General features: G+C 39.8%; 51 protein-coding genes and 6 long non-coding RNA genes across 168 annotated transcripts in view; 23 read left to right on the plus strand and 34 right to left on the minus strand.

Moving 5' to 3' along the window:
* Positions 1–13,691: 13,691 nt before the first annotated feature.
* On the minus strand, positions 13,692–24,832 carry NPTX2 (neuronal pentraxin 2). The gene is made up of 5 exons (XM_084536521.1): positions 24,332–24,832; positions 22,702–22,918; positions 19,070–19,314; positions 17,435–17,614; positions 13,692–15,437 (listed from the first exon to the last, which is right to left on the minus strand). The coding sequence occupies exons 1-5, from the start codon at positions 24,767–24,769 to the stop codon at positions 15,210–15,212; spliced, it is 1,308 nt and encodes a 435-aa protein (XP_084392647.1). The 5' UTR covers positions 24,770–24,832; the 3' UTR covers positions 13,692–15,209.
* Positions 24,833–25,233: 401 nt separating this feature from the next.
* LOC311444979 lies at positions 25,234–80,369 on the minus strand. Its single transcript, XR_014698150.1, has 4 exons — positions 80,188–80,369; positions 53,925–54,099; positions 25,742–25,866; positions 25,234–25,445 (listed from the first exon to the last, which is right to left on the minus strand). It is a non-coding gene; the product is annotated as an uncharacterized lncRNA (long non-coding RNA).
* Positions 80,370–80,440: 71 nt separating this feature from the next.
* BAIAP2L1 (BAR/IMD domain containing adaptor protein 2 like 1) lies at positions 80,441–120,453 on the plus strand. Of its 4 annotated transcripts, none has more exons than XM_084536517.1 (14): positions 80,441–80,677; positions 88,829–88,904; positions 91,092–91,178; positions 108,073–108,134; positions 108,229–108,300; positions 108,631–108,768; positions 110,355–110,520; positions 110,947–111,107; positions 111,838–111,982; positions 113,193–113,400; positions 113,710–113,787; positions 114,132–114,309; positions 118,672–118,712; positions 119,244–120,453. In XM_084536517.1, exons 1-14 carry the CDS (start codon positions 80,627–80,629, stop codon positions 119,317–119,319), a joined length of 1,539 nt encoding a protein of 512 aa, XP_084392643.1. In that variant the 5' UTR covers positions 80,441–80,626; the 3' UTR covers positions 119,320–120,453. The 4 variants fall into 4 exon arrangements, with proteins under 4 accessions (XP_084392643.1, XP_084392645.1, XP_084392644.1 ...); XM_084536519.1 differs by having other exon boundaries at positions 110,355–110,511; XM_084536518.1 differs by having other exon boundaries at positions 110,355–110,507; positions 110,940–111,107.
* Positions 85,739–98,956, minus strand: LOC311444980. Its single transcript, XR_014698151.1, has 3 exons — positions 98,552–98,956; positions 88,648–88,722; positions 85,739–87,125 (listed from the first exon to the last, which is right to left on the minus strand). It is a non-coding gene; the product is annotated as an uncharacterized lncRNA (long non-coding RNA).
* An 831-nt stretch (positions 120,454–121,284) lies between the features above and the next one.
* On the minus strand, positions 121,285–135,755 carry BRI3 (brain protein I3). The gene is made up of 3 exons (XM_084536523.1): positions 135,373–135,755; positions 133,718–133,832; positions 121,285–121,675 (listed from the first exon to the last, which is right to left on the minus strand). The coding sequence occupies exons 1-3, from the start codon at positions 135,536–135,538 to the stop codon at positions 121,543–121,545; spliced, it is 414 nt and encodes a 137-aa protein (XP_084392649.1). The 5' UTR covers positions 135,539–135,755; the 3' UTR covers positions 121,285–121,542.
* A 163-nt stretch (positions 135,756–135,918) lies between these two features.
* On the plus strand, positions 135,919–164,407 carry TECPR1 (tectonin beta-propeller repeat containing 1). 7 transcript variants are annotated; one of them, XM_084536527.1, is made up of 26 exons: positions 137,838–137,876; positions 139,342–139,393; positions 140,930–141,162; positions 142,851–143,033; positions 143,537–143,659; positions 144,365–144,490; positions 145,785–145,959; positions 146,057–146,157; positions 147,394–147,495; positions 147,882–148,027; positions 148,867–149,390; positions 150,249–150,394; positions 151,352–151,507; positions 152,035–152,184; positions 152,817–152,974; positions 154,265–154,392; positions 154,691–154,793; positions 155,490–155,586; positions 155,984–156,063; positions 156,382–156,438; positions 157,888–158,062; positions 159,348–159,483; positions 159,837–159,929; positions 160,597–160,703; positions 161,158–161,277; positions 162,279–164,407. In XM_084536527.1, the coding sequence occupies exons 3-26, from the start codon at positions 140,932–140,934 to the stop codon at positions 162,474–162,476; spliced, it is 3,615 nt and encodes a 1,204-aa protein (XP_084392653.1). In that variant the 5' UTR covers positions 137,838–137,876; positions 139,342–139,393; positions 140,930–140,931; the 3' UTR covers positions 162,477–164,407. The 7 variants fall into 7 exon arrangements, with proteins under 7 accessions (XP_084392652.1, XP_084392653.1, XP_084392656.1 ...); XM_084536528.1 differs by lacking the exon at positions 137,838–137,876 and adding an exon at positions 138,092–138,293; XM_084536526.1 differs by lacking the exon at positions 139,342–139,393 and having other exon boundaries at positions 135,919–137,876.
* A 1,569-nt stretch (positions 164,408–165,976) lies between these two features.
* On the minus strand, positions 165,977–170,862 carry BHLHA15 (basic helix-loop-helix family member a15). The gene is made up of 2 exons (XM_084536539.1): positions 170,032–170,862; positions 165,977–167,434 (listed from the first exon to the last, which is right to left on the minus strand). Exon 2 carries the CDS (start codon positions 167,396–167,398, stop codon positions 166,898–166,900), a length of 501 nt encoding a protein of 166 aa, XP_084392665.1. The 5' UTR covers positions 167,399–167,434; positions 170,032–170,862; the 3' UTR covers positions 165,977–166,897.
* Positions 170,863–171,775: 913 nt separating this feature from the next.
* On the minus strand, positions 171,776–214,648 carry LMTK2 (lemur tyrosine kinase 2). The gene is made up of 14 exons (XM_084536524.1): positions 214,352–214,648; positions 200,913–201,037; positions 199,892–200,036; positions 198,785–198,858; positions 198,170–198,288; positions 196,911–196,998; positions 188,807–188,940; positions 186,087–186,171; positions 185,305–185,426; positions 183,805–183,954; positions 180,654–183,558; positions 179,109–179,244; positions 176,872–177,117; positions 171,776–175,801 (listed from the first exon to the last, which is right to left on the minus strand). Exons 1-14 carry the CDS (start codon positions 214,497–214,499, stop codon positions 175,773–175,775), a joined length of 4,506 nt encoding a protein of 1,501 aa, XP_084392650.1. The 5' UTR covers positions 214,500–214,648; the 3' UTR covers positions 171,776–175,772.
* Positions 178,134–185,511, plus strand: LOC311444989. The gene is made up of 3 exons (XR_014698154.1): positions 178,134–178,287; positions 180,718–180,792; positions 185,372–185,511. It is a non-coding gene; the product is annotated as an uncharacterized lncRNA (long non-coding RNA).
* A 33,031-nt stretch (positions 214,649–247,679) lies between the features above and the next one.
* On the plus strand, positions 247,680–251,920 carry LOC311444988 (parvalbumin, thymic). The gene is made up of 5 exons (XM_084536540.1): positions 247,680–247,743; positions 248,989–249,056; positions 249,849–249,981; positions 250,263–250,372; positions 251,685–251,920. The coding sequence occupies exons 2-5, from the start codon at positions 248,996–248,998 to the stop codon at positions 251,708–251,710; spliced, it is 330 nt and encodes a 109-aa protein (XP_084392666.1). The 5' UTR covers positions 247,680–247,743; positions 248,989–248,995; the 3' UTR covers positions 251,711–251,920.
* LOC311444990 lies at positions 248,935–277,085 on the minus strand. Its single transcript, XR_014698155.1, has 4 exons — positions 276,714–277,085; positions 275,125–275,230; positions 263,145–263,250; positions 248,935–249,908 (listed from the first exon to the last, which is right to left on the minus strand). It is a non-coding gene; the product is annotated as an uncharacterized lncRNA (long non-coding RNA).
* On the plus strand, positions 267,432–270,097 carry LOC311445192 (parvalbumin, thymic CPV3; the record flags this gene model as incomplete). The annotated part of the gene is made up of 4 exons (XM_084537024.1): positions 267,432–267,492; positions 267,866–267,998; positions 268,421–268,530; positions 270,072–270,097. The coding sequence occupies 4 exons, from the start codon at positions 267,432–267,434 to the stop codon at positions 270,095–270,097; spliced, it is 330 nt and encodes a 109-aa protein (XP_084393150.1).
* Positions 277,086–277,185: 100 nt separating the features above from the next.
* Positions 277,186–294,663, plus strand: CCZ1 (CCZ1 homolog, vacuolar protein trafficking and biogenesis associated). Of its 2 annotated transcripts, XM_084536538.1 has the most exons (15): positions 277,186–277,401; positions 279,021–279,118; positions 279,247–279,340; positions 279,438–279,512; positions 280,527–280,574; positions 281,213–281,296; positions 283,696–283,871; positions 285,003–285,084; positions 286,883–286,944; positions 287,886–287,997; positions 288,616–288,649; positions 288,996–289,113; positions 292,045–292,203; positions 293,313–293,440; positions 294,315–294,663. In XM_084536538.1, the coding sequence occupies exons 1-15, from the start codon at positions 277,297–277,299 to the stop codon at positions 294,368–294,370; spliced, it is 1,431 nt and encodes a 476-aa protein (XP_084392664.1). In that variant the 5' UTR covers positions 277,186–277,296; the 3' UTR covers positions 294,371–294,663. The 2 variants fall into 2 exon arrangements, with proteins under 2 accessions (XP_084392664.1, XP_084392663.1); XM_084536537.1 differs by lacking the exon at positions 294,315–294,663 and having other exon boundaries at positions 277,187–277,401; positions 293,313–294,271.
* On the minus strand, positions 284,431–310,891 carry RSPH10B (radial spoke head 10 homolog B). Of its 5 annotated transcripts, none has more exons than XM_084536532.1 (22): positions 310,689–310,888; positions 309,756–310,064; positions 308,944–309,019; positions 308,607–308,675; positions 308,195–308,368; positions 307,632–307,717; positions 306,868–306,988; positions 305,840–306,016; positions 305,003–305,144; positions 304,400–304,521; positions 303,772–303,961; positions 302,907–303,018; positions 302,143–302,222; positions 301,888–302,036; positions 300,979–301,086; positions 299,914–300,090; positions 299,018–299,149; positions 297,792–297,843; positions 297,190–297,306; positions 295,852–296,044; positions 295,224–295,462; positions 284,431–287,091 (listed from the first exon to the last, which is right to left on the minus strand). In XM_084536532.1, the coding sequence occupies exons 2-21, from the start codon at positions 309,986–309,988 to the stop codon at positions 295,255–295,257; spliced, it is 2,718 nt and encodes a 905-aa protein (XP_084392658.1). In that variant the 5' UTR covers positions 309,989–310,064; positions 310,689–310,888; the 3' UTR covers positions 284,431–287,091; positions 295,224–295,254. The 5 variants fall into 5 exon arrangements, with proteins under 5 accessions (XP_084392658.1, XP_084392659.1, XP_084392660.1 ...); XM_084536534.1 differs by lacking the exon at positions 284,431–287,091 and adding an exon at positions 289,019–290,420 and having other exon boundaries at positions 310,689–310,889; XM_084536535.1 differs by lacking the exon at positions 284,431–287,091 and adding an exon at positions 290,431–290,693 and having other exon boundaries at positions 310,689–310,889.
* A 1,004-nt stretch (positions 310,892–311,895) lies between these two features.
* Positions 311,896–324,367, minus strand: PMS2 (PMS1 homolog 2, mismatch repair system component). Its single transcript, XM_084536774.1, has 15 exons — positions 324,312–324,367; positions 323,984–324,123; positions 323,388–323,474; positions 322,289–322,391; positions 321,421–321,604; positions 320,742–320,909; positions 319,532–319,629; positions 318,669–318,768; positions 318,303–318,387; positions 317,558–317,710; positions 315,443–316,334; positions 314,414–314,581; positions 313,830–313,930; positions 312,681–312,850; positions 311,896–312,308 (listed from the first exon to the last, which is right to left on the minus strand). The coding sequence occupies exons 1-15, from the start codon at positions 324,332–324,334 to the stop codon at positions 312,165–312,167; spliced, it is 2,616 nt and encodes an 871-aa protein (XP_084392900.1). The 5' UTR covers positions 324,335–324,367; the 3' UTR covers positions 311,896–312,164.
* A 298-nt stretch (positions 324,368–324,665) lies between these two features.
* AIMP2 (aminoacyl tRNA synthetase complex interacting multifunctional protein 2) lies at positions 324,666–328,556 on the plus strand. The gene is made up of 4 exons (XM_084536579.1): positions 324,666–324,820; positions 326,544–326,750; positions 327,284–327,515; positions 328,040–328,556. Exons 1-4 carry the CDS (start codon positions 324,704–324,706, stop codon positions 328,423–328,425), a joined length of 942 nt encoding a protein of 313 aa, XP_084392705.1. The 5' UTR covers positions 324,666–324,703; the 3' UTR covers positions 328,426–328,556.
* Positions 328,557–328,796: 240 nt separating this feature from the next.
* EIF2AK1 (eukaryotic translation initiation factor 2 alpha kinase 1) lies at positions 328,797–346,593 on the minus strand. The gene is made up of 15 exons (XM_084536575.1): positions 346,257–346,593; positions 345,643–345,801; positions 342,570–342,706; positions 341,764–341,795; positions 341,173–341,272; positions 340,528–340,608; positions 340,024–340,123; positions 338,824–338,875; positions 337,753–338,122; positions 337,377–337,488; positions 335,321–335,427; positions 330,395–330,515; positions 330,192–330,271; positions 329,452–329,685; positions 328,797–328,989 (listed from the first exon to the last, which is right to left on the minus strand). Exons 1-15 carry the CDS (start codon positions 346,375–346,377, stop codon positions 328,867–328,869), a joined length of 1,929 nt encoding a protein of 642 aa, XP_084392701.1. The 5' UTR covers positions 346,378–346,593; the 3' UTR covers positions 328,797–328,866.
* ANKRD61 (ankyrin repeat domain 61) lies at positions 330,522–335,311 on the plus strand. Its single transcript, XM_084536580.1, has one exon. It carries the CDS (start codon positions 333,558–333,560, stop codon positions 334,368–334,370), a length of 813 nt encoding a protein of 270 aa, XP_084392706.1. The 5' UTR covers positions 330,522–333,557; the 3' UTR covers positions 334,371–335,311.
* A 247-nt stretch (positions 346,594–346,840) lies between the features above and the next one.
* USP42 (ubiquitin specific peptidase 42) lies at positions 346,841–368,909 on the plus strand. Of its 4 annotated transcripts, none has more exons than XM_084536572.1 (19): positions 346,841–347,029; positions 351,096–351,333; positions 352,062–352,262; positions 353,416–353,526; positions 353,687–353,789; positions 353,950–354,017; positions 354,174–354,244; positions 354,779–354,861; positions 357,012–357,123; positions 357,482–357,622; positions 357,817–357,917; positions 358,378–358,516; positions 359,209–359,943; positions 360,319–360,407; positions 361,008–362,507; positions 362,991–363,283; positions 363,822–363,904; positions 364,498–364,540; positions 366,095–368,909. In XM_084536572.1, exons 2-19 carry the CDS (start codon positions 351,105–351,107, stop codon positions 366,133–366,135), a joined length of 4,143 nt encoding a protein of 1,380 aa, XP_084392698.1. In that variant the 5' UTR covers positions 346,841–347,029; positions 351,096–351,104; the 3' UTR covers positions 366,136–368,909. The 4 variants fall into 4 exon arrangements, with proteins under 4 accessions (XP_084392698.1, XP_084392697.1, XP_084392700.1 ...); XM_084536571.1 differs by lacking the exon at positions 346,841–347,029 and adding an exon at positions 349,402–349,518; XM_084536574.1 differs by lacking the exons at positions 346,841–347,029; positions 363,822–363,904 and adding an exon at positions 349,402–349,518.
* LOC311445006 (uncharacterized protein) lies at positions 347,908–349,608 on the plus strand (the record flags this gene model as incomplete). 2 transcript variants are annotated; one of them, XM_084536581.1, is made up of 2 exons in its annotated part: positions 347,908–348,403; positions 349,301–349,608. In XM_084536581.1, 2 exons carry the CDS (start codon positions 347,908–347,910, stop codon positions 349,348–349,350), a joined length of 546 nt encoding a protein of 181 aa, XP_084392707.1. In that variant the 3' UTR covers positions 349,351–349,608. The 2 variants fall into 2 exon arrangements, with proteins under 2 accessions (XP_084392707.1, XP_084392708.1); XM_084536582.1 differs by having other exon boundaries at positions 349,402–349,608.
* On the minus strand, positions 368,385–420,228 carry CYTH3 (cytohesin 3). Of its 3 annotated transcripts, none has more exons than XM_084536576.1 (13): positions 420,073–420,228; positions 393,721–393,803; positions 393,083–393,147; positions 392,582–392,648; positions 388,289–388,407; positions 384,464–384,544; positions 382,412–382,524; positions 380,503–380,651; positions 379,429–379,540; positions 373,314–373,390; positions 373,165–373,236; positions 372,909–373,063; positions 368,385–371,942 (listed from the first exon to the last, which is right to left on the minus strand). In XM_084536576.1, exons 1-13 carry the CDS (start codon positions 420,101–420,103, stop codon positions 371,870–371,872), a joined length of 1,197 nt encoding a protein of 398 aa, XP_084392702.1. In that variant the 5' UTR covers positions 420,104–420,228; the 3' UTR covers positions 368,385–371,869. The 3 variants fall into 3 exon arrangements, with proteins under 3 accessions (XP_084392702.1, XP_084392703.1, XP_084392704.1); XM_084536577.1 differs by lacking the exon at positions 420,073–420,228 and adding an exon at positions 417,185–417,203; XM_084536578.1 differs by lacking the exon at positions 420,073–420,228 and adding an exon at positions 411,497–411,530.
* Positions 420,229–420,341: 113 nt separating this feature from the next.
* RAC1 (Rac family small GTPase 1) lies at positions 420,342–466,504 on the plus strand. 5 transcript variants are annotated; one of them, XM_084536604.1, is made up of 10 exons: positions 420,342–420,685; positions 420,796–420,919; positions 422,983–423,065; positions 423,734–423,868; positions 433,382–433,465; positions 458,197–458,268; positions 459,676–459,793; positions 463,786–463,848; positions 464,577–464,736; positions 464,876–466,504. In XM_084536604.1, exons 5-10 carry the CDS (start codon positions 433,383–433,385, stop codon positions 465,004–465,006), a joined length of 627 nt encoding a protein of 208 aa, XP_084392730.1. In that variant the 5' UTR covers positions 420,342–420,685; positions 420,796–420,919; positions 422,983–423,065; positions 423,734–423,868; position 433,382; the 3' UTR covers positions 465,007–466,504. The 5 variants fall into 5 exon arrangements, with proteins under 5 accessions (XP_084392730.1, XP_084392732.1, XP_084392731.1 ...); XM_084536606.1 differs by having other exon boundaries at positions 420,381–420,459; XM_084536605.1 differs by having other exon boundaries at positions 420,389–420,643.
* On the minus strand, positions 424,770–433,367 carry LOC311445017. Its single transcript, XR_014698169.1, has 2 exons — positions 428,761–433,367; positions 424,770–428,675 (listed from the first exon to the last, which is right to left on the minus strand). It is a non-coding gene; the product is annotated as an uncharacterized lncRNA (long non-coding RNA).
* Positions 436,782–442,370, minus strand: SMIM10L3 (small integral membrane protein 10 like 3). Its single transcript, XM_084536611.1, has 2 exons — positions 442,024–442,370; positions 436,782–440,662 (listed from the first exon to the last, which is right to left on the minus strand). Exons 1-2 carry the CDS (start codon positions 442,207–442,209, stop codon positions 440,642–440,644), a joined length of 207 nt encoding a protein of 68 aa, XP_084392737.1. The 5' UTR covers positions 442,210–442,370; the 3' UTR covers positions 436,782–440,641.
* On the minus strand, positions 465,888–479,897 carry DAGLB (diacylglycerol lipase beta). Of its 2 annotated transcripts, none has more exons than XR_014698165.1 (16): positions 479,745–479,897; positions 479,249–479,400; positions 477,571–477,745; positions 476,644–476,905; positions 475,463–475,588; positions 474,286–474,413; positions 473,136–473,262; positions 472,686–472,769; positions 472,161–472,238; positions 471,708–471,788; positions 471,489–471,616; positions 471,018–471,086; positions 470,852–470,924; positions 469,628–469,881; positions 467,755–468,461; positions 465,888–467,133 (listed from the first exon to the last, which is right to left on the minus strand). XR_014698165.1 is itself a non-coding variant. In XM_084536586.1 (16 exons), exons 1-15 carry the CDS (start codon positions 479,837–479,839, stop codon positions 468,269–468,271), a joined length of 2,025 nt encoding a protein of 674 aa, XP_084392712.1. In that variant the 5' UTR covers positions 479,840–479,897; the 3' UTR covers positions 467,152–468,116; positions 468,249–468,268. The 2 variants fall into 2 exon arrangements, 1 of the variants encoding a protein (XP_084392712.1); XM_084536586.1 differs by lacking the exon at positions 465,888–467,133 and having other exon boundaries at positions 467,152–468,116; positions 468,249–468,461.
* A 608-nt stretch (positions 479,898–480,505) lies between these two features.
* On the minus strand, positions 480,506–493,149 carry KDELR2 (KDEL endoplasmic reticulum protein retention receptor 2). The gene is made up of 5 exons (XM_084536610.1): positions 492,901–493,149; positions 486,885–486,985; positions 483,730–483,888; positions 482,503–482,755; positions 480,506–481,724 (listed from the first exon to the last, which is right to left on the minus strand). The coding sequence occupies exons 1-5, from the start codon at positions 492,989–492,991 to the stop codon at positions 481,690–481,692; spliced, it is 639 nt and encodes a 212-aa protein (XP_084392736.1). The 5' UTR covers positions 492,992–493,149; the 3' UTR covers positions 480,506–481,689.
* Positions 493,150–493,243: 94 nt separating this feature from the next.
* OTOA (otoancorin) lies at positions 493,244–542,000 on the minus strand. Its single transcript, XM_084536583.1, has 34 exons — positions 541,850–542,000; positions 539,192–539,275; positions 538,818–538,846; positions 538,696–538,726; positions 538,575–538,602; positions 537,609–537,696; positions 535,993–536,124; positions 534,641–534,876; positions 534,336–534,439; positions 532,533–532,639; positions 531,947–532,086; positions 529,366–529,489; positions 528,699–528,914; positions 527,996–528,160; positions 527,547–527,687; positions 526,898–526,953; positions 526,445–526,562; positions 526,052–526,125; positions 524,796–524,931; positions 524,001–524,077; positions 523,790–523,897; positions 515,255–515,348; positions 514,298–514,427; positions 510,588–510,775; positions 507,185–507,340; positions 505,722–505,864; positions 505,188–505,324; positions 504,517–504,614; positions 502,442–502,634; positions 501,183–501,272; positions 498,083–500,599; positions 494,081–494,272; positions 493,832–493,975; positions 493,244–493,531 (listed from the first exon to the last, which is right to left on the minus strand). Exons 2-30 carry the CDS (start codon positions 539,268–539,270, stop codon positions 501,205–501,207), a joined length of 3,396 nt encoding a protein of 1,131 aa, XP_084392709.1. The 5' UTR covers positions 539,271–539,275; positions 541,850–542,000; the 3' UTR covers positions 493,244–493,531; positions 493,832–493,975; positions 494,081–494,272; positions 498,083–500,599; positions 501,183–501,204.
* Positions 542,001–544,332: 2,332 nt separating this feature from the next.
* On the minus strand, positions 544,333–565,369 carry METTL9 (methyltransferase 9, His-X-His N1(pi)-histidine). Of its 5 annotated transcripts, none has more exons than XR_014698167.1 (6): positions 565,008–565,366; positions 560,657–560,847; positions 558,167–558,376; positions 556,917–557,101; positions 556,584–556,660; positions 544,333–545,064 (listed from the first exon to the last, which is right to left on the minus strand). XR_014698167.1 is itself a non-coding variant. In XM_084536601.1 (5 exons), exons 1-5 carry the CDS (start codon positions 565,179–565,181, stop codon positions 544,862–544,864), a joined length of 963 nt encoding a protein of 320 aa, XP_084392727.1. In that variant the 5' UTR covers positions 565,182–565,367; the 3' UTR covers positions 544,333–544,861. The 5 variants fall into 5 exon arrangements, 3 of the variants coding, with proteins under 3 accessions (XP_084392727.1, XP_084392726.1, XP_084392728.1); XR_014698168.1 differs by having other exon boundaries at positions 544,333–545,067; positions 565,008–565,365; XM_084536601.1 differs by lacking the exon at positions 556,584–556,660 and having other exon boundaries at positions 565,008–565,367.
* Positions 545,264–552,389, plus strand: IGSF6 (immunoglobulin superfamily member 6). Of its 2 annotated transcripts, none has more exons than XM_084536608.1 (6): positions 545,264–545,973; positions 547,318–547,668; positions 548,481–548,578; positions 549,670–549,726; positions 550,414–550,472; positions 552,043–552,389. In XM_084536608.1, exons 1-6 carry the CDS (start codon positions 545,907–545,909, stop codon positions 552,116–552,118), a joined length of 708 nt encoding a protein of 235 aa, XP_084392734.1. In that variant the 5' UTR covers positions 545,264–545,906; the 3' UTR covers positions 552,119–552,389. The 2 variants fall into 2 exon arrangements, with proteins under 2 accessions (XP_084392734.1, XP_084392735.1); XM_084536609.1 differs by having other exon boundaries at positions 545,269–545,973; positions 550,414–550,497.
* Positions 565,370–566,059: 690 nt separating the features above from the next.
* LOC311445010 (transmembrane protein 180-like) lies at positions 566,060–589,105 on the minus strand. 13 transcript variants are annotated; one of them, XR_014698166.1, is made up of 10 exons: positions 589,020–589,105; positions 585,570–585,749; positions 584,016–584,750; positions 581,569–581,723; positions 579,887–579,970; positions 578,750–578,893; positions 571,973–572,146; positions 570,668–570,773; positions 568,279–568,481; positions 566,060–566,142 (listed from the first exon to the last, which is right to left on the minus strand). XR_014698166.1 is itself a non-coding variant. In XM_084536592.1 (8 exons), the coding sequence occupies exons 1-7, from the start codon at positions 589,092–589,094 to the stop codon at positions 572,017–572,019; spliced, it is 1,503 nt and encodes a 500-aa protein (XP_084392718.1). In that variant the 5' UTR covers positions 589,095–589,105; the 3' UTR covers positions 570,139–570,773; positions 571,973–572,016. The 13 variants fall into 13 exon arrangements, 12 of the variants coding, with proteins under 12 accessions (XP_084392718.1, XP_084392720.1, XP_084392722.1 ...); XM_084536592.1 differs by lacking the exons at positions 566,060–566,142; positions 568,279–568,481 and having other exon boundaries at positions 570,139–570,773; XM_084536594.1 differs by lacking the exons at positions 566,060–566,142; positions 568,279–568,481; positions 570,668–570,773 and adding an exon at positions 587,758–587,888 and having other exon boundaries at positions 571,033–572,146; positions 589,020–589,042.
* Positions 589,106–589,310: 205 nt separating this feature from the next.
* CDR2 (cerebellar degeneration related protein 2) lies at positions 589,311–601,620 on the plus strand. The gene is made up of 5 exons (XM_084536599.1): positions 589,311–589,496; positions 594,030–594,142; positions 597,469–597,617; positions 597,887–598,051; positions 599,233–601,620. Exons 1-5 carry the CDS (start codon positions 589,418–589,420, stop codon positions 600,098–600,100), a joined length of 1,374 nt encoding a protein of 457 aa, XP_084392725.1. The 5' UTR covers positions 589,311–589,417; the 3' UTR covers positions 600,101–601,620.
* A 1,478-nt stretch (positions 601,621–603,098) lies between these two features.
* On the minus strand, positions 603,099–632,869 carry POLR3E (RNA polymerase III subunit E). Of its 3 annotated transcripts, none has more exons than XR_014698164.1 (21): positions 632,730–632,869; positions 628,628–628,708; positions 627,461–627,511; positions 626,121–626,198; positions 624,500–624,615; positions 623,673–623,755; positions 622,848–622,955; positions 622,329–622,378; positions 621,914–622,033; positions 621,288–621,373; positions 620,361–620,405; positions 620,189–620,280; positions 619,271–619,391; positions 617,553–617,634; positions 615,106–615,165; positions 614,155–614,312; positions 613,797–613,861; positions 611,807–612,303; positions 607,272–607,363; positions 606,176–606,301; positions 603,099–603,966 (listed from the first exon to the last, which is right to left on the minus strand). XR_014698164.1 is itself a non-coding variant. In XM_084536584.1 (21 exons), the coding sequence occupies exons 2-21, from the start codon at positions 628,661–628,663 to the stop codon at positions 603,910–603,912; spliced, it is 2,109 nt and encodes a 702-aa protein (XP_084392710.1). In that variant the 5' UTR covers positions 628,664–628,708; positions 632,730–632,869; the 3' UTR covers positions 603,099–603,909. The 3 variants fall into 3 exon arrangements, 2 of the variants coding, with proteins under 2 accessions (XP_084392710.1, XP_084392711.1); XM_084536584.1 differs by having other exon boundaries at positions 607,272–607,349; XM_084536585.1 differs by lacking the exon at positions 632,730–632,869 and adding an exon at positions 632,223–632,458 and having other exon boundaries at positions 607,272–607,349.
* A 4,750-nt stretch (positions 632,870–637,619) lies between these two features.
* EEF2K (eukaryotic elongation factor 2 kinase) lies at positions 637,620–667,001 on the minus strand. 4 transcript variants are annotated; one of them, XM_084536613.1, is made up of 19 exons: positions 666,855–667,001; positions 658,690–659,014; positions 656,780–656,830; positions 656,128–656,228; positions 654,299–654,359; positions 653,391–653,428; positions 650,537–650,708; positions 648,332–648,481; positions 646,369–646,501; positions 645,521–645,648; positions 644,728–644,929; positions 644,418–644,485; positions 643,556–643,633; positions 642,666–642,728; positions 641,255–641,389; positions 640,683–640,871; positions 640,160–640,284; positions 638,631–638,809; positions 637,620–637,985 (listed from the first exon to the last, which is right to left on the minus strand). In XM_084536613.1, exons 2-19 carry the CDS (start codon positions 658,933–658,935, stop codon positions 637,876–637,878), a joined length of 2,229 nt encoding a protein of 742 aa, XP_084392739.1. In that variant the 5' UTR covers positions 658,936–659,014; positions 666,855–667,001; the 3' UTR covers positions 637,620–637,875. The 4 variants fall into 4 exon arrangements, with proteins under 4 accessions (XP_084392739.1, XP_084392738.1, XP_084392741.1 ...); XM_084536612.1 differs by lacking the exon at positions 666,855–667,001 and adding an exon at positions 665,576–665,731; XM_084536615.1 differs by lacking the exons at positions 642,666–642,728; positions 666,855–667,001 and adding an exon at positions 665,576–665,732.
* Positions 667,002–668,252: 1,251 nt separating this feature from the next.
* LOC311445021 lies at positions 668,253–669,188 on the plus strand. Its single transcript, XR_014698170.1, has 2 exons — positions 668,253–668,758; positions 669,022–669,188. It is a non-coding gene; the product is annotated as an uncharacterized lncRNA (long non-coding RNA).
* Positions 669,189–669,256: 68 nt separating this feature from the next.
* SDR42E2 (short chain dehydrogenase/reductase family 42E, member 2) lies at positions 669,257–683,045 on the minus strand. Its single transcript, XM_084536617.1, has 14 exons — positions 682,965–683,045; positions 682,255–682,358; positions 681,581–681,756; positions 679,863–680,251; positions 679,235–679,330; positions 678,178–678,235; positions 677,351–677,469; positions 676,349–676,424; positions 674,692–674,774; positions 672,763–672,900; positions 672,077–672,142; positions 671,327–671,390; positions 670,566–670,639; positions 669,257–669,899 (listed from the first exon to the last, which is right to left on the minus strand). Exons 4-14 carry the CDS (start codon positions 680,202–680,204, stop codon positions 669,651–669,653), a joined length of 1,365 nt encoding a protein of 454 aa, XP_084392743.1. The 5' UTR covers positions 680,205–680,251; positions 681,581–681,756; positions 682,255–682,358; positions 682,965–683,045; the 3' UTR covers positions 669,257–669,650.
* On the minus strand, positions 681,692–696,254 carry LOC311445169 (putative short-chain dehydrogenase/reductase family 42E member 2; the record flags this gene model as incomplete). Its single annotated transcript, XM_084536998.1, has 11 exons — positions 681,692–681,756; positions 684,792–684,813; positions 685,732–685,805; positions 686,160–686,223; positions 686,996–687,061; positions 687,752–687,889; positions 688,449–688,531; positions 689,703–689,778; positions 691,248–691,366; positions 693,757–693,856; positions 696,027–696,254. 11 exons carry the CDS (start codon positions 696,252–696,254, stop codon positions 681,692–681,694), a joined length of 1,035 nt encoding a protein of 344 aa, XP_084393124.1.
* A 556-nt stretch (positions 696,255–696,810) lies between these two features.
* VWA3A (von Willebrand factor A domain containing 3A) lies at positions 696,811–740,109 on the minus strand. Its single transcript, XM_084536616.1, has 39 exons — positions 740,047–740,109; positions 739,192–739,274; positions 738,872–738,959; positions 737,900–738,024; positions 737,751–737,825; positions 736,304–736,358; positions 735,458–735,556; positions 734,312–734,418; positions 733,897–734,022; positions 732,478–732,586; positions 731,771–731,836; positions 731,183–731,308; positions 729,633–729,771; positions 729,440–729,543; positions 729,119–729,199; positions 727,162–727,256; positions 725,570–725,689; positions 724,613–724,687; positions 723,773–723,917; positions 722,590–722,788; positions 722,103–722,173; positions 721,000–721,158; positions 720,127–720,217; positions 718,910–719,020; positions 718,338–718,435; positions 718,038–718,190; positions 717,215–717,323; positions 715,767–715,911; positions 715,197–715,341; positions 714,002–714,153; positions 712,744–712,870; positions 712,059–712,156; positions 710,522–710,585; positions 707,259–709,541; positions 705,725–706,836; positions 704,633–704,718; positions 701,341–701,541; positions 699,945–700,742; positions 696,811–699,195 (listed from the first exon to the last, which is right to left on the minus strand). The coding sequence occupies exons 2-34, from the start codon at positions 739,254–739,256 to the stop codon at positions 709,536–709,538; spliced, it is 3,528 nt and encodes a 1,175-aa protein (XP_084392742.1). The 5' UTR covers positions 739,257–739,274; positions 740,047–740,109; the 3' UTR covers positions 696,811–699,195; positions 699,945–700,742; positions 701,341–701,541; positions 704,633–704,718; positions 705,725–706,836; positions 707,259–709,535.
* Positions 740,110–740,276: 167 nt separating this feature from the next.
* MOSMO (modulator of smoothened) lies at positions 740,277–771,549 on the minus strand. Its single transcript, XM_084536618.1, has 3 exons — positions 771,278–771,549; positions 752,608–752,820; positions 740,277–744,116 (listed from the first exon to the last, which is right to left on the minus strand). Exons 1-3 carry the CDS (start codon positions 771,381–771,383, stop codon positions 743,932–743,934), a joined length of 504 nt encoding a protein of 167 aa, XP_084392744.1. The 5' UTR covers positions 771,384–771,549; the 3' UTR covers positions 740,277–743,931.
* A 161-nt stretch (positions 771,550–771,710) lies between these two features.
* PDZD9 (PDZ domain containing 9) lies at positions 771,711–778,897 on the plus strand. 3 transcript variants are annotated; one of them, XM_084536629.1, is made up of 7 exons: positions 771,711–772,036; positions 772,152–772,227; positions 773,165–773,287; positions 774,931–775,051; positions 775,490–775,666; positions 777,192–777,387; positions 778,513–778,897. In XM_084536629.1, exons 4-7 carry the CDS (start codon positions 774,940–774,942, stop codon positions 778,829–778,831), a joined length of 804 nt encoding a protein of 267 aa, XP_084392755.1. In that variant the 5' UTR covers positions 771,711–772,036; positions 772,152–772,227; positions 773,165–773,287; positions 774,931–774,939; the 3' UTR covers positions 778,832–778,897. The 3 variants fall into 3 exon arrangements, with proteins under 3 accessions (XP_084392755.1, XP_084392753.1, XP_084392754.1); XM_084536627.1 differs by having other exon boundaries at positions 771,798–772,036; positions 772,149–772,227; XM_084536628.1 differs by lacking the exon at positions 771,711–772,036 and having other exon boundaries at positions 772,128–772,227.
* A 496-nt stretch (positions 778,898–779,393) lies between these two features.
* On the minus strand, positions 779,394–789,918 carry UQCRC2 (ubiquinol-cytochrome c reductase core protein 2). Of its 2 annotated transcripts, none has more exons than XM_084536620.1 (14): positions 789,722–789,918; positions 788,239–788,331; positions 787,981–788,130; positions 787,024–787,088; positions 785,984–786,040; positions 785,488–785,612; positions 784,871–784,968; positions 784,390–784,447; positions 784,132–784,227; positions 783,067–783,266; positions 782,719–782,799; positions 782,088–782,164; positions 780,458–780,611; positions 779,394–779,635 (listed from the first exon to the last, which is right to left on the minus strand). In XM_084536620.1, exons 1-14 carry the CDS (start codon positions 789,755–789,757, stop codon positions 779,552–779,554), a joined length of 1,374 nt encoding a protein of 457 aa, XP_084392746.1. In that variant the 5' UTR covers positions 789,758–789,918; the 3' UTR covers positions 779,394–779,551. The 2 variants fall into 2 exon arrangements, with proteins under 2 accessions (XP_084392746.1, XP_084392747.1); XM_084536621.1 differs by having other exon boundaries at positions 779,394–779,675; positions 780,418–780,611.
* CRYM (crystallin mu) lies at positions 789,909–801,232 on the plus strand. Of its 4 annotated transcripts, none has more exons than XM_084536625.1 (9): positions 789,909–790,194; positions 790,819–790,969; positions 792,030–792,092; positions 794,408–794,509; positions 795,041–795,224; positions 796,114–796,155; positions 797,371–797,492; positions 798,184–798,268; positions 798,934–801,232. In XM_084536625.1, the coding sequence occupies exons 2-9, from the start codon at positions 790,832–790,834 to the stop codon at positions 798,996–798,998; spliced, it is 801 nt and encodes a 266-aa protein (XP_084392751.1). In that variant the 5' UTR covers positions 789,909–790,194; positions 790,819–790,831; the 3' UTR covers positions 798,999–801,232. The 4 variants fall into 4 exon arrangements, with proteins under 4 accessions (XP_084392751.1, XP_084392752.1, XP_084392749.1 ...); XM_084536623.1 differs by lacking the exon at positions 789,909–790,194 and adding an exon at positions 790,299–790,575; XM_084536626.1 differs by lacking the exon at positions 796,114–796,155.
* Positions 801,233–803,970: 2,738 nt separating this feature from the next.
* On the minus strand, positions 803,971–809,503 carry ANKS4B (ankyrin repeat and sterile alpha motif domain containing 4B). The gene is made up of 2 exons (XM_084536622.1): positions 808,875–809,503; positions 803,971–805,671 (listed from the first exon to the last, which is right to left on the minus strand). The coding sequence occupies exons 1-2, from the start codon at positions 809,036–809,038 to the stop codon at positions 804,621–804,623; spliced, it is 1,215 nt and encodes a 404-aa protein (XP_084392748.1). The 5' UTR covers positions 809,039–809,503; the 3' UTR covers positions 803,971–804,620.
* Positions 809,504–813,653: 4,150 nt separating this feature from the next.
* On the plus strand, positions 813,654–819,724 carry ZP2 (zona pellucida glycoprotein 2). Its single transcript, XM_084536631.1, has 18 exons — positions 813,654–813,897; positions 813,979–814,055; positions 814,211–814,294; positions 814,386–814,480; positions 815,274–815,432; positions 815,765–815,809; positions 816,050–816,214; positions 816,648–816,744; positions 816,823–817,004; positions 817,356–817,485; positions 817,667–817,848; positions 817,942–818,033; positions 818,124–818,248; positions 818,519–818,708; positions 818,973–819,108; positions 819,185–819,281; positions 819,369–819,455; positions 819,542–819,724. The coding sequence occupies exons 1-18, from the start codon at positions 813,851–813,853 to the stop codon at positions 819,682–819,684; spliced, it is 2,133 nt and encodes a 710-aa protein (XP_084392757.1). The 5' UTR covers positions 813,654–813,850; the 3' UTR covers positions 819,685–819,724.
* A 5,707-nt stretch (positions 819,725–825,431) lies between these two features.
* Positions 825,432–826,415, minus strand: MCHR1 (melanin concentrating hormone receptor 1; the record flags this gene model as incomplete). The annotated part of the gene is made up of 1 exon (XM_084537505.1): positions 825,432–826,415. One exon carries the CDS (start codon positions 826,413–826,415, stop codon positions 825,432–825,434), a length of 984 nt encoding a protein of 327 aa, XP_084393631.1.
* A 2,448-nt stretch (positions 826,416–828,863) lies between these two features.
* On the minus strand, positions 828,864–835,668 carry LDAF1 (lipid droplet assembly factor 1; the record flags this gene model as incomplete). Of its 3 annotated transcripts, none has more annotated exons than XM_084536723.1 (6): positions 828,864–829,746; positions 830,995–831,133; positions 831,977–832,145; positions 834,033–834,167; positions 834,518–834,571; positions 834,940–835,271. In XM_084536723.1, 6 exons carry the CDS (start codon positions 835,129–835,131, stop codon positions 829,653–829,655), a joined length of 783 nt encoding a protein of 260 aa, XP_084392849.1. In that variant the 3' UTR covers positions 828,864–829,652. The 3 variants fall into 3 exon arrangements, with proteins under 3 accessions (XP_084392849.1, XP_084392851.1, XP_084392850.1); XM_084536725.1 differs by lacking the exon at positions 834,940–835,271 and adding an exon at positions 834,679–834,723; XM_084536724.1 differs by lacking the exons at positions 834,518–834,571; positions 834,940–835,271 and adding an exon at positions 835,460–835,668 and having other exon boundaries at positions 834,033–834,171.
* On the plus strand, positions 835,049–901,485 carry DNAH3 (dynein axonemal heavy chain 3). 9 transcript variants are annotated; one of them, XM_084536632.1, is made up of 63 exons: positions 835,049–835,115; positions 836,819–836,982; positions 838,893–839,014; positions 839,578–839,679; positions 841,272–841,497; positions 842,451–842,520; positions 843,549–843,738; positions 844,272–844,461; positions 845,009–845,204; positions 846,197–846,322; positions 847,655–847,850; positions 849,196–849,375; positions 850,093–850,229; positions 850,388–850,493; positions 851,073–851,251; positions 852,552–852,736; positions 853,929–854,052; positions 854,622–854,775; positions 856,422–856,566; positions 856,852–857,063; positions 857,358–857,449; positions 857,884–857,998; positions 858,554–858,670; positions 859,828–860,007; positions 861,396–861,532; positions 862,290–862,491; positions 862,868–862,960; positions 863,245–863,355; positions 864,314–864,428; positions 865,822–866,020; positions 866,703–866,811; positions 867,093–867,206; positions 868,511–868,687; positions 869,389–869,480; positions 869,908–870,127; positions 870,948–871,082; positions 872,275–872,386; positions 872,896–873,137; positions 873,752–873,852; positions 873,931–874,036; positions 875,374–875,503; positions 876,000–876,236; positions 876,605–876,708; positions 877,587–877,881; positions 878,346–878,525; positions 879,322–879,445; positions 879,537–879,693; positions 880,601–880,744; positions 881,391–882,057; positions 882,195–882,360; positions 882,690–882,906; positions 883,842–884,024; positions 884,899–885,097; positions 885,971–888,112; positions 889,246–889,471; positions 889,823–890,067; positions 890,935–891,051; positions 892,508–892,662; positions 893,470–893,637; positions 894,982–895,124; positions 895,704–895,908; positions 897,372–897,509; positions 897,693–901,485. In XM_084536632.1, exons 3-63 carry the CDS (start codon positions 838,982–838,984, stop codon positions 898,044–898,046), a joined length of 12,216 nt encoding a protein of 4,071 aa, XP_084392758.1. In that variant the 5' UTR covers positions 835,049–835,115; positions 836,819–836,982; positions 838,893–838,981; the 3' UTR covers positions 898,047–901,485. The 9 variants fall into 9 exon arrangements, 8 of the variants coding, with proteins under 8 accessions (XP_084392758.1, XP_084392764.1, XP_084392761.1 ...); XM_084536638.1 differs by having other exon boundaries at positions 899,299–901,485; XM_084536635.1 differs by lacking the exon at positions 835,049–835,115 and adding an exon at positions 835,258–835,390.
* Positions 900,823–914,389, minus strand: LYRM1 (LYR motif containing 1). Of its 4 annotated transcripts, none has more exons than XM_084536732.1 (5): positions 914,149–914,274; positions 906,983–907,141; positions 905,843–905,935; positions 904,175–904,330; positions 900,823–902,402 (listed from the first exon to the last, which is right to left on the minus strand). In XM_084536732.1, the coding sequence occupies exons 2-4, from the start codon at positions 907,139–907,141 to the stop codon at positions 904,214–904,216; spliced, it is 369 nt and encodes a 122-aa protein (XP_084392858.1). In that variant the 5' UTR covers positions 914,149–914,274; the 3' UTR covers positions 900,823–902,402; positions 904,175–904,213. The 4 variants fall into 4 exon arrangements, with proteins under 4 accessions (XP_084392858.1, XP_084392857.1, XP_084392856.1 ...); XM_084536731.1 differs by lacking the exon at positions 900,823–902,402 and adding an exon at positions 903,224–903,624; XM_084536730.1 differs by lacking the exon at positions 900,823–902,402 and having other exon boundaries at positions 904,017–904,330; positions 914,264–914,389.
* DCUN1D3 (defective in cullin neddylation 1 domain containing 3) lies at positions 914,171–933,141 on the plus strand. Of its 19 annotated transcripts, XM_084536712.1 has the most exons (8): positions 914,266–914,383; positions 922,657–922,772; positions 924,389–924,465; positions 924,594–924,674; positions 928,486–928,558; positions 928,996–929,059; positions 929,529–930,061; positions 931,908–933,141. In XM_084536712.1, exons 7-8 carry the CDS (start codon positions 929,631–929,633, stop codon positions 932,398–932,400), a joined length of 924 nt encoding a protein of 307 aa, XP_084392838.1. In that variant the 5' UTR covers positions 914,266–914,383; positions 922,657–922,772; positions 924,389–924,465; positions 924,594–924,674; positions 928,486–928,558; positions 928,996–929,059; positions 929,529–929,630; the 3' UTR covers positions 932,401–933,141. The 19 variants fall into 19 exon arrangements, with proteins under 19 accessions (XP_084392843.1, XP_084392837.1, XP_084392835.1 ...); XM_084536722.1 differs by lacking the exons at positions 928,486–928,558; positions 928,996–929,059 and having other exon boundaries at positions 922,657–922,806; positions 924,576–924,674; XM_084536719.1 differs by lacking the exons at positions 928,486–928,558; positions 928,996–929,059 and having other exon boundaries at positions 922,657–922,806.
* A 1,355-nt stretch (positions 933,142–934,496) lies between these two features.
* On the plus strand, positions 934,497–961,414 carry ERI2 (ERI1 exoribonuclease family member 2). 3 transcript variants are annotated; one of them, XM_084536662.1, is made up of 10 exons: positions 934,497–935,040; positions 953,068–953,128; positions 954,929–955,079; positions 955,874–956,013; positions 956,159–956,286; positions 956,428–956,584; positions 957,255–957,355; positions 958,531–958,612; positions 959,311–959,399; positions 959,604–961,414. In XM_084536662.1, the coding sequence occupies exons 3-10, from the start codon at positions 955,036–955,038 to the stop codon at positions 960,942–960,944; spliced, it is 2,082 nt and encodes a 693-aa protein (XP_084392788.1). In that variant the 5' UTR covers positions 934,497–935,040; positions 953,068–953,128; positions 954,929–955,035; the 3' UTR covers positions 960,945–961,414. The 3 variants fall into 3 exon arrangements, with proteins under 3 accessions (XP_084392788.1, XP_084392790.1, XP_084392789.1); XM_084536663.1 differs by lacking the exons at positions 934,497–935,040; positions 953,068–953,128; positions 954,929–955,079 and adding an exon at positions 955,703–955,792; XM_084536664.1 differs by lacking the exons at positions 934,497–935,040; positions 954,929–955,079; positions 955,874–956,013 and having other exon boundaries at positions 953,098–953,128.
* REXO5 (RNA exonuclease 5) lies at positions 941,490–955,777 on the minus strand. 3 transcript variants are annotated; one of them, XM_084536658.1, is made up of 19 exons: positions 955,519–955,760; positions 954,349–954,470; positions 953,357–953,483; positions 952,414–952,501; positions 951,115–951,264; positions 950,872–950,960; positions 949,942–950,057; positions 948,976–949,114; positions 948,363–948,457; positions 947,457–947,559; positions 946,863–946,999; positions 946,433–946,541; positions 945,981–946,091; positions 945,727–945,864; positions 945,138–945,230; positions 944,425–944,644; positions 943,831–944,024; positions 943,103–943,212; positions 941,490–941,712 (listed from the first exon to the last, which is right to left on the minus strand). In XM_084536658.1, the coding sequence occupies exons 1-19, from the start codon at positions 955,639–955,641 to the stop codon at positions 941,643–941,645; spliced, it is 2,334 nt and encodes a 777-aa protein (XP_084392784.1). In that variant the 5' UTR covers positions 955,642–955,760; the 3' UTR covers positions 941,490–941,642. The 3 variants fall into 3 exon arrangements, with proteins under 3 accessions (XP_084392784.1, XP_084392785.1, XP_084392786.1); XM_084536659.1 differs by lacking the exon at positions 945,138–945,230 and having other exon boundaries at positions 955,519–955,777; XM_084536660.1 differs by lacking the exons at positions 952,414–952,501; positions 953,357–953,483; positions 954,349–954,470; positions 955,519–955,760 and adding an exon at positions 951,778–951,979.
* LOC311445042 (acyl-coenzyme A synthetase ACSM3, mitochondrial-like) lies at positions 961,406–974,118 on the minus strand. Of its 13 annotated transcripts, none has more exons than XM_084536686.1 (17): positions 973,992–974,118; positions 973,751–973,860; positions 972,636–972,682; positions 971,637–971,852; positions 970,403–970,635; positions 968,844–969,054; positions 967,915–968,122; positions 967,534–967,677; positions 966,643–966,796; positions 965,678–965,757; positions 964,811–964,934; positions 964,135–964,215; positions 963,361–963,462; positions 962,760–962,887; positions 962,549–962,648; positions 961,986–962,105; positions 961,406–961,808 (listed from the first exon to the last, which is right to left on the minus strand). In XM_084536686.1, exons 5-17 carry the CDS (start codon positions 970,598–970,600, stop codon positions 961,725–961,727), a joined length of 1,734 nt encoding a protein of 577 aa, XP_084392812.1. In that variant the 5' UTR covers positions 970,601–970,635; positions 971,637–971,852; positions 972,636–972,682; positions 973,751–973,860; positions 973,992–974,118; the 3' UTR covers positions 961,406–961,724. The 13 variants fall into 13 exon arrangements, with proteins under 13 accessions (XP_084392812.1, XP_084392814.1, XP_084392810.1 ...); XM_084536688.1 differs by having other exon boundaries at positions 971,667–971,875; XM_084536684.1 differs by having other exon boundaries at positions 972,636–972,721.
* Positions 974,119–974,265: 147 nt separating this feature from the next.
* On the plus strand, positions 974,266–977,994 carry THUMPD1 (THUMP domain 1 NAT10 acetyltransferase adaptor). Its single transcript, XM_084536703.1, has 4 exons — positions 974,266–974,594; positions 974,838–975,018; positions 975,365–975,613; positions 976,246–977,994. Exons 1-4 carry the CDS (start codon positions 974,382–974,384, stop codon positions 976,569–976,571), a joined length of 969 nt encoding a protein of 322 aa, XP_084392829.1. The 5' UTR covers positions 974,266–974,381; the 3' UTR covers positions 976,572–977,994.
* A 138-nt stretch (positions 977,995–978,132) lies between these two features.
* On the minus strand, positions 978,133–988,750 carry LOC311445052 (acyl-coenzyme A synthetase ACSM4, mitochondrial-like). Its single transcript, XM_084536733.1, has 13 exons — positions 988,497–988,750; positions 987,853–988,063; positions 987,134–987,341; positions 985,116–985,259; positions 984,508–984,664; positions 982,778–982,857; positions 982,281–982,404; positions 981,801–981,881; positions 981,503–981,604; positions 980,388–980,515; positions 980,198–980,297; positions 979,249–979,368; positions 978,133–978,903 (listed from the first exon to the last, which is right to left on the minus strand). The coding sequence occupies exons 1-13, from the start codon at positions 988,737–988,739 to the stop codon at positions 978,817–978,819; spliced, it is 1,785 nt and encodes a 594-aa protein (XP_084392859.1). The 5' UTR covers positions 988,740–988,750; the 3' UTR covers positions 978,133–978,816.
* Positions 988,751–1,000,481: 11,731 nt separating this feature from the next.
* On the minus strand, positions 1,000,482–1,014,046 carry LOC311445040 (acyl-coenzyme A synthetase ACSM4, mitochondrial-like). 3 transcript variants are annotated; one of them, XM_084536675.1, is made up of 14 exons: positions 1,013,910–1,014,046; positions 1,010,377–1,010,639; positions 1,009,349–1,009,559; positions 1,008,749–1,008,956; positions 1,008,202–1,008,345; positions 1,007,271–1,007,427; positions 1,006,557–1,006,636; positions 1,005,669–1,005,792; positions 1,005,089–1,005,169; positions 1,004,902–1,005,003; positions 1,004,108–1,004,235; positions 1,003,344–1,003,443; positions 1,002,540–1,002,659; positions 1,000,482–1,001,722 (listed from the first exon to the last, which is right to left on the minus strand). In XM_084536675.1, exons 2-14 carry the CDS (start codon positions 1,010,572–1,010,574, stop codon positions 1,001,636–1,001,638), a joined length of 1,740 nt encoding a protein of 579 aa, XP_084392801.1. In that variant the 5' UTR covers positions 1,010,575–1,010,639; positions 1,013,910–1,014,046; the 3' UTR covers positions 1,000,482–1,001,635. The 3 variants fall into 3 exon arrangements, 2 of the variants coding, with proteins under 2 accessions (XP_084392801.1, XP_084392802.1); XM_084536676.1 differs by lacking the exon at positions 1,013,910–1,014,046 and having other exon boundaries at positions 1,010,377–1,011,106; XR_014698174.1 differs by lacking the exon at positions 1,000,482–1,001,722 and having other exon boundaries at positions 1,002,544–1,002,659; positions 1,004,108–1,004,183.
* LOC311445039 (acyl-coenzyme A synthetase ACSM4, mitochondrial-like) overlaps positions 1,013,917–1,153,433 on the minus strand; it is a 184,677-nt gene continuing 45,160 nt past the window's right edge. The window contains exons 4-31 of one of the 10 annotated variants that reach the window (XM_084536670.1): positions 1,108,478–1,108,670; positions 1,096,861–1,097,041; positions 1,094,689–1,094,822; positions 1,093,283–1,094,311; positions 1,091,925–1,092,102; positions 1,088,952–1,089,115; positions 1,084,217–1,084,332; positions 1,082,863–1,083,057; positions 1,082,321–1,082,398; positions 1,051,324–1,051,440; positions 1,050,150–1,050,217; positions 1,035,291–1,035,419; positions 1,034,752–1,034,937; positions 1,032,623–1,032,681; positions 1,026,407–1,026,482; positions 1,024,585–1,024,852; positions 1,024,133–1,024,343; positions 1,022,590–1,022,797; positions 1,021,601–1,021,744; positions 1,020,573–1,020,729; positions 1,019,570–1,019,649; positions 1,018,453–1,018,576; positions 1,017,695–1,017,775; positions 1,017,443–1,017,544; positions 1,016,430–1,016,557; positions 1,016,199–1,016,298; positions 1,015,472–1,015,591; positions 1,014,374–1,014,872 (exon numbers count right to left, since the gene is read on the minus strand). In XM_084536670.1, coding sequence (XP_084392796.1) covers positions 1,014,786–1,014,872; positions 1,015,472–1,015,591; positions 1,016,199–1,016,298; positions 1,016,430–1,016,557; positions 1,017,443–1,017,544; positions 1,017,695–1,017,775; positions 1,018,453–1,018,576; positions 1,019,570–1,019,649; positions 1,020,573–1,020,729; positions 1,021,601–1,021,744; positions 1,022,590–1,022,797; positions 1,024,133–1,024,343; positions 1,024,585–1,024,785 — 1,743 coding nt within the window. In that variant the 5' untranslated portion in view covers positions 1,024,786–1,024,852; positions 1,026,407–1,026,482; positions 1,032,623–1,032,681; ... (11 more) ...; positions 1,096,861–1,097,041; positions 1,108,478–1,108,670 and the 3' untranslated portion in view covers positions 1,014,374–1,014,785. Of the gene's footprint in view, positions 1,014,038–1,014,373; positions 1,014,873–1,015,471; positions 1,015,592–1,016,198; positions 1,016,299–1,016,429; positions 1,016,558–1,017,442; positions 1,017,545–1,017,694; positions 1,017,776–1,018,452; positions 1,018,577–1,019,569; positions 1,019,650–1,020,572; positions 1,020,730–1,021,600; positions 1,021,745–1,022,589; positions 1,022,798–1,024,132; positions 1,024,344–1,024,584; positions 1,024,853–1,025,517; positions 1,026,351–1,026,406; positions 1,026,752–1,031,366; positions 1,033,151–1,034,751; positions 1,034,938–1,035,290; positions 1,035,420–1,050,149; positions 1,050,218–1,051,323; positions 1,051,441–1,055,327; positions 1,055,385–1,082,320; positions 1,082,399–1,082,862; positions 1,083,058–1,084,216; positions 1,084,333–1,088,951; positions 1,089,116–1,091,924; positions 1,092,103–1,093,282; positions 1,094,312–1,094,688; positions 1,094,823–1,096,860; positions 1,097,042–1,108,477; positions 1,108,671–1,153,433 lie in introns of those variants that run through there. The other 9 variants (XR_014698172.1, XR_014698173.1, XM_084536669.1 and 6 more) reach the window with 9 other exon arrangements.
* PDILT (protein disulfide isomerase like, testis expressed) lies at positions 1,027,463–1,053,985 on the plus strand. Its single transcript, XM_084536696.1, has 11 exons — positions 1,027,463–1,027,683; positions 1,038,172–1,038,378; positions 1,041,183–1,041,316; positions 1,043,227–1,043,364; positions 1,043,932–1,044,042; positions 1,045,372–1,045,497; positions 1,046,443–1,046,640; positions 1,046,950–1,047,070; positions 1,048,425–1,048,606; positions 1,052,350–1,052,439; positions 1,053,864–1,053,985. The coding sequence occupies exons 1-11, from the start codon at positions 1,027,485–1,027,487 to the stop codon at positions 1,053,933–1,053,935; spliced, it is 1,578 nt and encodes a 525-aa protein (XP_084392822.1). The 5' UTR covers positions 1,027,463–1,027,484; the 3' UTR covers positions 1,053,936–1,053,985.
* The window catches only part of GPR139 (G protein-coupled receptor 139), a 15,960-nt gene continuing 433 nt past the window's right edge, over positions 1,137,907–1,153,433 (plus strand). The window contains exons 1-2 of the mRNA XM_084536698.1: positions 1,137,907–1,138,064; positions 1,152,079–1,153,433. The exon at positions 1,152,079–1,153,433 is cut by the window's right edge and continues 433 nt beyond it. Of these exons, the coding sequence (XP_084392824.1) occupies positions 1,137,944–1,138,064; positions 1,152,079–1,153,013 (1,056 nt within the window). The 5' untranslated portion in view covers positions 1,137,907–1,137,943 and the 3' untranslated portion in view covers positions 1,153,014–1,153,433. The remainder of the gene's footprint in view (positions 1,138,065–1,152,078) is intronic.

The raw sequence follows: 1,153,433 nt of genomic DNA on the forward strand, positions 1-1,153,433 counted from the left end.
TAGGGAAATTACATAAATGAAGATCTAGCTCAAATCAAGCTTTGCTGAGACCAAGATGCAATTTTAGAAACTAACCCAACTAAGAGGAAGCTTGGGTCTCTCTGCAGGGACATCTTTGGGTTCTCACTACACAAATAAAGGCTGTACAGCTGCCTAGGTAAGAATACATGGCACAGACCAGCTCTTCAGCACCAGGAGCTGCTAACAAGCCAGCTCAGACATGTGCTGAGCTACTGAAAATACAACAGCTCCATCTGAATTAAACCTGCTTTCAGAAAGCTTTGCTTACCCCTTTCCATAGGAGGGTGCATGAAGCCCCCTCACTCTGCAGCACTTGCTGGACAACACCGACATGCATCCAGCTGCTCTGCTGGCCCTGAGCACCCTCCCAGTTTGCACAGCATGCTACAGCGATGCTATTTCCTACCAGGACAGGCAGCACCAAGCCCTGGTGCTATCCATCTTCAGCCAGCTGCACTTGATTATTAGCGAGGGTGTCAGCATGAAACATTATTTCTCCTAAAAATCTTTATTAGTAAACACAAGCACGCTAAATATTTAAGGCAGAGTTATATGCTCTACTGCTTAATGTAAAGTGCAGAGAGAGCAGTACACTAATCAGTTGAACATACAGCAGGGTTCATCTTAAAGGATCGTTGAATAGCAATCAAGATGCAGCAGCGTTGGGCGCTGGTTATTCCACCACACAGCAGAGATCATATTTAACGATAATGAAACAACGAGAAGGCCCATCTTTTCTGGGGTTTCAATTTTGCCGTCTTCAGTAGCTATTTACGTGGTGGCGGCTGTGGAGAACAGGGTGCAACTCTACTTGGAAGGAGTTGTGCAGAGTCTGGTTTGGGAAAAATTGAATCTCATTGGGATCTCCCCAGCACGGCCAGGTGCACCCAGTGCTCAGCCACAAGGAGCATGCTGAGAAATTATGATTGAAAGGAGAGGTGAGAAAGCCATCACCACCTCTTCCAAAGGATCTGTTTGAAAAATCAGGTGTTTGCATTTATTTTTAACCACTGCAAAATAAGTAGTTAACAACACAACATGCCGTGTTTAAAACAAAGGGTTATTTTAGACGTTTTCTGAAGGGGGGAGGGAGTAATAGTAAAGAAATTCTTGGATCCATACCTCTCCCAGACACTTGAGTGCCCAAAACATACACCGCTTTTTTATTTGATCCCATAGCAGCAGTCATTCCTTTCCCACAGCCATGGTGTTCCCAGGCAGCAAAATCCCTGGGTCCCATGCAAGCACCCAGACCCCACTCTAGTACCACTGGTACCCAGAAAATGAAGCGACTGCATTGTGGCCATATTGATTTTGCTTCCCAAAGATGTTCTAACTCCACAGAGCCTACAACTCCCATAAAGATGATCTGATTAGCTCTGCAATTGTGCTTATTGCTACCAGACCCCTTTTTTCTTCTTAACGGGATTATTGATTTAGAGTTTATAGCAACTTAAATGTAACAGCAAGACGTGCTGTGCAGAGACAGAGCAAAGAAAGAAACATTCACTTTTAACAAGAACAAGATAATTCTTCTCTGCGCGTATAAATGAAGAGAGCATAGCTATTAAAATAATTGATTTGTCAACTATCTTCTTGTAAAATGCCCTGATTTGTGTACTTGGTGCTGGTCCAAGGGACAGCCACTGGCTCTCACCTGATGCTGCAGCACCTCCCTCCCTGGACGTGCCTCTGCCTTCCCGAGATGGGCGAGCTGGCCTGCTCAGAAGTATCCTGGAGAAGGGTCAGGCAGGGAGGAAGGGAGTGAGAACTGCCCGTGGGCAGGGGAACACAAGGGAGAACAGCTACATACTACACCTCATAAGGGTAGGAAATGCAGCAGAAAGCCACAGCACAAGCTGTCCCTCTCAGTGGACTTGCTGTGCATAAGAGGTGCTCTGCAAAACAATGCAAAAGTCTACGTAGAGGAAAAATACAGGTTGGTCCTTCCGGGGAAACAAACAAACAAACCTCAACTAGACTTGATTCACTTTCTCCACACCTCCACCCCTCATACTAATGCAATTCCGAGGAGAAGGAGAAAACTAAAAATAGAAAAAGAGAGAAAAACTTGGAATCTATGCATTTACCCTAACAAAATACCCATCTCCAGTCCAATTCTACAGTTAAGGAGGTTTTGAAGCATTTCCCTGAATTAGTCTGGGGCTATTTATTAGAGATGCAAAGCGATCCTTCTATTTCAGCTCCCATGAAAGATCAAGTTAACATGTAGATCACAAGAGTTGAGAAAAAAAAGAATATTAAAAAAAAACACTGAAGAGGAAATTCAGTGCTAAAAACTGAGGTTGCTGTAGAAATCTCAGAATGTTGGTGTCAAGAAGTACCTATGCATAGGGAAACAGCAGGCACTCTACTGAACAGTCCAAGAGATCCAACCTCTAAATAAAAGAGGAAGAAAAAAAAAAAAGAAAAAGAGAACAGATATTGATGAGCTCCAAGGGAAGTGCTGGGAGGAAAGCCCACACATAAATTAGGCTGCTGAAGACTACTGGGATTTCAGTTTTGATATATTCATTGTACAACTCTGTAGCTTCAATTAAAGTCCATGGTAAACAAATTAAGAGCGGGGAAGTGACAGATTTCCAAAAGTAGCTGTCTACAGGGAAGTAGCAACAAGTGGCTGTATGTTCCACACGAATCCATACCAGGCCTAGTGTACTCACTGTCATTTTTAATTCTGAAACAAATGTACATCCTACTACGTGAACTTACAGACTACAAAGGACACCACAGTAGTAGAACAGGATGGAAAGAGGCCAGCAGCGTGGCCTGGGTAGCTTAATAGATTGGAATTTTTCCAACAAAATAGATTTTAATAAAGCCAAGACACGGAGCTATATGTCTAGGAACCAACAAGCATTCTGCATGAGGAACCACATCCTGGAAAGCAAGCTGAATAAAGGGTTTGTCAACATAAAGAACAAGCAATTTGTTAGGCGTTCCCAGTGGCAAAGCAATTAATATCATCCCTGAATATATGAATCCAAGAACAGCATCTGGGACAGAAATGATATTTGACTTCTCTACAGGGCATTGGCAGGAACCAATCCCTCCTTCAGCTGAAGAAAGACTCACACTAGCAGAAGAAAAAAGCCACAGAAATTATAAGGCTGCAAGAAAGACCCCAAAATGCTCCTAGCAGGTTATGCACCAAAAGACAGCATGCGGCCCTTCAAAACCCCTTCCTCTGCCTGCAAGGGCTCACATCCAGCCCACCTGGTGCTAGGTGCCTTCTGCACCACTGCAGTTAACGCTACAGCCACAGAGTTCTGAGCATGTTAACCGAGATCCCTTAAGAACGGGTTCTAATGCTAAATGCCTGCAGGGGACCGAAGGGATGCTTCACCATGCCCCAGGCCACCGGACCCTGCTTGTGCCCAGCCGACACCCTCAGTGAGACTGCTGGAGCTGCACCTTTCTACTAAGCCTTTTCTTTTTCAAGCTCAAGCCAAACAATTCCATTTCACATTTAACCCTTGTGTAATGACATTTTTCCTCCATCATTTCCCTCTACGTTATTATTTTAAATACAAGACAGTGCTATTATAAATTTCATCATAAATATTATTGCCAAGTGCTGATGAGCAGATGTTAAGCGGCATTTAAAGATTACAGCACCAAGGTAGGTCAAGTTATTTTAGTTCTCTCTGGAATCTAGAAAGCTCTTTTAAGCTGATTTTATGACGAACCCGATTGCCTGCTTTCATTACTAGAAATTCACCATATCTAATCCCCTTGTTTCATGTGGTAGAGCGTGTGGAGTGACACATGACTGTTTCCCTTCATTCAGTTTAATCAACCAGCTGCAGTTGCATTCAATCACCTTGACTGGGCAATGAGGCTTCACTCACTTTGCCTGCATCGAGAGAATAAATTGGTATGCGCAGGGAGACCTGAACTGCCGCTGACTGCGCTACGATGTTGATTCAGACCCATAATAACAGTCTGTTTGCATCAGTGACCCGGGATGCATGTAAAGAGTTTGGGTGAGTCTGAAAATAATAGACAATAATGCAAAGTAATTCAGCTTGAAGCTGAGCGGAGCAATACGCCATCTGAATGCCAGTTTTGTAGGCAGGGCACCTGGTTACAGCTAGTAAGAGAGCAAAGCATTCACAGTAACTCGCTTGACTTGAGCTTTAGGAGCCTGTTTGGCCTGTCAATAGTCAGAGGACAGAGAGGGGACACCCTCTGAAGGATGACTGAGCACAGCAGTCAGCGAACTCGCTGCACAGCTCTCTGCAGGATGCCCAAACACAGTCTTCCGCTTTTGTGACCTGCCCCAAAACCTCACCTTCAGGCTGGACTGCATGCCTGTGCCTTCAGCTCAGGCAGTGACATTTCTGCTCTTACGCAGAGGTCACCAGCTCACTTCTGAAACGCTGCCCAAGTGATCAAATCCACAGGAACCCCACAGCTTCTCAAGAAGAGCTGAAGCATCCCTTGAGACAGCAGGGCTGGGACAGATTTAGTCTGCTGAAGTCTGAGAAGATTCTGTCATCTTCAACAAGCCTCAGACCAGTCAAACTGGACCAGTATTTTGCTTTATCCCCCAGTCAGTTCGCTGCTCTTACTGACTGCCTCCTTCCCACTATTAGCCTGCATGTAGCTTTCTCCAAGTTCTTATCTGCTGTGGTTGAAGATTATAATGAAACAACTAGCTTAAGTAGGGAGGGAAGGAAAGAACAGAAACAGGTACCATTATTGCAATTTTTGTACCAATAAGATGTGCAAGGGTAACAAAGTCCTGCAGGAGGCACAAAGCCTTTAGACAGACAAATCAGGTCTTTGAGGACCTCTTACACTGAGATATGGAAATATCACTCACTCACTCACTCTCAATAGTCAAAATTAAGTTTCATTCTTCCCCACCATCCCCTATGTGTTTTAGGGGAAGACAGGAATCAAACCCAAATTTGCACATTAAAGTATACAACAATTATGGCAAAAAAATATATAGACAAGTAGAGTTTAAGGGCTCTAGTCAAGTCTTCTTTTTAAAAAAAAAAAAAAAAAACACATCTCCTAAAACAGCTCCTTAGAAAGGCAGCTGAACACAGATGCATGAGCTTCAATTTCCTTCCCCCCACCCTTCAAATTCAGAAAATAATTCAAATTCCAGGAGTGCCGAATTGACCTTGTATTCTCCTCTGCTCGCCTGCTAATTAGAGTTTAACAAGTGGCGCTTCCAGCCCTTCATAGCACATCCAGAACAGAAAGTGATGCAAATGTGAACTGATAGGATCAGAGAGCTTTACCCTACCATCAATTTCTACCGAAATCCAGATGGGACATCAACAGGAATTTTGCAGACAGGGGATGGCCCAAAGCCAAGATGAAAGCAGCACTGATAAATCTGACTGTGGTCATGTTGTTCTGTTACACTTCCAACCTTTTTGAGGTTTAAAATATTACAGCAATTCCCATCTGGGGCAAGGCCCAGAAAGTAATTTCATTCTCTTCTAATGCTTTCAGCTGACAAGGTTGTCAACAGGCAAGTTTTAGTCAGTGAAACGAGCACAGCTTCAGTGAGCCAGGAACATTTAAATCGTCAGAGATAAACTAAGTGTTAGCAAATACAATATAGCTTAGCATAGCTCCAAATTAAATCCACTCGCAGTTCTCACCTAGGCATTAATAACGCAACATATTACAGTGATTTTTCTGGGAAGAAAAAGAGGCTCTCTAAAAAGTCCCCCCCTGCCTGTCCTGATTTTCTGCTCTGGCTGGATTTGCAAAGTTGTAATTGGCATTCACTGACCTTATTATGCATGTAGACTATTGTTAGAGGTATAAATTGATTAAACTAAGGTTTATGGGGTTTTGTTTTGAATTTGTATTTTTCAGAGCCAAAAAGCACACAAATATTTCAATAATGCCTAAAATGCTGCTCAAAAAACAGTCAAATACCAAAGAGCTCATGTAACTAGACTTGTGCCATGTGCTATTATAACAGCATTGCTAATCTGAGAAGATGCAGAGGTATCAAAGGGATGCTCAGGAAGCACCAGAACAATGTTTCAGAATCAAGTACTGTCAGCTCTTCACGACACACAATTTATGTACAATTGTCACCAACACGCTTTTATGTTTCACGTAGGGACACGAGAAGGCAGTGCTCTAGAACAGTTTTCTCGTATCAACAAGCTCATGGTGGAAGCAAAGACCACCTGGGATGCAACAAACTGCACGGACTGCAGTGAACAGGGGGACCTATGGGCAGAGCCCTCTAAAGCCAAGGGAAGGTTCCCAAAGTTTCAACAGTTCCCCGAACAACTTGTCATACAGTCAGCTCCCTCCCTTTCTAAGCTGTAGCATATGCCTGCTGGTAGTTCCAGCTGGTTTTTAGTAGTGAAGGATCATTTCTCAATACCATTGGAAAAAAAAGTCTTTATTGGTAACGTGGCCCCAGAGGTGCACAACAACCATTTGCAAATCTGACATGGGTTTCTACAGCAACCTGCCTTCACCTTGGCATTTAATTCAGACTGCTCTAGAGTGGTGCAGTCTGCATCGGGAAAGGGAAATAACTATGTCTGGTAATGAAAAGAGACTTCACACACACCCCCCACAGGACAGTAGGATGAAAATAAGCGTATCTGGAGTCAGTTGCTGCTGCAGTGTAACCTACTGAAATACGAATTTGACCTTCAGGCAAAGTCCAAAGGGGAACATGGTTCTCTCCATGTCCACAATGACCACGACAGACATTATTTTCAATCTCTATTGCTGAATTCAGAGACAACTTTTCCCCTTACAACACGTATTGCTATGGTCACAGATTCCTTCCACTTCCCTCTCAAGTGGGTTATGCTGTCTTGCCCTCCTCCTGCAAGTGCAAGGAGTCTGCTACAATAACCAAGGGAAAATAAGTACATAAAGAGAACGGCCAATTCTCAGCTCAGTGAAAATGCCATTCAAATTAGCATCCTTCACCTGAAAAACAAGTATATGAATGCCTTTGAATTCCAAACACTGAATGGAAAAGCAGAACCAAACCTAAGAAATATTAGTAACGTTCTGCTATTACTTGTGACAATGAAAGTAGGTAAGTTTTTTTGTCCAGGCTTTCAGTTGCAGCATACTTGCACCCAAGATTTAGGAAAAGGGGAGAGAAGTAGAAGACAGAGCCCCTTGTACAACCCACCCACCAAAGAGGTTGCTCCAAGAGTTAGAAAATGCCAACCATCGCCCAGTTTCCTGGGGAGACAATCAAGAGAGAAAGCAAAGTTAATATTTTAATTAAAAGTAATAAATCAACTCTTGCTTCCTGTAATGGCTTGACATGAATTCTCATTTGCAATATCTTTGCCATATCAGAATAGGGACGTGCTCATTTGGCAGTGATATTTATTGTGCTCAGCAAATGCTAGAACGTTTCCCCCTTTAACACACAAAACTTATCTCTAAGGACTCCTCACTGTCTCCTCAAAATTACAGAATAAAGAAGGAAAGAAAGGACATAACAGACCAGTGTAACCAGAGTAACCCACTTCAGCTTGTGTTTTCAAAAATAGCTTTCAAGTCACACCACATTTTTGTGTTTCATTTTTACCAGCATGCTCAGTCTTGTCTCAAACACTTTCTTGTTCCCCTTCCATTCATGTCTATGGAAATTTTGCCTCCAGTGTAACCAGAAGAGGAAATACAGACTTGTTTCAGTCACGTTCGTTTCTTCAGGGTAAAGTATGCAGAAAGGCACTGAACAGCATAGCTTTGTGCAGGTGCTACTATGCATCTGTAAAGACAATTTACAGCAGTCCCTTTTCAAACCCTGCCCATGCTGCAGTACACAACAGACTTCACTAAGTTTCCAGGACCCGAACACCACCTCCTGTCAATTCAGCTCACATTAGCTCATGATTAGAAGAGTAAAATCATGGCTACAGCCCTCAATGGGCCATCCTCATAGCAGCCCAAATCTTCACCGCTAAAAAAACCTGGGCCTCAGTCTCCAGAAGGGAGCTGCTAGCACCTTACCCCTGAACCATGAGATGGCACCACGAGGTCTGAGAATCCTATTCCAACCCCTTCCATCTCCCAATGGCTGCAAAATTCAGCCCTCAAATGTTTGTGCAGGTGTCTTGCTGTGGTGAAGATTTGCAGTCAGCCCCATCCACATCAGAGTTATTCTTGATTTGTGCTGACGCAGCTGAGGACACCTGTACTCTTCAGTGGGTTTCTCGCTTTGTACATCCTCCTGCCACTTGTGTGCACAAAGCCCTACCGGCCTTCAGGCTATTCCCAGAACAAACAGTCTGGCTTCTATTTTCAGCAGGAGCCACTGTCATTGCTTGGGCTGGCGTCAAAGCAATATTTTTCTTATGTTTTTTCCAAATCCCAAGTGTAGGGAAAAAAAGGCAGACATTATTCTCTACGTAACTTGTTCAAATCGATGTGCCAGGTCTTAAATTCACAAGTGAGTGTTGCATTCTGTCCCAAATACTTTGTTTAAAGCTCTTCCAAGCTGACCTGTGCAGTCAACAGCGCCTGAGTAACCATAGCAGCATATTTGAACAATGCCAAATACTCATGAACAGACGCACAGAAACTCGAGGTGGAACGCACAACGCCACTAGTGAAAGCTCTGAAGCTGCTGCTGAACAGGAGAGCGGAGATAGATCTGTTTTTTACCAAGATGACAATCACAACAGGTGAGCCAGAGTGCTGATACACCTCAGAATTAAGATAACACAGATATATAGATGTAAAAGTGGAAACCAAACCAGCTCTTGAAACCCCCAGCATTGCCTGGATGCCTGGGACCAGCACAGTTACTCAGCTGGAAAGTTGTGCTCACCCCTTTACAAGAGCTTTATAGGTGCTGGCTTTCAATTTGACAAGAGCTCCCCAGTGTCCCAAGCACATCATATTGACAGTTGTTTTCCAGTTCTATTAAATTACACTTAAGACAGAGAGGTATTTACCTACTGCAGTTATCCCCGGACCTGGCTTCTAAGCTCCAAGACCTTGGAAGCCTTGAAAAACCTAATTAATGCACTCCCATAAATAATTCCATCTCTTAGGAGGAGATGTACTCTCCACACAGTAAGTAACAGCTTTCTTTAATGAAAAAAATGATTTGCCAATGCAGATCTGTATTTTATTACAGGTGTTTATCAACCATTTATAATTGGCCATAAAGAGAAGAAAAAAATAAAATATGGCAAGAAGAGAAACTCTAACCTGAAAGAGAGCACCTTCCCGCAAGCTACATCATCCCTGGAAAGCAAACCTGGGCCTGTTCTGTTCTGTCAGCCAAAAACATCTCCCCAGGGAAATCTCACACTAAATTAAGAGTCAGTGCATGCTATTTCTCCCAAGACCCCTTTGCAGCTGCAGGGACAGAAGGTTGCACAGGACAACCTCTCCCCAGCTTCAAGCCAGCAAGGAAGCAGCTGCCTGCTCTGTACCCTCTAAAACAGGGGGCAAATCAAGTGCTTCCTATTACAGGTAGAACAGCCATGCCTGGGACCACAACACGATGGCACAGCAGGCTTCCCACTGCAAATAGACAGCAATCAGTGAGTATAATAGTAAAATGGAAAGTTATAAGTCACCTGTTTACCTAGTGCTGCTACCCAGGAGGTTTAAATATACTCTTTTTAACATAGGAGTTTGCCCTTTAAATAGGTTTCCTTTTGTCCAGTGGGATCAGGAGAGCAATACTTGTTGTGGAGATGAGCCTAGGTGACCAACTCTGATACAGTAGCATAAGGATTTCAAGGTAACCATAAGCTAGTTTAATTTCATTTTTTAACACTAAATAAAAGAGCTTCTAGTACCTCAAAAAACATCTAGGTCCTTCTACAAAATATTCATTCAGTTCCCTTTTGAACTCTTATCCATTAATCTTAATAAGCACTCCAGAAACACTGTCAGGAACAGCTTAGTGCTCTGAGAATCAGGGCAAAACATTTGCAAAAACATCTAGCTTGGAAGAAAAGCACACACCACGCCACTGATGCTAGAGAGCTGCCTCTGCAAGGTGAGCTCTGCTCCCCACGATCCCACACAAGCTGACCAGGAACAAGGGGGTGGGTTGGTGCTGTGGAAGAGCACTGCTCAGCTCCCTTCACACGGCAGGAGCACCACAACCATGGACAGGAGCCTGGAAACACCACCAGGAGCTCACCTGCTTGGACAAATGTGTGCTGGGAGCCACCTCAGGAGAAATGCCAGGGCTTCCACAGCAAATATACCACGGGTTTCCCCAGTAGCACCAGGCCATCAGAGAGCTTCTGTCCTTGAAGCTTGGCTAAAACACCAGCCCTCACTCATCCCTGCTCTCCTGTACAGTAAGAAATGGACCTCTGAATTCCTTGTGCAAATTTATACTTTTCTAAGTGCAGGCTTTTAGCAATGGCTATAGCCAGGGGTGCAATTAATTCAATTCTTTCCAGAAGATTTTTAGCTCTGTAAAACTCATGTATTATTTAAACCTCATAACTGAACTGTGAACATTATCAAGGTCCAGTTTTCTCCTTTACACACAAGAGAAAAAGGAAAGTTTTGGTGAAAGATCTCTGCAGAATATCCCTCAGTACCTCCAAAACCCTGAGAGTCCCTGACTACCGGTAGACCTTTCATTTCTGCTGTGACTTTGATGGTACCTGACTTTCTCCATCAGCAGATCTCTAATTCACAGTGAGTCCTTGCTGTGTCTAGTCTCAGATTCCTACAGCAGCATCAAGGGATCATCATCTGTAGCAAAAGCTTTTGCCAGGCTGCTTTCTTCTGTATCTGCACTCCCCAGCAAGATTCAAGTTTCCCTGGAGGACGATGGGGTAGAGGAAGGCTGATCTTCCCTCTCAACCTGGAGAACCAACAGCAGCTGGTTGAAGAATCCTCATACTTAGAGATAGGTGCCACTAGCAAACAAGAAATAAATCTAATCTATAGTTTATATAAACAGTTTTTTAGAGCACTGGTTATTCTGATTGAAGAAGTGCCACCTCTAAACAATTAATTCAATGGAGCAGGTTCACTGCCAGCCTGCATTTCACCTTTGGGAAAGGGCTGAAAAAAACAGCCCTCTGGAGCAAAACAGACTCAGCTGCTTCCTTGCAATCTCACACATTCAACTATTGAGGAGGCATGTGCAAAAACAAGAGTTCACTGGCAAGAATTACTGTGGTCTTCCTTGCCATTCTGAGACCTAAAGTAACAATTTAAGGAGCAAGCACAGCCCAGGAGCAAGTCATCCGCACAAAGGAGTTGGTCTCCCACTCACAGCTGTGAGGCACAGCTGCCGTCCTCCTCCCCTCTGCAACTCCCAGCTCTAGTTAGGCAGCAAGCACAAAGACAAAGCTCTTTACAAATACTAAATGGACAACATGTCCTACACTTTCTAACAGCTAGACAGATAGCGTGCCCCCCGCCCCCCAACAGCCCCCCAAGCATCTTTGAAGGAATATAAACTGGACTTAAACCTACCAACCAACGGCTAGATCCTTCTTATTCAACAGCCATTAAACACAGCAAATGCATACAAACAGAGAAGAGCAAAGCAGAAGCTAACTGAGCAGCATTCACACCCAAAAAGTAAGCTGGGGATGTAGCCAGTTCACAGTTCCCAAGAGGTCGACTTGCTGTGATCACTGACACAACTCTTAGGAGTCCTAGCTCTGTTTTTTTTTTAAACAGAAACAGATTTCCTAGAAATCTGCATTACTGCATCTTCCAAGTGCTGTAGCTGTCAGTCAGCTTTCCATAAGTTATTACTTATGTGCATTCAGAGCGGTTTGGGAACCGAAGGTTGTCTTGTCACTTCCACGCTCTATAAACAGTCGAGATGCTGGAATATGGTAATATTTACTCCTGTTTTGCCATCTGCTTATAGATGCACATAAAACATGTGACTCCCAGAACGTGGAACAGCAAAAACAACAGTTATGGCTTTTCATTTTGAGATAAAGGTAAAAAAAAAATAAAAATCAATATACATCTTTTCTTCTTTTTAATGAAAAAGGTAGTATTGTACAAAAGATAAAAATATAGTGTGTGTATATATATATATATATAATCTTCTCAATATATACTGTTCAGCTATAGTTTTTACTAAAGAATCAGCATCTTAAAAAAAAAACAACAAAAAAAAACCTGCCTCCAGATCCCTACAGTCTCAGTTATGTAATCAGTCAATAAAAAGCAACCAGAGGGCTTTGCTGTTTATCTTTAGCAGAAAAGATCCATCCAAGCTCTAGGTCAGGTTGTAACAGGATGAATGTCCCCAAACGCCCTCTTGCCCGAACACTTTGACATACCTGGGAAGAAAGCAACTACTTTTAGCGTTGATTTCCACTCTGAAGCTCTCTTACACTCCTGCAGTTGAATCTTTTCAACTTCTTCTCACAGCCAGATCAGAACCCCAGATGCCAGGCAGCTGCTGCCCAGGATGAGCCCACCTAAGGGCAGCCCCCAGAGCAGCTGTTCTCAGCATGCCCACAACAAGGCAATTACAGCCCCCACCCACCATCAGCTCCCCACCCAGGTGCAGTTTTTTACTCAGGTGTTCATTGCTAGGCAGTGCCAAAGACAGAATTAAAATTGTGAGCGTAATTCTCCAAATAAAGATCAGCACGGCCAAACTGAAGAGCAAAGCCCCTCTGCTTCTCCCTACTAACAAACCAATCCAAACACCAAACTGTTAATGGTAGAGCACTTCTGTCTGCAGGCTCCCAGCCATGCAGGAAAATATCCAAGACAATTTCACCATTGCACCTTTTCAAGCACAAAGTGAGATCTGCAAAAGCTATTTCCCAAAGGGCAGCCCTCACCCCAGAGAATGCCAGTCTTCACTTCCTACAGTTTATTTTGAAAAGAGCTGATAAAGAAAGGTGGATTAAGTAGAAGGCTGATACCTCTGCAGGTCTTTGACCCATAAGATAGTCTCACAAGATGAGAATAGAATGAAATTTTGTGCTCCCCTTGACCTTAGGACATACAACATTGGGATGCTGAGGTCTGTTTTTTTCTTGCAGGGATGGGAAATGCCAACCCTGTTGTGGGGATTTTTTTATTTGTTTGTTTAACAAATCCAAATGAGATCTTTTGAAATCTAATTGTGTAATATTCCACAGAAAACTCAAACTCTCCATGGCTGGAGAAGGATGTCAGAATGTCAGAGCTGGAGAAATATTTCTGCTGCAGCTGATTTCCTCTTATAGAGAACACCATCAGCTTGTTAGCTTACCAAGCAGAGCATTTTGTTTACCGTCAGATGCTGTGGACGCCACACTTTAAAACTTGCACAGATGTAGTGCCTCTGCTACCACATTTTCTTCATTCTGTTTGTTGAACTGTTCTTCTCACACTGGCTTGGGACTCTTAAGATGCCTACAAGCTGCACTTTCACCCAGCTGCAAACTTTTATACTTTTGCTTTCTCACTACTGTAAAAATGAAGAACAAACATTAACTCTGTGTCCCATCCCACTCCCACAGAGCCACCCCACAAACAAGCACTAGTCTGATCACAGCAGGAGGTGACATCTCAGAGCTTGCAACACCCCATCACATCCAAATATAGTCACCCTAGGGTCCCCAGGTAAGGTAACACACACAACTCACACACACACACACAAAGACCCTTTTGGTTCACAGATTGTGATTTAAGACATATAGGGAATTAAGGCAACTCCAGAAAAATCTATTTGTTAGGTCTGTACTTCTATCAGTCTAGAGAAATATTAGCAGAACTCACAGCAGTAATGAAAAAGAACATTCAATGTCTTGTGTGACCACAAAGTAATTATGAGACTCATTTTACATTGCATTTTAATTAAAAGTTCATTATAAGAATTTTCTTTTAAGAACAGCATACTACATATTAATGGAAATATGTAACTTTATCCTACAAATGGGACTGTCACCATATTATTCTTACAATTCAAACATATGAAAAATAAAATATGATATATAGCTATATAAATTTCCCCTCCCCACCCATTTAAATTCTTTTTCTTTTAAATAACAAAAGTATTAACTCTTTCCCAGTACAGTGCATTTGCTATCCGCGAGCCACAAACTAAGTAGTCACATCAATGCCAAGGAAAACAGCAACATTGTTTGCAAAATATTGAGAGAAAATGAAAAAATATAGTAGTCAGCCCAGTGCTTACAGAAGAGAGACAGTCAACAAGAATTGAAAGAACCAGCACGTTTTACATAGGACCATTATAATAACATAGAAAACAGTGCAGAAGACTTATGTTGGAAAAATATATAGTGATTCTTAGCAAGCTGAAACTGAACTTTGGCACTTGCTCATAAAAAGGCCTTTCAAAGCAAAAGAAAACAGAAATTCACCTAATCACAGCTTCTATATTTAAAGAAGAGACATGGACTAAAGCAAGAGAAACAATAGAGAAAAGTTTACAAGCCAGGTCACTACAAATTCAGTACATTCAGCCTACAGAAAATACAAATACAATCTTTCATCCAACCATCTATACAGGGATCCTGGCTAGGGAAAGACAGGCTTTGGGACAGAGCCTTACCTGAAGCTTCTCTACTTCAGTGGAGCTATGCTGATTACACAGCCCTTTCTGCAAATTGAACTAGAATAGCATGTGTCAAATACATTGCCTCCTTACCATAAAATAAAGATTTCTGAACTGTAAATTAAGAAGCAAGACCATTGCACTCAGACAGTGGCTGTTCTGCTCTATCCACAGTTGCACCATAGTCACTGTAATATAAGGATAAAGTGATTTCTTTAAAAAGGGCTAAAAAAGAATGGCTTCAATTCGAAGGGGAGACAATAGACTGGAAGGAAGGATTCACATTTAGCCTGTTAGTCTTCGTGCTGTGTCAACACTGCACATTAACATGTTAACTACACTATCCCTTTTGATAACTGCTCCCCATCCCTGTCAGAAGAACTGATGTCCTAAAGTTGGGCCTAACCCAAAGGCGGCTGCAGGCCAAAGCATATTTCTGGATCAGCCCATAAGAAAAGAAGGGCTGCTCTAGACAAGAAGTGCTTCTTTCATTGTCAGGCTCAATGCCCCAAAACTATGGTGTGTTTTTTTTTTTTTTTTTTCCACTGAGGCAATTTATTTCATTTTTTTAAGGAGTTAGGGAAGGACAAAGAAAAATAAGTGCTTTACATTGCACAGAAGATTGTCCTACTAAAGGGGGCACTTGAATGGGGAACAATTGCAGCTATAAATCTAGCAGACGCTCTTCACATGTCTCCACAGGCCATTTAGTTGCACCTCCAAACACATCAACGTTGTTATCAACCCAGGGTATGATGTTGCCAGGCATGTTGGTTGAGCAGTTAGCAATATTCATGATGTCTTCAGCTTTTAAAACCCTGTCCCATATATTGAACTGGCTCATTTCCCCAACGAAGGCTTGAGTCGCATCAAATCTTCCTCCTACTGTGTCCTTCAGGCACAGAAGAATTAGGATTAGATGAGAAGACTATTTCAGCATTTTCTTCATCAAACTTGAAGACCCTCCCACCCACAGCCACGCGGCTAAAAGGAGGCACAGAGGTAAGTGACAGGGACAAGCAACTTCAAGTTTCTAGAAGGGCTACTTTGAGCAAGATGTCATTGTGTGGAACAGGTAAAAGCTCCAGTCTGAAATGGTTCAAAACAATTCAAAGCAAACAGTAGTGACTGTACATCATCACACAATGGTATACAGTCACCTACAGTTACAGCTACACTTAACTAACCCTGCCCCCCCCCAGTTAATAGAGCAGGAAGGCAGCTGTAAATATTGAGGCTGATTTAGGACCCATTTTGCAAGCTTGGCACAAGAAAGCTTCAGCAAGAACTACATAGATGCGTAAGATCACTCACAGTTTTATAGCTATAGATTAAACTGTAGTCCCTGCAGACCATTGGTCAAGGGCTGCAGTAACAAGATGGGATCTTTGGATCTGGACACACAGGCTTCTGCTGGCTGAACCAAATGAGTAATGCCAACTGTTACTGCACAAGCCTGAAGTGTTCATTTGCTCAACTCACTACTGAAGGACAGTGTGATCGGACTGATAGCACAGGACAGAGCCAAGCGTAGTACAGGCAATGGCAAGAGAGAGTTACAGAAAACGCTGCCAGCCATTTAATAGTGAGCTGGAGCATCTGCCGTACAGAGTGTATTAGGATTCTGAATTTACCATTCTGTCACTTTTGTCATGGGTAAGGAGCTACTGAAATCAGCATCGGGACAAAATTAATTCTTCATTGCCTTGCCCAGTTGTGAACCTGGGAATCCTGGAGAAAGAGTATTTCCTGCTATGCATTACAAGCAATGATTTTTATTAGGATAATATATATATAATCATTCAAAGAACAAATAGAGAAAAACACCAAGATAATAGAGCCACACAACTCGTAGTTAATATCTCATTAAGCTATTGCCTAAATCAAGGGATTTTGAATCTTCTTTTCCCATATTCAGAAAGGACTTACCCTCAACCTCATGAATAATGTCTGTTGGCAATACTAATATTCAAACTTTATTAGCATTTGCTTTAAGAGAGCTATTTACCTCTACCTTTAATGAGAAACTAAATATATGATGTAGAATTCATACCTTTCCCACTCATCTTTAAAGTGGGCATCAACTTCTAAAGTAGTGATAGGATCCACTACTGTAAAGATGTGTACACCTGAAAAGCCACACAACTTGGCCTAGAGGGAATTCCCCTTGGCACTTATATAGGTTATCAGGATAGAAGATCCCAATATACCCACAAGCACTCCAGTGCCCACAGTTGTTGGTCCCCTCATTCCCATATATACTTTCTTTTGTCTAATCTGGGGCTTTGGGACTAACATTCTGACTATTTTGGGGATAATGAGGAGATGGAGGGGAAAAAAAACAACAGCAATGTGCTAAGGGGGGTGGCCAATTTGGCTTCAATTAAAAAAATTCAAAGCAATTAGCCTTGGTCTGCTTTCAGGAAGCTCCTTTTTGATTGTGCTTACACAACAGCACTGGCCAGTTCTCTCCTTTTCTGAAACTTCAGTGGCCATGTTGCTAGCACTGAGCAACCTAGCTCCAAGGATGTCACTTAAGGCATTACCCAGATCATTGACCTAGCTGCACCTTGTAGCATTAAGAGTGGGAATGAGTTGCAACATGAATATTCTGAATATTTAATAAATTAAACATAATATAACAAAGTATGATTATATTAAGTGTTTGTTGCTGTTTTAATCTTTCAGATACTACGTATACAACAAGACCAAGCATTTACAAGCAAATTGTCTCACAGCTGCTGTTTGGTTGGGGGGGTCCTTGATTTCCCTTTGTCCTTTTTATTGGGCTTTTTGTTTGTTTCTGGTGTTGTGTGTGTTGTGGGGTTTTGTTTTGTTTTTCTTAAGCAAAACAAAACACAACCCTGGAACACAGAATCATTCACTTACCTGTTCCTGACCCAGGATCAAGACGCCTCCAGGTTTAATTGGATGCCAAGGAGCAAGATTCTCCCCAGTGCCAAGCTTCTCTCCATCCTGAAAAGCCTCCCACATTCCATCTCTTGTTGTCCATGTAATACAGATATGATGCCATTTTCCATCACTAATGAAGAGAGGGAGTTGGGCAACCTACAAAGAAAACAACAACAACAAAAACAAAGAATAATGAATGTTGTAAACCAAGTCTGGCAGTTCAAGCACAATGTTTGTAAAGGGTCCGTATTTATCCACTGTCTGCAGAGGCATAAGCTTTAGGGGCAGATACTAATCCACATTTTCCTATTTTGTCCCAGCTCTCCCGTATTCAGGAAAAGGGGCATGCTTTTTATTCCAGATGTAGGCCCTTGTTTCATCTGTAATCAAGACACAAGTACTAGAGTCTAAGCTGCTGTCAACCCAGTGATACTGCGTATTTATTTGCATTTACTTAAATCTCACTGCTAACTTTCAACCCAGTGCTCATGTTAAGTTCCTCTTCAAGTCTACATTTTGCTTGCACCATTTGCAGTGAGAACTCTAACAAATAGTTCAGTCTGCTGTGGAAGCTATTATGCAGGGATTCTGTTCCTTCAGGACTTTGATCTAAAAACTTACCCAAGTCAACATAAAGACACAAATGTAGTGGGCTATTAAGCAGCTGTGATGTGGAAGAAAGAAAAACTTACCAGAATGTTAGTACAACTGACATAATAGTTAAGAGATGAAAAGTTATCGCTAAAAACAAGCATGCTCAAGTCTCCTTCTTTTCCATAAGCCATTAAAGATAATCTGATTTCGGTTTTATTGATTTGGCAGGATGGTAGGACTGTTACAAGTCCTTAACTATCCATGTGACTGAACCAGCTGAGTTGTGCTGTAAATTCATAAACACCTGATCCCTCAGAGAACAGTGAGTTACTAGGAAACCTAACAGGCCAAAGAAAACAAGGGATGTGCCTGAAGGCAAGTTACACTACAATACAGCCTAGGCAAAGTTAAGAATCTAGTTCTGCTCACACTGATTCAAATCCAGTCACTTTAACTATTTACATTTTATAATTAACCCAAGCAGATGGTGATGAAGAAGGAAGTATCCAGTCTGTTTTAATGCAGAGTTTCAACAGGCCTTGTTTCGGGTCTAACTCAAAAAACATCAGTGGTGTGAAGCCATGAGGGACAATTAGATGTTGCTTTCTGCATCTAGATGTAAGTCTGAAAAAGTTATGTTCCAAATGATGTTTCAGTCACAAAACATAATAAAAGCAGCCACAGTTACATGCCTCCCAAACAGATGATGGGATACAAAATTCAAGAGGCCAAGATCTGCTTTTAACTTGAGAGGACAAACACAGGTGTGTGCATACCTAGATGTCACACAGCCTTGCCTCAGTACCCAAATACATATCCCAATCGACTTTATTAAGAGTACTTTTATGAATTTGCAACAAACAGATGGGCAACAACAGACGGGTACACATTCTTCTACCATCCCAAAGGCCCAGAGGTGGCTCTCTCAGAGAGAATGAGTTACCGCAGAGGTACCAAGGGTTCAGGCATAGAAACGCAGTGTTATTCTGCCTATATAGACGTGAAAAGGATTCTTACCTTATCATTAATTAGCAGTTCAATTGGATTATTCCCCCACTCTATGAGGACAATTTCATTAGCCTGCCCAGGAACAGCATATGAGAATGGAGTGCCAATTCCAGGAGAAGCACTTGACCTCAGCCATAAGCACACCGTAAAAGCATACAGCTCTGGCAGAGTCTTCTTGATCTTCCCATACAAGTAGTTTGTGCGAAGAGGAAGGGACACTTTGAATTCATCAGGTGATTTAAATGCACTACTACCTAGAATTACATTGAAGAAGAAAAATCTATAGCATCAAACAAAACAATATGTATATGTAATTCAGACTGGGAAAATAATATAATTTATATTGAGAAACTTTAATTTTACTCATGTTGAAGAGGATACACAAAAAAATATACTGAAGATTAGTGATGTTGATTTTGCAGCACAGTTAGAGAATACAGCTAGATCTTCTATACATCATGCTAATTCTTTTTCCTCCTCACTCAGAGCGAAATAATAGATGGCATACAACTAATGAGAGGCTATTAAATATTTTCTTTCTTCATTGCTCAGTTCATGGCTGGAGGCCTTCCTATCTCACACAATTCAAACTGTTTTAAAACATATTTACTGTTACTAAACAGTGAATCTCTAGTATACTCATTATTAAGGCACAACAGTGTTTCAAAAATGATGCTTCTTTTCCTATTACTTCTACACAGGGAGCTAGCAGCAGTATCCCAGTTTTATAGATAGCAGACTGAGAAACAGGTTGATGCTCTTGATTTGGATGGCCAATCTGAAATAACAAAAAAAATCATATATTCCAGAAAGCTTCCAAAAAGCAGAGTTAAATTTAGAACTGTTTTCTACCCATAGACAAATCCAGTGGAGTTCTGAACTCAAATATAAAGCTGAAGCTCAAAGTGACAAAGAAAAATGTGATATAAACTTGTGAACTACCAAAACACTAGACACTGATGTAGTTACTTGCAAGTAATTTTTTAGATTTTAAGTATATTAAAAGGAAGAGAGAAATCCCACATTGTGCCCAAAAAATAAAACCCCACAGTTCTGTAGTAGAGTGTCAACCTCATCCTTTTAACAACCTGATTCCCACCCATTTCCTTTACTCACATTCCCAAAACAAATTCAATCCAAATGGCCAAATTTCACACTCCAATCCGAATGAAGAGCTGCTGTCACAAAAGGTTGCCACAATTTTCATATGAATTTTTTAAACTGTTGGCATTCTTTCAGTTCTGATTCTCAGAAGCAACTGAAGTGTTTTGACTGCATTTTTCACAGAAAGAGGGGGTGGAAGAAGAAAAAGCTTGTCTGATGCTTGCATCTGTCTTGAGGACCTTACAGCCCAAAAACTGAAATACTCCAAATTTATAAGCAAATAAAAGTAGGGTCTTCGGGCTAATGTTGAGCAACCTCCACTAGGCTGGCACAGCCAATGTCAAAATAATAAAAAATTTACTCCATTGAGAGCGTTAGTCACTGTGTGAAAGAGCTTAAGGAAGCAATAATAGGTTGGAAAAGAACAAACAATATTCATCTTAATTGCACTTTTACAGTTTGTCCTTATGACTCGAAAACACCCACAGCTCCAAATGGTACCAAGATTCCCCTGTTCTGGGCAATGTGTACATGCACAATGAAAAATGAAATTATTTTCCTAAAGAATTTCAATTAATTGTGGACAAGGTGGGCAAAAAATATTGTTATTCCCTTTTAAAGGGGTTTGGATTTAAACACAGCAAGTGACTTGTCTGTGTTTCCAGCAAAATTATGCATCACATTTAAGGCCAGGCGCTACCAGTTGCGGGACCAGTCCTCCCATCAGTCCTGCTTTTTATTGAAACACATACTTCAGTTGAAGGAGATAACTGGTATAAATTACCAGAAGACTTTGGCAATCAGGACAGTTGTATGAACTTCAAGCTTTTCTGCTCCACTGGTAACTAAAGACTTCTGCCATAGTGACAGATAAAAATCCCGAATGCATACTGCCACCTTGGAAGGTAAGTTCTTCCTCCATTTAATCTCAGAATGACCAGGTGCTTATGGCACTTCAGTTAGTTGGCAGGAATAGATGTTAAACAGCATGTCATTTAAAATAAAAGCACTGTAGAAATGCTGTTTTCAAAAAATGTCAGATCACTTCAAGTACTGACTGCATTTAATCTACGGATTCATTAAGTTCTTAGGTCATTATTACCCTCACCTTGATTTGACTGAGGAGCCAAAGGCACAGAACAGCTAAGCAAACCGTGTTGTAACAGACAGCAAATTACACAACCAAAAGAAAGCCTGTGTCTTGGTTGCTGGCCCAAATACTTCACTTCCCTAGAGACTTATACGAAGACAGCCCTCTCTCTTCCCCACACACACACAAAAAAAAAAAAAAAAAAAAAAAAAAGGAAGCTGGGAAGGGGCTATTTTTAGCCCAAGCAAATTACACATTCTTGTTCTCCCACTACTGCCTTTCTCTTTCTGATGACTTACTGATATGAGTCACATCTTCCAGAGACATGGACTAGCAATACTTGCCACATAAGACATTAACAGGCCACCAGTTCTCCAGAATTTTAGTTGCAGTGTAGGTTTTATCTTAGCTCTCAGGAAAGCATTAAATGACAGAGTCTATACAGGAGTTCTTCCTCCTCTTCCTCTTTCCCTAGCCTTCACACTTTTAAAATGAAAACATTAATGCAGTATTATACCAATGGATCCATTAGGCTTCATTTTAAAATTCATGAGATATGCATGTTTATGCTATTTTGAAAGCATGTCCATTACTCTGCTTTTAAGGACGAGGCCTATTCACTTTGGAAAAATCATTTAAAGATTGGACAGTGATATTTACCAGTACTCTAGTCCTACACTGTCTACTCAGTAGGTGTGTATAATCACTCCAGAAATACAGTTCTGTTCTTCAGCTCATTTTCACAGACCTTTGTAATTCAAATAAATGGACCCTACTCAAGCATACGGATCTCAGTAATAATTAACCCAAGTATCTCATTAAATGTCTGGGATTAAGAGAGTGCCCCCAGTGGCACCATGTGTAATCTACTACAAACTCCAAAGGCTATGTACTTGAGATAGGACACAATTGAATTACCTGCAGTTACTCAATGGCATATCCAGTAATAGAAGGAAAAACCTTATCCTACCAGTGACATTTCCAAAGTAGCAGGAAACGGTTCTGGCAAAAGACACCATTTATTACATCAAAGGCAGTTGTGCTAATTAGCTTAGCCTATATTATTTTCAGTTCAAATAAAGGCAGCTCTACTTAGATGTGTACTTGACATTACCCAGGTAATTACCTGACACCAATATTGTACTTCTTCCTATTTCCACTTGCCTCTTTATTTAACTTCCCACCTCACAAACACTAAGAATTTCATCCTAAACACTCACATATGCCAACATAAGAGACAGAAAGCCAAAGCCATGCAGGAAGGCTCTGACAGAAGGAAGAAAGGAATTTAAGTATTTGCACTGTTACCTAATATTCAGTCCAGTACTTTAACCAGAAACAGGCTGTTGTCCTTCCCTCAACACACACCTTTAAACTAGTGTGCTGGAAGGGGGGAGGAGACAAAATAAATCAGCATGGGGAAGTGTTTAGGTTTTGTGCAAATTACCTTTTTCTAATTCAGACACTCTTTCTAGCAATGCATTCAAGGCTGTCTCTGTCTTCTGCCGATGGGCTGATGTCTCATTATGAAGCAAAGATTTTTCATCCTCAAGCTCAGCCACTTTGCTCAGGAGCTGGCGTTCTAGGTCTCCAAGTCTCCGCTGGAGCATCTCTCGAAGATCATTAGGCAGTGCTGCATATGACACATTGGCTCGAAGTTGGTGCTTTAAGGGAAAGGAGAAGAAAAAAATGCCATTTCTAAAACAACAAGTTAAATGTAGATATGTTTCTGACTAAAAGGAAAGAAAGCAGGATCACTGAGTTCTCTGGCAAGTACAAAAGAGGCATTGCCTTTTAGTGCTTGTCATGTTCAGTGCTTTTATCAGCACTGTAGCAAAACAGGTCCTGAAACAAAAGGGCACTTTTGTTAGAGGCTTCCAGTGTTTCACATGAAGGAGTCTTCATACATTCAAGTTCAATAAAATCAATGTAGGAAGCCAGGTTTCCTTTACTATGGGTATGTGTGGCACATTAGTCAATTTTTGCTTTACTTACTGCAAATGACATTACCAACTTACGTAAATAGAAAAACTATTATTTCAACAAAAAAAGTTTAACTAATTCTAAAGCAAATTTACCAAACTAGTTTCCTCAGTTTTGACTTGCAGAGCATGGAGTCAGATACTCTTTAGATCAACTTTAGATACTAACAGTGAAAGCATTTTTCTTTAAACTGCAATAACCAAAAATCTTTGTTAAGCAACACTGGTATCTTTAAGCATACCAGGAAACCAACAGTTCCACCTACCTACATCTTACTGTAGTGGACTGTCCCTTCTACAACATTTAAAAAAAAGAAAAAAGCCAACATAAGGTGCCTCAGAAACCCAGCAACAATAATGTTACACAACCTGGTCATTCAGAACTACCCGAAAAACAGCCCTCAGTGTTTAGACCTCAGAGAATAACCTTTAGGAAGTTAGTCTCCATCCTCTTCCCAAGCACCACTGAATGCTTGGAGGAGAGCAAAAGGACACCTACGGATCTCTCTGTGTGGAAGACAAAACACAGTGCCCAGCACTATTCGTGTGGGAATACTCTATAAATTGTTTCCACAAGTGCCACTCAACCATAGGTACTGCCCAAAAGCATATGGAAATCTTTTGTCAGCAAGCTTGGACCGAGTCCCCTTTGTATTCAGTCACACAGAATCACATTCATTTTATTCAATGCCAGCCCTAAACCCATCACCTCATCTTCACAACCTGCCCTACACAAACTCCTTGTCACCACTGGCTGGCTCAGCACCATATGCCAAGGTCTTATCGCTACAGATGTCAGCGTTATACCTCAAGCCCTGTGAAGCCACATTCCCAGGAAAAGAGAATTAGGCATATTAGCACAGAAATCAAGCACTAAAACCGCATAACCTCTCCCCACGCTGAGAACGTGCTTGGAGAGAAGACCTTCGGGCTGCTACCATTAAGCCGAGTGGATGAGCCAAGACCTCAAGGGACACGAGCCAAGCGACCAGCCAGCTCGCAGAGCTCCGCGCAGCCGAAGCGTGCTGCTGGGGTCATGCCGGGGGGCTCGGGCAGGAGGCTGGGGCAGGAAGAAGGCTGCCTGCCCGGCCCTACCTCCAGGCTCTCCAGCCGGTCCTTCAGGGTCTGCATGGTGCGGCTGAGCTGGTCGATGACCTGCGCCGGGTCCCTCGGCAGGTCGCCCATGGTGTCCTTGCCCTTGCCCATCTCCTTCTTCCAGGGCTTGCCGTCGGTGCTCTCGCAGCGGCTCAGCTTGCCGGTGAGCTCCCGGATGGCCTCCCGCTGGCTCCCGATCGTCTCCTTCTGCTGCAGGACGGTCTCCCGCAGCTGCAGCACCGTGGCTTTCAGCTCCTCCTCGGGGGGCAGCGCGCCGCCCTGCATGGGCACGGGGGGCAGCGGGCAGCCGGCTCCGGCGGCGTCCAGCGGCAGCGAGGTGCAGACGAAGCGGCTGCCCGGCGGGCTCTCCTGCTCCCCCGCCGCCCCCCGGCCGCCCGCGGCTACGGCGAGGAGGAGCCCGGCGACCACGGGCAGCATCCCGGCGGGCGCGGCGGGCGAGGGCCGGGCGGGGGACGCGGCGCTGCCGGGAGCGGAGCGGGGACGCGGCGCTGACAGGAGCCGCCGCCGCCCCGTCCCGCCTCGCCGGCCCGCGGCTTTTATCGGGCGGGGAGGGGACGGGGGGGGCGCTCCCGGCTGCCGCTGGTTGGTTGCGGCCGCCGCTGACGCCGCTCGGTCCCGGGGGCCGGGGCTGTGAGGGGGAAGCCGGCGGGCGAGGGGCTGAGGGGAGCCCGGGCCAGGCGGGGCTGCCCAGGCGGCCCCCGGCTCCCTGCGCCCGGGTCGGGTCGGGGTGGGGCCGGGCAGGTCACGCCGCTTCCCCGCGCCCAGGACAGCGCTGGCTTGGGGCAGCGAGCGCCTGCCTCAAAGATCGTGTCACAAAAACGAGGGGGGTTCAAGTTTCGGTAGGGCAGCGTTCACATTTGATGATGGAACGGGCATGGGGCTATTCTGAGAAGGATCACCAGAAGTTTTTACAGAGGACCGTAACACCACTGCAGTTTTATCTATATCATTCCCGGTACCAGATGCTTTTGACGTTGACCACACTTAAAACGTACAGGCAGTGAAGGATTGCCTATTTCTCCATGTGCCACACGCACCGCAGCTGAATCGTCCTCGCCAACTACTCACGGGCAGGCAACGCAAACTGTTGCCTCTGTTGGAAAAGCGGAGAAACAATTTCCTCATGCATCAGCAGAGGCTGCTCTTAGGACTTGAAAACCATTGAGTCGAATTTCACATTTTTAGAAAGTTTATGTATGAAAAGAAAGACATTTTAACACAGGGCAAATAATTATTACTATGGAATACGTAACTTGCCTAGTTATAGTGAAGAAAAACAAGAAATAATATGTCATTGAAAAAAAAAATCAGTGCAGGTGTGAATTGCTTTATGCTACAGACTGAGTTAGCAAGTTGCAGGAGCGCACACCACAGAGATAGCTAACTCACTTGTTTCATGATGTCCAGTTAGTTTGTTCAATCCCTCCAGCAATGCCCTGTTTGAAAATCACCTCAGTCAAAGCTGACTGCAGACACCGTTAACTCACACAAGTGAGAGATGCAGCTCGTATTGCCTACTCAAAGGGAGAGAACAGAGGACGGCATTTAATAAGCAACCAGAAGCTCCAATTTCTGTCTGAATTCTGTCTGGAAAGCAGGTCTCAAGAGATTGTCCTGCTGCCTGGTCAGATGGAAGGGATGTAAGCACTCAGCCTCTGACTCCCTAGCTAGACATCTAACTCCCATTGAAATTAACAGGGTATCACCGATAAATAACTTAGCTGGTCAAATTTTTGGATGCTGTGATGAGGAGGACCACGCAAGTATACTGGGAACATCTCCTCTGTCAACACAGCGTCTTTCCAGTCCACACAAGTCTGAGAGCTATTGAAACCTTTATGCAATTACATACCACATCTTTTGCTCTACATTTAAGATCATTCAGTCACATCTGTGTCACATTTTCTCTCGAATGTCAAGTGAAGCAGTATATCTTAATAAAATAATTACATAATGCTGGCTTTGCCTTTAAAGACCTGTGACCCTACTGTAGGGCAACAATAGACTATTGCTTTTATACAGCTTGATTCCACACCCTATCACATGAATTGTGATGGTACCCCATGAAAATACTTAAACACTGTACTTAAATGGGAATTTCAAAATCCTGATCCAGATTTTAAAACCCACCTTCTAATTCAGAGGTGTAAAATCAAGCAAAGATTTTGACTTAGTCCATGACAGTGATAAAGGTATTGTTCCTTTTGAGATTTCAAGCCCTATGGCTTGAAAGTTTTGCTTAATTATAGATGGATTCCGTCATAATCTCTTATTCAGGGACACAGAAAAGTAATAGAAACAGCAGCAGGCAATACACATCTGATTTCCAAAGTTCTGTACAGTATATGGTGGTAAATTGCTTATGACAACAGAAGTATTGTCCTTTATTACTATACTGTTTCTTTTTGACAGGTGAGGACAGTAAAACAAGAAAGAATCCCGACAGACTCAGAAATGTCAGTCACCACGCAGTGAGGGCGTAAGTGTGGAGGGAGGGTGGACAGACACGGAGAGAAGCAGATCTTATCCATCATCCTTCTTAACATGCACAGTATTTTTCTATAGTGTTTCAGTGCTTTCAAAAATACCCAACCCAAATCACCCTACTCTACCCCACTTCCAGATTCCGAGACCAACACTTGATGGAGGCATTAATTTATGAAAACGCTGTTTGTGAATGTAGCCAGTGTTTTTATATGTTGATGGCCATATCAATCTTCATTTTGAGTGACTAACATGCAGCAGTACATTATCATAAATAATAAATCATTAATCATAAAAAGTAGAAAGTCTGTCATCTTAATATATTACATGCTAAGGCATAAACAAATTGAATACTTGATAATCCGAGATCTTTAAAAAAAACACTCTCGAGGAGTTGTTTTTTTCCCCTATGACCAAGATGAGCATTTTATAGGTACAATGATTATGTTTCAGTGTGGTATAAAAGTCGATCAGGGTAGAGTGAGAAGCACAGCAAGTACAGATAACTTACTGTTGCAGCTAAAACTCCCTGGCTCTGGGGCTGTCAGGCAGCCTAGCATCTCTGTAGCCCATAGAATGGATTTTTAATTTTTAATTTAACTTTGACAGTTCTGCTGCCTTCAAAAGGGCTTTATTCTCTTTGGATACAGCATTTGCATGCTAGCTGCTATCTGTCTTTATCTTTGATGCACAACTGTAATATATAATACTGGAACTTTAATATGAATGCAAAATGCAGTTGGACTCTCAAGTATAGAAGATTTCTGTGTTTAGGATGCAGGTCTGGAATTCAGGAGACCTGACATAGAATTCTGCTAACACACTTCTGTCTACAATACTGGCCAAACCACTAACACAATCTTGCAGAAACTTCTAAATGCATTAGGAGACTGTGACACATTTTTAAAGCATGGCTTAGGCACATAAAAGCCAGCATACAAATATCTTCAGATGGCAGATAAGATTCTTATTTTTTGGACACATTGGTGTGTCCAAAAATTCCACTCGTAATTGTCCAGATATTCAGTTGAAATTTTGTCCTAATTATCTAAGCTCAATTTAGATCTTTTTATATATGACTTGGAAATTCAGGTTTTATTTTAGTGGAAGTTAAGCATTTAACTACCTAGTGAAATTTTCAAAAGTGATAAACGTTCAATTTTGTTAGTCAGTACCCACATTTTACAGCCTGGCCCCAGGAACTTTTGAGAAAAATATCTTTAATTTCTCTATGCCTCACTTCTTTGTCTGTAAAATGAACCTATTTTTCATTTTTTTCTCTCTGGCCTTTCTCAAATTGTAAACTCTCACCAGGCAAAAATTGTCTATTCCTGTATGTCTGTGCATCACAATGGGACATTGTCTCACCTGATGCTTATTATTTGTATGAGAACATTGCTTATATCACCTAGATTATAGTAGTTTATTTAGCACATTCACTTTAAAGAAAATGCTACTTCAGTTACCATTTACAACTCTTAGAAGTTAAAATACGATAAAAATACATCAAAAGACGAAAAAAAGAAAAAAGAAAAGAAAAAAAAAAAAAAGAAAAGAAAAATGTAAACTGTTACTGGGAAAAATCTGATTTCTTTGTCACCAGGAGTCAAGATTATGGAAAAGTTGACAGTAAAATTTAATGCTGGGCTATCCAAAGTAAGGAAGAAAAAATTAACACTTAAAAGACAATTAGAAAACATACAGATAGGAAAAAGTATTTTCTACTAAATTAATTCATTGATTTCTGATAAGTAGTGAGGGTTTCAGAGGTGTTCACTACAACAGTAATTGCCACAAAGTGCTGATTACTTTGAAATGACTTCTTCATTTCAGGGACCAAATGGGGAATAAACTGTTTTGAAACTGTAAAATATGGGCATCTCTCTCTGAATAGTCATGGTTTAAAAAGTGTAGACAAACAGCTTACATTGTCTAATCCATTTCACTGAAAGCAGAACAGGAGTCTACACCAAATGTAGACTTTGGTTGTAGCATTTGGTATGCTATGGGTAGTGATCTCAAAGATCTAACTGATCAACAAACAAATCTGCCCTTTCAACGTTGCATAATTTGTGTCATTCCTTACAAATGTGCCACTTTGTCAAAGATGACCAACTTCATTCGTATCAAAACTTTAGCAAAACTATAGAACAATGCACCAGCAACAAAGCCTGAAATCAGGAACTTTGTTCAGTGTCCTTCAGAGCATGTTTGCAGAAGAAATCAGAGACATGAGCAGAGTCTTTGCTTAATCCTTAGTATCTACTTCAGACTGTATAACGATCTCCTGGCTACTGATTAAAGGTCTGCTACAGAACTGAACTCCGAAACTTTTAAGAAGCTTGGTATCCAGCAACTGTTGGTATCAGGAAATTCAGTGGGGGAGGAGAGGTTGTGACGCAGTTACAGGAAAAGAACCAGGAAACCTAGGTTAGGCTACAGACGTTAAAAGTCACAACACCTAGGGATACTGCAGCGAGAGGATTTTGTTCAACATACTTTAGATGTTCTTAATATCCCCGTCTTATAAAGCTTCTATTGATAAAATATAGATAGAATATTAGAAGAAACCAATCGTGAAGAGACATACTCCCTTATTCTTTCCATATCTTAGGCAGTTCTATGAAAATCATAAATGAAAAATGTATTCCCTTTTAACTCAACAGGATCTTTGCCATTGATCTGAATAAATTCAGGTGTTCTCTAGATCATCTAAATGATACATTACTTTTCTGAGAATCATTAATTAGGACAGTCTTGCTTCTGGCAGAAGGAAAACAGAACCTACTCTAGAGGTAATCATTGCAAATACTACCTTTGTCAGGGAGAATCACTGCAGGAACTTTCAAAGGACTTAAGACACTTAAAAGAGATCTCGCTGCCTCTAGCATTCCCATTTGCTGCTGGTGACTAGAGGCCAGGAGTAGGAGACCTTGCCAAGAATGCGTACAAGCTGTCTGTCACCCTGTGGTACTATTCTCCAACCTGAGAAATGGTGGGTCAGCTTCTGCAGGACCCATTATCTCCTGGTACTCTGCAGACATTTAGCCCTAAATGCCAAGCTTAGAAATACATTTGAGAAATTAAATAGGTTACCTGCATGGAGAACAAACACTGAGACCTTCGCTGGCTTTTATTACTCAATAGTCATTAACGCACATCTTCCGGAGGGTGAAAGAATTTTCCCCAATTCCAAGTGCGATATGAAACACAGAATACAGAATTGGGCTAGAAATATGCAGAATACATGCTAATGCATTTTAAAGTCTACATATAGACATACAGAAAAGAATCAAGTGTTTTTACATGTTCAGAACCGCGTATTTATTGTTCAGGTTTATTTTCAAAGCTCATAGTCTACTTAGATTTGAATTTGCAAGATAAGATGCTACTGTGAAAAGACTAAATATTGCACTTCCTTCTGTAACAAGTGAGAAGCATCTCCTCCGTGCTAGCCCATTAGCACCACCTCCAGCAGGGACTGCAGCTTGCAGTGCGGTAGCTATGGCACACGGTTATTAAACTCCAGTGCAGGCACCACAGTGCTCTGTACAGAGCAGGAGAAATTACCTCCTGTTACATCTCCAAATACTGCCGTATGGATAGTTAGTACAGCCCACACTTGGGCTTGTCTTGGTGGGTTTCTACAGTCAATACACTTATGCTAGCCCCTTCAAATCCATTCAGTCCTACACACTAGGAAGTCCAGTGGTAGGTGAATAGTTTCAGTTTCCCTGTTGCTGACAGGGAAATTGTATCCTTTGACCAGATGGTTCACTGTCATGATGGTATCAGGTGTTTTTTTTTCCATGGTACAGGTACGTAAAGCAGAAATACACGTTTACATCAGTCATTTACATTACTGCATGGGTGTATTAGATGCAAGCACACACTCACAAACCGGTAAACACAGTTTTGAAGTCACCACACCAGAAATACACACTTTGATTCAGAGCTAGAATTCACAGAATAAAACATAATGTGCCCACCTTGTGACAGGGAAAGAAAGAAAAGAATACGTGAGAGATGAGAAATCCAGGACAAAAGGTAGAACAACTTTCAGTGCCTTTCCATTAGAGAACATTACTATAGAAGAAGCTAAGTCTTTCATGCCGGTGAGTTAGTTTTTCAATTCTGTCAGAATTAGAGTGATAACCTTGAGTTCTCTCTACAGGGATTTCCTTCTTCCTTTCACCATTTTTGTGCCTGATTCTGTGGCTGACTATTAGAGATGCTATTTTGTCTTGACCCATACAGCATTTGAAATGCCAAAGTACCTGGTGCTATGAGATGATGTTAAGTCACCTCAATAGGCTTTATCTCAAGTTCTAATGAGTGTGACAAAGTACCAATCCATGGAGAGTGTCCAGAGTTTTGGTAGGCAAAAAAACAAACAACATCATCTGTGAAGGTACTTTTGCAAGAAACTACAATGTGCACAGATGAAAGAAGATTGACAGAAGAAAATTACAAAATAAAGGGGTTTGCAATTTCAGCTAAGGATTCGGCACCAACTATGTTTCAGATAAAACACCTGGGGCCAGGTTGCAGATTTGGTAGAGGATCTGGAGATTAGTTTAGCTACACTGGCAATCAGATTTTGAAGTATTTTGGCTTTACCAAAATCAATGGCAGCTCCACTATGGACCTGTGTAGGGTTTTTCACCCCCTGCCCTGGTAAGGTTATCTGTGCTAAGCGGTACTTGTGCGCGAGGCAAGTTAACCAGCCCAGCCCTTTTCAGGTTAGAATTGTCAACAACACATTTACTTGTCATTGTACAAATTCTATTTGGCCTGGCTGCAATCGCATTTTCAGAGGGGTAGATCCAAATGAACTTATTTGATTTTAATGCTTGTCACAAAGTTACTTCACCCTTCCTGCCACATGCCTTCAGCTCTCTTTGGTTTCACCCATATGTTGTTATTTTTTAATCTTTTAAGACTATTAGATCTTTGGGGAAGCAATTGTCCAGTTTCTGTGTGTTTTATAGCACCTAGCTAATTCCCCACTAAGATAAAACACAAATACTCAGCATCATAATGTTGCTTCCCCACGTATAGTTGCATTATCTAAGACCTTAATTCACTGATAATTTTATATTAATTGCCTCATTCAGTATGTTTCACAGTGTGCCATCAGGAAATGATGCCACAGACTAATTTTTTCTTTGCAGAATGATGTATGCCCATTTAAAAACATATTCCAAAACAGTGGTAATGCAATGTAAAAAATGTCCATACTTTGCATTTAATTGGTTTGCAATATTCTAAGAATTGTGAGATGAATTGCATTGTGGTAATTCATTTGTGAAACAGTTCCAGCTTCAATGTGTTTGTATCTATTAGATGTATTATATAACGCATGTCAAAAATTTGTAGTTGCAAATTACATAATTTCATTTTCAAATGCAATGAAAAATAAAAGTATTGCAAAAATATCCTGGACTATGAAAGAGCACGTTCTAAATCCTTGCTGTGCCTCAGCCAGTCTGAACAAAGGTCTAATGAGTTTGTGAATAGTGTGAAAAAATCACTGATTGTCTGACTAGCTGACTGTAGGGCAGGAAAAATCCTATTCGTCTAGGTTTGATTGAAACTTGAGTCAACTGTCAGTGCCCACACAAGCCGGAAAAATAGGATTAAAGGGCAAAGAGATATTAACAGTAGACATGTTGTACATCTGCTTTGACAGATGATTTTCACACTTCACAGGTTTAACTAAAGATCACTTTCATAGCAGCTCATACAAAGCAAAACCCTTTCTAAATGAAATGATTAAAAACAACTGAAGATTAAAGCATCAAAGTCTAAGCTCTCATAAAACTTATCTGAAACATTAATAGTAATGATGAACAAAGATAAATTAGAGCACTTACCTACAAAAGTTTTAATTAATGAGACATCTATACATCAAAACCCAATCAATCTGTTTGTACAATGTTAAGAGCCTTTGAAATTGATTTATTTCACTAACACTGTGAATTATCAAGTACATATCAAACTCATTTTTATCTGTGATTTTGGAAGGATAACATGGTTTCATAGGTTGTTAAAATTTAAAAGAGAAGACTGAAAGAATCACCTTCTTTCTGCTTGTGAAATGACAGCAATCAGACATCTTCCAAAAATTATGCTTGAAGTTACCCAACACAAGTGGGCTTTATATGATACTGTTTTAGTCTGGATCAATGGCAAATAATTCAATACATAGCCACGGAGCTACTGCAGTCAAATGAGCCAAAGAATTTATTTTCTGCTGTTTGATCTGATAAAGGGCTTAGAGTCAGAGTTGTTCAAGGAAATGCTACAAATCCAAAAGCATGAGTTCAAATCCCGATCCCAGGTTGTGTGCCAAAGACCACACTCAGTCAGAGCAGTGGTAAAGGAGTACGTAGCTGCGTGAGCTGGGATGTCAAAGGCAGCCAGGCACAGTAGTGTGCCACAAGTTACAGATGTGCCTAGTTGGATGTGCCATCACCATGCTGTGAAGAGATGAGTGAAATTCTTAAAACCAGGAGGAGATTTTGGAATCTTTTCCCTGATAGATGAAGAAATAGTAAGGATTTATTTTTCTGCAAGAAAAACATTTTAACATTTTCAGAAGTGCCACAAAAACTAGGCTGCAATAGTGATTAATAATTTGCACCCCCATTTACTTTTTAGTGTTGTTCAGTTGTACTTACATAAAATATTATTTATGAATGAAAGACACTAAAGGGAAGATTCATAAAATAAAGGGAAAATAAAAGAGAATATACTTAAAATCTTTTCTAACTTACTTGTCACAGTGCTACAATTCAGAGCTGTGGTCTATAACACGCTGTTTTGGGCTCAATCACCAAGTCACCAGCCTATTCCTTCATTTTTCAAGCCAAAAGATAGCATTAATGCATCAGCAATTAAATTAATTTCTGGGAAAACTAAACATCTTAGCTCTTGATGATTAAAGCACTCTTTCTAGAGATTGTATTATTTCTTCATAGTCAGAAAGACACTTCAAGTGAGGGGTAACAGTTTTTTCTTTTTGTCCTACACAGATTTGGTACAAGCTCTTGATCCTTATGATCGACAAAGACAAAATAAAACAGAAGGAGAACAAATGCAAGGTACTGCTTCAGAGCAAGGCAGTGAGAGGGAGGTTCATTAATATGTCAGATTTTCTCCAGTTTCCCTACAACTGCAGTAAGGCCAAGATTTGTGTATCGCTGCTGATTGCAGCACTGGGATTCTGGAATGAATAGCTTGATCTTTATAGTAAGCATATATAAATGGGATTTTGAAATAAAAAAGGATGCCTGAGCAGCAACCAGAGGGCTTTGGATTACAACAAGGAGAACCACGTGGAAAAACATCTGTCATCTTTAAGAACTCTTATGCAGAGCATAGCTCTTTGTGGCTGCTAAGGAAGGTGGGTAAAATTTATACAATATTGAGTGACATAGAAGAAGAAATGTCATGGTTCAGCCTTGACAGGTTTCATCATTCTGCAGGTATTTCTTTTCTTTTCAGTTTGATTCAAAACCATGAGTACTGCCAAATGTGACACTCAAGTCCTGAGGAACCATGTAAAACTTTGAGGCTCGTTTACCTCTCAACCACACTCATGCAGCAAACACTCACCTGAGTCTGAGCCCCCGCGTCAGCATGCTGCAAGACATTGCTGCTGAGGCTAAGGCCAACTCAACAATCCTTTTCCTAAACTGAAATTATAGCTTAGATCATTCAGTGAGACGCATCGTTCTATCATGTGGTTGATTTACTCATTGTTATTCATCCAGAAGTACTCCAGCCTTCTAAAAATAACTGTATATTGTATACATTTCTCAACAGACATTGAATGAGCTTAAACACACTAAGAAAACATCTAAGAAAAGCAGAGTAGCTCCAAACTCAATTAGGCAAGAGAAACAGTCCCTAATTTATCTGAAGGTAGTCTGGAGTACCTGGAAGCATTTATTGAGAGAGGTTTAAAAATTCAAGTGGTATTTAAAAATCACACGAGAAAATTATTTTGGAATTATGTTCCACAGGATACAAGCTGCTATATCCTAGGTGCATTACTGAACTGTCAGAAAGCACTGACTGTACTGCAGCGTCAGTCCCTAATTAATCCATTGAGTGCCATTAATCCAAATGCCAGTAGTAAGCTACTACTTGAATGACAAATGCTTGTTCTTATTGATGGGATGTAACATATCAAATCTTCCATATGGATGCTGTATCTTATGGAAACTATTGCTGTACTTACAAAGGTTATGCCGTGATGGTGGTGGTTTTTTTGGTTGGTTGGTTGGTTTGCTTTGGCTTTTTTTTGGTAAACATTCCCACTTGTAACTCCTGTTGTTTGAAACATTTATAGAAAGCAAATGCAAGGGACACCAACATGGCTAAAATAAATTCAACTCAACATTCAAAGTCACAAAACACATTTGTCTACAAGTCTACTCAGCTACGTGAGGTTTATGAAACATCAAATTTCTTTCTAGTGAAGTCACTGCATTTCATTGTTTAAATCTCAAGTTTTAATTATTTCCCTTATTAAAATGTATTTCAGTAATCTAACCAGTTGGAGAACATTCCTTGTTAAAGCTCTGTCAATAACCTTATCTCCGTGTGCTACGTTTGAATAATCAGTAAGCATATTAAGACATTATTCTATGTGGTATCTGTAATATATTAAGCAGATAAATGAAAGAGGCAAAGGTTTTAGCCTTGTGGATGGAGCCTCAAAGAAGCAGTTACAGTATAACTACGTTGTCTCAACCAGATGGGGCTAAAGACAAAAAAGCCCACAATGTATTCCAAACATTAATTCTCAAAGCTATTGCTGTAGGGTTAAAGTACCTGCAGAAAATTGTTTCCTAAACCAGGAGTAAAGGGCCACAAACAACATATATCAGTGAGTCCTTGTTTTGATGCAGAAATACATTTTATCCTACAATTTCAATAAAAATTATTCCCTTAAGAACCTCACTTTAAGAGGGAGATTCAAGATGTCTGCTTCCAAAAGCCAGTTATAAATGTGAAGAAAATTAAATGTATGAAAAGTAAGCTAGCAGAACAAGGAACGTATGACATTTATGGGAGACCAGATCCTTTTATCATTTAAACTTGTGTCAGGGTAAGAAATTCTACTGTCAGGATCATTACATCACTTCTAAAGATGCCCAAATTGAAACTAAATATACCACAGTAAATTTCAGTAAAAAAATACACCCTCTCTTTGCCTAGAAAACTATTGTAGTTACACATCATTTGCAGGATTTTGTAGTTGGATGAATTTAACTGTAGGTAGTAACTTTTGATTTAAGAAAGGATCTCACTTTAATCTTCAGTAAGTGTAGCTCCATTGATTTCATTTTCAGTAATGAGTTCACTAACTTTCTTCTGTAAAATCAATGGACGTTTTTATTCAGGTTGGTTGGTCTGTAGAGCTAAATAATCAGTTTTGTACACCCCTTCGGATAAAATCAGTCCTCTCTAGTCAACAAGAGGATGATTGAGGCTTTAAGCATACAGGCGAGCTTACTACAGGAGCCATGGAATTTGTTCCCAGTAATAGTTGTAGAATCTGCTCATGCACTTACAATACTTGATGGGTGTTCATCTAATCTGCTGTCAGCGGCTGAAGCCAAATGTAAATCAAATGTTTTCTCACTATGTAAAACTTTAAGTACATATTAGTAATCTGATTACTAATTAGGTTAGTAATCCATCCACTTAATGGCGCTGGGACAGACTATTAGTGTGTATAGGTACAAAGAAATTATTTTTTTTTTAATTGTTTACAGAAATCAAATTCTTCATTCACCAACCACAGCAACTGATCACTGCTGATGTCCAGTGGTCAGTGAGGATCCTGGTTCTGACTCGGGCTCTGTACCAAACTGATAACATGTTCCTGCAGCTCTGACTCAGATCCTAGGAAGGCTGTTCAACAGTAGTGGTTCCACAGTTTGCTTTGACAGCTTTTGAAAATGTTTATGTTTTTATGTATTCAATAAAAGTATTTTTGAAAATACCTGAATAGAGACAGACAAAGGAGAATGTGTACAAAAACTCCCCTTGACGGTGCCTTTCTCTCTAAGAGTGAAAAATGTGTGCAATTGTAATTCTACATGGAGCTATAGAAAGCTAATGTCTGAGTCACATAACACTTTATTTTACAAGTACCCACAGTGTGACGAGAACCCCAACGAGTGAACAGACAGAATAACTGGGGCTGAACTATCTCTCATACAAGCGCACCAGAAAGCAGTAAAGTACATGTAAACCTCCTTTTGAATGGCCAAATGATAGGAATTCATAGAAGGCCAGCAAATTATTCAGCTACCTAGAGAACTGCTCTTAATGCAGTGAGGCACGTTGTGTCCCAAAGGAGAACTGGGAGATGACTCATCTACGTTTCTCTGTCATGACTCTTCATTCTCTAACTGCAGGAAATACAATAAAAACTATGACGTCCGGATTACTGACCTCACAAAAAGGAACATCCATGTATTAACAACAACAAAAAAAAGTTGCCAAGTTCTATTACGGTTAAGTGTGTTGAACAGAGGGACTGCACATCCCTCATCCAAACCAATTTTCTTGCTCTTTGGGCTGTACAGGATGGCCTGTTATACATGCCCTCTCCAGTCGTTGCATGACAAAATAATATCTGATCCTGATAAAACAGTGTATTCCTTCCATAAAAAAAGCAAAGCAACAAAATTACATGGAATGACTCAAGGAAATTCTTGCCTAGCTTTTGTTTGGCCTAACCCTCCCATTTTTAAGCTAAATTCCCACCACAAGAATTTATTCATTCATATTCATATTATATTGTGCTGATATACACCAGGATTTACAGATTTACAGATCTTACTTTCCATTTCTAAATATGCCTCTGACATACCCGCCTAGCATTTAAAAGGTGCTTTTTCACTGTACACATATTAGCATATTATGAAAGAAATAATTAGCATATCAAATGCTGGAGATCAATTAGCTGCCAAAACACCAGTCTAGACACAAGCTCCTGACACTTGTAATAAAATCAAAGCCAAGCTGGCCAAATGCTGCTGCTAACTCAGTATGGCTTCTCAGAGCAGAAGCAGTAAATGTTCATTCATTACCCTCTGCACCAGCAGAGCAGGAGCTGATTATCATCTGCTTCCATTTGCTGCTATTGTTGAGCCAAATCCTAACTGAGTTCACAGATTCAGCAACTATTATTTTACTGTCTATGTTGACTGTGTGTTTTTATTCCACAACCGCCCCTCGGTTCCAGTAACTCCTGCACTTACTCTTGAGCTCCCTTCGGCTCAGCACAGGCGCTGTCTGCTCCTCCAGACCTCCCTGTGCTGGAAAAGAAAGCTCCTGCAGAGAGCAAGGGATGCACTCCTGGTGCGCAATACAGTTCTGCTGCAAAAGTTCTGCTGTGTCAAGACTCTTTGAGGTTTTGAAGGAGTCTGAAGAGGATTTAACTCATGATGATGAAACAGGGCCAGAACACTGCACTGCACAAAGCAGAGAGCAAATACATTTGCCCTCAAAAGAAATATAAGAAATTGTGAGAGCTGCAATGCCTTGGTGAGCTGAGAATGAACAGCCAGAGGCAATACAAGTCCAGAGAGCAGCAGAAGCAGCAAAACAGCAGCTAAGCACCTCATTCTGCAGTCTAAGTGTGACCCATTTCTCATGAGATTTCCCTATACCTAAGAAAGAGAGAAGAAAGTTTTTTTTTTTCTTAATTGAAGAAAATGTAATCGAATGTCAGCTCTAAATTCACCATATAGTTTTATATCAAACGCATTCTGACAGCCAGGATTCTCCATTCATCACCAAAGCTTTGCCTTCTCTGAGAAACTTCGGCTTTAATCACACTTCCAGTGAAAGAGATGGCTCAAATACCCATTGACTTCTGTGGGACAATAATCAGGCCATTATCACATTTCTATCTGCAGATAGAAATACTGAGTCCTATTATATGCTCATTTATTCAGGAAATGAAGGCGACTGTCTGTGACTGGAATTTCATCCATGGGTTAAAGCAGAGACAATTCAGGAAGAAACCGCAGTCAATAAATTCATTCACATTAAAAAGGGTAAAGCATTCAAAAGCTAAAACTTGTTACGACTTGGTTACTTAATGACCCCCACAAAATATTCTCCATCACACAGCATATTTCTCTTATCTCTTCTCACTTCAGCCAAAGAATAAAGAGGAGTTCACCCCAGAAACTTATCACTGGCTTAATATGCACTGTTTTGAACCGCATCTCAGCAGGATGCTGACAGACAATAAATACTAGTTAACAGTCCTCAGCTGGATCTCCTTTCTGAAAAGATCAGTCATACGCATTTACTACTCTGAGAAAATAATTCAATTTTAACTCTTTCTTAAAATGTTCAATGCCCACGTTTCTATTTTTAAATGCTACAAACCTAGCATACAACCTTAGTGACCGTCACATATGCATACTTAGTATTAGGTACTAACAGCACAACTCTGAAATCCAAGGATGAGCAACTTCCACTGCTGGGCAACTCTCAGATCTACATGTATGCAAAGAAAGCGTCCTGCAGGGGTTGTCCAAGAAAACTCAGGGCTAATATAATCTTTGCTCCCAAGACTTCACTTTGTGGTTTTCTGACCACTTACCACTGTTATTAGTGGGGATTTAATGTAATAATTGTAATTTAGATATGCTAAGTGCGCAAACACTACCCTAGTAAGAAAACACATGAATATATTTATAATCTAGACATTTTGAACAAACTCAGACATTACTTGTTAAGAACACAGAAACTCCTAAGCATTTGCACTAAAAGCTCATACAGAATACTACAAATTGCTAAGAATTCCCTGAATATTCATTTCATTTGTTTGTGTTTAATTTGCAGCATATGATGCTTTATGCTAGTAATTATAAAAAATCAACAGTTATATAAACAAAGTCCTTCACAGCCTAGCACAGAGCACAGTACAATGTAACAAAGTAATCCATTTAAAAGCAAAAAAAATACTGGCATCATTTCAAAAACGTAAAGCTCTCAGTGCAGCTGGAAGAAGCATTTATTATTTACACTCTAGAGGGCTTTTCATTCACATCTACCAACATGTTTACCATTTGGAATGAAGATGAACTGGCAAGGCAACAGCCATAGCTGTTGTTTTTTTCCTCCAATGAATTTCAAATTCAGCAGCATTCAAGCTAGCCGTTTGCAATCGTCCTCTCAAGTGCCCGACTGGCAGAGATGCGAGAGGCTTGTTAAGGTCTGCTTGGATCAGGCTGGTAGGTGCTATGTCACACTCTCATTTCTGGTTTGGGATTTGGATGGGTACCTCAGGTTAAATGCTACCGATACATTTAAGCTTGCCGAGGCAGGTTGGTGTCATGAATGCGTTCTACGCCAACAAAGCCACCATAAAGCATTTCATATCGCTCCGTTTAACTGCTGCTCCAACAGAACAGAGCACGTTTTTTTCACATAAAAGCCTGCCTGGGGTGTTTGCCTCTGCACGCTTTGCAAATGACTGTTCAGAGCAAACGCAGGTTCCCCTGTGACCCTTCAGACAGCCCTGGAATACACTAAACTCTATAAAGAAGTCTGTACTATTTGTGCCAATATTTTGCACCTCAGTCTCAAACTCCAACCAAAGCAGTCTTGCCACAGTTGCCTTCCAACCAGTCATGAACCTCCATTTCCCATGCAATTAAGGGTTTGTAGCCACAGAATTTCTCCTCTGTGGACAGTTCAGCTTACCCAGGCCGAGCAGCTCTACTGTCCAGTTTGCTGAGGGGGCTGGTCTCGGGCTACATGGAAGGCATCTGTCAGGAATAATTAAGAGTTGGTGAGGTTTTCATTTAAGAAATGGGTGCTTATTTTGATATGTGCATTTCAGGAATAGTCTGGAGATCAGAAAACTCCTCCAAGCACTACAAGGCCCAGATGCAATTTTGTCATTAACCTGACAGGCTGCAAAGTGCACCTCCCATGGCCCAGGGAAAGCTTTGGCTGTCGTGAGGAGCAGGTGCCTCCGCCTTGCCTGCACAGCACTCGCTCTACTGCATAAAAATGGTTGAAGGACATGCAGATGAAAGTGAAAAAACAAACATAATGCTATTATTCATAAATTATGGAATAGAAATCTAAAACTATTTTAGCATTGCCTAATTATTGATACAGTCAAACTATGCAGTTCACATTTAATATCAGCTGGAGAAACAAAACAAATATCCAAGAACTAATACTTTGTCAGAGCCAATACACAGACCCAGCTCCAGCTAACACTATATAATGAAAGTCCTAACGATAGATGAATAGATGTTAATTAAGAGATCCTACTAATGGTGTAGAAGCTTCTAACTTGACAGCAGGCTGCCAGGAAAAGGTAAAGGATATACAAGTCATGCAGAGTGGGTATGAGAAAGTGTTTGCTTACCTATTATTACTGAATAAATTAAAGGTAACTGCCCTGTCATGTTCTAGTTCCGATATACTTCGGGAAAAAAAATCAGCCTGCGTGCAAGGGAGGAAAAAAAACACATAATAGGGTATAGTTTCCCTGAATCTGATTTACAAAACCCCAGAGCATCTCTCAAAAAAGTCAGAGCCTGTACTTTACAGATACCTATGCTCCTAGCAAAATACCAAATTATACTTAGCTGAAAAACAAAATCTACACTGTGCATCAGGGACTAACTTAGAGATATAACTTAGGGAAGAAAAAAAAAAAAAAAGAGGAAGGATGGGTTATAAAGAAAGAACACTGTGTTTGGCTTCATTAATGCTCAGAAATAATTCTTCCCCTCGCATGAACAATGGATGAAAAAGAATTTGTTTCCGATTGTAATATGCTATCCGAAGGTGGCTGTAGCTCTCACTGTCTATCTAAAAGGGCTCAAGGTACAGGAAAAGGGACCTTTTTCCACAGCTGCTACTCCCACACTGATGCAGGTGAACAGGAAACAGCCCAGAGGAAATGAGTTCATGGGCCTTGATCTCATCACCATCAGGCCAGCGCCAGCAGACAAGCTACATTAAAGCACTAACCTGTAACACGCAGTAGGCCCAGGGCAGACGGTTTGCTCTGCAGCTGGGAGAGCCAAGTCATCCCGAGCCTGCTTCTGGCTCAGCAAACCCACGTGCAGCCCCCTCCTGCAAGCCAAGCGGGTACCTGCAATGGTCTCCTCTGGTGCACCAATCGTACTCCCCTCTGCCAGCAGGGACTTCCCTCCCTCCCTACATAAACACACTACGTTTATGTATATACAAACACAGAGTTTCTTGCACTGGACCAGAGGAGCTAGCCTAAAGAGATGTGATGCACTTCAGATTAAAATGATTTAGTCTAGTTAATTGAGTAAGGAGCCTCAGAGTGGCTCCGTTCATAGTTCACACTCTACAGAGGTAAGTTCAAAGCACTAAGACCACAGCTTTACATACTTACTCCAACCTAACAGACCTGAATCGTTGTTCTCAGCCCGCCCTCACCACAAATGCACCATCTGCCCCCAGACACTGCACAGTCACCGCCTGCAAGGGGTGCAGCAGAAATGTACTGCTACTGATGGGGACGGGAGCAGAATGGTTGGGAGCAGCTTGCAGCTACATCACATTAAATGTAACTAGCTGCACTCCTAAAGCTCTTGTGAACCCCTAGGGGTACTTTACAGACAAAAATAGTAACAATAATAATTAAAAAAAATAATAAAACAGCGAATTGTAATGGTATGTAATCCTTCCATATTGTTTATAAATTTGTCTTCAAACCAGAAGGATCAAAATCACAGAGCATGACTTATGAACTCCCAAGCTAAGCAGGATCATCCTTCACGGGTTCATAGATGTGCAGAAGACCACAGAGAAAAAAATCACGGGGCTGTAAGAGCTGGCTGTGATAACGAAGTATCGCTCCTCCTGCTGTCAGCCCCACACTGGTCGCTGGCTGGAACCCTTAACTTCCCAACCACACAGCAAGTCACAATAAATACCACCCCTCCTTTTGCCAGACCAGAAACAAGCAAACTGTGTTATGCTCATGATCTCTATGCAGTTCTTAGGTAAGTTGCTGCAGAAAGCACATTGCCACAGACATGCATGTGTGTGAAGACGGGCTTCTTTTACTGACAAACTGAAAAAAAAAGTCCACTTTGGTAAAGAATTGGGTTCCCCACTCCCTAGTCCAGCAAGCATAAAGACAAAGAAAGCATCACATACTTGGGACATCCTTGGTATAAAAGAAAGATGTGTTGGGATGGATGTCAGCATTTTGAGAGATGCTGAACAACTAACACAGCCCAGTATACATGCAGGTCCCAAGGGTGGGAGCAGAGGGAAGGAGATAGCATCTGGCTGGCTAACAAGGGGCTGTTAGGAGCTGACTTCTAACCCGTGGAGTAAGTTACAAGCCAATTTTCTCTAATACAGACAATGGAGGGAAGTAGGCAGGTTCGAAGACAAGGCTATTCTCTACAACTGAAATGAATATCTCATTGCAGTAAGTCAAAGCAATACCGTGAGCGTGTGATAAGGTTGGATCAAAATACTAATGTTAGACTGGATGTTGACAACAGGTTTCTGACAATCCAATTTGATTACGCCTTTGTGAAAAACACTGGCCATCAAAACTTAGTGACTTCTGTGCTTCAAAAACTTAAACTAGCCCAAAGGAGACTTCCCCAAGGAAGATTTCTCCAGTATTAGACATCTGCATTTCTCTGTGCCTAGTTCTCTGTGCAGGAAGTGACCACAGAAAAGAGAGTGGGGAAAAGCGTTTCTAAAACCTGCAACCCTTAAATGGGACTGCTGACACTAGTACAAATTACAAGGCTTCAAATAGAGGACAAAAGGTCCAACACTCTAGAATACCAAAAGGATCACATGCTGTGACTGTAATTTAAAGCTTCCTTCTGTACTCTCTCAGGAGTGCTGAGCAGAGGTCACAGATCAATCCATTCAGGGTCCAGCTACAGCCACGCTCAAGTCTGGCACAATTACAGGTGCCAAGGTTTTAGCAGTGCTATACATAACACTTCTCACTAGTGAAGAAAGGCAGCTGATTTTCCAGCTCAAGGATTTTTTTTACTCATTGGAAAAAAAAAAATACAGAATACAGTATGCCAGGAATCTATTTTCTTACAAACACTAAAACAAGGAGAGAACTAGGGAAGCTGCACATTCTAGGGCAGCCGGAGAGGAGTGGCATACGTAGGGATGTCCATAGCTCCATGGTTTCAAACATTGCCTCCAAACACTGTTGACTCTCCATAGGCACAAGTATATAACGCCAGTTTTCTTCCCTGTATTCTCCAGCTATTGTTTTCATTGTCTATAAAAAGGCACCCATAATTAAGATTATGGCAATATAAACTTCCAATATTAATATTCAAAATCCAACTGCTCTCAACTGCAGCAGAATACCATTAGGATATGGCATCTTAGACATATCTCAAGATATATTTTTCCTGTTTATTCAAATTCGGAAAACAGATATAATTCCCATAGAATAAATCTGTTCTGGAAAAAGCCATAGAACTAGAACTTCATTGTTCTGTCACTACTTCAAACATGTAAGCAATGTGACTTCTACTGCTGAATCATCTCAATATTGATTTAAAGTAAAATCATTTTATAATAAAATCATCATAATATCTGATTAAGCATTATTACTTACTTTTAAAGGATTCATTATATTTTATACCACCCAACAGGTTCTGGAGGAAGACAAGTCTTGTCAAATCAAATACTCCTACCAACAATTGACAGCAACTGTTAACAACTTATTTCTGAACACGTTTTAAGCTTTGAACTCAATATCACACAAGTTTCTGATTCTGAGAAACAGAAACACTCAAAAGTTATGTGGCAATATCAAATTGGAAAAGACTTTGTTGATACTACATTTCTTTATGAGTAGTTATTAATTATTTAGGATAAAGATCTACTTAGAGAACTATTCTCAACCTGTGACATAATGTATTCTTTTACTACAAATATAAAATTGAAGCTGATAATGTTTGCAAAAAGAGCAGGGATGGATAGAATAGAAAAAAGTGAAGACACGTCACTCATAACAATACAATTTGGTTGGGTAAACTGGACTAGAAGGATTCCTCTACAAAGACAAATACATGGTTTGCAATATTAAAATTAAACACTGCAATCCTCAACCCTTAAAAGGACCAAAGGAATTGTCAATAGAAAGTATCTGAATATGAGCTACCAATTCGTAAGTTGAACCAATAGCTGAAATTTATGATCTGTGTTTTCGCTGGGAAATGCATTAGATGGTTATTATTCTAAATGTTGCTACTGGTAAAATCCAGGTGTGACAAGTGCTACAGAAATCATTTGTGCTGAGTTCCCTCCATGTAATCTTATAATATATTACATCAATCATAATGATGTGGTTGCCTTTATTGACAGATTTGTAAATTGGAGTTCTTTCTTCAATGTTTTTGCAATTCTAACTTGGATATCTGGGGTATATCAGAAAAAAAAATCTATGGTAGACAGTTATGAGCTTGTCAAATATCTCACATTTGATTTAAAACAAAGCTGCAGCGGGTTTGATCGATGTTGTACTATGTTGATCCTGGACACAATTATTAATAACATCTCTGGCATTTATATAAATAAACTTTCACAGTTTCCCAAGTAAAATTACAAACCTGTAATAACAGAAACTTGTAAGAACCAAGTCAATGTCAGCTTGCTTCACTGTATTTTATGGGTACACAGAGCTCATACATCACTTCTTTGTAAACACACTGTTAGCCTTGATGCAGTGTCTTCTCACAGTACAAAAATAAAACCCATTTTAATTATCACAACGAGATGCAGAAGGAAAAACAACATTATTCATTAAACCTTCCCTCATTAATTTGTACCACTTTTTTTTTTTTTTTTAAGTACAACAAAACAGCTCAGTATAACCATTATTATTATTCAATTTTGAGATTATCAAAGAATAAAAGGTCGCAAAATTTGTATCAAAAAGCTTGTGCAGCTTTTTTCCTGACACATTTATGGAGTAAACAGAAAGAAAGATTAAAAGACTATCCTACTGCAATCTGCTATTATAAAACAGAGATGGATTGAAAAATTAGGGGAAAAAAACACTTTCAGACCTGGAGTAGTGTGGTTTGGAAGCATTTTTCTGGTCATGGTCTATATTATAGATGATACTTGGAAGAACATCACAAAACAAGTCTGGTTTAATTCCTGGAGACAGGATCCAATGTACAGTGGTACTGTTTAAAAGGCAGACCTGAGTATCCTCAATTTCTATTTTAGGAAAAGGGATTTGTTTGTCTCCAATGGCATCTCCAATTTTTCTAATTCTTTTAGCTGGACTCTGCCAGAAATGATATTCAACATAAGCTCACTTACGACGGATAAACCTTTGTCTTTGTACTAACGCAGCATACACAATATGCCAGGTACTTTCAAAGTATTTTCCCAGGCACATCACTCCTACCAGACTCCACCTCACCTTTTTTTCAGATTCTGTATGTTTCTCAGGATCAAAGGCAAACCATGACTATTTTCTACACAGTACCCAAAAATGTTTCCTTTGCAGCACTGCCTAGGGCTATGAAAAACTGCCTCCTTCAAGAGGAGAAACAATTTCTTCATTTTCTCTCTAATCGGATTATAATGGTGTGGTGGTTTCACTCTGATGGACAGCAGAACACCACAACTGCTCTGTCACTCAAAGGGAGAGGAGGGGAAGGAAGTTTGATGGGAAAGAAAAAAACCTCAGAGGTTGAGGTAAGGATAATTTAATTAAAGGGAAAAGAAAGAGGAAAATAAACAAAGGCCACACAGAAGAAAAGAGAGACAGAGAGAAAACAATAATTCTCTGCTTCCCACCAACAAGCAATGTTTGGCCATGTCTCAGGCAGCAAGGCACAGCATACACGTAGCAGTTGCTTGGAGGGACAGGCGTTCTCATAACGAGAGCCCCACTTCTCTGTCTCCTTCCCTGCCTTCCCTTGCTGAGCGTGACACCGCACAGCACGTAATGTCCCTGCGGTCGGTGCAGTCCAGCTGCCCAGCCATCCCCCTGCAATCCCACCGGGTCCCATCCGCTGCCTCTGGGGGCTGGAGGCAGCCCTGGTGGGGAAAGCAGCCTCTGTCCCAGCCAGAACTGCAGGTCATCTCGTTCAGAACTGAGTTCTGCAGCACTGGCACTTGATGAACCAAGATGGTGCGAGGTGGAGCGGACAGGGCAGCACAGCACCCGTAGGGCTACGCTACAACCACTCGGTTGTGCTCTAAAACATGAGTAATAACTCAGATGCTTTCCTGGACATCGCAAAACATACTTCCCACTAGCTGGAACTGCTGAAGTTTTGCAGCATTTTTCACACACCCACTTCTGCTGAAGGGTATTTAAGAAATACTTCTACTGAGTTCTGAAAATGAAGTTTTTAAACTCTAAGATTACAGCAAAAGAAGGAATGGAAAAAAAACATTTTAAGAAGAGAGTACCGCAGCACACTTCCCACTCGATATCAAACAAATTTTTAAAATTCTGTCAAGTTCCAGAAAATACTGAAGCATGTCTTTCTTTTCAGTAATTTAAATGAACATGTAACAGGCAAGCAAGAAGCATATAGGAGGAGATTCTGAAATGGTTTCCTGCTAATGATCTTGCCCTCAGAAATAAAAACTGAACTCCATTATGGGCATAATTATAAATTTAATGTGACAGTCAAACCTCAAAGGGAAACCAATGTCAAACTATAAAAAAGAAAATGGATCCAATTCAATTGCAAAGCATTAAAAAAAATTAGACAATAAGCAATGCACAGCTTAAAATGAAATGACCACAAGAACCACTCGTCTGCGGCTATTCTCATGCAAGGAGAAGGAGCATTGCAACACAGCTAAACAAAACCAGGACAAGGCTTTATTAAAAGCAGCACATTGAACACTAACTGCTAGCAACACAATTGTAGAACAGCATCCTCTAATCTTTGCTAGGATCAACTGGGATCAAGCAGCTTGGTCCTGCTTTCCTTACTTTCACCTGGGTAAACTAAAATACAGAAAACGGGGTGAAATGCCAAGCCACCCAGGAGGGGCAGGCCTGGCGACCTGTGTTCCAGTTTAGCAGCCAAGCGCTGGGTTAGGCTGCCTGCCAGCATTTAGCACAGAGCAGGACCAGAGGCCTTCAAGAGGTTTCTGATGTTCCGTCACTCTGAGCAGAGTTCACTGCCACAATAGCTTTTATTTTTAGAAGCGTGAACATCTGCTAATAGGTTTAATAACACAAAGTGTCTCACACAACTACTGTATTTTTACAGCGTGTTGGTAACCAGTGCTTACACTGATGCTGTAAATGTTCCTCCTTCACCTACTACTCCTTGTATTTCCACTTCATTATCACAGTGTAAGATATTTCTAGAAAACATCAATTCCTAAACTCAATTTTTTATTTTTTTCCTTGCCAGGATTTTTGAGTTTTAAGAGTCTACACTAAAATTATTATGGGACAATTTTATTCCTACAAAACTATAAACCTAGTTTGTTTGTTTTTATAATTCCAAAATTGTAGAATATGTTCCACTGATTATTTTGATTGATAATGAAACTGTAACCAATGAAAACATTAATCTCATGAAGTTAAAAAAAAACAAAAAAAAACCCACCACCAACAAAGCAAAACTCACCCTGTACAGCATTAATCTCATGAAGAGATTCTAAATTATACACTTTATTTTCCTCCTGAGATTTATACTACCATTATCTTACACCCACATAACACAAAGCTGGTATAAATCTGCCTTTCTCCATGCAGGGAATTTTGTAACGCTGTATTAGAGATGTGATTATTCTGTCCTCACATTTCATGACACTGTTTTCTTAACAAGCAGAAGCACTTTCATTTAATATGAAGACAGATGTTTTGACTGAGAGTGACTGTGGAATCATGTAGCTTTTCTAATCCACTGTAGAAGTACATGAGTTTTAATGAGTGCTTTACAGTACTGCCATTACACCAGGACTTCAGGAAAGCTAAATAATCTTGCTTTTAGGGCATTGCTACTGTTGGTAATCAAGGGATTTAAAAGCACTTAGAAGGAAGCTGATGTTCCTGTACAGAGTTGCTAAGTCAAACTGATGTTCCTTGCCTTTAGTTTGTAAGAGAACGCCCATCAGAGAGGGAAATAATCACTTTGCAGTCAAAAAAAAAAAAAAAAATGGGGGGGGATCAACCCTTTGGGTTGAAACAGTTAGAATTAATGACAGAAAGTGTTGCTTCCCGTAGGATCATCCTTGTCATTAAACATGTTAGAGGTGAGTTAAAGTCTATTACTGTCTTTATAAATACACATTATAAATACACATAAGCTAACTATATATTATATATTTATATATAAACTGAGACTGTAAATTTAAGGCAAGACTTTTTTTCCCCTTCTTCTTTTCCTCTGGATTCACTAGCTGCTGCTACCCATGACACATAAGAATCACGATGCTGTAATTCCAAAGTGCTCCCAGTGTTTGTCCATAAAGCCACTTGCTAATTTTGAACCTCAAGTACACCAAGAAAAAGTCAGCTACAGTAAGGTATCTCCCCTGTAAGCTGGGCTTTGATGCAATGGGAAGTGCTTTGTGGTCAAACAATTCCCAGACTTGTACAAAACAAAGTATTTTCTTCATAGCCCATGTGGTTTAGACAAGTAAATGGGAAGGAACCAGATAAAAAAATGTTCTATTAGACCTTGATACCTATGGCATGAAGTCTATCAATGAAGAACAAATAAAATTTATACAAACTAAAAAAAAGAATCACCCTGGTGAATAGCATTCCTAGTGCTAACAGCAGAATCCTGTGCATGCCTTAGTGACAGCTGACAGAATTCAAGTTCAGACTCAGAGAAACCCAGCCAATAGTAGCTTTTAAATAAGTAAACAATTTTAACAGTTTTACAATGTGAAATAAACTTACAAACTCAAAAAAACTGAAAAAGGACACAATTCTCACCTCAGCGTAAGACAGTACATTACTGCTCAGTTTAGTACTCTATAAATACAGGATTCATTACAGTATTGTTTTGTTTTCATCAAAAAGAACAAAGCAAAAGAAGGAAAAATCACAGTAATGAAAAAGGAAGCCCAGGCCAAATATTTGCAATACAGACCCGCTCTGTACAGTGGCAAGTTGAATACCTTCAAAACATGTTGTCTTCCTTTTAAAGAAAACAGAGTAAAATCATCTCACCTAAAGGCAATTGAGTGTTTTGTTTTCAAAAATATTTTAAATGCTGGGGTGTTTATGGTCAGTAGGTATACGGGCACAATTTAAATGACATTTGATATGAGGTGGAGATGATCAAATTTGCTTGCCATCAGTGCACAGGTTTATTTTTGTAAGAAACACAATAAAAGCTTACTAAGGGTTAGTCATTTAACACCCTTGAGACAAAGAAGCAAAAGTGTCTTTTGGTATTTCCAGTAGTTTCTTTCAGAAAAAAACACCAGACAAACACCAAACAGGTCCAGGAGCAACAGCTTACAAACTTCCCAGAACTATTCCTTACGTACTGTTCCCTGTCAACAACGAGGGAATTCTCAACCTACTTTCAACGTCATTCCCATGATCTCTAGTCCAGAGATCCCCAAAGCTATGCCAACATCAGTATTCTTCAAGGAAAGCTAAAAACATTGCCAGAACAGGTAGTCAGCCTGCAGATGTGCAGCATGTTATGCTTTGAAAACAAAGAATTTATATGGAACAGATATGTGCTAAAACTAAAAGCACATATGAATAAATATTGAACTGTACATTATTCCTTATTCTAAGGGTGACCCTCTACCACCAATAAGGTGCTTGGCCAATATTTTCAGTAAAGATTTACAGCAGTCCGTGGGATTACATTGTCATGTAACTTTAAAAATTACATTTATTCAACTTATAAAACATAAAATTCTTTTTCCTGTTAATTGTACATAGGGTAGGACCATCACATCTGCGCCAATTTACACTCGTATAAACAACAGAAGTACAGGCTGATTGCATCTAAATTTAGGCACAATTTTTAACAATGCAAATGTTAGGAGAAGAAAATTTTGTAAATATATCAAATTTGTGTTTGATATATTTTCCTACATCATCCCACAATATGACATACATCATCAATTCAACTGTGATGGGCTTCTCACTGCAAAGTTAGCTGCCATCCATCTGCATGCTCTAACTACCTGCTCAAACTGTTTGAACATTTCAGCTCTCACAACGTGCCCTGGTGAGTAAGGTGGTCTCTTTGATAGGTACAGTCAAAACTCTGGGTCATTACAGATGAAATTCACACATTGACTTAGACACAGAGATTTAATAGTACACCAGTTGAACCATTAGAAAATAATATAAATGATCCCTAAAAACCTTCTTTATTGATATTGTAAATAGTTGGAGGGCTCTTCTAATTAAACAGGAATAGTCATAATTTAAAACATCGTAGGTTTCTTTCAGTGGCACTAAAAGAACATTCTTTTTCCTGTGATATTCATTACGTTCACAAATTGCATAGTAAGTGGCGTGTAATTAATAGAGATGCAGTGCAACATGGTTATACATGTCAGTTTACAGATACACACAGCAGAATTTTACACGAACATTTTCATGGAAGAGAGCAGAGTTTAATGAATTGCAAAGCCATGTACTTGAAGCAGCAGTAACACACCTTAGAGAATAGTCTCATCTTGATCCTTGAGATGGTTTGCATACAAAATAGTACTCCTCAAAATGAAAATATAAAGCTCTAGCTTTTCAAGTAAAATTTATAATTCATAGACTGAATTTTTCATTTTAACTGAGATGCACCCCACACAGCTAGGAGAAGGGGGGCACATCCAATCCTCTATCCAGTACTCCCACAACAATCTCAGTCCCAGTACAATAAAAAGATAGCTTTAGGGATGCTCTATATTATGCCAGACCCCCAGCTCATCGAAGCAGTTTATAATCACCTGTGCACAGCAGTACTCTAGCCAAATGCTTCTCAGCACCTCCCCTATCAAGTTATCCCTTGTTCTAGTTCTATGTCTCCCCAGGATAGTCTTCCACAGGGAAATCCACAACCATCTGGTTAGCTCAGCTTTCAACTAGCTTTGATCTAACAAAGTGGCAAAGTGGCTCAAAGCAGTAAAGAGGGAGGGGAAAAAAAAAAAAAGATAGTATATTGTATATATTGAAACAGATTCTGCCCCCAGTCTGATGAATGTAAATTCAGGGGAACCTCACTGAAGCCGGGAAGACAGGTCAGGGAACATTATTTTGCTGTTCTATCCAATATGAAGTAGAGTTGGGTTTCGAATAAAGAAAATACCACCAGCATGCAAAAAAATATTTGGCTCCTATGAATCAATGTAGCTTCACTGATGTCAATCCAGCTATGAAGCTACATCAGCTACAGATTTTCTCCACTACGTAATAAGCAGTGTTCTCTTTGCTCAGCTCAGGTTTTAATTGAATACAATACATTTTTATTTTTTTATTTTTAAAACGAGTACCAACACAATTTCTCCTGAGTCACATATTCTAGTTCTACACTGCACATTGCCAAGATAACTGAAAAAGCTTTAAAAAGTAATTAAATGGTTTTCAATGAAAATACACCAACAACATTGATTTCCTATATAACTTAGAAAATTCACCTCATTTTATTGCTATTTATTTTACAAAATACTAAAAAAAAAAAAAAGTAATTTTCTATAGAAAATGGATCTGAGAACAACACAGTACAGAAAAATAAAGAACAGGAAACTTTGAGATTACATTTTCAAAGCATACAAAATGCATCATTTGCAAATGTCTGGCAAACGTGTACATTTCAGCCATCCCAGATGCTTCTGTGTATGTTATTGTAGGCAGGAAAGGCAGCTATTCAATTTCAGATCATATTGTACACACAGTTTATCTTGAGAAGTATTATTGGCATGCAAAGTCAAGTATCCACAAGTTAGACAGCATCAAAATTAGACCTGTCTGTGTTTACTCAGCAAAACCTTGTGGATATGCCGAAACACTGCATTGTTACCTTGTTTTCACATGATCTCTTTTTTCAGTGCACTGAGCAGCATTTCCTCAGTGTTAGGTTTGCTGCAGTAATAGGAAGGGTATCCTTATAACACAGAAAATATTTCATTCATAAAGGCTTACTTCTGCAGCACTGAAGCCATTACCAAAATGTCAGACAATTCCAGTGAGAGCATGGTTAGTCATACAAAATCCCGCCTGAAAGTCTACAAATCTTTGTGGTTACTAACACTGCTTACAACAGCTGAGTGGTCAGTGCAGAGGGACAACCTTACCTTATTGCTAGGAAAGTCATCTGCAAGTCCATTAACACACACTACTCAGAGTCACAGAGTGACAGAGCTGAATAGTCTCAGTAGACCTAGAGGCTGCTAGGCTAGCTAAAACAAAAGAAGTTACCAGCTCCATTAAATCTGTGAAAATTATTTGTTAAGAAAAATTCAATCAACTCTAACCAACGTTTCCATCAGAAGTTTAAAATATAAATGCATCTTTTGTTATTGACATAGTAAGAACAGCATTGTCTTGAGTAAACAGACCTTGTGACATTCAGGTTTATATGGCAGTTCTAGGAAGTCTCCAAGGAGCAGAATACCATTCACAGAAATAAATTGAATAGTTTCATGTATAGTCAAGAACTATGACAAAAGTAATTCCTTTTTTTTTTTTTTTTTTTTAATAAATTGAATCTGAATAAGAACTTTAATGTAAAATTAAAGCCTTTCCTCTACTTTTGATTTTGATGGAATTTCTATTTGTATAAAGAGATTATGAGATACATTGCAGCAGGAGGCATCTCTCCATTAGAATTTCTAATGTTTTGTCTTTAAAGAAAGTCTGTGATAAATTGTTTTTGCTTGCACTGGCAAAAAATAACTGAATAAAAAATATCTGATTTAATTTCAAAAAACAGCACTGGAATTATAATGGTATCAATTAGAAAAAAAATATAGACTCAATGTGATTAACAGTATAACATTGCTTGAATCAAACAATAAAACTAGGAATTCATACCAGAAGTAACAATTTTCTCTGAATGCTTACCAGATGCTGACTGGAAACTTCAGTGGAGATGTTTGTTTCCTTGGGAAACTTGGAACAGTTGGAAGGAAAACAGCGTGCACCTCAGGATTCATTGGTTTGCCTTCCTGCAGTACTATTAGCTTTCTAGGTGACCTTGGATAAATTGCTTCTTTTCTCTCTGTCTCAACCTTCTCACCTGCAAAGGGGTACAACAATCCCATGTAAAGACCTTTTGTAAATCCACGGGCAGAAAGCACTGTAAGAATCATCCCTTCCCACTGCTAATAATGGGTGCAGTTTGTTCACAGCGGAACGGAGTTTGCAAGATCTTCTAAGCAATGTTTTCATGTGCTTAATTCATAGGTTTAAGTTTCTTAATGCATTTCTGAGCTATCATCAAGTGTGTTAATTTAAAAGATACAGGGATTTACAATTCTTAATCGGTACCATTTGATACACCTGGGTCTCTAGTTTTGATTGCAAGTTAGCAATAAATAAATAAAAATAAAAAAAGAAACCAACAAACAAAAAGAAACTCACCAGCCACTACATAGCTAAAGCAAACCAGCAGTTATCTGACAAAACATCTAGATAAGTACTTTGAACATGTCACAACCTCACAGGGATTTTACCTTATCTGCCACGCAATGACCAAATACACACCTTTTTAACCAGTAGGCCATGAATTTGGCTAAAATCACCAGAAAATACTCTTAGATTTGAAAACATCAGTTGAAATGACAAACTGCAGAAATGAAGTATGAAGCACAGAACCTGATTAATAACTACAGATGCTTACACACAATACACAAATAGTGGGCACTGAGAGCAGCGCACTAGCCAAGTTATTCACACAGCCCCCCAGCAGGCTGGTTTCAGAGAGAGGAATGACAACCAGGAAATCGACGTACGATGGCGTCGCATTCCTGCTCAGGCATCTGCAAGCTGTGGCCAGTAAGGCAAGCTGGGGTTCCCTTGAAGTTTCTGTACCAGTAGAGTTGAGCACAGCAAGGGTCATCCTACCCAATGCCCACTGCTATCTCCACAGTGCAGAGACAAATTATTATTTCCTTTTTCAAACCTCCCTCGTTGCTCAGGCAGGTCTATGATTTCTACTTTCAGGGATCCTGAAGATAAAAATTAAATATTAATTTGTTTAGCCACATCCTTTGAAAACTGAGTCTATAACAGCATTTTAAAAGGTGTTTATTTGTGATCCTGGTATGTCTCCCTTCTATTAATTATTCAAAAATAAATATGGGTGCCGGAAGGAATACTATCTTAAATACCCCAAATTGTAAAATGATGCCATGACACATCTGCATTGAAAACAAACTGAAACAGGAGACACTACCCCCTCAAAAAAAAACTACTACTACAACAAAAATACAGCACATGAAGATTGGAAAGTAATTTTAAGCTGCTGAAGTTTCGTAAGTACCCAATAGGCTGCAGCAACACAATTGTTTAAAGGAGTTATACAGCTTCTGAGATCCTCAAGATCAGAAAATATAACCATTTCCCTTTTCATCAGCACAGGCAGGTAAAAATATTCCACTCCTTAATCATTTGACAGTTGCTGCAAACTAATTATCAACCTGTGAGTTTAGGAGTTAGAATGAAGAAGCAAATTACTGTCTTGATACTCAATTTTCAATGTTTTGTTTCAAAAAATAAAATGTAACAGTATTTTCTATTTCAAAATTAAACAGGTACTGTCATCACACCTGAAGTAAGCAAAACCCTACTGCTATACCCATTTCTGAACTCTGGGGACGTTTTGATTAGTGTATTCTGCTTTGAGCCCTGCTGTAGTCACTTTATTTGTCCTTTGTTTCTTCAGAACTGGAGTTTACATTGCTTCAGTTGCATGATTATAATTTTTAATATTGCACAGAGTACCATCTAAAATACTTTATGTATGCTGTAGTTGCTTACAACCCTGATTTTCTGGGGTTTAATGGGTTATAAGAACCAAAACAATACTACCATTTGTTTTGGTAGAAATAGGGAGGAAATAAGGTGTAAGAAAAAAAAAAAAAAGATTCTGGGATTGTTTGTTTATGTGAACTGTCATTATTGAGCATCTTGTATCAGGACTATTTATGCTGTGCTCTTTTTTGTTTGCTAGTCCAATTATAGCTGCTGGTGCTGATTTGTGAAGTCTAGGCAGAAAGTTACAAACTGTTTTTGGCACAGAACCCTCAAACTTGGAGTACGCTCTCAAATTTGTTAATTTTCTCTTCCCAGCATAAAGCCCATCTCCTCCTCAAAGTTTTGCATGAAATGGATTTGGACCAGAGGCCAAAGTCGTGATAACTGATGGCAGTTAAGTCATCTTACTGCATTTGTTAAAAATAGGGCTGAAGGATATCTGTTCTCAAAACTAACAGCTGTCATTTTGACACAACACTTCTTATTATGTGAAAATACTCACAGAATTGGGCGGCTTTTTTTATATATATTTTATTATGTACAGAATCAAAAGATACTTTAATTTCTTCTTTAAAAGGATGAAAAGAAGAAAGTATTTCTCAAAAACCCTAAAAAGTAATTTTATTTTCTTTTAAAAGTGCTTTCAAAGAGGGTGTTAACAGCTGATTTATTTTATTCCTCCTACATTCGTCTGTTTGTCTTCATCACCACACTTTAAGGAAAAGCTGTTCCACTGTTTTAACTTGTGGGCTGTTATTTTTTTAGACTGACTAGTGTTGTCACATCCAGTTTCTCAGCAAACCACTCCATAAGGCTCTGCACCTTTCGTGAACATTCCTGCTTCTGCTACCGTCATCTGCAAAGTCTCTACCAGAACAATGATTCTTCTGCTCCTCGCATTTAAACCCCTACACAGTATTCCAGTGATGAGGTTCAAAAGCACTTTTTAACTTCTACGTTCTAGATAAGGACTGTCACGTGTGTATTCACAGCAGAAACTACTTCAAGAACTACTGCCGTGTTGGGCACCTAGAAGTAGTCAGCCTTAGCCAGAAGTGCCAGTGATATGCAGGTATCTCCTAATTATTTGGCGAGACATTTGCTGTCACTTCGACCATACATCAACAGGAAGGCCGAGCCATTTTAAACCATCCATCCCCACATGCCCTCCTACCTTCCACTATACAGGATCAGTTCCATGAGGAATTAATATTAGCTATTCATTAGGCACAGGGAAACAATGCAGAAATCAGGAGAGCCACTTGGCCTGGAAATGAAAGCAATTAAGCTGAATGGCAAAGCCCGCAGCAGCACTTCATTTTTGAGTATCTTTTCAGCAATACCCTCTCTGAATTGAGTTAAAGAAAAATCTGATTTTAGTAGGTTTTACAAGTACTCTGGTACCTCTGTGAAGAGCATCCTATTTAGAAGTGCAGCTTTTATTGTATTACTGCATTTGATTCAGTTCTGCTTTTGAAATAAGACAATGCTGTCAACATGCATTTTTTATCACAAATATATCAATGATTTTACCACCTCAAAGCATTATAAAAAGTTGTTTTCTAAGTGGGATGGAAGACATTGTCAAGAATTAATAATCTAGATTCACTTCCTGGCTCTACCACAAAACCCCTGCTATATTCAAGTTGTAGAACTTCTCTTTGCCTTGGTTTCCAAGCTGTGTAAGAAACAACACAACGCACAGCATTACTGTGAGGCTTTATTAGTTCAGACCTCGTTTTTTCATTTCTCATATTAAGTATCATTTCTACAACTAGTCCCATTAGTTCTAGGGAAAATTCTCAATTGGACTTCATTGCTCTTTGTGCAGGACATATAAAATTGTTTACTAAGAAGCAGCAGTCGCTTTCCCCCCTTCACTGCTTTTTCTAATTAGAAGTACACTAACTACTTGAGAGAGCCTGAAATAGAATGATGTTCTCCACAAGTTGTATTTCTTAGCTGCCCTTCCTAAAGGGGGGAACACCCTACAACTGAATTAGCTGAAGCCCTGCCAGCAGAAGATTTTCCTTTCTGCATTACACTTACCAACATATACAAGTTCCCTTTCCTTCTTGCTTTAGCCTGAGGCCTCTAGTATGTAGAAACCTGCTGCCTAAAAGGAAACTTACACATTTAATAAGAATTCAAGGCTGTCTGAAGAGAATTGGCTTTTTTATTAACTACATAAGTCTGAAACTCAGTTAGACACTGTTCAGAGTTCTGTAAATGTAAGTATATATATCACCATGGACATGTTCAGAGACTTAACAGCAGTAGAAACAGGGTAATTCCCAAATGAACATGGCATCTTTTTCTCAGCGCAGTCATAGCCATGCTAGTTCTGGCTACTTTACTTCACTATGTTTTATTTCTTACAATGTTCTTACAGTGTTTTTTACGTGAAAACAAACTTGCAAAGAATAAGTGTGTGAATAACAAAGGTATTGCTCATGTTTTTAAACATCATCCAAAATTACAATTAAAGTGTAGATGATACTGGTACAACACATTGTTTTGGGTATAAATAGAGCTACACTTCTGTGCTTCCTAAAAGCAAATTGAAAGAGACTGCAAAGCGAAATAAATTCCTTTCCTGCCTACATGGCAGTACTATAATGGCTCAATTGCAGATCTGATCTCAGCAGCCCTGTCTTCATTAAAAAAATAAAAAAATAAAAAAAAAAGAGAGAGAGAGAGAAAGAGAGAGAGAGAACCTTTTTAAGCATGATGTTTTCAGACATTTGTTGTCAATGGCAAAAACTGTTGAGGTACCAATGTACAATGTAGAGCAATTCTCAAATCTAAGAACCCACTCAACCCAGCTCCGGCCACCTCTGCAGCCTCCTTGGAGAACATCTCCTGCTTGCTGGCCGGCCTAACAAATCCATTCATAACAGCAAAGCTGATGGGAAGAGGCTCATTCCCACTCTGTGCCTCCCATCTCCCCTGAAGCTGACCCAACTCTTTCTGTAGCAGCAGAACGTGGCCATATGACAGATCCCAATTAGCGAGCCGAGATCGCTCCCCAAACCAACTTACTGCCTGAACGCTGTGCCTGCCACCAGGGCTGGAGAGGCAAGAAGGAGAGATTGCAAAGCTGGAACAGGAGCTAACGCAGGGCTGCAGCCTCCTGTAGTACTGCTGGTTTCACCTGCACGGAGTGAGACCTGGACACTGGTAAGTAGAGGAACTGAGCGTGAGGCGGATTTGATGCTCATGATTTGAACAGCCCCCAGAATTATTTCCATGGAGTCTGAAGATGAAAAGGATGCAATATGAGCTCCATGAAGCAAACAAAATAGGCATAAACAGGGACAACACAACTTGGAAAACATCTGTGGGCCACAAGATTCACAGTGTCACAGGTTAAAGAATGCAGAAACCATAAGAAAATACATTCCCACTTAATATTCAGATCCGTACCAGAAAGCAGACTATACTGAGCCTCTGTGCTGCAAAGCAAGCTGGTCACACATTATTTGGATGTAAATGACAGATGTAGCTGTACTGGTGGAAGAAAGTACAAAAGCACAGAATTCCTTACAATTCTGTGAACATTTGGAAAAGGCAAGCAATGTCCTTCTAGATGGCACCAAAACCTTAGATTAAACACAGTTCAAAAAAAAACTTTAAACATCCAGAGATAACTAAAAATTAAGACTGAGCTTCATTAGTATAAGATGCTACAACCATAGCAGAAATTAACTGCAATGAGTAGGCATAGATCTCTTGCCAGCAATGAAAAAATGTGGGACATCCTTCATCCATGGTGATTTGAAAAGAGTTATTATTAACACAGAACGGAAGTGATCAATGTCCTCTCTAAAATACAGAACTTTTCACGTTACCTGGTGATAAGCACTTGACAAGGTGAGCAGTCTCACTACAGCCCAAACGTAAATGGCTACTGACAGGGAATATTTCACATGGCGTATGAACGGGACTCCAAGAACTACAAGAAGATTGCTGCAGAACTGCAGAAAGCCCAAGTCCTCTCCAAGACTGTTACTCAGCAGGTAAGCAATGATAAACCAACAGAAAATGACAAGGATGCCAGAATTGTCATCGGACAATGAGCAAGCTATTACTTTCTCAGCAGACAGCAAATCAATGTGTATGTGTAAGGCGGCACATTTTAAGGGACAGAGTTGCATTACAGTTACGTGGCTGACATTACCAGAAGTGCTAAGATTCATGGTTAAGGGACGTGGAGTTTCAGAACACACCGCAGTGACAATTTTATGAATACGTAGGAAGTTTCCCAATATTTGTCCATAACTATGTTTTGGCCTTCCTTTTTAATCCCATCATGATCTAACTGGGATTGTCATCCTCTTCAGTTCAATTAAGCTCTTATGCATTGATTAAATATATTCAGTTGCTTAAAATGTATAAAGGCACATGTACTAAGTAAAGTATCAACAAATAAAACCAATGAAAAGATTCTGCAAAAACTGTCACACTCTGCATTACATTTATAATCTCAACTATATATATCTCTGCAGTCTGCATACTCTTAAGACTTGGAAAAATGTATGTCATGTCTAGAGATGAGCCTGAACACAATACTGACTTTGAAACCCATTTTCTCTCTGGATTAAAATCCAAACTCTGCAAGTTTTAAAATAAATCAGGCCAAAATGTTTACCCCTTATATAAGGTTCCATAAATTAAATTCAATATGCAGCCCCATCTTATCATTGTTACTAATCTCTCCTCTGAAATTCCATTTTAAAACCTAAAATAAAAATAACCCCAAACAAGTTTAAAGCCTCGTGTTTCATTTTAAGCCAGCCCTTTGATTTTGGGAAATCTGTCTTGCTTCAGAGTGCCTGAGACTGGCAGTATCATACTTGGACCTTGCATTAGTGTTTTGATGACAAACTACCAGCACAGGCGCTGTGCATTATCCAAACAATATGGCATCAGATGGGAAAACTGAGCAGGCAGTTAAATTCATTGCTTAATGCCAGACAAGAGTTACAATTCCTCTCTTAGATTTCACAGTCATAAGACTATAATTCCTTCTCAGCCAAAATTCTGGTTAGAAATTTCTTTCTGAACTTACGATTTTTCACGACTGTCATTATTTCTTTCCTTGTGCAAACATCAAAATCTGTTCCTCCCTTTTGGTGCTGTTGCTTTATTATTATATTATATAGCATATATATTATATATTAAATAGCATATTACATTATATCTCCCCTATGTTATCTATTGATGAATCAGATCAGCAGCACTGCTTCTTCCTTCTTCCTATCCTACAAATTGGGAAGCTCTTTCCCTGGAGTTCTGAATTGAAAGTTTCTACCAGAAGAAAATACTTTTCCAAATCACTTAGCTTTTCATTATTAGTATAGTCTGCAGAGTTTTCTGGGATAGAAATATCTTCAAAGACCTGAAGATAATCAAAAAATTAATTTCTGTACTATGTAAATCACTGCAGATTTAACACCATTAATTCCCAAATGAATGACCTTTTAATTTCCTTTTATCAGTGTTGCGTCCACCCCCCCCCATCATCACTGTGGTATCAGCTCTCCATTATTTCTATAGACTGTGTTTGATATTAATAGATTCAATGCGTTAAATATGAAAGATGGTAACAAAACGCAGGCACTAACATCCAGTGTCCATACTTTGCACTTCTTAGGCTTACCATGAATTACTTTCATATAAATAAATGACAGGACGGGAACAACCTAAAAGAGATCTTTATCCTACAACTGCAAATGAGAAATCAAAGGGAATACAATATGTATGCAACCATCTGGTTTTTATTTTTATTTAATTAAAATTAAAGATTATATCATTTTATTAGTTATGTTTGCCTGTGGTAATTTTACTATCTTACAACATTTGCGGCTTTTTCAGGATACTTTAAAAAGTTGTAAGGAGCCAAATGGCAAATAAACATGTATATAATGCCTACATATACGTGTACATGACATCAGAAGTTCCTGGTGAAATTTGAAGGGGTATTATAATCCAAAAAACTTGTGTTTTTGTTCATGTAAAAACACTTTCTTCCTCATATAAATATCCAATATAGCAAGGAGCAACAGGCATCACAAAAATCAGATTGCTGAGTACTATCTAACTCTGTTTATATTGTTGTTTGTTTGTTTAAAGATAACATCATTCCTCAGACAAGATTTTAAATTGGATTTGCCTTTGCTCTCCAGAGGAGCTATGCTATATACTAGCAGAGAAGTTACAAAAGACCTAGGGTCAAATCTGCAACAGCTGAGTTCTAAGTAAGAACTCTTACTGCAGATATTGATAGCAGCCACAATATACAGATTATAGCAGACTTTTCATTATAACCCGCAGATCTGTGAATCTTGCAGGTGATCCCGTGCTTCGCATCTGCAGCACAGTCTCTTGTCGTTTCAGGAAAGGAGCAGAGTTAAAAAAGGCTGAAAAATACTGGTTTTCATCATGAGGCTGAAATTTCCTTCTCTTGGTTGCAGTTCAGGGCTGTTACTTTTCAGCATTCAGAGACATGAATTCAGCCATCTTTTTTCATATGGAAAGTGAAAATTGATGCTTACAGTATTACCACGTACTTGTAGGGCTACATCAAGCTCACGCAGCTTGACATTTGGGAACTTACATGTCTTTATGGGAATAGCCTTCCTGGGGTTGGTTAAATCCAATACAACCCAGAAATCTGTTCTCCTGCAATAGTAAAAATATCAGCACCTAAATTCAATTAACACTCATGTCTTGAACACCAAAACTCCGGTAGGCTCAGAGGCATTTCATTGTCTATTCCTAAAAAAATACAATTCAGAAATTATAAATAAAGATGCTGCCATTCTGCCTAACTCTCTGCAAAAGCCCCTCACAGTGACAGCTCACTCATAGGGACAGCAGGAGCACCCCTCAGAGTGGAACTCAGCAAGGGAGGAAAAATTGTTGGTTGCACTCCCAGGTCCCTGGATTACTTCCAGTTTCTGACCAGTGACTCCCCGCCCAGATAACTCCCTGATAAACAGATTGCAGAATCAGGCACTGCAGTCCATGCTTTTGCTCTGGGCCCATTTTCCTAGCTCCATCGTGGCCAAGCTCTGCAGACCACAGAAGATAATGCACTGGCTGCTCACCACACAGTCCCGTGACCACAGCATCCCTGATCTAGATCTTCAGCAGTAGGAAAGGAGAGGAATCCCAGCCTGCCTCCTCCTGAACAAGTAGCCTAGAGCCAATTCCAGACCCAAAGAGATATGGCACCATTACCTTTTATAAAAACTGGAGTTAAGTAACCCCTCACACCCCAGAAGATGGATCCTGGGAAGACAGAAGAACCTGGTCCATTGCTTTAAGTCACATCTGCGGGTTTCAAAGTGAGCAATGCTCAGCCAGCTCGTGTTAGCTGGCCAGTGACACCTCCCTGCCCAATATGTAGGCTGTGTCAGTCATTCTTCAAAGGCTCCTCATTCTCCTTCCCTCTCTGAGAAGAGCATGTACTTGCTCTTCCCCCTCTCCCAAAAATCTAAAATATTTATAATTTTTGTGACTCCATGGAACTAAATTTTGCTGATTTGGGGAGCTGTGAAACAGCCTATTATTGTAACTAGTTGGCGTAACAGAAACCATCCACAAAGATCATATCCTAAACATAGCTGGGATGTATTTATTTTTTCTCATTTTCAGGGGGGAAAAAAAAAATTATATTAACATCCAAAATTTACTTTTAAAAACTACAAGCCAGGCACGGGCTTGCCAAGCTGTCCACCATGATGACACTTTTGTGCTGGTATGAAGCCACATGATTCTGGCAGGGCCCCATGCACCTGGACCACTTCATGGAATCGGTATAGCCAGTGATCAGTAATCAAGCCCAGACAATTTTAAAATATCTGTGCCCGTACTGAGCTTTTTACTGTGAGCTTTAGTTAATCAAAACATTGTTTCTCAAATAATCCAATATAATATCATACGCTTTTCTTAAGGATTAATTTGGAACTGAGCATGCTGATGTCATTCATATTTTAATTCCCATGCACTCTTCTAAATTGAATTGAATCTGACATCTTATTACTAAGTCCTATTACATTCTCATGGAGCCCTCAGTAATCTTCTCTAATATTGCCTAATTTAAATAAATGTGTGGCATTACAAAGTATCGGCACACCACGTCTCAGCCTTACTCCAGAAAGATAACACAGCACTATAACAGCTGGTGGGTGAAGCCTCAGGGAACCTCAATGCTTGACTTTTTTCTAGACCTTTCCAGCCAGACCTCTTTTTTCCTACCACTTCATGCATTTTGAAACCTGGCAGAACCTTCCCCCGCCTTAGTTGCTCCAATTCTCCTTAATAACTTTGTATACAGAGTTACTCCAGCAGAAGCCCTCCAAATGTGTAAATATATTCTAGCTCCCAGTTCTCTTTTTGTCTGTTTCATTAAATCCTTCAAGAACTTGGAGCAGTTGGAAAGCTGTGATTTAGCTTTATAGAAGCTATGCTGATTTGTCCCTTGAATTACTTTATATAAATATCACTCATAAATACATACATAACATGTTTGTGTTATCTTGTACGTTATTCTCAACTGCTTTTCTGGCTCTCAACAATTCTTCATATTTTCCTAATACAAATTGTTATCTTTTAAAAGGGTAACTGCAAACCTGAGTATCTGTGCCAGAGATTCAATGGTACAACTGCTAACAGGGAATTACGGTCTTGCTGTAACTGTTACTCTCAAAACTTTTGTAAGAATTCCACTAAAACTTCCACTAGGAATTTATCACAATCTAGGTTTTGAAGCCTAATTTCTTCATTTTCCCTTATTTCTCTTTTCCCAGTTTCTCAATTTTACTCCCAGCTGAGTAAGTATTGCCCTCTTGGGTCAAACCAAATGAATGAAGTGTCAGCTAACATTTCTGTAACACCTTGAAGAACATCTCTCTTTAGCATACTTCTTCCATACTTTCCACTAGCTGTCGAGCAAACAGCCTCCACACCATGACTGAGCTCAGTCCCTGCTGACTCCTCTTTAAACAGACACAAAATTAAATTTGCCCACTGGGCCCATTTTTGAAACAACTCAAACCTGTGGAGTTACCCTAAAATTACACTGCTAAAGTGAGAACAATCTTAAAGTTTTCTTTTAAGTGATAATTTTCCTTAGCTAGAACACAACTCACAGCAAGGTTATTTTAAAAAGCCTCTAAAAGCGTATCAGTGGTGTAGTTGCTTGCCAGGCTTGAGACCTGCCTCAAGGTGAAGTAACTTAAAGCCATAATTGACATCTCTCATGCGAAAATGATTATGGTCGGAGTATCGGCTGTTCCTGTACTTCATGTTAAAAAACTTACTGCATAAGCAAAAAGTAACCAGATAAAATATAGAAACAGCACCAAGAATAAGGTCTAGATTCTAATGCTTTCCTCTCACAGCTGGCTTCATGAATCACTAGAAAGTTATTATCTAGTTCATCCCCTCCTTATGCCCGGTAATAATGAATCTCAAATATTTTTCACAGTCACTTATGACTGAAAAAAACAGCAGCTTCAGGTGTCCTGAAGTTGAGGTCTCATGATGTTTTAGGATCACGATTTTAGACAGGAGAGCCTACACTATGGCTAAATTTAATCAGCTTAGAATCCTTTTTGGATCTGACATTATATTCCTGAATAATTGAAATGCATTAGCTGTCATTTTATAACACATTCAAAATATATGTCATTTCTAGACTCCATATCATTCGAAGACCAGAGTTCCTCAGAGTTAGTGGAGGTTGTGACAGTTGGCACATTAAGAGATGGCTGGTACACGGGGGCTGAAATTACACTTTTTGCCTCCCCTGTTCTCCCATTGAAAATTCTCAGGGTCAATGGCTACGCTTGGGCTTATTGTAAAGAAGACGTTGATAGAGAAATGTTACCCTTGGAGATTTAAAAAGTCCATAATAAGGAAAATGAAGCATTATTCCAATATAAATTGAAAAACATATTCCAGTTCTGTAAATTTATCAGACTTAAACCTCCAAGGGAAACTTGCAAAACTGTTCTCAGTTTAAACACTTCCCAAACATTTACAACTTCCTTTTGCAAACTTCTCCCCAAACCAAAGTCCCCCAAACGTACACTGCCTAGGAGGTTATTCATACAACAGCTGGGCAAAGCATGCAAGGAGGGGCTTTAACACAGAGACGAGAAGCAGTGCAGGAAAAAGCTTCAGCAGTTCCTGAAGAAATAAAGATAATACATTATCACAGTAAGTCTATTGAGGCAGATTAAGTGACACCCAAGTTTCGGTGCCAGGTCACTTACAAAAAGCGGTGTAGAGCCCAGGTAAAGCTCTGTCCAGGAGGGTACCTGGGGTGAGCCAGTGGGAAAGAGCAGCACAGTGCTGAGACTCAGGTGGGATCACACCACCTCCATGCAGCATCTTCCAGAAAACAAACCGTGCAGTAGCTTTTTACTAGGGTAGCATCTTTTACAGTGCAAGAAGTTATCTCACCCTTCAAATGCCACCTCCGTGTTTTAGTCTGCATCATACCAATACTTAAGCATATATTTATACTTACACAAGTATTTATACTTTGTAATAGAGACTGAAAAATAAGAACAAAGAGATGGAGGCAGGTTACAGCAAACATGATCTTCCACCCAGATGTAGACCTGGGGCCTTTCTCCTGCTCTCCTGTCTCAACAGTGGCAGTGTGCAAATTTCCAAGCCCACCAATGGAGAGGATACAACAGACAAATTTCATATCCTGGACAAAACATCACCCCAAAGAAAGTCTGGAGAAGACAAAGACTGGGAGATCTATCTTACACCTGTCTTTGTCAAAGCAGAACAAGCAGACACGCTGCTTGGCAAGCTTGGGGAGCTGACAACAAAGATAAGCTCACTGGCAGGTACTGCTGAGAGCTGGACACGACAGGATGCTGTCCTTCCACTCTTCATGCCTATAACCAATTGGCTCCTGCTCTGAAAATATATGAGGTTCTTCTCTTGTCCTGGACCATAACCAGAAGGGAAAAAAATTCAAACTCAAATGTGGCTCTAACTTTAGACTTGATTCCATGCAAGTGGACTTCACTACAGATCCAGACAACTACAAAAGCATTGGAAAAAGCAAGTGAGATCAGGGATTAAGGACTTCCTTCTTAAATAGACAATGAATTACCAGTTTAGAGAAACAACAAGAATAAAACATTATATATATTTTTTAAAGTTATCACAGTGTATTTTTGTTATACTGCGATATTCTTACAAGCACTGAAATTTATGTTCCAAAAATGCTAGCACATCTTTTATCTTTTAAAATACAAATAATATCTAAATTGTACATAGATATCGAAGTTGAATACTACTTGTATAACTGCCCATTGCCAGGTGCCAAAAGGTCTATCCATTTCAGTTCTAGATAAAAAAAACAAAGGTCCTCCTTTTTATTCAGATGTAAGATACATCAGCAATGCACTCCTACCTTCTACATTTTAGATCAACGTTGGCATATCTATTCTCTTCTTGCATTTGCACATCTTTCTATGACCAAAATGTTAATTAGCATTAGATTCCTCTGACCCAAAGCTCATCATTTGCGTCAAGGTGAGAAAAGCATTTGAGGGGACAGACAGAATGACGCAAAAGCTACTTTAAAGATGAACAAAACTTATTAGCTTCTCACACTTCACATAGATCTGCCAAATTGATTTGAGCTGTGAAACTGTCGGAGCACAGAACCTGCTCAAAACCTCTGTTATATGGAGACTGGGTACAATACTGAGCATGAATCAACAATATACTACAGCTTAATCTATTTTTCATTTTCCTCTCTGAGCCAAAGCATAAAAATGTACAATGTTGAAGTAAATGCCACCACTGTTAGCTTCAATATATTTTATCTATAAAATACATAGGCTTTTACGACCGCACCAGGAAGGTGATGCTGCCAGTAGATCACAAGCTTTCCTCCTTGCATTCTCCCACTATGCAAAACAAAGAAACAGCGATGGTATAGGTTGTCTTTTCTTATCATGCCCCACAGGAAGGTAAATTTTGCATTTAGGTATTGTTTCAGCTCATGAAATTAGCAAGAATTAAACCAAACTCTTAGCACAGAATGACTGCTGTGAAGGAAGCGGGCATCAGCACCACGCAATCTACACATACGCCACTCCGCTGGGCAAATTCTCCCTCTCTTCGTGTCAATCTCACATGTGGTCAGTGCTCGACTTCCTGCACAACACAGCTGTTACACAGATGTGTAAGTACAGAGGGAAAGTGATACAGCAGGAATCGTTGGGACAGTCCCTTGAAGATGGATGAGTATCAGGATGAGGTCCTTGCAGTGCATGTTGTGTTCAGTGCTGGCTTACTTGAATACAAGCAGACACACACAGACACACGTGTATTGCAATAGAAAGGAGGGTTTCAAGCTATGTTTTCACTACAAAGTTTGGGAGCTAAAATGCCTGTTTCCATAGTGAATCAAGAGAAAAAGGGAAAAATTAAGGAGGGGAAAAAAAGAGGAACTGATAGTTCTGTTCCCAGTTGAACAGAATTGTATCCAGGGAAAAGAAGAAAAAAAAAAGACGTAGCAAAATGTTTCACAATATTTATCACAGAATTTTATCTTCTTTTAAGGACTATGGAGAAATCCAAACATTAAAAGAGTTTCTTTCAGTGGAATAAATGGCCTTTAAGCAATTTCAGGACTAAGAAAATAACTGTACTTAAGCTGAACTAACATGCCTTCCCCAGGAGCAACTTGTGCTGTAAATCAGTCAATAGCTAAAGCTCCTGTCTCATTTTAGAAGCCCTGTATAATAGCACAGCATTTATACCTGCAGTTCAACAGTCTGCACTCACATACGGTAACAACACTACTGCACTGACCTCTGATGATTAGTTTTAATTTATATGCAGGGCAGACCTTTTTCACCTCATGGGCTTGTTTAAGAATATAACAACGTAGCAACCTTGACAAAATTGGAATCAACTGTTAATTAGTATCCCATTTAATGGAGGTGAAAGCCAAAGCGTTCTGACTAAGAGGATCCTGCACAAAGCATTCTGACTAAGAGGATATTGCACTTATTTTGGTCTGATAAAAATTACATTAAGCTATATATAACTGCATCAAATGGAATATTTAAGCATTTTAACTTGAGTATTTTATGCGTTAGTAATTCACTTAATTATTTTCTCTAGAGAACAAGTGGAATAATATCATGCTGATGCATGGGGAGTCACAGGAATAAATCTTCAGGCATCACGATAGGATCAGATACCCAAGAGCCTCGCTTAAATCAATAAAAGCAAGAGGAAGGAGTGGGCAGGATGCTGCTTCCGGCTCATTTCGCATCGCCGTATGTACAGCAGGCATACCAAACAAGCTACAGCCCGAGTTGCCTTACCTTAATAAATATGTTACTCAAATTTTCACGCTTTCATAAAAAATAAAGAGCCAGCTATCTACTGGTACATTCTCATTTAAAATGTATCTGTTAGCCCTCTTGCTTCATGATAATCGTGCTGTAATGAATCCGAGCTATTTAGGTCACGTTCTATTTCTACACAGTCACCAAAATCCCAGAAAACAGGTGAGAATGAATCAGGAGGAAGAGTGAAAGGGCATAAACAAGAAACTTCACTAACAATTCCCTGCGGATAGATAAATTAATGTGTCACTACTCGCCAACACATAACCTTACTAATTCAGCTATAACAGCCCTTCTCTAAAATATTTTCTGCACTGTGGCCTATTTTTATAGCTCTAAATTTGATATGGGAAATATTACACCTGAAATCAATGAGTGCAGAGAGAAACTGAGATGGGGAAGAGCCATAAAATGAGCAGAAAAGGCAAGAAGAAAGGGAACATTATGCTAGACAGCTGAAAACGGGGAACGGGCCTTCTGTTAGTTTGTGGGCATGTGTGCGCCTGGTTTATTTTATACGGTATTTATTATATTGGCAAATTGTAGCTGTGGATGGGACAGAAGAAATGAAAAAAAAAAAAAAAAGAGTAGCTCCAAGTTGGCACAAAGGAAGGAGCCCAGGATTTGCAGTGTACCTGATACTACAGGCTGGGTGGCACCAGGGAGCTCCATCTTCAGACCTCAAGCTCTTCGGCAGCTGGGGTAAAATCTAGATCACGGTGAGTCAGACCGGCAGTAACATCAAACAGAGCTCAAGCTATTGCATTGCCCTACTTCATACGCTGCTACTTTCTTGGTGAACTGTGCTGAGAGCCACAACTAACTCAGAAGCAGAAACAACTTTCCAGCTCTCATTTTACTCAGGAATTTTGACAGACTGGCCAATGGACACTAAGTGGAATTCCTGCCTAGCCATGTGGTCTGCGTCTCCAACTGCATTCTGCTGCTGCTGGAGAAGAAATGCAATTTTGGCCCACAAACTAAGAAAGAACTAACAAAATATTACACATTTTTACATTAACCCATTAGCATTACCCAAACAGCACAAATTGTTGGCGGCACTTAGCGAGATGAGTATTTCTGAATATTTTGGGAAAAATATCCAGCTGCTAGCTGGTGAATCACCAAAACAAAATGTTCATTTCTCTGAAGAGTTATCCATCAAAGTAAGCAGTGTGTGCTTTTAAGCTTCCGATTACAGAGCCTATTTGACTTGGTCATTTGGACATCATTCCTGATGTGACACCAGGCAGGTGCCATAGTTCTCCTCAAGTCTTGGAAAATTCCTCACAGTGAAAGAAAACCAAATGATGTTAACTCTCCTTTTCTCCCTCCTTGCCTGCAGCTACTCCAGTAACTATTTTCAGTGGGGCTAACAATGAAGTTGTTCAGGATCTCCTTGTCCATTTGCTACTATGCTGTCTTTCACCTGTTTTCTGCAAGTAGATTTTGGTCCTTGACTGCTAAGGATTTTTTATTCTTTTTATAGTATTATTCCATTCTGAATACATAGCCAATCATAATAAACAGATTTCAGCCCTTCCCTTAGCCAGACCTTGATGTGTCATCATCGTTGCACTGACTGTTACAGCTCTACCCTCACCTTCATTATTTGCAATATTCTTTTTTGCCTAAAGAGTCACCCATAAGATACAGGTAGATCTAAATGGTCACGCTCCCCAGAATGCAGATCTCACAACAAAGTAGCTGCTGAAAGGCTGCGGGGTTATACAGCAAAGCTTAGGGAAGAGAGAGTGGAGACGCTCTGCCTGTACATTCCTCCTGCAGTGCTGAAGAAGTACTACTACTGATATTCCCTATCAGCAGCCTTACTTCTGCACGCCGTCTCATCCCTCAAAAGTTTCCAGAGAAATCAACAAACCAGAATAATACTAGAAGCGGTTTTCCTGTATAGCCATGAAGTAGAGAATTAAAAAGGACTGGTTGTATGGGACTTCTTGAAGGAAAGACCTATCCTCAGTTCCCCACAGTGTGGATTTCAAAGGATTCAGAAGTTTTAGGAATAGATGAACCATCTGTTCTGTCAGCTGGGGGAGGTAGGGGACTTAGTATACAGATCTAGAATAAACTCCCAGTAAAATATTGCATCTTTTTTGGGTATTCCAAAAAAAGGGGACGATCAGAATTGCCTTTTTTATTTTCTTGCTATGTATGGTAATACTGTATGTTTCATCCCTGTGTCCCGGTCTGTACCTGGAACTACAAAACACCCAGAAGCAGAACCAGGCCGCTCTGACAGCTTTGTACACCTCATGTATATAAAACTACTGACAGATTCCCTAACTTTGGGGAAATTCAGATCCAAACTGAAATCCAAATTTCACAGCTTAGGCCCTTCTCTTGTAAAGACGGGGGTTCAGAGTTTTTTTTTTTTTGTTGTTCTTTTGATTTACTTTTAGTTGCTAAGCAGCATTACGATAGTAACAATGTGGGCAGTGATAAAAACTCACAAAATGCTTTAGCTGGAAAATAAGAGTATTCCTTGATAATACTAATGGAAAATGACTTTACAAAGACCTCCCATCTCCGTATGCAGTACAACCAACTGTTGAACAGCAGGTAATAAAAATATGGTAAATTCAACAAATTGCAGAGTGCAAGGAGGAAGAAATGGTATCAAATTTTGTTTCACAACGGCTTTCCTATAAGAGTTTCTGCTGTTTTCTCTTTCAAAAGTTTGCATTTAATACAAATCAAGGCAATGAAAGATGAAAGCTGAGCTTCACTGAAATACAGGGAAAGCTTCCATTAATTCTAGTTTAACCAAATTTTTGTCCTAAAGTTAACAAATCACCACGAGTCTCATTGACAAGATCAGTCAAAAGGTCTACTACACACCTTCATTCCTAGTCTGGCCAAGAAGTACTGTACAGCCCTTCTACATGAAGAAAAAAATAAAAAAAAGTAAAGCTTCCAAAGTTAATGCTTCATCCATTTAGAAACCCCTGAAGTTAGTGAGAAGCTTTACATTCAGTACAGCGAATGCTAGGATGGCGCAGGAGTCTAAGCAGCACAGAAGCAACTCTGCTGCACCCTGCACCCAGACACAAGGCCCTCTGGTTCCAGGACACCGCGCTAGTCCTAAAAGATCCCCAGGAAGCCCTGAGGCTGAAGCTACACTCCTCATTGAGAAAGAAGTGGGAAATTGATTCCTCCTCAGAAGCCATACAACTGAGGAGCTGTAACGTCCACAGCATAACACAACACAGAATAATTCTACTCCGTTCTGTTCAATTCCAATTGTTACTCCAATGTACCTCCGATCATTTGCTGCCTTAGTATGAAGGAAGAATTATGCCTTAAGACCCCACTGAAGGTCAGAGTTTCAGTGCACAGAAGCCCAATGTTTTCTTCTCGTTTGTGAGATGAGGGTGACAAACAAGCTCCTTGGCTCACTCCTAGATCCCAGTCCTCCAACTGTCTGTGTAACGCACCTTACAGGATCTCTTGTGCCACAAGCCGACCCTCAGATGAAATCTGAGGTGCACCCTGAAAAAAGCTCCTTGCAAGGACCCACCTTGAAGGCCACAGAAGCACAGCCACGTTGGGGTTGGCTCTCTCCCCCAGCAGACACTGCAGTGCTGGGGAGCTCCATCCTCCTGCAAACTCTCCCACTCCTCGTGCCACGTACCAGGGCACGCGCCGCACGCCCACAGCATCGCTCCTCGCAAATCCTGCTAGGGCAAGCTGCAGCACAGTTCTCATTAGTTCATGTGCTTGAACTGAAAAACCACACACCAGAGTAATGGTTATGGCCCTACAGCTGGAGCCCAGAGGTATCCCAAACTGAGTGGTGTCTGGTGTGGATGCAGTCAGTGTGGCCTAGAGCAAACCCAGCCAGAACAGGCTAGGAATCCTTCCTTGTGATACAACCCGCAGGTTTTCATTTTCAAACAAGAAAGCGGAGCAAAAATGAAGAATGTCAAGTTAAACTCTTCCAGCAAATCTACAGGAACTGTACTGACTTCAAAGACAACAGTTAATCAGGAGCCCAAAAGCCATCCAGAGACACTCTAAGGTCCCTAACCACGCTGTTTTTCCACTGCCGATGCGATTGGAACTGCAGTGGTTTGACCCTGGAGCTGCCACCCTCCAGCCAAGCAGATTAAACACCCTCTTCATCAAAACCTCCAAGACAGCCTTTGCCAGTCCAACCCAATAACTGTTTTCCTGCCTTTGCACGAGAGCGTGCTGCCTCCGGCCACCTCTCTTCTCAGGCTGTTTGGAAGCCGGATGCGAGGCCCCAGTGCAGCCAGACCCTGCCATCATCTGCAGCCTGCTACAGAGACACGCTCAGCTGCCTCCAGCCTGCCCTCACGCTTGGTGTAGGCCTTGTTAGGAAAATCCATCAGGGCTGCACAGATTGCTCCCCAGATCTGCACTGTTGAGCATCAACTGTTACTGCCCTCTCATTCTCTAGAAGCATCACCATTCTGGCACCAGCCAGGGGTGTCCAGAAGGCAGGAGCGGGCCCAGCAGGGTCATATTCTGCTTCTGCAGCTGCCTGGAGCAGCAGCACAGCGTAAGAGCAGCAGGCAGGCTCACAAGGCGTCCAGCCAAAGAAGCGTCAGTATGGCTCAATCCAAAAACCTCCATGTATGGCTTTGGAATAATCACACTTTCGTAACAAAAAAAATAGAAACTGATTATTTTTTTTTGTAACATTTTTAGAAGCTGTACTGATAACAGCTAAGTGACAAGTTACAGGAAGAATGTAATGGAGTTTCCTTTGAGTTGTTTATTATTAATACAACCTTCCCTGAATGTTTTTCTGGTAATTCCCCATTACAGTAAGACCGCATAAAAGAGGTTAGGCTAACAAGGTTAGGCTGAAAGGTTAATGAGCTACAAGTTTCTTTATAATATGGAAATGCAGTTCTAGGATTTTTGCCAAAGTATAATCAAATTCTAGCTGTGAAAAGGAAGAGGTAAGGACAGTACCAAAATTTGTGTTCCAGATCTCTGCAAACACTCACAGAAATGCCATTGTACACCTGGCACAAGTTCAGTTCCTAGCCCAGCACCAGCATCACACCCTCGCAGGGGTCTTTCTGTTCCACCCTGTAACAAACGCTGCGTATCAACACCGGGGTGAGAGCTACCAGTGCGCTGCTCTCAGTCACATCAGCAACACACACGTGCTCTGTTCAGCTGCAGTATCCATGCTCGGCCTCGGGCAAAACCAGTTCACCCATTTGGAACAGCACGCACACACCTGTTGTCAGCTAATCCCCGCTTGACAAATTACAAAAGGAAGAATAAGTATGTTGTTATTTAAAATATTGCGTTTTTGGCATGACTCACCTCATAAACCCCTGGAACCTAAACGGATTAGGAGTTTGCAACAAGAGTTTCACCAGGATGTTGGCTCGTTATTAATGCTGACATCCAAAACTAAGTTACAGATCCCAAGGCATTTTCAGAGTCTAATAACACGAACATCCTAACAGCACTTACGCAGTCTTGGATTTCTTTTTCCCTTGCAGTGTACGAGCAATATAAAGGCTGCCCCATTTGCTTACTACTACTGTCTATCCCGTTACAGTACAAACCACTCCGAGAAAGCCTCGAGCACAAAGATTTTGTTCCCTCGTGCACAGCTTGCTCGCCATCTAGTGGGCACAGCCTGTGAATTAAAGCACAGCCACTTTCAGCAAGGACTGAGCAGGCACAGAACGTGTGGGTATAGCAGTTTGGAATTAAATATTTCAGTTAGCAGCAGATAAAGATTAGCATTGCTAATAGCACTGGATACTAAATTCCCTCGAACCCTAAATTTGTCTAAACCCTAGGAACTTCCAAAACACCATGCCTTTTAAAAAAATTTATTCTTCTATACCATACATTCTTTCCAGTCTACAAAAATAAACCACAAAGAAGGAAACTGGTTACAATTCACCTTATAATATAGCCAAAATAATTCAGAAAGGGAGACAACTGAGATAAAATATAAACGTCCAAAGCATTCATCTCAAAGACAAATCTGTCACCCTATGTCAGCAGTCTGGAGAAAGAAATTATCAAAAGCATTTTGCAGCTCCTTGAATTCTCCTCTTCTCCTTCCCCCACCCCCCAAGAAGTACAGTGAATTAATTACATGCTTAAATTAAGCACTTGATTAAGTGTCTTCCTTGATCTGAGAGCTCAGTATCTTATTGAATTGACCTGGAGGTCTGAGTTACAGTTCATCTGCTCTGAAATCAGCTCAGGACAATGAACAGCACGGAATTAAATGATTTTTGTGCTTGTCTGCATCAGTTTAAAAATGGAGCGACTCCGTTTAACCAAGCAGAACCAAATCAGACCACAAGGTTCAGTAAACCTTCAAAAGTTTTAAATGCTTCCTCTGAATGACATTTTGCGTCAGATTTACTTGGCTTTTGTATTAGCATCTTGAAGGGGATTAAAATACTTGAAAAGTTCCTTGCAAGTGCCAGCAGAGGAACAAAAAATCTTGAATTTAAAAACTTTATTTTAGAGACACATTGTTCAAAAGACTGAGAAACATATATCAATCAGAAAAACAAGCTGATGAAGTTGCTTTTATTTCCTGCTCACAAAATTTTATGATGATTCTGAACACTGTTTGCTCCCACTAAATAAGGCACTGCGTAGACATACATATACCTTTTCTTTTGTTAAATGTCTGCTGATGACCATGGGGATTAAACAGGCCGCAGCTGGCTATATCATGCATATGCGATTGCTGCTTAGCCACAATTTATGTAGCTGGTTGCAGTCATAATATGATGCTTAAAACACACGTTAAGATCTAATGATGAGCTGACGTTAATGAGTTGTTACAGTACACTTAAATAATTTCCAAAGAATATTTGTATAAGCTGCTGACATGCAAACAGAAAACTTACAGAAAGCAATTATTCATTAAAATCAGTAATACTTTTATGCAATGCGTATTTTTACTCAAAGGAATATTTCTGAGTACATACTTTTTGAAAAGATATGGCAATAATACCATTTTCTCATTAAATCTTCACGAGTCTAGAAAGCTGACAAGTGCATGAGGAAGTGTTTCATTGCTGCTACTCGTGTTCCAAAGCTGAAGAGCTACAAAGGGGAACTGGCCTCCTGCACGGAATAAATATAAGCGCTTACTTTGAGCTGGTCCCACAACAGAACTTTTGCTCTTGGATCTAAGTGATTCTGCCTCTGGCCAACATGGAATCAAGGGCAGGACTCAAACCAAAAGCACACACTTCACAGAGCTATGTGCAGGAACGTAGGCTCCGATCCCACCAGCCTCAGCACCCGCCCGGCCACTCCTCTTAGCTGCGTACCGGTGAGAGGCCCCAACCATCTGCACCACAGCGAGGACCACAGGAGAGGCTGCAAGTCCGAGTCATCTCTTAAACTGCCAGGATCAAGGAGATTACACGCAACTGCAGGCCTACAAATATTTTTCTTTGAGGTTTGGAGGGGTAAGGCAGAAGGGAGGAAGGAGAGGAGTTCTGTTTGCTTAACAGGCACTCACTGTGTTAGAGCCCAGCACCCAAGCTCTCCTTACTACATGGAGGATGCCAAGGGACAGGCAACTCAGCTGGGCGGCCGATGTATCTCAGGAGACAGCCCCATATAAAACACAGCCAACATACCTTCTCTGGCCCTGCAGAGGGTTTTCTTTACATGCAGAGTTGCAGGTTGTTTCAAACAGAACTGTTCCAGCTGGGTCCTCGACCTCTGCCTCCTGGAAGCTCTCAAAACTCAACTGGACGAAGCCCTGAGTAACCTAATGCTGAAGTTAGCCCTGCCCTGACAGGAGGCTGGACCAGGTGCACTGCTAACCTACCTGGTCTCCTCTAACCTATTCTCGAGAGGCAGTTATTGCTCGAGATGCAGTACAAGGACTCAAATAACCACAGGACAGGCTCACCACCAAATTAAGAATAATCTCTTCTTTGCCTTTTCTGTCCATTAAAACCACCCATGTAAAATGTAAGCTTACAAAAAAAAGTAATCAAATTATTTTAACTCCAATCAGTTCAGAGAGCATATATGATGAGTGTTCACAACTAGACTCCTGCTTGGAACTCATTGCTACAGCAGTTAGCAAGTACTCTTCAGAGCCTCTAAGAAGCAATTAAACAAATGCACAAATGTGAGTATTCAAACACTGCAGCACCCAAAATTCAAATACGACAAATACAATAAAGCAAACTTTTAAATGAAAGTAGTATCTCAGTACATTTATTATAAATGCTTGTGTTGGTTTGCAGACAGAGCATACCGATATGTTCACTGAGGTTTCCACTTTGCACGTAAAGTATTCTGTCCTGATCAGACAAATCACTTTGGTATGTTCCTTGAGGACTAACTACTGCACACCAGTTTAAGTGTAAGAGCACCCCGAAGTAATTTACAAAATGGTATCTCTTAACCATTCTAAATTCAAGTTGTTTGCACACATCGGGACTAATTCCAGCTAAATCCGTAAGGTAACACAAATCTTGAAACAGCGTAAGATCAAAAAGCCACTACCAAGAGAATAAAATACCTGCTTGAGCTTCTAATACAAACACGTGTATTTTTTTCTGGGTGAATTTGAAAATTTATGGTTTATACCAAACGTCTGTGTACATGTAAGTTAAGAATTGGATTCTTCTGTCAAGTTTCATGTTTTGCAGTCACATGAGTAACACACAACGCTAAACTAAGAACAATACTACTGATCATTATGATTGATACAAAAAGTAATTCTAATACTACAACAGAAAGAAAATGCAAAAAAATACTTCCAAATGCTCTACACACATATAATATTCTCAGAATCTGGGAATAACAAAAAAAACGTATAATGATATAGGAAAGCATAACCAAAGACATGAAAATTATTTTCCACACATTGTTTTGTACTAACACCAGTAACTAGCATTTGTTGTGGCATCTAATTTCAGGAATACGGGTTGATGTGTTTTCTTCAATAAAAATACATCTTATTATTTCTAAATTTAATTTCAAAACAGTTTTAAGTAAGCATTGTTAGTTCATTTATTTTAAAAGAAAATGCAGTCCTGCTATTCTCTATCTGTTAACTTTTCTTTTTTTTTTCCGATTTATCAGCTGATGTTGGTCATTTTTATTTTAATCATTAACCAAAATTAAGGAGTCTTCCTTTCCACCTACGTTTCCCACTTTTGGGGTATTCTTTAAAAATTACTTTTTCTTGCTTTTTCCTTTCCCACTTTATTTTCTGTTTTTATAATCCACAGCACTAAAAACTTAGAAAAGATAACATAAAAACACTAAAACTTGTGTATACGTGAAGACAGCAGAAACTACTAGGAAAGGTCAAGAAGGGCACAGAGAACGTGAAGTTCAGTAGACCTTTAAAATATTTACATTGGCTTACAAAGTAAAAGGACCTCTACAGACACATATTTTGAAATGTCGCGCATCAGCACGATACTAGAGGATGTTAAGATCATAACATTTCTAAACAATTCTACCTACATAAATTATCCTTATTATTTCTTTCAGACAAACATATTTCATTAATGCTTACGTTGCCATTTACCGTGACTGGGCTGAGCGTGCTAATTAGAAACACACTGAATCCTAGTTGGTTTCCTGGAGCTCCATAATGTTTAGAGGAAATAAGACAAATGCTTTGCCCCTAACGGAGTAACACGCTCCCTGCTACGTAACAACCAGCTCCTTTGGCCAGCACCAGGGATGGAAAAGTCCTTTTCGACATCTTCCTCTGGGCACTCGCTCCCTGAAATTTTCACGTCAGCCTTTTAGGGAGGAACATCCTTTCACTCATAAATTCACACAAAAGTAACTGTTCATAGGCTGTTTCCAGAGCTGTAAAAAGCCTTCCAGACACATTGCTGGGAAATAAATTGTGCGATTCTACATCCCATGCTCAGGCAAACAGCCACGGCACGTTCAGAAGGATGGTCTGTATGAGTAAACACTACTTAGTACAAACACAAAGTGTAGACTTGGGCCCCAAATAACTCACTGTAATTACAGGACAACACTATAACTTGGACTATTACAGAAAGGTGATGAATGCAGCAAACACTATAAGTCTGCAAGGACTTTACCTGGGAGTGTGAAGTCTGACACAACTCTGTTTTGCCTCAGCACTTTAGTTGTGTTCAAGATAATGCTCTAAGCGCTCACTTTTTTTCCCGGAAGGTAAACTGTAGTTGTCAAGGAATAAACACCTCCATGTGCTTGGATTAAAACATTTTAACAATTCTTGAAAGCTGATAACAATCCCCTCCCAGACCTGAGTCCAACTTCAAGGGTTCTGGTCTAAGTCCAGTGTTGTTGCATGCCCCATGTCATTTTATTGCCGCAATAAAGCGGGGAGAAGGGAGGGAGAGGCAGCGACCTGGAGAAGGAGGTCCAATGAGCACAGGTGTTCCTGCCACACGCACACAATATCCCGAGCTGGGCCTGAGCTTTAAATACCCAAGATTATCAAATTCCCATAAGTCCTCCAAGATAGTGCTGGTATTACTTTATCGGAAAGGCATTCCAGCCAGCATACTTTGAATTAATCTCACAATCTCCAGGCGATTTATGGTCCACAAAAAATAAGTTACCCCAGACTTTCCCCCGCGCTGTCCCCACGAAGGCCTCGTGAGTCATTTTGCAGAGCAAGTACAACCAGGGCACTTTTTGTTTTCTTGGAATGTATTTGAAAGGAATAGAAAACTTTAGGGTGCAGCATGAAGCATAGCTGGTGCTCCACATGTGTGTACAAATGTTTCAGGGGGAAACATCTCCCTCCAGGCCTGAGGGGTCCCAAGGGAGGCCCCTCAGCTTTGCCTCGCTCAGGGCCTCGGCCTCCCCTGTCTAACTCTGACAGGAAAAAAACAACTAATTCTTACAGAACCTTCAGTATCTCTCACAGAACTCTCACTCAGCTGCTGTGAGGACGATTTTACCTCTGGCTTCCCTGGACGCCCAACGCAGAGCTGCCTCCCGAAAAAAGCCTCTCACGCCGCACTCCCGCACCGAGGGTCTCCACGACCACCGGGCGCGGAGGCCGAGGAGGGGAGGGAGGGAGGCCTCGTAGGGATTGCGGGGAGGCTGGGGGAGGAGGAGGAGGAGGAGGAGGAAGGAGGCCTGAGCGGGCGGCACCCAGGTGGAGGCGGCGGGGCCCGCTGAGGCGAACGCCGCCGCCCCGCCCGCCGAGCCAGTCCTGCCGCGTCAGGCGGCCCCGGCCCCGCAGTCCCCGCCCGGCGGCGGCGCTGCCCGGCTGGTTCCACAACTTTTTGACAGTTTCTCAGCAGCCCAGGAGGGGGAAAGCAGCCTGGGCTCCGGCTGCGCTGGGGCCGTGAGCGCTCTCCGGAGGAACGAAGCCCCCCTCTCCCCGCCGGCACCATGTCCCGGGACCCCGAGGAGGTGAACAGGCTGACGGAGAGCACCTACAAGGTGAGCGCGGGGCGGGGGCTGCCCGCCCGTCACCGCCGAGCCTGAGGAGACGGCGGCAGACGGAGGCAGCCAGGGCCCCTCTCGCGGAAAGGGAGTCGGCTCCTTGTTGTTTTATTGTTATTATTTTCTTTTTATGAGTACGCTCGCCCGTCCCACCGTGCCAGAGCCCTGCTGCTCGGTGCTGGCTTCTACGGCGTGAATAACGCCAAGGGGCTTGGGCAACAGGTTTGGGGCATGGCAGGCTTTAAGACTGTGTTTTTTTTTTCCCTTCCTCAGCAGGCTCGGTTCTCCGAAAACCATAATTTCCCCGGTGTGCTTTAATGAGAACGCGGTTCGGAGAGCTTGGGGTTTGCGGTTCTCTGCTTAAGCCATTCCTTGATAGGGGCCAGAGCCTGGAAGTGGCTTAACGGTGAATTCAGTCCTGAGCTGATAATCTGATTTATGGAGGGACGCCCGAGCGTGATTCAAGGTGTCTGCTGGAAAAAATAGCCCGATTTATGTTGGTAGACTTCTCAACTTTCTAGAAATGCCTACTTACTACCAGAATGAAAAGTATTTTGTGTGCTGGCAGGAGGCACTCAAACTTTTTCTTTCAACAAACAGCCCCTCCAAAACACACGAAAGGGGAAAAAAAAAAAAAAAAAAAAAAAAGGCAAAATGCCCTTGAAAATCCTGTGTTTGAGTAGCAATAGCAGTCATAGATCCATGATCTTTATTCTGTGCAGTGTGTTGTAGTACAGAAATCATTCATATTTGCAAATGTATTTAATCATGCAAATGAACCTACAGCTGCAATGTATTTACAGCTTCAAGCGCAAAGGAAGGCTTTCTGGAGATTTTTCTGTTTTGCTGTTTACTCAATTGTACTGGCATACTATCAAATGTTTTCATATTTCTGAAGATGTTGGTACAGTATAAAGGTCTCCGAAAACTTTTACAGGAGTATTTTACTGTTTTGTTGTTCTCTGACACACAAGTCAACTTCTCTCCTTCAAGTAGTCCACCTATGTCAGTGTCATGTCATATTTCTGTTTAATTTCTCTTAGATACTAAATTCATGTAAAATTACTGTAAAAATTAGATTAGTTGGCAATAAAGGTTGTCCTCTAGGATCAGTGTAGGTCTTAAACAGTCTGTTGCTTTTTGATATCAGTTACTTTCATGGCAAGGCCATAAGCAAACAAATTCTTTTTTTCTCAGAAAAACAGTCCGTAAGTACAGGCTCACAGACAAGAAGCCTGGGAAGCTCAGGGCTGTGCTGAAGAAGGAATGCCCTACCCTGTCTGTTGGCTTCCAGAATGTAGCTAAAACAGGACAGAAGATCTTTTATTTGTGAGTTTTAACAGATATACTATGAAATAAGTTTTAAAGGAATGACAGACCTCTAAATAAACATAAACCTTCCCTGGTACTTAGTACTTGCTTCCTGGGAAAGCTTACCCCCCTTTTTTTTCCTTTGTTTTCTAAACTAATTCAAAGGGACACTTAAGATTGAAACAACCAGCAAAACCACAGTAATACGAAGTTAATGTTGACAGTGTGATGAAATGTCTTCTATGCGGATATTTTGAGAGGTCTGGTATGTTGCATCACATAGCTGGTACTCACAGGCCTGGAAACCCTCCTGCCCTGCCCTCATTAAAAATGGAAACTTTATCCAGATAAAGGCTGCTTCAGGTAGACCCAGAATCCATTCTCTGCTTTAAAGTAGTTATTTCTATATCGAAGTTAAAATCTGGAAAATAGTTCTTTACTTCTTAAGGGCAGAGAGAACTGGCCTCTGTGTTCAGCGTTTTCTGTGACTACAATTACACCTCCCTCATTTAAAGCACATGAACGCTTCTTTGTGCCATGCTTCCGCCTGCCCGGTGAGCGTGCTCTCTGCTCAGCAGCGTCCCTGTAACTTCTCTCGCTGGGTGCTGTCCTAGCAGCACAGTGCTCAGAGCACCGCGCTGGGATCAACCAAGTCAGCAGCCGTGTTTGTGTTTCTCTTACCAACAAGAAGGCTTGCTCTGGAGAAACCATCTCGATGTAGTGTAGGGATGGCATCTGTGTGCTGCGGGATCAAACGCAGGCTTTCAGCGTCTCAAAAAAAAATTTAACCTTCCTGTGACCTGGAAAAATAATAGGAAAATAAGTTTAATGCCTTGCCAGTCTGTTTTCCTTTTTTTTTTTCTTCTTCTATTTAGTAGTGCTAATCCACTGGATTTATTAAACACATAGTAACCTGCACTATAGAAAGCTTTGAAATATGCTTACAGAGATCACCAAGTGGCTAAAAGTAATGCCCTTGTATTTTTATCTTATTCATCCTTTTTGTTGGCAACGACATAGGGAAGCGAATACTTCAACATATTTTAGCTAACCTGACTGAATAAACAACATAATCCACAAATACGTGCATGTGTACACATGTGAAAATCAAGGTTGACATTTGCTCTTTATGTAATACCTGAAGAATTATTTTAGTGCATGATAGGAATGGCACGTGCGAAAGGAAGCCCGAGGGTGTGGGAGCTTGCAAGCAAGGAGGGCCACGGCCTCCACTGTACCAGAGCACTCCTGTGACACCTCCCGGCTCTCGCCACCGCTGCAGTGACACGTCACGCTCGCTGTGCGGGACATTTTGTGACCTCCACACACAGACCGTGTCCATCGGTCCAGCGCTTCTTGGAGTGCCACTGCAGCTGATGCAGTTTCCTTTTATCAGCTGTGTAAGGAGGTCCATTTGTCATCCAGCTGTGTACACTGTCCGTTTGTCATCCGGCTGTGACACGCAAAGCAGGGGAAAGGGGAAAAAGGTGGAAGTGCTGGGTTACACACCCGCGGTTCTGTCTGTGTGGTCTGAGGGCTGTGCCCACATGTATTGCTCCTCTGGTTTGAGGCTTCTAGAACTGCTGATATTTCACAGGTGTTGATCATCTTGAATTGTAAAGATGAATTTCTTAGTATAAAAGTAAATTTTATCAGGAAATTTTCATTATCACCCAAAGTATATGATTAGACTTAAAAAAAAATAAGTTTATTCCATGGAGTGCTGTGTTACTCTCATTGAACAGGGGCATGTAGAATTATTTTGGTAGGCTATATGGCTTTCTCCTTGAAATATTTCTGACAAACTCAGTTTAAAACACTAACTTCCACATATCCACATTTTTAAAAGGCTTACAATTAGATTAGACCACCAGGCTTACTGTCAGTAGTTAAAATTCACTCGTGGCATGCTGCAGGAAGGGTATTGTTTTGAATCACCAAAATATAAATCCTAATTTGGGGGAAAAGGGGCCTCTGGGAGTCTGTGAGCATATAAATTCTAGCTTAGTACAAGTTATCTATTTGACCTTACTTAGTTACGTCTGCTTATATTCTGTCTTGGGTCACACATTCATAACCTGGAAAGCTTTGTAGTTAGAACACATTGATGGATGATGTATTAATGTTTCTCTTAAACATGAAACATCAAGCTGACTAATAATTAGTCATAAGAATTAGACTTTTTGATTAAACACTGTCATCCCGATTTTTTTTTTCTCTGTTCTGTTAGACCTGTTTTAAAACAATATTAAGCTAATTTACAGCTGAGATGGCTTAACATGAGGACTTAATCCTGCCCTTATGAAAGCTTTATTCTGGATTTCAAAGAGATGAGATGTAATAACGTACAAAATGGAACACTATGATTGGCTTTCTATAGGGCCTTTTGAATCTCCTCAACGGGTTCTCAAACAACATGAAAGACTCAAAAAAATTAATGTTGCTGTTTTTTTCTAATTGACTTGTAACGTTATAAACAAACTAGTGGCTATACAAAGGTTAGCTATGAATAGCAGTAGTGATGGTAATACGAGTAACATTAGACCTACTTTTCTGTCTTAGTTCTGTAATTTCGGATTTTGACCTAAATACATTGTTATCCACTCTTGCAAAAGTGCCTGCAGGATGTAAACTTGAAACTACGGGGAGTCTGTGCATTGTTTGGCTGTACCCATACCTGCTGAGCTATTGTTCTGCGAGGTGTGTCTTTAAGTAAGAAGCAAAGCTGCGCCTTTACAGGAAGGCACTTTTACAATGGCTTTCATTTGTTTTGAAGATTAACCTTGCTTATATGGCTATCAGGAACTGTGGAAGATATGATACCTGTACCCGGGTGGAAATACACCGTTTGTTGCTCCTCAGTCTTTTCTGCCAGGCTGGTTAACGCGTTGGTTTCATGGGGTGAAGGGCGCACAGCAACCTTCATACCAGAGAGTACATCCCCCTTCAGCTCTTTTTTGGGAAGATCACTTGTGCCAACGCTACCATTCTGCATAAAAAGATGTTTCCAGTTGCCTCTCTTGAAAGTGTTTCCCTTCGTTTCCATTCATCCTAAATAATAGAAAGCTGTAGGATCTAATCATGTGCCTCCTGTTCTCTTCTAGTTAATTATTCTGTTCACGAGAGGTAGTGTGTCACTAGAATATAGGGCATGAGATTGACAATTAGGAGGCCTGGGCTGCGTTGCTCACTGAACAGCCAAACGATGTCTTGTGAACCACTTTCTCTCAGCTGTTGCCTTACTTCGTCATGTCCCACAGGACTGAGACCAAAGTTTTATTACAATGTCTGTGTACAGCACAGCGGATGTCAAATAACATCGGGGTCGTGTTACTTCTGACAGCTTTAAGGTAGTGGGCCTCATGCTCAGAAATTCCTCTGTTCTGCCATCTCTGGTTTTTTAGTTCTCAGATCTGGCTTTAATGTATGACTAGTGCTACTGGTGGTTGGTCCCAGTCCTTGTCGTGACCTTTTCCTTAGACTACAGATACGGGAAGCTGTAAAATAGTAAGGCATCACCTGAAAATAAACAGCTATAAAATTGATTTCTGATTGGCTTGTTTTTAACTCTGTAACCTCTGAAGTTAAAGGAAATACTACAATCATTTTAAGTGATCTGAAATGTCTTGGCAATATCAAGTTCATATCTGATCCTGAAAAGGGAGTTGCCAGTGACAGTTTCGCTTTTTTGAAGAAGTGCTCTACGTATTTCTTCCCGGAATGAAGCTGCTTTGAAGACGGCAGCAGTCATTAACTGTATAAAAAGAGCTCTCAAAGCAACGGCAGGTTTTTGTTTGCTCTGAGAATCTAGCCTCCAGTAGAAAAAACAATACATATGCTTCTCTCTAATGCTGGAGAGAGGAAAAAATCATCTAAAAAATATTTCATTAGGTTGTCTTGTAGATCCAGCAGGGAGGAGGAGGAAAAAAAAAAAGCTGGGTCTCTATCAAACACAAACCCTCAGTAAGAAAGATGAGCCTTGCACAGTGCTGTGAAGATCAGCTAAGCATACCCTGTGTTAAACCGAGCAAATTCCAAAGAGAAATTTCCATTGCAAAGGTTTTCACTGTTTCTCATGCGTTCCTGTCTAGAAATTGGTGCAGACGCTTCTGCTAACAATCAAGCACTGTGGCAGCGCAAAGACTGAAAAACTTCCAGAGACTGCCTGGTCTAATGGAGAAAAGATCCCTTGGTTGTATGCCTTCCAGCTCCTGAAGGCTTTGAGCTAGAAATTGTTTCTTCATCCTTCCCAGCAGCTTTACGTATACACAGAGCGGATGTGAGGTACCGGAGCTCTCCCTGGGAGTTCTCTTCCAGTGGACTTGTTTCCACAGCGTGGTCTCTATCTGCTGAACCTGGACGCCCGGTATGTCTCAACTCAGCTAGTGAAAACAGAGCTGAAAAAATGGGAGAAAAGAGCAGAAAATGGCTTCAAAGAGGGGAACTGCTGCGCATATTCTTGCTGGAGTTTGGTCACCTCCTCCTAACTGAAGACTGATGCAGGTGCAGTCACTGTTTTCTCAGTCTGAAGTCTGATTAGAAGATGTCAAGAAAACAGGCATCTTAACCCTGGATGCACATTTCAACAAAATTAGTATTTCAAGACTAATAATTATCACACTACTGTTATGATTTTTGGATGGGGGCAGTAAGGTTTTTAACTCCTTGTTGTGCAGGGCAGGGTAAGCTGAGAGGGGATCCGTCTTGCAGAAAACCCGTTTTCAATAGGGGGTGGGGATTCCAGGTGGCATTGGGATTCTTACCTGCTATGCGCGCACATTTTCCACATCATGTAGAGCTTCTCTTCCCCCGTATCTTTGGAATACAGGACTCTATCCTAAAGGAATTCCATAATTCATCAAGTCGCATGATTTGTTAACTCCATATATGCCAACAGCTACCTTCCTTAGCGCAATGCTGGGAAGAAAAGTCAAAAAGTCGGTAGCAGGAAGGAACACAAGTGCCTAGTCACACAGTGCCAGCTCCAGCTTCCTGGAGTCTCCAGCAGAGGCCCAGCAGCCAGGTTTCCAGCAGTCAAACAGCTGGGGTAGGAGGAGGAGCATTTCCAGACACTGCAGCTTGGAAGTCCATCCAATTAAGTTGTTGTAATAGCCCTGGGCGTTGTTGGCCCGACCTGAAACACACGTTCCCACATGATTTCTGGATGTGGTTTGTGAGTTAACCCAGACCGAGGGCCTGGGGACAACAGGTAAGTTTGCTCGCAGTGATTGTGTTTGGACGGGTAAGAGTTTATTGGTACAGACAGGAAAACAATCCCCATTGCATTAAATTTGTACAAATAAAAGCAACAGGGCTTGGCACTGTTTTTGTGTGTCCACTTTTGATGTCATAGGTGCTGTAGCAGTATCAGAACCTAATAGCTTTATGTCTCTTGGTATCATGTTCGCTCAGAAATGTGATACCACTGTGTAATGACATCCCATCTGTCATCGTTAAAGAGAAACGATAAAATGATTGCTTGGACTACAGATTTTTCAATTCCATTACCTAGAAAATTGAAAGTCAGAGGCATGGCAAGAGTTGAAAATCTGTAGGTTTATAAGGAAATTCTTGCTACTGCATTTAACTGTGGCATGCTTGAAGGAAGCAGTTATACTGTCCCCCTAACAGAGATGCTGACAGTTACCATTATATCCCAGTACAGGAGACAGAGAGATGGGCCAGTAAGGAAGATCTTTTTAAGGAACACATTTTGAAGATTAACAGAATGACAACACACGTCCAAAAATCAGTTCTCTAACAGAGCTTGGGGAAGCAACAGGATAGACGCTAACTCAGTATTGAAGTCCTTTCTTGCCAAATGTTATCAGACCATGCCATCAGACTGTTGTGTGTGAACCTATAATTTTATCCAGGTCCAGCAATATTATATATGCAGGTCAAGTGTCTTTAATAGTGCCAGTAAAATATGTAATGTGATACATAAATACTGAAACATGCATGTGAAAACATAGAACTTGAAAGTCCTGCTGTGCGAACAGTATCCAGGAGATGTGAGTTGTGCTATTAAAAAGAGTGTTATTTAAAATAGTAAGAATAACAGAGTAGTGTCTTCAGCTATCTCATTATCTTAGAAGGTTTGAGAACAGACTCAGCAGCTGTTTTTATATGAAACTGTATTTTGTATGATGGAATACAGGAGAGAAGAAGGACTGGAACTTTGTGGTTACTTGATTTTTAAATGACTGGGAAATGGGAAATGCCATACTATTTGTTCAGATATAGTTATTGACAGACATGGAAAGATTTGTTGTTAAACTAGAGAGAACTATTTTCCCTAAGTACTAAATACTAGCTGTAATGTAGAAAAGAGGATTTTTCAGTTTATTTTGCTGCTTGTTAAATAAAAGGTCTTCCTCTAATCAAGTTATCTCGTCCATTTCTTGCTCAAATCTTACACCATTGTCAGGAAGTTTTTTTTTTTTATTGTCTGACTTTAGAAAACAATTAGTAGAGAAATGGTTTCTCTCGTGCTTCTTTCTCCATCACTTATTTATCATAAAAGCACGGTCTGTGCAAACTTTGATCATATACTCAACATCCTTTTTTATTATAAACAGACAGATTCCTCTTTAGCCCTAGTTTAGCCTATTTTTTTTTCCTGTTTGTTGATCTTAAATGCTCAGTTTCCTCACCCTTCCGCCTTTTGCTCTCCTCTTCCTCCTGAGTCTTCTAATTTTCACCCATCCACAGACTTTCCAGGTAACGTACTGTACATAAGAAACATAAAAATATTCATAAGTGACACTGAGATAAATACTTTCATCCATTTCTGAATTGCCTTGGCTATAACACAAATTTTATTTTGTTTGCTAGAATGTTATGGAACAGTTCAATCCGGGACTGCGGAATTTAATAAATCTGGGGAAGAATTATGAAAAAGCTGTTAATGGTAAGTCTTTTGGGTGTTAACTTTAGAAACAATGTTTAATTTTAATTTATTTCGTTTTCATATTGGATGTGAGGATTGTGTAAAAGCTTAAATTCCAAGTTGAACTTCATGCATTTATAAAACAAACTAAAAATCACAAACACCTCAGCATATGTACCTCTTCTACCTCCTCTTTTTTTCTTTTTCTTTAATTTGGGAGGGGAAACAGGATTTTGGCCAAGTTCAAACACTGTCCTGCAGAAGCTGCATCCCAAACACATAGGCACTGAGCTACTGAAAAAAATTATTTTAAAAAGTATGAATAACACCTATTAGAATCATAATATAAATTGAAGAAACAGTTATGCAAGATAGATATTGGGGTTTTTCCTCTTGGAAATACCTTCCAGAGATACTTCACAATTTTAGATTTGTTTTTGCTCACCTGTACATGTGTCAGTGCATGAGTAAGTATGCCTATTAACAGAACAACGTGAATGAGTAAGAGTTGCAGGAGTGGATTCAATTTTTTCTTAACCATACTAAATCTGATGGCATCTTTCTAATGGAGTCAAAATCACAATCGGAAAATTTGAAAAAGGGCACAGTTTTTCAGACTTTATAATATGTTTGTTTACTTCCATCATTGACTTAAGAGAAAGTATTTATATAAGAATTGGTTTCCAAGACTGGGCCCTAGATTCCCAAAGCTTATATTGTAGGACCTGTTAGAGCTTGCTCTATTTCACTTATGCAGACCTGTTGAGCTGCTTGATACCATATTAAAGCAATGTAAAATGTCTCCAAATTTGCCTCATTAAAGTCTGTGACATATATTTCCCTACATGTAATCTAGCACTCTGAGAAATGTGATACTGCAGAAGTAGTGCATAGCCAAATAGTTACTGAAATATCTCTTCATGCAAATTTTAGACAAGGCTTGAGACAAAGATAAAAAACAAAGCCTGCTGGAGATGAAAATAAGGAAATGTTGACTTAGTTGCAGTACCTTACCTTACGTGATTCATTAGCAAATGGGGTTTATGGATTATAGCTAGTAAGCTAGTACCAGAAATAATATGTTTGTCTGGAAAAAAAATTATAGCAGTTGACAAGAGTTGCCTTTTTTTTTTTTTTTTTTTTGCACTGTACTTTTGGTACATTATGTTGTGTCTTTTGTCTTTTTAAAATTCAATTTGTTATCAGTAATTCACAGTATAGCTGTGCCCAGCAACACTGGAGAGAGTCTGATAGGCATTGTGTTTTACAAAATTTGCATTTAAGACTGGTTGATAAAGCTTTTCTAGTATGAATGCTTAATTTCACATGAGTAAATGTTTGCAACATTGCAACAACTGTTGAGAAAGTGTTAGTCATCTTTGGGCTCTCATAAATTGTTAATCTTTACTCCATAAATTCTGAGTGGTATAAATAGATCTTCAACAAGGAGTAAATATCCTGTTGCTAAACAGTCAAACATTTTGCAGCTTTCCAAAAAGTCAGAGTGGTCTGACAAAGAATACAAAGCTTCCAAAACTTCTACTGGATTTATAATGCGTCTTTGTGCATTTTGAGGCTAAAGGGTCAAACCTCCTTTTCTGCACAACTACCGTTTACTAGCTGTAGTACTAATGAAGATACTATACAGATGGAGTTCTTGATTTAGCTTGATAAACACAGGTAAAAAAAATCACGTTTTCTTCCTTTCTTAGTGACTACACTAGGAGGTAAGATTGACTTGGGGCTATCTGACAAGGCATTAGATAGGCAGAGTTGAAATGACACAAGCTTTTCATAAACATGTGGCAGACTGCTCCGTCAGTAGCACCAACATAGTTGGTGCTATTTTTTTTTGTAAACTTTTGTGGTTTTTTTCCAACAGCTTTATCTGTACCAGGGAGTTTTGCTATGTTCTGGTACAAAACCAACCCACTGATGCTGTATGCTCCTGGGTATATGTGAAAGTTGGAACTAAAGACTACAGCTTTGCTGATACACTTTGCTGTCCTGTCTTTCTGTCACCTGGTTTCACAAACTAGGAGGTAGCACAGGGACTTGAGTAACTTCTTCCAGCAGCAGGATTTCCTTTTTGCCATGCAATGCTCTCTTTCTTTGTGTCCTGGATTCCAAAATTTCATAAGATCATAGATTAATGAAAATATAAAATCTTTCCATATTTTTAACTTTTTTTTTTTTCTTCCCTATAAGCTATGGTAGTGGCTGGAAGAGCATATTATGATAGTCTTGCAAAGATTGGTGATATATCAGCTGATTCTCCTGTTTCTAAAGAATTAGGTAAGTGATTATTTTTTTAAATATTTTATAACCAAAACTTCTTTTTTGTTTTCCTACTGACACTTCACAGAACTAATGTAAAGTACAAAAGTATTAGAAAAAGAGCATTTTACTCTTTAATAATGCATAGATGGAAGGAATTAGATCACCTTAAAATGTATTTTTTTTCTCAGGAAACTTATGCTATTTTCATCACAAATGTCAGTAAAAGTTCTCAGATATATTATATTAATATTCTAGTTGAGCTTTTGAATGAGGAACTGTAGAGTAAAAGATATAATTTAGTCTATCAGTAGCCATTTACATTAATGTAAAATTAATCCAAATTATGTACTTTCCTGAAAATAATTTCTGAATTTTTCAAAGACTGTCGTCAGCACTGCATCTTGTATTCCTTTGGCTAGCATTGAAATGATATTGCTCAATCTACAAAAGTGAAGTTTTCATCAAAGTACTTGTAGTATTTCTGACAAAAATATAACATCATTACAAAAAAAAAAAAAAGCTATGCTGTAAAGAGGAAACATTGTTTAAAGGCTTGATTTGCTTTTTGACTAAAATAACTGGATAAAGTGTATTTCGATTATGGGCAATCTTTACTTTTGATTATGGGCAATGTAGGACTCTTTCATTGGTATAATGTGCATCTGCTTCTGTAACTAACTTGGAATAGTATGCAAATTTAGCTGATTAAAAGGAATGGTTTTAGTAATTTTTTCTTAGTGATTCTGTTGAAGGTGATTTGAGGGAAAGACTCTCCTTGAATGGTGACCACAGGTTTCTATGCACCTGCATATATTTTTGATTTGTTCTGAAACCTCTTCTGTGTGTTAACATTCTGTGTTCAAAGCTGGGAGCGGCAGAACAGCAAACAGTACAAAGCAAACAGTCCGAGGGTAGTTACTTTCTGTATTTGCTTTGCAAGTTGTTTACAGGAAACAGAGTTGCTAGTTTTAAACCGTAGAACAAAAGTATGAGAAAGTTAGAAGTATCAACCATTCAGTCTTATAAAAATGTCAACAAAAGCATAGTTATGATTTTTGTAATCAAGCAGTGGGTCAAATACATAGAAGTAATCTATTTGTTGAACTTTGTATTGACTGTGGGATGTCATCTGCATGTTTGAAAATATTATTGGGTAGTCTCGAGCTAAATTCTGTTTCTTCCTTACTACAGGGGCATTACAGAACTGTGCTTGAAAATAGATTTTTGGTTTAATTATAAATTCTTCCATGCAGTTAAAAACATTTTTCTAGACACACTGAGAAAGTATTGCCTTCTTCAGGCTCAGGTGTCTAGCACTGTATTCTGTTCATCTTCTACTTAAACTGGTACTGCAATAAAAATCTTCCTAAGGAAGACAGCAATTCTGGATTTCTTCCAGCATACTTTCTGATAGAATACTTAAATTAGTGAACATTGGAAAAGCCAAGATAATGTGGTTACACATCTGTGACAGATTAGTTACATTTTCTTAACTTTCTTGATAGTTCTGAAGCTAGACGATGATACTGAGCTATTTAGAAAAGAAAAGGATACACCCCAGACAGCTGTAAAATCATCTTTCCTTAAAACAAAACAAAAACCAATACTGGACAGCTCTTACCTTTTTGTATTTTAGAAATACTAATAGAGATGCTAGGCAGTATTGGATGTGTAAAGACTAGTTCAAACTTTGCTGTGATGCATTCCTTTGAGGACCCTATTAACCCTAGCAGAGTTACCACAGGCTCAGCGCACTGCAGAATTGTCTGCTGTGAATTCCTTTAGATTAGCTAAAATGCGTGTTATCAATTACCAACAGCTCTATCACACATAATGCTTCAGGCACCCTTGCCAAAACAGAGTTCAGCAGTCATCAGTTTGGTTTTGTGACCTACCTGTGACCTGCCTTACAGGACTGTATTCTCTTGAGAATGAAGTGAGCTGACACTGGTTTGGTTTACAAGAGCAGCAATCTACAGGTGACTGGCAAAGAAGCAGAGAGTAGCAATTTCCATAATTTTATGCGTTCACGTTATCTGTATCCACATCTGATGCTCTGATATTTCTCTTACCTTGCCCTGGTTTTAAACTGCATTACGCCTCTTTCTATATCCTATATTAGTTGAAATCAATAGCAGTAATCCCACAGATGTCGGTAGGGGGATCATGATATTTTGAGTATATAAAACATCATCCTGGCTGCTCACAATGAATTAGATAAACCAACAATGACAAGAGCTACGTGTTTTAGAATGCTTTAATTTTGAGCATGAGTTGAGCTCCTGTGGTCTGGATTTCTGGTGTTAAGGGCTTTGGACAGCCAGCAAATTTAAACATTTTAATTTGAGTAATAAAAATTGAAACATCCAAAGTAAGTATTGAAACTAATACAGCCAGTCTGTCTGAAAACAAACAAAAAAAAAAACTGTGACTTATTTATTTAATCAAAATCAGGTCAATTGGTGTATGGATGGCAAGGCTTTACAGAAATTACCTTTTTTTCAGAAATCCATGGTGTTGTTTTTTTACCTCACTGTGTCAACTACAACAGAAATAAAGGGAAAGCAGATCATCAAATTATTTTTGACTCAACTTAAATGTAGATGCTTCCTGCATTGACTTTGTGTTTACAGCAGAAAAGTACCACCCACTAGGTACTTTTTGGCTGTAAAATGAGATATTAGAACAGGACTCCCCCCTTTTGCATAGCAGCCTGTGTTTTTTGCAGATACACTTCATATTAACATCAGCCTTATGAAGACTGAACCGGACAATAAGGCAGGAATCAATGTTTCAGCTCTTCCCTGTAGCAATGTCACCTCCAGTAGTGTCAGATGAAAAATAACGTATTATTCTTAACTTAGTCATGTTGCATTAAACTTCTTTCACTTAATTACAAAAGACTACAAGGCTTAGACGGCTAAAATACAGTATTATTTCTAATTTATGGATAATGTTTACTGGAAGATTATACTGAGTCATTTTACAGTTCAAACCCAAACCTGCTGGGTGACCTGGAGTATATTTACTGCCAAGTGTGATGTAAAGATTTGTATCAAAAACACAGTCAATCTTTCCTTCTCATAAGGAAACACAGAACACGTTCTCCCTGTAATGAGACAGTAAAATGGAGAATGCTTTCTTCCCTCTTCTGCTCCCATCTCGGTCTATGGAAATGAGAATGAAATGGAAATCCGGATATTCCAGATGATTCAGAGCTTTTGTACTAAGTATCTATATCTTTCAAGTCTAGCTAAAGTTCTCTGAAATATTTTAATACAGAATAATTTAATACGAGTAAGTTGAGGAAGCAAATGAATAATGCATTCCTAATACAATTCTGATAAATAAGGTATAAGTGTATTTAGGTCAACTTCCTTTCTAATTTTGGATTTTCCTAAATTTCTAAGCTTGTAGTCCCTCAGAATTAGCTACAAGAACTATACACATGCATGTTATATTCCTAAATCCAAGTTATTTTCCAATATGGAATTCTCATGTCTTTCTTTTCTAGGAACCTTTTCTAAATCACACCAGGAATTAAACATAGCAAACAAGAAACTGCTCATTTAAAAATGTAGTTTCATACTATTTAAATTACAGCATATCATAAAATTTCAAGTTTCAATAATGCACTAAAATTCACATGTATACATTAGCACTGTATCAGCATTAAAGATACAAACTTTCATGATGGTAATCTTGTTATCTTACCCAAAATACAGGTTTATGAGGCTTTATCTAATGGATTTTTTACTGCTTATAATTTTAATAAAGTCTCTCTTCTAATAATGTAGGTTGTCTTTTCACCCTTTCTCAAGGAATCAGGAAGTTTTCCTGCACATTCATTGAATACTTCACATGTTTTCCCAACTATCCCCTTGTAGGTACAATAAATGGCAGCTGCTAAATGTGTTTTTAGTACTGTGGGTATGAAGTCCCAATTTGGTTGTTGTGTGGCAACTGTATCTATAGCAGTCACCCACAGTTATATTACGGGTCTGTACATAGAGCTTATTGCTCAAGAACTAATAAGTGTGAACTGTTCACTGCTGCTCATGCAACAGATAGACAAATCGTAAGAAAAATACTGTATTGTATGGTCTTGACCTGAGAAACTGAATTGCAGAAATTTGTGGCAAAAGGAAAATCAGAGACAAAAACCTCTTTTCTATTCTACCTAAACTGTTAGTTTATTTAAAGATTAGTCTGTGTCATAAGCTTACTGTTTTTATAGTCTCATTCTGTTAAAACTTATCTGGAAACAGGTATGCAAAGCTATTGCTCACCTATAATCTGAAACTTAAGAATTTGTTAAAAGCAGGGGTTTTGTTTGTTTGTTTTTAGGAGAAGTTTTCAGGTTAAAAACCACTGCAGGTAATTTACAGAACCAAGTACTGGGCAAAAAGATTGCTCTGTGCTGTGCCAGTCACAAGGCTGGGGAAGGGAGCCCCTTACGGTGCAAACAGTAAGTGGAATGCTTGACCGAGTTGAGCCCTGAACTTGATGTTCTGCTTGGGCACAAAAGGCATTGACAGTCCTTCTAAAAGGGCTAAAAAACAACACTTGAACATGTCCACATAATGTAATTTTAAAGGTCTCCAAAACTTTGTCATGCTTTAAGTACAAAACATCCACTGAAGTGATACAGTAATATAGTAATTACACATAATAATTACTATAACGTGGATAACTCAGGGCAGGAGTTCTCTATATAAACTTTTTTTTTTTTTTTGAGAGTCCTTATTCTTCTGTTAGCCAAATGCCTGTGGTTACTGGGGTAACTGCGGATCAGTTTGAGAGTCATGACTGATAACCACAGGTGAGCTGATAAAATAAGCTAGTGAGTGGTGAATATGCCTACAATGCATCCAATAGTGAGCATTTCTTATCTGTTTGAATGGACTAAAAATTAACAGGATCATATAATTCTTTTGGTAACTGTTTTCTAGTTTTTCAAAGCAAACTAACTAATTTGATAATAATATAAATCTAATAATAATTAAGTGAAGTCTGTAGTGAACACTGTCTAATTTTATTTTATTTTCTAAGTGATAACTACTTCATTTTACATATTCAGCTAAGAGAAACCCAGTGAACTTTTCTCCACTTCCTTACTTCAATTTGTAGAGAATTTTGATGTGAGAATCTGTGAGCTTAGTGGCCAGTTAATACAGGAAAAAAAAAATCAGAATTGAATGGAAAAATTTTTATTTTACTAAAAAGTATGTATCTTCTGGCTGAAAAATTTCTAATCAGACTGTAATGTAAGGCAATACCATCTTTCTAAAGCACTATCTTGCAAGTAATTGTCATTCAAAACTCTTTGTCCTTCCTTATTAATAAGCAACATGGCCATTTGAGCCTGTACTATCTCTTGCTACTTCTGCGATACAGCACTTAAGCATTGCTCTCACTATTGAGAAAGCCAAGCAGAAAAGCAGAAAATCTAACCATTTAGGATAAACGTAGCTAGTTGCCAATAAATTTAAAAACAAAACTAAAAAGGGGGGCAGAGGGAGCAGTGGAGGGAAGAGTTGTTGGCTTGCTTTAGCATATAAACTGACCCGTTCAGCTGGACTCTTGTCTCAATTGTCTTCGAAAGATGACACCTAGCACACTCTCCCTCACTGGCATGTGTAATCTAAAGAAAAGATCTGTCATCTTGTCCCATCTTACTTACTGCATCAGTGTCGTCTCCTCTATAGTATAAATGTTCTACTTTTAGAATAGATTCTGTTGGATAGAAAGGCAAGTGAAGTGTGCCAGCAACTACAGAACCTCTTTAGCACTTCATCATGTGGAAACTTCTGAGAAACTAGCTTAGAGGTTACAGTTGAAGCAGTCGGGATATCAGGCCAGCTTTTCCTATGGAGCATTAATAAAACACTCTTCTATATTTATAATGAAACGGAATTGGAAGAAGCGACTGAATTCTTATAAAAAGAAAATGTCTTGAGTATGAAACACAAAGTAGTTTTCTGTTTCTCAGGAGTGAAGTTTTGTATCTTCCAATTTTGTGGTAACATTCAGTCTCAATGCTACATAGACCTCCAATAGTAAGCTAGGAGGAAATGAGCCAGCCTTTCTAGATATATTTCTACTGATGGAAACAGAAGCTGAGTTAGTGGAAACTTCCCGCTAGTCATAGTTCTACTTTTCCAGGTCATTTATAAAGTTAAAGCAAGCCAAACATTCTGATTGACAATTTTTTTCCTCTAGAATTGGTACTGTGGCTTTTGATACTCAGTATTCTGCATATAAACTTTTGATGTCTGGTGAAGGAAAGCAAAACAAAGAAACAGAAAACCTTCACTCTTAAATTCTTAAACACAAACAACTCCATATCACCTAGTAAGCTGCCTGCCCACGTATTGCAGAGCTATTGGAAGCTGTATGTGTTCACTGATTTATAAATTGAATCAACTATTCAGATACTCATAAACATGCCCTGCCGATGGCCTGGTAAAAACTCCTGCAAGTCAAGGTGTTCATAAGTCAGAAAAAGAAAGGCAAGAGACACCTGTTATCCTGTTGCTATCCAGAACCATAATTAACAAACAAAAAATCACAAAGCAATAAATAATCAGTGAGGAGGAGGAGTCTCTTTTCTGAAGTTCTACAATCCTTCTCTGCTAAAATATGATCCTGCCAAGAGAAGGAGTGAACAAGAGGTGTGTACGTTAGTACACAAGGAGAATGTAAATACTTAAAAACAGATATTGGGACTTGTTCTTGTAAGATTAAAAAACCAGAAGTTTGTTCTATCGCATCATTCTAGTTGTAAGGTACAACAACTTAAAGCTAAGGCGCAAATTTTCTGGTTCTGGAAATGGCTGAGGGGAGTAACAGAATATGGAAACACAAAAATTTCTTCGAACAATTGCAGGGTGCTAGTTGCAGAATAATACTAGCCCCAGAGAAGAAAAGACAACAGACACAGATATGACCTAAATGATATTTTTCAGATTGAATTCTAGATGATCTCAAGGTAATCGTTCATATTTCACAGATAATTTCAGTATTTTTGTATTTTTTCCTACAGCAACCTGTAAACTGAAGCTGATTCTGGTATTTGATTTATATTCAAAATAAAAGTGGGTGTGCACTTACTTGATATCATCATGCAGTGCTTCAGAGGTCTAAGAAAATAGGGAAAATACCTTGAAGGGCATTCTTGAAGATACCTGACTACTAGAACAGTTAAATTTCACATGAGCCTCACTGGTAGCACAGACATCTTTCATCTTGCAATGAATTGCAACATGTACATGCAACACTTACTTGGTTGTGTCTTGTTTTTATGTAGAAAAGAGTAGTTCCAAAGTGAGAGAATGTGTGTTCTGTGCATAGTAGGTACCTGTTCCCTGGCAGCACTCCTAACTTACCCAGACACGATACAATCGCAAGATACTGGGGCTGGTGCAGGCAGGAGGCTGTTCTCTCTGCTGATGCTAAGCAATCAGTTTTTATTCACTGTCTCTACCCCCAGGTATGTCTGTTGGCAGGAAAAATAAAAATAAGAAGCCTTGAGAGCCTGTGTAGAGGCTTCTTGCTGTCTACTCTAGTGCAGAAAGGGATGGAAAATAGAAAGTAAATGTCATCATTGCAATGAAAATTGCATCATTCATGTAACTAGCTTGTAAATCCTTTAACCAAAGGTCTACCTGTATTTTCTCTGTACAGTCAGCTCTTACTAATTATTTCTGAACAACAACAAAAAAATCCAGCATCAGTGGTAGATGTCATTAACATTCCTAAGGAAAAAAAATATCTGCCTCGAAATTCCAAGAAAAAAAATTGTTGTCAAAACTGTAAGCTGCATTTGGGTTTGGATTTTATTTTTATTTTTTTCAAACTGGCTGATTCAAATTGATGTGATTAAAAAAAATGCTGTGACTGCTTGCACTTTATTGAATTTCATGTAGCATTTACAATGACAATTTAAGTATTTATCCTTTTTGTTAGTACTGGAAACCCATAAAGAGCCTCCGTTTTTGCTGGTTAGTATAATTTTCTTGTTCCAGTCCTGCTGAAAAACAGAGATTAGCTCTGTTGTATGATCTTCCCTAACTAATCTGCCTAAAAACAGCAGGGCGACATACAGGCAAGTTCAGGCCTGTGGCTGCACTCTAACTTATTTTCTTTGCACCTGACTTGCATGAGGATTAGAAGCTACTTATTCAACACCATCGCAGAGCTCAAATATAAAAACCGTGTATATAAGGTTTTCAAGGCCCTATGAAAGATCAGTCAGTGTAGCACATACCTTAATATATTGTGTTTTTTTACATATGGGTAAAAAAATAGAAAGAAATGCCTCCAGCAGTTTTTAAATATATTGGTAATGGAGTAACAGGTGGAAAAACAAGTTTGCCATTTTTCATGCATTATTTATGTGGCATGTGCTTTTCCTTTTCTTTTTTTTAATATGAAATATAGTTACCATGCTTACTAATCATCTGAAACAATATAAATATTTCATGTTAATTAACGTATGATCAATGATATAGTAGGTTTAAAAAAATTTAATCTGATTTTTTTTTTTTTTTTGACTGAGAGACCAAAACAGTTTGGGAGAAAAAAAGGCAATTAGACTAGCAGACTGGAATTTGCTAAAACTAGAGTAAACTCACACTTCTCTTTAAAATAATACAAGCTATTTTTTGGTTGTTGTTGTTCCGTTTAAAATCCTAAAATAGGAGCATCACACCACAAACAAACTCCAAGGAACTGGAAATTGTAATAATCTTGATAATCTCTTATGTATTTACTCCAGTAAATTCTTAAGTGGGAATGGCTAATTTATGAACAGTTTATTGCCTACAATGTAGCACGTAGTGCATGATACGCATTTTGTAGTACTTTTTAAAATCATTTGTACTAAAGTCAAAGTATTTGGCATTAATTTTAGACTAAATATACTTTAAAATAAGTTAATACCTGGGTTTATCTTAATATGACTTTATAAAAAGGTCATAGACTTTGAAATATACAGAGCTGAAAAGTTCTGTATCTTTTAATACTTAATAATACCATAGTTTAAAAATAATTTAAAATTATTATTATTCTTTTTTTTTTTCATTTATGTGTTAGGAAAGTACTTCATTATGGAGTTTTATCCTTTTTTGTTTCACATGATCATCAACAATGTTTTAAGACAAGGAAAAGATAAATGCATAGTTTAGATCCTGATCTACAAAAGAAAATGGTATAAATAGTAGGTGCTAGGCTACTAAGTAAAAGCAAATTATGCTCTATGCCTTGTCTGTCTATGAAATGGGGAAAGGATTTTTGAATAGCAGGAGTCTTTGATTATACTCCTCACATGGAGAACAGCATGTCGTCTAACACGGGAAGTGTCAAAGAGAGCATTGCCAAGTGCGTGCTCTAACAAAGCTTATTCCAAAGAACATAGATAAGCTGCTGAGGGTTGGTGGTTAGGCTTTTTGTTTTTTTTTCTCCCTTTAGAAACACAAATTCATTTTGGGTAAAATCCTAGCCAACCTTTTATAAATGCTCCTGACTGCATTTTCCCAGCCAGCTCCACCAGGTAGTACGCCTGTGATGGTTCATTACCACTGAGAAGACAGAAGTTTTGGAGAAGGTGGTGGGCACCGTTGAGTTGTTGCCAGCAGTGCAGCGTATGCCACTAGCAGCGTGCTGTGCTCTAGGGCCGGAGGCGTGCTAGGAGAGGATGAGCAACAGACACTGGCACTGGCAGCCTGCTACCAGCAACCTTTTTTTTCCCCTCTTCTTTTTTATCCTGATGCTATTCAGTTTTGGCACAGAGGGAACAGGCTGTCAAATGCATATATATTTGTATGTATATGCTATATATCTATCTATCTATATATGTACAAAGATGCACATAAAAAAGCTAATACTCCAGGAAGCATAGAACCAAACCTAGTGTGCAGCATTGGTTGTAAAGGTACAATGGTAAAAGGTACTTTTCTTCCAACAGAAGAAAGTGTGCTGTAGCTAGAAAGCAGTCTCTGCTGATCAAAACAGCTCTGGACTCCTGTCGAAGAACATTGCCTGTGATGGAGCTGGAAAGAAGCTGTTTGACTGGATAAAAACAGAGATTGTATTCCCTCCACCCCTTTTTTGTTCTCCTTGATTATAACTTTAAGCAACTGCAAATTTCACTTCCATCAAACATACATTAAAAGCTACATGCTTCCCTGGTCAGTAGCCTTGTGAGGAACACAGGCAGTGAAGTCCGACGAAAAGGAGAAAGAGCAGCATGAGTTTATCACCACCTAGTAACATTGGAGCCCAAATCAATAAATTAGCAAGTGTCTTGTATAATCCTAGTTGTTGCTTATTGTTTTGGGCTGGAAATGGAACCATGATACTTAGGCATCTTCCAGGCTCTTTGGAACTTTGGAGGGTTTTCTCTCTTCTGTATCAATCAGACTTTATCTAAAAGGGTTTTAAGCAATTGGAGGTAAGGTAGCTTTTGGGAAGAAAAACAGGTGATCAAACAGAGCTATGGAGAAATTCAAACTTCTCAACTGAAACCATTAAATCTGTTTCACATAATTACTTAAAATATTGTGGGTTGTGTAACTTGAGCTAATCTCAGAGGAAAAATGATGCTTTAAAAGCAACTTCATATAAAATGCTTAAATAGTTAAAGGGGTGATAAAAGCATGAGATTGCATTCTAAATGAATATTTGCTGCAGTTTATTTTGTGTTGGAGCCTGGTGTAAACAACTCTGACAACACTCGCTGTTAAGAGGGCTGCATTTTTGCCGCGTGAACTTGTCATGGCTGAAATGAGAAGTAAGGCTGTTCTGTGCCCAGCATACTATTGACTAAGATGGCATTAATTTATTATTAACTTCAGATATAGTAGGAGCCATTGAATTAAGAAAACAACAAAAATATTTTTGGAAAGTGTTTTCATATGTTTTCTGACTTCATCGGGAGGGGAGAACGCCTACCCGTATAGGAAGTCATATTCCTATTCTGCACTCGGAACAGGGCATATGCCTATTCACAGTAGTCTGACCGAATGGACAATGAGATTGACAAATTGATAACACATTCAAAAGATTGTAATGTGAGCTGCCTGTGATAAAACTGTCAGGGATCTGTTTGGTTAAAAAGCCAGTTCAGTGGGATAAGCGTGGACGTTCAGCATGCAGCAGACTGATACGGACTCCATTACCTCCCCTGAGCTGGGTTTCTGGAGGGCTAGACTTTCCGAGGTGGTACAGTTCCAGAGTTAGGTTTTGGCTTTGCAGTTATTTTATATCTGCTATGGCTTTCTGGAAAAGAAAATAATTTTTAATAATTGATTTTTTAAAATGTATGCTTTACCCAACAAGTTTTCAAAATTTGTTTTAACTGTATTCCTCTTGCATATAGATTTTATTCATATTACTTATTTATGTGCTGTTCTAGCAAAACATAACTGTCCATTCAGAAGTGCTGTTTTGGGAGAGTTGGATCTAGCACGTATAAGGGACTTCAAATGCTTTATTATGCTCTGAAATCCCTTCCGTTTCTCTGCTGCAGGTTTTATTCTTCTTATTCTTCCCCTTCACCTTCTGCAGTCACCTTCATAAAATGGCATTGAATGGTCATGTGTCAACACTGTTTTATAAAATGAACTACAGAGAGATTTACTCCTTGCTTCCTATTTCATGTTCGCTCATGCAGTAAGGAAAGGCAGACTTGACCTAGTCCTATTGATTTATGTGCATATTAGTATTAATTCTACAGATTGTGTTTTTTTGTAAAGTATTCTGGACAAATTGTATTAGAAGCAGAGTAGTTAGAGGTTTGGAAACCTTTGCATTGCTTTCTTTTCTTACTATTTTTTTCCTGTATATTACATTCCATTAAGACTTTTTGCCTTCTTTAAGGCATCTGCTGCACAATTAAAACCTTCTGCAATAAATCCTATGAGAGAATAATAAATTTAATGCAATTGAGGCTTAACAGATGTTTAGTTCAATCATATTTATCTGTTATACTCTATTCCTTTGAAACTTCCTATTTTACTGCCTTTCAGGGGCTAATGGCTTCAAAGGACATTGTTTCCAACTTTCCTTTGTCATAAATGCCTTTCTTCTGGGCAAAGGGTAACTTGGAAGAAAGAGCATCTCAACAGAAATGGGATCTAGTAATACACTCGAACTAGATTGTTTCCATCTGTAGCTTTGACTCAGCCTTTTACTCTTGTTTAACACAAATAATGATGTGGTTTCATCTTGAATACATGAAGTTACTAGACCTGCTCTGAATGCAAAATAGGACAACAGGAGATAAATGAGTGATTATGATTGAGCACTTTGTCTGTTCCCAGACATCTAAGAAAGTCTTACTAGAAAGACTTGAATTTTTTTCCAGTGACCTCCTCTAAGGAAAAACAAAATTTAATTCTATTTCAAGTAAGTGATACAATTAATATATTTTATTCTAATATAATCATTTAGTCTTTTAAAAGTGTAAGTGATTTTGTTGGCAGCTACTAATATTTGCTTCTCTGACTCTATTGACTACCTTGCACTAATTCTTCTAGTCTTCTGTTCATCAGAGCAGTCAATGTAGGCTAAAAAGATAACCAGTAAAATCACCCAGCATGTCCAGAGAGATTAACGTGTAACTGCTGCAGAAGTTCTATATTCTGGCCTTAAAATGAATGTGCTTATTAGCTATTCTTTTTTTAAGTGCGAATTTGTTAAAAAATTGTTTTCCTTATTTTTCATTTACTGTGAAGACAGTTTTTTTTTAAGGATGCCTTCTTGCTCATGTGAAGCTGCGTGTGGAGGAGTGTTATGTATTTTGGGTTAGTGACTTCTATATATTTATTTTGGTAACAAAACCAACAGAGCATTAATGGAATTCTAGTCCGTCTTATTTTCCTGATAGAAAATGCAGATACAACAGCCTCAGTTAAGCCTAAAAATCTTTCATGAATTTCTTAGGTTTCAGTTTACAAAATCTTTCTACCTGTGCATTTCACTTATTTGAAATTAAAATAAATTTACCATGAATTCGGCATTACTGTTCATGGCCATATTTCAGATTCTATCTGTATTATACAGCCTAATTTCAAGAACTGTACATGAGAAATGTTTGGTTTATTTTTAATGTGAGACGCTCTCTCAAAACACCTGTCTGAATCATTTCTTTTCTTCCTTGTATTGCACTACTAAGCTAATAGTAAGATAAAGTATCTATAAACATTTATGACTACATTTTTGTTTTCTAGAATAAATGTGGAAATATTTAAAGTACCTTTATCATTTTAGTCACAAAGATTTTACGTTTGGGGTGTGGAGGAATGGAAGGCAAAAAGGTATCTTTGAAAGGGATGTATTTTAATAGTTATGCTTATCATCAGGACTGGTGGTTTTGGTTTGTTAATTCATTGCATAATATGATGCCTAAAGCTGGTTCAAGTTTACAGTATGTCTGTCATAAATCGGACTTAAGTGGTCTGTTATCACGCAGTCTAGTCACATCATTATGCTTGCTAGCTATGGGGTTTGACAGTGAATGATGATAAGGCTAATATTTGGTTACTGTGTATTATGAGGTCTCATATATAAAACCTGATCATGAGCAGCTTTAATATATAGCAAAATGTTTTTAATTGATGTGAGAAATGCATGTTTGCCTTCACTTCAGGGAGTTTTCTGTACCTCTTTACAAACTGAATAATCACTGAATGCCAGAGTCTGGTGTTAGTTTATGCCATTATTAATCTAGAGTAACCCATTATCTTTATTAGAACTACCCTATAAATCACTATTGTAATTAAAATCAAAATATTCTCTTGAACTTGTTCAATTTCCAACCCACTTGGATGCTGTTACAAGTAGGCTAGGGGTCATTTTGCCTCTCCTGAATTAGTCTCCTGCAAAAACTTTTCTCCTTGTATAAATCTTACTTGGGAGGGCCATCTAAACTTGGCTAACCCATTATCTTAAACCAGCGATAAAAGACCATGGTATATGTTCATTATAAAAGTGTTCTCTATTCAAAGTACTGAATCTGACCTCTAATGTAAACTATAATTTAGATCTTAATAGGTCAGAGTGTGCTTACTATGGGTTCCTTTCAAAATGTTGATTCAAAACATGTAAGAGGAAATGAAATGGGTGAGCCAGCACATATAGCGAGTGCCTCTGGATTACCAGCAGCGGTAAAGAGATTACAGTATGAAATCTCTTCTGTCTGATGTACTATGTACAGGGAGCCTTTGGTTAACAGTAAAAGAAAATGCAATGAGACAGTCACTGATATTTAAAAATAAAATTCAAGTGTTCTACGGTGTATGAAGAAAAAAAAGTTGTGAAATAATCCAGCACAAACTGTTCAGAAGGAAGCGTAGTTCTTAAAGTTCTCTTAATCTCAGGACGTGTTTTGGCAGTATTCTTTGCAATAAAGATTAACAAAATAAAAATGTTTCTAACCAAGCATTCAAAGCCTAAAGACTTGAAGGCTGCAGTTGCTTCAAGTGCTGTGTGAGACAAAAATAACAACCTCCGAGCGTCAGGTTTTCCATTCTTGACGCACCAGGTGAATGGGTTGTTTTATTGAGCGTTTACACTGTGGTGGCAGGGCCGGGCAGAGGAAGGGAGTGTGAAAGAGCGACGCGAGAGCTGAGTCAATACCCGGCGTTGTTGGATGTCTGTCAGGACTTGGAAAGCTCTGCCTGGCTGCGTGAGTGTTGCCAAGTATTAGCTAAGTGCACCGCTTTGGCAGCAGATCTCAGAACGGACTTTTGATGAAGAGTGAGAATAAGTTCATTTTAAAGAATAAAAACCTATAAGAGCAATTTTTTGATGGCCATTTCAATGTTCATCCTGAATTTCTGTGACTTTCCAAGCAGCTTTCTGTTCTGCGTACTTAAAACCAAACAAACTTTGTAATCTTACTTGTATTGGATTATTTTTCCTTATGTCTTCTAACACTATTTTTCTTAAGTTGCTGATAAATTTTTTAAAAACTCCTCCAATTTTAAAATGCCATTACAGTCTAAAATGTAACTTCTCATTTGAGTTTGATAAAACAAACACTACAGACTAAATTGCATTCACTTCTGCAACCTTAAAATAACCAGGTGGCTTACTCGTGTTGGTTAATTCAGTGTTTATGGTAAATAACATGGTAAATACATGGTATTTACTTCTCTGTTGCATGTGAAATAACTAATTACTGTAGCAACTCTCACTTCTCATAGCATTTACCTTTGTATTTTGGTAATCACCAGCAACCTTAAATATAAAGGAAAAAAAAAAAAAGCATAACACTGTAGGCTGTACAGAAGGACTCAGAAAAATAGGGTGTTTTATATATATATATATCTATATATATCGTACAGTTTACATACACATAGATATGTGTATATATAAAAACATATATGTAGTTTGAAAAGAGAAAAGTAATTATATATATCTAGTCACTATGAGATGGTATCTGCATTAGATGGGAAGGTTACCAAAGCACTAACATATACTGTGGGAGAGACAGGTCTTGATGGCTGGGGAAATGTTGAGAAAGGAGAAGACGAGAAGGATCGCATCAAAAGTTCTGTGTCATTTGTGTCATTTAGCTGAATTTGTCAATTATCTGCACCTTTTGGGGAGCTTTTTTGGGAACTGAGACACTGTAGGATGACATGTCTTTGCTGACTGACTCAGTCTTGTGCTGGGGCTCTGCCAGTGGCACAGAGTCAGAAAACCAGAATTATGGAGCTTTGTACGTTAGAACAAGAGCCTTTCAGGTTTAATACCGTAAGAACCTGCATGGCAAAGACTTCAGTGTGGGATAATGAAAGGTTGATTGACAAATAGATTACTGGAGGAGGCATGACAGTGACCCAGCCCTGAAATAGAACCCGTGTTCTTGCCATGGAAATGTAATGACAGAAAACACATCTGTAGACAAAAAGCCATTATACCAGCTCCTGGCTGAGGCCTGGTAAATACCTACGGTTCTAGTCTGGGTGAGGTCAAACTGGCCACTTTGGGACATGTCCAGCTGCTCCTCCGAGCCGTACGCTGCAGTCTCCTAGACCAGACTGGCACACGTTCAGCATGTCAGTGCCAGCACAGCTGGGAGGGAGCTGGATGATGTGGCCATCGGCATCCTGAGCAGGATGATGTGGCCGCCCGCATACAGGGCAGGACTGCAGCAGGCCCAGTTTAGATAGGTTTGCATGTAGAACCACACCCAAGGAATGAGTTTTTTTCCTCTACACCCTCCTAAAGCAAAGTGAAACATTCCAGCTGCTAACTGCTAGCAGTTAAAAGTAAGCTATGCAACCTGGTGCTAGAAGACAGCAAAGGGTAATAGGCATTTTTAGGATGAGTTGAGAAGAAGCTGAGAAATCTGCCTCTCCTTGGCTGTTAATGCTATACAGTCAGGCTCTGATAAAACAGTGCAAGAAATTAATCAGCATGTGTATCAGATCTGTTTTAGCAGGTGTGCCGTCAATGAACGTGAAAGGTTACTTTGATTTTGAGGGAGCAGTTAGTTAACCATTAAGGTTCAGTTTTCAGACTAAGAAACAGCTATTTAAGTAGTAACAAGTATCTTTACTTTTTATGTGCTATTCCCTGACTTGGCAAGAAAAGAGCCTGTTCCTAAACCAATGTGTGCTATCCTGGAGAGAAGGAAGTAGTTATTTTGTCTGGCACTCCAAGTCTTCTTTGCAAAATAACATGATTAATTATTCTATCATTTGTGAGCTTCTTGGTTTGTCTGTGGCCACATATATTTATTTCAACTGCTGTGATGAGCAACAGCAAGAGGTTTCCTATCTCTCTTGAATATTCTAGTTAATAACGGTATCAGTTAAATATATTTTATTGCTGCTCTTTGTTAACTAACTTCAAAGCTCTATGAAAGAAACAAATACAGTTGTATGCTTATCAACAGGCCAAGTTCTCACAGAAATTTCAAGAACACACAAGAAACTTAATGACAGTCTAGAGGAAAGTGTAAGTTAAACAACTTCTTAATCTATCCAACCTTTTGAAATTATAAACTACTTTTGCTGATTTTTAATAACCCTTCATTCATTTGCTTTTCAAGTTCAAAAAATTTCATAAAGAAATTATATCTGAACTGGAGAAGAAAACAGACCTGGATGTAAAATATATGACTGTAAGTACATTCAATTCTAATACCAACAAGCTCATATTTTATTTATCTGTTGTTAGGCATAGACTTTTTCAGAAATTGTTCCCTAGGAGTTAGTATGACAGATTTGAGCTTTAAATACATAAACATGGCCAAAATTTTCATGCTTATGTTGAGTTAAAATAGGAACCAATGCTTGATGACTTAATAGCATTCTTAAACTAAAGGTGAGAAAAGCAATTGGTCACCTAATTTGTTGTGTATTAGTGATAATCTATGGAAATGCTTTTTAAATGCTTACAAATGTTGCACTGCTGAGTGCATTATAAGATGTTTTAAATATTTTGATTGCAGGCAACTTTAAAGAGGTACCAAAATGAACACAGAAGCAAATTAGATTCTCTAGAGAAGTCTCAGGCTGAGCTGAAAAAAATCAGAAGGAAAAGCCAAGGAGCACGAAATGTAATGAAGTATGAGCATAAAGAAATGGAGGTCAGTGTGTTGTCTCTTAAGTTTTTTTGTTTTGTTTTAAATGAGAACTGGTCAAAACATTAAGCTGTTTCAGGTCATATCTGAGTCTGTTTTAAATCTTGACTTTTGAAGCTTACAATTTTTATATATGCAATGTAATTAGTTAATACACATAACTCCTCTGTAAATTGTTTGGCAACAGTTAACAATACACATTCTTTGAAGTTAGTTTGATTTCTCAAAGCTGTTTTATATCAAGGGGGCTCCTAGAATATGCATTCTGGTTGAAAATAAATGCTGTACTGTACTGTTGTATATGTTCAGAGACTTTTTCTTCAGTTTCTAGGTTTATTCACTTGACCACTACTTGGTGAACTACTTTAAATTACCTCAGTAACTACACCTTTATGCATAAGTTTATGCAGCTATGCCATGCAACTTCAACAGTAATTTGCTATAAATTAATTTTCCAAAGTAGGCAACATCCCTTATTATTTATTTCCTTTCCTGCAGATCTTAAACAGCATTGCCATCTTGAGGCAAAATAAGAAATGGCAAGGCAGTAAAGAGAACCTTTGTTTTAAATAATAAGTCATATTCTGGCTATCATATATATCAGAAAATACTTGCTATTGATATTTTTATTTGCACGAGCTTTTTGTTTTATATTATGTTTTATATTTTTTCCTCCATATTTTTCTGTTTTAATTTTCTGTTCAAAGAAAGCTTTGTTTATAACAAGGTACAGCAAAAATAAATAAAGAATAGCTCTTATTTCTTACTGCTTGTCTTTTAACCTGCATTCAGAAGATCAGTTATTTTTAATGTATTGGACTGAGAATTCAAGAATTAACATTTAAGCACATTTTAGCCATGAATCTTCATAACCTTAGATAAATATACTTTAGTCTCTTTAGTATCTCATTTTCCCCTTTCTAAAATGAAGTATAGATTCATCACAGCTTTGTGAAAGTAAATGTAACTGCTATGGAGCAGATGAAGGTAATGAGTCTAATTAGAGAATGAACACCTGTGGCCTTAAAATTGCTCAGCTCAGTTGCTACTGCTTTGAAATCGTATTCTTATTTGCTGTAGATACTACTTAGATGCTAAAAGACTTTTTTTTTTGTTTTGCTTCCTTTCCCCATTTAAATAGAATCAGTATATTATTTAGGTTGGAAAAGACCCTTAAGATCATGAAGCCCAACGATCTGTCTGTCGTGACAAGTCCACCACTAAACCATGTCCCCAAGTGCCACATTCACACATCTCTAAAATACATCCGGGGGTTGCAACTCTACCACCTCCCTGGGCAGCCTGTTCCAAAGCCTAACATCCTTTTTGAGAATAAACTCTGCCTGACATGCAGCCTAAACCTCCCTGGTGCAACTTTTCCTGTGCCTAGATTACTAATTGCCTGTAATAAAAAATATACGTTTACCTGATGAGGTTGGAGAATTAGGTGTATGCATGAAAAGGGAATGACTTTGAATTAGAGCCACCTTACCCCACTTTTCCGGTAACTTTTTCTAGGGTTTTTGGAGTTCACTTCAGTAATTGAATAGAGTACACCACATAAAACTAAGAGACTATTTTTTTTCCCTTAGTATTTGGAAACCGTGAACTCTCGACAGACTGATATTCAGAGATTTATTGCAGAAGGCTGTAGAGAAGCTCTACTTGAAGAAAAAAGAAGATTCTGTTTTCTGGTTGACAAGCACTGCAGTTTTACCCAGCACATGCACTTCTATCATGTTCAGGTCAGTGGCATGAGTGTAAATAGAAATGAAACTCCCGAAATCTAATCCTATAGGAGATCTTAAGCATCTCTTTTAGTATCAAGATGAGACTGCCATAAATAGTTAAGGCAGCACTAGGAACACTGTAGTACCAGACAAGTGTTGCATTCTGTTCACAAAAATGTTTACAATGCAATATTCTCATACACAATAAAGGGTTACTATGACTTTTTAAAAAATCTACAGAAATTCCAGTATCTGACCCTGAAAAAGAGCATTCTTTCTATTACATAGTATTTGTTTCAAATATATATTACATAATTATGAACTTGTTTGAAAAGACTTCCATTTCAGTTATGTTATCATTTTGCTGTAACAAAATTTAGCAAGTAGCTCTGTGTAATTTTATGGAAGAACATGTATTTGACTAGTACCTTTTACATTTGGATGCAGTGTGCAGAATTCCTCAACTCTAAGCTGCCTGGGTGGCAGGAAATTTGTAGTGATGCTACCAAAGTGCCTGAAAAAGTCAAAATGATGATAGACGAAATAAGGACACCTGGTTCCACTCCAGTATCAGGAACACCACAGCCTTCACCAATGATAGAGAGAAATACCATGGTACGTCTTTCTCTGATAGTTAATGGTTCTCTTTTAAATGGGACTAGACTGGCTTCACTAGTTTCTTTTGTACTTAAGCATTTGGATTCAAGTCTATAATGTAACTCAGCTGGAATATACTGGGGTTGGATATAAAAGCCAATCATTAAGCTGAAGCTCTACCACTGGAAAAATTCACAATGTATATGGTTAGCAGAAGTGTATATCCAAACAAGGCTCAGTTTTCAGTTGGGAGCTCAGGACTTTTTCTGCAGAGCCCAGTCTTAGGACTTCATTTGTTGTAACAGTTCCATATCCTAAATTCTTAACTGTAAGTACTAGTAATTTCATACTCTGCTAGCTTAATATAAGCTTAAACAAAATGTTACTTTCTTTCTTCCCTCTATTTTTTTGTTTTACCATTAGTTGTTGAATTTCTAAATTATACTAATCTCCAAATTTATTTATTTATTCAAAGAAATTTACTTATCTAGGTGTGAGTGTGCTATTTGTGGAAATGGGGGCTTTTATAGCATTCCCACTAACAAATGTGTATCAAGGGACACGACTCTCTTGCAAAGTATCCTATCAACAACTTCGTAGGAATGTAAGGACTTTCTGGCTGGCCTTCATATATATAATCTGGGAAAATTTGAGCATTGCTTTCTAGAATTTTATGTTGCAAATAACCCAGGTGTCACTGTCATCTCAGTATTGTAATAATTTTTATATATATTTTTTGTGACTCTAGATTGGAAACGATTTTTATACTTATGAAAGTGTATCAAAGGTGCCCCCTGCTCCTACAGGTAGGGCATACATTAGTCCACTGGTTGATATGTTTAACAATCCTGCAACAGTTCCAAAGACATCTTCTGAAAGACTAAATTCAACAGGTGAGTGTCATTTTGTTGCAAACTATAAGAGCAAATGGCACGTTACAGTATTAAAAATTATCTTTGGATTTCTGGGCTACTATCATGATGTGAATTCCAGGACATATGGAGGAGTAAAGAATGTTCCTTATGAAATATTTATACATGAGTTACCTAACAGGCAAAATATACGTCATAAGAAGGGAAGAACTGTTAGCAGTAAAATACAGGTCAAGATTCTATTTTAATCAGGTAAAATACAGGTAGATTCTATTTTAATCACTTTACATGCATACCTGATTCTCCCAGTTTAACTGCTCCTCAGACTCCCAATCTTACTGGAAGAATACATTCTGTAATTTTGAACAAGACACATCTGTGTGATTATTTCAGTGCACACAAACAAATGTGAACTAATATTGCAGTCTTGTTTTGGTTTCCTTTAAGGATATGTAAGTTAAGGAAGAATGCACATGGGACAAAATGAGCAGTCTTGTATTTCTTTCCTGAAACGCAAAATCCTCTTTAGATTTGTTTTGCTAGTTTCTAAAATACTAATCCTTGGCTTACTCTGCTATAGGGAAAGAACTAAGCCTACATCACAACAAAAGAAATGCAGAACTCTTCAGTGTAATAATAGCATTTCCAGCATTTCTTCCTTAAAAAAAAAATGCTCTGCAATACATTGTGCTGGTCAAATAATACACATTTTTGAGACATCCTTTAAATCTTCTGGTAAACATCTGATGTCTGCAAAGTGCCAAGTGTCTGCATTTGTCATTGATTCAGTTGAAGTTGAGTGCTAGGTTCATTTGCAAATGAAATCTTGGACTTCATACACACCTTTTTCTTTTTTTTTTTTTTCCTTTTTTTTTTTTTAAAGGAAAATTTTCAAAGGTCTTCTGTAGCTGTGTATGGTTAGCATTTTCATGGCAAAAGAAGAAGCAGTAGCAAGTTAAAATTTATATAACTTCTTATACCTGTTGATTCAACCTTATTGTGATATGTGCATTTGTATACACATACACTATTAAGAACTTTGTGGTGGTAAGAAATGGTAGATAACAGAGAGTCTTAGCAGAAAGTAAAGGAGTACAAAGTTTCAGAACTTCATTTGCACTGAGTTTTCCTTTACCTACTTTTCTTTTCCCATCAGACAGCTAATTGTATTTTATTAGTGTGGTTAATTTTGCTTTTCTTTTCTTGTTTTGTTTTTTTTTTTTTTTGACAGAGAATTCAGAAGATGCCAGTTTATCACGTTCAACTTCTGTTGCCACAGGGTTGAATATAATGAAGAGGCAAAAAGTGAAGACAATCTTCCCACATACTGCTGGAAGTAACAAGACATTACTTAGCTTTGCACAGGGGGATATCATCGTGCTTCTTGTAGCTGAAGAAAAGGATGGCTGGCTTTATGGGGAACATGAGTCAACTAAAGCGTAAGATAGTCAATGCTTTACCCAATCTGAACACGAAAGAAAAATGTCTCTCATCAGGTTTCATTAGCAGATAATAGTAAATGTTTTTCCACCCTTTTTGCTGGCTATCATTGACTGGGGACTTGAAGTCCTTCTGTCAGGTGAATCACTGCGCTTATCTTAGGGAGATCTTGTAAACTAATTTGATATCATCAGACCCAGGCCTTTAAATGTTAAATCTTCTGAAGTCTACTGTTTTGTCTGGTGTTGTCTTTTGAAAGATCATTCCAATTGTATATAATACGAAATTGAAAACCTTTCCCATTACAGAAAAGGATGGTTTCCATCATCATATACTAGACCACTGGAAGAACCAGCAGAAGAAAAAGCATTTGCCCCAGCACCAAGGTAACATTTTGAACAGGACTTGCAAAAATGCCCAAATCTTTACACTTCTGTAACACCTATTAATCGTGTTACATTTCTGCTTACAGTTGATGTTGTTCAGTGGCATATATAGTAAGTACTTTGTAACAATCTGTAGTATGATCCCTTGATTACATTATCACGTTTTAACGGTTATACAGAGACCCCAAGAACTAGCATCACCCCAACTTTAATTTAGAGTCCCACTGATTTCAGGGAGATTACATGCTTTAATTAACTTTCAGCTCATCCACTTCTGTTGTTTCTTGGGACTAAAGACATGTGAAAGGAACTGAAAATGTTATTTGTTGGCTTCTGTCTTACAGCCCTGCACCTATTAGAAGTATTAGTTCTGTGAATCTTGCAGAAAAAGCTGGTGTTGTCCTCCCACCACCAGACTATCTGGGGTCTTCGCAAACAGGTTCATCATCAGATAAGAGAATGGAGTCTTCCAAAGGTACTACTGTTAAAACACCAACCGACAGACCAGAAAATGTGGGTCAGGTAAGTAATCAATACCACAAATCTAAGTGTTCTGCCCTGCTTACTTTTCTTGACCTGCTTAACTGAGTTCTTAAATGAGGCCCTGAAATATTCTGGTTTAGTTATTTGTACTTGACTTCAGCGGCCATTCAGTGCACCTGTCTTCTGGATTCTTATGCTTTTTTTGGTATCTCAATCCAAAAAAATCATAGTAATAAGAAGGGAGATACGTTGTTTAAGGATATAATTAAGAGTACTAGCAGCGTTTCTCTGCGTAGCAGAGAAAATTTCTCAGGAATGTAATCTATGAAACTTGAGAGTAAATCCTGATAGAAAGTAATATAAATCCATCATCTTAAGTGACTTTAGAACTGTAGTGGGACAGGGGATTTAGAATAGCATAAGCTCTGTTTTAAAGAATAATTTAAACACCAACATGAAAGTTAGTGTTACTTTTATGAATCTTGTGGAGGAATATGCATACTAATTAATGCCTATATTCAGCAAAATTACAGATGGGTGGAAATGCATTTTTATGAACAAGTGATGATACATAAATTTGGTATTTCTACTATTATGTCAGCATTCAAACAATGATTCAAAATGAAGACTAATATAACCAAACAATTGCTGGTACCATAGCAAATTTCTAAGAAGTCAGGCATCTTATTAAAAAAAAAACAAAACAAAACAAAACATACAATTATCTATCAGTTAGACCAAAATATTTTGTATACTATTACTATACTATACTAACATCTAAGCAGCATTTGGGCTGTCCTTCTATGAGATGTGTTTGCTTTCTAAGTGACCTGTTGAATCATACAGTATAAATTGAAGATAATTTTGTAAATTTGTATTTGATGGAGGTAAAATTAAGAAATTTAAAAAGCAAAAACTGAAAGTTTATTGCATCCCATTTTGATTCACAGTGAAAGATTCCACGTAAGTTGAAAGGATGACTATATAATGGTACTTATCTCCTGTAAAATGGAAAGGTATCAGGAAACAGTGGTCTTCATCCAAGAAGCTTCCTTTCCTTCCATTTCATTGAAGTCTACTAAGAGTAATGTCAAGTATATCTACAGCATTTTTTACTTCAACATATTAGCTATTTTGGGTGAGGGTTAACAAGTGTTTGTTATACTGACGAGCAAAGAGAATTAACTATGTTTAAAATAAGTAAAAATAGAAACATTAATTTAATAATAACCAAAATGTATAAATAACCCCCAATACATCACAACAGACAAAATTACCATTAGAATAACGCATGCAGCAGATGTACAGAAATACTGAGTTATATATATATTTGAATCCACACTCAGGTAATTTTATGTATCAGTACTGATCCTTGTTATTCACTATTCATCCCACTAGTGGGATGCCACCCACTATATCAGGTTGCTCGTCTAGCCTGGCCTTTGAACACCTCCAGGCACAGCCTCTCTGAGCAGCCTGTGCCAGAGCCTCACCACCCTCTCAGTGAAGAATTTTCTCCTATAGAGGAGGAAATAAATAGGAAGTATATAATTTGTGCAGTGATGTCACATTTCTAGGACAGTGTTTTTCTCCAGGGAATAAAGCTTTTCACATGCATCAAAGGAATATCAAGAAGTAAGATCAAAATCTTAGTGTTAAGTCACTTTCAAATGGAGTATCTGAGAACTTCTAAAATTATTATGAAGAAAGACATCTATAGTTTGATATATTTGTGGTTTTCATTTTTGGATAAAGAAGCAATGAGCCTTAACAATTATGTGATATCAGATTTATATATTGGTTCATTTATTCTATGACTATCTGTTGAGACCTATGGGATCAACATGTCCTTCAAACGTAATTATGTTCTCAATAGTTAAAAGATGTATCAGCCTGTGAAAGTTGCAAAGCAAGCAGTACAGTGAGTTCTTTGCCCTGTGACAAGTAAAAGGTGACTTACTATAGACCTTTTAAAATTATTGAATCCATTAAATTGCTATGGTATCACTGTTCTGTGCTGCTGTCTGGCCTTAGTCAGCTCACAAGTGCTGTCAACCTCATGGAAGGTTTTTCTATGGCATTAGTTTAGGGGTTTTATCAATAAAATAAAGGCTTGTGGACTAACTTTAGTATTGAACTTTTTTTTTTTTTTTTAAAAAAAAGGCAACAAAAAAGAGAAATGTCTAACTATTTAGTTGATAGATGAGGTCAGAATTCTAATTAGAACAGTATATTCTCTTTGGAGGCCAGATCAGGCTTATACCTTCTGTTATAAGTGGAAGACAAAGGAAGGCATCTTTTTTGAGATTCTGCATTTCCACAGGGAAAAAGTGATTATTTTATGCTCTAGAATTCTTCATTACTGTAGTTTAGGCACCCCATAACTTGTAGCAGATACATTTTGCTGTGACCCCATGATACTTACCTGTCATATAAAAGGAAGAGAACTGTAGAGGAGAGTTCCTGCACTTGCACCAAAGGATTTTGCTTCAAAATTACCATTTACTTTTGTTCTTTTGGAAAGCTGTAGAGCTTCCTTGTTATTTCTGCTTCTGGGCAAGTCAACAACTCCCACTCCATCTTAAGGCTTTGGAAATAAGCTCAACATTACAGCAAGCTGGCCCTGTACAGAATTTACGTACACGTAAAACAGTATGCTTACAGTGTCTTTTATGCAGAAGCACAAAACGACTCGAGGCATCTTATTTTTGTTTCAAAATACAAAGAGTAATAGCTCAGGATTTCAAGGAGGAAAGATGAGGAATGGTTCTTACAAGTTAAATTGTTCATGCTGCATTACGTAGGACAGTTCTATGCAGACCAATATCAACAACAAAGGACTTGGTCACTGAGAGAGCTTGGATGAGGGCTGGTGTTTAGTAAACAGTAGCCTGTAATTAAGGCATTAATTAATTCATTCATTTTAATTAATTTTAAGGCCTAATTAGACCTAATTCTACTTACAGCTGATGTAATCCAATGAAATTGCACACATACATGCACAAGTTAAGCACAGGTTTAAGAACACAGTCAAATTAGGTCCTTAATAAATACCGATTTCTTCACCTGTGTCACAGTGTCATCAGTATGGTAGCTAGGAACTACCGGTACACTAGATGGTTACCTAATTTGAGAAGACAAAAATTTACAAAGATAGAAGGTGGCTTACAGACATTTGCTTAGCAGTGAAATCGTATGTATTGAAAGCAAAATGGTAGTACAGACAAAAAGAGTACACAAAAAGCAATTGCATACTCCTGCTTCTACATGCATGAATGTTATTCAAATGTTCACTTTCACTTTGAACTTTAGCTGACGCTTATCAGAAGCAAGGCAGTTAGTTTGCCATTTTAATACTTGATTTAAGTATGATTATTTCTAAAAGTTAGTGCAGGAGGAAGTATAAGTTAAATGTTTCCAAAACTGCCCTGTTGTGCAATAGGCTTGCAGATCCTGCTTTGTAGCACTTTTCCATTTTATTGCACCTGAAGCACTGCATCCTGTAATAACGTTGTGGCAGTGCAACACTGCCCTCTTCTGGGTTATCTTAAATTCACAAATATAAAATCCATCACAGAAGTACAGTGCCAACAGTAGCTGAAAAAGCAAGTGCTTTCAGGTTGTACATTTAACCAGGACTGTTTGATTATAATGAAACATTAGCAATACCAGTGCAAAACTATTCCTCCTTTTGTATCACTCACCCACAAACACTGCAAATTAAATACGTGGATGCTATCAGCTCTTTTCTTGCTTTATTAGCATCATCATTATTTGCCATTATTACTCACACAAGTCACAGGTGATACCAGAAGTTGTCCTTTGTAAATCAACAGTAGCTGAAAGTAGTAGTTTATATTTTATTCAAAAAAAACAAACAACCAAAAAAAACAACCCTGCCTACTGGTCAGAATCTGCTCTTACTTCAGGCTTTTAATAGGCCATTAAGCTGGCTGCTGCCTTTTTTAACTTGATGGCTTTACAGCTGCATGAAGATAAACTGTGCTCTCTCTGTAAGATCTGCTCCAAGACTAGCTTGGCATTGTGCAGTGACAACTAACTGTTTATTAACTATGCTATAGAAACAATATGGTAAAACTTGTGTGCTGTTAATAGTTCTGTCCTTTGTCTTTTAGTTTTTTGACTTTCAGTGATTTGCTACTTTAACCTCTAAAATGCACTCTCAGGTGATTGTTGGTGTTAAAGCTGGGAAAACAACAATTAAAAAAAAAAAAGAAAAACAAAACAACAAAGCTAAGGCTATTACTGGGGGCACAGTTCTCTACGCTAAACGTTTTAGCCTGCTTACATGATAGGGCCTCTTCTCCTTAGCAGAAGGGGGAGATCACCTGTAGCATTTTGTTTTGTTTAAGTCTGTGTAAATATCCTTTTCTTTTGCAGAAACCTGATATGAATGGCATTGTAAAGCCACCCTTTCTAAGGTATATTTTTTAAAGCTTTTATGCTAATACAGTTATGTTGATTTTTATATTGGCTTATAGCATATTTTGATTGTGAGGGGAAATTGAGATGTTTTTTCCTGAATTTTACTCTGACCTTTCCTAGGCATTGTTAAAACCCAATGTGGTTAAAAATGGTTGCACTTTCCTCAAGAGTGCTGTTAAGTGAAACACAATGCAATGCCCTCCTCAGAAGTGTTTTTCTCTAGCGGTTTGGCAGGGAGCAGGAGTCAATCAGTCTCTAAGGGTTAAAACTAAAAGTTTTGAAAATTGGAAGCTATTTAGAGAATGTCCAGATCTAATTGGACACTAACTTAAGCAAGTGTTGGATTGCTGTAAAGTGAAGTGTATGAAGTTTGTTTTAAAGATTTAAGTTAATCTAAGAGTTGCATACAGTCCTTTAGTCTAAACCATAACTTCATCTTCAGATAACTTAAATGAAGAAATGACATGGCTTAAATTTCATTTTGTATCACTGTGAGCCTTGTAGTAACTTTGTACATTTCTTTTCAGTGGGGAAAATCCATTTGCAACCGTGAAACTCAGACCAACAGTAACAAACGACAGATCAGCACCAATTATTCGATGAATATACAATATATATACACTTCTTATAAACACCATTTTCAGTAATGTCAATTGCTATCTAAAGTTGTTCTAAAAAAGATTATTTAAATGTAATTACTGTACAATAGAATCATACTAGAATTGATTTCTGATTTTTAAAAACCTATGCTTTCTAATGAGGCTATTGGTTTGGGCTAATGTTTGAGCACTTCAGTTTGATTTTACGGTATGCCTTTTTTGTAGTAGGACAATTGTGAAAATACTGGAGATAGTTTGGATACTGTAGAAAATCTGAGTTATCTAATAGCTCAAATCTGAATCTTAGGCATTTGCTATTTGGAAATTGCAATGGTAAGTTCTAGAATGCAAGTCTGTGTATGCCACTTACTAAATTAGAAAAGGCTGACTTTTCTCTTCCAAATTCAGCAATGTAACAATTGCCTTATTATTCCAGAATAGAGAATTGCCTGTATAAAATTATACATTATTTTGTTTAAAAAAGACACCCTAGGTCAGAAATAAATATTTATCCTCTAAGCACAGACACATTTGTAATGCTTTGCTTAATGTTCAGATACAAGTTTTTAAACGTTAGGACTAAGCTTAATGTATTGTCAACACATTCTTCAATGATTTTTTTCTTTAACACATTGTCAGACTTTAGCCTTATAAAAGTTATTATAATAAAATAGTGCCATGATTTTTCTTCATGTATTAATATAAAAAAGCTGCTTTTGAAGTTACTCCATTCCTGCAGCCTTCCACAGGAGAAAAACAATGCCTAGCAATGGCATAAATGCTGGCAGAGCACGTTGTATCTCAGTGAAGCGACATACAGCTTTTAAAACGCAGAATTCTGCTTGGGGACTGAAGTTTCATTGCTACAGGCTCTGAGTTCCTGAATCAAATGGAGCTAGCTTGTCTGAAGAAAATATTCTTTCTACTGTAATAATCAGCTTAGAGCTTACTAGGATCTTACAACCTGCCTCTTCATTCTGCATTAGTGTTAGGTGCTTTGTCAGAACCTGTACAGTTCAGGTGGTATTTCCTACCTGCTATGTGAAGTGTCTCTCCTGAGAGATACTCCAGCAACTAATCCGTATCCTAAAGCCTTCTATTTTATATATAAATATATCTGTACATGCCTTCAACAGCATCCTGTGGATATTCATTTTGTTGTGTCTGCTTCTGCTACTACAGTGAATTCAAGTCATGTGAAATGCCTTTCAGTTACTTAATATCAAAAAATAGTATATGAGCATGTGATGGCTGCAGAGGTAAAGTCCACTCCTTCCACCTCCCCCTCCTCTCACCCAGCCTTTCAGTGTTCAAGGCTGAGAAAGCTTTAGATACTCACAGACAGTTCCATAGCAGTTACACCATTTTGAAATACTGATGTTTCAAAGGTACAAATTACACCTGCACCAGTTTTCTAAACTATTAGAGAGAAGCACATCAAACTAGACTACAAACCCTCAGTGGTTCAGCCCCAGAATTAAATATTTTGACATGTATATATCTTCAGTCGTGGCCACATAGCAGTGCCACAGCCTCTCTTTTTTGGTAGGAGCTCCCTGCTTCAGTCAGCAGTTACGGGTATTGTTGAACACCAGTTCCACTATGTTGGGAAGCTTCTGCTACAGCAGAAGCAATTCTGCTACTGCAGGCCCTTGGAAGTAACACACTTGTCCCCATATGCAAAGCCTTCGCTTGTTAAAAGAGGGCTTGTACTGAGCCTTCAGAAGAAAGAGAGGGTATCTATTCAGCCACGTCCATTACACAGACAGCACTTGCCCTACTTTCCTCAGAAACAGTCAGGTTGAAGGAATCTGCATGTTTCAACAATTACAGCCCTAAATCATGACTATTTTCATCGTAATGATCCTGACAAATACTCATCCTTAGTTGTAGCTAGGATTACTAACTTCACTTTCAGAGTACATGTTATCAGATACGTTAGTCACATATGTAATAACCCAGCCACAAGTTGAGGATTGCAAAAAGGAAAAGCAGTTTTTATTTAGTTTTCAAGAGGTGCCACTAAACATGGAAAACAAGTTGGGTTTTCATGTTTTGCAATGCACATGCTCATAAAAGATTAAGTTTAAATTACATGCAAGAGACTAAATTTCTTCACACTTTACAAAAACAGGTCTGAAGCAAATAAAATGATTGTACATGACATTTACATTAGAAAGTATGCTAACAGTTGTAGCTTCCATAAGCACGTCCACGATCGTCCCCTTCAGCCAAAAGCTGCCCCACAATTAGGGCATCTTCGCTGCCTCAGTGCAAGACAGAACAGAATCCCAATTGGAAAGAATACAATGGCACACAAAACACCGAGGCAGGTGAAAGTGTCCTCCAAAACGCCAACCCTGTAAAAACGGAAAACAGACTGAGTCAAAGACACCCACTATGTTTAATGCAAAGTTACCACTTTGTGATTTGACAGTCACTTAAAGGAAGAAAACATTTAGTAGAGCAAAAGGAAGTGCATGTAGTTTTTTAAATAAAAGTCTTTTATGCCATTAGCTTGCAACAGAATGCTTTGAATTATACCACTTCAGTTTCAGAAAGCAGCCATTTCTTTATCAATCACCACAAAACAGGAAAACAGGACTAGTATTTAGCACAAGACACAGCCACCACAGCTCTGAGCAGCTGTATTACTTGGTTAATTCCGGTACACTGAAAAACACACAGGTACAGCACCAGATACACAGTGGAACTCACTGAACGCACGTGTGCTCTCAGATTCATAAAGCTTTATCACAAAAGCCTTTGCAGCTTCTGACATATGTTATTACTAGCTGGTCCCTGAAGGATCTGAAACTCACAGCTCCCTTCTTGTATTCCTGCATGCTAGGTCACTAGTTAACTAACCTTGCCAAGTAACTACACAGGACTAACAGATCAAGTGGTCAGGATAGGCAGTAAAGCAAGTATCAAACCATTTTCCTTGCTAGCCCTTTCTAGGGTCAAGTTTTTCTGTATAGGTAAGGATAAACTTTCCTAGACCTTACTACCAACTAAAGAATATGCTCATAAAAATGAAAACAAGTGTGCTTTTAAAATAATCTGTGATGATAACTTTTATTTAACTATCCGTGTTGTTCTGGTTACTGCAGGTCAACAAAACAGCTCCATTTCTCAGCTGTTTAGGTCTTTCACAACAGGCAGCAGTCACGCTTGTGTCACATGCTTTGCCTACCTAGCTTCCACAATATCCCAGTGTGAACCCTCTCAGTTCATTCAGCCTCATGTCACCCAGAGGATACAGGCACTAGAGCTCTTTCAGGAAAAATAATAATAGTCTTTGCTTTCTGAACGTTTTGGTCTGATGATCCGGAGTGTTTTTCTCAGTTTCTTTCTAACAGAAAGATCTGAACTGAAGTTGTGTAACACTGGCTAAAGGCTTCTGGTCAACCATCCAGCTCATGCTTTCACCAGGCAAGTTAAAACTAGGTAACTACATGCAGTATAAGTCTGTGTTTCATCAGCTAGGCTTGTCACTGAGGAAAGCAGCAGTTTTCCACTTTGTTTCCACAAACATCAAGTAGTGATGTGAAGTGAGCTCAGATAAAAAGAATATTGAGTCGCTTCTGCCCAGAATTGATGCTCTGGTAATTCAATTCTACTGCAAATAGCACTGGTACACCGCACAGAACCATCGGTATCTGTACAGAGCATACACTGCTCAGAGTATCTTTAAAAAGATACTTTACTCAAAGCTAAGTATTTCCAAATCAGCTGACAAAAAGGATGTTTTCACAGCAGCAAGACTTGCTATTTAAGCCATGAAATTCCACAACTCCTTACCTCACAGAAAGTCAAGTGACAGAAGAAAACAATTAAAGCAGAAGTAATATGGCAGTTGCTTCGTTGGCAATGTCAAAGGTTATATAAGCAAGCAGTCTTACTAGAAATGCTCCTTATTTCTTTAGCACAAAGGCACAAAAGAACCTTTTTTGCTATTGACATGTAATAACATGACTTGAACTTCTTGCTCTATTGCATCAAGATCACCAGAAACCAAAGTCCTGAAAGAGCTGTGGTAGTTTTACCCAGCTGGGCAGCTGAGCTCCACCACAACAGCTCTCACTCCTCCTCCTCAACAAAAAAGGGGGAGAAAACACAAAAGGGCTCAAGAGTTGAGGTAACAACAGGGAGATCACATACCAGTTATCACTATGGGCAAAACAGACTCAGCACAGGGAGATTAACGTAACTTATTGCCTATCACTAGCAGACTAGCACACTGAGAAACTAAAAGCAAACTAAAAACACCAGTCTCCAGTTGCCAGTGCATTATTTCAGATGGCTGCAGACTTTTCTTCAGACTGTGTGAGACTATATAACACGTGAAAGGCTAGCTACACCGGGAACTCAGGGCTCTGGCCACATCACCAGGATGAGAGGGGCTTAAAAAAAAAAAATCTAGCTGTAGATCAAGTGTGAAAGTACTTTAAATACCAGCACTTCATGGTAGAAAGTGCCAATTAAATAAGCATGTATAGGACTAGGCTAACCACTCACATTCAGGCTTTCTAAGTCACTAGAACAGCTCAAGAGGTGCAGCACTACTGTCATAAGTTTAGCAAGTTTATTTCTGGTAGCTAGAGAAATAATCCAAAAGGCCAAACATGCAGCACTATTAAAATAACCCTCAGTAGGTGTTCCCAGGCTTCTATTTCAAAAATCCCAAGTCTCTGTAGAGCTGCAGGAGAACCCACTATTTGGCATTGCGTAGCTCCAGACTAGGCCTGACTGAATGACCGCCCTACACAAGAAGAATTCTGGTTCAGCAGTTTTGTGTCACAGCAGAAAAATATCTGAACAGACATTTAACTTCAGTCTCCAACCCTTTCTGAAGTGCTATATTTGAATGTCCCCCAGAATTAATATAGACAGAAAAGCCTAAGCATTCAGACTTAAGAAAATTGAGCAGCTATAAAAAAAAAAAAAATAAAATCAAGATTTGGAGGTTAGCAAAACACTTGAACAAGAAGTGACCTCTTTGATTGCCTGCTACAGTGAAAGTCAACAGAAACCAAGCTAAGTGACCTTGAAATACGTGCTACAACAGGCAAGGTGCCAAGACCAACAAGTTGTTTTTTCCCTATAGAGCAGTCCCAGGCTATTGTACAAGTGAATAAAATGAAGAGAAGAAGATGCAGTCTCAGAGACTGCTCCCTTACTGCAATTGACTAAAACATTACAACTTGTTTTAACTTAAGAGCTGCTGCCCGTCCCCTCGACCATCATAAAAAGCCAAAGGCGTTTTTTCAAAGCATTCTTGATACTCTGCTGCTTACACAACTTCATGTTCAGTTTAGGATTTCAGCATCAGTCCCGTCCTTTTGTTGAACGTCCTTCTGTTTACAGAGTTGCATGATAGAAGTTGACTTCCGATTTGGTGTAAGATATTCTCAGAGTACAGCTGATCCCTGCAGTAATTCCAAAAGGCTCTATTAAGGCAACAAGCTGAGATACAGACTAGCACTCTGATCAGCCTACTGAGTGTGGTCTCAGCACACAAGTATCCTGAGTCTGAGTTTTGTAGCCTGCATTGCTCACGGTGGCTACTCCTACAACCTCAGCATCACACCACCTCTATTGCCTGTCAAGACACACACACTGCCAGAGCTCCCTCTGTCCATGCGAGCATAAGAACGTAAGATTACTTTTGAACACTATCACCTGTGTGTACAGAGACTTAAGAGCAATGAGAGATCAGCTCTGCAGAAGCGTTCTACAGTTGTAACAAAATCTCTAGGATTTGTGATCCTACCATTTTTCCCCAGACCTGGCACAAATTTTGTAGAATTAGTCCCAGTGGTATAGGTACCACTTTTTTTTCCCCACACAAGGCTCCATAGCACTTCTTGGAAGCCTCCTCAGACATGGGAAAAGTTTCATCTTTCCTTCCAGTCCCTCTTAGCTTCTGTTCTCATACTTCCATTCCCAACTCCAGATATCAATATTTGCTTAAAGTACAGCTGAAGTTTTTACCTGTGATGCTGCCCAAATCCATAGAACTGTCTTTCTCCTGGACAGAATCTCCGTATTCAGCACACCAGGAGAGTCAAGAAACGTTGTAAAGGATAAGGATTCTGGCTTGTCACCCACAGATATTATTGCTAATACTACAAGTACTAATGACACTAACGTTCACAGTACAGTAGTTGTGGTATCAGTAGTATTCTATTCTCCAACCAAAGTCAAAGATGTGTGTAAGGAATCAAGCATAAGGTAACAATGCAGCCTTCTACTTGGTAAATATTCTTTACATCTTCTGCAGAAGGACAGGATGCTCTCCACTGACAAGACCTAAACAAACAGACTGCCATGCCAGAAAGCTGCTCCAGCTTATCTCCCGGGGTTCTGAATTTTGATTCAGTGACTGATCCTTGTCACAATGAGTACCTGACTGAAAGAACACAGAATCCCACTTTTATACCTAATACTCCCAGAAATTTTAGCACTGACCATTGTCTACAGACAGCAGAGCAAGAGCAATGTCTCAGAAAAATCACTACCAGTTGTCTTCACAATGTAGTTTACCCAAGCACTTTTCTGTAGTCAGGCTTGGCAGCTCCACACCTGTCCAGACACTGCAGGCAGTTCTTGTGGGACACATGCACGCAGCTGTAGCCTTTTTCACTTCTGCTGGCTTGATGACAAGTACGTCCAGTGGGTTTACAAGGGTCAGAGAGGAAAAGCTTCGTGTCTCCCTCACCTGGCATGCAAACCATTTCTACCTACATAGGGAAAGTGCTGACGAACGACACTACATGCCAGCAGACAAAAAGGAGCCAGACCATCCCTGCTGCAAAGCAGGAGCTCACCCATGATTTGGCACATTAGTCACTGACTCACAGCACTTGCCCTGCATCTTCCCCGCATCACCTTAGCGAGCGGTACTCAGAGAAACTACAGACACCAGAGTTGCTCAGCTTGTTTAATATTACTCTTCAGTTTGTGTCTTAGGTTCTGCTACAAAGAACTGTAGCCAAGGATTCCCCTCAGACCGTGGCAGTGGTGGCTGCTTCCCTTCCTCTCCCACCACAAAGCAGTCCCCAGGAAACTTAAATATTGATAGGGAAAAAAGAGGGGATAGATAGTAGAAGAAAGAAGAGTGGAAGGAGCTACTAAAAAATGATGAACACAACAGTCATCACTCGCAACTGGAAAACAGGCAAACACCATACAAGAGCATATCACAAAGTATATTTTTTCCATATGCTCTGGATTATTAATGCTTCATCTTGACTACTATATGCAGCTTTTGTCCTCATTACAAAAAAAAAAAAAAAAAGGGCTTAACAGAAGTGTCAAAAGGGAAGAATAATAGTAGAGAAAAGGTAGCCTCTGTCAATATGTCCTTGCTACTCAACCTTCAAGTCCTAATCCCAAATCAGCTGTGTACTACTAACCAGTCAGAAAACATCAAAATTGGCTTGCTAGGTCAAGTTCAGAGCATACTAACCCAAAGAAAAGACACTTCACTAGACTGACTTTGAAAGCAGGGCAAAGAACTCCCTGTTAATGCCTGCTTCCAGAGATTTCCCACTAGCTGTCCTACCTGAACATACTGATCACAAGCAGAGTTTACACAGTATGTCTTCAGGCTAATAGGAAAGCGTCACGATAATTTGTTTGCTAGGACACATCCAGACACTAAAGCTGTACAGTTACATTGTAAGGAACCCTCAAAATTAGACTATAATTAAAGAATAGGGTCAGTAAACAAGGCTCTCATGCCTTCAACTTCATTCACCAGGGAAGAGATGTGCTACTAGAAGTGCCATCTCCTGGGAAGAATATGCTAACAGGACTGAAACGCAAAGAGATTCAAAACTGCTTAGACACAACCAGACTGGTTATAGATACAGTAACAGAAAGGACATCAGTGGTAAATTCAAAACAGCCAATCTTTTCATAATTTTATATTCAGTTCCTGCCCTGAAGTCTACCTTTCTGACAAGTACACCAATGTGTTTAAGGGTATAAGCAGCCTAATTTTGATTTGACCTTAAGGTATAAACATACTAAACATTAAAGAGGGATCAGTCAGGGTACTTCTGGTCAGCCAGCATCAGCAGCTGCAAACCCAAGCTTAGATGACTGCTGTCTAACCCATTACCATCAACCCTCTTAATCAGCTTGCAAAGGCGTAGGTCTCCTGGTCAGCAGATGTCCCTGACACTTTAAATACAATTTACTTTGAACTCCCTTCCCCCTAAACACAGTTATTCAGGAAGCATTCTTTGATCACGCAGAATGCCAGCGAAATTAGACAGTGACAACTTGCTGTCCATATTCAACACCAGAACCAGGGAGAAGTTCTGAGAGGGATGAAGCAAGCGGCAAGAAGCACGGCCAGCTCGGCAGCAGAGGAGGCCCAGGGCCAGCACAACCAGGGAACAGACTGAGTCTGTTCCAGGTGACGCTCATTTGGGAAGCTCAACAGGAGCGTATCCGTGTGACCTCCCCCACAACATACCTGTTATTTCAGTTATTTCCTAGCACCTCCATAGCAGCGTGACTGCTACTACAGCATTAACTCCACAAGCATGCTCTGGTTTCTGTTGATTTGTGTCACCACCTAATTTTAGACGAACACTTATCCAGTCACTGTCTCTGCTTAGCCAGTTACTAAATTTAGAAGGAGGAAAAAAAAACTTTTTATAAAGGAGAACATGAATATTTTAGTTTGTGCTTGTGTATCTTACCTGAGCTACAGACTAATTAGATTCCATATTCAAGTTGTAGATTCATTAACGTAACCAAACATAAATTTTGTTCTACACAAACCACATAAAAGCTGATTATAACTGCACCACTCCCAATCTAAAAATAAAGAGGAAAGGTTTATTTATACTGCAAGCAGTGTCTTGGATTTAAGCTATACTGCAGATGCCAATTCCATAAAGCAAGGTCAATTATTCCCACTGACAAGCATTTAATACCAAATTACTTTTCAGACGGGCCTTTTCTTGGAAATAAGTCTCAAAACATTAACATTAAGTCATGTGCTCAGGATCAGAGAGCCAACAGGGAGATTTGAAAACACAACATTAGTACAATTTACCACGAGCATTTTTAGACTCAACACTACATCACAGTACTTAGATGTGTGCCTATCAGCATTTTTTATCCCTTATAAATGAAGTCCAAGGGTCATCCTGAGTAATCAAAGATAGCATTCTGATTGCATGATACAGCACTGCAAGACCTGAAAAGAAGCTGCACTTCACTAAGAGGTGCCTCCAGCTGTCTTACACACACATACTCCCTGACTGATCAAGCAAGGGGAATTTTCAGAACAGTATCCCAATTTCTCCTGCCTCCAAGGTTGGTTGAGTCTTTAACTTTAGATTTCAGTGGAAACAGTCAGACCAGGGACAAGCAGGGACTTTGGAAGTTGCACGTGAGACCTCTAATTCTGAATGTGAAAAAAAAAAAAAAAAAAAACATAGCTTCTCCTTGTGTCTATCCTAGCTAATCCAACAAAAGCAGCTAGGTTAAGCAGTTTAAATCTCACCTGCAAGTAGTAGAAGAAGAAAATTGATAACTAAAGATGCAACTCCTGATGGTATACTAACACAGTTGTAGTTTCCACTCAGAGAGGAGCCAGTTTCTCCAGCCTCAGCTTGAAGGCACACTGAATGGTTGTTGATCTGTGGTTTTCCCCCTACCACCACTCAGCATGTAATGTGGCCAAGTTACTATCACCTCTGGTTACCATCCTCACCTAGCAAACAAGACCAGTTTCCTCCTCACTGCTACAAAGAAATTCTAATTATCAGAGTACAGACACCAAGACAAATGATGACAAAAAAGAAATGTTATCAGCTCAAGCCCAGCAGCCAACTGGGAGTTAACAGCCACTATAAGAGCAATAATCCGGTCCCTAGGGAATATATTTCTGATGTATCTTGTTAACTGCATAAAGTCTCATTTATTAGAAAAAGATGTATTTTTATTATTTTCCACCAATCGGTTCAAAACAGCACTACAAAAATCCTCAGAACTGCTATGAAACTATGCTGTTCTCCCTTGGGGCCCTGTTCCAAGGGTCACCAACTCCTTTCTTCTCCTGGGCTTAGGTATCCAACTTCCTGCTAAGCAGCTGCATGCCTCTGCTGTAAGGCTGGTTAAAAAAAAAAAAAAGAAAAGTTACAGCTATCCTAGCCAGTAATTCCGAGTGGCAGACTCATGGCATCTGCTCAAGTCTGCTGTATCAAGGCTTTCTTCTTCACAGTCACATGCGTAAGTCACTGCTGAATTTCATGCCCTAACTGCTCCAGCCACCAAATTACAGCACAGCAGGGATGAACGCCCCAATCTGTCCAAACAGCATACGTTTACAAAAAGCTGCATATTATAAGGAAGCTACTTTGATTCAGCACAGGCTGAGCTGCTTTGTGACAGAAAGCAGTGTCATGAGCTGCTGCACCATTATAGCTACTCCTCTTTACAGCACCCTTGAAATGGTATTTCAAAGTTGGCTTTACTCACAAGATTCAAAAGGATCTCTGTAGCGTGTCAGCCTGCCGCTAGAAACTGAAAATCCCCAGCTTTTCTTCAGGAAAACAAGCACATCTGATAAATAGCTTTTTTATTATTATTATTCCTTTAATATTTAGCCAGTACATGTTAAAATGTTATATTAAAGAATATATATATAAGTTATTTCTTGTGAATACCTACAGAAATCCTGTACCCTGCATGAGCTTCTCTCAAACCACACACAGCACTTGTGATTGAAGTAAGCAGAAGATTGACATTTTGAAGGAGTTTATCATTTAAACACAATTTTTCCAGAACACTTTTCTCAGCAGTGATGCCCTTAATTGAATAAAAACAAATATCAACCAAAATCTGTGAACCTTCTACTTTATCAAATCAAAAATCAAACAAACAAACCTACACCACTACCAGCAAGAAGGCTCAGAGATCTGAGAATAAAGTTTTACTCATAGCAGTCCCTCATCCTTCAGTCCTGGAAGAAGCTTCAGTATTACCATAATTTGGAACCCATGGTAATACTTCTCAAGCAGGTAATTCATAACCATCAGAAGAGAAAGCCACGACAGTGCAGTGGCATGTCCTCTCCCTCACCCTTTCTTTCAAAGAACCAAATTCCTATTAAACACAAACATAAACACCCAACAGGGACAATCGCAGGCTCTGCCCAGATTTTGAAAGAACCAGGTTTTGTAAACTTCAGATCAAAAGTATGTTTGTCACAGTTTTTTAATGGATCTTTCCTCTGTTAAGAAACAGGAAAGCAAACATTCCTTTGCAGTTTGTTCTACCCACGAACAAGAAATGGAGAAAAAGAAAATGAAAGTGACCACAAGAGAAGCAGCCAGGCTGCATTCTCCCAGCTAAAAAGATAATTAAATTACATGGCTGGATCTCTGAAGTTAGTGGCTGTAATGACTCAAGCTGTTCTTGGGAACATAAAATAGCTTAAAAGCCAGACTTGGCTAATCCTTACATGTCAACTACCAGACCTAAAACTGACAACATTCTGCACCTCAGTTTGATTCTCTGTACATCAGGGCTGGGCTGGAAGAGGAGCTCACACTACGAGCACTGCAGCCACCCTAAACTTCTTAGCAATGCAAAGAAGGATGCAACACACAGCAAGGCTGAAGTCTGTAATTAGAAAGCAACACTGACCAAGGACGAATGAGGATGATTTGACTAATGAATAACTTTAGGCAAGAGGTACAGCTCACAAGGCAAGAGTCATCCCACAGATACATCAATGCTTCAGAGATATTTTTTTTTTTAATAAAATGCAATTACATGGTGACCAGGGGCAGGCTACCTACTTCTAGAGATACTTTGTACTTTTTATGACTTCACACCACAAACTAAGCCTGAAGATTGGTAGCTACCTAGCTACTGTAGCTAGCCTGTAAACCCCAAAATCACTTGCAACTCTGCAATAAAACACACTCATACCAAAGTAACAGATCAGTACCACATGTTTCTCCTCAAAATCATCTTTTTTAAGTTGAAAATGGCTCTTTTTTTTCTCAATTAGCAGCATTTCCATGCCATAGAGCTGACTGGTTTGTTTCTGATTGCCAAAATCCTGTTGATGGGCTTTAGCCCACTCCATCAGTTACGTTATTCCACAGTCACAAACATGCCTTTTCCCTATCAGTCTAAAACACGTGGACTTCTCTAATAATCATGCATGGCTTCAAATCCAAGGAGTAACAAGACAACTGCCTTGGCAGTTTAATAAAAGTTTTAAGCACTATTAATAGCTTTTTACGTTATCGATGCCCTTTCAGTACCTTTCTGTTCAGTGATGTATTCAGAACCTACCTGCGTGTTGCATTCTTCACCAAATAGGTTTCCAGGCCAAGAAAGTAAACTAGAACTATGTTTAAGGTGTTGAGAAGTCAAAGAGGATTACGAGCAAATAGACAACGTAACCTTTCAGAACACAAGCCTGAACTGTTTTTAGAACACTGTTACTAGATGCTGGTCCTTGTGGGTCCCTGATCAACAGTAGATGGGTCCTACATTGAAGGTGCGTGGTACTGTGCCTCAAAGGAACCAGTACAGCAGGTCTCACACCTGATTTCTTTTCACGGACTAAGGCAAAACTTAAGGATTTAAGAGCAAAAATGTGGTTAGGCTACGTGTGTGTGTCTCTCTCTCTAAAAAAGACTGACTACCTCCAGTAACACCAGGATGATGGCTTAAAAACAAACAAACAAACAAAAAACTTTTCAAGTCAGGTCACTTAACAGCACCTTACAAAAGATATAGAAACTTGCTCATTTTTCCAGATATGGCTGAAAGGATACTAGAATTAGATTCTTTATTTGCAAATGACTGCTTCAAATGAATCTCCTAGAGCACCTCTGGATAACTACTAGAAGAAAAAAAAAAGAAAAATCCTAAAAATAGCAGCAAGAGTCTACCAACATTACATTATCACAGAAGACTACTTCCATTTTTTTTTTTTCCTGAAATTTCCTGGTTTTAAGGCCAGAAGACCTGTAAAAATGCACTGCTTGCCTTTTACCAGACAACACATAACATCTTTCCTGTCTTCTGGTTGAGCTAAAGTATGAGCATTTTAATGTAATTACTCTGGTGGCAGGATCTACCACATCCTCCCAGCAGCTCGGAGGTTACCTTCCCTCGTTGTTTAAAACATGCATCATCTTCTAAATCAATAGCTCTAGCTGGTACAGGTTTTTCAGCCTTAACTGCTGGAATTTCAGCAGGCACCTGCTTTAACCTAGCATCACAAGATACTTATTTGAATCCACCTTTGAAGGCAGGTACCCACTCTCAAACACACATCAGTTTTATCACAATCAAAAGGCATCAGAGGCGCTGCCCCCATCACTACGACAATCTCCATCACCTTCCTAGCACTGAAACCCAGAATCATTTAAGCTATGCTAGCAAGTCTGTTTCCTAGATGTTTTGAAATGAACAAGAAAAGGCTCAGACTTGCAGAATACAAAGTGCTTCCTCATAAGACGCCACAAGGGTAACTCCCATACGTTTTAACAGAAGGAGAATGATTCTGCATTTGAGTCAGAGCTGGCCAGGCGCACAAACCAGCAGCAATCTGGCTGCCCTCACTCATTAGTTAATATCCTGGGAGGAGGAGAACTGAGAAGTGCAAAGGAACTACTGCAGACTTACAACACTAATGTGAAACAGAATGCCTCCTTCCCTTTTCTTATTTTATGGCTGTTGATCACTGAAGGGGAAGTTGCCCTTTTGTTGCCATTCTAACTAAGAGCTGCCCACTTTTTTCTGTTTTTTACCACTTTGTATCAAACTTCTACAGGAAAGGGACTTATAAAGTAAGAGAACTTTTAAAACCCTATGATATTGATGTTTTATATCAATACTGACAACCACCTTGCCTGGTTTTGCACAGCCCAGACTGTGGGGATGAGTAGTCACCACAGCAGCAGAAGCCCTTCCACAGGTCTGCCAGATAACCAGAACTGATGACAGTCAGAGATCACAGAACATTTCACAATAAAGTCATGTTACTCGCTATCACTAGTCATAAATGCATCAGAAAGGACTTCCTGTCATCCTCTCCCCAAAGAGCTGACCCTCTACACCTGTGACTGAATTGTCTTTTCATTAAAGACACCCCTTACAGATCTTCCTCCATCATACCAGACAGATTCATGTTTGCATGAAGTCTATTGTATTAATTAAGCAGTTGTCTACAGCCTATTAGGATATACTACATAGATTAAAGAACTGCTGAGTTTTAGTGCTTTTTCAGTTAGTTCAATTCTAATACAGACACACAGAGGAAACCAGGCAACTATATGGATACCTCTCATTTCAAACATAAAACATAAGGCTCAGTTTATTTCTCAACTAGAGAACTATTTTACCTGCAGGCAGGACAGCCACCAACTACTACTACAGAAGTGGTGGTAGCAGGCTGTTGAATAATGGTGTATGTGCTTGAATAGTTTGGCTGTGATGGCGGTGGAGGAACAGCATATCCTAAAAAAAAAAGGAAAAAACAACTGAATCACAATGTGTAAAGCACAGAAATCACTAATAGTTCAGTGAAAAGCACAGAACAATTTAATAAAAAAAATAGAAGTGTCTTGGTGAAGCACTTTAAGAAGCTTTCAAAATCAGAATCAAAGCATACCAGTCAGCACATCTAATAGCAAAACCACTTCAGAACTCCAAGTATCTAGCACAATTTAACCATCTAAAAAGGATTTTGAGCTAATAATTAACTTTAAGAGTTTGTTTCAATGCTGTTTGAACATTGAACAAAAACAGTTTAAACAAGTGAGGATTGTGGAGTTCACTTCTGGACATTACGCGTCAGGTATGCCCCACTCTGGCAGACAAACGAGTTGAAACTGAGTATGTCTTCCTCTCCACTGGTGTCCAGCTCAACTTCCACACGTTACATTTTTGGCTACAGAGAGAGGCAGGAGAGATAGGATGCAAGTGGAAAGGAAGCAGGCTGCATGGCAAAGAAAATAAAACCTTTCACAAAATCCAGCTTGTTGGCTAGCAAATGGGTTATTTGAAGAACTGTACTTAAGAAGCACAGGCCCCTGGCTACCACATTAATGTGAAAAATAAATAAATAAATGCTTTTAAAGGGATGGTTAGATGTACGCAGTGCACTCCTACAGCTAAGACACACTTTGCCCAAGTATGACCCATCCTAAGCTTCTCTCCCAGAGCACAGTTCTGATTTTTCTTCAGTCACGTTACACACCAGAAAGCCCATGAACTTCACTATTTAAATCAAAAGGCCAACTATCATAATACCCGTATCATAACACAGTGTCCCAAGTCACTGGCAGATTTACCTGCTGCCTCACAGTTCTGCCCAACGCACCTACTCGCTTGGCAGACTTTTTGCCCTTTCAGCAGTGCTCCCTTACAGCCCCGGAGCTCCTCCTGAGCGGCTCCTCTCTGTGGCTGCGCTCAGGACTGCCTCACTCACCGCTCACCTGCTCCAGCCCCTCCGGGACTCCCGAGGCTCACCAGACCAAAACAAACGTGAACCGGGGAGCCCTGAGAGGCACACGGGGAGCCCGGAGAGCGCAAGTTTCCTCCTGGGGCCACTTCCCTGCTGTCGTTATCCCCCCCCTCCCCTAGGAGCCACCCGCCCGTGGGGCGGCGCCTCGGTACCGGAGCCCGGCACACCTGGGGCCCCTCGGAGGAGGAAAAGGAGGAAGAAGAGGAGGAGGAGAGGAAGAGGAGGAGAGGAAGGAGGGAGGCAGCAGCGCCTCCCCGGAGCCCCCTCGGCGCCTCCCGCCGGGCACCACAGGCTACGGCCCTGCCCCGGGGCCCGCCTGAGGCGCGGGGACAGCGCCCGGCCTGAGGGGCTCGGGGAGGGGGCGCGGGGGGTGTGCGAGGCGCCTGAGGGGGGCACGGAGGTGCGTGAGGGGGATTGGTGTGTGAGGGGGCTGTAGGGTGCGTGAGGGGGGGGCTGCCCCCACAGCCTCCCCTCAGAGGCCGCCAGCCCCCTCCCCGTCCCCCTTCCCGTCCCCCCCCGCCTCAGACCCACCTGCGGCGGCCGCGGCGCCCGGGTACGGGTAGGGCGGGGGCGGCTGGAAGCCGGGCTGCGGGGCGGGGATGGCGCCGTAGTTGCTCTGCCCGTAGTCGTAGCCCGCGCCCTGCGCGGCGGGGCTGTAGGCGGGCGGCCGCTCCTGCAGCAGGGGCTTGTTGTCCATGCTGGGGGGGGACAGGGGACGGGAGGAGGAGGAGGCGGAGGCGCTGCCCGCCCGAGGAGGAAGCGGCGCCCTCCCCTCAGCGCCCCGGGCTGCCGGGCGCCGCCCTCCGCCCCGCCCCGCCCCGCCCGCCCGGGGGCGCCGCGGCTGCGGGGAGGGGGTGAGGGGGGGACCCGCGCCTGAGGGGAGGGGAAGGGAAGGGAAGGGAGGGGGGGAGCGGGAAAGGGGAGGGGGGGGCGGCCCCGGCTGCTGCGCTCGCGGCCGGTCACGAGACGGCGCCCCACGTGACGCCGCGGCCCGGCGGGGCGGGAGCCTCGCTGAGGGGAGCGGGAGCGGGAGCGGGGCGGGGGGGAGCTGCCTTAAAGGGGCCACGCGGGGCAATGAGGGAGGGCGGAGGAAGGGTGAGGGCGAGGGGTGCGGCGCTAGCCGGCAGCCCGGCCTCCAAAATCCAAGTTATGAGTACTTTGTCCAGGCACATGCTGAGAGGCTCTTCCCTGGCTTCTGTTGTCCTCCAGCCCTGCCCCCTGTCACCGCTGGGGCTCTTCGTGGCTGGAGGTTTCCACAAGAAATCCTCTAAAGCCCAGCGCGACACAGCTTCCTCATCTGGGGAAAGGCACTTCCCTATAACAAACACTGAGTGGTGAGGAGAAATCCCCCTTTTGAAGAAGTGAGACTTGGGAAAGTGGGGAAGAACCAGCAGGCAGAGGGGAAATTACAACAGCCACCTCTGGCCTGTCAGGGCCACGGCCAGAAGACGGTGGAATGTGGTGTAAAACGCCTTGGATGGAGCAAAGCCTTTCTTCAGGACAAGAGGTCTACAGACTCACAAAGTCACCATCTGAGCTCCAGCTTTGCCATGTCCCAGCTGCGCAGGGAGGTCCCTCTGGACTGCACCTTCTGTGCAGCAGAGGCTTTGCTGTGGTATGCTGCAGCCTGCATTGGGAGTGCTACAATTACAGGCAAATCTGAGACGTTACAGCAGACTAGGGCTAGCAGCCATAGCAAGTGAGCTGTGGTTCACTGAAGCTGTTTCCTCCTGTGCTGGACTGTGACCAGAAATCGGACAGGGTATTTGGACACTTTCTCCCTCTTGCAAGGCCTCAGAGCCCTATCCACAGGCAACATGGCACAGGGCTCATGTTCACACCATGCCCCAGGTCACACACCAAATCCACTGCCTCAGCAGGCAGCAAAGTAAAAATCTCGCACAGAATCTGTTTACATGTACCTGTTGTTTGGTTTTGCAAAACTTTTCTTGTTACTCCTTTGCAAATAGCAGTCACTGTTGTAACAGCATCAACTGCAGAAAGCAGGGCTCAGCATCAGACACACAGAAAGAACTTCCACAAGGGAAGCATCCTGCCTAACTTACATCTAACCACAGGTGTAGCATAGCCATCGTCCTTGTTAGCTGGCCACAAAGTTGTGTGCTGCCAGTGTCATGGATAACGCGCATTGGGCCTCACATGAAAGTTCCTCCTTAAAATCACTTTGAGAGAACTCCACAGGTTGTAAATGGCCTGTCGTGTGAGCTCCCTGCATGGTCATTCCTGCTGCTACCATGTAGGACAACAGGACTGCAGGTCAGAATCCAAACTGAGCGAAAATCACAGAAACTATGCCTTAAGCTATTCTATAATCCAACACCAATGGAAAACAAAAGTCTCAATTCCACCTGCTTAAAAAGGCAGCTGGATTGAGTAAATGTCAAACATATCAGAGACACGACTGACAACAGGCCTTGCAAAATGAAATTCTTATGACCTAAGCAAAAATGTTTTACTGAAATGATCAAAACATTACAAGGGAGCAGCATTCCTGCATCTCGGTTAGGCACCAATCTGCAAAAGGGACCAAACCAGTGCCGTGTGAGGCGAGTCTCCATGGCCCCGCAGGAAATGTCCCGGGTGGGCTGGTTTTGCCTCACACGGGCATCCTGCTAGAGAATTTGACGTGCACCTCACACCTGTTCCCTCTGAAAGGCAGATGTGTTCCCTCAGCCAGCAGCTAACCCCTTGGGTGGGCTCCCAGCAGATCTGCCGGTTCCCCGTGAGAAAGGCCTGAAGCAGATGCCTGCCTTTTCATCCTCCTTCGCTGCTATCTTTGGGCGAAGCCAGGAAATGATCTCTGCGTGCAGCCTTCCTGCCTGGCAGCTCCGACAGCCGATGGAAGCTGTCGTCTGTCGCCCTGCATTTTTCGGCTCGCTGTAGGCGAGCGGGCGGGATGGCAGCGGCGGGGCCGGGCACGCAGGCGCCTGGGCAGGGAGGCGGCAGCGCCGCGGCGGGCGGGCAGTGCTGAGCAGGGAGGGCCGCTGCCACCTGCCCCCGGGCCGCCGTTCCCGGTAAGCGCCGCCTGGGCCGGCCCGGAGGGCCCCCGCGGGGCCGCGTAATGGCGGCGGGGCGCGGGCAGAGGGAGCGCGGTGTCACCGCCCCGCGGGGCCGGGCCGGACGGGGCCGGGCGGCTCCTGCAGGCGGCGGGGAGCGGGGAGCGGGGCAGGCCGGCGGGAGGCAGGTGAGGGGCTCGCCCCGGGCCGGGCGGGGAGCGGCGGGCGCCGGCCCCGAGGCCGCGGGGGGAACCGTGGAGAAGCTGCAGCGGTGCCCCGGGGAGCCGTGCGGGTCCCCGGCAGCCCGTGTCCCTCCGGCCGGTTGCCGTCGCCTCAGGGTGCCAGTGCGTGCTTCGCCGGGGGGCGCAGCCCTGCTGCCAGCCGCCGCCGAGCCCACCCCTGAAGCGCTGTCCTTCGAGGAGCTCCCCCGGCTTGGTAACGGGGATTTTCTTCTCGAGCTCGCTGGCAGTGGGTGTTAGGGCAGGCAGTGGGGAATTTCATCCCGCAGCACGCCCTGTCCATCGGAGTAGCGTGCCTTCTGCGCTGGGATAGCTCCGCTTGTACCAGAAGCGGCCTGGCGAGGCTGAGGGGTGAGGGGAACGCAGCGCTGGGCTCTGGCCCTGCTGCGCCCCGAGCCCGCCGGGCAAGGCGTGAGGCAGCGGCACGGAGCGGCCTTGAGAGCCCAGCAGCGTTTGCTGTAATCTTCTGCAGCACTGCCAGCGCAAAGGGGCCTAAATGTAATTCTTAAAGGTAGTCAATAACCCCAAATGCATTCTCACATCCTGTGTTTCTCTAAACGGTCTGATAAGATCAAAGGAAAGAATATCCGGAAACTCGCTTATTTCAGCTGCCTTGAATATTTTAATTCGGTTGCATCTTCTCAGATTAGTTTAATTCCATCCCATCCATGTTTGTCTATATTCTTCCTATCTTCATCATTTTAGAGATAACTGAAAATTCCACTGCCTATTTCTGAACTGTTCCAGGCACCTGTCTGTCTGCCTGGACTGTCTTTCCAGACCCAGGCCTGGGTTTGCTTCAGGTACACCTCAGGTATACTTCATTTGTATACCTGCCCATCTTTAATACAGCCAGGCATCACTTTTCTTTATTATCTGACTGTGGATCTCTTCATTGCATTATCCATAATGCTTCCTTTACTCCAGACTTGCTGGCATTCTGGTTGCTCAGCATTAAAAGCATATTTTTCTCCATTACAGACTGTTCTGCAGAATTTTCAATGCTTACACCAACAGGCTTATTTTCGTGGGCTTTGTTTTCCCAGTGATACATAATTTTCATCTCATCCTCGCTTCTTTCCATTCCATATTTCCACATTTTGCCTTTCTGTATTAACCTCTTTTTACCAATGTAAAATGCAGATAAAGAAGGTAAATGGCTGATCCAAGAGTGAAGCCAGTTATACATGCCCTATTTCTCACCTCTATTTCCTAACACAAAATTATCTTTGTTTTCCTGTGAGAGCTGAAATGAAGATTCCCAGGAAGATTGTCCCGCAAGGCTAACTTCTCAAGGTTTGTACTGCTGATCTGGGATAAAGCACAGAGTGTTGATACTCCCAGCAACAACAACAACAAAACCAAGAAGCCCAAACCAGAGGATTCATCATAGTTATGCTGCCACAACTAGCAGGAGAATTTTTCTCTGTGACCTCCCCTGGCTTTCACTCATTCTCAACTACTGCAAATTTTCTTCCCACTGTTACCATTTTTTTCCTTGATGGACCCAGTTTTGTAGGTACTTAGCAGCAGCAGCACTAGGAATAAAAGAATTCCAGCACAGCAGAAGATGGGACTTTGTGTTCCTCCTGCCTTCAGAAGCATCCTCCCAGGGATTACCTGTGCGTTTACAATGCAGGTCATGATACTGGCTTAGCTGTTTCCAGATGTGCATTGATTCTTTCCTGCATTAAAGCACAAGGTACAAATGAGTCCCCCCACGTCTCTGCTAATTACCTGTCAGAAAGCTTGCAGGCGAGCCTCCTCAGGCTCATCTGTTGAAAGCAAAGTTGGTGCTTGACCATGAAGAAGTGGCGTTCCACAGTGACTAAGCCAGGTTTCACTGGTTTGGCTGTGAGTTCTCCATTTTACCTTTACCTTCCTGGTCCTCCACTACATATTTATAGAACTGGAGGCAAAGTTCAAAATACTCATCACTAGTTTTATTGCACATACAGAGCAACTGAAACATGTTGGTTTTAATGGCATCCAGAGAGCAACTGGCAGAAATAAGCCATCTTTTCTTGATTTCTGAAAGGACTGGCCTACACCTACCTCAAAGAAAATGCTGACCCCTCCATTTAGGGGAGAGCTTCAGTGCCCAGAAAATAGCAGCTACTTAAGTGATAAAACTGGAATGGAACTCAAACAATTCTCTGCTGTCAAACAGTGCTCTGTGTATACTTAAATAAATATCACACCTATGTATATTAAATAAATATTAGATCCCAGAGTGGTCACCAGCATGCTTTGGAAAGAGGTTTCCTGGTAGCAGTAGCGCCTGAAATATCTGTCTGTAGGCATGAGATGTCCAAGAACTAAAACTATATGCATGTTTATGGAGAATTCTCAGTTCACTTTCTTTCCCTTGCACTTGTGTTGGTAGATGGCAAGATGAGGCTGAGGAGGAGGTACCATGAGACACTGTGGCTTTGTGCAGCTGAGATGAGCAGTGTGTGTACGGCATGACCAGCTCTGGAGAGCGAAGCCTTCTGCTATGAAACACTCCGTGCTGCTTCATCAGTGTGTCTCAGTTCTTTGTTGGCTTCTGTCCTCAGCCTGCCAAAACTGTCGTATTAACATTGCGAGGTCCTGTAGGATGGACAAGAGCGGCAGTAGCAAGGTCTTTCACAAGACTTTTCAGACTGTTGTAAGGTGTACAAATGTGTGGCTCTGACTCAAAGGCTGTCAGCTTCACATGGGCTGTTTATAAAAGACCGTTCTTTAATTTTCTCTTTAGTTTGACTGGTGCTGGCTCTGAGCAGAACTGTAGGTTTGAGATCCATTTTTTATAACTGTCATTTCCATTAATACCTCCTTTTTGCCTTTCAGACATGGCCATGTCCAGTTCCCTTCTGTGGGCTGTTGACATTTTTGGGAGGGTTTACACTCTGTCCACCGTTGGCCAGCACTGGGAGCTCTGTAAGGATACACAGCTGGAATTCAAACGGGTCTCTGCTGTCAAGCAGTGCTGCTGGGGAATAGCCTGCGATCATCAAGTATACACCTATGTGTTCTCGGGTGATGTTCCTATTAGATACCAGGAAGAGACCTATGAGAATCAGGTATGGAACACTACATGTGCCTCTGCTATATGTTCTTCAGCAAGCAAATCCTTAGATTAGCTGTCTCTGTAGGTTTTTCTCACAGACTGATTGTTTGGTTTTATTTTTCATTTTTTACCTCATGTTTCTGAAGAGTATATATGCATTGAATAGGTTATTATTTTAATATTTTAATTCCCAAAGGAAGGTTATACTTTCTGGCTCTTGCTAAAGGAACAGTGTGCACTGCAGCATCCTTCATGCAAGCTGTTTCACCCATTCCACCTGATGTGCTCCTTTCCTTGGTGAAAAACAGTTTCCTTAAGAAAATGTCCAGTGTAACAGGCAACAAAAATACACTATTCTTACAAAATACTCTTTTTGTAATGTTTCAAAGAATTCTCGAGAATTCTTTGAAATACTATTTTTAAATGTATCAAGGAATTCTCTAGTAAAAGCATTAACTCTTCATTAAAGTACATTTCCAAATTTTCTTTTTTGTATAGAAGTGTTATTAAGATGATCTTTTCTATGTAAGATACATCAAAAGAATGTTTTTAACAATGTTTTTAAGTAAATTTATCTATTTTGTTTTTAACTTCACCAAAAGTTATTTGTGAGATAAAACAGAATAATTCTCTTCAACACATTTCCCTGCTTTCCAAGGGGTAACAGGATAAATGTAAGTTGAGAAAATACATTAACTATCTACATGGGTAAAGATAGAACAAACTAATTTAATACATTATTTAACATTGATACAAGTTTCTGTCCATTTAAGAATGTTCATTTTGCTAAGTAAATATGCATGTACTTTAAAAAATGCAAAACTTGAAAATCGATTTGGTTTGTTATTTTAAAACTTTTGTTTTGTTTGTTCTAGCCTATGAAAAAATGGAAAACAAAACACTAGAAACTACAAAAGGAAATACTGTGCAAGAGAACAGAATTAAACTCAAGTAGTTTACAGACAATGTGCAAAGCAGTTTAGTAAGATTCTTAGTAAGAAAAAGTAATATTTTGCATAACAGCAATGTAATTAAACAACTAATTTCCCATATGCCCTAAAATGCAGGACAGTATTACCTAACCAGTCTTGCCAGTGTTTCTATAGCAGGTAAAACTGAGGCGGAAAAAAAGAAAAACCGCAACTGCATTGGTGAAGAGCCTAGCAAGTTACTTGTCCTATAACTGATTTAGGAAAAAAAAAATCAGTAAGATATGATACAGGAAGATTCATTGATGTAGTTGTCTTTACATAGTTTCTGGTGGTGAAACTATGGTGTTTTCCTAGTGTAGGCCATGTGTTAGTCAACTTTCTCACGTGAGATACCTTAAAAGTCCCAAAGCTATCTACACAGGAGTTATCCTAATGCTTCAATATCATGGTGCCATACATCACCAAAGAAAAATGCACTGTAAGTAGTAAACTATATCATCCATCATTCCTATTTATGTAGTTGAAATTTGCTTGGTCGGGACTAGCTCTGCAGTCAGTCCTTCTGTGATACTTTAAAACAGCTTCTACCAAAGACCATATTAGCTGGGGACCTACAGCATGATCACTTGCTCATTCACCCCAAGAATTATTCCTCTTCTACTGCAGAAAAAAAATAAAAAGGTATAATTTATGACTCACTAGGGCTCTGTAGATGTCCAATGAGGTGATGTGATCTCAAATACAACATTTTTGTTATTATTTCTGGCAGCGCTGGAATCCAGTTGGTGGCTTTTGTGAGAAATTATTGCCCAGTGACCGCTGGCAGTGGAGTGATGTGAGCGGGCTAAAACATCAGCAGCTTGATAGTTTCACACTGCCTTCACCACACTGGGAGTGGGAGTCTGACTGGTATGTGGATGAAAATATTGGAGGGGAACCAACAGAGAAAGGGGTAGGTGAACAATACCAAAAAGAGATCTATTCTGGGAATCCTTAGTCTGTAAAATAAAAGGCACTTTTATAAAATGGCAAAAGGTCTGTAAAAATAAAAGGTACCTCTTAACTTCCCATAGCTACTTCTTTCTGGGAAATAGCTCAGCTATAATACAAAACAAGCAAGGATCTTGTCTGAAGGCTTTTGAAGTCCATAGGAGTTGTTTTTTCTCTTTGGATCAGGCCAAGAAATGCTGCCAACTTCGTATTGCTATTTAAAAACGTACTATGAAGAAAGCAAAGTGCTTTACTGTATCTTGTTTGTTCTGTGTATGTCATGCAGAGGAATTAGGACATGATTCATAAATCATTCACAGAATTAGCTCGTCTGTTAATCAGGCTGTTAAGACATGCACAGTAGCCTGTACTGTTAGGAATGACTCTTGTGCAGAATCGTTCTGAGTTAAGACTTCAAGCTTTTTCTTGGTCCAGTTTTTCACAAAAGAAAACCTCTGTTTGCAGGGCTGGACTTACGCCATAGACTTCCCCAGCACCTACACAAAGGATAAGAAATGGAATTCTTGTGTGAGACGCAGGAGATGGATCAGATACAGGAGATACAAATCACGGGATATTTGGGCAAAGGTTCTGGGTATCTTTTTAATATTAACTAAACCATTGTTTTTTGTTTTGTTTTTGTTTTGTTTTTTAAATAAAAATTAATTCCTTTGCACTTATAGTTGATTATTGCTGCTCTGGAGGTTAGACTTCTATTCCTTGACTTCCAACCTTGTAATTCTTGCAAGCTTAAACGGAAAGCTGGGATTTTTCTTAGAAACTTGTGGTAATAAGGTACCAAATCTCATGTTAATGCAGTTGGTTGGAGATAGATGTTCAAATCCTCTGCAAATTTCTTGCTAACTTTTGAAGTTCCTTTGGTTATTGACAAAGCATTCTCTTTTGAGATGGCACCTGCTTAGCATCATTTAACCAGCTGTGTCCTTTATCTGTATAAATAACTGTTATTTAATAAATGTTGCTTCATTTTGAGAATGTGCAAAAATTGAGATGTTCCAGCTTTCCAACTCAAAGAACATCTGTTTGGAATGTTCTGTGAGCAAAACTTTCCTTTAGTTTGGGACTGAAACAAAGACTTTTTCATGCTGCTTCAGCAGTGTTTCCCCGCCCTTTATATATAGCAGCCTTCAATGAGAGAAAGAAGCTCCATGCTTAGCCTCTTTAGAAGCGATACTAAAACTAACCTGCAGAAAGCAAGTTAAGCCACTGGCAAAATGGCCTATCCATTTGCAGCATCTTTTCTGTTCTCAGTCTTCCCTCTGTTTGCTCCAGATCGTATCACGGGATGATCCGGATCAGTTGCCAGACCCTTTCAATGATATCTCAATTGGAGGATGGGAAATCACTGATGAGCCTCTTGGCCGTTTATCAGTGTGGGCGGTTTCTTTGCAAGGAAGGGTACGTGCACATTCCATACGTTTTCTAATATAAATTACTACTGAAAAGGAGTTAAGTACTTTTAAAGCAAGGCATGTTTGTTATGGTAAGGAACTACACTGCTTGTGCAAACAGGCCTGCTCCTTACTAAAATTCTCTAGGATCGAGAGATTTGAGGTTACTGATTGAGTCTCCAGACTTGGCAATACGCAATCCAACTGTGGAATGTTTTGAATTTATTCTCCTTTGAAAACTATACATCTTTCTTTTGTTGTTGTTGTTTTGTTTCTGGTTTTAGGCCCATTGTAATGCTTCTCATCTTCTGCTCAGTACTGTAGAGATAGCTTCTTGCTTTCCTTCCTTCATTGTTAGAGCATGCATCTGAGTAGCCTTCCTTTGTCTCTAGACAATTTCTAACTTGCGGTCTCACAAGGAAGAATGTAGTAATTGTAACAGGTAGCCTGAGACTGCACTTGCACTTGACACTGCCTGGGGAGGCAAGCAATCTTGGTTAAATTGTTTAAAATGAAATTCCCTGTGCCTCAGGCTTCCCCATAATAAGTGACTCGCATCCCACTCTGCAGGCTTACCTTGACTGACATTATAAAATGCTTTCATTTCTCAAAGTAAAAGTCTCTAGAGGAAGAATGTATTTCTAAAACTGGTGATTTAGCATGCCGCAGTCGTCTTTTGGAGCACTTGTATGACCACCACAGGATGCTTTCTTTGACATTCCTGTTTTGACTGGAGTGAAAAAAATCATGCAGGCAGTCAGAGCATGACTGGCAGATGGCCGGGATGTCACTGCAGGCTGCGCAGAGAATGGAATTTTTACCTATGTTGTGGCAAGCTCTGTTCAGTGAAAGCGAGGTTGGGCTCTCATCTAACAGGAACATTTTCGTGTTGTTTATTTGTTCATTCTTGTTTTGTATTTTTGTTTGTTTGTTTGTTTTTAACATGCCTTGAGATATAACAAAGTGTTTTGTTTTGCTTTTAATGTTGAAATATACACAGAACTTGTAGCAACAGGTCACGTGCCCAATCCAGATTCAAGTCCATGATAAAAGCTAATCTGTAAAAACACCTCCTCCCTTAGTACATAAGGAAATAGTCTTCAACAGCATAATTGACATCAAAAAATACTTCTAACAGCCAGTGCAAACACTGCATTAAAAAAAAACGAACAACTGTTGTTAAAGGAGGACTGTTCTTTCATCAGGATGTCATCGTGCTTCTCTGAATAGCTTCATTGTTGTAGTAGTATTTTGTAAGTTTTTTTTGTGTGTGTTTTTTTTTTTTTTTTAAATTTGTCTAGGTGTGGTACAGAGAAAACGTTTGCCATCACAATCCAGAAGGTTCCATGTGGTCCTTAATCACCACTCCTGGTGAAGTTGTACAGATCAGCTGTGGACCGTATGACCTCCTCTGGGCAACTCTTTGGGAAGGGCAAGCTATTGTGAGAGAAGGAATTGATAGGAATAACCCTCAAGGTGAAGTGTTGTTACATTTAGCATGAAACCTCTTTGATTTTTGTAATGTTGCATAAGGAAATAACCTACAATGGCTTCCGGGCTTTGTTTCTTGCAGGAATTTCCTGGAGTATTGTGGAGTCCCCAAGCTCTGAAAATGGGATTATGCACGTCTCTGTGGGAGTTGATGTGGTGTGGTGCGTTACAAAAGATCGGAAGGTAAGAGGTGTTATGCTCTGGTTCTGTTTTTTTCTCCCTTTTTTTATCTGCTTTTCTGAAATGGGCATGTAACTTTCATAGGAAATGTCGATGATTTGGACTCCCTATACGCATGGTTTGGGTAATTCCAGTCCCCATGCTGTTACAGGAATATGCTGTGGTTTATGATACACATGTACGTACTTGCGTGCAACTTCAATATTCCCTTCAATGAATCCCTTCATATTGAATCAAAAAACAGGGTTTAATTCTGTTTGGGAAGAAAATGTGTTTGATTTCAAACACTAAGACATTGTAACAGTTCAAGATTCTTACTTTGACATCACAGACAATTTAAGAATAAGATGGATAATATGAATGAGATTCCTCATAGGCTGTGTGGCTTATGGGCTTCTTTACATGAGGAAGTGATTCAAATCAAGGTATTTACATCATTGGTGTAACTCTCTCCCTTTGGGCATTTATTTTGGGATAAGCGTATGTGTTTTAAGTAATTCAAACATTTTAAGCTGTTTTAAGTAATTGAGTTACACTGGTTTAATGAGTTACTGCTTGTCAGCTGAGCCATGGCAACTGACTGTCCAGCCTGCTCCATCTGCCCCTAAAACCACTATAATAAATGTAAATAAGCTAGTAGGTTTTCCTTCAGGTTTGCCAAAGGTAGTCAAGTACACAGTCTGTAACATGTTTCAACCAACAAGTTCTAAAGTAGCTACTTGTCATTATAAGACCATATCCTAAATATAGATGCATAACTAGAAGATTTTCCAGGTACCCAGCCCACAGACACTTTCTCATTGGTAAAAACTAATCTAAGACAATTTAAAGAGCAGTACCAGTTAAAAAAAAACCCTTTGTCAGTTCCCTCTGTCAGCTCAGCTTCACAGCAACACTGTTTGGAAGTTGATTTAGAGTCACCAAAAATAGCCTACAATTGACATGTAATAGCAAATATTTTCCCAATGGCTGAGAAACTAACTCTGTCACAGAAAGTCATAGCATGATGTGTCCTTGTGGGCTCTTCAGGCTTTAGTTGGTCATAAAGACATTGTCTGGTTACTATTAGAATTATTTTATCCTCACCTGATTAAAACAAACGAACATGGAGGTAAGTGACTTCTCAAGGCAATGCCGTAGTCAGTATTGGAGATTAAGACTAATCCACTAAAGAAATTAAATTCCAGCTGTCTACCTACTTGTACAGAAAATGCAAACTACAGACTTTTGTCGTTGTAGGTATGGTTTAGAAGAGGTGTGAATTCACATAATCCTTGTGGAACAAGCTGGATTGAAATGGTTGGAGACATGATGATGGTAAACGTAGGCTTAAATAATCAGGTAAGACACCTGTATACCAGTTGTGAGGTTATTTGTGTTCCTGTTTGTGCAGATAGTATTCACATGTGAACTGTCAGCAGTGCCAATATGGACAGCTGAGCAAGAGGTCCATGTGCTTGAACTGCTAGGAAGGAAGGCATGGCTGCATTCCTCACCAGAATACAACAGTCAGCCTGTCTCTCTTGTCAGACATTCAGGTTCAGTCTTCTTTTGATGGTACTGAATTTCATATTGCATCTACAGTATCAGCAGTAAAGAAAAACAGAAAGGGAAAATGCTGAGTCTGTCGGGTTTTTGCACTGAATTTTCCACCACTGCACCTTTTTGTACATGCTCTTTTCCTGCATTCCGTGCCATTTCCTTCACCAAGCCCTTTCCTTCCCTAGGTCTGGGGGATTGGCTGTGATGACAGGGCAATCTATTTTCGCCAAGGTGTCACACCAAGTGAGCTCAGTGGGAAGACGTGGAAAGCAATTGTATGCGGCCGAGACAGTGACAGATCTCAGACTGGGAGCTCAACAAGTCTGCTCAGGTGCGCAGTAAAATACCTGCTTGAGACTCTATATGCCAGGAGTTTCAGTGCTAGGACGTACTTCTGTACATTCTGTATGTTCAAGTGGTACAGACAGGGAAGAGCAGGGAAGGCATCTCTAACCATTAGGCATGCCGAAAAAGCATTTGCTTTTTTGCCATTAAAATTAACAATAAGCAGCAGTTGCTGCAGTCAGAAGCTGATGCTCCTACTTTGGAATTCACTGCATGCTTCCAGCACAGTGTGTTCTTCTGGCCTTTATTATCCCTATCTGGAGCTGGTCTCTAAAAAGATAAAATGTTACATGTGAAGTAACGTGAAGGAGTGTCAGCTTCACTTAGTGATTATCCTTCTCCAGAGCATCACTGTACGTTTCTTTCCTGAGAGATTAGACCAGTAACTCCCTGCTGACTGCTTGCTGTTGGTTGTGCAAGACATGACAATGCAGCCGGCATGCTACAGAAGCTACTTAAGTCAGAGTGCTCTGAGTAGAAGACCTCTCTAGCTAAGACAAAAAGCACAAAGTTAATAATGGGCTTAAAAAAAATAAATCTATTTATTATTTCATATCCTGAAAATGGGATGTTGCTTCAGTGTTTTTCTTGGAGTTGCTGATAGCCAACACCCCTGATTTTTTACGAAGATCAATGAGATCTCCTCTTAGATCCGTGTTAGACTCTTTTTTTCTTAATGATAGATTTTGACCTTTAAAAGGAAGTGTGCTGTTTCTCTCCTAAAGCTGCAACACTCTGTCAATTTCTGTCTGTCTGTTGTCTCAGGCCTGTGTTAATTTATAATGTTTTGAATTATAGTTAATGAATTATCTATTTGTCCTTCAGTGCTGGCTGTTTCTTCACTGATGATATTCAGAACCAAACAAATGCGGTCATTCCTGGTGATGCAGACACTTCCTCTGACACAGATCTTCCAAGCATCCCCACGTACCTTGCCAACACTCCCCCGATGGGAGCTGCAGCCAGTGGCAGTGGTAGCAGCGCAGGCAACCAGACAGCAGAAATATGTGCAAATTTGACTGTGGATCCTCTGGACTCTGATCAAGGAGAAGCCAATGTTGCTTCAACTGGTAATAAGAAATCTAATCTTGAAAGCCTTAAGTCTACAAACCCAAATCCTTCTGCAGAACTGCAGTGGACAAACATTGACTTAAAGGAGGCTCAGAAGCATCCAGTCCTCTCTGTCAGCACCTTTGCAGAAACGTCCAGCCTGTCTTCCCTTGGCATGTTCTCGGTGGGAGCTGAGGAGCAGTACGGAGCTGATGAGCACCCGCTGTGGGCCTGGGTGTCTGGGGGAGGCTGCCTTGTGGATTTGCACAGCCCACTGAAATGGTTCACTGTCTCCTCAGGTACAGTCCAGGCACCACAGCAGACTTCAATTTCCAATTTCAATTAGTCAGTATTCTTAAAAAAAATAATAATGTGTTTGGTTTTTGTTTTAAACAAAACCTTGGCACAAAACTTATGATTACTGCTCTTCCTGCAGTTTGTTGTTACGCTCCGTGTCTGAGCATAGTGCTGCATGTATTTAACTGTAAAGCACTTTGGGACTGAGATATGTAAGTGTAAAGGTGATAAGGGAGTTTCTGTAAGAATTTTATAAAATAATCAGTGTGCTGGAACTGCATCTTTTTTTTTAATGGCACTGAAACTGCAACTTCAGGCTAAACCCCTAATACCACTGAACAGTAACTAGAAGCAGTGAAAAAGGCTCTCTTAAGAGATGCCGATGCCACAAATACCACCTTGCCACTACCATTCCTGCTGAGGTAAGGGTAAGACTGAAGTTACTGAGGGGCATTGTGGATGTGAGCCCCAATGATACCTGGATGAGGCTGGAATTTACATTTTTGAAAGACAGTGGAGTATAACCATATTTTAAAAATAGACCATGAGCTGTGGCGTCCTGGTACTTACTAACAGCATAACTCTTAATGCATTGTATTATCTAATTATCTTGCAGTTCAGTGGTAAGTCCCATTTGTATAAAGTTACAGCATTGAAAGATTCAATATAATCATATAGCAGTTCCATTCTGATGCATTATTTACAAAGCTTGGCTTTAATACACTGATTTCAAAGCGTTAATTAGCAAATTTTGTTAGACTGGGTTGATTTGGTCCAGCGTTTAAAGCAGTATCATGATACTTTTTCACAGGACTGTATTCAGAGCTCACTGATAGGTGTTGGTTTTGCTTCTGTTGTAGGTTTGTCGTCCTCCGTGCAGTCTCTTTCTCTGTCTATCACTCCAGCACAGACAGCAGCATGGCGAAAGCAAATTTTTCAGCAGCTCAGTGAAAGGACAAAGCGGGAGCTGGAGAATTTCAGGCACTACGAACAGGCTGTTGAGCAGGTAAGCAACGAGGATATCTACCTCTGTCTTGTGAGCACTTAGATCTGTCAGTACTAGGCATCAGTGGTACAATTCTGATGTACTCATCTGAACTTAGCTGTTAGCTTTTTAATCTCTTCCTGATTTCTGTCTGTGACAGCTTTCTTGGAGTATCACTGTCTGGGCCCCCTGTGGGAAACTGGTGGCTTATTAAACATGGACTAGCAATCTTCATCTAAAAATGTTAGCTGATAGTTTTGTGTAGGAGCAACTGAAGCATTGGTCAGCCATTATTTCATATATTGAAACCTTAAATTCAGAGAAACATTTGCAACAGTGGAATATTGTAAGAATTACTCCACTACAGGATGAGGCTCCTTAATTGAAACAGTGACTCACATAGGTGAACTTTTCTTCTCTGTGAGCCTTAGGTGATCAACATAACTTGCATAAATTAATCAGTGATGATAATATCAGTAACAGCGCTTAAATATCAGCTCCTGGTCTCTTTTCAGATTCATTCATGGTTTTGGTCCCTTCATGGCTAATTACCAAATGCCAATTGCCAAGTCTGCAATTCATTTAATTAAAAACACTTGGAGTCCGGGGCTTTAGTTCAGTTTATGTGGAGGGAGTTTGGTTTAAGGATTATGTCAAAATCTTTCAAAATTGGAACAGAAATTGTGTTAGAGTAAAGAATTAGTATCTGTGTGCTATTGCATTCTTTGCAGAAGTCAAATGTTAACACTGATGTACACATGGCATTCCAGTGCCTTTCTATCCAGTTTTGTCAGTTTTCATTTTGTCTTCAGCTTTCTGAATACTGGTGTACTCTGAATACTGTGTCAGAAGTAACTGATACGATACAGACCTTACAGACCTATAGCAGAGATTTCTTGTGGTCACAAGAAATAACGTTTGGAAGAAAGAAGAGTCATGTGGTTTCCTTACTTTTGAAAATTTGTGTTTGCATTACAGTCAGTTTGGGTTAAAACTGGGATGTTGCAATGGTGGAGAAATTGGAAGCCTCATAAATGGATGGATGTGCGAGTGGCACTTGAGCAGTTCACTGGGAGTGACGGAATGCGCGACAGCATCCTGTTCGTCTATTACATGTATCATGAGGAGAAAAAGGTGTGTCCAGCTCAAGACCCCCAACAGTGTTGTGTATGGCAAAAGACAACCTATGAATGAGAAAAAGTTTTTTAGGGAAGGCAAATTATGATAAGCTGTTGTTTTGGGAACCAATTCAAATGTAGCCCAGGGTAATAGTGAATTGCAAGCTTTTCTAAGCTTTGTTAATGCTCTGTCAGAAATGCCCACTCAGCAAGCATCCACATTGCTTAAACCATCACCTTTGCACTAATTAGGATTGCCTTTGGAAGTTCAAAACATTCCTGGCTATGAAGAAAGAACCAAGCTTAGCTGGCTAGGGTCTGCACAAATAGGGTTGATGCATACCGGCAACATGAACCAGAGGTTGTGCAGGCCTGGATACTGGGCCCCATATAAGGAACAACATTCCTTCTGCACCAAGAATTTATTCTTTGCTACCCTTGGCAGCAATGCCTTGTTCATAGTCTTGAAGTGCAAAAATGCTAGCACTGAGGAAGGTATATCTTGAGTTCACCTTAGTCTCATTTTTTTTTCTCTTGTCTTAGTATATTCATGTGTTCCTGAATGAAGTCACCATTATAGTCGATGTTCTGAACGAAGCCAAACACTCCTTTGCCCTGTATACACCTGAAAGGACGAAGCAGCGATGGCCAATCCGCCTAGCAGCCACAACAGAACAAGAAATGAATGACTGGGTAATTCAGTGAAATTTTCATTTCAACCTGGCTATTTTTGAAATAAAACATAAAAGCTAGTCTCTGAAATCTGAGCATTACATTTACAGTATCTAGGCTTCTTAGCTATCTTCACTAATTAAGCATTTTAGAAGTCCTCTTCAAGCTCCGTCAGGGGCACCCAAGGCTTACTGTCTCCTCTAGAGTTTGCACTGGTTCTGAAGCCACAGTTATCCAGAGTAAAACCAACATTGCTTTTCCTTCCCTTCCTACCTCTGGATATAGATTGGGCTACGAATGAGTTAGGAATTGAATTCAATGAGTCTATTCCTCTGCATTGGTAAAACTGTTGTCACTGTTGTAGAGAATCTTACTTATAGGCAGGCCTGTGTACACACACCAAAGCAAAGGAAAACCTGAAAGACACCTCATAAAGGTCAAATGCTACAAACCACGTTAATTCCTGTTATTCTGTTAAGAACTTCTAAAACACTGAATTCCAGTGCCTTTGAGAAAAAAATGCTAGTTCACTTTGCTGACTTGTAAGAACCTGCAAAGCTAAAATTTCATTTTGTAGTACTGGACCATCGATATGGAAGTTTTTGTTCTTGCTGTAAAAGTAACCTTCTGGCTCTCTGCTTCTTGTTTTTTAGCTGTCTTTGCTGAACATGTCCTGTTGTGAAAGCAGACGGATTCAAGGCCCCCCTTCTCACCATGCCATTTGGTCAGTTACTTGTAAAGGAGACATCTTCGTTAGCGAGCCAAGTCCTGAACTGGAGGCAGGACCACACCTGATGCCATGTGATCAAATGTAAGGGGTTTCAGAAGCTGTTCTTTCTGCATTGGGTGCCTTCCAGCAGAGATTGTCTTTCATGTCAAGTTGGTGACGTTGATGGGCTGTTGGAATGTGTACCACACTGCAGATGTCTGCCAATCACAAGGTTAATGGCTGCCTTCATGCTTATGAGTGCATTTGAAGAAATTCACCAAATTGTATTTTAGTTCTCAGATGATGGAGCTATTCTTGTGATTTCAAAAATTTGGGTTGAGATCCCATCACAAATGACTTGAAAATTTTGCATCTTAAGGATTGCATCCTTAATGTAGTAATGATCTAAATCAAGAGATGGCCTACACTAAAAGTAAACCTAGTCACCGTAACTGTAATGTAATTTGAGTTTTCAGTTTTATCTGAGTCAGGAAATCTGACAGTCTCATTTCTCTACTGTCATTTCAGTCCAGGAACGGACTGAAACTCCTTTAGAGTTTCTATTACAACTGTGACAATGTAGTACTGCAAGTTCTCCAAGCACAAGCTCAGAACTGGGGGGTCAGAGGCCAATCTTCAATTTTTAAAACTGCCTTCAGTTTCTTTGAATAATAACACTTCAGAAATACTTTGGTCCTTTTTCTTCAGGGTAGAGCACCTTCAGCATCTGGAAAATCACAAACTGATGTTCTCTTACATCTTAGTTTAGGGGATCTGTGATTGAAGCCATCTCCTACCATTCGCATAACTAAAACACTTCTCTGCAATTTCTTTACTTTCCCCATTCTTCCCCAGAAAAGTTCCATGGCCAACTGGCTACATAAAGCCCCAGAAAAGGATTAACCTTCCAAGATTAGAAGTATTGGGAGAATTACATCCCTTCTCTTTTTTCCCAATCTCCATAGCAGATATATATGAGATTTGTTTTTTTGTCGGATAAAGGTGATTCCTGCCTTTAAGAAAAATGAGGACCAAGTTAAAGCTGAGGCAGCTGATGGCTGCTAAGACATACAGATTCTAACAAGATCATCCTAACTAGTTCAAAAAAGAAATCAAAACATAAGCCATAAAATAGAAGGAAAGCAGAATACTTCAAAGCCTGAAAATTCCCAGTGAAGGCAGGCAGGTTCCTTCCAGCAACCTTTCCAGTTCAGAGGGAATGCTTTCAACTGGCAGCTGCCTTCATTAACTGAATGAACAGAGGTTGAGCAAACAAGTAAAGTTGCCTTTCCTTAGGATGACAGAGTTGTAGGGGGCAGGGGAAGCATAGATTCCTGACAGATGTAGTATGTAGGATGGGGTAAATGTAAAATTCTGTCCCTTTTCTGGCAGGTTTTGGCGTCAAGTTGGAGGGCATCTTCGACTGATAGAGTGCAATAACCAAGGCATAGTGTGGGGCATAGGATATGATCACACAGCTTGGGTTTATACTGGTGGATATGGAGGTGGCTTCATCCAAGGTAGGGATGACTGTTCTGTGGTGTACGTTTCTTCCTCATCTTCACAACTGGGTCAGCTCTTCAAGTGATTTCAGCTGTCCTTCCTTTAGCCTTTGTCATATGCAGGGGTGTACAGAGAACAGGCCACACATCAGGAAGGACTTGGTATTGCAGTCTTACACAATATTGTTATGGCTATAAAAATATTGTAATATCTTGTAATATAATATCTTACAATATTATTGTGGCTAATAGAATTTAAAATGTAGTATCTGGAACGTTTAGCTTCAGTGTAATCCAAAAGATTTATTTCTCCCAGGACTGGCCAGTAGTGCTGATAACATCTATACGCAGTCAGATGTGAAATGTGTTTACATCTATGAGAACCAACGGTGGAACCCAGTCACTGGATACAGCAGCAGGTTATTTACTTGATTTGTGTTTATTGAGCGTACTTTTTTACTGATTTCAAATGAAGCATCAAGGGGGTTGTTCTAGCTTTTCGAAATAATTACTACAGATATTCTGTCTTCAGTCTCCTCCAACATTTATGGTTAACCTGAGATGGAAGGTACAGAATTTTTGAATTTCCTAGATTTATAAATATCCATTCAAAATCCATTTGTAGGAAAACACTACAGATTTGTGCTTTGTGAGTGCACAAAGAGTGCCTGCTTGCAATACCTTTAATTATTAAGGCCACAGAGTGAAAGTTCTTATTAGGTTACATATATGTTCATGTATATTTTGGTCTAAATACATTGTATATTTCAATACTTGAATAATATATTTAAATGGAAGTACTGAAAAGCATTTACATATATGGGTGTCTATGCCATGGACACTCAGGATTCACCTTGGAATTTTTAGTAGTGAGGAATATCAGTCTAGAGAAAAATATTTTTATGGTTGTCAGGTTTGGTGTGACTGGAAGCAAAAAAAGATTCTTTCCCACTGTGCTCCTCACTTACATAATATTTCTATATACAGAGTTTAATGACAGAAAACTGTTTCATTTATGAAAACAGGAACTGCTAGAGATATTTTTTTTCTCTCTCCCCTTTTGAATGATGTTATTGTAAATGACCTTGCATTCCTTGTGCACTGTCTCACTGCAGAGGCCTGCCCACGGACAGATACATGTGGAGCGATGCCTCTGGCCTGCAGGAATGTACAAAAGTCAATACCAAGCCTCCTTCACCACAGTGGACTTGGGTAAAGTTTGTTTTAAAAGTCTTTTTACTACTAAAGTAAGGCTAAATAGGATACAAAACTTGCAATCAAGTGACTTTTTTTTTTTGTGAGTTTGTCATTACATTTAACTTTTGTTTGCCTATTTATAATAATAATAATAATCTTCCATAGTCAAAAGAACATTAAGCATTGAGGGGGTTTTGTTGTTTAGTGGGACTTAGACTTCTCTTCAGATTGCTTTGTCTTCAGCTGAATTAAAAACACTTGGGAACCTCTGTATGAGTTTATATTGCACGTATTAGAAGGTTTTTAGCAAGTCATTGCACTCCAAAAAGTAGAAAGGGAAATACTGAAAGAGATTATTTTTATGATACAGTAGGTATTGATTGTGCTTCTTGTTGTCTCCTTCTGACAATAGGTATCCGACTGGTATATTGATTTTAGTACTTCAGGTGGAACAGATCGGGAAGGCTGGCAGTATGCAGCAGACTTTCCAGCGTAAGGAGATACCTTTTTCTGCCTAAAATCCTAGCAGGCATTTTTAAGTTCTTGTTTCCTCATTTGCTGTTTTGCACATAAACCATACTTTGACAGGGGCAAGCGTGCCTTGATTTCTCTCATGGTACGGAGACACTAACACTGAAATGTGCTGGGGAGGTAGGGCAGCAAGGTGAAAGTTACCTTAGCAAACAGAAGTTCCAAGTGTTTTAAAGTTAGCAGATGCGTCTGGTGGGCAGATACATAGACGATGCTCTCAGGCTGTCACTGAAATTGGAGATGCTCTGACATCCTCGTGAACACGTTTTGTTTTGGTAGGTCCTACCATGGCCACAAGACAATGAAAGACTTCGTCCGACGGAGGCGCTGGGCAAGGTGAGGAACTAAGATAGAAACACAAGTTTTGATGATAGCTGCTCCCTTATCATCTCCTTTACTTGAGGGGAAGGGTTGTCACACAATCAACAAAAGAAGTGATAAAGAAACATGCAATAACTAACTCACATCCAGGATAAGCTCAGGATCTTTAGCACTCTGGCTCTATATGAAGCCTTTACAGTAAATAACTTAATTGATTTTGTGGGACCTGTAGACAAAATCAGCTGGTGATTCTCTGTATCTGTTTTTCCTTACGGTAAATAATCAAGGAACAATAAAGTCTAGGTATATTAGTACATACTAGTTCACTTGTAACAGCTGAACTATGTCATCTCTATTAGTTACTTTAACATATGAATTCCACATATCATGCACCAGGCCACAGATAATCCCAGCCCCATTTAAATCAAAGTACACTGTATTCAGACGGGTCCAGGAAAATAGCAAACTGCCATTATATTCCATTAAGCAGTGGAAATCTATATTTACGGTTTTTCCAGCTTTTCTATGCTCTCTGTACTAGGCTATCTAACTAATATGCTAAGAAATTGCTGTGAATTTACAGTTATGCATTCTTCTATTTGATACTGAGGCTGCAAAGCTAGTATGTTGGCCTTTGTATAGTATCTTCTAACTAAGGTCCTGAAGCAAACTGTTGTTGTTCCACGATGTTCAACCAACCAAATAACATCCATTTGATCAAAATAAACAACTTGAGAAATACCCTTAAACCTAAACATTTCCTCCTACTTTAACTATCAATTTAAAATTGCAAACAGGTAAGGAACAGCTCAGGGCTGGATCTTATTTTTCAGAATTGGGAACAGAGGAATGCCCCAAGTTTTTTAGGACATTCTTTATAAACAGAAATAGCTGCTGTGATGATAAAATCTAACGTAGTTTCCCCAAGACAGCTCTTAACTCAAAACTGCCTTTTCTCTGCTTACTTCAGGATACTACATTTGCTTTTTAACAGTTGCCACCAAAAAACAAATTGTAAAGTGATTCCCTTACCCAAGGCAGAGGAAGGAATGAATTGGGTGTGAAGTACAATGGGATTCCTAGCTGGGGTCAAACAACCATGATTCAGCTATTGCCCACTGAGTTTTAGAGAGTTAGGAAGCAGAGCTTAGGAAGAGAGTTAGAAGCTGCAAAACCTTCTTTGGTGGCCTTGATTTTATATTTTTTTTTCTAAACAACAACAAAAAACAACTTGTGAAATCAGAACAGATGTAAACTGTCAGAATTCAAAACCTGATGCAAAATATGATTGTTGAAAACCCTTTTAAATTAAAAAATAAATAAATAAAAGCTAATTCTTACTGTACCTATTTAATGAAGAATTCAGGATTGTTCAAACTAAAGTCACCAATGGATCAGATCAGGGAACAAGTTCAGTTATAGAAGGTACATACTTCTGATGGGTCTGGGTTTTTTTTGCCTCAGAAAATGTAAGATAGTCACCAGCGGGCCATGGCTGGAAGTGCCTCCTGTTACCCTGTGGGACATCTCCATAATTCCCAGTTCAGATGCGGTTGATGAAGAATCAGTAGCACTGTGGGCAATCAGTGACAAAGGAGACGTGCTCTGCAGACTTGGAGTGACACAGCAAAACCCAGCTGTAAGGCTCCTTGTTTATTTTTACCACCTTATTAATGTATTTAATGTAATTATGCAAGTACATACACAGAGTCATGCAGTGCCTTCTGTCAAAGTACCTTATTTTTTTTCCTTTTCGTGTCCCAGATTTTAAAGTCTTTGTCCATCAACTGTGACAGTTTTCTGCCCACATTTTTTTAAAATATTCTTTCTCTTGCATAATCTGCTTTAGCTTGTGTTACATTATTTGCAGTAGCCTCTCATCCCTGTGTGATCTTTGAAGGTCCCTTCTAATTGAACGACTCTATTCTAATTATCTCCTGTGTATCTCCTCATGAAGTACTTTACTTCCACTTTCTGCACTGATAGCTTAGTTCTATTTTTTTTCCCCCCATCATCAATAATGTGTATATCCTATTCATTTAACTGCCCAGAGATAGAAGTTTTCTAACCTATGTCCCAAACCTAATGCCCTCTGATAGCAATAGGAGTTTGTCCATGGACTTTTCAGAGCCTGGAACTGACTTTGCTTATTTCAAAGGCAGGTGGGCCTGGATGTACCTACTGACTTTTCCTTGAACTGGGACAGAAATAATGAGTACATGTCCAGTAAGGTACACAGAAAGGAACAAATAGTTTGAGTAGCTTCATTAGCAATCTTTCCTAATAAAATACATGTGCTAAAACAACAAATTAGGGTTGATATTCACTAATTTTAAGCCATATTTACAATTGGAAAGAAAATATACTTTCAGTGGAATTTGGAGAAAAACTGCAAGATGAAAATTTATAGGGATGATTTTTTTCTTCTTCCTACTCAGTCTGCTACAATAGCACAGGTCCGTATGGCAGTGCAAGAGCAAGAAATTGAATTCTGTGTCTGGAATCTGAAGCCAGACAGACTTCAGTCTGTTGATTTTCGTGAGATTATTGCTCTATATAATCAAAAAAGGTATTATTTGAAAAAAGGAGGAGAGAAGAAAGAGAAAGAAAGAGAACAGATCTCTATCCCAACCATTCAGAGACAGGCAGGTCCCTAAATTTCAGTGATTTCAACTGAAAAAGCTCTGGTGTAGTCCAACATTGCTATTAATTTCAAAGAGTTAAATATCCAAGTATTTTTGAGGATCAGAGACCTTGTTTCTGTTCAGTCATCCTAATTTTTTATTTTTCATAAAAGAATTATTACTCAGAGTCTTTTTTACTACCTAGGATTTTCCCCATTTGGTAGCAATCAAAATAATTTTATCATGGTTTCCCATGGAGTTTTTAAACTTTGCTTCACAATTTCTTCCACAATTTGTCAGGGAACATCCTGGCTTCATGTGGGAACAGATCAGCCCTTCATTTCCATCTCCATTGGAGCATTTTACCAGGTGTGGGCTGTTGCTAGAGATGGTTCTGCCTTCTACCGGGGCTCAGTGTCTCCAAAGAAACCTGCAGGTGAGTACTTCTACGATTTTTGGTTACAATCTTCCTCTTATACAGGATGTAAACTCTACTACAATGCCATGTCTAGAGAAGACAATTTTTAGTAGAGGTCTTTCCAATAGGCTATACAAAATAAGGGATATGAATAATCAGCATCATGTTAATTAGAGCAGTTAATTTGCTTTTCACTTGGGTGATTTAGAAAAAGTGTTCATCTCTAAAAACAAGCTAGCAAAAATCCATCAAGTGTAATGTAATTCGCAGTTTCCCTGCACAGGTATGCATTTCCACTGTAGATACTTCCCAGAATTCTCACACATAGTCCTGTTTTCTCAGTGTTTTACTCAAGTATTTCTGACTTTTAGGTGACTGTTGGTACCATATTCCTTCGCCTCAAAAACAAAAATTAAAACAAGTCTCAGTAGGACGAACATCTGTGTTTGTGTTGGATAAGAACGGTAAGGATTTTTTAGAAATTATTTATCATTGGTAGAAAAACTACATCGGTATTAGATTGATTTAAAAAGGAGAGTCCAAGTCAAACCTTCTGCTTGCACTGCTGCTCTTAGAGAATACTCTTTTGTATTCAAAGAGACATGCAGTGCCATAGGTAACAACAATGCATCGCCTATACTGTTTTTGCAAGAAAAAAAAAAAGTACCAGGTGAATCTCAAAGAGAATTCCGTGGAAGGATTTTGTGTCTGAAACCCTAGAATGTACAAAACTGAAGAATATCTTCCTGTTAAGAAAGCTAGAAATAGCACCACCATTGCAATAAAAATTGTGAAGTATTGTTTTGTGAAAGAAACAAACCTTTAACACCAGTCTTCTTCAGCTATCTTGACCTTACGTTTTACTTCTCTAATGCATAGTTCTTTATATAAATATTTTTTCCTCAAGAAATTTTTCAAAACAGTGTAGCTGCTGTTTTCCAGAAAGTTATAATGAGTAACTGCAGAAATACAAATTCCAAAGTATGAACTTCATCTTCCCTTGTTGTAAAACATTAGTTGATGCCCCCAGTGATGCGTGCCCACAAAACATAGAAAGTATTAACTACTGAGTTCTTACGTTGTTTACTAGTACTTTATGCAGAGCTGTAACCAGGACTATTTATTTTATAGGCAACCTTTGGTACCGGCAAGGTATCACACCAAGCTACCCTCAAGGATCTACTTGGGATTATGTATCAAATAATATCCGCAAAATGTCTGTAGGACCCCTGGACCAGGTGTGTATTAAGTTTCCTGGTATCTTATTAGTTTACTAAAAATTACACTTAACACTTTTTTGTAATTATTTTTTTTCAGGATGTTTTTTTTTGTTTAGCTTTATTTATTCCACAAGATGATGATCTAAGTGCTGCAATCCCACCAGCAGGACAAAAAATGAGACCAATGCAATAGTGATACAGACAGTCCTTTGACTTAAAAAGCCTTATTAATATATTTTTTTAAATAAGTTATATATATGTAATCTCTTTCCTGCCAAGTCTTACTATCTGGCAATGTTTTCACTACAACTCTGGTATCTAGTTAACTGTTTGGTTGCTATCTGACTAAATCAGAGCAGTTTTGGCCTACTCCAGAGTCAAGACTAGCCTATTAATGCAAAATCAGGATTTTCATGTCTGGGAAGAGCAGCACAAGGAATACATTTTACTGCCACTTTTTGCTTTCTTTGAGGTCTGGGTGATAGCTGACAAAGTGCAAGGAAGTCACAGTTTGAGCTGTGGGACAGTGTGCCACCGCACTGGTGTTCAGCCAATGGAGCCCAAAGGCCTCTCATGGGACTACGGAATTGGGGTAAGTGCTGGGGGACACCATGCTGCTTTAAGGCCGGTACCAAATGCCCATAGGCACTGAGCGGAAAGCAAAGCACTAGCCTGCTGAGCTGGCAAGCTTTCTAAAGCTTGCACACATCTGCAGGAAACTGACGTTTGTTCTCCAGTTTTAATTCCTTTTTGAAGTTAAATATAATGGCTTGTACAATTATTGCTGGGAAGTCATTTATTTGCGTTTGATAAGTATTCATTTTAAATAGGTCATTTAAAAGCTATAATGGAAAAATTAATAAAAGTAAGTAGCATTTTTTAAAAGTAGATTCCTTCCTCCTCTGCACATGATTATTTCTCCTGGTTGCTCCCTTTATTACTCTCAGTGTTCTCAGAAAGGCTATTTCAATGTTTTGGCCCACTGCAGATGGGTGGAAAACCTGCAGTGGTTCTATAGGAGGCTGGGCAGTCCCCCAGGCCAGATCAGTGGGGCCTGTGGCCAGGCAGAAGGACGGCTTCCTTAGAGCTGGAGCTCATGAGGCAGCAACCACTAGCACCTCAGCACCCCAGGGGATGTGGGGGGACCCTGGCTGAGGTCTCCCAGCCCAGCTGTATGGGAGCCTCTTCCCAGGGCCTCCAAAGGGAAGGGGTAACCCTCACCAGCACCACCTCTGCGCAGGCTCAGAGCCCCCCAGCCCAACCCAGAGGCAGGGGGAATACTCTGAGAGCCCGTCCTTACACTCATCCATTCTAGGTGCTCTGCGCAAAAGAAACAGCAATGTGAATGGTGGGTGCTGCATGTGAATTTTAAACGATGAGGTGAATATGCACATTCCTTTTTGGGTAGTTACATATGCAATCAGATTTTGATTTGTTTTATAAGGAGCCTTTTTTCTGACTGAGCCCAGAGCAGGATTATTTTCCATATGAATAAGCCATATAAAAGTAGTAATGTACATAAAGCATCACATCAAATATTGTAATTACAGGGTGATGTTTCTCCTTTTATGTTTCTTTATCAATCTTCTGTAGGGTGGATGGGAACACATTACAGTCAGAGGAAATGCAACTGAAGCATCTAGGGTCGCTATGCAAGACACTTCTGAGGAAAACTCTGCAGTATCAAAGGACTTGGAAGAGAATGAAAGTAAAGGGAGAGCGGTACACTCCAAAACCCCTCTGATGGTCAGTGAAAGCCAAGACTTGGACAGAAGTGCAGTTAATTGTTAAGTTGCCACTGTCTATGTTTTGCAAAGAAGCAGCAGTAATTTAAAAAGAAACTGAATGTCCATGTGAATGTCCATGACCCAAGAGAAAAACATGATCGTTTTGTGCTACTTATGTTTTACTGAACTGGAATTTACAGTGGGGTAATTTTAATACTGATTTCTTCAACTGTGTCATGTGTAAAATGTGACGTACTAGAACTAATAGTTTTGTCAAAACAGGCAAGCATTATAGCCACAATGTATTTCTGACCCTTTACCATAGCTGCTACAGAACTATACAAATGTGAATCTTTGCATATGACCATTACATATATTTAATTTTTGTATTACAGTTCTCATCCCTACATTTCTCATATTCACGTCTTCCATGCTACATTTCAGATTCATATTTGAGTAGAGATATCAATATAACCAAATTACAAGCATTTCCATGATTTGCACTGCAAACATCCATACATGCACCTAACTTTGTGCATGTGAGCCCTGTTTACATAAGCCTGTAGGTTTGGTCACGCTACTCTTGCTCACATCAGTAAAATTAAATTCTGTACAACTCAGCTTAGGATGCAGTTACCAGTAAGGGCCAATTTTTCTATATTGGCACTCAACAAATAATATCTTAACAAAAAGAATCACTGGTTTCAGCAAGACTATGTAGAGAGCATGGTCTCTCATTCAGTCTTGGTTACAGAGGCTAAGTCTCACGCTAGATTGTCGGGACAAACTGCAATAGATCATGTGTAGTCTCCACCTTAACTGGAACCCTAATCACTAAGGTATACAGATAGATACCTACCTAATGATGTTGGAAGGGACCAGACACTTGAAGAGTTAGACTGTGCACCAGATAATTGCAAATTATACGTTTGTAGCATAAAAGAGAAGAGGGGATCTTAAATAAGATTCTGGCTTCACAGGTAGGAATTCAAAACAACTGTGCTGGTACCAGTGGAATCTGTCACCATATACTTAGGCAGGTTTAGGAGGAGGCTCTACATTTTGCTTTTAGTAAGCTATTGATTCATTCCTTCTTCCAGCAAGAAACCATGTTTTTTTCCCCAGAAAAGCATTTTTCCTGTCTTTTACTTATCTTAGTTAGACTGTGATGTGAAATTATTGTTTGAAATCATTATTTGAAATCCAGTCTGTGGGAAGTGCTGAGAAAGCATTCTCTCCCAGTAGCTTCAGGAAGGCACCACCTTTTCTCCTCTGGCAGCAGTTTACAATCATTTTCCCTCTGTGTGTGACTATATATGAAGTTATTTTTATATGAAAAGCAGTGTGGTGTGGTCTCAGTACTGTATTTGTAGAAGTAAAGCTTACGTTTGCACGTATTTAAAGAATATATTTGATATTCTAATGCCAAGGAAAGCACTGTTTCGAAACCCAAATGTGAATGAAGATTGAAGATGCTTTACTGTTTAAAAAAAATCTGTTGATCTTTCCAATATGTGATTACAGATTTCTGTTTTATACATACATTGTGGAAATATCAAAAATAACATTTTGTGTTAATTACCATAAACAGGTTTTGCGTAACTTGCACAGTATCTTGTCCAAATAAATAACTTTATCATGTATTTTTAGAGAATTATTAGGATTGTATTTTCTCTGCAGCATATCAGAAAAGTTTTTTTTTCATTAATAGTCAGTGTCTACATGGCCAACTAGCTAATTGATTCCATACAATAAGCTCTATAATGTTCCTTTGCATCTTTCCCTGCACTTTCAAGTTTCACCTACTTTACTGTAAAACACTGGCTTTAAGTGAACACAGGTAACTTATGTTTGAATATTAAGTATTTGCTTTTTGAAACTGTTAATTAGAAAATGGATTAATTTTAAAAGATAATACCATTGTTATGGCTAACTAAAATCAGGAAAAGTGACTTTAAAACAATTTTGAAAAATAAAAGTAATTTATCAGAAAAATATGCCTCTTATGAAATCCCTTTTAACACATCCTCAGGAGTAGCACTTTGCAGCAAAGAACCCTTCGGGCACCTGCTGCTGCTGCGTTGAAGTGTGCTGGTGCCATGCCTGGTGGTTCATCAGGGTGGCAGCACTGAGAGGACTACTAGCCTCTGGTCTTTGGTACTGCAGCTGCAGCCAGGTACTGCGTGCCACTTGGGGACTGATATTTGAAATAATGCCTCTTTGTTTGCAGTAAGTCCTATCAGAAACACGCTGCCGCAAGCATTTGAACTCTGTACTTGTAACAGCACCAGGAAGCGGCGCTTGGAGTGATAGGCATTTCTTCCATCCACAGCACTGTTAAAATACTGGTTTTCCAACTCACTTGTTGCTTCCTCTGCCAAAGTAACCAAAGAGCACCTCAGCCACCTGCTCTCCCACAGAAACATCTGAGAAGGCACTGAGGACCTGGAAAACGCTCACATCTCCTGTGTAATGCACAGCTCCGGTGGACCTAATGACTTTGAAAGAATCCCGCAAACGTAGCTCCAATTAGCAGCACGCAGCCGTTGCTCCCCTCACACCACACACGACTGAGGCCGGACAGGGCCTGGGGCACTCCTGCCAAAGCACCTCATGGCCGCTGCTGCCTGGCACAAATCCCTGCTGCCCCGGGCACCCTGCCATCACTGGCCCTCTCTGCCACCACAGCTCATACACCCCGGTCAGAACGATGCTCTCACGGCCACAGGAGGGTTTCACAGAACCTCCACTGGGTTGTGGTCATTGCACGAGCAGACTAGAACTGCGAGTCGCCAGGGCAGGGATGGGGTAACGTTTCATTTTCAACACAGGCTATAACATTCAGTGCCCCCATCCCAGAAGGACAGCGGATTTTGTAAGTTAATTCACCAGAAGGATGCTACGTGTATTTCAATATGTTTACATACTGCCTGATAGTTTGCTTCCCTTTCTGTAGAAGAGTAGAGAAGCACTGTGACAGCTGAGCACTAGCAGTATGCTTCCCTAGTAGAGAAGATTTTGTTAAATGAAAAATTTATGGTGAGAAATCACCAATTAAAGCCTAATGAAGCATCCCTTGCTGTAAAAGAAAGGGTATAAGAACCGAAAGAAAATGTCTTAGTGTTACTCATAGTTCCCATTACAATCAGACAACATATGTTAAGTGAATTACAGATAAGGAGCACCTGTTCTATGAAGTACGATACAGCAGCACCATTACTGCAAGTCAAATCTGTAAGAGACAAGGTAATACTTTCACTAACACTTAAGTAGTAGGACGGGTAACCACAGACATCCTAAACATGCATGAAAACAGGTTGGAACCTATGGAAATCAAAGCCAAGAAAGCAGGATCCAAATCATTTCACTGCCCCTAAGTAAGACAACCACACAGAGACAACATTAAGTTGTTCCACATCATATAGCTGTAGATGTCCGTAGTGAAGGGTAATTCACATCCCTTACAAGCCTGTCTGTGAAACCTTTCAAAGAAAAGTTTGAAAATGAGAATTTTTCAGTGACAAAACATTTTTCAATGAGATGGGAAACAGATTAAAAAAATAATTTTCCTGTTTGAAGAGCTCCTGCTTCATTTATTTTGTTTCATAACACCAGAATCTAGCACTAGTCCAGAAAGAATCCCAATCACATTACAATCTTCATCAGCTAATAATTGGTAACTGGAAAGATCATTGCCTAGCTTAAGACTATACTAAAACATTTTTATACTTTTTGCAAAGATGACTGATTTGTCCATTATTTAATATTTGTATTACAACGGCAGCCAAAGGACCCACTTAAGAAAATCTCCACATCCAGAAGCGTCTTCTGTATGCTTCAGAAACATAAGCCATAAAGTGTCTAAACAGTTTATGATTTAAGATAGCTTTGTAGTTGCTTAGGAGTATTTCAAAAGTCTATGCTTTGCAAGGTTTGAAATTATACTGTGCATTTTAAATACAGTAACTCATCTGTGTTTTGGACCCAAATAAAGCAAGAGAGTCTTCCATCATCTTCAGTCATTGTCAGAGCTGATCCAAAGCACTCAAGATAAATACTCAGATTTGGTGGCCAATTTCACGTATGTGCTACTTTGCTCGCCAATTTTGTCAAGTTTGCCATCAATGTTGATTTTCTTCAGTAGCAAGATAGACAAGAACCAATTCACTGAATGGTTGGTGACCAGTGTTACAGCCAAGATTCTCAATAAATATGAGTGAACTCAGGTGACTCAGGCCTTAAAAATGAACTCACAACCTTTCCCAGGAGTATAAGCTCCAAAAATTCCTTATAGTTTAGGATAACTTTATACGCAGCTATAGCTGTTAATGTTACCTGTTTGTCTTTTAATGGAAAAAAGGAGGATAGAGAGAATTTGAAAGATTTTTTTACCTCCAGCTATGTACTTATATGTATTATCATGCAAGGAGGAAGAGGAATGAAGGTAGTAAGCTAACTGTAGGTATTTTTGTTGAAGCTATAAGTCTATGTGGTATGTTTTTGCAGATGTTCCTCATGATCATCATCTACATACTGCTGTTGATAATGCTGGCACAGTTTGGACCCCCAGGCTCCCCCCATCCCTTCTGCAGCTGGGAAGTGTCCGTTGGACATATTGAGTATAATGGAGGTCAATGATTTAATGTAATTTTTAGCCAGTGTGAGAGTCTCTATTTTGGAAAGTTTATTCTCAGCTCTCACATGAGGGATTACCTCCCGCAAGGCCTGGAATGCGTTGTTGAGCTTGTGCATTCTCTGCCTCTCCCGCTCGTTGCTTTCCAGTCTCCTCAAATGTCTGTCTTTACTGCTCCAAGGATGCTTGGCTCTGGCCGCAGTAATCTTGCTGCTCTCCTTACTTCTCCCATTCCTCCTTTCTTTGTGTCTCAAGCATTTCACCAGTTCTTTCTTTTTCATTGCTGACTCCTCTGAAAATGCTTCTTTATCAACAGTATTCTTTTGCTTCTTCCCTTTGGCTTTAGTCTTCATGTTTCAGTAGATGTACTGGTATTAAGCATCAATGTGCTGCAAAAACATGACACCAATATCTTTAATTGTTGAACAGTTCAACACCAAACAAGTGATCTGATGCAGGTTTGAGAAGTTCTGTACTGGAAGACCAGCACTGACTCAATTTAGCAACGTGCATTTTAGAAGTTGTGGATGGTACTAGCCAAGATGAGCTATGCCAATGAATCAAGGAGAAAATCCTTTTTCAGAGAACAGATTCCCCCTTCAGCTGGAAGGGGTTACAGAGGGAGCAGAGGCCAAGTGAATGGAACCACTAAAACAAAGATGAAGCGAACACCACCTGGTGCCCTCGCGGATGGAAAGGCAAGTGAAAAACAGACACCTTTCTACTTTCTTGTATATAGGCCTCAAAGTGGAGTGATCTGTCCTCTCACTGCATGCAACATAAGCAAATGGTCTCCAGGCTCAGCCAGTCATTGGCCATTCATTTGTAGATGTCTACTGGCATGCTTAAACTGAAGCCAAATTGTTTTTTTCCAGTGTAAAAATGGATTTTAACCCTGCTCCTCTATTGAACTGACAGCACATTCAAATAGCGCTGAAATCATTAGTAATCATTGTGCTGGAATCATCTTTGGATGGTAGAAGTGCTGGCCTCAGTCTCCTTTCAGCTATGGTGTTATCAGTGTTATCATATCTCTTTATATGAAAAGAGAGTTTAGGCAGTCATGACACTTGAACAGAAAACACCGGTGATAACTGTGTAAGTATAGCATGTCAAAGCAGGGTCTCCCTTAAGAGAAAACAGAACAGAAATGTAAACAAGTTGAGATTCTACTTTTCAGATCTAAAGATCTCAACCAGAAAAAAAGCCTGTGGGAAGAGGGAGCCACAAATCAAACCATGCCAGGAGCACAACGATCAATTAGGTTTGATAACATATTGCCTCTATCTCATGTCCTTCTATTTTTTCCTAGCTTCAGCTATCAAAAGTAATAAAACCACACAGTGCCTCATCATACGTATGCAGATTTCTGTGTGGAGCATTAGACAGAACCCTCAGGCTCTTATTTAAAGTAACTTCTCAAACTCCCAGCAATTGCTTTTAGTAGGAATAGGTTTCTACTGCGTTTATGAGCAGTCCACTAGAGGGAAACATGACCCACTAACTCCTGTAGCTCAAACTCCTAGCAGTAACATTTTCACCCACAGCTCCTCTGCATTCTGGGCCAGTCCACAACACCCACAAGCACAATGCCCACAGTTTCTTCACGCACACAGCCTATTTCTCTTTCAGACAAGCAAAGAGGAGGAGAAAGCAGGCAGGCCAGGTACTAACTAAAGGAGGTGAGCATTTCTCAGCTAGAGATTTGTTTGTTTCTTGTTTGTCCAAGCCCCTTCACAGGTGTCTTTCACTCCTTGTTTACTCTCAGTCTCATCCTTGAGGTGCCAGCTGTAGCTGCTACAACAGTGCAAGCAGCAATTCCTTGCTGGTGGTCTTCCCAGCTCTCAGTTCTGCTTTTTGATGCTATTATACAGGTCAGAAAATTTCTGGGTATTAATAACACAGAACAAAATAGTAAATTATGAAGCAAGGGTGGACCCTAGATATAATGAGGGCTAGAGCAGTTCGATGTAGCATTAGCAGGATTCCTACTATACACCCAAAGTAACACACTATACTTGTGTGACTGACAGCTGCTGGGAAAGAGCATTTCCCTTTTTAACAACAAATAATTATGGGGCGTAACTGCAGTTACTGTCCCAGTATGAGTGTAATAGAGTGCTATTTATCGTCCAATTTGTCCAAAAAGCCACAGCAATGTTCCTTCCTCTTGTGTTAGCAGGGAAGGTGATGACAGTGAAGTTTTCCCCTCCCCTAGCTCAGATTTTGCCACGCTTGAAGACAGCAGTCTCACAGCAACCCTTCCTCTAAAAGCAAGAATCAACGTTACTGTGACTATTTCCAAAAATTCTTCCCTCCACCTTCAACCAGTCCATGTAGTCACAGAAAGGTTTGGTCTTAAACAATGCATTTGTATGCTGATGCTAATATACGAGTGGTTTTAGAAGTTGTTGAGCCAATAAAAGAAACTTGCCACAGGTGCCAACCCAGTACAGGTCATCACAATTAGCTGCAGCAGGCTGTAGAGTTCCCAGCTGTGTTGCAGTAACAGCCACTTCCCCTTCTCACTCTTTAGGGGTATTTTCAGCTGTTGGGCATTTACAGAACTCAGTTCCTTGCCCATAAGGTAACAGGAGGTTCATGGAAGCAGCCAGCAGAGAAAGCTTTAAGGACAGCTCAGGACACTTCAGCAAACCACAGGAGCAAAGAATAAGTGTTAAACTGCAGGTGAGGGTGAGCAGATGGGATGACATGGGATAAGAGAGTATTCAGCTGGCTGAAGTTTACTTTCAGACTGCCACACGCTGCTGTAACCCCCTGAGAAACTACCTCATGGAGCCACAACCAGAATCCTTGGCACAACCAGAGAGATGGCATGGGTGCAGAGAAAGAACTGGGAGGTAGAGGGGATTCAGGAGACAAAGACTTGGGTTGTCAAGAGAAACCAAAAAGAAAAAGAACAGCCAAATACCAGCAAGCCGCTATGTCCATCCATCAGGGCTAGCATTCATCCTCTGTGACTTACCGCTGTCACCAGCCGTGGAGAAGGCACCTAGAGCCCAAAGGACATGACAGAGGCTTCTGAGGAATCAGGAGCAGCGGCAGGGTCCGTGGGGGCACTGCTTGCCCTTGGGGCCCTGTAAAGAGCCTGTGAGGGACCTTGGAAAGAGGAGCCCATGAGGCTCCCTCACGCTGAGAGGGGAGCTGAAGGGACAGCGTGGGGAAGTGCTGCCGGGAGCCCCCGAGGCTGGTGCTGCTGCTGTGCTCTGGAGCTCTGCCTGCAGTGTGGTGAGGCAGCAGCCCTAGGGCTGTGCGGCAGTCTGTGACAGACGGGCCCGCTGCTCGCCACGCCACGCCGGAGGTGGCTGCGACACGACACGTTGCATTAGCAGCAGGGGCGGGCCCTGCAGCTGCCAGCAGGCGTGCAAAAACAACACAAGCGGTCCCTACCAGCACCCTGCCGCACTGAGGCCAAGCAGCACGGTTCAGAGCTGGGTTCCAGCAGAGGAGTTGTGCACGCGCAGCATTGCCGCAGCCCTCTCTCATGCGGAGGTAGCCAGGAGCACAAGGCTCCTGTGGTTTGGAGGGTCACAGGGCTCTGAGTGAAACCAGACAATTACAACGCTCCCAGGGGAGGCAGAACTGGGGCAGCATATGGAGGTGGTGCTGCCAGACTGATAGAAGCTAAGCCACACAGATCGATACACACTTGTCACTGCAGGAGGGGTGAGTCTCAGACTTCCTTCAGCAAGTGGAGTGTCCTCAGGTGGCAGAGAAGAAAGGCTATCCCAGTTCTCTGTTCTGCCCTGGGCAATACAAGTTACCGTATCCCCTGCACGACAAGGGCACAGAGCCAAAGCACTTCCATCCCCTGCAAGAAGGCTGCTGCTGACAGATTGCGAGAGCTCAGATTCTTTGATAGATCAAAGCTCTGTATTGGACAGCCAGTTAGTGCCGTGGATGGGATCTTTTACATCTGTTCTCAGTAACAACCAGTATCTTGGTCAAATTTCAGCCCACTAGTTATACTTTAGCTAATAAAGTCGTCATCTTGATATCAGTTTCTTGTTCCCAGGTTTAAACAGTTTCAGGTTTAAACAGTTTCCAGGAGCCATGAACAGCTGTCAGACAGATGCGGGGGCTTCCACACCAGCCTCCATTATCTACTTACATTGCTGTGCCATCGTATCTCAACAGGTAACAAGGAAAAACAGCTCTCTCATGCCTCTGGCAGTGTCATGGCTGATATAGTCTGAATCTCAAGTGAAAGAAGCTACCCGTACAGGTAAGTACTACATTAACCTGGAGATCTTACATCAGTTCCACATATGCACTTAAATTAAAAACCATGATCTTCTCTAAATAACTTCAATAAATATTAAGAAAACATACAGTTAACCTGTTTCCTGAAGGGCAGTTATGTACTCTGAAATCTGCATTCTTCCTACAAACACTTAGTTCTAGGATTAAAAGCAATATTCAATTTTTGAAGTTACCCCCCATTTGTATTTCAAGTATTGCTTCTCTACTGACAACATATATATGTTACCTGTGTTACCTGAAGTTGAAACAAGGGTGATAACTGAAGATATTAAAGGTGATGACATTATTTAGTGTAGACTCATCTGCTGTGACTGGGGCTTTGAGCCTTTACCTTCTCTGCATCTGGATGCTAGCAAGTTTAACTCAGAGTAGCCAGCTATGCTATACTGTGGACCTGACTCGTTACTGGCATCTGTTTAAGAATGAACAAATATACAAAGAGATTATAAATATATAACTGTATTTTATTTTTAATATTAAATATTTTTAAATTACAAGCAATTTATCGAATCACACTATGCATGATAATCAATATACAGTAGAAATTACAATTTAAAAATGTACACAATTTAAAGACATTTTGACCTGAAATTTCATTAACTATGATATATTGCCATAAACCTCATACCTGTATTAAATTACAATAGGAAAACCTCATACCTATGATTTTGTTACATAGTTTCTCATTTACAAATAGAATTAAACATTATATATACACACATCAGTACCATTTATCATTTAAGTTACACCTACAACTGTGCAAGTTCAAACAATTTCATAAACAAAACTAACTGTAAGTCATATTCAAGTTTCTGAAAAACAGGCTGCTGGTATTACAAATACTTATTTTCAATAAGTTTATATGATGTTCGACTCCCCTCTAGATTTTTTCCAGTCTTGTACCAAAACCATTAACATACAAGGATATTTCTGTATGACTTAAAGCTGAAGTAATTTTGTACACTCCATTCTTGTTTAAGGCTATTTCTTATAAGGCTAATGAACTTGGATTCCACCTTTCACCAACACCAACAAAAATAGCCATGTCACTAACACCTGACAATGCTGACATTTTAGCATAGTGCTTAATCAGAAAAAAAAAAGTCTTTCTACCAACCAGCCTCCTCATGAAAAAAGATTTGAGTACTACATAAAAATCTGCTAAAAATACTGATAAAAAGAATGAGGCTTAAATGGCTTTCATTAGTGCATCAACAAGGATATGAAAAAAATGCTTAACTCGTTCACTTCCATGAAAATGGCAGTTTCCATGAACGCAGTTGCACACACAACATGTCTGCAGCTAGGGGATTTGGGAGAGTACAGGTGTTTCCGTTAGATCAGGACACTTCTCACTTGGTTAGCTTCTCACTACGGATCCTCTGTTTTTAAACAAACTTCCTTAGGTGGGAAAAATCAGATCTTTTAAATAACTTTAGTAGCCAAATTGAGACAATGCCTTCATTATTCAAATAATCAAGGTATTGTACTAGAGAAGGAATTAAAATGTAACCAGTCCTCATAATAAACCATTGAAAATAGATACATGTACTTCTAAAACTGAAACCATGCTTTGTAGCTAGTGCAAGAAATTACATACACAGTTTTAAGAATGACTCATAACAAACCCCCTCACTAAAAGGTAACTTGTTGGAAATATAGATTCATCTTCATTGTGTCACTGACTGCTAGGTGGGTATCTCAATATTGCTAGTAGTTGATCAGATTTTAACTATATTTTTTTTCCAAAAAAACTTTAGATTATTGCAATCCAGCCTACTGGATTACTAAAATTAAACTCTTAGTTTAACTGAGGTGAGTCAACTTCAAATACTTCTTTCTCTTCATTGTACAGCTAGAAAGGACATTACCTTGCTTAGTATCATACACATCCCAGCCCATTTTGGAAAAAAATGCTCCTTTGGCAATTCATTAGCAATGAGTCCATTTGGACAAAGGAGTAAACTCTCATTTCCTATGCAAGATTTTCTTTAAACCCCGGTAAAGAATTAAAAAAAAGAAAAACATTTCCATCAAGCAAAGGAAATTCCCGATGTGCAGGATGAAATACTGCACGTTTGAGAAATATCTGAGTTTCCAGAATTACAAGAACCAAAATGCACTACTAAATTTTAACATTTTGGAATAAAAGCTTTTATTAAACTTTGGACTCTATTCTAAGTTAAGCAATTCAAAATTAAGGCTGAACTCCAGGTCTGATCCAGTAGATTTCTCAGCATGAGGCAGATAAACCCACACACTATTTGCAGGCCACTTCGGGAGTTTCATTCTTAGTTTTGAATTTCCGTACTCAATGTAGTGTGAGAATTACACAACACAGATGAGATCTAATTAATCTAGCCATATCAAGGAGTTTAATGTTGGAATTATGGAATTTCTAAGCAATAATGTGTGCACAAAGTCTATTACCTATATTTTAAAAATATTACAAACAGCGCACAGCTTCCTTAAGTGCCCTACAGTACATACTGTAAGAATGTATTAAGAACTACTTGGCTTTTTCTCTTAAATCATGTTTTGGGAAAAGTCCATGAAAAATCCTGTTCCTCGCTTCACAATGAAGTACAGTTCTGACCAACTCTGAACCTAAGTGCCACATCAGAAGTTCTCAACAATACATCGGCAAGTTCAAATAACTTTACAGAACTAAATCATTCCCTTTTGATTGGTATGGAAGCCATTCTGGCTAAGGGCTGAATAATGCTGGACAAAAGCAGTTAACATATTCCTGTCATTTAAAACATACTTTAAAAATCAAAATGCATATAGAAGTATATAACACATAGTTCACACAGCTTAAAATATTTAGTCCTCCTACACTTCATGGGATGCTAATTCTCTGGTGAGCGGATCTGAACACAGAGCACTCGGACCACCAATACACTGAAGCCCTGCCAAAAAAAGCCACTAAAATACAAAGTACTTTAAAGCCAGGTAAACTGTTCTTGTCAGCGTTTCCTACAGATCCACAGCTGGATAAGGCATTCCAAAAGGCCAGGGATTTGTTTCTTAAATTAACTCACTTTAGAGTAGTGATTAAAGATTTTTTTTCCAAGCAATTGAAAGGATTAAATTAGCTGAACACACAGCAGAGCATGAAGGCTAAAAAACCACGTTGTATTCCCTTCCCTAGACACAGTTTGCTTCAGAGTAAACGTTAAACGTTACTATACAGCATCTTTGGGTCAGTATGCATTTCAAGGTGTAGCATGGAGCCTTGAAGGTATCTTAAAATGTGTGGCCTTATAAAGGGTGCAAAATTGGTTATTAACCATTAATCTAATTCTTAATTGTCGGAACATCACTGAGAGGTAGATCTACCACAGGCCTCTGAATGGCAGCCCCAGTCTGCAGTCAGCAGAAGAGAGCTTCAAAATTCACAGAATGTACAATTACAGGGCCAAACATGCCTAAATCCAGTCTACTGAAATTAGTCTTGTTTTAGAATATTCATAATTTCCAGTTTTGTACAGTCAATTTTATTTTTTCCTCTTTCCAAGGCAGAAGTTGTAACAACAACTGGAAGGCCCTTAAGTATGATAAAGTCAGATGGTATTACAGTTTAAGCAGTCAGTAGGATCATATTCAGGAATTGAGACATTATCTCTTTCATCTACAAATTCCAGAGTATATCATATATTCTATTCCAGTTTCCTATAAAACATGAACACTAACAATCTATAATCGTTATCATTTAGAAATGGTACTGAATAGAAGATTTCAGCAAGTCTAACATAACACCCAGAAGTTATGTATGTTTTACAAGTACCGTGCATAGCAAAGGCTACAAAAGAGGACAAATTAAACTGGGTAACTGGGCCAATTCAACTTGTCTTATTTTCCTTGAAAGATTTATGATTTTGATTCTGTACATCATCAGGAAATAGAGGAAGAATAATCCATAGTGCAATTGTAATAAGCAAAGTAACATGTAGTGATATCTTTTTGAATAAATATGGCTCACTACTGATCAACTATCATTCATACAGTTTCAGCAACACAGACACCTGTTGCACAGGACAGTTATACACAATTCTACAACAGGTGTATGTTCAAATAGATAATGAACTACATGGAAAAATATAAAAAAGAGTATTATACAATCTCATACATAAACCAGACTAGTGTAATTGCTTTACTTGTTTCTTAAGTTATCTGAAAAATACTTCAAGTACTTGAAAACAGCGGCAGAATCATCTTTCAATGAAAAGCAAAATTGCACTGATTTAAAAATACATTACAAAGTTAAATACACATTCAAATTAATGTCCTGATTTAACATTGCTTTCAGTGTTTACTTTCATTTCTTAGGACTTCTTGATTACCTGTATTACTCCAGGAGATCCAGAGTTCAGATAAAGAAGTTTCAGACACAGAGTCTGTGTGTTCTGTTTTTGTAGTCCCAGGAAGTTTTAAATCCGTTTAATCTTTTTCTCCATCTTCACTGCTTCCTGTTAGCAGAGGAAAGGTAATAATTGACAGTGAGATTCTTCAGCACAACCATCATTTCTTTGTAAGACTTTTCCTAGAACTTGGCATTCTTCTGTTTCACGCTTCCAAGTATTGGTTAATCTTTCCCTAGAGCTTTCATCTACTATAAACATTTGGTACCTTTGTACACAGACATCTGCTTAAGTCACACAGTTCAATGTCACTTCCTAGGACACGTAAGGCAGTGTAGGATCTCCAAAATCTTTTATCTATAAGTTACTAAGCAGCAAGCATTATCTAATCAATATGCATGATACAGGAACAATACAAATCTATGTAACAGTGATTACGTTTTTACAGACATTGACCATCAGCAAGGTTCAGCAATCAGTAGCATTTATTTTTATGATGCAGTATTTTACCAAGGTTAATATGCTAAACTGCTTCAAATCCATTTTCTCTCCCTTCTTAACTCTCAAAAAATGCATTAAAGCTTTTTGTTAGAGACAAGAAAGCTTCTGTTAACAAATACTGCTACTAAATATTTCTATGAACTGATTTGTTTGACTAACTATTGTAACTCCACTTTAGAAAACATGCTGCTGCAACTCTTGAGAACATAAAAAATGTACTTTCTAAAAAGCAACGCAAACTGAACTGTAAAACGAGCTTAGACAACAATTGCAGACATATTCCTCACCCTGTGAAATAAATTGCATCCTATGACAGGGCAATAATGAAAATTAAACTGCCACAGTGTTACAATTATACATAAGCGCTTAAGGACTGCTTATATTTCATTTATGTAACTATCGTACTTATTTAGGAAACAGGACTTGTGAGCTTGTCCCATAAACATTCCAGAAAATGTAGAGCCGTACGTTTGTAGCAATGTGGATGCAATTAATCTCAACCTAAATGGAAAGGTCTGTCTTACTGAAATATAAGACCAGACATAACTTCTACAGCATTAACAATGTATTTATAAACTAAGTATTTATCAAAGAAAAAGATTTGTCATCTACATTACTCACATCTTTGCATGAAGCTTTCAATATTTAGTTTCAAAATAATTAACTAAATCACCTACCTCCTTGCTCTATATCTGAATCTGTAAGATGTGTAAGGGAAAAGCTTGCCATGTTTGCAGGAGAGATAGAGAATCTAGAATATGGGGATGAATGTGACCAGTTCTGTTCAGAAGTCCGGGTGGGTGGAGGTGGAGAGAAGTATTTTGACTGAAGAGGTGGTTTAGAGCTAATAAGGCTATTAGCTGCCTTTGATATAAAGGATGGTTCTGGAGAAGAGAAGTCATCATCCCATTCAAAACCGCCACCTTGGAGGAAGAAGGAAAAAAAAACAAAAAAAACAAAAAAGCAATTTAGAGTAATATAAAGCCATATATAATTTTAAAAGCAAGTCCTGCAAGACTACATTAACCCAAAAGGAACCTGTAGTAACTTTTCATACAAGATCTCTTAAGAGTCAAAAGGAATAACATTTATCACAGAGTTACAGAGGTTACCAATGAATTTTGGAAGCAAAATCTAAACTTGAGGCTTTTGATACACAGCACTCAAAAGCATAACACAGCCTTAAAAACATTAACCTTGACCCTGTCCTCTGCTGTATAGAAAATTTTATTTTTGTACTTGCTGTTATTGACACTCACCAGAATTAGAAATTACAACCTTCAGTCTGAGAGGAGCTGGAGAATGCCAGCTTTCAAAGCACAGAACAGAAATAGTTAACACAGGCAAAGTCTATTGCAGAAATTAATATAAAATGAATAAAGAAGTATTTTTAAAGCACTTCACAGTGCTAGGATTTAGATTGTGTTTATGGATACCAGTATAAAACACATTATACACAAAAAGATTTAAATGCACGTCCTGAGGACCTCCTGATGGAAACCTATAGATTCCCAGGCTAAGAATATAGACAATTTTTCTCAGAAGCATTGTATAGACCTAACATAATCCAATGCAGTTTAAGGAAATATTATTTACAGCATCCTAAAACAGAAATGTTGAAATAACACTGACTCCTTTGGGAGTGACTGGCTGTGGGGACAGGGAGGAGACTAAATCCTTGCATCTCGTATGTAGTAATGGGGGAGCAAGGAAGGAGAACCCTGGTTGGTAGTTTACATATTGAACTGAGTCTGGCTGCAGTGGAGTTCATTTTCTTCATTTGCTGCTGTGCTTTAGATTTGTGAACACAACAATGCCGGTAACATATTTTAAACTACTGGCCAGTGTTTGCACAGTATCAAGGCCTTCTATTTTTCCTCACTCTGCCCTCTCCTCACCCTACCACCACTGGATATATTGGGCATGCACAAGAAGTTGGGAGAGGACAGAATCAGGCAGATGAGACAAACAAAAAAGATATTCCGTGCCACATGACAGCATGCTCAGCAATAAAATAGAGAGGATAAGAGATTGGGAAGTTGGCCCTTTTTTGCTCAGGAACTGGCTAGGCATCTGTCTACCTTGGTGAGGTGGTAAGTGATTGATTTTGCACTATTTGTTTTCTTTCTTTGTTCCTCCTCTTCTTCACTTAGTAAACAATTTTTGCCTTGTCGCACAGGTTGCTGTCACTTTTCACTTGCTTTTACTTTTCCTTCATCTTTCACTATCCCCTTAAGGGTGGGAGAGATGTGAGCAAGAGGCTGTGTGGCATTTAGCTGCCTTCCCATCTGTTAATCCACAACAAGCATACACACAGAGGGTAGAGACTGGACAGAAAAAAAAAAAATGGTCTGGAACAGCAAGCGAACTGACAGCCATTACAAGACTGCATTTGAAAAAGAGGTGCGCAGCACCTCCCCAGATGCAAAACTCAGCTTAGAGAATGCCGAGCTCATACATGCTTGCAATTCTGAAAAAAAAAATCTGCTAAAGAAAATTATTTGCTTTCCTTTGTTTTATTGAATGCAGCTTTGAACAGTACAAAGTCTTTATCAAGTCACAAGAGCACAGAGGTCTAGAAGTGCTGGAATGCCATAGCATCCAGACCTCCTCTCCAACTCAAAAAAAATCATCTTGAGCCAAGTGTGTTCTAGTCCAGGAGGCCACAAAGATTTGTTGCCTGTAATTTGTTTGCCTCTCAAGATAGCCACTACATGTCAAACAGCATTTTCTCTCAAGCTTTGATAAACAGTAACACTAGCATCCAAGCCTAGCTGAAGTATTTGCTTTGGATATAAAACTGAAGCCAGTACGGTACACTGAACATACAAAAGATGTATTTTAAGTGACACTTCATTAAAAACTATGCATAAAATATTCTCAACCCCTGCTGCATATAAATATATTTAAGTACCTTCTTCATCTGTTGAGCTTTCTGAATTTGTGAATCTGTTTAAGTAGCTAAAACCCGAAGGTGGAGCAGGAGTTCTGTGAGAGCCTTCACCATTCAAGTCTGCTACACGGTTTCCCAGCTCCTTAGTTGGTGTTTCCTAATGCAAACAAAACAGTTTGGTTAACTCTTTCATATACACCATGCATACATGCAGTTGGATGCTAGCTTTCCAAAAATACTTTGCTTTCCTCATCAAATCTACTATGAAAATAAATGGTCTGCAAGCTCTCAGTTATTACCACACAACAGAACTTTGAGATGTACATCAAGCATATAAATACACCTCCATTTTCAAAAAAAGTTGCATCAAATCTATGTTAAACTGAATGCAGAAGTGACTATTTATGTCATTTATCATATAAAAAGGTCTCATATGCCCTAAGAACAACACTAAAGTATCTTCCATTTGCACAGAAAACAGTCCACTTATCGCAATACACAGGCAGGGATTTTTTTCTACTCTGGAAAAGTCTTATATAGTCCCCATCTCCCAACATTTTACTTTTTTTTTTTTTTTAACCCTTTATGCTTCAGGATAAAGAGACACACTGTAGGACTGGTATTTGAAGCAGCCAACATTTTATCAGTTACTATAATAAATGAGTTTGACAACTAAGTAGTTTAACACAGCTTATTTTTTCTTTTCCCTCCAACAACAGGATTACTATTCTACAGAGGACAGAAAAACAAATACATACCTGTGTTTTCTATTCCAAAAGACAATGAGCCCTAGTGTGCCTGACAATGTCACTGTTCTTTTAAACTGACTGTACTAGTTCAGTTTCTGTAACGTTAAAATACAATCCCCTTTGTATCAAGTTAAAGAAGCTTAAAAATTGATAAAGCAAATAGGGAAACAAAACTAACCTTGAATTTTATAAGCAGATCAGTATCATTTTACTGAACTTGAATAACATTGTATTAATAAAAAGCAACACTGTTATCTAACTACTGCTCTCATCTTTGATTATACCTTAAGGTAAATTAATGCTAAATAATGCAGGACTCAGTTTTTATTTTTATTATAAAGACATTTGAACTTAAACCGTAAGTCCTCAAATTCATTAAACAGATAAACCACTTCTATAAAGTTACAACAACATTCTGATAAATAAAATTATTAATAAAATCTAGTGCATAATGCTGTCTCTCATTCAAATTCAGCACAGCTTACATGCATCAGTAAAACATCGCTAAAAAACAGGTTTCATCCAGTGCATACACAGGCAAGGTTCCAAAGGCAGTGGAAATTTAGGACTTGGCAAGCAAACCTGTCCAAAGCAAAACTACACTTCAAGTCCCTGCTGCTATTCTATCATCACAAAACTGCACCTAACCAAGAAAAAAAGTTTCTTTACATACAGAATACAAATACATCACAAACAAGATGCCAAGACAAGAAAGTGATCTTGTAACAATGTGCCCATATATACCAGTAAGTTATTTACCGTGTCTTGTTTAAAAAAAAAAAAAAACAACTTTACTTAGTAATTAAAAAAATGATACCTGATCAAACAAATAGACCGTGACATCATCAAAGAAAGTTACAGCCTTTTTCTCATTTTTCCAGTGCTCATGTTGCCTTTCATTAAGAGGCTTTGGAAGTTTCAACAAGCTTCTCAGATGCTTTCCATCATCCTTGTCAGTAAGTATCTCAGGTACTTGATGAACAGTTTCATCTTCACTGTCAGAACTCAGACTATGCATATGAAAAGTCCTCATGTCATCCTCAGAATCACTGTTTTCATCTTCCTCATCCGCATCATCGCCATCTTCTAAATCAAGCATTCCAGTAACATCAAGTTTGCCAAGGTATTTTCCTTCAATATCTGGCTCTTTCAACTTCTGTCCTTCAACGTGATAGAAGGACTTCTCACTGTTACTTGAATCTAAAGGATTGTGTATGTTATGCACAGACTTCAAGTCTCTGTGTGAAAAAAGTTCTGAAGTATTAGTGCCAACACAAGAGACACTTTTATGGGAAGACTCTGACAGCTTTATTTCATCCCTTAGGTTATTTTCCATTGATATTTCCAGGGAATTCAGAGTTGCCTCAGTCCACTCGTCAGGACTCCTCTGTATCCTTACATCCATCTCTTGCATCTCTGTCTTGTGATTCAGTTCTGGTTTTGTACTTTGATTACTGGTATCCTGGTTATTTCTTAGGTCATGCTTTTGCTCTCTCTCTTCAAAACAATAATCCTTTTTAGTATTATTTTCTCCTTTATTTGCAGAAGTGATACACATAGCCTCTCTTGATAGATTTACAGTCTCTTCTGTTTTTTTATCTGGCTCAGAATCATTATCAGAGAAATAGGCAGAGTCTCTATACGAGTTTTGATTCCCACCCACAAAAACCTCCGGGGTTATTTCAAAATTGTTTACTGCATCTAAACAAGCTGCTGCTTCTGAAACAATTATGACTGGATTAGAAGGTAAATCATTCGCATTGCTCTCACTGACACCACAGTTATCAGTATCTGCATTAGAAGCATCCTCAACAGCAATATGGGAAGTCCATTCTGGAGACTCCAGATTCTCTGTTTCATAGCCACTGTCAGCAGGCTTATCAGGTGGTAAAAGTTTCTGAGGACTTTGAGCCTGTAAAGATTCTAAAACCTCATTTACATCTAAAGAATCCAAAGAGTCAGGTGTCTCTAAGGCTTGTTCTACAGGCTGTACAGGAGATGGGCTGTCTTCCAAAAGACTATCCTGACTTGTGCAATCTGAAGTAGCAACAGAAATTAAGGTCACCTCTTCTGAAACATCCTTACAATTCTCAAAATGATTTAACGTTTCTTGTCTTTCCTCTGACAAATCACCTTTTTTTAATATGGGAGAATTACTTTGCAAGTCTCTTTCTGTATCTTCCTGATTGGATTTTTCCCTATTAAAAACTACTTCAGACTTGGGAAGTATTCCCTGTTTCATTTGTACATCACTCCCGTCTGTTTTAACAGCAGCACCATAATATGGATCATTTCCAACATTATTGTTTTTTGTATTACTGGACAGCTCTTCTTGACAAAGAGTATCAGTGTTACAGGACAAGACTTGGCTGACTTCCACATTTGAAAGTTTTCCCTCATCCTTCAAATAAGGAAGATTTGTACATTTATCATGCAACTTACAGGCTGCAGACGGACTAGAGGATGCCTGCATCTCTACAGTCGTCTGAGACTGAGAATTCATATCTTTATCTGTTGTTAGTGGATTACAATTTTCATCTTTCATGGTTCCAAAATTTTCACATACTAAAGAAGAGACCTGTGCATTTTCAGCCAACACAGGCTCAGACTCTACAGAGTTTCTATGTGAGGTTTCCAACATACTTTTTAGAACAGTTTCTGGTTTTTGCCCGAAATCACTGCTGGTTTTGTTAGACAATATCCCTGTTAATAAGTTTTTCTCTTGAAGAAATAAGAAGTTATCAGAAAGTTCTTCTAAAGTTACTAAGTCAGACTGGTTAGAAATATTTTCACCTAGGGAAACTGCTTTGTTTTCAGAAACATGACTAGAATGCTCTTTCTCAGCAAAGCCTGTGACATTTGTAACATCTGTGTTTGAGTTTAAAACAGTCAGTTTAAAGTCTTTAGGAATATTATTTGTTTCAGCAAAACCAAGTACTTTTCTGTTCGTTAATTCTTCTGATCTGTTAATGTCATTAAATATATTCTGGAAAGGACTTTCTGGACTACTATTAGCAGGCAAGAATTCCTCTTTAGGATCTGTATTGTAGTGGAAGAAGTCCCCATCAGTGCTAGATTCTTCAACATCAAGATCCCTGAGAACCATGAAATGAGAACTTTTTTCTTGAACAGCTTCTTGATCAACTTCCGTAGTTAGTACAACTGATTGGTTATCAAAATTCATGCTGCAGCCACTACCCTTTTCCTCTAACTGGATATAGTAGTCGTTTCCAACAGAAAGTTTGTGTGCATCAAACACAGGTAACACCCCAGGAACGGCAAGAGATGCTTCCTGACCGCTTCCATCCTGTGCTCCTGGCCCTTGCTCTGAAAGTGATCTCTCAAAAACCTCCACAGGAAAGAAAATACTTGTGTATGCCATTGCTTCATCGGGATTCACACGACCACATTCATCAAAATGATCATGTTTAGCTGCCTCCCAGATATATTCAAAGCTGAGACCCTGGCTTGTTTCAGTTACAGTAAGAACTTCCTCCATTTCATGGCCAAGTCTATCTCCTGTAAAGTGATCTAAAATTGGAAAAGCAGAATTATTTGTTTCTCTATTTGAGGTGTTTGGTTTAAGAGCATTCCACTGCTGTTCAAAATCAATCTCTGAGTCCCTTTGGCTTTGCATGCGAAGGTAAGTTAAAAGTCTATGCACTTCTTCTGCTGTTGGTCTCTTTTCTGGAGGTAGCCAGCAGAACTGCAGAACTTCATACCTATAGAAGTAAGAAACACCTTTCAATAGGTTCCACAAGGAAAAGGATTTTATAAACAAATCAAGTACCTAAATAATAAAAAGCAACAGCAGTATTACTGGCAGGAATTTCCATCTATAGCAACTCTTCATTTTCCATAGGGTGCCTTTGCCAGGAACATTTAATTTCAATATACTTTTAAGAGAAATAGGTAATATGAAAAACATACTCAGAAACTTTAAAAATAATTTAAAAAATAAAGTTTACCATCTATCAGAGTACGGCTGTTCCAGATGTGGCTTAAAAAGTTTAATCTGCTTCTCCTTGATGACATGGGTTAGGACTTCCCTGTCAGAGAATTCTGAGTAAGGCTGAGCAGCATTCTCAAACAGCTCCCACAACGTTACACCCAGGGACCTAAAAAAGACCAGCAAAGTGACTGTACGTTCTAAGAACTAAGTTGATCTCAAGAAAATAAGGATCATGCAAGAACAGGCAAGAACCACCAAATATCTCGTGGCTCCATAATAATTTCAGGATTGGTTAACCCATTTCAAGTGTGCTTCACAGAACGCTAAAAGCCTCAAAAACAAAGTTATTTGAAGGCCAGTTCCAAGAAAGATAACAAAATGAGGACTCAAGTGACTTATCTATGGAAGAAACTCCTGCATATTAAAGAAAAGTAGGAAACGCCTATTTAAAACAGAGAAACAAGAACAAAAAAAAACTATGGCTTCACTGAAGACTACTACTGTTGGACAAAACCGCACTTTGAGTCAAACCACTAGAAAACTCACCTGTTTGGGACTTCTTTAAATCAGTATCTGAACTACTCAGAAGCCTTGTTTTCGCTCAGTGCTGTATGCATATGACATACAACATTAATCACATTTTTAGTGCTTAGAGCTGATCCAGATCTTTGGGCAACCTTTTCTTGCCTAAAATACACAGTAAATTCTACTACCATAGAATAATTTAGATCAGAATGGGTCTCTGGAATCATCCAGTCCAAACCTAGTCAAAGCAGCTTTGTATAAAATGCACTGAGGTTCAATTTGGAATGCTTAAGACTCTGGCTGCTGGTAGTTTAGATAAACAGTATGATTTGAGGAACTCTGCTTGAAGGATACAAGGAAGAAAGTATTGAAATCATTTCTATCTATCTCGCTTTCTGTGAATCTTGTTTTACATTAGCAAATAAAATCTAGTTTATCATTCAATACCTTTAAAATATAAAAGCAGGAATTTAGCTACAATGTTTTCAGAAATGGTAACCTAAGCCTCGATTTCTATTATCCAAATTTTCCTGGACTTGAGAACTGAGGTGGAACTTGGCAACTTCAAAAAATGTTCAGGATTTTCTCTAGTCTCTCTCTATAAGCTCTGTGGTAGCAGAGACAAACCTTAATGGGATTCTAGTAGCATCTACCTCAAGATTTTCCGTTACATCATCCACAGCTACTAATGAAAAAAATACCTTCCTTTATAAACATTTGAAGGAATTTGGCAAATTAAATAAATATTTTATTAGTATAAACGTCTATTCTTCTGCTATACATTTCTCTTAATCTAATTGTTCTCGCAACAATTTTTTAGGCAACTTTCCAAAGCAAGATAGTTTCAGATTTGTAGAGATTAACCTACTGTACATCTGATAAAATAAAAAAAAAAAAGCACTGCATCAGGCCAATCATAAATATTTACTCCTTTATATAACATTTGAAAATGTATTCCAAAATCTCTCTCAAACTATTATTTACTACATACCATATGTTACTGTATTTATTTTGCTCTGCTGATAACAGTCTGTCTTGAAAACTTGTTATTAACTCAGGTGCAGTCCATCGGAGAGGAACGAGTTTCTTCTCATCTGTCTCAATATAATCTTCCTATATTATCGACAAACAAACAGAAAGACTGAACAAACATCGGGACAACTTCCAGAAGTTGACTATCCTTTTTCCCTAATCTGTTTTTATGTGATCACTATGTGTAAAATGAGAACTAAAAAAGTAATCTAATTTTACCAAAGTAGAAGAGAATAAAGCTAGAGAAAAAAGGCATCCAAGAAATCCATTTCTTGTATACAATAAAATTGAATATCAATTTTTGTTTAATGTTTGGTACTCAAAACTTTGAACACTTTGCATTTTTCACTTTCTTGGTATATTTAAGTATTTTGAACATTTTCATTAACCAATTTGATAGCATTTTTCCCTTCTTAGAATATTCAAATTTTTTGGCATAGCACCTGCCAAAATTATTATTTTAGGGCTACTGCACAACATGACATACAACATAAATTTAACCAGAAACTTCTATAAGCAAGAACTCCATTTCTGGAAAGATCGTTTATTCCATTACATGACCTTGCTACAGTTCTTTGCCTGTTACTCTGAGAAGTTCACTATTCAGAAAGATAAAAAGGACTATCTGGGATCAGTTCGCGACCTTATAATATGCTTGTTATAATCTCAGGCTTTCAAATCCTTCAAGAAAAAAAAAATGTAACGTACATTAAATTTAACGTACATTACCAATTAACTTACCTTATATCTACTGAATCCTATACCATAATCTCCTACTTTGACATTTAAATCTGATGTAAGAAAGCAATTTCGTAAGGCCAAGTCACTGCAAAGGCAAACAAATAAATAGTAAGAACAAACCAAGAAGTCTTCAATTAAAAATAAGACAAGTGGGTTAAAAGAAGTAACACTATTCAGAAGACTCAGACCACAGCTTGAAGTATCAAATAAAAAAAGCCACCAAATTTTACAAAAATAATCAAAAATACACACATTTACAGGTTACAGTAGCCAAGTGGCAGGTGCAGATTAGTAATACGAAATAACTAGTGCTAAGCATTCAATATCCACACTATATACACTTCAGTTATTTTATTCAGATGAGCTGTAGCCTGGTCCCATAGACCAAAAGGCTCATAAAAGCTGAAGCAAGTTAAGCATGCACCTGAAGCTACCTCTCTGATTCTCTTTGAATAGTTAAACCAGTCCATGCACTCCAGAAGATCAACTCAATACAAGCCCAGGCACAGTAACTGGCAACAGTAGGGAGATTCATTTGAAAAGCACAATTTTGATTCAAACTAAACGTGAAGATAGTTCTTCTGTTGCTTGTATTTTCATCAAGTTTTAAGAATATATATAAAGCAACAATTGATTCCCAATTTCACTAGAAAACTGCAGACACCGTAGTTCTGTCACTCTTCACTCACAGTAAGCAACCAGTAATATATTAAACACACATATAAGTTCCTCTAAATAACAGAGCCACATGTTACATTTGAACTAGAACTATACATAGTCTTTGAGAAAGACCATCAGAAGAAATCATGTTTCATAAAAGTTCCTTTAATAAAGGAACAAAAAAGCTCTTGAATATACATTTCCAGTTTCCACTATAAACCAGACAAGTACTCATAGCCAGCAGTGTTGCTATAATAATAGCAAGAATCTTTTTTAGAAATCCCATCGTGCAAACTCAAATCTATGCAAGTTTAATGAAACTGCATGCTTACTATGAAACTATAGCCATGACAGCAAAGAGTTCCACATGCTAACTGCTCAAATATTTTGCTTCTCAGTTCCACAGAAGGGTACTAGGCAATTAAGTGCACTGGAAGAATTCTACCATTGCTTCTGTGTAGATTTTAAAAAAGTAGTCTCTGAAGTGTAGATGGTCTGAAAACCATACAATTTCCCTACTTCAAAAGAGTAAGTTTTTTTTCCACTTTGAGAACCGTTGAACCTCATGGGTCAGAAACATTTGTAACCTTCAAGTACGCTCCAAAGCTTTCCAACTTGTATTATACTATTTAAATAAATATCCCAGAAGAGAAGATAAAGTTTAGCTGCTAGAATTTACCACTAACAACAAAATCACTGATGCTGGAGCTTTACCACTTACTCTGACAGCATCAGGATAGTGCTGCTAGAAGTAAACATTTACAGTGATAATTTGGAGATCCAAAGAATAACTATTTATCAAGTTTTAACTGTACTTCACTGAAAACACGCTGTTAAATTTAATACCTACAAAGCTACGTTGCTGCAATACAAGGAACAGTGATCACTCAGTTTAGAAGGTACAACTGGAACTACCTTCAAGTAACTTGAAATTGTTAAACAGGTTAAAAGCTCTGCTTATCTGGCACCAGCTGAGTCTAGGATTGGGGGATTTCTTAGGGTTTTGTTGTTTTACACATGCACTTTTTAAGACTGAAGTTCAGCTTCTCCTTGAACGCAAGGTCTCCGCTTTCTCAAAGTAGTACAACGCATTGACCAGCAAATTCCTAACATGCTGGAAGGGATGATACAGGTGCTGTTTCTACAGCAAAGAACAGGCTGACCCAATACCCACACAGAATAAACTATCCTGAGATATATCAGGTTTCATCAGGTAAGCCATGTCCGGAGAGCAAGTACTCTAATATAACATTACAAGTCAAACTTGATGTCTCCAGCTCCTTAACAACTTTACAATTAAAGCAAAAAAAAATTTTTTGTCATAGTTCAGAGCACTGAGTTTCATGACTGCATTTTTCTTACCTGTTAAAACTACTGCCATTGTTTCAGTAGTAACTGCATCATCTTTTAATAAAATAAAGAAATCCAGGCCTTCCCCCACCACTAAAATGAAATTGTTCTCCCATTTTGATCTGACTAGCTCCATTACTTTAGATTAAGAGACACTGAAGATAAACAGTGCTTTAGCAAGAGATCACCTACTTCAGTCAGATTTTTCAATTTAAGTCAGCTTCTCCCTTACCATATTAAAAGAGTAGCAACTTTTTTTTTCCATTTTTAGTAACAAAGGTAATGGATTACAAAAATTCTAAATTGCTATAATCTACAAAAACACAGTCCAAAAGATTGATTCTAACAACATTTTAGTTTTATCCCCCCAACCCCTAACACACATACCCCCAACAAAACAAACTTAACTTGTGCAAGAATTAATCAAACAACTACATCTTCTGGATTGGCCTAGCAGTAGGCTGTGTTCTGCAGTCTGCAGATCACATAAAAAGAAGGTGATCAGCTTACAGTTGCACAAGGACTGTAAGACCTTATCACTGCAGTTAAATTAGCATCTTCAAAAGCATCACACCTTCCTGACATAGGATATGTAAATTAGATGAAAATCTATTAAACTAGTGTCTTTAAAATGTGCCGATCTGAATGAAAACACCTACATGATTTTTGGAGTGCACCATAACAAAGAGTAACTTTTCTGGAAAACGTACCTATGCACAAAATTATGCTTATGCATTACAGCAAGTCCAGCAGCAATCTCACATGCCATTCTCTGTAGCAGCATTATTTGTGAATCTCCTTTAATGTGGTCCTGCTCGTTGCAAATATAAGTTTTTAGGTCACCCTGTAAAAGAAGTTGTAAATACTTAGCCTTGTGTATTAGGTGAATCTAAAAAATACTTTATGAAGAGCCAGCTAACTAATTATGTTACTTATTTACCAGTGAACAAGGTTAGTACTAGTTATAAATAGATTTGTGCTTAATAAAGAATCTCCTTAAGTTTCAGTCATCACTTGTATAAGAAGTCATGTAAGGCATATGGTACTGTCCTTTTAAGGGTTTTTAATCACATCATTTAGGAGTTAATAATCTAAATCACACTGCCACATAAAACATAACTGTCATACAATAATACTTTCCATTAAAAATGTGATGAGCTTCTGTGGTGGTTTTTTTTGTTTGTTTGTTTTTTTTTTTTAGATGTGATCAATTTCAATTGCTCCCCATCAGCAGTTGTCTGTTTGGCAGATGCAAGGGGATGGAAGGAAGAGAGCACAGAAAACTGTTTTAGACATTGCCAGCTCACGAGAGCTTTAGATATTAAAAGACCATGACACAGCCCACTCCCATCATTCAGGCACCAGAAGATGGCTGTAGTTTTGTTGAACCTAGGCACTGCTGATCAGCATCCATACAACTTACAATCCTACAGAAGCACTCCATAAATTACAAAAAAAAAAAAAAAAAAAAAGTTTTGAAACAGATGGAAAAATAACTGGGAGTTGTCAAGCATCTTCCAGTCTTGCTTTTCCTGTGTAGGAAAATCCAAGAAAGGTAAGAGAACAAGTTTCTTATGCCACTGTTCTTACTTTCATTTGTACACAACTTTTAACCTACCGCTTCTATATTTTTATTATTATTTAAATTGCAGCCTTCCTGCAAGTTTACCAGAAGATTTCAAAAATTGTTTTTGTTTTTGAAGAAAATTTATTGTATCAGGACTACAAAATACATCACAACTTATTTCACCAGCATAACATACTGGGCTATAACTGTACACACCAACCGTGCCTAAACTTTGGACTAGGAAGAAGACTGAAAAGTCTGAGATCAAATACACAAGGCAGCAGTCTTTGCACTGGCTAAGAAGCGTTATCTTCGGAAAAGAATGAAAGATCGCTAAATTTCTGTTCTTCTGATGTTCCTGTACATTACAAAGCTGTAACTAAAGCATCCAATTTCTCCTTAATATGGCTAATTAAAAGTGACAATTTACAGTTCTCTTAATTCAAGCAGTAGATTGCAATGCACCACACAGACATCTAATAGTGCAGTGATACCTAAGAACTAGTTGACTGGAGAGTCACAAATCCGAGTTACAGTATTTAATAAAATAAGAAATGGGATGAAGGGTCTGCTAAAAAGCAGACACTATTATTAAAATAATAATAAAATAATTTATTATTATTTTAATAATAAAATACTTATTTTATTATTAAAATAAACAATTTTAATTTGTTTTAAAACAAGAACAGATCCAACAGTACTTGTAAGCAACTATTCAGTCTTCATCTGCTTTATACACGCTACTTACACTACAGAGCTAGTAGGTAGAGCTAATACCACTTTGTGGCAAAAAATGTATAAGCTCTAAGACTGTTTGATGTTGTAGAAACCTTCATCACATTCTCTTTATCCTGTTTTCAGCTACTAATTAGGCAACATTTCAGTATTTGCATCCTACAGAATTGTGTTTTTTAAAAAAAGTCTCCATAAATGTTATTACGTCTTGCAATTACAGCTTTAATACCACACTGACTCATACATGTGTATAAATACACAAACACACACTTCCCTTTCTGCCTTGCTAGTGCAGATTAACGAGAACAGAATTCCAAAGAATAAGATGAACAGCGTTCGTATCATAGATTCTCAATTGCATAGCCTAATGAAGTACAAAAATCCAGTTTAACTGACTCTAGATGGCAGCACGCTGCTGTACAAAGTCAAACGATCCTGTGAAACTGCCGTCATCCCTTGAAACAGCAACTGGTTACTCACAGTTTGTCCCAGGTGGATTAAGTTCTTAAGATGCCTGAAATGTGCCAAGGAATTACTTTTTAATTTTTAAAAGACTTAGTAACAGCAGTGCTATGCGGCATCCTTTATTTAGTAAATAATTCCCTTATTTAGTAAATAATTCATGTAGACATGTATTTATAGGAAATGCAAGTTGTATTAAATCCAGCATCTTGAGCCACACAGGTTCTGTTTTCCTCATCCTATTAAGAGCAACAATCAAAGTTAAAATATAGCTTTTTTTTTTTTTTTTTGGTACTGGTTTAAGAGGACATTCCTTCATATCAATGAATGCACTCCAGTGCTGGACTGACACCAAGATGGACCCGGACAGGCTGGAAGAAGGGGCAAATGAAACCTTATGAAATTCTAGAATGACAAACGCGAAGCCTTACACCTGGAAAGTAAAAAGCCCTTGCAACAATGCAGACTGAGGACCAACCAGCTGGACAGCAGCTCTGCCAAAGGGGACCAGGGCTCTTGGTAGACAGCAAGCTGAACATCAAACACCTGTACTCCCTGGAAGCAAAGACTGCAAGCAGCATTCTGGGCTACATCAATAGGTCTGTATCCAGGAGACCAAGGAAAGAATTACTCCCTTCTCCCCCATGTTTGTTATACCACATTTAGGTCCTGTATCCAGCAGTGGCTGCCCAAGAACCAGAGAGAAAGACTGCAACAAGCTCAGCAGAGGGTCACCAGGACTGTCGGGATCAGATCATTTTACCCTGGCTAATTCAGCCTGGAGAAGGAGAAACCACAGGGGCACCTGCTAGCAGCTGCCCAGTGCTTATGAAGCCATGCGGAACACAGCAGAAGGATGAGACGGCAGGCATCAACACAGAAGTTCAGACTAAGCATAAGGAAAATTGTTTTCCTGGTAAGGACACCTGAGCAGCAGAGCAGGTTGCCCAGAGAAACCATGCAGTTTCCACTCTTGGATGTTTTCGAAAACCTACCTGGCCAAAGCCCTGAGCAACCCAGTCTGCCCCCAAGGCTGATGCTGCTTTGAGCAGGAGGTTGAACTGAAGACCTACTGATGTCCCTTCCAGCTTGAATTATTCTGTGATGCCTCCCTGTCTACAAACTGACAGTAGTGACACATCAGTAGTATTCCCGATTTTGAGCCACACAATGGCTCTTTATTGGACAGAGTTTTTTAATGCAGAGCTTTTTAAGTATCAAAGCTTATACATGTCAGCGGAAACACAGTTCTGCAAAATTCACTGCTCGGACACCTGAAAATAAAAAGCTCAGTAATCATTCTTAAAGAAGGCTCCACTTGTTCTGCCACTACATCATCCCTTTTCTCCTGGGAATTTGTGAAGAACTAGATTTTTACCTTCCCTCCCACCTCTCTCAGTTCTAGTCAGGATCAGTTCAGCCTTCTTTGTAAATAAGTCTTTATTTTATTTTCTCCTCTAACAACCAGTAGCCAGGGGCATATTTATCTGCAGAATTTTTCTGCAGCTTTCTGCTTTGCAGAAATTCCACATTTGGTCCATAAGAACACCCAAACTGCTGAGGTGACTTTTTAAACAAGTAGGTACTGACAGGGTTTGAGAAGCGTGAAGAGGTTACCAAATTATGTCCACTCAACACTTTTTACCAAGTTGGAAAGCTACCTGCCAAGTCACATAATACCACATAATTAAGAAAACTAAAAATACTACCCCTGCCTCCCTGCTTCAGCATTGCTTCACCATATACGTACCCGACATCACTGCTTTTCAAATACCTGAAAGTGGTGTATGCTATGTATAGGCCAAGCTTATACCACTAGAAAGTTGTTTAATATTTCTTATGTACATATGCCTAAACATTTCTGGGAATAAGAAGTCTTTGAACCCAACAGACATGATTTCTGGAGCTGCCATGTACTGTCAACTGCCCATTTTTTCCTCTTTAAAACTACATAATATTAATATATGCAGTATTTGCCTCTTTCATTGCTATTAACTACGATTGTTAAACTGGTTTGTTGAAAACTTTGGTTAAGAAGTTTTCATTGCTAAGATTTTTATTTTATTTGAAGATAATGTTTTCAAGTGGCAGTAATCAGAAACAGGCCAAATAAGAAAGAACCAACCACTGCAGGCAGACACCTTTCACTAACAACCACATCCCTGCAGCAAGCTACAGGGCATTCTGGGTGAATACTGCATCCTGCTGATCTCATCTGCTCAGGGAATTGCAAGATATAAGAAACTTCTGCAACAACTATTTGATAGGCAAATCACGCTCACCATATAGATGCTACATCCACATTTGAATAACTTTCCTTTACTCATAAATTATGTCAAACTACTAGAAGAGTTGCTGTGCTGACAAAACGCTGGCCACACATGACTGAGTGATCCGTTGAAGTTAATAAGCCAGCTACCACTATTTTTAACCTGGCACCATTCTACAGCTTTTAACAGTGGCTAGTTAGCTATTCATAGAAGACGTCTAACATACTAAAACTAACACAGAATCTTTTAAGGACTTATTGACCATTTCATTTTGTATTTACCAGTTAAAGAATTTAAACAATTGTAACAAAAGCAAAGGACAATTAACACGTAAGTGCTTGAACAACTTAAATTCAACTGACCTCCCTTGCTTCTTGCCCAGTTCTTTAAAGCAAGGGACACACAGCAAGTTGGATTACACTACAAAATAGGCTAAATGCTAGCAAATATAGTTACTGTGCATACAACACTGTGTAACAAAAATGCGTTTATATGGCCAGGCAAACAAGTAATTTAGCCCACATGACATTCAGTACCACTCCAGTGACAGTTGGCTCTGGTATCTCTGCGCTAGTTTCCAGTGCCTCTGACCAAGACCTTTCAGTGCCAAGGAACCTGGAAACTGAAACTCACTATTACCCAGTTTCAGAAAAGAGGTACAAAAGAGCCTACCACCCTTTGGTGTCACGTGCTAAAACCCTGAGAAACCCAAGTAGCTGCAATTCCAGCCACCATATTAAGAGCAACTTCTAGAGTATTAGCCTGCTGAAAGTCTACTAAAACAGCAGAAGTACTAAAGGAAGCTATCTGGTCATACCTTCTATTCCAAATGGTGCTGTCTGGCTTCCTTGACATTTCCCCCCTCGCTGTGTCGCTCCACTCCCCCCTCTTCAATATTGCTCCCTCCCACACTAGGCCCTAGGACTACAGCAGAAGTTGGTGACACAGCAATAACTGAGCTAACAGCGTGCTCATCTCAGTCGTTGCATGAAACTATTTAAAGTGAATACTGTTTTGTCTGCCGAGCCCCTGTATATCTGTGTGCACAATGAATAAAATACTATGATCTCTATGACATACTCAGGTCTACGAAATAAAAAGTCCTTAAGTGAGCCGGGGCTTTCAGTATGAAAGTCATGCTTAACTCCCTACAATATGTAATTTTCTAAAAAACAAGCTTTAGTTCACTTGGAATAGAAGTCAGTATATACATTTATTTTCCATTCCAATGAATATCTGACTACATTCAAATTTGTAAAAATACCATTTTGGCTGTCAAGCTTACTGCCCCCAGTTAAAGCAAAAATCGATTTTATCTGCTTAAATAAAATCCTTTCCATGACGACTTTTGGCACTAATCATCAGGCAAACAAGGATTTTTTTTTAATATATACTTAAAGTAGGGCAATCTTTAAAAGTTACTCCAAATTCAAAGAGAGATTAAAAAATGTAACTATTTAAAAACATGGCAGCAGTTAAATCTGATTAAATATTTTTATGTATATCTACTAACAAAGCCTATAAAATACAGTTCTTTTTCAAGGGTCCTTTTAAAAGAAACTACAACTTGAATAGCTGGTTTAAAATCAGTAAGAAGTATTCCATTTCTGCACATTGAAAAAAAAATCTACTTAACTTTAGGGAACCACTTTTCCATTCTTAACCAAAAATTGAACATTTCACTTTGATCAATCATTTTAAAAGTTCAGGCCTTTCTCCCATATAGAAAAAGAATGATTTTATCAGCATTTTCACCTCATTAATTTACCACAGATAGTAAATTTGAGCAAAAGAGCAGTAATGAAAAATATGATTATTTAACATCACAGATTAACTGATGATTCTCAAAAAACCTCAAAGTTCTTCACATTCACTTTTATTTAATCGCCTGAGGCAACTGGTGGAACTAGAACTGTATTTGTGTACCTGAGGTTAAAAGAAAATACTGTAGTAGTGAAGCAGGTTAAGAAGGACTATATTGAATTCTATAAGTACAAACTATTTCTACTTCTTCAAGATTTCTTAGTAGCAAAGTCATGATTTCAGCTGGGACAAATAATTTTCTGCACAGAGGCTCACACAAGGCTGCATTTTGGTTTTCTGATGAAAATAGTGGTGATAACACACCCATGGTTTCAGCTGTGGTAGAGCAGTGTTTACACAGAGCTAAGGCTATTTTCACTTCTCATGCTGCCCTGCCAGCGAGGAGCCTGGGGGTCCGCAAGAAGTTCACAAGGGGACACAGCCAGGACAGGTGACCCAGCCTGACCAAAGGGATATTCCATACCACGTTGTGTCATGCGCAGAAATGAAAGATGGGGTAAAGAGAAGAAGGGGAGGGATGTTCTAAGGAATGGTGTTGGTCATCCCAAGAAACTGTTACAGGTGATGAGCCCTCCTGTCCTGGAAGCAGCTGAACACCTGCCTGTTGATGGGAAGTAGCAAACAAATTCTTTGTTTTGCTTTGCTTGTGCACACAGCTTTTGCTTTGCCTAGTAAACTGTTTCTATCTTACCCCACGTGTTCTCACACTTTTACCTTTCTGATTCTTTTCCCTTCCTACCTGGGGAGAGCGAGCAAGCAGCTGCGTGGTACTGAGCTGCCTGCCAGGGTTCAAAAAAAAAAAACACTCCTGAGTTCACTTCTGCCTTGACATTTCTCAACAAACTGTTTTCACTAATACCTAGGCCACAGATTTAAAAGCAGTAATTAAGCCTAAATTTTGATAACCACCTGGAGTTCTGGGTTTGTATTTTTTTTTTTTAATGTTGTATTACACTACAATAAAGCAATTCAAGTCTTTCCAGACCATGGAACCATTGCCATATCCAAATCTTAGTTTCTTAAGATTCTGTGTGTACTGGGCACAGCGCAGTTTCCATACATGCATACCACCTCCTTCCTCACAAAGGTTATGTAAAGGCCAACACATGCTCAAGAATGCAGTGGCTGAGCACTGTTTTTTTGCAACTACCCTTCCTATCTCCTGTGGCCTTTGTGGCACTAACAACAGAACAGAAAGCAATAAGAACACCGTTCACTGTGCCCTTAGCATTTATTTAGGTGTTCAGGAAGCACAACAGGTAGATGCCTGGGGTGGGAAGAGATGGAAGTAGGGAGATAAAAGAATAAGAAAGTAGGAATAATAGAAGTACAGTAACAGAAAGGATCAGGAAGAGCACAGGATGATACTTAAAACTCCAACTGTTGGAGCACACCCATTACAGGTTCTGGAGATTAGCCCACCACTGCATTTTAGCTGCACAGCACAGGTAAAATTTGGGTACACTGGAGGGGAAGAGGCAAGAGGGAGGAAGTTCTTTCAGTTTCCTAAGTTATTTTCACAGAAGTCATATTAAAAACAAATTAAGGTTCCACAGACAGCAAGTAAAATTTAGGATGAGACCGAGCACATGCATGATACTTGACTGCAATAAAAAGCATCATTTTTCCTTCCAGCCTCCTTGTTACATGATGTAGTTAGACTGAAAGACACTAACAAATCATATCAAAGAAAGAACAAGTAGTTTTTTCCTCAGAACATTCTACAAGAACATAAATCCTTTATTCATCATAGAAATTCTAAAAATAAAAAAACACTTCTGCAGTCTGTCTCTAAACTAAAAAAAGTATCCTTTCTGAAATTCTGTTATTCAAAAAAAAAAAGAAATCCCCCAAAAGAAAAGTAAGAATAGTTTCATGCCTGAAGGGCAATAAATATACTACATAAAATTTACAGAACAGAAAAATAACCACAGCCTTTTGTACAAATGCACTTACCAAGTCACAGAACTCAAAAACTAGGAGGTAAGGAATGGCTTCCACACACTGCCCAATGCACTGGAGAACATTTGGATGCTGAAGAATGCTGGGAGTGATAATACAGTTAAGTCAGAAAGATTACAGTATACATTATTCGCAGTATAACATAACACACTGAAATCTCAACTGTAAATTTAAAAACATAATCGGGGGCAGAATGAACAGAAGGTGTGAGTATCCAGCCACAGATTCTCTTTGCACCTTTACTTTGTATTGCTGCAGCATATCATCAAGAGCAGCTGAAACTCAGAGGCTCTCAAAACCACTAAAACAGCACAGCCACAAAAAAAGTCGCACCTATCCAACCACCCCCACCACTCCCTTATACCAAAAATAAGTGTTCATGCATGCAACTGGTTCGTGAACTACACTTGAGGAACTGATCTGGCTAAAAGCTAAACCCTTTTTTTAGCCAGGCTAGCTCCCTGCCAGATGAGTTTCTTTTTCTAAATTGCTTCAAAAATACTCGTGCCAATGCAGCAGAAGGTATGAGAATTCCTCTGACAACCGCCAACAATTTAAGGCTATTTGCAAAGGTAACTAGAACATTAGAAAGCATCTGTAGCATATTCAGGCAAGGTAAGCCACACAAAAGTATACCTGGTAAACTACAGTACTCTCTATTCCAATCAAAATATGAGAAGAGAAATTAGAATACCTTTAATGTATCAAGTACCTTTCTAGTAGGCAAAGACTCAATTTCTACAAGCAAGTAGTTCCAAACAAATTCTGATTTTTTTTTTGCACAAGCCCAATTGCAAGCTACCTGTACAAATTTAGTTTTTAGCACTATGCTGTGTTCATTTTTTTGAATAGGGGAATTTTAAAGAAATTTAAGTGCATCTGATAACAGAGTGTTGCCAGTTCTCTTACTTCCAATACAAAATTCAATTACAAGATTTAAATCTCACTTCTTAAACTCAAGTAATTAGACAATGATAGCTTCAGGATTTCTCCATATAGCAGAATAAAATCTGATAAACCAAACCAAGTACGTTTCCCAATCATGAACAAATAATTACCAAACACATTTATACAAAGAGCTTACATCTAAGCAAACTTGTATTTTGTCACTTTGAATCAACTATATTTTCATAAGACAAGACTTTAATTTGTAAGGCAGGGCAAACAGAGACAGTAACACTGAACAAATATTTTTGCAAGTCATAAGCAATAGTATGAAAGTATTTAAGATAACCTAGTTACAGTTTACTTACTAGTATGGTTCTCCATTTCTTAAAAACTGTTCTTGCTCCTTGAGACCTGCACTTGCCTTCAATTCTTTCACTATCACTCTTGCCACACTAGTGCCTGTATAGATCTCTCCAAGCAGAACCTGAAAAATGATAACCGTTGTCTTTAAATCAGTAAAAAATTGAGTTTCTCTACGAAAGAAAAAAGAGCTAAAAACATGGTGCATGGAAGATTTTCTGGCTTGTCAACACATGTAGAGCTCTGATAATTAAACACACATACTTAATAAATCTTGACAATTGATCAACACATCAGCTTTCAGAAAATCTCTTTTTGTGAAGACCATTTATTTACTTAAGTGGTTGTTTTTTTCTAGAAAACATTGGTAGTAACAGAAACATATTAATTTAATCCCATGGAAGTGAAATGTCTAGATAGTGGCTTTGGTAAGAAATTGCATTTAAGTTAAAGAAGCACTAATCATAGCTAAAAATAGTGCATGCAAGTAAACAATTTCAACTATGGCTTATGCTATTATAACTCTTTTAAATAAAGAGCATCATATTAAAGGAAATAGAGTAGTCTGGTTAGTTAGGAGGAAAACTCAACCTGAAGTACAACGTTAAAGAACTCCTCACCTTTCCAAACCAGCCATTTCCAATTTCCTGGATGTAGTTTAGACTCTGACGTGCAACTTGAGACTTTGATCCATCTGTTATACACAACAAAACAAATGGTACATGCAGCTAACCACTCAGATTGACAAAGTTAAGCAACCGCTGAGGAAAAAATGCATGTTCCTAGAATATTTATTCCCACTTACATGTATATATATTCATGCTAAACAACAAAATGTAGTATGAACAAAATGAAGTATGAAGGTAATGTGACAATAGTATTCAAGAAAAACTTCTCAGCTTCTAAACCATTTGTACCAGAATACCCACCCCACCCAAAAGATGTGTCTCTATGACACATAAACCTCTTTTTAAAAAAAAAGTTCAGTAAGACAGCAAAAAGAATGAGTTCTAATTCCAATACAAGTGTATCATACACTGTACTGGGACATAGCAAATTACACACTTACACAAATTTCTGCGTAAACAGAAGAAAAAACAAAACACTCACTGCTTCTATATCTTAACATTTATAGTTATAGAGTTACCATTTTAAGAGAAAAGGGTTGACTGCTTTACTCTTCAGTCCAACTGCCCTACTTACAGCTACCATCTAGAAGGAGGACATTTTCTGACTAAAAATACTTTGCATAAAGAGTATAGAGAGGCAAAGGAAAGAAAGCAAGACAAAGACCTTGGCAGAGGATCAACAGAAACAAGGATAGACTCTATACTATGGAAGAGATTGAGCAGCATTCTCTCTCTTACAGTGGTATTAAGAAAGGGATACAGCTGAAACAGTAGCACTGCTGCCAAGTAAGAGATTCACTCTTGCTTCCATTTAAGACTAATGTCTAAAGTCCATTGACAACTCAGCCACGATGACAACTACTAAAGCATGGAAGCCACTGACATCCCTAGAGCATTTCAAACCCTTTATGCATGTAGATATATAAAGGAAGCAGTCTAAACAGATTTAAGCCAGTTTCAGTCTTTTAAGCTAGTATATACAGCACCTGCTGGAAGTTATATTTTAAGGAATTTCACACTATACCCTACAAAAATGTAGGGTTAATTAACTCAGTTTAATTCAATCTGTAACAGTTAAACTTAAAAAGTCTATTTTACCTGCGCGAGATGGAAACTGGGAGGGAGTCGGTAAAGCAATACTGGGAACTGAAAGAGTAAAAACTTCTGCTGGAGACTGAACTGATGGAGTATCTTCTGCTGGAGGTGTAAAATCTATTTCATCATCAAAGTTATCTTCAAATTCCTGAAATAAAAAATTAGTACTCAAACTAGTGTCTTAAAAATAGCACTAATACATTTCTTTTAGTTTCTTATCTGAATACATAAACTTGACTACAATGAAATAACCACCTGAAGGTAAAATATGACCCATTACAAAGGGCTTCGTTTTTAAGTGAGATAACCTACTAATATTAAAAGAAACCATCTGAAAAGCTGAAAAAAAAAATAATTGTAGTTTTTAAAGCATTTCATCTGAATGAGCAATGATAAGGAGACTCATTTTTTCTAGACAGTGACAGATTTTTTATACTTCTATTCCTTGTTTTCAAATTATTGCTGAATAAGGGAATTAAAGCAATGAGTACTAACTTCATCAAAAATACGTAGGGTTTTTCAGGGACTTTCCTCAGAAATGAAAGCAAAACTCAAATTTAGAAACACCAATGACTGATGTTTCAAAAGTAACTGTTCTCTGATAACACCTCAATAGATTTGTGACACTGGATATGCATCTTCAATAATATTTGCCAGGAACATCTTAAAACATCTTAAAAACTGTAAGCAGACTAAACCCAGCAAATGAAAACAAACAGCAAAAAAAAAATCTGTACAGTAAAATTGTCTCGGGCTATACTTTCGCTACTGATCCTAATAAATAGTAATGATTTTGAAAAGACATTAAAGATCCTTACTGCAGCATGGATCAAGTACTTAACCAGCTGCAACAGTATTTTACAGCATGTAGAAATACATTTGCCAGCTACTTCAGAAGAGGAAATGTACGGCAATAAAAGTGTCACTAACCACAAAGTATTAGCACAAGTAATAAGTATCCTGGAAATCGGACTGCATCTGCAAATACCACTTGTATATAGCATCTGTAAGTTCAAATGCTTACCTTGAAATCTATCTCAGGGTCTTTGCAGCAGGAGACACAGTTTACAAGCAGTATTACCAGTACTACTAGAGTACATACACACAGAATCACAAAAGATGAGGAAACTTCAGCTGTAGCTCCTTGTCCTAGAAGGAAACATGTATGTAATATTATATAAATTATATACATGTATGTAGTATTATGTAAATTATTATATAAATGTAGTATTATATAAATATATTTAGCAATTTAAGAAGTTCCTTCAGAATTTATTTCTCCCTCAGAATTCCTTCAGAATTTATTTAAAAGATAAGTTTGAACATTTAACTCTGAAGATATGATTAAAGTAAAAAGAAACTGACCAAAAAGGACAAAACTTGCAAAATATTTGTATGTTCTATAAGCTGCTTGCACACTTTGGACTTTAGCTAGAAGAACTCCTCACGTGAATTGTGTACAGATTTCTAACATACTACTATATGGCATTGCTGTCTCTTTCAATAAATGCAATCATGACAGTCTGCCAAACACACAAGTTGTTTTCACAAGTGCAATGGATCTAACCAACTCCACCCTCAATTCCTGTTTCCTTGTGATTCTTCGGGTGATTTGTCTCCATTTCAAGTTTAGACATGCTCTCTCACCATTCTGTAAATGCATTTCCCAATAGCATACTTCCATATTAGCTGATAAAGACGTTCTACAACACATTTTATACGAATGAGTCAGGTAATCATTCCTTGCACAGAACCAAAAACCTCACACAGCATTTTAACAGAATCTTAAGGCATTGCTAGATGAATTAAACTAATTTTCATGCCTGTTTTTGATTTTAAGTTGAAGGGAAAAAAAAAAAAAAAAAGTATTTGGGTAGTTCCCTAGGAAACCACAGCTCATATCTTGAGGGTTGGGTTATTTTTTTGTTTTTGCTGTTTGTTTTTGGTTCTTAAACAGGCACTGGTATATGGCTTGAAGAATAGTAGGACCATAACTGATTAAGATATATTTAGATATTACATCAGCATTGCAAAAGTTACACAATGTCAGGTGACCTAGTCTGACTGGATTTTTAGGGAACCTCTAAGGATCAATGGGAACCTCTTGCAATGGAACACAATAAAGCCTTAAAAATAAAGAAAACAAGAAGTTGATCACCATAACTAAGGACATACAAACCTGCCCAACTAGCTCTTAATCTTTAAAAAACTACAAGGATTCCAAGAAAAAGCTACAGCTGTTCACCACTTTCTGCAGAACACCTACAGAATATTTACTTATTTTCATTTCATGTAAAAGATAAATTGACAAACTACTGCTTCATCGTACTTTTGGAACTTATAAGTTTTCTGCACAACAGATTAGGAACATTAGCCATCCATACAACAATGCAAAAATTTAAAAAGGTTTTCAAGCAAGCAATGCTATTTCTAGTCTCAACAGCAGCTCTGGCGTTCCAGACTCATTAGAGGACCCAAATACTGCATTTCTAACTATTACATGCTGTTTGAATGCACATCAACCACGACATGATGCTATTTAACCACCTTTTAGTCATAATTCTGAAAAGTCTCTGCTGAGGGTTCTCAATAGAATGATTTACATTCATTTAAATCAAGGCTCCCACGTTACGCCTTTGTATATCTCATTTATAAGCATCAACAAGGAAATGGAAAAGTAAACACTAATTTATGTTTGCTTCCCTCAGATGGTTAGTAACATTGCTAAGCAGACTGAAAATTACCTAAACCACAAATATAAGCAAATACATTGTGGAATAAGTCATTAGATAGCTGCATTACTGAAATAAACACACACAGGTAAAAGGGCTTCAGAGGAAGCTTAAAAGATTCCCTTGAACTTTTAACTGAAGCCAAATAATAAAAGGTAGCTTTAGTACAGAAAAATGTAAATGGATTTATGGTACCAGGTATTACTAATTATTTTAAATGTTTTCCCAAAACCATCCCACCCAATTTCCAAACAGCTTCCTCACCTTCACAATCAACAGCCCTGAAATGAGAAGCAAACTCACCACAGAGCGTCTACCAACCAGATGCAGATTCTCCCTTATTAACACGCACCTGGGAACACATCACCACAATTACAATATATATTCTTCCCAGTAGAAAACCAAAGTTCCTAAGCCCCACTCTAGCACAGCACAGAGTGCAGTTTATTGCACTAGGAGGATTCTCTCGGTCTCGGAGGACTTACACCAGTCTTCTGGCTTATTCAACTCTGAGGCATTAATGATCATAAGCTACGTTAACTGTACAAGTTAATTCCACCGTATATGCCCTCAGCTATTTATATGAAAAAATAAACAACACATTGTGTTTACAGTTTCTTCTGTAAAGAAAACTGTAAATTTACCAAGCCTGAAGTCTAGAGTGTTTTGTGCAAGTTATACTCTTCTCCATAATGTAACCACCACCATTAAATGTCTTGGAAGGAATTCAGAAAAAAATCTGCTGCTGCTCATTGTGTTACTTCTTAACCTTAGAGAATTCCCAAGAAATTGTGTGTAATAACAGCACATAACTGGAGAAGGCAATGAAGGTGGGTTTTTTTTGCGTTTTTTTTTTTTTTTTTTTTTTTTTTCACAAAAAAAAAGATCATCTTTGAAAAGGCAACTAACCATTAGTGGTTCATTAAGATGGAAGACACCTAATCTGCCAAAAACACAAGGAAAACGTTCATATACAAAGTTATAAAAAGATGCTTTAATGTAAGAAAAATGCCAATTATCATGAGCAAGTTTCTGCAACACTTACAGAATAGCATTTCAGATGACTCACACAAGTGCTACTTACTAAGAATTACAGAATCCAGATCTATTTGGATAAACTTTGAAGTCTCACACGGTCATTAATAAGTGGTATCTTTAATTTGCACTTTTAAAAAAGATTAATGTAGAATTAAATATAAAATGACAACCTATAATTGAGCTAAAAATATCAGTGAAGTTATTTTAATATCTTGCATAAATACATATTCAGTGATGGAAGTCACTGATTAAATATTGGAAGTAGTGTTTGACAAATTGCTGCAGTATAACCTCTTTTGCATTTTTCCAACTATTTCCATCTAATTATTAATTCACTGGAACTTCGTAAAATGACTGCAAACTGAAAAGGTAGGAGGTGTTTAATTCCTTTCTTTTGTTTGTAAATTGTGAAAGTATTTGCACCTATTATAAAGGTGCACGTGTATATTTACAAGATCCTGACCTTAATGCAAAGAGAGAAATCAGTTCAACTGAATATAAAGGACCATTTGGTTGCAAGAGTTTCTCTAATAAAAATCTGCTAAAATATATTGTAAATTAATTTTAATCTAAACCAAGATAAAAATGTATCCAATATCACTTACAATTTTGTATCTAAGTTTAAATTCTTCGCATAATAGATGCTGAAAGTAAAGTATTTATTAAATTTACTTTCAGCATATCATCTCAGTTAAGAAACTATCATCTACTGTAACTACACAGCAACAACCTACTACATTCTTTAGGATATGAACTGCAAAACAGATCCAAAAAATACTACATGAAAAATGTGAACAACATAAAGCTTCATGCTTTTTTTCTCAAAGCTTTACCATGTTAAATTCCAACTTGATGCTGTTACACATTTTTAAAAGCATATGTTATCATAAGTAGTAGGTATTTAATTAACAGCTATTGGAAGCAGGTTTTTCAGCACCTCTGAAGACTGCCATTGCAAAAGCAAAATTTACACTGAAGTGTAAATTTGAACACAGCACATCTGAAGTCAAGCCCTGCATACGTGCAAGTACAGGAACACACAAAAACCAATAATGATAAATTATGCTGGCATTCTCAGGACCAAGTATAGACGTGAGAACAAACTTCAATAAGTACTAGCATGTCTCAAGGGGTAGAAAAAGGCTACTTCCAGACAAAGTATATTTCAAAAAAAGTATATAGCTCAGGATTCTGTATTAAGGTTTCTGTATTTTAAGTCTACTTTCTTCAAAAGACAGTAGACACATCAAATGTACCAACTAAGCAAACAAAAGTTGAAAGAGGAACTCATCTGGAACTGGTTTCCCTCTCTGTCCAATTTTCCAGTTTTGCCCACAATCACCTTGAACACTCACTCATGTCATCTGTGGCATCCTGTGGTACCATCACATAGGAATGACACGCACACCGGGCTGCCAAGCAGTAAATCCACGTTCACTTGCCAGCCAGCAGCCACCACTCAAAACGGGCACAGGATTAGATGTAACTGCCAGCCCTGTATGAGGGACAGCAGACCTGCCTCTCCCTTCCCTTACCAGAGATCAAAAGCCATGGAGCATGAACACCACCTCTCTAAAATTTGGTACAAAGTGATTTATCATATTGTTAAGGTCTTAAATCTTCAGGAAATTGGGCTAAAAAAAAAAAAAAAAAGCAGCACAACACTGCACATTTCTAAGCTCAGGAAAAAAAAATCAATGTACATGACAGACATGACTTAGTACGCTAACAAAAGACACTGCTGTGATAAAGACAGTGCAAGGCCCAGATAAAGTAAGCATTATTAGAGCAGCACAGGGAACTTCGAGGGAGCATCTGATTTTAAGCTTTCAGCACAGTAGTTGCTATGCGACAACAGTCCCACGGCATAAGAAAGTGCCTCTTTTCTTTCAAGAGCAGCTATCTAAATGGCAGCTCCACACTAATAGCTATAACTATTCCAGCACAAATCTAGCATGACAGCAGTCACTTAAACTGCCTTTTGAACACCCTGAAATTATACGATCAGGAACTGAGATGTTACCTTATGACATCAAGTCAGAACACAACATCATTTCAAATACTATTGAATGGCCAAATCCGATGTTTCTCTCCAGCTACATCCATGATATCTGTCATAAACCTGACCAGTTTACTTACTGTGCTATTCATAGATATTAACGTAACCAGATTAAATATGTAATAATGCTAATTTATACCGTTTTTCATAAATACGCATTTAAAAGCTACTCTGACTTTCCTAAGTAATGCTGTCATTTTCTTCTGTGCTAGCAATTAACTTGAAAATTAACTTGTTCTCAACTCCTACCTAGTTCTTCACATGTCAGATTTACATCGCTATCTGTTCTCACAAAGGGTTTCTCCTGCATTTGTTTACTCCATGAAGTCTTCAGAGCCTTGCTGCTAATACAGACAAAACCAAGACTCGGTGCTATCTGTGTAAGAAGGCCTAGAGGTAACAGGCAGAATACTAACACAAAAGACTCTTTAAAACAACCTTATATGTATCTTTTGTGTAATGCTTGATTAGTATGGCAAGGCAAAGCACAATGTGCCTTGCAATTCCTTTGTTTCATAAAAAAATCTCATGAGCCAATTCTGTTAGTTACTGCATTCCTATCATCTCTTTTTTTTTTTTCCTATGCTCCATTTAACAGCGGAACCAAAAACCAGCATCATCTTCGAGAGTAAGCTTCAGCTGGTATTTGTGCAGCACCATCATGCAGCACAATGTTACGTTACAATAGGTTTTACAATATTATATTAGAATTGCATCAAGTCACTGTTAACCTTCAATTAAGACACAGCACAAGCAGACGAACCTAGCGTAAGTTTGGAAGGAGTGTTATTTACACTTCAGCCATTCTTTCCAAAGGAAATGAGGAGAGCTTTAGCACAAGAGGCACGTAACAGAACTCCATATGCCAATCAGCCATTTGATTTGAATGACCATTACCAATACAGCAAGAGGAAACGTTCCCAAGATCTCAGATGACTTTCATTGACTTGATGTCCTCAGCATAATGCCAGCATCTTAATGAAATCTCAAACTGCTTCCAAATGCCCAAGTTATGTCAAGTGGTTCCTTCAACAAGCAAGTCCCTAAGAGCAGTCATACATAATATCCCTCAAGGGACTTTAATCAGGTTCTCAGCTTATGTCTGAACTCTTCAGCTTTCACATTTTTAATACTTGTTGCCATTCAAAGAAAAACCCAAACATTTTAAAGCAATAAAAATCATCTGGAACAAACTACTGAAAAGTTTATTAACTGAAGAGTTATTTCAAAAGCCTTCCCTCTCGTTATGTTATTACTACCCTTGTACTGGATCAGGCAATGTTTGCATACCTAACACAAATAACTTTTGATATGGATGACACATCTTATTTTCTCTTCTTCCTTACAACTATCCAAAAAAACAATAGCTACACTCTCAAGAAAAAGAGCTCTAAGAACTTAACAGCTGAGTTACTTGGGCACACTTGTACTTAGTCTTTCTGAATACAAGAGGCAGCAATTAACATTTTATCAATAAGAAATTGACTGCCTAAATCTGAATTCCCTTACACAGCCTAAATCAAAATATTACGCGTAAGAAGACGTTTTCAATAGTAGTGGAAAAGAAATCACAAGCAAGTTACTCGCTTACTGTATTATTCTAGACAGAAATTGAACCATTTTACCCCTCTCTACTCAACTTGGCCTTTACCACCCTTGCTTTATCCTAGATTATTATTAAAGTCCTTCGTGGTGAGATGTGGACAGGATAAAAGACTAAAACAGGTGCACAGACATTTCTTTTGAAAAAACACCAGCTTTTCTTCTTCTTCCTAACAGCTAATCATCAGAAATAAGGGTAGTGAAGACAGCAAGTGGCAATTTCCTACTGAACTTCTCCCATGAAGCCGTAAAAAAGCACCTTTGCCCCCCTTGTGCTCAACACAGTTCTACTCAAAGAAAAGTCAAATTCATAATTAAAGGTGTTTTGTGGACATGACCCTGAAATCATTACTGTCCCATGCAACAAACAACACATTGAAGAAGAAATAGTAGCTCCTTCATATCACAACCAGATGAGTAACTGTGTCAGCAATTCTTGGCAAATCGGCTCAGTCTTCCCATTTGTCCTTAAAAAGAATACAAACCTCTCCTGTCATCCAATGCTTTTTCAAACTGTTTTATCCCATGCTCCCCCCCAAATACTTCTACAGTGTGCTTCAAGTGAGCTTCTGCAGCTGCTGAAATCCACTTTGTACTCGAGGCTGGCAGAGGTTACTTATCCTAAGTCACGAATAGCTGTGACAACGTTGGATCCCCAAGCCATACAGCATCCCAAAACCACCCTGCTCCAATCCGCATTTTCTTCTGAACACTTATCCTGGCCCACCTCAGTGTTGGCACAACAATTAGCAAGTAGCACAGCTATGAGTTGGGGTTAGTTCTGTATTTGTCCTTATTCTGTTACTCCACAAAACTTCAAAGTGATGTCAAAGAATAGCTCGTAAAACAGCATAGGGCTCAATTTTAATAAGGAATAAGTATAGGCTAGCACTTCCAGTGTTTATAGAGCAAGGTCTGTTTGAAGTTGAAGTGTTAAAATGTTGTATTTGCACAAAGCAAGATCTTAAGGAAAAAAATGTAAGTCTTCAATAATAATATTTCCTATGCTTTCATGGTAATGTTTCTGGAGAATCTAGGTTAATTAAAATCTTGCAAAGGCTGCAGCTGATTCTTGAGTGTGTGTGTACACACACACACTATATACACACTTTAAAAAAAAAAAAAAAAAAAGAATTCTGCAGAGCACACTTTGTAACATGCTGCTAGATGTTAGTTTTAACAACATATTCCTACCCAAGGACAGTATGATTCCATGCACTTTAATATCTCTCCAATTGTGAGGCACATGAGCTGGTAGGTTTTTTAAAACAAAACAAAAAAACAGGGTAGACCACAGTCATCTAAAGTATGAGAAGATTACATATCGTGGCATCTCAAACCATCAGAGTTATCTGCAGCATGGAAACTACAATTTCCATACCTCTTCCTCCCACCACCTGAAAGTCCATGCATCTGAGAGCACTGTCCAAATGCTTCAGGAACACCAGCAGGCTCAATGCCATGACCACTGCCCTGGGCAGCCTGTCCCAGTGCCCGACCACCCTCCTGGTGAAAAACCTCTCCCTGATACCCAGCCTGACCCTCCCCTGTCCCAGCTCCATGCCGTTCCCCCGGGTCCTGTCGCTGTCCCCAGAGAGCAGTGCTCAGTATCTGCCCTCCACAGCCCTTGTGAAGAGAGATTGTTTTGAAGAGACAAATTACTTCTGGTTCATGCAAAAGGAATCCACACTTGCAACATTCACTGATGGTATTTTCTAGAATCCTAATGTTACCAAAACATTTCCAATTTCCATGTAAGACTGGGATAAGGTACATGGAAAACAATGCAATCATTTTGCCAGAAGAGCTTGTTCACCTTTATTTCTCATCCCCATCCACAGATGAAGAATCTCTATGAGAGAGAACGGGCCACATGCCTGATTTCAGAGAACTGGATCTAGCCTACAAGCTGAAAACTTAAAGGCAGTACTCAGAAGCCTGTCTGAGTACTGCCCAACTTCCCCACACCTCTTTCGTAACAGAGAAATCTCAGGGTACAAAGGTAGCTCTAGAACAATTCACATCCCTGTTGAATCACTGAAGTGACGTTTCCATTAAGGAAACTCTCCGTGTAGCACTGGATGACACTTAGTGCTACTTCAGACCAGCTTTTCATACTGAATCCCCTCAGCAGACAATTCCCTGACACAGCTTGCTTCACTCCATCACCCTGCCTAAGCTGCATCTGGCACAACACCTTCCTGCTCCAAGTTATGCTTAATGAACCTCTCAGTCTTAAACAACTGACACACTTTGAACATCTCCAATTATGTCTATGAGACGTTTCTAGTACCACTGAAGTTGTTCAAGGCCTTTCAAGTAGTACAATGAGAACAGTTTATATAGAGCAATCAAAGTGCCAAAGCTATTGCAGAACCCCACCAGGCTCCATGTACTAGATACACTCAACAGAATGGCAGGCCCAAAACGAAGTTTAAAGAAATCCAGTACTCCGTGCATTGTACTTCTGCTGCTGAAATAGCACATAAGGAGCAGGACAGAGAACCAGCCTCTGGCATTATGCTGAGGATCCCCATGTCCTGCACAGGCAAACTACACATACAGGGACTGAAACCAGACTACAGCAAACATTCAGAAAATGACTTCTATTCAGATTTGCCTGACAGTTGGTCAGTAGCCCCCCCCCAGAATATAACCTGGCCTTTTGTGCTTTCCAAATGTTGGCTCTGACTATATAACACAAACTCCTTTTTCATCCAGGACCCGTGGTAAAACCAGCACTCACCAATGGGGCTTTCCTTTCAAACCCAGGTCTAATGCCACAACCACAGCTTTGAGACTGCCTCTGATCAGTGCTATCTTAACATGCTACAATACCTGAGGAATTATTAAACATACCACAGCATTCAAGATGTGAGAAAACACCTCAGAAAGGCGCTGCCTCCTCTAAGGACTGCTTCGGTTCTAGCAAACTCTAGACACCTTACAGCCAGAGGCAGAGAAAGCAGACCAAGCCTGTGAACAAAGCCTTGCAGGGAACATTCCTGCAGGCCAAGAGCTGGGGTTGCCTTCTTACCTCAAAGTCACAAAGTCACAGAGAGAAACAAAAGATGAAAGACAACCCAGCAGCTCTAGCTCTACAATTATTAGGCATCTGGGTCAGAAGTTAGAAAAAGAAATACAGGGAGAAGTAAACAAATGTAGTGCTTGAAAGAGAGAAGAAAGGTTAGGTGAACAGACCACTCCCAAGAAAACTATACCATTGATTAAAACCCCTTTACAAGGGAGATTTTTCTTAACTTCAAATGATCTGGGTCTCTACCTTGCATTTGCTTAGAAAATTGCTTTTCTCATAATGTGCAACTGTCAGATATACTGTACAGAGATCCAAACCACAGGCTACAACCACAAGCAGGCCCCAGGCCGACACAACACCAAGCAAAATATCAAGCCAAAGCAACTCAAAACCAACAGCTTTCCCAAGAGTACACGTGAACTACAGAACTCATCTTAGCAAATAAAAAGAGAAGAAAATCTCACACTGTCACCTGTGGCCAGCTGACTATACTAGGTAGAGCTGCACGAACAACATCTAGCTATCTCTGGCCACTAGACACAAATTTCTGTCTCTTTTCTGGAGCTGTGCATTACCAGGCTCTTCAACAAGGCTCCACTGCCGTGCCATGCAGCTGGTCCAGGAGGGCAGTCCACAAGGAAGGTCCTGGCACAAACCAAGGACTCGTGTAGGCACCAGTGCAGCAGCCTCAGTTCAACTGAGCAGACCATGTAATTCAGCACAGATGTAAGACCAAACACACTCGTTAAAACGCTACCACCTATTCAAGTTTTGCAAGAAAATAAGAGTTCTTTTGAGTCCCTGTTCCTTTGCACTTGCAAGGACTTCATAAAGCAGAGAGATGATAGAAATGCTTTGTCTGACATTAACGTACATACCCTTGATTCACATTCCAAGCTTTCTGGGGAGGCAGCTGAATTAAGGCCACGTATGAAAATCCCAGTCGAAAACAAAGCAAGCATTAATTTAAATAGAAAGCTTTAGCACAGTAAAGCAGAAGTGTCAGATTATAATTCAGTATGCTTGTCTGCAAAACAGTGCTGCTCCCAATTTTCCAAATACCCTTACTTTAGTCACACAGCACTAAAGATGAAAATTGTCCTAGCTTGATGCATTCAGGTAAAATCACTGATGCTCCACAGCCTCAGAAAAACTGCAGTATTTCATTTTTTGAACTCTTCTACTTTTAACAGATTAGGTAATACATTCTTCAAAAGCTGGTATCAACTGGACCTGTCCCAAGCTCTTACCTCCAGGATAAGGTGAAACCATTAATTCAGAACTATCACCGTACATATCAGTATCCTTCTTTTCCATTCACAGAATAAATTAAAGTTGGTCTAAGTATTTCTAGCTAGTAACATCTTTGACATCTTGCTTTTCCTATCTGTTACAATAATTGCTATGAAGCATACTAGGGGAACAGTTAAAGCAAAGTTTCCTTTACCACGTCCTTTTTTTTTCCCAACAAGTTCAGAAATACAACCTCAAAAACAGGAGACAAACACAGAACACATCAATGCACACCTTCACCTGCAAACACTGTGAAGCCAGACTTAAGGAACAAGCTGCATCATTCACCTTGATCAAGACCCCAGGAACCTGACAATTCCCCAGCTGTGGTCTGGGATACTTCCACACTATTTCCACAAAATGGAACATTTTTGAACACGGGCTCCAATCTTTTCCTGCTAGAACCTGCCCATTCTCACTTCTTGCTTTCTTCCTTCCTTCCTGAAAGGGAAATTTATTTATTATGGGTATATTCCATGAACTATTCCACAAAGTTCACTACAACTACTTCAGATAACACAGATCCTTTTCTCCTTTTCTGTGGATTGCCATCCTTCCAGTAAAGTGCTTGGGGCAACACACATCAAAATGTTTCTCCCCTGTCAGAGAAGTAGCCCTTCTTGCTAGGTGCAGAATTGTGGGATCTTGAAGTAACTCTGAAATGCCTTACTAATTATTTTAGGAAAAGCCCATTAAATTCTTCACAAGTTCACAACTCTTTAATATCAGATTGCGCATTATGGTCAACTGCAAGAACTGCTAAGGCCTACAACAGAGACCATAATTTCCAAAATCATCAATGAACACCAGTCTCAATAAAGGAAATCAAAGCAGCTTATCACAGGATACATGAGAAAGTCATAATATGGCTGAAGCTGTTCTCAAACACAATTCATGCCTCCTACCCCAGCAGAATAAAAGTTACAGGCTTGTTTTCGGGACAGTTTATAAAATGTGCTTAGTATGACAGAGAGGGTTCAAGACAAAACTGTCTGTCAACCATGGGTGAGCTATTCAAGGGAAGGGAAAAGAGGTCCTTGTAGCTTTCCAGCTGCTTACTGCTGTCCTGATGATATGGGATGTGCTGCAGAACCTGCTGCACACAAAACCATTTGTACACATTATCTCATTCAGAAAAGAAGATCGTTGAAAGTCTTCTCAGCAAAAGTGATGCCACTGAAACTGGAAAAGGTTCCTCTTGAGGCTTTAAGGGTCTAAATACTAAATATCTTTCAATCAAATAATCCAAATACACTGCTTCTTACTATATGGGCAAAGATACAGGAGAAACCAGGAGTTCCATTTCCCCCAAGTCCACTGGGTTTCCCATGCAGGATGTGGCAGTTTGCTGAATTTCAGGTAATACCCCACATACATATACCTTGGGCTAAGATTATAACCAAAGACACCCTATGAAGTTCGGGTATGACATTCACTTTGTATTAGTGCAACATTACAGCATCACGAGTACTTCCCCTAGCTGTACTATACTTAACATATCTAATTTAGCCTCTTTTTAAAAAAGGTAACTGTAATGAAATTTCCTGCAATAGGTCCAATCAACTTTTCATTCTGACAGCTAAGCTTTTTGCCAGTGTCGTAGAAATTACATCTTCAGCTCCAAGCTTTGTAAGATATGTGATAGTCCTGATAGCAGAGCAATTTTTATTAAAATAAAAAAAAAACTAGGCTACTTCGAGAATACTTAATGCAGACATCGACACCTAGCTTTAAATAGAAAAACTAATAACATGTCAGGAAAAGACAGACAGAAAAGGAAGAAACCACCACACAGACCTGACTACACTGTCTTACCTTGGGGCCTGATGACAAGCCAACGTTATTTGCAAAATCTTCAAGCATTTCATAAGTGAGAAAATTATCATTTAGTCTCAAAGGAAATACAAATGTGACTGACAGTTCTTGTTTTTTTTGGAGGCTTACTTTTATAGGAAGACTGACCTCAAGGAAGGCTGACAGAAGGAGTAATTCATGAACAATTCTTAATTTTTCTTGGGAAGAAAATAAGTGGGAAAAAAATGCATGGATCCTGCTAAAGGCAGCATGTGTTCCACTGCCAGTTTTGATACTTTCCGTGGACCAGCAGCCAAATTACCTAATCTCTGTGCTTCAGATCTGTCTCCCTCCCCACTGCTGCTGCTTCTCCACTCCAAATGTGGAGTCTATTTCAGCTGCTAAACTCTTGGGGACTGAATCTCAGCGTGCATTCAAGCCAAGCCTAACCAAATTCTGTCCTAATACAATTTTATGCTTGCAAGCTGCGATAAAACACATACGCACAAAAAAAGTGGTTCTTACCTATGCATACTAATACACCTCCCAGCAGTAATTCCTAACGTTGAGAGAGCACATTTTTCATTCTATGTCTCTAGGATAAACAGGAAAACGAGGCAGGGAAGCGGAGGCAGGCAGCGTTACCTAATACGTGACAAACAAGCACGGACTCCGTGCCTGCTCAGGGAGACGAGGGCGCGGGGGGGACCCGGCTATCCGGGCCGGAAACGAGGGAAGCGCCGTCTGCCCTCGGAGCCTCCACCCCGCACCGGGAGCCGGGCCGGGCAGTCCCCACGGAGCAGGGGAATCCCGCGGAGCCCCGAACGGCGCCCGCCGCAGAACGGCCGCGTGTGGCCGGACACCCCGCAGCGATGCGCGACCCCCTCGCGGCCCCCCCCCCGCCTCACCTGCCGCTGCTGACGGAAGCGGAGCCGCCCCGGCGGCACCCAGGAGCAGCGGGAGCAGGAGGGCGGCGGGCAGGCCGGGCCCGAGGGGCTGCGGGCTGAGGGGCGGCGGACCGGCCTCCCGCCGCCCGGCCCCGCCGCGCTGCCGCATCCCCTCCCCGCGCTGCCGCCCGGCGCCCGAGCCGGGGCTCTCGGTTCCCAGCGGTTCCCGGCGGATCCCAGAGGCTCTCAGCGGCTCCCCGCGGCCCCCCCGGAGGTCGCTGCCCCCCGCCTCGGCGGCGCCGCCGCCCGCGGCATCGGCCCCGCAGCCCCGCTCCCCTCACGGAGCCCCGCCGGCCGCCGCCGCCGCCATCTTCCGGGCTACCTGACGGGGAGGGAGGGGCGCGCTGCTGACTGGCAGCCCGGCGGGCCAATCAGCCCGCGTCTCGCTATAGTGAGGCGGGAGCGCTGGGCGGTACAGGGCCGAGCGGTGATCGGCAGCCGCGTCAGCCAATCGCTGCGGGCTGGGCCGAGCGAAGGCTGCGGCTGGAGGAGGGCGGGACGCGCTCGGCGATCGGCCCGCAGTACGGGCCGCGGAGGGGGGCGGGGCTTCTTCGGCATTGAAGGCTCCCTCCGCCAATCGGCGGGCAGCGCGGAGCCCGGGGGCGGGAGGAGCAGCCCGGCCGAGCCCGCGCAGGGCGGGGGGAGCCCCTCAGAGCGCTGCCCCCTGCAGGAGGGGCTGAGGGGCGGCGGGCGGCGGGCGGGGGCCTTGTTGTTACAGCGGGGCTCGGGCACGGCGCACACACGGGGCCCCACCTCGGTCCCGTTTGTAAATATTCAGGTTTTACAGAGCACGGAGACGAGGTGACAGCATTAAGCAACGTAAACACCAGCGGTAATCCCAAGCAACCAGACGCTGCATAGAGTGAGGAAATGGAGAAAGACCGTACGGCTCGCTCCATTTCCATTTTCCCAATAATTTAGCAGAATGGGCTAATTATGGCAGGGTTATATAATGGATCTGGGAGCACAACTTGTCCCAAGCAATGTCCTACGAGCACGCCCCTGGGAGCTCAGGAAAGGAAAGCTTCGTGCCCCAAGCAGCACCGAGGACACTATGTTCAGGCAGACACAAACAGAAACCAAAATCCGTATCTCTAGCAATTTTTTCTAGCGTAATTTTGCTCCTGCCATAGACGTCTACTGAAAGTCTAACTACCCTCCTGCTACCAATCTGTGTCTACCCCCTGATAAGTTCTCTCTGGCTCGAAGACATTAATTGTATTACCAAATGTCCCATATTTTTTGAAATGCCCTAATTACTTTTTCTTCCACAGGAAGTATTGTACTTGAACAGCAATGCGGCAGACAATCTTTTGTCATTTTAGTAAACTATTGTTAATGCATTATGCTGCTTCTTGTGAATGTTTTAAAGCAAGAGATTATTCCAAATTATTCCTTGCCTGGCTGTCCATAGATTTTAGTACTGGGAAGGCAAAATAGGGCTTCTTCCCTTTAAAATCACTGATATGCAATAAGCAGTAGGTTACACAACATTATTTTTTTCATGTACAAACAACTACTATGTTAATTTAAATAGTTCTGTATGGATTAAAAACTGGTGCTGGTGACAAGCCTCTAGTCTGGTCTTTGTCTACACATATATAATATCCACTGGAAGCTTCAAAAATATTCCTTGATTCTTCACTCTACCAAATCTCCCTTCTGAATATGGACATCAGGGCTGGGGCCTCTGGATGTGTTTTCCTTCTAGTTGACACTTTATCCATTTAATGATGGTTATTCAAACCACACTGTGCTATTATGGTATAACTACATGGGCAAATCTGATTCCTACCTATCACTCTGGTATCTAGGGTCTGTGGTATTTCTGACATCTGTCACTGGCTTCCTGCAAATTTCATAAGCAAATAGTTTTGAGGTTCATAGCAGCTACAGACCTTAAGTTTAAAACTTCTCTTGTAGCCTAGCAGCAGGTTTACAATGTAAGGGTGTTCTCACTTCAACAGTGAAAACAATTCAGTGCATTTTAACCACAGCAGACTGCTTCACTTCACAGCCCACCCCATCCTAATTGAATGCTAGACCTTTGATGTTATTTGCTGATAAAGCATCATGTTGTAATATTATCTGGGAAGTGATGGTAACCTATCATTAAAAGGACTTGTCAGAGCACTATTCTATAATGACAGTACACTTAAGGTTAGCTGTGAATTAGTCATTGGTAGAATATGAAGTTGAAGCTACAAAACCAACCCTTCCTATCCTTTGTTCTATGTGTTAGTCACAGTTACTCCCTATCTACAAATATACCACAAGCATACCAAAAACAAAGACACAAATCCTAATCTCGTATCTGCCATCACCAGGAATGCTACAATTCACTCATTTCCCGTTTCTGCAGCTGAACATTTGTAGCGACTGTATGAGAGTAATGGGATGAGCAACCTAATGCCAAGAAATCCAAAAGGTACTTATACAGAAAATATGTTTACTTAAATAAAACAAAAATCTTCCTGTACACAAAATGGGATGTATTACCACATCGCAGCCTCATGTTTCTTGATTATGCGCTGCTATCACTGCCAAATTACTGAAGCTGCTGTTCCGTGTGGGAGGTGTTAAAACCTTTTTTTAGAGAGGGATAATTGGATCAACCAAAGGATGTTGATAGTTTTATTTTCAGTTGATTTTCTTAAATATTTTTGATAACATTATTGGTGCGGAAGGAATATTGTCTAGCAGACTGAGCGAGTTGCCAGAGGGGTGTTAAAGGTCCTCAGTGTAACTGTGAATAACGCCCCAAAATACTCACAATTTGCTTACTACAAAACAGTACCGCTGAGCATCAGGAATGCAACTGAAAACAGAACCCAGGTCTTTATTCCAGGCCACTGTTTTAAGCATAAAGATTAGTTTCTGTATATATGAATGTTGAGGCACATGCCCAACACCTCCGCTCCCAAAAAGAAAAATGTCTCATCCCTTTATGCATAATGTTTTCCTTCACTGTCACTATTCCCTTTTTATATTAAGCAGTAATTTGCTCCTCTACCTGATAAATAGGAACAAATTTTAACCTCCACTTTCAGTCATAGTGACCAAATAGTGTTTTTCAAATAACTAGAGATATCTTTCTCAGTTCACTGCTGTTCCAATACTACAGCCTACAAAAGGATTTTATATAGCTCCCAAGGAAAATTGGCAAAAGAAAAGCGGGTTTAAAACAATGAGTAATTTGCTTATTTAAGTCAAATGTTTTCCCCTCATTCTGAATCTGTCACTCTAAAATGAGTTTAGAACAGAACTCCCCGATTTCTTCCCACAAATGCTTAAGCTTGCACATGGAGAGACAAACTCCTGAAAAACATGGCAGGGCATATTGTGAACTGCTGGCAGAAAGTTCCGTTTATATGAATTTAAAAATGTGTTAAACGATGGACCAGCAGCTCTTGTCATCACCACAGAGGAACTACATTCTTCTTGGGAAATATTTCGGAATTAGATTTGCATTTGCCACTGATGTCCTTGCAAACTTAGTAAAAATTTCATATTTGTCGTCTCAGGAATACCAATTGTATTTTGATGGCCCTGATCTGGAATGGCATTACCTACTTTGGCTTCAGACAGGTGGGCTTTGACGAGGTCTTAACATGAAGACATGAAGGTGGATCATAATTTTAAATATACCTTATTCAATTTATGTTTTTTATTAAATCAATTTCCCTTTTGTCCACTAAACCATCCTAAGGACTCAAATTAATCTAATGAGTGATTTTTTGTAAAAGAGTGTTTAAGTACTCCCTCAAGAAGGCATAAGAAGTGCCTTTTTATCAGTATAAATTTCTTATCAACAGGATTTCATCCTGACTTAAAACAAATAGTCACAAGTGGGCAAATTTCTTTACTCAGGTATTGCTCTCTGCTGATGCTGCCAGCCAAAATACCAATTCTGCTGATTTTGGAACTCTTTGCTTTATGAAGATGCTCTTTTCTTTATTTAGATGTCTAGTGCTGAACTAAGTCACATCTGTGTTTTAAGGCTTTCTCTAGAACTCTGCACCGTTTCAGAGAAAACAAGGAGATTTAGCTAGGTAATTTCCATTAATAAGACAGGAAATACAAAACGATGACCTTCCATAGCTGTATTAGATACTCCTTGCGACCCTCTCCTACGTGTTATTCTTCCCTATTTATTTTTAGCAAATGCTGAGCTGTGTGCTCTATTAAATTTTGTTCCAGATGCAGGAAAGCAATCCTAAATAGAATGAGAAACTATTTAGTCAAAGCAGTGTCTAATGCAGTACTGATCTAAATATACATTATATGTGTCAAAGTAAAAAGGCAAGGCAGAAAGAATATTCTCATAAATAGACCAGGTAAGATGCAACTGCAACAGATCAAATAATAAAGTCGCAAATTCAGTCTTTCCTCACGTGGTACTTCATTACAGTAATAGTTGTGGAAGCTGTTCAGCAGCTCTCAAAAACTTGCCCTATCTGAGATGACTGAAATAAGCAAGCACTGCTGCTTAAGGTTTCATGTGTTTTTACACTGTAGGTGTCATATGACAAGAACAGCACTCCTGCAATGAAATAATTTGGCAATGCGTTAGCCAAAGGGCATGGGTTTAGTAAAAAACCTACAAACTGTAGAACCACTGCTTCTGAAAACAAACTAATTCATTACCCACAGGCTGCAATGAATGGTCCTGTAATTAGTATCTTGCTGGTGTATACTCTATTCACAAAAGCTTGCCAAAAAAGCAGTGTTTGTTTCTTGATGTCTAAATCAGAAGGAACTTCTCCATCACAAATCCTTTCAATAAAGGAAAATAAGCATTAAAAATAAAATAAAATAAAATAAAATAAAATAAAATAAAATAAAATAAAATAAAATAAAATAAAATAAAATAAAATAGATACAACACGATTTCCATGTCTCCATTAAAAGTAATGCTAATACTAAATTTTGAAAATATTATATATTGCCACTTAAATGTGTCACCTGTTGAAAGAGAAAAACCAAATGAGTTTTTCAGAGCTGTGTTTGGAATCCTATCAAACTGGGTATACTTGGTCAACCTGCCTATTAATGTAATACTTTCCACTTCCAAGATACCTTATACTTGACTTCATAAAAATATTTTTTTTAAAAAAAACAACTCATACAAGTACTATTTCTCATTAAAATTGAGCAAGCTGAATCTCAGAAAAGATGAAAGGACAGGTTTTTTTACATATATAGGTACACATCTCTCATTTTAAGTATCTTTAATAACCTGATTCTAAATAACTGGTCCACAGTTAAACCAGAAATTGGTCTTAGACCACTTGCATTGCTCTTCAGTGGACTGCAGTTGGCTTTCAGACTTAGTTCTAGTGAAAGCACAAGCAAAGTCTTCCTGCTAAGGGTCAGTATATGTACTGGGGGAAAACTCATCCCAATTTGGAAATAATTGTCAATACTGTCGGAATGAATTTTAAAAAGGAGTATTTGAACCTAGAGGCCACATCCAAAAAGGGATAAATAAAATGGAATAAGTACGCTCTAATATACAGACATCTGGTGTTCTTGATGCTTTCAGATAAAATTCACATTTGGAAGGAAATCAATATGGATTCAAGATTTAACAGAAGGTGCGGTTTGTTGAAGCCATGTAGGGGAAGAAAGGATCTACCTTGTACTGGAATGCGGATGCTTTGCGATCTTATTTATTCCTGTGTTAATGAACATTGCCTCCCAGAGCTCTGACATTCAACATGACCTACTAGCTGGAAGCATTACGCAGAGAAGAATCGAGATGAATCAAGACAAATCAAGCAGGATCAGGATGAATCCTGCCAGCTGAGCAAGCAATATATCCAGTACATGTATACTGGAAACATAACTTTTGATACCTTCTTGTTTTTTTAATAGTTACGGGTTCAAAAGACAGAGTTTGGAATAAGAATGGCTTAGTGAAGGTAAGAATTAGATGTAAGTTTCTGTAGCATTTGCTAATCAGAACAGAAAGTGTATAAAACCCTTCAATGAAAATTTGTTACAGAGAAGCCAATCAAAACCAGTGAGAAAAAAAAAAAAAAAAAAAAAAAAAAAAAGCTTAATGCCCCAGACAAGAAACAACTCACTAAAAACAAATTGCAGGCACATTTTAAGAGAAAACTTTGGCACTATTAAAGGACTTCTTATTTTAGAAGTTTACTCATTAATTTTAACTGGTTACTTACAAAAAAAAAAAAAAAAACAAACAGACCTGAAATCTGTAGTTTATTTCCCTTACTACTGCAGTCTGAAAGTCTAAAGATCATCCAAGAACCAAGGACTCCTGTCTTCCACAATCTCTTCCTCATCTGTTTAATAAGACTAATCCAAATTACTTAATTTGGATTTATTATAAAATTATTTAAAAGTTCAAAGTCTTACAGCAGGAGTTGCTTTGGCAGTAGAATTATGAAATACAGATAAAAAGAGAGCAAAAATGTAAGTGAGGATAATATTTGCATGACTGTTTTTTCATCTCCAATATTAACAACTGAATGAACTCAAGTCATTCAGTAAGGGGGCATTCTTTTTCCTCCCCATTACAGCATCACAGCAGTATTACATGTACCTTAAATTCTGCACTATGTTGTTCTGGCCATAGGTGAGCATGTGCAGTGGGGCTGCTCATGTGATTGATATTACTCATATCTGCCAGTATATGCAGGAATTTGCATGATTTTTTAACTAACGAACTCCAGGAAAATCCAGAGAATAATCCCATATTGTACAAGCACAGCTACTGAAGCAGGAAATACAGCAGTTTTCAAAATGCTCACCCTTCTGCTACTTTACAAAGCTTTGACTAAACTAGAAAGGTCTAATATTCTTCAATAAATGTTAGCAGTTACCAATTGCCCCTCCAATCCAGGAAAAGAAAAAAATATCCAAATCAAAAATGCATTAATCCATCCAGAGAACTGGTGCTTTCTTTTGCTGTTAAAGCAACCTAACATCCAGTAAATATCCTGAGCAGGATGTTGGTGATATATCCAACATCACAGAATCCAAATGACTTCTGAGCAGTATGAAGGGGCTTGATGATAAATTGCTAGCTATTTATGAATCTTGTGAATCAAACTCTATATACACTGAATAATTAGGAACAACTCATGGCTGACAAGTTGCATTTTTTTCTACATAATTCTCAAATATAAATTACTTGAACATGAAGTAAATTCAATGTAAAGGTGCAAAGACAACCAACATTCAAGGACTGTTTGGATATTCAGCAAGGGGAGTTTTTTGTTGTTTTTTTTCTTTTAACCAAGAGGATGTGCTGTTCCAGTGTGTAAACTCCCTGGGGTACACTGACTATCACTGTCAACTGAGGAAATGCATTTAAGAGATTAAACTATATGAGAAAACTGTTAACAGCACCTTTGCCAAAATTTTCATCCCTCTACGAGCACACACTACCAGATCTAAGTAATTCTGATCATCTAAATGTTTTTATACACGGCAGATGAAGTACTTGCTCTAAGATATCAGAGAATGTTAAAATCACATCTATTTGGAGCTTCCTCTTAACACAAGAGCAAACCAGGAATTTTCTACCTAAGAAAAAAAATCTTTCTGTCACCATGAAACACATAAGCATACAAAACATGATTTGATCCCATGTTATGAGCATGTATCATCAGCACATGGCTGGAAAGCTGCCCAACAAGCTGACAACTTCTGAATTAACCTTGTGTGATCACAGCTCAGGTTATCTATTTATAAAGTCATACCACAGGTGTTGCCTACAGTGGGATATTACAATAAGCAGCAGATAACAAAGCTATGCTCATTTTGATGCAACCCAGGTGTTCAGTTGTGCCTTCTCAGTCTTTTTAGCTAGTGCTCTCAATTAGAAATTCAAAGAGCCTGGCATCTGGCACAGGAAGACAACAGAAATTAACATTACCATTTCCCAGGGGTCATGGATTAAACATGGCTTGCACCTGCTCTGTTTACCGCTGAGCTGGCATTTTAGAAGCAGGATTACCACTTAGACCCTTTCATTGGTTACATTTTACAGCTTACCCATCCAGTGCAGCATGGACCACTCTTTAATTTGACCCAAATATGATCTTTATCCCACACAAATCTCTAGACACATTTATTTTAGTTAAAGACTTGTCTCAAAAATGCAGAATCACTCAACGTAGGTAACGGAAAATGTTATTTTTATCAAACACATTAACGCAACTCATTACATTCCTACACATTGCAAATTCTCCTTTCTTATATCAACATATTCCACTGCTTTTTGTACATAAGGTGAAACAGGTCCGATTTTCCCTCTGCCTGAATTTGATTACAGTTGTTGGAGATCAGAATAGTTCCAAGAGCTTCCCTCCTCACTGGCAGTGTTAAACAATTAGCTAGTCCCAGCACTGAGAATGGGTTTGTACACATGCCCTTGCTGCAATGTGCTTTGCTCCAGCTGGCAAATGCAGACCTGGCAATAGTCCATTACTGTTCTCCACGCTGACCTACATTCCCAGCCTGTGCAGACCCACTGGAGAGGAAATATCCCCAGGAGGATCCCTGGTCTCATCTACTGGGAGCCCTAATGTGTAAAAGAAGTGCTAGTAGTGGTGAAAGTGGAGAAGGAAGGTCCCTACAACATCAAGACGAACACTGAAAGGCAGGAGATCTCGCCTGTACGCTACCATCACTGGCCAATGATTCCCACGGAGATATGAACAGGACCAGCCAAAGGCAGAGCCCACGAATGCTCTGTCATTCTGGTCCTTGTCTGAAATACCATTTTGTCCACCACTGAGAAATTTACGTACATCTCCAGACGGATCTGGATATTTATTTGCTTTCTTTAAGCAGAGATTTGGACTGCTGCACAGAATTGCAAGCCATCACAGAGAATCAGAGAAAGCATGCTTGGTGCTGCACAATGCTCAGCCTAAAAACTAAGACGAAAGAGCCTAAAAGAGCCTGTCTTCAAAGAGCCTAAAAACTAAGACAAAAATGGAGGTTGCATTTAATAGAGAGAGCCATCATTCACATAGAGAGAGAATATTCATTAAGTTCAGAGGGACCAATAAATTAGTTGTTGCACAAAGCAAATGCATGGACAAAAAAGAGAAGAAAAAAAAAAGGAAACTTTTTTGAACTTACTGCTACTGCACAACAATGCACTTGTGAATATTACAAGTTGACATATGCAATTGCTCAAGCATGTTGTGTATGTAATTTTGAGCCCAATACATCATCTGGCCCGGGAAATACTGGGAACAGCTATCATTTATAGTCACGTTTATTTACAGCAGTCTGGAAATGAAATAGACTCTTACACTGGGTGTAATTGTTTACTGCCTGATCAGCGTGTAGCAGTCAGCAAATAAAACACAGTCAAATGGATTTGAAGTAGTTCAGGCATTCAGCTGTCCTATGATGCCCACTGCATTATTAGTGATATCCCTTCGCTTTTTGCTTCTTCTGTCACAAGAAGATTTACTACACGTGGCAGAAGAACTCAGACTCCTGCCCAGCCTTAAAAAAAAAAAAAAAAAAAAAAAAAAAAAAAAAAAAAAAGACCAAAAAACAAAAACCGAGCAAGGGCAGAAAAGAAATTCCACAGATAGGTTTGCATGTGGTAGGCATACCTAAGAATGGGTATAAAATCCTGAAGAAACAATGTCTAGTACTTTGAATTCTGTAAAGCCTTTAAGCTGCCAGCAGCATACCTCTTTGATTCTGCAGTTTCTTTAACCACCACTGACTTCAGTAGCAGTTCCGGCCATTCACAGAATGCAGGGTGAGCCCCTAAGGGACTGATAAGATATTACAGAGATTACTAGACAGGAAGAACTACACCCATGTAGGGCTTACTCTCCTACAAAAGGTCATGCTAGGAAAAAAATAGCGTCTTCTAAAATGGACCTATAACAAGGTACAAATTAGGAATCTGTCTCATAGCTAAGTCTAAATGCACAGTATAACCCTATTTATGCAAAGGCCTTGACTCGAATTAGTTGAGGAGACCTGCATTCCCAAAACTATTCAGATGAAGAATGGGAAAAGAACATGTAACTTGCATTCACTTAAGACTTCTTTCGGACTTGTTCTTCATTCATTATATAGTTTTGTAGATGCTGAAAAATGAGTTCCTAACTAAGAAATTAAACAAGAAGCACACTATGAAGAAAAAAAAGGATAACATGGGAATGAAACAAGAACCTAAGGAAAAGTTCATAATGAATTTGCAAAAGTTACGTTTCTGTCAGAAAGATCATCATGACTACATTAACAAGCCCCCTAGTTAATGTCAGCAACATGACTCTCAGCAGCCTTTGATACAAAAAATGACAACTCTGCAGTATTAAAGCTTAATTTGTTGTGAGTAGAATACTCCTTGATTTTTCTCTCCATTGACTCTGGTGCAATGAATTCCCTTGACAATAGTACTTGTAAAACAAGATAAGTCAACTTAAAGCAGTTAATAAGAAATATGTATGGACCAGTTTTTTGTTTTTTTTTCCCTGCCTGAAATATCTTGTGCATATCTTTATGTAGATACAATGACTCTCCTTGAAAATATGGTATATTTTATGTAGAAAGAGGCTGGAATTCTTAGTTTTACATACACATACATTGAAGATCTTAAGAAGAAAATTGCTGCAAGACATAACTTTATGTAGCTTTCAGTAATGAGAATTGGATTTACATCAAAACTGACATGTTAAATAAAAAAATACCAAAATCTGAGTACTTTGGGGAAATTGAGGTCTAGACTATGCAGCTTTGGTTCTGAAACCAAGAAACATTATTCTGTATTTTCATTGGCATATGATTCACATTACAATACAATTTTGAGCAAACAAATATGCAGTCACTTAGAAAACATTATTTTCTAACTGCTAATGAATCTATGGTGAAACAAAATGACAGGTTTGGATCCTGAGATCTTTCCTTCTGCTCAACCCCCAAGCAAAAATCCCCTATAAACTTTGTTTATCTTCATATTACAGATCAAGACAAGAGATATCGAACAAGGTTTCCCTATCTTTGAGGTCAATTGGGAGTCTTTGTGCTTTGATTCTGCAGTCAAAAGAACTACAACCGTGGTGACTCGTGCACATCTTACAGGATCACATTTCTGATTTGGCAATTTTACCTGAAAAAGTTAAAATCAGGATGAAAGTTCCAATTACAAATCTTTTTGTCAAAAACATAATGTGAATATAATGCTTTGGAAAGAACTGGACTGATGCTGTAGACTAAAAACAGCTGTACTGATAATAGCTGTGACTGTGAAGGTACCAAAACTACTTGTTTCTCCAAACCATTCATTCATCCCTAATTGGGCCTTGGGCTTATGCTGGGGATTATGTACTATTAAAATACAGATCATATTAACAATAATGCCATTAATACTGTCACATACTTGTACCAGTATCACTAAGAAACATGATACATGACATGGACTTGTACCCATAGCATAAAAAAAAGTTTCAGATTTGTTTTGTCTTCTCTGTTAAGCAATCACATAAACTGCTGCATGTACGAAACCGCAGCTGGGTTGCAGCTGAAAGATAATATTCAGAAACAGAGCATATATTTGCCCAATTTTCTTTGTCAGCATTTAATTATGGTACTATTTGCAGTGGCACAGTGCCTAAGAACAGAAGTCATGGACAAAATCATATCTAGCCAATGGAGCTTACAACCCAAGTAGCATGGAAGTATTCATATGAATCACGCAAACTGGAGCTGGCTCACCAACCTTAGGTAAGAGTCATGTTCACTTTCCATCCTAAAACTGTAGGCACAAGATCAAGTGTTTATTTCAGCTGCCACTTCCCATCTGTAATTCTTCCCCCACGTGAAACAACCTCCTGTCTCACCCACCTATCAGTAGAAGCCATCCAAAAAGAACTGGCAACAGGCAGCATACCAGCCTCGGCTCCAAACTCTTACATGCAAATCTGTTGACTTCAATGGAGTTGCAACAGGCAAAAAATGTTTCTGTTCCAAGTGAAGTTAGTTATCCAGGTAGAACAAGGACTGGTACTGTAACTCTGTTAGCAGTGAAGATACTTCTAAGGGATCAGGATGATTGCTGGTTTTGTTCCATGCTGGATGTGATCCTTCACTTCTTCAAGTTAACCTTTCATATCTACATCATCTCCAATCTCATTCAATGGAAGTATAAATTCCCCTTTGGCTGTCCCTTTCAGGAAGAAGCAATCTGAAGATAACACTGTGCAATGTAACCAAGTACTACCAAGTGAGCTCTGTGTTCAGCTCGCCTCAGCTCAGTCCATGCCCTTGTGCCTGTGTTTCCTGTTCTCCTGTTCTAGATGCTTTAATTCTTAGAGCCTCATGCAGATTACATGGTACTTTGCCAAGAAGGCAAAAAAATGTAGATAAGTTTCCTGCCTTTCAACTAGAAGGAGGAAGGCACATGAAATCTGTTTCCAGCAGGCCGTAATTTCTTTACAAACAATTATATCATCTTCGAAATGCCAGTGCACTTCTGACATGGTTTCAGACCATATTGTCCTTTTGCAGTAGTCAGTTCCCAAGCTCCTCAAAAGATGATTGACCAAACATCTGCTCCAAAAATATTCCAAGCATCAAACAGAGCCCACAAAAATATCAGTGAGACATTTCAAAACTAAACTTGCTCTTTCTAACCCTTCTATTGAGAAATGAACGTCTAATATGCTCTGAGACCTACTAGTTAAGAAAATCTTTTCAGGTACAGTTTGCTAAACAAGTGCCAATCCTTCTGTAACATACTGCAAGGAAAAGGTAGAAGAACAGTAGTAGTGAAACACAGAAAGTGTTATCAGCTAACAGGAAGGAGAGTCACTGTGTCTGAATGAATAACATTGCAGCTTAAGAAAAGTCTTGCTACATTAAGAAATGTAAAATTCCTGACCAGAGCTCCTAAACTGTAGACATTGTGAAACTGCTGGGCTGCTGTTGTTGGCAAACATCTTTGTAGAGGGGGTGAGCTATTTTTGATCTGATAGAATAGTTTGAAGATGAGTCAGATACAAAATTATTACTCTTTCTTCAATTCACTAAACTTTTTGCTGCTCTCCCCCTTTCTAATTTAATTTTACATCTCTGAAAAATTTAACATGATGCATCACAGCCAGTAGTAGCCGTTGAAAGGGGAAGCATTGCTTGGACTGCACAGAAGCCTCATCCTAATTCAGGAGACAAGAATGTCTCTTTCCACTCACCACCATAGTTTCACTTCAGGCTCCAGCTACAGTGCTTGCTGCCCTTAGCTATTATCGAATTCAGAAATGCACAGTATTTACTTTGTGAAAACAGTTGTTCTTGACCCTGTGATGGGAGTTCTTCAGGGTGTAAACATCAGAAAAATGCTTTGCATCGCCCAGCTCTGTGTCTGGAGCCGCTCCCAGCAGCAGCAGCTGGGTGTGTGCAGCCACCAGTGACTGGGGTGACAAGAAGTTCAGCAATGCCATTTCCCAGCAAGTCCTCTGGGTTGTGTTCAATGTTGCGCTCCCTGCCAAGAAGCAAATCTTGTGTGGATTCAGAGGATCAAGTGTATGGGAGCACACTTCTCTCCTGCCCATGCTGATTTTTTTAATCTCAGTGAATGCCTTCATGATGTGGCTAAAATCATTTCTCTGAAGTATCAAAGAACATATAACTCTTGGAGATGGCTGGTTAGCTCAAATAGTTCTCTCTGTAGGAAGTGCCCTGACTATTCTCATCAGCTCTGGATGCCAGGACAAACATACAAACAAACATAAACCCTGCCAGTTCAATAAGCATGGAAAACAGTGTTTCTGTTCTTTAACTTCATGTTAATACTTCTCTCTGATAACCCCAAGTGGACTGTCAGGGCCAATGAAGTCTTGGTGTGTAGACAAGCAGCTAAAGTATCAAATGTCCATTACAGACCATCTTGCTTGTGAAAAGTCAGCTACCAGCTGATATAAAGCACAAAGGATGTAAAAATATAGGAAAATAATAAATGCAATTTCACATTTATGGAAGACTTTAGCTTCCTGGGCATAAAGCAGAAAATAAATGCCACTATTGATGGCAGAGCTCCATCAAAGACATAAGCATGGTAAACAAGGAATTTCTTTAATAATCAATTAACTAAGGGGAGCTGGTGTTATTTCAGAGTGAGCAAAGAAGACCTTTGCTTTGATTTGCTTAAGGCTGATGACAGATGAGAACGATACACAAAGGAAACAGCAGCAGGATAACAGAAATAACAGCATCTTAGGAGAAACAAAGCTATTTCTTAATGTGAAAAATATCAAGGGATCCATGTAATTGCTTCCCTAGTATACCAAAAGAACTGGTATATGAAATTATAAGTAAAGCAGCAGGTGTTAAATAAATTTGAATGAAAATTTACCTAAGGCTCAAGTAGAGCAAATATAATGTATATGTATTCCAGAAACTATTTTTAAAATTCAGTATAATGCTATGTCTTAGAGCAAATGCTGAAACAAAGCATGATTAACTGTAGTGAGGCAAACAGAATGTGAGAAAAAATACATAGTTTACCAAAGCAGAGAATGTCAGACTCAGCTGGTGTATTTTGAGTAAGACAATTAATTGTCTTTTTAGAAGTGAATGATGCACTAAAGTTGGTCTATTGAGTTTGAAACAGTTCACTTGATACAGCGTTCCACAAAAAATCATTACTGAAAGTGGAATTTATAGGGATTAATAAAAAAGCAATGTGAACAAGAAGCAACAAGTTATAATAAAAAAGTAGTTACAAGAACAGAGCAAATTTCCTGATGGCATTCCTCAGGGATTAGTCTGTGGAGCAATGCTATTTAATGTGCATGGCTGTCACCTAGGAATAATGACCAGGCCCAGCATCAAAAAAACAAGCACATGATGCAAAGCTGAAAGATACTGCCAGTACCGAGGAGGACCTGATCACCACATTGGAATTAGATGACCTTCTTGTCTGTAGTGATAGAAATTCAATAATGTGAACTGCAAAGTCGTGTTCCTGGGATTCATCAGCTGGAAGCAACAGAGAAGGAAAAAGATCTGAGTGCACTGATAGACTGTCAGTGTACCAGAGCTGCCAATATAACACAATTTTGGAAACAGATAATATAATGCTAAGATGGGTTAGGTTAGATTTTTAGTAGAGATGGAAATATTTGTACTTTTACATAAAGCACTGGTAAGATTTTGTGTGAAATATTTATACAATTCCAGTCAACAGTGTTGAAAAAAGATTAATTTGAAATGGAATCAGTGCAGGCTGGCTATGAGAACAAGTACAGAAATGGAACATCAGTCTTAGGGAGAGATAAAAGAGCATGGTTTGTTCAGCGTGACAGCAGAGAAACAATATGCCAGTCCTTTATAAAAAGATTTTGAGATAAACAGCAAGACAAAAGAATGGAATTAACGGTTTACACTACCATGAGTTCAAATTGCTCCAATCTGATCAGCATTACATGTATGTTTAGACCGAAAACCAAGGCAAAATTTTCTAACTATTCAAGGAGTTCATGTTTTGGCATTATCCTTCAAAGAGAGCAGTAAGGGCAAGGAACCTAAATAGGCTTAAAAAGGAACTTGATATACCCACGTAAGAGTTACATACCTTAGTGAGAAAATGAGTCTGTGGCCAATAAATGTTTGGTGCATACCTAAAGAGGTTTGAAGCAAGACTCTCTTGTTCTGTATTTATTTTGTACAGATCCCATGCCTCATTGTGTTTTCTGATTGCAAAAAGATTCCACCAACAGAGAACCAGTGGGTTTCTCCCAACACATCCCCACTGCTGAACAAGTTACGTTCTGAGTTTTTTTCACCCTCCTCTGAAACACTGGAGCTTTGCCAACTGTTCACTTTCACATCTTATGGGTTGATATTTTATCTTCTGCAACCTTGCAACTGAATTTTAGGCTTCCTCATTCCTCCTGTGATTGTTTTTCCTTTTCTCACTTAGTGTAAGTCAGGCATAGCCCTCCTGTAGGCCTCCCTTGGTAATTAAAATTAGACATAGGTTATAACAGAAGACTTGGTGAACTTGGATTGCTTATTAAATACGTTTCGCCCTCTAAGAATTCCATTTAGCATCAGATCTTCAGTCTGCAATCTAAGCTTTATTGATTCTTGTTTTATCAAGGAACGGTATGTGATAAAGAACTTTTGCTGTGACGCTAAGTTCAAGGACACAACTTCTGTACCTGCCAAAAGTGATTCTCTGAACTCCTGCAGGACAGATTAATGTATTTACATTTTTTTTCTCTCTCCATTTTAAGAGGAAAGAAAGCCAGAAGAGATACATAACAGGTTCTTAACAGGAAGCAAGTAATTGTTTGTTTTGTTTCCATATCAAACTGGAAAAGAAAGCTCTTACCCTACTGTAAACTGCTTGGTCAAATATAATCCTCTCTTTTATGTCTGAGAAGTACATAGGACATCTCAAACACTTGGTGGGAATAGTATTAATAACAGCAACAACAACAGCATGTTTACCATGGTTTGAACCCGTTCTGTTACATTCTTTTTAAGCTCTTTCCTGATGGTATCATAATCTGTCTGTACAAGCTCTCACAAAGCCTACTCAGGTTGCCCACCACATGGAATCTTTTGATATTTTTCTGGATTTTTGAATATGTGAAATTTATACAAATAATTTGGATTTAATCACTAAGCCCTCTGTAACTTCTAGCCTGTCAGAATAAGCTGGTTTATTCTCTGGCAATAAGCAGAATTCCAGCAGGTTCCAGTTGAGCACTCAGACTCTCCTGTGTCCCGGTAGGTGTTGCACTGCAGGATATTTCAAATCCCAAAGGACTGCTTTGTTCAAAATTGGGTCCTTTATTCATTCAAGGATCCACTTTCTGAGGTTTCTACATAGCCGAAGAGATCTACATAAGGTTTAGCAGGGGTGGATATGATTCGGGTAGCGATGCCAATGGGAGCTATTCATAGCTTGATGAGACAATCGAGATATAGGGAAAGGTCTTTTTCTGGAGAACTGATCCTCTACTGTGGGGAAGAGCACGGGCAAGGAAGGCGCTGGGATGAAGGCTCATATACAAGATACACCAGCAGGATGGAAGGGGCTTGGGTCATCTCAGAGCAGGTCAGTGCTCACCTGTGGGAAACAGGACTCAAACAGCAGGCACACAAGGCAATGGAGCAGCTGGAAGGGGCAGAACTGGAAGCTTCCTCGACTTCACTGCTGCACGGATTTTTGTCTTGCAGGGCAGCATTTAATGACCTATCAATAAATCCTCCCAGCTAGCTCAGCAGTGTAAGACGGGTGTAAGAAGAGCTGTTTTCATACAATGTGATTACAAGTGTTTTTAGAGGCTTGAAATTTTATGTATTCAAGTCCTTGAATTGCCTGTAGAGCTTGCCTGCACGCTGTAGAACCCAACAGCGTCCCGTTAGGCCGTTGTGCTCTGCAGGAATGCACTTAACTCGCAACCTGATCCTGCTGCCTCCAAGAACCACGCATCATCCTTTCCCAGCAGCCCCAGAGGATTTGTCCGCAGCCAAGTAGCCACAAGGTGGTGCTCCTTAACCTCTGTGGATGCACTGAGGCTGGATATTTCAGACGGCGAGACGCTGAGCTGGGCTAGAGTCAATGTAGTGGCTGGGAGACAGGCTGGATGAATACTTCACACACTTGGCCATCCGTTGAACAAGCGTTTTCTACACCAGTGTTTACAAATTCTCTACATTTAAATGTTTTAAGACATTTTGAGAGGTCTTATGAAGTGTAAAGATACAAGATACAAGGCAAGATACAAGGAAAGAAAACAGGGGAAGCCAAGAGATATCCTAAAATACTGATGTCAATCCTACCAGTTTATAGCTCACTATTTGCAGGCTTACCACCCTTGTCCTATTCTTCCTGCCAGACTCAGCCAATGGCAGCATAAAGGAGAAAGGCAAAACAGCCCAAGATAGGTACTGCATGACAGACAAGATCTTGTTCAAATTCTCAGTCTTGTTTTTTTCTGGTCTCTTGGCCATACCCTTCCACCTGACTGTTCAATCTCCAGTTTCTCCCATTCTCTGCTTTTACTGTGTAGCCTATTAGAAAATATAATGGAAGAGGATTCAGCAAGCCACCCCCCCCACGTGGGCAGGAACAAAGCTTTGATCTCCCCATCGCTGTCACCGTGGCTGCAGCAGAGCCGTACTGCAGTGTACAATTCAGAGATGGATTATCGGCCTTCCACTTTAATCTGAAAGGCATCTTCTGTTTGAAGAACTGACATTGATATAAATATCACAGCAAAGGAAAGACAACTAGACCTCACCGATCACAATGAAGAGCTCTCCCTAAACAGTTCTCGATTACAATCACACACTTTGTTGCGTATATTTCTCCTGCAAAAGCAGGTCAAGCCATATGTTTCATTCGTATAAGCATGTCAATGTACATCACACGTAAGGTGTGCTACTTGTGTTAACGCTAGCTGGGCAAGATTAGGTCTTTGTGTTTGTTTATATGGCACCCTATCTCAGAACAGGTGGTCTCCCTGGTTTCTTGGCATCACCACCATGTGTGGGGCCATTTTTGCACGCACGGATGTAAATGTCTGCTATGTTGTATGACTTATCCCCGGGTAATGCCAACTAAATCATAAGTGTGTTTATGCATAAGAACTGCTTTATATTTCATGCATCCAGCTTTAGTGCAGACAGCTCAAAAAAAAAAAAAAAAAAAAAAAACTCCCTTCTTTTCTCATTAATACCTTGTCAGAATTTGATTTGTTCATTACCCTTTATATTCTTCTAGGACCAGCCTTTAAGCAACAGAATTCACTCTTCTTTTTCATCCTGTTCTTATGACATTTTCTCTTAGGGCAAATCCTGCCCACTCCATGATCACAGAGGACTCCAAAAATAATCTAATCTGCAAAGATTGACTGCCAAGTGGGTGTAGAATTTAATGAGTCCGCACGTGGTGGCCACATCCCTTGCAAAGCCTAGTTCCATGGGCGTACGCTGTTTACATACCTAGGAAGTGTAAGTGAGTGCAAGGTGCATGCTTGGGATAATATAAAAATCCACTGCCATTGCTCCACAGCACCCTCCAGGAGCATCACAGCAACATCAAAGCCACGAAAAAACCTCCGCTGGCACCGTGCCCATTGGCCCTGGTGAGACAGCTTTGAGCCATTGCTGAATGCTTCAGCTAAGCTAGAGGAAACCATTTATCTTTTCTCGTCAGTTTTAGTCAGACCAGTTAATTGCCCAGCTCGAACCCTCTCCAGCTACAGCAATCATTATCTAACATACAGCATTCCTTGGAGCACTTGAAAAGCAGAATACTCTACAGTTCACTGCTCCAACAGCATACTTTAAATTGTAACCCACCCAAAAGAGAAGTACTGAACGCTGGCAGACCTCACTCGATGCTTCAGTCAATTGGGAACAAGTCCTGAATCTTTAAATGGCATTCAGAGAGCTCAGAGGTGCATTTCCATACTCATGATAATTTGCCACTTGGTCAGTTGTTCCACTGTCAATTAAATAAACCAAAGTGATTAACAAATCTCAGCAGTTTCATAAAGGCTTGCTGTGAATTCAATGGACAGCAAGATCTATCACAGTAGAGAAAGATGTGCTTGCTTTCCTATTGCTAGTTTCACTTTGGGGAGGTCTATAAGCTAGCCATAAACAGTTTAAATTACAATTAGACACCAAATCTTCACATACCAGAGTAAGATAGATCAGCTGCAATTTATTTATACATTTGTGCCTTATTTTAAAGGAGACACACTGAGAATAAAAGCAAATGCAAATTCTGATTGAGCAGCAGTCAAAATCTGCACAATTTTAGCCACGTGTTTACATTGGCTTAATCTTTAATATCACTTAAAACGTTCTCTAGTCCTGAAAGTGATCTGACTTATTTACATATTTATTCTTGCTCTGCTTCAAATCCCAGAAGAATGGTTACCTCCCAGCGAGTGTCACTTTTGAAAAGAACAGATCCAAACAGGAGCTTTGCTGTAGAAGTGAACCTTCCTTTCTTTCACACACATATATGGTTACCCTATGCTTTATAAAAGCTGTTGGTTGGCAGCTACCTAAAAATTGAAAGCCTTATTTTTTTTTCCTTTAGAAATAAAAGAAAAACAGAGAAACTATTCTCTGATTACTCTGTACCTGATGCTGGGGGGTCATTTTAAGCAACAAGTTATTTATTAAAAACTGTAATTTCCTTTTAATACCAGAGACATTTTTTTTAATACATGAGGGATCCCTGGTATGTAGTTGGTAGAAAGTCACACTAGGTTTTCAGAGTGAAAGGTGCTTAAAGAGCAAAACCATTATCATAAGCATTTACATTTATGATCGATGTTGAGCCTGTAATGACCGACTTAGCTAACAACCAGGTGAAAAGCAATGAGAGGCCCTTTCCTTAAAATGAAGCACCTTGCCCCATCTTCTGGACAAAAAGTGGCTGAACAGGACGGTGAGTGTTGCAGCCAGGCCAGTCCATGCAACCACACGCTCAAGCACCATTGATGAGCTGAGCATACTGGTCTGTGACAAGATGCTAGCATGTTTCAAGTCTAGCCCTGGCTCCAGTACGGCTTTACAAAGTACAGAACTGTGCTGTCACACCACACAACAACTCCTTTAACTACAGCTTTAACCACAGCCTTGACCACAGCTCCTCTCTGCTCACCACTTCTAAGGGTCGCATGAGTACACAGAAGCTGGTGAAGATGGAGGGTTAACGTAGCCCAGTGTCAGCATGTCACTTCTTAGCTTCCCTAAGCCAGGGATCTTGTGTCTGTACTGAAGAATGATTCAGTTTAAAAGAATGTAGGTATCAAAATGCAGGCAGATCTCCAACTACATACAAGTTAGACTATCTGTTTCTTGCTGATACAAATTTTCACACACTGGGGGGGAAAAGTGCTGGTTTCATGCATCACTTTGCACTGGATTGTGTCCAGTTGCTTTACTTATCATTATGCAACTTAACCCAGGGCAACTCAACACCCAAAGACAAAATTAGAAATGCATAAATATATTTGCACAGTTTCTTTTGTCTCCATAACAATATTTATTTCACTCCCCAACCCAAGATGAACCTGTACAGCACAAAAGGAAGTTTAGAAAAATATACCAATAATTTTATTTTTCTAAATTGACTATTTTTGCATTTTGTTATTGTCTTGCTTATCAGATCAGATGGGACTATTTCAGCTTAAAATAAAACACCTATCATCCTCATCACTGGGAAAATTAATCCGTGGACCAAATCTATCATAAATCAGCCCTAATTCAGGCAAAAGTTCAACTGGCTTCCAGTAGAGACTTTGTCAATATAGGGATAAGGAAGGATTCAGAACTAATGTGAGCCAAATTCTGCACTTACCAGCATGAAGAACTTACAGAAAAAAAATGAAAATAAATGAACTGGCTGGTACTTAAGTTCATTTTTTTATCCCCAGAATTGATTAATGATTAGCAAACTCATACAAAACCTCTTTAAGTCGTTAAAGAGATAAGCCATACTTATAAAATCTGTCATCTGTCATCAGTATGTCATCTTAAATGACATATATGAAGAAATTTGTGGTACACTTACACTGAGTAAAATCTCATTCTTAGATTCACCTCTACGGTAACGAAGCAGTTCATAGCACAAGAATCTACTCAACATCCATTGAAGCCCTATCAACAACTTGCCCTGTTGGCTTTAACCTCCCTGGGACAAAACCTGTCACTTAAATGCATGTGTGGCAGTCCATGCTGGGAAGCAGTGACATAAGGCACACAACAAATAGTAACTGTCCAGGGCCACGGAGACTCAACATCCAAATCTGAATTAGAACTCAGGTGCCCCATCCTGAGTTGTGTGCATGTCTCTCTGAGAAGCATAAATGATTTACATACACAGAAGTTACCTGGTGGCAGAATCTGCTGTAGTCCTGGATTTGTTGCTGGTCCCTAACAGAGCAGATCCTTACCCCTGAAGTGAGCTCACATGAATTACTCAAACACTAACCTGCTGCCATTCCTGGAGAGCCTGCAACCGTTACTTTCTCAAGAGCATCTGTTTCCTCCTTACACCAAAAATCGCTCTTTTTTGACCTTATGTTGGAATGTTCCTCTTTTGAATGAAAAGCAAACTTAAGAATACAGCTGATATTCTGAAGAACGTGGCTGATAATAACCACATTGCCTTAACAGAAACATCCATTTGTCTTGACATAGCCCACAAAGTAGTTTCCACTAGTAATAATAATATGATGGCTTTAACCACAATGTGGTACAGGACTAAATATTTATAGAGTTTGGTAAAAACAAGAACACTACTTAATTTTAAAATCAAGAAGAGAAACAAAGAAAGATTAAGTTCATATAAACAATCCACAGCTTCTATAGCTATCAGATCCAGCTCATTAAGCAGCTTCCTGATGCTAATTATATCACAATTTTAATGGGAAACATTTGTTTTAAGGCCTGCAGTCCGGATTCTGTTGGCACTGAAGTCAACGGGAACTCTGCCATTGACTTTAATGGAAACAGGAAGTCTCCGTATAGTAAGCAGTTATAGATATCATATGTTTGTCCCTATAATTTATAAATGATTGCTCTGCTTGGAAGACTGAATCTTACTCCAGTCCCTTTAAAAAGCAATGGGATTTCCTTGTCTTAGACCTAGGAATAGCGTGTAAGCTTTGTATTGTATTTCCCGTAAGAGAAAGATAATTTCATTCTGCAATCTCATCTGTTCTCTAGCCAATACAGAAATGATAGTGGCATCCTTTGCAAGAGCTATGCCCAGCTCTCATCAGCCAAAGTGTCTGTCACTGAGGCTGCACACAGGGATATTGCCACTCTCTGACAGACTATGGAAATACCCTGGGAGGGATGCACTGAGACTTTAACTAGATTCATTTGTCCACAACAATTATTCAAGATAAAAGGGATTCATTGATGTAGGTTAAAAATACCTGACTACTATCAGTTGCTATAAAGTGTAATTCTCTGAGCATCCCCTTCTATACAGTTATAAAGGTGTGACACAGCTACCACAAACCTGCCTGTCTTCGCATGAACAGGAGAAAATCCTTTCCAAGTGTTACTGAATTAAAAGATATTTATTTTATGTTGCTCAGATGGGAGGATTCACATTCAGATGCCAACTTAAAAGGCCACATTCCCAATGTCAAGAAACTCAAAAGATTCATTAACATGAGAAGAAAAAAACTCCGAATAGGTGCAGATAATAAATTTCAGCGTTGCCATGCTTACTAAATCAATACAAAAAATACTATCAGGCACTTTACCCTTATCAGAACAAATTAAGAGACTGATTCCACAATTCTTATTCATTAAATTCCCACTCCTTACCAGAGATCAGTTTAGAAATTTGCCAAGACTCCTGTTTCTTTTAACTTCACAGCTGCAGAATTTACAATCAAATTCACCACTGAGCAAACATTGCCCGCAGAAATGTCAGATGATGCAAAATGTCTCAGAAAGATCTAGAAAGTGGTCAGTGTTCCTCTGAACAGAAATAGCTGCTACCACCGGGGAAAAATTCCTGTCACATATGATTCAAAGAAACGGCCTTTAGACTATTAATTGCATGCATTTACAAGCAGGCTAAATACAGACAATGCCTCACATTAGCTTGGGGAGTGGGCCTGATTTTCGGTGTTCAGAAGAGTCACTTTTTCTGGGACTGCCAGTGTAGCAGCAGCTTCTACAATGGTATTTACAGACAGATTTTTAAAGCAGCATTCAATACGCAGCTCTTTTGCAAACTTAACTCCAGGAGTCTCTTATTAACAGCTCTAAGATAAAGGCAAAAACAGCTGTTTTGGCCATGTTGCCCATGCAACGCATATAGCGAAGATGTGCTCTAGTCACCATCAGAAAATGTCACCTCTTCTCAGCTTGCCAAACTCGCACATTTTCACCTGTACGAAGAGAAAGAAAATCCAACGCTGCATTTTTGCCTACCAATGCAGAAAAGAGACCAGGTCTTGGAGACTTAAAAACTGGATGCATTTTAAGAAAGTATCTTTGGTTTCTTTACCTCAAAACCATACCTCTTTCCACCAACAAGCACAAATGATAAAATTGGAAACCAGTACGTGGGACATAATTAACAGGAGAAGCTGGAGAGACCTGGCATTCCCATGATACTTTGGGGTATGGAGGCAGAGTGTATTACCCAAACACAGAACTAGTGTTTTTGTTAAATATAGCCCAAAACTCTTGCTATGCTTGCAAGTATGCGTCAGCTTTATCTGCATTGACCACTGTAATTTTACACCCTGTCAGGGATCTGTAAAAACAGTCTTAACATGAACTAGGTCTGTTTAGCTTCCTCCAGAGTCTGCCCTTTTAGAAAACCCTGGGGCTGGAGTAATAGTGCTGGTCTTTTTAAAGTTTTGCACATTTTACTGCATCAAGACAGTGCTGCGTGCGTTGTGAGCAGCAGCACAAGCAAGGGGAGTTCTTTACTACAGCTTATCCAGCTTTGCTCTGTATAGGCATAGTGGGCGTAAGGCACATGATCCTCAGAGACTTGAGTTTTGAAAAAGCCACTTAAAGAGTCCTAGAAAAATTTCACATTTTCACTTACAATTTTGTTTTGGAGGATTTCCCCAAAGCAAAAGGGATCTGTTAAGCTTCTTTTATTTTCTACCGAATTGCATACTAATAATGAATTACTTCAAGTAACAGCAAAAAGTAAGAACATTCAAGACACTGTCACTTAATCCTGAGGTTTCTAATACTGATGCCACTATCTTTTCAATTAAATCCTCTTCCATGATCAGGTAAACAAGTCTGTTGTTAGTCACCAAGTCTGCATGGTTCTCTTAAGAATGGTGCTAAAACCACCATGGGGATTTTGGGTCAGCTGAGACACAGGATATCTGATCCTGCAGGTCCTAACTGGAATTTCCTTCGTAGCTGAAACAGTAGAGGACAAGCTGAATTATCAAATTCATCAGACAACTTAAAATGGTCCGAAATTAAGTGGTGGAGTTAAACATATTGATTTGCTTTTACTAAGCTGGAATACAGGGAAAGAAAGACCATTTTGAAAACATGGTTTGAATCAGAATTAATTCAATTCCAAATGGAGTTAACAAAAATTTTCATGTTCAGCCTTTTTCACCATAACGCTTTTCAAAATAGTCAGGAAAGAGACATACATACATATGTACAAACTGCACATTTGCCACTGTAATTGTGAACATTTCTCATCTATAATTCTGTGTTTTTCTAATCTCTTGCATCTGCTCCACATGTGTTCAGCATTTCAAGGACACAGACAGTTTAATAACTAACTTTGCTCAGTTCCGAATTTCTGACACCAAGCACATGTCATTACAGGCAAGTACATTGGGGTATTTAGTCTTAATCCTACTGCATAGAGCGGAACTGCAAAATTGTTGTAGCAACCAACCTACAGCCCACTGCCCACACTGGGAAGTAGGCAAGGGGAGCTCGCTTTGGGGAAACTAACTGCTGCTCTATTTTGATGGGTCTTACGCAGATTCTTTTATAGAAACAAGAAAATACTCAAACTCTCTTCAGTTATATGTCATGAGACAATATCTCAAAAGAGACTGCTCTTTTGAGCAAGCTGAATTTTGGGTATACATTTCTTTCCGGAGGCACCCTGCGCAGCTGAACGTGGCTGTGTGATGTTGGCTCCCGAGCTGCACAGAGCCAGCTGCCACCTCCGCAAGCTGCCGTGGCCTCTGACTGGGGTTACTGTCGTCGCTGAGACCCCGAAGGATTTCCAAAGTGCTGCAGCCTCATCCCAGAGTCAGCACAGGCGACACTCCAGGGTGCTGTCTTCAGGAAGTTTATGGATATTACCCCCAATAAAAGCAAATGTGGAAAGGGAGTTAAAACTTTTCTACTTCTAAAGATGGGATTTGTATTTTGCATTTTACTGTCTGGTTTTCTTTCTCTAATAGCTGTCTTGATATTTTGCAATTGACGTTGTTTACACAGCTTTCTTTGGAAAACTCTAGGGGGTTGCTGAAGAACTGGCAGAATTAGGATACCAAGATACAATGAAAGCGATGCCTGATTATCAGACCATGATTTCCATACTTGTAGTTTTAAAACTGGGTGAAATCCAATCCCACTCACCAAAAGAAATCCTCCTTTCAGAAGGCAACCCGCTGGCCATGTCAGCAGAAGATGAGCTCCCATGTTTTTCTTTGATCCATTTATATCACTTAGCTAAATGCTGTCCATAAACCTAAGATCTAAATAGAAGTGTATTCTGCAAATAAATGCAATTACAGAAAATGTTCAGGCAATGCTTGGCTGGTCACCTCTACAGGGAAGTTACTCCCCCTCAGACCCGTCAGAGACACTGCTCATCAGAAAGCTCTCTAGAGCATCTCCATCAAAACAGAACTGGCTGACAAAGATTAAGCTGATCATCTCAGCTGCCTGCTTCCATAAAGGCACTCACATAATTGCTTGTAGGTATTATAATTTAAGGTTGGTTTATATACCAACTTCAACAAGGCTTAGAAAAACTTTCAAACATTATTCAGTGGATGCTCATCTGTTTTGTAATAGCTACATATTTAATAGAAAAATACGCTTGGTTACCCAAATATTCATGAACTTTAAAACCATGTTTAATTTTGTACTTTTCTCCAAAGCATGACTTGAGTTCTTCTACTAGTTCTAATAATGCATACACTTTAATTCCTATGCCAAAAAAATTCCATCATTTATAACCAGAAGCATTCATAATTTAAATGACTGTCTCTGCTGTTGATGACACCATCAATTATAAAGTTACACGATGGGGAAAATCTTCTGCACTGATTAGCACACATTTTTTAACATCACTGTTAAGTAAAGTTTTATATAGCTGTATCTTCTGGGAAACAGTAAGGATTTGGCAATCTGAAATTACCTTACCATGGTATTCTAGGATATCAGCTTTGAAACACAGCTTAGTAAGGGCTTCACATTTCTTATGATAATCAAACTTCAGGAACATCACATTTTGCACAGGAATATTTGACATTCTAGCAAAAAAATTTAGGTGCTGAATTTTGCCGAGAACTACAGTTTGTATAGCCCACCTCAGCATTGCATGCGACACACAATACATTTGCAAAAATTTGGTCTTACTTCTCAAATTCAACAAAGCATTTAAGCATGCATTCTACTTAGCACCTGCTTCCATCCACCTCTACTTGGAGAAGGACAAGCCAACATGGAGAATTCAAGAATCAGCAAAATGTCTTCTGTTCTCACCTTCTGGATTTTCAAATCTGGAGGTTACTATTCAGTATATCCAAACACAGAAGTTAAAAACTAATGTGCCAAAATCCTTCAAAAATCGTAAGATTCATAAAAGAATCTCAAGAGTCTTGTTCATCTATTTGTTGTCTATGCATTACAACACCACTCTGCGAGTTGTCTCAGAGAATAATAGATGCAGACAGGCATCTCCCCACCTGCAGCGGGCAGGCGGTGTCCTCTGTGAGCTCATGATCAGTTTCTGCACATTTCAAGGACATTTTCTGCTGTAAGAGCTACTCACTTACAGCCATCCCTGAGTTTCTGCTTAGGAGACAGGTCTCCTGCTCTAGAGCTTTACTTAGCATTTTGCTCCTAAGTTTCCAGGTTAGTACAATTCCTTTCTAAATGTATGCTTTTAGTAAAGTGCAATTGGTGCTATAATCCAGCTCAGCTGGAGGACATTAAATTCTAAGAAAAAATGTTATGTGCATTTATTGCTGGAATACAATAAATGTATTCTCTGTTCAGAGCAACAGATTTGAAGTGATTAAATTTACACCTACTGACTACAGCAATTTGTTAATAGGATCCATAGTGAATATACTGTAGTTTGTAAAAAATGAATAATAAGAACTCACAATTTCTGTTTGTGTTATTCTGTAGGATACAATAAAGCTTGAAATTGCTGGAATATCTGGACACTGGTATTACTCAGGAACTACAGGACAAATGCAGCCCTGCATAGGAAGAACGATGCCCTTTTCCATCTTTTCATCCCACCGATCCCCTAAATATTTGAACAATGGGATGGCTTTATTGATGCACCACTTGATTAAGCCAGGCTTACCTCTCAAACGTAAATGAATTCTTGTTTGTAAAGACCTAATGCTTTCATATCTGATGCCATTACGTCTCTAGTACCAACTACCGTATTAATTCAGCTTACTTTTCTACAGTTCTCATTATTGCCAGTGCTTTGCTGTTGACAACGTCCACTGTCTAACAAGGGAAGAATGGATCCTTCTGAGCTCCTGAGTCTGAGTGCATGGCCTGGAGACACGAACTCTGCATTTGGACAATACCCAAACACACATCAGCCCCTTTATCATGCTCTAGTTTCCATAGAACAGAAGCCTGAGCACACAGCCTGGCCTGGAGCAGTGGCAAGCTGTGAGCAGTTCTTGATCTCTGCAAACGAAGGAGCACAGGTTATCACTCCTCACCAGGCACCTATAAATCAGACTGGGTATGGGCTTTGCACACAGGAAAAACATCTCTGAGAGTCAATTTTATGTCAGTTAGCACTTAAGTTTTTTGAAACCTATATATCCTTGAAATATATATATATATCCTTGGCAAGCAGCTCTGCCAGAAAAATCAAAGGCACTGCATTGTTCAGCAACATCCGTACTAGATTAGTATATGCGTGAATAATGACCCAATTCTTATTTCGTACTCCTGTAATTACGTAACTGCAAGGGGCTGTTTCTCTTTCCAGTGGTATACGCTGTTTACACTGCGTGAGAAGGAATAAACAAGAATATACAGGCAGGCTCCAAAACATCTGAGTTAATTTCAAACATCTGAAAGCCTGCTGCAACTGATGATTATTTATAGTGCATATAAACCGTAGTTAAGCACAACTGCACCAGGCTACACAGTGTAAAAACACAGCCCAGTGATAACTCCTGTAACAAGCACCTCTCTAGGGTTGTTCATGGTTGACAGTTGCAGAACATTGCACAAGAAAACAATACAGCAGACGAAATATTGAACACAACTTCTGTTTTTTGCATATATCTTCTCTTCCAACTTAGCTAGAAAAGATTGCTTTGACAGAACTGATTTTACTTTCTACTCAAAAAGCATGATTACCCTACACATACATTTTTATTGGCGATTTTATGAGGATAATTCCAAAAATAGGTAACCTTTTTGCTTTAGAACTTACATAGAAAAATTACTTATTTTACATGCTTTCTGATGTTGCTGCATGTAATTTTAAACTATTGAAAGAATCATCTGATGGTTCAAGTACTCTTTCCATTTATGAATGATTCCATCAGGTTTAATAGATCCAGGAATCTAGCAGTTCAGGAGTCATTCTATGTGACTTCCTTCTTCAGAAAAAAAAATAAAATTGTTTTTGCATCACCACATGGGCATTTTCAGAAAGAAACAGAAATGGAAACTACTTTTTTGTAATTCATTTAACTGTGTAAAAATACAACAAATGTTATTTGGTATGTTACCCAGGTACAGCCTCCCTACCCCATAGCAGCAGTTTTGGCATTCTTCTTTTTCAGCATTTTACTGAAAAGTAGTCAGAAGTTGTCCATAGATGTTAGTTTAAGTAATACATACCTAAAGTCATTTACAACTATTTCCAAATCTCTCCAAGAGCTAGAATGTTCAAGTTCCTAGAATGACAGCAGCGTGATGCATTAATGCAATTACACTAAATTACATTCATACAATTTCTTTCATCTCACATATTCCTAAAGCAAATGACAAGCTGACTGGATATCTCCCTTGCACTATGCAATGTCATTCTTCACATGCAATAGGTTATACACATTATATGAGGCGATTTCTATTCCTTGACTGGTAACTATGGATATCCATATCATAGGCAGCCAGGGAAAACGATCACAAGCATATACAGAGGCACTAAATCAGATTTATTTGAATCAAAATGGGCATTCACAACTGTTTAGTGTATTTTTGTTATTCTGCTGCACACGACTCACATCAGCACTCAAAGAATAATGACAGGAATATTACAGAACAATTAGAGAAGACCTAAAATACAGCTGCTCAACCTGGGAACAGGTGCCAGAGAGGTTAAGATAAAAAATGGGAAAAATAAAAGGAGAAGAGCATTCCATTACAGAATCCTCCAGAAGTCAATAAGACTTGAGGAGAATGAAATGCCCAAGTCACAGGGTTTAAAATTGCCTTTAGTGGTGACCTGACCACCTGAAGGGGTATCTTCTCCTTATTCTTTAATACTTCCCTAGTTCCTCTCCCTGCCAAATTGGATGGTAGCTGTATTTGATGTAAGAAGGTAAAAATGACCAGACAGATGTTTTTGCAATCTCTAATGTAGGGCTTGCAACTAAAATGTTTGTTGGAGGCTGGTTGTAAATAGAGTTACATGATCCTTGTGCATTTCAGCCCGCCAGCCAGCGCACATGTTCTGGATCTCTAGTGCCCCCAATCTCACTGCAGAAGAGACTCCAAAATTCGTTGGAGTCTGAGTGCAGCTAAGCATACTAGAGCCATAAATCATTTGATGTTCATGATTTATCTTTAAAATTTCAGAGAGCAAAAGGAATCACGTTCTTACAGCCTCTTAGAAAACAAAGCACACTTTTAAAGATTGCATCCTTATGTGATGCACGTACAAAAGTTCAAATTAATGGCAGGAGTCCACAGGCATTAAGGGAAATAACAGCAATCAATGCTATTTTTAAAGGGAAGAGTGGGGGCGAGGGGTTAACATATGTGGAATTAGCTCTAGGCAAAATGAGAAGCCATTGCATCTAAAATCAAATACATTCTCTGAAATAGACACCAGAGCCCAAATTCCCATGTAGACTCCTGCAGTCCAAGAGTTTCAGCAGAATTTGGCCTTCCTCTTAACTTAGCTTCATTAGGTCATATCATGCCATCGATTTTTATGTTGGATGCCCTACTTACTTCGCATCAGTTGTTGGCACTATGTAGGCAATTTTCTGAATTGGAGGGGGAGAAAAGGGTGGTGTGTGCACAAGGGTGAGGAATTGTTTCCTATGTAGAATAAGTCATTTCTTAGAACGGTTTGAGGGGGGATAGTGATATTTGTATCCCTTCTGCCAGATGTCACTAGTGGCAACAAGAGCCAGGATTAAATATCTATCTATCAAATTCTTCCTGAAATTTTTAAGCACCAGTTGGTCAGCAACCCATTCAAAAACTGGGAAAACTGGCTATCTTCCACAGCCATTCTTAACCAACAGTTCCTCACCTAATGACAATTATCTCTGACTCTGAAACTTTTTGATGGAGGACAAACATACAGAATCTGTTAAAAGAAAACTAAACAAGAAAAAATCTTGTAGCAATACATTTGAGTGTTTATATGCAGTAAGCGAAGCAATGTCCCCTCCTTACATACTTTTACAATAGTCTTTTGTCTATTTTTCATCAGCTGCTGTCAATGTCAGATGGACTAAGGTCTCACAGACACCCCATTTGCCCCTTTTCCTGCATAACACAGCAATTTGTCAGTGTTTGTCCTCAGTGCTTGGTTAGGATTGCCCTTCATCTTAGAGGGAAATGTTTCTGAAACAGAAGAGGCTTTGATACTCCCTCCGACATTACGACAGTCTCTGCACTGTCACATCTCACTGTGCCACCACCTCAGGCTGTGATGCCAACTGCACTGTCATCCCTTGCCATCCCTCACCCCTGGCCATAATGCCATCTTGTACTCTCATCCACGACTTGTTTTCTAGTATTTTGCTGCCTGAAACCACAAATGAGATCCAAGCTGACTGGGTCCTCACCCAGTTAGGCTACACAGTTCATGAAAGAAAACTGAGATACCAAGTTGTTTCCACTATTTAAAAAAATATTAAAAGCACAAGGGAACACTTGTAAACAGCACAACAGAAAAAAAAAATCCTAAAAATGAGTTACTTAAAAGAGATCAGAAGGTAGGTTACCAAATTGCACAGACACTCCTCACACATTGTTCCCTGCAGTGATGCTGCTATCAAAATTTTTCTCTCTATTCTAAAAGCAAAGATCTTTCATGTAGGGCTCAGGAGCTTTTGTCTGAGACAGCTGGGTGGATCACAACCCCTTTGCTTCATACATACGCGACTAAACAGGATGTCAGAACCTTACAGAATTTTAAGATTTTCTCTGGAAACATACCAGACTAAATACCCTCCCCCAACCAACTGTTCCCATGGATTGACATAATATTATTTTACCTCCTGTAGCAACATATTCACTGTTGGTTTTTTCTTTTTTTTTTTTTTTTTTTAATGACAGCAAACCAGACATTCTGAGACAATCTGACTACTATTTTCCCTAAATGGCTTGCTACACAAACAGTATTTGAACAGGATATTTTTAATTTTTTTCTGTTTAGTTCTCTAATGATTAAACGCTATGACATGCAGCGTCTACAGATAAGATAGCAAGTCATTACATTTAAACATTAAAGGCATATCTTCAGAAGCTAGTACCGCTTCATTTGATCTGACTCCTCAGATCAAGCATATCAGATAGGGTGTTTTTTTCCTCTTTGCCCTACATCATGTGGAGAAGTTGGTATTTTCTGCTTAAATCAGAAGAAATTTAATATGACTCAGTCTGTTTCGTGTATGTAGCTGCTTATCTTGTTTCGTTTGCAAATATCGTATGTATTCTCTTGAGACAAAAATAGTGCAAGATGATTAGTTAGGCAAGTTCATTTGACACCATTCCCCCTTCGTGACGCTGAAATCTAAAATCTGTATATGGTATACAACTTAAAGTATATATATGCAAGCTCAGCTCTGGGAGAGCCACACAGCAAGTACTTTCCTCCCAACCAGACGGCTTCCTTATCCCATCAAGACGACCACAAAGGTAAGCTGATTAGACCCTCTGCTTTCAGAAATGCAGAAGCAAAATGCTCCCTAAATGGAAAGCACCTATGCAATTGAAATATGCATTCTTATACCAGCTTCCAGTGTGCCATAACTTTACAAGGTATCATAGAACAGAATCAGCATTCAGACTGCAGGACGCAAAAAGACAGACCGGTGCCCTTCACAAAAGCTGAGACCATGCTGCAGTTTTTAGTTTTTCCTTCAATGCTTCCCCATTTTTTATCCTGTCAGCAGTGAGAATTAGGTGAATGGCAGAGCTCCAGATTACCTTGCCTAGAACTGAGAGGGGGAAATACTTTGCACAAGAAGCCACTGGGACCAAATAATTGCTAGCAAAACAGAAGTAACTTATCTGCCTTAGCTGGAGAAGTGCTCCTTGCCATCAACACGGATTTGTCCCATTGTCTCCTTAGATCTCCTGAGACATTCAGAAAGAAACTGCAAAGACTGACAATTTCTTCTGCTGCAATCAAACAGGTACGGAGGCATCTCTTTAATATTCTGGGCAAAGTTTCAACCAATGTGTAGATCTCAAATCAACGTACAGACTATAAATAGTTATCAGCATTGATTTCCTTCTAACCAATACTGCTTTCCAAACTTAGACAGGATGGATGATGCTGTTGAAGATCAGTTAGGAATTCAGGATAAGAGATTTCTGTTCTCTTGTGGTTTGCAGAAATAACTTTTCTATGTCTCAGTCCCTCTTCCTTACTTAACATGAAGCTACCTCACAGTAACATTGCAAGTTTTAAGTTGCACCCAGTCTGCACTGGAGTATGCTACAAAACTGCAGACGCATTGATGCTGTACTCACACTACAATAACTGAGAAATTCAGGCCTTGTAGCATTTTCTACTACTTTGGCAAACAGACTGTTGCAGCTGTTGGTGGTTGACTGAAACAAAGAGTATGTTCTGTCAAATGCTGCTGTATCATAAGAAAATGCCTCCACCATTCTATTACGAATCATATTTAACTCTCAATAACTGTTCAATATACTGAAATGCCAAAGTGTGGATAAAAATCTGGTTTATTACCATCTACACCAAAACAAACAAACAACAAAACATAATTAAGACTCTTTTTTAAAAGCTATTATGAAATGTAGTCTTTTAATGATGCAGCAGCCCAGCAGACCAAATTTAGAATGTCAATATATTTATTGCGTGCAGCTGAACAGAAGATTACCCTCTGATTTTAGATTTCCTTGAAAAGAATTGATTATTGTTCATTCTACACTATTATTTTTATTCTTGTAAAGATCACTGCATTTATAGACAATAATGTCAGATTTATGTTTTTAATTTCAATTAAATTTATTCCAGATGTAGTTCTAGGGGACATACTTGGCCCTATCTTTTACTTATACTGTAAATATATGCTGAATTTAATTGAGTAATAATCCAGCTCCAAGAAAACCCACAAAGAATTCATGAAGTTTTGTGGTGCTAGCCACCTTTGATTTGCTCTCCCAGTGCAATAGAGGCATCAGATCTTCCAGAAGCCCCCCACTCCCGCATGCAGAATTCCTCCCTCATTTCCCAGCCTTAAGTGGAAGCACCTGCTGCAGACATCTGTTACAGAACGCTCCCCTTACAATTAGATGAATAATGTCTCCCCTATCACATACTGTCACAGCAGCAACTTCAAATAGAGCCATGAAAGTGGTAGAGAAGTCATTTTAATGACTAAGTAGCTCACATTTAATTTATTTTACAGTTCAACAATGGCCATCACTGACATTCTTTCTACTAAAGATATTGAATCTGCTCTCTCCAGCTGCCAGGGTAAGGAATGGTCTCTCTTCAGCCAGAAGATGCATATCATTTTTATGTCTTAAGATGGCATGCCTGTCATTTTCCCCTTAGATTCCTTCCCTGTGAGATCTTATTGTGGCTACATTAAAGTATAGCCCCTTGAATTCAGAAAGTCTTACAAGTGCACATTTGGTGGGTAACATTCCCCGAAACACGGAGAAGCAATTAAAGGGCCACAGCTTCAGTTAGTACCAAGCTGCCTCTCAATTTCTAAACCTGTCGAAGATGTAACTGGCTATCCTCGTCCTTCAAAATGTAAAGAAAAAGCCACAGCTTGCAGAATCCAATCACCAGCTGTGAATCAATGACTAGTCTCAGTTCTCTTAGAGTTCTTCCCTGGCAGGATCAAGCCTAATTTCCAAATGCTCAGCGAGCTAGTTCGAGACGGCAGCTTACTTAACTTTCTATCAAATTCTTCACCAAAGCAAAAGTGAAAATGCAATGTTAGGAGTTGGTCTGCAAGCCACAGCAGCACCCTCTAAATATTTATTATTAATTGCATGACACAGATCGCAAAGATCCTGATTTAGCAGGATGTGCATTGTAGCAGAAAATGTCAAACTAGCTGAAAGGATATGTGGCCACAGGCACAGAGTGATTAAAAAGGGAAACTATCCACTACATCATCTTCCTTGCTACACTGGGGAACAAGAGGAACAGGAGCAGGCTGATTTTTAAGAAAAGACATACATATTCCCCAGGAATACATCCAGTGGGAGCAACTTCAGGGGAAAGCGTTTAAGAGGTTTTTGTTTCTTCCAGCTGCGGATTCCTTCAATTACAAGTCATTCTTCTCCACGGTTGGTTTATCCAGCAAAACCCCTGATCAGATAAAGAAGGTTTTTGGAATCCTTGATCAAGACAATAGTGGTTTCATTGAGGAAGAAGAGCTTCAGTAAGTACTGCTCAGCTGATGTATTTCTTTGAACAGTGTAAACCTTTGAACATTCTAGGTGCCCTAGAAGAACCTTGCTGTTATTTTTAAAACAAAATGCAGTACTTCGCCTTTCCTTGAATCTGGGTGGACTTCATCAGAAATTAAGAGCAAGCATTACGTTTTTGTTTGTTTGTTTGTTTTTGGCATGAATTTAAGTTAGAAAATCAGAAATACCAACATGCCAAGGTCATTTAATAGAACAAAACTCAAGCACAGCACTCTACCCTGTTCAATTCCAGGCTGTTTCTGAAGATGTTCTCTTCAAGTGCCAGAGTCCTCACTGCTGCAGAGACCAAGGCTTTTCTGGCTGCAGGTGACATTGATGGCGATGGCAAAATTGGAGTAGAAGGTCAGACTTTTGGCAATTTCATTGAATTGATGTTTTAAAATGCATGCATTTAGCTGTGTTTAAATGGTAGAATGAAGAATGCATTACAGCAATTTGGCCTGCTACTTTCTGACACAATTTTTATACTAGCAAATAATCCTTTGTTTTCATAGCCTTATTTCTGTTTGGTCTCTATTGCAGTAAAAGCACATTTAAGCCCATTGTAGAACCTGTTCTTTCAACCCATAACAACAGTTTTGGGGTTAATTTCTACAGTGCATCTGATCCATAGACTCATTGTGAGGGATTTTTAAAACATTCTGAACATCTGTTCATTCTCTGCATTTTCATTTCAGCAGTGGATGCTTTGCACTTCTGGTCATATGCCACGTTCACTTTTAAACAACTTCCAACTACATAAATTTATTCATCTACCACTTTCCAAGGCTGGCCAGTGTTACCAAGCGGATAATTCAGTAAAGTAACACTGGTATTTTTTTATTATTATTATTTTTTTTAATCTAGAACTGCTACAAGGTGGCACATAATTTTCTGCTGGAGAACTATCTGATATTTGCAAATTTCACTGGGCAGTCCTGTGAGAAACCAAATCAAATTCCTCACAAAACCTCACAGAGATGATGTGAACCAGCCAGGATATTTCTTTTAGAAATTGCAGCAGAGGAAAATAGGGCATTAGACATCATGTATTAGAGATGAAGTCACTGAAAACAGGGCTGTCTTAGCTGAACTAGGACAGGTGGCAATAACTCCAACAGACACACGTGCTAATCTTAGCCAGAGTTTGGGAGGAGAGAGAGACACTGTTGGAGGAATTTGCTTCAGCAGCAGCTTTTGCTGCTTCTGTTTATGAGTCCCAAATAGAGCATTATATTACGCTTAGATATTAACCATCAAATTTCCCATTCTGAAGTTACGTCACTACTAATATTTTTTCTTTGGAGTAATACAATAAAAAAAAAAAAATACCCTCACATTGAAAGCTACAGGCTTGACCTAATTAATTCATTCTCTGCAGCCTTAGCTATTATCAGATTTTGTAAATGGGTTAAAGATAGTTTACTTTTAACTCAGGATTTCCTACAAATATGAATTTACACTCCTCTCTGCACATATTCTTTTTAAGGAGTGAAAAATCTGTCACGCCCCCAGAATCCCAGTTTAGCAGTAGCTTGTGCAGTGTTATAATAACTTTGGGAGCCCTCCATGGCTAGGAGTTTAGGACATTTTTATCTACCTTTTTTAAGGATGTTAATAAGCACTTTCATCTAGTTTTATTCCCTGCCTTTCTCTTTTTTTTTTTTCCTGACAGAATTCCAATCTCTGGTGCAGGCATAAGCAGCATTAGACCAAAGGCAGCCTTGGACTGACTCTTCCAATTACCTCGTCCAACAAGCACTTCGCACTCAGCATGTGTTTGTACATTTTTATATTGTTTCAGGCATTAGCAATTCCCCGTACACCAAGTTCACACACAGGATTGCTGAGAAATCTTGCAACGTACAGATGTTTTGGTGACACGGCATTGTTACGTTTCCATTGTAAAGAAGGCACTTTGTCATTTTCAACTACTCCTAGTGTTGAAATCATGGCTGGAAGATGGGACAAAAAGAAACATTTAAAAAATCTGGGGAAAAGCTTTTTTTTTTTTTTTTAATTTATTTTGGTTTTGTTTAGGTTTTCCATCTCTGTACTTTACCATGCTGACTTGCCAGACACAGTTTTGATGTTCTTAAACAATATGACATCTTTGAAAGCTTAATTGTCCTGATTTTGTTGAGTTTTATTTCTACTTAGTTCTCTGATCCTTTAGGAAAAGCAATGCTAACAAGATAGCCAAAAATAATTTATATTCAGTTCCAGACCTGAGACTCTGAGAAAAAATTTAAGAGGAGCTGACACATAGCTCAAAGCATGGAATAAATTTGTGGGTAATTTTACAAAATGAAGTACTAGGCTACAGCATACATCGTCAGAAAGTGTTTATAACCTAAAACGTAACTCTCCCTCAAGAAGATTTATCTTTCATGAAACCTAAGGCAGCTGTGAGACAGAGGAGAAGGTTCTAATCCCACATCTGACACTGTCACAAGTCACACTGCCTTGATGACATGGGCCAGGCCTGGAGGTTTTTTTTGTTAATCATGAGCATGTTGCTTGTTACCTCTTCATACCTACTAAACAATAATACTTTGTCACATTTGTGAATGTCTGTGTTCACTACGGATGAAAAACAGCCAGCCTTGCTATTTGATTATCTTAAAGTGAAGCAGAGTACAAATACTATCTGTCTTATGCAGCTAAGTAACAGCCATTACTCAATTATTTCATTTATTATAATGAATAATCATCTATATAACCCATTATATTAGCAATTTACGTAAGTATGAAAATTACAAAGAACTAGTCTTTCCTTTGGTAAGTGTCTTACATGGTTTAGAGCTAGTTAGAGCATTGTTTTCATTAACGAACAAAGTAAATATTATTCATGGCTAAATGCAGAGTTCAGTAGACTGAGTAGATGCTGTGCATTTCTGGATGAGTGGGTTGGAAATTTCCCCATCAACATTTAGTTGAGACCTCTCCCATCTACCATGACTTGGTTCCAGCTCAGAAGTAGACTGTCATTTTAATCCTCCCTGCTGAAACTGGGTGATAATTATAACATAATTTGGCAGCTGTTTTGAAGAAGAGCAGAAACAAAGCCTGCTGGAACTTTTATGTAACATTCAGTGCTGGCATTTCTATGAATTGCGAGATGATTATGTGAGGCAAGTGCAGCTCACTCATACCCAGGCATGTAAGAGAGCTCTTCGGCAGATTTAAGACTGTTAATGCAAAAGAGGAATTCTAGCAATCAGATTCACTGAAGCCTTGGCAGAATTATAATGAATATAAATCTTAATTCTATCCCCAGTGCCTTTGATGTTAAATCTGGGCTTAAATTATAGCTGCTGTTAAATAGAGCACTGAAATATTTTGCATAATGATGAGACTAGTGGTTCCTTTTACCTTATTCATTTTCCTATCTGCTGAAGAAACAAGCCAGAGCAATCCAGACCTGCAGCAGCATACAGATATAACACACACATTAGCTCTTCACACTGCTAATCATTAAAATATCATGTCATTAATTCACAAGCAGATGGCACACACAATACACTAAGTGACAAGCCTGACATTTTATTCGTTGCACACATGAAAGTCTCATGTGGAATGCAAGAAATGCAAGACTATCCTGCATTTCAGAGATGTTAAACAACTGTACATCAGTCCCTTCTGTTGCCACAAGAGGGGAATTAAGTACTTCTATGAATTAGGCAATTTTCACACATACTGCAACTTTAAGTAAAACTTAGAGAACTTTCTTCATCAGAAAATCCATCCTTCTTAAAACAGTAACTCCCAGTAACAAGACGAGTTTTAAATTTTACTGAAGCCGTCCAGCCATTTCATTAAGAAATTACAGTAAAACTCTAAGTCCTCAATTTTTAAAAAAGCTCATAGCCTGTTCATCAAAAACAATGCTTGGGTCCCTGTTAAATCTTCTGCTGGCCCTAGGAAGCACATTTTTAGAGCTGAACTAAATTAGAAGAGAATAAATTCCAAAAAGAGGAAACAACTTCTTTTGTGTGACAGACATTAACAAATGAAAACAATACTGCTCATCTTCCATTTAAAGACATACTTTTACCAAGTATGGCACTACACAGACATGTAAGTGCCAACAGCAATCGACTACACAGAAAACTGAAAAATCATCCTTAACCTTTATTCTATATCCCAGATGATGCACCCAAGGAACGTACCAATTGTCACTTAATGCCCGTTGCTTTGTAGCATATTGTCACAGAATAAACCAAGCAGCAGATGTAAAAGGAAAGATCACATCATTCATTCACCAAACTACAGAAATTTATAAAAACATCTGTAAAGTAAAATTTTCTCGGAAGGTTCATTTAAATTAGTTTAAGTTCAGCCGGTGGCAGCCTTCAATTTTTTTTTTAGGGAATAGCAAGGAGTGGTCTCTGGACTTCACACTGCCATAGTGCTAGAGAAAACCTTTGTTTGCAGGATGTCTATATGGATGCCATCTTAAGTAGCAAAGAGACGAATGGTGATTTCACAATGTTACCACAACCAAGGCACAGGATCACAGAGTAATCTATGCCACAAGAGAGTTCTGGTGGTCACTAGTGCAATCCCCTGACCACAGGGCCAACTTAGATCATACTGCGCTAAGATGAGTTTGAGTATCTTCAAACATGGAGGCTCTATAACCTCTCTGATCAACCTGCTAAGTAAGGATTAAATCCTCTGCATCAAGCTTTTATGAATAAAGTACACAAATAAAACACTGATGAGCACACAGTTAAAACCCATATTCTATTATACATTGTTTATGCTACATCAAATCAGAAAGGATCTAACAACACCCCGCATAACACACCGATAATCTGTTCTCGGTTTCTAGAGTAATTCCATCCTACTCAGTGTAATACTGCTTCTTAATTCCCAGCATGAAGGAAATTTTGTTTATATGTTTTACCTCCACTTAAGACAATTCATTATTGACCCAAAACACAAGCAGCAGATCTGGGTCCCACTGAGCCCAATGACTGAGTTTTCAAACACACCTCAGCTGCATACATAGTCCCCTCGTTACCATTAGGAACAGTTTAATCTCTAATCCTCCCAATACCTCTTGCGAAATAAAGACTTACTATGCTCTCTTAAAGTGGGAAATCAATACATTTTGAATCAAAGAATTTTGATCATCCTACACAAGCTCTTACAAGAAGGATGTGGCGGGTCAGGGTTTGGAAACCTATTCTCAAAACCCAGGCTATTGCTCCAGACACTGAATGTACCATCTCTCAAACTAAAATTTGGTTTGTCCTGATAAAGAAGGGATAAAGGAGCAGAACCATGCTTGCAAAGATAAAATCTCCTGATATATGGAAGCTGGCTGCCTAGTAACTCTTATGTTGCTAGGGAATACTCCAAGTAATTTTACCACCACACTATTCGTTTGGAAATCACGACCTAGGGCCATTTGTAAACTACAGATTCAGTTTCAGTTCTCCAACTGTTCAAAATCTGGCGTTCATTTTCTAACAAGAGGAATGAGAGAGCACAGAAAGGGCAAGGGGATGTCAGAACATTTGTTACATGCACAGACTGGTAAAGTTTCTTCTTTGAATTAGCAGCCAGCCCATGTGGAAAATCTTTGATGCAGCATCATCAGAGGCGCCTGGAGCCCTTCACCCAGTGTGGGCAGAGGGGGCCAAGGCTGGATTCATTTCCTGGAATGGGTTACCGAAATAGATACATCTTGATTAAATCCCTGAACAGACACGTACATAACATTTTTATGCTTAGTTGCTTGTATTTTTACAACATTATAATAAGTGGGTGCAGTGGAATCTGAACTTATTCAGTGTTCGTATTTTATGAAACTGAATTTCCACGTTACTTTTGCTTGCAAGCACACACAGAAAACATTAGGCTGGTATGGACTTTCAGGAAAACTTTCTGCACAGAAGGCCTAAGGAGCACACTGTCGAAGAGATGGGATATGGTTGCTCAATAACTTTTGATTTGCTTATCAACAGGTCTTATACTCATGAAAACAAGAAAATCAGAGCTTCTGTGTATCAAGCTGCAGAAAAGAAAATCAAATTACCACATTGGTAACTATATAAATTTATATTTTGCAGTCTTTCAGTTGTGGTTTGGTAAATTAGATTTTTTTATTTTAAATATCAGTTCTTTCCCCTTCTATTCCTTCCCTATGAATGCCCACCTGTGAACCCATTCTCATTGTTTTTTGGTTCCCTCTCATCCAAAATAATCCTGGAGATTTCATGGCTGCACACAACTGTCTTTGGTGCCATCTACAGGCAAACTCTAATCAACTACATAAACACTCAAAAAGTTGTATCAATAAATGCTTTGTAATCTCAGCATGGTCTTCTGACAAGAACTGCTTCTTGAATGCTCAGAAATTCCAGCACAATTATTAGAGAATTATATGGAATCTCTGATCCCATGCCATATTCTCAATTATTTCCTAGGAATTTGACCCAAAGGCAAAACTAGATTCCCAGACAGAAAGACTGGATCATTAAATTTATATATTCTCCAGTTCAGGATAAAAAGTCTTTAAAAATAACTTGCTCAGTTACTTTTATACAGTCCAGAAAGCTTTGCTTTCACAATGTTAAATTTACCATATAGCATAGGTTTAGAATAACACTCCTTGCCTGACTTCATCTTTTGAAGAAACAATCCAAGAAAAACTAAGAAGTGCAAGATGAAGCTTTGTCTGTATTTCCACGTATATGACTGCTGAGAGAAAAGACAGCAGCTTTATGTTACATTGACCAGGTGTTAGGATTTATGTTATATGTAATGGCATTACTCAAAGACTATCTAAACCTACAACAGTACTCTATGCATATCTATAAATATGTGGGTGTATAATGTTCACCCACAGCTTTTTACACCATTTTAATTTCAGCCTTTTCTCAAGGCCACTGAGTTCGAACAGATTTCATTAGATTGCCAAATGGAGGACCCAGCAAGAAAAAAGTTACAGCTTGTGCTTGGCCAGTGGTCAAATCCTTATGGAAATATATCTTCTCAATACAGAAAAGAAGAACCAAATATTACTGATTCCATTGCTCACATCTTCACTTCTTACCTTTAACTGGTGCGTAGTGCTTTGTGCTGCTGAATGACTGACAACCATCATACTATAAATGGACACATTTACTATTATGATTTAAAATGTGTACCATGTAGTGAATTAATACTGAGCAAAACGTCTTCAGTATTAAACTTTTATAGTCTGACGTACATATTGCAGTAATTGGGTAACCAACCTTTATGTATGAGCTTATTAAAAATACCTCGGGCTGATTTACAATGACAAGTTTTATCTACATGAGATTCTACTTGCATGTCAGTTATTCTTACTACATTTGTATCATCGTAGCATTATTTGAAGATTATTAAGGCAATTACAGGAGTAATGCTTCATGGGCAATTAGTGTCAGGATTGGACGCTTGGAAGTCAAGATCTACAATGAAGATGTCCATTTGCAGCTATCATTTCAGTAGAAAAAAAAGTTCATTCACAGCTCAAAAATCACTCACTAGACTATAAATAAGTGCAAGTGAGACGATTTACTTTGATGTCACCACCTCATATATTGTGTAAAACACCATGCACATTCCTTTGGGATATAAATATCAATCTGATTAGCTAGCAGGTCTTGTTAGCCACAGTAACTTATCCCCTAGGGTATGTGAGCCATCACGTGGCTCCAGGACTTCTGTAAAAGGTCAAGAGAGCTTAACTGAGATCTGTATAAGTCATTATCTCTGTCATCTGAAAAATAATCAAGTCAAGAGGACTCTGCAGACCTTAAAGATTTTTCTGTTCTTGGTGTGCGAAAAACTAAGCAGCAAGGTGAACTGAATCTTTCCTCTGGGAGCTTTTCAAGTCATCCCAACAATCCATGCAAAAAAAGCATGGAAATAACCAAAGATTCCACAATGTCATGCGGTTCTATAAATACATTTGGTTTCATCCTCAGCTTGTGCACCTGAAGCCATAACTAGAGATAACACCAAAGCAGATGCACTGCGGATGGAATAGCCTGCTCCTGCAGGGCAGCTCCCTTGGCTTGCGCTGGGACCTACATTCCAAGTGTCCCACTAATCAAACCTGGCTGCCCATGAGGCAGCGTCAAAGGCTGATAGAGCAAGATCAATGTGAACAAGATAATTGTGAACTCTACCTAATGTTATTTATCATTTTACAGTAGCATGGCTCTTGCTGACAGAAGCTGAAATTGCTGCTGGCCTACAGAGTTGCCAAGGTAAACTTTAACTTTTAATTTTATTTTTTTCCGGTTTATATATCAAATTCGTCTTTATGTGTTATGATTCAAGACCCTCTTCTTTTCCTACCCTTAGTCTCACCAAAGAAGGAAGATTTTCCACTGAGTTCAAAAGGATTTCATAAAGAAATTCTGAAATAGTTGGAAGGATTGAATCAGGCTTAAATTTTTACAGCTATTACCAACAACTAACTCCAAACGCTTTCATGACTGAAGTATGTCTCACATCTTTTTCCTCTCATCTTTAAGACTTTTCCTGCAGAACTTCTCAGCCAGTGCCAGAGCTTTGACTGATGCTGAGCCCACGGCATTCCTGGCAGCAGGTGACAGGGATGGAGATGGTAAAATCGGAGAGGATGGTAAGACTCCCTTTATGGAATGGAGTAATACCTGCTGTTGAGACTTCCTAGTGACTAGCTCTAGGCAGCTGCCATGCTCCCTACGCTGGCTGTTACAGATCTGATTCTGAGGTGCTCAGCTCTGCTCCATCGTAAAAAGGATTTAACACAGGACTGTGTTTGTATTTTGCCCACAGCTCTACGTAGTCAGTCCCTTTTTTCACCTGCAGAGATTTCAGAACTGGAATACAAGCTTATATTTATAAAAACTTAGTATATAATTTCATTGCTTTGTTATTGAACTATTGATATGACAATTAAATGCAACATTTTTTATGTTTTAAATATCTATTATGAGTACACAATATGGTACATTTAAGGAATGATTATCAGATAAGAGATACAGAAAATACTTTTCTGAAGATGCAGTTATAACATATGGTGTCATTTTACTGTTCTTTTCTTTCTTTTTCAGAGTTTCAAGCCCTCGTCAAATCTTAACAGACACTCAAAAAAAAAAGACTAATATCTGTGCCAAGAACAATCTTTCCCATTGGAAGCACATTATTTATTTATACATTTTGTACCTTGAAAGGTCACGAGCAATTATTAGCGCGTGACTGCGTATTGCTAAAAAACATATGAAGTAGCATAAGAGCGTAAGTACTACTTAAACAATGTTCCCCAATGTTTTAAGCAGAAGCTCGTTATACCACTGGGAGACTGAATGGGAGTCCACTCTGTTCATCTGAATTTTGGTCTTTACAGACCCTAGTAAAAATGTTAAGAGCAGGAGAAATCAAAAGCATCTCTGTGGGCCATTTAATTTTCAACATTTGCATAATAGCTAGCATATGCTGTAAAAAACTTGAATTAATAAAATTTCTGGGTATAAAAATTGATTATGCTAACTGGTGATATTATACTTGCATATTCAAGAGACGTATTTAATAAACCATATGTTTTTACGTCATTCTTTATGCAACTGATTATGCTTCATAAACTAATTAAATGACAGGACTTAGTGTTAATTAAGCTGTTAATTTTAATAAAAGATCAAGTGGATCAAGATGAATCCAGATTACTGAAGCAGAAATACATTTACAATTCTGCCAGGAATAACTCATCTTCACGTCCACCTGATGGCACTATTGCTCCACTTGAAAGAAGTTAAATCAGTGTTCTGTTCGAATTAATTCAAGCCAGAACATTACTAGTATCCCGTCTGTCCGCTTATGTTTATGACTCAGTTTTGCCAGATTAAATTATCTCTGAACACAGAACGATAAAATTTTTGTTTTACAAAGGAGTGGACCCTGTCCCTCAGAATCTGGGACCTGGATGAAAGTCAGAAGTAAGGTCTGTGGTGCTGGTTTGCATCAGGAGAATATTTTTTGGTGGGTCCACTGAGGACACTGAATCCCCTTTTGTGGCAAATCCTATGTGCAAGGCCCTTTCTTATCCCCTGTGCTAGACAAGTTAGTCAGCAGATCACATATGAAGCATACCAGCTGTACTTCACAGAATCACAGAATTTCTAGGTTGGAAGAGACCTCAAGATCATCGAGTCCAACCTCTGACCTAATGCTAGCAGTCCCCACTAAACCATATCCCTAAGCTCTACATCTAAACGTCTTTTGAAGACACATCATTGCACCAAGAAACAAAAGACCATGGCCTGGGTCCGCCTGCACAGAGCCAGGAGCCCAGAGTTCCTCTCTCTTTCAGCATGAGACTCAAAAGTCTGCACACAGACAGCCAGAACAGAGATTCTGCATCTTTTAATCATATCAACAGAATTTATACCACAATCAGTTCTTGTATGATCAAGGTAAAGAGTATTAATTGCTACCACGATTCTAAATTGCTAATTTTTCCCCAGAAATCTTCTTGAAGGAGAAGTGTTTTCCAGCCCTCAGAAGCGTAACTGCAGGCAAAGGGAGCTGCATTTTGGATACAGTAGCTAAAAAGCACTTTGAAAACTCAAGTCCCAGCCTCCATATTGACACATTGGGGCATGTTGTCCCAGAGTAATCAATGCCTTTATCCATCTCATAACTGAGCATAACACAATGTCCACACCTCATAAGATAAGTAAATGCATAAATATTTGTGAAAAAGGTGTCGTAAAATGAAGGGCACCATAGAAAAAGCTTACTATGAAATTAAGATTTTTTTTTCTTTACAGACAGATTGAAATAGCAAGAAGTAAATAAGGAATGAGAAAAATGCAAAATTCCAGTCAGTTCACATTAACTGAACTTCATCCAGTTTGAGCACTGTCTACATTAGGGTTCCGGTTAAAATGTAGGAGTGTGATGATGTTATCACAATTTTGCCATAATATACACACAGCTGTCAAATTAGGTTACAGAAGTTATCTAATTGCTATCAGTACTTACCTAGGCATTACAGTCTTTGTGTTCTTTTTAGACTTACATATATGATAAAAATAATTTGAATACAAACACCCCACTAAAAAACACACAAACACACAAACAGACAAAATAAACCTGTCTTTTACCATTTGGAAAGGAAAAGATTTGGAACTCTTTGAAAGGTCCTTCTTTGGGCATTAATCTTGCCAAAACCTGTCTGACTGTCTCAGATGGCATTTCTTGGAGCTATTTAAGAAGTTGTTTTAGTACTTGTGGACCAAAATCATAATTTCAAAATTATGTGCTAATGCTATAATGGTACTGATGCATAACCTGCTTATGGCAAGACATTACAGAGAAGCAGGAAAATATTAATACGATGTTGGGGATCAATATAATGCTGGGGAAATTACAACAGTACCAAAAATTAAAGCATGCTACATGACTTTAATGAATACTCAGTAATTTGTTCATGCCTTATTGATTAGCCAACAGATATCTCTCCATTAACTTTAATGAATTTAATCAAGGCCCTAATTTTATAGAAATTTCCTGAACAGTGAAAAAAGAATTACCCATCCAACAAATTCACATTTATTATTTTAGTGGCATCTCAGGAGAGTAATAAACTAATGAAATTCTGAGGAATTAGTAACTGCAATCTGATTGCAAGGCTAGAAGTTGTCATTGTCAGAAAATGCTATGCATCTCATCTAATACTATGTTTTATGTTTTCAGCATGTAACACGGGTCACCTGAGTTTCTTCAAGCATTGTACCAATTTAACTGCTAATAGAGAGAAATGCAGACAGCTCAGGCACCTCCTTTATTTAAGCACGCTTACTTCCATGCTGACTATTCTGCCAGGTCTATACAAATCTACAATAACTTCACCACTCACCATTCCATTAGGGACACTAAAAAAATAATGATGAGGTAGATCTGATAACAGCTTCAGTGATCACTCCAGAATGTTAGGGTTTTAGAACTTCCCTGCTTTCAGCATTACCACGAAACAGATCAGCAGAGAAAATGCTGTTTCTGTCTACCAGAATACTCACTTTTTCTTTTAATTTCTTTCTTTCACTCCCCGTCTCTCACTCACACAGGCTGTCAGGTACTGTGGAAAGCCTTTATCTGTTTATCTTGTGCTTTAAGAAAGTTCTTCAAATTGCACCTATAAGGCCACAACTGGAAAGAACACTGCGTGACTACAAACATGCATTCCCAGTCAGCTCCCTTAAGTGAAGTGGAGTGATAAATTCTTAGGTCTGGACTATGGACCCATATTCAGCAGGTATTTCTATGCAACTTTTTCCACCAGTCTAAATATGCAGTCGACTTTTGTCAATGGAATTTTTTCTGCTTCCCCTCTACTTAGAAGGGCATTTCTGTTCCACAAATGACATTCAGTGATTGCTTATGATAAGGTTAACTGATTTATAGGGTAGTTTTTACTTTATACATTATTAAGGGTACATCCTCATATACAACATCCATGTATCATTGACTACTGCTGAAGTCAGTTGTAGAAATCCCACTGTTACCAATGTGGAGAGGCAGGAAACACAGAAATAGTTGGAAACACTTCAGTGTTATTTGCTTTATTTTACTGTGGCTTTGTACTCCGTGGGTCATAGTGAAATACATCCATGTCTAAAAAGCCTTTGGTAACAGTATAGTACTGCTGTACAGATCTGTTACAGGCCACAAAAGGCAGCATCCAGATTCTTTGACAGTCTTTAACCTTAGGCCACAGTTACTTTTAAAACACACAGAAAATCTGAACAACTTAGATTTTCAAAGATCAGTCCATCTCATACTACCTATAATGCTGACAGCAGTCAAAAACATCTTAGATGATTATGTTTAGGGTCACAATGAGAAAATAGTGTTACTGAGTCACAGAAGCACTTGCAAGTGCATTTGAAGACAAGCACATAGCATATATAATGCTAGCAGAGATCTTCCACGACAGCTTTTTAAGTTTAAAAGTATTATGTTCAGAACCTTCTCTATGAACTAGCTATGTTATTAATATTAGCATGTTATCATTCTGAAATTTTCTCATTTACATACAATGATAAGGACATAACTTGAACTGGGGAAAGTGCACACAATACTGCTCCTAACAAACAAGGAATACCTGTCTCTGTTTAGCTCCAGACCCACAGTGCTGTGGGACGTGTCCTGTGTCTTGGATTCAACAGTCCAGATCTCTGCTCAGCCTTCAGGGTAATATCCTCTGCTTGCTGCAAAGGAAAAAAAAAGCTTTGTCACTGAGGCTTCTGAGGCCTGGATTACATCGTTCATTGTAATAATGTGAAGTACAGAATAAAACTCAGATAATAAACCATGTTCTTAAACCTCTCTGCTAAATGTGGTAAAAGCTATGACCCAGCAGACCACTCAGATAAGATTCTGTGTTTTTTTTTTCTACACAATTAAAGCATGTACTTTGAGAGACATCTTGAAGCAGCAAGATGTAACACATGTCATTGCAGAGACCCTTTCCAGTGAGAGCAGCTATATTCACACTGAGATTCTCTGCCATCACCACTGAGACATCAGCATTCATGACCAACCACATAGGTCGACAAGTATCTGTTTTAGTTACTTCCAAGCTCATTACAAAGGCAGACTCTGTTATCCAGGATCATGATACAACTGTTCTAGCCCTAACGCTATCAGGGCTGAAAGATGGAATTGTTTGGGGTTTAGAACAGCTGCTACAGCATCTCTTTACACTACCGTAGCAGGTCTCAGGTTAACACCTCTCCTCTGATCTCATCTGAGACAACTCCTGACATTACTTTGCATCTGCTTCAAGTCATGTCTTGGGTTGATTTACCAATTAACTGTACTTTATACCAAACAGAACAGAAAGAGTACAAAACTAGTCCACAATCTGTTAATTATTTACTGAAATACAACTTTCCTCTATGAATTAGTTAATGGTACTTGATATTTATTTTTTTTTTGTTTTTGTCAGATTTCACTGAAAATGAATTTATTTCAAGGTGAAAAGTAGAAGATTCCTACCAATAACTTAACAATATGAACTTTCCGTATTTTTCAGAACTACATCTTCAAGTTCAGTTCTAGAGGTTTGAAACGAACAAACAAAAAAGGCACTAATATTCCTGTAATGCATAATGCATGCAGAGACATCTCAGGAGGAAAACAACAGAAGTAAGTTATGGAAGTACATAAATCTTAGGAAGAAAAACTCAACAGCACTTCCAAAACTCCCTAGTAGAGCAAAAACAAACAAACAAAACAAAATAAATATTTTTTCTTGTACTTTGCAGGAACAAGTGCAACCATTCCTGGAAACTGCAATACTCAGATTCTGTATCAGATTTTGCACTACTGTAAACTGCTCATTACCTAGCAGCTGCTCTTCTTGTGGAATAAGTATTTTTTTCTATAGCATTACATTTCCTGCATATTATCTTATATAAATTTTTGTTTACAGTTCTTAGTTTTTGAGCCTCTACAGTGATTACAATCAACTAATTTAACACATATCCCAGAAGTAAGGAAAGCAGGCAGATAGTTTTGCTGTACTACAGATTATCTAGTTAAGATATCCCTTTATATAATATAGTCATCCCTGATTATTTCATTCTAATTGTAGTAGAGGGAAACCTGTACTTCAGATGCAGTCTCATTAATGAATAAATAAATACCAGTAACCCTAGATTCTCACCTGTATCAATATTCAGTGACATCAACTTGATTCTGAAATTCAGCTGTTTTAGGCTTTTGTAAATCATCTTCCAGGCAGGATTAGCATTGCTTCCATTCTCAGCATTGAATTTCAAACGTTACAATATCCCAGAATAAGCAATAGTAATGACCCTGTTGTAGCAATTAGCTCACTTCTATCTGACATCATATTTTAATACAACACTCATTCTGATTACTTTACTGTTGTTGAATACTCTATGCCACATGTAAAAACAATTCAGAACCCTATGTGCCACAACACAGAATATAAGCTAACCCAAGGCCATTCTTTGAGCATTTGCTGCTTACACTTTAATACAATGCCCGAATAAGTTGCAGACATATTTTGAACTTGAGTATTATTTACTCACCTTAATCTCATTTTCCTCTATAACATTGGCTTTTAATAATTAGTGAAGTATGACAAGTCAAAGATTTACACAAAGTTAGCAGCTCAGCAAGCAGCGTGTAGGAGCAAGTAAAAATAAAGGAAGGCTACTATAAAGTCCAGCAGTGAAATTCTGTTCTCAGTAGAATCAATAGCATTATTACAGAGGGCAAAACATCATTTCCTGTAAAAACATTTTGGTTATAAAATACGTCAAAGGGAAGCAGTATGAAGACTTGTGAAATCTCTTATTAACATGAGATGGACATAAAGGAGAAAATTCACAATGGAGTGTAAAAATGTACATAGAAGGATGGGAATTATTTCCAAGTAGTTCTGCAGAAAGCAGGTATGCACTTCATTCCTACTGCAGATTATAACAGCATGCAAATCTTAGGTAGGAAGCAATATGAACATACTGTACTAAGCAAAGAGGAAAGAACATTAAATGGAAACATTAAAGAAAGAACATTAAATGGAAAGAACATTAAGAGACCTGAGATCAGATCTTCAATATATACAAATTAGCATTGTTCAATTGGTTTTCTTCAGACAATTCTAATTGGCTTCAGCCTCTTATATCTAATAGGAAGGAGTCCTTCCAGGTCACTATAAACAGTTTTCATACTGAAAGAAATAGAAGAAAGCATTCTTCTATGCAGCTGGTATTTGGGATGCTTTATCATTATGTCTGATTATTTGTGATTTATACCTCCTTTTTTTTTTTTTTTGTACAAAAGAGATATCAAAAAATGGTAAAACTGTAATTAACTGATATTTGCTTTCTCATGTTATTTGTGATTTATATTTCTCTATCCAACTTTACATAAACAGATGCTATGCCTGACTTCTCTCACTGACATTAAATACATGAGTAAAAGCACCACATTCCATAAAGCACCACAATAGCAAAGTCTGATTCCTATGATTTCAAGTAAATCTATTATTGATTTTGTATAATTTAAAATAATTGAAATTATTAAGAACAACTGATTATACATAATCTTCCAAGGATACAGATTAAGATTAAGAACATTAGTTTATTCATCTTTGCTTAGTTACTTGGTTGTGCCATCAAGGAATGCACTGGTTTCCGTTCTAGCCCTGACTAGGGACAGCTCTGTAATTTAGAAAACAGTCAGGACACATGAAATGAAGCCTACTGTAGAAAGATTCCCCTAAATTATGCCACACTTCCCTCCACCCCAGTGACATGTTATCTTTGTCAGGATGAACTGTCACCTCAAATCTTTCATCTCCAACTTCCTTTATGTGCTCCAAAGGACAGACTGACTTCAGGAAACCAACCTAGTTCCATTTCATAAGGTTTTGACTGCTGGAGTCAACTTCCAGCAAGCAACTGGAAGGTCCAGAGGTTAACTGAAAATCTTTAGCACACTTGGAGTTGGAAAGGCTATATTTTGATGGCAGAGTCATACTTAATTAATCCCAAGTGGATTTATTAAAAACATTGCACTTCTTGTCCATATTATCTTAGGATATAAATAGAATGAAAAGTTTAATTAGTTAAGGAAGAAATTTGAGCTAGGTCTCAAATCTAACATTTGATCCATGAAACAGTAACCTAAGTAGCGGTTATTGTCACCTTTTGAATCCTTTATAAGTCAGAGTGGCAAGCCAGAGCCAACAATACTATTTTGCCTGGTATCTCCTCAGCTCTATTTCCTTTACCTAGCTGAGCAAACTATAAAGGTGAGCAGCTGACTTGAGATTGGTTAAATGATGTTACTGTGTAGAGCTGCACCAGTAGTAAGTACAATACCCATTGCTCTAAAATTTTGATTGCTGGAATTCCATGTGGATGGACCATCTGTAGATAAGTATGTTTTCTTTTTATTCTTCAGAACTGTTGGGGGAGAAAACAGAAGCAAACATTCTTGACTTTATTTTTTCCCACTGTCTATACTGTTATTTGTATTGCCAACTGCCATGTACTTCAGTAAGAGTCATTGATAGATTGATGGCAATATTGAGTTTAATATGATGTACTTAACCAGGATGCAGGTAATAGCTTAAAAAAGATTTTAAAATTGTAGATCAACTCACAATACTGTTTACGCGATCCATCTCATTTAGAAGTATTATTTCAGCAGTACTATTTTTACAGAAGTAGCGTACTAGATCTTCTAATTTACTTAGGAACAGCAGCAATTTCAGTCTGATCAAATAGGTTCATCTAACTTTAAAAATCATTAGCCAGTATTCCTCAAAACATAGAAAAAACAATTTGTTGTAAGATGCAGTTGCATTTCATAAATCTGTTTGCAATATATTATTTTGAACAGGTTTAACATGAGCCTCACAGACATTCTAAGCCCTTCTGACATTGCTGCTGCTCTGCGGGACTGCCAAGGTGAGAAAACAATTAAAACTCTAAAAATCTATTATTTTCTGTAACACATGGCAAGTCTAATTCAGTCCCAAATGCATACTGAACAAGCACATACTCAACAGACTTCTGTAGTCTCTTTCCGTAGCAGCTGTCACAGTGCATTTGTTCATGAGATTTCAATTTGTGGGTGGTTTGAGATTGTTTGTAACCTATCGCCCTGATTTCTTGATGTTTACCTGGGCATTATTCAGTATAGCAAAATGTATTCTTTGTCAGCCTTCACCTACTGTTCATGTTTAGAACAATTAAAAAGTAACAAAGCTGCATCCTCAGACCATTTAGGAGCAGTAAACATAGTGGTCTGGGGTTAATTTATTTATTAATTTATTTTCAGCTCCAGATTCCTTTAGTCCCAAAAAATTCTTTCAGATCAGTGGGATGTCTAAAAAGACCAGCAGCCAGCTCAAGGAGATCTTCCGGATTCTTGACAATGACCAAAGTGGCTTTATCGAGGAAGATGAGCTCAAGTAAGGATTTTCTGGGTTACTTTGCCTAGTAAGAGCCTATCCACAAATTACCACTTTTTTCTTTCCAGAACTGTTCCATAAAGGGGTGCCTCAGGTTATGCTTAATATTGATAAACCCTTCACCAGATTGTGGATGGTGCATTTGAGCAGACAATCCTGACAGTCTAAGATAGATTAGTAAATACCTGCCATTACTGCGTAGTATAGAAAAAAAACAACACCTCCTTGGGGCTGGATTTTGGTAGCGGGCAGAATTCAATGTATCCGGGCTGGACTTACAAAGCAAAACTGTACATGAAGAAAATTTACCCTCCAGTGTTTGTAGTAGATAATCTATTTACAGATAGCTATCAGTGTGATGATACAGCCAACAAAAAATTGTATGCCCTGAAAAATCATAATCAAAGGTGCTTCCCACCTAGGTATTTCCTTCAGAGGTTTGAGTGTGGAGCCCGGGTGTTAACTGCCTCAGAAACCAAGACTTTCTTGGCAGCTGCAGACCACGATGGGGATGGTAAAATCGGGGCCGAAGGTATTTATTTCCATATATAACTAAGATCCTCAAGGTGTGTTGTAAGTGATGCGTGATTCTCTTTTATATTGATGGCACGTTAATGTACCTCCAGTTAATTTGCTGAAACCCTCTCAGTACTGACCTGTGTGAGTGCAGAACTGGTACCTGACCTTACAGCTTCATCTCAACTCCTCATGCATGAGTAAGTCAAAAAGAAAAGAAAAAAACCCTACCCAGCTTCCTCACCGCCACTGATAGATTTCCAGTTGCTTTGCAAGGAACAGCTCCCTTTTTCTCCTCCTACCTACTCTGATGTAAAGCATCACCAGTTCACTCGTGCTACACGCATGTGAAACGAGGACAAGAGAGCCAGCCCTGCAGAGCAGAATCACCAGCACGTACAAAGGCTCATGTACAGCAGTATCTCCCTAAAGGAATTCTACTAGTTTCAGTGAAATCACTCTTAATGTGCAGGAGCTAGCAGCATGCAGTTGACTATTAGTTTTGCATAATAAGGAGAACAGCATGATCGAGTGTCACCGCCCCGACACGAGATACCACAGAAGGCTGTGCGTGCAGATGGAGGTTATTTACCTCCGGTGCCGGGCTACGCATCAGATAAGGAGCGGCTGTTTTAGGAAGCAGCAGATTGCATCCACCCCCTGGAAACACTGCTGTGGTTTAATGGCTGCTCAGCACAAAAACCTCACCATCTCCTAACACTGTCCTTCTGGGTCTCATTTTGGATGGGAAGCACATGCTCACAAAAAAGGCTTGGAGCCAACGGCAGCTTGTCCCACGCGAGAAGCAAGCTGCCCAGCAGGCGTGAAAGGAGTTTAGGGAAGGGCACGCAGGGAATGTGCTGCCGTGCAGATTGCCCAGCTCACTGCGCCAGGGGCACAGGACTCTTCTGTTCCTTCTTTGGAAGGAATTAAATCCAGTTCCTTAGGAAACATGCCAGAACAACCACACATGATTTATGAAGCCATCTATATATTTAATAGAGTCTTTCTGGGACAGGATTGATCAGATGCTCTTAACTCACAGAAGACAACTTAAAAAAACCTTTCTAATGCTGGTATCTTGTTGAACACCACAATACCACATGAAGCTTCACACATTTTTAGCTTTATCCTCTCATCTAAATCAACAGTTCTCAACTGCTGAAGCACTACAAACAGCTAGTAAGACACAAGGATTCATGTTTAATCCTACCTAAGGTCTGTTTATTCTGATTCTACATTGGCCATTCCATTAAATTTGCCAAAAATAACTATTAGGCAGAGAAGGCTACAACTACCCTGGGCACTTATTATTCCTTATAAATGTCAGCAAATCACTGCCTTTCCATCTGTTGTTTGATTAATTAAATTTGTCTGCCTAAACAGGAAATTTAGGCAATGTCTCTCTTGCATGCAAGTTTCTTCCATTCTGATCATTTATCAGGTAATTGCTTTCTGTCTATTTCGATTCTAAATCTCTTGATAAGCCATTAATCTTTTCCTCCTAATCCTTTTATTTTACTATTTCTACTGTAAATATTGTCTTATTTTTCACAGAATTCCAGGAAATGGTGCAATCTTAGAGGTTCAAAAAGACCAAACAGGATAGAATTGGGATGAACCTGCAAGAAAAACTCAGAAACCTTGAAAATCAGCAGTCCCTTATGTATTTATCTTGACAGTGTCTGTTATTTGTTCACTGACTTAATAATATAATGAAACACTAATTCATGATTTTTTTTTTCATTGTGTGGACCATTTACCGTGTTCTAAACTCTACCAGACACTTCCCTTAAAAATATCCAATAAAAATAATTACTTACTGCAACTTGTCTGCTTTTTTTTGAACAATAAATGGAAACATATGAATTCTTAAACAGAAAGTGTTAATCTCTCAAAGATCTTAATGTTATCAGAGCCTCATATATAGATCTGATTGAACTCAGTGGGAGTTCTCTCTACAATAGACTTTCTGTATTAAGCTTGAAGTCCTCAAAACCCTCAGTTCTTAGGCCAAGACTAGGGGCTCAGATATAACTAGGAGGTAGGTGAAGAGTCATCTCTTGTTGACTTCAAAATGAAAAGCAGTTTTTTTATTGTATTTTATTTTTTTTGCCTAGGAAATGGTTTCTACATGAGAGTGTTGCAGTTTCAAGCTGTATTTTTTTACATTAACCAACCAAGAGAAGTTAAAAATTGTATGTTTTCATGCGGAAAGAATTTAAAAAAAGGAAAAAAGCCTCTGTGGACTTGAGGCTTCATATAAACTGTAAGGCTTTAAAAAATAGAGGGGAAGCAAAAGATGTCCTTCTTTGTGGTATTTTTTTTTTTTAAGCTTTCTCAAAGGGAGGACTAAAAGTGTGGAGGAAAGACTTGTAGAAATGCATGTTGAGAAAGCTCCAACGTATTCCAGCTGGTATTTCTGGGCTATGTCGCCTAACATAATAGTAATTGAGAAATTCCTCTTAGCCTCAAACACGTTCATCACTGAAGCAAAAACATTTAAATACACTAAATTTTTCTCACTAGACAGCAGCACAAACGCAATCATGATTCATCCTTGAGTACTCACCTCTAATGCCTTCTCTACAGCCAATGAATCTTCTGGGAGCCAAGCACTGAAGAACCAGCCAGAAAAATTTACTGCTTTAAACACGTGTACATTACCCTACACCTCTTAACAGCTGATGGTTAAAAATAGAATTTTTGTCCCATTTCAAAATGTTTTAAATCACCTTAGTTTAGTTATTCATACACTGGGATACTCAGGATATGTGAGAATTTAAAATGATTGTGAGATTTTTCCTTTTATTGTGCAAAATAATAATAACAAACTGATAAAAAAATTAACACTGAATTTAAATAATCTTTCTCAACATGAAGAAATGTTCTCACCTGCCAAAATTCCCTGGAGCATCAAGGACTTAAACAAAGCTACTCAGATTTACGTGAGGTAAGGATCAGACCCATGAAGAGATTCTCATAGCATAAGATCACACGATATTCACAAGAAATAAAATTTCTTCTTGGCAACAAAACCAGCCTGATGACAGAAGGGTCTTGGACTAGATCACATGTAAGTTACAAACCATTCTCCATTTCACTGACAATTAACTTTCCTGACCTTGACTAACCATATTACATTAAGCAGGAAAATGCATGTAAAAACAAAAAAGCCATTGCACTCTGCATCTCCTCTCAACATCTCAGCCTCCTCACCATGTTCCTACACAAAGAAACCCAGAGGCAAAGTACAAATTCTGTTATTCTCCACTAAGATGCAACACGCTGCTGGAGCCAGTCGCTGGACAGGAGGTGGACAGAAGATTTATGCACTGCCCTGACCCAAAACAAGTTTTTCAGTGAAATTAGAACTTTCTTCATTTTCCAGAAAACGGAATATATTACAGTCGTCTGCATTAGAAGTTCCTGTAAAACATCTGAGCTACAAAACTTAAGACCAATCAAGATGCCAACAAAAAGACTAGGGAAGCATCTTTTAGCCACTAGCCTGATATGTATCTTCTTTTACCCAATTTATATGTAAAGTCTTTATTAGAAACTTGTGCATCATTACTAGCTTGAAACATGCCTCAGTTCTTTGTATATAGCTTATTATTCAATACAAGTCAGTACCAAACAAGAAAGATGCAAGTCACTTACTCTGAGCTATTTTGAAATATATCTAGCACCCCAAGTACCGCAGTTAAAGGAATCCTTCCACACATTTCCATCACACACACATAAAAAGTACCTTGAAAAAAAAAAGTACCAAAGTACAGCAGCTACTGCAGCAGATTACTGGTTTCTGTGGGAATTTGCATTTTAATTAAAGGGAAATTCTCTGACGTGGGATTTCTGAAATACAAGAAAATTTTAAAGTAAAATCAACTTATCACTTCCCTGGGATCCCTCAGGTGCTAAATCATACTTTCAAATGCTGTTGGCCTTGTCTGTAAAACACATGAAAGTGATATCTCAAATTGGATTTTCTCACTGACAGAGATACCATTCTGCTCCATGGCCTAAAACAAAGTGTCATGGCTAAGCCTCATTCTACAGACATGGTACATTGAATTCTGATTGCTTTCAAGCAGGGAGGGAGTTGTAACTTAGAAAGCTCCCGCACAGGGGCCTACTGACTGACAAAAAAGGAAAAATATCTTACCATATTGTAAGGACACAGTAAGTTGCATTATTTATCACACTATTGGTACACACCGAAGAACATGAGCAGCTAATTTCTACAATTGTTGTAATAAATGAAATGGAAATAAGGGCTGCCTTTATCAAGCATACTCAGTACAAAGATTTGCCCAGAGACAGCATTCAGAAATCAGCTACAACTAACAATCATGTTTACAGACTGCAATAAAATTTGCAGCTAGTTACCAGAACTGCCACTTGTAAATTATATTCTAAAACTTTTTACTGGGTACAACTATAAAAATACATTTTTAGAACATACTTGGAAATACCAGAATACCTATGATTCCATTAAGAATACAAGTCTCTTTAGTTCCTTTGCATGTTTACATTATTTACACCACAATACGCTAAAAATATCCTGTCTGTGAACAGTTAAAATTAAATATAAAATGTAAAAGAATAAACAGTGGCCTATTCAACATCTCAGCATGGAAAAAAAAAAAACAATACCATGCTTTAAATGCATCAACCTATGACATAATTCCTCATGTAATTCTCTCTCTTTTAAGCCTTGCTGTGATCAGCAGGGAAACAGCTAACATATTACTGTTAATCGTCTTCAGTGCTGAAATCCTTTTACCTGCCTAGCCCCTTCCTCATCCACTCTTCCCAGCTCTTCTTTCATGGGTACTACAGATTCAGTCTACTGACAATGCCTAGGCTTTCCTAGCACATTAAACAAATCAAAACATTTAAATATCTCCAGTTTTTCATGAAAGTAGGATTTTTATTTTATTTTATTTATGCTATTCAGTGACTCTGCATGCTTAACCATAACCAAAACTAGTACAAATTTACTACCTTCCACTATGGAATCTTGGATTCTGCAAAGCGTACACAACTGTTATTAAACCATCTCTACTCACCGTGACACTCAAATAGCTTCTCGCATTCCTTGACACCACAGTAAGAGCAAATCTGGGGGAGATGAACAACGCTCTTCAGAGCAGGGGCAGGACCCTTGCGTCTCGCTGCAGTGTTACATTTTCACACAGAGCTACAAAGGCTTGGTACAGAATTAACAAAGCGTGCAGAGTAGGGATACACAGCCATTGTGCTTTTTGCTGGATCACAGCACTATTTTGTAATTTATTTGTGAAACTAATCCCAAACTGCTGAGTCCACACATTTGTTAACACATTTTGACCACATACTGTCAATGGAACAGCTATTTGAGCTGTCAGCTGTATTTACTTACAGCTGTCAGCTCCAACACCCGGAGTGATTGATAGCATACCTTTTTGTTAAGTCTGTTACTATGCAGCTGATGGAAATGCTCAAAATAGTACCTAGAAACAGGCTCAACAAACCAAAAAGTATGACTGTACAATGCTGAAGATATTACTATTCCTTATTCCAACTTGTTTGTTGTTGGTGTGTTGTTTTTTGTTTTTGTTTTTGTTTTTTTTTTTTAATATAAATTGGAAAGCACTAATAAAGTTCTTAATTATTTGTCTCTTGATGCTGGGGTTGTCCTGTCAAATTTCCAAAAGTACTTATGCAGCAGTTTAATTTTACGTAATCATGGGCTAGGAATCACATTTCAAACTCAGGGAGATCTGATGCCACTTTGCAAATGCCAAGGTGTGGTGTTACTGCACATACAATTAAGAAGATGGGATGAAATTGGAACCACAATTGAAGTTTCTTCCCACCCTGTTAATTTGTATATCAGAGATGTAATAATTTAAATTAATTGAATCTATTATCACTTCCTCTTTGTAGATTCTCATAAATACTTCCACCAAGAACGATATAAAATTACATGTGAGATTCCATTGAGCAGAACTGTATTTTAGCAATCACTACACATATGTTAATGCCCTTTCTAAAGGGAGTTTGGCACGGAAATTCCTTCCTTATCAATCACCAGTCACAGTAAGTATCCACTGTCCAACCATATGCCTCCACAGTTCATCCCTTGCAACAGTATTTGTATTACACCAGTAAACAGGCATCCTAGTCATAGACCAGGATCTTAGTTAAATCCTGAACAAACATACATCTAAAAGATTATCCCAACCCAAACCAAAATCCAGTCACTATGGTTTTATAGTTTCTTTGGTAATAAATAAATAAACCTGTTATTTACACCACCAATTTCAAGGTTTTCCATGTTTTGCTTAAAGTGAGCGATACAAAGAAATTTAACTTTTCTGGCCTGCCATCCTAATCACCACCACCATGAACAGGGGGGAACCTTTGCTTTTTTTAACTGATATATTCAGCACTGACTGCATGTTCCCAGAAATTGTCTCACCTGTGCAACAACCTTTAAACTGACAGGCCATAACTCCAACATCTCAGCAAAGCACTGCAATTTAGCTCACAGCTGTAGGGTAGGAAGCTAGAATTACCATTTTTAGATGCCTAATCCTGAGGCAGATGGCCTGATACTTACTCAACATGAACTCAGGGCAACCCTGTAGGCCTCATGGCACCAGCACCTTCCTTTTCCTGCTTTTTGTGCTGGCCAGGGGCAGAAGTCACTTTAACCTACAGTCTCTCTGAAAAAAATGAAGTTAAGTTACAGATCAGAATCTCTTGGCAGCTTTGGAAACACTTCCTACAGCTGTTAAAGACCTGGCTGACAGTGACTAGAAGCACAGTACGGTGTCCCTCCAACCACTGCAGTTCACGCAACACCATGAGCTTCTTGGCTCTTAAGAGGTTTGGGTTAAACACCATGAGCACAGACACGAGAGGTCACACCCAAGGCAGTGTTGAGCTCCGCACCCATGGAAAATAAACCTGCACACACATACTACTTTCACGTGAATTCACATGCTCACACTGCCTTAAGCCAGGCTTACAGGCCTCATTCCAGCAGCTTGCCTGGCACACCATACCTCACATCCAGCCCAGGACCGCCATTTTGTGTCTCCCCTCCCTCACAGGAGGTGCACCCCGCCATTTTGTGCCTCCCCTTCCTCAAATGAGGTGCACCTCGCCATTTTGTGCCTCCCCTTCCTCAAATGAGGTGCACCCCGCCATTTGGTGCCTCCCCTCCCTCACAAGACACATATGCCACCATTTTGTGTCTCCCCTCCCTCACAGGAGGTGCACCCCGCCATTTTGTGCCTCCCCTTCCTCAAATGAGGTGCACCCCGCCATTTTGTGCCTCCCCTTCCTCAAATGAGGTGCACCCCGCCATTTGGTGCCTCCCCTCCCTCACAAGACACATATGCCACCATTTTGTGTCTCCCCTCCCTCACAGGAGGTGCACCCCGCCATTTTGTGTCTTCCCTCCCTCACAGGAGGTGCACCCTGCCATTTTGTGCCTCCCCTCCCTCACAGGAGGCATACCCCACCATTTTGTGCCTCCCCTTCCTTACAGAAGGCAGCTGTCTCCCTCAGTCTAGGTACCAGGTGTGTTACAGACACAGCATCCCACCTGGGATGCAAGACGGACCTAAAACTGACCCTGCCAGCCCTGGAGAAAATTGCATTCCTCTCTCTCTTGCTTACACTGCTCACTTTTTGGGTACAGACTGATTAAATATTAAATTACTGCAGTCTTACATCATCTTTATTCTGCACTGGGCTCACTCAGCACCAAGTTGGGTTTTCAGGAATCAACTCACGAGGCTGATTAGACTATCTAGAATGACATAACTAGCACTGAAAGTACATAGAAACTAAAAGAGCAACCGAAGTAATGACAAAGTGGAAAATTAAAAACTTAGGAGTGCAAGATGTGCAATTATATTTTTTACACCTTTTTTAGATGGTTAAGTAGGCAATTACTTAACTTAGCTTTTTTTTTTTTTCAGATTCCCAAGCTTCATACTTGTAAGAGAAGCATCACTGCCCTGCACTATGTATCTGTCTCTACTTATAAATTCACACTGAGTTTTTATTAATTTGGAATTGAAAGGTAACAGAAAAGCTTTTCAAGTGCTTAATGAGTTAAATGCAGCTACCTAGTATGTGCCACACATAAAATAACCAGAATAAATGTAATGCATCCATTTACGGAGAGAGGATTACCTGCACTACGTGATGCTGGGACGACATGTCCTTCAAGATATTCAAAGTTGTGGATCTCATCTCTCAAACCTTTTTTTTTTTTTTTAACCCTAGAAATAAGGCGTTTCTACTTTTTCAGCTACTGGGCGTCTTTGAGTGGAACTGAACCGTGCTGTGGTTTTGCTCTTCAGAAAGGGGCAGCTTTGACCAAAAGCTTGGTGATTTGGCACCGTCCAAACCGGCAGGACCCCTCGCCTGCAGAGGGGCTGCTGTAGGCTCCAGCAGGGCTCGGGGATCACCACTCGCTGAGGGGGACTCCCGCCCCGCTCCCCAGCCCCGTCGCCCCTCACAGCACAGGGCCGTGCCCGAGGCAGGGCTGACCAGCGCCGCCCACCTCTCTCTCTCCGCCGGCTGTGGCGCTGCGGAGCGCCGTGTCCCGCCGGGCACGGGAGCACTTCCCGGGCCGTGCCGTGCCGTTCCGGGGCGGGGGAGAAGGCGGAAGCGGTGTGGGGCTGGTGCCGGTGCCGGCGGAGGGCCCTGGGCTGCTCCCTGATGGTGTGTGGCGGCGGCGGCCGGCCCCAGGCGCGCTCGCTTCCAGCTCGGTATGGCGACGGCGGCGGCGGGGGGAGCCGCCCAGGAGAAGCAGCTCGCTCCGACCCTGCTCAGTTTCTTCATCTACAACCCCAAGCTGGGGCCCAAAGAGGGAGAGGTACCGGAGGGAGGGACGCCGCGGCTCGGGGCTGCGGGGCGAGAAGGGCGCGGGGGCCCTCCGGTGCTGTCCCGGCCCCGGGACGGCTGTCGGGGCTCGGCTGCCCCTCTCCGAGGCCCTGGGGGCCGGGGGGTTACCGCTTCCCCTGGCTCCTGCGGCCGCCTTCCTCTGGCCGTGTCCTGCTTCTGGCAAAGCAGTGACCAAGATGTTGTCAGTGGTAGCATGTAAAATATTGCAGGTGGTCTGTTAGGTACTGTGTTTTACTCATGCGATAACTTCTTCTAAAATACCTTTTTCAATCGCTATAATCTGGTAAAAAACCTCAGTCATTAATTTAGCTAAATCTAAGCTATTGCTAGTTAGCACTAGCGTTACAGTGCTCATGCCACTGTGATTTTTAATTTCAATAAGCCAGAATCTGTATTTGTAGATAATAACATACTGTACGATTTGTGTGATAGCCTTTAGATTTAGTAGTGCTTTTGCACAGGGCTGTGGCTGTACTTACTTATTAGTGACTGACGAGGCTGACTGCACCCTCGGTGAGTCCGTGGATGGCTTGAAGCTGGGGGGAAGCTGTTGATGTGCTGGAGGGCAGGGCTGCTGCTTGGAGGGATCCTCAGCAAGCTGGGGAAACAGCTAGCAGAAATCTCACAAAGTCCGACAAAAGCAAATGCAAAGCCCTGCATGTGGGACAAAACGATCTCGTGCAGCATGGGCTGGCTGGTTAGAAGGCAGCTTTGCAGAACAGGACCAGGGAGTCCTAGTGAACAACAGGTTGTACATGAATCAGCAGTGTGCCCTTGTGGTAGTGAAAACCAACAGTATCCCAGGCTGGTGAGTGAGAGTGTATTAGCAGGTCAAGAGAAGTGGTCGCTTCCCTTTGTTTGTGGTCACTGTGGTCCCCTGGGGCTTCCCAGAGCAGGAAAAACACTGACAGACTGAAGCAGGTCTAGCAGAGAGCCCCTGTTGGTCAGGAGGCTGCAGTACCTGATGTGTCAGGAAACCCTTAGAGAACTGGGTGCGTGCAGCCTGAAAAGCAGAATGGTGTTGGAAGGGGGTCTTGTGGCTGTCTTCACCTGCCTGAGGGGCCCTTAGAGAGAGAATGGAGCCAGGTTCTTCTTGAAGAGGCTCAGTGGAAGGATAAGAAGCAATGGATGACATTGCAGCAAGGGAAATTCTGATGAGATAATTTCTTCATGTTGAAGTGGTCATACATCAGATCAGGGCCCAGAAAGTCTGTGCCATCTTCAGCCTTGGAGATACTCAGACCTTGACTGGACAGGGCCCTGAGCAATCTGATCTAGCTTTCAAGCTAGCCATGCTTTGATCTGGCTTTGAAGCTAGCCTTGCTTTGAACTAGCTGTGAAGTGGTTATGGCCTGTTATTTCAATAGCCTTGGAATTTATAAACCATTTTGAAGTGTCTTGGGATGACTGCTGAAGCATGCTTAAATATGACTTTTAGCCGTTATTACAGAAGCCTATTTAGGTACAAGATAAAATTTTGCCTAAAAGACTGTGATTGAAGTTTAAAAATAATCAGAACATGATCTGAGTATTCTTTAACTTTGATTCTGTTAAAATGCATTTTGCTTTGATTCTTATTTTAAATTTTAGGAAGAAAAGAAGATTCTCTTCTATCACCCAAATGAAGTAGAAAAGAATGAAAAAATTAGAAATGTGGGACTGTGTGAAGCTATAGTACAGTTCACAAGGTATAAAGTCTGACTGCATGACTCATTGTATTAGCACAAACAAAATGCTTAACATTTCCCACTCATATATGTTTTCTTTTTGTGTGTGTATATAAATATCTATATCTACATTAATGTTTTCTTTCTAGGACCTTTAGTCCAACAAAACCTGCAAAATCCCTACATACACAGAAGAACAGACAATTTTTCCATGAACCTGAAGAGAATTTCTGGATGGTCATGGTACTTATGCATATGATATGCATATTTCTAAAACATCATATCAGAATGTTCTCAATGCATTCTGCATTGTCTAATGCCAGCCTGTTCCACCTTCTAGGTTGTACGAAACCCTATAATAGAAAAACACAAAGATGGAAAACCAGTCTATGAATATCAGGAAGAAGAATTACTGGTAATACTGAACTCTCCCTTCTCCCCCCTTTTAAATAAGTTACTGCATTTTAAGAGTAGCACCAGAAATACCTTAGTTTGATTCTTATTGAACTGCAGCCAAATTGACTTAAAATATGCATATAGCCATAAATGGAAAAAAGACAAAGTAGTTTTCAATTCAGTTTAGAGAAGACAGCAAGACAGGGAATTATCTAAATAGCAGTTCAAGATCACCTAACAAACATCAGTGAAATACACTGCTGTGAGACTTTTTTGCTTGGAATAGGCAAGTATTTCTTAGGATCTGTTAATTTTTATTTAAGAATCTGTAAGATTCTTGAATGTAGTTTTATTAGGTTTAAGTACATGTTTTACAACTTTAAGACTACCAGTAATCTTTACTAATAAGCTGGAAAGCCAAACAGCTAAAACCTATCACAGGATTTCTCATCCAGACTGCAGTATCTTTACGCCAGTTTAGTTGTATGCAGGAAAGGTATTTGGTCAGCTGAAATAATGTTTAAAGAGGTGGTTGTTTATGCTGCCTCTGTTCATTACAGTATGCATACTAATGCTGTTACTTCTTTAGTCCTGTGATAAAGATTGGTGTTGTCACTCTGTTTCATCAAACAATAAAAGTATTTTTTTCATTAAGATTTTAGTGCAATAACAACTTGGTATGATGTCCCACCTCCTTTAGCCTTTGAATATGAAGAAGAGAACAGTGGTCAGAAATAAGTTCATTTTAATTGACCACTGGCCTTAGGGAAATACGCTATTTGTGACTGATATCTTGTGCTTGAGTTAATAATGTTTGATATTAAAGGGGGGAAGGACTCCCTTTGAAATAGTACCTTATATGTATGAAGAAATCTCTAGATGTTGACTGAAAATGCTATTTAACTTTTCAGAGGCCAAATTCTCTAATTTGTGCATGTGCCTGCTCTTTGAGTGTTTGTTACGTGTAGTTCATAGCAAGAATATTTGAAATACTGTCTCTGCTTGTACTAATGCCTTGCTCTTTTTTCTGCAGGATAAGGTCTATAGTTCGGTCCTGCAGCAGTGCTACAGCATGTACAAGGTAGAGTTAATAATACAGAGGCTCTACTTCTGGGCAGAGAAAGAGATCCTTATGGTACTATTTGGATGTGCAAGCTCATCATTGCTTTGAGATGCTTGTCTCATTGCTGTTGGCTGCAGTAATAACTCTTAATAACTATTCCTGAAGCTGTAATAGTGGTGATGGAAGAGAAAAAATAAAGCTGTTGCAGTTGCCAGTGTTAGTTCATTAGCTTACAGTAAAAATAAGAGCCTTCTAATTTCCGTGAAGTCCAGATTTCTTCTTTTGTGGACAGTTATGACACTAAGCACTTGCTTTTGATGTTTATATTATCTGTTGGAGAAACAATACTGAATAAAGGCCATCAAAATGGCTTTTAGAAAATAAGGAATTAAGATGTTTAAGCAACAACGGTAAGTAACTTCTCTACTAATGGAGAATTTGTTTTCCTTCTCTAATTCTGACTATGCTGCTATGTATACCTGGAGTCTGCAAATCTGAGAGAGGATCTTTCAATAAGGGAGGGGTAAATTGGCATCTATGCGGAGCTGTAGTACTGAGGCACAGAAGCTGTATTGTAATCTAGCTATATTCATAGTCGAGTTACTTGAAATTAAGGTAACTACACAATTATCTGACTGACTTCTTTTAACCACTAGCTTTTCAATGGCACATTTGTGAAAGCCATGGAAGATGGAGGCGTAAAAGTTCTAAAGGAAAGACTAGAGAAGTTCTTCCATCGGGTAAGACTTTATTTTTCAGGCATATATAGTGTGATTCTACATTGGAAATAAAAAGTAAAACGTTTCTCTATGTGGCTTCAGTGTGTCTCTAAAACATGAGCAGTGGAAAAGATGTAGCAACAATACAAAAAGCCTAGTTACTTGTTCTTTCCAAATACTTCCTGCTTCCTACTACTTCTTTAAAGGAGTTGAACCACAAAAAGGGTTGTAGTTTGATAGAAGAGTTTAGCTATTGAATATTTTTTTTTTTCTAATGGAATCATGTTAATTCTTTGGAAATTCTGCTTTAACGTTTGAATTGGTTAGTGGGATCATTGTTTGTGCAGACCTATCTGAGAAACTGTTAAAGAATGATTCAAATTGGAAAGAACCTGGAGAGGCTATTGTAGTTCAACCACCTGCTCGAAGTAGGGTAACACTGAATTCAAATTAGGTTTCATGTGGCTTTGGCTGGTTGACTCTTAAAAGTATCCAGGGTTGGAGTTTCTACAACCTCCATGCACAGACATTGAAGTTCCATAGCACAGTGAAGTAATTGATAGTTGTGATTTTTAACTATATTTTTTTTCTGTGTGGGATCAATAGTCATGCCTGAGAAGGTTTCAAGAAATAAACCTTGTTTATAACTTGTCTTCAGTATTTAACTTCAATTTTGAACAGCAAATGCTTTAGTAAAAGGATGGAAAGCAAAACTTACTTCTGAGCAGGAAGTCAATCAAATATTTTCATTTAACTTTCATGTAAAGTAGTCACATCTAGCAAAAGTTTGAGTTCCTACATGCAAAGTTTAATCGAGCTGACTTCAGAAGATAGCAGCCAAGTGTCTGTCTGCCCCCATTCTTCTCATTTGCATGGAAGGAAATGGAGGGTTGGTGTCAGCAGTTAGTTCTCTTGTTGTAGAGATTTGAATATTGCTATCTCTGATAATGATAAGAGTGTAGACATTGCATACTGATGTTTAAAATTGTCTCTTATGAACTTTTAAGAAAAAAGTGTAAAAAAAAAAAAGCACAATTCAAACCAATTTTAGGATAGGCTTCTTTTTTTTTTTTTTTTTGGATTGTTTTGTTTTTCTTAGTTTTGGATTTTTCTGTTTGCATGTTGGTTTCTTGTAAGGCTATCATAGACGCTAGAATGAACTCTGTTGGCACAAGGAGTCCTTCTTTGATTTGCTGGTGTACACTTTTGTCTAGGCTGCATTCAAAAAATACAGCATGGCAAAAAGGGAAGTAATAGATCATCTTTAAAACATTAGTTTTCCTTTCAAGCTCCTAGTGAAGATAAAACAGTAGTCGCTGAGATTAGTATAACAAACTATTAGTATGTTATTAGTATTAGTAGATTAGTATAACAAACTTTTCCAAGGAAAAGTTGTTTCTCTTTTTTGCTAGGGAATTAGAAATGCTTAGAAAGTTTGGTCATGCAAATTACTCTGTTGTAACCCTATTGAATGAATTGGTTATGTGCTGATAGCAGGCTTGGTCTGCATTGAAACTGTGAAAGGAAATGAGACTTAGATAATAAACTGTGACAGAGATCTGTCATACTGTCTGTAAGTACCATGGAATAAGTAAATGTGAACAAGAATACACATTTTTAAATGGAATGAGAACAAGCTCTAATTTTTAAGCCAATAAAATTATTCTGCAAAGCTGAAGATTGACCTGAGCAGTTCAATATGTGTGTATGTGCTTGGTTGAATGCAGATATTTTTTTTTTACTGGATAGACAAAGATCTTTGTAATGACTTGATAACAACTTGCTTTAGCTATGCTGTCTTGTGTGTGTGAAACTAATTTTTGTTGACTATTTCCTACTAGTCTAGTACGGTGGTAATGTATGCAGTGCTGACGAGTGAAGTTCAAAAGCGGGGCTTGTATTATTGCTTGGTATTTGGTAATGTGAAATGACTGTAGAGGGAGCCACTGGATAACTCATCTTTCATAGACCAGGGTGTCTGATAGTGTGTTTAAAATCTACTGGTAAAGCTTACAATGTATCAGGAAAGAGAATAATAAAAATTTTCTTTTGCACATTGCAAGCTAATGTATTTATCTAATATTTCAGTGAAAATATTTCATAGAATTATTCTGTGATTCTATGATCTAATATTACTACAGAGTTATTTCTGAAATTAAATAGTAGTATGATGGGCTGTGCGTTCTTGTCCTCTCCAAGGATCTTGAGCTAGCCTTAAAAGCTGTTGTCCCTCATTAAATAGTAGTAAATTGACATCTGGATCACACTGATACAATAAGGAGTACTTCAGGCAAACAGGACTAGAAGGGACTTTTTGGATTTTTAGTCTAGATTACAGGAAATTAGACTCAAATTTGTCATTTAAATGTACACATTGGAATTTTTCTGAATTCTAAAAACAACTGTCATTATCCTCTTAGTACTTGCAGACACTGCACTTACAATCTTGCGATCTGCTGGACGTATTTTGTGGAATCAGCTTCTTTCCACTGGATAAAATGACTTACTTGAAAATTCAGTCATTTATTAATAGGATGGAAGAAAGCTTGAACATAGTCAAATATACTGCATTTCTCTACAATGATCAGCTTATCTGGTAGGTACTCTGATAATTTCTTTTATGTGTTTTTAAATTATCATCCTATAAATAAGTGCCATAATAGCAAAGCTGAATCAGTGAACAAGGTGCATGAAAATGCAAAAACAGAATGCTAGGAAGAGTGACATGGAAGAAAGTCTTTGGTCTTTTGCTTTAAAAATCTCTAAGCTGTACCAAATTATTATTTCCAAGTAGCCCTAAGGAGCAGCTATAAGCCTGTTCTTGTAGTTCCATTTTATGTCTCCTAAAATCAATGAATCTCTCCATGCCTGCAATAACTTTAGGTCTTTCCAGTTCTACCAAATATTGATTGGACTTCTATGTGAGTCTTGTTCCTACTAAACTGCTTAAGGTGAAGTCTATGAAACTTTTGAGCTATCATCTCTGCTCTTAAACTAGGTAGTAATATGGCAAGTAGATTCAAAAGTTATTGAGGAAGGAATGTGAGCCTTTTATTAACCTAGCTGCCAGAGCAAACCAAGCAAAAGTTCCAATTTATAGATCTGTATTTAGTTTTGCAGGGGCAACTTAAAGTAATAAGCCTTGAAAAAGCATGTTTGATACTTAATTATTCTTTAATATGTCCCAGCCCTCATTGTGAAAAATACTGGGGGGAAGCATTGTTTTTTTTTTAAACAAAGACAAGTATTTAAGTTTGCAAAATCAACGCTAACTTAACTTTTCAGCTAATCTAGGGGGCATTTACTGACGTGACACAGTTGTTCAAGGCATACTGCTTCATTCGCAGCTAAACATTCTATTTTTCAAAGTGTGTGAGGAAATCATAAGAGAATTGCACTGTGTTTCAGATGAGAAATCTTGTGGGTTTTTGTGGAAAGACTTTAAAAAAAAATCCCGCTACTTTGTACTTACACTATGTAATTATGACATCAAATATGAGTTAGTAGCAGAAGATATGACTTGTATTTTACAGCAAACATGGATGATAGTTTGTTTCCTGAAAACAAACCCCATCCTATTAAAAATGAATATTCTGGGACTGAATCTACTGAGACACTGAAATGTTGCTACCCTAGTTTCATGTGTGATTTGCTGCCTGTGGTTGGGGGAAAATGTGTGATTTGAGCACTGCAGGACAAACAGCACTTGCTCTACTTGATGTTCTAGGAGTGGACTGGAACAAGATGACATGAGAATTTTGTACAAATATCTCACAACATCTCTGTTTCCAAGACACATGGAGCCTGAGGTATCATAGTGGGAGTGTTTGTTCTTTTTCCTTCTGTCTATTTTGCAATGCTAAAGCCTAAAATATCAAAGAGGAGCATCTCTTTTCCCATACCCACCTTAAAATTCAGTTTAGGAATGCCTGAGATGTATTGCTTTGGCTGCATTCTACTAAACTCAGTAATGTTTGTACCTATCACTTACAGTATGAATTCCGCTGATAATTCGAGTAAGGGTCCCTGATAGGGAATTTCCTAAGTGTTGATACCTGATGACTCCTTATAGCACCAGTGGAGACCTGCTCAAACTTAAAAGTGAATGCTCTGCATGTTCTTGACTGTCACCCTCGCAAAAGCCTACACTGGTCGAGGCAGAGCTGGGTAGAGCTGAATCTTTTATGAGTAGTGGACAGTGGGATTGAAATAAGCTTACTGCTCTTCCAATATACTTCCATTATCATGAAAAAAAGAGCATTTTAATGGAAGTATTATTTTAAAACAATTTTTTTTAAAAACATGTGCATTTGGGTCTATTAAAGATGTGCAATGTTAGTGATCGAAGCCGTGGAAGCTTTTAAAGTAATTGAGTAAATTGTGTGTGGTTTTCCAGTTAATAAAGTGTTGCTCAAATACACCAGTTTTGATATACAACATTGTAGAAACTCCTTAAGCTGCACAAATACCTAGTAACTGGCCTCTGAGTCTTTGTCCAGCAGCTCAGTGCTTGATGAATAGAACTTTCACACTGCTTAAGGTGAATTTCAGAAGTCATCGAGCCTTATTGACAGGACTTTTTCTTCTCCTGTAACTGAATCAGGCGAGCTTCTTAAAGCTTTTAGTGAGCTTTACAAAAAGAAGACATTTGATTTAGGGTGTTTGTTTCAGTCTTCCATGGATTAGCATATGAAGCTGGAGAGGGGAAAGCTTATTGTTCCCTGAACTTAAAAAAAAAAAAAAAAAAAAAAAAAAAAAAAAAGTATTTGTAGCAATTTAATTAGCTGCTACGTGATGTTCACAAACAAAAGGGGAAACCCTAGGTTTGATTTGAGTTTTTCCACCTAAGGATATAAATTTTGATGCTAAGAATAGCAAGGGATCTCATTCCCAGAGAAGACTATGGCAACATAGGTAACAGGTGCTAACTGTTTGAGTTAGTTCTCACAATAACTAACAACAAAACAGGGAGAATAGTGCAGAATATCTTCTAAGAAGAAGAATCATGTAAACACAGAACTGTTTACTTCAGTGAGGATTTTTTGTGTGTGAGCTTAAGTGGCTGATGTAAATAATTACAGGTAGTAGAAAGTGTGTGGCACAGCCTCATAATTTGAAGCACAGCAAATGAAAAAGTGAGGGCTTAGCTAATGTGTGTGTTGCTAATGTAGAACTTGACTGCAGCAGATAAGGTGAACAGGCCTGCCTTCCCTGTATGTCACTTTGAAGAATTCATTCAGATGTGTTTCGTACCTGCATAATGAAGATACTTCCCTACTTTGTAGTCCTGACCATACTCAGTATTGCAAACAAATCACATCAGCCTAACGGCTAAACAGAACATGGAGTTCTTTAAGACCACATGGAGTTAGTTATCCTTTTCCCCACCCCCAGCAAAGCTCCAAAGTAATAAATGCAAAATCAGAATGTTCTGTTCTGTCAGCATCTCTTTAGCTTTGTCTCCATCATGTTACACAAAGAGTATATATCTTCATGAGCGTTATTTTCTGCAATGGTTTATATATAATATGATATAAAGACAGCCTACAAAAGAGTAATAGAAAATACCTCTAAGCTGTTTTTTTCTTGTGTTCTTTTTTGCTTCAGTTAGCAGGAAGAGATTCTCCAATACGTGCTGAAATGCCAGGAAATCTACAACATTATGGAAGGTAGCTCTTAATAACTGTCACGATCTACTCCTTCTTCCCTCAAGGGCAAAACATTTGAGAGGCGTGAATTTATTTCTGGGGACGTGTTCCACATGTAGTCCATTCCACAGGGTTGCACAGTAGTCAGTACAATGTAAAACTTGACTTCTGAGAGGGAAAAAGAAAAAAAAAAAAAAAAAAGAGAGAAAAATAAATATGCAGAAACAGAAATTAAGCCTTTTCTTCCCTACTGTTCTTAATGCACTGCATGAATAGTTTTGGCAGTGCTCCAGACACTTCTTTTCAGTCAGGCACTTCAGACAAAGGTGTATGTATCTAGTGATTTATTTTTCCTCTGTACTCGGTATGTTAGAGGGGGGAATCCTGTACCTAAGCAGCTGGGCAACATCTCGAATAATTGTGGGTTCAGTCATCTTTCTTTAACCACTATAAATAATAAACCACTGTGCCTGATTTAGTGTATTCTGTTGGGATAGAGGCAGTGGCACGTGCTTTCCTGCTTTTCCCCTCAGAGTTAAGTGTTTCTAATACATCACTGTTGTATGTAAAGTTAATCTGAATATACTGTTGGAAAGCAGAGGACGAATGCCTTCCCAGTAGCTACAAAAAAGGCTTTTTTTAAAGTCACAACTTGGATGTGGAAGGATTTTGGCTGTTGTTCACCTGACAATCTGTGCAGCTTATTTCCTTATTACTTTTTACTCTGCTTTTCTGATCCTGTTTCTGTAGCAGGAACATATATGCAAATAATACTTCGAAAATAAGAGTGCTGAGATAATATATAAAGGAAAGGGTTCTGTGCCTATCTGGATAGCTGAAAACGTATTGTATGAAAATGCATTCATGCATGCAAGTAATTGCTAGTTTCAAAAACATCTGTTAAATAGGAAAAACTGAAATATAAGAATTCATCACATCTGACCTGTTAAATTATCTTATAGGTTTCTTACTGGACCCTTAAATCTTAATGATCCAGAAGCAAAATGCCGATTCCCCAAAATATTTGTTAACACTGATGACACTTATGAAGAGCTTCATTTAATTGTATATAAGGTATTACATTTTTCTCTGCAATTATTCCTCAGAATTAGGAATCTATATATGAGAAGCCAATGATGTGAAATATTTGTGAACTGCATAAAGAGATGCATTGATTGAGCAAAGAGACAGAAAACTGTGGAATTTCTAGCAGTAGAATTTAAAACCTGAGTCTACTTCTTCCGCTCTCATATACCCTCCGTAAAACAAAAAAAGTTTTATCAAAACAAAATGCCAGCCATAGTAAGTTTACATGATTTCATACCTGGCTTTATATTGCATTAATCCATCGGGAGAAAAAAATAGTATTTTTGTAATGAAATGCAATTCATTGCAGACATACCTCCTTGCATAAATGCAGTTAGTAGCAAATTTTACATTTCCCCTACAGCTTAAATACTCTAAACTAGGCTGAATTTTAAAATCCTAACTATCCCATGTTATGGTAGATTGCAAAGAAATTGTCCTATTAAAGGGTAAGGATAATCACCTTTAAACTAGGTGATTATTTTTATTATTATTATTTAACTGGGTTTACCTATGTGTGACTTCTCTGAAGTATTGTCAAATGACTTTGAGGTAGTTGAGGTAACCTGTTGTAAATGTTTTTTTGCTTTAATTTTTTTGTTCCAGGCCATGAGTGCAGCTGTCTGCTTTATGATTGATGGTAAGTACCTACTAGTATCACTTCTTTGGTGAGACACAGTTAGTACAAAACGCATACAACTTGTTTTACTTTTGAAACTACTCAATTTCTTATTTAAGACACTTCATGAGTGCTTTTTATCAGTCTTCTGATTTTATTCCAGTGGTATAGGTAATTCAATTTACACAATAAAATGACTAAATATTGCTTAAAGTTAACCTTATGGATGATTTGGAAAGTGCACAGGTATAACTGAGAAATTTGTCCGAGGACTCTCAAGGATGTTTAAAGAAAGCAACTACAGAAGCTGTACCTTCTACTGTGGGAAGGGAATCTCATCTCTCCTGTTTCTTTACATGCCATGTAGCTTCAATTCCACCTACACTGGAGTTTTGCCGTAAACTGGACAGCATTGTTGGGCCTCAGCTTACCGTGTTAGCATCAGACATATGTGAACAATACAACATCAACAAGAGAATATCAGGGTTTGTACCATGTTTCTGTTGCAGTCCTGCTTTAGTTGGTTAAACATTAGCTTTAATGAACTGCTAATATAATGGTAATATGATTCCCAAATGTTGAAAGCATTGAGTTAATTGTGTATCTTAGGACGTTTATCTACTTTTCTGCATCTTAAGCATTTATAAAGTTCCTGTTGTTGCATATTCAGGCCTCCTTGAAATAATGACATACATGTTATTAATTTTGCAATGAATGTTTATCGTGTGGCTGAAGCCTTTTTCCTCTATGTGCATAATTGCTGCAGAAGAATCATGTAAATATTAAGATATTAAATCTCATTTATTGATCAAGTTTCTTCAGCCTCATCCTGAAGATGTCAACAGTCTTTTCAGATACAGCAGGTGGAACTTCTGGGTTTTGCTTTTTACATAAGTGAAATTGAGCTTGGTCTATGGAGATGCATAGTTCAGTGGATTAGTATGCTTGCAGAAATACATACAAGATGGTAAAAATGCAGACTGGACTGATAGTTTCTGTCTGTCCTTGCCATGTTGAAACAGAAATAACAGTTCCTGCAAAACTTTCAGTTTATATTTTGCAACATTTCTTGATCAAACAGGATCTCTTAATGTTCACAAATAGCCTTTGGGCAATTAGAACTTTTGAGTTTCTTAAAAATATTACTGGCTTTGTGCCCACCTCCTTTCTTTTGTTGATTTACTTTGACTTTTGCTTTCCTAGACCGATATTTTCTGTAACATTAAAAACAGAGAATTGTTTTTTTCACACCAAGTAGATGTTGACACAGCAAGCTCTGTCTGAATGTTTCCTTAGACACATGCATCTATAGCTTGGACAGAGTGTATGCAACTCTTAAATCTGTTACAAATGCACACCATGTGTTTATCAGATAGCATGGATGTAAAACCTCTGGGCTTGAGTTGTTGATTGAGACAAGGGCATAGAAATCAAGTGTGACCTTTCATAAGCAGCTTTATTTTCTTGTGTTCTTCATTTGTAGAAGTACTGTACTTGCACATCAGGGCATAATGGGCTGCTCTTTGTGACACTTCTTTCAAGTGGAAGACGTAGCCTGTAAACAGATGAGTGGGTTTTGAATAACCCAGTTCTTCCTGGGGAAAGACCTAGATGCATCCAGCGTAGTCTACTTTATGGTAGCCTGGCTGAGTGAAGACTGTTTTCCATGGGACTGATGTTCTTGTCTTCCTTTGTTATGTTGAGATATTCCCTTGGTCCCAAGTTCTTGTGCTCTCTTTAATTACCAATTCCTGGCAGGGAAGCACTTGCTTTGTCATAGTTTCTGCCTCATCTGTAGGGCAAGATGGGTGTTTGTTTTTTTTTTGTTGTTTTGTTTTTTTAACTCCTGCAGGTTAAACCCTTATCTCATTTTCCGGTTCCTCCTCCAACTGTCCAATTTAAGAATTTTCTTTCATGCTGCGTTAACCCAATAGGAAGATAGTGAGAACACAGGAGAGGCAACTTTCCTGCTATTGCTTTGGAGCCAAAAGTCTGTGCAACATATTCGATGGAAATCAAAGGTTTTATTTAGGATGCTGAAGCTAGGTTCCTTATCGGAATGATGCTACAAGGAAAAAGAAGTTCTAGATACTAGAATGACTTATGTTGAACAGTTTTGTTTTTATTTTTGGAGTGGATTATTTTTGTTGTTACAATGCAAGCTTTAAAAAGTACTTTTATTCAGAAGTACTGCTTCTCGGTGTGGCCACGTATGGTAGACGAGGAAAAAATGATTTGTTTTTTTTCTATTTTGCAGAACCAAGGTAACAAAGGAAAAAAAAATGAAAAAGTATGCTAATGCTTTAGAAATTTTGAAACAAATCTCTTAAAACTATAGCTGATTCTCCATATAAAATGACTTATTTGTAGGTAAATTTGTTAATTGTGGAACCAAGAACTGCAGTCACATAAAACAAAAAATGAATTAAATCAAAGATAGGTGTGAGTCTTCATTTTTGTAGTGGTAGCATGCCAAATCAGCAGAATTGCAGGGTACAGAGTAGGATGCACTTGAAATTGTGCCAATCTACTAAATCATTAAACTTGGCTTTTTTTTTTTTTTCCCTGTCATCTGGGACTGGTTTTGGCTGCTTTAACCCTCTTAAAGTTTAATGCCACAGTGTCCTGAAAACATGATACAGTTTCTTGACACTAATGCGCTGGGGTGACAGAGACAAAGGGTATCTAGTTGTTTGCTAAGGTGACTGGTGTCATCACAGTATCTCCTTGATTCTGAATAATACATAGCCTGAAGTACCAATTGCTGTTGCCACTTTTTGACGATCTAAATTTGTTGTGGCTTAAACCAAAATTACAGCTCTAAGTGACAGATTTTGTATTACCTTAATAAAAGAGGAAATGGAGGAGGATAACTGAGGCAGGAGTTTGAAAATAGTCTTGGCTGGGCCACAGAAATGATGGTCGAAAACTAATTGCCTGGATGAAGGAAGAGTCATTCCTTTTGACTTAACAAATAAAGATGTGAGTGAAAGATTCCTAAGTAGTCAAGTTAAAGACCCATTTCCATTCAAAGCAGACTGAGCTGACACAGCAAGGAAACAAAATGGTGATGGAAGGAAAAAATAGTTTATTAGAAAGATCTGAACAAAATACTAATGGGATGTGGGACCAGGCCCTTAGACTCCACTGTGTCTATTTCTTAGCATCCTAAGAGAAGGAAAAACTGGTCTTGGAGGGTTTTTTTGTTATTGTTGTTTTTAATATTATTTAAGTATTGAAATTGTTTGATCTTGCTGCAAGTCTTAATGTACTTGGTTTCTGCAATGTGAAAGTAACTTCATGGTGTCTCAGTAAGTTTTACACTGCTTAGTTGATAAATGTTTTCTGTGAGTCTCGTGCTTATAGAACATGTTAGTATTTGCAAGTCACTTTTTTTTTTTTTTTAATCTTCCTAGGGCTGAGAAGGAGCCACAGTTTAAGTTTATCTATTTCAATCACATGAACCTTGCAGAGAAGAGTACTATTCACATGAGGAAAACACCCAGTGTATCACTTGCATCTGTACATCCTGACCTCATGAAGATTCTTGGTGACATCAACAGTGACTTCTCTAGGTAATGCTTAACTATTAAATAGTGTGTAACCCCTTCTGTGAAGTAGATTTTTCAAATGGGTGAAGCTTTCATGCCTTTTTGTTCATGGATGGCTTTCATAGCTCTATAAGGAATTGTGTAATGTGGGACATATTTACTATATTTACTACTTCTAACCAACACAAAATATTATGTCATACATAAATTTTTCTTGTCCTTTTAAAAAATAATTTAGAAGCCCTGGCCCTTTCTTTATCTAACAAAATATCTAATCTATGTGAAGCTTCAGAGTAACCATGATAAACTTAGAAAGGGCCTGAAGTGAAGTGCTTTTGCACTTAAATCCATCTAGTGTCATGATAAGTAGCATAAAGGACCAGGAAACCTGCTTCTGCCTGTTACATTAAACCCTCTGCTGGGGTTTAATAGCTGGCTGCTTTTAGGGTTTGGACAATGGATAAAACACAAGCCTTGCAGTTACTATAGTACTGCTCACAGGAAAGATAAGTGGCTTTTTGTAAAGGGTATCGTCTTATCTAATTCAAGGTTGGAGAGACCTTCCTAGAACTACAAAAACTCATAAAAATATGAAAATGTGGAATAATTGTGATGTCTATAGCTCTAACTAGAGACTAGCAATAGTCCCACTCTATATAAGGACAAGTTTTTCATTTTCAGTTGTAAGTCAGAATTTCATCATATTATGGAAGTACCAGGTTTAGTGACAGCCTTATATAATAGACTTAGTTGTTCAGCTTCGTTTGGTTCTATGTTTAACAACTTGATATGGGGTGAGGGTCTACTATCTCTATGTTCTGTAATCTGGTCACAGTGTAGCAAAACATAATGCTATGAAATATGTCCTTACTTCACGGACAGTGTTTTCTTCGAAGTGCAGGAGTGTTGACCAACAGACAAAGCAAGAATTGTGCCTCCAGATGAGTAAATCATTCTGTGTAGCTTATTTATGAAGTCTCGGAATGATTAATTATGTTGAAGTTAGTACTCTGTTAGTATCTCTTGATACTCCATGACAATTTATGATGTTATTATTAATAAATTAGTACAACTGAAAAATTGATGACTATCAACTTGCCACCACCTTCTTTACTTTTTGAAACCTCTTTCAGAGTTGACGAAGATGAGGAAATTATTGTGAAGGCAATGAGTGATTACTGGGTAGTTGGGAAAAAGTCTGACCAGCGAGAACTGTATGTTATTTTGAATCAAAAAAATGCAAATCTGATTGAAGTTAATGGTAAGGATTGGTTTTTATTACTTTTAAATACAGTTACTAGTGAAACGTATGCCCATGGAAAAGTAATAAAATCCATCTCATGCAAAATCTGAGAGGGAGGGATTGGTGATAGACCAGGTAAGTTTGTGTCAGGTTTTAGTCTGCTTTCTCTATCAGCTATGAAAAAAGAACAACATAAATATTCATGAGACATTCTTAAATTATTGAGTCATTATTCTTTGAAATAATAGAGGAGTACTTTGTGATATTTAGGAGTAATTAATGATGTGTATTACAGGTTGGAGATGAAAATATTTACATCTGATGTAACCTACCCAGGGATCACGGACATAAAACTTACTTATCCATCATGTCACTCCTGTCAGTGATCCTTCTGCCAGTATGAGTGTTTTTAAGAGCAAATCAGTCTTCAGTCTATGAGGGTGCATGAGCATTAAGATGCAATCTATTTTAAATAGATTGATTTTTCAAGAGAAAGGGCAGTTTGAGTATTATTTGCAGCAATTTGGGGGTTCATGGTTTTTATAAACAGGCAATGCTCTGATTTGGATGATAGGAAAGAATTAATATTTTTTCTATTACCTAAACTTAATAACCTAAATTTTAGAAAGAGGATCTGGTTGCACTTACCACTTATACTTCAGCTGCTAAACAATACAACTTACCTTTCAGACAGTCTGGAACTTCAGATTTAACTCAACTTTCTCTTACTGAAGACAAAATTTATTATTTCTACAAGGAAACTCCTACTTTTTTCTATTTGAATTAAATTATACTGTACTTGATGCTTGCCATGGCTTTTCTTGCATAGCTTCCTGTAAAATATACTGATTTCTAAAATTTGATTTTTTTTTTTTTTTTTTTTTTTTTACAGAAGAAGTGAAGAAACTTTGTGCAACACAATTTAATAATATTTTCTTCTTGGATTGATCTGCAAAGGGCTGATTTATTGAAGATGTCAATGTCAGACACTTGTTCAACATGAGAAGTTATTAGTCATATTATTGACTGGAATAATGACAATAGTAAAGCAATACTTGCTTTGTAAGAATCAAAATTTCTACTAAAATCTGTAAACTGATCATAAAATTTTTAGATTTTAAAAATGTTTATGTGCAAACTAATTAAAAACCAGTCTGAATTCATCTGTACCATTCCATTCTGATGTTATGTGAATATTTTACTGGAAAATAAAATTAATAATTGTTACACTTTTAAGGGCATCTTTTGGTTTCCCTGTGTTGATTTGTAGAAAATTAACAGAAAGTCATGCTGTGATGTGGAATTAGACTGGTTACACAAAACCTCAAAAAAGGTGCTAGAAAATTATTTGTTCTAAGTTCAACTGTTTTTAAAGCTTCTACTTCATCCCGATTCACCTTTTCTGTTGTCAAATTCTTACTTAAACATAGGTCTACTCCAGACTGGACCACAAAAATACTTGCTTATATGAAGCATTTCAATCAAATAGGCAATGATTTAAGGAGAAACCATGTACTTAGGGCATACACTCATGATATGGAATATCAATTCTATACCCGCTTAGCAATGATAGAATGTTTAGTTAATCATCAAATACTGACTTTTGGAATGGTTTTCTTTAAGCAAAGGGTTACACACCTAACTAACATATTCGTTTTCCCAAAGCCCTTCATTTAAAGCAGCTCACCATGAAGTTTAATTTCCCTGTGAAAATGTGCCATGCAGTTTTATCTCACTTGTGTTTTAAATGCTACTGCAGGTGTTTCTTGGTGTGTTTGTTTTTTCTTCAAAGAATACTTACATACTTGAAGCTTCAGGCCTCATCAGAAGATTTACTTCTTCTTTCTCTTTGCACCTGCAGGCACCTTGGTAACAACAGGGGGTGGTACAACGGATGCCTCTTCCTTTGGAGGAGGTACTAACTGTGCACCAGGCTCCTCTAACTCCTTATTAGCTGTATTCTTGGACTCAGAAGATTCTTTTTCAACTGTGGACTCTTCCTGCCTTTTTGCCTCTTCTGCTTCTCTTTCAGCAATAAGCCTGAGTGAACAGTTTCAATTTATGTACTGCAGATTTATACTGGCCAAGCAACTACACCTATATTCACATTATAAGCCATCATACTGTAGAGAAGCAGAAAGTCCAGCTAGTTAATCCTTCAAGTCCAATTTACAGTATTCAAAAATACATTTGACTTGGCTGCCTTTATGCAGAGCAGAACTAGGAAAGATTGTTCTGTAACCTAAAGGGAGCCTGCATTCGTTATTCCTGACAGTAACAGAAGTTACATTCTATACGTTGCTTACTACATTTAGATTAGCATACTGTAACTGGGGAAAAAATATACTACTGTATTACAGTGGATTTCCTATTTTCAATAATTTTGCTAATAGAAGACAAAATATTTTGAGATAAGATCCCATACGTACTTTGCCAGCTCCTCATCCTTCATCTTTCTCAGCTCAGCTAACTCAGCATCCTGTATTCGATTTTCTTTTATTTTTTCCCTCAGTGCTTTTTCATGATGGTAGGCAGGAAAGAAGTTTTTTATAAAGAAGATTTGCACCTGATACATCCACTGACCAAATTCCTCGTCTTTTCCAGTTTTGGCTTCTAGTTTATCTGCAACATACAAATTAAACACGTTTATTTAACAGAATATTTATATTTCAAATGCCTGTTGGACTACAATATTTCAGATCTGCTACCCTGCAACAGAAAAGTCTAGCTGCACTGATCATTACGCTCCTCACCTCTTCATATCTGAGCAATACACGCTTGTTTCTGCATGGTATAAAAGATGACAACTCAGAAACTGAGAACTGATACATGTGAAAGGGGATAGCCCTTTTGCAGGTCTTCAGACTCATCTCTGGGAGTGGCATCAGAAGAATATAAAAATTCCCTTTAACCTTATGACAGATGTCTTAATTATGCAGTAAGCTGACAACATTTAAGTGCCCATGACTCCCATACATGGGGGAATGGAGGGATTAGCATGCCTCTCTGAAAGAACAGAACTGCATCCAATTGCTGTGGCTATCAAAAAGTAGGCTAGGTTACATCTGCTTGTTCTTTAAGAAACACAGTTTTTTCAGCTCTAACTTTTCAGTCAGATTTCAGTGAAAGATATAATGGACTGCTTAAAAAAAAAAACCTGCCTCCTATGTTATTGCATTTGAGTTCTTTACCTATGTAACAAGTTAACAAAAGAACAACCCTAATGAGACCTGCTTGCCAGCCAGAAGGGTGATGTTATAAAAAGGTGAGTAACAAGAAAGTTAGTAGGCTTTATATGAAAATGCTCTTAGCAGTTTTTCTTCTGCGTGAATGCTGGACTGTCATAACACAAAACATTTTAACCCAGATAATGGTGGCATGCCATTCCTGAATATACAATAATAATTCTTTTAATAAGTAAAAGATGCAAGAAATAGCCATAATATATTTTATTTATCCAAGATTGAGCTTCCCATACAGTAAATAAAAACTAAAATTTACAGTTGCCCTACAGATAAGATGTGGCATTTTAAAATTGTGGAAATAATATTTAAGTTTTTTACTTTAAATTCTCAATTAAGTTACACTTCCTTTAAAATAACTCTCTTAAATTTTTTCTTCAAAAAATTTCCTCCAGAATTAATGTTCATTTACTGCCCTCTTGTGACAAGCTGAAATCTGCATATACAAATAATATTTCACAACTGAGGAGCTGTGAGGGGTGTGTGTGTGTGCATGTTCATCTTAAGACAGTAGGATTGCTTTACCTGTCAGTTCCACTGCTGGAAAGAGATCTTGTCCTTTGTCTGTATCCCAGCTGGACAACGAACAAACAGCTTTGACTTCTCCATGACTTGTGTGGAATGGGAGGACAGGATCTGGTACTGCAAACATAGAAAAAATAAAATGACTCAATCTGCAATTCTCTGTATTAAATATTTGTTTTGATCTTCAGCAAAAACAAATACAGATCATCATCAACCTTCAGGCTTGTTTAGTGGTCGAAACACTTCCGTACCAATTAAAGGATTGTTTATAATGAATACACAGTGCAGAGTTCAATCTCCTGCTTCCATACACAAGAGTGGGACAGACCAGTAAGAATTTAACTTTAAAAAAGCCTCTGAGGATTTCTTGTTTTGTTTTGTTTTAAAAAGCACAGAACAGATTCAAACTTGCCCAGCTAACTGAGCATAACATGTTTTGGAAGCTAAACATGGAGAGGTAAACCTTGTCATAATTACAGAACTGAATGCCACTACCCTCCATAATTACAATACATCCAAGTGTTTCAACAATTAACTACTGTTTTAATCGTCTTTAAATTTGTAGCTGCCTATAGATGCTTGTGGTTAACTACAGTACTCACCCATTAGAAATTCTTGCAGAGACTGCCCTCTGTCTTCACTGGGTCTCAGTGGCTGGCAAGAAGTTTTAAATTCAGTTACTAAATGCTTTGTCTTGTGTTCAAAAAAAATATTGAAATTATATTGTCCATTTGGATCATGCAAATATCTACCCCCAAAGCACTCTCCTAACCAAATACATTCTTCAATTATGCCTATTTCAAAACATTTAACTTACAATAGTGTTTCACACATTCAAATATTAGCAAAACAGTCACAACACTTTGCTTTGACAATGGCCGGGGAATTAGGATTATCCTATTTCAGAGTAAGGGAAAGACACAAGTACAGAGAACAAAAGCTCCTGCTCTTAGACATGCACCTCTGTTCTTATATACATTGTGCTACATTCTATTAGTCATCTATTTCTGGCTATAGGAATATACTACAGGAACTACATTCAGTGAAAAGAGAAGACCATTATTTAAAAGTGTATCTGAGAAGGATCCTTTGAAATCTTCCCTGCTGTAATCACAAGCTTTTACTGTATCCCAATGATACCACTCTTCAGACAAGTGAAAGCAAAAGTCTCACGATAGCTCAGGTCAAACATGGTTCCATTTTCAAAGTGTTGGTATATTTTATTTCATTGTAAGTCAGGAATTTTTTAAATTCTCTGACTAATCCTTAGTATCTTACCCTAGAATCTCAGACATTAAACAGAACATTTTTGTTCTTGGAACATTAAGAATCTCACCATAATCATATTCAGTTATCTTTACTTCACTATCTGATTCTACCCACGGTTAAAAGAATACAGCCTCAGTGGGTGCAAAACTGTAAAGGTGGTGATATTGAAAAAACTGCCAGAAGAAATCTGAGAAGTGTTTTTTGGAAGTATGTTACAGTTACTTTCTCCAGTGCTACTAAATCTCTTTGCCCACTTCTCACCCTCTAACTCCCCACCATGGTAATACAGATAACACACGTCGCTTTATTCACCACTGGCTTCTGCTTTAGTTTATGTAGAAAATACCAACGAATATCCTAAATAAAAATAGCTAAGAGTATGTGTAGGAACAAATGCTTTGTTAGCAGTAGAAATATCCCACTTGTATGCATTCAAGCAAAGGAACACATTTTAATATTAGGTGAAATTCTTGCCCCTTTCAAAACATGTAACTACCTTGGCTTCTCTATCACCCATGAATGGCAAACCCTCAACTTTCAGTATAGGCTTTTTATGTACCTCATGCTTCTTTATGTCATCTTGTGATATGACACTTTTGCTTGAAGACAACCATGAGGAACTGTTGAACTCAACTGCCTCAGAAATGTCATCGTTTATGTCTGTACCCATTATGCTTCTGCTGTAAGCGTACTAGTAAAAAGTGAACAAGATATTCAATACATTTTAAATGAAGATTTTTCTATTAGTCTGTGAAAATTAGCTAGTTTAATTGGCCTGTTTCACTGTGCTACTGCATGACTACTTGCAGTAATGCAAGGTAATAACATTACACAGGAGAGCAAAAAATGGACAGAGAATGGGAAAAGGTGATGTTCAGCAGCACTACGTACTTAGAGACTGAATTCAGTTTCTGAATTCTCTGCAATTTAATAGAAAATATTTTAATCTTGTGCATAACTCATAATAAGTCTTGCTTTCAATTACCCTGTGTCCCTAAATTACATGAGTGTCATAGGCAGCATCTTACAACCTACAGAATCCTTACTCAAAAGATTAGCAAAAAGAGGAGTACAGCATAACCTCTGGGAATGCGCAGGTCCTGTCATGTCCAATAGCTTCAAGGCCATTCTTACATAGCAATTTTAGACATCCCACTTAGAGCAGGAGAGGCATGTCCTCCACCAGTCAACCCACTTATCAATTCCCCTTTGAACACTGGAAAACTTGAAAGTATTTTACGTGTATTTATAATTACCTATGAAAATGTGCAAGCCTCTTTATACTGTCTATACTGATAATGCAATCTAAGGTACCAACAAACAGAAAAAGCAGAAGAATCCAATAAAATGAGTGTTTATGCAAAAAGAGGAATTTGGTTTCTATGTTCAGGCTTTGCAGGGCCTGACTTTGCCTTCTAAGTGGACATACATTTATCAGGTCTGTATTAACTTTACCTGGGAGAGAGAATATTCTGGACACAGAGAAACATTTGTGGTTTTCTTGGAGAAAACCTCAACTCTGGAGTTACTTTTCTTCTGATTATCACGATCTACCTGCTCTTTAATCACATCATTGGTAACATACACCAGCGCACAATCGAGAAGAGCTTCAACAAATTCAAGAAAAACCAACTAGAGTAAAACAAAATACAGTTATTAATTCATTAATTTTCACAAATCCTTTCATCACAGATAAATGTGTCTGAGCAAACAAAGAACTCAAAAACTGATTGTTCACAAAGCATCGCCTGCTTCATGTATCTACTCAAACATCCCTTCTTTTGAAGAAAAAAATGAAAATTAAATTGAAAAATTCAGTCAGTAATATACTGTCTTATGCCTTATACAAATCTCATTAAAATAAAATACTGAATAGATTTTTGCTGTATCTGGAGCTACAAGAAATTTCTCCCTGAGCAATAACATAAAATTATTGGCATTACTTAAAATGTTTAATTGTACATGATGCTTCCAGAGAGACCAAGAATGGATGTATAATGAATCCTTTATTAATGCTTATACACTGTACTCTCACTTTATCAAATACTGTTTAAAATCATATTCAAATCATATTCAGTCTTATTCAATTATGTCATTTACAATAGATTCTCACTGGATAAGAGCTAGTTCTTTAAGGGTGAAGGCCCTCTATGGCATCCCAGCTCATAGCTCAAGAGTCATCTACCATTCCTCAGTGGATAGTGACTCTTGGTGACACCTCATGCATCACTAACCAAGTATTTCGCCCTCTGTGTTACAATACTTTTACGGTGTTATCTCTGTGATCAGTGCACAGGTATGCTGAGACTATACCAAAGGCAATATAATAAGCAAAACATGGAGTTACTTGAGCTGTATTAGAAGATACAGGCACAAAACAACAGAAGATAAAAATATTACAAATTTTGTGCTCATTTTTTGTCATAATAAATTACATTTTCTTCCCATTCTGGCAGAAGGGAAACTGTTTGCAACATTTTCTAAAATTAATTTTAATTGTTCCTGTAGCAACGAACATACCTCCTGCTCCAGGTTGATACTACTGCTGTCATGTAGAGATGGACCATCTTTGACGAGTATTTCCACAAGTCTTGAAGCAGTTAACTGTTTGCTGAGAAGTTTAAAATCCTGTGTAAGATTAAATATTACATGTTAACAGCACTTAAGGCATTCCCATATGAACCTAATCCAATTCCCCTTAAAGCCTGTATCGAAATTTCCATTGGTTTCAAATGATACTTCCACAACACAAATAATGATTGATTGAAATTCTGGATCAACAGAAGTCAACAGTAATTTTTCTGGGAATTCAAAAAAACAGTGTTAAGAACTTGAGAAAGCTCAAAAATAAGAATATTTAACATTACAATTTTACCATCTGATAGTTTTAATTAGAAAATTTCAAGGAAAAGAAAAAAGGCTTGGATTTAAACAGTGAAAGGGACTCAAAACACAGTTATATCAATGGAAATTGTTCCATAGCTTCAGTGCAATCTATGTCTGTCCCTGGATTCCTGAATTTTAGTAAAGAATCTCATGACCACGATGCAGTAAATTAAATTAGTACCTTATTAAAATTCCTTATTTTGTTATTTCAAAAGTTCCCAATTTTTGAGTTCTAACAGTATTACATTTCAGCATATATGTTTTATGGGAGGAAAATGAAAAAACAGCAAAAACATTTATATTCCCTCAAAACATATGTCTAAGATTTGATTATTTGAAATAATCAAGTAAGAAATCAGAAGGCAATCCTGTGAAGGGAACATAAATTTCCATGTAACAACTGTAACATCTGTTGGACAGTTTGTACAAACAGCAATACTCATATTTTTTCAACTGTGCAGAAGTCACAGGGAGAATTTTTTAAATGCTTATAAAAACTGAAAAAAGTGCACCTAATCACACAAAATAACAAAAATAGGTTACATTCAGCATCCAAAGGAACTGCCTCATTTTCATTGTGGGTTCAAATGGAGATTTAGTATTTGGTCTACAAAAAGTTCTGTGTATTTCCCAGCATTTGTCTATGTAGCTCAGGACAAAAACCGTACGACGCTGTTCAGAAAACAAGATACCTGTAAAAATGAATTGGGAAAAAACAACAGTTACCAGAAAATTGTGATGTATGTAATATTAAATGAATTTTACACAGTACAGAAGAATATCCAAAATATTACTTACCCTGGATATGACATGCAGTGGGAATAACATTCCTAGACACCATTTCTACAAAACACTTACTCAGATAAGGACCTTTGTCCCTACAGGCGAAAACAAAAATTACATTTTTTCCTTTGCACAGAATGTAAAATTAAAGTTTTTTTTTTTTATTATTATGTTTTTAAAAAAAGTACATTTATCCTGTAAAAGTTTTACAACAGATTTTTCTTGGACACTCTTCAGTGAATTTCAGGACTCTTGGTAGAAGTCCTTCCCAAAACCATCTTGAATTATGACTCCCTCATATAGAACCAAGGAGAGAAGATTCACATTTATTTCTGTTCAATATGAAAATGTCATTTAATTAATGCAAAAAACATTAAGTAGAAATTTCAAAAACACACTCATGTCGTAGGATCAAAAGCCCACTGAAATTCTACAGTCTACCTTGCACTTCAGAAATATTTGCTACAATTTATATAGACTAGTTTAAAAAAAAAAAAAAAAAAGAAAAGAAAGCATTTCACCCATACAACCACCTCCAAAAGCACTAATATTTGGTTTCTGCAATACCACAGCTAGTACTACTTCGTTAATAGTTCCAGTATTGGTTACCGGGATATTTTTCCCAGTATCAGAACAGGCAACAGAAAGAATGAATAATCAAGAGTGCAAAGGCAAGCCTGCGTCCTGGGAAAAGCAGAATGAAATGAGAGGAAGAAGTCCTTGTCTGGGAAGAATCAAACATTATGCTGAAATAAATTTCACTGAAAGGTGAAACTTACTTGTGCTCCTTATGATAGATATGAAATGCTAGATGAATAAGGCGAGATAAAAACGTTCTGAAGAGTAAAGTCTCATATGGAGAATGTATCTCCTCAAGTGGTGTTTTATCACCTAAAAAAAAAATTGAAAAAATAACATCTATTGCTATCATGTACATTCAAATGCTTTATAACTGTATTGAGCTTATAGCTTTCTTATCCTCTCCGTCTCTACCTATCGCAGTGAAACAACACTCCTGGAAGAATCAGACAAGACACAGCATCACTTCCAAATAAGCAGGGCAAGGGAGCACAGTCCACCTATATCTATACCTTATCATTTCTCTTTCTAAAAATTCATCCCCTCAGCATATGCAAATAGAAGGGGAAGTGAAGTTGGAGTTAATCCCTTCACACACTGGGGACACTGCAGTGTGTCTTTATAACAAAGGCACAGTCTGGGTCTAAATGGAGCTGACTCATAAACTGACTCTATGGAAGAAAAAAAAAAAAAACAACAAAAAACTACATGCAAACTTGAGATAAGAGCACTTAACAAAAATATGAAAGATTTTTGTCTTCTACCAGTTCTTCTCAGACTTCTTAAAGTTATGTGTAACTGTAGCAACAAGACCAGGGGTGAAAACATTTTTATACAGATGTCTGTCTCCATAGAACAACTTTTAAGTGGTATTTTAATTTTGCATTTCTCCCACCTAAGTACCTGAAGTGCTTGTAAAACTGCTAATACATTCACTGAAAATTCACAAGCACAGAGGAACTTCCTTTGCGCCACTTACCTATGAGTAGAGCCTGCCACTCCCACTCTCCATAGCTTACTATTAAAATACCTAGATTCTGTATCCTAATCAACGGAAATACAAACCACTCAATATTCGATCCATTTCAGCGAGAGTTATGTTGGAGTGATGAAGCTGGCAGTCCTTCAGAAATCTCCAAAACTGGAGCCTAGTCATAAGGAAGGTGTTGTCATGAGCATCGTCACAGCCTAAGCTGCTGTAGAAACTGTAAATTCTTCTCAGTTCTGTAATATGTCTCAACACAGCAAATTCTACCTAAATAAAGCAGGGTATGTTTTCAGAACAGTCTCACAGAAAGAAGGAAGCAGCTCACATGGAGCATGTAATGCTTCTGATCTTCTAAATTCCTGGCTAAGGGCTCAGCAGAGCATTATTCAAATGAAGTTAAAATGCATATTTTTTGGTGACTGATAAAAATAAATTTGTCTCTGTCTGCTAGCAGACAATCCTCCCAGTAACTGCAAGTAGTTGCTGAGTGCCCTTAAGAATGCTAACGTATTTTTTATTGTTTTCTAGTAGCTGCTCGGTAAGAGTCAATACAGTGCATTCATTATTTGTGCTTTTCTTTTTTCACAGCCTTCAGATTTTTGAAAAATTATTGAAAGAAAAGAATTAGGCTAATATATGTCAACTAGAAATAACATGAATCTCACTGTAGAAAAAAAATGGAAATACTAGATAGTAGGCTCTTACTTGTTTCATTTCTTCCTGTCTCTCTTCCCCTGGCAACAAGTCAAGTAGTGAAGATATATCTAATTCAATATCTGATCCCAGAGTAGAAGGATTTTCTGAGTTGTTAATGATTTCAATGGTTTCTAACATACAAGTAAATAAATCAGAAACAAAATGAAATTAAATACACACAAGTAAAAGAAACTGTACATTATTCCCTCTTGTTTTACTGACTTCAGAGAAAAGCAGACTCCTTTACGGTGAACAGTACATATTTCATAATCAACAGCATAACCATTAAAGTATATTTTTTTTCAAATCCAACCACTAACAAAGAAAAGGCAGATATTAAATTTGCTATGAAACTTCTAAACAGTGTTCCAAAACCATAAGAAGATGCAGTGTGGATGTGTCACTGTCACACACTAGAAACGAGAATAGGAGCAAAAGAATATTAAAATAACTTTTAAATTAAAGCAAAAAGTATTAAAATAATGTCTGTCTTCATCAAAGTTCTTCAAAGAAATAGGTCTGGCTCTTGAATTAGTATGAACAGCTTCACATTATAGAAGAAAGAGCAACAAGATCTGAATTGGGTAGAATTCGTGTTCTTAAGTTACTTACCAGTGCCAAAATGACTTCCTGTGCAAATGGCATTCAACTCTTGTGCATTCATTTCACCCACTTGAAAAGCAGGATATCCTACCATATTATCATCTATAAACTCTCCTTCATAAACATTCCCATTCTTGAAAACAAACTTGCCCTACAGACAGATGTAATTGATTAATTTTCTTATGTAATCGAAGACCGGGGAAAAAATAACACTAATGCTCTCAATTAAACCTCCTTTTAAACAATCTTGGTTATACAGCATTATACAAGATAAAATGAAGCACAAGAATTTTTCATACCCTCTTTTATAAAGTATTTTGTCATCTGTTAATTAAAGTACACTGATGAAATGAAGAATTGCCAACATATCCTTTTTATTTTGTAATGTATTTTGAAAAAACACCCCCCACACAGACCCATATAGAAAGACTGAAGTCAATGTGCCCATGGTTGAGTAGTTTTTTGTTTGTTTGTTTTTAACAATCTGCTAAAGTGAGAACATCTCTGTGCAAGGATAGCTTGAAATCCATTAGCTCATAAATAAAAGCACTGACCAACTGCTGCAAAAATCGAGATGCACAAATTGAATTTAAAGTCTCCACAGTGAAATATATTTCATTATACACATAACACACACCTAACTATAGAGTCAGACCAGTGGCCCAGCAAGGTCCCTTAAAGGCTCCTACTGCTCTCCGTGGACTCTGTCCTTTATGTTAGGATTCCATCCACAATGCAAATTTAATGTAGTTTTTGGTACAGAAATCTCGAGATCCACTATACAAGATCAGAATAGACTCATCTGGTGTTTTCTCTTGCTTTGTCTCATTACTTGTCAATACACACCTTGCCATGCTTCTTATTACAAACCCATTCACCATTGTACACTGCTCCACTGGCATAGATGAACCTCCCACGTCCATGTCGTTCCCCATTTACAAAATTCCCTATGTATTTATTTTTGAAAGGGTACTGAGATGCAGGCATTCTCTTCAGAAACCATATGTGGGTGCCATATCCATGCTGGAAAAAAATCACATGGTTAAAAAAGTCTCCAGAAGAGCTACTTCTGTTACCTGTCCTATTATAAAGGATGACCACCTAGGTAGGCATCTCTACGAGTTGCTACTGGTAAATCTCACAAATAAACGCACACAGTGAATAGCTGTCGTACTTCAAACCATACATAGAACTATGTTCTACAAATGTGCGTGGGAAAAGCATTCAGAGGATATACTGAATGAACATATACTTAAGCAGACTTTACCAACAGGACTCCTAAAAACATCCTTCCTATCTGAATCCTTTCAACTGTAATGCTGAACAGCCAGGTGAGGAACAGCATGCCACACAGCGCCGTGATGTTCCAGAAGCTGGACTCCTTGAAACTTTTATGCAGAGTAAAAAGACAGAGGAAGTGGCTCCTGTTCTTTTTCCAATAGAAAAATATATAGAAGAAACAGAAAATGCCAGAAATCTCCTTATATCATAAAATTTTTACAAGAGGGAGCAGTGAAGTCTCATATTTTACAGATGACACAAGTAAACTGTCACATACAGTCATGGCCAAAGTCTTATCTCACGCTAAGTACAGCCACAAAAATTTAATTTTTCTAATGTGAAATAAGATTCTTAATAATCAAAAAAAATTTTTCAAAATTAAATTATGATTTTGTAAGATTAAGTCAAAAGCCGTTAAAATTGGGAATATTCCAAACATGAGAATTAATTTACAACAAACATCATATTTCCTCCATTTCAACTAGCAACATCATACCATGCTCTTTTGATCTTGCACAAAACTCCCTATCTAGTTTGAACAGAGCAAAGGATAGATGTTCAACTAAAGAGGTTGCTGGGGAAGAAATCAATACCTGTATGCCATACACCCACTGTCCAATATACTCTTGATTATCTGTCAACCACCTCATTCTTCCTCCTCCATGACGTACATTTTTCTCCCACTGACCTTCATAGGTATTGCCAGACTTATAGCTGCAAAAAGAAAAAAATGTTAAGATTTCACACTGAATTCTCAGTGGGTCTTATGGAAGCAGTTTATGAAAAGCCTCAATGCTAATAAATTTAGCATGTCTTAATGTCAAATATTAGTGTTAGTTTGTAAGCTGGCTCACTGTGACATGGATACACAGGTTTGACTATACTCACTCTTTACCAAATTTTAATTAATAAACCATTGTAAAAAAATATTAACCAGATCTTTTTTTCTCCAAAGAGTCTTTGCCATAACTAATAAAAATATTATTTTATATGAAACTAGAGCAAATAATTCATTTATTCATGAAAGCACCTCTATGTGTTCAGATCAATTTAGTTCCTTTGTTTTGAAATGTTGATTTGTGGTTTACTAAAGCTGATTCAAGATAATTTAATCTTTATAGTTTATCGTTTCGACAATAACCAGGACAAGTATAAATACATTAACATAAAAATATAACTCATAGAGAAGGTCTACGTTATTACTGTCAATCACTTAGTACAGTTATTTTTTCCACTGCAGGAAGTACATACTACTATGAAATGGCAGCACTTGCACTTGCTTTAAATAATAGGAAAAAACATATGAAAATACATGCAAAATAAATAATATGAAGAACAGAAGCGTTATCATCTTTACCATCTCATTCCCCATCCTTCTTTGACGTTATTTACCCAGTCACCTGAATACCAAGAGGTGTGCTCCCGATCATAAAAAACGGTACCCTGAAAGAAACAGTACCATCAATTTAAATCAATACCTAAGTATTCATCTACACTTAGAAAACATCACTTGGTCTGTCTAACACAGATGGGAGGTGGGTTCACTTTATCCTTTGTGGAAAGTGGTAACGCACTGCTGATAGAATGTGGCTATGGATACAGTCATCAATTTTGGCTTTGTCATCATATAATTGGAGCAGCGTTAAGGACTAACAGAACACACAACAGACCAATTACTCTTTTGGCAGACTACTCATCCTTTCTACTACAAACAAGAGTCCAACGCAGTTGTTTTAATTATTATTCACAACCTCAGAAAAGGTTCTGGGAAAAAAAAAAAAAAAAAAAAAAAGGAATCTCTATGTAGGATAAGACCATGCAATGACACAAAACATTTTTAGGAAATTCCTGCACAAGAGTGGATTATGTTCTAGAAAGTACACACTCAAAACTATGCTCTCATTTGGTGTTTTTATTTACCTTTCCATGTCTTTTGCCTTTATACCAGTAACCAATATAAGAAACTGGATGGGTACTGCTCCTGAAAAAGCCAAATCCATGCCTAAGTCCATTCTCAATCGATCCTTCATAATAGCTGCCATCACTCCATGTATAGCATCCATTAAACATCTGCACATTCTTAACAAATGTTCCCTAAAAGATTAAATTACAATATTTAAAAAACTAAGACATTTGACTCACTATTCCTCCTTAACGCAAGGAAGATATAACCAACTCTGAGGACTCAGATTTATGGCTGAAATCGCTACCACAGTTCTGCAGTTGCAACCTGTATTGTACCAATTACTGCAATGTAAGTAACTACTTCCCTCAAATTTACACATCTAATCGGCTGTAACAGTGTTCAGTCACAAGGTATAATGCACTTTACCTCATACTTCACTCCATCAGCCCATGTGTAAGTCCCTTGTCCATGCATAAATCCTTCAGAAAACATGCCCTTTAAAAAGAAAGAACAGTACTGTTTGCAAATTTATTCCAACCACAACTGAAGCTTACAGTGATTATAAAATTTCATAATAATAGCATATTAAATTATCTCCAACTACCAGCTGCCAATGAAGCTTTAATGCCAGAAACCAACAGAGCTTTCGATGCTTACACATTTTAAGCACTCAACCTCCACCTACATTAAGAGGAACGTCCTGTTTGATCTAGAAAAATAAGTTGATCCATCACTACTATTTTTAATTAATTTATACACTCACCTTATATGTGTTTCCTCCCTCAAAATATGCAACACCTTCACCCTCATACAATCCATGGACTTTTTCACCTTCATAGCTACAAGGAAAACAAATTAAAGATGAACATTTCAAGTCACCAATACACCTAAATTATGGCAGACATACAATAAATGACTTCTGTTTTACCATGGTTTGAACACAGGTCAGTTATTGTATCTTGTGTAGAAAATAGAGCTACAAAATTCCCAATTTTCATAATCCTCCCTGTAGTATTTGACACAGTTACCACGTTGCCACAGACCCAATTTATTTTCAATTAAAAAATAAATAAAATCATACTGGTAGCATTTATTAGCTTATAACCAGGCAACTTGGTGAGTATGTGAAACATTACATACAGTTCCCTTGAACTACAAAAGTATTTGTTATACAATGGCATTCATCTGTCTCCCTCAGTTCAGGATATTTGTAAAGGGTATGAACAGTCCTACACATTAAAAGGCAGCAACAACTGAAAATTAATGATGTGGGTAAATTTTTTCTACATGTTGATATATTTAGACTAAACTTCACCACATCTAAACAAAGGTTAAAGAATTAGACTTGTGGCAAGCAGCGAGTGCCAGCAACACTCTAGGATCCAGGAAGGCAGTAGAATTTCTATGTGTATCACTTTTATAGGGTGTCAAGGCTACTAGATCTGAATAACCTCATTTGCTGCCTCAAATCACGGATTTGATCCATATTTGTATGACAAAAATATGTATCACTGTACACCACAGATGCTTAAATGAGAATTCTCAATTTAACTGATATATCTGTAACAACCATACCTTTTTACAATAAGATGAGTAAGAACAGGCTCATCATAGTATTGAGGAATATTTTGGACTGGATGTTCTTCTACCTCCTCTGGACCTTTATCTGATACTGCTGCGCTTGTCTGTGCTTCCTGTAAATCTGTTAGCTTTATTGAACCACTCTCAGTTCTGGCACCTTGTTCAGCAATAGAAGGACGTACAGACCTTTCTGACTTCTTGACATCTTTCTTCTTATCCTTTGCCATAACTACTGAATTGCCTCAACATCTATTATCCTCCCAAATATCTACTGTCTTCTTACGTGAAGATTTTTGCCCATATCTGATGCAAAAACAAACAAAAGCAACACAGATAATTACATGAAAAAATTATCTTTCCTTAAATATATACATACATTCATACAGGTATTTAAAATCAGTGCTGTAAGAGTAATTCCTCAAAGAAGTGTTTTCAGCATGTGGCAGTCAGACTGCAGGGTTAACCAGAACCAACGTCTGCCTGTATGAAATCCATCAAATACTGACAAAACACTATCGTCAGTAGACCAATTTTTGCTATGCAGAGAGGTGTCCATCTTTACTAGGGGAGTTTTAGGGTCTAGATTTAATCGTGTAGAAGAGTTGAACACCTTTTCTTTTAAGAGGACAGTTTAGTGGGCTTCTTTAAAGTTACAGTTGCAAGAGTATTTTGGATTTTAACGTGTTTTTGTTGAACTGCAGACAACCACAACATACAAAACCCATTACAGCTTAAGAAAAAAGAGGCTATTTTGCTAGTTGTTACTCGAATGCTTTGGGACAGCTTCCCCAGCCACTATGACAAAAAAAAATCCCACTCCTCTTTTCACAGACGGGCCACCGCTGCTCTGTAATACAAGAATCAACGCCGCATTTTGCAGCGGCGGGAACCGCCAGAGCCAGCCTCAAGCACCCGCCATGTTCTCACCACAGCCCGGCTCCAGCAGGCGCCTGAGCCCCGCAGGCACTACCACAGCAATTGGCGCCCAGGCTGCGCGGAAGACCCGAGCGGGCGCCAAATGGCGGCCGGCTGCAGCCCCCGGAGCGCGGGCAGAGCCGCAGGGCCCCCCGGGCCGCCGCCGCCTCACGGCCGCCGCCCGCTCCCGCGCAGCCGCCCCTTGGCCGGGGCTGCAGTAGCCTTAGCAACTGCAGCGCCCAGTCCGGCCAGGCCCCGCCGCCGCCCGAGGAAAAGCCTAGAGTGGGCCCGGCCCGTGCCGCCCTCAGGGGAGCGGCCGCCCCCTTGTCCGGGGCTGAGGGGAGCCCGGCTTCGTGCTCGCTGGAGGGCCGGAGGAGGTTGTTTCTGCCTTACGCGGGCCGCGTAACCGTTTTACCTTGGGTTTATTTTACTTTGTGAAATCATGGATTCAAACTGCCTGTTAGCAGATGTTGAACTCGTTCCACAGAGACTGTATTTATGGTACTTGGCACATTCACACTCAAACGTAAGCCAGCTACAGACGCTTGGATGTGGTTTCCGTGTGTGCCCATCAAAGCCACAAAGCTGGGAGAAGCAGCAGATGTGAACCTGCACGAGGACAGCTCCACCATCACAGCCACAGTGCTCCATAAAAAAAGAGCAGTCAAAAAAAAAAAAAAAAAAAAAAAAAAAAAAAAAAAAATCCCCTAGGTCAAATCTTAGTCCTACAGAAGTCACAGACCTTTTTAGTTGTTTTTTTAATGACAATTTTCTAACTACTGTGATTCACATAAGAGAGAATTTTGTTCTGACATGCAATACTCCCTCTCCCCAGTACCTGGTGAAACAGCTTTATGTGTGTTCATTCTCTGAAAAACAAGCACTGTTCTTGAAAAAAAGTGTTTGAGATATGAATGGGAACAATACTAATTAAAAGTAAATATGCTGGATAAGTTATTCTTTTTGAACATTAACCAGTGATGTCAGTAAGTTAATTGTTAAATGCAAAATTAATGCTTGAAGTAATTATCAAATGAAAACCAGCTTTAGTGTAAGTAAAAAACAATTGTATTTCATTTGCAGATCATTTACATTTTCTTGAAATTATCTGTTTGTACATCCTGTATATAATAATTTTATGTTTTATGGTATTACTTGACTTAAATTAACATTACAGTGATTCTTAAGTGTATTTGCTACAACTGAGGGTCACCCACTCTTGCTGTTTATATATAAATATTTATTTAAAAAAATCCTGATTACAAAAGTAATACAGAAGGCAAATCACAATAAAAGATGTTATTTACACATGAATTCCAGTATGTAGATATCGTTGATAATGAAACCCTGATTAATGTTTTTAAGTGCTATTTTCAAATTTCCAAACTGGCTAAAATCATTTTTAGTCAAAATAAGAGAACTGTGATAAAAGGTTGAAACATTGCCAAGTTATTAAAATTGAAAATGTTAATAAACAGAAACTGACTGTTACTCTGATGAAATCAAGTCTAGACTGACTATGTGTCTCATAGTAGGCCTTCCATGGGGGCAGTTCCAGGGATGCTCAATCTCACCCATATGGGTGACCAGTTTTCTCATCTCCTGTATGTTCAGTGCAGTTCCAATCATCACCTGAAAGTAAATGCAAAAAAAAAAAAATCTTACTCCATATTGACAACTGACATACAGATAAGAGCAGTACTTCCACTACTACAGCAAGTAAAATACTGTGCAAAGCATTAAAAGCAGAAAGACATACAAGAAGACAAAATAGAAACAAGTATGTTGTTCATCACTGCATTAGTTTGAACCAGAATAAAGATATACCAGGATTCTTCCCAAGTTTCACTACACAAAGACAAGGAATAAAATGAAGGATGTTGGCTGCTGACACCTAGTAGTAAATAAACTTCTCTTGAAAGACGTATGCAGATACAGCCACATATGATACGACAGAAAATACTGTATTTACTTGAAAATAAACATCAAGTGCTGTATACTTACAGATTTTCTGCAAGCTCGAGAAGCAAACATCTGTCTGACCCTGGAGGGTCTACACATGACTCCGGGACAGTCACTTAACATGAAGATCAGCTCATCTATGTCTTGTGGACCAAAAGTCCAATTTTTGCTTGTTGGCAAAGATATTAACTTCACTCTCTGAGTTACAGGAGCTGAAAGATTTGCAATAATTAATAAAGAAACAGCCATTATTTTAAATTTATCATTAAAGAAGCATTATTTTTTCTTGAGAGAAAAACTGAGAACCTACTTTGATATGTTACTGTGTTCTGCATATATGACAAAATTTAAATTTAGCCTTTTGATGGGATTTTATTAGCTAACCAAAGCAATGACTATAGCAGACATGCTTTTGTTTTGAACATTAACCAAAAATTGTTTGCAAACTTAAAATCAGATAGATCTGATTTCTGACAAACCCTACAATTTCAAAGAGATTTATGAAGGTGTTTTGAGGTTATGTGACTAAAAAATAATCAAGGATTTTTGTTTGTTGCTAAAATATTAATAATTAATAGCATTTCAGGCAAAAAAATGGAGATTCTGAAGTGAAGAATATGGAAAAATCTGTAGTGACTTCCCAAATACTAAAGTGGTAACATACAGTACTTTCACAATCCTTCCCAATAAAGCTCTGAGATGTAAAGCAAGGATAACACATGTATAAGGAGCTTGCAATTTATGCAGTTTGATCAGAAATATATAGCAAGTTAATGCTACAGCCATAAAGACCAAAGAACACTATTTACCAATGCTATCTAATAGTTTAAAATTACTAGATTTACCATTTGCCTGTATCTAACCTTACCGGGACCCACAAGTGTAATAACAAAACAAAATTATTTTAGTGTGACACATCCAGAAAATACACATCCTGTCATAAAGCCGAACAGTGATGCCAAAGAGTCTACAGCAACTTGAAAAAAAAATGGTGAGATAAATATTCTACAACTTCTGTTAAATAGTGCAAAACCATCACAGAATGATAATTTTTTTGTTTGTTTGTTTTAAAAAAAAGCCTCTATACAATAATACATTATTTTAATGTTTCTGCCTAAAGGGATTCTTGGATAAGAATGGGAATGAAGCCATAGAACTTCCTTACTTCCAGTAATTTTGACACAAACTCACCATCTTCATTTATCACAAAATCAAACCCATTTTTTCTGAATATTTCTAGGTTTTCAATCAATACTGTTTCATTTACAGCAGTTAAGTTGAGATTTTGAGGCCTGAAAGAGAGAAAAATACAGTATTGCATAGGTACATAGTAAAGACTGCTTAAAGTAGTGACAGCAACACAGGGCTCTCTGGGAGAACATTTCATTTTGCTTTGTAAAAAAATCTGACTACTGAGCAGAACACTTCGTTTCCAATTGTTACTCAACAGAGTAAAATGAACTGGGCAGCACTCCTTGGTGCTATAGCTGTTTCCCATATCTTCACTATATGACCAGGCTTACCAAATTAACATGTAATCCTGCCATGAAATCTGTTTGACCACTGACTTTCTGCATAGCTATGACTATCTGTGGAATTTCATTGTAACTCTATGTGAAGGTTGACTCTTTGGAACACTGAATGTAAAAATAACTTTTGTTGTAAGTATTTTGATTGTGTGAAATACTACGTAAGTATAATCATAGATACCTTTCAAAAACATTGAATTAAACTTGTAAATTAGAATTGTTAGAATAAACAATGAAAATACTTACGCTATCAGCTTCTGACCTTGAAGCACTGTGTGTTGTTGTAACATCTCAAAGTTGTATTTCTCATCAGTAGCATGTTGGTCAATTATGAAAAGATCAGAATTCAATTTTGCTATTATAAACCCTAAATTGAACTGGCCAATGATCTCCATTTTTGCAAACATTTCTTTACTGTATATAGAAAATATAAACAGATTACAAGTCAAACCACATCAGTTTCCATGTTAGTATAAAACTTTAAAACATCATTATCTCCCCTGCAGAACATACTTTACATTTAAAACAAAAACAAATACAAATACAATTGTAATTTAAGCAGGATATGAACAAGAAAAAAGAAAATGGTGATCTGGAATCTGGCATTGACTGATGATGCCACTCCTGGCACAGCACAATCCATCCTTAAAACAGGACTTGATCAGCATTCTTCCCATTATAAATACAGCCACTAGCAGTAATAAAATTAGAAACATGCAGTATGGTGATAGTCTAATTGAATAGCACTGAAAGCAGCATCATGGTTTTGAAGTAAGGTAGCACACACTTGCCGCCTTCTTGCTCTAAGAAGGCTTTGTTAATACCTTTTTCTTAAAATCAAAGTTTACAAATCATACACTGTTACTCCCCAGTGATCATCTGAACAAAATTTATTTCCACAGACACGTATCACTGAGTTTTAAATTCACATGAGGGAGAAATATGAGTTATGGAATCTATTTAGTGTGAAATTTGACATTATGAAATTTGACATTCCTCTGAAAATTACAAATCTTAGCCAAGTCAAATCTGAGGTTTGTTGCCTTTTTAATGTTTTTTTTTTTTTCCACATTCTGCTTGCACTTAGTTCAAACAGCTGCAGACCTCTGTCACTCTTGCAAGAATGATGTTTTAATGGCGTAAGCTAGATAAGAGATCCCCAAAATTGGAAAGTAGATTTAAGCATCCTTTCCACCTCCCTCCACAAGACAGTTTATCTTTTTCCTTAAATGTATTGTGTTTATTTATGAGTACACGTTAAGAAGGTTAAAATACCTGATCTCTTTTCTTAATTCATCTTCTGCTACTTTATTTTCTCCAGGACTAATTTTTGCTCTAAATCTTCTGTAATTTTGCGTTTCTGTACTTTTCCGTTGTTGCTGCATTACCTTTCTTACCCTTTCCGCTAAAAGCTTCATAGAGAATTCAAGTGGCACAGTTTTCTTTTTAACTTCCACCGGTACATCAACAGTTGGCATGTAGTTTTTAGTATTCTTCACGTCAGGATGTATACCTGCCTTGAAGTCACCTGACTCACTTTTAAAACATTTTCCTCTTGGGGAAGAGTTACCCGCTTCCAGAGATAAGTTACTTTGATTATTCCAGTCATTCACGCGATTTAACTTAAGTTTACTGCCCAAGACCAGAACATCACATTCCAATGATTTCTCACCATGTCCAGCAGTTTTAGGACACTCATTTTGAAGTTGTTCTTCTGAGCTAGAGATTTCTTCTTCAGGAGGAATAATTACACTTTCACTATTGACGCAGCTCCCAGCTTCTGCTGTATTATATCCAACATCTGATTCAGAGGTGCTACAGAATCCAGAATCTGTATTGTCTTCTAATTTTCTCAAACATCTTTTTGGAATTGACATCTTTGATTCCGTCTCATGACAACTCTCAGACTCCTCACTCAAGGCAGTCTTTCGAGTCTTCACAGTACTCAAAACAGTATCCAGTGACAGTTGTCTAGGGGAGCTGTGCTGCTGTTTTGACCTTTTAGGGCTTTGAAAATTACTCTCTGTTTGGTGGAGAGAGAATGACTCCCTTAATCTTGCAAGAGTCATTCTTTTTCCTCCACTGCTTGCATTTTCAGTCTCAGAATCAAGCAGCATTTCTTCCCGAGGCTTTTCTGTCTCTTCAGGAAGTGTTTTCTTCAAGTTGCCTAATAAAACCAGAATAAAAAGTATTTCAAGATTTTAAGTTAACTTATAACTTAAGTTGAAACATACAGGGAATCAAGTGCTTCAGTAAAAGGAGTGAAGGAAGAAGTAGAAAACTAACAAGCTCCTCAAAGGAGCCCTTCAGTTTCAGACCATGACTGAGTAGGAGCTGAAATGTATTACTATCCAATGGACAGGCAGCTACATCTTTAAGAAACTTAATATGAATGAATTTATAGTATCTTTTTAAACTGCAACCGCAATCAGTCCAATCAGCGCTCTTATTTATATTATCAAGAGTTTAAATGACTGAATGACAAAAGTGAATTGCTCTTCCACACCAATGGTCACTACAGAAGTCTGTGGGTGAGGAATTAAGGAGCTGGCACAACAAATACCTCTAGTACATGTGATTCACAGATAATTAGAGGACTTAAATCTTTCAGATTGTTGGTCCAACATGTATTTTACTAGAGATGAACCTAAAATAAATAATACTCTGTCTGCAACTGATCCAATACATAAAAAAGGAAATTAGAAGGGTTTTTATTGAAATGGGAGAGGAAGAAAAGCTCCTGTCAACATTGAAAAGCAACCCTGAAAGTTTACAGTGACAGGAGAAACAGTGATTTCTGTGGTTAATGTAAAAGAACCAAGTACTCAGATTTCAGTTTTTAAGACTTTAACCATTTTTTCAGAAGCACATTCACATAAACGATGATTCTGTCCAATAATCTTCACCTAGCCTTTTTAGTTAGATCATAAGCTCGCAGTAAGCATCCTGATATCGTCCATGACAGGTATAAGAAGTATTCTCTTTTTAAAAAGAACAGCCCAAACAAATCAGATATGACGTTTCATATACTTCCATGGGTTAAAAAATAAATAAATAGCAACAATGAAAAATAAATATACATTCTTTCTCTCTTCTTCTGGGAAGAACACAGAACTCTTCCCAGTATTTTGTGAAAATTCTTTCAGACATCAATTAATTTTTTGTTAATCTTTTCCCTATACAGGTGACTAAAAATCATACTGTATTAATAACTTTCAGTCTTCCTTTATTATATAATATTTCAGTGTAAGCAACACATGAAAAAATCTGCCCTGAAAGGCGTGTTAATTAAAAAACAGAAACTTTTGTAATTTCTTCCTTGGGCTTAAAGCACATTTTTAAACTCTCTACCATATATTATACACAAGACTTTCACATATTGTGTCCCACCTGTAATGTCCAGAAGTTTCTGATTGACGTTCAGCTTGTTAAGGTCACTACCAAACATCTCCATCAGAGAAGTTTTTAAAATTGCTAATAAAAGTTTTTCCTCCTGAAGTAAAATTTGCCTTTTGTCTGGAGTTACATTGATGTCAACACATTCTAAAAATCAAAAGAAAGACAACCATATTATACATGGAAAAATAAGTATTTCTTCCACCCTTTGTTCAAAGTTCTCTGCAGTTTTGCCCTCCATTTTTATTTCACAGGATTGAAAACAAAACCACGGTTAACATTCAAAGTATATCTGCAGATTAAACTTTTTTACCATTCTAGCAAACAAAACAGAAGCTAATTCTGTGCAGTAATATGATGATCTTGTGGTTAGCTTAAATACAAGATAGCATTTTTCTCATTCATTAAGAAGGTACTTCAGAGTCAAGTAGAGACTGCAGAGAAAAAGTAGAACCACAGCTAGACTCCATCCTCACCAAATGTAGATCAAAAAAATCATTTAATTGTATCACTGCATAAAGTTAAGGTTGGAAAAGCCCTCCACGTTCATCTGGTCCAACCATCCCCCTACCACCACCGTCACCCACTAAACCGTGTCCCTGATGGGCCCCCAACCTTTCCTTAAACACCCCCAGGGACTATTTTCTTAATAACTATTATATTATTTAAATAAGTATGATTTATTCCTCAATGAAGTTTTAGCCCTTACAGAAGTTACTGAAAATTATTCATAACTCACCAGAATCCACAGAAATGTTAAGGACAACAAAAGGATACTGGTGTTTATTGTACAAGTGATAAACTTCATTCACAACCTTGACAACCTGCAGAGGTGGAAAATCGATTAAAACTAGTACTATTATCTTGTCTTTCAAACCAGAATGCTATTTAACCCCCCACAAAACAACAAATGCTGTATACCTTATCTCATACAATTAAGCTTTTGTTCACGTAAATGGACCAAATGAAGACATTAACTCAAGACAGGAATTTGCAGCGTCAAGCCACAAATAGGTATATCAGCTACTAATCAATGAAGTGATTTTCAGAGGATAAAAAACAAATTAGTGTTGCCATTGTTAGGAAACACAAAAAAACAATTCACCTTTGCTGGATCACATGGACGTTGGTTGATAAAGAAAAATTGCCTGTCTGTTGCGCTCCTTCCAACACCATGATCACAACGAGAAATGAAGCCTGTAATACTGTTGAATAAGAAAATAACAGTAAGGTAAAATGGAGGAGGAAAACAAAAGAAATTTTTCTGAGTCAGAGCATATTTCAGGGAAAAGTACTTTTTAAACTGCTAAAAGAAACCCTACTACACAGCATCAGCAAGAATGCATACTTGTTTTCCTCTCCCAGTTCCTTATCTAACAAATGCTTGACGTTCAGCTCTAAAAAGTCGTCAGACATTTGAAAAAAATATTGACTGATTTAAAAAAAGTGGCATTTGCCATTTTTTTTGCTCTGACAGCAGGAGAGGTCAATTGTGAACTGGCATTGGTCAGATATTGATGCATCTATTTGTCAACCTCACCTATAGTGACGGGGAAAAAAACACTTTAAGTAAAGGGTAATTTACTTACACAAACTGATTCACATTCATTTCATACCATTTCTCAGTAACATTACTGAAGAAATACAGGTGTAAACCATGGATACAACTCAGGCATGCAGTTACTCAGAGCACCTTCATGGATGACATTCAACAGAAGATTACAGTAATATAAAACTAGATGGGTCACAAGGAATAGCAGTTCAGTTATTCCCTCTCATCTGACTGCCAACATCTTAGTCCTGTCCTGAGTCATCTTTTTTAATCAAGGGATGTTGTTTCCCAAACTGTATACTAATACCTAATATGCTGTTCTTAGTTATTTTTAGTACTGTCAATTGCATTTTTATTTTCATTTAGCATTATGCTAAAATGCCACTGGCAACACTGTTTTGTACTTCTATAATTACCTATAAAGATTTTGTGGCATGTCAGTAGCGTTAAGTCCATATTCTTCACAAACAGCTTCATTAGGAGGTAGCTGAACAAAAGGGATGAGGCTCTGCAACTAAAAAAAAAAAAGTCAATTTTCTTCTATTACTATTTATTAACCTTAAACTCCATTTGATAAAAGGGTATTTCTTTTCAAGTTGACTCATTCAAACTACCCAAAACCCAAATCTAGCCTAGCAGAAGGCACTAACACTGCTAAGTGCTGAAGGTATCACTACGTTTAAGGATAGATTTAGATTAGACATTAAGAAGTTATTTACTATGAGGGTGGTAAGGCACTAACTAGAACAGGCTGCCCAGAGAAGCTGTGGATGCCCCATCCCCTTTTACTGCACAAGGAGCAGTAAAATATTTTTGGATATTTTGATATTACCTAACCAAGTTATAATCGATATGTTCTACTCAGGTAACACTGAATTTTCATCTACACTTGTTGCTATCTGGCAAGACAAAGTTACATCTTCTGTCTAGTCTTTCAGCTACAGCATGAACAGGCTGTGAAAACTGCAAGAACACTCTGAAGGGTAGAAGGGCTTAACAAGCAGAAGGCAGCTATCAAGCACTCCGTATTCCTGGTAGTTGTAGAGTATGGTTCTAGAAAGGGTGCTTTGAGTTTCTTTCCTTTTTGCTTCCTACTAGATGCTAATAATTATTTTTATAGCTATTATTTAGAAAGCATCAGAGTCCACACTTCTACAGGGGCTGACTGCAACATCCATTTAAAGGTTACTGAGGCAGGCGTTGCCTCAATTTTCTATTTCCCAGTTAAGACTGTCACATCACAACTATTTTTAGGATTATTTTTTAATTGCTTGCTCTTGCAACAGACTTTGATGTCCATAATGTTTTTTGAAAGCACAAATCACACACTTTCAGAGGCTTTCTGTCAGAACAACTCATAAAACTGGCTTCAGAGATATTAAGCATTAACCCTACCTCCTAAATCATCTCATCCATCAAAACAGTTCCTCTCCGATTTAGGAACTCCAGATGAACCATAAAGGCTGCATTGTTTCCCCTTCTTCAACCTGTAGGGTGTGCTAGAAGTCAACACAAGCTCCATCCTTGTGTATTTTTAAAGGTTTCCTGCAGCCCCTCTATTTTAATAAGGCGTTAAAACTACATCTCTCCAACTACATGCTACTGAAAAGGGAGGTAATGTAATACCTGTTTTTGCCCAAATACTGCTCCAATGTTTTCCTTTAAACTAGGACTTCCAGTAGTGGATACCACAGAGCTTTTTTTCCCTTGGCCAACCTGATTAGTGCAATTAATCCGCACTCCTTTTGAAATAATACAGTATGCTTGCAATATCTGGACCATTTTTGCATATTCCTATTAAAGAAAAAAGAAAGTTCACACTTACACAAAATGTCTTTTTAAAACAAAATTGTACAACATTTTCAATATTTGCATGCAACAGAGACTTTATTGTGTCCAAAAGGGGGAGTGTCAGATTTTTTCTAATTGTTACAAGCTAAATGTAGGTGTGTATATATATATATATACACATATATGAAAAATAGATGTGTGCAAATAGTCATATTTTTTTATTAATCCATGTCATATTTACAAGATTGATATTCAGTCATTTTTAACACAGCATTCCCTGATTTTAAAATACACAAAAGTGATGTTGTTGTTTCTTTTCAACATATGAAAATTTGAGATTGCGCCTCTAAAACTATTCATTGTAATTCGGAAGTGTGCATATGGGCACACTGCTTATTATATGAAGATGTAAGACAGACGTGAAAGAGTGACAATATCAGAACTGAACATTATTCAGCAGTGAAAAAAATTGAGGTAAGCCAGTCTTAAATTAATAATTTCTGATTTAACCTACCTTTTTAATGTTTCTTTGAAATTCTTTATGTCGTACTGGCAGAGTATAAAACAACTGCTGTATGTTAACAGTTGTTCCTTGTTGTCGTGGATAAGGAGTTTTCTGAGTAATTTTACCATTGTGATCAAATACCAAACGAGTCCCAACCTTTGCAGATTTATGACAGGTAAAAATGGTAACATCACTGATGGAGGGAAGAAGGCAACAGAATTACTGACTGAGCATTACCTTTTCTTAACCATTCCTTACAACCTAGTCAGGCACAGAAAGCATTCATGTATTTTTAATTATAGTTTTCACCACAACCAACTTAAAATAAAACTGAATAGTAGTATAACATTTTGCTAGCTACAACACAAACATTTTTATCCCTTTCATTCTTCTCATATAAAATGCAAAGTTAAAATCTGGTTTGGTAGGACACTACACTTGTCATACTAACACACAACAGCAGAATATTCTTGTTGCAAAAAAAGCTGTGCTATTTGAAACACAGTTTCTCTTGGAGGAGTTTAAATGCAGTTTTAATGAATTGCAGTAATTGCAGTCTAGCAAGCAGCACTTAGGTATAACATCAGGGTATCAAAGACTTCTGCAAATGCACAATTCCATCCTGCAGAGACTTGCATACTGAAGTAACGCTAAATTTTGTACATAAAAGGTCCATTCAAAAGCTTAGAATCTTAGAATAATTTTGGATGGAAATAACCTCAGGATGTTGTGCAACCTACTACTCAGAATGGAGCTTACCTCAAGTAACTGCAAATTCCAAAGCCTCAATTTATCAATAATGTTAAACTGAAAAGTTGGCTTCAGTCTTTTTTTGAGTATAGTAACTTTCTACTAGTAAGAAGGTTAACGTTAATACCTTAATGCACACAGTGAACTGAGAGCTTCACCTCGAAACCCAAATGTTTCGACATGTACTAGATCAGAAAAATCTTGTATCTTTGATGTGTAATGTTTCAGAGCTGGAAAGAGATATTTAAAATATATATTTCACTTCAAAGTGACAGTGGTATATGCAAGTAGGCTTTGCATGCATATCAAGAAGCAAAGAAGATTTTTGTATTATTCGTTATTTAGATAATAATCAGAGGCAAAATAATTAAATATGCAATGTTTCCGCTATACAAGATCTCTCTAAAACCCTCAGATATACCTGTTAGTCCATACTTACACCTCAAACTCACACAGCATTATTGGCACGTGCATCACAAGATGCTTCATAGCAGCATGCAGTAACTGCTTCTGCCACTGTTGTACCTGTCACAGATGTTGCCATGCAAAAAAAATCAACTGCAGAGCCATGCTGTGTAACTGTATACAGCAGGCAGGGATAAGCCTGTGCACCGTGACCATAGCTGGGAAGAACTCACTCTACACAACCAGCACAGCTCTAGTCACCAGGTAACAACCTTAGCTCCTGACAGTGCTCCTGAACATTACAGGAAAGAGGAAATATGAGTATTTCCATTGCAATGGCTAGTTACATTTATCAGACAGTATCGGGGCTGCCATCATTCTGCATTACTTAAAAATAGCAAATGGAAAATTTGACAGTCAAGCATGTGATGTCAGTTCATGGTCTGCAAATACTCCAGTTTGTAATTCATTTCTGAAAAGCAGTCACTCTCACAAAGTTTGCCTCCTTCAGCAGTGACTGATGACTCAACATGAATAAATCTACATGAACAGTTCTGGGGCATTCTCCTCTATAATTACATCTGTTCTATGTTCCACTTAAACAAGCAATCAAATCAAAGTCTACTTCTGAGCTACAAGAACTATAACCACAACAGCACTTAGGAAGTTCATTCCAGTTTTGCTCAAGTCATGCAAGTATTATGTAAACGCCAAGTACTCATTAAAAATAAGCAGATATAGAAAATTTGTAAAAAACAACAACACAACATAGTAGTAATTATACTGAAAATATATTTTCAACGTGTCCAGGTTAAACTTACTCAAGCCTTCAAAGTTTTCTTCTTCCACTCCACCTCCATTATCTGAAACCTCTATCTGTTCTGTTCCATGGTCCTTCAGTTTTATATCTACAAATTTGACAAATAAAGTCTTTTAACTCTGCATGCTTATAGGCAACATTCAGCATTAATTCTGTACTTTAAAGAGATTTACCATGCAACTGTTTTCCATACAGTTTTAACGAAAACAAAAATTCCTCATATCTGTCAAAACCCAGACAACCTAATGCAAGCCTGCTTGTACTTTCGGGTCATGCTTTGGCCTGTGAGGAAGTTTTCCCCATTGTAACAGCTCTTAGCCTGGCAGTTCTGTTAACTGCACTCCTGCCTTAAAGGTCTGCGAGCTAGAGGCAGCAGAGCCAAATCACCACAGCAATTTAGGAGCAGAGCAGGCTGCCGATGAAGAAACGCAGACAAACTGAGCCTGCACGAGCCCAACTGGTGCCCAGGAACCCAAACGCTTCGTGGATACGAGTGGTAAAATCGCTGCCAACGCACTCTGATGCGCACCCCGCAGCGAGGAAACAGGCACATCCCCAGCCTCGGGGCGGCTCGGGGAGCGCTAACAGGCTCCTTACCGATGTTGGTGGCTCCCGCGTCCAGGCTGTTCTCCACCAGCTCCTTGACAGCGGTGCCGAGGCTCAGGACGACCTGCCCGGAGCAGATGCGATGCACGGACCTGCTGTCGATGGCCCTGATGGCCTTGGCGGGCTCCGGGCTGCAAACAGAGAGAAGGGATGGGGGGCGCGGGGCGGCCTCTGGGGGGAACGGCGGGACCCGGGCGGGACGGGCCCAGCAAGACGCGACCGCTGCGGGGCCCGGCACGGGGAGGGGCAGGGGGAGGCACCCGACATCTCCGGGCACACGGAGGCCAAAGGGGCCCGGGCCCCGTTCCCGTTCCCTCACCTGGGCTCCGCCGCCGCCTCCATCGCGGCCCCCTCAGCCGCCCGCCTCCTCACGGCCCCGCTCGCCTCAGGAAGCCCCGCCCCCTCCGGCTCCCGCCATTGGCCACCGGAAAAAAGCGCCCACCAATCCCCATCCCCTCTTCCCCCCTTCCTCGCCAGCAATTGGCCGACAGAACTGCCCAATCGCACCCCGCGCCGTTCTCCCCGCGGCGACACGCTGACTGACTCAGTAGCTCCCCCCTCCCTCCGACCAATAGGAAGAAGGCGAGAGGCACCAGTGCGGCGTCCTCCGGCTCTCATTGGGCGGCGGGCCCGTCAGTACGGAGCCCTGCCCAATGGGCGCGGCGGGGGGGCGGTGCGGCGCGGCGCGGCGCTGCGCGGAGCGGGGGCGCCATGCCGATGTACAAGGTGAAGCCGCTGCACGGGGCGCCGGGCGCGCTGCGGGCCGAGCAGCTGCCGAGCTGCATGTACCGCCTGCCCTGCCTGCACCGCGCCGCGCCGCCCCCGCAGGTAGGAGCGGCCCCGCCGCCACACGACTCCCCTCACGCGCGGCTCGGGCGCGGCCCCGCGGGGCTCTCGCGGGCTGCGCCTCGGCTCCGGCTCTCATTTTGGGGTCTTTCTCGCTTTTGGGGGTCGTTCTCTCTTTTTTAGGCTCTTTTTCTTTCCTTTTGTTTTTTAAATTCTTTTCTCTGGGGCTGGTCGGGCCGGTTCTAAGCGGCCGGGCGGGGCCGAGGCCCCTGTGTGGTGCCCGTCCCTCCGGCAGCCGAGGCGCGGAGCCTTGGGAGGGGCCGAGGCAGCGCCCGGCCTGGCCCGGACCCGCCCCGGGGATGGGGCCGCCGCAGCCTCTCTGGGCAGCCTGTGCCGGGGCCTCGCCACCCTCTGAGGGAGGAATTGCCTCCTAACCTCGAATCTGCCTCTCCCCTCGTTTAGTTTAAAGCCGTTCCCCCTCGTCCTGTCTGTACCTGATTGAGCAAGGAGTTGTTCTCCGTCTTTTTTTATAAGCCTCCTTTAAGGGCTGAGCGGTCGCAGTGAAACGCCAAGTGCGTCGTGAGTCTGCCTGGCTCCATCCCCTCAGCTCTGTCAGCAGCCCCGTGAATTCCCCAGCACCCACGGCCCGGCTCAGCCCGGCAGCGCCGTGTTCAGAGCATGCGGCTCGCCATGGGGAGCCCTGAAGAGGATTAAGCTCGGGGGGCAGATCTTAACAGGAACCCTCAATAGCACGCTTAGCACTGCAACAGCCACGGGCTAACCACCAGCCTCCTCCAACACTGGGGTTTATCTTGTATAATTGTGTGCTTGCCAAAACCCATTTGCTTGAAGAAGTGTCTCAGCATATTCTCTATGAGAATGGTGTGTAAGCTGGTGGCGTGATCCCACTTAGATACCTTGCTTATCTCTTTATCCATTAGCCGGAAAGATGAAGTCTGGTCGATAGGTTGGGTTTCTTTAATGGCTGCGTTCAGGAGGCTTAGAAATTGACTACCTACATACAGATTTTTCTTAACATTGATGTAAGGCTGTAAACTTAAAGCCTCCCATGGAAATGTATTCTTCGTCTTTTAAAGAGGTCACATTGTAAGATGGGAGACTTCTAGGCGGAAACTGAGATAACAGAAAAATCCATTGGGATTAGCATATCACAAAATCCATGGGTTTGGGGTTTTGATTTTTTTTTTCCTCATAAGTTCATGTTCTCTGAAACAAAGAGCAATCTCATACAAGGTACCACCCATCTAAAGCTGCAGCTTTCCCTGGCTTTTATTAACAACATGAACTGACAGGAAGCACCCTTGTTTGGCAGCATCAACACAAGCTTCATCGGTTTACTCAGCTAGGCTGAAGGAAATCTTGACAAGCAAATTTTGGCTTTTCACATTTTTAATTCAGCTCATTGCTGCTACCTTTAAGTGTCTGTAGTTCCGTGGTTGTGGTCTGATTTTTACTAGATTTTGGTTCACTGTAGCTAACAGGTTTGTCTTTTTTTTTATTTTTTTTTTTTTAATTAAAAAAAAAAAAAAGCAGTTTTCACCAATTTGTTTAAAGAAGATATAACCTGTTTCACCACATCCATACAGATTGGAGAGGTAGACAGAGGACCTTAATATGCCATGATGTAGGGTTATGATTTGAATAACACGTTCGAAGTCTTTCAGAATCTGTCAAGTAAGCTGTGAACTATTTAGACTTTGAGCTGATTGAACACTTCTGTGATTTTCTTTTTCCCCTGTTGTAGGAAGAGGTTGACCCATCGCTTCAAGCGCTTGAGTCCCGCCAGGAGGAGATTCTCAAACGCTTATATGAGCTGAAGAGTGCCGTCGATGGTCTCTCAAAGATGATACAAACTCCTGATGCTGACTTTGATGTAACTAACGTAATTCAAACTGATGAATGTTCTACTTTGACAACAAATGGAGCAGATTTAGATCTGATGCTTGGAAAGGTAAGTTCCATTCAGTATATACAAGGATGGATATTTTCTTTGCCCTCAGTTCCGCAGGGGTGTCAGGGAGGCGTTGAAACTTGAAACACTCAGAACTCAATTTACAAGACATTACATTCTTAGGAATAACCTACAACTACCAATTTATTTTGGGCATACAAATTAAAGCTGTAAGTCTTTATAAACATTAAACCATATATATTCTCATTTTAATACCAACCCAAGATGGAATGGCTAATGTGGAAATCACAACAGTTGGTTGTTTCTTTGTTACTAACTGGAACTTTTGACTTCAGGTTGGACTAGAGTTTATTGTGATCATGTTTGTAAATTGTTTTATTATTGAAGAAGAAAGATGTTTAATTCTTTTAAGTAAACCTTAAATGTGCAAACTTGAATTGTTTGAATATCCATAGAATTTTAGACACACGTGCATGACTTTGTACATTCTGGTGTCAAATGAAAAAAAAACCAGCACTTCAAAGTCTTATTGGGAAAATATCTGCTGATTTATTTTTTTGCTTTCCATTCAGGATTATGGTGCCCTGAAAGATATTGTAATCAATGCAAATCCTTCTCTACCTCCACTGTCGTTATTAGTACTACACAGTCTGCTTTGTGAGCACTATAAAATATTATCAGCTGTTCACACACATTCATCAGTGAAAAGTGTGCCAGAAAGTCTCTTGAAATGCTTTGGAGAGCCAACTAAGAAGCAGCCACGCCATGAGTATCAGTTGGGCTTTACTCTCATCTGGAAGGATGGTAAGAATAAGTTATTTTGCAGGTGAATACTTAATAATAGGTCAGAAAATGAAACTTGGGCTATAAAACAGATGGTTTGCTGTCTTTTTGCTGACACGTGATAGACACTATTGCAGGCAACATTTTTTTGCTCTTCTTGTAAGTATGGACTTGAAATTTCATAGCTGTATGTAGTAATGGGAACAGAGCAGGAAAACTGAATTACTGCTATTAAAATACAAATGGCATTTAACAGGTGGTTATTTGAAAAACACCTCTATGCAAAAATCCTGTGGGTACAGTTTCTACAAGTAATTTATTGGAATATAAATTAGGTGAGAGACTTTGCAAACTTCAGTCCAATGTGAGCCTTTCTTTTATTTTATGCTAGGTTCTTGCATTAGCTTAAGTATTTAGACTAAGAAAACTGAAAGTTGGTCATAAAGTTAACAGTGGGCTGGCATCGCAAATGAAATAAATTTTGAATTACCAGTTTATTTAGCTTCTCTACCGTGCAGTAATCACTTTTCTTTTCTCGATTTCAGTTCCAAAGCCTCAGATGAAGTTTAGCATTCAAACGATGTGCCCAATTGAAGGAGAAGGGAACATTGCTAGATTTCTCTTTTCCCTTTTTGGCCAGAAGTACAATGCAGTTACTTCAACTCTGATTGACAGCTGGGTTGATACTGCCATCTTCCAGCTAAAAGAAGGGAGCAGTAAAGAGAAAGGAGCAGTCTTGCGATCTATGAATGCTGCCCTGGGCAAGACACCGTGGTTGGTGGGAAATGAACTCACTGTGGCAGACATTGTTGCGTGGTGTGCACTTCAGCAGACAGGTAGTACAAATGCTGCACCAGCCAACGTGCAAAAGTGGATGAAGTCCTGTGAAAACTTAGCACCTTTCAGCTCTGTTATTAAGTTACTAAAGTAAAGCTGTACTCTTCATCATGGTATAATTTTAATCTTTTTCCACCTCGTGGCTAGTGTAGTGGTTTGAGTCCTTTCTGAGCTACTCAATTTCTACAGTTGGACAGAACTCTAAAACCAATAAAAGATTACAGCAACCTTTTGTGTGATCTTCCTTCTTTGTAACCCATGTGTAACAAGCATGTTTGTTTATTGAATGAGAGTTATCTGAAGTTGTCCTCTGCAAATACCAGCTCTTGTTTTGTATTTTTAGTTAATTCTTTCGCTGTACCCCAGAAACCCCTGTACAGGTTAACTTGGACTCCTTTCTGTTGATGGGAGATTTGCCTTAGCAGAACAATGAAGGCCTTTCAAGAACTGACAGGACAATCAAAATGCATTGAAATGTTTTATGTAAAAAAAGTTTTATATAACTTAATGTACAATAGTTTTGTTCTTCCTGTGCTTAAACTGGAGAACCTAGGCTCATAGGTTCATTTTGTTCATTAGAAAGGCGTCTTAATTTCTCTTTCAATTTTTCTATTTCTTCCTCTTGCTGTCTCAACTTCTGCTGTAGATTATAAATAACCTGAAAGTAAGAGTCAGTTTAGGTCATTTATATACAGGCAAGCATAAAGCCTTACTACTTTATTTGTGTGTCTGTACTGGATTATGAACAAGATTCATTCTGCAACACCCCAGGTATTAGGGGTAGTTGATATTACAAATTGAAAAAAAACTGGCTCAAGGAAAGGGAAAATAAATTCTGAGAGCTGACAGAAAGCTTCAGAAACTTACGACACTTATCTCAAGCGGTATGTAAATCAAGTGTCCAGTCTTAATTAAATTACGTTTACCTAATGACCAGAAAGAGAGGCCTAAATACTATTGGGGGGAAAAAATAAAATCATTCACGCAGTCCTTTTAAGTTATTTGAAAAAAAATAAATACAGGCACAGTAGAGGCAGGGAAGCAAGGGGATCATTATAAAGCACTTTTCTTTCTGTATTTCTTTATCCTGGCAAAGGCTGAGGTTATTGGCATAACTTACATGTTCTGTGGTATGAAATAGTTCACTTTCACGCAGCTGAGCAGCAGTTGGTCTTTCTGTAGATACCTGACTGGTGAGAAGCTTAACATACTTGGCTTGAACAGGCCATTTTTTGTAGAAAGTATGAGGAATGTGGCCATTCCTTAAATGTGTGAGAACTTCTGCTCTTTCCATTTCTGTTCCGAATGGCTGGAAGAGTTCGAACAGGATAACCCCCAAGCTATACATGTCTGACTGGAAAAGGGATGAAGAAAAAGTTCTGAGATAATCCTTATTTTAAATGACTTACTAGATTTCTGCTCACCTAAGTTTCACAGTATAAAAAGGTTTTGTAATGAAGTTCCATGGCAGTGTTAAAGCAACTCAAATTCAAATTACACAGATTCTTCAAGATGAACCTAGAAATGCAAATTTTGCATTTAGCAGCTTAGTTGAAATTTGTTTCAGGAAGAAAATGGAGTAAGGGTAGAAGAGATGTTTACCAGCTATGATGCACAGGTGAGGGGCTTGTTCTATTCCTATACTCTATTCTAAGTACGTCTTACAGAAATTAGTAATTTCACCATGAGACTCTTTTTCAGACGAACTGTACTATTAAAATTAAACATAATTTTTGAAAAATTACATTTCAGGTTCCACAGATAGACGCAAGGTGTAACATTAGACAATCTGAATATCAGTGCCTAATTAGGTAATATTTAACAGAATTTAATTGGCTTCATAGAAAAAAAAATCCCTACCTTGAAATCATAGTCAGATCCCTGCAGTTGTTCTGGTGAGGCATAGAGGCAAGTCCCCACACCTGAAGTATGTGTCAGACCTTTAAAAAGTCAGTTTAGACTTAACTCAGATAGGGTTACCATTTTACTTTAGAATTTAGTATTAACATTTTTAACATAATAGAAACTTAAATACTGAAACCTACAAAGATTTCTGCTCTTACCATTTATCCGTTCTGTGTGAAACCACTGATCTACATCATCCGAAAGGAGGTCTTTGCATGCTAATCCAAAATCTCCTATTTTAACATGACGATCTGATCCATGTAGAAAGATATTTCTGGGCTATAAAATGAGAGAAAGTCTTACACAAACCTATACAAAGGATTATGATGTATTCAGCTGTTTCAAAATCTGTAACATCCATTCAGAGGGGTAATATAGTGATTATTTAATACTTCTGTTAGTGAGATAGAAAAAAATAGTCATGGACTATCAAATTGTGTGTTAACAAGCACTATTTGCAAAGACCACACATGAAGGATCTAGGGAAAAGTAAAGAAAGCAAAACAGGAAAAACAAAGATTTAGTGAAAAGACAAAGTACTTTTTTCTTCTCAGCTGGAAATGGAAATTTGCAGAACAGTAATCTTAACGGGCAAGAATGCACGGCAAATTAAACCAACTAACATAGCAGGAAGGACTGAGATCTTTGGGCAAGGCATAGCATAAAACAAACATACTTTTCTGTATGACAAGCACAGCTGCAATGTGCTACTTTGTTCCAGGAAAGTTGCTAAGAAAGTAAGTGCTGAGAGGCTGCTAAGTAGGGAACGCTGACTGTGGAAAAACTGAAATAGTTTTATCTGTGTGTTTTGGCTGTATAACCACTAAGCAGGCATGTTAGTGCTCTGTGTCTAGGAAAAAGAAATACTTGCCACATGAAAGAAAACATAATATCAAAGTAAAGTTTTTACTTAGTCTCTGCAGCACAAAATTTCTGAACTTAGGTACATTTCTATGAGAAATGAAAACAGTGTTGCTTAGTAAAGATTTTTTTCCTACTAAATAAAATGAACACTGGCAAGAAAACAAAGGGAACAGAAGCCTTTTTCCATTCTTAAACTTTCGCGGCTTTTATAGTATGTTTAAAATCTTGCACTGAATGGTGAGGTTACTTCAAAGCTACTCTCGAACCAGACATCCCGCAACATCACAAACAATGATGGTGCTCAAGTGATAGATTCCCAATCTTTTATTTCTGATTATGGATTTTCATTACAAAATCTACAAGTCCCTTGTCTACGAGTAACATGATCGAGAGAGACAGTAGAGAGACCTGCCACTCTACATTTCCTCCGTTCTCCTGGGAACAGAGGAAGCACTGTGAAGAACTATATGAAGTAATAATGGAAGATGACAACACTTAAAGCCCTACTATCACCCTGTCAGTAAAACAGTGACTGCCTGGGGAGGACCCTTAACTCATAGACCTGCTCTCCCTCCAGGTAACCATTTGATTGGGATTATAATTTGTGTTTAAAGAATCTTGTAGATTTAAGAAATCCCACTTTTTCTAATTAAAAAAAAAATCATTAAAAAGACATTTAATGGTTGTGGCTTCTAATGAAAACAGACTCCAAAATCTTAGTAAAATTGAAGTCACAGGGCTTGCAGGCATAAGTATTACTTCGGGGAAAATGGACTATGTATCTCCAACAGATCACAAGAGGTGCCTTCCACATCTCACATTTCTTTGAAGGAGTCATTGGGCCTCTAGTTAACAGCAATCAAGCTGAACTCATTTACATTAATTTCAGACAGATATTTGTCCGGACCCTCATTGAACTCAACTGTAGTGAAGTTAGAGGGAAGGTCCCCCCAGATAAGTAACTAGCTTAAAGACTTAAAAGAAACAATAGTCAGCTTTCAAGGTGAAAGATACTATCAACTGATTTTTTATGAATTTGTGCTGGGAACTATGCTGAACAACATATTTGTAAATGATTTAGAAAAAGGAGTGTAAGCGGTGAGATGACAAAGTTTACCGACTATACTGTATTATTCAGTGAAATAATGACAAGGTCTGAATGCAAAGAACTGTAGAAGGATCTTGTGATTCTTAACAGGCAGGGAGTACAATGACAAAAGGAATTCAGTGCAAATAAGCATTAAAATGTAAATGAAAGAAAAAGCAATCCAATTTTATATGGGCAACAACTGTCTGTGAGCTGACTGTTACCGCTCAAGAGTGGTAACTGACAACTCCTAAAATGGCAAATTGATGTTCATCAGCAGTCTATAAAGCAAATTGTACATTACCAACTAAGGGGGGATATAAGGAAGAAGACATCATATGATACTACATGAATTAATATGCTGCCATCTTCAGTACTGTCTACAGTTCTGAGCCTCTCATCTCAAAAAGCACATAGAGCTGGAAAAATGTGCAGAGATGGTTCACATGAACGCTGAAAATTTGGAATGGCTTCCATTCAAGGAACCACTAAATAAAAAGCACAAGACAAACTGTTAGGTTTAAAACATCTATTAAATCATGCATGAAATTGAAAAAGTGAGTAGAACACACTACTCAGTAATTAATATAAACAGAAACTATAACTAGAGGTAGTATCTGTTGACTCAGAGTCATATCATTGTCGAATACACTTCTTATGCTGAAAACTGCCTTGTTACCATAGATTTTTTTAATGACATTTTCTAAGCTGAAAATAGAGAAGAGACAAGAACTAGTCACTAGCTGATGAAGCCATCTATAGCAAATCTGTCCAAGAAGCTGCTAAATTTTGTTGATTTACAACCCAAATCTGATGACAGAACTGACCTATAACAAGCTGTAATCCACACGTCCCGAAGCCCAAGCACTGTATCACAGACATGATGGTTCTGCCTGCTTATGCTTCTTCTATGAGCTTCAGTGACCTGAAGCTGAACTACGATGACTCATTTATCGTCCTATAAAATTGGGAAATAGAGGAACTCAAGGCATAACATCATTTTATGCATTCCTGCTGGGCACACAGAAGCTGTGGTTAGCAAAAATGAATTAATGACCTAACTTCTGTTAGGTCATAGCAACCCATAAGATTTATTCTGACAACTAACATTTTTGCAACCTGTTATGATGCTATGCCCTACCAGTCCAAAAGTATTTTAAATAAAAATAAAAAAAATGAAACTTTGTTTTATATTACAGAAATAACAAGAGGCTACACAACATTTCATCTCGTACTAAATTTGCCTAGTACTTATAGAGCTGGGAGATCCACTTCAGGCTAATTTCAGAGAGAGATCAGCAAACCTGACAGCATAATACAAAAAAGTGTCTCTGTATCTTGCACACTGTAATACATAGATAGATCCTGAAATGAGTAATTACAAACACGACCATCTGCTACATTCAGGCCAGCAGTCTGATGATGCCTTCCCACCTACACGCATTCTTTTTGAGTATTGTCTCAACATAAAGGACACAGCCAAGTCTGGCTGGACACCTCTTCACATAGCTGCAGGATCACTAAACACTGAGGAAATGGCAGCTTTAATCGCACGTGGAGCAAATATTAATTCTGCTATTCCAACTTGTGGGAGAACTGCCCTTCACATTGCAGTGTGTGCAGCATCATCTAAAGCAAGCAGAATTTTAGGTGTCAACACAGATTGCATCCATTTACTGTTAAGTAACGGAGCCAGCGTAAATATCCAAGATCGTGAAGGACGAACAGCTATCCACGAAGCCTGCTCAGGTGGCAGAAAGGAAATAGTTGACCTCCTGTTAGAGTATAAGGTAGACATGAACACTTTAACAAGAGATGGACAATCTCCACTCTTCTCATTTCTTCAGCGCAGACCAAATTTGAAAGATACAGCACTGTTGAACAAGTTGCTGGGATTCTCCTATCCACTGAAGCTAACAGATAATCAAGGACAACTGCCCACTGGACTTCTGCTCCCGGAATTCCAAGCATTGAAAGACTTCCTTTTAACATTATCACAGAAATTACTGTCCCTGCAGGATATCTGCAAAATCACTGCTAGAAGAATCTATGGTGAAAACAACAAGCACTGGCTCAAAAATAAGCTTCCAGTAACTGTATGGAATTCTTTATACAGCTACCAGGAGTTTGGAAAATACAGCCATGACAACGCTAAACAGGAAAGCAAACTGAAAAACTGTTAACCCAGAAACAGCCCATAGAAAATTAAAATTGATCCAGAATGAAGATTAATCTTGTGTGTTTTTACATCATTCCACGTTTTCTTATGTGGAGTTTTAGTAACTAAGATAAGATTTACAATAATTTCCTCATACAGGTGTCACCTCAGGTGCAGAGAACCTTTGAAGGAAGCAGCGTAGAATACACATTCACATCATTGATAATCAATTCCATGAGTTTAAGCTGGGGGGAGGGGGACACGACAAGATGTATTCTACCTATGTTTCACATTTAATTCAGCAAGTCAAAACTGTTACGATTAGCATTCCAAAAAACTACAGAGGAACATAAAATGGGCATCTATTCTAATCCATTCAAAGTGTATTTTTCTAAGTCTGATCTTAACTACATTTAACATGAATGAAAACAAACTTTTCATTCTTTCACTGTAGTCACCTACAATTTCAGTCCCTTACATTTGATAACAACCATTTTAAAAGACAGCAGTTATTTGCAACTGAGGAAAAAATTATCAAAAAGTAAGCATGTAATAACTACAATTAGAACTTATTTTCGAAAGCTAACTGATTTGCTGTTAGCAAATTGAGGAGCACTCAAAGGTCTTTGCTTATTTTTATAGTTACCTAAAAGACTGCTTTTTAGGTAATTTAGCTCCTACCCTGTTTAAGGAAGGAACAAATAAAACTAATCTGTCCATCCCTGTTTAGGACAAGACAAGGGCTTCACAAACTAGAAGGCATTTCCAGAGCTTAATCAGAATTTAAGTAATTCAGAAATATAGTAAGGAAACACAGTAATGGTATAAAGGAGACAATTCATTTTTCATATATAATATAGCTAAATTCTTAAGAGCCCAGGTCCTCTCAAATTAACCATGAAGTTGCTTTCATCCTCCCATCATGTAAGCTATCTTTGTTTTCTTTAACCTCAAGTGATAATTCAATGAACTTACTTTAATGTCTCGATGCATCACTCCCATGCTGTGGATATAACATACTCCTTCTAATAGCTCCTGAAAAATTTTCATTGTCCAGTTGACATCCACAAGATGGTATGGACCTTAGAAGAATTTAAAATCTGTATTATTTCAGCTAATTTTGCTGACTTATTTTAGTTTATGATACTATGTCTTGTTGAAATTAGTTTATTTATGAAAAAAAATAATAGAATGAACACAGCTTAAAGAATGAAATTTCCCATACTTCTCCTAAGAGAGTGTTTTGAAACAGTAGAAAGTTACTCAGATCAAAATTCAGAAGGCAACAGTTCATGGGACATGAATGCATCTGCATGAAAAGATTTGTCCAAACCCCACCATAGTTATTAGATTAAAAATTTAACCATTACAGACTCCAAAGTATCCTCACTGTGTGTATATTTGACTCTGATTTAAATTCTCCTAGGCCCCAGTAATGACTGGCAGTTGTGGTTTCCATATATTAATTAAAACGTTTGTAAAACTGTGCTTATTTGTTCTGGATTAAGAGAGCCATGAACTGCATTAAAAACAAACCAATGATATTCTTATCACTCAACAAGAGGATCAGAATGGTATATGAAAATGAAAAGAAAAACAGGTTATTGTCTTCCTTATAACATAAATGATGGGGTCTGAAAATCAAGGAAAACACATGACAATCTCTTAAATGCTGTGAAACATTGATGGACTTTTTTTTATTGTTATCTGCCTGACCACAGCATCAGAGATGACTGACATCTGATTACTCTTCACTGTGCACCTTTTGTTCCACTCCCACATCTCTTCTTTCTTACTACTTCCCATGGTTTCTGCTTTCATTCAAAAAATTTGTTGTTCCTTTAATCCCTTTCTACTGTTTTTTCCTTAACTCTTCACTTCCATGCAACTCATAGATTGGAACAAAAAATACAGTTCTGAATAAAATCATAATACTTTGCACAATGGTATGATGTCTGTATTAAATTGCAACATTCCTTTTTGGATCTTTCTGCAGTTGTGCTTCCCTCTGAAATTCCCAAACCTTCTCTGTCTGCTCTTGTCCTACATAAACTTAACAACGTTGTTTGTTTTTTTTTTGTTTGTTTGTTTTTGTTTTTGTTTTTTTACCATTTCCAAAACTATTATTTTATTAAACTGCATTGACTTCCTACTTTAATGACCCAGATCTAACATCTGCTGCTACTTTGAACACTCATCGTTTTCTCTCACTTGGGCTTCTATTTCTTAATTTCTAACCCATAGCATTCACTCTTTTTCTCCTGTTGCTTGTGGAAAGTTTGTGAAAATGGCATTTTGCAAGGCCAAATGCCCTAGCAATTCTGTCATTCCTAGAAGAGAAATGTCAACTCTTAAGCCTATAAAAGCTATAAAGACTGTGATTACAGGAGACATCAGGGAAAGTCAGCTGATGGGGAAAAATAGTTAGCTGCTAAACCTCATTCCATGACTAAATGGAAAACAGATTTACCTTAATAGTGATTAAACTAAGATTAAATGTTAGTTTTTTTTAGACCAATGGCAATTAGCTTTAAGAACAAACTTGAAAGCTTTTAAGTATGTTTTAACTTGTCTAGAACAGAAGATGTACATGTATTTATGTTTTCCCCAGCAGATAAATTAGCCTGTGTGGAGCTCTGTTTTGTAGCAGCTAGACTGCTACTAAAGTAAAAATTCAATTATTTAAACAGCTTACTGAGAAAGAGCAAATTCTCTCATTAAAAAATTATATTCCAAACAAGTAGTAGTGTCCACGCACAGATCTCTCCAGGTAACAACTATGCCTCAGGCATACATTCACTCTTCTTTGATGAGTTGTCTAAAACTCATGAACTCAAACCTCTTTTACCAACACATAACATTAAAGGCTCAATACTAGCAGCTACTAGATGAAATGAATAAATAATTTAAGAATATCCATATTATAAACTGCTGAATTAAAACATTAAATCATGTAAATAGACTTTCAATTAAGACAAAATAAATATTAGCTTTATGATATGTAAATTTTAAAAACAGTGATGAATCTTACTGGCAGTTTCCTCTGTTCTCTCACTGTATTTTTTATTACGGTCAACAATCCAATCCCATAAGGATAGTTCACAAAGTTGCATCTGTATATGAAGCATCAAACGATACTCCACCTAACAGAAAAATAACAGTCTATGATTCTTCCAGCGTAATATGAACAGTATTTCCTTACTTATTTTCTCTAAAAAGTAATAAAAAATAAATTTTAGACATAAATATGTTACAAGTAAAACTTTTCTATAATTTTGGTTCTTTTAGCAGTCATTTTCTTTTTTAAATTTATCATTATAAATCATTTTTGTGTTTACCAAATTCTACTTTATAGTCATCATTAAACCAGACAGTAGCTAAAAGTATTTAAAGAGAAAGGCATTTACCTCAAACCCTCCACAGAGAGCTACATCGTTCTTGGAGCATTCTTCAGTGCTGGACTTACTTTCAGTGCTAACATCTAGATCCAGACTACAATGAGGTCCATGTGGTGAATGATTTTTAAAATCAGTTGACCCACTGTCAACATTACTTACAGAGTCTTCTTGTACTTCTAGGGGGAATTCACATCCATTTGGTTTCATGCATTCTTTACTATTGCTGTTAGTAAAATCATTCTTTACATCCATGTTCTGCACTGATTCACTATCCAGATTTCTAAGACAGGTACTGTCATGGGACTTATCTTCTTGTGAAGTAAGGTCAGCAAAGATAATTGAACTACCACTTCCCACGCTCTGAATGCGACAGTGATTACTGAAAAGGATAAAGGGAGGGAAATCAAAATATGTACAGTTTTATGCCTTCTGTTTGTGATAACACCATTCTGAAAACTTTATTTTTTATTGTGAACTGCATTCCAGAGTAAAAGTTCAACTGCTTCCCCGCATAAAACATTATGTAACTGGCAGTGTAGGTTCTAGCCTTTTATATCTTCCCTCTGCACAGATTTTTTGATAGCTGACCCAGACAGCTCATAGGTACACACAGTCCTGGGTCACAGCATTTACTGGGCAGAAGTATGATGATCCATTCCTTCTGAGTTAGGAAGTTACACTATAAGACACCTCATTGGACTCTGTCTCTTTATGAAAAGGGCTAATCAATACTTCTGAGAAACAAAAGGCCACTTTGCTCTAATAAGACTTCACAGTATAAATCAGTGTCAGTACAGAACTTTTGAAGTAAACCTGAAGCTCAGTTCAACACTCAGACACTCTGAAATTGAGGGACTGAAGAAAGGAGGGAGTATCCAGCAACATTCTCCAGCTCACACAACCAGAAGAGAAACAATGACAAGGATAACTAACACTTACTCTTTGTTACAGTTTGGAAATAAAATGCACTTGTGAGATACATGCTGAACTCTGTACTGTTTTATTGTTACTTTAAAAAAAAAAAGGAAGTCTTTCTGTTAAAGACAAATTAATGTTATTATTGAGATGTATAATACTTACTTGCCACTCTCTTGCTCCAAAGATAACGACTGCAACTTCAATATTGTCTTATCTATTGGATGAAAAGATAAATATGGTATTTTACAAAACAAAACATGCAGATGAGTACTACAAATTAACATTTAATCTGTATCATCTTACTGAACTTCATTATCTGCAGATCTCTCCCTCTGCTAATGCGAAAGCCATCTCTTAGTCTACTAACAACCTCAGTAATTTGTTTTTCATTCTTCTTTATAGGAAAGGAAAATAAATGTTTTAAACAATCACTGAAAATGTTGTACTGGGTTTCCTTACATTCACCCAGATTTCACTTCAAAAGGTGGACTGGGCATCAGTCCACTGACTTGGAAGGCAATAAGGTCATATAGAGGATAAGCAAACCTCCCACTAAGAGAGGATCAAAAGATTTAACTGCTAAAGGCTTTCCGGAAGAGAATGAAAAAGAAAAGTGACCAACAGATTAGGGTTTGAAAAGGACCAAAGGACAAAGTGTGGGAAGAGCTGAGAATAGAGAAACTGGGAAAAAAAAAAAAAAGAGGGGGAGGAAAGGTCACCAGGGAAGAATGTGTAAAATGAACATAAAAGTAGAAGAATTTTCAACAGCTACAGATAATAGCTGATGCCCACACACAAAAAAAAACAAAACAAAACAGATTTCTCTATCACTGCAGAACTATGAATCCCAATTTGTCAAATTTAAAAACTCTCCTGCAGAAAGCAAAATAAGTTTTTATTTTTTTTCCCTTCCCATTAAAGTATTTGCAGTCTCTTACCTAACAAGCTTTTTTTTTCTTTTTCCTCCTATTCACCCCTTTTCTCATGGTAGCTGAAATGGTTAATTCCCAAGTATTCATTCTTCTCCTTGTTAACTCACTAGTTAACATTAAGAGGTTTTCATTGCATTTCACTGAAATTCACCCAGCTTTAAAATCCTCCTCAAATACTACCAGAAGAGAAGCTAGTATTTCCACACTTCCAAATTTATCATTATCATCATTTGTTATTCATCAAATAACACAAGCAAAACTAAAGGGCACATAGGGACATAAAGACCTGGTGGTCATCTTTAGTTTGCTTTGTTGGTGGTGTTTTGAGGAGGAAAAAACACAGGTATTTTATCACAGAAGTACGGTCCTGCAAATAATAGTATGAAGGTTATACATAGGATGCAAGAATTGCACAATATGCTGTACTTTCCTTTTGGGCATAAAGTTTGAACGTGTTCCATCCAAGCAGTGTGATAGCCCACGATATTAGGATGCTGCAGCCCAGCCAGCACTTTAACTTCTCGTAGTACCTAACAGGACCAAGAAGAAACAGTCTGTGTTCTTTACTCTGAGTGCTTAGTAAACCTAAATGGCAACAAAAAAATAGTTTCTGATAGAAAAAAAAATAGATAAAATTATTACAAAAACTGAGGAGATTTGGAAGCTTTAAAACAAATTAAGATTTTTATATTTGAAGAGATGACCAAATTCAAATTAATATACTACTATTAATTGACTTAAACACCTCTTAATTACTTTTTTCTATTAGGTACTGATAGGGTCAAGTCTTTGGAAACACACACTACTAAATGTATAACAAATTATATTAATATTTTTGATGTTTTGAGAAATATTAACTGCATTACTAAATTAAATTGAAATCAGTTAGAGGAGACACAGAGTTAGAACAGAGACAAACCAGGATAAATGATACCTTCATGCAATCTCTTCTTGTAGCCTTCTTAATATTGATTTTTTTAATAGCATAGAACTGACCATCTAACTTGTTTCTGACCTGAAAACAATTGTAATATGACAAAATTAGATCTTAATGTGTTTAGACTAATGAGTTATTAAATCCTTTAGAACCAACCATTTTCTAGTAATCAGTTTCTGCACTCTATTTGAATAACCTCTCACTTGTATCAGAAGGAAAACGGGATGAGGCCCTAGCTATCTACAATGAGAATATTATATTTTTACTATATTTCAGGCCTTCAAATATCTAATCCAATCTTTCTGAAATACATATCTCTACATCTGTCTTTCCATCAGTTAAAAAAAAAAAAAGCTGATAGGTACCGAAAACTGCTTGATCAGGTTCCCAACAAATCTGAGAGACCACAACGGTCATTTATATATGGCACCATACCACATGGGGAGCTTTAGGCTGGCTATATACTACAAGTGTTCACTACAATTCAAGATTAGGTTGAACAATTTACATACAAATTAAGGTTGCTTTCTTTTCAAGCAGCCACAACTGGAACATTGGGATATGCAGATTAAACGGCAAATCTAAATTTGAAAGAAGAACTAGCTGTAAACTGGTAAATTATACATGGAAAGTAAAGAATACCTTGAATACTTGACCATATCCTCCTTTTCCTAGTCTTGCAATCTCATCAAATTCATTCAAGTATCGTGAAGTCTGTGCTTCCAATAGAACTTCTTTATCCCTATTTGAAAAAGTTAGGCTGCATTAAACTAAATTGAAACTTTTAAGGAAGGTATTATATATGCTACAGGTACAGACAATCTAAAAATGCTATCTACATTATAAAAAGAGGAGAAAAAAAATAATTTGGCATTGCAATACTGCATACTGAAAACCAGGAGACTGCAACCGCATGCACATCGGCAGTTATGGTAAGAGGTTGTGCTACATGCTAGCTACATGCTACACATCCATACCCCAAGTTAATGTAAGTTTTCAAATGATTTAAGTTTATTCCTGAAAAATTTGTTTTTATACAGCCACTCTAACCATGAAAGTTGTACTGAAAAAGGAATTTTCATCAGATCATTCTGAGAGAGTTTGGAAAAATTATCATTTTTTTCTATGTTTCAGAGAGGAAACATGAAATGCAGTATTAATTAAATTCAGAGTGGAGCACAGAACTTCAGGGAGGGAGCTGTTAAATGTCATTTAAATGCTTTGAATACATACCCAATTGCATGAGAATCTCCATTATCCAGTTCCTGTGAAACAACAAAATCCAACATAAAAACATGCCAGAGTGATAGGTCTACCATGCCATCAGCACAAACAGCTAAATGAAAACAGTAACTAAAACTATGCCCCTAAAAGAAAATGAGGTTACAGATAGCCTTTCATTCTGCAGAGAGCTTCACCAAATTAAAGTATTATTATCCCGCCAGTAATCTGCTAACATCACTTTACTGGAGAGATTATTGTCCTGCAAAGTTCTGCTGGCAAACAGGATAAAATGAAGGCTCTAAAATGTGCTTAAGACAACATTAACTAGCTTAGTTGAAGTAGCTAGATAAGCAAACTGGTCTCATTCAGCCTGAAGCCTATTATGCAGTATATAAAATTATGCCCGCCATTAATATTAATCCATTATAATAAACAAGGTTGTTAACGCAAACAACTGGAACAGTTAAAAGTTGTAATGGATGCCAGCCTATTGTTGGAAAAAAAAAAAAGAAAAAACGTAGCAATAGAACACTTAGAACTTGCCTGTGTTTAACATGGAAAAAAAATCACATTTAAAAAAAAATAGGATTTAATAAGGAATGAAATATTGCTGGCTTCAAAAGCATTGTTTTGCACCTGTAAATCCAGATTGTGTCATCCCAAACAGAAATGGTAGAACTGGAATACTATTTTGTATAATTATTGAAAACATCCAATCCAATACTAAAAGAACCCCAAAACAAAAGCTTCTTTGGATGCAATGATGTGTTAATTCCTTAATGCAGAGGTTGCCAAACAAATTTAACAAAGCTTACCCCATTAAGTACTTGTCGATTAGCTGCTTTCATTAGTTCAGTAATGGCTCTATTATGCTGCAGTCTTACAGTACTAAATTCATCACAGAAGGCAAAAGGGGAGAGCAACCCTGTTCTTGTGAAAGCCTGACGAAGTACTGTACAGAGGAACAGAGAGAAAGGTCACATTAAACAAAGCCTGCCAATAAGCAGCTGTTTTTTAAATGAGAAAACTTTATTTGAAAGATAGCACGTCTGAAAAACTGAACATTCAGTCGCTCTTATTCTAATGCCCTTTCCCATACTCTTAGCAATAAAAACTAATTAGGACCAAACTAGAGCTGCTCTGGGGGAATCCGTTTGCATAATGCAGTCATTTGCCGTGCCTTTCATGGCATCTCCTCTTTTCTCACCTCAGTAGGTGAATTATACAAACATCCACACGTTCACTTACTTGTCACCTCTAGACTAATTTTGCTTAGTAAAAAGAGAAATTCAAAGCATGTTTACAAGTATGAGGATATGTTTATAATAAAAAGTGGTATTGTCAAGACATTCTAATTCCCACACAAGCTCACGCATCTGTGCATGTACTTGTAGCAAAGCATCAGCCCTGCCAAAGCACTGTATATTTCACAGTCTGAGTTAAACATTGCTGTGGCAGAGAGAAAACTAACAAATACTGGAGATGGGTGCAGCTGTAAAGATACTACGAAGAAGATTTAGGAGTTTCCTGTTCCGGCAGGGGGACTGGACGGGATGATCTTTCAAGGTCCCTTCCAATCCCTAACATTTTGTGGTTCTGCATTCCAAGGTCTTAAACTTGCTTGTAAGATTTCTTTAAGATGTTTTTTTATTATTGGTTTTTCAAAATCAGCCCATTATCTTTTAATGTACATAAAACTTACTGGAAGCAAACCTGTAAGGAATCAGGAATTTTGCTATACAATCCGTATGGACACAGTCATATACAGCAGAAAAGTGTGTGTGTGTGTGTGGGGGGGGGGGGGGGGGGGGCTGGGATCCACCCATGCCAACATAAATACACCAACCAAAACCACAGAACAGATGATTACTGCAATATGTATTTCTTTTATTAATCAGGTTTATTCCACTTGGGCAAACAGTTTAAACTATACCAATGGAGGAATGTTATCTGCCATGGAAGTACACAGGGAAATCAAGCAGCTCCATACTTCGGAAGGTGCCTGTGCTATACCTGATCCCTGGTCACTGGGGGGACATGGGAATAACCACATCTTACCCAAGGCCCTTGGGTCAATAAGGGGAATGGAGAAACGTTCAAGTATTCAACAATCATTTGTTAGCTTAAATAAACCCTCCAAGATAAATCTAAGATGCTTCCACTCTTCCTACTGGCAGAGCTGTCAATTATTAGAAAACACACACAGAGCCTTGGTCACTCTCTCGGGGTGCTTGTGACTGAACCAGCGAAAGCAAGTTCTGATTAGACTCATCTTCTGGATAATTTAGTGTTTCTAATAATTATTTTACATATCAGTAAGTAGATAAGTATACGGTTAACGGTGAAATACTTCTATCAGGTAGGAATTTAGTGTTCCCACAATTCATTTTTTCTTCCTCCTCTCCAATTCAACAAATTCTTTTAAAATTATTTTAATTTTTGACATGATAGAGTAGATATGACATATCAGTATAGGGCAGCCTATAACTCTATAGTGTTGGACAACCTAATCCTTTATCACATAGGTAGATACAGAATTTCAAAATAGGTCTATGTTTTTATAGAGATATTTTTCCCACTAATTACTATTTAACATACCATAAAGTAAATAAGTATAATGATTCTACTGCTCTAAAATCAAGCATCCCTTCCTCCAATCCAAATGTTTCTAAGAAATATTTTGTTTTTATTTACCATAAATTAATTGTGGATATGGATACCAGTACAGAATGATTTTACTTTTCTAAGGTAAATTGTGCTTTTAGAACAGTGAAGATCCAATCCTTATAATCATTTCTTTACTTTTCCTTGAGCTATCATGAAGCAGACAGGCATAGGCTGGACAATTTAGTCTAGTCTACTACTAGACCTTTATAGGTCTAGGCCACATAAGCCTTTACAGGTTAACTTCATAGGTTTTAACCTATATAGGTTTAACATTCACAGGTTAAAAATTCAAATGCCTTAATTTATCTCGTATCATAAATCGGGCATATCAGTATAGGCTGACCATGCCCATATAGGGCGACCTATACATCTTGTGGAAAGTTACTTTTTCATTGTTGCTGTGTTTCTCTTCTAAAACAAGGAATGTGCTTCTTTTGTTTTTGACAGGTATTTTTGCTTTTGATAAAGATATAGTAGGACCTGGAGCCAAACATCTACATCATACTTCAAGAATGAAAAAGTGACAGTTGTCTGTCATTACTGGATGCTGGAAACAGTTTCAAACATAAGCAATATATTTTGGCTAGTTTTGTTTTCTATGATTACATAGAATAAGGAAAAAAAGCTTAGATTGTTTCTCAAATGCAGTACGCATATGCTTAATTAAACAAAAATACCTAGGATACGCCATATTACAAAAAGCTAGATTTCAGGAGAGACACCTCACACCTAAGATGCAAGGTCCAGGATTACGTCAAAGGATTCTACTAGAAAAGAAGACTTCCAAAACTATTTACTATGATTTTCACAGAACATAATTTGACAGATGTAGTGAAGACTATGTCACAACTATTTCTTGATAAATATTTAGGGTAAATCCCAATTTATCTCTGTTTTTAAAATCATATTTAACATTTCCACTAAGTGTAGTCTCTTTTTAAAAAAATTGCCTTGCTACCCTTCTTGTGATGCAGCTCTCATGATTTAGGTGAAACAGAGCTGTCTGTTCCTTGTATCAGCAACAACATTTGCTTACTATTTTCAAAAACAACACAGGTCCTCAGCCCCCATTAAAGCTGATTCAGGGCATACAGCCTCTTCTCAGAACTAGTCCTGTCACCTTATGAGGCAAGACCTACAGCTTTTTACTGATATTCCACTGTAATCCTCCACAGAAAATTCAGGTATATATGGCAGTAGGAAAGCACTACTCTTACTAACTTCGGAACAAACACCTCGAATGAACAGGGTTGTGCGTGTACATGTGGCAGAGATGCTCCAGCAGCGACACAAGCAGCAGCTGGTTTTGGATGGTCGAGGTGAAGTTTACAAACTTCTGTGACCCATTTGCAACTCGCAGTTCTGCTGGCACATCTGATTCTGGAAAAGGAAAACCGGAGGAAGGAATTTAGAACTGATTATATTCCAAGTTATCAAAAAAATAAACACACAAATACCCACCTGCCTTCCACAGCTTTAACACAACCCTAGCTCACAAAAAGGCGCGCGAGCTGCTGCTCAGCAAGAAGCTTTAGTTGCTAATTAGGAATCTAATTATAATTAATTTTTATAAGTGCCTATATAACAAAGTAACCGGAGAAGACGAGGCTCCCCGGGGGCGGCCCAGCTCCCGCAGCGGTCGCGGCCCTGCCCGCTCTTGCATCACCCCGCGCGGCCGCCGCTTCCTCAGGGCTGAGGGGCAGGGAGCGGGGCGCCCATTTCACCTCTTCCTCACTCAGGGAACCGAAAACTCAGAAAACGAGGGGGAAACGGGGACACCTCCCTCCTTCCCCACAGCCCCCGGGGCTCCCCTCACGGCCCCCAGCCCCGCTTACCGTCGAAGCGCGGCTCCGGGCTCTCCTCAGGGAACTCGATGGCGGGCGGCGGCGAGTGGGGGGCCCCGGCCCTCGGTGAGGTCCCGGGCAGCCGTCCCGGGCGTCCCTCGCCCCGCCACATGCCCGGTGCCGAGGTCGGGGCCTTTTTACCCTGGGTCAACGGCGCCTTCCCGGCCGCCTCCGTGTGGGCGGGCCCGGGGGCCGGGCCAGCGGTTTATGGCCGCTCTTTGAGCGTAGAGCAATAAAACGTTAATTGAGGGGGGGCGATAAATCGGAGCGAGGTAAATACAGCCCGGAAGGCAGAGCCGGGCGGGAAGGCTACGGCCGAGGAAGGGGCTGGGCTTGCGGCCCCGCGGGGAGGATCGGGGGGCTCCCCGCCGGCAGCGGGGCCCCCTCACCTCGCCGCCGGGCTCGGGCTGCCCGCATCCCCCGGCTCCCCGCCGCCTTCGTCGCCCCCCGAGCCGTGACCGGGGGTCGCCGAGCCCCCTCTAGCGGCTCCCGGCAGCGGCACAGGGGCGGTGCTGGTCCCCGTGTGACCCGGAGGAGCTCGCTTCTCTCTCTCTCTTCTCTCCCCCCCTGCCGCCGCCGCCGCCTCCTTTCCTCCCCCCCGCCCGCTTATTGCCCGGCCGGCGCCGGGCCCCGGATGGAAGAGGCCGGCGGAGGGACGTCATTGTTCCCCGACGGGCCGTACCAGGAGGCGGAGCGGGCCGGGCTGAGGCGGGGGCTGCGGCGAGGGGGACCCGGCAGCGCCGAGTCAAGCGGGGCCGAGCCAGGTAATGGGGCCGGGCCGGGGGGTCGGTGGTGGCGGCGGGGGGGAAGCGGCGGGCCTGGCGGCGGCCTGGCACAGCCCGGCAGCGCCGCGTGCGGCTCCCTGCCCGCAAATCAATGGGCCGGGAGGAGGGGCCGGCCCCGGGAAGGGAAAAAGGAAGGGGAAGGGAAGCGGCCGGCGGGAGCAGCCGGCCCGGCCCGGCCCAGCCCTGCCCAGCCCACCGGGCGCGCTCGGCCGCTGCCCTCCCGGCTGGCGGGCAGCCGGAGGGGGTGGGACCCCCGGGCGGGGCAGGGCGCCGCCCCCAGCGCTCGGCGGGGGGGACCCAGCCCCGCCGCCGCCGCCACCACCTCCGCCGCCGCCACCCCCTGGGCCGGCGGGACCGGCCCCTGCCCGGCGGTCGCCGCTCCCGCCGCCTCCCTTTCCCTCCTCCTCCTGCCGGCGCGGGGACCCGGCGTTGCTTCCCCGGCGGGCGGGCCGGCTCCCCGTTTCCATCCCCTTCCCCCGACTGCCACGCCGTTGTTGCCGGCCGGCCGCGGAGCGGGCTCCCTTCGGGGGTCCCGGGCTGCCCTCGGGGGTCCCGGCCTCCGCCGAGCCCCGTGCCGCCCTCTCCACCCCGTTGCCATGGCCACTGCCGCTCCGAGGGGCGAGCCCTGCCCGGCCGGGCCGGGAGGCGCGGGAAGGGAAAGGGATGGAAGAGGAGAAGGGAACGGAGAAGGGAAAAGACCGGGAGGGCGGGCGCTGAGGCGGCACGCCCCGGCTGGGCAGGGCGCCGCGGGGCTGAGCTGAGGCGCACGGGGCTCGGCGGAGCGGCCCGGGAGGGGAGGAGGACGGCGGGGCGAAGCGGCGGCCCCCTCAGAGCCGTGTCCCCGCCGCCCTGCCCGCATGTCGGGGCTGTCTCGTGTCGCGCCCTCGGTCTCTCGCCGCGGGCGAGATGCTGCTCCTCGGCGCGGACATCTTGCGTGCGGGGCCTGCCCGCGGCGGCGTGAGGGAAACCCCAACCCCGAAAAGGGAGAGCTGGGGCTGAGGGCCGATCCGGCACCGACAGCAAACACACGCCGGAGGAAACGCTCCGGTTTTAGCCGTGAGCACAGCGCCGGGGTTATAAAGGCGCCACGCTGGAGCTCCGAGTTCGGCGGCGGCCCGAGGCCCTCGGGGCGGGCTGTGGAGACGGCCCCGGCTGAGGCGGCGGCTGCTGCCCCCGGCACCCCCTTGGCACCCCCCCGGCACCCCTCGGGACCCCTTGGGACCCCCGGCACCCCCCTGGGACAGGACCTGTGGCCCCGGGGGCTGCCGCCGCCTCCTCGGCCAGCCCGGCAGCAATCCTGTCCGCACAGAACAGCTCAGTGGCTTTCTGTGCATAACCGGCATCCACTTCGGGGTAAAGTGACGATTAATTTCTATTTCCTGGCTTGGTTGCTGGTTTATTCTTTAACGAAACTTCAAGCACCATGACATGTGTGTTTGGGGTGTTTCTTTCCTTTTTTTCCTAGCTTACGGCAGCTTTGGAGGATGGAACGGCAGTTTGTAATTCACGCGTGGTCTTAATATCTATGCCATAACAGTTTTCTCTCGCTGCTTATTGCTGTTTAGTTCTTTGTGTGTTTTGTTGTTTTACAACCGCTGCTGCAAATGTTTATTTTGTAATAAGATATGTGCATAATGACTGCTGCCTCGTTAAGCTCAGTTTTGTGAATGGGATCTTGTGCAAAATCTTAAGCTGTGCTTGACTCTGCTAAGCAGAGGCCAAATGCCTACCGCCTGAGAACCAGCTCGTAAGCGGTAATGTTTTGTTAAGAGACTGCCAAAAAAATCTGAACAGTACTGCTGCAGAGCTCTGAATGGGGGGATAGCAACTGTCTTAACTGATCTGCAATCTTGAGTTTACTTTTCAGTGGGCAGGAGGAGTCTATCAAGGCAAACAGAGAGAGAAATAACACCTGATGCTTATGTCAACATAAATTTGTGTTCAGAGTTGTGTAGGAACAGCATCAATGTGTATATGGAACACTGGGAGAGGAAACAGTATCAGTATTTGTAGTTCTCCTGCTTCCTTGTCAGAGAGATGTTATATCCAAATCAGAAATTGATGTATTTTGAAAAAGTGATGATGGATCTGATTTATTCTTACTTGTGTTAATATTTGCTGTTGAATAGTGCTTAATATCTGGTAATGCATCAATCAGTTGTCAAAAATAAATTTAAAAATGTGTAAGGCTTATCTTCACTGGTCAATATAAAGCTCAAGTTTGTTTTTTTTGTTTCTTTTTTTTTTCAGTAATGTTCTTCTGTTTTTCTTCTCACTGCAGTCTTGATTTTGTTTCTTGATCCTCAAGTATGTTTTCAATGTGTTGTTGAAACATTTTCCCTTTCAATCAGAAAAAAGGAGATGTCACTGATGTCTGCAATTTGAAGACTGGATCTTGTCTGAAAATCACTGAGCCCAAGAGCTGTCACCTTAGTCTTCCAATAGGACAAGGATGTCTTCATTTCTCAGTTAAATGCATTTTTCAGTTTTGTGTATTATTTTCTCCGAAATAGCAAGTGTGTATAGAATGGATTTGAAGTTTAATTTTAGATTAAAAATGTAAAGGGAAAAAAATCTAATTACAACCTCTGCACACAATTTGTTAGTTCTGGGACTAGGAGTTTTCTTATTTACTGTGCTTTGTTTAATCGATAGCAAGCAAGTTGTACTATAAATCTGAAAACACTTTATGCTTTGTTCTCTCAGTCATTTCAGTATAACAAACTAGCTTATGTTTTAAACCCTCCATTAAGTTAGTGGTTTCCCTAAATGTAGCAAGTCTGTGTGCTACAGTAAGACAGTAACAAAAAATTAAGTATAGAAGTTCATCATGTCATTATTCAGCTTCTGACTATGCACACACAATTACACTTATTTAAAGTGGTATCATCTTGAAACCTAATCAGCATTTTAAAAAGGACTTAATATCAGTTACTGCCTTTCCTCCTGGAGGGCTGAGGTTTGTTTTGTTTTGTTTTACATGCAGCATTTCCTTTTCTAGCTTACATTCCCCTGTTGTTTTGCATCAGGAAAATGTGCAACTTTGCAAAGTAGAACTGAAACAGAGGCTTTTTAGTCTAACTCTTCAGTTTATCGTAGGAGTTCTAAATGTGATAGGTGCAAAATATCGTAAGTGCTGCTGCCAAAGTTATATCCAAACAAGTATTTCTTGGAGAAACAGAAGAAGCCCAGGGAGAAATAAATTTACAAACATCTTTATGTTCTCCTTTCCCAAGATTTCTCTGAGATATATCCCATCTTTTTTTTGAGGAGGTTTTGAGGTATGTGGCTCCAGGAGTGAAAAGGAGGGCCAAACATCTCTCCTCTTGGATCTCAACATTTCAGGGGTTTTAATGTACTGCCACTTATGGCTCCAATTGGCCTGGAAAAAGTGACCTCATGATGTAGAGTGAGGAGCCCTCACAAATAAACTTGCTGTCACAAACTGACATCCAAAAAAGGTGTATTTAAAAGCTAGGCTCATTACAGAATCACAACAAGCCTATCTTGACTGATGCAGTAGACAATGAGGGCAAGCCCTGGAAAGATAGAAAAAAAGTAGCAGCCAAATGTAACGACCTTTGTGCATACAAAACAGAAAAAACGCAGGCAGTAAAGTAATAGTGTTCTGTTATTAATGCCAGCAATAGACAATTTCAACAATTATCTATTGGATAATAGGTAATAATTAATAGATAATTGAAAAATTCAGAAAATGCAATAAATAACTGATTCCCATCAGAGAATGTCATCTACATTTTTATATTAAAAGGACTCTAGAGTTGTAATAGATTAAAATCCTGTGAAAGAAATGACGTGAACCACTAGTTCTGCAGAAGCTAAAAGTAATACTGATAGAGTTTTGATGGAAATTTTTACCTTGCGTGTTTAGTTTGGGGATTCTTTTTAAATCATTCATATCTTTAGTGCTATTTAGTTTTTCAGGCTAATTCTTTGAGATTAAGTGACAGGACTTCTACTACTCTTTTCTTCTTGGAATGCTTTTTGATATTCTTACGTCAACTAGAACTTTTTTCTCTCGCAGATATGAACAATGACCATAGTTAACAAACCAAAATCTTCAAAGTCTAAAAAATCATCATCAAGGCGGTCTGGCAAATCCAAGAAACCGTGTACTAAAAAAATGAAGTCACGCACCGCAAACTGGGGCCGGATACCACCTGCAGAAGATTCAAACCAAGTCTCTGTGGCCCAAGGACGTGGAGGTGCTATTTATTGTAGATCATCTGAAAAATCTAAGCCTTTTGCCCAAAGAGATCTAAGTAAGTGTACGTTTTATCCTGCCTCCATTTTCCTCAAAACAAAATTAGAAAGTGCAGTTCTTACTTGTTATACTGATAGAGAATGGGACTACTGTGAATGAAGACTTCAAAAGGGAATCCTCTAAGGCAACTGAAGTGACTGATGTTATAGAAATTAATTTTGATATATTTACAATCGACAGCGAAATATGGGGAGCTTTTTGAAATACACAGTTTCATCCATGTCTTTTCTGATTTGCAAAGAAAAGTGTTTGTTGCTATTCACAGCTTCCATTATTCACAAGTTTTTGAATGATAATGTTGCTCAGGAAAAGGTCTGATATCTACTGTCCTTGCTAGTTACTTGTTTTTACGTTATCCTTGCATTTATTACCATACAATTTCAAGTATAAGATTGTGGTTTAAGTTATAATAAGGAAAAAAACAGTAGTTGAGTTAATCAGGTTAAAAATTATAGATGGAAAGGCACTTGGCATTCGTTACTAAAATCAGAATGGCAGTTAGACTCGCCTTAGAAAAATTAAAATGGTTGAACACACTTTTTTTTTTTTTCCCAAAACATTGTGTTGACCAGCCAATTTGAATTTGGCAGTATTAAAGTTGTTTGTAATAAGTTTCTCTGTTTTGGATTGTAGCTAGTTCCTCTAGGTGCTCCTGCAGAATAGTATTTTTTAAATACCTTTCTTAGAAACAAATAAAATCTCTTTTTAAATATAACTTTCTTGCAGTCATTAATGATGGAATTGCTCCGCCACAAAGAATTCTTTTTCCACCTGAGAAGATTTGTATGGATTGGCAACAAACACAAAGTGTTGGAGTTGGACTGTACAATCTTGGCAATACATGTTTTCTTAATTCTACTCTACAATGTTTGACCTACACACCCCCACTTGCCAATTACATGCTTTCTCTTGAGCACAACCAGTCATGTGAGTACTTTCTAACAGTATTTTAAATGTGTTGGATAGCTCTGAAGGTGAAAGAACAGCACGGGTTCTGTGACACAAAATGATTTGTCTCATTTTACCTGTAGAAGCTGGCTTTGAACGTTGTATTAGCAGTGGGCTCAGAATAGCATATGGAGTGCATTTAATGCACCATGTTAATAATAAAAAATAAAGGATCATTTCTTGCTTCATGTGAATAATGAAGTGCATTGGAAAGTAAGGCCTTTAATGAACATTTGGCATTTGGGCTTCCTGCTGGTAGAAAGGCAGGATCAATAAAATTTAGGATGTTGGCACCACAGATCTTTAGTCTTCAATGCCTAGATTCCATAATGCGCTACAATAAATGGTATGTTCATTGTTGAACTAATAAAAAAAAGTAGAAAGCAATATGAGCTCTTATGAACTTGACTAGAAATTTTAGTGGGACTGTATTAAAATCTAGACTGATTTTGTCCTAAATAAAATATTGTATTTTTTAAACTGTTGAATTTGTGTTCTTTGAATTTCATCATTATACTTAAGTTTATTTAACCCTAGGATCCTGTTGTCATATCTGTATATGTGTGTTTTTACAAAGGCACCTGTATGCTTTCTAGCCTGGAATCTTTGTACTGATACCTAGAAATTTGACTGTTTTCTTTTCTTTTCTGTACATAGAAATCGTTTCAGTTAAGAATCCTGTTGAAAAAAGGAGGGTAGAAGTACTCTTACATACATTACTTGAAATTTTCCTTTCTTCCAAAGGACCCGTATCGTGAAGCTCACCTGACAGCACTGTGCTGAAAATAACACACATTCTCTTAATGCTGTATCATCAATGTCAAATATTCTTTCCTCACGTATTTTGCAGCCTGTGGAGTTCACATTCCTGTCAGCCTTTACAAACGTGACTTTGCAGTAGTCTTTTAGATTTCTCATCAGAAAATGCATTTGAATACAGGCTTAATGGATATTTTTATTCTATAAAGTTTTGTGAAATTAAATGTTACAAGACTGTTGGGACACTCCCATCTTAGGACAATAGAATATAGCAAGGAAAATGGATATTGTATCTATAGTTTAAATTTTCTTTGTATGTTTGTAGTTACGTATATTTTGCTAGACTGGGATGCTATCTTCTTTCACTCTTCAGGTCGTGAACAAGGTTTTTGCATGATGTGCACGATGGAGACTCACATTAACCAGGCCCTGTGTTGCACTGTTGATGCCATCAAGCCTACACGTGTTATCAATGATCTTAGACGTAAGTGGCTTCAGATATGTTTCTTTTTCGATATCTTGTAATCTTCAAATAATTATTTGATGGGTATAAATGGTTTTAACACTATAAAGAAGAGAGATCTTAGAAATAAGAGAACTATTTTATTTTTAAATGAGGTAAATACTGTAATTTTCTTATTTAGGAATAGGAAAACATTTCCGTTTTGGCAGTCAAGAAGACGCACACGAATTCTTGCGCTATACTGTAGATGCTATGCAGAAAGCATGCTTGAATGGAAGCACCAAGTAAGCGTAAACAAATTCACTTTTATATGTTCTCTAGCACCTTTTAATCCTTTATTTACTATCAAAAATGAAAGTCTCCATCCTTGTTTTTCATAAAACTCTTTGAAGAGTTAACTCTCTACCTTAAATCTTCTGAGGTCTGATTATAATTTATTTCCAGATTGGACAGATCTTCTCAAGCAACCACCATCATTCATCAAATATTTGGAGGATTTCTAAGATCAAGAGGTACTTTTAAAAGTATTCCTGTCCTTAGAACTGATCTGTGTCTTTTGTTGATAGTAAAGCAATCTGTAGTTTGTCTAAAGTAGTACCTATCAACAACTTGAATTTGGATGGTTAGTCTCCTTCACATATTGTTAAGCATTTATATTTTGCTTCCAGTAAAGTGCTTGAATTGCAAAGCAGTTTCGGATACGTATGAGGCATTTCTTGATATCACTTTGGATATAAAGGTAAGATGTTTTGTAAATATGATTCACGATGTTTAAATGCATGTATAACTTTCTAAAATAAACTTGTTTATCTTAAAAAAACCAAACATAATGTTAAAATATAAGAGCTTGGTAGTGGTTAGGAAGTAGATTGGACATGGTCCTTCTGTGGAACGCACGTAAATAGTCTGCACATTTGCATTGGGCTAAAGCTGAATGAATTTTGTATCTACACGAATTATGATACTGTCATATTTCTTTGTTATTCTACCTCAATGTACATCTAATTGTTAGACTGATGGGTTTGACTGTTCCCATTACTGATGACAAAGCACACTATAGATGCTGTCTACATTATTGGAAAATTATTTGTTTCAAAGTAAAATGACTTCCAGGTGAGGTAAATGCTGAGCATGCTATTTCTGCCTCCTTTTTCACGGTGCTCATAGTAGATTGCTTAAGTATGTATTAATAAGATTATCTTATAAACTACTAATATGTCTTTAGAATTTTGAATTTACAGTGACTTTATGTTCTTCTTTCTTGCTCCCTTAGGCAGTTTCATCTGTTACCAGAGCTCTAGAACTATTTGTGAAACCTGAACAGCTGGATGGAGAGAATTGCTATAAATGTAGCAAGTAAGATTATTACTAATTATGTCTTAATATTAGATACTAGTTTAATATATTGCATTGACTTAGAGCGTAAGTTATTGTTTAACTTCATGTAGAAATAGAGACACAGCTTCGTTGTTGTTGTTGCTGCTTCATTGTGTTTAAACAACTGATGCACTGAAACAATCCCAAACTTGAAAACATTACCTTTGTTTTGGAGATGTAAGAAGAGTGCCTATTAGCTAATATTGGACTTTTATTCCTAGTATTGTCTGCACCATGGCTTGTCAGGCTTCCTAGGTGTGTAGTTGCATGCTGAAATATTCATATTGCAAGAAGTTAAAAGACATGCCCAGTAAGTAGTGGTGTGCTGAAGCAAGTTGCTATGGAGAATGATTTAGAGTGGAAGGCAGCAGCAGGTTCCTGAAGGTCCTAGCGTTCACTGTGAAACAAAGTTAGATTGAGTCTCAGTGCATGTGAGCTGGCTCTGTGATAATTAATGTTAGCAGCCTGTGCTGGCTCACTGAACAGCATCTTGCACAGTTCTTACTGTAAAACCTGTAGACGAATGTCTGAAATGAGCTACCTGAGTACACATGCTCAGGGAAAGCATATTGAGTTCAGGCACTCAAAATGCCAATCAATATGTAAAATGTTTCTACGTATGTGAGAAACAATTGAACATTTGTATAAGATGGTTTGGCAAAACAAGTTGTTATTCAAACATACAATGAGAAAAGCAAGGCATGCCAGGATCAGCTCTGTAGGATTCATGCCTGACCCCTCTAAATTAAAAATGCAGTATCCACTTTTTGTTGTTGGAAACTAAGTAAATTAGTGTGTCGAATCAAGAGCATTCAATAGGTTATTAAAGCAATTTAATCCCAGCTTCGTCTTAGCCTGTGGATGCTAGAAAGCCACATGTAGTATATTCAGGATCCTCATAACTTATGTCTGAGGAAGAGAAAAACTGTAATAAGCACCTCACATCTGAATTGCGTGGTCCTTCATTAATGTGCTCTTTGAGGTGTGATCAGTTCAGTAACACACAAAGCCAGAATTTTCTGTCTTTTTGTGAGTTTAAAAGGAAAGGCCTTGCACATGTGCAGTACTTTCTCCATTGCTGACAAACTATCTTACTACTTTACGTTTTTTGTAATTGACATTTTCTTTTATTTTCTACCATGAATTCTTCTAATAAAGAGGACTGCCTCTAAACTTTGTGTCTAATTACAAGTTCTGTGGAATTTTATAAAACACTTGGATTTTTGTTTCTTTTGAGAGGGAAGTCTTTCTTGTTCATAGGCGTTCTCTATGGGTTTGGAATTCTCTGGCTTGTATTTTGACATCAGAATTCAAAAAGAGATACTTTAATTCTTTCTATTTATTAGCTATCAACAGTATTTCTCTTGATGTAAACCAACCAGTTTCAGTTGTTCTCTGGGCTAGTGGTTAAATTTCACTGCTTACACTGTAGGTCCTACCTTTGAGCAGGCAATATATCAAACTTAATTTTAACTATTTTGTTTCAAAGGATTGCAGATGGTTTCAGTGTCTTTCCAGACAACCTCAGTGCATGAAGACTTATTACTGTTAAATGTCTCCCTCCTGTAATATGACTGTGTGCTTCTGTTGTATTTTTGATGTCGATAGATGATCTATTTTGGAAATTATTTGCAGTTTCTAGTCCTGAGGACCAAGGCTCTCATGTTCTACTTTCAGTATTTGTATTTCACTTGAAAGCTGAAAGAATGTACCCAGGATTGGAGTTCAAATAGCCACTTTTGTATACCAAGAAATGGTACCTTGCCTTACAATCTGGTGATACGCTTTCGTGAGAGATTCCTGTTCCCACTACGCTGAGATGTTGGGAAAACTTACCTTTTTGGCATAACAAAATACGCGTTCAGACATTTGCTTGGCTATCAAAAGATAATGTTCTAAATCCTTTATTCCTTTATTCTTTGTTCTGTAGAGCTGTCCTCTAATATCCTGCTATCTTCTCTGTATTAACAAACCTGAAATGCAGTGTATGGATTTATGAAAAGAAAAAAACATATTATGCAAGTAAATATCATTCAAATAGCATAAGCATGTGTGAGACATTAAAACTAGTTTGATTTTAGGGCAAAAAAGAAGATGCTTTTAAACAGTTGTCTCTGCTTGTTTTTAAGGTGTAAAAAGATGGTTCCTGCATCCAAGAGATTTACTATACACCGTTCTTCCAATGTTCTCACAATATCACTGAAAAGATTTGCAAATTTCACAGGTGGAAAGATCAACAAGGTATATTTACTGCTGTAATGCAACTTTATCATCATGTAATGGGGCATCTCCCAAAGCTGAAAGTTGTTAATATTTTCAGACAATAATTGTAGACTAACAGCTATGGCTTGTTCTTTCTCTTAATATCAATAAAATTCCTGCTTGACAAGAAGCATATGCTTTCCTCTGAGAAGGCTAATTCATCAGAAAATAGTTCTCTGCAACTTCTATTATTAAACGTTGCTTATGGGAAGACTTATTTTTAATGAATCAAGAAATATATTCACATAATTCTAGTCTGTATTATTTGGAAGTGGTTTTCTCTGGCTAGTCCGCAAAGTACTCTGGGATAATTTTTATATCTTCTTGGTCTATCTAGGAGGTAAAATATCCAGAGTATTTGGACCTTCGAGCCTACATGTCTCAATCAATTGGAGAACCACTCCTCTACGCCTTATATGCAGTGCTGGTGCATAATGGTATCAACTGTCACGCAGGACACTATGTATGCTACATAAAGGTAGATATCAACATCATTTCTAACAGGGTAAAAGTTGTGCTGGCAAACCAATTAAAATGTTACTAGTAACTACTGTTTCTAGGGAAAAAGATTTCATTACATGTTTATTTTATATGTGTGTATTTTGTTCCTATCTGTGATTTCATTTGGAAAACATGCAATTCATCTAAAGATATCGTTGTCTTTATTTGCAGGCTGGTAATGGACTTTGGTATCAGATGAATGATGCTAATGTAGTCCGTACTGACATTAAAACAGTTCTTGGTCAGCAAGCTTATTTACTTTTTTATATCAGGTAATAACATATATTAAAATGTGTTCAGAACAGATTTACTTTCCTGTTATTGATATTTTTCTTTTTTGCAAGTGTTTTCCTTTCTATCCTAGGAAAAAATTATTATTTGTATAATTCAGTTCTGTCTAACCTGAAATTCTCTGTGTCATTTATTATCTTTTGTTGCTTGGCCTTAAACTGCAGCACTTGTGTAAATTGCTATATGTGTGTTATCTGTAGCTGGTTAATTTAGAGAAGAGAAATTAAGGTCATCTGTGGTGTAAGAATGAGTTATTGCTCTGAAAGTGATAGTCATAGTAGGAAGACCGTTATCTAATTTTCAGTTTGTAGTCTTGGTTAAGTCTTGTGTATAGAACATTTCCAGATCATATGAACTGTTTCTATAAAATTATAGAATGGGATTTAATCCAAGAGTAGGCCAAAAGAAAAACTAAACCAAGATCACTGCTCTTTTCCGAAGGCGCTATGATCTGACACTCGGAGAACGTGCTTTTTACTTACCAGCACCATCTTATCCCCGTTCATTCCTTGGTCAGCGGGGGGCTAATAGTAAGCAGACTGGATTTATGGGACCACGACTTCCTCCTCATATGATTAAGGTAATTTAGGGAAGCGGAAGGGCAGATAATGGCAACAAACTGACAGTGGGTATGGGGTTTGGTGTGGGGGTTTCTATTTGGTTTTCAGCATCTAAGTTTTGTTTTCCTTCCCATGCTGCAGCTTTCTTTACAGCCCTCATGCTAGAGCCGGAGTCATTCAAACAGTGGCTACTGCTGAATTGTACAGTCGTGCTACTTAATTACCTTATACCTCGAAGACAGCTTTCTAAAGCACAGAGAGCTATGCTCTTTGACAATTTGAGTGTACTAATCCTTGAATCATTTAAGAGAGGACTTTTTTTTTTTTTTTTTCTCCTAGCAGCATCTTTTTAGCTAAAACAGTGAAAACAAATCGTCTTATTCCTGAGTACCAGAACAATTATTCCAGGCTTTTCAGGGTGTGTTTAAAGGGAAAAATAAATATATGTGGAAATAGTTTTAGGTAATATTAAGTTGCTTGGATGGCTTTCAAAAATGATGTTCATTTGATAACAATATGTGGTAAACCAAAAGCAGGAATGAAATACACTTATTGGACTTGCATTTATGTATAAAGGGCGGTGTGTTTTTTTTTTTTCTTTTTAGGTATTAAGACCATTTGTAGAAATTCTTAGTAGGGAATTTCTTGTTTAAAAATTTTAAATCAAGTGCTTGCATTAATCTATCTTGCAATTTCTTCTTTATAAATACAGAATTCAAGCCGTTTAAATGGAAATGGATCCTTAAAAGAGGATCCAAATACCATTGGTGTCACCCTAAAAAGGCCATCTTCAGCACCGCCAACGGCTTGTGTTCAAAACTGGGCAATTACAAGGCCTTCAATTACTGATCCATCAAAAAAACAGAAGATCACTATCAGTATTCACAATAAATTGCCTGCTCGTCAGACTGTGTCACAGCCTGACTGTCTTAGCAGTGCTGTGGAGGATGAAGATCTCAACAAGGCTGTTCCTTCATCCACAATTACAAATTCCACTGCAGCAGAGTCTACCTCAAATCCATCTATTATGTCAGTTACTACTGTTTCCAAACAAGAAGTTTCTGATGAAATTTTCGTGGAACCAACAGTGAATGGAAATCCTAAACTCAGCTCTGATAACACAGTCCCTTACGGTGCAGAATCTTCAGGAAAATCTGAGGAGGAGTCGAAGGGCTTATTTAAAAGGAAGTGCAATGTAATATCCTCTAATGGAATTTTGGTTGGAAAGGTAGTCCGTACATTGCAGAATTCCCATTCTTCCTGTCAGAATGCTGAAGAAGAAAGATCCCAGCATGAGCTGCCAAAAAATGATTCACTAAATGGTGCTATTAGTTTAGTTAATGAATCTAAAGAAAACGGACTGAAACTTGATGATTCCACTTGCCAAGCTGAACCTGTTAAACCTTCTGAGATGTTCTTTTCTAAAACAAATGGATTGCTTGAAACAGTGAGTTGTTTGCTCCATCTAGAATTTATCACCTATGATGTATTCAGGAGTATTATGTTCCTAATTCCTGTGAAATACTGAGAAAACACAGCACAAATTTGATTGTAACACTTTGTGATATTATCCCATTAGAATTTGCAGAGCTGAGCTGACATTAGAACTTGTCAACTTAAGCTCAGCTGAGATAAAAATCCATAAGTTTCATAAAGTAGATTTTTGGGGGGTGTGTTGGGGTTATGTTTGAAGTGTAGATAATGCATGTAACTCAGAGTGGTCTTGTTTAGCATTTAAAGGAGAAATTCTGACAACACTAGCCTCCAGTACTGCTACAAATAGTATTTTTTCTGTCTGCTGACTTGTGCATTTTAATTGCAGATGCCTATAGCTATGCCTCCAGTCCCTCAAGAAGTAATCTTAGAATCCCTCACAGACAGCCAGCTGAACAGCTTGTCAGAGGAAATAAGGTAAAATGAGCACAGTCTGGGTAAAACAAGATTTTATGGAAGTCCCTTGTGGTTTTATCTGTCTACTGATACTATTTAATGGAAGGATTTAAATCAGTAGAATTCTGTACTGTATGTCCAGTGTTACGAACAGAACTAATGATCTGCACTGAGGTTGGTGCCTCATGGAGAACTTCTGTTTCTTGATAGAATGTTTTTCCATTTTTTTCCATTGTCTGGAGAAACATTGGCTCTTCCCCTCCTGTTTTTTTCAGTCATAGGATATGTGAATGTAAATTCTTGGGAGAGAGATAGAAAAATAAGTTTCAACTGTTGTTTTTTCAGTTATGGGGGGAGAGCAAATACAGTGGTTTTGGATATTTTGGCTGTTACTCAGAGCAGCACGTGGAAGGAGACACGTGTTTGTTTGTTTACTGCAATGGTTTCAGAAGCAAGAGGGGAAAAAACTCTTTCTCTGGGAGCTGAAGAAGGTGTAATAATCACAGGTTGGGTTTCTATGTGGAATATCTTTTAGAGTTTTCCTGTAGTCGTGAGGTCTTTGTTTGTTTCTGTTTTTTACTTAACAAGATTTTACTCTTAATATGTTTTTATTTTGTGCAGTGTCCCAGGACCTCAGAAGTCTACAGAGAATGATGCTCTTATGGAAACTGTAGTGATGGAAGCACTATTGGTCTATGAAGAATCCAGGAAAGTTCCTTCTGACTTCAGCTGTGAGGCTGAGAATCCTTTTATTCAATCAGATTCTGAAACCATTTCTACCAAAGAAGAAGTTGGAAGTATTATAACAAAAGCTGATAATGCACATCCCAGTATCAATGGTCAGCACAAGATTAGGGAAAGATGCTTTGATACTGAAGATGAATTCCTTGAACAGTACCGATCTGAGGACCGTGGAGACAAAGACAAACCAAGAAGATCAAAAGAACCTGAACTCATTTCAAAAGAAAATATTTTGTACATCAAAGAGTCTTCTGAGGCTGATGAGGACTTGCGGCAAACTTCCTCTCTAAAGTCTGACAGTGAATGTAGTTCTAAAAATCTTTCCTCCTTAGCTATTACAGATAAATGCCAAGATACAAAGGACATATCTAATAACTACGTAGAGGTACCACCTGTTAATGACTCGTCTATTACAAAGCTGGATAAAGTTTTGGAAAGCCAATTCTCCAGACCAAATGAAGAATTTGGTGATAGGAAATGGGAAGAAGATGCCATGCACAGGAAAAAAGATAAGAAAAAGATACACGAAACTAAAAAAACTGACAAAGAGCATTACCGAAGAAAGAGGGAACATTCTGATACTGAAGAGAAGGAGAGTCAAAACAGAAGCAAAACAGATGGTCATTCCAGCAAGAGAAGGTGCTCTCGCAGTGTGGAAGTTATTAAGCAAAATCGTCATAAGCAGGAGTATTGTGAGGGAAGCAAGTACAGATCTTTCCATAGTGAAAGAAACAGCCCTGATAATGGGAGAAGATCAGTAAAATATTCCAAGTACAGATCTCGAAGCCGAGGAAGATCAGAACAAGATAGGAATAGATATTACCATTCCAAAGGGGAAAGAACTTGGAGCAGAGAAAGATACTATCAAGATGAACCACGAAGATGGGAAAAATGTAGATATTACAATGATTACTATTCATCTCATGCAACAGGAGACAGCAGAGAGAGAAAGTTTTCTCACGGTGATAAAGACTTTGACAAATTGAGTCAAGCTTACAACAGCAGGTCACATAAGGATTATCATTACAAAAGCAGATGGCCTCACAGTTCCCTCTCTCGAGAGGAAGATGTACATCACTTTAGCAGCCACAGAGTAGACTTACATCGTTGCTCAGTACCTCAGCAACATTCTGAAAAATATTCTCGTGAAAGACATGCACTTCCACCTGTGTCAGGTCATTTTGAGGACTCTCCCCAAAAAAATGAAAAAGAAAGAAACAGAAAAAGACAATATAGTCGTGCAGAAGGTAGTGAAAGTGAAATAGAAAGGAAACGCAGAAAGATAGAAAAGGAGCTTTTAGGTGATGAAAAAATGAAAAAATATAAGAAGCTCAAGAAGAAAAAGAAGTCTAAAGATAAACATCGAGAGAAGGATTACAAGTAAGCAAGGATTCCAGCATAATCAGCAATTTTTTTCCTAATTCTTTTCTGGGTGTTTCTCGTGTCTTCCTTTTTTTTCATAGTTTCAAAGTTATTTTGATAGCGTAATCTGGCTGGGGATCATGTTATTAGGTTGATCAGTGAAGATAGGAAAGATATTGCTGAATTGTGTTAGAACACTAGATTTGGACCACATAGTTAGAATCATATCTGCACACCATTCTGGATTAGGTTAAAACATTTTTTTTAATTGCACATATTCCAGAGCTAGCCATTGTTAATGATTTGTGTACAAACCAGGACCTATCGTCCTTCAATCAGAGGGCTTAAGTTTTGCATCTAAAGTAAGTTACATGTGCACAAAGTACCACAAAATAGCTGACATGCCGCAAATCATCACCTGTGGTAAAATAAATAAAGTTTCATATATGCATCAAGTGCCACATCTTTTTTTTCTATTTTTAACTTGCATGTTTCCTTCAGACTTTATGATTTGGATTTCTCTGTGCTCCACTTTGACAATGACAATCGCAAGCGTAAGAAAAAGAAGAAAAAGAAGAAACACATCAGGAAACTGAAAGGCTTCTTGGAATACTTAGATCCTCGTTTCCAGAAGAAAACACGGGAGAAGAAGGAAGAATCCCGTCCTCCAGATGGCTCTTTTTGCGAGCAATACAGAAATGAGGGCAGTAAACAACCTTACAAGGAAGAGAAACCTTCCAGTGCAGGTGAAAGCAAGAAATACAGCTCCACTGCATCCAACGAGTATATTAAAGGTAAGCGGCTACAGCATGTTTATGGGATTCCTCTTTTATTAATACAGAGTATTTAAAATGGTCTTAAAATGCTTGATGACTGAACAGTCTGCATGGATATTAAAAAAAGCAAAGATGATAGACTTTTTTTTTTTCCATTTTTGAATGACCACTAGAAAAGAAAGTCTGAAACAAAGAGGTTAAAAGAGAAATAATTTGATTTGATGATTAAGTGGCAAACAAGAGGAAGAGATGCAAGATGCCTTATTAAATTCAGTCCAACTAACTAGGAAAAATAAACTTGGACAGCTGTTATCTTGGAAAAGAATATTGTAGGTAGAAAGGAGGTTCAATAGTCAAGATGGAAGACGATGACATGAGGCTTACAGGCCACTAATGTAGTAGTGAAACACAGTCTTTCTAAAAAAAAAAACAAACTGCCTGAATAATTCATTTGAATAACATACTATGTTCAGCTATTTCATAACATAGAAACAGTGCTGACTGCTTATTCAGAGTAACATAAGTTGGTGATAATACTGAAATATTTTTGTTTCAGATGTAGATCTGCCTTCTCCTAAGCACACTGAATTCACAGTTATTAATCCTCCAGAGGACGCTTTGCAATTTAACACCTGGAGAGTATGTTAAATTCCTGCTATTGTTCTACTTGTGGTTTTTTTTCCTATTAGTATAGGCTTAAGAATATAGAGAAATGGGCTGATAAAACAATTTTTAGTATAAAAAAGCCATCTTGGTACATCTCCTTACAGAAAACTAAATACAGACTTGAGCTCCTGATTGGCTTCACACTGAACTCTGTGCTGTTCTTGTCATAATCTTGGTCTCTCAGTAGATAATACAGTTTAATTAGCTATAGAATCATGTGATGAAGATGACTGCACGCTGCAACAATTCAACATCAAAAATGAAATTTTATGTTTTCCATGATTTTTTTCCTGAGCAGAAGTGTGTAGTATTAAATATGTATGTATCTGAGATGAAGCCACAGTCCCAGTTACTCAGATATTTTAATAAGCACTTGCAGTAAGATAAATTGCTGCATCTTTTAGCATTATTTGGTTTAATTGTAGGGTTAGAGACACATTGATTCAACAGAGCTGTAAAGTTTCTAAAAGCTCACTTTGAAAAATAACAGCTAAATTACTGGCAAGACTGCACCCGTTCTTAAAAACAAACAACCCTCCCCCCAATCATCTATTTTCCTCTTACAGATAACTGAAGTAATCCCCGAAGAAGACAGTTCACTATCCAAAGGCAAGTTTTATTTTTAAACATTTTATACATTTTATACCTAGCCACAACTTAACCAGTTAACAATGAACAGGATTGTTACTGACTGTTGAAATTGCCATTCTGGCATAGGAAACAAAAGAATTCATCTTCTTGCTTTACAGCTGAATGCCTTTTATAGAATGGTTGGAGAAGTTAAATCTTGGAAGAGATTTTCAAAAATTCTGCCTCCTGATGAAGTAAATTGCCATAGTCAGGAGATTCTGGCACTGAAAACTTTCTTCAAGATAAAGAGGAAGTGCAATTGTTGCAAAGCATGTTTGTGTTTTGAGACCTGGATGACCAGAAGTTTTAATATTAAAATACCACATGGAGGGGAGGCTGGTTGTTCACACATTCTTGCAGACTTTAATACAATCTGTCCTATTATCAAGAACAAAATTAGGGACTGAACTGAGGTCTTTCAAATACCAGTGTTGCAAAACCAGACTTTTTATGATACTAATGTCAAAAGAATCCTGATTGTACTAAATTGTAAGCATCTCTTCTAGCTGATAAATCAGGAACAGCACAGAAGAAAATGCATCTGCTCTAACGCTCTTTGGGCTTCAATGAATTCTCTGGCCAGCAGAGGGCAAACTCGTTTTTTCTAAACCAGACAAAAGCATAGGAAGAATGTAAATGTGTTGCATACATTCCACTAGTCTGGGGCATTAAGATCACTGGGCTATGTAAGTGAAAGAGATGCTCATTGATAAATACAATAGTACCCCAGTTAGATACGCTGCTCGCAACATAAGCGGGATAGAAGGGCTGTGCAAAGCAATTTTGGGAAATTGAGGAATTCGAGTATTTCATCAAGGCTAAAGATTAGTTTCATTTTGGGGAAGGTCAGTCTTTCAAAGAAAATAAAAAAAATGTCTCTTAAGCAGGATTTTCTGAATGATGGAATCTAATCTGAAAAAAGGTCACTTAATCAGTTTGTTTTTTTTTTGTTTGTTTTTTACAGTATTGAACCTCTCAAATAAGCTAGGGACAGACTAGGAACAACTGAGGACTTGTTAGATTGTGCCTTTTCACCTGGACTCATGTTACTTTGAATAAATTAACAAGGATAGCTAGTGATAATTTGTAACTTAAGGAAAATCCAAATACCGGAGAGAAAGAGCAGCATTAAAGCAGTTAAATCCCTGCATTCCTAAGTGCTCTCTCTAGCAAGTTTCTGAACGCTTCTGTGGCTAGGATTTGGTCAGCTGACCACACGATCACTAGTAAAAGAAGGATGCTGTCCAATCAAACCTTCAAATAAATTTAATTTACCTAAGGTCTACCATTTGCTATTAAAGCAGGTAGTTTTGTCCTAACGTTCTGTACAGTTCACCAATTTTAGCACAGAACTGAAATGCAGCAACAATTTCTTTGGAAGCTACCTTCTCTAGCCCGTTCAATCCTGTAGTCACAGATAAATCAAGGCATGTGCAGAGTTGTGACTTCTGTTTAGAAAGAAAACCACTGAGCCAAACAGTTCCATGTTGAGTAACTCAACAGGGAATGACATTTCTTCCTTTCGTCTTTCAGACGCAGAGCTTACAGATGGAAGCCTTCAGTACTCAAACTAAACCTACCATCAAAACTGATGACCTTTTTACCATCCAAACCAACCATTTTACCATCAAAACCCAACAACTTCAAACCCAACAACTTCTTACCATCAAAAACCCACCGTCTTCTTACGACTTCTTACCGTCAAACCCAACGTCTTCTTACTGTCAAAACCAACCACCTTTTACCTTCAAAACCGACGACTCAACATTATCAAAACAAACTATCAAAACTTACTTAAAATTTATCAATACCGTAAAATTACCATCAAAACAAAACCCAATCATAAGTGGTGCTTCAAATGTCTGTACAGACTTTTACCATGAAAGAACTTTTTTTTAGCTTTTAACTTGAGACTTTCTTTTTTAAAACGTACTTCTAATCCAAAAGGGTGGAAACTTTCTACAACTGCTGAACATTGTACATTACCAAGTAAATATCTCACTGAAAACAATGCCCTGGAATAGAACATCTCAAATGCTGCTTAATTACAGACTCAGGTTGATTGTGTGTTATTCATGTAATGTTACTCCAAGTTAGACATCTGGTGCAAGAACGACCAGGAAACCACAGAATTATAAAATTTGCAACTGACAGTCTGTATATTTAATTTAAAGACTTATTTAAGATTTCACAAGCTCTCACATAACAGGAGTTTTGCAAGAGCTTCATCTTTTTTGTGACGCCTGACACTAGAAACTAATTTACTTCACATTTTAATTCTATTCAAGATCGGAAGAATGTTCTGGTTTTCAACGCTGTGGAACAATGATCAGAATATGCAGTTCTGAATGTATCTCAGACTATTTGTATACTCTTCCATATGTTTTTATTACACTTTTTAATACAGCGTCACTTGTCTTAAGTCTTGGTTGTCTGTTTTGTCCCTCTAAAGTTTCTAGTTACAGACAAATTCATACTGTGATTTTTATTTTTATTATTAAATGCTATCAAACTGTGATGCACTTATTACTCACTGGTCCTGCATCAGGAGATGAGTGGGGAACCTGTATTAAATACAGTTCATCTGAATAATCTGTCTGGTTTATACAAGCTGTGTTGTTCAGAGATGTCTAAAGTTTGATCTTTGTTTTTTTAAAGATAAAAAGCACTTGCCCCACTGTAAATATATAGCATGTAAAATTTATATAGTATATAAATACAGCGAAGTTAAAATGGATTTTTACTTGAGTTTTACTTGAGTTATTTAACATGCAATATGTCATGTGACTTGACAGCTTTCAGAGTGTTGGATAATCAAGAAATCAGATCTTCCTTTCAGTGGTAGGTGAGAAGATGCTGTTGGTGTGACACAGAGAAGACAAGTAACTTGGGACTTCAACTGCCTAGACAAGAATGCAGAAGTCTTTCTCCTTTGAAGTTAACAGCTTCCCAAAGCAGGCAACAGCTTGGAAGCTTGGCAGTAGCTTTCCACTGCGTGTGACACTAAAAAAGGAGCAAGGTTAATGTTTTACTAGATAATTCAAGTAATATTTTGGTACATGGAGAACACCATAAAGCCAAACCATAAGTGTACCCTGCATAATGTTCCTATGGCAACAGTTATGTTAAGTTACATAAAGTAACATGACAAAGAAAACACCCACCTGTCCTGTATCTGGCTTTTTTTTTCCTCTTTTGTCCTTTGGCTCCAAGATTTGGTGTCTTGTGTTTTGTCTGATCATTAACTCTGGGCTTAAATGTATAAAAGGAGTTTAAATGTTGACTGCTGTACCTTTTTAGTGCTCTATTAAGCGCGTCCGGCAACAACTACTGCTGGAACTAGCTGCCATACAGGAGTAGGGGAGTGCAGTGAGAGACAGCTTCAGCTTAGCCCTCTGAAGAAGATGGGACAACTGCAGCGGTGTTGGCTGCTTCTGCTGGGGGGAGGTCTCATTTGTCTCCTGGAGGAGAGGAGATCACTTTTTCTCCCATTTATGTTTGACTGAAACACAAGGAAATATTTTGTCAGGTCCTTTCACTAATTTAGGGTGGTTAGGGTGGTTCACAAAGGGTTCTCAAAGGAAACAGATCTCCAGCTCTTACTAGAATTAACATTTGTAGCTGTAGCATACTTTATTCAATCTATTTTGCAGTGAAAGGGTTTTCTCTGTAACCTGATCCTTTAAACTGTTGTGCCTAAAAGGGCACTTGCAAGAGCAGTTACAATCCATGCTATAAAATTGAATCACCCTCTAGCAAGAAAAAAAAAAAAAAGCAGTTATCTTGCACATACTCTTGATAAAGGAGGAGCTATACAATAGTATATAGTTTCACACTTTATTTTTGAGAACGTCCAGGTTTAAGTAACAGCTCTTGATGATAAGTGAAAAGATTAATATTGCAATGGATTTACACAGAACATTACATTTTTAACAATGATCGATACAGAGTATTTGTCATGCAAATCACCTGTGTACACCAAGTAATACTTATATCAATACATATCTGTACAGTATTTACATTTTATATTTAAACTCTAACTAGAAACATTTTCCAAGAAAATATAGAAATGAAACTGGTAAGCCACAAGTCTTAATTTGTAGCATTTGGTCTACAACAGACCTAGCTTTTCCAGCAAGCATATCTACATAGATATGTAATAAATCTTAAAAAATAGGCATTGTTTTTATATATGAAGCATTATAAATGCTGCTTGGTTTATAAAGGTTCAGTTTTGTACCAGTTTAAAACTGTTCAAAATGTTAAGTGATTTAGAGCTTATTTTGTCAGAATATTGTAAAATTTAAGTCAGTCCAGCTGAGCTTAAGTATTATATACAGTTCTCTCCCTAGATTGCACTGGCAGCATGGCTGAAGTTAGTGGCCAAATGGTTTAGGTATTTGAGAAGCCGTCTGTGTGGCAGAAGCAGTAGCGGCTTTTGCTGGCCCCTGTAGTTTCAGAGGGCAATGGTAAAGAGCTGAAGAATTATGCAAATTTCAGCGCAATGGGAAGGGAGAAGTCTGCTGTCCCCAGAGGACTTTTCCTCAGCATGGCCAAACTGTAACAGGTATTGCTTTAGGCCACAGAGCAGCTAGCCTTAGTAGCTACACCTGGACTTGAAGCCCAATAAAAAAAAAGGGAAAGGTTGAGAGATTTTTCTTCACCCTCATGGATAGTACCTGACTTGGCCAAAATTTTCACAAGCCACTTTGTTTTACTGGCCTCGTGGCCAGTGGAAATTCTGGGCCAGTTTCACTCCCTGTTAATACTGTTACAAAAAACATTTGAAATCAAATATTATCACACAAAAGAATGATATTCCATTAGCTTTGGTAAATTAAATAGTTACATTGAGCACCACAAATAGCTGGTTTAGATGTTGCATTTTAATGCTAGAAATAATATATTTCCTGCTATATCCTCAGTTACATGTTAATCTAAATAATCTTTTCTGCAGGATATAAGAACTTTAAACCAAATACAGCAAATAAACTCTCAAGGCATTTCCTTCATGCTTACAGGTAGACACCCTCACCTGGCTAGATAAACAGATTTTCTTGAAGGTGATATTTCAGAATGTAAGAATTGATCAAAAAAAAAAAAAAAAAGTGCTTCATGGCTTACTGTTTTTGTAATCTCACATTTCTCCAGGAACACTTTATTTGCTGCATTTCACCGTTACACTCGTCAGTACCACTGGTTCTGGTTTATCACTATTTGCATTACAAATCTGCTTGTCCAAAGCTAAAACTGATGTATGCACTGCTTGAAAACAAAACTTGAAGTTGCAGAGTGGAAGACTCAAGTCATGATGTTAGCAGCTGTGTAACCATATTGCTTTCCAAACAAAAGATGTACAACTTAATTCGTTTCTATAAAGAGTTTAAATGCCTACCATTAAGCAAAGATGTCCCCACATTTATACTTACTGTTAAGCAAGGATTCTACCTCCTTTGGCTGAGGTTTGCTCCCCTACTGACATTTGAACATTCATCCAAGTAGCCTGCAATTCCACATGCTCGGGGAGTATAGAAATAGTGTAGAGTATAGTATAGAAAAGGTTCCTCCAGGCTCTTCCTCTCAGCCTTTTTTTGAAGCATGCAATAAAGCAAGATATTCACAGGCTGACATTCCATGCAAAACAAGGCAAATTAGTAAGACAGGAACCACAAAACTAACTGTCCTTTAAAGTTGAAATGAGATTTGAAATAGATCAACTTAGTGTCTGTTTTTCCCAGTGCAGCACAATTCTCTATCATGTATCCAGAGCTGCTTCTGTTAACTCCAAGAAGCAAAGTGTTGCTTTGACAACACACTGTGTCACCAAAGCATTTGTTGGCACAGTAGGCCCGGCTCAGGTTCAACAAGTTCGTGAAAAAAAATGAGTACTAACAGAAGCAGCAGGGTCCAAACAAACACTTTATGTTCCCACTGTGAAATGAGGGGTTTTACCTTTAGTGTTATGCACACTGTCAATAGAAAAGCACTGTAACAGACTCTGCCATGGCAGTTTGTATGTTACTGAAAGGCCATCAGAGTGGGACTGCAAAAAGATCTTCCAGAAGTTACAAAAAAAAACGTGTGGGTGGGAGTTTAGGTGTGTTAGATAACACAACCTTAGATACAGATTTTGTTCTTTACGTAAAAGTAAGGATGTCTACTCACTTCTTCAACTTGAATGACTGAAGCACAAGTCTGAAAAATCGCCTTTAAGAATGTAATGAAAATATTTAACTTTTCTGTATGTTAAAAGTTTGCTACAGGCAAAGGAATGAATGCTGATGCCTTAACTATCTAGGGCTGTATCTTACAGAAAGAGCACACCTTCCTGTTTTTTCCCTTTAAAAATATTAAATGCATGTGAAATTATTAGGAGGTGTTTTCACATGCAAAGCCTAATGCAACACATGCAAGCCCTGTCATCTTATTCCTTTAGTAGTAACTTAGTGTTACTTTAACTACAACATATCTAAAACATAAGAAGGATGTTACTATATAAAAAGCAGATGAAACCGGTCATTAAATCTTACTGCTTATTGTGCGTGAGCAGACTGGAATGAGTTTTAGCCTACTGGCAAGTATCAAACCACATCTGTACTCAGTGTCATGCCTACAGACAATCCTTTACTGTTGGGACCTGCATATTTTTCAGTGCATTCAACACAAACCCTTTGGCACAACTAGTTAACTATGTAGCTGCCAGTCCACCACTCAGCTGCACTTCTGAAGAAGAAAAGCTATTTCCATCTAACATAGGAGCACATACCCTAAATGAAAGCTTCACTCAGCTGGTCATTTACTGCAAGATGCACAAGATTTGAAAACTGCTACTGAGATTGTGGTTTTTCTGCTTACAGAAAAATCAAGTGCTGCATCGCCCCCGACTCCACTTCGTAGTGCTGCATTTAATGGAGATTAAAACAATTTCAATTGCTCCTCTGTTTATGGACAACGAGCTCAAGGAAGAGGTACAGCATATTAGCCTGGAATTCCTTCCCTGCCAATCAAAGTAAACTGGAGCTGTAACTAACACAAGCAGAAACAAGGCTTCCATGTTTTCAGTTGAATAAAGTTCCAACAAAATCATCCTCTGGGATTTGAAGTTTACTTCAAATTATATGCCAGTAACTATTTACCTTGAAAGATCTTGCCAAGTTTTTATGTCATAGTAAAGTGTATATATATATATATATATATATATAAAATTTACAGTTAATGTCTTCACTTAGTTTGTCCAATTTTTACATTATCACTCAACTGTATGTTCATTCATAAGTTGATGCATGTGTACAAGCCGCTGATCACATTCTATTTCTTGTTTGCAATTCTTCGTTTCCTTGTTGCCAGCATATCGTAAAATGGATCCCTGCTTATACTTGCTCTAGAAGAAAAGGCATCATCAGTTTGGTTAACAAATAGCCGTTTCTGAAAACTAGAACTGTTTTGTTCTCTCTTCCCTTTGAATGACTCCACACTTATAATCAGATAATGGATTGCTGACCTAGAATGACAGAACATCCCAAGGTGGAAAGGACTCACGATAATCGCCGAGTCCAACTCCTGGCTCCACACAGCATCATCTAAAAATCAGACCCTACGTGTGAGAGCGTTGCCCAAATGTTCCTTGACCTCTGTCAGACTTGGTGCCATGACCACTGCTCGGGGAGCCTATCCCATTGCCTGACCACCTCTGGGTGCAAAACCTTTTTCTAACACTCAGCCTGACCCTCCCCTGTCCCAGCTCCACGCCATTCTCTCAGGTCCTGTCACTGTCCCCAGAGAGCAGAGCTCAGTGCCTGCCCCTCCACTCCCCTCGTGAGGAAGTTCTGTAGGCCTCTAAGCACCAGAAACATTTATTTTAAAATAAGATCATATTCAGCTGTGATTTGTTAAGAGTTCATACCTTCCTCTTGAACATTATTTATTCCTTTAAGTGTGGGTCTGCTTTATAAATCTTACAAGATGAAGTCAAATTATCAAAGTTCAAAGCTGCACTGTGAACATGCTCAAGATAGATGTCACTGAAGTTATTTAGTAGTTGAAGAATTTAACAAAATCAGGGTTAATGATAATTCACACACGGCTTTAAATTCGCTTCAACACAAGAAAAAAAAAATCCACATTTTCCTCATTTGAGTTAGTAGTATTACTATTTCCTTAGGACCAGACAGTAACTGGAAACTTATCCTGATCTATCAACCCCGTGTAGCTTTTCATTAATCCTGGAGGGCACTGCCACATCAGAACACTTTACATAAGTTAGAATACAAATTCTCTTAATACCTTACTCTTCTCAGAGAAGAGCTTACATTTCATTTCTGAAAGACATTTAAGACTCAAAACTCACTTGATAGATTTAATCCATTCTTCTTTTTCTTCTGGGGTGGGAGCAGATATTCTATACACTACATGGTTGCCTTCTACCACTCTACCATCAGCTTCAGTTTTACAGGCTTTAATCACTTGCCCTTTATGACTGGGGTTATAGAGCTCAAAGCAGTTCTGGAAGGTAGAAGTGGAAAAATAAATTAAAAAACGAACAAATAAAACAACAAACAACTGGCAAACATCTTCAGTAAAAACTTATAATGAAGATATCTTACTGGTTTTCTAGGGTCTTCAACTTCTCTTATGCTAAGGTTTTCTAATGGAATAATCCCCCTAGGTTCTTTGTCCTAAAAATGAAGAAAATATCACATTAGCCCCTTAAATACCTGGATTACAATTGAAGCTAACTGCAATATATACTCACTGTCGTATATTCAAAGTAATACAGGCAATTATCGGTCAGAATAAACCACCTTCGTTTCCATGTTTTTACTCTTCCCCCTACAATCAAAAGGTATCGATAAATTAAACGTGTGTTGCTGTCAAGGCTTCAGTAACGGATAAGAAGAAAGTATTTAGTTTTGTTTTTCAAAATATGGCTTAATTAATTGCAAATGGATCAGGCACAGATGAGCTGAGATTAAAAGAACGTGTTTCCGTAGCTCTTGTACTGAGATCAAACTCCTGAGACTGCATTAACTATGGTGCTGCTGACCAGCCACATGAGCTTCTGTCCATGTAGTCACAGCTATTTCAAAAATATTAATCAAAAACATTAATCCTTCATGGTGCTCAGAAATACAGAGCCAGTGCTGCTATGGGAAAGGAGGCCAAACAGCAAACCCAGTAACTGGGTTTCAATGACAGGACCAATCCTCTCCACAGCCTGTCTTTTTACAAGGAAGGGGTCTCATCAGTAAAATTAGTGATGTTTTATCTCCTTCCTTGCACTCCACTCATGACCATCCATGTGATTAAGAACCTAGCTCTCTCTAGTACTAGATTTAACATCAAGCACATCAGATGCTTACAAACATTACCACTTGCAAGCAGAACAACTCTGATGAGTCATCAACTTGGAGCAAATGCAGAAAATGATACACCAAAATGTATCATTTGTAGTGACTTTTCATCATTTATTGTTTTAAAAACATGTGCTTTTTATGGGGAAATATGTAATGGAATACACCCAACAAAAGGCATAGCTACTGCTCCAAAAATACCATATTTTTTTCCCCCCACATTAGTGGTTTAGAAACCAGCAATCACTGAGATGCTCTTTCTCCCAGCTGTTAATGTCACACTGTATGGAATTGATCCTTTTAGAAACACACATTGTCTCGGACTTTTCGCCTATTGCTCTGCAGTGTGCTACCTCACAACCTCTCCAGTATTCTACAGTTATTATTTTCAGGACAGACAATAGTAGATAAAGAATTCACGTGTGATCGACATACAGGCTTTGTTCCACCATAGTTATATGACTTCAGGATTATGTCACCACCTGTGCATCATCCATTCAGCAATGATTTCACCTCATTAACCCAAATGTCTCAAAATATTGCTACTGAACACCCTGGATAAAAGAGTACCATTAATATACACAAGGCCCCCAATTTTATTTAGGTCATGTAACTAAATTTAAGACACAAGCATATTTTTTCATCTGCTCTTCTTGAGACAGTTGAAACTTTTTTGATATAATCCTCAATTCTAGGAATATCGTTATTTTTTATACCAGTCTACTACGTATTTGCAATGCAGACCAAGTCTTGTTGAATGTTGTATCTTTGTTTCAGTTGGTTTAATGACCTGTGTTATAGCCCAGTGCTAACACGCTGCAATGTTCAACGTACTCAATAAATTGCACGTTTCCACTACACGCACACATATCCCAAGAAAAAATTAATCTGCAAGCAGGTGTGGTGAAATAAGAGAAGGCAAAATAGTGCAAGATGCAGAAGCCGTGACAGAATGGATGGTTGAGTGAACTGGAGACAGTGAGGGAAGAATTGGTGGCATTTTAGTACAACCACTGTGACAGGTCCTTAAATAAATCATTGTAGGAACAATCAAACTGGCACATGAGTCACTAGAAAAATTCCCATCACCTTGACTAAGCGCTGGTTCAAGTACCAGGAAGTATTTAGGCCAGGAATGGAAAATCAGCCAACTTTAGCTTGATTCACTTCTCAATCAATGAATATGCAGCAACCAAGTCAAGATGACTGCCAGGGCAGTCCTTCCTATCGCCGTAACAGGATCTATTTTTCAGGTAATCCAAGGTTCATTGCAGTGTTCATTGCAGCTCCCTTCTCTCAGCCAGCCAGTAGCTCACCAGGTCACAGCACTCGTACGAGCTGTGGAACTGCAGCACAGGTCTCTGTTCCCAACCAAGCTATGAGTTACTCTTCTCTTCCACAAAAAAAAAAAAAAAAGCGAGGCAGGATATTTTTTTGCCCAAGATAAGCAAGTATTCTAATATATAAATCTCTGTATCCCCACCCCATTACTTAGTTGCAGCTGTCAACAGCACAGAAACTCTAATAAAAAGCTTGAAAGGCAATCTAATCTGTACTCATCAGGTTTGCAGGGGTCACCATACGTGTTTAATATGCCTTTAAAAATGGGCTAAAACCCAAGAGGCTGGTTGATAAGGCTTTGGGGATCATAAGCATGGCATACAAGATTAATGGTAAGAACTACTGATAACAAAAAATTCTTTTCCTCGGCCAAAATTGCTGTAGGCTCACAAAACAACAGCACAGACGGTTAGTACCGTGCTTCATGTCTTATTCCAGTTGTCAGCTTCTTCGAGATTAAAACTGAAAGGAATTAAGTTATCAGAAAAGGATCAAAAAAATGGAGTATGAATCCATATACTTTTACAGAAATGGAGAGATACAGAGCATGTAATTCTCAAGGATCTAGCTGATTAACTGAAATGCAAGGACAAACAAAATAAAGTAAATCTTGTCAGTCAAAATTTAAGGAAACTACAAGAAAAGGCCATAATGCAAAATGTATAGAAAGAGAAAGAAAAATCCTCTTCACCTAAGTAAACCAACATTGGATTTGTTTTTTCAACTCTGGAGAAAGTATGAACTAGAGAATAAGGTAAAATAAACAACCTAGGCCAAAGGGAAAAACAATTGGCACTGACTTAGGAAACACTGACTTCAAAAACTAAAAATGGTTTTACAACCAAAGGCAGCAAAGTATCCGAAGTCAGAAAATTCTACTCAAATCTTCAGCACATTTGTAAATAATGTTTTAATGGGGAAATAGAGTCATGTAGACAGAAATAAAAATAATGTTTTTCTTTTTTTTCGTATGTCTCAGTTCATTTAGATACCACTAGGTGGAATTAGACTCAGAAACTGCAGTTACACACAATTCTGTTTGCATTTCTTTGAAAACGTTTACCTCAACAGCAACATCGACTGCCTTAAACTAGAACAGCATCCATGCGACCCAGATGGGAACCGGAAGGCATCAGTTTCCTGATCACCAACCATTATTCTCTCACCCTGGATTTAGGAAAAGCAGTGACATCCTCCCAAGGACAGATGTGCTAGAACAAATGCCATGGGCAGAATGGGCCCAGAAGCGAGGCCTTTGGACAACCTCCAAGCTCTCAGTTGCTGCCTGAGTGGCAGAAAAAAATTAACACAATCACGTGTCAGGCTTGAATCATTTCCTCTCCAGTTTGGTAGAGCTATGTCACAGCTTCCCTCTAACTAGAAGGAATTACGCAAATCAAGCTGTTTGCCAAGAGAAGCTGTTTTAGACACGGGAACGCCCTCCCTGAGCGAAATGATTATTAGTTAGAAATTAGGACAGACAGCCAATATAAAAATTTCAAATACCTTCAGTTGGAAGGTACAAAATTTCATGGTAAACACCACCACCAATCATGATGCAGAAACATCTAAAATCTAGTGATGTCTCAAGCTGCTCTATGTGAGGATTCATAAGCACTCGGCAGCTTTCAGCTTTTTCTCACTTGTAGCATTTGTTTTCATTACACCATGCTTCAAATGATAATTCAGGTTTACTGAGACTAAGAGCATCTACAGGAAAGAGCCAGCTGAGTCTACATAGATAAAGCCAGAAGTGCTGCCTGGCTGCCCGGTTTGGCACTTGGACTCACACTAAGGCACCTGTGAACAATTCAGAGCAGCAAGCTTCACAACAGCAAGCATTTGGGAAGCACAGCTTTCTAAAAACACATCTGGCTAGAGAGCTGGGGAAGTCTTTAGGACAGGTGAATTTTACTATATACGGTAGTTCCACAATATCCATCTCCTGCCCAGAGAAGAATCAACGCAGCAAGCTGCAATACCAAATAGAAGGGCACAGGTAGACAAATGGGAAGAGAGACTGTAAGTAAAACAAAATAGTGTCTTGATAAGACTCAGGATTTGAGTCAGGGCTTGTCTTACTCATAGTTTTATATATGAACTTTGATCTTTTATGCAAGAATTAACACAATTGAGCACCTGAACTCTCACACAGGAATAGTATCTCCTCAGCATCTCAACAATACCAAAATTTTAAACATCCACATCTTCCAGAAATAAAAAGAAACTCAAGTACTCTGAAATTGATGGATTCCCAACAGAAAGGGTTGTAGCGATGCAGATTATGTGGATCAAGATAGTACTCTCTAACATATAGTTTAAGACTCCTAGTAAACAGGAAACTCAAGGGAGGAGAAAGAAGGAGGAAAGAATGAAAAGGAAAGAATATTGCCAGGTTTGGTTTTGGTCAATTCACCTCATTTAGCAAAATGTATTTGTCTGTAAGCAGTCTGCGCCTGCTGAAAAAACGCAGTCTTTCCAGGAAGCACAGCTTCATGCATTCATAGGCTGATTCACCGAAGGCTTCAGGACACATTTAATTTCCTTATTCAAATAACCCCGCTGATGTGGGAGCGTCACCAGCAACACCCTGCAGTCTCATGCACGCTTTTGCTGTTGGGTTTCCTGTGTATTGTCTCTCATTTACACCATCCACAAGGAAAAGCTGGCTTCATTGGCCCTACTTGCTGCGCTAGAGGTGGCAGGTGCACAAGTACCCAGCAGCTTTCAGCAGTCACCTTTTTTCTTCAACTTCCTTGTTCCTCTATTTTTATTTCTTTCAATTCTCTCATATGTATTTTATTGACTCTTTGTTCCACAGTGGATGTTTGGCACTCCTCTACGTGCACACTCCCACTCTTGCTTGCACTCTCTGTATGCATATAATTCTATGAGGAGTATTGGCAACCGACAGAGAAGGGACAGATATGCCTAGCATTCATAACAAGAGCTTATTCCCAACCTCTTCTCCAGAAAATGCATTTTATCTACTTCATCCTGAAAGCCTTTTTTTGTTGAGAAAGCTGTGCCAGGAGACTGCAAATTCAAAGATTCTAGTGACCTTGAACTTCGCACTCATTTAACATTCTGTAAATAATATATATAGTTTGCTTAACAAAGGAAAATAAATAGCAAAAATAACAACTTTTATATATGTATAGTTCAAATGTACATCAATTGTAATAAAATTTCTCAATAATCTAATACATGTAACAAAATCACCCTAAAACTTGATTACAAGGATAAGAAAGGCTTTTCTCTCGGTTGAAATTACTCTTCCCTTGTTGTATTCTTCAGTGACCATGAGAAGTTCGCTGAGAAGTCATCTTTATTTTTCTGCTTTACATTTAAACACTTTTTTTTTTTTTTAATTAAACAGAAGACACTTGCATGTGAGCTAGACACTAACATGCCAGTCTTTTGTGGACAGAATACCACTGATGATACTGTTAGTGACACTGAGTGAAAAAGCAAAATGCTATAATAAATTTGATTAAAAAAAATAAAGAAAAGAAAAAAAAAGAAAAGAAAAGACAGGAGGAAGGAGGAAGAAAATAAAAGAATGAGCAACTGAACAAGATGGGACTGGAAAGCAATCAGATACGTACCTCCTAATGCAGAATAAGCAGAGACAGCCAGTCACAGAACAGAAAGGTGATAGGTCATAGGCCATAAGGAAAACAAGAAGGCACATTTAAACCACTCATTAAAAAATCATAGCCAAAACCAAACCAAGAGAAACTCACAAATAATATGGAAAAATAAAGACATACAAAAATAACTATTTGAAGAGAAATCCTTTCTTTTTGCACACAGAAAACTGAATTGAAATTTCATATTCGTTTTCTGAAATGACTTCATGGAGATTTAGATGTTATTTATCAGTCACAGCATGTGGCAAATACCATGTGGAGTTTCCTTTCTGTTGCTGAGTTTTCACTTCTCAAATATCAGAAATAAAACTCCAAAGTTGGAAATAAGATCACTAATTTGGATATGTAAAACAAGAAGTAACGACCTTTAGTTGTAAAGGAGTTACTGATTATGGTATACATTTTTAAGTACAAGTTACAAGATTAATCCTATTACATTTAGGAGAAAGCAGTTAGACACAGAAGGAGCAGACATGCTAACAACGAACAAACACATAGCAGCAATAGTGCCCTTATAACTAACCTAATTTCAGCAGCCAACCTTCTCTATCTGGATTAAAAAACGTATGCGTTAGATCATTTCCATCATCCTCTGGAATTTTAAACGGCTCATTCTTAATACTTTCATATAAATTCTAGAAGAATAAAAAAAGAGGAAAAATACCTCATTAATAATGTCTAACAGAAAATGCATCCTACTGCTTCTCAGACTATTTGTATTAAAAAAAACACAAAGGAAATATTGTCCATAAAGTTCGGGACCATCCCTTCTCAATCGTTGTTTACTACTTTGAGTAAGTCTGTTTTTAAATTACATCATCTATAAACAAGTGTCTCTTTCTCTCTACAGATTTTACAAGTACATCCCAACAAAGACGTTTTTCTTTCAGAATTCAGTATTTCAAAGGTTTCAGCTTCTCAAACAGTACTCATTTAATACAAGTGTGGCCAAACAAATCCGGATTTTCAGAAAATACTTTAAACCATCACACTGTCTTAGAGAAATAAGTACGTCTACTGGTATCTCAGGGGACAGGACAAAGCTTCACAAGATACACGGAAATGTATCAAGGTAATATTTTTAAACTAATGCGGAATGGTTTTAAACTAAAAGAGGGGAGATTTAGATTAGATGCTAAGAGGAAATTCTTCACTCAGAGGGTGTTGAGACACTGGCACAGGCTGCCCAGAGAAGCTGTGAATGCCCCATCCCTGGAGGTGTTCATGGTTGGATGAAGCCCTGGGCATTCTCTTCTACTGGGAGGTGTCCCTGCCCATGGCAGGGAGGTTGGAATTGCATGGTCTTTAAGGTCCCTTCCAACCCCAGCCATTCTATGATTCTATGAAGGAACTGCCGAGGGTTACACAGAGTACTTCCTCTGCAATCTCCCCTCCTCAATGTAAGATTGAGAGACAACTAACCGAAGAGGCCATGAACATCAGAGAATGCTTCTTTCAGCTTCTTAAATAGTTATGCATGCTAGGAAGTGTTCTTACTTCCCTTGACAAATCAGTCTGAGAACTGTAGCATGTGCTTTCAAGTTTCCTATTAAAAAACACAAAGCAACCTCTTTTTTATCCCCCCAATTTAACTTACTCGTAGCAATTCTTCTGGAAGGTCTCCACCTTCATTAATTCCACGATTCATAGAAATAAACCTCTCTACTGTTGGTTTATCTCTTACATTGTGGTTGTGCAGACTGGTATTTAACATAATGATCGCAAATGATAGCACATAGCATGTATCTGAAATGAGATTTGAAAAGTGTTTTATATTTCTTTGTATACTTTCTATAAACCCATAAAGTGAGTATGTAGCTCATCCCAACTGATGAAATACTAAGCACTATACACAAAAAAAGTCACAAATTTTTCTATGAACTGTTGAGTAAGCCTAAGAAAAAAAAAGAAAAAAAAAAAAAGGTAACAACTCAAATTAAAAGCCAGTATAAGAAACTCAGCAGAAGAATAGAATATGAAAAATTTTAAAACTCTGAAATCATTGGTATCACCATGTATTAGCACTTCACTTGGAAGTCTGAGGTGTTGGGCAAAATTTAAGAGAACTGTCATTTCTGTTTTCTGCACACAGATTTGGCACTGATCACGTAAAAGACTTGGTAGATCCAATAACAGACTTGATCCCTCAGATTCTGACTCAAACTACCTCCAAAGCTATCACAATCACCCAGATAAAGAACAATCTCTTCAAAATCATACTTTAACTGTATTTAAAAAGACTGAAAATAACATTTGAGTAAATTTGTTGGCATAGATGAGGGGGTTAATAGCACTGGACAATACCAAAGGATAACAAGAGATCTCATCATGCCTTTTGATATGGTTATGACTGTGGTAAATTATCCCAGAATTCAAGTACAAAATCCCATGTGAGAAAAAGCAGGATGGAAATCCTTCCAAACACATCTTTCCACTGAGGAAAGATGTGTTTGCATCTTCAGCATTTTGTTTTCAATAAGGATTTCCCTCTGTAGCTGTTGCTGACCTGCTTTATGTTAACCTTTTCCTCGCCTCTTTCTTCCTCAAATTAACTGAGCAGCAGCGAGCTGTGCGTGCATATAGCAATGTTAGAACACTAGGGCATTCTGTGCAGTATCGCAGAGCTTTGTTAGCTTTTTATGGCCCAAATAACCCTAGACCAAGCAATTAAATGCAAAACTGAGGTGCATTTTTAACTAAGTCATTGATGAGCAGACTGCAAAAGAGAAAGGACACAGTCCTCGTAATGAAAAAATTGATGACGTTCTTGGTAATATACTACAGCCACATATTAGGTAGACTTGATAAGGAGACATTCAGGTGTGAAGTCCTTATACCTGACAGATGAGATTACCCAACCTGTAGGTCTCACCTGGCTGAGCCCCTTAGTCTATGTAATCTTACGTATCTTAGAACCATCATTTTTCTTGCAGGTAGCTCTGCCAATTATATGCATGTCTGCTTTAAGGGATTCCTGTCTGCTGTTTGGTTAAGTTTTTCTGTCTTTCCAACTTTGTCCACCATCAATCATTTACTACTTTTGTTTTGTTTTTCCTTTTATGTTTCTTGAGGAACAGGTAATGTATTATTATCCTGAAAAAACATCAAAGCATCAAGATCTTCTTGGGTCATCTCTGGAACTGCTGCTTACAAAAAATGGCAGTTTTACCAGGATATACTGATATCTAATACTAGAGCTTAAAACACACTTTAGAAATGTCACCTGAGATTTTTGGCTTGGAATTGGAGAACTAAGATTCCAATTAGCTTATATATGAAAGGTAAAATTTTGTAAATGGAAATGCATTCTGACTATCAGCTTGCACCTCCTGGACATAAAGCACAGGATTAGACAGTGGCATTTTCTGAGTTCTCAGAAATGTGTTAGTTCACATACTTTTTTATCCTGAACTTCTAAATTGGCCATTGTTTCCTTGCACCAAATATAGGAGAATACATATCAAGGGGGAAAAAAAAAAAAAAAAAAAATCACATAATTAACTAACCTGTAGACTGAAAAACTCCTGGGTTACAAAGGCAATAGCGTGAAGCAAAAGCTTCCATCATACGATCAATTTTTTGAGCCTCTCCTGGGAGTCTGAAGCTCCACAGAAACTGCCTACAGAAAGGAAGAATAGTTGTTAGACTCATTCCAGTCATTATGTATTAAGCATCTATTACTGATAATTGGAAACAAAAGTCAGCAATATCTATATAAAATGTCCTAGAAATAGGTTCTCAGTCTCTCAACAACACAAGTCAGGAGCTATTATAAAGCAACATGCACAGATGGCTAGCCCAGTAATTCAGCCAGCAACACTGCATGCTATCAGGCAAGGTAACATGGCAGTTCATATTCTGAGACTCTCTTCATTTTCCAGACTAGTAAACAATTTTCTGTATGCATCCCATTTTGCCATGAGAATACTACAGGGAAACAAAACAGTTCAGTCCTCCCCTAGGTTTCCTGGATACTAAAAGCAATAAACACTCAACTAGACTTCACTTTCAATGTAAAAAGACATAGTAAATAAAATATTTCCGGAAGGAGAAAGCAGCAAAGAACACTACACTCAACATCTTTGCCTGAATTCCTCAAACATTAAAAAAATAAAAAAACAACAAGAAAAACCCCAGTGCTTTGAGAGAGATGCTGCCTGTCAAGCGTGAGTTCACCCTACAAGAATCAGACGCAGATCTTATAAAGAAAGACTCGCGATATCATCTCAGTAATTTTATAATATATGTGGGAGATCTGTTCTCCTGTTTAGCTGCGTGAACTGAAATAGAGTTTTTAGTTTCACAACTTACTGTTTCTACATATAGGTACACTGGAATGCATACAGGACAGAAATCTTTACAAATTCACTTTTAGCACACTGTGGAACTAAAACGCTCCAATGAATTTAATCACTTGTTCTTTTTTCTTTCTTAGCAAAAGAATTATCTAAAATAAAACAGGACCTAAACCAGCAAATTTACATGCTCTGCCATGCAAAACAAGTTCTCTATATTCCCTGTACACTGGGACCCAATATAATAATCATTTACTTCCATCCTCGTAGGTTTTCATTTTAAGACATGATATCAAATTGTCACAGGCCATCTTTAGCTTGTTCAGTTCTACATACTGTCTTTTACTCACCTCGTACAAGGTTCCAACCCAGCTCACGAATTTTGTAAGCTACCAAAATACAAATATTTAATAGTAGCAGCTGCTAAGGAAGAATAAAGTCAAGCCTAACATTAAGTTGGGTAAAAGAGACAGGAATATGAAGCCTCCCAGACAAGCTTCAGCAGCCAGAGCCTTAGCTCAAGCCTCAGGCAGCTCAGGTTATCATCACCACATCACTCGACCATAGCAAAGCTGTTCTGACACCACATCACAAGGCACTGCACCAGAGACAAAGATCACATGAACAATTCAATTTATCTGGTGTCAGGAGGGAGTCACTTGTGGCAATGAAACTGGCAAAACTGTCTAGACCAACTTTATTTGCTGGACTAACTGTGGATTTCCACCAAGACAAGAGCAGCCTTCACAAGGTCACTGTACGCTGCCATCCCAAAGAAATCAAGTCAAGTGTTAACTTAGAAAGGGAAAAAAGTATATTAAGATTTTACACTTTTGTTTTCTGTCAGCAGGACTCCCCCACCCACCCAAAGGAACAAGTTAAAACGGAAGAAAAGGAGAAAGAAGAAGGCAGTAAAGAAGATTTGTTTGCTTGTTTTAGGTTAAAAACAAACAAAACCTTATCTCTGTGCTAAGATACAAAATGGGTCTTCAAATGTCCACATTTGGCAGGCACACCTAAGAGCGATGGCTACTGTTCAGTTGTTTGTATTTGTCTGAAATAATAACATTTTTCACCTTCAAAGGCAACATAAACACAAACAATTGGAAGTGCTACAACAGAGCTGTCTCTGCTAACTTGTGGAATATATAACCCTGCTGAGCTTTAGATCAGCTTTCTGATGGTAAATCAACACAGTGACTCATACAAACATGCAATTTGATAAAGGAAGCTCTGGGAGAAAAACAGAAAAAATTTACTCACCTTAAGGCTTGTACAAGATTGAGATCAGCGAACTCATGGAGTTCAACAAACGCCTGAAGAACTTTAATATTAAATTCATCTCTATGAAAGACAAGAATGGAAACAGACATTTAGAATTCTGAACTTAAAAGCCTTCTTAGTTATCTTTATTTTTCTCCCTGATAATAAGCAAACAAATAGATGATCATACTGATCAAATCAAACCACCAGAAATTGTTTACATATTTGAGTATTTTAATTGCTAGTGTTTTGCCCATTTCTGCAAACACTAATAATCTAAATTAGCAATAGCCAGTATATTTTAACGGATTTCAACTGCTTATTTGATTGACCTGAAAAATGACCTGTCTTCCTTTGCTTTGTTATTTATTATTACTGCACCTACTTTGACATGGGAAGATATTTGATAAAACTGGTCAGTACAAAAAAATCTTTTGCAGAAATTGTGTCAGGAACACTTAAAGCAACAGCTAATGTAGGTTTAATTTCTAATACAACACAGAGAAAATAGATTATCCTCTTCCCCCCCCCCTCTAAGAATGAAAAATATTAAATCAATATATTAATTCACATACAGAAACAAGCAACAGAAATACTTCAACCCATTATAACTAAGAAAATAACATTTTTTTGAAAGAGCTACTTAATAAGCATCACTTTCTTATTCCATTCTCAAAACCTATTACAATACAAGTTTACTAAGATCAGAATACCTTTTTACTTGGCTTGCACTTAACTATCTTTTACATTGTTATGCATCATTTGGCATTGTGAGCCAAAGCGTGCTTTGTTTGATACAAGGGTATTTGAATGCAAAAGTAATATTTAAATGTTGATGAACACAAAATGATTTGGATCCAGATAGAATTTAGTCTACACCATCACTAAGTTCACAGTGCCAGAAGCATAAAGGTTTGTAAACCTTAGGGTGTGCTTTAAATACATCACCAAGGCAGAATGTTGCATATCAGCCTCCACCCAAAAATAGAAAGGTGTGCATCCACCAAGAATGATCTGTTGCATTACTGACTAAATACGTGTAGCCAGCCCAGAATACTCACAAGCAAATACTTAAAACCAAGCCATTTGTTAAGATGTTTCCATGTCGTTTACAGAAGCACACATCAGCTCCGTCAAGCAAAAAGAAGCAGCTCTCAAATTCACTAATATGCAATTTAGCTTCAAGACTATTTTGCAGGGCAGTACACTGGCACAAGTGTGCAATTAAACTGAGCACTCAAGAGGGTTATTTTCGTATTTTAAGGCAAAGATCTATCTTGCCTACACATACACAAAGCTGCAGTAATTCAGAACAAAAATTAGCTTTATAATCTAATTTTTGCTTTTCTAGGTTTTACTGTAGACTGGATTAATAGTTATACTTGTGCTGGGTACAGCTCCAACAACACAAGCCAATATCACAAAAAGTCTAGAAAGCCACTTAACAATAAATGAGGACTTGTCCATGTATAAAGAAAACTTAAATCTTTCATAGCATGCAATTCATCTCTTATTTGTTGTACATTTTTAGGTATTATTTTGTTCCATTTTGCCATTCATTTTTTCCAGTTTGCAGAGCCTGTAATACTCCAGAAGTCAATAACTTAAAGCATCTCTCTTTATGCCATGATATTCTACTAATTTTTCATCCTGTTGTCTGTCCTAGCCTCATCCTCAGCTAAATTTAGCTAGAATGCAGAAGCAATTTCATGATAGGTCCCTGGGAGGGAGTGGGCTAAGTAAAAAGGAACATCCTCAGACTCCAGGTGCCTTAATAAAAGGTAGGAAGTACATAACTGAACAAAAACTCTTCTGTAATATGTGCTGCCATTTGCATAGCATAAGTTAGTGTTTATAAGGTAGTCACAAAAGCAGAACTATCAGCTGAAGACCACCTCAGTTCTCATATTCTGTTTAATCCCAAGGCAGTTATTTCCCCCAGGACTTAAAAGGCCTAATATATTGTTTTCAGGGGAAAATGAATACATATTATTAGGCTTCTGGGAAATTAATTTTGCATTTAAAGAAGTACTATGAACCAATTCCCATTCCAGACCTGACTACCTTGAAATTTTCATACACATTCCCAAAAATCAAACTGTCATCTCTTCACCTTCCTAGTTGCTATTAGTGGGGAAAAAAAAAAAGTAGACAAATATAGTTTCCTTTCCCACTACTATGCTAGTATCATATCCTTCACAGAAACAAAGAAACAAGTAAAACCCAACTAGAGCAGAATGACTGAATACGTTGAATAAATTTTATTTTAAAACAAAACATAACTTAAAATATATATATATATATTAATTTAACTGCTCCTTAAAATGGACACGCTTCTGCTTTGTGGCAAAATAGGAATGGCATTTTATTTCCCATTTCTCCTCAGATTTTATCACCTATTTAACAGATTTATTAAAAAAATCCTGATCAAATTTGCTATTCAGGACTGATCGCTAAAATTTCTCTTACTTAAATAATGAGAAATCAAGAAGATGCAACTGAATTGTGTATTTATCAGTATACATGCTCAATGTTAATAAACGTTGCCCAGTGTTTCCAGACCAAATGACAGTGCTGCCCAGCTTGGAATGAAAAAGGATGAGCAATACATTTTTGAATTTTAAATGTAAACCTATAAATAGTCACATGACTGTTCTAGACTATGCCTGTAGGACTGAACATATTGGAAAGACCTTTCTGCATGAGTATGCAGGTTCCAGGATTAGGGCTAGAAAAACTGGAAGTATTTCAGAAGGTAGAATGCAGCTGTCAAAAATGAATACAGACTGCTTTGTACAAGCTTTGTTACTATTCTGTAATTATGGACATTGACATAATGAGTAATTGTATAACACTGCCCAAATATTCAAGATGAACATCCTAATGCTTTCATGTAAAACTTGTTGAAATATGGTACAGCAGCTCCATGGCAAACATTTTCAAAACGTATGTATCACAGTGAAAACTTTCATTAAACCTGTTAATGTCAGGAGGAAACTGCTGAGCACAAACTAAGCTGCTGATGCTGTAAACAGATTACGGATGTCTCAAAAGGGATCTGCCAGAACATATCACTGCAGGAGTAGATCCTAAATGAGTCAGCTTTCAAACCTCCATAACTGGCATCTGAAGCAGAACATGTGCAAGCACGTAGATACATGTACTTCAACCCACTCTCCACTTCTGTCTCTTGCTCTTGCCTTTTCCAAAAATCAATTCCTAGTTTGCACACCAATGGAGGTAATTTGCATTTTTATTATGTTATGCAACCATATGCAAAAATATGCACGTTGCACGTTTATTGCATTAGAACTGATATAGCTATGGTGCAGCTGCTCTTTGAGATACCTACTTACTAATGGGAAGTCTGTGTGCAGAGATGATGGCAATGCTAAAACCTTCTTAGAACTGTCCCAGGAACTACCATCTTTTATAAGTTATTTCTTTACCATCCAAATATAAGCAATTGTAAGGCACTCCTTGTCTGGGCACGGTATCAAGAATTACCGGAACTGTTGCAATACAACTCTGTCATTCCAGAAACTTATGGCATTAAATTGTGTGTTATAGCCAAATTTAAAGATATTTTCTCAAAATGGTAAGTTACAATTAATTAAATATTTTTTTCCACAATGCATCCAATTAAAAAGAACAACAAGAAAGCAGAGAAAAAAAAATTGTAATAGGTTAGTATTACTTCCCACTGTAGCTTTTATAGATTTCAGTATAGCAGCTATTATGTGCAGCCTGTGAAGGGGAAGGTAACTACCAAACCAGTAAGTATGCTTTGTAAACAAGAACAAAGTTCCAATATTTTTATTTTACCTTTCACCGAGGTAATCGCCGATTACGGTTTTATTTAATCCTTCTCCTTTGTAAAGGAACTGTGCAATGTCTTCTGCAGTGTTCTGCAGGAGGTCATTTTCTATCAGAAACTGTATTCCCTAGGAAAAGCAATTACAGAGGAAAATAAATGTTATGTTTTCTTCCGCAAACATTTATGTAAATACTGCTCATAACAGTTGGCATTAATATAGGGACACAGACATACACATAGCATTTAAGAATTAAATTAGCCTATAGAAGTTTGGTTGGTTTTTTTGTTTGTTTGTTTGTTTTTTTAGACAAAACAGTAAACAAATGAAAGTTTTCCAGTCAGATAAGCAGTATTTAGTACTGGTTTACACATAAAAATGGGAAGACATTTTAAGGCTAGAAGTACTAGGTGGCTGTTAGAATTCCTCAACTGCAAATATCAGATATTGTTTTAATTGAATAAATTGAATTCCATGCTGCTCTGTGGAGTCGATGCGCAAGTTGGCCTGTTCACTGTATTGCATAAATGTCTGCAGAGCCATAATCTGTAAAATCATATAATGAAGTATGCAGGAATAACTTAATTACCACCACGACACAAAATAAAGCATCTGCAAACTGCAACCCAATACATCAAGCCACTACTTGCAGTAGAAGTCGTGGCTGAGGACACTGAAACCAGTTTACAGAATTTATGCTGACACTGGGATTATCGCTGACTGCTGGTTGTGCTTGAATTAAACTATTCACAAAGGACTATCCAGAAAAAGCAGTCAAGCATCTACCACAGAGCTTCTACCAAAGCCAGGAGGACTCTTACCCTCAGGTAAGACCTCTCCCCCAGTGGGCGCTCAGTCAAGCCCCTGGGCCCCTACGCTTCCATAAATCACCGGCCCTACAACTTGCCCGCTCTGGGGGTGCCCAGAGAGCTTTCTGCAAAGTGGTTAAGACAGGAGATTGAGAGTTAGATAAAGTTTACAGGAAGGCTGGAAAGGATGTCATCCCACCACCTAACAGGTCATGAAGAGACATCTATTCCCCCACTCCAACATAACCCCAAAGTTGTTAATATTCCTGCTAATTTCACAAAACTGTGAGCAGCACGCTGCTAAAAAGGAGAAATGGCAGCTGCAAGGATCCTTAATGCCTTGGATTCCAAGTATGTACAGGAGAGCTCAATAAATTATTCCAAATCTTTCCTGCTAGAATATTGGATAATTTCAGAAATGTTCCAATTGCCAGAAGTTTTCAAATTTCTGCAAATGGAATATATTTAGTTTTTATTTCATTACATCTAGGAAAATTTCCATTACTTTTTGATATAGCACAGAAGGCCCTGCAGTAATATTCAAAAAAGTAATTATCTTCCTGTTTGGTTGGTTTTTTGTTTTTGTTGTTGTTTTCGTATGGATGGTTGGTTGGTTTTTAGCTTCAAGACTGCATCTTCTTTGTTAAATTAGGCCAGACAATTGACTTCTTGTCAGGCACATAATCATTTAATTATAAAAAAAACAAAGTCTGGAATACAATTCCTCTCATAACAGCTTCATCATCTGATACTTAGTTCAGTGACATGCTGGTAGTCTGACTGACAACTCAGTATTTTTATAACTCATTTCAGAACAGAGATGACTTTGTTGCAAGGAAAATAACAGTTTTATCTTGAAACAGAAATAGCTGAGCTTTCCTCAAAACCGATCACTACAAAGCTTATTTGGTAACTTATTATTTGTACAAAAAATTAATTTGAGTATGAAACAACACTTTTTTTTCCCATAGCAAGTTATTCAAAAAGCTTTCTCAGATCTGTCAACCACCAGAGAACCTTCCTTCTAACAAACATAAGAAACAGCAGTTGCAGATTCCCTCATTCAACACCCAAGACCGTATTATTCATGTTTAATGTAGACAGACTGTCCAGAGTAATTTTTTAAAAGTCATACAGGTTACTGAAAAATGGAAATTACTAGAATCATGGAAAATAAATTTCTATGCACAGAAGCAGCTATCTTAGCATGCTACAAAAATTATTCTTTTTTTTTTTTTTTCTTTTTCCTTCAGATCTTTAAGAACCAGAAGTCAGATAGACAGGAAAGGAATGTCTGGGACAACTCCAACGTCTGGAATAAATTGTAAAATAGGCCAGCCAAACACCCATCAACTCCTACACTATCTTTTGTCTTGATGCAAATTTTCTTTCTCTAGACTGATACGAGATGGGAGGCGGCTGTACTAGTTTGACCTCCCCATACAAAACGCACTGTTACAGGAATATTCGATATTCACTGCAAATATTGCATTTATTTATTTATTTATTTAGGTCTGTTCAATGCAGTCTTCCTTGAGTTTCAGTTTTTATAGCATCTTAATTAGAGAATTTGCAGTTATTTAAACCCTGTCTTTGTTATAAAGAATTCATTTTCTGGGCCCATCACAGACAGTACTGGCATCCAATGCGGGGATCTTCAGGCACAGCTTTACATCCCCTGCACTGGGATTCCTAAAGTGTTTTTTACAAACTTGACCGTCACAGTCCTTTCCACACTATCTAACCAAATCTGAACAGCAAATTTGGTGATGTTACATGATATAACTGCATTAAACGCATATATTGTGATGATGTTTTGCTGGTAAGGGGTCAGGGACAATTATTCAACATACTGGGTACCACATTAGAAAATTTAAATCTTTAAATAAAAATGGTTAAGAAAGCTCAAAATGTTCCTGCTTCTATGAAAACATTATATCTCCATTACTTGATTAAAAAAAAATAATACACCACCACTTTGGGAATTCAGTTCACGTATTATTACTTTACTTTTTTCACATTTCTAAATACGGAGACCATCTTCCCTCTCACTACAAAAGAAAAGCATCGTTTTCGCAATGACCCCAAGTTCATTCTCTCATACAACATGAGAATGACACAGATTTCAGCTGCCTGTTATTTCAAGTAGCAGCTCCTAACAGAGAGACAATACAGCTTTAGAGCAGCCAGCTACTGCAGGCCGCCACTGATTCATAAACATTATTAAGGAATTACTACTCTAAGTCTGTTTACCACATTTATATTATGTTACAGTAGTAATGTGGCCACAGCATCTATTTATAGAAATAATTCCATCCAACAAGAACAATAACAAAAAACAGTTCACATTGGAACAAAAGCATCTGACATCATTCTGATTTTGCCACAAGCTTCTGGAGACAAAAGAGCTGGAGGAAAAGAGCAAACTACCAGGATATTGGGGATATTCTGCCCTCAACAGAAATGAAGTTACACTGCTACCAAAATGGAGAAATTGAGAAATAAAACACATGGTCGCTAGCTTCAAAAGCATTCTACATCACAAAACACTTGAGTGCTTCTCGTAAATTGAAAATAGCCAGAAGAAGGAAAAGTCATCGAAATGTAACTGACTTCAACACAATCTGAAAGAAAAACAATGTTAAGGCAATTTCAAGAAAGATGTTAAAGAAAATAATTCAAAATGGAATCCCAATGAAGACTGCAGAAGGCAGAAAAACAAAGCCAGAAAGATGCCAAATTTAACATAAACAGTAAAGAAACAAAAAATCACATATGTTGAAACAGTTCTTTTAAATATATTGGGAAGTCTGTAAGAGAATGTTCAGGTCACGCAGTTTTCAAGACAATTATTAACTCTAAGAAAAGTAGAGGTACTGCAGAAAAATGAACTACTTTACTTTTCAGCTAAATGAAACTGATAACAGAAGTTCCCACCTGCAGGTGTTTGTACAAACTGTATAGGTACATATATGTGTATGTACACAAATATACAAATGTTCAAATATGACTTTCACAAACAGAATTTAGATATACAAATGTAAGAGCCTGTATGAGAAATAATTATCAACCACGTTAAAAGCATTTTGGAAGAACCAGAGGGAATTAAAGTTAAATTTATTTCCTCACTATTAACCAAATATCAATGTATTTTTAGAATTGTTTGACAAGTCAACATTGAACTCCCTCTATCAGGTACAAATAATCTGTCTGCAAGCCTGCTCAATCAATACCTGGCATATTTGATTGTTGATAAAAACCTTTTCTGATCAAAAAAAAAAAGTTTGCTTAAGTGAAAAAAGCACACATGACTGGCAAATGACTAAAATGACTGCTTCTACATTAACCCTCTGCTCAGTGTACTAAAGGATATACAAATAAGGCCTAACAATTTATATTATCAGAAATGTTTTCTTAAGAAAACAGATTGTATTTGCCATAGATCATATTACAAGCAGGAACTTGATTCCTGACGAGCAATAATAATTCTTTACCTTCTTAGGGTCCATGTTGAATTTCTTCCTTCCCATAGCTATCTGTTTATTTCTTTGTGTAGTTTTGCTACACATGGAGAAAAGGGAAAAAATAAAAAGCAGTTATAAGTTATTCTTATAAAACAGAACCATTTCTGGATTAGTTTCTTTTAATTTGTATTTTGATTACTTCGTATTTTAATATTATGAAAGAGACATTCACTTTTTATAAGGGGGAAAATTATGTTACTATTTATGGTTATTTCAAGTAATTGATGCTTCCATTAACTGTATCATTATTAATTGGACCATCTAAAATATTACATTCTATTGAACATATTCTCAATCCAAACAAATGACACACCTGAATGGGATAGTGTCAAACTTCAGAGGCTTTATACTAGACTGAATAAAGGTGATCAAATGTTTGTTTAGCATAATAAAGCCATTTTTATTTTCTGTTCCTAGAAGAGCTTATTCCAAGGTCTTACTGAATCATGGCCGTATGTTGGCACTACTTACCTTTCTTCCACACTGGTCAGGTTATCAATTTCTGTCATAACCTCAGCTATTTCAAATTTTAATCTCTGCCAAAAGAAGGAAGTGAATTAAATTAACCCACATTAATACTCATTTTTAAATTATCATGTACTAGTAAGACGTTAGGTTTTTTTTTTTCTTTAATTATTTGATAGTCAGCTGAAGACAAGTGATAAATCTCATGGTTTCTTTAGATACCTTGTTTAAAGATTTTACCACAACTGAATCGCTGATCTGAAGTATATCATTCAAGTATATGCTCATGTCAGAAGATCAAGACCAAACTGTCATTACCAACCTCAATATAAGATTTATTTACCCAAATTTCTTTCTCGCTCCTATGCTATATACAAATCCACTGCTTCTTGAGTTCTTGATTACACAAATCAAATGTGTACATATACGCATAATGCGTTACATAAATACAGAAGTTCACATTTTTAAAAGCACATAATGAATTGTAAATCCTATTGATAATTAGTAAGCTTTAGCTTAGGCCATTTACATGCTTTTAAAACCATTACGTACAGTGATTTATACGTACAGAGAAATGTTGTAGTCTGTTATAAATTTAATCTACTGAAGTAGTCTCCTAAGGAATTTACAGATAAATCAATTACCTCAATATCATCAATCAGTTCTTTTTTCCTGCGACGAATATTTAAAAGTTCTTCTCTTTCTTCTATGGAGAGGTCATCAGGCACTGAAATAAGAGCAAAACATAGCCTTTCATGCATTTGCTAACGTAACTCATAGCAGAAAACTGAATAAACTTGATTAAGAAAAACAAGCTTACAGGAAAGTTTTTTTAGTTGCAATTATTTTCAGTAAAAATATTTACAGAGAAAAAAAAAAAAAAACAAAGCAAATTTACTGAAATTCTATTTTGTAAAATCATAAATAACGTAATAGACTAGGGACAGAATCAGTCCTTCAAAAGAAGCCTAGACAATTTAAGGGAACTCGTTATCATATGATACGTGGTAAGATTTGATTCCACAGTTAAATTGCCGAAGTCTGGTACCATTCAAGTTATTTTAGTCATGGACCAAAATTTTTCATGTAAGTAAATTATCACTCAAAATACATTCACCTAACGTTTTGCAGGTGGGGAAAGCCAAAGAAAAGCCAAGACTATACAAAACTCATTATCAAGATGTGCATCCTGTTACTGATTTCCCACATCATAACTGCAAGAGTAACCTTTTACTTGGCTGCTTTTTACCCGTACATATGAGACAGAGGTAAGTAGAACACTACAGACATCCCCAACAGCAATTACTTTCCATCAGCTGGATAAACATGTTTCCTCTTTACAAATAAATATGCAGTTACAATCCGTTATTGAATAGAGCCTATCATGAAGTTCTGCTTTTGTGTAGCACCACTTGAGTGAGTCTGAAGCATTTAACTCAATTTGAAGAACCTCCTTGGCCATGCTAAAACAAATACGTTACCCTGCTGATAAAAAGTATTTGCCTCTGAAGATGCAGATGTTTTCCTGCGTGATTGTCAGCCACTCTAGCAAGAGTCCCTTACCCTGCAGTCTCTGACAACTAACAAACAAAAAGTTATTTGCACAAAACCTCTGCTTTTCTCAAGCAATCAGATCTTCACCAGCAAGAAACTTGCTTGGCCATGGATTACGCTCACTTACTTGTACAGCAGTAGCACACCAACCACAAATATTCACCTCCTTTGCAACAATCCTGTAATAACAGTTTTAACACTACCCACTTTCTTGGAAATTGCTCCTTATTTATAGAACAGCTTTTCCTTCCAGCTCCAATGGAACAACAAAAATAATTATTAAGTTATTTATATGGTTCTGTACCAACAGTAACAACCAACAGTGCAGTCACTTCAGAAGGCCAAGGGTGTTTCCTCATGTCATATATACATTTAATGGACACAACAGGATCACGAGCAAAGATTCAGCTTGACAAAAGTTTTTTCACTTGGACTCTTGAAACATAGCCTCTGTTCAAACCTTAATAATGAAATATATTGATTACTTTTGACATCCAGTGATTAAGCTCCTTTCCTTTTAGGATCCAAATCATAATATAAAATCCAAACGGCAACAGAGCTTGTTAGACATGAAGTAATTATGGGAGATGATCTCATTTAGCTATTCCAGATACAGACATGATTGAATTACTTCCAGTTTAGGAAATTACAGGCTTCTGTTGAAAGAATACTAGACTTCGATGTTTACCTGCTTTTTCCCCTCGTCAGATCAGAAACTCACCCATTTCTAAACGTTCCTTTCATGCAAATACTGGTTAAATCTTTTCACATCAAACCTCAGAAACACGTGTGATGCTTAGACAAGGCATCACACCATTGTCTCGTGTACTCAAAGATTTTAACCATCCAAACTCAAGAGATTCTGTGCCTATGCACACACTCTGTACCTACATACACCAGAGTTAACTTGGTTATCTGAGGACTGAAAACAACAAAACTCAAGTCTGTTACCCGATGTTGATTGTTTGAAAGGCAAAACACGTATAATCTATGACTCCCCTAGCTGGGAAGTATGCTCAAGTATCATTAAAGCATTTTTGCAGTGTTAGATTAGTAGACAAAATTAGATTAGACTTTGCAGTATCAGTAAGTCCTCCACTTACACACTTCCTGCCATAGCAGAGACTTGGCTGATCTCACCTTCACTGGTAACTAGCAATACTAAACAGAAGGCAAATAGAAAATAACCTTAAAGCTTTCAGTATTTAGTATCCACAGATGGTGCTTGGTTTGCCTTCAAGCCAAGTGTATTTGCTGCTACCACTAACTCCGCCCGAAGCCTAACGCCAGTGAGTGCTGCTGCAGTTCCTTTTCCTTTACGTTACTACCCAGTGAAAGTGTGGAATATCTGGGACAAGTGGAATTTCTATTTTAAATCAACATGACTGATGACAGTTTTCTGTGCTCAGGCTACCGAGTGAAGGAAAAGAAATAAAACACCAAAATAAAGAAATAAAACACCAAAGTCCTCTTCCTACAGCTCTCTGAGTCTGTCTTCTGGGTTTTTTCATTCCCTCTGATCACAGCAGCAACAGGGAGACAGCCCTCACAACACAATTAATAATCCTGTTAGACAAAAAGGAAATAAACTAAATGGAGTCAGACTGTCTTTTGCATTAGGAAATAACATCAAGTATCTATCTGCCAGATGAAAGACAAGAAAAACCTGCTAGAAAATAAGATTCTAAGAGCTCTTACAGAGCACTCAGAAGAGAGTACTTAGAGGGAATTCCACATTACTGCAACATCTTTAAGTAAGGGTATTAGTATCAGAGCCAAAGGACTCCAATACCCTTTGATAAGGATAAAAAACCAGGCTAGAGCTAAGCAAGGGTCACAGTACTGCTCAGGTTCCAGCCACTACTGGTGCAGTCGGTATTTATATCCACTCACACCAGCAACAGAGAAGGGATTCTTTAATTGTAGGAAGCGCACGGTCCTATTGCCACCATAAATTGGCAGGTGGGGAAGATAATACTGAAAGTGTTTGTCTTATTCTCAGCCTTCTTTTGGTTGTGTACCATCATTGCTGCCCTTCTCCAGCACTTCTGTTCATGCTGATGAGAAAGCATACCAATGGGCACACAAACTCACCAAGAACATTTTGGAACTGCCCACGGGGCGTTACAGCCTGCAATTTCAGAGGCTACAGGTGTCTGCTCCAGGAGGGTGCATGACCTCAGCCATGGTTGGTGTCCCTGGTGTTTCAATTCTCCTCCTTAAAGCAAAATTTAACAACAGTATTTCTGTATTTCAATGAAGGTTTTTGATACACTAACACTGCATGATGTTCCTACCTGATCTGAACAAAAAAAAAAAAAAAAAGAAAAAAAAACACAGTAGAAAATACTCAACTGCTGCATAAAAAAAAAAGAAAAATCACTAATGCAAAAGGGCACGCACCATTACTTAAACCTTCTCCTTACAAGGAAGGATCTACTCTATTTTTCACTTCAAATATTCTTTCTTTTTCATTGATCTCTAGTGATTCGAAAACAGAAAAAAAACTCAGCATCCTACTTCTAAACAGATAAAACGTTTCCCCAGCAGTAGGGCTGAATGGCAATCAGTCTGTCTCACTGTGTGCGAGGTGCCTTCCACAACCTGCAGAGCAGGCACCGCAGCGAGAGCCTGAACAGAATTTTCTTTGGAAAGGAAACCTGCGGAGCTGTGGTGCCCAGGCATCCTTAGACACCAGAGCTAGTGCTTGCCATGCTTCCAACCTGAAAAGAAAAATTCATTTATTCAAAAAGTTCCAAAACTACAGCCGAAAAGTGTGACATCCAGGCTGACATTTGGCTCATGTCAAGCAAACGTGAGACCAAAGATGCCTGAAGAGTAACCACAGTGCCTTGAAGCACCTCCACAGACCTCAGCAAGCAGGTCCATGCCACAAGGGATGTATGCTTTGAGAAGACTGCTTCCATTCAGCTGTACTGAATGTGCAGGCAAGTGTTTGCTAGCTAGAACACTTAAGATTATTTTTTTTAAAGCTTGTGCCCATATAACCCTCCACATACAAGTGCTCCTTGAGTGCATATTACCTATTTGTTCCATAAGACAAATTTCCTAGCTCTCTCCTCTGAGTCACTTCCAAGCCTTTTTTTTTTTTTTTTTTTGGTCTTTCACCAATTCTAAACACAAAGTAGACAGGATGGGAGGAGTTAGCATGAACATTTAAATACTGAAAGAGAACAAAGAGCTGGATGGAAAAGCACTTTGGTATAGTGAACAAACTGGAGTTGCATCACGCTTTCATGCTATCTTCTAATCTTTAAATAAAGACAATGTTCTATTTCCAACGTGAGTCATTCATGAGAAAACCCTTCAGCTCACAGGGAGAGCCCTTCCTTTTTCTAAAACTTCAGAGTTTCAGCTATTACTAAACAGAAAGACAATTTGCCTAGTGATGATTTTACTAGATAGGCACGGCATTGTTCTAAATCCAAATTATATTCCTGGCCAAGTAGTAAAACAGAATGAAAGACAACAGTATAAATCTTGCTAGTACTAAAAAATAATAAGAAATCATTAAAAAAAAAAGGCTAAATACATATTCCAACTTGGCCCATTTCTGTTCAATTACTGTAACTAACTAAATACATGTAGATGAATTTCCTGTAAACAAATACTTATCAGAATATGCACTTTTAATGCAGGTTTGTTTGCACTAAAGGTGTTACCATAAAAACACACATCCCAAAACCAAAAAACAAACTGTAGTTTGCCATAGCAATCAGTGCTTTGTCCTGTAGCTGTGATGATGCCGCTTTAATAATTTTCCACTATCAGCAACACAAGCACAGCATCCAAACATGGGCATTAACCCAGAACTCTGAAGCTTACAAAGGCACCTTCAGTATTCATTTCTCTCTACAAGTCCTACTAAAAAGCATGGGAATCAATTCACTTCTCAGATGCTGACATTGAAGGTCATAAAAATTATCATTAAAAAATAGAAAATTCAACTGTCAAATGCAATTCTTTACATTCCTGTTTCCAGATAATTTCTTTACATCTTCAACTGTTTTATGTTCACTTTACATTTTTGTCCTTCATTTACTAAAGCATGAAGCAAATGTAATAGCATGACTTAAATGCCATCAATCCAAATGTGGCATTTTTGAGCAAGCAGGAACCAAAAATTAAAAAATAACCAAGTCTTCTGCGCACTGAGAAAGAACTGCAACAGACCAACACACAAGGAACATGCCACAGGTCACTGCAAATTAGGAGTGTATCCCTAAATAAGAGAGACAAATCCAGTACTTCCTAAATCCACATCCCTCATCTTTTCCAGTAGCAAAAAATAAATCCTCTCCAGTGATGTTACATGAACCAACAGAATTCCTGTGTTTGAAAATCTTCCCTTACTAGTCTTTCCCCCAGCATTCACTGGCTAAGAGGTAACGCAATCTTGCTCCACCACTTCATGTGATTTCAGAGTTCAGATTCTCAAGAGAACACCAAAATAATCCCTAGCCAGAAACAAAAAAGCTCCTCAGTATCTATCAATAGATAACACTGATTCTCTAGCTCACTTGACTACTGACACAACGAAGTTTTGGTTTCGTAAATACTCTCCTCCTACCGTGTCAGCCCCAAAGAGGTGATGTTAAGCACTCCCATTCCAAGCAAAGAGTTTCATTTAGATAGAACAGATAGATTTCATTTTGCTGCTACTGAAGTATCTCACGAGTACAAAGATAGTTACACAACACGAGGCTTAAAACTAAACAAACCTATCCTTGCCCATCCACAGATTCTGCACAACTGTTTCTTCTGACCTTTAAAAATAATACACATCCATCCTGAGAACAAATCTGATCGTCTCAGGACATTTGTCTCAAAGGATATTCTCAGGCTACTCTCTTCCTTTCCCCCCACACGCTCCCTTTTTTAAACTTAATTATAGGAACATTCTCCAGCTTTCAGGCAAGACGTATAAACAAAGCTGTGACCACTTGTGGCTATTAAAAATTCCACAGAGGGTTTTGTAGGAGGACATCCTCCTGCACGGATTTATTTCAGTGTGAAAACGAAATATAACTGCATTAAATTCAATCAGTAAGACTAGTTTTATTTTTATTTTTTAAAGGCAACCAAATCCAACTATCCTACTGCATTAATCTTTGCTATTTAGTCACTGCTGAGCACATTCTAGCACAGTAGTGCTCACACGTCCATTAACAGTGAAAATAAACCTTTACACAATATCCTTTTGCACACAAAATTACCAGTTAGCGGTACGAGGAATTTAGGACTGAGTCCATGGCTTGCAGAGTTATTTTGAGAGTTTTCGGTCACGAGGGATGCTGTGACCAGAAAGCACATTAGCAGCAAAACCCAGAAGAGAGCCTCAAACGCGCATCCATCATTGTAATTGTTTAACTACCGGAAAGCACACCATTACAAGATGTTGCTGAAAACATCTTTCCCTCTAGGACAAGGATATACTTCACAAGCAACTCATAGCTAAGATACCTGTCCTCTGGGGCTTCTAATAATATGTGAAAAAGCCCAACTTAGTATTAAATCCATTATTACACAAAAATGTATTTTCAGGAATTTAGAGGAAACCAGTTTCCCTCTGACATGACCCACTAAATCTCTTATGTTTAGAAATTGGTTTATTTCCTCTGCAGGGTAGGTTTAGTTATACCAGTTATAGTTATACCAGATTCCCATTCAACATTTTTTTATTGAAAGAACAAAAAGCGTAAAAAATTGGAAATATAAAATGCATTTTTATTCTACACAGAAAAGAGACAGCAGGCTAACTGCTGCCAGGTACATAATCACTTCTTGGAAAAATCAAGCATTATTTTTAATTGAAAGAATTAAAGTCATTCTTACGCATTATGTTATAATGCGTAAGAATGACTTCAAATAACACAAAATTATGTTTTTTGTCCTGGTCAGAAATGCCCACATATAATTTAGTTGGTGTTACCATGCTTAGTCAAGCAGAAAGTAGGGAATTCTGAAGTTGTGCAAAAGCAGGGTCTAAAAAACACCAATTTGTGAAGATAGATAGATAGATAGATAGATAGATAGATAGATAGATAGATACACACAGACACACACACTCCAATCCATGCCATTTACCTGCCTTCCCAGAGCCAGCATTAGGGTTTCACCTATCACACACAGGAGACAGCTGCACATATGCTTACATCTATAACGTATAAACCACAGTAAATGTGTTTCTTGAACTCGATGGAGCAGGAGTTTGCAGCGACCGACCGCAGCATATGGATCTTTACAATCTGCCCATGCTGATAACAGGAGCAACAACAGCTGTAAAGAAACAGACGAGTGTACAAAGGCTTTTTACAGCTCACATGAGCAGCTAACCCTCGCTGTTCCTACTTGCCCTTCCCAACAGCAGTGAAGCACAAATAGGTACAGCTTTACAACAGCTTTCATATCTTCACCCTGCTAGATAGATATGTCGATAGAAACAACCGAAGAGCCAACCGCCTTGCTTTTTATTTCCTAATTATGCCACTGACACACATATCTGCCATCTGAAAGCAGTGTTTGTTTAAGTTAATGAGCACTTCTCTTTTACCATCCCTGTTATTTTTATGAACAGGCAGTACTGAAGACCATGATTACACTACACTTACCTCCTCTACATCTTACATTCACTAATGTACCTTGTCTCATCATTCTGATGCACTTCCATTAGGAAACCAAGTGTTTTGCAAACACAAGTAAAAGAACCACCTTCAAGCAAATGAAGGGGTGTCATGTGTGGAGGAAAAAAAAAACACACAGAGAGCAGCTCTGCGCGAGTTGCTTTGCCACTTGCTGCTGGATTTACAGCCCTGCCCGCATCCCGCCTTGTTCTGGGTTTGTTTTCTGCCAGTTTAGCAAGCCAAACGCTTTCACACAAGGATCACAGAGCTGCCCAAGCCAAAGCAATAGGCACAGCAAAAGCCCTGGCAGAGGGAGGCATAGGGGGCAGCAACCCTTGAAACATCAGCCAGCCCTAAAACCAGCTCAGCCCAGCCCACAAACCCCACCCTCGCAGCCTGTATCCTCTAAATCCTAAAAGTAGTTCAACCTGATATTAAAAATAGATAAGTGTGGATTTCCTTTTAGGCGAATTTTTCTTTTGAAGTCACTCAGCTCCTGCTTCAAGATCAGAAGATGCTTCTAGGCCAACTTTTTAAAAGTATGTAAATACAGATCACTGAATATGGAAAGAAAGATGGGTTTAACTTACATTCTAAGTCTCTTACCCAAATAAATTAATACTGGCATTAATAATACAGTGTTAAAATATGCATGGTCATGCATATTGAATAAATACAGAAAATTTTTATGCTAACTAATGTGGAAATCATAAAGGGAGGTGTTGGTCACAACGTAATGGGATGTCTTTTGGGGTGGGTTATTAACAGATTAGCACAGATAGTGGAAACACTACCCAAGTTAGCACGTGCCTTTGTTGGTATGGATTTCCAAAAACTGTTCAAGAAATCTGGTGAATCACCAGTCAGATTACAGTGTTACACCCATATACTAGTAAGTACACCATCACCTTCACATCGCCGTCCTCTTTCAAAAGGGAAAACACTAAAATAATGCAGGACAAAAGCAATACCTTTGCAGTGCTAAGCACTAAAAGTAAAAATGCATTCTTTTATTGTCTTGCTGCGTTATTTATATTGCCTTAAAACTTTCTTAGATTTTAGCTTTTAAGCAAAATGATTATATTTGATTTTCCCCACACTGAATAATGGGAAAGGGTGATCAGAATCAGCTCTGTGTAGCAACACCACCAGTAAACATGCAGATGATATTACGACTCCAAAATTAAGAGGTGTCAAGCCTTTTCTTTACGCTACATCAGATCAAAAAAACATTGTCAAACAGAATCAAAAGATTTCTTCCCCATCAATATGTATGCTGCAAGGCAGAATCTCACGAAGATGTAATTTTGGGAGAACTCAATAGTATTTTTCCTCCCTATTGAGCAATCGTTATGCACAGAACCGAGGAAACATAGGTTACTTTGTGCTACAGCTGAAATTGAACTCCGTTCCTCTGATGTTTGCATTTGAAAGCCCACAGTAAGTGTTACTGTAAGTGTTAACACAAAATACAGTCTTTGTAAAAACTGCAGATTCCATATTTCTCTTGTTGACTTTCACAGAAAGATCCAGGTCACAACAAATTCTCTAATTCTGGCTTGTGTTTCAGCACTCCAGAGTGAGAGACTGATCCAGCAACAATGCCAGGAGAGGCCATGGTAACAGCTGATAGCAAATTACGCACCCGTCTGCAACACACAGCAGCCACTTTAAGTGGGAGTCTTGGGAAACAAATCAGGGTTCCTCCTCAGCGTTATCTAGGTGGTGAAAGCAACAGACCACAGTGCCAAGTATGCACAGCTAAGTGACACATGAAAGATACCGCATATTTATTTGAAACCCTTCATTCATTACAGTGCAATAAAAGGGCAGCTGAAGATCAGTGGATTTAGCTTGACTACAGTAGGAAAACTCTGAAATTCAAAAATTAAGACTGAATAGCTTCCCAAGAGTTAGATCCTTTAAGTTCCAGAAGTTGCACATACAATACCTTTTAGTACTTTTTAACTTGGGGCATTTATGATCTTGCCCAATAAAAGCATATTGTATCACACAGCATACTACTATAAAGATTTCTACGAAGAATGGGATGGAAAGGGACTGGATGATCCCATGACAAATTTCTGTGACAGAACTATTTGCTTCTAATGGAGACAAGCATACAGGCAATGCTGACAGTAATTTTAAAAACTTGAAACAACTGCCAGATGACAAAATTTCAGATAAACAAGGTTTAACAGATTCCCATCAAGTCTTCGGCCGACTGACATTATGCTGTACAGCACAAAGACATCATCTAGTTCAAATCCAGGTCAGAAAATAAGCAATTATCCACCTTTGTGAGTTATGCTGCATTCTCTTCTAATGTAAAAAGGGAAATGGTTAGCACTTGGCTACCTCCAGGTCATCAGCCACCACCAAAGCCGCTCTCCCCGCAGGGCACAGGAGTGGTCACGTATATACATGCTCCCTAGGCAGCATTCAGCACCAGCTACTGATGGAAATCAGGTCAAGCACACGCAATATGGAGCAGACTGGGAAGCTGGATTGCTTGAGCTACTGTTACCACTGAAGAGGGTTTGGCTCCATGTTCACATTGGAGGATACGGGATGATTCCCAGGAATTCAGCATCTCCCACTGGCACGCACCTCCCAGTAGCTGCTGCGAATGACTGGACTAACCACAGACGTCTCACTTCCAGCCTAGGCAGATTCCAGCTCCAACATCCAAGCATCCTGGACCAAGGACAGGACAATTCCCAAATAGCAGAGATTATTCCATCATCTGTTGGGTGTGGGAGAAGCAAACAAGAACACACTGATCTTCTGAAAGGACACTATGAGAAGAAAAAATTTGCAGTGATGTGTTTCAGCTTTCCCCTACCACAGCACCCCCTGCTAGAGGCGAGGAAAGCATTGGCTGGCTCACACCTACATTTCCTAGGACAGACCTGGAAAAAGGCTCATAAAGCAAGCACACCAGAGCACCAACAGACATTCCTGTCAGATTCATTTTGAGTCACAGCATGGAAAATCGACAGGAATGTCGCTGAGCAGCTGCAGGGGGGGGGCCCAGAGGGCAGACCCCATGGCTGCCCACCAGCAGTACCCTTAAATCCTGCTTTAGATGTGGGTGCAGTTCACCAGACCTACCGTGCTCCCAGCACAACGTCTGGGGCTCAACCCGTCTTGCTGTCATAATTTTCCAGTAACACCTACTCTTGGCAATGAGGGAGCTGCTCTCTGTACTTCACTCATTAGTGGAGAGCATTAGTCAGTAACTTATGATTGCTGGCTCTTTCTGAAGCACACAAATCCAATTTTCAGAAAAAGCAAGGGAAAACTCATCCTTCCCCTTCCCCCACCCCTGCCTGAGACAGCTCTGGAGTTAGATTTCAGAAGCAATATTTATTGCAGAAGCTTTCTATTTATTCATTTTCCAAGATCAGTTGCAGGCTAAAGGAAGCAGAGCAAATGCTGGATTTGAAAGCAGTCTTCGTTCTCCAAATAATGTCTCCAGACAGCAACCAGAGAGTGCCATGGTAGGACTACTCACGCATCAAATGACTGCTTGAGTAGCATTTACTTTCCTCCAAAAGAAGATGAGCTCCAGGGTGTTAAATAGGATACCTGACATTGCAAACCATCAAAGTTCTCAGTCTCGTCCAAAAGAAGTAACCCTGATACCTGCTATGGAAGCTGCTGAGCTGCAATACCTGAAGGAAAATGCACTTTAGGTCATACAATATTTTACTGCTTGGTCATCTTCAGCTCCAATGGTTCCAGCACTTTGCTATGACATCAACAAGCCCACTGGCCACATTCTCTGTAGCCCAAGAAGAGACTTCAAGAGGTCAGAAATTTATAGGTTTCTTAGTGAAGGAACAATAAGGCTTAGTTTAAGACTGTAAAGCGTTTTCAAATTCCTCACACAAGAGTATATTTAGCATTTGTGAATTGTTGGTTGCCATCACTCTGTGCAACAATTAGCTTGACAGGTCACTAATCCAGATATAAAAGAGCTTTTTCTCTGGTTCACTGATAAGAAGTTTGCTGGATGGATCACTTACTGTAAGGTCAAACCCCTGCTCTCCCATTCTTAGCTTGGCAAAAGACAATTGGTAGTTTATACCAAATGTGGCTCGTCATACTTCCAAAATAAAGCACATTCGCTTTAAACATACTTTTAAAAAGTCTGAATACTTTTTATTTATTTTTTAGAGTAGACATAAGTTCTATGTTGAAAAAAATACATATTTTTTCATACTTCAAGCAGATTCTCTGGCACTCCAAGAAAAAACTCCTTTGAATAAATACATTCTTCTATTTAAACTTTTCCAAACAGTTTCAGTCAGATCTGCCAAAATAGTACATTGCACTTTCTAGGCTGTTTTTCCTGCCTAATATTGACAAAAAAGTCACTGCGTTCCTTCCAGAGATCAATGAAAAATAATCTGACCATGTATTTTTGTACTTTATTAAGTTAATCATTTTTCCTCAGCTAAGTGCTTAACAAGAATCAATCTGTACCCCTACAACTTCAAAGATCTAAGCAATTAACTTCTATTACTCTCTCTGTCTCAGACTTATAGCATGTTAAATTCAGCATTTTCCCTGAAACTGAAGAGAGAAAGGTTTACAAAGGTTTAAGTAACTAACTGGCATTCAACCCCAACCTCTTTCCAAATCCCTCGACTCCTGCTGCTCCTATTTATAAACATTCTTACTCAGATTTCCACTTCATCCTGCCATGCTCAAATAGCAAACATTTTTGTCGATTAGGAAACAACTGAATGGGACCAAATGCTTTAGTTCTGTTACCCCTCACCACAGTGCAAAAGGTACCAATAAAAGATAGCACTTTATGCTAAACTAGTAAAACGTACAGCAAGTCATGTTGTCTTTAACTGCAGATACCAGCTTCATAAGACAATGTGGTTATATATAGCTTCTGAGAAGCAAATTTCCAAAGAGCTCATCGCTCCCTTCGGAGCAGTGCTTTACCTGGCATGAGCTTTCAGTACACAAACTTTGTGTAAGGCTGAAAAAAATCTGACTCATTAACAGTCGCAATCATCCTAAATTTGCCTAAGGGCAACCAGAAACACCAAGTTGGAAATTCTGCTGAGCACTCTGCGCCAACAGTGTGTTTGTCTGCACCTCCATGGGCACAGCTAGCGAGGTGCACAGGGAGAAGACTTGTCCACCCCGTGCAGAGATCCTTCCGTTTTTCACAAATCAGCAGTACGGCTCTGGGTACAAAACACCCAGTGAATGCTGTTTGCTGACACTCTCTTGTTTTAAGTATCTTTTGCCCACTGAGAAAGGCAGTTGCTACTAACAATGGTGGCATTATTAAGCATAGGTTTTTGCTACCGAGCCACCTAATCCCAACAGCATACAGCCATGTAGAGAGCAGTCTGCATCACATCAAAATTTTACAAAAGCTAGTTCAAATTGATTTGGACCTTAAACTTTGCTAAAATATTTGAAGCACAACCAGAAAAACCAAGTGCCACATCCACAGACGTCCAGCCAATCTCTCTAAACATTCAGAAACAAATTCTGAAAGATTACCTTTGGATCCTTAAAGAAAAGAAGTCAACAAACACTGCTCTTACACAAATTTTGAATCAGGTTGTTAGAAAACATGAGATGTTTCCACTTGTCTCTGCAGTTGTAAACCTTGAGGATGAACTCTGCTGTAACAGAAATTTTTTTTTCCTGAATTTTCCTGCAGTTGTAGTTTAAAAAATGTCTTCCCATATGCCAAAGAAACACAAAGTCTAATTAATTGCAAACTGTCAATGGAAGTCTAGCCATCCTGCATTGTTCCAGCTAAGAACTTATGAGCTCACTAATGAAATCTAAAAATACTCCCTACTGATTGAATGGCGATACACACATTTTCACTAAGTACCGCGACACGCAACTTTGCATGGCACACATAATGTGTTCATACTGAATAGATGACATAGCTTCCATATGAATTAATAGCAATGGAAAAAGACAACTTATACAGACCCGCAGAATATAATCACTACATTGTTCGTTGATCCCTGCCACCACTGTTAACTCTATTCCAGAAAGTCTCGAGAGGAAGCAAGATATAGCAGCAGAGGCTGAGGAACGTCCAGCTGCAAGGGGGTGGGAGGGAAAGGAAGCAGACTGATTAGTTGAAGAGATTTATTGTATGCACATATTCTATGTTAAAATTCATTATCTACAACAACAAATTTCTTGGAGTCATTTAACTGTTCTCAATTCAAATACAGGAAAATGCTATCAGGCTAACATGTGTTTGTTCAGCACTAAACCCTTTCTTTAAAACGTTAAATGAGGTTGTGAAAAGCCAAGACTTTCACAGAATTATCATACAATTATTTCAATAAAGTGAGAAGGACCTTCTGATGATTTTCAAATGTGATAGGATAACTTCTAGGTCCATATGAGTGCTAGAGAAAAATAAAAAGTGTAACAATTAAAAAAAACTGCAGCATTTTCTCTCTTTCAAGACATTATTACACTGCTTTCTTCAGTGTAGCTGGCATATTTCATTCTCTAGGCAATACTTCCTAAATTTCCTTTCAAATACACCATGAATGCAGCCAAAGCATCCTGAAGCATAATTCCTTATTCTAGTTGCTGTATTTTAGTGGCCTTTGACACAGGCAGAGTCTACATACAACCAATTCTGCAAAAGACAACTGGCATTAGGCATTCTACAATTTAGGATCATAACACCTACTGCTCAGAAGAACTTTTAATACCATTCTTGCAAAACAAAATGAAGCAATACTGATAATCTAATCACTATGATGTTGGAAAAAAAAATCCATGTATTAATTGCATGTATAATATTGTGTTTATAAATAAGATAAAACACGGGTGCTCAGGACAGGAATCAATCTCAACAAAGCCCAAACATAGTTATGCAATATATGACACCCAGTGCAGTAACACAGCAAAATGAATGCCATAATTTGCTTAATTAAAAAGAAGAAATAAATGCCATATAGAAAAAGAAATTTGGTTGCAGGTTTACAAAACATGTTCTTAGTCTCCATGTTGATAATCACCACATTGACAGTCACCAACCAACCACACAGATTCAGTCACCGTACAAACAAAACCAACTGTTAGTACCACTTAGCCATGGACTGCAGCAATCCTACCACAGGAACAAAACTTCCTCATTCTTACCATTGACACTGGTGGGCAAGTACAACTACTCCAAAGATTGTTACATCTTACATAGCTGCATGGACAACATAGGGATTTCTACACTGCAACTGATTTGCTTTAGAAGTATTGTGCCTTCAAAGCATACCATTTTGTCCACATTTCACTTCCACTTTGAAGTCACAGATCAGCTCCTACTAGTTCAGGAAGGAAAATAGATCGTTGTTGTTGTTATGTTCTAGCACGGTGGGATGAAATGCCAGGCTGTCTGGCAAGCCAGCAGGCTCACCGCAAATCTTTTTTTTTTCCTTTTTTTTTTTTAAATAAAAAATTAGCAGGTATATATACTAATATTTTCCAAAATTATGCTGTAGACTGTATTTATGTTTTAAAATTCCTCTATCACTAATAATATAACTTACAATATTTCAAGCTAGTTCTTCCAGTCAATTAGGACTTATTTGTATACTATTGTTATTAAACTTATTAGTTTGACTAGCATAATTACAAAGTGATTGAGTAACTACATTCAAAATTAAAGACTCAGTGGCATTAACAGAATTGTTAAGTTTAATAGCCATTTGAAGGACTCCACTTGCAAATTTAGTGTGAAAGGAAGATCTGAAAGGTAGGCAGAAACCTAACAGCCACTGCATCATTGGTCTGAAGTAACTCACATACAGGATGGCTGGATCAATTATAAAGAAACTCAAGAAATTTGACCTTTTTAACAAAGAAAAAAAGAAACAGAAATTGTTTTGAAAGAATACAGGATGCATTATTTTGGTCATCCTTAAGTATTCTCAAATTCCATGTACCTACTGTATTGCTCACTCATTTTGTTTAACCTGGATCCAAACCATCATCTACATAGTTGGAAGCACAAAATATACCTAAGGGAAGCTGAACTCTGAAGAAAAATATTAGGCTTCTCGCCTCCTTAAATACTTAGGCTCTGTAAAACAAAGACTAGTGAAACACAGCATAAGTGAAGTCAAAACTGCTCAATGAACATTGTAGAACTCATTACAGATTGTACCAATACTTTAAAGACAGTAAAGGATTTTGTTTCAACTAAATCTTGTACTAGCAGTGATAAATTGATACCTTCTTCCGAAAGTAATCTAAAAGTATGGCTACCTTCCCATTCCATTCAGGCAACTTCATTTCTTTTTTTTTTTTTTTAAATAAATAAATAAATAATCCTAGATGACTTAAAAGTCTACAGCAAAATCTGAAGGCGTTTAAGTATTTCAGGATGGGATTTATGGCAGAGTTCTGAAATGGATACTCCTAGTTCCTGTTGCTTTTACTGGAATATTTTTATAGAGAGTCACTTTTTTCCCACCCTGCCCTTTTCCTTTACTGAATTTCCACACAATAACTTAGATTTGACCATCACCGGACATCTGAACAACAATAAAAAAAGTTACAGCTGGATCCTGTATTAGTCCCAGCTGCATAGGATCTCTGGCTGCGTTCACAAAACAAGAAAGCCAATAGGAAAACAGTAGGAGAATTTCTTTTAGCAGCTTAACTTTGAATAAATTGCTTTTCCATATGCTACTACAACAAACTATTTTACTACTCGATGCAAACTGAAATTATTCTTCCTATTTTTCATCCCCTTTTTCTAAAAAAAAAAAAAATAATAATAATAATAATAATAATAAAAAAAATCCTTCTTCAAAAACCTTTACTACAAAATGCCAGAAAATAATCATCTCCATATGGTCTTTCAAGTCTAACATACCACAATGGATGTATCTGCCAAGTCCACCCACCCACAGGCTCCATAAACTTTAGAGTATTATTTGTATTTAATTTGGATTACCAATTTCACCCAACCTTTCCCCTTCATAATACATGCTTCTTTTTCATGCTTGCAACACAGGTAGAAAATATGAAAGGAAAATGAGTTTTCAGCAATTAAGAACAATGACATAACATGTACTCTCTACGCTTATCACTGAATTCATAGTGGAAGGACTTAAGCTAGCCTTCTTTTTATGTTTGCACTTATAAAATATCACCTAATCTTTTAAAACATTCATGTGAGACTATGTCATTTATTGGTACAAAACCAAGACTAAACACTGCAGTCCTTCCAACTTACAGTGCAAAAAACGAGGGTGAAGAAAGATGTATTTTGATTTCAAAAACGCTGGGGGGGAAGTTTCCTCTCAGATATTTAAAAGAGAAAGTTACTATATTTAATGCACAAAAATGCACTTCCTATAGCCAAAAAAAAAAAAAAAAAAAAAAATCAACTCCATATGCTCCATTTATCTGTCCTGAGCACACCACCTCCAGCAAACTGCAGTGTCACAGGCTGCCCAGAAAGGCTGACCTCACGTCACACACAGGAGTTCGCCTTGAGAACCAGGCTGAGATTCCCAGTCCACAGAATTCACCAGCATCAGTTACACTAAGAAACAGCAAACCAGTCATGTACCTGAAAGCCTTTAATCTCTCCCTTCTGTGGCTGGAATCGTTCTCATAGACACAACAGTCATTTCTCTAACTTTGCATCCGACTAACCTTGGCTTCCAGTTTCAAATTCCACTTTAGAAAGTTTCTATACAAACTGCAATTCAGGAGTAGCAGCACAAGGCAAAAAGCACGCAGATAGGCTCCTTGTCCCCAGATGAATGCTGGATTCTCCTTTAGAAGTGTTGCAGGTACAGAACATAATAATCTGAGTAACTAGAAGGGCGGTACAGTAGGTCAGAACTGACTTGCAGAAGAGCAGGTTAAAACAAAAATTTACTTTTGAGACTATAAACATAGACTTCCACAACACAACGTGCCCATTAATGTGTTACGTGACGGATACCACATCCAGAATGAGTCCTCCCCAGTTAGCATGCACCAGGGTTACGCCACGGTTTCCTCCAGGCTGAGCGAGGCTCCTGCCGGTGAGCTCCCCAAACACCGAACGCTTGGTTTGGGCAGGGCCCAAGCAGGATCCTTTCAGTCAAAGGGAATACCACACAGAAAAGAGAGAAAGAGAACCAAAAATGGAGAAAAACAAAAAAGGGAGAACCGCAAAAAGGTATACAGACACGTATTTACCTACCCCAAGCAATCAAGTCCATAGATCTGTGAGGGATCACCAGCCAGCATGGCCTGCACACAGCAGCTCCTGCGTAGGCAACCCCGAGCGGCCGAGCACTTACATGCACAAGAAAGGGGGCAGGTCCCTGGGGGCTTCTCAAGAAGGACTCAAGGCTGTCCTACATAGGACCAAGCCCCTAGCCTGAAGTTGGGAGGATTTTCATGGTCAGAAAATGCATTTAACTTGCAAGGTTCCTCCCAAGGAAGGGAGTTGCTTCGTACCAGGGCTTCTTGCAGCCACTTGGTTTAACCTCCACTTCTTGGGAAAGCCTTCCCCCACAGCCCCCAGTTGTGGGATACAGCCACAAAAACACGCAGCAGTTTCACAAATTCAAAAATGGCATTTGCAAGTGGTCAAAGTTGTACTCGGGGAGAGTACAGAGCCTGGTGGGAAAATTCCTCTTCAGTCGATTTGAATGACGAGGCAGGAAGTTCATTAGTCCACGCTTATATGAGCGAGAATAAAAGAAAAAAAGTACTCAAAATCTGACTACTGAATATAAGAAATGCTACTTTACACGACAATAATCCCTTATTTTGTAATATGCAGCTATAAATGCTCCTTTTGCCTATTCCCCTCTCTTGTGCATGCCTCATGAGGCAACAGGACCCGTTCGGGTCAGAAGTTGACCCTCCAGACAACGTTGCTTATGAGCTAAACAAAGATCTTATTAAGGAACATGATATTTACAATATATGAAAGCAAAAATGTAACAGCAAATAAAGGCATCTGAAAACTTGGGAATGGAGCAGGAAAACAACCTGACTGGTATTTAGCACTCAGGATCAGACAGTACGAACACACATCTCCATGCTGGAAGTTACACTGCCTATTAATGAGGCTCTTGTATAAAAACGGAGAGCTGACTCACTAAATGATTACATCTCACTGTGCCTTTCACAGAAAGCAGCAAGAGGCAGTTTCCCTGCTTGCACATGCCAATTTTTTCAGCCTTTTTTTTGCGTGTGCATGTGTGTGAGAACAGGAGAGAGACAGGATACATCTCTTTTCCTCCCCATCTACTCCTTCTGCCAAACGACGTCTTGCGTACCACTCAATTTCAATGTAATTTGACTGAAGGGTGGATATTACAAGCCTTGTGAGAACTGGTAACTGGCTAGGGGAGACACCAACATGAATTCCCACAGTCGCTGCTCAGCCGCTCCTGCACCCTGAGAGGCAGCAGACGGCGAGCGAATTTGCAGACGCGCTCTACGTGGCCACCCCGCGCGAGCCCTGCTCCGAACCAGCTGCAGAAAATCACATTATTATGCAGATAAATGCATGGGGAACGAGGCCAGAAATAGAATACCGTAAGGAGGAGATGCGTGGTATGTCACTGGAGACATGAAAAAGATTCCGGGCTCCTAGGAGAGAAGGCAAAGCTTTAGAGATACCAGACCATTTCCATAGACTTGGGTTTCATCATTTTCATACAACTTGCTTGTTTTGTTCAAAAAGTTCGAGGTATTTCACCTAAAAATCAACAACTGTTTTCTACTTTGGTATTAAGGACCCATAGCAGCTCCTCACAATCCAACCGGGCTGCTAGATCTGATAGGGAAAGCCAGATCCAAACTCAGATTCAATCGTCACAAACTAAGTTACCTCCAAATCTTGTTTTAAACACAATTTTCTTAAGAAATTCAACAGCATTATTAATCAATAGTCTGGCAGTAAAATCTATCCTTCCCAAATCTTCCATACTCCCGACATAAGCTATTTCTTTTTATAATAAACAGAGCATCTGAAAATTAGGCTAATTAGTAAAGCCATGCCAAGAAGTCCAACCTATTGAAAAATTAGATCAAAGATCTCCAGTACTTCATGTCCTGGTTGAGATTTCACAAGCTTCCAGCGTGCTGCATTTCCTGTTAAACTCCATGAGATCCTACTGAATTTGTCAAAGAAGTGCTTGTTTGTTTTCTGGGAAATATTAGATAACGTCTGTATTTGCCTTTTGCACGTCAACTTATATTGGAAAAGCTACCCGCTTATATCCTACCTACATGTAAGTAGACAGCAGAACTTCAACAGAGTTGTGGAAGCAGCTATGTATCATTGTTGTTTGTTTGTTTAATAAAACTTTATAATACAGAATAATGGGCTTAAAGAACTTCAGAAAGTAATGAAATAAATGTGACACAGATGTTCACCAAAAAAAAAAGAACAAGAATGTTTTTACTTCATAGCAACCAAATAGGTCAAGCCATTTCCTTCTTCAGGCAAATCTCAGAGGACCACAAAACACATGGTTTTCTAGTGGATTTTGTGTGTCTATCCCACTAAAAGGAAACACTGTTGTCCAAGAAATTTGCAATACTAAGTTTTCCCATGAAATTGTTGGAATTAAAAGAAGGAAGTCATATGCAATTAAAAACAATTTGCTAGATGCTAAAGTTATACAAATGGTATATAATTAAACCCACTTTTACTATCTAAGTCGCATACCTTTCCTCTACAACACGCTGCTTTAAACGAATGCACAGTGAAGAACTCAGAAACACCACTCTTGTCTGTTCACATGAAATTTTCTTTGTCTTTATGAATATTAAAGTGAAATATCACGAGTTCTTCACGTCCGTGGGATTGTGGCCCTACAGCCCTGCAAGCTGACAAGCTTTCCCAGCAGACTCGCTGCTAAGGGCTTAATTTTATCCTCAGTGAAAGAAAGAGTTTGGTCAGTGTGTCCAAACTCTTCACTACAATGAATGCTATCTTTCAGTACCTGCTTAAGTACTCACGAACTACAGGAAGACAAAGCGAGGCAGACATCCTTAACTATAACTTTGCCTTAAAAAGGTGGAAAGGATTCCCACAGACAGCTTCAGTCACCACGAGACACTACCCCATGTGTTGCCTAGCCCCATGCAGAAGTATGAAGAAAGCATAGTGTGGGATCCCATAACCAGACTAAATTTATTCGTGCACTCAAACAGGAAAACAAATATTGCATAGGAACATGCAACTTATTTCCTAACTTCAGGAGTAAGATTGCAAAAGTGTTCAAAAGGTTTTGCATTGCCTTTTTAAATTTCTTTTTTTTGTACAACTTTTCTACAGACTTTTTAAAGAAAGAAAGAAGAAATTCTAACATCTGATTATTTCCTTGTCAACAGCCACTTGGGATGTGCCACATGTCCATGTGTGCACCCATGGACACCAAGAAAGGCAGTGGGTAGAAACAACATTAACAGCTCTGGTTTAGCCTCATTAAACTTAAGATGACAATTATGCAATCTTAAGATGCTAAACAAGACAGCATTTTAGTTGGGACAGATGGCACTGGATCCAGAGCAGACAGTGTATGCTGCGAGTCATCCCTTTAAACACAATAGTTTGATATCTACTTGCAAATTTGATTGTTCAGAACAAGGAAAAGGGAGGAAGAGAGCAGTAAGACAAGCACAGGATCCTGCAAATCTTCACAAAAATTTGGAAGCAGAAAAATGACCTTCCATATGAAAAAGCGATTAATGAGATTGGAGGGGAGTGAGAAGACAACACTGAAAGAAGCCAAGAAAGAGTAAGATTTCAAAAAGAAAAGTATAGTAAACAGTACGAGAGGCAGCTGGCAGGACAAAGAGAAGGAAGGGAATGTTCTGAGTACAAGGGGTCAGGACAAGTGTGGAAAGGACCTAGGATGAACCTGGAGGAGATACTCTTCAGACGGCGACTGCAAACAGCTCATTCGATGACTTTCAACATGAAAAGGAGATGGGGCAGTAGTTCAACAAGAAAACGGGGCCAAAGACAGGGTGTAAAAAGAAACAGACCAAAGCATGTTTGCACTGGGAGGGAAAGGAAGCAAGCAAAAGATAGCAGCAGATAAGATGGAGCTCCAGTATAAGCGAAACATCTTAAAGCTCTTAATGCAAGAGATCAAACTTTTCTATAGTGCTAGCAAGAGCGAGACACAGGTAGAAAAGACGGCAAGCAGAAGAAACTGCAGGACAGACACACCTTATTCCATCAATTTTCCCTTGGAAAGTGTTCAAAATCCTATAAAGAAAGAAGGGGAGGCAAGAAACATGATGAGACTGAAAGATTTGATGTGAACCGCAGGATGTACCTTGGAAAACCCTGTGCTGCCTTGAGACGTGCAGCCCCTAAACTTGTAAAAGCTTTTATGGAACCATTGCTATTAAAAGACTGCAATATCCATCCTGTAACAGCAGCGCATGGGGAGCCCCCTTTCACGTGGCTATTACCGTGATTCCCAGACACCGTTCTGCAAAAAACGCTCTGTTCCTCTCAGTAAATCCTACAGGTGTTGTTTTTTTTTTTCCTAGATGTAGTAATACATGCAGATGCTACGTTATAGGCATGCTGTTCCACTAAAATCCACGCCATGCACCAGACACCAAATGCTACTTAACTATTTGTCAAGTTTGGCAACCTCTGGAAATTTTATCAGCAAATAAATATTTTCTGCCAAGGCACAGCTAAGAATATCGAATGTTAGGCTCAGGAAAAAAAAAGTGTTATTGCAATTAAGATGCCCATTTTCCGATACCATTATAAATAATATTAATGATTACATTGTAAATATTAACGTGTTTGAAGCTAAAAATTAAGATCCTATTGAACCAACAGGTAGCCTGTATAAATGTGAAGTAGGTTGAGCACATAGAAATATTTATTTAAGCAAAAAGTGACTTAATGTGAAGCATTGCTGGCTAACAGAAGACATTTATGTTGTTTAATTTTGTGCTGTATCCTCAAATCTGCTCTTTTTCCTCTTCCTAGAATCCCTACATGTTGTTAGTCTAACACTCAGGTGCATTTTTATATTCTTGGCACTTCCCCAGTGTTATTTAAAGCTACAAGCCTTCCTCCAAAGAACTTCTGGGACAACTTTTTAAAACCACCAGTACAAGTTATCCACTTTGATGAGTCTGGAGTGAAACATGTTTAACATTCTTCTATGCTAAATAAATTCTTTATTTCATTAGTTTCTTTTATTATAAACAAAACATGCAGATTTAGTCTCAAATGCAGAGCAAACATCTAGAACCATGCACAGGCCACATGGATTCTTCTGTCTGTAACATCTACCTTTGAAAGACACAACAATGCACAAAAAAACAAAGCAACAACAAAAAAAAAAAAGAACACGTCCAGAGGTTACTGCCTGAAGTTGAAATACATAACTATATATATATATATAAATCATTTTTAAAAACACTTTTTCTAAGAAGAAAATGTCTTTCTTACATTTAACAGATTTTGCCTATAAACGTGTAACTGCTTTGCCATGCAGAAGAACAGAAGTCATCTTGCTAAATTTGGTTTGGCAGCAAATCTATTCTTCTGAGTCTTCTGCAAGACGATCTGGTCTCTTGGTCTAGTTCCTCATGAGCGCCTGTCTGCATAATAGAAATCAAAGTGCTACCTGGCACCGTCACTGCAAGTCGGGCCAACTAGCACAGCCTGGCAACTGAACTGCTCTAACCCCCCCAAAAAAGCTTCATGATTTGGGAATAAAGAACAGAGCTTGGGGAACAGTATGGAAACCTCACTGTCACAATCAGTGACAATTTTTTCATGTTTACTAAATAGAAAAAAGATTTTCGCATTTTTGAATGTTTGCTTAGAGCCCTTTATGGAGATAGCTCAGAACAAGCACACACACAAGTCACTACGTACTTGATCTTGTAGGTTTTTCCAAGCAGACCAGCGCCGGATTTGGGTGACTACGAAGCAACTGCACAACTCAACTCAAATCCAGGGAAACAAAGAGGAGCACTATTCCAGCCTGCCTTCTACACACCTGCTGCAATATTCAATGTAAAGATCTCGGTGCAATGGTACCACCCCTGTGTAACAGTAAGCGTGTTAGAAAAGCCTCAGTCAGATCACAAAACATGTGATTTTAAACCAGGCGAGGAGAGGGAGGGGGGGAAATTTCCTGGATCAAGTGAACCACAGAGATATTTTAATCAGAACACAAAAGAAGGCTGAGACAAACACCAACTGACTCGGATCATATCACATCAATAATCCACGCACACAGCCTCCACTGAAATCAATGGGAGGTTTGTGTATAAGTGGCTTGCATAAAATAAATGCATGCCCCCATTTAGGCTCCAGAGAAGAGAGAAAACACTGAGAACAATTCCCGTAATTAACATTTCTCTTCCATCAAGTGTTTCTAAAATAATAAATCCTAGCTTTACATAGCTCCGCTGTCATTCACAGTTTTTACAAGAGGTGGCAAAATAAGTGACCCCGTTTGACAACTAAGGGAACTGAAGCATCAGATGCAAATTACACAGCAGAGCAGGGCAGCAGGCAGAACTGAACTGGGAATAGCAGTTTACCTTCTGAATCACAGTGTAATGTCCTAGATATTTAGATGTTTATCTAGATCAAGCCTCTAATTAGGGTGATACCATGCAGTCCTCAAATAATTGTGCACACTTCCTAAAGTACCTGTGCACATCAATAAGCTCGGCTTTATGAGTCTGCCAGTCAATCATGTGAATTTTTGAGCACTGGAGGTGTCCTGCAGAGGTTCAAATGCTGGGCAGCCCTGCTCAGACGCCCTTGGCAGCCCATGACTCTCAGTGGCACTAAAGCATTTTAAAATTGGTTATCAAATCAACACTTTTCACATGCCTTCTATTGTTTAGAAAGAAGAAAAAAAATTACTCTTAATTCAAAACAATTCATTAGCTGGAAATGATCTAATTAATCCTGGTGTTCCAAACTGACTGTGTTCCATAAGAAAAAGCCAGACAGGATCTCTGGTCAGGAAAAAAGTTCAATACTCACAAGAAATTAGTGTAAAACATTAAGTACTGTTTGAAAAAAAAAAAGTTACTAATTAGTCTACGATTGTTTTAAACAAAGACAAGTAGGAACATAAACTATTCTGTTCTGACAAAAAAGCAGCATGTTTATTAATTACATAAAGTTATAAATAATAGTTTTACTTGCAGTCTACATGAAAATCTCATGTCTACATCCACTAAACCAGCTTTCAGAGCAATACAGACCAGCTCCTCCCAAGCTTCCATCTTTTTCTTTCTGTGAAAATGCAACTCTGAAACACTTAACACCTTCTGAAAGGTGATTCTCAATTCAGCAAGAGGTCCACTTGGTAGTCTAAGCCTCGCACGTGAGCAGGTACTACATTACACAGGGCTCGTGCCGCCAGCAGGCACGGTCATCTCCCTTTACTACAGATCTAAGCCCATAATGCTGTGAGAACATATTTTGAGTTGAGCGAATTTTCTGGCCTTTACAATTACACTGTTCAATTGTTGCCAATCACATTTTTTAAAGGAAGACTGTCTTGTTTTGTTATTTGGTTTCCTTTTTCAGATTTTTTTTACAGACTTCAGCCCAACACTAACCAAGGGAGAGAGGTGCTTGCCGAGAAGTGGCCATGCTTACAGACGACTCCTTGAATTATTTTTCTGATTCATCACAGACTTTTTTTTTCAAGTTGTCAAAACAAACACCACACCCACTTGATTTCCGAGTTCTGGGTAATTATATTTAGAATTAGCAATCACCGTGTAACTATTAATCATACAAGGCTTAGCCATCACTTTACCTATCTAGAAATAAAGCAACACGTTCAAACGCAGGCGGTTTAGTGCTTTATTCAGGAGAGATCCCCATCGCTCTCCGCTCCGAACCATGCCACTGCTGCAGACGGCCACAGTCGCAGCAGCAGCAGTGAATATAGAGCTACAGTCTCAGCAACAGCAGCGAATATAGGGCACTGCATTGAGCCAGTGCTCTGCCCCAGGGCAGGACCGGCTGCTCCTCAGCACCATTATCACTGGCGGCACCCAAGAGCTGGGTGTTTCAGGCACAAGCTTTACACACGCGCCCCCAACACGAAAATCACACGAGGCTGCAAATCCTGGCAGCGGGACGGCACACGGCCCCGTCTCCCAACGATTAAGACTTGAGACTAAAAAAGCTCCCCCAGGACGCGAGCCCTGACTTTCTGAAGGCAGGCTTCGGGAGCGCTCACACCGCTGCCTTCAGGCTCGGTTCACCTTGTTCAAACTGGCCGAACCACTCCGTGATTATCACCGAGCCGCCGCGAAGATGACACAGACACACACACACAGACACACAGACACGCACACACACACACACTCGCAGCAGCCCTCACAGAACATAATTACCCTTTTCACCGCCCGCTGCCAGCCGCCTACTTTTCCCCCCTCCTCCCCAGCAGCTGCACCGGGGCAGCGCAGCGATGTCGCCGGGCGGGAGCGGAGCCAGGAGCGGGGCCGGCTCCCGGTGAGGGCCGGGGACCCAGGGCCGCTGCCGCCGCCCCTTCCCCCCAGCTCCGTGCCCGGCTCCCGGAGCCTCCGGCCCGACCCCGCCGGCCGCGAGGCGCCGAGCCAGCCCCCGGCGGGGCCGCCGAGCACAGGCGCCAGCCCCCGCGCCCGCCCGCGGTCCCCTTCCCCTCAGCGCCCGGGGGAAACGTCCCGGGCTCGGCGGCGGCCCCCAGCCCGGGCTCGGGGCTCCCCGGCCACGAACGCGGGTGTCCCCCCGGCCCCACTCACCGCCGCCACCCCCGCCGCCCTCTTCGTCCATATTGGGGCCGCAGGCAGCGCGCTCCGCAACGGCGGCGGCTGAGGGAGGCCCGGGGCTCGCTCCACCCGCTTGGCGCCTTTCTCGGCGGCTGCTCTTCCTCCTCCTCCTCCTCCGCCTGCCCTGCCCCGTCCCTCTCCGCCCAGCTCTGCCTCAGCCCCGGCGGCAGCCGCCGCCTCGGCCCAGCCGCCCGCCCCTCTCATGTGACGGGCGGCGGGGGAAAGGCAGGCCCGGCCGGCCCTCTGCCGCCGCCCCCCGCCGCCTCTCCCCCTCAGGGGGCGGCAGATCGCCCGCCGTGCACCCCCCCCGGGCCGAGGGGCCTCGCTCCTGCCCTCTCCTCCTCAGGGTGTTCCCGGCAGGTTTGGCCTGGCGGAGTTGAGGCCATGCAGAAGCATTCCCCGGGGGGCGACGGTGGGAAGGGCTGAGGGGAGCCGTCGTGTTGGGTATCGCTATGGCCGGGGTGTCTTCTGGGCTCTGTGGTAGCCAGAAAATGTCTGCAGGGTCGTTCCCAAGCGTCTACAGAGCCACAGAAGTCGTTCCAAGGTGTCTATGAGGGGAAAAAGGTGACAGGGAGATGAGAAGAAGGTGAGGGGTGAGAGCTGGGCTGGTGTCACACTGTCAAGGGGGATGAGGTGGATCGAAGTGTCCAAAAAGGGGCCTGAGGCTCATGGTGTCTGTGCTCGTTTCTTCTGCAGTCTTGCTTGCTCCTGATGCTTTGGTCTGGTGCTGGAGAGATGCTGGATGCTTCCCCTGCTGCAGTGGTCATGAAGTTTTGTGTATAAATGGGACTGCTTCATATACAGCAAACAGTTTTGCCTGGTACGTATTGTCTGTTTTGGTAAGGGAAAAGATTTGCCTGCTTACGGATTTAGGACACAAATATTTGTGGGATTTCCTAAGTCCTTGCTAAAGATTGTCGGTGCGATACCACGGCGGTCAGGATATCAGCCGCCTCCAAAGTCTGTAAAGGTAAGCAGAAGTGTGCTGGCACAGACCAGTCTTCCTTCCTTCCCAGGCACCACCCCACTTTATTTTTTAAAACCTTTGGTGTCAAAATTTTATTCAGAGAGGAAACGGGGGGGGAAGGGGTCAGCCAACAGGAAAATATCAGGGTTTTCATTTTCCTGTTGTAGGCTGGCATGGGACAGCATACTGTCTAAAAAGCTGTGTCAGGAGTGCTCACCTCTGGACACCACTGCTAATCAGTGGTTCTTACATCCCCTTTTGATGAGAGCTGAGCTTTGGTTCTTAACAGCTGCTCTGGTGATAAAGCGTTTTACCTCAGCAAGAAATCATAAACGTCGTAGACCTCTAAGATACTCCTCTGTATTTCATATTTTAAATAGCCTTTATTATAAGTTTAATCAGTTAGTGTATAAAAAGGAGATGATTACATAAAACAGAAGCATTGCCTTGGTAAGAGATTTATTTTGAAATGTGTGTCTATGAAGTGAAATTACAGAATGATTTTTAAATAAATTTGAATGCGGATGAGCTGACAGTGGGTTCTGAATATTTTTGCACACTGAGCGGACTTAATTTACATTAGAGGGGAATCTGTTTCATGAGAAAAATTCAAATTCTATTTTGATCACAGATTGTTTGCTTTCATTTAATCTGTGTGGTTTTGCACATTTATATAAAATATATTTAATTCTGTTCTTGCTTTTGTTTAGCAGTATCATTTTTCCCTTCCTGTATTCCATTATAAACTAATATGCTTTTGATACACAGAAAATTCTACCGCAAAATGAAAGTCCAATCACTAATTCTTGTAGCAGAGAAGAGTGAGCCATGGTCTTCCTCCCACCAATTCACCAGCAAAATTCCTGTTGACTTCAGAGGAAGCAATACTAAGCTTTAAATTTATCAAAATTAGTAACAAAGATGAAAATGATATTGTGATGCAAGCAAGATGAGAAAAAAAAGACTGCCCCAACTATAAGTGATCAGTTGGGATATTTATATAAACTTCATGCTGAAATCAGATAAACTTGTGAAATAAACTAAATGTTCTTTATTATAACCTAATCATTAACTTGAGCAAACAGTTATATTTCCATTTTTTCTGTCCTATTGAATATGTAGCTTACTCTGTTGTAGGTTTGAAAGATATATCATTCAGTACCCTCTCAAGGAAAACCTGTTCTTTCAGTCCTCTTTTAGTAGGATGACTTACCAATGATACAAAATACATGTACATAAGAGCATTTGAAATTATAGTGTCTTCTTCAAGGCTGTATGTCTCTTTTTAAGATCAAAATTGTTACCTTATTATCTCCTTTTCACATGTTTAACTTCAGTCTGTCATGTCTGGCTAAAAACCAAATTAGGGCAGGAGAAGATTTTTTGAAAATGTACAGAATAAACTAAAAATTACAGTCATAGTTCTACAGTGTAATTAGAGTACTTCTACCATACCAGAACAGCTCTGTATTTTTTGGTAATTCAACAATAACAATGCTACCATTATTAAATACTGGGCAGTTCCCTACCAACAAAGAAGCAGATCCAGATAATGAGACAGGTTATAGTCTCAGCAAATTTTAGGATGCACTCCAATAAACTATTTCTTACCCATGTGAATAATTCTCTCACATCTACTTTGGTTTCCTGAACTTTGATCATTCTTCTGTTATGAAACATATCAATTTTATTTTTCCCTGTGTTAATAAGGGTTTCAATCAACAGTTTTGTGAAGGTTGTTTGATCTTTTTTTTTCTTGCATGCCGTCCCTTCTGTAGTCATAGCTCTATTTTTACCACAAATATGTTTTGCCAGTTTTATATCCACAAGTCTAGCCTTCTGTGTTGGAAGAACTTCATGGTCTGTCATTCATGTAAATAATAGTCTAATAGTTGGTCTGTTTAAATTATTTTTAGGGGAAAATTGGGCATTCTCCAAAATCTGCTGTTGGCGGGGTTGATTCCTTGATGATAAATGTGGATATTTGCTGAATTTTCAGGTAATATACTTTGCCTTTATTTTCCTTTTTTAGATAGCTTAGTATCTTTTTTGATTAAGTTTCGTCTAAGTAGTAATTTATCACGTTGTGTTTCATTTTAAGGGGTCAGGAGCACATCTGTTATGACATTTGTCGTAACACAGAGAATCAGTGAAGACAACTGAATCCCTTACATAATATTTTTGTGGTTTAAGTGGCTCATTAAATCTTGAGCCATTTTTATGGATTGCAATTTAAACCAGACTCCAAGTGATAGTGAATGAAAATCACCCCCCCCCATATATGTTTTTTAATATTTGAAGAATTTAGATGTAGGAAAGCGCAGTTGCTTATCACCTGTTTTCCTCAGCATGAGACTATTCCCTTTTTTCTGGATTACTATTTATCAGTTAATGGAAATTCTGAAAAGAATCTCCATTATTCATCTTCAGTTTACTTGTAGAAAGAAATAAGCTTAATCTTAATGTGATAAGTTTCCTCTTCCAGTAATGTAAATGTTGCAGTGATGTAAAATACCATTTTATGATTATAGATTTTGTAAACTTTTAATTTCTAAACAAAAGCATGAGCTATGGTGGTGTTCATTACATCAATTACAACAGGAAAGTAGATGGTAACATTATATATTAAAGACGTAAGAAATACCATTCTGAATTTTCTCAACACAGAAAGAAATAAAGAACCTGCCATTGTGCCATCAGGCTGGATGTCGGTATCTAACACAGGGAAATGGAATAATGCATCTTAGTGTTGAAAAGAAGAATCTGAAATCATATTTGAAGAGGCAGTCATCATGCACGCAGGTAGTCCTATTTCATATGTTCAAGACATTGCTAATTGGCAACTTTTGCTTATTGTGACTTTGTTAGATTTGATAAGAAGGATTTTGTAGTTACCTTTAAGGAGGCAAGTTACTCTTAAAGAACAAGCATCTATATGCTTTTAAGAATACATTCTTAAGGAAAATGGACGCATCTTTTAAAGAATATACATAAATCTTAAAGAACATAGATGTTGTGCAACATTTTATTTACTACAATTATTTGATTGATTTTATTGCTCACTTAGATGCTTACATGGTTGGAAAAGTGGTGCAAGCATTTCATGTCCTGAGACAATGTATTTTTTGCGACAAAGTCATCAATACTCAGCTGCTGTATTAAAGATTACTTCTGTTTAAATTCTAGACAATCAAACAACTTTTATTTTTTAAGAAGCAATGCCTGATAATTTCCAGGCAGGAAGGTCTTAGTCCATCACCATGTCTTTTTTTTCCCTGTTTTTGTTTATTTATTTATTTATTTATTTATTTATTTATCAGTACTTGAAAAATCTGGTATTCTTGAATCCCTAAGGCAAACTCTTTGACTTCCTCTGTCTGGCAGATGGGTTTTAGTCATGTATTGTTTCTCAAAATGTTTGTGCTGTCACACACATCATATTTGTCTCAGCTGCAAAAACACATTTATAGAAAATCCTGTTTGCTGGTTATCTTAATGGTTTCAAGACTGCTTGCACTTTTTATTAAGTCCAAGAAAAATTTTACATGTAAGTATTTTATATTGCTTTGGGGAACATCAAAGCTCAAGCTTAGCAAGTATATCATATTTTATGAATGGTGCTTTTTTGTATGGATAGGAAGATCATTCCCCTAAAATAGTCAAAGAAGCAAAATTAAATATGCTTGTTTTTTGAAAAACTTATGTGCTTTTTATGCAAATTAACTTCTAAATCACATCCTGAATTTTATTTGTGACATATTTCAAATTCCAATTCTTGACATTTTTTTTTTTGTTGTTGACACTTCTAAATGAGCGTAATCTATTCTTAGCATCAAATATTACTGGTTTTGGAAGTCATTGCTGGCTTCCATTGTGTATCACTGATAGGACAGCTGGTGAATGATTGAGCGAAGAGCACCAGAATGATCCAGTGAGGAAAATCAAATGCATTAAAAACTGTGGAGGTCCACCAGCTCTGTAATGCTTATGATGTGAAGTATACTAAGTGTTAGAACTTGTTCTACCTGTATTAATTATGCATAGTACTAGAAACAGACAGGATGCTTTTGAGTATGAAAGCTTTACCAAAAATAACAGAAAAAGATGACTTGGATTCAAAGGATCAGGGCTGAAACAGATCGATAGTGGAATTTTGTATAGAACTTGAGGGTTTTTTTTATCTAAGGGAAATGAAAGAGCTTGATATAAAGTAGTTCTCCAAGGGCGAGTGCACTGACTACAGCCATGCTCTGTTCTTACCCTGAGAAATAGCCACAGTCTGTTAATTCACCTCTGCTGGTACTTCCAGTTTGAGGTGGCTGCAAATATTACTGCGTAGTGTTCTTCAGTCTCACCAAGACCTGGGATTTTGAAAGTCCTTATTCATCCTACCCTGGGAGCTGTAGCTGGCTACAAGCCACATATGAGTCCTGTTCTATCTGCATACACATGGCAGCAGTTGAAGGATTTATTGTAGTAATGCTGATAACAGGGGAGGCCCCCACGGTTCCTTCCTCCCCACCTGGAGAAGCCTGCTTAAACAACTCCACAGCGTAAAAGGGCTGGCATCCCAGTGTACATACAGCAGCCAAGTGACAGGCTGGACTCGCTCGTGACGTGCAGTGTTAGAAGGGTTAGACCAGGTGCTCTTGTTGATTCACCAGCGAGCATCTGAAATGCAATTGCATATCTCCACGTGAGCTGGCTCAAATCTGGCTTTTGGCAAGTCAGCAGTGCACAAATCTGGGTTTAATAAGTATGGAACCATAAATTTAGCCAGGAGTAGGAACTGTCAACTAATGATGGTGATTTTTAGTGCCCTCTTAGCTGTTCATGTAACTGCCTGGAAACCATGCTGTAAATCAGAATACTCAATCCAGATTTTAAAAGTTATCTCTAAAATAATAATTTTCAACCTGTATTACTCCATTGATCAAATGTACACCACAAACAACTGCGCTGGCAGAATTGCAATATCAACTTTAATTTAAAATCATATGGGGGTAAAACCATTCTTTACTCCTTTTTTTTTTTTTCCTAAACAACTTGTACTATTGGATTAAGTATGTATACTAAGAATTTTGTGCCATGTGGCCATCCAATAACTGAATTTAGTGTAGCATGAAATTGTAGTTGTATACTGGTGAGAGTATGTCTTCAGCATCTTTTGTACATTATTTTTAAATACATAGCTCCTGATGAGTCCTGAAGCAAAGGGGAAATGATACCTTGTTAAGTGGTGGTGTTTAGTATTTTAAATTCTTACTGTCTCTAACCAGGAAAGGTCCCTATTTATTCCAACTGCTGTAGTTAGAAAAAATATTCAAAGTCTGAAGCAGAAAAACACCACCTAAATCCTTTCCTTCTCATGTCTCTGCCCACTATTTTATTCCTTGCCTGTCCTCATAGATGTAAGAAAAATCCTGTACTCTTCTGTATCAAAACAGCAATGTTTTGGTATTTTCTTGCCATAAGTGTACTTTCAATTTAAAAAACAGTTCTTCACCATAATTGTCTTTCTTGTGCTGTATTTCTCTTTATAGTCTTAAAGAAAAGCTGTCTCTAAGTGCAAGATGATGTTAAGCAAGGGAGAGTCAAAGTTAAAACTTGGCAAGCACTAAAACAAAGAATTTTTCTAAGGAAATGGTGGAGACAGGTCAGATTAATTCCTGATGTAACTCCATTTACCTCAGTGCAGTTACATGAAGGATGGATTTGGTACCTTATGCCTCTGGGGTCAGGAAAGGATTTCTGTGATCTCAATCAGCAGTATAAAATAATCATTCTTAAGAAACAGAATTGTAAATTAAGCCTGATAGAACTGCCTCTGTTATTTTTAGTCTATTAATATAACTGTAAAAGAACAATAGGTCTAGAGAACAACAAAAAGGGCTTCATAAAAAAGATTAGTACATGATGATTTGCAGCCAACATCCTCCATAACAGTTTGTGGGAAAAAGGAATTATGGCAGACTGTTAAAATGGGCAGTGACATCAGGGACAACTTCCCTTTCTTGTAAGTGCCAAAAGCTTTTCTCCAGCTTGCTGCATTGCATCTTTATTTTTTTCCTCCAATCTCATTCTTCTCCCCGACCATCTCTAGTTCAGTTGTCCATTCCCTCAAGTTTCTTTTGGTTCCACTGTGTGCACAGGGATCTCTGGTCTCTCTGCGGCTACTCACTGCTGAATTATCTAAATTCTTCTCTTTAGGCAGAAACATTCAATGTCTTCAGATGGAGAAAGGAGAGGTGTTTGGCCTATGCCCTAATTTCTTTTTAGATTTTAAATTTTGATATGCTTAAATTTGATATGCTTTAAAGCAATGTATTTTCACTCTGAGAACCCAGCCTCCACGTGTCAATCTGTAGTGCTCAAATATAGCTATACCCAGATATTACTTCAGTTTTAAAGCCTTGTTATGAAACATCAACCTCTGCCTCCCCATCCCACTCTCAAATTGAGGAAATACTTCTAATAGCACTATATTAAGATCTTTCCATAGTATAATGTAAAAAAACCATGTAGTACATTAGTGCAATTAAATTGAAATCAAAAGTCTGTCTTTTTTATCCTTACCAACATGCAACTGTCAGTTTTAATACAGAGGAAAGGATCTATGTATACATGCATATAAAAGATGTGAAAATACAAAGGCATTTATTGAAAACAGACAAAACCAGGAAGATGATAAAATAGGAGGAGGAAGGGGCCTCAGATATAAAAACTTGCTTTGTATAGCAGAATTTATCACTAAAAGCTAGGGTTGGCAAATTGCCATGCTTTAGATAAAATAAGCTATGTAATGTAAAAAAAATGCTTGACAGTACAAAATACAGTAGATGCATTTGCAAAACTAATGTCCGACCAAGAAATTCAATAAAACATTTTTTAAAAGTTTCCTTTTTTTTTTTACATGTATCTTTAAAAGCTTAATTATATTTTCTAATACCAGAAATCTCAGTTGTACAGATGCTCACTGTCCTCTGAGGATATCTTTATCAGGTGTACCATTCAGCAGGATATAGAAAAATTCCAAATATCCAAATTAAAAAAAGATTATGAAAATGTATTTTGAAAGCAAATTTTTGTTAGTCAGAACTATTGAAGCATGTTTTATAGGAAGATTATTTACATTTTAAAATATCTGCATTTTAAATCCACAAAGCTACTCAAGGAAACATGTACTGCTAAACATTTTCAAACTGAATAAAGAATATTTTTTCATGCAGAATATCTTTTCCATTTCCTTATTTGTTTCTGGGGAAAGATCCAGAGCTTTAGGAAATAAGAGGACGCTTATACCTGACAGACTTGTCATGTAAAAGTTTTTGAAACCTGCAGAGAACACTACAAAAACATGAGAATCTTGGGTATTTAGTTCAGTTACTGTATCAGCTTAGAATAAATGAGCTCTCTTCCGCAAGGATATTTTCTTCCCCTGGCCTGGCAAGGTCAGAACTCTGGTCTTCCTGCTAGAAGAGAAACCATTGCAGTAGATGATGGATAATGAGCACAGCTAAATTCTCATGACTAACAGAATCATGCCCTTGCTCTCCATTCCCATCTGCAAGGCTTTTCCAGAGCTCAGCATGTATGGAGGATACCAAACCTGAAAAACAAGATGGCAGATAACTACAGTTAAACCAGATAATTTTTTTCAACATCTTCATCAGATTTACAAGATAGACTGTTACCTGAGTACTGCTCATATTCTTAAATAAGGTCTCTCTCACAGCAAAAAACTTCTGTAACTTGTTGACAGGAGCTATTATCTCCTTCATAGATTACATCATTCCATGAAGTATTTTTAGGCAGTTCTTGTATCTGAATCTTCAGTGTCCTGATTGCTTCTACAGAATTTCACATTTACTCTTTATGAAGAACAGTAGGTTGGCAGTTCTTTTTCTAGGTGCTGCTTGTTCCCTGAAATGTCCTGGACTTTCTGCATAAATTGTACAAATCTCTCCATTCTATAAATGTACTTCTTCCTGCTTTAGTAAAGCTGAGATACATAGTTATAAGTTAAAAGGAGATAAATTCTTCATTATTCTTCAGCTAAAATAAATAAATGCTTAAAATTATTAGAGAGGAGATAAAATTGTTTCTGCTAGGTTATGAAACTGCAAATAATGGCAGATAAATGCAGATGAAGTATTTTTCTCAGAAATCTAAACTTATAATCAATTGAAGATACTGTATCAGAATGCTGACCATGTGCAATAGGAACTAATAAAGCAGTAGCTTTATCAGGATGGGCTTCTGGAAGATCCACATTAATTCCACAATAATGCAACAGAAAAGGAAGGTATGCTTTTATCATGCTTCATGTACATTGAGGAATGTATTTCCATTCTTTGCTAACAGACTTTTAATAATTTATGGAAAGTACTTAAAACTTTAGCAGAAATATACTCTTGAGCTAGAAAAGTATTCATGTATGTGTATATTTATATGTAAATATATGTATGTCTATATACATGAAGGCAAAAAAATACAATTTCATATTTTATGCTAATGAGACAGTCTTTTATCTCTAGATCATAGGATTAGAGGCATTCCTGGTTGTGTAATGAGCAAATGACTCTCTGAAGGCTGTTACAAAGCCTGCATGGATATCCTGCCTTGGTTTCAGTCCAGTTTTGAACAGAGACACGGCACTCACTTTCAACAGCTGGTTCTAATGGGAACTCTTTCTTGACTTGTTTACAGACCCCATTTACAACACATGAGGAGCAGACTCTACCTCTGACTTTGGAGTCTGTCTTAGTAAAATCATTTCTCCTCCCATTCTGCCAATCATCAGCAATTGTTTAACACTTCCATAGTACTTCTTTAATAAAGAAAGACACAGCTAGTAACAGCAAATTAAAAAGATATCATCAACTGAAGTAAAATTCTCCCTGAATTATTGAATTTACTGGTAGCTGGGGTGTCTTCTTTTGTAAGTGGAAATTGCAGGGAGTCACTCTATTACTGCTGGGCCTATGTGTGTGCGGCACAGTTGCAACACCCTTTAGGATAACTGGGAGAAACTGACTGGGGGATTCTTCCTTGCGATAAGAAGCCTTTTATATATAGAAGAAGAACTTATTACAGCATGGCAGTGTTTGTCAGATTAATTTGAAAGCATGATTTGAATAAAAATGCTAAACTTTTTCTCTAACTATAGCACCAATGTCAAGCAGTTGACTTTAAACAAAATAATGCAAGAGCCAGTACATCCCATATGAACAATGTATGAGCAACAACAACAAAACCCTAATGCTCTAGGAAAGAAAAAAAAATTAAAAAAATTTATTTGCTCTGCATAAAAGGCCATAACTGTATTAATGACTGTGTACAGTTCATTCATGTGAGATTATCTAAGTTTAAAAACCAATATTGACTAAAGCTATGTAAAAAATGTTAGCAAAAATTATCAATTTAATCATTCAAAGAAAGTACCAAATGATACCATTTTATAAACTGGAATTCCCAGCAGTTTTATTTGTTTTAGAAGGCCACCCAGTGTGCTCTAACTTTGGACATTGTATAATTTACTTTTCTAATTCTCAGCTACTAAATGCTGACAGTGTGATTCTAAATAATACATTTACTTTAATAGTGTTTATTTGGTAGGAGCACAATATTTGGAAAGTATGCAATGGATTTGGAAACACCTCAGACACATGGTATTGTATCCATTTGAACCTCTGGAAAGGTGCACGTTGACTCTACTGTCAGTATGCCTGGACCATTAACTTTGCCTGAATTTAAGGACATTCCCCAAAAACACAGGTCCTGACCTTTTAGTTTGGTTCACATAGGGATATCCTCATGCTTACAGAGCTCTGATTAAGTCAACAAGGCTAGACATCAGTACTGATCCTGTGTGATTGGATTACAGGATTAAAGTTGTGATTTGTCCTACTAAAACCACTTTAAGTTACTTAAACAGATAAATCCAACTATCAGATTTCTATTCTAATTGATTACACTTTCCAAAATGAAAAAAAAACAAACAACCACCTTCACATTTTTAATGAACTATTTCACCTTCCTGTTTACTTTTTCATAAGGTGTATCTAGGGTGGGAAAGATAACAGAAATAACAACTCTGAGGGAAAAAATAGTAAAGGTGTTATTTCCCTTTCCCATGAAACTGATATAAAATACTTTTACTTTTTTATTCCCTTTGATTCCATTTCCAATCCTTATTTAAGTCCATCTCCCCATGGCCCCTGTTCTGTTTGACAGGTACTTTCTATAAAGGAAAGTCAGCTTATATCCAGGTTTTCTCATCTCATGCTGTAATTCACATTCCTCATCCCATGTTCCTGGTGAAAAGATTTATGAAAAATAACCAAGGATACGTTCAATATATTTTTTTTTCTCTTGTTACACCTTCCCCTGCCCTGGGTTTATTCCTTGCCTCTCAAGCTCTTACATGCTAGGTTGAGTCGTCCTGTATATGTCATTATTTCTCACAGCTAGAGTATCTGCTAGGATGTGGAAATGTGATTCCTTCCCAGGCAGATCAGCTGCTGGATTTGACAAGCACGTATGAGTAACAAAGGTTTACCAGATGTGTTTTCACTGATAAAAGCATTCTTTTATAGTAACTATAGTAGCTACAGCAATATCCAAAATGCAGTTGAAGTTTTGGACAATGCTATTTCAATAGGAGCCTTCAGAAAAAGCATTTCCTATATGGAGGAAAGACAGGCTGCTAAATAATCCATTCAGGAACAGCTACAATACCTCATGGGTACTTTATGAAAATACATTAGAATTTACTGTAAATTGAACAAGTAACAAAGAAGCTTGATGAAGCTTTAAAAAAATACAGTGATGAAAATCTCTACAGACTTCTGGATTGCTGGGATTGCAAAGTAAACAGTTCAGCTAAATAGAACTTAGAAGGTACAGTTACCAACTAAAAATGCCTGATTATAAACCAGGAAGAAAAGTGAAGAAGAACTCTGAAAATCATGTTTGACAGTGACAACACAGACCACACAGTTATTATTTCAACCAACAGATTGTAGCGAACACATATCATATATCACAGAGAAGGACTAGAAGCTTGCTATAGTCTGTACAGATGTTCTCACTAAGCAAGCAGCTAGAGAACAGAAGATGAAACCTGACCTAAAAGTGACCTGAAAGTATACAAGCAAGCCCTTAGAAAGGTGCTCTACTTCATCACATTTTTTTTTTAATCTTAAATGCCTTTATATTGTAGGAGAGGAGCAAAGGGCAGAAATTGGAAATGTTATAATTATTTCTAACTCTGGAACAAGTCATACGTGCTTGCAGTCATACTTGGAATGCAAGGCTTAAGATCTGAAAGGCAATTTATAGGAAGCTCTGCTGCAGAAAAGATTTTTTATTACAAGAGGCCAGACAGGAACACTGAGCTCAGAAGGGTCATTTGTGAATAACTTCCAGCTTAAGTGATTAAGGGCTCCAGCCACTAGCCCGACCCACCCCTCCTCCCTACACACACACAAAAAGGCGTATCAGAAACATCCTGTTTGTCACTGCTGCTGGCTTTTTGTTCAATGAGCAAGAGGGGAGCATTTGACTTTTGTGTTGGTTTTGGTTCTTTGCCCTTAGGGATACTTCTAACAATGCATAATACATGAAAGAATTCTGAAATACTGATTTTTTTTTCTTCTTTGAACTATAAGGTTAAAGATAAATGCATTTTGATATGCATAGAAAGCATTTATGATAACAAATAAAAGCAGCACTTCCTAAGGCTCAAAATACTGATAATGTACTTTTACAAGCATGCTTGACAAGATCCTAATCTTTTTTTCTTTTTTTTTTTTTTTTTTTTTTTAACGTAAGGTAAAACAAATAACTTTCAAAAACCTTCTTCTAAAGAGATAGGCATAATTTCATCATTTTGTTGAATTATTTTAGTTTGGTTGGCTTATTTTTTATTTTAAGCTGCTATCATATCTGCCAGAAAAGACAAGAAATAAGAAACATAATGCAAAGGTGAAGGATGTATGAGACTAAATTGCCAATTGGTTCCTTTGTCAATTTCAGATTCCCATAGAGGAGGTCTGTGCTCCTCTACAATGAGAGATCTATTGTGAAGTGCAGAAAGAGAATTGATGGCACTCTGTTAACTGTGGATGTCTAACCATATGCTGAAAACTCACAGCATCTCCTAGACTATTAGATTTATTACCCCCGTTTCTTTTTTCTCACATTAAATTTATGTTTTGAGGGAAAAGACACTCAGCATTTATCATTAATATGTTTGAATTTCACGTTCAAGGCATCAACCATTTCTTCAATATCAATATAATTTCTTTTCAGAATGAATACTGCACATAACAATAGCATGTTTCCTCAGTATCGTCACTTATGGCATCAAGGGACCCTAAGAACAACCAAAAAAACGTAAGTTAATTATGTCTTTTGATTCCAGAATAAATCATCCAGTAGCAGCTTTCAGTAGGCAGATCTGAAGTGTGAAGGTTTTCTGGACATTTTTTTTTACTGCTCAACATCAAGCAGAAAATAAATGTTTATTCTACTCCTCTAGCATCACTTTGGTCAGCAAAAGCAGTAAGTCTAGCATTTAAACCCTTAGGAAAAACATCCAGCAGTATTATCCTGACTTATGCAAGAGAATTGCTGTGTATTTTCTATGTTTATCATGGTTTTCTTTCCTCTTCTAAAATGAAACTATGGTCCAAGACTAGATGTAGTTAGTAAATACCTTGGAATTAAATTCACTGTGACTGGTTCATTAAGGTGTGTCAAAGAAAAAAAAAAAGTGTAAAAAGAAGGCCAACCAATTAGCATGGGTTGCTAATATGATTAAGCTAGCCTAGAGCTCAGCTACCACATTTCCAAAGCCAAGCATAAATGCACTTGTTTTAGAGGTTTTTAATGTTTGGTATGAGATAAACATTTTATATTGTCAGGAATAGGAGCTCTTAAGTTATATGCACATCTGTACACCTGACTGAAAAATCAGAATGAGGAGCAGCACAACTAGCTCTTCCGTTGAGCACAGACAAAAGATCTTTTTTAAAAGATTTTTATTTGTTTTAAATAGCTTGATAAAACCCACCAATCGGTATTCAGAGTTCAATTGTAAACAGTTACAGTAATTTACCACTGTGTATTGATTTTGTACATTAAGCTATTTGCAGTGACAATCCATAAGACAAGTCAAATTCAGCATATTTATAAATTGAAATGCACTGTACTAAGATAAAACAATGCCACAACTGAAAATGTTCAAAAGACTGATGTTTAACTCCCTCCTGTGGTGTAAGCAAGCAGCATCACAATCGGCTCCTGGCAGCTTAGACTGCACTCTTATTCAAAAGCCTGTATTCATTGCATTAGGACAACAGATTTCAAGTTTACTATGGAAACTCACAAGTTCAAAAGTTTTATAATAAATTTCTAAAATACATACAAAGTTGTAAACATCTTTCTCTGGAACACACACAAAAATGGTTTGTGCCAGCCTCCTCTGTCTCCCACACTGTAATAAAAAAATAATTAGGCCAAAGACCAAGGCCATGGACTAAAATTGTTTTGCATGGGTAACATCACAGTTCACAGAAAGTATTCTAGTGTCAGCATTTATAATTAGTGTCACCAGCAGGGAGCAGAACTCATCTTAAAGGAAGTTCACGGAACACTCATCAACTGATGAACCAGGCACTAAGCAATAGATTTACCTATTTTTAGGAACAAAAGCTTAATTACATCCAGATATTTTTATATTTGAAAAAAGGTGAAATTGACTGTAAGCAGAAAATAAAAGAACATTTCTACCTGGCAAAGATGGATTTTTTTTTAACCATTTTTGCTATCGGCTTCTAACTATCTAGATCTTGCACAAAAAGAGATTTTCCAAACAGACTATAACTATATTGAGATCACACAAATACACAGGATCGTTTCAAGGCAGATTTTTTTTTTTTCCTGGAAGTCCCTCAGGCCATTTTCAAAAATGTATTAGTTTTCAAATCGATTTCAGCATTAACAATGAAGTAACATTTTACTCGGTCTGAATCTTGTACCACAAATTCCAAAAAAAATAAGATCATTGATATCTTGGAATGCAATACAGAATTAATTTCAAAGTACACAGTAATACAGCTTACTTACTGCAGGGTAATAAAGGATAGCTTCATTCTAGCACTTCCATATTATTCTTATTTCACAACAACTACCAGCAACTAGTTTGTGTCCTGGTATTGAGTATATGAGCTGATCATAAATATTAACATTTTCATAAACAAGTTGTTTGTTTGAAAATTCTGTCAAGTGCAGCTCGTCACTGAGGATTAGAGGGTTTGTAGTCTGAGATACCAAAAGGGAATTCACCACAAGTATTACAAAAATCCTAAAAAGTGTTTTTCTTTCCAGTTATTGACTGTGCATCACAGAAACAAGCATCATGACACATTTTGTAATATGCAGTCTTGAAAAAAAAATGTTTTAAAGTATTAAGAGTATTTTCATGTGAATTTTTCGGAAGGTCACAGTATGACTTAAAAACAAAGTTTTGAAGCTAGTGTAACTGTTTCTTAAATTTCAACCTCAATGTATTTGATAAGCCCTAAATTCTAGCTGCAATTCTCAGCCAACAGATGTAAACAAACTTTAATACTAGATTTTAATCAAAGCAAATGCTTTGTTGAGAAAAGCAGAAATATCTCACACTACCTACTTACTGTTCTGTCAGATGTATCACTCGTCATACACCCTTATGACAGACTATGGATACTTGCATCTTGATGTGGTTACTGTCAGTTTATGTATTACAGGGGAGCATTTCTGAAATTACACAATTTCAGCATATGCTTATGCTGAAGAATGATGTGGAGGGAAGAGAAGGAAAACATAAGTAGGATCAGGCCATAATTAAAAACAAAAGGAACAACTTGACAATAAGCTGATATATTGGAGAAGTAAGTAGAGACTTGCTTCTTCCAAAAATTAAAAGAATGTATACTTTTAGTATAGGCATACACACACTCCTTAAGGAGGGGCAAACGTGGAAAAAAAAAAAAAAAGAAAACTTTGGCAAAGTTTAAGAAAGTGCCATCTTTACAGTTGTAAAAAAAAAAAAAAAAAAAAAACAAGTAGTAAGAGGTTAAAAACTGTCTACAGTTAAAATTGTCTCATGGTGCATGACAATGCATACAAATAGTTTCTAAGATTGCACTAATACCACATTGAGAATTACAACATCATCTGTACTGAATTTTGCATTGTAATGTCAAGAAGTAAATAATAGTTTGCATAAGCATTCCAACATCATACTGTGATAATACATTTTCACCCACATGCAGAACTCTGTGCACATACATTTAAAAGTATATTTTCTTTTTTTTTTTTTTTTAAAAAAAAAAAAAAAAAGCAATACACCATATAGTAAATTTCCACTTAAGTGTATATTTGTGGGAAACTATTACGCAATTCTCTAAATATTGAGTATTTTCATTGTTTTCTAATGACAGAAACACAAGTTTCCTATGTAGTACAGGAGGGATCTGGACACTGGTTGATGAAATTTTAAAAAGCAAGAATTGTTTAATAGAAATACCCCTTTTCAGCAGCAGTAGAATAGCAGGATTTAAGAGGAACTGGAAATAAGAAGGCAACTCCCGGTTCAGTTTAAAGATCCCTTGCCCCTATTAAAAGTTATTTTTCTGTACTATAATAAATCATCCAAAAAACATTCTCAACCCTAACAACACATTTATTCAGAAAAGCAATTTCCATATAGAACTTAGAGGCCACAAAATTCCATACAAACTGGTTCTAAGCAGAGACATTTCCTATTTTTGAGATGAGTTGATATTGAAACATTTGTGGAGAGAACAGTGGCCTAAACCACGTACTGTGTTTGATTTATATATAGCTTCAAAGGATTGACACCCTTTTGGTTTACTATTCTCCCACTAGAAAAGAAAAAAGCCATTTGAGCATTGTCTCTGCTAGTCAAATAGATCTATTAGTGCAAGAATAGTGTTTCCCATTTGTGGCCTCCCCATGCTTAAAGTGCAGTATATTACATGAGATTTCAGCATACCAACATCCTTTATTTGAGTTTCAGAAGGAATGTTCAAGTTAGAAAGTTACCTTTTAGGCTTTAAACAATAAAATCCAAGGCAAAGTACATAAGCTATCTTAAAAATGGATTAAATCCACTCACTTAAGACATTCTTTAAGTCTTATATTCAATATACATATAATACACAAAAAATAACATGTCACTTAACTGTATTGTATCTGTATTTAAAGTGATCCTGTAATAAGTAATTAAAGGCCACTCAATGCAAATTTTGCTTGAGACAGGACTATGTTATCTGGACTGCGATACATAGTCCAGATATTTCATCATTCCAAGATTCCCACCTGCATAAGTTTATCAATAATAAAACAGCTCTTGGCACCCCACTGTACACACAGTTCAATGCTAATTAACAGGTGGTTTCTCTCATTTTTCCTCCTTTTTTTTTTTTTTTTTTTAAATCACCATTAAGAGTCAGTGTGTTAAAAACTGGATTAGTGATTTTATGCCTTCAGCAACTTCTCTCACCTAGTAACATGTACTTGGTACTACTTACAAGCTTTTCTTTTATGTACCGATGGTTCCCAAAATACGTGGTTTCCAAATGACGTACAACAGGGAAGAGAATCTTCCAGGCCATACTCTTCATGTGAACAGAGGAGGTTCTAGGCAAATACAGGTACAACCATACCAACAGATTCTCTAAATAGGAAGTTCAAGCAATCAGTTGTGGATTCAGGACTATGTTTGGGTGCAACTTTAAAAACAAACAAAGAAACCTCACCATACCAGAAGATGGTATTTCTTTACCTGCGTAGCTACTTATAGAAATTAAAGATGCAGTTGCACATTTCTTTAAAGCAATCAAGCCAGCTTAAACAGGCTCCAGCCCCAACCTCCACTTTCATTTCTGTACCTGCAGCTCTACCAACTGTTAAACACAGCAGGGTTAAACTCTATACAGACAACAGTTGACACCATAACTCAGATAAGCCACAGACTTTTGGGGAAATGTCTTTGTTTCTTGTGTTTTGGGGAACCACATAACCTCAGCAATCTTGATCAATAAATGCTTGCGTTACTACCACTGCAAGAGTGATAAACTGCAGTAGTGGAGATGGGAGAGAAAAGTATGAACGGCTTGACAAGAAGGAAACTATTACTGTCAAAATAATTACTTCAGATACATAATGCATTATTATTTTGAAGTTCCTGTAGTTTTGTGACTAGACGTCATGTAGTCAAAAGTCTTGAACTTTAACAATTAATAAAAATATACACCAGGGGAAAAGCTATTTTTTAAATTAAAGCAAATGGCTTTTTTCCTCTTCTAACATCCAGAAGAAATAGTCAACCAGTTGGGATAACAAAAACACAACATGCCATCTAACACAAGAAGTAGTGTACCTTACTTTTAGTACTCAAGTAAGGCTTAGAAAAAAATATATCCTCCAGTATCTTGCCCCATAACACTGCTAACCAACATCTCATCTTCATAATCACGGACTTCTCTATGCTAGTATACCAACTCCCAAGCAAACATTAGAAACACTACTAGCTTTCCAGGTCAATACAATTCAAACTGAACGCAACATCATCATTTACTCCATTTCCAAAGTGAAGTAAGCTAGATAGTAAAAATGACGTGATATGTCACCCACTGGCATGAGTTTACTCCACATTAAATCCCCACTTTTAGCTCAGACTGAAGAGTTAGCTGAAGACATATCCTAACCCATCACATCAATACCTCCTTCTTTAGGGAAGTCCAAAGACTAAGGCGCACTAAGCCTATCTATACTAAGTCAGTTGTTGAGAATTTTGGACACTAAGTTCAAATTTTGACCTACTGCACAATGAGTTTCTCTACGTGTCCACAGGATCGTATTCCTACAATTTCTTATTCATAAGCAGCTCTATTGATTTCAACATGCTTGCTCCATTGCTTGCCAAACCCTGTTTTCAGAAGTCTGTCCCAAAGCCAAAGTCAACAGGCCTAGAAATTATTATTATGCCTCAGTGATAACAATCACTATTTCAAGGAAATAAATTGTTCTCTTAAAAAATTATTTATAGTGTGTCTATTGTAGCCCATTAAAACTCATGAGATCCTGTTTAAGTTAGAGCAGTATCACCCTTGAAAGGAACACTGCTGAGAATTATGCCATATTGAAGACCACCACCCCAAGAGCTTTCTGATTCGAAGTGTTTTAAGTACTGATACATTAGTTATGGTTGATTTCACACTGGGAATTCAATTCTACAAGCAGTAGTTTCATTGGAAATGGTTGTAAACAGTAGCCAAAGTAATCAGCAAATACAAACCCTTAAGAAAACAAAAGGATCTGTGCTAAACAGTCAACTTGAGTTCTAGTCTAGTGTTAACAGGACACCTGCAGAAGTCCCAGAAAGTGTTGAAATTAAGTTTGTTCCAATCAGAGGCAGACATTCTGTACTTAAAAAAAAAAAAAAAAAAAAAAAAAAAAAGCCTCTTATTTCAACAGCCAGTTTTACCAGCAACTACACAAGTATAATTTCACTTCAGCTGTCTATCACTAAAACCTGAACTGCAACCTTGTCTCCAATTTAATCAATTCAGTTTCTATTAATGTTAAAAATAATAACTATTAAAATTTTAGTATGTTTTTACCTTCACTACTGCATACCAGAGACCTGCTAGTGCAAAAGCTAGGACAGATATTACTAGCTGTATGACATGAAAACTGGTAGTCACATATTGTACACTTGAAAGCATTGTCTTATATCCAAGTGGTTGCTCTGAAGTAACAGGGATTAAGTAACAAAGAAAAATACACAATTTCTGGTTGTTTAAGAGTCCCATAGCATAATCATTCAGTGAGGCAACTGGAACAAAATAGAGATCAGTAAGCCCACCAAACTCCGGCTCTTCGAGAAGTGCAAGCTGCAACTCATTCTCTATGCTGCTGCTCACTTCTAATTCCAGAAACTGCAGTTCTTGATTACACTGCAACTTTCCCAGCCATTCATGTACAAAACATACAAAGTTATCTCCTGGGCAGCTTAAGCTAAAGTCTGCAGCAAAACTACGAGCTTTCTCCAGCCAGCCCATTACTGAAATATTAATGCAGTGAGAAATTCCATCAAGCCTGGCTTCCCCAGAAGAAAAACACAGACAAAATGAATCTTTCCAAGGAACCGCTGGACTTGAGTTTCTCCCTGCTGATTCACTCAAACTCAGAGGCATTTCTTTGCCAACATAAGGCAGAGGTATATTAATAAAGAGAGAACAATTCCTGATGTTAAAATAAAATAATTCTTTTTGTAAACTGCTACTATGATTCTGAGAGTTGTTCAACACGGAATGTACACGTGTCAGGTGAGCTGCAGCCTTGTGATGACCTGGGCCACTGTCACATACTCTTCCTGGGTTTAAATCTTCTTCCTTCATATTCCTAGAGAAGACAAACATAGCTTTGCTTTTTCACAGCAGAATGAGCTTGAAGAGGAACGTGACTGACTGTAGTCGCAGCATAACAAGTGACAATTCAGTGGATCTCAATATGGACCTACAGAGAAAGGATACAGAATGTTATTACACTAATTTCCCGCCCTGATATTTTTTTTTTCTAAGCTCATCCCACAAGAAAAAAAAAAAAATCATCTTTTCTCTAGATCTTAGTACATAGAAAAACAAAAATTCTTTAACATAGGGAGGAACCCAAATGCAGAACTTAAGAGTAGTCCAAACAGACAAGTCACCCTACAGACTGCTTTGAACATATCTAAAGGGGTAGGAGGTGTAGCCAAATATGAACTTTATTCTGTACTTTGAGTTTGATGTTACCAAAAGAGTTTGTACCAAACATCAATGTGAGTCAGCAAACGAGCAGCTAGGAAGATTGACTCTGTAACAGCATGATTTTCCCTCACCAGTACAAACGCAGACTGTAACTGATTAGAGGCTTAACGTTAAAGGCAAATATTAAAGTCATGTTCCTGTAAACAGAAGTACATGCTGCAGTCAGTCAGAGACAACGCCGGAAATCAAGAAGGTGGCGAGAACAGCTTCCCGAAGGGAACCGGCCAGACTGGCAGTTAGAGGACACTGCTTATGCTGCAGCCAAATGACAAGCTGATGGTATTACAAGAGAACCATTACGTAGCAGCATAGATAAGAAGCAAAGGCGAGGCATTTTTAGCCACCGAGCTTATTACTATGCCACGTGTGTAATTTTTGGCAGCGTGGCTCAATATTAAGCTTCAGAATTGCAGGACAAATGCGTCCCAAAAATAAAAACATGAGGCACCGCTTTTTGACCTCTTCCCTCTCCAGCGTGCCTTTTACGAGTCGCAGGCTGCAGGCAGCCTTATCTGTTAGCACTCGGCCACCAGCCAGACGTCAAAACTTTGAGCACTGCTATGTTTACGAGCAGAGAGAGCGCCCAACCTTTGGCTACACCAGATGTCCGTAGCCTGCTTCTGTTGCCAGTTATGTTAAAAGCAAAGCTCTCATTTCGGCACCAAACCAATAAAACTTCCACCCTGTGAGGGATACCAGGAATGCCTTTAGGTCACAGCTTGTTTAGGGAGCCCCCCGTTTTGTAGAAGCCAGGAGAGACGTTAAACGTGACCTGTCATTGTCACGCAGTTACATTGGGAGTTAAAGCTACCCCTGCGTTCTCCCTGCTAGAGCTTGTTCTTGGCTTTAAACACGTCGTTTTATTAGGAAATTATTTTATCAGGCACCGAGCACACGACACCCGAACAGAAGCGCTCCCAACCCAAGCTGAGGATGCCCTCAAGCCCAGGATGACTCGGTAACGAGGACAAACGCGAGGACGGCACACGGGGACACGGGGGCTGAGCAGGGAGCACCCCGGAGGGCAGCCCGGAGCACGGGGCCGGCCCGGCGCCGCCGCCCACCCACCTGCAGCCGCACGTTGAGCATCATGGAGGCGACGATGTAGAGGTACGGGAAGTTGATGCGGAGCTTCCAGGCCAGGTCGAAGAAGATGAGGAGGGTCCTGGTCAGCCCCTTGCAGAACACGCCGTACGACCTGGCCGCGGCCGACTGGGAGAGCCTGGCAGCCAGGGCGGACAGCGCCGCCGCCATAAACCCGCGGCCCGGCCCCGCCGCCCGGGCCCCGCCGCCGCCGCCGCCACCGGGTGTCAGCAGCGGGGAGGAGCCCCCCGCCCAGCGACGTGCGCGCCGCCGCCTGCGTGCCGCTGCGTGCGCGCCGCCGCCGCCTGCCGGCCGGGGCACGCCTGCCTGAGGGCGGCGCGCGGCCGTTGTGACCGTTGGGGTGGGCGCGGCCGCTCAGTTCCCTCAGCCCGGCCGCCGCCCGACGTCGGGTGTTGGGAGCCCTCGGAGAGCGGCTGGGGCTCCTCACAGCCCCTCCAGGCGGGTGGGCTCTCGCCGCTAGGGAAGAGGAGCCCCAGGGCTTGGTTCGTTGAACCTCCTCAACGCAAATGAGTGGGCTGTCCATGTTGATAATGATTTTTGCTCCCCCCCCCCTCCCCCCCCCTTTTTGTTTTTGTAATTCTGTGCTTTATGCAGTTCGGCGATCAATGCTGAAAACCACCTATTTCCACAAGCAAACGCTTTATGCTTTTCAAGGCAGCACTTCAATTCTGAATTTAAAAGCAATGTTCATAGGTTACACTTAAACATTTTTTAGTCATACTCTAGGAAGCTCTTTGAGGTACATTATCATCATGACACTTAACTTTGCCAGTAGGGGAAAGCACCCCAGAACAGACAACCCATATCATTTATGAATATAATGAAACAAGAAAAAAATGCCCTTTTCTACTAGAACTCTTCTATGTAGTTTTCATTCAATTAACTTTTAATAACTGTAACGTGAAACAGAAAAATCAATCTATCGATCTAAACTCTTCGTGAAATATTATTGTATTGCCACAGAATCACTCTGGTGCACAGGGAGAAATTCCGGTACAAAATTGGACACGCTCCCAGGTTTATCTGCAGTCCCTTTGTCTGAAATGCTGTTTTGTTCGTTAGCTACATAATAGAGCGGAAAACCCCTGGAAAACTCACTCTGTGTTTGGAAACTGTAAACAGTCCAATTAAGGAAAATACAGGCACTGGCTTGTGCTCTCAGGAACTGGAGTATTTTAAGGATGCGGCGTGTTTTGAGGGCTTGTCCGTCCTGCAGGTGAGGAGGTACCGCAATACCTTCCTGCTGCCTGAGGTACCAGGCAGCCCCTCCAGCCTGATCGGGACTAGAACGTGGTTGTCAAGGGCAGAACCAGTCACTGGAGCTGTCCTTAACCAGTTCTTTCATCTTATCCAGCTTCTGAACAGATCTGAAGAAACCCGCTTGGATCTCAGGCCTTCAGATAAGCCTCTTATGAGTGTGGAAGTCCAGGACCCCCTTCCTTCACTCCCTGCTTTTTGATTCTGGACAGCTGTAGCTCATTGCGGTCATCTAAGCAGATCTGACCGAATGTCAGACTGTGGAGTTAAATGCTCTCTCAGAGCTCTCTCAGACTATCCTACTGATTCTTAAAAGCAAAACACTGCTTATTCAGATCAAAAAAGTATCAAAGAAAATGCATCTTTTAGAACCCACCTTATCAGATACCTATCCATCTTCCCCAGGGTTTCCAAGCAGATTCAAAGCTCTTTGGGTCCCTCTTCAGTCACAGAAGAAGGACTGTTTGTCAGTCCTTTAATCAAAGCTGAAGAATCCCCTTTGAGGCCAGGATTGATCTGTCTATGATCTGTGATGTCTATGATTTGACATCTCTGTGCCTAGGTCTCTTGAGCCTACCTGCACTATTAAAAGGAGGAGACAGGGCTTACCTGCACCATCTTCATTTTGGAGAACATGAAATAATAGCCTCCACTCTCCTCACAACTTCATTCATAAAGTATCCCTTGGGTTATTTCAGCACATCATTCAAAAAAAAGGGAAAGAGACTGAAGTTATGTATATTATTCATAAAGTGAATGCAATAGCTTGCAATTCAAAAAGGTTTCCAAAGATGGGCATATGCTTCTTTCTGCAAGCAGTAGTATTATTGCTGTGTAGTATGTCTATCAGTTCAGCTGGGCTGTTTTGTGAAGACAGTGGTGCTGTATCTTTTTTTCCTCCACATCTGAAGTTTTTAATAACCCTGTTAGTACTGAAGACACTGAGGACACAGGAACAAAGATGTGTCCAGGTGCTACAACTGAAATTCCAAGTTAACTAAAATTCTTCAATGTCTCCATTCCTTTCTCTGTTATATGTACTGCAGCCATCTATTCTAGCAGATGAGCACAAAGTAATTTAGCTGCTCTAAGACATTTAGCAGCTTTTTGAGATTATATTGAATGCAACATGATATATAAAGACTAAATCAGGAAGCTGATTAGGTTGTATTTATCAGTTGGTATCTGTCAGATTCTCATTAGTTTGGGCTCATGTTGTTAATTGACAGAATTGTGACACTATCAATTTCAAAATCTTGATTAAGAATTTGACACACAAGAGAAAATACTGACGTTAAATTACTTTTTACACTAAAATAAGCAATATCATTAATAAATTAGGTCATAACAACAAGTTAGCGTTGGTATTGATTTGGATCTAATTATTTAATTAAATATTGTGTTTGATAAAATAATCTTTAGTTTTCCAACAAAGAAATGCAAAATGAAAAGATAATTCAATTGAATACCAATTGAAGAGCTTCATCAGATTTTGTCACATCAGGATTTGGAAATTAGCTACTTATTCAAAATTAAAATAAACCCCAAAGCCACCCCCCACTTCCTCCTTTGATTTCAGCTCTGTCATGGTGGTAAAATCCTTCCTTTTCAATTTAGATAAAACACAGATTACTTTAATATGCAGAAGTTCAAAACTATTGACATGCAATTTGTGGCTGAGAGCTGCAGAAATCCTTTTCCATCAATTTAGTGCCATCATTCCATTTTGCTTCCTAACCCTGACTCGCCTTTCTCTGTTGTATCAGACAAGCACACCCTTATCTTTGAAGTCCTTTCATGTTTTATTTCATTCTGCTTAAAATTTCTCCTCAGGAATTCAAATATTTATTCTTCTATTCAAAGAAAAAATGTTGTTAGTCAACATTACTCTTGTTACATTTTCAAAATGTACTCTGAAGCTTTCTCAACTTTTATCTGTTATGTTTAGGAGTTCCTCATATGCTCATACAAAGATTTCTCTGTTCTCCTTCAGCGCTTATATGATACTTTACTTCCAAAAGAAATAAAAATTAGGCCCTGGATGTGCATACCACATAGACCAATGTTACCTAACAGCATCCCCATATTTAACTATATCTGTCTTTCATCTGCTTTTGGATAGGCCTGTTTTGGGAAGGGACGTCTCTGCGCTCTGGTGTGTAACACAAAAGTCCTTGTGCATGTGATTGGGTCTCCAAGGTTCTCTGTAAGAGCTACAAAAGCAGAGATACACTATGAGCACTTTGCATTTCAATGAGAGAGAATTTAGGGTTATTTATACTTAGTTTCTTTCTGGTATCTTTTTATATCCATTGCTATGTATAAAAAAAAAAAAAAAAAAAAAAAGACAATTGACAACAAAATGATTGCAAAAGACCGAGATCATAACAAAAACTTGAAAAAGAGAAAAGTCAGATTTTTTAAACAATAAAACATTTTGTTCTCTTCAGTTCCTGTAATCTTCTGTGCTCTTTTGGACTGAAAGTTCACTTAAAAATAAATAAAGAAAATAAAAGAAAAAAGAGAGAAAAGAAAAAAAGAGCCAGATGGTTCCTAACAAACCTCTTCTTGTGAGTGGGTTTTTAGGGCTGCAAGGAAACTTGTCAACAGCTCTGGTAGCCCGTCTGCTGATGCCGTGCTTTCCTTCCCCAGCAGCAACCAGCCTTGGCACTCTGCAATCCCAGGCGGCCCTCAGAGGGTTTATTGTCCCTGCTGACAAAAGCGTTCAGTTTACTCTTTTGGTTTGTGATGTCTAATTTTGAGCCCCCTCTCTACAAAATCTTTCAGAAAATTAGGTGTACAACACGCTGCGGATTCTAACAGCACATTGTTGTTGAGTCATAGTTAGATGCAATTGAAGCTCCTGACAATATGAATAACTCTTGCAGAAGCTATTGTGTTACCATACAGTGCTGCAGTGAGCTTGTACTGAGAAGCACTGGTCCTCTAACATACACAATGCTCAAAAGACACGAGACTACATTTGAACAGGCGTTTTTTGTCAGTTAAAAAAATGCAAAATCTAACAGGATATCAAATTAGCTAGCTGCCAGAAGTATGCAGAAACACCAGGCACCCAATTGCATCTCTTGCTATTGGGTGAAAACAGAAGGAAGGTGATTAACCTATGCCACCGTTCACATAGATTGTTCTGCAAACAGGACAATTTTGTAATTGTTATATTTAGGAACTGCGGAATAAATCAACTTATTTGGGGAAGTCTTCCTCTTCACAGGAAGAAGCAGTTTAGCAGCTTACAAATGTACATGCATTGGGAAAAAACAAAAATCAACAAACAAACAAACAAACAAAAGTTTTCCAGAAAAGTTTTTAATTCAGCTGAGAAGTAGGCTTCTTACCTTTTGCCTGTCCTCGGGCAAATTGACCACAGAAGACTTGTCCTTGTAGGTCCTAGCTTTACTGAAGCTCATAAGCACGCCTGCAAGCCTGGAGCAAAAGTAACTCTTGATCTTTCAAAGGAGTTCAGGTAGCCAAGTCAAAGCTCGTAGCCTTCAGTCTTTATTCATGTGAAGAATAATTGGCAGGTGGAAGGCAATATAACTAGTGGGGCTGAATGGACTTCTGTCATGGCTAAACCTTTACCCATTTCCTCAATATCTGAAAGCTCATTTCTGTGAAATGCTTGATACCAACATAGGTAGAAGATGAGGGGAATCTCTTGTTTACACATCTGTGTACTTCGGCAATGTCTCACCTAATGGCATAATTTGATGCCTTTCAGTTGGCAAAAAGACTTATTCCCTTATTTCTGCTGAGGTATTTACAGTGATAAATAAATAAATAAGAGAGTTCTAATGTCTTGTTAATAAATATATAATAATGTCTCTATTCCAAAAAGCTTACAGCCATATACAGGGATTACTGTGTAGTCCCGCTGTCTTCAGCAGCTCTTGCTGTAGTGAGCGCTGTCTGTTACTGCTTGCTAAACCTGAGGGGAGGCAGAAGTGAATGCAAAGCCTTATGTGGTTTTTATAACTGAAATTCTGCACAGAAGAGGTATTTGTCAGAAGCTATCTAAAGAAAATACAGGACTTGTTTGTGTCGTGTATGTATACCAGCTAAATCATCTATGCTAATATGCTAATATCACACAAATACAATGCATTTATTTTACAACTTTTCCTTATTAATTTAGAGATTTATATATGAACATTTTATTTGCATACTCCTTTAATCTCTTCTCTCTGATGCAGCAAATGCTGACATTTAAAAGCTGTGGTTCCTTTTTTACTGCTGGCTTTGGTTCCTCTAGAGCAGACTGAGTACTATATTTGAACAGTGTACATATCACATGCTAGTACTGTGTTTTTTTTCAAAGCTCAGGAAACTAATCATGCCAAAAATGTCTGCTTGGAATAGCTAAAACTTGTGGATGATTATTTGTGGATTATATTATTTTTAATATGAATTTTATGTTACTATATCTCCCCAACTTCTGTGAAGATTTCCTCTTCTCCGAACAGCTTGAATACATCCTTCTATCTTGATTTAAAAGTGGGAAGGCAAAGGGGCTCAGTGAGTGACAGGCAGGCCACAAAGGCAGGTAATGTCACAGATGGAACTAGAATCCAGGAGGAAATGTTGGTTCCCTAGTCCTGTGCATAAAGATTTCTTTCTACCAGTTACTATATATCCCTAATACTATATCATTAATCACTTGAGTTTTACCAGCAACTCAAATGAGGATAAAATCTTTAAGAACAAAATTTTTGAGACAATTCTTTTAGCTTTTATTGTAAGATGAAAAAGCACTGAGAAACCCTATTTTTCTCCAGTAAGATAAATCTCTCAAGTTGTTTTGGGTGTTTTTGGTGGTATGTTTTGTTTTGTTTTGTTTTCTTCCTTTGTTTTTCTTCTGATACTAATACAAATATGTAAAGAGACAAGAGTGCAGCATATGCTGAAAGCCTTACTCCACCCTTTAGTAGCATGTGATTCACTTCATGTAAAATTGACTCCTTCAGTCCAACCCCTAATTTCAAGTGGCTGTGAGCTCCGATTACAGCTTTTTGCCCCAAAAACAGTTTTGACGCTACCCATAAACAGGCTTTTACTTTGACTTAGATATTGTAGCATGTTATTTCCTGGAGGCAATTGAACAGAACTGGTGTCTGCAGGAAGTGTCATCTAGGAGCAGTAGTACACATCCATGAATCACTCTTAGGTGTCCTGTTTTTTTCACTGACGTGTTTTCTCGTATGTACCGTGTGTATACTGGTACTTCTTTACTTCTCTGTGCATTTGTTTATGGTTTTATTGACGAACTAACATGTTAAAGAAGACAGTAGTAGTTTGGGATGAAAGATGCTATAAAAGTGCAAATTATTGTTGTCTCTGTAATGCTGATGTTTTGTGTCATGGTGACTAACACTTTCCAGTATTGCATCAGTGTGATTACCCTGCCACTCCCCATCCACAAAGGATAATAATTCTTCTTCAGTGCCAGCACATACACAATACACATATTCAGGCAGTACCCGAAACAATTTTAAATAAGGATTTCCTCTTGATGTCTAAGAAATACTTTCAACAATTGTAATGGATGACAGAAGACAAGGTGATAGGTTATGGAACAATATTAGGACTGATCTAAGCCTCGACTTTATGATTCATAACTTTATCAGAATTATGGAAAAATTTATAATTGGTTATAGCTACTGCCATTCATTCTTTTCTTTTTACATGCTCCTCTGTGTACTACATCTGTAAATATTCTATATACAACTCAGCAAAGCAATCATATCTATCAAGCTAATATTTTTTTCTGTTAAGCTGTTTGTTATGAACTTCTCGCTCCCTTGTCCTGTCTTTCATCCTGTTCTTTGGTTCTACGTTTATTTATGTTGTCAGATCGTTTTGGTGTATTCCCTGTGTCCACTTCTCTGATTCTCAGGGGAAAAACATATATGCAAAGTGTTAAACATTAATAGCACTATGTAAGGGACTTTTTTTCTTTTTGAAAACAAATACACTTAATAAGAGTGAAGCAAAAATGATGTAAGAACAAATTGAAACATATATTAAATATGTTGAAGTTTAATAATAGAATAATTAATGTATCGTGTCATCATATCAAGGAGCATACACACAAGAATTTGTCTTCCAGAGCATGTAAAGAATATTTACCTTAAAAGAGATATCAGTTAGGAATGCAACTGAAAATTTTGAACAATTCCAAAAGGCTCTTTTTTTAGGATATTGGAAGGAATAAAGATATACAAACATGTGGGAAAAACACTGTAGGACTCTATTACTGTCATTATCTATCCAAACTGTAATATTGTTTTCAATGACTAATAGCAAATATTTATCTACATATTTTATAATATTAGCATTTATATATCCAATTACAACTGTAAATTTAAAGCGTGCTTGAAGCATACCCTGTGCTTTGACTTAAGTAGTTTTTGACAATGCTTAAAACAATTGATCCCAAAAGAATCAGATGGAGGAGCACTGAAAAGAACATACATAAAAAGATTGCTTGTCTCACGGCAGGATCATAAAAGCAATTGTTGCTAATGTGAATGTTTTCTCCATTACAGCCTTCATGCTTATCTTTCTGTGCTATTTTGTAATGAGATTGTAAATGTCGCTGTAGTTCCTCTTCATGTAAAAAATTCCAATCATCCATCTGGGTTACACTGAGCAAAAAAGAACCAGGGAAGGAATTGGTAGGTGGTGGGATAATCAGAAGCAGTTTTACACAGCACTTGAATCTGTCCACATTCTGGATCTCCCCAGGACCCTAACATAAATTAGACAATCTTTACGTCTGCTCTATTTCTGTGCAGTATCTCAAAGGCCTCAAAAGCTGTTGTAGCAGCCAAGAACAGCAGGAGCACTGTGCTACTGCCCACACCTCTCTTCCGCAGCTCCCAGCTGCTGGGTAGGGAATGGTTGCCAGGTCATTGGCAGGAGCAGACTCTTGGCTTTCAGGATATTTAGCTTAAATGACAAGTCATTTTCGCTTCCATCTGTATGAGGGAACATGGACATACAAGTGTTGCAAAAATAGCCTTTTAGTTTACAGCAGTTGTTATGTTTTCTTCACTAATGTGAAATATCTGAGAATTATCTTTGCTTGAGAAAGAAAAATGGAAGAGATTAAATATCATGGGATGCTCTGTCCATTGATGAGGTTTTGTTGTATGGTATCAAAATCATTTAGAAATGTTCTGAAATTAATAGATTAAACCACTTGAAAACCATCCTTGGTGGTACACTCTATCAATTTCAGTGAACTCATCCACTTGGCACAAGAAGCATGTGCTTTTCCCCATACTTTCTTTGAGGCCTGGACGGATGGCAGTGTGGAGAGAACAGTGGTTGTGTGCATCAGTCCAACCAGAAGCTTCTCTGCCAAGTAGAATAATGGCAAGAACTAACTGTAGAAATGAAAAGGCTCCTGGGATTGTTGGACCTGCTCTGCTTGACTTTCACTTCAATAGTTACTAAAAATAACTGGTTTGCTCAGGGAAAAAAAGGAACCCAAGGCTCTTTGTAGCCTGGCAGTCCTAGTGTGAGTGGCTCGGGCTGTCCCGTCTCATGAAGCTGACTGTGCACTGATCTGTCTGAAACTTGCCAGCAGAATTAATTAATGTCACAGCGTGTCAGGAGGAGGGAGGGCAGTGCGAGGGTCTGTCGATGAAAGGAATTGCTCTGGCCCTGCGCTGTGCTGGCACGCTGAGCAAGAGGGGCCGGCCTGTGCTGTGTGGCTGTCCGGGGAAGCTGATGTCCACCCACAGCGGCACGCAGGGAGCCCGGTGGGTGCTCCAGTGCCCCGAGTTACATCCAGGCGGCGACTGCAAAGCAGATGTCGCTTCACACTGACACATTTCCAGAGATGCCGAGCGCTAACGCGTGCACCAGCCGCAGATGGCTGGGAGGGCCGTGGTGGACGGCCTCAGGAGCGAGGCACGGGCTCACACAGCGGTGTCCGCACCCCGCCGGTTGCCGAGGGGTTGCTCGCGGCCCGTCCCCAGCCGCGGGGCCCGAGGGGCTCACAAAATGGTGGCCGCACCCGGCTCCTCGCGCCCCCCACAGCAGCCAGGCTCCTGCCCTGACGGGAGGCCGGCGGGGCCGCGGCGCAGCCTCCCGACGGGCGAGCTGCGCCCTGGCCACGGCGGGACAACGCCCTTCGGCGAGGCTCCGGCCGAGAAAAGAGCCAAACGCCGAGGGACCGCGCTGGGGACACCCGAGGCGGGCGGCGCTGACTGGGCCGGCAGCGCGGCCATTGCGGCCGCTCCCTCCCCGAGCCGAGCGGGGCCGAGCGCTGCCGAACGCGCCCGAAGTCCTCGAGGCGCTGCCGGAAAAACCCGAAGGGCGCCGGTTGAAACCCGAGCGCCTCCGGAGATAGCCGAGTGGCGCCGAAGCGGCGGCGCTGAAGCGGCTGGCCGTGAGGGCGGGGTGCCGAGCGCGGCCCGGGCGGATGTGAGCGGCGCGGCCGCTTCCTGCTCGCCCGCGGCCCGCCCTCCGCACCCCTCCTCTGCGCTGCGCTCCGCTCCGCTCCCCGCCTCGGGTGGTGGCCGCTGCCTCGTCCCCGCTGCCAGCCGCAGGGCGGAGGCGGCCGCGACCCGCTGCCCAGACCGCCGCCCGCCTCTCCCCGCTCGGCAGCAAGGCCCCGCCGCGGCGGCGCAGCCCCGATGCAGGCCATCAAGTGTGTGGTGGTGGGCGACGGGTGAGTCCCGGCACGGCCCTCGGCAGCCCCGGCGGCCGGAGCGAGCCCCGAGGGAAGCGGCGGGGGGAGGCCGGGCCCTGAGGGGAGCCGCGAGGGGGGCGGCGGGGCCCTGAGGTGATCGGAGGGGCCGTTGGGGGGGGGCGCTGAGGGGGGCGGCGGGGCGCTGAGGGGGGCCCTGAGGTGATCGGAGGGGCCCTGAGGGGGCCGGGCCCTGAGGGGGCCCCGAGGGGCGGCGGCGGGCGTGGGCCGCGGCTTCCTGCTGGCGGCGGGGGAGGGGAGCGGAGCGCGGGGCGAGGCGGCGGCTGCCGACAGCAAATGGTGGCTGCGGCGCCGGCAGCGCCGGGGCTCCGTCCCCTCCCGTCTCCTCCTCGGGCCCCGGAGCGCGGCGGGAGCCCCGGAGCGGGGGCCGGGGGGTGCCGGGGGCCAGGCGCTGCCGCTGGCACTTGGGGCTCGCTGGGGGGAGCCTTGGGAGGCGCAGCGCGCACCGGGACGCCCCGCCGGTGTCTGGGTGCCTGCGGCTCGGAGCGGTCCCGCAGCCGGGGCTCGCAGTGAGACCGGGCGATCTCAGCACGCCTGGGATGCTCGGGGCTGGGACCGTGCCTCTGGCGGCCCGAGTCTCGGCTGGTAGGGCTCCCAGCACAGGGTTAGGGTTCCTAGCCCAGGGAGGCTGCTGAAGCAAGGGAAACAGCCAACAGACGGCACGCAGGTCTGTGCTGACTGTTGTGCCTATAGCGTCCTGAGCACGGTGTTACAGACTAGTCAGGAACAACTTGAGGAGGCTTTTTAGAACCAATTTAACTCCCAAGTTTCAGATTTCAATATAACGAATGCCAGAATTGTGGTGGGGAAAGAGTTGGTGTGTTTACCACCGAGTATTCTCTGTGATGCTATCGCCATCAGCTCAGAGGCATTCTCTCTCTTACTGGTCGTCAGAGCTCAGGGGAACATCACGGGCCAGCTGGAAAACAAGACTCGTCTTATGCAATTTGAGAGTTGTGGTGGCTTTTTTTTTTTTCCCTTGGTAGAAACAAAAATCCCAGTGTAGGCTGAGCATAATTGGTATCACAGCAAACTTCTGTAGATGACAGAGGAGTGTAAGTGTAGTTAAATGGGCTGGCCACTCTGTGTAATTTCATGTGGTGGATTAGTCTTCAAGCTATTTGTCTGTGTTTTAATTTTTGTAAATATACTTGGAATTCCTAAAAGACATCTAAGTGTGCTAGAAAGATAAAATTACCTAGTATAACAGATTTGTTTCGTCTTCTTCTGCTGTACAAGATTCTGAGCAGTAAGGACATGTGTTCTTCCATGTTCTTCTTGCTTGACAACCATCTTGACAAATGAAGACTTCTCAGAGCAGTGTAATTCAGTGATGCTGGATAGAATGACTCTGGACTGGCCTTTTGGTTGTATTGATTTTAAAAACAACTAATTTGGTTTTTATTGTGTGTGTGTTTTTTTTTTTTTTCAATTCAGCTGAACTGTTGTCTATGGCGGTGCTGTAAATAAAGGTGATGCATCATGTTTGGGTGGGGAAAAAGTTCCATCTACTTCCTCCTGGATTTAAGAACTCTGTATAGGCAAACTGTATGTTATTCAATAGTTCGTTCAACAAAGCAGCTCTTTTTTGTCCCTGGCTTTATAAATTACTCCTTTTCTAAATACATTTACTGCTGCTTGTATTGGAAATGAAAGTGGTGCAATTAAGTTATTCCCATATATGTGAACAAAATACAGTAGTTTGATTGGTTTTTCTTCCTCCCTAGTTAGCAGAATGTCTCTCAAGATTGCATTTAGATACCGTTGCTCATTTTTGGTAGCTTTTTATTGTCCTCCACTGAGGTTTTTAGGTATTTACTTACTTGTGTTTCTTTTCTGCTTCAAAAGCTCAAGCAGTACAGGTATTATTGAAAATGTGTAATGTTTGGCTTAGATAAGGCTAGAGCTTTAGTGTTTCTGTAAAACAATGCAAGTTAAAGATTTGCTTATGTGATATAAAACTTCAGTACTGTTTTATGTACCTTTTGCAAAGGTCTGCTAGGAACAAAATAAAGCTGTAGAAGTACCTGTGACTTCTTTTTCTTAATTTGTAAATGAGCAGGCTGTTTCTGATATACAGACTGTGTTTGTTCTTCGGGCTCTGTCTGATAATCTGTTTAGAGATCTAATGTGACTGGCAAAATGCTGGAAGGAATGCGAGTTGTGCTATCTCATTTTGCCCTTGCTCTCCTCTTCACTGTAGGGATTGTGTCAGGAAAAATAAATGGCAACTGTTGCTTGCACTTCTTGTAGATGCAGATAAGTAGGAATGTGCAGGACAGATGAAGAGCACTCCACTTGAATAACAACTACAGGAATTGCTGCTGATTGACACTTGAGAGAAAGCACTGGTATAGGTTATTTTTAGCAGCTTTTGTTTTCACTCTAAAAAAGCATCTGTTAAGTGGTATGAAATCTCAAGTGATCTCATGTAAAGCTAGGGGAAGTTCTGCATTTTGGAGAAATGATTACTGGGTGCCAGAGAAATGGTCAGACTTCACGCTCTGCTGTATGTACCTACTGCAGAAATATTGTAAGAGCGGGAGAGGTGAATGGAGAGCCCCTGTTTGAAATTGGGCTCACCTTGAGGCCCTGCCTGCTAGAGCCATGCTGTCGAGAGGAGCGGGGAATAACTGGCTTCTGCTCAAGTGCAGCGTGGTGCTTGGGGAGGGTACTGAACACCTTGCATCTCTCCAGTCCACAGAGAGCACAGTGAGTTGAAGTTTGGAGATTTCCATTGTTGCCATTCTAAAGTTAATGCATAAATAGATGTAAGTTCTGAGCAGCGTACTGGGGAGAGAGTGTCTCAGCAAGCAAAACAGCTTATCTGGAAGAACAGCGGGTAACTCAGCCTACAGCAGAAATGCTGCGCTTCGCACCTGACAGTGAAGTTTGAGTGGAGACCTGGGCTGTGCATCCTGGCAGAGAGAGAAAGAAAGGAGGGAGGCACTCCAGGAGTTCTGCGGGCTGCCACCTGTTTGCAGATGTCAGCGTTTCCGGACTGAAACCAGCAAGTACTGCAGCTGGCCTCCACTGCCATGGCTGCAAGTGGCAACGAAACTCTCACAACTGGTTTTTAGTTGCAGGCAAGAGGGAGACTGTGCACCATCTGTGCAGCCCTGGTGCCTTCAGAGCAGAAGAAATGCTGGTGCAGGTCCTCGGGTGGCATTTCTGGTGTCACCTAATGTCACCTAACATGGCTCCAGGCAGCCCCCGTGCTTTGGGGAAACTTTGCAGAACTGGTCAGTGTGAATGAGGCCTGGGAAGAGAGATGGCTTGTTCTGTTTGCAGGAATGAGTACGTGTGCTTTTGTAAAGATTGATTCCTGGATGGTGCCAGGAAGCAGTGAGGGATTCACTGCCGTCTTTGTAAGCCTTTTGCTTACTGTTAAGTGGTTAAAATGCCGGATTTCTGTAGGCCGTGCTTTTAATTACAGCCAAATGTTACCAGTTGCATTTGATGTACTGGTGGGAGGACAGAGCTATGATTAAGTAGTTGCTAGAAATTTTGTTACAACTAATACTGGCTTGGTGATATTTTAGGGCCTTAATCTTTATGTACAGGGGTTTATACTTTGCCGAGCAATTGGATTTGGAGTTCCTTAGTGCAGAACCAGACACTTTAAAGGACAGCTGAAAGTACTCAGAGGCTGTTCTCTATTTATAAAGATAGGTGTTGGTGTTCATTTTTAAGACTGGTGACTATAATGATCTGATTCATGGGGCAGTGAGCCAAAAGGCAAGGAAAGCAGGAAACCGAGGATGGAGCAAGCCTGAAACAGGGTTGTTGAACGTGTTTTTTCTTGTTCAAATGACTGATCGGTGCTGCAGATACACACTGCAGACACTTCTAAGCTTGGAATGAAACCTTTCACCACCTCCTCCTTGCACTGTTTTGATTAGCCAGAGCAGACTCACCAGTTTCTGAGCAAGGTGAACAAAGAAGCCTGAGCACAGAGAAAAGTTCTTGCTCTGCTGCTGGAAATGTAAAGTTTCACATCAATTTGTTAGAAGCTTGCATTATCTGTAAGGAGCCCGCTGGTAAATGAAGCATCAGACCAAACAGGTTCCAGAGGCATGAGAACACGTGGCCTCAGAGGTTTCCCTAAGGATCTGCCCTTTGCTCCTTGGTGCTCTGAGGGTTTTCACGTTTGTCCTTCGTGAGCCTGCTTTATGGCACTAGGAGCGCAGTCCTGCGATATGCTGTGGCTGCTGAGACAGCCCAGGGAGCGAAACCCACACGGTGTCCCTGTGGGGGAGGGAGCAGCTTGCTGAGGCTCCTGGTGCTGGCCTGTTCGTAATGCTCGCTGGGGCAAGAGATAAGGTGGGATCTCCTCTCTCCTTCTGACGCTGGGTCGCGCTGCTCCCTAACTTCTCCACCAAAGTTTCTGTGAGGTAAATCCCTGTCCTGCTTCTGCCAACCAGCAGATCTCAAGCTTGTTGCTTTGGGAAGACGTTCAGATTGTATTTACTGAGAGTAGAGAGAAATTGTGGCACTTAACTCTTACAGCTTGGTACGAGAGGATGTGTGCTGACAGCAGGTCGGGCTGTGGAAGGGGCTGGCGTCGCCTTCCCTGGGGGCAGGCAGGGAAAGCAGCACAGACAGGCGGCCACCGTGGGGGGGGGGGGCACAGAGGGCTGTAGGTGGGATGTTGTGCTAGGGGGCAGCTCAGAAACATTACACCTAAAAAAACGGGTGTGCGGGACAAAATCCTGATGTTTTGCACACTGAAGCAACTCTTCTTTCATTGCTTGAGTGCAGGTGGTGGTGTCATCAGGTGCTGCTGTCGTGTCACTTGTGGGCTGCAGCATGCTTGGGAACTTGTGGTTATGCACCTCAAATTCACTGAGCCTGCCTTACATCGCGCGTCACTGGGTAAGGCTGGTTGGGTAATGCTGAGTGCTAAATGAATTTAAGTAATACTTTGAAGATGGTCGTGGGTAAATGAAGTGGCAATCCATAGTCTTCCAGACCAAGAGAAGAAATGCCACGATTCAAATGTGAAATTCAGATGTGAATGCCTCAGACGCTTGCAGCAGCAGAGCTAGTAAGCCCATGACTAAAGCTCATTTCTGTGAGCTGTTTTTTTTCTTCTGCAAAAGCTAAAGGATAAAAAGATATTTTTAGCAGTAGCATTTGGTTCCTGGGAATATTTGTTGTTGTTTTTTAATATTAACTGCAGTTCTGAACTAAAATCTTGCTGAGTTACTTGAGCTTGTGGCAAGTTTAGGAGGCATATGCATTGAACCTAATGCTGATGGCAAGATTCATCTGTAAGGACAGTAAGGTGTCAAAGTTTCTGCTGGCTTGCTTTGAGCACGTGGTTTTAGAGATGCAGTTTGTCTGAGAAGAGTAACTGAGAGGACTGTGAGACAGTTTGGATTCTTTCAGGCATTATTTGCCATCACCTCTGAACTCTCTAAAGCTGTTAAAAGACTGCACTTGAAGTGAGAAGGCAGCAAGGAGCCCATTTTGCAGTTAATTTAAACAAAAAAAAAGGTCCAATTTCAAGCATTCTGACCCTTTAATTGTAACTGTAACAAAAGTTTAATTATGTTGTTCATGTAATGTTTGACAGCAGATAAGATGTGAGGAGGAGGGAGGAGAAGGAAGGAGCTTGTTGCCAGAGTTCTGAAAGAAACCTGGAAGAGAACCTTGTCGTGTCCCCAGTTGTTCCAGGCTGTCCAGGACTAGATCTGTGGGGGAAGGTTCGGTGTGCCAGTTCCTCCTTCAGTACTGGATTGTGATTTATCTGTACCTCAGTTAGCGAAGTGTTGGGGTGGTCGTTGAGTGGGTGTGAGGGGACGTTCTGCAATAACCATAAGTATCGTGAGGATTGCTGTTTGTATTTTCTCAAATACACAAAAGTAGTGATACGTTGCAAAATCATACATTTCAAGCTTTTTCAAACTTATGTAAAATAAAACTCAGGATTATCAAAATGGATGTTTATATCAGGTATGATTCCATTACCAGCTACCTGAAGGCAACAGCCTGTTAGGAGTTTCCGTGCATGGTAGTGACTACTGACACTCTACATTGTTCCTTAGACGATTGGATGTAATCGATTTTCTTCCCTAAAAGGAGTATTTCTTACTGAAGATGAATGGTTCTTACATGTGGACTTTTTCTTTTTACAGTGCTGTAGGTAAAACATGCCTACTCATCAGTTACACAACCAATGCATTTCCTGGAGAATATATACCCACCGTGTAAGTACTTACAAAATTCTAAAACCTCATTTATATCCACATGTGTACGTTAGCTGCCATTCCAGGTTCCTTACTGGAGCCTTTTGAATTGGCTGCAGGCACCCCTTGGTTTCACCTTAAACATTGAGCTGGGCACCTAGGTGTGTTCAAGGAGAAGCACTTTGGACTTTTGCTATTGAGCATGGTCATACCAGGGCTTGTTCACGCTAAATCGGTTCTGCTTCTCTGACCACTAAGCCTCCCTGACTAGGGGCTAGTATTTACTAACATTTTATCAGTTTTTATTCTCTTTTTAAAATTTCCATGTTAAGTATTGCTCATAATAAGCAGTTTCAAGGCTATAAAACCTTGTAAAACATAGACATAATTGGTTTACGTGACTACAGACAAGATTTTTCTGTTCCTCTCTCTTTTTTTTTTTTTTTTTTTGTACTAGTGCCAATCCTGTACTAAGCCACAGCTCTGTAGCTCCTCAGGCATGATTGTGGGGACTCATTTATTTTGCTGCTTCCCATTTTCTTACATGGACAAATTTGTTGGTATCAGTATTAGTGTAGTTCTTTTTTGATGGTGTTTTGGGTGCCAGGGGAGGTGTTTTACAGACAAGCAGCTCCCCTGCCTTTTAGAGATGTCTCTATAAAATACATTTATCTGTCTAACTTGCTCTCTATAAGCACTGATGATTTTTTTCTGGTTAAGTACATTTTAATGAGATTTTCAGATTACTTTAAAACAAAAAGGTCTTGGAAGGGTAACTACTCCTGATGTTATTTTTTTTGTTCTTAAATTCAGATTTTTGCATAATAGTATGTATGTATTCTTAGTGAACATAGTTTATCCTTAAAATATCATGAAAACCTTTGCACCTACAGTAGTGATAAAAGCCATGCCTGTCCTGGCTTCTGGTTATTAACTTTGGTGTTTCATTAGAGAAGATTTTTGTGGTGGCTTTTGATTAGCAGGGTTAATATTTTTTTTTAATCTTACCTATTGTTGTTGTCTTTAAGGATTCCTCAGTTGTTGCTGATGTAGCTGCTATTCTAAATCTTACAAAATGAGGCGGGCTGTCACTGTTTATTGTCCCACTAAGACTGGGAGATGCTTGTTAAGTGCACCACCTGCTTTGCTCTGTTCGCTGAGACTGACAAGACTTCTGCTGGAAGACCAATGAAAAAGATGACCTGCTCAGACTGGACTAAGTGTTGTGCATATTTATTCCCTCTGCTACTCAATACCAGACTTGGTATTTAAAAAAATGACTTTTTTTCTTGGAGCAGAAGGATGCAATAAATAAAAGCTTTATTTTGTAGTCTTCCCAGTTAGGACTCTATAAGAAAAAATCTGTGGGCCCTGTTTTACTGCAACCAAATGCATCTAGCTTTTCACTTTGTTATTTTTTACTTTCAGTTTTGACAACTACTCTGCTAATGTAATGGTTGATGGAAAACCAGTCAATCTGGGCTTGTGGGATACAGCTGGTCAAGAGGACTATGACAGACTACGCCCACTCTCCTACCCGCAAACAGTAAGAACTTCAGTGTCAAACTTTACGAATGCATGGTTTTGTCTAACATACGGATTTCTTTTTTTAAACATTTCATTGTCGCATCTGAAGTTGTATTTATTAGTAACTGTGAATTGTTTCAAGCCACCTTCCTTCGTCCTACGTGCTGTAGCTGTAGTATTAGAATCTCTGATGTGTGTATAGCTGTCCAAATGTTAAAATTTGCATCCTCGGGTATTTGTGTGCTGGTACATGTTGGCTTCTTGTAGTTGCAGCCTCAGAATTAGCTTGAATCCTTGATTTTAAACAAACAAGCAAACAAAAAACCTGGGTGAATAGTCCCATCAACAAGTCCATTGATTTTAAGGTTAGCATGCCTGCCAAAAGCAGAGTTTGTTTTTGTTTTTAGGCATGATGTTTGGCTGCAACCTGACACTGTCACTGCTAAGCACTTGATACTGTTTAGCCTCTGTAAAGAGGTACTGAATGTGAGAGGCGGTTGTGAATGAAGATACTACTGCTATTGACAGAGCCTGGGTTGTGGCTTTCAAATGTACTTAAGCCCATGGCTATTTTATTACTTACTGCAGTTTGTGCTCTAACATCAGTATAAATGTGCTTCTCTCTTCAGGGCTTGCAACTGGTTAAGTCCTGTCTGCACACTGTGCATTTCCTTGTACAAAGCTAATGCTGGAGTAATCTGCTCTTTTCTTTCCAGTGCGACTTCAGCTACAGTTGATCTTTGTAGACCATTTTTTCTCATCTCTTTAAAGTTACTTTTATCTAGTGGAGTTGTCCTTTAAGTAAAGAAGGGTGGTAACTTGCAGATTTTGTTGTCAACTCTTGCTGATATGTTCGGTGCTAATAATGTAAAACAAGGACTAGTTCCAATTATTCTACATCGTAACTGCTCTCTTGAATAATATGAATCTTATTTAATTAACTCTAGTGCTTTTTTTAGTAAATTTGTCTTAATTCATAGTTTTCCTTAATTCACTGCTCACTAACTCTTAAAATTAGGCTTTCTACTCGGTTTCAAGACCCAAGATGTGCATGAACTTGCCAGTTGTAGACAGCTCTAGTAGAAATGCCAGAACTACCTGTCTTCTATTGTAAAGAAGCAACATACATTTGTTTTTCTCCAATATTTAAACATTTTTAGGATATTAGGAGAACTTCAGGTTTGCTTAAAATCTTAACTAAAAAAAAAAGTATGGTGGAGCAGAAACAATATCCTAAAAGATCACTCAGTGTGCGGCAGCAGAATTGTAGAGGAAAATATTGTTCCTCTCCTGTGCTGAAGGGACAGAGTGCACTTCTGTCTTCAGCCTGCTAAAATAACTGTGGCTTTCTAATAGTCTGTGGAAGAATTCTATATCCATCTAAACACACTTGTTAGAAAGTCTCTTCTGTACAGGCATGTATAACTGACAAGTAAAGGTCTGAAATACCTTCCGTTATTCAGATCGTATGTTTTTTACAGCAGAAAATGAAACGAAGATAGGGTGGTAAGTCTTGAACTTCTTGTGATGCAGTCTTTGGATCTTAGACTTATGCAATAAGTAAGCTTCATCATCACTTAAAGGACAAACCCCACAAAATCAATGAATGTTTTGGGGAAAAAAAAAAAGGGAGAACAGTGGAACTAAAGAAGCCTGACTTCTGCAGGATCTGTATTCCGCCTCCCCCTTCTTTCATTGTGCTATTTAAAAATCACCCCCGCATGCATGTCTTTCCCTGTACGTGCACATGAGCCATGTTCTGGGTGAGGTAGATGCAGGCACTGCCTTTAGTGGGACCACACATGCATTTCTTGATTAGCCAGGCAGCAGTCCAACAGCTGGTAACTTCACAGTAAGAACTTTGCTGCAGTGGGGGTGTTCATTTGTATCTTTTCTCCTGTATTAATTTTTCTTAAAATATACAGGAATTTCACACTTTCTCCCAGATATATTTGAAGTTTATGAATATTCCTGGGTATCTGTGGGAGGGAAGAGGTTGGGAGAGATTATTGGGATAATCTTGTTTCTTTGAGAGACCAAACGAAGAAGGAAATTAGCTAGGAGGATGCTTTTTATGTGGGGTTTGCTCTTGCAAGTCTTCTTGGACAATGCAGACAAACATCTACAAGCTTAAGGGGAAGTCTGGTGGCCTGGTTTGTGTGCAGGTAGTTGGTTGTGCTGAGTTACAGGGTGACACATTTCGGAGAAAAAGTCTTGTATTTGTGAGCACAGATCGCTGGTTCAGAGAACATTTTTCTCTTAAATCCATTTTGGGAGTAACTTTATCTCATGCTGTTATTAGGTTGGAGGAACCAATGGTAAGAATCTATCTTCCAGTCTGACAGATCAACCTATTGCCGTATGTAAAACTTTAAGTAAACTTCAGTCCCTAGTTCTGTACATCTTGTCTTGCTTACGATAGTGATAAATTGGCCCCTATTTTATAACAAACTACTTTTCTTGGAACTAATTGCTAGATCTGAGAACTTTGTTACATTTCTTATGAGTTGCTAAAGACTAAAGCTTTTCTCAGAAATGAATAGTGTTTCCTCCTATTTGTTAAGATTGGTAGTGTGCAAGACACCTGAAACCTTGAAATAATTCCTCCAGGTCACTGATTTTTTTGATCTCTGGAGATAGCAAAGGAGAGAGTCTGCATAACATAAATTCAATCACCACAAACTGCACATTTGGAAAACAGAAGTAGTGGCCATAGTATCACATATTTGATGTTGTTCCTTTCTTCTTTGGGGACGCTGCTACGGAAACTTCCTGGGGTGATGCATGAACAACTGGGTTGCAAGTGCTTAGCAATGCAGATGTCAGATGCTGACCTAACAAAATGCCTTGAAATGCAGCACAATCAACTAACATTCTGAAATGCCTGATTCTTTAACACATTTGATACTGGAGTAAGTATGGATGCAGAGGTAGGCTGGGAAAAGTTGGGCTTGCTTGACATGTGTTTACTGAGTTTTGGGTCATACAGCAAGACTTAAGAATGATCTTCATCTGGTTAGGTAGAGAAAACTGATGTGGTTATTCCAAATGCTTGTATATGATTATTATTGTTTAATGTATACTGTACAGCAGCTAGTGTGAAGATTTATGTAATATTTTTACCTGATCTTATTTATAATCTTTTGTTGCGGTCAACTGACAGATGGGATGTGCAAGATCCCCCAAAACATCAACTCTTCTGTCTGTGCTTTTTAATAATTTAGAAATGGAAGAAAGGAGCTAGTGTGATGCTTAGAGGTTTTTTATGCCCTCCTCAATCCTACTTTGGTTCTAGAGAAATTGTGGAGTGTTTTTGCAGTGATGGTGGTAGTGACAGTTCTAACAGATTCTTCTGCATTGGGCATGGAAGCAACAATTGTGGAAACTGGTGTACATTTTTTCTATTTTTGCGGTTCCATGCTCTGTACTTTGCCTTTGCAATTAAAGATTACTTTAGAGTAGCACATTGATAAATACATTCATTTTTGCAGAAATTGGTGTGAATGGTAACACTTTGCAGCAACCTAAGCCGAGGAGTTGGCATGTCTTAAGGCTTAAATTGCTCAGAGTTCTGCAAAGAGCCATCCAACCCTGGTTTAGAAGCCAGTCTGACTCTTTGTTTGCTGTATCTTTAAGAATTTGAAGTGTTTTTCATTGAATGTTAGTAAGAGAAGGAGTGACATTTAGGGAAAAAAGTTTGCAGTGCAATGATACTAGAGTTTAGTTGCTGGCTACTGCAATAGCTGATTATAACTTGAATACAATCTGTTTGTTGTTTCCCTCCCCACCTCTTTGCCTCTGCTTGTAGCTGCCTGGGAATGGATTTCCCATGGGTAAAAGGACCTCAAATTGTCTTTTTGAGCTGTGTTGTTGACCTTGCCTTTTGCAAGTGTGATACGGATGGCAGCGTGATGGAGATGGTGGTGATACTGGTCTCGGTCTCTTCATGGTGATATTTTTTTTTTCAAATGGTTGCTCTGTCAGGCTAACTTCTGAAAACTTGTTTTGTAGGATGTCTTCTTAATCTGCTTTTCCCTTGTGAGTCCCGCTTCTTTTGAAAATGTCCGTGCTAAGGTAAGTATAAGTTGCTACCACTTTATTTCAATACAATGTTCATGTCACAGCAGTTTCAAGAAAACATTAGGTGACTTTTTGGCGGGCAATTTAAAAATTTAAATGTAGTTTGAGAAGGCAGAAATCCATTTCCCTAACTTCTAAGTCATGGAAGTTCAGGGCACCTGCAGCACTGTAGGTGTGAGTTGCTTCTTGATGCAATAAGACAGAAGAAGATTGAGTTTTCAGCCAACAAGATGTTAAGATCACAAACAGGAAATCTAATTTTAATGCAATTTAAAGAAAAATGTGTATATATAAAAAAGTAAAAATTGGGTTGATGCCATTTGTTTTATGGATGGGATGGCATTTAAGTACATGCTGTGCTACTGTTGCAGTTTTTTCATGCCTCTGGACAAGCTTGTCTATGGCAGTGTGGCCATAAAAGAGAGCTGGTTGCCACGGGTGGGAGAAATGCAGATCAGGGGTCTGCCACAAAACAAAGGGGCGAAAATACAGCCTTTAATAGGATGAACTTTTAAAGTATATGGAAATACTTGTTGGCATTGTTTAAAAATGTTCTGCAATTGTGTATTTTTTTAATACTACCTTAACAGCTCTTACATGTTCCCTTTAACTCTCCCTTGCTTGAAAGAGTCAGGAAAGGCTCTGAGCCTTTCATTTGTCATGTTGCATGTTGCAGAGCCTGCATGGAGATCTGCCCCCACACAGTTATTTTGTCTTTGCAGTGGTATCCTGAGGTGCGGCACCATTGCCCCAACACCCCCATCATTTTAGTGGGTACCAAACTTGATCTCCGAGATGATAAAGACACTATTGAAAAGCTGAAGGAGAAGAAGCTGACGCCCATCACCTACCCACAGGGCCTTGCCATGGCAAAAGAGATTGGTATGACTGCAGCTGGGTTACTGGTGGCTTAGTCAAATTCTGTGGAAGAAACTGCAACTTTATTAAAATAAATGTCTCTTTTTTTGTGGTGCTAACTAAGCAGCAGTGCTGTTTGTAATTGCCCTTTCACTTCCCACAGGTGCAGTGAAATACCTAGAATGCTCAGCACTTACACAGCGAGGCCTCAAGACAGTGTTTGATGAAGCTATCCGAGCAGTTCTTTGCCCCCCTCCTGTAAAGAAGAGGAAGAGAAAATGTCTGCTGCTGTAAAGGTTACCTTCCCTGCCCCACTCTCCAACCCTGTGCTTTGCTCAGAACGATGGAGCAGTCACATTCAATGCCAAGTCTTTCTGTTATAAATTAGTTCTCTTCCATAAATTTTGAACCAATCAACAATTTCATGGTTTCATTTGTTTGACGTACGAAAGTTACTTTTCATTCTACTAAAAGCAGAATCCTGAAAAGACAAACTTATATAAAGCCTTATTTTTAAAATCCTATTCTTGCTCAATTAATTAAGTGTTGCCAAACTATCTGCTGAACTAAGTTGCATTGTTGTGCTACGAACACTAAGCACTAAACTGTTTTTTAAAGATTCTTCTTGAAGATGACTCTAATTTCTGTTAGGAAATGCAGAAACACTTTCTAGTTTTTCACAGTAACAGTACCGTATAATTAGCAAAACACTGCAGCCTGATGTGTTTTATTATTAAAAGTTTTCTCAACCAGGGTCATTGCATAGCATTGTATATCAAACCTAAGTCATTGATGACTGACACCCTTGAGTCACAGTGTAAAATGCTTTATCATTGGTAAGGGCTTGGTTGCAATCTAGTTCTTGCTGCTGTGATTTAAAAAAATAAATAAATAACTATTCTTACTGAAGTGTATCTAGTCCTTTTGACAGCATTGTGTTGTGATGGATAAATGAAATACTGGATTGGATCACCTGATAGTGCCAGACAGTATTTTGACACTGTACAGATCAACTTACACTACACTGCCAGAGTAGTTGAAACTGAAGTGACTTTATTTAAGGTTAAAATTGGTGACCGTTCTCCCAGTCATGCAGTAGTGGAAGAGAGGTTGGTGTTCATAGGTAAATTCCTTTGAATTTCAAGTAGGGCATTCATTTAGGTACAACTTTGATCAGTCATTCCCACAATAGTTGTGTAGTAAATGCTTTTCTTGTAGAATTTCTTCTTACTGAGCAATATAACTTGTATTTTAAAACCTTTCTGATGGTAGAAATTTGCTTTTTTTTTTTTTTTTTTTTTTTTTTTAATAGAGTAGGATGTTCAAGCATAGCCTCCTTATTTTCCTGGTATTTCTGACCCAGTAAGTTATACGCTTTCTGAGGAGCTTTTAGTCTATTAACTAGGTGTAAAAATCATGTGAAGCAGCTTTACATGTTTTAGTAATTTTTATATTTTAGACCTCTATAAACTATGAACCTTCTCAAATATCACTATTTGCCAGCTGTCCCCAACACTGTAACATTACTAATGCAGACAAGTGTTTTTTGTCACCTACATGTCCATGTGCAGCATAGATTGAGTAATGGTAACTTGGGTCTGTGAGGTTCTGTAAATTAGTGCTAATGTTCTGTACAGCCTGAACTGGCAGGAATATGATGTTCAACTACACCCTTTCAACCACTAAAGCAAAACTTAAAAGTTGCAAAATTGTGAAGTTTTTACATTGATCTTTTGCTAATGCAATTAGCAGTATGTTTTGCATGTATGACTTAATAAATCCTTGAATCACACATGTGGTAGTGTTTGAGTTTCTGAGCAATGTTCTCATTCCTGCAACACAGTGACCCAGCAGGCTGCCTGGGCCAATGGCAGCTTGGGGTGCCATCTCCTCAGGGCTGTGTGCACTAACCACAGCCTCTTTTGATGCTGTGTAAGAGAATTAAATGCAGGCCTTCACAACAGCTCTTCACAGGCCATGCAGCATCAGTAGTGTTGTCACTAGCTCCCATAATGTTCTAAAGATTCTGATAACCAGAAAAAATGCATGTAGCACACACATACATCATTCAGCTTATTGAATGCAAGTAAAAGCGATGATTACTTACTTACTTCTAAATCTTACAGGTTTTGAAAGTGATGGCTCTGGTGCAAGCTACTTTGTTTAGCCTTTTAGCTGTAAATGGAGCCATGCTGTATGTGTCAGTGCTCCAGCCCCACCCACCGGGAGCTCATGATGCACCAGGGGAGGGGAGGGGAGGGGTGAAGCTGCAGCAGGCTGACAGCAGCACCACCACTGCTGCCACCTGTGCACTGGTCAAGGTGCTGGACCTGCGCTACTGCTGGTGACTTACCTGAGTGAAGGGCATCAAGCCGTATAACCACCTAGAAACCTTTAGTCTGGGGCTTATACCCAGAATACCTGAACATAAGAAACAAGTTTTTAGCATGTATTTTATTTTTTATCCACATTAAGCATCACAGCAAGAACACAGCTATTCTCAACCATGTCATATGGTTACTTACTTTTAGCAACTTCTTTTAATAAGAAAGAAATGTTGCCTTAAAAAAAAATTGTTCAAGTAGTACATACTAGAAACAAGGAAGATTTTTTTTTTTTTTAAATCAGTTCCACCATACAAATATATATATTTTTTAAATTTTTGGCAGAATTACAAATTGATCTTTTCATTAATCAGAGCTAGAGCCTAACATGATAAACACAGAGCAAGAACATTTTTTTTTTCCTCATTAGGTAATTATAGTATTAGTTTAGTTGCAAACTAATAAAAGTAGTCCTGTGTATAGACAAATACAAAAAACAGGTAGATCAAAGAATATTGCACATGTATGTCCAAGCAGCACTTAAACACAACCCCACCACCACCATGAGGGATTATCACAATCTGTAAGAAAAGTAGTGCAACCAGAACTGCTTGAGTTTAAAAAAACACAAACAAAACCAAAACTAAATTAAAAAGGCAGTATGGGCCTGCCTTCACCACCCACCTTATCGCTTGGTTACAAGTGGTTCCTTACTTACCTGCCTCCAGCACAAACACGCAGCCAGCTCACACTGCAGCGCTGCGTTACAGCACCTGCTCTACCACGAGCTCCAGGCTCTGCAGGGGCAGGTAACGGGACACCACTGCGCACCGACTTCCACGCAGCACTGGATGTGTTTGGTTGTTTTTTTTAAGGTCTGACAGGGCACTGCTCTGCGGGGCAGGCTGAGCTGGCCTCGTGCCTTCATGTCAGTCAAGCAGCCAGTTGATCGCGCAGCTCTCTTGTGACAGTTTACAGCAGCTGGGCTAGACCTTGTCCTACTGGTCCATGGTTGGAAAAGCGCAAGCTTCAGTTTAAGAGTGCAATACGCGCTTCAACCATCAACATTGCTTGAGATCACTGCAGAGACAAGGCCACTGAGACCTCTGGTTTATTATACACAGTATGAGAAAAGTACTGCAATCCACTGCTATATGAAAGTGGAATATATCGTGAATACTTGAAACCTGCATTTAAGAACCAAAAGCATACCTCTCTCTATGCAGCTATGGCTATACGACATTGGTGTTAAGTTCCCGTGTCTGACAAGAAATACAAGATCCATGTTCCTGAGACAAACTGTTCAGCGCATTGAGCACAACATCTGGCATGTGGTCTGTTATCATCTTGGGACTTATTAAAATGCTGCTGAAGACTGTTTCGTTTGACCAGCTTGCCGTGTATTTAATATCTGAAGAGCACAACCTAAAAAACACAAAGACTGGACTGTCACAGGTGATAATCCCAAACTGGGATGAGGCTTCCTGAAGCTCTGAACAGCCTGGAGAGGGCTTAGGGAGCAATGAGACCCTTCTCACTGCAGGAAAACGGGCTTCCAAAGAGCAACAGGGCTGGCCCTTGGGAAACAGATGGAAATACTGCTATTGACCAGCCCTGAGGACAGAGCCATACAGTTTCTTTCACCATTAAGGCACAATCCCTGTTAAGGTGCAATCAAATAATCCTGCTCACAAAGTGCAGAACACTGAGCAAAGAGCGAGGAGGGATTAAGCAACGCATTCACAGAGATACCAGCGAATTTGGGGCAGAAAGCATACAGTGGGATCAGTACAAGGTCAGACACCAGATTTAATGCTGCCTATACTACCTACTTAGGATTTTATTTTACAGAACAGTACACAATGGGGCTCTCATGTGCTAGTCTAGTCAAGAACAACAAAAAAAAAACAACACGATTAACTGCTGTGCTGTGGAGTAAATGAAGGAGAAAAAAGAGAACTCACTAAAGTAAAGCAGAACAGCTGCCATCAAGAAAATCTGCCAGGTCTTAGGTGTTGAAGTATCTAACTTATAAAGCCAGTATTAAAATCTTTAAGCATTAAAGATTTTATGAAACTTAAATAAAATACTTACTGATGTATTGAATGGGAGGGGAAAAAAAATTTCCCCATCCCTTTTCTTCCCTCTTTTGGGAAGTCAGAGAAATTTAAGTTAGAGATTTTTTTTGTGCTCTGTAAGATGGTCTTGTGCTTTACAGATGCTCTTATTCCTGCTTCAGACTAAGAAGGGACAGAAGAAGCAGAAAGAAGCAGGGAGGTGCAGAGCAAGGAAACAAACAAACAAAACCACCACAAAAGCTGGCTAACATACAATAAACAAACATGGTTGTTGGATATGCAGAACTGGAAATGTACTTTGAAAGTAAGAAACAGCTTGAAATAAGTTTTAGGAAGACAGCACAGTGAATATTAATGAACATATACATGAATGAATATATACATTTATATATATATATGAATAAAGAACATATAATAACAAATGCCATTATTGAATGAACATATACGAATATATATAAAAATAGATAATTAATATTTAATAATGAATGTAATGAATCCCATTATTCCACTTACCTCTTGGAGCTGCATTCTTCTACAATATGGATAATCTTCCCTGGAAGATACAGATGTGGATACTGTGGCGGTGAATGTAAGTGCGATTCACCATCAAGGGCATTGTATGAAGGGGACCGATGAACCATTAAACTCTCCTCAGCTAGAAGAGGCTGGGTCAGGGCATCTTGGTTTCTACCATCCAGCTCAGTTGGGAAGTTATCTGGATCTCCTCCAAACACTTCGTACCAACACCCACGCAACAAAATCTGGTACTGAATTCAGAAAGAAAAACAGCTGAACTGAGGCTTGGTGTCTCTTTGAATAACTGATTCTAGTTGTGTGCTTGCATGCACATGATCTGAAACTACAATAAAAGATTAAAAATGACTGCATGCACACACTCCCCAAACATTCCTGTTTGGTAAAATCTCCTTACTGAATTTTCCCCACAGTAATATATACATCTATTTCACCAGTACCCAGCCCAAGACAACAGTAACGCTGTGTAAAACATTACAGTCTTTACCATGTGAATTATTCTGTGTGGATTCTACTGTGCAGATTTAAGTCCTCTTGCACATTTATTTTCTAACTGTCCATTAATTTATTCTAAATTCATAATGTCATCCAAATAGTGCATTACTTCTAATCCTGGGACTACAAGGAAATCTGGTGGACACAGCACATTTAGCTTCACATATACAGAGATGGCTGTTTTAAATCTTTAAACCTTTGCTCCATACCTTCAGTGTCATTTCACCTGACAACACTGTTCCAACACTTTCAAAACTGTGTTTCTAACCAACAGTAAAGATAAGAGGTAAGCAATTAACACTTTAATGGAGAATTATTTGCCTTCCAAATTAATTCTGAAGGGAAAATTTAAACAAAACCTCTAATTTCTTTACTTCCTGATACTAAATGGTTATTAATGAAAGCAATCCTATTGATTTTTTTTAATTAGTTTCTTTTAACAGCAAAACTAGCAAACTGATCATTTCAGGTCTTGGATATTGTGCATTATTATCTTTCAGGTCTTGAACCTTGATGTCCAACAAGATAGACTTCTAGGTAAGACACTATCACAAATGTCACTGAATTAAAAAGGCAATTTGTTCCAAGACACAATCAACTCCCATCATTAAAACAAAAATACACACACCACCTGCCACTTCATTAAAGCTGGGGCTTAAAACAGCTGATGATTCCACTGACTTTTAACCATTACCTGCTTTTAGTTACCTTAGGTCTGTTGCAGTTTGCCACAATTCTCACTATTCTCCTCTTTAAATCCTCCATGTTGGGCATGCTTAATCTGTTCAAACACATATAGAACAAAGTAAAGCCTCCTATTTTATGTAATCTAACTCGTCTCTGAAAGAACAATTTAAAAATATTTCCATCTCACCTTGCAACAAGGTCCTTTCCAAGAATGACTGAAACAATGAAGTGCTTAGTGTAATCTGCAAGTGTTTTGCTAAAAGAAAAGACACGCTTTAGATACCTTGAAGAGATATGCACAATTTAGTTTTATTGTGGTCACTACTATTCAATAATAATACCACTATGTGGCAAGAAGGACAGCAGCATTTGCAGTCGGTTCTTCAGTAGGCCTTCAGCCTTCAGACCTACTCGCATTTAGGACAGAGGAATTTTGATGCTGATTATAACACTAACAGAGCATTTTACTTCTGAAACATTTATACATTCCCCAAAGAACTCAACTGTAACTAAGAATGAAGCAAATACAATTCTACTGGGGAATGTACAGAAAAACAATACAGTCAAGCTCATCATCATCATCTAACATATCTGTCAACTATCTTGAAGTTCTTGACATCTTAGATATAGAACCAAATAACATAAGTCTTGTACTTACCTCAAAAGTCCTCCTGGAGGAGAAAAGGCATAACATTTTAATGTTGGGAAAGAGTTCCTTAGCATGATTGCCAATATAGAAGCTGTTCCACCACCCAAACTGTGACCAACTATCACAAGTTTGTACTCCTACAGAAAGAAATAGAAGATTGAAACATGGATACAGAAAAAGCTTGGTGTAACTATTCTGGCAAACCAAATCATTTGGAGGGCAACTTACTGGAGCAATTGTGAAAGCCTGGTTTAAAATTCCATCATTTATTAGCTTTTGATAGATGTAATTTGCAGCTTGAGTTATTCCCTGCAAGACAGCATTTAAAGTTAGAAGGATAACAATCTAAAGTGTGATACATGTATACTTTAAAAGCAATGCTATACAAAACCAACCTTCTCTTTTAACATGCTCCTAACAGCAAACTGTAACTAAGTGGTCTTGGGCAGAATGGCTAAAAAGCTTTCAGAATACTCAGTAAGGGCATGAGGTTGGTCAACAGGATTACAAGTTCTACCTTGCAGTGCCAGAGACAGTATTTGATGCAACAAGCAAGCCACTGAAATAATTTGTGCAATCCATCTCATTAAGAGAATGCTCTTCTAGTTTAACTACAGGATCCCAAGTATTTCATTTTCTTACCGCAGAGATCAATTCTAAACAACCACAGACTGCACACACCTTATGTACAAAGCCATTCTCTAGAACATCCTCCAGTGTCAAGTCTTCACAGTCTGCTGACAGATCAGTGAGAATGTCCTGTAAACAAAGCAGCTTTTGTCAGACCTCTCTGCAGGGCTTCATGGCTCACAGGTCACGCTGTACTGCTTAATGTTCTCATAGGAACAATCACCACGCTGACTTCCCAGTTTGTAAGCAGCCAAACACAACTGACACCAGAACAACACCCAAGCAATCATATACAGCAATCACAATCGTGATTTCAGCAACTATTTCCAAGCTGCAAACACGTGTTGCAAATGCACCTTCACTCACAGTAAAAAAGAACAACCAAAGTCCTCCCTCCACACTCCTTTCCAGAGGCACAGGGAAAATCACCCACCCAAGGACAGGAGCCTTAAGCCTGGAAGACCCATACTTGTGAGTGGGTTGTTTTTAAATGTGCCAGTGTCAAACAATTTTCTCTAGATCTTAGGAGTTAACCCAGTCCTATAAAACCAATTGCATATATCAGATGGATGATACCTCAAAAGACAAGGTTCCTCTCACAGCAACCACAATAGCTTCTTTTTTGTGATCCAAAGCAACAAAAAATGGGATCTCATAGATCTGGAGGGAAAAACTGTATTCAGTAAACATACCAACTTTTTATAAAAGTAAGCATTTGTTCTCACCTTCTGTAAGCTCCCTTATTGAACTCTTTATTCTATTATGGAAAGAAGCTGAATTGTTTTTTTATCAAGTTACTATTAAATGCCCTTATTGCAACACTGAGACAGATTTATGTCAATGGTTTTGTGACTGTTCCCTTAGACTGAAAAAAAAGAACTGAAGAACATGTTTCAGGGCCTGTTTTAATTTGATTTTGCATCTTGTACTTTATAAATTTTGAAGGCAAACTAGAAACTTCACCCCCTGCTTTCACTAATTTAATCATTAACCTTTTTTTGGAGAATGCCTGTCCAGATTGTTTACCTTGTTATGAAAACTGATATGAATGAAGTCTCTGTACTGCAGTCCTGTTATTTTTAGGATGGATCCAAAGTGAAAGTTATGACGATCACTGCCCGTTATATCAGAATCTGTTGGTCTACTTCCGCAACTAACAAACACAGAAGAGAAAAACTTTCATGGTCAAATTTTTTAGGTTTCCTTTCAGGAATCAAATTCATTACATTTGCAGAATGATTTCTGCCAGGAATCAAAAGCTCTTTTTTTTTTTTTTCCCCTCCCCCCCAGTACTACTATTAGTCTGTAAAGGATGCTACCTCTGCCCACAAACCTAGTTTTGCCTGAGCAGCATGCCATACATTTTCAGCTAAAGGACTGGCAAATACACCATTGTTACAGGACTACCAGCAGAGCAAACAAGGCAGTTAGAAAAGAATTCTTAAGACTAGGGGCCAATGATAGAAAATAGAAACAAGCAAAAGGAAATTTCAAACAAATTCTCTACAGCAGGCTTCTCTGATGTTTATCCGTTGCATTATGTGATTTTTTTCCAAGGGATTTATTATTTCAGAAGATTAAACAATTTCATCTTACTAATTAATAAAACCATGATTGCAGTCATAAACCTCAGCGGTCAATTAACTATGTGGTAATCCTACTAGTATCATGCACACTTCAACACTGACCGCAAAAGATTTTTTGAGTAAAGGGGTCAGAGGGAATAAAACAGAAGCTAGAGGTACAGGGAACTTTCCCTAATTCCTTTTTGGATTGGAAAAACTGCTGACACATTTATTTCTACACATACTTACCCAACAGACAGCTCTATAAAGCCTCATTTTAAAACATGGTTTAACTCTAGTACTTCTTTGGTTTAATTCCAATCAGCTCCAATTCCTGTGTCATTTTGCTAAATTAATTTTATCTCAATCACAAACTATTCTTAAGAAACAAAAGCTAATCGGTTTCTGAGGACAGAGAGATGTTGAATTTTTTTTTTTCCCTATTGAATTTATGAAGGATAACTCTACCAGTCAAGCTCATCTACACCCATGAGTGACATAATGAAACAAAAAAAAATGCTATTCAAACAGTTTTGTTTCTGCTAACACTAATTAAATAAAAGAAAGCTATCTGCTTTTATGGAATGTTACGTGTTTGTGATCCAACCTACCAGTCACCATTGAGCTTACAGAGTGCAGTAAATGGGTTGGTGTATACGTAGTAGGGCCAGCCATAAGCAGCTGCAGCAAACAGCATATAGTGAGCAGCATTCTCCAGCTCAAAGTCCAAACCATCAGTCTGCGAGGACAGGGGGAAAGAAGGAGGAGGAGGGAGAGGAAGAAGGGTGTGTTAGGCAACCCCAGTATAAAACCTGAACACAGACTACTGAAAATTAAGGCATGATGAAATACTTTTCAAAAGGAATACCTCAGGGTCTAAAAGGAACTTAGAATAACCACTCATATTCCAGGAAAATAATCTGTTTATTTACACAGCTATAGAGCTCAAGAATCTTGAAAATCTCTCATTGAAATATTTTTCTTCCAATACTTATTATACACCGATAAGCTCAATACTGATAAGCTCAAAGGAATGGCTAAAGAGCAGGTCTCTCTGGAAGGGATGTTTTAAGCATGACCACATTGCCTAGTTTCAAAAGTAACTTGATAGGAATGCTTTGATTGAAGTAGAATTATATACTTCAGTGCAACACAGACCAAAAGAAGATAAAATAATTTACAAAGACATTTTACCATAGCAAAAATCACTTAGCAAACTGTAACCCATCATCTCTACGCATTTAAAGAATGCTGGGTTTCCTTCTCATCTGCTTTGGCCATTTGTGTCAGACAGAACTTAGGCAGAACACTATACTAAGAGACTACTGAACCATTTTCTCTCTGTTCTTTTTCTCACATCTCTTCAGCAATGACCAACTGTCTTAAATGATTCCTTTTTGTACTTAATTCCCTCCGTTCATACATTCCGTGAAACAGAGGCACTATTAGTATAAGTGAATACACATTGAGAGCTGGAGTTTTCAAAGAGCCAAGACAACTTGTATCTCTTTTCAAATACTGCAGGAACATAAGCCTTCGAAAAATCCTACTCTTAACATCTTCAAAAGCTGTGTCAGTTTGGATTCATAATCAATTTCCAACCACTCACTTTTAAGTTGTATTTATGCAAAAAGCAGACAAATGTTTTGACTGAAAATTCATCATGATGTTTTCACTGTGTTTATTAACAAGTTGAATTGTGAATTTTTATAGTAGTGTTTAATTTCGTAAAAAAAAAAAAGAAAAAAAAAAAAAGGTGCACCAGGTGCTACAACAATCCTATCTTACCACAAGAGATGATGGAGAATGACAGAGGACTTCTTCAGGCTCTTTTGGGCAACTTTCCATTTTATCTTGCTCTTGATGGAGTAGAATCAGACCAGCTGCTATGTCACTTGGCACCAGATCAGTGTCCTGTTTAAAGAAATGAAAGAATGGTTAAAACCATCCCATACCTCAACATGTCAAAACAATTTTGTAAGAAAATGCACCTCAAATTCTATTCTTTTCAGTTTATATGAAAACTAACTACCCTCTCCCTACCTTTAGTACAAAATGAATGTTTTCTTCAGTAAGACTGATGAGGACTTTACACAAAATTTTTATCATTTAACAACATAACCTACAAAGGACTTGCTCAGCCAGATAACAAATAATGACCCTGATGTTACTGACCATTCTATGTCACTACATGAAAAACTTGTTTCTTTATACAGCTATTCCTACTCATTGAATACTGAGAACAAGAAAGAAGGATTTTACACAGGAGAGGACTCAAGGGCTTTTATTCAATTACCTGGGACAGTCACCTCTCCATAAGACTCACACCCTTTGCCCTACAAACCACTGGGCGTGCTGTAGCTGTAAATCAGCCTGCACTAGTACCGCTTAACAAGAACTACTTGTCTTGAAATCATGAACACAGCTCAGAGTTCACTGAATCACGATTGTTTGAGCAGTAGGTGACCTAAGTTTGAGCTAAAATACTATGTCCGTGTAGTCTTGCAGTCTACATTCTGTTTCCAAAAAGCAGCTTCCTGCTCGTGCACAGCCTAGTCTGGTGTTTGCTCAGAAGTCATTCAGACCAGGAAGACTGCCTTAATATACTGCAGGGCTCTTTTGTTTAAATAGTCAGAAAGGAGTCCGATTTTCTGCTATGGTTATGACTCCTTACTTGCAGTCAGGAGGCAAAATGTCCAGATCTTCACATACTGAGGAAAAGAAAACCGTTCTTGCTCTCCTGACTAGACACCTACGGAGAAAATACTGTTTTCTCACAGCCCTCACATTTGTGATGGGAGAGACAAATCAGAGTTGTATACACTGTGTGAGAATCACCTTTAAATTTGCAATTAGCATGTTCAAAACCTGATTTCAGTCAGAGACCTCTGGCTGAACAAAGGCACACGTAGCAACATCTGGAAATTCAGTTAGTCAAGAAAGAACACTAAAAAAGCTTTCCATCTTACTGAAAAGTAGTTGCGGAAAAGCTCTGCGATACTTGTAAAAGCCACTCGATGGTCATCATCTTGCACAATACAACAACACATTAACCTGATTCGTTTTTCCCAGACTCTGGTGGCAGTGTTCTTCACATTAAATAGCAATTGCCCTGACTGGCTGCTTTCCAAGTTCCGATTCACACCATCAGTGAGGTAAAACGTCTTTTTTCCTCCAAGTGGATCAAAGACGATTAGCACTCCAATGATGGTAAAGATGATGATAACCCAGCTGCAAAACAGGAGGAAGCAGGATAAAAGGGCTGTGAAACCAGGTATTTCTGACACATATGCAAGAAAATAGAACGATAGGTCTTGACAGACAGAAAAAAAGGTTAGGTACGAAATATCACACAAACATAATCTGTTACTGTCAGAAGAGTGCATGCTTTATTGTCGAGCCTTCAATTCACTAGGTGTAAGGACAAGGCTGTTTGCTCATTTCACCAGGGCACCAAACTCAGAATCACAGCCCTTCTCACTTTGGAAACAGAAACTCTGGTACACAAAGGCTTCATTTTTCACTACCAGTTAAGCAATCTAGTCACTCCTCTCTTCACCTTTATCTGGTTTTCTACATTCCCATCTATCCTTCTTACACATTCTGATTGCCACCTCCTTTCTTTCACCCTTGAATGCACTCTTGCAGGGCAGGAAACTCAAGCCTGTTTATGTAGGGAAGGGCACAAACTCATTCCACTTGTCTAGACTAAAAAGCTTCTCTCCATTCACAAAGAAAATGTGAAGAAACCAAAATAATTCATAAGAAATATCAAAGCCCTCATCTACTGGTAAAGCGTTCACTGAACACATACCAAACAAGTAGAAGCAATATTTTCTGTTTCACGTGAAGTGGAAAACTTAATTTGTGGGTAGCAGAGTGGAGGACACCTTTACCTTGCAATAACTGTCCCCAGGATGGCGTTTATCACAGTCTTCTCGCAGTGCACACTGCTGTCTGACACCCACACAGCTCCTACAATAGCCCAGATGAATTCAGGCAAATAGAGAAGTAGGCGAGTATAAAGTAGCTTGGGAAGTGATTTTCTTGGGCCTGGATTAGAAATTGTTCCTGAAAAAAATGGGGATAATTTAGAACAAGAACAGTTTACAAATGCATCTTGAGTACATAAAATCCTACACAAATAACTTTCTGAGCTGTAGAGAAAGTAAGAAACTTAATTGAAACTACAAATTTCAAACTAGTGGAAAGCGATCAGTGAAGCTGAGGAAAGAAAACTTCTTTCCACTTGAATAATTTAAATACTCTTCTAATTAGAGCGTGTTGTGAGAACCAATATATTAGGAATTGTGAGGTCTCCTCTATCACTCCAGAGACCACATGCAGATTTCAGATTAATCTTCATGTCATTACTTTATATTGAAGTGCCTCACCAAGAAAAAAGTACTTTTCTAGCATTTTTAAAATCCAAAATGAAGCATTTCTACAAATGACCAGAAGTTGCACTAAAGTTCTGCTTAGCCACGCAGTTCAAGCTTTAACTCCTGTTCTACTTAACGTTATTTGCTGGGTTAATTTTATTGCAACATTTATAGGGATCACTTTCCTATGTATTTCTGCCACAAGCAATCCTTTGCAGCTAATGAACTTTTGCAAGATATGACTAAATATGCCTACGCAAGGCAAAGTTTACATCACACTTCAGGTAAGGAATGGATTTGGGATAAATTCCCACAAACTCCTGTCAGAGACACTGAGCAGTGTTCCATCCAGCTCTGGGGCCCCCAGCACAGGAAGGACATGGATCTGTGCAAGTGGGTCCACAGAAGGGTCATGAGGATGATGAAGGGGCTGAAGCACCTCTCCTGTGACAACAGACTGAGGGAGCTGGGGGTGTTCAGCCTGAAGAGGAGAAGGCTCTGGGCTGACATTACTGCAGCTTTTCAATACTTACAGGGGACTTATAAAAAATGTGGAGAACATCTGTTTACACAGGCAGACAGCGATTGGACAAGTGGGGATGGTTTTAAACTAAAAGAGGGGAGGCTTAGATTCGAGGCTGGGAGGAAATTCTTCATTCAGAGGTGGTGAGGCACTGACAAAGGCTGTCCAGAGAAGCTGCGGATGCCCCATCCCTGGATGCCCCATCCCTGGAAGTGTTTGAGGCCAGGCTGGATGGGGCTTTGGGCAGCCTGGTCTGATGGGTGGCAAGGGGGTGGAACTGGATGAGCTTTAAGGTCCCTTCCAACCCAACCATTCTGTGATTCCATGGTTCTAGGTCATGTGCTAATGGTGAACGTAGAGGAGATTTTTAAGATGCTCTGGTGGCAATGAACGTATCATTTAGCCATACCAAATTATTGTGCTCATTAATTATTTTAGATTTCTGACTAACGGAATAAATACTATTGACAAATATATATATATATATGCTAGCATTATATTAGCATATAAATTAATGCTGACGGTTACTTAAGTTTGACTACCATTAAAGTACTTGAACTTTTATGTTTTGTTTTGCTTTTTCCCTAAAATATCAACACTGGAAGAAAAGAACACAAACATATTCAAATGCTACTAGGTATGTATAAGACATTGTTATTAACTCTTTACCTTGCATACTGACGTACACAAGAGCAGATAACGCACATATTATAGCAGCCAGGAGGACGAGGAGGACGAGCAGGTAGCTGTGCAGTAATCCTCCCCCGGGACAGTTGAACTGCCCTTTGTGAACGGCGTAAAGCACGAGGATGCCGATCCACCTACGGGAAAGTACGATAAGGAAACCTGTAGCTGGGAGCGAAAAGCGAGCGCTGAGGAGACTGCGTGCCACGAGGCTTCCATCCCAGTGACAGCAGAGTAACGGAACGGACGCGTTGTGCGGGGCCGTTAACACGAACACGCGGCACCGATTACCCGAAGCCGAGCAGCGCGGCGCGGACCCCGCCGGGAGCCGACCCGCGGCCGCCCTACACCTCGGGCAGCGGCACGGCCCCGTCAGCACGGCCCCGTCAGACCGGGCACCGCCGAGCGGGGCCGGGCCGGGCCGGGCCGCAGCCGGCGCTCACCCGAACGCGCCCCCCGGGGGTCGGTGCCGGCGCCTCACCACAGCACGCGGAGGGACAGCTCGAAGGCCCCCGGGAGGACGAAGTCGTCGCTGCCGATGGCCCAGCGCCGCCCGAACACCACCAGCCCCGGCATCGCGCACGGCCCGGCCCTGCCCGGCCCCCTCGGCCCGGCCCCGCTCCCCTCAGGCAGAGCCCGCCCCGCCGAGGCGGCGCGATCCCGACCCGCAGCGTCATGACGCAGCACGCGGCGCACGCGCCCTTCCCGCCCTCGGCGCGCGGCTGGTTGGGGGTGGGGGGGGGCCTGGGCTCTGCCCGCGCGCATGTGTTGAAGACGCCAGGACTGAGGCGCGTGCGCGAGGCCTGCTGCCCCCACCCCCCACCCCCATCCCCGCCCCGCTCCCCTCACGGAGCCGCGGCTGGGTCAAAGCCAGGCTGAGAGCAGGGAAAGCTGCCCCGGGAGGGTTAGCACCGTAACATCTCTAACCGGGGGAACAGGCGTGGTAAACTAAGAGAAGCCAAACGATTTCCTAAATATTTCCTGAGCAAAACCATAAAAGAACCAAACATTACAGCAAATTCCTCCATTTTAAACCCCGTCACAGCAGGCTGAAGATGGAGCTCGTACAGAACAGAACCAAGGCACCACGGCTCCCTTCCGTGACAACACCTCTCCAATCCTTGAAGAGAAGCTTGTATCAATAAAGCAAACAATGACATCAAACGGCGTGTTCTTGCCACAACTCTTCTTCCAGGCTCAGACTAAAGGAAAATTTTAATCCAGGAGTAATAAAAGAAACGCTTTCACCATTTCATAAAGTGTTTATTGAGGATGGTAACACAGGATAAATCATGCAACAGCTCAGTAAAAAAAGGGAATCATTTAAAGGATAAAGAATGGTAACTGGTGCTGCTGATTTTGGAAAGTCTATAAAAAAAAAAGTAATTGTCCAAAAGTGACATCAAAAACCACTTGAAGCTGAACATGGATGTTGCTTATAAAGCATTCATTAAAAAGAAAATGTAGACATTGGTTAAAATGATCACCTACAGATTACTGTAATCAACAACTTACAAGTCTCCCATTTCTATGGCTGCAATGGTGTAGCAGGGCTGTACATCCAAGATAATTAACCTTCTTTTCCAGAACAAAGAATACAGTTACAAACATTTGCCACTAAGCAACAGAATCACAACTCCCACCCTTCACAGCCTGTGATGCCAAGCACTGTCATTGTTGGGATTACCTTCCCAACCATCGTGGCAGAACAGGAAGGGGCACATTCTTGTGGCCACAAGAGATTTCCTGACTGTCCTCTTGCCATCAGCCTGTTTTAGAAGGGGGACAACTACAGAACGTGACTGTTCCCCTTCTGGCACCAACATACATTTTAAATAAGGAACTCCACGTCAGCAGATGGCACAAAGACTGGGCACCAGCACATCACATCAAACATAGGTGGTTTCAGATTTAAGTTGACGTATATTCACCTTTTGGAAAAAATAAATATAGTGGAATGAAAATTGAATCAAAGGGAAAGAACAGATGACTACCATCCATCAAGGATGCACATATTTGTGCACTGAAAAAAAAAGAAAAAAAATCAGTCATTTCAAAGAAATTCTTGAAAATTAAAAAAAAAAAAAAAAGTTTGCACTTTTTCCTGGTCATAAACAATCTCACAAAAATCTCACTTTTGGAACTATTCCAATTGAAACCATACACTGAATTTATTAATACAGTATAAGTTTCTTTATGTAAAAAATCTTTATACATAGTAATAAAAAAGATAAAGGCAAGATGCATCAAACAGAAATCTGCTGGTTGTTTTTCCTCCGTTCTTACAGAGCCGCTGATGACTACCTGCACTATAAAGAGCTGTGTTTCTGACTTTCTGTCTCAAGCATCTTCACCTTTGCTTGTGATAAGGATTGTTCTGTCCAAGCATCCAAAAGGACAGATGCTGGTGATGTTTTTTTTGGCACTTACGCTGGCAAGCTGAGCTTCTTTCCCTTGAGTACTGTAAGGAAAAATATGAAAGAAAACGGTTAGCAATATGAAGCACACAACTGTCAAAACTTCAAAGGAACCAAAACCTATCGTAGAGTCACTTTGTTACAAAAGGGATATGCTGCCATCAGCTCTCCCCAACTTAATACAGACCAGTAAAACTGCACTGAAGTAACAATTCCAGCTCTGCCCTCTTGTGACACCCTGGTATTCTTACTTTTCAGCCTCATCTGACATATTAGCCTGTGATTGTGGTTTCTTAAGAGTTTTGCCTAACACAGCCACATTAGCATAGTTTTGCGGTTATATGATGGATGCTGGAATACCAGTAAGTGCAGAATTACTAATAGATCCAGCAGGAACAACGGCTTCTATGCTTAGTGTATTCAGAAACAACCAAAACCTTTTGGACTCCTCAGGTATTCAGAACAGAGAAAGTTGTCTTTAAGTGTACAACCTAAACTAAAAGTTGTTTGACAGTAAAAACATGAGGATCATGCTTGTTGACAGAAGAAAACTGCAACATGTATTTAGCCATACTTATTTTCAAAATTGCCAGTTAAGTTTATCAGATCATTTATACATTCACAGTTTTATCTGTACTCAAAACAGTCCTCAGAAACACCCCAAACTAGCAGAAAGTGTACTTGATTAAAGCTATCAAGGAGATCACAGTGATACCTTGCACAGAGAATTAACAACTTTGTTATGTCTATACAGTAGATCCTTATGAATCTGTTAATTGCTACATTCTACTACCTGAAGCTGCGAGTTATTCCAATACTCACCTTTTGTAACATACAAATAGAAGAAGTCACAGTACAGAACGGTCTGGACCACACCAGCAACGACAGCTATGAGGTCAAAAAATCCCTCAAAATAGTAGCGCCAAATCCAGTTGACTAAGTACAAGGCACGGTACAGACCCAAGAAGAAAAGATAGTGAGTAGTGATGGTCTCTGCTTCCCCGGTTTTGCTGATCATAAACAGTTGAGGGAGAATAGCAACTGATTCAAGGTAGATGGAGAAAGTCCACAATATCTGAAAAGAAACAACCATGGATTATTCAGCTGTTTTACTGATAACAGAAGCAGAGAAAGCATTTGAATTGCCTTGTCTTTTCACTCTGTATCAATGTTAGCAACAGGTACAGTATTTTGGCAAACTATTGTTGGTACAGGAAAAACTAAGTCAGCCCTGGGATGGTACAAGGAAACAACTTTCAGACAACGCTCTCCAAATCAGCTGTCTGGTGAGCTTGCCAATACAGGTTTACTCATGAGGAAAGCTGGCACACATCTGTCAGCTCAGGATACACAATGCCATGAAACAGCGTACAGAGCTGATGCTCTGAAAAGCTGCATGGAAGATGAAGTCCTTTTTCTTTCATGTTCTTCCAACTTTTTCAATCAATTGGTTTAAAGAACAATTTAACAGAACAAAGTTTAAAACAAAATCTCAAAATACTGCAATTAAAATTATTTTCCTAATTATATCATGTAACTCCATTGAATATAAAAAAGGCCTGCCCACTTAATATGAGCATCTAAAGTTATCTTAATTTAGTGTAAAAACGTACCTGTTTGAAATTACATTTTACACATATTTTATTCTGATAGGGAAACACAGCTACATTTAAGAAGTATTATCATTTCTTTTGTTTTCAGCAGGTGGCACCAACTACTCACAAGTCGCATTCTGGGGTATTTCTTTAGCAAACATAAGAAAAGGAAGGATTCTTTTGAATTAATGTGACAATCAGAGTGCACTGGGAAAGAAGGCAGTCTTCCACTTAACAGAACACTCAATGTTAATTAATAATGCTAGGCTCCTAAAGAGCCTTCAATTTGCAGAGACATCTGTAACATAGAGATGCATTACAGAAACAGCATTAGCCCGAACCTACTAAATACAGCCGTCCTTCTAAACATTCCGCATTAAGCTAAAGAATGTTTACCTTCATGAACTACATATTTTAGAGGAAAAGTGTAGCCTCCTGCCCATAACCAACTCACCTCCAGAGGAGAGAAGTCATGATTGACAAGAAATGAGAGGCCGCCAACGGGAACTATCAGAAACTCCACCCTGAATGTATCATGGTTTCCATCATAGGTGGCCTTAAATTTCATGTAGATCAGGTACACGGTGGCATACGAGCAAGCAATGTAGATAAGCTACAGATTAAGGAAAGAAAAGAAAAAAAAAAACACAGAGGTTGCAGGATTACACCAAACTCACTGAACGAAGATATTCCCAGACACTAAAAGGAGTAAGCTCTACCTTTTTTAGTTGTTTGTATACATTATTTGTTTACATGCCTCTGCAAATTCATGCTACCTGGTGGCATTTAGCTTTTCTCAGCAGATTAATAATTCAAAACCAATGACCCAATGATGTTTTCAAATGTCACCTTGCCTCTGGCTGAAGTGATTGTCAGAAGTTTCTTTGGAGATTCTTCCCTGCGTAGACAGAACTACAGAACAGACTGGAGATGGAAGACTACTTCTGCAACTGCAGAGCCCAAAACATTTGAATTAAAAATGTACATGCATATACATACAATAATTATGGGAGAGGTCTTTTTGAATTCAAAAAGCCTGGGGGTGGTGTGGCTCATGTGGCAATTAAAAATCTATTGAACAAGCCCCACACAGACCCGTCCATTTAATGTCTAACAAATTAGCTGATTTGATTCAGACCTTTAAACATCTCTTAAATCAGAAGAGTGGCCAGTGTCTTCCACCAACCTGCAGGCAATAAAACTTAAAGCTAGAAGACTGCCAGAAGCATTGAACCTGTCAGTTTTAATTTCAGTTCATCTCAAACCTTACTATTGCTAACTGTTATGGCACAGTAGACTTCACACCTATTCCCCGAGGAACGGGTAAATAGCTGTATTTTACAGATGAATAACAGTCAGAGAATACATGACTTTCTGAAGGTCAATCTACCACCATCAGGACACAGCTCACAGTGCCCTGAAGAAAACATGGTACAGTAGACTAAACTGGACAATTAATTTAGCATCTGCCTCAGTTTCATCAGAAAGGTTAAATATTCCAGTTTATTACATTAAACTTAGGTTCTTCACAACTGAAAAGTAACAAATTTAAAACAAAAACCTCTGTTTGCAGATTCTATTCACCACTAAAAGCAGTGCTCACAAATACAAAATTCTACAAATAAAACGTTAGGGAGCTCAGAATCCGAAGACTTATTACACTAGCACCCTGACTGGTCGTAGATAAAGGACCATGTGACAAGATAATAGATTTAAGGAATGCATACTGCAGCTGTAAGCTAGTCATAATTGGTACCATCACGTAAAGCACTAAGGGATGTGAATGAACCCCAACTCCTTACTGGGAGTTTCTTCATGAGAATTACAGTGTATTTGGGGAAATCAAAAAGTTTTTATTTTCATTTTCAAAGGTACCAAAATAAAAGAAATGCATCCAATACTCAGATACAGGTGCTATCCAAAAATCAACTGTACGATGCACAATGCTAAAAATCACAAAATTCTAGTCTACAGATCAGTAAAGGCAGTTAGTAACAATTGCATATTTACACACACACACACATATATATATATATACAGACACGCACACACTCCTGTAGCACAGGAAAAATACGCATTTTCTTAAATATCTGATGATCGCTGCCAGACGAATACATCTCAATTTGGCACCTACAGTTTAATTTATATATATATATTTTAAATGAAGTTAATCCTAACTATGTGGAAACTAACGGCTTTTTTTTTTTTTTTTGGCCACTGATTACAGCACCTTCCTCTGACTAGAAAACTCATCTAGCAATGCTCCAGGTCAACTTATTTGTATAGTAGCTACTGTTCTCTACCCCAACTGTGTAACGTTAGATAATTCTGAATAAATGCAGAGAGAAGAAGCTGTGCTAAGGGCACTCAAGCAGCTTGTCTTGGCACTACAAGAACAGGCTGAAAAGCCAGTTACATCTAACAAAGTGTGTCTAAGTAGAATCTTTGAAACTCTAACTGTAGTTATATATAAGCCTGTAACTACAGGCTTTCATTTTGCATGTTAGTACTGGATCTGAGTGGAGGACCGCTCTCCCATTGCTAGAAAGACAGTTCAGTACACGCAAGTATCACGTGTGATTTCACACATTCATTCATTCATTTTCTGGGTACAAGGGCTGTAGAAGACGCTCGGCCATGACTTAATCATGACCATTAAACAAACAACTAGCTGCTCCTTTAGGGCATCCAACACTAGCTTTCAATAGTCTTAGAAATCCCTTATGAAAAACAGCTTGTGTGTCAAGGAAGTTGTACTTAACCCAGAGCTCTTCATCTAGAATGTTGATGTTAAAACATAATCATACGCATATTTGACTTGTTAGAAGACAGCAGCCTGAGCAGGTTTAAGATCTAAAATTTTATTTTACAGTATTATTCCCTTAATTATTCAGTACATTTCGTGTTACAGACTGCCTAGTCTTCCCTCTTGGCAAAGTTACATTCTTGTCTGAAATACAACTGGCAGGCATCAAGAAACCCAAGAACAAAGGAACTGGATTAAGAAGGTGTCTGCTCCAGTGCCATAAATGCCGAACAAGCTGCACTCTTCCAGTCTGATGCTTTATTTTCTTGTACTCATCATCAGAAACGGCACAATCAGAACTAACAAAACCAAATTTGAGCTCACTAACATTCAGTGGACAAACAAAAGGGGTATAATCAGATGGAAGCTATGCTCCTAAAGCATTCTCCAGCAAACTTCTGATCAGCCTCAGATAAGACATTAGCTGCAATTCTGGCTACAGAATATTCTGAATACCAATTTACCTTGTAGCGTGCAGAAAGATTTTTTTTAAGCTCTTCTCTCCCCAGTGAGAAATATAATTTATGTGAAACATTTTTGCCACAGGCTTTTATTTCCAATAACCAAACTGGCATTTGTTCTAAGTGTCACAGTACCCATTACAAACAGTTTTTAGATAATTACATGTAGAGTGTAGAAAGAGTAGGGTTTTAAGTCCATTTTCCATGTTCTTTATCCAAAGCCCTTCCAGAATTTGTTCTGCACTAACTGTGCAGTGGGCCAATTAAAGAGGCCTTGATTAATGAAATTATGCGCTCTGCATGCAACAATACTAGCTTTTCTAACTCTTCAGTATACTCTACCTTCATAGATGTGTTATACAATGAAATGAATGAAGTGAAGAGGTCCAGATAACGGGTAGTGAAGACCAGTGCAAACAGAAGCTGGCTTTTCCCAGAAATACCTAAAGCAATAAAGGAAATAATTAATTATTCAGAAAGTGATGATGTTCTTTAAAACACTTGATGCACAGAAGTAAGGGGTATATTCTTTCTCAGCCTTGGCAAGCTGATTACAAAATGAGGACAAAAACTAGGCTTACAGAACAAAGCTGTACAATCAGAACAGTTAGATAGCTGTTATCTCAGCAGCGTGAACGTACACTACCTACACACTGCTGTACTGGAAAAGGTGCAAGCACTACTTAGAAGTCACTCACAGTAGTTAGTATAATCTCCAAAAATACCACCCGTGAGCTATCTGTTCTGCATTATCATTATCAAGGCTGCATTAGCTTTCAAGTCTCAGTGTCGTCATGCACTACCTTTAGATGAATACCTGGAAAGGTGTAATGGCAATAGTTACTACAGATAGTTATCCAGAGATAATCAGGAAGTGTGTGAGCACCGATGGCAGGATTTTAAAGGAATTAAGTGATTTTAAGGCTCAAGGAAATTGAATAATCAAACTTACGGAACAATGATGAAAAATAATTTTATCACTCAAAAAGAAATCTTACTACATAATACTATTTACGAAAATAGAGTAGTGAGCTAAAGTAACAGACATCTACATAGAATCTTCAAAGTAACTTTCAACTTTAGGCCAAAGCTCAGACATCAAAATCTTTGTTCTTCGGCCACCAGAGTTTCTGAAGGCAGATATACCACTAAACACAGCATTCACTGCTGAAATGCTGCATTAAAGCTTTGCACGGTCACTAAAAGCTTCTGAAGATTCAAGTGACGCATCACGCCATAACACTGATGTGGCGGCGTTACAGCAGGGGCATAAAACCACCAAGCCTTTATCTTGTTATTACAATTATTCTTGTTTTCAGTCATCCAGTGGGAAAATAGCTTAATTTGTTTAGCTAAGCATGCAAACATTGTTCAGAAAAACAAGATGGGAAATTATTTGCTAGAAAAGGGTTACGATGAAAGGCTGAAAATCCTCGTCCCTTTACACCAGCACTCTGACAACAGCTTTCATTAACAGTGCCATAAACCAATTAGAAGGCAGGCTGTGTGCTATGGTCATTGAACTCCTTTTCTGTTTAGGCTTAGGAAACACTGAACTGCCCCAAATGAAGGGACTTTAGATTCACAGATGAAGCACAGGAATGGCTGAAATTGTAACAATTAAAAGGTTTTTGTTTGCAACATTTGTACCTGAAATGTTTGTCATTCAGGTAAACCTAAGGTGGTAGCCACAGAAGCACCCAACTGCCAATTACCAAGCGTAGTTCAGTGAACGGTAAGCACCTCAACACTTTGTTGTGCAGACTGTAAAACCGCAAGGCAAAAGCCCCACTAAAAAAAATAAACAAAGACATGGCTTTCCAAAGTTAACAGAAAAGTATACTTGATGTTCCTTGGACCCAGCTGCAGCCATGCCTTGCAGTCTGAGCCTGCAGACACAGAAAGCCACGTGGATCAGAGCATGGCATCACGCCACTGTGTGTAACGATGCTCGGTTACTTCGTGTGCTATGTTCTTTTAGGAAAGAATTGCAAACAGCAAGAAAAAAAGCATACTGAATACATGAATTATTGATCAGCGATTTATTGTAGTCAAAAGTTCAAGTTGCTGAAACACATCTTAAAGCCAAGGCTAAACTGATTTTCAAGTTAAGTTGGCCAGACTAGGCAAGGTTCAAAGTTTAAACCAAAGGCCTGCGGGGAGACAGGCAAACTGGGAGAAAGCTAAGATCTATTCCCTAGCAGAACAACAGGGAAGACCCTGGCACAAACTCTGCTGGAAGGACTTGATTCACTTCTAGCCCTTAGAAAGGTGTCAGTACACCTGCACAGTGCTGCCCAGGGCTCGTGGCTGACATCTGGGACAGAGCAGCCACGCTGCTGTTATTCTGCTCCACCTCCCTCACGCATTACTTATCTCTTGAGCTAAACACACGTTTTTATTTCTTCATCTTGCAAAGCTCTGGGCTCAAGTTTTCAGGAGGCAAAGCTCTCATTTTTGTTTCATCCTCATGCATGGAGAAGCTCCTTCAACTTCTGCTTGGCTAAAAGCAAGAGGATGAGATTCTTCCAAAGCTCTGTTGATTTTCACAAAGAGGACAGCAGCGCTGAAACTGGAATACTTTCTCATCAACCACAGCTGCTGGTGTGATTTCGGTGGTGTGACAGACTGCACAGCACAAGCATTCAGGCAGCCTGGCTACGGAGTCTGTGCACCACTTACCTGAGCACGAGCTGCACATCACAGCTGTGAGATCTGCAGAAAGCCAGTCTGTACACAGTCATGGAAACCTCACAGGCTTTTTGTAGAATTTAATGAAAACTTGTTTAGCATGAAGTCCACATCAGTCACAGAACCACAACTTCATTGGTTCTGCTAATAAAATGCTGACATCAAAAAAATCAACCAAACTCTAAACTCAGATTTATCAACTAAAAGGCAAAGTTCTCCTTCAAAAAGTGAAATGAAATTCCAAACCTACCTAAAGCAGTATTTTCTGAGAAAACACAGACGAATTGGCAACAACCTATGGCAATGCACTTTCTAAAGTCTTCAACACAGTATACGGTCTGGTCCATAGCAGGTGAGATGGCTACACTACCTAGCAAAAGTGTTACACACTCACTACCTATGCAGTTGTTTTTTTTTTTTTTTAATTTAAAAAAGAGAGACTATTCAGCATATAATTTGACAGCCTCACAACTGCAGGTCACCTTTAACACTTGACAAATGACACTGAGAAAAGCAAATCAATTTTCAGGTAGTAATTCACAGCACAAACAATCTAATTTGACTTAGGATAGATTAGAAAATACAGTCTGAACATGACAATGTTTGAAAGCAGAGGATTCTTCAAGTCTCATGAATTTCCTAATCATGACAGGAGAGTCAATAACAGAGTTACCTGCAGCATTCTCCACAGCTTCTGGTAATTATTTCTGAGTTGTTACTTGGAGTGGCGAACATTTTTTCAAATTCTAAATGTGGAAACTCAAATAACCACTCATGCAAAAAATTGTTGCCCTGCCAGCACTGAAATCATGACTTGATTTGCTTTCCCCTTCTTATCTTTTTAGCATATTGACTAAATTAGGAAAAAAAGAAGTAGATTAAGCTCATCAAACACTGAAAACGCAGACTGCTTCATAACGCAGATTATCCTGGCCTCATCAGTTTTCCTCAATTAGAGGATTTGCTTCTTAGGAAAGGGAACAGGGACTGACACATCTCTTCAGAAAGCAGGAGCTCGCAGCAGAGGTACGCGGGCTGCCTCCCGCTCAGCTCCAGCTGCTTTTACAGGCCTCCTAGCTCCTCCTGGAACAAAGGCCTCAGACACACACAGATGCAACTAGATGAGGAGTCGGCACCATGTGGTTTGCCAGCTCTTCATGGATCACAGCCTGCAGTTTAGCAATCATTTAGAAGCCTCTATTTATTTTCTAAGCTTCTATTGCTTCAGAAGGACACAGTTAAACCAGCTGCTGGTTTGCTCGGTTTCCTTAGTCACCAACAACCATGGGGCATACATTTATTTAATTTATAATCTGCTCTGCTGACCATGCAGTCTAAAGGAATTGCGTGAAGCCCTCTAATAACGGCATTGAGCAGCTGCTGAACAGTTACTGGCAACTAGTTAGGGGTTATTGCCATGAACTTTATAAATATATTTTATGAGAATTTGTATTTATGAAACTTTTATCCTCAGAAACTGCAACCAACAACAAACCACTACAGGAAGGAGCCCCCCAAAATAGAACCCCATGCTCCTCTGGGGCGCTGTGCTCCTAGCCAACTCATCAGGCCTCTGACACAAATACCGGAGATACAATGGGTCTGGACTTACTCCTAAAGTCACAGAGCAGAAATTGAAGACACCATGAAACAATCCCGTGCAAAAGGGATTTCAGCCTTTTCCTGAGGAAAATGCATGAAGCAGGCTTTTCAACTGAACGAGCGCATGCAGGTGCACTTGTGCTGGAGGACACTGGCTGATTTGGTGATGGGAAGAGCTGAGGGTGATACAGGCCTCTTTACTTCTCTCTGTTGGAGAAGGCAGTACCAAAAATGACTGCTATGATTCTTCCTCCCTATAAGTAAAATCCTAATAACAGAGATCCTCAGTCATAACCGAACCAAGGAAAACAACAGATCACTTTTTAAACAGAAAGATGGGACTGGGTTATGCTGTACTACACTGTGTCAATAACCTCGTGTCCAAAGGTCAATTACGAATCTCCTGGATAAAATGCTATTAGAATTTTAGTCTTGCACCGGAACTTCTCATTGTCCTTCTTCAGACAATAAGACATGATTATTTTTCAGCTCGTTAACGCTTTAGTCGTTTTTAGCCTTGACAGCATTTCTCAAGTATGACGGAGGAAGAGAAAACTCCAGAGAAGAGTTGGGGGCCAGATCCTCTCCTGACAGATCTAGACAGAATGCCTGATCCACCAGAGCTCAAGCCAGGAATGTTCATTTAGGGCAGAGCTTCTGGGCTCCCTGGCCTCAGATATGACAGTTCTGCACTATCACTGTATTTCAACTGGGAAGTCATTTACTCAACACCTTCGTGTATAAAGAAACGACTGTTCTAAACCAATGCTCTTTATTTACTATGATTTTTCTTTTGCGCTACCAAGTGATTTGCAAAAACCGACCTGACCTGAAAACAGAGAATCTGTACTTCCTCTTACCTGTAAGCTGAATGAGATTTAACTTCCCCATGCTCAGTTCTTCCAGGTTGAAGCCTAAACTAATTCCTCACATTCTTAACCAAATACTTCACAGACGCATCTGCTCCAGAGCGTACTTGCACGTTATTCCACGTCAACGCCCGGCCAACCGACCTGAGGCATAATCACCCTTCCTAGCAGCAGCACTCCCAGGCCTGCCAGCCTGCTCCACCTAACTCACACAGGGTGCAGAAATGCTCCTTCGGAACCCAGCTCCTGGCTGCGTGTTGGCTGGAGCCGTGCAGCAGTGCAGGGACCTGCCTGCCCCCCCACCCCAAGGCCGCAGCAACCCCTGCGAGCAGGCGGAGGGCACGGGGCGGGGAAGGGAGGCCGAGGCCGGCTCTCCCCAGCCGTGCCGGAGACCGGGGCGCTGCTCGGTGGCCGCGGGGCTTCTCCCGGCCCCGAGCCCGGAGGGCGGCCGAGCCCCGGGGCCTCCCCGCCCCACCTTCCGCGGTGCCACGTCAGAGCAGGCCGGGGAAGGCTGCCGGCCCCGGCCCGGCCTCTCTCCCTTCCAGCCGGCAGCATCGAGGCTGCGGGAGGCGGCGGCCCGGCCCGGAGGGGGAACGGGCTCGGAGCGGGGCTGGGAGCATAAAGAAACAAAGGGGAGAAGGGCGCGGGGCCAGCCCGCCGGGAGCGCTGAGCAGCTCCGGGGGAAGGGAAAGGAGGGAGGGAAAGTTCAGGAGCTGCCGCCTGCGAGCCAGCCGCTCCCAGCACCACGGCGCCTGCAGAGCGGCGCTGCCAGAGACGAGCGAGCGAGCCCCGAGCCCGGCGCCCCCCCCCCGGCCCCATTCATTCGGCAGCGGCGGGGGCTCGGGGCTGCCCAGGATTAAAGCACGAAGCAAACGCGGCCGCTGAAGCCGCGGAGCAAGGGCAGCCGCCACGGCGCCCCCCAGCCGGGGATGGGGGCGCCCAGCCGGGGGTGCTCCCCGCTGCCGGCTGCGGGGCACCGAGGGGGGGCGCTGAGGGGAGCGATCGCCCCTAGGCACCCGCCCGGCCTCTCCCGGGGGGCCTTGAGGGGGCGCCTCAGGCAGGCGCGACCCCCCCCGGCACCACCTCCGCCTGTTTTACCGCCCTGCTCGGGCAACGGGCGGCCCCCGAGGGGCTCCCCTCAGCCGCCGCCCGGGTCCCGCCGCCCTCCCGCCGGGGCCTGCCTCCCCCACACGCACCGGCGCAGGAGCGGCTCTTCCAGATCTTGAGCAGCAGGATGATGATGGCCGCCAGGTGGGACAAGTCCCCGGTGAGGCGGAAGATGTTCATGGCGGCGGAGCGGCGAGACGAAGGAGGAGGAGGAGGAGGAGGCGCAGCCCGGGAGCCGGGGAGCGAAGATGGCGCAAGCTCAGCGGGCACCGAGCGACGTGGCCCGGGGACGTGGCCAGGCAGCGCCGCGCCCGCTGCACCCTGGGAAACGGGCGGGAGCGGCGCCGCCTCCCCCGGCCCGGCCCAGGCCGCGGGGCCGCCCTCAGCCCGCTGAGGGGGGAGCCCCCGAGCAGCCCCCGCTCCCGGCTCTTTGAGCTTTGTGACTGAGAGGATGGGAGGTTTTTCATCAGGCAGGAGGGGTGCCTGGGCTGATGGCGCTCCCGGGGCAAGCGTAATAGTGATAGCTGTTGGCGTAGTGGTAGCTTTTGGAGCTAATCCTCCAAGAAAAAAAAAATAATAAATTGCTCCTAGCACCAGTGATGTGTCTGTAAGTCAGCGTGCTGCACCTTTGCAGCCCAGAATCCCTGAACCTGAAGGAGGGCATCACCCTAACAGTGTCCAGTATCCAGTCCAAAGACCATCCCCTCTCTCCACTGTTGTCTGCAAGAAAAAATAACAAAGCTAGGTATAGTTTTTGTTGCTGTGAGGACAGGAATGGGATGTCCAAGTATTGTGGAAAATACATAAAAAGTTACTCCATGTAGACATAGGTACTTTACTTTTTATAGCATCCCCAAAGAGTAAGCCATTTCTTAAAAATCTCATTTGACATTATTACACACCCTGTAGCACACGAACCATGCTGCATAAAGTCCACAGAAAATTTCCATCAGAACAGCGTATATAGTTTGAAAACTTATCCTAGTCATAAGATGAGATAAAGACAGGGAGATCACTTACCAATTTCCATCACAGGCAAAGCACTCAACTTGGGGAAAGTTAATTTAATGTATTGCCCATTCTTCTCCCTTCCCTCTTTTTCCCAGGCTCAACCTCGCTCCCCCCAAACCTGGACACCTTAATGCTCAACTGTAAGTCCCGCATCTGAAAGACAAAAGGATGTCACTCCCTGTCGTGGTATTTAGCCTCTAACTGAGGGAGGCCGGAGCCTGTCCACAGCTCAACCTACCCTGCGGCATCCGCACTGACCTGGCTCCTGCCTTCCAGAAGAGCTGGCAGCACTGCAGGTCGGCTCTAACTTCTGTGCAGCGGGCAGATGAGGACAGAGCTCCCTGTGTTAACAGCACAAGATAGACCTCAGGCAAGTCCAGTTTGGCCACAAGTTTTACCCACAGGTTTAACATGAGAGCTCCCTTGTTTTACCAGTGATCCTACAGTTAACTGAAAAAAAGGGCAGACATGAGAAGTACACAAGAGAATTAGGAAAAAAATCTTTGCTTAGTTTTAATCTTCATCTCCATGTTTTTCTTTGGGCTTCTTTTTCTTCTTCCCCTTCTTGGATTTCCAGTCCTTGGGAATGAACTTTTGCTCATTTTCTGTCTTTCTCCTTTTCATTTCTAGTTTGCTTTCACTCCTCTCTTCTCAGATCTATTTTCTCTCTTTCTTCATTTTCCTGGGGAAAGCCAGCAAAGCTCCTTTTCCATCCACTAGTATTAGATGGGTCAGCTGTGCTCCCTGGCAGCCTCAGGACAGGCTTGCCACCCCCAGGTAAGCTCAGCTTTCCCTGTCCCTTGCTGTCCACATGTCCCCTTGAACAGCTCTGCCTGTTCTGGTACCCTGAGGTGCAGCTGTGCTCCCTGAGTGGGACAACAGGAAACTTCTGCAGAATCTCACTCCACTTGCCTAGGATACCTTGCACTCATCAACAGCAAGTGAAAGATCAGTTATCACCTTTCCTTGGCCCTTGACCAAAGTCTCCAGGATCCTGACATTCAATGTCAGTGACTAGGCAAGAGGAAAAAAAAAAAAAAAAAAAAAAAAAGTGGAAGGTGAGAAGCACATCTGATGCTCTGCTGGAGAGCTAGTGCTTCTCAAAGGCACTCTGGCAATAGAGCTCAGGGTACTCAAAGTACTGCAAAAGACACCACAGAACTGGACAAGGATTTTCCTAGGATGCAGTAAGGTACTGAAGTCCTATTTGTGCTGCCTGAAACCAATGCCCCATGAGAGGGGGACGCTGTGCAGTATAACGCCTTTGCTCTGCCTTGCTTTAAAGGATTAAGAACACTTTCATCATGGATGAAAGAAAATACCACCTGACAAAGACAGGTATTAGAGCATGAAATACCACATGGGACAAATATGCTGTCCTGGACAGTGGCATTAAGTGTATATTTCTGACTGTATATTTCTTAACCAGATGAAAGACTTCTTCAACGTCTTTTCACAGTGGTTTCAGGAAGAGAATCCTTGTGAAGTTGTCCATGGACATCAGCTCAGACACTGACAGGCGTTAATATTGTACTGTGTATTCTTCTGACCAGCTGAAATATATGCTACATTCCATGGATCTCTTCCAAAATACACTTCAAATTTCTAAAACTGACCTACCCAGCTTGACAAGGGCCCAGTACAGAAATAAAGTACTTAGTCTTAATGATCACTGTTCAGAAGAGAGCCTGAAAAGAGGGTGCATCTTCCCTGAAACAGCTGAACATACTTATTTCACAGAAAAACTTGTGATTAACCCAAGCTATGGAAACAATTACATGGTAGGAAGTAGGGTCCAATTCAGATAAACTACCTTGCATATCAGCTTTCTTGATGACCTGGTAGAGAAATGATGTTTCATCTCTTTCAAAAGCTATGGAATCAATAATATGATGACTAGAATAAACAACTCTTATCTCAGTTTATGCAGGATATATTCAGAGCTTATTTGTCATCTAAGTTGTTTTCTGACATCTGATTAAATATTGAAACATATCAGGTCTCACTTGAAGATGACCTAGGGCATCAAACCAGCATGTGATTTTAACTAGAGCAAAGACTATTATTTGGTAAATTAAAACAATTCTTTTCTATACAACTGTTAAAAGTTCTTGGGGGAAAGTATACCAGAAAAAATACCCTGCTAAATTTGAGATGAATTAGTATTTTCAACAATATTCTTTTCTCTTCTAGGAATTTACTCCTGTACTCTCTTCCTTTTTTTTTTTTTTTTTTTCAGTAAAGATTTCAGATACTATGAGAGACACTGTTAAGTGTTTCCAAGGGTAATTAATATCAGCTAAAATATTAGGAGATAAATGTTATGCTGTTGCCTGCAAAGCAAGAAATTCAGCAATCACAATTCCTCCATTTAATACTGCAATGTATAGTCACCCAGATTGTAAGCTCTGAACACACCTTCTGTTCCTATATCATGAGGGCACGAAAATCCTTATTAATCCAGATCAGAAAAGCAGAATGATGCTGAACAGGAAGGGGCAGGGAAAGACAGATGGACATTGGCTGATTTGTACTCTTAGCAGAAAAACATGTAATGCTTTCCCAGACTGTGTACTTCCAGGTACAATTAATAAGATGCTAATTCAAACAAAAATGTTTTATGGTACAAAACTACTACAGTCCTGATACTAGACGAGGACAGGTGGAGTGTATGAGCTAGTCTTATAATTTCTCTGTTTAGAAACTGAGTAGATAGGATGGAAATATACTAAACATTTTACCAAAATCTATGAAAATATATACCTGGATGATACATTGATTTGTTTGACAGGTTTGTCTTTTATCTGCACATTTTAAAGCACGCTGTAAAACTAAGTACAAAATACTATTTCTGAGGAATACTTTTAGATGTTCTAGTGTATTGATAAGAGAAATTTAACTTACATTAGGAATTTGCATTTATGCTTTGCAGACTTGTCTTTTCTATCCAGTTTCCTTCCTGCCTTATTGGGTAGGGAAGCCAGAGCCTGTCCGCAACAGCAGTGGAGTAAGCAGTCCACAGCGTTGTGCCACATCGTATGATACAGGAGAGAATATTTTACTAATCAAGACAATAAGGATCTTAGTCCTTCTGAGACGGTAGGCTCATGTATCGAAAGCTCATTTAAAAAAAAATAAACATTATCAAAATGTTATCAAAAACATTATCAAAATGTTATCAAAAACATTATCATTGAGATAAAGATATCACATTGCTTCCAGCTGCATATTAGCCTAAAATATCAAGTTTGTGTAGTTTTCTGTTTGTTTTGTTTTTGTTTTTTGAAGGGGAAAAAAGGGGAAGACATTATTTGATTTCTACTTTTCTCTAAGGATGGCAGCCTATCATAAGGGAACACAGTACTGCAATTTAACAAGTTACTGTTCCTCAATTGATCTTCCATAACTGGCATACTCTGAAGCAGAACGAGGCATCTACGACCACCACAACGCAGTAAGAGCCAGAACACCAGCATGTGAGCTACGGTCAGTGGGGATTATCTACTCACATGACTCATTCCAGGCAACTGTTTGATTCCTTGCCTATTTGTCAGTAGCAAAATAAGTGAGTTAGGAGGATCTCCCTGCTAGCCCTAGATACATTTGGCTGGTACACCTGGAAGGAGTGGCTCACAACTGCTGCAGCATGGGTGAACAGAATGGGACTTCTAACAAAGCCCCAGTTGAACAGGATGGGACTTGCAATCTGTGGTGATGATCCTAAAACACGCACAGCAGTCAAGTGGTAAATTAAATCTGCCATAATGCAGTGTGTAATTGCCCCTGGAGTATTTGAGCATTATACAGAAGCATAAATGGCGTTTTAATTTTAAAATTAAAGAAGGATGACTTTTTTTTTTTTTTTTCTTTAAAGTGGTCTCTTTAGAGCCTCACACTGATAGGTGTTGGTTAGTCCTGATGTGACAGATTGAGATCACTGGGAGTCAAGCATTCCATGTACTGCACAAAAACGACAGCCATAATGTCTGCTTTAGAGGGACATCTTTCAGACACTGTGGATATGTAGTTGTTTCCTTATCTTCAGGGATTTAAAGATACCAGAAATGTGGGATTTCCCCAATGCCAGGTGTTAGGGATAATTTTTCCACTAGGGACCCCAAACAAGTAGCCCTTTTTTCATTTCTAAACATGATTCTGGACACAAAGGTGGCAGGCACCGAAATAACAAGCCAACAGAGTATTTCTTTCTGTCTGACCCTTAACAATCCTACTTCCCATCAAATGAATTACATGAAATACCTCCTCTGACATCCTGCTGGACACAGCCACTTGTCACGTGGTTCATAACACTCGGAGGAGCTTGGCCTACACCAGAGTCATGTCAGACTGGCAACAGTCAGACGTATATCCTGCAGGATGTACAGCAATGCCTAGCAACCATCAGAGTAGGCACACGTGGAGAGGAGAGCTGCAATATTCAGAGTATGCAGAAAATTAGTGTCGTGACATATTCAACAGCAGATTTCTGCATTAGTCTGATTTTGATTTGAGAAAAGCATAAAAAGAGTGTTAAAACTAAAAGGGGATGGGGAAAATTAAGCTTGGTGTAAACAAATGTTACCCACATCTAAAACAAACAGCAACATTTCTTTAAGGATCAAAGAAAACTTTATACAGCATTTCTCTGGCAAAAGCCTTGGCAGTATGAAAAAAGGGGGAGTGTGAGACATCTTTCCCACGAACACATGCCAGAGAATGGGTATTTTGTATATAATACACAGCAGCACTGGTGACAGGCGCTTGTGGCTAGCAGTATCATATGGCACGGATGCCTGCAGTAAGCGATTCTGTGGTTTATAGGAGTAAAAAGGAAAGTGTATGTGTTTCAGTTTCTTCTTAGCAATGGAATCATGACAGATTTTGAATGGACAGCTGATTACTTACATGGACAGCAGACTAGATGCTGTGCACACTACTGCTCTCTAACTCTCTCCTCCCCACCCATTCTCTTCACAGATGATCATTTTCAAGAGTTTTGAGGAAGGCATCTCACGAACCACAGTTTTTGCAGAATGAACCGTTATATCAGTTATCTTTGTAAGAGGTGCACTAGAAAAAGTAAAATAGCATTTCTCCAATACTCACCATCCAAGATGCTCACACCATCGCACAAACCAAAAAGGGCTTGTCCTCTCACCATGAACCAAGTATGACATTAAGTAGGTGCTCTGCATTTACTTTTCTACGCTACTCTTGTAAGAAATAGATGTCTTTGACTAAGTGTAAATGCAATGCCAGATATTAACATAATTATTAATTTAATAAAACAAATAAATAATCAAGGAGTTCAGCTATTTAAGAGCACTTGTGCTTGAAAAAAATCACAGCACAGATGGCACAAAACAAAGAGCTCACTCCTGCTCCAATTAAAAGCTGAACTCTGACTCACATAATTGCAGACAGAATCACTACCAGGTACATTGACAGAAGATCATTTTCAGCTCATATGGATTTTTGAAGTGCTTGATATAGCTAAGTCACGTATCTGACTTACGCAGCTGAACTGGAAACGCTGACTCTCGTCTTGACTATGAAAATATTCTCCTGCATCTTCACTGAAATACACACAGAATTCAGGTCAAGTAATTTCTAGAAATTAAACAACCTTTTAGTACTTTCACATCTAAATGAGGCATGACTTTTTAAGATGAGAAAACAGATAAATCTTCATAATGTATTTGATCGATTAAAGCATTTTTGGTTTTTGGTGGGTGTTTGCATGTACTTGCTGGGATCGTACAAATTTCTTTCTATTTAAGTAAATGCTGCAATCTACTGTTCACACGCAGAAAAGAAAATGCACTGGGAACAAGCTAGAATTTTATCACTGGCACTAGAGAAGAGGGTGCAAGGCAATTTGCAACAATAATAGTTCTTTGCTTATAAAATACAGCGTAGTAGTACTTGTAACATCACGTCATATTTGCTAGGGTTAAAGATAGGCAAATGCAGTTCAGAGAGAAACAGATTGCTACAGGGCAAGAGGGAACAGGAGGGGGTGAAAAACGGCCATGCTCTTACTGCTTCCTTTGCCAATAACAAAGCCCTGAAAATCAGGCTGGCTTCTGCTGCTGCAGGAATTACAGACTATCTGGGGATGGAGTGGAAGCTGTTATTCCCAGCAGCAACAGCAAACACTTGCTCTTCCCTAGCAGAAGCTGGGAGCCTCTTCCTTCCAGCCCTGATCCTATCCCTTCCCCACCCACAGGAAAATTAAATCTGCTTTCAGTACTAAGAAGCTAGGTCTGATGTTTGCCACAAAGAAATACAAATAAAAGTTTGAAAGGTATTTCACACAGGACCACTTCTTAGCTGAGCAGGATTTAAACCAGCATCCCAGAGATGAAATTATTTTATTGCAACAGCAGTAACTTTCAGCATGGTTTCTACTATGTCACACAGAAAGACAGCCTCTGTCCTGAGGAATGATTCAAAGTATAAAAAGAAAACCGAACAGATGGATAAAATAGTGTAATCAAATTAATCAACATAAAAAGGACTGCATAAGTTTTTTTCTCATGACACACATAAGGCATTTCCAGTTTTTAAATGTGTTCTGAAGCACTTGGAGGGAACTCCTGTGTTACTCATTAATGGTAAAGCAAGAAAAAGGGGATACTTCACATCACAATGATGGATGAAGGTGTTGCTTTTAAGAAATTAATCAGGTTGTACTCAGGCATTTGAAAACCTCTTCATTCTACTATTTGTGCTGAGCTGCATCTCTTTAGTATCTGCTTTGTAAGCTCCAGGACACTGAAAATCAAAAAGCAAAGAAAAAAAAATGAAATCTCTTGACATACCTTGGTTTGCAGTCTTTAAATGCTCTGGTGTTACACTCAGGGTTTCTTTGCTTAACTAGCATTTATAACATAAGCCCACCAGTGCTCTTGTTAAATTTTGTTCTGTCAAAATTGTAATATCCCCTCAACAGTTAATGGCAACATTCATTTAGCTGGAGGTTATCACAGCAGTTGTGGAATAAAATCTTATCAATGGACTGGAACAAGCGAAATACAGCTTAATACTGACAACATGCTCCAAATAAAATGCACTAATGGATTGGTGTTGCATGGAATTTTAAATATACTTTTTTTTTTTTTAAGGCTGGCCTTACAGTAAACACGAGATAAAATGTTTTCCCCTTGATTAGGGTCAAAGATAGTCTAAGAGAGGTACATAAAATACAAAAAAGTTATTCAGAAATTGTTATCTCTGTATTCAAAGCAGGAAGGGGATCTCTCAGTCCTTCACACTGTTGTGTAAGTGTTAAGCCATCACTATTGCAGATGAACTGTGTCTCTATTATAAAGATACTTCCAACTGAAATAAAACTTACCACGAGCTTAGCAATGATAGATTCAGGAAAGCATGCACAGCATGAACATGGCACACAACCACATGCTGAAGCCACTCAAACAGGGAGCACCTAAAAAACAGAAAGCTTTATGCCTTAGTGTTGTGACACAGTTCAGAATAGTGCAGTTTTACCTAAGCCAGCATAGAGAGGAGCAGCAAAATCCAAAATTTCAATCCTCCCAATGAGATTCAGCAGCTCTAAAAATGATACAATTCAGAATGGTCAACTTCAGTTTAACACACACAGTTCTGAAAAGAAGCATTCCATAGGGGTAGTACAGAATGAGAAGTATACTCGGAATAACGAATGAGGAGCTTAAGAACCCAGGTGATCTTTACCCAGGAAACTCCTCCTTTTGGCATATCTACAGGGGAAACGTGTCATGTGCATGAGAGATCTGGGCTGAGAGCACAGTTCATCTGCTTCCAGGAAGACCTGCTCTAATTCCTGCAAGGGCATCAGAGTAATTTAGCCACCTTTACTGCTATTTTAGCACCTCGGCATCCCTGTCTTTTCTTCACAGCTTCTCTCTCACTGGCGGCAGTGGAAAGAACAATATTTGCTGTCTGACAGCAATAACTTCTCAAAACTGGCTTGACTGTGTAAAATACCACTAAATGTAAAATGTCCATTAATACACTTGCCAACATAACTTGCCCAGTATAAACTGCAATATGGAGAAGTAGTAAGTTAAACTGAGAAGCCTAGGTACTAATAGGCTTTCATTCCAAATGGGATGGGAACAGAAGAAAAAAATACTCCAGGGGCCCAAGGTCAAGTCTGGGTAAAGGTGCTAATCCACCCCAGTGCTACCTCCTTTCCCACTTGCAGCTCTGCAAACCAGGTTCTGCTGCAGATAAAGGTTGTGATCTGAAGGTCCAGAGGTGGAGGAACCTGCTCTAAATTATTTAGGCAAAGAATATGGGAACAAAGAAGAGGGGAAAGATCACTGCTTTGGACTACATTCTACATAAGCTGGTGCTTAGCACAATGTGATGTGCTAGACAGCTGATTTATCTTCCTCCATTATCTCTTGCTGTGGATAAATCCAATACCATCCTTGCTGCTCCTCTTGGCCAGGTGCATGATTGGAAGCCTGAGTTAAAAAGTTGATTAGAAAATTCACTCTAGTCTACCCTCAGAAGATGTGAATGATCCTGGTGGGTGCTGAGATACCTGTCCCACTTGTGCACCAGTGGCCTCCCTTCTAAGCAGGAGAGGGGAGTGGCTGCACTCACCGCCTGGAGCTGGGGTCTGCCCCACTGGGGGTGCACAAGCTGTGCTGGGTGCCTCTGGGGTGCTTGTCCTGGCTCCATCCAGCGCCAGCTGAAGGCTCTGAAGCTGTGATACAGTCAGATGCTTACGCTGAGGTCCTGTAACCATGGCAGCATTTTCAGGGCCCAGGTTTGCTATTTGTTCTGGGGACAATGCCTGGGAGGAAAAAGTCAGAAAGTCATTTAAGCTGCTGATAGACTAGTGGCTCCAACACTGGTAAGGAATCACTATTTTGCCTTTGGAATGAGGGGAAACAGCCTTCAACATTGTATTTCTATAGAAATACAGAGCTTAGAAATACCTTTTTGTTCATTTACTTCACTGGCTACTCGCCTATCTTACGCCCTTGTCTTGGCTGCTTGGGTCTGAAAGCTTGAGAGGCTTTCTGTGCCAACACTATATTGGACACTGCTTCAACACATAACTGGAGTTTTTTTGATATGTTATTTTCTGATATGTCCAAAGACTGATGATGCTGTGCATCCTCTTGTGTTTTCATTTGTTTCCTCTTATATCTGTTCCCAAGCGAACTCTCTTAAACCTATGTTTGACCTTTGATTTGAGTTATCAGTAGAGCAGTGAGATAAAAAAGTAATATGTTTCAATCTCATTATTCATTTTCCTCTTTTAGACTGTAAATCTTCCAGCTTTGGTCATATTAAAACTTGTGTTTAAAAAGGAACACGAAAATCATAATTTTACAGTATTTGTATCACACAGAAATTAATCAGTCGTTAAAGCCTGCATGTATTGGCCATGCTGGATGGCTTGTATTCCAGCTAACGATCTGCAGTCAGCAGAATTGCAGCCTTCCTGTACAACATGCTGTCTGTGCTGCAACAGTTCTGCATCCAGGTTCTACTTCATCTTTGTAAGGGACTATATTCCCCTTCCAAGTAGGTCAGACAATGGAGTAAACCCTTCCCAGATTTTCATTATCTAGCAAATGGTGTACTATTTTAAAACTAGTAAGCTCAAATAAATGCCTGTCAGTCCAGAAATGTTGAGATAAGCCACTTTTAAACTAAATTAAGGTCCATAATACCATGTAATTTTTCATAAATCAAAAGCTGAATAATGTATGCAGCCCTATACAAGACCTGTGTAAACACAAATTCTGCTTTGAATCTTTCAAAGGCAGAAAACTGTTCTGGGAAGCTTGCTTGTTATTTGTTAAGCACCTTTTGTAGTATCATTACTATTCTTACTAACAAAAATGTATGTTATTTGAAAGAAATTTTACATGATGTAGACCCTCAGCTTTGCCCGTTTTCCAGAGAGATAGTTTGACTAAGGACATCTCAAGCTTATCTAAACTGTTGGTGGTACTGTGCAGAACAGTGTTCAAGGAGTTTTTCTCATTTATGGAACCTGACACAGTTAACTATCTGTTTAGCTCATCTGTCCAGAAGTATATTGCCTGCCCAGGCATCTGACAGAGACCAGCCTAGGCAGAATATTAATCTTGTCACTAAGTCAAATAATGTCTGGGGCAATGATCTCAAGATCCATGTTCTAATTTCTGGTCCACATTCAGAACAGGTTTAATTAGATGTAATTCCTTTCTGATCTGTATCTGCTTGTACAATCTGTTTCTCAGAGCCAACTCCGGAGAATGGTGCCAGATTTTAAGATAATAAAAAGGCTCTTAGGTAGTCAAGCAGAGAAATGTGTAGCTGTGATAGCATCTCTGCAAATGTTAATAAACAGAAGAAAGCTCAGATCTGAATACAGTGTCAGAAGAAAGAGTCCTTTCTGTGCTTTCTGACCCTAGATCTTTTATTTTCCCTTGGGATGCATTTGAAGGAGAAAAAAAAAAAAAAAAAAAAGCTTGTTTAACATATTTTATGTTCATCACAAATACAGATGATATAGTTGAAAGTTAATGTTTCAGATCTTTGACTGTCTCTCACTTAACAGACCGCAGAAAAATTTTTGCTGAAACCCCAAGCCAAACCATAAATCAGTGCTGCAGTTCATTCATAAGAGAGTAGAAATTACATACGTTTGGTTTCTTCTTCACTAATAAAGCTCTTACTTGGAAAATTTCACCAGGTATGTGGCTTATTGCTATTGGCTGGAAATATGGCATCAGGTTTTTATCAAAAGCTTTTAATTCATCCTCATTCAAACCACCTGCAAAGGTAATATGTTTTTTATTAGACTGACTTTTAAGCTAACACAAATTTTAAGCTCTTGCACAAAATATCTAATAAATGTATTTCTTCAGTGTTTCATAAAAAAATACCAGTTCTTTTTTTTTGTCGCCTCTTTCATTATATTCAAATATTAGAAATAATCCGACCTTAGCTATCGGTACGGAACCTGTACTACCCAAGGGACCATTAAATAACTCTTTTGCTTCTAAAAGAGACAGTTGAGGGGAGATGTGTTTAAATCTACAAAAATACAAGCAGTGTTATTCAGGAATGCTGCTTCACAGCTTCTTCTGATACAAGAAGTCTTAGGAAGCATTAAGTGAAATTAATGGAAAGTTTAAAAAAAGCACAATGGGAGGCACCTTATGGAGGCTACCACGACTTTTCCTTAGCACTACAGAAATTGCTGAACATCCATCCCTGCAGATGACTCCTCCCTGGAAGATATATTTTGCCAGTCTAGAAAAATGCATTACTACATGAACCTGTCTCCTAATGCTCAATAATACTTCTTCACAACTATTACCATCTCTAGTCTGAAGTTTGTTACCTGCTATAGTGCCAATCTCCTGTAATACAGAGCCATTCCAGCTGGTTGCAGTTCCAAACACAGACTCTGCCATCTTCTTAAACTGCCTCAGAACAGGAGTGCTACACAGCAACAGGCCAATTCTTGCAACAGCAGCACTGCAAAAGGCAACAAGGTTAATATGACATGCTGCAATCACATGCAATATTAAAAGTGCTTGGAACATACTTAGTCTGCAGTAGCAAGACTGTAAACCTCTTTTCAAGTTAAAAATATATGTACAAATGCTGCACAGAAATGTTTAATGCTTTGAGCAAAAGCCCAAGTTTCTCAGTGCAATATTTGACTGGTGAGATATAAATGGTAGAGAAAATCTAAAATGGATTATATTTTAAACAGCTACTGTATGCTTTCCATCACATCTATTGCCTTTCTTAAAACATATAAAGTGCAAACTAAAAGAGGCCTTTAGGCTCTGGAAATCTCAAAGGAAAACAAACTGCATTTTGTCAATAGAGATACTAGTACATATTTCATAAGTATCAAATGCAGTACCTGAATTCAACGCTCCTTATGGACATGGTTTCTGTGGAGTTCAGAACACAGAGAATAGCTCCTAATCCAACTAAATCAAAGCTTTTTAAAGTACTCATTGTCTGGCCAGAGTCTTCTAGAAAACTGTGCAAAATAGATCTTGCCTGCAAAAATAGTAAGATACTAGGCATGAACAGAGTGAACATAATTGAAGGTTTTGGTATTAGAAGCTCAAAGTCTTACTGGAAACTATGGAGTGTTACAATGGAGCCACCCCAACATAATTAAATGGAGTTTTGTATGGCCTTTAGAACAGGCACCACCTCTGTGAGGCATCTAAGCAGAGCATGGTTACAACATGGCCACTTCTGAAATGAAAACAAGTTAAAAGAATTCAGTGTGTCTTGTGCTGGGTCACAATGGACCACTTCCCCAGAAGAAATGTGCATTGAAATGCCTAACAGAACTGCCCAATTCAATTAAATTGTTCGAAAGAAATGCCAATTACTCAAAGGGATCAACATGAAATTTTTAGGTTTTCTAAAATAAGGCAGGACAACCTGATATAAGTGTCACATATAGATGGTGACCTGTGTTTAGGACTAAGATTCAGATGTGAATGGGATGTAGGTGCCAAAATGTCTTTGCAAACCTAAATCACTTAGGATGGTGCTCATCCTAAACTGACCATTTACAAACTGCATGTCTAGCTTAAATAGGCCACCAAAGTCAGTGGAAGAAACTAGTCTTCCAAGGGATCCTAATGTATCTGAGATGGTGAGCTGCAATGACTAGCTTAAACTAGCTGCCTGTCTTTTAGACAGTTGAAGTTGGGTGAGATTAATCTCTTTTAAGTTGCTACTCTTACTGACAGCAAGAAATCTCAAAAGCCAACTATTATTGTATAAAATCCTCCCAAGTGCTTCCTTCTGATAATGCTCCTCAGAAATTGAATCTATTAAGCAGACTTGTGATACCCTGCCAAAGCTGGATGCCACCATGCCAGCATCTGTGCAACTGAGTGGTAAATCAGAAATATGCCACCAATTACATAGACAAATAAAAACCTATAACTTTCTCTCATTTTAATATCAAAGCCCATTGACATAACTAGAAGTTATTCAAGGAGAGGGATATGAGAAGAGCATAGTATCCAAATGGCATATTTGCTAATAACTGCTGACCCTCTTCTATTACTTGGTGGGCAAGTGTTAAAGAACAGGTTGGTCATCACTACAATTAATACTTATTGATGTCCTCTTGGCCATCTCACCAGAGAAGCCAACAGCCAGGCAGACATCAGTGCTGACCTACCAGCCCTTGTTTGCAGGGGCCAAGGCTGAAGACAACCAGCAGGGAGTGGTGGGGGTGGCTGTATCAGTTTCCTGGGTGATTCTAGGACTTGAGTCCCAAAAAGGGGTCCTCTAGGACTCAAGTCCTAGAATTTACTACGAATCCAGTAGTAAATTCAATAATGTACTTACTTGGGTAGGAGTCCATTCTGTTTGCTGACTCAGTACAGAAATGGTGTCGATCAGATGTAAATCCAGCTCTTCAATTTCATCTTCAGTGAGTGCTAGAGCAATGCGCCCCAGAGAAACAATATGGTAACTCTTCCAGCCTGACAGTGATCCCCAAACCTTTAGAACAGATTCATTAATGTACAGCATCTGTTAGATCATTGTGAATCTTACTGTAGGTAAACCATTCCCAAAACTTTGGTTTTAAAAGTCCCAGTACCTGATGTAGGCTTCTTTGCACACAGAATGCGGAGACCGGATATTGTGAAGGTTTTGAAGGTTCTGCATTAACAATAGTTAGCTTATCTAAAATATCGATACCAATGTATTTAAATTGAGTTCTGCTTCTAGTTTTATCTGTGATATAGTTACAGTCACTAAGAAGCTATTACAGACCAGCCCCAAGGAAATTTTGATTACAGGAAAAGATCTGTCTGGATAAGGAATAACAAAAGGGCATCAAGAGCTGGATTTGCAGAACCTGGAGCTGTCAATAATATTTGGCTGATAGTTGGTGGGCAGTATCTCTCAGGACGTGCAGGATGTGGCCAACTGCCTTTGTAAAAAAAAAAAAACAACAAAAAAAACAAAGTATGCTAGGTTCTGGCTAAAGGGAGTAACTTGAACAAGACAGGTATAAGAAAAAAAGTTCCCTTTAAAGGTCTCAGATACTTCAGCAACGTTGCAATATGTTAGTTGGTACAGGGAAATTTTCGAGTACATGATTGTGCTGCTAACTTCATCTAGAGAAATAAATGTAAAAAGCCAGACCTGGGCTAAGCTGACCATTCCATGGAAAAACTTCTTCTATTTTCAGGATTGCCACGATCTAACTTTTGTTCAAAAAGCTGGAAGGGTGAATGCTAGTGAGGACTCACTGAAGGAATCTCTCTGTACTTGCCTACTAAATAGTGTTTGCACCGTAAGATACATGTGGTGCTGTACAACCCACAAAGGGCCAGACCTCTGGAATAAAATAATCCTCACCCAGAGTTGCTGACTATGTGCTGTTCATACCAATGTGCACATCTGAGACAGAGCAGCCGCAAGGCTGCTGAGGTGTTTCTTCTCAACTATGACCCTTGGGTTAAAGATTTGCTTAAGAGAGGCTTTTGCTGGACCTGCATCTCCTGACTGAGTTTCCACTGGATCTTTTATGCTGGTTTTACGATATCATAAAGAAACAGAACAGGGGCTTAAGCCTGGGAAATTTCAGTCTTTTCCAAGGAAAAGAGACAGTAAAAAACATTATCCTGATTTTAAAGCTCCTAATTCTCTAGTTTAAGAGGTACACAAAACACATACAGTTAAAAATGTTGTGTGTCTGTTTCCTGATCTAGGTCATAAAATACGGGGTTTGAGCTGTTTCATAAATAGCATCATCTGACAGCGCTGGATGAAATCTCAGACATAATGGTATAAATAACACAACACATGAAAACTGAACCACTCCTTTGTCCTCATTCACCTAGAGAATGCAAATCCATACATCTGTTACTATCACAGAGCCTGGAGACCTTCCACTTCCAAGTGAGCTAAGCTGCTTACTTTCATTAAGACCCAATCTGATAACTAGGTTTTTGAATTAGTTTGGGACCATGGGTAGTATGTAGTTTATTTTGGAGTAAATAAATCAATTTAGGAGAAATTAAAGCTGGTTTAATCAAACATTTAATCAAAGATGCCCTTTAGTTAATAATATAACAGCATCTTATAATGTCAGAGAGCTGTAGTCTTTGCCTGTACTATTTGATTTCTCATGCTTGGTGTTCAGTGTAACACTAAAGTCTGTTCCACAAATTAATATATAGGAAGTCTGTCCTTATCCAGCAGCAGTCTGTCTTACCACAAAGACCCAATATACAAAATTCAGTGCACTACAGATCTGTGTATCTTTCAGTGTCATTGCATTGAATACAGCTAGGCTAGGAGCATATTAACCTTGTAGACAATTTCTCTAGAGAAGCTATCACTCTGTAAGCACGCTGTTACATTGCACTGCTGTAAAACACTTTAGTTTCCACCATCTCAGATAATAAAAGTAGCATTCACCTTCTAGGATTTTTTTTCCCTTTTCCTACCCACACATCTCCATGTTGACAGAGGAAGGCTGTCTTGGGATGAAAGAATTTGACACGGGGGGCTGTTGTCCTACCCCAGCACGGCAGCAGAAACAGAACTGCAGTCACTGTCAGCTTTCAGAAATCTGACCAGTGCTCTCTCCCTTCGAGCACCTGTAGTTTAAGAGTTTTAAAAGCTGAGCTGCACTTCTAAAAATTGCACTTTCAGCCTTATTTACCCAAAGGTCATGGTCAGAGCCACTGCTCTGACTGCAACTCGTGATTACAAAGATACTGCCCAGGCCCACCTTGACCCTTGTCCCAGCCCTTAGATCTCCAAGCATCTGCACTGATCCTAGTGGCAGCCAACTGGACTTGTAGATGCTTCCTACCCTTGTTCTGTCAGAGCGAACCATAAAAACAACTTGTTAAGGGTTGGATCATTTTGGTAGAATGGGATTCAGAAGTAGCTAGCCATGAAGAGATGGAGACAGAGAGCAGACAGCCTCCATCAGATGCTGGTGACATACAGCTGAAGACAGCCTGGGCTCGGTAACCTCTTCACCTCTGGGTCTTCTGCAGCCAAAACAAATGGTTTCACTACACCCAAAGGCTTTTTTTGGCTGAATCAAAAGTCTGTTTGTGACAATACCAGGAAGCAGTACAAGGAGATCACCTCCAGGAGCTCACCAGTGCCAGGGATGGGGTGAGGTGTGGCTTCCAGGAGTCCACAGCTGGCCAAGGCAGCAGTGATCAGCACCCAGGCAGCCTGCTGATGGTGGCCCCGGACACAGGGCACAGAGCTGGCATCACACAACCATGGCCTGTGCTCTGGCAAACATCATGGGCATCGGGTATAGCCTGTGCCCAGGGCAGAGACCTGTTACTTACCCAGCTAAATACCCTCTTGGTCCACTTGGTTTTATGCCACCATAAACTGTATTTAACGTAGATGTAGACACTTGAACACTCTAAGCTGAATTCTCAGCAGGCCAACCAAAATCCCATAGGACAGCTTGCTGGTTTTTCATTTATAAAAGAAAAGCAAGGAGCAAGCAACCAAAAAGCCATTGGAAAGCAAAAGCACTCAAGTTTTTCAGCAGCCAATAGCTCAGAACAACTTGCCTGTTGACTCTAAAGCAAGACAATAGCCTTCTATCACAATCTCACATTATTTTTCCAATAAGCAATAGATATTCCTGCAGTAATAGTGACATTGCTATAACACAGTTATTTTAGAACTGCATAGTTCAATAACAGCAAGTCAAATTATGGATTTAATTTTCTTTCACAGACAGTACAGTTACCTGCTTGGCTTTTTCCTTCAACACCATAAGCTGTGAGCTGTTAAAACCAGAGACAGTCCCAAGACGTTCCACATTTTTGTCAAAAGTCCTTGCATCCATGCATTTCAGTTCCTGAACTGACCAATAGACATTTGCTTCTCCTAATTTAATAATTTCATCTGAAGAAGGGGCTCTGGTTCCCAGGCAATCTGGAAAAAAAAAGTGAAATACTAAGAATTTTCCTCAAGGAGACTGCAAAAAAGAAATTCACCAATAGGAAAATTTAAGAGGCTGACAGACTGAATTAACTGCAGCCAATGTGATATTGATTAACTAATTATCTTACAATGAAATTATTTCTTTAAATATTTACATCATTGATGTAGTGGATACAAAAGCAGAATTTGCCTAATTTGCAAAAAATCAGGTACATTCTTTGTCCTCCAAAGGCAGTGCATGCTGGAAAAGAGGAGTAGCTGTGTTTCAGAACAGTTACAATATACAATGCCAGGGGAAAAAAAACAAACACTAAAAACACTAAAAACTGAATGCGTACAGTGCTAAGAGCAACCAAGATGTTCCAAGTTTCTTTCAAGTCCAGTTCTGTAAAGGAAGCAAAACCCAGACAAGGGCTTAGTCTGCGGTAAAAGCACTGCTCACTGGGGGCCATGCTGCAGTAGGACCGAAACACAGACTTCTGCAACAGCCTCAGTGGAAGCCTCCTTCCAGTGGAAACCCCTGATCTCCCAGAAAAGCTGCAGTTGAATGAACTTCACATTCAACCAGCACATATATGAACCCAGCTCCATAAGAAAGTAACAACCACAAGGGGCCCCTTCATGCTAAAGTACTGTGACAGAGATGTATGGCTTGTAAGACTTGCCTGACATTTAAACAAGGTGAAGACAGAAACTGGATGTGTCAGAGGAGCACGGTGCTTGTTCTCTGTATCAAGCAGGTTGTTAAAATGTCAAGAATGAGAAAGAGTGGCTCACTTAGAGCACAACTGTTTGGACAGACAACCTGCATTTAAAAATCTGATTTATGGGCAGGTTCTGGACCCATGCATGATCAAATGAAACATTTTCCAGTGTGACTTTTAACAAAACCTGGTCTTTGTAATCTACATCTAATATTGATGGAAAGAAGAAACTGGAATCCTAATGTTCTCACTTACTTCTCTTTCTCCTGTCACTAATTTAGGAAAACCTTATTAAATAATGACCTAAACCAAATAATCTTTACATGTCTTCAGATATGGTCATTACCAGTAAAAATCAAGAGTTTCACAGATGCTATGTCTGAGCTAAGCTCCCACAGATAAATAAAGCGAGGATGTACAAAGTAGATTTGTACTTTGAAAGGAGGCAGAGGAGGGATTTATTTGCATCAAAGGAAGCTGCAATAGTGGGTAGAACACTGAAAAGATTGAATCTGTTGAGCAAACGAAAATGTTGTTCAGCTTGCAGTGTACCAGCTGATGTTCTGCTCTCTCTGTATGTGCTCTCCTGTGAAGCTGCATTGTTTCACTTTCCCATGCTGCAAAAAGGTCAGCTTTTCTCATGTAAATACTGGCATCCAGACACAATGCAGTTCCCTTCCCCAAGTCGTGAAAACCTATTATTTTTTGTTCATGGAAAAAAATATTGATTTTATTATTTGCAACATACCAGATACTTTGGCACTATTACAGAGGGAAATACTAATTAGTCTCCTGGCTTTACTTCCTGTATCTGATGCTATTTCATTCTTCCTTCTACTATATAATCATATTTAGTTTGATGAACATATTATAATATGGTAAAAGGTAATATATTATAACATCTCAGTGCTGTGAAGTAAGCAACTTGAATTCTTTTTCCACCACTGCTGCTCCATTCTGGTAGCATTTTGGACAGATGATTCCTTGTATGCTCCAACTTGCCTTAAACAAATGAGTTTTGCCCTCATATGCTCCAATCTGCTTTAAGCATCACCTGTGCTTTTTCTTTGGCGTAGGCATAGATGTAAGAACTGTCACTGTAATTATTACTTTTGTTACGATTCACTCACAACCAGACAGTAGGAAATGTTAAATAGCAGGTTGGTAGCATGGAGAGCCATCCATGTCATTCTAGAGCCACTTTCCTAGTAGTCAATTTTCTAGTGATATAGAAGTCAGATAGAAAACTTCATTCCTTACTGAAACTACTGTGTGAGCTCTGTGGAGTTGATAAGATTATGATTGGTAACAGAACTTCAATACTACACTTGGACTGCAGAATTTCTTGGACCAGAACAAGCAATCCCTCCATTTCTCATCTTCCACTATTGCCCCCAGCTAAGCCAGCACACCCTGAGTGAAGAGTGAGCAGCCATGGAACCCTGTTATCCTTTGACAAAGATCATTAGTTTCACTGGCAAGTTTATGTTGGTCTTGCAGTGCAAGTAAGCTCTGCAACTGCACAGGACAGAAGTTTGATTAGAGAAGCCTTTGGGATTTGTATGTTGTGATCCAGAGTTCTAAAAAATCGTCTGTGAGGACAGAAATGTGCTGAAACATCCGATGCTGAACCTTTAATCCTGTGGCCCAGGCCTACACATTTCTTAATTAATTTCTTAACAGTTAATGATCTGGTGGTTTATTTGTTCAGGGAAGAGTGAATTTGATCCATTCAGCTTGACTCTGCTACTCTACCAGCTTGATCCTGCATTTTTTAAGCATGCAAAATGTGTAATGACTTCTCTGCTCAACAGAGGTCATAGTTTTGTTCAGGCAATGCAAAAATACAGCTCTGTATAACACTTTCTACCTCCCTCTGTGCATGAATACAGCATTGTAAGGGACACCAGTCATCATTCAGAATTGCTGTTATACAAGTGGGGGCATTTCCATGCAGGCACAGGGCTAGGTGAGAGCTTGGACGTGCATTCTGTTGGACAGAACTGATGGGGAGGTTTTCAAAGGCATAAAGATAGTACCAACCACCCTGAAACTGTTGGGCTCTAAATTCTAAGCAGTGTATTCAAAAGTCTCCCCTACAGCATTGTTGTTCTCCACAGCACAGGATAGCATGGCCTAAAAATTCTGCCTAGGTGAATTTAAGATAAAAGAAGGAATTGTTGTAATAGAATATAGTCAGAGTATACATTTTTTACAAAGAAAATGATCCATTTGTCACTAGAGATTCTAGTAGGCTGATTGCTAATTAAGATATATTTCAGATTATAACAAACTTTGCCCATTTGGACAGACAAAACACCGTGCTACCACTGATGTCAGATTTCAGAACGGCTGAGTCAACACACAATCATGTGTGGCAAAGGATTAACTACGTGTAATCTTCTGGCACAACAGTAACTTGTCACCTCCACTGTTTCTTAATTCAAGGAGTTTCATTTCTGTTACAAAGGAAGCCAAAAAAAGCCAAAATAAACAGGAAACTGTAATACAAGTCATTAATCTTTTGTGCACTCGCAGACATGCCAGGAGATGTCAACCCTGCAATCATGTACTGAGATCAAGGTTTTCAGCAATTGGTCAGTGCATCAGATGGCTACACACTCACTGTTTTAGCTAGAAGACTCATCCTTGGTAAGTTACTTTAAGTTGCTTTAATTTTTACTGTCCTGCTCTTGGAATGCATTTAATGGCTAAGTCAAAATGAAAAGTCAGTTTAAACTATACCACCAGAGCCCCAAATGCAAATCTGGCACTTTGACACCACATAGACACCAGGTGAAACACTCACCTGGTCTGATGAGAGGTGGTCCAGTGTTGGCAGTGGCATTGGAGACGGATTCAAATACAGTTGATAGAAGCTCTTTGGCTGAAGAAATTGGCCTGACTGTCTTTGCTATTTGCAAAATGATATCTTGGAACTTCAAAAGGAAAGCAAAACAATGAATAAAACATCTTTCCCCCTTTTAAAACAAATTGCTTTGGAGAGAGACTCCTGCAGACCTCAGTGAAGTAGGGGTTAGTAACAGCTCAGCCTCCTTCCAATTTGTGCAGATGTTTCACAAGAGAAGGAGAATAAACTGGCTGCTTCTGAAACGTTAGTGGAAGATCTTTAAAGAAAAGCAATGTTAGAAACAAAACAAATTCAGGGCAATTCTTCCTCTTGTATGTCCTCTCAGCTTCTGGCAACATGTGAGAACTGCCTGACTGCAGACTGTCTCCAGACCTTACTGTAGCAACGAGCTCCTCTGTTGCATGATATAGAGTATGGAAAATATTTTGTTTCACATTTGTCAGATAAATATAAGAATTAAGGATATGTACCCAATTAAATTATGAGGAATATTTTTTACCTGTTCACCTTTTCTTTTAGGCTTTTGTGATGTTTTGACCTCTTTCCTCCACCCTGCTAGACACCTCCCTTTCAGTTGAGAAGTCCTATTCTATTCGGGCAATTATATGCATTATCTCCTGAGGAAAAATTGCTGACTGTGCTCACATATTTCTGCAGAATAATGAAACCTCATTCCAGTATAGTTTACCCCTATGCATAAAAAAATGTAAAATTATATGAACTAAAGAGGGCAAAGAAACTACAAAGTGCAATGCTGAGGATATCAGTTACTGCTGTGTGTGCTACGTTATACCTTGGGCAAAGGGCCACATATTCAGGTTACATAATTTCAACTGTGAAACCCAAATTCTAACATTATCTCTTACAAAATTAAAAGTTAAAATAAAAACATACCTTTTCAGCAAGTACATTTAATTCTCCTTTTGACAACTGAGCTATGAATGGTCCAATATCTAATGTTGTTTCAGCTGTCCAGTTCTTTGGGGAGCTGAAGAAACATTTTGGAAAAGTATATTGATCAAGAATGTTTGCAATCAAAATTATACTAAAACTTCAGAGTTTTTATTATGCTGTATTATACAGAAAAGACAGATACTCCTATGCCAGTGTGATGAATCATATGTATTAACATCAGACTGTACTTTCTCATCTCTCTCTGACATATGGGGCATTAGTGGAATTCAATACATTCAGAGAAAGCCTTCAAACATTGCAGTCATGGAGCTTTGTTCTCTCTGTCTCTCAATGCTCACAGCGTTCTTAGCATGACAGTGTTCAAGCGAGGAGAAACAGACCTTTAAAAAAAAAATCCCATTTTCTCTCAGATTCATGCTGCAATAGTATCCTGTTAAATGGCATCAAAAGAGAAGCAGAAACCTCACAGCCAAACCTGAAACCATCTTTTTTCCAAATAGCATATCCTAAGGATCAGCTTGGTTAATACTCAGGTAAGCAATATTTACCAGTACTTGCTTAAAAATCTGAACAAACAAACAAGCCTATTCCAATATTAAATCATTTGCAGTTTTTCACAGGCTGGTTTTCATTGCTGTTGGGCAACTGCAGCTTTCTCTGATGCCAACAGGAGCTGTGGGTGCTCATCATTTCTAAAAAACAGGCCCACGCACACCTCACAAGAGTGGACAGTTTCCCCCTGGTTCTGAAAAGATCAAATTCACAAAACAATTCAGGAAAGTAACTCAAACTTTTTGAAACTAAGGGATGGGAACATGAAATGTAGGTGATGAAACAGAAAACTTAAATACCTATCTTATTGGCTCCATATTTTTTACTCTCAGTACTATTTTCTTCATCTGTAATGTCAAGAGTAGTGAAAGGCAGCTCTAACACCTTGGAGAGCCACATCTAATGACACCTAAGCCATTTCTGTATTAGAGATTTTCTCTCTGATAGGTACCATACCTTCTGAAATAACATGCTAAATTATTTGTAGGAATAGGAATGAAATTCAGCTCTGAGTGGTGCTGGGAGTTTCAAAATACATGTTGCTTAGCACTATGCCTATTTGGGCTGTGTGACACAAATCTGACAAACCCACTCAGGAGTTGATTTAAGACACAAATCTGACACGTTTGCCAACCCACTTGGGAGTTGATTAAGAGAGCACTTGGATAAATAAATTTCATCCTGCAAGCCCCTGCAAAAGGTGGTAGTCCAACCACTCTGTTTGTGTTCTCATAGAAAACTCTGTGGAGTTTGTTACCCCATTATGAGGGCATTGGACTAGACAAGTATTTTCTTAATAATAAAATGAAGTATTACTTAGCACAGTGAATCATGATTCATTCAGATTTATGCAGGGATGGTTTCTGGTGGAAAATATACATGTATCTACTCCATTGCCAGAAAAAATGCTCACAACTAGGAGGAAACTGAATGAGCAACTAAAATGCCTAGAAGCACTGAGTGACAGACTTCGGGACTGAAGGCGTGGTCAGAAACCAGGTGTTCAGTCTCCATCTTCAAATGCAAGATACCTCTAAGAGAAAATGTAAGAGACAGATGGTATGTCCTCGCCAGAGGACAACTTTGCTTTTTGCATGACTGATACAGCAGCGTGGTTCGAACCAGCCTCCTAATCTGAGTCATTAATGACATCCAACATGCTTTCCGCTCTGTTGCTTCACCTGGTTGAACTTTACATCCCTCTGCTTTCTCCTCTGGCTCTCTCCCTTTGCCACAGGTTGTCTTTATTTCTCTTCTCACACCAGTGCACTGAGTGTGAGAATTCTTTGCATTCCTGTGCCATGCTGTCCTGGTTTCAGTTAGCACAGAATTAATTTTCTTCCTAGTAGCTGGTGGAATGCTGTGTTTTGGCTTAGAATGAGAAGAGTGCTGATAACACCCCGATGCTTTAATTGTTGCAGAGCAGTGCTTATACTAAGCCAAGGACATCTCAGCCTTTGCTCTGTCCTGCCAACGGGCAGGCTGGGGGGGTGCAGTAAGAGCTGGGAGGGGACAGACCCAGGACAGGTGACCCAAACTAGCCAAAGGGGTATTCCATACCATCTGACGTCATGCTAAACAATATATAGGGGTGGCTAGCCGGGGGGAGGGGGCCGGACTGCTCGGGGTTAAGCTGGGCATCGGTCAGCGGGTGGTGAGCAATTGCATTGTGCATCACTTGTTTGTACATATTATTAGTAGTAGTACTATTATCATCATTGTATTATTATTATTATTATTATTATTATTTTCCTGTCTTATTAAACTGTCTTCATCTCAACTCACGAGCTTCACTTTCCATTTCTCTCCCCCGTCCCAGAGAGGGAGGGGGGAGGGTGAGCGAACGGCTGCGTGGTGTTTAGCTGCCAGCCGGGTTAAACCACGACAGTCTTTTTGGCGCCCAACGTGGGGCTCGAAAGGTTGAGATAACGGCAGATCTGACCAGAGTATGTTAAACTAAAATTGGTATAAGTATTAGACCTGCTTAATAGTCACTTGTCATAATGCTGATTGCTTTAATCTCAACTGTGCTGCGCCTGTTTTCCAAATTGAGTATTATAGCACGTTATTTTCCGTATGTGCTCTCTGTCATGTTGTTTATCCTCTCCGGGCCCTGGTTTCAGACCGTTATGGTACTGTGTGTTGTATCAGTGGCTTATGAGATGATGAAATATCTGGCCATGACTCTAACCTGGTATTTGTACTCAGTAACATCTTCGATTCTATACTTTGGAAACTGTATTTTGGAAACTATTAGCAATTGTATCTGTTGCCTTTTTTCATTAGGGAGTCAATCTGTGGAGGGGAAAGGGGAAGATAATTTTTCTTACTTAATCACTCTCCCTTTCTCCTTCACCACCCCTGTACCCTCCTTGATCACTCTCCCTTCCTCCTTCACCACCCTCTTATCCTCCGAGTTTATTACAATAGCTCTCCAAGATATTGAATATCCTTGGGATACTCAGACCAGCATAGTCCTGTTGTTCTGCCTCCTGAATGCACTTCAAGTTCTGCTTAAAGTTAAACAACTACTTAGGAAGCTCATCCGGAGATCTGCCCGGAGGCAGTATAGTTGTGGGTGGCAGGGAGTATGGGTGGATATGGGCAGGCATCTAGAGCAGTTGGCACCCCCAGTGTGTTGGAAATTCACCCCTGAACAATGGCAAAATCCTCAAAAACTGGCAGAATGCTTGAAAAAAAGGTGTAATGATTCTGGCAGTTCCAAAGTAACACAAATCATTGTAACGTGCTGGGGCCTGGCTCATGCCTATCGAGCTGCCATTGATACTGCTGTCAACTTAGTGACAGACCCTGCAGCTGCTCCAGTCCCAGTTCCTGCAGCCGCTCCAGTCCCAGTTCCTGCAGCCGCTCCAGTCCCAGCTCCTGCAGCCGCTCCAGTCCCAGCTCCTGCAGCCGCTCCAGTCCCAGCTCCTGCAGCCGCTCCAGTCCCAGCTCTTGCAGCCGCTCCAGTCCCAGCTCCTGCAGCCGCTCCAGCTCCAGCTCCTGCAACTGCTCCAGTCCCAGCTCCTGAAGCTGCTCCAGCTCCAGCTCCTGCAGCTGCTCCAGTCCCAGTTCCTGCAGTCGCTCCAGTTCCAGCTCCGGCCGCTACTCCAGTCCCAGTTCCTGCAACTGCTCCAGTCCCAGCTCCTGAAGCCGCTCCAGCTCCAGCTCCTGAAGCTGCTCCAGCTCCAGCTCCTGCAGCTGCTCCAGTCCCAGCTCCTGCAACTGCTCCAGCTCCAACTCCAGCTCCTGTAGCCGCTCCAGCTCCTGTGGCCGTGTCAGAGAAACGAGCTGTAGCAGTGCAAGTTGACCCTGCAGAGGGCATTCCAACCCCTGTGGCAGACCCTGTAACAAAGTCAGAGAAACGAGCAGTAGCAGTGCAAGCTGCCCCTGTAGAGAAGGTGAAAATATGGTATAGAAATTCAAGTCGTTTAGAACGCAGAGAGTCTTCTGCCAATCCAGGTAAGGCTTCTGCCAAAACTAAGTATAGAGATGACGAAGATGATGACGACGCTGGGCCGTCAAGGATTCAGGAGGAGGAAGATGAGGATGCCGAAAGAGCAACAGTAACTACCCGAAGCCTAAACGAGCGCGAGCTACGAGATGTGCGAAAAGATTTTGGTCGCTGTATAGGTGAGCAGCTTGTCACCTGGCTGCTCCGGTGCTGGGACTCTGGAGCCAATTGTGTGGAATTAGACGGCAGGGAAGCCAAGCGGCTGGGATCCCTTGCTCGAGACGCCGGCATTGACAAAGCAATTGCAGATGGAGCACGACCCACCAGCCTCTGGAGGCGTCTCCTCTCAGCTGTGAGGGAAAGGTATCCCTTCAAGGAAGATATTTTATGTCTACCAGGCAAGTGGACCACTATGGAGAAGGGAATCCAGTACCTGAGGGAATTAGCCGTACGGGAAGTGATTTATGAGGATCCAGACCTCAAACAAACATCCACAGATCCAGATGAAGTCAAGTGTACACGACCCATGTGGCGGAAGTTTGTACGGAGTGCACCATCATCATATGCCAGCTCATTGGCAATAATGGCCTGGAAAGAGGATGAGGAACCCACAGTGGGTGAAGCGGCTAAACAACTCCGGCAGTACGAAGAAAGTCTCTCCTCTTCCTTACAGGCCTGCGTCTCAGCTGTGGAGAAACTTTCTGAAAAGGTTCACCAACTTGAAGAGAATCTATTGTCCTCCCCACCTGAACCAACCAGTGCCCACCGACCAAAGGAGAACACTTGGGAGAAACTTTCTGAAAAGGTTCACCAACTTGAAGAGAGATTATTCTCCTTCGCACCAACCGAGACTCCCTGATTCCCATCCATAAGCTAATTCGTCAATTGGAGAGCCAAGGAGTGATCAGCAAGACTCATTCACCTTTCAATAGTCCCATATGGCCAGTGCGAAAGTCTAATGGCGAGTGGAGACTAACAGTGGACTATCGCGGCCTGAACGAAGTCACGCCACCACTGAGTGCTGCAGTGCCGGACATGCTGGAACTTCAGTATGAACTTGAATCGAAGGCAGCCAAGTGGTACGCCACAATTGATATCGCTAATGCATTTTTCTCCATCCCTCTAGCAGCAGAGTGCAGGCCACAATTTGCCTTCACTTGGAGGGGAGTCCAATATACTTGGAATAGGCTGCCCCAGGGGTGGAAACACAGCCCTACCATTTGCCATGGGCTGATCCAGTCTGCACTAGAGCAGGGGGAAGCTCCTGAACACCTGCAGTACATCGATGACATTATTGTGTGGGGTGACACAGCAGAGGAAGTTTTCGAGAAAGGGAAGAAAATAGTCCAAATCCTTCTGAAAGCCGGTTTTGCCATAAAACAAAATAAAGTCAAAGGACCTGCACGGGAGATCCAGTTTTTAGGAATAAAATGGCAAGATGGACGTCGTCAAATCCCAATGGATGTGATCAACAAAATAACAGCTATGTCTCCACCAACTAACAAAAAAGAAACACAGACTTTCCTAGGTGTTGTGGGGTTTTGGAGAATGCACATCCCAAATTACAGTCTGATTGTAAACCCACTCTACCAAGTAACTCGTAAGAAGAATGAGTTTGAATGGGGCCCTGAACAACGACAAGCCTTTGAACAAATCAAGCAGGAAATAGTCCATGCAGTAGCCCTTGGGCCAGTTCGAACAGGACCAGATGTAAAGAATGTGCTCTACACTGCAGCCGGGGAGAACGGCCCCACCTGGAGCCTCTGGCAGAAAGAACCTGGGGAAACTCGAGGTCGGCCTCTGGGGTTTTGGAGTCGGGGATACAGAGGATCTGAGGCCCGCTATACTCCAACTGAAAAGGAGATATTGGCAGCATATGAAGGAGTTCGATCTGCTTCGGAGGTGGTCGGTACTGAAGCGCAGCTCCTCCTAGCACCCCGATTACCGGTACTAGGCTGGATGTTCAAGGGAAGGGTCCCCTCTACGCATCATGCAACTGATGCTACATGGAGCAAGTGGGTTGCACTGATTACTCAGCGGGCTCGAATAGGAAACCCCAGTCGCCCAGGAATATTGGAAGTGATCATGGACTGGCCAGAAGGCAAATACTTTGGGATATCATCAGAGGAGGAGGTGGGTCGTGCTGAAGAAGCCCCACTGTACAACCAGTTGCCAGAGAATGAAAAGAAATATGCCCTGTTCACTGATGGGTCCTGTCGTATTGTGGGGAAGCATCGGAGATGGAAGGCTGCTGTATGGAGTCCTACGCGACGAGTTGCAGAAGCTGCTGAGGGAGAAGGTGAATCGAGTCAGTTTGCAGAAGTGAAAGCCATTCAGCTGGCTTTAGACATTGCTGAACGAGAAAAATGGCCAGTTCTCTATCTCTACACCGATTCATGGATGGTAGCAAATGCCCTGTGGGGATGGTTACAGCAATGGAAGCAAAACAACTGGCAGCGTAGGGGCAAACCTATCTGGGCTGCTGCATTGTGGCAAGATATTGCTGCTCGGGTAGAGAACCTGGCTGTGAAAGTACGCCACGTAGATGCTCATGTGCCCAAGAATCGGGCTACTGAAGAACATCAAAACAACCAGCAGGTGGATCAGGCTGCTAAGATTGAAGTAGCTCAGGTGGACCTGGATTGGCAGCATAAAGGTGAATTATTTATAGCCCGATGGGCCCATGACACCTCAGGCCATCAAGGTAGAGATGCAACATACAGATGGGCTCGTGATCGAGGGGTGGACTTGACCATGGACGCTATAGCACAGGTTATTCATGACTGTGAAACATGTGCTGCAATCAAGCAAGCCAAACGGTCAAAGCCTCTTTGGTATGGAGGACGATGGCTGAAATATAAATATGGAGAGGCCTGGCAGATTGATTACATCACACTCCCTCAAACTCGCAATGGCAAGCGCCACGTACTTACAATGGTGGAAGCAACCACCGGATGGCTGGAAACATATCCTGTGCCTCATGCTACCGCCCGGAACACCATCCTGGGCCTTGAAAAGCAAGTCCTATGGCGACATGGCACCCCAGAAAGAATAGAATCAGACAATGGGACTCACTTCCGAAACAACCTTATAGACACTTGGGCCAAAGAACATGGTATTGAATGGGTGTATCACATCCCCTATCATGCACCAGCCTCCGGGAAAGTTGAACGATACAATGGCCTGTTAAAGACTACCTTGAAAGCAATGGGCGCTGGGACGTTCAAAAACTGGGATACGCATTTGGCAAAGGCCACCTGGTTAGTCAATACTAGGGGATCTACCAACCGAGCTGGACCTGCCCAATCAAACCTGTTACGTACTGTAGATGGGGATAAAGTTCCTGTAGTGCATGTAAAAAATATGCTGGGTAAAACAGTCTGGGCTACTCCTGCCTCAGGAAAAGGCAAACCTATTCGTGGAATTGTTTTCGCTCAGGGACCTGGATATACTTGGTGGGTGATGCAAAAGAACGGAGAGGTCCGGTGTGTACCTCAAGGAGATTTAATACTGGGTGAGAATAGCCCATGAACTGAATTGCACCATGTTAAATAGTATATTATACTGTATGTTATCACTACCATGATTACTATAGGTGACTAATTAGAATGTATGGAAAAGAGTGTAACCTGAGCATGACATAAATGGTATGGAATAAGGGGTGGATAGATGTCCTGGTTTCAGTTAGCACAGAATTAATTTTCTTCCTAGTAGCTGGTGGAATGCTGTGTTTTGGCTTAGAATGAGAAGAGTGCTGATAACACCCCGATGCTTTAATTGTTGCAGAGCAGTGCTTATACTAAGCCAAGGACATCTCAGCCTTTGCTCTGTCCTGCCAACGGGCAGGCTGGGGGGGTGCAGTAAGAGCTGGGAGGGGACAGACCCAGGACAGGTGACCCAAACTAGCCAAAGGGGTATTCCATACCATCTGACGTCATGCTAAACAATATATAGGGGTGGCTAGCCGGGGGGAGGGGGCCGGACTGCTCGGGGTTAAGCTGGGCATCGGTCAGCGGGTGGTGAGCAATTGCATTGTGCATCACTTGTTTGTACATATTATTAGTAGTAGTACTATTATCATCATTGTATTATTATTATTATTATTATTATTATTTTCCTGTCTTATTAAACTGTCTTCATCTCAACTCACGAGCTTCACTTTCCATTTCTCTCCCCCGTCCCAGAGAGGGAGGGGGGAGGGTGAGCGAACGGCTGCGTGGTGTTTAGCTGCCAGCCGGGTTAAACCACGACACATGCCTTGCCAGTAACACCCTTGCTCTTGCCATGACAGATTCTCTTTGCCTGCCCCTCCCTCAACTGTTACGCTTTCTCTCCTTTTTCTCTGGGACTTAACTCATTCAGAGTGTCCCTGGGGCTGTAGTTTGTTCCACAGCTATCACATTACACACCAGAACAGAAATGTCATTCTAGTGAGCAAAGAGCACTGCCTTAATACCTTGCATGCCTTAACCTTCAGCAGAAGCAGGGTGGTATACCTAATACCTTACCCATATAACTCAAGGAGTTTGTATTTAATTTCAGTCTTCTGCTCATGGCTGAGCTGTTGGCAGAGTTTGAATTGATGAAGGGCTGCTGCCATTGCCTTGAGGGACATTCTGTCGTGTAGAAAGGTTGGAGGTAAGTGGCAGATTAGGTTTCCAAGTAGGTCAACATCATATTCATCAGCAATGGAACCATTCTGAAACAAGAAGCGTTTACCTTGTTGGCAGAGCTAATCTTGGCTCTTGCCCTGTATCACTCGGCTGCATCAAAACACATTTAAGCTTTGTGATCCTCTAAGGAACAAAGACACAACAGTTTGCACTGGCAACTTAATCTATAGTTTCTGTTGAAGCCACTTTATACTTCTTGCTCTTACCAACAAAATTGGTGATATTTAATATGCATTTGATATTTAATAAGCATTCTTTGTTTATTTCATATTGAACTACACTTAAAAAATAATTAAAACTAAATCTCCTGCCACAATCTCCAGGTGACCACCTAGCAAGTGCAGGAGCTGTGCAATTCTGCTAGACAGGAGAGTCCTCACATGGCCCTGCATGGCAAAGGGGCCACAAGTTCTTGCTATAACAAAGCTTCACTCTGTGGGATTTCTCTAGCCAAAACACAAGGGATTATACATCTGGTTTGTATGTACAAGGACATGAATAATCACAGCTACATCAAGAACTAGTTTTCCCTAAAAAATGGTAAATGCTGCAGCTCTTTGGTGGCAGAAGCCACAAAATATGCCAGGTACACAAACACAGAGCTGAAAACATCAACCAAAGGCACAGGCTCTATCTACAGAAGAACACAAGCATCTGCGTGCCGACTGGAGAGTACAAGCAGGCGGTATGACTGTGATGCACCATATGACAATAAAGGGAGACAAAGCTAATCAGCAGCTCTCACTGAGTTTGGAACCATCAGTGGCTAATCACAGACGACTTCTGTGCAGCTCCCCCTCTGCCACTGACTGCCCCCCCCCCCTTCCCAAACCATGCCTACCAAGCACTCCTGCACTTTCTGCAGGACAGCATCTTTTTTGTGAAGGCTTGGATTCAAGAGGTCCACCTCAGTTTTCCCAAGGCTTTCAATGAAAGGGACACACAGGGGGCCTGAAACATACTCCAGGTACTCAACCCTGCCAAAAGAATTAAAATGGTATCGGAATGCAAACCTGACCCTCAGGTGCCCAAAACCACATCCATAAAATTTGTGGAGACTGAAAAAATTCAGAGGCAATCCTGAACTTGAAAAATGATAAACTAGGCAGGCCAGAAAAGTTGCAATTAATCCTTGACACATTTTAAATAAAATTAATGCCTTTTTAAATAGAACCATTTTATTTTCTCACTTCTGATCAGGTTTTTCTTAAATTAGTTAGAAATATTCTTGCAAAATAATAGTTCTCATACCATTTTATCTCTTTCAGCAGGTGTGAAAAAAGAAAGAGAAAAAGGAGAATTCACATGTGAGGAGTTACAGCTCAGCAGTTCCTATCAAGGTAAGATTGTTAGTTTTTTTCTGAGGAAGAAAAGCTTGACTACTTACATCATGCAAAATTTTTCTAACTAACAGAAAATGTTTCTAAACACACTGCAATGTTTCTAATGACACAGAACAGTACTCTCGGGCAGCAACGTGATGGCTTTATCTTGCATCTCTGCTTTCAAAAAAAAAAAACACCATAAAAAAAAGTAAGTGGAACTAAGTGGAATATTAAAAAAAAATAATCAAGCAACCCCCCCCCCCCCAAAAAAAAAGTCTCACAGTATAGGAAAAAAAAAAAAAAAAAAAACACAACAAAAATGCAAAGAAAAAAATCCAGTGTAAACTATATTTAAGCTCGTTTTTTGATTCTCAACAAGACACTCATGACAACCTACTCAATTATCCCCTTTATTTCAGCAGTTATCAGAAACACTGTAAACTGTTTTATAGCATAACAAACTTTTCCATTGCTGCTGTATCGCTGTGATTCACTCTGCACAGAACATGCTTCAAGGGGGTCTGATTTCAAGGATGCAAAGGAATTCACAATTGGGACAAAAATAGGGTATGCTAAAAGACACCAGGCGTTACCAGCTTTCACTTGATGTAGACTTTGGCTGCAGTCAGCAATCACTTTTTACATATTATCTTTTATCTGCCTTACTGGCTTTCCCAGGACTGAAGAGGTCATTAAAAAAGTGCTCACAAGGACTACTGCGAATGTTCTACTATGGATGCGCTAACTTACGATACAGTAAAATGTAACTTACGGCAGCACAAGCAAGAGGAAGGGAGGAATGGATGTATTGGAGGCTTTCCAAAATTTCCAAGCCAAACAATTAACCTAAAAGTAACAAAAAATTAAGATCTTAAGTATTTGTTATTTTTGAGGAAGAACTGAAATATGACTTGTAAATTAGCATATAGAAGACTGCATGTTATCTTCACAGAGAATGTTTTTCTTTTTACAGAGGATTTTACTTTTTGCAGACATCAGAGATAAAACACCCTATATTTGGGTGCATAGGAGTGTTTGCATCTTTCCAAAAGTTATATATATATATATATTCAGACAGATTATTCATGGATTAGCAAGTTGGAATGACTGTAGAAACTTCTTGCAATTCCTAAGTGAAAAATGAAATTGCTTTTTTTGGTCTTACCTGATATGGAGAAAGCAGATGAAGGTTCTTTTCAAAGAATTTAAAATGGCTTAAAAAAAAGTCTGTGCCCATACTTTCAATCAACTGGCAAGTCACTCCTTTCACAAGCTGTCCTGTGCTGATAGGGAAAGCAAAGTTCAAATTTTTCAGTATTTTTAGCAGAATTCAGTCCTTACTCACCACAACAATGACCTAAGGTTTAGTTTCTACAACCACCTTCCTTCTCTTCCTTGTAATCTGAAGGCTGTCAAAAGAAAACAACAACAAAACAATACCTCTGCAGTGCAGTGATTTGGATTTGGAGACCCTTTTTAAGGAAGAAGATAAGTTATTTTGTGGTACCAAGGAATGAATAAACAAAACAGTACAAAATAACCACAGCGTTTACCTCAAAGTTGTTTTGATCACAGATCTAGACTTAAACCCTTTCCAAAAAGAGACTATCATCCATACCTTAGGAGATCAACAGGAGAGCTTTTCTTAGACAATAACTTGTACAGATATAAAGCCTGAAATAAAAATCACCACACGAAGTTAAACATTGGTAATGCAGTTGCAAGATACAATAACTACTGCAAGGTTTTTGTTTACTTAATGCTCTTATGTACCCTAAAGGCATTTCTGGGGTCCAGCCTGGCCAACAACAAAGTTTGGCAGACATCCAGTGGTGAACCTGTTCTTCATAAGATATCAGTGACTGGCACTGTGGGATGATGTTAAACATGTTTGTGGAACATGACCACAGAATAAAATTTAAGTTTAAAGGGACATCTGGAGGTCATCTGGTCCAACCCTCCGTCTCTGGAAAGAGCCAAAGGACTGGTCGTACATGCAAGCATCTAGTATACACAGCACCAGAAAGAGAATTTATGGCAGAAACTTTAAGATACTAAAACTCAGAACATGAATGCTTTTCTTTCCACTATATTGACTTAGAATACTGCCAGGCTGTAAGTGACCACTAGCTGCTTACACGAAAACGCATGTGCGGCTGTTCCTTCCTTTTGCCTACATTCCTTTAACACATATCTATTACAACACTTTTCCTGTTCTCCCATCATACTAAATCGCAGTGGAATGGAAAGCTCATAATGCTTTTTACCTGGCTTCTTCTTAGTTCTTTTTCTTTCATCACTGAAGAATTATATCCATTCTCTTTCCATAAATCAGGAAGAGATATTTCTCTAAAGAAAGCCCCTTGTATATCTGTGACTTGTGAAGAAAAATCTCTAGATGAAGCCATCTAAAAAGCGGAAGAGACAAACACATGACATTTCAGAACTTATGCTTAGAATTACAGGATCTGACTTTCTATTCTGTATAATATTTCTCTAAAGAGGATAAAAGAAAAACTTGCCAATATTAAGAAAAGCCATAGACTAAGCTAGAGAGAGCCTTCAAAACAGACTTCTTATCCAGAAAAAAAAAACACAACACTAGAAAGATTAACCATTGAGTTAAACCCACATCTCAGTGATAAGATTTTAAATCATGCTCTGCATATTATGCTTTATTATGCTTTTGCACAAAGAGAACCTGCTACACAGGTACCTTCCTGAGGATCCCTTGTTGTTGTGCAGGTGATAAGTCTGGTGAGTGTTGGGATATTGTGCCTCGAATGACCTGAGAAAGCTCCTTTGGGTTCATCCTGTAGAATGACTGGGTGCTAATACCAGTTACCAATGCACCCATTTGACTAACATTATAAAATAAAACCTGCAGACATAACAGAGGAAACAAAGTTATCTGGGTTGTGTACAGCAGACACATTAAAAGTGAAAGTTAATAAATCAAAACTACTTTTCTTGAATATTTAATGTCTTTCTTGCCTAGGGATGTACTTTCCTCTGATATTTTTCAATCCAGACAAGACTGTCCACAGAACAAATGCAACCATTTTCCAGAGGCTCCTTTATTTTGAAAGGGAGCAGCCTGATTCCTTCCATTATGGTATATTTGAATATATAGTCTGAGATCTTTGATCATGCAAGTTCTGCTGCATGCGGCAGCAATACAAACAAAATAATATATACAACTGCCAAATGCAAATAGGCATTCTCCATGTCACTAGGAAATTATTTTAGGCTACAGTTTTGAATGTTGTTACTTGATTTAAATAAAAACTTCTAACCACTAACAGTACTACAAAAAGTGTCATACTGATACTAAACTTCTCAAAATCTACAATTATTGTTAAGAAAAAAGACATTTCACTAATTAAAACGAGAAGATGGGAAAGCTATATCAGAGATACCTTTTCATAAGAGAGGTATTTACTGGATAAAATCATAACTTGGCTTTTTGCCCATCCAGAGACTTGGTTTAGTGTCGCAATAGCATTATGAACAGCCTCAGGTGACAAAGATTCCAGTTGACCTGAAGTCAGTCCAACCACAGCGTCTGACAGCGATCCAAGGATATCATTCAAAGTCTGGTTCTGTATAGCAATATTCAGGAGCTGAGATTTGAGCTAAAGCAAGCAAACAAACAAAAAAACAGATGGGAAACCAAAGTCTGCCAAGAACAAATTTCCAATTATCACCCAAAACTTTAACTAGAGTTTTTGGAATAGACATTGGCAAGCATTTAGTGACCATACAGTCCATAAAAATCCAAAACTAGAACCACAGTTGTCAAAGAAATATGGAAGAAACGGAACAAGAAAAGAATGAACACTGTGTGGGAAAAAAAAAAAAAAAAAGAAAAGACTTTTATTCTTTGCATCATGCACTCAAGAACCACTTTTTTTTTTCTTAGATCCCAGTAATTTTTCCACTCTCTCTTCGTGTTTTTTTTTTTTTTTTGTTTTTGTTTTGTTTTGTTTTTTGTTTTGTTTTTTTTTTGTTCTGTTTTGTTCTGAATTCAAGAAGTCCCTCCTCCTGTTTTCAGAAATAGGAGAAACGCATGAACATGTTACCCACCTTCTGAACCTCGGCCTGGAAACCTCTCAATTGATTGCATTTAATCATTTGATGAAGCAAAGCCCGGGCCACAGCGGCATCCATCTGTTCCATGTCATCATAAAAGCAAACCAACAAACCTAGCCTATATGGAAGAAATACATTAGCTAGCTTCTGAAATAAAAGCTGTCACTCTCAGGAACGTGAAATACGGTATGTCCTGCTTGTGCTCCAAAGTTAAGTCATTTGTTTGTCACTAACACTTTAAGAAATGATCTTTAAAACTCTACTTGGCCTGAAATGTGGATATGAGAGACTTGCACTATTCTCTGTAGTTAGCTAAACTCTACTCATGTTTGTGCTGTCAAACATTTAAGTTTCCCTGTTCCATTTGTCCATTCCTGGATTTTTCCAGTTACTAGACTCCACTGCCCTTGGCAGAATTGGCAGTATGATCTCCACTTTGACAAGGATGGAGGGCTATTAATAAGTCTTGAAGTGGCTTGCTGAGTTCTTATCTGGATTGAGTGTACACTTTGAACTCTACTTCAAATCCTGCTTGGATTTCACAAGTAACACAACTCATTCATGTGGTGGCACAGCAGCTAGAGCATTGCATAGCCTCTCTGTTGTCTTAGGTTGAAAGGAAGCCTACTGTACTTCTCACCAAACATATTTCTTTATCCCTATGACAGGCCCTTGGATGGATTCAATGTGCTGTGGTTCATTGCCTCAGTTGTACCAGCACAGTAAGGCTGTGTTGTGAACCAGATGAGGAGCTCATTTGTCTCCACACTACCTCTACTATTTCTTGGCATTTTCATTAACCTCTGTAAAGTACAACCACGGCTGTAGTCAGTGGGCAGATATCTTCACACCACCAAGGGCTAGCACCTGCTGTACATGGCCTCCTGACTTGTGCCTTGGGAATATTTGTTGCTGTTTCCTACAGCCCTGCACTGAAGGGGCTCTGAATTGTGCATCACTCTCTCTGGACTTGAAACTTTAAAGCAGTGGTAATGAATTAGTTTGTAAGAAGCCTGAATCACTCCCTTGTCCCTGAAAACTCCTGGCCTTTGCTTTCATAACTTATACAAGACAAGAACTTGCAAAGATAAGGGCAAAGCACAACTCACATGCTGCAGTCTGTGTTTTTTCCAATTCAAGGATGCAGGTGTAGGCAGAGTTCAAATGCCCACAACCTAGATCAACAGTGGACAATGCTGCAGCCACAAAGTTTGTAAAAACAACAACAAAAAAAAATCTGCTGTGTACAAAGTCTCAGCTTTTAGTTCCCCATGTCCCTCAACAACAACCAGCCTAGTGATATAACAAACTACTGCTTCTGCAGCCCATCTGAATTCATGGGACATCATCAAACTAACATATAAATCAAAGAAACATTATAACTGCACTTTTATAACAAATAATTACTTTCTGATGCATTATTGCATAACCACCAAGAGTTCTTTGTCTCCTTTGGGATTGGCAGTAATGAATAATGCTACTTCTTAAAAGTAAAAGTGCATTTAAATCATCAGTATGGTTAAAATGAGTAACATAAAATAAGTGTGTTGGGAAAATGGAATATATTAAGGATTATGGAGCATGGTATTTCTCTCATTGGTGACGATCTGGCACCTCTCATGGGTGATAAAATCACTTTAAAAATTTCTGACATGAAATCTAGACAGTGGGTATAATTCTTTTGTCGCTTACATCCCTGACAACCAACAACACTTCTTGGAAGTCAATGAGTTACATTGCAATAAAGACAGGAGCTCTGAAGTCATAAAGCGTATTCTCCATTATTTTATACCTCTAAGGTATTCCCCAAGGAGACTACAAATAACTCCAGAAAGTGGTGTCTTGGGACTAAATACATCCACTTAGATGACAGCGCAAATGTAAATGCAGAGCACAGCACTCTCCTGCAGGTAGCTCATGTTCACTGCGTATTTATGAATAAAAGCTGGCTTTTTTTTTTTTTTATTGTTAAAGTAAATTAAAAAAAAAAGTGCTAATTTGAGAGCCCTAAAAGTGCAGTTTCCTGCTTGCACACATAAAAGTTGCAAACATCTAACCATTGCTCATCTCTGCTCAATAGGATCACTTGCAAAGTGGACAAGGATGGGCAACCCTTCTGGTGACACCAAGTGGACACCACCTGCAGCCGTGGCTGGTGTGAGCTAAGATTTCCTCCTCAAATCCTAACTGTAACACAATTTCCACAAAATATCTGCTGTGATATGAACACCCAAGGCAGCTTGTGTCCTGTCATCCCAATCTGTTTTATTGCTGTACCATACAACAGTTTTGACTCAGTCCCCCAGACACTGCTGTGGTCCTCTTACTGATACTACAGACAACTCCTCGCTGCAGAGCTGGAAACAAAGCATCAGCTAATTAGGCTCATATCCAAAATTCATAAAATAGCAGTTCTTCACTGTTGCTAACCAGGGTTGGATTTCAGCCTAGATTTTTCTGCTAGAAAGAAAAAGCTATGCCACATCAACAAACTCATCAGCTATTTACTTCTTTCTTTTCTTCTCACTTATTCTTTCCATACACAGCCAGAAAAAAAATAAAAAATCAGTCTTGCCTGTAGATAGTTGAAGTGTTTCTCATATCAAATCCTGATGAGTTTATTCTTTCCAGGAAAGCTTGTGCAAGCTCTGGTGTGATATCATACACTGTGTCCAACTGCTTTGTTGCATTGTCGTAGCTAATGAATAGTCTTATCTGATCAATGCAAACAAAATCATGCATGAGGATTAGGAAGTGATTGCATCTAATAAGATGTTTGACACTATAAATTAATTGATCCCATTTATGTTTTACAGAAAGGAGGATAGATTTGGATAACAGTTTTTGAAGGCAACACTGAATGAATGATTCTCTGTTGAACTGTCAAATATCACTGGTCCCACATCTTTCGGTATAAGTCACAGAAGCCCAATGCGGATAAATAATTACATATCAATGATAGTCCTTTTGAATTACAAAAGAGAGGAATATTTGGTTGACAATGAATTTGAATTCCCATTATATTTATTTTAATAATCATATTTAAGAAATTCAAGTATATAAATTTCTTGTTCATGTTTAAGTTTACATTTATTTATACTGTTTGTAGCTGACGTAACTGGACAAAGATAGATCCAACCATATCTTTTTTTTTTACTTACTTCATTGAGACTAATTTTCAGAATTTCTTCTAAAGGCAGATGAACCATGTATCGTCCCAAAATCCACAAATTTTCTGCACTGACCCATGAAGCTGATTCATTGAACTCTGTTTTGTACAAATAAATACTCACTAAAATGTTTGGCAAGTCATTGTTTTTTTCAAATGTATTGTACCCAGTATTGGGTACAATTATCAGTAAACAAACAAAAATACCTGCAAATCAGAAAAATGCTTAGCAGAGAGTCAGGTTCCCTCCATTGGCTAGTTTTTAGCACCACATTTTTATGAAATAATACTTTTTTTATGGAAACGAAATAGCATTGCAAATGTTTCTAATTTTCTCATATGAAAATGATCAATGTTTTATGTTGTTGAAACAGAAATGGATAAAGTATGGGACTGGAAAAATTACACCACTAGCATTAAGTATGGAGCAGCATTTTTTAAACTTGGTTTTCCTAATCAAATATATTATTGAAGAACACCAGGAAGGCATGATACTTTTTAACACCTGATATATGTTATTAGTGATGATACCACGTATTTAAGCAATATGCAATAGCGATAACAGAAAATTAAAAATCATTCATTCATATACTTATATGGAAAAAGTTTGGCAAAAATACTAAATACTGCCTAACAGTTAAGAAATGTGATTCATTTAGTAATGTTCTCTCAAAGTATTTAAAATGAAAACAGGATTCCTAAGAATAAAGCATTTACAGACTAGCTGGGTACTCTGAGCTTCAAAGATGGTGTTGTCTCCAAAAGTGTCTTAACTTGGATGCTCAACATTATGCTGTACCTTCACCATACCTGCTCTGCTTTGCATGTGAAAGACCAAGCAGGACTTAAGAGAGGCATGGTAATTCTCAGTCCCTTCTGAGCTGAGAGATCTTTTATTACCTTCAGGCATGAACCATGATGTCTGATGCTGTGGGATTTTCACAGGACTACTGAGTACCATCGGGCAAGTCCTGCGTCTTTGCTTAGCACACGATGGCATGCATCATCACAGTGTTGTGAACTTCTCCTCCACAACTTTATGCTTTACACTGATATTTTGAAATAGCCATGCTCTCAGAAGCCAGATTTTGCTCCACTGAAGCAAGTGGGAATTTTGAATTTGATTTCCAGAGGGACAGGAAGAATATACACTGCGATGTTTGGTGAATTTGGTGAAACCCAAGTGCTCGCTTTGACATGTCAGTGGTACTGTATTACAGCTCTCTCATGGAACACTCCCAGCACTGTCCCTGCTGTGGCAAATCTAATTAAGAGACATTAGCCAGGTGAACAAAGGTAAGAAAATGCATAAAACTGGATTGAATCCACTTTGGTTTCATCTTTGTCCCTTTTCTGTGCAAGGCAGTGTCACGTGCAGTAGAATTTTTGCATTTTGCAGCTTCCTGCACACACACACATATATATACACACACATATTAAATTGTGTGTTGGCTAATGTGCTCCCAGACAGACTCTAGTCTGAGCACAAGTTCAGAAGTGAGCAGCACACCTGTGCAAAGTGCCTGATGACTGTATCCTATTTAAGTCTTAGAAAAAGCAACTTGGAACAGGAACTTGGTACACAGCTCTGTGCAGAAGAGGTGAAGAACAAGTGTCTTTGGAGAGCTATTTGTTGCGAACAATACAGTATGTTTATTGTATTCTGCAGCAAAAGTATTCAAGACAGCTACTCTTTAACAGTCCTATGCTAAATTCGGGAACCAATACAATGGAGAGGCCTTTTGTTGACTTATTTTCTTATGATAAGCAAGAAAACACTTTGTACATAACATACCACTCGTGTTATAGGATTTTTGTAGAATCTCCCTCATCCAGCCATACAGAGCTTTCTGTGTGTTTGCTGAGGTTTTGTCATAGAGGTCCTTGAATACTGTTGATCTAAGTGACACAATGGCATATTAATTCACTAATTAGTAAACTTTTTTAAAAAAGCAACACATGACCAAATGTTTTTAGAAACAACAAGATAAAAGCAGAAAGCTATAGCTGACAAAAGCGAGACCAAATAGAAATCTCTTTTTACAGTCAGCAAATGCTACATAGTACTAATTGTGATGACTGGAAAAATAAATGGCTTACAAGTTTCTGAAAGCATCCTCCTGCAGAACTTTTGGGAGGTTCCCAATGACATCAGGTTGGAGATAGTTCACTGCTGACATGTGCAAAATCTGGCTTAGGATAGCCACACAGTCCATAGCCCTCAGGGCCAGAAAGCATTTCTCCAGCGTTATAAGAAACAAGGTCCTGTTCACTCCTGGGCTTTGGAAAATTCTCTCCCTAGTGTTTTTCCAATCAAGAACAACATTTCCCACTTCCTGCAAGCAACACAGGGTTAAAATGAACCTAGAAAAATGAAAGGATACTAGAATGGTATGGGTATTATTTCATATACAATTTAGTATGTTGGCATCTCCAGAACAGATCTTTTCCCGTGCAGTATTTCTTGCAGCTGTTACTACAAAGAGTCCCTCCAAGAGGATCAGGCACATGAAGAAACAAGCCCAGGTAATAAAGCCAAGCTGGCTGGGAATGGATCACTTGTTTTTTTTTTTCCTCCTCACAGACTGGTCTGTCTATGACAGCATGGTCAGAGCTGATAGTCCAAGGTCTGGTGACTTGTCACTGCTATTAGTGGTCTTGGAACAACAGCGTGCACCATTTGAGAAGACAAAATTCACAGCGTACTGACAGGGCTCATGCTCTGCTGCTCTGGCTCCCATCCGTGTGCTTAGCCAGCAAGAGCTGCACCTCCACTGCTTGAGTAGTGGAGCATCCAGCTCTTGTCCTGGGCAGTCACCTCACACATCCAGAGAAATGCTCTGCCTTTGTCCCACGTTAGTCTGCAGCCCTGCAGTGACACCCATGCTGGAGGCCCACAGGGAGGATGCCAGGTGCTGTCACCTGCAAGGCCACTATCCTACCCCAGGGGTGGTGAGCCCCTCTGCAGGCCACCTCTCTGGGGGGTGCTTGCTGGTTTTGCATTTGTTGAAGATGGGTCACCCACAGAACACACCACAGGGGCAAGCAAAACGTGTTACACTGCTTCCCCTCCAAACTGCCTCATGATTTGCTTGTATGGTGCTATAACAAGATAACTAATTTCACCTTTGTTAGTCATCTTGCCTCTCTTTCTAGCCTACGTAGAGAAGCAGACACTCTCAGAGAACAACTTGTCCTACTCTCCCAGTAATATCTGTGCAGGAAGGTAGGTCATTCTCTGGGGATGCACCTTTCTCCACTGGGTTTAGAGCAAATGTACACTTGGATTTGGCACCAAACCTTTAGACACTGACCTAAGGAGAGGGGCTACTGCAACCTGCTCCAATCCTGCCAAGTAACAGCACAACATACACAGTAAGACCCCTGGTCTGGTCCCTTCCCCTTTATCTAAGCCTTTGACAGCAGCTTTTGTTTCTCAGGTAGTGACTTACAAGATGGTCCTTTCTGCTGTTGAAGAGGCACTTCATTGCAGTCTGGAACTGCTGCTGATCAAGCTGCTGAAACGCAGACAGCAGCTGCCTAGGCTGGTATAAAAGGTTCTGCAAGTAACTTTGTATGGACATCTGAAGTGTAAAAAAAATATGCACAATAAACATAAAGCTCACAGTATTCTACTAGGGGCATCTTTTAATCCCTGAAAATCTACACTTGAGGAATAAGTGTTTAGCTTTCTGTATTGTCCACGTTGTCAATGACTAGAGTAACCATCCTCAACACAAAACGTAAACTGAAAACTGCATCTAAATGCAATGCTGAAAACCATTTTTAAAGGCTATTCCCGGTGTATTAACAAGTGCTCTGCAGTGAGCTATTTAACAAAAATGTCTGTTTCTCCCTTCATAAAAACAAGGGTAATAATGCTTTTCTGCAAATGAACCTTTTAAAGATCTCAGAACATGTGGTACTGTGTGCATATTATTACTACTTAAAAAAGGAAGGAAATGTGCAATTAAATGGGAGGCAAAGCTTGTACCAGGTCATAAGGCGAGAATCTCCCCTCTCACATCAAACTGCATTACCAGCTAACAACCTTGTGCCTGTTTTAAAACTCTAAGGGGAATTATAGCATAGAAACAGAAAACACTGTAAGGCTCATTAGCACCAGACTGGAGAAAATCTCTTCTAATTCCTACCAGAGTTATTTCAGAATTGGTTAGGAATTTGAGTCAATGCTGTCCTCCTTTGCTGTCTTAGCATGGCCACCACCACGTATTAATACAGCTAGGACCTTGTTTGGCTGGAGAGTTCAGGGCTGATTACAGCCTTAAACTGATAATAAAATTCATCTGTATAAGTGAATTTTAAAGACATCAAGAGGAAATATGAAGAGGTGGTGTCAGTGTCGTGCAGGTTTGTAAGAGCAGCAGCAGTGAAACAAGACTTAGGAGTAGATTTTGGTGCTGCAGAACTGCAGAGCTGTGGGCTTTGGGTACGAAGCCCAAGGTTGCACATTTGGCATTTTCATTTTTCAGAGTGTGTGTGTGGAGGGAGGAGAAAAGCTCCATGTCTGGGATAGCAGGCTACGGGTCCACTTAACCTGGTGAAGTTGGGGGATTTGGCCCCTAACCAATCATTATGACACAGGATAAAGAAAAACAAATTTTTACCTACGTCACTGACAGCTTACAGAAAACAGAGCTCAGAAAAGCCTCACAAGATGGAAGTGTTTTGTAGGATGCTCTGGAGGTTCTCATTCCATAAGAAGCAATGCAAATTACAGCCACAGTCAAAATCTGTGAGAAACCTTCAATTTTTTGGAGGAAAAAAAAGCACGTGCATACACACAATTCAGAAACAAACATGGCCTGAAAACTCCAAATTTCTGCTTTCCATCAGAGCTGATACAAGAAGATCTTCTTGCGATTTAGTCCTTGCATACTGCTGCAATCTTGGGGGGGAGCTATTCCTATTTCCTGTTTCTCTGCTACGATACAGTCATATTAATTATCTCTATTAACAAACTAGCTTTGGCTGTGGAGATAAGTTGCTTATTAATTAAAAAATCCTTTCAAAATAAGAATCTGGATGTATTTTAAATGTCACAAACCTGCAGGCTGCTAAGAGTAAATACAACATCTTGGGCATGAAAATATGCCATAACTTTTGTAAGCGTATCTGCTGTCCAGGCATTAGAACTGCAACAGAAAACAGGACCAAAAATGCCAGTAAAATAATACAACATGTAAAATGGCTGATTACAAGACAAAACAAAAACAGGAGAAGCAAACAGTGTCACTATCAACATAATGACACAAGTATTCAGCTTTTTGGCCTAACCAGATTAATAGCCAATATATTTAATGCAATAAAAATTAATAGCTGGATGAGAAATCAATTAAGTTTTTCTTTATCTAACTCCACTTGCCCCACAATAATCTCAGTTTTCTGACTTGTTGCCATTAATACCATCTCCAGTGGCTATTTGGGAGCTCTAGGAGTACTCCTGGCACCTTGTTCTGCCTGCCCTGATCTGCTTATAGAAAGAAAGTATGGGGACTCATTTTTACTGCCTTTCCCCCAGCAGCATCTTCAATGTTTTTCTTCTTTACCCAGCCATTGAGTTTCAGAAAGGTAGAATTGTCTTTGAGGCTTTTATTGCTCTTTCAAATTTAGACAAAATTAGAAAATAATTCAAAAATTGCCAGAAGCTGGAGGAAAAGGAATGGATATGGGATGGAGTGGGACTGAAAGATGGACAAAAAGCTGGAACTGCACCTAATTTCCTTAGAAAGCCATTCTGAAACATATGAACAAAATTGATTATCAAAGTTTTTGAAAAGTGTAGCGTGTATCTATATTCTCAGCCTCATTCAATGCAAGGTTTTTTGTTTTATCATGAAAAATGGCTTTTTCCTCATTAGGACAAAATACTCCTCACAGGAGATCTAAATCAAAGTAATCACAAGCCCATTTTATTCCATCCATAATGTTCCAGCGTTTGTGGAAATGAAACACATTGTGTATGAAGTGCAAGATGATACCTAAAATCAAAATGGTGAGAGTAATACATTACCTCTGAAAATGAAGTATATCGAGGAGAGCTATACATGAAAAATTGAACAGAAACAGTTATAGTGACATATTGAGTTTTAATTCCTTTTAGAAACAGAAGTGGGAGCAATTTTGCATTTTACCATTCAGATATTTCCCAGTTATTACTTCCTCCTAAGGAAAAAAAGATAAATATATGTGACTGGGTATTATTTTTAGATTATGTGACAAAATGTTATTAGAAAGATGAAATAAAAATACTAACCACAGCTTTTTGTAATAACGGAGGCAAATCTGTAAAAGATTATCCCATTACTAAAAGTTGATTTAACATTTTACCATTCAATTGCCACACAAAAATGTTTGTCATGCAGATATCAAACTATATATACACACCTATAACTTACTTTCACACATGCAATGCAGCTTTGATTAAAAGTATTTCTAGAAAAACACTGAAAATAAAGGGCTACTGTTTAATAAGCAATCTTGGCTAAATTCTTTGCTGGCATAGCTCCACGAAGCCAAGAGAGCAGAGAATACGGTCCTACTTACTAAATAGCACTGCATCTATTTTACTACATACAGCTTTTTCCATCCACACAGAATTCATCCCTCAGACAGGATTTCTGGTCTTACCTTCAGAGTTCTGACTGTGCGTAGTCTCAGCAGGACTCATTAATATCAATAAGAAACATATCTTCAGAAGTCTGGGCATTTCTTCTAGTGTTTATTAGAATCAGAAGATATTTGGAGTGAAAAGGAAAATTAAAAGAACAAAGTCAAAACGCAGTATTCAACCCAAACTTCCATAGCTATCAAGTAGAGCCAGCATAACCTATGGAGTGCAGACTGAGATCAGAACGATCTAAAAGTGCTTGCTCCCAAGCTATCCATTTAGACCTTTTTCCAGGATAGAGATATGCTTTATACAAGCCTACTAGGTGTATGTGTGCAGCCAGGTTTTGTTCCCTCTTACCAAACAGCTCTTCTACTTTTCTTCTTAGCAGCACTGTTTCCTTACTAAGCCACATTCCAACTAAATATGACTTAAATGCAATTTAGTTAGAAAAAAAAAAAATCATATAAAAAGAAATAGAACGAAAAAAGAAATTGAACTCCAAACAATCCCAAAGCCTTCCCTAGCTTGTGGAATTGCCTGTATGACCACTGCAGAGCAGCCCTGGGACCTTCCACTGGCAGAGCTCCGATCCGTACCATGGCCTGGCCTCCCACATCAGTGCCAAGTGCTCCACGCCTCCCTCATATCATCACTCTGCAGAGAGCCCCACAAATACACCTGTGCCCTTCCGAAGCAGTAGAAAGGCAACACATGGGTTCACGACCATGCCACTTCATTTAGACTGCTCAAACCTCTGGTCTTTGTACTCAGAAGAAGTACACCATCAATTTTTCCAGCATTGGCCAGGTCGTAGTTTCTAGGGAAATACGTGGTTTAGTAGCTTCTGCTATCCCTGCTGCCTTGTGCTGTGCAGCATGAAGGTCACCAAAAGCTAAATGAACTGGAAGGAAGAGCAGTAATGGGACTCCCAGAGCTTTGCACCAGGCCGTCACTGATTCTTGTCAGAAATGGCTGACAGTCTCAGCTGTCCTATACAACGTGATTTCTTTTTTTTTTCCATTTGGTCTACATCCTGAAGGACAAGGATACATAGCACAAAGCTGCTTGGCCTGACACACAGCCAGGATTGAAAAGAAGTGGGGACCAAGCAGGTCTCCCTCCCAGAGGCATTTCTGCAGCCACGCTCCCTCCCCTGCACCAGGGCCATCACCTGCTGCAGCAGATCCCTGCAGGGACGGTTTCCTGCCTCTGCCCAACCACTGTTCCCACAAGGGAAGCAACAAATTAATTCAGATATTAGGCGATGCTCTGCAGATTGCAGCTTCTTGCACTGGAATTACTCCATGATTTTTAACAAATGATACAGAGGGCCCCATGAGCCAGCTTTGCTCCAACCACAAGATCACTTTGTTAGGCTCCCTTTCCTTCCTTTCAAAGGCTTATCTGCTGCTACGCTTAATTTCCCCGTTTCTTTTTGATGCTGAATTTGGATGTGTTTATTTTATTTTATTTTTTTTTTAGTTGTTGTTGTTCTCTGTCATAGATTGAATTACAGATTTGAACATCTGATAATTAGAAACACCTTTTTCAGACTATTTAAACTCACGTATTGACAGCGTACTCTTATAAGAACGTCTGTCAACAGCCTCTAGCAATGCTTCAGTCTAACACAAATACGTAACTCTGGTAACAGGAGCGACTCAAACTGATGGATGATGAAAAAATTAATCATTAAGCTTCAAGAAGCTAGCACCTCTGTACTTTTCTTACACACACTGAAACCCTTTTCAACAATTCTTTTGGGAGTGCCACACTGCAGTCTCTCATTCAGATGTATCTGGTTTCCTGGACAATGAACTTTCTTGTGTTTGTTTCTGCCATTGCCCTATTAGTTTTGCAGTAAGTTTTTACTAATCTGTAGGGTTTAAATCATGCTACTAATGTCAACCTTGATTTGTTTATTCCAACACACTCACTTTGATCAGGGAGCGTATTTTAATTAAAGCATACCAAATTAATATAAAAGGAGTTGTAATATAAGGAAATATATAAGGAGGGTAGTGCTGTTTTATTCCAACTAATTTCAATGGACAATTAGCAGGTGCAGAAGAGATCTGCTGTGAAATAGCCCTGCTTGATAAAACAATCTGTGGGATGAAGTATTTTCCTTTGTCAGTTAAACTAGTCCATTTACAGAAGTTGCCTAGAGTGCTCACAATCCCAAATCAGCCTGTGGCTCTGCAGATCCCATCTGGCACCTCCCTGCAAAGCCTTCTCTGCACCACCGCAGGGTATGCTGTGACCAGATCTCTAAGACTTCCCTTGCAGGACTCTCAGGTTATGGGGAACTCACAGCCTGCCCGTCCCCTTGCTCCCCAAACACACGCTCCTCCATGTAAAGAAATCCTAGACATTTTATCACCCACCTCCTCAATGCAGCCAGAGCCTTATCTGAAGCCTGATAACCAGAAAGCTAACCTCATAATCAGAAGTCTTGCCGATAACCTCATGTGCCACTGGTGCCCGTCCTCCCCCTCACAGCCAGGCTCTCAGCACCTCCGCGAAAAAGCCCTACACGCAGCAGCGTATAAACCCTATAGAAGAATGCTCAGGAGGTTCAGGCTGCAGAGGGAGGGAAGGAAGGGGAGGGCTGTGAAAAGAGATGCTGGGTTCCTGTGGCATGTATAGAGACCCAGGGCCCCGCAGCACTTTACCTGCCTCTGCTGTGTGCGCCTCCTTCCCCGCGCTCTGCAGTGCAAGAAGCAGGCGGCTGCAGCCAGGACCCCTGCAGCAGGGCAGGGCAGGGCCCGGGGCCAGCACCGCCTCACAGCTCCAGGTGCCTGCCCAGCAGCACCCAGCGGGGAGGGAAAGGTCTCTGCTGGGGGGAATCAGCTGAGGGACTCCCACAGTGCCTCTTCTCATACCTGAGATGAAGAGAGCTCAACGAACTGTATGGGGGCAACAAACGGGGCCAGGCTGGTATTGCCCAGGGTCCCCCAGCCTCTGCACCCCGAGCAGAGGCAGGTGGCTCTGGGCTTCTGGGAGCAGGAGGGGAGCTGACTGTACCTGAGGCCACCCAGCCAAAGGCGGATGTGCCTTCTGGGAGATGAAACTCATCCAAATTTCTGCTGAAAGTTCCCAACTAAACCATGCCCTTGCACGGCATCTTTTTTCCTGCGATGCTACATATCCAGTACCACCTCAACAAAACAGATAATTTAGTTACTTTCCAGGGCAAAATATAGCACATTACACCACACACTGTGACTTACAAGTCGCAAGTTCCATAGGCCTAAGCAGGCTTTTGAGGATAATCATGAGATACACTAAACACTTATGCTTTCCCCTAAAACACAGTTGCGTAGATTTTCTGCCCAGACTATTATCTTTACAGGACAAAGCTAAGTAATTTTTTTCTTCTGTATGACTGTACATATCTGTACATAGCAGATATATTATAGAAAGGGAAACTAGGCAAAACTAGCAGAATATTAAGAACAGGACTGCAGTGTTTTGATTAGTACCTACACTCATATTTGTGGCCCTTTTAACTTGCTTGCACTTAATTATGCATCACCTTAATAACAAAGATAATGTGATTAGACAAGCATGTGACAAGTGCCTTGTGTCACCCATGATAGTTATGAAGCGAGGAAGCTGTCACACAGCACTTTCCTGTGCTGTGAGTGGTCCCCCCAGCACCCCACTCCCCAAGAAAACCCCACAGGACTGATTACAGACTTCTGAAGACCAACACTCTTGCAAGACTCGGTCCCTTAGAACTCAAGCTTACTCTGGTCACAGCTTTTCCCTGTTATTGCTCATGTTTTAGGTAAGTGTTTTAATTTCATACCTCAAGTGTAAGAATACTTGTTTAAGTAAAGGGAACAAAATAGGAAATTATAAGAAAAAAATTACTTGTACATTGCATCTTCTGTCCCAAAACATGTCAAAACTGTTACAAACTAACATCCTAAATGACAAGACTAAAAGATGTGAAAGATGTGAAACGTAGTCTTTCGTGTGATTGTAACCTGTGGAGTACAACTTTTAAGTACCATTGAAGAATTTTGTCTTAATATACATTTACTACATGAAGCTAAATTCATTACACAAGAACCATATTTTCCTATTAATATAGGTCCAAATAAAGTAACAAAGAATAAACTCACTCCAAAACATACCCAGCTCATTTTTTCCAGACAAATATGACTGTTTTCTGTGCCAAAATTCAGTAACAGATGCTGAAATAATTCTGAGCCTGAATTACTGTTGGAGGAAAAAAAACACAACCAAAAAACACTAATCAGGCCTCTCTCTCCTTACTACACAACACAATCTTACACAAAGACAACTGAGAATAAAAGGCTATTAACTTTGCAAGAGAAATCACTAAACATCAGTCAAAGGAAGTCCAGGATAAACCTAAAAAGACAAGCTAAAACATCCTACCTGGTGTAAGATCACCAATTGCTAAATAAATAACTTTATACTTCAAAAGCGTAAGACAAATCAGTTCTTGCTTTACTTACCAGTTGATACACAAGCTAAGGTTCTTCTGCTCTCACAACACTTACATCCCAAGCAACAAGACACATGCCTGTCAGTTCTCTACTCTTTACTGATGATGCCGCTTGTCGTTTTAAAGGAAGGTTTTATCTCAACTGCCAGAAATTAGCTATTTTAAACAAGATTTTTAAAATAAGACATGTTAAAATAAATAGCATTTATTCTGTATTCATGGAAAAACAAACAACTGTTCCAAGCTGTTTAAACCTTCAAAATCAGGTCCCTATAGCCTAAGCCTCAGAGGCAGTTTGACTCGCAAAAAGTTTGCAAGAAAGTGCCTACAGGTTCTTTAAGACATTAGCTTTTAGGAACAACTCGCTTAGGAGGTTTGTTATCAAACCCATCAAGTTAAAGTGCAGTTTTGTAAAGTTCTACCATAGCCCCTTTAGCTGGAAAATGGCATATGCAAAAGCAATGAGAATTTGTGAGGCATTGAGAGGAATATGAAAGAAACCCAACCAAAAGCGATACGTTTTTTGTGGACTGTTATCCCTTTAAACAATACTTAAATGCTGTTTAAATAAACTCAACTTTGTGCTGCTACTGGGAGTTCAATTCTCAAAGAGCAGCTGCTGTGGACAAGCGTGGCTATGGTTACAAAAAAGAACACGAAAGTTAATGCAAAAAGTCATCTCAAAAAAGTTTATTAGCATGAATAAAAACATGAAGAATGACAGTAAGAGATAAAGTAACTTAGCATGGAAGAATATCCATTTCAACAGTTTATAATCAACAAGGTTTGAACTGAATGGATAACTTTATTGCCAGATTTCAGTTGATTTCTTTAACAACAATTCACATTGTATCAGTTTCCTCATTATCAGGACTATTGCTTTAGTTTGGATCTGATCCCTGTTGCAGGTAAGTGTAAAAAAAGTATCCCCCATTGCTGCTGGATTGTAGAATGCATTGTTGGTTTAAGAGCTGGTTAAAAAAAAAAGATTCTCAACTGAAGAATCTGTTTAATAAAACAAAACCCTTTTTTTTCCTAAATACTACAAAGAAATACATTAGTATTTTGGCCTTTAAAATTCTTACATGGTATTTATTTAGCACAGCAATACCCCAAATTCCCTCCCTTTACATAACCGTAAATCAAAACTCTCTTTCAGAGGCTGCTTCTTGGGACCGATTCTGGAGATTTACTTCATATACACTTACACTGGCTTCAGGACAAAGACAGCATCATCTAGTACATAGTAGTCATTATACATATCACCTTCACATAGGTATGGCAGTCTGGTGAAAGCCTCTATGGCAAAACCAGCTTTACTGAAAACTTCTGGCAGGCTATTAACCTGTTCTTCCCAAGTATGCCCTTTGATTTCCAAAACTTCTGAGGGTTTTTCCCACTTGCCACCTACTGAGAAAATAAAAGAGTATTGTTTCAGTTATAAAACAGACTTTTTTTTTCCAGAAATTATATTACACATTATATTCCATTCCACTCCAAATATGAGGTTGACAAGCCATTTGTAGAATTGTTGATAGATCAGGTTTTTTTTCTCCCAAGTTCCTCCCCCAGCCCCCCCTCCCCAAGAGTTCAGAAGAGGCTCCTTCTTAAGGTTATCTTTGGCTGCGTTTTTAACTAGCAGCTCCAAAACTGGCTGAAAAGTAACTTCCTTTATTGAGGCTGGTGTTCAGCAGACATGGACGGACAGACAATTTAATATAGATAATTTCCAGCATTATCATTTTTTTCTTTATGCCTACTGTCTGGCTAAAGATGGCTTCAGGTAGTTACAGTAAATAGAGACAGCAAGTTGAAAATTATCATTTGCTGTTACTTTTCTAGGAAACCACCACATTAGTTAGATAAGGGATGACTACAGAATCTGTTGCTGTCATGGCCACTTACTAGCTGATGCAGTAAAAACAGTCTAAGGCCAGATAAAATTACAAAGCTGAATATATGCATTATGTTGGGAAACATATTATTTGTAATATCCAAAAAAGTAACCTGGCACAACTTGCAAGTTTAAAAGTAAGAAGCGTTCACTCACTTTCAAAGTAATGTCATCCACAAACCACAGAAATGTTTTCTGGTTTGGTCTGTACCTTTAACAAGTTTGCCAAATACAACAGTAAAAGCCCTTCTCAACAGGAAGCTCTAAATCGCGTGGTACAGAGCATTCTGCAACTCCAAAAATTTCATAAGTTCCTCTTCCTTCAAGCAGAATCATTTCCAGACAGATACAAGAAATGGCATCTTTCAACAGCTTCCAGAAAATTCTAATGCTGGCATTTAACTGGATTCTGTACAGTGCTGGTAAGACATTAAGCTTATTGTATTTTCTCATCTAATAGAAATTACAGGATTGAAAATGTTGTGGTTATGATCTGCAACATAGCTGTAAGTGTAGTAAAAAGTTTTGCTGCGAATTGAGCTAATTTTTGCTGTCTTCATGCAACTTCCAAACGAAATGACTTAGTAAATGCTTTTTATTCCATAATTCTGAAATGTAATCTATGATTTCTGGGTGAAACCCTACGGCACTCTCCTGTAAAGAGTGCCCCAGCAGCAACAGCATGGTTTCAGTGTAGCTGTGCTTGTTTGGTAGGAAGGTTTAGGAAGTCCAGCAGACAGTATCTGTATGAACTGAAGCTACGGTGTTCTGCTCTGCAAGGTCAACCATAGCACAAGTTAACTGGAAAGGAGAAGGTGATCAATTGCAGGAGCACAACCTACTGTCTTTCACAGTTACGCTACTAGAGCCTTCAGGTTGCTGTAGCTGCTATGGAATGGCTCTGACGTTCATCCGATGGAGAAAGAATTTAACTTTATTCCCGCAGAAGTCACAGACACTGAATCTGCTTGGATTTGGTCCATAAAATATTTGGTGAGAAAAACCACGAAGGGACAGCATTGACTGTCTGCAGTAGACAGGCTTATCAATTGTGTATCAGCAATAGATTAAGACAGATTTCAGTTTATTTTTATTCTAACTTTTTACTTTCTAGAAAGGACGAAAGGATGCTAGTAAGCTACTACCTTCATTTTCACTGCATAATCCTCATTCAATTGTTTAAATAACTAAGCTATGTGCATAAAACTAGACACATCAAAAGTATCTAAATTATAGATTTCAGTAAGGACTTTAAAACATATAACTCTCCCAGACAAGTCATATTAAACATTTCAGTTCCTTAATTAGAATTCTCTTCCCTGATTGAACTTCCTGTTTTCTCTACACAAATTTTTAAATGTCAGAACTAACAAGCAATATTGTTATCCTTAGAAACCCAGAGTCAGTATGTACCACGAAGTGAAGGCATATGCAGGAACTATTATGAATTCTAATCAATGTTATGAAATTGCTAAGTTTTAAATGTCTCCATTTATGACTCTTCCACCACCTGCAATCAGGCTGTCTCACTTTACTCCCAAATCAGGAAGAGTAGAGGAGAAACAAACCTTTGGGGAGACATACCATTGAACATCTAGATTTACATCACCCACCTTGTCTATCCATCCTAAAAAAAAAAATCAAAGTTTGAAAAACATTTTTTCCCCTTTCCACCTACCTTTTCTAGCATGAACCATAAGCAGCTTATTTTCTTTCTAGATTATGCCTTGCTTATCTAACTAGCCCTCATTGTTTATTCTCAACAGGTGCAGCAGATAAATGCCAAGTCACTGTAAGACAACCCAGATATCAGAAAGCTGAATATTCCACCCAAACAGTGTCCCTACCGTGTGATTTCTCTGCCCCTGAATGCTCCCCGTCCAAGCTTCAAGTTCTATGGTTTCGTTTTTTCACTAACAAGCATGAGGATTTGTGCACTCCTACATGCACAAATAATCAGAAGTTCAAAGTACAAATATCAGACAATAGCACTTCACTTCAGATCAATGATCTGACTGTAAATGACAGTGCTGTTTATTTTTGTGGAATAGCATTTTCAGATTCAAGTTCACCCCATTCTAAGCAAACAGGAGGTGGAACCATTCTAACAAAAAGAGGTCAGTTGTTTATTCATCCTTAATGAATCATCATAAAAGAAAATTCTTTCCCAAATACTCTATTATACTCTCAAAAATGGCATTTAAGACTGAAATACCAACAAAGCAATTAGGAGTAGTATGAGTTTCTTAAACTGTTAATTGTAAAACTATGGAGGGATTCTACAAATAACCATCTTAATGCCATTTGCTGGTTAGACTGCTCTTGTCATTACTCTAGAATTCTAGAACAGAAAGAAATGTTGTGCTCTGTACTATCTATAAAGGGTGTAGAGTATTGTTATAGACCTTAATGGCTGTCAGAAAGGAAGTATCATCAGAAAATGAGAAGCAAAGAAACAGTCATTTAGTAGAAATACATTCAACAGAGTGCAGGGTTTCAGAACTGGAGATTCACTGTGCCAACTTGAGCAAACTGTTTTAGTTCTCTACTTCTGTAGTGTTTGCCTTCTAACTAAAATATAATGAGGCTACATTAATTACATTTCAGTTTCACATGGCTAAAATAGAAAAAAAAATAGGGAAAACAATCCAGCTGTATTAATTCATTCTCCCTGTCTAACTGTATTCCTGAACAAAAGCCTGTAATTCCATAAACAAAAATAAGAAGTCTTCATTGCCCTGACAAACATTCAGAGAAACAGAAGTTATCTTGCTAGGGAATTCAGACTGAAGTTAAATCAAAAAGTATTGATGCGTATGAAGTTTTTTTTAATTCCTCAACGGAAGGGGGCTGAAATTCAGAGTCTTTAGAAAATTACATGAATCAGAATTGTCCATTATTCTAATACTTACTCTTACTTAATGACCAGAGAGGCATAGCACTGAAGAATTTAACTGCATGATTGTCATCTCAACCTTACTGCTTCTATACTGCACTGCTGTATTCACAATCCTTATAGTCTACAAGGTAGGTTCAAACTGATTTTGTTCATTATTTAACTTTAAGCAATCTTAGCATCTCTGTAAAGAGAATAAAAGAGAGTCCTAGTTCCATAACTTCTACAGTTAAGTCGTAAAGAGATGCTTGGTTGAAGTTCATATGGTGCACGCACCTGCAGACACATACCTGTACTCTAAATAGCAACCACATTTTAAGTAACTTGTCTAAAATAACAGTATTATAAAACTAAAATTATACCAAGTGTTTTAATCAGCAGCTTGGATACTGGATCTGTCAAGGCACACTCAAAAAGCAAAGTTATAAATTACCATTGCAGTCATAAACTTCGTGGATTAGCTTCCATTAAAAGTAAAATAATTTAATGTCAAAATATTTATAAGATGCAAAGTTACTGCAATCTGACTTTGCTTGTATAATGAAACTGTATTCATATACTGTACATGTACAGAAGATAGACAGTGGTAAAAGATTTAGAAGTATCAGAGACTTGGAGAAATTTTATGGATATAGGAAACAAACAATAGAATGCACGCAGTTAAAATTATATAAATACCAGATTTTTATTTTTTTCTAGAACAAAATTGTATTTAAAAACAAACACCCCAAGCTGCAACTGGAATCTTTAAATAACTACTTTGACATGAGAATAAGGACTTGCAGTCCTGTGTCGTATGACACGGTAAATGGCTCTTTGCTGCAGTGATAGCTGTCTAAATATAAAGACAAGACACTCATTTTTGATGTTGTTTTGTTTTCTTTAAGCTACCTGAAGTCATATAGTAGAAAGAATTAATCATGCCTTTTTTCAGGAGAAAACCTGGTATTTACGATGTAAATTGGTTTATTTTTGACAACTAGGTAGCTTCAGGCAAGTTCTATTGTACTCAAAGCAAACATATGGATATGCGCAACATCTACTACCAGAAGATGAAAAAGGCCTTAAACGCCTGATTTTTTTTCCAATGGTATAAGCTGACCTAGTATCTACTTATCTACAGACTCTTTTCCACTGTAACAGGGCAAGACTAAACTATTCTGCTACTTTAGCTGTTGCTATATCATGTTGTTTCAAACTTTTTTTCCCTTCCTCCTTCTAGTTAAAACCAAAGCTGCTAAGTAAAAGTGGAAATGAAGACCAGAGGACAGAGAACTGCGTACGTTATCACTTTGCTGTATCTGTAATTCAGAACCTTCTTTTTTTTTTTTTTTTTTTTTTTAAGTATATATCTGATACCAATTTTGTGATTAATTGATGACTCAGTTAAAGGGACACATACAGCTGTTAAGGCTTCGGTTCAGATTTGTACAGAGCTGGTTAATGATTTTACATTTACCTCATGTTTAACTAATCAGTTAATTTGTAACTATCTGGATACAGGATAAAGTCAAATCTACCTAAGGATCGTCCTTTACACACAGTTTCCTTTAGGTTTTGCTTGCAAGAAAATTTTGTTTGAACTCTTTTTTAGAATAACTCTTCAATATTGATTTTTTTTTATTATTATTATTTGTTCAAATGGGGCATTCAGGTAAACCCCTAGTTTAAAAGTCTATTTAGACCATTTATTGCCATAATTCCTTAAATTAAAGAAAAATATCCATAGTATTTAAATATCTATTAAAGAAGGTATATACGTTAAGAGATGTAATATTAATGCAACTTAAACCCTTCTGACTGACTAACTATATGGTCCTAAAGCATTACTCAGTAAATTTCCCACAGACATACATAAGCAAAAAAAAAAAAAAAAAAAGATCAGAATTACAAAAAGATTCTAAAAAAGATGCTTCTCCCAACCTCAAACGTAATACTAAGCTAAAATATTTTACATAATTTGCAGAAAATCACTAGCGGACGAAAAATTTTTCAAGCAATTGCCCAAGAACTTCAAAAGCAGAGGTACGCTGAGCACTCCCGACAGCCTGTAAGTTTCTACTGGTATGGGTTAAAAAAATGGTGGAAGAGAGGAACTCACAGTTTTTAAGAATTTACCGTTTGTTTCCTCTGGAACTAGATTTTTTTTTCTTATTTAAAGTTGATAAAGGTCTTAAAAAAAAAAAGTATTCTGCACAATAGTCAAAGATTCTACATGATCAAGAATAGATCACGACAGTTTACAGGAACTTTTTTCCTGGGACAGATACACATCTTCACATTATGCAGAAACACACTCACGTGATCTGTAATATAAGAGCACAGATGATGATATTCCCGTATATGTAGTGTCTGCAAGTTCAGAAAAAGAAAGCTTCTATTTTCTAAGCTATCCAACATTTCTTAGTTCCAATAAGGCTAGAACCAGGACCAATATGTTGTCTGGGAATAAAAATTCTTTTCCTCCCAGATGGACACAAAGTTTCATGTCATGAAAGGCCTACAGTACCAGCACTCAAGTTAGGCATCCTTTCTAGGGAAAAATAAAATATAAAGCAAGACGGTTTTGTATCAGAGATGCTCACGATGCCAATACGTTATATGCTCTTACATATATATATACACAATCAAATGAATGTATATACACACTGTACTTTTCATATATGTTAAAAAATGTGTGTATGTACACTTCACAAAGCCCCTTTAAGTTTGTATTTGGCCAAGAAGAGGTTTCAGCATGTTGTTCTGGACTGTTTGATAAAACACAAACCTATTAGAGCTCATTCATGAAAATATTTCAATTGTAGTTCCTCTCGTTCCCGTAGTCCAGAAGAGTACGATGACAGAAGCATAACAAAACATTTTCAGCAAACTCTACAACATTCTTACAGTTATTTCCCCACACACACAAACTTCTGTAGCTAAGTATTCAACACACTGGATAAAACCACACAGCTTATTTCATCGTTGCAACCTTAGGCCAGTAAATCTTCAGTAACTATTTGACAGGAATTTTGCATATGCCAGGTAAGTTACAGAAAATTTTAGAAATCATGTGTATGTGCAAGCAGTGAAAACAGCTTCAAAATCATCCTTCAAAAAAAAAATCTGTTTCTCTAGAGAAACATTAAAAATTCTTTCACATTCTAAGCTTATGCTGCACTATTTCAGAGATGTGATGAGAAAGAAAAAGAAACAGAATACAAAGTCAAACACTCCTCCTCTAAACATTTTTAGTTTATTCACCTCTGTACTGCCAACTGATTTCCTCTATAATTATCCCTTTAAAGGCTTCAAGTCCCTGCTGACCTGGTCCTTGGTTTAAGTGCCAGATAAAAACATAGTGAAAATAAGAGGTATTGTTTTACTGCCTCTGTGCTCTTTGAAGATTAGGAGAAGCCAAAAGGAAAGGAAACATGTTTGGAATCCTGCAGGTGCCACACAGACAAATGGAATTAGATAAGTAGGGAGGGAAGGAGTATATTGAAACTATAAAGAGACGGAATTTGCCTCAAAAAAGTATTGCCTTTAAAAATGATAACAACAAACATTTGCATCAATGAGTAAACATTTCCACATTTCTTTTTCCCCCTAGGATCATCTGGACGATGACACTGTGTACCAGAACAGATGAGTATGTGCTGCATTTCCAATTTGTTGGACATTTTTAGTGTAACCAAAGAGGCAGATGAAGAAGTTAAGCTTCTTCACAGACTTACTGTGCTTTAAAAAGAAAGGAGAAAACCTTACAGGACAGTGTTCTTCACAGCGTTTTCTAAAGAGACAATGTTCAATGCACTTGATTTTGATGACCTATGTTACACATTATTTCCCATTCAGCATGAATTTACATGTATTTCTTGTATGCAAATTAAAACAGTTGTGTAAGATGTACATTAATCAACACCATTAGAAAATAAACTTGGTGAAATTCTGTTTTCAGTCATGTTAGTTATAATGGATATATAGATCAAGACTTACGGAGTCTTACAGCAGCTTAAACAGCAAAACATACATATTCTATGGATAGGCAAGAAGAAAAAAAGATTATATAAATGCATGTACTCTCATTGTAATGCTCATTTGGGTTGGGAACCTCATCCTAGCCTACTGAGGAAAGCAAAGTGGTGGTCATGAAAAGGTTACTCCTGCAACATTAAAATTCAACTGCTAGACAGAAAACCCCTTTCTTCCAATCCTACCATCCAAAGTCAGGGTTACTTGTAGCACCAACTTTTGCTTTTGTGTGCCTGATCAAAATGGATACAGGCACAAAACCAGAAGTACACTGAGAAGTTATTACCTAGCCAATCTACAAATCAGCACTTTCAGAAGAGACCTGTTGGTATCAGGCATTCTCCCTGCTAAGGAACAGTTAAATCTTTTGTCATCCTTTAAATAAAGCAAGGCTTTGTTTAGCAACTGAAGCCACATTTTGCATTTCAGTGACATGAGAACTGAAAAAATCAGGCAAAGTAAGGGTCCATCTAGTACTGTTTCCAGCTCAATTTACTACTAAATACTTCAGGATGATGAAAAATGCACCTTCCTCTTCTTATACATGTTATTCAATCATAGAAACATTAATATGCTCAAAAAGAAAATGTCACAATCCAGACTGATTATCTAATATTGCCTTCATATACATACACACGCACAGACACACACTGTCTATATTAGGAAATATAAAATATTTTATAATCACCTAGGGGGTGCCCATAACATGTTTTATTATGATACCACATGATTTGTATGGCTTGACAAATTTAGAAATGCACAGGAAGTGCATTTACTTGTTGTTCTATACAGTGAAAACAAAGCTCCTCTGGAGAGCTTAATTTGTGATTAGGCTACTTTGGACTCTAGGTGTCACTGTAATTCCAGGAACACAGAAACAAATTATACCTCCTACTCCACCTTGCTTTGTTCTCTTAGAGCAGGCTTTATACTGATCACACTGAGGGTTTCTACAATTACCTTCCCACTAAATTAGATGTTTTGATTTAAATTTAAATCCTGTCAGTTTGACCTCAGTGCCAGGAAAGCTCATGGAGCAGATCCTCCTGAGAGTCATCATGCAGCACTTGAAGGGGAAGCAGGCGATCAGGCCCAGTCAGCATGGCTTTATGAAAGGCAGGTCATGCCTGACGAACCTGATCTCCTTCTATGACAGAGTGACGCGCTGGGTGGATGAGGGAAAGGCTGTGGATGTGGTCTACCTTGACTTCAGCAAGGCTTTTGACACTGGTTCCCACAGCATTCTCCTCAAGAAACTGGCTGCTCTTGGCTTGGACTGGCGCACGCTTCGTTGGGTTAGAAACTGGCTGGATAGCCGGGCCCAAAGAGTCGTGGTGAATGGAGCCAAGTCCAGTTGGAGGCCAGTCACTAGTGGCGTCCCCCAGGGCTCGGTGCTGGGGCCGGTCCTCTTTAATATCTTCATCGATGATCTGGACGAGGGCATCGAGTGCACCCTCAGTAAGTTCGCAGATGACACCAAGTTAGGTGCGTGTGTCGATCTGCTTGAGGGTAGGAAAGCTCTGCAGGAGGATCTGGATAGGCTGCACCGATGGGCTGAGGTCAACTGCATGAAGTTCAACAAGGCCGAGTGCCGGGTCCTGCACCTGGGGCGCAAAAACCCCAAGCAGAGCTACAGGCTGGGAGAGGAATGGTTGGAGAGCTGCCAGGCAGAGAAGGACCTGGGAGTGATGGTTGATAGTCGGCTGAATATGAGCCAGCAGTGTGCTCAGGTGGCCAAGAAGGCCAACGGCATCCTGGCTTGTATTAGGAACAGCGTGACCAGCAGGGCTAGGGAGGTGATCGTCCCCCTGTACTCAGCTCTGGTGAGGCCGCACCTCGAGTACTGTGTTCAGTTTTGGGCCCCTCGCTACAAGAAGGACATCGAGGTGCTTGAGCGGGTGCAGAGAAGGGCGACGAAGCTGGTGAGGGGCCTGGAGAACAAGTCCTACGAGGAGCGGCTGAGGGAGCTGGGCTTGTTCAGCCTGGAGAAGAGGAGGCTCAGGGGCGACCTTATCGCTCTTTTTAGGTACCTCAAGGGAGGCTGTAGCGAGGTGGGGGTTGGCCTGTTCTCCCACGTGCCTGGTGACAGGACGAGGGGGAATGGGTTTAAGTTGAGCCAGGGGAGTTTTAGGTTAGATGTTAGGAAGAACTTCTTCACTGAAAGGGTTGTGAGGCACTGGAACAGGCTGCCCAGGGAAGTGGTGGAGTCACCATCCCTGGAAGTCTTCAAAAGACGTTTAGATGTAGAGCTTAGGGATATGGTTTAGTGGAGGGCTGTTAGCGTTAGGTTGGAGGTTGGACTCGATGACCTTGAGGTCTCTTCCAACCTAGGAAATTCTGTGATTCTGTGAAATTTATCTTTAGGTCTCCAGTTCTAAAAACTGATCTATACACCGATCAAACACCTTACCTTCCTAATTCCTTCTCCATTTATTGCCCTCTCTAAAATTCAGAAGTTTCACCAGGCAGGTCCAGACTTTTTAATTAGCTGATATAAGGAGTTATAAGACAGTCTGGCAGCTCACTGTTTCTTTAGAGTATAACTGAAAAGATCTTCAGCAGGAAAGCTTTAGTGGAATGACACTAACTTGTGCATGTGGTAACTCGCACTGTCTAGAGATGTTTATATGGGCCCATATCCACATCAGTAGTAAACAGACAAACTGAGTATGTTTGAAGTTACAGTAGATATTTACTAACTGGAACAGCCTCAACTGATACAAGCATACTAAAGCTACTGTCATACCCTACAGATCAGAAAAAAAAAAAAAAAGAAAAAAAGAAAAAAAGAACATCACTGCGCTAGCTGAGACTTACAAAAAGCAAAGGAAACAAAGCTGTCTTAAAGTGACTAATCGTTTACAGGTCGCCAGCACAAACTAGAGTCTGACTTTGGTTTACAAGACATCTTAGTCATTCCTACTTGTTGGAAGATGAAATCTGTTTTGAGTTCAACAATCAAAGGACAGGTTTCTATTCCGCCGGGATTTTTAAATTTAATATCCTATTCTTTTCCCAGTATGACATAGGCAGTTAGCGACAGATACAAATGGACCTGGAATAGTTTTTTCTTCCTTAATTTCCCCACCTCCTGTTGAGCAAGGAAGTAGCATGTGGCCTATCACATGGTTACCGAACAACACGTAGAAAAGTAGATGCTGTGTGCAACAGTGATTGCAAAACACCATGATACACAGCTTTGAAGTCACACAAATTAAACAGACACCCAGATCACTTCTCAATTTTTGCTTCTAACATGCTGATGAAAGTCAAGCAAGACATGGCTGTTATATGGAATTTTAAAGAAAGGAAATCAAATTGTTCCACATTACAGCAATAGGATGTTGTAACCAAATGTGCTTGGAAATACCATACAGGTCCTTAAGTCAACCCTCCATCTCATTTAAGACATACTACTTTTTAGAATAGCTACAAAATTATATGCTCAAATACTGTATTTTAAGGCATTCTTCAACTGACACCATTCATTTTTACACTTAAAGCTCTTTTTGTGGTGTCCTCCCTCCCTGCCCCCCCCAAAAAATACTATTTGCATATAAAAAGAGAAAAATAGTTTCATTTTGATTGCATTTACAATTTCCAGAATATTAAGGTTATTAGTTTTGTATTTTCTGTGCACATGTGCCTTTCCATTGACAAGTCAAGGAGAGGCAGCATCCAAAGAATGACTGATGAACACCAGCCTTCTACAACTCAAATCACCTTTAGGGTGCCTCAACCTGAACCCCCACAATCACAGGCATCTAAAAAAGTTTTTAATCTCTTTTGAGGTTTAGTCATAAGGAAAGATTCATTTGAAAAGTCTCTCATGTATTTCTTTAAAATGCAACTACAGGAAATAGATGAATTTTAGCACTTAATTTGACTTTTTTTTTCCCAGTTACTAATAAAATAATAATAATGGTTGGTATTAGTATTAGTAAGGGTCTGTATTTTATTCTGCGATCTCATATTGGACAGTGAACATTATCATCCTATGAATTTTTAGGTGTAGTTCATCTGGAACACTTGAAACAGTTTGAGCTAAGCTGCTCCATTCCGTATTACAGACAGTTCTGATGGATTTGTTCAATGGTCGCTAAAGACAACTGGGGTTACCTATATGAAGGCAGCAGAGGGCCCTAATCAGAGATCAGTTTTCCCATGTTGCTCCAACACAGCTCAAATGTGGCAACCTGCAGAACAGGATATGTAACTTCAATATCTGAGCTTTCTGTTGGTGCCAACAATGTATGGTGGGGAATTAAGAAAACATCTTACCTCGTGTGGCCTATTTACCTATGATTTCATACTTCTGAACATGCACCCTAGAAGCTATTTGTAAGATACATTTACATACGTCAATTATTTACGAAAACATTTAATTCAGGATGCTACAACCTACAAAAGCTTTCTTTACTTGTGTGAATAGCTATTAATCTGTGTACTTACCATTTTCCACATATGGGTGAAATGGCAGAACCAATGCTAGAATGACTCTGCCTCTAGTTGGCTCCAGTACACTCCTAATATCTTTTAATACAGTCAGTGGCTGATCACAACGATCCAGCAAATTCAAACAGCTGATAACATCATACTGAAATCCTGTGTTCTGCCATTCATTTATACCAAGCACCCTACAAACAGAGAGAAAGATACAGAACTGAGTTTTGAGACCCACCGAGGATAAAAATTCCCTACAGATGTGTTCATAGTGCAAGTAAGGTCAGCCAACTAGGTAATGAGGAAAAGCAGACATGGTTTTTCTAGTCTTCTGGAAAAGAAAAACTAATCAACAATAGGCATGGTTACATATAAAGGTGTGGATGAATATTGCCTTACAAACTTCAGGCAGTAAGGGTAAAAAAAAAAAAAAAAAAAAAAAAAAAAAAAAAAAAAAAGCCAAGGTATTATAAAAGTGTGATGTTCTAGAGTAAAAGTGAATATACAGCAAGGAAAAACGAAGCTGAAATGTATTAATGGCTTGCAGCATTTTATCCACTCTGACCTTTTTGTGTGCAAACCCAGTTGCTGGGTTTTCCATTCAAGGACGCGTTAAGAAAAGACATCCACAACTCCTTCATTCTTTGGGTTCCAGTCTAGGGAGACAGTACCCCATATACTAGCCATTACTCAACAAGACTGAAAGAACCTCCAGGAGCTGTGACCAGTGCACAAAGTTCTGAAAGTGTTGAGGTTTTTGTTACTAAATATTCTTCAGTCTTAAAAGCAGTAGCTAAGCATAACTAGAATAAAAGATTCTTTACACAGTAATCCATGAGCACTCCTTTCCTAGTCATTAGAGATACCTGAATAATCTGCGTCTATTATCAGGATTCAACTTGCTTTCTTTGCAGTCGCTTTCCTTCCTCTTGCAATTTTGTACTGTTCATTCATCAGTATCTGAATTTTGTCTTCCTAACTGTCTTGATTAAAGCAATTTAAGCAAACTATGAAGAAAGACTTCAACACAGTTGTTGCCGATTCTGCCTTAACTGGTAACAAGGAACAAAAGCATAGCAAAAGTCCTGATAACAAGGAATATCAGATGTGTTCGCTCTCCCTGTTTTGTACAGGTCAGTTCTTTCCATAATGATCAAACATAAGAATTGACTGAAAACACTGAACATTCATAAAATATACAAAGATGATTTTGCTGTAATCTCTGAAATACACGATGTAGGAAATATTCAGTACAATACCTGTATTTCTTCTTCTGAAGCTGCCATATCATAGTTTCAGACAACTCTGTGGCATAGATTTCTTCAAAGTGAGGACTCATGACTTTAGTAACTTCTCCATCCCCAGCCCCTAAATCAAGAAGTCTGTGGGATTTCCATTCTGGATTTATTTTAAGCAGTCTTTGAAATTGTTCTGGGGAAAACACAAACATCGAGCCCCTTCCCAGCAGCCTGAAAGGTAAAGATGAGAAATGTCCAATTTCATACAAACTTTAACAAGGACAATGAAGTAATTTAGAATGCGCTTTGGCAGCAATCAGTCACACAAAACAGACAAGGTCAATGCTCAGATAAATTTTAAATCCAGTTCAACTTGCCTTCCACTTGTCAGAGATCCACCACATAGCTACATGCAGTTATAGTGGCTAAGACTTCAGGAGGAATTGGTCAGGAAAGGAAGGGATTGTGGAGTGCAGCGCAAGATGATCACACACACAAAAAAAAGCAGAGACGGGGGAGAGAAAGACAGAAAGAGAAAGGCCAAGCTTTATTTGTCACATTTGCAGATTTGAATCTCTCCCACTTACCTTAAAAAAAAAAAAAAAAAAAAAAAAAAGGAAAAAAAGGAGAGAGCAGAGGAAATAAAATGGCTGCAGACAGAAGTATGCACAATAAATGAGGAATGGGATGCGGAACTAGGAGGGAAGCCAGGGAAGAGATTTAAAGAAAGAATGGGGGTAACATTGCTGGAGTGGCGAAAGAGATGACTTTTTAATTGTATGTTACAATGGCTTTTGCTGCTATCTGCAGGTCCTTCTGCATTTAACACGAGAGCTGTCAAATAAAAAAATAGACAACTCATTAAGGAATTGGGTAGAGGTGACAGTTGGATTCTTTATGGATCAAGTTAATGACATACCCGCCTGTAACTGTTTGAAGACTACACAGTGACAGATTTCAGCTGTCATAGCAGAAGATGAAAGTTAGCAGAACAAGAAGAGGAAGAAAGAACTGGTCAGTGACAGACTAGAGGTAGATAAAAAAATAAAATAAAAACATTTAAACCAACGTTGGATAGCAGGTTAAATTTAAAAAATACAATCTACAGATTTCTTTTATGACCAAGGGGGAAAAAAGGTAAACAGAAAAAGCATGAAAGAATAAAAAATCTGAAAAAAATAAGAGGCCTAAGAAAGATCGACTATTAAAAACAAAACCAGCAACAACAAAAAATATTCGAAGTTATACAGAAGAATCTAATGCAAGATGTTAAATATATATAAAAAATAAACAGAATACAGCCAATTTAAGTACAACCCCTTTGCAGCACACTTGTGTCAGACCACGCTGTCTAATTGGCTCATGGCTATTATGCCTAACAGCACTACGAGGTGTAACTCAAAGTGCTGGAGAGCCTTTGAAAAAGAAAAAAAAAAAAAAAAAACAGGAAGAGAAGGAAGACAAGGAGACCAAAGAAACCTTTATATAAAGCTACAAGCAACTAAAAACACCACAGGAAAGCTGAAAAAGACATCTGGTTAGAAAATAGAAAGATTATTTTCCTAGCCTTAGCAGCCAGCCACTATCCTCAAATCAGACTGCATCTAAGTATGCAGCAGGTGCAGAGGTGGGGATGGTGGAGAAGTGAGGTAAATGTAACAAAAGGCATTATTCATAGAGTTAAAACTGGTAAACATATGTCTGAATGACCAAAAGAGAAGTAACCAGAAAAGGCAATGACTTCTTGGGAAAACATAAAAAATCACTTCTGAACAGCTGAACTCCCCTGCAGCCAATGGCAGATGAGACCAATGAGTAACAGTAGGAGAATCATGTTTTATAACTTCTCTATTCCCACCTTATTGATGTTTCATCAAACATGCCACATCAGAAGCTACCTGTTCAAGTACAGCTTACACACAAACTGGGGGGAAATTTAGTTTTAAAGAATAAGAGAAAGGAGAGAACTCGATTCCACATCAATGTTATAAGACACAACACTCAGCAACTTCTGTACTGTGTAGCAGTCTGCCTAGTTTTGCAGCACATATGCACTCAAACTTTAGACGTAATACTGAACTGACTGGACACAGCCACCTTCTACAAGGACAATCACAACAGCACATGCTATAGATATGGCAGTAGATAAAGAAAAGAGCAAGGAGGAAGAAAAACAGGGAAGAAGGAAACATCTAACACGAAGAGAATATTCTCAAATTCTTTCTGAGTATTCTCTGGAATAAGACAAGTAATGGTTATAAAATACATATAGAATCCTCTGACTGTTATTAATTGCAAAAACACCCTCTGCCCTGCTCATACTGTAAATGTGGAAATGGCGTTAATTAAGAAGGTTTAAGGGAAGAGCAAAACAGGGCTTTGCAGATCTATTAGACTGGCAAAGTGAAAACTGTAGACATTTAACAAAACCGGCATATCAAGGAATAGGGATGAACACCTGAAAAAAATTCAAAACATATTTAGTTTACCCAAGATTGACTTTTCACTTACCCATTGATAGATGTTCTAGACATAAAAAGGCTAAAAATTGAGGACACAAAAGAGTGATAGAGCTGGATAAACAGCCAGCCTGATTTTTCAATGCTGTTGTTTAGGAAGATCTGTGTTCCTTGGTCAAGGTAACTCTGGACAAAAATAGGCTGAAGGGATTCAGACAACTGCTCTGTGTTGCAGACATACCACTAGAGAAAGAAACAAAGTATTATTAAAATGTTTAGCAGCAATTTAAAAATAGAAGTGGTTAAAAAGAAACAAAACACACAGAAAACTCATATCAATTTCTGTAAATATCAAAATTTAGTTTTCCCTACAGACTTTTAAACCGGCTTCAGGATTAATTTAACTTAGATTGGAACTATAATCAGTTGAGGACAGATTACTCACTAGAAGTAACACTTATATTTTGTCTTACACAATACCCTGTACTTTGAAGAATTTTACAAAGCAACTACCCTAGAAAGCAAACACAAGTCCTCTAGGGAACACCACGAAATGGGTAAAATAGTATGAATTCGGATAACCTTGTTTTATGTCTTCAAACTCATTCTGAACCTGTCACATCCCCTGAAAAGAAATCAGGAAGTACATTTGCAGTATTTTTTCCAGGAAAATAGCTAGATAGAAAATCCAATCCATACTTTAAACAGCTTTTCTGTCATGTATCACTGCTGGACTACATTTCATCACTTACCAGTACCCAACAAGCAGGTCCACAAGTCTTTCAAAACAATTTTGTCTAAGGAGCTTTCTCCCATCAACTCTACTAAAAAAGTAATCAGGTTCACACATTGAAGAAGTCATTAGTATCAGCTGAAGGACAGTTCTATACTTTTAGATTTGTAGAATATGAAGCCCAAGTTAAAATGGGTTCATGGCTCCTTTCACCTCATGCTACTTGGCAATAACCACTCCTATACAAACTACACCAAATCTGAGATGCCAGCTACTATCTAGCTCATTCTGAAGAAAAGGATGCTTCTTGCTATCAAATCTAGCTGGTAAAGTAATAAACAATGTCCTAATAGTCCATGTGTAAGGCACATCTAAACTTTAACATCTGGCTTACATTATTTTAAATGCACGGGACTCGTGCAGAACAAAACAGACCTATAAAAATTCTGAAGTTTAGAACCCTCATGCCCACCTTACGCACTTCCACCTCTAATGCTGCAGCTTTCCAGAATGCCAGCATGGAGTATAAAATTTAAAAGGTTGCTCATTGCTACATTGCAATGCCAAGCTAAAAACCCATTCACTCAATATGCTGAAGTTACAAAAAAGTTTTAAACATAATTTTAATTAAGAACATTGCTATTATTTTACATTCTCTTATACTCATGCAGAGTTATTGACAGCCCTTCTTACATAATTTCTAATGCCATTCTATATTCTAATATCAACAATTATTGCCTATAGCTAATATTTACTACCATCCCCTTAGATCTTGCAATGATGTTCCCAATCTGGCTGCAAGTGTTCATGGTGCAGATAGAGTCACAAGCATCTTAGAAAGGCATGGAGAGTTTCAACAGAATCTTATCAAAATGCATGCAGGACAGCTAATGGTCAGCTGGGGCAAGTGTGCAAAATTAAGTGCCTAAAATCATCTCTACAATCATACTACACAAAATACGCTTATGTCCTGTTCCCTTCACATTTGTTGCACCTTGTTGGGAGGGAACAGTCAGTTACTGCATGTTTATAGTGCTCAGCAGCACAATGGGACTTCCAGTCACTGCTGTAGCATGAATAATAACGGCACAGGTTTCTCAGCCCAGTATCCTGCTGTGTCCCAATACCAGTGCCAGCAAGCGGAGGGGAGCAGGCAGCTGCAAGAAGGCCATTACATGCTGGATTCATTAACAGGGGCTCCATCAAACAGTACCAAAGTAGGAAGGTGTTTCAAGACCCTTCAGCAGAGGAACAAACACACACCTTTTTAGGTCTAGTTTGAAAACCACTTTCACACTGGCCAAGTTTGTTGCAGAATCAGGCCCTCAGCAGTACTTTCAAGCACGCTTGTAGGTAGCACAAGTGTTCATTTCCTCCAAAGCCCAGAGTTTGAGCAACCTTGCACCACACAATGGAGCCTGGCACTGAGACCCTCAAGACTGCTGATTTACCAGTTTGGGTCTTTTCTCACTGTGGCACAGTGCTAGTTGAATGAACCAGCACGGACCAGCAAGTCTCGAAAAGGATCCTTAGCAAACTGTTAAAAAGCACTAAAGCAGCAGCCAGAATACTTTGCCCATCCATCTCTAGAAACCAGTTTCAAGAGCTGGCAGAAGTGAACCATCCACAGAGCTGAGGAGCAGGCAGGGATGGGTGTCAGCTGCAGCAGTGATTTGGGAGGCTGCTGCCTAGCTACAGCAGGCACTTGTGGAGTGCCTCCTTGCGTTGCCATTTTCAATAGAGAAGAAAATGTATCTAAATATCAGAGCTGCAGTAAACATGGACTTTGACCCATACGCAATACCGCTACACATCTGCCATACTCAAGCTCATAAACCTTGGTTCTGCACTGAACTCTGTTACCTGCAGTCTCACCAAGGAAACCAGCTGCTCTACAATTCCTGTCCTTAAAACTTCCAAACTGTAATATATGTTGACATAAGCAGGGGCATAACAGTGACAACTGTGAGAAGAGAAGCTTATTTCCAGAAATCAGTCATTGTTTGAAGCCCTCCTCTAATTTCTTCTTTATGGTTAAGTCTGCCATTAAGCTTATTGGCTAAAACATGTGCAACTCTCTATGTAACACCAGAAAATATTAGAAATGACAGAAACTGTAAGGAAAAAAAACACGCTGGATAAAAACAATCCAATTTCCAAATAACAGAAGTGGTGAAAAACAGTTTTATTCTGGAACTAATTCCTCAAAACAGAGATTGCTTTTGTTTTTCCCCACATCCAATGTACGAAGAGCTCCTTTCATGACACGAGTTTCGTGACAGAAAGTTCATCAATCTGACATAGTGCAACAGTAGAGAAGCTACAGGACTAAGAAATCTGAAGAGAAATCTAAGGATATATAATAAAAAATATTGACAACTCTCGCCTAATATTAGTAAAAAGAAAAAAAAAAAAGTAACTAACTTATGCAAAACTAACAACATTAGTAAAACTGCAGAGTGCAAGTACCCAGGGCCTCCTCATATAATCCTTACTTATGAGTAATCTCACAAGCTGTAAGTCTCGCTAACCTTACTAAAGGATCAATACATTAGAATTAAAATCCAGATCCAGTAAATTACAAGTGTAGACTACACTGCAGACAATTTACCTGTGAATGACAGTCATCTCCATAGCAATATTTTGATTTACTTGTCTTTCTAGTGCAGTCTTTAACAACAGAAAAGATCTGCAAATTTCATTTGTTCAGCAGAAACGTGTTTTCTTCTGTAAATCTAAATTCCATTTCTGTCATTCTACATATGTAGTGAATGATCCAAATGCAGACCATATTCATTAAACCCCAGTAATACGGTCGCTTGGTAGCAAAATTGTCAGTCAGCATCCAACCAGAGCACTAAAAAAAAAACAACACTTCAGAAGTGGAGAACTTCTCCTCAGCTTGGAGAACTTCAACGTATACTTCTATTTTTTTCCTTTGTACAACATTTTTATTAGCTTTCCTAAGCTCCTGCCAGGTTTTCAGCAGCACAGATCAGAACATAGGCAGTCGTATCCCCAAGGCACTGCCCAGCACCTAACAGCTCCACAGCGCACTGCCCCATGTCCCTACGCTGCCCAAGTACAGCACCAACCTCTCGGTGCAGTTGTATCACGCTGCAAACCCGTTTCTAGCCTACCACCTCCTACCATCCCAAGGCCTCTGTGAGCTCAGCAGCTTCCCAGCTGCTCCCTTTTTGCGACCGGTTCAGGTTATTTTCCTCCAGACACACCGGCATTAACCAACCACCCCCGTGCTCATGGTGCCACCCAGGCAGCACCACCTGCAGACCTCGCCCAAGCGCCGTTACCCCCGGAGCACAGCGGGACGAGGAGCAGAGCGGAGGCTTCAGCCCCCGGGGGCAGCCTGACCCCAGCCTGACGCGGTACCGCTCTCGGGACACCGGGCCGGCCTCCCAGCCCCGCCGTGGCCGGCACCGAGCGGCAGCCCGGCCTGCCTCCCCCCGCCTCCCCGGCGCTTCAGGCCGACCCCAACTTTCTCGCCGGGAGGCCCCGGCCGTCGCCTCTCTTTGTCTGGCCCAGGCGGGCGCTGCCCGGCCCGGGGCCCCCTCAAGACGCCCTCAAACCGAGGGAATCGCGGCTGTCCCGGCCGTGGGGAGGGAGGGGGAAAGGGAAGGGGAAGGGAAGCGGGCTGCCTCAGGGGCCGTACCTGGTGGCTCTCCCTGGCGCCCGGGGCGGGCTGCCCGTGGCTGCCCATCACGTTGGCGTACAGAGACCTGGATAAAGGGCTCCTCAGGTACCTGGCAGGGCCAGACCACATCCTCCTCCTCAGCGCCCACAGGAACAGGGTGTAGCAGCACAGCCAGGCCAGCCACAGTCTCATGGAGGGGGCAGGGCCGAGGAGTCACCCCCTCCCGCTGCTGCCGCCGCCTCCCCTCCGCATGGCAGCGGCGGCGGCAGCCCGCGGCCCGCCGAGCTCGGCTCCACGCTGAGGGCGGAACGCGCGGCGCGGGGGCGGCGGGGGCCGGCCGGGACGCTTTGGCTGCGACACGCCGGGGCCCGGCGCGGCCCCGCTCCCTCCCTCGCCCCGGCCAATGTCGGGCCGGGCGGGGCCGTGACGCGCTGCGGGCCGGGCCCCGCCTCCCCCGGTACCGGCACCGCCCCCGCCGCGCACGTGCCTGGTCCCGCCCCACCCCGCCCTGGCACCCCGGGCTGCGCGTGCGCAGAGCGCGAGGTGCGCCTGAGGGGCGGAGGCGGGAAGGGGCTGAGGGGACGGGGCAGCGCCCCCCCCCCGGGCTGTCCTCCCGCCTTTAGGGCCCCTGGCCCCTCTCCTCCACAGGTGTGCGCAGTCACAGGGCAGAACACAAGGCACAGCTCCTCTTTCACACTCCAAGCTCTCATTTTCAGCTACAGCGTTTCATCAGAGTTCAAATGACAAAATAGTGGGGCTTCTTGGAAACCGCCTGCGCCCCATGTTCCTCTATGGAGGTGTCTTTTTGGGAATAACAAGGGGCTCGGTAACAACCTGGCAAGCGTGAGCTTTTCCAGGGAGGATTCAATAATGACTAAAAACACTGCTGAAGGCCTGCCTGACCACATGCTGCTGTGGTTGTTCACATTGATGTTAATGCAGGACCCTTCTGGAATTAGTACCTTTCCTTACCCTGAATAAAGTTCAGAGTTTTGGGGATTAATTCACCAAATTCAGAAATTCTTGGCTGCTACAACAGTAAATACTTAAAAATGGATGTGGTACTTCACCTCAACTTGCATTGGGTTTCCACTCTTCAGGTTTTTCCTCTAGACAGACCCTTAAGGTCACTAGCTTGGAGGGGGTGAGATTCCTGAAAAACACAAAATGCAGGCATCTTAAGATAAATAGGGTCTTTACAGAATTTGCCTTTCAAAACTTCTATCTGCAGATGAAAGAGTACAGCTGTTTGAAAAGGAAGATTTGGTTTTAAGTCCTCAAACATTGCATTTCTCTTGTAAATAACTATTTCAGAATGGCTGAGACTAAACCTTACTGATAATGTAGAATTTCTGGAACATGTTTTAAGAGTTTTTTACAAAGCTTACACTCTTGGGTCTGTGGCAGGGAAGCATGGGTCACTAAACAGAAGGTTCTTAGGTCTACAATCCAGTTATTCTCCTGAAGCTGTAGGGTGTGCATACAGAGGACAAAGACATTATGCAGGCAGGAGAACAAGAACTTGAGACTCGTGCACGCTGCTATGTCTGTGTCTGGGAATGCACTGGGTATAGTGGAGGCTAGCAGATCAATAAGTGTCCTGAATGCAATACTCTACAGAGGAAGGATAGGCTGGAAAAACAATCCTTACTAAAGCATTTTAATCTGAGGTAGGTCAGTCTGCAGAAAAACCTTGTGGCTTTTCACACAGGAGCATGTGCCCTTGCTAGGACAATAGCCTTAGTTCTTCTGGGTTTGGGTTAGGTATTATACCACTATAATCATTTATGTTCTAACAAAAATGTTTATTTGTGGTAATAGAAAGCAAGGAATACCATATGCAATTGGCACTGAAAGCTAATCTAGACAAAACCCATCTCATTAGTCAAAATTCCAGCTAAGTTATAAGGGCTACTACTATCTCTAGTCTCTCATAAAATGTTTATTAACAACCACAAAACAGTTGATATCTTTCCTTTTGATCCAATTTGAAAGGCTGGAGTCTAGCACCTTCATTTCCTGGTAAGAGTGATACTGGAAGCCAAACTACCAAGGCACCCTAGGTTCTACCTGAAAGATCTTCTGATCAAGCACTACTCAAATCCAACCTTGCTTATCCTGAGAAATCAACAAAACCAGAGCAACAACAACATTTCGCCAGAGGATTTTTTTTGTTCAGTTCATTTTCACTGATGTTTAACCTCCTTGAGGAATGTTCTTGACATGAGTGCTTTAGACAGTTCTCCCTGGGAAGATTTTCTTTCTCCAGTAGTTAGATGGGCTAAGGCGCTTTTCAGTCTATTTATTTGGTTTGGGATCAGGACTCTGCTTTATATGTACATTCTTGTTTGTAAAGACAGATTAGCTTATTTTTCCCTTCAGGAATAAAACAACTTTATAATCAAAATCCAAAATGACAAAAGCTACATTTTCTGCTTTTTAAACAGACATCTGCTTGCAATGTGTAAACTAATAAATACAATTGCTTCAGGTTAATTACATGTTCTTCACAAGGAAATATATTTTATCATGTGAAATATAGGCAATGAATTGCATACTGAATAAGAAATACATTAGCTTTCATCTTTGCATTGTTAGTGTCCAACCTAGGTATGTTTTAATAAAGCATTTCAAAGTTCCTATCCAGCGTTACATTTGTCATTAATATTTTGCCGCAGTATTTGTATACTAAACATATTTTTTTTCTGGACAGGCCATAAAGTATGCACTATTCATGCACATTTAGGTAATGATTTTAATATATTGTTATTTACACATACCCTGGTGGAATTGTACCCTATATCAATTGCTGGGCATTCACAGAAAACTATTTGTTATATAAGTGCATGCATGCATACATCGTTCAAAGCAATTAGCATGCTTGGGGAGGATTTCTGAAAGAAAGAAAAAAAACACACACAAAAAAATACTTCTCTACTTTCTCCTCAACAGGAGAAAGGTAGTATTTCTTCTTTCTCTTGGTGGAAAATTTATATTATCTATTTAATAATTAGTGCCCAGAAGGTCTAAAACATACTCAAAGGTTTTGAATACCGACCTAGAAAGGAGCATTTTTAAGACAGTCTGCATTTGCTTTGTGGTGATCACAAGGAGCCTTGTCTTCTGGAACAGGCCACACAGCTACAGGACCGGCTGCACAGCCTCATGTATTCTAGGACTGTAATTTTCCCAATTAAGCACAGCAGTTTAACAACTTTTCCTTTTATTACTATTAGTAGTAAGAAATCAACTACTAGAAAGAGGGTGTAAGATAAACAAATACAGATACCTGCTCTAAAATCCTTTCTCCCAAAAGTAACCTAGGAATCCAGTTCCTTCACACATTCCTCTTGGTATGTTTGGGTCCTTCCAGCTCTTTACGATTGGACACAACTGGACTCCACCAGTCTTGGTTGTATGTTCCTTTACAAAACCAGCTTGAATTCTTTTGATGGCATGTATTACTGAGCTTTTTCCTGAGCTGGTGTAATACTGTAAAAAAGAACTCATAAGTGTTTGTGGAGATGAAACATATCTTAACTGTTCCTTTCCCTTCCTGCTCGTCTTTCCTGACAGCAACCGTTAAGCTACACAACGGTATTCAAATGTAAACATCCTACTAGCCATGTCAACAGAGTGTATTCATGAATTACTGAGCAGTTCCAAAATCAGCACAGCAGGAGACTGAGAAGGTCATTTAGTACAAAATGAGGACAGAGGCAGGCCTGTAACCACCACAAAGTATAAATCTAATTTTTGCCTACTTAAATACTCATCGTCATTTATTCCATCTGTTTTCAGTTTATCACTAACCACATATTATATTACTACTATATAAAATTATACTAAATTTCTTACTATTAGATAATATTGTTTTAAAACTAGTAAACACTTATCTATTGATTTTCACTAAATAAAAATCATTCAGTGTATTAAGGTCCAAATTCTCAGAATTTATACAGAAATTCTATGTAGTAATGGGATTCTCATTCCCTGAAGTTATCAAAACATTTCCTATTTTACATTAGACACACTTAAATCTTCCTTATCAGTTATGAGGCTATTTTAGACATTCTTAAATTATCAAGAGTAAATTGTGGCATTTTTCCAGCAGTGGGATTTCAAGCTCACATACTATGAGCTAATAAGGAGAGAAAGCAGGCAAACCAGCTGTTACAAGCCACTGAACTTTTGAATTTGATCATCCTTTACTTGAGTCACAGCCAAAACCAATCATGTAGGTTTAGCAAAGGATAACAAAGTTTAATGAATGTCAGAGAAATGGAGAACAAGCAATGTCAATCATAAAATACTGTCAACCTCCTGTCACTACTTTTTGTGGTTAGACTACCACCTGAATTTAAGCCAGTTTTCCAGTTCTTTTTTAGATTGACTGCTAGTATGATGAAAGATGCTTTCTTTTTCCTGCCCTTATATCAAGAGAAATAGGACAGATGAGAGAATACAAAATTCTAGTAATTTGAAGAATGATTAACATTTTCCTATTCAATTATTTGTATTGTGCTTCTAGGGTTTGTTTTCTCAACTGGGTTACTCAACACAATTAATACCTCATATTTTAAGGTAATCTCACTTTGAAATCTTTGACTATTTACTTCTCCTATCTTAATTCTAAATATACAGAAGTTTAGCAGCTATTCAAGGTGTGCCTTCAGTCGTATCATCCCTTAATCCTTTTTATTTCAGTAATTTAATATACTAGCTTTAGCAAAAAAAACTTCCAAGAAAAAAATGAAAAAATTAAACAAAGAAAGAAAGAAAAAAATCTGGCCATTTCAAAGAATTCTTAGTATGATTTTGACACTTATTAATTTTCTTAATTAGTTTGACATCTTATTAGTTTTCCTGTCAGGTAGCACCATGATTTCCCAGTTGTTAACTACTCACTGTAACTAATAATGCTGTATTAGAAGAAATTAATAAACACAGTCATCTAAGAAACACTATTTATGCAACAACATATTCACCTGTCAGAAAATGTGTATTTTATGAGATTGGATGAGCATATGAAAATTAGAAAATATGTAAACTGTAAAGAAAAATAAAACTATTGTACGTTATTTATTCCCATTTAAAAAGGAATAATCAGGGAGAAAACAGTTTCATATACTGAATTAAGTATCACATTAACCTAAATTCCTTCAGATTTTTCTCCTTCATCCTTTTAGACAGAAAATTCATACATAGAACACAGCACATCTTTTAAAAATCAGAATTTAAACACACAGTCCATATCTGTTCTGGTATTTTTGCAAGTATTCTGTTTGGATATGTAAATACAACTGACAATTGTATATGAGCATAATGCTATTAGCATGTACGAAGCGAATAAATAACGGTATTTCTGACAGTACAGATAAAAACAGGTAACAAAACTTCATCACGTTTCCTCCTTCTTACATTTTAACATAAACCTTCACATTCATATCAAAGGGTTCACTTGGATTTCTAAATATTTAAAAGATGGTATTACACTTTTTCACTCATTGCTTTGAAAACACTTTGTAAAAGCAAGGAAACAGTTTTGTTCTGTTCACTACTCTGTGAATGTAAAAACTGAGGCATAAAATATTATTTTTTCAAGACTAGTATTTCAGATCTCAAACCTTCTCATTAAACGAGGCTATTGCCCAACAGGAAGCACAGTAAATTCTTACACTCCTTTTGTTTCCAAGATTCCTATCACGATAAATGAGCTGATTTAACACCTTAAAATCTTGATACATGCAATTCATCTTCTTGTACTCTCAAGTCACTGGCGCTCTGTAAGAAAGGTGATTCTAAAATTATGTTTGACCAAGGAAAACAGAATGAAAATGAGGCGGGATTAGATTATCTAATCTTAAACTATCTATCTTAAACTATCTATCCTTATACAATTTGAAAAACATTGTTGCCCACACAGATTTTCTAATGCTAGATATATTGGAGGAAAAAAGAGTATCTATTAAACAGGAGTACTAAAAACATGCTTATGTATCTTATCATTACAACATGTGTGAAATAAAGACAGGATTCAATCTTTCTGAAATTGTATCAAAAACTTTATTTTATAAAAATCACAGGATCCATTTAAAAGCTGAAAAGATTTTTGTAAGGATTAATCAGAAATTAATTTCAACTGTGAGCACAGCGAATTAATTTGCCAATCTAAAATTACCAAGCAGTTTGATTTAATACGTGTGTTTACATTTGTCCAACTAGTTCAACCCTACTACAACCATATGCTGATGTCTTTCGTAGGAGAATGAAGTGACATTTTGTATCAACTACTAACAATACAGTACCTCAAAACAATTTTCCCATTCAAAAAGCCAGAAAGCAGCATCTACCTACCACCAACTAGAGATACTTGGAAAGCCAATGAGGAAGTATGGAGCTTTTCCCATAACCTGAAACACTTCATTGAACACCGTTTTAATCTTCTTATTTAGTCCTGCATAGACTTTTACAGGGTAGTTAATTATTCTTGGTGCTTCCTGTAGCAGCTGGCAGATTTGTCTTGTTAATGGTCTGGTAGATACCATCTATGTTTTTCTCTTCATCTCCCTGCCATCCCTGAGGGATGTCTATCTGGGCTTTTCTGGACTATCCCCAGAGATCTCATATTTTATCAGATATGGCAGAATTAATCCACCATCTTTCAGTAAGCTTAAGACCATACATTATCGTTGAATTCCAGGGATTCCTTTACCTGATCTGCCATATCCAGTCTTCAAAGGAGATAAACAGTGACCAGTATATACCAGAAATTACTTTAATAAGTAATTACGGATAAAACACATCACATTCAAATAGCTGAACTCAAAAAATCCTCTGTACAGGGAATCAGCATTAAGGCTGAATGTGATCTGCGTTATGTTCTACTATACTGAAGAACACAATGTATTGAAATGGCTCAAACATTATTTGGTCTAACAGTCTACTTAAAGCAATTTTGCTTTTTCACATTTAAAACATACCAAGTCCAGTTCAGCAGAAGTTTTAATGACCACCTGTTACATATTTAACGTACAGCTGTTAAATGACTATTCTGGATTGAAAAGCGAGTCCACGTCAGGATCTGCACGACTGCAATGCAAAGCGGAACCAGACAGATCAAATAGAACATGGCATCGTGAAGACCTAAAAACAAACTGGTGAAAAAGATGAAAACACAGATTTCAAGATGAATAAGAAAATTTCATGGTCATTTCATAGCAAATTACTTTTAAGCATTCACTTTACATACACATACCAATTACTGGGTACAATAAATTCTAAATAAGGGAATTATTATCTTAGGTATCACTGAGATGTATTCAGTTATATTTTCTGATTTTACATTCAGATTTTACGTTGTTTACTCCTCTCATAATAGCCAGGAGGAAATGAGATAACTACTTTACTACATATCTGTATTATTTAATATAGAAATGAATTTAAAGCAATATAATTCAATTATAAAACAGAGCATCTGAAAAGGTTTAGTGAGACTGAAAGATCTGGAAGATAAAGAAAAGCAGTACTGGAAGCAAACATTTTAACATTAAACTATTTTATTTACGTTAAAATCTGAACTACTAGCTATCCACATAATATACCACTATAGTTGCTGAGGGCTAGGTGGGAGTCATGATTAAGGCACAAAACTCACTATACTGTGTAATAAATAGGCTGCTTCATATACAAAGATTAATTTAATCTTATTGTTTTAAAAGAAGGGATTAAAAGATTATATAAACTACTAAAATAATACTTGTGAAATTAACACTCAGATGCTTATTTATTCTTGTGGATGAATAGTATTTCCTGATCTAAATCTTCTTAAGGAATAAAAGCATCAACAACTACGAATCAGAACGGAGAACATGAGAGTTAAAAGCCTCCTTCTTTGAACAGCATGGTTTCTGACATCTCAAATTATACATTTTGGTATTCGTCTAGTAGCTAGAATCATTATCTACTGGCATTCTGTTAATTATTGGATTCTAATTACTTAAATATCAGGGAAGTCAACTGAAGCTAAGAAACAGTCCCTAAATTAATTTTCTCTCCAAGAGACAATTTATTATCTATTTTTAATTAGCATTCGGGGTGAGATGGGAGACTCACAGAACAGCTACAGACATGATCCAAAAAGCCCCTGAAATCTGTGAAAAAACTCTCATAAACTTGAGTAAGCTTTTGAATGGAATCTAAGAGTTTCTTTATATCACAAAAGAATCAATTCATGTTTCACTGTATTTAACAGAAAAATACTCACAATCTCGAATATAACTGAGCGCATGCATGTACACGCCCCCATCCCAATCCCAATTTATCTCAAATCCCGTATAAGTTAATGCTACATAAGAAAACAAAAAACCACAGGCTTTCAAGTGAGTTAATCACTCAGGCAATTGCATTTAATAAATGGAAGCTGTTCACTAGCAAGTCACTGGTCCATAGCCAGTGTTTATTGGTAGCAACAATAAACTATTTACATGTTATTTACTGGCGTGTATTCACTTGCATTTTCAGTCCACCTAAAGCAAACAAGGGCCCACATCATGCACACCACCATCACAACCGCCAATAGTTAACTGTAGGAGTAGTGTCAGCAGAGAGGCCACAGACAAACTACTTACCTATCTCACCTATCTGCAGTTGCAGACAGGACTAAGATGCAATTAACAGCACATTGGGGTTTGTACTTTGGCTGTTCTGCACACTGAAGAGGATTGCAGTTCTCAGTACTAAAATCCTTCCACATTTATATAAAAAGGACAAACGTGAAAGAACATCTGTCAAATTACTGACTTTCACTGATGCAATCCTGATTTGGTTTGAGTGAAGCAATGTTGGTTTAAGAAAATAATAATGCCTATTGTGTTGTAAAAGCTCAACTTACGAAAAGTATCTATGGTATGGAGAACAATGAATGGGAAAATATTTCATTAAGGGACCAGAATAAATCAAGAGCAGTGCTCAGATTTCATCATAATCATTAGCTGAACCGGTTATCAAAAACTTCCAAGTCTATAGTCATTTCTTGCACATGAAGGAATAAATCATAGCATCTTCCCCTAGACCTCCCTAATATCTGTCTGAACAGAACGTGATGTAGTCCAGCAATTCAGTACAAATGCATCAACAGATCACAGTGCCTCCATTACATAATGAAGAGTTACTGTCAAGTAACTTACTTCTGAAGAATGAATTTGAAAAGCACACGTTTAAGAAAAGTTAACTGCAGTTGCAGCAAGTCTCCAGAAGAGGGAGTTTTTAAACTAGGTATCTTTTCCAGAGCGAAATATAAAATAAACGATAGTATTTCAAAATATCAAGCCATATGAGACAGGTAACATTTTACTATCATGATGGATCAAAAGAGAAAACAAAACAAAACAAAACAGGACCACTCTATTCTGAAAACTATTGCTCAAATCTTAAGCTATCACATTAAAAATACTTCCTAAGGTATCTTCCACTACAAAAAACTTATGTGTAGCTACCCCATTCCCTAAAAATGCAGTATAATAAGTATATTAATGTATAGCGTATATGAAATCATGTGTAACACACAGAGAATTGTGTATCATATATCAGCCAACTACATGTGTGATATATTGAATGGCAAGAACGCTTCTGGAAGAGAAATACACAGTTCATAGCAGAAAGGTCACACTTCAGAGTTACAAAACCAGAGGGAAAAATGAGATAGAAGTGGATTTCTCCTAAGGAAGAAGACATACTGATGGCTAAGAAGATAATACCATTGGGGCAGAAGTAAATACAGGTAGTGGTAAGTAAGAATTTGGTGATGCTAAAGGTCAGTTCAAGGGTTTAATTACAGAAGAAGAATAGAACAATCTTCCGTATGCCTCGTTTATGACAGTACAGGGATCGCTATCCAGTGATAAGCATTTTATCATTTTTGATTAATCTCAACCATCAGCCTGGAGGTGCTCCAGATGAAACGAGAAGGGAGACTAAAACTTCTTTTCTTCTAGGCCTTCACTCTCCATATAAAACTGTTTCACTGTCTTACCATCTTGGGTGCCCTACAGAATACAACTGTAACTGAAGCCACCAAGATGATGACAAACTATTGTCTCAAAAGATCTCCAGGGATAAGAATTTGACTCAGAGCATGCCAGATGCCCTAATAAGCTGGTCAGGAATGTTATTCTTATGCAGACAGAGAATATGTGTGTGCAGACTGTTCAATATCACAATGGCAACAAAAAACAGACAAGCTTAAAAATTGCCAATTTACAGTTGGCTGGTATTCTAATAGAGTTTTATTAACTCTACTGAAACAATAATGAAATACCCTGATCATGAAGAATGTCAAAGAGCCATAGATAGTATCACGTAGCTGAAAAATCAAAATGTCACTACTGGAATGCTGATGAGGTATAGGTGAGGTAGTGCCATCTTACAGACTTTTTCCAGAGACATAGAGTCAGAAGACATGATTTGCTCAGCAGATAGCTTTTGATTGACATCTTCCTTCTGATACAGTGCAAGATGAGCACCAAAGACAGAATATTTGTGAAGGACACTTCTGAAGGGAGTATGCTAACAAAATGATTTCAAAATATATAAAACAAATGAAGCGTGGGAGAAAAAGACACACCCTTCTGCCATAAGGTAAGAACCTTTTTTTAGTTGAAGTCATCCAGAAAGTTTGAGCTCCAGCATTCCACGTGGTCTTGCATAAGCAATGTATCAATAAATGAGAAAATGAAATGACATTATTAAACAAAAATAAGAGTGAAGAAACAGAAAAAGGTTATTCCCATAATTTGTCAAGTGTACACTCATTGCTGGAAAAAGCTTTATAGAACAGAATAGAATAGTTCAGTTGGAAGGGACGTACATAGGTCATCAAGTCCAACTGCCTGACCACTTCAGGACTAACCAGAAGTTGAAGCATATAATTAGGGGCATTATCCAAATGCCTCTTGAACAGTAACAGGCATGGGGCATCCACCATCTCGCTAGGCTGCCTACTCCAGCAAAAGCTTGGAAATTTGCTGAGAATACAAAAGCCAATGTTCAAACTTTAGAGCCCAAAAGAGAAGAAAAGTAAGGCGCCTGGAAATTACTTTTCTATGTTCATTCCATAGAACTTTAGCATTCAAAACATACAAAAGACAAAAACAAACAAAAAACAACAAACACAAATCAAACTAACCAAACAAAACCCACAGCGAATCACATACATCTTACTGAGATTCTTCCACTTTGTGAGAGAATATGTGGAACAAAACTAATGCAACAGACAGTATCTGTACATAAGAAGAAACTGCCCACCTGTAACAGTAACACACTAACATTTTCACTATAACTAAGTACTGGTACTTTTTTTGTTAGGCTTTAATTTTCAGTTAAAAAAAAAAAAGAATAATTTAAAATTCAGCAAATTTTGCTGACTAGTTTATGGTTTTTGCATCTTTTTTCTTTTCTTAGTGAATAACGTTGCTGGAAACTCTTAAGACACATTTATTCAGGGCCCAAACATTTTAGTAATGCAAAATACGGATTCTCTGTGTTATCTTCACAATTCACTACCACTAATATCTAATAAAGTTAAGGCTTTTTAGAGCACCTACTAGATATTGCCAGCACTGGAGAAGGAAGGACATAGCTGAGACTGTATTGGCATGGGTCATAACATTTTGTTACATGTAATTCACGTTATTTATTTATTATAATATTGTTAACAATTTGAGCATGTTTGAAGTGATCTCCTGTATTCAGTTTCTGTTTGTCCCCAAAAAACAACTCTGTCCTGAGACAATTGTGTATTAGCTGCCTGCCTATGTATGGCTGAAATCACAGATCAGCTGACAGAGTTTGAATATATATAGGTGATTTAGCTCAGTCAATGGTCAGAGTACATCGCCATGGGCAAAGTGACTCCCGAGAAACAATCTTCACTAGTCTGGTCTTTGTGGACGTGCACACTGTACTCCGCTCACAAAGAAAGCACTTACTGACCAATCCAGAAATTATTTTTTTTTAATATCAGATTTTTATTAATTCTTCTCCAGAGAGGCTGCAGGATTTGTCAGCTAGCTGGAAGAAATGTCAAATGACTAAGATCAGACTCAGATGGTCAATTTTGGAGTTCAAGTCTAATGTGTACATGAACACAGATATATACAGAATGTGTGCAGACTTTTATATTTAAGACATTCTTTTTGAGGGGGTGGGCAAGGTATATATGCAGAATATTTTGGGTGCATTTTTGATTAACTGATCTCAACTTTGTACCTTTATGCTGTTCCTTGCACTAGTAAAATAAATCAACATAAATCAGTTTCAACATGACTCACTTCCAAATACAGGTTTTAGAGATTGAGTAATCAAAGTATTTCAACTCTATATTCAATAAATTTATTGTTGCTATAGTCCAGAGTCTATTTATTGGGAAAAAAAAATAGAACTACTGTGATTTAAAATCCATTCACAAAGGGATCGTTTCTCTGGTTAGAAGGGAACAGATCTGAACTTTTCTTGCTTGAAATCTGAATTTCTCTGAATCATCAAGATGAATATATTCAAGCTTTCTCATAATTCAACATCCAGTTCAACCTACCACTCTTCTGCAAAAATCACTCATCTTATTTGACATTATAATGAGGTTCACGTCCTTATCACATCATCTCACTGGCTGACTATCCACAGAATGCATTAAAATCAAATCAACTGTTCTCAAGCATAGCCTCAGACATAAGCCTTCTTTGCTTATGTCAAGATACTTTTCTGAAGACTACCTGTTGCACTTTTATGTTGTGCTTTTCCTCATATATTTTTTTTTAGAAATTTCCTCATATATAAAATACTCTCTTAGCCTTAGGTAACACTTAACCAGTCTTTTCTCCTTCAAGAGCTATCTCCACTAAAGTTGGTATAGAATAATTATCTTCTATGCATTTTTTAAGCTTTCTAATCAGAATTGAGTAGAGGAGCTATGTAGTATTTAGGATATCCATGTTGTTCTTTCAAACAAATCCTAATCAGACTAATTTTTGCTTTTTAGAGCTGACCAATAATTCCATATGTTGTTATTTCCTTTTGTTGGACATAAATAAACAGTTTGACCTTTTCAGTGTACTGACTCCCTGTTAATTTACTTATTTACTTTTAAAGTCCATGCATTTCCAACATGCTAACTAGCAACCACAGCTTTATGCTGCATATTAAGGTCTCTAGGGAATGCAATGAAATCATTAGCGTTAGAATGGTAAGTAGTGTAGAAGCCAAAATGATACTCCTATTTGAGGTAAATTCCCCTCCCTCCAGTGATTATACTGCTTTCTCTCAAATAAAAAATATATCCTAAAAGCAAACCTATTATGATTATATATTCAAGGAAATAGGCTTGTGAGATAAACAAAACACGGAAGCCAGGACTACATCTATCTTAATAAGAAGTAGTAGGTGACCTCAAACTGTTTTTCTTATTTTTCCACAAGGAAAAGGGAGATGGTCAAATACTGAAATGTATCCTTTTTCCCCCAAAAATTAGGTAGGTGTGCTTAAATGTATTGTTTAATAAAGGATTTATTCCTTTAAAAAAAATCTAGAAAACATTTTACTTCTATACATAAAAAGAAAGCAAATGAAAAATATGTTTAAAGTGCTCATATTTTTGAAGAACAGTTGATGCAAACTGATGGTAGATTAGTTTTCCATTTACTGTCTGAATGACAGGATTATTTCACTCTAAATTCTGTGATTTAAAGCATCCTTTCTGAACTCACCTTGGATCAGGCTGAGCAACTTTATTATTCAAATTCTCATATCCAAATTGATTTAGTATGGTAACCACAAGCATTGGAGCCAAAGATTGGGCAGGCTTGGTAAATAAAGCATTGGTACCAAAAACCATAGAGGAAAGTGGTGATCTAAAATATTTCAGAAAATAAAAACAAACATACAACACCATGTTATTAGTATGTAGAATCAATTACAATAATGATTCTCTAAATCCCGTTAATATGCAAATGTTAACTCACAATAGCTAGCTTTATATTTTATACATATTGATTGCAAACAGATCAGCTATCATAATGAAATCTCATTTTATTTGGAAATTAAAGACAAAAAAAAAAACACCTCTGGGCTATATACAGCTTGGCCCCAGTTCTCAAATGACTTGCACACAATTCAACTTTTGCACACTGAGTAATTATTGGAGCTAAGCTAGACTGAACAATGCATGGAAAATTAATTACAATGTAAGGTTACACACATGAAGCCATAAAAGGATTTTTTTTTTTTCTCCGTGAAAGCAACAGTTCTCACCTTTGAGGGTGAAGTCCTGTAATACCCTTTGACCAAGATTGAATCTGTACTAATACAAACATTGATGTAACCAACAGGAAGTTGCTTGGATTTTTATCAAAGTGCAAAAGACCCATGAGTTGTCATATGCTAGCTCACAGCTGGTTTTATCAATTTTTATTTCAGAGAGATAACAGCAACCACTCAGACTTTGAAGTTTGCACTTTAAGTACTATAGGTAAAACTTTCTAAACTCCTTTTCCATGTTAGGAAGGTGACAATAGATGTATAGGGTTACAAAATAATTCAATTTAAGCTGACATTAACAAACACTAAAAAAAAAAAAAAAGCCACCTGGAGAACTTGGCTTATACGATGGTGCAATTAAAACTAGAAATTACCCAATAAGCTGTTCAAAGTGCTCTACTGAAGTAATGGCAGGAAACTTCATTAAAGTTCTTATCTTTACTTGTGCTACGTTGTTCTTACAAAAAGTACTTCTGTGTCGAGCACCCATGATCACTCACTGCCTTCCCTTGATATAATCTAACTTACTAAATAGTAACATGAGAAATTAGAGCGTATTTCAAGAAAAACAGTTAGGAATGACATACCTCCGCTTGTGCTTTATTAAATCTGCATCAACAATATCTGCCAAGGGCAAATTGAACAAACTAAATGAAGCTTGTACAACTACCCTAAAGAAAGACAAAATAATTAAGATTCTTTTTAAACACACATTTTCAAAATAAAAATGGTTACTGATGCCTAATTCTAGCACATGAACCCAACTACACTGACATTTCTGCAAACACACAAAACTGAGATGTTCATTAAAACATGGTGATGTATGTTTAAAAAGAAGTTCTGAAAGCATTGGTAGGTCTGTTCTTAATTGAGAATTAGAAATTGATATGCAGACCTAACTTTTTTTTACCCTTTTTTTCCTGGACACTGGAGGAAAGAGTCACAAATACTTGCTTGATATTATCAGTAAATGTCATTTAAAGTGACATGAAGAAAAAGAACACACCTTATAGGAACAAAAAAATCAAAATGTCCTCTTGAAATCTGAGATAGACATGGAAAGGACTGGAAAGACCACATGCATGACGAATTTCAAAGTGGAAGAATTAGAAAAGTAAAAAGATTTTATCTGCACTCCTATGTACGTATTCACATTTTGCATGCATATATGCATTTAAATACGTACACGCACAAATCTGACTCTTAAACTGCTAACTGAAACCATAAATTCAAGTATCAGGACTTCAACATTTTGTTAAATTTTAGCTGTGGTTATCTTTTACTTATGAGAGGCTTTGAACAATTACCACTTTAAAGTCTTTAGGTACCTTTTAAGATTTTCCTGTGGAAATCCAAATATATCTTCGTCATTTAAAGTGTGCAGGTAATGAAATGCAATTTATTAGTCACACAATTCAGTGTTACAGTAGCCCATGACTGAAATACTGAAAATGAGAATGAAAATAGGGGAAGAAAGAAAGGAAGAAAGGAAGAAAGGAAGAAAGGAAGAAAGGAAGAAAGGAAGAAAGGAAGAAAGGAAGAAAGGAAGAAAGGAAGAAAGGAAGAAAGGAAGAAAGGAAGAAAGGAAGAAAGGAAGAAAGGAAGAAAATAAAGGTAGAAAAGGAAGGTAGGAACATGTAGAAATAAAGCAATGAAATAAAAAATGAAGAGAGAAAAATGAACTGCTGCAACAATGTTCTGATACAAACAGGTCTTTATTTCTAAATAAGTTTTTGCGAACATTCTAATGTGCTTCCTCAATTAAAGAATTACTTCCTGGCATCATACTTCCCCATTGCTATTGAAAATGCAACTTAGTATTGGTTACCTAATAGATACCTGACTTACTGGTACTTATTTTGCAGTGCAGTACACAAGTGTTCATGCAGTACATAATGTGGTCTGAGGCTTCCCTAGCAAACACTCACTGAAGAGTTCGTCTACTGAAATCTTTGTAGTCAGCAAGAGGTTCTGCTCACCTTGAATCTGAATTTGTCTCGTTAAAATAGACACATGGAAGGAAGCTTTTGACTGCAAACCATAGTCACTGATCAACCTTTTTTTTTTTTTCTTTTAAAGCAGAAATTGAAAGCTGAAGCATACTAAAATGAAAGCTGAAAGAAGTTGTTAGCAGAGTTTTGAGTTTTCTGATGATTGAAACAGAACAGAAAGAAAGCAGTGGCAAAATCTTCAGGCTATTAGAAACAACTGTCCACTCTGTTAGAATTATTTAAGTTGTGTCTATGAAAAAGGAAACATACTTGCTTACATGTTTGTTGTGAGATAAAATGCCAAAAGATAATAATGTTCTGGTCCTAGAAAAAACATGACAGCAGCAGCTACTCCTTCAAAGTAAAAGGAAAACAAGATGATTCTGTAATAACCAAACTTCTTCAATGAAGCGTGACTGAGAAGAACAAGGCACTGAAAAGACAACATATACACATATATGAGGAAAAGACATAGTATAGTATTTCAGCAGTAGGAGAGCTATAAATAACAGAACAGACACAAACAAATCATTACTACCCATTAAAGAAGAAAAAGCCTTTATAAAATGTACAAACCAAATTAAAATATAAGAATTCAACAAAGAAAATATTTACTGGATCATTCTATGCTACCTCTACTGGGTAAGAATGGTTTCCTTTCCCTCAAAACTAGCCAGATAAGAACTGTTACATTCTGAGGAAAATACTTTTCCCCACGTTGCCTCACTATTATTTAATGGTCATGATCTTTGTCTGATACTTCTTAAACAATTAACTTTGCAGCATGTTAACTGTAAACCAAGCATCTTGCCTCTTGAATTTTAATTGCTGATCAGTTCTCTTTCCTGGACAGTGTAATATTCAGATGAAGAACAAGAAGGAAATCTCCTTATACATTTGTTCTCACATTTGGATTCTTTAACACAACGAATAAGACCAGGATGCTACAACGAGACAAAAATTACTATGGCAAATACAATTTCCAAGCTCGTCTTCTACTTAGAACAATGACCAAAGAGGTAAAATAAATCTAGAAAGTTGGTATAGCAACAAAATCTGATTGTAAGAAACTAAACATACTCCTTGTTCCAGGCTATTTTCATTTTTTTCATAAATGGGCTTATACTAGAAATTGTAAGATGTTATTTAATGGATGCTATTGTAAAGAACATGACCTTGTCTCCCTATAATTTAGAAATAACCCTCTCTCAGGAAGCACTTATGATTTAGAAAATTCCTTATTATCTGCATATTTTAAGACAGCATATTTTAAGAAAAAATGCTAACATAATGATGCGTTACATTTAAATTTGCCTTTGTTTCAGCAACAAGTTTTCCCTTGTAGGCAGATTTTATTCTTTGCAGCCACTACTAAAAGGAACCTGAGACTGAAGCTGCAGTCTGTTTGAGCACAGGCTGTCAAAGCACGGTTCATAAGAAGGGGCTTTATTTTACAAGGGCTGGGTGCTTTTCCAGTAAGTGAAGTTCAGGCCATTGCCACCAGAGAATTCTCTTATTATATCTTGAGCTGAAAGGGACAAAACCTGAGAAAAATAAGGTCACAGAAAACTCTCTATGGTTCAGTGACCTCCTAGACAAAGAGTCTCTAGGGACCAGAGAGAAATGCATTTTCTGAAAGATTGTTCGTTTCACACTGTCATGCTGATTGTATCACCAGTGGTGACTGCTATATATTGAGTGTAAGCGTATTTAAGCTTTCCTAACTTCTGTAGTTTCTGATTTATTTCTGAAGTTCATAGCCTATCTGAGTTACAGAAGAAGAAACTATAAAACTTGTGGTAAGGATAAAAGTTGAAATGATTTATATTTAAGTGTTATGGAATAGAAAAGGTATGTTTAGGATCTGGGGGAGAAAAAAAAAGTCACTTCCATGTTATATATGCAAAAGCCAAAAAATCTAACTGACTTTGAACTGTGAATTCCAGGTGCACTTCCATGTTATCCTCTTTTAGATTCTACCTACTGAAAAACGAGTATGTTTACATCCAGTGGGACATAGTTTTGCTGGCTTTCTTGCTCTCACACATTACTGGTTTGGGTTCTCATTTCTTTTACAGTCTGCTGCTCCTCCCACCATCTCTGTCTGGGGTCTTGAAATCTTTCTCCATACCAAGTAAATGTAGCTGACCAAGACAGTAAACAATAAAATAGATGGGAACGAATTATTCTCCAAAACAAGCCATTTAGAGTTTTGTTTGCTTTCATATATTTCAACAATGCTTTTAATACCTAATTAATTTTTCCAGTGTTTTGTGCAGTTTATCTCAGAAACTTCCTGAAGAAGAGATTACTCTTTCATCATATATTACAAATCAAAAACAAAGACAAAATAATTAAGAATTGTATAGATTTTGCTTTTAGCAACTTTTTATCTTGAGCGTGCTTTTCATTCCTTTATACTTGGGCATTACAAATCATGTAGGCCACAAAACATTAATTCCTTGCATATTCACATTTCACATACTTGTAAAGTGGTTTTCTACCAGTCTGCCTGCTTGTCCTTTCTCTGGTAAACCTTCCATACCTACTGGTACTTTCTTCTTTCAGGGCATTGTTGAGCTAGATTTGTTTCTTGGTATGTCCAGTCATTTAAGCTGGAGACACCATTTTTTCAACAAACACTGTAAATAGATACCTTAATCTAATAAGAACTACTAAAACACCATATTTTCATATTTTGAAATATGAAAGTGATACTGCCTACCTGAGGACAAATAAAGCCAGCTCCATACATGATACTTCTTATTGAGGAAGAAAGGATATCCTTAGGAATGAGATTATCCGCAAAGATCATCATAAAATTGTTGCAGAATGCTAGGTGAAAGACTTGGAAGAAGTTCATAGTTACAAAAAATAAAAAGTTTTTCTCTGTCATAATCTGTTTGGTCAACGAAATTACAGAGGACCAGGAGAGAACTCTATCACCATTTTCTAGATTAGCATTCTCTGTAAGCACTTCTCGCTGTTCATACTGACTAGTACTATACTTGCCTGTGTAACACATACAAGCTGTTGCTAATGCTGCAACCAAAACAGCAAAAGCCTGAAAATTGGCAAAATTTTCCATATTATCTGATATTAGACCACAAAAGAGAATGCTTGTAGATCCGATTAACGTTGCTACTTGGTTGTATTTAATAAGCTGAAGCCTACTTTCATGTCTTGTTGAAATTTCTGCAAAGAGCGCGCACTGCGCAAGAAGCACAAAAGTAAGCAAACCATCAAAAGCACATAATGCAACAATAAGGTGAAGACCACTTAGCCAGTCACCTTCTTCATAATGTTTCCAAGGAAACCAAGGAAGCAAAAAGGCTAACGCGTATAAAGGAGCTCCATATAAAATTGAGAACTGGCGTCTTGAGCAGCATGCGAGATTGGAGTTATCTTGGATATATCCGAAAAGAGGATCATTAATGGCATTCCATATCATGAACACAACCTGGGGCAAACAAGCAAGAAACACAACAGAATTTATCATGGGTGTGATTTTCCTGCAGAGGTTATACAAACCCTGAAGTAATACACACAGTATTTATTTAACATTAATTTCTATTAAAGGAATAAAAAAAGATGAAAGGTCAAAACCAAACTTGGGACCAAATTCTTAAAGGTATTTAGAGATTTACATTAATTTTTGAAAGAAACCAAAATGAATAAGTAGGCAGGTATAAACAACAAGTGAACCTGCACCTCTTAGACTTCACTCCTTCAAACACTTTTATACCCGGGACGTATCTTGCAACCTCTCACAGCAAATAATTCACTGCATGAGCTGGCCTATTACATTCAGGAGTCTATTTACAACAAGAGTTGGACACCTGGATAATGACTTGCAGAATAAGGGCAGTATTTAAGTACCTGAATACCTCAATGGAAAGCACTAAAGTTAAGGATATCTATGGAGCTAAGGTGCAAGATTAGTTTAAAACATTAAGTGAAACTATCAAAGGTAAAAATCTTTCCAGCAATTGAAGTTTGGAGTCTTTTAGTCTAAAGACTGTAACTAATGGGTTTTATGTGTATTTTCACTTGTATATAAATTAACTAAATTTAAAGTTAATGTACCTTATAACGATCTGCAATGCATGCAATGCATTCAAAAGAAATTCATTAAAAAAACAAAAAACAAAAACAAACAAACAAACAAACAAACAAAAAAAAAAACAAAAAACAAAACAAAACAAAACAAAAAAAACACTTTGTTATAACACAGACACATAATACACAATGGTAATCAAAATATTCCATTGTACAATACCTGTGCTTGATGAAACGCTACTTCTGAAATTTTGTATCGGTTTAGGAAAAGCTTAACGTAGTAGAAATTAAAGATACTGTTCATCATTCCTGCACCTAATGTAGTCATGGAGTATGCCAGTGCGTTAGGTTGAATTCCCAAAACAAACTTCATCTTCCAAATTGTACGAATCTCTTCTTCCTCAAGTTACAAAAAAAAATTACAAAAGTTGGTAAAATAATTTTCTAAATAAAATGCTATGGGAGATTGGTTTGTTTCAGAGGTGTAGGGATGGACTCTTATAGGAAAACTTCCCCATCCTCACTTTTTCTTCTAAAATTAGCAACACATTTTATTGAGTTATAAGACACTGAGCACAAAACTGAATAGGTACAAAATATTAAGAAGTCAGTGACATTTCTAAATCTAATCAATGCTTACAAATCAATAGAACAAGTAGACAGAAATTGAAAAGAATCCTTTCCAAACTGGTGCATGAAAATCTGCTATTGTAAACACTAATGCTTGTGTAGAGGTTCAAGTAATTGCATAAATTTTAGATCTTTCTTGCTAGCTACGTAGTTTTAGAATTATGAAGCTGTGTAGGAATGAAGTGACTCAATTCATAACCCTACGTATTCCATAGCTATGAATGTCAAATGCAGCATACACTTAGATGAGTATTTCTTTCAAAACAAGTATAGTTTTGTTTTTGCATCTTTAAATGTCAATAGCTAACAAGCATGGAAGCAGTGCTTTTAACTAATAAACAAATGAGATATGAACAGAAGCCATAAAACCATTAAAACACTTTTTAACAGTTTTAACATTTTCCTACTAGAAGAGGCCACATGTAAACAAAATCCTGAAAGTAACTGGTATAGGGCAATACAGCACTTAAAGTATTTCCTAGTAACAGAGATACTTTAATATAGTTCTGTAATATATCAAACAGATCTTCAGCCAACATTTTTAAGATGCTGACTTTTTCCACGTATCTAGCAATTAACTGAAGTATGTTTGGTGTATTCTATCCCATGAAAAATAGCTAGCTTCAGGAAACCTCAGCCTTCTAAAGTAATGATTACATTTATGGTTCTTGACCAGATTCAGTTCTATGATCCCAATACAAAAATACTTCTACCAGTTACCTCTTTTTAACTGAGTCTTTAGTATTCTTTACATCTATTTGAAAGATGCCGTCTGCCAGTAATTTGGAGATACTTCAGGTTCACATTTCAGCCTTATGCACACTAACTCCAGAGCTTCACAACCTGCTGTCAATAGCCCACATTTTGCTCCTCTGCATTATATTTACAATTTTAACCTAAATGCAATTTTCAAATATCCATCAAAACACACAGTTTGAGTATCTGCTTGGTTTGAAAATATGCTTGATAAGCACATCTACAAGCAACTCCCTGAACTCATCATATCAATGATCACAACCATGAAAGACACAGGAAATTTAAAGCAAGGTGGTTTCCAACCTTCTTGCTTCCTGTGGTTCACAAAGTGGCAGAGGACAGGCTGCTGTGAGGGCAGATGGTAACCTCCTGATCACCAGGTGAGGCCAGACAAAAGCTGCAAATCAAGTAGAGGCTGGAGAAGCATCTATTCTGGCTCAGAGGGTGGAAAAGCAGTTTTTCCATCCCCTCCCAAACACAGAAAGTGAACTACTTACAGAGCACATAAAAGGTGGTTGTTTACATTTTTTGTGCATATCTTTAAGGTGCTCACACATGAATCTATATGCAAAGAGAAAATAACTTCTCTTGACAGGTAAGAAAAAAATCAAGCTGACAAACAGCTTGAACTAAGTTTTTTCTTTATAAAGACAATTTATTTATGAGAATATGACTGAATTTTTAGATATTTGAGCATGAGTATTTTCAAATTTATTTTTCAGAGAGCTATGGCTGCAAAGGCTCTTTCATTTCCACATGATGAAATTTTTCATCTTTGTAACACATTTGGTTTCATAAACTGAGAAATCTTAAATGGGATAAGGTTATTGAAAAAATGGAATCTGGAACGTTTGTTTTTAAAAAGAGAGGTATTAAAATTGTGGAAGACATTATAGTAAGTGTGTTATTGATAAGCATCACATTTTATTTTTTTTAAGAAGAAATGTGTGTTCAAGCCTTCACAAATGTACTTAACAAAGTGATTTATGTAGAAGGTATCTTTGGAAAGGTAGATATTTCACCTGCAACCCCGTCTGGGTTTTCAAATGGAAAACCAGAGGCCTCTTCTCTCCCTCAAATTCCACAGGCACCAGGAATAAGCATGCTTGACATTAACATTCATTTCTCAAATCGTACTTGACTCAGTTCCTTCCTACACATAAATAGAAAAATGGTTCCCTTAGCTTCAGAAAAATTGAAAGCATTTCTTCTACAAAAACCTTCTAACAATGTGCAACCAGGCCTTCGATGTCATGGCTAATTATAATACACAGGATCTGACACAACTCTTTACACTAATTGGTACATCTGCTCCTGTACCTTGTTTATGAAATAGGTTCAATTAGAAGTTGAGGTACCACACTTCCTTTCCCAAAAGATGTGCTCTTTAATTGTACAACAATGAAATCATGCGTGAGTACCCCCCCCTTCCTAAGAGTCAGCCTTTACACTGAGCACATTAAAGCACAGGTGTTGACATTTTGTGACTCACAGAAGGCAATCAGCTACAGAAATGCCTCGTGGTTGCAACTACGTTAATACAGACGAGCCAAGAGAAGAGGCTGTTTAAAGCAGCGAGACGCAGCATGGCGTTACTCGCAGCTCTGCCAGGGCTGGGTGATGACCTCTAGAAGCAGCTAGAGCACAAACTTGGAGAAGAAAAGTGGATTCCCCAGTGGTAACGAGCTTTGGCTGGACCACACGGGGTGGCAGCAGGCCCCGCTGGGTCCCGCACTGCCGTGTGGTGCTCGTAGCCCTGATAGTCACAAACACCTTCCTCGTCCTCAGCCCCATGAGGGCAGGGCTCAGATTAAACCCTTCCTAGTCCTGAGGGGTACCGCCGAGGGGACAGGCTGCTGAGGGCGGATGAGAGCAGAAAGCACCCGGCGCAGGAGGCACCGGCAGCGCCTTCGAGCCCGCGCAGCTCCTGACGGGCTGAGGGGGCGCTGCTCGGGGGCGCCGGCCTGCGAGAAGCGGGCACGCGGAGCTTCCTCCTCAGCAGCCCCAGCCCCGGCTCCCGCCCCTCACAGGGCAGGAGGCCGCCCGAGCCACCCCCGGGCCCGCCCCGTGCCCACCGCCGCTGAGGGGAGCCGGGGGTCCGCGCCCCGCCCCACCTCACCAGCTGCTCCCTCAGCGCCCCGCGGGGGCTGCCGAGCCGGGGGGCGCTCCCCAGGAGCCGCGGCTTCTCCCCGCGCCCAGCCCCGCCTCAGCCGCGGGGAGCCCCCACAGGGCCCGGCCCCCGCCGCGCTCCCCTCAGCCCCCCGCCCTGCCCTGCCCGACCCACCTCCTCCCCCTGCGCCGCCACCGCCTGCCGGGGCGGGGCTGCATTAAGCCGGGCCAACCTTTCCTTCTCTGCCATTGGCTCCCCGCCGCGGATCGGCGCGATGATTGGTTGGAGCTCCTTTCCATCGGCCGGGCGGGCGGCTCCCCATTGGCTCCCCGCCGCGGAGCTGAGGGTGCCGCGTTTGAATCGCGGGGCGACGGGGGGCGGGCGGCCGGCGCCTGCCACGTTGCTGCCGGCGGCGGCGGCGGCTCCGCGCGGCCCGGCCGGAAGGGGGAGAGGCTCGGCGAGGGATCGGCGGCGCCCGGCCATGGCCGGAGGCGGCCGCTGAGGGGAGAGGGAGCGGCTGGGCGGCTGGCCCGGGCCCCGCCGGGGGAAGGGAGAAGGGAGAAGGGGGCGCGATGCTGGCCGGCAGCCTGGTGGAGGAGTTCGAGATCCGCGAGGATGAGCCCTGGTACGACCAGCAGGACCTGCAGCAAGGTGAGGCGGCACGGCACGGGGCGGCACGGCGCGGGGCGGCGGGGAGCGAGCAGCCGGGGGGGTGACCCCGGTGCTGTGACCCCCGGCGGGGCGAGCCCCGGAGGGGACGGGGTGGGCTTGGGCTGAAGCCGCCGGTGAGGGGCTGGGGGCGGTGGCAGCCCCGGCTCGGCTCGCCTCGCCCCGCCGCTGCAGCCCGCGGCTGCCTTTGTTCGCTGGGGCGAGGCGGGGAGGCGGCTGCCGGCGGCGGCACCTGAGCTGCGAGCGGCACCGGGAGCGGGGGGAGCTGAGGGCAGCCCGCCCTGCCGAGCCCACCCGAGGCGGTGGCACAGCCGAAAGGCTCCTGCGGACGCGATATGGGAGGAATGCGCGGCTTCCCTGAGAGCCGGCCGGCGTTTACTTCTCGGTACCGGCCCCGTGTGCGTGTTAAAGGGCCGGCTGGGAGCGGTGAGGTGCTGTCCTGCCACCCTGCCTCAGCCCCGCGCAGGTTTTAGGGTTTCACGCCGCCACACGCTGCTCTGCTGTAAGGAAAGGTGCGTGTGGAAGCCGTCCCTGGTTAAGCAGATTTTGTGCTGAGATCAGGCACCTGCCAGCAGGAACTTCTGAGACAGGAATAGGTCCCTAATTGTATGCTTTGGGTTTTAAATAGCTTGCTTCTCAACTATGTTTAGGGATTCTGAGCTCAAAAGAGATGTCTTCGTGGCTGTAGGTTATAAACCAATTAATTTAAGTAAGATCCTGAAACCATCCATGGTTTGCTGTCAAAAGGAAGAGGAGTTGGAAACGAGAAGACATGATTTAACTGTTTTTACAACATCAGCATTTAGGGGAGTAGAAGACTTATAAGGCGAGTTCCTGATGCAGAGTGGCTGACTTCTTGCCTTACTGGTGTTTAACTTCAAATTTTTTCATAGTTTAAATGACCATAAAATCACCACTTCGCTCCCTCCTGCGAGCCAGAAGACAGCAGTCCCTTCTAGAGGTCAGTGCGTTTTGAGGGCTGGTTCATGCTCTCCCAGCAGTTGAACAGTCTTTTTCTGAGGATTATCTCTTACAAGCCCGAACGGAAGTCTCTGCTAGCCTTGCCAAAAGGGAATGGAGGAAAATAATCTGATGGGCAAGTTGAAACGCAAAGTAGTTGCTCCTTCAGGGAGTGTTTGTAAAATGTTCCATTATACTCTATTCCTGCAGTCTGCAAGACACTTTTCATCCCTCTAAAACTAAGCGATACCAGAGTATGTAAACAGAGGAGCAAGATTGCTTATCGAGGTCTCTTTGTACTTTTCACAACCCAAACAATCCGTGCATGTCTAAGAACTGAGGAGCGTGTCTGTGAGAAAACACAGGTTTTTAAGCATTTAAGAAGCATCCTAAAACAAGCCTGTACTTCTTCTCAGGCTGTCTTTGAAACTGAAAATCAGGGTAAGGTTTCAGGCGAACTTCAACAGTCTTTGTATGCATCAAAAGCTTTTGCCTTGACAATGGAGGTGGGCTTCTCTGGCATGCTGCTGCTGAAAACAGAACGTTCGTGGAATTCTTCTAAGGATGGGAACAGCCATTCCTCCTCCTGCAAGATCCGTGTCTTCCTGCAGTGTGCTGACCTTTGGAAAAGAGCTCTTTTATGAGTGTTCTTCTTGCTTCTTGCTGTTACTTGCTTTAATAACACAGAGTAATCTGATCATGGAGGAGAGAATATACATCTCAGTAAGAAAAAGGTTTAATTTTACAGTTAAATAAACTTCAACCAGGCTTACATATACATCTTGCACTACTAATGCCTTCTGCTATTCAAAAGTACAGACTTATTTTTAGATGGAAAATTACCTGAATCATTTTGTTATGTGGGTTATGAAATGTAGAAGATAAGGGTTTTGGTACTGTCTTCGTCTTTTTCTCAATTACTGTAACACTGTCAAAGGAATTTGTGGGGAAGTGCTTGCAAATGAGGGCTTTGTAACACCACTGAAGACCTATCACTGAAATCCTGTTCAGCTTAGAGATTCCTGATGCAGCTGTTAAATGGCATGAGTAAGACTGATCAGGTTTATGAAAATCAGGTTCTTAAGATTTGTGCTTATGCAGTTTGCATTATTTAAAAACCTCTCTGCTTACATCTTCATGTTGAAAAAGGAAAAATGTGTAATTGCCTGTTGCAGGTTTTAACTATTAGTTTACACAAATTTTCCACAGAAAATGTAGTGTGCTTCTAGTATTATACAGTGACTAAGACAAATGTAAACTAACTTCTGTATCAGGAGAACATGTTCTACATCTGACTTAAAATTCCCTCTTAGGGAATATAGGGAGAAAAGGCATTTAATGTGGAAAAACAGATGCAAAGTAAACTCTTAATTTTAGGAGAGGCCAGATTGTTGCTGCCTTTTCTAGGGTAGCAGTTAGTTTCATTGCATGTTACTGAGCTCTTCCACTTGTCTTCTCCCCCTCAAAAACAAATTACCTTAATTACAAAATAGCATGCTTCTCCCCTAGTAACTCATTTGTGCTTCTGCCATGCTAATGAACAGATTGGGTGTATAAGTACAGTGACATGAATTCTATTATTCGCATTGTGTTCAAAGTGCTGTGTGGTATGCACTCCTTGATTTTGTAGATGTGGGGGCATTTAAGAATGAAACTATCTACTCCTAAATGTATTTAAACATCAAAACAAACTTTCACTTTGGGAAGGGAAATGGCAGCAAAATTCCATTATGCATCAAGTCTTTAACATAATCCTAAAATCCTCTCTAAAGCTCTTATTCTACTCTGTTAAAATAAAAGAATGGACTATTTAGTCTTTGCCTTGAACGATGCCAATATTGTTGACGGGCTTTAAAGATTGTGGGTGTTAGTAAAGATTTGTGTAGTATGAGAACTTGTGAATCAGGACTCTGTTTTATATAGGATGAAAGATGACTGGATTTGAAGACTCCAGTATTCTATAGAGTGATAGAACAAACAGCTTGGTGTTTGCTTTAGAAGTTGCTCTGTCCATGGATAAACAATATATGAGCTTTGTTTTAAAATGGGAAAATCTTAAGCAGGATGCCTTAAGGTCTTCTTATCCCAAATACTTTAAACCCTGGGAAAAAGCTCTAAAATCGGCTGTTTTTTAACAAGTGCTGTAACAATGAAAGAGCTACGTGAGGATAAACTGCTCGGTATAAACCAGCATGCAGTGGGGCTCCTAGTTCTATCAGGAACTTGGATGCAATGTGACTTGTTTGAAATAATTTTTGTGGAATTTAAGAATGTGACTTTAAGGTGGGAAACAATGCACTGGAGCTGTAAAGAATGTGTAAAGAATACCACAGCTGCTGTTTGTCCAAACTTGGACATCTACAGCTTACAGAGACAAGTGAACAGGAACATTTGGCTGTTAGGTCTGAATTCAGTCCTTGGTTTATGCATCTAGATCAAGTAATCATTTTGGACAGGCTGCCAAACTGAAGGTTAGCACAAAACAATCTTGGAGCAGCATTCTGTCTACTCCAATGACTAGCTGATAAGGTAACTGGGAAAGGGCAGGAAAGAGGTAAGATAACATGTTAAAACAAGGCCATCTTAATCAAATGAAAATGGGATGCATTTTCTTGTCTTGCTGCAACTGCTGCTGATGCAGTACATGCTTTTTGTACCTTAATTTAAGACTTCTTGAATAGAATTTTTTTCTTGAATTTCCTTCTGTTTCCTTTCCTTCCCATTGGTGATGCCAGTCCCATCTATGAGCAAACTAACAAGACTGTCATGCGTGCAGGAGACAACATGGTCATGGTCCAGGTGATGGGAAGGAGGTGAAAAATAAGAGACTTTCAAAATCTGTTGGATTTTAAACATGTAATACCCTGCACAGAGTAATTACTATGGTAACCATAACACTAAATTGATTTCATCACATAATGTTGGATTTTAAATTGTGTGTGTCTGTAAAGACAATATTATAGAATATCTAGCAATACATAAGCTGTGGAACAAATATCAAGCCTCCCTTGAGAAAGGAACTGGGCGTTCAGATGATTTATTTCTTAATTCGAAACAACACTAGTCACCGCACCCTGGAGGTGATTGAAGATGACTGAAGTGAAATAGAGATTAAGTGCCTGGGAATAAATGACACTTAAAATGATGTTTTGGAGCACATAAAGCAATTGCTGTCTCCTAGGTTTATGAGCTTGAAAAGCAGAATAGCTACATTTCTTTATTAGTTTTATGTCTTTACATATTCTTGTTTCACCATAAAGTGTCTGCAATTTTAATTCACCGCTTTGATCCTGTGTGACCTGAGCTCCTTGCTGAAGGGGTAATGGGGAAGAACAGCAAAGCAAATGAGAGTGCAGGCAGCTTTGGCCCAGGTCTAGCCTGATAAGTTTGCTTTTACCTTTACTTTTCTAAAACACGACTGTTGTAAACATCGTGAAATGTAGTTAACAGACACCTCAAATAGAGATGCTGGTGCTGTACTGGGCAGGTGGAAGGAAGTGAAGAGAAGATGGCTGGCTGTGTCTGTAACGTGTGTACATATGACTTCTTTTGTAGATCTTCACCTTGCTGCTGAGCTTGGGAAGACACTACTGGATCGAAATACCGAATTAGAGGAATCTTTACAGCAAATGTATGCAACAAACCAAGAGCAACTGCAGGAGATAGAGGTAAATATTTAAGGAACCCAAGTGTTAAAGCATGTAACCATGCAACAAAATAGCACATAAGTTAGAAGATCTGAGTTTCTTGACATCTGATTGACACTTTCAAGACAATCACTGAGCAACTTTTAAGTACTTCTGCTACCTCAATAACATAGATAGGCTTTGATCATTGTTAGACCTGTTTGTCTCAGCAATGGAGTCTTTGTGCCACTAAACTTGTTGGATTTGTTTTATATAATGACAAAGGACTTGAGTTTTATACAGGAAAAGTTATTTCAGGTGTCTTATTGCTAAACTTTGCTCGTCTTAATTTCGTATCATTTGACCTCTTATGATAAATTACTGCACTGAAATTTGACTAAAGCATGAAAAGATTTGAGTAAAATTGGAGGATATGTACTTCTGTTAAACTGAGCTGTGGTAAAGGGAACTAAAGTAAAGTTCAATTAAAAATCAGCAAGAACAAACATTTAACTAGTACCTAAATACAGGATGTAATGGGTATATGTTTCTGTAGTTACGGGGTAACGGATCAGAACCACCCTCTGGAAACGCTCAGCTTTGTTACTTGATGGAAAAACCTAACCATTTTTGGCAACGTCTTTTTTTAACAGTGCTTATGTTCTTGCAGACATAGCATTTGTCAATGTAACGATTTTCATCTATTAAGAGGGCAATGCATGGTCTCTAATAATTAAATTTATTAAATATTCAGTACTTCTCTAACTGACAATATAATGGAAACGTAGTCCAGCATTTTAGTTTCATTCTAGTGTGAATCACAGGGACCAGGCTGTGACTGGTGTATGCTAAATTCTTACAAAATATGAATTAATCTGTGTAAGTAGAACTTGCGCAGTTACAGAGTGTTTTTGTACAGCTGCAACTTAAGACTTAAACATTTATCGTTGTTATGAAGGTGCTATACAAATACTGCTCTACTTAAGGTATTCAGAAGATGTGCAGATGGGATGCTTAGAGACATGGTGTAGTGGCAGACTTGGCAGTGCTAGGTTAACGGTGGGACTTGGTGATCTTAGAGGTCTTTTCCAACCTGAATGATTCTATAATCAGACATATTGTTGGAAGTGTTTAATACAGTTGCAACATGTTTTGAAATAACGTAACTTTGCAGTCTCTAAGTGCTATATCTGTGCCTCTGTGCTTGATGTTTCCTTATCTTCCTAATTCTTAACTTGCTCGTCTCTGCAAGCAGAAGGTGGTCTTTCAGCTGTTCTTGGAGCTACTTTGATCAGGTTTTGACTAGCTTTTTTTAGTGCAAATAAAGTAATGAAATTCTTTCTACCCCCTGCCTCTATCCTCCCCAATAAATCCACTTCTTACAGGTAGCGAACTCCAGAACTTCTTCTTACAATGATTAAAGTCATTCTCAAATATGGCACTACCTTTTCTGAACTGAAAAGGAAGGGTCAAAGGCTTTTGGGATGCTTAAGATTATAGCTGGTATATTATATACTAACATATTAAGTGCTTTACAGCCTTGGATCATTATATCTGACCTCTGTGCTGACATGTATGCCACTAATGAATCACTGTAGATGTAATAAATGCTGGAGTGAAAGGGCAACTTTATTGCTGTCTGAATATTAGTTCTCGGCGCTCAGACTTCAGGAATACTGACTCTCCTTTGTCATGCAGTGGAACAGAAGTCTCAGCTGCTGCTTCATGTTAGGTGCTCAGTTGCTGGGGAGGTGGAACAAATGCAAACTTCTAAGGTGTTACCACAGCTGTGCTTTGTTTTCATGGCCTGGTTACAGCAGGCCAAATTAATACCAACACTAAAGATATTGGAGGGACAAGGTGGATTAAACTGGTGCTTTACATCTTCCATTCAGCTAAACCTTCTGCAAAACCCCACTGTGAGAAGTGGGAACATCTAATTCTGGTACCAAAACCTTGTTTCTGTGCTTAGTCTTGTATTGAACAAAATATGAAGATCTCTAGCTCCTTCTGAGAGTGACCAATAGGGAAAGTTAATCTGAAGTGGGTCACATTGAGATTCTGCTGCTAATCCATAAACTATTTTTGTGTAAATCCTCTGTCACGTGCGTACAGGCTACAGAAGGATCTAGCCAACTGCTATCGTGTTGATCTTCTAGAAGTCTGTATGTAGCAGTTACTAGTCCTAGATTAATTTATAATCTGTTCTTAAATTGCCTAAAATGTAAACCCATCAATCTCTCTTAAGGAGGTAAAAGGTTAAGTAGAACATTAGAAGTTTTCAGTATGTGCCTATGTAAAGAGAGGTAGATCTGCCTCAAAGTCCAATGGGTGTTCATACTTACCAGTGAGTAGCATGTAGTAAGAATGTATTGTAAGAAGGAAATTCTATATAACAAAGTATTTCAGAACTAAAGGATTTTTGTTGTTGTTGTTCTCAAGCCTGTTTAAAACAAATGTGTTTCTTTTTTGAACTGTATCAGTCCTACCATATGTGGGACCATATAAGGCACTTGAATTAAGAGTCTTAAGTTATTGTTAACTTCTTATGCTGAGAATTCCAGGCTTTCTGAAAGTATTCTAGACACTTAACAGGCTATTTTGGTAACTGTAAGGCTAAAGAGGATTTAAATGAGACCACTTTGTGTGTTTTATTAAAAAACAAAACAAACAAAAAAACACAACCTCTTGGTATTACAGTAACTGGAGTTCCCTATGAGAAATTAAAGAGTGAATCCAAAAGTTTGGTTGTACTTCCTGACACACAGTAGTCCACAAACTCTCTTAAGTGTGACCACAATCTAAATTGTGTTTTGCTGAACAATGCTGCTTCAAAATGGAAAAATATAGGCCAGTTGAAAAAAGATATAGATAGTGCCACCCAATATTTCAGTTTTAATGCTAAGAAAACTGTTGGGTCAACGTCATTACAAAACTTCTGATGGAGCCCACTGCAGCTTTTAGAAAGACTCAATGGATAGTTAAGGGCTGTGTTGAAATTGCGATTTGTGGCTGTATTAGTGATGACTGCACTACAGACAAACCCAGTCAAGAAGGCATGGGTACTGGCTAACAGCTTAGCTGCAGCAAGGATAGATAAAGGAAAAAAAAAAAAAAAAACAGCACAAACAAACCAAACTCATCTGGGTGAAAGGCTGACTGATCAGTCTGTGTTGACCTCAGTGACAAAGCAAGCTACCTAGCTGAGCTCTGATGGTACCTTTACAACTGTATGTTTTCCAAAGGACCCACTGGAATCTCTATATTTCTGAAACGTAGTAGTTCTTTTTATGTGTGAATAGAAGTGTAGAACAGTAGCTCTATCTGTGATTCAAGTGCAGACTAGTAACAGCAGTATTGTCTTGCAGTATCTCACAAAGCAAGTGGAACTCTTGCGTCAAATGAATGATCAACATGCAAAAGTCTATGAGCAGCTGGATGTGACAGCAAGAGAACTAGAAGACACTAATCAAAAACTAGTTGCGGAGAGCAGAGCTTCACAACAAAAGATACTAAGGTAACAAACTTAGGCTAGATCCTCTTTTCTCCCCTCTGCTCCCAACTGTTAATATGAAAAAGAGCAGACCAAGCATGTTTGTACAGTTACTGAATGGCTGTTTCTGTCTAGTGTTGTTCTACAACACTCTTAAATTGGTAACTTTAAAAGTGTTTTGTGGCCAAAGAGCAGTCTTCAGAGGAGAAATTGCAATATGAGGTAATGAGAACTTTTATCTTGTGTCCTTGACTGAACAGTCAGATGTTTTAACAGCAGTCCTTCACTTTTAGCTTGACAGAGACTATTGAAAATCTGCAAACACACATAGATGACCTTCAAAGACAAGTAGAAGAACTGAAGAAGTCTGGACGAGGCCGGATGAGCCATGAGAGATCTGACCAGCCAAGATCAATGCACAGCTTCTCGTGTTTGAAGGAGCTGTATGACCTTCGCCAGTAAGACTCTTGTCTTGCATACCAAATAAAATACTGAAATTATTTTAAGCAAAGTTTGAAAAACTAGAAACAAGCACAGATGTCAAGGAAGCTAGCAGAAAAGCATCTTATGTTCACAGCTAGCAAAATATCTCTGCAGTCCTGCATTGTGTGGTGTTGCCACTGCAGTGGCATGCTTCTGGTTGAAGACTGTAATAGCCTTTGTGGAAGATGAACTGTACATTCCACTCTCTTATCTTGAAAGGTTCTGCTCCAAAGTTTCTAAGCATATAAAATCATAGCCCAGGAAGTCTACAAGGATTTGAACCTCCTTCTTTTCAGTCAGATAAAGTGCAAACAGATAATTACTAAATAAACATCCTAAACAATCTTTTCTGTAACTTACTCTTTTCTTGGATGTCTGTGGGCATCTTGTCTTCAAGATGGAATAAATGCAGTAGATTTGCTGAATTTAAACTGGTTAAAATGGTGCCTGGAGCTCTGGGCTGCTTCTTAGTTTTGAGCAGTTCTACCCAGCTGAACTGCTTTTGTATGCCTATCAAAAGTCACCTGGTGTAAAAACTCAGTCTAGCTTCAGTCCTAGAAGGTAATGTCAGAAATGAAGCACCTTTACAGACAAGGAGAACAGGCTCTTTTGTCTGCTCTTCCAGTACTACGTGGAAGTAAGACTGCAAAATAAGCAATCTCTGTATCCAAGTGTTATTTCTTGACATTTTGAAAGATAGGCATGTGGCTTCTTTCAAACTGCCAAAGGCTTGTGGCTACAGAATTGCCTTATCTTTTTTGAAGCTTGTTTCCACACTCAATAGTGACACAAGTTGTAAGAGTGGAAAGCTGTGGGAAAAAGATCTGAAGGGTCAGAAAATATTACATGATACATGAATTTTTTTAAAAACTTAAATTCTAGACCTAGTTATTCAGTAAGCTGATCTATAACTTGAAACTGTTAAAAAGCTGCCATTCTGCTAGAGGGGGAAGGTTTGATGGCACATGAAGTATTTACAAACTCCCTTTGTGATTATTAAATGGACTGATAGGTTAGCAAAATGACTGCTATGTATATTCTGAGATATGTTAGCATTCAGTTTAAGTCTGTCATGAGTTACCTAGGACAGGAAAACTTTAGGTGTGGTCAGCTGTATTTCCTAGATTTCATAATACTTTTGTGTTTGTTTCTGCAGGTATTTTGTTTATGATCATGTGTTTGCAGAAAAGATAACTTCAATGGATAGTCAGCTAAGTCCTCTAGAAGAAGAAAATGAGAACTTAAAAAAGGCAGTTACAGTTCTGCAAGCCCAACTTAACCTAGAAAAAGAGAAGAGGATAACCATGGAAGAGGAATATAGTCTTGTGGTAAAAGAAAACTGTGACCTTGAACAGAGGCTTGCTGATATAGACTTGTATCGGGCTCGTGCAGAGGAGTTGGAAGTGGAAGTAGCTGAAATGCGCCAAATACTTCAGTCTGAAAACACATTCCATAATGCAGAGAAATTGGTGCCAGAATCATTTTTCATTTCATTCAAGGAATCCTTAGAAAGGGAGCTTGGTCAGAGCCCAGCAGATGATGGACTTCTGAACGTATGTGAGCTTGACAAGAAGGCACTGAAGCGGAGCAGTAGTGAAACTTTCCTAAGTAGCGCTGCAGGGGGAGACATTCTAAGGGGCCACGAAGAAACGTGTATTAGGAGAGCTGAAGCTGTGAAGCAGCGAGGAATCTCTGTGCTTAATGAAGTTGATGCTCAGTATAATGCTCTGAAAGTGAAGTATGAGGAACTTTTAAAGAAGTGTCAAATCGATGAAGATTCTTTGAAACACAAGGCTGTACAAACACTGAAGCAGTATTCCAAAGACCTTAACGTGGGAAATACCCAGTATGATCTTTCAGCTAGCAATCAAGAATCCACAAATGTGGAGCTAAGTGACTCTCCTGCAAATGCTCCTCCTGAATATAAAGCACTCTTCAAGGAGATCTTTAGCTGTATCAAAAAAACGAAGGAAGAAATAGATGAACACAGATCTAAGTACAAGTCCCTCTCTTCTCAACCCTAACACTGGACTTTCTGATGACCCATTTTCTGTTGATGACTAATCTCTTATTCAAAGAGGGGAAAACCTTTACACAAATGTCAAAAGACCCCTTACACTGTTTCTTTTAGCACTCAAAATGAATGTTTTCAATTGGTTTGTAGACATGTAGTTAACAAGCTGGCTAGACTAGCAGTCTCCTTGTACCTATGTAGCAATAGATTTGATGTTGTTTAGCACTGTCACACAAACCAGTGGTTGGAAAGCAAACAAACATCATAGCTTAATACTACACTACTTCATACTACACGATGTCTGTCCAGAGTAGTAATTGCCACTAGTTTCCCTAGTCCACTTCATATTAACAGAGCTAAGAAACCTGTTCAGTACTTCTCACAAGGAACCAGGCTATAAGCTTTTCTTTGCTTGCAGGTGATGATCTAGCCCTGTAACTATGTAAAATGATGTAGAAAATGAACAAAAACAGAGCCCCTGACCAGTATCATGGGCAGCCTCTCCTTGAGTCTTGAGAACGAAGTGAACAGTCTAGCTGAACTTGCTTTGGCAGGGAGGTGGAGAGCACGCACAGCAGCTTGCGCTGTGCTTGGTTTAAGTTAATACCACCTTCTCATGTGCACTAAGCTCTCCCACAGGTTGGTCTTACTGAGAAAGGATTTGACAAAGTTTGTGTGGCTTTTAGGTATGGTTTCTTATATAGGGAACTTTGTCTTAAGGCAAGATACTGTGAATTGATTACGTATGTTATTTGGGACCTACTGTTCTTTTTTTGGTGGAATGCCTGCAAAGTGCATACATGTGTGTATTTGGTAAAATAGAAAGTTGCAATTTAGCTGTTTAACTTTAGCAGTAGCATTGACATAGTGGAATAGCTTTTAAGCCTACCTACCACAAGCTCCCAGTGCTTGAAGGAGACAGGTCAGGTAAAACCTTATATGGGTTTGTCTGTTGCTTCCAGTGGACCTATTCCATGCTGCCTACGGGGTGGTTGTAACACTGCCAGAACATATCCTTCTGAAAACAGGGGCCCATGTTCTTGTTCTTCCTCTCCTTCTCCACTCCCTAATAATAAGTTCATAGGTTTTCAAATTCTGGAAAACAAAACATGAAGATGTTCTTTAAAACTGCTTTGAAGTGTCAAGAATGGAAAGCAAAAGCTAAGCAATCAAGGAGAAAGAGGGCACCAGGAGAGGCGACATCCTTCTTATAAAGTGTCTCATAACTTAATTTGTTCAACTGTTCTTGGGAACCACCTACTTATTGCCTTGTCTGAGTTGCTGCAATACACCAAACAGTTGAAAGTGTGTTGACAATTTCTCAGCTCTAGTTCAGCTGCTATTGCGGTTCTGTCTGCCTTATGTACCCTGTTAAGCTTGTGTATAGCTGTCCTTCAGTTGCAGTATTAAGACTTCATTCATATTGTGGGAATTTCTTAAAAACATGTTGCATTCTTTAAAATTATTTAAAAATGGGAATCTGAATGTTGTGAATATTTTTCTAAGCAAATAAATAAGCCAGTCAAGCTACGTGTGTAACTAGTAATTCTACCTATCTGTGCCAATCAGGAAACTGCAGATGGCACCTGCACTATCTAGTCTTGCAATCTTTCCATGATAGCTCAGACAGAGTTCCCATTACATTTGCACTAAAAAAAAAAAATAATAAATTGCACTTAAAGGAAAAGGATAGGTGTGTCTGGGATAGAAAACCAGAGGCAACTACATGGTTTCTATTTCTTTCCTTGGGGTGATTTGTCAGGGTTCAAATAAAGGTGTTTGAGGGGTGAAAGACAGGAAAGCTTTTCTTCTGCCATTAGGTTAACTATATTGTTACTGTTTCCCTAATAGTTAGGTCCTCATCTAGAGACCTGCTGCTGGAAAGGAGTACCCTTAAAAGAGAAAGCTGTAATGCTGTTAGTCACAAGCCCTTTCCTGCTGACACTGCTCGCCACTTCAGGGGAAGGGGATCCACACCTGTGAGACCAGCAGTTATATAACAGCAACTTAGAATTTCTGGTTAAATAGATGACCCTTAGTAGTTTAATGGTGTTTTCTAACAGAACACATTCTATATACTTTTGCAGCCTTTAAAAATATTCAAAATGTTCTTAAATTTCCAGGTAACTATTTGATTCTTCTGTAGTATAACTTGCCCTTGCCCACCTGTGCCACTGCTAAAGTGTATCACAGTACAGCCAGTGTTTAACACATTTATTCTGTAATAAACTCCAAGGTTGTCTTCTTTTGTAACTTCACTCATACTAGGGCTTCCCCAGGGAGAGGCTTTATATACACAACTGTAGGTTACTGCTACAGCAACAAGGTCATACTAGGTAAGTGTCAAGATGTGGATGCACACGGACAAAGGCTGCAAAAGCTGGCTGAACTTAAGTGCTGCCAAGTTGTATTTAAGTAGCTAATAAACTATGCTAGCATATGAACTCAGGTAGTTTTAGCAGTTTAAAAGTGTTTTCCACAGAAGTGTGAAATGCTGTAACTATGCCAAATGTTAAGCTTGGGCCAATCTTCTTTGGCTTAACTACCTTAATCTGTTTATTTTTGTCAACAACTGAGTCTTTTCTGAGCATAAGTAGATGAAGCTAATAGAATCTACCTGAACTTCTCATGTGATAGAAATTATAGTGAACAAAAATCAGTAAAAAGTAACACTGCTCTAAAACTCTTCCAGTAGGGTACTTTTTTTCATACTGCAGTTAGGCTTAAATGATAAACCTAGAACAGAAAAAAAACTCAGTTACTGTACCTTGTGCACCTGTGTACCTTGTGCAACAGGCTTTCATCTTGACAGCCACCTCTAAGTACCCCCTAAAGAACATGATGCAAGCAGAATAATGTAAAGCAAGTTAAGACATAGTTTACTATCTACCTGTAAGGTTTATTAAAACCATTCCTGACCTTTCTTTCCACTGTAAGCCTTTGGTCTCTAAAAGGAGCAGGGATAGTTTCCATTTCTTCCTGGACAAACAAGGCAGGGTACAGCAATATGCCACAGCTGACCTTCAAGATAAAATTTTATTTTTTAAAAAATTACACAAAATAGAGGTTTTACATTGTTGCCAAGTGTGATAACTACAGCTGGATGCCTTCTATGTGGTGCACTTACCTTGCTGTATTTGCACATAATGCAAAAAATCCCTCCAACAAAACCCCCATCAATACACAAAATCCAGTAGTTGTTCCACATCTGTTTCAAGTGTAAATTCTTTTGCCAGTTCATTTCACAGACAACAGGTGACAACAATTGCTATGTAGTACAGAGTTTAGAGACAGTGATTTTGTCACCCACCCCCCGGCCCTGACCTTTCCATGAACATCACTATCTCCTCTTCACAAAGAGAGCTGCAAGGGCTATGATAATGCTCAGACTAATGTCTGAGCATCTAGATATTTAACAAAAAATGGGATGTTTGTAAACAATTTTATTGGCATTACTTACAAAATAAAATATTAGACCATGATTTTTCCATCATGTCTGTGTCAGTATATGGTTTTATTTTATTATAATGAAAGAGAAGGAGAAGCAAAATACATTAGAAATTCCAGATTAATCAAACTGCAGACAGGGTCCCATGTTGTCTTTCTAGTTGCTCTCTGCGCCTAGGTGGCCATGCAAACATATGTGTGAGTATGTTGTGATGTCAGTGACTGTCTTTCTGCAATGCCCACGTGCCCCAAAGTAGGTCAGATCCTGCCCCACACTCCCAAGGCCATGGCATTACTGTCTGTGCCGCCCACCGCAGGTTTCCTCTTTCATCCTGGAGAACATCTGAAGTAACAGAACTGCTGACACCGCTGTCAAGACTGCACAGTCCCTTTAAGATACCACATTCCGCCGTAGCTCACACAGCAGTCCTGGGGAGGAAAGGGAAAGTCCATCAGCACCCACAGCACTAAGCTATGCTGCTCAGGGACTACCACAGTTAAGTTGTACCCTGCCTGTTTTGGGAACCATTACTGGCTTTGTGATGGTAAATGTGATCAGTAAGTCCTTTCAGAGCACAAATGAGACCATGAATGCAGAGCTGCAGGTTATCTCTGCCCTGAGGATCATATAACTTAAATTAAGATGACAGACACAGAGGGGGGAAGGCTGAAAGGGCACAGGCAGGATAAACAACGTGATGGCAGCAAGAAGCCATGCTTTTTGGGGGGAGGAAATGGAGGGAATCATGCAGAAGCCAGCTTAAGAAAGGCTGAGGAGAGAGGAACCGAGGGGTTGGCACAGACTGAAGCTCAGGTGAAGACACAGAAGCAGAGGGAAGGGCTGGAGTGCACAGGGAGCACCAAAGCTGGAGCCTTACAAGAAGCAATGTTCTATGATAATGAAGTGTCAAACCTCAGAACCGTACTTTGGTATTCTGACCACGTCTGCTATGCTTACAGCTGGTAAGCACCACAGCAAAGGAGCTCAGTAAGTGGGTTTTCTTGTGGTTCATTTTCTTATTTCTATTAAATGAACACCAAGTCTCTTGAGTTCTAAGCTAATAGCTTCTCTTTCTTCTGCTCCTGCCCTCCCATTTAGGTAATTCAACACAACTTAAGAACTGCTACAGAATGGATATTGTGGAACTTAAATGGAAAAAAAAAGTTCTTAATTCTTGGGATTTAAAGCCAAACACTCTACAAATAAGAAATTAAGTGCAGAGGCTAGAAAGAGTGTTTGCAGTCTTGATCTGCAGATGCAAAAATACAAACCCTGTCTGTCGCTTCTGCTGGGTATTAGAAAAAAAAAAAAAGGAGCACATGCAGCTAGGGAAATAGGAGTCAATGAAACCAATTTCATTCAAAGTGGAATCCAGTCTCTCATGGTTTAAAGAAGTCAAAAAAGTTTCCTGTTTCATTAAATCATACTTTCAACATTTATTTCAGAAACAAAGAAATTCAAATGCTTCTGTAACAAATGTACTGAAAACAAAGAAGTCTGACACAGCACAAGGCTGGTTGCACGACAACTTACGTTTATATAAATAGTACCCAGTTTGTTGAGGGAAAGCATTTTTTTCCCCAAAATAGATTATTTGTTAAATAGCAACATCATTGTGAAAACTAATGCCAGTACATTGTCTAGATGTTTTGGGAGAGCTGATAGTAGAGCTCATCTAGTTGCTTGACAAACCTTCCAGGAGAGGCAAGCCACACAAAATACTGTCTTGATTAGCAGGCAGAAATGTCTGAGCTTATTTTAATACTAAGACCAGGTTCTTTCAAGCAAGACCAGTTTGCTTACTATCACAGCAACAGATGTGTAATTTTTCATACATGCTATTATTCTGCTTACAGATCCCAACGTAATGAAGTACTTCAGCACTTGACTTATTGAAGTGGGTGATGGTGAGGAAGGGCCCAGCAACAGTGATTAAAGCGTTACACTAGTTGGCAGCCTTCTGCTTAGCCACCCTGCATCACTTTTAAGGTTTGTCAATCATGGCCTGTGCGGTCTGTATACCTTAAGCTTCTTTAGAAAGTAAATAGCTCATCTTCAAAGACAGAGATGAAAGGTTTCAAATAAACATTCTCTATGAAATGTGTTACCTAGTACTCTGTATGCTTATTTTGGCTATGGTTTTGTTCTCTACACTACTGTAAGTCCTACTATAGAATGAAATGCATTTCCTTCTGAATAGATGGCACTTGTGTTCTTCAGCATTAACCAACAGCAGGCAGCTGGTATGCTTAGAACACTGCACTGAACACTCCCACCACCTTAATGTTTAACTCCACATTATTTAACATTCCAGTGCATTTTTAAAAAAAATAACTCTGATGTTAAAAATAACTCTGATGTTTCTTAAAAAATAACTCAGAAATAAGGATTTGCTGCAATAATGCCAAACAACATGGAAGTCACAATCACTACTCTTCAAAGGGAAAGAAGGTAGAATGAGACAAGTGTTAATTTTAAGAAAACAGGCTGAAAAACAGGCTCTGTCCACATTCCAACAGCAATTGTTATAGCATCACATTCACTTGTCAGCTCAAGGTAAAATATCCCTTGGTCAAACCAAAGCATTAAAAATTCATGCATTAATTGGATCAAAACCACAGGTGAATAGAAACTTACCTTTAACACTCTATCCACCTCCTGCTTGTTTACGTCTTCTCCACATTCTTGACTCAACTGATTCTGAATGACATTTCTGCGCACTCGATAATTTTTCGAAAAGATTTCAAGCAAAACTTGGCGATGCTTCAGAAGAAAAAATATAATTAATATAAAGGGAACAAACATTTTTAGCTTTCTCTACAACAAAACTGCACGTGCATTAGTCTGTACAAAGCATTCCCTGAACTGCATTAGAGGATTCTTGCTTCATAATCTTGAAACTTTATTCCGTCCCATTTATATCTGCTGTCTATTAGGTCTGCTCCTATTTTCTTAGGGCACTACAGTGATCTCTCCAGACCCCATCTCTGCCCTGTCTGTCACAGGATCTGCACCTATCCTGTGACCTGTGGCACCTCCAAAGGCACAAAGCATGTTGAAGAAGGAGCTTTGACTTACTCCTCCCAAATGCTTTTCATGTAACTCGTAGTCAACTCCAGCCAGAAGGCTGGATACTGCTTTTTCTCTAGAACAATGCATAAGATTTCCCTATAAACACTTACTTAGGTCACGGACACAGCAATTATATTATCCATCTATACTTTGTTAGGCTGCCTTTCCTTCCACTTCATTTACTCTGGTATCAATTAAAACTCAAGAGATGCTCACACATGCTGTAATCATTTCCTATTCTAAATATAGACAGATACACCAGGTATCAGCATCATATAATCACTAGTTAATGTATTACCATCAACAAAAAAATAAAAGAAAATTGGACTGGATCCCGGTGTAAGGCCCACATTCTAGAATCCTTTCTCTTCCCAGGTTCAGCATTTTTTGCATTCCACTGAGTTAAGTTAGTTACTAACACAAATTACCAACATAAAATGGTTCTGTCCACACCACTTGGTCTTGACACAGTGACGATCAACCTGCGATCTGAGAGCTTCCTCTCAGCTGGAGAGTTTTCAGTGGTACTGAAAACTGGAGACTTCCTTAGGGAAAGGGTAAAAAAAACTACCTGCTCTACCACTTCAGGAAACACAAATTCAGTCGCTGCCAAATGCTCGCTAACCATGTATTTGGAAGGGTCACTGTTTTTTGCCTTTACCTGATCATAAGTGTCACCAGCTTCCCAAAGTGCATAAACCTTTAGTTCATCTGGTGAAGCAGCAGTCTGTGGAGGAAACTGAGAACAAGAGGCTGTTAAAAATAACTACCTATTTAATGAGTTCTGCTTAATGATTCTACGATACAGTATCCCTTGACACCTATCAGTGAGTCAAAAACGTTGTGGCCACGTAATGAGAATTGCTGAAACAACACAGGCTCCTCTCCCACCCCACACTCAAAGCTGTAACTTCCCTCCGGTAGCCCCCGTGCCTGCACAGGCACAGTCCATCCCACAGCCAACGAATACGAGCCATGTGTAATCCATCCTGCAGCACACAGACCCTGAATGAGGGGGTAATTATGGCCTAGAGAATAGGACGAGCACTCCGGCATCCTGATCTATGCCTTAGTATGTCCAAGTGATGTCTGACTGGTGCTTCTGGTCACACTGGGGTAATCCTCAGCAGGGTGACAGGCACACCACCAAGCATTTCAGAGCTTTAAACTGGGGCTGCTGGGCACTCTGGACCCCCTGAATGGGGGGCATGGGCACAGTTTCCCGTTGGAGAGCGGACAACCACCAAGTGCCAGAAGAGCAGTGCTAGGGCTTGCACCTCAGCCAGTATTTCACTGCAAGACGTATAGGTTTTTCCTGTCAGACGCATTGTTTCCAGAACACCCAAAGCATTATTCAACTGAGCATCCAGTGCACTGCAGGGTCTTTCTGGAGATTTTTAAGTCTCCAGTGGCAAGTTTCAGACATTCAGACTCTAACCTGGATGTATCTGCTTCACTGCTCCCAGGCTGGCGTGACTGACAAGCACTGTGCTTCTGCTGCATTTGTGATCTCTGCTCTGAGACAGACTACAGGACTCCTGAAGACCGAACACCAATGGAGAGTGAACCAGACACCTGCTCATTTCAGGCTCCAAAAATGAAGTGTTATTTTTTTCCCCCCATGTGCCAAGCCAAGGAAACACCATTTGTTTTTTTCTGAAGCAGAGGCCTCATGCCCCTGCACACAGGAGGAATACAACTGCCTCTCCTCCATGCTCCAAACTCCTAAAAAAAACCCAAAAACAGAATACTGTCCATTTGCCTTATCATCTCCCCTTAGAACACTAACTAACAAGCAATGCTGGAATATGCCTTCACTCCTGACGTGTCTCTTCCTGTCTGTCACTAACAATTTATTCCTTGCTAACCGTCCAGATGACCTCAATCAATCATCTCGGAAAAGCTAACAAGCCCATCCTGATTGTTCCAGTATTCCTCAATCCTGGCTGCTGGTACAAAACACACCTTTCTTCCCAGCCTCTCCCACACCACACCAAGAGACTCGTGCATCACAGAACAAAAGATCAGCCTCTCCTTTCACACAATGCCTCTGATCTTACTGAAGAGGAGAAGCATTTTTTTCCAGCGGGTTTAGCAGCTTTAGCTCCCACGTTGGCCCAAACAGCTGGAATATAACACAGTTTCCTCCTTGGTTCAGAGGCAGGACTCAGGTTTATTAGGCTCTTAACACCTGACACACTTCTCTTCTCATATGGATATGCCATGTATTGAGGAGTACAACCTCTTGTATGCTTTCAGCACAGATAAAATCAAACCCTTCAGCCTCTCTCCTGATAGCTGCAGCAGGAGAAGCAAACTGCAGGGCAGCACGAGCACTGAGCTACGCGCTGCCTCGCTCTGGGAAAGCCACCAGTGCAAACTCCTGCCTCAGCCACGCTGGAACACGGCTGCACTTCTCTGGCCATTCAGCAAGGAAACTGCCTCCAAAGCAACACAATATTTATTTGGGAAAAAACACAGAACCTCCTCCCCTTGCCCAGCCTCACTCCGTAAACTGCTGCACAGACTGGTGCCAGCAGCTCCCTGCTTGCTTGCTGCTGTCACTTCTGGTCCTCAGGGGAGGGAAATGCCACCAAAGGCTCTTCAGAGAAACGTGCAGCTCTGTCCAGCTGTCCTGCCCTCCCATACACGCTCTCTGCCACATTCATTATCTTAGCCTCTCCAGTCTCACCTTGAAACAGCTCTCCACTGCCTTAAAGCCCTTCTTTATAACACTTGCCCCGTGCCCTTCCTGCTGTGAGCCCCCAGAGCCATCGCAGGGCTTTTGGACAACTTGCTGCCTGTGTCCCAGGGCTGCCACGTTACAAGGGAAGCTGCTGGGGAGGAGCCCTTGGCTTTGGGATGCAACTGGCTGGAGCACTGAGCACGTCCTAAAAATAGCCTCTGCCAGACAGCCCCGTGTTCCTGCTACACCAGTCTGCAGGGGGCTGACGCTGCCAGAAAAACTCATCTGCCGAAACAACCTTAGAGGCAAACTGCTGTGCTTTGCCCTTGGAGAGACGTGGCCCTGCTCCCTGTAAGAGCAGGACAGCACACACACACACAGGCACCCCTCCTGCTACCCCAGCCAGGAGGAAGCCACGCTGACATCATTTCCCGACTGCTCCAAAATAGCCTCCAGGTCTGGGCAGAGCCTGGCCACGCCACGGAGCGGGGAAGGGAGCCAGCAGGAACCAGCCACCGCTGCGCACCCACTCCCCTTCAGCACTTGGGGAGCATCTGCCTGCCTGGGATTCACTTTCCAGACCTGCTCTTCCCTTCTGGCTGAGGATGCTACAAAGCACAGGTAAGCACAGTGCCCTGCAGGCACCCTCCCAGCCTCACTTACAGATGGCCTGGCACCTCTCCTGGCTCCCCACAAATACTATTTATCTTGTGCCCCAGGTACAGCAGGTCAGCTTTGTAAATAAAGCCGGCATTCCACTGCCTAGGTTTCCATTGTTGTTTCCAGCAACACGTTTTCCATAATAGGGCAATGTGCAAGTCAAAAGTGTCTTCACCCCCCACAGAACATCACTTTAATTACCTCAGATCATTGATTTTTATCACCAAAGCCGTTTCAATTACAGAAAACTAATGAGCAACTAACTACAAAATCCCAGGCTAAACAACCCTCCGGGCTTCCACTGAGCTCAGGCAGCCTCGGTGGGTTCAAACAAAATTGTCCAGGGGAATGATCAAGAGATACTGAAACATATGAGCCCATGCAAAGGGTAAAACCAGCCCAGGCACCTCTGCCACCTCCCCGGAGCATGAGCTGGAGGCTTGGGGGCTAACAATTTACATGGCTGATAACAGTACAGGCTTGTGCAGGCTCCTGTAGAAGATCTCAAGTTTGGGTAAGCAGAAGTAAAACTTACAGCAGACCTCCAGCAAGAGACCTTCTAGTGCCATCGCCACACCTCTGCGGGGCTCCTGTGACAGGACTTCCCAGACAGAAAGTTGTTCCCAACCACCTGTGCTCAGGAGGATTTTATTTAGGTTGTCTTTCGAAAAGCAGAACCTATCCCACTTTCACTCCTCACAGCCTTTAAGCGAAGGCTGGATGAACTCATTCCCAAATTCCCAGCGTTTCCAAAGCAAAGCAGTCCCATTTCCAATTAAGACAGCAGCAATGACCTCAGCTATTTGCCACCAGCACAGCAAACGCACATCCTACACTGTGTACAAAGGAGAGTCTCTCCAGCAGCAGGAGGCAGCGTCAGCCCAGCATTACCCCAGGACTTGGAAGCTGTCAGGAGAGAAAGCAGAAAGTACCGAGCTCGGTGGCCTCCCTTGTGGCACCTCACGTCTGTTACGAGGTTCCCAGGTGCCACAACACGCACTCTGCACACGACTGAACATGTTATTTCTGCCTCCTTATTCCTGAGCTGGCTCCCAACTCCCATGCTCCAGGCTCTCTCATCAGGCTGCCTGCTCCCTGCTCTTTCTGCCTCGCCTGCTCTCTCAAGCAGTTCACACGTCTCTTCTCTCACCAAAGGCAGCCGACTCCCAAGCTCTTTCTGGTTGCAAAACAATCAGCACTGCCAGATGTCTCGTAAAATTATTTTCCTTTTAGGCTATTTCCCACGATGCCAAATTTCTTTTTCCTTCCTAAGCAATGTACTGTCACACAACGGTTGCTGTGACTCACGCAATCACACATGTCATTTCTACACAGACAAACAAAGACATCTCTGAACAATCCTGGAGGAAAAGGACTGGCCAGAGAAACCTGCTGGAGATAGGGTTTGGCGCTTCCCAGAGGGCTCTGCTGGCTGTGCCCCGCTGGGCCAGGCAACAACCATCACCTCTCCTCCCCAGCAGCATCCCTGTCAGGAGCTTGTGCAACTCGCAGAAAGCTGGTGGGAAGAGCTCCGGGACTGCCCCACGTTGTGTTACTGAAACAGGAGCAATGAGACCCTGAGTCACTGCAGCCCCACACCTCAGAGGTGGGAAGAGCCCCAGAGCCAACTGCGCTGCGAGCATTATCCCAGAGCAGAGAAAGCAGAGCCTGCCAGAAGCAGGACCTCAGACAAACCTCCGGCAGTTTCAACAGATCCAGTATCGGATGCTTACTCAGAGGACATCTTTCTTCCAGTCCAGCCCAAGACAGAAACGTTTCACAGCTCAGACATTTAACTGGCCCCCATCCCTCCTCCCTAAACACCAGAGGAAAAACAAAATAATACTTACAGGCACCAAAATTTGTTTGCAGCCAGTGTCCAGCACCATGTCCTGTAACATTTTGTCCGAAATGCCACTGAACAACGTGTGTCCTGGAGGCAGACTGGCTAAGTGAAGGTTAAACAACCGTTTGAGCTCACTCAGGGTGAGTACAAATTGTTTCTTAAATGTTGAGGACACAAACGCCTTCAGTTCCTGGGCCACCCGGTCACCGCAGCCTCCAGGCAAGTGGCCGTTCAAGGCGTCCATGGAGTCCTCCTCAGCGTGGAGGCCGTTGACAACGCCGTTGTTCAAGCCCTCATAAGCCGAGGTGTCCATGGGCTCCTCATCGCTCACAGGCTCCTCTTTGATGCGGATATTGGAGATATCCATCTTGGCTGCAGCGTCATTTGATTTCAGCTCTGCCTTTTGCTTCTGGAACTCCTTCTCCAGCTGCCCGTAGTTCTGCTTGACTCTTGCTTTAGCCATGTTGACTCTTTGCTCCCCAGAAACCACCAATGGATGACCTAGTGAGGAACAAAAGGCACCATAAAATTCACCACAACTCAGACTCCAGCCTTGCAGGATGTTTCTCAAAGGGCTCGTAGTAAAATAAAGCCAGGAAACAATTTCTACTTGTAAAATCTAAGGCATAAGCATGGTTTGTGCATTAGAGTTTACTTTTTATCTTTTTAACCTTAAAAAAAACACAACGTTGGCCAACCACTTGTGAAAGGAACCTGCAGCAAGGAGAAAGTTTATTTGTTCAGCCACTAGGGCCTTTTGCACAAATCAGGAAACCAAGATACAGATTACTTACATATCTTTACTTGTGACCCAAGTACTTCTTTACCTGACAACTTTAAAAAAAGAAAAAAACGAGTATGCGGAGGCTGGTTGGACTCACTGCAGCAACTGCCACAGCCAGCACAAGGATGTCCTATAGGTACAGCACGTATACTGCAGGGGTTAACAATGAATCTGAACACTTTTTTAGCATGAGGTGCACAGTATGAAAGTCTGAGACCCTCTAAGTATCAATACACAGTGATGAGGGGAAATGGACAGGAGGGTGTCCTTTCCCATGCAATCCTGGCACCTCTTCTGGTGTCCTTTCCACGCCCAGCAATCCAAAACTCAAAGGGCGTGTTGGGAAAAGAGGAATCCAGCCCCAATCCCACAGGCAGGAATGCTGTATTTAAGGCAAAAGCCCACACAGCACACATGCTGTTATCTTCTCTTCTGGTAGGCCCACTAATCCTCTCCGAATAACCCAACACCTAATCCTTCCAAGCAGATCAGATACAGGGTATTGAGATGGATTCCCGTGCACGTTTGTCAGTTCTGCTTACACTCTTCACTGGCTCCAGTGTCTGGCAGTGAGCCAAATGCCTAGTTAAAACTCTTTGCAATCTCAAGTTTTCACAATCTTTTAGGACTATGGCACAGCTACCTTAATATTCTTACTGGCATCCAGGGGAGGGTGTCAAAAAAAAAAGAGAGCTTCACACCTCCTTACAGCCCCCTGACAAACACATTCTTTGTTAACTGCTCAGCCCTCAACCACACCACAGACAGCCCAGTGCAAATCAGGGGAAATAAATAAATAATAAAAAAAACAAAGAGGTGAAAATTAATTGTGTACTGGCCCTGTCCTCTCTTCAGGAGCTGCTTATACTCCTAGAGCATACATACTGCCATAAGTGAGGAAGTGGTTAACAGAACCAGCTGACTTCAGCTGATTTTACACTATCACATACAGAGTTCCCGGTGTCAAGGAATCATCCCTGCTCTACTACAGCGTGTAAACCCCAGGATTAGTTAGTGAAGATACTAGTGAAGACCAAAATGTTTTTAACTAATACAGGGGAAATCACAAGAAAGAAAAAAAAAAAAAAAATAAAGAATCAAAACACCACCAGTCCCCACCACATTCAAAAACAGACACTCCAAACCACCACACCCAGAAATACAGAGATATGCCTTTGCTTCAAGACAATCCAAACACAAATCCATTTACCTGATTGTGTCTCTTGTTTCTTTGGTGTCAAGTGTTCCTTTAAGAGATTATAGACTTTTTCTAATCTGAAAAACAAAGAAAAATACACCAATAGAGTTTCTGTTGTTATGCTTGCATGCAGCCACATCGGCTCTAGCCATTAGCCAGAACACTTCATTTCTGAAAAGCTGATCTTCAGGGAGCCAACAGGAATGACTTGAATGATGTGGGGATGTCTTTCCCTCCCCACCCCTGGTGACTGTGAGGGGTATATCTCAGAGGCAATAGAGATCTCATTATTTATCAATGTCAACAGAAACTTTGTGCTAGAGAGTTCTCTATTTCTAGCTTATTCCCCAAAATAAAGCAAGTAATTTACTTGGCCTGAATGCCCATCCACAGCATATGTTGCCTCTGAACTATATCTGGATGCTTCTTAACAAAGTCTTCATCATAAGGGAGCATGAACTCCCAACCTTTGTTTATTCTTGCCACAGACATATGCTCTAGGAAGTCTTTCACATCTTCTGGGCAAAGCTATAAGAAAAAGAAAAAAAAAAAGATGGAAGTAAATTTACATTGGACATCTGCAGCCGTGCAACACTGAGCATTGCTCCATGAGACAGGTGGAGTTGGACTGACTCTGTGTACGTGGGGCACCTTCACAAACACACGCCCAGGTAAGTGGGAGATAGTTATCCTCTGCAGCACCAGCACTTTCACACAACGTTAAAGGCACTGCACTTCAGAGAGCAGTGGTGATTAATCATCTGAGAGTCAAATAGCTCATGGCATGTTTTGTAAAGAAAAGGGAGTTTCCCAACTGAGATGAAAAGATTCATCATTGTGAAGAGAAGCATATTCTACAATTCTAATCTTATTTTAGAGCTCCAGGTCAGACATGCTGCATCTATACATGCATAGCTTTTAAGAAGCACTGGATCTAACATTCCAAAAGTAGCCCGTCTGTGCATAAACTGCCGCATGTTTTGTCATTTAATTGCACTTTATGGAAATGCTTTTTTTCCCCCCTCTTTTCATTATGTTTCTCATTCATGTACCAGTTTTAGCAGAATATTCAGGGGCCCGAGTTGTTCTAGCAAGACAGTTGCATCCTGTGGAACTGTGTTAACTGTGGGAGCTGCTTGAAATGTTTCTATAAAGAGTATCTGTACCTATTCCAAAGTGAAGCCATGCCTTGGGTAGCAACACTGCAAGTCAGCAGTAATGCAGGCACAGCAAATCCAAAAGAAAAGTCTTGCAGCAGCACTTGCAGAGAATGCCCAACACTTACCACCCATCTCTGATTTAGAAAGAAAAAGTCACTCACTTTTGTAACTGCTGCCACTTCCTTTCGCACAACCCAGCGGCCCTGGGTGAACTTCCACATCTAAGAGGAAACAAAGGAGAAGCCCTAGTAGCTATATTTAGGAGTTTCCTTACTGAAGTCATAGTAACAACACTGTTGAATAATGTTACCAGAAAAACGGAAGCAGGCAATGCTCAATACAGGTAGTGGGAAAACACTTTATGACCTTATTCCTTCCTCAAATGGCCATGAAAACAATATTAAAAGCTTTGAGAGTCCATGGTTTGCCTTGGTGAATCTTTGACTACAAAAGCTGTGAAGAATCTTTTGAACTCAGACTTCACTTCACTTCTAAAAAAAATCTACTGCAGTGATGCTGGGTCTCCAGAATCCACACCTGACTCAGCTTTAGCACAGGTACTCATCAACCTAAAGAAACCCTTCATCTACTACTGTGGATGCAGTGCCTGTCAAAGGCTACGGCTCACAAACTCCTCAAAAGTGTCTGCTGCCTTCTTCAATGCACACCACAGTCACAGGCGTGCCAAGATGGCCTTTCACTCATATGTGTGTCTCTGGTTAAGGGAAAAGCCAGCTGCTCTGCTGAGCAGCTCCCAAGGTCTAACACACTGAGAGCAGGCTAGCAGGATACTTGAGGATTCGGGCAGAACTGCCACTGCCTGAAAATGACCTTTGATTTCTTCCTGTCTCCATTTAAATAGACTACAACCTTAGTATGTGCGTATTAATAATGTTGTGAAGGATTCAAAATCTCATTACTGCCAGCTTCTCCCTGCCCTTCCACGTCACACATGGATCCTTCTCTCTGATTCAGCTTCTCTCTGCCCACAAACACACAAAATCACCAGTCACTTTAGGGCACAGGGCACTTCTGTTTTGAAGCACAAGAAGCTGCTGTCCAAAGGAAACAGATCTGTCATCTCCCCCTGTACACAACTCTGAGGCAGCCAGTCCTCATGAGACACCTTACCCTCAACTGTTCTCATGTTCTCTGAAATTATGTGAGAAGCTTAGACAAAAAAAAAAACACAAAAGCTTTCAGGAAAGACACAAATTACCTTCTCTCCCTCAAAGTGTAGTCCGGAACAGTTTAACACTAAAGTAACTACTAGCCTTTTAAAATATTTAAAATACGAGTAAAATATTTTTTAATCTTATAAATTACTCTACACAAATATGTACAGGAAAATAAAGTTCACTTTTTAAGCTGGAAGACCTGTTTTCTCCACAGGTAACATTACATAGTATTCCTGAGCCTTATGAATAAAACATTTCATTTTGTCTGAAAGCCAGAAAAATTGATGTTATTTTCCAACATCTTAATCTTTTGCCTGTTGCAGAGCTATTCAGAAAATTACTTGCCTTTTAAGATCAACACAGATCAATTTCTCACACCAGGTATATTTGACATTTTAAATGAAAACAATTTACCTTTACATTTTAATTGCCAAACGCTACCACTTACTTAACCAAGAATAATAATGATCGCTGGTCCCTAGAACTTTACGCATGACGTGTCACCTAATCTGCTGTGCCCTAAAAAGTAATGTCACTGGGTCACACCTGATTCCAGGTCTCCATATGGCAGTGTCCTGGGCAGACATCAAGACACAATGAGAAGTCAGTTTCAATCACCATCAGTTTTATCTTACACTAGAACTGTAATATCCTTAAGGTCTCCTGCACAGCGTGCCCCTATCAGTTAAATCTTACAAACAAACTTTGCAAACAAAGGGAACAGTCAGGTCTACCTGAAAAAAATGAGAGCGGTGCACTCAGCTTTTTTTTTGATGGGGTGGAAGCCATAAACTGACTATGAACTTCGGAACCACTTAGGAACTTTCTTTTCACTAACTGCGGAAAGAATTAACACAATGCAGAGGTTGTTCCTCTTTGCTGTGGTTACGTGTTTACAAGACCTGTATTCATTTCAACTTCCATGTGCAGCCACTGCTCATAGAAGGTGCCTGGGAACAAAGTCCTTTCACTGATTAGCAACTCCAGGGAATAAAGTCCCTTTTAAAGGCCAACAGTGCCTGCTCAGGGAGCATAAGGCTTACCCACACTGCCCTCCTGAGAGCTCATGGTCCGGAGCCCACGGAAATGTATCAGGGGAAACAAGCCCTTCATTATCCAGTCCTGGCTTCTCTGTAAGCCCCACAACGTGGGGCTTGGGTGACAGTGGCTCTATAACATTTATTAGAAAGTGATGCATATCACATACTGTTAGTGACTAGCAATCTGAACCTACCAGACAGCCACAATGTCAATCCACACCAACTCTCCCATGGCAGACTTGTAACACCACCATAAGGATTAAAGTACAAATAATTTCTGTGGAAGAAACATCTTGTTGCAGTAGAACAGCCAAGTTTTGCAATGCCATAGCTCTCAGGCAAACCTCACCTGTGTTCTCCTTTAGAAACAACAAGCTCTTTTGTACTTACAACAAAGTCTCTCCCTCTACAAAGCACTTCTGCAGGGACTCCACTATGCGGACTAGAAGTATCTTTTGGGTAGAGGACATCACTGTTAATTAAAAAAGAAGATAAATTAGTTACTGGGTAGTCCAAAAAATGGCATTGGTGAATATTAACATAACAAACATGCGCTCCCTGTTCTGCAGTTAAATTACACCTTTATTCAAAGCATCGTTTTCATTAAAGGAATTAATATTGGCGTAATTACCCCACTGCAATTACATTAGTACAAAAAGGGCTTACACCAGCAAAGCCCAGCCTTGTGACTAGCAGATGCGTGCAACACAGGTACAAGCTCTGCTTTGTTCTTGCAAAGCCTATCCTCCCTTGGATTGGTGTAAACAAGACCAACGTGAGCCTAAGAAATGCTTAGGCTAACCTGGTATGCAGACATAAACGAAGCATTTAGCCAAAATGCTGATCTGTGAGAATGAAGTGTTTTTTTTTTGTTTTTTGTTTTTTTTTGCTTTGTTTTAAATTTCCTTCCCCATAATCAAGGATTAAAGAGAACAGTGCTATGAGATCTCATGCTCAAACCAACCAGCCCCAGGACGAACACCACCCTTGTGTCCTTATCTGCTTGTAAAACCAACTGGATGACATTCATTTCCATGGTCTCTAAAGCCTCAAGGCATCCTAGGTTCATGATCCTGATCCTACTCAGGCTACAGAAATGGGCTGCCTTTCCACTCAAAGCTCTGGGGTGTGCGTGGGTGCTGCTGTGTGTGTAACCATCTCAAACAGGCTACATCTACTAGAGATACATGCAGGCTCCTCAGACAAATAGCAAAGAATCAGCTACAAAACGAAAACAATCAGAGTGCTAAAACCTTGTCTTAATTTGCACCCAGCTTCCTTCTGGAATGGCTGGAGGGACAGCAGGGACTGAAACCCTTCATACTGCTAATGCAGGCCCATATCACAATAGCTGAGACACCCTGCTAACAGACTGGGACTGGTAACTGGTGCCACTCAGCACAGAGAGCTATTCCACAGCCTGTAATTCTCTGCATGCAGTGCTCCGCCCAGGTTAAAAAAAAAAAATAATAATAAATCACACTGCTCTTCAGACTTCAACTCCCAGTGGGATGCATTAACCTAATAAACAGGAGGATGATCCAGTATCTGTGTCAGGCAGTACAGACAGCACCCCACATGACTTATGGCAGGTAATGCCATTTTACCACAGGTAAAACTACCCTCTGGAAGGCAGGTAGTGCTTTCAGCTGACAAGATCAGCACCCACTGATGAACAGCAAGGTGACTGCACAAAGATCTCTGACTGAATTCAGCTAAGAAATATTATAGTTGAAATTGTTTTAGTTTTCTGTGTTTATATTTGACATTAATCTCTGGAAAGATTCAGGACTGTCTTCTCACAAAAGAATATGATCAAAGACAACACCGAAAACCTGACATAACTCAAATCCAAATACAGATTACATCAGGTCTCACCCATTATTTTATGGGGTAGGGACTGCAGTACTGTTATCTAGCATCAGCCATTGAATTTTTAATATCTAACCACAGAACAAAGCACAACATAATAAATCAAGATTTTATAGCACTGTAAGTTTAGAACATGGCTACTTTGGGACACAGTGAAGATGCCTATATAAAATCCATTGTTCTGTTTCTCTCCTTACAGCACAAAGACACATCCCAGTAACAAAGACAAGCCATACCTCTTCACCACCCAGTTTCCCTGGACCAGCATTGCCACCTGCTGTATACAGCGGAGAACTGCCGTAGAGTCAGTCCCAGAGCCTAGCAAACTCATCAGATTTGCAAATGGCATGACCTTCACTGAAAGGCAAATCACACATCAGATTAAGGGCTTCCTCAATACACACAATGCAGACAGATTTATAATTCTAGGATATTATGATTTATGCTTATGCTGAAATTCTAGGTCACAGCTGTATCTTATGAAAAATATCAAAAACTAAATTCTAGAACACCCCCTTCATTGTAGTCAGCAAATGTTCCAAAAATATCTGTTCATGTTGCAACAAAGTTCATTAGCTTAATCGGTCCCAAACTAATGCATGAATAACAACCACCCCTCCCCACCCCCCCCTCCAGAAAAAATCCAACATCTATGTCTTTGACAATATTTGGAAATGGAGACACCTGACAAGACAGGAAGCTCCTAAGCCAATGTCCTCAGGATTTGCTCTCATCAGATGGTAACTCTGAAGAGACAGAATAAAACCCTTAGAGGACAATCAAGAAATGTGTATTACTGGCAACTAAGGAAAGAAAATGCCAAAGTGCAGCTTGTTGCATTAACCTTCCTCTTGCAAATCATACTCAGACTCCATGTTCCAGGAGGTAACTGCAGAAATAAACGTACCCTGAAAGCTATCATCAAATTGAAAAATATTCTAAGAGACAGAGCAGCTACCAGTTCTGCTGTTACTGCTCTTCTGTTCCCCAAAAAACACGGTCAGTCTTCTCAAGCAACTATTCAGCTTTCAAATGCTTCACAGAATCAGAAAGCCAGACACTCTGCCTGGCAGGGAACCATCAGGTAAGGTATTTTATCTGAGGCAATTAGAAGTCACCAAGTAAAGTGCAAAATGGTTACAAAAGTGACAAACCATTCTTCATCAGGATCTTAATCTGATCAGCAAGGGGTAAAGTTCTCAGCTGGGCCATAGAAAGCACATTGCTTGGAGCCACTGGTTTGTCACTGCAAATAAACAAGCAGAGTTGTAGCTTACAAAAAAGCATTCAGACAATATCAATGTTGAACACTGAACAAACACTTACTTCTCTTCCTCTACACTTGGAGGCATCAGCATCATTAAATATTCACTGAAAGAAAAGAAAACACATCCTTAAAATGTTTGTCTTGACCTTCCGAGTTTAAGTACAATTATATTGCAGTAAATGGGAATTAGAATCCTAGCTCTTCTGTGCTCCTCATCTAAACAGAGGAACTGCAAGAGTAAATACATTAAACACAGGTGCTCTGACAGCAGTGAGCGGGGTCATGTGAAGCTGTGTAGGAAGTCAGATCAGCAACAACCGAAGTCATTTCTACCCATGTAATCACCAGTATCCACGCAGAATGAATAAAATCCAAAAGATTTCTCAAAACATCTAGCACTGCTCCACTGAGATGTTAAATGTTAAGAAAAACACACCGACGCTATTAAACAGAGGCAGTCTGCAACTTTCCTGTTACTTCGGCCGTGGTTGTATCAGTTTACACAGAAGTATTTTTACTGACTGCACCACGGGAAGATTCCTACATACCTGCAGTCAGTAAGAAACAACAGTGAACAAGTTTCAAGTAGTTTCAGGTGTCTCTTATAAATTGCAAAAGTAAGTTTTATAAGAGTTGCTAACAGTGGGAGCTGTTGGCTTCAGGGTTTTCATTTACTTTAATCAGAAGGAGTTCTTGTTTTGCTCTTTCTTTACAGTACTTGCAGTCACAATAATGCCAGGTGATGATAACACGTACAAGGCTACAATCCCAAGTGAAAACAACTTGTTTTAATCTCAGGGTACATGGAAACACAGAATGCAACCTAAGTTGAAGGTTAGTTTGCTTCTATGTTTTTTAAACAATTCAACTTCTAGCATGGATAGCCAATTAATACTAAAGATTTTTGAAGAATATGCCTGCTTACTACCCTGAACATAACCCAAACAAATTACTGTAACTTTTGTAGAAAAACATCAGATCTTTACCTGGGAGATTTAATTAATTCTGTATTCTCGGCGAGACCATGAGCTTGACTGAATAAATACTGGCGCTCATGTTCAGAACGGCTATCCTGGAGATATGGAGAAAAACAGGAGTCACTGCCACATTCTGAAAACGCAAAAAGCCAGAAGATGGTCACCCTGTCATTACTGCACCATTCAAGCGTTCCATCTCACTAACTGATGCTCTGTTGTCAACCGTTTTGAATGATGCTCCCATGATGTGGAAACATTTCAGGTGATGTGACCTCAAAATCTCCTGACAGACATGCATGTCAGGTCAGACAATGGGATTTATGTCACTTGGCACACTAGGTTCCCTGGCTGTTTTTACAAAGTCTGGTTCATAAGTCATAACCCAAATAATTCTTGGATTTAGGCCCCAACCCCCACCCCTCTATGTCTGTCCAACTCTCAATTTTAAACCTTCTTCAGTATGGAGACCCCAAAACATTATCCAGCAGAGGAGGTACAGAGCATTTCAGGGGAAGTTCAAGCCTACAGACCAAACTTTCTCATCTTTTCTTGATTCCCTGATCCTATGGACCCAGATTTAACTTGGCTGAGCTTTCAGGCCCACCAAGTCTCCTCAGCAGCCAGCACACACCTACCTTCAAGCCATAATAATGTAGATGAACCCAATGCTCTTCTGCTTGTCTCTTCTGCAGGAATTCATAGGACTGAACACGTCGTTGACGAGCTTGTTCGGTTTCAGGGCGGGAGAATCGTACCTAGAAGATTTGGATATCGTTACATATAGCCCCAAATCCCTTGAAACAAAAGACCTGTGTTATCTATTTGGCACATAAATAACAAAAGCTAGGGGCCCTAGCTCAAATGAATCACCCCTTGCTGTCAGTGCCATCTTTATGCTTGTGCAACAGCTTAAAGTCCATCTTGCTTCCCCACCCAAGCCCACGGTCACCAGAACAGCTGAGGCTTTGTGCCCTTTTATCTGGGTATGAATTAGCATGCTTTCTTGTGAACTGTTCCCTGAGCTATTACAAAAAGGAAATTTGGACATACAGTAATTTGCTTAACATCATCTTCAGCTTCATCCTGAGACGAATCACCACCTGCCAAGAAAACACAGCAGGATAAAAACACCACTGCAATAAAACAACCAAAGCCAATTTGTAACTGTTTGGAGGACAACTCTGGCAGAAGGCAGAACTAGCAGCTACAGCTTTCTAAACTATGTAGTGTATAATAGCACCACACCACTCCTACGATAGGACAAACAGCTTCCATGAGTTTTGCAGTGCTACTTTTCACTGGCAGGGGTGACACATCATACTGCTGCCCTTTGAAACTACCCACTGCCTCCTATGCCTCTGCCAACCTGCTCCACCATGCCCACAAAAGTGCTGATGCAGCTACACTGAAAATACTATCAGGAAAACAATCCAGCAAAGAAATGGCTTTGTGATCACTATGCTGTTATTTTAAATACACCTTCGGAATACAATGACTCTTATGAATAAAATTATAGAGAGGACTTGTATTCTACCTTTCAAAAGGAAACACAATTCATGTAGCATTTACCTTCATTAGCAGCTTCTCTTTCTCGGTGTTTTGCATCAGCTTTGTCCAAGTAGGTGAAACTTGGCCTCAGCTGAAGAATTCCATGTAGTGGAGTCAGGTGAAGTTCACCTGAAAAAGAGAATTGACATAAGTTAAAATTATTGTTTTCCAGCGCACAAGGACAGCACTTTCATTATCTCACCACCTCTGTAATGGTAGAGCTTCCATCAAACATTAAGTGTTTAATACACTACAAAGGGGGTGATGTGAAAAATTCATCCAGTGCTCAGAATTTCAAAGGAGTATGAAAAATCAAGACCTATTTCTGTCACTTTCCTTTTTGTGTTGGAACCAGATCTTACAGAGTCTCATTCTGGCTCAGATCTGACCTATCCTTTAGAAGACTAGTAGTGAAATAGAAATCACTGAAGACAACCTACCTATTTTCACCTCAGATGATCCTCATATCAAAACGCTACAATGGCATTAGGAAACAAGGGAAGGGCAGAAAGCATTAAACAGGAAAATAAAACAGCCACAATCAGATGGAGATAATAATATAAATAAGAAAAATAAATTTAAACTACAAATGTGTATTTCAGCCTTCAGGAACTGTTAAGATCTTGGAGGCATTTACAAACCTACAGTGTTCTGCTATATTATTTACAGCCTTGCTGGACCTCCTCAAGGACTCTGAGGACATTGATAAGGTACACTTTTCTTTTATTCAAAGAAGCACCAGTTAAACATGAGCCTATGCTACTGAAAACACAGAAAAAAACAGGTCTTATTTTAACCCAGGAATGAATGTTTCACTGATGCGAGAGGTTAGCAAAATGAAGTCACCTTTTCTATAAACAGCAGCTGCATAGCGGGAAACATTACTTGCAGCTTGCGAAGAGCAGAAAGTTTGCTTGTCCATCAGCTTCCTGCAAACAGATGAATACTGTAAGATTATATTGTACAGGCAAGGAGGCATTCAGATGTTAAAGGCCTGAAATCACTGATTCCCAAAGCGGCCTATCAACAAATGCAGCACATATTGGGGCCAGTTTTGTTTAACATTTTAATCAATGGTCTGGACGAGGGGATTGAGTGCACCCTTAATAAGCCTGCAGATGACACCAAGTGAGGCAGGACTATTGATCTGCTCTGGGGTAGGAAGGCTGTGCAGCCTAGGTAGGATCAATGCACTGAGTCCAACCATGTGACATTCAACAAGTGCCAGTGCCAGGTCCAGCACCTGGGTCACGACAACCCAGCAACCCCATGCAGTGGGCCAGGCTTGGAGAGGGGTGGCTGCAAAGCTGCTCAGCAGAGAAGGACCTGGGGGTGTGGGTCAACAACCTGATGAACATGAGGCAGCAGCATGCCCAGGTGGCCAAGGAGGCCAATGGCCTCCTGGCCTGCATCAGAAGTAAAAGTCAAGCTTGGAACTCGATAGGTCAGGCTGATGGTCAGACTTGGCAATCCTGAAGGTGTTTTCCAACATCAACGACTGAAGCACACCAAAAAACAGGTTACTTCAGAGAATTCTTGCTTTATAACTTAGTGTTCAAAGCTCTCCCTGAGATTGTACATATGCTTGTTTTCACTTTTCCCCGAAGCCCTGGTGGACATGCATATATCTATACCCACCACAAGAAGGAAATGAAGGCAAAGAGGACACCTACGAGGAATAAGTATTTGTTTCATCTGTACACGTGCCATCTACATTGAGGGCAATCTGTTCTCCTTTGCTGCGACAGTAGTTCGGATTCAAAGTGTCAATGGCCATTTCAAGCTCAACCTAAATAATACGAAAGGACAAACAGATAATTGATTGATTCATTTGGGGTTCTGCCACAGTAAACTTCAGTCCAATGCTTTAGAACATTTCCATTGGTTTACAGCAAATTTAAATATGTAAGCAGCACCATTCAAAATCCACGAGGCAAATCTCATACATAAAGTTGAGCATACATATATACATACATATATGAAAATAAAAACTTTCATAGAGTGGGAACACTTTAGCAACAGGCTAGAGATACATCATCTCCCATGTAAATAAATGGAAGCAGAGAAATGAGAGTTCTTAGGCAGCCCTGACAAATACTCTCACTTTTCTAGTTTATCTTCTACTGCATTATCAGTCTAGTTTACTTCCCAGTAGAAATCAAATACACAAATATTTTTCCAGCATCCCCGTCAGTGAGGATCCATTCATAGCCTCCTAAACTTTCCAGTTTCATACCACTTGGTATGAATTAACTATGTCCTCTTCAGAGGCAATGGGCTCGATTCTGCTCAGTTTAAGACTGCAGCACTGCGTGCTGACTTCATAGCTATTCTTAATTTACACTGGTCCAAGTACAGAAATGACCTCCCAACTTTTATTTACAAGCAGAACTATTTCCACCCTAAAACTTTAAAGTTCAGACAAATGTTCAAAAATAAGTGTTTTCCTGTATAGCACTTCTCTTCTTATACTGAAATTATACGATTATTTTCTCTCAGGGTGTGCCAAAGCTCTTATAAATTCATGTATTACAGCTGTTACTTCACTTTTTTTCCCCCTTTATGTTACTTGTAAACTGAACTATAGTTACAAGTCCCTGGCTGAGATGGAAGATTTATGAGTCTACATAGTGCTTACACTGCAAATGTTTGCTAATTTTAATAGACTTCCTCAACACAACATGCACCCTAACTCCAAAGTTCACACACACACTCACTTTAGCCATCATCCCGGTATCAAACATATTTCTGCATTTTTACATGACACGGCATTTTTAAATCATAGCCACAGGTTCAGAACACATTTTTGTAGGCAAGTACAATAATTCTGGCTTTAGTTCTACTTTCATTACCAGTACAACCCCACTGACTTTAAAAAGGACTTCTGATGATTCACAGGCAGGCAAGAGAGGAATCAAGACTCACAGTAACACTGAAAGACAAAGCTTGCTTCCAAACTTCAACCCTTTTCTAAATATCAAGAAGGCCTTTTACATGTATATCAAGCTCATACAGACTCAGTTAGCATTTGTAACTACGTTTCCCTGAATGGTTCTATTTTATAATCAAACATGTTTTTTTCATCATGACGTTAACTCCTCTCTTTATAAACCTGTTTTTTTTTTTTTTTTTCCTAAACTCTACTGTACACATACCATGAAAGGCACCCTCATACCTCCAAGCACAGAGGTCTGGTCCCACAAGTTGCACAATCGTAACAGCTTAATAGCACAATGTGTACATTCTGGACAGTATAAAGCAACTTATATGGACTGGACTCGAATGATAACCAACCTTTTGTTGCTTTGGTTTTATCTTCGCTGATAAATGCGTAACATCGTCATATGTCATAGAAGCTGGACGAATTGGATACTGAAAAACACATTAAATGAAGGATTCTTATGAAATTAAAGATCAAAGAACTTCACAGAAAATAATTCAATCTTGTCTGCCTTCCCACATACAGAGCCTCTCACATATAGAGCCACCATGGTTATGAAACATCAAGAAATCCGATCCTGTGAGTCATCAGCAGATTTGGGAGCATGGTCTAGAAAGCCTGTTGCCTTCCCCTCAGTCCTCTACTCTCGTTACTCCAGCCACCTTTCCACCCCACCTGACCCCCATCACTACACACTATGAAATGGGAACACAGTACCACACGTTTGTCCAGAAAAAAAAAGGAAATTATAGAAGCCATTAAAAAAGCATCCCTCGATATTAATTCTCTGGATATTTATTTACCTAAAAATAAAACATTTGTGGATTTTTACTGGCAGTGTTAGTCTATAGAACACAGTCAACATGTAGCCAGGTTTAGCCACATGGTCCTCTTTCCTGAACTGTGTGGGACTGCTGAGATGACAGTGTGGTACCCAGATGAAATCTCTTAGCCACAGCTGCAGCCTGCTCAGAGCTGCCATTTCTCCAGAACACCCACACGAACCCCTCATGAGGCAATGCTCACACCTGAAATGGAGCAACTGTGGGTCTCCAAGAGGCAAGGCTACACAGCCTGTGTCAGCACGTGGCACATGCTATGCAGAGGAGCTGGGCAGCAGGCAGTGCTTTGCCAGTGAGCATCACCAGCTTACAACGAACACTGCATCCATCAGCCTCAACAGACTTCCCATTTAGCAGATGGGAAAAGGGAATAACAAAGATAAGCTGACTAGAGAAATTCAGTAAACACAAAATAGACTTCCAAATTCCTAACATATCTCCACCTTTCATCACCTGTTCTATCTCTACATAAGGGGGCTCACACCAGTTTATGAATACTGGTGACACTGCCTTAAACAGGGCCAATCCTAACGAAATCAGTAAAGGTGTCAGAAATCAGTGATGGCAGAAGATGGCCAAGACACTGCAGATCTATCCACACTGCAATAAAACAATGTAATCTACTAGAACTCCCTCAGGGTGGTTAAAGGGAATGATTTAACGAGAAGTCTGTGCCACAAACGATAAATCTTCTCTTACAAAAAAATTTAATATGAAATGTTTCAACTGACTGAGACCCACAAAGGTCTGCCTATACCCAAGATCTTGGCAGGCTGAACCAATAAGTGAAGTTATTGCTCGTTCAATTCATTTTAAACAAATTTTCACTACATAAAAGTTAGCTGGAATACCTGAAAAAGATACAGCTTCTCCAGTAGACTTCTGGCCAGGAACACATCAATCTGAAAAGCAAGAGAAGCAACCTTCATCAGGTAACAGCTATGACAGATGGAACTTCAGATACAAGTGCAATCCCTACAGCTCAAATGCTGTCAAGTTTAGCTTTTTGTTATGAACTGTAATATAAAGTGCATTCATGACCCTCTTGACAAAGGTCTCCTCCTTACCAATTTTGACACAAAATTCAGCAGTCTTTTAAACGAAAACAAAAAAACAAAAAAACAAAAACAACTATGATGAGGCAGGAGACAGTGGCTCTAGCTGCATTTTTTCTTTCTAAGGAAACTTGGCAAACATCTGATATGAAACAGGAAAATCTTTGACTGAGAAAGAAGAGGATGCTCCCTCTGGCAGCATGTCTGAAAGTTAACTTCCTTGCTAGAATTTTGTCATAAAACCTTTCAAGCTAGACAAGACACACCCACAAGCCAAATCTGATGTAATACTAGCATTTTGCCTCTGATACATAAAATTCACAGATGTTTCATGAGTATCACATATGGAAGCTTCCATTTTTGGTACCTTTGGCAACACTTCTGTCAATTCCCACTCCTCAGGGCTTATGACCTTTTTATGAGCTTGCCCTTGCTTGTACCTGTGGTGTGTTAATTCATACACAAAGTAAGCAGGACACTGTGGCTGCTGTTTGGTAACAGTCCTTTAAGGAAGTCTCGAATCAGAGCACAAGTGCTTCTTTTAGCAGAGGGCATGAAAACATTTTAGTTTCATATATAACAGATATTAATTCATCAAAATCATTCAAATTTTTTTTTTTTGGACTCAGCTACCAGAGAGCTATGGGGCCAATAAAAATACGTAGTGGTCCCAGCAAGTTCCCCACCTGTGTTCTTCTTCTGATGTGGAAAGATTACAAAGGGTAAAAAAGGTGAGCACATCTACCCACTGAGCCTGCCAACACAGATACCATTATTTTGGTCCAACAGATAGCACGAGCCATGTTCTTGGCCCATGTAACATATTCCCTTCTACAGAGCAAGTCACTGGTTATCAGACAACCACTGATGTTGATGACTTTTTTCAGCAATGTAAGAACAACAGGAACTAGAACAAAAAAACAAGAAAAGCCTCACGTACGATCACTGCTGCCACACTTTTACCTCTTGTATAATTGGATCATCTTCTTCATTTGCCATGCTAGGATACAAAAAGCTTTTTCTTGGCTTATTTCTTTGCACAATCTGAAAGAAAACAGATATGTCATATGAGTCACTACATCTGTGCCACGTACCACATGTAGCCTAGAGTATTTGTTCATGTTAACTTGTGTTTTTTTCAGTGGTAATCCGTTTAGTCTGTTTTTTTTAAGGAGCGTACGTGTTTGCATGACAAGGTCCTAATACTCCACAATCTTGACCAACTGGCACCAAATTTAAAAGACAAGCAAGTATCTCAAAGCTAATTAAGTTCCTGCAGTTTTATGAAAACCAGCAGTTACATCAGAAAGCAAGCACTCAATCAGTGCTCTGCAGATGGAAGGACAGGCCTTTTGTACTTGCATAAACTGCATCTTTTATACACTGCGTGACTGTTACACCCCGGTAGCAGCTGGTTTGCCAGCCAGCACATCCACAGGGCACTGGCGGGTCAGTCAGCACACGTGAGCTCTGAAATAGCCACAGCACTTGTCACCGTCACTAAGGACGGTGCTGTGCAGCTCACTACCCTCCACGCTCAGAAAACTTCCTTGAAAGCAGATAGTGAAGAGCAGCTGAAGAGATGGGAGAAGAAAAAGGGTTGTGTAAATCCTGTGCTCGGGACCAGTCAACCTGAGAACTTGCTGGTCTTGATTTCCTCTAAATGACACATTGTAGCCCTGTTGCCCAGCTGAGCACAGACACTCTTCAGACTGTTTCTAAGTGACAGCCCCAAGACACACTTCTTGCCCTCTCCTGGACCCCTTACAATCACCAGAACAACAGGTCTTACTTCATAACTCAACCAGCTCCAGAGAAAATAAGATGCTAATATTAACGGAGGAGCGGGCGCTCTGTAACAGTGAGTCATGGTCAGTCCCAGTGCTGGAGTCACTGCCATGCCTGGTTCAGGCCATCAAATAGAAAATGGTCCCTCAGCTAAGAGCAATAGTAATTTTTCCTGCTGAAATCAAATACAAGGATTTCTGAATTATTTGGGATGCCTCCATGACAATGTAATCAGTCCACATCATTTGAGACCATCGATCAGCCAGTACTGGTCAAGACAGGCATAAAAACTCAGACCTCTCACAAACTGACCAAGGAAGTTTTAACACCAAAGAGAATCAGGCAAAGAAATGAGATCTATGTCTTCTACTCCCAGATGCCAGCTCGCTTCTTTGCTGGAATTCGTACAGAGGAAGAGTAAGAAAATGAGGCAGAATCCAGCACCAGCTGGCAATACAGGGTTGCAAGAGACCAAAGCAAACATGTTACATCCAAGACAGCAGTGATTTTCTTCAAATACACTAGCAACCACTTCATTTAACCAGCTCAGTATATTTTGAAACATGTACAGGCTTCTCAAAACATCACGTCAATAACATGCAGTTATCTAAGAAACCTTTCAGAGAGGCTGGATAGGCACCTGGATCTGAGTGCTAACATTACCACATAGGTAAATTTCCATCCAGGCAACAGCTCTGGTTTATACACGCTGTTTCTGCCATTCTAGCTAGAAACACAATTCCAGATTTGTTATTTTCAGGTTCCCCACTATCAAAAAGTGCTCCCCGCAGCGCTTAACTGCAACTTTCTGTTCTTTTATATACCAGCATATCCCTAGCTCTTTCTACTCTAATACCATGTCAATAATATTTCAAAATCATATTTGAAATTATCCTGTAGAAATGCAAAACCTTCACAGCTCGGTCAGCATCCTCAGTTAACTACAGACTGAGGCTCATGCTGCAAAACCACAGCGGTGTGACACCAGAGGGAGCGACCACTGCTTTCTGCTGCCAAGCTCTCCGTTCGTCCCAGCAATATAAACATGAATGTGTTGTTTTAAAAATGAGACGTGTCACTTCCAGCTTTGCTTTCCCTGCTCACATCTCCCAAGTGGCTTGATACAGCAGGCTCACACAGTGCCAGCCTGACAGCTACAGGATGGGGCTGTGCATGAAATGGAGTGACTGCAGTTTTCATTCAGAAAAGAGATGACGCCAGGAGGCTTCCCACCACGTGTGAGCACACGCTGTAACACCCAGGAGGTGGAAGACATGGGTCTAAACCCTCCCTCCTTGCCTCAAAAGCACTGAGATTAACACTTCCCTCTCTGATGGACTGAGTGCCAGCTCTGTGCTTGCTCCTTCTCTCTTGAGGAAGTCATTTAATTTTTCTGAATATAAATTAAGATTCCCTGGGCTAAGGAGAGAAAGAGAAACCTAACCTAAAGGACCTGGTTTCTGGTCCCTCATCTAACACAGCTTATGTAATTTTACTTGACATCTCCTTGTGAATCCAGCTGTCGGTACTCATGGAAAATGCTGGATTACAAAGATCACAAATTTTCTTAATAATTTAAGCATAAAGAATGACTACAGTTGCTTTTACTGGAGTGTCAGAATAGCAGGTCTATAAATAGGAAGCAGTATGTCCCAGAACAATTTATAATGCTCTTGTGACTTGAAGGAATCCTCTGCATCAGAACGAAGCTCTTGCTAAAGGCACGCAGACGCAGTTCTACATCTATATGCACATATGGCATCTGTAGAAACAAACGCCACACGAATAACAAAATGGAATTAAACACTAGGTGATATAAAGTGCGGTTACCTGAGTATTTATTTCAAGTTTTCATTGAACTGCCTTGAGCAGGCAGAACTGTTTTCTTTAAAAAGGAAATCCCCTGTGCAAAGCGATGTTAATGCACTTATTAGTATGAATCATTAAACTTCAGAACACCTTGCATGGAGGCAGGAGATATAAATCTTCTCATTTCTCTTGCAATGGACCAACACTAGGACTGATATAACCGCTCTTTAGCTGCCCATATTATCATCAATTTAGAACTAGTTTTACACCAAAGAGGCATAAAACACAGATAAAGCAACTGAATCCCACCTCTAAGTTTGAGCTTAGAACGACATTTGGGTACCAAAATTATCCTTTCTATTACTAAAGAATTTAAAGTAACTGTAAATAGGATAATTGCAAATCTGCATGACACCTGTCACACACAGACTTTTAGTAAGAAATGTTCTAGCATTTTACTGAGTCTGTCAGTATCACAGACCCTAAAATACCAATACTGAAACTTGAAATATTTTTCACATAAAATTATGCAGTGCAGGAAAGGCCTAGAACTCCTGCACTGTCAGTGCTTTAAAGGACAGATAATGCACCAGTGAGGTGGCAGAAATGCCATCTTCTGAATCACTACCATAATTTCCTCTGGCACCTGGACCTTTCTCTGCAGGGAGCCTCCTGGTCCAGCCCCAGCAGCGATCCTCCAGCTCAGGGTGGCCTATATCATACTGTAAAATGGAAGCTTCAAAAAAAGCTGAAGCATCTTCCAAGCATTTACAATAATGACAATTTTGACCCCATTACTTGCTCTGTTTCTCCTCGTTTTGCCTGTCTGCACGCAGCTTTGCACAGTCATCTTCTGGCAGCGAACCCAACGAGGGCCCCTCTGTGCACCGGGACCTCTGTGCGGAGGCAGCCTCCCTGCAGCACGTCCCCGGGCTTTCGGGGTAACACGCTAAGCACAAACCTTTCCGTACACCTCGACATGCAGGCAGCGAAGCGCTAGGCCCGTTCCGCCAGGCGCAGGCTCGGAGCTGCCCGGTGCTGCGTGCTCCCTCCTGCAGAAGCGGGCGGGCAGCGCTCCCACCCCTCCGGGCTCGTGGCCGGCAGCTTCCTCCCGACACGGCGACCTGCCGGGGGGCGAGGAGCGGAGAAAAGGGGTCCGCGGGGAGGGGGGGAGCCCACTGCTCCCAGCCCAGCTCCGCCGTACGGCGCGGACGAGGGGAACCCATTGGAAGCAGGAAGGGCCGGGCAGGGCTCTGCCGAACGCAGAACGGCCCCAGCCCCGCGCTGAGGGGAGCCGAGGGGCCGCAGCCCGCGCCCGCCCGTTCCCGGCGCGACCCCGCCGCCCCCAGCCCTCACAGCGCCCGCAGGGGGCTGAGCCCCCTCAGCCCAGGCCGCGCTGCCCCCGCTCCCCTCCAGGAGCCGCACGGCCCCGGGGCCGGCCGAAGGGACGCGGCGGCTGCCGCTTTACCTGGCCGAGGGGCCGGCGCGGGCGGCGGGGCCGCCGGCTGCCCGGTGGCGGTGCCCGGTGGCGAGGCGAGGCGAGGCGGGCGGCGCTCAGGCGGCGGCCATGTTGGGGCCGCTGCGGGCGGCACGTGGGGCCGCGGCCCTCCTCCTACCCACAATGCTGCTGCTGCGGGCGGCCGCGGCCGGGGAAAAAAAATAACGCCAAAAAGCTGCTGGCAGCGGTGGGATTCGAACCCACGCCCCCGAAGAGACTGGAGCCTTAATCCAGCGCCTTAGACCGCTCGGCCACGCTACCGGGATGTCGGAGATTGCTTCGGTGGCGCTTTTAGTGCGCACCCAGCATAGCAGGGCTTTTTTTTTTTTTTTTCTTAAGTAATTTTTTGCTTTTAGCAGCCCCCATATCTCCAAAAGGAGGAGCCCAACTGCTCCCTCTACGCACCATTTCCACGTTACAAATAAAAAACCTTATGTATTTTATTTATTTTTTTTTTTACATCCCCACCTCAACATCCCATCCTGTCCCGACCCACCGGAGCTGTGAGGGCCCGGCTGCCACCCCCCACCGCTGCCACCTTGGCACTGCCGGAGGCTGAAAGTCTAAAAAAAAAAAAAAACCAAACAACATAAGAGCCACGTGTCAGGATGTGCTGCTGCAAAGCTCAAACCCCACTTCGGTTGAAGAGTCGGCAGGATGTTTCCCCCCGGCTTTGCCACAGCCCGCACAATGCCCTGGCAGCAGGCCGAGCAGGCCCCGGGCCCCAGCAAGGTGCCTGGGGCAGGTTCTTGGGCACTCACACAGGTCTGACCCTTCACTAGACCCAAGGGGCTGCAGCTGGGAAAAGATACCAGCTTGTCTAGGGTAAGATGGCATCTGCTAACGCAGCCCAATTTAATTCTGTAGTTACAGCAGTCCACTTAAACAGGAGAGCAGGAATAACCCTGCCCCAGAGCTCCTGGCCACCTCAGCTCATTGCCTCCCAGCAGGCCCAGCTGCTCCCAGAGCCCCTGTGTCCCTGTAACGCCCCTCAAGGTGGCTGCCAGGCCTGACCCTGCCTGGCCAAAACCTTCCTGCGCTGCTACAGGTACTGTGGAACGAGGGTATGGACACACAGGTGTGAAGGGGATCCTCACCCCTGCTACGGTTTTGCACATTCAGACAGGTTTAGGGAGCCTGAGCGAGCTGTCCTCCAGCACATCCCTATGCAGCAGGGGGCACAGCACCCAGAGATGCAGCTTTTTTTTTTTTTTTTTGGGGGGGGGGGGGGGGGGGGGGGAAGGGGCAAGAGGCTGTAGGCAGGAGCACAGCTCCTGGGTGTTCTTGGAAGGGCTGCTTGGTGCCCCAGAAACTTTTGTGAGGTACCAACACCAGCCCAGAGAGGTGCTGGCTCCTCTGCTGCAGGCAAGCTCAGCCTCTGCCCTAAAACATCTGCCTTGGCTGCAGAGAAGCTTCCCTCAAACACTGAAGAAATATGTATACCCGAAACTTACCAGGGCACAGGTCCCCCCCGAAGCTGGATCACTAACTTTGTCATTTTACTTGTATCAGTTAAGATGAGGATCATGGGACTTTTTGCAAATTAAAAGTGAACTTACTGGAAAACTCGAAGCTACCTGCCACATTATATTGCTTTCCTGACGCAGGAGTTAGAGAAGAACAAGGACTCACCCCTTTTATTATGCCCAGACTCTGGACCAGACCTCATAGCGAGCCCTCCATAAAGTGTTCAGATCCCCCAGAGTGGGAGGCACATGAGCCCCCCCTCCCTTCCCCCAACTTAAACCTGAAAACAACCTGACTCACCACCAGAAGCACTGGCCTAGAATCCAACTGGAGGCTCAAGCAAAATCCTCCCTTTTAAAATGCAGATGAGAGGTCCTGATTTGGCTCACCTAAACTACACCTTCATCTGTTAGCAGCCACTCTACTCTCAGAAGTGAAATTACACCTGTGAGGAAAATAGCAAGATTCAAGTCAGTCCTACAGACCAGTAATTAGGAAACAGACATTTCTTATTTATATTCTTCAGCTGGAAGCGTTGTCTCCATGATTTCTGACTGATGCAATCCCTGCTTCCTTTGTTCCACCTGCCAAACACTCCAGCTCTCAGAGACAGCAGCTGAGGCATAAGACTTGCAATGCCAAGTATCACTATTTTTCTACCTTACTGACACTAAGAGTGGAGTGAAGAGGCCCCACTAGGGCTTTTTTGTTTTAAGAATCTACTATTTCATATTGTTTAAACTATACAGTTACAATGAATTACACCTGTCCAATTAAAACAAAAAAGCAACAGTAAGTTTTAACAGTTTAAAAGGGCTAGTATCAGTTTATTCTAGAACATAAAGGGGAATAAATCAGACTGAAATGACAGTGTCATTAGATATTATACCCATTACAAAGAATTCCCACCTTGTATCCCCCAGACCAAATATTTCCATTTTTTTCTCAGGACCAAGCAATGACTGGAAGCATACAGATGTGTCTGAAACAGTCCTGCCAGTGAGTGCTACAGTCATTATTTTATTCCATATTAGTTACAGACATTGCAGGAGTAATCAAATGTAAAGAAATCAACACATCGACCTTTTAGTTTTCTTGATAAAATCACTGATTTTCTTGTTACACATCTAGTGATTTCCTCTGAGTTATCCTCTAAGTGTTGAAAGTGAATGAGAACAGGGATTGAAAAGAACAAAATAAAAAAGGATTTCTGGAGGCTTGCAATAGTAGGATTGAACTTTGGCAAATTAAAACAAACAAAAACACCCCATGTGCAATGACTAAAACTCTACTGAGAAAAGTGACAAAAGAGAACTTTATTGACCAGCCAGAATAAAAACAAACAGTGTGATGCAGGCAATTAGTATTTGCATATGCAAAATGACCATGCAGTCTGGTATACAAACAGAGGCTTCCATCTTGCTGTCCTTGCCCAAGCAACACTCCCAATGACATTCAGAAATACTACACCCAGGTAAATTATGCCAAGCCTCAGATTTATTTTCACATTTAAAAAAATACAGATTTATTCATTGTGAATAGATTAAAAATACAGCATATAGCAGTATCATTCAAGAAGTCTATCAAATAGTTTCTCTTCAAAAGAATGTCATAGAACAACTTGTGCATCTTTCTGTAAACAATTTTAATTTTCGAATTATTGACAGTCCTACTTATTGTATAGCTAAATAATATATCGCCTTAGGACTCTGTAAACAAAGTATTAATCACGTGTATACATTTGCATGTCAGATCTACAGAGAACTGTCAGCAAATTTAGCAACTACTGAACTGAACAAATGAAACTATGTCAAGAAGTGTCAATAATTATACTCTAGAGTCTTTTACTTACATATTTCGGATGGTCACATTCAATCTCCTCTCCTCCCTACATAGCTGGTGGGGTTGCACATGCTTCCTTCTCTAGGAAAACCTCAAACACTTGGCATTAACACCTTACATGGAAAACAAAAGGTTTTGTCTGCATTAGTTATAATGCCTACACTGTATCAGTTCTGCACAAAACACTGACTGTTCTTCAGAGATGAGTGGCACATTCACTTTTCACTGACAAGTGATGATTTAATGCTATGCACTGAAAGAGCAAAAAGGCCACATCCAAAACAGACTTTAGGTACCTAAAGCAGAACTTTGGATAGGCATTTATATCTGTGCCATGATAAGTCAACCACCACCATGTATTTGTCCTTACATTTCTCTTTTCAGATTATGCAAACAGGATACAAAATTTCAAGTGTTTGGGGATAATGTTTTCTCCTTAAAATCAGTAATTTTCTGTAACTGACATTTAAAACCATTAAACCATCCTCAGTCTCTTCTGAAGAACAGAACTGTCTTTTAGGACGCTTAGTTGTAAACTGTAGAAGATGCTAAAATTCAGATGAAAACTCCCAAACACTAATTCCACAGAGAATAAGCTTTGTAATGTATGGTAGTATTTAATAAATTACCCAGCGTAATCTGGACATTTGTAAAGCTATGTGTATATCCTTCATCAATCAGCTCAAATCTATCATGAAGTATCATGTGAAGTTACTTCATGAATCATAAGACAGCAGATAAAACACACAAAGCCATTTAAACCAGATAAATTATCTTCTATAATAATGGCTGAATCAACATCCCCTAAGTTTTTCAAATGTCCTTCTGAAAATGAGAACACACTTCCCAGCATTTCAAGTGAAACTTCTTAGCTTTGCTGAAAATTGAGATGTCACTGTAAAAATAACTACACATTACTAATATATTATAGATCTTGCTATTGTACATCACTGGGCAAATACCGTATGAGATCAGTAGAATTCTACACAATAAGGTTATTATATGGTACAAAATGTAAAAATGAGAGAGGTATCTGGATTCCTCACCTCATCAGAAATATTAGTGATTTTCTGAAAATACGCAATGCTGGTAATCACACACATTGTACCCAGAAGAGCCTCACTGCTAATCTGAAGCTTTTTTTTTCCCCCTCCTCCTCTCCAAAGCATATGGATTCTATCTGGAATTACTTTGAGAAGGAAACAGTGCCTATTGATAAAGTGGGACTACTTATTAAGAGTAGCTGCATGCTTGGCATGCTTAAATTGAAAATCTATATCCACATGCAAATTTGGTGAGATACACCAAAAATGAAGAAATGCTGTGAATCTAGGAAAAAATGAAATATTCTGTGTGTGGCAAGAAGAAAAATGCAAACATACTGATCATTTACTATGTGAAAAGCAGGACATGTGAAACCCAAGTAGACATCAGCTTCACTTCTCCCAAAGCAAACAAGAAATGACATAATTCAGGCCACTCAGTTCTAACAGTTCATATATATATATATATATATATATATATTATATATATATATATATATATATATATATATTATATATATAATATATATATATATATATATATATATATGTAAAGGTCAAGTGTGTCTGCATTACAGCTTTAAAACACTGACAGAAGTGCACTATGGTACCCTACATACTGCCTACATTTGGATTTCCACCCTCAAAAAATTAGAAAACTAAAATACAAAAAATAAACTGGTAACGCCACATAAAAATATATCTTTTTAGCTGCAAACACAGTATATAAAAAAATTTATATACAAGAACTGCTAATTGCAGTGTCATTCTTCCATCATCACCCAAGCCTCTTCTGCTTTTTGGTAGTACTGATTTGCCAGTCTGCCCTTCATAGCTTCCATTGCTGCTTCTGCTGCTTCTGTGTAGAGCTCACCTAGAAGAGGAAACAGCATCAAGTCATGTTGACATGGTAAAGTAAAACCATCTGTTTATCCTGAAGCAATTAAAGGACAAAAAGAGAAACTGAGGTCAAACTACACAGCCAGATCTGAGTGCCGCTGTGTATTCAGAGTTACACCAGCTGGGAGTCTGTCTTTCCCTCTACGTTCAGAGTTACATGCCTGGCTGCTGATGGCTCTTCAATATATTTATGAGGATCATAAACATGCCTGGCCCATGGGAGCCCCCAACAAGATCATAAAAACTTAGATGCCTGACATATAGATTTATACAATAAGACAATGCTATGTAAGACCTGGAAGTTATGGGTGCAACTCAAAATACAAGCAGCAACCTGCAGTTCTGTGGCTTCACAGGCAGTGAAAGTGCTTGCTAGCCACTCAGCATGTCACACGATTAGACCAGGCACCACCCACTACCCTGTCATCAGCAAAATCTTTTTTCACCATTTTCAGCCTTATATCAACCCAGTGTCGTTGCAGCTCCACCTACAAATCCGAGGGTACTGACCCTCTCTACATATTTTGTAACAGCTGAATTAGGAAATTTATTTTTGGGGTACCTCCTGGGGGAGAAGGAAAAGCGGGATTACTAATTACAGAAAAAAATGCAGACTTGCCTGATCTCTGTGGATCCTTATCCAAGTGGAACCCTCCTGTCATCAACATCTCTGCTTCCCTGGCCAGGAGCAGATACCGGGGCTCATCTTGAGTGCCATCATATTCACCTCCCTCGTCATAGTCAGTCATGTTCAGGGCAGCATTGTACCAGTACAGCGCCTCCTTCCAATCCTGTGCTCTGAAGTTAAAAATTATATAGAAGACAATTACCTTAAGAAACAAATGCACTTTGCACTGGAGATTAAGAATTCCATTTTGCACTAGATTCTCAGAGTCTTTAGCGGTCACTATGCCAAGTGAGGATGGGGTCACTTTGTGCAGTAATAACAGATGAGAAATTATATGAAGTTTCTCGAACTCCTACGCGAACTTTCATTATTAATTACATGCTTTAGGTCTGGCATTTCTGTTTGTAAAGATAACTGATTCAGAAATAAACTGAAGTCACAGAATTTGTTTCATACTTTAAAAATAGCTACTTTTACATTGAAAATACTCAGTGCACTTCAATGAGAAACGTCACATTATTTTGAATCTCACTATTGCCAAGAGGTTCACTGTTGTGCAAAACAGAAAACAAGTAAATAACAAACACATGCTACAATACAAAAGCAAAAAAATAGCTATCCTAACTTGTTATATTTGTACTTAAGGCAATTAATATTTATCCATTTTTTAAAGACTCATCTAAAAGGCTAAAAAAATCAAACATATATTGTGTAGCCTTTTGGCAAACTATGATCTACTTGTTAGTCAAAGTGCTGCTCCTAACCCTCCTATCAAGATAGGAGTGCTGGCTAAACTAAGAGAGACTTACTGATGTAAGTGCATTTTTAGACTTCATAAAACTTAAAATCATACTTAGTTGAAAGTAATATCCTTTGTTTTAAGACAATGCTCCTGTCAAATTTCCATTTCTACTTTTATTATGCGAAGGAATGGAAGACTAACAGTGACAAATACTTCATTTATGTGACTGCATCTTGACTATGGTCAGTTTATGACTTATTTTTCCTGTTCTATGGGTTCTTTCACAATTTAATTAGGAAAAAAAAAACAGACCACTTTTTAAAAACAGCTTTTAAAAAAATCACTAAGGAGGAGACATGGCAGTTGTAAATATTTTTTACTTATTTTTAAGGTACTATTTCTCCAGGAGAACCTTGTGTTCATTTCCCCCCTGACTCTAAGATCTTCAGTTACGCAACTCCCACTGAAATCAAGAGAGTTTTAGCACCAACTTTAGAGCAAAGAAAACCGTTCATCATAGGGAACTTTTGGTATGAGGGCTGAAATCAAGCACGTAGGTGGACAAAATATGGATGCCCAGTAGCAGAAATAGGTCTCTGATTTTCTTTCTGTGTTGATGTATCATAGCCTAAACCCTTTTTTTTTTTAATTCATACCTGGGTTAAGTTTGAAGTTACTCCAAAATACTGTTCCACAGCATTATGACATAACAGCTCTTCATGTGAAAGGAAGGTATGTAGCAATTATATAAGTTAAGTTACTCAGTTGCACACAGTACCTGTCTGAACCAAGATTTACACCCGTATCATATGCTCTTGCTACCAGGATCATGGAAGGGCGGTCTCCAGCTTCTGCTGCTCTCAGCAAGTAGTCAAATCCTTTTTTTCTATTCTCTTTTGTGTCCTAGTAAAAGAGACAAAACCTCTAGAATACATGCTGAGTAAAGTCATCCCTTCCTCTAACACTAAACGCTGTTTCTCCATGTCTATAATGTTTGCAAGTGTTTAATGTCTGAGAAACAGGCCCAGCCATGAACTGCTGAGGAGCTGATTAGTAAAGATCACTTCAAAATGTTTCCTAAAGGTATGTAGTGACTTGCTCACAAAATTATGAACAAGCAGCATTTTTAGTTCTTTATCTAAGTCCTTAACTACAAAGTCACCTATTTTCTCTGAAGAGACTACAGAACACCTAACCGTGGTTTTTATTTTATCTCAATTTCCTCCTATTTTTATATTCATTTTCCAGGGGAACACAATTCTGGATTGTTTTTGTTTTTTTCTTTCATCTTTATTGCTTACCTCCAGAGTAACTTCAGAAAGAATGTGATGTGGCAGCTGAGAGCACATGAGTCCTAACCCAACAATGGCTTCCAGCTCCCCACAGTCTGCAGCATGCTCCAGGTGAAACAGAGCTGACTCCTGATCCCATTCTTTGTCTTTCTCACAGAAACGTCCAGCCTCATGGTAGCGAACCATGGCCAGGTGAACCTAGAATGCAATAGTACAGGAAAGATACACAAATATTAAGTACAGATCTGATTCTTCAAAAGCCCTGTGCCTATACTTCACTTAGGCACAAAGTACTTCTCTGAGGTGACTACTTAAATCTAGTTGTGTGTGTCACTGCAGAATCAACAGCAGGATCCTTGCCAAAGGAGCCCAAATATTGCAAGTCCAAAAGCAGATGGAACACATGGGTTCCTGAGCTTAGAACTGCTTTATAAAATATGATTAGGTGACAGAAAGCTATACACTTGTTATTTATTTTCACCTGCACAATTAATACATGCAGCGAAGCACCTGTAATAAGTAATAAATACAAGATCTCTTTTTTCCATCTGGAAAGAACAGAATTACTAGACCCATCCTACCTTCCCAAGGATTGACTTCCCAATTTTCTTTTCAAGTTCTAGAGCATTAAGCCTCTGAATTTCTTGAGCGACACAGGATGGTCTGTGGATGTGGACTCGGGAAGAATTGTAGAGATTCCATTTCTCCACACTGATCTGAAACATGCAATATACTATTATTTCTATTCCAAAATTTAAAATTTTCTATTATTCAAAAGGATTACCATCCAGAAATCAAAGCCCACATTAATACTGTCATTTATTAGTAAATGCTGTCATTTAAGATACGGCTTTCAGAAGTCACGTTAGCAGCTGAATAAGCGTTTGTGTTTCTTCAAAGAAAAAACACAGTGAGGCACACTACAACAAGTATCTTCCTTAAATGACAGCAGCTAAGCAAAGTAGCACCTTTAAATTATGAATCAGGAAATAGGTACTTACAAAAATAAGTACCTGGATAATCAAACTGCAAACACTAAGGTTTCCCATGAACAAAATATTAAACCCATACTTTTCTGGTCAGAATTTCAGTTAAAAATACTTTAAATGCTGCTTGCATTCAACAATTCTAGAAGAATGAAAAGTAACAATACACAAGATGATAGGCAGATACATGTACATGTATTGATGTTTCTCAGAATGACCAACACAAACAAGATCAAACAACTTTTCAACCTCATGGGTGGATGAGAAGTACTAGCCAAGAAGAAAAAAAAATCCTATCAGAAAGCAAGCCATTGGATGTACACATGAAAACACAATAGGGAAAACTACTGACACAGAAATTCAGCCTGTTAAAGCTGTTTCCGTTTCCTGAAACCACAATACATAAACCACTACAAGGAAATTCGTAAAATAATATCTAATTAAATTATCCATTGCTGTCAAAACTTCCCCCCCCCCTTTCCTTGCAAAACAGAATTGCTCAAGTTTATAGCCACAGAAACTAATTATCACAGAAGCTGTATTTTGCAAAATCATAGATGTCTGTTTTTCTAACTTGGTTAGATATACAGTGGAGAGAGCCATTGTCACATATTTCAAATACTGCAGGTTTTGAAAGTCTTATCCAACCATGTATAAGACAAGCTGAAAAAATAAAGTGCAGAAATTAAATATCTAGTTAGGCAGAAAAAAATCCATAGAACTACAATTTCAAGTGGGAAACCCAGGCAGAATTCCTAATTTATGTTAGGGACCAATTACAGAGGTGACAATTTATTCATAGTTTTCCTTTAATGGAAAAATAAAGGCAAAAACAAACAAGGAAAGAATGTAGAGTGGTTAGTTGTTATAAACAGACATTCTGCAACTGAAAAGGAAGGAAAATTGACATCTGATTTAGTGATGTAATATTAGACAGCAGATGAGTGGAACAAAGGACAATCTGAGTGGTAAACTCATTGTCTATGAACATTTCTGCTTTATTTACCCTTGCAGAGCTTCCCAAACTGTCTTCATCAGATTCATGTCTTCGGTTGTTGTTTGAATGGCCCTATGTTAATGTAAAGATTTGCATCATTTAATTTACAGCAACTGATGCGTGCCAGTTACCCTTCTAGACTACTCCCATCCAGCAAAAATAATGGAGACAATGATCAAAATAGTTTCCAATGGATTTTCTTCTCTCGGTGGTATTATAATATAAAAAGGAACATGCTGAAACAGTACAGAATATGGCATACCCAGGCTTTAATCCTGTAAACTATATATTCCATGACAAATACCTTGCCAACTCAAACGTGACAAAAGGTGTTATCCTTGGAAGCAATACTCTCTTTCCTATCTACAAATTAAACATCTAGTTAAGGTCTTCAGGTAAAGAAACATATCTTGAAGTTTTTACTTTAAATGAGTAACCAACTAAGCCCCAGGAATTCTGAAGGTGAATGTTATTAACTGAGAACAACATTAAGTTCTGTTCATTAACCTCAAATCATGTAACGTCATAGAAAGTAGAGAGGTTAAGCGTGTCTGAAAACAGGTCATATTCACGGATTCAATATGACAAGAAGCTGGCTATTAATCAATGTTGCTCAAATGCAATACAGAACACTTCAAAAAAACCATAAACATACAACATGCAATCAAATGTAATGTTTGAAATTAAACTCCCCATTACAAACAGTGTTTTTCCTATAAAAGTGTCATTAACATTCCCAAGAAAAATAAGTAATTTTGCAATGTGTGGGAGTTTCTTTCCAACTGTTTTTTCCATTTACAAAGTCTAGATCAAAAGGGATAAAAATGAGATTCTTCTGTGGAATCACTTCAAGTACGAACAGAAGGCCAATTCTGTTAAACCCACAGTCAGATTCTTACCCTATCTCTATGATCCAGATCTTCTAACTCACTTCTTTTTTCACTGGGATATCCACTGTCTCCACCATTTTCAAAATCCTACAGAAGATGAAAAGAAAGCATCACAGAATTAGGACTGCCCTTTGCAAAGATCTCAGCTTGACACTTCCCAGAGAGCAAAACTTCTGCTAGGTTCAATGAGGTATGTTGGGATACTGGATGAAAAGGATTGTATGTTGTGCTGACAGGCAGAATGGTACGTAATGATCCAGAAGGCACTGTCCAAGTTCATGTTCCTTCTTAGATACATAAAAAAAATAATCAAAGACTTGCATACTTGATCAAACCCAGAGTCCATTTAATGTTGTTTTCAGTCCTAGGCAATTAAAAAATAAAACAATTAATGGACAGCCCCTGGTATTGGTGCCCTGCAGTAGGGAAAAATCTCTTTGTAAAGGGATTATCGCAGACATATTGTGGTCTCCTCAGTTGAGGTTCTCTAACATCCATCTCTAACACAGTACAAATATTTGCAGAGACCTAATCAATGGGGATTCTGTTTAGCCTTCATATTATATCAGCTGGCAAAAGTGCCCAAGACACAACATGCAGTCAGGGGAATAGGTACACACTTTAATTATCTGTGAAAATAAACCAGATGCAAGTAAATTTCTGGAGAAAAAAACAGATAGACAATTATTTTAAAATAAAGTGTTCTTCCGTTATTAAAAAACAGCAAATCCATGCAAGTAATGTGACCTGCAGCACTGAAAGCAGGGTGAGAGCCTTCACATGCTCTTTCTGAACAAAGCCTTCCAGCCATCCTTCAAAGAGACATTCATTAAGGAACTGCAATCTCATTTTCTGCTGGAAAGATACTTACCCTTTGGTTATCAAGCTGATCATAGTCTTTGTGAACCAAGTTATCTACTTCATTAAACACCGGCCAATCTAGGAACAAAAATACATATATCTTATTTTAAGGATAACATGCTTGATGAGAAAGCTCTAGATACCATCATCTTACTTTTATTAGTTATTTTACAAAAGCATCCCAAAGAAACAAAAACATTAGTTAGCTACACGGAAGTACCTGATTAAATACAACATGCTGAGTATTTAAAACCTGTGTAATTAAACAAGTCACCGCCAAACATTCTGGAACTCCCAAGTTACATATGAGGCTCACTCACGAAGCATGTCCATCTTTTGGCTGTGAGGTGTAGCTGAAGAAGGAGAGCAGGGTAGAGAGTCAAATGCTACATCGCTCATGCTCTCATCTCCAGAGTTTTCAGACAAGCGGGACAGCAGAGGAGGCCGACTACCAGAAATTGTCCTCACCCGGCTGCTGCCACATTTTTCCTCTGTGCCACGTAGAATTGTCTGAGCAGATTCCTTGGCAAATTAACAAGAAAATCCTGTGAATAATGCTTCACTGTATTCTGAGTACGCTACACAAGCCAACATGACTGCATATCAGGGGCCCTCTACAAGAGTGTGGGGTAAATACACACACGTATATATAACTATTTGCTTTGAGAAGTTCTAGACGCCAACAAAATATCAAGTCCTAGCATTACTGCAGTCGTAGGGAGCTCTGTTTAGGACTGAATTTCATTCAAAACTTTTCACCAGATCCCAGTCTCACAAACATCAACTAAAGCTGAGGTCAGTTAAAGACAAACAGCTCTATTCTTTATTCTCCCTGAATTAGTGTTGTGACCTACAAAACCTACTAATGATTTCGGCATTCAAAGATGAACTTGGTCCTAAATGTGTTTGTCTTGCAAGATTCCCTATTAATTAAAGTTACAGCATGAATTCAGAGCCAAGTGTGGATAAGTCAACTTTAAACTACTTTATTAGTGATTAATCTGCTTTTATCTGCCATATAAATAGAACACTAGAGTTTTATTTACAGGGCTTTTAAAGTTAAAATAATTAATCTATACTGCTTAGCTACACTTTTTTCCATCAAGCACTTACAAGCAATTTGTTATTATAATCCAAGGCATCCTTCTCTCTGGATGAAAGATCAAATGGTGCAAGGCCCATGCTTTTGCAAATCTTGTTGCAGGAATGAGAATGAAAGAATAAGGCCATACCTCGAACACCTGTGGCATTGAAAAAAAATATTGAATAAGCTTTTTACTTAATGTTTATACGATGGCATACTTATTAAAAGATAGAAGTCCCAAATAATTTTCTAAGAAGCTAAAGGCAAAACTAAAAGGAAAAAAAACCTGTTTCATACTACAGTGCTCAACCTACTTTCATTTTCTGCTTTAAATCCTTTAAGTGCTTTTTAGCCTCTCTGAAAGACAATGTGAAAGTAGCCTGCAAATTCTTCAGAAACTATGTATGCACAGAACATAATAAACCAATGAAACTGGATGCATTGTTAAGAAAGAAACACGTGCCTAAAACTGATCCTGCTTACAAGACTTGCCGTGTCCTATGGATTATTTAATGTATGGACACATGGAGCTTTAAAAATAAGCAAAACTTACCTCTCTATATTCAGCAGTATCTATTCCTGCAACACGGCAAGGAAATTAAAAGTAACGATCATTCTCACATCACAGGGAGCTACTTAATTTCATTACTTGTCTGGTCTAATAGTAGGCCAGCAGACTTGAGCCAAGATCAGCTCCCATTTTAAATCTGCCTGTGTGTGACAGAAGTTCAAGGACTGCTTACAGTATAAGTTCTGCAACTGTTTTCAAGGCCCTCAGAAAAGTGCCTGCTTGCTCAGCCAATAGCTGCTAATCAGCATGCAGCAGGAAGAGAAAATAAGCATCCACTAGCTTGTCAAACAGCATAAGCGATTTTACCTAGGTTGCCATCTCCAAAATCGGCACCACTCTCCGTATGTATCTGAGGGTCTGTGTAAAGATCTCCGACTCCCTGGATATCAACAATAATGAGCTGGTGTCCTGAGCGCTCAAAGGTGAAGTGACTGAAGGCCTGCAAGGAAGCATAGGAAATGTCTGAGAAAACTCACCCTTGAACTACTGAGAACAGCAACAATTACTGTGACCACTTACAAATGGCCACTAAAATCACATAATGATACTAGGGAAACATAACTGGTATGAACATCATGATGAAAACAGTAAGAGACTAAGAGGATGTAAGGGATTTTTATCCCTACATATACACAGTGTTTTTTATCCCTACGTAGTCACAGTGAGATTATGCTTTCGTATAAGTCCCGGTTGACTGGCTCAAGTGAAATCATGCAAATCAAGCAAACAGAATTTGGCCGCCAATTTTAAGCAAGGGCCAAACAGAAGCACTAACAGTCCATGGTAAATTGTTTTTACTAAATACTGCCCTTCAGACTTTATCAGAATATCTAATATCCTATGCAATGGCTAAATTCAATATTAAGAATTTGCTGGGGAAGGAGTAATTGCTCCCCAGGGTCCAAACAGGGAAGGAAATTTCAGATGCATCTACTAAACACAAAGGATTATCTGTTGCCTCCGTGGCATTGCTTCTCCAACCTGGTCCTGCCCAGAGAAAGGTTGAAAGAAGTAGGGTGAAGGGCAGGAATGGGAACATGCAGGGGGGACTGCTCTATTGCTCCTTGCAGTACTGGACATCCCATTTTCCACTACAGTCTTCACCTTTAGAAGTAGGGAGCATGAGGTGGAGGGAATAACAATGGGCTCTGGAGCCAGTGCAGAATCACTTCTGCATAAAAATCGTGGCTGTGCCTATGAATCAACAAGCTCTGCAGCCCTCGGACACTGCCTCCTGCTGCCAACAGGCAAAGCTCTGGCCCACTTTGCAGAAGGAAAACACGAGCATCCCCTGAATTCTTCTTCCACTATCTGCCTTTACATTTGTGTATCAGATGGTGAAATGTATATTCGTACTCTTTAAATGCTGAGTTCCAAGTATCAAGTATAAAAAGCCCTTTTCTTTGGCATAAAGCTGAGACATTAGGATCTTCTGGGAAGGCCTCCAAAACACTGCTGCCAGGCCTGGGGGAGGTGAGTGGTGGTGATAGACAAACACTAAGTGTAGCAAGTCTCACAGAACACTTTGTTCCCAACTTGTAAAAGCACAGCACTGAACATAAATGTTCTGCTTACGTTAAGTATCATACAAATATCTTAAAAATAGGGGGGGGAGGAAGTTAAAATAATATAACCCTCAACTACCAGTTCAAAAAAAAAAAAAAAACCAACAAAAAACACACTTTTGCTATGCTGATCACTTTGCATTCTTGGCCTGTATTTTAAAAAGCTCTGTGAAACACAAGAATTCCCAATCACTTTAAAACTGTAGCTGTATTTCTATAAGCAATCTCAGATTCACTTACTCAGAGGCTGTGTCTGAAAAACACAAATTGTTATATGTAAATGTGCTAGATGTTTGTTTACATCAGTTAGGTATCTGCCACTTCCTTTTGTGTATTCCTCTGAGGTAACAGCAGCCTACTTAGTACATAATACATGAGATGTCTCCCCTCTGCTTGAACTTGAAGCGAGTTTTAAGAATGTTAACGCCTGTAATTGTAACTAGAGGAACAGGGCTTACAATTTCTGAAGAGTATTAACCATGTTCAACGAAATTAAAAATCAACTGACATTGAAATGTGATAAAAAAACGCTCAGCACTTGAAAAAGCACACCCCAAGTAAGGGGAAGACATACTGCAAAAAGAGAAAATAATTTGGCATTGTTCTGGAAAGGCTGCAATTTCCTCTGTTGGCAGTAATGCAAAATCTCTGCACAGAGCCAACAAATTGCTTGCAGCAGGCTCTATGGAAAGCATTAAACTCACTTGCGGAGTAAGACGAATGTTGTCGTCTCGCACAAATCCAGAATTTGAGTTGTATTTGATGTATTTGCCCTCAATGTAATGTTCCAGATGAAAAAGAGGCTTTCCAGGTCTGTTCTTCATTTCAATAATACAGGTCTGTACTATATCCACCTGGGAAGGGAAGAAAAATAAACAATGACTAACAGAATACTGCCTTCAGATTAATGTGTGTGAATGCTCCAGCTGTGAAAACTTTGCCAGCAAAAAAAGCCAGACAGTTGCCAAGATCTGCCTGTTTAACAAGGGGGTGGAGGAAGAGTCATGTGCTTCTTAGGTAACTGGGGGAATTTCATAAATTAAAAGCAGTCACTTAAACAAAGACCATTTCTGCAAATAATCACACTGAAAAAATTTTAGTGAAAGTTGCCTTTCTTTTTATTTCCTTGGGTACCTTAGGAGTGTGCTGCAAAGAGTGTGCTCCAAACAGCAAAACATACAGTAACTACTGCACAACTTGTAGAAATGCCTCTTCAAAGGAGGACTGAAGACCCTCTACCATTCACATATTTCTGTATCTTGCCCCACCTCCACACAGACTATCCCAGAGGCACTCCTAAAGGAGAAAGCATCACAACTTTCCTGTTGTTTGCATCTTTCTCAGGTGGCATTAAAAACTTATCTAGGTTCCTCTCTGAGCACTTCACCCTATGTCTCGTCTTGCTATTTTGTGACAGTTGTTATTTAACCCTTGTAAAGAAGGCAATGCACATAGTCCACAAATTCAGAAGCACTTCCTATTTTTGACAATTAAGTTGTCAAAGCCCCCACGTCGAGGCATACATTTTGACCCAAGCATCCTGTCACATCTCACACGTCACTTACAGTCTGTGGCACAGTCAAGAGCAGGACCCAAGTTCCCACAGCAGAAGCACAGTTCCGTCCCAATGTTTGCTTCCACTCAACTGAAGCCACAGTCCAAGTCAGGCATTCGCTACCAGCAGCGGATTAAAGCAGCTTATGTATCACAGATTCACAGAATTTCTAGGTTGGAAGAGACCTCAAGATCATCGAGTCCAACCTCTGACCTAACGCTAACAGTCCCCACTAAACCATATCCCTAAGCTCTACATCTAAATGTCTTTTGAAGACTTCCAGGGATGGTGACTCCACTACTTCCCTGGGCAGCCTGTTCCAATGTCTAACAACCCTTTCGTATGTATGCTGATACATACCACAGACGCACTGAACAAAGAGGAGAGACTGGCTGAGAATGCACGACAGTTGCAGTCCTTCATCCTTGCATTTTAATTCTTGTCTTTTAACAAGCTGATTGCTCTGGAGATGGTTTTGTCTGGGACTCAAAGATCAGCTTTGACCAGCTGCTATCCAGCTTACCACCATGGAAAAGTGCAGAGCTATACTGGCTACATTTATAAGACTGTATAAAATGCTTACCATGGACACCAGAAATATGATCCACAACACAGCAGAACCCCTCTTCCCAAATCTTATGTGTTTATGCACATCCCTTGCAAAGAGGATGGGAACTTCTCTTGATGCCCTAAGCCTGGTCTGACACACTAACCACCTGGCAGTTTCATATGTCTTAATGCTTTGTAGTTAACACAGTGTGCTGACATTATCACTGAGTGACCTAAGAAGACAAAGGTACAGCATCTTCATTTTTTGGAGAGTTCTTGACTGTTCCTCAGAAATCTGTATCTGAACAGCTTCATAATGTTACCCAGGTTCTCAGCTCTTCTTAAAATCAATGCTAGGGAGGTGTCAAAATGGGCTTACAAGACTTAAGCACTTACCTCACTGGAGCACTAACAGTTAAATGCTTACTGAGACTGCTGCTGGCAATAAATAGTCACATCTCTGGTTATCTGAAAAGCAGCTGGGCAAATATCAAAAAGAGCAAGGCAAACACCATTTTATTTTGGTCTTCAGTCAACAGCTGAGAGCAGTCAAATATTCACAAGCCCACGTGACTAATTTTGGATATGCAAAGCAATTTCTGCATTTACTTCGTTAAAAACAACTACCATTTAATGGAAAACACAGCAGGGCAGAAGACTCAACAGTTACATTTAATAGAACATGAACAACTAATCCTCTCTAAATACATCTGAAACCTATCTAATAGAAGAGCAAGACCGATTTTTTGCATAGCATAAAGTTTTGCATAGAAAAAATTTTGCATAGCAAGAACTTTGAACGTACCTGTTTTGGTGGTTTGTGCCGATTGTACTCTTCTCCCCAGAGTTTTGCTTCCATCTGAAGTCGGACATCCTCAAAATATACCTCCCTGCCTACGCTCTCTATGTACTGCTTGGCAACATAGTTATAGGCACCTTTCCAGTTCTGCGTGTGTAAGAAGTTGGACAGCTTTTTCCTGAAAGACAAACCAGTTTCTGATAAAAAGAAAACCAATAATTTTAATTCAATTTTCCCCTTTTCTCTGTCTCTGCCGACAAAGCCAAGCCATGGGATCAGGATTACCCTCAGTCTGGACTGGATCTTATGTTATATACCAGATATCTTATATGAAAAGCAAAGCACAGGTAGGGAGCAGAAGAACAAGCAACATCCTGTATGAATGGCTGGGTCTTGCCAAAGTGCCTGTTTCATTTGACTGCTGCTTTTACTTTGAACTTCCTCCTTTTCTGATTTCTTTTTCCCTCCCCACACCCAGAAAAAACAGACTGAAGGGTTGCTGCCATCTTAACACCCTGTTCTACAGCCAGCAATTATTTTATGCAGAAATGAGCAGGGAGTGGCATTTCAAGTAAACTGAGGGAAGACAAATCTCTCCTGTAAGAAGAGCAAACTGCCGCTTTCTCAACACACAGGTGACAACTATCCAGTATCCCCACTGTTCCCAGAAAGTGGAGTGCAGATGACAGTTCTTCCTCTGATTTTAACTTTTGTTCATGTGCAAATCTTTAATCCACAGATCCCTCAAGAGTGAAGAAAAAAGACTGACAAGAGAGGATCTGCTGGCTGCCAAGAAATAGACTAAGCAGTGGTTGTAGAAGATGCCAACATTCAAATCAAACAGGGAAAAAAACGTTACCAAGGATTTCAAAGCAGTCAGTCTTCTATCCCAGAGCAGCCAGATCAATTTATATAGGACACACAGGGAAAGGAGGAAAGCACTTCTCCCTTCCTTCCCCTCCCCCAAATGACTTAATTCAACAGAAAAGCTGGCAAAAAATGTATTAAAACCCATCTACTGTGGCAGCAGTCAGACTGCTGGACACCCCAAGACAGTCTGATGGGAGAGGAGTATGAAAGAGTACCTAGAGTAAGGCATGGCTGGCTACCAAGCAGTTCTACTCTGCTCAGTGACAATCAATGGTTCTGAGCCTTCCTCGGTGCTGTGGCAAATTGAACATTTTGAGAACTCAGTAGCAGCAAATGCTCATCCATCCCACTTCTTTCTTCCCTCTCTCACTCCCAAGACCTCGGTACAGAGCTAGAAGTGCACAGAGGATCTAAAGGAAAAGCAACTGCAGATAGTCTGTCATCCTGCAGGGATAGACAGTCACTGTAACAGAGGCCTTGGAAAGAAGGAACAGGTGAGGTAAGAATTACAGCTATGATTTGAAACTTCTCCAGTTCTCTGAAGAAATAAATTTATCTCCATAAAACAAGCCAGCTCATGTGCTCTTCTAAAGCCAACACTCTGCAGTTCACTGAGCCAAGAGCAGCTAATGCTGTCAGTTCAATGACTAAAGACTTGCAGAGTTGCAAAAATCTAGAAGAGAGCTCCAGATGGGAAATATCAGCACACACTGAGAGTTATGGAAGACCGAAGAGCAGGAAGCTGACACACAACTTACATACTTTCTTTGTACAATAGATTAAGCCACAAGAATAAACTTCTGTCTGTGTCACTACTCAAGATATTCTCTAATGTGGAATTTGGTCATTCAGAAACAAGAACTAAAAGCAATGTCAGCAGACTAAGATTTGTTAATGTCCCAGGCTTTTATACTGCTGTTATCTATCTGGCTTTGCAAGAGCAGAGCCACCAGCATGAACAGATACCAAACCAATACAAAACTGAAGGACTGAAGGATTACTTTGCCCCCTTTTTCCTCAAAGTTCAAAGCATCATGTTACTGTCATTCAGGAATCTCTCTTCCCAGAAGTGAAACCAGACCTGAAATGCAATTCCTCCAGATTCTGCAGCTGCAAAGAAGAGGGGAGGAGGCAGCTTAAACACACACATTTTCCAGGAAACATTCATCTTCAGAGCCTGGAGAGGGTGGAATGCTCTACTTGCACAAACCGATTCATAGCCAGATGCTGATGCCCACAGGCACATTTCCTAACACTCTCTGAGGAAAAAAAAAATGTTCCTCCTCTGTCTTCTCCCACACTTCACCGTTCTGGAAAGAATAACTATTAGCGTTCAAACCCTGCCTTACTCAGAACAGAATGACTGGTACACGTGATCCAAAGTGAACTGCGAGAATAGCCCTCTTTACCGAGGAAGGCCTTCTGAGTTGAGATCGCATGATCTCAACTGTTCTTCCCCTTTTTCTGTGCCTAAATATGGGCCTGAAGCTGGCCTTCAGGCTGCACACACAGTCTCATACCAAAGTCAAAGACATAGCACACTAGGAACCCAAGAAAAATGAAACAAAACTGCTGCTTCTGTACTTTTATGAGTATTTTGCCTCCAAGAGATGGCGAAGATAGCATTAATTTATGAATTGCTCGCTGAAAGGCTGATTATACTTGCTGGAACTGGGCATAATTACATGTTATCCATCCCATCGTGGTTCCAGTAAATGCTATGGATTGGCTTTTCAAAGCAAGCCCACTGGATGCCTGCATCACAATCACTTATGTTTCCCTTAAGACAATGCTCTGCTTTCTGAACCCTACTCCCTGTGCTGCAGATGGAGTCGCACAAACAGGAATAAGTCCCTCAGCTGTGTCTTTCAGAAATGCACAGCAGAGAGCTAACGGGGAGCTGCACTTTACATAATTTCCACATCTATGAGAAATTCCAGTCACCACAGAAGAACACAGTGCAACAAAGATAAAGTTAGCAGACACTTACGTTCTGAAACATTCTCGCATTGCTCCACGGCCAAAGGGCTAGGGAAAAGAAAAAACAAAAACCCATCATTGTCATGTCCACAAAGTTAATTTCTATCCAATAAGAGACGCAACCATGTCCTCCCTCTTTAGAAAGTAGTTCTCAAGCAGGAGCTATGCCATATCTCTACCCTTAAGGAAAACTGAAAGCCCACAGGCCATTTAAAACAGGAATTTGGGGAGAAAAGACATTGGGAATAAACCTTCTTCCTCAATATCCCATCAGCAGACATTCTACGGCTTTTAAAGATGCCATTTAAATTCTCTCTCCAGTTTGGAATCGGCTCTGTTGCAACTGCCTAGTGCAGCTGGCTTCAGACCTCAAGGCCTCCTCATTTTGGCTTCCACACAGGATATGCCACACAGAGCAGCACTGCCCGAGACATCAGATTCTACATCAGAAGCACAGAGCAAAGTGACTGCAACACACTACCAATCCTGTGATTTAACTGGAATATGCAACTAGCTTCTACCCTCGCATACCAAAACTTCAGTCTGTTTTCATCATAAGATCAGAAATTATTTGGAAGCACACAAAATAATAGGCCTATTGCCAGGCAGGGAGATGAGGCCAGCAGGAAATGGGAGGGCTGAGATGGGAAAAGACATTTCTGGGAAAGAAACAAATGCCTCTAACGCTGCTGATGGGGAAGGGCTGACTCCATGTTCTACTCTATTCAGTGGAGAAAAGGCTGCTGGGATACCAAAACATTATGGATGAACCAAAATATATAAAAAAAAAATAGAGGACGTAGGAGAAGAGAAGAATCAATGCTTTTATATACAAGACAAACGTTTTGCTGCCACTAGTCAGTAATAAGAAGTGACAAATTTGACTGCTAATAAACATGAAGGACTGCGTGATCTTACTTGTGAAGCCATCTTGATGAGAACTTCATCTTCAACCCAGTTCCCAGTAACTGCATTGTACCTACAAAATCAGTAGTTACAATCAGAGTCATTTAGGTTGGAAAATATCAAGTCCAAACATCAACCTAGCACTGCCAAGTCTACCACTACACCATGTCCCTAAGCACCACACCTACATGTCTTTTGAGTACCTCCAGGGATGGTGACTCAACTACTTTCCTAGGCAGCCTGTTCCAATACCTCACAACCCTTTCAGTGAAGAAAATTTTCCGAATATCCAACCCTGGCGCAACCTGAGGCCATTTCCCCGTCCTAAAGTTGTGCCTCTTAAAAAGAATGCAGAGGGAATGCAAATCCTCCCATCCCAGGCACCTATCCTTTCTCATCTCCAACTGACGGCTTAAGAGTCCTGCTGCCACTCTACACAACTTCTAATCTTCCCACTGTGCTTTTGGCCTCCTTTGGTGGTTAGTTCTTCAGGTGGGAAAAAATAAATACTTACAGTTCTTCAAAGGGACACACTGAATCCTATAGATGATGAACAGACTGCTGCTGAAGCTAAACTTTTGCAACACTACAAAACAGGCCTCATGTGCTTTGGCATTAAACCTTACACAGCCTTACCAAGCTTACATAAACCTGGGTCTGGCATGGAAGCTGGCAAGACTGTTGAGGATGCGAGCAGAATGCCGCACTAGCTACAACTGTGAAAAGCAGAGGGTCCAAAAACTTCACAGCACTGCACCATGAGAGGAGCATGCCTCTGCACAAACCCATGGTAATACGGAGTAGGACTCTGGTTTCTCCCCACCCCCTTAGCTCCCAATACAGTAAAAACCAAACTGAGAACCACAGTGGCTGAGTCACCAGCACATGACGTTCCAGCTAACTCCCCCACCCTGCACGGAGCACTTCATGCACAGACACCCCAGGTATAACCCATGAAGTCTGCAACACCCCAGTCTGCAGCAAGCAAAAGGGAGGTGGAAACAGAAATATTAAAGCCATCTCGTTTTAATGGGGTATTTGAGAAGTCCTAAAGCGGTACTATCACTTGAAGTATTTTAAAATATGCAAACTATTTCAGGACTGTGTGGCTGACCAGGGCCAGATGCTGTCTACGGGGAAGAAGAGCACAGTGTAACAGTGTCATTAGATGGGCAGGGAGGCCTTCCCAAACACTGATGCTAAGGGGTAATTAACTGGCCTCTAACTCCTACCCGTTTCACCCAGAAACCTGTGTCAGTAGGGTAAAAGTTTTGGCAAAGCCTGTGCTAAAGCACTGAGAATAGTTCGTGGGCCAGACTCTGTTTCAGCACGTACACCATGCTGTGCTATTCTGGGCTTTATAAGGATTTAAATTCCAGCCACATGCAGCAATACTGCATGGATAGGCAACAGTGAAACAGCTATTCTGGGAAAGGCACAGAGCGCTATGCTGCTTTTTTCCAAACTACTTAAATTTTAAGTACTCTGCCTCTTTATTGGAATTTATTTCCTTATTAGATTAAGTTTACAGGATTAATAAATCAATTGGAAGTACTTTTCAGCCTTGTTTCCTGTCTGTATGGCAAAACTCAGACACTGCTTGGGTGGGAGAGAAAGAAAGAACCTTATACTAGTTTGCTGAAAGGTTTATTTCTTGAAAGCATGCAGTATTCAGTTAATGCAGTATTTCTGGGAGATTCAGTTAAGGCACTCATTCTGGACATTATTGAAAGGTCTTCAGCCATCTAATTACACATATTCTGTAACACACAAACACAGCCCTTGCAGAAAACATCAGATTCTGTTTCAAGTCAGCACTGAGAGCACAGAGACGTACAGACCTGTAGCGAGTGGCATGTTCTGTCTCAATGTCCTCAAGATGAAATTCTGCCCATGGATCAGGCATGTGCTTAGCCTTCTCAATAGCATGTTTCCAGGTTTCCTGAAGAAGATACAACCTGGCAGGTTATTTACAGAAGACCACCCTGATATTTTATGGTTTCAAGTATAATGAAATAGATCAGAAACATCAGTATCAGGTTTCAGTTCAATTTGCATCGTCATAAAGTTATTGAGAACATAATCTGGTCTAGTATATACCAAATGTAATTTACAAAAACTGTAACTTTCAAACATCTCTAACATATGCCATACATAACAAATAATAAGCCACATGTAAATGACATTAATTCACTTTTGTTGATTTGACGTTTAACTTTCTGTAGCTAACAACATATGCGGGCAGCATAAGCAAAGACTATCAGCAGTAGAGCAGTATGAAGGAGGAAAAAATGTTCTGAGGGCCTTAGGTATTACACACTGTGCTCAGCGTAAGATACAAGAAATTAACATGTTGTAATCTTGATGACTTATGGGCTGAGGCAAACAGTTCTTTCAGATAAAATAACGTACAAAAAAGGGCCAAAAAAAGGAAAACAGAAAAAAACTTAATGCATCTACTATATATGGCGTTTGCATTTTGTTTTAACCTACCCGACTACGGTCAACCACAGAGCCGTGCTTAGAGCGATGCTGTGTGTCATTCTATAGGACGCATGAGAAACATAAAAGTAGGAAAACACATGTGATAAGACAATTTATTGACAAGTAGTCTCCCCTCTCTTTGTTAAATAAAAAAATAACTTTTTTCCACTTAAAAACCACTTTTTGCTTTAATTCCTAATTTAAGTTAATTCTTAGAACATTTGTGAACAAATCTTTTTGGGTAAGCTGATAATTTCTTATTGGCAAATAAAAGTGTCTTGCTTAATAACTAGCTAATTAAACAGAAGCCTGTTTAAAGGCACAGAGCTGGCAGCAACCCATCTGCATTTCATCAGCAGTGGCCCACACTGTCATCAGCTTTGGGGTCTGATAGGTGGATTCTCACCAGACCAGGCTGCAATGGTTTAAGATGCTGTCAGTCCTGGCTGGCTGTGTCTCTGTCAATGCACTCTGCATTGGAAGCCACTGTTTCTGTGACTTGAGCAATGCACAGGGCCTTGCCTGCTGCACATCTGAACCTCATGCACCTTATCTGTGATACAAACAAAGATACCAGAGCAGGTCTCGCAAAGCCCAAAGCAGAGGCATGCACTATGTTCTGCTACCCCTGCTGCAGGACTTGAGCTTCCAGCAGAAGCAGCACGATAGCTTAGAAAGGAGGAAACAATTGCAGTTTTAGTCCTTATCAGTTTTTTCTCTGACCATGTGACTCAGAACTCTGATATACTCTGCAAGCCTAGAGGCAGATATTGAATATTCAAGACTAAGCTCCCTGCAGGTCTTAACTTGCTTTAAGCTTTTAACTTGCATAGCATAGCATATATTAAAATCTGACCCCGTGTCTATACTGAACTTCTACTCCTCACTTTCCTTGGGGATATGTACATTTTAATGCTTTTATTAACTAGCTTTGGTAAAAGTCTTACTGCAGACAAAAGTTCCACTTTTATTGGGTTATTTAATATGTTAGCTGACTGAAATAAACCCTCTGGCATCTCTCCAGAAATAAAGCATGCATTAGGCATAGCCAAGATTATAGTCTATCTATTACATAAACAATGTTAATACTTATAATAATAAATGTATTAATAAAACACAATAAATCTCAGTCTGGAGAAAAACTGAGGGACATGCCAGTTGAGCATGAACAGTGCATACTTCGGATATCTAACCCATACAGTGACCATCAGTTCTGTTTATGAGGCTTCACCTTCTGCAGGTTCTCCTCCCTTTGCATGGCCCTGTCTGTGCAAAGGGAGCAGGGGGGGACAGGACACACTGCCAAGGAAGCGCTAACTATGGCCCTGCGACCTCTCTGCAGTACTGTGCCACTCACTTTAAAAAGGTCAGATGCTGCTTGAGGGCACCATCAGGAGCTACTGCCAGTGTGACACTTCGTGCCCAGGCACATGAGCCAACAAGTGAAAAGTTCCCAAACAAGCAACTATAGCCCAAGGACTTGTCATTACAATTTTATCATTCACAATTTTATTTGTCCAAGTTAAAATACTTGGGGTTTTTAACTTACTTGATTTTGGATTTTGCCAAGTATCTTCCAGCAGGCCTCAATTTAGCTTACAATAAATATAATTTTTTAAATCTCCTAATCAATGTGTTGCTTTTTTAGTAGTTTGATCATAATGGCAGTGAATTTGTCTGGATTCTGCTGCCTTTGCAGGTAAAGATCTCTCACTGAATTAAAAGGGACAGTAAGCAATTCAATGGCAGTGTCAGACTACTGGCTTAATGGAATTAACTGCAGGTGTGGGGAAAAAAAAACTTTTTTTTTTTAAATTGAAAAGCATTAGTTAAAAGAAGTGAAGGAGTTAGGGAGCATTTCCCTCTCATGCTGACTAAATAAAAACAAAATGTTACTGAAGGCTGGAGTCAGCACTTACCTTAAAGCTAAACGAGTTTCTAGGAGAAGAGCTGGAACTGTACTGTTCAGTTTTTGCTAAGTTGCTATAATAATTGTCAACTTTGATACTGGCAGACTTGTTAGAAACTGGATCATCAGTTATTGGACAGATATAGTAGTTGTCTTCATCATCACTATCAGCATCAAGATAGTTTCCAGAGTTCACTTTAGTCGATCTACCATTATCAATCCCTTCCATACGAAAAATAAGGTCCTCGTCTGCCATGTTTGCAGGAGGTTGCTTTAAGTCCTGCAATGATTAAAGCAGCCACTATTCCAATGCACATGCAAATGGAGGGAAGAAACTGGGTAGGAGAGAAAAAAAAAAAAAAAAAAAGAATGAGCTATTATTAAAAGAACAAACCATGCATGAAATTGATGTCAGCACGCTGGCAAAAAAAAACAAAATGAAAACACAAACAAATCTCCATATGGCTGTATAAAAATAATCCCTGAGTACCTACACGTGGTTTTGATCTCCTCACTGCTAGATCTGGGTTTCCAGAAGGCACTCAGTTTATAAATTGCTCCAGGATTGAGAAAGTAAGATAACCAAACACAGAATAATACTACAAAGTCTGAGAGACTGCAAACACCACCTGCTGCCTATGGGTGATGTGTGGTAATCTCATCCTCTGTATGTTTTTATTTGTTGTCTCTCAAATGCTGAGTTCCACAACACCAGCCTTAGTAACTTGAGGAAGTTCTGCCTTCAGTACATGGTTTCCCCCAGAGGCAGGACTTCGCACTTCCCTTTACTAAACTTCATGAGATTCCTGCCTGCCCGTTTTTCCTGCCCGCTCAATTTAATGAAGATTTGCCAGTCTTTTAAGTGCTCCCATCACAGCAATCCTTATATGCACTTCTCCATTCACCTGCAACAATCGTTACCAAAATAAGGGCTTCCAAATGATGGTATGGGTAGAAAAGGATAAAAGGAAAGCAGTAATTTATTTAGGGAAGTTGACAAGAACAGATCCCACTATATTTTCTTTATTTAAAAGGTTCAGCTAAATCCAGATGCTTCTATAATCAATAGCAATTGGTATATGGCAAAAAAAAAAAACAACAACAACAAACACCACCACATTTTGAAGGCTTAAGATGTCCTCCCACCAACTTAAATTTGCCCTAACTATGTGATAGCTTCCCCCTGCTCCAAATGCTTCTACAGCTCCCCACTGCAATATAAACCCATTTCTCTCCAAGGAGGCTATAACCCACATGGGTTATTTTCTTCTAATGATTTGCATTATTTCAACAACCCAGGTAACTGCAGCCAATGGAACAGAAGACAATTTGAAGCACGCTGGATTTCAGACTTTTAAAGACTCTGCAGGGAGAGCACAATCCATCATTGCTGGGGCTGGGAACCAGCCCACAGTCAATTCCCATAATCCAACTCAACATCTGCTTCACACAGGTCAGGCACCAGCTAAAATTACAACTGCTCTGTTTCTATCACATGGAGCTGAAATGAAAAAATATTCTTCAGTTAGTGGCTCTCATGATTAACAAAAGAGGTTAGAAGCTCAGCTATTTCGACTTTTTAGTAGCTTCCTCAATTGCAAGAGAACAGAATAGGTAAGGTTTACCTTCTTCTGGCTCCTAGGTCCAAAATTAACTAAGCAATAACAGTTAAAAAAAAAAAAATATTAGCCATATAATGCAGGCAGGTCCTGAGTTTTTATTAAAACCTGCTCAACTATTTCTAAACCCAGAAGGTGATGTTTTAGGTATGTATTTCACTGAGGCTTTTTGACACATCAGAGTAAATGATGTTGGGTTAAAAAAAAACATGGGGAGTTCCAGGTTGGTGCCAGAACAGCAGCTCTGCAGAAGTGCCCATCTCACCACAGCCTGTCCAATCACCAACACCACTTCCAGCGAGACAGAACACCAGCGCTGTACAGCCCACGGGTGACAGACGTATTATAAAAAACAGGCAAGTCAAGGGAGTGTTTTTCCTGGAGCTCAGGTTCCACCAGCAGCCATCTCATCATGGGAATGTTCCCAGCAGCCTCCGCCCAAGAAGTGGTGATGATTCAGCAGAAGTCAAACAGAAATAAACTCCAGCAGCCCCGCTCCTTCACACGTTACCAGCTATGTCAACGCAAAGAGGCTTCCATCCTTTGCCACTCGCAGCCCTGGGGCTGCAGGGGTGCCCCCACTTCCCTGCTGGAAGTCTGGAGGAGATGGGAAGGCACTGCTGGGGAGGCACAAGAGGGTCTTCAAGCACCCCTTTTTCCTTCAAACTCTTGTGCTTTTCATGCCAAGCCTGCTCATGCTCAAGCCCCCACCTACAGAGGTGTCTAGCTATCGAGGAAAGCACGAACAGCCGGATTGCAGCAAGGCCACAGTTCATCTAACAACAGCTGCTGCAAAGTAAAGAGCAAAGAGACCCGCACAGAACATCAATCTGCCCCTACTTACATGTTTTTCTAATTGCTGGTAGGGAAGACTTTACACCCATAATTTTTTCATATTTTCTCAAACACTGTTCTCTCCCTCCAGGTTTCAGAGGCACTTCCTGATGTCCCCCGGGGATAACACCTGCTTTTGCCAAAGCTGGTGGCTGTCTGTAACAACGACCCAGACACATCAGCAGCTCAGGCCACACTAAGGAGAATGAACAGACTGAAGTGGAAGTACCTCTGTGCCATGCACTTCTGCCAGTTGTTTCTTTTAGCGAGAGCACAACATACAGCTGATTCCCTCAGCCATACCCTACGTGGAGCTTCCCAGGTCACTCCACAGTTTCCTGGTACGTTATCAGCCAGCCACTGCCGAGCTCTACCAGCAAACGCGACCACGATGGAACTGGCAGCAAGCAGAGTCCGACCCCAGCTCCCTCAAACTCACCAGAATGCAGTGCCCAGGCAGGAGGCCTGAGAGCACCACCCCAGCACAGCCCCTTCCACACGTCCTGTGGTGAGCTGCAGGCAACACCCTCCCAGGAGGGCTGGGCTACTGCTTGATTTTACCAGGCATCCTGCTCCAGAAAAATAACAAAGCAGATTTACAAACCATATCATGGTCCTTAAACTACTATCAGGGCTTAAGGGCATCATTCTCTGTGAAGGAATCAAAAACTGGCAGCACAGGTGCAAGGTTCTACAGCTATTCAGATTAAAGGGAATATTTCCTCTGCCTCCTATATAGCAAGGATTTTCTCCTCCTTTTAGCTATAATTACTCGCATCGCTGTGCTGCTTGAAAAGCAGGACAGGATTAGATGAATGCAGTAATCACACAGATCTTCACACAGATTTAGCTGCACTTAAACAAATATTTGCTGGTGCTTCAGATGGATGCTGGGAGCATATTACTGTCAGGTCTGCCTGTTTTATTCTTCATTAGAGGGCAAAAATAAACTATACAAAGCAGCATATCTTGGTTCGTTTCACACAATATATAAACTAAAAACCTTTGTCCCTGGATCTCTGACAACTACAGGGACCTGAGCTTCCCACACATTGCACTTGATCAGCTCCCAGTACTAAGGAAGTCTCAGCCTTCCTGCAGACACTGGCCTAACAAGTATGTGTGTGTTACAAGCCAGAGAAATGAGACAGGAATAATCACAGTCCTTGGAAGAGATGGAAGTCTACCTGGATGCTCTGAAAATGCATGCACTCACCAAGTAAAGGGTTAGTTAGTGTTTTGAAAATTTAGCCCTGGAAGTCTAAGGCCAGGCTTGATGGGGCTTTGAGCAACCTGGTCCGGTGGGAGGTGTCCCTGCCTGTGGCAGGGGTTGGAACCAGACAGTCTTTAAGGTCCCTGCCAACCCACGCTTTTCTGTGACTCTACCTTGGCTATGCAATAGCATACAACTCAAAGCAGACACTTCTAAGTGTCTGATCAGCCACTTCATTCCAGGGTAACCTCACCCAACCAGCTCCATCAGGGATTTCCACACAGCTAGCCTAGGAAGGACAACAGCAGAACAAGGTTTTCAGCTTAGTTTCACTGCTGTTCCTCAGCTCTCTGCTCCTCCATCTCGAGGAAACTGTACCAGATAAGTACAACTCCCCAGCAGCGTCCATAGCTGCAGGCCTTACAGCACAGCTACCGACAGATGGTCACGGCAGAAGCGATGACTGAGCGTACGGAGCCTCCTCCAGCACCATGCAGGGCTGGTTACTGCTGTTCTGATGGAGGCAGCGCTCCTGCAGCTTAGCACTCCATCTGCCTCGGGCAGCACCAGCTACAGCAAGCCACTGCTGAAGGTCTGAACTCAGCTGGCTTTGCACTGAAGCAGCTCTGGAGCACTCGTATAATCTTTCTTGCAAAGACCATGTGAGAGCAGTCATTTATGGAATGAGGCGGTAGCCCATTACAGAAGGGGAAGGTATCCTCAGTTGCCCCTGCCATTTTCATTGTGACTGTCTTACCAGAGGCTACCAGGTACTGGAGAGCAAGGCGTGTGGTTGCCAGCATGCACAAACAGATGTAAAACCATGCTTCAGGCACCAGACTGACTCCAGGCTGTACTGCTGTCCTAGACGAGCATAGTGCCTCTCAGCTGCTGTCCTGCACTCGTTTCTACTACTGCAGTCAAACACACAGCAGCAGAACCACCAGACAGACCCTCAGTGTGTGAGGGGCAGCAGCAATAGGAATGCTGTTTCACACAGCAGAGGTTGCAAGCATTCACGATTTTAGTGACTTGCTGCATAAGTGGAACATCATTGCAGAAATCATTGTGTATTTAAAACTAACAGCGTTGATAAAAACCTCTCAGTTTTCCTTGGAACCATGTTTCTTTTAAAGGACTCATGTTTACTTTGGAAGTGTGTTTACTAAAAATTGTCCTCGTGTAACATGCTCTTTAAAACAGAATTCCATAACCAAACCTTAACTACACAAGCACTGCTCTACATCTCGCAGTTTATTTGTTCAGAAGTCCTACAAAAATGCCTGCGCTTCATTCCAAGGCTCATATTCTGTGTTGCTGCCTTACGGCATAAAGCCATGCTATCTAGGAACTCCCGTTGCTATTGCTGCTATGCTTTGATCATTTAGTCCCTAATATCCGTGACAGAAGCTTTCCTTGGGCTAAGCAATAATCACACCACACTGAAACTAGCCCACAAACCTGCATTAGCACACCTAACCTGTAATTTAAACCACCAACTCCACTCTATTTCAAAAACGTGTCCCATTTTTTAAAATCAACCTTGTCCTATGCGATTAAAAATGCAGAAAATTTAAATATAGTCATTTATTAGATAAGTTCATGTCTGTATTAATTTTGGGCTTTTCCAGTGCATGTCTGAAGTGTTTTTCTCTTGACAATATATTCAAGAGCCACACTACTAGCAGGGGAAGGTGAGTTGCAAGGACAATATATTATGTTGTCAAACATAGCGCATATGCAAACATAACCAGAGGGGAGATTTCACATCACAGTGCTGGTAATACGCTGCTTATTTTTGTACGGTGTCTGTTGTTATGAAATGCTGCTGGTTTGGCAGGGCCCTTGAGCAAGACACCACAGCAGCCTCAGCATAGAAACCTGCTTTAATTCATCCTAAAGAGGTGAGGGATGGGAAGGCTCTAGTCACAAAATAAGGGAGGACTGGAGCATCCCCAACTATTTCTTAGGGGCTGTCCCGGCTCAGACACAGTCCTCTGCACTGCTTTAGCACAAGGCAGGGGAACAGAGGCTGCTTGTGGACAGAGGGACTCCAAACTTCTTTTGTAGGGTCAGCATTAAAGCAAGAATATCCATCTCCTCTCCCAGGTATAATACCAAGTTCTTTTGGTTTAACACCACATCAGCTACAGCCACCAAGCACGATACCTGTAATAGCAACAGGCAGGCTTTTTGGAAATAGAATTTGCTATTTTTAGATTAACATTATTTTAAATTACCAATTTGAAATTTAACCTAAGCAACTCTAAAAGCTGCACACCTTACACAGAATGGTTGTTGTTGATCATTAGGAACCACAGACAAAGCCATGCAACGCGTTCCAGAACAACCCCACTGGTACGTTGGTGTCCTGCAGCACAGCACAGAACTGCTGCACTTCCAAAGCATGTCCCTGATCCCTGCGAACCGAACGCCTACTGCCACCTGCACTGTGCACCAACAAGAAAACAGGTTCAGCGAGTCAAGGTAAGAGCCCCAATAAGAAAAACAAGATTAATTTCTTTTTAAAAGATGGCTCAACTCACCAGGTACCTTTGACAAACCTGGTGTCACCAATCACAGACCTCCTAACGAGGAGCCCCTGCTCCAGGGCCTTCCAGTGTGTGACCGCTGCACAGGCAGTGCTACAGCCTGCATCCAGCTGCGAGCCCAGCTGGGACAAGGCACTGCATCAAAGTCTTGGACAGCAATGGTGCAAAATTCACCAAGCGAGCGGGCGAGTCCATGTGCGGCAGTTCAGAGTGCAAAGCCCCTGAGACTCAGGCCCCTGAGGCACACCACAGCTGCCAGCACCCAAGGGGTTGTTGGCACTGAGGTGACTCCTGACTGCAGCCCAGGCTCCTGCCAAGCACACGAGCCAACACTACTGTGAGGCCAGCCAAAACACTGGAACACAAAAGGACAGGAAGGGAACTTGCAAGTTACCATCAACATTTCCATCAACAGCTTTGTTATTTCACTTGGCGTTCAGTTCTCCGCTTCAAACACACCGAGCAACCACCTATTAACGCTGTTTCCCGTGAGCAGCGCTCAGCGCCCCAAGCCGTTTGCCAGCCGCACGCTGAGGCGGCCGGACCCCCAGAGTCCACCCCGCAGAGCTCCCTGGGGGCGTATCGCGACAAAACTGCTGTCCCTAGGCGAAAAGGAAGGGGCGAAGACACGAAGATACCGGACTACCGCTTCCAGGCCACCGCGACGCGAGCACTCACCTTGTAACGACTCCACCCGGCCACGAAGCTGCTCCTTTTCTAACGCCGGCTGCTCTCGCTCCCTCAAACCGCCCGCTTCGCCTCACCCGGCCCCCAAAAGCACCCACCGGGACCCGCAGCCCCGCTCGGCTCGGAGCGCTCCCGCTGCCACCCCACCGCCGCCCGGCACCGCGCAGCCGCCCTGTGAGGCCAGGCGGGAGGCGGGAAGCGGGGCCGCCCCTCGCTGACAGGAGCCTCCCGCCCGCCCCGCCTCAGCGCCCCGGGCGGGCACACAGTGCCCGCCCGCCTCTGCCTTGAAGGACCCGCAGCCAAACTGACGGGAGAAGTCTACCAGATGGCTTTTTTGTTTGTTTGTTTTTGTGAGAAAAATGATGAAAAACTGAGGAGAAATTATGCGAAAATGATGAGAAATAGATGAGAAATCCCAGATTGGCACCGTTAGGTGGTAGAGGCAGGGGGATCCTGAGCCTGAAGGGAGCTGGAGGGAAGGCAGCTGTGCTGGGAACCAGCGCTTGACCAGGAACCGCCACAGCTGATGACAGGAGTGGCTTCCCATCCCCTTCATTTCAGTTTCCTCAGAGTTTTGGAGCCAAAAGGTGGATTCCACGGAACAGAGCCCCTGGGCTGGCCCCCCCAACACCAAGTCCCTCAGGGGAGCTGCTGTGGGGGCTCCACACACATAGGGTCAAGTCAAATAGCACAGCATGCAATTTCCCTATAAGAAATAACACAATTACACTCCAGATTTCAAAATCCAAAGACCTCAAACCTCCTCAAAGTTTCTTTCCTAAAGCATTCACTTTCTGGGTTGAAAACGTCCATGGCTAAACTTTTCCTCAAGCCAGAATTTGGGGAGATTTTAAACAAGACTCTTCCTTTCATGGGTTATACAGAAATTAACATAAATAGGTTCTGGCTCAATTGTATTCCTTGGCAACCTGCTGAGAGACTTTCACTCTTGTTGAATCTTGTATTCATGTAAATAATCCTCATTAGTGCTATTTAGCAAATAGCTAAAACACTTGCTATTTAGCAAATAACACTGCAAAAACAAGGGGAGGCTACAAAACCAAGACCAGCCGATGTCAGCATGCTCATTGCAACAGACCAAGAGCCTGTGGTGGCATCCCAGGCAGGAGGAATGCGCAGCCACTGCTGCTTGGTGGGCCTGGCAGTCAAGATCACCTTCAGGGGAAAAACTGCTGTTATTTCATCAGCAACACGCACAGCAGATTCCCTGACTCTCTGCCACGCACTACCGACCACCCAAATTACTTACATCAATTAAACCGCAGCTTAATGCAGGGACTGGAAGAAGCAGCAAGTGTCTGCAGCAACACTGTCAGCTGTTTGGGAGCACCTGCAGTTCTGGCAATGGTCTCCAGCGCTGTGCTGCGGGTGCAGGTTTGTGCAAGGACATAAAGCAGAGAGTAGCCTGAGCTGTTTTATGCCACATCCTGTGAGCACTGCACTGGTCCAGGAGGAGGGTGGGCTCACCAGATTAATTGTGAAGGCCTGGTTGAGGCCAGATGCTGCATTCCCACTACATGAAAATGTGTGGTAATGGTTTAAAAAAGGTCACCAGCTGCTGCCATAGGGCACTGATAACAGCCAAGTACTGCTTACTGATGTGATGTATGAGCACAACTAAACAAGTCACAGCAATAACTGTCTCTCAACACTAAATTTTAAATACAGAACATCATTTTGGGACCCAGTGGCGTATGGCTGTACTATGCTGTACAGCTGCATGAAGAGTGTTCTGCTAGGCTAGGAAGATAGTTGGGTTCCATTAGCTCAAGCTACAGGTTTTTCATAATTTTAAATAAGCCATCTCTGATACCCTGGGGCCAGGCTGCACTGCTTTCCAGGTTTAAGTCTAGGGCTCCTCTTCTCTATAGCAAACAATCAGTGATGACAAAAAAAAAAAAAAAAAAAAAAAAAAAGATGAAACACGAAAGCAAAGCCTACATTAAAATTAGCCCACAAACGCTACATCTCCTGGGCTTAGTTTTCTGTTGGGATGTTTCATAATACACCCTTAACACGGTTCTGTTCAGAGACTGCCATTTCAGTGAACAGCAGCTCCCAAACACTTCCAGAGCAATGTTGTTCTGTGCCCACCTGACGATCCAGGTGAAACACCGCCCGTACCTCCCTCCCCTGCTGCCTCAGAGGCCGCGCTGCCCCCAGTCACGAAGCCGCTGCCCGGGGGCGCAGCACCAGGCCCGCTGCTCCCAGCTGTGCCCCGGGGCTCCCACACCGCCGCAGCCCGCCCGCCTCCCGCCCTCCTCCGCCAGCTCAGGGCTCGGGGCAGGCGGCTCCGGGGCCACGTCTGCAGCCGCCGTGTGCCGGCGGGGAAGCGGCGCCACCTGCCGGGTGCGGGCCGGGCCGCCCCCTCCAGCCGCCGGGCCTGCAGCGGGGACAGGGGGCGGGTGGTGGCGCCGCCCCCCGCGGCCCCGAGCCGGCGATAGCAGCGCCGGAGCGCCTGGGGGCGGTACCCGTGGAGATCCCCGGGGAGGGGAAGAGTGGAGAGGGGAGCGGGCACCGGGCGGGGGCTCCGGGGGGCGCCGCGGTAGCTCGGGGCTGAGGCGGGCGGAATGAGGGGCTGTGAGGGTGAAAATGGCGGCGCCGCCCCGCTGAAAGAGGCCCGGCGGGCGGCTGAGCACGCAGGCGGTAGCGTGGCCGAGTGGTCTAAGGCGCTGGATTTAGGCTCCAGTCATTTCGATGGCGTGGGTTCGAATCCCACCGCTGCCAAGAAGTTTTGGCCCCGCCGCGGCGGTGGCTCCTTTTCGCGGCCTGGCGGCACCTGAGGCAGGCGGGCAGCCCCTGCTGTCAGGGGGCAAAAAGCCGCGGGGACAGCGACCGCCCCCCGTGCGGCCCCCGGCCTCCCAAGAGAGTGGGAAATGGTGAGGTGCTGCCTGCTCCTGCCTCCCGCCCGGCCGTGCCCCGCAGCCTGCGCTCCTCAGGTCTCCTTACCCCTCCTGCCTCTGCTTTTGCCTCCTTCCCCCAGCGCTACAGGTGGGAAGGTGCAGGGAAGGCGATTCCTGGGACAAAGCGGGCAGCAGGAGAGGCAGGTGGCAGCAGAGCCCTCCCCAGCCCTGCTGTGGTGAAGGCACACTTCAGCTGCGTGGTAGCTCGAGAAGCACGTTGTTAATTTTCACAGCTACAGGGATTTGATCGGTACGACTGCTGCCCATTACAAATTACCTGCAAAACCGTAGTTGTGCCTAAAGTTTAGCTGCTAAGTGACTAAACTTTGTTGTATAGCTATCGTGGTAAAGGAAGCAGTACAAAGATTAGTGCAACCCTTAGTGGCAGATTCCTTTACAGCAACATAAATTATCTAAGGTAGAAATAATTAATAACTTTTAACTAAAATATGCACGGTTTTGACTCATGAAAACTCATACCTGCAAGTATCTGATAGGCTTTTGCCCTCTCAGCAGGTCCTGCTGCTGGTCCCTGCACCCCGCAGCAGGATGGCAAGGTCGGCAGCAGTGTTCACAGAGGCACAGCACCAAGTTCAGCAGAGTTTCAAGTGCACTTTTATTTTCCTTCATGTACAGTGATACAGCTAATTCACAAAATAAATTCACACAGTGTGAACTTCCCCTGTTCAGCTGGCTTGTGTTATTTACAGTAATATGTTCTCATTGTTGGTCCCTTTGTGTGTTCCTCAGTTCCCTAAGGTAATGAGCGTGGCAGCAGCTGTAGTCAGCCTTCCTCTATATTTTAGCCATTTTTCTTCATTGGTGAAGCACTGAAGACTGGTTGAAGTTTCTGTTCCTTTTGCAGGTCCTCATGCACTTCAGCATTCAAATTGAAAATATTTTTGGTGTGAAATACATAGATTCAACAGTCTTGACTCCAGTGTGTTTCAGTGATGATCTTTGGCCATAATTGTTTACAGTATTTTAATTTCTTAAGTACAGCTACTTACAGGCTACAATTATTATTTTTGTAGGATCTAAAATAACTGCCTGCTTATTGCATTGGAGGCAGTACATATTGTGGAGATCGAGATGATCCACGGGTAGCAGTACTGTGACCAAGTACGTGCAGTTTATGCATGTCAGTGTTTTGTTTCCTTAAAAAAATACAAAACTGAAAGGTCATCAAATCTCAGAGAAAGAAAGATCAAACTTAAACTAACAATTAACAAAAGCAAGACTTTGAGGAACATGTGATCATTCTGGGCCTCTGGTCTTGTTTTAATGTAATGGTCCACAGAATCAGCAAACACAAACTTCTCTGGGCTGTACCCTAGCTGATTCCGTGCCTTGTCTATTCGAAATGTATGAGTTATGGAAATATTCTGCACCTGTAGGGCAAAAGAGTCAACATACAAAGGTATGAATACACAGGAAGTTCAAACAAAGTCTGTAAATGGTAACAAAGACCCAGTTAGAGAAAATGTAAAATTCAAAAAATACATACATTTTATATATATATATATATATACATATATATATATATATATATATACATATCAAAATCCGATTGAAATGTCACATTGTCTTTACTATTGTTCACTCAAGAGAAGTTTGAAAGCCCTAAGAGGCAGGGAAGGCTGCAAAGCACAATATTCTACTCTTGAAAACATCCACAAAAACTGTTCTGCACACTTGTTTATCTATCTAAGGATGCAGGTAAAAGCCATCTCTTAGGAGCCTAAAGATCTTCAAAGATCAGGTCCCGACTGACCAGCCAAAGCCATACAGGATGTTGGGCCTTGGAAGGAAGGAACTGATGAAGCAGCCTCTCCCAAATTGCAAGCCTATGCTCTTATCTTCTCAAAAAATATGGTGATGAGTGTAAAATAATTGCCTAAAATGTACCTGATGCATACATTTGCCCTGGAATCTGGAAGCAGAAGATGTACTGGGTGGATTTTACTTCCTGCTGACTTAATCTCAAATTGTGCCTCAGTATTCACATGGTGTGTATGCATCCTGTGGGAATAAGGGGAGCTTACAAACAACTTTACCTCATTTCTGGTCAGCAGGGGGGACAGTTCAACAAATGGTTTCAGCATCAGATGAAGATACTCCATTATCATGGCTGCATAACAAAAGATTTCTACTTGAGGTAAGAATAATAAGTTGCTGTGCCATTATGATTTTGGTCTATCTCAACAGCAAAAGGAAATCACATGTCTAACAGCTCAAGGCACCATTACTATCATCAACAGGACTACTTGCTTACAAGGAGTTGGATCTTTAATCAGCCTGTCTTAGGGTGATTGCGTAAAAAGGGTTTGGAGGGTTGGTGACAGAGCTAGTATAAAGATCTTCAGACTTCATAAAAACATGAGAAAAACAAACTATTCTGGATTGGATTCTTTTTTTCTTCCATTTGGGTTTTGATTTTGGGGGAGCATGGGGTACAGGAGTACAATAAATTAACCCCTGCAGGCAGAGCAGATACTCTTTAACATATTTCATGAAGTCATTGATTATTACATTCAATGTTTTACATTTATACCATTTAATCCAAAAACTTATACATTTAGTAAGTCTTACAAAACAAAAACCCTGCTATTTTAATAGCACTTAAATAACAGATCATTCTCGTTTTAACACACTGCATAGAGCTGAACTTCACTGATGCACGCTAGATGAGGTCGCAGCATATTTTATACATGAAAATTAAAATTGTAGTCACATTAAGAAAAAAAACAAACAACATTGTAATTTGGAGCAGTGGTGCTCTGGGCAGGACAGAGAAATGTTGGTAAAGTATTTTTACCTGATATATAAACCAAGGAAGTAGGAATACGTATCCAGGGCTTACTACAACCTAAACGTTCAAACTGAAAGAGATTTAAAAAAAAAAGTGAAAAAAAAAATAAAAACAGAAACCTCAAACAAATTTTAAAGTTTCAGTCCAAAAGATATTTATGGAAGCATTTACTAATAAAACAGAAAAGTTAATAATTGCTATTAGTATTTGTTTTCATTTTCTAGGGTATTCTAGTTAAACGTCACTTGAAGACTCTGTAATTTTCAAGTGGCAGTCTTAAAAAAGTATAAAAATGGATTATAATAATTGACCTAAATGTCATAGCATGCTGACACCTTATATAACCTTGAGACATATTTATAGTTTTGAGCCCATCATTAACAGCAAAATGATCTTTTGAAAATATTTTATCTTACAGATTAATAATAATTTATTTTTTTTTTTTGTCCATGTTAAAACAGCCACTGTTAACATCTGAATGCCCAAGAAATTAGGATAATGGCTGTTATAATGAGGATGCTGGCTTAGATGGTCCTTTCATCTCAGTAAAGACAGTTGCTTTTATATAATATTTTAGGTAGGCTTTGTTAGAGCATTAATCAAACTGAACTTCAAGCAGGAACTAAACACACATTCATAGCAGAACTCTGACACCGAAAGGAAACATACCAAATACATCATATGCACACAAAAGCCAGAGTTTTATATAGTCAAATAAGTTAATATATTTGGAGATAAATCATATATTGTACGTACGAGTGGAGTTAACCATTCAAAAAGGTTGAATTTTTCACCGTCATTAATGAAATACACCTGACCACTCTGTTAAAGAGGTAAAGAAGAGACAGGTTAATAAAAATAATACTTCATATGTGTTGACTTCACTCCTTATAAATAGCTTAAAAATTATGCAAAATCTTTTCTAATCTTTCCAATGTGCTTTTAAGGGTAGTGCTTCTAGGTCAGATAAAAAATGTGTTTACAAGGAGGAAAATGGTTGCAACTGCTTCTAAAGTCAATGTACGTAAATGAAATGTGCTGACAGCTTTTATTTATGTATGGTATAGGAAGAATTGATTATTGCAGCTTAGAATATTAAGCCTGGACCTATATGTGGAAACAGGGATAAATTTGCCTGAATATCCAATTTCATTTCCAATATCAAATATTCTTTGCCCATCTTCCACAAATGGCAAATATGAAAATGCAAAGGTGGAGATGTTCTTGAGGAACTGAGTATTCCATCTCCTAACAAACTGCAAAGCCAGTGCTGCCACAGCCCAAATTATTCATGGCACGTTTGTCAATAAAAATAAAGACAGCACAAGCTAAAGGACACCACCACAAACATGAAGTACTATTACTACAGTAGCCACTGTAGTACAGGATAGAGCAGTAGGATCCTCTGTCAAACGAAAACTGTGGTGTTTTTATTTACTTACAGCTATGTAGTTCTTTTCAGGGGTGAGAGCTTCAGCAGCTAGAATTTGAGCTTGTACAAGATTCTCTGCATGCACCCAGTTCATTTTAGCAGAAGGATCCCCAAACTTGAAGCTAAGTAGCCCTCTCTCAATGTTCTTCTGTAGACATAAAACAAACGTGAAACCAAAGAAAGATGAGTTTTAAAATGTAAAGTGTCTTGTCCAGGTAAACATACTGTTTGTCTATACTTTGAAAAAATACATGAGTCAATTAAAAAAAATCAAAAGAAGTACAGTTTAAGAAGCAATGGAAGCAAATTGCTCTAAGAGATAGTTAGGTTGTCTAGTAGGGAAATGCTTCTGATAGCTAAGAACTAATCTATATTGCCTACAGGGGATCAGATTCTCCATCAATGAATGTGTAAGAACAGATTAGACAAATATTTGTTAGAAGCAGTCAAGGTATATTTGGTTTTGCATGTGAGAGAAGGACTAGATAACCTCTCAGGGCCCCCCTTAGTCCTCACTTTCCTATAATTCTGTTTCTTTTATCTGAGAAGCACATAAATGATTTCATAAAAAATCACTTATATGTGTAAAATTGATTTTGTTCCAAAAATCCCTCAGTAGTGTGATATGCCCCATTGGATAACAGAAAATTATTCTGGGTAGGTAGAAGCCATTCTGCCTGAATGTACTAGTGTGTGCCTTTCCTCCAAAAACCAATTACATGGTCTCAGGTGTCCAGAAATAAATTAATGTCTATCTCAAGTAGATAATGCTTCCATAGCAGGGCTGAATTGGATATAAGAGCAGCACTGCAAATTTTCTATTTCCTATATTCAGTCCATAGAGAAACACAATGTCTTTTTCCAGACTTACTTATCTATCATTTTGCCTGAACCCTATCTTTTGAATACAATACATCTCGAATTTAGAAAAAATAAGTCTGTTCTAAGGATAATATTTTATTGAAAGGTAAAATGTAGTTCTGAATGGCTCAAAAGTATTCACAAAATTGGATCAAATCTAACAAATAGCTTTGCCTGGGAAAAAAATGGAAGGTAATACGAGGTGTCACATTTTTTATTTAGTGGATGTTGTAGAAGCTACAAAATGTGACAGTTAAATACAATACCTTACACTGGGCTCACAATAAATAAGCTTAGAATTTTAAATGAAATTAACAAAAGACAGTATTTATTTGAGGGGCTAAAGAAAGCATCTTAGGTTTACCTTAAATGGCACATGACATTTTAAAATATGGTTTTATTTAGAAGATGATAAAGTATATTTCAGTTAATTTTAACACAATTCCCCACCTCAGACACAAAAGAAAAAATATTTTTTACGTGGTAAGCTTGAACTATTCTCAAAGCTGTGCATAACTTTATATTTTGCTGATCCTTTAAAATAACTGACTCATATAACTCTACAGAGATCATATTCTAAACACTGTACTATTCCTACAATTTAAAAAACAGCAAGTGAAAAACAGCAAAACATGAGCTCCTCAGCTGTTTGCCCTTTAGTAACATATTGTACTGGAGGGTGCATCTGACACCTTAACTTGTCTCTTTGGACAGTGAAAGCTGTTAATAACTGAGACAAGAAAAATAAGATATTTGTTGTATCTCTTTTCATAAGTATTTTAAACCACTTGGTATAAGTTGCATGCAAATACACATTCGGAATATCATAGATTGGTCTGAATTTTATAATTATAGTAAGCATTACATTGTAAAGCTGGATTTACATGTATTTATATTAAAAGTATGTTTTTAAATGTACTATGCATTCTTTACAGATGAAAGAGATTGTCTGATAAAAAAGTTATTTTCAACAGACAATCAAACTGTTAAATAAGCAGGTCAGTAAATCTGTAACACATGTAAGTGATGTTGGTCTATATTATAGAAATTTCTGCTGACTAAAAATTAAAATACATACTGCTAGCCTTGGCAGGTGTCTTTGCTCTTCTGGTCCATAGATGCCTGGTGGGCGAAGAACACAAGTATAGAGTATTCCACCTCCTAGAAGAATTGATAAAACTATCCTTAAGTGACTTTCAAATGATTACAATATCAATTGCATGAACTAAAGAATGCTGTAGCAGAACTTACTCTGAAATAAATTAACCTCACCAGCTTAAAAAATACTACATACCAAAAGGTACTGAATTAGTAGTAGAATATTAACTTGGCAGAATCAGAACATGCAAAATATCAAGATGGGATTCAGAAAAATCCTGCCAGCTAGACTCCATGCCAGGGGGCTGGAGTAGATGAACTTTAAAGATCCCTTCCAACCCAAACCATTCTATGAATATTCAAAGCACTGGCATAGTCAAATTCCTAAAAATTACTAGGTATTTCCAAACCTTTTACTAACCAGTCCTTTGTCTCTGTGCCAAAGCAGCCAATGAGTGTGCCAACTGTGCTGATGAGTTTGCTGATGTAAGCATGTCATTGGTAAAAAAGTGAAATGAAACCAATCCCATACAAAATTATTGAAGAGAAACAGTGTCTCACTAGCTGTGCAAGATAGAGCTGAATGGCTCTCAACAGTAGGCACATCCTGCTCCCACTAGAACTAGAACTTAGTAACTTCGGTAAGAGAAAGTAAGGACCATCGTGAAAATCCAGTCACTTCCGAAGTGCATCTGTTGACTGGTTCATCATCTGCTAATAACTGTTCTCAATAGTAGAAAACAAGCAAAATACTCAATCCTGCTGATGGCACAGGATCAAAACGGGATGTTTGGAACAGTGACTGATTAAAAACTCACTGAATCATTTTAATCCTTCGCACAGGTAAACTAGTGTAAGCTTCTAATTTAATTGAGAAATGCAGAACAGAATATTCCTTCTAAAATTAAGAGTGACTTTGATGTGTTGAGCTGCTGGGAAAAGAGGAAATAAGGAAAAAGAACTTTATTCGTTGAATAGAATAATTCCATTGGTGTGAAACGCTCATCAATGACTTAAAAACTCTTTATAGCTCTGTGAGTATCAAGTGAAGAAAGGCTTTTCTGTAAGTTGTCTACAGCTAAATTTAGCTCAGTATCACTTGGTCACATGGAATCATGTTGCACTTTACATTAATTTGTTTTGCAATGACAGTTACAGTATCTCATAGGTGAGTTTAAGTATTCAAGTGTATTGAGGCTTCCTCAACATGGAAAACTTTGGAAAGCACTAATAAATAATTCCAGGCTGTAGTATCAGGTGCCTTATTCAGATTTTAATATATAACTATACGGAAGGAGGGGAACAATTTAATCAGCATTCATGTTTTACTTAAGTTGGATAATACTATGACATTAAACACTTGTAATAGTTTAATTTGTACCTATCTTTGTCTTTTTGATTAAGATGCTGAATTTATTGCTGCCATGTCAAAGTCTTAAGTTGACACTGTGGGGGTTACAATTAAAAGTTATTTTTAAGAAATAATCGTTCAGTTTGGGAGACGGGTAGGTAATTTGATTTCATAACTGCTGGACAATCTTGTTCACTGAAGGACCGATACTGGATACAGGATGTTAGAAAAGGACAAGAAAAAAAGGTGTAAATTCCAGTATGAGTTTATGCTAACACAAAAGTACCTGCTAGTGGAGTTCCATTAGCTGCTAGTACCATTTGTTCTGCAATTGATTTGGTTCTGGAATAATGATCAACATGCTACAGAGAAAAAGCAAATATGTTTGTATGTATTCTTAAAATGACAGAGAGAGGCATTGCTTCTCCACTCACTTAGCAGATGGTAACAAACACCACAAAAATACAGAAATTTTTAGGTATTGGCTTAGGATAAAATACAAGCATATTGCAAAGGCAAGCAAGTAGTTTTGCTTATGCAAATCCAGTTAATTAATTTCAGTCCATTTGAGAAGTAATGAATATATGTATGCTTTGAATGCTGCCAAGAAGGTAATTGATCACTACTTCGTAATCTGGATTTGTTTTTCAAAGACATCATGATTAGTCTGAATTCTCCAGTTCACTTTCTTGTGGCACTCCCAGAGAAAATATTATTCAACATATTATTCAAAATATTTTTCAGTATTTTCTTTACCCATCTCTGCTTCTCAAAAGACTGTAAACTAGCAGATGGAGAGAGGAGGGACATAAAAATCAACCATATACACAAAGCAACCAGAAGTACTACTTTTTAATTAAATGCAATAAAATCATATAAAAACAGGCTGCTTTTCTATATCTGTACTATGTTGAATATAAATTATCTTCAGTAAGGGAGAAACAGACAAATCATATAAATAATAAATGGCCAAAGAGGCACCAAGTGATATAACACAATCCCTATGTCCAGGTGGAATTTCACTAATGTGAATGGGACACTGTATGAGTTATTTTCCAAAATAAAGAGCCTGATAGAAAAAAATAAATATGTACTGCAATATATATAAAACTGTGATGTGTTAAGGTTGTGAAGAGCATTTACAGAGTATAAAGTGCTTTGCTTTTTCTTTTTTCTTTCTTGGCATTGGATTATGGCATCAGGCAAAACATGGTCATGAAAATTCCAGGCTTTTTCAGAAAGAAAGTAAACAAAAAGGAAACTTGAGAAAATAATACAACCAAAATACCTTTTCTATGGGAAAATATGGCACAGTTTCCTCATCACCATCTTCAATAGGAAGCCCTCCAAACACGACATTTACTGTACTGGTGTATATCAATCTGCTGATGTTCCTTTGTTTGCAGGCTGTGGCAATATATAAAGTAAATTAGTTTAGTGGAAACTTTAACAGTATGGAAAAAAAAAACAAAACTGTATGCACTGGCAATGCACCTTTTCTGAGAAACTGTCAAATCTTAGAAGAGCAAATCCATCCATTTCATGATTGGGTAATTTAAACTGCAAAGCATATGGAAGATATCAATTAAATAGAAAATATCAGTTCAGAACCAAGTGCTTTATAATCATTTGCTGTATCCTAATTTGGATACCGTAAACTAACATTGTGCCTTGGGGATGGCTGCTACCAGCCTAGTGAGATGGGCTGTCAGCCCTATCAGGTAGGTGGCTAGAAAACTTTCTGTTTAAAGATCTGCCCACTACCTGTGTACAAGCTATTGGACAACAGTGAGGTTTAATGCTATAAAGTTTAATGCTACATGTGGAAGTTGTTAATGTTTGCCATGCGTACAGATTCTGCCATCAGGTTAAACATGATTGTGAGCAGCTGAAGTAGTTGAACTACAGTGCTGGCCCTCATGTCATACCCCATAGCAGAATCAGGTATTAAAGAAAAAAAAACACAAAACAACAAATCATTGCCCTGTTTTCTCAGTTTCTGCCAAAACTGTGAAGCATTTGGTAAAAAATAGTGTCTGCCAACTAGTTTTTTTCTAAGTGGTATGATATTTTGATAAGTTATACCAACACCCAATGGCAAGGTTAGATACCTACCATCAATGATGAACCTTGTTCCATTAATGTTTACAGTTTCAATCTCTTCTCTGTGCAACTAGGAAAATGAAGAAATTGTGCATCTTTGAATAACACATTTTAAATTCAATAGGTTAATGTTGCAAGTGTCCACAGTATCCACAGATAAAGGTAATGAGTGCTTTGTTTTTTAAACAAAAAAAATTTAGATGACTGTCTTAGACTTCCAGAAATCAAATCATCATTTCTAAGCTACACTTGTATTTTTCTTGTATTTTTACAGACTAGCTTGCTTGAAGCAAAGAGAATCATGGTGCTTCTGAACTCATATTTCCAATGATTATACAACAGGAACAATATGTTAATTATCCATGTTTCAGCAGCACTTCACTGACCAGTTGGCTCTATCCAAAGCAATTCCAAGTACACACTGCCCAGTTGCAAACATCTTTTAATAAGCTATTCTATCCAGCAAAGGCAGTTACTGAAGTTAATTTTATTAAATAAGGTAAGAAGGGGTGTATGAATTGTAACTTCAATCATAAAAAATTGTCGTTCAGAGTCTGACATCAAGTGTATTTTTTTACTTACCAATGGTAAAAAATTAAGACTTCAAATACAACACTTATTACAATTGAGTTATATAAATAAACAGTTACAATCAAAAGTTATATATAAAGTATAGGTTTCATTCTTCAGTGACTTTACACTTACGAGTTCCATTGCAAAGGTTTAGGAAAGGTTGGAGGGAGCCTGTCTCCCTTGTCTGTCCTTTTGTCCTCCCAATATTTCAGCAATTCTCATGGCCATTTCCAACTCAAACGCCCTCCCTGGCTACTGTTAGTGCCTCTAATAGTAAGGAAATAATTTCACAACTAAGAAAAGAGTACTGTAAGGAGACTATTTGTAGCTAGCACATCAGCTTGCACCGAGCAATTCACTGAAACAGCATGGGAATGGATTCAGGTTCTCAGGATAATCCAAAGAGAAAAAGTCTAACATGCAGTGTTACAGCATCAAACCTCTCATCCTCAGTGTGAGCAGTCACACAGAAAGGTACAAAACTATTTGAACTCACTTGCTCTCTTCCTGACATTCCATATGAAGCTACATGAAACACGCAGTCAGCCCCTTCACAGGCTGCAAATAAGGCATCATAATCCCTGACATCTGCCTGTAATACATAGGAAAAGATACTTGGAATTGAAATCAAAACTGTAGGTTAGCATTTGTCATATAGTAGTTTAGTATAGAAAGAATCTATATATATAACTGTACCTACTGTATATTCTGGGACTGAAAATTAGATCCATTTCAGTACTTGCTGATAATTATATATTTCTTATGTAGAACTCACAGGACTTTAAAAGCCTTCATTAAGCCTCATAATATCCCTATGAATTACGGAAGTGTTCTATTAATTTTACAGCTGAATAAACTAAGGTCCAGGTGAGGGAAGTGACTTGATCCTTCAGAGACAGGAGATGAAGCAGGTACTCTGCTACACATTACAGATTTCATTGCTTTCCTTATTTCAGATGCATATTAAAATCCAGCTCACAAAGAGTCATATGGGATATTCAGTTTTAAAAGTTCTTGAAATTTGCAATGATTTGCAATTTGCTATTTGGATTCTGTGAAAACTAGTAAGACATTATGGAAAAGGCATATGGAACTAACTGTTATGAAAATGTGTTTTATCATACCTGGATACACACTACTCCATCAGGAATTTCCCAGATAGGCTTGTTTATGTCATACAGAACAACAGAAGCTCCTGAGCTGGCAAGAGCACATCCCAGCTTGTATCCAAAATAGCCTCCGCCTCCTGTCACCACCGCTCTCATATTTTTTTCATTCTGTGCTCCAGCATTTCCTTTCACTTTAGCATTAGGAGGTTGGTGCCAGGGTTTTGTTCTCCCAATCAGGATAAATTTTCTGTCAGTGAAATAATGTCTTCTATTACCAGACACATGTACCAATTTCTTCTCCATTGTAAAAATTGCTCCATAGTGCTCCTGGATGCAGACAATTCCAGGGAGTTTCATGTTAACAAGCTCTACTCAACAGCAGCAGTGTCTTACTTTAATGCAACCTGTTCAAAAGAGATAAAGACAAAGCAAAACACTAGCTACAAAATTTCCAGACTCCAAAGATTTCTCTTGCAGGACCAATTTATATTTCCCGTTCTGGTGTTGTAGCTTAAAGCTGGCCTTTAGGGGTCGCATGTGATGCAGAGTTGTACCTGGACTTGAAATCTTGAGTGTCAGGAAAACACTAAACAAATTGCATTGAAGTTTCTATACTCGAAAAACAAGCAAACAAGACCAAGTGAAACAGCAGAACAAAACTTCCTCTGGGGCAAAATAAAACTTTAATGCTTCTTTTACTTGTCCCTGGTTTATTACAAAGACATCTGGGAAAAGTGATGTTTTCAACCCCATTCTAAGGAGCAGCTGAATGTCAATTAAAAATATACTACGTTTTTATTACTGGTGGTGGTTGGAGTTGAGTATTTCAGATGGAAAGAAGAATGCCTAGCACTCATTTTCCGTCTTTAGGAGGTGTATTGGAGAACAAGTCTATCAAATCCCTTGCTTTTTATCGGAACTGAAGTGCAATAATTGCTACGAGACAGAAAAGAAAAAAAAGAAGAAGAAGAAAAAAAAAGGTCTATGAGTGTATTAGTCAAAAAGTAGTAGCTAATCATTTATTTTTAAAAAACGAGTGTTCTTTCCCATTCATAAAGCAACAGCCAGGGGTTCATCACTGACAGACACCACATTTCAGAGGCTGCAAGTCCTGATTACCGGCGTTACCCCATCCCCGCGCTGTGCCTCGATAAAACATTAAAAGCCATCGGAGCTCCCGGCGGCATTCTCCGCATCTCACTTGCAAATTCGCCAGGGCAGGCAGGCGGCGAGGGCAAGGCTGTGCCACGGAAACTCCTGCTCCCCTGGGTGACCCGGAGGGGCCGGCGGCCCCGCCACGGCCCGGCCCCGGGGGGCGCCGCTCGGTTGGGCCCCGTTGGGGCCGTTGGGCGCTGCCCCACCGCGCTGGAGGCTCGGCGGGGAGGGGGCTGCGGGTCGGTCCCCGGGGAGGCCCCCAGAGCCACCGAGGAGCCGTGCCCTGGGATGTGGTGCTCACCTCTGCAGCCCCCCACGGGCTCCCGGGGTCCCTGGGGTCCCGCAGCATCGCTGGGCTCCCGCAGTATCCCTGGGGGCCCGGGCATCCCATAGCACCACTGCATCCCACCACGCTCACCTCGCAGCACCTTTGGGACCCCACAGCCTCCCTGGGGTACTGATGATCTCTCAGCATCCTGCAGATCCCGCAGCATCCCACAGCATTCTGAAAACCTCTCGGCATCCCCAGGTCCCCACAGCATCCCTGAGACCCCACAGCATCCCCAGGCGGTTCTTACCTCCACGTGTCTTTTGTGACCACTCCAGGAAAACATACCACTGGGAGCTGGGGCTCTGTTTGCGCTGAGACACCTGTTGAGAGGGTTGTTCAGGAAAAAAAACAGCATCTCTCAGTTACCGTTTGGATAGTCATTGCTGGGGCATGGCTCAGAGAGATGCAGAGCATCAGAATCACCTGCAAAAGAGCAGAAAATCCCAGAGAATAAACAGTCATAAGCAAACAGGCACTAAGGTCCCTGCCCTTCTGAACTGGCAGCAGGTTTCTGGTCCAGGGTCCCTTGTGCCTAGCAGGATGTGAAAAGGGTCAGGAGCTGCAGAATTTTAGAGTTACCGGTTCCAATGAAAACCAAACCAAACCAAAAAGAACAACAAACCAAGAACGCTGAACACACTAACCTTCTCCATCATAGCTGTGCCATGTCTGAGTGTTCATATTAAATTTTAATAATTTAAAGACATACTTGCGATTATGTTAGGGCATAAGTAACATTAATAGCCAGCCTAGACAGGCTCTGTAAAGGCTGGCAGAAATGTGACAGCTGGCTATTCCAACTGAAACTAAAAATTGTCTTACAACTTCAAATACTGGAGTTTTTATGATGGGAAATAAATTAAATGTAGCCAGTTAGTATTAATCAGTACTGCTGTAATAGAGATGTAGAAAGTGTCTTACCTGAAATAACACATCAGAGAAGGTTTGACATTCCAAGACTAGAGCAGCAGGACTCCACAGGGACTTGCAACCACAAAGCCAGTGAGTTCTTGGGTTACTCCTTGCTGAGGAAGATCAAAAAAAAAAAAAAAAAGATCCTACGGAACGCTGGAATGCACTTCTCAATGGGCTTCAGTCAACTGGCTGACTTCTCTTCTGAAAAGTGGTGGTGTAGTATGGGATGCAGACCTAAGCTATTAGTCTAATAAAAGCAATATATGAAAGATTCATAAATAATGAGTTTAAAGGCAAATTAAATATGTTTGCATATAGTTAAAATGCTCATGCTGTAAAGTAACTTTATACGTGCGGGTTTTATTCTGCATTTCTAAGCAATGAAGGTTGATGCAGCACCTTCTGCAGTGCTTGCTTGTCTGACAGTCAGCTGCACCCCAGTATTGATAAATTGTGAACATAACTGGTTTTATCCACTTAGCCAAGTTTGATTAAAGTCTCATATATATGGAGTTTCTTTAAGTTTCCTCAGAATAGGTAGTCAGGTACAGGGGAGAGGGCTGATGAGTGCCCCTGCTAAGGGAAGATGCACAGTTTGAGCTCAGTTTGTATCTTTAAATGCAAACCTGTAAGAGCCCAGGCTTTACTACTTTCACTGCACAGAAAACTACTGTTCAAAACAAATAAACAAAAAGGTAAACCAAGTCTTTGCTCACATGTGCTGCAGTGGTAATTGTGGTTGCTCACATTTTCCTTTCACTGTGTTTTATCTTGAGATAGTAACATTTTATTGTAGTGATGCTGCTAGCACTCCTGTGTACCCTGTGGATTTAAAGATACAATGAGAACATTTCCATGAATTTGTTGGTCTTAAAAATCCCGTAAAATATTAATACAAAGGCACGATAAATACAGAGCGGAGATAATCAGACAGCACAGCTTTTCTATCACTCTCTTCTGTGACTCACCCCAGGAAGTCCAGCTCTCCTCATCCATGTTGGGTGCAAGAGAGGGAGCAGCCACTCCCTGGTCAGAGCAGAGTTGGTCCCTGAGAAAAATGTTTGTGATGGGTACCTCATGAATATTCATCTGGCATACACATTGTATATGTACACATAGTACACATGCAATACACGTAGCTCATGTAGTATAATCCAGCCAAGAAGCAACTAATGTAAATCTTAAGGAAGGAGAAGAGGGAGGTTGGATCCTCTCTCAGGGCCGACTGCTTGGTTTGCCTGCTGACACTGCAGTGGCAAGTCACCGAGCGAGCAGCATACCAGCGCTGGTACAGGGTTACGGATAGCATGACTTGGCTTCATTTACAAGGAGAGGCAGCAGTAACTCCTTGCTGAACTCCAGCAGTCTTACGTGTCATCCCTCTCTCTTTGCACAGACTTCTTAAAAACAGTAGCTGGTTCAGTTATGATTTATTACTGCATCAAAAAAATATTTCATTTACAAACACGTGTAATGATACTTTATTACATCTTTTACACAGGTTTTGAACAACAAACTATTTCACATAAATATGACATTCAGTCCTCTCCCACCTGATACATATAGACATTATATAAATATTTACTTTTATTTTTTTTTTATATATATTTCCCAGGTCTTCATAATTCCTCACATAGCTGTAGCAGCGGCTTCATCAGAGCAGTTTCTTCATTAGGGCCACCACCTTGCTACAACACTGCAGTGCTACAATGGTTCCTCTTCCAATTTCTTATGCTCCTGGATTATCATTTTTAGAAAGATATTCTCAGTATGAAGTAATCATTTATGAAGATTCATTAAAACTCTTCCTGCACCCATTGGTGGTGAACTCCTTTGATTTTGTGACACTCCTTTGCTTTTGTCCTATGAGAACATTTCTTGATATGTTCTTGATATGTTGATATGTTCTCGCATTTTCAGTTTTGTTTGTTTGTTTTTAAGATCAGAGAGAAGTCATCACAGTGATAAGAATAAGGAATAAGAACAATAAATTCCATAGTGACTGAGGAATATACTATGACCAGATCATTAATACTCAGAAACAAAATTAGTTTTTCTGGAACAGGTGGGTAGCTATTTGGTTTTAGAAGAAATAAAGAATCATCAAACTTAATAAAAGGCCAAAAGCAAACAACATTTTAAGGAATGTGTGATCTTCTTGGCAAATAGGTCTTGTTTTAAGATAATGATCCACAGAATCAGCTAATGAGAATTTCTTTGGTTTGTAACCAAGTTGATTTCGTGCTTTATCTATTCGGAAAGTGTGAGTTACAGTAACGTTCCATACCTAGAATCCAAAAGGACAGTTATGGAAGTAACTTTAATATCTGTTTTTTTAGAACTTGGATGAAAATACATTATCAATGATATTACAATGGAATTAAAAACATGAATAAAGATAGACACTCAAAAATGTACATATTTTGGAGTCAGATTCTGTTCAGAGCTAATAGAATGAGTTTATGTAGCTGACAGATAAAAAGCCGAAGTTGTATTACAACATTCTTTGTGGACTGGGTGGAAAAGCAGTTTATCACACTTACTTCTCACTTGTGAATTTACGATCTACAAGTAAGAAAGTAAGACAGAATTAAGGAAATCCTATGCAACAAAACAATGCACTTCACTCAAACTGGCTCATCTGTACACAGAAATATGTTATGGAATTGGATGACTATTGAGGGAGAATGGTGTGGCTTCTCAGCTGTGCAGAAATGCACATATAAGGAATGGAAAACATGCCCTATTGGATGATTATATCCTCCATGTCTAAAAGCAGGGTACCTGTAAAAGTGCTCAAGTTGCACAGCCTCAATGATTTCTGCTTCAGATGGAGAACTAATGTAGAAATAAAAACAGATAGATAAACTGTGGAATAACTGAAAAGCTATAGTGTAAGTTAATAAGGTCCATTCAGTTCCTTCAGTGTCCTGTTATGTTGCTGGTACAATACAGTAAGAAACTAGATGGCAGATTAAAGTGTTTTGATTTGTTTTATATTAATTTACTTTTTTATATTTTACTTTTTTTTTTTTTTATATACTTTTTTATATTACTTTAATGGACTTTTTAGTTATTGGCTAGCCCTATATTATTACTGCTACCACACTGAACCAAAATCCTTGCTCTGAATTCTTGGACCACCTTCCTTTAACAATCAGTTCCACAGTATACAACTGCTCTCTGGAAACAATGAAGTGCCTGTTATCCTCGTGCCAGCTCCATGTCAGTTGCTCTGTCTTGCACCCCTACATTGCCCCCTGGATCACCTAGTCTTCAAGTACAGATTAATTTCTTATGATTTTATAAGAGGTAGTCAGGATGGCATGGAAAATGAGGCTACAAAAAGACTGCCTATGCCCAGAATAAGCTAAGCCCTGAGCAGAAAAAGAGAGCTCTAATATCTGTACAGAGGGTGTATCACATATTTCATGAGAATTTTCATCAAAAATATATAAACATTCCCTGTCTTTAAATATTTACCTCATTCCTTGTCAAGAAAGGTGTAAAGATAAAAACTGGCTTTAGTGCCAGGTGCAGATACTCCATCACAGTGGCTGTAAAAAAGAAAATTAATTAATGAGACAGCTAGATAACAATAAACTAAGATAATGCTGACATTGCACATCCTATAATTCATAGTGATATCAGAGGATGCAATGAAGATACTGCAAGGCAGTATTTAATTTATAAAGTAAATGATGAACTCAGTTTATTAATAGCCTTTAAACCTTATCTGCTACTATTAATGCCAAATGGCATAAGTGATTATTGTATTAATTATAATAATGCTAAGTTAGATAAGTTCTACAGTTTGGGCCCTGAATCTTATAAAACCATTAAACAGCTTTACAGACATAAGGAAAAAATTAAAATAGCATAATAATCAAGTATGTAGTTCATTATTTTACCTGCTATGTGAACCAGGAGAACAGGAATATGTATCCAGGGTTTCCTATAGCCTAATTTTTCGAACTAGAAAGGGTGTAAGAGAAAAGAATAACAGAGAATTTGTATTGATTTGAGGGTGTCTATGAAGCATGAAAATGGACAAATGAATATTGATAAAATATATCTAAACTTTTCCAGTTAATCTTCCTATCAATACTGGTAGTAAGAAATACAATTGAAACCCACAACTACTTTGGTGTCCACCTCACACCCTTCAAATTGAATTGGATGGTGAATAGGAAACAATGCTATTTCCAAGGAGCCAGTAATTGAGATGGGAATACTTAACTATAATTAGATACAGGCCCATAGTTCTCCTGAAGTCAGCTTTCTGGAAGTCTTTTCTGTGTTGGCATTGCAAGATCAAAACTTAAGCAAGTTCCTAAAATCCCAGCCTGCTGGTTATAATGTTGCCTCATTTTATCTTTTAAGATGTGACTCTAAATGGCCTTCTCTTTTGTGCTGCAGCAGATAGCATAACAGAGAATTAACCAATGGCTTTAAACCATCTCCCAGATACTAATAGTAGAAGTTTTCATGCACTATGAGATACCTCTTAGCTAAATTCTCTTAAAATAATAAGGGCCAAACTCCATAGATATGCACATGCAAAACTTCCTTAAAACCAGTGGAATTTTGGAATATGCTAGGAGAAAAGGACAGATTTTAAGTTCAATGTTAGATAATTCAGTAATTAATGTGCATTGGACTTCAATTAGTTAGTACAGTCTTTTAGTTAACTAATTGAATAGGGCATGTATGTTCAATTAAAGCTAAATGTGTGTTCAATACATACTAAAGGGACTATCCATTCAGAAAATACGACATTTTCACCATCGTGTATGTAATATGCCTGTCCACTCTGTTAAAGAAACAGAAAAAGCAATTAGAAAACCACTATACATAGGATGGCATTTTGTTTCTTTTTCATACCCACCTATCTTTGTTGATTTTGTGAATAGCATACCAGCATACATTCAGTGAATATACACAAAGCAGCTCAACAAACTACCTTCATTGAACTTCATTGCGATTTCAAACAAGTCTCATACTTTTTTGTAACCCCATGGTGATAGCAGAGATACCAAGGATTAATGATGTTGTAATGTAGATCAGAGCTTGGTTTCACTTTGTAGCAATGCAATTGTTAGATCATTTAGTCTCTCACGATATGTAGAGGACAGAATTATCTTCATGAATTTAACAGAGGTAGCTACACTGACAGAATATTAATAAACAGCTTTTTAAGGTGTGAAGCTGCACACCAGTTTTGAGAATTTGGTACGGTAGGCATTGGAACAGGTTGCCCAGGGAAGTGGTGGAGTCACCATCCCTGGGGGTGTTCAAGGAAAGGTTGGACGTGGTGCTTAGGGACATGGTTTAGGGGATGACATTGGTGGTAGGGTGACGGTTGGACCAGATGATCTTGGAGGGCTTTTCCAACACTAATGATTCTATAACCTTTTGGAGAACTTTTGATCTCAAAGCACAGAAAAGAAACTTATTGGAGAGCCAAAGATACTGGGATAGGGTACTTATACTATTTACTTACTGCTACATAATCCTTCTCAGAGGTGAGAGCCTCAGCAGCTAATAAGTGAGCTTGTACTAGGTTTCCTATGTGAACCCAGTTCATCTGAACTTTATGATTCCCAAACTTGAAGTTAAATAGTCTCCGCTGGATATTTATCTGTATAAACAGAAAAGGAAAAAAAAAAAAAAAAGAAAAAAGAAAGAACTATGTGAAGTGTTTCTCTTTATTATGCAGAATAACTTATTCATTTTGTCTCATCCTGAATGCTTAGAATTTTCTATACTTGTGCACAATTACAGCACAAGAAAAAAACAACGAGCTGATGGTTTTATAAATCAAGGACGGTTGCACTGATATGTAGTGGTAAAATAGAATGACATAACAGTATTTGAGACTGTACTGTTCTGAAGCTAGGAAATATATTTTAAAATACTACTTTCATTAAATGATCGGGGATTCAATCCTAGATATTCTAACATTGCATTCCACCTATACATTTTTTTTTCTTTTAATTTAAAAGCAGAGCTTGGTCCTTTCCATTGCTACACTGCCCATATCGTGCTAGTTGTTATCATGCATCACATGACCCGTCACCAAGCTTTCATTACACTTTTTCTGGAAGAATTGTTAAGACCTGTAGTCAAGGTACTTCCTCCCATGTTATGCCCTTACAACTAGTTGTAGTGTCCTCCAGAGCTGACTATATAACACATACAGCTACTCGTGGCAGGTGGCGCTGCTCTTCTGGTCCATATATGCCTGGTGGACGAAGCACACAAGTATGGAGCTTATCACCTCCTTGGGGAGAGAACAAAATGTGATTTTCATATAGCTTTGATATCAACATATGGCAGGCAAACCACATATATTGTCTGAATTTTACATTGTGAAAGTAAAGGATCAGTCTGGCCATTCTACATGATACTGCCTCTTAGTAACTTGTTTTCATCTCTGTATAAAATTGAATTCAATAGTAGTGAAAGATCCAATTTTAGCAGCCTTGAAAACTGAATCCCTCTGACCACAGAATAGTTTGACTAGGAACAGGACAAATCAAATTATCCTATGTCTATGCCTTGTGCTTGAATGACTTTTTGTTTTTGTTATAGGTAAAAGTTTATAAAATACTTCATAATTCTAAACACAGGCAGTGTTGGAATATCATTCAGTTCACTATATTTAGACACCTTGCTTGCTTGCAGCTTGATGGCATCACAAAGGAATGGAAGAGGTCTCTTAAACAGAGGCTTTCAAATTAGTTACAATATTCTAAATTCAAATTAATACTTTAAACTCTACCTGTCAATCATTAAGTACAGTGGGAATAGGCACAAATCCAACTTTCGCGTGGGCAAGTTTAACATGTGGCAGGCATTTGCTCAGTAGTTAAACAAGGATGCTAAAATTGCATCCACATGTAATGTTTATTTGTCAAATTTCAGTTCAAAGAAATTGGTAACAGTAGCAAAATATGTACATAAAAGCAAGGATAAATATTTCCCTTGCCATATACAGACAGATTTTAGTGACAGCTATTCATGAACACAGGACTTTAGAAGTCAACATGGCCCTGATATTGCCAATCTGTTTAAGAAGCAGCAATTATTCTTGCAAGATACCAGCAAGCTCTTTGGAATTATAAGAATGACCTTACCGGACAGTGCTTAGCGCTTAGAAGCTCAAAGTGATAGACAGAATGGGTAATAAAAGCACAAGTCCTATATTTGCTGTAAAGTTGGTTAAATTTTTTAAATGTTTTGAACAATTAAGGTTAAATTTGCCGAATTTTCCCATCAGTTGTTTGTATACAATCTCATATGTGTCTGAGTATGCACACACAAAAATCTTTGTCCACTAAAGGTAGGATTATTTCAGTTAATTTTAAATATACTATATATTGATAAATCAGTAAACAGAGAAAGCAATAGCACTACTGATGATAGGAAAAACCCAAATGTTTTAGATGTACCTTTGAGTAAGGTTCCATTAGCAGCAAGAACCATTTGGTCTGCAATTGCCTTCGTTCTAGAATAATGATTAAAATGCTATAAAGAAAGGCAGAATATGATCAACATTCTAATCAACGTTATTGTATTTGTGAAGGCAAATTTACTGTTTATACCTGACAACCTCTAAATCTAGCCAGCTTGTAGACATCAGCTGAGTAAAATCAGACTAGAAATAACAACAAGATACGGCACAGATATATATTTGGAGAGACAGATTCTTGTGACAAAAAGAATTATGTAACTTTTTGTGCTAGATGTACTGAAAAAAAATTAATATCAAGTCAAATATTCTCTTTGGTAATATAATTTTGTTTTGAAATTGGAATTTTTAAAACAATAACTTAAATAAGAAATGAATGGTTTAGCCGTTCCAAAAAATGTTTCAATTTCCTATTGAAACTATTCATATAATTACAAATAATTATATTTTATACAATTATAATTATTTATAATTATACAGTTATAAATAATTATCTCCCAATTGTATCCTGTACTATTAACGTTAAAAAAAAGTACCCAAATGTATTAAATAGGATTCTGGACACAGAAGGTTATTTATAAGACTCTTGAATTTTGTATTGTCATGCTTTATATTGAAAACTATAGCTAAAATTTACACCATCTTTATACTCTCTTTACTCGTCTTTATACTCTCAGGTGGCTTAATCCATCTGCTCCACCTTCCTTCCAGCCCCATCTGCCTCTGCTGGTTGCTATTTCATGGTCACCATCAGAGAAAACATATGATTAGGGCTCAGACACACAAAACTAATTGCAAATTCCTGAAATGTTTTCTTCGAAGTCTGAAGTGCCATGCAGGCTTTGCATAAACTGACATTTCCAACTAAATATTTTGGGAGGCACTAATTGAGTAGTAGTCAATCCTATTTAAGATTCCTGGACACTGGATGTATAGACTAAAATTATAGCTCTTAACTGCAGGCAGTGTGCTGGGAGAAGGAAAGAACAAACAAATGATGAGAGTGGCCAGAATGCACTGAGCTCCAGATTTCAGCTAGAAAGCATTCCCTAAATGATCATAGTAAAGAAGGAAATAGCATTTCAGAGTGTGAGGTGATGTAAGAAGGCAGCAAGAAAGCAAGGTTTAGGAACTTCAAAGAAGCAAAAATGAGTGTGCATAAAGTTGTGGAATTCAATATTTTGTAATATTCTTCAGTGCAAATGCTCATAGGGGCCATAACATTCAATATTTACATAACAGATGGTTCCCTGAAAGCCCTTCCTGTAAAAATTTTCTTGTTAAATGTCAGATTCCACTTTTCTTAATCATTTCAGGTATTTTAACATCCCCTGGTTACAGCACGTTAAAGTAACTATGATTCAAGTATCTCTTCATTGACCACAGGTCAATTTTTATTAATGAAAAATAATTTCATAGAATTTAAACTGAGCTATAGTAAAACAGCTTCTGCTTCCAGACCAGCCTTCACCTAATCTACCCTTCAGAGTACAGCAAATGCCATGACATCACACAAACAAAATACCTTTTCCAGTGGAAAATATGGCACAGTTTCTTCATCTCCTTCTTCAATAGTATTCCCTCCAAATACCACATTCACTGTACTGGTATATATCAGTCTAGGGATATTTCTTTGTTTGCAGACTACAATGGCATACAAAATATATTGTTTGTAACAAAAATAAAGAGTGAGAAACAACATATGAACTGGAAAACTCTTTTTGCAAACAAGCATTACATTTACAGAAAACATAATATTTTATTTTTAACATTAATTTATCATTTAATATAATAGAATCTTTCATTCAGGTGGAATTTTTCATCCCAAATATTTGCTGTTTTAATATTATGTATCGTGGTCACCAAATGTTTTATATACTTGCAGCTATCATATCTCCACGGGATTTTAGTCATCAGTTGGGTAGAGGAAATCTCTTGGCAGGGAAAAAAATCCTCCTTTCCTTTGAAACATTTCTTAAAACATACTCATTTTATGAGATGAATAAAAAGGAGATGAGTACGATCTTGTGATCAAACAGCATTGAAAACCCTTTGCTTCTTTGTAGGGGTAGTACTGTGGACAGCAGCCTGTCTGCAGACAATTATTTTTGCCCTTATTTCAGCAGTGAGCAGGAAGCAGTTCTGTTTCTGGTCCCACTGTTTTATGGATATCCCTGCAGGCAAGTAGCCATACAATAAAGTGTGCTAGCTGTCTCCAGTGTGTGTGTGACAAAACTCTATTTGTGTCAAATCATTCATAAGTGACAAATAGCTAACAAATGTTAGCAGGAAACTTACACTGTCAGTGTATAATCAGTAATATGTTAAATACAAATGAAATTAGTATTATTTCCAAAACAGTCTTAATTATGGATTCCAGTCAAGAGTAAGATGTCTAAATTCTGCTGCATATGTCATTGCAAACTCAATAACAGTAATTTTCTTTTGATTTAGCAATGTTTCTAAAGTTTTAGTGAGTTAATATTTACAAAGTTAGGAGATATTTTTTAGAATCTACACAGCAGTCAGACCAATTGGCTTCCTGGCTCATTTTGAAAAGAATGAAAATACCGTTGTAAATATTTAGAAGAAAAAACAATAATAAAATGTGTTATTAAAATGTAGGTTAAATGGTAACTCCAATGGTTCACAATCCTCCCAGATTCTTACTTCATTGGGAGCCTATGGGAAATATGGCAGGGCATGTTTCTGTAGGTTCAGAGGTTTGAGCAAGAATACAGGAATATGTAGCAAATTTTTCTCTTTAGCTTGTTTAGACCCTTACTTGCCTAACACTTCACTTTAATTGTTCTGGCTTTTTTTTCAGTAATAACCACAGTAAACTACAGGCAGCATGAAAATGGGTCTAAAATAAAACTGCTTTTACCATTTTGCTTTTTGCCATTTTGCCTTTTAGGTTTTGAGGGAAAAGCAAAGAGAAAGTAGCTTTGGCATTTACAATACACTTTGAAACGTTCTTTCTGGAGTTTAATATACAAAAGGAAATCTGTTGACATTTTTCTGAGACATTAGTTAAAAACCAGTATATACTAGAAAGGAGTCATATTTAGATAGGGGTAAACAATGACATATTAATTTGGTAACATAATAGCTAAATATACTTAGGATTTCTATAGCACCTAAATGTTTACAATACAACAAACAGTACAATATCTCTCATGATATTTCTGTGAGGAAAGAAGATAAATTCTCCTCCATGTACTGATTATCTTGTCCCTTCACTATTCAGTGGAGAAAAATTAAGTTGGTCTGCCATGGAATTAAGTCGTGGTTGAAAACCAATCCTCAATCCAAAGCAGTGGCAAATATACCAGTTTTAATGGGACTTGAGTTTCATTCCATCTAAAGAGTTAACTTGCTTCATTAGAAGGATGAAATATTTTAAGTCTGTTGTATGTATCAGAGTTCTGCACACCTAACTTTACATCATACTCTGAGACTAACGAGGCAAGAGCCTCTTTTAACTGCCAAGTGATCACTGGAAAAATCCAATTAGAAGTTTTTTGAATTCAGTTGATTCAGTTGCAAAGAAAATTACAAAATTCAGATGCAAAGAAAGAAAGTCTAGGTACATACCATCAATTATTATTTTTGTGCCACCAACATTTATGGATTCAATCTGTTCTTTCTTTTGAAGCTAGAAATAAAGTTTGCACAAAATCTAATTAATTTATCAAGTCACATTCACAATACAATTGTTACAATTGCTAGATCTAGAATAGCTCTAGCATTTTTTCTGTATGTGTGTTACAGTTCTCTGTCTTTCTGACATACAGTGATTTCTAGCAGTTTTCATTTTTATCGTCATGTTCTTGTCTGAGTAGTACATTAGTTTCATGCTTTGACATTTATTACTTAAGGAACACCTCCCTCGTTCCCTGCATGGATGACTTGACCTTTCTAACCAACTTCTGTCTCACATAAAAATCCTTTAACCACACTCTTGAGTCCTGTATGGAGACAGATCTCTCCTCTCACAAGAATAAAAAGAGAAAATGTTAGGAAAATTGTACTTGCTTGTTCTAATCCTGACATTCCACAAGCAGCCACATGAAAAACACAGTCAGCCCCTTCACATGCTTTGAACACTGCATCATAATCCCTCACATCACCCTGTAAAATGAGAAAAAAATGGGTTTTGACTGGTAAAGCTCATTACATTCTCTATACAATCAATATTAACTGTGGACATTAACAAAAATCTCAAGTCATTCTAATCTATTTTTCACAATCCCCAATTAACATTAATTAAAACATCATTAACAAGGAGGAAAATCCATGACTAAGAATTTTGTTAGTATTTTGTTGCAAAACAAAGATGACTCTTGTTGGACCCAATTAAGACGGGTATTTTCACGCTTAGTCCTGCAAGGTGGCAAAACTTGTTGAACTTGAATGGGAGCAGCATATGCTTGAGGGCTAGAGAATCAAGCCCAAATGACAATAAATCATAACAGGGAGGGTTCAGATGTTTACCAAGGAATCACCAAATAAGAGAACCCCTTTTCTGTTAGCAAGCACACCTTCAGATCCGGCTTGTGCAATCTGGACAAATGTCTCGTTGCCCATATATGCTTTATTTTAAGTGCTTGGAATGACAACTTTAATTACAGTTTTGTACAGGATTAAAACTGAAGAGTACACACTATATGCATTTAATACTGTATAAGTTAGTGTGGTATTATGATCGCATTATGACATGAATGCTGGACTGTTTAAATACACACACAGTATCTAGTAACAAATGCTATTCAGTGTATAGAACATTACACTGCATTTTTGCATACCAGGTAGTACTATATGAATAATACTCCACATACATACAGGTTTCATTAAAAATTGCACTTCTTTAATGAATTATGAGATTTTAAAATATTAGATATTATTTAATTTACTGTGATGAAATTGATAGAATGATCACAAAATACACAGCTAGAGGTAAGATTAAGAGATCATCCAATCGGTTTTTAACTCAACTTTTCATTTGAGGTTGTGGAAGTATTTCACAATTATGGTGACTTACACTTCCTACCTTCAATCAAATGCTGAAATAGCTAAACAGTATAAATAATATTAGCAATCTCCAAATCACTGATCAAGGCTCAGATCTCTGAGGTGACCTATTTCTTTGTTTACTCTGTAGTTCTATTTTCTAGATAATTCACCCATACTTTATACTATTTATTTTTTTACATTAAATTCTAAAACAACTGTTCTCAGAAGACTATTTGAGTCTGATCTCTTCATTAACTTTAAAAAGTTGTAAATTGACACTAATGCACCAACTCAAATCAAATTGTTTGGGTTTACATCATTAACAAATCAAACCCATAGTTTTTGAATGGTTCCTTGTCAATATTCTATCCACATTCTGTAAAAGCTGTTTATGAAAATGAACATAAGAACAGCGTTGTGAACCATAAAATATTTGATTCTTTTGTTCTCTCCATTTTCCAGACATAATAAATATGTTTATTGAATGGTTAGGAATCAAAAAGCATTAGTGCTCATAAGCGGATGCCCTGGCAAGAGCAGAAACAGGGCGAGCACGTGACATTTTACTCTAGGATATTCTTCCAGTCTCCAAGTATTTTAATTCAGAAGATTTCTTGAGTCTAACTTAACTTACCTATTTAATAATCTCCAACAGAAGTAAACTTTTGGCAAGACTTTGTACAAGCATTTTTCCCATTGCATGAATGAGAAAACAACCTCTTTTTGTTTATATTGAACCGATTCCTCATTCCATCTAATGGCCCTTCCTTCTTGTACTGGAAAGAACAGTGAATAGTCAGTCCCTAAGCCTCTCCATGCCTCTCAGAGTTTGAAGATCTCTCCCACTCCCAAGTCATCTCTTTCCCAGTCTGCAAAGTGCTACTTTCCTTAATCATTCTTTGCATGGAATTCATTCTCTGTATGTGATCATTATTTCACCATCCTTCTCTCACCTTTTTACTCCAAACAGCTTGCTTGAGCAATAAACTTTGTCACTCCTTCATCTAGGTCAATATGAATGTGTTAACTACCAAATCCCAATACAGGACTCTTCAGAACTTCACTGGTGAAACTGAGAGAAGTGACCACTTGGACTCCTCATGCTTACTGTCTCTTAATCAGTTATTTATACATGCAAGAACCTCTTACCATGTTCATTAAAAGCATTTACTGAAAAACATTTATAAAAAATTCCTAAGAATTCTCTCTATTCTTGCCTTCTATACTAATATGCCTAGAAGCAGTATGATTTTATTTCAATGCTGTTAAATATGTAATTTCAACATACCTTGAAAAAATCTGCTCCATTTGGAATTTCCCACTTAGGCTTCCGTACATCAAACAGAACAACAGCAACGCCTGACTTGAGAAGAGCACATCCCAGATTGTATCCCAGGTAGCCTCCACCTCCTGTCACCACTGTCTTTTTACTTTTAACCAGTGGTTCAGTGTGCTCAGTTAGTTTGCTCCCACACGGGTGGCCCCTGTGGAGCTCCTCTGTATATCGTTCTTGCATCACAACTGCAAGATAAAAGGTCTTGTGAAAATTCCTGCATAGTACTCTGGGATCTAGACAATTTCAGTAAGTTTCACATTACAATGACTGTACTATTTTTATTTATATATATTTTATTACCTTAACATGCTTAAAGTGTATAATGTTTTGGTGACAATATTTCTACGTACAATAAGTAATGTGTCTGACTACTTTTACATTAAGATACAGTCTTTTCCTCTTCCCCACAAGTTTCATGTTATGTAGAGATATAAAGAAAAATTATAGAATTTTAGAGACATTATGGTTACCTGACCTTAACAGGTATGATTATATTTTTGAATGCTTGGTATATCAAACATTTTATCTTTGAAGACTCCCTTACTTCTGATATATTAATGTCAAATAGATGTTAGCCTACTAGTCAGGAAAAAACAAATTAGAAAAGGAATAAAAGAAAGGACTTGATTCTGCTTTTTAAATCCACTTTATTTCATGTTTAGGTCACAGTTATTCAGTAAAGACAATAACTCATTACCATTTAAAACTTTTTTGTTGTTGTTACATAGATGACACATTTAATTTTCTGTTCAGTTCTTTACAACTTTTTTTTTTTTTTTCTTTTTTCTTTTTTTTTTTTTTTTTACCAGGGCATTCATATACAGCTAGAGTGACACGTAACAGAACGGGTAAGCCATTTGCTCTGTGGGTTCATCTACTTGGGAAGACTGATTAGAATATCATCTAGGATAAGCAACTCCAGAAGAGTTACCTGTCTGCATGCTTTCTTCTGTATGAAAAGTGAGTTTATTCTACAATAATTGCTTCCCTTTAAAAATGTACTCAAATTCTACAATTGAAATGACTGGTATTCCAAATCACAATATACTTACAAGAAATCACTGCAGTTAATTATCCTACCTAGACAGCCCCTACTGTCTTGATTCCTTTTGTGGTCTTTACACGTTAGGATCTATGCTCTTACATCTCCAAACAGAAATCCAGAGTACATACACCTAAAATCAATCAAACTAAGTTGCTGCAAACTGGGTGCCTGCCACTCTGATTTAGGATTATGAACCCAATTCAGATTATTATATAGTTGGATTAGGTCCTGATAGCAACATCCCCGTGCACAAAAGTATTTAAACTATTTGCAGAAATCTTACAGCAGCTGGGCATAAGTTTGCTCTCAGTCATTTACACCAGGGTTCAGCAGAGAATGCAGAATTGGCCATGATTGGCAACTGCCAGCTGCATCACTTCCAGCATGACAAAGAAATACTAGAAAAACAACAAAAAATGCATACCACAGAATGCAGTTACAGATTATTCTGCCATTGCCTAGTTAATTTTTTATAATTTTGGTTTTATCATTTTTCTTGTTTTCTGCTTCACCTTTTGGATTTCAGACACAGGGAACGAAGTAGCAAATTCTCCATTCTGTTATGGTTTCAACACAATGTCAGCTCATTAAATTCAATGAAATGAATAGCAGAACACAGTGAAACTTATGAGCTCCTTATGTTGAAAAATATCCTGACATTTAAAAAATGAAAAATAATTCATATTTCCAAACTAAATTTAAATTGGAAATAAAAGTAAAACAGGTACACTTCTCCTGCTAAGGAAAATTAATTTTGCAACTCTAAATCATGCTATACGGTGGCTTTAATCCATATAAAATTATTTCACCTTTTCTTCCACAAAAAAGCACCTTTTTGTACACTGTAAGGACAACTAAAGTAAAACTTGTGATGTATACCCTTAAAACATATTTTAAATTGGAATATAATTAAAAACTGATAGCTGTCATTAATATCTCCTTATATTTTGTTTTAAGTTAGATGGAGGTTGTATCAAAAAGCATCTCACAAGTTTGAAGATCTTGCCAGAAATATTTCTTAAAAAGCACTAATAGAATTAGTACATTTGTCAGCTTCATAGAACTAGGAAATTGTTATATAGAAAATTTTCAATGTATACAGTTGCATATAAGAAAAACATATATATTTCCAGAATCAGTAGCTTCCTTGTTTCTCTAGATTTTGGAGGAGCTATTCTGACTTACTTACACATGAGAATAGTTACGTCCTAAGCAGTTCACTTAGTGTGAGTTCTTCTTAGCTCCCCGACTTGCATTTCAAATATTAGAAATGCAGAAATGACTTCCCCAAAGAAAGTTAGTCAAACATTTCAGATTTTTAAAAATAGCTAAAGAAGTAGTAAGTACCCTTGGTAGAATCCTGGATGTCAGTGTTATCCCCGTGCTTCCTGTCCAAGTAAGATGGTGAGACTTCTCTTTGCTGGACAATTAGTAACACAAGGGCATCAGGTACTCTAGACAAACATTGAGATGTTCACGTGTGCTCAGTTCCTTTTGTTGTTCCTGCTCCTTTGTAGCTGGTGGCTGGGCTGGGAGCCAAAAAAGGGCAGGGCTTAATTTGTACATAATTTACGTTCCTTTTCAGGAAATAAATAAATAATTAAATGAAGATCTCCACATCAGATCCTTCTAAATATCCTACTGTTACCTGGTAAAAGCATTGATAAAACACTAGACAACACAAATACACTACTGTAACAGCATTCTGTAGATAAGTTGTACTAGATCACTAAAATGTCTCAGCCAGGGTTCTTGAAAAGTACAAAGTTGTTAAGAAAAACTGGAGAGAAAGTCTTAGCACTATCATTTCAAAACAGTTCTCTCACAGTGTGAAACTTTGGTTGGATACATCTCATCTAAGAGCAGGCTGAATGGAAATATGATTCCCTTCCACCTATGGTTTTCAATCTAAATTTGGATACAGAGAAGAAAGAAAAATCTCGTTTGACAAAGGTACTTCGCACTTTCATCCTGATTCTTCTATCTTCATCCCCAATCCAATTTTGTATTTACAATGTAGGCACAAGGTTTTGTTCTCTCACTTCCAGGATGAGTGAAGCACAGGCAGCAAACTAACTGGTACACAATAGAACAGGAAAAGACTTATTCTTAAATAGTGCATTAAAAATTTATTAATCAGTTAATTTATTATTATTATAGAAGTTCTCTGATCCTAAGATTTTAAAGCACTTTTAAAACACATCCTTTTGCAAATTAAACAATAAGAAATCAAAGCCAACATTTTTAGATGGGTGTGTCTAAAATTAGGCCTCAAAGCAGTAGTTAAGATGCTAAAGAAACACTCCCAAATCTAAATATAAATGACTACAATTTTAAGTGTTGGCATGTTAGAAATATCTCAAGTTCATACGTGACTTTGCAATTTAAATGCAATTCAATGGTCACGTGTTGACAAGGACTCAGACTGACACCTAGGCAAATATATTTTAGCATAATATATATGCACTTAACTCCTTGTAGTCTGCATTAGAACCTTTGAATCTGTCAAGCTAATTTGCACTTCTCAGGTTGCAAAATGAGTAACAAACCCAGCTCAGAGTAAAAGCCCCAGGCATACAGAGTTCTTTCGGTTGAGATGGTCACAACACTCATTTTTTTATAATTTTGCCTGAGAAAGAGAGTGGCTATTCCATCCATTCCTAGACTACTAAGGAACTCCTCCACAAGTCAAAGCAGCTGGTCAGCATATTCGTAGCATGTCAATCCCTCATTGCTCAGTGAAAATAAACCAAAACTATTTTAACGTGACTTTGGATTCCACCTTAACCAGAAGAGCTTTTCAGAATGGGTACTGTGTACCTCACCTGTTACTCTTATTCTCATAACACAGAAGAGAGGTGGCCATAATTTATTCACTGCATCCTGCTAAGTCTTTCTGAAAGAAACAGACGCTAAAGTTACAATGACAAGTGCTGCGGCATTTAGACTTAAGTTTGTTTTTGGTCTTGAATCATAACTTATAGAATTGCTCTTTTCTACTTTTTCTCCTATAACCACTCACAGTTCACCTAGGCAGACAGAAATAAATAAGATACTTCTGCTGATACTTCCAGCAGATGACTGTGTAAAATGCAACAGGAAGGACTACAACAGGAAGATTGCCAGTTTACACAGAGAAGGTCCACATTTCTGAAGTATCACGTTGGCTTATCAAAACGTTACTCACATCCAGACCGTAAAGCAATGTTGAAATGTAATTGCCCTGTTTCATAGAGGACTCTAGTAAGCTTACACAAGCTGATTTTACTCACATGCTACTCACATAGATTCACTGATAAATCTGAACTGAATAAGGGTGAGTAGGGTTCAGGACGTGAGTAAGACAAGACACTGCATGTCTCCAGGATACAAATAAATACCCTTGTCCCCATGCCTGTTCCATGGGTGCGAGAGCTGAGTGTTGGATCACAGGCAAGACAGGTACAGACAGGTATTAGTTCAGGAGACAGACATGTGGAGACTGGAGCTTGGTCCCTTTCATTCAGCAGCTCCCACTGCTGTCAGAGGTGTGCCAGTTCTGGATGCAGCTGGGAAGCAGCCTGTTGGGGAACTGGTGTTGTGCTCCCTCCAGCAGTGTTGACAAGGCCTCTAGACTCTCTCTACTGCAACAGACTTAACAGGTTCAGGTGCCAGTATAACACATAGATTAAATATAAGTTTATCCATATGTTTAAGAAATCTGTACAGGAACCTCAGTTTAAATCCTGATTAGGCTGATTTTGATGAAACACCAACTAGAAATGAGCACACATTTTTCCTATCTGCTTATGACAATAATTTTACTTGCAAATTTAGATATACACAGGTGATGCAATTCTCTAGTAAAAGAAGTTGTTATATACTTTGAAGTCATTATTAATCACATTAAATATAAGTAGGGCTGATTTAACCAAGAAGTAATCTCTCCAAACTCTTGCAAAATGCAACCTCAATTATCTTACCAATTCTGTATTCTGAAATATTTCTGAAATAAAATCAGTTTTAAATGTTTTATTTCTCTACTTTACTGAAACCCTTTTTGTTCCTTCATTGTTAAAAGGGTACATTGTTTATTTTCTTTGTATTGTTCCTTATTTTTCAGCCTATTCCTGGACTTTTTATCGTCAACAGTAAAGGGAAAATTATGCAATAGATCACTTTAAAAACATATTAGAAACAGAAGGCCAATCTAGGAAGAATGAGCAAATAATTGTATTTTACCTTAAGGCCTAGGCATTTTGTTTTTTGAGTCTACCGATTAGTAGTCTCCCAAACTCAGTTTTCCTTCAGAGGAGTCATCTCTCAGGCTATTATGTTTCATAGCACAGTTTGGAGAAGGTGACATAAATCTACTTGCAAAGTTACATATCCACTACAGTCTTCAGTTCATCATTGAGGTACAGGAAAAGACAGTCCAAAAAACTATAAAAAAAAATTTAAAAGGACTAAAAATATTTGAACGCTAAAAAAAAAGTGAACCCCACAGCTATCAGGTTGAAAATATTGATTATTTTTAATGTAACTGAAAATGAGAAATCACTGGAAGGTTTTATAGAGAATGACAGGATAGGAAGATCATTTTTGTAGGAACATGCTGGTTCAACCTGAGCAAGGCAGGACTGCCTTTCCAGGCTGCAGAACGGGAGCAGTGCTCCAACTGTGAGGTAACAGGAACTTGCATGAGGGTTTATAATTGTGTGGAAGTTATTATACAGAAGGCAGCCTTTAACAGAGACGTAGCCTTAGCATGAAGAACTAGAAAGAAGTCTGAGTTAACATGATCAGCCGGATGTTTGACCTGAGTCATAGATAGGACGGTATGCTCTGGAGTGCCCAAGGGCAGAAGAATAGCAGAAAATCTTAAGAGACTAAGCTCTCTCTTGAAGCTATGTTGAGCTGGAAATGTCCAAGCTAAGGCAAGAACACAGGAGTGAGATATGAAAGGCTGAACTAGGCATGTGAATTGCTCACAAAATGGTTACAGTGATTATCCAGAGAAAGAAGAGATAGGCTGATATAAAGTTAAGGGTGGTGGATCTTCCTTAGACCATATTCTGAAAGCAATTCAAGAGCCAGAGGGGAGAAAAAGGAGATGATGTAAGTGAGTCAAGGGAGAATAAGAAGGTGAGCAGGAGGCACTATATTGAAACCAGACACAATCCTGATCTTTGCTGTCCATACCCTGTTATGTATGAGAATGATGAATTGGGGAAATTGCCTTCTCACCAGGAGATAGCCTCAGAAGTCCAGATAGTTAAAAGTACTGTCAGAAAACCTCACCGTTGTTTCTTTTCATCTTATTCCCTCTTACTGTAATCAGATCAAAAACTGTTATGAGCAAAGAGGATAGTTGGCCAAATGAGGGTGTACAGTAGGGGAAAGGCTGATTGCGAGTGTCAGGAGTGATCAAAGAAGCTGCATGTTTGTGGCTATCTCCAGTGCCCTAAACTGCTGTCCTGTTGAAACGCTGCACTGCTGACTTTGGTTGCGTTCCTGTGCCTAAAGTTCTTTGTGGGAAGCAGGGTATGTGGATGTTACTCCATCCGTCTGGATCTTCTTGCACCATGAAATCAAAATTAAGTGATAGTATACACCCAGGCCAAGGAGCTAGGAAAAGTACGTAGCCTCCCTCTGTGACTTTACAGAGCAACCAGGGCCTGAAGGAGAGAAGGACTGAGAGACTGATATTAAAGGACTGGAGTCCTTGACACATGCTGCTTTTTGCTAAGTTCTCTGGAGATTCTTTTATAATCTTGATTTTCTAGAACTTGTCTTGCTTTCATACCACAATTTCCCCAGCTTTCACATCACTTCTTTTAGTTTCAACTAAGTCATGGCAGCTGAAACATCAACAAATGATGTGATGTTTCATCATATGAAACATCACCAAATTTAGTATAAACAAAGTATACTATAATCAATTGCTGTTTGAGTTTTTTAGTTTTAAATGACCACATAAAAATCTTTACCATTTGATCTCAAATTACTTCTACAGAATAAAGAATAAAAAGTCCTTATGGAGAGTCTGAAGATCTGAAAGCCTGAGAGATTCTGGTAACTTGAAGGTATGGCTACTCCTCTCTATTTTTATGTACAAGAACCAGGAGTACAACACTTAGAAGTTTTTTGGCCTCTTACTAAAACTGTCAGGAAAGCTGTCATTTTCAATAGGAAGAAATTACATTTGGCAAAAAAATGTTGTATGCACTATTTCTAATGCACTAGCACTTCTTGACACGTAACAAAGAGAAAACAATTCCACGAGAAAGAAACAAAACCCTACAGTGCTCAAATGATCATTGTGAGCTGCAGGTTTTCATGGAACAACCAGTATAGTATGAAAATCTAAACTTATTTTTGTGTTATGCCCATTGTTTGTATGTTATATCTAGTCAAAAGGTACGAGTAACAGCAATCTTCAGTACCTCCAAGATAAGCAAAGAAATATATACATATAAATTTAAGCTAATTGAAGTCTTAGGCTTTCACAGGCATAGACACAAGAAATATACAAGGGATGGCAAAATCCAAAAGGAAGTATTACTTAGAATCATCCTGTACTCTCCCACTCAGATCCCTGTAGCAATTGGATAGTGTGCTTACTGACCACTGCAACAACATCCTATTGTGTCCCCCAGTCCTTTGGTTTATCGAGTTGTGCCTCTGCATTACTGCTACTTAGCAATTTATGTTTTCTTTATAATATACTGTAACAATTTAGCTGAAATGAGTACAGCATAAGAATACCCTCTAATCATTTGACTCTGTATCTAAAACCTAAATTAGTAGAGTTGTTCAGGCTCATAAGTGATTCTGAACACCTTGTGCACTTGTTCGCATCCAGCTGCCCAGCCATACTCACTACTGACACAAACATATGATTTCAGAGTGGCAAGACTGGTTTGGACAGCGTACCAAATCTCTGATCCTCATCGCAACCCCAAAAATGTCTGGAAATACCTGTTATAGGCTGTAAGTAGTTTTGTAGTCACTCTCTGTGACTACAAAAATCAATCATCCTTATAAAAAACATTGACTCTAAATCAACAGAGAGCTGAGAGAAGTGAAGTGATAGTGGTGAGATATTCAGGTTTTAAGTGAGATGACAGAAAAATTTAAAAAGCATTTAAATCAAAATATAAATCTGCAGGTCTTGCAATGTTAATAGAAAAGAGGAAAAAATTGAACTCTCCTCTAAACATCACATCTTGCTGTGCATAGAATTTTTGCTTTAAAATGAGAAATCACAGGATATGAATTTGGGAGAGGACACTGAGAATGTTAATTTTTAATATAAATTTAATCAAATGCTAAACATTGCTACAGAACAAATAGTTCTAAGGAATTAAGTAGTTCTTAAACCTGTGTCACAAAATTAATGCAAAACCAAATGTAAACTACTACCCAAAGTACGCATCATTCAAATGAAACATTAAGTACTTTATGATAGTACAACATTCCTCACATTCCTTGCTCATTTAGAAAAGGAAGATACAGAGGCTGAACAACTTACCTATGGTCAGGTTGCAGTTTCATGCCAGGAGAGAGAAGATGCAGATTCTTATTCCCATTATTACACAAAAGGCGTGTTTTCTATACCTAACACAGCAAAAGAACAATGGTATGCTAGACTAAGTTAAGATCCTTCAGGCAGTTAAGTTCCTTCTTATTTTTTGATAGGCAAAAAGACATTAAGCATTCTTCACGTTGCTTTTCAATTGTTTGCCTTTCATAAAGACTTTTTTTTTTCTCTGTATAAAAACAATGCAATTACATATTTCTGAATAACAGAATAGCTATGGACATATATTGTTTAAAATGATACTATGCTGTTTTTTTTTTTTTAATGTTCTGCCATCTCTTAATGGGTTTTTCTTTTTAATATCATCAGATACAGTATTTCTAGAAACAAGCATATCAAATACTTTAAACAGCTTTCTCAAAGTCTAAAAAATCAGGGTTTTCTATTATATTAATCAGACAGCAAGCTGCAAAGCTGAGAACTCAGATTGTTTTAAAATCCCTTAGATCTTCATTAGAAAAAATAAATATTCTCACTCCATCCCTTCCTTTTTCCTAATCTTTATGTATTTATTTGTTTTACAATTCTATGTATTTCATCATTTCCACTTGAAAGGAATAAAGCACACATGAATACTACAAAGCACAGCCTTGGAATGTGCCATATAAAATACTTGTCAAGCCAGACTCTCATTTACTCTGCATTTGTGGTTGCTTTGCATGCTGCAGAGTGATTTATAGGCCAAATGAAATGGTAACTGAGAGGCTGCATTGCCAAGGTAGGGTGTATTACAGGAAGAAACAAAGCAACTTGTAATAGTAATGGGCATGCCCTTTATCAGATCTTAGGTTTGTTAGACATAAGGACAGTTTGTACATTTAGAGGGAAGGAATAAAAAATAAATGCATCATAAATAAAACCACTGCATTGTACTGAATAAAGGCATGTTTCTTTGTAGAGAGCAGGGACGAGAGTTTGCTTTCTTACATATAGGAGTCACAATGAAAACTGAAAAATGCAGGAGCTCTATATATATATATATATATACACATGCAGATTTTAAAAAGATTATGGAAGACAAACCCTAGCAGGTTTCCTTTTAATTCAAAGTTCTTCTGTTATTGCACTGGAAAAGAGAAGTACAGATCATTATTACTCTTACATATGTTTTCATACTCATAAAAACACTGCAGGAGTTACGAGGGCACAGGAGGTGGCTTAGGATAGATGGAAGAGAAGGATTTATTTTGCATAACAACAGTCAGATATCTTTTTAAATCTTGTCATAATTTCTACTAAGTTTCATTTACAATTTTATAGTTACCTCTATTGTTATTATTAACCCAGAAATTGTAACATAATACGCAGAATTGTCCAAGTAGGAAAGGAAAAAGGAAACATCCTCTAAAAGACACCAGGTTCTTAATCAATAAAGAAAGAACTACAAATTAAAAAGCCTCGGTGCCATGTTAACTGTGACAATGACAGACTAACAATGACAGAGGAAGCCCCTACCACTGAAAGCATGTAAACTTTTAGTCTACAAGGTCTGTCTATTTTACCTATCACACTCTGGGTAGAATTCAAGATTCTAAAAGATGAAGCCTCATATGATAAGACAGAGATCATCAATTTCTTTGTGCTGTAGTTCCATCAGTGCATTCAGTATAGATACCTAAACCCTAGATTCTATCTGTTATAAAAGATACAGGTGAAAAAATAGGATATTTTCTGATGCTTGCAGGTTTATGAAACTGGATTTTCCATTCTCTCTCTCAAAACTATTCAGAAACCAAATATCTAATAAACGTCTGCTTGAGGTTGTTTCACAGAGGAATGAAGTGTGACAGAATGAAATGTATCATACATATATCTAACTGCTCAAGATGCATTAAAATGCTTGAATGAAAATTTTTATTACTAAATTGTACTAACACTTTTGTGTGCCTAAAATCTTGGAACTTTGTGGTTTCAAATCTAGAGAAACACTAAGAAGAGATAACATGCTTACAAAACATGGAGAAATTCTTACTGGACAGATTTCCATAGGGCAGAGCACAACACACACTTATTGCTGATTTCTTCCATAGAAGCCACATAAACTTGCTGGGGTTGTCTCAATTTCAGGCATAGTTAGATGGATGAACTTGTTACTGTCCCAAGCCATCTCCCCCTCTTCTGTCAGCTGTTTTCCCCTGAAGCAGGTATGGGTGAAGTACACACAAAGGAGTTCCTGAACTGCCAGTTCATACTAACATCATACAGAACATCTGCACTCACACAGAGGTTATCAATTCTTGCTACAAAGCCAAAAATCTTCTGATAAGAAGTTGAACACATCCTTCAGGGTAACAACTGGTTTAGCTGTTTGCCTTTAATTCATTACATGCAAATCAACATATTCAGTGAGTCACAGCAAAGACATTTCTTACAAACAAGCTGGCAGAAAAATACACAGCTTTGTCAATTATAAAACTCGTCTTTTATTACAGCTCGAACACAGTGAATTGCATTCCAGGAAGCATGAACCAGGAAAGCAAATGACATCTACATGACAGACCAACATAGAAAAGCCATTAACAGAGCTTGATTAATGTGGTCGTCACTGCTGACCCACCTCCTTAAAATGTTTTCCTGACTAAGTAGTCCTCAGATTGATGCGAGCAGGTAGGACTAGAGTTTCCAGGTAGGTAATAGGAAGGTGACAGAAACTGTATTTTAAAGGAAGAAGCTGCTCTGCAGGCAGCAGGACTGACCAACCTGCAAGACAACAAGGCTTCAGAAGCATGGAAATAGAGGCTACACAGCCTGAAAACACTTCTAAAAGAAGTGAAGTTGGATGGGATGCAATGGCTAAATACTGCAACTTCCAACAGTTTTAGACCTTCTGTGGTTACAACAATTATAATGTAAGAATTTGTTCCTTACTTTTATGTTGCATTTTCCTTGAACAGAAGGCTTAGGAACCCTTAGCTCACTCCACCAGCAAGAAGACAACTCACAAATTCCTAACATGTATTTAAGTCTACTGTCTGAACATGGGAGTATGCTCAAGAGACCAGAGCTATGAACAAATGACTAGTCTAAACTACTGCAAACAAACAAGAGATGAGATGAGTATTAGTATATGTTGTACTGAACTGAAGATTACATAGATCCATTGATGATCAGTCTATGAGACACTGTTTAAACCTCATTGTTTTGAATTAGTAAAATCTACAAAAATTAACAAATACCATACAGAAAAAAGGCTGTGAATGAGAGGTGTGACAGACTGCAATCTAACACAACACACGGAAATGCTCTGATTCGCAAAATTTGTCATATGCATTACTATCTTACTTCATAGAGAGTCTATGATATCACTTAACATAGCTGCACAAGTGTATTACCTTTTAAAGCTCTGTATAACAATATCAGAATATATGCTACAGCATTGTGACACTTCTTAAATACTCCAAGGAATAAATAAGCATCTTTCCATCCCTTTTATCATTAATCATCATCTAACATTTAAATACATTCAATAAAAATGTAATCAGTCCTATTGATTTACAGCCAAGATTTTCATATCAAAGCATCCTAGTAGTTACACATACACCAACACATATAAAATATACTAATAAAAATCACAGACAGTGATACTTAGCATAAGGCACCTTGATAACTGCAGTATTCCACAGTAGATTGGTACTAACAAGGAAGGCAGAAAGCAGGTGGTGCAGAGCATACAAGGCTAAAAAGAGACTTTTATGATAGAAATAAGTTTTAATTCTTTACGGAGACAAAACAGATAAAGGAAAAGAAAAGAGAGTATCTCCCATATTAAGTCATTCCCATCAGCTGGCACTGAGGACATGTGAATAGCTCCTGAATAAATTCAGACCATGTATCTGTATTTTGCATACTGGATTATTTTTCATTAAATATTACATATACGAAAACCTGAGATGAATTCCTAGCCCTCTGAAGACAACAGTAAACACCTACAAAATGCTACTGAAGTGTCATCACTGAATTCCTCATTACAAAAACGTATATTTCATAAATAAATTGGAAAAAAAATGTGAATACTGTAGTTATTTTAAATTGGATTTTCTTGTAATGGTACTGGAAAAATTTTTAATCTTTCTATGACAGGAAACATGTAAGAATTTAATAGAATTAGTTAGAAGATGGGCAGTGTCTGGTTATACAAACATAACCATGCTTTAAGAATATCAAGATATTTCTTGTTTGCATGTCTGAAGATTTCTGAATCATCCACTTTAATTCCTTCTCTACTGCCAACATAAAATGAAAAAAGTAGAAATACCCATTAGCAAACTTCTTTTGGCAAAAACATTTGTTCCAAGCTTTGTTTTCTACACTAAGGTTATTTCTTGGACTTCCTATTCAAAATTGGAGTAAAGAATTCCCTTTCTAGTATCATAACCATCTGTCACATCTGTTAGGTATAAGAGCACCAGCCAACAAGTCTCAAAAAAACTGCCAAAAAAGACATCTTTGACATAACCACCAATTGATTGAAGCAATTACAAGGATGATGCAGTAAAATATTCTTTCCCTGCCTGAGGAGACACAAGAGTTGTGATCCCTGTATAACTACTATATATAAATTCACTGTGTTTTCTAAAATTTGTATTAACCACATTGGAAACTATCCTTTGCTTTTGGCTAGACTTTGGTTTACTTCAAGTCCTGCAAAACCTGCAAGTGAAGTAAATTAGTATCACTTATCATCTGTAATCTCTTCTCTGCCAGAAGTTTAGAGACAACAGAGTACATCTTTCCTCCTTCTGCTTGAGGCTGGAAGCTTTACGCATACAATTAAAGAGAAGCAGGCTAGTGGTACCACTCCAATCATATTCAGCATCCTTTGTTGGTATAAAATTTAATCCTACAAGTCAAGAACATGAATAATTTTTAAAATACAAAATCAAAATACATGAATCACATAAGCTCACCATCACAACTGAAAAAATGGCATTGGAAATACAATATAAATTAACTTGAGTAACTTTAAATCTTCCTTATTTATGTGTTTAATTGTTCTACAATGTTATGTAGTTTCTGAAGTACATTAACAGGAATGGCTTCCTATACACTTTACAATCAGTAGTTTACCTCAGAAGGCTGAAAGACAAATGATAGCTGTGGGACACTAGCCTGTGCCTCACCCAATCCTTGACGAACATCTCATCAGGCCTGAGTTTTTTACTACAACTCTCTCTGTAGTTGTTTGCCTGTCCATTTTTCCCCTCAAACAGCTCTGTGACAAATGCTTCTGTCAGCTCTTGCTTTTCTTGTTTAACCCTGAGAAAACACTGTTGCATGCACAACCAGCAATTTCTCTTTTCCTGTATTTTTAATTTGCTAATTTAGAAGTAGCGGGTTGGCTCTGTGAGTGGTTTGGTTTGTCCAGCTGCCTCTCCTACAATCTTGTAATAATAGTTCTGTGTTTGTTGAGGTTGTCTTTACTATTAATGCAGTCTTTTTCCGATCAGTCTTGCTCATTTAGCTGATAAAACGTGCAGCCCATGTAGCACTTCTTATTACAGCCATTATATCTGGTCCTAACTCTCTCTGTAACGTGCTTAGCTGCTTATTCTTAGAAGAAACTAAACCATTAATAATAAATACACATCTGCCTAGCTTCACTCACCCCAAACAACATACTTCTCTTTGAAGTGTTCTTTGTGTATTAGGTTATACTGTGGAACTATTTCAGTTAAGCACTAAAATCATTACAATGTTTTTAGGTTTGGAAGTGTCACTCCTGCAACTTAATACACTTCGTATTAACTTTACAAAACGTTATCCTTCTATTGAAATACTTAAACTATATGTAAGATATGATCTATTGTGGTGACTGTTTACCTGAGCACTTTTTTTAAAGACAGAATTGTCCTTTCGGTTCATATTCCAATTTTCTAGTAATAACCTGTTTGAAAGAAAAAATAAAAAACAAATAATTACAGCAGCTTTTCATGAAGATACACAGTAGCTTTGTATGTCTGCTTAGCCATGTCCTTGTGTGACAGAAAATCTTTTTATTGTAGAGGCATAATGCATTTGAAAGCTCTTTAGAAATACTTTTGCTTACTATTACTAACAAAGTGGTGCTTTCTGATTCTGAACTGGCAGTTAAGAAGCATTAATCATGAAGGAACGTAAGGATCAATAAAATTTAATTGTCCTTCCCTTTTTGTTTCTAGGCAGGTATCAAACCTAGCTCTAAATGACACTAGAAACAGCAGGGAATGGTGTGTCACCTGAGCCAATTCAGTCTACTGAGATACAGTTGGCATGCAGTGCTAACAGAGTTACATTGCTCCAAGGAACTGACTTAGCTCATTTGGAGTCCACAGGGATACCTCTGCCTAACATCCCATTGTACTGTTATCTGTTACATTACTGTTAACAGAAAAAGGTAAAAGAAACTCCATGCTAAGGGAAGATAAGGAAGAGAAAACAAAGAAAAAACCTGAAGAGTGCTTGGCAGGACATGCAGAGAGATAAGATAATTGAAAATTAGAGTAAAGAAGACACAGGACAAATTCTGGCATGTCCAAGACTTAAAGGGGAAAGGAAAAAGTTTGAGTCATATTATTTAGGAAAGCAGAAAAAAGACAGATTAGGAGGTGAGATCTTTGAGAGAACAACTTTGCAAATCCTTTGGTAATTCAGGACATGTAAGAGTGAAGAAGGTGGTTTAGGTAATCCTGCCAGGAAAAGGTTAGTGGAAACTTCACAGGTCTTTAGAAGCAAAGAGAAAAGGAAATGGATGGTAACTTGAAAAGTAGATGGGTTGAGATGGGATTATTTCAGAACAGAAGATGTTACATAATTTCATGCGACAACACAATTCTAGCAGACAGAGAATGGATGATGATGCAGTTAGAAAAGTTAGGGTAAGGTAGGATAGAAGGAGTCCATGCAGATTTCAGAAAATAAAAAATAATTTGTATTTCAGAATAAGAGGTCAGACTAAAGGAAGAGGTACTAAAAAGGATATTTTATTTTTTTCATAATATATACAAAGAGAAATACAAAGATTTGGTAGGTGATAGAACTCAGCAAGGAGATGAACAACTTCATGTCATTTCCCTTTGACATAGGAGATGGAGGAACCACAACTGAGAAAAAAACAATAGCCTGTAAGTTTAACACACTGTTACACCACTGCTCAGATCCTTTACTATGATGGTTGCTAATACTATAAGATTGCAAAACTAAATCTCTCTAAAGCAGACAATTCATTTGTATGTCCTTTCCCAAGCCTCAAAAAAACCTCTAAAACTGACAGTACAGGAAACAGCATTTCTTTTGCAAGTAGCTGATACTGACAGTCAGATATTCTTGCCTCTACTTTGTGAATTAAAAATGTAATTATTGAGAGATTCTTGATACTCACCTCAAAGATTTTGCCTGCTTTAAAAAACTTCTAGCTTTTGCTACTTCTTCAGTAAGTTTCTTTAAATCATCTCCTTCAAAGTAAGGGAAAACTGGATCCTAAAAATAGAATTAAAATATTCTGCTTTATCATGCAACTACTTATTATTTTCAATGTCTACCAATTTAATTAATTGAGCTAAAGCTCTACACCTCCTTGTCCCTGTCTACTTGCAGAGTCCTTCGAATTACAAGTGGGAGGGGCAGAGCAACTCTGGATTCTCACTAATACTCTTTCCTACCGTGGCAATCACTAAGGCCTCTTAAGGTGTAGCATTAATGTGCTATGTAAGGATTTTACAGTGACAAATGAAACAGAAGATAGTGAGGATAAAAAGGCACAGTAAAAGCTAAAGCTAGCTTAAAAACAGCGTCCGGAGATAGGATGATTTTGCTTCTTTTTCAAAAACTAAATTGCATTATATACTTCTTTCAAAGGTTAGGCCACCTGGCCAAGGCAGCTTATAGACATACAAAACCAGATATTAGGATTTCTCCTTTTGGTTGCAATATAACATATCTTAAGCTGAATCCTGTATTACTACTTCTAGTGATTTTTCTTTTTTAAAATGCAGTTTTACTACAGATGAAGATTAAGTTGGAGAGAAACAAAACCAAGCCTAACAAAACCAAACCACTTAACATACATCTTCATCATCAAACCCCTCCATCAACATTCGGTGTGCTGCTAGTTGGCCATCCACATCTCCAAAACTGCAGTGGTAGCGCCCTCCTGTTTGGGACGCAAGCTTCTTCAGAAATTCATTAGCTTCTCTGTTAACAACAAAGCAGTAAGTGACTCATGAAAATTATTTCTCTGAAAGCAGCAACAATTAAAAAAAAAAAAAACAAAAAACAATTTCTAAGCATTCCTCAAAAAGTATGATAACTAAACAAGCAGTTTGGAGGACATGATTATATATTTCGGTATCATTTCTAATCTTCAAGAGCTAATGAAGAATATACTCTACCTAGTTATCATAACCTCCAAAGACAGGTTATTTTTGAACATGAGGTTTAGTGTAATAACAGAATCAAAAAAAAAAAAGAAAACAGGTTGGCAAGGAAAAGGCAGCAATATTTCACACAGGGTAAGAAAGCCAAAAGCTGGGAGACTCCATAAGGGGAAGTAACATTTTTGCATGCCCCATAACTTGTTCTCTTGTCTAAGCCCCTATTGCTTGCCATTGTCCAACATGTCCAATGGCTAATACAGTTGCTATTGTATTCTTATTACAAGTATGCTAAATAACACACTTTTACTGCTGTGTCATTTTAGAGTCCTTTCTAGAGTCCTGAAGCACTAGCATTATAATAGTCTCAATTTAAGACCACAACGGCTGAGTTCTTTAAGACCTGCAACAACTGCTGCATTTTGAGGTGGTGGAATGTACCTTGTAGAAGTGGTCTGTTTGGCTGTCTGCTCCCTGCATCATACAGCCACCATGAAGGTGAATGTAGAAGAGCACACACTTCGTGGTATTGTTGCATGGTCTCCAATTCTGGACCATGCAAAGATCCCTCCAGAAGAGTAATCACCGATGTATTTTCAACCCAGACTCCATCATGGCTGGCACTAACACTTTCCCAGTGCTCCTTATTCCAATTCAGCCTAGTCTATTATTTTTCTGCTGCAGACTAGGGATGCATATCACAACTCCATGTGTGTGAAGGCGGTTCTCTCAAGGACAAGCTGTGGGAGATACAGGCCATGTGGCAATTACCTGTGTCAGAACAGCTTGCCCAGTTCCCACCTGAATGAATGCCTAGCTCAAACCTGTTGTTCAGTGAACTGAGCATATGGCATGCCCTGAGAATGCAGCCCTCTGACAATAAATAAACTAATAATTTTCATGATTGTTTTGATCTTGTATCACATGATTGTTTTGATCAAGTATCACATACCTGTCCGCACAGCTAAATGAAATGGTGTGGATTTTAATATCTTGTTTCTTTCTCAAACTTTCAATTTCTTTCAAAATCAGACTGCAACTGGTATCTGGTTTTCCATCAGTCAATACATACAGTGCCTCTATGTCTTGGAAACTGAGAGCTTTCTGAAAAGCAGAAAACAAGCTAAAATAATTAGAACATTTATATGAAAAGTAATTCTTTAAAATGAAAACACTATTCCAATGATTTAAGACAGCTGTATATTTACCACTTCATTATGAAAGTTAGTATTGTCTTTTTCTTTTCACCAAATATGAGAGATCAAGGATATAACTTTGTAAAAATAAACAAGTAGATAATTTGTAGCATAAGGCACTTTAATCACAAAAGCAGGGCACCACCAAAAACTGACTCCTTTAAATAAGCTAAATAGCTTCAAGTAAATAGATTCAGTTAACTGTTGTGGGAGTAAAAGATGCTTAATGTCTGAAAATCAGGCTCACTCTAACCCGGCCATTTTATATTATGAAAACTTGCTATGATAATTAGCTCAGTGGACATTTCTGCAATATAAACATGTCTTCTAATTCTACCGCACTTGATTTGCCAAGAATTCCAGAAAATTTATATGAAGATTCTGTAAAGGTATCTAGAACAAGAATCACTCATTTAGGGCACAATTTCTCTACTGATTTAAATTTAAAATCTCATGAAATTGCAAGTTCTTTCAGCCTCTGTTTTAAATTGTTATTACTAGTTAATTTCTACACCAAGAATTTTTATGGAAGAAAAGTTCCTTCACCTGTTACTGAAGTCCAAGAATCACACTCAATGCTCATTTGATTCTAACCACCATTGCTTCTTTAAAATTCATGTTTGATTCATACCAAATATATCATAACCACAATTGTACATAACCATCATTTTGAGGAATTAGCTATTTTTTCTCTCCATGTCTCTTTAAATGCAAAGATTGATGAAACTATTGACATTTCACATTTTTCCTAAACTCAGTATGAACAATGAATGTCGTATTTTTGAGCCTTGTGGGCAGGAACAGTGGCTTAATTCCAGATCCATTTGGTGTTTTGAATACAAGAAGTGTTGTATAGTATGTTTTACCTAAATGTTTTATAGTACATTATCAATCATATGATCAGCACAAGACACTCTTTCTTCTCCAGACTATAGTATATAATTTACTAACCTGTAAAGCCATAAGGATACATGTATTACCATGAGCGTGGAATTTGGACACCCACTGTACAGCATCATGACATGTTTTATCAGTTGCCTCTACAAGATATTCCCTCCAGCTCTCTGTATTTTCTGAAAATCTCAGCAGGTTAAACCTGAGGAGAAAAATGGCCAAAATATTTAAACCTAATCAATACCAATCAGTATCAATCTCATTGGATAAGCTAGTTTTGAAACAGAAACAAAACCAAAAAACAAACAACCAAAAACAATCAAGAACCTATTATTGGAATAAGAAAGTGTCAGAAAGTTTAACTCATTCTGCATCAACAGAAAGTCAATTGGAATGCTAAACCCAAACGTTAAACAGCATCAGCCTATGGCAAACATGGCACAAATCTTAGAGCTGAGAATTCCAAGCTGCTTAAAATGAAAAACAAAAAAAAAATCATTTATGCCATGTGCATACTATGCACTAACATACTGTGTTTCAGTACTGTATTTTTAGTAATTACTAAATAATCTTATTACATAAGAATAAGTAGTGCAGGTTTCAGCCTGTATCAGTAGTCTATCATACCTGACTTCATTTTTTCTCAGCTGTTCCCAGATAAGGGATGCAAGTTCTTTTGTGATATGTGGCAAATATGGGTCCATGGAACCAGACGTATCAATTAAAACACAGACATTTGCTTCTAAAATGGTACCAAACAATCTTCGGCTTCCTGCACCAGATCATTCAAATGTCGTGTCATTACATAAGCTTATTTTGTTGAACATTAAGATTTTATTGAGCATACAGTAAAACCTTCAGTCTTTAGGAGTTATTCTGGACACACCTCTACATAATAAATTCTAACCTGTGTGGAAACTAAGCAGTTCAAGGGTTAGTGATAGAAAAGTTTTCTGCTATTACAAATCTAGTACTATCAACCATTAATTACTAGCCAATTGTTACAACTTGCATTAAAAATGCGTAGCTCCTACTTTGCAACACAGAAAAAAATGAACTATTTCCTAACAAACATACTTATGAGCAACAGAGGGATCAAAATACTTTTCACCAGCAGCGATGCTAAACTTCTAAATATGGCGTGTTCTTAGTAAAAGAACCAAAAAAGCTATTTTTTGTATGTACATGATTGTGTTTCTTCTGTTGATGGAAAGCTTCTAACACTACAGACATCTACCTTGTATTCATGAACACAATGTGTAAAAATTAAAATTTTGCATCATAGCCATAATTATTTCACTGCAAGCTGGATGTATATCTACTGCATAGGTGTTGAATTCTCTTAGTCTTATTTTATCATCATAAAAATACTTTTTAAAAACAGTTCAACAAAATAATAAGTTAATTATAACAACAAAACAGAACTTAAATTATTTTGATGATAAACTTACTTTTACCTTTACATTTCTTGTGCAATTACAGTGTACAGACCTTTTTTATGATAACTGTCATAAACTGCACTAAAGAACTTGCTAACTTTGGCCTACCCTGTGTTAGATACTTTGTCTTGCCCTGCTCCTAGTGTTGGATACTAAATGCCAAAGACTTCTAGTGCAAAGGAGTCAAGAGGAAATGATTTGCAATTACGACATTAAGTTATTAAACATGTATTAGAAGGTTAAATAATTAGCACCATCATTTAACCTACCACATTTGGGTTTGAGGTTAACAACTCATGTTAAAGGAGGCAGCTGGCATAACTCAAATCTATTGTTTAAAGCTGTGTGTCAAGCTCACACTTCATTAATATTTTGTCCACAAACAAAGGCTCACTGCTAAAATATATATTTTTTAAAGAAACAGAAAACTTAGTTTCCAGTGCATAGTTTGAAACTACAAGCAAACAAATGGAATTTTAGAATTATGCAGTTACAAATCACAGAATAGGCACAATAGCTCTTTGAACCTCATGTTTGAGGTCCACATGTATTCAGAATTAACCTCACTGAAATAGTAGACAAGAAGATTTTATAAATGTTTAAATTCTGTTTTACAATAAAGATGCACAGCACTACCTGACAGAAGCCACTGTATTCTTTGTAGATAGCGTTGCAACACCTTCTCCATTTGTTCAGTGTAGATTTCCAGTTCTTTAGATTGAACCTGCAGATGTTTCACAACCCCCTGGAAAATTCAGTTTGTACAAAAGCATCTTACGTCAACAGGTATGAGCTCTGTGGCTATATATGCAGTATCAGCAACAGAAATCAGGGTGATTAGTTGTTTGCCTTTTTTTTTTTTTTTTTTTTTCTCTTTAACTCTATGAAATAGTGTAAGAAAATTTTTGTGGCTCTGTCACTACTAAAAAACTGGTTTACCCAAATTAGGAAAGCCTAGTTCTAATCTCAGCCAGTTGCATCGAGCAACAAAATTATATAACATGGCTGGACAGGTGCTTATGTTGCATTCCTTCTGACATTTTTTGTAGATATAATAGACCAATAATACCCTGGACTTAACTTGCTATGTTTCTCTGGTAATTGCACAAACCAAACCAATCAATATCAATTAGTTTCCTAGTTTCCACTCTCATGATATTCCAAAGCCTTACGTACAAAGAAATTTTAAAATTATTATTCATGCTGGATGAGCAGAAGAGTTGCCATACATTCCAAAGATCCCATGTAGTTTGCATTTCAAATATACTAAATATTTTTGTGGTGAACAGAAAGCTAGAGAAAGTCTTCTATTAGCAAGGTGGTTTAGAACAGAAAATAATGGAGGAAAGTGGAAAACACACATTACATTCGCATTCCACAAACACTGATTATCATGTACTATCTTTAGCAAATATAAAACATTTCAGCAATGTAGGTATATGACATCTGCAAAACTTACATTGACTTCTACACTAGGGAAGATAGTGCAGTATTTTGCTGATACTTTCTTGTGCAGAGACTCCACAATTTTCTTTCGGTGAGTACAGCTTGGACCAAACATCAGTCTGGGCAACTCCAGTTTAAGTTTTTTAATACTGTACTTATTCAGCCACTTGTAAGAAAAACAAATGGAGCAATTGTTTTTGTGTAAATATTAAAACTGCTTAAATAACATGTTGTACATAATCACAATTAACACGTTCAAATAATTCATGTTAAGAATTCTAAAATGGCTATTTATTGATAAGGAACAAAATACCTCTTTGCTTGAACAGATTTCCTCTTTTTTTGGCAATGTAACAGAGGGAACACTCTTTCTTGTGCACATTGTCTTTGGATACTTTCGGTATACTGTACCTAGCAAGAAAATGAACAAAGTAGTATTGGGAACCTTAGGTTACCTCTTCATAGCCCTTCATACATGACTTCATAGCTCTTTTGAAGTTACATATTGGTAAAACAAAACAAAACAAACAGCCAAACAAAAAGACACCTACTATTTCACACACAGTTTTTCATTTTACAAAAATGGAAAGTTTCTATAAAAAAGTGACTTCTAAAGAAGCCATTTAGCTTTAAAAATTACCTTAAAAAGTAAAATCTTCTATTCACCTAACTCGTGGCATTTTTTCTTAAAACATCTTTGACCAGAAGATCTCAAAGTACTTTACAAAAAACGATTAAAACACTCACTACTATTTGATAAATGAAACTCAATTCCATTCACTATTTAAAGCTCACTGATCATATGTGAATTTGCATCCAAACTGTTTGATAATACAAAGACTGATAATAAAAAGGCTTCACCAATAATATCATGGTAACACATACCCACATTTCTTCCTTTATCAGTATAGAATACTGACACAGAACACTCTGTCTGTTTCCTTGATTTATATTTTCTTTTATTCTCAGTCTGAGGCCATTTTTTTATTGTTTGTACTACAAATAAAAAAAATACAAATTCTCATTTAATTTAGCAAAGTGTAAAACTGACATGTAACCCAGTTCTTCAGTTCATAACTTCCTATTGCCACAATTATACATACTTAATTTTCTTAGATACTGGTCAAGAAAAATCCATATTATAGAACTAGTCATGCTCATTTCATACAAATGGAACCGTAACCTTTACAACTTATAAATTAGCATCAGGAGGAATGTCACATGGTATAACCTGAAAAGATTAGGGGCTCAGAAGAAGTATAGTATGTATTAGAAAAGCCAGTCGTCGTTGCACACAGTAGCTCATACGCAAATATGAATCCAGATTTGTAAACACTGCTGTTTAGGAATGAATCAATAGATATCAAGGCCCAAATTTAGTGCAAAATTTAAAAACAAAACAAACAACAAGAAAAACACCTCTGCAGATGTTAACAAAGATGCAAAGAACAAAGAGTGGGAAAATTATAAAAATAGGGGAGGAAGGAATTGGACTTTAATTAACCAACAGTGACTGGAATAAATTTAAGAACTGTTCTATACACCAGTAGTAGCTGCAAGAGAGAGCACTGAGGATAACCTGATGTTTGTGTTGGAGTTTTCTTTCATTGCTGGATCATAAAGAGAGCAGCATATTAAGAACAATTGGCTACAACAATACTAACAGAAATATTATATATTGAACTAGTAACATAAATCTCTGAATTGTTGAGCCTTTGATAAGAATGGAGTGTGAATTAAAAACCAAGATAAGTGAGGTTTTAATTGTCTTCAAAGTTATGACAAAAGGGAGGCTCTACTTTCTGCCACACACACATTTCCTGCTACAGGATGAACATTCAATCAAAGAACCTGGAAATAGTTATGTATGTGGGCACTGTTCCTTCCTCTCCCAACCTATATGTAATCTAGATACATTACAACTAAAACTCATACAGAATTATTTCAAAAACAACTCCAATGTCTCCTGTCACTCTGACTACAGGTTAAAATTGCTAATGTTTCTAAAAGTTTAAAATAAAATATCTCAATTCTAATTTAATACTTTCTTCTAAGCAAAACCCAAACAAACTAAAGACAAAAAGCTCCTAATCCATACAGACCTGGTGGAATTTCTGCTTTTGCACTAGTAGGACGCCATGCCAATACTCTTATGGAAGAAGATTTCTCTGCACTGTGGTTTTCTTTAATATACTACATAAGCATAGATAATAAAAAATAAAAAGTATTTCAACCATATCGTAATTACATAAATTATTAAAAACTGGAACTATCCTTCATAATTAATTCTAATTCTTGTTTCATTCTGTCTCTTCTGACTAGTCAGTAGTAATTTACACTCCCAAGTGGTAAGCACTGGCCAGATTTGCCCACTCTCTCAAAACAGATACATACATGTACATGTACGCTGTCAAAATTAATGAGGAAAGCATCAGCAAAGCCCAAGGGTCTCAGAAGTAGTATAACTCAATGGAAATAAGCACAGGGAGCAGGAAACAAATCCCAAATCCTATTTCTTGCTTTTTATTACCTCTCTGTGTGGCCAAAGACACACTACTCAACTGCAGCTGTCTCATGTATACATGAACGGGATACCACAAAATTCAGTACTTCCTAGAAGGTCTTGCTAAATAAAAGTAACTTGGTAAAACACATTTCTGCTTTGCCTTTGCTTGTATTAAACACTAATTTTTTAAGGTCAGAGGAGGAATTATTTAGATAATTGTAGATACTACAGTATTGTTTAATTACTACAATTCTATTTAATTAGCAGGATTTATTAAGATGTACTTGTCTGTTTATGTAGCACCTTGAATGCAAATTAAAATGTAAATTCAGAGTAGTATCACTGTACTGTTTTTACTTCCTTCAAATTTTCAGCTTAAGCACTTCTTTCACAAAGACCAGCATGAGCTGGGTAGAGTCATTAATTAAAACAGACAATCTTAAAAATAAGACTTTGAAGAATTTCAAACCATTCTAGCCAGGCTCAGAGCTGTGGGTTTTGGAGATAGCAGCTTCTGTGGCTTTCTTTTCTCTTTTGTCACAAGCATGCTTGAGCTTGCTTCTGGTACAAATGGGTTAGCAGACTGATTTCCTGAACGTTGCTTTAAGGATTCCACTAAGAATGCACACTGAAATGGAAGTTCACACTGTTCAGTAATTCATATACATGAAATTTAAGTAAATGACATTTCAAGGACAGACACCCTGTATTTATTATTTTTATAGTAAATAATACAAATAGAAAAAGTACTAATCTGGTAATGCTTAACGCCTCTAACTTCTTTGTACTGTGTTTGCTCAAACACACAGGAGGAAAAACCTCTGTGGTCTGAGCAAACATTCTAATAGAAAATGCAATGCTATATGCATCAAAACCAGAACAAATAGGAGGAAGATGAACCTAATACATTCAACTATTAAACTATAATATCAAATATGTCAATATCCTATTAAGTATCCATTGACTTTTCTTTAAAAACAGAACCAAACAAAACAACAACAGATTTTTGTCTCAGACTTGCATTCAACAAATTGCTATGACCTCTGGACAGATAATCTCACTGTGTATACCTTTCTCATCACACTTTTATAAGAAACAGCTGTCATAATGCCAGTCTGGCTGCACCACCTCAGCAAATTTGTTGGATAACTTTAGAAAAAGTACATTTAATATTGAGAGAGGTTGTCTAGTTCTACACCTTTAGTACACTTTTGTGCCAATAACGCAATAACACTCCCTCTGCTGTGCTTTGTAGGAGTAAATGAACAATTAATTCTACTTGAGAAGAACTCATCATAGGGCTAGCCACAAAGATGAGAATTGCTTCAGTCGTAAACTCCTTGTATTTGCTAGGAAACCACAGACAGTCCAACATCATTCACTGCAGTGCTACTGTATAACTGCTTTCTACTCCATGTTTGCTCTACAGTGACAATTCTCACATTCTAGAGCATTCCTCCCCATCTTACAAGGGTTTTCATTTTGTCCAATCTTCTGCAATGACAGCTACACGAACACTGTGGATTTTTTTTCTAAAGAAAAACAGAATTTAAAAAGATATATAATTCATACCTTTTGGGAGTAGTTGTTTGCTTTTTCAATTTCAGACACAATAACAGTGATATCATCACTTTCAAAAATACCTGATAACCAAATATATGCTAATCAGCATTTTAAAATGTTATATATATAAAGTATACAACAATTTGTAGAACATGTCAAATATCAATGAAAAGAACCAGAAAGCCTTCTTTTCCAGTAGGTCCAGGCAGTTTGGACCTACTACATTAGTAAATACATTTTAATTGTATACCTTAAAATATCTAGCAGAAAATAGTGAATTTTAATAGAAAAAAACAAATTCCTGCATTAATGATGCATTATAATATTCTGCAAGACAGCTAAAAGCCTTAATCAAACTAAGACCTGTTTATATCTCAATACTACTGTAGTATTATCACATCCTAAAAACTAAACAACTTGTTTGGGGGAAAATACATTAACGTATATTATTTGCTTAATGAAAAAGAACTAAGTGCTGGCTTTCTTTTTCACATACCTGCTTCTCCAAACCAATGAAATCTCCCATTGGCTGCATGTACTATTTCTTTAAAAGCGATGGCAGTTTCAGTTGGGTTAGCATAGCGGGCTGGAATAATCCCACTGGAGTCAACATCTTCCATTACACTGAACAGACAGACATGAAGCTGCAAATCAAAACCTCTGCAAGCCTCAGCCATATAGGTACTGATTAAGTGCTGCAAAGCAAAAAAAAATAAATAAAAATCAGTAGCAACTCTGTACCTCAGATGAGCTTCCATCTACTCCACTGTTTTCTGAACTGATGAACAAACAGTGCCCAGCATGTGCAATTCAGTGCAGGAATACACCCTGAGTAGCTGAATGCATCCTTAAATCATGTATATACGCAAAAGCTAATGCTGTTATTACTAGTGACAACACCAACTGCACTGCTGCAGCCAAGAATTGAGTTGGGGTAGTTATAAGAATCAAAACCACAAGGTGATGGTCTTCAAGCTACCCATGCACTGTAGCAAAGAAGTAGGGATGGAAATTATTCATTTGGACTTTCTGTATGCATCTGTCATTCTCTTGTTTTCTCCATAGGCTTTTAACAATTTCTTGTGTTTGCCCAGAATTTCCAGAAGTTTAGTAACAAAGGCAAGACAGGCAAGACACACATAGTTAAGCCAATTGGACTACTCTGAGTTCCGAAGTTCTAGGCAGTGCAAGTGGCTCAACAGCAACAGAGTACACACACTGTGAAAATACAACCAAACAGCTGACTATTGTTATTAAAAATAGAAGCTGTTTCTATATAGTGTACTATGAAATTTCACTGTAAAATTATCTGTGACTTTTATACCATTTTATCATAAGGAAATGATATAATACAAAAATCTGAGTGGGCTTCTTCAAATTAAGAAATATGCAGTGAAATGATAGCCACAGCTGGAGTGAGACAAAGAGCTTAAAAACACTTCTAGAGTTTTCTGATTCACATACTATTAATAGTTACTACCTCCAACACATAAATAGTGACTGCAGAAAGAAGGGTCTGAGATACCAACATTTGTGCTGGCTTAGATAAGTAAAGAAGTATTCCACCAACAAGCTATAGTAAGTAGCCAAAAAAAAAAAGAAAAAAAAAGATAAATACAGTTGAGATTAATTCTGATAGGAACTTTCAGAAGAGCTGTAAAACCTGTGATGATACTCACTGTTTCCTGATCAGGTATTCCAGTAGTCAAGAGGTAAAGTCCTTGTGATTTGTGTTTATCTTTATATTTGAAGTCTACTTCAACAGCTTGCCTGAGAGCACTCATGAAATTTCTACTCCCTCTGCATTGCAAGCTCAACACCCACCTAAGAATAAGTTTACAGTTCAAAGAATTAATCTAGAAAAGCTTTTGTTTCTGCATAAAGCAGTAAGAAAACTAAGAATCTTTACTAACACTGCTCTGGAGTCTGAAATTTTTGACAATGACATCCAGTAAAACCAGATTATACAAGGATCCAAATCACTTGTTCTAGTTTCTGTATTGCAACCATGACAAAGTAGTTTTTAAGATAAGATTCGAAGCACAGAGATGAAGACAAAATGTAAGAGAAGAACTGACAGGAATAAAAGAAAACCACAGATGTATAATGAAATCACTGAAGATATAATTCCACAGAGAAATGTGGGATTTGGTTCCAGTGTATGAGGGGAAAAACATGGTTTAAATTCCAGATCTCAACTGAATTTGAAATAGTTTTAAATTCTTCATGTAACCTGTGCATTTCTTAAAAACTTCTCTAGTCATGTACATACGTATTCTGGATACACATGAAATACAAAGTCACTAGGACATACTGAACTTTATGACACTGCTTTCACAACAAACCATCATAAACAATCACTGTAGAACAGTTCATGTCAAATTATTTTTGTGATATGGTAAACATGACAATTTTCTAAACTGTTTGCAATACCAATTAATTATGTTTCTCTGTTACATCTGTTTTATGATATCTATGTTCACTTAATTCAGAAGTATAAGAAAGTTATTTCATCCTACCTCCAAGCTTTTTGTAAGTTTTCTGGTTGAGAAGGAACTAGTTCCAGCTGCCAAGGCACAATGTCACTCCCAAATCTTTTACAGAAATATAATAGCAATTAATTTTCATAGAACAAAGAAAAGGATTGAATGAATTCTTAAAAAAAAAATAATAATGGTTTGGGTTATTAAGAGGTAAAATTTTCTGTTTCAAATCATTTAGTTATTCCAATTTATCCATCACTCAGGGGTTGTCAGAATTTCAAAGCAGCAGGCCAGATTGCATTTTTCTTTCTTGAACAGGATGCTAATGAGCTAGTAAAAGTTCAGAAGAAGACAGAAAGGCTTGCAATTAAAAAAAAAAAAAAAAAAAAAAAGAACACCCACAAAACCAAACACCCCCAATACCCCAAACCAGTAACACTGAGACGCTGCCTTCATGACTCTGCTCTCCTCTCCTACCAAATTTGGAACTCCACGAGTTGTTGTCTCTTTTTTACCTGTTATTCAGGAACCTGCCCAGCTGCTGTTCAGCAGTTGTGCCATATATTTCTCACTACCAACATGAGTATGGATTTTTAGTACTATTAAACAGTAAAGAAGTGTTGGAGTTACTGTAAAATTTAAAGGGCACTCTCAGTAATACTGAGACACTTCCAAAACCCTCATCCAGTAAAAGTTTCTGCCATGTGAATTGATACTGTTGTTATGAACAAAATAACAGAAAGAGAATTTGATTCAATCAGTTTCCGTGCCCCCCCACCCCCCACAAATGATTTTTAATTACTAATTTGGTCTCTGTACATCTGGTCCATAAATCTATTCAATAAAGTTATATCAGTGTTCTTCTCGCAATTACTTCATCATAAAATCTGAAATACTACCAGTAATCTAAAACATGCCCATTAGTAATGAGTCTATCAGCATCCTTCTTTCATTGCAAAGTATTTTAAAAGATAGTCTTAAGTAGCTGCTTACGCTATAATATTGAAGTAATCCTTATCTGACATTTGTTCCTCAAGTAAAAGTCGCAAATAATGTTGGATATGGATGATGTACATAGAGTTTGTCGCTGATATATCAACAAGTATAACCACCCTGTGTAAGAAACATGTTATTTGTCAAAAGAACTTAATTACATTTTTTAAATCTTCACTGCACTCTTTAGCTCACCAAGAAAAGCATCTTCTAGCTATGTATAAAAATAAAGATGATCTATGTAAGAAAAAATAACCTGCAGAACATCAGGTGAGTTTTTTTTAAAAACAATAACAAAAAAATCTGTCTTCCTTAAGCTGTACAGTAATCAGGGTACTGGCGCATGTAGTGCTATATTGGCTGTTGAACCCTGAACAGCTCCTCTTTCTTCTCTGTAATTGAATATCCAGAACATGGCTGAAACATGTGGGTGTTATCCAACAAGAAGAGTTGTTGGATAGTTCATTTTTCTTTCTCCAACCATCATTCAACAAACATATAATATCATTCCAAAGATAAATGGAATGTTTTCTCCCAGTAATTCCATGATAGACAGGCTGCTCAGGTATCGACTGATTGATGTTATCTGGTACACGTTACCTATTTTGAAGAAAAGTGTTAATGATGATCACCTTCAGTATGGTCACATATGAGATTGTGCTTGTAAACACAATGCAGGATGGTCAGTGTTAACAGACAGGAGATACCTTTGGAGCAGTGGTTATGAAAAGAATCACAGATGTGATAGACAGTCAGCGGGACAAGAGTTCCCAACACAATATAATCACCAGATGGACCAGAAGGGCTAATTCAGTCCTTAATGAATGAATGAGGAGATCTCTAGTAACAGAGGCCTCAGCTATCTTGTCCGAAATTTCATATTCAAAGTTTGTAAACCAAACAATAAGAGCATTTATGCAACTGATGTTGGATGGGAGACCTCTGGTAAAGACTCAGACACAATGTAAATAAATGTTGTTATTATTATTGAGGATGATCCTCAAACAAAGTTAGGTACAGATCTCAAAACACATTCAGAGAAAACTTTTTTTTTTTTTTTTTTTTTAATTGGTATATCTACACTGACATTTGTCATCTGGCACTTGAATGCACCTTACTAAGTGGTGGAGGCAGAAGGTATTTGGTAAGTTGAAATTCATTTTCTGATAAGAATCCATAAGAGGATGTGAAGAAATACTCTGGTATAAATACTAATAGCATGGGTTGAAACCTGATGTAAAAACTACATTTGTCCAGAAACAGCAGTTTCTGTTTGTACATGTGCGTGATTTAAGACAGAAGATGTCCCTAGATAACTCAAATTTAAGAGCCTCATCCTGTTTCTTGGAAATTGCACAGTTTTCTTAACTGACAATCATTGGATTCAGTAAATTCACTACATTATTAAATACAAGAGTATCAGCATCAGTTGTCAAACATGGATTGCTTGCACTGGTTGTATCTGCAATTACCACTTCTGCATATGATTTTTTTCTGCCCTGCATTCCTGAGTGCTCACTTACACAAAAAGGAAAGGTTGACAAATGAGAATTATCACCAATATACAGAATACAACTGTCAGAATACCATACCTCTTTTCATAAACACTTCCCCATATTCTTCTGCTAGCAACGGACAGCCAGTTGATTCGTTTTTCATAGATTCTTACCATTTTGGCAAGGAGTTTCTGTGAATAAATATAGAAAGCTTACGATTTCTTCAACAGCATTTTAAGTAGTTTGTTAACAGATCATTTCAACTAAAAACATATAATTCTTTAACACAATATCAATTTGAAGACATTAGGGCAGTTTAACCAAACTCTACAGAGTATGAACTTTTCAAGCATATGCATGCACTACATGCATGAGGTCAAGTCAATCTAGAAAAGGACATGAAATTCAGAAAACAACTACAACATAGCACTGTTTTGGTGCACAAAATACGAATATCTACCAGGAATCAAAAAATCAGATGCTGCTTTCATGTCAGCCAGTTAGACTTTACAGTCAGACCACAAAATGGAGTTCTACAGATTTCTTATCCCTCCTCCCTTTTAAAGGAATATTTGTCCTGCCTGGCAGCATTCTCATAGCCCTTCCTCAGCAGAGTAGTATGGAAGAGAGCAAAGAGAAAAGAACAAACCACTATATAACATCTTGACTACCAATATCCCCAGGCAGCTTCTATTTCATTAAACTTCTACTCTCTGATACTCTGCATTCTTACCAAGGAGGAAATGCTCAAGAATCACTACTGCCTGTAAGAATTCCATCTGCCTTCACTGTGTTACCTGTATATATAATCTCCACTTCTTCCACACTCACAGGAGTACTCAAAGATCTTCAATATCCCATACAGTGTAAAAGTTCTCCTGGCATGACAGTAGTTTTAAGACTACCTATACAGTAATATTGTCAGTGGCAAATATCTAAAAATCCTAATCTAAATCTAAAACTCCCTAACCTAATAATGTTCTTAATTCATATACAAGCTTGAACAGAAAACTCTAGTAACGGCCTTGGTATCCTCTTGAAGAAAGTCTGACAACTGCCAACCAGGCTGAAGGCAAATGCAAAACTGGATAAGTTTGTGCAGCCAGTTCAGAAACTTAAGGTGAATGTGAGGGATGTCGGAAAACAATGTGTAATGCAGCTGGAAGGAGGCAGAAGGAAAATAGTAAGAAGACATGTTAGAGCATTGTCTTAGACATCAATCTTATCTGTTCTTCAGACTGAACACAATTCCAGTTGTGCTTAACACAAATGAAGAACACCTTTTGGAATAAAGAGCTGCTCTAACCTGAGGCAACGCAATCAGTAATTAAATATTTGGTGTCATTCTAGAGGGAAGCTTTAGAAGAGAGCTTCACAAACAGTGCTGTACATGGTGTCACTGGTGAATTCAATAAGAACAGGGAAATTCCTGATTAAATCTTGTTTGCCGCTATAAATGCCTTTGTGCATAATTTTTCATACCATGCAACAACTTTTATTTCATGTAACAATCATCCACACTTGCTGCTACAGTACTTCCTAGAATGCTCTTCTTGTATGCCTCGAGTCCTTCGTGGCCTAGCCAGTAACAATTAGCCATTCTTTTTCATAAGACTTGTTTGACCTCCAAAGAGATAAAATAGAAATTTATTTTTTAATGATTAAACTAAGATAAAATGGGATAGTTTTGTTAAAGCAAGGAAGAGTCCTCTATTCCACTATATCCTTTCAATGTACAGGTTAAAAGATTCATATATACGGTATGGGTAAAATAATGTAAATACACCCTTATACACAAATCACAAAATGCACGTTGCTATATTTATGAGTAATAAATAAATTATGAGTTCACTGATGAACTTCTTCTCTCACTTACCCTTCTTCCTCACTACCACATCAAGCTAGGTCCCAAATCCAGCCAGATGGCTGCAGACTCGCATGGACAGCTGTCTGCATGTGAATCCCTGCAGTACTTATGTATCATGAAAATTCACATGAAATAATTAGATAGTAATCCAGCCCTGCTGAAGCCATGTCACTACAGACAACTCACCTGATAGTTGTATAATACTGGCAGGTCAACATGGATATTTTTCACAGTTCCATCATGCCATTCAAACTGCATCATCACTTTCTAGAAAGATAAATAATATTTTACATGTTTACAGAAACCTATAGGCTGCACTAGCATGGAATTCCTTCCTGGGTTATTTTTGAGAATAATATAAGCATCTGGTTTGAATACACAACTCCAATTTCAGTTAAAGCCTGCAGGATTTCGTTATCTCATAAAGCACCAATTTAGTTGGAAAAATGTAGCAGTACAAAGGAAAAAAAAAAAAAAAAGAAGAAGAAACAGGTCCCCATCACTTGCCTCATGCAGAGTTGATGATACTGTTTTTTGAAGAATTGGTACAAATTCTTCCACAGGAGAGAAAGCATTGGGAGCCAAAACTTGATAAAGGTTTAACTTCTTAGCTATAGCAAGGAACAAAGACATTAAATAAAACATGTTTTCCATCTTTAATTCCTGTTTCATACCTGTTAAGCTTTCCTTTCTGTGCTACCTTTCAATCCATTTGTCTTTAACCAGTCTGTTGAAGTTTTGGCCAGGAAGCATGGTGTTTGAATAACTAATGGTCCTTCATGCTTTGGAGGCTTTGGTAGGAAGCTGGAAGTTGCTGTATTTGCAAATTCTGTGGAAACCTAAAATGGATTTTAAGAAAAACTCTTACAAGTTTTAGTATACTTTTTTCTCCACCTTAATCCTAAATATCCAGCATAGAATATTTGTTTTACTTATGCTCACTGGAGTGCTGAGATTTCAATAATCAAAATACTTCAAAAATTGCTACCATTGGTTCTCCAACAAATAGGTTTTGTGGAACAGTGCTCCATTAAATTGACTGTATTGGCCACAATGCAAAAATCAGCAGGGGAAATGAAAACATCATGGTCGTATGTACTGGCTGGAAAATAGCCAGTTGTTTCTCTAAGACAAGGCAGAAAAAGATCTTCGTTGTACACACACCAAATCATTCTCCATTTCCTACTCATCCAAGCATAGAGTCAAAATGAAACACATTCTACTTCCATTCACACCAATGGAAACAAGTCAACAAACTCCTGTGAGACATTATAACTCTTACTTAAAAATGGGTAAGAGACCTTGCTTTTATGAGTGGATGGAAGTTTGTGGAGATGCTTTTTCATACAGAAGGCTTGACTAGTAAGTTTCTGAAATGATGTGCTTTTATTTGGGGATATAGGACCTTCTAAGTTTTTTCTAGATAACTTCTGTTCCCTGTTTAGTCTATATGGTCTTTAGTAATTATGAGGTTGGAAGAGAGATAAGTCTATGCACTTTCACTATATACACCCAAAAGGCAGGATGAGAGGGAACAGAGCTAGAAATATTATTCACAGATGACACGTATGCCTCCAACCTGGAGGCATAGAGACATACAAGGGCACCTGATGGAAAATTTCACTCCCTATTTAAAAGTAAACGTCCACTTCACACAATTGCTTTCACACAGTAGTGACAGAGTAGTGATACAGACTATTTTGTTGATATAAAAATTCCTCCACAGCCATAGATTTGTAGAACAGTGCTGCCAAATTTCTAGCATGAAAGATTGTCAATCATATGTGAACTCAGCAAATTTCTAAAATTCGAGGCTTACGGATGTGCAAAGATGAGAGTAAGGCAAAAGAGAGATGCATATTTCCATTTAAGACCATCTGCACAGGGTCAAAGAAAAATACAAATAAATAACCTATCAAAACAAAGCAGAACTAGAAATTCACCAAACACTCCATAAAAAGAGGAAAAATCACAGGAGATTCTTTTACTTTCTCATCCAAAGTTCATCAAGAGCACTTTGAATTTATTTTATTGAAGAAAAGACATTTTGGAGAACATCTAGCAAAATGGCTCCTTTGCTAGTTTTGGCCTTATTTTGCTCTTCCAATGGATGGCCAAAATATAATATCCAGGCTTTTCTTATCACAATATCCAAGTAATCACATTCATTTTTTTTTAATATTGTGAATGCTAAGAAATTCTACCTCTAATACTTCAAAGTACATTTGAAAACAAAATATATACACATACATCTGCTATTCTACTGGTAAGTGAGCCACCAATTTGCCTTTGAAAATTTTGTTTGATACTCTTGAGCAGATCCTTAGCCTTCTGGCATTCTTGAAGTAGCAGATAAAGATCACTACTATCAGAAATCTGTATATATGAAAAAAAGGGGGAGAAAATAAGTTAACTGCTATTCAAATACCAGCTAAGCACAGCTTTCTTATTTGATGGATATGCATTCATATAAGACTGCCTGGCATTGAAGAATAGAACATAAATGTACCCAACACACTACATATAGAAGTTATTCAAAAAAATATATAATTTGATTATTGTTTTGAGTCAGTGTACAATAAATTCATCACTAGTTTAATCTTATTCATCAGCTTTGAGTCAGTGAGAAATATTTGCAATTTACAAAAACATTTTTAGTCACAGAAAGAATTAACCACAGGTTTATTGACCACATCCTCAGCACTTGTCAGACCAAGAACTTTAGAACCAGGTATTGCCATAAACTTCTATGAAGATGATAAGTAGTTTACCTTCTAAGAGTAAAGAATCATCAAATAGATGGGAGAAAAATCCTTTACCTCTCTGGCTGTCACCTACCTCTCCCTTTGAAGAGTAGCAATGATAACGGCCTCTTACATGTTCTGCAAGGTTCTTTAGAACTGCCTACATATATAAATAGGAAGAAAAATAATTACTCCAATTTGGTAATCTCTTTTGATAACGTGGGTTGTTAGTATTCAATTCTCAACTAGAGATAGAGAAGAAATCTTTTAAGATACATGTAGCGAGAAAGCCAAAGAAGTAAGATGTTTCCATTGTTTTTTAAAACAGGAGATGTTTTCACTTCTACTTTAAGAGCATGGCTGAAAAACTCAGTAAAGACATTTACAAAACAGGTAATAAGGGGCAATTTCATTCAGTGTGTTTATTAATAAGTTTATTCATTGCATTAAAATGCCAGTTACTTCCTGTGAAGGCCTGCTTGTGCTAGTCAGATCAAAAGTATATCACTGAAGTCAAGAAGTATAAATATTAGGCTCTGCTTCCCCTGCCCACATTTACTTCTAAATTGTATGCTGTTTTTCCACATCATGGTTTTGTATGAACCAAGATGAATAAACAGATGCTCCAAACAAGTTACTTCATTTGTGCAAATCTGCTCTGAAGAAAATACAACTCTACATCAGGAAGTCTTTAATGAGTAGTTTAGCATCTCCACAAAGTATATGAGAGAAGACATTGCAGCTGGATAGGAAATAAATGAAAGGACACTGGAGGAAGTGAGTATCAACACAATTACTTACAAGAGCAGCAGGACTGCTGCAATCATATATAACAACATGAGCCAGAAGTTTTCTCCCCAGCATACATTGCTGAGCATAGTCAGCCAGTATTTCCAAAGGCTGATCAGTGCTGATGTTGATAAATAAATAAACAAGGAGGAAAAAAAGAAAAAGATCTTAGCAATGACAGCAATCAAACAGTGTGGGGGGAAAGGCCATACTGTAGAAGAAAGGGAAGACAACATTAAGGAGAAAGAAATTTGACCTCCCCTTCCCCTTTCAACAATTACTGAGGTACAACTACTGGAGTTTGAGTCTGTCCTGAAAGTCTGAATGTTAATAAGAGCACTAGGATTCTGTTTTGCTTCATAATGACCTGTGGATGAAGTGAGTTCTAAGTTGTTCATTGCTAGCCATGGAAGCTAAAAATCAGGAATTATGTTTTTGCCCCTTCAACAAACTTGAATAGAAAAGTCTTCAACACAGATGTTCAAGTGTATTTACTTAAGTGTATGTCCACTGCTTTCCAAAGGCACCAAATAAAGCAAAACTTTTGCTTTGTGATTAGAATTTACTGACCCCCACAGCTTTCATTCCTGGAATTTTGGTGGCTCTCCATGGCTCATAAAAGGCTTTCCTTCCAGCTACATTTCTGCCAGGGACAGAAATTACTGAAATTTTCACTTGTACATACTATAAACTTCTGCTTTTTGTTCAAAGCAGACCCAAGCAAAACTTGGAACCTTTTAAATGAGCACTTTGTATTCAGTAAATTAGCTGAAATGTAATCTCAATAAACTCTTAAATATCCAACTTGCCAAGCTTACACCATCCCTTTTTTGCACTTTTAAAATAAATACAATATATAAATACAGAGTACAGTAAAAATCCCAGAGCCCTTACTGCAGCCTTTTTCTTGTATCATGGTTCCAGTAAGGCAAGTTTTCAAATGACAACAGTAGAACTGAAGAATTCAGTCCATAATTTATCTAATCTCAGCAGGGCTTGTTGACTGGTTTGTTGTAATCAATCACACATTTCAAGTTTTCCACCAGCACCACTAAGACCACAGAGTGAAGACTGCCTTCCAAAGTTTAATGCTATTTTACAGCAAAATCTAGCTACTCATCTAATCTTCCCAGAAATGTGGACCCTTGCAGTGAGATCCATTGAAGAATTTTTATTGATGTAACACTAGAGCTAACAAACGCTCACAAGATTACTGCATTAGCTGATCTGCAAATGAAAACAGTGACTTTACAGTAGAAGAGATCAGATTTATAAATAGCAAAAGTGGGAAGAATTATTAAAGAAATTCAGTGGTACCAACTTAAAAGATGTAAGACTTGAAACTTAAATTTTCTATTTATTTTTGTATCAAGTTCATATTCTTGTACTAATTCTGTTAAAACTGGTTGTTAGAACAAATAATGGACTTACCAGCTTCCTACAATAATAACCAGAGAATTCAGCTTTTTCATTGTAAGGACATGTTTTAAGGCTTTCAGTAAATTGCAGCCTCCACCAGGGGCCAGCTGCTGTACCCACTGTCTTGCTTCATGTAGCCTATAGGAGAGAAAAAAAAAAAAAAAAGAATATGCACACTCTATCTGCAGATACTGAATAAAATGGACCATGAAGATTACTATAAACCACAGGGGCTGCTAAGATATTTTATATATGAACAATCAGTGTGAAATCACTAACTGCACTTAAAATTCATTTTTTTTCCCTCTTACGAATCACAACAGGCACAAGATGATGAACAGTAATTATTATCTCCAGGAGATTGCTTTAATTACACGAAGACATTGTCTGAAACACCTTTATTTTATAGAGAAACTAAATTACTTACACATGAACATTGATGGTTTTTGGACTCTCCCACAGAGGTGAAATTTCTGTACCAAATGAGAGGCAATACAATTGCTTCTTATAACACAGCTGTTCATCTATTAAACACTAATGAATACAAAGTTTATTAATACATTACTATCCATGCTGCTACTAGTAGTTATTATGTAAAAGAATAAAAACAGAAATTTACTAAGAGTAGTTGCAGTAATGTTTTCAGCTCTTGCAGAGAAAAGCTTCTACAGGAAGTCATACAGATTAAAGTATTTCCTAAGGAGTACTCAAACAAAACCTGCAAACTTATGATAAACTAGCCAATTTGTTAATGAAGGCAGGGAATACTTGTTCTACTGGTATTTTTTTCTCTTCAGTTGATGTCCATATAAAATAGAACATACTGATCTAGAAGGGGCATGTTCACCCACCAATAAATTACAGAAAATGTTGAATATAATATATTCATGGATAGGGCTAAACAACAGATCAGGCATTAGGGCTAAGCCAACCAAATTTGAGTTTTCTTAAAGCAGCTTTATTTAAAATGCACAAGTGAAAAATGCAGAAAATACAAATCAATTTTAAATAATTTCTGATTGCAGTACATGAAGTTCTACAGACAAAGTTTCAAAATTAGAGTAAAACAGCTACATGATACATTCCTTACTGTAAAACATTTATAAAAGAAAAAGGCACAATAAAGGATAAGTTTGTTTGGGGACTTTGGGAAGCAATTAACTCACCAAATTTTTGACCAAAATTGTGATGTGCATCTTGTTTCGACAAAACATACAGGCATAAAAAACCTACATTTAATATACATAGCTTTGTGTACATCTTGGTTCTCACTCTGAAGTTGTTTCTGTTAGTCAAGTTTAGAATGTTAGAGAATGCTGGTACAAGCACTGAGAAACTTATAAAAATTGATATTATTATTATAGTAGGCAATGTCTAGATCCAAACAAACTCCAGTAACAAAACCTGTAATTCCAAAGACATTTAAAAAATACTTCTTACTACAGAAAAGTTCCACTGTATTATACTCTATGAATTCAAGCAGATTTTTCCTCCCCTTAGTTCTTTACCTGTAGTTATTCCAAGGCTTGATTATCATGTTACAATAGCCAAAGTCTGCTTTGCTATTACTTACCAAAAGGTCTTTCTGAAAATCCAGTAGTCGAGGTCTGTAGTTCATATCAGACACATCAACCACAAGTCCAACTTTGGTACCTTTTACAAGGCCAAACACCTTCAACAAGAAAAGTCACTGTAAATACTAAGCTTACCTAAAGTTCAAAAATGTTTCTGTTTGTTCTGCACAATGCCATGGTAAATTCAAATACTACGTATTTACTTTCAGTTTAGGCTCTCTAGCACAAAAATGAGACAGTGACAAAGACAAGAAAACAGGAGAGTACTACCGCCTCACAGTTTATCCTTATCAGTGAGTCACATTGCCTCCCTTCCAAGACAATGTATTCATCGTTTGGGACAATAAAATCACGACTTCGTGTATAGCTTCTTGGTCAGGTTAAATCAAGCCATGTTGTGGAAGCTGGATTTTGGGATGCTGCTCATTTCCCTGTCCTCTCTGAGAGGGAGTTATGTCTTTACCCATTTTTGACCATTAGAACTGCTAGGCACAGTAAGTGATTAACCAGCAACAGAGGGCCCACTTGACTGAAAGACAGCTGCGTTCCAGTCAGAAGTTAAGCTCCCCTTTGTCTGCTTCTGTTTAAGTGGCACTGAGAGGCCCCGATTAAGATTGCTAAAAAAAAAGATCAAATCTAGAAAGCAAAAAACTCACATACCAATGAAAGATCACCAAAAGTAATAAATTGTCAAGATAAGGAGCGCTGCATATAACGTGAAGCAGTAAATAATGAAAATACATAACCTTTCTGGAGGCCACTTTTTACTAGCATTCAAAGGTTAATTTATTCTTTAATACTATAAAGAGTTCCCTTCTAAAAATATCCTGCAAAGTTAAAGTTACCTTTCTGCTGTCCTTCAACAGCCACTGAATTCGCTGCTGATAAAGTTCAATCACCCTGACAAAAGGCATAGCACAGCTTTAGCCAAGACATTTTTTTGCATTCTGTATCAATGTAGTATTGCACAATCTGTCTTTATCATGTCCTTTTTCTTGCAGATGCAAAATCACGTTTTAAAAATACTGTTTTCAGCATTTATATAAATAGTGGTTGCAGGGCTAACCATTTAAATACCTCTTCCCCTTAAATTGTTTAATTGACTAACTAGCTGGCTGAAAAAATGGATCACTGAAATGTTTTCTTATCAGTTTTATTATTTATTTATTTATGTATTTATTTATTTTTCTACTGAGAGGAAGGAGAGGCGTGTTCACCATGTGTATGCATGAAGAAAAAAAAGTTCAGGCAAAATTGAGCTAGTTCATCACACATAGCTTATTGCCAGGAGATATATTTAATGTAAACTACACAATTGTTTAAATTGTTTAAGACACTCATGAAATACAACTTTGTGATTGGAAGGCAGCACATTCACTGAAGTTTTGGACTAGTTGCAGCACAACTTTCAACAATTTAATTTTAAAATAGGTATAAACTGAGGTAAAACAAAATACTTGCTGTCCCCAAACATTGCTTTATGTTAACCAACTTATTTTTAACACCCAGTGCTTTGTTTTTACTGTTTGGAGGTTTTAATCAGCACTTCAAAGTAGGAAAAAATCTTTGCCTTGAAACATGAAAGCTACTTTTTTTAACCAGATTTGCTGAGACTTTGTTTAGATGGCAGAGTACTGAAAAGGGACCTTCTGAAGATTCTGGATCTTCATGACTGACATGGTGAGGTATGCTGAAGTAACGGCACTTCTAGGAACAGTCTAACAAATATTGTGAAGACCAGCAAAATTATTACTGTACAGATTATTGAACCTATTCATTAAATGTCTTCCTCAGTTTAAGTTTTCTTCATTTTATACATTTAAAATTCATTTGGTAGTTAACAGTTTTCTATATATCTACTATACAGGCTTTTTCCCTCCTGGTTCCAATTCAAACTACTTTCAACATTCCATTCCTTGAACAGAAAACCGAGCAATACTGTCTTTTGTAACTGGACACATGATTTGAAACTACTGTAAGTTGCAATAAACACAACTCACATATATTAGTATTACCTGCAAAAAAACAATTCATTATCTGCCTTACAAAAATCAGCTTATTGCTTCATTTCAAAACTTGGTTGATAGGCATCTTCCCCTTCTCAAATAAAAAACCTCAGCTATACTGACACATAATCATCGCCTGCCTTGAATCTCGACAGAAAGGATTTAATACTGATTTAATTCACAGAGATTACAAATTAGGATTGAAGAAAGCATTTTTAAACACCTAAAGAAGGACAGGGATATGGTATCATTTAGTATCAAAATTATCAACAAGATCAAAACTTACTCAGAAAGTCTGGACTCAAAATCGGTAACAGTCTCCTGTGTAAACTCTACCTCTTCAACACCGTTTCTTGAATCCCTGGAACACTATGCATAATTAGCATCAGAGACACACACAAATCAGGACTAATTAAAGGGCAACATTATACTTACGAAATAACATTGCCTTCTTTCATCAGATGTTCTAATGTTAATTTCAAGGATTCTAAACTGTAGTTTCTTAGCCATTCTTCTGTGGTTTGTACCTTTTCTGACTGTATTTTCTTCATTTCAACTTTCTATAGATCAATTAAGAAAAAAATAAATGCAGTATAAAAAATGAAATGTGCTGTTCAAATGCAACAAACATGTAAGTCCCAAGAATGGCTGCTGTGAGGCTGTACATATTCAAAAACAATGTAATTTTAGGTACTGCTACATAGCTACATTCAACAACCAGTAAATTTTAGGACAGGGGATAGAAGAAAATATTCTGCAGTTGGGATAGACCTACTAACTTATTTGTATGAAATGTACACTAAGAAAAATAGTGCTGGAAAGCTCAGTATTATCAGCATGACTGAGTCAACATAGTCCAATATAATGCAGTTAGTACACTATCTTGAATTTGGGATACAAAGTAAAAAAAGGTTTCAGAATACTCCAGATAGAGAGCTAAAGGAAAGAAAGAGAGAGCTTAGTTTGGAGGAGGTAAAAAGGAAGACAACAAATAGTTCAGTAAAAGAAATAAAATAATATACCCCTGTGATTAACAAGAAAGGGAGAAAAATAAAGCATCTCCAACACTTGCCTCACGGATTCTGAAGGGGTATATACTGTATTCCATTTTTCTAAAGAAAAACACAGCAGCAATTTCCAATTTACTTTTATCATTTTGCCTGGCCTGTTCACATACTGATTTATCTCTGCAGAAAAACTTTATGTGGATTCATGACTTTTGTGATTTTATCTATCACATTATCTGTATATATATATGCCAATATATTTAAGGAGACTTATCAGTTGTATGTCAGCTTATTTATTCCACACTCTGTATTTACAGTGCGTGTGTTACTTCTCTAGTTGCTCCATTTAGCAGGAAAACTTGCCTACCAGGAGATCTTGTGTCTCGTTAACATGCATTACCAGCAATCCATTGTCCGGTCCTAGATCAGACAGAGTAAAATCTTGCCATGGTGGATGATCACTCTGTACACTGGATTTTGTGGTCACACTACAAGACAATGAATTTTATGGGATGACTTAATTGCCAAGAATATTCCTGTACTGTCACATAAAGTTTTTAATGTGGGAAGTGTTTTTATATTTTGCCATTTGTTTACACACTCCATTTGGTATCTGATAAGTGTTTTGGAGGGACATATTGCATAGTTTATACAAGCTACAGTTATTTACTTTATATATACTTATGAAGTCCCAATAGAATTTTGTAACAGTACCCTTACCCAACTTTTTCCAAAAACTGATCATTGTCCAGCAATTGTGCCATTTTCCTGACATGTGTATCCATTATATGAACAGACTTAGCCTTCAAAAAAAAAGTGACAAGTGACAGTATTACAGCAAACTGCTTAAAATATACTATTCACAAAAACATTAAAATTGACATCAACTTTTATATGATAATTACATTGCATGTAGGACAACAGAAAATTAAAAAGCAGTTGCAAAGAGGAGTTACAATTAACCATCTATAGAAAATGCATTTAGAAATTACTCTGGAATAGTTATTTGTTCAGGGACTTTATGAAGCTAATTATATATATGCACAGCTGCTGGGAGATAAGTGACAGAGCTCAAGCAGAAAAAAATTACCAAAAGCAAAATCCAGGGCTCTGAGGGTGAGCGTGAGCTGCAGGGACAAGGGGCAAGGAGTGGGCTGTGAGGCACAGAGGTGAGTTGGGAGGGTTAGGTTGACAAAACCGGCACAGGACGGTCCACCATAAAACCATCTAGGCTGGAAGAGGTCTTCGTGATCACCAAGTCCTACCATCAGGCTGACCTGTTGAGTCCTATTGCCGTTCCTTCACTTCACCAGGCTCTTCCAGCTCGCCCCGTCCCAGCAGGTTCCAGAGAGCCCCCTCCCCAACACCTCCTCTCACCACAGGCGGCAGAAAGACCCCCTCAGCGCCCTCACCGGCCCGTTCCCTCCAGCGCCTCCCCTCACCTCACGGGGAAGGTTCCCCAGCCCCTTATCCCTCCTCCGCACCCCCGAACAGCCCGCATCCCCTCCACGCCGCAGCCAAGAACCCCCCGCGCCCCCTCAGCAGCAGCACCCCGAGGCGCCTCCCGGCCCTCACCCGCCCGTTCCTCCGTCAGGCTCAGGTGCCTGCGGCGCGGAGCGGCCGGGAGCAGCCGCCCCCCGGCCCCAGCGGCAGCTCCGCGTTACGGCGTTGCCTGTGGAGACGGGGCGGGCCCGGCGGGGCCGCTGCCGGCCGCCAGAGGGCAGCGATGGGCGGGAAGCGCCCGCGTGTGAGGGGAAGGCACCCACGCGCGAGGCGCTCGTTCCAGTCAGGGCAGCCGGGGCCGATGGCTTTAGTAGACAATTTATTTTGATAAACTTGCTCAATAACAAAAATACAAGTGAAGAAAATTATGTTCATTTTATACAGTTTGTATTAACATTTGTTCAGATATCATTAATTGGAAAAAAAAATAAAAGTGTTCTAACCGATTAGAAAACAATCCTCGGTAAGGGTGGTGTGGGGTGGACGGAGGACTCAGACGGCCAGGCCTCGAGCGGGACAAGCGGCTGGCAGACACTCTTTCCTTCATTATTGTCATCCTTCACAAAGCTTTTAAAGGACAGCGTTCATTTCCCCCCCCCCCTTCATTTGTTGGGGCACACAGTACTCTACAGGTGTGTTCTGGAGTGGTTAAACAACAGCTCTAAACACAGGTGTTACAGAAGGGCCCTCATCTGGCCGCAGTGACAGCAGCCAGGGGGTCAGGCTCAGGTGATGCTGCACCCTGCCAGCAGCTCCAGTAACACAGGTAGCGCTTGCCAGCAAGGTAACAACTGAGTGCAGAATATTAAATGGTTAGACTCATGTACTCGAGCATCCCACCCTCCTCTGAGAGGAATGGCTTCCAGCTTCCAAAGGCTTCCAGCTGAGCTCAACCATAACATTTATGCAGACAAATTAACTAGTTTCCCTTCTGAAGGTATTTTAAGCTTCTGATTTCACATGTTGTTAGGCAAATAAGTGACAAAGTGTGCACAGTGTGATGGGACATGAAATGTTTTAGAGAATTTTGAAGCGTAAGACTAGTCTAGTGATGCATGAAATGAGCTGTCCTTCAAGAAGTTAAATATAATGGCTGACAGAATTAGAAAAGTTTATGTAAACACTCAACATAAATATGGGATTACCTTTGGAGAAGAGTCATATGGAAACATTTGCTTTTCATGAACTGAAAAAGTCTACAGATGTTTAGGCATGTTCAATACGAACTTCTTGTAGTTTAAAATTAAACCTTGTGCAAATAAAACCTATAAATAGTATTCAGCAGATTTTACAGTGATGCTCTTAGGTATGAAAAAGAATGCACACATCTTTCAAACAAAAGTAACAGACAAAAGTTTGACAAATGATTGCACCATAAGACAGTGTTTTATATACAGCTTACAAGATATGATTTTCTGCTATAAATTAATACTGTACTACATAGTACTTAGTGACTTCATTAGAAGCAACTGTTGATAGCTGTCTCTTCATTTACTGAGGGAAGGTTTTTTATTATAATTTATGTATTTATTTACAATGCAGATGGCTGTATCTATTTCTGGACATGAAATGCTCAAATATTTAATCAAACAGCCAGCTAGTTAAATCTCCACTATTTAATAATTCAAAGCAATAGCATTGGCAGATCAGAAAAATTTCCAGCCAGCCAGCCACAGACTGGCTATGCTCCAAGATAAGTGTTCATGTTTTTTATTGCATGAGGATCCATTTACTCAAAGCCTAAATCAACTGTGTACATGATGTTACTATATCCAAAATAGGTAAGAAGGAAGAATCTTAGAGGTTGAGAAACCTGACCCCTTCACTCATGTTCTAGTTAAAAAACCTCCTAGAACTATTTATAGGAGTGACATTCCTGAAAACAGAAGAGCTTTTCTGCATCAGAATTCCTATGTTTTAGTCAATACTTCAGCTTTTGCTACACCACCAATAACACTGAAAATTTAGACACATCCGGCATCTTAACCTGGCATTTTATCTGTCTTCCACAACATTGCTAGAGGGAATTAGAATATCTATGCAGATGAAGGCTTAAGGAACCAAATTATCTTTAAAGCATCAGCTCTAAGTAAGTGCCTGGCTGTACTTACAGATTAGTTGAGAAAAAAATTAGCATTCTATGAACACTTCCTTTTCTTTGTGAGTGAACTAACTGGAAAAAAAAAAATCACGTATAGACCATTAAAGTAGCAAATGTGTTCAAAACCACCAAAATGTGAACTATGAACTGTTTAATACAGCAGAGTCAGGGAGAAGTTAGAGGACCAGAACCCCGTAGGGTTTGAATGGCACTGAGTTTCAAATAATTGTGCAAACTGTCTTATCACCTTAAGTGTCTGAAGATAAGTGATTATTTTGGAAGCTTCTGATTATTTCACTAACATTTTTTAACAGTGCCTAGTAATGTAGCTCAAATAAGCTCCATAAAACAGAACTTGAGACATACAATTTTTTGTTTGCTTTCATAATGGACCTCAAATAAACCATGAGTTAACTGGTAAATGAATGTAGACAGTGGCCCAGGAAAGCTCCCTGCACTAAGAAAAATCTTAATTTCTGCAAGTTTAGATTGAGTAGTAAATTATGACAATACCTATGGAATTGTAATGGAAAGTAAAACTGCTTTTCATAAATAATACTTCAAATTTGGATGGTCCTTAAATCCACATTTATAATTGCAGTGAACAAGGCATATACTATTTAAACAATTATACTGCTTTTTTAGTAAAGGTGAATTAATAAGTTCATCCATCTTTGCAGTGAAATAGCATTTGCATTACTTTAAACACTGCATTTTACATGCGCTAGAGAAATGTTTATCTCTGCTGTAAACTGCAGTGCTTGAACTCATATGAATATCAATAATAACAATGTTGTAGAAAAAGAGACTTTCTATGCAACAGTTGCTAATAATTTAAATAGTGTCAGTTTCCCCAAATTAGGATTTTAACTTTAAGGTATGACATGATCTCACCTTCTACCCTCATATACAAATAAATTACCATAAAAAGAATTTTAGCTTAACTTAAAATTGCACCTAGAAAGGCATGGGATCGTTTGTACCTATTACAAAAACTGTTAAAATCAAGGGCTGCTACAAAGAATGAGGTAAACTGAAGACTCTCAGCTATGTGGCCTTCAGAGAAATGGCTTTTTTTCTATTGAGTTCTAGTTTTGCACACCACAGTGTTTTGCTAGCAAAGCGTTCTGAGTTCTTTTCCAGGAACCATTTGTGTATATATACATATATATATATATATGTATATACACACCCACACATACACACACACACTGTATACTGCATCAGCAAAATATATATATATTTATATATATATATTTATATAAATATAAGGAAGAAATCCCCCTCTGAAATGTTCCGTAGTGTTTTTCTAGAGCTTATGGGAGAGGAGGGGATGTACGTCTTCTTGCTGTTATGTATTTTTTGGAGAACAAGTGATCTATTGGCTTCTTGGTGCAGCAATGCAAGATCGATCCATATTGGTGCCAAAGGCTTTGCGCATTAGAAGGATGTAAAATACTAATTTCCTAATCAGTGAGGCCAGCCTCACTTGAATTCCTCTGCAACCCTCTGGTCTACAACAAAGTTCATAAATACTTTGACTTCCAAATTGTTAGACGTTAAAAATGGGAACAGTACAGTAAGATGGGGCATTATGCTTCTCAGTGTAAAGCATTCTTCACTAGTTCCTATCACAGTGCAGACCTGACTGCATTAAATATGCTCAGGAGATTAGTCAACGTTGTCTGTATTTGGTTATGGGAAAGGCTCTCCTTTTTTCAATCCAAAGTGCATAGTGAGAATAAGTCAAAGCATTCCTTTTTCAGTAAGTGTTTGATAGTCATATCTAGGCATCCTCCTGAGAATGCAGTTCTGTGTCTCTTTTCCAAAATAAAGTCCCGCAGTCCAGACATTCATCAGCCAGGTAAACAAACTTTGCCAGCAAATAGAAGTCCAACTATTGTAAAGAAAATAGATAAAACAAACAGTACATACGAAGACCCAACCACTGTATTATTGGGTAACTTGTATGGTTGACCTCCAACTTCATTGATGTAAAATCCAATTGGAAATATTAGGGCTGCCATACAGAATAGAATCACTGCAAAGAAAAGAGAAAAAAAAGTCATTGCTGTGAGTCAGAAGAGTCAAAATATTTACAAATCCATAGAGCAGTATAGGAAAGCAAGCCACGTATTCTGACCAAGCCCAAGATCTGAGATATTCCCACACATAACTAGCTTGAAATGACTGAGTAGGCTCTACCTTGTATTTAAAAGATCCCTTGTCTATTTCCAAGACAGACTAAAAGATCCCTTTTTAACAGTAATTTCAGCCTTGCTCAATGGATCATGAACTCTTTACATAAATACATTTAAAGTATGTACTTCTACCACTACCCATGAGTCTAATCATAGAGCACATTACTCCTAATTAATTTAGAAATTCCCTCCCCCAAAGTCAAGATAAACTAATATTCAACATTGAAGAAACTTTTTTTTTATATCACTTGTCTTTTTCCAACTGTAGCTGCCGTCTCCCATTCTTCCAAGTTCTTTTTCTATCCAAGCTTTGTTAAAAATAGAAAACATTGTCATTATGGTTTCTTTTAGACTAAAATACAGCAGTTTCCTAAATTTATTTCTTAAGAAAATATTCATATATCCTTAAGATTTTCCAGTGGAGTTTAAAGAAAGTTTTCTGATTCAATTTAATCTAAGCTTCTTAGCAAGAAACTTCAAGTTCAGACTCCATGAACTTAGAGAACCAAGCAATGACACTTCTTTTTTCACTTTAATAGTTGGACTTAGGTACATGTTTCATGTTTACAACTGTCTTTGTGTAGATATACAAAAAATAGAACTCCTATTAAAGCCATTCATTAAAATTACACTATGGATTTCACAGGCCTTCAGATATTAAGTGACCCTCATTTCTCTCAGCACACTTCAGTGCTCTGATCAAATCCAGTAAAGGATATCCAGTGTTGTAATCTTTCCCAGATGAGAACTCCAGTGTTCCTATAAGATACCTCTGGATAAATAATCTTATAGAATTTGAACATACAAAATGCAGGGTTGTACAGTCTCAATGAAGGGAATGACTTCTCAAAGAGAGAAGAGATTCTTCACAAGAAAAAGGATTAGCTTTTAAGTTGGTTTGACTGCATATTCGTGAATATAGCATTAGTTATTTTTTTCTTTAAATCAGTATTAGCACAACAGATTTTTTTCTACAACTTAACAGTAAGGCACTAAATGTTGACTTATTTCATGTATACGTATTTCAATGTTATTTCAAACATTTATTGGGGGTACCATGTTCTACTCACAATACTCATTCAAGCAAATCTAAATTATATCTGAGGGACATGTTCCACCAACCATACGCATACTCATCCCACATGATGCACAGTTCTCTCAGTTCTCAACAACGCACACTACATACTAGTTCATTGAGTTTCCTCTCACTTAACACACACTGATGCTTTTTATTTGTTAATAAGAAACATAGGTGCTGTCCTTGTCAGTACGCTCTTCTCTACCACTAAGAGATGAAACTCTAGGGGTGCTGTTCCCTACTTGGGAATAAAAAAAGCAACATTCTAGTAATAGCCATCACCTTAATTACTGGCTCCTATGCAAGTCAGCATTGCTCCATATCTTTTTGTTTCCAAAAGGTACCTTAAATTCAGCAGCTCATCTGTCCTTACCAGGACAGTCTCTATTCTTTCCAAACGAAGAGATGATGGCCTAGAGCAGCCTTAATAGTTCGTCAAACAACTTCATTACTCTTCTTCCTGCCTAAATACACGTGCTCCAGTCCTTCCAGCTTTACAATGTTCATGCCCATACTAAAAACTTTATCAACTCCATGTTTATTCAAGGATCAACAGCTTATGTCTTTATGTATATCAGGTCTTAATGCTTAATTCTTGTAATTTGCATAGCACAGGTCTCAGCTTTGAGGAAAAATACTCATGCTCTGTAGAAGAGACTAGTTATGGGCATGAAGAACCTGAATTCAAGAAATGTCCATGAAGAATTATGGACATGAACAAAAAAAAGGACTGTTTCATCACATGATGCACATCAGACCTTCGGCTGATCCTTGCATTCCTAAACATGAAGCTGCTTACACAATACCTTGAGTTGAATGCTTCTAACACAAGAATCAGCCTCTCCGCTTACTTATTTATTCCCCAGTAAGCATTTTAGTAAATAAAAATAAAGTAATATGTATATACACATTCCACTAGAGGGAGCATGTGACTTGATTTTAATATAACCACACCAGCAGATTATGGAAGAAAAAGCACAAACAAATCTGGCAACTGCAGTTACTGAATTGTTGCTCAGTGCTACCACGTTAGACCATCTGTTAAAAAAACAAAACACAGAAACCAGACATTAAACATCACACACTTTAAACATTAATCTAAAAGTATTTATCTATTTTATTGGTCCACATAATCAAATCCTTAGAAGATTGTTTCCTCTTTTTTAATTGTATCTTAACCAGTAAATGGTCCATCTGACGAGAGAAAGATCAGGTATATGTTTCCTGAGCAGATCTGTGTAAGCACAGAAGAGCTCTGTATGTAAGTGGTCCAGAAAACAGTGGTCAATAATGCATACTTATTAACGCAACACATAATTAGTAACAGTTTCAACAATACTCTGAGGATGAGTCACATTATCATAACTCAGCATGTTTTCTATTACATCCAGTTTGTCCCTGAGGAGCATTCCAGTTATTTACCAAATTTCTATTGCATTTTTAACAAAAATGCGCTTATAGGAAATAGCTTTATGACTCTGACACAACCACCTCCACTTCCAGGATTAAATCCCCTTTATTGCTTTCAAGAACTACATAGCTGGAAAAGTTCTGCTGGCCTCATGGATAAGGCTGAAGAATGTATCTTTATTCTCTCCTCTACTGACCAATTTTATTTGAGGTACATTGTACATACCTGCACCCACAAGCACTCACTCCTAGGTCTGAGATCTGTTACTGGCAAGCCAAAAATTTGCCCAGTATCTCATGTTCTTGTGGGACGATAACATAGGCAGGTACCTCAACCCTCCCTCAGTTTGCAAGAGGAGAAAAAATAAATTCTGCAAACGCAGACTGAGAAGAATGCTAATTTACATACACGCTTCAAATGTTTGTTACAGAAGTAACCAGCAGTCTTTTTTTTTTTCCAAATAACAGCACACATGTTCCGCTGTGAGGGTTTCCAAGCAATTTTCCTTAGCGTGGTCTAAGAATTTTTAATCTACTGAAAAACAGATTTCAAAGTTTGTCAGATAAGGAAATCTAAGTTATCATCTCAAAAAAATGACATATTAAGATGCATGATTACTTAATTAAAAAGACAAAATCCAACAAAGGAAGCACTGAGTTAACTTAGCGTATATTGTTCTAGAATGAGAATTGCTGGCTAGAGCTGTGACACAAAACACAGCTTTCCACATCTGGTCGTATCAGTTCAGCGAATTTCCAGCAAAATCTCCAGCAACCCATAAAGAACTTCTTCCTCAGGAGTACGTACTTACGATTTCAGGGAAAGTTCGCAGAAAGACACAATCATTACAGTTGGTATTAACAAAAATATTTAGGTAACAGAACACAATTTCTAGTCTGCTTCTGAATGTTGTCTGTCAAAAAAAGTCTAGATCCTTTAATTCTTAAGCTTGAAATTGTTTTCAGCATCCAGTGACAGTAACTTCAAAGAATCCAAGATAAAGTGTATTGAAAGAAGAAAAAGGATATGGTCTAGTCTTTAGGGGAGTATGGTACTACCTGCTTGTCTATTTGGAGATGCATAACATAGAAAGCAGAAGCTGGTACAAATCCTTTGTAACCCAAGAAGCCCTTTATTCACTCAAACACCAGGAACAAGTATTTGCAAGATAGCTAATACTAGTTAAGAATATGATTGTCCTACTGTGTTTCTACTTGTGTTCCACAAATCAAGTCTGTTACGCTTATGAACATTTAAATCCTAATACAAATCAGTAACAGACTCTCTTGTAAATGCTAGGAAAAAAAAAAAAGGTAAATTATGATTTTCTATTCAGCATCTCTTCCTGTGATATATCTCAGAGAAGCACCTACACTTCAGTGGTGGTAACAGAATTAGTTCCTTTTCTAACTGTAGCAGATGGTAGAGACCTGAATTTGTTTAAGATGTAAACAGACCTTGTAGGCTATTCTACGAATTCCTGCAACATCCCAGATTGTTATAATATACAGAATACCACATACGTGGCCTCCACAGAGGATAAGCTCTGGATATAGTTCCTAATTATAGATCTTAACAGTATCTGTCCCAAGGACCACAAGAATTACAGCTTTAAGGATTTACCATAGGTTCGCCACATCCTATCTTCTAAAACAGAAGATGGCATAATGACCTGTAAAGGAAAGGGATTTAGATTAATTTGAAGTAGGACTAGCAAGAAAGGAGTAGGTTCAGAGATACATAGAACAATACCAAAGCCAGGTTTCTTGCCTGCTACCAACTTATGCCTCCCTGTCACAGGGCAAAATTAGTGATGAAGCAGTACAGAAGCTGGGATGGTAACAGTTAGCTCACACTTGAGCAAAAAGTAAACAATACCATGCAATGAATAGCTGACAGATCTTTGGTTGCCATCAACAGATGAGGCACAGCTGTGTGTCTGCAACTCCTCTTTTATTGAAGAAGCACACAGAAACCTGGGCAGTACAGAAATGAACACCAAGAAGGAATCTACTCTTCATTACATTGTGTGAATTCAGCACTACAGCTAATGGGACTCAGAAAAACAATAGTTTTGACAGTGTCCACGCCCAGGGTGACAATACCTATCACATCAGTAGGAATACTATGATTTTTGAAAGAATCTTCTCTACAGGAAGCATAGGAAAACTTTTGCATTTGCCTTTAGAAGACTTTTGTCAAGTGTGCAGCACGATTTGGAAGACTGAAATCTCTCTTCTGTATGCGTAGACAGTTTGCAGAGAAGCCTGAAAGACAAGTTTCTACATAGTAAAGTCACCAATGGCTGAGGAAGGATGCAAATGCTGTGCTAGCAAATACTCTCAGGTGCATCCCTTTAAAAGTGTATACAGGAAAGCATACACATGAAATAAAAATTAAAATTTGGTCCTTCACATGTCCCTTAGCTAAGGCAGACAAGATCACTTGGCAATAATTCATATTTAGTAGATGCACTATTGAAAAGCGTGTTATCCAAGATGACAAGACTATAAGCAAAAATTCCAGTAAAGATAAGGTACATAATATGTTTAATTTTTCTCCAAGCCTAATTTCTCAATATGATTAAGACATCAAGGAGAGACACAGGTTTTTGCTGAGGAAAAAGGTTCTGATTCTTACTTCATGAGAGCTACTCCTCCTGTAACCTTTGCTGGATACAACAACAAAAGCAAGCAGGTTTCTCTAACATAATTGGTAGTGCCAACAAACTGCTGAATACAGAGGGATGTGTGTGATGGGTCACCCAAGAACCTGTAGATCCCATCTACAGCCATAACCTGGGTAAAACATGAAAATGAAAATCAGACTGCAATAAAAGGTGATACCGACAGCCTGGATAAAGTCACCACAATCCAAAACAATGTCCAAAAATCCATCTAATACTATCTTAATCTTTTAGTTGTAGCAGAAAAACTCTATCCTACCTTTACTTCTCTTTGAAGGGGTTGGTATAGGCATGCCAAGCAACCAGCACTAGTTTATGACCTGGACTCTTCTTCCCTGAATTATCATACTGTGCTCTGTAAAGTGAGCAAAGGAATGAAGCGCTGAGGATGTTTGCACCAGTTTGCTCTACAGACTTCTATCAGTTGAGAAAAACATTAAACAGTCCCTTAGGGTCTTTCACATGATTATCACAAAATCAAAACAAAGAAATCAGGAAGCTTCTCTTTCCCTGCACAATGTTGTTAAACAGCTACAGGGAGCTGAGCTTCCAAGACTTTTCTCTTCTGCAAGGGAGATCTTCATTCTCTTCCTCAAAACGAGAGGATATTTCAGATAGTTATCCAGGAATAAGAGTGAGACTCTCATCACTTCTCTGGATAGCATTCCACCCCCTTGGACAGAAGGGTATTTACACTGGATCTGGAAACAAACGGACTCAACCCATCAGGGTCAAATTCCAGCATGAACCGGGCAAGACTGACCTCTTACCAGACCCTCCTTGCTACTGGCAGAGTTGCAAGGAAACGGCTGAACAAAAGGATTCCTCTGCTGTTACATGATTTAATTTAGACCCCCCTTGCATTTGAAGGGAACAGAGCTGCCAGTCCCCGGGTGGCCTTTAGCAACCCTAGCAAACTTTGCTGCCACCTAGGACATCACATACTCTGTCACATTTAGAAAGCTCTGCAAGAACAATATCTGCTAGTTGCCTGTGCTGTGGAGTCTTGAAATCACCTGCAGAAGATATGTAATACAATTATGAAGTTTTCTCTATCCCCTTCTAATGAGTTACCCATCTTTTCATAACACGGTACTCTGGCACTTCACAGGAAGGACCTGTTCATTGTAGTCCAAGTTAATTCCACATGTCGCCTAATACCAATCTACATATAGATTACTAATTTGTGTTGCCGTTCAATGAACGAGAGAATTTGTTCTCATCTACCTCCTGGAAAGTAAAGAACTCTGCCTTCCATTCACTTCTTTTCCCAAAGTGACTTTTATTACAAGTGAGTCAAGCAATACAATTTCCCATCATCATTGTTAACAGGAACAGAAAGGTCACAGAGTCATACGTATTGGAGATGAATATCAAAGATGTTGAATTTCAGCAACACAATCAGATCTTAATAGAATCATAAGAAATTCTGAGTTGCAAGAGAAAAAAGTTAATATGCTTCATTATTAAACATCTCCTAACAAAGGCAAGTGCAGACCCTTCTATATTTAGACCTTAATAATGGACCAGTTGCAAGCCCAAAGGAATCTACAGAAAAAAAGAGCTTTAGGTTACCAGAATTTTCAGCTGAACCATGCAAAGTTATAGAAAGCTAAAGATGCAAGATTTGGATTAATGGAGATATTTTAAAACACTAAAATATGTAAACCCCAAAATGCATGTTGTAATTTAAAGAAAAAACCTCAGTAAATAAACACATAGTACTAAAAAAAACACCATAAAACAAGCTTTGACTTCAGCTCACTGTAAGCATTCTAATCTTACATAGCATTCTGAGCTCAAACCCTCCCTGCATACATCAGATGCACATGAAATATGTATAGATATACAATGACAACTGGAAGTTGGGATTTAATATTCAGTAATACTCATGTCTATTTTAGTCATTCACTTGAAAATAGAAGTCAATCACAATGAATACAGCATTTCAACAGCTCCACTGTCTGCAAAAGCTGCACTACCAATTTAATATGCTATGTAGCAAAGTTGTCAGAAGGATGGCTTTGATTGTACAAGTGCCTCAGCAAAGTGCCTCTGTTGAAGCTCAGTGCTTTTTTACATTATTCCCTCCCCCAAACAAACTTCAATCTCATTCATATTAGATGTCATAGAGTTCCATTAAACCTTATTTATGTCTGTGTAAACCACAAACTTGCATCTTCTAGTTAGTGTTCACACTACCTTTAGTGGTATGTCATAATTCAAGTCAATTTAAAAGCCCTCAGGTTTCGAGTTTTTTCATGCTGTCATCCCCACCATTAAGGCATCATTTCACAGTTGGCATAAGCCTGTAACACACACCAAGAAAAGGAAGTTTGAAAGTTACTCCCCTTACTCGTTATAACTATTTTTCATTTGCAATGAAGGAGCCACAGCATGTTTCCCCATGCAGAAACACAGGGCTGCTAGAGGAGGCTCAGCCAGTACTTTATTATGCCCGTACTTGTGCAGAGCAGAACCAAGGGAGGCAGAAAAACACTGGTACTAGTCCCTCTGCTAAAGCACTGCTGCAGGTCACAGGAAGCAAAAGTCTCAGTGCTGTGAAGCACAGCAGATGCTCTGCAGTGGGCAACCCTCCTGCATAGCCAATTAGGATGCAGATATTCCAAATAAAAAACCCGTTGTGAGCATCAAGCAGGACTGAACCAGCATCAACCCTGAATGAGGTATTCATGAGACATGAGACACCTGAAATAGGGATGGATTTCAAACTGTAGTAAGTCTTAGATGCATCAACTGCTTCCTCTACCTAGGGGAAGGAATTTCCAGTCATTCCATTTTGCTAGGAGTAAGACTGGAGATAAGGGCATGGGGAAGACACAATCTGGGACTGTCCTCTTCCATCTCTGCTCATTCTCTTCAGCCAATTAACGGCACTCCTCAAGGAAGGTAAAGGGATCAGGGAATGCAATGACTTCCTATACTCTCACCTTGGGCCAACAGGTGATTAATCCCTCTCAGTTATCAATCCCTCAATTTTTGAAGAATTTCTTTTTTCTCTCAGATGTGGTATTTGAAGAGAAAGAACATTTTATATAGTAGGAGCCCTACACATTTTTCCCTGACAACAGTATTATTTTAGACTCCACCAGTTTATCCTGTGTACAGGTCAACTGTGTAGTTGAGGTCACTTACTTCCAGTGAAAGCTATCCAGCGGGCATATTTAGTAGCTTCTCTTCGCCAGTGGGAAGCCACCAGCAAACCACATGTGACAGTTAGTGAAATGATTCCCATAATGATGAAAAATAACGTAGTGACCCACTCAGGAGGCAGCCGTGGAGGAATACAGGTCCTGTCACGTCCATGGATGGTTTGACACTGTCGCACAAGGCCAACTGTGAGAGCACCTGAAAATACATAGCAGAGAGGCAAGTAAACTTTCAAAATCCTCTCTGAGGGGCGCTCAGCTGCAAACTGAATCTCAGATTTGTCTAGGTATAAGGGATTCTTTGATGAGCCTTAGTAAGTCTTTCAAAGACAGAGGATAGGAGGGACATCTATCTTCATGTTCTTTCATCAAACCTTTGCACAAATTGAAGTGAGATGGCTACAGGCTATACAAGCTGGTTCTTGAGTGGCAGTCGAGGTCTAATCAAAGGGATAAAGCAGTCCTATGAAGCCTACCACTATCAGCTAAAATGGTATTGGAGTTGTAGAGGGGACTCTCACTCATCTTTGGAAGAAAAAATACTTTTATAATCTGATAAAACAGGATGCAGGCCCCTAACAAGTCTTGGTCTAATGTCTTTTTCTCTCATCTGTAAACACAGCTTTAATCCTCAAAGTCTTGCTGTAGAATCTCCATTTAGTTCATATGAAGATTTTAAGAATGTTTCCCAAATAATCCACTTATTGACAATAACTGTCTAAGAGTCAATTGACTTAGGTCAATTATTTTGTCAGCTAACAAGAGTTACAACACACACCACCTGGGATATCTATACTACTAGCCAAAGAGATCCTAGGAAGAGAACAAGGCTGGTACAGGAACCATATTGTTTTGTCACAGTCTACCAGAGGAAAAAAAACAATCAAATCATTTTAAAATTGCCATCAACTGTTTGCAGTAACAAAATGCAGTTTGCAGTAGCAAACTGCAATGCAACAAACAGGCTGAGCCTAAGACATATCACAACAAGCAGAATTCTGTAAGTGACAGAAAATCAGATGTTTTCAATTAGATCCAAGTAAATCTGATTTAATATCTATTTCAGTGCATCTGAGACTCATACATAAAGCAGCTTTTAGTAAGCTTTAATACTGAAGTTCTTTACCTGGAAAATTTTAATGCAACGTTAACATGTAATGTTAAAATCTATTTCTTCCTGTATCACTTAAGTCCTATATTTCTCAATTCTTCACAATTTCTCTTCTTCTGATCTACGTCCTTAAATAATCACAATTGTTCTTTATCTAAAACAAAGTCATCAATGGATAGCATTAGAGTCAACATCTTCCTCCACAAATTATTTTAAACAGGCCAACTATAACATTATTTACTTAAAATAAAGAGTGCAACTCAGAAAAAATGAAAGATTCACTGGAAGATTCAGAGATGTATTTTCAACTTGAGTAAAAGTTTGAGTAAAATCCTTAAAAATGCATCAATTACAAAACCCACTACTGCAAAACTGGCATTTTCTACTCCAGATATACAGCAATCACACCATGGCTGCACACCGGGATTAAACAGAACTCAGCCAGAATTATACAAGCAGACTTGCACAGCCCACATGCCTATACACTACAGTTCTGCATGCAGTGCTTCTCAGTTGCTTTTGTGCTGCCTGCAATGTTTTCATTTTACATCAGCTGCCAGGACAGAAGGGAGATGTGCATGTGTCCTTGATAGTCAAGCTCCCTGAAACACACACGTATTGCAGAACCTCATATAAAACACTAAGTAGCTTGGGGATAAAGAGGCTATTCACTGCAGCCTGACAGAACAATAAACTAATCCCAATCGCTCTGCAAGAATAGGACTTAACAACAATTTTGCTGCCTTTATAGCAAAAGTCAGTTCTGTCTAAACTGAAGTATAACTTTTAAAAGTGTGAAAATTACATCATGCACTCAGATATTTCCTGAATTCATGGACAATAATTGAGCACATTTTTAACTTTGACAAAAGCAACAGCACTAGGGCTTTGAACCCTAAGCCTACAGACTCTTTGGAGGTCAAATGAGGATAAGAAAAGGTTTGTGAACTATTTCTAAAGGTTCCATAAAAGTAACTAGGAGAAACAATCTCACTCATAAATTTCAAGTTCCAGATTAAGTTCACAATACCAGGATATCTCACATAAACTGAGGCAGCAGGAAGTTAAACTTCATAGCTTGGTCCCAGTGACAGATCTCCTGTTGAATGCAGATTTCAAAAGAAGAGCAGGTACAGAATGAATCAGCACTTGAGGCCACAAAACCTCATGCAAGCCAGACAGGATTACTCTGCTGGGTGTATTCATACCTACACAGACATAAAATTTGATTCCATAAATAAGACTTCTTTTTGGTGTGCAAAAGGAGTATTTACTTGCCATAGAACTCTACAGAAGAGTGGGTTTACGTGGTATTTGATTATGTAGGTCCTGCTCTAAAGCCAGCAAGCAGACAGTTGCTAGGCAGCTTCCAATGATACATCTAGGTATAGAAAATCTTGGTTACCCTTATCTGATTTACCACTGAAAGTAGGGACAGAGATACTGAATTGGACAGTCTCCTCCTGCCCACAGTTATAGAACAGCCCAATAGTCTGTCTCAAGCCGGTCATCAAGTTCCACTCTTATCCCTAGGAAAAAGGGGCTTTTAGTCATTCCTTCAGAATAATGCCAACATAACTGCTGAAAATCTAAGCACCAAATGCAGCAGTAAAACAAACAGCAGAGGTAATGCTAGTAGATAAGGCAGCTTAAACAGATACACTCTACAGCCCTAAAACACGTGCAGCAGAGTTAGCACACCTGCCCACCCTCCAAAGCCCCAGGCCTGCCGTGAGCTAGGACAGCATGGGGATGCAGAGGGCTGGTCCCCTCCCCTCACGTCCTCCCCCTCCATAGCCTCCCAGTCTGGCACTGTGCAACTCAGTACAGCCAGTGCAAGGAATGATCAGTACATGCACTCAGAGTTACTAAAAATGAGGCTCGGCCTTGATCAAAGCAAAGGATGAGCAAATGTATGTGAAGTGGTCCTTAGTCTTTTCCAGTAAATCTATTCCCTAAAGCACCAGGGTAAAGTACCAGGGCATTTCAAGCATGTGAAACCTTCTTCCAATAGTGAGTCTGATTATAACCAGGACTCCACATTTTACCACTGAGAGATTTCATGATCACATTCCCACACTACCTTACCTCATTCCTCCAGTAATGCTTATTCTGACACTGCCTTTTTTTTCTTTTAGCAGGATCACTAATAAAAAGGCTATTTAACAAATGCACTAAGATTTGGGAGCATCATCTATTTTATAATTAAGTTTCACAAAACCATAGAGAGACAGAGGGAGGGAGAAGGCACCCCACCAAGGGCAGGCGAGCCCTAGGCTTTCCCATTTGTGCAGATGTGCCGCTGCACTGAGCAGACCCACGAGTCCCACGCCAGCCCTGCCGGTGCTGTGCCATCCCTCTCCTGTTTCCGTGGTAACTACAGAGCCACCAAGGAGGAAGCACACACTGCGGAGAGAAACAAAGATTGCTGCAGCCCTTTCACTCCCCCACCTCTCCATTACTTCTGAATTATTAACAGTGGCACAGCGAAACCACGGCTGGAAAGCAGGGGCATAAGAACAGCTGTTCAGATGTTTGCTGTTCATCTATTATTTGATTGCCAGAATGTGCAGGATCAAGCATGCCACATGGACACAGCAGAGATGCCAGTGCCCTGCAGAGCTAACTGTGGCACAAGAAGCAATTAATATGATAAAAGCATGATGCAGTGAACAAGATGTGGCTCAAACATTGCAAAGTCAGAGCTCAGCAGCTACACTGTCACACGAATATACAAAGCACAAATCCTCAGATCTGCTTTTCCTCATAAAGCTTGGGATACCTGCCTGTCCTCTGCACTTCCCTCACTTGCAAACACTTTCCCCTTGTTTTAGAGAAAACGCTATTCCTTGGGTTTAAATGTATCTGCAACCTTCTATATTCCCTGACAACAGATTCCTCACTTTTACCTTCCATATATTAACCACATCCCAAGCAACATGCTTATTACTAACATTAAATTAATATTATGGACCAATATGCCTACTGAGGAAGTTAAAACAGTCAATTGCTCCAAAACAGCCCACCCACCTGCACTCCCTCCTTTGCAGTCCTGATGAGATGGAGTGCTTCTGCCAGAAACCCCAGTTGTGTCTGCCTGACAATTTCTTCTCAAACTTCTTTTTAGTGTACAGGAGATTTGTTATATCATCTTTGCTAAGCAAAGAACATAGTTTACAGGGCTCCTAATGAGCCACTGGTGATGTAAATCTTAGAGCACTGCCAATGTGGCAAGGACACTGAAAAGTTTTATGTTTTAGTAATGAGCACAGTACACGGAGCTATGTTATTTGGGCACACTAAAACATTCATAGCTGCTGGTTAGGTAACAGTCACATGCCAGACAATGACATGTAAAATAAGGGCAGCTCAGTTAAGCCGTTTCCTGCAACTTAACTGGGCCACAGACAGGGACAGGAGGAAATGAGATTATTCTTGGAAAGTTTCTAAGTTCTGTCCAATTAATAAACTCGAATGGAAAAGGGGCCAGGTCCATTTAAGAGGAGGAACAGACTGCAGCTGTCTAGGCACAGACACAGCTCACTACTTGATCCAAGCAGAAACTTGAAAAGTCTAAAGAGAATGCAGTGATTTGTTCATCACAAACTAATTCCCTGTATCAAGTTCAGGTTAACCATCAAGTTGACTTTGGCCATCTTGCCTTTAACATGTCTGCTGCTCCTTGCCTGCAACCAAGCCTCTCTGACAGGAGAACGTTTTCAAAGTGAGCGAAGCATAGCCGAGGAATTCCTGAGAGGAACAAACAACAAAATAAGGTAAGAATGGTTCCAACACAACTGCCCATAACAGCAAACAAGGAGGAAGTGTTTCCAAGAAGATTTCTTTTCCCCCCCAAGTAATTAAAAGAACTCTGCATTTTTTATTTTTTTTTTTAAGTGGGATGTTTCCCAGTCTTACATACCAAAATCATTTTCCCGCAATGGAAATTGTCACATTGGAGCATTTGTAAATTACTGTACACACATGATTAACTGCAGCTAAGTAACTCTAAATGGAATAACACCTTTTTCTACACTTCTTCGCTTAAGCCAGTGTTGTAGGACAATAATATCTGGATTACCTAGATAAATATAAAGACTACTGTAAAAGGATCAAATATAAGAATTTAAGATAGGATCAAATGCCAATTTCCAATCAAGTATGAGAAAACCACATCTGCTACTGTTCCAACATAAATAATTACTTCTTTTGTGAGGGATGGGGCATAGTTTGAAGAGATGCTGTTTGGCACTTACACCACTAAAATAACTTCAAGGTTACCATGCAAGTCCTGTATTCACAATGTGGTATGACAGATTGATTCTTTTACTGCAGATGATCCACTGTGTTGTTCAGTTAGTAGATAAAAGGCAACCAAGTTCTGACTCACTAAAATAAGATTTATGAATGTTAAAGGATGATTTAGAGAAAGCGTTAAAAGAACAACAGAGGATTAACTGCAAAGGCACAGAATACAGAGGAACGCAAAACAAAATGGATTATGAGTTATCATTCCTGTACTTTGTATGCCAGATCTTAGGTTTTTGACTCTGTCTCTTGAATTACCTAACAGTTATAGTAACCCTGGAAGAAAAGTTTTAAGAGTTTATCACTTTGAAGCAGACCAGTATTATTTTATCATTTGACCTTGCTTCTGGTCATTTGATATGTCCCGTAGATATTTATTGGTTCAAAACCCACATCTAACAAGTATTTTTTTACAATGTTGAAAAATCAGTTTTGATAAGGACCTAGATTTACTTGCAAAGTCCTTGCTATACCTAGACTGAATCTTTTAAGAGCAAGTCAACATTGCAAGGTACGTTATATAAGCTGCTATTTCTCTTCTACTCCATTTATCCCCTTCTCAGAACTCAGAATGTTCTTTACTTCTCAAACCAACTTTGAAACGCGCTATTCTTCTTCTTGCACTAGAGATACAAAAGGTGTTCCTTTGTCAGAAACTAAGTGGCTCTCTTGTGAAAAAACACTCATATTGGCAATAATAGATGAGGTAGCTTCCCTAGCTTCAAACAGTTTACTAGCTATGATGAACCTATTAATTGAATTCTATTTAACAATCCAATACCCAGACAACTTAACTTATTAGGTACCATTTTTGACATTCTTTAGAAATCCAAAGCTTAATGGCTTTTAAACAGAAGAATTCTCATTTTAAAAATCTAGTCAACGTTAAAGGGTCATGGTTTATCAAGCAGCCTCGCTGCTGAAGACCATCTGGTGCCTGAATTGTCTCAGAAGTTTTCAATTCAGTATTTGTATGATGCCTAATTCAAACCAAATCCCCCTTCCACAAAAAGCAGCCTTTTCCCTCCCTCCCACCACCCCCAGAGAGAAAAAAAATAGGGGCCATATATTGGGAAAGATCCTTATGACTTAGTAGAAGTAGAGAAGTTTATTACTGCAGATGAAAATCATTATGATATAGGAGTTGTAAGTGGTGTTTAAATTGCAGACATTTGGACTAATAAGCCATAAGTTTATTTCTGAATTCCAACATACAAGGCTTTCAGTGCCAGGCATTTTTTTATTATTTAGTTTAAAAAGAAAAAAAAGAAAAAAACCAACAACGAGATGGACCACCACACATTGAAAGAGTTATCCTCAGGCAACAACACAGGAACAACTCTCCTGAGGACATAACAAAAGCTCTGTGCATTCTCACATATCAGAGCCAAGAAATCTGCCCACGCCAAAGGTATTCTTTGCTACTTCGGAATGCAGCATTAATTAAATGTCGGTAAACAGGATCTCTAATAAGTTGCATCCTTCTGGTTGTTTTCTGACACTATAAGCATTTGCACAATAGGACAGTGTTGTCAGGGAGGACTGGAATCTTTAGTTTTTCAAGTGGCAAGGGCCTGGCAAAAAGATCTTGCTTCGTTTTAAAACAAATCAACAAAAAGCTTAAGGTTTTAACTTAAAAATAAAAAAATAAAATGAATCTATAGCTATTTTCAGTCTTCCCCCAACCAAAATAGAGCTACTCAAATTTGACAAAATTGTGCCAAAAAAAAAAAAAAAAAAAAAAAAAAAAAAAAAAAAAAGAGATCAAAGGCAGTGCCAATATTTAAGTGTTCTTCCCAGTCAGCTCTGCTAGTTTCATGCCATATGTTCAGGAGAAAGCCAGAAGCTGTGACACCTACAGCTGTTCTGCCGTTTAGCATCTGATGAGCGTGTGTGCTTTTGAACAGCGTTATATTTGGCCTGGAACCCAATCCCTCTCCTCCAGCACGCCTCGCAGTCCTACCCAGCCTCCTCAGAGCCCTCTGAAGCGGCGCGGGCAGGCAGCTGAGCTGGGGGCTCCCCGAGGCCGGCCAGCACTCAGAAGAGCCAGCAGCAGGCAGTGGCCAGGCTGGCTCCGTAACAGCAGCATCAGCCACGGGGCAGCACCACAGCCAGCACAGGAATTCTCAGTCAGCACTTCCTAGGGGATCACCTCCCACACTGGTGTCTTACACTGACCTTGTGTCTTACACAGACTCAGATGTCCATGTGGATCAGGCCAGATGTACCACAACCCCCAAATCACACCAAGTAAACCACCCCATTGTTCTCTCTTTCCTTATTCAAGAAGGAGGAACATCTGTCAACCTTCCTGTTCACAACCTAAAGCAATTTCACTGGCCTTGTGACAAGGGCATCCAAGGGGAGGATGAAAAATCAAGTTCTGGCCCTGCCCTCAAGACCACACATTTTAAGAAGTGAAAACTGGGAGGAAAAAGGATCATTTTCCTGTCAGCCATAGCTGCTGCTGATCTCAGCTCATGTCAGACAAGCTCTGAGAACACCCACTGGTCTGGCTCCTGCATGGTCTGACGAGCCTCCCCGTAGTGTAAGGTGAAAAGAGAAGTGTTGAAACTTATTTGCAAATTTTAGGTGTCTGCTCCTCAGAGGTTACAGGTCCAATGAAGAACATCTCCAATGTAGAATTTATTCTCTATAAGTAAAGCCTCGTGCTGAAAGACAGACTGACACACAGCTTAAATCCATACAATCTATCCTCAAGGACAGCCAGCAGTTTTCTAGCTGATAAACATTTTAAGCACTCCTAATTTAAAGGGTAGCTTTAACTTCTCTGGCAAATAAAAAAAAAGCTTATTTTGTAGTAAAAATTCTCAAATTTAGGCATTTCCTCATTGCTCCCATCAGAACAGAAACATTAAGAACAGTGGAGAACAGGAAGGCAGGAAGCATAGGCAGGATTTACCCCATAAGTTATGTTTTTCTTTATCCATTTTCCTATGGGAAGTCCTTGTTTTTAGAAACCTGCTGAATTTAAGGCTGGATTATTTAGGCAATTCGCGCGTGTTGTCTGTGTGGTGATAACAATTTCCCTTATCACAGATCATCATCTACAAATATAGACTGGAAGAGCCTGGAGACTTTCTTGGATAGGATAAGAGAAGACAGACTACTTCTGAACAGTTCACCTTGCACTTGACTGAGATAAAATGTGAGCCTCTGAACAGCAGGGCTCAGTCCCTTCTGAACAAGTGGGACTACTCTTAAAAAGCAATCAGATATTATATTGTGCTCCAAAAAGCCTATCTGCTCACATATGTTTATACAGTTGTTACGCTGCCATTCTGAAACAGAAGCCTCTCTAATTTTAGATTCAATGTAAGCAGGCAAGAAATGCTCTATCCTTATCATTAACTTCATCTTACCAAACACACAGAGCATTTAGTTCAGATTACATTGGGCATGTGTCAACAGACTTCTGTTTGTAAAAGAGCAGCTACTGCTTCTAGCTTTTACTCTACTTCACCCTTTTCACCCCTATTTCACATTTTTTCATGTATTAAGCTTCAGGGTGCTTTTTGTAATTGCTGAATAATCCAATAGTATTCCACTGAAGATTTTGAGGCCACATTAGAAATCCTTGGCCAATCGATCTTTCCAGGTTTCCTGCACAATCTCAATTCAGTTTTAAAACCATGTAACAAGTGTGGGTTTAAAAAACAAAGTGAAACATGCTTCTTCCCACCTGAGTTTTTGCAGTGAAGAACTACATCATTAACATATGAATTTAGGTGCATGATTAGTTTCAGAATGGAATTCAACCTAAGGAAAAAAAGGTTTTCCTTCACCCTTGTGGCTTCTCTTCCCCCACAGCATGCTACGCCTACAGCTCCTTGTATTAACAGGCGCAGAAGCTGCAGTGCATTTTCTCCTGTGTAAGAACAGCGATCAGATTCCTCCACTGTGGCAATTTTGGAGCTGATGCTTCCACTACCACAGACTATGGGAATAAATTTGGTTGCTATGTGTGCTTTGGAAAAAATGAAAAAGGTAGCTCTAAATGCTGCAATTTAGAATATTTCTATTCTGTACAGAGAAGACTGAACAGAACAGTAAAAGCTTTGGGGATGCAAGCTAAAAAAATATTTGCAAATCAAACAAGTTGCTTTCTGTACAAAAGTCAGCTTTCAGGAAGCTTGAGGTCCATGACAACCTCTTATTTCCATTGTTTTCACTTGCATTTGGAATAAGGATGTCACAATTAAAGGCTGCATGTTTGACACATTAAGCTCACACTGACAAAGTTACAGATAAAATTGTTCCCCCTTGTACATTTGCTGTGCCTATCAAGGAGATCAAAGTCCACCTCACTTCAGATGTTTACAAAGATTATTACTGCAGAAAGCAAACCATTCCATTTAAATATCTAAATAACATTAGCATGTGTGCCATCAGTTAGAAAAGCGTAAAAATAACCTAGACTCAAAACAATTGTTTTGATGTTCTCACAGCAAAGCAGTTCTGAGGAACACTAGACAACCAGCTTGTCCCATTCTTTGTTATTCTGATCCCGTAACTACTCCCTAAAATACAACTAAATTACATGACTGGGGAGCAGGATGATAGCGGTAGGAGAGCAGGCAAGCTTCAAATCCAGATCCATAGCTAGTGTCATAAGTAAACAGTGTCCCCAAGTCTACTCTTTGTCATCAACAGTAATTAAATTAAGAAACAGACGTGCACAAATCTGTAAAAACAAGAATGTCATTTAGTTTTTCTAACAAAGTTGCTAAGGTGACCAGTTTTTTGGAGGGGCTCTTTCTAAAATGGGATTATTCCTTTTTTCATAAAATAATATTTTTACGACACCCAGTACTATTTTTCCCCTTCTCAAGCCTCACTGTTTCTTGGGACTATCCATACATTACTTTAAGTTATGCTGTAACATTAAAGTATAATCCTATGCCACAAGGTTCTGCAAGGTTATGAAGAACCTACTGATTATCTATCTATAAATTATCCCTTGTAGGAGACTAAAATTATCATTGATGTTCCAGCTATCCAGTACGATGTTCCAGTAGTATCACTTCTGTTGCTCTAAAACATTATTTGCTACTTGTGAAGGATTTTCAGAAATTCTTTAGGAACAAATCTTACTGCAAGCGTGCAAGCCTCATGCTCCTGCACGCATTAAATTGGTTAGAAATAAGTTAAACTTAAAACTAGCTTGGATTTCCTCTTTTAGGAAGCCTGCATGTTAAAGGGCACTGCTTATTTTCACAAAAACAGCAACAGCTTCTTTCCAAGACATACCAGAACAGCTAACTTTATGGCAGTCCAGGAGGATAACTGTGGTTCCAACCTGTAGATATAGCCAGTAAGCATCAGCTGGTGTAACACCATTTTGAAAACAAACATCTTTCAGTTCTTACTGAATTTGCATGTCAGATTTTGTCAGTTCACTTCCCACAAGCCACTACTTCTCAATGGCCACTCCACTGGTTTAAGCCAAGCGCAAAGCTGAGCCCTGCAGCGTCATGGATGAGAATGAAAGACCCCTGGTCTTCTGACACACTGTCAGGAGGGGAACTGGCTTCGTCTCAGGAGCGAAGGCCACGCTGGTTATTTGGTTTCCATTACAAGTGCTTCCACTGAAATTTCTGCATTTTTTTTTTTTCTTAAAATAATCAACACTTCTTGTGTATCACAGGCTGCCAAGAGCTGGAAGCAGTCACAGCAAGAGAAGAGGAAACCAGGCAAGAAGAAAACGTGGGCAATGACTGGAGAGCAACAAAACAGAAAACACAGGGATGAGAAAGCTATAAACAGGGAAGTCAACTCAATGATGAGCACTACAAAGGTAAACAACTTGACTTTACTGCCTAAGAACACCGTAACTGATTAGTTTTTTTTGGAAACACCTAGCTCAGAGACAGCTCAACCCTACTAATGTAACGCCCCAGTATCCACACAAAGAATGGCTTGTGGTCAAGTTCAAGGCATAACGTGAGATGTATTCAACTGGAAAAATATTTAAACTTAAGTGGATTATTAGCCATTACACCTTGAGAAACTGTCATCCTTAATAATCCCAAAGTGCTTTGGGAACTCCAGCACAGAACTGCACCTACGGTGAGGCTCCTGGGTAGCAGCCAGCTGTTGCTTATCACACAGCATTGCACAGATAGGAAATGATGGCCTCTAATATTGCAGTAGCTCCCTGGGAAGCTTTAGATGCCAACACAAGGGAACATTTCAGTTCATCCCAAGGATGTAGACATAATCGACTATGTCTTGCTCGAAGAGAGGAAGCAACTCTAGATGCTCTAAAATTCTGAACCTCTGACTAGTGTTTCAGTGTGCTAGTGCTTCATATTTGATTAGCTTGCCTGGCAGACAAACCATCAGACCACGCTCCCTAAGGTACCTGAGAACGCCCAACCTCTTGCTATCAATCCTACTTACAAGATTTAAAAAACATATACAAACACGATAATGCATAAATAGGAAATATAATGCAATAAAATAGGAAGAAGCCAAGAACTTCACCTTCAGAAAGGCTCTAACCTACAGCTTATTTCCATATCAATTCATACAGAATTAGATAAATTTAAGTGTTTTGCCACCCAAATGCTCTAGCACGTTTTCCCTCTCCTTAAAACAGGCACGTACCCTGCACAGATCCTCTTCTTGGCCATATCTCCATTTTTTTTTCTGATCTGTGTATATCTCCATCAGTCAGAGGCTTGGGAAAGAGAAGTGAGATTGAGAAGGGCAGCTGGAGCACACAACAGGGGACTGCAGCAAAGTTACCATTGAAATTGATCTTTCACGAAGATGGTGAAAGGCCTGGAGGGGAAGACGTACGAGGAACGGCTGAGGTCACTGGGCCTGTTCAGCCTGGAGAAGAGGAGGCTGAGGGGAGACCTCATCACAGTCTACAACTTCCTCGTAAGGGGTTGTCAAGAGGCAGGAGACCTTTTCTCCATTAACACTAGTGACAGGACCCGCAGGAACAGGGTTAAGCTGAGGCAGGGGAAATTTAGGCTGGACGTCAGGAGGGGGTTCTTCACAGAGAGGGTGGTTGCACACTGGAACAGGCTCCCCAGGGAAGTGGTCACTGCACCGAGCCTGTCTGAATTTAAGAAGAGATTGGACTGTGAACTTAGGCACATGGTCTGAACTTTTGGGTAGACCTGTGCGGTGTCAAGAGTTGGACTTGATGATCCTTAAGGGTCCCTTCCAACTCAGGATATTCTATGATTCTATGAAATTTTTTCCCCCACATATAGTTCCCAATAAAAAGAGATGATATCCATTAATAAATTTGTAGGCACTGTAAACTACAATAACAACTTTTAATTAAGCAATAATAAATTTATTTTAAAATTTGAAGTTTCATAAACCATGAATTTGTAATAATTTACCACTCCCATATTACTTTGTACAAGAATTAAAAACAGCCTCCATATCGTATTTGTTCCACCATACTACAAATGCCATTTTCTATTTAATTCTAAAGCAGAAAGCAGCATTTAACCTCCACAAAGGTTAATACTCTTCCTTATCCATGAATTATTCTGGTTACATTTTTTTCTGAAATATGCAGATGTCAACAAATTCTGGAAAAGGATACTAGATCCAGGTGGAGAAGAACTCCTGCATAAGGTGTAGATCCTAAATACCATACTACATCAGGCAAGAAAAGTTAGTTCTCTCTAGTTCATTTCAAGACAATTAAAAAAAGAGAATGGAAAAAGTTGAGCTTGTGAGATACGTATTAAAAAAATGTAGGTCAGGCTTAGAAGTTTGACCTACTGATCTTTGCTTTGGCAGAAGTACAAATTGAGTTTACATAATGCTACTCGCATCTAAGTGCTGGCTGGGAACTAAATGATACAAATGTTTTTAATAAGCCTAAGTCTTTAACAGGATTCCATTTTTCAGATTTCAAACAGTTTTAAATCCTTATTTTGTGGTACAAAAAGAGTCAAAGCTTTGCTGATAGTGCTCACAGGCATTTCTGAGATAAAGAATACCACCTCAGTTTTACTGAGGAAAGAATTGCAGCACTACCACGACAACTTTCCAACATCCAAAGTCAGTCATGCCAGCTGCTAGATTTGAAAGGAAAATACACATTATTGGCTCCCAGATCTGCACTCCACAAATTATGTTTTTTTCAGCACTAGAGGAATTCCACAGGATTTGGTGACACACAAACTAACGGTTTTGTATGTTCAGACACTACAGAGAAAACAGAACGTTCACCTAACAGACAGAGTTAATTTGTATTTGTTAAAATGCAAATGTAAAACATCAGTTCCTCCATGGACAAAACCAACCAGATCTCTTCATCCCGGCCCTGGCAAGCTCAAATAACCAGGCTGACACAGCTCTCTTTCAGGAGATTCTTCCTACACATAAAACAGTTCCATATGTTTAAATGTTGAGCAAGCACAACATTAATTCATTACAACAATGCCTTGCTATTAATTTTTCTCGTGCCCTAAGGCTTGGTCAGTTGCAGAACCCAAACACAATTCAAGCCCTCTGCTTTGTCAGATTTTTACATCCACTTGAAAAACATCTAGAGACATGGAATGGAAATGTTAAGGACAGCACCACACTCCCAGCGGAGGCACATCTACTATCAGGCTGCTCTTGTCTTCAGACCATTTGGTTTCTACATTCTTTACCAGGCCTTACCAGTTCTTATTCGGTTTTGTTTGTGGTTTTTAGAGGCACTGGCAGCATCGCTAAACCGCAAGCACTGGTAGCAGTGCCTACATCTTATGGCAGGTCCTGATTCCCTCGCTGCCCAGATCAGAAACATACCACAGAGCACCACCTCTCCGCCTCTGCCTCCTGCACTAACGCCTGGGACACCTAAAGGCAAGTGTATTATTGGAAATTATATTCCAGAACCTGACTTCAAACACCTCTGATGTTCACAACGGCTTTGCAGATTGCTTTTTAGTAGTTGCCTATTTCTAAGCCATGACAGCATGTAACTCTTCATTCTCTGTATCATCAGAGCATTCTTCCATATTTGCAGTACACATCCCAAACAAGTCAGTGAAGGGCAAATAACTTGTCACAGTGACTGCGTGGTATGGTGCAAAAGAATCAGAAAAAAGGCATTTCAAGGAATTACGTCCTATCACGCCACATCATTTTCTGTTAAGAGATGGGACAAGCATGTTGTGGCTTGAGTATATTGCAAGGTATTTAACAGATGATCACCACAACCCTTCTGAGAAGTCAGTTACACATAAATCAAAGAAAACAAAGCAGTATCTACTTCAGCACATACCACAGTAATTGCTCTGTGGTACAGTTCCTCCACAGAGCAGCACGACACATTACCAGGTTCTCAGCACAGACCCTGAAGGGCCATACTGATTTTTAAATATCTTATCGCTACATTTTCCAGCAGACAACTGCTGTTAGAACAATGATACCAGCTGGAACTCAAGTTTGTACCCTTTTTAAGTTGTTGATGCTTTATTTAGCAATACCGGTTGACTCAAGTACCTTCATGTGGCCTTGGGCTTGTTTCATGCATAGCCAGAGCTCCAATTAGAGAAAAAACATTTCCATAGCAGTTTGATCTGAAGCCCAGCAGGAGCTGAAAATCACTGCCAGGTCATATCACCTGCAATACCTCATAAGCTGATCCCAACAAAGCAACTGTTTGAAGTGTGGGGAGAAATTCCTCAGGAGGAGGTATCAAAAGTGGTGTAATAACACTGAACGGCAATCATCTCCTACATGGGGTTAGAGCACTTACTGCACAAGAGGAGCGAGTTAATGCCTCATTAACTGCGGAGTTTCCATTGGGCATAGCTTGCTCCGTGGATGCCGCTGACTCTGGATTCATACCTCACAAATAACACCGCAACCGAGTATTCAAAACCAAGAGTTACACAGAACATTTTTGGAAGATACACAGAAAGTCAGCATTTGTAAATGAAACAGAGACAAGTGAAAGCCACAACTTACTGTCATACTGTTACCACCCAGCATGCTACAGAAAACTACAGGACTTAAGTATTTGCTTTAGAAGCATCCACCAGAATTTAGCACCCTTAAATTCTGACACTGTTTTATTTAATGACTGCTACAGCAAAGGTACATTTTGTACTATAAATTGGAATCAAATGCACAATCACGCTACACAGAAAGGGATGACTAAGTCACATAAACAAATGGATAGCTTAACTTTCTGAAGGAGGATTTTGTTTGATTAAATTCCTTCAAATTATTTGATCTATTTTAAAAGCATTTCAAATCAACCCCCCACATGTACAGCTTTTAACATGTCTAACTTGAACCATACGTGCTATTCATATCCTTTTACCTATAAAGGGATCAAGTGCTGATGCTAGAATAACTTGTATCCCCCTTCCTCCCCTACTGAAGGCAAAATATCAAAATCATTAAAGAGCATCCCACACAAAAAGGGAACATATGGAGATAAAACTATCAGCTTTTGAAATTCATTGCTGAAGTATACAGATACAAGAGCAAAATTAATTACTACTGAAATCAGTGGGAGTTTTGGCACTGACTTAACTTAAAGCCAACTCTGCCCTTACTTCTTGCACAGAGCATCAGGTCAGCAAGAAAAGGATGCCTGTGCAAGAAGACCAAGGTTTCCACATGGGAGTTGTCAGTACTCTGTGCCTGTGCTAAACCTCACTGAGAACTCTGAAATTTCATTTCCATCTTTCCTTTACAATCTTAAAGAAATACTTGAAGCCACTTGAAGGAACAAGTCTTTCAAAAATACATAGAGAAAGAGCACCAAATGAAGGCTTGGACACACATCCAGGAAGGTGTATTTCCTCTCTGGCCTAACGATAGATAAGCATCTGAAACCTTCAGTGCTCTCAGTTGTACTCAATCCTCATAATTACAACACTGGAGAGGAATTTATACAGACAACATTTTTCAACTGACTACAAAGCTTTTTCTTAAGAGTAAGATTTAGGAGACAAATCAGCCCTGGTCTCTGCATAACATAGGCTCCTTAAAACAAAATACTTAATCTAGATTTACCATAAAAGTATTAAAGCAGAAAATCAGTATTTCCACTGGAGTAAGATGTACATGCTGTTTAGCATTTGAATCAGAGTAGATTTTTTTTTTTTTTTTTTTTAACCTGAGACATAAGCCCAGGTTTCCAATCTTAATGGCTGTAAACAGCTCCAAACAAGCTGATGCAGTGCTGTCAGCCCGGATTTGCCAGACCTCTGCTACATGCAACACTCAAAGAGCTGCAGTACCGAGCAGCCCAGGCTGCTTCACGCTGCCTTTCAGAACTCCGAGGATAGCATTACTCTCCTTTCTCCTTGGCACTAGGCTGACTTGTAGAAGCAGACTCTAGAATTATTCCCGTAGGAGATGAACCCAGGGATACAGAGGTTAAGTAAAGAAATAGTTTCTTTCACCAGCTGAGAGCACAACGCTTCAAAACAGTACTTAGCTGTACGGATGGAAGTCGGAGGGACTGAATGCAGTTCAAGTGTGGTATTCTGCTAAGTGTCCCTGGATCTCGCTAGCAGCTGCGACAGGGTTTACGGTCAGGGCAGCGTCTTCCTGGGCCCTCCTTCACAGCAGCCTCTGGCTACTGAATGGCACTCAGAAACATTCCCCTCGTAAATCAATACTACAGTGTTTACTACAGGAAGTCCTTGATTCAATGGGCATCCCTGCACTTCCTTGCTTTGCCGTTTGGGCAGAAGGCTCATTTGCAAAGCTCTAAGTACCAGGAATAAACATTTACATTGCTTTTAACCTGCAGTCTCATGATAGAGGGCATCAAATCCCACATCAATAAAAATCTACAAAATGGTCATTAAGGAAGCAGTCATATGACAGCTAGCTCTCCTCTGTGACTTTTAAAAGCCATCAGCTTGTTTGGCTTCAAAACACATCAAAAGAGCCAGTCTTAGGTCCATCAAAACATGATTTAAAAAGTCAAGTGCTTCAAAAAAATCCCTACTGATTTTGTGTTTGCCAGCTTAATTAAAACCAAAACTTCTTTGTACCCCTAAAAGCAGTATGGGATAGGAATGGCACATGATTCTCAAGTAATCATCCATCAAGTGACTCAGAATTAGTGATTTCTGGGAACAATACATCAAGAAGCTATTTTTGTTTTATGAGTAGATATTAAACAGTTTTCTTTAACAAATATATAAGTGGCCTGTACTTAGCTCCCCGAAGACCTTTTTTCTCCTCCCCATGAGCAATTCCTTCAAAACAGTTTTTATTATCTCACTTCTGTACAGGCCGAGAGAATCCAACATTTTCAACACTGCATAGGGTCTATCAACAAGAGGAATGACTTAAGACAGATGTATTTAAACATTTCAAATGATGATTATTTTATTTGACTTTAGGCCCCTAAGGAAGGGCTCCTTGCTGCAGCACTGCTGCTAGGTGGACCTGTAAGAGGAAAGAACCAACTACTTTATGTAGCCATAGGCAGAAAGATCACCAGAATTAGGTATAGGGAGGAGTGAAAGCATCTAGGGAGATCCTGAATGCCGAACTTTGGGAAGGGAAGGGACTCGTTCCTCTTCTCCAGACCAGGCAGGGAAAGCCAGGTTCTGTCCTAGGCAACTAGAAGCTGGTCAAGCAAGTCACAAAGATGAAGAACGCCTGGTCAGAGGGAATGCCCAGTCACCTGTCTCTAGCTGCCAACGTTTTAAATATGCTACTTCATCAGAAGAAAGGCAATACAACCCCACTGAAAACAGCTCCGTCCTCTCATGGACAACAAACATCAGGCAAGATGCAAGACGGAGGGAGAAAGTCTCTAAAGCCCTCTGTAAGAATTTACCACAGAGAGCTTTACCCCAGCACCCTTTTTCCCTTCACCTGCGGTTTGCCTGGAGATCAGAAGCGTAAAGCCAGCTTGACGTGCAGCACACCAGCCTGCTTTGCCTCCCTGACGAGGGCACCGGGCTCCTCGCGGGCAGGACGGCCAGGAGCGGCTCCCCTCCGGCACCACGCGTGCCCTCCCCGCGGGCTGCGCTGCTGGCAGCCACCAGCAGGACGAGCAGAGCCCCGCTCTTCAGGGAGCGCAACGCCGGGCTCCAAACTAACGCCGGGCGAGCTGCAGGCTCAGAAGCTGGCAGAAGCCAGCCGGCACGGCACGTCCTGCGCGGGGTTTGCGCCTCCCCGCACCGGGCACGGCAGCAGGACCCGACCCGCCGCTCCCAGAGGACCGGGCACCGGCAGCCCCCAGCCCCCGGCGCCCCCTCACCCGCGGACTCCCCGGTGTTGATCCAGTCGGGGTTGGCCAGGCTGGCGATGGCGAAGATGTCGGCGGCCAGGAAGAGGCATCCTGAGATGATGGTCAGTTTGTCCATCTCCGGCGGCTCCCGGCTCCGCCCGGCTCCCCCCCGCAGCGGGCCCGGGCCGGGGGCGCCTCACAGCCGCGGCTCCATGGGCCCCGCGCTCCCCGCGGCTGCGGCGCCACGAACGGGGCCCCCGGGCCGAGCCGGAAGCGAACCCGGCGGGCGGGGGGGGGCTGGCGGCTGCTCCGGAAGGGAACCCCCCCCGCCTTCGGGCCGCGCCGGGCCGGGCGGGGCTCACCGGGGAGGCGGGGCTTCGCCTGGGGGCGGGGCCTGCCGCGGCCATACCGGGAGCGGCGATGGGGGAGGGGAGTGGCCTCGGGGGTGGGCGTGGCCTGTCCCGGGCTGCTGCCTGAGGCGCGGCCCACGCCCCGAGGGGGCCGTGTCCTGAGGCGCCCCAATATCCCCCGATGCTCTCCAGTCCCCCCCAGTTTGTTTTTCACTTTTCAGCCCGTCCTTTTTCCTGCCCCGAGCCGAAATTGCTGTCCCTGTACTGGGTTGAGGAAAAAGAACTAACTAATCTTGTCCAGAACTCGTTTAAATACCTCAGCTTTTCATGACAGGCTTCTCTGTGGGTTAACCCATACCGGAGAGGGAAATGCTTGGAGGCAATAAAGGATGCCCCAAACGTGGGGAGGCAGCCCAGCTTCGGTCACAGTGACTGCCTGGTTGGTATTCTGAGTGGCATGGCAATATGAAACAATGGGCATTTATCAGACAGCCCCCACATCCACAGGTGCTTATAAAATACCTGATTGCAGTAATGTTTTCTCCTGCCAGCAGCAAACACCCACCTGTTCATACAGAGGAGTGGAACTGGACGTATACGAAAGTCTGAACTGACCCAGAAGCCAAGCAGGCGACTGTGCTGTTTGTTTTTGTCTCTAATGCAGATGGAACGCTGTACCAACAAAAAGGAGATGTTAGGAAAGTAAACTTAAAGTGTTCAACAGCAATCAGTGAGCCTTACTATTTGGAGGACAATACTTGTATTTATTCTCCTAGCCTTGACAGATTTTCATAAGGGTGGAGAACATAATAGGGCTTTTGATGAAAACCAGCTGAAATTGTTTCCTTCTAACAGGGAACAATTGGTGTGTGGCAGAAGAGGGAGAACTGAGATTTCGTTTAGAATACTTTAAAATCACATTGCACTAACAATGGGAATCCAGCAGTCTTGAAAAGAAGTTATTTCCAAGAATCATCTGTAACTATCCTTTAGTTAAACCAGCTTTAAATGGTGTTTAAATAATTTCAGTGCAAGCATTATGTAAAAGTCTGCCTCAAAATTAGTTTATCATTAAATAACTCAGCTTCACGGCAAAGGGAGTAAAGGAAGGAGGGGTAGAGAGGACACAGAAAAGGATGATTTATTTCACTGGCTTCTGACACACAAATCTGAAGTCAGAAATAGTGACAGAATACAGTCTTCATACCTTGCAGACTGTGTGGTCAGTTACTTAATTTTTCTCAGGTGTATTCAGAGGCAAACACATGCCAAAGGATGCTGTGTGAAGTACACAGATTCTCTGGGAAGTCTTGAGGCCCCGTGCAGGGTTGAGATAGTGACAGACAGGCAACCTAAGTTGCCTTGAGTAACTCCTCCAGACTGCAGCAGCCCCCTGGGTGCAGCCACATCCTTGGCTCATGCCACATGTCCCTGTGCTTGCGTCTCTGGCCAGCAGACTCCTGCTCACCCATTGCAGGGGGCTTGGAATCTGCCCGCCCCAGCATTCTGAGCAGTTAGTGGGCGTTGTGGTGGCCTCCTTGTCTGCCGGTACGCTTTTCCTCTACAGGTCATCATGGAGGCATAGTGCATTTCCAAGAGGCTCACTGAAGACATGCCTGCCCAGTGACTTCAACTGCATAGAAACATCTCTGCCTGGATTCAACAGAACATAAACAGTCTTGGGCTACAGGTGGGGATGAAACTAAGGATGTTTCAATCTCTCTCTGTTTCTTTTTCCTCTTCATTTCCAACTCCTTAATCCTGCCTTGATACTGTTCTTCCAGTCCTAAATTTCAGTTGTCTGAATCTTCTGTCAGTCCTCCTAGCAGTCCTTCTATCAGTTTATCTCCTTCACAGAGTCCCATTGCCCCACATTTTCATAGTATCAAGAGATATTCCTGCTCTTGAGGTTGAGTATTTGAAGTGGAATCATAGGCAAATGACAAAAGGAAATGAAAACTCTTCAGCAGAAGAGGGCTGGATAAGATCCTGTGCTACTGCCTGCAGAAACTGCAGAATTTAAGGATGACCTTGAAGAAAATCAGTACAATGTTAGGGGAACTGTAATGTAAATTCTGTGACAGAACAATGACTAAATCCAGATAATTCCCATAGAGACTAAGTAGACTGATACTGTGTATGGTTAAAGGAAGAAAAGTCTGAAAGTGAATTCACAGCCTTGTCTTTAAATGTTTTGTGGGCTTTGAATTAGACACAGCTTTTATGGCTTTAAAACTATTATGCCCAGCAAGATAACTTACATGAAAATAAACTTAAAATCAGGATTCTGGCTTCATATTAGAGTTACCTGGATTTGTTACTAGCATTTTTTTTTACCCAGTGGTGATCATTTGCAGACCTACAACTCTTCAAGAACTTTAATAGAATTTGCTGAAAAGTTGTGGATAGAAATTGATATAAAGCAGCCCTGCATCCTAATATCATCTGTTTACCTTCATTGGCCTAGGAGTTAAGTACTCATCCTGGAAGCAGGAAATGAGCATTCAGTTCCCCCTTCTGGCTGAAGGAGGCTGAAACACATTTATTGAAGAGAGCAAGAACACCCTGGGAAAGGCTTAAATCCCTTCCATTAATACTGCGCCACTTTACATAAATTCCTAAGCTGGTGAAAGAGTATTAGGCCAGACATCTGACATCTCAGAATTTTGAGACTGTGTTCCAGTGTCACTGTTCCTTTGCTTTTCTTAAGCAGCCGTGAAAATTAAATACTTCATTCAAATCAGATGTAGTACTCTGCTCATCAACAACAAAAATCCTGCATTTGTCATGGGGAAGGAAAAGAAAATTTGAACTGTTTCTGCTTCCTTCTCTGTTTTTCTGTTCAGCAGCCAAACTGACAAATCACACATTCACATTACTATACTTTTAATCCTAATTTCATATATTCGATGCTGTCAATTAGAGCCTGATCCAAAGATTTACAGAAGACACTGGAAAGGCGATGAAGGTTCCATATTTTACAAAAGAGAAAAATAGTGGGAATTTTCATTAAGTGATTTCAGACAGCTGGAGACAGACATCTCCAGCAGTTCAAGTTATTACCGTAAGAAGTAATATTTAGAGATTACTTAAAACAGAGTATTTTATAACTAATTTTTAACAGAAGATGACTTATTTTAGGAATCTCAAGCATTTGTGTGTAAGTCTTAACTTTTCCTTGTTATTGATGAGGAGAACAGGCTTGAGAGAATGTAGTTTATTACTCTATTATATTTCTTGGTGGAGATGCTAGGATAATGTTGTTTATATTGTATTACCCGTATTATGCATTTTAACGGATAGTGGATGCTCAAGAGTATTTTATTTTTGCAGGTGCTAAATATGGCAATTGCAGTTGCTGCTCTCACGTTGGCAGTAGGGTGTGAAACCAATCTGCTGGAAATTCAGAAATCAATCTCCTCCGTAAATATTGATACGAAAAATTCCATTTTTGGTAAGAAGTCAATCCTTTCTTCAAATTCTTAACAGCTGACAGCTCCTCTGCTCTGTTATTCTGTACCCTGTTCTCTACTTTCTCTGAATATATTAGCCTTTGTAATGAATATTTAAGTAAGAAAAGTATTAGATTTTTTTTCTTGTCAAAAATGTGTGACTTTTAAGAAATAAGTTTCTAAATAAAAAATACTTTCAAGATATTTATTTGCAGAGAGATAGTGTATGGAATAAACTGACTTTTTTGAGTGTTGTCATTATAGCTTTTTGTCAGCTACTCAGCAGGCAATGCTTCTAAGAGAAGCAGTTAAGGATGAGGGACTTAACTGTTTAGACAATCAAGAACAGGTGCAGCTTCTGCTAAATGTCTCCTTAAACATTTTATTGAATAACGATATCACAGTTTAAACTATTCAAATTTTCCCCTCACTTTTCAAAGGACAATCACCAGCACTGGGAAACATTACTCAGCACAGACGGAGTACAGAATTAAGGGCAAATATTAGGACGGGCAAACAAGGATTAGGTCTTATAATCATACAGAATGGACCATACCTCCAGATAATGTGCCTTGTTGAGAAAAGCTCTGCAGCTAAAGATGGAAAGCTGAAACCAGGTAAACCAACCGAACAGTAATATTCAAATTTAACAGCATTAAAATATTGCCATTCTGCATTTGTGCTTCAGGCCTGTCTCTGATTTATCTAGACTTACATAGATCAAAAGAAACTCAATTTAAAAATACAGAGCAAAGAAACTAGCATAAACTGTATAAAGCTCAGTGCCAACACGTCACCATAATGGAATACCTGTGATCTTAAAATAGCTGATAAAGATGACTATTTCATAATCAGATCAAGGTTTAAATCTTTATATTATTCTGCAGATAAAACAGATTTCCTATTCATCAGCAGGTTTGTTCAAAAATAGTTTGTCTATTACCGTTATATAGCAATGAAACTTTAATAATTTCTTTCTTTGTTCAGTGCATTGTTGTTCAAATAATTTCATTCTACAAGTAATGCAAAACTTCCTGAGGGCTGCTTAGTATAGGTGCTTCCTCAGAATACCTTCATGCTGCAAGAGGTTATCCCAACACAAATCTTTAGTGGCCACTGAAGGATATTATTTAGCACAAAACTGAGAGGTGAACTGAAAAGATAGGTAGTGTATCAGACTATAGATGCTGAAGCAGAGGCAAAACTATCTTATGTCTGTAATTCAGAGATAACACTGCTGTGGCAAATCAAAGGTATCAGCATAGTATGGGCAGAAAATCAGAATTCTGGTGTTTAATAGATTATTTCAGTAGTTTCTTGGAGATGTTTTAAAATATATGGACATTTACGGCTATGTATTTTGAAACAAGTAACTCACATGATTTACCTTTCTGATTAAGTGAAGCTGAGAACTTACATACCACTGTTGGTAAAAAGTTTTCTGTTGCTTTTTTGGTATCTGATATCTTGGTATTTGTTCCAGAAATTCTTGTGTGTGCCCCAGTAGAACCAGTATCTTGCATCAAGCTAGAGTGGAGAGAAAGTGTGATGATAATGGAGCAGGAGTAGCAGTTAATGGAAAAAGTAAATGAAAATATGGTTCAAATACAGACATTTGTAACCCAAAAATAGTTAAAGAAAAGAGAGCAGAGGGAGGGAAGCTCCTTGATCTGCCTATTATGGTAGCAGACAGCTCTACTGCTTATTTAAATCCCCTATGTTGCTCTGTTGCAGTTCAATACATGTTTATCGATAACTGCCCCTCTTCACAACAGGTAATGTTACTGATCAGAGAATTCACCATGGTACCTTTGTCTTCCCTAATAAAATACCACAGAAATGCAAGGTAACGCTGAATAGGCAATCTAAAGTATGGTACATTGACTCAGAAACAGCCCAAAGCATGTAACTCAACTGCAGCTTTCCTTAGCGTTGTAAAAAAAGTTCTTGACAGAGCTGTTAAAGAGCTTTTCTTTCACTAAAAAAAGAAAGCAAAAGTAAAGTTGCATCCAGTTGAGGAGCTGCTAAACACGCTTTTAAAAAAAAGTAAAAATATGTCAATTAAGACTATTTTGTAATATGGACAGAAAACCCTTGAAAAAGTCTTTAAAACTGATTGCTGTCAATTTTCTTCCTTGGCAGGTGATGTTCTAATAAAGATTGGACATGCTGATGTTTTAGGATGTACTCTGCAAGAGCTTCGGAAAATCCTGCGCAATATTCCTGTAGGGACTACTCTACAAATCAGGGTTTACAGAAATTTTATTGAAGTACCTCAACACTGGCAGAGTGCAGTTGAATTAATTCCTGAAGCAAAGCTTCCTGTGATGACAGAAGAGTAAGAAACAAGTGTTGTACATAACTAGAATTTCATACCTTGCTTATTATTCTAGCAAGAAAGAGTATTAGCGTTTTAATTTCAGGGGTCTGTAAAGATTTTTACTTTCTCTCATGGAGAATTGTAATTTGAAATATCAAATACCAAGAGAGATGTTTACTTCTGTAGTTTCATTCAAGACAGGGTCAAAATACATATTATTTTAGACATGTCCTTTTCTCCATAGAAACCATAAAAATTCTGGTTGCCAATAATTCCCCTGAAGTCCACGAGGGGACTGTTAGCGTTAGGTCAGAGGTTGGACTCGATGATCTTGAGGTCTCTTCCAACCTAGAAATTCTGTGATTCCGTAATAGCCAAGGATGTAGATGCTTACAAGTAACCAATGATCTCAAGATGGAGGTCTTGCTAGAACCATGTTAAAAGCTAAACTGTTTCTTAATAACTCAAACTACTGACAGCAGCAAGTAACATTAAATTCACTGTGAGGGGAAAAGCACCTATCTTGGGAGAACCACTACATAAATACAGCAGCTTTTAAAACTGTATTGCTCGCAATCCTAAAGGTGGTTCATATAGCAAGTGTAATTAATCTAGATAGGATACATGGCAGTTACTAGTTTTCCTGAGGCACAAAGTTACAATAGAAAACCTCAGAGATAAGGAAAGGAACATAAGTATGAAAAACAGATAATTAGGCTGGAACAGCCTAACAATGAGACAGAGAGGAAGCTCATGCAGCAAAAGGGTTTCTAAAAGATTAAACCTCTAGGCTTATGTTTAAATAAATCAAAGCATTTACTATTCCAAAAGAGCAGGAAAAGGATAGCTTTCTTTTTTGACCAAATGACAGCTTAGCCAGAGTCCAAAAGAAACAGTGTGCAAATGGTAATGGACAATAGTATTACTTTGATATTAGAGCATCTACAGAACTAATGAATTTGTCTCTGGAACAAAAAAAAAAAAAAAAAAAAAAAGTCTTTTGGAGTCTTTCTTGGAGTCATGGAGTCTTTTTTATTTGAAAAAAAAAAAAAAAAAACAAAACAAAACTCCATGATTAGGCAAGGTAACTAAATGACTAAGGGAATTACTACATCTGAGTAATTCCACATTGTATCCTTTCAGCACAAGTGAAGACACTGAGGATGAAGACATTGGGACCAGTAGTGATGATGATACAGACTTGGAAACTTTTCGGTATACATCTTCCCAGTCATCCTGTTCTGAGTTTACTCGTGAATTATCATCAATATACAAGAGTTGGCATGTATCTGATACAATCCAGACACTTACAGAAGGGAGAGACGGTGGATGTGACATTGTTCTTCATAATTATTTTGATGCACTGTGCAATTCTGAGTTTGATGCTAGTGGTGTTGGACCTCCTTCCTATCGGACTGTGGAAAACAGTGAGACCAGTTCCTCTTCTCACTCTTCTGTATAAGACACAACCTGTCTGAAGGAACTTGCCTTTGCTTTGGAATAAAACTTCAAAACTTTGACTTCTTCAGAAGTTGTATTTTTTTTTAATACATGCCTAGACTTCCAAAAACACAGAAGTCCTAGCATATTTAAAATTATATGATAGCTATACAGATCTGTTTTAGCAGTGCCCTCCCACCTCTCAAAGGTGTCTGTCAATGCTAGTTGTGGACACAACACTACAAAACACTGCTACCTCTGCAACTCTATTCATCTGGAACTAGTAATCTCTAAGAAGCTATAATATAGTTATTTTTGAAAGTAAGTTTCTTCATTTATGCAACACAAGGGTGGTGCAGATACAAAGTTCTGCTAGAGCTTTTCCTGTTCCTATACAAGAATACATAGACAACCAGTAATGATTACAAGGTTCATCTGGATCACAAGGATCATTTTTGACATACATATTTTTTACATCAACTAAAAGTTACCTTATTTTCTCACAGCAGTTTTAGCTTAAACATACAGGGCCAGACTTGCCAGCATTTTAGATACCACTTTCAGTGAAAAAAATCAACACAATGTATGAACTCAGCACTTTATTTGATGAGTGCAAGCCCACAATTACACCAGGTTAATTTCCTGAAAGAACTGAATTCATAAATAACAATGTAGTAATTTATTTAGAACACAGGTGATTTATAGTTCAGGTCCATCATGAAACTGTATCCCAGCTTTGTTTTTACAACTCATCAAGAAAAGGAGTATTTCCCAAATCACCATTAGCTGCCATGGATTTCTTCCCACTGACAAACTTCTTCGCAGCCTGAAAACACATCAGAAAAATTGATGTAAGGATATATTCACTACAACAGAGTTTCCTGCCACTCATAGCCTCAACCTCAAGTCATTAAAAGAAATAAGTGACTCCATGACCTACTATAGTAGGTCATTGAGTCTACAGTTTTCATTTGGCTGTCTAAGCTTACTTGCTCCTAATTCAGCTCCTCATTACTTTAAAGGGGAATGACAGAATGACAGCTAGCTATAAAAGGCATAAAGTCTTTGGAAGTGGATATTCCCAGAATTCTACTTACACCACCACAAGATACAGTGGTTCTGTCCTTATTGCTAAAGCTATTGCTAGTTACTACTGCAACACAAATAAGTGATGACTAGAAAAATAAGTTTTGTCTTAAAACATCTCTCTGATGGATTTTTGGATGGAATTTGCTTCAAGTATAAACTACATTGCTATTCTGAATTACCTTGCTGCTATATCAGCTTATCACTGAAAGCCTAGTTGTTTTATTAAGCGCACCAAGTATTCTAAGCTCAGGAATCCTAGAAGTCTTGACACAGAGCTGCCCATACTGAAACTCATAGCACATTTTCCTTTAATACTGGTTGGCAGTTTGATCCTCTCAGCTACACTGGCTTTATATAAATAAATATATAGTCTTTTAAATTGAATTAAAGGGCCTTCTGTTAATAAAGGCCTCAAAAGATAGACAACTGGTATATGTAAGCTAATTGCTTAAAAGAAAAGACGTGTGTGTTTTATAAACAAACACAAATGAACACCACTTTTGTATTAAAATCTTACACAGTGATTAAGAAACACCTGTAAATGCTGACACATACTTACATTCACAACATCAGCAGTGGATACTGAGTCAATTTTTTGAGCAACAACAGATGGTGATGTGTGTGTGCCAGAAACCAATGACTCGGAGCCAATTTCATTCAGCAAACCTTCTGCAGATTCCACTGACATCAAATAGGCAGCTTTCAGCTGATTTCTGCCAAACAAAGCATTAAGCAAGTGAGCACATGGGTTCTGTTATTACCACCCCTTGCAAGTGCAATGAGTTTTTAGCATTTTAACTTTTCAAGACTTTGATAGATTTTCCTAACCATAGAAACCTTTCATGCTTGAAAAAGGCACCACAAATAGTCAAAGCATGAAATCAACAGGGTAATGGAATACCACCTGCCTTGGAATGATCAGCCACCCCACGCAATCAGGAGATCTCTAGCTCAAAATTTGTTTCTGTTTGAAGTAACTAATACAAGTACTTCACAAATTAGACAAAACCTATTAAGTTAAAAAATCAGGTTTGAAATTGATGCCTACATCTTATCAAGAACTGATGTGTGTAGAGCAATTTTATGGTAAAGCAGCAGTGATTGTAAATGTTCCTTGTAGAATAGTTCAATTTTCTGGGAAAAGACATCAGATTCATACTGTGATTTTTTTTCCTGGTATAGATAGTCTTACTGCTACTCAAGAAAATCTTAATTAAAAAAGGGTTAGTGGCAGAAAATAGTTTATTTCAATAGAATAGGACTAGGTACCTTGCTATTTTTGACTGAATTGCGATATTCTACAAACATCACTGACCTTGAGAATTTTTTGTCACTCATGTAAAACAAATGTAAAACAGAATGTGTACCATTTAGCTACAAGTGACTATGGCACAACTAGTCATGTCTAGCTTATGTATGCTGTAATCAAGATTTACATGGAGTCCTATAAGCATTTCACATACACAGCAGACAGCATTTTTGTTTTTCTACTTGAGTGAATCTGTACCATATTGTATTGTACAATTACAGCTTTAGAGGCTCAGTGCAGTTTAAACTCTGAGTAGCATTAAACACCATCTCACTAAATGTGTATAGCCCTCTATAAATCATGAACTCCAAAACTCTGCTATTATTACACCTCTGACAGCAATTTTCGCCTTCTCAAAGGTTCCTAAGGGAAAAATATATTTAGAGCACCTGGATGTAATATCACTAATTCAGTGCTTTACATTTGTAAATCCTCATTACTGCTATTCTTAGAAGATTCAGAAGGGCGTAGTTGCTTAATATGACTGTTTCAGGAATTACTGCAGTGTGACTGTACAGGGAATTACCTAAATAATGTATTTTAGAATTCTAATTTAAGTGCCTTAGTACAAGGGAGTATGATTAAAACAACATCATCTGTTGATGCTTGCAAATTCCTTACACTGAAACAGTTAGTTGAAAATATTAACATTTATTGAACAAGTTTTTATGAGGACATACCGCTAACAGAGAATCAGTGTAGCTTCAGGGGAAATAAAGTCTATTGATAGTGCTTCAATTTTAACACAGAAAAGGAAGCATTTCACAATAGAAATAGTTACAGCACTATACAAGCCCTGCTGTACAGAATAGCCCAAGTGCTTGACAAGTGGCTGCACGTTAAGGAACCTCTCTATCACATTAGATGGTCCTTTACTCACTTTGCCTTTGTGACATCTTCATCTGTGACACCGCCTTGAGCAATTGCCTTCATCTGGTTCAAAGCAGCTTTAATGACCTGAGAAAAATTAAATCACATAAGATTTCTTCCAGCATTTAATTTAAACATGTTATTCCTATTATCTGATATTTAGAAAGACTTCAGGGGAACGCAGCTGATAGTAGTAGGATTGTTAGGTCAGCCTCAATATTGAACAGCTTTAGAACAAAACTAAAAACACCCATAAATGCCAAAACATGATTAAAAAAGAGCTGTCTGGATCTGAATTGCAACACCATGTTAATTTGTATGGCCTCACTATTTTTCAGAGTATTTAGTTCTGTCAGCTTAATGAGCTGGCATGCTCATCACAATCTACTTAGGTTTAAAAATTTCAAGTTCTACAATCAACAATCCATGGTACTTTACTAGCTCTAGTTCATATTACATATTTGTACTTTTGAGAAAGTAAGTCTCATTGCCAGCCTACAGAAATGTTGTAACCGAACACGCAGCACTGTCATACAAGAAGGCAGATCAATTGTATTTAAGAAAAATTAGTCTCTGCCTCAAGCCAAAGCACTATTTTGTCAGTTAGGTTGTTAATACTTAAATTCTTATCGGCAACTCACCTGCCCAGCATCTTGAGCCTGGGATATGGTATAAAACCCGAATAGACCAGAATCAGAGTAATTAACATTAAATGCGGAAGCCTGAAAAACAAACATCATCATCTATTGTTTCAAGTAGCAGAACAACTTGGTATTGAGCATAGGGAAATTACTATAAGGATCCAAAATACTGGAATTCAGGAAGCTAGACTCCACCTGTGCAAAGGAAAGATCACATTGGAATGCCTCCTCGGAAATATTTTACCTTATGCAAGAATTAACTAATGAAGACTCTAGCTGGAAAGAGTAACCTCTCAAAAGATAGCATGCATTTTGCTTAAAACATGTGTAGTGACTTTCTGAACTTACATCAAATGGCTGAGTAGTTGCTTTAGCAACACTCTGGTACAGTTTGCTGGTAACATTGCTTCCCCTCTTGATAAGGGGTCCAGCACCCAAAACATGCTGAAGGACACTGAATGCATTTGCTTCCTCACTTCCAACAGCAGCTCCTTCTATTACAACAGCAGCATGGACAAGGCTATCACCATTCTGTTCTCTGATTTCTCCTAAAAATACAGTAACAGAATAAAAAATTATGCAGCATTCAGTTAAAAACTGCTACACATTCAGAGGTAGGGAAAGGAAACACTTCTGCCCGGGGTTATTTTTGTGATGGAGAAGTCAGGTTGTGAAGTTATTGCATACATAGTCAGGAAAGACAGAAAGAAGCTGTTAGTAAGCTGTAGGTCATCATGTAGCTTCCTAATCATTAAACCCCCTTACAACCCTAAGACGCTGCTCTTAACACTTATTAAAACAAATACATTCCTTTGAAAAAAGCATTTAATGAGATCCCCTGCGTTCAAAAAAAAAAAAATAAATGTCTTGCAAGCATAAAACCAAGTACATTACTACACCTAATTTGAGCCTGATCCTAAAAGTATAAGATGATAAAACTGAGTCTCCAGATAACAAATATATAAAAGTACTGTACCCTCTGTTCATAATTCTGACAAAGCCTTGCTTTGTCTTTTATGAAACACTTAACACAGTCTAACATATCTTCCCTAACAGACAGTCTCCAACTGATTCTAGACATTCTTAAACTACTCTCTACCTTTCCCAATTTTTAAGGGAATCTTCCCAGATATGCCAAGAAAAAATATATGCCAGCCTGTTTTTCCACTTCACAGAACAAATGATCATGCAGGTAAAGCTTTATTGAAGACACAGGTTCTGTTTTATCCCAGGACCTTCCATGGTGGGGAGAAGGAAAATCCTGTTTATCTAGGTGGGAGATACCACTCAATTTTTATTTCCCATGCAGAACGCTTAGCACATCTACATAGTTTTCATCTGTAACTTTAAATAATACTACATTTATAGTAATCCCCCCAAATCATTCAGAACAGGTACAGAAGACTTACTTACCCCCTCGGTAGACAGCCTTTACACTAGAAGTACCAGCTCCACTTCGGATATTTAGAAACTGCTCTGCAACTTGCTTTAAGGTAGAATGCTTTACACCTGCAATGCAATAGTTTATTCCAAGTAATGTCACTGTTATGTAACTGCTATAGTTTTTCAGTAACATAAGTGTTATCATAACAATCTTCTTCTCCAGAGAACTCAGATTTCTATAGTAGTTTTCCCTTATGAATTGCAGTGTCCGTTAAAGAACATACATACCTATTCCTACAAGAGCCATTCTCGCACTTGTGAAATTGTTCTGCACAAAATGGTGAAGCTGCAACAGTAAAGTCACATTTTAAGGTATTTGGCATAAAGAACAAAAATGAAAAGCAAGTTCCTGACATTCACTGTTCAGACCTTATACTTCCTAAAGCAACCAACTCCAATGTTTCCAAGAACTGTCTGTAGAACAGCATTTTACATGCTTTCCAGTGACAGCCATAAAACCCTTTTATACAAGACACATTTCATTGACAGCCTTACTATCAACAGAAAGCCGCTGATGTTAACAACCCTTTTAAATGTGAATATGAGTTCTAAACTCAATACTAAAAGCATCAAGGCTACAAATTAGTTTAGCACCAGACTAATAAGATAATAAATACTTACTATATATTTGCTAAATTAATTTTCTCTGTCAAGTATCAACTATTCTTATTAAGGAAACTAAGATAGACTTATAACACAAGAATCCTACCTGCTCAGATGTAATTTTTCCAATTCTGTAATCTGGACAATACAAGGGGTTTGCCAGAGCAGTCTTGTAAGCTGCAGCATGCAAGTTTTCCAGCACTCCTAAGAGGAACAAAGTTTATGACTAACATAATAGCTACTTTTAATGAACATTATGAATGAATCTAAATGTTACACCAGTGACTGAGCTATGGTCCACTTCCACACTAAGGCATTCATCCACAAGATCTGCAATAGCAGGACTGTAATAAGCTAAAACTCAGTATTGGACAAGTCCTTAAGCAACAGTCTGCAGACTTCTACCTTTTAAAAACACTAAACACTTGTAAATGCTCAATGCTTTTTGAGCCTCATCAGCAAGCTGCAGATACAGTTGTTTTTTGTTTGTTCATTTTTCTTTTGGGATGGAGAGTGGTAAAAAACAGTAACATTGTTATATATGAGCTGGAAAAAAAAAAACATGGATTTGCTAAGAAATTCCATAGCAACAGAAAGACAATACCTATCAACAGGGAAAGGGTGAAAAATGGAATAACCAGGTGACTAAGCAAAGTTTTCCAAAGTTTGTCATTTTGAAGATACTCCCATGAAGCCAATACATTGATCAGAAAATACACCTACCAACTTGAGGATTCTGAAATGCAATTGCTTTGTCAACTTTTAATTGTGGCTGAAGATCAGATACTTCCCATCGCCTGAACTCTGGAGCTGTGGTGACATTTAGAAGGTACTCCATTACTGTATCACTAGAGAAAAAAGTTACAAACGGATTAAACACAACAAAAGTAACATGTATTTCTTTCCTAGTTGAAAGCAACTCAAACCACCCAATAAGAAGCACATTAACAGAGTATGTCACTAAAGCCAGAGTAGTTATTAGCACAGCTGTATGACAAATGAGAGTTCTAATTCAGTTCTGCCGCATTCATATGCTTGTAAGAGAAAAACAGAAGCTAAATATTAATGCAGTACAGAAGCTAAATATTAATGCAGTAATTTACTGATTTATTACCACGACATTAAAACTAGAGTAACACCTACCCTTTAAAATGGTAAGTCTCTGCTTTACTACAGAGCAATTACAATTATTTGGTTTACAGTTTATCTGGATACCTACACATAGTCACGCAGGCATTCAACAGAGTAAGTCATTTTCTCTCTCGTTGAGTACACGCTAAACAAGAAAAAATACAAAAGCCATTTTAGCAGAGAGCATACGAAGACATTGACTTTTACACATATTCCCCTATAGTCTGAAGCTTTCAGCAAGGTATTGACTAGAATACAAGTTCAGGTTAACTCTGTTCCAGATGAATGTTTAAAGGAATGGTAATAGGAGCATTTTGATACACACAGTCCTATAGGAGAAATAGATATACCTAAAACCCATGTCTTAGGTATTCAGGTAATAGCAAGTATATTCAGGTTATAACAAGTACCTTGTGACTATCCAAATATAGGATACCATCATAATTCAAGGTAAAAAAAAAAAAAAAAAAAGCCAAAACATGAAAAGCCAAACATGAAAAACATGTATAAATAGCAAGCAAGGTAATTTAGAAATAATTCTCTTTGGGCAGAGAACAGTCTGTCTTTTTCATTTGCCTCAACATATTTTTTTGCTTAACAAAAAGGGTAAAGTTTAGATTTATCTAAATCTGTCTTTAACCAAATTCTACATAAAATAATCTTACTGGTTAATTTCCAAGAAACAATGCAAGAAAGCAGGTACAGCTAGATCCCTCTTTTCTCTCTTAGGTTTTGTTTTCTACGCTTTAAACTCTCAAGTCCCAAAATCCAGCAACTGCTTGAATTGTTCCCAAAACTGCAGTATGTTATCTATTCACAAAAGAAGGGAAAAAATAATAAAAATATCAGCAGACCTCAGCAAGTTTAATCTTGAAGACTTAAACTGCAGAAAGCACATTAAGCTTTCTGTACAAATCATAAAACTATTATTTAAAATGCAAATCATGTGTGCACTCTTGAACCTTAGTGAAAGGAGAAGTACAAAAGTCATTCCTTGTCAATGTGCACCATTCCCACGCTGAGCTTATCCACCTACATATTTTAATGCTTATTGTTTTAAGTTTCCCTTTGTCATGTAGCTTGTTTTTATCTTACCAAAATAGATTAGGTTTATGTGCGGTTACAAACCTTAGGCTACCCCCAACAGCTTCAATGCCACGAGTTATCCTGAAGCAAGATGCTCCTTTAGTAGTCTATTAAAAAAGAAATAGGAAAAAAAATTAATAAAATTATAGCTATTTTAAGAACAAATTTGCCAGAGGTGGTTCAGCACTCAGGCAGATTTGAAACAGTATCTGTTTATTCATTTATACAGAAAACATTATATATGTAAGAAAAGTTAAGCCAACTTACTGCATCCTTGCTATCATTTCTATCATCTGCTCTGATTTTCTAATGTAATTGCTCACATAGTTGCTCCCCAGTCCCATTCCATGAGAATAATCCAAATTTCATCAAACATTTAATAGGATTTTTAACTTAAATAACCTTAACTCAACCAGGACAACAGATGCCTACACATACTGTTAGGCTACAAGCTGTCTGGGGAAAGTGACTTCTGGCATTGGTTAGGAAGGAGGTAATAGGCAGCTAGGACATTATTTTTTTCTGCCTGAAACTGAAGTAGATTGAGAATACATTTCACAGCAGTCACTAGTGCTGAGTAACTCTGTCACAATCTGGCTGGTGTGCAAGCATCCGCAGCTACAGCCAGATAACAACTGAGAAAAGCATAGAACAACTATTTGGAAACATTCTACACATACAGGCGAGTTTCTATCAGACATCTGAATTATCTTTTATTGCAGCTTAAGTTACATGCGAAGTTTATTATAGTTGAATTGTGTATATAATTTAAGACACTATGAAAAAGTACAGAGCCAAATAAATAACATTGTCATCCAGGAAGTAATGGCATTTTTCTTGCATTTAAGCCCAGTAACCAACTATCAACGTACATTGTTTTCTGCGCTGTATGATAACGTATGCTACATGTTACCATATCACCTCTTTTTGAAGTCATACATGTAAGCTTCCCACCATTTAATCTATCGCCAAAAACAGTAACAGAGAATAAAAATTTACCAAAGTAGATGCAAGCCGAAGTAAGTGAGCAGTTCCCAAGTTACCAGTGGTTTCATATCTGCTGCCCGCTTTAATGAACACACCAATTCTTGAAGCTGGAGAAAAGTTTTCCAGAGATGCAATAACTAAGCCATTTGGTAATTTTGTGATCTGCATTAAAATAAAATTTGGTTTACTGATCCATTAGAAATACTGTCACAGGTCTTCTCTGACTGACTTATAAATAAAAAGATAAAAAATACCAGTATTCATACTGACCTCCAGATCCTCAGATTCTGGAGATAATTTCACTCGTTCAGCAGTTGCTGATGATGCAACTTTAGGAGCTACTTTAAGTGAGTACAGTCTCTTCTAGAGGACAAAGCATAAAAGAAAGGATTTTCTGAATTAGCTCATCACGTTACATTGCATACTGAAGAAGCAAATTAATTTAAAGTTGAAATGCAACAAACAACTTCAAGTCCCACAATAAAAACAGTTATTTCCTGTTAAGTCCTCCAGTCATTTTTACATCACTGTTGAAATCTGTACAATGATTTATAAAAGGTTTTTGGAAGTTCAATGAGTAGTACTTAGGAAAGCTTATTTTTCTTTTTGTTGTCCCATAGCATGAATCTCTGTTGACATTATATAGTCTGTAAAACTACTGCATAGGAATTAACTGAACAAATAGCTAAGTAAACCCCATGAACACAAGATAACTTCATAGGTAACTTTATGTGGTACAGGCAGTTCAACTCAGAGTCAAAATATCAACCTATCTACACTGATTACTGAGCACAAATAGGACACAGAAGCAAGTCCCCAAACTGCAGAGCAATAATTAGAAGTAGGCCTTCAAATTGAACCACTTTCCCTTTCAGTAGGTGGCAACTGAAGTGACATTAATGTTGATTTCAAATCTTAAATGCTATTCCCTTCCACGTTTTTTTCCTCTGTGAAGTAAGCGTATTTATTGCTCTTCTCAAATCAAAAACCCTCACCCCCTTACATCTCAAAGTAAAAAACTGAGTGACAGGCACACCACTGCAGTCAGCAGTAGGGACAGCAATGCTGGTACTGCCCTTACTTCACCACAGGCACCATTTAACATATTGCGAGTCCAGAAAAAACTCCTTTCTCCCCTCACCACAAATTCGTTAAGATATCTAATCTTAACCTCTAAGCCTTCTTATTTATTAACTAGTAGTGTATGCCTACAACTGACTTCGAAGCATTCTGACACAGAATCCCCTGAGGGCATTTCCAGCAGGCAGCTCCCCCAGGACGTGCCCCGGCCTCACCGGGACGTTTTCCAGCACCACCCTGCCGCCAGGCCCCGCTCGCCAAGGGCATCACCTTGGCAAAAGCGCCCCTGGCGAGCCGCACCGCCGGGAGGCCGCTCACCCCCCTCCCCGCCGAACCGAGCCCCGGGGGAGCCCCGGGAGAAGCCCCCGGCCCAGCAGGAGCTGCCCTGAGGCCCTCCCGGGCCGTGCCCGCGGACTGCCTGACCTTGAGCCGCCCCCTCCCGCTCCCGCTCCGCCACTCGCCCTCTGCCGGCCCCGTCCTCCTGCCCCTGCCCCTCACTCGCAGCCCCACAGCTCTGCCCGCTCCGCCCGCCCAGAGCCCACCGACGCGGCCCGGACAGGCTCACCGCCCTGAGGCCGGCTTTCACCAGCCACCAGGACCCTGACAACCGCCCTGGCATCCTCCTCCTCCGCCTGCCCGCCGCCACACGCCGCACCCCTCAGCCCGCGCTCACCGACAGAGCCGGCGCGACCCCCGCGAAGCCCCTCATCCTGCCGCGCCCGCTGAGGAGAACAAGATGGCTGCCCAGGGGAAGACTCTGCCTTCCCGGCACGCCCTGCGCCGCCGCGACTTTCTAGCGAGCCGAGAGCGACAACTCTACTGCTCGCGGGTAAAAGTCCTCCTCAGGCGGGGGCGGCTGCGCGCATGCGCGGGGCGCGTCTGCCCGGCCTGTGCGGGCCGTATCTGCCCGGCCTGCGCGGGGCGCTGTGGGGCGCGCCGCCATCTTGGGGCTGGGGGTCTCTGGGCGCGCCGCCATTTTGTGGCTGTGGGGGCCCGAAGCGAGCCATGGCGCGGCTCTTCGGTGGCGCTCGCAGCCGCCCCGTCTCTTGGCAGTGTCCGAGGGGGACCAGCGGCCGTTCTCGGGGTTCTGGAGCTCGCTTAAGCCCCAGCGGGGCCGTTTCACCGCCCGCTGTTTCTATGTGTGGGGTGCGAAGCGCCTCTGCAGCGGGCGAGGACTACGGGACGCGCGACCGGGCGCGGGGGGCTGAGGGAGGGGGAGGCCGGGCCCGCGGGGCGGTGCTGCTGAGGGGCGGGGAGCGGTGGCAGCCGCCGGGTACTTAGGGGCGGTCGTGGGGTCAGAGCCCGGTGCTTCAGCCCCGTGTCTCTGCCTGGTGCTTCGGCCCCACCGCTCGCCATGGGCTCGGCTCCGCCCGTCTTCATCGGCAGCGACGAGGTGGAGAAGCACCTGCACCGCGCCAGCCTCCTGCTGCCGGCGCTGGAGGCCGCCCTGGGCAACTTCTCGGCCGGAGCAGCCGGGGGCGTCGTGCAGCCGGTGCGCGCCGTGGTGCCGGTGCGGCCTCACGGCGGGTGAGGAGAGAGGGGCGGCTTCCCCGGGCTGCCAGGGGAGCGGGCCGGGCAGGGGGTGATGCTTCCCGTGGCCGCTGTCAGAGGGAGGAGGTCGGATCCACCGCGGGGAAGGAGAGGGATGGGTGAAATCAAAGTGTCGGGGAAAGGTGGTGGTACCCAGTTGTTGATTAACTTCCCCGTAAGCGCTTGATGTTAACCGTTTCGGTGACTCTGATGCTGAAATTAAGTAATCCTCTTTGAAAGGTACCTGGGAGTTATGCCTGCTTACAGCGCTGCAGACGATGCTCTGACAACCAAGCTGGTGACTTTTTATGAGCACAAGAAAGATTCTTCTGTTCCCTCTCACCAAGCGACTGTCCTCTTGTTTGACCCAACCAACGGCTCTTTAAAAGCTGTGAGTTGAGTGCAACACTTCTGCATCCTCCTCTGTGAATGTTCTGCCAGCTTTCCCTTTTAATTTGTAGACATTGAACTGCACTGGTGTAAACTGGTGTAAGTTTATCATTATTAAAATGTGTTTGTGCTTGTGCCTAATTGGAATTTGGCTGGAGGTCTTACATCTTTCATGCGTGTTAAACAGTACTCTGTGTCCTTTTGTCAGCTGTTTACTGTAATTTGTGATTTGAAGGGAGTCTGTTGGCTCTCAGGGTGACTAGAAGAGAGAGATGATCTGGAAATGTTTACCTTGAATTTTGAAGGAAAAAGGCTTGCTTATTGAAGAATCTTGCACCATCTTAAGCCTAAATCTAAAGAGAAATGCAATTGGTATCAAAGGGAATAGTATTCATGGTCTTTTTTTTTTTTTTAATTAATAATTAAAATGGCCAACATTCTTAAAAATTACACTGTTGTAATGGTGATTATTAAAGGACAAAAACTGGTCATGAAAAGTATAATAGCTTTTCATTCTACACTGTATTGAAAAAACAACCTTTGTCTTAAAGGCCCAAAAATCATTTATACATAGCAGTTAATACACTTTGAGACTGGAATGTCCTCCCATGCATGATACACGCACAAGGAGTTCCATGGTTCTCTGTCACCCTTCTATTACAGGATAAAGCAGTGCAGCTCAAGAATTACTGCCAGCTTGAGCTGGTCCCTGATTGTACCAGAGTGCAGAGTATTGCAGTTGTATCAGTCCCTATACTGGAAACCAAGGAAGTGAAGTGCACCTGCATGTGAGTTAGGAGTAGCTCAGATTTGACCATTTTTCACTCAATTTGTGCTGGTGGAAGGGCATGAAAGAACTGGAATAAGCAGACGATCTGCCCACTTTGTACATGGGCTTCATGTGCTTTGTGGTTGCTGTAGTACTAATTACTGACCTTTATATTTTTGTCTATGCCCTTAATATAACTTAATGCATATAATTCACAACTTGGTGAAAATATTGGGCCTTTATACATGTTTTCACTGTTTGTTTCAGTCTCATTTTGTGTTTTTTTTAAAAGGTTCTAGATGGCAGTGTTATTACAGCAAAACGAACCGCAGCAGTTTCTGCAATAGCTACCAAGGTATGTCTTCTATTTCCTAAATCAGAATGGACTCGGTTTGTGGTGTTATCACCACCATATATATATATATATATATATGTACACACACACATACACACATTTATTTATATATATCAAGTAACTAGAGAGAGTGACGTGTCTTTCACTGTGTGTCAATTTACTTCAAGTTAGAAATAATGTACGTACCTTCAGGGAAAACTTAAAGCACTATTTTCTCGTTTAATTGTGAGTTGTGTTTGGCTTTAAAATTTTGTATGTGATGGCACAAGGAATCTGTGCTGTGTTTTTGTGCTTCATTCTGCATTCTTCAGGGAGTTTGCTTTGGTTTCCTCTGATTTTTTGTTTCTCCTGTGCTTGTCTTAACATGCTTCTTATGGCATTGGGTGATAAAGCTGTGGTAACGTATTCAGTTTTGTTTAGATGTGTATTTTCTGCTATGAGGCCAGTACAGGTGAGTTTCATTGGACCTGGAGAAAGAAGAAAAAGGGGGGCAGTGTGGGTCCTCTTAAGACAGGTGATGTCTATAATAGTTGGTAGACTTGTCCAGAGGTATCTGTTGGTCAATTTCTCTGTCACTGTAAGATGTCCAGATGACTAGCCCTGACTACAACCATAAACTTCAGTGTCTGAAAGACAGGTGATGTAAATCTTAGTGTATGTTGCTTTACATTGTTTCAGTTGGAAATTGTTGCTGTCAAATTCTTTTTTAAAACAATATTTGGCTGTGCCCCTAGCACTGGGTAGAGAGCAAGTCACCTTCCATTGTATAGCAGTATTTTAGTGTTCACCTCAGAGAACGAGGCAGTAAGAAGAGGGCCAGAGCTGAAAGGTACTTTTGTTTTTCACCTGTCAGCTTTACATCAGACCGAAGGCTGACCTCACCACTTCGTTAGTGGCTGTCTTCATGCCAGCCTAAATCTATCCATGGCAATAGAACTAAACTGACATAAAATTGGAGTGAAGAACCTGTCCCCAAGAGCTTCCCAAGGGACAGAACAATTTACAATGGATTCCTCAAACATTAGGTTAGAGGACCTCATTCATTTCATCTATTCTCTACTTAGATGGTTCTAACAGTTTTTACACAGTCAGGGCTCTGCTGGCCTCAAAGGAGTTTGGCTGCTAAAGGGACTTCACGATCAGACCCTTCATTATTGTCTGCTGTTTTGGGAATTATTCAGGAGTGTTTGAGTTTAGCTCATAGTTGTCATCTTGTCCCCTTTATGGCATTCACTTTTTAAAGACCCAGTGCTTTTATGCAAGGAACCTTTGAAATAAGTGCTTCTGTGTCTTTGAAAGAAACATTAAAAAGAGTTCTTGCTACTGAAAAATGTGATCAATGAGATTTTTTTCAATTTTCTTACAGCAGAATAAGTGTTGAGAGCCTACACAGTTCAAAAGCTTTTTATACAGAAGTGAGTGGCCACAGCAAATGCATAAACAAGACACAAGGATAGCTTAGGGCTGGACTCCAGCAGCCCTCTCTTCTCCCTTGCCAAATAGTGGTGAATCACAGGCAAAAACTAAACCAGAAAACCAAAAACAGCCATAAGTCTGCATTTCAATCTTGTTTTTCACATTGCTGTTTTTGTAGTACATGGTGCATAGATACAGTTTTTAAGAAAATTCCTTTCTCAGACTTGTAAATCAGGAGTTTCACCATCTGTTGTGTCTAGATCTAGAGATCGTTGTGTTTTGGGATACAGAATAAATACATGTAGCAGTACAGGGTATCTGGGGAAATATTTTATGTATGAGGAAAAACGTTGAAAGGGCCCACTGCTTTCACAACTTCAAATGTGGACATGGGCAGTGTAGGAGAAAAGACAAAAAACAAGGGGTGAGAGGAACCTGAAAGTAATGCTTGTTTTCAGCCAGTACAGAACATCAACACTACAGTTTTACACTTGATTAATCCCAAAGATGTGATACGTTATACTAATAGTAGTGTGTGCTAAGGCCCCAGAATCTACGTTGGTTCACGCTGTTGGATGTTAAGTCTGAATTTCGGACTTAACAAACCTGAACAATTAAAATCCAGAATCAAGCCAAAGGATACTTTGGTGCTATTGACGCTAGCTTTTGCATTACTGTATGTATCTGTGTGCATATAGAGATATATATACATACATAGTGGTTATTGAATATTGATTTCTATTACTAGGAATTTAATACTAGCTTTTGCATAAAATCATTTTTTGTTGTTTAAATGGATTAAGATTACTGCTTTCTTTTTGTAGTATATTGATACCTATTTCTTATCTGTTAATATATTGTCTTACCTATGCTTTTTTTGTATGTTTGATACCGCTCAGTTGTTAATGCCGGCTTTTGCAGAAGTGCTGTGTATTTTGGGAGCTGGTGTTCAAGCATATAGCCATTATGAAATCTTCATGGAGTTGTTTACATTTAAAGAGGTAATGGACACAACAGGGCACATTCTTTTTTGTCTGTGATATTTCAGGAGGATATTTTATAAATAAAACATGCTACAGACAAAGTTTCACTTCAGAGATTAACGGTGTTTTTGATCCTGTTTACGCAGAACACAATAATACTCTGAACACCTGTAAAATTTCTTGCTCAAATGTTGGTCCAAGTGTGTTGGAAACAAAGTCATGTTTCAGATGGTGTTTTTTTCCCTGAGAAAATCTTACTATGTATGCCATGTTTGGGTGAGCTTTCTGTGACTTTCCATTAAATGTATTTATTGGAAATCCTTGTGTTTTATAAATACGTTTTGACAAGGAGCTGTTACTCTGGCATTGCAAAAAAGCCAATTCAAATGTAGCTGCCCACCCATGGAATTTTCTCACTTATATGGTGGCAATGTTGAAGGGGAAAAAAAAAGTTTAGGATTGATGTGACTGAAAACTGAAACAAAGTCTATTCTGTTTCAACAAGGAGAAACTCTCCAGGCTGATCTGTTTTTTCTTTCTTCCTTGAAGGTCAGGATATGGAATCGCACAAAAGAGAATGCCGTGAAGTTTGCTAACTCAGTTAATGGTCCGGTGCAGGTCTGCTCTTCTGCTCAGGAGGCAGTTACAGGGGCTGATGTGATTATAACAGTCACCATGGCAACAACACCAATTTTATTTGGAGAGTGGGTAAAACCAGGTGCCCATATCAATGGTATGCTATGCTCTCATCATTTAAGGACATATTTATTATCATGTATGTTCACATACACCATTTTTGCTGCTGTGTTGTTATTTCATGTTCACTTGCTCTCCATTTAAATAGCCCATACAAAAATGTTATTTCCTAAGTGATTCCTGCTCAGTCTGTTGTTTTGCTGGTAGCACTCATCCTTCCTTCATCCACTTTCATAAGCTCCTCTATTTGTTCATTTTGGGGCTGATCACATTGATTTTTACTGGAGTTTAAAAAAAAATAATAAATGCAATAACCAAGTAAGAACCTCATAGTTTGACCTCTCATTATAGGGAGGTTTTTTTTTTTTTTTTTTTTCCTGTCTTTTTGTGATGTTATCACCTTATTGTTCAGAGTTTCTGGATGTGGTGAGATTTGTTTATTTTTTTAATTGTGCACCTGATTCAGATGACCTTGTGAACTTTCCAAATGGCACGGTAATGAGACAAAAGCGACTTGTCAAAGGGGACGATTTAAAGTAAGTTCCCACATTCTAGCAGCATCATACCAATTTTTCAAACTCGGTTTAGTCCTTTATCATTGAATGCTGTCTGTGTTATGTCACGGCATGGTAGTCAGAAGTACAACCAAAATCAATTAAGATCTACAGTCACTGAAGAGACACATACACAAAAAACCTTTTCCTTTCTTTGTCTTCTTTTTCTTTCTCCATTTAGGCATTCAGGCAACATGGAATCTGTTATTCCGTAACGGTCAGACACTTCTAGAAAACGTTTGACTACAGTAAAACTTTCATTAACCTATGAAAAGTTTGTAATGATCTTTCTGTACTTAAGACAAATCAAGCAGTTTAACTTCTTTAGTTTCTCTAGCTGTGTATAACCTGCTCTTTTTGTACTACTTACAGTGTTACAAGGAGATGATAGAAGCTGTAAGATTAAAAATCTTGGTTAGTAAAATTCAGCTGTCTACTTGTTCAGGTCTTTGCTGCAAACTACTTTGTTTCTGATCTGTTAAGGATAAATGAGGGATTGTTCAAATTTTATTTGTCTCTATAGACATGTAACATGAATGCAGTCTGGATCAAATTGAAGGACGATAAAATTCAGGTCATTTGGCAATGATCTGATGAAAAAGGAGGAGGGTGCAAAAGATAATGGACAAAGGGAGATGGTTTTCTTATGCCTCAGCTACCCAGAGTGTCTGGCCAAGGATAATCTTCTGGCAAATATAAAATGTTTTAGAGAAGCTTTGTTAGTTAACTTAGTTTTGGTGTGACACATAAACAGCCACCATCGTTTAAGTTGGCAGTCACGGAAACTGAGGCCACTGTCTGCAGAAGAGATGTAGTCTGTTTAACCTTAAGATTATCTTCCCTGAGTTGCTTTGTCAAATGATTGTGGTCTGTTCTGATGGTGCCTTCTGTAAGCAGAAAAGAATAATTATGTCACAGTTAAGTACTGGTGTCATGCTCAGTGCTGCTAACAAAGGCTTGTTTGTTTTGTACTTACACGTACAGTTTCACATCCATACAAGAAATATATGTGATGAGGAAGGGCTAAGAGTGCTATCTCCCCTTTGTCTTCTTAGCATTACTTGGTAGGAGCAGTTTGACCATTCTACCAAAGAGATGGAAACAGTGCCAGCGAAGAACCTCAGTTCTGTGAGATCTGCTTCACAGAGAGTTGCAGCTTAATGCTTCAGCAGGTTGAAGTGCAATGACTTACTGGTTCCAGTAGTCCAGGGTTTGCTTACGAGGATTACAAGACCTTTGTCAGCAGCAGCATCTATCTGACTAGAGGTCAAGGTTGCTGTACATTTTAATAACGGTAATGCTTTTGGAGGGTTGGATGCAATGTAATCTTTAACTGACACTAATGGAAATTTAAGGAGTCAGCACGTTACAGAAACGGGCCATATACACCTCGGCATTACAGCTGAGGCCAGGTTGAGAGAAATCCCAGCCTTTACCAGTTGTTCAGGTGCATCTTTATTTGTTTGTTTGTTTTTTAAACCAATGAGCATGTCATCAGTGACAATGTGAGACTGTATATTATATTTCCACAGTAATGTCCATTGTTAGTTCACACATGTCTTTTGGACAAAACATGTTTTGAATTCACTTTAAACGTTCTTCCCAAGTTCATTACTTTTATTGTCTCAGCTGTTGGAGCAAGCAGACCAGACTGGCGAGAACTGGATGATGAACTGATGAAGAATTCTGTTCTGTTTGTGGATTCCAGAGAGGCTGCTCTTACTGAATCAGGAGATGTTATATTATCAAAGGTGAGGCTTTTTTAAATGAGGGACTTTCTCTGACAGAACCATGTGCATTCATTATTAACCATTACATGGCACCATATGGCGTTAGCATATTTTCAGCATTGGTCTTTGTGTACAAAGTATTGTTTTGAAAGCTGGACATTTCCTGCACCATTTGGTGGTAGTTGCATATTTTTCAAATCTTGTTAAAACCTGTAACTTTCGCATAAGATTTCAGTGTGACTGACACAAATCTGGCCCCTAGAGACTGGATGACAGAAGCCAAGCAGGCAGTTACTGATTTGCAGAAATTTGATGGGAAGAGACTATTTTAGGTTTATTGGAGTTTTCTTCTTCTCTTTTAATATTTGTACAGAACAAATATGGTTTCCACTTCTGAGGGTCAGATCAAGTAAGGTATGTGAAGCCCCATCTCTTTTGTTGGATAGGTAACAAGCTATCCACTCTGAAAAGCTTATTTACTGAGGAAACTGACAAATGGTCTTTCTCTGAAAAGCATTCCACTTTCCTGAGATTTCTTTCCAGTTTCTGTATTATTGATATGAATACTGGTCTGCTTTTCAACAGGAAGGAATCAGTTACGGGATAGCAGAACTGGAGGGGTTTCATTTGAAGTCACTCAGGAAAAAAAAAAAGTTTTAATGTACATATGAATATTACATTTCTGTATAAATATGTATTTTTTTTTTCACAGGCGGAGATTTTTGCTGAGCTGGGAGAGGTACTGAAAGGTACAAAACCAGCCCTGCCTGAGAAAACAACGGTCTTTAAATCACTAGGTAAGCCCCTCCTGTGTGCAAGCCTGACGGAAGACAATGCCTTGTTATTTATTAGGTCCCCGATGCGTGGGAAAACTGCTGATCATCTTTAAAACTGCAGTGGCAACACGTTCTACAAAAGGAACTAGACTGTGATTTGCATTTTCTCTTTTTATTGATTTAGCAGGACTGATGTAATGAAAAGAGATAAGAAAGCAAGCAAACAATAGGAAAAGTACCTTTTCCATTTCACAGTTACTGAAAAATGAATGCAATGTTTATTAAGGCAGACCCAACGTGAATGTCCTGTTGTCATGCCTCTGAAGTCTGTCCAACCTACAGATAATGTGACAGTGCACTGTAGTGTTGTGGCTGCTGTTTGGGGAAAGGAACAGGAGTGGTGATGAGTTACCATGTTCTGAGCTGTATGATGTATCTGAAAGGGTCAACCTGTGATGTGAACACTGAATCAGAAAATGAGATTCCTGCTATTACATTAACTTCATATCAGACACACAATTACATGGTGGCAATAACTTTGAACATAACACTGCAGGTGTTTGGGTTGGGGAGTTAATCCTGTTCCTGTCCAATTAGATAACTTTGTAAGTCTTTCTCTTTCCTTCTGAAGCTGTATTATTTAATACAGATGAAGCACTGTTTGAAGATGACTAATTCTCTTTCAGGGATGGCGGTTGAAGATACAGTAGCAGCAAAATTTGTTTATGATTCCTGGTCAGCTGCTAACTAAAGAGGGAAGTCTACGATGCCAACAAGGCCATAAAATATGAAGAAAATAATTTGCACTTCGTTTCCTTGGATTTTTTGTTAACAAGAAGGGCAGCAATCCTGTCTGAATGCAGCCCTTCTACAACTTTCAAGAATGAAAAGTAAACTGTCACGTGTTTTCCAATGACAAGTGTTAGATACCTTCAGTATTATTAGTAAATATATCTCATGTAAATGCCAAGTGTTAGATATTTGCATTGACATTAACAGGTATTTATGTATTTTGGTATAATTCTGGAATCAGTGCATTTCCTCCTTAATTATTTCTGTAGCGGGAACCTGGGGGTAGATTTCATGCTTCTAGAGGGGTAATTCCTACAGGGTAGAAGACAGCAGTTCAGAGAACAGAGTTTGACGTTTAACTGTGATGGTACTTCAAATACCACTGTGGTTTTGTTATTGCATGGGCAGTTACCTAGTCTTCAGTCTCTCCTGGGGACACAGCCCACCTAGGCTCAAGCATGCATCTTCCCTTCCAGCTCAGGCTGGGGTCTAGAAGTCACCATCCTTACTTCCAGCCCCCGACAGCCCTCACTTCCTGCCCTCAGATACAATTGATTTCCATTTAAGAGCACGCTCCTGAGTGGGACTTCTTTATGAAGAATGATGGTTAAAATCTTCCAAATCTTCCCTATGGTTAGATTTGCTTCCGTAAAAGACCTGGCTCAGGAAGGCTCAAAGAGTGCAAAATTGGAGCTGCTGTTATGTACATCTTAACTGTGAGAAAACTGTATGCAGTACCTTTTTTAGTACATTCCTGTTTGGAGTTTTGCACTTTTCTTGTTGCAAGGAGTCATCCAAAATGTGAGCACTAAAAATGTTTTTTGACTTAACTTTTATCTGTATTCTCTTGGGAGATTTTCCTGTTAATCTATTGTGTTTGTAAGTTGTTTTCTAAGTTTCTTGAAGGTTGAAACAATGCTGAGTTCAGTGGGATAAACTTCAAGTATACAGGCAAATATTTTCATCTTGGCTGTACCATGCATCATTTGGTAATTGTTCTTTCATGCCAGTGGGTATTTGCTGGAGCAGGAATTTCAATGATCCTTTCTTGAAAGAGGAGCCCAGGGACGTTCTACAGAAGTTCCAGTTCTGTGCTGTTATGCAACTGCCTTATGAAAGATTGAGCATCTGAAAAATAGCCATTGCCCTGGAAACAAATTCCTGTCTCAAGCTAGAGTTATGCCTTGTGAAATTTTATTTCATCTTGCATATTATTTCATGTAGGCTATTCCTTCCTTCTGTGAAAGGATTAGATGACATAGAATAAATGGAGCAAGAGAAAGGCGGTTCAGAAGCAGTTAGTGTTACAGCCTCTGATGGTGCTCAAGTAAGTGTAGAAGATGTTAATGAGTACAGTGCAGATGTGGCATAAGTAATACTCCAAATTATAAGCTTGGTGTAAATTAGTTGGAAAAGCTAGTAAGTGGCAGAGTTTGTAATGTATACAACTTCAGGATGGAAGGATACCAGACCAGTAAGTGAATGGGGCTAAAGGATGTGCTCACGAGGATAAAAATGTAATTCCACTGATCTTGTTTATATCAGTGGAAACAAGAACAGATATTTCTCTACTATATTTTACACTTTTTAATTATAGCAAAGTTACCTGTGTATTTTTAGACATGTCTTTTTCTTTGTGTCATTCATGAAGCATTCAGAAATGTGTGTTGGCTGAGCCTGTTACTTCAGTGACGGAGAACTCCACTAGCATGAGGCAAATGTGACAGCCTTAGGTGTTCTATCTTCAGGAACTGTATGGACACTTGCACTTACTATTTGTAAGAATATTGTCAAAGTTCTGTGCCTGTATGGATACAAATTTTTAATTTGAGATGAGGTACCGTGTTTGGGAAGCAGACATACGGTTTATATTCACATGTACTCATCTACAGACTATGCACTTTAAAAAGTAGATGGAGCCAGTCCAAAGACCTGAGTCTGAAAACAGTGTTCCCAGCTTTCCTTGGCAATAGGAGGGTCTGGGAGCCTGGCTTCAGCATTTTACTTCTGAATTCTTGAAGAGGATTCAATTCAATTATAATGGAAGTTGCTTGTATGTTGTCTTAGATTTTTGGGGGTGGGGTAAGGGTAAAAAATAGTCTTAATTTCCATGTTTTCTTCTCTTACAGATTACTGTCTCAAGATTTGTGTAACTTGGATTTATGTTAAAAATAAATAGCTACTGCCGTTCGACTTTCGTTTTTTTATCCATTGTTTGTCTGTTCTGGGTAGTGTTTGTTGTGAAGATCAGGAGGAAAGTAAGCTGTTGCACTGACTGCTGTTACAGTAAATGTGATCACAATGTAAAGGGAAAAACAGACAGACTGCTCTGCTCTATTGTGATGCTCAGTTTTGCAGTCATTGTCCTGCATTGTACATTCCCTCCTCCGCACTGGACAGACATCAGGAGTAATAAATCCTTAAGGAAATAAATTCTTGTAGTTGGCAGAGCTGTGTTTGTGTGAGATCCCATGGTTTTACAATTTGGCTTTGGATTGGACCATAAGATCACACGTGATGCACGTCTCTCATTAAATGTGCTGTATTAATGTTACTAAGGAGTGAGATCTAGGATTCACCAATTTAAATGTTTCCAAATTATAGAAGAAACAGGGTGGTGAAAAACACTAGGGAAACAGCAGAACATGGTTGGGGGGGGGGGAATGAAATGTGAGTATTCTTACTGTTTTTTTCCCCTCTGTTGTTCAACATGACTGTTCTCTGCCAGAAGCCAATTTCCAAGACCACCCTGCAAGAAAAGGGCAGGGAGTATTTTAATTGAGTTTAAAATGGCTGCTATGTTGGGGCTTACTCAGTTGCCTAAAAATCCAGGGGGGGTTCTCAGGGACTTCAGCTTCTACATGCAGCTCTAGAAGGACAAAGGTCTTCTGTAGATCTTGTGCTCTATCTGCTGGCTCTGTAGTTACTGCAGGTGCCTAAGGACACACTGAAACACATTGCATGCTTGTGACAACTGCATCAACCAAGTTATGTGCAGGTAGTCTGAGCCATTCGCTCTGACTGTCAGGGTTCTCAGCAGTTAAGCAGGTTTACAGATGAATATGCAGAGAAAATTTTCAGTGCAATTCAGAGATTCTCCCCATCTGGTATTCCTAAAATGTAATTTCTCCAGGTGCCTTTATGGGTACTCCATTTGACTCTGATCAGCCAGAGGCACCTGCATACTTAACAGAATCTTGGAAAATATTTCCCTGGAGGATCCAATGCAGTTTAAAGTCTGGCTTTAAGGGTGCGTTATGCTCACCACCTTGTACTAGTGACAAGCCTTCAGAGCAGTGCGGATGTAGTCTCAACCTTGTGTCAGGGGAGCTGCAGAGCAGTGAGGCTGGGCTTGCTGCTTCTGTGGCTCCTGGGAGGAATAGGAGGGATCTCCCCCCTGCTCTGCTGAGGCTGGCAGCAGGGTGGGGACAGGCCTGGCTTCCCAGCAGTGACACAGATGTCCTAGCACTGAGGCTGTGGCTCTTGCACTGTCCTCAGCCACCCACACCTGCAAGGAGTGGCTTGTTCTACCTTTGCCACAAAGTAATTCTGCCTTGCACTCTGGCCAGCAGTGCAGGGGCTGCCTTAGAACTGCACAGAACCGTTCAAAGACCGTTTTCTTGTTTCCGCACTAGTCCCTGACAGAATAGCAGTGGTGGCTCCCCAGGGGTGGAGCTGCTCTGTTGTAAGGGCAGCCACTAACCAGGTCCTCCGTGAGCGACACCTTTCAGTGATGGTGAGTTGTAGGAAGGTCACAAACTTTTGTTTAGGCAGCTAAATGGAGGGGCTGACTGTGGGGGAGAGTGCCTATCCTGAATGATACAAAATAAATGGCTGTATAGCTTATGGGGTAGAGCAGGATGGGGAATGGGGTTGTAGGCCTAGTCGAGCAAACCGCCCTGCACTTTTACTGCAGTTGTGTGAGTGAGAATGATAGGGTTTGACCCTTCAAAATCCACTTGTCACATACCCATGAATACAAAAAGTTCGTCATTTGCTTCTTGTTTTGTTAAAAATCTGGGTGTTTCATAGCCAAAACCAAAACACCCCAGCAGGTTAATAACACAGAGGCTGAGGGGTGCTGTCTGCTTTAATTACTGTGCTGAACACAGCAGTCACTTGAGGTTGCACAGCATAAGATTTTGATGTGACTGCTTAATAGGAGAAAATATCAATGTGCTGAAGTACAGGAATCCAAGGAGAAAAGAATGCAGCATAAAGTCCAGCCAAGAAAAGCAATCACAGTGAACAAATTAAAGAAATGAGATGTGGAAAGAAGGAACCATGAGAAATAGATAAATGATAAATAAATGTCCATAAATTGAGTGCACTCTGAAGGAAGAAATCATAGATAGATATATACGATAGAAAGATATAAAAGGAGATTTAAAGGTAAAAGTCCTGTTAATAATTGTGCTTCTAAAATGTGAGATGTTAGCCAGAGCATGGCTACTACAAAAGCCTTATTAGATTCACAAGACAACAGGAATGATTAATTCATGTCAGATAGTGCTGGCTTCCCAAGGGAATAGGTCCAAGACAGATGAAGAGAAGCCTGATCTGGGTGCCTCCAGATGGACTGTAAAGAACAGGAGCTTCCACAGAAGCAGTGTATTGTTTTCTTTCTCTTTCCCTTTATTTAGGCTCAGTGTATATGTACCCAGTTACATGCCATTTTCAGGCTGAGGCTGAAAATGACCAACAGAAAATGCTGGATGAAAAAGCCCTCATTTCTGTGACTTTGCATGACAAAAGCACCCTGTACGAGCCAAGCTGAGGACATAGAAAAGATCAAAAATATTGAAAATAAAACCTCAGATTATTGTAGTTAAATGGATTGCATCTTGATGTCACTTAGGACATGATGGATGCTGGCAAATGGGTCCAGTGTAGTGATACAAGAGAAAAGAACATGCAACTCACACCAAACATCTCTTGGCAAGGTACTTCATATATTTTTAAATTAATATAAATGCAGTAGCAAGAAGCCTGACTGACAAGAACACAAAACTTGCTGTAAATTACTCATATTTATATTAATTCAGCAGTTATAAGAGTCAATAAGCCACAGCTGAAATCAAGGTTCAGATTCGCCTTCTAGCATACCATCACTACCAGGAAAGGCAGTTTGTAGCAACCTAACAGAAGTGAATGAGTGAATGGAGAAAACTCTAAACTCTAAGCTCTCGAGCTTTGGGAATGCTTTTTTTTTTTTTTTTTTGTGGTTTTGGAGAAGAAAGAAAGGGTTTTAATAAAGAATGTGCTATGTCTGGCCTTCAATAATATTTTAAGTTATTCAGACAAAAAGAAATCCAATCTCCATAAGAAGGGAGAAAAAGCTTTGAATCTAAAGCTTTTAGTTTTTTTTTTTTTACCTTCACATCGGTTCTTTTTGGTAGAATGTGCTTGAATTAAAATCCTGTGTACCATAGCCATCTATGTCTTTGACCTTGCTATACCACCTAAAGCAATTGGTAACCTCTTTGCCTTCCATTTTAGCAGATGTTTGAAAAGAACTGCATTCTATTTTGAATCAGGAAAAGATAATCAGTGTGCAGGTTACAGCAACAGGTACATTAATTTATAAGCAAGTATCTACAGTCTTTCCAGGGTTCTTGAGAGCCTGTTTTCTTTTATTCACAGCATTCAAAACCTTCTTTCTTGGCCCCAGCTCTATCTGAATGCTTTGTAGATCTTCATCAGAACATAGCATCAGGGTGTCTAAATCAATTTTTTCCCTCATGAAGACTGGAAGAAACTCATCCAGCATCTGGGATGCCAGAAATACCTCAAGGGGTGTGTTTTCTGCTTCCTCATCATCCCAAATGCCTTCCTCCTCCTGCCAAGGGATATCAGCACCATTTTCAACATCATCTTCCCTGTCATTCTCAGCACTTTCATTCTGAAAGAGTTCACTGGACATTTTAAAGCTTATGACTTCTTTCTCAGGAAACATGATTCCAGGATTTACATCTGCAGCCAAATTCCTTCCAAATACGATCTTGCCAAGACCTGGCCTCTGGAAAATAGAGAGCCGACTGTCATTGTCATTTAGTAATTCATCCTCTTCTTTCTCATCAAATAAATGCATCACACTTCTCCTATCCTTCTCATCTGCTTGGCCATTGCTTTGTGTTTCCTGGCTTCTTGTGCTACCAGCTGTCTTTTTTGTCCTCAGTTTGAAGGTGTCTTTCAGATTTTTGGAGAAAGGAGTTGTTGTATTTGAAGTGAAGAGACTGGGTATCTTTACCCTCGAGTGTGTCCCTTTGGAAGAGGTTACTGTGTCAACATTTTCTTTCATATAATTCCTGTTCATTTCATGTTGGTGTTTCTCTTGTCGCTTCTCACATTCCTTAATTTGTTTCTCCACATTCCTCTGGGCCTGGGCTTTTTGTTTGGCTACCTTCTTTGGGTTCAGCAGGTTCTGCTCCGTGGCAGCTTTGTCCAGGATTCTGACACATTCATGGCGATCTCTGCTGGCAGCCACCTCAAGAGGAGTGCGGAGGTCATTGTCCAGAGCAAATATATTGGCACCGAAGTTGATCAGAAAGGAAACACAGTGGATGTGACCATTGCAAGCAGCATGGTGGAGAGGAGTGCTTCCCCAGATGTCACATTTGTCTGGATCACCTCTGAGAAGGAAAATAGCACAGAGTGAGCTGGACGTACCCAAGCATAACACTGCAGTGGAACTGAATAAATTGTAAATATTTACCTCAGCTTTGCTGTGAGGACTTCAGCACAAACAAAATGAGTCAGTTTAGCTCCATCCTGGAGATCAGTGCTGCACCGATTGGTGCTACTTACCTCAAGCACTGGGTATACAGGCAAAAGGCTGCAGCCCTGCCTACTCTGCCACAGACTGCTGAAAGCAGGCTTTGACTTATACTCATTGGAACTGGTTGCAAAACAGTTTCAACCGCTCCTGGGCAGAATATTTTAGAGGCTTTTGGGTGACTCTTTCCTTTTGTTTGTCAAACACAAGGACAATATTAGGAGGATTCTTCAGTGATCGCAGTGATGCATACGTATTGTGTCCATACAGTCACTTCTTTGGTAGGTAATAGGTAAATGATTAGGAGTAAAGCCCTGATTACACATTTCTCTCCATTGCTGCTGGATTAAGCTGAGGCTGATGCTATTGTTTTTCTTCATCACTTTTGTTCTCCTTAAGCTTCTTTTACTCATGGGGTTTGGAAAGCAGAAGCTCATTTGAAAACAAAATACCATGACTTTTCAATAAAATTTAAAGCCAGAGAACTTTTTAACTCTTGCACTGACTTCACATTGAGCTACTGCTTGCAGGCTAGAATTGGCTTGAATCTGTTCATTCGTATTTGGTGGGATCAACATCAGCCATGGTTCTGATCAAAACTTGGGTCATCTGTGACCAACAGGTCAGGCAACCACAGTATCCCAAAGCCTTTAATAACCTTGGAAAATTTTGCAAAGTCTTGGATATCTGTTCCATGGCAGTTGTACCGTGGATGAAATTGTACATACTATCACAAAATCTCCTTCAGGTGTTGGTCTCTGTCAATGAATGTCTCCAAAATTAAAAACACTAACATATTTGCTGAAGGCCAGTTCTGAGAACATCAGAATTCAGCTAAAATGCTACAGGCAAGTGGGGGATTAGGGGCCATGAAGAATTGAAGCACGCAGCTACTTGTGTTGAGAAACAAGAGCAAGCCTGAGCAGGCCAGGCTCTGAGAGTGCAGGCATTTCTACAGGGAGGTGGCAGCTGAGCATCAAAGTTTTCCCACTTAGACATGTGGAAACTATGTGTACAAATTTCTGCTTTTGTGGCTGTGCCCTGGAGAACTGCTGCAAAGTGTGCCAGATTCCTTCATTCCCACATTAGCAACTGTCTGCATTATCCTGGCCTTGGAAGGGCTGGGCCATCCATCCTCCCCTTCAGAGCTGTTTGAGGTCTGTTTTTCCTCTGGAGCCTGCCAACCTTTGAGTCTCAAACAATTCACAAACTAGAGTGTCAATTCCCAGCTCAGGGGGACTTTGGGCAAAGTTTTACATCTACTTTGGCATCTCTTACTCCTCTTCCACTGCTTTCTCAAGCATGAAGGAGGCTCACACAAAAGAGAGCAGATCTGCTACTTGGTCTTGCCTCCATTCATGTGCCTTCAAAGCAGGCAGAGAAAACATCTCTTAATGTCTGGGAGACAAACTCTTACAAGATGAAAGGGCTTATTTTTAGTATTGGTACATTTTCCAAGGGTTGAGTGTGTTGCAGGCTTCAGAGTCCTAAAATCTGCAACCACTAGAGGAAAAATATCCTGTATCTCAGTGCCTTTGTCAGGAAACCTTCTTTGCTTCAAGGAAAGGATGGCTTCATTAAAAAAATTAAAATACTTTTTCAGAAGACACTGCCTGACTGCAGAACAGATTGAACACCTTCCAAAGTTCAGCTTCTGCCAACAGAACTACTGAGACACAGCAATATCTCTGACAGCCTCAGCCTACTGATTGTGGCAAGAAATCTTAGATTAAAATAGAAGTGAATGTATATGTTTGATAATTTTGAGAGCAATACTATCCCAAAGTTGTCCTCTACTGAAAAAAAAAAAGTGAGTTAAAAATACATTAAGTAACAAACACGTAGAAATTTCTTATCTTTGTGTCACCTGCTGTGACTTCTATGAGCATATATAGTAGAAGACATTTTTAACTCACATATTGAAAAGATTACTTAGTTATTTGTTCATTAGGTAGTCATTCTGTCTTCTAGATGTTCAGAGACCTTTATTGACTCTAGGTATTTCCTTGGAGCTGCCTTTATACAAGTTGAAAAACTGTCAGTCTATTTTCGCTTTTCCTGGGGGACACAGCCATAGCTATAGAGTCCAAAGGTCTTTTTTATTGTACTATTACAGCCACACCTGAGTTCAATGAACCTTAAAGCAAGTCTATGACAAATCCCTTTTTATTTTATATTTTCAATTCTATTTTTTTAAGAAAAGAACATTAAATATATCCAAATAGTTATTCAACTTTTCACTCCAATCTTCTTTAAACTATTATGATTGAAAATGCAGGTCGATCTTCATCTCATCCCAGAAAGAATATTTTATTTACTGCATTTCCTTCTATTAAATCGTGCTAGATAATCACAGTTTAAAATGTAGACTCCAAGCAGAGAAAATACTGAGATGATATGTAGAGGTAATGGTCTTTTGTATAATACCTTTTAAATTAGTACATTTAAATGATAAAACGAGAACTGTTACTATTAGGAAAAAAAAAAAAATTAAAAAAAAAATAAAAGAAAAAAGAAAAAAAAAAAAAAAGTAGAAAACCTTTTTTTTTTTCTTTTTCAGTTTGCAAGGACCCTACCCAAGTTCTGAAACAGTACTACAATTTTTAGTGTGATGGTAGTGGCTAATACTATAAAAAACAGAGAAATAACATTTTTAGATGTTACTGTCTCAAAACTATCAGTCATGACTTGCCTCTGTAAAGTACTAAATCTTCTGGTGGTACCTGCACTTTAGGAAGCTAAAGAGATAGATTTTTTTGCTAAAAATGTTTCAGACAAGGCATTTACCTTTAAAGCCAGTTCCAAAGATATATAACCACAAAAGGCTGTTGGCCCACTTCTCCATTAGAGAGAGCTTCACCAACCCCATGTACAGACCTGTTTGTAGGTTCTGGGCTTAAACCCATATGAATGAGGAGAAACAGTTCTTGGCAATGCACTGAAAGAAATTACCAGGATTTTTTCAGCCTTTTGGGTCTGGTGTCACAGCAGCATTAGAAATACACAGTAATTATACTTTTGAGCCACAAGCTCACGAGAAATGGAGGCGGATTCACTCACCCTCTCCGGCATATGACCTCTAGAGCTTCTAGATACCCGTTGTATGCTGCCAGAAGGGTGGGCGTCATCCCATCTTCATCTGAAGTGTTAAGATCTTTTCTAGTGGCTTCTTTCAAGAGGTCCAGATTGCCATCAGCTGCTGCTTTGTGATACCTGCTCGACATTTTCAGGAACTTCTGGCTTCCCGAAGCAGCTCTGTCCGATATCCAGACAGTACAGCTACCTTTCCATTACAGAGATAGTCCATTAATGATTACAAGTTGAGACGTCACCTTGAGGATGAATATGAGGAGGCAAAGTTCACCCTAGCAAACAACTGGAGTTCTGCAATAAGGCAGTGGTGTGCTGAATGCTTTAGTTTCATGAGGGGTGGCTCTGCTGCTTACCTCTCAGTGCATATTTGTCTAAACACAGAGGGGATTCCTTCATCTTTTCCATGTCTCAGCTGCTTTTGCCAAACTTATTTGTTCTGGGAAAACTGTCTTTGAAAGAAGATTTAACATTGATGTCAACGTGACCAGATTTCACCCTAAGTAAAAACAAACCCTTGAGTTTTGATAGCCTGAAATACTGTGGAACCTTCACTGGACAAGCTGTTTGTAACCTATCATTTATTTGGGTTACTGCATTTGAAAACAAGCCTCTCCCCAGCAAAAACAGCCACATCCGTGAAGCCGTTTGGTGCACGCAGACGGATGTGTGGGTGGAAGCAGGCCTGTCAGGACCGGGAGGTGTTCGGCTAAGACTGGCCAGCTGGTCCACAAGGCACAGTAGGGAAAACCACAGTCTCTGATCTTAACACACTTGGCAAATGTAAAGTCATCTCACTGGTACTGTAATCTCTATGTTTGGATGCAGGTGAAAAAATCTGAATGATTTCCTCAAGACGGCACAGGGAATTCAAGAAATAGAAACATGATGTTCCCGAGCCCACTGCCCCACATGCACTGCAGTCATCGCCTTGGAACAGATTGGTCCAGTCCCATTTTCACACAAGCACTTCCTGCTTTAGAAGTTGTTTACATTGATTTCAGTAGAGTTAAGGGCTACATCTGTGAGTGAAAGCTCTTAGAGTTAGGCCACAATTCTAATTTTTCAGTTCAAAAGAATTGCTAAGAGAAAACCACATAAAAGGTCAGCTTTAAGACAGGAGCTCAGAAGGTATCAGTAGGTAAATAAAATGTCCCGGGCTGTCTGTTACTCTGGTCACGCTGACAACAGCTGCCAGCTCCGTGTTACTTTTTTCTCAAGCTGTTTTCCATGACTAACTGAATTAACCTGTATCTCAGAGAGAGTACTCTCAGCAATTAGCAGTGAGGTTCTGTTGCTTATTATGCCCCTGTTACAGAAGTGGTAGCAATTGCAAACCAGCTCATTGTCTGAAATTGGTGCAATTACTGGATGGAGAGCCACCTCATTTACTTCCCATAATGCCACCCATGTAACGCACAGCAGACCTCTCCAAATGGGCTTTCTGTCATAATTATTTTCTCAGACAGGGACTGAAGAGCTCTTCAGGAACAAGCTTGTACCAACATTTTCCTCCACGTAGAGAAGAGCCTGTCAGGTCCTGTAACAGGTCTGAATCTCTGAATAAACAAGTCCAGCTAGGGGTAAGCTGAAGCTCTGGTTTTCCTTCATGCAGTCCACAGGCAGGGCTGCCCCACTGCTGCCCGGCCCCCGGGTTGGTGAGGAAGGGCTGTGCTTCACCCAGGCCCACCTCCGTCCTGCTGCAGGGGACAGTTACCCTCAGCTCTTGTCAGGTTCCTGGCACTGCTGATTATACCTTTCTAATAAAAACTTCAGTGATTTATTCTATTTTCTGTTTAACCAGGCTCAGCACTGAGTTAAATTTACAGCTACTAGGAAAAAAAAAAAAAGGTGCAGAACAAAGACAGATTTTATACACAGATTTTATTTATATACTAGATTAGCTGTTTCTCAGTGCCATTGCATTTTATTTCCTTAATAAAGAGTATTATAATTTCTTTTACTCTTTGTAGAATGATCACCCTGGCATGTATTGCCTATACCACCAGTGCCTGCTAGCAGAGAGGAGACAGCATTTTTTCTAGTATGTTGACATCTTATATTGTTGGCTACATCTATTGAAGCGAGTCAGTGGCAAAAAAGGCTGTTTTTGTTTTCTTTTGATTGTTGATTTCTACTATAGAATTATATTAATTAGCTTTTCTATTAACTAATTCATCACACAAAATATTGAACTCAGATTTTTATCATCTAACATCTCAAAATATTTACTTCAAAAGAAAGTTACTTTATATGATACTAAGTGGAAAACTATTGTTTCAAGTTTTAATTAGAGGTAAAACAAAACCCACTTCAATTGGAGGGAAGCTCTAGGACTTTTTCTTTATTTATGTCACAAAAGCAGGCATCACCAAAACAAATAAAAAAGAAAAAAAGAAAAGACCAAACAAAATCTCCATCTATTTCTAAACTCCTGGTATTTGTTTATTCTTGTCCCATCTAAAAACCTCAACTTAAAATGCAATAAATGATTCAATGTCAAATGAATTAAATTTCTCAGCCTGAATAGAGATGTGTCTTTGAGAGCAACGCTCAAAATTGAGAACTTTTTAAAGTCTCTAAGTAGTTAGAATGAAGCCTTTCATTTTGGGTCTGAAAAGAACTTCAAAACCATTGCATTTCCAATTGAAATGTCCTACCAGGCCCAGGAGAAACTCTGTTGTAATGGTACATGTTGTTGTAGACTAATGAATTATTTAACTAACAGTTCTCTTTTGTTATTGGGCTTTGCTACATCTATGATTATTGTTCTATTTCCTTCAAGGACTATCTCAAGAAAAATATTGCCAGTTAAACAAACTATTTATCTAGTAATACTACAGCATCACTAGTTACGTTGTTCTAGATAATTCAGAGCCCTGTATTACTTGCCTGGGAGAAAAACAGTGAAGTTGTGCCATCTGTTTTGCATGAGGTATTATCTAGCACAACATTGCCTCATTGCAACTTTTATGGGCAACAAATGCAGTATGGTAAAGGCCATACAAGGGGAGGGGGGAGGCAAGTAAACCTCTACTTGTCTAATGAGATCGCTGGAACAAATGGGCTTGGAGAAGAATGAGGTTGTTCACACAGGGTGACTGTGGCTACACAAACCAGAGATGATAGCAACATCTAAGCAACCATAAAAAGGTATTTTTCACTCCTCACACAGGCAAAGCTCCCACTGCTGTGTCCAAGAACACCGTTGCTGTATGCGCTGTTTCCACAGAGAGGTTGTGTGTCCCCCCTGCCAGCGCTGGCTAAGACCCCATCCTGCAGTCATCTTTGCTAGGGTTGTGGGCTCCAGCCCCCACCATCTGCCTGCACGCAGCATTTCAGCAGCAAGGCCTTAGTTTATCAGGAATGATGCATAAATTGGAAACATAGCAAACCCGGAAAATCAAAGCCCTGTCTCTCTTCACCCTCACACCTCGACACCCGCCCACACTGTGCATGTAAAAGCAGACTGGGAGACTTCAGTAGAGCTAGAAGCAGTGATGATGTTGTATGACAGTGAATTGCTGTCTGAAATGCTGTCCTGCTGCTGCTATGTGACCCAAAGGCAGGCAAAACCCATGGGAATGTACATCTGGGCTGAGATGATCTGTGTTCTTCAGTGTTGGTATGCAACGCCCCAGTGATCAGCACTGATCTTGAGCAATGCCTTTTTTTCTGCAGAAGTCAGGAACTCAAATAAGTAAACAAAGCAGAGAAACTGAAGAGCAGACCTTGCAGGTTTTTTCAGCAGAAAAGTAAGAGAGTAATGGAGATAGTTTTGTGTTCCAGGACATGAATTAGATGTTTAACCACATAACTCAGGCCATAGTTATTTTCACAGGTTCAGCAACCCAGACAGGTGGAGCTGAACTTTTTGAAAGGAGAAACGGCCACGCTTTCTCTGCGGCTTGTGTCGCACACCCTGGAATTCAGACATCTTAAGTGAAGCAACCACCAATTATCCTAGCACATGCTGATGAATCACATCCTGCAATCTTACAAACTGGAATATTGATGTCAGTAGATGCTAACGTGCACTGCAGGGCAAATCCAGGTGACTATGGCAATCACATTGCTCTAACTGTTTCCCCTACTGTGTTAAGTCCAAGCTAAATAAAAATAGATAAATAATGCAACAACCTAGCATACAACTCCAGAATTTGTCTCATTAATTTTCACTGTAATCATGGCTTTTGAAAGCAGTGATTCTGATTGTAAAATAAATAAATAAAGGCACGTGGTATACATTTTGTGAGCCCAGGGTCTCTGGGAAGATAATTTCTTGCCAAAGCTTTGCTTCATACTAATCCTATTGATGGCAAAAGCAGAAGTCCAAATCGTTTTTCTGCTACTAACATCAACTGCTATTTACTCCAGTGCAGTTGCAGATCCTAGCTTTGAACAATAACAGTCCAGAGCCTCCAGAGATCTTCCAGTCTAAAAACTGATGTGGGACTTCTCATCTTCCTTAACCTGCCACTCATGTTTTTCTCCTAATTAGTTCTATTATCAGCATTGCAGATTTGTCCATGTAGGGGAACAAAATATTTTCAATTATATACAAATCTACTGGTGGAATCCTTTTAAATTATCAGAAAATTGAAGTGGCACAGAAATCTCCTTTAAAAAAAAAAAAAAAAGTTGACAAAAGTGTACATTTTTCTATGCAACATCTGGCAATAGAATAAAGAGAGTAAATTTGAGGTAAGAAGAAAATGCCTTAAAATGGTATACAACAATCAGTGCCAAAGCTTTAGCATCACTTCAAGGTTTCCTATGAGCCCTTCTCCTCACCTCCTCACCACAAGCAGACTACATCTTAACAAGACACAGGTGCAAACTCTCTGTCCTTTAGGCAGCAGAAAGACCGCACCTGTGTGGAGCCTGCACCAGGTCCTATATAACTCTGCCTGGGCAGCACAGAGTAAGCTTGTGGTAGCAGAGAGATGTGGTTGTGTGTGGGGCAGCAGTCCTTCAGCACCCCAAGGATGCAGTGAGTGGGGGTTTGGGTGTGGGATGGGGGAGCTGGGCTCTTTCTTTGTTGCTATCTGATTTGACTCTGTTGTGCTTGCAGGTTGCTGCTCCTCCTGTTTGGATTTTTGCTGCCCTTGGTCCCTTGTGATGGTGGCCTCGGGGATCAGGATCTCTTAGGTAATAACCCCTCCCTGGGCTGGTAGAGGTTCAGATAGGGTCTCTGTTTACTTGGAGCTGCTTCTCCCTCTCTCCTGGTGTAAGAGAGGGCTATGGGTTGGGGGTGCACCTCCAGGAAGGTGAGGGCAGAGCTGACTGTGGCCTTTGCTTTGCAGAGAGTGTGACCTGTCATACAGACAGGATGGAGGTTGAGTTTTCCAGAGAGCTTGGCAACTATTCCTGGCAAGCATGTGCAGTGGGTAGGTATTGCTGCTGGCTTGGTCCTTTCCTCTGTAGCTTGGAAGTAGGTGGGTGCCTGCTTGCAGTACTGATCATTTGCCTTCTTCCTAGATGTGAGTGGTGAGGAAATGGTGTCCTGTGACCATGCTGTGGATTATGAGAAGCTGTTGGTCAGTGTCCCACTTGTGAACTGCACTAGCCTGGAGGTAAAGGGAGTCTCTGTTCTAGGAGTGTGCTGTTGATGTTTTCTGGTTGTTCTTTTCTGGTCATGATTAGATTTAAGAAGGTTTCTAGTCCTGACTTCATTCAGGAGTGGAAACGCCTGGATCAGTCCAGAGGACTACTGACTTAAGCTGCTAAAATACTGCTGCCTGACTACTTATTCTTCTAGCTGTGCATTACTTATGGATGCCACCATAAAAGCTGTGCTCTCCTGTAATAGAGTTAGGAGCTAGTTGAAATGATACCATGTAGGAAAGTAAGTGAGGTCCAAGAATTACATAGCACTTTATTTTTTTATATGTATACTGATGGATCAAATAATGCAAGTTTTCCTCTCTTGGAGTAGAGCAGTAACTGGGAGGCCACCCCAAGCAGCTGGCCTCAAAGGCAGAAGCTTTTTTTACAGCTATCAGTTGCTTCTAGGTATTTGAAAAGCCCTCAGACTTCCATGGGGTTTTGTGGTAGTTACTGTTGTGTGGTACTTACTAATGTGCTTTTCAACAGTTGCTACTACAGCCCACTGGTCAGGCAGTCTTTGAAGCTTTCTTCTTGATTTCTGTATCTCTTAGGCTGCAGAGTAAAACATTCTAATCTTGTGTACCCATGATTTTCTAGAGAACTTTTTTTTTTTTTTTAATCATAGAACTTCTACATAATGGTTAATCTTGCCCTTGCTCTGGTACAACTGCCTGAAATAACTCTAAGTTGGAGCAAGTCAAAGACTTGTTTTTATGCTGTGAGTACTGCTTTCTGATCAAAGTCTCCTGTTTCCTATAGTATGGTCAGCACCAGCTGAGACTGAGGCTGATGGTGAATGACACAATGGGAGAGGAGAAGAACATAACCTACAGTACTCACTGCAATGTTGTCCGTGCAGATGAAATTATTGCTCCTTTCTTTGCTGGTGCAACAAACTGTACAAAAGACTTCATGGCAGTAAGTAGAGGAATGGGAATGCTATGGATCTTTGTGAGGCAGGATGGCTGTCACTCAGAACTGTGTGGCTGGGATCTGCAGAAAGCTCCAGCCAGCTTTGGGGAGGTCTGTTGGCTGTGTCCACCTTGGCATGGCCCACTTCTTTTTGAAGAGCTAGTCAGCAAATCAACAGTAACAATGCACATGGTCTGGCTCCAGCCCTATTGAAGGGGGAACTGGGATGCTAATGCCAGCTTCTGCTTTGGAAACTTGTAGCAGAGACTTCTCTTGAATGGTGAACTCATAACTGTTGTCTGCTTGTGTTGTGTAACTCTTGTGCTTTACTTTCTCAGGTTACCTTCCCAAGACTCATTCCAAGTTTCAATGATGAGCATACAGTAGGTGACCTTCTTACAAAAGGGAGGGTGTGGGTATGCCTCAATTTTGAACCTAAACTGAGCCTAATGCATTCAGGTTGGAGTACTTGCAACTTGTTGGGAAGTCTAATTTGGTGCTATCAGTATAGGTAGTTTGAGTGTGACATCTGCAAGGTGGCAGCCGGGCAGAGTGAAGAACTAGTGTCCTGCTGTTGTGTGGTTATGCTTTCCCTTCCTAAGGAAAGATTTTCTGCTTCACAGGTTCCAGCAACTCCAATGACCTGGACTCTGTCAATTGATGATGGAACCAGGGTACACCAGCTGAGCCTTGGGCAAGCCATGCAGCAAGGCTACAACTTTCTAGCTGATGGACACAACCTGATTTTTCAGGTGGCTTTTACTGCTACTGGAGTTGTCTCATACAAGGTAGGTGCACAAAGAGAGGACTGGGAACTACTTCTGATACTTCTGAGTCTGGACACCTTCCTCCTGTTGAAAGCACCTGCAGATGTCAGAGCTTATGTCATCAGATATTGTATTTAGCTGATGTGTGTATGAGTCTGTTAGACTTAATATAGTTGCCACTGAATTGTCCAGTCCTATAAAATGGGGGAGTACAGCATGCATCTCCTATCAGCACAGCTGATAGGTGTCTACATAGTTGGGATTCCAGCTGCAGTCTGTCCCATGAGCATCTGACTAGCAGTGTCATGAGCAGATACCTTCTGGAAGGGTGGGAATAAACTGTTTGAGATGTAAAGCAGCAGCCTTGAATCAGATATGATATACCAACCTGCAGGATTCCACCTATGGTGGCTTGAGCTGAGTGCATTATAATAGAGCTGTATATCTTTTGCAGCATGATGGCAAGGTGCTCTACACTGTGGCACTCAAGCTCACATATGGTCCTCCTGAACATAGGTTGACTGTGGAGTCAAGAATGCTTTGTGCACCAGGTAATGTGTGGAAAAAAGCTGGTGGTCCTCTGTCCTGAGAAGTAGGTGTTATTTATCTTAACAAGGCTGTCATTGCAGGTCCAGCAGTCTGTAATGGAACACACATGACTGTTGTCATCCCAGCCTTCCCAGGCACCCTTAAGGCTGTGGGTGTAGAGGATAAGACCATTCCAATGGACCAGCTCCAGGAAAATGGAATTGCTCTGGATACCAAGACAGGGGTCAAGCTGCATGTTAGCAGGGAAGTCCTGAAGTTCAGGGTGAGTTCAGATTCTGAAGTCCTTGGGGTTGATGTGGTAACTCACGTAACTCATTGGTGTTAACTGGGAATGTGGTCAAAGCTTCTGTGCTAAGCAGTGGTCATGCCAGCTGTGTGCCCTGTGGCTGGCTGAGGGCAGTTGTGGCCATGGCAAATGCAAAAAAGACCATGGCAGATAGTGATCACTCATAGGTAACCCAGGTTTCCTCTCCAAAAAGAGCTGGAGGTAGACTCACTCTAGCTGAGTGAAGAGCAATGTGGCCACAGGGCAAGAAGAAACAACTTTAATATACATGTGTGTTAAAATGAACACTTGTATTTATACTACAGGAGAGTAATTCTTGTCTTTCAGCTACATGGGGAGAGCTGCCCAGGAGTTCAGTCCTATATGTCTGCCTTGAAACTGGCTTTTCAGTTCCATGGGGAGATAGTGGCAATGGTGATGCATCCAGAGTGCCCCTGTGACCAGCACATACCATTAGGTGAGTGATTCTGCAGTGGACTCAGCCCAGTCAGCTGCTCAGCTGGTAATACTTTCTCAAGGCTTCTTCTTGAGCTGTGCCTTCACAGGAAGGTATATCTCTAGCTAAAATCCACTTGCTTTTGTCAGAGTGGGCCATGCCCATGTCTGGGCATGATAACTTCTGTAAATCTCTGTTCTAGCTGCTGTATGCACCCAGGATGGGTACATGGATTTTCAAGTCCTTGCTGACAGTACTGTACCACCACTGGACTTGGATACCCTTAGGCTCAGAGACCCAGCATGCAAGCCAGCCTTTAAGTCCTCTTTGAACGACAGGGTTTGGTTTCATGTCCCACTGAGTGGATGTGGGACCAGGTATTGGGTAAGTATGTTCCCAGGGCTAATGGGGAAGACTCTGTGCAGTGGGAATGCCCTCACTAATGCTGTTATTACTAATGCTGTTATTACTTCTCAGCTTGATGGAGAGAAGATCATTTATGAGAATGAGGTGAGGGCACTATGGACAGACCTCCCAATGCGCAGGATCTCAAGGGACAGTGAATTCAGGTGTGTCTGGGTGCCTCTTAGGTGGGAACTGGTTCTGGGTCTAGCTATTTTCTGTATGGATGTGATACTTACTTGCTCTCATTCTTGCAGATTAACAGTCATGTGCTCCTTCAGCAATGGTGATGCATCCCTCTCTGTAAGGGTAGACAACTTTCCTCCACTGTCATCTTCAATGAACCAAGGTCCCCTCTCCTTAGTTCTTCTAAGCTACCCAGGTAATGCTGATTCTAGTTTCAGATAGCTGGGGAAAAACTGAACCTTCTGTTGAGAGGGAGGGTATATAGGTGGACTGTTCTGATGCTTGGACTTCCAGTGACTTCATATGCTTTCTTCTCCCATGCTACTTGAGGTAGAAAATCTATAGCTTAGTATCTGACTCTTGGACAAAGTGCAGCTGGCAGACTGGCTGGTCCTGAAGAGCTTCAGGCCAGTCTGTTCAGGACTCTGTGCATTAACTTACTAAGGTTCTGGTTCGTGCCTTGCAGAGGACTCCTACAGGCAGCCTTACCGTGATGATCAGTACCCAATAGTAAGGTACCTACGGCAGCCTATCTTCCTGGAAGTGCAGGTCCTGAACCGCAATGACCCCAACCTTCATCTTGTATTGGATGACTGTTGGGCAACAGCATCACAAGATCCAAGCTCACTTCCCCAGTGGAATATTGTTATTGATGGGTGAGTACTGGTGCCCTGTTGGCAGTGGGTGGCAAGATTCCCCTGACTCTTCACTTACCATCACCTTCTCTCTCTGGAAACAGAGCCCCAGGTATAAGGGCTCTGCTAGAGGTGCACTCTCAAGCATCTTGATTGCACCACCCTGGATATTTTGGAATTTGCAGGAGAATGGCAACATCTCTGCATAGAAATCTAGCCTGCTTCTTGAAAAAAATCTGGCCTATACTGTACTATTCTGACTTACTGCTTCTTAATCATTGGCAGGTGTGGATATGACTTGGACAGCTACAAGACTGTGTTTCATCCTGTGGGGCATGGTGTCAGCTACCCTAACTATCGTCAAAGGCTGGAAGTGAAGACTTTTGCCTTTGTATCTGGTGACAAATCCCTCCCTGGCCTAGTAAGTGACACTACTTCTGCTTAAAGCAGTATGACTACTTGTTTCTCTAAGTGATGGATCTGCATGTGTTTTTCAGGTGTACTTCCATTGCAGTGTCCTAATCTGTAACCGTTTCCAACCAGACTCCCCTCTGTGTGTAACAAAGTGTCCCAGACAATCTAGAAGCAAAAGAGGTAATGTCTAAGCAGATACTAGACTGCACTGGTCCAAGATCAATCTGCTGTACCATGAGGCTCATCTCTGCTATGTTATTGTTGTAGAGAGTGGGATGCCAGGTGTGAACTCTGCTGTGGTGAGCTTGCGGGGTCCTGTTCTCCTTGTGCCAGAAGGATGGTCTGCAACTGAAGGTACTAAGCTTAAGTGTTACGTGAGCGTAGTGCTTAGTTCAAAGATGCAGCTTTTTACTATACTTAACTGTCTTCTCCCTTTGTAGGGAACACTCTCAGCAAGGAAGCATGGGCTGGTGTTACAATGACTGCTGTTGCCACTCTCTCTGTGGTGGCCACAGTGCTGCTATTTTTGGCTTTTCTTAAATGCCTAAAGAGAAGAGCATTGATGCTAAATGTAACATGTTAGTGCATTTTTACAAATAAACTTGAAGTGATGTGATCCTTAACCCTTTCAGAAAAGACTTATCTCTTTAGTATTCCATTGCCAAGACAGGTGTCTGGCAGAGCAGTGGTACTACTACACTATTTGGTCAGAGTAATCAAGCTAAAACCAGAACCAAAGCTTCTATGATCCTTCACGTTGAGTAGGCAGTAACCTGTGACTAGCGATCTAATGCTTCCTGTCTTTGACAGTGACATTGAATCAAGTGGCTGTAAGAGACAACTGAGCTCTGTCTTTCTGAGGAGCTGAGGATTGTGTATTGGTAGCTTTTAAGATCATTATGGTTCTTTAACTGCCCTTGAATTGTGTGTTTCAGATATCAGATCACAACTTCTTTGAAGATAAGTGGGCCTCAGTAGTGGTATGCTGAACCCCTGGCTGCTCAGCTGTAGCCTGCAGCTGACCTTTTGTACCCCTGGATTAAAAGCTTTGTGGTGCCTTCCTAGGGGTGAATTTTGGCAAAGTTAATAAATAGGAACAGGGTTTTGGGACTATCTACTTTAAAATAGAAAAATGTGTGGGTGTGCATATCTGTAGAGGGTACTGATGGAAGTTTTGGGACTGGTTGGCTTTCCTGTGGATGAAACTACAGGGCTTCTAGGACTGAAGGCAGTGGAGCAAACAACCTTGGGTTACACTTGGCACAGTGCTTTTGATCCCCAGAAGTGCTGCTGCTGGGTACCTCTGCCCACAATTGCTGTTTCCTGTTTGCCTTGCAACAATAGCAATGAACCACAGCAGTATGATTATTGACAAACAGAATATGTTTTAGGTTTCAAGTTCAATGGTTGGAACTCAGTTTTAGTCTTTACTAGTGTTTTATTCTATCAGTTTATCCCCTAGAGTAGTAGTCCTCCAGGGATAATGAAGTGCTTTGGAGGAAAAAAATGCCATAAAAGTATGCCCCTATCTCACAGTATCATAAATAGGTTTGTTAATCAATAATGAACTTTTCCAGTTTTCCATCACTCCATAAATGCTTCATACCAATTACAGAATTTCAAGGTGTGAGCTTTCTAGGTCTGTTTCAGGTTTGCTTTTGCTTTCTTGTGGCTCTCTACCCTGACAAAAAGTAGCAGAGTTCAATTCATCATATTGTCTATTATGTATCCTCTTGTATATACTTATGAAACTGCATACTGATTTCCTCTTAATCTCTACTCATTAAACAACTTAGCTTTACCTGTAAACCTGAACTTCCTGAGTCTGCTTATTCTACTGCCATGTTACTTTATTCCTGAATTTTACAGCCTATTTCCTTGAAATGCTTACCAAATGCTCTTTTTAAAGAAATCCATGTTATGCCAACAACTGTAGCATGTATAGCTCTTCCACCTGCTCCTTCTGTAAACAAGTCCTGTGCTGCAGCTGGTGATGGAAAATGGCTCTGTGCAGGCCTACCAGTAACAACCAGTATGTATTTTTGATTTAAAGTATTACTGTAAAAACACTTCTTACAATTCATCTGTTTACTGAGGATGTTGAAGTGCTTATAGTCAAGCTGGATCCTGCATCTTCTGACCACTGTGTAATAGGAGGCTCCTGAGACCTCTGAAAGTTTAATGACTGTCTGCCTCCACAGCTGATACTCTGGGTGGCTGGCAGTTTCCTGACAGTTCCCTGACCATTCGTTGAGGATAGGGGGAGTATGCAGTGTTGAGGTTGCTGAGAATTAAGGTGGAGGTATTCCCTTGAAAAGGGTGGGCTAAGCAAGTAACAGCTGTCTTCTACTGTAATGCATACATTAAAGTGTAAGCAGCTGTGTGTGCAGGTGGATGGGAAAGTGTTCATAATTCTTTCCTTGGCTGGAAGGTAGGGATAAAAGGTTCATGGTAGTGAATCATGTTTCCTTTCTGACAGTTTTTGTTACATGCAGCTTCTCCTACTCAGTACAGAATTGGAAAAATCAGATTTCAGTTTGGGTGCCAGGAGAGACTGAAGAGCTCCCAAGTCCTCTTCAGGTGTTAATTGCTCTAATATTCCCTTTTTTTTAAAAAAAAAAAAAAAAACTTGATATAGGTTACTCACTTCTATTTCTAAAATATTCCCTTAGAAAGTAACTATTTTCCCTTCACATTTTAATCCAGATAAGGTTAAACATTAAACACTACTGCATTGTAGGGAGCCAAGTAGTTTAACAGGGTATTTAACCTGCAGAGAATGGCAAATACCAATGCTACCTCAGAATTAATGATGCATCCTTTGAAGACTGGTTGTGCCATGCTAATTAGATTGAATTTGATGTGGGTCTGTGGTTATCCTTTACAACAGTTGATACCCATTCTTATGGAATGTCTTAATCTGGATAAGCAAGGGACAGCTTTATGAAACTAAATGTTAATTTGCTATGCTACTTCCTGCTGCTGTCATAACTAGTATGAGTCTGTCGTTGGTTCCTTAATTTGCATAGTACATTCATTTGCTTTAGATTTATGCTGAAGTGCTACTATATCCATGAAATACTATTTCCTGCTTCTGCCGTCACATGTGAAGAACATGAACTATCATTAACTGCCTTTCTACACCTTTCCATGCTAAACCAATCAGGGATAGTCCTGAAGTGCTTAGATTAACAAGGTTCACTCTGAAAGTACCATATTTTCAGTATGAACACTCATAAATTGTTCATATGTTGTGTTGCAGAGCAAAAGCACTGATGCCTAACACTACTAGTCACTAAAGAATCACTGCACTTCCTAGTAACATAGGGAGGCTGTGTTTCGTAGTCTTGCTGTCTCATAAATGGAGCCTAGAAGTGCTTGTACTAATTATTCTTGTATGAAAGGTGGTAGCACTTCAAGCTTCAGCAGGACATGAGATATAGTAAATCAGTGCTTTTGGTAAAAGGTCAGCTTATTTTTAAAAGTCACTGTACAGTTGTTTGCTGCTTTTAGTATAGGAAATGACAGTACTGCCTATAGAGGTAACAGTCTATTTTCAGTCAGGTGGTTTCAGGCATGCAGTTAAGCTTTATTTTTGCATTCTGTACACATGACTTCACACAGCCAAGGAAATGGTGCATGAAAATACAAATGCATGCAACAGAATATAAAAGAATTAAAATCCTCTGCACTGTGGGTGTGGTAACCTGAATTTGATTGTCTTACTCCTTTGAATAAAGGGGGAGAATAACCACCAGAAGTCCAGCTCTCTGTTATGTGGGACATTAAGTGAAGTCAGCAGACAACTTTACTAATGCAAACTATCAAGTCTTCTATGCAGAAGTAGTGTAGGAGTGGGGGACTCACCTGCCACAGTCTCTTCACAGTACTCATTGTTAATGAGTTATTTTGAATAAATACGGAGGAACTTCAGTGTATACTTTCAGAATATTTGTGTAAATTAATTCTGTGAGGGGAACAGGAAGTTCTGAGAGCAAACAAAAGTTAATCACTGTCAATGAAAGCATAATGAAACTGCATTTCAAATCAGAACCATTTATTTACAGGCTGTATTCATCTCTTATCAAGTTGATAAGGGTTAGGTTTGAAAGGATTGCATGGGTTAAGTCCTGTTGCATTTGATTTTAGATGTAACATGAAGTATTTACATCTGTGATGGATTTCATGTCCTTGTTCTTCTACTGAAACCGATGGTCCTTCTCCTTTGCATTTTTACGTAGCAGTGTCTCTTTTTTTTTAGCTAGGTCACTGTATTTATGGTAATGTTACATCCAGTGATAAGTAGATACTTCCTAGGATGATGGACCTCTATCATTTGTACCATTCTTTCCCTTGTAGAGTTGTTGGGGAAGCAGAAACAGCACAGCAGCCCTGCTTCTGGTTTTAGCTAGCTATTTACTCATGCCTCTTACATGAATTGTGGAGCAATAGCAATACTCAAGTGGTGTTGTTCCTGGCTGTCTACGTTTCTTTTGTAGAAGCTAGTGAAAGTGGTACTTAAGTGCTGTGTTAACAAAATAAACCCTCTTCCTTATGTGTGTGTGCTCTTGGCCTTTCTGAGCCAAACAAGGCTAATGTTCTTAATGTTTCTCCCTCCCTATCTCTCCCCTCATTCTGAAATATGCGGAGAGATTAGTGCATGTTTAGGTAGAGAAGCTTTTTTTTCTCAGCTAGAATGGAGATCCAAATTCCATCTAGAATAGCTTACATACTATTTTGTAAATCCTATTTGTCACATGAAAGTCTACCACTTCTGTTTTACAGAACAATATCCCCGTAAATTAAAAGGTTGCTTATGTCGCTCACATAATCACCTGGAAGTTCTAAGGAGCAAGGACCCTTGAAACACTTCACTTACTTGTACCTTTACCTAAACATGAAAGCTTACTTTTGTTCTTACTTTCTTTATCCTTTACACTATTTTTAATAGCTGGGGTGGTTATGTAAGGAGGTGACATACCGTGACAACCACACAGGTCAACTGAGGGTGATTCTAGCCTAGTTCCTGTTTCTGGCTAGTATCTGCTTGGGGGAAGGCTGTCAAACACAACGTATGAGAGGAGATAGTCCTCTTGGAGGCTAGGGACATAACTTCATTATTCTACCAGGGTGGCTCAATTGTGCTGTACTTGAGGACATCACGAGGGAGTTTTGGAGTGCTAATGAATATAGAAGGGCAAATAATGGTGCAGCAAGAGGACAAAAAAAAAACCCACTATTGTAGGTGGAGATAGCATATGCCTCTCTTCCCTCTGTCCTGTATGTGTGGGCAAGGCTCCAAGTATCTGGTTCAGGATCTGTTTCAAAGCTATTGGCTGCAAACATCCTCAGAAGGGCTCAGGATGTTTGGAATACTCTGGGATATAAGGATGAGGGCTTAGAAGTATACCTCAGAGAGCTGCTGTCATTCTGAAGTGGGGCCTACAAGCCTTTGGGAGGCAGTGCTGCTCAGAAAGCCTGAGTTGGTCATGCTGAGGAACCAGCTGGGCCTGGTACCACCATGGTGGAAAAGGTACCTGCTGTTTCCCTACTGGGTTGCCTCTGTTCTGCAGGAAGCCAAGAGGGTTGAAACACAGTTCTAATACCCTCTCCACACCTCCCTTGCTGAAAACTGTGTTGAAGTCTTCTCTGCTCCTGAAGTTTATCATGTGATAAACTTCACATGCTAAACACAGTGTGACATTGCTCTAAATTTTTTCAAGAGCAAAAGGGACCATTGTAATAAAGATTATTTTGCATAATGCAGAGTTCTTAACTTCACAGGTATGTTAAATAACTTTAAAACCAACAACACAAACTCATCATTTGAGGGATGACTTCTGTCTCCATTAAAAATACATAGTCTACACTGACCTAGTTCTATTGCTTCAGTATATCTCCTTTTGAAACCATGCTACTGTGGTGATGGTGCAGTACTGAAAGTAGCTCTTATTAAAAGGATGTGTTGAGAAGCCTTGAAAGGAGCAGCTGATAAACACATTAAGGTCAGGAGAGAAACTGTGCTATGTTCTACTTCTAGCTGCTGGCAATTGAGACTTCACAGCTTTGGCTCCTGATAAGTGCTGATGACAGAATGAATTGCATAATGAAAATCAATATTAAGATGTAGAAGGAAATAGTGTGGCTAGTCTCTGAGCTGGAGTATACTTGTTGCCTCAGTGCTGCCTTTACTTTGTCTCTAAGCAAGGTAAAGATACATCCCATAGGGTAGTGTTGTGCTTAATTTGCCTACTCCTGACTTTGTGTTTCCTCAGGAAAGGAGGAAAATGACTGGCTAGTGGGGACATATCCTTATTGCTGCATGACTTGTTACCTGCCAGAGACAGACACCAAATGCAGTAGTGGCTGCCCTGATCCACTTGCATCCCCATTAAAGTTTTTGATCCCCTTTGGAGTGGCATGTCCTGCAGCTGCTGGTGTTACAGGGACCCCAAGCCGCATTGGAAAATTCTGTCCCAGCAGGATGTAGATGAAGGGATTCAGACAACTGTTGGCATAACCCAGGCTGATGGCCACATTGTAGGCATAGTGGAAAGGCAGGGTAGGGTGAGTAATGGCAAGCTGAGCCAGTTGTAGGAAGTGGAAAGGTGCCCAACAAATGAAGAAAGCTGCACAAATAGCAATTGCTGTATGGGTCAATTTCTTGGTTCGAGCAGCTCTTGTGCTTCTTTGGCTCATCAGTGCTTCTGAAGACCTGGACATCTTCAGCAAGATCTTCCTGTAAGCTGCCGTGATAAGGGCAAAAGGGATGGCAAAGGCCAGGAAGAACTGATAGAGAGTGTACCAGTAAATGTCCTTCTGGGGGTCTGGCAAGCATATCCCACAACCTATCAGCCCTCCTGGCAGAGGGATGAGCTGAGCATACATCCACACAGGTGTAATACTGAGGAAGGAAAGGGCCCAGAGCACACAGATGACAATGATTGCCACAGGGGGCTTCCTGAAGCGAGTAGAGGTGAATGGGTAGACAGTGGCCAGGTAGCGGTCGATGGACATAGCAGTGAGAATGTAGGTGCTGGTGAACTGGCTGTTAGCATCCAGGGCCGTGATGACTGTGCACATCATCTCCCCAAAGTGCCAGGCTCCATTTCCCAGCAGCTGGTGGATCAGGAAGGGCATGCCCAGGAGGAAGAGTAGGTCTACCATGGAGAGATTGATGATGAAGATATCTGGGACGCTACTCATAGGGCCGGATTTCTTAAAGACTGTGCAGATAACCAAGCTGTTACCGATAACACCCAACAAGCAGATAATGCCAAACAGGGTGGGCATGATAAAGCTGCCATAGCTCATCCTGGAGAGGTCACCTGCAGAGATAATTGCAGGCAAGAAAAAAGTCAGATGTGCCAGGGCCACAGCTGAGGACCTGCCTTCTAGATATTCTGGCTTCTGACAGACAATGAGTGATCAGAATAAAAACAGTAATGGATTTCTTAGGCACGTGTAAGGAGAGGATGTGCTTTGTGTATGCAGTTGTGTTTAACCACGCAGGCGCTTTCTCAGCAGCTTTCACAATTGTACAGCCTGAATCAGATGTGTATAATCAAATGTGCATACACCCACTCCTCCCTTCATATGAATGAACATATAAACAATAGAATGAAAGAACACTGGTTTGTCATTCCATAATTGTGTGTACATCTCTTCAAATGTACGCGTATAAAACATGCTTTATGAATACATGCATTACCTGATGCATATGTTCAACTGTATGGACATTAGTATCTCTATTCAGGCTTTCAAAACCATCTCAACTGACTTTTATTCCCCTTATAGCTATTATATTATATTAACTTATAGCTATTACAATTTATATATTTTCTGCTTACCTGTTTATTGCACTTACCAGACATAGAAAAGTTTTGAACAACCTTGGAGCTGTTGGGGATACAGATGTTCAAGCTCTCTATGTGTTTTGTTTTATAATCCATTCTTCAGTAAAAATTGGCCCCTACCAGCAGCTTGAAGATGTTAGTGTTTCGTATTAAAAGAATAAAGGTTGCTGATTCCTTGGAGGTCTGTGGAGCTGCTCAGAAAGCTAATACTCTAAGAATCAGAAGCTGCTGTTAATGTGGGTTAAAAAGCTGCTCCTGTGCTCCCTGCACCACCACCAGGCAAAACTCGTATCAGGATGTAATGAGTCAAAGTGCCTGTCACCAGGCTGTCAGTGGAGTGCTGGAAATGCAATTGCAGGGAGAGCAGAATTTCATTTTAGTGTTGAAGGCAGTAATCAAGATCCACTGAGAGACAAAGCACTGGACTTGTGCTCTGGAGAAGCAAATGAGGACTGGAAGTAAATAAAATCCACTAATAAAATGATGGGTAGTAAGAATAGAGAGCTTTTAGGGGGATAATTGAGTATAACTTAATGTTATTCTCCAAAGAACCATGTTAAGCTAAAGTGCCTAAAATTTAGTTTGTGGCAAGACTTGCAAGTGGAGAATGGGGTTAATCTCTTTAGACCGTCAAACACAATCTTTCCAAAAGTAAAAAGGTACAAGCTGTGTGAGCATGTATGTGGAAATCAGCTATTTTCTGGCTATACCTAATCAGTTGCAGTGCAGCTGATAAACAGCATCATTATTTCCCTCCTGTGAAGTGTTTTCTTCATTTCAATTCATTTTGAGGTCTTAAGCATAGCGTAGTAATAAAGTTGTATGTTTCATTTTAGGCAGACTGATGGAAGAAAATAGGAGATAAACAAGTGATTGATTTTCAAGGTGTACTTAAAATTACAATAATTTGGTATGTTATAAAGGCAGAACACTGGAGCCATTAAATAATTGAGGTGGTGACTGCTATAATCAAGTCACATTGATCTCTGTCTTATTTCCTTCATAACAATTAGTTTGCTTATAACAGCCACTAAAGTCCTAGATTGAAGGCATTACTGTCTAGACGTTTGGAAAGTAGGATTAGACTCAAACTATATTCTGATGATTGGGGACAGCAGTCTAGTGAGAGGCAGGAAGGGTTATATAATGATTAGAATGCTATTCCAAGGTTCATTTTTTCGCTAGCCATAAGGATTTCTAGCACTTAGAAATAGTTCTTATTTCAGTACTTCACAGCTCTTAGCAGGTACCAGTCCATTTGCACAAGGGCTAATGCATACCATTTACCACACACTGCAGAACACCTCTTTTTACCTCAGTTCTGCCAGCATACAACCTTGTTGGAGTCTCTTAATTTGCAAACACTGGTATCCTTCAGTTTTTTTGCAGTCCTGTATGTGCACTGGGAATGTGCGTTTGGGTTGTATTACCTACAGCTCTGATGTGCAGTCTTACCCCTGGGCAGTACCACACAGTTGTTAGTATGTCTTTCCATTATTTTGCACACCAATCCTCATCTGCTGTAAACTGGTAAAGTTCTATTGTAATTGACTACCACTGCAGATTTGATCAAGTGGAAATAACAGCAAAGTAAAAAAACTGTGCGCATATATTCATATGAAACCTTTGTTCCTTCTTTTAAATGGATTTCTCCAAGGTGTTTGTTATATAAACAATGCCACAGCACTAGCTTTTTTTTACAAAGAACAACAGAGAAAGCACACTCCTGTTTTGTTTTGTTTTGTTTTTTTTCCTCCTGCCACTTGAATATTGTCATCACCTAGAAATTAAAAAAATAAGTCTGAGATAAAACTTGGAAGTATCTGAGAAAAGTGTTACCTACCTAGTAGGTTTTAGCTTGAAAGGAAAACTTTTACCATAAATAGAATACCATAAGACAACTTGGTTAAACAAACAACACTTTATTAAACTAATATAGTTAGACACTTTCTTAATGCTTAAAAATATTATAGCATTTGCAAAAATGGGTAAAGTTTAAATAAAGTACAAGGTTACAAATGAGAAGCAAAAAAAGGCAATTTAAATACGCAAAATAATATAACAAAATGCAAGACCAAATTGCATACCATTGATGTGACAAGGCAATGAGAACAAGGAAAACACTCCTTCATAAAAATGCAACATTTGAAGGTATATAAAAGCTTATACCACGAGTTAAGGTATGTTGTAACTCAATTTTCCTCTTAAAATATAAAGCATCAGCATGGCATGCTCACAGTATTTTAACAAAGGCTGTTAAGGCTTAAAAATGTTTTTCAACATTCAAAAACATTTGATGTTCTGAGCTTTGTCACTTATGTATCAAAATGGCCCATGGCTGCATACAAATTTCAAAAGATAGTACATCTAAAACTCCAGTAACAAATGGGAAGTCAAATACCCACCTACCCCTTTCACCTAATTGTCACCAACTTACTATTGGCTGTTATTATTACATCCCTTTACCAAATCCTTTGGAACATCTCATCATGCACATAGACTTAATATTACAATGCACTTCTTAATAGGTATTCTTACTATTAGTTTTACAGTGACAGTATAAGATGCATATTCTTTTTTTTCCACTTCCCATAAGGAGTGCACAGAGGTTGAACGCTCACCAGGTAAACAATTACATTGCAAAGGTCAGAATAGTACACTTAAGTGCATATGAAGGAAATGGGGAGAATTCCACTTATTCGTTCTTTCCTTTGTTGGCAGAAAGGTCCGTGACAGAAGGATTCTTCTGTGAAAAACTTCCATTAGCTTCTTGCTTTCTTATCTCACCTCTGTATACAAGAGAAAAGAACAGTTTTACAGCCTGTTCTTTCATAAGATTATTGTCTTTTAACTTTAGCCTAAAAGCTGAGCAACATGAGACAGACCTATCTGAGACTTCTGCAACATTCACTGCTGGTCTACCAGAGTTCTCTCAAAAGGCACAGGAACATGGAAAGAGCAATCTTCCAGATGCTGTCTGTGTTACATCAAGGTTGTATGACTGGTTTGTAGGTTGGACTGTGTATTAACATATGCTATAGAAAAGAGAAGTCTTTTCTGGAGATAGTTGGCAATGTTATGGACCTGGCAGCATGCCCTGGAGGAGTGGTAAGTGGTTCTCCTGGAGGAGAACAAAGTCAAACACACGGGGACTTGCACCATGGTCTTGCCTTATTGAAGGCATCATGGGCTCCACAGGCAGTTCTGTGTGGCCTTGAGAAGTGTGTGGGAAGCACTGCTGTGATGGAGCAAACTTAGGAAATCTAGGACAGAGCAGCTATAATTTTTCTTGCCCTTCCCTATGCTTAGGAATTATTGTCATTAATTCCCTTGTAGATGCTTAAGTGAGCAATAGATGGCACTCCAGCATAATCTGCTATTGCCTCTTACCTTTAGCCACATGCTTAGTAAAAGCATGGCTAAGGCAATGCTGACTAAAGCCGGCCACCAAGCCTCAACTTCTGGGAGCACAAGGAGACATGACTGGCAATCAGCACACGTACAGCACCCAGCAAAGCGTGTCATTTCTGTTATAGCCACACGCTTGCTTTTAACTACCCATCTACTTATCCTAAGGCTACAAGTAATTTTGGTCTATCATTCTATGAATGCAGGTAAGCTGAGATAGCTGGGTACTACATCATATGGAAAGAACTTTGTGGCATACCTGAGCAAAAGCTTCATCCTCTAGGCAAGCTTCAAAGCGTGTTTTAATGACGTTTAAAGCATTATTTATTCTGAGAAAAAATTGTACTTTATTGTTTGATGCTACAATTATATTGTGTTAGCACATGCACATTTAAAGACTTACTTCCTTTTACTGGAGAGGCTACGTATTAAATCTCATCAAAATATATATTGATAACCAGCCATTTATGTTGAATATTAAATCAACAACATAGCCAAAGGTGCTCTAGCATTCAAGAAGCATTCATTAAACAAATCAAGTGGCTAACTGTTAAAGTAAATGAAGTAACCAAAGTAATAGTGCAGTTGTAATCTGAAGTCAGACAATGGATCAAGACATTAATTATTACCTTGAAGCATACCAGTAGTTGACCAGAGTTGAAAGAATGATGTAACAAACACTCAGTACTCCAGAAACTCCAAGTGAAAGGGCACCCAGGCCACACAGCACGCAAAGGAGGGCTATGCCACCTATGGATATTACAACACCTAATAAAAGAAAATCAAGGTTGTTATTTAAACAAGTTTATATTTAAGTAAATTAGAAGAGCACACATTCTACCACAATCCCAAATTCAAACCATTCACAAAATGGTCTACTATTATCAGCCACTTGATGGATAGACTGAGGCTCTTAGCTATTATAATAGGAAATCCCCAGACAGCACTCTGAAAGAGAACCACTGTTTCTAAGATTATTTATGTGAAGGGGAAGGAAGGTCTGCCGAAATCAGACCAAAATGTTTTCTCAAGCTCTGCCTGCACCAATCCCAATGATCTGGAGTGATTATATATCTCTATATACTGCACACTTTGTTAATATCTTATGCTATGCTAAAGCCTGTCCTACACCTCCAAGTAGCCCATGAAGAACTTTCACTTTGGAGGTGAAGGGGCAAAGAAATTGTCGGTGTCATACTTTGCCAGAGATACACAGAATATCTAGAAGAAATCATACTTCAGAAAGTTTTAATGCCTGGCATATAATATAATACCACATAAAAACAAAACAAAACAAAAAAACAAAACAAAACACACACACACACAAAAACAAAAACACTGCAAAATTGTCTTCTGTAAAAGACCATATACTAGAGCTATGCATGGTCAAGATAACTGGTTTAGCTATATCCAGGTGGTTGAGATTAGACAGGGAAATAGGATTTCCCCTGTATAAACTACAGTTAATCAGATTAATCTTGTATTAAGAGTTTCACTACTGCTAATCTTCAAACACACGAACTGGTAATTCCAAAAGGAAGAAGAGAAAAAGGAAAAGTTGTCATGTCTTAAAAGGGAAAATGTAAAGAAATGCATACTTGCATACAGTACCTTCCATGACTATCACACCGATACAAGCCATTATGGCTGTCGTAACAATAAAAATCAGGAAAAATGCAACAGGAATAGCAGACACTGCAACAAACATCAGGAGTGATAAGGCAATAAAAGGGTGGTCATCTAAATATAGGCCAACACGAGAGTTCATAAATGCAACAACCTGTGGACAAAAGAAAAATATTTCATATTTTGATTTTATCTCATCACAGGTAACTTTAAAAGGTCATAGCTACTTTAGTGAAAAATATGTGTAGCATCTTTTTCTAAGTCTGCAGCTTGAATAGAGGGCAACCATTGCCTCTAAATTTCACAGGGATAAGGACCTATTGCAAATATAGGTAAGTGCATAGCAAATACACTCCTAACAAGGGCTGACATGTTTCTCTTGGACTTCCCAGTTCCGTTCTTGCACAAATTTAAAAAAATGTTACTAAAACAAAAAAACAAATCACGGGTTAGCAGCACAGATTTCAGTAGGATCTGAAGAGCTATGATTTTGATCTAGACAGTAGAGGCTTGTCTGGATCACAAAGTTGTTAGAAATATAATTATAATCATAGAATCATAGAATATCCTGAGTTGGAAGGGACCCTTAAGGATCATCAAGTCCAACTCTTGACACCGCACAGGTCTACCCAAAAGTTCAGACCATGTGACTAAGTGCACAGTCCAATCTCTTCTTAAATTCAGACAGGCTCGGTGCAGTGACCACTTCCCTGGGGAGCCTGTTCCAGTGTGCAACCACCCTCTCTGTGAAGAACCCCCTCCTGATGTCAAGCCTAAATTTCCCCTGCCTCAGCTTAACCCTGTTCCCGCGGGTCCTGTCACTGATGTTAATGGAGAAAAGGTTTCCTGCCTCTCAACAACCCCTTACAAGGAAGTTGTAGACTGTGATGAGGTCTCCCCTCAGCCTCCTCTTCTCCAGGCTGAACAGGCCCAGTGACCTCAGCCGTTCTTCGTACGTCTTCCCCTCCAGGCCTTTCACCAACTTTGTAGCCCTCCTCTGGACACTCTCCAACAGTTTCATGTCCTTTTTATACTGTGGTGCCCAGAACTGCACACAGTACTCGAGGTGAGGCCGCACCAGTGCAGTGTAGAGCAGGACAATCACCTCCCTTGACCTACTAGCGATGCCGTGCTTGATGCACCCCAGGACACGGTTGGCCCTCCTGGCTGCCAGGGCACACTGCTGGCTCATATTCAACTTGCTGTCTACCACGACCCCCAGATCCCTCTCTTCTAGGCTGCTCTCCAGCGTCTCATTGCCCAGTCTGTACGTGCAGCCAGGGTTTCCCCGTCCCAGGTGCAGGACCCGGCACTTGCTCTTATTGAACTTCATGCGGTTGGTGATCGCCCAGCTCTCCAACCTGTCCAGATCCCTCTGCAAGGCCTTTACGCCCTCATTCGAGTCCACAACTCCTCCAAGTTTGGTGTCATCAGCAAACTTGCTCAAAATACCTTCTATTCCTACATCCAGATCGTTTATAAAAATATTGAAAAGTACCGGCCCTAAAATGGAGCCTTGAGGGACCCCACTGGTGACCACCCGCCAGCCTGACGCAGCCCCATTTACCATAACCCTTTGGGCCCTGCCCGTTAGCCAATTGCTCACCCAATATAATATAATTATAATGTTACAAGCAGAAAAAAAAATCTTTTTGTAGAAGCTGTTACACCTATACACTACAATTTTACTGTAGAAGAGACATTTCTCTTCCTCTAGGGAAATATGTATACTAGATTATTTTATAGTAGCATGACCATTTCACTACAATGCCACTATTCTGTCTCAAACGGTTATGACAGTAAATCAGAGAAATGCAGAACAGATGTCCCTTTTTGTTAATTATGGAAGGTGTGGGAAGCCGGCCCTTCTTGTAGGCTCCTCAGTGTTCACTTTAAAACAGGGAGTGCCAATATTCTCCATAAAACCAAAGTTTTGAAATTGCATTTAAATAAATTGGGGTGTGATAGTCCAAGAATTACAAAAGGAGTATATTATAAATTATTTTATAAAATGTTTTATAAAATTTTAATTCAGACCCACATTTGAGTTGCTGTGGATGGACTCCACCACAGAGTGCCATTGCTTCTGCAGCTCTTGCATTTCTTTAGACATGTTGTACTCCCCAGTGACAGTTGTGAATCTTCTGAACAACCACTTCTTACTCAGCCATCCAACCTTCCTTAAAAGTAAGGTAAAATTAGTAACAGGCTCATGCAGATGGTTCCAGAAAACAAATTTTTCTCTTGCAAAAACAGCGAATGTAGATTTCAGACATTAAGGTCATCCATAGAGTTTAAAATGTCACTTTTACAAAAGTAAACCTAGTGCAGGGTGCTCCTCCCTGAAAATGCTTCTGAAACTCCCAAACTCTGAGACAAATATGGAGATAAAAGATAATTCTCACCTTCTTCCTTTACAACATTGACCCTGTATTTAACCACGAGGGTACTGAATCACCAGTAAAAAGTCAATTCTATCTGTATAGACAATTATTACTACTAGTGCTGATAACTTCTAATACTTACTTGAACGAGAGCTGTTTGTGTGAGTAGCCTGGTATTTAGAATTGAAACCACACCCTGTAGAGTTTCAAAACTCAGCATGTAAAGGCAAAATATTTTCAAACACTGACCACAGTTATGACAATTTTAACGCAACATCACATCAAAAGTCTTTTTGTTCCCACCTCTGAAATCTGGTACCTCTCTGAATCCATTGTTAGGGAAACCATTATCAGTGGAAGATTAAGAGACGTGTTTTCCTTATTTTAAATCTAAATATTCATCGTGTCAAAATTACGTATTTATATATATGCTATATATACATATGTATACACACTGTGTTTTTGTACTTTTGTAATATATATTGCACACACATATATTATTTAATACTAAATTAGACTGTTTTATAGATGGTCCTTCCTTCTGTTTACACAGGATTTTAATACCAAATCGCTTCGTCCCTCGTTCCCAGTGCAGCTCAGCACAGACGCCCGCAGGTGCGCGCCACCCGAGCCCCCCAGGCTCACGAATTTCAGCCGGCGCCGCCCAGCTGCGGGGCCGAGACAGTTGCTGCCCCTTGCACACCACCATCCCCGGCCTCCTCTCGGGCTTTGAAGCCGGGGTGAGCGAAGACCCATCGCGCCTCGCCCGGCTCCTCACAGCGCCGAGCCCCGCCGCCGCTCCTCGCCGCCCTCAAAACGGGGCCCGGGGCGAACGCAGGCTGCGGCGGGGCCAGGCCCAAGCCGCCGCCACCCGCGGCTCCGGGGCACAGCGCGGGGCCTCCCCGCCGGGCTCCGCTCCTCGGCACGGAGACACCGGGCGGGGGCGGAGGCCGTTGCCCGGCCGAGCCGGGGCGGTGGGGTCTAGGCTGCCCGCGGCCGCAGCCCCGGAGGCCGGGTGGGTCGGAGCGGGGCGGCGCCGCTCCCTGCCCGCCCTCCGCCGAGCCGGAGATGGCCTCCCCCTCACCTGAGGCGGCTGCCCGCTGGGCCGCAGCCCCCCTCGGCCCTAAGCCCGGGCCCGGCCTGCCGGGGCTGAGGGAACCGCTGCTGCCGCCGCCTCCGCCGCTGTCTCCTCCCCGCGGGGGCCGGCGGAGCGGCGGGCAGGGCCGGAGGCTGGAGGGGGGCCAGGGCTTCCCCCTCGTGTGGCACAGGCACCATAGAGGATTTCAGCGAGGAAAGGGTTGGACAGGCTTCCGCACACCGCCCGGGGGTTTGGGGGAATTAATTTGCTTTTTATTTCCTGGTTTGTGCACTTTGGTGTCCCCTCAAGTTGCCCTTCGCGGTCGGTCCCAGCATCCTGCCTCAGCAACGCGGGGCTGGGCATCCCCAGGGTTTCTGGGTGGGGTTTGCCCTTAGGACACAACTTGTATCCTTGAGGGTGTTTTTTTTTTTTTTTTTTTCCTGTGCTGGAATTAAGGACAGAAAATGAGCATATCAGCGATGGCCACACAATTCTTCCCTCAGAGATGTGTGGTGCTCAGGGGCTTGCTCAGCCCTCGGGGTGCCACAGGCCAGGCCAGGAGATGCACGGTGACTGCCTTGCCTCTGAGCTACAACTCATGACGTGATGTACCAGAAATGCACGCGTGTTTATATTATAGAGAGAAAATCATCCACAGCTAGAGGGCTTTCTGCTGTTGGAGGCTATGAAGGCAGTCTTGGGTGAATTGTGGCTGCACAGCCACAATTGGCTCCACAATGTAGTGGAGCTGCAGGCGTGAAACGCTTTGGTTGGCATAATCAACATGTTGTCGAAAGAAGCTGTCCTGCCTTCTTCTCTGTTTCTAGTTGCTTGTTCCCACATTTCCACCTAGTCCTGCTGCCTCCTTGGGTGTGTGGGTGGCCACCTGGCAAACCTGTTTGGGGAGGTGTGCCACGTGAGAAACTATTGCTTAGAAAATCTGCTGGGTTTTCAGAAAGATCTGTGCCCCATATGGTATCCCAGCACTTGTACTGGGATTAGGAAGGGCTCGGTTAGGTGTGCTGCACTACCGTTTGCACTGGCTGCTTTCCAGGGCCGTTATAATGGTGTTACATGCAAGCCTGAAGCTTCAGTGATTTCCCAGGCTTTTGCTACATAGAATTCTTAACACTGCAAATTACAGTCAGAAATTACCAAAAGTTCGTGTTTCTCCTGACTGCTTTAATGACTAGTTTTTGTTGGTGCCAAAATAGGAGTATTGTAAAACTGAGCATTAAAAAATTCATGATTATTTTTTAAAGGCAATTAAATAAATTGAATATTTAATTTGGAGCATGCTGGTATTATAAGGCAAAGATTACTTTCATAAAGTATGATTTATTTATTTATTTTTTAACCTATCAGACTGTCCAGGGTTGGTGTCTTTGAGGTGCTGGTTTCATTGAGCTCTACAGATACAAGGATCTGTGCAGACAGATGAAGTAAAGGAGAGATTTGCAGGTTAATGAACTTGGACCATGGGCTCTGAAGAGCACAACGCAAGATACTACAAGAAAAGGGTGGTGAAGGCAAGTTTATTTTGCATGAACTATTAGTGTTTATATCTGATATTATTAAAGTGCATAGTATATTGGTATACCCAGTAGACTAGCATATGTAAAATTGAATTTCAATTTGTTGATTTTATATAAATATATATATTTTTAAAGTGAACGTAGGGAAAAACTAACTGGTAGTATCATAGTGTCACATAATCCATTGATAATGGCACTATAAAATGTAATGGCTCCACTGAGTTTGGAAGTATATTGGAGACTTTAAATTTCTGGCTGTTTTAAAAACATGACATAGCTGCAGTTTTGGAGGTAGTCTTGTACATTTTAGTAATTCATTTTCCTGCTATGTGTAACTGCATAATCTCTTTCCACATAAAATAGCTGTTTTTAATGCTTCCCAAACAGCACAAGTAATTTATTTAACTTTAAAGGGCATGCATAAAAAACCATCTGAGTTGTACACAGAGAAACTGTAGTTATCACAACTGTTGCTTAATTGAGATTGTCTTCTTGCCAGCATCATCTTGAATTAGCAAGAAGATATTCGTGTTGCAAAACAGCCAAATACTGCTGCCAAATACATGGGAAACAATGCTGCTGTACCAGGATAACATCCATTCTTACTGTTTACGTAAAAGAAAAAATTATGTAATAATTTTTTTAATATAATAAATATAATAATTATATAAATATGTGTTAAATTATATAATAAATATAATAAAATAATAAATTTATATAAGAAAAATTTAGGATGAAAAACACCATCCAAAGACATTGATGAAGAGTTTAAGTTAAAATGGAAGGTTTGCCATGTTGGGCAGAATGTGTATAAGGCCTCTCTGGAGGGTCAGTGTAAGGAGACTGCACTAGATTTTATGTTGGATTGTAAGTTCCCATTTGTAAAGAAATTTAAAGGAGGACACTTTCTCTCAGCACATAGTGACAATGGTGACTGGAAGGCAAATGCAAACAGATCCAGAAGACCAGGGAGTACAAGTATCCCAATGTCTTTGGGTCTCTGGGGAGTTTGATTCTGAATGGTTTAAAAAAATAGTGGTGATGTTTAGATTCAAGATTTTGAATCTTTATTTTTTTTTCCCCAGTTCTCATTAAAAGTCACATTTATACTACCTTTCTTGTTCTGGGATCTCCTTTGCTGTGTACAGTGTTTTCATACAAATAGCAGAGTATCTAAGATGTTTTAGTAGCTTTTGGAGGTAAGATGAACCAGTTCTACTCCTCATCGGTTCCGGAACTGAGTCTCTGTGACCACAGCTTGGTGCAGCACAGCGCTGAAAGGAGCTGTTTTCTCAGCTCTGGGAAGACAGGGAGGAAATTCCTGTCTCCTAGCACCAGCTATGCTGTAACTGGGGCAACGAAGCCGAGGACTGAGAGGAAGAGAAAGCGTCGGAGAAGTTCACCTAGCTAGAACAGGCAGAGTAACGGGTTACTAGGGCGTCTGCAGGTAGTTTTCCCTCTGACCCAGCTTGCTCATGGACTCTGTGGTTGTTTAGGGCATGTGGGCCATATCGCTCTTTCTCTCCTCCCATTCCTTTTGACATGTTTATTTCTCATGGCAGTTAATGTATGGGTAAATCTGCTGTAAAGCACTACTGAGGACTCAGAGTCCCTGGTGCCTTAGAAGAGAGCAGGCTGTGGGGAGGAATGAAACTGGAGAACATGGAGAGGGTAGGGTGAAAAAATCATGCTTGACAGATATCTGGAGAGAGTAAGAAAGTGAAAAGTGAGCCTGAACAGGGAAAGAGAGAAAGTGTGTGGTCTGGAGGGGAAGAAAGCCTAGTGTTGTAAGCTAGCAAGAAGAGAGCTAGGGGAGAGTTTTTTCTTCTTAGCAGAAGAGATAGGAAGCTGATTGTTTTCGTACCTTTTGTAGTACCTGAAATAGTTCTCTAATTCTTTTTCAGTGTGAGTAACTACCAGGATACTTATTTTGAGTGGGAGGACCAAAATCTTCTAAGCAAACAAAAAACAGGTTGATGAAAGACAAGGCAAAATGAAGCCAAAACAGAGACCCATGGTCCCAGGGGTAAGTTCTTTCCACTAGAACTGTGAAAGATTGATATATCTTTTTCAAATTGGCCATTACCAGTGGCTTATGGTTTCACATTAAGAAGGACTTTATTTGAAGACACTCGTTCTTGTTCAATATTTTTGGGGCCTTAGCCTTTATAATAATAGCCTTTTTATTAATAATCCCGTTGCTCAAGTGTTTAAGAAGCATTAACTCTTTGAATGGTTAGGTAGCATAAAAATCAAGAGTTGGCGTTAGAATGTACAATGGTTTTCTTCGTAACTCTTATACCTTTATGAATGAAGAAGTCTACCAATAAACTGCACAGTTTATTCTGTAAAGGTACCCAAAAGCCCAATCCTTTAGTCATTAATCAAGGGCAATTCATGCTATCTTTATTGAAGCATGCCTGGCAGTTATAATGATTTCTGTGTGTCTCTGTGAGACGGGATTATTAATAAAAGTTGTCCTATTTCATTTTCAGTGAAAACTGAAAGTCCCTATTCTTTTTGAATGAACGTTTTTCAAAGCAATATAATTCATAAATGCCTTTGAAAGTGTTTTTCATATCTCTCTAGTCACAAAATGATTCAGTGTATAACATGAGCCATCCAAAACAGTTACCAGAGTTACCACCCATACCTGCTTCTTCTTCAGCTACACCTTCAGATTTGTATCAGGTATGTGCGCTCTCCCCTTTTGCCAGGATAAACGTTAAATTGCATCTGCTAGAGTGACTTTAGGCATTATATACTACTAGGCCTTAGGAATTGAAGATGGGAAAACCTAATTAAATTACTCTTGTTAAGTACTAAGGAGATCACTGAGTATTTTATTAGAGCTGCTCTTATTTTAAAAAAGTGTTGTTGCAATTTACATTATTTGGAGATTAAACTGTGGCAATTTAAATGTTTGTTACATTATAGTTCATTATTATTTGCTGTTGCATTTTGGCTTTAAAATATTTTTCATCCAAACAAATTTTGATTTTTTTTCCTTTTTTTTTTTTTTTCCCAACATAAATATTTTATGGCAGAGCACAAAACAACTGAATTAGAATGCTGTTCCAAAAACAGCTGAGAGCTTGGCAGGTGCAGCACTGATCTGAATGAACAACTTGTACAGATGACACAAATAAAAATTACATATGCCAGGACTTAATGGGAAGAAGAAGAGAGGGCTGGCATTCCTTATCATACATGCCTCCCAGTTGCTCATTTGGCTCATTTGTGTCACTACTTCAGTTTCTCTGAGATTTCTTTTCTTAGTAAGATACTGTTTGTGAAGAAATTGTGCTGGAAAATGTCTTATGTTGGTCTTTATTTGAGATTAAGAAACTTTAACTGAAAATGTATGTTTTTTAAAAGTGGAAAATTACTTAATGAAATGTTGCATAAAAATCTTTTATTGTCATGAAAAATTCAATTAAACTTTCTGGGGAAATGTCAAGGTTTAAATACAACACAAGCTGATTTAGCCACTGAAATTTTTGTCACATAAGCAGGCTCTGCATGTAGTACAGATGTAATTACACCTGTATTACATCGGTTGTACACAACCCGATGTAATACAGAAGCTAAATATGAATTTAAAATAAGAGCTTTAGGCACCATGATGTGAATTACATTCATTATTCTATCTTACATGCATTTTCTCTCTTAGGGTATCTTCATTAAAAAAACATACTTTTCTATCCCACATCCCTTATGCCTGTGAGCTTCTCTTCATTAAAGTTTAGATCTCAGGGCTGATAAAGAGCCAATCGATAGATACTAATTCACCTGAGAAGAAACATGGAATGAGTAGACAGAAGAAATATATTACAAATTGACGTGGGAGAGAGAGAAAGATGAGAGAAGAATTTGCTAATTTGTATTATTGTTCAACTGTTACAAGCATCGAGTGTAGATGTATGATTAACAAAGGCTTGAGGAATAACAAGTTTTCTAAATTTAACCAAATGTATGGTGAAGAAAAGAAGCAAGAGGGACATGTGGGGAAGTAGTGAGTACCAGATAACGTACTAACGCTTTCCTCTGTTTTATTAAAAAAAAAAAAAAAAAAAAAAAAAAAAAAAGCATGAGTACTCCCACAAAAGACATAAATTCTTTCTTAGATGTATGTGGAGCATTGGGGTCTAAAGAAATTGGTGGTCAAATGACTTTGACTCAGACTTGTATATTTAATCTTTATGGTGATATTTTTAGCTCTGTGAAGACCTAAAAACATTGTGCTATGTACAACTATGGCTTCTTTGTTTCTCCCATTGCAGTTTGTCCTTAAAAGACGATGTTATCCTCGTTTGATGCAACAAGCATCATGGACTTTGGCAGCTCCATTCAAAGAACAGAGTCACTACCGAAGCCCAAGTGACTCCATAGCTAATAATTATACTCCTACTGCACGGGATTTAAAACTGAAGAATCTTCACAAGTTAACATCCTCATCAATGACAAGGACATCACTGGGTTCAGCAGAGTGGAAAGCTGCCTCACTGTGTATCCACATTTGAACATGTTCATAGGTTTAGCCTTACTTGTTCTGTACATAACTTGTTTATTAAAGCATCATCTAGCAAAATCACTCTTCCCTAATAAATTCTTCCAAGTGTATTACCTGACAGTCAATATAGACAAATTGCCAAAAGCGTGCATTCATTTTAGTAAAGGTAAAGCCTAATAAATTTGTTAGATTCATCCTCCCAAATAATCACACACAATTATTAGGAGGGAATTGTTTGCAAAGCAGAAGGCGAACAAGATGCAAGCTCTGATTGAAGTTAGAAGTAAAAATTGGTACCAGCAGCAAAATATGGAAACACATTCAACATGTACACCTCTAATGTTCATATTCATGAGCCTTGCATAACATAATAAAACAGGAGACAGGCATCAAAATATTCCTGTGAGGATCAACTCCAAGTAACATTACTTAATACACTTCTTATGTCTAAACCACGCAGTAGAAGTTTGTGTTAGCAAAATGTGGACGCACATGTAAGTCTTATGAATCTTATTCATAAGTCTTATTTAAGTCTGTATTATGCTGTTGATTTGATATGACATTGTGATATAATGCAGATAAGGATATCAACAGCTGTAATACTCTTGCTATTTAAGTGGGCAGAAAACATGGTTTGTTCAGAGAGATATGTAAGCACTGAAGTCAGAAGTGTGAGCTGAATGCTTTCCTGAACCTAGTTTTTAGTTTCAGACTCAGCAAGATTCTTTAACATGTGGTTTTAATGTCTTGCTAAATCCTTAGTCAGAACTAAGGATTTCTTTGTGATATTGCATTTGTCTGGCATTTCATTACCTGATGGAATTGATTTAGTGTTTTTTGTTGTTGTTGCTGTTGTTTGTTTGTTTGTTTGTTTTTGTTTTACCGATCTAAAATAATAACTTATTTGAAAAATATTCCTTTATGTGACTTTCTTAACTGGCACTTAAAGCTTCAAAAGATTTTGTGCCTTCCAGGAAGAGACTCAAACTTGCACAGAGAAGTCAATGTGATTCTGCTAGGTAATGTTCTATAATAGTATAAAGATACAAAATATTACAGTAATTCTAGCTATTTGATTTGTGCTTTAATTTTTCTTTTGACTTGGATGCTATGTTCAGCATCATTACTAAAATTTCATTGTGTTCTAAATGAGTAGCTTTCACTGCTTCTTTGTGGCAGGGCAAATTTCAGTCTTAGGCATGCTAACAAGGTCTTCCTTTTACAATGATTGATTTGAGAACCCAGAGTTTAGTTAATGGAGATGCAACTCAGTTGTTCTGTGAGTGTTTAAATGCTCTGTAATGCTGCTGGGGTTTTGCGAAATTGGTCACTCTTCTATCATGAGTGTGTGTGTATATATGTGTATATATATATATATACACATATATATATATATATTTTTTTGCTTGTATTCATCTGTAAAATAGGGAGAGAAATAGTCACCTCTGGAAGTGCTATGACAGTAACTATCTTGTTCCATGTTAAGATAATATGGTGATCTGTACCATTAAGATGACAAAATGGAAACTTAAATTCTTTTCAACTATGGATGGGATTATGTGGAATAAATCAAGTATGGAGTGACAGTTTGTTGGCTGATTGTTGCATATCCTGAGGAGTGTAGACAAAAGATTTATAGAAAATAGCATATAACCTGAGAGTGAAATCTGCAGTACAACGTCTATGCAAATGAGCCAATTTAAACTTTTGGGTCATATTGTTAAGATTTTGGAAAGATAATCACCTGAAAATAGGTAAGATCATGGGCAACCTACGTAGTAATGCAAGTAGATCTGGCACTGATAGAATTGCTTATAAAATCTTGCATGTCTCAGTGATATTGTAGAATAAGAAAGTTTACATGATATTAAAATGATAGATTACTTTAACAGAGGAAATACAATCTGGTATGTTACACAATTTTACTGAGTAATTGAAAACTTCATCATAGGCCATACTTGTCCTCAGTGCAGTAGCTTATCGTTTGTCCATGTTAATTTAAGAATCAGTTACATCTTCTTTAGTCACTTGTAGTCTTTTGTTTCAGAAGTACACCAACATTGTTAAACAGTTTGGATCTCATCTCGCTGTGTGTACCTGCTCATATGCCAGAATTACATGTTATACATTATACAGACAACCAACCATTGACTCCAGAAGAACAATTTGTTATCATGCACTTACATGAGGAGGAGATAAATAAGGAAGAAAATTCACCTTCAAGTAACGATATAGAGGTATTTACTTTTCATTTTATGGTTGAGAAAAGCAGCAGCAGTAATCATCAGTGATACATCTATAACCTCTTTACTTAAAAGTAGTTGAGAAGAGAACACAGTGCAGGAGGTTTAGAAGATGTAAATATGAATATTTAGCAACTTGCTGTTAAATTTTATTTCCTTTCCTATTTGTTTCTCTTCCTAGCTCCTTGGTGTGCTTCTTGTCCAAAGGGTTTGCAAGTAAAACTATCTTTCCAAATTCTTAACCTCTCACATTGTTGGCTTGTACTTCAGAGATCAGTAATTTAATATGCTGCACTTAATTTAATATATGCTTACATCAAAACGTGCAAGTATTGTAAAAATGTCAGGCATTAACAGTGCTTTAAAAAGAACCAGGAGATAGACATAGCCAAAATCTGTGATATTCAAGTACCTTTTGATTGCAGAAAAGGTTCAAGTAATAGAAGAGCCAAAAATATTTCATAGTTATTCATTATTTGTCAGAAACGTCCTACAATAAGTGTAATATTTTATGTATTATTTTGTAGCGGTACTGTTACTACATACATAATGGAGTACAGGAAGACATGCTGGCACCTCAGGATAAGGAAGTAATGAATGTGATTTTAAAACAAATTCCAGCTCATCTTCTTGCTAATCCATACCTGGAGAATTCACTTGTTTGTTTAAAAGAGGAGATTAAGGCAGACTATCGAATCAGCCTCATGAAAGCTATTGGTAAGACTCATAATCTCTTAGCAATTCAGAATATGTAAACACTTACTGCACTTTAAGAGCAAATCTCCATTTTGTTCTTAGTGCCAGTGGAGAGTTCCTTTGGGGTCAGATAATATAGATCAGACTTTTGAATATCATGTTTCCTAGATGCAATGGATGATTTCTGTTATATTAACATTTCTGTGTTTCACAAACGTTTAAGAAGCTTTCTAAAAATCGTGCTTTAAATGAAGGTATTTCTATCCCCAGTTAACAGACAACGTGTTGAAGCGTTAAGAAGATGTCTTGGAAAGATAGGATGAAAAGCTCTTTCTCCTGTCTCTCTGGTTCTTTTTAGAACCAGAACCAATCCTTATTTTCTTTTTTTTTGAAAATACTTCATAGTTAAGATGGTAATTTGATTATTGTGCGGTACTTTAAAAAAAGTACTCCTAAAAACAAGTTTTAAATGTAGAGAACTCTATGAGTTTATAAGCTATGGAGATACTGTGTTTTCATATGTGGGTATGACACAATCTCACCATGATGTATATATGATTTGTTCTAGTTGATTACATCTTGATGGATCCAGCTGAGAGAGAGAGACTTCTAATTAGAAGTACCCCACGCCCTTTTCCCCAGAGAGTTATCCGTGCACCAGTCCCATGGCACAGCTCTTATGAAGAAGCAAAAAGCTGGAATGAAAATAGTCTATTCACAGTGAATCCACTGATGTACACTTTGCAACAGCTTTGGCTTTCTGAGTAAGAAGTCTTGTTCATAGGATCACAATTAAACTGGGAATGTTCTCATTTAATGGCTCGATTAGAGTGCATCTGCTGACTTGTCTACATATGCTGCTGAGGTTCTGGTGGGGGCAGTAGAGAGAAAATTACAAAATCTGTTCTCTTTTCTGAAGATTTTTTTTTTCTCAGTCTTCAGCAATCTCAGCCATCTTCACTTGCAGACTGTAAATACAAGTGTGAATGTTGTACATGTCCACAGTGAAGAATGTGGACTTAGTGCTATGAAAAGGTCATCCCCTTTGTTAAAAGATGTTATCCCTAAATTGAGTCCATGCTCAATTAAATAGTAATTCAGAATTCTCATCTTCATTCCTGAAGTTAACAAAAGAAAAGCATTCGCATCTCTTTAAACTGAGTCCCTTTCAAATGTTTGTAGTTGGAAATTTTACTGGGGACTTTGGAAAACTGAGGCATTTTTTTCTTGTGAAGTTAATATGGTAGTTACTAATCCTTACCACTGTTTTTTGTTTGTTTGTTTTTGCATTTAAATAACATTTGAAGTAGTTTAAGCTCTTGTTTGTTTCAGATGGTAATATATGCCATGTTGATGAAATTAAAAAAAAAAAAAAAAAAAAAAAAAAAAAGATTACCTCCTCAGGGTAGCCAGAATAGACAAGAAAGTACTCTGACTGTTTTAGAAAAAAAATAACACAATTCGAAATCTGACAAATACAAAATTAAATTTATGAAGCCCTTTACATTTGCTAATAGCAAAAAACAATCAAGCAAAGAAAAAATATTAGAAATGGACTTGCTGGACAACTTAGCAGTGACAAGACATGCATCGATGGAAAATATTATTAGTACATACGGTACTTCTAACATATACATATATACAATACCTACAAGACTTTCTGACTGTATTTCATAATAGTTTTTTGTTTTTATTTGTTTGTTTAATTTTAAACAGAGGTCCTTAAAGTATCTCCTGTTTGCTTTACTTTCCATAGATATAGTTATCTAAGGTTTGTCCGCATTGAAGAAATGCTTTGTGGAGACCTACCACTGCTGCCTACAGAATTTGTGGATGTCATTCAAAGACACTGTGTGGAAGCTCGAGAAATTCTTCAGAACAAGTAAGTGCCAACTGTAGTAACAGTAGATAAATAGAGTATTTTAGGGTCTGATTTATGACAAGAACAGCACATTTAAAATTTTGCCCTCTAACATGAGAAACAAATAAATTAATTTGTACATAGAAGTGTTCAAATCCTAACTTCATTAACGTGAGGACATGATTACATTTCGGTTTCCATTTATATGGACTTCAGTTGCAAAATAAAGTTTTTTAGGTATATGTTACAGATCCTCATCCAGGTAAAACAGAGCACAAAATTCTCTCTGACTGCAGCAGCAGACAGCCATTCCCATACAGATCCAGAACCATACTGTTTGAGTGGAATATTCTCTTAGTTTTAAAGGAGACCACCTGCATCCTGAGGCCTTTCTGATATATGAAAGAAGTATTTTCTCTTTGGCTTCATGCTGTTTACAGAGGAGTGTGAAAGGGGAGCTGGCTGTGAATGGATACACTTCCTTTTACAGACTGTTTCTAGCTTCAGTTCACTGAAAATTCTTGTTAAGCCCTGTCCATTTCAAAGGATTTTCAGAAAATATGTTGAATGGCTTATGTCGATACCTAATAAATTCTATCCTATGGATCCCAGAGCCTCTAGAGTTCCTGTTTATTATATTTTAATATTTTTATATTAACTAATATATATATACACACATATTTAAAAAAATAGGGAGAAACTGGAGAGCTTTTTTAAACAGATCTTAGTCTAAGATGATGGTAGTCCCAACAAAAAGGCTTCCAAAGCAAAGGGATAAATAAATTATAGGGAAAAACATCTGGATCCTGAAAGAGCTTTTGGAACTAACTGCAAGAGTGCTTGCACAAGAGCAAATGGGAATAAACTGACTACACATACAGACAGATTGGAAATAAGAACCATGAGAGGAAGGGAGGCTAAATCAGCCATTCATCTGTAGAACTTGTGACAAGAAACCTGACTTTTTTCATTACAGAAATAAATTAATATAAGAAAGAAATTCTATGAGGTAATAGCCCATGACAGTAGGGGGCATCATTCTGCCACTTGATATCTTTTCCAGTCTCAAGGTTCCCACTTAATGGTAATCATTTGTCATTACTGTTTCATCTATTCATATTCATTTAAACTAATACTAGGGGCCCATGAAAACAAGTACCCTTAACTTAAAAAATTATGTTTTCTCCAAGTTCTGGTAGATAAAGTTTTAGTATGACATCTAGTTAACCGTTCTTTGGTTGCTTTTTGGATTTTGATCATTCTTTGGGTAATTTCTGAGCTTAGAATTCATTGCAAGGAGCAAGGTAAGACTAACAAGCTTTTAAAAACTTTGTATGTATTGCTTTCTTTTAGGTGGATCCCAACTTGTGCATCTATCTTCCTTGATGAGAAAACGAAATGGATCCATTTTGCTCCTCAAAATGACTATGACTCACCTCAGCGAATTGAAAGCTATTTTAGTTCAGTGGCAACTCTAATGTCATTACAACTACGTGGGATGGTTGTTAACTCCTTGGAAGATCTTCTTGCATTTTTTATGATCTACAAGGTATATGCTGTGAGGTGTATCTATGCATATAGTTTTCGGTGTTACATAGAGACAATAATTCATACAGCTATAAAATGTAATGCTCTTTGAAGGCTAAAATATTCTAGATCTTGCCTTAATAAAATATGTCTGCACCCTTCAAACTGTTCTGCCTACTAAGTGGATTTTTTTGAGTGGTCAAGAACTGTTTACTCAAATAATCCTTTTGCAGGGCAAGACTTATAATTAGCAGTTGTAAGGGTTTACAACTCTGTCTTGAATGGAAGTAGATTTCTTAATATTAATTTTCAGTTTTATCTGTTTTGGCCTTAACCTGGCAAAACACTGAAGTATTTTGTTCTGAAAGCACACAAATATTCCTTGAAGTAAAAAGTGTGCATAGTCATACCCGTAATCCTTTGCAGAGATAATTTATGTATGTGGTGTCCCCATCTATGCCAGATGAGTGCCCTGTATTATTTCAAGTAACGCATTCAATTGTGAAAATAAACATTAGATCGTTAAAGTTTTAATCACTGGTTGCTTCTTAGCGGACATGAGTTCTTTAAGTTTCAGATCACACAGGATCTACCATGGCAAGACAACATGAAACCTATTTAAACAGAATGAATGTGTCAGCTGAAATACTGCATTGCAGCCAGAGGATCACACATACAATCATAAAATCATAGGGTGGTTTGGGTTGGAAGGGGCCTTAAAGATAATCTAACTCCAATGCCCCTGCCATGGGCAGGGACACCTACAACTAGACCAGATTGCTCAAAGCCCTATCCAACCTGGCAACGTGGTACACTATGTTGTCAATCTTACGATAGGCCTCACCTTGCATCTGGATGATGGTGCTGCTGCTGCTGCTTTTTTGTTTGTTTGAAATCATTATAGCATCTACATTATGAGCCTAGTCATGGATTAGGACTCAGTTACTGTAAAAGTAATTTGGGGGTAGTATAGTTCTTTTTAACCATACAAGACAATTAAACAAAAGCAAAACAACAACAAGGTCTTGTATTTGATACTGGATTTTAGTTCTGATAGCATTATAGATTTTTTTTTTCTTTGAGTTTTGGTTCTGCATGATAATTAGTGCTTTACTTCTGTTAGTTCAGTAAAAACTGAGGCAATTAGGCTTAGATCCAGTTTCCTAATTCCAGATCTTATAGATTCATTTAAGAGTTGGCCCTTCAAAATTTTATATATTGGGGCATCAGTGTTATGAACAAGAATCGCAGAAGAAAATCCCATTGATGCTGTACCGTTAAAAGTGGGGGGAATGTGAATATTTTTTAATTATTATATTTATAGAAAGCTTATTTAACATGTCCAATTTTAATTCTTTTTCCCTAAGGATGGGAGTGATTTTACAGAACCATATCAAGACATGAAGTTCTTTGTACCTCAAATGCTAATAGTCAAACTCAATGTGGAAGAACCCAAGATTGTCTTTGAGCCATCTTTGAAAGAATGTTGGGATTTGATCAGTCATTGCTTCAGGGAGATCCTACGAAGCGCAGAGGAACTTCCAAAGGTACTAGATAAATTAAAGCTGCGTGCAAAATACAATGTGAATAAAAATTGTCTGTGATATAAAAATGAGGCAGAAAACTGTCATATACAGCATAAAGATGTGGGTCACATATCAGAAACCATGTGAAATTTTGTGATTATAGAAGATAGCATAGGAATTGTTATTTTTCTGATTCAAGTTTTAAAGTCCTGGTCTGATTTTTTTTCTGTGTGTGTGTGTGTAGTTTTCACAAACAAACTGCATATGAAACTAAGTGAAGATTTGTTCAGAGATTATTACTACCTTTGTTGCTACAGTTTTTGTTATAGTTTGTGGGTTTTGTTTGTTTGTTTTTTCCTACAATAGAAATACTTTGTCTACTTGGATGAGTTGTGTTTGTTCCATTGTGCAGCACCCACTGGGATACTTAAATGTTTCTACTTAAAATGTGAGGAACAGCCTACTTACGTACAAACACGGGGTCCAAGAGAGGTTATCGGTCCTTTAGTTGAATACCTATCTTGGCACTTTTAATGTAAATATCAGTACCTCTGTATAGATTTTTTGCGTATATGTACTGGCTTAAGCATTCAAAGTGTTTGAACTCCATAGAATTGAAGGCCCAGGCTTGTGTTTACTAAATTATACATTTTTTTAAATGGATGGTGAATGGATAATAGAGTATCTTATTTCCTCTGTTGTACATGCTATCACATTATTTGCAATGATTTCCTTCAGGTAGAAAAAATTCTCTTTCCACAATTAAAAAGAGATGATCTCACTCTCCGTACGGTCAAACCAGATGAATTGTTGTTTTCAGATTATGTGAACAAGCTTGAAATGATCTTTGAGAGCAACATACTTGGTCCACAGAAGTAAGTTTTTTCTGTTGGCTCTGTTGCCCATCCAAGTCCTCAGATTCATAACATTATCACTTCAGCTCAAGCATTAAACAGTTTGAGCTGATTTGTTTCTTATTATAGAGAATCTTCACCTTGGGATCTTGTGTTTGTTTTTGTGATCTGTATTTAAGGTATTTAAACGTGTACAAGAAATACAGCAATCTTTTGAACAACAATGCACAGCAAGATGTTACAGATTTCTTGAAAGAAGATCATTCTTTAAGAGCTTTGGCAGAGGTAAGATATAACTGACAACTGCTTACGTGTTCATACAGCAGCTAACACATCACGCTTGACTTTGTAGTATATTGCTGTTCTAAAGAATTTCCATTTGAATGGCTATGTTTGCACTTGGGAACACTAGGGAATCCATTGCACTTTACATAGCCCCTTACTGTAAGGCTGCAGTAGCAATGGAGAAGGAGGTTTCTCTATGGCCTTCTTCTGTGGGTTTTGTTGGGTGAAATAGCCAGTGGAAGACTGCCCAGAGTATTTGGTGAATCTGAATCTTACCGGTCTTTTGATTGTCTTGTCCTTAGCCCTGTCTACTTTGTTTGCTGCATTCCTGAGCTAGCTTCTGGCTGAATACTTCTTTAAGCAACTTATGGTGTTTCTTAATATGGCATTTTATGATGCAAGGCTTTCAGCCCTGAAATCTGTTGGCAATAACTGAGCTCTGAAAATAAATAAAAAGAAAAAAAATGTTGTCCCTTCTTCTGCTTGGAATATATTATCCACTTGCTGGATGGGAATTAATTAGTTGTTTCATCTATAAAGTTTAAGGAAAAACATCAGATTTTTCTTTTCCATTTGTAGAAGATTGACAGCTTAACAAAACTGAAAAGAGAGATTATGTCTATGCATGTCACTGTCCCCCTGGCCATGTTCTGTCTGGATGCTGTACAACTGAATGAGGAACTTTGCATTCGGACTCAAAATCTTAAGGATAGATTGATTGAATTTGAGGTGATGGAAAACAGAGAGTCAAATAAAAGGTACATGCTGTTGTCATGCATGATTGTTGCTGTCTGCATGGACTAATGTTGTATATCTGTGTCTGAGATAACTTTATTCATCTACTGGCTTTTCTACCAGTGTTGGCCAGACACATGTAAGGAAACCAAACCAGTATTTAAAATTAACAGATATAGAAATACTTGTAATAAACACATAACTTAGTCTGTACAGGGTGTACATAAAGTTTAGACTGAAAATATGGTGTTGTTCTTTCCTCCTTGACTGACCTCCTAAGATTTGAGTTGAGGTCCTTGCTTTCCCTGCTGGCATCCAGCTAAAGCAACATGAAGAATGTACTATGGAGCTAAATTTTTGTGTTGTCTCCGATTTATTTATTTATTTTGTTAGGGAAGTACTAGTTCTGATTTCATATCATGGCAATTTTAAGTAAAAAATAAAAGAACAAAACTAAGGCTATAGTTTGGCTCCAGTGTAATGGGATAATCATGGCTCTGTGAATTAAAAGCAAACAAACAAAAAACACAGTGGCACATAAATAATTCTTTCACAGTGAATGGAAAGAACAATAACCATTGTAAAAAGAAAAAAAAGGAGGGGGAAAAGGAGGGGGGGGAATTCAACTCACTTGTCTGCAAAGCATCTCCAAGTGGAGATGAACTGCTCTTTAGCAGCGCCTCTGTCTCCACTTACTGGGGAGGGAATCTAGGCAACAAGCTTATGCTCAACACCTAAGATTTTGAATGCTTGTGCTGGTTTAAATCAACCTATTTGTGGGTGGTTGCTGTTCACATGCCTGCTGTCTGTACAGATGTTTACAGTACTGAGCTGGAATCTGGAACAAGAAATTTTATCATTTTAATGAAGAGGGAAAATACTGTTTTTTCCATGTGCAAAATAAATAAATAAATGTGATTTTTTAATAATCTTCCTCTTTATAACTGTGTTTCATCCCATGCACTTAATTTTATTTTTTGGGGTGATAGTGAGCTCTTGCTTACTGTATTCAAACATTGCTTTCTGCAGCAAGTCAGATCTTGAAAGAGGAAATTCTAAGCCTATGGGAAGTAAACTGTTAATATTCTGTTAATTGTAATTTGGAATCAATGTAGTGATCGCTTTATTATATACCAGTTCTTGTAAACATAGTAGGACAATAGAAATTATTGTACAGAGTGAAATATCATCCTTAATAAATGCATATCTGCTGTGTGTATTCATCTTAACACTTGCTGTTTAAAAGACAAACTTCATTAATAAGATCTTGCATCCTACTTCATTTATGATCCCAGTGATGTGTCTGTTTACTTTTTGTTGTAGACTTTGTGATGAATATAACATAATTGCAAAGAGATTGAATGAGCTGCCTCTGAACACTGAGGAGCTAGTAGAATTTGATGCATTCTTAAAGAAATCCAGTAAAGTTACTGCATCTAAACTGAGACAGGAGGTCTCTGAAGCAGCACGCAGACTGGAATTCCTCATGGACTATGCTGATCTTACTAGTATGTCTCAATTACAGATTATGAAAGTCTCCACATGGAAGTATTTATATATAGATACCGGGATAGATGTTGCATCATCTAGAATGCTGATGAAAGACTGAGAACACTTTGAAACATTTTCATAGAATAGGCAGTGATTCAACCAATACTATTTCATGTCATAATAATGAAATCAAGTAGTCTGCCCTTCGTGAAATCAGTAGGCTGTCCTTTGTGAAAGATATTTCTGCCTACTCTATCCACTGCTGCAGGAATTTTGAGGGAAATCATATGGTAGTTTGGAAATGCCCAGCAACAGTTTTTCAATATATGGAAGTGTAATGAATTTGTTTTATTGGAATACTGATTTTGGAGCAGGCTAATTATTAGAATGTTTTTGCCAATGTTAAGAAATTCAATCAGCATCTTTACATTTTATTTTTTAGCAGATGTCATATTTCACAAACAATATTTTGAAGAAACTAACACCTGATGCACTCTCTATGCTTTTCTGAAGGATGAAACATACCCTCAGTGCAAGAAATAGAGATGGCTCAATGCCATTCATTGGATTCTAGTGGAATTCCCAAGTGTAATTACTGGTGGAACTAGAAGCAGAATGTATCCTAGTTCCAAGTGATAAAGGTTTAGGCTGAGCAGAGGCTTCATGCAACATTTATTTTGCCAAAGGGTAATGAACTGAGTGTGCTGAACAAATAGAGAAATACGAAGATGTAAATGTTGGCTCATTGTAGTTATTATGCTATTGCTGTTGTGAGTAATTCAGCATTTACACATTGTGGACTAAATGTTTTAAACGTTACTTTTATCCACCTTTTTTAGATATTTGTTATATATTTGGTTTGGAATGGTCTGTGTCTTTATATAGTTGGACTCAAATATAGTTTAACAGAATACACGTTCTGGAATAGTTGTTCTCACCAATTTCTGTCTACTAAGATCTTATTCAGAGAATTTTACGCTGTTCACTTGATTTTAGAGTCTAATCTGTTTCAGCAAGCAGTTCTTTTTGCAGTGAAGATAGTTCTGTTATCAGCTTGAAATACATAGCTTCTTGGAAAGCTTATTTCTAACTCACATATTCCTAAATACAGTTTTAGTTTTTTTGCTTACTCTTCACACCAACCATTCTATTAGACCATTGATATATAGGTATTTTCTTCAAGATATCTATTTTTTTTTTTCCTTTTAGGTTATGACATACACCTGAATAGCACGGTTTTCCATTGGCCTAATAAGATTGAGACAATGTTTGATAACAGTAGAGATGAGTTGTATAGCAGGAGGAATCATATAGAGATGGTGTTGCTTGAGAGGTATGGTGTTAGGACATTTTCTTTCACTGGATATTTCTAAAGAAAAGAAAATATCTGAAAATATCTCATCAGTAAAAGGATATTTATTTTACCAGTAAAACTTGGAAAGTAGCTGAGAAAGTATGGGAGAAACCTGGTTTGCAGTATTATGGAGATTTCAGAAAAATATGGTTGATCAGGGTAGATTAGAATATTCCTGTACTTAAATAGGTCTTAAAGGAGAAATGAAAGATATTGCTAGAATAGTCCTAATTCTGTCCTGTTATATTGCTTGGCTTGGCATTAAACATTTTCACAATGTTTTCACTCTTCCTTTATTTGCTTTAAGTGGTAAAAGTACCAAATGTAAGTGAACTGAATTTGAAAATGAAATTTGAATTTTAATGCTGTTTCATGCATACGGTTGACGTAACTGATAACTAATGGGTTTTGACTGGAATCTCTACTTAGTTTACACTAGCACTGAGATCAGTTTTCATTTCACAGTGCTTGTTATAATTCATAAAATAACCGAAACCTTAAAACGAATGAAACAGAACATCATATTACTTTACCTATCTTTACTTCAGGATTTCTCAGTTTGATGAAACTCTTGAAGGTTATAATAGAGAAGTAGAAAGCTACAAAAAGCGGGATATTATGACCATAGAAGAAATGAAGAACAATGTTGATAAATTTAAAGAGTTAAATAAGAATCTAAATAACGCAGTAGCAGAACTTGAGGTTAGTATTTTTAACAGGTATAAAGTGGGTTACAGTGTGTTGGATGCATGAATGTTTTTTTCCAGGTTCTGGACATATATTATCAAGCTGGCTTTAAGATTCCCAAATTCACCAACAAGTGGCCAATATCTTCTCGTCCCCATATACAGTACTAATGCTGAGCTGAAAAGCATATTTTGGGGGGGAAATGTTTAGGGAGTTTTTTAAATTAAAATAGCGAATTTCAGTATTTCTAAACAGTCGGTAATAGCAGGATACTATCCATGAAAAACATTTTTTTCTGGAAGAGCTGACTAGGAGAACAATTAGGGAAGTGGTATTTTCCCTGAATTGTGGTTTGTGCTACTTGAGCTGCATTTAAGCATCTTTCATTGTTCTCTAATTAAAAACAAATGCTCTCCAACTGTATGCATCATTTCCAGAAGTTGCCTAAAAGCATTAATATAAGTTTTCAGATGTTAGAAGGAAGCTGAACACTGAGATTCCTAGATTCTACTCAGGGCTCTTTAACCAATATGCTGTGTCATTCTTGGCTGAATAGTTTCTTAGCTGTGCCTCTGTTGGGAAATGAGAATGGTTACCTTTGAGAGATCTCACAGGTATTGTGAGGCTTACTTAATGTTCTAAATCACAGTGAGATGATGAGATTTCTGCATATATGGAGCCTTAACAATCAAGCTGTTAATTAAGACCTGCTCAAAAGAGAAAACTGGACCAATTAAATCAGTTTGGGATTTAGATAAATTGCTACAATCCCTATATATCAAGAACCTTAAACTGATTTAAAGGCATCCAGTGTATCTAGTTAGTTTGAGTTAACAGCATTGATAAGTTGTAATGGGTAGAACAGAGTAAGTTATTAAGTTGGTGAAATTTCTTAATATATATTCACAATGAGATTTGTATCCACACAATTTAAATGACACCATGAACAGCTGAGTGAATACATGAAGTTAAAGATTACCTAGAAATATGGATCTTCAAGTTTCTCTGTCTGCAACTCACATAGAATGATTAAAAGTATTACAAAAGTTCTGATGGCATTGTGAAAACAGATGTAGGACTCAATCTGAATCGAGTATTTGCATTTCAAATAGTGTTTGCCAGTGATTCCTTTCAGTACGTATGAAATGCAAAAGGCAACGCTTTTCTCTAAATCTTTGCACATTCATTTATGCTGTAAGCTCTTTTGGGGAAAGACAATATTTTATATTAAATAGATGCAGCAATTAATATCCTGTTCTGGTTGGAGCCCCCAGATGTTTCTGTAATACAAGCTAAAAACAAATAATCACAAGTGGAAAAAAATCTCATAAGCCTGTGTGACTGGGGAGCTTACATCCAGGTTTCAAAGTGGCTTGGTAGCTTGTGAGACTTGGTATCACTGAATGCTATGGTAAATTGTCTATTTTTAAAATAGATATTTAAAATTACTTGAGTAGTAAAAACTACCAACAAATAACTAAGGTAATTTACAAGAACACAGTTACCTTATTGACCTAAAAGCTACAGGCTTAAGTCTACAAAACTGGCTGGCTTTGACATGTGAAAAAAAAATCCTATCCAATATTACTTAGTAAAAAATTAAAAAGCAGTAGCAAGAATTTTTGATGGAAATATTTTTTTTATTATTATTATCATTAAAGGCTATAAATAAAGAAGAGGAGTTACTTGAGCGGAATAAGAGTCAATTTCCCTTACTGCAAATTATAATCACAAACAAGCAACCCTTTGAACAACTTTGGTTAACAGCCTATGAATTTCATACCAAGTCTGAGGAATGGATGAATGGTGAGATATTGATGAAATGTGTCATTTTCAGTTAGTTAAGTAGAAGCTGAACAGGTTGCTTAGTTATTGTGATAAAATAATTTTGAAGAGAGAAGCAGTGAAATCAATCAGTGAAATAAAATTGTTGACACGGATTTTGCATAAAGACTTTTTTGTAACATAAATGATTTCCAGTTAAATGAGAGTGACTATAAATACCTGTAAATAAACCACCCTGATAATCCCCTTGTGCTGAATTACTCACTGCTTTTTTTTTTTTTTTTTTTTAAATGTTGCTGTATTCAGGATCTCTCCAGAAATTGAATGCTGATGAAATTACTGAAGAAATTGGAAATATGTGGAGGACTATGTACAAGCTCAGTAAGAGTTTTCCAGATTTGGCTGGGCCTAGACGCTTAGCAGAAAGTACAAAATATAAACTTGATAAGTTTAAACAGCATCTTCCTGTCCTGTCAATTGCCTGCAATCGTGGAATGAAGGATAGACATTGGGAGCAGGTATTTTAACTCTGCTTTAACTGTGGAGGTATCCTACCTCAGAAACTGACAGTTCAATGCAGTACTCCATATATTAGTAATAGTTCTGTATTTCACAGTAAGATCATTCTGTATCCTGTCACTTAATAAATGCAGTTTTGAAATTTTTAATGGTACAGGCATGAGCTTCTTTGAATTAATGGAAGAAAAGCAAATTGGGGTGCTGCACTAATACTTTTTAAGCATTTTTTCCTTGCTGTTTACCAAGTCTATTAGAAGCATCCACCTCAATAATAGATTTTTCTTTATTTTCAGATTAGTGAAATTGTAGGATGTGAGATCAAACCCGATGAAACTACTACTCTTCTAAATATGCTGGAATTTGGACTCTCAAAATATATTGATCGGTAAGAAACTTACTCTATTCTCAGTTTTTTTAGATGATCATGGTATCGTATGTGAGATACAAAATTCTAGTTTGTTTTTTTTTTGTGTGTGTGTGTGTGTGTTGTTCAGAACTTCCATGTTTTCACAGCTATATCTTATTAAGATAGAGATGGAACTGTCAGATGTCCTTGTGGAACCAAGACAAAAAAACCCAGAATCATATTCCCAAACCACTTAATTTCTGCATTTGGAATTTTCTGTCTTTATTTGTCTCCAAATTAATACTAACTTTTCTAACTTGGTGAGCTCAAAAGTGAATAAATATTTCCTGAAATAAGAGTGTGTGTTACTAATAAGATATCCAAATGAAAGGGAAAGGTAGTCAGCTTTGCTTCACTTCCCTTCTGCTACATTGCAAAAGTATTTCTGAGATACGTGTTTCATTCCAATTTAGGCTGGAACCTATTGGAGCAGCCGCAAGTAAGGAGTATTCTTTAGAGAAATCAATACAGAAAATGAAATCAGAGTGGGTCAACATGCAGTTCACTCTGGTGAAATACAGGGATACTGTGAGTAAACATGAAATCCATATACACATTGTTGAAATGAATTACTTTGATCCTCAACATCAGTTCACAAATATTAGAGGGAAGTACTGCTGATACATTGTGGTATCATGGAAAGTGGTATCATACCCCAAAGCCTGGGCAAATGTATCCATTACTATTAGTGTGTGGTTAACTTGGAATCTCAACATATTAATCCTAACAAATCTGTGAGCCTGAGAGCTTCTGCAGTTTTGTATGAAAAAGTGAACAGTGGTGAAATTTTAACTTGCCCAGAAGATATAGGAAATCACATACTGTGCAAAAGATTGTTATAAGTCACTAGCATCTCTGGCTAGCTTCCTGTTGACAACATCCATCTCTTGACCTTCTAAATAGAGATGTATGGGAGAGATATCATTTCGTATCTTCAGACATATTGCAGGCTTTGTCAGTGCCTTGCTACTTTCCTGCCTTCAGGGAGAAGGGGGGGCAGCAGGAAGCTGAATGAGTGTAAGGTTGGAGAGCAGCGAAATAAGCAACTGCTATTTACCTTAGCAAAATATGATGTCTTTACAGAACAACAGCATCCTGTCAGCAGTTGATGACATCCAGCTTTTACTGGATGATCACATTGTTAAGACTCAGACGATGTGTGGCTCTCCCTTCATCAAACCAATTGAAGCTGAATGCCGGGTAAGGAAAAGCTGGTTTCATTGAGCTTCTGTGTTTCTCGTAATATTATTTCTGTAAGTCCTTTCAGGTGTTTTGGCATGATAGGATGTTGTATAGGTTTTAACCATTTCTAAGGAACTCACATTTGTATTTTTCTCTTTGATTAAAGTTTCCAGACAAAGGTATGCAAGGCTTGCTTTAGAGCTAAAGAAAATGTAATTTCATTGCTAATCTAGTCATTATATGCATTTATTTTTAGTTCATTGTCTTGTGTGGGTCTGTTAATTTAAACAAATCCTACTGTGTTGTCTAATAAGACACAGGTCTGTCATTTGTTTTTGTATTTGTAATCCTCTGGCAATGGCACAATACATAAAGCAGCACGGAGGGGAAAGATTGAACCCACTATATAAAGGCTTGCAAAATGGCATTTACTCAGTCTGCTGGCTACCTTGTCAAGGTATCTATTCACTGCTGATCAGATAGAAAGTACACAACTAGCATTTCAAAGAGATTTTTTTTTTCCTAGAGAATAAAACTTCTTCGCTGCTGAAAAACAATCTTGCACAAATTCTTTAAAAGTTTCTAGCTCCTTTGGCATAGATTTTGCAAGTGTGTGTATGTGCTTTGTTGAGGTATAAAGTATCCTTTCATTTGATTGCTAGCTGTAGACATTAGCAGCCAAATCAACTCCTGTAAAGAGAATAACCTTGAAGAAAGCTGGAAGCATGAACTCTGTAGTCTCATATTCCTTCAGACCTGAGTTGCAGAATTGTTCATCATAGAATCATTAAGGTTGGAAAAGACCTTCAAGATCATCTGGTCTAATCAATTAGTTTGTAGAGAAACAGATGCAGAATCCATTCCTGAACTGGTGTTAAACAAGAAGTCATCCATCATACAAGTAATGTTGATAGGACTTGTGGGACTATGATATGAGTTAGTGGTGCATCATCAGTCCCTGAATGTTTAGGCCTTTCTATGTTTTCCTGTAAGACTGTAACAATACAGGAGAAACTGTTAGAGTGGTATGTTTCCAAAGTCCTGTAACAAAAAACACATAGGAATCCAATAATGCAATAAAGCAAATTAATAACTTGTGATTTTATACTATCGCTCTTGTAATCAATCTACAGTTTTAAATGGTTGCTCATACATCTTAAATATTTTCAATACAGGCTTGGGAAGAGAAGCTGACTTTAATGCAAGACATTCTAGACAGCTGGTTAAAATGTCAGGCAACATGGTTGTATTTGGAACCAATTTTTAGTTCAGAAGACATTATAGCTCAAATGCCTGAAGAGGGCAGAAAGTTTGGGGTTGTGGATACATACTGGAAGGACATTATGGCACAAGTGGTAAGTGCTTGTATTCAATAAAGCATGTATTTTTAGGTATATCTGATAATAGAATGATTGCTGTCATGAAGATGTACAAGCTTTCTTTTTTTTAGTTGGATATTTGTATTTAAGTCGCAAGAAGGTCTAATGTGGAGTGGGAAAACCTTTACTAAAGCCTACCAAAATCTAGTCTTGCGATAAAAGTGGCAGATCATATCATTACTACTTTGAGATTTCCATAGAGGATGGACATTGCAGGATAAATTAGAGCTCAAGTAACATTTTAATTCTATTTTTTTCTGGCTTCTGTAGACCAAAAAAAAAAAAGAAAAAAAAAAAAGAAGGAAAAAAGGCAGAAAAATATACTTTCATACATTTTTTTTCTGGCATTCTTCAGTTAAATGGTCATAATTAGGTGGAAAGATGAATGATTTGTGCTTTCAAGATCTGCTTCAGAATTCACTGGTAGGAAGTCTGCACTGTATAGTCGGATTTTAGATTCGTCTTTTAAAGGCTCAGAGACTATTAGAGCAACTAAATGGCTTATTTTCTTTTCTACCTTTCTCCTCCTTCTCCCCCCTCCTTTCCCCCTTTCTTTCCACCTTTGGGGTTGATGTCCCATGTCTGTCAGTGTAAAAGAGACATTTGGATAATACCCTTAACAATATGCTTTAACTGTTGGTTAGCCCCAAAGTGGTTAGGCAGATTGACTCAATGATCTTTGTCTATTCAACTTTTCTGTTCTGTTCTGTTCTATTCTATTCTATGGTTGTTAGAAACTTTGGTGAATATGTAGTGATCTGATAGTGTGTCAGGATAAGGTTATAGAATCATTTTGATTAGAAAAGACGTTCAAGGTCATCAAGTCCAACCATCAACCTGACCTACCAGTTATGGGTAAATGACATTGGTTATTCTGTTCAGTTCTATACAACTAAGATATTGGATAAGAGACAAGTTACTTAGTGGCAGTATGAGCTGAGATCTTTGTGAAAAACATTGGCAGTACATGACTGTGTGACAAAGATGTTGAAATAATCAGTATAACAAAATAGAATCTGATACCTGTCTAACAGCTCAGGCCAAATAATTACCGTATGCTGTGACTCTGACAAAACTTATATGTGAATGAAAAAAAAAATGTAGCGAGCCCAAGATACAGAAGGAAATGCCAAAAAATTTAATTCATGTGAATATTGTTGCTGTATTGTCTATAAAGTTGAAATTGGTAAAAGTGTTTAAAAACCAAAGCTATCAAAGAATACATACATATTTAATAACATAAAGGCACACAACAGAGAATTCTGTCTAGTTTTTATCCTCCTAAAACATAAGTGATTGATGATAACAATTTTTATGTATGAACATAATGTGACTTTTATCAATTCTGCTGTGTTTTTATAAAGGTGAAAGACACAAGGGTGCTTGTGGCAACTGAACAGCCCATGATGTTAGACAGATTTCAGGAAGCAAATATTCTCTTAGAAGACATTCAGAAGGGGCTAAATACTTACTTGGAAAAGAAAAGATTGTTTTTCCCAAGGTAAACTAATTAAGAAGGCCTAAATTAGAGATAAAAATCCCAAAGCTCTTTCAATTTATACTGAGCTGGTAAGTCTCATTTCATAACCATGTGTGGGATGCAGTATCATGCAACATGAAAAAAAAAAAAAAAAAGAAAAGAAAAAAAGAAAAAGAAAACCTGTCGTTTTTTCCAGATTTCCATTAGTTTTCTCAGCTTCAGCTAAGTTTGCAGTGCCAGGGACAGGTGGTAGTGGGGAAGGAAAAATCTGTCTAGCACAGCTTTAATTTAAGATTAGAAACATGTAATCACTTACAGGGCATTTTGAGGGAATTTGCTACTTTCCCATAATTGATTTGAAATTATGTTTCAGCCCTACTCTCGTTAGCTGTGCAGAGATTCATAGTACATTGGAGTTATATATGATCATGAGGAACATGATTCTGTGTTCAGAATTTTTTACACAGAATTTTTACACAGAATTTTTTATTGGCTGCACAGACATACCTCGTATTTCCTGTGTGTTTGAAACACAACTTTTTTCTTCTCTGCGTGAAAGGATGGTCATACTTAAATTTTGACAAAACTGTGCCATGAATTTTATAATGTTAACAATTAATAGCTTAGAAAAGGGAGCTGATATGATAATTTTCCCTCTGTTATTTTACTGTCCTAAGCAACAATAAAAACAATTAGATTTTTCTTGCTAACAGTAGAATTATAATGACAATTTTCTTGTTTCAAAAGTTTATATTCATTGATTGTGTTTTCCTAACAGATTCTTTTTTCTGTCTAATGATGAACTGCTTGAAATACTCTCAGAAACAAAGGATCCCCTTAGAGTGCAGCCTCATTTAAAGAAGTGTTTCGAAGGAATTGCTAAACTGGAGTTCACGGAAGATCTGGAGATCCTAGGAATGATCAGTTCAGAGAAAGAAATTGTTCCTTTCATAGACAAAATCTATCCGATGAATGCAAAAGTAATTTTTTTTTTACTATGTTATTAAATTAATGTTTTGCCTAAATTGTATTTTTGTGGGGGAATGAGATCTAAGACATCTAGGATGAGATCATGAAAGGTGTTTCAGAAGTGAGAGTTCGCACCCGTGTTCTAGAACAAAAAGGAGTAAGATGTACCAAGTTTTTGGTAAATTCCTCTGGGCACTTTTCTACATCTTTACACACTTACTACTTTTAAGATGTGCCTGTCAAATTTGGATATTTTCCACATATTTATCTCTCACAGAGATCAGAAGAAAGTATATTTAAACCTAACATATTTCAAAGAATTTGCCCTTTAAAATTAATGTAATCAGGAAATGTTTACTGACTCTTAACTGTTTTTCCTGTTTGAAGGGCATGGTAGAAAAATGGCTTTTGCAAGTCGAGGAAATGATGCTGGCCAGTGTAAGACAAGTTCTTCAAGATGGTATAAAAGGATACATCGAGGTAATTATTCCTGGATTATAGTGTAAAATAAGATTTCACAAGCAACTGTACATGAACAGATTGTTCACATTCTTCTTAACCAGGGAAACGTGTTTGAAGCTAAGTGGAATCCATCTCTTCTTATTTGAAGTTTTATTTCTGATTTTATTGGAGAAAAAGTAACAGAGCTAGTTCTCATTTATTTTTTGCATGAGACAGAATAAATTTGGGGAAAATAATTGTTATTAGTGCCATAATCAGATGTGTTTACATGACTTTGTTTGGAATGGATCTTTATGTTTAAGGTTCCTCGAAAAACGTGGGTACTTCAGTGGCCTGGACAGGTGGTTATTTGTGTTTCATCCATTTACTGGACAGAAGAAGTGTCTGAAGCTATAACAAAAGGAACTTTACAAGTAAGATTTTCTTCTACCATTCTATTAATTAAGACAAATTTGTTATTTTGCACAAGAGCCTTTCCTTGTATGTTTGTGGTGCCTTTGTCATCAAAAAACTTTTACATAGCACTTTGTTGAGGCTGATGAAATGCACACTCCAGTAATGAAAACAATTTCTGTTGAATTCAGTGGAGTTTTGTCTGATCCTAATATAGGTGGGTGTATAAGGATTTATTTTGGGATGAAATCTGTCAGCAGATAGTTTGGGCTGCCTTTTAAATGTGAATAATAAAGTTTATTAAAACTTTATACCAAATACTGCATTTTAATGTTAGCTTTTTGTTTCCATATCCTTACTGAATATCTTAGATTTAACTTGCCTGTGTTGTTTAATACTAGTTGAAGATCTTATTCTGCTTACTCAATCACAAAATTCCTGTCTGACCATTTCTTCAGTCTGGTGAGGTTCCTCTGAATGGCAACACACCTGTAGGGTCTATCAACCAGTCTTGCCAGATTTTGTATCATCTGGAGACTTTCTGAGGATGTACTCTGTCCTGTTGTCTAGGTCATTAAAGAAAATTGAGACAGTGATGTAAAATATTTATAGTAAAGTGTGGAGAATCTTCGATTTATATTGATTTTATTAATTTACAATTTACTACAAATTTCCAGAAGTGAATCCAGATTCACTCAACGGAGTCTATACATTTCCTATGATAGAATTTTGGTATTTCTATTAGGAAGAAATAAAAGACTTCTGTTTACATTATTTTCAGGCCATAAAGCTCTCTAAAGTGTTTATAGTAAAATAAAATGCCAGTATATGAAAGAGAATTTAAAATGTTGGTGTAGTGCCAGGAGTTCGATTACTATGTTCTGTTAGAGGGGCTGCCTCCAATGATTGCACCCATGGGAGTTCAGGAAATGCTAGCTACAACATTATACTAATGCCTGTGTTCTGTTTCTGTGACAGGATTTCTTGGAGAAGAGCAATCTACAAATTGCAGATATTGTTGAGTTAGTGAGAGGAAAGCTGTCCAGTGGAGCCCGGCTAACTCTTGGAGCTCTTACTGTCATTGATGTCCATGGTAAATGTGCAGTTGCTGGTACTCTAGGGCCATGCTTATATATTTAGCTTGGTGAACTATTAGAGAGAAGCAGCTATAATACTTTCTTCACCAAAAGGACCATGGCATAAAATGAGCTAGAGAGTTAACATTAATTTTCTTTGGTTAATTCACGGAAGTTGAAAACTAGATATACTGACTAGATTCATGCATGAGCTAGCTAAGCTATTTATTTAGGCATAAGGACTTTAAGTAACCTTTGTGGGCTGCACAGTCTCAATTCTTTTCTGATTGGCCTCCCTTTTTCTTCCAGCAGTAGGATTGATGAGGGAGGGAGACTATTTACACTCTCACTGGGGAACAGCAAGTGGAATTCTCAAGCTTTGCTAACATTTCTACTGTTTTAAAGGAGTGAAATGGTGGTATTCTATGCATGTAGAAGCTCTTCACAAAAGTGAAGTTGGTACATATAACATAGCTGCTGTTCTACCTCTATGCTGGGAAAGGAAACTGCACCTTTGATCCTTGGTGGAATGGACACCCACCAGACTTAACTGCTGATGGGAGGCTCCTTAGAGAATTGAGACTAGAGGATTTAGATGTGTATTTAATGATCAGAAAAACACAACAAATATTATTTCTGCAATAATTAAAAAGGCAGAAGTGTCAAATTCTGCCTTAAAAAATTTATTCTATCCCTGTAAAATATTTTTATGCTGCTTAGATCATATAAGGGCATTAAAATAAAAATTATTTCACTTTTTATTTTGCCACATGAAGCTGTGATTTTTTTGAACTTTTTTTTGAGTGCTTGCAGTCATTGTTTCTCTTCAGCTTGATTTAATATTTAATAACATTAAACTTGCTTCCTGGATTGTTTCTGTATGTAAAGGAAGGAAGAAGAAAAAGTAAGCTTTTAACTTTAAACATCATTCATCATTCAACCATGCAACTGGTGTAACTGTATTTATAGAGCCAAATTCTGTCCTAAACAACGTTCTTTTATTTCCTGTCTTTTTTTTCTGGTCTATATATCAGAGTGGAATTTGATCATGAGATTGGATTTTGTATCCTACTAAGGATTTAAATGAAGCCTTGTTTTTCTCCTGCAGTAGTGGGAAACAAGTATCCCATGTGGGTTGTTTCAGCTACTGACTGTAAGCAACCTTTACACTGTTACTGCATAGTGGGCTGATGGATGTTGCTCAGCCCATTGAGCACTGGAACCTAAATCAAACTAACCTGACTCCCTGTACAAAATGGATGGAGATTTCTTTCTAACATGAAATTCAACCTACTACTCTGAATGTTTATTTACATAATTATAAGTAAATGTTAGCTTATTTATTCATTGTTTTAAGTAAACTAACATGGTAGAAATGTTTAGTTTTTTAAAAAAAATCTTTATGTGCAGCTCGTGATGTGGTTGAAAAATTGGTTGAAGACAAAATCACAGATCTGAATGACTTCCAATGGATTTCTCAGCTGAGATACTACTGGGAAGAGAACAATGTAATAGTGAGAATGATTACAACAGAAGCCAAATATGGATATGAGTATCTGGGCAATTCTTTACGTCTGGTTATAACACCACTAACAGATCGATGTTATAGGTAAAGCCATGTTTAAGAATAGCATGTTTTTTTTAGATTGGTCTATATTTAGTTTCATATGTTACAATTAATAATAGTAGGAACTTTAGCACATAAGATTTTCCCATAGGTTTTGGAGGCAGATTTTACATATCTTCTTTGTCCAGATATGGTAAAATATTTACAATGTTTAGATTTCTACACCAGTAGAGCAATAATTTCTATTGTATCCAATAATGTGTCTCTAAAAAAAGCTGGCAGATCATGGCACTGAAAATATAAAGAACTGTACAATAGCACTAGTCAATGCTTTCTCAGCCTTTTCTAAAAACTGTCTGCATTTATAAAGCCAGCCTCAGGTTCTTGTCATGGGGAGTGCTCTTTGATGAAAAGGTGTGTTTTTGCAAACTCTGACACTTTCCCTGTGGCACTGTGCATTTGTTTGTGCAACTGAGGGTATGCAGAGTGGATGCATGTAATAAAAAGCCTTGACATTCCTTTTAGAGCAATTGGATGAAAGCTTCTGCTTCTGAGAGTCATTTATGAGACAATAAAAGGTTGTTGGCACAAGCTGTAAAGTTGGTAGGGAACAAGTAAATCATTGCCAGGGGAACCTGTATAGGAAGAAAATTGGTTCATTCCTTCAGAAGCGATCTGCCATTAGAAACTACTATTTCTATTGACTGTATTCTTGTTTACATAGGACATTAATGGGTGCCTTGAAATTAAATCTTGGTGGTGCTCCAGAAGGACCTGCTGGGACTGGCAAAACAGAAACAACTAAAGATCTAGCAAAAGCACTAGCTAAACAGGTACCAAAATATAATCTTTTGGTTTGGTTTGTTTTTTTTTTCTGGATATGTAGATAGATCTTGCAATGTCATTCTTAATCAAGTATTGTTCATTCTCTACCTGTACTTTATTCACAGAAATAGTTGGTAAGAAGCACATGTTTAGAAATGTTTCTATATGTTGTCCTAGTGTAGTCATCCAAAATTGGCAATAATAATCCCTTCCCATTTTAGACGCTAATAATTTTATAGTGGACTTTGCATTCATACTGAGAGATGTTCTCTGTGTGTTTTTGTTGTAGTGTGTGGTCTTCAATTGCTCCGATGGTCTTGATTACAAGGCAATGGGAAAGTTCTTTAAAGGGTTGGCACAGTCTGGTGCATGGTCCTGCTTTGATGAATTCAATAGAATTGAGGTAACTTCTCAACTTAGACAAGTAAAATGAGAAAGCTTTAATCTAAGACACAAGAAGTTCTAGATTTAGATATCACAGCATTATTGCCGATTATCTACTTTTATTTTGTGTAGCCTCTTTGTTTTTCTGATCAACGCCACTGAAGTAGGTACTTAAGCGACTGTTGTTGGAGCATATGCCCTGCCTGTGCTGTGTTGCAGAAGTCTTGTGTTCTGGGTTTTCTAGGTGAAAAAAACAAACAAACAAAAAACAACAACAACAACAACAAAAAACACACTACCACCAACAAAAAAACTACTCACATGCTCACATGTGATTTCCACTTTTGTTTGTGACAATCATAGTTAATTTGACTCCAGAGTAACACAGATTTTTGTGGGGAAAGAACTGTCCACCTCTTTTCCTTGAGGCTGCATTTATATATGTCCAACACAACACAGACAAATCTCAGTGGAGGAATTCCTATGATGGCTAGTTGAGTGTCACCAAGTGACCAGTTTAACTAACTGTGTAACCAGGTGCATCTAATCCCCTCCTTGGTATTGCTCTGATACATGTGTATATACACACACATATATATGTATATGTGGGTGGGTGTGTATTTTTTTTTATTTTGTCAATGATGACTTTAGACAAGTTTTATTGATATTTTGGTGGAGTTAGATTTAGATCAATATTAGTAAGTCTGGAAATTCCATGAAGATCAGTTTTGTATGTTTTAGTATCTTTAACATCTTCATTTCTCCATTTGTCTACTGTAATTTGAATTCTCATGACTCAAGTGTTAGCATTCTCATTTTCCAGTATTCTGCAATTTTAATATATTAAAGTACTGCGAGTTAGCCCTAGGCTGCTTTATTCATTCCTTACGTTTCCCCTCAATTTGGAATATTGAGTAAATCAGTCTCACTGAAACCCCAAACTCTTTATGTTGTCAGAGACAAAAGGCAAGTGCTTTTGGAGGCCTCTAGAGGGAGTTCCTGTCCACCTAAATTTAGTGTCTACATTCAGGCAGATCACGTGGAGGCTTCCAGAAGCCGCTGTTAATATCTGTGCGTTGGTTGGATAGGGAATGGGGGGTACTAACTTTGAGAGGATAGCTTCAATAGGCAGCTAATATTTAGGCTCAGTTGTCAGACTAGGTATTACATAGAGTGATTTTCACCTGGAGGAATGCAACATATAGCCACCAAATCACGGAATCACAGAATTACCTAGGTTGGAAGAGAACTCAAGATCACAAAATATATAAACAAAAGCATTTTCCATTGTCTGATGTTTTCCTATCTGTTCTGCCTTATTAGGTTGAAGTATTATCTGTAGTTGCTCAACAAATACTTAGTATACAGCAAGCCATTATTCGTAAACTCAAAACATTCATCTTTGAAGGCACAGAGATCTCTCTTAATCCTACCTGTGCTGTGTTTATCACAATGAATCCTGGGTACGCTGGACGGGCAGAGCTGCCTGATAATCTGAAGGTAAATCTGGAATTTTCATTTATTCTGGAAATGAAACAGAATTTGCTTCTTCTTACCTGCTTTAACAAGAAAAGAAAGACATTAATAAAGTATTACAATGATATAACTTATTCTGCTCTGCTATTCACTAAGGTTTTATAAGTTCAGGATTGTACAAAGTGCACAGACAAAAGGTCTCAGCCTGATAACGCTGATACCTGTTCACAGCTTTAACTGTGCTCTCTTTATGTGGAAATTCTCCTAGTTTACAATCCTTAGAGTTCCAAACCCCAATGTAATTATAACTCTGCAAGTTCCTTAGACACTGCAGAGAGACTGATATGGTCCTAGTTCTTTTCCCAGCTTTGGCATGCATTTTTTGCATGACCTTGTACAAAACATTAACCATGCCACATGCTAGTCTGTCTATTATGAAAGAGAGATGAATAATAACTAATTTTTGTCTATGAATAGTTCCTTAAGATTATGACTCTCTCTAAATATTTGTTCTTTCAATGCTTAGCACAGACCTCTTGATAAGATCACAGTTCTAGTAACAAATCTAATGCAATCTCATTTAAGTTAGATAATTCCTAAAGTAATGAAAAAAGAACACAAAGTATAAAAGTTGATAAATTTACAGAAATACTATTCTTACAAAATAAGCACAAGTTATTACCGTATTATATAGTATAAACTTATCTTTTTTTTTTTTCTTACAGGCATTGTTTCGAACAGTTGCCATGATGGTTCCAGATTATGCTTTGATTGGAGAAATTTCACTTTATTCAATGGGATTTTTGGACTCTCGAAGGTAAGGCATGCTGAATATTCCACTTTGATTGAGTTGTCTCATTCCTATATAAGGCACATATGTATATATGCATCTTTGAGGCATAGAATTCTGGAAGGCTGTCCATGTTCTGTTTCTTCAGAAAGTGCTTTTTAATTTCCTACTTCATAATCACTCCTCATTTACCACATACTTTTGACAGATACATACCTCTACACAGAACCATTTGGAAAATGTATCGTAGTATCAAACAGAATTCCTAACTGGCACACACATTCTCTGGCATGTCACAATCTACAGTTTTGCTTCCTTGATGTTTTAGGCCATTTTACCACTTTTACTAGTTGGTGGGTCTGATAATCACTGCAGTGACTTTGTGAATATAGGTACTTATTTTCTTTGCCGTGTGATATATTTTCATTCTACATGTGGCATTTAATACCCACAGTCTTGCCCAGAAAATTGTTGCCACTTACCGTTTGTGCTCTGAGCAGCTGTCATCTCAGCATCACTACGATTATGGAATGCGTGCTGTTAAATCAGTCCTGACAGCAGCAGGAAACTTAAAACTGAAGTATCCAACTGAAAATGAAAGTGTATTGTTACTTCGGGCTTTGATGGATGTTAACCTTGCCAAATTCTTGGCACAGGATGTGCCATTGTTTCAGGTAAGTTATCAGGTGGGTGTGTTTAAATTTTGTGATGATGAGGTCCATCAGAAGAACCTGAAGACAGAATGTTTTGTTTAGAAGAAACAGGTTATCATCTTAATTTAGAACAGTTTGATCATGATACAGCCATATTAGTGTACAGTTAATTTATTCCACTGATCTGGATGCACTCTTAGGTTCTGTTGTAGCTCTTAAGTTATTCCATGAAATGTTTTATAAGATATCTTGCTAAAAGTCACTGTGTTGTTTCAGTAGTAGAAACCATTTTTTTGCAGTTTACATTCTAGCTTTGTACTGCAAAACAGGTGTAGACAAGTGAATTAGTCAATTAGAAATTCAAAGCCAGAATGAAAGCAATGAAGTTTTGCTCATATGCTGCTTTCATGACTACGTTTCATGACTATGTTAAGCTACAGATCAACCAATATTAAATTAAAGACCCAAAAGCTAAGGTGCAAGCACAAATAGTCATCACTCTGAAATTTCAGAACACATACACTTTTATTTAATCTCTGAAATTCTTTCAGCCTCTTAGTTTCCTGCAATACATTTTTTAGTGCAAATTTGCAGAAAGTTAAGCTTTCTTCTACAATATCAATATGTGTATGAAGATTGCAGGCATTCACTTATTTCTCATGGATGCAGAAAACTTTCACAGCAACGTTTTGCAATGAGAAGTTAGTTTTGTCCAGCAGAAGACATTTCACCTTAAGTTCCTGTATGAGTATTGTTTTACTTGTAGATTATTACACGTCAGGAATTTTCCCTTTTTTAAATCTGTATTTAAATAATGTTCTAATCTGTCTTTCCTTAACAGGGTATCATATCTGACCTGTTTCCTGGAGTGGTTCTTCCTACACCTGACTATGACATGTTTGTCAAGGCATTAACTGAAAATATTAGAAAAATGGATCTTCAACCTGTTCCGTGGTTTATTGGAAAAATTATTCAGGTTTATTTTCTCATACCTCTTGGGGGAAAAGAGTGTGAGAGCTGATGATTAAGAAATATTCTTCATTCACTCTCTGGCTATGTCATGAATGAATGAATAGCTAATTGTCTCCACGATCAGTTAAGATATTACAAACAGCATATTTTTACTGACAAAAAATATCATGAAGAAAAAGCCTGCTTTGCTCATAGTGAGTTTTGAATTCAGCCAGTTTGTGAAGGAGCTAACCAGTGAAACCACATCTTAGGTCTTACAATTCAGGATAGAAAAGTAAGTTGAATCTGTTAGTAACTGAGACAGCACAGCCTAGCAAATTGACCTCTGGACTGGAAGTCAGGCTCTGTTCCCAATTTTTCTTACAGTCCTCCTAGAGAAGTCTTAAAAGGGGTAGCATTTTTCATCCTTGTTTTATGCTTCACCTCCAGCTCTGTCTTCCCATTGTCTCCCATGTACTAGTATTTATGACCTTTTAAAGAAGAGCAGAAATACATGGCCTAGTGTTCCCTGCAACAGCAGTTCAGATGGTAATGGGCTTATGCTGCTTTGCAAAGCATGCTTTATCTTTCAATTAAGTAGTGGTAGTATTAACTAGTAAAGGATTTAAGCTAAACCATAAAATATCAGTTTTAATACCAACTTGAGATAAAGAATATTTTCTTAGGTGTTCCTTTTAGGGTTCTCTTTGAAGATGTTCCGTTTGAAAGCTTTGACTTGAGTTAATCAAGTTCTAGTGGGGTGACTGAAGAAGTAACCACCCTTACTTAACCACCAAAGGCAGCCTTGGTGGAACCAGTTATATGAAAGATCCTCAGAACTGTAGTTTCAGTCCCTTTGTATTAGACTCATTGATAACCACTCATTTCAGTTTAGGTCTATACATTGCACTGTGATCAGCAGAGGCTAGTGAGTGTAGTCACAGTTCATACAATGAAGCTGTTACAGCTGAGGGATGACCTTTAAGAAAGAGAAAAGTAGGGGCAAGGACGTCTTAAATTGTATCAGCGTGAATTGCCGTAGTAATATGCCTGCACTCTGATTTGTTTTAATGCTTCAGTCAGCCTTAATAAAGAGCAGATGTTGGGCTGTTATTTTGTCCAGTTGTGTCTGAGTGCAGGAGAGATGCCTATGGTTTCGTAGACATTATGCTTATTTCTGAGCTATGTTAAAGTTCAGTCTCTTGTCACTGGTACAGATATACGAAATGATGCTGGTGCGCCATGGTTTCATGATTGTTGGAGATCCTTTGGGTGGAAAGACCTGTGCATACAAAGTGCTAGCTGGAGCCCTTGGTGATTTATGTGCAGGTAACATTGTTCAGCCACAAAATTAGAATCAACTTCATTTAATGATGTGTATTTTTTTTGTTTTGTTTTGTTTTCTTTGTAGAGACATGTTGAAGTTGTTAGTCCTCCTGTATTCTCCTTTCTCATCTAGTTCTGTATGGTACATTTTTTCTGGAACTTTTGTCTATATTTACTGGAATATTAAAACATACCAATGTGTTTACATTTTCATGAGTTTTGTTAAGCTTTGTGTTTGTACGTAATACTCTTGCAAAACCAGGCTATGATGGGGAGATTGTAAATACCTCCCATAAATGTATAAAATCTCTTCTGCTCTGTTCTTTCTTTTTTTCATGTGTGTTTGCATATTGCACTTTGCACTTTTGTTGTACAAGGAAAGGAAATTCTTACTTCCAAATGTCTTTCTTTTTATCCTTGTGCTGCTAAAGTAAGATCCTTTCAGGAACGTTCTTAGTTGCTGAATTAAAATAGCCTATCAGATTTTCTCATCTGTTTGTCTCTTTATACAGCAAAATTAATGGATGAATTTGCTGTTCGATACAAAGTTATCAATCCCAAAGCAATTACTATGGGACAGCTGTATGGCAGTTTTGATCCTGTAAGCCATGAGTGGACAGATGGGGTTCTTGCAAATGCCTTCAGGGCACAAGCATCTTCTACTACAGATGATCGGAAGTGGATTATATTTGATGGCCCAGTGGATGCAGTTTGGATAGAGAACATGAACACTGTGCTGGATGATAATAAAAAGGTAGCCTGATTTTTGCCACTTACCTTATACTCGAACGTGTATACTTTATTGTAGTAGTAGCGGTATTATTACCGTGGTGGTCAGAGGACATAAAGGCAATAAGCCACAAGCCTTGGGAAAAGCTTATGTGCTTAAAAGCATTGCTTTTCCCCTCAATTATATGTTTTGCTTTAGTAGAAGATATTAAGCTGTTACTTCTCCCTAGAAACCTTGTCTTGCGCTTGTTTTATTGAAATGAGGTTGTTTTTTGAGGTTTGTTTATTGGCCATATTAGAAAACCAAAATAAGTAAACTCAGTTCTGGAACTGAAAAATGAACTTGCATAAATTACTTAGTAAATATATTAACTAAAGAAAAGCTGCAGGTCATAATTGCTTTTCCTTACAGAGTTATTTAAATATATAGAATTGTTCTCCCTGTTTCTGCAAGCCATTGCAGTAACACGTGGAAAAGTTGAGATGAGGTCAGATGGTGTCCTGTGTTACAAGAGCATGAATGAGTGAATGAGAAGTGACACTAAGTAGAATGTTCTGCGATTGTATGACAGGCCTTGCTTTGACTGAATGATCAGCAATGACATGACTACTCACGTTTAAGTGATGCTTTCCTCCTAGCTATGCTTAATGAGTGGTGAAATAATTCAGATGAATTCAAAAATGAGTTTAATCTTTGAGCCAGCGGACTTAGAGGAGGCTTCTCCAGCTACTGTTAGCAGGTAATGTGAAAGCACTCAAACCTGAAGTGTCCCACTTTGCACACCTATTCCTATACCATGGTTGTTTGTTCTTCCCAGGTGTGGTATGATCTATATGGACCCACAGCAGTTAGGTTGGAAGCCACTGAAGGATTCCTACATGAATACACTGCCTCCAAATCTACAGGAAGAACACCGAGAACTGGTGAGAGATTTATTTTTTTTGGTATAGGTTCCATTTAGCAGATTAAGGTGTTGTTCAGTTTATCAACTTGAAAGCTGGCATGCAGAACCAAACTTATGATTCTTTCATGATTTAGAGGGTCCCAGATCTACTAGAGGCTGTTGTAATTTATTTTGCAGTGATGGCTGTCAACCATTGTTGTAAGGAAAGTGCATGAGAGCTGGAGATGCCATGAGTAATAGAAATACAGTGTGGGAGAAACTGAAAGATTTAAAATGTTTTGAACTCATCCTTCTCTCTGAGACATTGAGAGTTTAGCTTGAGAAATACTTATTAATTATAATAATGTTATTATTATAGCTAAATCTTCAAAGGCTTAGTCACCTCAGGAATGCAAGCTAAATTGTCCTTCATGTGCTGGTTGCTTGTATGAATAAGAGGTCTTTGTGTTGTGTGTTACATCTTCAGTATGGATGCAAATGAAAGTAGGTCTTTGTGGTAATCAGATATTAATCTAATCAAAATTCAAATTCTTGTTTATTGGTCATTAAAATCTAGTAAAAGAATAAGAAAAAAACATGTTTACAATTGGATTAGAGCTGAAGAAAGCTTTGGTTTCTGTGATCTGACAAGATACGCTTTGAGGAAATTGAGGATACGCTTTGCAGGAAATTGGGACTAAATTCAAAAGAAATACGAAGACTGTAAAAGCTCTTTATTGAAAAAGTCATCTTAGTTCATCAAAACAAAAAAAATATTTCTTAATCAGCAGATAAGTTAGTGCATCCTTTAGTGCATCTCCTTGAGTACTAGTTCCTATGAAGAGACTAGGTACTGATTCCTTTCCTGTTTTCCCACTTGAATTCATGGAGTAGATACCACCAGCCTTGGTCACTAACTACCCTGATGCTGTAACACTCCTTTAGGTACAAGTCATTGCTTTCCAGTACTCCAGTATGGCACAGTAGCTGTGCTGGGTACTCAGTAGAGGCCAATCCTTTTTAAAGGAGGATGAGGCCCACATGCTTATTCCCACTGGAATAATTTTGTTGTTGCTTACGCAAAGCAGTGGTCTCCCTAGGCTGAAGTACTCCTCTGCTGTCTGGACTACTATCTGGGTAGCAAGATTTCTGGTGAAAACTTTCCTTCACAGAAGCGGCTTGTTTTCACCATGAGATAATGACAGTGTGACTTTGTGCTCATTTATGTACTGCCTCACAAAGGTTCTTTCCTGATATTCTTTCCACCAGCTTGGAGAATTACTGATGCTTTGTGTTTTAATGAGAGAGAACTGGGCGACAATGGGAAATGTGGCAACTTCTGCATTGTTTTAAAGCCATTTTCTTTTCTTCTGGCAGGTGAATGACATGTTTATGTGGCTAGTAGAGCCCTGTTTAGAGTTTATTCACCATAATTGCAAAGCCATAGTACAAACATCCTCTATTCATCTGACTTACAGCTTGATGAAACTCTATACTTGTCTGCTTGGTAAGTACCCTAAGCCTCATTCTTTTTATTTCAGTTTTTCTTTATTTCCTGTGTCTCATAACAAGATGCAGATTATCAGATGCAAGGAAATACCAAAGGAATACCTTTACTGCCTGAGACAATATGACACAAATCTTTTCTTATGGATCAGTGTATTAATAATAGTGCTTTGACTACCATACAGAGCTTTCACACTGGGACATTGGTGTTATTACAAAACTGAACATGACCTTTTGAGTGTATTCCATGTGTTTTGTTTGCAGTTTGCTAGCATTTGAAGGAAAAAAAGAAAGAAAAAAAAAAACAAATTGTAAATGCTTCTCGTTCATTTTTATTTGTAACTAGTATTTTACACAGACAAGGGCCTCACTATCTACATTGTTTTTCTGCCACTGAAGACAGTGCTCTAAGTTTGTCTCAGAATACTTTTGCAAAGATGTGTTTTGGATTAGGACTTATGGTTGTTACTGGAATTTAACTAACATTTGTGTTTTAGATGAAATAAAGCAACCTGAGGAAGAGGGGAAGGAAAGCATGTCTAGTCATCAGATCACCTTGTGGCTGCAGGGGCTTTTCCTTTTTGCATTGGTTTGGACAATTGGTGGGACCATTGATGCAGACAGCAGGAAGAAATTTGATTTGTTTTACCGCAACTTGCTAATGGGACAGGACGATGAAAACCCACGCCCTAAAACTGTGAAGGTTACCAGAAGCAATATCTTCCCAGAAAAAGGTGCTTCTTCATAACTGTACTTGCCTGGCTTTTTATAAAGCAGTAAGAAGACTCAGTAGTTTAAGGGAGAATAGAGTGCCTGTCAGATATTAAGTCTGCAGCAGAGCCACCATCTGCCAAGCCATGGGCTGCACAGTTGGGTGTCCTTTTAACCAGGTGTAGCATATGCCTCATGTACTTAAACAATGTAGCTGAATTTGACCTAAAATAATTTTGTGACGATAATGGCAGAGGAGGGAGAACGGTGTCTCACGAAAAAAAAACCTTCTTTATCTCACAGTGTTGGACTTCTCACACTAAAATTATAGAAACTTATTTTTATTCATTAATCAGAGGGTTTTCATATGTTCTGTTTTTTTAATTAACAGGGACTGTTTATGACTTTTACTTTTACAAGCATGGCAGCGGGCAATGGAACCTGTGGACAGATTATGTCACAAAAGAGGAACAAGTCATCTCTCCAAGCGCTAAGGTTTACATTGATACCTATCTTTATAGAAAATAATTATTTTGCTAAATGATTTAGAGGTTTAAATCAACTACCTTTGCTAACTCTGATTCTATTATATTAGGCTGTTTAATGTTTCAACAGCAACATTTCATTAATGTCTGTAGGCTCCTTTTCACCCCTATATCTTAGTTCTAGTATGACTAATATCATGATACAGTATGTATTAATTAGAGAAACCAAGCAAAAACCTATACTACTTGCTTGGGATATGGTGGGCAGTACTGAGAGTCCTGGATACCATTCATTTTCACAGAGTGGGACTTGCATTTTGATGGCATTTGTGAACTCAAGGGAAGTGTAGCACAGCAGAGATCTATCTATATGAAGTACTTATTCTGCAAGCATCGTTTCAAAATAAATAATGTTTGTTCAGCTTTTCATCACATTGTACTTGCAATTTTATTTTCTATTAAGTACATGAGAAATGTAAGATTACATTTTATTTTGCTGTCTAAAATCTTTTCTTGATAACTAGTGCACAGTGCCCTATTAATGAAGGTGAGAGATGGGGAAGAGAAAGAAATTTTCATAGCTCTATGCTTTTCCCTTTGTACAATAGGGGGACAGAATTGAGCCATGTTTAGCCATGCAGTTCTCCTTTCAGGCTTTATATAGTGTTTATGAACTATAATACAGGTAAATACCAGTTGTGCTATTTATGTATAAACACTGAAGAAGTGGTGCCATCTATGCTATATAACAGAACCTCATTATAACCTAGATTTTCATCAGCATAAGTTTGTACTACAGGCTTCCTGTAGTTACATAAAAAATATTCGTGTAGGTTGTAATGTTAGATGTTTGATTTTCATGTGCTATTTTACTTTCCTATTTAACAGGTGTCTGAGCTGATCATTCCAACAATGGAAACTGCCAGACAAGTGTTCTTTCTTAAAACATATGTTGAACATAACGTCCCTTTGCTTTTTGTGGGTCCCACTGGCACTGGAAAATCAGCTATAACAAACAATTTTCTACTAAAACTACCAAAGGAAAAATACATCCCAAGCTTCATCAACTTCTCTGCAAGAACCTCTGCTAACCAAACCCAGGACATTATTATGTCCAAGCTGGACAGAAGAAGAAAAGGATTATTTGGGCCTCCTCCAGGGAAAAAAGCTTTAATATTTGTGGGTAAGACTGTTTTTTTCATGTTTTTATATTATTCAAATTCTGTTTTTAGGCATAGGAAGCAATCCACTGAGACTAGTAATTTTGGTTTGCCTCAGTGCTTTTTGTTATCTTTTCAGGCATCCAAGGAAGGATTAGCACTGCCCCCTGCTGAAAGGTTTCTAACTGCTGAAGTGACACTTGTCTTCAGATTAGTTAATTAACTCATTTTAAACGTGTTGCAGTGTGACACAAAATAAAATACAACCAAATCACCAGCCACACTACATTAAACCCTGATTTTTAACCATGTCTGCAAATATAATGCCATTTTATTATTGTTTTAACGCAAAGTAAGAATAACAAGATAAAACCTTTTTCTACCTCTTTCATTTTTCTTTCTTGTTAGCTTGGAAAAAAAAAAAAAAAAAAGATATGATTCCTAAACATTCAGGATTTTTTTTCCTCAGTACCTCTGTTTTCCATAGATGACCTAAACATGCCAGCAAAGGAAGTGTATGGAGCCCAGCCACCTATTGAGCTTCTCAGACAATGGATTGATCATGGTCACTGGTATGACAAGAAAGATACATCCAAGATTAATATCATAGATGTGCTGCTTCTTTCAGCTATGGGTCCACCTGGGGGAGGCAGGAATGATATCACAGGTAGGAAATCTATAAAATATAGTGAAAATTGAAAAGATATCTATAAAATACAGTGAAAAGAGCACATATTTTTGCCACGTCTCTCTGGCTACACTATCAGTTCTCATCTGAAATCCTATCTACTGCTGCTAAGATAGGCTGTCTGCATTTATTTACAAGCATGTTGCCTGCAAATCTGTGATTCATGTCATAGTACCGTATGGGAGGTTATATTTTCTGATGAAAAAGTTGTGTCAGTAAAAGCCTTAATGTACCTATGGCTGCATCATTACAATCATTTATGTTTCATATTAACACCCTAGTACAGGTATAACTGTATGCACTCTGAGGAGGCATTAGTAAAGTAACTATTCTGATACAGCTAATTTTTAAAAAATTTACTAGTGTATAGACTGAATTTTTTTAGGTGAGGGCTGAGAACAAGGTGAGTTGCTTTTGTAAAGTTTTACTGTACCTTTACTTTTTGTAAAGTTTTACATGATTGTCAGGGCTAATGTGAGCTGAAATTTAAATTTGGGTAATAGTGTCCCTGTTGTAATGAAAAATCATGTTTTTCATATTAAAAACAGTCCTTTTAAGAGAAGTACTGACATTAAATATAAACCAGTTGATACTGCTTTTGCATCACTGCTCAGGCAGAAATTTACCACAAACAAAATTGCAGAGCTGGAGCCAGATTCAAATGTTCTTTGAGTCCATCTCTTATGAGAGTCAATCCTAGACAAATACTAGGTGAAAGGTGGAAAAGTGCTTGGATGTTGCTAGATTGTTATACATCTTTTTCTGTGTATTTCAGGACGCTTCACACGGCACTTGAATATTGTATCTATTCGTTCTTTTGATGACAGCATATTAACCAAGATTTTTACTGCAGTTGCTGATTGGCACTTCAGCAAAGGGTTTGAGTCCGTGTTTCTAAGGTAATGTGATATAGTTCCTGTAACACTTTTTTCATCTTTTCTCCTGCAGTGTCTCTGCAGATCTTATATTGTATCTCTTTTCTCTCTTCAGACTGGGTAAGATAATGGTCCAAGCAACAATGGTGATTTATAAAATGGCAGTTGAAAATTTTCTCCCAACTCCTTCAAAATCTCATTATGTGTTTAATCTACGAGATTTTTCCCGGGTTATTAAAGGAGTGCTGCTCTGTCCACACACTCATTTGCAAGTAAGCTGTAGTTTAGTTATGCTGCTATAAGAAAGAGGAATGGGAAAATCAAATTACTGGTGTAATATTAGTAAGCAAATGTCTCAGAATACATGAACTACAATTTAAATTGATGTACAAGGTTGTAAGTCAGGATAGCACTTGAATACCTTACTCTGTATTTTCTGTCCATCTGTGACTGAGGGGAAACAGCCTATTACATTTGTTAATGTTCTTTACATGTATTATAATTGTGCCCAGAGGTCCAAGGTCCAACTTTTAAGGCCTGTACATCAAGTCACTTGTACTAGCAAAGTACACGTACTCAAGAAACAAATGTGGAAGAGACTCAGTATCTGTTTTACAAATAGTGAGCTCATCAGTGAGCAAGCCAATTTAGCTCAGAATTTGGCTGTTGTAACATACTACAATTGAATACTGGCAGATGTGTAGAATTTTCATTCTTTGACTTTTTTTCCCTTCATTTTCAGTAAAACTTTATGTTAAAGGAATATTAAAGGTTTTGTTTCTACTGAGGGAATGTTTTGGTACAGAAACAGATTTAAATGTCTATTCAGAGTGCATCTTGGCTGGCAACAGAGTTTGAGTGGGGTAGGGTTAGAGCCCTTGTCTTAGCAAGTTTTATTCTTTGCTTTATGTAGAAAAGGTGGGGAGATTTGATACAGGAAAGGAAAATACATTGGCATTACAGTCCCAGATTGTATTGGCAGGGAGGGTAAAATGGTCACTAGGTGAAGATGCCAGTTAGCAAATGCTGAGCCATGCACCGAATAACTTGAGATTGAAAGATTCCCACCAAGTTTAGTACAAGATATACCAGGTTGTGGATGAACATTTCTGTCCTTCTGTTTTCAGACAAATCCTGCCCAAACTATGTTTATACGAATTCTTGTATTTATATTTTCAGGATGGAGATAAACTGATTAGACTTTGGATTCATGAGATATACCGAGTTTTCTATGATCGCTTAGTTGATGAGGAGGACAGGAAGGTATTCTTTCATATGGTAGAAGAGACGACATCAAATAACTTCAAGCAGAGCCTTGATAAGGTATTTTTCAGTAATGTGCTGGGCCTAAGAATGAGACTGATATATTTTCAGAAATATTTAAACGTTGAGATTGCATTCGTATTGGACACATTTTGTATGATTTCTATCATTGCATTTATGGAGCTTGGATGGTCTTATATTTGTATTATGTATTATACATATCCTTATGCAAATTAATAAAATTATCTGCATGATTAATAACGTCAAAAGGATTCTGCATTGGTACAGAGGACTATCTGGAATAACTGTTTTACACTGTATATTTGTGCTCTTGCTTAACATACATTTGAATGAGCCACTGGGAGTAGTGGGTACATTTCTGAGAAAGCTTTTGGGAACTTGTCCTGTATGTGACAGCAAAATCAGCCTGTGAGATATGCACAGTGGAAACTTGCATGTCAGCCTATAGCATATTATCCCATTTAGGTGGTTCCTCCCTTCCCTTTCCTCACCTTTCCCCCACATTTCTGCCTCTCCCTTTCTTTCCTGTTTTCTTTGTTTTCTTCCAAGCTAAGGTAATAACTAGAATAGCTGGAAAACAGTGCTTCCCACAGTATTATTATTAGGTGATAAACAATGATAAAGGCTTTAAGAAAAACATTCTACAACAGTCTGAACTATCTGTTGATTCTTGTCTTTTCTTTAGGTATTGAGTCATCTGTCACCTACTGGCAAGGTCTCTGATGATAATATTCGCAGCCTCTTCTTTGGAGACTATTTGAAGCCAGACAGTAATGTAAAAGTGTATGATGAAATTACAGACTTGAAGCAACTGACAACTGTGATGGAATACTACCTGGAGGAATACAACAATATCAGCAGAGCACCGATGTCCTTAGTCATGTTCAAGTTTGCTATTGAGCATATCTCAAGGATATGCAGGGTATTGAAACAGGATAATGGACATCTGTTGTTGGTGGGGATTGGTGGAAGTGGCCGACAAAGTGCTACCAAGCTAGCCACCTACATGAATAGCTTTGAACTCTTTCAAATTGAAATTACAAAGTCCTATGGAATCAACGAATGGAAAGAAGATATCAAACGAGTGATGCTGAAAGCTGGTGTTGGTAACAAGAACGTGTCCTTTTTGTTCTGTGATAATCAAATAAAGGATGAAGCATTTGTAGAAGACATCAACATGCTTTTAAATACTGGTGATGTGCCTAATATCTTTGCAGCTGATGAGAAAGCTGAAATTGTAGAGAAAATGCAAAGTGCAGCAAGGACAGAGAACAGGAAAATCGAAGCTACTCCTCTTGCTACGTACAATTTCTTTATTGAAAGGGTGAAGAAAAATTTGCATATTGTCTTAGGTCTGTATATAATGTGCTATTTCTTGGAATGTTTTTTTTTTTTTTTTTTTTTTCTGCTTCCTAACTCTGAACAAGCTTAGTTAACAATCGTGTGATTCTTTTTCTTTTTCTTTTTCTTTTTTTTTTTTTAAATCTAGCAATGAGCCCCATCGGTGATGCATTTCGGAATCGATTGCGGATGTTCCCTTCACTGATAAACTGTTGCACCATTGATTGGTTCCAAACCTGGCCTACAGATGCTTTGGAAATGGTTGCAAACAAATTTTTAGAGGACGTTGAACTTGAAGATGACATTAGAAAAGAGTATGAGTTTATCTATCAAGAAACATATGAAGCAAATATTTACCTCCCCCTTGTTAGACATAAATGACCAGGAAATTGTCCCTATTAAATGGACCAAGCTAAACCAACTCTGTTATTTCAGTACAAGACAAAGATACCTAGATATATGTATCTGATGTTTCTGAAAGTCAGAACGTTCTTTGAAAGGAGTCTAAAATATTTCATATAATGGGAATTAACAATTCTGCCTTCACTAACACTGATATAATTTCATAGGCTTAGAGTAATTTCCTCATAGTTAATGTAAAAACAGATTGTATTCATGTATTAACAAGAAAAAATTTCTCCAGGGTTGTATCCATGTGCAAATATTTCCAAGAAAGTGTGAGAGCGCTCTCCGTCAGCTATTACAGTACACTGCGAAGACACAACTATGTAACACCAACTTCATACCTAGAATTGATTCTTACCTTTAAGACTCTGCTGAATAGCAAAAGGCAAGAAGTTGACATGCTGAGGAATCGTTATCTTATGGGACTTCAAAAACTCGACTTTGCATCTTCACAAGTAAGTCTCAGATGAAAACATTAAATATATGGCGTATGCATATTTTAGTATCAGATCTGTATAAGATTATTAAAACTTATAAAAAAGTAAAGTTAATTAAATTCCCTCTTCACTGTGTTCATGATGCTGTTGATAATTTTCTACAGAAAGACATCGTGAAGTTAGACTACTGCTTAGTCATTTAAACTTCAGATTATATCACTTAATACAAAACTACATGAAGCTGATGGTACTCATGAAGCTGAATGTCAAAGGGAAAAACCTTAGTGATTTTGTTATTTCTCAAAACTTTATATCTAGAATTCATGCCTTGGCATCCTAGTAGTTATTACCCTTTATAAAATAGGGAAGAAGATGAAGAATATTTTAAGACATTAACAACATTGATTCCTGAGTAGAATCCCAGTAGGAAATTGATCAGGTTCCATGTAAACAGTCCCCTCTTCAACCCCTCTGATCCAGGGACTGATCTTTCTAAGACGTAAAGTAAGGGGGCTTCCAGACACTTGCCTGATAAAGAAGAACATTCAGTTTGTAGCTGCTGCTGTCACTAATCCTGTTTTAATCTTAATTTCTTTTGGATTTTATATTCCACCTGTGTAATAAAGGATTATTTGGGGTTCTATAAACTGAAGCTGGCTGTGAAGAAAAAAAAAGTATGATTGATCAGTGGTGAAATTAAGCAGGTCATAAAAAAGAAAGCATACTGCATGGATGATTTAAAAACCCTCTTTAAGAATTCTATTCAGATAAATAAAATAGCTCTAGTAGAAACAGGCCAGAGGAGTATTTTAATAATTATTTAAGATCTAATGTCCCTTTTTAGATTGTATTTAACATAGTGTCTTCTGATCTTTCTTCCTAAGACAGAAAGATGTGAAATGCATGCAGATGTTTATAAAGATTTCTTCTTGATTTCCTGTTATGTTCATCAGGTTTCAGAGATGCAGAAAGAACTGACTGCCCTTCAGCCTGAACTGATTCAGACTTCTGCAGAAACAGAAAAAATGATGATCCAGATCGAAAAGGAAACAATTGAAGTAGATGCAAAGAAGGAGCTTGTGTCAGCAGATGAAAAAGAGGCTAATGAAGCAGCAGCTGTTGCTAAAGCTATTAAGGTAGTGTACAAGTGGTGGGTTCTAACATCTTTCCAAGTAAATTTGAGTTGTGATGATGTGTTAATGGGATGATCCAAACTCTTAAAGTAACAAAGTTGCAAGAGATGTTGAATGAGACGATCCTAATATAAACAAGGTAAATTTTGGCTGCTTAGTGTATGATTGTATCTCACAGTACTGCATAGCTTCCCTTACTAGTTCATACCCCAAAAGCCAAATAGCTTTTATTTCTGTACTAACATATTCTGCTTCTCAACAGATTGAGTAATGAGTTTAGATGGTTTCCAGGCCCAGATATGGTTTGTTTAGAGTTAGCTGAGCTAACTTGGCATAGCACTGCACATAGCCCTCTTAGGCATAACCGAAGAGATATTGCCATAGCCAGATGTCTACAGCACAGAATGTCCTGTGGGAAGATGCAGGATTCCTCAATATATTTTGTAACCAGTTGGAAATGCCAGTGATAGATAATTACTGAGATCTGGGTACATGATAAAGAATCTAAGCTTCATGGTATGTATTTTCTACCTGATCAGCATTCTAAGATTTAACTAAGAACAATTGTATCTAACCTGTATTTTAATTCTCTTTGTCAGACCAGAGAGATTATGAGCTTGAAAGTTTGTCTGTCTTCATCAGCTATGAGTTAAGCTTAAGAAAGTTACAGTTTCTCTACAAACCTTCCCTCTTTAAACTGCTCAGACAAATTATGAAAGTAGTTGTCCCTTTAAGAAACACAATCTTGTGAAGACTCATTTTCATTAGGTACTTGCAGGCAGATAACATTCTCTGAGACCGTGTTGGAGAGGGATAATCAGATTGCAGACATAGTATTGTGTGAAGGGTTACAGGCATCTCCCCAATGTCTTAACAGGATGAATGTGAAGGAGACCTTGCTGAGGCCATGCCAGCTTTGGAGGCAGCACTTGCAGCTCTTGATACCCTGAATCCTTCAGACATTTCTCTTGTGAAATCCATGCAGAATCCACCTGGTCCTGTTAAGCTCGTCATGGAGAGTATCTGTGTCATGAAGGGAACTAAACCAGAGAGAAAGCCTGACCCAAGTGGCAGTGGTAATTATGTGATATTTCTTATCTTTGCCCTGGGAATGTTTGATGTACTTCAGTATTGGACTAGTGAAGTGCTTTTAGTGTCAATGCAGCCATGTGCACAAAAAGTGCATTTCTGTTAGCAATAACATAAAGCTACACTGAATAGCTAAGAACTTATTTTACTGTTGTCGAATACTGTAGTTGCTTGACTGTTGCATCAGCCTTGTAGATACGGTCTCACTGGGCACAAAGTCACATCTTCAACTTGCTTTGATCCGGTTTTGAGGTTGACATTGCCTTGAGGAGCTCTGGGAGCTGGAGGTGCATCATTCATCTGTATTTTCCACTCTAAGTCCTGCTACTAAATCCTATCAAATATACTGGGAGACAGAATTCTAGCTGTCCCTCTACCATAGACAGTTACTCTAACAAACCCTTTTGTTGTGGGTTATGTTATTATTGTGAGATTGTATAGGATTTATGAGGTAGGAAAAGAAAGAGACTCTTTTCTTTCACTTCTGTTTACCTTATGGCCCCACAATTCAACCCTTAATAACAGAAAATAAGAATTCTATAAGTCTGTCTTTCCTCATAAACTGTCTCGCTTAGATTAGGAAATAACACCTTTGCATATGTGATAAGAGAGATTGTATAATAATTTGTTTCCTTTGTTGATGTAGAATTATTATGTAATTAATAAATATGACATAGTGATGCTGAAGTTCCTGTCTGAATTTCTTTAGGGGAGGATTTTCCCAAACTAGTTAATGCTAGTAGCATAGTAAAATTCTGTTGCAAAATCATGATGTTAATTCTTCATGTTATGTTTCATGTATTTTTTTCACTTTGAACATGCATGACTTGAGCCTGATTTTAATATTATGTGTAATATAGGTAAAATGATAGAAGACTACTGGGGGTCCTCTAGAAAAATTCTTGGAGATCTGAAATTCCTTGAGAGCTTGAAGGCATATGACAAGGATAATATTCCTCCTGCTATAATGAAGAGAATTAGAGAGAGGTTTATCAATCATCCAGATTTTCAGCCAGCTGTCATAAAAAATGTATCATCAGCTTGTGAAGGACTATGCAAGTGGGTGCGAGCCATGGAGGTATATGACCGTGTTGCAAAAGTGGTTGCTCCAAAACGTGAACGTTTGAGAACTGCAGAAGAGTTACTGGATGTTCAAATGCAGAAGCTAAAAACAAAGCAAGCAGAACTTAAGGAGGTAGTTGATCGCCTCCAAGCTTTGAATGATGACTTCGAAAACATGAATGGCCGGAAGAGAGAATTAGAAAATAATATTGAACTCTGCTCAAAAAAGCTTGTGAGAGCTGAACAACTAATTAGTGGTCTTGGTGGAGAGAAAGATAGGTGGACAGAAGCTGCACGACTATTAAGAATCCGGTACATAGACCTTACAGGAGATGTGTTGCTATCATCAGGAACTGTGGCTTATTTGGGAGCCTTTACTGTAGATTACCGTCTACAATGTCAAAAACAATGGCAGGTTCTGTGCAATGAAAAGAACATACCGTGCTCCAGTGATTTTACCTTAAGTAATACATTGGGGGACCCAGTCAAAATCCGTGCATGGCAGATTGCTGGATTGCCAATTGATTCTTTTTCCATTGATAATGGCATAATTGTTTCTAACTCAAGAAGATGGGCTTTAATGATAGATCCTCAAAGGCAAGCTAACAAGTGGGTAAAAAATATGGAGAAAACTAACAAGCTGTCAGTTATCAAATTATCTGACACACATTATGTTAGGACATTAGAAAATGCTATTCAGCTTGGAACACCAGTCTTGCTGGAAAACATTGGTGAAGAATTAGATGCCTTCATAGAACCCATTTTATTAAAGCTAACATTCAAACAACAAGGAGTAGAATACATGAAATTAGGGGAAAATATAATTGAATATTCAAAAGATTTCAGGTTTTACATAACAACCCGCTTAAGAAATCCTCATTATCTTCCTGAAGTGGCTGTGAAAGTTTGTCTACTCAACTTCATGATTACACCTTTGGGTCTTCAGGACCAGCTTCTTGGAATTGTAGCTGCAAAGGAAAAGCCTGAACTAGAAGAAAAGAAAAATGAACTGATTGTAGAAAGTGCAGCCAACAAGAAACAATTAAAGGAAATAGAGGATAAAATCCTGGAGGTCCTTTCCAAGTCAGAAGGAAATATTTTAGAAGATGAAACAGCAATTAATATTTTGTCTTCATCCAAAGACTTATCTGAAGAAATTTCTGAAAAGCAAAAAATTGCTTCTGCAACTGAAATGCAAATAGATTCTACTCGAGTAGGGTATAAGCCAGTTGCTGTTCATTCAGCTGTTGTCTTCTTTTGCATCTCTGATCTGGCAAACATTGAACCTATGTACCAGTATTCGTTGATTTGGTTCATTAACTTGTATGTTCAATCTATTGCTAAAAGCCAAAAGAGTGAAGATCTAGAAGAGAGAATTAAAAATATAATTGAGCATTTCACAGTAAGCATCTATAATAATGTCTGTCGTTCACTGTTTGAGAAGGATAAACTGTTATTCTCCCTCCTTCTGACAGTAGGCATTATGAAAGGGAAAGACCAAATAGATGATGAAGTTTGGCGTTTCCTACTCACAGGAGGTGTTGCTCTTGATAATCCTCATCCCAATCCAGCTCCAGATTGGCTATCTGACAAATCGTGGGCTGAGCTCGTACGTGCGTCTTCTCTGACAAACCTTAAGGGACTAATGGAACATGTAAGGGAAAATTTTTCGAAGTGGAAACTAATATATGACTCTGTAAGACCCCATGAAGAAAAATTCCCAGATTCATGGAGTATGTTGATGGGGCTAGATCGCATGGTTATTCTCAGATGTTTGAGACCTGACAAAATTGTTCCAGCAGTGCAGGAGTTCATTGTAGAAAATATGGGAAGAACATTTATTGAACCACCTACTTTTGATCTTGGAAGAAGTTACAACGATTCCAGTTGTTGTGCCCCTTTGATTTTTGTGTTATCACCAGGTGCTGATCCTATGGCAGGTGAGATTGATACTTAAAATCCTTTTTTATCTCATTAAATGACATTGAATGTTAGTAAACTGATAATAGTGTAAGCCCCTTCACCTGATCTTTAAAGTGTCTTTAAAGCACAACACAGCAGTGAAGCAAGCATTTGCATCTGCAAATGACAGAAAAATTGTTAGAGGGTGGAATGAATGAAGTGATGATGAAATATATGGATCTGTGAGCAGCAACTCAGTCTTTGTAACAACCCCTTCTCCAGAAAGTTTCCTCCCCTGTTACTAATTAAATGGTGCATATGGCCACAATGAAAAGCACATCTGTTAAATGTCCTTTAAAAAATAACCACCCAGATTATTTTTAAACCTGGTTTTCTGCCAAAACAATTGTAACATGGATCTGTACCGTAAGGAAATATTTTCAGGAGGTACTGGCTTTGATAGCAAAGCAGTAGGATTACTTTCAAGCCAGATAATAGAATTATAGAACAGCTTGAGTTGGAAGGGACCTTGAAGCCCATGCAGTTCTACCCCGCTGTCACCCACTAGATCAGGTTGCCCAGGGCCTCGTCCAACCTGGCCTTGAACACCTCCAGGGGTGGGACATCCACAGATTCTCTGGGCAGCCTGTTCCAGTGCCTCACTGCCTTCTGAGTAAAGAATTTCCACCTAAATCTTGCCTCATTTAGTTTAAAACCATTCTTCCTTTTCCTGTCATTGTCTGCCCAAGCAAATAGTTGCTCTCCATCTTTTCTATAAGCCCCCCTGTAAGTATTGAAGATCTAAAGATTTGGTTCACAGCTCAATCCTATAAAAGAAACAGAGAGAGTAGACAGGAGTAGCACAGGCTGGAACCGAGCACTAAGGGCTGAAGAAAATGGCAGGTATTTAACAGGGCTATTTTTTATTATTATTTTGTTTTATTATTACTTTGTACATCTAAATGTGCCTCAAAAACACAGATTGATACAGCGTTCGATACTACTTGTAGGTTGTTGAGTTGTTGTTGTTTGTTTTCTTTATTTAAGTAAAATATCTATTGGCTTTTACACGTTCAATTACTTTTTCCATTTTGAAAATAATGAATGTAATATGGATCTACTTTCTAACAGATTTTGTCTTTCTTTGCACTTGTGAAACTTGCCATCATAGGTTTGCTAAAATTTGCTGATGATGTTGGCATGGGAGGTACAAGCATTCAGACTATTTCACTTGGACAGGGCCAGGGCCCAATAGCAGCAAAAATGATTTCTCAGGCTATTACTGATGGAACCTGGGTAGTGTTACAAAACTGCCATCTTGCAACCAGCTGGATGCCTGATTTGGAAAAAATCTGTGAGGAAGTTATAGTGCCAGAGAATACCAATGACAAATTCAGGTAGGAGTTTTAATATTTTTGCTCTTTTTATGTATTTCTGGTTTGTTGAACACACTAGTAAAAACAAATTAAATTTAATTTTTATGAATAACTACTTATAAGATTCATATTAATGTATAATAATAAAATAAAGATACCTAATCAGAATGTCATCTTTTATACCTGTTTAATATAATCTGCTTTATGCTTGCATTTTTGAACAAATTTAGATTTTATCATCGTAGTTAAAGAAGTAAAAAACAAACAAACAAATAAAAGCAGCACAACAAACCTAGTCTTCTGCAAATCAATACTGAGGACTTGTCAATATCAATGATTTTTTGATAATGTGCTTTTTAAAATTCTTTGCAGATTGTGGTTAACCAGTTATCCATCAGAAAAGTTTCCTGTTAGCATCCTCCAGAATGGCATCAAAATGACAAATGAACCGCCAAAAGGGGTTAGAGCGAATCTGCTTCGATCATACCTTAATGACCCCATCTCTGACCCTGCATTCTTTAGCAGTTGCCAGAAGCCAGAAATATGGCAAAAAATGTTGTTTGGTCTTTGTTTTTTTCATGCTATTGTGCAGGAAAGGAGAAACTTTGGCCCATTGGGTAAGGTTTAGGTTATTTTGCATATTGTTTCAAAAAGATTAGTAGTTTTGAAATGTATTATTGGAGACCCTCTGTAAAAAGCAATATTGTTGTTAGCAGCACTGCAGGAGTGCAATCTGTATTGTAAAGAACATAATGAAGTTCAAAAGCTGTTATTTTATAAGAATTCTTGTTCAGGCAAAGCTACTCTTGGAGCTACTAAAAGCGATACCCTGGGGGAGGATTAGAAAGTATCAGTTTTCCAAGTAAATATATCATACAGTATTTGCATTAAATTATAGCTTACTAAATTATTATTAATTTAATACTGTGATGATCACTAACTACAGTAATTTATCAAATCCAGTTCCATTTTAAATTTTCATCTTTAAAGACATATCATCTTCAGTAGTGCTTTTATTTGTGTGTACTTTTTTTTAGCAAAGCTAGTGCATATGTTTACTTGGTGTAAAATCAAAGTTTTATGGCTGCTGTGTGTTGTTAATAATACAACCAAAAAGATAAGTTATATATCAGTAAGCTTATCTCCAGATAGCAAAAGATTAGCTGAAAGTACCGAGTAGGTCTGTGCTCTGCTTCAGGTAAAACACAATGTTTCAGGAGTGAGGGATGCCAAATATCTGTGCTGATGTTTTAATTGCATAGAATGATGGTTATAAAGACTTAGGATACAATCCTGTAGTGGGGTCATATTTCTCAGTTGTACAATAAACAGCCTGGTAAATGCCAGGACTACATCTTGGTGTTATCTGGCAGCTGTGATCTTCAGCTCTGTAGTAGTAGTGTAATACCAATACCATCATTTCCTGAACATGGTTATCAGCACAGCGCACCACTTACCCTGTATATCTTTCCTGAATTGAACAGGTTGGAATATTCCATATGAGTTCAATGAATCTGACCTTAGAATCAGTATGCGACAGATCCAGATGTTTCTGAATGAATATGAAGAGATCCCTTTTGAAGCTCTGACGTATCTAACAGGTATAGGTGTTGCACCCTCTAACACATATTGAGTTTGCTAGGCACTTCCAGCTGGTCCAGCGATAAACTGAGTGCTTCACAAATGTAGTAGATTCCATTCAAGTTTACTTCCTTGGTCTTCCACATAATGACAAGTTGTATCCCAAACCCTCAGATTTGATTGCTGTCTTGGCTTATATATAGCTAGAAGACTTACTAATGGTCCAGCAAACCTCCTTGTCTTTGTTGCATATATGTTAAAAATATATCAGTAGACTTAGCTGATCAATATGTCAGATCAAGTCTTACGAGATGTGGCTGAGGGAGCTGGGTTTGTTCAGCCTGGAGAAGAGGAGGCTCAGGGGCGACCTTATCACTCTCTATAAGTACATTAAAGAAGGCTGTAGCGAGGTGGGGTTGGTCTATTCTCCCACATGCCTGGTGACAGGATGAGGGGGAACGTGCTAAAGTTGCACCAGGGGAGTTTTAGGTCACATATTAGGAAGAACTTCTTTACTGAAAGGGTTGTTAGGTATTGGAACGGGCTGCCCAGGGAAGTGGTGGAGTCACCATCCCTGGAGGTCTTTAAAAGACATTTAGATGTTGAACTTAGTGATATGGTTTATTGGAGGACTTGTTAGTGTTAGGTCAGAGGTTGGACTCGATGATCTTGAGGTCTCTTCCAACCTAGACAATTCTGTGATTCTGTGATCCTGACACAGTAAGCATTGGTGATTTGTCATAGGATGTGATTATCCTCATCAGTTTAAAGCAGTAGCTGTTGACCTGTGTAAACAACTTAGTTGCTGTGGCAGTTCTCATTCTCCAGAAAGACAGCTGCTTTTTGACATCTCCCTTGTCAACTCTATAAATATGATTCCTGATTTTTGCTATTATTATAATTAGCTTTATGAAGAAACAATATAGGTATTTGCAGGATTAGGGTAATAACTGTGAGCTTTTAGCTATTTCCTGTACTTTATATCAGTGAAAACCTTCACTCACTACTTCCCCATTTCTTGTCTCCAACCCCTTCTGTATATTTGTGATCCCTTGTTTTCTATAGTATGCATACATAATCAGCTTTGAGTTTGTGTGAAAGGAACAAAACAAGGATCAGCTATCTCTCACTGTTCAGACTCTGACAGTTCTAAAAATTCTTACCAATGAGAATTGCAAGCAAAACAGCTGTAATTTGAAACATGCCGTTATTCGTTGTGATGTGAGTTGCAGTTTCTCAGACCATCTCAGTGTTCCTTATCTTCCACCATCAAGACGCACAGATTGGGCTCACAGTCCCAAAGTTGTTACAGTGCCTAATTTCCATTGAAACATTGGAAGTGCAGTGCCTAAAATTTTTTTGAAGATCTGTAGCTTCAGTATTTCAGCTTACTGGAGCAATACATTAATGTAAAACTATTTTTATTTGTTCATTAACTTTAATCTTTTCATCCTGGTTTTCTCTGTCCTTTCACAGGGGAATGTAACTATGGAGGAAGAGTAACAGATGATAAAGACAGGCGGCTTCTCCTGTCCCTTCTTTCTGTATTCTATAGCAAGGATATAGAGCAGGACAAGTATATGCTTGCACCTGGAGATGACTACTACATACCACCACATGGTCCATATGAGGTGAGGAGATAACAGATATAAACTCTCCCTGAATTGTTGTGAAGAAGTTTATCTACACTGCACTTTTATATTCTAAACACAACAAATAGAAAAAAACAACAACAACAAAAAATGAGATCACAAGGCCATGCCACACTGTACAATTTAAGTATGAAATATGATTCTGGTACTTAATATCACACCAACAGAGATGTAACAATGTACAGTATCTTCCCATATTCTGATGCATGTTGATGCAGAGAGCAACCTCTATGCAGGTTTTCAGTACAGTTCTGGAAAACCAGCACGAGTCAGGCTTAAGGAATTTACAGGGTAGTTCGGTACTCTCCTGCAACCACTTCTGCCTTAATAGCAATGATTGGGGTGAGAAGTTAGAATGGCAGGTATATACTCAATTTTGGCCCCTTTTTCCCTTCTACCAGCTACATGGATATCACAAATAGGTGTGATTTGAGCACACTTATTTAGTCTGCAGTTGTAAGCGTTAAACATTCCTTGCGTGTTCTTTTATGTACATTTATTTTCCATGCTTTCACTTGCTACTTATATGAGTGTAGAAAGAACAATTTCGCAGTGAGTCTTTGAGCAGTTCAAAACTTTTATATATATATATATATATATATATATTTATTTATTTATTTATTTATTTATATTTATCTGTGCAGCCTGGATGTCAATTCCTGGATGGTTTAACTGGGAATTTACATGTGTGGTTCTAAATGGGAATGTTCTAACAAAGTTGGAATTACTGATCATTTATGAATATATTATTGCATAATTTCTGTTATTTAATTGTTTCCTTTACAGTCTTACATTGAATACCTAAGAAGCTTGCCAATTACAACACACCCTGAAGTGTTTGGGCTTCATGAAAATGCAGACATCACCAAGGATAACCAAGAGACTAATCAGCTTTTCACTGGAGTGCTCCTGACCTTACCTAGAGAAGCAGGGGGAGGTGGCAAGTCCCCTCAGGTAACTGGGAAAGAAAGATCAACCTGCAGCCTGGAAAAGTGCCCTTTCCTCTTATGCCTTGGTTCTCAGAGTAATCCAACACCTCTCATCACACGAGGGTTGTGTAGATGTGTAGAGAAGAGGGTGTAGATGCATAGAGAAGTAGATGGATTTGAACTAGAAGAACCTTTAAAGATGGAAGATACAGTAAAGACTTTATATTCAAATAGGTATATCTAGGTATTAAAATACCACACAACCCCACCTAGTTAAATAGAACATGTAATTTGAATAAGAAAATTTCTGTCATATACCGTGTTTTATAACAGCACTTAAAGTGCTTCACTTCAGTCACGAATTGAAGCTAGAGCACAGTTAACAAGCACAGCTCCTAGAGAACCTCAAATCAAATACCTCTCTAGGCACTTCTACAGTATGACATTCAATTTCGGTCTACAGATTTGAATGTTAGAGGTTCATGTACTAGCCTGACATCAACCATTATTGGTTGCATGAGTTTTCCTGTCATCATTAGGGGACATACTCCAGAGTGCTAGGAAATAATATCAAGCTAGTCAACTGTCAGGCAAGCAATATAGCCATAGCTAGAGGTGAAAGTCTTCGTCCTGGTGAAGTTTGTGCTATAACGGCACTTCCACTCTATTTTATTCTTCATTGAATGCTCAGTTTTTGAGGTATGATTTTTTGCTTTCACTTGGCTGCTTCAGTTTATACAGTCCCAGACTTAAATCTCTGTGTATGACTTGTGTGGCACAAAGACAGGCCAATCTGGCATCTTGTCCTAGTGGCTCAGGTTACTTGGGCCCAATCCATGCCCCTTTGAGATGACTTTTCACACCCCCCTGATATCCTGTATTTTATACACATGGATTCTAGAAAAATTGAATTGATGGAGCCTCATTTCTTGGGAGGGTGTATAGTGATTGTATTCTCTGATGTTTAATGCGCTGAAAATTAAGCTTCTCTCATGGCTGGGATGTTCACATTTTCATTATTCCCATGCTGCATACTTTGTCTTTTCCTTCATTGTGGCAATAGTAGGATTATGCTCATCTGTCCTGCTGCCTGTTACCTCAGAATTTGCCTAAAACCTTTTTGCAAATTAAACTCCAATTGTTAACAAATGTAAAATTATTGAGAAGAGAGAAGGAGCAAGCAGGCACATGCAGAGACAAACAAGATGATGAACAAAGAGAGTATGATCATGTAAGCATTAGGAAAATGGACTAAAATACTTATATGGCTATACAGCAAAAACATAAAGTCCATAATGTTTTGAGGAATTTCTTGAATAGAAATAGGAAAAATGAAAAGTCCTAATTCACAGTAAGTTTGTGATTTCAGAAAACTGTTGAAGATTTGGCACAGGACATCCTAACCAAATTACCAAGTGACTTTGATGTTGAAGAGGTTATGAAGATATACCCAGTACTTTATGAAGAGTCTATGAATACAGTTCTTAGGCAAGAACTGATCCGATTTAACAGGTATGGTTCAATGTTCTGTGTAGCATTCCTAAGACTGAAAAATTCTTGTTTGTCAGTGCTAGCTGCTGACAAGCTTTGAACAGTTAAAAGCCTTTCACAATACATGCTTCTTAAGATGGTAGATTATGCTTTAGATGAACCTTATTAGAAAAACCTGAAAGCCGCAGCTGAGTACCTGAATATAGAAACAGAACCTACTTTCTTGGAGTGTGAACTTAAATCAGAATTGAATTTGTTTTGTTGAGATGGGGCAGCCTACATTATTCTTTTTAAGTTATATCAATTACCTTATATTCACAACACACTACATTAGCTACTGTCAGGATCTTAAAACTCTTGTAATTTGATTTCTCTTGTCTAGAACAGGAATTTTCCCTATCTTTCTTTTCTGTATGTGTGTGTGTTTGTTTGCTTTTTCCAAGTTAAATAAGAGTTTTGATTACTACATGTGGGATAAAGATTTTCTGACAGGATATTCCCAAGCTTTGATCAGCCCTTCCTTCAGGTTGGAGTTGGAGGTCTATAGCCAGATAAAAGTATATGTAAATAATGAGGTGGCAATTTCTTTTTTATCTGAAGGCTTACTGAAGTTGTTCGGAGCAGCCTTGTTAATTTAGGCAAAGCCATCAAAGGGCAAGTGTTGATGTCATCTGAACTTGAAGATGTTTTCAACAGCATGCTAATGGGAAAAGTGCCATCAATGTGGACTGTCAAATCCTATCCATCATTGAAGCCGCTGGGCAGCTATGTGTCTGATTTGCTCTGTCGTTTGAACTTCTTCCAGGTATGCTAAACTGAGACTGACAGGTCTAAAGACTGGGTAGTTGAAAGCTGAATGGATAAAATTTGTATCTGTACTGTCCTCACTCAGCAGTTCCCCCAGTAGCTCCAGATTGTGAACTATTTGCATACATTCATGACCAAATACACACTACATTAATAGCATTGGAATTTGCTGGGCCACTGCTCTGAAGGGTGAGTCCAGGAATATATTCTTTGGTGCTACTCCTGTGCAGCATTTAGTAGTTTCAATTTTTCTACTTCTAGAAGATGTGTTTTATTTTGCATTGATGTCATAATGATTTCTCTGCTCAAAGAACACTGAGCTAGGAGTAAGAATGCTTTAGAAACAAACCTATGGTGTATAAGAGGCACTATTAGATTTTATGTGTGTGACTGAATTTCTTTGAAGTTAAGTAAACAGTGACACAACTTCCACACACCTTTTGAACACGCTAATTGATTCTTTACTCAGCCTTCCATTATTTCCCTCGCATTCTTAGTGTACTCGTTAAATTGCTTAGAGTTTCAGATGTACCTTGAATTGCTGAGGTACTGAGATGTAGTGGAATCCCATGCAAATCATATGACGAGAAACCTAAAAAGAAGTGTCTGGAAGTTTTGTATGAGCAGCAGAGTTTCATGGTTCCTGAATTAGAGTACTATATGAGTTTCTTTAACTTGGCTCCTAATGGCTTAGGCTAGTGTGGGGACATTCTGTCCTTGCCTTTCTGCCTTTGTGATTTCCAACACAGATACTAGTCCAAGATCTCCTTGTCTGGCATCTTTGTATAGGAATGATTCTCACTACAAGGTTCTTATTTGTTGGCTGTAGTGATAGATTGCCCTTATAGTGATAGAAAAAGATACTATGTGAGAAAATCCAACCTTTTTTCATGTTAGGAAATCAGTGTTTACAAGACTGTAAGAGAGGGTATATTGATAAAAGTATTCCTTGTTTGTTTGTTTGCTTATTGCTGACTAGCATCTAGACTCACATTATTTATAACCATAATATGGTTATGCTACTTTTTGAAATTTCTTTCAGTAGCGCTGAGTTCCAGTTGTTGAATGAGTAATTATTTTTGTTACCATCTAAAATAACTGACTTTGGTAATTTGCATATATATTTAGGGACAACGTTTTATATATATATATATATATGTATAGTGTGCATTTATATGTATATTTATATATACATGTCTATATGTATATGTACACACACATATATATGTAATTTATAATATATATGTGTGTGTGTGTATATATATATGTATAAAATATAGAAATTTATAATATATGAACATATACTGAATGGTAGTATCCAGAGCATCCAATCAAGGCTTAGATCTTATTGTGCTGTTTAACTCTATCTCAGAAAAAGACAACCCTTTCTGGTGAATTTATACAGTGAAGCCACAAAATGTATATTTAATTCTATTTGTTTTTTTTTCTCTCCATATTCAGGACTGGGTCACCAATGGGGCACCCACAGTCTTTTGGCTGTCAGGATTCTACTTCACGCAGTCTTTTTTGACAGGTGTTTTACAAAACTATGCTAGAAAATACACCATACCAATTGACCATATTGGATTTGAATTTGAGGTAAGAAAATGCAGAGGAATTCTGTTTTTCTTGAACAGCTTGAAACATGTTCTGAAGCAGCAGGGAACAGAGTTTTCAAATGAAAAGAAATTGTATTTAAATGAGTAATTTCGGATTATCACGTACAGGATTTAATATACTCCAGATAAAAATAAAATAAAGCAAATGGTTTCATCATTCCAGGTGATGAAAGAGGAGCACACAATGGAAAAAATGCCGGAAGATGGAGCTTATATAAAAGGCCTTTTTTTGGAAGGTGCACGATGGGATAGAGAATCCTTGGTGATTGGAGAATCACTTCCAAAAATCCTTTATGATTCCTTACCCATAATTTGGCTGAAACCTGGAGAAAGTTCTAGATTTCGTCATATGAATATCTATTCATGCCCTGTATACAAGACAAGTGCAAGAAGAGGTGTCTTATCTACTACTGGCCACTCAACCAACTATGTTCTTTCAATTGAACTCCCTTCAGACAAGCCCCAGAAACACTGGATAAATCGAGGTGTGGCAGCACTATGCCAGTTAGATGACTGAGAGTATGCAAGTCAAAACACTCATATTTTGTAATTAAAAGATACACTTTACTCCCCAATGGCTGCCTTTATTTTATTTATTTATTTTTTAACATCACTACCTCCTGCTGTCTTTAAAGCAGCTCCCAATTTCCTTTGTTTTTTTAGTCATTCTCAGCCACTAGACAGGAGTGAGTGAAAATAGAACACTGCAAACAGAAACTTATTTCAAAGGCCTGTGCTTTGTCTTGCAATACATCAGAATAAACAGAACTCCCATCAAGCTGTGTGCCATCCACATTATTGCAAATCTTGTGAAATTCTAATATTATCAGCTTGCTGTTGTCATGGCGCCTTTGTTCCCCCAATGAAATTGGGCCCAAAGAGTTTTGCTGCTAATTTTAATGGGAATCTAAGCCAGAGCTCTTGCAAATAGGACTCTCTGGATTTGCTTACAACTTCTGTGTCCCAGGATAATATAGAGCAAGGAGGGAGGGCACAAGCATAGACTGTTCTCAACATGTAAAACTAATCCTCCACTAGAATTAACTGCCAGAGCTGTATTATAGAACTATAATATCTGGCACTCTTTGAACACGTGCCTCAGAACTTCCACGGAAGAATTCTATATACCACATGCATTGGGAACCTGCCATTTCTCAGAGCAGTATACTTGTCTCATAATTTCTTAACTTTCTAATTTCAGTATTACTTACATACATATCCCAAGTACCCGATAAATGGAGCTATGTTTCCTTTCTCCCATAGTCTCAGTTCACTTCTTTGTCTGGCCCTCTTGCATGTGAGACTAATAAACCACCTGATATTTTGTAATTAAGCCTTTCATCAGAGAAGCTCAAGGTAGCTTGCAAACATTAATTAAAAATAAAATAGCCTGAACATCTTCAAAGCGCTATGCAGTAATTAACTAATCCCCACAGCATGCCAAGATGGTACTAAAGATGGATCATTAGACTTTTTGTACACACAGTATAAGGGAAACACAAAGATCAAGACAAGCATTTAAAAACAAAACAAACGCATAAACATCCACTAATTTCAGGTCTTGTATTTTTTTTTTTCATTGCCCAAATTGCAGCATTTTAATGACTTGCTTGAAGCCTCACAAAGTCAGAGATGTAGCTTTAATTCAGCAATTCCTAGTATCCTGCTACAGTGATACTACTAGGAACTTATCTGTTGTGTCATGCTTAGCTGTTACAGGAGAAAAGTGTTCATTATTGTTCTATTAACCACTGGTTTGTTTTATATAGCTATTCACGAAATAGCAACGTTTAAGAATGGCAACACACAGGTAAGCAAGAAGTAGTAAGAAGTATTACAGGTATGTTGTACAGTGTTCTACATAATGAAATCCATAGGTAATTAGTACAGTATCTTTATGTATGTACCCTATCTGATGCCTCATAAGTAGTACAGTATGCAGGCATTCAGTGCATCATGATTGCTACATGGTGACTAGAGCAAAGATATCAGCAAGAACACTTAATGGATATTTGTTTTAATAAAGGGAACAGAGGCATACAGGTCTCTCAACTTACTGATAGGGAGAAACTACCTGTAACAATTCAGATGAAATTATGTTTGACACCTACAGCAAAGATAAAATTTGTTGTATATGAATGTTACATGGTCACCCACAATGACATCATTTTTGAGATGAGAACTATATTTCAGAAGTTCTATAAGTAAATTAAGATTAATTAAAATTTCTCCTTTAGAAACATAATCCTTTCTTAGTTTTCATAAAAGTAACATGGACAGTTTCTACTTTTCATATCATTAAAACTAACTGAAATTTAGTACATATTTAAACAAAGTGGTAATTATGATACTTTTGAATGGCTGCATCTAATTGTTGTGATTATCAGATCACTGATTAGGTCACTGTGACATCAGATAAAACAAATCAGTCACTAGCCTGTTTGCACATAGTCCAAGGAGCCTGTACCTGGCTGTAGATCTTTCCTTGTGGATCAGTCAGTTGAGTCACTGCTCTTGAAAGGAGCTTTCTTTTTACATTTGAGCTTATGCATGTAACTGACTCTGATCACTTGATGTGAGAGAAGTTAAAATTTTAGGACTGAGTTTCTCCCTCCTTCTTTGGATAATGCTAGTTCTGTAAACAGTCCTCTAAAGTAAGCCATTATAAATTAAAAGCCAGACTCAGTAGTGTATGCTAGCTGAATTGTATTTTTTTGAGATCAATTACTTTTGAACCATTGAAAAATATGGAGTCTGTTGTGTGGGTTTCTTTTTACTGTCTTTTCGTGAACAAACACTAGCTGATAGTTATTTAAATGACACAGCTTTGGGTCTTGTTACTTGTTACAGTGGCTTTGCTACTATATTGTGTACAAAGGCTGTGTTGATATTCTAAATGTTTCTTCTGTGTTAATGTTTAGATTTGAGATTAAGGCATCTCTTAGAACATATTTAAAGATGTAATTCAAGGTTTTGTAGATGTGACCAAAATATCTATGTAAGAGAGAAGTCCTTAAGAGAGGGTTCATTTATCTGTCATTTGCTATGTCCCCCTTTGCCAGGGATCAGGTACAGCTGAATTGCTTTAGCTGATGAATACTGAAGTCTTGAAGAGGTATGTGATTTCCTGGGCTGCCCTTACTATTAGAGATAAAGCAGTGGAATTTACTCTGTTAGAGAGATTTTTCTGTGATTCTTTTGATTCTTGAAAATGAACTTCCCAACTTTTTATTGAGCACTGTCTGCGCCTTCCTGAAGAATGATACACTCACTGTAAAAAAAGGCAACCCAACTCTTAGTTGGACCAACTTTAATCTCATTATAAAAAGGAAAAAAAAAGGACATATGAAATTCCTTGTAGCAGTAGTAATAGAATTCTTGACTTAAGACTTAAGATTTCCCTTTCTCAATTAGAAACTCGTATTAAACAAACCACACACACACACACAAACCCAACCTGTAATTATTACAAATCATAAATTCTCAGCCTTACTAATAACTCAAAGCAGATGGAAAAAAATGCAGTATACAGGCATTACAGAACAAGAGAGATTCGTTCCTTAAAAACAGCAGATAGACTTTCAGCTGGGGATGCTGTAAGACAGGTTAGGTTAGTACATTTTCTCAGGAAATGCAAACTTTTCTTACACCTTATCTGCACAAAAGCTGTTTCAGAAATAGGAAGGATCACATCTGATTTTAACACTGTTGGGCTGCTAAAAGAGAAAAATATACAATGAGAAGGCAAAAAGACAATATAAAGGCCCCAAACTCTTCTACTGACAGGTTCCTGTAAGCTAGAATCCAATTAGAGAAAATAGGGAAAGGTGCAGGTCTCTCCTGTAATTAGTATGCTTGACATTGAATTCATAGGTATGATCGAATAAGTGACTGTCCTATTTGTGGATAAAAGCGGGATATTACTGATATCAGTTCTGACAGACTTGTAGTAGGGCCCCACAAGAGTGAGGTTGCCTTTTTTTCTCCAGATCTAAATGGGATTACAGGAACAAACTTGCATTACTAGGAAGATGTATCAGATGACTGATTCCTTCTTAAACTGTTTTGTGATACTTCACTTGGCATAGATTGGGTCACTGTGGCAACTTAATCAGAATTTCTTCACCCCTAGAAAATATTAAGTGGGCATATTCAGGTTCCAAATCTGACATCTGCTTAAATGATCATTGCATAATGATCTTAAATGACTGTAGTGTTAAGCTTAGGTTTATAAGTGCTCGGCTGCATTTGTTGTAACCTTTCTAATGATGGAGTTAGGGAGAGGATTTCCAGGGAAGAGATATTATTTGGATATTCAAGGCCACATGTCCTGTCAACAAATCACCCATGCATTGTCTACTAGTTACCTTGCAGGAGAGTTTAGGAAGCTGACTCAGGTTTTATTTCTAAAGAATATCCAATTAATCTGACAGGTTATTAGTCTAAAGCATCTCCTGACTAGCATGATAAATTGGAAAGAGACAGTATTTACTGGAAGGAGAGTAAGAGGAGTTAAGGAAGTACAGGAAAGAGTGTACACTGACTGAATCCAGTGCGTGATAAACTCTTAAGAACTCAGAGGCATTTCAGTGCAGCATCTTTTTGCAATTAAAATTAATGTGTAGGAATACTTATTCACAGAAGTTACGTGGTCTTTGGAATTTAAAGGAGTACCAGTTGAGACATCTGCCAACCTTTGACCTCAAAAACAAAGGACTCTTGTTTGAGACTGGTTCTCTTGCCTCATACAGTGTTTAACTTGAGCTGTGAAAGAATGGCTTTGCTCTCCAGCCTTGACAATAGAGTTGATGTAGTCCTTCCTTTAGCTGAACAGCCTGAGGTTTTAACGAATTTCAGTCTTTGCCTCCTGGTGCTAGAAAGTGATGAGGATCAGTCAGCAGTTAATCATTTCTCAAACACTTACTTTGGAAAATTAATAGGCTGTTAAGCATTTAAAAGCATCTCAAATAATGTGCTGCTATTACAGAAGTTCAACTTTAACTGGATTTTCAGTTAAACAAGTTGGATACTCATCTGAGTTTCTGTAGTCTACTTGAGCCTTTTAAAAAATTGAATATTTATATTTCCCTTCAGAAATAAACTTAAATTCATACTGTTATTTCAATTTTGTGTAAAATGTCCATTTTAAGGATGGATGCTCACTCAGGAAAGAGTTGTGACTATAACACAGACAGTCAATTTAGACTGCTTATTTACATGACTGTATGTCTGATGAGTCACAGCATCAGTATCTTCATTAGCCACATAAATTTTAAAAATTAAAAAGATTAAAGTCATAGTTTCATGACAAAGAATAAGCCTAAGCTTTCTTTCAAAACCCTTGTCTCTACAAGGAATGCTTTGGTTCAGCTGGCATATCTCCACATTGATGTGTAAGAACTAAGGACAGGAAAGATTGAGAGTTCTTTCAGTGAAGGACTAAGCAGCACATAATGTTATTTTTACTGTCTCTGACTTAACTCTCCTCTTCCTAGGTTAAAGGAGTTTTGTGTTTTCTTTGCATCAGTAAATTTGCAAAGCTCCCACTGACAGGCAAAACAATGGCATTTAACATGTTCAGTGCAAAGTACTTCCCACATAAGGCATTCTAAGGAAATAATTATATGGGAATAGATACCTTTGTGGACTGGAGCCATAAAAGGTAGTCAGAAATTGGACTAGCCAGTACCTGTCATGCTGACTAGCTCTTCTCATTGTTTCCTTGTACTTTCTCATCTGCCTGTTTTTTTTTTTCCAATCTTGTAAGTACATTCTTGGGGGAAGAACTGTCATTCTGTTCTGTATGTCATCAGTAAAAAACTTAACGTGAACATAATTGCTGAGAAAGCCACGGTGCTGATTTTGTTGAAAGACTAAGCATGTAAAAATGCACAGGGAAGATTAATTACCTTAAGTTTGCTTCTGCAGCGATACCCTTAAGGGAAAGTTTTCAGTCAGTTCATACATGAGAACATGAGGAATCCAACACTGGAATGTTTTGCTCTTAGTTGTGTAATGGGATTCCAAGCTTTGCATTTCATCTCCATGCCCTCTCCAAAGGAAGGTGAAGCTGACATAGAGGCTCCACACCATTCCTGTGCAGTTTGCAAAAAGGAAAAAACAAATGGTGGCATTTCTGCTGTCTCTTTGCTCCTGTTCCCTTAGAAAATACACTTCACCATAAGGGCACTATGAAACCAGCACATTTCTCTAGGGACAACAGGCACAGCAGGAACAGGAGAGGAAGGAGTGCAGCTGCATGTGGCAGTCACCACATTCCCACTTGAATTCATAAGCTCTTGAGGCACTGTGACCCGCCTTATTCTCCCGGACTTTCTTGCTTTTTGCTGACACAAGGCACTGCCTTAACTCAAAATTGAACATATATAATCCTCAAACCTCCAAAGAACCCTGCTACAGATTAACAAATCTGTAAAACTGCTGTAATTTGTCCTGATGCCAAAGTAATCTTCGTATCACACCTCACTCCTTGAGAAGTGCTACTTTTATTGATGAATCAATGGTTGAATAGTATTAGACCAACCTTATCCATCATATGCATTACATCAGTTATCTTTCTGGCCTCAGAAAATGTGGGAGCAAGTGACCAAAACAGCTTTGTTCACAGTTGTGCACAAAAATCACCTGAATTACAGTCCAAACACATCACAGTCCAGTGATGGGTTATGAAATTTCATCATGGGATTTCAGGTATATTGGCTTAGAAATCTTCCTCAACTTTTCCTGCTGTCGAAATGTACGGCCTTGTTTATGGGCAAGACCCATAGGAGGCAGATGAATCTGGAAAAGAAAATCCCATCAGTTAGGTGCGAATGGAGAAACTACCTAAAAAAAAAACACCAAAACCACCACCACCGACAAAAAAATAAAATCAAAGCAAAATAGCATATATACACGTTAGATTTCTTTGAGCTTTAAATACTTTTCTCACACTTTGGAGAGGGTAACTGCACTGTCTTAAACCAGGTTTTTAGATTTCTAGGCAGAGAATTCTCTGAAGAGCGATTAATAGCATGACTTTGAGGCCTTAAACATTGTTTTTATTAAAATCCTATATATTTTAAGCTTTAGTAACTCTGTTCTTCAGTTTGAGATGTTGAAATATGACTGCTGGCACTACTCCAGCACAGCAAGACCCAGAAAACCCTATACATTTCTGAGCACAATTCTTAAAGCTTTACTCATACCCAGCTAGCAAGCTACAAAATAACCCCAAGCTGTGTGTATTGAAAGACTGCCTTCTTATTGTCAGAATTATATATACTATATTCAAATGCACACTCAATGTCATTGATTCTACAAGCAGAAGGCTCGATAGGTGACAGGTTTTTCTTTTGATTGACAAAGTCTTTATACTTTTTAAGACTGGGAGTAGGAGTCTTGCAGCTATATCCCCCCATAAGCAATTGAAAAAATGTAGGTGTTAGCAGTCAGATGCTATTGTTGCTGAAACTATCACCCTTTAAGACAGCTGTTTAGGTGCAAATAGTAGTAAAATTACTGACTAAACCAGCAACAGACATTTCTAGAATCTGAAAAACAATGATCATCCAGTTTATGTGAGAGTGATGATATAGGACTGATCCTTTAAGATTTAGGAGCTGCTGCAGAGCTTATGTTTTGATGCCTGTTTCTAGGAGCACAGCTTGCCAGGTGTGCATTGTTGTTCTGTATACTGGAGCAAAAGAGTGAGCCATGTATGAAAGAGATGCTAAAAATGCCTATTCTATGCAAGCATCTGATAAAGACATAGATTAATTTGTACCATGACCAGCTCAATAATGAAACTATAGATGTGAAAATGGAAACTAATTAACAGGAGTAGGAAGGAAGTCTCTGTGGGATACAGCATAAGGTAATACAGACAGAAATGACTGGACAATGAGGAACCAATATTGCACGGTGCAATAGAAGATACTGTTACAACTTCCAGCAGTTTCACTAATCTAAGGCAGGTTCTTCTCTAGGAACAGGTGAAAAGAATCAGCAAGATAGGAAGGTGTTTTTATAAGACCCGATTTATGTCAGAGAGAATAGTTACAAGTAGTATAGGCTATGAAAGTTATTACATCTATGGCAGATGTAATGAAATATTTTGAATCTGTTTTATTCTCTTTTAATTATGTAGAAAGATGATCAAATGGATTTGATTCTGTTACCTTTTTTTCCTACAAGTCATTGGTCAGTCAAGGCTGCCTAATAGTCACAGTCCCTTGGAGTTTAACTCAGACAACTACATTTAGAGAGCTAAGTGGATACTGATGAAGTCTTTGTGAATAGATTTATACTCACAGGTCTTGGGTAGGGGATGTTATAATGAAGTCCAATTTCTATTCTTGCCTCACATTCTTCTATGCACTGCTTAATCAACTTTGGATCTGTTACCTAAGATTTAGAGTTAAAAAAATATATATATTTTTTGTACAAGTACAACAACTAGCAGTTGGAAACTCAAGTATAAATAATGTGGCACAGCCACATGACTTGCTTTTGGGCAATCCCAAGGATACAATGATTTTATTTTGCACATCCATAAAATTTAACATTAGCCTTTGCCATGACACAATAGTTCTAGGCATTAAAGGCCTAGAGGTTGTCAGAACTGACAGTATGGTATGAAAGGAGGGTTTTACCCAAACATGGTATTTTATCCGTAGAAGCAATACACGTATAAACTACCATTACATCCATGAAAAAACATACTCACTCATTCATCACACTGCAAGGTAGCTAGAGGAGAAAAAGAGACTCTTTGGGCTACATTCTGTTATCGTTCCATTGAGAAAATCCCTTTGAAGTCAGAAATACGGTGTTAATTAGGACTTAAATTAGTTTTTATTTTTGCATCAGTGGAATTTAGTCCCACACTGAAATGGGATATAAAAGAATATTATGACCTTGGATTACAAAAAGGACATCTGACTACCATGTAGTCTGTTTTGACCCTTTTGAAAGAATTCTGAAATGTCCTTAAGAAAAAATAAATGAGACTTTTATGAAAAGTGCCAATAATTGCTGCTTTGAAATGAGAAAAACAAGTATAAGATGCTACTGAGCACAACTTGCCTTTGCATGGGTAATGATACACTTTGCTAGCTTTCTAAAAGATCAAAAGGTGCTTCAATTACATGGGCAGTATCTTTGGAATTAACTTCTTTTTCTTGGAGCTTTTTAATGAAAGCTCCAGACCTTTTAGCCTTCTGTAGGAGTTAAAGATCTGAAATGGTTTGAGTTTTCTTATTAAATTTCACCCCTGAAATAATAAACTATAACTCAAATATACCTTATGATGTGTTTATACCAGCATTTCTGGTGGAGGAAATTTGGGGAAATCATTCTTAAATTCATACCTCAGCATCCAGTCACTAAGAGAATACAAAGCACAAAAAAAGAATCATTCAGAAAGTCAAATCTGTAAGGACACCAACTTACATCTTTGTTTTTTCGGAACAATGTTTTGGCTTCATTCTTAATGTAATCTTTCTCTTTAAGAGTTTCTTCTACCTGTCCTGATGCTGATTGCCATTTTTTGGCTATCCGGAATATCTTGCGGTAAAGGCCAAGAACTTCTTGTCGAGTAACGGGTGTCATCTAAAAAACAAACAAACAAAGAAAATAACACAAAAGTCCAAATGTATACATGAACACTTGGGCTGTTAAAAAGGCCACCAAACCTAGTTTTTCACACAATTGAATTAGTGCAAAAATATTTCCACCATCTAAAGGTCTGCTGTGTCTTATGAGAAGAACTGAAATAGCTGTAAGCAATAATGAGCTGATGAAAGCTGAAGACTCAGTCCATTAAAGCATTTAAACTAATACTTAAATCTGCCTCCATTCAAACAGCTTGAGCTCCTGCTCAAAGTTAAGCACCTGCTGTAGTGCTTTGCTGAATCAGAGTCCTGGTTCCAGAATGGCCAGATTTTGTTTCCCTGCTATTTTGCAACAGACATTGGGCAAGTCACCGAAACTCTTACCGAGTGTCCCCTTTTCTAGTGTAACAATGCTGACCCTGTCTTTGCAAAGTGCCTTGAGACCTGTGAATACAGTACGTGATAAAACCACTACAATATTGCTGGAAACCAGTATCGGTGTCAGCTGCCGAGAAGCTTGTTCGTGATACCATTACAGTATGTAGTAACGATTCAGCCGGAGTTTGATGTGATGAAAAGGTGATGAAAGCAATGTTATCTAAGCACTGCAACAGAGGCAGACTACCTGCAGATTTAGGAAAGTCCTGATTGTCTTGATTTTCAGAGAGCTGACTGCCTGCTGAGCCCCCTGAATCAGCCTCCAAGTGTGCTGGGAATCTTTATCAGAAATCAAAAGTGAAATCCTATTCTCATTCTATGTAAATGAGTACTTTGTCCTGGAACCAGTGCCATGACTTCATCCCAGACCAGAAACATCCTAGAGACAAATGCACTGCTGGATTAGCAAGACCGCTCTTCCCCAGAGTCAGATTCTACTCCACGTGGGTTAGATTTGCTGAAACCATGACTTCTGCTTTAGGAATTGTCAAAGGCACCTTACTGTCCAAAAGGAAAACGCAGCAGGACTGCAAAGTGAGTAAGTGTATGGGTGCAATGAGGAACAAGAGTCAGGGAGAGGACATCTGAAGGTCTCAGGATCCATTTGCCAACCTGGAGCTCTGGTTACTGTGGCTAAAGCTACCCTGCAATCAGACCTGTGCACTGGAAATGGTTCCTCTGAAGTTTGGAGCAGGGTAATTCAGTCTGAGCTGTCCTCTGGAGGAAGCACTCTCTGCCTTAGTGGTACAGAAAATCTGCAAAACTTTCACAACTTGGTATTTATCTCCCTGCAGTCTGTGGGAACTCCTGTTACTGTGGAAAGCACAAGAGGGTTTTGAATCAGGCCATAGAGCTCTCAAGGGGCTGCAGCCGCCCTTCAGGTAATATTGCAGCACAGCCCTCCTGTTGCTTCACACGTTCACACGATCTTTCCCTTACCAAATTTGGTTACAGATGCTAACCTGAAGACCGGATTTGGCTCACAGTTTTTTTGCTAAGAAATCCAAACTTTTAACTCCTAGCCCTTTTTGTCTTAAGCATTGCCATGATCTAAAGGCTTGTTTCATGAACTCCATTGTGGACCTGAAGAAGTATAGATATAAAACTATTTTTATCTGGTTCTTAAGACAGAACATTTTTGTATTCATATTTTAAAACGTTTAACCAATCGTATATTTTCCCCACATATAAAAATGATCCTTCCTACCCAGAAGAAATTATTTCTAGCAAATGTTTAGGAAACAAATATTTGCAATAAAGAAGATAGGTAGTCCCAACTCATCAAACACTTTGGAATGAATGCTTCGCTTTATCCACTCTACAGCTCCGTTTCAGGCAAATAAATAAATAAATAGTCATACTCAAAGCTATGCATGCACTTGTATCTGAAAAATCATCGCTTCCCTCTGCTGAGTGCGTTATTTTCCAGAGAATGAACAGCTCAGTTACGAGGGCTGACCTGGCACAAGCCGAGTCCCAGATCATGGCCTCACCTCCAGCCCCTCCTGGCCTCACCCCGTTGCTTTCATTCGAGGGTGTCACCTCTGGCGTTGCTGCTAATGCTCTTTGTTCCCTGATGACAGCTACTAAAAGGGAGTTCTGAACTGGAGAATTTGAGCTTAGGTTCTCATGTAATCCATACAGCAAAAATAACAGGAATAATTTCAGGGGAAAATAAGTTTAGAATCCAGGATTAAACTCTGACCTATGCATCAGACAATTTCTGAGGCACAGCTCAGGGCCATACATGCCCTTAGCTCGGAGCTGTAATCACACCTACTGCTTTTGGATTTTGACTAAAACTTTTTTTTTTTTTTTTTAAATCCCCACGGGTTGCTTCTGCTTCTCCACCTTGAATTTACTTTTTCCTTTCTTTCATTTCTCAGTGTTGGAATGGATACAGGGCTGCACAGCCCCTCATTAAGATACCGGCTGCAGTTTTGCATGGTTGCTTCTCCTTCCTGCATGTGATAGATGATGTAGAACACATTAAGCAGATTTCCAGGTATACTCAGCAACCAGCTGCTCCCATAGGTGATTCTAGTCAACAATTTCTACAATACAGACCTGCTCATAAACCATTCCTGCAGAGATACAGAAATGAAGGTGTGAGGAGCTCACCCTCACTATCCTCTCCACCCCCTCACTATCATGGGCAAGGATGAGAGTAAAGTGGATGACATTCAAAGCATGGGTCAGACTCTGATCTCAGAGTGTAAACATGGAGTAATGCCACTGAGAAAGCAAAATTATTTTCAACATGGAACATCGTAAAAGAAACTGAAATCATTTTCCTTGGTATAAACAGAGCCCACACGGCCAGAAACGTAAGTGACGGTACAAGTCACGTATTAGGTGCAATTTCATCAAGTGACGCTACTTGTATTAGTTTTGTGGGTGTGCAAAATGACTCTGAGTGGGACAGAAAGGAAGATAAGGGAAGCTTTCATGTCCTCTTACTTACTCATCTTGGCATTTAAATCATAATTATATTTCACATCTCTGGAATGCTAAGTGGATGTTACACCACTTTCCCACTAACATTCATCTTGTGGTAGTCACACCCGTTGTTTAACTTCTACCACCCTTCATTTCATGGCAAAATTCAGCCCACAGATGTTAACCACAGGCGTTTTTGTCAAGAAGTACAGGGCTATTGTATTAGCTGAGCAAATCTCAGGTGTTTACTGCAACAAAACAAACAGGGAGAGGTCAAAGGTAGGTCTGCATGCACAAACATATCAATGGGAAAAGTGGCACCCTGGTTTTGAGCTGATTGCTAGAATTAAGCCTTTGGAAATAAGCCAAGTGTTGGCTTCCAAGCAAGCATCTGCTGGATGCTGAGGCAGAGCTCTGACAATGCAGCATTGTATGGTTCTTTTGATCTACATGCAAACCCCTGTTACCAGCATGCAGATCAAGCACATGAAACATCCCAGTGTATCCAAACCTGCAAAGGAGGCTTGAGCACTTAATGAGTTACTGCATGACGAAAATGCAAATTTTTTTTGTGTTAATTAAAACAAATAGTCCTTTAGACTATAAAATGCAATAGCGAGTTCATCTTTCAGGAAACAAATATACATGCCTTTGTTTTTTTGGATGGTTTAGGTAAAAGTTCAATGATCTGAATAATCAGTGAAACACCTGTCTTCTTTTGGTATTTGCAGGTTTGCATAGAATTCACATTAAAAGTTTATTAAAAAAAAAAAAAAGGGAAGGAATCTGTCAGAGGCACAATAAGGTGACCCCAACAGTGCAGAGTCAAAACGAAGATAGGACAGAGGGCAAGCTGCATAGATACCAAATACTCATATACGAGCACCTAAATTAGAGCTGCTTCCCAGCGATGGATGCTTGGCTAAGAATGCATGTCCAGCACCTTCCTCCTACCTGCACAGCTCCTCTGCTGAAGTTGTAAGTCTATTTTATTTCATCCTTTCAAGTCAGTTATTAGCTACTCAATTTAAACATCAAATCTGCCAGCAGTGAGTGTATAAAGGATTGTAGGAAACAAAGGGTGAAAGTAATAGCCCATGGAGAAAAGGATATTCTAAAACATTTTATCTCTTCTTTTACATCCCAGCTAACTAGGGCATGCATTAGTAACACACAGACGCTTAGTGCTGATGCTGGAACCACATTTGCTCAGGGGAGAAGAAGGTGGAAAAGAACCCTGTGTGGAAGCATTTGAAAAGCACATTTGAACTTCTCAGCTGTGAAGTGTTTTATTTAGGACCAACACAATTTCAATTTGAGAGCTAGGTTGCTACTGTCAAGGACTCCTAAAGACAAGACAGACTGCTGGGCTGACTGCTTATGGAAATAAGTAACATAACTCAAAAGCACAATGTAGTGACATTATAGTATAGAACATGCTCAGCTTCAGCCCGTATGAGAATCTCTACCTCGTATTTTCAAATGTACCCTTTGGCTAACTTTTATTTGAAGAGATGCAAAAAATTGCATAGCTAAATTGCATAGCTAAATTATACCACTTAACTAAGCTAATGCAACAGATAATCAATCACTCGTTTCACAGCTATCCACAGCAACTGCAGGTCAGTAACCCGTATTCATGTTTTGTGCAAGTTTGCCAAAGCAAGTCCGCTGCTCTTAAGGGACAACAGCTGGCACCGTGAGTTGTAAGGGGTCACAGACTCCTGTGATAGCTGTGCAGGTCACTACCTTCCAGAGATACTAAATTTAAAAATCCACTTTCCACAAAAGTAATTTAATCTTCTTCTACTCAAATCAAAGACATAGTGGCTTTTAGCAGCTAGTATGCTGCAAACATTTGACCACATGTGGATGCATTCTGTAGTTAGCAAAGTGGCAACTTTGTTTGATTTTCATTTTTGATCCAATATTTGTTCCTTTTTTATTTTTTTGATTCAGACAAAACCAAATCACAGTGAAGCTTCAATTACAGCTAAACTATTCCATTCAATCACAGCTAAAGTATTCCACGGTGAATAACAAACTAAACTTCACATGGTGAACAACAAACTAAAATGAAAGATCGTATTCTTCCATGATGATGTTACATTCTCATTTTTACCAGTGATGCAAAACCTTTACATTTCAAGAAATTTCCATTAAGGATTAATTTCATTCCAAGTATTTCTCATTGTTTCCACCTACATGCTATGGTCAAAAATCTAAGCAGGTTTGGTGAAAAAGTTATTGAAACAAGTTGTTCAGTAATGGTATCAGGAAACAAGGTGACTTTCAAATGGTTTTACATTTTGTTATGCTAGTATCTTTCTGTTGGCAAATTGAAGTGATCTGAAACACTAAACACCTCTTAACTAGCCTAAGTCTTTGTACTTATGCTGTTGAACAGCTGGGATGAGAACTCCACCATTCTATTCATGCCTGGGATTTTTGACTGAACTTGGATCTCTTTTAAGCTTTCTCCTACACATGGAGCAGCCTTTTGATCAGAAAAAGGAAACCAAATGCAAAAAGAATATAATTATATAGTAAAAGGAAGGGCTTGGGTTTTATCACCAGTTTTCCCATGTAATTTCAAGTAGGTGAAAGTGCAGAAAATTAGGATTCTATAACATTATCTTCATTTGAATAAATGAAAGTAGAAACCCTTAACTACTTCCCTTAGATCACAGAGTTTTCATTCTCTTAGTCTGAGGCTGTTGAGGCATTATCTGGATTTTGTAGACATACTCTCGCTCTGGGGGTGCCTCTTGTGCTTCAGTAGCCTCAGGAAGGAAATACAAATGCTGATTTAGACTGTAGAGAGGAGGATTTAAAGCAGAAAAAATTGCTTTAAATACTCATTAATTTTCTGTTAAAAGGCATGTAGTTTCCAGGTAAATCCTAAAGCAATATGAACTTGTCTCTAGTGTCATGCAACCCTGTCACTCATAATTTCATATTTAAAAATGTTTTCTCCTCGTGCTTATTTCTTTATTAGTCATAAACAGAGAAAGAGGTTTTAATGCAGTGCAACAAATTTAGCAGAGAAAATAAAAGTCTCAGCTATCCTTGAATGGCCTTCCTTATATAATATTATTGATGCATACAAAAATATAGCAACATAGACAGAAAACCCAGCATACGTTTATGCACCTTATTCATACATTGGCTTTAAGCCAAATGCAACTGAGTGTATGAATACAAGTATTTCCCAGCACTGGAACCGCTCCCAAACTCGAGAACAGGTATAAATATTAATGCCAGCAGAGGAACAATCCTCCCTGCCCCCTTTCTCCTTTCATTCCTTGGTGCATTTATGAACATTGTGCTTCAGTTTCCAAACACTGTTGTGCAAAAGCTTCCACACATATGCTACTAAAGATTTTTAGTTGTAATTTGAGAACTATAGCAGGACATATTTTGAAAAAAATATTTGCTTTTTGGAAATCAAGTGTATGAATTCCATTCAAATTCTTAAGTTTTGCTAAGTATCAACAGTATTTGCATTTGACTGTCCTGGGTTGGCATATGGATTGGTTTTGGGCCCTTCTGCCTCATGGGCTGCACCTGGGGCACTGAAACACAGCTGTGCACAGCGACACCTGTCTGAGTGCCCTCATGTTTTTGGGAAAGGACACTCAGGGCAGGTGGTGCAAGAGATGGAGGACACCCTGGTCTATCTTGGACATGACACTGCAGCCACTCCAGCACTCTGCAGGGAGCTGGGCAGGGGAGGAAACCGGTGGGTTAAGGGGTGCTGTGGAGCTTGACTGTGCCTGGCGCTGCCAATGCTCAAATCACACAATCACAGAACGGTTCGGGCTGGAAGGGACCTTAAAGATCCCCAGTTCCCCCCTGCCCTGGGCAGGGACACCTCCAACCCAGCCCCAAGTGCTGCCAGGGCCGGGCCAGCCCCAGCCACAAAATGGCGGCGGCCGCCCCCTCCCTCCCCCCCCACCCGCCCGGCCGCCGGGGGGCGCTGCAGGCGGGGCACCCCCTGCCCCCTGCCGGCCGGGGCGCAACCAACGCGTGCAGCTGGGGGGGGGGCAGCACCCCAAATCTCCCCTTTCCCCCTCCCCTCCGCCTTCTCCCCCGCGCCTCCTTCCCCCCTTTTCCCCCTCCCTTTACCTCCACGCCTCGGCTCTCCGCCACCCCTCTCCGCACCCTCCCCGCGGCGGCTCGGCCCCTCTCCACCCCCGCGGCGCTCCGGCGGTGGGCTGCGCCTCGCCCTCCCTGCCCTCACCGTGCGTGCGGCGTCGGGCACGCAGCCTTACGTCGCGCCGCGCCGCCAGCTGACTGCTCGCCTCCCGGAAGTGATGCGGGGAGGGGGGGGGAGGCCGGCCGCCTCGCCGGGAGCGCGGCGGTGAGTGAGGGAGCGGCGGCACCGCCGGGGGAGTGGGGGGGGGGGGTGCCGGGACCGGGGGCCTCCGGAGGGCTCCGCGCCGCCCCTCGGCCCCGCTCGGGCGCTGAGGGGGCTCCCCCCGGCCGCCTGCCCCTGCCGCTGGGGCGTCCCGCAGCCCCGGGGCTCGCAGCCCCAGCGCGGAGCGGCCCCGTCCCGAGCGCTTCGGACCGGCCGGGCCCAGGCCTGAGGGGGCTGAGGGAGGTGGGGGGGGTGAGGCGCGGGGCGGCCGGGCACGGGGCGGCCCTGCCCGGCTTTGTGCGGGCGGTCCGTGAGGCCCCTGAGGTGCTGGGCGGCGGGGGGATGAAAGGCAGAAGGAGCGGGCCGCGGAGGAGCCGGCTGCCCGGGCAGCGCTCGGTTTTTATTTCCCTCGTTTCGGCTTTTGCTCCCTCTCCGGAGCGTGCCTCGCTCCCCGCCTGCTCCTCCTGCCTGGGAGGGCTGGCTCGGGCCACTCACTCTGCGGGGCTGTGCTGAGGCTCACAGCCCGCCTGCCACAACTCTTGCGTGGTCAGGGCTTGAAGCAACGTTGGTTGAAGGGATGTGCCGGTCCTGTCAGAGCCATGGTCGCTGGGTCGTCTCCTGAGCATCCGTTATGGAGTTAATGCTGCTGGTGTCGATAACTGAAGAGCCTGATGCCAAGTACTCCAATATACATTGATCCACAGCTGGTAACTTCTTTTTAAATGGTGACATCCGCAGAATAACTGATGGGGTAATGGTGTCAGTGCTCTGAAGGGCTGTAGTGGCACAGACAAAAAGCACAGAGCTGACTGAACCTTTCCAAAAGCTGCTGACAGGCCTCAGTGGCTGTTGGAGGTTTGTTGCGCGCTCTGTCTTTTCTGGGAGAACAGATGATCAGAAGATATCTCTTCTAAACACATTCTGATTATCTGTGTGAGAGCCTCTTTGTCAAGCAGTTAATGTGTGACTAAGGTATTAGTGTTTCAGCTGGGCTTGCAGTGGGCAGAGAGGAGGTCTGAGTGCTGGTGTTTCCTTGGGCACATCTGAAGTCTGCTGCGTGCTCTCCTGGTGTAAGATACTCTTCAGAAGAGGAAATGGTCCCGTGATTAATGCTGTGTGTGAAAGCAGGGAGATGTGCCTTCACGTCCTTGTCTATTCTGTAGCTTGTCTTTAAAATCTTGTACCTTCCCTGCACAGGCGTTACCTAATGGTCTGTGGAAAACCTTCACAGTCCTTTATGTGACAGGCAGCCTGAAGCTTAAAGCAAAGATTTTCTGCAGATCAGCAGAAAAAGGAGAGCTTGTGATCTGTGTTGAATTAGTTCAGATTAGTATAACTGGCTTTACAGCCTTACTGCAAATATCAGCTCTTGTAATGATTTCTAAAATCCTGATTATTTCCTAATAGCGAGTTCTATGGGGACATGAATGGTTATCATCCTTAAACAATTTTGCAGGACTCGTAATGGGGGAAACTTACAGCTGTGATACTGCTTGACTGCTCAACGTGATGTTTTTGAAACTGCTTTCAGCTTGAGACTGATAACCTGCAATGTGATCTGTAATCTCTTTTGAGGCTGAGTTAGGTATCTTCTCTGCAAGATTTCTTGCTTTATTTTGGAGTCAGACACTGTCACGTTCATAGTAAATTGTAGCCAATTTGTGTCAGCACTTCTTATAATTTGTTGATCTTGGAAATTCATTTTAATTACATCTTGCTTCTATTTAGCATTAAATAACATGAAAGAAAAAGATGATTTAGTGAATTAAGGCTGATTTTGCATCAAAACCCAGAACAGCTCTTTTGGAAGGCTTTAATTTAGTTATAGAAGTGTGTACTGAGGAAGAGAGGCTGCCAGAGCATTTGGTGGACTTCTAAGACAAAGGGACTTGTTCTGACAAATTGTGTGTGGTTGAGGGGGAGGGTCTGTTCTGCTCGGTCCTTTGGTTCACCTTAACGACTGGGAAGAAAATCGTGTATGTTGTGTGGATGTGTACTGGGGCAGGGGAGTATCAAGTAGACAGAAATGAGGTGGAGGAATGAGAGATGGACATGACTACTCCAACACTCTGAGCTGTGTAAACTTGCATTTCCTCGTGGCAGAAAATGATGGTAGGGGGGCTTGGTATAAGCAGATGCACATTTGTGATCTGCAGGAGTTTGAGTACCCCAGTACTGCTCAGAACTGTCCCATGCTGTGGCACTCTCTTTTCTTTCCTGGGCATGGGGAAGTGTCCATCGGTGTAATTAATGTAGAGCCTCAGGGCTCTGTAAAACCCATCATCCTGTTGTTTTGGCTGTTTGTGAGAACTTTCGAAGCACAGGAACAATGTCATTATTCCATTAGGCGCAGGAGTCTGTAGTAACGAAGGGAACAGGAAAACTCTGAGTAAGAAGAGACTGTAAAATTAGAGGTGTGGGGTGTCAGGAAAACAGTGCTTTCTTTCATCCTCATCCTTAAAAATAAAAGAGGAGCTGAAGGTTGCCAGCCAGAACTTTTGGAGACTGAAAGCACAATCTGTAAACACTTGAGGGACTCGCTAGTCACGAGATAAGGGGGAACCCTTTAACAGCCTTCAGCAGAATTCCCTGGCTGGGCTCCTTCTCTCTGGCTCTTTCTCCCTAGGGGTCTGCCTCTTATCTCACTGGCTTCCTTTCCTTTATTGGCCTCTGACTAATAGGCTTTGTCTTGTGGTTACTGGAAGTCTAATAATTCCTTTTGTCTCTTCCCTCTTCCTTCTTTTAAAAATACTAGATTAAATGGCTCTAATGTTTTGCAGATTATCTGTGGTGGTGACATGGATTAATTGTATGCTTGACTCTAACTTACTCAGCAGTAATGACATAGTAGCTCGACTCGAAACAATGGTAATTTCATGGCGACTTGCATTAGCAAATGTTGCCTTTCTGGTAAAGAGCCACCTGCAATTTACTGCCTGTAAACACAGGACACTCGTAAGCTGTCTGTGCCGGCTGTCTTGGTGTCTTCTGTACCATCAGTCCAGAAGCAGTCTCAAGCACGTTGTGTGAAGCGCTTGGCTCAGTCAGCTATTTTTTTTTTTTTTTTTTTAAGCTGTAGTTTGAGTCTGGTAATTACAGATCTGGGTTGAAGCCCTCCCAGGGAATGATCAGAAAACCCAAGGCTTGCGGACGTGCTCGCATCGTTTGCTTCCACCTCAGCCTCCCCCTTGCATGAGAAGGTTTTGAGGAGCTGCTCAGCGGTCGGTAACTGTCTGTTGGTGAGCTGCTGGAGCACCCCGGGGTGCTGGGGGTTGGCAAACCAGAGGGGAGCTCCCTTTGCCCTACCCTAGTGCCGTGTTCTTCGTGATGACATAAGGAGCTTCTCACTGCCACAGGTAGCTGTGGTGTGATGCTTCTATGTTCTGATCTCAGGGTTAACCAGACCAGAGGAAATACAGGGGGAAAAGGTGAATGAAAGCTTCGTGCCCAAAAGGTAATGCGAGAACAAGGCTGCTTAGACTTGGTTCGTGCGCATTTTATCCCTGTCTGGGGGGACAGCTCTCCCATCAAATGAAGGAAGGAGAGGATCAGGCTTTTATTTAATTTTAATGCTTCTCTACGTGAAGAGCGATGGTTAGGGGATGACTTAGTTGTATTAAAGAACTCTTTCACAGAGGTAGGAGTACTGTAGAGAAACTAACAAAGACATAGGTGGTAAGGCAGGATGCCAGTAAACAGAACGAGCTGTGATAATCTTCTGGTGTCTCAGAAAGAATAGTTATAAATGCTGTTCTGTCTGTGACATCTGTTTTGTGAAAGACAAAACTTACTTAGCAAAATGTGAGAATGCTGTTACTGACCTTCTGTCACAGCTTTTTATTCCCAAAAAGTCAGGCTGCTGAAGACGGTATGACAGTCGTAGTTATTTGTTGTCTCACTTTTCCTACTTAGTGTCTGTGTTTTTTTTTTAAACCAAAAGGATTTTTGTGCTCCTGAAAAATGCCAGTCTTATTTTTGCATCCAAGTAGTAGCAGCAAGTGACAGTTTTCATTTCTTACTCTGAATTTTTTTAGTGTAACACAGCTTCTCCTTTTGCAGTTTTGAAACATCTAATGCTGTCAGTCTTTTGTTTTAAAGTGAGAGGGAGAAAATCATCCTAGCACCTAATGGATATAGGAGGCGTGTGTAGCTTAGTAATAGACTCATAAATCCAAATGTCCTCGAACTTGGTCATATGCTGACTGTTCAGTATTTTCAGTACAAATGAGTCTGTGCAGAGATCCTCAAGTACTCTGCGCTTAAATGGGTGGTCTAAAAATGCCAAGGGTCTGATCTGTGAAGTATACCAGCTTCAGGCACGGTTGCCTGGGCCTGGAGTTAGTGATTATATTTCTTAAAAGACACAGGGATAGATACCTGCACACCTTGACAATTTTCTTAAATAAATTGTTATTGAGTGAAATCAAGGGTAAGTCAAAATTTATTTCAAAAGTGTGTTGGTCAAAGCTGCCACTGGGCTCGAAAAGAAGAGCTGAGAGTCTTTGTTACTGATGACCAAGTTGAAGTATTCAAAGGATCTCCTTTGAAGCTGTTGATACAGTTAGCATCTAAATAGTGCTGCATCCTTTGTACAGTGTGAAGTGCCCTGTAATAAGGAAATCAGTAGAAAGAACTAAGGTCTCTGCAGGTGGCTTTGTGTATTTTTTGCTTTAAAAACTGCAGCTGGAGTTTTAAAAATCCAAGCACATGCTCTTAAAATGCTTTTAGATTTCAGTTTGCTTTAGGCCTTTCACTTAGCGCAATTCTTTGTACGTAACTTAAATATTATTCCAATATTTACATGGTCGGCTGGTCATGAAGTTCCTACACAGCTGTATGAAATGAGTGATTCTTCTGGCTGGCAGCCCGTAAGCTACATTACGCTTTACCAAGAAGGCTAGCAGGGCTTCTGTAAACGTCTTGTGAGCATCTGATGCCAGAAGTGACCTCAGGAGATGGTCTGGCTCTCGTCTCTGGGCCTGTCCCTTCTCTGGCCTGGTGGGTGGGTGTGTGGTTCGAGGTTCTCACGGCCGCCTTCAGACGTGCTGGAGGTGGGACACTGCTGATCAGAGCTGCTAGGAGGGCTTTCTGCTTGTGTGTGGTTCATGTAGTTTTCTTTGTTGTTGTGAGCAGTAAGAAATAGAAAGCTACTGACTTGCTACATCACTTTTAAGCATATCTCATTGTTACAGGAGTCACTGATTAGCTACACGAATTACATTCGCTCAACATGCCATGTGGAGGTACCTCAGCTGCTTCAAGATGAAGTCTGCCAGCCAAACTTGGAGCAAAAGAAAATCCACACACACTGAACTCAGTTCAAAAGAAAATATTTTTCCATTGCAGAGTGCATTGTAGACTGAGGTGGTTTCTCAAAGTTATTCTGGTTTGGCTTCAGGACAGTCACAGATTTCTGTAATTTACAGAATTGACTGAGGCAGAATAAAGTAAATATTTGTACCACAGTAACTCTCAGATGTTTACAGTGCGATGCATCTGTGTCAGATATCTGAGGATCACGGTTTCTGTTGGTTCCCTAAGCTGCAGCTTTGCTGTAGTGAGGTGAGCTGGCTGTGTCTGAGCACAAAGGAGCTCCTGCCCTGGCGTGTGCTGCTTCATTCATAATACACATCGAAGTGGTAAAGGTCTGTCATGCTGTGCAAAAGTTACGGTGAACCCTAGAAAAATGAGGAAGGAATATTGTTATACAGTATTTTACATGTTAAAGGAAAAAAAAAGTCATTAAATGATGATTTGCTTTCCTTGCAAGTGCTGGACTTTGGAAGTTGTATGGATTTTTGGCAAGGAAGCGAGGGGAGGTTGACGGGTTTCAGTAGATGGATATGAACAGCTCAGTGACTCAATCTTTTGGTTTTTGAAATTGGTAGATTCAAACTCCCCAGGTTTGAGTTACTTGCAGCAGAATAAATGAGTTTGCTTGTGTAGAAGTATGTAAAGTTTGTACTAGGTGGGAAGTTGGATGGAATCTGCTCTGGGTTCATCTTTCCTGAAAGTTGGTGGTGTCGCCTCAAGTGGCTACATCCTTTGTCTCAACTTCCCCACTGCGTGTTGTCTTGCTCATAGCCTAAATAGGCTCCTAAAAACAAGTACTGCTGCTCTGTAAATTAGTTCATTAACTTATTTACATTGCAGAAGCACCTGGAGGCACCCTTCCAAGATTATGCACTATTTAACTAACTGGACTTGGGTTTGCTCTGTGAAAATATAATAATCCTAACAAATCATTCCACCCACCTAATAAAATAGGATGAAGCACGTAATAGGAAAGGATTTAAAACTTTTTAATGGCGCTAAGTGGAAGAAAATGAAAAATAATCATCATGAAAGGTATTGAGTGGTTAGAGAATGTAAAAGAAAGGGAGGGATTTAAGCATGATGCACATGTGCTTTAAAAGCTGTTTAAAGAATGTCTTCTGCAAGCAAACGTGGTGAAGTACCTTCCCCTTCTCTTTCCCTATCACTTCTCACATTATTATTCATTTTTTCTTAAGCTAACCTCATACAATTAGCTGCACACAGCGAGCTACAGATCTGAAACATCTGTCCCAGTGTTTTCAGGCTTTTCTTTTCCCCATTGTGAACATGAAATGTTTTTATGCCCTGTGTCTTAGCAGGGTGCTCCTAAAGAGAGCAGAGAGCTGGTTTCTTCTGCTCAATCTTGAACAGAAGGATCTCCGGTGATGTCTTGGGGCTGGATGTGAAGTGACAGCGCACGAGGTTGAGGTGTGGTTGTTTAAGGGGTTCTGGCCTGCATTCTGGGTGCTGTAGGGCTTGCCCAAGGCTGACTTTGGAGGCTTGCTGGGAGCTCTGGCTCTTGGCGCTGAGAGCTGGCCCTTGACTGCCGTTTAGCCCTCTGCCAGGTGGCAGCCAGAACTCTGTGTGGTCCCTATGCCTGTGTGCGTGCCTTTTGCTCTGATACACGTGTGGCTTGCAGAGGCAAACCTTGTCCAGTCTGATCACATTTCTAAATACTGTGCTTTGACTCGAAAGCCAAAAGCAAGGCATACCAGAAATGGTTTGTTAACCTGATTTGGGACAGGTCAGCAGCGTTCCCATCAGGATTCCTCCCGATCCATAACCTGGCTCTAGCTCACTGACAGGTGCTGGAGCTGCAGGAAGCCTGACAAACTCTCAATTCTTTTTTTTTTTAACTAGTTGCAGTGGGACTTTCTTGCTTTTAGACTTCCTCTTGAGTAGTTTTGCATGGAGGTCCTTCTGCAGCAGAGATGCAGAGCAGATGTGCTACAGCCTCATGCTGGTGCGCTGCTCGTTTAGGGATGTGGTGAGGGGAGTTCGGGGCTTCTGAAAAACCATCACGTGTCCATCGTGCCTGTGTCGGGGTGCTCGGGCTGAGGTAGTTTCACTGCAGGCTATGGATTGGAAAGAGCAGTTCCCATACTGTGATGGATTTGGTAGAAGCTTTGTTCATAATTTCATGTTTACGCACCAAGTGCATCAGTGCAGGACATGTGCAAAATTGATCCTGCCAAAGAAGGAGACAATATTGCTAATTCTTCACTGATTCCACATGGAAAAAAAAAACAAAGAACTTTGCGTTGAGCAAGCTCACTACCAGCTCTTACTCCTTGAAAAGCAGCTGAAGACCAGTGTTGAGGCACCAGCAGCCTTGGGACTGCGGCGTTTCTGTAGCGCGATCCTCTGGGTGCTGGTGCTCAGGAGAGCGCAGCTCACAGCGGGGAGCCAGGCTCAGGTGCAGGAGGAAGGCAGGGCAGCCAAACAAGGGTCCTGGGGACACTGAGGGCTTGCTCACTGTCCCAGTGGATTGCTGCACGGGGTTGGTAACGAACGAGGGAGGCTGTTTGAGTTGCTGTAGCCTAATTCTTGTCTCGTGCCAGCCAGGGGAGATGCTGTGTGACTGCAGCACCGAGCCCTGCCTCAGGAGCCTCACCCAAGCACCAAGCTCAGACCCGTGCAGGAGAGTGGTGATGCTGCTCCCCGCCCCACTGCATTCATCTCGCATGACTTAGGCTGGAGTCAGTCACAGCATCGCTGTACTGACCTTTAAATACAGCCTTGAAGAGCTAGTTGTGTGTTTTTAACGAACTCGTGCTAACTTTTTATTCCACGCCCTGTAATTGTGTTGTCACAGAAGTTTAGGCTTGCTGCTTGTATTAAAAAAAAAAATAAAGTGAAATGGACAGCTTGGTAGAATAAAAATTATAACAACAGGAAGAATTGTGGCTGGCAGTTCTGGCAGATGTTAAAATTCCTGGCTCTTGACTGTGTATCTACAGGTCAGCCAACGTGGAAACTACTTCAAACAACCTGGGAAACGTTTGGCTCTCGCGGAGTGGGGCTGAACTCCATCAGCTTCAGCTGCCTTCGAACCTGCAGTACGCGTCGGCTTCCAGTAAGGGCTGTAGTCTGCTGGAAATGTGGAATTGGTGGGTCAGAGGCGTCTTCCAGAGAAATACCGATCTGTTTGAGGAGCAGTTAGTTTGTTGCATGAAGTTACCATGGCGATGCTGCTTTAAAATGAGAAGTGGGAGATGCTGCCTCTCGGCAGGCCCCTGGGGAAGGAGGCTGCATGGTGCCCTGTTCTGCCTGTCTCTCCTTTGCTCCCCAGGTGATTTATAAAAGGAATTATTTAGTTGCAGGAGGCCAAAAAAGTATTAACAGAGAGGTGCCAGATGTAGAGTTTCATTAAACTCGGGGTTTGTGGGAAGCTGCATTCACACAGAAACCTGAGTTGGTACTTGTGTTGCGCGGGGTGGCCTCTTTGGGAGGAGTGTGGTCTGAAAGAGCTGGGGGCTGCTGCTGGTATGCGGGGGGGTTCGGAGGCAGGGGGTGTGAACCCACAGGGAATGGGCTGTTTGGAATGCCAGCCTCAAAGACAGTCTAATAAGGATTCATCGAGGTGTGTTTCTGCTCTGCGGTGTGTATTACAGCCAGAAGTACCACCCTGCCATTCCTGCTGCTCTCAAAGCTTTTGGGATCCATGGCTTGCCCCTTTTATAATAGCCTTGATCTCAACTAGGTTTTATTCTTGTTTGCTCTCTTGTCATATCTGCCTATAGGACTTGAGCTTGGGGAGAACTCAGTTTATCTGGGGAATGGCACGTGCAATAAGAACCTGTCCTGTGGCTGACTTTCTCCACCCATTCCTTGCTCTGCACTGAGGAAGTCACTGAAGCTGCTAATGTTCTCCCTCGTTTGCTAGGAAGTAGGTCTCATGTAAAAAGTCAGCGTGCAGAATTGCAGCTTTTGATCACCTGCCTGCTCCCTAGATGTACTGAGGGCTGTAAAAACAAGCCTTTTGGTGGTAGTGTGACTGAGCAGAGGAGCTTTGCTGTAGCTTTCTTGGTTTTATTTTTTTTTCCTTGGTCAGGTACAAACAGAAGTGTTGTCAAAGTGCTGTGGTTGTAGCCCATGCTGTACAAACCAGACATACCTTTGTCTGTCGTCATCTCTTCAGAGCTTCTTACTTATATTAGCAGAGCTGGGAACTTCAGAGAAGTGAAGCTGAGCCAACTGGACTGAACATGGGAAAACAAACATGGAAAAGAACGCGCTAGAGAATGAAAAGAGAGTTACTTTCTAGACCCAAATCATGCTTTGCTAGGTAGCAGCTGTCTGGCATTCCCAGATTAAACAGCCACTGAGCTAACATGCAGTGATAGCATGGCCTCTGGTTTGCCATGAGCGCACGAAATGAGGAATTAACTCTGCCCTGCTGAAAGCCATAAAGCTGTCCGGAAGTGTGTGTTTGCTTTTAACAAACATTTGAACTTGTCCGTTATATTCTGTACCTGATCTGTGCTTTCAGTAATAACACATAGCAGCATTAATGTTACTTAGTAAGTCCAAAAGTGAGGTGGTTTTGTAAAACGACTCTCTTAACAAACGGAATTGGGCTCTACAAGGTTTTAGTGAATGCATAGTCACTACTGAGCAATTTGGTGTCTTTTATGATTTTTGTAGTCTCTTCTGAATGTAAAGACTTGTGCGGTCCTTTTGTTTTTACAGTGTTCCATGTGGAACCCAGGGAACCTGAAGGAGGCTGCAAAAGCTAGTGGAATGATTCCCTGTGTAGCTGAAGCTATGTAAGTAGATGTTTGCTTACAAGGTCACTGGCACAGCATCAACTGTTAGAACAGCGATTGCTTCTGGTTCAGCAGTTGCAATGATCCTCTTGTGCCTCCCCTATGGAAAGCTTTGTGTGTCTATTCAGAGCTGGAGAAAGATGGGGCACCCATGATATCGTTCCCTACGCTCTGCTATTTTAGAAGTCATGCCTCCTTGCCCACAAAAGGTAAATAACACACAGTGAAATTCTGTGAAACTCTTATAGGCTCTGCCTGATTGTTTGCAAAAAGTTGAGGCTTGGTTAAACTCTGGCAAATGTCTTTGCCTTAGCTACTGAAACCCTACTTGGGAAGGGATTTAATGTGTGGCTGAGCTGTGTCCCCGTTTGTTATGCAGTTTCATAATCCTGTCTTTGAAGTCTTCTTGAATGTATGTTTTTTTTCCTGCTTCTTGATACTTTATACTTCTTGAAACTTGTTGTAAATACCTTGTGATGCAACCCTGTATTAAACAGCATAATGCTTGGCTGTGTTTTGTTATTCTCTGGACATAACCGATAATTTCTATTACTACAATAATGTTAGTCATTGAAGAAAAATACTGTGTAACTTAAATATCCCCTTCACATTTTCACTTCTGCTAACTCTCCCCCACTGCAGTTCTGGTGTTTTCAGTTGAGCCACGGCGTGCTGCGTGTGACAGGGTTGGTACTGAGTCACTTTGTTGTGCTCCCTTCACACTTTGGGTTACGTCTGATCTGGACACTTCAAAACACTGGATAAAAACCAATTGCTTTGCAGCACTTGAAAAAAGAAAAAGAAAGAAAAAAAGAACAAAAACAAACAACCCAAGCATTAGCAAGGTCTCTCCCATCTTCTCTAGATTTTGTGTTTAATGTGTTGGGTGATACAGTTGTACATACCCTTTGTTCTCGGAGGGTGGCTTTCCTTTAGCTGGCGGCAGTTACCAGCACTAGTCTTCCTGTGTTTCCAGTTGCTTACTCCCTTCTAGAAAGGAATAGAGAACATAATTGTTGATCTCTGCTTAGCAGTTCCTGTTCTGGGGAAGATGGCCTCATGGGCATCTCGGTGATTCATATTTACTGTAGGTTATTACTCAATACTTGTCTGAGTAACCAGACTTCTCTGGGAGTACTGCATCCTGTAGCACTGAGTGTGTTCCAGTGCTAGCCCTGGATTTTGATCTTTATTATGAGAATGGCAAAACTGCCAGTCAGTGCTGCCTTTTTTTGTCTCACTGACAAGTTGTATAAGCATGTTACAGTAATTTTGCTCTTAAGAACTGATTGTTTTGGGAATTGGTGCTTTGCCACCAGTCCAGTATAACCTTTGTATCACATAACAAAAGAACTTTATACTTGAAGTTCCCAATCCAGCTGGGAGAAATATGTCTGCACGTCCTTGTGCTAACTTCAGCATAATCGGTGTGACCTAGACGTGACATTTGCTTTGCTCTACAGTTAAATGAGTAGCTCTGTTCACTTTCAGGAAAGTGCTTTTTTTTTTTTTTTTTAAATGCTTGTTGAACACTGAGTTCCGTGCAGCTCCCGATGCTGCAATCAGATCCTTTCTCCATCCTTCCTTAACAAAAGGTTTGAGTTCTCCCACTTGTTTCTATCTCCTTCCGAGGCTCTTACTGCTTTCATGGCTTGAAACCTGAGTCATGTAGGAAGCGGAGGTGACTAGTAAGTGAAGTGGATCCAGCACAGCGAAAGCATTTTATAAAAGGGTAACTGATGGAGTGCCAAAAGACTTGTCTCTTACAAATCCAGATAATTTGACAAAGTGCCAGCGGATGCACCGTGACTTTTTTTTAGCTGTTTTTGCTATTTTGGGTGTGGAGTGCTTCAAAGTACACATGGCACATGGCATCAAGTTTCAGGTAGTAGAAAACTGAGGAATTGCAGCAACTGTACTTGAGTTTCTTCTGGTGTGTTTGATGAGCAGGATTGTGCTGTGTAAATCTCAGTCAGGCAGAGGAAGGGAGAATCTCCATCACTTCAAGAAAGAGCGATGCTAGCAGGGCTCTGACAGTGGCAGCTCAGGAGCAGCAGCAGCCTCTGTAAGGCAGGTATGCTGGGGTATAGGAAACTTGTCTGTTTAGAAGGGTGCACTGCAGGGGACTTGCTTAACTCGCAGTCCCTGAGTTCATGTTATTGTATTCTCCAGTGGGTTTCAGAAAGAGCAATGAGGACACTTCCTCAAGTATGGGTGTTAATGCTGGCTGACCTCCCCTCTGTCTTCTCATGGCAGCAAATGACAGCAAAACTCCTGTTTCATCATGCTGATGGTGTCACTTAGTAGATTTTAATGTTAGATTATTGTTATTAATACAAGCTGTTGTTAGGAAGCGTGGCAGCATGAATCACTTTTGTTAGGCAAGTGTGTGGACAGAGCTTGTAAGTTAGTTTTGCAAACGGTTTTTCTTTTTTCAGATTTAAATCTGGATTACTAAAGTGAATTGGCTTAATCTACCCATTGTGCTGCATGCGATTTGACATCTACCAGCTGCTTTAGAAGAAAGTACCATTTATTAATAGGCAGCTCTTCTTTAACCTGCCCATAGGGAAAAGCTGTTCCTAATCCACAACAGCTAGCGATTGCTGTTATATCTGACCAGAAAATTTCATAAACTGTGTAAACTCTGCTTTAAGCTCTATAGCTACTTTTTAGATTTTTTTAATCAATTTTTTTACTTGCAGGCTGCACTTTAAAGAAAAACTTAGCCAAATTAGTGCCAGTTGCCTTTGAGAAGCTGATGGAAGAGCAAGAGTTAGTGTATACTTAGCACTTGAATGCTGATTAATTTAAAGAAAAAAGAAGGAAGGCTGATATGCCTAATAATATCCTATTTTGTTTTGGTGTAATGAAGAAATGACTGGTGCAGACTGAAGAAGGCAATGTTCCTCAGACATAATGATAGCAAGGAACCAGTGCCAGGCTGCGCTCCGCAACTCATAGAGTTGCGAAATGCTGAGGAACTGGGAAATTCTTATGGGTTAGGTGAACATGCATGTTTTAATGAATCATATGAATACAAATGAATAAGAAATTATTCTCGACTAAGTTAGATTGAACTTTATTTGCCTATAAAAATCGTGTTACAAAGTTCATCTTTAAAGCAAGTTTATGAGAGCATGTGCCAGGTGTCTGTTTCTACCTGTTGCTTTAAAAAAAATAAATTCAAAGTGATTTTCTGCAATTGCAGAGTTGTTAAATGACTTTTTTTTTAAAGTAGATTTCTAATGTCAGGTTAGGAAAATGCATACTTCTTCCCCAGTTCTGCCCTCTGTTGCTCTGTTTTTTTTCCCTCCCTTCTTCCCATTTCCATGCTCTCTGCAAAGTGACTTCAGATTATACCTGTGGATTGAGTGAAGCCTGTGACACTGACTTGGATGCTGTCAATAAAACAAGTAGTGTAGACTGTACGAGTGTAGCTATTCTAAGAGAAGCATTGGTTTAAACTGCAGATTCATACTTGAAAACTTTAAAAAAAAAAAAAAAAAAATTATAGAGAGCCATGTAGTCCATTGTAAGTTGTTTTTTGTTGTTGATTTTTTGAGGGATTTCTATGATTTAGTTTGCAGTTACAGAGTTTGTTGTACGAGGAAATTACTTGATAGAGTTGTAGCTTTTGGGTTATTAACTTCAAAAAATAATTAAAAAAAAAAAAAAAAGAGGGGCTGGGAAGCCAGGTGGTTGAAACCAGCATCTTGACAGTTGGAGTTGTACAGACAAAAGGAATCCTTTTTGGTCATGAAACTGCTTAAGTGCCATTTTGCCAAAATAGGTATGATGGCTGAGAGAAGATGTATGCTTGTAGTCATAATTTCTGGAGAATTCATCTATTCTTGGCGCTCTTGTCCCAGATTGGCTTACAGCTTTAAATACAAAGTTCAGTCTCTGCGGAGTTTTCCCCAAGAAAGAATACAGAAAGACTGTCAAGACATCTGTTTTCTTCCTTTATATTTAGTTTTTATCTCTTTTCTTTTCTTGTTCTAATCTGTAACCTGGAAGCAATAAACAAAAAGACGAAGCAAATCCAATTTTATGTTGGAGGCTTTTTCCTAACTGACAGCAGAGATGAAATGTGAGTAAATGGGTAAAGGAGGGCTGTGATAAGCAACTTCTTTCCTGGAGTTGATGTTTCTAAGAAATGGACTGTCTGTGGCATGGCTGCGTGCTGATAGCATGGTGTCAGAGAGTTTGCTTGGGTTTAGGGGGATAACCTGGAGTCTGTTCCCCGTGGGTGAAATACCTTTTCCAAATATGCAATGTTTTAGCATTATGATTTATAACAACAGTATGAAGAAATCATTTTGGCATTTTAATTTGGATTTTAAAAACTGAACTAGAATTACTACTATTTATCTGTGCATATGCCTGTCTGGACAGTTTAATTAAAAAGGCCCCCTCCCCTTGTCTGTCTCATTACCTGGGGGAAGAGCCCACTGAAACAATGAATAATTACTTGAAAACCAAGCAAGTGCTACCTTTTTTCTGCAAGCATGTTCTTTGTGTTTCCAGAACGAAAAGCTGGATTCCCAACTCTGTTAAAAACAAAACAAAAACTTGTGCTGCTTTGCTAAAGGTACAGTTCTAGCTCGAGTCTGTCAGGTTGTCTCATCGCTGTCCCTGTGTTTCCCCCACCCAGTGCTTTGTTTCAGTGTTTTGTATTCTATAAATAAAACACGGGTATACTTTTTTAAAACCATTTCCTTTAGAGTATTTCTGGGTTAGAGTAGTCTGTCTTGATGAAGTCTGTACATGAATCAACCTCTTTGTAACCTATGTTGCAGTAAGAATTTTAGGAATTTCCTTTATTAGGGCCCATTAGTATACTGCAACCACTGAGTGAGCTGCATTGATTTCTAGGTGAAGCAGCCTGAAATTGCCTGAAATTTACAGCATGTGCCAACTTTCCGTACACTGCTCCTTTTCAGTATGCAAAACTTAAATATCCTGAAGTCTGTCTCTTACTGGTGAATGTTATCCCACATTTAATACTTACAATATTCTTTGTGGAGAAGCAGCTATTTCACTCTGAAACTGTTTTTCAGGTTAGTTGACTGCCGCTAATGGCATGGTGAAATGTGTTGAAGAGCAGCTGCGAGGGTGTCCGACAGCAAGGGGACTGCTCTAGAAGCTGGGCTTGCAACATCATGGGCCAGTGTGTCACAAAGTGTAAGAATCCTTCGTCCACCCTTGGCAGCAAAAATGGGGAAAGGGAATCTGGCAGCAAGTCGCACAGTAAGAGAAGCGCAGTCCACAAAGACGACCACACTTCAGCTTGTGGGAAGTCTTCAGGAGATATTCTTGTGAACGGGACAAAGAAAGCGGACACTGCTGTCGAGTCTAGCCAGCCTTCAACGTTTCCTGGGGATACAAAGAAAGACTCTGTTTCCAGTGCGGAAGAATCTTCACTCCAAAGGATTGGAGAGTTATTTAGGAGATACAAGGATGAACGGGAGGATGCCATACTGGAAGAAGGAATGGAACGATTTTGCAATGACCTCTGCGTTGATCCCACTGAATTTAAAGTGCTAGTTTTGGCTTGGAAATTCCAGGCTGCTACCATGTGCAAATTTACAAGGTTAGTTCTTGTAGAACTTGTAATTATTTTCATATGTTAAAGTATATCCTGTCATCTGTATGTCAGAGACAGCCTCATTAACTTCACTTAGTTATTTTTTCTAACACGTGCATGTTGATCCAAATTAATTCCTGCTGCTGAAGAAGAAAGCTTTGTGTTGTCCTCTTCTTTTCCCCTCACAGTGGGTTTCAGAGCTGAAAATGTTTTTGGACATTATGCTGCTAATGACAGACAGCGTAGTGGTGTTCTGAATGGATGTTAGTTTATTCTCGACTTACAAAACCAGTTTTTCTGTATCCGCCATGGTCTTAATGATAAGATTGGACACTGAAAATCATTTTTGCTTTAAAACAATGTGAGATTCCTTAGTAATTGCTACTAACTGTGTTATCATTATGTGAAGAATGTAAAGCAGACTCCTTGCTAAGAATCATTCTTGCCCAACCAGTGTTACATGTAATGTCTTTTTCCAAGGTTAATTCTCCTAAAGCACAGAGAAATGTTTCTGTGGTGGCTGGCAAGTGACTGGTATTTGAAGAGCTGTCTGTTGTTCTGGAAAAAGTTGTCAGTCAGCAGGCTCCTAGCATCAAGAATGCTATAGGAAGTGACAGAACAGCTAAAACTTTGCAGCAATCCCCTGCACCCCTCCAACACGACTACCCATCAGTCCCATCAGTCAATCCAGAGTGCTTTGAGTAATAACTATTTTTATTCAGCCATAACTTTCAAAGTTACTTTGGTGTTCTGAGCCTTAAACCGAGCCTCTGTGTCTGAACACAGCTTCCCTGCGTCTGCAGAGGTGGTGTGGGTGTGTGTCATGTAGATGAGTTACTCTGGGATGCCAACAGGGATTTGTTAGGGGCTGAAGGAGCAGGTACCTGCTAATGTGGTAAAGGAGTTGCAAAGAATGGCTATGATTTTGCACAGCTGCATGGTTTTCATTGATGTTTTGATTTTCTTGGAGAGATGGCAATGCCAGTGGTGAGAGGGTACTTTTGTTCAGTGGCCTGCTCCATGGTACTGGTGCAGGTTGAGTTCCATCACAGAAGGCAAGGCAGTCCCATGATCTGAGCTCTGTGCTCTCCTGTCTTCCCTCCAGCCCATCCTGCAGCAGAGTCCGTGGTGTCATTTAATATGGCTGGTCGCTGTACTGCAGTGCTTGAACATGAGCATCGGATAAATCTGTTAGCCACCTACCCCTCACAGCCAGTTTACTGGGGGGCTTCCTGAAGCACTGCTTTTGAAGCAGTTTGTATGTTGCCCTGTAGCCTGTGTTACGTGGTGCTGTGCTCTCTCAGCATGTGCCTCCACAGTTGGCACCCCTTTTGTTCTGCAGCACAGAAGAGCAACCAAACGCTGAAGGAAAGCCCCCCCGAACTACTCTTTCCCTTGCAAACAGCTCATCCAGAGCATGGCACTTGGGCATAGGTGGTATGGTATCAAGCTGTTTTGTATGGAGTGCCTCAGAGAGCAAATGGTGTTCTCCAATGCGTTCAGCATTTTTTCTGTGGTAGATTTCGTGTTTGTGGGTTTGTCTGTTTTTCTGTGAAAGGCACTGGGTATGGTAGTATGGAGCAGTCAGAAAGCCGTCACAGCAAAGTTTTTCAGACTCTAGTGGTGGCCCAGCTAGGCCAGTGTGCGTGTTGTGAATGTGTTCTGAGCCAGCAGAGGCCTTTTGAGAACGTCTCTTTCCTGTAGCTGTTGTTACCAAGCGTTTTGTGCCACCTTGCTGGCAGCCGCCGTGTGTGTTGAGGTAACTCTTTCCCTGTGGTGTATCCGAGCGGAGATGGGAGGCACTTGGCACATGAGAGGCGTTCGCACTAATTTCTCTTCTCTTGCTTAATAGGAAGGAGTTTTTTGAAGGCTGCAAAGCAATAAATGCGGACAGCATTGATGGCATTTGTGCAAGGTTCCCCAGCCTCTTAAACGAAGCCAAGCAGGAAGATAAATTTAAGGATCTCTACCGTTTCACCTTTCAGTTTGGCCTGGACTCTGAGGAAGGACAGAGGTCGCTACATCGGGAAATAGCCATTGCCCTTTGGAAATTAGTCTTCACCCAAAACAAACCCCCCATTTTGGACCAGTGGATACACTTCCTAGTCGAGAACCCCTCAGGAATCAAGGGAATCTCCCGGGACACGTGGAACATGTTTTTAAATTTTACTCAGGTGATTGGACCAGACCTTAGCAACTACAGTGAAGACGAGGCGTGGCCGAGTCTCTTTGATACCTTTGTGGAGTGGGAAATGGAGCGAAGGAAAAAGGAAGAGGAAACCAAATGTATTGCATCTTCAGACACAGAGGGTCTGTGTACAGAAGAACAGACTTACAGCATTTAAGCAGTGGTGACAAAAGCAACCTGTTGCCCTTCATGAAATGTAAACTCTGGATGTTTCTGGAGATTACCAAGGCTCCAGATCTTTTCTACTTTACACCTTTTTCTGCCTTGTATTTGAAAGGGCTCTAAAATGCTGTATCATGTTTTAGGCACTTTCTTAATTTTGGTTATTCCTTTTACTCTTGCCCTGAAATATTTGACTCTGGCTACAAGTTAAGCATTTTTGGTTTCTTTTAAGACTTCAGATTAGTATAAGTAAGTCTGATATTTCTTGCACAATGTAGATCTTTTTAGTTAGGTTAAATTAACATTGCTAAATTATACAGTGCCAGATTAAGTTTTTCATACTACATCTGTCAGGGCAGGTTTGTACTGTGTGTAGTGCTGTTTACATTGTTGAAATTTTAGGCTGTAATAATTTTAAGGTTTTATACCAAGACGAATAGCAGTGTTAACTATAAATGCATTAATCCCCTGGTAATAAGGCTCTTTAAAAAAAAAAAAAAAAAAAAAAAAAGAAAAAAATTCCAACATAAGCAACAGCTTTTTGTAATATGGCTAATTCCCACTTCAAGCTAACTCTCAGCGTTTGAGTCCAGATCATTCCTTTTTTTCAGAGTTTCAAACTAAATGTTGGGATTGTTTTATAAAATTACTGTACCTGTCAGTCAACTGAGTGGTAGATGATGATTTGTATCTAAATCTCTTATACAACACATAATAAAAGAGCAGTACTACCTCAGTTTTATTGAAAGTGGACTTCTTGATGGAATTCCATTTTCTCTGGAAGTTGTATTTTTGTGGTTACACGAGAATATTTTTACTTGACTAAAAGAACCAAAGGTTCTGCTTCTTAAGTTTGTTAAACATTGACAGAAGCAACACACAAGCCCTAAATCTTCAAGGAAAACTGTGGTATAATTCTGCTTTAATTTGTTTGATTTATACCTAAAGTATTATCTTACTTGTCTGGCAAGCACAGTACTTCTATGTAAGGAACTATCTTTTGCATTAATATTGATGAACCAATTTTTTTAAACCTCTGTTTAATTGCTAAATCGCAGTTAATACTCCACACTTGCTGGAGCAACAATATCGGCATCTGATGACAAAGTGAATTCTTAATGTGTTCTTAATGACAACAGTGTAGATGAGTCATTTTTAGACTGATTTGATAATATTTGGATAGGAGTCAATTATTTTACAATACCTGTATTGGGACTATTTGCCTGTTGAAACTGTTGTGACTTAAAGGGAGTTTTATTAACACTGGTTGAAATTTTTTTGGTTATTGATGCTACCTTTTTTAATTTTAGTATGTCAACATTTTTACACGTTTTGGTAAAAGAGATGATTGCCAAGGCTTTCTATTAAGCTAAGTATCAAACTCATTAAGCCAATACACTTCCATTATACGCCCTTTCTTTTCAGAGCTGTATTTCAGGATCATAAAATGACTTCAGTTAAAAAAAAAAAAAAAAACAAAAAAAAAAACCACAAAAGCAAACAAAAAAAAACATAGCATCTAGTGGCTTTTGTAAGGGTTTTAAAGCTAAAGGAAATCACAATTTTAAGTGGTGAGCATGTCCTTGGATCCCAGATAGCAGGCTTTGCACCTTGCGGTGCCCCAGAGGGGTCAGCAGAGAGGAGAATCTCCTGAAGCCTGGCGCTGGCTCTGCTGGTGCACGGCCTGTGCAGTAGTGTGGGTCTGAGGTCGTAGATCAGTCACAAACCACGGCTGTCTAAAACTACATAAAAACCAACCTGCAAGCTGCAGACAGCATCTCTTTCACCTAGTAAAAGGAGAATATGGTCCATGCTGCTTTTGGAAGCTCTTTTTAGGAGATGTGTTTAAGCTGTGGAAAACAAAGCTAGTTCTAGCTGAGTGTTCCTTGGCAAGAGGGAAGCCCTGATCTTGGTTTATTGTAGGCAACTGTGCCCAAAGCTTTGTCCCTGCTACTATCATCTTCCAAGCTACCATGGCACAAGCGCTATTTGGCAGGAAAATCTTTGGCAAAACAGGCCGTAGCACTTGTGCTGGTATAATTGAATTTATGGTGAGACTTCTGCTGGTGCTGTTATTTAATTAAAAAAAAGAAAAAAATAATCTCCAACAGAGGCTGCTTTGTTAGCAAGAGTTCCAGATGGAGACCTGATTTGACAGTAAATGACTGTATTAAGTTTGAGACTACTCATTCATTCAGCTATTAAATGCTTTGTTCATCACTTCATCTTTTTCCTAAAGGGAATTTTAAACTGTTCAGTGTGTGACAACTAACTGGTTAAACGGATACCCAGTGTATGTGGCAGCGGCTGTTACTGAGCTGTCTCTGAATTGTAGCAGCTCCAAAGGATCGGGGCTTGAGACCTTTAAGGCAGGCGTTTGTCTGGCCTGAATGTGGATTGCAGTAAGGAAATGAACTGATAGCATGGCGAGGTTTAGACATTTTAGTGCAGCAAACATAATGCAGTTTCTTTTTCAGGACAGTGGTGGTGAATATACAGAAGGGAAAGTTTCCTTTCCCTTTGGAGGAAGGACGCCCGCCTCTCAGCAGCTCCTGCCCCGTGCTTTCAGTCCGAGAGGAAAGCCTTGCTCCTGTGCTGCTCTTCCAGCCCAGCAGGAGCAACTCCAGCCTGTTGGGTAAAATACGTGCAAAAATAGCCAAAATATCTACCTGGTAACAAACCATTTTTTTTTTTTCAGTCTAACCTCATTATTTACAGTACAGTTACAGAACACAAGCCAGGCCTGTGTCTGTTTTAAACTCCTGAGCCAGGAGCTACAGTTCAGGTGCAGCTCTGCTGCAGTAGCAAAAGTTAAAGGGCGCTGGGCCCGCGCTGCATTGCCTGGTCCGGCTGTGGTCCTGAGCTACAGCAACCTGTGCTCTTCAGTGCCGGGGCAGTGCTGTGTTGTACGTGCTCCTGGGATGTCTTCAGCTATGTTGGAGCCTCTGAAAATTGCTTGTTTAATGGTTAAGCTGTGAATATCTGTGGAACAGGCCAAGTGCATTCTCTCTCCCTTCTCATGTAGTTTAAGTCTGTAATGCGTAGGTCACAGGACTGCAGTGAGTGGTGATGCTGAAGTCCTTGAAACCATTGGAGTTATTTAATTTTATTTTATTAGAATACACTTTGGAAAACTTGATGCATGTAGTGAATCTGCTGCAACTTGGGATAAATAACTAGGTAATGATATAGATAGTTTTAGTAATATACTGGAAAACCGGTCTGATGTCCACACCGTGGCATTTTATTGCCTTCCCTTACACGCAAAGAAATGCAACTTCTGTGAACTGTACTCCCTGGTAGAACACTGACCGCTTGCACAGTGTTACAGTTTGCAATACCTTTAAATTTGGCTCCCAGGTTAACTGGAGGCTCAGCTGTGCCAATTCTTTGTGGGGGTGTGTTTTGGAGGTCTAGGTCTATTTATTGATTCATGTGAAGATTTGAAAGATTCTGCCTATAGTTGGCCATGAAATGTGACTGAGTAAATTAATTGACATTGAACGTTAATTATGAATTTACTTGCTGCTGGTGCTATTCCATATGGAGAACTATAGCTTTTTAATACTGTGCAATTGTAATGAAAGAACCACAGGAAAAATAAATGAAGGTGTGGCAGAGAATCAGGTAGCTTAAGCCTGTGGCAGTTCGGTCCACCCCGTGACAAGTGCCGACTTCCCGAGGCTGGCACAGCAGCTCTGCTCGTGAATCAGCCTCTGAACCACGGCAGCTTTGCAGCCAAGCACGTGTAAGCGCGTGAAAGGCGTTTCCCCTGCTCTGCTGGAGAGACGTGACTTTGGGGTTGGTGAACAGCAGCTGCCCCTCTTCTGGAGTGGCAGCCTGGCTGTCGGGGCGTCCGGGCTGCTGCAGGCAGTGGTGGCCATGCCTGGGTGAGTGCTGGCTGACTCCCTGCGTGTCTGCCAGAGCCTGAAGAACCTGTGGGTCCCAGGACAGGTACTGCCTGTTGTCACCTGCGTCCCCAGGCAGGGCTATGCACTGACTGGTGACCTTGGTGTTTTCATGATGCTGTCAGCATGAGTATCTTCCTTATGCTTCTAAGCCTTGTTTAAAAAAAACAAAACAGCGAACTTAAACACTGCGTAGTTAATGGCCACCTCAGCCTGACGTAATTTGTTGGCTGAGGTTACATCATTCCCATTCATTGGAAAATAATAGTCATTGTGAATTTCTGGGTCTGGTAGCCTTGTGTTCTGCAGCGTGATTTTTTTTATTTATTTTTTATTTTTTTTGAAATCCTTGATAAATCGAGTGCCCAAATCTCAAAATGTGTGCATGTGAATTTAGCCTTTCATATTGAGAAGGAAGATGCTTAACCTGAAACTCAAAGTTCTTCAGGGTAGCATTTCAGTATAGAGCAGAACATAAATATTGAGTCGGTTTTAATTTTTTCAAATGCATACGTAGTAAGAGCTACGTGTCTGCTTAAATTTTGTGTGCAAACCAAAACACCAGTGTTAAAATTTTCTCTCTGGACTATTGAAGATTGAATATTTCTTTTTTTGATTGTCAGCTGAAGTGACATATGTGAGATTATAACCCGGAAGGCTGTAACTGCTTCACCACGAAGTACATAGGTATCTCTACCTCTTGTTCTTAGACTTGAACAGTTTAAGGTTACCATCCTTTTCTCCCAGGATTTTATGCCTGGGTAAGTAAGATTTTTTTTAATTGACCCAAGTTAAGTATTATCTATATGCCATGCTTCTTGGTATACTGCTTAACCTGCATGCACTCTCCCCTTTGAAAAGGAGCGAAGTCAAGTTGCAAACAAGTGTCAGTCCTCCGGGTGCTAGTTTTGGAGTGCAGTAGAGTGGCTGGAGCTACACCAGGTGTGGCTCAGGGGCTTTCATGTTCCTGCTCAGGCTGCCTGCACTGACAATACATTGAAGGTGAAGCAGCTGCTCCCCAGGAGGGAGCCATGTCACTTTTTCATTTGCCCCTGAAAAACTTCAGGAACTCACCTGATGCTCTGCTGTAAGCATATTTTTCCTTTGGTGAAAAATACAATGGCTTGTTCCATGTTGTGCTGTACTGGTAACAGCCAAAAAAATTGGGGGCTGCAAAAGTGTAAGGGCAACACGCATGTGTTCCCCCCACCCCCCCACCCCCCCTCTGAGGGCAGCATCTTCCTCATGATATGCTTAGAGCAGGGCTGGAGAGTTCCCAAGTGCATTGGAGATGCTGGGCTGGTTCCAGTGCTGTTTTTTCCTCATTAATGCAGTGAGGTGGTGTCTCTTCCCTGCCACCCAGCTGCACCCCTTGCTTTCCTCCCTGGAGGAGCCTACAGCACAACTGCTGTTACACAAAGCAAAATAGCTGGGCTGCAGCAGGTGCTGCCACAAGCTGCTGCTTCCAGTCTGAGGGCTGCGCTGGGCAGGGGCTGCTTGCACTATGTGTACAGGCTCGCGTTTCAGGAGCCTGAGGGACTGGAGATGATAGGTAAAAGGAGCGTGAATGTGCTGCTAACAGCTTGCCTTAAATCACTGACATTACAGTGGGCCCGCACTACTATTGCAATCCTCAGTCTTTCTGTAGTTAAATTTCTAAATGCAACAGGTTCTGGAGGTCTTACAACTTTTCTATTTTTAAAAAGCTCCTGTCTTTGCGAAATTGCACTCTTCAGATGAGCCCTTTCTGGACAACGCATCATTTTACACACAGACAAAATACCTTAGTCTCCCATGGTCGTGCTGTAGCCCCCTCCTTCCCCCCCTCCTTGTAAATTATATTTGGCCTGAAGGTTGCCTGCTGTGGAAGCAGTGTGTTTACTTGAATGTCACTGTTTTATGCAGTTACAGCTGCCGGCTCTTGCTCTTCTCTGGGCCCACGTGGCACCTCCGTGCGGTGGCAGTGGAGTTGGAGGCTGGCTGCTGGTTTTATACTTCCCCGTGTAGTAAATGTTAGAGGGCTTTGCATAATAGTGCTTAATATTTTGAAGCGGTGACTTTTTAGTCATGTTAAACAGTTATCTTAAAATATTTCTACTTTCTTATCTGCAAGTTTAACATAGTCTTTTGAAGAGGAAATGGGCTGGTAGGAGCGGCTGGGTGGCCTCATGCTGTTGGTTCCTGAATGTCTTGGGTTCCAGAAGTGGCTGCAGCGTGCAGGGTTAGGGCCTAACCCGGGGCTCCGGGGGCTGTACTGGCTGGTCTTGAGGGCATGAAGCAACTGCAAGTCATTAACAGGCTGCAGGGAGGTGACTGTCAGCATGGGCGAGCTGATGCAGCTGGATTTCTTGGAGTACTTGCTTGTGGATCTCAGCCCCAATTTAGTCCTGTCACCCCTTATGGCAGGTATGCAATTTGATGGTATATTTGCTCCCAGAGCAGTAACTAACAAAGGAAACGGTGAAAGCACACCTTTGTGCAGCTTTCATTGACCTGCATGTGACCACAGCTAGCTGACCAATCCCTCGGTTCCTCAGTAGACCCTCAAGGGTACGTAGGATCAAATCTGCTCTTCTCCGTGTCAGGAGTGATTTTTGCCTTTTCAGACTCTCCAATAGATACCGTGTGTGATCCGATTCTGTCACGCTGGGAAACGATGAATGTATTGCTTGTCGTGGAGCAAACCATGCTTCCTCTTCTAGACAGCACATTCCCAAGTGCTGTGTAAATGTAATGCTTGAAAATGGCTGGAGTAAATTCTGTTTCATGTAGGCCCCTTTTTGTAAAGGGATGTGGCCAAATTTGAAAAAACAAGCTAGGGACAAAGTGGGAGAAGGTCAAGATGATGCATCTATACTGAGTCCCATTTGCTTTGTTGCTTTACAGTTACTTTTTGTGTATCAAATTTTGCTCACCATTGTCTGGAACAGAATGGAAACAGCATCTTACAGAACGTGCAATCTAAGGCACAATGCAAATAGGTTGTAATAAGGAGGTTGTCTTTATTTGATAGCAATCCTGAGTGCAATGTTCTTGTCGTGTCCCTTTTGAAAAGCATTAAGTGCAGTCTGAGATTTTTCTTTACTTAAAAGCAAAGCATTGGTTTGTCCATTACTGACTTCTTGTGGAGTTTGTGCCAGATGTATATTAAATATTTTGGTGCTTTTTCTAATCCAGGCTGCCATTCATTTACCTGTGAGATTATTGTACTTCTGTATATTTAAATGACCAAGCCCTTAAAGAAAAATAACTCACCACCACCAAAACCCAACAACCTTTAGTCACCATGTATCCTTACTACTGCAGCTTTGTAATGTTCCAGAGGTTCTGGGTTTCCTGTATTCCAGTAATGTCTGAGGGAGGGTGGGGAGCAGCTAGAGAAACCTAATTCACTGGAAAGGGACCTTGCACGTTGTTCCGTGCGTTACTGAACAAATGAGTAACTTTGTGGTGTTTACATAATGACACGTTGGTGTTCACTCTTTTGTGCTGAAGCTTTGTACAAAAATGTCTTATTTAAAGCTGAAGTCCTTTTTACATTTTCAATTAAAAGGGGAAAAAAATAATTATTTTTTCATGACTGTAAATAGGACTCTTGCTAGTTTTATTTGTAATACAGTTTCTCAAACAGGACTCTTGGATGCTTACTAATGCTTCTCAGTCCTTGCTGGGATGTGACCACATCATTTTTAAGTGTATGGCCTGAACCCTAGCTGCTTTTGTTGGTGTCATTCAACGCTGCAGCGCACGTGTCTACAAGGAGCTGCTGGATGTCAACAGTCTTAACAACAGGAGGGTGATCTTGCGGAGGGATGAGTGCAGAGGTCAGGTCAGGCTGCCATTCACCCCAGGGGCCAGCTCACCGAGCTGACACCGCGGTCTCTGCTGCGCTCAGGTAAGCAGCAGGGCAGGGCAGTGCGGGATGAAGGACTGGCCACCGTTCTGGTTGTATAGTGACACTGCCACCAGCGTCAGTGTACTCATGCCTGTTTGCAACAGCTAAAGCCTAAGGCTGCCAGGCTCACTTGGCCTGGATACATTATGGTTTTAAAAGGGAGGAAGGAAAAAAAAAAAAAAAAAAGGAAAAGCTGCATTCATGTTTAATAAGAGAGTTCCTTTCAGGAGTGTTGAAGGCTTTAAATTCTAGGTATGAGAAACACTGATGTGAGCATCTCCTACTCACTCACTAGTACTGCCTCTGAACAACACTGCATTCACTTTTCCCCGCTATTATTTTGCCTGCTCCTTCATGCAGCCATAAATGGCTCTTTGCTCAAGAGCTGTGCAAAGCAAACTTGGGATCGAAAGTAGGAGGGTGTGATATTCTGTCAGCTGTAGTTCATCATGTCTAAGTAATAACTCTTTCAAAATTATCTTAGCCTATTCCAATTCATCCCAAGAAATCCTTTGTCTCAAACTTTGTAACAAATGTTTCCTTTAGCTTTTTTTCAATGCCCAAAGCTTACCTAGGCATCCTTGTGCTTGCAAATTCAGTTTATTACCAAGAGATGGTCAGCCTTTATTTCTAGGTGGCAGTGGCTGCAAAGCACACAGCTGAAGCTGTTCAGGCTGTAAACCATCGCATCCTTCTGCTGGTCATGTACTATTACAGCAGCTCTGCACCCAGCTGCCCCCTGAAACCACCTGTGATGTTTGCACAGGTATGTGTGTCCCTCAAAAGGGCCCTTGTCCCTCCCCCTGCAGCCACTGTAGAATTTTTTTTTTGAAGGGTGCTGGAAGGTGGTTAAGGAAGGAAGAGAAAGTGGAGATTGTCCAAAAAGGATGAATCACCCATTCCTCCTTTCCATGGACTAAGGACAGTACTTTCCCAGAAAGGAGGCAGCAACTGCTTGAGGAGCTGGCACAGCACATTTCCAGAGATCCACGCAGTTCCCAAGAAGAGCCTTTAACTGTTGAGCAGCTGCTATAGGTACTACATTAGCTTAGCTTAGCTTACTGGTTTGTGGCCTCCAACATTTTACTGAACACAACCCAGCTCATCCATCAGGCTCCTCCAAGGAACCAGCTTGCTGAATTAGAGCACAGAGCAACAGTGATTGGGGTTTTTGCAAAAATACTGCCTCTACGTTGCCCCCAGCTCTTCCTCCAGCACTTGCCTAGGTCACTGCCAGGAAAAATGCTACAGCAAGAAGGGTTAACAGGAAAGCTAATGTGCTTTTAAGATGGTTTGAATAGCTTTTATTTTTAGACTTTATAAAAGATACAGTGAAAGGCTATTGTTCTTATGATAAGGGGGTCTTTACAGAGACATCAATATTTAAAGTAATTAAGAATATCTTAACAAAAGATTGCTTAAAAACATGGCAGCTTAACAAGCACTGCTCCCTCCATTATCTTTTATTCCCATCAGACCAAGGCCAGACTGCGATCCATGGATGCTGCAACATAAACAAGAGATGTTATTTCTGTTCAGGGTAGCAAAGTTAGCTGGCCTAGCAGTGAGGAGCCAGGAACCCCCTGTGTCAGCACACTGAAAAACTGCAAGGTTGTTCTTTGTTTTTTTCCCAGCCAACCATGAGTCATCATTCTTTTTAAACAAGAAGCCTGGGCTGAACTATCATTCCTCTGGGAAACAGTAATTTGGGAGCCTCAGTTGGCAAGAAACCTCTTCCAGGCCTGAGAGGGTGCACCCTTTTTCCCAAACTGTCCCAGACATGGCTGAGTTATGCTGAAGCAGCATTTGACACCACGCTTCTGCAAGAAACCAGTTGTAGAGGGCTACATTCAATCAGCATTTGTCTAATGAGGGAAGAATTGCTGCTGTCTCATTTTGCATGCTATTATTCTTTGGTGTCATGGGAAACCAGCTAAATGATCTGTTCTCAAGGAAAAGAAATTGACGTTACCAACAACTGCCCAGGTAGAGCGGGCCATGCCAAGAGCTGCCTTTGGGATGCACCCTTGCTAAAATAGCTTGTCACAGGCACTGAGCCCAAACGGGCTTGGGATGCCTCCCCCCTTGCAGGGACGGTGGTCAAGAAGATAATACAGCAGCACATGTCCTCTCCTCAGGAAGCTTTGCAGGTAAGAGTGGGGAGCTGGGCCTGGCTGCGGAACCTGACAAAAGAGCTGCTGCTCTGGTTCCCTGCTTCTATAGCAGAGCCTGGCTCATGTCTCCCCAGAGGCCTGGTGCCCCTTCTGTTGAAGATGAACTTCAAAAAGACAGGGATAGATGTGACCCTTGTCTGACTGGCTGAAGAGCAATACTTAGAGAACTGAGAGGAGACTGCTGAACTAAGAATATATTTAGTAACTAAGGCCTTGCCTGGGAAAGATTCAATTTTCTTGTTAATAATTAAACAGGGACTGGCCATCCATGGCACTTCAGGGCCCTTGGGAAATAAAGGGAGCCTACCCCATATGGAAGCATCCCTGCTATTACCTCTGAGGTCCAACTCAACAATTGTGTCTTTCTTATGAAAGATAGCAGTGTTTTTTTTTTTTCTTTGTTTTTTTTTTTTCCCCCCCAAATCATGCTTTTATAGCCCTGACAGAAGAATGGAGTTAACCTGGATCCCTGATCCATGGTAAGGATATGAAGCATATAAGGCAGGGTACCACCAGAGAACTGGTAGATGGTGCAGGGGAAAGAAGGGGGAGGGGTATGATTTTAATTTTGTTAACAAAATAACTTGACCATATATAAAACACTACCAACACCTAGTAGAATTTCTGAAGTGTGTTTCTCTCCCTCCTTAAATGTCTTTCCTGCAAGGACGGTGTAGTGAGGGAGAGGGGAGGACTCCTAGCAAAAGAGAGGCAAGTTACCTGTTTGTTCCAGGGAAGAGAACGACGCACAAGGTATTCTTCTGCAGACTTCTATAAAGCTTTTTTATAATCTGGTCCAACTTCTTCACCTTTTTCCTTAGATCCTGCTCCTGTGTAACAGAATACAAGCATTGAAATCCCCTATTCTTCTACAAATATGTAACAATCACATCTGAAAGTGTTTATACAGAGACTGACCCTGGAGCTGTGTCAGGGATGGAAGGGGCTACTCTATTTTTGGATAGCTTGTGGAAGTGCAACAGCCCAGCTGCAGGGAGTGCCACACACCCTACTCACATGGCACTGCAGCTTCCTCCACTAAAAATGGGAGCTGCACCTACATCTATCCTTTCCTGTAGGCTATACAACTTGTCGCTTCTCTCTGACTTCCATACGCCTCCCTATACCTGTGCATTGCCCAGCGTGCTCTCAGCTGGGAGGCTGCAGTTCCCCTCTGTGGAACTCACTGTTCCATAGGCCCAGGCTGTTTTTCAGTTATTCTGTACCCCACTAATGCCACGTTATCTCCTGGGATTTACATCTCCAAGCTGCCTTATGAAAATTGAGCCATGGCAGCCTCTGCACCAGCAGAAGATCCAACTGCTACATACAGCTCTGTACCTAAGCCGCCTCCCAGTGACCACCTCTGGTTCCCAGGGCAGAGGCAGTTCCATGCCATTATCCTCGCTAACAAACTGCAACAAACGCCAGCATAGCCTTAAACTCACAGAGTCAGATAGAGGCACCGTCTTCTCACATAAGCTGTTTCCTACTTGCTTCCCACTGCTGTGATTCATTTGCCATATCCATCTCCAGAGGTGACCTGAAGCAAGTGCCTTCCTACTTCTTAACTTGCTGCCCTTCACAGCCCAGCTGTTTATAACTTCAAGGGCATCCACAGCACTTTGTGATGTCTGGAATTCTGAAAAGACAAGAAAGGGATCACCCTTTGCCAGTTATGATGCCCTGTTCTTTGGCACCTGCAGGGCCGTGCTAAAAAGGTAGAGGGTTAAAGGGAATGAGACACTGAAATCACTGCAGTAAGCAGATGCTCATCCTGCAAACAGGTAAGTGTCAGACTACAGAACTGCCAGTTACATGCAACACCACTCATCTGGCTGTTCTCTTCATTTTTTAGAAGTGATTACATGTCTGTGCAAAGCTTCACAGTAGCCAGCTGTGCTTTCACCCAAGTATCTTGAATACTGTCACTTGGAGCAGATGTGAGGTTCAGTTGCTCTTGCTGTGTCACTGAATTTCCCAGCACTGCTGAACAAGCTTATTTGAAGGAAATAACCAGGCTGCATGGCAAAGCTACTTACTGAGGAAACAGCAGTTCCTGTGCCTTCCACTCTGGAGATCCTTTGGCAGGAACAGAGTTTCCAGGCCTTCCAACTGGCTGAATTCTTCTTGCAAGTCTGTTTCGCTTAATGACTTCTTTAGACCCGCCACATAAATCACACCTTCGTTTTCTATATCGTGTTCTAGTTCCTGTATCAGAACATCACAGTCCAGCGTTGCAGCAGTGACAGGTCTCTGAACCTGGGTTAGGTCCAACAGGAACACACACAGCACATCAGCCAAAGCAGCCCTGTGTTCTGAGCTTCTGTTTTAAGTGATTCTGTCCAATTGCCAAAACTGTTAGCTATTTTTCCCTTCCGTGAACAATGTAATTAAGGAAGGATAGATTAATTAGTCATGAAAAACATGTCTGTAATGCAGGACAATTAAGAATACTATGTATGTGGCATTTTAACACCTTGTTACTCAGCTCCTCATTTTTAAGACACAGTTGCCAGGTCAGAACGCTTTCTAACCCTTTCTGCTGGCAGATGGCAAAGAAAGAGGGCAACAACTTTCTGCCATCTCCTTTCTGCCAGTGGCCCTAAATTGTCTAGAGACAGGGAGATGGCAACAGCACAGCCAGCCAGGATTCGCCCAGACTCTATGCTCAGGGTAGGCACTAGGAAGTGACATATTAGTCAGTATTCCTGTGCTACATGTAACTTAGGCTTTTGCTATTTACTTTGTTTACCTTAATGCAGGAACCTGCTACCTCAGCTCCATCTAGGCTTTCCACAGCAAGCTGGGCAGCTTCTAGCACCTCATACTGGATACAGACGTAGGGCTTGAAACAAGATAATACACTTCAGATTTATGAATAATACACATTAGCCCTACCCCTTGTTGTAAGTTGTTTGTTTTTGTTTTTTTTTTAATAGCATATAAAAAGGGTAGGGTGGGTAATACAGGTAACACTCCATACACTGTAGCTGTTTAAAAAACCTTCAATTAACTTGGCAATTATTAGCAACCTTGTTTTGCCACTAAAGGCCTTAGCATATCAATTCTCTTGAGAGGAACAAAAATCATCTTGGTTTCACCAGTACTCAGTTAAAGCTCTTCAGCTTGAGCAGCATTGTTATGCCACATCAGCTATGCTTCTTGTTGCTGTGTGCAGCAGCTTTTATATGTGCTGAATTGTTGTAGCTCATGACTAAGCAGCCAGAGAAAAAAACACAAGAGACAAAAAAAGATATTTAAGTGGTTCTCATCCCTATCTATCCTAGAGGTTACTCTGGACTTCACTGCCTGTCAAACTGAATGCCTTGAGTGCCCCTCACCTGGTACGTTTCCGTTACCACTGTCAGAGACTGGATTGGTCCACACTTCCCAAATTCTTTTTTCACAGACTTCAGGCAGAAACTTTCTTCAAAAGGACCTGCATAAATTGTCAGCATGTCAGTCAGCTTGCTTCTCACCTGTGGGAACACAGATTAGAGAAGGAACTTCACAAAGCATACATGTCTCTTTCCAAGTTGAGCAATGAAGACTAGTCTTGCTCAAAAAAAAAAAAAAAAAAAAAAAAAAGAGGTACCTTCTCACAAAATCCAGCAGGAAGATGAGATGCAATGTACTCTGGACCCAAACTGAACTGAACGATACTGAATGTGGAGAGGGGAACATCTTCTAAGGCTCTCTGAAGAATCTAGGAGGAAAAGAGTACATATGGCTCAAAGAGGTGCAAGGTAATTGTACTGCAAAAGATCAGAAACAAAGCTCTTGAATTTAGTTCTCCACTTTAATTGTCATTATTGTCCAAGGAAGCCCTCAGGCAGAAATTCTTCTTTAGTGAGTCATGAGAGGGTGATAGAGGATCAAAGCTTATTTCTGAAATAAGAAAATGGATTTAGCTAACCTGGTATTAACACTATTGCTAACGCTACCGTCAGCCAGCTTTTTAAAATAGGACTCATCAACCCACCCCCAGAACAAGAACTTCAAACTACTTTGAAGCTTGCTTAGACCAACCCACCCAAATCCATTCACCTGTTTGTTTGAAGTGCTTAGGTTACTCTGACACAGGCCAGAAGAGTCCACTTCTTGTCTGCCTAAAAGGAGGGGTTTTTGGCCAGTCACCTGCAAGCAGTCTAAAAAACTAGCGGAGAGAAAAAAAGCTGTGATGCATAGTAGTTATTGATATGCTGAGTTAAAAGCATGTAAGGAAGTGCCTGTCACTGAGAAATGACACAGTTCATTAAAGAAATCTTAAATAATATTCTTGCCCTCAAGATCAAAAGCAGCCTGGAAAATGCTTTGTGAAATTTAAGATACTATTTCTGAAAATTTTACAGTGTTACTCTACAATTATCTGTGTCTCTCTGAAGGCACTGGTGGCTTTTGAAAACATAAGATACTTCTATGATTTCACTGAGGATTTGATCAAAGGAAAAACATGCATATCTGAGAATCTTATTACCATGGTTTGGATAGATGCGGAGGATCGTTCGACTGCTTCTGGACCCTACATCCTTGTGGCTGTAACGCAGATTTGTTCTGTGACACCTCAGTCAGTCTTTCAGTTGTCAGCAGCATTTCCAAATTTAGTTCTGCTACCTTGTGGAAGGAAGAAGATGAGTAGATTGGTTTCATCTCAACTAATTGTAGCTAACCAAATAGCATGTGCCTTCTCTATGAGTCACCTAGGCACATTCCACAGTAGTGGAGAAAGACAAACATTCATTTTTTGCCTTATTATTTTCTGTTGTCATTTTAAGCATGCAGCACTTAGGGCATCAACCAGCACATCCAAAACATCCTCTCAAGAAACCAACAGTACAAGGGGATTCAAAAAACCTCCTGCCAAAACATACGAGGTCCTCACTTCTTTATTTAGAAAAAAAATGATAGGTACTCCTGTAGGCTGCAAGCGTCTGAATCTTTCTTCCCCCAATGCCCCTCTGCAAGATCAGCCTGATTTCTCTTTTAAATCAGTAAGAGGATGGGCAAGAATGCTTTTTCTTCGTATACACAACTTGTATATTCTGCTGTTAAAGATATTAGATATAGCTACCTTTGCTGGTCCTTGCTCAATAAAGAATTGAGCCAGTTCCAATGCAGCTCTTGCATCTTCTGTAGGATCATGACCAAGGTTCTGGTCACACTGGATCTCCTTCCTAGGGCATCAAAATTAGGTGTACTGGCAGGTTATCTGTTTTTCCATACTGACCAACATCTCGTCTTTTCTAAATTGGGTCCTTTTCAGGCAAAATAGCTTTCCCCTCTCCAAAAAGGATTTCAATTCTGTGCAGCAGTATTCTTGTGAAATATTCCCCAAAGTTACTGCAAGAAATATTTTTGCAACATTGAGCAAAACACCGTTTACAGGGTTTGACAGAAGCAGCAGTAATACTTGGTATTCTGAGGCATGATTATTTTTAATTTTGCTTTTTCCTTGACCAATGACCCAATGCACAGGCAGGGAGGCAACCTCCAAGTCAGTGAGGTTTGGAGCTACAGAGTAAATGGTGCGTGCTGGATTGTTAAGATGTGCTATGACAGCTAGCATAGCAAGGGACATGATTAAGTCAGTAAATTATACTTCTATAAGTTAGCTTTTCTTTCTAGATAACTGCAACATATCTCATTTATGTGAGCCAGAGTTCATTTGCTGCTCTACAATTTCATATAGTGGTAGAAGTGCAGAAAAGCTAGTTTTGTGGTTCACATACAAATGAGCTCATTACTGGTTGTGTCATAGCATCCCTGCTTGCTCAAAGATAAGCCAATTTATGACACTGCCTGATGTTTCAAGCACACAGTAAACTCCTCTTTATTGTCTGTTTGCACAGCCTGCTCTCCTTCCTTTTGAGTTTTATCAGAAGGAAAAAAATTCTCATCCTACTGGTGGAAGAGCAGGACCATATAGCCCCCATAACAGTTTCTAATACTTTCCATGACAATGCAAAAATAATCTTACCCTAAAACAGCTTTGGCTAAAAATTTTAGCTTAAATCTTCGACCTTCATTTCTGGCAAAAAGCAGTGAAGTATCAATAACACTAGGGTGGATCATCTGGAGGAGAGAAAACATCACCAGTTTAATTAAGAACAGCACTCACATAGAATTGGGCAGTGACTCCATTATCTGTGCCTCTGGCCTTTCATTTCAGTTGCCTATTTGTCACTGACAGATAACTGGTTCAGACAAGAGAACACATGGGAACCATGAAACAGCCCCAAATCTCCTTTCTAATGCTCTGTTGGGAAGACCAAGGTGGGGTTGGAATGACTACGACTCAAGCATTTTGGCCGGTTAAATTCAATACAGGAAGGACTTTAGTTCTTCCCATGACAGTGATCGAAAGCACCTGGCTGAAGCAGAAAGGTGAAGCTTCTTCCTTTTGGGTTCTGAACAGCACCTTGCAGGTTTTATAGATGGAAGGGGAGTATTTCTCTTTTAAATCCTTACAGCCATAAGGCTATTCATAATGAAAAGCAACTAACAAGTGCTTACTGATTAAAAAAAAATTGAACTTTCAGACCTGAAACGAACAGCAGTTCTGGGAAAAATACTCTTAAAAGCATACTCACTTCCAAAGCCTGGAGATCAGCATTTAGAGAATGACCCACCAATACTGCATCATGCGGCAGTATTTTTTTTAGTCTGCTTTGTATGTCTGGCAATCTTGTTTTCACCGGAAGCAGCATCTTCCTTGTGATTCCCGAGAATCTTCAAAACAGAAAGTGGAAGGAGTACAAGCTGTGCATCAGCAACAGCACTTACTGGAGAACATTACAAGCAGCATATGTAAAATAAGAACCCAGTGTAACAAATGAGAGAATGCGATTTATTGCTTCCTTAAATGCATTCCAACATAAGAGGATATACTGCACAAATATTAAGCTGCTACAGTTACCATATCTGTTTCAAAAGTTTGTTCTTTTTCAAGCATAACTTAAGTGATGCAGTTCTTAGCATCAGATAGCACAGGTAAGGAAATATTGCAAAGCTGACATGGAAGGAAATGCTTCCAAGTAACCTGAGGGAATTGGCACTTCACCTCCTGGAAACATGCAGGCAAAGTCTTGGAGAAGACGTGGCTTGAATTTTGCCTTCTTTTGTTATAATACTGAGCCCAGCCCTAGAGCTTGAAGTGAGTTTATGACCTGCACTGTTCATTTTCTACAGACGAGCAAACTTAGCTAGAGAGCAGAGACCCAGACTGCAATCCCGTACTCTTACTCACCCTGTGTCCTACTTTATATCTGGAAGTAAAGAGTAACCTGTACTGTGTATCATTAACTTTTCCTAGAACACTGCAGAATGATAATGCTTCTGTCTAGACACAGGGGCACTGCACAGCAGGGAGTGCATACATAATGTTGGTTATTCTACCCACAAAGCACAAACCAGATTCTTAACACCAAGTACAATGCAGTAGACATTGGTGAGTAGACAAGCGTACAGACCAGAGTCTTCTGCAAGGTCCTGTGTTACAGGCTTGATTTGAAAGGCTTGTAGCTCTTGAAGAGATAAGACACTTCAGTACGACTCACCTGGTGCGGTAGTTCACTATTGTGCTTTCAGGTTTGACTAGTTCATTCAAGAGGCATTGACCCTGTGCATCCACCAAAGAGACACGAGTGACTTCATTCCCCCTTGCAGTCAGGCACTGTCAGGAAAAAGCAGAGGCAGCTTTTGAATCAGCACAACGCTGCCATTCAACAACCTTAGCTGAGATCTGCTTTGGCTACAGCCAGCATCACTGCTAAGGAGTTGCTTTACTTAGAGATCTGCCAGTTATAGCTTGCTTCATGCTGTAGCATGCTTCGTTTTAATTGTTAAATGCCCACCATAAACACAGCGAACACACAGGCAAGCACAACACAAAGATAGCCTTTACAAAGAAGTGCTGATTTCACAGAATCAGTTTGTATTCTGCACTGCAGGGCTGCAACTGACAGCACCTTCACCAGAGAAGATAAATAGAATTTAAAAGTAGGGCCCAAATCACATTGTTAGTCACTCAATGCTGATGCCAATGGGGCATCTCTGCAAGGTCAGAACTGCACTAAGAGAGGAATCCTCACCACAGCACGTTGCTGAAAGAACTGGGATGGCTAAAGGTGTAGCACAGGGACATCTCTGCATTCCCAAGCTTTGGGGAGAGCTGGGAGAAGGAGAGTTACTGCAGCATTGGTGATGGACCTGGCAGTTCCAGATGCTGTTCTGAAAACCACCATGTAACTGAGTTCTCTGGAGGAGAACTCTGAGTCCTTCCTGTGGTTGTATTAACACTGGTACCATCACTGAAGGGATTGGCAGCAGATGTATTAATACATCTATTGTATATTTTATATATATATATAAATACATTTATTAATACATGGTTTAATAAATGCCCAGGGTGCCTGGCTCATTTTGGAATAGCTGCTTGGAGCTTGATTGCTTGACAATGCTTTGTAAGGTCACACATTTATTTTTACCATTTCACAATCCAGACCAAAGAGGGGGCTGCTGTCCGTCCTCTGCTGATCACACTCTGTATGCACATAACCCTTACATCCAGGGGAGCCTAAAATGAAAAGACACCTGTGAACAAGACACAGACCTCCCTCTTCTAACAGAAGTCATGTATCTTACATGACCAGGCATATCATTAACTGGCAAAATTAAAAGCAAACAAAAACCAACCCAGCCCAACCAAGCAAAAACCTCAAAAAACTGACCTTTCATGGGATAATCATTTTTTTTCAGCTCTTCTAAAGTTAGAATGTACCTAGTAAGGCCTTGTTTTGATTCTCCGTATTTCCGGATGATGGGATCACATTGCAAGTCTGAGTTTTTAGGAATACATCCACTGCTAGTGGAAATCAAGCCTGTAACATACAGAATCACCTGTCAAGTTCAGACAGCACTCCTTACTTGCAGTTTTCTGCATTAGCATGCACACTAAGAGGTTACACCATTTCACAATTAAACACTACGTGGAACAATAAGATACTTTATATATATATATATATATATATATATATATATAAAAGGATAAATGATACATGCTGATGTGTGACAGGGTACTTGAATCCTACTCCCAGTTTAGCTACTGGCAGTTAGCTGATTGTGAGCAAGTCACGTCACAAGTCTGTCTCACATTCCTTTCAGTAACAGAACACTTTTCTCATAAGCATGACAGCACAGTCATCTGTTATGTAAGCTGTAAAAGTTCTCTTTTTTCCTACTTTCTGTGTGAAATTATTTTCCCAAAGTATTATTAGGAGAAAAGACACTCTGTGGCTCAAAAAGAAGCAAACTGACACCAGAATCCACAGCTGTATAAAGTCTAATTATTTTGTAGGTGATTCCCTGCAGATTGCACTTAAAGAGAAATATACCTGACATCTCAGATCTGTGACTGTGCAGTAGGTTTACAGTCAGGATGCTAGAGGACTTTGTCAATACATTGAAAGTAAGAGCTGTTCATTCTCCCATTTAGGACTGGAATTCAAGATTCTTTGTTACACTTCTAACAATTTCAGTGAAGTTCTCATTGTAGTCTCTTGCGGGTTTTGTACAAGCCCGTTGGATTACAATCACCTCTATAAAGAGTGTAAAAATAGGAGATCAGTTGTCAACATACCTATTCTTTACCTTGATTTGCAGCTCAGCATAACAAAGAAAACTACGAGCAAATGAGTAATATCTTAGCTTGAATCTACTTTATATCCGTGTATCTATTATTAGATATACATTACAATAAAATAACCACAAAATGGATAACGAAGCATCAGAATTTTGGGTTAAACTTACTAAGGTTTTCTGTTCTTTTTGCATATACTTATGACAGTAAGTCCAACAGAGAGTTACTGAACTAGTTAGAGGAACTAGCCTCTTGGCTATTATACTTGTTCCTTTGTAAACAAGTTTAGCATAGCAGCATGTTGGGGTAGCACAGCATGCAAAGCTATTAAATTACTCTTGAAAGCAAATCACTGTGACTAAAACGGATGGTGCAAAGCCAACCAAGATACCTTGTGCATTGTTTTGAGTTTTCGCATCTGCTCCTTCTCCATACAGGTTGGCTAGGAAGCTGGCTGAAGAAGGTGGTAATGTGAATCTCTGGAGAGAAAAAAAAAAAAAAAAAAGAAAAAAAAGAGATGTTTTAGGAACTTTGAATCACAGCAGAAATGTCAAGTATATAAGGTGCCTCTTTATCCCCACAGCAATAACATTTAGAGAAAGGTGGTTAAAAAAAGTAGCAGAAGCACGTTGGGCATTTTCACAAGAAAACAAAACAAAACACAAACCAAACATTTTGATGATGACGCACACTATAGAATTCTTTGTACTAAGGAAAGATTTGCTTTCCCAGATATGACTGCAAATGCAAGTTTCAGACTTTAATTGATAGAAACTAAAGCACTTCCAGACTTTCCAGCTAAGCTGTGATTTTGTATTTGCTGCAGTTCAGAGAGAATTCTCTAGAAGTTCCAATCAAAGCACTTCTTTCTTCCTTCAAAAACATTGCTTGTAGCTCAGAATAATGCTTTTGGGAAATGGAAGAAATCTGATAGAAAGTGTAAATTGTCAGAGTGAGATTTTTCAATCAGTCATAACTCTGAGATTCTCCTCACTCATAGCTTAAAGTAAATTTCAAATCAACCGAGGTATTTTCAATCTCCCAGGCATCCTGAAGATGTTGGAAGTACAGAGGGCTGAAACACCAATGTATGCACATTTCACCTGGTAAGGCTTCAAAGACCTAAGTCTTGAAAAATCTGCTTCCAATATTAAAGCCATGGTCTTTGTTCTGGGCTTACAAAGGCCACTAACAGATCCTCTCATTGCTTTAGGAGTCAAAAGGCAGACTCTTCCTATTGGAAAGACAATAATTTCACTGCAGCAATAATCATTGGGACGTGCTTTAAGGATTGCAGGAATTTTAGCAGACATCAATATAGCTTGGGGACTTACATGCTGGAACACTTTTCTGAGGTGTTTGAACTGTAAGTAGAATTTGTAGAAATGGAGTTGGCTCATCTCATGTAGAACAATAACCACAACCCCTGCCAGGTGGCTTTGGTGATAAATACGGCACCAGCTGCAATTAAACAAAAGAAATCAAAGCAAAACAATCATCAAACACTCTTAAAAACAAACTTGGCGCCAACCCAGCTTTTCGGTCAGTCAGTGGCAAAGTGCCAAGTGACTTCAATGAGAAGAGGCTTTTCTAGCTTATCTCAGCCAGCCACATATTCCTAGAAGCAACATAACATGAGAGACAGAAAGAATGAATTGTAGCAAAATTCTGTTACAGTACCATTTCAAGTCATAACCTACCCACCTCATTTATATTAATCAGAATATGAAACATACAAGTAACTTCAGCTGTAGTGATACAGTCTAGTCAATCAAACTGAAGAATGGAATCATTTCATCAAAATGAAAGCTTCACAAAATCACTTTCTCTTTGACAGTAAAAATCCAAAGTGGAGCATTTTGGCCTTTAGCTTTATCATATTTCACCATATTTATGCCATCCGAGGTTGTATACACTCCTCAGCCTCCCACTTCCATTGCTGAGAAATCGCCCCGAAAAAGAGCAGTGATTAAATTGTCCTTCCCAAAACACTCTAGAGAAAACATTTCAATTATATCTGTCATTAAATGTTTTGCATTAATATTTTAACATATTTTTTTTTCTCAGTGTGTTTTTTATACAAAAAATTGTTTAATTTTTGGTAACTACACGAAGCAAAGCTATGAAATGGTAGAATTTTTATCAGAGGAGAAATTGTGGTCTCCAGCCAAGTCTAACAAGAACCATATCTACACAATACAGTCTGTCATTATGGCATCTGTGCTGCAAGGATTCTAAAACAAGCATTGCCTATGCCTTTAGATAGGTTTTCACAGCATATGAGGACATAAGACAGGGTTGATTCCCAAATATGAAAGTGTTATACCTGGGCTGTGTGACATTGTAGCATTTTCCCAAAGCTGCATACTTTAACAACTCATAAACTTGGTCATGGCTGATTTCACAGTCCTCACCAAATAAAGCTGCAGACAAGCGAGATGACTTTTCCTGCAGAAAGGAAAATGCCAGTAAAGAAAGTTCCATGTGATCACATAAGTTTGCAGAAAATGTAGTCAATTATACAGTAAAAGGAAACTATTTACCACTCAGGTGCAATCAACTACACGTAAAATAACTCTTCCATTCAGTATGGGCAAAAAGTTCCTTTCCAGATCCCACTTCAATATTAAATTCACTGTCAGTGTTTCAGTAACCCAGGTCCTCTAACTTCACAGATGTATTTTGTAACAACGAACATGTGAGGACATATATAGTAAGGAGACTTTTAAGGTTACTTAATTTTCAAATATGATGTGCTATAGTCTCAACCCCTTCACCCACTCCCTGCTGTAGAGCTTTGGGCATTTATAGAAGAGTTATATGTAGCCATTTGTTCTGTTGAAACTCATTTACTTCATTTACACTGTGTCATCTGCTTCGGTGGATGGATCTGCTGGCCTCTACAGGAAAAATGTTTCGTTACTATGCAAGGCAGATACGAGGAAAAAAGCATCAGACTAGATGAGATGAAATGAACGCTACCGCACAACTCTGCACAACAGCTCTTTAAGCCATGATCCTAAAATCAAGAGTTCTCCCAAGCTGGCCAGCAAGCAGGTACATTATTTTGGAGGCCTCCATTACCCATCTGCCCTGTTCTAATAGCGCTCTTTTGGCCTGCAGTTTTTACAGATACTCTTTTTTACCTAATGAAAAGACACTGTGGCATACTGATGTCATAGCTGAAAAGAAAAAATGAGGAAAAAAAGCACAAACAAGCAACCAACACTACAGATGGAATCCCGCAGGGGGCTTACTCGGGTATCTGCCTCGCTACCAGGCAGTGTTTTCCCTAGCACGCTACCGAGCCTCGTGCTCGGTAATTGCGGCAGAGCCTGCCCCCTGGGCTGTGCTGGTGCAATTTAAGGCCCGGGTTAGAAGTTAAACAGAGGCGCCAGCCTGTGAGGCTGAGCGGCCAAACCCCCGCTAGGAACCCGCAGCGCCATGGCCCCCAGCCCCTCAGGCTGACCCGAGGCTCCCCGCCCCGGCCGCCTACCTTCGCCTTGTGCCGGCCGCCCCGTTCCGTCCTGCTCCTCTTCCGAACCGCCCCCAGCCCCTCCGCGGTGCCATCAGCCTCGGCGGGCCTCTTGCAGGCGTTCCCGCAGCCGCTGCCAGCCATGACCCCGCTCCTGGCCGCCGGAGCTTTCCTCAGGGCCAGCCCCGCCCCGCGGCCCCGCTCCGCCCCGCTCCGCCCGCGGCCCGGCGGGAAGCTCGAAATGGCGGCCGGCGGCCCGCGCTGAGGCGGGGATGGCCACCAAGCGCCTGGCCAGGTGCGGGCCCCGAGGGCGCCGGGAGGGGAGGCCGGGAGCGGGGCGAGGCGAGTGCTGAGGGGAGCTCGGTGCCGCCCGCAGGCAGCTGGGGCTGGCGAGGAGCAGCGGGCGGGCGCGGAGCGGAGCGGCGGTGACGGCGGAGCAGCGCTTCGGGCACCTGGTGGTCGTGGACCTGGAGGCCACCTGCTGGCGGGGCGAGCGGCGCCACAGCCCCGAGATCAGTGAGTGGCGGCCCAGCGGGCCCTCGGCGCCTGGTCGCCCTCCGCTGACGGCTCGGCCCGTGTGTACGCGGACGGAATGACCTCCGCGAGCAGCTTTAACCTTTCTGGCCTGTTCCTTCCCCGTCTCGTTCTGGTTTTGTCGCAGTTGAATTTCCAGCAGTCCTGCTGAACACCGCCACCGGAGAGATCGAAGCGGAGTTCCACACCTACGTCCAGCCCCAGGAGCATCCCGTGCTCTCCGAGTTCTGTACGGAGCTGACCGGCATAACGCAGGTGTAGTGCTGTTCTGGGTGAAGTTAAAATTGCTGCTTACTACTATTTTGTGGAGACCTTTAAAGAGAGCTAAGGAGAAATAAGCCTCAAATGAATTCCAGTCCATATTAACACATACATCTCTTCTTCTCTTTCATAAAGAATCAAGTCGATGAAGGGGTACCTCTAAACATTTGTTTATCACAGTTTTTGAAATGGATTCAAAAGATACAACAGGAGAAGAAAATTGTATTCAGTTCAGATACTCCAAGTAATTCTATTTCAGAAGCAAAACCATGTACGTTTGTCACTTGGACAGGTAGGTAGAATTTTCATTTAATTTTTCTGCAAATTAATACCCATTAAAACTGAACATTTGGTGGTGCTAGTAAGATTGCATCTTCACTGCTAGGGAGTCAAAATCCTGTTAAATATTAGGGATATGATATCGGATAAGACTGAAAATATGAATACTGTTGAATTCTGACTTGTTCACTCTATATTTGTCTCCAGGGTCATCACATTTTTCTGCTTTACACAGAGTGCAATGTGTTGCCATTCTCAACAAGTGTAAATGATTTAGTGAGGTCTCCAAGATATTTATGTATCACAAAGTCATTGTTTACTAAGAGCATGCACTCACTTGTCATCTTGAACCATTGCAGCAACCCAAGTGCTTCTCATGTACAAAGGCTTCATGTGTCCTGTACCCATCTGTACAGGATGTTACTAGTATGTTGATTCATCTCTTTATGTAGGTTTTAAGGCATGCTTAGGACAGTTATGGAAGTACAGCAGTACCGGCGACCTGCCCAATTAAACGTCTGTGCTCACTATCTATAGTTATCACGCAAACAGTTGCATTTTTTCTTGCTGATTTTTTTTTTTCGTAACCCCTAGTCCATTTAGATGAGAGAAAGGCCTAATTGGAAGGCATCAGGATTAAAAAATATAGTAAATCTTCATTTGGTTTTGCTTTTTCTGTGCAGACTGGGACCTGGGTGTGTGCTTGCAGTATGAGTGTAAAAGGAAGCAGTTGCGAAAACCTGACATCTTAAATTCCTGGATTGATCTCAAAGCAACATATAAGGTGAGAAAAATCAATAGACTGACACACTTATACCCATGTTACCATCTCAAAGGCCAAGTATACCTAAACCAATAGCGTATGTTCCAGCGTCTAGTTACTCCTTTGTTTTCTTTCTGTGTTATCACTCAATAATGAATTGCATGCTCTAGAACGGCATGAATTTTAATAGTCTTAATGCTTAGAAAAGTATTGAGTGTTTATGTTACATAAATGAATGATAATCCCAGAAGGTTTTTTTTGAGCTGCTCTTCCTTTCCTGACATCTTTTACTCTGATTGCTGCCTTAACTTGTTTTTCTTATGTTCTTCTTACTGCTTTACACTGCTGCATGGAAAATAGTGATCCTCAGCTGTTTAGAAGGTACATATGGACCTAGTACAGGATTTAAATATATGTATATATATATACAAACTTTGACCAGAAAGTATATTCTGAACAGCATTAGCAATACTGGAAAATGAATATATATATATATATACACACACACATATAAAATATGTATATAAAATGCATTTATACTGAGAAAATGAAAGGCTTTGTGTACGTGTGTTTGTGTTGGTGGGATTTTTTGGCTCATTTTTTCATAGTCTACATTGGAACAGAGTTCTCCCTCAGGGACTAATGGCAGCTGGGTTCCCCTGTGTAGCCAGGGAAGCTCTCAAAGGTTTATCCAGGAGTCTACCTGTCCACTGATACTTGGAGTTTAAGCAGCAGAATTAAGTCTCTGAAGATAAGCAGGGCATTCATATGAGAAACAGGGATTGTTAAATGAGAAAAAGTATTATATTTGGTACATACGTAAACTTTTTAATGCTTATGCCTTTGCAATGCATAACAGTTTAAATATTCAAGATAGTATTTATCAGTGTATTCCTCAAGGCTGTTGTTAAGGCCTTCATCAATGCAAACCATAAAGTGCAAATGAAGGTAAAACGAGGTAAGATAGAATGGATTAGTTTAAGGCTGGGAGAAGGGATTTATGGTTCTTTCCATTCTAATCTGTTACAGGGTAAGTCACATACTGAGTTACACTTGTCTTCATTTTACAGTTGTGATAAATATTTGGCCTTGTGAGATGTACTATTTGTAAGGTGATATTTCTGAACTGTTTTTCACTCCACTGTGAAGGGGTTTTGAAATGTTTTTTTATTAACCACCTGCATGTTTTTCCCTAGGCCTTCTATAATAGAAAGCCTAAAGGACTAAATGGTGCTTTGCAGGATTTGGGGCTAACTTTTGCAGGACGGGAACATTCTGGTAAGCATGATATGATCATCCTCATTTTAACATACATACATATCTTTTATAAGACTAGATAGCTACTGTTTAGCTTTAGTTAGGTAAACTAAACTAGCTAGTAATATCTACTAGTTAATATAAATGTTACCGTTACTTCCAGGCTATGCGATGTTCTGTTCAACAAAGCCATCAAAGTAAGAAAAGACAGATTCTTCAACGATCAGTTTGTCATTTCTAACCTCATGCTTTGTTTCAGAAATCTTTCCTAGAACTTTTGCCTGTATGTTGCACAAGATCAAGCTCTGGATTGCTAGGGTGCAAAAGAAAAAAGAGTATGGGAAAAAGAGTATCAGGGAAGATCAAGAAAACTTGATCTTCCCTGATAGGTCTGGACAGCTCATTAGTGTAAGAGAATACCAGCGCAATGTGATTTTTTTACTTATTTTTTGACCTAACTAATACAACTGAACATGGATTTTGATCATTGTGTCTATATATTCAGCTATATGGGTTGTTCCTTCAGATGTTTCAGCACAGGAGATTTTTTTTTTTCTTTTTAACTTCCACTGCCCTTTTCTGAACTATATAACAGTGTCAGAATTATGTGAATCCATTTCATTTATGTAAGGTGTACCTAAATGTCACTTTTCCTCTAATAAGAACCATCCCCAGTAGTAGTTTAAAAGGAAGGCATTAATATAACCATGCTTTTGAAGGGTTGGATGATTCTCGGAATACTGCCCGTCTTGCTTGGAGGATGATTTGTGATGGATGTGTGTTGAAAATTACTAAATCTTTGGATAAGGTTAGTAACTATTTCGTATCTATCCTCCTATTTGTCTTACAGCCTGAAATACAGATGAAGGGTGAGCTATAACAAAACCAGTATCTTGACTATGAATAATAATAATATCCATAAGCTGACACACTTACTAGTTTTGTACATTGATTTCTGAAACTACTTGAGTATTCACTCTCCAAAATCTCTTTTGATATATGGACTCCCTAGGCATATCTGAAGAAGAATTTAATTTCTAGAACACTGAACGCAAACTTCGCTGACAAGACTCCACTGGGAACTAACAGCAGACCTGAGACATCTAGAGAGAGAACTTGTAAAATAAACTCTCTGGCAGAGAAAAACCACAACAGTATTGCAGGATTTATCATAAATTCTAATGTACAAACTGAAGAACAACAGACCACTTGTACTGATTCCTCTGCAGACATCCATGTTGCATCTAGCAGCAGCTCGAGGACTGACTTAAACAATCAAGCCCAAAGCTCTTTGTCAGTGTCTACTGACAGATTTCCTCTTCCTCTTAGACATGTGCAGCAATCTCACAGTAATTTATCAACAGGCATTCAGCAAGGATTGAACAACGGGCATATTATGAGTACAACCAGATACAGCCCAGTACATGAATCAGGACTAGTACTTGTCTCCACTACCATCTCCTCAGTTAACATCTCCACTGAGGATATCAGTACTAGTTCTGACTGTTTACCTCTGCTGGCTGACTGGGAAGATGTAGCTTTAATACCAGAATCTCAATCTGAACAAAAATCAGACTGTGTTGAATTTAAAGATGGCTCAAGTATGGATATTTTAACAGTGTTTGAAGAAGAAACAATTCCAAAGCAATCAGCTGTGATGAGTTCAAATAATCAAAGTTCAGGGAAAAGTGTTGTACCTGTGGAATCTCTCAAATCTATCATTTACAAAAGTCCTGATACTACTATCTATAATGTAGGAACAGTACAAGGGCAGACTTCAAATCTTTCAGCTTTTAAGTTACCATCTGCAAAGGCAAATGCTATTTCATCACAATCAAAATCATTGAAAAATTATTCCACTCCTTTTGAGGTTCCTAAAAGAAAGCCAACTAGTCCAAAAATGTTCCCACCAGCAAAGAAACGGTCTTTCTCTATATATCAAGAAAAAAATGCATCTTTTGATCATTCCTTACCTTTAAGAAGTTCAAACTTGTCCAAAGTATCTCATACCATTCTGAACTCCACAGTCAATCTGAATCAGCCTGTAACAGCTGTGAAAAATGAAAAACCAACTCCCCCTCTGTGTAACTGTGGTCGAAGAGCTAAAAGGCTTTATGTATCAAATGCTGGTCCAAATCATGGCAAAGCGTTTTTTTGTTGTCCTGTTGGTAAGCATGACAGTAGTAAGAAAGGTTGTGGATACTTCAAGTGGGAAAATGCCTTTCTAAAAGAGAAAACTAATGTTCTCACCCTGAATGCAGGTGCCTCGACCTCTCTTGGAACTTGCCCCAGTACTTTAGGAAATTCTTCCAACAAAAACCGTTTGTTCCTTAGGCCATCTATGAGAACTTGACATTTACTTTTTTTTTTTTTTTTGGTCTGAATCTTTAATCGTTAGTTAACCACACTTAATATAACCAGGACAGTCTAATGATGTCAGATGTTTTCATCCCATTCTCAGAATGTGACATTGCTTGGTTAATGTGGATAAAAATTGAAAATGCTCAAGCATACAATAATATTCATATATTATAAACTATATCATTAATGCAGTGTGAGAGAACAGAAAAAAGTAAATGCTAAGATTAGTATAAGCAGCTATTAATTATACTGTATCATGTATTTTAAATTCTTTGCTAGTCTAGTCCTCAACACTTTAATGCTGTAGATTTTATTTGCACTATTTTTTCTAAATATACTTTCAGTGATTATAACTTTGAAAATGTATTTATAAGTTATCACACTTTTCAAAAGTGATTCTTGAAACAAGTGTTCTTTTAAACTTTTTTAAATTAAGTAACAATAAAGATAAAATGCCAGTGACACTTTTCAGTTTATTTAATGCATCTGTTGTACTCTTGACTACATGAATTTTCCACTTCATTTGTATCAGTCTGCCTGCTTTTGTACTATTAGCTATTAGTGTAGCACCAGGGACAGCCAAATGCTGGGGATCAGGTAAGAATTTAAGAGTTGGACATGATGATCTTAGAGGTCTTTTCCAACCTAAATGATTCTATGAATTTATAAAATCCTAAACTAAGAAGGCCATAGTCTTTTACTCTACATTACCGTGTAAATCAGCATTATCTTTTGTTTAAAAACAAAAAAATGACCCTATAAAAGAACTCTACTATTTTCTCCACTCCTTCTGGCGTAGTTCATTTCTTCGAATCTTCCCACTAACAGTTTTTGGCAACTCTTGAACAAACTCCATCTAATGGGAAAGGGAAGAAATTGCAACACAAAATAAGATACAGTTTATCTGAATTTTGACTTACTTAACCTTAGCAGCACAGCCTTATAAGCCATATTATAGTTGATACCTGCTATCAAATAATTCACTACCTGCTACTGAAAAATATTTAAAATATTGGGGTAATTGAAGACTCACCTTCCTAGGATACTTGTATGGAGCAGTAACTTTCTTAACATGGTCCTGTAGCTCTTTCATCACTTCTTCTGGATCACGTGAAACATATTCAGGTGTTAAAACCACAAAGGCTTTCACTACCTTAAAGTTAAAGGAACAACAGTTTAACTGCCAATGAAACACAGCACAACAGTAAGATTTGAAACATTAACCAAACACTTGCTGACAAAACATAGAACAATGTATAGGGCAGATACGAACACCTTTGCCAGTGTCTGCACATGCTCTATTTTTATGGACCAGAACTAATTTATATACATTTACTAAAGACCCATAATTTTAAGTATTTGAATGTTAAGAAAAAATTTCAAATGGTGTTTTTGTTATATTGGATATTGCGGCACCTGTCTCAGTCAGTTTTTCCGGCACAGAGGGATAGATGGCTGATAGACTAGAAATGCCAATTTGAGTTTATTTAGTTTAAAAATTAATCACTTGGCAGACAAATCCAGTGGAAGTTGGGTTTCATCAGCTCTGGTATGCACAAAGCTACTTTTAGATATAAGCTCATTTAATGTGTTTACCTCTCCCCTGATGGGGTCTGGGCTGCTGACTACTGCTGATTCCACCACTGCGGGATGCTCTATTAGGGCACTTTCTACTTCAAATGGTCCAATACGGTATCTTTAAAATGAAAGGTCTTTTTGAAACACACATTTGAAATACACATACTATCACACCTAAATCAGCTGTATTGTTCAAGTTTGAAGATGTATTATTAATCAGTTAAATTACCCAGCAGAAGTGATGACATCATCAGATCTTCCAACAAACCAGTAGTATCCATCTTCATCCATAATCCCCCTGTCTCCAGTGACATAAAAATCCCCACGTATTGTTGCCGCTGTTTTCTCTGGATCATCCTAATAAGCACAAAATTGTATTTTATATAAAAACAGCCTGAAAAATACATTACATTGCATTCTAACATATTCAGTATATAAGTTGCGGTAAAGCCAAATGTTCATAGATTTCAGCTTTTCAGACTGGTCCATATCATTATATGCATCAAATTCAAGTGGGACACAAATAATGGTGAATTATAATAAACATTCACCATTACTAATCCACAAAACTAAATCCGTCAAAGTTTTCCCTTTTTATTAAGGAAATAACAAGCAAAAGAAAGTGGATTTTAACTTGTTAGGCAAGACACTCATTGAACAACTAATTGTGTAAGTAGACTAAGTAACTGCATAAAAAAATGGAAATTCCTCTTTCCTCCCCACAGGCTTTTATCCTTCTAAGTAGAGAATATGTATAGGAAATGAGGCATCAAATTACTTGTTACAGAGATTTAACAGGACATCTACTTTAACTGTAGTAGGGTTCTTACAGTATAGCAAGTAAAAAGAAAAGGCGGTCTTGTAGGTTTTACTCTGATGGCAATATCTCCTTCTTTTCCAGGAGACAGAATATTACCGTTTTCATCTATAATCTGAAAATAAACAAAACACTGTTTTATTATCTTGCACTCAAACTAGAAAACATTAAATTAAGATTATAGAATCTTAGTACTCATTTAAAGTATTTAGTCGAAATATTTCCTGGAAAATCATTCGGAGCAGTAGAGGACAGGTCTTACCCTGACAATTCAAGTGTAAGATCACTGCAAATCCACTGTATTTCACACTGGGTCTTTTATCTGAGGAATTCCAAATACTGTGCAAACATGTATTGAAGTTGGTAAGACCCCAGAGGACGATAAGTAATGGGGTGAGAAAACCTTAAGAACTGAAAGATACTAAAATCTTAAACAATATTGCAAACTGATCTACTGCTAGAATCTGAATCAACAGTTTTGTTATCACCAGGAAATACCATTCGCTCCCACTCTGCCTTAACTCAGTAATTTAAATTCTGTCATTGCCTTAGCATTTGATATTTAACCACCAGTTATCAGTAGGTTGTCATCTATGTAATGCTGTTGAGTTTGATACAACAGGGAGGTTTAGATGCTCACTTTGCACATTCAGTTTGGGACATTTCTTTTTCACTCTTATTTCCTGTTGTATGATGCTACACAGTACAACTCCATGTTAAAGCTTTCAAACCTCTTTCATGGAAAATGATTTTTGAGAGAGCAACAGTGCCACCAGAGGTACAATACCTTGACATCATACGTTGGAGATGGTTTTCCCATAGAACCAGGCTTAATTTTCATTCCCTTAAAATTTGCACAGATCAGCACCTGTAACAAATGTGTTTGTTTTTCTTTCCTTAAATGACAACTTGTACATTCAGTCTTTACCTTAGGTTTAAAATACTCAGCTAACATTGCAAATTTCTGTAAGAAATAATAACAGTCCTCATTATAATCATATATCCTATGATTAAACTTCTAGAAATAAAGTACACCCTTAATATTTTGCCCACAGCTCCAAACAATGCCAGTGAATGTTCTAAAGATAGCTTTTAAAGCAGAATTTGGAATGCAGTAATGAGGAATATACCTCTTTTGTGTTAGTTCTCAATTCAAAGCTCACAAGAATGAGTAACAGTGCTTGGATTTTGGGTGAAGACATTACAATTGTTCTAGGACTTAAAAAAACAAAAAACAAAAAACACACAAAAAAAAACTACATTTTTCTACTGTTGCATATAACAATTGACTTTGTTGTGATAGTTGCGATGAATCCATGTTGTTGGAATGTGCTGAAGGGATGAGGAGTATGTAAACCAAATACAACTGTGTAATCTTTCTAATCACTTTTTCTTGGCAACCTGAATGGAATTTATTGTTGTATCTGTAAAGTATAATTTTTCATCTGTAAAGCTGTACATACTGTTTCTGTCTGTCCATAGCCTTCATGAATATCCAGCCCAGTCTGCACTTTCCATTCTTCCATCACATCGGGGTTGATTGGCTCCCCAGCACTCACACAGTGACGCAGGCTTTTGAATGTATAGCTTGGTGGGAAAAAGAAATTAAATAACTGGCAGTTATCTATCTGTTACACCCCATTCAATACTCTGTTCTGGTATTGTGGGAACTTTTCTACACAAAAATACAAATTTTACTGAGATCTATTAATTCTAATTGAACTGTGTAGCATTGAACAGAAACAAATCTGAAAAAAAAAAAAAGCAAACAAAAATGAAAAACACCTGTTTTACTTCTGTATTATTTGCAAATCTAATAATATCATGTTTCTAACCTTCTAACCCTAGAATCTCAACTGGAGTCTAAACTGAAGAGGATTGATGAAATTCAACACTAATGACAAAAAAAAAAAAAAAGCAAAAAAAAAAGCACAGGAGATTTTAATTAAGCTGAAGAGTTTTTCATACATTTCACCAAGCCATACTGACATACATTTCTTGTAGTGTATACGACTGGGGAAACACAGTAGAAAAACAAAGGGAAGGAGAATGTGACTATAAAAGCACTTTGGAGGATATGTTAAGCATGATACCATGATTATCTTATTATAGCTTCAGCTAAACTGCATTTCACTGTTATTCATGAAATCTGAGGTGGCACCCTGACTCTTTCTGACTTTCTTCATCACACATAAGACTCAAGATGTTGAGAAATACAGTCAGTGTTACTGTTACACCATTGTAAATTTGGAATAAAATCAAGGTGAGCTGAGCACTTAGTTCATTGTTTTGATCAAATCCACCACTAGAGGTACTCTGCTTTTTCTTACCTGGACAGTTTATGTTGCACAAACATTCGATATGCGGTTGGAGGAGAACAGAAGACAGTTATGGGGTATCTTGACAGACTCTAGAGAATTTAGAATAAGAAAAGTGAATGTTGCCAATACAATGAAACCCATGAAGTCTCATCTACGTTATAAGACATAATGTAATCTCTGTCTATATCAAGCTTATAAAACGTGTGGACAAAATGTTAGTGTCCAAAAAAAAAAGTCAGCTCTGCAGTTGCCAATACCGACATATAGCAGTTTTATCTAACTAGTTTCTTCTTCAAAACAGAATCTACATCATCTTACAGTTAATTCACCACACCAGAATTTTGTGCTCTTGAAAGCCTTGCAGTCCTTGTTGCAGAATTTCCTCATAACCTAAGTTTAAGTAGAAACCAAGTGAAACCATAAGGCTACTCTCTGAGATATTCTATAGGAGTAAAACCAAGTGTTCTTCAACAGAGCCTAATGTTATGTAACAGTTTCCAGCCATCTAAGTAAAATAAATATGATGAAGGTAGTCTTTTTCAAGGGATGAAGGGTTGTGTGTGGAGGACATACGACAATATAATGTTGATGCCATTTGTTAAAGAAACTCAGCCTTGCTGCATCTTCACTCCTTAACATGGGATTACTTGGTGTAGGCAACTGAAATTCTCATTTATCTGTTATTATCACTTATTTTAATAATAACACCGAGTGTTCTGCAAATCTCAGTCCAATTTCTTTTGTGCTTCTTTCATGCCTTAGAAAGAATGTTTGCAAGTTTGTGCAGTAAAACCTGTTTTCAGCAGACTATATGATTAAACTGTTCGAATGTCAATTGTGCTTTTATGTATTTGCAGCACTTAATACTGAAATAATGATTCAATATTACCTTTGCAGCACCACGGGAAATGAAAGCTTTGACAAGACCAGCAAGCAAGAACAGTGCTGTTTGTTGCTGGGCCCTCCTCACTTACTTCAAAGACAGTAATTGGGTTGAATTGTGGCATTTTATGTACAAATACACATGCCCCTTGAATCCACGTTGCTATACTAGCCCAAGGTGCCTTTGCCCAGCCCGTGTCTGATGTGCTCCAAATTACGTCTGAATGAGTCAAGTCCAGCCAGTACCTGGTAACACAAGGAAACATGATTCACAATCTGTATTTGGCAGGAAAAAAGACAAGTATTAAACCATCAACACAAGATATGTCATGGAGTCACATCCAACACTGCTTGTCTTGGGTAAATGACACTTAAAAATGGCTGAATTTCTGAGCACAACTGAGACACAGCACAGTGAGGATGTCATCAGAACAGACTGATGTTGCATTTTTCTAAAGGAAGTTATATTGATGGATCTCCTGATTTGTTATTCCTTGCCAGTTTCAGTGAAGTGTACTGCCATATCAATTTTATAAACAACATTGCTTTATAAATGTAAAGATTCTGAACTATCAGCATTTTGTTCCTGTGGGAGTTGCATCTAATCTAGACATGTGTGAGTTCAGAAACCTCACAGCCACATTTTTTTCTCTTTTATGATACAGACTTTATAAACTTGTGCGGATGTTCAGTTTGGGGTAGTCTGTTAACCGTACACAATGAAGAGGTTATCAAAAGTTAAAGAAAATACTAAAAAGAAATTCGTAAGGCCATTTGAAGGCTACATTCTATATATACTGGCTGGACTCAAAGTATGACTTGCTTACCAGGAAAAACAAACAAACAAGCCTTGTTCAAATTTAACAGAATGATTGTTTTTTAAAAAGTGAAACAAAGGCTTCTGGAAAAAAAAACGTGTGTTTCCTCTTCCTTCTGCCATGTGAGCAGCTACACAAACATGTCTGTCAAAGTAATATCCATACCTTGCATTTACTGTGAGGCCAATACCATAGCTGCTGTGGGAATGTTCAGTCATTTTGGGGGATCCTGTAGTTCCACTGGTAAAATAGATGGCCATTGGATCATGATGCTTTGTGGTCACACATTGGTGATTAGAAGGAGCATTTCTTTAAAACAAGCAAAACGATTAATAAAGTGATTTGAAAGTGTGACTTACATGCTCTTAAAAATGTTTAACTAAAATAAGTTTTGCAGCAATCAGAAACATCAAAAACACTGACATTTTTCCATTTCGTCGCCCTAGAAGGATAGGAACATGTTGGCATATGCCAGCATTTCCTATTCAAAACAAACTAACATGTTTTTATTTTTGCTGTGGCACTTTCACAGCTGTGGTTACTCACTTCAGGAGATCTTTAAAGTTCAGCCATCCTTCTCTGTGGCCCTCTGACACAAGCAACTTGCATTTCAGAGACTGGCATTCAGCCCCAACTGAATCTACAGCTGGTGCCACAAAATCATCAGTAATGATGCACTTTGCCTTGGATTTCTGTAGTCGATAGAGAATGTCCTTCGCTGTCAACTGCTGTGTGCCAGGAATCAGGACAGTTCCTAAAGAGGAGGAAGTAGAACGGAAAAACAGCTGAAATGTTTTATAATAATAGTTGTACCTACAAGCAGACATCAGCTTACCTACTGCTTTTGAGTGAGACAAGGCAGTATTAAAGCAGGATTTGGCCCTGCATTCATAAATACACTGATTTATTTGATGGATTAAATTGTATGTGAGGATGGATTAAATTCTAATTTAGCCAATACTAGGCTGATCACAGGACACTAACAGAAATCAACAGAACAACTTTTTTTGTTTTGAAAACACCTCAACTGGACCATGCCATCTCTCTGGACTTAATTTCTTTACTGGTAGACAGAGCTGTACCCTGCTAGTGTTTGTGAGGCACCAAGACATTCTGGGATGTAATTTCTGGCAAGCTGAGTATTTAACAGATCCCACAGGGAAACACATGAAACACTTGGTTAAGTGTGGGCTAATTTCACTGCAAGTTTGCAAGAAGGTGCATTTGTGATTCATCATAAGTGGTGGAAAGAGAATGAGAGAGGCACATGGACTCATAGGGTTTCCTTAACAGATAGAGCACGTGCAGAAGTCCTAAAAGTATCACAAAGATAAACTTGGCATGAAGGATGTTCTTGATCAGTGTGGCAATAGTTCATCTTCAACAGCATATTTGTAGTTTTGACTGTGTTAAAAAGCAAGGATTAGTTTAAGTCATAATTTCTATACCTCTGTGGTATGTGTGCTTTTACCAACCTGTTCTCAAGCAAGCCACATTCACCAGCCACCATTCTGGGATCCGGGGCAGAATTAGAAGAACTCTGTCTCCCCGTTGCAGACCACAAGCATCGGAGAGTACATTAGCTACTTTCCTGGAAAGGACTCCCAGCTCCTCAAAGCTCCATTTCACCTCTTTTCCATCACCATCTACCCACCACAATGCAGGATTTTTATTTTTTTTCCCTTCCTGTAGAATAAAAGGGTGCAGTGTAAATGGTTCATTTTAGAAACACACTGCCTTTAAGTCTGAGGAAGAGCATTTACCAGTTACTCATTGCTGGAGAAATCTGGGGATACAATTGAAATCTGCCACTGATTCCAAATGAGGCAAAGAACTCTCCTTTAGGATAAACTGCCTATGAATGTCATTTAAGAAATTAAATTTGTATTCCTTTCCTGAGCTCATCATGTTACACTCTGAAGAGGTTGTACAACTTTTTGTTTCAGGCCATGAAAATAAAGCAGCTGATGAATGTGGTTTCTTCTGGGTTGTGCCCCAGAGCTTCCCAAATCTTCAGAGGTCATTTCCAACTTCATCTGGAATTGGGCCTGTTTATTAATTCTGAAAATTAAATCACAGGTTCAAGAGCATAGGCCCACACAGTGTGAACTGATGTGTGAAAAGTGAAATGTACGTATACAATGTGCTCTAAAGGGGTCCAATGCATTTAGCAGTAGCACTATGCAAGATGCTTCTTGAGCAAAACTCTCTGGGGCAAAAAAAAATATGGTTTATTTTTAAATATTTGAAGGTACAGTAACACTAAGGCTCATTTTCAGGAAGCAGATTTTAGCTGTGCACTTCAGAGGGCACCAGATGTTGTTTCTTTCTCCATTTACAGCCTGCCAAAATCTGTTTTTCCTGCAAAAGGAACAATTGCTCCCTTTGTGTCAGATAGGTGACATTCTACTCTGTTCCTGCTGTCATGTGGACATAACTACGTTTAGACTCTCATCATGAAGAACCTGAGTCTGCAAAACCAGTCCTACATCCTCAGACTCGAGTTACGTAACAGGATAGGTGATAGACCTATACTTTCTTTTTTCTCCCTGTATTTCCTTTCCTTGTTTAGACCTCATGTCTGTTTGGGCACTCAGTTTTCGGTTCTGTAGATATAAGGTCCCTGATGCAATGATTTTTCATTTGGGAAAAAAATTGAAAGGTTAGACATTACACAGTATTATTCATTTTGTAGGCAGGCAATGAAATATATGGAGGTCAAGTGATTTGGCCAGCACAACCAGACAGGGTGCATGTCACAGCTGATTGTGAAACTAACGTGTGGTTTAAAGTGGTAAAAAGTCCATTGTCTCATTCTTGAAGTGCCTGCTTACAGTTATTCTCACTGGAGTTACTGATTAAAAAAATGAACCACTTGGACTCATGGGCAGGACAGCATGTGGCTGAACGGATCTACAGATTCAAAGTGCATGAGATGATCATCAGATTATAATCAAGAGCATAATTCCAGTTACTGGATTTGTCACTGACAGCATTAAGTACTACAGCATCTGAGAAGCCACAGAAATGTTACCTTTTCTATTTCTGTCCATCTGTCCAGCACATCGCTTGCAAAGTTGAAGTACTCCGGCACCTCTAGTCTGTACTGTTGTTTTATGGCCTCATAACTGAAAGAGGTGGAAACTGTGTAGCTCTGGCTGCAAAGCTGGAGAGATTTTCTCAGGGCAGCACGTAGGGATATAGCACTCGGGACCTTCAGTAGAAAATGCATGGCAGCAACAACGGCTATAGCCTCTCCAAGAAATTCTGCAGTGACACAAATACAAACCTGGTATTAGGCATGTGGTTTCAGAAGAGCTTTTACCATCACACAGCGAATACACTGGAATAACAATAACTGTTAATTGGAATACCTGCTGAGGACAGCTCTGGTTTTGCCACCGTGTAACCCCTGCTCTCTCCTGACCATCATGCAGTTGAGATCCTGACCACACACTCAAGCAGCAGCACTCAGCCCCATCAGTGTGATAGCTTACCTGTTCACATTCCTTCCCTCCCCACAAGCCCTGCTGATCACATTGGTAGGTCACATTGCAGTTACCTTATAGAGGCTTTAAGAGCTATAAGGCTTTCAGTGCAGAGAGGCACTGAAAGCTCTTAAACTGTGACTTCTGTAAATGAAATGTCTGCTACTGATTGACAATCCTGCGTTAGTTACTGCCTGACCACAGTGTTACTTAGTACAAAGACATCTGTAGCTTTTCTAGTCTATCAGCACTGGGAATATGCTGTCTGCCAGAAATTAAATCAATGTAGGAAAGCCCTGAGAATAGTTTTAGCATTGATGTATTAAATACTATTTTGATGTGTGGTCAGCAAAAAACACCATTTTATGAGATGGAGAAACTTCAAAAGACTCCCCGATGAAGGATCCGAAGTGTAGAGCCATAGTTCTGTAGAGTCAACTTAGCAGGAGGGCTGAAAAATCTGAAGTCATTATTTTCATGCATTGTCAACTTTTATTTACAAAATAATATAAGCAATGATAATTCCTTACTGAATTAATAATTATCCAGCTGCAAACCCATGTGATTTTAGTGATTCAATTAAGCAAAAAGACTTTTTTTTTCCCAATCTCTAAGATTCAGTTTGTGTATGACAAACACAGGAAAGAAACACAGCCAAATGCAAGACGGAGAAGGACAGGGAAAAGAGGGAATGTAGTCAGACAAGCAAATCCGTACTGTTCCAGTGCCAAAAAAGTGTCCTGGCCAGCAGCTTTCCGGGACGGGTGGAGGGTCAGTTACCTTGTGAAAAAGCTGTCAGTCCCAACTTACTGCTTCTTGGCCTTGCATCAAAATGTGAGTCCTCTGAGTGTTGAGATGCGTCCCAGCTTTGACTCCTCACACAGATCTCAGACTCCCGGCTGTACACCTGTTCTGGCGCTGTCACTGCATTCAGTGACTCACTCCTGTGTTTGTTACATGTACTTTGGACTCACGTAAAAGGCAGCCAAGTCCTGTCTGTGAGAAGAGCTGACAAATTTCTGCAGAGCTCACAGAGGAAGTAGAAAGTGAGAGGTTAAAATCTCTCCCATTTCTTTCTCCTCCCCTACTCCCACTCACCAGCCGCTGGATAGAAACATACTTAAGACCTTGCTGCAACCAAGTCACATCTGTTACATTCTGGATAGGGCAACACAGGGAACAACAGCCTTTTGATTAATTAATAGGTTGTGTAAATACACTGCTGAGCAGGTAGTTTGGGGTACCTCAACAAACCATAGCAGTTCAGCTATGATTGACAGTGAGTATCGATTCCTGGGATGCTGCTGCCCTGACCAACTATGTTAATGTGTATGCTAGAGACTTGCGAGGTTTTGTAAGTGCTCTGCCTCATGTTCAGAGAGCAAACAGTTAAGTTGTGCTCCAGCATTGCTGCTGCCTCTGCTCTGCTCCCACAGGAGAGATGGGATGAAACATTTGCCAACCCCTCTCTGTCCTGGCCACAGCAAGGCATCACTGCAGAGCCTGTCATCAATGTGGGCACGGCCGTGGCATTGGTACATGCTTTTGCCATCAGCCTCTGCTGCAAGGATGGCATTTGCCAGGGAGGTGGGAGACAGCTGTAGCTTAAATTGAGGCACCAAGATTTTTTTGTAAGAGTTTGGTTGCTCAAGCCCTAAGTCCTTCCTGCTGCATCTTCATTCTCTAAGGCCAGCAGAGAGATTGCTAACACCCATCAATGTGTTTGGAGCAAAACAGTCCTCTCAGTGCTGATCAGCAAGGGTGGCGCTGCGGTCTTACCTGGCATGTGCTTTTGTCTGCACTTCCTTCTGGGGTTCAGTGTCAGTCTGTGACAAGCGGACAAAAAGGCGATGTTAACCAGCTTCCTGAAATGTTCATTGCAGCACAAAAAAAAAAAAAAAAAAAAAAGATTCAAAAGATTCCCCCAAACAACAAAGCTGCTCTCCACCTAGCAGTAAAGAAGGACCTGCAATCTGCAGGAGCAACATTTTAACAAGCTCTTTGAAATGCAAGTGACAAAATCCTTACAGAAGGCAAGGGCCTTAAAGGAATTCCCTACTCAGATTGCATTACCCCAGAGGAGGCACAGAAGTAAACCAAACATGACAGCAACCAGCTTGTGATGTCAGTGAATGTGCCAGGAATACTTTGGAAGAAAAACCTTCCACGGTGACCTAAGTGTAAAAGAAGCGTAACTGTTTCTCTGTATTAATCTTTTGACAGGGCATAAAACTACTTCCCTGAGTATGGACAGGTTTTTCCAAACCCCTCGGCACTCCTCACCACCAAAGCACCCTAGTTATGTTCTGCGTGGTGAATTGCATGTCCTCTGCACCACTCACAGCTGCCTGCAGAAATCCTCCCTCCTGCGTCACACTGTCCTGACAGGCCCAGCTCCGCAGACTATTGCTGCAACTCCCCACAACTTTGAGTCTTTCATGCACCCCCAACCCAGCAAAGATTACATGACTTTTATTTTACTTGTGATCAATAATCCCACCAAGGTATAACAATTGCTGTAGAGTTAAATAAGCCTCGAAGACTTTGCAGGAGAAAAGCTTTATATAAAATGTAAACACCATCTCCTGTTGCAGCTGTGACCGATAAATACGTCCATTAATTTATGAACTTTTCCTCCCCTATTTTATCCTATGTGTAAATAACACGATAGTCCTGCCCTTTGTGACGCCTCCTTAGTTCTGTCCTCTACATGCTTTCGCAAAATATCTTCATTTTTCTCCTCTTGATTGTCCAAAAAGCTCAAGGGCTAATGGAGGGAGATGAGGCCCTCATGGACAGTAGTACACAGGCACCTTCCTTCAGAAACCAATGCTAAGTGGTGTGTATTTTTATTCTGGTAACACATGTTTTGAGTATTTCAAGGCTAAAATTACCTGTATGAGGAGTTTCTGTTCCAGCTGGCCCTGTCACACCATGAAAACTTCAGGAGCTGGACAGGCCACTGAGGAAAGGGCCAAATGGAGGCTGTCCCTTCTGGGGCACACTTGCCATGTGGAGAAAAAAAAAAAAAAAAAAAAGCAGGACTGAAGCCAGCTGGCTCCATCGCTCTTGAGTGGCAGCCAGCCCACTCCTGGAGCCACCTCTCCTCCTAATTCCACAATCATTAACACAAACCGAGCCTTTAATCCCGGGACTGAGTTCCCAAGCTCAGAAAAAGCAACCAAGACGAGCAACTTCACTCAGCGCCGGGAGCCCAGGCTGCCCCTCCAGGCCACGACGTTCCCGGGGGGCCCGTCCCTCCCGAGGTCAGCCACCCACCCCCTCTTCTGCCGGGAGCTTTATTTATTTTTCACCCCCGGGAGCGCCGCCCGGCTCCTGCAGCCCGGGGCGGGGAGGGCCTGTGGCGGGGCTCGGCCGTGAGGCGGCGCCGCGTGGAGCCCCGGGCGGGGCGGCGCTGACGCCATCGCGGTGCGCGGCGGCGGCGGGGCCGGTGTCGGTGTCGGTGTGTGTGTGTGTGTCTGTCTGTCTGTCTGTCGGTCTCTGTGCCGGTCCCGGTCCCAGCCCATGGCCACGGCGGAGCCGGTGGCGGCGCGGAAGCGGCGGCCCAAGGGGCACTTCGCGGCGGCGAGAGCCAAGCGGCCCCGCGGCAGCGGGCGGCAGCTGGAGGCCGGCATGCGCGGCATCCTCATCACCTGCAACATGAACGAGCGCAAGTGCGTGGGGGAGGCCTACAGCCTGCTCGGCGAGTACGGGGACCTGCTCTACGGGCCCGAGCAGGTGCGTGCGGGCTGCCCCGGCCGTGACGGGCTTTCCCCTCGGCCTGGTGGTGGTAAGGGCCTGCTTGGGGGGGCAGCGGTGCAGCCTTTCTGTCCCTAACTGCACCCTGCACCCCCCGGGGGTGCTGGCTTCCACAGGTGAAGCCCTGTGTAGCCCCCTGGAGATGCGGCCCCTGGCGGGTTTTAAGTTTTTGGCGCTTTTGGCCTGTACTTACTGAAGTAGGGATGTGCTTTGTGTGAACAGTTTTCAGATCCTGAGGAGCGGCTCTCTGGAAGTGAGAAAGAAGAGGATGAAGATGACGTTGAGGCTGCCCTGAAGAAGGAGGTTGACCAGATCCGCACCTCGACGGAGCAGAAGCTGCGGCGGTTCCAGTCGGTGGAGAGTGGTGCCAATAACGTGGTCTTCATCAGGACCCGGGGCATAGGTGGGACACAGACACTGCACGGTGCTGCTCTGAACAGCATCGGTTACAGGCCACAGCGTGGCTGCCCAGGAGCTCGTGTATGCCAGACAAATAGAGAGTCTCTCCTTCCCTTTAGCCTTCCCATTGAATTCTGTCATAAGCAGAATTGCTAGAAGTCGAGGAGTCTGCTTTGACAAAGTGATCCTAAGGCATCCAGTTTTGGTGTATTAAAACAGTTCTCAGAAAATGATTTGAGGCAGACCACAGTGCACCTAAGCATGCATTTTCCTGACGTATTATTAAAAGGGGGGAAGAAGGGAAAAAGTGCCTCCAATTTGTTTCTCATACCTAGCTGTTTTTCTTTTAGAACCTGAGAACCTGGTACACCATATATTAAAGGACATGCATGCCACCAAAAAGAAGAAAACAAGAGTCATTCTGCGCATGCTGCCCATTTCTGGAACTTGCAAGGCTTTTATGGAAGATATGAAAAAATACACGGAAACATTTTTTGAGCCCTGGTTTAAAGCCCCTAATAAGGGTACTTTTCAGATTGTTTACAAAGCTCGTAATAACAGTCATATGAGTAGGGAAGAAGTAATTAAAGAATTGGCAGGTATGTACTGATTTCACACAGAACAAAAAACAAGCTTAGAAGCAGCCCACAATTGTGTGGATAACAGCATAGCATAAGTCAGACTACTAAAAGAAAAGTGGTCTAAATGGGCATACATATTTGTTGTTTAAAATCTATATGTTGAATTACAGAGACTTCTCTATGACTGTGAATACAGCTTGATATCAGTGTGCCTTGTTAGTGTTGATGCCTTAAAAGATCATGAGCAGAATAGCGTACAGTATTGAATTTCCTTTGTTGTGTTAGTTTCGCATACTTTGAAAGGACTGCTATCAGGCATTTTGAATGCTATATTGCTAATTTGAATGTTATATTGAAATAAGATATTGCTAATTCAATTGAACATACTACTCAAAAAATAGCTCTGCCTTACTCAGGTATTTTGTTTCTTGATAATTGCAATGGGTTAATTTTCCAGTTACTGCAGTCGTACTGATAGTATCCTCTAGTAGTTGTGCTCTGTTCTGCTATTTTAAACAACTGCAATAAATAGCAGTTGGTTACAATTACGGGGGATGTTGTCTTCTCTAATTTTTATCCTTTTAGTAGTGTATGCTGATGCTCTGAAACCATTTTTCCATCATTTTAAAAACTATATCTTGTCTTTACAGGAATTGTGGGCAGCCTCAATCCAGAAAACAAAGTTGATCTTAACAACCCACAATATACAATTGTGGTGGAAATAATAAAGAATGTCTGTTGCTTGAGTGTGGTGAGAGACTATGTTCTATTCAGAAAATACAATCTACAAGAGGTAGTGAAGAGCAACAAAGAAGATGCACAACAAAACCCATCAACCGTGACAGAAGAACAGAACTTGACGGTAGTAAAACCAGAAACCGAGGAGGAAAAGAGCTCAGAAGAAGTAAAACAAGAGAATAAGAGTGAAGGTGAAATACAAGCTGAGTCCAAGGGGAATGATACGCTGACAGTGTAGAAAATGTAGAAAGATCAACACGATGGAAACCTATTGAAAATGTTGCCCTAGAGTTCTGTCAGTGTGTTTTAAGGAGGAGAGTGGGTTTTGTTTTGGAATCTTGTTTTTAAAATCCACATGTGTAAGAATTTTAATGTTCACTGCAGGTGGAGCTGACTTTATACTGCAGATGTGAGAGTGCTTCACCACTGGTGAAGTTTGCTGTCATTCTTCTACAGCTTGGTTCTGCATTGCTTTTTGTTAGCACAGAAGGCAGATGTATTTGCATACATAGATAAATGCCACCAACCCAACACATATTGACCCTGTTTTGTTGTATCTGATGACTACAGAAATGAAAGGCAGTGCAGAATCAACTCTGTCAGGAAGTATTGACAGAAATGAGAGATCTAAAGAAGACAGTTGCTTGCAGAGAGTTTCTAGGGAAGTGATCTGACTATTAGTGTGACTGCAGAACTCAGATATATTTTTCTATGTAAACAGCAGAATGAGCTAAAACTCCTGATCCTTTCCTGTATGAGGGAAGGTTGTAAATATACATCCCTCTACAAGGACATGCAAAGTCTTGAAAGTGTATTGGAAGAGCCGCTATGATCAAAATACTTGAATACTATGAGAGAATTTAGAATAATAGATTTGACTGTTCTACAACAGTAGAAGTATGGTGCGGGCATTGCAGATGGCTTTAGCAAGAGCTACATGTGTGTTTACATTAGCTGTGTATACAGCAATTACTGGCTTATAACAAATGCTGTATGTGGTCACTGAACAGAATCCTTTCCAGTATTTTCTTGCAAACAGACTTTTGCTGCTCTTTCCAAAGACATAATCTTTGGGGTGGGGGGAGAGGGAATACTGGGAGGGGGTTTTAAAAATCTTTGTTCTTACTGTTTTCTTAAGTTTCAAAATTTGGATTTAAAAACTGCTTGGAAATTTCTAATGAAAGAAGCTCTCCATGATACCATATTGGATAAGGGGAAATAAATTTAATTTTTGATACAGTTTTAGCTTTACAAAGTTAATTTTGTTTCATATTGAATGTAATGTCAGTTTTTCTGTTGTCAGTTTGTTAAAATAGTTCTTTTGATATCACAGTGACTGGGGAAAAAATCAAACAAAAACCAACAACCAAAAACCACAGCTATAACCTGCTTTACATTAGCATTTGGAGTATGCTTCCAGTACAACTGTCTAGCTTTAGTATTTCATTTCTAGTATAAAAGCCTGTGGGTTGCTAATGGGAAAAGCCTGTCTTGTTACTTGTCTTGGTTTAATGAAAAGGATTTGTTCAAATCAAAACTGTTTAGTTTGTATTTTCCACTTCTGTCAAAACTGTTTTAGAAGTTGGAAAATTAAGAGGACTTTTTCCCTAGTCCTGTATCCCTTACCACCCATTTATTAAAAATAGGCTTTCTTACCTGCATCAGTGTTTTCCTTTATGTTTTAAAGCTTTTTGTGTGTGGATTAAAACCAGCACTGTCTAGGTCACACCTAGGAAAGAACCATTAGAGACCAGACACAAAGGCCAACTGTGAATGTTTATTGGTGGCTGATGTTGGTCATGTTGATCATGATTCAAGACAGCCTACTCATAGTATTACCAAGGACAAAGATAGATCCATGAATAGTGTTTTTTTTTTTTCCTTCTGCCTCTCACTCTTACAAGCCTGTATCTGACATATAGGTGCCTATGCTGCAGGCTTAGGATGTCCGCTTCGTTTTTTTTTTTTTTTTTTTTTTTACTTCTGACATTTTTTTCTTTTCTCTTTTGTAATTTTTACACACAAATTCCTGAACCTGGAGGCTTTCGAGATTTATATAAACAGGGTGCTTAATTTGGATATGTGCATGATCTATAGCCATTTCTGGGTACGTTATCAGCTACTACTATGATTTCCTTATTAATAAACTTCTTGTGAGTTAAGATACCTGGTCTCAAAGAATTAACAGACTGCTCCTTCACATGGTAATCACTCCTGCCATAATTCTGACAAGCGTTAGGCAGCTGGAAGATGCTGCATTTGTACATGCTTTGCTCGGTATGTTTGATTCTATGATTTTTGTTAAACAAGAATGCAAATGTTTAAGGACCACACAGTTGGGACTTCTTAAACCTTGTGCATTAGTACACATTCACTGCCTAGTGAGTGAAATACAATCCTATATTGGTGCTTACAATTGTAATAGAAAATCTCCATTACAAGTGGAATCAGTGGGGACAGTTTTTTTAGATTGCTTATCAAAACTAAATCTGTCCCCACTCTTTGTTCCTCAGTTCACTCCGTCTGATTTTCCCAGTGATTGTCTTCGGCAGCTGCTCGACAAATTCAATCTGATTAAAAAGAGGGAAAAAAGTAAAATAAGCAGACTTCATTTATAGATTTTTGATTCAAAATAACATAGGTTTCCATTCTGTTTAATTTAAATAAGAATTTGGTAACTTGTAGAATAATTCCAGTTTGTTTTTCAGATTCTGTAGTGTCTATTATTTTCCATAATCTTCCTGGAAATAGTATTTGTCGTTTCTCTTGCATACCACATATTTGGGCTTTTTGGTTTGTTACTAAATTGGATGTTATGAACTGAGTCTAATTTTTCAGTTTCTAGCCTCTCTCCACTTTAAAAAGGTGATCAGGAGTTCTTATTTTATTTTTTTAATACACTCTTATTTACTTGCCTTTCTGGGGTACTTGTATGGAGCAGTAACTTTCTTTACATGATCTTGCAATTCGCAGGCCAATTTCTTTCGATCATGTGTCTTAAAGGAAGGAGACAAGACCACAAAAGCTTTTACCACCTACAAAGGGAAAATAAACCAAAAGTACAGCATTAATTAATCTAGAGCAACCTAGTAAATGAGGCAGTTAATTGAGAATAAATGAGTATTGCCTGTAGTATCAGCTTGCTGTTTCACATCTGTCCTGTAAACAAATTTAAAATTCTGACTAAATAATGAATCACAGAATCACAGAATCACAGAATTTTCTAGGTTGGAAGAGACCTCAAGGTCATCGAGTCCAACCTCCAACCTAACGCTAACAGCCCTCCACTAAACCATATCCCTAAGCTGTACATCTAAGCGTCTTTTGAAGACTTCCAGGGATGGTGACTCCACCACTTCCCTGGGCAGCCTGTTCCAATGCCTCACAACCCTTTCTGTAAAGAAGTTCTTCCTAACATCTAACCTAAAACTCCCCTGGCTAAATGTTTCTACTTTATGGTAACAAAGGTACTAAATATCATAACACAAGTTTCAAAATCTGCTTCCAAATTTCTAAGAGTTCTGCAAAAGACTGTTATAAAGATCTTAGATGCTGGGGCCTTTTCTGCAAATGTACATTGTTAAATTAAGGAATATAATTCTCCCAGCAGTAGGTGAAAGTGTACAGCAATTCCTACCAGAGTCACTTTTATATTCATTGTCATGTTCTTTAACAGACTAATGATTATATTGTCACTAAAAAACCATACATGGAATATGGGATATACAAACTATTGCTTTACTCCCTTTGAGTAAAGTGATGAAAAAGTTGGGATAGCTATATTAAGGATCTTATGAATTCACTGGCAACTGAAGGTAAACTGACGGAAGACATTTCATGAATCGAAGAGTGATCACTAATTACCTCGCCTCTGATGGGGTCTGGGCTGCTGACCACAGCTGACTCTACAACAGCTGGGTGCTCTATCAGGGCACTCTCTACTTCAAATGGTCCAATACGATACCTAGGAGAGAGAAATTAATTAAATGCTTAGGTGAAAAGCATATAGTTATTTCTTAGACATTTCTTGGCACTTTAAATGAAATCTACAAACCCAGAGGAGATGATGACATCATCAGATCTCCCCATAAACCATATGTAACCATCCTCATCCATGCTCCCTCTGTCTCCAGTGATATAGAAGTTCCCACGGATTGTTGAAGCGGTTTTCACTGGATCATCCTGTTGAACAAGCAACAATTAAATACTCGAAATATTGGGAAGCCTTAAGCTTAGAGATGAGTTTTGCCACTTTGGACACTACCCATAATACCTTTCACTGCATTCTTTCTAAGAGCTTGTGCTTGCTTTTTCCATAAGGGAAAACTTATCACAATGGCACATACAGAAGTGAAGATCACACAGTAGGTCTGTTGAAGAAAGGGGGAGAGAATGGAGGTTTCATATCATGAAGTCCTTGCTCAGTCCAAAAATAAATACTTTATAATATTAAGAATATTTTACCCTGCCCCTATCACAGTAGCTGGATCTCAGATGGAACTTGAGAAACAGAAAATCATTGTCTCTATCTAGCCCTGATCAAGCTACTTTTCCCTTGGGGTGCTTATACCTGCAGCCTGTCTGAGTGACCAAGTTTGAAGAAAAAAAACATATATACAGCAGCACCATTGCTGTATACCTTTCTGGATTAAAAGAATAATGGTGGGAGAAACAAATACATATACTCAGTATCTGTGCATAATTCGGGTCTACACTTTAAGAATCTCTTCTTGCCTTCTATGCTGTCTGTAATTATGAAGAAGAGATGGTGGGAGAAGCAAAAGACCAGTGTTTCTACACAAAAAAGTAACATAGATGCTGCAGAGGCGCTCCCTTGAAATGCACTAGGGGTGAGTACACCCTCCACTAAATTTGAAGGAGAGCGCTTCAGTTTGGCAGCTTGTTTTGGATTAATATTGTTACAGTAGTCAAGGTGGGATATGTTGGGGAAGGGCATGGGTGACCATCTTATGCTGAAGTTTGAACTGTTGCATGTTCCTGCCATCGATACTTTAGCTCATGCCACTGAGTCAAAAAGTCACTGAAGTCACAGCACTGTTAAGTTAAGAAGAGCCACAAGCCTTTTGTGCTGCACCTCCTCCTGTAGGTATAAATGCATATCATGCTGCAGGCCTGAACTGGCTCTCAGGAAATTCACTGTTGGCTTACCACGTATTGAGTGAAAAAAGTGAATGGCCGCTTGGCATCAATTTTGATAGCAATGTCTCCTTCTTCCCCAGGAGGCAGAACACTGCCTTTTTCATCTATAATCTGCAACAGAAAAGGCAAATGGGTAGTTATGTTTTCACATTTTAAGAGCGCCATGTTCTAAAACTAATCAACACAACAGCTCAACCACTCACAGCCCCGAATACCACCATATGGTACTGAAAGTTGTACTGTATGTTGTGCTTTCCCATTTTTCACTTCCTATGATAACAGCAAACAGAAAAGGAGATCACCATACCTGAACATCGTAGGGGGGAGCTGCCTTGCCCAAGGAACCTGGCTTAATTTTCATTCCTTTCATATTTCCACATATCAATCCCTGTTGGAAAAAACAAACAACCAGCCCAGATGTTTTTCGCTGTCATTGCTGAGGCTACTCCTGCTCTTGTACTGTGCCCACTGCTGAGCTAGCTTAAGATCTAAATCTGCCATCTGTGTAAGCCAAAACATTAGAGGACTTCACTGAGAGTCTTCAAGAAAAAGTCTATGACATTTTACAGTTTAAGTAATCTTAGAAGCAGTATCATAACCAAGTTGTAATTGTAAGTAAAACAATAAAACCTCCTGAAGGCAATTGCTACATATTCTAATGTCAGCGCTCTTTCTTAATATATATAGCCAGGTTCTATATTTGCCAGGAGGAATGAGATGTCTTAGTCCACTGAGAGTCTTGAGTGATAGCTAAGTTGTAGCCCCTTACAAATGAGGGTGAACGTACAATTTCTGTTTGGCCGTAGCCTTCATAGATATTCAGTCCTGTTTGGCTTTTCCACTGTTCCATCACTTCTGGGTTGACTGGTTCCCCTCCACTCAAACAGTGTTTCAGTGTCTTGAATGTGTACCTTCATAGACAGAGGACATTGCTGATATCACAGGAAAGAAAGGAACAAATTCCGCTCTCCCAGACAGCTGTATGTCCAACCCTGTGACTTCAGGGCAGACTGAACTTTCTTAGAGCTAGGATTGAGAGAATGCCTAGAGGTATATTTATTGTCAAATGCCTCAGGGCAAAACATGCTCTGGGTTGGAGGTGTCAAAGGGTACGTTTTGTCACCTCTCTCTGCAATACTGAGGAAAAGGCTGCACCTCCTGACAGTCCTTGCCTCCAACACAGAATTTCAACCACTCTGAGAGTTTAAGTAGAAAGTAATATTAAGATGCAGGCAATAGCTTGCCCAGGCATGGTATGGTCACTTGCTAACAGACATGAGGTACCTGGTGAGGTCATGCTGTACCAACATGCGGTAGACAGTTGGGGCGCTGCACAGAGTGGTCACTGGATACCTGCACAAGGTCTGACAAATTAAAAAGAAAATTAGAATTCAACAATATTTTTTGGGGGGAAAAAAAACCAACAACTTGTTGCTAATGATTCATTTCTATTCCATATTAGGGCACAAATTGTAAAGCCTGACTGTAACCTCACTTAACATTGTAAGCCAAAGCAAAAAGAAGTCAAACCCACAAAGTAAAACAAAACAAAACCAACCAACCAACCAACCAAAAACAACTGTGACTGTCAGTGTTGAGATAAGATACTTAGAGTGCTTAAAACACCTGGTGAAGAGGTGATATACTGTGGTAAACTGCTGGTGTTCCTAGTTTGTCCTGATACTCACTTGAAGCACAAAGGACTTTTGACTTTTGTGTGAAAACCTGGCTCTAGAGGTACAACATAATTTCTGAAAGGGATTTCAGTAAAGCATGCATTTCACCTTAGGATAAAGTCAGGCACTGCAAAATGGAGGCACCTAAGACGAGAGGTTTCTTTTGAATATTTTGCCTTTGTCAGTCTTTGATTTGATCTCACACTGAAAAGAACTGCCACAAAGCTCCAGACATGCTGCAATTCCTCAGCAGTCCTGACAAAGTGCCTGCCATGCAGTACAAGGTGCAGAGCCAAACCTCTTTACGTTTAGGCTGGGTTGAGAGTAATGTTGTATTAAAAGTTTTTTTTTTTTTTTTTTTTCAGAGTGCCAAACATATATATTCCTTCTTTGGCTGGCACTGAACACAGGACATTAGTGCCTTGCTAGAAAAAGCAAAGATCTCAGCTGAACCTCTGATTTCTGACACATCTTTATTTCTCTCCAATAACACCAGCAAATGATTCTCAATCACTTAGGTAGAAGAGCTAAGCCACACTTTTTATTTTTTAAACCTCACATCTGCCTGCAATGAAAGTTTGCTCAGAGACAGGGGACAGGTAGTGATAAACAAAAGCAAAGGGCAGACCTCTCATTTACCAGTTGTCACTCCAGCCACACCATGGGTAAAGCAGCCTTTAACGTCTACTTCATTTTGTGCAGAGATGTGATATCCCATGCACATTGCAAACAGGTGTCAGCAAGGCCAAGAAATTTATTTAAAGAAACTAAAATCAAACTAACAACTACCATTTTGAAAAAGGAAATGGGATTAAAATGCCCAAATAAACCTCATGGTGTTAGGAACGTGTACTTTCCCACATACATGCTTTGAGCCATTTAGGAATAACACTCTCCCCTTTTTGTGTTGCAAGAGTAAATCTCATATCAGCTTGAGAGGCTTGAAAATAATTTGATTTAGGAACAAGCCCATCTCACTACTCCATTGTTTTCCAGTGCTGACTTGTCTTTCTTAAGGGTCACAGCATTTTAATTAAAGTATTAATTTACATGTAATTCAGCTCATTTATCATTTCAACAGTGAAATACAGGAGGGGAGAGGTTTAAGTAATACCAGTAACTCCTGCTGATCAGAAGCAGCTGGTAATATCCTATGCCCAAAAAAATCATGCTGCAAAATCCTTCCTGTATTATATTCCTATTCAAAGCACAATCACCTTGTGGTTATGCCAACTTAAAACAGCTAATCCCATCAACCTAAGAGGCTTAGTTTTGTGTCCTGCCTGGAAAACAACATGAAATATGAGTAACTACTCATTGTAAGCATGGTGTCCTTACATTTAAGATTACTTTTGGATCAAACTGTGGCATGGCATGTACAAAAGCACATGTACCCTGAAACCACGGACCAAAAACATTCCCAATAGCTGCCTTTATCCAGCCAGTGTCTGACATGCTCCACACGACGTCTGAGGGAGTCAAATTCATCCAGTATCTGTTAAAGACAAAGATGACCAATATAAGGATGCATGCAAGTGGAAATTAAAAATGTGAGCGGTTTTGTGTGTTGGTTTTTTGTTTGTTTTTTTTTGGTCTTAAAAAGGCATGGTAAATTTGATCCAAAACTCAAGAGCTCAAATAAATGCTTTTTATCTATCCTTTACATTGGTGGTAAACATAAAGAAAAATAAATTGTATCCTAACTAATTTTTTGAAATATGTTATTTTGCATGGATTAAATGGCAAGCAGTTTCTAAAATGGTGCTTTATACCATGTCAAACAAGATCCTTGCTTCTTGGGTACAATTCAGCTGAGGAGACCACAAGAAATGACATGCACTGTATGTGGGAGCCTCATCATCTACCATAGCTTTATCATATACAAAAATTCTTCTGTATGCTTTGTATGTCAGAACTGTAAAAGCACAATTAACAGAATACTTCACCTTCCACAGATAAAAAAACCCAGACCAAAGCTTCCATAGGAATGTTCAACCATTTTGGGGAAGCCTGTGGTGCCACTAGTAAAATAGATTGTCATTGGATCCTGACTTCTTGTCTTCACGCAGTTATGGACAGCAGGAGCGGCCCTTGAAAGAAGGAAACATTATATGAAACAGTGAGTGATGTTATTCAGCTAATTTAGCTTGGCTTCTTTGTGCAGGATTGTCTATATAGTGAGATGTTAGTGCTAAGAAACTACTGAGATTCCTTCACTCTTGCACTGCTAGTTCTGTATCGGTGTCATTGATCTTGGTCTTTAACTTTAACTATTCTCTGCGTACCTCTTCTCCACAGTTATACCCCCAACTGGCTCACGCTTTCCTTCACCTCCCACAACCACCAGAAGACCCAGTATCTTGTGTTTCACCAAAGTACCCTCCAGAAAGCATGTCTTCCAGCCTTAATGTAATTAGCTGAGGGCAGACCCACCATTTCAGGTGGTGGATGGTCCCACCAGTTAATTATCCTGGGGAAGCATGGGGATACACAAATTCCTGGCAGTCTGGCACATGATAGGGAGATATTTCTCATCCCGTAATGGGATGAGAAAACAAAACCACTTCTTCTGTGCCAGGATTGATGTTTGAAAAGGTTTTGCTTGGCACAGAAACATTGCCCATGCCTGGCCCCCACTGTAAGATTGGGCTCAGGATGTCTGTCTTCCTAGGCCTGCTGTCTCTCCGTGCTGGCTGGCAGGTAACCTCACTGACAAGCTCCACAGCTCCCTGGCCAGCTAAGCAACTGGCTAAGGCAGCTGAGGACATGGTGCTAGGAGGCTGGACAGCTACCCCACTAGGTAGGCAGGCTGCCAGCGATCTGGCGAGACAGCAAGCCCAGCAGGACAGCAGCCCAGCAGTCTGAGAAGACTGGGAGCCTGACAGCCGAGCACCCCCAGAGCCAGACAGCCAGCACTTTGCAAGGCAGCCATCTGGGGAAAACAGACAGCCTACCTGCCTGACCGCCAGTGGCAGACTCTGTAGGACTGACACAGTTCCAGACAATATTCAGGTTTTCTCAAATCAATTTTACCCACTACCATGGACCTAAGCCCTGAACTATTAAGCTCAGCATGCAAGAGGATGCTTCAAATCCACTTGACAATGCTTTAGTAGCTCTAGGAGGTTTAAGAATGCAGTGTTACTGCTTTCTTTGTTGTCCAGTTAACCAGTACTGAGGTGGTAATTGAAGTAAATACAGTGACAACTGGTAATGCTAGTTCAGACTTCAATGGTTGTAAGAGCGCATGGAACATCTTACAAAGCTCTCAAAGTGACTAGAGAGCTTGTATTCTACCATGAAAGAATGTTTTTAGCTACACAGATGCTTTTAACAAAATGTCAGTTTGTAAAAATCACACGTAGGACCCTGAGCACATTGCAGCAGGGTATTTTGCTTCCCTACCCCATGGTGCTTCACCACTCCTTGCACAGTCCTGTGCACTGCAGTGAAAAGCTGTCTGTTGGGTGCCACTTAGGCAGCTGCATTTCAGTAGTGAATCAGGTGGATTTCTAAATGCATTAGGATCATTTTGCAGTGTGCTCTTCTAGCTTTTCATAGTGAAATGCTATTCACATAAGTCTTATCATCATCAGGTTTTAGGAATATGAATTGGGGTAATTTGTATAGGATATTTTTCTTTGAGCTTTAGAGGGCAAATAGCCCACAGCTGTCAGTGAAAGACTTTCCTGTCTATTTTCCTATATTATTTCATAGTCATATGAATCAAACCTAGATGTCCTAAGACTCTCTCTCTCTATATATATACACACACAGATATATATTTATTTATCATTTTGGCTATTCCCAAATATTCTATTTCTTTGTAGAACACTGACTAAATTGCCTTCTCTCCACCCTCTCAAAGGTATTAGTTCATTAACAAGACACGGGTATGTGTTTAAATAATGAGAAAACTTCCATTTGAGGTAACAATGTTAGAGCTGAGGCAGAAAGCACTTACTTGAGCAAATCACTGAAGTTAAGCCACTCAGCTCTTCTGCTTTCAGATACAATTAGCTTTGTTTTCAGAAACTGGCACTGGGATGCAACTGAGTCCACCGCAGGAGCAAGTGCATCAATTGTAACAATACACTTAGCCTTGGAAGCCAGCAATCTATAGCAAATGTCTTTTGCTGTCAGCTGTGTTGTCCCTGGGATGAAGACAACACCTGGAAATGCAATAAAATGGGAAACTTATTGGCTATTTTTCACTTTCAGCCCTGGTCACTTCATAGCTTCTTCTGATTTGTTGAATATCAGCACCGTGCAATCCAGAAATGAGATGAGGGTTAAACAAGTCACACATCCTTGAACTCTCTTTCCACTTGAATACAGATGTGCAGATCTAAAGCACAAAATAGCTTCTGTTTCTAAGAGACCCTTCGCTCCAGGCACAATGTAAGTAGAAGGTATAACTACAGGGCAGTTAATGCTAGCAGCTTTACCATAAATCTGTTGAAATTAAATCAAATTGATTTCTAAATCATCACAAGCCACAAAAAGTGAAAGAAAACTAATGAAAGTAATTCCACCAGTCTTAAGACACTACCCCTGTCAACACCTTTGATTGTCAAATATGCAACCTACAAAATCAGGTAAGAAATGTAACTGTTAAATTAATTGTTATTGACACAGAAGGTAACAAGCAGTCCACAGACCATCAGGAACAATACCATTCACCTGTTCGCATACAAGCCGTATTCAGCAGCCACCACTCTGGGATTCGGGGTAGAATCACTATAATTCGGTCTCCTCTTTGCAGACCACATGGGCCAGAGAGCACATTGGCCACTTTTCGTGACTCGAAGCCCAGCTCTTCAAAGCTCCATTTCCTTTCACCTCCTTTTCCATTTATCCACCACAGAGCTGGGTTTGATGGTTCCTTTCGTTCCTAGAGACAATGTAAGAACAAGTGACATGCTGGTTACCTCCAAGACTCCTGTAGTTCTTCTGGGATGCTTCAGGCAGTGCAATTCAACAACATTATATATTCTAGGACAGGGCAAGGATCTTAAGCATGTGTTGAGTTACTGTTTAAAAGAACCCTTTTTCAAGGCACATGAAAGTTTGTGTGTATATTTAGCTGATTTGCAATGCTCATAAATTACTTGGAGGCTTTTACAAAACTGGCACTTTGTCATACACACAAAGCACCATGTCCCCTTTGATGCTGAAACAAATTGCTTGTTCTTGCTCTGCATAGTAAGACATTAAAATGGAAAAAGAGAAGGAAATTGAAGTATGTGACAGTTTTAGACATGAATTTTGGGGATGGAGGCACAGTTTCATTTAAAATACTGAATCCGCAGGGTCAGAAATACTACCTTTTCTATTTGAGACCACTTGTCCAGCACATCACTTGCAAAATTAAAGTATTCAGGCACTTCCTGTTCACAACGACCGATGGCTTCATAATCTGAGAGATTCAAAGGTGCAAAAGTCTTACGGCATTGGTGGAATAATCTGTAGAATGTCTGGATGCTCCATGGAGACCGCAACAATTGAATTTCAAGTAAAATCTTCATGGCAAAACCAGATATATGTGGGCTTTTGGAGAGGATAACCATCAGAGCTGTTTTTTTTTTTGATTATTTCCCTTCTAAAAGAGACAGAAAAATCAGTAATAGCATTATGATGTACACATTTCCAGCTGAGCTGCTGGCTCCAAATGGATCAGATGTATACAGAGCAGTAAAGTCCATCTCTTCATGACATTTTATCCCACCTCTCCTTATGGTTAAGATAGAGTTCCAATAACCCTTTTAAGGTTTTAAAGCTGTCCACAGGCTTCTCATAGAATTCCCCCTTGAGATGACAATTCCCATGCTGTCCAACCAAAGGATGGACTTGAAACTATGGACACACCTCCTCAGAGTTTTTGGTGTGTTGCATGTGAATAGTGTGTTGTTTGGACGGGCACTACTGCAGCTATTTCTGTCAAAAACAAAACAAAACAAAAACAACAACCAAAAAAAATCCACCAAACACTGGATAGCAGAAGCCAGGATTCAGCCCACAATTAGAAAGGATGAACCCTGTGAACCCTTTCTATCACCCCACTAAACTGGCTGCTGAACTCAGTCCTAGAGAGGTTTAGGGGTTAGATTATTTGTTGTTTGGACAAAACGTGCATGACAGAGTGAGAGACTGAAGCTGGTCACTGCTCCTGATGCTTACTATGGATCAGCACTGCAGGGAGGCCAAGAGCAGGTCCCAGCAGGGACACCTCAGACTAGGCACAGCTTCTCTGTATGGGCATGGAAAGAGTTAGCAGAGCACCCTGCAATGAGCCCAGGGAGTTCCCACCTCATTCAACTGAAAGAATGAGAAAGACGCCAATGAATCTGGTCCAGGGTGCTCTGCCATCTTTCTGCATATCTTCAGATATTTCCATAGCCCATCTATAAAGCTATTGCTCCTGTTTAAAAACCTCAACAGTTGCAAAACCTCTTGCTCTTGTGATGCCAATAGCAACACAGACCTCTTCCAAATCATCTCAGGAATTTCTTTGTTTATACCACCAAACAAAAGTATTCCAGAGATCCACAATGACCTCCTTGCAGTTAACCAAAAGACCAATCGGGTCTTTTTATAGCTCTTATCCTCTCATCCCTGTTCCCTGCTTCCATCTATGAGACTTACTGTGGCTTCAGGTCCTCAATCCAGCTCTCCAATTGTCAGGGTTTGGATCCAATATTCCCATGTTTTAGGCACCCCAGGAGTCTTACCTACCTATACGAGGCTACCAATTGCAAACATGGATTTGGTTACAGGATGGCTGCCATCATCTGTCTCTGGTATTGGCCTTGGAATTCAGGACATAATGATCATGCACAACTTTTCAAAGCCCAGAGTAATCACCAGCAAAGATGGGCAAGGCAAGGGAGCTGTGATGGAGTCTATGCATTTAGCCAATATGGAAGAGAGGCAATAAGCATACACATTGTTGCTTTTTTTTTTTTTTTTTTTCAAAAGCAAAAACCACAAAGTGGAAGTATGTTTCACATAGCATTGTTTGCCCTCCTTTCCTTTTGTCCAAACAGAAGACTGCAATCCCCCCAATGGCATTTGCCTTAATATATTAGCCAGATAGCACAGCATCACGAATAACTCAAAGGTGGTTTTTCACATTCTCTTATTGATTTGCTTACTAGAATAATGTTTTTGCTACGTTTGCATTTATCCCTAAACATACACAGATGAACTTGGTTTCACAAAATAAAATTCATTGTTATGTTTCACACTGATACTTTGCAAAAGAGCGAAGCCAATTAGAGCGGTATGTATGGGAACATGGTGCTCATGGTACATTCAATCTCAAAGGCTAAAATAGACAGAGGCTTTTTCTTTTTAATATTATTTTACTCTGCTTATAACATATTGCTTCTTATCTTTATTCTTAACCAGTCATGAAAGAAAAGCCCAATTCCCAGACTCACAATAAATCAGTGAAAGCTGTGTAGAAATTGACTACCATTTTATTTTTCTTCCAGATCTGAGATAGTGATTGGAGACTCACACCTGGAAGACGTTCTTACAGAAAGAAGCTACTTCTTCAGTCTGCTTGACACAAAGCAAAAAAGTACAACTGCTCTCTGGTAGTCCACTTTCCCTCATAAAAGTGAAAATCATATGAAGAAAGAGGAATAAAACATTGCATTATAGATTTTTCTTTTAACAGTAGCAGAAAGCATCTTTCATATTTGAGAAGAATAAGTATTTTAACAATCACTAAATAAAAACTAATTTCTGAGGGTGTTTTAATAAGTTGTCCTTACCTGGAGATGTTATTTGTGATCAGGTGAGACTTCTTCTAACTTTTACACACATATCTTGTGTAGTAGCTGCTGGCGAGTATTGCCCCTAGCTCCCTGAGTGGTCATAGCCCTTCATTAGCATCACACATCACATTCTGTGGTTCTGTGGTGGGGATTATTTCCTCCTGAGAGTGAAGATTTAATTTCTCCAATTACCTTCTGAAGAAAGGCACAATTACTGAAAAAGTTGTGAGAAGACAGAAAGAGCACTGAGTACAAATGACTGCATTTCTGGTTCACTGCCTTTGGAGAATGGATAATCCACCAGAGATTAATATATAACTCCATTCTATGGCACCAATTATTTTGGAAACTGCAACAGTAGGTATTTCTTTTCAGGTCCTGGAGTTAAACACAGTATGAGAATTGGTACAATAAAAGTACGAAGATTTTAATAAACCTGGTGCCGATAAATGTCACCTGTAATATCTGACAGACAATTACATGAATAAAATACATGGAGTTCAGCCATGTGTCATCAGCTCTGATTATGAAAATTTAAACTATAGAGTCATTGCTATGAAATGGGGTGACAAAGATGAGGTGAGACAAAGTCCATGCTCTGGAAGGTAGCAACACGATGTATGAACTACAGGTTTAGGAGAATCTACTACGATCACAGTACAGCATTTTAGTTTTTCCACCTTGAGCTTTGAGTCCAGCAAGGGGAAAATATTTATAAACTAAAGACCTAACTAAATAAAGGCTAACTAACTAACTAAGTAACTAACTAAGTAACTAACTAAATAAAGGCTATACATAAGCATACATATAGACTATATAGTATATGTAGACTGTATATAAATATACAGAGTCAATAAACTGTATAATTAGGAATCAGAGTCAGGGAATGGCCAGAGATGATGTTAGAAACAAGCAGAGATAGCAGCTGTGGAAGTAATGGACTATGGAGAGGCAGAACCAGGCTGTTTGAGCCCCCATGTCCTTGCCACATCAATGTATGACTGATTCTTCAGGTAGACTGCTAAATTGCTACATGTTAGGAGTACCCAAAAGCTTTCAAGTCACTTTTGCAAACTGAACCTAAACTCTGAAATTACTCAAAGGTAAACTACCAATCTGTCTTCCTTGTCATTGCACAAGTCAAGTACAGCCTCACTCCCTATCATGTCTTATTATAGACCCAGAACCAACTCCCCAGACTAAATTCTGTAGAGTTCACTGTTAGAAGATGACCTTCCCCAGTTTGGTAAACTACATACAACATAATAAAAAAGCATATACTCAAAACTAAAGTAACTGTAGACTGCCCACCTCTTGTTTTAACATTTTTTTTAAAAGGGTGTGCAGCAGACTTCCTGAAGTGACACTGTTAGCTGATGTTATGGTAATGTGAAAAAAGAATCACTGCATTCTTCTGATTTGACTGCTATTTTAGTGGTTCTGCTTTTGCTCTTACCATTTTTCAGTCAAGAGCATGAAAAAAGATAACTATGGGTAGAGGTACACGGAAGCTCCTATACACAGTCAGAGAAATTAAGGTGGACAGGACAACAATAAATACAGGGAATTCCCAGTAAAACCTGGAGAAAAACACTGTGTGGTGCTCAGTTCTTTGAATTTTCACTTCAAGAGCACATACAGTGAGATTCAGAGCAGGAACATTTGGGTTAGGTATTGAGGAACTTCATGTCTTTGTAGCAGGGCACAGCATCTTCTGTCTTCTCTCCCCACAGTGCAAATAATTTCTCACACTGCCTGGACTGGTAAGTGGCTTTTGAGTTGTGTAATACACACAAAAAAACAAGTGTGCTACTCTGAACACATGGCGTTTCTAGCATATGAAGAGAGCATTAGCTCATCTTCCATCCAGTTTGGAGAGACTGAAATCAATGAGTGAGTTTGATCACAAGTTTGCAAAGCACCCAGATTTGGCCCATTTCCCAGAGCAAATTGGGGTAAAATCCTAAGAGCAATCAGGGGTTTACAGCAACAATTCAAGTGACATCCAACCTGTCTGGCCTGCATTCTGCAAATGCATTTTGAGACATACAACACAGCTGCTACTGTTTGTAAATGTCCTTAACCATTATTTGGTGCAATAGTGATGGGTAATATACACACAGATAGGTCAGACAGGTAATTTGTCCTCCAACTCCTACAACAAACAAATAAAAAGTATGCCAAGCTTTCGACTGGACACAGCATACTGCAGCAGCTTTCTGCCAGCACACACAGAAAAAAACACTTGAGTGGTGATTTTTATGGTAGCAGCAATGAAATCTGAAGAAGCTTCTCATTTGCTCACCAAAATGTAACTAGCTGTCCCCAGAAAGTAGGATTCAGAGCAGCTGTTGATGAGAATGTACTGGAGAGCCTCCCAAGGCAGATAATGCAGTTCCAGGTTGACATCTCTTTTGCTTACTTCAGATGCAACACATTGGACAGGAAGTAGCCTGAAGACTTTCTGTCTGGAATGCATCACCAAAGGAATAATTAAAACAATATTATATACAAATAAAAACCCAAAACATACCCCACACCTCTTTCAGTCACTTTTGTCATTTCCTGAAAAATATAATGCTCTCAGCATGCAAATGCTTCAGTGAGTGAGGTTTATTTTTCATTTCATGCCTAGTTCTGTTCCTACAGAAATCAATTTGCAGCTATCCCCTGGTTTCAGCAGTGCAAGTTCAGATCCATTTAGATGGTTGTAATCTACATGGATGCAGTACTTTGTGCATTTGATTTCTCTCTCTCTAAAACAAACAAACAAAAAACCCTCATGCAATTATATACTTAGTAGGTAGAAAGCAAAGCAATATTCATTTCAGAGCTTAAGAGTATGAAAGAGGTAAGTACCCTCCTGGCACAGCCTCTCCTGGGACTTGTGTTTGTCAGTTAGTAACTCAATTAGTTGTCCTGAAAGGTCATCAACAGCTTCACTACACAGCACGTTTGCTATTTTTCCAAGCTTTTGAGACAACAGCAGACGTGCTCATGGGTACAACACAGTGGGTTTAGAGCAGAACCAGGACATTTTGAGATAAATAAACCTATTTTTTGGTTCACTGGTGTTTTTGTGCTCCCAGTAAATACAGCTCAACTTGGTCATAAAGTTCAACTGCTACTTACGTCTTCTGACTCAAGAATAAAGAGTACATGGGCTGTGTTGTAGCAGCACTGTTTGAGCTGCCAGTGCTATGGAAGGGTAACAAGAAATCTGAGATGCAACCTAGCAGGGATGAACTAAGCCTCTGCTGCTGCCATACCCACGTAACCATGCTTGACTGTTATGGAAATACCTCGTAGTCTAAACTCATCACTCAGCCCAGAAAATCCTTGATCATATTTAATCCTGGAACTATATGTAACTAGCTAAAGCTAATGTGGAAGTCTGATAATCAAAAACAGTTAAAATTATTCTCATAGAATAATGTTTGTTACCTACTTGCCATAATCCTAAAACTCGTTGTGTCTTTCAGCAATAACAATGCATATATGAAAATAAAAGTAAAAGGAAAGTCTGATTTGTTCTCTTTTCTTGTTACTTTCAATACAGTTTCTCCCACATATATTTAAAATTATAGGAAGTATATTGCTTTAGAAACATCTCAAAACACAAGAACAAAAATCAGCAGCTACTCTTGATTAGAAGGTTGTTCAACACCTCTTAAGACTAATAGGATGACAGAAGGCAGAAAAGCAATTCAGGATCAGCACATTCTGACTGGGAGCACAGCAGCAAAGTTCTTCCTCATGTTTTGTTCCTTAGTTGCTTCCTTTGGATTTTCACAGATATTGTCTTTCATTGTTGTTGAACAAGCTCTACCTAGTTTATAAAGAGAAATAACAACAGTACTAAGCAGTGTGACACAGCTGCATTGCTTTTCTTTGTTGTGGCAAACCTGCAATTTCAAAACTTATGGGCTCTTTTGAGGATGAAGCAGGCAAGCCACACTCCAGTTCCAGTGCTTGACAAAAAATCCTTCAGGATTTTCCTATTTGGATTCAGGTTTTGCATCATTATAAAAATGCACTAATGCATTGGTGAGTCCAACAGGCCCAATGTATAGAGTGAGAACTCCGTAACTTCAGCAGAGAGAAAAACTCCTGGGTGAGACTTTCCCTTGTATAAGGGGTAATTTACACCACTAGAACAGGGCTTAGGGCAAAATCAACCCAGACCAACATGGGCTAGTGCCAAAAAGCAAGAATTTGTTCTGGCATTATATTCTTAAGACTGTTTTAAAAATGATTACTTCCTAAAATCATAATTAGATTGCTAAAAAAACTTCTTACATAGAATAAATTGATTACAAGAACAATCTGATTTATTTGCTTCAAAGTGGATTGCTTTGCCAAAACACATTCCAAAGTTGAATGCACTTAAAAAGAATCAGATTCTGAAACTGTGACCAGATTACATTATTCAACATGTTTTTTATGGTTGCACTTAAAAATCCAATGCTATTTATAGTTATTCCACTCAAAAATGGGATTACATTTAAAATAATCAACCTGTTTTCCCTCTGCTCTAATTAAATCAAGGAGAGAAAAAATTAATCTCCCAGAACAAAGCTGTTACTCAGGAAAAAGGAATGGAAATTTAAAACCATGTATTGATGCTGTTGAAACCCTGTCCAGAAAGTGAGGAAGCCAAAGGCAGACAGTGCAGTCCATTGATTTTTGGTGGGAACTGGTGCATTGTTGCTTAGCCAGATAGGGCTTATTCTGCTATCCTGGATGAACTGATCATGTTTAACTCTGAATGGGGATGCCCTGGAGTTCTTTTCAACCATTCTGAATACACTGCTTGTGGGGTTTGATTCCTGCAAAGGAAGCCCCACCTGTGAAGGCTGTACTACTGTTCCTCTCTGCACAGTCCGCTGACATCAGTAATGAGCTGTGAAAATCACACTGCAATTCCCCCAAACCTGCTGTACCCTTTCAGCCTGACAATCTGGCACCAGAGAAAACTGTGATAACTCTGCTGAGGAACACAGGCTATTGATTGTTAACAGCTGAGGCTCTCACCCCATGCTATTGTATGTAAACTCTGTTATTGTAACATCTCAGCATTATCTTTGTCAATGAAAATGTCTAGAAATACATTTAATATTTTATAGCTGTATTTAATTTGCAAAATCTGATTCCTGTGTTTAAACAAATTAAACTACATTTATGCTCGTAGACACAATTTGATTAGATGAAGGAGCATTTCATTTTCCTGTACATAATCACAGTGCAATCTGATACAGGTTCATCTGTAGTCTCAACGTAAGATCATCAGATCCTATCAGCACAGGCCTAAAATGTTCACCTAATTAGTGTTTACTTATACAGCTAGAATGTGGTCAGATTTTTCAAAGCTGCGTTTCAAAAAATGATCAAAAGACATAGAGGTACCAAGAGAAAAAAGACAAAATTCTATTATTCAAAAATGTGAGCTGTTTGTATTTCTAAACTGATTATTAGGTTTGCTTAGAGTAGTTTTAACTTAAGGGTGCATTCCATTGGTACTTGCCTTTCTCAGGTATTTGTAAGGTGCAGTAACTGCTTTCACATGCTTTTGCTGATGAAGAATTAATTTTTCAGGATCATGAAATGTAAATTCATGAGACAGAACAATAATATCTTTTACCACCTAAATGAGAGAGCTAGAGTTAAGCAACACGCAGCAAATGGTATCTTGATGAATAACAGTCAAAAGAAAGACTAAGATAAATAACTCAATTTTCTACAATCAAATTCCTTTCAAACGAACAGAAATACAAGTTTCTAGGCCAGATGCAGGATAATTTTCTGTACCTAGAGAGCAAATAAAAATTTGGTATTAAGAAGCAGCACAGGCCAAGTAATTCTCAAATCTTTGGTTCAGTGGTAAACCAAACCAAATCAGACCAGCTATTTATGAACATCAACAGCTTTCTTTACTTTCTTTCCAGTAACATGAAAAAGGTAAATGACTGCAACTGATGTCAAACTTCATTCACCTCAAAACAGAAAACAGCAAAATTCTTTTGGTCAAATAAAATATTTGGAGTTAATATGATTTTTCTCTTAAATTTAAATCAATACTCAAAAAAATATTTTGTTTCAAAATGAAAAAGTAAAATCTTTTGATTTTGACAACATTAGAATGTAATTTTATTAAAAGAATGCTGTAAATGCAAAATTGCAATCATTTGGAGTGATTTTTTTGGATACTGGTGTTTCTTGTAGGGCGACTAGCAAATCCAGAATCTTCTATGTGTGGGCCTTGGAATTTCTCCTCATCTGAACCACTGAAGTGGTACCATCGCATAGTCTAATTTGAGTTCAAAATTTTCTCCAGGGAACTCTACTCTAGACATCTGTAAGGACATTTCCATTGTATGCGAGTGACTGCAAACACACAGATTTGGTTTGGCTGTTACATTTGTAGACATCTAACCTTATTTTTTCATTTTGCTCTTATGAATGAATATGAATGAAATGTTCTGAGCAGCCTGGCAAAGTTCACAGAGGCCTTAAAAAGCTGAGGACCTTCATGCCCACAGCCTCACTCCCTCAGTGGGAACCTGACTTGAGAGCATGAAGCCATGTGAAGTGTAGACTTTTGAGCAAACAGAGACCTTGGTGAAGCCAAATTTGTCAACAGCATTATGTTCTTTCTTCTTCTGGTAGAAATCATAATAAGCAAACTTCTCACTTTTATGGGGGATTTGATTTCCTGTGCTTACAGAGGTTTCTGTGCTCCCCTTGAAGTCCACAGGATTGTGCTGGAAGATAATTTTCCTTTGGATTTTAAGGCTGTATTCTAGGAATCCACTAGGAATCAAGCAGCTGCTGGACACTGTTGCTCTGAGAGCCAACAGAAGCTCAGACACTAATGATGAGTTTTTGATCTGCATCTTAAATCTAATATTTTGAATGTGAAGGCTGAACTTGGCAAATTACCCCTTCTGTAACTGATCTTTTCAGTAATGAATCCTTCTCACATGGATTTACTTACAGTCATTTAATTTATAAATTGTGCTCATTTTTATTCGTATGGGGGGACTATTAAGACTCATACAAAGCATTAACATAATAATTGGTTTTACATCAACAACATCAACAATCTAAAAAGCCTTATGAATAATTGAAAACAAACTCACCTAATGGCTGCTCTATTTTTCATTACAGCTTTACTCCAATTTTTTGTATTGTGGAAAAAGAAATGAAGTCATAGATCACTTATAAAATGTTCCTGCTCAATGGACTAGCTAAAATAACACACGAAAAGTCACAAAAATTGCCATCCAGCAAATCTGCAAGACCATGTTCCAAACACATTCTGGAAATGTGTTAAGGACTTCCAGACATAAAGCTAAATATTAACTTTCTTACTAATGCAAGCAAAGCAGTTTTACGGGCTAACATACACACAACACTATATATATGTCTCTATATACACAGACACAGAGTATGTCTGTATACCTGTAATATTGAGTATGCACTGTAACTTTCTACAACTATTAGTTCTCATTGTCTATGACAGCACCATACACGAAAGGATCATTCCTCAGTACTGCAGACAATCTCAAATTCTCACTGCATTTACCTCAGAGAGACTGTTAGAACAAAAGATGGGGTCTCATGCTCATACCTATCTCAAAAGTCTACTTGGTTTGTGCTTGGAGTTCAAGAGACCCTTCATCACATGGTTCTCATCCTACCAACGTAAATGTGAATTTTGAATTTTGCCAAAATAAACTGCTAGACCTTTATCTGTAGCAATGCATTTTCAGGACTTGTGCTGCCATGGTCCCAAACAAAAAAGAAACAAGCAGACAAAAACTGATCTAACCACTATGGGTAAAATATACAGAGGAACCTGTTCCCAGCTGAAACTGAAGTTTTGTCTCTTTATAAAAGTGGAATCAGTTGTTTTACTTGTCTCCTATCCTTAGAACAGCTGTGTTGCCCATTCTAAACACACTTAAAACACCACAGAAAGAGTAAAGGGCTACTTATCTTCTGAAGCAGGGGCTGAAGACCAAAGAGCCCCAAGGACACAACAGCTTCTTCCTTATGATCCATTTCTGTTTCCTTTGAAATCCAAATATAACAGTACTGACTTTGCAGAAGTTCAGCAAAATATTCAGAGGCACTGGCAGCATTAACGCCTGGGGGAGCTTGATTTGCAACCTTATCATAGCAAAGCACTCCTGTAATAAAGTCATCATGTTGCTTCCATAGGCTTTGGATGAGAAGCTAAAACCTCAGGAAATAAGCTATCAGAAAGCTAACAGGAAAAATATATTTGATACAGAACACCTTTTCAGATGCAGCTATTATTTCATTGTCTCTTAAAATAACATTAAATTGAAGCTGGGCTATCACAGGGCTGGAAAAGAGGCCTGAAAGACAAAGGCTGGTCTATTGAAAACAGTACTTTTCAGCTAGAATGATACAATGCAGTCAGATTTCAAACTTCATGGCTCCAAAAAACAGCCATGTGTTGGAGAGAGATTTTGCTTTCAACTGCTTGTAAATCCATGTCTCCAAAATCTTTCTGCACAGATTAGAGGAAATTTATTTGTGATTCTCTGGATCTTGGGAAGAGGACAGTTAAACAAACCATCTACCCTGAATATGAGACATAAGAGTATAATGAACATCAATTATTAAGAGGTTGCTGCAGCATGGAGCAGGGTACCTCGCAGACTACAGCAGAATGAATAACCTGAAAATATGTTTGACTTTGATCCTAGCCCATTCATGCAAAAAAATGGGTACTAGAGAACAAGAAAGACCCACCTTCTAGAGTCAGCTAAATAAGGGATTAAAGTAGGTCATAATTTAGGCACTGAAGCTTGGCACAAACTATTCTAGCGAGACAAACTTGAATTTTGAGTCAAAAGACTCCTGACCCCATTGAAATCAGTGGTAGAACTGTTATGGTGGGTGTGGTACAGTTTCATTTAGATCTTTTACAGGCCTTTAACTTTCCCAACTTTCAATTTAGCTGCTTGATTTTTGGGCCCTTACAATTTGGTGATGGATGGAAAAAAAAAAAACAACAAAAAAAAGCAATCCCACCAACCCTCAAATATTCCTGGAGTTTAATGGCCCAAACAGCTAATTGCAATGCCAGGGATAGTTTCTAGGGTCTCTGAATCCCAACGCATACACCTGCTTATGATTATACTTTTTGCATCTGGCTGGGCATGCGATAGTAAAACACTTAATGTCTGAAACCAAGCAGAAAGATCTAGAAGAGGCAGAGTCCCTGGTAGGTCCAGCAGTACATAACTTTTAAGGGAAACTGAACTGGGTACAAATAAGAGCTTGAGACAGCGATGAGTGACGTGCCAAAACAACTGCATTTAAGTTACTCATGACTAGTTTTACAATTATGTAATCCATACTTCTATAAATCTTGGGAGTGAAATAGTGAAAAGTGTTATGAAATCTCTGTGAAATACTAAGTAGCATTAAGAAAATGAAGCCATTATCAGAAAAGAATTATGTAAACATTGTATTTATTAATGATTCCTTTCATTTCAGCCATTGCTGCTACATAAATTGTTTATTGTTTCATTGACATAACCGAAGTGTTTAAGCTAAAGAAATAAAATGCTTTATTTTCTCAAAATTAGCATTCTCCAAATCTCACTTTAAAACAGCGCAGAAGACACAGAACTCCAGGCAGTGAGACAGCTGTAGAAGACCTTCTTTCCTGCCCTGAGATGCTGCTGTGTTCCGGCAATTTCCTCTTATTTAATGAACACAAGAGGCCCACTGAAGGTATTTTCATGATTTAATGAAAATTCGTGCTAGAAAATGAAGTCTTTGAGTACATAAAATCAACAAGCCTGAAGATGAACAGTTAAGAACTAATACAGCCTTAAAACTTGGCCCACTATTGCATGTGCAACTGAAGGAACAGTATGTACACTGCCATACATGTTTCTTCATAAAGCGAAGAGCTAAATATTAAACTGACATGATCATCCAAACCAGATCACAGAAGTTTGTTCACTGGATTCACCTCTACCTACGTTGCAGACAGAGCCTGGTCCTGCAGCAAGTGGCTAATATGGCTAAGAGCCATGATTTGTTCTACAAAGTGCGTCACTTGCCTAACAGCAAACTTTAAAGACCACAAGTGGTACGGGAGCTTTTGTCTATTGCATGTGAAGATCAGAATAGAGGGTGAGCAATGAAGCTATTGTCCATGTTAGACAGTATTTGTGGAAGAAGCATATAAGACGCTGAGGATCAATAGGGGAGTCTTTCCATCATTAAACATTAGGAGGACTGCATTCACTTTAGAGCATGTGGCATTTGAACAGCTCAAAGTCATGTCTGTCTTTTTCTGCAAGTTGGAACTATACAATCTGTATCAGCAATATCTCTTCACTGATTTTGGATGCTCCCTAAAAGAGAAGGGTCACCAGCTAAGTTCTTTTGAGCTTTTGGATATTAAGGACTAGAATGGAATTGTATGATTTGTTTGTCCTCCCAGCAGTGCTTCAGGAACTGAACCAGTGGCACTGACGTTAGAAGTTTTGCAAGCAGGTGCAAACATCATACTTTGGGATTATCTACATGTTTTGATCCTCAGGCATTTGACAAAAACAAACCAGGCCAGTTGTAACAGAGAAATATAGCAACAGTGGAATGAAAGAAGTTCTGTGAAGTTCCAAACAATGTTACATCCGTCCCCACTCTTTATTCCTTAATTCATGCCTCTTAATCTTCCCAGTGATTGTCTTTGGCATCTGTTGGACAAATTCCACCTAAATAAAAAAGACAGAAGACAATGTAGTATGTTCTCTATAGAGCTGGTTTTCCAAGAAAGGCATTCAGGATATGTGGAAAACATGGAGGGTTCCCATCAGTAAGAATGTCTTGTATAAAGGATCAAGACCATGCCCAATCAGGGTAGCACAATGCAGATCTTCTGTAAATTTCTTTGGCTGCCTAGATGGCCAAACATCTGTGTAGCTGCCTCCCAGCTAACCAAACTGGATACTGTAACAGAAGGATGAAGAAGACCTAAACAATATCAGAGGACAGAAATGAGTGACAAAATGAAGAGAAGAGGGATGGTGTTGGCACCAAGTCTTTAATGGTCCTTAGTTCCTACGCATTCTACACGTGTGAACTAAAGCACTGTTGGCAGTAATTTTCTTGTAGTGCTGGGAAAACAGTTTCTGAGAAACATGAAGTGCATCCTCCTGGACTTTCCTCTTACATGTAAACTGTGAGGACCATTGGATAAATACTTACTCAGACTCAGTCAGGTGCTACCCCTGAAGTCACTGGAGAGTGCATAGTTCCAGACAAAATGCAAAAATGGAGAATTGCAATTGTGACCCTGACTTAGAACATGCAGATCTAACTAGGATATCATACAAAGCCTAGAAATATTTGTGAGATTTAAACAAATACTTTACATGAACTATTGTTATTTAGGAAGATTTTTCTGGAGCCATTGCTCTAGCTGAGCCCCTACCACTGTCTCTTTCAGGTGAACAATGAAAATCCACATTATAATTCTCCCGTGACTTACGGAAGGGTGCCCTAGTTTAGTTTCTCCACAGAAACATTTACCTTTCTGGGATATTTATATGGAGCAGTAGTTTTCTTGACATGCTCCTGCAATTCACAAGCTAAGTGCTCCTGGTCGCTGGATGAAAAGGTGGCAGACAGGACCACAAACGCTTTCACAACCTGTAAGACAAGGTCAGTAAGAGCGATCTGGCACTGTCAGTTTTTAAGACCTGACACATTGGTTACCAGTAAGTAGTCATAACATGCAAGAGGTAGAAGGAGAGAAACCAGCACAGTGTATGTTAATGGTTGTGCCCAGCTTCTGCGCATGTACATGCAAAAGGATGTTTAAAGTTTAAGAAAAAACCTTTCCTGTCCCCATTACACATAAGGAAGATTTGCTCCATGATCTCAGGGGGATGTCAAGAAGACAGGGGTAACAAGGAGTGTCTCAGCAGAGGCTGCCCAGAAGCTGAGGGACATTCTATTTCTCTGAAGTTCACACTAAGGACAGTAGGACTGTATCGTCCCAGTACAGGGCTGTGCTTTCCCCACACAGGCAGCCCAAGTCAAATGTCAGGGCAGTTAGAGTATAACTTTGGATATACCAAGACAGCCAGAAACAACAGTTTCCGTATGTAGAAAGTGCTTGATAACAAGCAGTCTGATGAGAGAAAAGCAAATGTCACTGTAATGCTCTCTACAGAGAATGTAAACAGGAAGAAGTTTTGCCTGTCATCCCAAGTAGGATTGTCCATCATGGCATGACTGCCTTACAGCTGTACATTACAGCAAAGGGACTTTGCTTTATATAGCTATATATTTAAACATATTGCTTCCCCCATTGCTGTTCAGCATCACTACCTCTCCTCTGAGGGGATCTGGACTGCTGACAACAGCTGCTTCTGCTACTGCTGGGTGTTCCATCAGTGCACTCTCTACCTCGAATGGCCCAATGCGATACCTAGGTAAGGAAAGAACAACAAAGGATTTGATTTGATGAACTGGAAAACCAGTACCAAATGTTTTGGCTTTTTAAAATTTGCATAGTGAGAAAAAACAAATACAGCTAATTTAGGCAGAATGGGAAGGCTAACTGTATTATAAGGTAGGAGCATTTCATGGTGATCATGTGGTAGAGGACTGCTCGGAGAGAGGCAGTGGATACCTGTTCATCTCCCCCCAGCTCTCCTGGTGGCTCCTGAGCTGTGCCTACACCCACCCCAATAGCTGGGGTCTGCAGTACCAGCTGATGTCACGTTACGGTGTCACATCATACAATACCAAATTGTTTCATTTCAACATGTTTGCAAGAAAATGTTTCAATGGTCTTTGACTCTGATAGAGGTGTCCTTCAATTTCAGCTAAAAAACAAACTAGATTAAAATCCCTCCACTGCCAGTGGAATTTTTCGCTGTGTTGAAACAGATAAGATGTTGCAGGGGAAATTGTTACAGATACATGACCAAGATGACACTGCTGGTCTATGAAAAACTAATAACAAATGTGAGCATTCATAAGGCAAGTGGACAATGCATTTCACAAGGTCATTGTGTCAGAAGCTCACCTGAAGTGTAACATGTAAGACTATACAACAGCAGATTTAGAAAGGAAGCATGCAAACCAACCCTGAAGAAATGATGATGTCGTCGTCTCTTCCAATAAACCAAAAATATCCATCTTCATCCATAGTCCCTCTGTCCCCTGTGACGTAAAAATCCCCACGCTCGCTTTCAGCAGTTTTCTTAGGATTATCCTTGAATTGGTTCACAAACAGTCATTTAAATTTTTAGCATGTATCAGCTATGCATTATGCTATAACACATAAAATGTTAAATTAATTGGAACTTAATTTTTTGAATCAAGGCTCTTGAAGAATTTTACTGACTTTGTTATAAAATACAATAAAACAGGTTTTAAAAAAAACACAAACTGACTCCTGAAAATAACTCAATCTCAAATAAATTCTTCTCTTTGCTTTTCTAACATTCACCAATCCAAATAAGTGAATTACTCGGTTTTGCTCTAGATTTCTCGATCTTTTGGTCAATCCTTACCATAAATATTTATCTAGCTTTTCAGATAGTGTATAGTGAATATACAGTACTCCTTAGTGAGATCATGGTAAGTGGTGAGGATGTTAGGGAAATGTTTCAGGCTGGGTTTTCAAATCTGTGTTTTAAAGTCCTTGACCCGATATCTGAATCAAAGAATGCGATGAAGTGAAGTCTGGATCACATTTTTTCCCCTCTGTTCTCAAGGGCATCTTCTCAGATTCTCTCTACTAAACCAGTTTGCTTCTACAGGTCAGGACTCAAAGATGAGTCAGCAAACCTGAAAACTGGTGAAAAATATCGGGCCTTTATAATCCTTAAGGAACTGGAGATATTTTGGGGAGACTGCTGTTTTGGAAAATACTTACTATATATTCAGAGAACAAACCAAGTGGCCTTATAGGTTTGATTCTGACAGCAATTTCCCCCTGTTGTCCTGGAGGCAGAATATTTGCATTTTTGTCTACAACCTAGAATGAAAAACAACATGTACTTGAGTCAAAAAAATAAATAACCCTCCAAACTGATGAAAAAAATCTAGAGTACCCAACAAACCTGAACATCAAAAAGGGGAGCCGCCTTTCCCATTGATCCAGGTTTAATCTTCATCCCTTTAAAAACAGAGCAGATTATTCCCTGAAAAATAAAAAGCAAAATAAAGATTTGTCACAAAAAACTGCTACATTCACATTCAATTCATTAAGTGTATTTTGAAGAATAATCTCAAAGTAAGGAATTAAGATACATAGAATCCTATATATTAGTGCTGTATGGTAGAAATGAGTAAGATCAAGAAACAAAGTATCCTGTGCCACTAATTGCAAAGAATCTGTATCCTCTACTAGCCAATCTTCTTCCTTAGCTTCAAGCTCTGCCATTTTTCCTGTCACTGTCAACTAGAATTTGCTTAACGACATTTAAGGAAATATTAGAGCACATCCTCTCCCAGCTATCCATGTTTCTGTGTGATTCTGTGAGGACAACCGTGAAAATGCATTCTGTCAGAGATTATCAGTAGAGGTGGTTACTAAAACATTCACAGAAATGTGAATCAACAGTGTTCTTGAAACTAAAAGCATCTTAAAGCAAAAAGGAATTACAAATATTTAGCAGAATATTGACACTATAGATGTACCGTTTCAGTCTGGCCGTACACTTCATGGATGTCCAGCCCTGTCTGGCTTTTCCATTTTTCCATAACTTCTGGGTTTAGCGGTTCTCCTCCGCTCATGCAGTGCTTCAGGTTCATGAATTTGTAACTTCACATGGAGTTAAAAAAACAAAGAGAAACACATCTATCAGGTCAAAGAAGGAGCAGAAAAACAGCATACAAGTGTAAGCAAATAACACTGGGGTGCTGTTTATGGGGAGAGTTATTCCCATGAAGGAGGGAAATCAAAGGACTCCCGATCCTTGGGTTCCCAATAAAACAAGGATATCAGTCTTTACTCAACATTATAAACGAATATTAGCACAGGTCGACACACATGGAAAACAAAGAAAACTTTTTTTCTGAAGTCAGTTGGGATTTAAGCATAAGCCTGTAACTAACCCCAGATCAACTTGCTGAGCAAGTGGCCTGATTGCTGACCCTCAGCAAAAGTCCAAGTGAGAAAGTGGAAGAGAGAAGGTACAAATGGTGCCAGTTCATTTGTCAGTGAGAAACTGGAACAGAAGATGATGTACAACTGCTACACCGCAGTTATGCTAATGCTGACTTTCTAGGATGACAGCCCTTCCCAGTGGACAATTAATGTGGTAATTGAAAATGAGAACAGAATTTTACAGGCGCTCAGTTTCATACCCTCTGGGATTTGCTTTCAAGTTCAGTAATGAAAAGTCTCAAGTTTCTCATGGAAAACATCAAGTTTCTCTATGTTTGATCATAAAGCTCAGCAAAACTGACACATCTTGTATGACTGTTTTTTCATAAATGATATTTTAAACTGAATTACTACTAGTTAAAAAGCCAGATCCAGAAGATCACTAAAGGGTAGTTAGGGTAGATAATCTCTTAACCTACCTGGAGAGATCATTTTGCACCAGCATGCGATACAATGTTGGAACACCAACCAGAGTGTCAATAGGGAATCTGCAGAGAGTCTAGTGAGTTAAACAAGATGACATATGAAGCTCAGACCAAAAAAAAATCTGCTTTGTGGATGTACAGTACATAGGTGATGTACAGAAGGGGACAAAAGCTCTCCCTTCTAAGCAAGAGCACCAGATACTCTCTGTTGGGTAAGAAACTCCCCTAAACTTGCCACAACAGGCTGAGAATCACAGTATGTTTGACTGGACAAAATCCCATGCTCACATCCCTACATAACACCCAGACTGCACAGCTGGAAGCATGGGCAGAATAAGCCTGTCTACATTACTGGGATGTTTTTGCTTTCATCTTGGCCAGTACATACAGAGAATCACTTCAGATTCAGTTTGCATTAATGCCAGGCAACATTACCTCCACAGTGACTGGAAATATACGTAAGCAATTAGTTCTGATTTTGGGATGATTTTCACTCATATGCTCACCAGCTATGAGTAAAACATATGAGGGAATCTCAGGATTGGCCCCTTCTGTGTATATTAAAAACATTAATAAGGCTTTATGGAAAGGATACAGTATCTTGAATGCAACAGTGGACATAACCCTCAATAAATCTTTGTATGCAGTTAAGAATTACTTTTTGCTCCCTTTCTGCAGATTAACACATATCCATAATTTCTTCCTTACATTTAGGATGGTTGCTGATTCAATCTGTGGGAGCTGATGCACAAAGATGCATGATCCAAAAACCCAGGCATCAAAAACAGATGTCAGTGAATTTAATATCCAGCCTGTGTCTGCTGTGTTCCATATTACATCTGATGGAGTCAAATCCAACCAGTACCTAACACAGGAGGAAAAAAAAAAAAAGGTTATGGTAACTTTTTTTTTAATGAAAGAAAACAACAAAAAAAAGAGCCATGTCCTTCCTCCCCACCCCTTACACACACACACACACACCCCCTCCAAGAAAAACCACATCTCCTAATGAGCAACATGGGTACTGGCCACTCTCAGTAAGTTCATCTTATGAGCTAGTTCAGGGATAAAAGAGCATCTAAGGTTTAAGTACATATTTGTACAAAGAAATATATACACATAAATATATCATACATATATGAAGTCAGTCATAACATAGGATAAAGTAAGGGAAAGAACTCCAATGAAGTGACTTCACACTAGGGAGGAAGATAGAGCTGAAGCAGAAGCATGCATGGATGCTGTGTTAGACACCAGATATTTCAGTTCTAAGTCTGCTCAGGGACCAGGATGATCTGTGTAACCAACATAAACTCTGACTCTCTTCATCCACACACATAACAAAACTTTTGATAGCCCAAACAGCATGATATATTTCGGTACTGCACACTAGAATATTCCCAGCTGATGGCTGCCCTTTGAACCACTCTAAAGAAAGGCTAGGAGATATTCACTGGAACATGGAAACACTGGGGCTGATCCTACTCACCTGTAAATCTGTAAGCATTTCTAACCTGATTTTAGAGGAAGAGGGACTGTGGCCGTACAATTGGGTATTTCTTACTTGGTAACTTCTCAACAGTTCTACTATATGCAGCTCCAATTATCTCACATTCAATCAGGCTCAAACCTTTCATACCTTTCACTTAACAGGGGTCTGAAACCAAGACTACCCTGGGAATGTTCAGTCATCTTTGGAGAACCTGTGGTTCCACTGGTAAAGAAGATATTCACTGAATCTTCAATCCTTGTTTTGGCACAGGAATGGTCAGCAGATTGGTTTCTTTAAAACACAGAATGCAATTGTGACTTCAATGGTTACTTTACACAGGTTTCAGAATCTAATGATGGGTTACACATTGCAACCCCTATTTCAAATACGCTTCACAGAAGCTTTTAACCAAACTAGATTAAATAATGTCGAGTTACGCTTTCCCCAATAACAGACTTTCCCTTAGAAAGAAGAGGGTAGAAACTTCCTGGAATAAGACTGGTGTTAGCAAACAACTACTGTTAGCAAACAATTCTGATATGAAAACAGCAATCAGGCAGTCATGGATTAACACCACTAAGGCTTAATGTTATTGGATAAGTATTTTCATTTGATGAATACTTCTAAATGTGTGCTTGTGGAGAACATGTCTACTTTCTGCATCATGACTGCAATGCCACTAATGCATACTCACTTGTACAGTTCACTGAAGTTTAGCCATCCCTCCCTACTGCCGTGGGACACGATCAGCTTGGTTTTCAGAAACTGGCTCTCAGATGCCACTGAGTCTACTGCAGGAGCCACTGTGTCATCAGTAATGATGCACTTGGCCTTTGAAGCCTGGAGTCGATATAACATGTCTTTGGCTGATAATTGGGTCGTTCCTGGAATTAAGACAATTCCTGGAAGAGCAATAAAGTTAGTTTGGGATAGCATTTTTTACATCTGATCCTTTTCTAAGAACCTAAACTACTAACTATTCCCAAACTGACCTCTAAGATGAATTTGCCCTGACATTCCCAAGTCAATTAACAGTGGAGTAATGGAGCTGCTCTGCTCTCCTGTAAGAAATGGAATGTGGACCCATCTGCTGACCTCCATAACTCCCTGTCTTCTGCCATCTCCATGCTTCCAGGCCACCCACCCTATGGCACGTAGTACAAATCCTTCAGGACTGCCTGCATAATTGGTAGCTGCATTATTAATTTATATTACTTCTTTATAAACAATTCTTGATCCTTTCAGATGATTACTTTATTAACCAGTTTTACTACTCTCAGATATGCTCACTGACCTGCTCGCATACAAGCCACATTCACCAGCCACCATTCTGGGATTCGTGGCAGGACCACAATAATTCTGTCCCCCTTTTGCAGTCCACATACTTTAGTCAACACATTAGCCACTTTCCGTGACAGGAAGCCCAGCTCCTCAAAGCTCCACTTCACTTCTTCTCCTTTTCCACTTATCCACCAAAAAGCAGAGTTTGATGGTCTTTTTCCAGCCTGTAAGACATAGGGATTCAAAACAAAAACATTTTATTCCAAAAGGCCATGGAATTCTAAAGCATAAATATCTGCAAATTATGGAGCATTCAAGTGTCTCACAACTTGCATATGAGCTATTATTTGTGCAAGACTTGCTATGGATCATGCTCATATATTCCCAATAAACTGCCCTTTTCTGAACCTGAAATGTTTACCAGCCCAATTGTCTCCAGACTCAAGTCCTAGCCTGAATCCTATTCCAGTTTAAGCTTCATGCTGAGCATTAATGCTCCAAAGAAGATAACACTTAACATGAAACACTTGACCTCATATCCCTGATATTCTGGATGGAGTTGTGGAATACTAATACACAGAAACTGCACAAAAAGAGGACAAAATAAAACAGGACAATGCAGTATACCAGGACTAGCACGAAAGCTCAGAAAGAGAGGAGTTAACCAACTACAGAGCAGAATCTACCTTGGAACAAGGCAATTACACATTTGTGGGAGAAATTTCCCTGGTATGCACTATTATTGTTAAACTACCCTTATTTTTATGATGTGAACATCTAACATTATGGCATGTGGAAAGAATAAGCACAGCCATTCCAAGGTTAAATCAAAGTCATAAAGGTCTTACTAATGCTTCTTCTACTTACACAGAGAGCACCAAGGGTCAGAGACGTTTTTAAAAAATAAAGCAAGCAGTGAAATTCTGTATCATCACCTAATGCAAATTAGTTTTAGCAACTTATTATTTTTTAAATAAAAGCAAAACATATTTATTTCAAATGAATTAACGGATCTTATCTGCACAACAAAAGATTGTCTACCTTTTCAATTTCAGTCCATTTGTCCAGTACATCACTTGCAAAGTTAAAGTACTTTGGTATTTCTTGTTCACCCCGTCTGACAGCCTGATACTGTGAATACACATCAGAGGCAAGCAGCTTGGAGTGTCCATGGAAAGTCCTATACAGAGGTTTCTGAGTCCACAAGGATTTTAGAATTGGTAATTTAAATATCTTCATGGCAGAAGATGTATGTAGATGCTGCAGACTACAGAAGAAAGGTAATGGAATTGTTGTGATGAATCCTGCAACAAAAATGATGAAAAAGATAAGTATCACCTTGAAACTATCCAAAGAAAGATGATTCAGTTATGAACAGATTAATTATTAATTGGAGTCACTTAGGCGATTTGCAGCAAAACTGATGCTTCTAATAATTTCATTAAATGCAAAGTTCCCCAGCCTGCTTTCTTGTATCTTATATGAACAGCTTTTTAAGGACTTAATATACTGTCCTCATCATGTATCTTTTCTGTAGCTTGGTTGAACCTTATAGATTCCCAGTGTGCTCTCTGGGGCTGTTAATGGTCCGCAGCTCTCTTTAGTCAAACACAACATCAGCTTGTTATTGTCTACTTTGTAAGAAGGTTATTTATTCTTATACTAGTGCACTCAGTAGCTGGTTCTCTGAGATTCCTTTTCCTTCACACGAAACTAAAGGATATTTCCAGTTTCTGTTTCCTCAATGTAAATGCCCTCTCTTTTCCACCTGTACTCACCATAATAATCCTAAAGGCTCTCAAGTCCAGTGACTTTCTTCCTCTCCACTGCTATTTTTTCTTCTATTTTTTTCCATCTTTATTATTATTTTCAGCAGTCAAAAGATAGCTTCTGAACCTTGCCAAACTGCCATTTTAATGCTATTTAGAAGCTTCTGTTAAACATACACGAACATTTTGAAGCATGGAGCAAAACCTGGTTTGTGTCTGGAAAAGCCTGCAGTCAGAGCAGGAGACAGTGGGGTCCTGGTAGGCTACGATTATTCCAAAATCAGGGCCCATCTATTGATTTTCCATTTTCAAATGCTACATGCAAATTACTAGGCTCATTATAAGCTACAGTGAATGACTGCTGAAATACAGCTTATTTTCTTCCCTGTTCTTACAAGGATGAACCCATCTATCAGCTAGGAATAAATTATAAATAAGCTCTTGATTGAATTCTTTTACATGTTAAATTTCTGTGGACTGAGCAAAGCTGCAAAGACAGTGAGCTTTGCCCTTTGTCCCACATTTTTAAGCTAGTTTTGTATTCAACACTCTAGTTATCTCTTGTCCCATGTCCTCAACCGTAACCACTTACCTCTGATGCACTGATCATGGTTTTTATAAAAAACTTTATTCCCCAAGACAAAACAACTAATTTAACAGTGGAATTATTTCTTTTTTTTTTTGCAGAATCTGTTACAATAATAGTTAATCTTCGTATGAGGAGAACGAACTGAGATACCGGTGACTTTCACAACTTAAATCTTTTCAATGATGATTGACAGCATAAAAATTGTGTGAACCAGATGCAGAATGTTTCATCATCTTGTTACATTTTGTGATCTTTGATGAAGAAAGGAATCTTGTGAAGATATTAGAATCCTTCCAGATATGCACAAATGAGTTACTGGATATAGGCCGTACAGGAACTGTCGTGTACTTACACAAAACCTGCTGGAGTGTAACACATGATCACTTCTGCCATGAAAAAAAACATTCAGCGACTGGTAATATCATTCTGGTAATATCACTGCTGGGAGATAGCAATACCAGAGATTCTCAAAAAGAGTTACTGATTCTTCACTTCTAATTTGCTGAGTGAAGGCGAATTTTACAAAAATATTTAACCCAGTACATTTAACCCATTGCCTTTAACACAGTAGAATAAGCAAAGAGGCAAGGCTGAGCTGAGTGCCTGGAAGTCAGCGCAGTTGAAGAGAAACATGCTCTTGGCTCAGCAGTTGACAGGAAGGGCTGAGATGGCGTTGCAGCAATTCCCCTGCGAGGTCTATGTTTGCTCACCCCCAGCAGGTCTGCCCAGCCCCAGTAACATCAGTTCATGACTATCAGTGGGGTTCCAGCATGAACAGAGTTACCTGCACCTCCAGAACCATCGACAATGTAGAGAACCAGACTGGATAAAAACAGAACAATTTGAATCACACTAAACATTTCGATGACCAAAAAGAAAGTGCTTTGCTTAGATTTACAAAGCTCTCTCAAATAAAATGTGAATACATTTGAAAGCCTGTTTTAAGAGAATATATAGTAGCAGCTTAAAAATGTAATTTTTCTGGAATGTTGGGCCTCCCATTCCCACCCCAAACACGTAATTTGGTAAAACCAACAGTAATTCATGGTGTACTCAAGGCTACATGGAGACTGTGGAAGAGAAATACTGACCAGTTTTAAATAATCCTGTACGGTATCTTTGCTCCAGAGAAAAAAATACTTGATTTTATATTCACCTCATATGATTCTACATCCTTAAGTGGCATCTTTTCCAGTAACAGTAGGTAAAACAGTGCTCAACTCAACAAATAAATACATTAAAATCAAAAGAACTAGGTTTACGCAGTAAGAGGAATTTTTCCCTTGACAGTGAGAATCAGTTTCCCAAGGGGGTGTTTGATATAGGGAATGGAAAGCAAAACTTATTAAAATCCAGCACATGCATTCAGACAACTACAGTATGTATCCCAGAGGGATTGTGATAAGCAACAGGAGAGCCATGTCATCTACTTCAGAATCAGGATTATTGAACAGAAATTTAGAATTAAAGTGATACCTACATTTTAAATCAAAACCCTATTAAAAAGAACTGGTGGAAAAACTTCATGTAAGAAAAGGTTTTACTGGTAAAATATGGACTTTTAAATATTACAAGTGGATATTGGAATAATATATTTAAAAAATACATTTTTAACTATTTTTCTTACTTAAGAAAACATCCTTCAGTAAAATTACCAAGCATTTTGTTAAATATAACCTTTCCTTGAGGTTGTGACTGCTACTGTTAATAATGATAAACAATTGATCTACTTTAATTTCTGTAACAGAAAGACCTAATTATTTTGATTATTATTTTTAATAACATAGTAAGCCATTTTTCATTTCTCAGTCTGCTTCAATTCTATGATTTAGTTAAAGCCTATAGATTTAAGAGCATTGTAAAGACAAAACATACACCACAGCAGGTAAAGAGGAGACTGAGGACATTTAGGAACAGTGTTCAAGATTGGAAAGGGTATTCAAAGCTGACAAAATGAAAAAGATTTAAAATTCAGCGTTCCCTAGTGGTCTGCCAAAATTTATGTGAAGTTTTATTGAGAGAAAGCCTTCAACAGTTCTTAACACTTTTACCTGCAAAATTGAAAATGAAACAAGAAAATCGAGAAAAGGGCTCAGTAATGACGAAGTCCTATGAATAGCTGCTAGAATCAGAAATTATTTTTCCTGATTTAGTACCAACTGCTTCTTCTTAGTGATTAGCACCACTGAAAATTCAGACAAACATGATTTACTGACCTGTTTGTTGTGGACATTATTGAGGATCTACTCCAGGCAGTTCAATCTTCAGTGGTTCATTCAGCTTTCAGGACATGTCTCCCAAAAAACCTCTGGGAAGATTGTTTGGAATGCAAAGCCTGGACACACTAATCAAGAAGTAATCAAGAGTGAAGCCCTTTCTACTTTATCATTTGCTTCTTTTGAAATAATGAGAACAGAACATAGTACAAAACTGACCAGGCAGTACAATTCTTTTCATGAAGTAACCTTTTTCTTGTAATCATTTACACTGTTGTAAATTGTGTATAATTTGCACCTTAACCTGAAGCACTTTGTATATTTTCTTCTCCCCTTTTAACCATTTATGTAGATCACAAATTCATCAAGACAAGAAGTAGTTGAAGTTGTCTTTCTCCTTCCACCCAGAAAGAATTAGGGAATATTATAGTGACAGTTTTTAAAAAGAGAGTATCACTTCATCATTGCATGTACTCATTACAGGTAAAGATTTTTTTATTAACTTATTTATTTGTAATAGTAAAAATTGTTGTAGACTTTTTTTTTTTTTTTAATAAAGCTGCTGTTTATATTAATTCCAGTAAAAAAATAAAATAAACTTTTGTACACTCTTCAATCTCTCCCTTGTCTCTTTCATGCTTCATTCACAATTACTTGCATCTTCTTCCATTTGAAAAATTGTGGGTCAATGGTAAAAGTGGTTCTAATATCACATGTCCTCAAGTCACATGAATGTTACCAACTTTTTGTCCCCTGTAGCTTGTTCTTCCATACAATCTCTTAGTGCTCTGGGTCATGATAACATGCCAAGTCCAAACACAGCTATGACTGGTATGGATGATGGAAATTTCCTCTCCTCCTCCATTTCCATCAATCTTATGCTTTTCCCCACTCTTTGTTCCTTAGAACCTTTCTCTGGATTTTCCCAGTAGCTGTCTTTGGCAGAGCCTGAACAAACTCCACCTGAATGACAAAAATGCATACTCACTTTTAGCCAAACAAATTCTAATTAATCTTTGAGATGCAAGGAAAGACATACCAATATTATGGATAGAGTAAAAAGCTGGGAAGCTGCACAGCTTGGGGGTGGGATGGTGAAATTCCTTACTACACATCTTAGCTGGGCTGCACAGGCAGTACTTGCAGGGGCAAGAACCACAGTCCTGAAGGTGTGTGTGCTTCAGCTATTATGAAAGCAAATTATTGTTGTTTTTCAACTCCTTTGATGCCAGCAGGAATTTCTACTTTGCTTTGGCTCAGAGTCTAAACAGAGCTCAAGGAAAGAATTGGTAAGAATGAATGCCTTGTCCATCAGAATCACTGTGAAAATCTTGTAATTCATGAAAGTACGACTAGTCCCTGATAAAGGTAAGGAACCACTTCTTCCTTTTGGGCTCTTTTAGTGAAAACAGCAAACCCAAGGCTACAGCTGACTCTCTAATTTATTTTTTTTTTATCTAACTATGTTTAAAGTGTTAGTCAGCAGTTGAAAAGGAACTGAGGATGGACAAAAACAGTTCAGTTCCTGACACAATTAGAAGACCTTTTTGTAGTGTACTTACCTTTCTTGGATACTTGTAAGGAGCAGTCACCTTTTTGACATGTTGCTGAAGATCTTGAGTTAGTTTTTCTGGATCATGTGATACAAAAGCAGGAGCCAAAACAATGAAGGCTTTGACTACCTGTACCACAAAAGTTAAAGGACTCCATTAACTTCCAGATGTAGGAATAAAGAGATACTTTTGTTGCTAAAGCTGAATACCAAAATATAAGAAAGTTGTTCTTAATCTCCTATGTCCTGGGCTATTGCTGTTTATTATGGAATGAGTTGTAATAAAGGACACCAACTGAAGTACAGGGCTTTTTGTTTGTTTGTTTTTTTGCTCCACTTTTTTCTTCTTCTTGATTTTATATACTACTAAACTTTCCAGAAGTTTTAGAACAGAAAACAGCTGAAAGTTTCACCTCAAAAAAAAACATGTTGGAATGTTGAAACACAAAAACCTCTCTGCTACCACGTGCTTAGTGACAAAACAGGAGTAAAATCCCTAATACTATTTCTTAGACAATAAGATGTCACAATACATTATTTTTTCCACCTCAAACTTTTTGAGAGGAAAATGCTGAAATTCTGAGATCTGTCAAGGACTGTTTATTTTTTTTTAAGTCATTTTAATTTCAAATTTGCAACTTTTTCATTCCAAGGAAGCCTCATATATATAGAGAACTTCATGCTTAGAATAAAATATATTTCTTTCCACATCTTTTTTATTTTTTTTTCCTTTTTACCTCCCCTCGAACTGGATCAGGACTGCTGACAACAGCTGACTCCATGACTGCAGGGTGCTGTATTAAGGCACTTTCAACTTCAAAGGGACCAATACGATACCTAGGAGAAAACATAAATATGATAGCCATAGCGAGTTAGTCATTCAGCTGGTCTTTTGATATTGTATTTCGTGCTAAAAAACAGAACATTCTTACCAGGCAAACAATCAAATCTAAAAGCAACTGACTTACCCAGAAGAATTAATTATATCATCAGATCTTCCAACAAACCAGACATATCCTTCCTCATCCATAATCCCTCTGTCCCCAGTGACATAAAAGTTTCCAGACATGCACGCAGCAGTTTTCTCTGGATTATCCTGACAACAACCAACATTTCAAAAAAAGAAAAGTGTATCTGATAGTTAATGGAATGTAATTCATTCACTTTGCAGTAGTGCTAAGAATGATCAAGGCTATTTTTTAGTTAGACTCAAAGTAATATATTTAATGTTATTTTACGTGTTCAATTAAAAAAAAGAGTCGCTTTAATTAGCAGTTTTGAACAAGCAATGCATGAGAGATGGCATTTGCATATATCTGTTTTAGAAAAAAAGGATGTGATCCTTCAAAATGCCCATCCAACACAGCATTTTGCTAAAATATGTATTTGATTTTCTTCAGAGAAATGATTTTTTATTGCAGGGGGTCTCCACAATGGTCTCCTGTCAACAGAAACTTTTCACCCCCTGACCTTCAAGACCAAAGCACAGATGAGGTGGCCTACAAGAAAAACTTCATTAACTACACTTACCTATTTTTCTACATAAGAAAAAGCAACTTGACAACACAAGACTTGATGAAACATTGAAGATGTTAGTGATATTAAGGAGTAAGGTATTTGTGCTCTTTGGAAACCCTCCCTGAGCTCTTGGCATATTAGAGAAGCCTTTATGGATTTGCTTCATTATTCTTGATCCAAGGATAGGGGTGGAAAGGAAGAGAAGGGAGTGATGCACTCAATATAAAGCCCATAAAGCTAAGAGACAGATGCAGGTCCGGAACAAGGTACTTCCTGCTTCATGGTGCAAGATGCAATTATATCTTGCCTGTGTGTTCTTGATCAGATGTACTGATCAAAGCTCTCACATAACCTAGACAGACCCTGTGAAGATGCTGGATGAAATTCTGCTCCTCAGTAAGGTAACTTTGCCCTGGGTATCTCGAGCTTCTCAGCAGGCACAGAGAGGCTAAGTCAGACTTACCAAGTACTCAGAGAACATACAGAATGGTCGTTCAGGTTGAACTCGAATAGCGATGTTGCCTTCTTTTCCGACAGGCACAACAGTTCCGTGGTCATCTATGATCTGCAGTAAGGACTTACCATTACTGCTTTGACTAGTTTTGTGAAATACTTGTGTTGAAACTAGTGAATGACAGACCAGGACACAGACAGCATTCCCCTTATGCACATACCCCAAATTGCAACTAAGCTCAGATGCAGTGTATCAACATACCTGCACATCATAAGGGGGAACAGCTTTTCCCAAAGAGCCAGGTTTAATTTTCATTCCTTTCATATTGGCACATATTGTTACCTGCATAACAGATATGTATTCATATTACTTATGAATGCATATAATTCATATATATTCATATATAACATACATTATAAATCTTGCAGCATTTTCTAGGCTTTCTTATCAGCTTGCATTAGACCTCTTCATGGCTTTGTAACAACCAGGACTGAATCAAGACTAAAGCACTGTGGTTCTCCATCATATGGAAGAATGGTTAGCCCTGTGGACTGTGATTGCTTATGTTCAAATTTGCCCCAATGCATTTTCTTGCAAACACCTGAATTTGCAAGACAGCAGATATAAGATGATCACGTCTTATTTCAATAAGGGGATAATTTACTTGGGGCCATCTCAAGGATAAGAGGAGAGAATGCTTGAAATCTGACTCATAATAGCTTCATTATGATCACTTACAGAATGGTCTGGGATGTGAACTGATTTAATTCTTTCCATCAGAAGCTCAAAGGGGCCAAGGTGATATCCACAGCAAATTACTTTTTATTTTTTCTTTTTAAGTGAAGATGACGAAAAGCTCAAGTTATTTGATCTGATGTAGCTTCTGGCATGCTTTTTGCAAGGAGTTTCCTTTAAAAAGTTCATTATTTTCACCTTTTCCATTGATTTATCAAAGCACATCGTGCCTTGGGTACTGTCACCTTTGAAATGGCATACTGTAGGAATTAAAATGAACGTACTGTTTCAGTCTGGCCATAGCCTTCATAGATATCCAGCCCTGTTTGGATTTTCCACTGCTCCATCACTTCAGGATTGAGTGCTTCCCCTCCAGACAAACAATGTTTCAGACTCATGAACTTGTAGCTTGAGAAAAATAGCAAATAAAATAATTTTCTTAATTTCTGATAACAGCAGTGAATGGTTTTACCTGGGCAGCTTCCCTCAACTTTCAAAGAAAGTATAACTAAAACTTTACAAGCTAGTTTGAAAATGACAGTAATCATCCTGTTACATGCTCCTGGACTGAACTCCTAGATTGGTCATGTTACCACTGAGGACAATGTGATTTCTCTCTGTGTCACTGGGAATTGCTAAGGACAAAAAAGAATTTCAAAGTTTTGTTGGAAAAAAAGCAAGCAAAGGTGTTTTCTTGAAAGAACTGACCAGAGCAATCTGAACAAGCATGTCAGGTGTTCTTGGAAAGCTGAATTAGGTGGCTAAATCCCGATACCTAAGACCAAATCCAGAATTTTCTAAAGCAAAAGAAAGGCTAAATAGGAACACAGAGCCTGAGCTTTCTACTAAATTAGGGCTGGCTTTTTTCAGGATGAAAGTCCTGTGCAAGAAGAGTAAGTACACCACTAAAGGTGTGAAAACTCCTTACAAATCACATTGACTACTTCTCATAAGCTGAATATTTTACAGCGTAACAAAACCAGTAGCAACTGCTGCCAAATAACTCTCAGCATGTGAAAGTCCTCTAAATGATCACTTCATTCTCAAGTATATAGAACAACTTCACTGTACTCCTACAGTTCCTTGATCCAGAGCTGTCTGAAATCCTCGTTGACTTAAATTTAACTGTGAACCATAAGTTCAAAGGAAGTGATACCTTACAATACATCTAATTTATTTATTCTGTGCTGTTTTTAACAAGACCCCATTCCTGAAGCCTAAATGGCCGAAGGTGTGACTACATATTCTCATGTTTCAGAACATAGCCTTCTCTTCTGAGAGCAAATTTTTGCTGATTAGTTTTCCTTTATCTGAAAAAATAACATAAGGCACTAAACAGCCAGAGCTGTCAGAGCATTATATCCCAGCCTCTCTGCTACCCTTGCAACAGATGCGCAGTACCTGCTCAGACAGTGTTGGACAAGCATGCGGTAGGCAGTGGGGGCAGTGCAAAAGGTGGTGATGGGGTATCTTGAGAGAGTCTAGAAAAAAAAGAAAGTTACCTTGCTGAAAATAAAATGTAATGGTGAGTCTGACTCTGTGTCAGGTGATGTTAACATGACTTATGTGCTAAAATGTTTGCAAAATGCAACTCCTACAAATGCCAGATACATTCAACATTCAACAAAGAACTGTGAATGCCTGAGACATCCTGACCATGGAGTGGTTGTACCAGTCAATGCCACTGCTGTAGAAAAAAATAGTATTTTCTGTCCAACAAAAATCACTCGTGAATGAATGACTGCTGAGAGTAGCTAGTAGTTCCATTTAAGATCCTTTCCTCCATCCCAAGGCAATGCTGTCCTAGGCTCAAGGCAAAGTGAAAACAACAAATAAGAATGAAGCTTTTCCAAGTTTGTTCCTGAGGCAGTCTGGGTCTCCCTTCCACACACGAGGCTGATGTTGAGAACAGCCCAGCTGTTTGGTTTTGTGAATCAGAGGGGAGAAGTAGGCACACTGGCAACTCACATAAAATTTAGGATAGCAGAACCCCAGTTCAGGTTCATACCCAACTCTTCTTACTGGCCAATGCCCACCCTTCTCCCTAAGTACCCAGAAGTTCATAATCAAGCTTTGCTTTAGGCTAAGTATTGGACAGGACACCAGTGATCTTCAGTTAATTTTATCCTGCATCTTTCACCACATATCCTCCACCCTGTAGCCCTGTCACATGGCCTAACCAGGAGGGAAAACACTTGCTCATCTAGCTTACCAGGCACCAAAGGGAAGGATAGTTGTTTGGAATGTGGAAAGTACTATGCTTGATGCTATGGAGCAGTTGGTACATATGCACTGAAATCTACCTTGTTTGCTTCATTTATGCAAAATGGAAATAAAGCTCAACAAAAATTAGCTTTATTTAAAAGATAAGCCATGCTTTCATCAAAAGAAGTGTTATGCTTACCTCTGCAATAACTGCTGGTTTAAACTCTGGCAAACTGTGTACAAAAACACATGATCCATTGATCCATGGTGCAAAAACACTGCTCCAAGCTGCCTTTACCCAGCCAGTATCAGAGGTATTCCACATTATATCTGAGGGAGTCAAGTTCATCCAGTACCTGATAAAGCAGAGGGGAATAAAATGCTTCATACAGTGTGAGAGACTCAGGTCCAAGTCACAGCACAATTAAAGGAAATGACAGGAGGCTTCCATTAGAACATGAAGTGTCACCAAGTAGGGCTGTTTAGAAAGTTTGCAAGAATTTAAGAAAATCTTAAAACATTTTTTCCCTTCGTTTCCTCCTGTTTAATATTTCAAGTGTCTGTTTTTCTTCTGAACAGTGCAAAAACATCCTTGGCCTTTGTTGCAGAATCTGGATCCAGACCAAAAGCTCAAAAGCTGAGCAGATCATTTGGAACACACTTTCCTCACCTTGTGGGTTAGACATCAGCTAAATCGCAGATTATTTCTCTAGGAATTTAAACAAATTACTTCTGTTGACTTCATGCCACCAACTTTCAACAGAGAATGCCTAAGGAAATGCATCTTTTGGTTTTCACAATATTTCTCACACCTTGGGAAGTACAAATGAGAAAGATGCTCAGTGAAAGCAAACCATTGCCAAGCCAGATTCCAAGTGAACTGTGACTTGAAACATACAATCCTATGGTCCAAAGGCCTTTGGTTCTCAGGGAAGGCTTACATAACACTAAAGAACTCAACTTTATCTGGTTTTGCTATAAGGAGGCTATCCTGACTGCTACTCTGCAGTCAGCTCTGTGAGTGGTAAAACCCTATGGCTTGATGATCTCAACTGAGTCTACAAAAGTTTTTAATAACCAGTGTTCTACCCTGAGAAGGGGAAGGTGAGGAAGAAGCAAGATCCTATGCTCACAAAATGCCTACATTTACTGTAACTGTTACTGTCCCGTTTTCCATCAATGATTGTATCATGTAATCAGTACATGGGGAGCAACCACAAGCTATACCTGCCACTGGTTGCAAATCCGATGCCATAACTGCCGTGGGACTGTACTACCATCTTTGGAGAGCCTGTACTTCCACTAGTAAAATAGATCAGCATCGGGTCTTGACTTCTTGTCTTGACGCATTTATGATCAGCAGATGTCACCCTTCAGAAGAAATAGTACATAATAGCTATTACATTCCACGAAAGAAATACTACTTTTTAAGGTTTAGGAGATAAACAGGAAAATGATTGGCCCCAAACTACATGATCTCACAAAATAAATAGTTGCATCAGGCAGCACACATAAGAGCTAGAGAGCACATCTGGCTAATCACAAGTTTGCTCTGTATATAACAATTTTCACAACGTGAGCACCTAGAGCATATTCCAGTGACTGCACACAATTATTTTGCAAGGGTTCTCAAAGCACTTTTTGTAGGACAGGTAGATGCAAAAATAACTTCTGCCTCAACACATACTGTCTCCCACTTTGAAGTCAATGGGGGCCATATTCAGGCTCTGATGCCAGGCAAGGTGGTCTTACACACGTATTATACCATTTAAGTTCAAGATACCGATGAACTGTCAGACTGTCTGGGCTATCAAGACAGTCAAGGGAAGAAATAACTGATGCCACATTAGTGGGGCACCAACAGATGTTATGGCAATGTTATCATCTCATTGAATTAAAGAGACATAAGGCTGGGCTCTAGAAGACAAGCACAAACAACTGCAGGATTAGTACTCTGTGCATTTGTGCTGTGATTGCAGGTGGAAACAAACATTTTAGAAGCTGGCAAGTTGCTGAGTAAGCTCAAAGACTTGAGTTCAGCTCCCAGAAAGTATGCTGGAGGAATTTGTACTTAACGAAGTAATTACAGTGAGATGGCAGAGGTATGGAAAAAATATAACTCATCTGTATTTTGGAATCCCAAAGCTCAGAGTCATCACCTGACTAACACAGCTTCCTTTATTTCACATAGATGTTGATAAAACAGCTGTACTCACGCAAAGAGTTCTTTGAGGTTCAGCCACCCGTCTCGGCTCCCTTTGGCTACAATTAATTTGGTTTTCAGAAAATGGCATTCAGACATGACAGATTCCACTGCAGGTGCCAGTGTATCACTAGTAACGATGCACTTGGCCTCTGAAGCCTGGAGTCGGTATAAAATATCTTTGGCTGTTAATTGGGATGTTCCTGGAATAAAGACAATTCCTGGAAAAAAAAGCAACAAGCAATTCAGAAAATTCACCATTTATCTTTACAATGTTTACACAACATGACCCCAGTCACAGAAAAGCTGAGTTACTTGCCAAGAACTTACTCTTTCAGAACAAGGAACAAAGTTTAACTCACGTTCTGAAGGCACAGTTGGGTGAATTTGTGGTCAAGGAATAACCTGGCATAGACCCAACCTGCCAGATCTCATCTGTCTCTGAACAACCTCCAAAATCTGCAACGCTGATGTTGAGTTTTGTGTCATGCACATTAAAGGTGTATCTGATGAGTAAGATCTAGATTTAGATTGTTTTTAATACTTCCTTCATGATCTGTAACTAAGGAAGGGAGTTGTGAAATTACCATCCGCTGAAGTGTATAAGGCCAGCATTTGGATAATATTTACATGTGGCATAAAGCCATTGTTCATTTCAATAAGGAATTAATATCTCTGACATGGTATATAGACCTCAACAGATTGAGGTCAGGTAGTTTACACATACAGCTCAGTCAACACATCTGTCAAGCATGGATTAGTATTCTAATGTGAATAAATGCGAGTTTGGATAATGGGCACAATGTGCTTGAATTCAAGTTTTTAGAGGGAAAAACAAATTTTCTGTATTTCTCTACCTCCTTTTCCCAAGAATTTCAATAACCTACACCTACATGATTGATTTCAGTCTTCCTGCACCTTCATATGTGTCTGCTAAATTTCACAGCTAGGAAACTGAAGCACTGAGCTACTGAATGATATTCCCATGTCATAGTTAAGAAAATCTTGGATACAGTAAGAACTGGATTCCCTAAGTCTCAGCCCCATCTGCAACCTGCAAGAATCGTGGAGCAAACAATATAAAAATACTTGATTGTGTCCCTGCTGATGCTGAATTGTTTTATAATGGATGTTTTGCAGACTAAAAATGAAATGGTTCAACTTCTTCTGAAGAATTTTTGAAACTAACACCAAAACGGAAAAAATATTGTACTGAATTATAAACCACTGCAATCATATAAGTTAGTGCATTAAAACTGTTGATTCTGATAATGGCTCTGATCAAATCTGGCCTTAGGTTGTAAACATTTAATCTCCGCTGTCTTCAACTGAGGATGCCATTTAACTGGACCGTGTCTATTCAGTATCTAGTACAACACTGTTTCGGTTCTTGTGTGGGTGCTGCCAACTCTCTTCCTATATAAAAGAATTGTACAGGGCAGAGCAGCTAATTTCTGCTCACTTTTCTTTATTTTTTTAAATATTAATTTAGCAATTTTTTCACATTTATTTATTTTCGTTCTTTCTGTGTGTAAGAAATCAATATGGTTATTCACCTGTTCGCATACAGGCCACATTCAGTAGCCACCATTCAGGAACACGAGGCAGAACTGCTATAATTCTGTCTCCTCTCTGCAAGCCACATGCCTCAGAAAGTATATTAGCTGTTTTCCTGGACAGAAATCCCAACTCTTCAAAGCTCCATTTCACCTCTTCTCCTTCATCATTTACCCACCAAAAAGCTGGATTTGCTGGTCGTCTTCCATCCTAGAATGCAACAGAATATATTATAAATGACAAACCTTAAAAGGTTTAGTTTTAATCCAAGATAACTCCAGACTAAGGAAATGATCCTTTGCCATCAGTCTCTTAAAGTGATACCCACATTTCTGACAAAGAAAATACTGCATCATACTCTCCAGCAGTATTATACAGCATCCATAACGCAAATTTATTTGTATCATTTGAGATTTGTTCCAAAGTCTATGAAGAAGAAGAAAGACACTACCTTTTCCAGTTGTGACCACTTATCCAAGACATCACTTGCAAAGTTGAAATATTCTGGCAGTTCCTTTTCACACTGGTTTACAGAGTCATAGTACGAAATAATCTGAGATGTAAGCAGCCTGTTACATCCATGGAATAATCTGCAAGGCGACCTGAGAATCTGCAAGCACTGAGGAATCCAGGATTTAACAAATGACCTCATGATAAATGATGGTTTAGCAGACAGTGCAGAAATAAGTATCAGATGAACACCAACAGGGATCAGTCATCTGCAATGACAGAAAATACATTTAAAAACAGCCAGATATTGGATGCTGTTGAGTTTGTGATGTTGGAGAAATGAATCCAAACCAGCTGGAACAAATAGGTTGTTTGTGTGCCCTCCCTGCTTTCCCCACTATTTTAACTAATTCTTAAAATAAGTGTTCCTCCTTTTCCAGAGACTGTAATTGTTTTTTTGTTTTTTTGTGTTTTTTTTTTTTTTTTTTTTAATTATAATCTGCCCTCTGCCTTTTCAGCTGATGAATGAATCTCGTATCTCATCTATAAGATTTCACTTGCCAGATCTTTTCTAAATTTCTCTCTCGATTCTTGGAAGTTTTACATTTTGACTGCTCACAGAAATGAAATGATCTACTGCTAAAACTTAGGAAATGTGTTACAGTAAGGACACTTTATCCCACCGATTCAAACTTGTATATGTAACTATGTTATGGCTTGAATACACACTAGGTGGCGATTCCCCATACGAAAGCATACATCAATGAAACTGGTGAATATTTCCTTGTGAGTTCTATTTTTTCTGGGGGGTATAGAATAAACACAAAATAAACAGTAGGCAAGCAAAGATGAAATTCCAAAGATTTCCATTTGCTTTGCACTTCAGCTCAATTGTGCGCCTGCAAGAAATATATACATTGTAAAATATACTCACAAAGAAAATCCCACCACTTCTTGTCTTGCCTACACAACATGCAGGCTCATCTGGAAGAGGCAGAACAGGTGATACTGCAGTTATTTAAAGCCCAGCTTCAGAAGTCTAGAAAACTGGATCTTTACTCCTGGATGCAAAATCTTCTGATTAAACTTGTTATGAGTTTAGTCAGATCCCTAAGGATCTTGCCACTCTAGGAATCTGTGTCCTGGTAGGACTTGTGTGTGCTCTTCCTCTTATTCCAGTTTCCTTCCTGGAGGTTAGAAGACCTTTCCAAATTAGTGCCTATTACCTGGTAGGAGGTCTTCAGGAGAAATTTGATACGATTGCTATTTGTTTCAGTGGCAGACAGGGAAAAATCAACTCTGCAAGCAAATGGCTTTGTCACACTACCTGTGTGTGCTCTGGGAGCCTTAAGCTGTGTTCTGGGGTAATTTACAACATGGTCTGTTCAGATTAAACATGCCTTGTTAGTTTCCCCCTGCTCTTCTGGAAGATGTTTTATACCCTCCCAGGACGTTACTTGGAAGACAGCTTCAAAAAAAAGATGAATAACTGATGTTTTCTCTGTTACAAAGAGAAAACAACCACAAAGTCAAAAAGGAGACTCTTATCTTCCTGGTGTGTGTGTGTATGTGTGTGTGTTTTTTTCCCTTTAGAACCTGATTACTGTATCTGTATTAGTGTGGTCTTATCTTGAAAGCAGCCTGAGTACACAGCTCCCTGATTTCATTAGGCACCCTGTACAAGCGCTAATCGGACAAGTCTCAAGGTGCATTACAGCCTTTGAGATTCACAAAGTTCACTTGAAACCAAGCCCCACTCACACCAGGAATGAAAACAACCTAAACTGAAGCAATCTGCTATCACCAAGAAAATGGAGACTTACCAAATCAACCACAATTAGGAAGCCTTCTTCCCCTTAGCAGTACCCTCTCCTCATACCAAATTTTTCATCCTGTAGTCTAAGGGCATGAAAGAGCAAAGCTACACTTAGACTTTCTCCAGAGAGCAACTTCTTTAACAATTAATTTGGTTCTACTTACCTGGACCAACCTGTCCTCAAGTCACCTCAGTCCTTGCCCGCACCAGTGAAACAAATGCCAGAATACAGAATACAATTACAGGCTGGAAAATATTTTTGAAAATATTTTCAAAAATAACAATTTCTTACTAAATAGTACCTTCTTAACCTTTTTATAAGGTATTTTTAGGAGGCCTTAGAGTTCATAAACATAGATGAAAGCTATACTAAGAATAAAATAGTACATTTGGTACCTTCAGTTTACTCTACAGATGTTAGCTAATTAATTTGGGTCACAAGCCCTTCATGTTGCATGACAATGGGCTAAAAATGAGAATCCATATCAAAATCCTCTGGTTTAACCTGCAACGTAGACATTTTCCTTGAGCTGCAACGTGACATGACAGGAGCCTCACAGCCACTAAAAGTACATATACAAAGCAAGGTGAGTTCTTCCCCAATTTCAGCATGCTCTGAATTGGACCTGTAAGTAGCTCCCTAAGTGCCACAGACAACCAAATATTAACCAGAGGAGCAGCCACCAGATACTTTCCTAGGTACCTCACTTACTGTTTTGTCTGTAGCTCTGTGGTGGGTAATGGTAAGGGGAGCAGGGAGTCTAACTGGAGAGGTGCACTACGAATCCACTTGTTTCCTCCTGTGCTCTCACCTTCTCTCCAGGCTTTTGTTCTGATTATTTACAGAAACAATAAACCCATTGTCTCCACAGTTGATTTTCCAAACACTACTAGATATGAGGAAGTAATTAACTATATTAGGCTTCCAGTGGAAAGGTGCAGTTGGCTCCCCTGGTGGTAGACTTATCAACCTTATCAGCCCCTTAGTTTAGCTGATACAACAGCAGCCATTTGAGCAGCAAATACTGCTGCTTAGTGCTCCTTTACTCCTTTCTTTTTTGGTAACTGAGTAAAGGCAGAGCAAGATGAAGACACGTCCGTCTTTCTTTCTGCCACTATTACTTCTCACAGCTTTCCCAGCTATAGACAGCATAGGCCCAAATGAAACAAAAATAAAGAAAGTCAAGCTCCCCAGAATAAAAAAGGAAAACAATGTACTCCTGCTGAAAAAGAGCAACTTTGACAGAGCATTGAAGGAAACAAAGTACCTACTGGTGGAGTTCTGTGAGTATCATTTCTGCCATCTCTTACCCTGGTAGCTCTGCAGAGTACAGCTGATGCTGGGGCATCAAGGTACATTTGTTCTGCTGCTGCTTCGTCCTCCAGCAGTCCTTGTTTGATGTTCTCCATGTATCTATTTCTGACTATGGCTACAATCACTGATTGCTTTTTGGGGTGGTTAAATACCAGTCTGTTCTGTGAGACTGATATTGATACTAAGATGGGTCCACACACACGGAGTTGTGACTTGGCATTCTCTGCTTCCGTTATCTAATTTTGTAAGGATGTGGTTCACAGCAATGACGAGTGAGACTCCAAGTATTCAAAAATCAGAGATGGCTTTTCTTTCTTACATTTTCATCCATACCTTTTATTGAAGTTTTAGCAAGTTGGCATCTCGTGTCTGTATTTGGACTTCAGGGAATGGCTCTTTACATTATTTTAGTGACTCTAATTGTATTATATAGATCTGCAAGACTCTTTCCCTGAAATGAGCTTAGTTAGGTAAAGGCAGATTTGAGGTTTTTCTATTACATTCATGTTTGTTCCTCACGTGGAAGAAACTTAATGGGGTCTTTTGAGCAACTAACTTTGAGACTTAGGTCTGGCCATCGGAGTCTTATGGAAAGTGTATCACGAAAGAAAAAGACAAAAAGTATAGTGTTTGGCAGGGCTGGTTATCTGCTTGGCTTGGCTCACTGGTGGGCCGGTACTGGTACCAAGGCAACCACAGGAGGTAGGAGTGGGAGGATTGGGCCTCTGTGCAGTGACAGCTGGCTGCTAGATTGGCTTAGCTAGACTGAAACACTGACTTTAAGGCCATGGTAGGGTCTCTTTAAATTGCCAAAAAAATGTGTTGCCTCTCAAAAGCACAGTTCTGCACTCTGGCCAGTGCCTAGTTAAATATTCCCAAACCCATGCATCTGGAATGACAGGGGACAAGGAGAACCTGGCGCTGCATAGCATGGTTTCCTGATCAAAGTAGGCTGGCTGAGGTCACAGCTCTTCTGAGTTCCATTGCCAGTGTCCCTGATCTAGCCCGTATGATTCTGTACAGCTCTTTAGAGAGCAGATGTTACCATAGAGCAGATGCCACAGCAACCACTGTGGATTCAGCTAGAGCGGAATTGTTTTACAGTAACATATTTTCAAAGATAGAACAAATATTGATGCTGTAAATGCTGACTGTGCCCGGGTTTACCTGGGATCCTATGAGGACTACAGCCCTTTCATTAGTTTTCTGTTCCCACCATCCCAGCTCCAAACCTCTTGGGTTCCCAGTGCAGTCCCACAGCCCTGCAGTAAGATAATAAACTGACTAAAACTTTTTTAAACTAAAAAAGGGGAGATTTGGATTAGATGTGGTGAGGCACTGGCACAGGCTGCCTAGAGAAGCTATGGATGTTCTATCTCTGTAAGTGTTCGAGGCCAGGTTAGGCGAGGCCCTGGGCAAGCTGATCTAGTGGGTGACAGGGGGGTCGACCAAGATGGGCATCAAGGTCCCTTCTAAGCAAGCCCTTCTGTGATTCTTTGCAGAGATGGGGTGGCCCTGGTTTCTTCACTCTCCTGCAGCCCCCCTCCAGGCCACAATAGGGTTTAGGTGTTCAAAAGGGTTATGCAGCAAGCCTCATTCTCAGTGGGACTGCACAAGCCTGAAGGATAGCATTGGTTTTGCACCGAAAATTTTTCCAATGCATCTTTCCAGCTTGCTTCATACAACCCATCAGGGAGGCCAGTCTCACTCCACCCCTTCTCCACATCATCACTTACATTAATGTTGAATTTCAACACATGGCCTTACAATTGCACATCGACATACCTTGTGCCTAGTGCTTTGCTGGACTAGAAGTGATCATTCAGCCTGCAGCAGGACTGAAATCAAAATGCATGGAGAGACGACATATTTGATATTAAACGCCAGGCACTATGGTTGGTGTGGAGGGAGAGGTTACTGCAGTGGAGACTGGGAGCCTTATAAGAGACAGCAGTTTAACTAAAAATGATGTAAATCTCCAAGTAGAGACAGTTCAGCCAAACAAGCAAGGAAGGACATTACTTATGGCAAGAACTTTTTCTGATATAGGTTTAGTATGGGAGTTCATAATGATTATGGGCAACAGACTCCTCAATCTGCATAAGACAGCAAAAGCTTTGTGTCTGTTCCTCAGGCTTGGCCTTGCTTCACCCTGCGATTGACTGTGCCACATTCACTGAGCTCAGCACACACACCAACTCAGCCATAAATTATACAAACACCTTGCAAACTAGCATGCTCTGGAGGCAGGTAGGCATTTCAGACAGGCACATACAGAAAAAAAAAACAAACAAATCTACCCCGAATTTGAAATGGATTATTTGAAATTAAAGTAATATCCTAACTTTGCAGAAATACATTTAAGGAATTAATGAAACTAAAATGAACTTTGGATCATACCAAACATTTCATTAATCCCAAAAGTGCTACAAAACTTCAAATATGTTTTAGAATTTCTAGAACAATCACTCAGAAATGTATTAAAAGTGCTTAAATGACATGTTTCAAAGTGTTGAAATTTAGCAAGATTTTATTTAATTGTGCAGGGTTTAAAACTATTTGCCAAATTCACCCTGAAATTGTGAATTGCTTTGATCCCTCTAAAGACACAGTATTTTGGTGAAAAAATAATTATTCAGGAAAAAAACAAAACAAAACAAAAAAAGCCTTCGTCAAGCTCTATTCTCAAGCTTTGTAAGAGCCTGAAAAAACAGGTTCTCTTGTCCCTACTTCAGAATAGTTTGGGACCTCTCTTGCCCTCACAACTGGGTTTCTTCAGAACCAAGGGACAGAGACACCCTTCCTCTACACTCTGCACCTTCTGAGAAAGTCAGAAATGAAACACTGCTCCACAACCACACCTTGCACCAGTGATCCTCACTGCATTCTGGTTTGAATTCAAGGTCACCACATCTATCTGAAAGGCTTACTGAAAATTCATGGCTTGCCTTTCTAGCTACAAACCATAATGGCATCTACAGTCCCTGCAGAGAATTATGAAATCAATCACTAGACTGACAAGCTCCTCAGCTCAAGACACATTACATGGAAATCTTTGGCCTCAATCTCAGCAGCTCCTTTTGGAGACTTGCCACTGAACAGCCTCTGGGACAGTGAAAAATCATCCTGCACTGAGGCACTGCCCTGGGATGTGTGAAATGATGTTCAGCCCACGTTGCTGAACAAGCTGGCTTGTTTGCTGTAATTTCCATTGCCACAGCATGAGGAGTCTAAAGATGGGACATGCACATGAACAGAGAATCCATAAAGTACTTAAGTTTTATGCCCTACTCCTTAAAATAGGCTATGTAAACAATGTGAACCTGGAATCACTCGGGGAGCTGTGACAATGATAGACAAAGCAATAATCCCAAAGCCACACAGGAAATTTGTGAGGCTGCCAAGAATTAGTTTCAGAAATCCAGAATGAATACAAGGCCTGAGACCCTTCTCTTCTTGGCCTATTCTTAATCACTGAGATGTGGTAAGGGAATGCAAAGGAAACCTACAATTCACAGAAAGCGGGATTCATACCAAGATGGAATTAAGAGTGAACTCCAAATTTTGATCCAAAGCTCTAGGATCTGCCTTAGGTCTAGCTGTTAGGTGAAAACCCCAACCCTTTCCCTGCTGTATATCATTATCTACTTACCAGTCCCACAATATTTAATCAGGAAGGGCCTGCTCTGATGTCTTCTGCCCAGCGACTCCCAGACCCTCCTAATGCCCTTCAGCTCCACCCTCACTGTGTCGCATATCTGCCTTCTTTCAGGCAAGGTTCAATATAAAAGCATATGCTGATTCTCTGCCATGCAGGGTCAGTACTCTAGTGAGCTGAGCAAAGTACACTGGGCAAATACCCAACATGGAAAAAAAGTAACAATCCAGAAATCCAGCACTCTCCTGCCCTCACCCTGACTGCTTTTCGGCAACAAGAAAGTAACCGAAGGGGCAGCAGGAAGAAGGCAGGAGAGGCCAGAGGAACAGAGTTCCAGCTTCAATTTCCCTTTTTGTGAAGGAACAGAACAATGTCTGAAAACAACATGAGCAGCATGCAGCAGTGTGCTGAACAGTGCCTGTTCTCCTGGCCAAATGACACACCCTAGGTGCACCCAATCTTGAAGCTCACATGAAAGATGTCTCTCATTCTTCTGTAATCTATGGCACCTCCATTAATGTTACAGTGATCACTCACAGGCCTACTACCACAGGGAATACAGAGCACTTGCCACCAGCAGAAGGCAGATCATACGTCAGTGTTGCCTACATGGCAGAGTTTTACTATTTACACTATATGTTAACTGAATATAAACCCCTGCGGTGAATTGCATTGCAGAATATTGTTGCTTTTAAGTTTTTACTAACACACCTTTGAAATCAAGATAATTAACAAAAATCCCAAGCACTTCGATGAAAATAAGGCACCACAGGGAGGATGGACTGTGTACACTTATAAACGAACACTACAAATACTACTGTACACTACAACAAACTGTAACCATTTGAAGTCACAGATATAGAAGGAATAGTATAGCAATTGTGGCCAAGCACAGTCTGAACACAGTAAAACAACTGGCTTTCTAGGCTGCAAAACACATTAGTGGTTCACATTCAGTTCTTCTCCCAGACTATACTGATATTGGGGATCACACCAACACAGGTGCAGGACCTTGCACTTAGCCTCATTGAGCTTCATGAGGTTCACATCGGCCCCCTTCCATAGTCTGTCAAGGTCTCTCTGTGTGACAGTTGGCTCTAGTTTGCCTGTCTTATTTATCAGGGGGGTTACATTTTCTTTAGTCTGTAGTTTTATAACATTAGGACAAACATACAAGTGGTACAGCACTTGCACTTCTGCTTTGTTCTCTATGCACATTCCAATTTATTAAAAAAAAGGGTGACATTTACCTTTTCTAGCAGGTCTGTTACCCAGTGAGCCACCAGATCAACTGTAGGATCCCTGCGGCCTGTGAATGACAATCTATGCTGAGATAATGACATTTAATAGGCAGGATGGGGTGACTCAAAGACAAACACCTCCTTCTCAAGGCAAAAAAGCTGAAGGCGATGTTACTGAAAAATGAGAAATTGCTGCCTGTGTGTATATATAGTTCATGAAAAGGGAGATTTCTAGGAAGTAAGGGGAGCGTGACTGATGTTAAAATCAGTGTATATAGACCAGATGGTCAGCTTGCATAAAGCCAACATCCAAAGCATACCCACTCATGTGCTAAGAACCAATTCCAGCATATAGCAGTCTCCTCACCACATACGTCTGGTCTGGGTAAATGAAAACAGTTCAAAACCCTGAACAGTTACATCTTCTAACTAAGCTTCATACAGGAAACTCTTAATGAAGTGCAAAGGATACTGGGATGTGGGTGCCTCATTCCTGTAGGCTTTGTTGAAAATCTGTGTGTCCCTAGGAGTAAATTGTCTGAAAAGAGACAATTTGTTTATAAAATATGCTTATAAAAATAAGCAAGACAGTGGAAATACACATTGATGCAGGTACAAGAGTCATTAATGATGTTCTAGTTGTCTGCTGCAGACAATGATTAACATGTATTCCCTATGTAGATGTCTCTTATACATGCTTATTTTATTGAATGTTCTGAGTAAGGATTCAAATTTTAGAATGATCTTCAGTGTTTGCATACCAGAAGACCTCAAGCAAACTACAAACTGCAAACATTAAATTAGCTCAGCTTAAAAGTACAGAGGTCAACACAGGAGGTTATGGGCTGTGTTTTGCACTGTAGAATACTATGGTAACACTTTGAAGGTGAAATAAGAAAGTTTGCACCTGCAGCAAAATCAACATCGTGCTTCCACTCTAACATGTTAAACATAAAACCATTCTTCATCGCAGAGCTCTTCTACAGAGAAAATTATATATCTGTAGTGAAAACTGCAAAAGCAGCCTACGCAGGGAAAGATGAAAAGTAGGACTGCTGAAATGACTTTCTGACCATGCCAGAAACTAACAGCTAGGAAATCAGTATTTAGCATGACAATGAGCATATTCACAATGTCTGCAGCAATCACTAGACCATCGGTACAGATTGCCAAATGAAATTGGAGGCCATCAGCATTAGCTAAAGAAGAAGGAACTCATCACGCTTTCATGTATACTCTCTTGAAGAATGCTTTAGGGTCATTAAACACATTTATGTATCAGCAAAAATCTCTGTCCCTCTGCCCACATTTCAATGTATTTTAGTTCAGTATATTGCACTATGAAATAAAGTAGTGGCTTACTCAGGTTATATGCTTCTATGCATTCCAAGAGAAATACTCTCTAAATACAAGATTTCTAGTTCTCTCCCCACTTTTGTCATAACCTTTTGGTGTGGCTTTGGGCAAAATATACTCAGACTCTCTCTAAGACGGAGATGGTATGGGACAATACCCTGCCTTGTTCTTGATAGTGATGCAGTAATGCTTTAAGTTCATCAGGAAAACAGGACTGGTGCCTGACAAAATGTTTAGTATGCATAGAACACAAGTGCTGATGGCTTGAGCTGTAAAAATCAGCATTTTTGACAGTCTGATTAAAAATCTGTAGTGCCTTTCAGTTTTTCTGGTTTTGCTTTCAATGTGTGTGTGATTTCATGCTAACCTAGTTCTCTGTTCATGGAAAACAAAACTGACAAATTTTGAGCTGCTGACATACAAGACAGGTAAAATAAAAAAGTGCATTTAAATCCTCAAACACATAGACTTAGCTTAGAAAATGGAAAATATGGCAATCCTCCCACACCCAAAACCTTGTCTTTAGGGAATGAGGGTGTATGTAAGATTTGTTCTACATGACCTTTAGAGGGAGGCATTCTTACAGCAGTTTTTAAATGAAAGGAAACTGCGGTCATCAGGGAAGGTGCTGAAAAATGTGATTCTGTTCTTCAGCATTTGCTGTCTGAGCAAAGTGGCTGCAGAAATGGTGCTACAGACTCTCCCCTGCAAGTAATTTAAAAAGGTGGTTGGTTGCAGCTCAATTTTTATCAGAAAAAAAGTGTAGAAATTCAAGAGGATACCTCACAGTTGCTTTAGCACTCACAGTTCTGTAGACCATTTTTCATCTTCCCATGTCTGAGTCAAGGAGTTTGAGTTGTTCTCAGATGCTGGATAACGTATTTTCAGGATTTTCTTTGCTCATGCTCAAACTGTGCCAATCTGGTAAAATGTTCTTTTGGAGGTTCACATCTGTTTTGATGAGGACACTTCACAAAATAGCAATGACTGTGTGAGAGGGAATTCAGTGATGCTTCCAAAAAACAGATCAAAAACACTATCTAGGAAAATAATAATAAAAAGTTTAACAACCCCTTAAATTATGCTTCTCTACTTATAAGAAAAATAAAACTACTTATAGTGAAGACATTCTCTCACTGTTAGTATAATGCTGTTCCTGAGCTGATGACATTTCAAGAGCCTCTCTTTTCTGGCAGCTGTGGCACAGCACACTGGTACACAGTGTGTGTGTGTGTGTGTGTGTGTGTATGGGGGGGTGTTTACATGGGCGTTTCACCACCCAGGCACATCTTCCCTAGTGACCTTGCCACCATCTCTTTACCTTTCATCTGCCCTTGTATATGCTCTGCTGGCACCCAGCTCTCCTCGACTGTGGAGCCTGTGATCCCATGTTAGCCTCAGCATCTGCTTCCTCACCCCAACACCTGAAGCAATTGGTGCCAGTAAAAATCTGAAACAGAGGAAGCAAAACAAAACTCAAGAAAAGGCTCTAAATAAGAGAAGCAATGATTTCCTGCAACATCCAAGTGACTTGAAAAATAAAGCACCTGGGAAGCAAACAAAGAATGAGTGGAATAAAAAGGAATTGATGGAAAGCTGAAAAGGAGTCTAATCATTCGGGAAAGCCAGGGAAAGGTACGTGATGGATGTTTCCACATGCTTGCTGGGTAGCCAAGGAAACAGTTTTTATCTGTCTGATGAAGGCGGCTGCTCACTCAGTGAACTTGTCTCACAGTTATCAGGTTAATGGTACTCAGACTTCTGGTCTCTGAGTGCACTGCTTATTTTTTAGGGGATGGAGGCATGCACTTCTCCCAGTTCTGCCAGCAGCTACAAACTGCCAAGCTCTCATTATCTAACAACACTAGCAATGCTAATAGCTACCTGCAATTCTGCCTATTCAGGCCAGTTGGTGATGAGATCATTCTTAAAACATTTTTTTTTGTTGTTTGGAATTGAAATATTTCAGAGAAAAATGGATCCCCAAATCCCCCAGACAATCTATATGCATATCTAACACCCAGAAAGCCTGCTATTCCCTGCTTATTGGGAAGCCTCTAGGCACCATCAGCTTCTCTGTCTGAAATTCACCAACAATCTCTTTTGCACCTTCCCAGGAGAGTCCCACTTCACTGTGCAGTAAGTATCTGACCTTCCAAATTCCCCCCAGCTGTGGCAAAACAGCTATGCAACCCTAGGTTATTAGGGGAAAAAAAAGCCATTACATTGAAATTGCCTCTGGTATAAACCATTGCCTTGGAATTAGCTAGAAGGCTTGTGATCCCTAATTGCAATGTGGCTTCCTGCTCGCTATTCCAGCTGTACTCCATCCATAGCAACACACCCTCTCAAAAGACCCCACAGTTCTGCCTAACTGTTCTGTGCTCACCCTTTCTGTGAGGTTGTTATTTGTCAGCACTCTTAAATTGCACAGCAACTACCCCATGTTTTATTAGAGTCATTTTAAGGCTCAACAAGCACCGTCTCTAGAACCAGCAGTGGTTTTCTATGGTAGACATGTTGTGTCTCATGTTCACCAGTCAGAACTTCTATTAGGTATCGTGGTTTTCTGCAGTTTTATCTAGAGTATATCAAACTGAGCCAAGATGGAGATACTACTACATTGTTTTTTAGAGACAACATATTGCAAACTTGTTGGGAAAAACACTGATAAGAGCATTTTTATAATGAGGAAAAAGGAAATTGAAGTTAGGATAAAATCTCTTTAAAATCTCTGTAAAGTTGCAATAAAATTATTTGATGGAACAATAGCTTTATAGGCAACTAGAACACAATTTGCTTTGGACTGATGGGTTAAGGCTCATTTATTTTATTCAGAGAAGCACCTTCTATTCAACACCATTCTGAGTGGCCCCTGAACAGACACTAGCTTTTGTCCTGCTAACAAGAACCTCGTTTAGCACATTAACAGCTGGAGCTGCTGTTACCAACACTTAAGAGCTCTTGGCCAAGATGGGTTCAAGTGTAGAAGAATCTAGAAGGGTATATCTGGTTAATATATTGAGAAAATAACATTATTTAATACTACTCCTCATGCTCCTCCCTGTAGCAGTTGGTGAGAAGAAAATGATTGATGGCTGGGATTCAGAGCAAGGATAATGATGAATAATGGAAGAAATGTAAATGAGCTCTGAACTGGATTAGAGGTTTTTGTCTTTCTTTCATTTATTAGAATTCATACAGAAATGTTCATTCAATTCTTGGTTACAGTTGCACTCGGTAATGTCTTCATGAGGTAGGCTGTAGAGAAGTGCATTTGTAATTTTGTGAAAGAGCAACAGATAATTACCGTGTGAGATTTATGCTTTGGCACATAAGTGTGTAAGCATACATGTGAATGTAAATAATGTACACATACACACAAGAACACACAAATGTATGAAAACAAGACTGATTTTTTTCATTGGTTCCTATTTGAAAATTATAATGATGAAACTAAAATGTTTTTGCCAAATCTAAAGAAAATGGGCAAAACCAACAAGAAAGGGTATCTCAGTTTTACCAAAAGTTGCAAAAGTTGCAAAGCTGTAAAGCACCAGGCCTATACCACTTTACCTTTGAATGTGGAGCAGTGATACGTAACTAGCTGCTTTTCCCTTGTCCCTTCTTCATGTTGGTGTAACCTACAACTTCACAGCACAGCCTAGGATGGCCCACCTCCTTCCTCCAACTACAACTGCCATTCAAGCTATAGAAGGAGTGGCCCGCGGCCCCCAGAAACATCTGTTATTTTAGAACCACTGCCAGTCTGTGAGAGCATATTCTCTTATTCTCTCCTTCCCTCCTCCCTATCTGGATACAGTAGTTTCATCACTACACCAGTTTGCCTAAATGAAGTGCTTACAAAAACTGTATCTTATCAAAGAGTCTTAATGTGAGTAATATTTCATTCAGCTTTGAAATCCTTTCAAAGCATATTCAAACTACTTTTTTTTCTCCTAGTCTTCCCAACAGAAGACTGTTGCAATCCTGTTGGTATTTCACTGTAGCTGGTCCATGTACATGTCCAGTGATGAACAGTCAGAATCAACACAAAGAAGTAAAAATATAATTTCTCATTTACTTGAGTCATAAATGACCTTATTCAACCCTTCCAGCTACTACTTGACCCAACAATTTTCACTGGAAAGCTTCGTGCTGCACCTCGTGTAACCCATTCTCTTTTGTTTGACCCTTTCCAGATGTTTCTTTACCTCAAGCATCTCAGAATTTGTCTGAAGAATTTGCTGAGGCTGCACGACAGCTTAAAAAAGAAGCTCCAAGAATACAATTTGGCAAAATTGATGTCACAGACCAACACGATTTGAGAAAAGAATTTAACATTCGAGAGTTTCCGACTGTCAAATTTTTTGTGGATGGCAGCAGGAAAGATCCCATAGACTGCAAAGGTAAACTCTCTCATGCACTGATAGTGACTGGATGTACCCATCTGTTATGCTGCTGAGAAGTACAATACGACTGAACAGATAAAGAATATGCAAGGTGCCAAATTGTTTTTGCCCTGGTATTAAACATGCATTTACCTCTGTATCCGTTTAAGAAATTCAATTTGAATTCATCTTATAAGTTTATAATTAAATATGCTTTTCTATGTTTAGTTCACACAGTCAAACCCACCGCTGGCACAATTGTACTCAGGGCATAGAAACACCCCCAAAATGATGTATTCCCACATACTAGAACAAACATAAGTAAGTCACACCAAACAAGAACTTGATCCCAAACCTGCTTAGTTTGTTCTTCTAGTAGCTCACTGCAATTTTCACGGCTAGCATGACTGCAGAAGCAGACTGGAGCAATACACAGTATTTAACGATGAATTCTGAACTCATTAGGCTCCTTAATATGCAGCTATACTTCCTAAACCAAAGAAAAGAATTTTGCAGTGTAGCCATCAGAGGGAGCTCATTCGTGGCTCAGGAAAAAAACAATGGAATAATTTGAAATCTTTTGTGGGAAGTCATTAAGCAAAGACTTATTATTAAGCATTGGAATAGGACTGACTTGAGCAATCCTGGGAAATCCTGGCCTCATTAGAGCTTTTCTTTTACTGCAAACATATACATATTTTTCTCTCTTTTCCCCTTAAAATGGTAAATATTACAGAGTTGGCAAAAAATCATGACTTGGAAAATGGTCTGTTCATACTCTAAGTAGGTACTGTTGACTCACAAGTTTAATATAAATTAAAACAAAAAGGAGAATAAAGTTTGCCTCCTGAAACTGTACACAACTGTGTTTGGGTTTCTTAACTCCTGAGCCCCTGTGTCTGCTGCAGCTGAAAGCTGAACTTCTGTTAGAGGTGCAGATACATGAGAATGAAGTCTTTGATTATATATATATATAGGGTGGACTTGAAAACATCACTTGAACAGGTAAACCTACTTGTCAGGTATGTTTGTGAGAGCCAGTGAATACAAAGCACTGTAACACAAGATGCACACAGCCAATCTCTCAGTACAGAGCTGCAATGTAAGGGACACCTACAAGCAAGACGCCAGAAATTACGAAACTGGCTTCTGCCCTACAACTTGTATAAAATAACACTAACTGTTCAGAGCACATGTACTACCAATAATGACTTAAATTACACTCTGTTTACTTGCTGATTACGTGCAACACCTAGTAAAATCTCATCTACCAGGTATAACTTTTAAACCACTGAGAATCAGCAACTGAAAATGTTTAGCAACCACCCAAAGACTTCTTATACAAAACTCAAACTTCACCATGAAAGAAACTGCAGACCTTGCTTAAATCAAGAAATCCACTCAAGTACTTGATGGAAGAGAGCATTTTTGAACGATTGTCCTGACAACGGACACACAATGAGAGCCAAATTCTAGGCTTTGTAAAATCATCATTTACTTCATCTCCGAGGCTAGAATTTGCCAGAAGAAACAAACTACAGGCTGTTTAAAGCAACGCAATATAAAGACTAACCACATGAAAAATATGCTGAGAGGTTATATTGCTGACACAAGCTGCAGGAGCTCAACTCTGCATTTACACAGCAGAAGCCAAGCACTGGGTGGCCACTAGATACTGCTCTGTGCTTTTCTCTGCAGCTTAGACACTTTTAAGGCCAAACAGGCAGGCATCTGCTGGGGAAAAAAAAAAAAAAAAAAGTATTTTAAACTAGTTGCAGTGCAGCCTGCTGCAAAATGACTTGATGGCAGTAAAATGGTCTGACTCAATTTTGACCTTGTCATATCGCTAAAATGTACAGCACCAGGACTTGCATCTTTGATAATCCACTTGTGCTGTACATCTTTACTCTGGCACTTCACAGCATATGGACTTTTTTTTTTCATATACAGTTTTCATTAACCCTTTGTTAGGCTCTTGCTCTACTCCAACAAGGACACCATGCTCACAGAGATGAAGGCGCTACTTTATGGCTTAGAGTTTCATCTCCTGAGCCTCAATTTGTGGCTCCACTTCCCCTGAAAACACAATAGCTAGAAGCTATTTTTAAAGAGACTCACGATTCCTAAAATTCCTGAAAGCCTGAGGAGAATTTACCAAATAAACAAAGCGAGTATGAACTCAGTAAAACTAGCAGTAGTAATTTGGATCCCAAAAGATGGAAGTCTCCAGAATTAAATTACACCTTTGACAGATTTCAGCTTTGTTTCTCAAGTCTAAGCTGAAAAGTGAAGCTGCAATACCACAGGGGAATTTTAACGTGCCTCTGTACCTATCAGATCTTCTGCAGCACCAAAGGAACATTTTTGACACCTAATTTAATTGAACAGACAGTTCAATAAAATCTGCAATTGGCTTGAAGTCATTTTGGATTAAACCTCAGGTCGATAGCTGTTTATAACTTGCTATGATTTTGATTCTCTCGTGGACACATGAAATGCTGCAGAGCAGTTTTTCTGCTTTTCTTAATTTTCTCATCTCTATTCTCCACCTGTGATCAAGCAGTTAAGTGGACAGTCATGTGCAGATATCCCACAGAACAGTGTTCATTCACTGCTGATCTTCTAGAGCTGGTAATAATTAAAATGCTGGCTAAAACCTGAGGCTGGATTTAGATGCTCAAGTCCACTTTGAATCAACTTTATCTTCAGTCCATAGGAGTCCAAGTTCAGCATCTTTTTGCACCTCCACCACTTCTATCTTGATTGCTCAGAAATGTGTCATTCATTTTGACAGTTATTTCAATTCTCTTTTTCTTCCACAGGAGTCAGACAGGCCTCAGCCTTTATTACGTGGGTCAAAAGAAGAACAGGACCCAGCACAGTCTTAATCAACTCTACAGATCAGGCTGAAGCCATGATAAATGCTGACAATTTAGCAGTGATTGGCTTTTTTAAGGTAATTCACTGGAAAACTCAAAAGGCTGATTTCCATTCCAACTTTGGGATATGTTCTTTGCCATTGCCACCAAATTCCACATGTCCAAAAGACCCAAAACTTGCCTAAAAAACTTCCTGTGCACCTGCAGCCTCCTTGCTGGAGAGGCAGCACAGGAGGCAGGAAAAGTCCTTAATGTTGAGTAAGCACTGCATTGCAACAGCACTATTGTCACCAAAAATCCAAATCACAGCATCATATGAGTCTCTGCAAATAAAATTAACTCTGTCTCAGCCAAAACCATGGCACCTAATCACAGCATTTCTATTCAAAGACAGTGAGTGTAAAATCATAGACATGAATAGTTGCAGGCAGGCTGCTGTGGTGAAGGAATGTTCCCTTCATGCTCAAGTCCATAAAAAACACAGTAAATATTGTCAAATATGTTGCAGTGCCTTTTCTTCATCTTTCCATTTGATGATTTAAACAAAGTCAGTGAGACCAAGGGGAGTGGAACCAAGCTACACCAGTAACAAGTTAACTGTTTGTTTAGCTCCTGCCAGCTAAGCAATCTGTATGGATTGGAAGTCATAAAATATTACACTGTGTACGATCGAACTCTTGTAGTTCTGTTTCAGGCAAAATCTACTTTCCAAAGCATAATAAGGTTCTCAGGATTTGGGACTGAATAATACAGAACAACAGTCATAGCGTAAATATCAGCTGTCAAAGCATGCAGTCAAAAAGTCAGCAAAATAGGAATAGTTTTTTGCTGCTTTTTCAGTGTGTCCTTGAAGCCTTTATTACCTGAAACATTCAATCAACGCTCTAAAGAGACTTTTATTCTGGTAACTTTCTGCTCAGTTAAAAGCACAATGTCTGCACTCCTACCTGAACTGACAAGGTCCCAAATGCGCTGGCTACAGTGGAGAGACCATATTTCATGGATGAGGAGAACAGGATTCATTACCAAATTGCCCTATAGTAACAGAAGTGATGAACACATACAGCGTAACAGGACAAATTGGAAATACAGTGCCCAGAATTTTGCTTTGCAGCAATCTGCTTGCGGCCATGCCTGAAGGAGGGCAGTTTTCCAATGCTGGGCCGCATTAAGAAGCCCTTGCTATCACAGTGATGCTGGAGAACTTCCTGAAGCAGGCTGACAGCAGATAGTGCCTGCAGATGTGTGTTTGACTGGACTCCATGGTTTCACTTGGAGGCTGAAATGACAATAGATGATCATCAGTGTGAGCTACGGCATGTCAGAAATTTAGTGGGTGGAAGCTAACAAAATAATGTCTAAGTAAATAAAGAGCTGGATTTGGCCTTCTATTAGTCACAGATTGCTCACAAATATGAGTGCCAGAATGTATTGTGAGGTTTCAGCATATAAATTACTATTCAACTAGCATGAAATAATCGTCTGATTAAATCAAATCCAAATGAGCTGCTGCCTTTCATCATGCTTATTAACTGTTAGTTTGAGGGTGGACAGCACAGTGACTATTTGACAGATGTAGGAGCCAAGGTCCCTACTTTGAAGAGCCCTTGGTCGGAGCACCGAACACATCAGTCAGGTCCTCATGCAAGCAGGGAGCCCTCTCTGCAATCCACTGCACCCTGTCCATATGGGTCCCTCCACAGCTGTGCAGACAGGCTGCAGCAGGGGAGTAGCCATCCATGTTACCCTTCCCCAGCTGCTGAAGTCTCTGTACAGCGTGAATGCCAGCAGAGTGCAGGGCAGATGAGATGAGCACAGGAAGGACAAAGGGAACCATACACTCCCCCTGAATGTAATTATGGCAAGCTATACCCACTCTACACTGATCTTACTTCATACGCCTTTAGGGGCCTGCCTCACCTGTGGCTCTCACTCCTACACATCCTAGAAGGATACAGGTTTTAATAAATTCTCTATCTGGGACTAGGAACTTCACAATAACAGCATGGAAGTTTTCTGTGAGACTGCCAAAGATGTGCCAGAGATGCCTTTTGGGATGACAAGCAGAGAGGACGTCTGTGCTAACTATGGCATCCAAAAGAACACTCTTGTTGTATTTAAGAAGGTAGGAGTGCAAGCCTAGAAAGGTAAGGTGCAAAAAGCTGCTGTGGAAGTTTCAGGCTATAGACAGGCATTTTAGTATTTTTTTTTTAGGTTAAATAATTTCCTAGCTGAAATTCAACAGCTTACCCAGATCCCTATATTCTAAACCACCAATTATTAAGTCACCTCTTTTCCTTTGAGTTGCTTTTGGTCAGGAATCTTCCAATCCACATCAGAAGAAGTGGCCAACAAGAACAAATACACAGCAAATACACAACATTTAGGCTACAAAGTAATCAGACCAAGGACATCTGAAGTGGATGTGTCACAGACAGCATGTTTAGATATAGTAAAGTTCTCTTAGTCTATTAAGATTACTGTGCAAATTAAAACTGTCAGCTGTATCTTGAATTTTTGTAATCTATGAATTTTTGTAAGCTATGACATTTATTTTACAAGTTACAGAATTTAAGTTACTGAAGGTAATAAAACATCAAAGCTGAGAACAACAGTATTTTAGATTATAATCAGTACCTTTGTTCCTATAGTCGATAAAGCCAACAACCTCAAATTTCACTATTTATCCAAGGGAAAACCTGTGCATAATGAAGTGCTTGAAGATGACAGACAGAACAAACTGGATCTTACAAGGCTAATCAAAACCTTTACTTTGGATTTGGTCACTGAATATAATCTTGAGGTACGTTGTTTTTTTCACTGCATTAACAAAAGCCACAGGAGAAGAACAGCCAGTAACATTTCACATCAACCTATGAGAAACCTCCCTATATTTCTTTTTTTGTTTTGTTTTGTTTTGTTTGTTTGTTTGTTTTTAGGCTATTACACTGCTACAGGCAGCATGTTATGAAATTGCCTATATGCCTTGACAAGTTAGTACCTGCAGTAGAAAGGGTATTTGGCTATCAAACCATATGCTTTTCCTCACTTACTGCAACCTTTCACTTGCTGTACCTCTTACATTATAGTGAAGAAAGGGTGGAGAGGTGTGGGGGGAAGACCCCTGCCCCCCAGTGTAAAGCCTCCATATAAGAATTCAGGGGAGAGGGAAGAGTGCTGTCTCTCTTCCTAACAACAGCTGTTATTGTGAATGCTCTTTGAGCAGCGACTGTCTGCAGAGGAACGCATACAGAAAACAACTTAAGGAGCTCATCTGCTCCTTAGTGTTTGAGACTTTTGTTTGACTAGGCCAGCCCTAAACAGATCTAGAAACACCAGCAGAATCCAACATGCAGCTCTTGGTCAAACCCAGCCCAGAGGATGCATCCCTCTAGCAAGATGTTTCCTGGAGACAGGGAATGTCTGGTCAAGCTGTGAACCACTTGGACATAGAAATACCTCCATCCTGCGGAGCCAGCACAATGCCCTGGGCTTTGTAGCAGCTGGGATGGGTGGGTGGGTGAAAGGTCAGTCTCTAGCCTGGCTCCAGCCCTTCCACTCCCATGCAGCAACCCAGTCCTCTGGGCTAAGACAAAGGAGAAAAATTGCAAGTAGGAGGGGAAAGACATGGAAATATCTGTTTGCATGAGGAAGTATCCCCTTGACTGATCATGGTGTGGCATGAGAAAGGGAAGCTTTGTCCAGAAAAGGAGATGTAGGCTGCTGATGCCACCCAGAAGTGAAGGCAGTGCCCCTGTCAGGTCTAGCTGCTGCAGCTGGGCCTCCCTGGGTAATGCTGCCTTTCACTTTCAGCACATCTTCAACATTAATTCTTCAGCATGTGTTACACAGGAGGTCAGACTACAAGGTAACAGCCGCTTCTGACTGTAAAATCTATGAATAACGATGAGTTTTTTCCTGGAATATAGAAAACACTCAGCAGCTGCTGATTCTTCTCACTCTATCTTCTCTAAAACAATGAAAGAAATCTCAGGGTTATAGAAATGATTGGGAACAGGGCCTTAAGAAGTAAAATTTGCAATAGCAGAGCTGAATGACACTGGTACTCTGAGCCTCTGATTCACCGTTCTGCTTAAAAAGAATGGAACAGATGTTGATTCTTGTTTCCCAGACATCTGTGAAGATTTTTGATGTCCCTGTCGAAAATCACATCCTGCTGTTCATCCCAACGAACTCAAAGACATTCAATGTGACTTATGAAAACTACAAGTCTGCTGCTATGGAATTTAGAGGGAAGGTTTGTAATAATGAATCCTGCTTTGCAAATACAAATGCCAAAAATCAATGGAAAAACACTCACGAATGTTGTTGCTAAAATTACTTTGCTGTCAGCCTGTCTCTTAAGTCTATCAATCCCTTTAAAAGTTTCAGCAACTATTTTTCAGCTTGGGCCCTTAACAAAATGATTTGACAAATTCAAAGAATATTTTTCACTTCATAATGATTCTTTAAAATACAAAGATCACAGAAACCAACACTGATTCCAGCTGCTCCCAATAAACCTGACTCTGATTTTATGCACACAACTTCTTCCAACCAAAGATAGTTTCAGCAAGCTTCTGGCAATTTCTGCCAGCACCAGGCAACACCATGAAGACTGCAGGGTATTGCCTGAAGCCAAAGCTAAAATCAGGTAGAAAGCCTGAGAAATATTGCAAAGCACCTGTATAGCCTTGTCTGTAACACACAAGTGTCTGCAAACATCTATAGGCAGTCACAGACGAGTATTTCAGTTTCAGTTTTCACTGTGCTCATACTCCTGCTCTAAGTATGTTAAAGACTGAAGAATGATCATTTGTCTTACAAACAACACACGAGTATTTAAATAGACACATGCACTACATGTGTTTCAGCTCTTTTGTCCTGTGAAGATTTATTAAGAATGGCAATAAGAGCTTTGAGCGGTAATTCAGAAGCGTTACTAAAATAAGCGGTGGCAAACCAGTATGAAAGGAAAGAAGGAAAATATCTGTTCCTTTTGGTTGCTTTAGCATTTATTAACATGGATCAAGGTATGATAAAGTTCACAGAGCTGCTGCTTGTTGGACTGAGATCAAAAATGGTTCTACACAGTTGCTTGTATTTAAGGTTAGGGTCTAACCCACTGCCAACCCGTTTCTCTAAATGGTTATACCAAAGGTGGAAGACTCAACCAGATGCCTGACTCTTTCTTTATTATCAGATAACATTTGTCTTGGTGAATACTAATGAAACCAGGAATGGACGAGTTTTTGAGTATTTTCGCATCAGGGACATTGATGTTCCCGCTGTGAGAATCCTAAACCTGACAAGCAATGCGAAGTACAAAATGCCTGCAGATGAGGTGACTTTGGAGAACCTAAGACATTTTTGCCAGAGCTACCTAGATGGAAAAGCAAAGGTATGTTCATTACTAATGAGATGAGATAAAAGGAGACTTTCAGACAGTCTACTATGTCTCTATTCAAGAGAGGGACAAACAATTCTAACCATCAACTATGCATAGGTGCAAGACAGCAGTTCCCCACTCAAGGGAGAGCAGGGAGTAGTGTGTGAAGGCTGGATAGGACATAGAGATATCAAAAAAATAACATACAGTAATGGTGGACATGAGTTAGAGAAAGGTCCCAGTGGTCTCACATAAACTTATCCTGGAGTAAAGTTTCTCAATGTTCCTTGCACTTTCACATCAGTGTTTGTTTCTGCTTAGATACATCTCTCCAGTGAAGAAATCACAGAGGACTGGGACAAGATGCCAGTCAAAGTGCTTGTTGGGAAGAATTTCAACAGGATTGTCTTCAATAAGACCATGACTGTGTTTGTCATGTTTTGTAAGTGCCACTGTTTTATTCAAACATTAAGTTGCTTTAACATGATCAGTTGGAAATGAAAAAAGAAAGCTCATGCTTACAGACCAAACTAATCTTTGCACTTTAAAGAAGTCATGCTTAACAAATTTTTGGTGTCTGGTGAAAGCATTAAATACTTTTTTTTTCATATCTATGAAAATGCTGCAATACCTTGATGACATAGGGTTGCACTGAGTAACACTGGATCCCTTAAATAAATATTTGTCAAGGCAATATCAAATCTCAGTGTTGAAAGAAAATGACACTAGAATGTCACGCTTTACAATGGAACATTATAACACACACAGTATGAGTCAGTCTGTCTTCCAAGGACAGAGGGAGAATTAAGTAAGGTTGTCTGGTTATAATGCTCTACCATTAAATCCCGAAGAGGAGTTGCTAGATTAAGAAATCAAACTCCTTTTCCTCCTCTGTCTGCAAGGGAAGCAGTTTTCCCTGCTTGACCTTTCCCTGCAAGAAACCACTGCCCTCTACTGTACCAGCTGGTAGGGTTAGTTTGTGTCCTAATTAGTTTGGCAGAGCAAACATACAGCATTTACAAAAATACAACATTAAATATAACATTAACAGAAATTCTTAAATGTAGCACAGTCCTGTAATCCTTGTTGTTGCAGCAGCCATTTTGTCCACTCAAGGTCACGTTGCAGTACCACGAACAAGCAAGCTGCCATAATAGTGATGTAGGCAGGCACCAAACCACGTCCTCTAGAAATGAAAGGCTGGTAAATGGGATGTAGCATTTTCAGGAAAGTGTCCCAAAAGTTTTAATTCCATCCAAACTGAGTATGACCACTCCTCTTATGACTGAAGGACTGTGATCATGTATGTTACCTAATGGCATGCTGGATTTGCCTTTTTGCTAACCTGGCATGTGTGCAGTGCAAAACACCACCATACCTCTAACTCCTTCTTTCAGTACAACTACAGCGTAATTTCTGGACACAGTTACTTTCAGTATGTGTGAAGCATTTTGTGCTTCTGACAAGTACCTCATCATGGAAATGATCCAAGTCTTATTTGGGCTGCGCTGCTTCTCTGGCACTCCTCGTCAACAAAGTCATATGACAAGTGTTTTGTGTTTGTTATAGTCATGAAAGGCTAAAAAGAGTTAAAGCAGTGCTACTGCCAGAAGTGCATTAGAGAAGCAGCTAGTTATCCATACACAGAAACTCATGAAGGGAAGGTAGTTTCAAGTGGAGACTGACCACAAGTTTACAATTCAAAACCCTGTTAACTCTTATGGGCTGAAGTGGGTACCACTTAGCATGCCAGCACGTGCCCTTCCACCAGACTGTTTTTCCTTTTACATCTGCAGATGCCCCTTGGTCCCATGACTGCAGAAAACTCCTGCCAATCTGGGATGAACTAGGAGAGAAATATCAAAATCGCAAAGACATAATCATTGCAAAGATAGATGTCACAGCAAATGACATCCTGTCAGTTGTGTTGGATCGCTATCCCTTCTTCAGACTGTTTCCTGCTGGAGCCGATTACCAGGTGAGAAGCTTTAGGGGAAGAACGGGATGGCACAGCTGCACACTGAGGGGTGGGTGGCTGGGTGGGCGCACACAGATCACAGTGAACAAACACGTGAGAAAGCTGTCCTTTAAGCAAGAAGGCTTTGCTGCATATCTACACAAAACTGAATTCTTTGCTGACAAGACCCTGATTTAGAGGGGAAACCCTTCTACTTTCTGCTAAGTGTGAGGCTGCGGCAAGAACCCATGCACCATTTCCCATTGCAGACCTATGAAGTCATTACTGCTCATATTCTACTGTTCAACAACCTGTAGTCTGCCTGATGGGTTCTAGCAACGGTCTCAGCTTGGAGAAAACTTACAGCTCGCCTCCTCACCATTGCAAGAGATGTACAGTCTCTGAACTACTGGGTCTGTTGTTTCTGGAGCAAGTATGACTATAACCTCAATAATACTGGCATCCCTCTTGTTATATCCTCTATACTTTCACAAAACCCAGATCTCAAATTTTTCTCCTATGCAGTTATGCCAGTAGTTTTATTTCATTCAGCCTCAATAGGGTTTTTTTGTTATCAAGACTAATGATCTTTAGAATATGCTACCTAATGCATCAGCTATGCTACAGAGTAATCAGAAGATGCCACAGCTGAAAAAGAAAAATATTAGACAAAGTTACATTCCTCCAACTACAAAGATAATCTAATTAAGAAGAAAATATGTCTGCAGCCAAAATAAATTACATTCTAAGACGCTGCCATAATTAAGACATTACTAAGCTTTTCATTTTTCTTCTTAGTCCCAAACTTAAATTGAATTCTAAGACATTTGCCCATGTCCTCATTTAATCTTTTAGGGAGAGATTTTGCTCTCAGATGTGCATGCACAGCTTCTAATGAATTGAACTGTAGTCCTGCACACTTGCACCATGCTTAGTCTTTGCACAGAAAAGCAGAAACCCATTAAATGCTCATAATAAATGCCAGTTTGTCAAAAAATATCAGTAACGACTTTAACTATTAAGGGATAGTTTCACACTTAAAATACCCTAAAACTAAAGTGCGTTTGAAATCTGAAGCTCCCCCTTGGCTACCAGGCTTTTAGGCCAGTTCCTGTGGCTTTGGAGAATTTAGCCTGCACTTGACTGCCCGTGCAGGTGCCTGCAGTGGCTGACCCATGCGTTCTGTCCTCTTTCTTACTGCACTGTATGAGCTGCTGGCCGCAGGCAATCAGAGATGAGCAGGGACATGCTCAAGCCATTAACACAAAGGCACTGCAACAGCTCAGCCACTTCCTACTCAACCAGCAGTTACACAGGGAATTCTTCCGAGTACACCTGTACTTTTCCAGAAGTTAACCAAGGCCAGGGTGCAGGATACAAATGCAATATCCCAATGGGCCAAGACTCAAGAGTTGTCCTGTGTTTCACACTGTATTGTCACTGCCCCAAATTTACAACCCCTACTTCCTTGCTCTGGCAATGAACAGAGCAATGGAAGAGGCTGGGAGCCCAAGAGAAACTAGTATGTGCAGGAGGAAGAAAAAGAGAAACAGGAAATACATACAGTCCACCACCACCTGGTACAGCCTTGATTTCACACAGGCATCTTCTCTAGCTGTCTGTATTTTGCTACTGTTGGAAAAAAAAAAAAACAACACATGAGCTTTGTAATATCCTCTACTGATCCTTCACATTGTTTAAAGACTAAGGATGGATTAGTGCAGAAGCAGGTAGAATTCTAAAGATGGAATAACTATTAGAAGACTCTGCAAAGCACAGATTCAATGCAAATTAAGGAGTGTGAACTGGCTCCTGATAAACCACTGGAAATGTGGCTAACATAACATGACCCATAGCTCATTTCTAGACTGGGTTATCATGTTCTCTGGCTACAAGAGCCCCCCTTACACCTCCTTAAAGGCAAAGCCATGGGCAGAACACAGTGCTACAGAGTAACTTGTGAGCACTCTCACCTGATGAGACCAGATCAGAAACCACCCTCCTCCAGGCAGAAGCATCTGCTTGGTCTCCAAGCTATGACCAGCCTGCTTTCTAGTGGAGCGCTACTCCTTAGTCTAAGAAAAGGGCAGTTTCTTCTGAAGTTAAAGACAAGTCACCCTCTTATTTTCAGTGGATGCAAAACTAGATGGCTGACTTTCTTTTTTTTTTTTAAAAAAAAAAAAACAGGAGCCACCTAGGGTTAACTGGAGTTAAGTGGAGCTTGATGAACTCAGACACCTATATAGCTGGGCATTTACACATATGTCCACTTTTCCAAATTACCAACTCAGTGGTCCTATGTTTTTTTCATTCTCACTCCATTTAATAACCATTGGTTTCAGTATGAGGATGTTGAGCCTAACAGCTATTTATATCAATAGCCTACATAGCTATGGATATACAAAATTTTTGATGTCAAAAGCAAAAATCAACTTTCTCAGTGCGACAAAAAAGTTTACTCCTCCCCCATGGAACAATTAAATTTAGCACTTGGCTGTACACTGGGGAAGAGTTATAGTCAGAGCTGGAGAATGAGGGAGTAAATCCGATGAGTTACATCAAGGAAGGAGTGACCAGGCATCATCTGAGCTCCATCTGTGAAGCAGATGAACAACTCACCCACTGTGTCATCTACTCCAAACGTGAGAGAAAAACATGCAGTTTTTCTGGCAGATTTTAAGATGATTCTATTTGTTTCTATGGTTGAAGTGAGAAAAATAGCATTTACATACACTTACGCACTGATTGCTCTAACGGGAAGTGTTGACACATCCTCAGGTACCAGGGCAGGGATCAGCTGCTTCTCTGGCTTTACAGGTCTTTGGTCTGAGAAATTGCTATTCCTGCCGTCAGAACTGATGAAAATCAAGATTCATCAGGGAGTATTAATTGCCTCTAGAGGAATCAAATAATATTACTCAAGAAAGATAAGTTTGTAAACAAAAAATAACCTCAAGGCTGCAAAACATTTTATTACAAGAGAATATCTTACTGCACAGGGAGTATTAAAACTGTGTATACATCCAGTGAGTTCACCAGAGAATGGAGGTGTTTTCTTTATAGTCCTTTGAACTTACATCAGGCATAATAGCAACTAGGATAAAGTAACGTAGCATTACTGGTCTCCATGGGAGTAAGTCAGCTTACCCCCAAGTGAGAATGGGCATCTGCCCATTTCTAAATATAGTCAGCTAACAGCAGTCAATTCCCAATGTCACACACATGAGCTTCTATACATTTTTATTGAAAGACTTGTGCAAAATCCTTTCAGACTTCCAGAGAACAGTATTTGAAAAAAATCTTTAAAATACAGTAATGGTGCTCAGACTTACTTAGTGTTTCTTCCCTAAACTTTTTTGTAAGAAAATTTTCAATAAATCTCCAATTTAAGATGAAGTATAAGAAAATTAATATCTCTGTTCATCTTCCTCCTGTTCTTACTGAACATTCAAGCTGTGGAACAGGTGGTACTTCTGGACTGTGTATTTTAAAACTGCTTCAGGATTTTGAGTTTCCATCAAAATCTTTATACAACTTCTAATGTCATGGCTGGAACCGTGAAAGACTCTGCTCTTCAAATAGCTTGGAAATGTTTAACTGCTTTAACCCTGTCCTCACTTTTTATTTAAATAAGTAAAAGCTGAGCACCAAAGTCTAGAGCGTGGGCAATCTGAAACACTGAAATCCTTCAGCTTATTAGGTTGTTATTTCCAGCATTTTGTGTAGAAAGTTAAATGCTTTCCTAATCTTCAAACTCTTTGCAGGAAGTGGCCTATGCTGGGGAGCATACCTTGGCGGCATTTTCTGAATTCTTAGAAGAACAAATCAAGACAAAGGCAGAAACAGGAGAAAAGGTAGGTGTTTGATCCTGACAATGACTGATCTGCCATGAGATCCAAGGCATGTTCACGCCCTATATGGCCCAACCTAAGGGGCAATAGCATATCCCACGTGTAAGGGCTTCAGCTCTTGCGCACGTCAATGCTCAGATGGTTCTTATGAGCTCTCAGCCAGTTTCAAGCATACCAGCTTGGCAGGATCACGTTAGCTGCAGTCAGACAGGCATACACCCACTCACATCCTTGTTTTCATCACACAGAAAGCTCTTCTCCCACTACTCATGGTACCCCTGAGCCACTACATTAACACTGTACCACAAGGCAGGAAGGAACTTGCACCTTGAACAGTGTAAGCAAAACTTTGCCAGGATTTTAGCTGGAAAAAAACTCCACAAAATTGGTGTCAGCTACAGCTGGACTGGTTCTAACATCCACGATTATCTCATCGTGCTGCATTTAGCATGGTGTCCCATCTTCATTAAACAATGGCACAACTGAGACAGACATTGCCCCCTCTCTTGGCCATCTGGTTAGGACAGCTGCCCAGTTCCTCAGCTCTCATCTCCTGTCAGACCAGCTGAGCAATAGCTGTCTCAGATCACACCCATCATTGATTCAGTCCTGCCTTTACTGCTCAACTAGGTGCTTACCGACAGAGAGAGGTGACAGAACCAGAAGTCTGCAGTGCAGGATCAGACATCTGACTCTGCCCAGTCACTGTACACTTCCACTTCACAATACCCCAAGCCTAAGTTTGGTGTCTGCCTCTGTTGCATGTTCAGTGATGATATGTCTGCAACAGATCTGTTGAATTCCCCCCCAAGTCTTACGTACAATGTTACAGAGCTGCGTATATTCTGTCATCTCTTCTTCACATTTTATTTTGCATTAAAGCATAAGTAAAAAAGCCCACTTGTGAAACACTATCCAGAAAGCATGCTTTGTGTAGTAAAACGGGTAGACAGCTGACATTTGCTCATCTCTTTGTATTCTCCATCCTTACTAGACACCCTCCAAGCTTTCCCGGAAGAGTGCAGTATCAGACCTTTTGCAATACTGTGCTTGATGTGAAGTCTCCTGTTGGAGTAACTTCCTCCTGACCTCAGAGTATTCCCAGACAGGACAAATGAGAAGGTAGTGTCTTCTGTAGTATGCCCATTATCTTACCACATGAAGTTTCCACGTTCATATTAAAACTTCACACAAAACCTCATCTATACTTCTTCATAAACCAGTCTCTGGTGTGAAAACAAAACACGTTTTTATCAACAGCAGCACTACTTCTTACATCATTTACATGCCCTCATGTTCCTCGGTTGAAATGATGAAAACACATTTCATATCTTAATTTTTTTTTGAAAGTAAAGAATTACAAAAGCAATTATCTTTGTGAACACGAGTAATAAACAGCTTTGCTCTTGCATTTGCTTTTTCAAAAGGATCCTTCAGGAGGAAGCAAAGAGGATCTCAGCCAGAAAGAGACTGTAATAACAGAGAAAGAAGAACTTTAAGAGTACAGAGAAAAAGAAAAATTCTGAGGATTGTGGGGAATCCTTCCTGGAAGGAATTCATTGCAAGAATGAATCATCTCAAGTGAACACAAAGCTGGACCAAAAAATAAAAGTGAAGACTTCACTATCAGTTGCTTATTGTGTGATCTCTCTTCTGAACCCAGTTTTACTAGTAGTTTTATTAGGATCAGTTGTCTTCGGTTCTTAAAATATTATTAATTTTGCCTAAATAATACTTTTACTATTAGTATAACTGCTTCTCATTTAGAAAAGTGTATGTGCCATGGTTGGTGAATCAATATATAATACTATTCTTGTTGAACAAAAAATGTAGCAGGTTTGCAAACAGCTAATCTCCTTTTAAAACAATAGGGCTGTGACAGGGTAAACTGGAAAGCAACTGCTCCTTGAAGCTAGAGGCTGTGCACAAAGTGGCACCAGTGGGCAGTTTGTGTTTATTTTGCTCATTATCAAGCAGCAGAAAATGGAGAAATTATAATAAAATTTAATTCCAGTAAGAAAACCACTATACCTAATACACAAAGTCACTGGTATGATTCACGTTTCAGTTAGGAGAGGTCCCCTTACCACCCCATGCAAGTTACACAACTGCAGCTAGTGAAACTGCTGGACAACAGTCATTTCTCCCTGCAAAGTCCAGATAAAGCAGAAATAAGTCTAAAAATTTGAAACCTTTTCTCGCAGAATTAGAGAGGGAAGATCATTTATTAATCGTCCATTTCAAAAACAGACTTCTAACATCTTTGTTCCCAACTTGTTAATGCCAATAAGCTATATTCCTATGTAAGCAGAGGAAAAAAAAAAAGGTGGAAACGTAGAAAATGAGGGAGGATTAGTCACTGCAGTAAAGAACACAGCACTGGAAGAACAGTGATCTCCTGCCTCACCTCTCTGATGAAAGTCAGCAAGAGATGGACAATTTTGAACTACTAGACCTCCTACATTTTACAGCTATTTGCTAGAAAGCGTAGTTCAGAACAGATGGTTTGTTTGCCAGCCAGGCTGCAATGTGTAATTAAATACCCACACTTACAGATTTAAGATGAAATATCAACTTCTCTTTACTTCACAGCTCTTGCAAACAAATAGCACTCAACACGCAATGCTTTCACCTCATGTGGCTGTTAGTTGGCCTTCAGTGATGAAGTGTTAATAACAAGGAGACAGAAAGTAAAACAGTTTATGTCAATGCTTCCCAGGCACACTTTAATCTCTGCTGGAGCTAATCTTCACTGGGACTGCAATTAAATCCTCATAATCTGCCACTTGTAGAAGCATGTTCCATGCAAGATCACCATTCCTAAGAGGATCTGCCTGGGTTTTGTAGCTGGACCCACTTGGACCTACTTTATTGAGCAGTTTTAAGAGTACCTGAAATAGGCAAACATCACCAGAGGGTCAGATGGGCTCCACACACTGGTGTTTCTGCAAGCTGCAGCTCCCTCCTCTGTCACAGCAACATCACCTCAAGGTCAAAAGGGAGCCTCTCCCAGCTCCAGGTGGTGGTGCCCTGGTGCCCACCTGTGTGGCTGCTGCAGGCTTCTATACCTAAGCTTCCCTCAGCCATGAAGTTTCAAACTCGAGTAAATCTCAAGCTGTTATCTAGTACTGCACAGATAACAAAACTGTTGCAGGCAAATGATAAACAGATTATCTGTAAAATTGGTCAAATACTTGCTCCTTCTCTGTACAGTTATTTCAGATAGTCTATATCTGTACCCTTTTTCTTGAAAGACCAATGAGGAATGCAAGCTAAACAGACCCTGGGGCTGCTCGTGCAGAAAGGAACCCAACAGCATTAGTATACACACCATTAGAACCCCTCAGGACACCCCCCAAAACACTGGGACAGGTGTCATTCCCCACAGCCGAGAAGGCAAAGCAGATTTCTGGCAGCAAAGCCATTCAGACTCCCCAAAATGTCAGCATAGACAAGATCTCACCCAGCCTATACAGCAGGAGACCACAAATGGTCACCATGCCTGGCAATGTCCCTTGGTACTTTAATCACCCCCTGCACTTCAGAATAGAGGCTCACCCATCTAAGCTTCTCCACTGGAAGCACATCAGGGCATTCAAGGTCCTTGCACAGTCCCAGTCCTTTTCTGAAGTCAGTCCCACCACCCGGCCAGCTGGTTACGTGGCAAACTGCAAGCACAGGAAAATTCACAGCATGTGCATGCTCTACTTCCCTAAACTTCATGAAGATATTTTTGAAGATTCAAATACTCAAATTTACTTTTTGCCCCAAATTCTTTGGCAAAATGTTTTCATTTCTTATATTTCAAAAGCCACTAAAGATAGCAATATCTAAAACTGGAAACTGTAGCTTCAGTCATGAGAGCAGATCTGAGAAATGCAGCCCACTCCTTCACTTCTAATTGTGAACCACAGCTGAGCTATTATTTAAAGCAAAATTCTTCCTTGAAGTTGCCAAGTACCATTTAATTCTCATGCTTTAAGGACAGAACAAGTTTCTGATAGAACTGTAACACAGCGCAGGTCAAATCGAAGTCTCACTTAGCAGCAACAACAAACCACAGGATCCCAGATACCGGGGTGCTGGTTCAGAAGATATCAGCCTCTTTGCCATCGGTGGCAGCTCCCATCCCAGCCGGGCAGCGTGGGATGCAGTTAACACCAGGTCCTTCTCAGCACCATTGTAGAGAGGACAATGATTTACAAAATCAAACATGACACAAACAGTTCTAGCACTAAGTATGCCAAAGCTGTTTTAATTACACACAAGTGAGTCAGTTCTCCTCTGCACCTCAAATAAGTTCTCTGGGACACTGCCAGTAGGGCCCTGCACAAAGTAAACGTGCTCGCTGCTGGACATGGGGCTTCATTCAACACTGGGCATTTGCTAACGAACAGAAGCCCTTACCTGATACCCTGGGAGATCAGATTAGAGAGTGAATGAGACAAACTGAACCCAGAAGAGGAAGTGTCAGCGTGCCTTCCCTTTTCTGCTCTCAGCATGATGAAATCTGAATGGCAAGCAGCATCACCAATATATTTTGAACAACTATTAAACACAGAAGCTATAATCTTTTAATTAGTTTCTCCACAGAAAAACACAGCAAGCAATGTTCAGCACCAGTCTATCTGGCAGATTGGTTTACCATTCAAGATAATGAAAAAAAATTAATTTTCACTGCTCCTACCCACTGTATGTGAGGCTCAATCCAGAAGTTGCTATCTATCCTATTATAAGGTGCAAGATTACATATTAATGAAAACATGTGCCATCTCGGCAAATGATGGTCTCATTTCTATTCCAGCCACTCTCAGATGCTGTATAAAGACAAGGGGCCAAGTGCGGACTCACCTGCCGTGCCCTGGTGCATGGAAAGAGGTACAAATCTACTTGATGGAGCATCTGGTAAAAGACTGCCTGCCAGACACGGTCCTCCTGCGGTATGACGTCTGTCTTGTTCCCAGCTGCACTGGGTTCCTCCGGCCCTGGACCACAGCAGGATGTGCCCTCAGTGCCAACACATGGCCTTGCCTGGTCCTTTTCCCTCTGACCCAAGTCAGCTCCAAAAGATTTTACTGGAACGAAAATTTAAACCAGATTCAGCTGATCCACTAACTCACTTCCCCTACAATGCCAACCTCTGCCAGTTTAATAAACAAAACTTGCAGCTGTCTCTATGGTGGCTCCTCAACTGGCACAAGCAGAGTTGAGTCCCAGAAATTCAAAACTGAATCACTTTCTCAAGCTTTACTAAGTTAAACGCTATTTTACTTTAGACTAAGCAGGAGAGCATTTCATCATAACTGTGCTCAGACATTCTAAAAATTATTTAAATCCATGAAAAAAAATCAATGTTTATTAATCAAATTTGTTCCTGTAAATGAGTATCAGTGAGCACACAAATATCACTGGTTTTTAATGATTTGAAAAATTTCCCCATGCACATAAATAAGCCCTATCAATTAGAACTGACAGGACTAAGTAAAGAGATATCAATGTGCACCATCTATGGAGCTCATTTAATTTGTAGCACCAAGATGGTTTGGAGCCGTGGAAACAAAACTCTCAGCTAGGAATCTTATTTATAAAAGCATTCAAAAGCAGTGTGATATAAAAGCATTCAAAAACAGTGTGAAGCATAGCAAAGATTAATACTTTTTTAAAGGGGGTTCAATGTGAACTATCCCCAAGAAATGTTCGCTTTTTTTTTCTTTTTTTTTTTTTTTTTTTTTTTAACACTAAATGGCCACCTATTCAGCCCTAAAATACAAGTTTTGAACACCTTGCAGATTGGCAATTCACCTCATTAAGTTCTCTTCTCAAATCCTAAGGAAGAAAAACATGATTCAGAATGACAATCATCCATAAACACTCAGATGCACAGTGAAAACAATCAGTCCTAAAGAGAACTGCAATAAGTCTTTTCATCTCTACTACAGCTTCATCCTAGCTTAAGTCTCCTGGAATTACTCTCAGCTGGCATCAGCATACCAACAGAAACAGAACCACTGTACATTAGAAGAGATTAATCCAAATGCACAATTACACTCTCTGTTCAGAAGGTTGGTTTTGGTAGAAATGTACCTGCTATACCCTTGAGGACTGATGGGATATCCAAAAGGAAGGGCTAAATCCAGAATCTCAGACATTTAATTCAAAGACTTGGATTGCCAAGCTTCGTGTTAGGAAGCCTCTAACTCTGCCTTGCCTTTCTCTCATGCTTACTTCTGATAACAAAGAGGGGAGACAGCTCCAAGAGTATAATGCCTTTATACAGGAATATTAACAAAAGTGGACAATTCATTCTTTACTAAAAATGTTATTGTGTTAACCCAAGTGGAGTGTAGCTAATGGAAATTACTAGTTCAGCTCACATCTGAAAACCATGGTTGGCTATCATCAGCTGTGATAAGAGGGAAGGAGCTAGCATTCATTTAAATGCCGAATTTCGGAAACGCTTTAAATCCATCTGTGCCCTGGGCTTCTGGTTACACCACTGCTTCTGTGCACCCACAGAGCTATACAGTCTTCACGTCATCCACACAAGTTTGGGTTCAATTCTGGGGGTTTCCAGGTGGATTTCACTGCTCACATTTCACTCTAGGTTCACTACGTTTGGGGACTAGTGTGACAAAGGCCAGGCAAAATTCTGCTGTTTCATTCATCTGGGAGAGTCGGCTGTTTCACATGGCACACTACTGGATCCAGATGGACACACCTCCCTGCCGTGTCCTCAGCTCCCAGGTTCACCTTGGAAAGTATTTGCTCTATGTGAAACATTAGCAGGGCTAGCACCACGCCAGCCCTGCTGCCCACTCCTGCCAGGACAAGGGGCACAGGCTCCTGACCCACAGGTGATGGGCAGCAGCTACGCCAAGGCTGAGGGATTTACTGAACTGGGACCCCGTGCTTCACATGGCTGCGTTTGTGCATCAGCGCTTACCCACCGTGCAGAGAACAAGCAACTAAAGCATCGTTTTTTCCACCTCCCCAGCAAGTCAAACCTTGTTGCATTTCATTTCAGCTCTCCTGGGCAAATACATGTTACCAATAGCTGCAGCCAGTGAATAAATATTAATAAAGCGTTTAATTGGAATCTTATTGAAAAGCACTTTCACTGGCACAGCCAGGAAGAGCCCCCTCGAACAAATGCCGTCTGCTTGCCAAGTACAACATAGGCAGAACCGTAATTAGAGGCTATGGTACGCACATGTGCAAACATCACTGCTCAAGCATGAGCTTTTCAAAGCATGCATTTAACAGACCGCGACAATATGGGGCTTCTACCTAATTTTCCTTTCCCTGGCCTTGTTTTTGAGCAGGTGCTGATTATTTCTCCTCTTCAGAGGCAGAACTCCCAGTTCACAAGCTGAGCTGCCTTCTTTATAGAGTTGGAGCAGGCTCTAGCTGGAAAGGTAGGATTTCTCCCTGCAGGACTGCCTAACCACCACTGGACTAAGTGCAGCAGTCCCATGGCCCCAGCATTCACAGCCAGGAGCCCAGGCTTCTCTCCAGAAATGGGGATTTCACTTCCAGTTGAGGTAGCTGGTTGTGGCTCTTGTCCTTACTTAACTGAGGCAAAAAGAGGCTCGGCTCCTTAACCCATGTCCTCTTAAGTCCATCTCTGTATTTTGCACTCCAAGTTCTGTGCACTACCACTTACTTCAGCAGTGAGTTTGAACCTGTGTGCCTTTCTTGCTCAGATGCCTTTTGCAAGTTTAAGGGGAAAAAAAAGCTCTGCTGAAGGTGAAGTGAAAATTCCTCGACTTCAGTGGACCAAGGCAACCACAGCCGCATGGAGGACTCTGATCACATTGCAACAATCTGTATTGCTGTTTTACCCAGGCTGTACAGCAGCAAGTGCCTCTCAGAATACTTGGTTTTATGTGTGGCGACTACAGCCTTTGTAAGAGCTAAGGGTGGGATTTAACCACCTTCCCAGTCACATTAACTATATGCCTTTATGCTACTTTTTCTAGTCCTTAATAATTTCCCCTGTAATCCTTTATTAAGGCTCAGTGAAGGAAAAGACTTGGACACTTTAGTCCACACTTGATTGACGTGCTTTGCTGTAAATCCATCTGTTTATTTGCTCAGAAGAAACCCTTGAACTAAGATTCTGGCTGGCGTAAGAATTCATCAGAACATTTCCTCAGAGGGCACATCGGGGTGGAAATGTGAAGGATATGCTCCTCAGCAACCAGGGGACTTCGTACTGGGTGGGGAAGATGGCTTTTTGTTGAGTAGTCATTGCTGAAAGTGAATGGTAGTTTGTGATATGTGAAAAGAAAATCCATCTGGATAAACTAATGTCTTCATTTTTGAAATTCATTTCATTTTGTGACCTGAAGTCTCTTCTTTCAGCTGACAGCCACTGAGGTTTTTGAATGATCAAATCTTTGCATGCAAATACTCATTCTTACTGGAATCACTCAAAGGACTTTTCCAAATCCATTTACTCTTTTATAACCTGGCTCCTAGTAATGTATTCAAGCTAGTATTGACAACATTTCAGTCATACAGGCAGATGAGTAATAAGGCCGTATGACTTCGGGAACAAAAAAAAAAATCACTGAGTGGTAAACAATACAAATTTAAGGCAGTCATTCAGCACAAGATTTGGAAGTGTCAGAAAAGCTAACCAGGCAGTGCGTAAGTGTGTGAACTGGCAAGTAAAAAGGACACAAGAGTAAGTCTAACTTCCCAGGAAGCCAGTGCATCTAGTTTCTTCATTAGCAATGCCCAAAGCACATCTGACTGCTCCATTAATGCCACCTGCTGGTAAACTGCAAGATCTTGTTCCTCTGTGGTGACGGGAAGGGAAGGGACCTACTGGGCAGCCCCTGTGAGGACCCTAAGGATCCCACCCCTGTATTCGTATTACAGAAGTGTTCAATGAAGATCTACCAGATCATTCACATCCATATGTAACACCAAGCTCTAGCACTGCTGGAAAGATCAGCTGTGCACTAAGTACATTTTTTTTTTTCTTAAACTAAAACATTGAGACAAAAGAAAAATATTTCTGAAACAAAAAAAAAAAAAAAAGAAAGGTTCAAAAATCTTTCAGTAGTGTCTTCCTGAATGGTATTAAAATGCCTAATTCTACAAATGTAAAACAACCGAGCACATGAAGATGTGCTACATTTGGGAAACGTCTCTGGACTTTTTGGAGCTTTCAGGAGCAGCAGAATTTCCAGCTGATGGTTCTTCTCCATCTTATCGATTTGTTGATTTTTACATTCCTGTTGTAGGAGAGCTTTGATGACTACAGCAACAGGTCAGACATGCTCTTCAACTGATGAAGCTAAGCTGATTAATACACGTTGAAGACCAGATCATTATTTTTAGTTAATTTGACTTGGTATTGTCCTAATTCAAATTCTGATTTCCATTTGCTCATGAACATGACTTGCTGCTAAACGCACTCAATTAAGAGTTGCTCAAGTTGTTGTGTTGGATCAACGTTTCACATTTCTGAGTCCATTTTTGACTAAAGAAGCTAACTTTCTCCTTAGAAGGGCAGAAAAAGGGTATGTTACAGTTTTACAGTTGTTCTCCATCACAGAAATGAGGAAGAGAGAGTTTGTGTTTTCCCTGCACAAATCAGCTTTCTTTGTACACAAACACCACTAATTACCTTCTCTTCATGCCTGAATATCAGAAAATTATCTATATTTAGCAGACTGAATGTAGCATTAGGAGTAGGATAAGGCTTCAGAGCAAGACACAAGTGTCTTCTTCAGAAGAATCCAGCATTTCTCAAAGTTCGATACTATCAATACATTCACTTACAGAAGAGAATGAATTTGATTAAAACTTCTGACACTCTTTCAATCTCATGGATTCTCAGCATGTCTCTTTCAGAGGACAACATGAAGACTTGTGTTCTATTTAAGTTACTCATTCTACTGATACTACTTTTCAACCTCATACTCAAGCACGGCAGATAAGTGACACATCTTCATCATGTTGTATTCCTACTCCTTCCCCAGGTTCTTTTAGTGTCATAAAAAAAAGAAAATACAGAGGGAAGGGCGGAGTGCATCCAGGAAATGCAACAGGGATGCGTGAAATGAAGAGCTACGCCAGGACTAGTGGGAGAGCAAACCACTGACTAAATGCTAGTTGTTTCCCAACTTGGAAAACAAAATAAATGGGGCTTGATAGAAGAAGATGTGATGCATGCATTAAGATCAAGAGTACAAGTTCTATAAGAGGAGAGACGTTCTGCAGCTGACTGCTCCTCCATCCAGTCCTAAATACACAGTGATTCCATCTCTAAGATACCTCACGCACAGAGGACCAGCTATCAGTGCAAGGCACCCTGCACTACTATATTCTGAGAAGAGCCTTCAGACTCCAGCATGGAATTATTTGTGTGATTTACAAGGCTGTGTTTTAGGGTAACAGTTTTAGTGCAGTTTTAATCAAAACCCAGACTGCCAGACAGTGGAGAACATTCCAGCTGAACCTAAAGTGAAAGCTGCCAATAGGATAAAAAAAGCAATTCCCTGAAATTTTTTTGATCACAGGTTTTCTGTTAAAACTGTGCAGTATGCACCAGTGATATGTTACACCAGACTGCGCTGGGTTATTTTTCCCTGAATCCATCAGTGTTCACATTGTCAGGAAACAGACTGAGCACAGCTGTGAGATCAGTACATCCCCTCGTCTTGAGTGACAGGTAAAACCCATGTTACAGGAGGGGAAGAACAGCCCTCATTCTCATTCTAGAACTCGCCAAGTCAGTTTTAGTTAGAAGTACTGTAATTATCCACTTTGCAATAGATAATTATCAGTGTTTCTAATTAAAGATAATTAAAAAGTCCTGTACCTATCTGAGATAACCTTTGCATCAAAATAAGATACGGCCCACACTTCCTCACTTGTGTTGCATAGTCATGCAGGTTAAGAGCACACCAAAAATATTTAATCTCTAGCCAGCTATACCAAAGACAGAGGTACAAACCTACACCAAAAGGATACCCCCTCTAAAGCTTATTTCACTCCAGGAACTAGAATATATACATTAACTTGGGTCATGTAAGCAGAACCTACAAGGAAAGTGTGCCAGGATGGTTGCTGTCAAGCATTTTGTAGTAGAAAGGTCCAAGACTCTGCGTAACAGACTATGTGACTCCCCATCAGAATTGCTCATGTCCTGTTTATAATTTTTTCATATTTTTAATGACTTATTTGTCCCATCAGTTGGTCTGCTAAAAAAGTTGTGGATCCAATAGTTCCCCATTTCCTTTCCCTATGCCATTTCAGCAAATAGCTTTTCATCGTGTCCCATGACACCTTCTGAAAATACTTCTAGTGTCTTGAGACAAGAGAACCCACAGCAGTGCGAGCTATAGGGTCCTGCCACCACAACAACCACGGGGAGATATCCCTGAAAGAGCAATCATTGTGAGCAGCACATGCATCAAGATGGTCAATCTGGTCAGCACATGAATAATGGATCACACAGGCACCCAATTCTCCTTCTGCCTGCTGGTATGCAGGCCAGGATTACCACACCACCAACTTAGTGACAGCAAAGTCAAAAGAGATTTTACAGAGATCACCAGCTACATAAATGAAGCTTTGACCACAGGAGCCAAGCCTATTTCAACAAATTTATGGCTACTGCTTTGAGTAATAGATCATCTGAGTACTGGTAGTACAGGCATTTCATCTTTATCCCCTTCACAACGGTTCCTACTGCCCTGAGCCAGCCTTCTTTCTGAGACGAACCTTTCACCAGGTGCCTTCTAGCTTGGCCAGGTGGCCAACCATATCCCAAGCAGAGAAATCCCAGGCAATCACTTTCCCAAACAACCCCAAACTTCAGGGTACAAGCGGAAGCGGCCATGTCAGAGAACAATCTGTGCATCTGTCAGCATAAAAATTACATAGAGAATTATGCGATCAGAACAAGAGCTGTGCTTTCCAACCAACAATTTATTCTTCGTTCTCTGACTGGCCTGTCCCCAGGGCTGATCATTTTGAAGGTTTTACACTCAGGATGAACTTTACCATGTCTGCTTACAGCCGTTCCTTCACTTTCTACATAGTTTCCCTCCTTGCTTCAGCACAGCAGCAGGAAGAGACAGCGACTGCTTCCAGACTGTGGCAGAGGAAGGGAACAGCAAGCTGTGATGAAGGACCTGGGTGGGAGGTATAGCCAGGGCAGCAGGGGGACCAAGCCTCCCAGGGCTGGGAAAGCAAGTGTTTTCCATCATGTGCTGCTCCCAACTCCTGGCTTCAGTTCTAGCCTGAGCCCTCCACAGCCCTTGTGACTTCAGCTGGGGACAAGAGCTAAAGCAGCCACTACATGACAGCAAAGGGTAAAGCGTCTGCCAGAGCAGCTGAGCATATTACGAGGAAGTTCAAATCAGTGTTTAGGACGACATCTTTAGCATAAATTCACACTACTGAATCTTGCAGTGGATCCATAAATCCGTCGTGTTTCAGAAGAACTTATAAAAGTCGTATTCCTGAAGTAGCTGTCCTTTTCTGAAACAAGATGTTTAGTAGTGCAAAATCAAGCACTGCTTACCTTTGCCACGAGTATGTCAGGTATACGTGGTGTGGTGCAGTCAGTATTGCCTTGCCAGAACTCACTCCAAGATGGGAGAGCAATACATAGCCATGGATGAATTGTATTAAAAGTAAGGAGCATAACTGGTCTGTGACTAATTAAGAGCATTTACTGATGGTAACAGTACAAACAGCATTAAGCTTTGCCCTTTTGGTTGGTACAGGTTTTCAGATGAATGATACAGGGTGTGGGATGCACAGACAAGCTAAACGGATGTTCTTACAGCACAGCATAGTTCAAGTACAACGTATCTCCCGTATTTAACAGATGTAACACTGGGAGTATTAGTTCCTCACACCAGCTGTCATTTACACTAACTGCTGTTCCTAAGGAGCTCAGCATAAGCACAGCAAAGACCCAAACCAGAACCCTTCTCCCCACTGGTTACCACAGGTTCAAACACAGCGGCTGCCCAAATGAAGTGGCTATAGCATAAAAGGGAGCACCCGCTTTCATTTTAGGGGGTAATGAAACAGCAAGAAATGCTTTTCTGAGTTGAGATGAGAAACTCACTGAGAGTGAGTGTATGTGTGTGCTTAAATACAAAGAAGCTGTTAGCCTAAAGGATGAACCACATGAACTCCACAAGTTGGCAGAAGATTTACAGAGAGGCAAAGCTGCCAATTTACAGAGATCACCTCCTGGGGCATGCAGTCTACAGCAGTTATAATTTCTGAAAGAGACTGTGGGAGTGCTATTAGAGGGAAGTGTCATTTTGAGTATAGGAACAAAATGCAAGAAATTATACTTGAATATCTAGGTTTGCTGATGGCTGATGTCTCTGCTGGTCAATACAAATGCATTTTGGAAGAAATAATGGTACTTAAAATGCTAAAGTAAAGACCGATAATAACAGCAAGGAGATGCAAATCGTTCACCTTCTGAGGGGCATGATATAGCTGCCAGTGACACAGGGTATAATCCCTCCCCTCCCTGCTTCCAAGGGAAGCTGAGCGTGACAATCTCTTGCTGGTTTTTGGAGGAGAGCCATGCTGAGCCTGGTGGGCCATGAAGACCCTCATTGAGGTCACAGCAGTTTTTGCAGATGCCACGTCACAACTGCAGTCATTTGCACTTCCATTTTCTTTCCAGTCTCCCCTGCAACCAGAGCTCCGCAGTGCACAGAACAGAGCCCAGATCACTTTCAAGGCAGAAATACCAGGCTAGGAACAGGAAGCTCACTGTATCAGTCCACCACCAGCACTGCCCAGCAAGACATGCAGCAGGCTGCCGGTCACAAACAGAAGCCTACAGATACAGCTGTGCTGCTCCAATTCAAGCAGCTCCTGCCTCTGGAACTGACCTGGGGCAGGTCAAACAGGGCTTCCAAACCTGAAGCCATATACTACTTAGCACTTGTGGGATGGAGAACAATAAAGGACTGAACTAATCCTTTCATTCTTTGACAATGAACACAGCTGTGATCTCCAGGTTTTCTAGAAGCAAATGCTTCTGCTCTCCAAGCTGACCCTTGAACAAAACAGCAAATACCCCCTCTGCCCACCCTCCCCCATGTATTTTGTTAGCCTGCTCAGCTGCTTTCAGCTGTGGAGCAAAGCCTGTGCTGAAGGTCTCTGAAGGTCTTTGGAGCAGTATCTGAAGAAGCAAGAGCCCCATTAACATCACGTACTCGGAGAAGCTCAGTTAGCAGAGGCACACGGTATGTTCCCAGGCATGTTATACATCAGGCTTCTGTGGGTTCTGGAAGAGGAGATTTATGTTTAACCTCTTGTTTCCCCTACTGGCCTTTGATATATTCCACTTGCTGGTAAATGGGTAATACAGACAGGGCATGGCCACTGTCAGCTCCAGTCAAATTATGCAGGAAAAATAGTCTGCCTTTTCCTGAGAGAGCAACACATCCTCCGATCTGAGGGGAGAGAAAATTTGGAATGACAGATTTGTCTCAGTCAGATAATACGGAGGCACATCTCTTACATGAGCCTAGATGTGCCTCTGGGAAAATGAGAGGGCACAACTGGAGTAGCTGTAGGCAGATAAGGTCACTAGTAGCTCTGTACCTCCCTCTTTACTCACTGAAGATAGGTTTCCTGGCTCTGTATTAACTCCCCAAAAGTCTGAAATTATGTGGATTGAACTGTTACAACCAACCTTACCAGAAACAGCTCTCATTCTTAGACAAGCGGAGGACTCCTCTCCCCTTCCTGTATCACCTCAAACAGCAATCCTATGGTGCTTGGAGAAGTAGCTGTTTTCACTTAAACTGGTCCCTGACAGTTCCTGTGCTCTCATTAAGAGCATGTTTATGTTCACAGTGGGATGGGGACCTCCTCATTTGGCAGGTTAATGCACTCTAAAGACCTTTTTAAATCAAGATTGCATGTTTTCTTATTCAACTCTCAATCCCACAGGGGGTTTTCTGTTACCAGCCTGTTAACAGTGGTCTGGATCAAAATAATGTGGTGCCTGCAGCCAGATGGTCTGGCAGGAGGATTTCTGTCAGCTTACCCAGCAGTCTTCTGTGGTGTGAGGACCTCACTTACGGACTGCAGTCACAGGAGGGAATGTTACTCTGCTGTCTAAGGGTATGCATCTTCAGGTAGGATACAGGTTAGGTAACACTGACACCACTGCATATTTCCAGGTTCTACCTCTACAGCAGGAGTGTTGCATCAGTTTATCTTGAGCTCTGTTATGCTTAGGGTGTATCTACAAACCAAACCAAGTACACTGCAGTGATGTCTGAACTAGTAGCTATCACCCACAGGCCAAAGCCAGAAGCCAAATAACTGCATTAGCATGGAGCTGGGCCTGAAATTAAGCCTTAATGATTGCTAGCAGCTCACCTTACCATTGGGGTCATCTCCAGCTTAAGCCAGAGGTGAGCAAATATCTTGCTTTTGCAGTGCTCTGGAAACCACTGTAGATGGTTTCCATCTGGGAAAGGAGGTTTCCAGCTGGGAAAGGAGGTTTCCTAGCTTAGGGGTTCCTCAAACCATAAGCATGCAGAGAGCCCTCAGTAGAAGGGGCTCATCCTGAGCTGTCTGCACCAAGTGCTGCAGCAAAACCTCTGGGGTTGGAGAAGAGAAGTTTGGCTGAGCAGCTGAAAAGCCCTGCAGTCCAGATGCAGGCTTGTTCCCTTAACACTGAAAGGTCAGGCCAGCACAAAGTTATGCTCTCTGTCTCACTGCTTTCAACCCACTTTTAATATTCTGAGAACTCCAGGCCTCTGGAAAAAAAAAAAAATCAGAAATGACTTGATCTGAGAGTACGATGTCCAATCTTTGCTGGCCTCTGGGCAACACTACTGAGCCAGTAAGTGATAAACTGTTGCTGCATGTGACAAAATGCTTTCTCTGCCTTTTAACCTCAGAGATAGCACCAGCAGTGGCTTCCTACGGGTGGGAGCTGGAAGGAAGACTCTGGCTTTGTTTGGTGCAAGTCTTTTGACAGCTGTTCTCCTCCCAGGTGTGATCCAACAGTGAAAACATACACCCTTACTGCTTTGGTTTTTATATTTGGGAATCAAGAGCAGGAAGGTTAAAGTTAACTTTTGCTCTGGACCATGGCTGCACCCTGTTACTGATGCAGAATATATTTACAGGGCAATCTTGATGAGACTACAAGTAGCTCTTTTACACCACTGTAATTTACAGAGGAGGAGGATCATCCGTAAAGGAGTCAGCCAGGGACAAAGTATTTTTCATGAAGCAGTTACGAAAAATGTACTGTAGCTTGGGAGGGAAAAAACCCTCCAGAAGCGTGAAACTATGTTCCAGTTCCTGCTGCCTTTCCTGCTTCATTCCCAAGGCTCACACCAGCCAGGCTAACAGTCCTTCCCCTACCTACCAGTAAATAAGCCTCCAGGTAACAAGGCAAAGTGTTGCAACTGAGTACATTGTCAGAATTGATTCCTCCCAGCCCTGATGTTGACTTCTTGACTTTATTTTATTCATTTAGTGCCTATGACTATTACAGCAGAATTACTATGTGTATTCTCCTTTGATCTAAACATCTCTACATAATGGCGAATTTAGACTACTTGATGGGGGAAGAAGAAAAGAACAGCAAATAATTTCATTCTTACAAAAGAATCTATTTGCAGGAGAACAGAGCTGGAAAATTACTGCCATTTTACTGTTTTGTTTGAATAATTTTCTGTAGGAGAATTTTAAATGCCTTGTGTATCAGTAAGGGGCAGCTGCTCCTTTTCCCAGATGGGTATTCTGGTATGAGGCACTGATACAATTTGGAAGATGGACTATTGACTGTTGTGAAATGATGCTGAAAATGATGCAATCAATTTAATTCTCTAATGGCCTAAGGAAAGGAGGGAAAACTTTCTGGGCATTGTTTGACCTGCCTTATGAGAGGTTGAAAATCCTGTTCTGAGTAATCAGAAGATGGATCTCATTTTATACATTTTTTTTTTCATTCAGAAGCCAAAGGAAGAACTGAATCTCAATTTATAATTCTAGTTCCTTCCACTATTACTCGGAATGAATGGAGAACACAGCTTCTGTTCCAAAAACTAAAATGCTTCAAGCCTTTAGATGACCTTCAGGAGAACTGCAAGATAGCCGTCAAAACTTTTCTGGTTCAATTAGAAGGTCAGCTTGCCTATAAAAGTATGGGACTGGGATTCAGGATATTTGTATTCAGTTCCCAGTGCCACTACAGGTTTCTTGAGCAGGTCATTTAGCCTCATTAGAACTTGCTCCACTCTAAGCACATTCTACTGCTTTAACTGCAAATTATGCAAGTAGTGGCGTACCTAACTCTGTGTACCTGTAGCAGCTGGGGACCAGTCATAGCTGCACTCCAGTGCAATGTGGTATTACCAACACAAAGATACCAAACAAGCTCCTCCCAGTTGGAGCACCCAACCTGGATATTTCTCCCACTCTTCCACCAGCAGTCATGGCTGAATGTGCAGTGAGATGCTCTGAACAAAGCAGCAGGCTTTCAGCTTTAGGAATCTTCCTTCTGCATGAGGCCACACAAGGAAAAAGCCCAGGACGTAATGCAACCTTGCTGGTTCACTCTGCCTCCCCTGCATCCATCACATGCTCCCTTTATAACAAGCCTTCAGGATAAACAATACCTCAACATTTTTGATTAAATGCTTTTCAAGCTCAAAGTCCCCAGCAAGCAAGCTAGTTTGGTCTGTGATATTGCATTATACAAAAAGAATGATTGATTGAAACAAACCTTTTCCCTTTTCACTCCACAGCTATTTCCACAAGTATTTTGATTCTGGCAAGAAGTATGACATTATTGATTTGCTTCTGCACTGCTTGGTCTGGAGCCTCATCTGCAAAAGCATTATTCTTTATTGCTTCAATAATTTCACTGAGTGCAGAGAACTCCATTGTATTTTTTTTTACTTAGCGTTTAGTGATTCTTTAAATTTTTTATGTGCTCTGAAGCTGAGTACCAGCCATTTGCAGAAATGCACTGGAAGGTAACCAGAAATTCAGATGTCTCCTTAGACATGGAACTACTACTCCTGCTGATCCAGAGCTCGCCACAAGAGGTTTTTTGCTTAGTCTGGGCAGTGACAGCACATGGCATTCATGCAAGATTTTAAGTGATAAGAATGACTGGGAAGGGAAAGGAACTGATTCTGAACTCAGGACAGCACCACCTCCTGCACTGAAATGGCTCCTGGTCAGTAGAGGAAAAGTTTGATGCCTGAGCCAGACCCACAGCAGATCCTGGCAATGGGTCACTAAAAGCACGTTCATTCTCACCCTTTCCTTTTCAAACCCCTCTATTCATAGTGCTGAATGCAAAGAAAATTCCAGACCACTGAAGATGAAATCATACCTTGTCCATACATTGTTGGCAGATTTACAACTCTGAAACTGCCCAGGTAGCCTCTGGACACATGCTGGGGACATTAAAACCAGAGCCCAACAGGCTCAGAAAACGGGTGTGAGGAGGACCATTAGCAGGGCTCCACAAAGTCAAGCTAACAGGCACTGATCCTGAAGACCACTTCCACATGGAAGAAGCTAACAGACTCTGACACTGTGCTCAGAAGCATGCTGGGTGCCCCAAGCAGAGACACAGCTGTAGCCCACTCAAACTGAGGGAAGCCCACGAAGGCAAATACGGCATGGTGTGACCTGAAGCAGGAGTCTGGTGAATTTGTCAAAGGGCCAAGACCTACTGGGAGAACTCTGCCTTTTCCTCACAGGCTGCTGCCTCGTGTGTCAGCCACATGCTGCAACCCAGCTTGCAGGCTGAGGGCCAAAAACAATTACAGTAAGACAGAAAACCTCCCACTCTCATTAGAGACATGAATGAGCTGTGATCTTCACATTATGGAGCATTTTTAAGTTTTCAGGATAGTGCAACATACAGAGTTATTTAGCAGCCTGAAAAGGTCATATCTACTCTGCCTCCCACCACTGTTTACAGAGCACAGTAGGCAAATGCAATAGGTCATGTATTTTCATTTTGTAGATTTCAGGGAGAAATAGAAATTAGAAAAAAACATACTTGCAAAATAACACAACTGTGAATGGGACAAGCAGACAGCCAATGCATCCTCTTTCGTATTTAAGTTCCCTTTCACTGGTCTTAAGGGGGAAACACGGAACATTTTCCATATCTGAGGAATCAGACTCAAGCCTTGAACACTGAGCTGAGAACAAATCCCTGAACTAAGATTTCATTATACAACAGCCACCCAGAAGCCATTTTGCACCTCAGTCTTTGCTTTATGACCTAAGAGATTAACAATTTCATACGAGGTGTCAGGCAGTGAGTTTGTAAAACCTAAACCCCAAAGCTTCTCTTTGTCAAGATGCTAACTTGTCTGTTTTGGACAGCAAAGGGTGTTTAAGAAAAAGACAGTATTATACCCTGAGATATTGCACTACGACACTTTAAAGATGTATAGGGTTATAACAGATTGTGTGGTAATTTTCCCATGCAGAGGATAAATATCAGTGTTTAGAGGAAGGAGAGTACTATAAAATGTGCAATGCTGCAAGCATATATTGAAACTCAATATATAAAATCTTCTTCCTCTCTCTCCAAGCAGCTGAATGATCTGATATAACACAGCTGACTTACTCCAGTCACCAAGGCCCTGCAATGCATGTCCATGCAGAGCAGAGGCAGAAATTAGTCCTAATAACCAATCCTACTCACTGCTGGGAATGCTTCACTAACCACCTCCTTCTTCACTTCAAGAATAAACTATTTTTTCAGAGCAATGGAAATTCCACCCCAAAGCTTCAAGCAAGCAACTTTTCCATGAAGACAAAGACCTGATCCTGCTCGAATGTGCAGAGCCAGGATTGCCAGCACAGCTCTGCTCCCCCAGCAGGGCTCTGCTGAACCACTAGCTGTAAAAACACCCACGGATGTGCTGCTGAAAGGTTCAGGGCAAAGCTACATGAAAACAGTTCTGGTCTGTCCAAGTGAAAACTGGGTCCCACTGAAGTAAATGGAACTCCTCCTCTCTATGTAAGTCAAGAATTAGGCTCAGAATTAATCTTGGCATGCTTTCAAGACTGTTCCGGTGCATACTTCTTTGGTCATGCATTTTTTGACCTTATTTAAGAGACTTTTCAGTAGTTCTAATCTGCACATCTGTTCAACGCAACAACAGGGCAATCACAAAAAGCAATTCAAAATGATATTCTGGTATTTAGGACTGACAGATTCTTGCAGGTGACAGCTGTTTTGCCACATTGCCAACTACACAGCAAGCTTCATATCCAAGTGATATGACGAAAGGAAATGGCCTCAAGTCGTGCCAGGAGAGGTTTAGGTTGGATATTAGGAGAAATTTCTTTCCTGAAAGGGTTGTGCAGCACTGGAAAAGGCTGCCCAGGGAACTGGCTGAGTCACCATCCCTGAAGGTCTTCAAGAAACATGTAGATATAGAACTTTATAGCATGGTTTAGTAGTGGAATTAAGTACTAGGTTAAAGGTTGGACTAAATGATCTTGGAGGTCTTTTCCAACCTGAACAACTCTGTAAGTCTGTATTACACCCACAAAGAAAGTGTGGTGTAGCCCCAACAGGGCACAGTGCGAGCTCATCTCACCTCTAGCACTGCAAGCTCCATGGCACATTTTCCTCACATACCAGCACCTCCATGCTTCTGGACGCAGCTAGCATGCCCTTTCTTCCAGACACGTTTGCCACATACAGCATCACTCCAGACACCACTGGGAGAAACTGAAAGTGGGGAGGGAGGTCAGGACGTTATTTTTGTCTTTTTTATCCCTTTATGATTTTATCCTAAGCCTTTAGTTTAAGGTGTACACTTATTTCAGGGAAATCGGGGATAGTTTTAAACTTGAAAAACCAAAACCCTGCATTTCTATTTCAACACCTAATGCAAACTCCGCTGATAACAGCAGGATATTAACTGCCATTCTGCAGGACATCAGCCAACCCCAGACTAAGGGGGAGATGACATTGCCTGTACTTTTGCTGTGTCTAGTACCAATGAGACCAAACCAAGAAGTCAGCATGCACTCTGGCTCATGGCTGCTCTTCAATTCAACAGCCTACTAACACCTGCACAGCTTTATACCCTCTCTTCTGATTGTAACCCGCAGCAGAGTCCATGCCATTACGGTAAGTGGCCTTCCTGTCCCCAGCCCTGCTTATATTGTTTTGAATTACGAACTTTAAGACTATGTCTCCACCGACTGATCGAATCTTTCTTTGCTGGGTGAGCTCTGGCTTTTAATTTTGTATCAGAAACAAATTAAGTCTTTAACCTGTAATGAATACAGCAAGTTTACTGAACAATTCTAAGAGGCTTTTCTTTAGGAAGTTTTTAGAGCAAATTCCTTAGTAAGTAAACTGGTAGAGTTCCTGTGAAATACTAAACATTTCATACTTGCATCATTTCAGTAACACCAGTTATTACAGAAGTAAGTTTTTTAAGCTCAGAGGTCAGTTTGAAGGGTTACATGATGCTCAGGCATTGTGATGCTTCCAAATCCGATTTCATATTCCCTTTTCTGCCCCCTGCCAAAAGTCTCACCTACCAATTGCTCATTCCTCACTACCTTTAATAAAACTAGTTACTTTTAATACAGAAGCCTTAGATTTCAGTGAGCAGATTTACCAGCCTGTTTTCTCCAGACAGTCCTGCTTGTTCGTTTTTCATCTCCAGAGTAAATGTCACATAAGTCCATCAGAAGAACAGCAGCTCTTAATTTTTTTTTTTGACACCTAGATGACTATTTTTAAGAGGGTCTACTTTCACAAGTTCATTTCATTCCCACTGCATTTCTGCTTTTATTTACAAGTATAACACAAACCCTTTCTGCCTGTTTTATCTGACTGTCATTTTGTTAGGAAGAGGTGCCAAGTGCTACATTTTCCATGACTAAGTATTTAAGTCTGCGTAAAGTCTGCATTTCAGTTAGCCACACATTGGTCAACCCAGACAGAACCCCAATTTTTTAAATGGTCCCCATTAAAAACAAACAAACATACAAAAAACACAGGAAACCTCCAAACTGCACTAACACAGCACTGAGCATTTTGACTGCAGAGTGCTGTGGGAGCTGGTATAGCTTTTTTTTTTCCATTTGGACTTGAAATTAAGTAAGAGTACCTGGGCCGTTGATCACAACTCTTCACAGTTAATGATACTGTGGTGATCTGGAATGTGTAACAAATAAGACAGAGCATTGTGGACAACAGAATTTGGCCCCAGAATATAGTGAATTATTTTAGACTATTTCCTATGTTTCTTTCCTCCAACAAGTTTTCCAAGGGCTTGAAACAATTTAGCTTTTTTTTTTTTAAGTTGGCACCAGAAGATTTCTATGCTTTCCATAAACAACTTACATGTATTCACAGCACATTTAATTAAGTAGACTTGGTTAGTGTTACACCTCATCTACTGAAGTCTGACTCTGTTTGTGAAGGAATATAGATGTGGTGAATGATCAGACTCAATTTTCTATGAAATTCGAATTTTATTTTCAGAGATTAGTGCTGATTCACATAGAAACATCTGAAAATGTAATTACTATGTGCTTGTTAATATTTTTAAATTCAAGAGCTTCATCCATGCTGAAAAACAGCCAGAGAAGCCATTCAAGACAGGGGCTATGAATTTTCTGATAGAAACTTGACTATCTGCTGAGCACAGACCCAGTTCCTATTGGGAAGGAACCAAAAAAATAAGAAAGGTAGCCCTAAACGAAGTCAATGAATATTACAGGCACTCAGAACCATTCACAATGGGATCTTTGTGATCCAACTCTAATGTAAAGATACTGAAGATGTTCCGAGTTACTGCTCTAAGTAGCTTCTGCATGAGCCTTAACATCAGCACAGTATCAGCGGAACCACGACATGGAGTTTCACACTACTTCTGAGAAAGCAGGAGCCGCCTGCTAGCAGCATCATGCCTGCATCATGCCCAGTTTTAATGATGGACTTCAGATATTCTATGGTATCCCATAACATAAATAGATCAAAGCATGATAATTATTGTTAAACAGCTGTTTTCATAACAATTTATTTCCTTGTCAAGGCAAATTAAGGTAAGTTCCCGGTACTATTACCAGTAGTTTAGCTCTGTGCTCATTAGGAGTCATTTTCCTTAATGCTTTCCCTGCTTACTGTGAAATTCACTGCTCCTTGAGACTTTCTCCATCATCTCACCTCTGCAGTTGATATCAACAAAATCCTTGCAGTCATCTTTGTGTTTAAATGTTGTGTTAAAGATGCCCTGCAACCAGAGCCCCACACGTCATTAAAGGCACTGACGCTGCACATATTCTGCTCTTCAGAAACGAGACTGGAGGACACAGCCCTAGGAGGCTTTTGTTTGCCGCTGTTGCCCTTCCACCCTCCCTGTTTCATTTAAAGACAATCTCTTATTACGCAGCCTTCTGATATCTCGGCATATTCCAACATGGGATCAAAACCAAAACCAATACAGAAATACAAACCATTAATTGATAATTAAGAAGGATGACCAATCAAAGCCTAGCACTAGATCTCTCGTGACTAAAAAAGTACAGGAGGGTAATTAATGGCAGACTACAACATTATTACAACACTAAAGCAGCACAATCATGTGGGAATACTGAATTCCCCTGATTATGAGAGTAATTCAAAAGCCAGCCTGCAAAGGCATCATCCAGTGAATGGGGCTGCAGATATAAGTTATGCTGAAAATCTGGAGAGTAGTAAAACCTCTTCATTCATTTCATTATCCTCTTTTCCCCTGCATTGCATCCCTTCCCCAGTACAGATCGTCTGTCAGTTGTGTGGCAAAATGCACGTCCTTTTCCATTTAAATGGACTACTCTTCCAGCTAGCTCTCTGGTAAGAGAACGGTCTTCACACAAAGGTGCAGCAGCATGACATCTTGCCAAAAGAGAAGTCAACGAGAGAAAATGGTCAGTTGACATTCCCAAGCCAACAATTTAGAGATATTTTTATTATCCTTTGTCTACAAATTAATCTGTAAAATGGAGCCGCAAGCTCTACAAAGATACTTCTAAGCAAATCCAAGTTGAAATAATAAAAGAGGTTGAATCAAATCACTGTTTTGAAAGGGTTAGAAAAAATTGCACCTGAGCTGCAAAATGAAGATAAAGTACTAAAATGTCAGCTGGACTGGGAGATTTCCTTCTTTGCAAAATTAAGTAACTGTAGGCTTCAATGAATTTTTAAGTGACTAAGCTTGGCCTGCTTCAATACACTTCTGCCTTTCTAACTGTACCTCTGTACTTAGCTATTTCCAGAAGGCCATAAAACATGTCCGAAGTAGGATGAGAAGCAGCAGCTATTTGAGAAGTCAGTGCTTGCAATAAATAATTAGAATTCTGAAAGGAAAAATCAAGGAAGTAAAAAGCTTCCTATGCAACAAGTCTACTCCTACCATACACAGAGTTATTTCCACCCCCTATTCCAAATATAGTTATATCCTGCCTAAATAAAAGCTTTCATTTCAGAGGGTCATTAGCTGCCAAGGGCAAGAAGGCTGCTTGCAGACTTATGCAGGAGCCATAGGCTAACGAGCTAGTGGTGCTATGTTAGACCTGGTGTCCATGAACACCCGTCTACAAGGAAGCTGCAGCTGGAAGCCAGTGCTGTGGTAATGACTGGGGCGCTGTAGCCAGGATTTATTGCTACTGCTACATGAAATGTCCCCACTTGTCAAGGCCAACTTTTTACAGGCAAAAATTCTTCATTCCATTGACAAGCTCAGTATCAGTCCCCTCCTCTCTGTACAACTACCCCCAACAGCTAGAAAAGGGTATTTTTCTCTTTTGTTTCAGAAGCATAATTAACATGGCACAGAAATCAAATAATCATCTACACAGTAATAAATGAGATAAAGTATTTTCTTTTAACTATTTTATTTATCTGACATATTAGAATGTTGGTTATAGGTCTCTAACTATGAGCTGAAGAAAAGCAACAGAAGCCAGGTTTTGCAAGTAGCATTGCCATATATAGCAAGGCTTTGCATACATATTTGCAATCAGTGATCTACATTTTCCACACATACAGACTTTGGTAAAATCAGGGCCTAAATAATTTCAGAAACAGGCTGCAACATCCACTTAATTACTGATATATCAAACAATGTTGAGTAAATTTTAGGATGATCTTATTTTCTAACAGCATTGTATGAAAAATACACGCTCTTTCTAACGGGAGAGCAAAGCAGAATCATCAGTTTATTTTGAAGTTTAGTAGCATTGCAGTATATTCCCAAAAACCCATGTTTGCATCAGATCAAACATACCACACTTTAGGTTGGCATTTAATACAGATATTTGTAGCCTGCAGGAATAATAAATGAAACTAATTAAGTTTAATAATTCAAGAGAACCTGGCATGCCTGATTGCTACATAAATGCTAATTATCTTTCTCTTCTTCCAGTACCCCCCGCCTCCCCAATATAAAGTTATTCTGAAAATATCAAACAAATGTGTTAAGAAAAAAAGTAGCAATGGCAAGGAACTTCCAACACACAAAACATCCTGGGTCAGGTTTGCAGCTGATGCAAACTTGAATAAAATCCTACAGATTTTGCAAGAGCAATGGTTGTTTCCATGAGGAGTCAGCTTAGTGAAAGATTTATTTTTCTTATATGTCCTCACATTGGAACAGGACCTGAAAATCCACCTTAGACGCCTTACTAAATCCAAGTCAAGAGCTACAATGCAGCAGAGACTTCAACTACTGATATCTTTACGATTTAGTTCACGTGTGTTTGCACACAGTAACTTTTAATGATCTCCTTCCTCTGCCGAAGTAAGTAGAAGAACATAAGAAAGCATGAGTATTTCTAAAGAACCACCTTTCTCCTTTCCCATATCTCCCTGTTAGGACTATTACCAAAAACACGAATACAAATAAGTATGTAAAGCCTCTTAGACTGATGGATGTGCAATTCATCTGTTAACTGAAGTTAAAATTGAGAGAAGGCTTTGTCAACAGAAGCACTATACACAAGAAGGAAAACATGCATGTGAAGATTTTGCCTTGGACACAAGTCATGTACTGTGCAGCACTTCAGACTAGTAGTTAACCATGCAAGACACAATTTGCAGGTTATTTCTTAAAATTAAGAAAAGAAACAATTGCAGCTGCACCCATTCATTTTGTTCCAAAATCCACTCCCAGACAATGCTCTTTCACCAAGGTGAAGAGTTAACGAAAATACTCTAACACATTATTAATTTCCATTGCAGTACAGTGAAAATCTTTAGAGCCAGAGGTTGACTTAGATTACCTTGCTAACTAATAAAGAGAGCTTTGTACAGGTTTTTAATTAGGTCGCCTAAAGCTCATTCTTCCTTCATTATTTATGATTCTTCTCCACAGTGTAATTACCACCAACACACACCATGTGCTAGTGAGAAGCAGAGCCATTTCCTCCTCCTGCTCAGGCATTTGTACCTAATGGTAATTGTATAAAGAGATTTTGCACGTGCAGACATCACCTGCGCTCTTTTTTCAAACCTCTTTTCCTGGGACATCTACAAAACACTCACTAGGCAGACTGCTGAGGCTGCCTTGCGTAGCTATTAACCACAGCATTTCTTTTCACTGTCCATATCCATCTTGCATTCCTAGTTCAATAGAATCTCTTCCAGTCAAGGCTATTTTCTCCTGTACAGTGCCTACCATACCGGGCCTTGAACAACAGTGATGGATTCTCAGCAGCATCATTAATGACACCATTTTTAATTTGTTTTAAGAGATTTATAACATGTCTGGTAGAACAACAGTTGCTCCCATATTCACGTTTAAAATTACAGGAGGAAGTAGGTTTCACATGCACACAGTGCGGGACACAGAGAGGGCTGCATGAAGAAAGTGAATTATTTACATGTTTAGCATTACCCACTTCAGCTGAGTTGCCTTTGCCCACTAAGTCCCAAGTCTGCTCATTTACTACGACCACTGGGGAGACTGAATTAAGCCGGCAAACACCAAAGCTTGTGCTAGACGCACGCCTCACAGAGGACAGGTGAGAGGCACTGGGGAGCAGGCTGGGGGGAACAGTGCTGTGACATGCAAAAAGGTATCAAAGCCAGGCAGCTCAGCTTGAATCTCATGCCGTCATTACTTCTTGGCAAAGACAGCTACTGAATACAGGCAAGTAGAATCTAAGTCTGCATGCCACTAAAGTTTATTTCCCAGGCTAAAAGGCTTGTTTGCCAAGTCTTCAATTATTGCAATCACTGTTTATCCCAGAGCAGAGGCTCCACATCCTTCCCAGTACTCAGATTTGGGGGAGTTTGTGGGACAGGCACTGACATTTAATGTTTTACCTCACTGTAGCTCTGCTGTGCAGATTTCTTCCTTTTCCTTAGCTGTGCCCAGAGAGAGCATTTAAGGCCAGCAATTACATATGCACAGCACATCTTCTTTCTATTGTGTACTATGCTTTTTCAAAGTTTAATAAGCCTCTGAAAAAAATGAGCATTCCTGTTCAGTTGCATTTGGGTGTAATGGAGATTTTTTTTATTTTTTGCAGGGGTTGAATTAATTCACTCTAGCACCCTGCCTATGCAGATATAGTGCTACCTCTATCCCCGCACATGGAAAAAACAATTTGTGGCATCATTGATTTGCATTGTAGCATCCCTGAAAGCCCTGTCACTGACTAAGCAACACCTTCGTATCCAAACAACTCAAGAAGAACATCTCCAGCCAATGAAGGGAAGTTTTTACTTTTACTTTTTAATCTTTGGTTTGGGGACAAAGCTTATTAGCTTCAGGAATGACTTTCCTCCATGTACTTTACATAGTGCTAACCATAAGAAAAACTGATGCTAGTCCACAGAAAAATAAAGTCCAGCGGGGGAAAAAAAAGAAAAAAGAAAAAAAAAAAAAGAACAACAACAAATACCATATTTGCTTCTTGCTTTAAAGCTTAGAAAAGTGTGGAGAAGGCAGGCAGGAAGGCTGGCTATTTGACTAACTTATGTCATATGGAACAATAGCTTCCCAGTAGGGATGCACAGGGTTGATTTTCTGCTCATATACACTGGCATGTGAGGACCCTGCTGAAGGAGGGAGGAAGGACACTGCCACAGGGCCATTTCTTTGCAGCACGGACACTAAGAAAGAACTGGGGCTTATGAGCCCCACACAGCAGCTTCATAGCTACAGTGAAAATATACATGTACTTCATGGCTTCTCTGTCACATACCCACACTCACAGTCCCACCCAGCATTCTCAAGACTCTGGCTATCTACAACTGAAGTAATTATCCAAGGGGACACAGGTACAGGACAAGTCAGTAAAACATGTCTACTTTGACACGTGGCTACCTCTTTTGTCCAGATGAGCATACTTAGGTAAACTGTGACTAAAATTGGACAGCAGAGAGGTCAGGGTGCAGGATGGCCAGCAACACGGAAGACTCTGGTTTCAAGAAATGCCAAGTGTTGCTAGAAATGACCCCCATCACTCAAGACAGCTTTTTCCCAGATGTAAATGATGTAACTCCCAAATGATTCTCGTTAACATTTTGGTTATTTGCCTTTTGTGAAACTCCAACATACAGCTTTCATTGCTAGAACAGTGTCAGATCTTAATGTGGAAGGTTTTATGTTTCTACAGGTAATTACTCAGCAGAAGTTTGGATTCAAGACCGAAGTCTTCAAAATATGCTATCTCCCCAGAGCATGGAATGCATCAGTGGGACTGTAACAAGAAGCTGCTCTGCTTAAGCCTGATACGCTAGAGCCTAAATTCTTGTTACAGGTACTTAAACCACATTGCAGGCACACTTCAAAGGAACAGAAAGGAAGACAGTTAACACAAGATTGTATAAGCCCTTGAGATACCTTCTGTTTTGTTCTCCTCATGAAGGGCACCAGTCTAGAGTTTCTGATGACCAGTGAATCCTTCCTTCCTCACTGAGCTAACTAACACAGAAGTCTGCACATGCCTGCCCACAACTCTGTAAAACAGGAAAGAAGCATTTGCCCTTCTGAACCCCATGGACATGCAATGCACAGTATGTTCTTGCCTTAATTATTCAGCCATGTGCTTGCAGGGCTCCTGGCAATTCCTGTAATTGCCGTTAGTTGATTTACATGTCATATTTTGAGCTCTAGAGATAAGAGCAGAAGTTGCCTGCAGGTTTGAATCCTTTCGGAACCATTGTATATCATGGCAGGGAAGGTAGATGAAACAGTTCTATGACAACAGAACAGCAGGAAGAAAGTTCCCTCCAGTAGTACTGCAGCTTCTGTTACATACATCAATGACTAATTTGGACTACTGTAGCTTCACCTAGGCCAATACATTTGCATTGGGAAGAAAAATTATGCCAGTGTCTACACTAAGGCCTGTTCCCTGCTTGTTGTAGAAACTTGTGCCTTTTAAATATACATTGGTGAATTCAAAGTAAGCACGAGGAATATTGATATTCTCAGCCAGCCAACAATGAGACAGATTCCAATAGCATTACTGGCAGGTTTCTGACAGTCTGTTACTTCAGTGGTGCTACTGGATGAAGCATGTACCACTCAGCACAAGTCTACCCAGCATTAGTTATTCACCCATTACATTATGTGAAGGACCATCCTTTAAACCGCCAAAGGCATATTCAAAAGGCAATACATATGCAGAGTTATGGGTATGATTCTGCCAAATACTGGCACACAGCTTTCACTCCCTATTCAGGATATCTTCTGTAATATCTGCTTAACTTTAAAGACATGCTTAAGTCTTAAAGAAGTTAGAATTAAAGGCCATTCTTTGAATAGCACATCCTTCTGTCTAGCACATCCATTAGATGAGAGCTCTAGTACTTACCAACAATGCATGCTATTACTTATTGACTCACCAAAAAGAAGTTCCTTCAATACCTCTTCATGCAAATTTTAATCATTTATTCAACATTAAACCTTTCATTAGGCTGTTCCTAGGAAGCAGGGTGAAGAGGCCATTAGTAATACAGTAATAGACCCAAACCCTGTTAGAAAAATGACACTTTCACTTCAGTAGACTGACATATACTGATGTAGTTAATATGATTCTTACGTTCTAAGTACAAAAAGATACTGCACTGGGTTTTGTAACACCCTTGATGATTGTTCATCAGAGCTGTAATTTGTACGTGTATGCTACAGTTAAAACTGTACAGCAGTGTCTATGAGAAAGTTTGCTGTTTACAGTAATTAGTATGTGACACTTTCATTTTTGCTACTATGAAATTTTTGTCAGAAAAAAATTCATCGCTCATTTGCATCTAGTGCAGGGCAACAGACATTTCTTAATTTCATTTAAGAGTATGCTGAGGCAACTCCTAGAACAATGCGTTTGCAGTACTGAAACACTGAACAAGCAGATGAACCATAGTAACAACTGCTTGTATTAATTACATACCAAGTTGACAGGCAGAGAACTGGACTCGTTGAATGCACACACGAACCTGTAGTATCTAGCACACGCCAACCTGTAGTATCTCGCAATAAGCCTGCCAGAAGCATAAACAATGCTGTTCCCTGGGGTATTGCAAACTGCTATCCCTTTACATTTTTCTTCCAACAAACTTGTGCAGACTCCAAGGTACAAGATGGGCTGCAGAGAAATCAAGTAATATAACCATCATAAGCAAGAAAGGTGGCAAGCAGGAACAGTCATGAAAAGAGGAAAAATACTATTACATGCAAGTTGTCAAAAGAGTGATCAGAAAACAGATTTTAGACACTATGTGGAAAAAACTGAGCTAAAGATTAAAAGAGTACCACGGCTAGACCTTGATGACTTGAAAAGAGCTTACTTGAGCTTGAATTGAAACAAAAGCTCTCCCATTTATACTAGTAATGGAACAATAATCTAACCTCTGGGCAAAGTATGAGAGCAAGGCACATCAGAGATGAAGTGCAAGATGTGTAAATTCTAATTCTCAGTCCTAGAAGTGAAGTGCTTTTATCTGAGGAGGTTATTGTAAACAGTATTATTTTAGTAGCTTTTCAAAAGACAACTGCTACACAAAAATGCATACTGAAACAAGGTACTTTTCTCTATCTGAACTTTGCCTCGACATAAGAAATACTGTGCGTCATTTATTTAAAAATGTTGGAAAACCAACAACTCTTAAAGCATAGCCATGCATTTCAACGTTTTATGCTTTTAAAATGCCAAAATAATCAACTGATCCCTCCTGTGAAAAGCTATTGAGTCTCCTGTGAAACTGGAAGCACAACCTGTGTGAGCTCATCTCTGCTTCATGCATTCAGAAATATGGACGAACTCAATTCCAATTTTAATATCTATGGTCAATGTAGTCTGTGCATCTCTCACAAGCTGAAAAGAGAGAATATTCACAGAGACTCTTTTCAATAAGCAAAAATGTACCTGAATTGCTTTGGAGACATAATATTCACTATTTAAAATGACCATGTAGAAATTGCTGTGGTAGAAATGCAGACAGCAGACAACATGGTGCAGTGAACTTCATGGGCAATGGTGATTGCCATTTTTAGGAATATTAAATTTCACAAGCCTCAGTGCTCTGCTCTGTGACATTGATGATAGCTGGAACAATGAACAAGCTCTTGCTAAAGACAACGTGACTCAAGGACGGCTGCTCATACTCAGCTCTGCTATTCAGGAACCATCCTGAACATGAAACACTAGAAGAAAATGATAAACTCTCCTTATGCGATGACCATTTAAATTCCCAAAACAGGCTTCTGGAGTCCCACTCCCTCTCTCCCATCTCTGAGCAACTCACCCAATGTGGTATCAGATCCGCAACGTGAGCTAAGGTACAGCTCAGGAACATGTTTTCTGTCAAGTATCGCCACTTTCCTTCTCTTCTCTTCAGCAGAAATATTTGACCAAGCTGAACTGCATCACAACACAAATATTGTTCATGATTTTTTCCCCATAGTATTTAATTATTATGTCCCTTTTTCTGCCAATAAAGACCTGCATAAACACTCCACCAACAAAACCCCCTTCCCCACAATCTGCTCCAATTTTCACTTCTTGTTTTAGTCTACTCAAGTCCAGGAAATAAAACAGGAGTTATATAACTTTACCTTCAAACATTGAGATATTGAAAACATACATTAGAAAAAGGGAAAAGTCACAATAGGGATGTGGCCACAGACGGAAATCCTCCAGAGAACACATGTCAGTAGAAGCTTGCTAATTTGCTGGGGCAATTTCTCTTTGCTTTTCTATTGCCTTAGATAAGCAAACAGAGAAGAAAATAACTGGCACAGAATGCTAACTTCAGGCCCTCTGAGGGCTGGAGGAGCTCACGTATGGCATTTACCTGCTGCAAGGCAGCACCCGGTACCTGTGGTGCTGTCAACGCCCGCAAACACAGGAGCAATGCCGCCTTACCGCCACCAGCAGGCCGACGAGGACAGGTTAGGAGCCGGGCAGCAACGCCTGAGCCCCACAGCGGCCCGAGGGCACCAGCCCTGGAAGCAGCGCGGCTCCTGCGTCTCCCTCAGCCGCTCCCGCCTCAGCCGCTCCCGCCTCAGCCGCTCCCGCCTCAGCCGCGCCCATCCCCACACACACTGCCATGGCGAGGCCCCTGAGCGCGTCCCAGCGACCTGCTCCTGTGACATTTGGGTCATTCTGAGCATTTTCAGCTCCTCTCTCACAGCCCCTTTCAGCCCCACAATGGTCTCCTCTCGTCCTTCACAACGGATTTCCTTCATCCTATTGACACCTTTTGGGATTTAAGAAGCCCAGAAAAAGCAACATGCTGAAGGGAATTGAGAATAACAACACCAAAGCAAAGAGCCTAGTCAGTCTGTCCTAATGTAAAAAACAAAACCAGAGCAAAAGAAACATAAAAGACAACACTAACTAATGAACAGTGATTTCCTCTTAACTGCCCCAGTTCTGGCTTCAGTTGGAGAGGTCTCTTCCACCTCGGTACCTGCTCCTTGTGGGCTTGCACTCTGCAAAGGGTTTGCTGACTTCTAAAACTAATGGAGATTTATGGACAGCATCCCAATAACCTTTCCAGTATACCTGGAGAAATGTTGGTGCTTGCCCTTGAAATTCTCCCCACAGAAACGTCTCATTTGCTCTATAGAAGACAGCAATAAATTCAGTGACATACTCAGCACGGACAGATCCCGGACCAAGTGTAATTTTACTGACATGCATGAAGTTACATCAGAATTGATTCACCCCACTAAGACTTCAGCTTGTTCCCCACATCCCTGTTGCCCTTCAAAATGGTGTGCGCAGTCAGCCTGCAAGGACAGTTTCACTGCTTGTTCAAACTCACTAAAATGTGCTCCCACCGCTGGGCAGAGCTGGCCCACATGCCCAAGTTTGCTCAGTGCCTTGGGAGGTTGTTAAGGGTCTCACTCCACTGCCACTTGGCACATGCAGACAGGCTGTACAAAACTTTCGGCATGCCAGAGAAATGCAGACGGCTTTTCCTGAGATTGCTTTTGCAAGCGTTATAAAGCCTCCAGATCAGATCTGGAGCTCTTCTGTTTCATGGAGTAGGACTTAGTGACCCAGAGAATCTAAGTAATTTTGGTGAGCATGCTCCTGCAAATCACTCATTTTAAAAAAAGGGGGGAGGGAGGAGTTGACTTTCCAAAGTTGCTCTTCTTTTTGGTAGTGAGGCAGTGTGCCCTTGGCGTCTTCTGATCAGTGGGACATTCAGCAGTAAGCACTTTCTTTGAGTTTCATCAATATTTTCAAGAGAGAGAAGAGAACTTCACTCCTTTTTGAGTACCACTCAGACTAAGATGAAAAGCTTGTGAAGCTGCCAATTACATAACCTGAACTGCCTTGTCAGTAAAGAGCTTTGCAGGATGCATTCTTGCTTCACAAGATGGAAATTCAGCTTTTATTCAAGTGGTTTGATTTGGTGACTTCACTGTTTAATGCATGTAGCTGCTGTGATCAATCAGAAGCAATAACTGAAAGGGAGATTGCACAAATTAATTCTCCTACCAGGAGAATGTGCTGAATATGCTCCATCTCCTGGATAACATGCCAGCGTGACCATTTCAAGACAAGGGTTGATGCAGACTGCACTGGTGACAACATATGCTTACCCTGCATGACAGAATTCCAAGCTGAGATATTGGACAGGCCACCAGTAGATTCCCACAGAGCAGTGGGCACATCAGATCTGGCCTGGAAGTTGTATAGCCATGTTTGTGCTGAATTGCATCCAGATTAGTAAAACATGTCCCCTGACTTACTAGTTTGGGCCCTCTACCAAGTCATAGACAGCCATACTGTTTCCCAGGCTAAAATGACTTGTATACAGCTGACTGGGTCACTCAGAAACAGCATTTCTTTTCTCCCTGATCAACACGGGTATGAGGACTGGATTTGAGTGCCTTAGACTGCAAAGCCTTTGGGACAGGAGCAGTCTCTTGCTTACAAGTCTGGGTGGTACCTTCCATAACAGGAATGCACAAGCGTTCCTGAAGCTTGAATGTGACAGCTTTTCCTTCTGTAAAAGTAGATCAAAGCAGTTTAACTGCTGTTCTGACAGAAACTAAAAGAGAAAAACTATCAGTAAAATGTATCCAAAGGAAAAACAATGCTGAGCTTATTAGCCAAGTTGCATGCAAGCTTAAAAATTATCAGTCTAGACCTGGAAATTTATGTTCAGAGCCACAAATTCAGAGTTAATTTATTATGCAGTAGATTTCCAGCTCCACTGAGCTTAATGGGATTTGTTATTCTGTTAAATGGGCTTTTCCCTCAGAGCACCTTGTTTCATTAGACTATGTAACAGAGGCTTGCATGAATGAGGTGTGTAAACAATACAGCAACACACCACCTGCCCCTTTGTTTTGCGCACCGAAGTGCTAATTCCTCTTACAGACTGTGGCTGCACGTGTACTGCACTCCATGCACAGGAAGGCATGCATGCACCATGGTCATGGCTGCAAGAGGAGGCAGTGGGATTTCTCTTTGCTGAAAGCCAAGAAGAAGCAGCAAGGAATGTTACAGATCTCTTGAGAGAGGTTTTGACTTGCTAATGGTCTCCAGTGTGTTTAGAGTTCAAAATTGGACCTAGCTTGCTTGCACTGTGTTGACAACACATTCTCCATGAGCCAGCTAGCATTTGGGGATGTGCCAGATGTATACAGAACTGTCTATAATTAAAAACACTTTGATTCATAACAGTGTTAAGTGGATCTAACAAAATCAAGGCCCTGAGACTCTCTCTGTCTCCTGTAAAGTATCTAAAATCCAAGTGTCAAAACAGAGAAGTCCACAAGGAAGGAGAAAGACCAAACTTCATTTCAGAGAGGTGAAGCCAAGGCAGTGAAACAGCACATGACCCTGGTAACAAATCCAGGAGTCAACCCAAGGCCTGCTTGTTCATTCAACACCTGAATGAAACTCCTTTTATGATGGTCCTCATAGGACCCAGACTAGATACTGTTCTCACATCCATCTCTCTGATGAGAGAAGAGTTCCTCCCTCTCCAGGGCTAATTGGAAAATTAATTTTTCTGTTAACTTTCATTTTTTGTAACAGAGTTCTTTGCCATTCTGAGCAGCAAGTTGAGCGTAAATGCTATAACCCTTAGTCAGGCAATGCATCCATTAAGGAGACATTTTGCACTTTTTTATGATACGATTTTATACTACACAACTGACTGACCTTGATATTCCCACTGTTTACAATCATTTAATTTTTATACATAATACGATGTTTTCCAAGGAAAATTTATAAGCAATTTCAGCAGCTATTAGACATTGCCAGTGAAACTCCATTTATGATGAAGAACAGAATAAAACTCATGGAACTGTCAAGGAAAACAAGAAAGTCAATGTCTAAATTCCTGACAGCATCAATAACAACAAATCTAGTGTGAAATGGCATGAGTTTTCCCCAGATATCCATTTTGTAACTTGTATAGAATAGAAATCTTGCTGGAAATAAAATTAATGTACAGAACAAGGACTGAACAAATTCATAAAAGCTGCAGAACTCAAAAAGAAATTGGTTCTTTCTCTGTTGCTTTCATTTGTGTGTATATTCATGACTGTGTGTAAATCTAAATACATTCATAAGCCTGAGGGCAATGTTGATTCAGAAACACAAAACAAAAATTAAAGAATCAATGACCTCTTGAAATAAATGACAGAACTCCCTTCATTTCAGCAGAGACAGAATTTTTCACCCACTATTTGGGCCAAACTTATCAACAGCCAAAAGACAGTAAATTTGACTTTGGAAATCCAGTGAACAGGAAGAGAAAAGTGGTCCTTGGATTGTCTGTCTATTTGGTAAATCTTTCCTGAAAATGTATCAGACAACACTCCAGACTTGCTTCCCTACCCTCACCTCATCATAATCTGGTGAACCCTCTTTCTCTACTACCCCAGAGATAGCGTAAGCTCCTTAAGTAGATGTGTCAGTCCAGAGTTTGGTGAGGAAAATACATGTCTTAGTGTGAGATAAGCCAGATCAGAATTTACTTTAAAGATGTGAAATGATTTCACACTTACTTTGCATTAGGAGTGTGCAGCGAGGGAATCAATGCAGGCCAGTTTATGTGGTGCACATCCCAGGTACCACACACTGCTTACTTCCACATGGAGACAAGCCAATATTTGTTATGATTCCATCTGTGAAGTTTTTTCTTCTCATTCTTATCCTTGCAGCTGCCATCCTGAGATATAAAGAAGAAACAGTGTCTTTTATTTCCAGATAGAGGCACTGAGAAAAACAGAGACAATAATTCAACTTCTTTAATCTATACTGGTTTCAGGGCCTGAGTTACAGAGAACACAGATGTCATGAAGTGTGCAATGAAGCCTGCCAAGATATCTGTTGATCTCCCATGGTGGCCCACCAGTGCCTGCATGACAATGGTGTCCTTGCAGTTTATGTAGCTGTAGCTGCTCTGGACCATGCACAGAAAAGCAATCTGGATGTCAGCAGCAGCTCCCTCAGAGACCAAGAAGCCTGGATGATTTCACTGATGTTGCCTATGCATATTGTTAAAGGACTGTGTTTGGAAGATGGCCTCAGAGGTCCCAGTCACTGCCTTGGCTCCATGGACTTGGCCATCCCAAGCCACCTAACCACAGCCTGGGGAGGGAGGCTGCAAGTCTGCATGGGGATAGACATTCTCTTGAACCCACAGGGGTTCCTGAAGTAGCCTGTGAGGATGGTCATGGCATGGCATTCCCTGTACAGTTGCCTTGCATTTCTGGAAGTTTTGCACTCACTGCTGTTCATCCTATATGCACTGGGTGATCCAGTCATCCCTAGCCAAGCTTGTCTACAGCGCCCAGAACCCCTGGCTCAGTGGGGCAAAGTGGATGTAGTGGCACAGCACAGCAAAAGGCTACTCCATCTGCTTCACTGAGGAAGACAAGGTGCAGCAGGACAGGCACTGGCTCATTTCAGAAGACTGCCTGATCCCACAGATGAGCCTCCTTTCTACTGGCATGAGCCCAGCTCTTCTCTCTCCTTGTTCCTGTGACACAGAGCTGCAGCAATACCAAACAGCCACCAGACAGGTAGGATTTAACACCCTCATAACGACAACAATGCTCTTCAGGCAGAATCAAAGCCACTGCAGAGCAAAGCCCTAGCTTAAGGTGGAATGATGCATGTGTGGGACAACCTGAACTGCTCTATTTTTTTCTGGTATTTATGTTTCATTAGCTAGCAGTTCAGAATGGCTCTGGGAGTAAATCCCTCCTGGATGAGTCCCAAGGTCACTTCCATAGCTGCAGGACTAAGAAATGCACTGAAGCCTGGCCAGTTGATAATCTTCTGCCTCGCTCACACCAATTGAATCCTTTCTTCTTTTGGATGAACTTATGCCAGAGCTAGCTAGACTGTAGGCCCCTGTTAAATAATGATGATTATGTTCTTTTGCTCACTGCAGACAAAGAATTATAGCCCCTCATTTAGAACTCATTTCAAAACCATGAGATTCTGTAATTGAAAGTGGCTGAAGCTAATTTGATAACCCAGTTCTGAACACAGCCAACTAACTACTTTCCCTTTGTCCTTTCAACAGTAATGGCCTTGTCAGGAAACTCTTCTGTGCTACTTTTAAGAGGGCAATTATGATGGAGGTTGAAAACTATTGTTCTGTGACAGGCTGCAATCTCAACATTGCCTTCAGGTTTTCAGCAAGGCCAGAGGCATGGCAGAAGGTTCAAATGCCCTCCAGACACATCTGCCCACTGAAACAACTGCCCCGCACTCACTGTCTTGGATGACTGGCTCTAGAGCATGCCCCAAAATACAGAGCTCCATCCAGGAGCATGTCTGACACTTCTCAAGCCTACACCAACATGTGCTGGGTTCCCCCAGGGCAGATGGGAGGGAGAAGTGTCTCTGCCTTTATTCTTGCTGGTAGCTCCCTCAGACACACTCCACGGTTGACCCTTGCCTACTAAAATCCCTTTACAGGACACATTGAAGGCTTCTCCTCACTCACAGCCACCTTCAGCTCACTGTACGGGGAGGCTGCACTAATGTTTAGATATAGCGAATGCCACTCTTGGGCAAAACAGGCAGGTCACACTTAGACTGCACAGGTGGGAAGGAGAGGAACTGTCTACCCTCACGAACAGCTGTACATGCACAGAATACCGCAGGGGCACACTCATATTTTCACATGCACTGCTGACTGCATTGCTAAGATCCTCTCAGTTAGGAGTACACTCACAAGCAAAGAATAACAAGGGCTTTCTGCCCTCGGAAAGGTTAAAACAGCCTAAGCAGGCACTGCAACAAAAGCTAGAAGATAAAGCCTTAATTTGATGCCCACCTAGTGCTCTATCTGCAAAACTGCTGACTCACTGCTTTGCTCTTGTGATTAACAGTCTTGACCACTGAACGCATTAACTCTGGTACAAGCATCAGTGCAAGAAGCCCCATTACCTCAAATTCCTGCCTGTCTCATTTTCATATCCTCACCCAGGAGTGCAGTGGGTGCTGGAGATGAGAGCAGCTTTCTCTGTACGCCACTTTTGCAGTGAGCATGAAGGGGAATTTGCTGATTGCAAGATACATATCTTTGGTATCTAAATAAATTTTTCTTGGTGTTTGTAGGATTCTGGGCCTTCCGCATGGTAAAAGGAAGAAATGTAAATAAACAGCAAACGTAGCCTAGAGCTGTGCTCATATTGCTCTGGCTGTTGTAATAATTAGCATAAGCAAATTGCTAAACTGTGTGCTGTGATAAAATGATGGATTACAGCATGGAATAAATCATTAACACATTGATTAGCAGCACATGCCTTCAAAATCACTATCTAAGCAAATTCTGAGGATTGTGTGAGCTTTGCAAATGTTACAAGCACTGCCTTCCATAATCAAGAATCAGGACATATTAATACATAAATCACTGAAATACAAAATTAAATTTTAACTATTAAAGTCAGTTCTCAAGTGTTTCTGATACATTCTGTATCTGTTTGCATGGGTTCCTGTTCTGTAACCCCTGTACTCACATAGAGGGGGCTGAATCCATGGCTGTTTGAGGCAGGGTCCAAGATGCAGGGATCTACCTCCACGTTTCCAGGTGCACATCCCCTTCCTTTTTTATCCATATCTCTGCTGCATGTATTCTAAGCATTTGACAGCATTGGATGGTGAGATAGTGTGTCCATACCATGCAATGTATACCTCCTGGCATAGAAAAGGATAATTAATAAATATATAAATATATAATAGAACGTGAATAGTAGCCTTTTTTGTTGTTGTTGTTGTGTATGATAGTTTTGCTTTGAATGTAGTGGTAATTTGATTCTCCTCTATCTATTAAATGAAATGTTTCCCTGCACTTACATATCACAAGGATTTCCTGACCAGTCTATGTGGTTCACTGGCAGCATCTGCTGCTAGGTATTCCCTCATGATGGCTTTAATAATCAAAGCAGCTCTGCTTTTGCCAAAGCTAATAGCAAGAGACTTCACTTCTCATTCAGTACAAGTGCTCAGTAGTTTATAAAATTACTTATTTGAATGGGTTTCCTTTTATTAGGATTAGCAGGCCAATCTCACCCCCCCTCCCCATTCCTTCCCCCTTGTTTTAAATAAGACGAGACACACATATTGAATTTTAATACATCATTGTAACAAAAATGTGTATGTCAATAGTGGCTACCTGCTGTGAAAAAGAAATACAGGAGCCTACCCCATAGCTCTATGTCAGCACGTTTACCTAATCCCAGAGGATTCCCAAATTCATTATCAGCAGTACATAAAATCAATACAAGGCTGTGATTTCACTTACTGACTTTGGGTACTGCCACAGTGGAGATTAGACACGTAGGCCTTGCTGTGGTAGTTACAGACATAAAATAACACACATCTCACAAGCTCTGACAGCCAGGAGGATAAAGGCACGTCCAGAGCAGTGAAGTGCAGGGACACCAGAAGCTCCGTTTGTGTTGCAGAAATGCTCGGTCTATTCCCTCCCCACCATTAACCCACTCAAAACTCCTACGTGGTAGGGGAAGGAGTGGAGCCACAAGTTTAGTTGTTCTGATTATTTTACAGATCCTACCACACACACCCAGGTCATAAATGTGTTTTGGGGTCCTGCAGTGGACTAGAATGGGAAGAAGAGAAAGAGCTGAAAATGTTTGTAGTTCATTTGCCAGAGCTGAGTATGTCAGGGATTCCCTCACTTTCACTGTCAGATTAAATCATGGATGTGGAAACTAGTGACCAGTGACTCCAAGGTCTGCGTCTATAAATGAAAGAGTGTTTCAATAGGGGGGTAATTTATTTCACTTAAGTAAACCCACTGGTATTTGCTATGAATGTATTCGGTAAAATGCCCTTTTAATAAGTAAAAGAATACCTTTCAAAATTGCAGAAGATTTGCAAATGTGATCTTCAATTCCTGTAGTTCCTTCTCCAGTTCAGTTCCAGCTGCAAGGCAGCTCTCAGAAATGAGAGACAAAGTGTTCTTCTCCAAGGAGAGTCCATTTTATGAGTGCCTGGTTGTATGCTTAGCTGCTCACTGCTTCTCTCTCAAAATCTAGTATCTCATTGGATTTTTTTTTTTCAAATTAATTGGGTACTTTTATACATAGTTCCAAGAGTTACCTCTCAGGACAGCATTAATTTTAATAGCATCTTAAAATGACAGATTTGAGATATGCCTCTAACACTGAATATATGTAATTAATAGATTTTCCTCTTGCTGCACTTGCTTGGCACTACATTTGTCATGGCAGTGGTCCTGCTTTGGCACCATTCTCATCCATTCCTCATCCAATGATTTTTATTTCATAACATATCTTTCACTAGCAGTATAATTTCTGCATTGCCATACAGGCAATGTCATATACTTAAATTCTTCATAAACATTTACATCAGCATCTGTCTGTGTTAGACATCAAATGTTCTTTTCTGGAGGAGTCTGCAGTTTCACCTGCTATTATGGTATATCATCTCCCAGAAACAGTCTCAGAAATATCTCTCACAAATTTAAGTGTCATAACTTGCCTGAACAGCCTTCACCTAAACAGATGGAGGAAATTGTCCTGATTTTTTGGCAGCCATAAGGATTGTTCAGGCTGCAAGCAAAGTTGATGAATAACACGGCAACCAGCCCCTTTGCTAGACAGCCCCTCTCAGACCAACCAGACTAATAGCTTAATAGTACAAGTCCTTATTTTCCCATTTTTATTCAGATCTTCTCATTTCTCCTTTTTTTTTCAAGAAGTCTGGAGAACATGTTGGTAGCTGTTTGAAGAATACCTGATGTTTCACAGTGACACAAAGCAGCGCAGTACTCCTTACATTTGTCTTCCATCTTCTTTGACTTAGAAAAGCCAGTCTGTTAAGGCTAGGCTTTTTGTACTTATCCAAATGGGGTTTGAACCTAAAAGCCATGCAAGAGCAGAAACAGTTTGTTGCCCTTAACCACATAGGACACCACAGAGTAATGTAGACAGAGAAAATCTTAAAGTCAGGAAAAACAATCACATTTCTCAAAATTGTTTGAGTGATTTCATTTCAGTACTTGCACACTTGTTTTGAGCACTGCCATGTTGGCAGTGGCCAAGAACAGCACAAGTCTGTGGAGCTGAAAGCACTCACTGCGCTCTCCTGCACACTGCAACTCTTTGGTTAGCTGCTGTTCCACAGTACTAGTGCTCCTTCTAGAGCCACCCAGAATTAGATCAAACGAAGAAGAGAAAACAAACCCACGGACACATGCTTTACACTACAAAGTGATTGCTTCAATGTTTTACTTACTCAGGTTCTTCTCTCATTGGAGACCAGCAGCAGACTGCAGCCGAAGACCTGAGGCTATCCAGCTGGGACAAGGAGCAGATAGGGAACAAAGTAGATGCTGCAAAAGGGCTCCCGTTGTCTGCCCTATCTTCTTGCTGTTAAAAAAGCAATGGGACAGTGCCATTCAGAGCAAGGGGAGGAATGCAAGGCAGTAAGGCTCGTATGGCTCTGTGGGTTTCCCTTTCCTGGGCTGTTCACACCACTTCAGCACCTGCCAGCAGCTAGCGACCAGCAGCCAGCTCACGCCTACAGCAGCGAGAACAATTTCAGGCCGCAGCACTCTTCTTAGGCAGAAGGATGTAAAATTGTCATGCATTAAATATTCTAGTTGATGAAAAGCTTCTTCTATTGAAGCAATGCCATAACTACCTCTGACTTCAATGGAACAAGTATTTTTCCCATCCTTCTACTATCTCACTGATCAGATCTGTTTTCTGTTGTCACCCATTCTTTTCCTCTGAGGCCTTCCCAAATTTTTTTTCTGAGGAAACAAACTGATTTTGTATCTTCTAGTTTTAACACTCCTGTAATATAATTGTATTCTTTGTCCTAAAAGGAAACACTGACAGTATGTGTTTCAGGTTTTCCATCTTGCACAGTTCATTTTTGTAGGAATCAATAAAGGTCACGCTATTTAAAAATGCCCAGCCTGACCAGAGTGCAGAAAAGACCACAGAACTGCTCAGGGTTTCCACAGTGATGCATGTTTTTGTTGCTTTTTTTTTTTTTTTTTTTCAGCAGCAGATGGTAGGGCTGACATCTGCAAAAGCAAAGGGCACAGCTGGGTTACATCTCAGGTTATGGAAAGCAACAACATCTACTATCTGTCACCTGTTTGGACTACATAATTCACCTTTCTCTGAGAACAAAGTGCTTCCCCTATGCATAGAAAATGACTGCATGTTTCCTATTTATAACAAAAGTGATGCCTCATACCCCAGAGGAGACAGAAGAGCAATGGCCTATAACGTTAACAACCAAGGATGACACTCATAACAAAAAGTAAAGCTACCAACATTCAAGGTGTTTTCTGCATTCTGGAATTAAAACTCTTTTTGTGAAAGACGTTAGTCTAAAAGCAGCAGTCAGTATTTTGACAAAAAAAAAAAAAAAAAAAAAAAAAGGCAATGCTTTTTCCCATGGGAATGAATATGCTTCACGATTGCATCCCTGTTTAAAGCAATGAGGATGTTGGTTCCTGGCTGGAGCACTGCAGGGCCTGTGAGGGTGAAGAGGGTAGGGGGAACAGATGCCCACATGCCACAACTCCGGGTGGCTGTCCTCCCTCCCCAGCTGGCTGCAGGTACTGACGATCATTTGACTCAAACGGAGGTGAAAACAGCTTTTGGTCCTAGTGACAAAGTTAACAAGCAAACCAAAAGAGAGCATACAGTAAGTTTCAAACCACTGAAGAGAAACTGGTGTATTTTACATCGCAATCATTCTATTCTTTCTGGTGTTACTGTCCAGAATTAAAATGAAAAGGTCTTTTCATAGCTCTGTTGTGATTCAGTCTGTGCCAAGTGCTTCCCAGTCTGGATTCCACCCCAGGTATTTTACTTCTGTGACATTATTTGAATGTACTGACCAAAATATACAATATTGTAGATAAGGAACATCTGTGGAGAATTATATTCTTGAATGCAGAACAAACAGTTGATGCTGTCAGTTGCTCTAATCTCTGCACCAGCTATGTGCATTCAGAGCAGTTGATAATGCAATTTGGTGTTTCCCTAGAAGCAGGCGGAAGGGCATGCACTTTCAGAGGAGTAGATGGCATGACTGCAAGAGCACCCCAAAGTTCAGTCCCACCCCCTTATTTGTACTCTATTAAAGATACTCTGAATGTGTGCTTTCTGTCAGGGACTTTTCTGCATGCTGTTGATAATGTTGCCTTGTTCAGAGGGGTCAGCAAGAGCAGTACAGAGTATTTTCCAATGAAATGGGCAGAATTACTTAGCTAAGTCCTTTTATTTAAAAAATAAAAAAAAATTGCTTAACATCTCAGCAAAACAAGATCTCTTTGGCTTGATTCAATCTCGCATCTAAAAACAAAAAGGGCATGAATGTGAGTGGAATCCTGTCCTTGGAGTGAGAAATAAACCCAGAAGTGCTTTTAAGCCATTCTCTTACCTCTAGAAAAGCTGCCTCTAGATTTTAACTCCTGATTTCATAGTTCAGCACTGAATTGCTCACACCCTGATCAGTTTTGATTTTTCATGTGATGTATAGCATGATGTCAGCAGTGTGGCACTCCACAGCTTGATGTGACACTGTAGGACTGCTCACAGACTTCAAGAGGGTCCAGGAAATCCTACAAAATAGCAATGAGATAGGATATAAGCAAAATCTGCAGTAGTTTTTCATGTATAAATAATTCACACTAAAGCTGTCCTATCACTGTCTTGTTATCATTTTATATATAGCTAATATTAGTAACTACCAAGAGAGTAATACTATACCATTAGACAAATGATCTCCATCCCCTAAATCAGCAAGGCAGTTGATACCCAGCTCATGTCAGCTACTGATAAGGAGAAATGACAAAGCACAACAACAAAGCACAACATTTGGCAACAGAAATATTTCTGTGGCTCAGATGAAAAAATCCAGAAGTAGGATTTTCACACATACCTCGTGTCTGAGGGTGTCCCCAGCCTCTAACTGGACTTGCAGAAATGGATGCTCTAGAAATTGGGAAAGTTCTCCCCATTCCTGTTTGTCAAAGCAAGACCTGTGTGACTGCAGCACTGAAATATGGGCTGGGACACCCCCTCAAACAAGAAATCAAGGCACTGTCCTGTAATCTCAAAAGAAATTGGGATCTATATTAGCAGACACTGTAACTACCACAGAGAACATCTCAGAAGTCAAAACACGTGTTTTAACAGCCCAGGGACTTTGTAACCAGTGCTATCTCCAGCGACTCTGGGAGGAAGGGTGCCAGGATCTCATCCTCTACAGTTACAGAGCAAGATCCTGAATTCCTGGCGTTTAGAAACAACAGAGCAGTCCCCAGCTGTTTTTCTTGTTTTCTCTGTCAGATGGAGAAACTTTTCCAAAGCAACTGCCTCGGCACAATAGATGGATGATGGCTTGCACAGTAGGGTAAGAGCAGGAAGCAATGAACTGGCTGGCTGGATTAATACCATCATTAAATAATAGCAATGTGTATTTCAGAGCCTCATTTTGCAGGGCTCCAGACCTCATTTTATGCTTTTGATTCACTCTCCCCTTATAACAAGCCTGTACCTTACTTTGCACTACTCTGTATTTCGTTCTTGAACACTCCTCTTCCTGCTGGTTAAGGATAAGGAATAATGGAGAAGTAAGCGCAACTATCTAGCGTGATGCTATCAGACACAGCATGGATGTAGCAATAAGCATTATGTGCCATCAGCATTCATTCGGCATGAAAGACAGCTTCTGCCTTTGTGCGGTCCTGGCGTGCACCCTGCAACAACCCAGCCAGTGGGTAAAAAGGCAGGGCAGATTACCTGAGGAAGTTTACCTGATATTAACTCTTCATTAGGAGAACAGTTTCCTGCTCTACTGTGTCATCAAGGGGGACACCCTGTCCCTTGCTTTGAACAGAATTTGCCCCTGCTCAGCTTTTTTTTTGCAAGGCAGAGGGGAACGGGGCCAGTTGAAAGCACCTTCATGACGGCAGCAAGAGCCTCCCCACCCCTGGCCTCACTCGGGTGGGATGCAGGAGCAGGCTCAGCAGAAATCATCCAAGGAACGCTGTGAGCTAAAGGCCAATTTTCAGCTGAAGTCAGTGATCACGGCTACTTCTCCCTAAAGAGGCCAGAGAACCTGTCCTGAGGGGACAGGCACACAGCACTCCGAGACACGTGCCTCCTGGACAGATATAACTGCATTTAGCTGAGGTCCTGTCCTCCTGGGCTGCCTGCAAAGGGCAGGGAGGTGCTCCTGCCTCTGAGCACTGCATAATCATAATAAATGCATTTGCTGGAAGAAATTAAACAACAACAGGTGTCCTTCAGAGCCTGAAATGGCTGTTAAAAGAATTTACATTCGTGAATAAACAGCATGAGAAATTGTCTGACAGCTTCTCGTTATTAAAATTAAGACCTGCTTAATCCCTGCCAACGTCAGTGGGACCCCAGATGACCTGCTAAGTGCTGGTCACAAAAGTTAATGTTGCCTAAGGGAAGTTTTGGTGAAAGCAGCCTATTTAAATATTTATATACGTATAATTTAAAAATATTTTGGAGCTGTCATTGCAGCAGTTGAAGTCAATGGCAAAATCCCACAGCTTTCAGGGAAGCAACGAAGCAGAACTTGTAGAGACTGTCTGCAAGTGTCCTGTGCAAGAGCACAGTCTGGAGGGAGGAATTCTGGTCCTGTGCAGGCAGACAGTTTCTTTCCCACTTGGATGTGCTCCAGTAAATGGTGCTGGAGGCAGAAGCTGCACACCCACTTGGAGAAAATTCACTGATCTGCTATGTGGCCTCCCTAGCACCTTGCCAGTCCTTTTTGTTCTCTGCTTGTAAAACAAGGATGCCAGCAATCATATATACTTTTAAAATTTAATACGCTTGGAAAGGTTCTCCCTAGAGTTATTGTTAAATTACCCCATTTGACGTACAAGATGTCCCACAACGCCATTGTTTTGAGTGAGGCCTTAAAGACAAACCCAGAGGCACATATCATGTATGTTCAACGAGGCTTACTGGAAACAATCTCAAGTAAGGTGGGGTAGGTTTTATGCTGACCGCCCTTCCTTTCTGCATCATATTTTGTTGCTACTCAAAAGTAAAGGATTGATAGGTAAAACAATCCATTTGCAGCAGATCTGTCAAAATGTAAAAATATTGATATTTGAAGCTGCCTGCCCACGTGTAAAAGCAAGTTAAAATCAATAGGGATAAATTAGGACTTCTCCAGCTATATAAATGTTACAATAACAGAGCCTTTAGTGCATAAAAATCCTGTATGTCAGATGATAAAAATAGTTGAAATGTACTTTTTACTACAGTTATAAGAGGCAAGGTAAAATATCAACTATCTTCCATTCTAAATTTTGAGCAGTATGTTATATTTCCACAGACACTGTTTTTTGCAGAGCACTGAGTCCTATCAATGCCCACTCTCCTCACAATCAGGCTCAAGCTCTGCTGCACCCACACCGCTCCCTCTGGGGGACATCTCCCCAGGCTTGTCCCAGGAGCACAGAGGAGCACCAACTGACTTTTTTCTTTCACTAAATGAGATGCCACCATTGGGATAATATGTTTTTATTTACCTCTTTCTTCCAAAGTGCATGAGGCATTACTCTTCAATAACATATTTGTTACTCCTGGACTATATTATACCTATATTATACCTACTCTTATCTTGTATTTCCCTTCTTATTTTTCAGTGACTCTAGCAAGTTTCTAGCAGAGCTCCTTGCCCAAGCAAGTTGTCCTCCTGCATTTGCCTCTGATTATTTCATCGTCATGATGGCTGGCTGAGTTAGGCTGGAGGTAACAGAAGAATATGGTTTCCTGAGGAGATGAAAACATAGTGTTACTCTGAACTTACCCCATGGTTCCTGCCAGATCTTGGTCTGATAACTTCAAATCTTGATCATTAAATGAGGATAGCACTACTTCTCAGGCACATTTCTGTTCCATTATGAATAAATATCATTACTTTGTTACTTATAAAACTCTTAGTGACTCTTTGTTCTTACAAGTGCCCAGTGACTGCCCACAGAAAGGGAATGAGCAGGTGACCAGCCTTGTAGCTTGTTTGAGAGTTCAGGTGTGGAGGATGTTTGCAGGAAGAGAAAGGAGAGAAGTTCATTTTCCAAGTGGCTGCTGGACTTATTGACAACCTCATGGTTGGCCAGGATTAGCCTGTGAGAGGTCGGCAGCTATTCCCTTGGGCCTGAGCAAAGCTTGCTTTAAATACTTAAGATGGGCTCTCAGGCTATACATTCTTTGCAACAGTTATGCTATTCATGAGAAGTTGCTCAAATGAGACTTTTCAATTGCTTACATGAGAGGAAGCATTTGGCAACCGGACAGAGAAAACCAGATTTTTTTGGAGAAGCTTTATCCCAAAGTGCAATTGTTTTGTCACATATTTCTTTCTCTCTCTCAAGGTTGAAAAGTTTTTGGCAGCAAAAACTGTAGAGCTTGCAAAAGGCACGGGTTTCCAGCACGGCGTGTCAGATGAACCTAATGAGACAGATCCTTGGCAGCCACAAATGAGTGCAGCCCCATTGACAACACCACAGCAAGGCTGATTTACACTTGCGGAAGACAGGGCCCAATATGTTTGAAACTGGGAGGCTGCCATTACAGCTCTGAATACAGCTTAATGCCTTTACTCTGTTTAAATAACGTGCATGATGCCATTGCCCTGAAGTGCGGTAATTGGATATTATACCATTCCGATAGTTTGGGTTGGCTTCTCCTTATCCTCATCTTTTTACTGTAAGCATTCATACAATTGCATGTAAATAGTTTTCTTTCATAGCTCTTGATTTAAAATGATTTTCTAATACTATTTTCACTGCATCTGTTCCAGCTGATTATCAGGCCTGTGAACCAGAATTTGGCTCTAGTATTTTCTTGACTCGAGGCTGTTAATGGTCCTGGTGCTCAAAGGAGTGGGGACGTGCCACAGTTCAAGCCCTTTGGCCCGATCTGTGCCTGTGCAACTGTACCATTAGGAATGCACAATATGCAAACTGAGCTCTCTTAAGCAGCACAGAAAAATATTTCCCTGCCTAGTAAATGAGGTTTTACAGCTTGTGTTGTTCAGGATGTGAGATCTTGTGGCCACATTGCTTCGTTTTGACCTGATAGATGAAGTGTCTAAAAACTTTACTTAAAATACCTGCTACTCACACCCATGTGCATTGGCATACATACATGCAAAACCGGGGATTTCCCATGCAAACAGATTTCCATATGCAAGCAAATCCATAATTTGACAATGCAGCTTTGTGCTCTTAAAGATGCAGACAAGTGGTTATAAACAATCCTAAACTGACAGGCATGAACAGTGCATGCAGATGTCTTACATAAACAGTAAGAGATCTGTGGAAGTGGTGTACAGGCGCAGTCATCCTTTGTTACTCCCTGGTAATATATGCCTAGCAAAAGTGGATTCTACAGCCTATTCTGTTTTCTTGAAAAGGCACGTCTCCCATTTTCACAGCTTTTTCTTGGCAGCAAGGTAATAATCAGGCCCTGAGTGCTAAGTAGAATTTTAAAAGTCTATTTTTCATATTTATTAAAATTCCACAGTGTGTAGGCTCTCCAGAGAGTCATTAAATGATGAGTTCTTTATGCAAAATTTAATTTAACTAATTTCCTTATAAAACTCTCCATACAAAGCTTCCCAAAGTGTTTACCAGTGCAATAAACCATTACAGAGATTGTTTTAAGTCATTTGCCTCCAGACAAAATAGACATTTTGGAACATTTTGATTTCTGTCATCTAATAAATGAAGTGCTACAATTCTAAACTTAATATCTGGCATCCCCATTATTTTTCCTTGCTTTACATCCTTCTGAGAGGTTCACCATGTCATGAAAAGATAAATTGTTGTAATATTTCCTGCACATAGGAAAACATTTATTTTTCCCCCAAGTTTGTCTTTTCAAGATGACTTGGTGTAAGTTGCCATTTTTTTTCCTAAGTATGTTTAGTTTATAGAAGGGTGACCTCTAATTAGAGGCTAATTCACTGAATCTGAGAAATGTTCTATAATAAATGAGAAGTGTGGTTTGGACAGAGCCCCACTGGCTACGAACCGACCTTGTCCTTGATGTATGAGTGCCCAACAGACTTGACACTTCCTTCGTTTATTTAAAACATTGATGTTTTTAAGCTTGATCTTGTTTGTAGCTTTTACTGTATTTTTGATTATTCCTTACGATACCTTGCCAATATCTTACACTACGGTACAAACTCTTCCCATCATCACCAAAAATATTTTAATTGATGCAACTGAGAATCATGCCAGCTGTCCTAGGCTGGACGCACTGGCAGCTCATAATGACTTTACACGTGACCAAAGTGCTCCAGCTTACTGTCTCCGTCTGCTAAGTCTGTAGTTTGCAGTAAACGCTGCTGTAGTCTTGACACTACGTCCAGCTTGTGGGACACAGCTACTACTGCCTGGGACACATCCTCATGCCCTGTTTGGAATTGACCCAGTGTGTACTGCTCATCTCTCCCTTCACTGCACACCTTACCTGCCATAGCCAGCACTGATTTTGGCAGTGTTAGAAAGATATTTCACCTGGTCTCACCATTGTCACTGCCAAGAAGCCAAGATCTCTTTGACCTTAATCTAGGGTTAGAGAAACAAACTGTAAAAAGTCCTTTTTGTTATCTTATCATTGCTTCTCATCTTGCCATCTAAATGTCAGCAAAAATGAACGCTTCACCTCAAACATGATCCCTGTGTCTCTCTATGAATACCTAGTGCTCTAGAGTTTTAACTATTCTAGCTGCATTAGTTTGTTCATCACATATTATGTCACTTAGCTTCTTGAATCATTACAATTTTAAGACTCTCATTATATGGGTTGTAAATACATTTGATGCAGTTTCCCTGCTATTGAACATAAAACTGAGCTTGGAAATGGAGAAACACTAAGCCCAAGCACACTTTGTAGAAATAATATCACACTATACCAATGATACTCTGGAAAAAAATAAATGCAAAAGTTAACTGAGTTTCAATGAATGCTCACTAGATACACACAGTTTTCCCACACAGGGAAAACCATATTTCAAAGCATAAGTTAAATAAGGGTAGAATATTTTAAAGTCTTAAAACCTAATTTATATCTAGTGCAGTATATTTACATCATCCCTCGCTGAAAGTTCCCACTTGAAGGTTTAAAGCTTTTGTGCTCAGAGCAGCAAAAGCACCCTCATTACCAGCCCAACGAGAGGTTACACCAGGCTTCAGGCAGTCTCACCTATGCCCTGTGAAACAGTTTGCAAGATACTTCACAAGAACATGCAGATCCTGCGTCCCGATCCGTTGACTCCTCCTGTAACATCTTCAGCTTTAAGCACATTTTTATAATTCAGCAAGGGTTGTGTTAACCCAGAGAAACCTTGCTGAGACTGCTATGATCCTTGCTCCAAAATGCTCCTGGATATCCACTACTGCTACAGTTATTACATAGATATCTCAAAGGAGGGAATGGATGTCTATCTATACCCCAGAGCTTCCCTGCCATATAGTTCAAGCCTCAGCCTGCTCTCAAACCTAGAGCCACTTACCAAACCTTAAAGTCGAGTACTTTATGTATGTATTATATCTGAAGACAACTTGGAGAAAACTTTCCATTTGCCTTTCCAGAAAGTCTCAGCTCTTAACTGCTGCAAGGATACATGCCAAGTAAGTTCCTCTTTCACTAACAGGCTATAGTCCTGAAACTGATCCTAGAAATCATTCATTACTAGCAGTTTCAGAGGGTTACATCAGTGTGTTATAACTTCAGCAAGATCTAAGGCTTCTTAATGAAACATCCCCACGCTCACCTATAACAATGTCATCTCTCTCAGCAATCTTTCAATTCAAGATGCACTGTCTGTTTCTGTATTTCAGGTTGAGTCTGACTGTACGTATCAACACTACCAATGCATAATCAGAGCTTGTGAAGCTAATTTGCCAAAAAGTGACTTTATACAAACAAAGTCAATGTTTGCATGCCTCAGTATCCGTTATATGCTCAGCTGCACTAAAAGTGGGTTCTGAATAAATGTGGGAAGGAGATAGCAAGAGCACCAACTACTGAGTCATGCAAGCCCTAATTGTGTTTGCATAAAATCTACCTGATTGGCTCCCTAATGATGTATGCCTTGAGTTTCCACTGATTGTATTTGCTTCTGCATTTGAATCAGAATACGCAGTCTCAATACCCATGTTTAGAAATATTTCAATACCTCCTTTAGGATAGGATATGTATGAATTGGTAAAAGCATGCCATGTGGCACTCTCTGGTTCAAAAGCAGCCTGTTCATTCATTCTGGGAGGGTTTCCACCACCTCTCTGCCCCCGTCCCTTTAATAGTTTACTCACAGCTCTATCAGTTAGGAAGATTTTTGTAGATTTGCCTTGTATGAGGCCAAAGCTCCCTCTGAATACTACCGGCACAGCTCTCTCCATAGACCAAAGAAGTTTAATGTTCACTGCACTGGCTATGCCCACACTTTGCAGTACCTGAAAGAGCTGCCCTTCCTTTTGCCACGCCATCAGAATCTTTGAGGAGCATAAATAAAAATTGTGTGTGAAAAAAAATCTCTTCAAAGCTCCATTTGGAGAATCTCAACTGTGATTCTTGGCTCTCAGTAGGAGTTTGAGGTAGTACAGGGAAGAATTATATCAGTCAAAGTCTATCTTATAGCTAAGAGAAAGGAACACTACCCTTTGTATTGCAGTGGTATAATGAATAGAAGAAAATATATATGGAATGAAATTAACTGGAGCCTGTGGAGTTTCCTTTATTCAAGACTCAATTTAACTCACTGCTTTCTAAATAGATTATGGTTCTTGTATCTATTAAAAAAAAAAAAAAAAAAAAAAACCCCTTTCACTGTCAGTAACTATAAAGCAGTCCTGGATTACATAGGAAATGTGTCTCAGCAGAATGCTAATAAAATGAAGCAGTGAAGTATTTGAGGATGAGAACATACCTTTATATGAATAGCTGGGATTAACTTCATGTTGTATGATAGGAAAATATATGCAAATAACAAACTCACAGTCATTTGTTCTCCCCTTTTGTCATATTGGTAAAAATTCACTAGTACAGGGATCTCTGAGAAAGTCAACACTTTCCCCAATAAAGGAACAGTGAAGGTGTTAGAATTAGCCAAAACTTCTATTATTTCTGTTTGATTAAGTAGATTAAGGGCTGAAGATCACTCAGTGCATCACAGTAGTGCTCCATATTTTATATTTCTACATGCAAGATCTGACCTTTAATGTCTGCTGAAGTATAGGACCCAGCTCTCATCTGCTGTAAACTGGTACAACTCCAGCTGAAAAGACTGGTTTATACCAAAATTACTGGCTTACACCACTTGAGCACTGCCATGGAAGTCAGGATAGGTACCCATTGGAATTCCCACTGTGTATTTCCACACACTGGGCTAATGATGGATGATCTTGTCATCTTCTCATTAGCTTTACATAAAGTGAATGCTTCCACTTATTTGCTTCTCAGGTTTTTCTAGCTTTGAAAATCTGCCTTGTAGCTAGTGAAGCATCATCAAGGCTACAAAATCTCTTTGAAGCGTGGCAGTATTCCTGCTCGGGATTTATGATTCTGCCAGGTCAATGAGACTTTAGTTTAGGAACTGTATAGAACAAATATTACTTACTAATGAATTCTACCCTTGAGAACCCCACTGCAAATCTGCTACAAGAGTCTGGATGGATCATTAATCAGGTATCTTTGTTTTAGCGCTCTTTGGAAACTACTGTGAGAGTGGAATCACAGAAAAAAAGATATGCAGAGCATCATTCCTCACTTTCAAAAACATTATTTACCAACCCATTAGGCCGTCAAAACAGCATCCAGATGTTACTGCAGCCCTTTCAGATCTTTATACATATGTCTCAATGCAGAGAAACTCAAGCTGAATACATAATAGCAATTACAAGACATCTGCAGGGCTCCTTATTCCATTTGAAAATTCGTCAGCTATTCTGTCTTTGCTTTGTTTGTGTTCTTGAAACATGATTTGGCAAAATAAATACAATCAGATATCGGATCAACACTCTTTGTTGAAATGCACTGCCTTTCGTTTATTTGATGGTACATGTATATACTGCTCCCTGTTTCACTGGGTTTCATTTCCATGTTAGTGAGCGTTTGTGGTATTTATGATGGCTGCCAAATCTTGTACTTCACATCTTAGTATTGATCTTTATTTATTCTGCCCTTGATGAGGAATCCCAGAGTTAAAGACTCTCTGATCTCAGAGGCATAGCCTCCTCGTGCATGTCATATATACTAGGCTGGTATCAGAGAAGAGCTGTACAAAATGCTCCTACCCAGGAGGAGGCTGACGGTGAAGTTAATTCCCCCCTCTGCTCATCACTAGGGCTTTTCTCAGGAGAGACCAACTCCTTTGGTACATATACAAACTCACTTTGTAGACTGGAATCTCATTCATACTCTCAGAATACACACAGAAGCAGTCCTTTGGGTCCAAAATACAGAGCACTACATAGTCCCCGCTGAAGAGCCAGGAAATAGCTGCGATATCACATGGCCTCCCAGAGGACAGCTTTAAGCACTGGAGTGATGCTCCCCGTGTGCTGCAGTTTCACAGCCATCCAAAACCCAGCGAGAGCAAGAGTGTAAACACAGCCCACTCATCCATCTTACACCAGAGCAGCAAAGTCATCTATCTGCATGCCTGTGCATACTATTACTCGGTGCTGTTTATGCTGTTTACTGGAGGAAAAGCAAACAATCCAGCAGTAGACTAGAAAGGGAACTGAGTTCAGGTGACGGAGAACTACACTGAACTTGGCTTCAGACGTTCAGTAGTGGAGGTAACACTCAGGTGGTAAAGTTAATGAAAGACAAATTCCACAAATGAGGATTGCTGCACAGTCCATTCGCTATTCTCCAAACTTTTCATCATATCCAGGGTTTATCCTGAGAATATAAAATCCTCCTGAACATGGTAAACCGAGACCTCTCTCCCCAACATTCACCTAGGGGAGAATCTAATTGCAGGGAAACATAACACAAGCGGTGAGAAGGCACAGACTTCTGCACCTGCACTTAACCTGACCAGTGAGTTCAGGTGTCAGTTGTGGGGTAGAACTGAGAAGGGGGCCTTACCGGAGGTCAGAGGAAAATGACTCATCAGGAGAGAGGTGAATAAGTCAGACTGCCTTCCACTGATTTCAGTGGGATCACAAATATACCGTAGGGCATGTCTTGATGACAACAAAGGGGAGTATCAAGCCCATGGCTCTATGAATAAATGGCAATGCACACAGAAATCCATGAACAGAGCCCTCAGCTAGAACAAGTCCTAAAATACTCTCTAAAAAAGGCATCCATAGTCTATAGTTCAAGGATAACAACACCTTTCCCATCTTTAATCTTTTAATTTGCCTTTATCTGTGATTTTTGCTATCCTGGTCTCAGCTACACAGATGTGTCAGGATGGGCTTGTCCTCCTCCATATTTTCTGATTTGGAACCATGACATGGGATACTTTAAAGGACTTAAAGCAGATTAAAAAAATAATAATCCTGGTTTAAATGCGGTAGTGGAAACAACCCAGAACAGATCATGACTGTTGTAGCAAGCCTAAGTGAATGCCTGCCTTGTCAGCAGAAATCCAGCAACCCAGACACTGGTGACTCGATTTCAGTCTGCTTCCTAGGAGCTTCTGGCTGAATTTTTCTCTCCCCCATGCAGTGTCAGTTTTTTAGACACTCATAAATCCTTTGTTGTACTTGTTTTTCTCACCTAAACTCACCCTTTTTCAGGTATGAGCTCAACTACAAAACACAGCTTAGTCAGAGCTAACCCTTGCAGAGGAACGAAACCCTTTGACTACTAAAGAAGCAATTTGCCTATTCTCTGTTTGGCATAATGCGCAAATACCATGACTGCTATTATAAAGAGAGCCTAGTAACAAATCTATAGGCAGAACATACAGTATAACACACAGCTCCACAAACTTCAGTCAGTCTCTAAATGCAAACTAGTCTAACTCAAATACATACCTGGATCTTGATGGTCAAGAGTCTTGACATCCACTTCTCAAAATGTCTTTGGGAAAGTCTGTGGAGGATAATACCAGGACACCACTTCCCATTCACACATTTCTAAAGGCAGGCAGTTTGTCGGTGTTGAAGGCAGCCATTTGCACTCTCAGTGCAGTATTTTTGGTGTGTCTGTGGTGCTACGGTCCATGTGCTGTAAGTCACAGAATGAGATTAGCTGATATATATTTTCTTTATAAGCACAGAGCCATGGAAGCATGCAGTGCCTCTGAGGTCCAAAGCCCTGCAAAAATCATAGCCTGTAGGGAGTTACTTTTCTATAAGCATGTAGAATAATTGCTTTGTAGCCAGAATCTCTGATTTGAAAATGAGTTTTTCTTCTCATTTCATCATTCCCTTTATTAGGACACACACTAATCCTTGTCCCAGCAGGCACAGCCATGCACTCACCAGGGGTGACCTTCCGGGAGTGACCGCATTTCCTTATCTTTCTGCCATCCTGGATCTAAGAACTGGGGAGCCTGCATGCTGTTTACAGCAAATAGCATTCATCATCCAAAAGACAGCCGTATTGTACTCGTATTAAACTATGTTAATTGCACCTAATGGGGGGAAACAGATCTAGCAGATGTCCTCAGCTGAAAGTTGGGGAGCTGAACCTGATTGCAACCTGATCACTTGTAGGGTGAAACTTTACCATTGGAACAAACAGCTTGAGTGACTTGGCTCTCAGGACAAGCAGCAACACATCTTTATGCTGTCTAGTCATTTTGACCATAATGACAAGTGAATGACATTATCTGGTGATGATCACACTTTCTTCTAGACAAATCTGAGCACTTGGATGAACATTAAGTTAATTTGATACACATTGATTGAGGATGAGGCTAGAGACAGTCATCCAGTTTCTCTGCGCTTTGGCTTCCCATTTGTAAAATGGATATAATATTTCTTCAGGGGTGATGCAAGGACAAGTGAGTTCAAATTTGCAAAGGTCTTCATAATTGTTACTGATGGGGAGGAGGCACAGCTCCAGTACTGCTGTGATCTGATCGGGACAGCCCACTGCAGCCCTCACTGTAACACCACACACAATGTGCTTCAAAGTGCTATGCACCACGGGGGTGGACTGCCACCCTGTTAGCCCCACCCCACAACATGTATCTAATAGTTCTTTCTACATGATTCTCATTTTTTTTCATAATGTTCTATATACGACTGTACTTGAGAGCTACAGATACATTTAACCCCCAAACCACAGCCTCTTTTGTTGTATAACACAAAGTGATCTTGAATTCAGCCTCTTGTGCTACCTTAATCCAGCAAATCATCACAGTTCACATCTCTGAGCCTTGGGGTTTTCCATCCAGATAGGTTTGCAGATTAAAATTAGACTCTGTTCCTACCTAGCAGAAGAAGAACAGGTCCATATTTACAGGCTGAATTGGTAATACAGTTTCTCTCTTTATCTCCTGAAATAATATTTAGCATCCAACCAAAACTACCCATACAACTGAAAAAGTGAATATATCAACATATAGACACATTAAGATGCCTACAAGAATTTCTGTTATTAGGTCAGTGCTAAGCTACCAACTACAGAGGACTTTTGCTGTAGATGATGACCATTACCTCACACTTAGGTCTGCAGCAAGAACGAATTCCTACAGACAAGGGGGCATCTCTTCTAGAGGAGCTATTTCCGTGATATTAGTGGAGCTGTCCTGAGCTGCACCAGCTGATGCAGCAGCTCACTGCGGTTACTTATGGTTGTAAATCTGCTGAATAAAATGCTCCAGAAAAAAAAAAAAAAAAAAAAAAGTCTCAGTAATAACTCAATTATTTCAAAAGACTACCTATAGTCTACCAAAAGACTACCTATACGGGACTTTGGAGTGACCAGACTCGTAGCTTTGGGTTAGTTCATTAATGTCAGAGAACAGCTGTGCTGTGGCTGCTCTGTGTATTTACCACAGGTTGGAAAAGCATCTTACATGCTGCGGGTAATGTAGCTCTGTAGCTAGGCTTTCTAATAACCAGTTTTGCTTTGCAAAGATGTATGAAAGCTATAAACAATGACAATACCTGCAGGTTCGTCTTTTATAATTTTTCCTTTGGAGAAAAGCAAACTCCAGAATATCAGCGTATGCAAGAGCCAATAAAAATTGGGACCAGGATACAGGAGGCTCTTATGAATTAAATTAATAAATTAATGTAAATCTATGCCTACATTGTTATGCTGATCTATGCAGATTCCTTTTGTTCATTTAAGATGCCACCAGGTTACTTATTTGTGTCTGCACTAGGGGATCATCCCACACCAGGCATTATTGATTTGCTCTGTAAGTGTCACAACCCAAAGGCGAGCAACTGCAGCTAAGCTCACATCCACTTACTCCAGAGCCCAGGCTTTATTTTACTTTCTGTCCAAACAGCACGCCATGACCACCGTGTTTACCTGTTTGACTTGCAGTGCCGCCTCCGAATCTCCCAGGAACGGAGGCAAAATTGAGCTTTGTGTTAGTAAGAGGAGTCAGGATGTGCCACTGGGGAGCTCCACCTCTCCTCCAGCCAGTTCCCAGCAGCCCGGGATGAGGAGATGTGTCCGCTGCAGGCTGAGCTTTCAACCAGCTCCATTCTCACTTCAATCTCAAAATATTATATTCAATTACATAACTGAATTCATGTCTGATTTAGCCATATCTCATCAATGATTAAACAATTAAACATTATTGCACTTCTGTCTCATGCAGGAGGCATCACAATGAAATAGTGCATCGGGAAGAAATGGACAAGGGAGTGATTCTGGACAAAGGTCCAGCAGAAGGACAAAACCCTGACAGCAGCATTTAACGAGTGCCTGCATTACCACTTTGAAGAGCTTCACTGTTTCAGGCTCCCCAGCTCCCTGCAGCTGGCAGACAAGATCATTGTTATCCATTACCAAATGCTGTTTTTCAGCATGAAGCACAAAGTAGGGCAAGCGTTGTACTGGAGGCTGAGGTGCAATGGTTTGCTCCAGCTGCTGGGGCTGCCAAAGAGCTCCTTCACACTGCATGGAGCCTTCCCACACGGGTACCAGGGATCCCAGTGCTCTGCACCCCCGTGGTTTGGGCTGGATGGCTGTAGGTGATGTTTCCTCCAGAGAAACTCAAAGCACAATGAAGTCAACAGAAGGCTTCAGCTTTCAGGAGCCATCAGACCACGCTTTTGTTGCTGCAGTTGAAATCTGCGCTGGAGATGCTTTGATGTAGCCAAGAACATTCAGTGGCAAAGAATTACCAGTGAAACCACTGCACCCTCTGAGAATGCTTTTCACCTTTGGCTGCCAGAGGCCAGGTTTTACTGGCACACCACAGCTCCAGCCTTCTCTCTCAGGCATTTGGGAGACATGGTCATTTAAGGACAAGGAGGAAGAATCAGTAATGTGCTGTCTTGGCAAGCCTCTGAAGCTCACCTCCATTTAAAAATTACTAATGGGCCAACCAAATACAAGAAAGTTTTAATTAAGCTATTGCCAAAATGCATTTCACTGTTTCACTGTTTTTAAAAGATCATACCCACAGTTAAAAAAAATAAAAACAAAAATCCATGCAGAATTGTTAGTGAAATGTCTACAAGAAAATGTAAAACTACCATGCCTTTTTGAGATTTTCCAGAAATCTGGAGGATGTTGAACTAAAATTCCTGGACCAACCCCCCTCCTTAAAGCTGCTATCCCAGGTAGCATTCACTCCATAGGCTCTCATCACCAGCTAGGATTAGATGCAGACCAGGCAACAGATATTATTTGCCTAACTGGCATCAGCAAAACCCGAATCTTTCCCTTCAGTTCACAGTTCACACCATCTAAAGCCAATGCTCTACCACCAGTTTGGTTTGGTTAACTTTACCCTATTATTTCCCACAGTCACCCAGTATAATTACCTGATCTATAATTTCTGTTGTCATACACAGTAATATAAATAGTATAAATGGTTTATTTCTATAAGAGCACAGCATGTCCAGATTGCACCAATATTTTATTTTTATTTCTTTATGTTTGTATGTGGTTATCTAGGTGCTTACTAAGTATGGAATTATTACAATAGCTAAGAATAAATTGCAACTGAAAAGATGAAAAAATAAGACTGGAAACAAAATGTGACCCAAATGGTGTCTACTCCGTCTTTTGTGCCTGCTGAGTACCTTAAAGCAAGCCTGGTTCCAGAGCATTTCCAAGGAGCTAAATCCACCTCTGTAGTGGCAGTGGCCAGGGATGTGACATCTTCCTTCAGAGAGCAAACCAAGCCTTTACAAGACACAGAGCTTTGTCCTAGAAATCCCTACCTTTCCAATCTCTTGCTGCTAACCTAAATACCTTCCCAAACCAATCTGCATCCAGCTCAGAAGAACCCCACTGGGTGCATATGAAGGCAAAGGAAACCTAAATGTAAATCACGCGGGGCCACGATGCATTATTCTGATTAGTGGTGTCTCTCACATCTCCAGAAACTGTAACAACTTTGTCTTAACTGGCAGGTCAGAACTGAACCACTTGTATTTTGCAGGATTCTTAAAAGCAAATGAGATCCTTAAGGGTGTCTTTTTTAATCACCAATTTAAATTCCATCATCTTGACAGTGATAAAAAGTGACACCCAGAATTCAAGCAAGAAAGAAGGTTTGACAGGTTTCCTGGAATTAAAAGGAGCTTTATGCAAATAGGCATCTTTACAAGAAGGGAAACAACATCCTCATTTATTAAAAAGTGACTTGGGTAATTAAACAAAAATTGGAAAATTCTGTGTTGGTGCAGTTTTATCGTAATGCAGCAAGACCATTAACACATCCAGCCTTCTGATACATTACTTAGTGGTGGTAGCTTCTGAAGCATTTAGCTTTTAATGTCTGATTCCAGATTAAGTGGTCTAAATACATGCAGAAAGTAGCAGCAAGTTCCAGAAAGTTTATGAACTTGACCTTGCATCGCTTGCATATCACAAGCCTGAGCAGATTCAATTCAGAGTGCAAACACTCCGTATGAATTGTTCAATCACGTTTACTTTGGACCATGTAAAAGGAAAAAGAAGGGCTATGGGTGGGATTTCCTGATAGATGGGACAAGGAAGACACAACCAACACTACGTGCTACTCAGTTGCGCTGCAGATGGGCTGTGTGCATATCAGAGAAACTCTGAAACTCTCCTGCTCTCAGAGAAGCTATGAGCTTTATCATTAATGTTGTGTGCTTCGTGTCTCACCGACACACAAAATTAAACAGTGTGAATTATAAGGCAGGTACAAAAGGTAAACCTCTATGTTAAAATCCTATACCCTCACTCAAAAATCATGTAACTTTTCCTTTTTACATATAAAAAATCTTTGCTGAAACCTACTGGTATTCATACAGAAATACCAATGGATACAATGGATGATTTCGGCAAATCTCTTACCCTGCAGCTGCTCAAATATTGTGAAATTTTGAGAGAGAATCTAAAGGGTTTTTTTTGCTTTTATTTTTTTTTTTTTTTCCTTTTCCCTGTAATAGTTAATGGAGAAGTAAAGGTTGAAGATCCATCTTTTGAATGACAAATTGCATTGAACATTTTGGAGTTGCTTGCTCAGCCATGGGGTTGGCTGAAATTTTGAGTAATCAACAGATTTTAAAAAATTCTAAATAGCCAGTAAAGAAATGCTAAAAAAATCCTTGCTTTTAAAACATTTTTCACCTGGGTCTTTTCCCTTCTACAGCATTTTCACAAGCTTCCCAAAACCCAATTCACTTCTCGAGCTCTCCAAGTACTGTAATACATTGTCACAGCTCTCCTGCAGCAGTACATCATCCTTCATGCCACTGTACAGCCACCATAAAGACAGCATCCCTGAGCGGGACTGCTGTCATGATGTAATATAAATAATTATAACGACTGCTCAGAAGGCAAGTTTCAAATCTCACAGTCCCTCACCTTCCTTTCAAGAAATAAAGGTGGTTCTGAAAAACGGAATAATATGATTTATATGCAATTTTACGTCTTTGAATTTTTTTTGCATTTCCCCTTGATTTTTCTAATACTAAATTGTAGCGTTACTATAGCCTATATACGGTACTAAAAGAACAAATGAGTACCGATGGGAGCAGTTTTCTGGGACGTATACATAGGCTTGTACAGGTAGCCCATCATTACTACAGTTAACATCACACAGTTCCCATCCCACTAGAATATTCAGGCACAAAGTACCGTGAGCAGCAAAGCAGCCACCTGCCAGAGGACCATTAGTTAGCTCACGCCAGACACTACGTACATTATTGGTGGCAGGCTTCTACTTTAAGAATAACGATAAAAAAGCTTGTAATGAGAAGAAGCCCCAAATGGTCCATCACTAGGAACTACACGGCCTTTGCAAATGCTTCAGCCAGTCTGCTGTGCTGGATTAAACCTGACACCAACCGGACAAAACACCTAGGGCTCCGGCAAAACAACTTGATTTATTTAAGGGAAGATCACGTCCATCTTCTCAAATACCAGGAAGCTTCGGAGTAGGGGATCTCTTTGAACCCAGGGCTGAGAGACTTCACCACTATGAGCTGCACCTTGGTCTATGGGTGGCTGCACTCCGAGTGCCCTCACCTACAGCCTGGGCATACCGGGAGCCCCAGCCACGAGCACGCAGAAAATACAGAAATACCCTGGGTCCTACAGAAGTACCCTGTGCCTACAGAAATACCTGTGTCCTACAGAAACACACCAACAGCAGAGACCTGAGTCACTTCCACCTGCATTCGCCCCCAAACCAGGACTGCTGGTGCAAAGCCATCGGGGTAGCAATGAATCATTTGGGCTGGGAAGCTGTCTGATTGCATCCCTGTGTCGCTGCCAAAAGCGCTGCCCCAGGAGGCACAGTGCTGGGGCTCCTGCATGACTGGTGCCAGTCCTTGGGGTGACGTGGCCACGCCAGGGGGATCGCTGCTGTTGGTACAAGTCTCCTGAGCTACCCGTAGCGGGATTTCTGCACACACGTGCCCTGTGTGAATTTCAGGGTCCTAACATGATCATGGGAATGTGTTTGGTTATAGAAGACCGAGGATGAGCAAGAAAGCAAAACACAAGCTTCACACTTCAAGGATTTTTTTCCTTTGCCCCAGAGAGCTTGGGCCCTGCACAAAACAATGGTGTTTAGACTTCAGCACCAAGCACTGCACAATTGATGGGCTCAACAACAACAAGCTGACGAGCGGATTTGGCATTCCCACAGCCAGAGCCCAAAGATTTATTGCACTGGAGCGGTGCACGTCAGTTTTCTTTCTCACTGGAGTCCCACAGCAGATTTATACGTGATGACGTTAATTGAAAAGGAATAAAGCCAGGCTTTCTCCTAACAACTGGGGCCCCCACGGCAGCTCGCGGCCGGCCTGCCTGGCAGCCAGCAGCGGCTCCTCGCTCGTCTCGGGCACCTGGCAGCCAGCACAGCCACTCGGAGAAACGGGGTCACAGCTGGCCTCTTGCTTGAAGGATGCTCTGACCCGAACCTCAGCCAGCTGTTTCCGAGGAATCTGTTAATCATCCCCAGCTCTAACACAATGCTAAAATACATCTCTTCCCTTGCCAGCTTCTCGTGACCCAAATGGTTAATGGTGTCTTCTCTACATGCCTAAGAGAAGATGGGCTTCCTCCTTGTAATTCAAACTAATGTCTGCTCTTTGGAGAAATATGAGAGCCCTCACCCTGCTTTATGGCAGTGTTTGTTTCTGTAACTTAACCAGGCTCTGCTCTGGTTGTTTGAGCCTTCCCGCTGCCATTGCCAATACTACACGAGAGCTAATCCGCGTGTTTTGTTTTCTGGGGCATTTGCCAAGTTTGTGGTGAGTAAAGGCTACTAGAAAGAAAAACTTAAAAGAAAGCAGAGTGGAGTAAATAGCCAGCAAGCTGTTATCTCTACCGCGTGTTCAAAAATAAGTGGGAATTGTACTTGCTGATCTTTCTTGAAGGCAATGCTTCAGCAGGATCACAGCATCTGCTTGGATAAAATACAATTTCATCTCGGAAACAAGCTAATACTTTGCTCTCTGTATTTGAGCTAATCCTATCCTTAGCTAGGGACTACAGCAAAGGTAACACTAGGCAGCATTTCCGCAGATCCAGCCCTAAAGAAGTGGGGCCGGATCCCTGCATCTCCCTGCCTCTTTGCTGCCTTGCCAGGAGAGCAGACCTCCCAGGGGGGACACACTGGCCTCATTCTGCTCCCTTCAAGGCTGCAGAAATTCAACTGAGAGCACAGACAAGTGAAAGCCTGGGTTCGGGAAGGTGCTCCAGCAGACCTGTCTCACTAGGAGATGACTCCGGGATCTCCTGGGAGAGGCTGCTTATCCAAATGCAGGCGAGCAGCTCGCTCTCACCCCTCGGCACCTCAGCTCCTTGCTGTCACTGCAATGTCCAACTCAGAGGGCAAGCAGCTGCTCACGTCTTGTCTTGTGAGAGGTTTTCCAGGGTCATTGTGTCCTGATGGACACCTGCAGGTCCTGCTGCTGCCTCCACTCCCTCCTTCTGGTGCCAGGAGGCTGGCTCCCTGCAGAAACGACCAGAGAATACCATCCCAGGCAAAGGGTGGTTTTACTGAGGTGAGAAACCTTCTTATTGCTTCCCCGGATCTATTGGCTTTTTGTTGTTTCCATTAACTTTTATGAGTTTAATAAACATGCCTGATTTTAAAAAATAAAGTATTCTCCCAGCCTGGGAAATTGGATTTTCCATCTAGTCCAAATGCAACAGCCATTTTAAACTGCTCACCAAGAGAACTGACTGCAATGACACTTCTGAGCATTTCGTATTGCTTCCCTGTGAGTAACATGTAGATGATTTGGAATACAGCCACTAAATTAATTGTGTTCATTGTTGTATAACCCCAGTGAAAAAGCAAAAACAGCAGAGAAAAATCATCATTACCAACGTGATGACTTCTTAAAGTCTTTCCTGCCCAGCTGCTCATTGGCCAAATCGTAAACACGGTGACTCCACTCGTTAGTGCATTTGATCTATTTTGTGATGGTAAAAGTCAGACTTAAAAACAGCAAGACTAATACAGCTACTTGATGATTTCTTACATAAAATCAGCTGGAAGTGTTAGTCAGGCCCCTGCCCCAGAAATATGGAAACGATGGCTAGGAAAATAAAGGTTTCATGGCCAGATATAACCTGGTCCCTTACAGTTTTCCTTTGGAGCTCCCCAACCTCACAATTACCAGAGCACTGAGCTAGCTCAAAGTCACCTTTATTTAAGCAGCCGAGCTGCAGTATGCGCATGTCCCTGCAGCCCCGGTTCTGCACCAAAGTCTGGCTGCATTAAAAGAGGTGTGAGCCCTCCTGGAAATCTGAAAGGTCTTCACAAGGACTGAAAGCATTACATGATACATGATTACAAGTAAGACGACAGTTGAAAAAAAAAAAAATCAAGCTAATTTCAGGACTGCAGGACCTGCAAAGCAGTCAGGCTGTCCAGAGAGCTCTAGAAAACGTGGCCGGATACAAGCTGCATAAATACTCACACGGGGCTCAATGCAGTCATGACCAGGACATCATGAAGAGGAAACTCCACTGACATTCAATAGTTCCAGCAGTGAAAGAAGGAATTAACTAAAAGTCTGCATTCCTTTCCGAAACTATAGTATATATTTCAGTGCCTTTCCAATAATCCTAGAATTATCATTTAAGGAACACCGGGATTTTTTTTCAGCCTCTGTGTAATCCTATTTTACCCAGCCTAGTCCAAAACACACCTAGGCTACCGCAAGCCCCAAAAAAATTACACCAAGTATTTGATAGAAATTGAGCCGTCTTTCTTGATGACTCCCAAGCCACTGCACTGGGGTGAGCTGTAATGAGATACGGGCAGGGAGATGAAGGCCTTCCCCTCTCCTCAGCTCATGTTCACATTAGGATTATAAACGCATTTTCCAGCAAAACCACATTTATTTGGCCCAAGGCCTAGGGCAAAAAATCTCAATCTGATGTTTAAATAATGCCAAGCAATTTGCAGGATACTAGTAATCTTAGATCAATTGCCCACAAGCTGTTTAAAAAAATATAAAAACCCCTTCTCTGCAGTGTTGAGGAGAAAGCGAGTGGGCTGCAAAGCAGTGGGAAGATGGCTGAGCTGAGAGGGAACAGGGAAACAGCCCTACAGGCTTAATGCTGTTGGGCAATGAGCAGCTGCAATCCAAGAGAAAAAGCTATTTAAAAGCCTACTTCCAATGGAAACACTTCTCTTTACACCTGTAAGCTGTACAGAGGAACTAGCTGCCTCATAACTATAGTCTTCCTTTGTGTTTGTTTGTTTGTTTTTATGTTAGTTATGAAAATATTTGGGGGATATTATAACCTCATTTTATAATTTCCAGCTGTCAGCATTACGATTAACCCTGTCCCTCACTCCTGCTGTAGGTTTCTGTGAGCACTAGGCCACATCTTGATCAATACTAAACTGGACACTTTGTTTTTTCTTCCGATTACCATTGACCAGCTTAAGGTGTTGAATTTCAAAATATTCCAGTAACAAATGTATCACTTTATATTTTCCATATGTGAAGAAAAAGTGGCATTATACAAGTACTATGGCTGTCATCCACCTACAGACCCAGCTAACAAGAGCCGACTGTCGTAAAGCCACATTACCGGACTTGATCAATAAGGCAAGTGTGGAGCTGTCTCTTTTCGATGGTCCGCAGCTTTCTGCCATCACTAGCAAACACAACCTGGAGCTGGGTCGGGTAGGCTGGCTACTGCAAAGGCTCTGCACCGTACGGCGTCCCAGCCAAGTTGGACCCTTTACCTGGGGGACAGAAAAGCCTCAAGCACGGAGCTATAGGGTCCCTTCCAGCAGTAATTCAGCCTAGCTGGAGACAGCCGACTTAATGCAATCTTAATGTGATAAACTGCTAACTTGATTGGATTCAATGAGATGTAAATTATTAGATTCAATAAGTACACAGAGACCATTTCACCTTACACTCTGCTCGGGAGGATTCTGCCTCCAGTCTCTTCATCACTCCCGCTAATTGCACACAATGCATCACAGGGATGGGAAAGGGCTGGGACTTAAGGTTGTCCTCTAACTCCCCACAAGCCAACACAGCGCTCCCTCCTGCAGAAACATTTCTTTTATTGTTAAAGAACTTTTTCTCAGAACAGCGGCGATCGTGTATGGGCATAGACTGATCTTCAGTATGGTCAATACTGAACTAAAGAAAAACTATTAATCTACATTTCTGGAAAATTCCCATACACTTAAGCCAGAGAACAACTTCTCATGTGGACTCATTCCTAGTAACTACAAACTCTGTGGCAACAAGTAAACTTTTATAGCTTCTCATTCACTGCAAGATTCTTTAAAATCTGTTCTGCTTAATGCAGGAATCAGTGCTACTATTCCAAAAAAGGGGAAAAACGCATGGGACACCATGAAAATATGTACAGAGATATTCACAAAAATATGAGCCCGAACCAGTGTCTCTGAGCTTGTAAATCTCAAGTTGGATTTACATTCCCTTGTGGTTTTTAAGCATTTTGAAAAGATTTCTTCTTACAGCCGTCTCACATTCTGGCTCAGACAAGTGATGTTTCCTAATTTTGTTTAACTGCAGTCTTTCTATTCAGAAAAAAAGCACTGGCTCACACTCGCACTCTGCGTTGCACACCTTCCCTTCACCTTAAATTTCCCTGTCTGCCATTTGGCAGTTTTTCTTTTTTACCACCCAATCTCCTCACACAGTATTTCAGAAGCTTCCAATTGACCGTGACATAATTCCTAAGTGCTGCTACCCTTTCTGACAGCCTTTGTTGGGATGAAGGCACACTTCTGCCTTACAGATGTGGCTTTTGTCATTGAACAAGTTCCATAGACATTTCTTTAATACACAGTCCTTCATTTTAAAAGCCTTTGAGAAATAACTTAACATAGCCAACACACAACCTCTTAGACCTATCACGAACAATGTCCCGCACCACTTAGCAGAGACCGCAGGTATTTCTCCACTTCAGGCATTCCTGAAGGAATTCTTTAAACAAAATGCTCCTACCTGAATGTGCTGAGCAGTTTTATCCTGAATAATGGTCTGTCAGAATCACAGTCCTGATTGATGTGTGCAAAGGATGAGTTTATGGGTTCAAAACCAAATCAGAGTATTTAATTTCAGACTCCGCACATCATGGTGACTTTTTCATTTTGCTTTAGGGGAGAGTTTCAGTTCCTGGCAGGATGGGATCCCAAATGATGTTAAGCAATGTTCCCATACAGCTCCCCAAACACAGCCATTCACAATGACATTCTTCATGTCTCTGTGATTTTATCATGTGTTGCTATGACAAACGGTACCTGAGGAGTTACCACTGCAGAACAGAGCCCTTGGAATACATCTGGTGGACAAAGCAAGGGATGCCCTGGTGCTCTGCAATGAAGCAACAGTCAGCACCTAACATTATGGTTAATTTTTGGTTAATTATTGGCTCATTTTCTCCTGCCTTGGCACGGACCAGAGCTGGCCAGGGTCTGCCATCAGCTACGCCAGCTTTTCTGAGCCACAGCTGACACCGTGCCCGGGACAGCAGCAGTGCCACAGCCACAATGGACTAGCCCAGCAAATGTTTCACAGCCTGATGGGGAGGTGGATTTGTCTCTTCCCTCTGTTAAGAAGCCAGTTTATCTGTGAGAAACGGCTGCTGGGTTGATAGTCTGGCCCTGGACGACTGGAGCAACCCGCATTGTCCTTCTCGTGGGGTTTTCAGACTGATGCCTCCCACTTTGAAGTTCTCTCTGCTTCTCCTCTTTCAACCTAACACGCAGTTTATGGACGTTTCAACGTGCAGTTGCTAAGCAGTGGCATGGCTAAGAAGCCAGTAATATCAGCAGTATCTTTAAAATGACACTTCTGGGCATGCAAGAGCTTCTCAGGCAGCTCCTTCTGCTCCGACTGGAACTGAGTTTCACACTGCTTGCAGTTCTCAGAAATGCAACCTGGCTGGCCTCACTGGCATTCCTGATCTCATTTATTTTCCAACACTTGCACAGACAGGTGAGTTGGGGAAGTAGAAATTACTCAAGGAAGTAGAAAGTAATTTCTTTTTCCTCTCTCTGTGCTTCCATGCAGCCTTAGCTTGTTTCTTCCCCCTTCCTTTTTCCTTTAATTAAATTATCCTCATCTCAACTCATGAGCCTTTTTTTCTTTCCAGCATACTTTCTCCTCCAACAATTCTTCTGAGGAGGGGGAATGAGAGAGTGCTTGTGGTGGAGTTCAGCTGCCCAGCAAGGTAAAAGCACTGCAGCAGCCCAGATTAGAGCATCCCTTTGGGATCCAAAGCCAAGAATGTACAGCATGGACATACGGATAATTAGAGGCTGGTTTCAGCTCTGCTGAAATCAGTGGACACGAGAGAAGGAGGCGTGAGGAGCAATTGCTGCCCAAGGAGAGAGGTGCAGCCTGTACAGGGAACTTGCTGAAGCATCTTCAGCATCTTTGGGGGATTGGATTTGGGAAAAGAAGGCACAAAACTAAGAGATGGGGAAATCAATTTGGCTTGAGGAAGCACTTTGGGATTTGAGGTAGCTTTAAAGAGAAATAAAGCCTGAGCTGGCTTTTAGCAGGCAGGATCTTTGCAGGATATTTGCCTCCAGAACACTGAATTCTGGTCCAGATCTGCAAATTTCCTTCCTGACTCCACACCACCACCCCACAGCCACGTGCTACTGTGAAAGGTCAGGTAAAAGCATTAGAACATTGTTTTCCCTCAAAATTGTTAATAGCCAGATCTGAGAAACCCAAAAGGAAGCCATAAAGCTCATTCTGCCATATTAACACAAATAGGGACTTTTATTTCCCATTGACTTATGTGTACTTAGCCCTATTATCACCAGGTGTCAATGCACAGCCCCAAGGACAAGATCTGAGTCCAGCTTTAATTAGTTTACTGTAATGAGGTAAACCACGCTTCACCTTTCCAAGGAAGTCATTACTTGCACTCTTTCTGCTTTTCAGTACTCGTGCCACCTTCTTCATTTGCAAGACGGGTGAAACGACTGCCTGGTTCCTTCAGAAATGCAGCAGAAACAGTACAGTAAATACAGACATGAGGACAAAATACTCCTGAAAATGACGCTATGGACCAGACGTAAGCTGAGGGTCATATCCAGTGACAAGGTAAGCTGCCGTTAAGAAATGCCACCTCATTACTGTCCTGCTTTGGCAGTGACGAGCCCAGCCAGCTGCTCGCTGAGCCTTCAGACACAGCCCCATGTATCCCTGATGCGCTGAGCATCCTGAATCTGACATAGCTATTTCCAGCACACGGGGCTCAGCACGGGGCACAGCAAGCTTCTCGCTTGCCCTGAACGCAGGGACACGAAGGATCCCCGAACTGGGGCTTCTTCCCAGCACTTTTGCTTAGCTCAGAGAGCTCACAGAGTTTAAAAACAGAATAAAATAATAAAGCCAGACCTTCAGAAATACCTGGCTGTCAATTTGTCTAAGACATTTAAGGGGGAGCTAGGGATGAAGGCAGCTAAGGGGCAAGTTTCCAGGTTTTGTAAAAAAGTAGGTGAATAAAACATTTATTTCTAAAAAGGGGGCCTTACTCTTTCACCGTAGTTCTGCTGTCACACCGTGTTTTCCCTGCAGGAATGGGGATGGAGCAGCTCCCTCCTCCAGGGAGCAAAGGACCTGTGGCTCCTTTGGTGATGGGGTCTCTGTGAGAAATAAGGGCCGGTTCTCAAAACACACTCATGGGGGGCTGTTGCCTAAGTGATTCTGAAAATCCCAGCTGTCAGTCTGCTCCGTAGACACCTGAATATCTTTCAGAATCTTGCTCTATGTAAAAATGGAATAAGACCCCCTCTGGCTTAGGGGATACTAAACAATCTGTTCCTGGAGATTTGCATTTATTTTTTATTTTTTGGAAAATGTATTGCTGCCACAAAAATTTATCTCAGGTTTTAAAACCACCTCAGCTATAAAAAAGGATAATATTAAGCAAGAGAGTCATGAAATAAGAATGATCAAATACTTTCAAGCCTTATCATCAATAAAACTGTAAAGTTAGCCACACCAGTTCACTTCAGGGCATGTGCTCACATTTAATTGAATGATTGTTTTAATTTTTCATTGTTTAAAACCACTCAACCACTTATCAAAAGCCAGTGCTGCTCTTACAGCTGAGCATAAAAACTCCTTGCTGGGCTACATGGAAAAGTCTGTCCTTTTTCACGAAATTGGGCCCCTGTGAGAGCTGCAGCAGCACAACAAGACCCATGGCTTTCCCTGGCTGAATGCCCACCAGCAGCCACAGGACTGAGCCCCCCTGGGGGCAATGCTGGCTGCAGGAAGGCTTGGGCAGGGTCCACGGCCACCCTCAGTGCACCCAGGGGAACCCAAGGAAGCCCAGGTGTGCAGAAAGCACACCTTTGTACATCCAATGGTGCTCAAATGGCTCCATGGGGACCATCACTCACTTTTATCAGAGGAACCCGGGGTGCTGTACTCTCTCCCAAACTTCCAAGAGGCTGTTTGCCTCTCTGGCTCCTTTATTGAATCTCAGAGGTTGAACTTTACATGAAATAATGCAGATACAGGATAAGCATCCTTCTCCAAATAGGTTTAGTACATGGATAGTTTCCTCTGGGGTCTGATGGTTCCTGCAAGTCTGGACAAGAGTTAAAGCAATGAGTACCGGTACTGGCACAGGAAATGTGCCTGCTGCCTTGTTAATGTGAGTGATGCCACCAGGGAATGCCCAGGAGGTCTGAAGTCCATACAAAAAGAGAGCCAACCATCCCCACCCCAGAGACCTTCCATTCTACACAGTCATGGCGAAAGCAAGAGGAAAGGCTTTTCTCACCCACGCAGCTGGTACCACGGCTCTTACCTCCTCCGTCAGCTGGCCAGATTGGGCAAGGTGGATGCCACCACGGTGGTGGTGACGGCAGAGCCACAGGGGGATGAGGTCCGTTCCCTGCCACCCCACAAGGAGCACCAGCCGTGCTGCAGGAAGGGAAAAGGGGGCTTCAGCGCTGCTCCTGCCCCCCGGCCCTCTGCACAACCCCGGCAGTGTCTGCAGGGGCTGACAACGCGAGGGAAAGCTCCTGAGAAGAGAGAAGCCAAATTCTTGGGCAGTGTTGCTGGGCTCAGCAGAGCACTTCAGTGCTTTTGAGTTTCTCAGTTTCTTCAGAAACTTAAAAATCCTTTTGAACCAGGGTTTTGATGTGTGTTTAATTCCCTGCTGAGTAGATCTAGAAAGGTGAGGTATTCGGGTGAACCCAGTGGCAAGATAAGAAAGCTAAAGCAAAGGAAATTGCATGCAACACTTGTGCACGTACACACGCCCCACCAGCTGCTTTCTTTAGGAAAGAGGAGGCTGGACTCTGAGAAAAGCTGGATTTTTCCTTTGGTACTAAGGGCACAAGCCAGCTAAGTGAGTTCAAGGCCCTGTCTTCATCTGTTTTTTCCAGGGCAGCTTTCCCTGCAGTGTTCATTCCCAGCAGACCAAGAGCTTGCCAGACAGATCTCCAAATTAAGAGTTGTGCATACAATGGGCACATAATTTGAAAATCAAAACTTCTGCACCTTCCAATTTTTTTTTAATCATCCCCTATTGTTTCATTTATCTTCTTTGTTTAATTTGCTTTTTAAATAACAGCTTGATTCTGGAATGCAAACACCATATCAAGGCAAAAGCTAGGACACTTGAGAAAAATAATTCAGCTTCTCCAAAGCAAATGTCCCCAGTTTCACTCCCAAAGTGTTTGCTGAATATCTTGTGAATTCACAGAGAGCTTTGGATCTGCTGAAACTACAGTTGTTGGGTTTGGGGCTTAAAAAAAAACAAACAAACAAAAACACAAACAAACAAAAAAACAAACAAACAAACAAAAAACACAACTTACTATTCACTGAAAGCAACTTCCCATTATGAGATTGGTTCTGTCATGTGATAGATTCTAAAACCATGAGATGTTAAACAGTAATTGCAGGACTGTTCAGTCTCTGGACGATGAGCTTCTCCCAGGCCCTCAGCTGATCTGTGCAAGCTGATCTTTGCTGCTGTGCAGTACAGAAACTTATCTTTTCTTTAAAATGAAACTGAGAACCTTATGTAATTGAATGACTCCAGCATCAAATATTGCGATACAATCTCAATTTGGAAGCCTTGCAATTGCAGATGTCCTAAGGCTATAACCTATCATTTCTCTGAGTCTGGGCTGTCTGGGTAGAATTACTGCGGGCTTTCCTCACTACAGCAGATAGTGGAGGCTCCAGGGAACCAGTTCCAGGTCCCCGGCTCTCCTTCCCTTCTATGTTCTGCATTACTTTTAATAATCCACTGTTTTGCCACTGTCAAGGAAACTACCACAGATATACAGTGAGCAAATGGATATAGAGTGAGCAAATGGATTCTCTCGTGCCACATTCCTGTGCATGAAATTCATCTCATCAGCAAAGACATGAGAAGTGCAAGGGCCACACTCCCATGCAGATGCTCACTGAAGCCTTCCTCACATCTGGGGAGCCTGCTGGGGTCAGCCTGCAAGCAAAAACTAGAAGCTTGCACTTCCTCAGCCCTGTGTGGCCCAGACACATTGGAATTGCCCACCTGAGATGACAGAAGGGGCTGAGATGCACCCAAATTACACCAGATGGATGGTAACACTGAGGCAAGATGCTAATTCCTAAAATTATCAAATCCCTAGAGCCTCATGCAATGCTATTTGTCTACATTAAGTCCTTGAGTGCAATTACCAGTGCTAATGGTTGCAGGGACAGATTCCAAAAGAATGCTATTTAAAACTTTCTGAACTGGAGGGTTTGGGATAACGCTACAGCCAGGCAGAGAATCTCTAGAAAAGAAGATCAAAATGTGATTACAAGTGGGCCATGCTCACTAGGCATTTTAAATTAAATGAATGTTATACCAGGACACAGAACCTTGAGAAGGAACAACCTGGATTTTTTTGCAAATGCTGCTGGTGGTTGATATCCAGACACTGGTCATTAGATCTAGTTTTATTACAGCCATAAAAGAAGTGAGTCAACAGCTTAGTCACATCAGGCCGGATACGCTTCAAGCACAGCCCGAATAAAAGAATGAAGTTAAACACCGAGAAATACAAAGTAATTAAAAAAGATCCCTAACACCTTCTTCCCTGAAACAGCAAGAGGTGAACACACGGGGCAGTCCTCCAGTAAGACTGCGTGGTGTACAGAGGGACAGCGGAACACGAATTTAAGGGAACGCCACAGGACATATCAGTACGGCAACCTGTAGGCTGTCACTGCCAGCTGCCCTGGTGGCTTTCAGAAGTGTCAGGTAGTTTTGTCCTCCAAAAGTAATGCAGAGATAGATAGTGAATCTGATTCTTGCCTCACAGCAGTATGGTATTTGCTGCCTGGTAACTCCATTTGTGCAGAGACCTCCTCAGTACAGGCAGACACTGCTGGCGTGAAGGCTGCAGGACAGGGAAATGGTCAGCAGGCTCAACACGTCAGGTAAGGATGGAGCGACCTCTCAGATGGGATCCAGAAGAGTCTGATGGATATATTAGAGCATGATTTATTTATTTGAAATCAAACCGGTCACTAAGCGCCGTGCCCTCAGGAAGAGAAAAGAAAGATACGGTGATCAGGCCTGCGAGACAGGAAGGAAGGAAATCTTTGCAGACAAGTCAACTGGGTTGTGTAACTGCTGGACTAGAAAGTAGCCTTTTCTAGGCAGCGTGGCAGATTTATGCCTCTCCGGGCTTGACTCCAGAAGGCAGGAAAGTTGGAGCGAGCTTTTTAGAATGTCATTTTATTTCAGTGGGGGTATATGATTAAGGCTTGATACTGAAGGAGTTTAACGACACTACATCCCCGAGGGAAACATCAAATATATAGACACAATCACATGTGCCCTCCTATCTGATGGCGAGAACTAGCACTTTCTATTCCAATTGAGAATGTGAATGGGATTGGGGTTTCGGGAATAACACACCGAAGAGCACCTCTCACGGTAGTTGGGGTGGGAGTCAAGGGACTGCTGATCTGTTCCTGAATCCCCGGGGGCCATCAAAGGTCTGGACGTTGCTGATGTTGCTGTAGGCAACTAATAAGGTCTGCGCATCTGTTTTTTCGTTGCACATTTGCCATGTGCAAATAATGCTATTAACTCCTCCTTTGGGACCAGCAGATGAAATGAATGATATATTTGTACATGACGAGGATTAATATGAGGAAAAGTGAGTATGCCACCAGAGGGCAGTGAATAAAACAGGTTGGTTTGTTGTTTGTAAGAGACAAGTTACAAGGATAAAACAACCAAGCCAGCTAAATTCTACACATACACACCGACAGACACATCTCATGCTGGATTCAGTGCTGATTTAGAGCAGGATGGGGCTGGAATGGTGTGGTGAGATTCAGTGGAGTTACACAGATACAAAATCAGTTGAAGGAAGTTGCAAGACAGTGCCTTGTATTAGAACAGAGCCATGAACATGTGTGAGAAGGGGAAAAAACTTAGGGGGAGAACCTGCATCTAAACACACAGAGCCAAAGGCCTCCAGCAAAAGGAAAGCTACCCAAGATACCCACCCCACGTTATCCCAGTCACGTAGCCAGGGACCCACGTGAAGCTGCCTTAATCCTCGCAGATCATCCCCCCCTGGGGCGCTCCCCTGCCCTGCTGGCACAGAGGGTTACCCCAGCCCAGCCCTGCCTTTGCCACCGGCTTCTCCCGGGAAGGGGGAGCTCACAGGGCTGCAGGGGACACCCCCATCAACCCCAGGGACTATTCTGCACCTGGACCTGCTTGGGGCTGCTCCCCTGCAGTCGGAGCAGCTTTCCGAATCACTACAGGATATCCTTCCTATGGATCTGGAGAAGGTGGGGACCACTTCCACAGCTCTCCTGCGTTACTCTGCTTTGTCCTCAGAGTGCAATTACCCGAAACACAGTCATAAGACACAAAGTACAATCCCTGCAGCTTTTGGGCATCCCAGTATACTGGCTTACAGATAGAATTTGAAGTAGGATACGGCAGATAGGCAGAGCACTCTAATTACAGATTTACATTAAGAGGAAAGTTTAAAAGCTAATAGGACATTATTAGAATAATGATCCCTAGCTGTTCTTCCAGCTGAACATCTGCCATTACTAATTAAAAACAAGTTAAAGTCAACCTGTTTAAAGAGAAATCAATATTTACGGAAACTAGATACGACTCTAGTGTTAGATGTGGTGGTGACCTACAAGAACCTCCCTACCTGCCATACTACATCTTTCAAAAAGTGCCTTGGCTATAAATTGGTGCCAGTGCAAAAAACACCTTTGTAAAGCAGTCAGAAACTTGACTTATGTAGGGCTTGTCTGTCTGTTTCATTAGTCAGCTGCCCGGTTTTAAAAGATTACTACATAAAATAACACGATGCCCACTTTCTGAGTTTAGGGTGTCATTTTTTCCAAAAGCAGGTTAGAAATTACATTTCAAGTGGCAGAGGAAAATCATCTTCTTGCAGCCTCTGTCTTTCCTGTCTGCATCCCTGATTGCTATCGAACAGAGAGTCATTTTGTGGAAGTGCACAGAATCTGCATCAATCTAACTACATGGGAACGTAAGAGTAAATCCTAGAAGTGAAGGCATATGGTTACAGAGCGAAAACAATTAGGCAAAAAAATTACAATAGCAAATAGCTTTGAAATCCATTAGCTACCTCAAACTGAAAAACAAATGCTTTTTTCATCCGTCATTGTACAGCCATCACAAGGCAGAACAAACCCCTGAAAAGGAGGAAACGCTCGGCTGTCTGATCCGAAGCATCTTTTAAATTCTGCCACAAGTATTGTGCAAGAGAAGTAATGTTCAGAAATATGCATGTTCATTCAAAGACTAAACAGTGAGTATCCAACCCATGGCTGCAGGCGCAGCACTCCAATGTGCTTCCACAGGAACTTGACACAGCTACCAAGGGAGACACCTGCATTATCTGACCCAGGAGCACCAGCCAGTACAACCAGAGGAAAAGGGATGGGGTCCTGCTGCTTGCTTTCCCTTCCCCTCTCATATAAACCCAAGTCTGCTGAAAAAAAAAACACAACTAAATTTAAGGCTGACTTTGGAATTTAATTCTGCCATTGGTCCCAACAAAGCCCTTGCACATCAACCTTCAGGAGCAGGCACGTGACTATTAGCTATCTCACTGGAAATGTTGACCACTGATGACTTCCACAGACTCCAGGTAAAGATCAGTGGCCCCTTTGGAAGATACCATGCCATTTGTCAAGCATCTGGAAGAAAAGCTCCATAGTAGAGTAAGTGCTCCAGTGTTCCCAGGCCAAGAGCAGTGGGAGAGAGAAGAGTCAATGGCACAAGAGTCTCTGCTTTTATAGAAGTGCCCAAGTTGGACTTCAGGGGCCAATAGAAAGCAATGCGTGACCTTGCATTTGTGATTTCCATGGACTGTGTTATTAGAGACTTCAGTCTGGTGTATGTTTTTGCAGTGTGGGAGCAATAAAGAGCAAAGGCAAGAAATAAAGAGCCTCCGGGTGCTGACATAAAATTAAATCCTGACTTCTCTTTCAAGTTCAAGGTAGGAAAATCACTGCCATATGTCTTTGTCAAAAGTGTGCCCAAGCACTAATACCATCAAGGACAGCCACTTTTGCCATGTAATCTTACCACACTCCGTATATCATCCAGAGCTACTGTGGACTAAGATGTAAAACAAACTGCTAAACCCTTTTCTAAACATGCTGGCAAGCCAGATTTGGCCCCATGTAAGTAACTTTGGATTATCGCTGCCTGATCCACAGGGAGACCAAATCTCCCTTCAGGGCAATATCTGATTAGAGAAGAAACAGTTGTCAGCCTCTAGGAAACTGCAAATCATTTTTTGTTCAAACCTACAGGGATTTTTGCAAGGCCTGCTGAGCCAATTTAAACGGGAAAAAAAAATCTGAGAACCCTGCAATAACATTCTCTGCAGTTTTCTAAAAGCCAGATCCCGCTCATCCTACTCAGTGAAGCAATTTTACTGAAGCTAATGAAACTGGTCCCCACGTAGCAGATAGGCTTACTGCAGCTCTGCCACCATGCCCAGAGAATCGCTTGATCGTCCCTGGTGAGTTGAACTGCAACACTTACTTCGCAGTTACATCACTCTCCCTGGAATACTGACAAGTTCAATTTTCTGTTTGTTTTCTTCTTTTTTTTTTTTTTTGTTTGTTTGTTTGTTTTTTTTTTACTCAGCGATATGTTCCAACATCTTTTCCTCCTGCTGAAGACTGATGTAGGTGAGCTGCAGAATAAACATAAGGATATCAAAGCACTGCACCTGCCTGTAAAATGACATGAATTTAATCAAAACCATTTCTAGGCTCAGGGCTCAGACACACTACTGGTCTTGTTGCTCTTCCCCTAGGCAACTGCTTGTTGTGCCTCTAGAATAGGCTTGTACATGCGTTTGATATCACCAGCAAGTGACCAACCGGAGATGTAGGGAGACTGCATTATTTGATTTCTGATTACGTAGAGCTTCCTTCTTTTTCTGCTCTCACTGGCTTTGTGGATTACAGTAAATCTTTGGCTAAACTATGCCTGATTCTGCTTTTATGCCTCAAGGTAAATCAAAAGAAACTGAGGCACAGTCAGTGGAACTACCTGAAAGTAAGACTGAGTACAAAGCTCATTAGGGTTTTTCATAGCACTAATTTTTTAATAAGCACTAACTCTATCTAGAACAAATAAATAAATAAATATGAAAAGCCCAAAGCAGGAAAATGCATGTCCACTGACAGACAAATTACTCTTGCTGAAAATTTAAAATAAGAAGCTTTATAGCAAGGAAATAAAACCAGGTGGACAAGGGGTTTATGGCACTTAGAGCATCCACCTGTAAGAAGGTTTTTTTGCTGTGTTTGCGAAGTGTGATACCTCAAAATACCCACTATACCTAGAAAGGGAGGAAAAAAAAAAAAAAAAAGGATTTTGCTTCTGATACCTTTTGTAATGGTTACATCTAATTCAAAGTGCATCAGACAAGAAAGAAGTTCAAGAAAGCCAGACCCTTTAATCCAGTTAATTACTAGGGGGTATAGCATATGAAAGCCTTATGTAAAATGAGAAAGTAATCTTATTCTGCTCAGGCTGGCTGCTCAGTTGGTAGATGGGCAGAAGTTAACGAGGGGCCCTGCAATCTATTTAATTGGCCCAAAGATCAGAGTATGCATCAGCCTTTTGACCATGGAACTGCGCTCCTTCGTGCCTCCCAGTCCTCCCCATGGAAAATGAAGGCAGCTCTGCAAGACGTTCCCTCAGCTCTGCCATGCGCTCAGAAAGAAGCCCCAAGCGAGCCAGTGGAAGAGCTGCCTCCGCCGTCCGAGCTCCCACAGCTGCACGGCTCGCCTCTGTGCATGCCTGTGACAAGCACGCAAACGGCAGCCGCAACTTCTGACAAGACGGGCTCTGTAGGCTCCTCGTTAGCAGCCAGTGACGACGGCTCCGTATAGAAAACACTCCCTGCTCTCATGAAGAGGAGCATTGATTTGGCTGGCACTCATTGCATTACTCCAGTAAAGGAAAGGCATCAACAAGTAGATACGGAGAAGGATTATGTTTTCTTAAAGTGAAGAAGAGCTCCAGATCTAAATAAAAATTGTACCGTTATCTTGAGATATAGAGGGTGAGTTTAACTGGACGAACTAAACATGTCATTTGCATGCAAAACCCTAAACTACAAAATAAAGTACGTAACTTTGTGATCTGACCCTCAGATAAGGTCTAATGGGGTTTAGCAAGATGAATATGAATGTTTAGTTATGCTGCTAGTAACCAGCATTCAAATTGAAATAGCTTTTGCATTCTAGTACAGACAAGGTAATTCACAGCATTTTCTTTTTTCAGGAAAGTAAAAAGGAGGCTTAGAAAAATCAGCTGCTAACCCAAATATTCCCTGTGTCAATCGCAAATCCTGAAGTATAGTCCTAATATTTCTTCAAAAGACATACATCAATTTTGCAATAATTAGAACAAGTAACAGGTATAATTAATTTAAAACAAGATAATCTGATCTACATTCACCCTTTTACCCTTTTTCTTAGTATTCACAGGCTGAAATTCACTTCCGCTAAGTAGCAGAGTAAGTTTCACCTCTATTTGTCATCAGTGCACTGCTAGGTTTGTGTGCATGCCACCTTTTCTACAGTTAAGCCATGCAGCATTTCAAGACCAAATGAAAAGATAAGTATTTGAGTATTTTATTGGGATTTTTAAAAGTTGAATGATAGTAAAAATGCAAAGAATCTCTGTGACGTGAATGCCATGTGTTTTCTTTTCACCTTGAGAAGAGGACAAATTAGCTTCCGTCTTTAGAAGTATTTGTCAAGTAGTTATATTTCAATCCTGATTTATTTATGTCTCAACCCAGCAAAGCACTTAAGCGTATGCTTATGCTAAACATGAGAATTAGCCCCTTAACTTTGTAGTTAAGCATCATACATCAGACAAGCATGGAATCTAGGTCTATAGAGCAACAGTATCTACCACCATTGATTCTCCTTACTTCCTTATCTTGCAGAAAGAGTCTAATTTATATTGTGACTAGGGGATTAATTTTATCTGAAACACCTCTGATACGCTGACTGTTGCAAAAATAGCACTAATTTGTCATAACCACTGCAAGCTGGACGGGTCATACTGAGTTTATCTCAACGCACATTTCTGCCCCATATTTTCAGGGTGACCTGAAAAGAATACAAAGGAAGATCAGGTGTATCACCTACCAATTAAACCCAAACAAAACATGGTTACCCTCTGTTGTTTTGTAATGCTTCTTTAAAACAGCAGACGCTAGGTTAAATCTCCTGTTCAGGCATTTATCACATCTACTTTCTGTTCCCTTGGAAAATATACTCGTAATAGTGCTCAAATGAATTACAATAAGATTTTTCAGTTGAAACCTAAAAGGGAGTTCAGGGAATAAACATTTATTTTTAGGGGGGAAAAAGCATTTAGTAGCTTTAAACATGTTTTCAGATGGCTCAGGTTGGCAAGGATCCATTGCAGCCACTGTTTGAGACCTTCAGGTCTCCAAGGAGCTACAAAGCCAAAGGATAAGCAGGTGTCTACAGCGGTATGAAACCAGCTGTGAATGAAGCGGTGCGAGGGTGCCGGCTGTGATTTAACAGAACAAGCTGAAGGAGCCACGACATACTCATGATCTGGTCCCACAGCCTTCCCCTAGCAGTAACCAACAGCGCAACAAAAACTTCTCACCTTAAAAATGAACAAATCTTCACTGCCCTCCTGTAAAACTGTCTATTCAGAGGCACTGATGAGGTCCCCATAAAGAACTTTCATATTGACATTTCCTTCTAATGGTTCTTATGAGAACGCTAGAAGGCCTTCCTCCCTTTGCAAGCCTGGAGAAACCTGCAGGACATTACTGAGAAAGACAGTCATTTAACCCCAAAGTAAAATTTGATTCAATTGACTCAATTGTTTTGCATGTTAACAGTAAGAAAAGATGCAAATATTGAAGAAAAGGGTTTAATTGCAGAAAAATTGTATACAAGCATCTAATGAAATGAAGTATAATCTATGACTCGCCAGTCTTACAGGTATAATTTGTTCTGCAGTAGCTCTGAGATGAATCCCTCCAGCACTGCTACATAGCTAAGAAAACCTTGATCAGGCCATAAACCAGTTTTCTTGCCAATGTCCCTTGCCTCTTGCAACTGCTAACCCCCTTTTTGGCCCATCTCTCTTCCTTTATGAGACTCCTCAACCTTTCCACTGCCTCTCCCAATCTCTCACACACAGACCGTATGTTAGTCTTCCATTTTCACCTTTGCTGTCTTCCAAGCAAAACTCATGCCACTGTCCTTCAATAATATGACATTTAGTTCTTTCAGATGACTTGAGTCAACTCCTCGTTTCTCCTGAAGTCACCACTGCCTTGCTCCACAGCTTCAGAGGAAGGCGGTATATGTGACTAGCATGTCACTCGAGCTTTCTTCACTGCTTGTGAGTTTATAGCGAGACTCGGTTCCTCTGAAAAATACAAACCTAACCCAGTTCAAGTGGCTCTAGAATTTTAAAAGCAAAGTATAAGCTCCTCTAATGCAGTGTGTCATGCAAGGAATAAACTGCTCTTTGGAAAAGAATAAACATCACTCATTGTTTGAGTACATGATTGTTTATGAGATGAGAGTCAAAACTCCAGAGCCCTTCTCCTATCACTGTTACCCAAGAAGCAGACCACTGCCCTTCTCACTGCAGGCTTGATGATACACGTAAATGTCATCCCTTTGGAAAGTGGCTATAAAACAGTGAGGACATTAAAAATAAACATCTTTAAGTAGAAGCAAGCATTGTGGTTACTTCTGAATTGGCTTTATTGATGTTTCTTTATGTCTGAGGTTCTGTTACTGCAGAAGTCAGAGAGTAGAATAACCAAAACCTTTTCATTTAGGCCAAGAATTTGTTTGAAGTTGTTTGAAGGACAAAAAAAACCAAACAACTCAAATCATCTTTTACCCTCTGAACACAAGAGCAATCTTCACATTCATTTACTTCGGGGATTTCACTCTGACATATTCCAAATTATTTCATTAATTTGACCTCAGTGAAGCAAATGCAAATCAGACCTGGAAACCTGGTCCATTCTGCATTAGAAGCCCCCGGCTCACCAAGAAATGTATCTGTTTCTGTGCAGATTTGCATGCAGGAAGGCAGAGAAGCTCTTCAATGAGCTTTAAACAAGTTAACTGAGCTACCAGAAGAAAAATCCTTTTCTCTTGCCTCTCCATTTGCAGGCCAGGGCAGAGGAAGGGTTAGTGAAAATGAACACATTTTCCATTTTTTCCCATTATACAAAGGAAATGCATCAGATGCAACAGAGTCCCATGCAACTTGGAGACTGGAGTGAGAGTTCAAAGCAGAGAGATGGGAAAATATTAATTTTCTTACGACCAAAAGTTCCCGGCATACAAGCAGCTACCTGAACCGTGCCCCGGAGACAACTCTAACTCTGAGGAAACTAATGCTACAATTATAGAAATCTCTCCAGGGAAGTCCTATTGCTCAGGATGTTTAAAACTAGGCCAGACAGAACAGTGGCAGAAGCACAACAGAAAATGGATGACATAGACGCTTCCTTAGCCTCTAGCTTCTGTGGGATTTCACTGGTGTTAATCAGGAAGCTGAGACCCACGGCGCTGCAAACCAAGTGTATGAGGCATTCTAACCATCACTACCAGAGTGCCAAACCACTACTCCACTGCCATCTCCTCCTTTTGTACGTTTCTTTGCTGATAAACTTCAAGTCAAAACAGTGAGTCATGCTTTCGGTCCTGCTGATGCATTTACGCTGCCTAAGAAAAGGTTCCAGGAATCACCACTTCACTTTCAGTAGGCAGTAAAAGATCTTTCCTCATCAGCTGTATTGCAGGAGCACAAGAAGGAACTATACTTTTTCAAATAACAAGAAGAAAACCTTTCGGTTAAAAATCTGGAAAAAACAGGAAGAGCTGAATTCACAGAACTTTATATCTTATTATCACACCCACCACATACACTGTTTTATGCAACTCTGTGAGTTATTTGAATGAACTGTTTCAAAAGGTTTCTTTTTAAAGGGGACGCATTCACTTACAGGTCATATGAGCAGACTCTAACCATCTTTAAGGCTACATTCACAGACAACTACTGAAAAAGAAGAGGAAAAGTGTATTCTTTTTCCAGCATGTTTAACCTGAGATGCTTGACAACAGTTTTAGCACAGTTCAAAAAGTCCTCTTCTATTAAATATTTTAAGCATGTGAATAATCTCACTAAGTCTCCCAGCAAAGTAACTTCCTCAAGTCTCTACAGGATCAGAGCCTTGCTTGCCCCCTCTTTGTGTTTCCAAACAGAAACGAAACCACCTTTCAAACAAGATCATGGAAACCCAAAGACATCATGCTTTTGCTTCGTAACTTGATGATCTGTCAGTTTTTGCCCTAATGGTGCCTTCTCATCTATAACACTCTTTTATGCTGTATTATTATGCACAGACCACATCTTTGCTTAGTTTTACAAATCACACATTATGTTCTTATGCCTATCCCAACAGAACTGTTTCTTTGACAAGCTCCACATATATTACGTACATACATACTTGCAGCCATAGAAATCAGTGGGATTCTTCCCACACACAGCACCAGGCTGTGGACTTAAACCCCACACACATTTGATGATACAAACTTGTTTTCTGCCCAATGAAAGTGCACTGTAATTAAGCACCTACTTTATCATTAGCCAACAACCTCCTGCACCTGTCAATACGCTGCCAGCCATCCAGCCCGCTAACCGGTAGCACAAAATACTGTGCTCCACCAGCTTAACATAACAATCATACCTCCAAATCCTTTATTAATTACATGTGCTTTATGTGCTGAAACACACAAATGCTACGGAATTGGTGGAGAACATTTTCAAAATCCCAGTTTCCCTTTTGCTTTGCCGCACCTGAATTGCATGCGTGTCCTTAGGCCATGGGGGGGGGCGCGGCGTCTTGCACTGCTGGCAGTCCAGGCGGTGCTGTGGGGAGGAGAGTGACAGCACAATTAACCCCAGGTTTGGGTTTCAATTTTTACAGATGAAACCCCTCATGTCAGGGCTTACTACTTTCTTCCTAGCTGGTTTCGAGGCACAATACAGGGCTGACAGCTGACGGGCAGGTATGCCACCAACAAAACCTGTCAGAGCTTTTTCTTTTGCCCTGATGGTTGCGCACTGACTTGGCAAAATCTCCTTTTTCACAGAATCACAGAGTCCCAGACTGGCCGAGGCTGGAAGGGAGCTCTGCAGACCACCCAGTCCAACCCCCTGCTAAGCAGGCTCTCTCAGAGCACATTGTGCGGGATGGCATCGAGGCAGGTTTCGAACACCTCCAGAGGAGAGCGCACGACCTCTGTGGGCAGCCTGTCCCCATGCTCTGTCACCTCATAGCACAGAGGTGCCCCCTCGTATTGAGCTGGAACCTTCTGGGCTTCAGTTCGTGCCCGCTGCCTCCCCTCCTCTCGCCGGGAAAACTAAAGAGAGACCGGCCGTGTCCTCTCGACACCCTCCCCTGTGTTTGCTGCCTTTCAGTGAGGGAACAGCTCGCTGCTCTCCAACCCACCCGCGGTGCCAGGGGCCCTTCTCTCCTCATCCCGCCGCGCCTCAGCAGCCGCGGTCCCGCCTCCGGGGGCGGGCGGGCCCCGTCCAGCGGGTGGCAGCGGCGGGGCCGGGGGGCGAGGCTGGGCCGCCTGAGGCAGGGGCTGGGGCTGGGGCTGGGGCTGGCCTCGCCCCCTGCCCGCCCCTCGGCCCTGCGCCGCCCGGCCGGGGGCGCTCCGTGAGGTGCCGGTGCCGGTTCCTCCCGCCGCGGGGGCCGCGCCGCCAGCACCGAGCGCGTGAGGGGCGGGCGGGCGGCGGCGAGCGGGGAGAGCGGGTCGATGGAGCACAACCACCTCCACCTCCACAACGGCTCCCTCCTGGCGCACCACCGCTATGGCTGCGGCTTGGGGTACGCGCCCGTCGTCTACTACAGCCTGCTGCTGTGCCTCGGGCTGCCAGGTGAGTGCCGCTCCCCAGGCGGCTGCGGGCTCCGGGGGCTGCGGGATCGCTGCGGAGGGAGCCGCCGGGGTGCCCGCAGCCCGCCCCTCGCCGCCCAGCCTCGGCCCGCAGCGAAGTTTTTGCCTCCGCCACACGCGAGGTGGAGCGGCAGCGGGCAGCGGGGCGCTGGGGCTGTCCCCTGGCACGGCGGGGGCGAGGAGAGGTGCGAGGGTGCGGGTTTTCTGGCGCTTTCCTGGAGGAGCCGGAGCGGGGACGGAGCGCCCTGCCCGAGGCTCGGGGTTGGCCGGGCAGCGGGCTTGGGAGCCCGGAGCCATCTGGAAAGTCAGCTCCTGGGGGCTGCGCTCCGCAGAGGTGATGGAAATGCTCACCCCGAGCTCCCTGAGCACGGTCCTGAGCTGGGCAGGCAGTCCCAGCTCGCTGCCTCCAGCCTCCAGGCGGTGCGACCCGCAGCACTGCTTCCCGCTTAGAAAGGGGACAAAGACAAGGCGGGGATGCTGGGGGAAGCAGGGGATGAGAAAAGGAAGAGAGACCCCAAAATGAGTGGGGTGGAAGGGAAGTTCCAGGCTCGGTGTGAACACCTGTGTGGTACCGCTGCCGCACACGGGTACCATGGCTCAAAATGCCCAGATGCCACACGAGCATCATATCAGCATCCCTGTCTCGGCCGAGGACCCGGCAGGTTTTTCCTCCCGGGGGTCTGTCTGAGGCTGTCAGCGAGGCAGTGGGGACTGCAGGGAGCTGTGCCTGCAGCACCCCCTCTGCACTTACAGATGGGGGCTTCAGCAGGCGAGGGAACATCGGGCTTACTCCCTGACTCGGCTCTTCCAGCCTCAGAGTGACTTACAGCGATCCCAAGGACAGGCGCAATGAGTCGGGCAAAGTTAGAGCAAGCGGCATTGCCGAGCCGAGACGAGACAGCATTCAAAGGGTGCAATTTGGGAGAGTTTGGTTGTGTCTAGCTACTGCTGCACATTTAAAGTGGCATACAGATGGCAAGCAGCACTGGTAGTTAATAGTCTGCAATTTCTAGATGTTTTGTTCACCTTAATTTCTCTGGCTTAGAAAATAATATTCTCCAAGCAATTAATTCACAGAAAAATTTTTTAATCAGACATGAAGAGAAGCCTGCCTCTGAACAGCACACATGCAATTACCACTCTGCATATGAATTGATGTTCTTTGTGCGTTTTTTTTCATTTCTCCCTGGCTTATAATTAAATTTTGAAGACTGGCTAATAGTTCAGAGAACTGGAAAGTTAGGTCCTGCATTTACCCACAGAGCATGCAGGGCACTGGCAAGTGTCTGTGCTCCACAGCATCAGTGAGCCTCAGCCCTGACCTGAAGGGACCCAGCCAGCAGGGCTGAGGAGGTGGTTTCCTCTTCATTGATTCCTCAGATCTCCGCAGTAATGACAGGCTCCAATTTCAGCATCTATCCTCTAGGAACTGACCAGGACCCTCTCAAGATTATCCAGTGAAGAAGTTGTCATGAGCGGTCTGTGACTAAGCTTGCCTTTGTATGTCTCTTAAACGGGGGAAAATCTTACGTGTGTAGACAAGAAAATTCACTTAATGAGTGTTCTGCACATACTTGCACCAGCTCCCTAGGGATACTACATTGTAATTACAGACCTAACGCTGCCATTCTAAGAACATGCTTAAAATCAGTGAAGGATCCAAAGTAGCAATGGTGACATGCATTTCTGAAGAGCTCAGACATCCGTTTGATTAGAGAACCAGCAATAGCACTTAACAGAACTAACCAAAACATTTGGTGGTGCAACACTGCTGAGCTCAGTGGTTTTACATCAGGTGTTAGCGCATCAGCTTGGTCAGTGCATGTTATCTGAGGGTAACGTTGGTGCTAACACCTGGAAACACCGTACATGTACAGGATGCTGAGTAAATGCACAGTGTGCTGCATGCCTGAGGAACTTAAGATTCTCATTTTGACATTGCAAGAGATGAAAACTAGCAGGGTAAGTTTAGGGGAAGACAGCCAAGCTTCCTTGAGGATGTGGTACAAGGTGAGAACAGTGCTAAAGAGACCTTTTTGTCTTTTAATTTGAAGCCACACTACAGTTTTCTAACATTAGAAAACTCTAGAGGTAATGCACATATTTACCTGATAGACAAAGAGCCGTGAAGTCTGTGGGATCTAAGTAATCAGCTTTGCAGGGTGCCAACAATTTGAGAGAAACATCGTCTAGGACCTGTCCTCAAACGGAGCACCAGTGCAGTGTTTTGCTGACATGGCAATGGTTAACTCCTTGCTGCAAGTCTTGGACAGGACCGATGAGAGGGGAAAACATTTAACTGTTTTTGCCTTTTCTGCTCTGGTGCCTGAAGGAAATTTCACTAACTCAACAACTCCACTTTGAGGCCAAGCTATGCCAGGCCTGATTGTGTATGCAGAGAAAGCATCGTTTCCCTCACTTGTATAACCCAGGCATCTGAGCAGATCCTTTTCTCAGCAGTGGCTCTTTCTCCCCTCCGTTCACCCAGGCACCAGAAAGTCTGGAAAAGGCAGAGACAAAAGAGGGAAAAGTGAACTCCCTTTGCCCTTCGGTGTAACGGCAGTGCACACAGGGACAAGAGCAAGGCCGTCCCCTGCAGAGGCGCAGCAGCAGATGAACCACTGCACGCCAACCCTCCGCAGTCAGGTACTGTGCACCAGGGTGGCTGCACCCTGCACCCTTCCCAGACCGTGCCTTGTGCCCAGCTGAGGTCTGTTCTTTTCTCTCTAGGCACAGGCTGACAAGACAGAGAAACATACTGCTTTCTGAAACTCATTTTGAGTTCAGATGTGCAAATTCCTGTTCAGAGAGGTGGCTGGCAAGCACGTGGTCCCACCCCTGGGATGCTGAGGGAACAGACTGCACAGGACAGTGAGGAGCAGAGAGGTGGTGTTGCTGGAACTGGGGTGATGCTACCGCAGCAGGGGCAGTGCTACAATTCACAGAGCTGTTCTGCAGCCCCAGTGCTGCCTTCCCTGCACTTGCCCCCTTCTGTCAGCCAAGGAGGACCTCTGAATCACAGAATCATCTAGGTTGGAAGAGATCTCCAAGATCACCAAGTCCACCCTCTGACCTAACACTAACAAGTCCTCCGCTAAACCGTATCACTAAGCTCTAAATCTAAACATCTTTTAAAGACCTCCAGGGATGAAAAAATACGGAACGCTTCATGAAAGCACCTCCAGTTGGCTGGGAGGTGAGAGAGGGGCTGCCGGAAGGCTTAACGGAGGCATTGCTTGATTTAGTGAGAGAAAATGTCAGAGGAGAGGTGTTGTTGAACACGGGGGAGGGAATTGCTCTGATTCAGTCAAGGAGAAGGCTGGTAAGGTAGAAAGCAAAGAGCAACAAGTATCAGCTCTCCGTCCATCTCCTTGCTGATGAGCTGCACAAAGCAGCTTCACCAAAGAGCTGTGGCTGCAGCGGTGCCTTCAAACAGCCGGGAAGGTCAGGCACAGAAGCAGCGGCACTCACTGCAGACAGCTGGCTTTGACCCTGATTCCTGCTTCGCAAGGAGGTGCAGCAGCAACAGAATTGCTGTGCAATCTCTTTCCCCTTCGGGGGTATAGCGTACTGCTAAAAGGACATGGTGGCAGCATTTCCTAAATCAGGGCCTGACCTGATCCATGCTTCCTGGGGTTTCCTCCTCCTGACAGTGCTGCGAGGCAGCGTGCAGGCTGCTTTCCTCACTGCACCATGTCTGGCTCACTTTGACCCACAGCACAGGGCACATGCCCAGCACCCTTAAGCCCTTGGGAGATAACACTTGCACAGGTGCCCCAGGGAAATGCTACTTCAAGCTGGCTGCTTGCAGAGCCTGGTTCACAGATGTTTCTTTCATTCATGCTTTAGGCTTCTGCTTAAAACCAACTTAAATACAGATTTGGGACTTCAGAAGGGCGGGAAAGCAGCCTGGACACACATGGCAGAAGGGTACCTCCAACTGGAGAGCAGGAACAGATAGCTTTTGTGTCAGACCTGCTGCTGAGCAAGGTGGCACAGAGATGGGGACAACCCAGGTCATTCACACCCCAGCTGTGCACAGAGCACACTCGGTGGGCTGCACGCAGAGGGAGGGAAGCTGTAGCCTGGACATAGAGGAGTGTGTGAGCTCAGCAGGGGTGCCTACCCTTTTTAACGTTGTCAGGGGAGGGTTACACCTTACAGACCTTCCCCGAACAGCTGACAGCAAGGCAGATGCTTCCTTAGGGTGTTGGATTAGCATGCAGGTGTGTAACGTTTGCACTGCACCTGTGCAAAATGCAGCATAGGCGCAGGCAAGCTGAAATGGTGGAGAAGTCCTGCTGGAGCCTTCTCCCCGTATGTAGCCTGGAGTAAGGAGGCTGTGCAGGGAGGCACTTAAGCCAGGGTAATGGTCCTGGCAGGGCACGTACTGCTGGTGGGCTGCAGGTTGAGCATCCCTGATCCAAGAGAACAATGCCCTGTCTGTGTGGTAAAAGATCTGCAGCCCATAGACTAAGTTTTTGTATATTCTGCAGACATAAGCACAAATGGTACGCGGCAGTTATCCAGGTCATTACTAGCTGGCTGACTTCTAGGAGCATTTGAGGTGGGAAGTGGAGGCAGACAGAGAGAGCGATGCAGGAGAGAACAGAAGAATTGTGCAGAAGAGAGCAGCAGAGACAGGAGGTGGGAGAAGCAGCTGAGCATTCCTTTTGGGCTGCTGCCACTAGTAGAGTGGAAAAGAGGAGAGAGTGCACGGAGTTCACCTGGGTGAAGTTTTACCAGATGATAAAAACTAAGAGCAAAAAATCTGATGTGGCATGACAATGTAAAGAAAGGAAGAGGGGAGGAGATGAGGTAGTGGTGTGCACAGAACAAACAGAAGGAAGCTGAGCGTGTGCACAGCGCAGCACAGCTCCTTCAGCTCCACGGTGGTGTCGGGAACAGGACCTGAAGAGCTTTGCCATCTCTGTGCTTACAGGCACGACCCAGTAAGGAAGAGGAGCAGGCAGAGGGGCAGGTAGCAATGTGTGTTGGTGACTCACGTGGCAGGTAGCAGCCAGTGAATACCAAAACAGGCAGTAGGAAGGTGGACACACTGCACACTTATTCAGGAGCATCTGACCCATTTTGGATTTTTACCGTCTACTTAGTATATTCTTCTGCAACCCCAGTACAGGTTTCTGATTAAAGTGAGCATTTCCAACACCTCAATAAATAGCCCTTCATAACAACACACCTGAACAATAGAAGTACCAAAAGAAGAGCTGAAAATGAGTGGGAGAATTGTTACACACAGAGTTATGACTTTGAAAAACCAGCACTCTTCATCTGCCGCTCATTAGAGAGACTTCACGCAGTAAATAAGAACTGAACCCTCCCAAGGCCTGATTCAACCCCAATTTTATTCAAAGACCATACTTTCTTTGACTTAAAATCTGAATTGGACCCAAAGCCAGTACATTGCATCCTGCTAAAGGAGAACAAATAAATTGGCAGAACTTTCGCTCAGCAACCAAAGGGCACTGCAGCACAGTACAGTAGCAAGGTGGACAGAGAGGGGAACAAAACTTCAGCCAACACACTTAAAATGAATCACTTCCTACTGTAAAATGAATGCTTTTTCTTTAAGGAAAGAAGAATCATTATGAAAAAGAATATATTCCTTACAGTGCTCCTGCACAGAAACGGTGACAGCAAGGCGTGCAGATGGAAGCTGTTTAGCTCGGTCAGTCTGTCCGGAGACTGTGCCCACTGGAAGCCTTGCAGCCTGAAAGGAAGCGTATGGCAGAGCCCGTGCTGATGCAGAAGAGGACTTGATATTGCATCTCTGAACACCACTACAAAGCACAACTGCTAACTTAGGTTTTGTTCTGCCACATTAGCAGGAAACAACGCAGTCAGGGCTGTAATGATAACGAGGTGCGATACTGGGGAGGCTCAGCAGACTATGAAGTGCACAACCTTGTATGGCAGGCTGCAAAAATGGATTGGGAAGGAAAATCTCCGGAGGATATTTTTCCTTGGTATGACAACGATACAATAGAGAGAGCACAGCCAGTTTTCACTGTAGGTGGGTAATGCGGAGCCCCCAGTTGTTAAGAAGTCAAGCCATTCAAAAGCACTAGGCAGCCTAATACCCCGCTGGTCTTCATCCACCCCATTACTTAGTTCTCTCCTCCTCCTCTTTCTGCTCCCCTCCATAAAATCGGGGTGAATCAGCAGACACAAGCCAGCAGGAGAAAGCCTTCATCCACACACGTCAAAACAATTTACTGTAGGCAGACAAACAAAACCGAGATTTCCTGACCTGATGCTCTCTCTGCATTCACAGGCCAAGCACAAAACAATCCCTAGGCACAAAGGCTTTCACCTCCTGTTTCAGGTGGTCTTTTTGAGACTTTAATCTCTTTTCCTATTAACTTTGAGATACAAAGAAGAGAAACAAAGCCAGAATTATTTCCTTGAGCACAGGAGACCTCACACACAGTTTTCATTCTTCACAGTAAAGATACGTATTTATGTCAAGATCTTAAACTCCACAATGCAGAGCACTGTCCGTGCCATTCAGGGGGTGACAGGATAGGAGAAGGTTGTATTGGGTTGCTTCTCAGGACACCAGTACAATCATGCAGAGGGAATGAAGCAGGAGCAGCTAAGTAGGACCATGATTAGCAGTGTAGAAGAAGACCAAGAGGAGTTTTTTCCCTTTAACCATGGAAGAGAAGATAAGCCTGCCTATTAACACACTGAACACATTTTTTTTTTTTTCATTGAAATTATTTTGTATCATCTGAAACAGAGCGCCCCTGGACACTTGTCCAACTTTTCAATCATCAGGTGCATTGACTGCACAGGTAGGTGCACTGAAGGTTGCTCTTGGTTTCAGGACAAATTGCCTGTCAGTCAGCTCCTTCCAACTAGGACGTTTCACAAACATTTGTGCATTCCAGATGTGATTTGTTCAATGTCCAGGCTGGCACACTAAAGAGCAATGTATCTAAGTGTGGATGCAGTATGTGCGCAGTGGGGGAAATAAAGCCAAATTGTGATGGTTTTACATAGTCTGTAACTTCCTGCTTATTGTGGAGAGTTGGCATTGTCTCTGAGAAAGCTCAGCCATGGGGCTTGCAAGCATGAACTCCTGCAGTATTAGCTAATGCTTTAGGAAGACATGAGGACTTTGTTTTTAGCAAAACCGCAGTCAAAGGTAAAATCATCTTAATTATTCATGTTCAGTAAAGAATTCATGATATTGCCCTTATGAAATCACCACGTCCCGCTTCCATCCTAGTCATCCCATTGAATACCTTTGGCACTTAACTCAGTGCTCTGATGTTTGATTTCAAGTGGGTAGAATGGTTTTGTTATCCTCAAGCTCAAGTTACCCAGCCTGAGACCTCTAAAATTTTGCCGACAGCCCACGTTCAGAAGCACAGACACCTGCCAAGTGAGACACCCGAATTGCCTTGAAATTCTGTCTGTCCAGCTATGTCACATGAATAACCAAATCCTTTTTATGAGTTCTGCATTATTTTGCAGATTACTTTTTCTCCTCCAGCACAGATTTCTATTAAAAAGCTTTACTGCCGTAGTAGTATGGTGTGAGGCTAGACGTTGAGATGAAAATTTCAGACATTTCCATCCTTGCATAGGTGCCTCTGAGGAAGGCTTTGTGTGGGGAACGTTGAGCTCATTAGAGGCTTTCTGCACTGCAGGCCCAGCTGAGGAAAGGGCATATCCTTGCCTATCCTGTCTCACTATTGATCCAACTTCCTTAAAAATGTACAGCAACTTCACTCCTGCAAGGCTTATTTCTATTTGCACTTATTTCAGTGGTTTTGGAATGCATGAAAAGCCAGTTACTAGAAATACACAAATATACTTTGTGGTGTGTCCATGAGGTGTTCTAGACTCAGCGTTACAGCTCTGAAAACAAAAAAACACATTAGTCGTACCACCCTTGATACTTTTTCTGGAACAATACAGCTGTGTCACTGGGGCCAGCTGTAGGCAACAGGGAAGGGGAAAATATTCCTTTGTCTTTGAGAGACCATACCTGCGTGGGAAGGGCTTATGGTGCTGCTCTGGAGATTGCAGCAGAAGACCATAGGGTGAAAGTCATGTTCTGGCCCAAACGCAGTCGCACAAAGTAAGGGTAGACTCATCACATAGATTAAGAGGGTTAAGACAAGAAGAGGACGACCAGATCCCTCTGACATGACAGCATGTGTCCCTGCCAGTCAGTGTCTGCTGGGCCTCCATGCCTCTTAGTCCAATCTTCCTTCTGGCTGTTTTCATATTGCAAAAACGGTTCTATTTTATGAACACTAGGAGCAAAAGCCTACTCCAACTGTCTAGGAAACCCAAAAGCAATGCAATGTAATTACACCTGTCTGCCAGACAAGTTACTGCACTTAACAAGCCTGAGTGGTTGGCAAGGCTCAAAATGAATACCGGCCATTGGCGTCGCTGCACCATTACAGCGTCTGCGCCCTTGAAAATCGGAGGAAGTGCTTTTGGCTTGGTTAAAATCTTTCTCTGGCCTCAATGACCCAATTATGGCCAGCGCCAGCCATTGAGAAGAGTGCACCATTCAGTGTTCTTTCCCAAAGGTGCCTCAGTTAATAAATGCTGTCACTGAGAAAAAACAACCCTGAAGGCCAGATCTCACTGACAGAGTCTGGCTGGTGACACCAACTCATTAATTCACCTGTGACTTGCAAGGGCAAGGCCGTGCTACACTTCCTCTAGCAGCTGCTAAGTCTTCAGGTTAAAGGTTTCACTTCTGCCCTCCAATCTGGCATGATCTGTCCACGCACATGGGATTTCTAAGCACAAATCATATGAGAGCCTTTCTAGAAGGTGTGAAACCTTCTCAAGTCACAATCCTACACACATTAATGTCACAGCTTTTGTGCTGCTCTTTTTTTGTCTTGAATCCTTCCCCATCCCCTGGGAGACGATGCACGCACCGGCAGTACAGGCTGATGGCTCTTCCCTCCCAAGGGTGAGTGGGTGCATGCATCTCAGCAGCACTCAGACAACTGAACAACAAATAAATCAATTCATTTTAAAATCAGTCCTCACAGGGACTCTCAGAGAAGGAAAAACTTGTATTGCACTAATTATATTCTATAAAGTATCTCTTTACACTTGGCAACTGTTTAAGAAGGGATCTCAGGATATGATTATAAAGGAGCAGAACAAATTACATTAGCCATGAGCAGGCATCGCTCAAAAGGTTGTTCCCAGCTGCTGAAGTGCTGAGTCCAACCCATACCATCTGCAAGAGAAAAACATGGAACTGCCTTACCCTCTTTAATGACAGACGAGATGCAGGGGTCGTTTTAAAAAGAACATCTAACCAGCTATAGCCAGCATCCCTAATAAACAGATGTATACATTGCCATGGCATTTGTTTTTTGAAATCATTCCTGCCGTGTAGCCTCTGTCAGAAATCACCTGTTGTCATCAGTGTCTCCAGAGAGCTCCCACACAAAGTAAAGGCTAAATGCCATTCGCATCTCAGATCTGGTAACCACTGGCAAATGACTGTGTTAGTAACCGTGGTCAGATCAGCCTGCTGAACACAGTACATGTTTACATTTTAATATTGCCTCCTAGCCGAGGGGAAATCATCTATTCCCACCAAGCCAAAACATCCCTTTTTTCAGCATACATTTTTAGTACGTTGAAGTGAAAGTCTCACTGTTTCAAACTATGAAAGAGGTGTGACTAACGTATTTTTCCAAAGCAATTAAAATTTCATGTTCATAAACAGCCTATGTGCCAGTCAGGTGACTAATGCATGGCTGGTAGTTTCATACATTGCACAATGATTCGTAGGGATCCTAGCAACAACTGTATTTGGTAAAAGGTGTCCATTATATCCAGTGACCTAATGTTTGTCGCACTCAGTAAGCGACCCTCGTGGCTACTCCATTTAGGCAGTTTATGATACTGAGCCACTGAACCACACAGTGGGCCTTATTCACAGCCCAGCAGCACTTCCACTTGTGTTGTAAAGGCTATTTCACCGCACAGCCTGCCGCGTACATGCAAAACGTTCTCAATAAAAGAAACAAACCCAAGAAAGATGCCTATTTCTTCTTTAGATAGATAAAACTGCTCTTGCTTAAGCTCACACAGTGATAATGGAAGGAGTTGTGTGAATCTCCCCCAAAAGCCTTGGTCAGGCACTATTAGAGCTATGACTGTAATCCACGAAACAAGGAGCTGGGGAAACAGCGATGCCTTTAGGTTGCAGGCACCGCTTTGAGGCAGCACAGCAGACTGCCCAGGCACTGCAGGAGGCTCAGCGAGGCAGCGTGGCTTTGGTATGGAAAGCAAACCCAAACCCACATGGGAACCAAGGTTACTGCTAAAGGACGATCTCTCTGATACACAGGTTGCCATGTTCTGAGCAGCACAGACAGATGGAGTCTGGGTGTTGGAGACCTTCAGATGCTGTCTTTCAAAGGCAATAGCTCCTCACGATCAAAGGGGAAGAACCAAGACTCCACCAATTCTTACAGTTGCTTCTCATCATCTGCTAGTGACATCTCTTGAGTCTCCAGCCAGCAACTCCCTAATCAAGCCCCAGTTCTCAACTAAATATTTATAAATTTGAAATGCTGCACTGCAGCAAGCGACGCTGGCATAAATTCCCATCTGTCATCCCCTAATCAACTCCCAGCACAGTGATCAATCTTTTTCAATTTCAGATTATCTCAACTACTTAATACCCAGAAAAAACACTGCAAGAAATGGATACTGCCATCCAGGACAATTCAGGGGCACTGACCTATCCAGCAGCTGGAAGCTGCATGCATTTTATAGCACAGAGATATTTTTATATATCCATTATCATCCCAGTCTTTACCCTGACTACAATATTAGAACAAGAATTAGGGTAAATATGGTTAAAATGTGGTCTCTGTCTTAAATGCTCCTGTCCCCTTTGATCAGCAGTAGGTCACCTTTGCCCACAGGAGAGCTCGTGGGGCACTGAGTAGACAGCCAGGAGTCGTGATGGTGCAAGGGCACGGTTGTTCACACGGTACAGTGTTCCCACCCATTTCCCATTTTATTGAGCATTAGGCAGCGTTTAAGGACACACCAAGGACCAAATTAACACTGGCTAGGAAACAGGTGAAGAACCAAATGAGACTTATCCATAACTGCTCTCTGCTTTCCCTACACAGCCTGCAGCAGGAGAAATATTCCCCAACCCTGTGCTACGACACTGCCACACTGGCATCCTTCTGCTACACCCCACTATATATCTGCTTTCACTAAGTCAGTGACGTTACTGTATTTCATATCATCCAGCCAGAAAAAGCACTAATGTGATCCCAGGGAAAGCATTTCCAATACAAGATATTGTAACCCTTGCAGAAAAATTGGACAGAGCTTGCATGTACTTTTGTCAGATCAATTTTCTAATCCAGCTCACCAAGCAAAGCTTGCTGGCGTTAGACGGATAACTTGCATTTCAGTACATGCTGTTACTGCCGTTGCTGGGAACCCTGAGAAAGGCGGGGGAGAGGGGACAGGAAAGGCCTGCTCATAAATCTGCTCCTGTAGGAAAAAAAAAAAAAAAACAAAAAACAAAAAAAAAAAAAAAAACAAAAAAAAAAAAAAAAAAAAAAAAAACACAAAGAGGGGGTAGGACCAAACAGCAGGGCCCCCAGAACAGGCAGATGATGTGGGGAGCGATGCTGCCGTGCCAGGGCACAGCTCAGCTCCAGCATCCCTGCAGGAGCTCCTCTGCAAGCGTGGCCAGAATTTACCAGCAGGGGCCAAAGTCCCCAGCTGTCCCCCTTGCTGCGTGCAAGCTCCAGCTGCTGGAGTGCATCAAATCCAAAGGATTTAAAGCGGAGGTGAGCACCGTGGGTCACATCCAATATCTGCAAAGCCAAGCTATTCAGCCCAGCTAGCCAAAACCAACAGCGACTGGCACAGTCGAGTCAAATCCCCTGACTCGAGGATTTCCTTGACAGTACATCACTCACCGTACCTCTAGGGCTCATCAGCAGGCACAACAGGTGCATTTTGTAAGCGAGTGATCAAAAAATGGCACAGCAGTTCTGAGTGCATTACCCCCCCGGCCACTCTGAGCTGAAATCCTTGAGATTGCATTCCTGTTAACAGAGGATAGATTCAGGAAAATTCTCTTGAAGGTGATTTCAGACAATACTGTTGGGAAGATTACATAATTTAACCTGGGGAAGGATTCAGTTGATTGTCGTATTTGGTCAAGTTTTGTTCCAAGATACAAAATTAATAAATTCAGCTAATACAGAAATAGGTGACACTTATGAGGGCTATTACTCAAGATCATTCACTCTGCTGCAGTTCATTCCCCTGACGACAGAAATCTGCTCTCAGAAAGCAGACTTCTGAAGGCATTTGCAAAGGAGGAAGTTTTCCCCAGTACCAAGTAAAACAGTTTTAAAATGTGCATTTTCAGTTGTAGGACATAAGTCTCAGGTCAGTGTTACTTCCTTTCTCTCCAGTTTGAAGGAATCCTTACTATTATCATTGATTTGTTTTGGGAAACCCATCAAAGTTTCCAGAAATGTTTGAAGCGGTGAATGCACAGAAGAGGTGATTTATAGAGCACTTACGAAAATGTCAAATACAAACATTTGGCAGTCTGTTATACAGTAAGCTAGTGCTCTGATTTTTAAGCACTACTTCAGGTATTCTAGCCAAGTGATTTAAACTTCTGATGGGAACAATCTTGCCTGTCTCCTTCCAGCCATGCTGCTATTAGGAACTACAGGATTTTTTGTCCTGATTTAGGACTACCCAGTAAGTTCTAGCAAACATAAGCAAGTAGTTAAAATTTGGCTACACCTTACTGCTAAAGCAAAGCTCTCAAGGACTGCAAGGCTTGTTCGTACCCATTGTGGGGAGCTCTGCCAGGCCAGGTGCTGTAGGACCAAGCCCTTTGTAGAGCACTTATATACACTTAGATATTTTATGATCCCTTTTCAACCAGCCAGTAAAGTTTATCTTTAAGTCGAATAGCTGAGTTGCAGCTTCAGAAGTCTGAAACAAACTAGACAGTGAAAACAGCAAAGACAAGATACTGTAGCGTTTCACTGCATTATTATTTGTCATGTACCACTTCTAGGCATGGGTTAGGTGATGGGTTTGTGTTGTGCTCAGAGAGTTGCAAACAGAAGCTTTTTCAGGAAACTCAGGGACATTTACAGTTGTGCTGAGCCAGAACATCCATCATGTCTGATTTGACCAGCAGGATTTCCTTAAAGGCAGTATGACTCCAGAGGCAAAAGACCTTGTAAGCTGGGGAAGGAGCTGAGCTCTGAAGAGCAGCTCTGGATAAGCAAGCAGATCTTTGTTCCGGTGGTGGGAAGAGAAGTGCTTCCCCAGAGCCCATCTGTAGAAGAGCAGGTCAGAGAGGGCTGAGCTGCAAGAGGCACATCCTGGGCAGAGCTGGGAACTTCTCAAAGCCTTGCAAAATACCTCCAGTTCTCAGGAAGAGCCAGGGCCACGTGCTTCCCTGGGAGTCCTCCGATCAATGCAATCCCACTCAAGCCAGATACAGGACCAGCTTGGGCACAGCCCATAAGAGGAGAGCTGCTGTCCTACAGCAGCTGTCTCAGCAGCAAGCCCAACTCACTGCTCCCTCCTGCCACCCCGCACATGGGTGGGGGAACCCGGCACCCCCTGCTCAGGATGCTCCTGCTGTGCCTGCAGCTGCGAGGCCAGCTCCGAGGAGGTGGCAGAGGGCAGCTGGATGCTGCCTAACCCCATATCAGGGCTGAAGGTCCCGGCATGCAAGGACAAGAAGTGACAGTGTAAGGACAGTTGGGAGCAGGGCCACATGCTCCTGTGTGACAGCTGCTCTGAGGGACCCAGCTGCAGCATTTTTCTTTTGGTTTCTTGGATTTTAATAAAGGTCATGTTGCCAAGTGTTTGAACAGAGCCACTGCTCCAAGCAATTGCTCAGAAAAGGTAACGTTATGTCTTAATGGCCTAACTGTGTGTTTCTGTCCCCACAGCAAACATCTTGACAGTCATCATCCTTTCCCAGCTCGTGGCTCGCAGGCAGAAGTCCTCCTATAACTATCTTCTAGCTCTAGCTGCTGCTGACATCCTGGTTCTCTTCTTCATCGTCTTTGTTGACTTCCTCATGGAAGATTTCATCTTAAACAAACAGATGCCTCAGGTACTGGACAAAATAATTGAGGTCTTGGAATTTTCTTCCATCCACACCTCCATCTGGATTACGGTTCCACTAACCATCGATAGGTATATAGCCGTGTGCCATCCACTGAAGTATCATACAGTCTCTTACCCTGCTCGCACTCGAAAAGTCATTGTAAGTGTCTACATCACCTGCTTTTTGACCAGCATTCCCTACTACTGGTGGCCCAACATTTGGATTGAAGACTACATAAGCACATCAATGCATCACGTCCTCATCTGGATCCACTGCTTTACAGTTTACTTAGTGCCCTGCTCCATCTTCTTCATCCTTAACTCGATCATCGTGTACAAGCTGCGACGGAAGAGCAATTTCCGACTGCGAGGGTACTCCACAGGGAAAACAACAGCCATTTTGTTTACTATAACTTCTATTTTTGCCATACTCTGGGCACCAAGAATAATCATGATACTGTATCACCTCTATGTATCGCCTATAAACAACAGCTGGGTGGTACATATTGTGTCGGACATTGCCAATATGCTAGCATTGCTAAACACTGCAATTAATTTCTTCCTCTACTGTTTTATTAGCAAAAGATTTCGCACAATGGCAGCTGCCACGTTGAAAGCCTTCTTTAAGTGTCAGAAGCAACCTGTGCAATTCTATACAAACCATAACTTTTCAATAACAAGCAGCCCTTGGATTTCCCCGGCCAACTCTCATTGCATCAAAATGCTTGTTTACCAGTATGATAAGAATGGAAAGCCTATAAAAATATCACCATGAAGAGGGCAATAGCTGGAGTTTCCAGGTGCAAGTTCTTTACAAGTGGTTACATCTTCAGGATGTAATCTGCTGAAATGGCTGTTTTAAAGAGTGGTCATTTGATTTCATTTCCCTGGGAGGCTGAGGGCAGATGAGACTGTTAGGAGGGAACAGGAGCACTTGATTTAGGAGCAAGAGCGAGAAGGCAAATGCCTCCGTCTCCTACATAGCATTTTGAATGTGCTTCAGAGTTCAAGTCTTAGTATTCAGTCGCACTCAAATGTTTTGCATCCAAACACCAGTGCAGTCCAAAGTCTTTGGAGGGGGAAACCTACAACAGTGTTTAATTAAGACCTTTCAAAACCACCACCAAAGTCTTACTTGACCATGTAGTTCACCATCGACAGAGCAAATGGATGCTTTTAAGTACTGTGGAAGGTG

Source organism: Aythya ferina (assembly GCF_964211825.1).
Source record: "Aythya ferina genome assembly, chromosome: 15".
Lineage (NCBI taxonomy): Eukaryota > Metazoa > Chordata > Aves > Anseriformes > Anatidae > Aythya > Aythya ferina.

Bases quoted from the DNA above. Each gene is read 5' to 3' on its own strand.
- VWA3A (XM_084536616.1), bottom strand. From the start codon at position 739,256: ATGGATACACATGTCAGGAAAATGGCACAATTGCTGGACAATGATCAG. The intron at 725,690-727,161 runs GTATGGTATTCT...TTTCTTACACAG, and splicing joins GGAAGTGTTTATGAAAAGAG to GGTGGTTATACTTGTTGATA. The intron at 720,218-720,999 runs GTTTGAAATTCT...ATGCTTATGTAG, and splicing joins CTCTGAGCCTGGCTAGAATG to TATATTAAAGAAAACCACAG.
- EIF2AK1 (XM_084536575.1), bottom strand. From the start codon at position 346,377: ATGTGGCGGGGCGAGGGACGCCCGGGACGGCTGCCCGGGACCTCACCG. The intron at 341,273-341,763 runs GTATGTATTCAA...TTTTTCAAATAG, and splicing joins GGAGATTCTCATGCAATTGG to GGATAAAGAAGTTCTATTGG. The intron at 330,516-335,320 runs GTAAGTTCATTG...CTCATTTTATAG, and splicing joins TGATGCATCGAGACATTAAA to CCCAGAAATATCTTTCTACA.
- USP42 (XM_084536572.1), top strand. From the start codon at position 351,105: ATGACCATAGTTAACAAACCAAAATCTTCAAAGTCTAAAAAATCATCA. The intron at 351,334-352,061 runs GTAAGTGTACGT...ACTTTCTTGCAG, and splicing joins TTTTGCCCAAAGAGATCTAA to TCATTAATGATGGAATTGCT. The intron at 354,018-354,173 runs GTACTTTTAAAA...TTTTGCTTCCAG, and splicing joins AGGATTTCTAAGATCAAGAG to TAAAGTGCTTGAATTGCAAA.
- RSPH10B (XM_084536532.1), bottom strand. From the start codon at position 309,988: ATGGCAAAGGATAAGAAGAAAGATGTCAAGAAGTCAGAAAGGTCTGTA. The intron at 303,962-304,399 runs GTAAGAGCCTAC...TGCTTTATTTAG, and splicing joins GACAGGAAGAAATGAAACAA to GTAGAATTTGCTGTGTTGAG. The intron at 302,037-302,142 runs GTAAGTAATATT...TCATTTTTACAG, and splicing joins CACTGCATGTCATATCCAGG to GTATCTTGTTTTCTGAACAG.
- SMIM10L3 (XM_084536611.1), bottom strand. From the start codon at position 442,209: ATGGCGGCGGCGCTGTCCGCCCTGGCTGCCAGGCTCTCCCAGTCGGCC. The intron at 440,663-442,023 runs GTGGGTGGGCGG...CTTTCTCTGTAG, and splicing joins TGCTCAACGTGCGGCTGCAG to GTCCATATTGAGATCCACTG.
- UQCRC2 (XM_084536620.1), bottom strand. From the start codon at position 789,757: ATGAGGGGCTTCGCGGGGGTCGCGCCGGCTCTGTCG. The intron at 784,228-784,389 runs GTATGTATGTTC...ATTGCATTGCAG, and splicing joins AATGGCTCTTGTAGGAATAG to GTGTAAAGCATTCTACCTTA. The intron at 783,267-784,131 runs GTAAGTAAGTCT...CTGTATTTTTAG, and splicing joins AAAGGCTGTCTACCGAGGGG to GAGAAATCAGAGAACAGAAT.
- SDR42E2 (XM_084536617.1), bottom strand. From the start codon at position 680,204: ATGAAACTCCCTGGAATTGTCTGCATCCAGGAGCACTATGGAGCAATT. The intron at 677,470-678,177 runs GTAGGTATCTAA...ATATTGCCACAG, and splicing joins AACAAGGTTCATCATTGATG to CCTGCAAACAAAGGAACATC. The intron at 671,391-672,076 runs GTACGTACAATA...AATCTCTTTCAG, and splicing joins TTGAATGGTTAACTCCACTC to TTTGAACGTTTAGGTTGTAG.
- CCZ1 (XM_084536537.1), top strand. From the start codon at position 277,297: ATGGCGACGGCGGCGGCGGGGGGAGCCGCCCAGGAGAAGCAGCTCGCT. The intron at 289,114-292,044 runs GTTTGTACCATG...TAATCTTCCTAG, and splicing joins ATCAACAAGAGAATATCAGG to GGCTGAGAAGGAGCCACAGT. The intron at 292,204-293,312 runs GTAATGCTTAAC...AACCTCTTTCAG, and splicing joins ATCAACAGTGACTTCTCTAG to AGTTGACGAAGATGAGGAAA.
- BHLHA15 (XM_084536539.1), bottom strand. From the start codon at position 167,398: ATGAAGACTAAAGCCAAAGGGAAGAAGCAAAAGAATACTGTTGATAAA.
- MOSMO (XM_084536618.1), bottom strand. From the start codon at position 771,383: ATGGACAAACTGACCATCATCTCAGGATGCCTCTTCCTGGCCGCCGAC. The intron at 752,821-771,277 runs GTGAGGGGGCGC...ATGTATTTTCAG, and splicing joins CAACACCGGGGAGTCCGCGG to GTGCTCTCACAGTTGGCCTT. The intron at 744,117-752,607 runs GTAAGTGACCTC...TTTTCTTTGCAG, and splicing joins CTGGATAGCTTTCACTGGAA to TGATTCTATTCTGTATGGCA.
- LMTK2 (XM_084536524.1), bottom strand. From the start codon at position 214,499: ATGCGGCAGCGCGGCGGGGCCGGGCGGCGGGAGGCCGGTCCGCCGCCC. The intron at 196,999-198,169 runs GTAAGTAAACTG...TATCACTCCCAG, and splicing joins AGAAATGGAGAACCATACTA to CATTCTTCAGCATCCAAATG. The intron at 186,172-188,806 runs GTACGTTTTCCA...TTGCCTTTGCAG, and splicing joins AAGCATAATTTTGTGCATAG to TGACTTGGCCTTACGAAATT.
- LOC311445040 (XM_084536675.1), bottom strand. From the start codon at position 1,010,574: ATGAAGATATTTAAATTACCAATTCTAAAATCCTTGTGGACTCAGAAA. The intron at 1,007,428-1,008,201 runs GTATGAAAGGTT...CTCCTGTGTTAG, and splicing joins AGACCCCTGTTAAGTGAAAG to GTACTGGTTGGATTTGACTC. The intron at 1,004,236-1,004,901 runs GTAAGTATTTTC...AACCAATTCAAG, and splicing joins GTTTGTTCTCTGAATATATA to GATAATCCTAAGAAAACTGC.
- METTL9 (XM_084536600.1), bottom strand. From the start codon at position 565,181: ATGAGACTGTGGCTGGCCTGGCTGTGCTGCTACACCCTGTTCCTGTGG. The intron at 558,377-560,656 runs GTAAGTGAAAAG...TTTACCTTTCAG, and splicing joins TCTAGAACATCTATCAATGG to GCTGCTGGGAAGGGGCTCGA. The intron at 545,068-556,916 runs GTAAGTACACAG...TTATTTTCTCAG, and splicing joins TCACCCATATGTGGAAAATG to TAGGTGGCAAGTGGGAAAAA.
- LOC311445052 (XM_084536733.1), bottom strand. From the start codon at position 988,739: ATGGTTATCCTCTCCAAAAGCCCACATATATCTGGTTTTGCCATGAAG. The intron at 985,260-987,133 runs GTAAGTGCTTTC...CCTTCTTTCAAG, and splicing joins AACTTCAGTGATTTGCTCAA to GGCCGCTCCTGCTGTCCATA. The intron at 981,605-981,800 runs GTATGGTGATCT...TTTCTGTTGCAG, and splicing joins CTCCCCCCTACGATGTTCAG to ATTATAGATGAAAAAGGCAG.
- ANKRD61 (XM_084536580.1), top strand. From the start codon at position 333,558: ATGAGTAATTACAAACACGACCATCTGCTACATTCAGGCCAGCAGTCT.
- THUMPD1 (XM_084536703.1), top strand. From the start codon at position 974,382: ATGGCCACGGCGGAGCCGGTGGCGGCGCGGAAGCGGCGGCCCAAGGGG. The intron at 974,595-974,837 runs GTGCGTGCGGGC...TTGTGTGAACAG, and splicing joins TGCTCTACGGGCCCGAGCAG to TTTTCAGATCCTGAGGAGCG. The intron at 975,019-975,364 runs GTGGGACACAGA...TTTTTCTTTTAG, and splicing joins CATCAGGACCCGGGGCATAG to AACCTGAGAACCTGGTACAC.
- NPTX2 (XM_084536521.1), bottom strand. From the start codon at position 24,769: ATGCTGCCCGTGGTCGCCGGGCTCCTCCTCGCCGTAGCCGCGGGCGGC. The intron at 22,919-24,331 runs GTAGGGCCGGGC...TTTCCCTTAAAG, and splicing joins ACCGGCTGGAGAGCCTGGAG to CACCAACTTCGAGCCAATGT. The intron at 15,438-17,434 runs GTAAGTGAATGA...CTGTGCCTGAAG, and splicing joins TGATCCTGGGTCAGGAACAG to GACACAGTAGGAGGAAGATT.
- DNAH3 (XM_084536632.1), top strand. From the start codon at position 838,982: ATGAAGCCAAAACAGAGACCCATGGTCCCAGGG. The intron at 847,851-849,195 runs GTATATGCTGTG...TTTTTCCCTAAG, and splicing joins CATTTTTTATGATCTACAAG to GATGGGAGTGATTTTACAGA. The intron at 871,083-872,274 runs GTTTATTTTCTC...TCACTGGTACAG, and splicing joins TTATTGGAAAAATTATTCAG to ATATACGAAATGATGCTGGT.
- ZP2 (XM_084536631.1), top strand. From the start codon at position 813,851: ATGTGGTTGTGTGTGGGGCAGCAGTCCTTCAGCACCCCAAGGATGCA. The intron at 814,481-815,273 runs GTAAAGGGAGTC...TGTTTCCTATAG, and splicing joins TGAACTGCACTAGCCTGGAG to TATGGTCAGCACCAGCTGAG. The intron at 817,005-817,355 runs GTGAGTTCAGAT...CTTGTCTTTCAG, and splicing joins GGGAAGTCCTGAAGTTCAGG to CTACATGGGGAGAGCTGCCC.
- POLR3E (XM_084536584.1), bottom strand. From the start codon at position 628,663: ATGGCAAATGAAGAAGATGATCCAATTATACAAGAG. The intron at 615,166-617,552 runs GTAAGTACAAAA...GTTTCCTCTTAG, and splicing joins GTAGAGGGAGAGACTTTGTT to ATGTGGAAGTTCACCCAGGG. The intron at 613,862-614,154 runs GTAAATTACTTG...TTTGTTTTTCAG, and splicing joins TGGATGGGCATTCAGGCCAA to ATTAGAAAAAGTCTATAATC.
- REXO5 (XM_084536658.1), bottom strand. From the start codon at position 955,641: ATGGCTGGCAGCGGCTGCGGGAACGCCTGCAAGAGGCCCGCCGAGGCT. The intron at 951,265-952,413 runs GTATCTTGGTTG...TGTATGTTACAG, and splicing joins AACTCAAAACAATGCACAAG to GCTTGATTTCCACTAGCAGT. The intron at 944,645-945,137 runs GTAAACAAAGTA...GACCTAACCCAG, and splicing joins TAGCAGGTTCCTGCATTAAG to GTTCAGAGACCTGTCACTGC.
- BAIAP2L1 (XM_084536517.1), top strand. From the start codon at position 80,627: ATGTCCCGGGACCCCGAGGAGGTGAACAGGCTGACGGAGAGCACCTAC. The intron at 91,179-108,072 runs GTAAGTGATTAT...GCTTATCAACAG, and splicing joins TCCTGTTTCTAAAGAATTAG to GCCAAGTTCTCACAGAAATT. The intron at 118,713-119,243 runs GTATATTTTTTA...ATTTCTTTTCAG, and splicing joins GTAAAGCCACCCTTTCTAAG to TGGGGAAAATCCATTTGCAA.
- AIMP2 (XM_084536579.1), top strand. From the start codon at position 324,704: ATGCCGATGTACAAGGTGAAGCCGCTGCACGGGGCGCCGGGCGCGCTG. The intron at 324,821-326,543 runs GTAGGAGCGGCC...CCCCTGTTGTAG, and splicing joins GCGCCGCGCCGCCCCCGCAG to GAAGAGGTTGACCCATCGCT. The intron at 326,751-327,283 runs GTAAGTTCCATT...CTTTCCATTCAG, and splicing joins TAGATCTGATGCTTGGAAAG to GATTATGGTGCCCTGAAAGA.
- LOC311445010 (XM_084536592.1), bottom strand. From the start codon at position 589,094: ATGGCAGAGAAGGAAAGGTTGGCCCGGCTTAATGCAGCCCCGCCCCGG. The intron at 584,751-585,569 runs GTATTGTACAAT...TGTTTGCCCCAG, and splicing joins TAGCGTTTCATCAAGCACAG to GTTGTGTTCATGATATGGAA. The intron at 578,894-579,886 runs GTATGTCATTCC...GAAATATTTTAG, and splicing joins TTAATAAAGCACAAGCGGAG to ATCACCACTTTCCTCTATGG.
- OTOA (XM_084536583.1), bottom strand. From the start codon at position 539,270: ATGCCCAGACTTCTGAAGATATGTTTCTTATTGATATTAATGAGTCCT. The intron at 536,125-537,608 runs GTTTGTGACATT...TTTACACTTCAG, and splicing joins TTACTCTTAGCAGCCTGCAG to ATGTCCATACAAAGTTACTT. The intron at 526,563-526,897 runs GTATGGATGATA...TTTCCCTATCAG, and splicing joins TCTCCTGTTGATCTCCTAAG to CACAGGACAGCTTGTGAAAG.
- IGSF6 (XM_084536608.1), top strand. From the start codon at position 545,907: ATGGCATCTTTCAACAGCTTCCAGAAAATTCTAATGCTGGCATTTAAC. The intron at 545,974-547,317 runs GTAAGACATTAA...TATTCTCAACAG, and splicing joins CTGGATTCTGTACAGTGCTG to GTGCAGCAGATAAATGCCAA. The intron at 547,669-548,480 runs GTCAGTTGTTTA...CTTAATGACCAG, and splicing joins AACCATTCTAACAAAAAGAG to AGAGGCATAGCACTGAAGAA.
- PMS2 (XM_084536774.1), bottom strand. From the start codon at position 324,334: ATGGAGGCGGCGGCGGAGCCCAG. The intron at 320,910-321,420 runs GTAGGTTAAATC...TTTCTTTAATAG, and splicing joins TTCAAAGAAACATTAAAAAG to GAATATGCAAAAATGGTCCA. The intron at 318,769-319,531 runs GTAATTATAGAA...CTTATTCAACAG, and splicing joins ATGCCACAAAATCTTTATAG to TATTACAGGCTTCATTTCTC.
- PDZD9 (XM_084536629.1), top strand. From the start codon at position 774,940: ATGGCAATTGCAGTTGCTGCTCTCACGTTGGCAGTAGGGTGTGAAACC. The intron at 775,052-775,489 runs GTAAGAAGTCAA...CACTTTTCAAAG, and splicing joins TACGAAAAATTCCATTTTTG to GACAATCACCAGCACTGGGA. The intron at 775,667-777,191 runs GTAAACCAACCG...CTTCCTTGGCAG, and splicing joins AGATGGAAAGCTGAAACCAG to GTGATGTTCTAATAAAGATT.
- CDR2 (XM_084536599.1), top strand. From the start codon at position 589,418: ATGCTGGCCGGCAGCCTGGTGGAGGAGTTCGAGATCCGCGAGGATGAG. The intron at 594,143-597,468 runs GTAAATATTTAA...ATTGTCTTGCAG, and splicing joins AGCAACTGCAGGAGATAGAG to TATCTCACAAAGCAAGTGGA. The intron at 598,052-599,232 runs GTAAGACTCTTG...TTGTTTCTGCAG, and splicing joins GAGCTGTATGACCTTCGCCA to GTATTTTGTTTATGATCATG.
- EEF2K (XM_084536613.1), bottom strand. From the start codon at position 658,935: ATGGCAGACGAGGACCTTATTTTTCGTATGGAAGGGATTGATAATGGT. The intron at 648,482-650,536 runs GTACGTTCAAAG...TTCCCTTCCCAG, and splicing joins GGCACAAACCACCAAAACAG to GTGGATATAGTACAGACCTG. The intron at 644,930-645,520 runs GTAAGTGCTTGA...TAATTTGCCAAG, and splicing joins ATTATAATAACAAATTGCTT to GAATCTGCTCAGACAATTCT.
- PDILT (XM_084536696.1), top strand. From the start codon at position 1,027,485: ATGAAGACACGTCCGTCTTTCTTTCTGCCACTATTACTTCTCACAGCT. The intron at 1,045,498-1,046,442 runs GTTTGTAATAAT...CTTTATTATCAG, and splicing joins CTATGGAATTTAGAGGGAAG to ATAACATTTGTCTTGGTGAA. The intron at 1,047,071-1,048,424 runs GTAAGTGCCACT...TTACATCTGCAG, and splicing joins GACTGTGTTTGTCATGTTTT to ATGCCCCTTGGTCCCATGAC.
- DCUN1D3 (XM_084536717.1), top strand. From the start codon at position 929,631: ATGGGCCAGTGTGTCACAAAGTGTAAGAATCCTTCGTCCACCCTTGGC. The intron at 930,062-931,907 runs GTTAGTTCTTGT...CTTGCTTAATAG, and splicing joins ACCATGTGCAAATTTACAAG to GAAGGAGTTTTTTGAAGGCT.
- DAGLB (XM_084536586.1), bottom strand. From the start codon at position 479,839: ATGCCGGGGCTGGTGGTGTTCGGGCGGCGCTGGGCCATCGGCAGCGAC. The intron at 474,414-475,462 runs GTAAGATAGGAT...CTGTCCTCGCAG, and splicing joins ATTCTCCATCATCTCTTGTG to ACTGATGGTTTGGACTTTGA. The intron at 472,239-472,685 runs GTATCATCCATC...CTTTGTTTACAG, and splicing joins GAGGAACCTTGTCTTTTGAG to GACATTCTCACTGATCTGTC.
- KDELR2 (XM_084536610.1), bottom strand. From the start codon at position 492,991: ATGAACATCTTCCGCCTCACCGGGGACTTGTCCCACCTGGCGGCCATC. The intron at 486,986-492,900 runs GTGCGTGTGGGG...TTATTGCTTTAG, and splicing joins GAAGAGCCGCTCCTGCGCCG to GTATTTCTGGGAAAAGCCAG. The intron at 481,725-482,502 runs GTGAGTATTGGA...TTTTCCTTACAG, and splicing joins CTATTTGTATGTTACAAAAG to TACTCAAGGGAAAGAAGCTC.
- RAC1 (XM_084536603.1), top strand. From the start codon at position 451,216: ATGGCTGGGAGGGCCGTGGTGGACGGCCTCAGGAGCGAGGCACGGGCT. The intron at 452,018-456,817 runs GTGAGTCCCGGC...GCTTGAGTGCAG, and splicing joins TGTGTGGTGGTGGGCGACGG to GTGGTGGTGTCATCAGGTGC.
- TECPR1 (XM_084536526.1), top strand. From the start codon at position 140,932: ATGGCCATGTCCAGTTCCCTTCTGTGGGCTGTTGACATTTTTGGGAGG. The intron at 154,794-155,489 runs GTTATTTACTTG...GTCTCACTGCAG, and splicing joins GTCACTGGATACAGCAGCAG to AGGCCTGCCCACGGACAGAT. The intron at 158,063-159,347 runs GTAAGGCTCCTT...ACAATTTGTCAG, and splicing joins TGACACAGCAAAACCCAGCT to GGAACATCCTGGCTTCATGT.
- LOC311444988 (XM_084536540.1), top strand. From the start codon at position 248,996: ATGGCCATCACTGACATTCTTTCTACTAAAGATATTGAATCTGCTCTC. The intron at 249,982-250,262 runs GTAAGTACTGCT...GTTCAATTCCAG, and splicing joins ATTGAGGAAGAAGAGCTTCA to GCTGTTTCTGAAGATGTTCT. The intron at 250,373-251,684 runs GTCAGACTTTTG...TTTTCCTGACAG, and splicing joins TGGCAAAATTGGAGTAGAAG to AATTCCAATCTCTGGTGCAG.
- ANKS4B (XM_084536622.1), bottom strand. From the start codon at position 809,038: ATGTCGAGCAGGTATCACAAAGCAGCAGCTGATGGCAATCTGGACCTC. The intron at 805,672-808,874 runs GTGAGTGAATCC...TTTCCTTCTCAG, and splicing joins GAGGTCATATGCCGGAGAGG to AGGTGATCCAGACAAATGTG.
- CRYM (XM_084536623.1), top strand. From the start codon at position 790,403: ATGGGCTCGGCTCCGCCCGTCTTCATCGGCAGCGACGAGGTGGAGAAG. The intron at 792,093-794,407 runs GTATGTCTTCTA...GATACCGCTCAG, and splicing joins TTTCTGCAATAGCTACCAAG to TTGTTAATGCCGGCTTTTGC. The intron at 798,269-798,933 runs GTAAGCCCCTCC...ATTCTCTTTCAG, and splicing joins AACGGTCTTTAAATCACTAG to GGATGGCGGTTGAAGATACA.
- LOC311445042 (XM_084536687.1), bottom strand. From the start codon at position 970,600: ATGCATTTTCTACTGAAGGTCCCGAGTGCTATATCCCTACGTGCTGCC. The intron at 968,123-968,843 runs GTTGGTAAAAGC...CCTCCTCTTTAG, and splicing joins TGTGGCTTGCTTGAGAACAG to GAACTGTCCTGATTCCTGGC. The intron at 962,649-962,759 runs GTAATTTAACTG...TTCATTTTAAAG, and splicing joins GATGTCATCACTTCTGCTGG to ATACCGTATTGGACCATTTG.
- CYTH3 (XM_084536576.1), bottom strand. From the start codon at position 420,103: ATGGACGAAGAGGGCGGCGGGGGTGGCGGCG. The intron at 393,804-420,072 runs GTGAGTGGGGCC...CTCTTATTTCAG, and splicing joins GGGCGGCGGGGGTGGCGGCG to TGCCTGATGACCTCTCCATA. The intron at 382,525-384,463 runs GTGAGTAAATTT...TCCTTTCTGTAG, and splicing joins AATCTTGTACAAGCCTTAAG to GCAGTTTCTGTGGAGCTTCA.
- ERI2 (XM_084536662.1), top strand. From the start codon at position 955,036: ATGATCCTAAAATCAAGAGTTCTCCCAAGCTGGCCAGCAAGCAG. The intron at 956,287-956,427 runs GTGTAGTGCTGT...TCTTTCATAAAG, and splicing joins AGCTGACCGGCATAACGCAG to AATCAAGTCGATGAAGGGGT. The intron at 956,585-957,254 runs GTAGGTAGAATT...TTTTCTGTGCAG, and splicing joins TACGTTTGTCACTTGGACAG to ACTGGGACCTGGGTGTGTGC.
- BRI3 (XM_084536523.1), bottom strand. From the start codon at position 135,538: ATGGACAACAAGCCCCTGCTGCAGGAGCGGCCGCCCGCCTACAGCCCC. The intron at 133,833-135,372 runs GTGGGTCTGAGG...TTTTTTTTTTAG, and splicing joins GGGCGCCGCGGCCGCCGCAG to GATATGCTGTTCCTCCACCG. The intron at 121,676-133,717 runs GTAAAATAGTTC...CCGTTTTTACAG, and splicing joins GGTGGCTGTCCTGCCTGCAG to GGTTGGCGTTTTGGAGGACA.
- LYRM1 (XM_084536732.1), bottom strand. From the start codon at position 907,141: ATGACACCCGTTACTCGACAAGAAGTTCTTGGCCTTTACCGCAAGATA. The intron at 905,936-906,982 runs GTAAGTTGGTGT...TCTAAATCTTAG, and splicing joins TGTTCCGAAAAAACAAAGAT to GTAACAGATCCAAAGTTGAT. The intron at 904,331-905,842 runs GTGAGTATAAAT...TTTCTTTTCCAG, and splicing joins ACATCCCCTACCCAAGACCT to ATTCATCTGCCTCCTATGGG.